General features: G+C 41.4%; 7 protein-coding genes, 8 long non-coding RNA genes, 9 other non-coding genes and 1 pseudogene across 38 annotated transcripts in view; 16 read left to right on the plus strand and 9 right to left on the minus strand.

Annotated features, from left to right (window-relative positions):
• Positions 1-1,460: 1,460 nt before the first annotated feature.
• Positions 1,461-39,202, minus strand: LOC131822049 (conserved oligomeric Golgi complex subunit 2-like). Of its 3 annotated transcripts, none has more exons than XR_009350064.1 (6): positions 38,978-39,114; positions 8,149-8,310; positions 6,914-6,976; positions 4,625-4,705; positions 2,910-3,013; positions 1,461-1,924 (listed from the first exon to the last, which is right to left on the minus strand). XR_009350064.1 is itself a non-coding variant. In XM_059158439.1 (3 exons), exons 1-3 carry the CDS (start codon positions 39,047-39,049, stop codon positions 6,791-6,793), a joined length of 420 nt encoding a protein of 139 aa, XP_059014422.1. In that variant the 5' UTR covers positions 39,050-39,202; the 3' UTR covers positions 6,636-6,790. The 3 variants fall into 3 exon arrangements, 1 of the variants encoding a protein (XP_059014422.1); XR_009350065.1 differs by lacking the exon at positions 1,461-1,924 and adding an exon at positions 1,971-1,995; XM_059158439.1 differs by lacking the exons at positions 1,461-1,924; positions 2,910-3,013; positions 4,625-4,705 and having other exon boundaries at positions 6,636-6,976; positions 38,978-39,202.
• A 37,723-nt stretch (positions 39,203-76,925) lies between these two features.
• LOC131822298 (U6 spliceosomal RNA) lies at positions 76,926-77,032 on the plus strand. The gene has a single exon (XR_009350177.1). It is a non-coding gene; the product is annotated as a U6 spliceosomal RNA (small nuclear RNA).
• An 88,116-nt stretch (positions 77,033-165,148) lies between these two features.
• LOC131822047 (conserved oligomeric Golgi complex subunit 2-like) lies at positions 165,149-667,680 on the plus strand. Of its 4 annotated transcripts, XM_059158437.1 has the most exons (6): positions 629,559-629,690; positions 655,399-655,560; positions 656,713-656,775; positions 663,966-664,280; positions 665,782-665,909; positions 667,251-667,680. In XM_059158437.1, the coding sequence occupies exons 1-4, from the start codon at positions 629,619-629,621 to the stop codon at positions 664,188-664,190; spliced, it is 522 nt and encodes a 173-aa protein (XP_059014420.1). In that variant the 5' UTR covers positions 629,559-629,618; the 3' UTR covers positions 664,191-664,280; positions 665,782-665,909; positions 667,251-667,680. The 4 variants fall into 4 exon arrangements, 3 of the variants coding, with proteins under 3 accessions (XP_059014421.1, XP_059014420.1, XP_059014419.1); XM_059158436.1 differs by lacking the exon at positions 667,251-667,680 and having other exon boundaries at positions 665,782-666,289; XM_059158438.1 differs by lacking the exons at positions 629,559-629,690; positions 665,782-665,909; positions 667,251-667,680 and adding an exon at positions 165,149-165,374 and having other exon boundaries at positions 663,966-664,852.
• Positions 201,287-206,898, plus strand: LOC131822045 (conserved oligomeric Golgi complex subunit 2-like). Of its 5 annotated transcripts, none has more exons than XR_009350062.1 (3): positions 201,287-201,393; positions 203,641-203,749; positions 204,580-205,877. XR_009350062.1 is itself a non-coding variant. In XM_059158433.1 (3 exons), exons 2-3 carry the CDS (start codon positions 202,442-202,444, stop codon positions 204,982-204,984), a joined length of 495 nt encoding a protein of 164 aa, XP_059014416.1. In that variant the 5' UTR covers positions 201,287-201,393; positions 202,378-202,441; the 3' UTR covers positions 204,985-205,877. The 5 variants fall into 5 exon arrangements, 4 of the variants coding, with proteins under 4 accessions (XP_059014416.1, XP_059014415.1, XP_059014417.1 ...); XM_059158433.1 differs by lacking the exon at positions 203,641-203,749 and adding an exon at positions 202,378-202,531; XM_059158432.1 differs by lacking the exon at positions 201,287-201,393 and adding an exon at positions 206,391-206,898 and having other exon boundaries at positions 203,335-203,749; positions 204,580-204,893.
• Positions 241,191-241,297, plus strand: LOC131822345 (U6 spliceosomal RNA). The gene has a single exon (XR_009350220.1). It is a non-coding gene; the product is annotated as a U6 spliceosomal RNA (small nuclear RNA).
• Positions 272,395-272,501, minus strand: LOC131822321 (U6 spliceosomal RNA). Its single transcript, XR_009350199.1, has one exon. It is a non-coding gene; the product is annotated as a U6 spliceosomal RNA (small nuclear RNA).
• LOC131822327 (U6 spliceosomal RNA) lies at positions 325,055-325,161 on the minus strand. The gene has a single exon (XR_009350204.1). It is a non-coding gene; the product is annotated as a U6 spliceosomal RNA (small nuclear RNA).
• Positions 387,146-408,481, minus strand: LOC131822059 (uncharacterized). 2 transcript variants are annotated; one of them, XR_009350080.1, is made up of 3 exons: positions 408,044-408,481; positions 407,249-407,442; positions 387,146-387,311 (listed from the first exon to the last, which is right to left on the minus strand). It is a non-coding gene; the product is annotated as an uncharacterized LOC131822059 (long non-coding RNA). The 2 variants fall into 2 exon arrangements; XR_009350079.1 differs by lacking the exon at positions 387,146-387,311 and adding an exon at positions 397,467-397,597.
• Positions 435,090-466,714, minus strand: LOC131822046 (conserved oligomeric Golgi complex subunit 2-like). The gene is made up of 5 exons (XM_059158435.1): positions 466,512-466,714; positions 446,600-446,761; positions 445,390-445,452; positions 438,065-438,244; positions 435,090-436,413 (listed from the first exon to the last, which is right to left on the minus strand). Exons 1-5 carry the CDS (start codon positions 466,581-466,583, stop codon positions 436,312-436,314), a joined length of 579 nt encoding a protein of 192 aa, XP_059014418.1. The 5' UTR covers positions 466,584-466,714; the 3' UTR covers positions 435,090-436,311.
• LOC131822058 (uncharacterized) lies at positions 438,962-443,572 on the minus strand. The gene is made up of 4 exons (XR_009350078.1): positions 443,096-443,572; positions 441,435-441,538; positions 440,295-440,519; positions 438,962-439,176 (listed from the first exon to the last, which is right to left on the minus strand). It is a non-coding gene; the product is annotated as an uncharacterized LOC131822058 (long non-coding RNA).
• Positions 464,028-464,466, minus strand: LOC131822055 (reactive oxygen species modulator 1-like; annotated as a pseudogene).
• On the plus strand, positions 471,000-472,138 carry LOC131822060 (uncharacterized). Its single transcript, XR_009350081.1, has 2 exons — positions 471,000-471,607; positions 471,711-472,138. It is a non-coding gene; the product is annotated as an uncharacterized LOC131822060 (long non-coding RNA).
• Positions 519,991-520,097, plus strand: LOC131822299 (U6 spliceosomal RNA). Its single transcript, XR_009350178.1, has one exon. It is a non-coding gene; the product is annotated as a U6 spliceosomal RNA (small nuclear RNA).
• On the plus strand, positions 574,219-574,325 carry LOC131822339 (U6 spliceosomal RNA). Its single transcript, XR_009350214.1, has one exon. It is a non-coding gene; the product is annotated as a U6 spliceosomal RNA (small nuclear RNA).
• LOC131822054 (reactive oxygen species modulator 1-like) lies at positions 631,773-632,159 on the plus strand. Its single transcript, XM_059158448.1, has one exon. The coding sequence runs from the start codon at positions 631,824-631,826 to the stop codon at positions 632,061-632,063; it is 240 nt and encodes a 79-aa protein (XP_059014431.1). The 5' UTR covers positions 631,773-631,823; the 3' UTR covers positions 632,064-632,159.
• A 36,978-nt stretch (positions 667,681-704,658) lies between the features above and the next one.
• On the plus strand, positions 704,659-721,491 carry LOC131821948 (uncharacterized). The gene is made up of 3 exons (XR_009350025.1): positions 704,659-704,805; positions 714,769-714,910; positions 720,819-721,491. It is a non-coding gene; the product is annotated as an uncharacterized LOC131821948 (long non-coding RNA).
• Positions 721,492-763,922: 42,431 nt separating this feature from the next.
• Positions 763,923-764,029, plus strand: LOC131822337 (U6 spliceosomal RNA). The gene has a single exon (XR_009350213.1). It is a non-coding gene; the product is annotated as a U6 spliceosomal RNA (small nuclear RNA).
• Positions 764,030-892,577: 128,548 nt separating this feature from the next.
• Positions 892,578-892,684, minus strand: LOC131822333 (U6 spliceosomal RNA). Its single transcript, XR_009350210.1, has one exon. It is a non-coding gene; the product is annotated as a U6 spliceosomal RNA (small nuclear RNA).
• Positions 892,685-936,746: 44,062 nt separating this feature from the next.
• LOC131821837 (uncharacterized) lies at positions 936,747-956,710 on the plus strand. The gene is made up of 2 exons (XR_009349994.1): positions 936,747-936,902; positions 956,351-956,710. It is a non-coding gene; the product is annotated as an uncharacterized LOC131821837 (long non-coding RNA).
• A 2,808-nt stretch (positions 956,711-959,518) lies between these two features.
• LOC131821108 (uncharacterized) lies at positions 959,519-963,800 on the plus strand. Its single transcript, XR_009349830.1, has 3 exons — positions 959,519-960,019; positions 961,630-961,733; positions 962,649-963,800. It is a non-coding gene; the product is annotated as an uncharacterized LOC131821108 (long non-coding RNA).
• Positions 963,801-963,822: 22 nt separating this feature from the next.
• Positions 963,823-966,442, plus strand: LOC131821107 (conserved oligomeric Golgi complex subunit 2-like). Its single transcript, XM_059156865.1, has 2 exons — positions 963,823-964,086; positions 964,918-966,442. Exons 1-2 carry the CDS (start codon positions 963,895-963,897, stop codon positions 965,140-965,142), a joined length of 417 nt encoding a protein of 138 aa, XP_059012848.1. The 5' UTR covers positions 963,823-963,894; the 3' UTR covers positions 965,143-966,442.
• A 281-nt stretch (positions 966,443-966,723) lies between these two features.
• On the plus strand, positions 966,724-980,744 carry LOC131821109 (uncharacterized). The gene is made up of 3 exons (XR_009349831.1): positions 966,724-966,874; positions 975,686-975,902; positions 980,385-980,744. It is a non-coding gene; the product is annotated as an uncharacterized LOC131821109 (long non-coding RNA).
• Positions 980,745-1,029,053: 48,309 nt separating this feature from the next.
• Positions 1,029,054-1,042,347, plus strand: LOC131821110 (uncharacterized). Its single transcript, XR_009349832.1, has 3 exons — positions 1,029,054-1,029,117; positions 1,041,364-1,041,419; positions 1,042,288-1,042,347. It is a non-coding gene; the product is annotated as an uncharacterized LOC131821110 (long non-coding RNA).
• A 57,750-nt stretch (positions 1,042,348-1,100,097) lies between these two features.
• On the minus strand, positions 1,100,098-1,100,204 carry LOC131822282 (U6 spliceosomal RNA). The gene has a single exon (XR_009350162.1). It is a non-coding gene; the product is annotated as a U6 spliceosomal RNA (small nuclear RNA).
• Positions 1,100,205-1,135,117: 34,913 nt separating this feature from the next.
• Positions 1,135,118-1,153,433, plus strand: part of LOC131821106 (conserved oligomeric Golgi complex subunit 2-like) — a 19,851-nt gene continuing 1,535 nt past the window's right edge. Inside the window, exons 1-4 of one of the 5 annotated variants that reach the window (XR_009349829.1) lie at positions 1,137,621-1,137,739; positions 1,138,238-1,138,346; positions 1,139,177-1,139,356; positions 1,141,016-1,141,345. Coding sequence is in view for 3 of the 5 variants with exons in the window: in XM_059156864.1 (XP_059012847.1) it covers positions 1,138,155-1,138,346; positions 1,139,177-1,139,356; positions 1,141,016-1,141,117 (474 nt within the window). In the remaining 2 variants the exon portion in view is untranslated. Of the gene's footprint in view, positions 1,135,986-1,137,620; positions 1,138,347-1,139,176; positions 1,139,357-1,141,015; positions 1,141,346-1,141,691; positions 1,141,982-1,153,433 lie in introns of those variants that run through there. The other 4 variants (XM_059156864.1, XR_009349828.1, XM_059156863.1 and 1 more) reach the window with 4 other exon arrangements.

A 1,153,433-nucleotide genomic window follows, 5' to 3' on the forward strand; every position in this document is an offset into this window, starting at 1 on the left:
GCACAGGCAGAAAGAGAAGCAGGCTTCCTGCCAAGCAAGGAGCCCAAGGTGGGACTCAATCCCAGGACCCTGAGATCATGACCTAAGCCAGAGGCAGTGGCTTAACGGACTGAGCCACTGAGGCGTCCCCTCCCTGTGATTTCTTTGAAAGTAAGTCGGCTTCATCAAAGTGAAGTTTAGACAATTACTGAACGACAAAAAGTTATTTGCCTCTTAAGCTACGGAGTAAATCTGACAAACGTGCATTTAAACCCAGTCAAAGGCTTTGGATAAATGAACTCTGACTACATCATATGATGTGTCAAGTTACATGAAGTTCAGAATTAATTTTACTTGCACAGTTTGGAGACTACGCTTGTGTCTTTACACAAAATCTATCTAGCGTGACATAATGGAAGCAGGGTCCCAAGCAAGAGACACTGAAAAAAAAATTCAAAGCTAGCTTCAAAATCCTATAGAGTAGCAATTATCAGGGGGCAATGCTAGGTCAAACCAAAATCATCCAGGAAATTCGCAAACAGCAAATTGAAAATCGAAACCAACACTTACTGGTCTTACTTTGTCCAGAAGAGGCAGGCCTTTGCTCTGAACAGCATGAAACTGTAACTGGTTAAATTCTGTGGCAATTCTCTCCAAAATCTCTCTAGTCCAGAGAGGGCTAGTAGAGACAATTAGAGAAGTGTAATTCCCAAAGTTAAAACCTGCCACCCCCACCGCCCCCCATGCCACCTGCACCTGCATGCCATCAATTTTCAGGACAAACTGTCTGTGCAGCAGGCCCCAGGTGCGAGGGGTGAGGAGCGGGGAGGTCGTAGAAGTCACTGACGCAGCCTGGCCCAGGCCACAGGGCCCAGGCAAGGGGATGGAGCTATTTTAGGTCAGTGTGGGTACAACTGCAAGTTTCCATCACGTTCCTCGGGCTCTCCCATTCGTGCCCTTCTTCTCCCTTCTTTTCCCATTCTCTAACCCCCTCCTCTCTCTTTCCCTGTCCTACCGTTCATACCCGCATCCCCCTCTTCTTCTCCGCCTGCCTCATTCTCCCTCCCAAGTACCTCCCCAGTACTAACTACTGCTGTCTCCTCAATCAGCTAAAACTGACCGCCTAGCAGCAACCTGGGAAATCGCTCAGAGCAGCGGACTCCAAGTTTACATTTACCCAACGGGAGAAAGAGCAAGCTCGGTGCTCTGGGAGCTGGTGAGAAATCACTCACAGTGCATCTGCCATCAAGTGGACTGGATACACTTCCCTCTTGCCCCCCACATTAGAAAGCGTCAACCCCATTCAAAAAGAAGCTGAACAGTGAAAGAAAAAAAAAAACAAAACAAAACACAACAAAGACCCAAAGCTCCTGCTGGGCTCTATGAGGCATCCCACATCTGAGGATGGGCAGTCAGGTAGTGAGGAAACACACTGTAAGGAAACCCAAAATGTCTGGAGACCTGCCACGTTGTGCCCCGTCCCAGAGCATCAGAACTGGTGTGGAGGGAAGGCAAGCGCTCGGCACGACCAATGCCGAAGCCTAATCCCAACCTCTACTGATTGATCCCATGCGCATTTCCTATTTATCCTTATCTCAGCATTTCTGGGCCTGGCAGAGCATGATGGATTTGCCGTGCGCTGACGCTGCTCTGGCTTTCCTGACTCTAGAGCTCAGAGCTGCTCTTCTGGAGAAAAAAGTCCTCCAAGGTAATTCTGAGCAAGAAAGCGCACAATGTCTGTTTATCAAGGACAGTGTTGCAAAGGGACAGGATTGTAGACACAGAGCTCACCGAGGTGTTTCTATCCGAGGAGCACAGCAGCAACAGCAAAGACGGGAAGAACACTGGAGGGCCAGCTCCCCAGGGGCCGAACGTGGACATGGCTGGAGGGGCTGCAGGCGCTGCCAAGGGCCGCAGCGAAGCAGAGCCGCTGGAGACACACGGGCTGCAGAAGGGCCGTGTACACACTGTCTGCTAAGTGTGGACGAACAGGGGCAGAAGCACGAGTGCTACGGGCTAGAGACACAAGCACAGTGGAGGCTGACCACTTAGTTGAACGCCTTGATGTGAAAGGGGGCAGACACCTAGGACCAGAGAATCGCTTCCTTTGGGATGTGTCCGTTCTTAATGTCCATCATGAGACATGTGGAGCATATGGTCTCTCAAGTTCCTTCCAAATCTAAAACCTTAATTCCTAAAATTTAGAAACCTAACTCCGCCTGCAGGGGGAGGGACTGTTAGCCTCACACAACAGAGCACGCAGGGCACCAGGCGAACTTGACGCAGGCAGCCCAGCTGGCATGTGCAGGACCAGCCCGGGCTACTCCCACTGCAGCACTGTGCGTCTCACGGTGCTGACAGGACCTAACTACTCATTTTCTGAGTCACTCATCTACCCTGGCTGACTGAAAATTCACACCAGGAAGGGAACAAGACAATCACAGTATAACAAAGAGAGCCATCATCTTTTTCCTATTTCATAAGCTTTTTTTTTCCTGTTTGTAAATTTCAACTGGATGTGTCCTATACTGTTTCATAATAATATAATGCTGGTGCAAAATACATCAATGGTAATACTCTGGGCATGTCTAGGAAAAAAAAAATGAGATGGAGAAAAACCAAGATGAATGGTAGGTATGCCTTAAAGATCAACAGGTCTTTGCTAGTCCTCAGGGAAGGTGATTCCAAATATACTTTTCCACTGCAAGCATAATGACGTGTTGGAACTGTGGTCTATAACCAAAGGGTTTATAGGAACGTGTTATAGATTTCACCATTTCATGCTCTCCACTCTCCTGGAGCTACATTCTAGCCACAAACCTGGATTTTCTTCTTGTTCATAAATGAATTCTAACTAAGCTGTCCCCACCTAATTAGACTGGATGTGAAGTATTAATTTATGTGCTACTTAGTTAAAAAAAAATGCTTACCTGCTTGCTTCTAGTGCAGAGGTTTCTTTAGAACTTTGTGAATTTAAGATTTTTTCAATCTTTTCAACTGATCAAATAACTTGTATAAGCCTCAACACACACATCTATAAAAATAAAAATTAAGCAAACAAAAAACGTCACCATCTTTACTCTTAATCATCTTTATTTCCCATGCTAAATGCAGGAAAATATAAGCCCAAAAGTTAACTTCAAATATATAGGGCATGCTATATTTTGAATATTTCTATGAAACACAGAATTCTCAAGAATTCAAATCTTAGTTCTAGAATAAGCATACTTCCATATTCTATTGCAAGTTTATAGAGAAAAAAAAAAAACCCGACTTTGCTTTCTCATATTCTATACTCTTATTTCTTCTTTTCCCCATCCTGAATCTTTCTATGGGCATTTCTTTCCTATTTTTTTAAAAAAGATTTGTTTATTTGAGAGAGAGAGAAACTGCATGTGCACATGCAGGGGAGGGGCAGAGGGAGAGAGAGAATCGCGAGCAGACATCCTGCTGAGCACAGAGCTCAATGCAGGGCTCAATCTCATGACCCTGAGATCATGACCTGAGCCAAAATCAAGAGTCGGACGTTTAACCAACTGAGCCACCAGGCACCCCTCCATTTGTTTTCTTATGGCCCTTTATTCATGTTTTAACTTTGGCTTCCGATCATACTGACCCTCTCAGTTTACATGTGCATATACCTATATACCCAAGCACCAAATCATTAAAGACCTTTTACACTACAAATATTATCAAAGAGGTTGAGGAACATTATGAAAACTCTCATCCTAAAAGAACAAAAAATACAAAGTCATCCATTCAATAAATAGTTACTGAACACCGCTGGGAGCTCGACATTCATTCCGACGGGGGGTGGGGGAGGAGGGGGGACACGAGAAAATAAAGCAAGAAATACACCCTGCTCTCATAAAGCTTACTGTTTTGTCTGGAAGCGCATGACAAGCATTCTTTGGATAAAAGCTGTGAGGAGATCCAGAGGCGAATTAAACAGAAGGTCCCTCAAACAGGCTTTCTCCCCACTGAGATTTTAACAAATATGCTAATAATACACATAGAAAACATTGTACAGAGCAGCAGGCGAGAGTCAGAAGCCCAGACTCCCAATGCCCGCTGTGCCCCTACATCGTTATGATCATGAATGACATCGGGGACACTTGAAACTGGAGATAGCACTAAGGGGCACACTCCCGGGGTGAGCCCTCAGATGTACAGAGCCGTTGCCTGTCTCACACACCTGAAACTAAGCCAACACTGCATGCTAACTACTGGGAATCGAAAAAATTAAAGTGAACACCAGAACATAAAGAACACAGGATCAGAAAATAACAACAAACCTATGGCAGAATCCTGAGTTTGCTTTGGAAAGCCCACTTCTCCCCTAGTCTCTAATATAGGCCTATTTTCTTTACAGGGCCACTGACAATTTATACAGTCGTTAACTGTCAAGCGCTGCACCGACAACAGTTATCACTGTTTCTTGTTCTGGAAAAAGTGGGTGATCTTGAGATCGTGTGGGTACCTCTAAAATTCTGTCTTATTATTTCAGGTAGATAAGGTGACATAATGCATAAAATGCACATGCGTGAGAGCTTTGAAAAAAAGCTGAATAGTGCTGACAAGTTCGCAGAGACAAGAGGAGAAGGCTTCAACTGGCATGCAGCATAAGAAAACTACTGGAGGGTACGTTTTTCTTCCTTATGTCCTCTTGTTTACACATTCGTTCATCTACTGCCCGAATTCCTTAACTGACAGATGACCTGAGACTCTTTAAAAGAATAATAAAGAAAACGTATTACAGACATTGTTTTGTCACATTATCAAGTTCCTACATCTCATTCAATTCCAGAGAACTTAATACCTGTGCACCAGTACTATGCAGGTATTGACAAAAAAAATATATATATACCAGACACAGTTACTGTTGAGGGGACTCATGATCTGGGGGCATAATGACACGAAGGCAGGGTCGCATGGCCAGAAGAAGAATGACACATATACAGTGAAAGTTATGGGGATGAGGGGGCTTAGAATGGAGAACAGATAATATGAAGCAAAGTACAGGAGAGTCTGGAAATGTGACGGGGCTCGAATCGGACTCTGAAAGCCATGTGTACACAGCTGCCGAGGTGGGGAGGGGATGGGGAGCAGATATAAGTGCAGACACACTCAGGGGCAGGGGCAGACAGGCACACAGCCATGTGCACTGCAGGCTTCCTTCTGGAGAGAAGCAGAAATAGGAATGGAGGGCCAACTTCACTGAGATGAGGTCTTTAGATTCTGCATATTTTGGAGAACGGGAGAATGTCAAAGCACTGATGCATGATGATGAAATGTGGGTATGGAAATACCAGGAATCAAGAATGAAGAACAGAAGACCAGAAAAAGGCAGAACGCAGAGGTGGAGAAACATGTCCAGAAGCTAATGAATAAAGAGATAATTAGGAATTAGGGCCAAAACAAAGGTTAACAGAAACAACTAGAATGAAGTAGGCATATCACAAAAATTCCACAGGAAGGTGAATTAATTCACTCCATCAACATTATGAAACACCTCCTGGATGTCAGTATTGTGGCACCTCACAGGGATACAATGAAGACAGATATAGTCGTATCCCTCAGTGGTCTGAGAATCTCACAGAACAGCTTCAGAGTTGGGACCACAAAGGCAGGTCAGGCCTGTGGCTGAGCAGGACCAAAGTGGCCATAAAGACAGGCCATGGAAAAGGGAGGGGATACGGTGATGGCAGGGGGTGAGGCAGGACGGGAACCTGTGTGAGTAGAGCAAATCTGCCTCCGGGGAGGGGTTCGAGAGAAGAGTGGGAGGCCAAAGGAAGGCTAGGCTTGGGAAACAACACCACTATGAGGCCCTGGGAGGAAGAGGCACACCAAGGAGGCAGTGGGAGAGCCCCACAGCGGCTGGTGTGGAATCCAACAGCGGACCAAGAAAATTCCTTCCATTGCAAGGAAAAGTACCTTTAACAAGATTTTGTAAAATTCAAATGAGACATAAACCATGGAAAGTATTGGCTACCTCAAGGCACAACTCAAGATTTTTACCTCTTTCACGAACTCTTTCCTGCCTGCCCCTCCCCTAGGCTTCTCAGCACTGATATTTCCGTTACTCTGCATTTTTCTTGGTTCTAACCATGTACTGTGTCCTCCCTTAAATTATGTTCTCCTTATATTCTCTCTAGGATGCAGGCACTGTCTTAGGGGAGGGATGCACGAGGCCACTCAAGCTAGAGGAGACACACAAGGAAGGATGGTGTCGTTTATGACAAGTTTACGACAGGGCATCAGAACGGACAGAGGCCGGAAGTCAGGGCACCAAACACAGACGGGGGGGGGGGGAGACAGGGCAGCACAGTTTTCTGTTAGAAGTGATGCCACAACTCCCCCTCCACTGTTCACCCAGGTGGAGTTCCTATTCCCAATGGTTTAGAGGTCGGGAGTCCCATTCCCACAACAGAGATTTTTCTGAGAGAACATGCAAATGTAACATTTATTAAGTATTACATTTTATTTATATTATCCTTCAGTTCCATTAGGGATTACACAGTTTTTGTAGATCAGCCCAGGAACCTAACCACATGTAGATTACGTGGGCAGGGGGGGATATTTACAAGATTACAAACTGTTAAAATACAAGTCATTCGTAAGTTAGAAACCACTTACATATGACCAAAGGGGCATTAATACGTTGAATTTGGAAATATGCTTCCTCTCCCCTGACATTTTAAGGTTGTCTAATCTGAGAATATGTCTTCTTCAAATCGAACATGTTTTTTTAGGTTTTTAGCATATGCAAAAACAAAATCATTTACAACTCTTCTGAAGGTGAATATTATAATCATGAACCGTTAAAATACAACCACCAGTACCACCAAACTAACAGATGAAAAGAATTCTTAGAGAAAAGCCGACGAGGACAACAGGCATCACAGCAGACTGTTTTCATTAATTTGGGACTTACCAGAACTTCTCGTAACTGTCCCAAAGGCACAGAAAGTTGATTGAGGGCTTTGTCCATGCCAACCTAAAGGCAAAACCAGGTTGGCACAAACACATCACGATAAGGAGTAATAGTGACGTATCTATTTAACAATCAAAGCAGTACCAGATTTAAATTATGTTTTTTGGCACAACCGTATTTTGCTAAATAACTAGCTAAACAACAGAAGTGTTATTTGGCCATTAATGTTGTTCATAGTATATGAAAAAAATCTGTTGAAATACATGAAACTATAAAAATAAGGGAAGTCATGAGAAATGAAAGTTTCCTTAAGAACAATTTGCCTTTAGATGACATTTTAAATGAATGTGAAAAATTTTCAGAGAAGGTGAACACTTCTCTGTCTGTAACTGATGATACTCAGCCAGCTGAGTATCGGGCTGAGAGACGGGCTACGTCTCTCTTAAACATTATTATAAGCCTTGAGAAAAATAGAAATTAAACAGAAGTAAAATTTTCTAGGTTTTTAATCCTATTGGGATATTTATCTTAGTGGTATATTTCCCAAAAGCAAATGTGCACCATTAATTTTAATGCTTCTTGAAATTCCCACGGAGCTGCAACTTTCTGTGCTTCTCTGCACAAACAGATTTAAAACAAAATGAAGCATCAACAAGGAGACTTTTCTGCCAAGTAACAAAATTCAACATTTCTAAAAGGCTTTTACAAACAATTGATAAGCTCACTGCAAATCATTCTTATATTGTTATAAAACCAAACTTTTAAAATATCAATATTGGCCAATGTTCACTCAACCTAGCTCTGGCTAACATATACCTGGGAGTAAATTAAACATTGTAAGAGTGGTGGACATTTGCTCCTAAAAATTAGTCTAAATCAAGGAAGACTTCAGGGTAATCACTTAGCAACTAATAAAACAACCCCTTGGGTATTATCATCCTTTACTTTTCACTGTTGACTAATGAATTTGAAACATAATCTAACTAGAGCAACCATAAATGAATAAAAACTAAAACAAACAAAAAAATGTATTCCCAAAAGTTTAGTTCTTTTATTAATGAAATTGGTAATTTCTTCAAGTTTCTGGTGGGGTTGGTGGGGTAATCAACTGAAAGGTTTCTAAAAACTCTGCCCTTTTAATAAATATGAAGGAGAGAGAAAGTGTGTGTGTGTGTGTGTGTGTGTGTGTGTGTGTGTGTGTGTGTGTTTGTAGGACTTGTGAATTTCAGGTTTACCAAGTTTGTGGAAAGGTTGACAAAATCTGCATAATCCTTATTGATGAGCTCGACCATGGCTATTTTAAGATGTTTATAGTAGAGTTCCAGATCTCCTCTTAGTTCCTCCAGCTGGACATGCTTCCTATAGTCAGACACAAAGTGATCGACGTCAAAATCTTCCTGAAAATCAAACCAGAAAGAAAAAAATGATTGCAATGATACCACATTTTACATAGAAAAATAAGATCAGAGAAAGAATAAGAGGCCGTATTACTGCATGGGAACACACACAGGGACATCAGGGGGTCTGCTCACTTCCTAAGATTATGGGAAAGGGGGCCCCTCACCAAGACCATTCTCTCCTGTTGCCTAACTCTACAGGTATTTTATTTCTTTTAATTATACATTTCAAAGAGGCTCTTCTTAAAATAGAAACAGCTTTTTCTTCTTAATTTTAAAAGTAACAAATGTTCACTGTCAAACTTTCAACCAACCAAGAAATACTTATGTAAGAGAGAAAAAAAAAATCACCCACTCTCTAATGCTCTGCAGTTAAGCACTGTTAATGTTTATTTTTCTTCACTATTTAACACAGCGATTCACATTCTTCCAGACTTTGTTTTGGTCTTTCTCTTTACTTTTTTTTTTTAAGATTTTATTTATTTGAGAGAGAGAGACTGAGAGAACAAGTGGGAGAAGGGGCAGAGGGAGAAGCCGGCTCTCTGCTGAGCTGGGAGCCTGATGCCAGGGTTCATTCCAAGACCCTGAAATCAAGACCTCAACCGAAGGCAGACGCTTAACTGACTGAGCCACCCAGGTGCCCTAGTCTTTCTCTTTAAAATATAAATTACTTTTGGGGTGCCTGGCTGGTTCAGTGGGTTAAGGCCTCTGTCTTTAGCTCAGGTCGTGATCCCAGGGTTATGGGTTCAAACCCCGCATTGGGCTTTCTGCTCAGCAGAGAGCCTGCTTCCCTGTCTCTCTCTCTGCCTGCCTCTCTGCCTACTTGTGATCTCTGTCAAATAAGTAAATAATTTTTAAAAAAATAAATATCAATTACTTTTTAAAGAAACTGACATATAATGGACACATGTTAGTTTCAGGCGTACAACATAAAAATTCCATATTTTTATCTGTTGTGAAATGATCACCCTAAGACTAGTTAACATCCATCACCAAACATACACATTTTTTTCTTGTGCTAAGAACTCTTAAGCTTTAGCAACTTTAAATATATAATAATATAGGGCACCTGGGTATCTCAGTGAGTTAATGCCTCTGCCTTCGGCTCAGTTCATGATTCCAGGGTCCTGGGATCGAGCCCCACATCAGGTTCTCTCCTCAGCAGGGAGCCTGTTTCCTCCTCTCTCTCTGCCTGCCTCTCTTCCTACTTGTGATCTCTGTCAAATAAATAAATAAAATCTTAAAATATATATATATATATATATATATATATATATATATATATAATATACTATGCAGCCATCAAAAGAAATGAAATCTTGCCATGTGCAGTGATGTGGATGGAACTAGAGAGTATGCTGAGTGAAATAATCAGAGAAAGACAATTATCATACCATCTCCCTGATATGAGGAATTTGAGAGGCAAAGTGGGGGGTGTGGGGGTAGGGAAGGAAAAAAAATGAAACAAGATTGGATTGGGAGGGGGGCACCTGGGTGTATCAGTGGGTTAAAGCCTCTGCCTTCGGCTCAGGTCATGATCCCAGGGCCCTGGGATCGAGCCCCACATCGGGCTCTCTGCTCAGCGGGGAGCCTGCTTCCTCCTCTCTCTCTGCCTGCCTCTCTGCCTACTTGTGATCTGTCTGTCCAATAAATAAATAAAATCTTTAAAAAAAAAAGATTGGATTGGGAGGGAGACAAACCATAAGAGACTCTTAATCTCACAAAACAAACTGAGGGTTGCTGGGGGGAGGGGTGTAGGGAGAGCGTGGTGGGGTTGTGGACATTGGGGAAGGTATGTACTATGATGAGTGCTGGGAAGTGTGTAAGCCTGACAATCCACAGACCTGTAACCCTGGGGCTAATAATACATATTTCTAATAAAAAATAATAAAATAAATATACAATAATACACAGTATTATTTACTACAGTCACTATGATGTACATTACATCCCCAGGGCTTATATTATTAACTGGAAGTTTATAACACTGGACCCCTCATCTATTTCCTCCACAACCTCACCTCTGGCAACCACCAATCTGTTCTCTATGACTTCATTTTGTTTTGTTTTTTAGATTCCACATGTGAGGGAGATCATACAGTATTTCTCTTTCTCTGTCTGACTTATTTCACTCAGCACAATATCCTCAAGGTCCATCCATGTTGCTGCAAATGGCAAGACTTCCTTCTTTTTATGGTTGAGTAATATTCCATCGTATACACACACATTTTCTTTATCCATTCACCCCGTTGGTGGACACTTTAGTTATTTCCAAGTCTTGGTTGTTGTAAATACTGTAATACTCACTACTGTGAGTATGAGTCTTGCTGGCCGCTAGAGCCAGGTGATCTAGAGGTATACCCTGGGTAGCAACTGCAAACCTCGGGGCATCATACGAGCATTCAAGCTCCTTTCCAGGAGATACCAGAAAGCAGAAGCGAGGCAGAGGGACAGCGCAAAGATGGTACCCATCAGCTCCATCTTTGGAGAATACCTTACTAGGCTCCTAGATCCATGTTAAATGAGATGCCTGCCCCTCAGGGCTTTAAGATAAGCAAATGGGCCTCTTTCACAGAAATCTGAACGCATTTCAGTCTGCTGCTTCTGTGCTGAGTTCCAGGGTGGGTCAGTCTACTCGCGCGACTGCTTTAAGAACTCTTTCTCAGTTTGCTATAGCCTTGTGGGTCTCATGGGTGCAAGCTCTGATGGCTTTCAAAGCTGGATGTTTTGGAGTCTTGTCTCTTAGATGTACATCTTGAAAGTTGGGGTGCCAGAAGTGGGGCTCAAAGCCTTTACTCCTCAGGGAGAAGCCTGGGGTTGTGAGTACCCTCTCAATCCCAGGTCGCTGTACCAGGGGTGGGGTTTATGGCAAGAGTGATTCTTACTTCAACATAGGTTTTTTTCCTTACTCACCTAATGTGTAGGAGTCACTCAGCTAGTTGTAGGGTTTTTTCCACAGGAAATTTTTCCATATGGAGCTATAGATTCAGTGTGTATTTCATAGAAGAGATGAGTTCAAGATCCTCCTATGCCACCATCTTGAATGGAAATCCCAGACCTTCTCTATGTATGTGTGTAAACATACACACACACACAAATATTCATGCTCTTCTAAACTATTTCCCATCTACGGGCACCTGGGTGGCTCAGTGGGTTAAGCCTCTGCCTTCGGCTCAGGTCATATCTCAGGGCCCTGAGATTAAGCCTCACATCAGGCTCTCTGCTCCGCCGGGAGCCTACTTTTCCCCTACTTTTCCCCCTCTCTCTGCCTGACCTCTCTCTCTCTCTGTCAAATAAATAAATAAAATCTTAAAAAAATTAAAAAATAAAAAACAAAAAACCATTCTATAAAAAAAAATTTCCCATCTAAAAATATAACTTGAATGTCTTTACGTAAAACACATACATTTCTATTAATATTTTATGTGCATGCTGAGTGTCCCATTGAACAGATGTTCCAAATCTTTCATAACCTATTTCCAAGTATTGGTCTCACAGGATTAGCTATCCTGTGTTTCCCCTTTACAATACTGTGATACCCCGGTAGGCTTATATGCTTAGAGGCAATAAATTACTATCTACTTCCCCTGTGACTCTGCTACTCCATGACCTGTTTAGTCAGCAAGAATCAAATGTGATGATTCCCAAACTAGTTAAGGACACCTACACTTACTTCGTAATTATATAGCTTCATTAAACACTATGTAAACCAACAAAATATGACTGCAAAAAAAATCACTGTTCTTTTGAAAACTAACACAGCTACTTTGGAAAGATTTGATACAAAGAAATCAATAAGAAAATTTTTGCTAAGTTAGGTATGGGTGAGATGACCACATGCCAGGCAGGGAGGGAGTGATCACAGGATTCTCACTCAATTCAGTTAAAGAAACTGAAACTGAATGCAAAAAAAGACAACATAGAAAGCTTTTTTAAAAAAGATTCTTTTTATTTATTTGAGACACAGACAGACAGTATGAGCAGGGAAAGGGGCAATGGGAGAAGGAGATTCCCTGCTGAACAGGGAGCCCAATGCGGGACTCTATCCCAGGACCCTGAGGTCATGACCTGAACCGAAGGTAGATGCCTAACCTATTGAGCGACCCAAGTGCTGTGATAACTCAGAAATCTAATCTGCAGGCCAGTTTCCAAAGAAAAGACCTGGCACTGTTTCAATGGAGAATAAATGTACATATATTTTTTCCAAATAAAATGCTAAAAACTGTATATTCCATTCCCTAAGAGTACTTGTTTAAACTGACTTTCTTAGTTAATCAACCAAAGACTGACCCTGCTAGTGTCGAAGAGAAGGACTTCATACCAAACCGTAATTTCACAGTCATCTACAGAAAGCCACCTGCTTCTTACACTGGTGACCAAATTAGCCTGGACCTTTCTCTCCTGAGACCATCTCAGACCTTACATCATAGTTATGTAGTACATCACGGGAGGGGGTCTCGGTTCATAATCCTGGCCATCCTACTCACCAACTGTATACCTTTAGGGCGATCACTTTCCCTGCCTCAGTTACACATTGTTGAAGTTCTTGAACTTCATGATGGCATTCTAAATTGTATAACTGGGGTGCCTATGTGGCTCAGTTGGTTAAGCATCTGCCTTTGGCTCAGGTCATGATCCCAGTCTCTTGGGTTTGAGTTCCACATCAGGCGCTCTGCTGAGCAAGGAGCCTGCTTCTCCCTCTGTCCCTTCCTCCTGCTCCCGCACTCTCTCACTCTCAAATAAAATCTTAAATAAATAAATAATTCATATAACTTAGCCTCAGTGAACAAATGCTATTAGGTAATATTAGTACTCAACTTACCATTTATGCATTTGTTCTCAGATAAACAAAAGTTGCATAACACATGACTAAATAACTCAGAACATCTGTGAATACTGGGTTAGGCAGCGTTTGCTGTGAAAAGCAAACCCAAACTCACAGTGCCATAATAGAGACCCATTTCACTTAACCAAGAATGGTTTTACTACTTTAGGAATGGTTTTACTTTATAGTGTAGATTTCCCAAGTATTCAAAAAGAAAGTATTTACAACCCATACATTTATGGTCAACTGATTTTTCACAAGGATGCCAAGACCATTTAATGGGGGGAAAAACAGTCTTTTTGAGTGCCTACTACTGGGACAAATGAATATCTACATGCAAAAGGATGAACTTGGAACAGCAACGTCACACATACACAAAAATATAACTCAAAATGGATCAAAGATTTAAATGTAAGAGTAAAAACTGTAACACTCAGAGAAAACAGGTGAAAATCTGTATGACTTGGGATCGGGCAAAGCTTTTTTAGACATGATACACAAAGCAATAAGAAATATTAGATAAGCTGAACTTGATCAAAATAAAAACTTTCGTGTGTCAAAGGACACTACGGAGAACGTGAAAAGACAACCCACAGAATGGGAGAGAGTATCTGCAAATCATTTGTCTGACAAGGACCTAATAACCAGAATATGCAAATATACTCTTAGAACTCAACAACAAAAAGACAAATAACCTAATTTAAAAACAAGCCAAAGACTTTTGAATAGACATTTCTCCAAAGATGATACACAGACGGTCAAGAGCACATGTCGGGATGTTCGACATCCTTAGTCATTGGGGAAATGCGAATCAAAAGCACATGCAGATGCCACGTCACACCCACTAGGACAACTATGGTAAAATAAGAAAAAGAAAAAGAAAAAAAAAGAAGAAGAAAAGTGCTGGCAAGAAGGCGGAGAAGCTGGAACCCTCCTGTATTGTCGGTGAGAATGTAAAATAGTGTGGCTAAGGCAGCAAACAGCTCGGTAGCTCCTCAAGAAGTTACACACGTACAATTACCCAGCAGTTCTACGTCTAGGGGTATGACACCGACAGAACTGACAACAGATGTTCCTGCCACAACCTGTACATGAATGTGCACAGCAGCGCTGCTCGTAACAGCCAAATGAGTATATACCCAACGTCCATCAACTGATGAATGGATACATAAAAGGTGAAAGAGCCTCTTACACAACCACAAAAAGGAATAAACTGTTACATGCTACAACACGAGTGAAGTCTGAAAACATTCTACTCTCAGGTTAAAGGAAGCCAGACACAAAAGGTCACGTGTTATACAATTCCACTGATAGGAGATGTTCCAGAAAAGGCAAATCCATAAAAACAGAAAGTAGATTCATGATTGCCAGGGAATAAGGGGAGGGGAGAATTGGAACCAAGAGGTTTATTTTTCGGGTGATGGAAGCATTCTGGAATTAGACAGAAGTGACGTATGTACCATATACACAGTAAATATACTAAAAACCAGAGAAGAGTACACTTTCAAATGGCAACTATTATGCTTTGTGAATTATATTTTGATGAAAAATGAAACAACTTAAATATCAACAAGTTAAATGCTAGAATACATTAAAAAAAATCCAAAGTAACACTAATCACAGGAACAATGGAGTAGCTACATGAATTTCAGACAAAGCAGATTTCAGAGAAGGAAAACTATCCGGCATAAAGAGCAGCATTACATAATGATAAAGAAATCGACTGACCAAGAAGACACAATTATCCTTAACGTATGTGTGCCTGATCAACACAGGTGAGACACAACCTAACAGAACTGTAGGGAGAAATAAACAATTCCATTTTCTCAGCTGGTGACTTCAACACTTCTCCATCAGTATTGGGCCGATCCAGCAGCAGGGCAACAAGGATCTGACAGATGTGGACATTCAGTCCAGACATGGCACACTCAACACCACCATCAATTACCATACAATAGACGTACACAGACAATTTCGCCCAGTAATAGTGCAACACACATTCTTAAGCTCATATGGAACACTCATCAAGACAGAATAATTCTGGGCCACAAAACACAACAAATTTTTAAAACTAAAAATTATACCAAGTATGTTCTCAGACCGCAATGGTATTAAAAATCAGTAACAGAAGATAGCTGAAAAAGTCCAAAATACATGGAGATTAAATGACACACTTCTAAATGACAGGAGACCAGTCTCAACAAAATACAATGTAGCAAAATGTGTGGAATGCTGCTTAAAGGGAAAATACAGTACTGAATGCAAATATTAGAAAAAAAAAGATTAAAGTTAATAATCTAAGCTTCCATTTTAGGCAACAATGACAAATATCAAATCTAAGGTAAGGAGGGGCTCCTGGGTGGTTCAGTTGGTTAATCATCTGCCTTTGGCTCAGGACATGGTCCTAGGGTCCTGGGACAGAGCCCTGCATCAGAGCTTCCTGCTCAGGGAGGCTGCTTCTCCCTCTCTGATTCCTCCTGTCTGTATTCCCTCTCTCACTGACTCTCTCTGTGTCAAATAAAATCATAAAAAATAAACCCTAAAGGAAGTAGAAAAAAATAAAAATTAGAGCAGAAATCAATGTAATTAAAACCAGGAATTTTTTTTTTAAATCAATAAACCCCAAGTCTGTTTCTTTTAAAACATCAATAAAACAGATACACCCTTAGCCAGGCAAACAAAGAAAAAAAGGTAGAAGACATAAATTACTAATATCAGATGAAAGAAGGGAGGGCCACTGCTAACAATCTCAATCACTGTAAATTCAACCAAACATTTATGGAATACTACACAATTCTCTAAAATCTCTTCCAGAAAGTAAAACTACACGGAATACTTTCTAAATCATTCTAGGAGATCATTATTACCCTGACACCAAAACCAATACTACAAGAAAAGAAACTACAAACTAGTATCTCTCATGAACACAGACACAAAAATCTTCAACAAAAATTAGCAAATAAAAGCAAACACTATATTAAAAAATTATACACCAGGATCATGTAGGATTTATTCCAGGTATGCAACGTTAGAAAATGTTCAACATTAGAAAATCAATGTGATCCATCATATCAACAGAAAAAAAATCACATGATCATATCAATGAAGGGAGGAAAAAAAGCATTTAACAAAATCCACACCTCTTCATTATTAACCCTCAGGGAACTAGGAATAGGAGGACTTCCTCAACTTGATAAGAATGTCTCCAAAAATCCACAGCTAACATGATATTAATACTGAGAAAATAGAAGACAGGGAATCAAGGCAAGGATGTCCCTCCTACTACTACTATTCAATACTATACTGGAAGGCCAAACTAATGAAATAAGGTAAGAAAAGGAAACAAAAGGTATACAACCTGGGAAAGAATAAAACTTTGTTCACAGATGACATGACTGTCTACAGAAATTACAAAGACTTCCCACCCCACACCCACACCCTCCTGAAACTAGTCAAGTGATTATAGCAAGATTGCATGATACACAGTTAAAATACAGAAGTCAATTGCTTTCCAATGATGTATCAGACAAAGGGCCAGTATTCAAAATTTATAAAGAATTTATTAAACTCAACATCCAAAAAACAAAAAAATCCAGTCAAGAAATGGACAGAAGATATGAACAGACCAAAGAAGACATCCAAATGGCCAACAGACACATGAAAAAGGGCTCCACATCACTCAGCATCAGGGAAATACAAATCAAAACCACAATGAGGGGCGCCTGGGTGGCTCAGTGGGTTACGCCGCTGCCTTCAGCTCGGGTTATGATCTCAGGGTCCTGGGATCGAGTCCCGCATCGGGCTCTCTGCTCGGCAGGGAGCCTGCTTCCCTCTCTCTCTCTCTCTGCCTGCCTCTCCATCTACCTGTGATTTCTTTCTGTCAAATAAATAAATAAATAAATAAATAAATAAAACCACAATGAGACACCACCTTACATCAGTGAAAATGGCTAAAATTAACAAGTCAGGAAACAACAGATGTTGGCAAGGATGTGAAGAAAGGGGAATCCTCCTACACTGTTGGTGGGAACGCAACTCTGGAAAACAGTATGGATGCTCCTCAAAAAGTTAAAAATGTAACAACCAAACGACTTAGCAATTGCCCTATTAGATGTTTATCCAAAGTACACAAAGTGATTTGAAGGGGCAAAAGCACCCCAATGTTTATAGTCAAACTATAAGAGCCCAGATGTCCATCAACAGATGAATGGATAAAAAAGATGTGGTGTACACACACACACACATTACTCAGCCATCAAAAAGAACAAAATCTTGCCATTTGGAAGGAAATGGATGGAACTAGAGGAAGACAAATACCATATAGTTTCAGTCACATGTGGAACTTAAGAAACAACAGATGAATATAGGAGAAGAGAAGGAAAAATAGAAACAGACAGGGAGGCAAATCACAAGAAAGTTAACTACAGGAAACAAACTGAGGGTTACTGGAGAGGGGAAAGTTGGGGTAACTGGGTGAGGGGTATTAAAGAGGGCACTTGTTGCGATGAGCTCTGGGTGTTGTATGCAACCAATGAATCACGAAATTCTAACCATGAAACTAAAATTACACTCTATGTTAACGAGATTGAATTTTAATTAAAAAATTTAAAAAGTCAATTGCTTTCGTATATACCAGCAATGTACAAGTGGAATTTGAAGTTAAAAACACAAGACCATTTACATTAGCATACCAAAAAAAATTAATACTTAGGTGCAAATCTAATGAAATATGCACAAGACCTATGTGAGAAAAAGTATAAAATTCTGATGAAAGACAACAAGCAAGGTAAGATGTGAAGTGGAAAGAAAGTCCATAATCTTGAGGAAGAACACTCAATACTGTTAAGAGGTCAGTTCTTCCCAAACTGATCGACAGACTCAATGCAATCCCAATCAAAATGCCAGGAAGTTATTCTGTGGATACCAACATGTTGACTCTAAAATTTGGATGGAAAACTGGAAAACCAAGAGTCCCAGAGTAGTCAACAAAATATTAAAGAGCGGGGAAAAAAAGGAAATTGAGGATTGCCACCACCCATCTCTAGACTTACTATTCAAGCTATAGTGATTAAGACAGAAGGTGCCTGGCAAAAGAGACAGGTGCTTGGAACAGAGTGGAGAGCCCAGAAAAACATCCACACACACAGGCAAAGGCAACTCAATGGCAAGGACAGTCTTCAACAAATGGAACCGAACAATGGCACATTGATAAGAAAAAACAAACAAATGAAAAGAATAAAAACAAACTTTTCACACCTTTCACAAAACCTAAACGTAAAATGCAAAACTTCTTAAAGATGACAGAAGAAAAAATGTAGGGATCCTTGGATTTGGCAATGATTTTTCAGATATAAAACCAAAAGCATGATCTACGAAAGAAAAAATTGATGAGAGGGACTTTGCTAAAATTAAACTTCTCTGTAAGACACTGTTAAGAGAATGAAAAGACGGGACACCTGGGTGGCTCAGTTGGTTAAGCAGCTGCCTTCGGCTCAGGTCATGATCCCAGAGTCCTGGGATCGAGTCCCACATCGGGATCCTTGCTCCGCAGGGAGCCTGCTTCTCCCTCTGACTCTGCCTTCCACTCTGACTGCCTGTGCTCGCTCTCGCTCGCTCGCTCTCTGACAAATAAATAAATAAAATCTTAAAAAAAAAATAGAGAGAGAGAATGAAAAGACCAGTCACAGAGTAAATATCTGCAAAACACATCCATGGTAAAGGACTTAAAATAAGAAATATAATATAAAGAAGAACTAATTCCTATTCTCCTGAAACTGTTCCAAAAAATAGAAATGGAAGGAAAACTTCCAAACTCATTTTATGAGGCCAGCATCACCTTGATCCCAAAACCAGACAAGGATCCCACCAAAAAAGAGAGCTATAGACCGATATCCTTGATGAACACAGATGCGAAAATACTCAACAAAATACTAGCCAATAGGATTCAACAGTACATTAAAAAGATCATTCACCACGACCAAGTGGGATTTATTCCAGGGCTGCAAGGTTGGTTCAACATCCACAAATCAGTCAATGTGATACAACACATCAATAAAAGAAAGAACCAGAACCATATGATAATCTCAATAGATGCTGAAAAAGCATTTGACAAAGTACAGCATCCCTTCCTGATCAAAACTCTTCAAAGTGTAGGGATAGAGGGCACATACCTCAATATCATCAAAGCCATCTATGAAAAACCCACCGCAAATATCATTCTCAATGGAGAAAAACTGAAAGCTTTTCCGCTAAGGTCAGGAACACGGCAGGGATGTCCATTATCACCACTGCTATTCAACATAGTACTAGAGGTCCTAGCCTCAGCAATCAGACAACAAAAGGAAATTAAAGGCATCCAAATCGGCAAAGAAGAAGTCAAATTATCACTCTTCGCAGATGATATGATACTCTATGTGGAAAACCCAAAAGACTCCACTCCAAAACTGCTAGAACTTATACAGGAATTCAGTAAAGTGTCAGGATATAAAATCAATGCACAGAAATCAGTTGCATTTCTTTACACCAACAGCAAGACAGAAGAAAGAGATATTAAGGAGTCAATCCCATTTACAATTGCATCCAAAACCATAAGATACCTAGGAATAAACCTAACCAAAGAGACACAGAATCTATACTCAGAAAACTATAAAGTACTCATGAAAGAAATTGAGGAAGACACAAAGAAATGGAAAAATGTTCCATGCTCCTGGATTGGAAGAATAAATATTGTGAAAATGTCTATGCTACCTAAAGCAATCTACACATTTAATGCAATTCCTATCAAAGTACCATCCATCTTTTTCAAAGAAATGGAACAAATAATGCTAAAATTTATATGGAACCAGAAAAGACCTCGAATAGCCAAAGGGATATTGAAAAAGAAAGCCAACGTTGGTGGCATCACAATTCCGGATTTCAAGCTCTATTACAAAGCTGTCATCATCAAGACAGCATGGTACTGGCACAAAAACAGACACATAGATCAATGGAACAGAATAGAGAGCCCAGAAATAGACCCTCAAATCTATGGTCAACTAATCTTCGACAAAGCAGGAAAGAATGTCCAATGGAAAAAAGACAGCCTCTTCAATAAATGGTGCTGGGAAAATTGGACAGCCACATGCAGAAAAATGAAATTGGACCATTTCCTTACACCACACACAAAAATAGACTCAAAATGGATGAAGGACCTCAATGTGCGAAAGGAATCCATCAAAATCCTTGAGGAGAACACGGGCAGCAACCTCTTCGACCTCTGCCGCAGCAACATCTTCCTAGGAACAACGCAAAAGGCAAGGGAAGCAAGGGCAAAAATGAACTATTGGGATTTCATCAAGATCAAAAGCTTTTGCACAGCAAAGGAAACAGTTAACAAAATCAAAAGACAACTGACAGAATGGGAGAAGATATTTGCAAACAACATATCAGATAAAGGACTAGTGTCCAGAATCTATAAAGAACTTAGCAAACTCAACACCCAAAGAATAAATAATCCAATCAAGAAATGGGCAGAGGACATGAACAGACATTTCTGCAAAGAAGACATCCAGATGGCCAACAGACACATGAAAAAGTGCTCCATATCACTCGGCATCAGGGAAATACAAATCAAAACCACAATGAGATATCACCTCACACCAGTCAGAATGGCTAAAATCAACAAATCAGGAAATGACAGATGCTGGCGAGGATGCGGAGAAAGGGGAACCCTCCTACACTGTTGGTGGGAATGCAAGCTGGTGCAGCCACTCTGGAAAACAGTATGGAGGTTCCTCAAAATGTTGAAAATAGAACTGCCGTATGACCCAGCAATTGCACTATTGGGTATTTACCCTAAAGATACAAACGTAGTGATCCAAAGGGGCACGTGCACCCGAATGTTTATAGCAGCAATGTCCACAATAGCCAAACTATGGAAAGAACCTAGATGGCCATCAACAGATGAATGGATCAAGAAGATGTGGTATATATACACAATGGAATACTATGCAGCCATCAAAAGAAATGAAATCTTGCCATTTGCGACAACATGGATGGAACTAGAGCGTATCATGCTTAGCGAAATAAGTCAAGCAGAGAAAGACAACTATCATATGATCTCCCTGATATGAGGAAGTGGTGATGCAACATGGGGGCTTAAGTGGGTAGGAGAAGAATCAATGAAACAAGATGGGATTGGGAGGGAGACAAACCATAAGTGACTCTTAATCTCACAAAACAAACTGAGGGTTGCTGGGGGTGGGGGTTAGGGAGAAGGGGGTGGGACTATGGACATTGGGGAGGGTATGTGCTTTGGTGAGTGCTGTGAAGTGTGTAAACCTGGTGATTCACAGACCTGTACCCCTGGGGATAAAAATATATGTTTATAAAAAATAAAAAATTTATAAAAAAAAAAAGAAATATAATATAAAGATGTCTTAGTAGCAACAAGAAATCAAACCTAATTTAAAAATGTGAAAAGAGCGGTGGCTTGGAAACCCAGTCAGTTAAGCATCTGCCTTTAGCTCAGGTCCTGGGACTGAACCCCACACTGGGCCCCCAGCTCAGCGAGGAGCCTGCTTTTTTCCCTCTCCCGCTGCCTGCTGCTACCTCTTCCTGTGCTTGTGCTGTTAATAAATAAATAGAATCTTTAAAAAAGAAAAAAAAGGATCTGAAAAGATGCTCAACTTTGTATGTCACTAAGAAATTGCAAATTTAAACAAGGTACTATTACATATCACGTAGAATATAAAAAATCCAAAGCACTAGTAATACCAAATGCTAGCAAGGATGTGGGACAACTGAACTCTCATTCACTGTTTGGTCAGAATGCAAAATGGGAGGCACTGTGTGAGACAGCTTGGCAGTTTCTCACAGAACTACACACATTTTCACTGTAAGATCAGTAATTGTGCTCCTTTGTATTTACCCAAAAGAGCTTAAAACTAGTGTCCACACAAAAACCTGCACACGGATGTTTACAGCAGCTTTATTCTCTGAAGTGCCAAAACTTGGAAGCAATCCAAATCTCCTTCAGTAGGTGAACAGGTACACTGTGCCACACCCACACAATGGATTATTCAACAATTAAAAGATGAATTATTAAGCTACAAGACTTCGAAGAACCTTAAATGCATATTGCTAAGTGAAAGACCAGTCTCAAAGGCTAAATACTATATGATTCCAACTCTATGGCATTCTGGAAAAGGTAAAAATTAACCAACATTTTAATTTTTATTTATTTTTTAGGTCATCTCTATACCCAATGTGGTGGCTAGAACTCACAACCCCGAGATCAAGAGTCAGATGCCCTAGCAACTAAGCCAGCCAGGTGCCAATGAAAGACCCGCGGATCCCCTTACCCAAGAATTCAACACTGCCACAGGATGCAAACAGCAAGAGGTTCTTTATTGTTACGCAGGCACCTGCGGGTGGTCAGCGCGCACCTGTGGGTGGTCAGCAGCTCCTGCTAGCTGAGCACACCTGGCTGGGGTGGTGCAGGATTTTTATAGACAGGTACAAACAAGTCCCGGATGGGACGGGGCCGATTGGCTGACAATTTGAACATTTGAAAAAAGGCATACTTGGTGTTAGCGGATTGGCCTTGGAAGAACCCCTCACGCGAAGAGAAAGGCGGGAAGGGGAAACAAAGAGGGGAAGTTTGACCTTATTGCTCAGCAGAAAGACATCCTGTCTACGTGACTATGCAGCCCCCCCCCCCGTCTACGTGACCTACGTGACCATGCAGCCCCCTTGCCTATGTGACCATGCCTCGGCTATTAGGAGAAGGTATCTTGTTCAAACAGGAGACAAGTGTCATGCCCCAAAAGCCAAGCAGCCACAGAAAGGCAAAAGAGCAGCCACACTGAATTCAACCCTGGGGGAAGGGTCCCTTCACTGCAAGGGGAGGAGGGGCACTCCCACACAACAAAAGAGCAGTTAATTAGTTAACGAGGGGGGGGGGTCTTTCATTCCCCCCTTTTTCTTCATCATGGATAGAATCTTATATCCATTTGTCCTTTTCTTGCACTAAGTGGGGTGCAAGGCGCCAGGTTTTGCTTTCTCCTCAGCCAGCCTCCTGCTCCTTCATTTCCCCCTGAACAATCTTGACCCTGAAATCTTTAAGGGGGTTGAAGGTGGAAGGTCTCATCTTCTGTAACTTCTTCGTGCTGAATAGGGGTGCAGAGCTGTCCCTACCTACTGGGGTCAATATTGATCAGGGTAGGAATGTATAAGGGAGTTAGGAAAGGTGGAGGCAGCTGAATCCAGCGCTGACAGTGAAGAGGCGTCCTCTCGCGCGACAAGGATCGTCTGTCGTGGTGTAGTCATTGTAGCAATGGAGTCTCGGCACCAAGTAGGGAAACAGTGAACAAAGCAACATATTAAAATTAATAAGGCAATAAGAATGAGAAGCCCGAAAGGGAGATTTGGCCATAGTCCTCCTTCAAATTAGGAACTTAACCATTTACTGAGAGAGAGAAGGATCTTGTAGGGCCTTAATCTGGGCATTTATATCCTTTATTAGTTCTGTGATACTTTTGTGATAGTCTGGGATATATACACAACATTCTGTCTTGATAATTGCACATGTGCCACCCTGGGCTGCTGTCAGGACATCCAAGGCCATCCTATTTTGTAGGACTGCCTTGCATATCTGTGACACTTCGGTATTAAGCTGGGAGATGCTATTTAGTGAATCATTGAGTGCCTTTGTAGTATATTTATTAAGGGCTTCTACATGCCACCTGACATCCTCTAGTCCCGCAGATGGAACAAAGATGGATGCTAAGTGATCATACCATTTAAAAACAGATTGCGTCCATCTTTGTTTCAAGTTGGGGAGATTAGCTGGAGTTGTAATGGTTTTAGTAATGCGCCCATGGATCCAGGCAAATCCTAAAGTACAGCGACCTATCCACCCTGGAGGAAGCCAGGGCCACAGGTTGGTTCCACATATCCAGTGGGTTCCGTTTGGAGCTGGCCATCTGATGCCAGGTCGCCTTGCCCAATCAGTAGCAAACCAGTCAGTAGCCTGGAGTACTATTACTTGGGAACACATTTCTAAAGACAGCCATCCTAGATGTCGTGTGTTATTTGCCCAAGTATCATACATATGATTTCTTTGTTCCCAGCATAAAACTGTCTTCTGACTGAGCCATCCAATCGTGTGTGTAAGCCACAGATATGTATCCCAGATTTGATATATGCCATCCTTAGTATAGCGATAAGGAGGGTTTTGTAACTTAGGCCCTAGCCGGTGAGTATCATCTTGTGAGCCTGTAAAGCCAGTTAGAATTTTAATAGTTTGAGAATATGAAAAACTTTGATTATGTCCTGGTGAATCCCATGTTTTACTGATCATGGGCCAGGAAGAAACATTTTGATTAGTAATAGATTTATCCCGGAATGTGCTGCCTCCATCTACCATCTCTGAGATATAATTTTGTAGAGAATGCCAATCAGTGCCCTGTAAAGGAAAAACCCACCAGGGTAATCCAGATGTACTTGAAATAGGCAAACTTCCGCAGATCCAGCAATCTGTCTGATTATGCCGATATGGACCTTTCCATCTTGGATGTAAGTTTTCAGTTATATCTGACTTCCAATTTTTTAAGTAAACCATATCTCCGGGATTTACATGGGGTGGGCTTTCAGTTATAGTTAAATCAGGTTTGGGAAGAATACGATTAGTATACTCATTAAGTGACTTATGAATTAATCCAGCTTCCAGCGAATAATTTAGTAATGCATTATAATCTCCATCTAATAGCAGATCTACAGAAAGAAATGGTCTTCCATATATTAACTCAAAAGGGCTGAGTCCTATAGGTTGTTTTGAAGCAGTTCTCATCCTAAGAAGTCCTATTGGTAGGAGAGTAACCCAATTTTCCTGGGTTTCTAGACTAAGTTTAGTAAGATGACGTTTTAAAGTATGATTAGCTTTCTCCACCTTCCCGGAGGACTGTGGATGCCAGGCTGAATGTAAGAAATATTTAATTTTTAAGGCTTGAGCTATCTGCTGAGTTATCTGAGCAGTAAAAGAAGGACCATTATCACTTTGAAGAGATTGAGGAAGGCCAAATCTAGGGATAATTTCTCGCAACAAAACCTTAGTTACTTCTACGGCCCTTTCAGTTTTACATGGAAAGGCTTCAACCCATCCGGTGAAGGTATCAACAAATACTAATAGATATTTATAGCCTTTGCAAGGTGGCATTTGTGTGAAATCAAGTTGCCAGTCCTCTCCTGGATAGGATCCACGCCTCTGGACTGGTTTTAAGAGAGGTGGGGGGCGAGCCGCACCCTCCGGATTTACTTGGGCACAGATGCTACAGGATCGACACACTTGTTTTATTGTGGTTGTTAAATTCACTCCATCAAATATATTTTTGATTAAATGTTTTAAGGCGTCTTTGCCCAAATGAGTAGCCTGGTGCAAGCCCTGTATTATTTTCCATTGACTAATCTTAGGCATAAAGAATTTTCCCTCATCGTTAACAAGCCAGTCTTGTGCATTTTTAGTATACCCTCGCTCCTGAGCAATATGAATTTCTTGCTCTGAATAGACTGGAGTCATGGACTCCATTGGAGTCAAGACTGGTATAAGGCTTAATATCTGCTTACCCTTTGCTGCCTCTTTGGCTGCATGGTCTGCTAGATTGTTTCCTTTAGATTCCAAGGTCATATCCTTCTGATGTCCTTTGATGTGAATCACCGCTACCTCCTTAGGCAAGTGTACAGCCTCAAGAAGGGCTATGATCTCAGGACCATATTTGATTGGGGAGTTATGGCTTGATAGCAATCCCCTTTCCTTCCAAATAGCTCCATGGGCATGTAGTACCAGGAAGGCATATTTGGAGTCAGTATAAATGTTAATTCTTAGGCTTTGGCAATTGCAAAGTGCTAGTGAGCACTATGGCATACCTAGCTTATCTTATTTTTTCTATGAAAACTACTGTTAACAGAAATCCAACTGTCATTCGTATTTTTAACAGGGGCATCTTAAATCTGGACCAATAGAGTAAGCAAGATCAATAACCTCTGAACATTTTTGCTCTATAGAGAAAGAAGTACAGTGGTCAGGTTCAGGCATACAGGTAACTAAGTTTAAAGTTTGACAAGTTTTAAGTATTAATTCTGGCATATCTATAAGTATAGTCCAATACTTAATTAGTTGGTTTCTATCATCCACTGATTGCCTTTGAATTCTAAGACAAATCTGGACCTGATGTGAAGTCATTACAGTCAGGGACTGTCCCATAGTGAGCTTTGAGGCTCCTTTTATGAGGGCTGTTCTATGCTTAGCTAAAGCATCTATTTGCAATTGCACCTCAACAGAGGTGGCCTCTAGGATAAATATGACTAAGGGATGAAACCAATAAGAAGACCTTTGAGTGGTCCAGCCTTAACAATATCCTGATTACAGAGGATCATTGGCAAGTGAGAAAACTTGTCAAGAGATAAGGGGAGTTCCCCATGCATCATTCAATCCACTCATAAAGAAAATGGGGTCATCCACGGTGCCTCCAAGTCCATAGTTAATCCTATGGAGTGTGACAGGTTGGCTTTTAGGCAATTTCATTATCCCCGCCACACACAAGGTGTTAGTTAAGTTATATAATTGTAGGGAATTAATCCCATTTTCCAGTTGTTTAATCATGTGCCGTGGGGTCTGCGAATATCCCCACAAAACAGTAAGATCGACGAAAGGAGCTATTGTACAACTTCTCTGAAGTTTACCTCAAATTGTTTAGCTTAGGTAAACAAACATTTAAAGACAATCAAATCTAGAATTTAACATCCATAAAGGTGTGTTACTAAAACATAATTTTTCTCTCTAAAATAACCCTCATTTACAGAGATAGCCAAATCAGGACTAATTCACTTGTGAAACAAGTCCAGTTTTAACAAACTTGGCCTAATTATTTAGATAAGCTCAGCAAGAACCATTGAGTGTGATCAATAGATCTTTTAGCATCTGCTTTGCTGGAACTTTTTATAAGGAATCTCTAGGTTAAACTTTTAGTAGCCTCTCCGGGCCAGAAGCCAAGCCCTGTACTTGCCATCAGGCATGCCTGCAATACCTGTCGATTTGGGTGAATTCCTCTTCTGAGACTGCACCTACCAAGGAGTGACATTCTTTACTCACCTGGTGAGGCTGCTGGGAACTCTGTAAGCAAGGTATCAGGCCAACAGTCCCAAGGGGCTTTATGGCTCCAGGTTTCATAAAGTCAACCTTAGTTCCTTTAAACTGTCTGGTCATATCTGAGTCTTTTCAAATATGACATCCCAGTCAAAGCCTTTGTAAAATAATCAGTTTCCAATGGTGTCCTGTTACAAGGAGAACAGATTCTTATTGAACTTATGCAAATGACTGATTGCCATGGAAGAATGCTTCCTGAGACCTTTTGGTTTCAGAGGGTTCATATAAAGAGAAAAGCTTGAATGCTTTGAGCACTTTTACAAATGAGCACTTATACAACTCTATAAGTTACAGATAACTAGGAGGAAGTATCCCTAGTCTGGAAGAGCGAACATTATAGAGAACCAGCAATGTTTAAAGTAAGACAAAACATTAAGAGACACAACATTATAATCTTTTAGTTCATTTAGTCCCATGTTACTAAATCTGGTGAATGCGGCTTTAGTCAGTTTTGGAAATTCTTACCCATTTCAGTTTTAGGATTTTCAAGTATATCAAATATCTGTATTTGTCCTGAAAGTCCTTTATAGGAATCTCCTTGAAGATAAAACTCATTTTACAAGAAAATTAAAACAATTATAAATGACAAAAACTCAGAATGGATATGGTTAGAGCTAAAGAGACACGGGAGTTTACAATTTAGCTGCAAGGAAATCAGGTTATTTCTGTGATACATAACATTTCCATAATTACAGTATCAAGCGATGATCTCTCAAAACATTAAAACTTTAAGAAGTGCATAGAATCTCTAGAATAGTTATAGCATTTTCCCAAATGTAATCCAAGGTTTATCATTGGTTCAGTAGTACTTCATGAGCAACTTCATATACCAAGGAAAAGCCTGAGTTAAAGAGATTTACAATTTAAATCCTGTCAACATTTCCTAAAATCTTAGAAAGTGTTGAAGCACATGCCTAAATATAACTAGGGATGTTAAACACCTGATAAACAAAACATAGAAACTGGTTTTTCTGGGCAGGCAAAGAGAAAACCATTTACATTTTCTTAACAGCAGATCAATTGATCTAAGTAAACATTGTCCTTTTGAACAGAGACAATTTCAGTCTTGTACCAATGTACCTTTAAAACCCATTCATTTCAATCTTAGTTCATTCTTGATCATAGCTAAAATTCCTTTTCTTCAGATTTCCCTTCACAAACCTTCTACAACTTTCCTTTGCATTCAGGTTTTGTCCCAAGCCATTTCCTTCCAAACAACCATCTCATTTAGGACAAAATTACCTTCCCTTACCTTCAACAAAATGTATTCCCATTCCTTAAATCTTTCTTACATATCTCCTACTTTCCTACATACAGTTTCCCTTTATTTCCATCAGTCTTAGTTACACTAAGCAGAACTTTGTATTCTTAGAAACACCTTTAGTTATTAGCCAATTGTGAACTGTTACAACAGAATTCTTCAGGTGGCAATTTATCAATCAGTTAAGTGGCAAACAAGTTTACCAACAGATTTAAATACTCTTAGTTTCCTTGTAATAAGAAGTCAAAAGCACAAACCTACATCCAGTAATTAACGACTTAGCTTTATATGCTGTTTGGTTAAGATATAGATGTCCACAATTTAATTCCATTGTCATCCAAGCAAAACTTTAAAACTTTCAGGTTACCAAAGACTTTTAAAGTTACTTCAGCAATTACCCATTAGAACTTTGAGACAGACAATTAACCATCAGTTTAGTCATTTCTTTGCTAACATATTTTAATAACACAAGCTTATCTGACCTACAGTAAACTTTGATAGAATAAAAGTTTCACATTTACTGCTGTAACTTCAAAGACACATCTTATCTTAATTAAACCAACAAACTCAACTTAGTTCCAACTCTGATTTATGTTCCACCTGGACCCACTCCACTTTGAATGTTTACGTTTACCTGAGACATGCGTGGGAAGATCTGGAGTGGGGAGGTGTTAGGTCCAGGAGGTGTTGTTCTTGCTCTTTGACAGTGAAGAGAGAAGGAGCTGTGGTGCATGATCTAGAGGCCCGTCATGCAGGCTGCACACACGTTGGTACAGAAACACGTAAGGGGGAAAGAGAAGACACAAAATGCCGCCAGGAGGCAGAGAAAAGATTCCTGGTTTTAGAGCTCATAAAGCCCAACAGAGGAGCAGACACCATGTTTTCCCCTCAGCCAGGGGGGAGGGGTTAGGCAGTCCAAGTCAGGCCAGAGAACACAGGGAAACTTCCCCGAAACAAAGAGAGTTTCGGCAGCTGCTTGGGAATATTCCTTATAGTCTCTGTCTTGAGTTAGACTAACCCCAGTTGGCTCCAGTTAACCTTAATCAAGGGAAACACAAAGGGCGACGAGAAAGACACATAAAACAATTAACAAGCCGGCAAAGGAAAACGCTGCGTGATTTCGGTGCAACACCGAAAGTACAGATTCAGAAGGCCGCGAGGAACTGCAAGTTTCCTCTGAGGCCTACAGACAGACGTATCCCTCGGATACTTGTGGGGCCCCAAAAAACCGGGCCCCTCTGATCCCTGGGGCGTCCCCCAGGGTGGCAGGGGAGAAGTCCGAGTTCGTCAACTCCTTCTCAAGCTGCCCAGAATACAGAGCTACTACGCGTAGTAGTACAGTCCTATACAGGCGTATAGGCAGGACAGAGGACAAACAAGAACACGAGACAGGAGACAAGAACACAGTTATTAAAATTTAAATGCTGGCCAGCTTACCTCCCAGTGGGAGTCGGTTGGATCCTTGGGCAGGAGTCCAATGATCTCCGTGGGACCTCCAAATGAAAGACCCGCGGATCCCCTTACCCAAGAATTCAACACTGCCACAGGATGCAAACAGCAAGAGGTTCTTTATTGTAGCGCAGGCGCCTGCGGGTGGTCAGCAGCTCCTGCTAGCTGAGCACACCTGGCTGGGGTGGTGCAGGATTTTTATAGACAGGTACAAACAAGTCCCGGATGGGACGGGGCCGATTGGCTGACAATTTGAACATTTGAAAAAAGGCATACTTGGTGTTAGCGGATTGGCCTTGGAAGACCCCCTCGCGCGAAGAGAAAGGCTGGAAGGGGAAACAAAGAGGGGAAGTTTGACCTTATTACTCAGCAGAAAGACATCCTGTCTACGTGACTATGCAGCCCCCCCCCCCCCCGTCTACGTGACCTACGTGACCATGCAGCCCCCTTGCCTATGTGACCATGCCTCGGCTATTAGGAGAAGGTATCTTGTTCAAACAGGAGACAAGTGTCATGCCCCCAAAGCCAAGCAGCCACAGAAAGGCAAAAGAGCAGCCACACTGAATTCAACCCTGGGGGAAGGGTCCCTTCACTGCAAGGGGAGGAGGGGCACTTCCACACAACAAAAGAGCAGTTAATTAGTTAACGACGGGGGGGGGGGGTGTCTTTCAACTCTGAAAAGGTAAAAGCCTAGACAGTAAAAAGATCCTGGGCTGAGGGGTGAGGGAGGAGGGTGCAGAGAGAGGAGAAGAAACAAAAAGATGAGGAACAGGGGTTTTCAAGGCAATGAAACTAGGCTGTAAGATACCAACAGTAGGTAAATAACATTATACATTTTTCAAAACCCACAGAACTATAGAAAGAGGAGTGAACCTTAATGTAAACCATGGATTTTAATTAATACTGTATCAATGCTGGTGGTTCATCAGTTGTAACACATGTACCACAACAATGTAATACATTAATAATAGGAGATAGTGAAGTTAGAAGAAAAATAACTTCTCTTTGTACTCAGGGGTATTTCCTATCTGAACCCAGTTAAAGTACAAATCCCCCAAAAGGCCAGAAGTTGGGAGATCACAAGAGGTGTTGGAACACAGGAAAATAAATGAGCAAACCAGACAAGCTGCAGGTAATTAAGAACCATTAACCATAAGAGAAGCAGTGACATCACTCAAAATTAAAACCAAGTAGAGTTTAAAAGTTTAGCTACTTTACTAACTAGCTGCAATCAGGGATGGCAAACAAAGACTAATTCAAAGTAACCTGGGAATTAATCATTTAAAACTTACCAATAATCTGAAATTAGTAGCTTTAATGCTATGAAAATTACATGGAATGTGGAAAGATTGAAGTTCTCTAAGCTGCCAAGAAGTAAAACACTCCTTCCCAGATACATGGACTTATAAAATCACTATATACTATCTCCACGAGAAGCAGAATCCCCCAGAACCATCACTCTGTAATGATGAGAAGTACTAAGAGGGCATATGAAATTTATGAGCTCTGCCCTGAAACATGTCCCATTTCATCGAGACAAAAAACCAAAATAGTAAAGCACTAATCTGCACACTACATAGGGGTTGAAAGACATAGAAAGTTTGTGTGAGCTCACGTATGTGTGTATTTCCAACCATTCTTGAAAACAATGGACAACAGAGATGAATAAATGTCCCTGTATATCCCATAAATATTCCTCAAATATTTATCATGCAACTCCAGCTCTGCTCTAAGACCTGGGGACACAGTCATGAAAAGAAAAGACAAGGTCTCTGCTTTTAAGGAGCAGATATTCTAATGCAGAAATGAGAAAATAAATATGTAAACAAACATTATATTAATGAACAGTGATCAAATAGTGATTAATGAATAGTGATCACAGCTAAAAAGAAATGAGGACACAGTAAAGGTCTGAGTGACAAATGGGATGTATTTAAACTTGGATGAACCCGGAAATATAGAACAATGAGTTGAGATCCAAATGACACAAAGGAGCTAGCCACAGGAAGTGTGGGAAGAGTGTTCCCGCCCAAGGTATCAGCATGTATACAAAAATGTCCTTGGAGCTCCTCCCTCCAGCCCCTGCTCTCAAATCTCTGCCCCAGCTAGGTGGGGACATAATCTAGGACTTGTGTCTCCCAAAACTCATTCTAAATGTTTGTTCAGTGACTAAATTATTCAAGCTTGAGAAATTAAAAACATATGCTAACAAGATCTTCCCACCATCTACAGAGAGATCATCTTAAAAGCATCATGAAATAGTAACACTAAAATTCTAAAAAACTTCTGTTCTAACATTTTAATCAATTTTATATCAAACTCCTTTGTTGAATTTATATACCCATTTGACATATTTATGAAGAGACAAAAAAAAAAAAAAACCCTACATTCCGTAAATGTATTTATCCATCTAACAAATATTTGAGTACCTAATTACACTCTGTTCCAGCTGATTTCTTCTCTTTATCTCTTTTTTCCCCTCAATTTAACACCAATCATAAATTATGTAGGCTTTTAGTTCGCTTTTCAAAATTAATTTCTTGAGCTATTTAAAGGAATTATCCAGTGCTAGAGTTCTCAACACTGGTCACACATTACAATCACTTAAGGAACTTTTTTTTTTTAAGATTTTATTTATTTATTTGACACAGAGAGAGAGATCACAAGTAGGCAGAGAGGGAGGGAATCATGCTCCATGCTGAGCAGAGTGTCCCATGCAGGGCTCGATCCCAGGACCCTGAGACCATGACCTGAGCTGAAGGCAGAAGCTTAACTCTCTGAGCCACTAAGGCACCCCCTCACCTGAGGAACTTAAAAACAAAAAGCCCAAAGGGCACCTGGCTCGTTCAGTCACTGGAGCGTGCAGGTCTTGATCTCAGGGTTGTGGGTTCAAGTCCCCTGTTGGGTGTAGAGATTACTTTAAAAAAAAAAAAAAGAAAAAGCCCAAGCCCAAGTTTGTGATTAATTTGTTTAAATGTTTCAAGAAATTTGATGCTAAATGTTGTAAAACTAGTTAAATAACAAAAAGATATATTTACATAATACTTCTTGCTCTCAAATTTTGAACAAAGAACTTACTAATAATCAATAACTTAGTAGGCCAACATTTTATTTAAATAAGTTTTATGGTACTACAAAGAATGAATTATAAAATCAAAAGCAAGGAGAAATGGGCATGGTGTGAATATGGGGAAGCAAGAGAAAGCAAGCAAGTATGCTTAGCTTTGAGAATGCTTAGCTCTGAGATCCTTCTCTGAGAGAAGGACAGATTAAAACCTAAAAAGAAAGAAAAGAAGGATCCCATGCACTCAAGGAAAGAGAAGTCCCCCAACACCCCTCCTGCTTTTTCCAATATAAACACACAGCTGGGCCGACTTACCACATCCTGGTTGGTACCGACTTTATCAACTTTTCTATTTAGGCCAAACTTGACCGGTCAATGATGGACGGGCTGTGTGCCAAGTGTACCAGTTGTACAACTGACTGTGTAATGGCTGAAACCGGGGTGAAAGTATCAAGAGGCTCTAAGGATTGCGAAAGAGCCAAGATTCAAACAATTACCACGTACACACAAGACAAACTATGCAGATGACTGCTCAGTACGGAAGCAATTCAGAGTGTTACACTGTGGCATCAGCTGACCCAGACCCAGAAGATTGCTGGAGTTCCCATCATGGACATCTCTAACCATATAGACGACACTGAGCGAATGTCAGATGATGACAGAGCCCCTCACTCCTATGTCTTAATAGAGTTCCTCAGCTCTCCTTTACCAACTTTTCCTGTTGCCAGTTCATACAAGCAATTCTCCTTACCCAGTTCCTCTGTTCTGAGCTATGGCTGAAGACACTCACTTTTTTATGTTTTGAAACTGATTATCTTGTACCATTTTACTTTTTGTTGCATCTTTTTATAAATCAGATGACCGCTCACAAGACAAAAAAATAATAATAATAATAATAATGGAAAGGAAAGATCAAAAGGGAGGACAACAACAACAGAAAAAACAGTTCTTTTTTGCCGGGAACCCTTCTTACAAGTGCCAATCAGATAAACTTTATCTGATGTTACATCGTCACAACTCCTCTATCATCAGGGAAAGTAGTTCACATAAGAAAATTTCTCTATAAAATGAGTTGCAGGCTTACATTCCATATTTGGCTAATTAGAATTTCATTAAGATATCTGTCTCAAACTGATGCGGAAGAGAATGGAATCTTGTCATCAAGCCGTGACATCGAACTAAGAACCCACAGGGTAAGGACTCAGCTCCTGTGATACGAAGACGGCTCCTGGGGATGGGCGAGCCTGGGCAACAGTGGCTGACCTGCGGGCCTGCGGCTATCTGCTGTCTGTCACTCTTCCCTCTTCCTCCTCTGTCAGCTGCTATCCCCAGCCACCTCAAAGTCCACCTCAAACAGCCATCACTTCCCTCTGGTCCCGTTTACCGTAGCTAAACTCCAGGCCAGGCATCCAGATCACCAGCCCTGTGGGAACTTCTTCTAAGGTAAGAGGTGGCCCTATTGGTGAAATGCAGGTGCCAAGGCATGCGGACATTGTGCCATCTTCTGCGCTATTCTTAATGTTCTGATTGTCCCACTTCCCTCAGTTCCCACCTGTGGCCTCTGGAAAGGAACATATTACAGTAGGATTTCCAAGGACTGATGTGTGGGGGTCAGGAGATCTGGCCTGTGATTGGCCCCAACTAGCTGTGTGGCTTTAAAGGAAGTCATCACACCTCAGGCCTCAGTTTCCTTATCTGCAAGCCAGGTTGGATGAGTCTTTTCAGAGGATCTGGCAAAGATCACATAGATAAGCACCACCTCATTATACTAACAAGCAAACAGAAGGCCGGAGGCGAGTGATTTGCCCCAAGTCAGACATAAGCAGGCAGAGAGCAGAGCCGAGGATGGGACCCACATCTGCAGGTCACAGCTAATCAGCCAGCACAGTAAAAACAGATCTGAGCAGCTGCTCATTCTTCCCCTTTTCCGTTTCGTCCATCAGAATGCATGCTCCCTGCAAACAAGGACACACATGACCTGCTTCCTGTCTCAAAATTCCCAGTTCACCCAATTAGAACGGGGAGGAGCCTCAAGGACTTATCCCCCCCACCCACATACACGGTTCTTTTACCTATGGAACATGAGGGTACATACATTCACCATCCAGAGGGCTCCTGCCTTTACTTCTCATGGAAAAGGTCATCATCTGCCTACCCGGGGTGCCAACGAAGCCACAGGTTCCAGAGAGGAACTGACACAGAGAAGTTCGAAGGAGGCAGACTGGCACAGCGCAGAAACAAACTGTCTACCAAGGAAAACTACCCCATGGGGGACTGATTCTCTTTGAAATACGTTCGAGTGCGTGGGAAAATGGTTTTTCAAGAGCCGGTGGACTGACCAGTCACCTGGTACATACAAGATCACATCCGCATTCTGACAAGAGTGGCTAGCCTGCAGTGTAGACCAGGGGTCAGAAAGACAAGGAAGGCGCATGGAGACTGGGTGAGAAGCTTCTACGGTGTGATGGCAAGGGCGCACTGCAAAGGTATGAGAAGAGATGGAAAGAAGTATATGGGTTCAAGAGGTTTAGGAAGCGAAATCCACAGGACTTGGTGTGACAGATTAGATTTTGGAAAGGTGACAGAGTAGGAGTTGACTTCTGGTTTCCCGACTCCAGGCTAAACGGATGAAGTGTTTACCGAGAGAGGCAATAGAATAAGAAAGGTGGCTTTTAGTGGAGGAGGTGCTCATGAATTCCGTCTTGAACCTGATGAGTCTGAGGGGCCACAGACACATCCGAGAAGAAAGGTAAGCAAGTCCGATACACAGAACTGGTGCTCAGGAGGCGTGTGGGCCAGAGACAGGAATCTACCTTACCTGCTGATAGGTGGTCATGAAGCTGCACAAAAGGTCATCTAGGGAAAGAAAGCAACACGGGGCTGAGCCCATAATGAGCATTCAGTGGCTACCAGGAGCATGACTTTGCACAGGAGACACATCAGAGAGGTAGAAGAAAGACAGGAAGCAATGCAGAGCATTTGGTCTACTGCGATGTCGAGTAAGGAGACAGAGAAAGGTCAGGTGCGCTGACTTAGAAACAGTTTTGGTAAGAACTCTTTAGTGGAACGACAGGGCCTGAAGGGTGGAAGGTGGGAAAGTCAAGTCAACCCCTGAGCACTGGCTGTGATGGTCGACACTGACAGGGCAATACCTAGAGCTGGGGCATTCAAATGGGAGAGGATCAAACAGGAGCACATGATGGGAAGGAGTGCAGGGGAGAGGATCCTTGCAGGCTCCTGGAAGGGCAGGAGGGCATGGACTCTTAGCCAGAGTGGAGACTGAACCCGAGGAGGAAGGAGAGCCCCTCCCCGTACCAGGCGAGGAGGAGAGGGGACAAATACAAGAATGGGATCATGATCAGCAGGATGGAGGAGGTCCCGTGGGATGGCTGCTAATTTTTCTGTACGACTGGAGATGAAGTCATATGTTGAGATGGAAGAGGAAGGCTACATGTGATGTCAATAGCACACCCATGTAAATGGTCTAATTTATCTGTTATGCCTCTTTCTCCCCCTACTACCAATACCTTATGTCCTGCTCATCTATTAGTTGGCTGTCAACCCAAAGGATTTTCGTATTTCTAAGCCGACAAAGTATGATGTTGCCAGTGCCTCTGCCCCAGGTGACCCTTCCCCATCTGCCATTCCTGCACTTTGATCACCTACCTCTTTTGCATACCTTTCCCATTCTATTTCTCATTAGATCTCATAAACATGACTTTTTTTTTAAAGATTTTATTTATTTATTTGACAGAGAGAAATCACAAGTAGATGGAGAGGCAGGCAGAGAGAGAGAGAGAGAGAGAGAGAGGGAAGCAGGCTCCCTGCTGAGCAGAGAGCCCGATGCGGGACTCGATCCCAGGACCCTGAGATCATGACCTGAGCCGAAGGCAGAGGCTTAACCCACTGAGCCACCCAGGCGCCCCTAAACATGACTTTTTAAGTAGTCTCCTGCCACCAGTCCACTCGAACTCAACAGATATGACCATGCAACTTCCTGCTGTAAACCTGACTGCAGCTCTACCGTGAAGACTGCATCAATGTGGACCCCTCAATGTATGCAGTGTCCAAGGTGCAACCCGCAGCCCCACCCCATCTCCCTTTCTACCATCCCAGTCTCATTCCAAAATGTGCCAAACAAGACACCTATGTAGAAATACAACCCCGACAGCAAGCTCTCCACTCATTTCTGCCTCGGAACTGTAACTTAACAAAACATCTCTCTGACGGAAACACAGATTGCAAATAACCTTTATCTCCAGCTCCCACATAGAAGATCAATACCACTTTACACAGAACAGCTGTTCCATGTATTTTTCTTCTATGTATGAAGGGGTCACGTTCATTAACACTACAAATTGTACATTATATTCAGAAATTTCAGAGCCTTGAAAGAATATGGAATTGCTGGCATTCTAGCCACTTTCCCAGTTTGCTCTCTCCCTACCTCTAAGTCCTACTTTAGAACTGCTATTTTGAGATTTCTATTTTCCGAAGCTGCTTTGACCAAAGGCATTCTGTCAGCTCAGAGTGAGAAAGACGGCGGGGCGAGGAAGTGTGAGAAAATGCTAGTGTTAGGCCCAAAGAAAGCCTGACGAAGTCCAAAGACAGACAAGCTAAAGAGACTTCCGTGCTTTGAGATTCTTTAAGTCTGTGTGTGTGCTTTTCTTCTTCCAATGACCTCTCTCCTCATCACGTGTCCTTCGTTAAAAAAAGGTTTCTGGATCAGAGAATTCACTCTGTGCTCTCCTTCAGACACTCCATTCAATTTACACCTTTTATTACAGTGGCTTAACATCACCATACAAGAACAAGAGTACAATATACCTTCATCTAGACATCCCTACATATTAAAAATGATATGGCCACACCGCAGAGGATCCAGACATAAGCACTTTTAAAACCAGAGTTTGGGAGATGTGATCTGAATGCAAGTATCAAAAAGGAACTAGCTGGTTAACCCAAAAAAGAAAAAAACATATTATGACTTGAAGCCATAAAAAAGTAAGAAATTCAAACTCTTTTCAGAATTTTAGGTACCGGCAGAGCCAAAACTTTTTAACACTGAACCCAGCTACTAAATCCCAATCCTTAGAAATTAAACATATACGTTTTGATAGTTTAAGTACAGACCCAGAGGGATACAGAAAACAGATAAAGCTCCTCCTGGCTCTGATTCAAACCTTGGCACATTTTCAAGGCTATGTCTGATGAACCTTTCCTGTCAGTAAAGTCTTTTCAGTTTAAATTTCTATTCTGTAAGTTTATGTCCTACAGTTATCTGCTGCCAGCTTCAGGCTGACCTCACCAAGAGAAGTAGGGCAACTTTAGAAAAGGAGCTTGGTATGCTTTGTAGTACTGGACCAGAACCAGTAAGGACAGTACAGTCTTTCAGATTTCTCATTCCGGGAGCTTAAGACGAAAGTCAGGCATAAACGTTAGGTTAAGTGCCTTTTTGACCCGATTTCTGGTAAGTACGTGCGTTCAGAGATGTGTTCAACGCACAGTCGCTGAGCTTCTAGGCACAAGGCACTGGGAGACTTCTGTCAGGCCGGGGGAGCGGCGGTCTGACTGTGCCGCACGGTACCAGAGGCGGATCCTACGGGTCCGGGGCTTTTACGTTTAGCTCAAAACCACTTGCCCTGAACGTTCAGGCCTTTTCATTCAATGTGTACGATTTCACAGGAGTGCTTTCTTCAGGCTGCACCTAGCCCACCCGAGGCCAAGAGACTCACTGCGAAGTGCAGTGAGGTCCCGGCCGAGGACCCCTCCGGGGCGGGGACGGCCCAGGAAGCCCGCAGGAGAAGCCCGAGGAGAGGCCCCGGAGGGCCAAGGAGGGCAGGCCACACACGGCCCGGCTCCGGGGAGCAGAGACCAGGCGCGCACCTTCATGAACTCGTCCTTGTCGAAGCAGAGCGTGTCCGGCCCCTTGGGCAGGTTCATCCTACTTCTCTCCATCCCGCCGGCCGCCGCCTCTCAGCACCAACACTCCAGCGAGAAGGAAAGGTAGGAGGCTGCGCTCCCCAACGCTATGGGTGAAGCCACGGCGTTTCCACCTCACAGAAGGCACCGCTTCCTCCAACATGGCAGCGCCCTCGCCGCGGCCAATGAAAGAGGACGCCGCAGGCGCGCCTCCGCCTGCCTCCACCAAGAGAGGAGCCCGGACCGATGCCGCCGAGCCAGCAGGTGATCCAGCCCCGTGTGGCGGAGGGCGACACTACAACCCCGAGTACGTTTCTTCGGAACAGTCCTGTCGCCTGTGCGGCCGGGTGAGCGGGAGAGGGGAGGGCGGGGAGGGTCATGGGCGCTCCCTCCCCACCTCGCCGTTTCCCTCGGAAAACCGGCCTGCGAGCCTCTTCCAGGACCTTCTCCCGAGATTGTCCCGCGGGAAGCATAGCTGTGGCGGGATGCTGGCCCTTTACTTCTGCGGCCGGTTGTCCAGAGTGGGGGGCGCATCCCGGTGTCAGGCCTCCGGTCCCCCGGCGCCGCCGCTGCAGCCGCCTGGGCGCGGAGGCCTCTGTGGGAACCCGGCTTCCGCCCTTAGCCCCGGCACCCACCCGCGAGCGTGGCTTCTCCCCCGCTGAGCTTGGCTCCAGCGATCTGTAGGGAGGAAGGTGGTCAGCTGGCAGCCTCAGGTCGTCTGGGCAGCTCCCAGCTCCACTTCGGCTCAGCTGCGGGGCGGCCACAAGTTTGGGTTCTCAGAGCTCTTAAAGAATCACCTCGCTACCGGCAGACAAAACGCAGCCGACAAGTAGATGTGCGAGCATGTTTATGTCCAGTCCACTCTAGAATGGGCGGAATCGTGTGTTTGTGACTAGCGTTGGTTCGATCGCCACACCTGTCCCCAATTTCCGAGACCCCCTCCTCCTCCTGCCATCCACCCCATATTTATTTTGAGATTTTTCTTTCCTCTTCCCTTGCTCTTTCTCCCACTGTCCTCCCCTTTAGTGGGAATGTCATGGTCAAATGATGATTCATTTCTCTTTTTTTTTCTCCGTGAGACTCTGACAGCTCAAACCACAGATCTCACGCGCGCCCTTCAGGCTGCAGCTTAGCTGTAATAGCCCAGGCCTGGGCTGCCCCTCCCAATGCTGTGATCTCACAGAGATAGCACAAGCAGTCCTTAGAAAGGGGTGGGACACAGCAAGACAAGGGCTTAGAGTGAGTCTTGCATTCGAGTCACTCCAAACGGAAAACTGGTCACTTTTTTTTTTTTTAGGACGTGAGTACAGGGACGCCTGGGTGGCTCACTTGGTTAAGCAGCTGCCTTCTGCTCAGGTCATGATACCAGCGTCCTCGGATCGAGTCCCACATCGGGCTCCTTGCTCAGCAGGGAGCCTGTTTCTTCCTCTGCCTCTGCCTGCCATTCTGTCTGCCTGTGCTCGCTCTCTCCCCCTCTCTCTCTCTGATAAATAAATTAAAAAGAATCTTTAAAACGTGAGTACAGAATCTGAAACAATACATTCCCTAGCAGTGGGCCTGGCAAGGCCTTGTTGAGGAAAACGTTGCCAGTCAATATCCAGAGACTATGACAGGTAGGACGAGAGTTGGAATCTTATTTGGAGAATCAGAATAAATTGCCAGGGGAGCAACTATGAAAGTGCATTCTATGCCCTGTTGTGGTCATTTGGATATAGGGAATGAAAGCCTCATTATTTGGTCTTTGTTTGTTTACTCTTATTATGAAAATTCTCAAGCATACACCAAAGTGTGTAGAGCAGAAGGATCGCAGCCCTTCCCAGTACTTATCACTCTGCTTCCCCAACTGTTTCTTAGGCCCTCCTCCTTCTACTGCCCCCGAAGTGCCTGTATTTTTGTTTTGGGGGGAGGGGGGAGGTCTGGAATATATTTTAAAGTAAATCCCAAACATCACATCATTCCCTGCTCCCCAAATACCTTGGTTTACACATCAAAGAAGGAGGAGGAAGAGGTGGAGGAGGGGAAGACTGAGAAGGAGGAGGGATGAAGAAGAGAGATTTCTGCACAGGCCCACTATGTCAGAATCAATAGTTCTAATAAGCTATTCCGATTGGCTCTGAGAGGCATGACTTTTAGCCCAGGGCCACAGTGCTAATAAGCAACAAGGGCAAATTCAAGCAGCACAAACAGCAAGGCCCACACTCATCACCAAGGCACCGAGAGGGGGGGCAAGGGTGCCAGACCGACGGAACAAAGTTGTCTGGGAACCCCACCTGCCCTAGAAGTCCAGATGAGCGAGTAGTTGAACTGTTTTTTACCTTCATTGTCATTCCTTTCTGAAATTATTGCCGGCCTTTGGTAAAGACATGAACCTGAGCTTGTGCAGCCTGGGGTACTGATCTTGGGGTTGCTGAAGAGAGTAGGTGCCAACAAAGAATGAAAATCCCTGCTGCCTGTTTTCCTTCCGAGAGTCAGGAGGGAACAGTCAAGACCCCATACAGTGCACTGCCACTTGGAGCCCTGGCTGTGGCAGTGGCGTGGCCCACCAAAGCCAGGAGCAACAGGCAAGACCCCAGACCCCAAATGCTAATGGAACACCCTGGGGAAGACGAAGGAAAGGCAGAGAGTCAGCGGAAACCTTCCCAAAGGACATTTCCCTCAGTTTCATCTGGGAGCTGACATTCAGCTGGTACACACACCCCTTCAGCCACACAAAGTTTGGTGACTAGCCTCTGGCCAGAACCTGCTGTATGTCTCCCTACCCTGAACCCTTCCCAAGATCCCTACCATGGCCTCGCGATCCAGGCACTGGGCGTGTAACACTTGACTCTGCAGGGGTCCCCGGGCCAGGTTTTGGTTAGTTAGTTGTCCGCGCTGTTAAAGATTTGACTACTGTTACATGTTTGACTCTCGTCTTTGGTGATGGTACCTATTTCATAGGAAATAGAAGCTGGAATCCAGGAAACAGGCTGCAAGATGAAATGAAAAAGTGGATACAAATCAGAGCCAGACACAATTGGCGATCAACTATATCCCAGTCTCTCCCCTCTTCTCTGATCTGTACTTTCCTTAATGAGGAATGAGACTTTAAGTTGACTTCTTTTTATCTTCAAGTCTCTCTCTCTCTCTCTCGATTCCCTAACTTGCCTCTCTTTCCTTCATTTCATCCTAGAGCTTGTGCCCATGACTTCTTTTCTAAGTAAATATTAAACCCTTTGACTCTGAATCTCTGGAAGTTTCTCAGTTCCCTATTTTCGCTGACACTGTGACAGGTCCTCATTTCTCCTTCCTACTCCTCTATATTTATAGTTTTCACATTTTTTTGGCAGGTTGGCTACAGAACACTCAAAAATTGCAAAGAGAAATATTGTGTTCTGGAAATTCGTCCGAGCATTTTTTCCCAATATCGTCCTTATGCTCTTCTGATCCTCTCTTGAACTGTTGGACTAAAGCAGCTGACGCTTCCACCAGAAACCAGAGTCATCCTGTCCACCACTGTGGGAACAGAGGGTTTCCATTTGGAACTGCAGACTGAGCCTAAAGTGTGGTGCCCCTGTGGTGCCAGGATAGCAGGTATGGGACGGGTGGGACATAGAGGACAAGCATCATGGTAGAGGTCTCCATTCAACCAGGAAAGCTCACAATGAGCCAACAGGTCCATTTCAACATCTTCTGTATTTTCCTTATAACCCGTTTCATTCCAGAGTGGATTTGAGATCATTTAGTTTGATTCTTAAATGTTTCCCATTCCAACCAGAAACAGACTCATCCTAGGGGCTCCCAAATTCTGCCTCATCTTCCTAATCAGTTAGTACCCCAAATTGGGTATGATAGTGCCAGAACATTCTTCCATGTGTATTTTATAACAGACTAGTATTTTATTAGTTTTTTTTCAAACTAATAAGAATGATAAGGGTAACTTTTTTTTCTTTTAAAGCATAGGCAAAATCACGAAAGACATTGAAATGAACCTAAAAGATTATAGTGTCTTCCAAGGGAAAACAGGTGTTGTCTCATGTACCCTTCTGGGCTGACCAATTCTATGGGATATTCTGTGCCTTTCTTGTCTTTGAGCTATTTTGTAACTCTATAGACTGTACATAATTGATGTGGATGCAGATGATCTTGTCTAGCTATATGTAAATGAATTTTGTCCACTGGAAGTACAGTTGACCCCCTTTCTTTTGGTAGAAGGCAGTTTTGCATCCATTTGCATTCTACTTGCATATCTATTTGCATCTATCAAAGCAAATTCGTTTTAGTATTACTGATTGTATATGTGTCTGCCTTGAGATTCTTGCTTGAAGTGGTGGTAACCTCTTAGTGGTTCTCGAGCTAATGAATGAATTAAACAAAATCCCTCAGGCGTTCATCTCATATTTGTAAAATGGTCCTTATTTAATCTTTTCGAGAAAATGATACACTAGCAAACCATGACAAGATTCTGGTAAATGAAAAGTGCAATGAAATCAAATCGGAATGAATTTTAAAATTACCATCAATGTGGCCCAGGCTATGCCAGAGGCAGAGAATGAATGAATCTCAAAGACATGGCTTCTGGCCCCCAGGAGTTACAATAATCTGTGTCAACATTGGCATGCCTGAGAAATGCATGTGACTTTCCCATCAGGGTTTCCCCAGGGGTTCAGTTAACCTTTCTCTTCCAAGCTACCCGCTCTTGTAGTGATATCAACTGTGCCCTTGGTTTCAGCTCCCATTCCCTAGCCAACATCTCTCCCACTGATACACGACCATCTGTTTCTTTCCTACCCACCAGGCCCGTGTAACTGACTACCTACTCATGCTATTTCATTGATGTCCCACCTGTGCCTCAAAACCCAGCATGTTCAAAACTTGATTCATCATCGTTTCTGAAAGAACGGCTTATCCTCTTTTGTTTTGTTTCTTTAGAAATGATTCTACCAATGCCAGCGGCATGCACCAGAAACCAGGAAGGAATCATACAGCTGAGCCAACCTGCTGTCCTTTAAAACACTTGACCACAATTCTCCAGTGGATACTCAACTCTGGCTTCAAACTCCCTTGTCTCTCCGGTGAGTTTGCTTTCCCTCTAATGGATGACCGTTTCACACCTTCAAGACTTGCCTCAACAATCCCTACCCCCACCTCTTCTGAACTATGTCACCTCACTCTCAGCTCCTGTCCTATGGATGAGGGAGCAGAAGGCAAACTGAGGACAAAGCAGAAACTGGCAACCTACACCCTCTCCCCATGCCATATGTGTAACATTCCTCATGCACTCCCGGCTGCCCTAAAGGAAAAACGATGCTTAACTGATAGAGATCCCAGTCCTGCAGGACAGGAGTCTCCCTCCATCTACAAATGTCCTAGCGACTTACAAGGAAGGAAGAAGCTTTCTCATCAATAGCCTGACTTCCAGAGACGCATACCTCAGTTTCCGGAAGCCCTAACATCACCCTCCCCTCCATAAAATTGAGGGAGGCTAAGGGGAAGGGAAGTGTAATAAAACTGAATTTCTTCTAAGCCCAAAGCCCACTGACAAGGATGTGTGATAGGAGGAATGTAACATATCTCCAGGAAACTCTCAACTGTCTTCATGCTTTCCCTCATTGGAGGCAAAAACAGCCTTGACTTGACAATAACCAGGTCTCACTCATCCTGAAATTCTTCTTTAGCATATGACAGTCCTTCTGGACACCCACTTTGTCCTCACCTTCCTCAGCTCCCAGTCAACCATGCCTCTGTCTGAGCAGCTCTTTCTGCCCCTGGGTCCTGTCCCTGTGTTTTAATAAAACCACCATTTGCACCTAAGACGTCTCAAGAATCCTTTCTTGGTCATCGGCTCTGGACCTCACCCCACCAAACCTCACCTGTGTTCCAAAACTTCATCACTAGTGTCACACTTCAAGAAAATAAAAGCCCCTTGTGCAGGAATTCCCTTATCTTACCACCACCCAATCAAATCTATACCTACATTTGTATCCATTTTTAATTTTTTTTAGACATTTACTCAACAAATATTTAGTCAGTACCTACTGTGTGCTACACACTGCCCTGAGTGTTTGTAAATCTGTGGTGAACGACACAAAAAAGTCCCTGGCATCATGGAATTTACATGGTAATTGTAGAAGTGTACAAGAAACACAGAAAGAGTTGAAGACAGAGCAGTTTTATTGAGAAGAGCAGACATCCCCAGCTGGGGTTTGTTCTTCCTTATGCCTGGGATTTGTTCCCTCCAGCCCTCTCCAGGACTTCACTCCAGGGTCAATATCAAGTTCTTGTTCCAATGGATCCTTCCAGTCAGAAGACAAATGACCTTTTTCTTAAAAACAAAAGGAAAAAACGCAAAACAAAGACTTCCTTTAACCTTCTATCTTCCTATAACAACCTCCATATTTCTCTCCCCACCTCATTCCCAGCATAGCTTGTAAAATATTTGTCTACACCTGTGGGTGTAGGGTACCATGTCCCCAAGGGTAGTTGAAAAATCTCTATAAAGAATCCTTATGTGCAGATCATTTTAAGGGAGTCCATTTCCAGATCCAAACTCCATGTATGCTCTGTAGGATAGGTGATATGCCCATTCTTGGGTCTGATATCAGGATACTCCTCTCCTTCCTGGAAGATCAAGACACTCCTCTCAGATCTTATTAGAGTGTAGGACTTGGGCTGATACCAAAGTTGAAATACCAGTTTTGTTTCAAATAATGCCCTTCTGTGGGCAGTCCTGGGGCTCTGCCTTTAGGGCTTCCTCTCCTTATTAGGGTAAAGGTTAACATCGGAAAGGGGATTTGGGCAGATGTTGGAAGTGCTCTGACATCAGAATAACAATCAGTTTTGGTTAATGACACTCATTCCTTCATATTTAAATTAAACAACATATTTTTAGGGACATAATAGGAAAAAGCACAAGTAAGGATTTTAATGGTTTCATTCCATTCCAGTGTGGTTTGGGAAATAAAATAACAGAAAATGAGACTGTTCTGCTTTAAAAAAATAAAATCAACTTGGAGCAGCAAATGTTATTCCAATGAAGTCGATCCTTTCCTATCTCATTTTCTTTTTCAAGATTTATTTATTTATTTGGTAGAGACACACACACACACAGAACACAAGTAGGGAGAGCAGGGGAGGGAGAAGGAGGCTTCCTGCTGATCAGGAATGTGGGCCTTTCCCCTGGGATCATGACCTGAGCCAAAGGCAGCTGCTTAGTGACTGAGCCACCCAGATTCCCTCTATCTCATTTTTTAAATGTTTAATATTTTCAACACCTAGTTAATAAAATATACATATATTGTGATGAAAATTTTATGATTAAAAAGTTTCAGATGTCCACTTAAAAATGTGCAAGGTGTGTGAATTCTCATAGGCGGTCCATGCACCATACACGCCTATTACTAGCAAACGTGGATGTACTCAGTGTCTCCAGGTTCCCGCTTCCTTAGTGCCCTCTTAATCACATGGTTTCTCTTCCTACCATCCTGGATCTGTATTCTCAATTTGCTTTTCTATTTCATCTCCGCCCCTTTGAAGAGCTTGATTCTGGGTCTTCTGTAGCTATGAGTTCACTCTCTCTCTCTCTCTCTCCCTCGATCAGGCTTTCTCAACCTAGCACTATTGATACCTGGTGGGTGATTCTCTGCTGTGGGGCTGTCCTGTGCCCTGCAGGACAGTTAGCAGCATCTCTGGTTTCTAGCTACTAGATGCCAGCAGCACCCCCCCGCCAAGTGGTGACCACCAAAAATGTCGCCAGATATTGTTCAATCGGCCCTGGGAGCAAAACTCCTGGCCTCCCAGCCCCAGTTTAAAAACCACTGCTTTAGCCGATTCCATTCAACATCATTGATTTAAGTTCTTTGTAGAAGCTGAAGGCTCTGAAGTTAACGTCTTTAATTCTAACCCGCCCTTGGAGCTGAGAATCACATGGCCAGCTGCCTGCAGCATATTTCTCCATGAATATGTAACAGGAGTCTTATTTTCACCATGATTTCTATCCTGCTCCCTCCTCAACCTGATCCTGTCCCAGTCTCCCCATCTTAGTAAACAGCATCCCCACCACCTACTGGCTAAAGCCTCAGCCCCTGGGATAAATTCCCCCTTTCCCTTTTCTCGTATCTAATCCATCAGCAAAACCAACTGATTTGACCTCCAAAACAGAAGTCAGACTTGCTCACTGCTCTTTATATCCACTGCTCCCATTTGAATCCAAACCCTGAAATTTTTTTTGCACTTCAGACACTGTTAACAGTCATTGGTCCCACGACTACACCTACACAGATATTTTACAAGATAGCTAATCACCACCAAGTTGCCAAACCCAATGGTTAACCCTCAGATCCAAATGACTCAACCTGTCAGTCCTATAGACATAGAAGTCCCTCCACTTCTCTGGAAATATTCTATCTTTTTCATCGTGATGTTGGCTCTCCCTTCCTCTTCCACACTGGTCAGTGATGATGGCTCCTTTCCTGGCTGGGTTTTTTTGAGCTTCCTGACCTTTAGACATCAGTCCTGTGCTCTGGGACTCGGACCTTCTGCTTGAGTTTTCTGTTGTGTTAAAAAAAATAAAAATTCAGCTGAGTACATTTTAAAGAACCTATTGCCTTTATTCAATGATTCACGAAATGGGCAGCATCCTGCTTGCAGACTGAAAGGAGCTCGGAGGAGCAGTACAAAATGAAATACTTTTATAGGCAGAAGAGAGGAGGAGCAAGGAATTCACATCAGGCAAACAAGGCAGGTTGGTTATGTCCAGGTGACTTGGCTTCTGGGGATGGCAGGTGTCCGAGGGAGTGGGGATCAGGTGGTGTCTGCTTGCCTGGGCTCAGATTCCATTTCTGGGACAGCTGAAATCATAATTAAGTCTGGTTTGGGGGACATGGGGCTTAGCATAAGCAACTCCATTTTGGGCCTCTTGTTTTGTTTTTAATAGTTACTTCATAACAAATAATAACAAGTTTAGTAACTTTAAACAGCTCAGTTTACTATCCTACCATCTCTAGCTGTCAGGAGGCCAGACACAGCTTAACCAGGGTCCTCGGCTCTGCGTCTCACTCAAAGGAGGAGAGAAGGCGCCCACCAAGCTGTGTTCTCACGTGCAGGTTCCACTAGGGAAAGCTCTGCTTCCAAAGTCACTCGGGTTGTTGGCAGAACTCATTTCCTTGTAGCTGTGTGATTTGGGGGGCAACCCATGCTGGGGCGGGCCAGGGAGATTCTCCAGGCTGTTAACTGGAAACCATCCTCAGCCCCCAGAGGCTGCTTGCGGTTTCCTGCCATATAACTCTCTCCACAGGTGATTCTGAACTTGGCTCTTTGCTTCTTCAAGTCCAGGACAGCCTCTCACTCCAATCAGTAAAACAGTCTGATTTAATATAATGAGATTATAATAGTGACATCTTCTTTCCTTGCCAAATTCTATTGGTTAAAAGCAAGTCCTAAGTCCCATACACACTCCAATCCATACTCACAGGACAAATACCAGGGGACAGATATCATGAAGCTGCCTTATCATGTTGCCAAACACACCTCTGTCCATACTCACTGCATAGGTAAGCCCACTTCTTCTCAGAGCTTGAACCCTATGTCCTAACGGTGCTCATATTTGTGCCTCAAGCCTAGACCTCACCCATGAATGCCACACTCGTGTGTTCAGCTGCTGGTTGGGCATCCCCATGTGGATTCAGCCACCATCTCCAGAACCAAACACCTGTTGCCTATCAAACTTGCTTCTCCCGTCGTCTTTCCCATCTTAGCAAGTGGTAACGTCACTGTTCCAGGGCCTCAGGCTCCCAAAATTGTAAAATCATCCCAACTCTTGTCTTTTCCGCACACTCCACACTTAATATATTTATAAATCCTGCGTGTTTTGTCTTCAATATACACCCAGAATCTCCCCCCTTCTCCCCACCCCTGCATCTACTACTCTGGTCTGGGCCAATACCCCCTCTCACCCAGATCAGTGGTCCTCAACCAGGAGAGTTTTGTGCACCTGCTCCCCCCCCCCAGGGGATTTTGACAGGGTCTGGACACACTTTTCGTTGTCACAACTTGGGAGTTGGGAAAGGGCGCTCCTGTGATCTAGTGGTCAGTGCACAGGACAGCTCCCCATAGCAAAAATTAATATGGCCCCAAATGCCAGCAGTATAGAAATCTCAGTCTACATTAATGCAAGTAGCATCCCCACTCCACAACCCCGCAAGTCCGTTCTGCACACAGCAGCCTGAGTGATTCTTTTCTTTTCTCTTTAAGATTTTATTTATTTATTTGACAGAGTGCGAGAGAGACCCATGTAGGCAGAGAGGCAGGCAGTGGGAAAGGGAGAATCAGGCTCCCTGATGATCAGAGAGCCTAATGCGGGGCTCGATGCCAGGACCCCGAGACAATGACCTGAGCTGAAGACAGAGGCTTAACCCACTGAGCCACCCAGGCGCCCTGATCCTTTTCTAATCTAAATCAAGTCAAGCCTCTGAAAGACCCTCGATCCGCACCCAAGAAGCAGACACCAAGCCTCCACTGGATGCAAGTTGCAAGAGGTTTATTGGTTACACAGGTGCCTGCGGACGCATCAGCCTTTGTGGGCTGAGCGCGCCGGGCTAAGTTGGGGAGCAGATTATATAGGGCAAGGTTGGGGTGGCGGGAAGCGTGCTTACAGAAGCAGATGCTTGGTTACAGGGATCTGATTGGTTAACTTAAATCAAGCATTGTCAGGCACTGGGTTTAAGGCAAGGACACAACGGTTTGCTCTGGTGGGCCTTGGCTCAGCACTCTGGAAAGTCCCAGGTATACTCTATTCCTCATCTGTCTTTTCTTTTGACAGACCAGGTGATCACAGACAATAGACATCCTGGTATGTGTTGCCATCCGGCTATGGGAACAATCAAGCCTTCAGCAAGGGGATAGGGGGGTGCTTTGGGGACATCAGGTTACTTAAACAAGCCTTTAGCAAGGGGAGAGGGGTCTTTCACCTCTTCAAAACCATCCAAGCTCTTCTCATCTGGCACAAAGTTAAAGGCAAATCTTTACAATGGCCTTCAAGACTTTATGTGATCTGACCCCACTACCTTCCTTACCTACCTCCTACCACTTGCCATCTTGCTCATTTTTTGCCCAGCATTATTGGTCGCCGTGTCATTCTTTTAACACACTAGATGTGCTCCCAATTTGGGCTTACTGTTTGCTTTGTGTGGGATGCTCTTCTCCAAACAGCACAACTGCTCGTTCCTTAATTTCCTCCAGGTCTTTCCTCAAATGAGGGAGACTTCCCTGACACAGTCCCATAGAAAATACCAACCTGCTCCCCTAAACCCCCACACCCCATGTCCACTCACTCAGCTTAGTTTCCTTCCTACCCCACATCAACCCCTGATATGTATGTATATTTATTTGCTTCATTTCTCACTCAACAACTAAAATGAAAACTCCAAGAGGACATCAAATTTATTTTGTCTCTTGTTAACCATTCTGTCTTTAGGGTTTAGAACAGTACCTGACACATAGTAGATGTTCCGGAAATATTGGAGAATGATTTGTTTCTATTTTTGACTTTTCTCTATCCATTCTTTACACAGCAGCCAAAAATGACATTTTAAAAATGCAAAAGGAATCCCATGACCACCCTCCACCCGCCAGTGTAAAACCCTTCAATGGCTTTTCGTTGTGCTCAAGCCGCAGCTGACATTCTACAGCCCAGGCCAGATTAAGATTTCAGAGTTCTTAATCACTGGAAAGACGATGGTGTTGTTACCACCAGAGATATTTAAATATTTTTGAAGATTAGATCCCAAAGTAAGTGTGCTAAAAGCCCAGCAATATCCGATTTCACAAACTCAGATTTCATAAAGTCTCATTAGTCTTCTCACCTTGTGTAAGTTTAATCTTTCCTCAGCCCCCTTTTCTCTTCTGTTTCAGGCACTCACCATACTTTGCCAGAATGACCATAACGGCCTTCCAACCTGTCATCTCATCTTCAGGAATATGCCCCTTTCCCTCCCCTCCTCACACCAATTCATCCTCTAAACTTATTCTAAGATGATCACTCTAAAATGTGCATCTCATTGTGTCCTTCCCCCTACAGGAACTTACTCAATAGCTCCTAAGGACGTGTGAATTTCCTTGGTGTGGTATTTTTACAAGACCCTTTGCTTGCAAGTGGCAGCAATCCAAAGAAAACTGGAGGAACCAAAAGGGAAAAGCAAGCAGACAAACAAAAAACAAAGGAATGTCCAGGTTCCTGTAGGGGTGGATACCACAGAAGTTCATACAAATCCAAAAGAAGACGGGGCACCTGGGTGGCTCAGTGGGTTAAGCCTCTGCCTTCGGCTCAGGTCATGATCCCAGGGTCCTGGGATCGAGCCCCACATCGGGCTTTCTGCTCTGCAGGTAGCCTGCTTCCTCCTCTCTCTCTGCCTGCCTCTCTGCCTACTTGTGATCTCTGTCAGATAAATAAAGAAAAAATCTTTTTAAAAAGTCAAAAGAAGAGCTGCAGAACTAAAATTTCAGAATCAAGAACTAGGGACTGGAAACCGGCAAAACACTTTTCTCTTTGTCCATGTCTCATGTTTACTTGTCTCCATATGGCTGCTTTCTTCTCTGGTCGGACTCTTCAAGTGTCCAGGAAGATGGCCATTGCCAGCTCCTGAATCCCATCCAGCAAGGCCAGTCACTCGCCTAAAGAGAGAACCTTGTCTTCCTGTCATTTACATATCAATCCCAGGGAGACTCAGATTGGTCCTATTGGTGTCAGGTGGACCAATCACTATATGGGTTTATATGTGTGCCCATCCTCCCTCAGACTGCATAAAGCACAGGTGAAATTTTTTTAAATTAACTTATAATGTATTATTTGCCCCCAAGGGTACAGGTCCGTGATTCATCTGTGTTACACATTTCACAGAACTCATCATATCATATACCCTGCCCAATGTTCATAACCTAGCCACCCTCTCCATACCCCCTCCATCCCCGCAAACCTCAGTTTGTTTTGTGAGATTAAGTCTGTTATGGTTTGGCTCTCTCCCCATCCCATCTTGTTTCATTTTTTCCTTCCCTACCTCCCATGATCCCCTACCCTGCATTTCAAATTCCTCATATAAGAGAGATCATATGATAATTGCCTTTCTCTGATTGACTTACTTCACTTAGCATAATACCCTCTAGTTCCATCCAAGTCATTGCAAATGGCAAGATTTCATTTTTGATGGCTGCATAGTATTCCTGTGTGTGTGTGTGTGTGTGTGTGTGTGTGTGTGTGTGTGTGTATTACATCTTCTTTATCCATTCCTCTGTTGATGAACATCTAGGTTCTTTCCATAGTTTGGCTATTGTGGACATTGCTGCTGTAAACATTCAGGTTCACATGCCCCTTTGGATCACTACATTTGTATCTTTAGGTAAATACCCAGTAGTGGGATTGCTGGGTCCTAGGGTAATTCTATTTACCTCTTTGAGGAACCTTCATACTGTGAAGCACAGGGGAAATTATCCAGAGTGAACGGCGTTGTGTACCCAGAAAGAGGAAGATGAGAAATTACAGCGGTCAGGCACAACACATAGCCCACAGTTTCCACCATTTACATGATCTCCTCGATTCCACTTTTCCCTGCTCCTTCCGCAGGTTCTGTGCTTGAACCACAGTGAGCCCCTGTGAATTCGTGGATGGCTTTGGCTCTCTCTTACCTGCATCTGGTCACACCTGCTGCTCTCTGTGCCTAAAACCCTGTTTTCTGGCTTGTTATACAAAGATAATACTTCCAGACATTCTTCACACATCGTACACCTCATACATCACCTCCTCCAGGAAGTCTTTGTTTGGACTTAGGGGTTTTATTGTCATTTAGGGATAGCAAGGCCAACAGACCAGGAGATCACTGCTGTTGAAAAGACAATTGGTTACTCACAGATCCCAGAAGGAGGGGGCTGGCGCAGCCACCAGGGAGGGGTGGGGGAGGACAAAGGGGAGCACCGGGTTCCGTCAGGATGGGACTGAGGATAAGAGCCTTTATTGTGGTTTCTGTAGGAAGGAATGGGGGAAGTAGGGATGGTAGGTTGGGACTGGCTGATTTGGACACTTTCAGCAGGAGCTGGGGTATAACGGCTGTCCCTGGTTGTCTGGTACTTGGCCCTGGGGTGATTCGGACCCTGAGTAACAGTTCCACAGAGAAGGTGGTCAGGAATTCAGACTCTAGATTCATTGCTTTGCATTTAAAAACCTCACTCCCAGCTGAGGGGTAACTCTCTCTAGGAGCTGACCAACCCTGGAGGGGCAGTCCTTCCAGCTTCAGCAAGCACTCATGATGGTCAAAGTATCAAAATATGGAAAATAAAGGACGGTTACTCATCTTCCCTGATTTTTTTTTCTTTTTAAACTTCTTTTATTTAAATTCAATGAGTTAACGTAGACTGTATCAATAGTTTCTAATGCAGAGTTCAATTATTCTTCCCTGATATTTTTTTCACCCTCTTCCCCTAAATCAGGTTTCTGTGACTCTTCCTTCTGATCCCATAATAACCAGTGCATATTTCTGTCCTTGCAAGGTGACAGCGCCAACAATGGCATCCCAAGTGACAGCATAGCAATGTTCAACCTTCAGATTCCTTTGAGGGAAGAGGGTGAGAACTTGAAGCCATTTTAATTTCGATGTAATGGATGTGTGACCTCATTTGATGTGGGTAGCCTGTAAGGACTGCACTTCTAGTCTTTACTCACGTGTCTTAAAAATATTTTTATTCATATTTTTTTATTAAAATGATGACAGCAAAACTCGAGGTGTGCTATATATCCTGAATTTCCACCATCACATTCACTTATAAAGCCATTGTTCATTCATCCTCATACTGATTATTGAATACGTTTTTTTCTCTGCATTATTGTGCCTATCTTCGACCTTCCAAATACGCAATTAACCAGGAAAATTTAAACTCTGACTGCTCTTTTAAGAAATTCAGGCTTGTAAATATCCGTGCATAGAAAATCAAAACAATATGCCTGATTACACAAGGACCCCTCCCACTGCTGAATGTATGGTGTCTTATTATCTTTGTATGGTGCTTGGGTGTGGATTAGGAAAAGAAGCACCTTCCTTTGCATGGTTGCAGCTGTGTGCTGTGGAGACTGCTTGGGGAGCAAAGCACAGGTTGGTTTTTAGCCCAAAGTGTCTCCTTCTGGTAACCCTTAAAACGTCAGGCGAAGATGCTGAATGTGCACTATTTTGCCCCAATGGGCGTAGCTCAATTCATGTTCCTCCCTGGAATTTCCTCCGGGACCGGATAGTGTTATACAATAGCAAGTGAGGGACTAACCCATCACTGTGTAAATTTCTGCTGCCATAATAAAATGTGCATGTTTCTGTTTAGGAATCTGAACACGTATTTGACCTTCTTAGTGAATCAACTTTGAAGCAAAGGCTTTTTTCATCTTTTCTTCAAGACTTTGGGTTAAATTAAGGGGTGCTCTGAGATTTTAAGGCAAATTGTCACGAGCCAGCCTTTATCTACAGTTACTTATCTCTGTAATCAGATTATTCTCAAGACACAAAATACACGTACACACAAAATAAAACACAGATACAGTTTAGATGCCAACTCAAATTGTCAGGCAGGGCTGTTGAATCCACATTTTTTAATCATCCCAGGTGATTGATTATATTAAGTGAATATTAGCAGTTACAAAATAAATCTACAGTAATACAATGTACTTTTATCATTTTTTTTACATTAATGGTTTTTGGTTAATTATTCCTGTTTCTTAAAAAATAATTTAAAAAATATAGCTCCTCTATAGTCCGAATGTTTGTGTCCCCTCTCAAAAGTCATATGTTGGAGGGACGCCTGGGTTGCTCAGTGGGCTAAGGTCATGATCCCAGGTCCTGGGATCGAGCACTGTATCAGGCTTTTTGCTCAGCAGGGAGCCTGCTTCCCTCCCTCTATCTGCTTGCCTCTCTCCCTACTTGTGATCTCTGTCTGTCAAATAAATAAATAAAATATTAAAAAAAAAAGTCATATGTGGGAACCCTAATCCAAGTGTAATGACATTTACAGATAAGGCCTTTAAGAGATTATTAGGTCATGGTGGTGGGGCCCTAACAATGGGATTAGTGCCCTTATGGGAAGAGACGGGAGAGAGCCAATGATATGATATACTACATATAATATATGAAATATTATCATAATGTTATATTATTATATCAATAAATGAAATGCAATAAATAAATAAAATTGCGATGCAATAAATAAATAAATTACAATGGAAGATTATTCAGCTTAACAAAGGAAGGAGTGTGGGTGATGTCCCTGGTGGGCCACGCTGTCTCTTGGCTGGGACCTAAGCCAGGCCTGGACTGAAAACCTGCATCGTCCAACCAACTTGGTGCTTCCTGATATCTGCCCCCCAAAGGACAAGTGTCCAGTGTCGGAGTGTGGGGACAGAAATAGCCTCAGTTAGTTCCTACTCTAAGAGTAGCTTTGGAAACTTCTGAAAACCCAACTCATCATCCATCTGGCTATGAAGGGACGTCTACAACATTAATCCCATGACCCATGTTTTACTTTGTAGAATTCCAAACATTCAACAAGCTTGTGAGTGGTCTATTTATTTGCAAGCTTAGGTTGCTGCTTCTTGCCTTTAAAAGCCAAGCACTGTAGTTGCTACCATAGATTGGTACAGTCTTTTACAGTTTTCAAAGCACTTATGAGTTCTTCCCCTATTCTTTACTTCTGAAAAGCAAAATGTGTATCAGTCAATGATGTAATTAGTTTGAACAGAAAAGAACTTTATTGAACATTATCAAGGGCCTTGAAGATGCCTGGAGTGCCAATGCCAGGTTCTGGGGCTGTACCACCGTAGGACTGCCCAGGGGAGATAGTGCAGTGATACCCCAACAGTTGACCCCTGGATGGAACCGTGGGCATGGCTGCTCAGAGAACTCCAGTCTTTTGCATACATCCTTAGAAACAGATCCTACCTACTTGGTGCTTGCTTCTTCTTCTCCCATCAGAGCCTCCTGTGGGTGCATCTGATGGGCAGACCTTGTATCATTTGCAAAGTAATTTCTGGCTTCTCTTGGGGTAGAAAGTCAACATGGGAAAATTCCTCAGAGGTAGGAAGAGTGTCCAAAGGATGCTGGCTGTTGCAAATTACAACAAACATGACAAACAATACCACTGACCATCAGAAGTGGGGTTTTCATGTCTTGAAACAGTTATTATTGGGTTTTAATGTTACTGGGAATCATTTACTGTAGGTTCATAAGATATCTCATAAGAGAGCACCTTTTAGATTTCTCTAACCAATAATGTCTGCATTCTGATCCTGCAGAAAAAAGGTCTCTGAAAGTGCTGGCCAGTTTTGATTGCAATACAATTTCTCAGCTGATTCTTTTCATATCCTATTTGAAGCAGAGCTCAAAGCTCTGTACTCAGTGGGTGGTTGTATAATTGTTTTAATTCATTTGTTAAACATAATTATCTTTCCTCACTTCTGTCCTATTCCTTTGATATATGCTCAGCAACTAGGTCCCTAATGGATGTGATTAGAGCTTCCCATGGTGTGCAGCATGTGAGGGAAGGGGTGTTATATCGTTAAGGTGGGGACACATCTTCATTTTATGTTTCAGGGACTTAAGCTGTTTCTTTTGACACCTGGGGGCTAAGTTAATGAGAGAGTTCTTTGATAGCTTTATGTGAGCTAATTCTGCTTGTCACATGCTATAGGGATCCTGGAGAAGAGGGAGGAAGTCAGAGAGCAGAGGATAGGTGGGGTGCCTTTGTTCAGTGACCATCCCCTCATGCCAACCACCAACCCAATCATTAACTGTGCGTTTAAACACAGACATCCTGAGACAGATCAAAGACAGGTTCCTGACAACAGGTCAGTCCTCCTTTTGCTGTTCTCATCAATAGGATTTTCAAGCTTTGTTTGTATGTCCCAGGAGTGCATTGAATTTTCCTGAATTTTTAACTTCTATCTGATGACGTGGAGGAATTTACTTCCTGATTCTCATACTTTGTCCATTCTCTTAGAATATGTTTCTATACACATTTCACTCTTTGTTTTTTATCCAGTTGTTGTACCTTCAGTGTTTCCCCCATCCCTTCTTATACTCGCTATGATGTCCCCTTCTCGGTTGGTAGAAATCTTGTTCAATTTTAGGTTTTCAGTACTACCGAATTTTGTTTCTGCCTTCGTGAGCTGATTCTGTCCCTCCTCGAAGCAGCACAGCGTTCTGTGTGGATGTGGGTATTGATGCAATCTAACCAAGTTCATCTTTTCATTAGAGTAGAAAAACCATTGACATTTCATGAAACGACTGAGCCCCTCAAATGATGCCCATGGTCTCGCATTTTCTTTGCTTCATCCCTTCGTACATCCCCATTTATTTATTTATTATTTTATTTCAATTATTTTTTTAAATAAATATAGATTATATTTTTATCTCCAGGGGTACAGGTCTGTGATTCACCAGGTTTACACAACTTAAAGCCCTCATAGATCTTTTTTTAAAAATCTGTTTTTTTCTTTAAATGTTTTTATATATGTTTTTTTTTCATTTTTCTCTTTTGTTTTTAATTTTTATTTCAGCATACCAGTATTCCTTGGTTTACACCAAATCCAGTGCTCCATGATGCAATCTGGGCCTTTTCTAATAACCACACCTGGTTCCCCCTACCTCCCACCCCTCGCCCCATCAAAGCCCTCATGTTGATTTTCAGAGTCCTTAGTCTCTCAGAGGTCTTAGTCTCACCTCCCCTTCCAATGCATTTAATTTATATTTTTAATTGTAAATTTTCATTTGTATTTTCAAGTTTCAATTGAATTAAATATATTTAATTTAACTTCATTTAAATTAAATTTAATTTTTTTAAAGGCTGATACATGCTGTCAGCTGCCAAATCTGTGGTCTCATAAAGTACACAGAAAATGGGGAAAGGGAATGTAGACTTACAAAGAAGAACCATTTCACTTTTCTAGGTCCTTCTTTTTAAAGAGTAGAAAATATACTTTCCCAGAAAAAAACAAACTCAGAAGGAAAGAGTAGGATGAAAGTTACCTTTATCAGCCTATAAACAGATACTCAAACCAAAAACACTGGAAACTGCAAAAAGATGCCAACTGTTTTTAAAGAAATGGCGGAAGACTTTAGGTAAGAATAACTTTCATGCAAATTGAAGTTGTAGACGTGGTCGAATTGTTCAGGAGGCACCAAAAGAATGAGAATAACATTCTACTGGAAGGAAGGAAGACTGAGGAAGGAAGACTGAGATTCTGAACAAAAATGTTTTATTAGGTAAAAGAATGGATAATATATATATATTATATATATTATAAATATTATATATACATATATACATATATACATATATACATATATACATATATATTATGTATATATTATGTATATATATACATATATACATATATGTAATATATATATTATATATATTACAAATATATATAATATATTATATATATTATAAATATTATATATACATATATACATATATATTATGTATATATTATGTATATATTATATATTATGTATATATTATATATATATTATGTATATATTATGTATATATATACATATATACATATATGTAAATATATATATTATATATATTATAAATATATATAAATATATATTATATATATTATATATTATAAATATTATATATACATATATATGTATATGTATATATGTATATATAATATTTATAATATTTATAATATATATATTATATATTATATTATACATTCTTTTACCTAATATTATTCTTATTCTAATATTACCTAATATACATTCTTTTACCTATATATATATAATGGTTTTTCTATGGCTGCTATTACAAGATACCAGAAGCCTGGAGGCTGAAACCACAGAAGTGGACAGTGTTACATTTCTAGAGGCTACAATGTTGGTAGGACATGCTACTTTTGTAAGTATTGTGTATGGATCTGTTCCAGGCCCCTTTTCCAGCTTGAAGTATTGCTCTGGCTTTGGACGTCTTCACCGGGCCTTCTCCCTCAGTGCATATCTGTGTATCCACACTCTCTCTTCTTAGTAGCACACAAGTCCTCCTGAATTAGGGGCCCAGTCTACTCAAATATGACCTCATCCTAGATAGTTACATCTTCAGGGACCCTATTTCCAAAAAAGGACATGTTCCCAGGTGCTGGAGTTTAGGACTGGGATAGTTCATATGCATAAACACACACACACACACACACACATACACACACACACACATACGTGTGTGTGTATATGTATTACTATATATATCTATGTGTATAGATAGAAAGGTAGGAAGGAATAGATAGGAAAAAGAAAATACGCCTAGCGAGTTAGTAGACTTCACCTTTAACTTTTCAACAATGACCTGCAGAATGAAGGACTGAAATTCTATTGAAAGAAAAGACCTGGATAGGTCAGTGAAAAATAAACTCTACATAGGCGGATGCAGAGTGTAGTATAGATTTTGTGGAAAGAGAAAAGATGAAAAGGGCTAGACCGTACCCAAAGGAATCCTCAAAGGCTGATTTTCTGAGGTCTTGAGAAGAGACAATGGAAAGACACCCGATCCGTGAACAGAGAAAGAAACCATGGCAGAACAACAACAAGGGATCCTTTTAGAAAGACATGGCTATCCTCAAGGTGTCTGCATGCGATGAGAAAACTCACTGAGATCCACCACATTCAAGCCCATCCAACAAGGCTCCAGACACTTTTTGGAAAGCTTGGCTTTCTTTCATGGAGCGAGAATGAGTGAGAGAGAGCATGAGAGAGGAGAAGGTCAGTGGGAGAAGCCGACTCCCCCAGGAGCTGGGAGCCCGAGGCGGGACAAGATCCTGCCAGTCCGGGGTCATGACCTGAGCCCAAGGCAGTCGCTGAACTAACCGAGCCACACAGGCGCCCATCTCCAGAAACGGGTCAACAACAGCTGAGGAGCACCTGGGCGGCACCCTCAGTGAAGTGCCCAACTCTGGGTTCTGGCTCATGTGGTGATCTCAGGCTATTGAGATTGATCCCTGAGGCTAGCTCTGGGCTCAGGGAAGAGTCCACAAGTCTCTCTTCAGGTCATGCCCTTTCCCCTTTCCCCATGAAGAGTGCTCTTGCCCTGAAACAAACTAGGAAAAGCCTTCACAGAAATAAACAATGGTTGAGAGGGGAGGGGTGGGGAGAAAAGCGACTGGCCTGGTCCCCTAAAAATTAATGGCACTAGAGATGATGAGCTTTGGGAACTATAGCTTAATGGATACAACGTGTAAAAAGCTTCAGTGAGTCATGGTGGGAACAAGCCATGAGGGCAGCAAATACAATCTTAGATGATGTTATTAGTAGCACTACAGGCTCTAGATTTCCTGTGGTGGTGTTCTTGGCACGACCGGCCCCACCAAAGTGCATATGGACAACCTGGAACAGAGGGTCTTGGAGATCCCAGCACGTGAGGTATGATGAGAGGGTAAAATGATAGGAGGTGTCCTTTGGAAGGACTGTCTCCTTGACTTTAAAAGGGAGAACCCAAATCTGTAGGTGAAATCTTTTTGGCTACAAAGAGGGCCGAGGGCTCCTAAGGTCAAGGTCTCCTCGTCACTTGCAAAGATATTGAAGAACATATTCAGACATTTCAAAGTTGTCCTCATGTCCATCCGTTCCCACTCTGGAATTCTATCAATGAGGTGAGAGTTCCTCTAGTTGGAAAAAAGATCTAAAATGACTTCCCTTTCTCATGTAATTTCTGTAACCTCCAGGACACACCCACCTACCCCTTCCAGTGCTGTAATGAAGCCACAGCTGGTGCCAATTTGCGGAACTCATTAAAGGCTATTTTCCCTTATATACCCCCGGACCAAGTTCCCATGCTCCCTCACCTGATTCCCTGCACTCACCTCCCACCTGGTGTGTTCACACCTGCACGTGCCTTTTACCAACCGCTTTGCCAAAAGGTAGCCAGAGTGACCTTTCAAAGACCTATCAGTTCCTGGCATTTGTCTCCATAGAAATCTGCACTGATCTTCTAACAAATTCTCAGTCCTCCAAAGGCATCCATAATCCTCCCATCCGTCTCTTCCTACCCCTCCAACTGACTGATGCCTGTTCTGCCCTGTCTCTCTGCCCTTCAACCACGCTGCCTCCCTCTTCCTGTGAAGACCCCTCATGGCACCTGCCTCCAAGCACAGGTGATTCCCATTGATGGGAAGACCCTCTTCCTCTCCCCTGTCTCCCCACTCCAGGTACTCCCACTTATTCGTGAGCTCACAAGCCCCATGGTACACACTCTCCATGCAGCCTGCTCTCTCTTTTCTACCACTGGCCTCCGTTTCTAGCTGTGGTTGTGACATGGATGTCCCTCCCCTGCCAGCCTTCAAGCTCTCCGTCCATTTAGCTCCAACACCTGAACACAGTGCCTGGCATGTAGTAAGCCCTGGCTAGCTTCTAAGAACCTCACTGAGGGACTGAAAGCGTTTTAATAATGTCACCACGTAGGCTTCAAACTGTAGGCAGAAAAAGCTTTGCCTGGATTGACATTTTAGAGACTTATTCGTCAAGTTAGATGTGTTCATTGACTTTACCTTGTAAAATTTTAAAAAAGGACCTCTGTATCGCTTTGCATGTAACGAAGGCACATGTATACTATTAGACCACGTTATGAGCTTAATGGAAGGAGACAAGAGTTTTTCGCTAAGAAAATGTATAAGACTGTTGAGGTCACGTGGGAGGAAATAGTCCGTTTGTTGGAGCATTGCTGTCTTACTCTATCACAGCCACTAATAAAAATCTGACACGGGGTGAGTCAGAATTGTCTGTCAGAGATGAGTTAGATCTGGCTCATGTTCGTACAGACATGAAAGCCAGGAACGAAGAAGGAGGCTTTGGAAGCCTGGGTGGAGGAGGCGGTGTGGTTCACTGCGATGAGCTAAGTGCCCAGAGCCACCGGCAGACATGCGGGCCTGTGTCCTTCCTTTGTTCTGGGGTCCCTCTTGCACCATGTGGTGAGGCTGGCAGCTGGGAGCAGCTCAGGACAGGACCCGGTGGCATCTTACCTCTCCCACCCTCCTGTGGGCTCCAGTGGGCTCCAGTGGGTCCCAGGGGACAGCCTGCCTTCCTTGCAAATCCCAGTAGCACTGGGAGCAGAAACTGGGACCAAGGAGTGAGCACCCTGTTTGACCAGCCACCTCTTCTTCAGATGCAGGGGGAGCCCTGGCATGCTGACCCTTCCCTTCTCCCTTTCCCCTTTCCTCTCTTCCTTCCTCTTCCCTTCCCCTCTCTCCTTCCCTGGTGGTGCCCTTTCCCAATGCCCACTTCCTCCCTTTTCCTTTCTTACATGCCTGTCTTCTAGATTTTCTTCTCTGTCCTCCCAATTACTTTCACTCGTCTGAATCTCCTCTTTGGTTCCACTGTCCCCGCTCTCTGCTCCTCCTCCCGTTCCCTGGCCCCTGTTCAGCTCCATCCCGACTGCAGGCAGAGCTGGACTAACACGCTCACTCGCTAGCTCAGCCACCCTCCAGAGAAGTCACTCTTCGGTGGCCACCTTCCTGACCCCCTGGTCCTTTCTCCACTTGTTCAGCTATTGCTCTGAAGTCTGAGGAGGACAGAGCGGGGCTGCCGCAGAATCAGGCCAGAGGAGAAACCAAACCATGTGTCCACACTGTCCCCCAGCACTGCTGCTCTGAGAGCTTTCGGAGTCCTCAACAGGGTTAGGATTTAGGGGCTTCTTCAGAACCGGGAGTGAAAACAGCCATAGGTCAAAAGAAAAGCTATGGCCCCCACACAAAAATAATAATCACAAATGAAAACTAAGTTAACTCTGAAGTCCCAAATTCGAAGAATTGCCTTGAATCGGTCACTAGAAAGCACCCGAGGCCTCACTCTCTGGGTTCTGGGTGCCCTGGGAATGGCAGGAGGCTCTGACCCCCTTCCCTCTTCATTCACTCCCAAAGAACGTCCTCTGAGGTGGTCTTCAAACTTCCTCTGAGAAACTGTCTCTGGGAACTGTAGGCCCTCGGCTTCTGGGACTAATGAGGGTGATGTCAGGACCTGATGGGCAGCTTTACAAGGAGATTGTGGCTTTTGGATGCAGTCCTCAGGTCCCATGGCCTGGGTGAGATCTGGGTCTTTGAGTGGAGGAGGACGGATGAGATTTCAGATTTTGAGTTGATTCTGGAATGATTAGTGCTTTGGGGGGCATTGGGTGAAGGCATTTTGCACATGGGAAGGACACGAATTTGGGGTGCCAGAGAGTGGACTGTTAAGAGCTGACCTGCATTTCCCCCAGAAACCTTGCTGCTGTCCTCATCTCTGGTACCACAGAACGTGACCTTATTTGGAACTGGAGTCCTTACAGATGCAATCACATTACAATGAGGTCGTTAGAGTGGGCCCTAATCTCCTGTAACTGACCTCCTTATGTAAAGGGAAAATCTGGACAGAGAGATGCCCCTACTGTCAGTGGTGGGCAGTGCGTGAACTTCTAGAACCCTGACAGTAGTGGAAAACAGACACAGGCTGGGCACTTTGTCAATAGCAAGCTAATAAACGGTGTGACTCCAATGGATTGAGATAATCTCCAGAGTTTCTGCTACATAATGCCCAGGACTCCATTGAAAGGACACCTAAGAATTTATTTTGCCCAAAAATTTGATCATTTTTTTCACTGTCCTACCTATTTTCCAAACCTAGTCCTTTTGCTTCAACTTTCAGTCTACGGACAACCCTGTATCAGATTGATTGTTAATTCTGGGAATGTTTTGCAGATTAATTTGCTTGCCAGAGGTGGTTCCTCTAATTGATGCCTAAGAACCCTAATTAGTTAAGAATACTTTTTTTAACATTTTCATTGCTATTTATTATTATTATTATTATTATTATTGCTAATATCTCTATTATAAATAATTCACAAGGGCATTTATCTGACAAAAGACAAAGAGCTGGCTACTAGTAGAAAAAGTACATTTGACTCTGTCAGTGAAAATGGTAAAGGGATTTGAGAAAATAAGGCAAAGCACTGGAATTATGTGTTAAAACTTGAAATATTATAGACACATTTACTTAATTTCTAATACTGTTGTTGCTTATAATTAAATAAGATGGTTTCCATGAACCACGCATTACAGCAAATATATTGTTTATACAGATTAAATTTTCATCAAAAGGGATGCCTGGGTGGCTCAGTTGGTTAAGCAGCTGCCTTTGGCTCAGGTCATGATCCCAGCGTCCTGGGACTGAGTACCGCATCGGGCTCCTTGCTCGGCCGGGAGCCTGCTTCTCCCTCTGCCTCTGCCTGCCATTCTGTCTGCCTCTGCTTGCGCTCTCGCCCACTCTCTCTGATAAATAAATTAAATCTTAAAATAAATAAATAAATTCTCATCAAAAAATTGTAAGTGTATTTTATTGTAGGATAATGATCAGCATTTTGCAGATGAGAAAAGTGAAATTTAGAAAAGTATGTCTCTTAAAATCCCTCATACAATATCTGGCCTAGATAGAAGGATATACTAGCACAATTGAGGACGATAATTGAGATTACTTAAAATGATAAACTTTACTGTTTAGGGTTTTTTTAAAAGTTTGCCACAGATTCAGATTCTTTTAAAATATGTATCTATTTTGTGTAAAGAGAATGCACTGAGAAGTAAAAAGAAAGTGATATATCAGTGTTACCAACTAATGGCTATACTATCATCACCTTATTTATGAACAATGAAACAGCGTGCAATATTTAAATCAATTTAAATAAATTCCTATTTATTTTATATATTTATGAATTTAAATAAATTCCTATTTATTTATTATTAAAGAAATTCCTCTAACAAACAGTATGTGTTGAATGTTGCTAGCAGAAATGTGTTGTACTACATGGAAGTAATCAGAAAATATGATCTAAAATTCTGCTTTCAAGGGCGCCTGGGTGGCTCAGTGGGTTAAAATTCTGCTTTCAAGAAGCTATAACAGTAAGTACTGAGCATTAGCTATTATATGCTATGGATGAATAACTGAAATATACATTTGAAACTAATGGTACACTATATGTTAACTAATTGAATTTTAAAAAGTTAGTAAAAAAAATACCACTATTTTATAAAACAATATTCCCAACAGGCTCTTTTGCTTTAAAATACTCACTTTGTAATGAGAGTCATTACCTTTGTCTAGCCAATTCTTACATCACTGTTTATCCCTACCCTGCTTTATCCCTTCCCAGTATCAATAAAGGCTCACTTGGGTTCCCTAGAAGCCATGAGAAAGCTTGTAATAGATCTGGCTGGCTTTCACCAGCAATTTGACCACCGTGTGCACAGGGAAGTCTATTGATAAAGGCTTTATTGCAATACATTGCAAATACATGGATGATTTTGAATTCTCTTTCTTGAGGTCTTGTTTCATGATAATAAATTTAGGGTGGCTTATTGGAATGGATGTTATTAACATGTTTTCATAGTTCTAAGTACATGGAATTGTAAAATAGATTAAGGAATGTGGCATTACTGACAACTGTCCTCATTTTGAAATCAAATTACAGTGTACTGAGCTGAGGAGGCAAAGCAGATTTGGGATTATGAGTTAACTAATTTAAAAAAGTCTTAGGGGTATGATCAGACTATTGGGTAATTCAGTAGAAAAATGTCAACTGATTGAGATTCTGTGTTCCCTGATTTCAGAGAGAAGTTAAGATAAATAAGTAACACGAGGAGACTAGGAAGCCAAACATAAGTGAAAATTTTGAGCCAGGGTGTGTATACATCTGTTTATCTTCTTGCTTTACCGCTGAGGTTGCTCCTAGAGGAGAGTTTAAATATGTGTTGGAGCTAATCTCTGTGGATTACACAAGAAGCAACATCCTACAGCTCTCCCTGAAACACCCCTTATGATTTCAATGTAATTTGGTTTTTGCATTTTTAGAAATAACAAAATACTTTGCAAACTCATCTACTTTATTATTTCTACAAGTTACCACCACAAGTGAGTCAGCTGGCTCCACATTTTAACACAGTGACAGTCACAGAAGGATGGAGGAATGAGTAGAGTTATCAATATATGTGCTTTTAAGAAGTATGACAGGGTAGCAGCTATTTCCAGGAACCAAAACATGGGTCAGCAGCTGTGAAGGAAAAGTGATGGAATAAATGACTCATTTCAGAGGAATTCTATAACATATTAGTTCTATAATGTATCTTCAGCACCCAATTACTCGCTTTGAACTAAAGATAAGGATATACAATTAAGGTCCCATTTATGATTTGACTGGTAGGGTCTGAATCATTTTTACTATTGTTTTGACTATTACTTGAAACCTATAGTAGTACTTGGGATATGTGTTGTGTATTCTGTGAACATGTGCTATTTTAGATTAGATAATTCCTGTCTCGAACCCCTGTTAATTTTTAAATTTTTGATTATTTGTTAGCGGTTTCAGTAAATGGATATATCTAAAAAATTGCAAAGTCACTATTAAGATAAGTTATTATTATATAGAGCATGGAATTGCACATTCCTCCTTTGAATCCGACAGAGTTTCACCATATGCTTAACAATTTGGGAAAAACATGCTATTATTTTTCTTTATAAAATTTCTCCTGTTAGGCTGTGATGGTTTTCATCAGCAATAACCCCTCTGAAGGCTTTGTCAAAAGAGTTGAAAAAATTGGAAAGGTGTGAATGGAGCTGTTTGCTGAATATAAAGAAAAGAGCATTGAAGTACAATTCACACTCTTACTTCTCCTTCTATGCTTTCAGATGTTTGAAATTTGAAAATTTTGCTTCTAGAAGAGATGCCCTATATAATTCTTTTTTAAAAATTTTTTTATAAACATATTTTTTTATCCCCAGGGGTACAGGTATGTGAATCTCCAGGTTTACACACTTCAAAGAAGCCTTAACTCCAGCAGGAGAAGAGAAATAATAAAGATCAGAGCAGAAATCAATGAAATAGAAACCAAAAAAACAATAGAGCAATCAACGAAGCTAGGAGCTGGTTCTTTGAAAGAATTAATAAAATTGATAAGCCCCTGTCCAGACTTATCAAAAAGAAAAGAGAAAGGACTCAAATAAAATCATGAATGAAAGAGGAGAGATCACAACTAACACCAAAGAAATACAAACTATTATAAGAACATACTATGAGCAACCCTACGCCAACAAATTTGACAATCTGGAAGAAATGGATGCATTCCTAGAAACATATAAACTACCACAACTGAACCGGGAAGAAATAGAAATCCTGAACTGATCCATAACCAGTAAGGAGATTGAAACAGTCGTTAAAAATCTGCAAACAAACCAAAGCCCAGGGCCAGACGGCTTCCCAGGGAATCCTACCAAACATTTAAAGAAGAACTAATTCCTATTCTGCTGAAACTGTTCCCAAAAAATAGAAATGGAAGGAAAACTTCCAAACTCATTTTATGAGGCCAGCATCACCTTGATCCCCAAACCAGACAAGGATCCCATCAAAAAAGAGAGCTATAGACCAATATCCTTGATGAACACAGATGCGAAAATTCTCACCAAAATACTAGCCAATCGGATTCAACAGTACATTTAAAGGATTCTTCACCACGACCAAGTGGGATTTATTCCAGGGCTGCAAGGTTGGTTCCACATCTGCAAATCAGTCAATGTGATAGAACACATCAATAAAAGAAAGAACCAGAACCATATGATACTCTCAATAGATGCTGAAAAAGCATTTGACAAAGTACAGCACCCCTTCCTGATCAAAACACTTCAGAGTATAGGGATAGAGGGCATATACCTCAATATCATCAAAGCCATCTAAGAAAAACACACCGCAAATATCATTCTCAATGTGGAGAAAAACTGAAAGCTTTTCCGTTAAGGTCAGGAACACGGCAGGAATGTCCATTATCACCACTGCTATTCAACATAGTACTAGAAGTCCTAGCCTCAGCAATCAGACAAAAGGAAATTAAAGCATCCAAATCGGCAAAGAAGAAGTTAAACTATCACTCTTCGCAGATGATATGATACTATATGTGGAAAACCCAAAAGACTCCAATCCAAAACTGCTAGAACTTGTACAGGAATTCAGTAAAGTGTCAGGATATAAAATCAATGCACAGAAATCAGTTGCATTTCTCTACACCAACAACAAGACAGAAGAAAGAGAAATTAAGAAGTCCATTCCATTTACAATTGCACCCCAAACCATAAGATACCTAGGAATAAACCTAACCAAAGAGGCTAAGAATCTATATTCAGAAAGCTATAAAGTACTCATGAAAGAAATCGAGGAAGACACAAAGAAATGGAAAAATGTTCCATGCTCCTGGATTGGAAGAATAAATATTGTGAAAATGTGTATGCTACTGAAAGCAAGTCCTATATAATTCTTACTTTAAGGAACAAGTTCCTTTTATAATTTTTTTATTATTCTACCATTCAAGTATTTCCATTTAAATTAAATTCAATATCATTTAAAAAATAATCAAAAGTGCAGCCAGTATTCAATTCCTGGGCTAAATAATTTTAGAAAGCTTTGTGTTATTGAACCTACAGGGTTTTTCTGTAGTTTTAACTCTTTCTTTCTGTGATTTTTCCCATTAGTCACGTAAGTGACTGCAATATAACAGACATTGAGGATAAAGAAGGACTGAATAGAACAATCCTTGGCCTCATGAAGTTGAGAATCTAGCAAGGGAGTCAAACAATTCAATCATTCAGAGACAATTTATTGAGTGCCTGGCCTAAGATGAGCACAACAAAACCCCAGCCCAGAGGAATCATTTTAATTTTTTATTTTTTTATAAACATATATTTTTATCCCCAGGGGTACAGGTCTGTGAATCACCAGGTTTACACACTTCACAGCACTCACCAAAGCACATACCCTCCCCAATGTCCATAATCCCACCCCCTTCTCCCAACCTCCCTCCCCCCAGCAACCCTCAGTTTGTTTTGTGAGATTAAGAGTCACTTATGGTTTGTCTCCCTCCCAATTCCATCTTGTTTCATTGATTCTTCTTCTACCCACTTAAACCCCCATGTTGCATCACCACTTCCTCATATCAGGGAGATCATATGATAGTTGTCTTTCTCTGATTGACTTATTTCGCTAAGCATGATATGCTCTAGTTCCATCCATGTTGTCCCAAATGGCAAGATTTCATTTCTTTTGATGGCTTCATAGTATTACATTGTGTATATATACCACATCTTCTTGATCAATGAATATGCTACCTAAAGCAATCTACAGAATGCAATTCCTATCAAAGTACCATCCATCTTTTTCAAAGAAATGGAGCAAATAATTCTAAAATTTATATGGAACCAGAAAAGACCTCGAATAGCCAAAGGGATATTGAAAAAGAAAGCCAAAGTTGGTGGCATCACAATTCCGGACTTCAAGCTCTATTACACAGCTGTCATCATCAAGACAGCATGGTACTGGCACAAAAACAGACACATAGATCAATGGAACAGAATAGAGAGCCCAGAAATAGACCCTCAACTCTATGGTCAACTCATCTTCGACAAAGCAAGAAAGAATGTCCAATGGAAAAAGACAGCCTCTTCAATAAATGGTGCTGGGAAAATTGGACAGCCACATGCAGAAAAATGAAATTGGACCATTTCCTTACACCACACACGAAAATAGACTCAAAATGGATGAAGGACCTCAATGTGCGAAAGGAATCCATCAAAATCCTTGAGGAGAACACAGGCAGCAACCTCTTCGACCTCAGCCGCAGCAACATCTTCCTAGGAACAACGCCAAAGGGAAGGGAAGCAAGGGCAAAATTGAACTCTTGGGATTTCATCAAGATCAAAAGCTTTTGCACAGCAAAGGAAACTGTTAACAAAATCAAAAGACAACTGACAGAATGGGAGAAGATATTTGCAAATGACATATCAGATAAAGGACTAGTGTCCAAAATCTATAAAGAACTTAGCAAACTCAACACCCAAAGAACAAATAATCCAATCAAGAAATGGACAGAGGACATGAACAGACATTTCTGCAAAGAAGACATCCAGATGGCCCACAGACACATGAAAAAGTGCTCCATATCACTGGGCATCAGGGAAATACAGATCAAAACCGCAATGAGGTATCACCTCACACCAGTCAGAATGGCTAAAATCAACAAGTCAGGAAATAACAGATGCTGGCGAGGATGCGGAGAAAGGGGAACCCTCCTACACTGTTGGTGGGAATGCAAGCTGGTGCAGCCACTCTGGAAAACAGCATGGAGGTTCCTCAAAATGGTGAAAATAGAACTGCCCTATGACCCAGCAATAGCACTACTGGGTATTTACCCTAAAGATACAGACGTAGTGATCCAAAGGGGCACGTGCACCCGAATGTTTATAGCAGCAATATCCACAATAGCCAAACTATGGAAAGAACCTAGATGCCCATCGACAGAGGAATCATTTTAATGGGAGAGATAGATAATAGGTAAGCCAACTTAAAAAAAATTGTACTGGTTTTTTCTTTAATAGTAATGCATATTTGAACAAAATAAGCACATTTTAAAAAGAGCAGTGATTGAGAAGAGGTTTTTTAACTGAGTGGTCCAAAAAGGACTCCCTTAAAAAGTCTGTTTAGAACAGATTTCTGAATAATATCAGCTATGAAGCTGCATAAAGATCTCAGGGGTGGGTGATTTTTCCAGTCAAAAAACTGTAAAGGCTCCAAAGTCACAATACAGCTGTAAGTTTCTCTAATAAAGTAACTTCTGACAAAGGATGAGAAGAAATAACTAACCCAGGTTTGAAAGAAAAGGGACAGACTTTCTATGGAATTCATATTTAATTAAAGCTCTAAAGGACAAAAATACACTAGAGCAAAATCCTGGTGATGCTGATATACCTAATGAAAGATCATAAACAAGGTGTGGGTAGCCAAGAGTGTGTGGGAATGTTAGTAAGAACAGTGGGGAAGAGTCATCCCTGAACATGTTCTTAAATGAAGCAATTCTTGTGTTGTTTTAAAAGGTAAATTGGAGTTTGTCTAAGTGATTAGAGAAGGATGCCTCAGCTTATGGAAGTTCATTGCCATAAAGATGTGATAAACTTCTGCAGATATTTTCATGTATATTTGTTGTTGCTTCTAGTAATGGTGATCTAAAAACTCCTACTTAAGACAACTAAAAATCCAGACAAAATAGCTTTTAAAGTTAAAAATATCAGAATGATTATAAAAATAAGTGAGGGATTACTGGGCCAAAATACGAAATACAATGAGTGTCTAGAGATATATGCCCTGAAGCCATTTTATCTATGAGAGCATTTGAAACTGCTAAAACACACTGAGCTGTGTTTTTAATAGACTCTTGATACTAGAAAAACAAAATTCAAAATCCAGCAGCAATCAAGTTTGAGGACTTTGGTACAACCCAAATTTAAGTTAAGATCCCCAAAGCACAAGGAGAAGCAGAAATAAGACTAGAGCCTACCTTGCCTTCTGTGTAAACTGAGAAAGTCAGCCACTGAATTTGGAGTATGATTGTCTTGTAGAGTCTCAGATATAAGAGAAAATCCTGCCAAGGAGGACCATACCATTATGATAGCTCTTAATTATCCCTACTCAATAAGAGTTTCAAATATAATGTCTTGAACATAGCAAAATGTAACAAAGCACGCAAAGAAAAACCATTAACAAGATTTGATAGACAAAATGGGATTAAGTATGATATTAAAATGATCAATAAAGATTGTAAAATGGCTTGATTACTCTGCTCAAAGAAATGAGAGGGGAAGCAAATTGAACAAAAAACTGACACTAAAAATGATATTGAGAAAGATTTTATAAATGAACCAAATGAATACTCTAGAACATTAAAGATATGACAGCTAATTTAAGATACCACAGTGGTGCCTAGGTGGTTCGCTTAATTAAACCTCCAATTCTTTTTCCTTTTTTTTTAACACCTTAATTTTATTTTATTCCTTTCATTTTGGCTCAGATCATGATGTCAGGGTTGTGAAATAGAGCCCAGAGTTGGGCTCTGTGCTGAGCCTGGAGCCTGCTTAAGATTCTTTTCTCTTCTTTTTCTATCCCTCCCTGCGCTCTCGCTCGTTCGCTCGCGCTCCCTTGCTTGCTAATCAATACATAAATATATAAATATATAGATAATAGACAAAGCAAAATAAAAGCAGATTATGGAAATAAATATAAAGATTTTGAAATGAAAACAAGTTCAAAATAAAATAGAGAAGACCTACACCGCTAAAAGTTCATTCAGAAAATCTGCTATTAAAGAAGTCAGTATGACACAATGTTAAGATATCAAAAGATTTGAGCATGTACTTTACAGAAAGTGTAATCCAAATGGCCGCTCATATATAAAAACTGCTTATCTTTATTATGAATCTGGAATTAAATTAAATTAAATTAAAATTAAATTAAAACCTAGAATGGCATACTATTACACACTTACCATATTGGGCAACAGTAAAACTGTCTTGCAAGAATGTGAAAGAATGACAGTGCCCATAATAAAAACATTTGAGGTAAGTTGGACAATATTTAGAAAACTTAACAATAAAAATAAAAAAAATTGGTCCATTCCTAGAAATACAACATGGAACTAAATGAATATTTTCACCAGGATATGCAAACAGATGATTATAGTTATTTCATTCATAACGGCAGATCAGTAGTGGTGTATTTGCACAATGTTACATTAAATAAGAGAATATTAACAAACTGGGAGTAGGAGCTAGGTTGTTGACATAAAGAGATCTTCTATGGTGCTGATTATGTTCTATTTCTCAAAATCTTAAATTAAAAAAGTTTTCAAATTTATATCTAGTTAGATAGATAGTTAGATTGATGATAGATAGATATCCCAGAAGCTGCAATGCTAGGCTAAGACCAGGCTTTAAAGGGCTTTTCTATACTCTACTAAATACTTTAAACCTTTCATTATATCATAGCTCAGTGTTCAAATCTCCATTGGTTTCCTCAGTTTCCTAATATTTCTCTTAAGGCGACCTGATCTAGACTTTTGATGACCTTTGTCTAAATATTTCTATTTTAACAAAGTCCTTTGTAACACTCAGAGACTAAAACTTAGAAAAATACTCTGTTATCTCACTAGAGTGGAAAATATATAGTTACCCATTAACTAATGATATCCATGTCTACATTAGATCCATGACATTTTTAATTCTTGGGAGCTTTTGGTTAAATGAATTTTTTAAGCTTCCTTTAAATGAAGCTTTAAGCCATCACCACACGAAAAAATTGAAGAACTAAATGAAAACAAGCCAAGTATTTACAGAGTAATAGAATGTGCAGTGGAAAGAGTACAATTCTGAAATCATAAAGCCTAAATTAGTGTGATGCATCTTTACTAGCCATGTAATCATAAACCAGTTATCTAAATTGTGTTAGCCTCAGTTTTTTCACCCATGAGATGGTGATAATAATACTTATTATGCAGAGTTGTTGTGTGGCTGTAATGAAGCATGGAGCATGAGAGTCTCATATTCCATGCTAAAATGATAGCTATTTTTATACTTATAATAATTCTAATAATAGTAATTAAATTGTTCAAAATGATAATATTCATTTATATTGAGGCATTGTATTGACTATTCATAGACACATTTACCAAAATAAATTTCATTTTACTTTACCCCCCCCCGAGGATATATATTCCCTAATTCAATATGAATCTCATTAGGAATAATAATTATCATGATAAATATGCTGATTTTTCTTCTATTTTTTTTTAGGGAAGTATCCTTTACTGTTGACCATAAAGAAACTTAAGCAAGTCTGTCTTATTCAAAATTTGCATGCTGCTTTCTTATGAAACTAGATTATAGAGTTGTATGAAATAAATTCATGCAGTTAAGACATTTATGTTTGGAAAACTGGGTGGTCAGTTTAGTATTTCAAAAGAAGATTTTAAATTTAAACCTTAAAAATGAGCTCTTTCAGCCTTATTTATAGACCATCCTTCATGCTTCATAAGTATTCCTTCATTGTAAACTAAGTAATAGATATTGTCACAGTGTATATAACTAAAATGGATTTTATATTCTATTATTTCAGAGTTAGTTGCAGTTTCTACTTCCTTACTTCCTTTTTTGAAAAATAGATTAATTCTACAAAAAGTTTTTTCCAGCTTTATTGAAAAATAATCGACATATTATAATTTGTAAATTTAAGAAATGATTTCTTATAACACTGCAAACTTAACATTGTGTAAATTTTGTACAATTTGATAAATTGGTATACATCTGTATTGCAATATAATCTACATAAAAATGTTAATACATCTACTATCTCATATAGTTGCCACTGTTTTTATGCATGTATCGTAAGGAATTTTAAGATCTACTCTCTTAGCAACTTTTATGTATATAGTACAGTAGAGATAAACTTCAGAGGTCTTGTGGGTTTTGTTCCATAGCACCTCAATAAAGCGATGATCTCAATAAACTAAGTCAAATTATTATTATTTTTTGGTTTCCCAGTGCGTATAAAAAATAAACACTATACTGTACTGTTCAAAAGCATTATGTCTTTAAATAAAATCAATGCATATACCTTAAGTAAACTAGTTCTGAGTTTTTAGTGGGTCATAATTACTGATCACAGATCACCATAACAAATACAATAATAATGAAAAAACTTGAAATATTGCAAGAATTACCAACATGTGACAGAGAGACACAAAATGAACAAATGTTATTAGAAAAATGGAGGCAGCAGACCTATTTTATACAAGATTGCTATAAACTTTCAACTTGTAAGAATGTGATATATACAAAGTTTAATAAAGGGAAGCACAATAAAAAAGTATGTATATATTATTATCTATGATCATCATGTTGTACATTAGATTCCCAGAACTTTTTCATATTATAGTTGCAAGTTTGTACACTTTGACCACCTTACTCCACCCCAGGTTCACCCCTTGTCAACTCAACTCTAAGTTTCCATTAGTTTGCCTTTTCTTCAGATTCTGTGTGTAAGGGATATCATAATACATAAATTAAAAATATATATATATATAATCTTTGAAATATTTCACTTAGTATAATACCTTCAAGATCCATCCATGCTGTTGTAAATGGCAGTATTTCTTAATTTTTCATGGTTAAGTAGTATTCCATAGTACATATTTACCATTCTTATTTTATTCATTCATCCATTAATGGATACTGAAGTTATTTCCATCTCTAGCTTAGAGTTAATAATTTTATAATGAACATAAGAGTGCAGATATGGGGGCGCCTGGGTGGCTCAGTGGGTTAAGCCGCTGCCTTCGGCTCAGGTCATGATCCCAGGGTCCTGGGATCGAGTCCCACATCGGGCTCTCTGCTCAGCAGGGAGCCTGCTTCCTCCTCTCTATCTGCCTGCCTCTCTGCCTACTTGTGATCTCTGTCTGTCAAATAAATAAATATAATCTTTAAAAAAAAAAGAGTGCAGATATGTCTTCAAATAGTGACTTCGTTTCCTTTAGATATATACCTAGAAGTGGGATTTCTGAATCATATGGTAATTTTACTTTTAATAATATGAATCATCTCCATACTGTTTTCCATACAAATTTATATCCCTATCACAGTGCATAACTTCCCCATTTTCCCCAATATTTACCAAAATTTGTTAGTTTTAATTTTTTGGTAATATATATTCTAATAGATAGTAATATCTTGCTGTGTTTTCCAGAGGTAAACAACAACAACATAATGACTTTGCCCTGAGTTTTTACGTTGAGCCCTTTTTAATGCTCCTGTTGGTCATTTATATAACTTTTTTGAAAAAAAGTCTATTGAGATCCTTTTGCTATTTTTAAAATTATATATTTTTTTATTTGTATCTGTTGGTTATTAACCTCTTTTCAGATATAAGATTTGTAAGTATTTTCTTCCATTCTGTGGATTGTGTTTTTATTCTCTGTCTCTCTCTCTCTTTTTTTTTTTTTTTTGGCAATGCAGAAACTTTAGTTTGATGTAATATCATTTATTTATTTTTGGTTTTTTTTGCTTGTGTTTTTGGTCTGGTATCCAAAAAACTATTGGCAAGACCAATGTCAAGGAGTATTTTTCCTATGTTTTCCTTTAGGAAATTTAGTTTCATGCATCACATTTAAGTCTTTAATCTATTTCAAGTTAAGATTTATGAGTGATATAAGGCTCCAGTTTCATACTCTTTTATGTGACTTCAGTTTTAAATATCATTTATTGAACAGACTATCTTTACCCATTACATATGTTGGCCCCTGTCAAATATTAGGTGACTGTATGAAAGGATTTATTTCTGGACTCTCAATTCTGTTCTGCTTCTTTATTGGTCTGTTTTTATGCCAGTATACTTTATTGTTTTGAGCATGGGGGCTTTGTAATATAATTTCAAATCAAGAAGTGCAATTTCTCTTCTTCATCCTTTCTCAGAACTGCTTTGATTATTTGTTGTCTTTTATGGTCCTTTATATATTTTAGGATTCTTTACTTACTACTGTAAAAAAATAATATTGGATTTTTAAAAAATATTTTTAATTTATTTATTTGACAGAGAGAGATGACAAGCAGGCAGAGAGGCAGGCAGAGAGAGAGAGGAGGAAGCAGGCTCCCTGCTGAGCAGAGAGCCTGATGCAAGGCTCGATCCCAGGACCCTGGGATCATGACCTGAGCCGAAGGCAGCGGCTTAACCCACTGAGCCAACCAGGCGCCCCTAACTTTGGATTTTTGGTAGGAATAGAATTTACAGATGGTTTCCGGTAGTATGGACATTTTAACAATGTTAATTCTTACCGTTCATAAATATGGGCTATCTTTCCATTTGTATCTCCTTCAATTTCTTTATCAATGTCATAGTTTATGGGGTACAGATCTTTCATCTTCTTAGTTAAATCTTTTCCTAAGTATTTTATTATTTTTGATACTATTGTGAATTAGATTGTTTTCTTTATTTTTTCAGATAGTTCATCATTAGAGTGTTAAAATGCCCCTGTCTTGTGCTTACTTTGGCAGCACATATACTAAAATTGGAATGATGCAGAGAAGATTAGCGTGATCACTGAACAAGGATGACATGAAAAACTGGGAAGCATTCCATATTAAAAACAAAACAAAACAAAAAAATTCTTGTCTTTTATATATTGATCTTGTATTTAGCAGCTTTACTAAATTTGTTTATTGAAATGTTTTTTGTGAAGTTTTTAGGATTTTTTTACATGTAAGTTCATGTTATCCAAAAGAAGAAAATTTTACTTCTTCCTTTTTTTTTGGAGTCTTTTATTTCTTTGTGCTCCTTGTTTCTCTGGCTAGGACATCCAGTACTATGTCAAATGAGAGTAGTGAAAGTGGACACACTTGTCTTGTTTCTGATCTTTAAGGGGAAAACTATCAAACTTTTTTGATTGAATATGAGATTAGCTCTGGGATTGCAATATGTGTTTTTTTTAATGGATTTTTAAAATTTTTTTATAAACATATAATGCGTTTTTATCCCTAGGGATACAGGTCTGTGAATCACCAGGTTTACACATTTCACAGCACTCACCATAGCACATACCCTCCCCAATGTCCATACCCCCACCATCCTCTCCCAACACATCTCCCCCCAACAAACCTCAGTCTCTTTTGTGAGATTCAGTCTTTTATGGTTTGTCTCCCTCCCAATCCCATCTTCTTTTATTTTTCTTTTCGTACCCCCCAAACCACCTATGTTGCATCTCCACTTCATCATATCAGGGAGATCATATGATAGTTGTCTTTCTCAGATTGATTTATTTCGCCAAGCATAATACCCTCTAGATTCATCCACGTCATCACAAATAGCAGGATTTCATTACTTTTGATGGCTGCATAGTATTCCATTGCACATATATACCACATCTTATTTATTGATTCATCTGTGGAAGGACATTTAGATTCTTTTCATAGTTTAACTATTGTGGACATTGCTGCTATAAACATTTGGGTTTATGTGCCCCTTCAGAATTCCACGTTTGTATATTTAGGGCATATACCCAGTAATACAATCACTGGGTCATAGGGTAGTTCTATTTTCAGCGTTTTGAGGAACTTCCACGCCGTTTTCCGGAGTGGTTGCACCAGCTTGCATAACCATGTACAGTGTAGGAGGGTTCCCCTTTCTCCACATCCTCGCCAGCATCTGTCATTGACTGACTTGTTCATTTTAGCCATTCTGAAAGGTGTGAGTTGGTATCTCATTCTGGTTTTGATTTGTATTTCCCTGATGCCGAGTGATGTGGAGCATTTTTTCATGTGTCTGTTGGCCATTTGGATGTATTCTTTGCAGAAATGTCTGTTCATGTCCACTGCCCATTTCTTCATTGGATTATTTGGTCTTAGGGTGTTGAGTTTGATAAGCTCTTTATAGATTTTGGATACTGGCCCTTTATCCGGTATGTCATTTGCAAATATCTTCTCCCATTCTGACAGTTAACTTTTGGCTTTGTTAACTGTTTCCTTTGCTGTGTAAAAGCTTTTTGATCTGATGAAATCCCAGTAGTTCATTTTTGCCCTTGCTTCCCTTGCCTTTGGCGATGTTCCTAGGAAGAAGTTGCTGCTGCTGAGGTCAAAGAGGTTGCTACCTGTTCTCTCCTCAAGGATTTTGATGGATTCCTTTCTCACATTATGCTTCTTCATCCATTTCCAGTCTATTTTCATGTATGGTGTAAGGAAATGGTCCAATTTCATTTTTCTGCATGTGGCTGTTCCATTTTCCCAACACCTTTTGTTGAAGAGGCTGTCTTTTTTCCATTGGACATTCCTTCCTGTTTTGTTGAAGATTAGTTGACCACAGAGTTGAGGGTGTATTTCTGGGCTCTCTATTCTGTTCCATTGATCTATGTCTGTTTTTGTGACAGTTCCCTACTATCTTGATGATGACAACTTTGTAATAGAGCTTGAAGTCTGGAATTGTGATGCCAACAACTTTGGCTTTCTTTTTCAATATTCCTCTGGCTACTCGAGGTATTTTCTGGTTCCATATAAATTTTAGGATTATTTGTCCCATTACTTTGAAAAAAATGAATGGAATTTTGATAGGGATTGCATTAAATGTGTAGATTGCTTTAGGTAGCATACACATTTTCACAATATTTGTTCTTCCAATTAGGAGCATGGAACATATTTCCATTTCTTTGTGTCTTCTTCAATTTCTTTCATGAGCACTTTAGAGTTTTCTGAGTATAAATTCTTTGTCTCTTTGGTTAGGTTTATTCCTAGGTATCTTAGGGTTTGGGGTGCAATTGTAAATGGGATTCACTCCTTATTTTCTATTTCTTCTGTCTTGTTGGTATAAAAAAAATGCAACCAATTTCTGTGCATTGATTTTATATCCTGACACTTTACAGAATTCCTATACAAGTTAGAGCAGATTTGGAGTGGAGTCCTTTAAGTTTTCCACATACAGTATCATATCATCTGCAAACAGTGATAGTTTGACTTCTCTTTTGTCAACTGGAAAAATTTGAATGACTTTAATTTCTTTTTGTTGTCTGATTGCTGAGGCTAGGACTTCTAGTACGATGTTCAACAGCAGTGTCATGATAACGGACATCCCTGCCATGTTCCTGACACCAGCGGAATAGGATTGAGTTTTTCTCCATTGAAAATGGTATTTGCAGTGGGTTTTTCATAGATGGCTTTGATAATATTGATAATATGTGCCCTCTATCCCTACACTTTGAAAGTTTTAATCAGGAAAGGATACTGCACTTTGTCAAATGCTTTTTCAGCATCTATGGAGAATATCATGTGGTTTTTGTTCTTTCTTTTCTTAATGTGTTATATCACATTGATTGATTTGCCTATGTTGAACCAACCTTGTAGCCTTGGAATAAATCCCACTTGGTCGTGGTGAATAATCCTTTTAATGTACTGTTGAATCCGATTGGCTAGTATTTTGGTGAGAATTTTCGCATCTGTGTTCATCAAGGATATTGGTCTGAAGTTCTCTTTATTGATGGGATCCTTGTCTGGTTTGGGGATCAAGGTGATGCTGGCCTCGGAAAAAAAGAGTTTGGAAGTTTTCCTTCCATTTCTATTTTTTGGGAACCGTTTCAGGAGAATAGGAATTAATTCTTCTTTAAAAGTTTGGTAGAATTCCCCTGGGAAGCCATCTGGCCCGGGGCTTTTGTTTGTTTGGAGATTTTTGATGACTGTTTCAATCTCCGTACTGGTTATGGCTCTGTTCAGGTTTTCTATTTCTTCCTGGTTCAGTTGTGGTAGTTTATATGTCTCTAGGAATGTACCCATTTCTTCCAGATTTTTGAATTTGTTGGCGTAGAGTTGCTCATAGTATGTTCTTATAATTGTTTGTATTTCTTTGGTGTTGGTTGTGATCTCTCCTCTTTCATCCATGATTTTATTTATTTGGATCCTTTCTCTTTTCTTCTGGATAAGTCTGGAAAGGGGTTTATCAATCTTATTAATTCTTTCAAAGAACCAGCTCCTAGTTTCATTAATTTGTTCTATTGTTTTTTTTTTTTTGTTGGTAGTGTTTTGTTTTGTTTTGTTGGTTTCTATTTCATTGATTTCTGCTCTGATCTTTATTATTCCTCTTCTCTTGCTGGGTTTAGGATTTCTTTGTTGTTCTTTCTCCAACGCCTTTAGGTGTAGGATTATGTTGTGCATTTGAGATCTTTCTTGTTTCTTGAGAAAGGCTTGTACAGCTTTATATTTTTCTCTCAGGATTGCCTTTGCTGTATCCCACAGATCTTGAACACTTTTGTTTTCATTATCATTTTTTTCCATGAATTCTTTCAATTCTTCTTTAATTTCCTGGTTGACCAATTCATTTTTTAGAAGGATGTGGTTTAGTCTCCATGTATTTGTGTTTTTTCCAAGTTTCCTCTTGTGATTGAGTTTTAGTTTCAGAGCACTGTGGTCTGAGAATATGCAGGGGATGATCCCAATCTTTTGATAATGGTTGAGATCTGATTCATGACCCAGGCTGTGGTCTATTCTGGAGAATGTTCCATGTGCACTAGAGAAGAATGTGTATCTGTTATTTTGGGATGGAATGTGTTGAATATACCTGTGATGTCCATCTTGTCCAGTGTGTCATTTAAGGCCTTTTTCCTTGTTGATCTGTTGCTTGGATGATCTGTCCATTTCAATGAGGGGAGTGTTAAATTCCCCTACTATTATTTTATTATTGTCAATGTGTTTCTTTTATTTTGTTATTAATTGGTTTATTTAGTTGGCTGCTCCCATGTTAAGGTCATAGATATTTAAAATTGTTAGGTGTTCTTGTTGGACAGACCCTTTGAGTATGATAATGTGTCCTTCCTCATCTCTTATTATAGTCTTTGGCTTAAAATCTAATTGATCTGATATAAGGATTGCCACCCAAACTTTCTTCTGATGTCCATTAGCATGGTACATTGTTTTCCACCCCCTCTCTTTAAATCTGGGGGTGTCTTCGGGTCTATGATGAGTTTCTTGGGCAGCATATTGATGGGTTTTGCTTTTTATCCATTCTGATACCCTGTGTCTTTTGATTGGTGCATTTAGGCCATTTACATTCAGGGTAACTATTGAGAGATATGAATTTAGTGGCAATTGTATTGCCTATAATGTGACTGTTACTGTATATTGTTTCTGTTCCTTTCTGATCTACTACTTTTAGGTTCTCTCTTTGCTTAGAGGACTCCTTTCAATATTTCCTGGAGAGTTGGTTTGGTGTTTGCAAATTCTTTCAGCTTTTGTTTGTCCTGGTAGCTTTTTAATCTCTCCTTCTATTTTCAATGATAGCCTAGCTGTATATAGTATTCTTGGCTGCATATTTTACTCACTTAACACTCTGAAGATATCATGCCAGGTCTTTATGGCCTGCCAGGTCTCTGTGGTTATGTCTGCTGCCAATCAAACGTTTTTACTGTTGTACAATACAGACTTCTTCTCCCAGGCTGCTTTCAGGATTTTCTCTTTGTCGTTAACAGTTGTAAATTTTACTATCAGGTTACGGGGTGTGGACCTATTTTTATTGATTTTGAGGGTCATTCTTTGCATCTCCTGGATTTTGATGTTTGTTCCCTTTGCCATATTAGGGAAATTCTCTACAAAAATTCTCTCCAATATACCTTCTGCTCCCCTCTCTCTTTCTTCTTCTTCTGGCATCCCAATTATTCTAATGTTTTGTCGTCTTATGGTCTCACTTATCTCTCAAATTCTCTCCTCATGGTCCAGTATTTGTTTGTCTCTCTTTTGCTCAGCTTTTTATTCTCCATCATTTGGTCTTCTGTATCACTAATTCTTTTGCCTCATTTATCCTAGCAGTAAGAACTTCCATTTTTATTGCACCTCATTAATAGCTCTTTTGATTTCAACTTGGTTAGATTTTAGTTTTTTTATTTCTCTAGAAAGGGTTTTTATCTCTCTGGAGAGGGTTTCTCTAATATCTTCCATGCCTTATTCGAGCCCAGCTAGAACCCTGAGAGTTGTCATTCTGAACTCTAGTTCTGTCATATTACCAATGTCTGTTTTGATTAGGTCCCTAGCCTTTGGTACTGCCTCTTGTACTTTTTCTTGTGATGAGTTTTTCCACCTTGTCATTTTGAGAAGATAAGAATATATAAAGGAGCAAATAAAATGCTAAAAGGGTGGCAAAGACCCCAGGAAAATGTGCTTTAACCAAATCAGAAGAGACCCCAAGTTGTGGGAGAACAAAAGGGGATAAAAAAGAAGTTCTAGGGGAAAAAAAGGTTTAAAAAAAAGAAAACAAGGAAAAAAATATTACAAAAGAAAAAATTATATATATACTAGACTTGTGATAGAACAGGGTCACTCACTTAGTTTTGGGAGAATTTTGGTCTCTTAGAAGCAACTACCTCCAAAGATTTTAAAGGTTGAAAAACATATAAGGGTAGGCACAATGACAGGATGGAAGAAGCCTATAAAAATGAGTTAAAAAATTTAATTTCTAAAAAATAAGTTGATAGAGCAAGTTGGTGGGGACAATAAAGAAAAATAAACTGGAGAGAATTTGCTCAGGCTGGACACTGGAACAATCTTGGAGCTAGATTTAGGGTATATTTTGGTCTATTAGGAGAAGTTATACCTCAAATTATTTAGAAGAAAAAACCGTATGTGTACAAAAATATATAGTTAGATACAATGGAGGATAAAATATGACTATAATAATGAAGGTTCAAAATAGATTATTATTTTTGTAAGATATTTTTAAAATAAATTCGTTAAAAAATCATTGAAAGACGAATGGGTAAAAGTTAAAAAAAATTAGCAGAAGAAAAAAGAAAAAATATATAACTGCAAGACTAAAGAATCATTGGGAGAAAGCCATGAATTCCTTGTTTTGCTTTCTCCTCCTCTGGAATTCCACTGTTCTCTTTAGTAAGTGAAGTTGATCTTGGCTGGGTTTCTTGTTGGTCTTCTGGGGAAGGGGACTTTTGTATTGATTCACAGGTGTCTTTGCCCGAGATGGATTTATCCTGCCCTTACCTAGGGTAGGGCTAAGTAATCCGGGAGCTTTTGATCCCTGAAGGCTTTCTGTAGAGGTCTGGATGATGAAATGATAATGGCGGTCTCACAATCCGGCCCAGAGGAGTGGAGAGCTCAGGGCCCTGCTCCTCAGTGCACCTTCAGAGAAAAGTGCTTAATCACTCCCATCTTCCCGGCCTCTGGCCATGCTTGGAGAGAAGCACTCTGTCATTCGCACTTGGAGAAATGTCATTGGTCATTCTCATCTCCCTGGCCTCTGGCCATGCTTGGAGAAAAGAGCTCAATTACTCCTTTCTCCCTGGCCCTTGGCCATGCTCCAAGCTCACCCTGCCTATGCCTGGTTCAAAGTAACCCTGGGTTGAGAGCTCACTCCTCAGCTTTGTCTCTGTAGCTGGCTTCCCCACTCTAATACCTGTGAATTCTGTGACACTCAGATACCCCTGGTCCTTCTGTGACCCTGAGGGACCTGTGGCTATGCTGAGCCCACTTGGGCTTCACTCTGGTTTAGCCTCTGGGGTGATATCCTTCAGTGGATCAAACTTAAAAAGTCCTGATTTTGTGCTCAGTTTCTCCACAGCTTGCCGGGAGCTGCCCCACCCCCCCCGCGGTCTACCTTCCGGTTCTTTGGGTTCACTTTTCCGCCGGTTCTACCTTTCAGAAAGTGATCAATTTTCTGTTTCTAGAATTGTAGCTCTCCTTCTCTTTGATCTCCCATTGGACTTGTAGGTGTTTGCAATGGTTCGATAAGCTATCTAGCTGATCTCCTGCAACCTGATGTCGTCTCAGCCTGCTACTTCTCCGCCATCTTGAATCCTTCCACGGAATATGTGGTTCTTATTGTGTTGATGTGTATCCTTTCTGTACCCAGTTTGGTGAGTATTTTTATTATGAAAGGGTGTTGAATTTTGTCAAATGCCTTTTCTGCATATATTGAATTGATCATATGAGTTTTTATTGATCATTCTATTAATATAATGCATCACATTTACTGATATGTGCTGGTGAATTCAGTTTTGTAGCATTTTGTAGAGAATTTTTACATTTTTTATTTATCAGGGATATGATCCAGTAGTTCTTTTTGTTGCTGATTTGAAAAGTGCCTCGGAGTATTTCAACCACTTCAACTTTGGGGAAGGGTTTTAAAAGTGTTTGTATTATTTCTTCTTAAAATGTTTGGTAGAATTCACTGTGGACATCATCTGATTCTGGACTTTTATTTGTTAGAAGGTTTTTATTACGGATTCAATCTCCTTACCCCTTATTGGTCTGTTCACATTTTTTATGTCCTTATGATTCAGTCTTAATAGGTTGTATGTGCCTAGGAATTTGTCCATTTCCTCTAGGCATTTGATTTGCTGGCCTTTAACTGTCTGTTATCTTTTATATTTCTGTGGTATCTGTTATAATGTCTCCTTTTACATTTCCAATTTTATTGAGTCTTCTCTTTTTTCTGAGTTAGTCTAGCTGTCTTTTTTTATTTATCATTACCAAGTCTAATTTTATTTACCATTTAAAAAAACTTTCTAGTTTTTTAATTCTATATTTCATTTATTTCTGCCCTAATTTTTATGTTTTTCCTTCCTTTTGCTACTTTTAAGTTTACTTTGTTCTTTCTGTACATTTTTTGAGCTGTTATATTAAGTTCTTTATTTGAAATCGTTTTTATATATATTTGTAGCTATAAAATTTCCTTTTATAACTGCTTTTCTGCTTCTCATAATTTTTTGGTATATATTTTTTTATTTTCCTCAAGATGTATTTTTATTCCCACTTTGTCTTCTTTTTTTGATTTTTTGTTTGTTTAAAAATGTGTATGTCTGTGTATTTTTAAATTTTCCAAATTTCCTTCTGTATTGATTTCTAGTTTCATATTATTTTGGCTGGAAATATACTCGAAATGCTTTCGATATTATTGATTTTGGGGGGACTCTTGTTTTGTGGTTTAAAATGTGATCTATCCTAGACAATTTTCCACGTGTGTTTGAGAATAATATAATAAATATAATAAATGATACTATTGAATGGAATATCCTGTAAATATGTTAGGTTCATTTGACATAGTTCTTGTTTGTTTGATTTGTTTTGTTTTGTTTGTTTGTTTGTTTGAGAGAGAGCAGGGCAGAGAGAATGAGCAAGGGGTAAGGGCAGAGACAGAGGGAGAAGATTCCCTCCTGAGCAGGGAGCCCAATGGGGAATTCTATCTCAGGACCCTGGGATCACGACCTGAGCCAAAGGCAAAGGCTTAACTGACTGAGCCACCCAGGTGTCCAGGCATAGTGTTTAAATTCACTATTTTCTTATTGATTTTCTGTCTGGATGATCTATCCATATGTAACAGTGGGGTATTATTGTCCCCAGATACTATTGTATTGCTATTTATTTCTCCTTTTTGTTTTGTTAGTATTTGTTTTATATATTTATGTGGCTCAATATTAGGTACATGATATTTACAGTTACTGTATGGATGAATTGATGACACTTTTCTTATTGTATAATGTCTGTGGTGATTTTTAGCTTATATAAACCCTATTTTGTCTGTTATAGTTATTGCTACCCTTGTTTTCTTTTGTTATCATTAGCTTGGAATATCTTTTTCCATCCCTTTACTCTCTGCCCATGTGTGTCCTTAAAGCTAAAGGTATTCTTTTATACACAACATATTGTTGGATCTTGTGTTTATTGTTTGTCTTTTTAATCTATTCTAGCCTTTCTATGATTTCCAACTGGATGATTCCATTCACTTACAGTTAAAGTAATTATTGATAGGTAAAGACTTAACTATTGCCTTTCATTCTTTTTATATTTCATGATTTATTTAAATTTTAGTTAATATATAGTGTAATATTAGTTTCAGGAGTAGAATTTAGTAATTTGCCATTCACATATACCATTCAATGCTCATCACAAGTGACCTCCTAATAATTATTACTGACTTAGCCCATTCCCCTGCCCATCTCCCCTCCAGAAACAATCAGTTTGTTACTTATAGTTAAGTGTATTATGGCTTGCCTTCCCCTCCTTTTTTTTTTAAATTTTTTTCTTTCCCCAGTGTTTATCTGTTTTGTTTTTCTGTTAATTGTTTGCTCTTTTTTAGACGCTCTGCTCTTTATTTCCTGTATTGTTGTCTTTGTAATCTGATGACTTTTTGTGGCAGTATGTTTTAACTTATTTAACAAAATCTTTTGTGTATCTACTACATATTTTTTTATACCTACCATTAAGGTTATATAAAATATGTTAGTTATAACATTCCATTTTATGTTGAAAACAACTGAACTTCAATAGTGTACAGAAAATTTATACTTCTATAACAAGAGGTTATTGATGTTTTTACATTTAGATCATTTTTATATTGTACATTTAATAACAAATGATTGCAGTTATAGTTATTTTTAATAAGCTTGTTTTTTAACTTTTAAACTAGACTAGTAAATGATTTCTATATCACCATTACAATATTGAAGAATCTGGTTTTGACTATACATTTACCTTTAGCAATAAATAAGGAGCTATCCATGCATCCATGTTGTCATCTTGATAACATCACCGTCCCCAAATCTTCAGTAAGTGTTACTTTATATTTATATATTTTTTTAAGATTTTGTTTATTTGACAGAGAGAGAGAGAGCTCAAGTTGGCAGAGTGGCAGGCAGAGGAAGATCTAGAGGCAGGCTTATTACCCAGCAGTGAGCCCGATGCAGGTCTTAATCCCAGGACCCTGGGATCACGACCTGAGCCAAATGCAGCTGCTTAACCGATTGAGTCACCCAGGGACCCCTAAATTTTACTTTAGTTAATATATGACCATTTTTTATTTCTACTAATAGATACATCAATTTTATTGCTTTTAATATTAAGGTCTTCTCCTTAACATCATTATCATCTATTCATCTATTTCTTTTTCATTTTAAAAGTGTTGTTTACATTTGTGGTGGTAAGTATGTAATTCATGTATGTGATGGTATGTAAGTAATTCAAATATGAATTTTAAACTCTAGATCATATGCTCCATTGTGGCAGATATTTGTCTTATTCATCCCACCCACAAAAAATTAGTACTAAATAGGTCTTTGTTGATTGACTGAATAAATTAAGTGTTCTGACACTAGCATAGCTGACCAAACCAGAGATCAAGGAGCAAATATAATGATTGTCAAATGGGTGAACCTGAGATAAAAAGACATTTTAGCTTCGTTACTTTGATATACACTCTGGATAACATTCCAACTCTGCATGGATTTTTGGAAAGCAAACAACTCCTCTCCTAAATAATAAATGTATTAATTGCCTTCCTTATGAGTCCTGACAGCAGTCAGCTTTGTGGGTTTCTGATTCCATTTCAAGAGGTTGAATGTCTGATTTATGTCATAGGCAACAGTGTCATGAGGAAAGACTTGTAGGATAAAATTTCTTAAAGAAGGGAACACAGATGGCTGCCTATGGACTGTGAGGTGGGTGTTAATGAAAATGCATTGAGCAGTAAGGGAAGGGCAGCTCACAACCATAGGAAAGGTGCCCTGTGATTTTGTTTTGTTTTGTTTTGTTTTGTTTTACAAACAGATACCATTTCCCCTCCCCATGGAAATTTTCAAATTTACTTTTCTCTAACAACCACAAATACTTGGGACATTATGAACACAATATGGGCCTTAAAGGATAAAAATAAACAAAAATTTAAGTAAATGTTAAGTGTTTATCATTATTTCAGCCATGTTTTTCTATGTTTAACTTCTCAAAGAAATTACACAGTCTGGTTTCTAAATATTATACTAGGCTGTTAAACCAATGCAAAGGGTTTTATGGAATTTTCTATAACACCATCTAGATTTTCTACATTGGCTGTCACTCCTGAAAATTCTCAGTTTATAAAGTGCATGCATTGAAACAGCATATATTTACATTATACTAAATATTCACTGGTTATTTACCTGGTTTATTACTGTATTTTGATCCTTTCTAATTGTTCACTTTCTTCCATGTTTCCCCCTTATTTCTACAAATGTTAATCCATCACATGTTATGTAAAGTGAAACAAAGGGGAACAGCTGTTACTAGAAAGGATTAATAGGTGATTTGATGTTACTCTGTGAGATATTAAGTAATAGGCAAGGTATTTCCATATCATCATTTTAATATATTTCAGTAATACAGCATAGTTGTTATGCTTTAATTAAACCTTCATTAAGTCTTCATATGTATATATATATATTTCCTGACTCAACAGTCCGCCCTTCATGTCCCATTCAAAACCCACTCATTTTATGGAATAACTGTTTTATATTCCCAGTACGATCTTCATTCAACTTATTGCTCTGATGTGCTCCTTTGGCAGCACATATATTAACTTATTGTTCTGGGTATACAAAAGGATAGGAATAGAATATTTTGTAATATGATATTTTGTCCTTTCTGCACTACAGAGTCTGTGTAAGCATTCTTAGATCAGAGACCTAGGAGGAGTTCCAAATTGAAGAAAAACAAACAGAATAAAAGAAAATGTTCTCAGCCCTTTCTTGTAGTTTCATTTGCAGGAACCACAAAAGCAAAGATATTAAAAATTTTTTTCTTATATTTTAAAATTAAGTTTACAATTTTTATTGGATTATGCTCCCTTAAACTCATCTGATACCATGAATAGAAAACCCAAGCAATCCACCAAACATTCATTCATGTTGTTGCCTTTGAACATATTGCCTTTAAAATTTTTACAGAGTAGTCTCATCTGTAGAGTAGATGAGCCTTGACTCAAAAGTGTCATCAAAGACTGTGGTGACACTTGTCTTGCCACCCGCCCGCTGTTCCTGCCATGGCAGGCTCTCCTGCTTCACGACCGTTACCCGACAGCAAGGCCAAGGGCTCCTTCTCTCCTCCCAGGGCGGTGTGCTGTGCCTTCCCCAGATATGCTACTGGGGAGTGCAGTCACAGACCTGTCCCTTTCCTTAAGGCTGTTTCCTCGGGCTTAACCACACTTCTCTCCCAGGCAGAGGGGATGCCCGGGCTAAGAGGATTTCGCTCCATACGGGTTTCTCCCACCATGCTTCGGAAACTATGTTAAGGCAAGCAGCATCAGCATCCCACAGAACCGACACTGATTTACCAGCGAATGCTGTGCTTTCCCAGAGGGGATGCAGGAACAAAGAGGCTTTTGCTCTATGCGGGTTTCTCCCACTGTGCTGTGAATACAAGGTTAAGGCAAGCAGCAACAGCAGCCAGCAGAACCGACTCTGATTTCGCAGAGCCTGCTATGCACGCGGCGAGGCTTTGGGCTTGGGCGAACCGCCAACTGCACTTCACCGCTCCTTTCTCAGGAAGGCTTTGGGCGTTCGCTCTGTCGCATCAGGGAAGAAGAGCTGCGGAAGAGCTGGTGCCTCTTGGGCCTTGCTTTCGCGGGCTCTATGTTTGCGCCCTGGGTTCAACCTGCCCAGCCGAACTAAGCAGACACAGCCACAAACCGCAGCAGCGTGCGTGGCCTAGGATGGCACTCTATGCACACTACCATCTCCCGGTATAGGCAACGCTTGGCCTTTTGCTCTGGTGCTCAGGCGGACTCGGGGACTAGGCCAGTGCCTTCGACACAGGAGAGGAGAGGGGACAGGATCCCTGCACACCGCCAGTGCACTGGGATGGGGAGCTGTGGGGGACTTACCTCACTCTTTCCCCGGACACCCCGTGCCTCCGCGAACGCTTCCACATCCTGGAGGAAGATGTCATCTGACGGCCCGTTCTTTCAGGGAGCTACTTCTGCGAGTTCAGGGTGGCAAGCACATGTCTGAACCAGGGACAGGTGGCCAAGGAGCGGCTTGCCCCTTGGGCCCAGAGGCTCAGGACAGGCATGCCTTCTGCCCAGACTCCTTCCTCAGAGTGGAGCACACGCCCCTGCCCTAGTCATCCCCTCCACTCTCCTTAGCAGCCAGGCTTCCGTCTCTCCGTACAAGGCGCGGGTGACACTTGTCTTGCCACCGCCCGCTGTTCCTGACAGGACCGACTCTCCTACTTGGAGACCGTTTCTGAAAACAAGGCCAACGGCTCCTTCTCCCGGGGCAGCGTGCTGTACCTCCCCAGTCATGCTCCTGTGGAGCGCAGTGACAGACGTGTCCCTTCCTTAAGGGTCTTTCCACAGGAGCAACCACGCTTCTCTCTCTAGCAGAGGAGATACCCAGGAAATGAAGATTTCGCTCCATGCGGGTTTATTACACGGTGCTCTGGAGACTAGCTCAGGCAAGCAGCAGCAGAATCCCACAGACCCGACTCTGATTTCCCAAAGAATGCTGTGCTGAGGCGGACTCCCGGACTAGGCCAGTGCTTTCTCCAAAGGAGAGGAGAGGCGACAGGATCTCAACACACCGCCCGTGCACTCGGTTGAGGAGCGGTGACGGACTGACCCCACTCCTTCCACGGACACCGCGTGTTCCGCGAACGCTTCCACTTCCTGGAGGAAGACGACATCTGACTGCCCGTTCTTTCAGGGAGCTACTTCTGCGAGTTCAGGGTACGCGCCTGGTGTCAAGCACATGTCTGCACCAGGGACAGGTGGCCAAGGAGCTGCTTTCCCCTTGGGCTCAGGGGCCCAGGACAGGCATGCCTTCTGCCCAGACTTCTGCCTCACAGTGGAGCACGCGCCCCTGCCCTAGTCATCCCCTCGTGTCTCCTTAACAGCCAGGCATACGTCTCTCTGCACAGGGAGCAGGTGACACTTGTAACCGCCCGCTGTTCCTGACAGGACAGGATCTCCTACTTGGAGACCGTTTCCGAAAACAAGGCCCACGGCTCCTACTCTTCTCCCGGGGCAGCGTGCTGCACCTCCCCAGTCATGCTGCTGGGGAGCGTAGTGACAGACGTGTCCCTTTCCTTAAGGGTCTTTCCACAGGAGCAAGGACGCTTCTCTCTCAGACAGAGGTTATCCCCAGGCAAAGAAGATTTTGCTCCATGCGGGTTTATTACACCGTGCTGTGGAGACTAACTCAGGCAAGCAACAGCAGCATCCCACAGACCCGACTCTGATTTCCCAAAGAATGCGGTGCTTTCCCAGAGGGGATGCCCGGGCAAAGAGGCTTTTGTTGTATGCTGGTTTCTCCCACCGTGCTGCGAATACTAGGCTAAGGCAAGTAGGCCACAGAACCGACTCTGATTTCCCAACGACTGCTATGCTTTCACAGTAGTATTCAGCTTGGCGCAAACCGCACTTCGCTGCTGCTTCCACAGCAAGGCTTTTGGCGTTCGCTCTGTCACGTCAGGGAAGAAGAGCTGCAGAAGAGCTGGTGCCTCTTGGGCCTTGCTTTCCCGGGCTCTATGTTCACGCCCTGGGTTCACCCTGCCAGGCTGAACTAAGCAGACACAGCCACAACCCTGCAGTAGCATGCGTGGCCTAGGATGGCACTCTATGCACACTACCCTGCTCTGGCGCTCAGGCGGACTCGGGGACTACGCCAGTACCTTCCCCACAGGAGAGGAGAAGCGACAGGATCTCTGCACACTGCCCGTGCACTGGGATGGAGAGCAGTGAGGGACTGTCCCCACACCTTCCCTGGACACCCTGTACATCCGCGAACGCTTTCACATCTTAGAGGAAGACGTTCTTTCAGGGAGTTCTTTCTGCAAGTTCAGCGTAAGCGCCTGTTGGCAAGCACATGTCTGCACCAAACACAGGTGGCAAGGTGCTGCTTTCCCCTTGGGCCCAGGGGTCCAGGACAGGCATGCCTTCTACCCAGACTCCTTCCTCACACTGGAGCAAGCGCCACTGACCTAGTCGTCCCCTCGTTTCTCTTTAGCAGCCAGGTTTCGGTCTCTCCGCACAGAGAGCAGGTGACACTTGTCTTGCCACCGGCTCGCTTTTCTTACCAGGAAGACTCTCCTGCTTCTCGACTGTTTCCCGAGAACAAGGCCAACGGCTCCTTCTCTTCTCCCGAGGCATCGTGCTGCACCTTCCCAAGACAAGCTCCTGGGGAGTGCAGTGACAGATGTGTCCCTTTCCTTAAGGCTGTTTCCTCAGTCGCAACCAAGCTTCTCTTTCAGGCAGAAGGGATGCCCGAGCAAAGAGGATTTCGCTCCATGAGGGTTTATTACAACGTGCTGTGGAGAATGCTGTGCTTTTCGCAGCACGGTGGGAGAAACCAGCATACAACAAAAGCCTCTTTGCCCGGGCATCCCCTCTGGGAAAGCACAGCATTCTTTGGGAAATCAGAGTCGGGGCTGTGGGATGCTGCTACTGCTTGCCTGAGCTGGTCTCGACAGCACGGTGTAATAAACCCGCGTGGAGCGAAATCCTCTTTGCCCCGGCATCCCCTATGCCTGAGAGAGAAGAGTGGTTGCGCCTTTCAAAAGAGCCTTCAGGAAAGGGACACGTCTGTCACTGCGCTCCCCAGGAGCATGTCTGGGGAAGGTGCAGAAGGCTGCCCCGGGACAAGAGAAGGAGCCGTTGGTGATATTGTCCGGAAACGGTCAAGAAGCAGGAGAGCCAGACCTGTCAGGAACAGCGTTTCGGTGGCAAGACAAGTTTCACTCGCTACCTCTGAGGAGAGATGTGAGCCTGGCTGCTAAGGAGACACGAGAGGACGACTAGGGCAGGAGCGCGTGTTCCACTCTGAAGAAGGATTCTCCGCAGAAGGCAGGCCTGTCCTGGGCCCCTGGGCCCAAGGGGACAGCAGCTCCTTGGCCACCTGTCCCTGGTGCAGACATGTGCTTGCCACCAGGCGCCTATGCTGAACTCACAGAGTTAGCTCCCTGAAAGAACGGACCATCAGAAGCCGTTCTCCTCCATGATGTGGAAGCGTTCGTGGAGGCACGTGTTGTCCGGACAGTGAGGACAGTCCACCACTGCTCCCCATCCCAGGGCACGGCGGTGTGTAGGGATCCTGTCGCCTCTCCTCTCCTGTGAGGAAGGCACTAGACTAGTCCCCCAGTCCGCCTGAGCACCAGAGCAAATTGCCAAGCCTCGCCTACGCCAGGAGATGGTAGTTGGCATAGAGTGCCATGCTAGGCCACGCACGCTGCTGCAGGGTTGTGCCTCTGTATGCTTAGATAGGCTTGGCAGTTTGAACCGACGACGCCAAAATGGAGCCCTGGAAAGCAAAGCCAAAGAGGATTTAGCTCTCCCGCAGCACTTCTTCCCTGATGCTACAGAGGGAAAACCCAAAGCCTTGCTGAGGAAGCGGCGGCGAAGTGCTGTTGGCTCCAAGCCTAAAGCCTCTGCGAAAGCACAGCATTTGCTGAGAAATCAGGGTCGGTTCTGCTGGCTGCTGTTGCTGCTTGCCTTAGCCTAGTATTCGCAGCTCGGTGGGAGAAACCCTTGTAGAGCGAAAGCCTCTTTGCCAGGGCATCCCCTCTGGGAAAGCACAGCATTCTTTGGGAAATCAGAGTCGGGGCTGTGGGATGCGGCTGCTGCTTTCCTGAGCTAGTCTCCACAGCACGATGTAATAAACCCGCATGGATCGAAATCCTCATTGCCCGGGCATTCTCTCTGCCTGAGAGAGATGCTTGGTTGCGCCTGTGGGAAGAGCCTTAAGGAAAGGGACACGTCTGTCACGGCGCTCCCCAGGAGCATGACTGAGGAAGGTACACCACGCTTCCCGGGAGAAGAGGAGCCGTTGTCCTTATTGTCGGGAAATGGTCACAAACCAGGAGAGGCGATCCTGTCAGGAACAGCGGGCCGTTGGCATGACACGTGTCACTTGCTCCCTGTGGGGAGAGATGGAAGCCTGACTGCGAAGGAGACACGAGGGAACGAGAAGGGCAGGGGCGCGTGCTCCACTCTCAAGGGGTCTGGGCAGAAGACATGCTTGTCCTGGGCCCCTGGGCCAAAGGGGACAGCAGCTCTTTGGCCACCTGACGATAGGGCAGACGTGGGCTTGCCACCAGGCGCCCAATCCTGAACTCGCAGAAACAGCTCCTGGAAGAACGGGCAGTCAGATGCCATCTTCCTCCAGGATGTAGCAGCATTGGCGGAGGCAGCGAGAGTCCCGGGGATTGAGGGACAGTTACCCATTACTCCCCATTCCAGGGCGCGGCGGTGTGCAGTGATCGTGTCGCCTCTCCTCTCGGCTGGAAAGGCACTGGTCTAGTCCCTGTCCTCCTGAACACCACAGCAAAAGGGCTGGCCTTGCCTACGCCGGGAGATGAAATTGTGAGCAGAGTGCCATCCTAGGCCACACACGCTGCTGCAGGGTCGAGGCTGTGTCTGCTTATTCCGGCTTGGCAGGGTGAACCCAGGACTAGAACATGGAGCCCAGAAAAGCAAGGCCCAAGAGGCACCAGCTCTGCCGCAGCTCTTCATCCCTGACGAGACAGAGCGAACGACCAAAGCCTTGCTGAGGAAGCCGCAGAGAAGTGCCATTCTCGCCAAGCTGAAAACCTCTGCGATAGCATAGCAGTCACTGGGAAATCAGAGTCGGTTCTGTGGGCTGCTCTTGCTGGGTGCCTTAGCCTAGTATTGGCAGCAAGGTGGGAGAAACCCGCATAGAGCGAAAGCCTCTTTGCCCCGGCATACCCTCTGGGAAAGCACAGCATTCTTGGGGAAATCAGAGTCGGGTCTGTGGGATGCGGCTGCTCCTTGCCTGACCTGGTCTCCACAGCACGGCGTAATAAACCCGTATGGAGCGAAATCCTTATTGCCCGGCATTCCCTCGGCCTGAGAGAGATGCTTGGTTGCGCCTGTGGGAAGAGCCTTAAGGAAAGGGACACGTCTGTCACTATGCTCCCTAGGAGCATGTCTGGGGAAGGTGCAGCACGATGCCCCGGGGAAGAGAAAGAGTCGCCTTGTTGTCGGAAACGGTCGCAAGCAGGAGAGCCAACCCTGTCAGCAACAGCGGGTCCGTGGTAAGACTAGTGTCACCCGCTCTCTGTGCCGAGAGACGGAAACCTGGTGAGGAGACACGAGGGGACGACTAGGTCAGGGGCGCTTGCTCCACCCTGAGGACGTAGTCTGGGCAGAAGGCATGCCTGTCCTGGGCCCCTGTGCCCAAGGGAAAAGCAGCTCCTTGGCCACCTGTCCCAGCTTCAGACACGTGCTTGCCAACAGGCTCCTTCCCTGAACTCGCAGAAGTAGCTCTCTGAAAGAACGGGCAGTCAGATGCCATTTTCCTCCAAGATGTGAAAGCGTCTGCGGATGCACGGGGTGTCCGGGGAAGGAGTGGGAAAAGTCCCTCACTGCTCCCCATCCCAGTGCACGGGCGGTGTGCAGAGATCCTGTCGCCTCTCCTCTCCTGTGGGGAAGGCACTGACCTAGTCCCCGAGTCGGCCTGAGCACCAGAGCAAAAGGCGTAGCGTTGCCTACACCGGAAATGGTAGTGTGCATAGAGTGCCATCCTAGGCCACGCATGCTACTGCAGGGTTGTGACTGTATCTGCTTATTTCGGTTGGGACGGTGAACCCAGGTCGTGAATATGGATCCCGGGAAGCAAGGCCCAAGAGGCACCAGTTCTCCCGCAGCTCTTAATCCCTGACGGGCCAAAGACTTGCTGAGGAAGCAGCAGCCAAGTGGGGTTCGCAGCAAGCTGAAAACCTCTGCGAAAGCATAGCCGTCACTGGCAAATCAGAGTCGTTTCTCTGGGCTGCTCTTGCTGGTTGCCTTAGCTTAGTGTTCGCAGCACATTGGGAGATAGTCGCATAGAGCAAAAGCCTCTTTGCCCGGGCATCCCCTCTGGGAAAGCACCGCATTCTTTGGGAAATCAGAGTCGGGTCCGAGGGATGCGGCTGCTCCTTGCCTGAGCGTGTCTCCACAGCTCAGTGTAACAAACCCGCATGGAGCGAAATCGTCTTAGCTCTGGCATCCCCTCGGCCTGAGAGAGATGCTTGGTTGCGCCTGTGGGAAGAGCCTTAAGGAAAGTGACTCGTCTGTCACTGCGCTCCCCAGCAGCATGCCTGGGGAAGGTGAAGCACGCTGCCCCGGGGAAGAGAAGGAGTCGTTGGCCTTGTTGTCCGAAACGGTCGTAAGCAGGAGGGTCGGACCTGTCTGGAACAGAGGGTCGGTGGTAAGACAAGTGTCACTCTCTCTGTGCGGAGAGACGGAAACATGGCTGAGAAGGAGACACGAGGGGACGACTAGGTCACGGGCACGTGCTCCACTGGGATGAAGGAGTCTGGGCAGAAGGCATGCCTGTCCTGGGCCCCTGAGCCCAAGGGGAAAGCAGCTCCTTGGGCATCTGTCCTGGTGCAGACATGTGCTTGACACAAGGCGCATACCCTGAACTCACAGAAGTAGCTCCCTGAAAGAACGGGCAGTCTCCTGTCGTCTTCCTCCAGGAAGTGGAAGCGTTGGCGGAACACGGGGTGTCCGTGGAAGGAGTGGGGACAGTCCGACACTGCTGCTCAACCGAGTGTACGGGTGGTGTGTCGAGATCCTGTCGGCTCTCCTCTCCTGTGGAGAAAGCACTGGCCTAGTCCGCGAGTCCGCCTCAGCACAGCATTCTTTGGGAAATCAGAGTCGGGTCTGTGGGATGCTGCTGCTGCTTGCCTGAGCTAGTCTCCACACCACCGTGTTATAAACCCGCATGGAGCGAAATCTTCTTTGCCCGGGTATCCCCTCTGCCTGAATGAGAAGCGTGGTTGCTCCTGTGGAAAGACCCTTAAGGAATGGGACACGTCTGACACTGCGCTCCCCAGGAGCATAACTGGGTAGGTGCAGCATGCTGCCCCGGGAGAAGAGAAGGAGCCGTTGGCCTTGTTTTCAGAAATGGTCTCCAAGCAGGAGAGCCGGTCCTGTCAGGAATAGCGGGCGGTGGCAAGACAAGTGTCACCCGGGCCTTGGGTGGAGAGACGGAAGCATGGCTTCTAAGGAGACAGGAGGGGATGACTAGGGCAGGGGCGCCTGCTCCACTCTGAAGATGGAGTCTGGACAAAAGACATGCCTGTCCTGAGCCTCTGGGCCCAAGGGGCAAGCCGCTCCTTGGCCACCTGTCCCTGGTTCAGACATGTGCTTGCCACCAGGCCCCTAACCTTAACACGCAGAAGTAGCTCCCTAAAGGAAACGGTCGTCAGATAAGATCTTCCTCCAGGATGTGGAAGCGTTCGCGGAGGCCGGGGTGTCCGGGGAAGGAGTGAAATAAGTCCCCCACAGATCCCCATGTCAGTGCACAGGCGGTGGGCAGGGATCCTGTCGCCTCTCTTCTCCTGTGGGGAAGGCAGAGGCCTAGTCCCCGAGTCCGCCTGAGCACCAAGCGTTGCCTATACCGGGAGATGGTAGTGTGCATAGAGTGCCATCCTAGGCCACGCACGCTGCTGCAGGTTGTGGCTGTGTCTGCTTAGTTTGGGCTGGCAGGTTGAACCCAGGGCGCGAACATAGAGCCCGCGAAAGCAAGGCCCAAGAGGCACCAGCTCTCCCGCAGCTCTTCTTCCCTGATGCGACAGAGCGAACGCCCAAAGCCTTCCTGAGGAAGCAGCGACGAAGTGCGGTTCGCGCCAAGCCCAAAGCCTCTGCGTGCACAAGGCAGGCTCTGTGAAATCAGAGACGGTTCTGCGGGCTGCTGTTGCTGCTTGCCTTAAACTAGTATTCCCAGCACAGTGAGAGAAACCCGCATAGAGCAAAAGCCTCTTTGTTCGTGCATCCCATCTGGGAAAGCACTGCATTCGCTGGTAAATCAGTGTCGGATCTGGGGGATGCTGATGCTGCTTGCCTTAACATAGTCTCTGGAGCATCCTGGGAGAAACCTGTATGGAGCAAAATCCTCTTAGCCCGGGTATCCCCTCAGCCTGGGAGAGAAGTGTGGTTCAGCCCGTGGAAACAGCCTTAAGGAAAGGGACACGTCTGTGACTGCACTCCCCAGTAGCATGTCTGAGGAAGGCACAGCACGCCGCCCCGGGAGAAGAGAAGGAGCCGTTCGCCTTGCTGTCGGGAAACACTTGTGAAGCAGGAGAGCCTGGCATGGCAGGAACAGCGGGCGGATGGCAAGGCAAGTGTCACCACAGTCTTTGATGACACTTTTGAGTCAAGGCTCATCTACTCTACAGATGAGACTACTCTGTCAAAGTTTTAAAGGCAACATGTTTAAAGGCAACATCATGAAAGAATGTTTGGTGGATTGCTTTGGTTTTCTATTCATGGTATCAGATGAGTTTAAGGGAGCATAATCCAATAAAAAATTTAAACTTAATTTTAAAAAATAAGAAAAAAACCACATTTTAATATCTTTGCTTTTGTGGTTCCTGCAAATGAAACTGCAAGAAATGGCTGAGAACATTTTCTTTTTTTCTGTTTGTTTTTCTTCAATTTGGACCTCCTCCTTAGGTCTCTGATCTAAGAATGGTTACACAGACTCTGTAGTGTAGAAAGGACAAAATATCATGTAAAATATTCTATTCTTATCCTTTTGTATACCCAGAGCAATAACTTAATATATGTGCTGCCAAAAGAGCACACCAGAGCAAGAAGTTAAATGAAGATTGTATGGGGAAGACAAAACAATTATTCCATAAATTGAGTGGGTTTTGAATGGGACATGAGGGCGGACTTGTGAGTTAGGAAAAAGTACATATATATAAAGACTTTATGAAGGTTTAATTAAAGCATAACAACTATGCTGTATTACTGAAATATATTAAAATGATGATATGGAAATACCTTGCCTATTACTTAATATCTCACAGAGTAACATCAAATCACCTATTAATCCTTTCTACTAACAGCTGTTCCTCTTTGTTTCACTTTACATAACATGTGATGGATTGACATTTGTAGAAATAAGGGGGAAACATGGAAGAAAGTGAACAATTAGAAAGGATCAAAATACAGTAATAAACGAGGTAAATAACCAGTGAATATTTACTATAATGTAAATATATGCTGTTTTAATGCATGCACATTTATAAACTGAGAATTTTCAGGAGTGACAGCCAATGTAGAAAATCTAGATGGTGTTATAGAAAATTCCATAAAACCCTTTGCATTAGTTTAACAGCCTGGTATAATATTTAGAAACCAGACTGTGTAATTTCTTTGAGAAGTTAAACATAGAAAAACATGGCTGAAATAATGATAAACACTTAACATTTACTTAAATTTTTGTTTATTTTTATCCTTTAAGGCCCATATTGTGTTCATAATGTCCCAAGTATTTGTGGTTGTTAGAGAAAAGTAAATTTGAAAATTTCCATGGGGAGGGGAAATGGTATCTGTTTGTAAAACAAAACAAAACAAAACAAAATCACAGGGCACCTTTCCTATGGTTGTGAGCTGCCCTTCCCTTACTGCTCAATGCATTTTCATTAACACCCACCTCACAGTCCATAGGCAGCCATATGTGTTCCCATCTTTAAGAAATTTTATCCTACAAGTCTTTCCTCATGACACTGTTGCCTATGACATAAATCAAACAGACATTCAGCCTCTTGGAATGGAATCAGAAACCCACAAAGCTGACTGCTGTCAGGACTCATAAGGAAGGCAATTAATACATTTATTATTTAAGAGAGGAGTTGTTTGTTTTCCAAAATTCCATGCAGAGTTGCAATGTTATCCGGAGTGTATATCAAACTCACGAAGCTAAAATGTCTTTTTATCTCAGGTTCACCCATTTGACAATCATTATATTTTCTCCTGGATCTCGGGTTTGGTCAGCTATGCTAGTGTCAGAACACTTCATTCATTCATTCAGTCAATCAACAAAGACCTATTTAGTACTAATTTTTTGTGGGTGGGATGAATAAGACAAATATCTGCGACAATGGAGCATATGATCTAGAGTTTATAATTCATATTTGAATTACTTACATACCACCACATACATGAATTACATGCTTACCACCACAAATGTAAAAACACTTTTAAAATGAAAAAGAGATGAATAGATGATAATGATGTTGAGGAGAAGACCTTAATATTAAGAGCAATAAAATTGATGTGTCTATTAGTAGAAATAAAAAATGGTCATATATTAACTAAAGTAAAATTTAGGGGTCCCTGGGTGACTCAATCGGTTAAGCAGCTGCATTTGGCTCAGGTCGTGATCTCAGGGTCCTGGGATTAAGACCTGCATCGGGCTCACTGCTGGGTAATAAGCCTGCCTCTAGATCTTCCTCTGCCTGCCACTCTGCCAACTTGAGCTCTCTCTCTCTCTCTGTCAAATAAACAAAATCTTTAAAAATATATAAATATAAAGTAACACTTACTGAAGATTTGGGGACGGTGATGTCATCAAGATGGCAACATGGATGCATGGATGGCTCCTTATTTATTGCTAAAGGTAAATGTATAGTCAAAACCAGATTCTCCAATATTGTAATGGTGATATAGAAATCATTTACTAGTCTAGTTTAAAAGTTAAAAAACAAGCTTATTAAAAATAACTATAACTGCAATCATTTGTTATTAAAAGTACAATATAAAAACGATCTAAATGTAAAAACATCAATAACCTCTTGTTATAGAAGTATAAATTTTCTGTACACTATTGAAGTTCAGTTGTTTTCAACATAAAATGGAATGTTATAACTAACATATTTTATATAACCTTAATGGTAGGTATAAAAAATTGTGTAGTAGATACACAAAAGATTTTGATAAAGAAGTTAAAACGTACTGCCACAAAAAGTCATCAGATTACAAAGAGAACAATACAGGAAATAAAGAGCAGAGCATCTACAAAAGAGCAAACAATTAACAGAGAAACAAAACAGATAAACACTGGGGAAAGAAAAAAATTTTTAAAAAAAGGGAGGGGAAGGCAAGCCATAATACACTTAACCATAAGTAACAAACTGATTGTTTCTGGAGGGGAGATGGGCAGGGGAATGGGCTAAGTCTGTAATAATTATTAGGAGGTCACTTGTAATGAGCATTGAATGTTATATGTAAAGGGCAAATTAATAAATTCTACTCCTGAAACTAATATTACACTATATATTTACTAAAATTTAAATAAATCAGGAAATATAAAAAGAATGAAAGGCAATACTTAGGTCTTTACCTATCAATAATTACTTTAACTGTAAGTGAATGGAATCATCCAGTTGGAAAACATAGAAAGGCTAGAATAGATTTAAAAAACAAACAAAAAACACAAGATCCAACAATATGTTGCATATAAAAGAATCACTATAGCTTTAAGGACAAACATGGGTAGAGAATAAAGGGATGGAAAAAGATATTCCAAGCTAATTATAACAAAAGAAAACAAGGGTAGCAATAACTATAACAGACAAAATAGGGCTTATATAAGCTAAAAATCACCACAGTCATTATACAATAAGAAAAGTGTCATCAATTCATCCATACAGTAACTGTAAATATCATGTACCTAATATTGAGCCCCATAAATATATAAAACAAATACTAACAAAACAAAAAGGAGAAATAAATAGCAATACAATAGTATCTGGGGACAATAATACCCCACTCTTACATATGGATAGATCATCCAGACAGAAAATCAATAAGAAAATAGTGAATTTAAACACTATGCCTGGACAACTGGGTGGCTCAGTCAGTTAAGCCTTTGCCTTTGGCTCAGGTCGTGATCCCAGGGTCCTGAGATAGAGTCCCACATTGGGCTCCCTGCTCAGGAGGGAATCTTCTCCCTCTGTCCCTCTGTCTCTGCCTCTACCCTTTGCTCATTCTCTCTGCCCTGCTCTCTATCAAACAAACAAACGAAAAAACCAAACCAAACAAACAAACAAACAAGAACTATGCCAAATGAACCTAACATATTTACAGGATATTCCATCCAATAGTATCATAATAAATATTCTTCTCAAACACACGTGGAAAATTGTCTAGGATAGATCACATTTTAAACCACAAAACAAGAGTCCCCCCAAAATCAATAATATCGAAAGCATATCGAGTATATTTCCAGCCAAAATAATATGAAGCCAGAAATCAATACAGAAGGAAATTTGGAAAATTTAAAAATACACAGACATACACATTTTTAAACAAACAAAAAATCAATAAAAGAAGACAAAGTGGGAATAAAAATACATCTTGAGGAAAATAAAAAATATATACCAAAAAATTATGAGAAGCAGCAAAGCAGTTATAAAAGGAAATTTTATAGCTATAAATGTATATAAAAAAGATTTCAAATAAAGAACAATATAACAGCTCAAAAAAAGTACAGAAAGAACAAAGTAAACTTAAAAGTAACAAAAGGAAGGAAAAACATAAAAATTAGGGCAGAAATAAATGAAATATATAATTAAAAAACTAGAAAGTTTTTTAAAATGGTAAATAAAATTAGACTTGGTAATGATAAATTAAAAAAGACAGCTAGACTAACTCAGAAAAAAGAGAGAAGACTCAATAAAATCAGAAATGTAAAAGGAGACATTATAACAGATACCACAGAAATATAAAAGATAACAGACAGTTAAATGCCAGCAAATCAAAAGCCTAGAGGAAATGGACAAATTCCTAGGCACATACAACCTATCAAGACTGAATCATAAGGACATAAAAAATGTGAACAGACCAATTAGGAATATGGAGATTGAATCCGTAATAAAAACCTTCTAACAAATAAAAGTCCAGAATCAGATGATGTCCCCAGTGATTTCTACCAAACATTTTAAGAAGAAATACAAACAGTTTTAAAACCCTTCCCAAAAAGTTGAAGTGGTTGAAATACTCAGAGGCACATTTCAAATCAGCAACAAAAATAACTACTGGATCATATCCCCGATAAATAAAAAATATAAAAATTATCTACAAAATGCTACAAAACTGAATTTACCAGCACATATCAGTAAATGTGATGCATTATATTAATAGAATGATCAATAAAATCTCATATGATCCACTCAATATATGCAGAAAAGGCATTTGGCAAAATTCAACACCCTTTCATAATAAAAATACTCACCAAACTGGGTACAGAAATAATACATATCAACACAATGAAAACCACATATTCCGTGGAAGGATTCAAGATGGCGGAGAAGTAGCAGGCTAGACGACATCAGGTTGCAGGAGATCAGCTAGATAGCTTATCTAACCATTGCAAACACCTACAAGTCCAATGGGAGATCAAAGAGAAGGAGAGCAACAATTCTAGAAACAGAAAATTGATCACTTTCTGAAAGATAGAACCGACGGAAAAGTGAACCCAAAGAAAGGGAAGGTAGACCGCAGGGGGAGGGGCAAGCTCCCGGCAAGCTGTGGAACAATGGAGCACAAAATCAGGACTTTTTAAATTTGATCCACTGAGGGATATCACCCCATAGACTAAATCAGAGTGAAGCCCAAGTGGGCTCAGCATAGCACCAGGTCCCTCAGGGTCACAGAAGGACCAGGGGTACCTGAGTGTCGCAGAAAACACAGGTATTAGAGTGGGGAAGCTGGCTACAGAGACAAAGCTGAGGAGTGAGCTCTCAACCCAGGGTTACTTTGAACCAGGCATAGGCAGGGTGAGCTTGGAGCACGGCCAAGGGCCAGGGAGAAAGGAGTAATTGAGCTCTTTTCTCCAAGCACGGCCAGAGGCCAGGGAGATGAGAATGACCAAGGACTTTTCTCCAAGTACGAATGACAGAGTGCTTTTCTACAAGCATGGCCAGAGGCCGGGAAGATGGGAGTGATTAAGCACTTTTCCTTAAGGGTGCACTGAGGAGCGGGGCCCTGAGCTCTCCAATCCTCTCGGCCGGATTGTGAGACCGCCATTATCATTCCATCATCCAGAACTCTAAGGAAAGCCTTCAGGGAACAAAAACTCGCGGATTACTTAGCCCTACCCTAGGTAAGGGCAGGATAAATCCATCTCAGGCAAAGACACTTGAGAATCAATACAAAAGGCTCCTTCCCCAGAAGACCAACAAGAAACCCAGCCAAGATCAACTTCACTTACTAAAGAGAACAGTGGAATTCCAGAGGAGGAGAAAGCAAAACAAGGAATTCATGGCTTTCTCCCAATGATTCTTTAGTCTTGCAGTTATATATTTTTTTTCTTCTGCTCATTTTTAAAATTTTTAACCATTCATCTTTTAATGATTTTTAACGAGATTATTTTTAAAATACCTTACAAAAAATAATAATCTATTTTGAACCTTCATTATTATAGTCATATTTTATCCTCCATTGTATCTAACTATATATTTATTTACACATAGCGTTTTTTCTTCTAAATAATTTGGGGTATAACTTCTCCTAACAGACCAAAATATACCCTAAATCTAGCTCCAAGATTGTTTAATTGTCCAGACTGAGCAAATTCTCTACAGTTTATTTTTCTTTGTTGTCCCAACTAACTTGCTCTATCAACTTATTTTTTAGAAATTAAATTTTTAACTCATTTTTATAGGTTTATTCCATCCCATCTTTGTGCCTACCCTTATATGTTTTTCATCCTTTAAAATCCTGGGAGTTAGTTTCTTCTAAGAGACCAAAACACTCCTAAAATTAAGTGAGTGACCCTAGTCTAGTCACAAGTCTAGTATATATATATATATTTTTTTTCTTTGGTAATATTCTTTCCTTGTTTTCTTTTTTTTTAACCTTTTTTTTCCCCAAGAACTTTTTTATCCCCTTTCGTTCTCCCACAACTTGGGGTCTCTTCTGATTTGGTTAAAGCACATTTTCCTGGGGTCTTTACCACCCTTTTAGCATTTTATTTGCTCCTTTATATATTCTAATCTGCTCAAAATGACAAAGTGGAAAAAGTCATCACAAGAAAAAGAACAAGAGGCAGTACCACAGGCTAGGGACCTAATCAAAACAGACATTGGTAATATGACAGAACTAGAGTTCAGAATGACAACTCTCAGGGTTCTAGCTGGGCTCGAATAAGGCATGGAAGATATTAGAGAAACCCTCTCCAGAGAGATAAAAGCCCTTTCTAGAGAAATAAAGGAACTAAAATCTAACCTAGTTGAAATCAAAAGAGCTATTAATGAGGTGCAATAAAAAATGGAAGTTCTTACTGCTAGGATAAATGAGGCAAAAGAATTAGTGATACAGAAGACCAAATGATGGAGAATAAAAAGCTGAGCAAAAGAGAGACAAACAAATACTGGACCATGAGGAGAGAATTTGAGAGATAAGTGAGACCATAAGACGACAAAACATTAGAATAATTGGGATGCCAGAAGAAGAAGAAAGAGAGAGGGGAGCAGAAGGTATATTGGAGAGAATTTTTGTAGAGAATTTCCCTAATATGGCAAAGGGAACAAACATCAAAATCCAGGAGATGCAAAGAATGACCCTCAAAATCAATAAAAATAGGTCCACAACCCGTAACCTGATAGTAAAATTTACAACTGTTAACGACAAAGAGAAAATCCTGAAAGCAGCCTGGGAGAAGAAGTCTGTATTGTACAACAGTAAAAACATTTGATTGGCAGCAGACATATCCACAGAGACCTGGCAGGCCATAAAGACCTGGCATGTATCTTCAGAGTGTTAAGTGAGTAAAACATGCAGCCAAGAATACTATATACAGCTAGGCTATCATTGAAAATAGAAGGAGAGATTAAAAAGCTACCAGGACAAACAAAACCTGAAAGAATTTGCAAACACCAAACCAACTCTCCAGAAAATATTGAAAGGAGTCCTCTAAGCAAAGAGAGAACATAAAAGTAGTAGATCAGAAAGGAACAGAAACAATATACAGTAACAGTCACATTATAGGCAATACAATGCCACTAAATTCATATCTCTCAATAGTTACCCTGAATGTAAATGGCCTAAAGGCACCAATCAAAAGACACAAGGTATCAGAATGGATAAAAAGCAAAACCTGTCAATATGCTGCCCAAGAAACTCATCATAGACCCAAAGACACCCCCAGATTAAAAGACAGGGGGTGGAAAACAATGTACCATGCTAATGGACATCAGAAGAAAGCTGGGGTGGCAATCCTATCAGATCAATTAGATTTTAAGCCAAAGACTATAATAAGAGATGAGGAAGGACACTATATAATACTCAAGGTGTCTGTCCAACAAGAAGACCTAACAATTTTAAATATCTATATCCTTAACATGGGAGCAGCCAACTAAATAAACCAATTAATAACAAAATCAAAGAAACACATCGACAATAATAAAATAATAGTAGGGGAATTTAACACTCCCCTCATTGAAATGGACAGATCATCCAAGCAACAGATCAACAAGTAAAAAGGCCTTAAATGACACACTGGACAAGATGGACATCACAGGTATATTCAACACATTCCATCCCAAAATAACAGATACACATTCTTCTCTAGTGCACATGGAACATTCTCCAGAATAGACCACAGCCTGGGTCATGAATCAGATCTCAACCATTATCAAAATATTGGGATCATCCCCTGCATATTCTCAGATGACAATGCTCTGAAAGTAGAACTCAATCACAAGAGGAAATTTGGAAAGAACATAAATACATGGATACCAATAGCATCCTTCTAAAAAATGAATTGGTCAACCAGGAAATTAAAGAAGAATTGAAAAAATTCATGGAAACAAATGATAATGAAAACAAAAGTGTTCAAAACCTGTGGGATACAGCAAAGGCAGTCCTGAGAGGAATATATAAAGCTGTTACAAGCCTTTCTCAAGAAACAAGAAAGATCTCAAATACACAACATAACCCTACTCCTAAAGGAGTTGCATAAAGAACAACAAAGAAAGCCTAAACCCAGCAGGAGAAGAGGAATAATAAAGATCTTGGCAGAAATCAATGAAATAGAAACAAACAAAAAAAAAACCACCACCAACAACAACAACAAAAAAAACAATAGAACAAATTAATGAAACTAGGAGCTGGTTCTTTGAAAGAATTAATAAGATTGATAAACCCCTTTCCAGACTTATCAAAAAGGAAAGAGAAATGACTCAATTAAATAAAATTATGATTGAAAGAAGATAGATCACAACCAACATCAAAGAAATATAAACAATTATAAGAACATACTATGAGCAACTCTATGCCAACAAATTCAACAATCTGGAAGAAATGGATACATTCCTAGAGACATATAAACTACCACAACTGAACCAGGAAGAAATAGAAAACCTGAACAGACCCACAACCAGTAAGGAGATTGAAACAGTCATCAAACATCTCCAAACAAACAAAAGCCCCGGGCCAGATGGCTTCCCAGGGGAATTCTACCAAACTTTTAAAGAAAAATTAATTCCTATTCTCCTGAAACGGTTCCCAAAAAATAGAAATGGAAGGAAAACTTCCAAACTCTTTTTTTCTGAGGCCAGCATCACCTTGATCCCAAAACCAGACACGGATCCCATCAAAAAAGAGAACTACAGGCCAATATCCTTGATGAAAACAGATGCAAAAATTCTCACCAAAATACTAGCCAATCGGATTCAATAGTACATTAAAAGGATTATTCACCACGATCAAATGTGATCCATCTAATACCTGTGAGTTCTGTGACACTCAGGTACCCCTGGTCCTTCTGTGACCCTGAGGGACCTGGTGCTATGCTGAGCCCACTTGGGCTTCACTCTGATTTAGCCTATGGGGTGATATACCTCAGTGGATCAAATTTAAAAAGTCCTGATTTTGTGCTCCATTGCTCCGCAGCTTGCCGGGAGCTGGCCCCTCCCCCTGCGGTCTACCTTCCCTTTCTTTGGGTTCACTTTTCCGTCGGTTCTTTCAGAAAGTGATCAATTTTCTGTTTCTAGAATTGTTGCTCTCCTCTTTGATCTCCCATTGGACTTGTAGGTGTTTGCAATGGTTAGATAAGCTATCTAGCTGATCTCCTGCAACCTGATGTCGTCTAGCCTGCTACTTCTCCGCCATCTTGAATCCTTCCACGGAATATGTGGTTTTCATTGTTTTGATGTGTACTCTTTCTCTACCCAGTTTGGTGAGTATTTTTATTATGAAAGGGTGTTGAATTTTGCCAAATGCCTTTTCTGCATATATTGAGTGGATCATATGAGATTTTATTGATCATTCTATTAATATAATGCATCACATTTACTGATATGTGCTGGTAAATTCAGTTTTGTAGCATTTTGTAGATAATTTTTATATTTTTTATTTATCGGGGATATGATCCAGTAGTTATTTTTGTTGCTGATTTGAAATGTGCCTCTGAGTATTTCAACCACTTCAACTTTTTGGGAAGGGTTTTAAAACTGTTTGTATTTCTTCTTAAAATGTTTGGTAGAAATCACTGGGGACATCATCTGATTCTGGACTTTTATTTGTTAGAAGGTTTTTATTACGGATTCAATCTCCATATTCCTAATTGGTCTGTTCACATTTTTTATGTCCTTATGATTCAGTCTTGATAGGTTGTATGTGCCTAGGAATTTGTCCATTTCCTCTAGGCTTTTGATTTGCTGGCATTTAACTGTCTGTTATCTTTTATATTTCTGTGGTATCTGTTATAATGTCTCCTTTTACATTTCTGATTTTATTGAGTCTTCTCTCTTTTTTCTGAGTTAGTCTAGCTGTCTTTTTTAATTTATCATTACCAAGTCTAATTTTATTTACCATTTTAAAAAACTTTCTAGTTTTTTAATTATATATTTCATTTATTTCTGCCCTAATTTTTATGTTTTTCCTTCCTTTTGTTACTTTTAAGTTTACTTTGTTCTTTCTGTACTTTTTTTGAGCTGTTATATTGTTCTTTATTTGAAATCTTTTTTATATACATTTATAGCTATAAAATTTCCTTTTATAACTGCTTTGCTGCTTCTCATAATTTTTTGGTATATATTTTTTATTTTCCTCAAGATGTATTTTTATTCCCACTTTGTCTTCTTTTATTGATTTTTTGTTTGTTTAAAAATGTGTATGTCTGTGTATTTTTAAATTTTCCAAATTTCCTTCTGTATTGATTTCTGGCTTCATATTATTTTGGCTGGAAATATACTCGATATGCTTTCGATATTATTGATTTTGGGGGGACTCTTGTTTTGTGGTTTAAAATGTGATCTATCCTAGACAATTTTCCACGTGTGTTTGAGAAGAATATTTATTATGATACTATTGGATGGAATATCCTGTAAATATGTTAGGTTCATTTGGCATAGTTCTTGTTTGTTTGTTTGTTTGGTTTGGTTTTTTCGTTTGTTTGTTTGATAGAGAGCAGGGCAGAGAGAATGAGCAAAGGGTAGAGGCAGAGACAGAGGGAGAAGATTCCCTCCTGAGCAGGGAGCCCAATGTGGGACTCTATCTCAGGACCCTGGGATCACGACCTGAGCCAAAGGCAAAGGCTTAACTGACTGAGCCACCCAGTTGTCCAGGCATAGTGTTTAAATTCACTATTTTCTTATTGATTTTCTGTCTGGATGATCTATCCATATGTAAGAGTGGGGTATTATTGTCCCCAGATACTATTGTATTGCTATTTATTTCTCCTTTTTGTTTTGTTAGTATTTGTTTTATATATTTATGGGGCTCAATATTAGGTACATGATATTTACAGTTACTGTATGGATGAATTGATGACACTTTTCTTATTGTATAATGACTGTGGTGATTTTTAGCTTATATAAGCCCTATTTTGTCTGTTATAGTTATTGCTACCCTTGTTTTCTTTTGTTATAATTAGCTTGGAATATCTTTTTCCATCCCTTTATTCTCTACCCATGTTTGTCCTTAAAGCTATAGTGATTCTTTTATATGCAACATATTGTTGGATCTTGTGTTTTTTGTTTGTTTTTTAAATCTATTCTAGCCTTTCTATGTTTTCCAACTGGATGATTCCATTCACTTACAGTTAAAGTAATTATTGATAGGTAAAGACCTAAGTATTGCCTTTCATTCTTTTTATATTTCCTGATTTATTTAAATTTTAGTAAATATATAGTGTAATATTAGTTTCAGGAGTAGAATTTATTAATTTGCCCTTTACATATAACATTCAATGCTCATTACAAGTGACCTCCTAATAATTATTACAGACTTAGCCCATTCCCCTGCCCATCTCCCCTCCAGAAACAATCAGTTTGTTACTTATGGTTAAGTGTATTATGGCTTGCCTTCCCCTCCCTTTTTTTAAAAATTTTTTTCTTTCCCCAGTGTTTATCTGTTTAGTTTCTCTGTTAATTGTTTGCTCTTTTGTAGATGCTCTGCTCTTTATTTCCTGTATTGTTCTCTTTGTAATCTGATGACTTTTTGTGGCAGTACGTTTTAACTTCTTTATCAAAATCTTTTGTGTATCTACTACACAATTTTTTATACCTACCATTAAGGTTATATAAAATATGTTAGTTACAACATTCCATTTTATGTTGAAAACAACTGAACTTCAATAGTGTACAGAAAATTTATACTTCTATAACAAGAGGTTATTGATGTTTTTACATTTAGATCGTTTTTATATTGTACTTTTAATAACAAATGATTGCAGTTATAGTTATTTTTAATAAGCTTGTTTTTTAACTTTTAAACTAGACTAGTAAATGATTTCTATATCACCATTACAATATTGGAGAATCTGGTTTTGACTATACATTTACCTTTAGCAATAAATAAGGAGCCATCCATGCATCCATGTTGCCATCTTGATGACATCACCGTCCCCAAATCTTCAGTAAGTGTTACTTTATCTTTATATATTTTTAAAGATTTTGTTTATTTGACAGAGAGAGAGAGAGAGCTCAAGTTGGCAGAGTGGCAGGCAGAGGAAGATCTAGAGGCAGGCTTATTACCCAGCAGTGAGCCCGATGCAGGTCTTAATCCCAGGACCCTGGGATCACGACCTGAGCCAAATGCAGCTGCTTAACCGATTGAGTCACCCAGGGACCCCTAAATTTTACTTTAGTTAATATATGACCATTTTTTATTTCTACTAATAGACACATCAATTTTATTGCTCTTAATATTAAGGTCTTCTCCTCAACATCATTATCATCTATTCATCTCTTTTTCATTTTAAAAGTGTTTTTACATTTGTGGTGGTAAGCATGTAATTCATGTATGTGGTGGTATGTAAGTAATTCAAATATGAATTATAAACTCTAGATCATATGCTCCATTGTCGCAGATATTTGTCTTATTCATCCCACCCACAAAAAATTAGTACTAAATAGGTCTTTGTTGATTGACTGAATGAATGAATGAAGTGTTCTGACACTAGCATAGCTGACCAAACCAGAGATCCAGGAGAAAATATAATGATTGTCAAATGGGTGAACCTGAGATAAAAAGACATTTTAGCTTCGTGAGTTTGATATACACTCCGGATAACATTGCAACTCTGCATGGAATTTTGGAAAACAAACAACTCCTCTCTTAAATAATAAATGTATTAATTGCCTTCCTTATGAGTCCTGACAGCAGTCAGCTTTGTGGGTTTCTGATTCCATTCCAAGAGGCTGAATGTCTGTTTGATTTATGTCATAGGCAACAGTGTCATGAGGAAAGACTTGTAGGATAAAATTTCTTAAAGATGGGAACACATATGGCTGCCTATGGACTGTGAGGTGGGTGTTAATGAAAATGCATTGAGCAGTAAGGGAAGGGCAGCTCACAACCATAGGAAAGGTGCCCTGTGATTTTGTTTTGTTTTGTTTTGTTTTACAAACAGATACCATTTCCCCTCCCCATGGAAATTTTCAAATTTACTTTTCTCTAACAACCACAAATACTTGGGACATTATGAACACAATATGGGCCTTAAAGGATAAAAATAAACAAAAATTTAAGTAAATGTTAAGTGTTTATCATTATTTCAGCCATGTTTTTCTATGTTTAACTTCTCAAAGAAATTACACAGTCTGGTTTCTAAATATTATACCAGGCTGTTAAACTAATGCAAAGGGTTTTATGGAATTTTCTATAACACCATCTAGATTTTCTACATTGGCTGTCACTCCTGAAAATTCTCAGTTTATAAATGTGCATGCATTAAAACAGCATATATTTACATTATAGTAAATATTCACTGGTTATTTACCTCATTTATTACTGTATTTTGATCCTTTCTAATTGTTCACTTTCTTCCATGTTTCCCCCTTATTTCTACAAATGTCAATCCATCACATGTTATGTAAAGTGAAACAAAGAGGAACAGCTGTTAGTAGAAAGGATTAATAGGTGATTTGATGTTACTCTGTGAGATATTAAGTAATAGGCAAGGTATTTCCATATCATCATTTTAATATATTTCAGTAATACAGCATAGTTGTTATGCTTTAATTAAACCTTCATAAAGTCTTTATATATATGTACTTTTTCCTAACTCACAAGTCCGCCCTCATGTCCCATTCAAAACCCACTCAATTTATGGAATAATTGTTTTGTCTTCCCCATACAATCTTCATTTAACTTCTTGCTCTGGTGTGCTCTTTTGGCAGCACATATATTAAGTTATTGCTCTGGGTATACAAAAGGGTAAGAATAGAATATTTTACATGATATTTTGTCCTTTCTACACTACAGAGTCTGTGTAAGCATTCTTAGATCAGAGACCTAAGGAGGAGGTCCAAATTGAAGAAAAACAAACAGAAAAAAAGAAAATGTTCTCAGCCATTTCTTGCAGTTTCATTTGCAGGAACCACAAAAGCAAAGATATTAAAATGTGGTTTTTTTCTTATTTTTTAAAATTAAGTTTAAATTTTTTATTGGATTATGCTCCCTTAAACTCATCTGATACCATGAATAGAAAACCAAAGCAATCCACCAAACATTCTTTCATGATGTTGCCTTTAAACATGTTGCCTTTAAAACTTTGACAGAGTAGTCTCATCTGTAGAGTAGATGAGCCTTGACTCAAAAGTGTCATCAAAGACTGTGGTGACACTTGCCTTGCCATCCGCCCGCTGTTCCTGCCATGCCAGGCTCTCCTGCTTCACAAGTGTTTCCCGACAGCAAGGCGAACGGCTCCTTCTCTTCTCCCGGGGCGGCGTGCTGTGCCTTCCTCAGACATGCTACTGGGGAGTGCAGTCACAGACGTGTCCCTTTCCTTAAGGCTGTTTCCACGGGCTGAACCACACTTCTCTCCCAGGCTGAGGGGATACCCGGGCTAAGAGGATTTTGCTCCATACAGGTTTCTCCCAGGATGCTCCAGAGACTATGTTAAGGCAAGCAGCATCAGCATCCCCCAGATCCGACACTGATTTACCAGCGAATGCAGTGCTTTCCCAGATGGGATGCACGAACAAAGAGGCTTTTGCTCTATGCGGGTTTCTCTCACTGTGCTGGGAATACTAGTTTAAGGCAAGCAGCAACAGCAGCCCGCAGAACCGTCTCTGATTTCACAGAGCCTGCCTTGTGCACGCAGAGGCTTTGGGCTTGGCGCGAACCGCACTTCGTCGCTGCTTCCTCAGGAAGGCTTTGGGCGTTCGCTCTGTCGCATCAGGGAAGAAGAGCTGCGGGAGAGCTGGTGCCTCTTGGGCCTTGCTTTCGCGGGCTCTATGTTCGCGCCCTGGGTTCAACCTGCCAGCCCAAACTAAGCAGACACAGCCACAACCTGCAGCAGCGTGCGTGGCCTAGGATGGCACTCTATGCACACTACCATCTCCCGGTATAGGCAACGCTTGGTGCTCAGGCGGACTCGGGGACTAGGCCTCTGCCTTCCCCACAGGAGAAGAGAGGCGACAGGATCCCTGCCCACCGCCTGTGCACTGACATGGGGATCTGTGGGGGACTTATTTCACTCCTTCCCCGGACACCCCGGCCTCCGCGAACGCTTCCACATCCTGGAGGAAGATCTTATCTGACGACCGTTTCCTTTAGGGAGCTACTTCTGCGTGTTAAGGTTAGGGGCCTGGTGGCAAGCACATGTCTGAACCAGGGACAGGTGGCCAAGGAGCGGCTTGCCCCTTGGGCCCAGAGGCTCAGGACAGGCATGTCTTTTGTCCAGACTCCATCTTCAGAGTGGAGCAGGCGCCCCTGCCCTAGTCATCCCCTCCTGTCTCCTTAGAAGCCATGCTTCCGTCTCTCCACCCAAGGCCCGGGTGACACTTGTCTTGCCACCGCCCGCTATTCCTGACAGGACCGGCTCTCCTGCTTGGAGACCATTTCTGAAAACAAGGCCAACGGCTCCTTCTCTTCTCCCGGGGCAGCATGCTGCACCTACCCAGTTATGCTCCTGGGGAGCGCAGTGTCAGACGTGTCCCATTCCTTAAGGGTCTTTCCACAGGAGCAACCACGCTTCTCATTCAGGCAGAGGGGATACCCGGGCAAAGAAGATTTCGCTCCATGCGGGTTTATAACACGGTGGTGTGGAGACTAGCTCAGGCAAGCAGCAGCAGCATCCCACAGACCCGACTCTGATTTCCCAAAGAATGCTGTGCTGAGGCGGACTCGCGGACTAGGCCAGTGCTTTCTCCACAGGAGAGGAGAGCCGACAGGATCTCGACACACCACCCGTACACTCGGTTGAGCAGCAGTGTCGGACTGTCCCCACTCCTTCCACGGACACCCCGTGTTCCGCCAACGCTTCCACTTCCTGGAGGAAGACGACAGGAGACTGCCCGTTCTTTCAGGGAGCTACTTCTGTGAGTTCAGGGTATGCGCCTTGTGTCAAGCACATGTCTGCACCAGGACAGATGCCCAAGGAGCTGCTTTCCCCTTGGGCTCAGGGGCCCAGGACAGGCATGCCTTCTGCCCAGACTCCTTCATCCCAGTGGAGCACGTGCCCGTGACCTAGTCGTCCCCTCGTGTCTCCTTCTCAGCCATGTTTCCGTCTCTCCGCACAGAGAGAGTGACACTTGTCTTACCACCGACCCTCTGTTCCAGACAGGTCCGACCCTCCTGCTTACGACCGTTTCGGACAACAAGGCCAACGACTCCTTCTCTTCCCCGGGGCAGCGTGCTTCACCTTCCCCAGGCATGCTGCTGGGGAGCGCAGTGACAGACGAGTCACTTTCCTTAAGGCTCTTCCCACAGGCGCAACCAAGCATCTCTCTCAGGCCGAGGGGATGCCAGAGCTAAGACGATTTCGCTCCATGCGGGTTTGTTACACTGAGCTGTGGAGACACGCTCAGGCAAGGAGCAGCCGCATCCCTCGGACCCGACTCTGATTTCCCAAAGAATGCGGTGCTTTCCCAGAGGGGATGCCCGGGCAAAGAGGCTTTTGCTCTATGCGACTATCTCCCAATGTGCTGCGAACACTAAGCTAAGGCAACCAGCAAGAGCAGCCCAGAGAAACGACTCTGATTTGCCAGTGACGGCTATGCTTTCGCAGAGGTTTTCAGCTTGCTGCGAACCCCACTTGGCTGCTGCTTCCTCAGCAAGTCTTTGGCCCGTCAGGGATTAAGAGCTGCGGGAGAACTGGTGCCTCTTGGGCCTTGCTTCCCGGGATCCATATTCACGACCTGGGTTCACCGTCCCAACCGAAATAAGCAGATACAGTCACAACCCTGCAGTAGCATGCGTGGCCTAGGATGGCACTCTATGCACACTACCATTTCCGGTGTAGGCAACGCTACGCCTTTTGCTCTGGTGCTCAGGCCGACTCGGGGACTAGGTCAGTGCCTTCCCCACAGGAGAGGAGAGGCGACAGGATCTCTGCACACCGCCCGTGCACTGGGATGGGGAGCAGTGAGGGACTTTTCCCACTCCTTCCCCGGACACCCCGTGCATCCGCAGACGCTTTCACATCTTGGAGGAAAATGGCATCTGACTGCCCGTTCTTTCAGAGAGCTACTTCTGCGAGTTCAGGGAAGGAGCCTGTTGGCAAGCACGTGTCTGAAGCTGGGACAGGTGGCCAAGGAGCTGCTTTTCCCTTGGGCACAGGGGCCCAGGACAGGCATGCCTTCTGCCCAGACTACGTCCTCAGGGTGGAGCAAGCGCCCCTGACCTAGTCGTCCCCTCGTGTCTCCTCACCAGGTTTCCGTCTCTCGGCACAGAGAGCGGGTGACACTAGTCTTACCACGGACCCGCTGTTGCTGACAGGGTTGGCTCTCCTGCTTGCGACCGTTTCCGACAACAAGGCGACTCTTTCTCTTCCCCGGGGCATCGTGCTGCACCTTCCCCAGACATGCTCCTAGGGAGCATAGTGACAGACGTGTCCCTTTCCTTAAGGCTCTTCCCACAGGCGCAACCAAGCATCTCTCTCAGGCCGAGGGAATGCCGGGCAATAAGGATTTCGCTCCATACGGGTTTATTACGCCGTGCTGTGGAGACCAGGTCAGGCAAGGAGCAGCCGCATCCCACAGACCCGACTCTGATTTCCCCAAGAATGCTGTGCTTTCCCAGAGGGTATGCCGGGGCAAAGAGGCTTTCGCTCTATGCGGGTTTCTCCCACCTTGCTGCCAATACTAGGCTAAGGCACCCAGCAAGAGCAGCCCACAGAACCGACTCTGATTTCCCAGTGACTGCTATGCTATCGCAGAGGTTTTCAGCTTGGCGAGAATGGCACTTCTCTGCGGCTTCCTCAGCAAGGCTTTGGTCGTTCGCTCTGTCTCGTCAGGGATGAAGAGCTGCGGCAGAGCTGGTGCCTCTTGGGCCTTGCTTTTCTGGGCTCCATGTTCTAGTCCTGGGTTCACCCTGCCAAGCCGGAATAAGCAGACACAGCCTCGACCCTGCAGCAGCGTGTGTGGCCTAGGATGGCACTCTGCTCACAATTTCATCTCCCGGCGTAGGCAAGGCCAGCCCTTTTGCTGTGGTGTTCAGGAGGACAGGGACTAGACCAGTGCCTTTCCAGCCGAGAGGAGAGGCGACACGATCACTGCACACCGCCGCGCCCTGGAATGGGGAGTAATGGGTAACTGTCCCTCAATCCCCGGGACTCTCGCTGCCTCCGCCAATGCTGCTACATCCTGGAGGAAGATGGCATCTGACTGCCCGTTCTTCCAGGAGCTGTTTCTGCGAGTTCAGGATTGGGCGCCTGGTGGCAAGCCCACGTCCGCCCTATCGTCAGGTGGCCAAAGAGCTGCTGTCCCCTTTGGCCCAGGGGCCCAGGACAAGCATGTCTTCTGCCCAGACCCCTTGAGAGTGGAGCACGCGCCCCTGCCCTTCTCGTTCCCTCGTGTCTCCTTCGCAGTCAGGCTTCCATCTCTCCCCACAGGGAGCAAGTGACACGTGTCATGCCAACGGCCCGCTGTTCCTGACAGGATCGCCTCTCCTGGTTTGTGACCATTTCCCGACAATAAGGACAACGGCTCCTCTTCTCCCGGAAAGCGTGGTGTACCTTCCTCAGTCATGCTCCTGGGGAGCGCCGTGACAGACGTGTCCCTTTCCTTAAGGCTCTTCCCACAGGCGCAACCAAGCATCTCTCTCAGGCAGAGAGAATGCCCGGGCAATGAGGATTTCGATCCATGCGGGTTTATTACATCGTGCTGTGGAGACTAGCTCAGGAAAGCAGCAGCCGCATCCCACAGCCCCGACTCTGATTTCCCAAAGAATGCTGTGCTTTCCCAGAGGGGATGCCCTGGCAAAGAGGCTTTCGCTCTACAAGGGTTTCTCCCACCGAGCTGCGAATACTAGGCTAAGGCAAGCAGCAACAGCAGCCAGCAGAACCGACCCTGATTTCTCAGCAAATGCTGTGCTTTCGCAGAGGCTTTAGGCTTGGAGCCAACAGCACTTCGCCGCCGCTTCCTCAGCAAGGCTTTGGGTTTTCCCTCTGTAGCATCAGGGAAGAAGTGCTGCGGGAGAGCTAAATCCTCTTTGGCTTTGCTTTCCAGGGCTCCATTTTGGCGTCGTCGGTTCAAACTGCCAAGCCTATCTAAGCAAACAGAGGCACAACCCTGCAGCAGCGTGCGTGGCCTAGCATGGCACTCTATGCCAACTACCATCTCCTGGCGTAGGCGAGGCTTGGCAATTTGCTCTGGTGCTCAGGCGGACTGGGGGACTAGTCTAGTGCCTTCCTCACAGGAGAGGAGAGGCGACAGGATCCCTACACACCGCCGTGCCCTGGGATGGGGAGCAGTGGTGGACTGTCCTCACTGTCCGGACAACACGTGCCTCCACGAACGCTTCCACATCATGGAGGAGAACGGCTTCTGATGGTCCGTTCTTTCAGGGAGCTAACTCTGCGAGTTCAGCATAGGCGCCTGGTGGCAAGCACATGTCTGCACCAGGGACAGGTGGCCAAGGAGCTGCTGTCCCCTTGGGCCCAGGGGCCCAGGACAGGCCTGCCTTCTGCGGAGAATCCTTCTTCAGAGTGGAACACGCGCTCCTGCCCTAGTCGTCCTCTCGTGTCTCCTTAGCAGCCAGGCTCACATCTCTCCTCAGAGGTAGCGAGTGAAACTTGTCTTGCCACCGAAACGCTGTTCCTGACAGGTCTGGCTCTCCTGCTTCTTGACCGTTTCCGGACAATATCACCAACGGCTCCTTCTCTTGTCCCGGGGCGGCCTTCTGCACCTTCCCCAGACATGCTCCTGGGGAGCGCAGTGACAGACGTGTCCCTTTCCTGAAGGCTCTTTCCAAAGGCGCAACCACTCTTCTCTCTCAGGCATAGGGGATGCCGGGGCAAAGAGGATTTCGCTCCACGCGGGTTTATTACACCGTGCTGTCGAGACCAGCTCAGGCAAGCAGTAGCAGCATCCCACAGCCCCGACTCTGATTTCCCAAAGAATGCTGTGCTTTCCCAGAGGGGATGCCCGGGCAAAGAGGCTTTTGTTGTATGCTGGTTTCTCCCACCGTGCTGCGAAAAGCACAGCATTCTCCACAGCACGTTGTAATAAACCCTCATGGAGCGAAATCCTCTTTGCTCGGGCATCCCTTCTGCCTGAAAGAGAAGCTTGGTTGCGACTGAGGAAACAGCCTTAAGGAAAGGGACACATCTGTCACTGCACTCCCCAGGAGCTTGTCTTGGGAAGGTGCAGCACGATGCCTCGGGAGAAGAGAAGGAGCCGTTGGCCTTGTTCTCGGGAAACAGTCGAGAAGCAGGAGAGTCTCCCTGGTAAGAAAAGCGAGCCGGTGGCAAGACAAGTGTCACCCGCTCTCTGTGCGGAGAGACCGAAACCTGGCTGCTAAAGAGAAACGAGGGGACGACTAGGTCAGTGGCGCTTGCTCCAGTGTGAGGAAGGAGTCTGGGTAGAAGGCATGCCTGTCCTGGACCCCTGGGCCCAAGGGGAAAGCAGCACCTTGCCACCTGTGTTTGGTGCAGACATGTGCTTGCCAACAGGCGCTTACGCTGAACTTGCAGAAAGAACTCCCTGAAAGAACGTCTTCCTCCAAGATGTGAAAGCGTTCGCGGATGTACAGGGTGTCCAGGGAAGGTGTGGGGACAGTCCCTCACTGCTCTCCATCCCAGTGCACGGGCAGTGTGCAGAGATCCTGTCGCTTCTCCTCTCCTGTGGGGAAGGTACTGGCGTAGTCCCCGAGTCCGCCTGAGCGCCAGAGCAGGGTAGTGTGCATAGAGTGCCATCCTAGGCCACGCATGCTACTGCAGGGTTGTGGCTGTGTCTGCTTAGTTCAGCCTGGCAGGGTGAACCCAGGGCGTGAACATAGAGCCCGGGAAAGCAAGGCCCAAGAGGCACCAGCTCTTCTGCAGCTCTTCTTCCCTGACGTGACAGAGCGAACGCCAAAAGCCTTGCTGTGGAAGCAGCAGCGAAGTGCGGTTTGCGCCAAGCTGAATACTACTGTGAAAGCATAGCAGTCGTTGGGAAATCAGAGTCGGTTCTGTGGCCTACTTGCCTTAGCCTAGTATTCGCAGCACGGTGGGAGAAACCAGCATACAACAAAAGCCTCTTTGCCCGGGCATCCCCTCTGGGAAAGCACCGCATTCTTTGGGAAATCAGAGTCGGGTCTGTGGGATGCTGCTGTTGCTTGCCTGAGTTAGTCTCCACAGCACGGTGTAATAAACCCGCATGGAGCAAAATCTTCTTTGCCTGGGGATAACCTCTGTCTGAGAGAGAAGCGTCCTTGCTCCTGTGGAAAGACCCTTAAGGAAAGGGACACGTCTGTCACTACGCTCCCCAGCAGCATGACTGGGGAGGTGCAGTACGCTGCCCCGGGAGAAGAGTAGGAGCCGTGGGCCTTGTTTTCGGAAACGGTCTCCAAGTAGGAGATCCTGTCCTGTCAGGAACAGCGGGCGGTTACAAGTGTCACCTGCTCCCTGTGCAGAGAGACGTATGCCTGGCTGTTAAGGAGACACGAGGGGATGACTAGGGCAGGGGCGCGTGCTCCACTGTGAGGCAGAAGTCTGGGCAGAAGGCATGCCTGTCCTGGGCCCCTGAGCCCAAGGGGAAAGCAGCTCCTTGGCCACCTGTCCCTGGTGCAGACATGTGCTTGACACCAGGCGCGTACCCTGAACTCGCAGAAGTAGCTCCCTGAAAGAACGGGCAGTCAGATGTCGTCTTCCTCCAGGAAGTGGAAGCGTTCGCGGAACACGCGGTGTCCGTGGAAGGAGTGGGGTCAGTCCGTCACCGCTCCTCAACCGAGTGCACGGGCGGTGTGTTGAGATCCTGTCGCCTCTCCTCTCCTTTGGAGAAAGCACTGGCCTAGTCCGGGAGTCCGCCTCAGCACAGCATTCTTTGGGAAATCAGAGTCGGGTCTGTGGGATTCTGCTGCTGCTTGCCTGAGCTAGTCTCCAGAGCACCGTGTAATAAACCCGCATGGAGCGAAATCTTCATTTCCCGGGTATCTCCTCTGCTAGAGAGAGAAGCGTGGTTGCTCCTGTGGAAAGACCCTTAAGGAAGGGACACGTCTGTCACTGCGCTCCACAGGAGCATGACTGGGGAGGTACAGCACGCTGCCCCGGGAGAAGGAGCCGTTGGCCTTGTTTTCAGAAACGGTCTCCAAGTAGGAGAGTCGGTCCTGTCAGGAACAGCGGGCGGTGGCAAGACAAGTGTCACCCGCGCCTTGTACGGAGAGACGGAAGCCTGGCTGCTAAGGAGAGTGGAGGGGATGACTAGGGCAGGGGCGTGTGCTCCACTCTGTGGAAGGAGTCTGGGCAGAAGGCATGCCTGTCCTGAGCCTCTGGGCCCAAGGGGCAAGCCGCTCCTTGGCCACCTGTCCCTGGTTCAGACATGTGCTTGCCACCCTGAACTCGCAGAAGTAGCTCCCTGAAAGAACGGGCCGTCAGATGACATCTTCCTCCAGGATGTGGAAGCGTTCGCGGAGGCACGGGGTGTCCGGGGAAAGAGTGAGGTAAGTCCCCCACAGCTCCCCATCCCAGTGCACTGGCGGTGTGCAGGGATCCTGTCCCCTCTCCTCTCCTGTGTCGAAGGCACTGGCCTAGTCCCCGAGTCCGCCTGAGCACCAGAGCAAAAGGCCAAGCGTTGCCTATACCGGGAGATGGTAGTGTGCATAGAGTGCCATCCTAGGCCACGCACGCTGCTGCGGTTTGTGGCTGTGTCTGCTTAGTTCGGCTGGGCAGGTTGAACCCAGGGCGCAAACATAGAGCCCGCGAAAGCAAGGCCCAAGAGGCACCAGCTCTTCCGCAGCTCTTCTTCCCTGATGCGACAGAGCGAACGCCCAAAGCCTTCCTGAGAAAGGAGCGGTGAAGTGCAGTTGGCGGTTCGCCCAAGCCCAAAGCCTCGCCGCGTGCATAGCAGGCTCTGCGAAATCAGAGTCGGTTCTGCTGGCTGCTGTTGCTGCTTGCCTTAACCTTGTATTCACAGCACAGTGGGAGAAACCCGCATAGAGCAAAAGCCTCTTTGTTCCTGCATCCCCTCTGGGAAAGCACAGCATTCGCTGGTAAATCAGTGTCGGTTCTGTGGGATGCTGATGCTGCTTGCCTTAACATAGTTTCCGAAGCATGGTGGGAGAAACCCGTATGGAGCGAAATCCTCTTAGCCCGGGCATCCCCTCTGCCTGGGAGAGAAGTGTGGTTAAGCCCGAGGAAACAGCCTTAAGGAAAGGGACAGGTCTGTGACTGCACTCCCCAGTAGCATATCTGGGGAAGGCACAGCACACCGCCCTGGGAGGAGAGAAGGAGCCCTTGGCCTTGCTGTCGGGTAACGGTCGTGAAGCAGGAGAGCCTGCCATGGCAGGAACAGCGGGCGGGTGGCAAGACAAGTGTCACCACAGTCTTTGATGACACTTTTGAGTCAAGGCTCATCTACTCTACAGATGAGACTACTCTGTAAAAATTTTAAAGGCAATATGTTCAAAGGCAACAACATGAATGAATGTTTGGTGGATTGCTTGGGTTTTCTATTCATGGTATCAGATGAGTTTAAGGGAGCATAATCCAATAAAAATTGTAAACTTAATTTTAAAATATAAGAAAAAAATTTTTAATATCTTTGCTTTTGTGGTTCCTGCAAATGAAACTACAAGAAAGGGCTGAGAACATTTTCTTTTATTCTGTTTGTTTTTCTTCAATTTGGAACTCCTCCTAGGTCTCTGATCTAAGAATGCTTACACAGACTCTGTAGTGCAGAAAGGACAAAATATCATATTACAAAATATTCTATTCCTATCCTTTTGTATACCCAGAACAATAAGTTAATATATGTGCTGCCAAAGGAGCACATCAGAGCAATAAGTTGAATGAAGATCGTACTGGGAATATAAAACAGTTATTCCATAAAATGAGTGGGTTTTGAATGGGACATGAAGGGCGGACTGTTGAGTCAGGAAATATATATATATACATATGAAGACTTAATGAAGGTTTAATTAAAGCATAACAACTATGCTGTATTACTGAAATATATTAAAATGATGATATGGAAATACCTTGCCTATTACTTAATATCTCACAGAGTAACATCAAATCACCTATTAATCCTTTCTAGTAACAGCTGTTCCCCTTTGTTTCACTTTACATAACATGTGATGGATTAACATTTGTAGAAATAAGGGGGAAACATGGAAGAAAGTGAACAATTAGAAAGGATCAAAATACAGTAATAAACCAGGTAAATAACCAGTGAATATTTAGTATAATGTAAATATATGCTGTTTCAATGCATGCACTTTATAAACTGAGAATTTTCAGGAGTGACAGCCAATGTAGAAAATCTAGATGGTGTTATAGAAAATTCCATAAAACCCTTTGCATTGGTTTAACAGCCTAGTATAATATTTAGAAACCAGACTGTGTAATTTCTTTGAGAAGTTAAACATAGAAAAACATGGCTGAAATAATGATAAACACTTAACATTTACTTAAATTTTTGTTTATTTTTATCCTTTAAGGCCCATATTGTGTTCATAATGTCCCAAGTATTTGTGGTTGTTAGAGAAAAGTAAATTTGAAAATTTCCATGGGGAGGGGAAATGGTATCTGTTTGTAAAACAAAACAAAACAAAACAAAACAAAATCACAGGGCACCTTTCCTATGGTTGTGAGCTGCCCTTCCCTTACTGCTCAATGCATTTTCATTAACACCCACCTCACAGTCCATAGGCAGCCATCTGTGTTCCCTTCTTTAAGAAATTTTATCCTACAAGTCTTTCCTCATGACACTGTTGCCTATGACATAAATCAGACATTCAACCTCTTGAAATGGAATCAGAAACCCACAAAGCTGACTGCTGTCAGGACTCATAAGGAAGGCAATTAATACATTTATTATTTAGGAGAGGAGTTGTTTGCTTTCCAAAAATCCATGCAGAGTTGGAATGTTATCCGGAGTGTATATCAAACTCACGAAGCTAAAATGTCTTTTTATCTCAGGTTCACCCATTTGACAATCATTATATTTGCTCCTTGATCTCTGGTTTGGTCAGCTATGCTAGTGTCAGAACACTTAATTTATTCAGTCAATCAACAAAGACCTATTTAGTACTAATTTTTTGTGGGTGGGATGAATAAGACAAATATCTGCCACAATGGAGCATATGATCTAGAGTTTAAAATTCATATTTGAATTACTTACATACCATCACATACATGAATTACATACTTACCACCACAAATGTAAACAACACTTTTAAAATGAAAAAGAAATAGATGAATAGATGATAATGATGTTAAGGAGAAGACCTTAATATTAAAAGCAATAAAATTGATGTATCTATTAGTAGAAATAAAAAATGGTCATATATTAACTAAAGTAAAATTTAGGGGTCCCTGGGTGACTCAATCGGTTAAGCAGCTGCATTTGGCTCAGGTCGTGATCCCAGGGTCCTGGGATTAAGACCTGCATCGGGCTCACTGCTGGGTAATAAGCCTGCCTCTAGATCTTCCTCTGCCTGCCACTCTGCCAACTTGAGCTCTCTCTCTCTCTGTCAAATAAACAAAATCTTAAAAAAATATATAAATATAAAGTAACACTTACTGAAGATTTGGGGACGGTGATGTTATCAAGATGACAACATGGATGCATGGATAGCTCCTTATTTATTGCTAAAGGTAAATGTATAGTCAAAACCAGATTCTTCAATATTGTAATGGTGATATAGAAATCATTTACTAGTCTAGTTTAAAAGTTAAAAAACAAGCTTATTAAAAATAACTATAACTGCAATCATTTGTTATTAAATGTACAATATAAAAATGATCTAAATGTAAAAACATCAATAACCTCTTGTTATAGAAGTATAAATTTTCTGTACACTATTGAAGTTCAGTTGTTTTCAACATAAAATGGAATGTTATAACTAACATATTTTATATAACCTTAATGGTAGGTATAAAAAAATATGTAGTAGATACACAAAAGATTTTGTTAAATAAGTTAAAACATACTGCCACAAAAAGTCATCAGATTACAAAGACAACAATACAGGAAATAAAGAGCAGAGCGTCTAAAAAAGAGCAAACAATTAACAGAAAAACAAAACAGATAAACACTGGGGAAAGAAAAAAATTTAAAAAAAAAAGGGAGGGGAAGGCAAGCCATAATACACTTAACTATAAGTAACAAACTGATTGTTTCTGGAGGGGAGATGGACAGGGGAATGGGCTAAGTCAGTAATAATTATTAGGAGGTCACTTGTGATGAGCATTGAATGGTATATGTGAATGGCAAATTACTAAATTCTACTCCTGAAACTAATATTACACTATATATTAACTAAAATTTAAATAAATCAGGAAATATAAAAAGAATGAAAGGCAATAGTTAAGTCTTTACCTATCAATAATTACTTTAACTGTAAGTGAATGGAATCATCCAGTTGGAAATCATAGAAAGGCTAGAATAGATTAAAAAGACAAACAATAAACACAAGATCCAACAATATGTTGTGTATAAAAGAATACCTTTAGCTTTAAGGACACACATGGGCAGAGAGTAAAGGGATGGAAAAAGATATTCCAAGCTAATGATAACAAAAGAAAACAAGGGTAGCAATAACTATAACAGACAAAATAGGGTTTATATAAGCTAAAAATCACCACAGACATTATACAATAAGAAAAGTGTCATCAATTCATCCATACAGTAACTGTAAATATCATGTACCTAATATTGAGCCCCATAAATATATAAAACAAATACTAACAAAACAAAAAGGAGAAATAAATAGCAATACAATAGTATCTGGGGACAATAATACCCCACTGTTACATATGGATAGATCATCCAGACAGAAAATCAATAAGAAAATAGTGAATTTAAACACTATGCCTGGACACCTGGGTGGCTCAGTCAGTTAAGCCTTTGCCTTTGGCTCAGGTCGTGATCCCAGGGTCCTGAGATAGAATTCCCCATTGGGCTCCCTGCTCAGGAGGGAATCTTCTCCCTCTGTCTCTGCCCTTACCCCTTGCTCATTCTCTCTGCCCTGCTCTCTCTCAAACAAACAAACAAACAAAACAAAACAAATCAAACAAACAAGAACTATGTCAAATGAACCTAACATATTTACAGGATATTCCATCCAATAGTATCATTTATTATATTTATTATATTATTCTCAAACACACGTGGAAAATTGTCTAGGATAGATCACATTTTAAACCACAAAACAAGAGTCCCCCCAAAATCAATAATATCGAAAGCATTTCGAGTATATTTCCAGCCAAAATAATATGAAACTAGAAATCAATACAGAAGGAAATTTGGAAAATTTAAAAATACACAGACATACACATTTTTAAACAAACAAAAAATCAAAAAAAGAAGACAAAGTGGGAATAAAAATACATCTTGAGGAAAATAAAAAAATATATACCAAAAAATTATGAGAAGCAGAAAAGCAGTTATAAAAGGAAATTTTATAGCTACAAATATATATAAAAACGATTTCAAATAAAGAACTTAATATAACAGCTCAAAAAATGTACAGAAAGAACAAAGTAAACTTAAAAGTAGCAAAAGGAAGGAAAAACATAAAAAATTAGGGCAGAAATAAATGAAATATAGAATTAAAAAACTAGAAAGTTTTTTTAAATGGTAAATAAAATTAGACTTGGTAATGATAAATAAAAAAAGACAGCTAGACTAACTCAGAAAAAAGAGAAGACTCAATAAAATTAGAAATGTAAAAGGAGACATTATAACAGATACCACAGAAATATAAAAGATAACAGACAGTTAAAGGCCAGCAAATCAAAAGTCTAGAGGAAATGGACAAATTCCTAGGCACATACAACCTATTAAGACTGAATCATAAGGACATAAAAAATGTGAACAGACCAATAAGGGGTAAGGAGATTGAATCCGTAATAAAAACCTTCTAACAAATAAAAGTCCAGAATCAGATGATGCCCACAGTGAATTCTACCAAACATTTTAAGAAGAAATTATACAAACACTTTTAAAATCCTTCCCCAAAGTTGAAGTGGTTGAAATGCTCCGAGGCACTTTTCAAATCAGCAACAAAAAGAACTACTGGATCATATCCCTGATAAATAAAAAATGTAAAAATTCTCTACAAAATGCTACAAAACTGAATTCACCAGCACATATCAGTAAATGTGATGCATTATATTAATAGAATTATCAATAAAATCTCATATGATCAATTCAATATATGCAGAAAAGGCATTTGACAAAATTCAACACCCTATCATAATAAAAATACTCACCAAACTGGGTACAGAAAGAATACACATCAACACAATAAAAACCACATATTCCGTGGAAGGATTCAAGATGGCAGAGAAGTAGCAGGCTGAGACGACTTCAGGTAGCAGGAGATCAGCTAGATAGCTTATCTAACAATTGCAAACACCTACAAGTCCAATGGGAGATCAAAGAGAAGGAGAGCAACAATTCTAGAAACAGAAAATTGATCACTTTCTGAAAGGTAGAACGGCGGAAAAGTGAACCCAAAGAAAGGGAAGGTAGACAACGGGGGGAGGGGCCAGCTCCCGGCAAGCTGTGGATCAAAGGAGCACAAAATCAGGACTTTTTATGTTTGATCCACTGAGGGATATCACCCCAGAGGATAAATCAGAGTGAAGCCCAAGTGGGGTCAGCATAGCCCCAGGTCCCTCAGGGTCACAGAAGGACCAGGGGTATCTGAGTGTCACAGAACTCACAGGTATTAGAGTGGGGAAGCCGGCTACAGAGACAAAGCTGAGGAGTGAGCTCTCAACCCAGGGTTACATTGAACCAGGCATAGGCAGGGTGAGCTTGGAGCATGGCCAAGGGCCAGGGAGACAGGAGTAATTGAGCTCTTTTCTCCAAGCACGGCCAGAGGCCAGGGAGATGAGAATGACCAAGGACTTTTCTCCAAGTGCGAATGACAGAGTGCTTTTCTCCAAGCACGGCTAGAGGCCGGGAAGATGGGAGTGATTAAGCACTTTTCTCTGAGGGTGCACTGAGGAGCAGGGCCCTGAGTTCTCCACTCCTCTGGGCCGGATTGTAAGACCGCCATTATCATTCCATCATCCAGAACTCTATGAAAAGCCTTCAGGGAACAAAAGCTCACGGATTACTTTGCCCTACTCTAGTTAAGGGCAGGATAAATCCATCTCGGGCAAAGACACTTGAGAATCAATACAAAAGGCTCCTTCCCCAGAAGACCAACAAGAAACCCAGCCAAGATCAACTTCACTTACTAAAGAGAACAGTGGAATTCCAGAGGAGGAGAAAGCAAAACAAGAAATTCATGGCTTTCTCCCAATGATTCTTTAGTCTTGCAGTTATATATTTTTTCTTTTTTCTTCTGCTCATTTTTTTAACTTTTAACCATTCATCTTTTAATGTTTTTTAATGAGATTATTTTTAAAATACCTTACAAAAAATAATAATCTATTTTGAACCTTCATTATTATAGTCATATTTTATCCTCCATTGTATCTAACTATATATTTATTTACACATAGGGTTTTTTCTTCTAAATAATTTGGGGTTTAACATTTCCTAATAGACCAAAATATACCCTAAATCTAGCTCCAAGAATGTTCCAGTGTCCAGCCTGAGCAAATTCTCTCCAGTTTATTTTTCTTTATTGTCCCAACCAACTTGCTCTATCAACTTATTTTTTAGAAATTAAATTTTTTAACTCATTTTTATAGGGTTATTCCATTCCGTCATTGTGCCTACCCTTATATGTTTTTCATCCTTTAAAATCCTGGGAGGTAGTTTCTTCTAAGAGACCAAAATACTCCCAAAATTAAGTGAGTGACCCTGTTCTAGTCACAAGTCTAGTATATATATAATGTTTTTTCTTTTGTAATAATTTTTCCTTGTTTTCTTTTTTAAAACCTTTTTTTTCCCCTAGAACTTTTTTTTATCCCCTTTCGTTCTCCCACAACTTGGGGTCTCTTCTGATTTAGTTAAAGCACATTTTCCTGGGGTCTTTACCACCCTTTTAGCATTTCATTTGCTCCTTTATATATTCTCATCTTCTCAAAATGTCAAGGTGGAAAAACTCATCACAAGAAAAAGGACAAGTGGCCAAAGGCTAGGGACCTAATCAAAACAGACATAGGTAATATGACAGAACTAGAGTTCAGAATGACAACTCTCAGGGTTCTAGCTGCGCTCGAAAAAGGCAGGGAAGATATTAGAGAAACCCTCTCCAGAGAGATTAAAGCCCTTCCTAGAGAAATAAAAGAACTAAAATCTAACCAAGTTGAAATCAAAAGAGCTATTAATGAGGTGCAATAAAAATGGAAGTTCTTACTGCTAGGATAAATGAGGCAAAAGAATTAGTAATACAGAAGACCAAATGATGGAGAATAAAAAGCTGAGCAAAAGAGAGACAAACAAATACTGGACCATGAGGAGAGAATTTGAGAGATAAGTGAGACCATAAGACGACAAAACATTAGAATAATTGGGATGCCAGAAGAAGAAGAAAGAGAGAGGGGAGCAGAAGGTATATTGGAGAGAAATTTCTAGAGAATTTCCCTAATATGGCAAAGGGAACAAACATCAAAATCCAGGAGATACAAAGAATGACCCTCAAAATCAATAAAAATAGGTCCACACCCCGTAACCTGATTGTAAAATTTACAACTGTTAATGACTAAGAGAAAATCCTGAAAGCAGCATGGGAGAAGAAGTCTGTATTGTACAACAGTAAAAACATTTGATTGGCAGCAGACTTATCCACAGAGACCTGGCAGGCCAGAAAGACCTGGCATGATATCTTCAGAGTGTTAAGTGAGTAAAACATGCTGCCAAGAATACTATATACAGCTAGGCTATCATTGAAAATAGAAGGAGAGATTAAAAAGCTACCAGGACAAACAAAACCTGAAAGAATTTGCAAACGCCAAACCAACTCTCCAGGAAATATTGAAAGGAGTCCTCTAAGCAAAGAGAGAACCTAAAAGTAGTAGATCAGAAAGGAACAGAAACAATATACAGTAACAGTCACATTATAGGCAATACAATTGCCACTAAATTCATATCTCTCAATAGTTACCCTGAATGTAAATGGCCTAAATGCACCAATCAAAAGATACAGGGTATCAGAATGGATAAAAAGCAAAACCCATCAATATGCTGCCCAAGAAACTCATCATAGACCCGAAGACACCCCCAGATTTAAAGAGAGGGGGTGGAAAACAATGTACCATGCTAATGGACATCAGAAGAAAGTTTGGGTGGCAATCCTTATATCAGATCAATTAGATTTTAAGCCAAAGACTATAATAAGAGATGAGGAAGGACACATTATCATACTCAAAGGGTCTGTCCAACAAGAACACCTAACAATTTTAAATATCTATGACCTTAACATGGGAGCAGCCAACTAAATAAACCAATTAATAACAAAATAAAAGAAACACATTGACAATAATAAAATAATAGTAGGGGAATTTAACACTCCCCTCATTGAAATGGACAGATCATCCAAGCAACAGATCAACAAGGAAAAAGGCCTTAAATGACACACTGGAGAAGATGGACATCACAGGTATATTCAACACATTCCATCCCAAAATAACAGATACACATTCTTCTCTAGTGCACATGGAACATTCTCCAGAATAGACCACAGCCTGGGTCATGAATCAGATCTCAACCATTATCAAAAGATTGGGATCATCCCCTGCATATTCTCAGACCACAGTGCTCTGAAACTAAAACTCAATCACAAGAGGAAACTTGGAAAAAACACAAATACATGGAGACTAAACCACATCCTTCTAAAAAATGAATTGGTCAACCAGGAAATTAAAGAAGAATTGAAAGAATTCATGGAAAAAAATGATAATGAAAACAAAAGTGTTCAAGATCTGTGGGATACAGCAAAGGCAGTCCTGAGAGAAAAATATAAAGCTGTACAAGCCTTTCTCAAGAAACAAGAAAGATCTCAAATGCACAACATAATCCTACACCTAAAGGCGTTGGAGAAAGAACAACAAAGAAATCCTAAACCCAGCAAGAGAAGAGGAATAATAAAGATCAGAGCAGAAATCAATGAAATAGAAACCAACAAAACAAAACAAAACACTACCAACAACAACAACAAAAAAACAATAGAACAAATTAATGAAACTAGGAGCTGGTTCTTTGAAAGAATTAATAAGATTGATAAACCCCTTTCCAGACTTATCAAGAAGAAAAGAGAAAGGATCCAAATAAATAAAATCATGGATGAAAGAGGAGAGATCACAACCAACACCAAAGAAATACAAACAATTATAAGAACATACTATGAGCAACTCTACGCCAACAAATTCAAAAATCTGGAAGAAATGGGTACATTCCTAGAGACATATAAACTACCACAACTGAACCAGGAAGAAATAGAAAACCTGAACAGAGCCATAACCAGTACGGAGATTGAAACAGTCATCAAAAATCTCCAAACAAACAAAAGCCCCGGGCCAGATGGCTTCCCAGGGGAATTCTACCAAACTTTTAAAGAAGAATTAATTCCTATTCTCCTGAAACGGTTCCCAAAAAATAGAAATGGAAGGAAAACTTCCAAACTCTTTTTTTCCGAGGCCAGCATCACCTTGATCCCCAAACCAGACAAGGATCCCATCAATAAAGAGAACTTCAGACCAATATCCTTGATGAACACAGATGCGAAAATTCTCACCAAAATACTAGCCAATCGGATTCAACAGTACATTAAAAGGATTATTCACCACGACCAAGTGGGATTTATTCCAAGGCTACAAGGTTGGTTCAGCATCTGCAAATCAATCAATGTGATACAACACATTAATAAAAGAAAGAACAAAAACCACATGATATTCTCCATAGATGCTGAAAAAGCATTTGACAAAGTGCAGTATCCTTTCCTGATTAAAACTTTCAAAGTGTAGGGATAGAGGGCACATATTATCAATATTATCAAAGCCATCTATGAAAAACCCACTGCAAATACCATTTTCAATGGAGAAAAACTCAATCCTATTCCGCTGGTGTCAGGAACATGGCAGGGATGTCCGTTATCATGACACTGCTATTGAACATCGTACTAGAAGTCCTAGCCTCAGCAATCAGACAACAAAAAGAAATTAAAGTCATTCAAATTTTTCCAGTTGACAAAAGAGAAGTCAAACTATCACTGTTTGCAGATGATATGATACTGTATGTGGAAAACTTAAAGGACTCCACTCCAAATCTGCTCTAACTTGTATAGGAATTCTGTAAAGTGTCAGGATATAAAATCAATGCACAGAAATTGGTTGCATTTTTTTTATACCAACAAGACAGAAGAAATAGAAAATAAGGAGTGAATCCCATTTACAATTGCACCCCAAACCCTAAGATACCTAGGAATAAACCTAACCAAAGAGACAAAGAATTTATACTCAGAAAACTCTAAAGTGCTCATGAAAGAAATTGAAGAAGACACAAAGAAATGGAAATATGTTCCATGCTCCTGTATTGGAAGAACAAATATTGTGAAAATGTGTATGCTACCTAAAGCAATCTACACATTTAATGCAATCCCTATCAAAATTCCATTCATTTTTTTCAAAGTAATGGGACAAATAATCCTAAAATTTATATGGAACCAAAAAATACCTCGAGTAGCCAGAGGAATATTGAAAAAGAAAGCCAAAGTTGTTGGCATCACAATTCCAGACTTCAAGCTCTATTACAAAGTTGTCATCATCAAGATAGTAGGGAACTGTCACAAAAACAGACATAGATCAATGGAACAGAATAGAGAGCCCAGAAATACACCCACACACTCTTTGCTACCCACACCTTGTTTATGATCTTTCATTAGGTATATCAGCATCACCAGGATTTTGCTCTAGTGTATTTTTGTCCTTTAGAGCTTTAATTAAATATGAATTCCATAGAAAGTCTGTCCCTTTTCTTTCAAACCTGGGTTAGTTATTTCTTCTCATCCTTTGTCAGAAGTTACTTTATTAGAGAAACTTACAGCTGTATTGTGACTTTGGAGCCTTTACAGTTTTTTGACTGGAAAAATCACCCACCCCTGAGATCTTTATGCAGCTTCATAGCTGATATTATTCAGAAATCTGTTCTAAACAGACTTTTTAAGGGAGTCCTTTTTGGACCACTCAGTTAAAAAACCTCTTCTCAATCACTGCTCTTTTTAAAATGTGCTTATTTTGTTCAAATATGCATTACTATTAAAGAAAAAACCAGTACAATTTTTTTTAAGTTGGCTTACCTATTATCTATCTCTCCCATTAAAATGATTCCTCTGTCGATGGGCATCTAGGTTCTTTCCATAGTTTGGCTATTGTGGATATTGCTGCTATAAACATTCGGGTGCACGTGCCCCTTTGGATCACTACGTCTGTATCTTTAGGGTAAATACCCAGTAGTGCTATTGCTGGGTCATAGGGCAGTTCTATTTTCACCATTTTGAGGAACCTCCATGCTGTTTTCCAGAGTGGCTGCACCAGCTTGCATTCCCACCAACAGTGTAGGAGGGTTCCCCTTTCTCCGCATCCTCGCCAGCATCTGTTATTTCCTGACTTGTTGATTTTAGCCATTCTGACTGGTGTGAGGTGATACCTCATTGCGGTTTTGATCTGTATTTCCCTGATGCCCAGTGATATGGAGCACTTTTTCATGTGTCTGTGGGCCATCTGGATGTCTTCTTTGCAGAAATGTCTGTTCATGTCCTCTGTCCATTTCTTTTTTTTTTTTTTTTAATTTTTTATAAACATATATTTTTATCCCCAGGGGTACAGGTCTGTGAATCACCAGGTTTACACACTTCACAGCACTCACCAAATCACATACCCTCCCCAATGTCCATAATCCCACCCCCTTCTCCCAAACCCCCTCCCCCCGGCAACCCTCAGTTTGTTTCGTGAGATTAAGAGTCACTTATGGTTTGTCTCCCTCCCAATCCCATCTTGTTTCATTTATTCTTCTTCTACCCACTTAAGCCTCCATGTTGTATCACCACTTCCTCATATCAGGGAGATCATATGATAGTTGTCTTTCTCTGCTTGACTTATTTCGCTAAGCATGATACGCTCTAGTTCCATCCATGTTGTTGCAAATGGCAAGATTTCATTTCTTTTGATGGCTGCATAGTATTCCATTGTGTATATATACCACATCTTCTTGATCCATTCATCTGTTGATGGACATCTAGGTTCTTTCCATAGTTTGGCTATTGTGGACATTGCTGCTATAAACATTCGGGTGCATGTGCCCCTTTGGATCACTACATTTGTATCTTTAGGGTAAATACCCAATAGTGCAATTGCTGGGTCATAGGGCAGTTCTATTTTCAACATTTTGAGGAACCTCCATGCTGTTTTCCAGAGTGGCTGCACCAGCTTGCATTCCCACCAACAGTGTAGGAGGGTTCCCCTTTCTCCGCATCCTCGCCAGCATCCGTCATTTCCTGATTTGTTGATTTTAGCCATTCTGACTGGTGTGAGGTGATATCTCATTGTGGTTTTGATTTGTATTTCCCTGATGCCGAGTGATATGGAGCACTTTTTCATGTGTCTGTTCGCCATCTGGATGTCTTCTTTGCAGAAATGTCTGTTCATGTCTTCTGCCCATTTCTTGATTGGATTATTTGTTCTTTGGGTGTTGAGTTTGCTAAGTTCTTTATAGATTTTGGACACTAGTCCTTTATCTGATATGTCATTTGCAAATATCTTCTCCCATTCTGTCAGTTGTCTTTTGATTTTGTTAACAGTTTCCTTTGCTGTGCAAAAGCTTTTGATCTTGATGAAATCCCAATAGTTCAATTTTGCCCTTGCTTCCCTTGCCTTTGGCGTTGTTCCTAGGAAGATGTTGCTGCGGCTGAGGTCGAAGAGGTTGCTGCCTGTGTTCTCCTCAAGGATTTTGATGGATTCCTTTCGCACATTGAGGTCCTTCATCCATTTTGAGTCTATTTTCGTGTGTGGTGTAAGGAAATGGTCCAATTTCATTTTTCTGCATGTGGCTGTCCAATTTTCCCAGCACCATTTATTGAAGAGGCTGTCTTTTTCCATTGGACATTCTTTCCTGCTTTGTCGAAGATGAGTTGACCATAGAGTTGAGGGTCTATTTCTGGGCTCTGTATTCTGTTCCATTGATCTATGTGTCTGTTTTTGTGCCAGTACCATGCTGTCTTGATGATGACAGCTGTGTAATAGAGCTTGAAGTCCGGAATTGTGATGCCACCAACTTTGGCTTTCTTTTTCAATATCCCTTTGGCTATTCGAGGTCTTTTCTGGTTCCATATAAATTTTAGAATTATTTGCTCCATTTCTTTGAAAAAGATGGATGGTACTTTGATAGGAATTGCATTCTGTAGATTGCTTTAGGTAGCATATTCATTGATCAAGAAGATGTGGTATATATACACAATGTAATACTATGAAGCCATCAAAAGAAATGAAATCTTGCCATTTGGGACAACATGGATGGAACTAGAGCATATCATGCTTAGCGAAATAAGTCAATCAGAGAAAGACAACTATCATATGATCTCCCTGATATGAGGAAGTGGTGATGCAACATGGGGGTTTAAGTGGGTAGAAGAAGAATCAATGAAACAAGATGGAATTGGGAGGGAGACAAACCATAAGTGACTCTTAATCTCACAAAACAAACTGAGGGTTGCTGGGGGGAGGGAGGTTGGGAGAAGGGGGTGGGATTATGGACATTGGGGAGGGTATGTGCTTTGGTGAGTGCTGTGAAGTGTGTAAACCTGGTGATTCACAGACCTGTACCCCTGGGGATAAAAATATATGTTTATAAAAAAATAAAAAATTAAAATGATTCCTCTGGGCTGGGGTTTTGTTGTGCTCATCTTAGGCCAGGCACTCAATAAATTGTCTCTGAATGATTGAATTGTTTGACTCCCTTGCTAGATTCTCAACTTCATGAGGCCAAGGATTGTTCTATTCAGTCCTTCTTTATCCTCAATGTCTGTTATATTGCAGTCACTTACGTGACTAATGGGAAAAATCACAGAAAGAAAGAGTTAAAACTACAGAAAAACCCTGTAGGTTCAATAACACAAAGCTTTCTAAAATTATTTAGCCCAGGAATTGAATACTGGCTGCACTTTTGATTATTTTTTAAATGATATTGAATTTAATTTAAATGGAAATACTTGAATGGTAGAATAATAAAAAAATTATAAAAGGAACTTGTTCCTTAAAGTAAGAATTATATAGGACTTGCTTTCAGTAGCATACACATTTTCACAATATTTATTCTTCCAATCCAGGAGCATGGAACATTTTTCCATTTCTTTGTGTCTTCCTCGATTTCTTTCATGAGTACTTTATAGCTTTCTGAATATAGATTCTTAGCCTCTTTGGTTAGGTTTATTCCTAGGTATCTTATGGTTTGGGGTGCAATTGTAAATGGAATGGACTCCTTAATTTCTCTTTCTTCTGTCTTGTTGTTGGTGTAGAGAAATGCAACTGATTTCTGTGCATTGATTTTATATCCTGACACTTTACTGAATTCCTGTACAAGTTCTAGCAGTTTTGGATTGGAGTCTTTTGGGTTTTCCACATATAGTATCATATCATCTGCGAAGAGTGATAGTTTAACTTCTTCTTTGCCGATTTGGATGCTTTAATTTCCTTTTGTCTGATTGCTGAGGCTAGGACTTCTAGTACTATGTTGAATAGCAGTGGTGATAATGGACATTCCTGCCGTGTTCCTGACCTTAACGGAAAAGCTTTCAGTTTTTCTCCACATTGAGAATGATATTTGCGGTGTGTTTTTCTTAGATGGCTTTGATGATATTGAGGTATATGCCCTCTATCCCTACAATCTGAAGTGTTTTGATCAGGAAGGGGTGCTGTACTTTGTCAAATGCTTTTTCAGCATCTATTGAGAGTATCATATGGTTCTGGTTCTTTCTTTTATTGATGTGTTGTATCACATTGACTGATTTGCAGATGTGGAACCAACCTTGCAGCCCTGGAATAAATCCCACTTGGTCGTGGTGAAGAATCCTTTAAATGTACTGTTGAATCCGATTGGCTAGTATTTTGGTGAGAATTTTCGCATCTGTGTTCATCAAGGATATTGGTCTATAGCTCTCTTTTTTGATGGGATCCTTGTCTGGTTTGGGGATCAAGGTGATGCTGGCCTCATAAAATGAGTTTGGAAGTTTTCCTTCCATTTCTATTTTTTGGGAACAGTTTCAGCAGAATAGGAATTAGTTCTTCTTTAAATGTTTGGTAGGATTCCCTGGGAAGCCGTCTGGCCCTGGGCTTTGGTTTGTTTGGAGATTTTTAACGACTGTTTCAATCTCCTTACTGGTTATGGATCAGTTCAGGATTTCTATTTCTTCCCGGTTCAGTTGTGGTAGTTTATATGTTTCTAGGAATGCATCCATTTCTTCCAGATTGTCAAATTTGTTGGCGTAGGGTTGCTCATAGTATGTTCTTATAATAGTTTGTATTTCTTTGGTGTTAGTTGTGATCTCTCCTCTTTCATTCATGATTTTATTTGAGTCCTTTCTCTTTTCTTTTTGATAAGTCTGGACAGGGGCTTATCAATTTTATTAATTCTTTCAAAGAACCAGCTCCTAGCTTCGTTGATTGCTCTATTGTTTTTTTGGTTTCTATTTCATTGATTTCTGCTCTGATCTTTATTATTTCTCTTCTCCTGCTGGAGTTAAGGCTTCTTTGAAGTGTGTAAACCTGGAGATTCACATACCTGTACCCCTGGGGATAAAAATTATGTTTATAAAAAAATTTTTAAAAAAGAATTATATAGGGCATCTCTTCTAGAAGCAAAATTTTCAAATTTCAAACATCTGAAAGCATAGAAGGAGAAGTAAGAGTGTGAATTGTACTTCAATGCTCTTTTCTTTATATTCAGCAAACAGCTCCATTCACACCTTTCCAATTTTTTCAACTCTTTTGACAAAGCCTTCAGAGGAGTTACTGCTGATGACAATCATCACAGCCTAACAGGAGAAATTTTATAAAGAAAAATAATAGCATGTTTTTCCCAAATTGTTAAGCATATGGTGAAACTCTGTCGGATTCAAAGGAGGAATGTACAATTCCATGCTCTATATAATAATAACTTATCTTAATAGTGACTTTGCAATTTTTTAGATATATCCATTTACTGAAACCGCTAACAAATAATCAAAAATTTAAAAATTAACAGGGGTTCGAGACAGGAATTATCTAATCTAAAATAGCACATGTTCACAGAATACACAACACATATCCCAAGTACTACTATAGGTTTCAAGTAATAGTCAAAACAATAGTAAAAATGATTCAGACCCTACCAGTCAAATCATAAATGGGACCTTAATTGTATATCCTTATCTTTAGTTCAAAGCGAGTAATTGGGTGCTGAGGATACATTATAGAACTAATATGTTATAGAATTCCTCTGAAATGAGTCATTTATTCCATCACTTTTCCTTCACAGCTGCTGACCCATGTTTTGGTTCCTGGAAATAGCTGCTACCCTGTCATACTTCTTAAAAGCACATATATTGATAACTCTACTCATTCCTCCATCCTTCTGTGACTGTCACTGTGTTAAAATGTGGAGCCAGCTGACTCACTTGTGGTGGTAACTTGTAGAAATAATAAAGTAGATGAGTTTGCAAAGTATTTTGTTATTTCTAAAAATGCAAAAACCAAATTACATTGAAATCATAAGGGGTGTTTCAGGGAGAGCTGTAGGATGTTGCTTCTTGTGTAATCCACAGAGATTAGCTCCAACACATATTTAAACTCTCCTCTAGGAGCAACCTCAGCGGTAAAGCAAGAAGATAAACAGATGTATACACACCCTGGCTCAAAATTTTCACTTATGTTTGGCTTCCTAGTCTCCTCGTGTTACTTATTTATCTTAACTTCTCTCTGAAATCAGGGAACACAGAATCTCAATCAGTTGACATTTTTCTACTGAATTACCCAATAGTCTGATCATACCCCTAAGACTTTTTTAAATTAGTTAACTCATAATCCCAAATCTGCTTTGCCTCCTCAGCTCAGTACACTGTAATTTGATTTCAAAATGAGGACAGTTGTGAGTAATGCCACATTCCTTAATCTATTTTACAATTCCATGTACTTAGAACTATGAAAATATGTTAATAACATCCATTCCAATAAGCCACCCTAAATTTATTATCATGAAACAAGACCTCAAGAAAGAGAATTCAAAATCATCCATGTATTTGCAATGTATTGCAATAAAGCCTTTATCAATAGACTTCCCTGTGCACACGGTGGTCAAATTGCTGGTGAAAGCCAGCCAGATCTATTACAAGCTTTCTCATGGCTTCTAGGGAACCCAAGTGAGCCTTTATTGATACTGGGAAGGGATAAAGCAGGGTAGGGATAAACAGTGATGTAAGAATTGGCTAGACAAGGGTAATGACTCTCATTACAAAGTGAGTATTTTAAAGCAAAAGAGCCTGTTGGGAATATTGTTTTATAAAATAGTGGTATTTTTTTACTAACTTTTTAAAATTCAATTAGTTAACATATAGTGTACCATTAGTTTCAAATGTACATTTCAGTTATTCATCCATAGCATATAATAGCTAATGCTCAGTACTTACTGTTATAGCTTCTTGAAAGCAGAATTTTAACCCACTGAGCCACCCAGGCGCCCTTGAAAGCAGAATTTTAGATCATATTTTCTGATTACTTCCATGTAGTACAACACATTTCTGCTAGCAACCTTCAACACATACTGTTTGTTAGAGGAATTTCTTTAATAATAAATAAATAGGAATTTATTTAAATTCATAAATATATAAAATAAATAGGAATTTATTTAAATTGATTTAAATATTGCACGCTGTTTCATTGTTCATAAATAAGGTGATGATAGTATAGCCATTAGTTGGTAACACTGATATATCACTTTCTTTTTACTTCTCAGTGCATTCTCTTTACACAAAATAGATACATATTTTAAAAGAATCTGAATCTGTGGCAAACTTTTAAAAAAACCCTAAACAGTAAAGTTTATCATTTTAAGTAATCTCAATTATCGTCCTCAATTGTGCTAGTATATCCTTCTATCTAGGCCAGATATTGTATGAGGGATTTTAAGAGACATTTCCAAATTTCATTTTTCTCATCTGCAAAATGCTGATCATGATCCTACAATAAAATACACTTACAATTTTTTGATGAGAATTTATTTATTTATTTATTTATTTTAAGATTTAATTTATTTATCAGAGAGAGTGGGCGAGAGCGCAAGCACAGGCAGACAGAATGGCAGGCAGAGGCAGAGGGAGAAGCAGGCTCCCGGCCGAGCAAGGAGCCCGATGCGGTACTCAGTCCCAGGACGCTGGGATCATGACCTGAGCCAAAGGCAGCTGCTTAACCAACTGAGCCACCCAGGCATCCCTTTTGATGAAAATTTAATCTGTATAAACAATATATTTGCTGTAATGCGTGGTTCATGGAAACCATCTTATTTAATTATAAGCAACAACAGTATTAGAAATTAAGTAAATGTGTCTATAATATTTCAAGTTTTAACACATAATTCCAGTGCTTTGCCTTATTTTCTCAAATCCCTTTACCATTTTCACTGACAGAGTCAAATGTACTTTTTCTACTAGTAGCCAGCTCTTTGTCTTTTGTCAGATAAATGCCCTTGTGAATTATTTATAATAGAGATATTAGCAATAATAATAATAATAATAATAATAAATAGCAATGAAAATGTTAAAAAAAGTATTCTTAACTAATTAGGGTTCTTAGGCATCAATTAGAGGAACCACCTCTGGCAAGCAAATTAATCTGCAAAACATTCCCAGAATTAACAATCAATCTGATACAGGGTTGTCCGTAGACTGAAAGTTGAAGCAAAAGGACTAGGTTTGGAAAATAGGTAGGACAGTGAAAAAAATGATCAAATTTTTGGGCAAAATAAATTCTTAGGTGTCCTTTCAATGGAGTCCTGGGCATTATGTAGCAGAAACTCTGGAGATTATCTCAATCCATTGGAGTCACACCGTTTATTAGCTTGCTATTGACAAAGTGCCCAGCCTGTGTCTGTTTTCCACTACTGTCAGGGTTCTAGAAGTTCACGCACTGCCCACCACTGACAGTAGGGGCATCTCTCTGTCCAGATTTTCCCTTTACATAAGGAGGTCAGTTACAGGAGATTAGGGCCCACTCTAACGACCTCATTGTAATGTGATTGCATCTGTAAGGACTCTAGTTCCAAATAAGGTCACGTTCTGTGGTACCAGAGATGAGGACAGCAGCAAGGTTTCTGGGGGAAATGCAGGTCAGCTCTTAACAGTCCACTCTCTGGCACCCCAAATTCGTGTCCTTCCCATGTGCAAAATGCCTTCACCCAATGCCCCCCAAAGCACTAATCATTCCAGAATCAACTCAAAATCTGAAATCTCATCCGTCCTCCTCCACTCAAAGACCCAGATCTCACCCAGGCCATGGGACCTGAGGACTGCATCCAAAAGCCACAATCTCCTTGTAAAGCTGCCCATCAGGTCCTGACATCACCCTCATTAGTCCCAGAAGCCGAGGGCCTAGAGTTCCCCGAGACAGTTTCTCAGAGGAAGTTTGAAGACCACCTCAGAGGACGTTCTTTGGGAGTGAATGAAGAGGGAAGGGGGTCAGAGCCTCCTGCCATTCCCAGGGCACCCAGAACCCAGAGAGTGAGGCCTCGGGTGCTTTCTAGTGACCGATTCAAGGCAATTCTTCGAATTTGGGACTTCAGAGTTAACTTAGTTTTCATTTGTGATTATTATTTTTGTGTGGGGGCCATAGTTTTTCTTTTGACCTATGGCTGTTTTCACTCCCGGTTCTGAAGAAGCCCCTAAATCCTAACCCTGTTGAGGACTCCGAAAGCTCTCAGAGCAGCAGTGCTGGGGGACAGTGTGGACACATGGTTTGGTTTCTCCTCTGGCCTGATTCTGCGGCAGCCCCGCTCTGTCCTCCTCAGACTTCAGAGCAATAGCTGAACAAGTGGAGAAAGGACCAGGGGGTCAGGAAGGTGGCCACCGAAGAGTGACTTCTCTGGAGTGTGGCTGAGCTAGCGAGTGAGCGTGTTATTCCAGCTCTGCCTGCAGTCGGGATGGAGCTGAACAGGGGCCAGGGAACGGGAGGAGGAGCAGAGAGCGGGGACAGTGGAACCAAAGAGGAGATTCAGACGAGTGAAAGTAATTGGGAGGACAGAGAAGAAAATCTAGAAGACAGGCATGTAAGAAAGGAAAAGGGAGGAAGTGGGCATTGGGAAAGGGCACCACCAGGGAAGGAGAGAGGGGAAGGGAAGAGGAAGGAAGAGAGGAAAGGGGAAAGGGAGAAGGGAAGGGTCAGCATGCCAGGGCTCCCCCTGCATCTGAAGAAGAGGTGGCTGGTCAAACAGGGTGCTCACTCCTTGGTCCCAGTTTCTGCTCCCAGTGCTACTGGGATTTGCAAGGAAGGCAGGCTGTCCCCTGGGACCCACTGGAGCCCACTGGAGCCCACAGGAGGGTGGGAGAGGTAAGATGCCACCGGGTCCTGTCCTGAGCTGCTCCCAGCTGCCAGCCTCACCACATGGTGCAAGAGGGACCCCAGAACAAAGGAAGGACACAGGCCCGCATGTCTGCCGGTGGCTCTGGGCACTTAGCTCATCGCAGTGAACCACACCGCCTCCTCCACCCAGGCTTCCAAAGCCTCCTTCTTCGTTCCTGGCTTTCATGTCTGTACGAACATGAGCCAGATCTAACTCATCTCTGACAGACAATTCTGACTCACCCCGTGTCAGATTTTTATTAGTGGCTGTGATAGAGTAAGACAGCAATGCTCCAACAAACGGACTATTTCCTCCCACGTGACCTCAACAGTCTTATACATTTTCTTAGCGAAAAACTCTTGTCTCCTTCCATTAAGCTCATAACGTGGTCTAATAGTATACATGTGCCTTCGTTACATGCAAAGCGATACAGAGGTCCTTTTTTAAAATTTTACAAGGTAAAGTCAATGAACACATCTAACTTGACGAATAAGTCTCTAAAATGTCAATCCAGGCAAAGCTTTTTCTGCCTACAGTTTGAAGCCTACGTGGTGACATTATTAAAACGCTTTCAGTCCCTCAGTGAGGTTCTTAGAAGCTAGCCAGGGCTTACTACATGCCAGGCACTGTGTTCAGGTGTTGGAGCTAAATGGACGGAGAGCTTGAAGGCTGGCAGGGGAGGGACATCCATGTCACAACCACAGCTAGAAACGGAGGCCAGTGGTAGAAAAGAGAGAGCAGGCTGCATGGAGAGTGTGTACCATGGGGCTTGTGAGCTCACGAATAAGTGGGAGTACCTGGAGTGGGGAGACAGGGGAGAGGAAGAGGGTCTTCCCATCAATGGGAATCACCTGTGCTTGGAGGCAGGTGCCATGAGGGGTCTTCACAGGAAGAGGGAGGCAGCGTGGTTGAAGGGCAGAGAGACAGGGCAGAACAGGCATCAGTCAGTTGGAGGGGTAGGAAGAGACGGATGGGAGGATTATGGATGCCTTTGGAGGACTGAGAATTTGTTAGAAGATCAGTGCAGATTTCTATGGAGACAAATGCCAGGAACTGATAGGTCTTTGAAAGGTCACTCTGGCTACCTTTTGGCAAAGCGGTTGGTAAAAGGCACGTGCAGGTGTGAACACACCAGGTGGGAGGTGAGTGCAGGGAATCAGGTGAGGGAGCATGGGAACTTGGTCCGGGGGTATATAAGGGAAAATAGCCTTTAATGAGTTCCGCAAATTGGCACCAGCTGTGGCTTCATTACAGCACTGGAAGGGGTAGGTGGGTGTGTCCTGGAGGTTACAGAAATTACATGAGAAAGGGAAGTCATTTTAGATCTTTTTTCCAACTAGAGGAACTCTCACCTCATTGATAGAATTCCAGAGTGGGAACGGATGGACATGAGGACAACTTTGAAATGTCTGAATATGTTCTTCAATATCTTTGCAAGTGACGAGGAGACCTTGACCTTAGGAGCCCTCGGCCCTCTTTGTAGCCAAAAAGATTTCACCTACAGATTTGGGTTCTCCCTTTTAAAGTCAAGGAGACAGTCCTTCCAAAGGACACCTCCTATCATTTTACCCTCTCATCATACCTCACGTGCTGGGATCTCCAAGACCCTCTGTTCCAGGTTGTCCATATGCACTTTGGTGGGGCCGGTCGTGCCAAGAACACCACCACAGGAAATCTAGAGCCTGTAGTGCTACTAATAACATCATCTAAGATTGTATTTGCTGCCCTCATGGCTTGTTCCCACCATGACTCACTGAAGCTTTTTACACGTTGTATCCATTAAGCTATAGTTCCCAAAGCTCATCATCTCTAGTGCCATTAATTTTTAGGGGACCAGGCCAGTCGCTTTTCTCCCCACCCCTCCCCTCTCAACCATTGTTTATTTCTGTGAAGGCTTTTCCTAGTTTGTTTCAGGGCAAGAGCACTCTTCATGGGGAAAGGGGAAAGGGCATGACCTGAAGAGAGACTTGTGGACTCTTCCCTGAGCCCAGAGCTAGCCTCAGGGATCAATCTCAATAGCCTGAGATCACCACATGAGCCAGAACCCAGAGTTGGGCACTTCACTGAGGGTGCCGCCCAGGTGCTCCTCAGCTGTTGTTGACCCGTTTCTGGAGATGGGCGCCTGTGTGGCTCGGTTAGTTCAGCGACTGCCTTGGGCTCAGGTCATGACCCCGGACTGGCAGGATCTTGTCCCGCCTCGGGCTCCCAGCTCCTGGGGGAGTCGGCTTCTCCCACTGACCTTCTCCTCTCTCATGCTCTCTCTCACTCATTCTCGCTCCATGAAAGAAAGACAAGCTTTCCAAAAAGTGTCTGGAGCCTTGTTGGATGGGCTTGAATGTGGTGGATCTCAGTGAGTTTTCTCATCGCATGCAGACACCTTGAGGATAGCCATGTCTTTCTAAAAGGATCCCTTGTTGTTCTGCCATGGTTTCTTTCTCTGTTCACGGATCGGGTGTCTTTCCATTGTCTCTTCTCAAGACCTCAGAAAATCAGCCTTTGAGGATTCCTTTGGGTACGGTCTAGCCCTTTTCATCTTTTCTCTTTCCACAAAATCTATACTACCCTCTGCATCCGCCTATGTAGAGTTTATTTTTCACTGACCTATCCAGGTCTTTTCTTTCAATAGAATTTCAGTCCTTCATTCTGCAGGTCATTGTTGAAAAGTTAAAGGTGAAGTCTACTAACTCGCTAGGCGTATTTTCTTTTTCCTATCTATTCCTTCCTACCTTTCTATCTATACACATAGATATATATAGTAATACATATACACACACACGTATGTGTGTGTGTGTGTATGTGTGTGTGTGTGTGTGTTTATGCATATAAACTATCCCAGTCCTAAACTCCAGCACCTGGGAACATGTCCTTTTTTGGAAATAGGGTCCCTGAAGATGTAACTATCTAGGATGAGGTCATATTTGAGTAGACTGGGCCCCTAATTCAGGAGGACTTGTGTGCTACTAAGAAGAGAGAGTGTGGATACACAGATATGCACTGAGGGAGAAGGCCCGGTGAAGACGTCCAAAGCCAGAGCAATACTTCAAGCTGGAAAAGGGGCCTGGAACAGATCCATACACAATACTTACAAAAGTAGCATGTCCTACCAACATTGTAGCCTCTAGAAATGTAACACTGTCCACTTCTGTGGTTTCAGCCTCCAGGCTTCTGGTATCTTGTAATAGCAGCCATAGAAAAACCATTATATATATATAGGTAAAAGAATGTATATTAGGTAATATTAGAATAAGAATAATATTAGGTAAAAGAATGTATAATATAATATATAATATATATATTATAAATATTATAAATATTATAAATATTATATATACATATATACATATACATATATATGTATATATAATATTTATAATATATATAATATATATAATATATATTTATATATATATTTATAATATATATAATATATATATTTACATATATGTATATATGTATATATATACATAATATATACATAATATATATATAATATATACATAATATATAATATATACATAATATATACATAATATATATGTATATATGTATATATAATATTTATAATATATATAATATATTATATATATTTGTAATATATATAATATATATATTACATATATGTATATATGTATATATATACATAATATATACATAATATATATGTATATATGTATATATGTATATATGTATATATAATATTTATAATATATATAATATATATATATTATCCATTCTTTTACCTAATAAAACATTTTTGTTCAGAATCTCAGTCTTCCTTCCTCAGTCTTCCTTCATTCCAGTAGAATGTTATTCTCATTCTTTTGGTGCCTCCTGAACAATTCGACCACGTCTACAACTTCAATTTGCATGAAAGTTATTCTTACCTAAAGTCTTCCGCCATTTCTTTAAAAACAGTTGGCATCTTTTTGCAGTTTCCAGTGTTTTTGGTTTGAGTATCTGTTTATAGGCTGATAAAGGTAACTTTCATCCTACTCTTTCCTTCTGAGTTTGTTTTTTTCTGGGAAAGTATATTTTCTACTCTTTAAAAAGAAGGACCTAGAAAAGTGAAATGGTTCTTCTTTGTAAGTCTACATTCCCTTTCCCCATTTTCTGTGTACTTTATGAGACCACAGATTTGGCAGCTGACAGCATGTATCAGCCTTTAAAAAAATTAAATTTAATTTAAATGAAGTTAAATTAAATATATTTAATTCAATTGAAACTTGAAAATACAAATGAAAATTTACAATTAAAAATATAAATTAAATGCATTGGAAGGGGAGGTGAGACTAAGACCTCTGAGAGACTAAGGACTCTGAAAATCAACATGAGGGCTTTTATGGGGCGAGGGGTGGGAGGTAGGGGGAACCAGGTGTGGTTATTAGAAAAGGCCCAGATTGCATCATGGAGCACTGGATTTGGTGTAAACCAAGGAATACTGGTATGCTGAAATAAAAATTAAAAACAAAAGAGAAAAATGAAAAAAAAACATATATAAAAACATTTAAAGAAAAAAACAGATTTTTAAAAAAAGATCTATGAGGGCTTTAAGTTGTGTAAACCTGGTGAATCACAGACCTGTACCCCTGGAGATAAAAATATAATCTATATTTATTTAAAAAAATAATTGAAATAAAATAATAAATAAATAAATGGGGATGTACGAAGGGATGAAGCAAAGAAAATGCGAGACCATGGGCATCATTTGAGGGGCTCAGTCGTTTCATGAAATGTCAATGGTTTTTCTACTCTAATGAAAAGATGAACTTGGTTAGATTGCATCAATACCCACATCCACACAGAACGCTGTGCTGCTTCGAGGAGGGACAGAATCAGCTCACGAAGGCAGAAACAAAATTCGGTAGTACTGAAAACCTAAAATTGAACAAGATTTCTACCAACCGAGAAGGGGACATCATAGCGAGTATAAGAAGGGATGGGGGAAACACTGAAGGTACAACAACTGGATAAAAAACAAAGAGTGAAATGTGTATAGAAACATATTCTAAGAGAATGGACAAAGTATGAGAATCAGGAAGTAAATTCCTCCACGTCATCAGATAGAAGTTAAAAATTCAGGAAAATTCAATGCACTCCTGGGACATACAAACAAAGCTTGAAAATCCTATTGATGAGAACAGCAAAAGGAGGACTGACCTGTTGTCAGGAACCTGTCTTTGATCTGTCTCAGGATGTCTGTGTTTAAACGCACAGTTAATGATTGGGTTGGTGGTTGGCATGAGGGGATGGTCACTGAACAAAGGCACCCCACCTATCCTCTGCTCTCTGACTTCCTCCCTCTTCTCCAGGATCCCTATAGCATGTGACAAGCAGAATTAGCTCACATAAAGCTATCAAAGAACTCTCTCATTAACTTAGCCCCCAGGTGTCAAAAGAAACAGCTTAAGTCCCTGAAACATAAAATGAAGATGTGTCCCCACCTTAACGATATAACACCCCTTCCCTCACATGCTGCACACCATGGGAAGCTCTAATCACATCCATTAGGGACCTAGTTGCTTAGCATATATCAAAGGAATAGGACAGAAGTGAGGAAAGATAATTATGTTTAACAAATGAATTAAAACAATTATACAACCACCCACTGAGTACAGAGCTTTGAGCTCTGCTTCAAATAGGATATGAAAAGAATCAGCTGAGAAATTGTATTGCAATCAAAACTGGCCAGCACTTTCAGAGACCTTTTTTCTGCAGGATCAGAATGCAGACATTATTGGTTAGAGAAATCTAAAAGGTGCTCTCTTATGAGATATCTTATGAACCTACAGTAAATGATTCCCAGTAACATTAAAACCCAATAATAACTGTTTCAAGACATGAAAACCCCACTTCTGATGGTCAGTGGTATTGTTTGTCATGTTTGTTGTAATTTGCAACAGCCAGAATCCTTTGGACACTCTTCCTACCTCTGAGGAATTTTCCCATGTTGACTTTCTACCCCAAGAGAAGCCAGAAATTACTTTGCAAATGATACAAGGTCTGCCCATCAGATGCACCCACAGGAGGCTCTGATGGGAGAAGAAGAAGCAAGCACCAAGTAGGTAGGATCTGTTTCTAAGGATGTATGCAAAAGACTGGAGTTCTCTGAGCAGCCATGCCCACGGTTCCATCCAGGGGTCAACTGTTGGGGTATCACTGCACTATCTCCCCTGGGCAGTCCTACGGTGGTACAGCCCCAGAACCTGGCATTGGCACTCCGGGCATCTTCAAGGCCCTTGATAATGTTCAATAAAGTTCTTTTCTGTTTAAACTAATTACATCATTGACTGATACACATTTTGCTTTTCAGAAGTAAAGAATAGGGGAAGAACTCATAAGTGCTTTGAAAACTGTAAAAGACTACCAATCTATGGTAGCAACTACAGTGCTTGGCTTTTAAAGGCAAGAAGCAGCAACCTAAGCTTGCAAATAAATAGGCCACTCACAAGCTTGTTGAATGTTTGGAATTCTACAAAGTAAAACATGGGTCATGGGATTAATGTTGTAGACGTCCCTTCATAGCCAGATGGATGATGAGTTGGGTTTTCAGAAGTTTCCAAAGCTACTCTTAGAGTAGGAACTAACTGAGGCTATTTCTGTCCCCACGCTCCGACACTGGACACTTGTCCTTTGGGGGGCAGATATCAGGAAGCACCAAGTTGGTTGGACGATGCAGGTTTTCAGTCCAGTCCTGGCTTAGGTCCCAGCCAAGAGACAGCGTGGCCCACCAGGGACATCACCCACACTCCTTCCTTTGTTAAGCTGAATAATCTTCCATTGTAATTTATTTATTTATTGCATCGCAATTTTATTTATTTATTGCATTTCATTTATTGATATAATAATATAACATTATGATAATATTTCATATATTATATGTAGTATATCATATCATTGGCTCTCTCCCGTCTCTTCCCATAAGGGCACTAATCCCATTGTTAGGGCCCCACCACCATGACCTAATAATCTCTTAAAGGCCTTATCTGTAAATGTCATTACACTTGGATTAGGGTTCCAACATATGACTTTTTTTTTTTAATATTTTATTTATTTATTTGACAGACAGAGATCACAAGTAGGGAGAGAGGCAAGCAGATAGAGGGAGGGAAGCAGGCTCCCTGCTGAGCAAAAAGCCTGATACAGTGCTCGATCCCAGGACCCTGGGATCATGACCTGAGCCAAAGGCAGAGGCTTAGCCCACTGAGCAACCCAGGCGTCCCTCCAACATATGACTTTTGAGAGGGGACACAAACATTCGGACTATAGAGGAGCTATATTTTTTAAATTATTTTTTAAGAAACAGGAATAATTAACCAAAAACCATTAATGTAAAAAAAATGATAAAAGTACATTGTATTACTGTAGATTTATTTTGTAACTGCTAATATTCACTTAATATAATCAATCACCTGGGATGATTAAAAAATGTGGATTCAACAGCCCTGCCTGACAATTTGAGTTGGCATCTAAACTGTATCTGTGTTTTATTTTGTGTGTACGTGTATTTTGTGTCTTGAGAATAATCTGATTACAGAGATAAGTAACTGTAGATAAAGGCTGGCTCGTGACAATTTGCCTTAAAATCTCAGAGCACCCCTTAATTTAACCCAAAGTCTTGAAGAAAAGATGAAAAAAGCCTTTGCTTCAAAGTTGAATCACTAAGAAGGTCAAATACGTGTTCAGATTCCTAAACAGAAACATGCACATTTTATTATGGCAGCAGAAATTTACACAGTGATGGGTTAGTCCCTCACTTGCTATTGTATAACACTATCCGGTCCCGGAGGAAATTCCAGGGAGGAACATGAATTGAGCTACGCCCATTGGGGCAAAATAGTGCACATTCAGCATCTTCGCCTGACGTTTTAAGGGTTACCAGAAGGAGACACTTTGGGCTAAAAACCAACCTGTGCTTTGCTCCCCAAGCAGTCTCCACAGCACACAGCTGCAACCATGCAAAGGAAGGTGCTTCTTTTCCTAATCCACACCCAAGCACCATACAAAGATAATAAGACACCATACATTCAGCAGTGGGAGGGGTCCTTGTGTAATCAGGCATATTGTTTTGATTTTCTATGCACGGATATTTACAAGCCTGAATTTCTTAAAAGAGCAGTCAGAGTTTAAATTTTCCTGGTTAATTGCGTATTTGGAAGGTCGAAGATAGGCACAATAATGCAGAGAAAAAAACGTATTCAATAATCAGTATGAGGATGAATGAACAATGGCTTTATAAGTGAATGTGATGGTGGAAATTCAGGATATATAGCACACCTCGAGTTTTGCTGTCATCATTTTAATAAAAAAATATGAATAAAAATATTTTTAAGACACGTGAGTAAAGACTAGAAGTGCAGTCCTTACAGGCTACCCACATCAAATGAGGTCACACATCCATTACATCGAAATTAAAATGGCTTCAAGTTCTCACCCTCTTCCCTCAAAGGAATCTGAAGGTTGAACATTGCTATGCTGTCACTTGGGATGCCATTGTTGGCGCTGTCACCTTGCAAGGACAGAAATATGCACTGGTTATTATGGGATCAGAAGGAAGAGTCACAGAAACCTGATTTAGGGGAAGAGGGTGAAAAAAATATCAGGGAAGAATAATTGAACTCTGCATTAGAAACTATTGATACAGTCTACGTTAACTCATTGAATTTAAATAAAAGAAGTTTAAAAAGAAAAAAAAATCAGGGAAGATGAGTAACCGTCCTTTATTTTCCATATTTTGATACTTTGACCATCATGAGTGCTTGCTGAAGCTGGAAGGACTGCCCCTCCAGGGTTGGTCAGCTCCTAGAGAGAGTTACCCCTCAGCTGGGAGTGAGGTTTTTAAATGCAAAGCAATGAATCTAGAGTCTGAATTCCTGACCACCTTCTCTGTGGAACTGTTACTCAGGGTCCGAATCACCCCAGGGCCAAGTACCAGACAACCAGGGACAGCCGTTATACCCCAGCTCCTGCTGAAAGTGTCCAAATCAGCCAGTCCCAACCTACCATCCCTACTTCCCCCATTCCTTCCTACAGAAACCACAATAAAGGCTCTTATCCTCAGTCCCATCCTGACGGAACCCGGTGCTCCCCTTTGTCCTCCCCCACCCCTCCCTGGTGGCTGCGCCAGCCCCCTCCTTCTGGGATCTGTGAGTAACCAATTGTCTTTTCAACAGCAGTGATCTCCTGGTCTGTTGGCCTTGCTATCCCTAAATGACAATAAAACCCCTAAGTCCAAACAAAGACTTCCTGGAGGAGGTGATGTATGAGGTGTACGATGTGTGAAGAATGTCTGGAAGTATTATCTTTGTATAACAAGCCAGAAAACAGGGTTTTAGGCACAGAGAGCAGCAGGTGTGACCAGATGCAGGTAAGAGAGAGCCAAAGCCATCCACGAATTCACAGGGGCTCACTGTGGTTCAAGCACAGAACCTGCGGAAGGAGCAGGGAAAAGTGGAATCGAGGAGATCATGTAAATGGTGGAAACTGTGGGCTATGTGTTGTGCCTGACCGCTGTAATTTCTCATCTTCCTCTTTCTGGGTACACAACGCCGTTCACTCTGGATAATTTCCCCTGTGCTTCACAGTATGAAGGTTCCTCAAAGAGGTAAATAGAATTACCCTAGGACCCAGCAATCCCACTACTGGGTATTTACCTAAAGATACAAATGTAGTGATCCAAAGGGGCATGTGAACCTGAATGTTTACAGCAGCAATGTCCACAATAGCCAAACTATGGAAAGAACCTAGATGTTCATCAACAGAGGAATGGATAAAGAAGATGTAATACACACACACACACACACACACACACACACACACACACACACACACAGGAATACTATGCAGCCATCAAAAATGAAATCTTGCCATTTTCAATGACTTGGATGGAACTAGAGGGTATTATGCTAAGTGAAGTAAGTCAATCAGAGAAAGGCAATTATCATATGATCTCTCTGATATGAGGAATTTGAAATGCAGGGTAGGGGATCATGGGAGGTAGGGAAGGAAAAAATGAAACAAGATGGGATGGGGAGAGAGCCAAACCATAACAGACTTAATCTCACAAAACAAACTGAGGTTTGCGGGGATGGAGGGGGTATGGAGAGGGTGGCTAGGTTATGAACATTGGGCAGGGTATATGATATGATGAGTTCTGTGAAATGTGTAACACAGATGAATCACGGACCTGTACCCTTGGGGGCAAATAATACATTATAAGTTAATTTAAAAAAATTTCACCTGTGCTTTATGCAGTCTGAGGGAGGATGGGCACACATATAAACCCATATAGTGATTGGTCCACCTGACACCAATAGGACCAATCTGAGTCTCCCTGGGATTGATATGTAAATGACAGGAAGACAATGTTCTCTCTTTAGGCGAGTGACTGGCCTTGCTGGTTGGGATTCAGGAGCTGGCAATGGCCATCTTCCTGGACACTTGAAGAGTCCGACCAGAGAAGAAAGCAGCCATATGGAGACAAGTAAACATGAGACATGGACAAAGAGAAAAGTGTTTTGCCGGTTTCCAGTCCCTAGTTCTTGATTCTGAAATTTTAGTTCTGCAGCTCTTCTTTTGACTTTTTAAAAAGATTTTTTCTTTATTTATCTGACAGAGATCACAAGTAGGCAGAGAGGCAGGCAGAGAGAGAGGAGGAAGCAGGCTACCTGCAGAGCAGAAAGCCCGATGTGGGGCTCGATCCCAGGACCCTGGGATCATGACCTGAGCCGAAGGCAGAGGCTTAACCCACTGAGCCACCCAGGTGCCCCGTCTTCTTTTGGATTTGTATGAACTTCTGTGGTATCCACCCCTACAGGAACCTGGACATTCCTTTGTTTTTTGTTTGTCTGCTTGCTTTTCCCTTTTGGTTCCTCCAGTTTTCTTTGGATTGCTGCCACTTGCAAGCAAAGGGTCTTGTAAAAATACCACACCAAGGAAATTCACACGTCCTTAGGAGCTATTGAGTAAGTTCCTGTAGGGGGAAGGACACAATGAGATGCACATTTTAGAGTGATCATCTTAGAATAAGTTTAGAGGATGAATTGGTGTGAGGAGGGGAGGGAAAGGGGCATATTCCTGAAGATGAGAAGACAGGTTGGAAGGCCGTTATGGTCATTCTGGCAAAGTATGGTGAGTGCCTGAAACAGAAGAGAAAAGGGGGCTGAGGAAAGATTAAACTTACACAAGGTGAGAAGACTAATGAGACTTTATGAAATCTGAGTTTGTGAAATCGGATATTGCTAGGCTTTTAGCACACTTACTTTGGGACCTAATCTTCAAAAATATTTAAATATCTCTGGTGGTAACAACACCATCGTCTTTCCAGTGATTAAGAACTCTGAAATCTTAATCTGGCCTGGGCTGTAGAATGTCAGCTGCGGCTTGAGCACAACGAAAAGCCATTGAAGGGTTTTACACTGGCGGGTGGAGGGTGGTCATGGGATTCCTTTTGCATTTTTAAAATGTCATTTTTGGCTGCTGTGTAAAGAATGGATATAGAAAAGGCAAAAATAGAAACAAATCATTCTCCAATGTTTACGGAACATCTACTATGTGTCAGGTACTGTTCTAAACCCTAAAGACAGAATGGTTAACAAGAGACAAAATAAATTTGATGTCCTCTTGGAGTTTTCATTTTAGTTGTTGAGTGAGAAATGAAGCAAATAAATATACATACATATCAGGGGTTGATGTGGGGTAGGAAGGAAACTAAGCTGAATGAGTGGACATGGGGTGTGGGGGTTTAGGGGAGCAGGTTGGTATTTTCTATGGGACTGTGTCAGGGAAGTCTCCCTCATTTGAGGAAAGACCTGGAGGAAATTAAGGAACGAGCAGCTGTGCTGTTTGGAGAAGAGCATCCCACACAAAGCAAACAGTAAGCCCAAAGTGGGAGCACATCTGGTGTGTTAAAAGAATGACACAGCGACCAATAATGCTGGGCAAAAAATGAGCAAGATGGCAAGTGGTAGGAGGTAGGTAAGTAAGGTAGTGGGGTCAGATCACATAAAGTCTTGAAGGCCATTGTAAAGATTTGCCTTTAACTTTGTGCCAGATGAGAAGAGCTTGGATGGTTTTGAAGAGGTGAAAGACCCCTCTCCCCTTGCTAAAGGCTTGTTTAAGTAACCTGATGTCCCCAAAGCACCCCCTATCCCCTTGCTGAAGGCTTGATTGTTCCCATAGCCGGATGGCAACACATACCAGGATGTCTATTGTCTGTGATCACCCGGTCTGTCAAAAGAAAAGACAGATGAGGAATAGAGTATACCTGGGACTTTCCAGAGTGCTGAGCCAAGGCCCACCAGAGCAAACCGTTGTGTCCTTGCCTTAAACCCAGTGCCTGACAATGCTTGATTTAAGTTAACCAATCAGATCCCTGTAACCAAGCATCTGCTTCTGTAAGCACGCTTCCCGCCACCCCAACCTTGCCCTTTATAATCTGCTCCCCAACTTAGCCCGGCGCGCTCAGCCCACAAAGGCTGATGCGTCCGCAGGCGCCTGTGTAACCAATAAACCTCTTGCAACTTGCATCCAGTGGAGGCTTGGTGTCTGCTTCTTGGGTGCGGATCGAGGGTCTTTCAGAGGCTTGACTTGATTTAGATTAGAAAAGGATCAGGGCGCCTGGGTGGCTCAGTGGGTTAAGCCTCTGCCTTCAGCTCAGGTCATTGTCTCGGGGTCCTGGCATCGAGCCCCGCATTAGGCTCTCTGATCATCAGGGAGCCTGATTCTCCCTTTCCCACTGCCTGCCTCTCTGCCTACATGGGTCTCTCTCGCACTCTGTCAAATAAATAAATAAAATCTTAAAGAGAAAAGAAAAGAATCACTCAGGCTGCTGTGTGCAGAACGGACTTGCGGGGTTGTGAAGTGGGGATGCTACTTGCATTAATGTAGACTGAGATTTCTATACTGCTGGCATTTGGGGCCATATTAATTTTTGCTATGGGGAGCTGTCCTGTGCACTGACCACTAGATCACAGGAGCGCCCTTTCCCAACTCCCAAGTTGTGACAACGAAAAGTGTGTCCAGACCCTGTCAAAATCCCCTGGGGGGGGGAGCAGGTGCACAAAACTCTCCTGGTTGAGGACCACTGATCTGGGTGAGAGGGGGTATTGGCCCAGACCAGAGCAGTAGATGCAGGGGTGGGGAGAAGGGGGGAGATTCTGGGTGTATATTGAAGACAAAACACGCAGGATTTATAAATATATTAAGTGTGGAGTGTGCGGAAAAGACAAGAGTTGGGATGATTTTACAATTTTGGGAGCCTGAGGCCCTGGAACAGTGACGTTCCCACTTGCTAAGATGGGAAAGACGACGGGAGAAACAAGTTTGATAGGCAACAGGTGTTTGGTTCTGGAGATGGTGGCTGAATCCACATGGGGATGCCCAACCAGCAGCTGAACACACGAGTGTGGCATTCATGGGTGAGGTCTAGGCTTGAGGCACAAATATGAGCACCGTTAGGACATAGGGTTCAAGCTCTGAGAAGAAGTGGGCTTACCTATGCAGTGAGTATGGACAGAGGTGTGTTTGGCAACATGATAAGGCAGCTTCATGATATCTGTCCCCTGGTATTTGTCCTGTGAGTATGGATTGGAGTGTGTATGGGACGTGGGACTTGCTTTTAACCAATAGAATTTGGCAAGGAAAGAAGATGTCACTATTATAATCTCATTATATTAAATCAGACTGTTTTACTGATTGGAGTGAGAGGCTGTCCTGGACTTGAAGAAGCAAAGAGCCAAGTTCAGAATCACCTGTGGAGAGAGTTATATGGCAGGAAACCGCAAGCAGCCTCTGGGGGCTGAGGATGGTTTCCAGTTAACAGCCTGGAGAATCTCCCTGGCCCGCCCCAGCATGGGTTGCCCCCCAAATCACACAGCTACAAGGAAATGAGTTCTGCCAACAACCCGAGTGAGTTTGGAAGCAGAGCCTTCCCTAGTGGAACCTGCACGTGAGAACACAGCTTGGTGGGCGCCTTCTCTCCTCCTTTGAGTGAGACGCAGAGCCGAGGACCCTGGTTAAGCTGTGTCTGGCCTCCTGACAGCTAGAGATGGTAGGATAGTAAACTGAGCTGTTTAAAGTTACTAAACTTGTTATTATTTGTTATGAAGTAACTATTAAAAACAAAACAAGAGGCCCAAAATGGAGTTGCTTATGCTAAGCCCCATGTCCCCCCAACCAGACTTAATTATGATTTCAGCTGTCCCAGAAATGGAATCTGAGCCCAGGCAAGCAGACACCACCTGATCCCTACTCCCTCGGACCCCTGCCATCCCCAGAAGCCAAGTCACCTGGCCATAACCAACCTGCCTTGTTTGCCTGATGTGAATTCCTTGCTCCTCCTCTCTTCTGCCTATAAAAGTATTTCATTTTGTACTGCTCCTCCGAGCTCCTTTCAGTCTGCAAGCAGGATGCTGCCCATTTCGTGAATCATTGAATAAAGGCAATAGGTTCTTTAAAATGTACTCAGCTGAATTTTTATTTTTTTTTAACACAACAGAAAACTCAAGCAGAAGGTCCGAGTCCCAGAGCACAGGACTGATGTCTAAAGGTCAGGAAGCTCAAAAAAACCCAGCCAGGAAAGGAGCCATCATCACTGACCAGTGTGGAAGAGGAAGGGAGAGCCAACATCACGATGAAAAAGATAGAATATTTCCAGAGAAGTGGAGGGACTTCTATGTCTATAGGACTGACAGGTTGAGTCATTTGGATCTGAGGGTTAACCATTGGGTTTGGCAACTTGGTGGTGATTAGCTATCTTGTAAAATATCTGTGTAGGTGTAGTCGTGGGACCAATGACTGTTAACAGTGTCTGAAGTGCAAAAAAAATTTCAGGGTTTGGATTCAAATGGGAGCAGTGGATATAAAGAGCAGTGAGCAAGTCTGACTTCTGTTTTGGAGGTCAAATCAGTTGGTTTTGCTGATGGATTAGATACGAGAAAAGGGAAAGGGGGAATTTATCCCAGGGGCTGAGGCTTTAGCCAGTAGGTGGTGGGGATGCTGTTTACTAAGATGGGGAGACTGGGACAGGAGCAGGTTGAGGAGGGAGCAGGATAGAAATCATGGTGAAAATAAGACTCCTGTTACATATTCATGGAGAAATATGCTGCAGGCAGCTGGCCATGTGATTCTCAGCTCCAAGGGCGGGTTAGAATTAAAGACGTTAACTTCAGAGCCTTCAGCTTCTACAAAGAACTTAAATCAATGATGTTGAATGGAATCGGCTAAAGCAGTGGTTTTTAAACTGGGGCTGGGAGGCAAGGAGTTTTGCTCCCAGGGCCGATTGAACAATATCTGGCGACATTTTTGGTGGTCACCACTTGGCGGGGGGGTGCTGCTGGCATCTAGTAGCTAGAGACCACAGATGCTGCTAACTGTCCTGCAGGGCACAGGACAGCCCCACAGCAGAGAATCACCCACCAGGTATCAATAGTGCTAGGTTGAGAAAGCCTGATCGAGGGAGAGAGAGAGAGAGAGAGAGAGTGAACTCATAGCTACAGAAGACCCAGAATCAAGCTCTTCAAAGGGGCGGAGATGAAATAGAAAAGCAAATTGAGAATACAGATCCAGGATGGTAGGAAGAGAAACCATGTGATTAAGAGGGCACTAAGGAAGCGGGAACCTGGAGACACTGAGTACATCCACGTTTGCTAGTAATAGGCGTGTATGGTGCATGGACCGCCTATGAGAATTCACACACCTTGCACATTTTTAAGTGGACATCTGAAACTTTTTAATCATAAAATTTTCATCACAATATATGTATATTTTATTAACTCGGTGTTGAAAATATTAAACATTTAAAAAATGAGATAGAGGGAACCTGGGTGGCTCAGTCACTAAGCAGCTGCCTTTGGCTCAGGTCATGATCCCAGGGGCAAAGGCCCACATTCCTGATCAGCAGGAAGCCTCCTTCTCCCTCCCCTGCTCTCCCTACTTGTGTTCTGTGTGTGTGTGTGTCTCTACCAAATAAATAAATAAATCTTGAAAAAGAAAATGAGATAGGAAAGGATCGACTTCATTGGAATAACATTTGCTGCTCCAAGTTGATTTTTTTTTTTTAAAGCAGAACAGTCTCATTTTCTGTTTTTTTATTTCCCAAACCACACTGGAATGGAATGAAACCATTAAAATCCTTACTTGTGCTTTTTCCTATTATGTCCCTAAAAATATGTTGTTTAATTTAAATATGAAGGAATGAGTGTCATTAACCAAAACTGATTGTTATTCTGATGTCAGAGCACTTCCAACATCTGCCCAAATCCCCTTTCCGATGTTAACCTTTACCCTAATAAGGAGAGGAAGCCCTAAAGGCAGAGCCCCAGGACTGCCCACAGAAGGGCATTATTTGAAACAAAACTGGTATTTCAACTTTGGTATCAGCCCAAGTCCTACACTCTAATAGGATCTGAGAGGAGTGTCTTGATCTTCCAGGAAGGAGAGGAGTATCCTGATATCAGACCCAAGAATGGGCATATCACCTATCCTACAGAGCATACATGGAGTTTGGATCTGGAAATGGACTCCCTTAAAATGATCTGCACATAAGGATTCTTTATAGAGATTTTTCAACTACCCTTGGGGACATGGTACCCTACACCCACAGGTGTAGACAAATATTTTACAAGCTATGCTGGGAATGAGGTGGGGAGAGAAATATGGAGGTTGTTATAGGAAGATAGAAGGTTAAAGGAAGTCTTTGATTTGGGTTTTTTCCTTTTGTTTTTAAGAAAAAGGTCATTTGTCTTCTGACTGGAAGGATCCATTGGAACAAGAACTTGATATTGACCCTGGAGTGAAGTCCTGGAGAGGGCTGGAGGGAACAAATCCCAGGCATAAGGAAGAACAAACCCCAGCTGGGGATGTCTGCTCTTCTCAATAAACCTGCGCTGTCTTCAACTCTTTCTGTGTTTCTTGTACACTTCTCCAATTACCATGTAAATTCCATGATGCCAGGGACTTTTCTGTGTCGTTCACCACAGATTTACAAACACTCAGGGCAGTGTGTAGCACACAGTAGGTACTGACTAAATATTTGTTGAGTAAATGTCTAAAAAAAATTAAAAATGGATACAAATGTAGGTATAGATTTGATTGGGTGGTGGTAAGATAAGGGAATTCCTGCACAAGGGGCTTTTATTTTCTTGAAGTGTGACACTAGTGATGAAGTTTTGGAACACAGGTGAGGTTTGGTGGGGTGAGGTCCAGAGCCGATGACCAAGAAAGGATTCTTGAGACGTCTTAGGTGCAAATGGTGGTTTTATTAAAACACAGGGACAGGACCCAGGGGCAGAAAGAGCTGCTCAGACAGAGGCATGGTTGACTGGGAGCTGAGGAAGGTGAGGACAAAGTGGGTGTCCAGAAGGACTGTCATATGCTAAAGAAGAATTTCAGGATGAGTGAGACCTGGTTATTGTCAAGTCAAGGCTGTTTTTGCCTCCAATGAGGGAAAGCATGAAGACAGTTGAGAGTTTCCTGGAGATATGTTACATTCCTCCTATCACACATCCTTGTCAGTGGGCTTTGGGCTTAGAAGAAATTCAGTTTTATTACACTTCCCTTCCCCTTAGCCTCCCTCAATTTTATGGAGGGGAGGGTGATGTTAGGGCTTCCGGAAACTGAGGTATGCGTCTCTGGAAGTCAGGCTATTGATGAGAAAGCTTCTTCCTTCCTTGTAAGTCGCTAGGACATTTGTAGATGGAGGGAGACTCCTGTCCTGCAGGACTGGGATCTCTATCAGTTAAGCATCGTTTTTCCTTTAGGGCAGCCGGGAGTGCATGAGGAATGTTACACATATGGCATGGGGAGAGGGTGTAGGCTGCCAGTTTCTGCTTTGTCCTCAGTTTGCCTTCTGCTCCCTCATCCATAGGACAGGAGCTGAGAGTGAGGTGACATAGTTCAGAAGAGGTGGGGGTAGGTATTGTTGAGGCAAGTCTTGAAGGTGTGAAACGGTCATCCATTAGAGGGAAAGCAAACTCACCGGAGAGACAAGGGAGTTTGAAGCCAGAGTTGAGTATCCACTGGAGAATTGTGGTCAAGTGTTTTAAAGGACAGCAGGTTGGCTCAGCTGTATGATTCCTTCCTGGTTTCTGGTGCATGCCGCTGGCATTGGTAGAATCATTTCTAAAGAAACAAAACAAAAGAGGATAAGCCGTTCTTTCAGAAACGATGATGAATCAAGTTTTGAACATGCTGGGTTTTGAGGCACAGGTGGGACATCAGTGAAATAGCATGAGTAGGTAGTCAGTTACACGGGCCTGGTGGGTAGGAAAGAAACAGATGGTCGTGTATCAGTGGGAGAGATGTTGGCTAGGGAATGGGAGCTGAAACCAAGGGCACAGTTGATATCACTACAAGAGCGGGTAGCTTGGAAGAGAAAGGTTAACTGAACCCCTGGGGAAACCCTGATGGGAAAGTCACATGCATTTCTCAGGCATGCCAATGTTGACACAGATTATTGTAACTCCTGGGGGCCAGAAGCCATGTCTTTGAGATTCATTCATTCTCTGCCTCTGGCATAGCCTGGGCCACATTGATGGTAATTTTAAAATTCATTCCGATTTGATTTCATTGCACTTTTCATTTACCAGAATCTTGTCATGGTTTGCTAGTGTATCATTTTCTCGAAAAGATTAAATAAGGACCATTTTACAAATATGAGATGAACGCCTGAGGGATTTTGTTTAATTCATTCATTAGCTCGAGAACCACTAAGAGGTTACCACCACTTCAAGCAAGAATCTCAAGGCAGACACATATACAATCAGTAATACTTAAACGAATTTGCTTTGATAGATGCAAATAGATATGCAAGTAGAATGCAAATGGATGCAAAACTGCCTTCTACCAAAAGAAAGGGGGTCAACTGTACTTCCAGTGGACAAAATTCATTTACATATAGCTAGACAAGATCATCTGCATCCACATCAATTATGTACAGTCTATAGAATTACAAAATAGCTCAAAGACAAGAAAGGCACAGAATATCCCATAGAATTGGTCAGCCCAGAAGGGTACATGAGACAACACCTGTTTTCCCTTGGAAGACACTATAATCTTTTAGGTTCATTTCAATGTCTTTCGTGATTTTGCCTATGCTTTAAAAGAAAAAAAAGTTACCCTTATCATTCTTATTAGTTTGAAAAAAACTAATAAAATACTAGTCTGTTATAAAATACACATGGAAGAATGTTCTGGCACTATCATACCCAATTTGGGGTACTAACTGATTAGGAAGATGAGGCAGAATTTGGGAGCCCCTAGGATGAGTCTGTTTCTGGTTGGAATGGGAAACATTTAAGAATCAAACTAAATGATCTCAAATCCACTCTGGAATGAAACGGATTATAAGGAAAATACAGAAGATGTTGAAATGGACCTGTTGGCTCATTGTGAGCTTTCCTGGTTGAATGGAGACCTCTACCATGATGCTTGTCCTCTATGTCCCACCCGTCCCATACCTGCTATCCTGGCACCACAGGGGCACCACACTTTAGGCTCAGTCTGCAGTTCCAAATGGAAACCCTCTGTTCCCACAGTGGTGAACAGGATGACTCTGGTTTCTGGTGGAAGCGTCAGCTGCTTTAGTCCAACAGTTCAAGAGAGGATCAGAAGAGCATAAGGACGATATTGGGAAAAAATGCTCGGACGAATTTCCAGAACACAATATTTCTCTTTGCAATTTTTGAGTGTTCTGTAGCCAACCTGCCAAAAAAATGTGAAAACTATAAATATAGAGGAGTAGGAAGGAGAAATGAGGACCTGTCACAGTGTCAGCGAAAATAGGGAACTGAGAAACTTCCAGAGATTCAGAGTCAAAGGGTTTAATATTTACTTAGAAAAGAAGTCATGGGCACAAGCTCTAGGATGAAATGAAGGAAAGAGAGGCAAGTTAGGGAATCGAGAGAGAGAGAGAGAGACTTGAAGATAAAAAGAAGTCAACTTAAAGTCTCATTCCTCATTAAGGAAAGTACAGATCAGAGAAGAGGGGAGAGACTGGGATATAGTTGATCGCCAATTGTGTCTGGCTCTGATTTGTATCCACTTTTTCATTTCATCTTGCAGCCTGTTTCCTGGATTCCAGCTTCTATTTCCTATGAAATAGGTACCATCACCAAAGACGAGAGTCAAACATGTAACAGTAGTCAAATCTTTAACAGCGCGGACAACTAACTAACCAAAACCTGGCCCGGGGACCCCTGCAGAGTCAAGTGTTACACGCCCAGTGCCTGGATCGCGAGGCCATGGTAGGGATCTTGGGAAGGGTTCAGGGTAGGGAGACATACAGCAGGTTCTGGCCAGAGGCTAGTCACCAAACTTTGTGTGGCTGAAGGGGTGTGTGTACCAGCTGAATGTCAGCTCCCAGATGAAACTGAGGGAAATGTCCTTTGGGAAGGTTTCCGCTGACTCTCTGCCTTTCCTTCGTCTTCCCCAGGGTGTTCCATTAGCATTTGGGGTCTGGGGTCTTGCCTGTTGCTCCTGGCTTTGGTGGGCCACGCCACTGCCACAGCCAGGGCTCCAAGTGGCAGTGCACTGTATGGGGTCTTGACTGTTCCCTCCTGACTCTCGGAAGGAGAGCAGGCAGCAGGGATTTTCATTCTTTGTTGGCACCTACTCTCTTCAGCAACCCCAAGATCAGTACCCCAGGCTGCACAAGCTCAGGTTCATGTCTTTACCAAAGGCCGGCAATAATTTCAGAAAGGAATGACAATGAAGGTAAAAAACAGTTCAACTACTCGCTCATCTGGACTTCTAGGGCAGGTGGGGTTCCCAGACAACTTTGTTCCGTCGGTCTGGCACCCTTGCCCCCCCTCTCGGTGCCTTGGTGATGAGTGTGGGCCTTGCTGTTTGTGCTGCTTGAATTTGCCCTTGTTGCTTATTAGCACTGTGGCCCTGGGCTAAAAGTCATGCCTCTCAGAGCCAATCGGAATAGCTTATTAGAACTATTGATTCTGACATAGTGGGCCTGTGCAGAAATCTCTCTTCTTCATCCCTCCTCCTTCTCAGTCTTCCCCTCCTCCACCTCTTCCTCCTCCTTCTTTGATGTGTAAACCAAGGTATTTGGGGAGCAGGGAATGATGTGATGTTTGGGATTTACTTTAAAATATATTCCAGACCTCCCCCCTCCCCCCAAAACAAAAATACAGGCACTTCGGGGGCAGTAGAAGGAGGAGGGCCTAAGAAACAGTTGGGGAAGCAGAGTGATAAGTACTGGGAAGGGCTGCGATCCTTCTGCTCTACACACTTTGGTGTATGCTTGAGAATTTTCATAATAAGAGTAAACAAACAAAGACCAAATAATGAGGCTTTCATTCCCTATATCCAAATGACCACAACAGGGCATAGAATGCACTTTCATAGTTGCTCCCCTGGCAATTTATTCTGATTCTCCAAATAAGATTCCAACTCTCGTCCTACCTGTCATAGTCTCTGGATATTGACTGGCAATGTTTTCCTCAACAAGGCCTTGCCAGGCCCACTGCTAGGGAATGTATTGTTTCAGATTCTGTACTCACGTTTTAAAGATTCTTTTTAATTTATTTATCAGAGAGAGAGAGGGGGAGAGAGCGAGCACAGGCAGACAGAATGGCAGGCAGAGGCAGAGGAAGAAACAGGCTCCCTGCTGAGCAAGGAGCCCGATGTGGGACTCGATCCGAGGACGCTGGTATCATGACCTGAGCAGAAGGCAGCTGCTTAACCAAGTGAGCCACCCAGGCGTCCCTGTACTCACGTCCTAAAAAAAAAAAAAGTGACCAGTTTTCCGTTTGGAGTGACTCGAATGCAAGACTCACTCTAAGCCCTTGTCTTGCTGTGTCCCACCCCTTTCTAAGGACTGCTTGTGCTATCTCTGTGAGATCACAGCATTGGGAGGGGCAGCCCAGGCCTGGGCTATTACAGCTAAGCTGCAGCCTGAAGGGCGCGCGTGAGATCTGTGGTTTGAGCTGTCAGAGTCTCACGGAGAAAAAAAAAGAGAAATGAATCATCATTTGACCATGACATTCCCACTAAAGGGGAGGACAGTGGGAGAAAGAGCAAGGGAAGAGGAAAGAAAAATCTCAAAATAAATATGGGGTGGATGGCAGGAGGAGGAGGGGGTCTCGGAAATTGGGGACAGGTGTGGCGATCGAACCAACGCTAGTCACAAACACACGATTCCGCCCATTCTAGAGTGGACTGGACATAAACATGCTCGCACATCTACTTGTCGGCTGCGTTTTGTCTGCCGGTAGCGAGGTGATTCTTTAAGAGCTCTGAGAACCCAAACTTGTGGCCGCCCCGCAGCTGAGCCGAAGTGGAGCTGGGAGCTGCCCAGACGACCTGAGGCTGCCAGCTGACCACCTTCCTCCCTACAGATCGCTGGAGCCAAGCTCAGCGGGGGAGAAGCCACGCTCGCGGGTGGGTGCCGGGGCTAAGGGCGGAAGCCGGGTTCCCACAGAGGCCTCCGCGCCCAGGCGGCTGCAGCGGCGGCGCCGGGGGACCGGAGGCCTGACACCGGGATGCGCCCCCCACTCTGGACAACCGGCCGCAGAAGTAAAGGGCCAGCATCCCGCCACAGCTATGCTTCCCGCGGGACAATCTCGGGAGAAGGTCCTGGAAGAGGCTCGCAGGCCGGTTTTCCGAGGGAAACGGCGAGGTGGGGAGGGAGCGCCCATGACCCTCCCCGCCCTCCCCTCTCCCGCTCACCCGGCCGCACAGGCGACAGGACTGTTCCGAAGAAACGTACTCGGGGTTGTAGTGTCGCCCTCCGCCACACGGGGCTGGATCACCTGCTGGCTCGGCGGCATCGGTCCGGGCTCCTCTCTTGGTGGAGGCAGGCGGAGGCGCGCCTGCGGCGTCCTCTTTCATTGGCCGCGGCGAGGGCGCTGCCATGTTGGAGGAAGCGGTGCCTTCTGTGAGGTGGAAACGCCGTGGCTTCACCCATAGCGTTGGGGAGCGCAGCCTCCTACCTTTCCTTCTCGCTGGAGTGTTGGTGCTGAGAGGCGGCGGCCGGCGGGATGGAGAGAAGTAGGATGAACCTGCCCAAGGGGCCGGACACGCTCTGCTTCGACAAGGACGAGTTCATGAAGGTGCGCGCCTGGTCTCTGCTCCCCGGAGCCGGGCCGTGTGTGGCCTGCCCTCCTTGGCCCTCCGGGGCCTCTCCTCGGGCTTCTCCTGCGGGCTTCCTGGGCCGTCCCCGCCCCGGAGGGGTCCTCGGCCGGGACCTCACTGCACTTCGCAGTGAGTCTCTTGGCCTCGGGTGGGCTAGGTGCAGCCTGAAGAAAGCACTCCTGTGAAATCGTACACATTGAATGAAAAGGCCTGAACGTTCAGGGCAAGTGGTTTTGAGCTAAACGTAAAAGCCCCGGACCCGTAGGATCCGCCTCTGGTACCGTGCGGCACAGTCAGACCGCCGCTCCCCCGGCCTGACAGAAGTCTCCCAGTGCCTTGTGCCTAGAAGCTCAGCGACTGTGCGTTGAACACATCTCTGAACGCACGTACTTACCAGAAATCGGGTCAAAAAGGCACTTAACCTAACGTTTATGCCTGACTTTCGTCTTAAGCTCCCGGAATGAGAAATCTGAAAGACTGTACTGTCCTTACTGGTTCTGGTCCAGTACTACAAAGCATACCAAGCTCCTTTTCTAAAGTTGCCCTACTTCTCTTGGTGAGGTCAGCCTGAAGCTGGCAGCAGATAACTGTAGGACATAAACTTACAGAATAGAAATTTAAACTGAAAAGACTTTACTGACAGGAAAGGTTCATCAGACATAGCCTTGAAAATGTGCCAAGGTTTGAATCAGAGCCAGGAGGAGCTTTATCTGTTTTCTGTATCCCTCTGGGTCTGTACTTAAACTATCAAAACGTATATGTTTAATTTCTAAGGATTGGGATTTAGTAGCTGGGTTCAGTGTTAAAAAGTTTTGGCTCTGCCGGTACCTAAAATTCTGAAAAGAGTTTGAATTTCTTACTTTTTTATGGCTTCAAGTCATAATATGTTTTTTTCTTTTTTGGGTTAACCAGCTAGTTCCTTTTTGATACTTGCATTCAGATCACATCTCCCAAACTCTGGTTTTAAAAGTGCTTATGTCTGGATCCTCTGCGGTGTGGCCATATCATTTTTAATATGTAGGGATGTCTAGATGAAGGTATATTGTACTCTTGTTCTTGTATGGTGATGTTAAGCCACTGTAATAAAAGGTGTAAATTGAATGGAGTGTCTGAAGGAGAGCACAGAGTGAATTCTCTGATCCAGAAACCTTTTTTTAACGAAGGACACGTGATGAGGAGAGAGGTCATTGGAAGAAGAAAAGCACACACACAGACTTAAAGAATCTCAAAGCACGGAAGTCTCTTTAGCTTGTCTGTCTTTGGACTTCGTCAGGCTTTCTTTGGGCCTAACACTAGCATTTTCTCACACTTCCTCGCCCCGCCATCTTTCTCACTCTGAGCTGACAGAATGCCTTTGGTCAAAGCAGCTTCGGAAAATAGAAATCTCAAAATAGCAGTTCTAAAGTAGGACTTAGAGGTAGGGAGAGAGCAAACTGGGAAAGTGGCTAGAATGCCAGCAATTCCATATTCTTTCAAGGCTCTGAAATTTCTGAATATAATGTACAATTTGTAGTGTTAATGAACGTGACCCCTTCATACATAGAAGAAAAATACATGGAACAGCTGTTCTGTGTAAAGTGGTATTGATCTTCTATGTGGGAGCTGGAGATAAAGGTTATTTGCAATCTGTGTTTCCGTCAGAGAGATGTTTTGTTAAGTTACAGTTGCGAGGCAGAAATGAGTGGAGAGCTTGCTGTCGGGGTTGTATTTCTACATAGGTGTCTTGTTTGGCACATTTTGGAATGAGACTGGGATGGTAGAAAGGGAGATGGGGTGGGGCTGCGGGTTGCACCTTGGACACTGCATACATTGAGGGGTCCACATTGATGCAGTCTTCACGGTAGAGCTGCAGTCAGGTTTACAGCAGGAAGTTGCATGGTCATATCTGTTGAGTTCGAGTGGACTGGTGGCAGGAGACTACTTAAAAAGTCATGTTTAGGGGCGCCTGGGTGGCTCAGTGGGTTAAGCCTCTGCCTTCGGCTCAGGTCATGATCTCAGGGTCCTGGGATCGAGTCCCGCATCGGGCTCTCTGCTCAGCAGGGAGCCTGCTTCCCTCTCTCTCTCTCTCTCTCTCTCTCTGCCTGCCTCTCCATCTACTTGTGATTTCTCTCTGTCAAATAAATAAATAAAATCTTTAAAAAAAAAGTCATGTTTATGAGATCTAATGAGAAATAGAATGGGAAAGGTATGCAAAAGAGGTAGGTGATCAAAGTGCAGGAATGGCAGATGGGGAAGGGTCACCTGGGGCAGAGGCACTGGCAACATCATACTTTGTCGGCTTAGAAATACGAAAATCCTTTGGGTTGACAGCCAACTAATAGATGAGCAGGACATAAGGTATTGGTAGTAGGGGGAGAAAGTGGCATAACAGATAAATTAGACCATTTACATGGGTGTGCTATTGACATCACATGTAGCCTTCCTCTTCCATCTCAACATATGACTTCATCTCCAGTCGTACAGAAAAATTAGCAGCCATCCCACGGGACCTCCTCCATCCTGCTGATCATGATCCCATTCTTGTATTTGTCCCCTCTCCTCCTCGCCTGGTACGGGGAGGGGCTCTCCTTCCTCCTCGGGTTCAGTCTCCACTCTGGCTAAGAGTCCATGCCCTCCTGCCCTTCCAGGAGCCTGCAAGGATCCTCTCCCCTGCACTCCTTCCCATCATGTGCTCCTGTTTGATCCTCTCCCATTTGAATGCCCCAGCTCTAGGTATTGCCCTGTCAGTGTCGACCATCACAGCCAGTGCTCAGGGGTTGACTTGACTTTCCCACCTTCCACCCTTCAGGCCCTGTCGTTCCACTAAAGAGTTCTTACCAAAACTGTTTCTAAGTCAGCGCACCTGACCTTTCTCTGTCTCCTTACTCGACATCGCAGTAGACCAAATGCTCTGCATTGCTTCCTGTCTTTCTTCTACCTCTCTGATGTGTCTCCTGTGCAAAGTCATGCTCCTGGTAGCCACTGAATGCTCATTATGGGCTCAGCCCCGTGTTGCTTTCTTTCCCTAGATGACCTTTTGTGCAGCTTCATGACCACCTATCAGCAGGTAAGGTAGATTCCTGTCTCTGGCCCACACGCCTCCTGAGCACCAGTTCTGTGTATCGGACTTGCTTACCTTTCTTCTCGGATGTGTCTGTGGCCCCTCAGACTCATCAGGTTCAAGACGGAATTCATGAGCACCTCCTCCACTAAAAGCCACCTTTCTTATTCTATTGCCTCTCTCGGTAAACACTTCATCCGTTTAGCCTGGAGTCGGGAAACCAGAAGTCAACTCCTACTCTGTCACCTTTCCAAAATCTAATCTGTCACACCAAGTCCTGTGGATTTCGCTTCCTAAACCTCTTGAACCCATATACTTCTTTCCATCTCTTCTCATACCTTTGCAGTGCGCCCTTGCCATCACACCGTAGAAGCTTCTCACCCAGTCTCCATGTGCCTTCCTTGTCTTTCTGACCCCTGGTCTACACTGCAGGCTAGCCACTCTTGTCAGAATGCGGATGTGATCTTGTATGTACCAGGTGACTGGTCAGTCCACCGGCTCTTGAAAAACCATTTTCCCACGCACTCGAACGTATTTCAAAGAGAATCAGTCCCCCATGGGGTAGTTTTCCTTGGTAGACAGTTTGTTTCTGCGCTGTGCCAGTCTGCCTCCTTCGAACTTCTCTGTGTCAGTTCCTCTCTGGAACCTGTGGCTTCGTTGGCACCCCGGGTAGGCAGATGATGACCTTTTCCATGAGAAGTAAAGGCAGGAGCCCTCTGGATGGTGAATGTATGTACCCTCATGTTCCATAGGTAAAAGAACCGTGTATGTGGGTGGGGGGGATAAGTCCTTGAGGCTCCTCCCCGTTCTAATTGGGTGAACTGGGAATTTTGAGACAGGAAGCAGGTCATGTGTGTCCTTGTTTGCAGGGAGCATGCATTCTGATGGACGAAACGGAAAAGGGGAAGAATGAGCAGCTGCTCAGATCTGTTTTTACTGTGCTGGCTGATTAGCTGTGACCTGCAGATGTGGGTCCCATCCTCGGCTCTGCTCTCTGCCTGCTTATGTCTGACTTGGGGCAAATCACTCGCCTCCGGCCTTCTGTTTGCTTGTTAGTATAATGAGGTGGTGCTTATCTATGTGATCTTTGCCAGATCCTCTGAAAAGACTCATCCAACCTGGCTTGCAGATAAGGAAACTGAGGCCTGAGGTGTGATGACTTCCTTTAAAGCCACACAGCTAGTTGGGGCCAATCACAGGCCAGATCTCCTGACCCCCACACATCAGTCCTTGGAAATCCTACTGTAATATGTTCCTTTCCAGAGGCCACAGGTGGGAACTGAGGGAAGTGGGACAATCAGAACATTAAGAATAGCGCAGAAGATGGCACAATGTCCGCATGCCTTGGCACCTGCATTTCACCAATAGGGCCACCTCTTACCTTAGAAGAAGTTCCCACAGGGCTGGTGATCTGGATGCCTGGCCTGGAGTTTAGCTACGGTAAACGGGACCAGAGGGAAGTGATGGCTGTTTGAGGTGGACTTTGAGGTGGCTGGGGATAGCAGCTGACAGAGGAGGAAGAGGGAAGAGTGACAGACAGCAGATAGCCGCAGGCCCGCAGGTCAGCCACTGTTGCCCAGGCTCGCCCATCCCCAGGAGCCGTCTTCGTATCACAGGAGCTGAGTCCTTACCCTGTGGGTTCTTAGTTCGATGTCACGGCTTGATGACAAGATTCCATTCTCTTCCGCATCAGTTTGAGACAGATATCTTAATGAAATTCTAATTAGCCAAATATGGAATGTAAGCCTGCAACTCATTTTATAGAGAAATTTTCTTATGTGAACTACTTTCCCTGATGATAGAGGAGTTGTGACGATGTAACATCAGATAAAGTTTATCTGATTGGCACTTGTAAGAAGGGTTCCCGGCAAAAAAGAACTGTTTTTTCTGTTGTTGTTGTCCTCCCTTTTGATCTTTCCTTTCCATTATTATTATTATTATTATTTTTTTGTCTTGTGAGCGGTCATCTGATTTATAAAAAGATGCAACAAAAAGTAAAATGGTACAAGATAATCAGTTTCAAAACATAAAAAAGTGAGTGTCTTCAGCCATAGCTCAGAACAGAGGAACTGGGTAAGGAGAATTGCTTGTATGAACTGGCAACAGGAAAAGTTGGTAAAGGAGAGCTGAGGAACTCTATTAAGACATAGGAGTGAGGGGCTCTGTCATCATCTGACATTCGCTCAGTGTCGTCTATATGGTTAGAGATGTCCATGATGGGAACTCCAGCAATCTTCTGGGTCTGGGTCAGCTGATGCCACAGTGTAACACTCTGAATTGCTTCCGTACTGAGCAGTCATCTGCATAGTTTGTCTTGTGTGTACGTGGTAATTGTTTGAATCTTGGCTCTTTCGCAATCCTTAGAGCCTCTTGATACTTTCACCCCGGTTTCAGCCATTACACAGTCAGTTGTACAACTGGTACACTTGGCACACAGCCCGTCCATCATTGACCGGTCAAGTTTGGCCTAAATAGAAAAGTTGATAAAGTCGGTACCAACCAGGATGTGGTAAGTCGGCCCAGCTGTGTGTTTATATTGGAAAAAGCAGGAGGGGTGTTGGGGGACTTCTCTTTCCTTGAGTGCATGGGATCCTTCTTTTCTTTCTTTTTAGGTTTTAATCTGTCCTTCTCTCAGAGAAGGATCTCAGAGCTAAGCATTCTCAAAGCTAAGCATACTTGCTTGCTTTCTCTTGCTTCCCCATGTTCACACCATGCCCATTTCTCCTTGCTTTTGATTTTATAATTCATTCTTTGTAGTACCATAAAACTTATTTAAATAAAATGTTGGCCTACTAAGTTATTGATTATTAGTAAGTTCTTTGTTCAAAATTTGAGAGCAAGAAGTATTATGTAAATATATCTTTTTGTTATTTAACTAGTTTTACAACATTTAGCATCAAATTTCTTGAAACATTTAAACAAATTAATCACAAACTTGGGCTTGGGCTTTTTCTTTTTTTTTTTTTTAAAGTAATCTCTACACCCAACAGGGGACTTGAACCCACAACCCTGAGATCAAGACCTGCACGCTCCAGTGACTGAACGAGCCAGGTGCCCTTTGGGCTTTTTGTTTTTAAGTTCCTCAGGTGAGGGGGTGCCTTAGTGGCTCAGAGAGTTAAGCTTCTGCCTTCAGCTCAGGTCATGGTCTCAGGGTCCTGGGATCGAGCCCTGCATGGGACACTCTGCTCAGCATGGAGCATGATTCCCTCCCTCTCTGCCTACTTGTGATCTCTCTCTCTGTGTCAAATAAATAAATAAAATCTTAAAAAAAAAAAAGTTCCTTAAGTGATTGTAATGTGTGACCAGTGTTGAGAACTCTAGCACTGGATAATTCCTTTAAATAGCTCAAGAAATTAATTTTGAAAAGCGAACTAAAAGCCTACATAATTTATGATTGGTGTTAAATTGAGGGGAAAAAAGAGATAAAGAGAAGAAATCAGCTGGAACAGAGTGTAATTAGGTACTCAAATATTTGTTAGATGGATAAATACATTTACGGAATGTAGGGTTTTTTTTTTTTGTCTCTTCATAAATATGTCAAATGGGTATATAAATTCAACAAAGGAGTTTGATATAAAATTGATTAAAATGTTAGAACAGAAGTTTTTTAGAATTTTAGTGTTACTATTTCATGATGCTTTTAAGATGATCTCTCTGTAGATGGTGGGAAGATCTTGTTAGCATATGTTTTTAATTTCTCAAGCTTGAATAATTTAGTCACTGAACAAACATTTAGAATGAGTTTTGGGAGACACAAGTCCTAGATTATGTCCCCACCTAGCTGGGGCAGAGATTTGAGAGCAGGGGCTGGAGGGAGGAGCTCCAAGGACATTTTTGTATACATGCTGATACCTTGGGCGGGAACACTCTTCCCACACTTCCTGTGGCTAGCTCCTTTGTGTCATTTGGATCTCAACTCATTGTTCTATATTTCCGGGTTCATCCAAGTTTAAATACATCCCATTTGTCACTCAGACCTTTACTGTGTCCTCATTTCTTTTTAGCTGTGATCACTATTCATTAATCACTATTTGATCACTGTTCATTAATATAATGTTTGTTTACATATTTATTTTCTCATTTCTGCATTAGAATATCTGCTCCTTAAAAGCAGAGACCTTGTCTTTTCTTTTCATGACTGTGTCCCCAGGTCTTAGAGCAGAGCTGGAGTTGCATGATAAATATTTGAGGAATATTTATGGGATATACAGGGACATTTATTCATCTCTGTTGTCCATTGTTTTCAAGAATGGTTGGAAATACACACATACGTGAGCTCACACAAACTTTCTATGTCTTTCAACCCCTATGTAGTGTGCAGATTAGTGCTTAACTATTTTGGTTTTTTGTCTCGATGAAATGGGACATGTTTCAGGGCAGAGCTCATAAATTTCATATGCCCTCTTAGTACTTCTCATCATTACAGAGTGATGGTTCTGGGGGATTCTGCTTCTCGTGGAGATAGTATATAGTGATTTTATAAGTCCATGTATCTGGGAAGGAGTGTTTTACTTCTTGGCAGCTTAGAGAACTTCAATCTTTCCACATCCATGTAATTTTCATAGCATTAAAGCTACTAATTTCAGATTATTGGTAAGTTTTAAATGATTAATTCCCAGGTTACTTTGAATTAGTCTTTGTTTGCCATCCCTGATTGCAGCTAGTTAGTAAAGTAGCTAAACTTTTAAACTCTACTTGGTTTTAATTTTGAGTGATGTCACTGCTTCTCTTATGGTTAATGGTTCTTAATTACCTGCAGCTTGTCTGGTTTGCTCATTTATTTTCCTGTGTTCCAACACCTCTTGTGATCTCCCAACTTCTGGCCTTTTGGGGGATTTGTACTTTAACTGGGTTCAGATAGGAAATACCCCTGAGTACAAAGAGAAGTTATTTTTCTTCTAACTTCACTATCTCCTATTATTAATGTATTACATTGTTGTGGTACATGTGTTACAACTGATGAACCACCAGCATTGATACAGTATTAATTAAAATCCATGGTTTACATTAAGGTTCACTCCTCTTTCTATAGTTCTGTGGGTTTTGAAAAATGTATAATGTTATTTACCTACTGTTGGTATCTTACAGCCTAGTTTCATTGCCTTGAAAACCCCTGTTCCTCATCTTTTTGTTTCTTCTCCTCTCTCTGCACCCTCCTCCCTCACCCCTCAGCCCAGGATCTTTTTACTGTCTAGGCTTTTACCTTTTCAGAGTTGAAAGACACCCCCCCCCCCCGTCGTTAACTAATTAACTGCTCTTTTGTTGTGTGGAAGTGCCCCTCCTCCCCTTGCAGTGAAGGGACCCTTCCCCCAGGGTTGAATTCAGTGTGGCTGCTCTTTTGCCTTTCTGTGGCTGCTTGGCTTTGGGGGCATGACACTTGTCTCCTGTTTGAACAAGATACCTTCTCCTAATAGCCGAGGCATGGTCACATAGGCAAGGGGGCTGCATGGTCACGTAGGTCACGTAGACGGGGGGGGGGGGGGGGCTGCATAGTCACGTAGACAGGATGTCTTTCTGCTGAGTAATAAGGTCAAACTTCCCCTCTTTGTTTCCCCTTCCCGCCTTTCTCTTCGCGCGAGGGGGTCTTCCAAGGCCAATCCGCTAACACCAAGTATGCCTTTTTTCAAATGTTCAAATTGTCAGCCAATCGGCCCCGTCCCATCCGGGACTTGTTTGTACCTGTCTATAAAAATCCTGCACCACCCCAGCCAGGTGTGCTCAGCTAGCAGGAGCTGCTGACCACCCGCAGGCGCCTGCGCTACAATAAAGAACCTCTTGCTGTTTGCATCCTGTGGCAGTGTTGAATTCTTGGGTAAGGGGATCCGCGGGTCTTTCATTTGGAGGTCCCACGGAGATCATTGGACTCCTGCCCAAGGATCCAACCGACTCCCACTGGGAGGTAAGCTGGCCAGCATTTAAATTTTAATAACTGTGTTCTTGTCTCCTGTCTCGTGTTCTTGTTTGTCCTCTGTCCTGCCTATACGCCTGTATAGGACTGTACTACTACGCGTAGTAGCTCTGTATTCTGGGCAGCTTGAGAAGGAGTTGACGAACTCGGACTTCTCCCCTGCCACCCTGGGGGACGCCCCAGGGATCAGAGGGGCCCGGTTTTTTGGGGCCCCACAAGTATCCGAGGGATACGTCTGTCTGTAGGCCTCAGAGGAAACTTGCAGTTCCTCGCGGCCTTCTGAATCTGTACTTTCGGTGTTGCACCGAAATCACGCAGCGTTTTCCTTTGCCGGCTTGTTAATTGTTTTATGTGTCTTTCTCGTCGCCCTTTGTGTTTCCCTTGATTAAGGTTAACTGGAGCCAACTGGGGTTAGTCTAACTCAAGACAGAGACTATAAGGAATATTCCCAAGCAGCTGCCGAAACTCTCTTTGTTTCGGGGAAGTTTCCCTGTGTTCTCTGGCCTGACTTGGACTGCCTAACCCCTCCCCCCTGGCTGAGGGGAAAACATGGTGTCTGCTCCTCTGTTGGGCTTTATGAGCTCTAAAACCAGGAATCTTTTCTCTGCCTCCTGGCGGCATTTTGTGTCTTCTCTTTCCCCCTTACGTGTTTCTGTACCAACGTGTGTGCAGCCTGCATGACGGGCCTCTAGATCATGCACCACAGCTCCTTCTCTCTTCACTGTCAAAGAGCAAGAACAACACCTCCTGGACCTAACACCTCCCCACTCCAGATCTTCCCACGCATGTCTCAGGTAAACGTAAACATTCAAAGTGGAGTGGGTCCAGGTGGAACATAAATCAGAGTTGGAACTAAGTTGAGTTTGTTGGTTTAATTAAGATAAGATGTGTCTTTGAAGTTACAGCAGTAAATGTGAAACTTTTATTCTATCAAAGTTTACTGAAGGTCAGATAAGCTTGTGTTATTAAAATATGTTAGCAAAGAAATGACTAAACTGATGGTTAATTGTCTGTCTCAAAGTTCTAATGGGTAATTGCTGAAGTAACTTTAAAAGTCTTTGGTAACCTGAAAGTTTTAAAGTTTTGCTTGGATGACAATGGAATTAAATTGTGGACATCTATATCTTAACCAAACAGCATATAAAGCTAAGTCGTTAATTACTGGATGTAGGTTTGTGCTTTTGACTTCTTATTGCAAGGAAACTAAGAGTATTTAAATCTGTTGGTAAACTTGTTTGCCACTTAACTGATTGATAAATTGCCACCTGAAGAATTCTGTTGTAACAGTTCACAATTGGCTAATAACTAAAGGTGTTTCTAAGAATACAAAGTTCTGCTTAGTGTAACTAAGACTGATGGAAATAAAGGGAAACTGTATGTAGGAAAGTAGGAGATATGTAAGAAAGATTTAAGGAATGGGAATACATTTTGTTGAAGGTAAGGGAAGGTAATTTTGTCCTAAATGAGATGGTTGTTTGGAAGGAAATGGCTTGGGACAAAACCTGAATGCAAAGGAAAGTTGTAGAAGGTTTGTGAAGGGAAATCTGAAGAAAAGGAATTTTAGCTATGATCAAGAATGAACTAAGATTGAAATGAATGGGTTTTAAAGGTACATTGGTACAAGACTGAAATTGTCTCTGTTCAAAAGGACAATGTTTACTTAGATCAATTGATCTGCTGTTAAGAAAATGTAAATGGTTTTCTCTTTGCCTGCCCAGAAAAACCAGTTTCTATGTTTTGTTTATCAGGTGTTTAACATCCCTAGTTATATTTAGGCATGTGCTTCAACACTTTCTAAGATTTTAGGAAATGTTGACAGGATTTAAATTGTAAATCTCTTTAACTCAGGCTTTTCCTTGGTATATGAAGTTGCTCATGAAGTACTACTGAACCAATGATAAACCTTGGATTACATTTGGGAAAATGCTATAACTATTCTAGAGATTCTATGCACTTCTTAAAGTTTTAATGTTTTGAGAGATCATCGCTTGATACTGTAATTATGGAAATGTTATGTATCACAGAAATAACCTGATTTCCTTGCAGCTAAATTGTAAACTCCCGTGTCTCTTTAGCTCTAACCATATCCATTCTGAGTTTTTGTCATTTATAATTGTTTTAATTTTCTTGTAAAATGAGTTTTATCTTCAAGGAGATTCCTATAAAGGACTTTCAGGACAAATACAGATATTTGATATACTTGAAAATCCTAAAACTGAAATGGGTAAGAATTTCCAAAACTGACTAAAGCCGCATTCACCAGATTTAGTAACATGGGACTAAATGAACTAAAAGATTATAATGTTGTGTCTCTTAATGTTTTGTCTTACTTTAAACATTGCTGGTTCTCTATAATGTTCGCTCTTCCAGACTAGGGATACTTCCTCCTAGTTATCTGTAACTTATAGAGTTGTATAAGTGCTCATTTGTAAAAGTGCTCAAAGCATTCAAGCTTTTCTCTCTATATGAACCCTCTGAAACCAAAAGGTCTCAGGAAGCATTCTTCCATGGCAATCAGTCATTTGCATAAGTTCAATAAGAATCTGTTCTCCTTGTAACAGGACACCATTGGAAACTGTTTATTTTACAAAGGCTTTGACTGGGATGTCATATTTGAAAAGACTCAGATATGACCAGACAGTTTAAAGGAACTAAGGTTGACTTTATGAAACCTGGAGCCATAAAGCCCCTTGGGACTGTTGGCCTGATACCTTGCTTACAGAGTTCCCAGCAGCCTCACCAGGTGAGTAAAGAATGTCACTCCTTGGTAGGTGCAGTCTCAGAAGAGGAATTCACCCAAATCGACAGGTATTGCAGGCATGCCTGATGGCAAGTACAGGGCTTGGCTTCTGGCCCGGAGAGGCTACTAAAAGTTTAACCTAGAGATTCCTTATAAAAAGTTCCAGCAAAGCAGATGCTAAAAGATCTATTGATCACACTCAATGGTTCTTGCTGAGCTTATCTAAATAATTAGGCCAAGTTTGTTAAAACTGGACTTGTTTCACAAGTGAATTAGTCCTGATTTGGCTATCTCTGTAAATGAGGGTTATTTTAGAGAGAAAAATTATGTTTTAGTAACACACCTTTATGGATGTTAAATTCTAGATTTGATTGTCTTTAAATGTTTGTTTACCTAAGCTAAACAATTTGAGGTAAACTTCAGAGAAGTTGTACAATAGCTCCTTTCGTCGATCTTACTGTTTTGTGGGGATATTCGCAGACCCCACGGCACATGATTAAACAACTGGAAAATGGGATTAATTCCCTACAATTATATAACTTAACTAACACCTTGTGTGTGGCGGGGATAATGAAATTGCCTAAAAGCCAACCTGTCACACTCCATAGGATTAACTATGGACTTGGAGGCACCGTGGATGACCCCATTTTCTTTATGAGTGGATTGAATGATGCATGGGGAACTCCCCTTATCTCTTGACAAGTTTTCTCACTTGCCAATGATCCTCTGTAATCAGGATATTGTTAAGGCTGGACCACTCAAAGGTCTTCTTATTGGTTTCATCCCTTAGTCATATTTATCCTAGAGGCCACCTCTGTTGAGGTGCAATTGCAAATAGATGCTTTAGCTAAGCATAGAACAGCCCTCATAAAAGGAGCCTCAAAGCTCACTATGGGACAGTCCCTGACTGTAATGACTTCACATCAGGTCCAGATTTGTCTTAGAATTCAAAGGCAATCAGTGGATGATAGAAACCAACTAATTAAGTATTGGACTATACTTATAGATATGCCAGAATTAATACTTAAAACTTGTCAAACTTTAAACTTAGTTACCTGTATGCCTGAACCTGACCACTGTACTTCTTTCTCTATAGAGCAAAAATGTTCAGAGGTTATTGATCTTGCTTACTCTATTGGTCCAGATTTAAGATGCCCCTGTTAAAAATACGAATGACAGTTGGATTTCTGTTAACAGTAGTTTTCATAGAAAAAATAAGATAAGCTAGGTATGCCATAGTGCTCACTAGCACTTTGCAATTGCCAAAGCCTAAGAATTAACATTTATACTGACTCCAAATATGCCTTCCTGGTACTACATGCCCATGGAGCTATTTGGAAGGAAAGGGGATTGCTATCAAGCCATAACTCCCCAATCAAATATGGTCCTGAGATCATAGCCCTTCTTGAGGCTGTACACTTGCCTAAGGAGGTAGCGGTGATTCACATCAAAGGACATCAGAAGGATATGACCTTGGAATCTAAAGGAAACAATCTAGCAGACCATGCAGCCAAAGAGGCAGCAAAGGGTAAGCAGATATTAAGCCTTATACCAGTCTTGACTCCAATGGAGTCCATGACTCCAGTCTATTCAGAGCAAGAAATTCATATTGCTCAGGAGCGAGGGTATACTAAAAATGCACAAGACTGGCTTGTTAACGATGAGGGAAAATTCTTTATGCCTAAGATTAGTCAATGGAAAATAATACAGGGCTTGCACCAGGCTACTCATTTGGGCAAAGACGCCTTAAAACATTTAATCAAAAATATATTTGATGGAGTGAATTTAACAACCACAATAAAACAAGTGTGTCGATCCTGTAGCATCTGTGCCCAAGTAAATCCGGAGGGTGCGGCTCGCCCCCCACCTCTCTTAAAACCAGTCCAGAGGCGTGGATCCTATCCAGGAGAGGACTGGCAACTTGATTTCACACAAATGCCACCTTGCAAAGGCTATAAATATCTATTAGTATTTGTTGATACCTTCACCGGATGGGTTGAAGCCTTTCCATGTAAAACTGAAAGGGCCGTAGAAGTAACTAAGGTTTTGTTGCGAGAAATTATCCCTAGATTTGGCCTTCCTCAATCTCTTCAAAGTGATAATGGTCCTTCTTTTACTGCTCAGATAACTCAGCAGATAGCTCAAGCCTTAAAAATTAAATATTTCTTACATTCAGCCTGGCATCCACAGTCCTCCGGGAAGATGGAGAAAGCTAATCATACTTTAAAACGTCATCTTACTAAACTTAGTCTAGAAACCCAGGAAAATTGGGTTACTCTCCTACCAATAGGACTTCTTAGGATGAGAACTGCTTCAAAACAACCTATAGGACTCAGCCCTTTTGAGTTAATATATGGAAGACCATTTCTTTCTGTAGATCTGCTATTAGATGGAGATTATAATGCATTACTAAATTATTCGCTGGAAGCTGGGTTAATTCATAAGTCACTTAATGAGTATACTAATCGTATTCTTCCCAAACCTGATTTAACTATAACTGAAAGCCCACCCCATGTAAATCCCGGAGATATGGTTTACTTAAAAAATTGGAAGTCAGATATAACTGAAAACTTACATCCAAGATGGAAAGGTCCATATCGGCATAATCAGACAGATTGCTGGATCTGCGGAAGTTTGCCTATTTCAAGTACATCTGGATTACCCTGGTGGGTTTTTCCTTTACAGGGCACTGATTGGCATTCTCTACAAAATTATATCTCAGAGATGGTAGATGGAGGCAGCACATTCCGGGATAAATCTATTACTAATCAAAATGTTTCTTCCTGGCCCATGATCAGTAAAACATGGGATTCACCAGGACATAATCAAAGTTTTTCATATTCTCAAACTATTAAAATTCTAACTGGCTTTACAGGCTCACAAGATGATACTCACCGGCTAGGGCCTAAGTTACAAAACCCTCCTTATCGCTATACTAAGGATGGCATATATCAAATCTGGGATACATATCTGTGGCTTACACACACGATTGGATGGCTCAGTCAGAAGACAGTTTTATGCTGGGAACAAAGAAATCATATGTATGATACTTGGGCAAATAACACACGACATCTAGGATGGCTGTCTTTAGAAATGTGTTCCCAAGTAATAGTACTCCAGGCTACTGACTGGTTTGCTACTGATTGGGCAAGGCGACCTGGCATCAGATGGCCAGCTCCAAACGGAACCCACTGGATATGTGGAACCAACCTGTGGCCCTGGCTTCCTCTAGGGTGGATAGGTCGCTGTACTTTAGGATTTGCCTGGATCCATGGGCGCATTATAAAACCATTACAACTCCAGCTAATCTCCCCAACTTGAAACAAAGATGGACGCAATCTGTTTTTAAATGGTATGATCACTTAGCATCCATCTTTGTTCCATCTGCGGGACTAGAGGATGTCAGGTGGCATGTAGAAGCCCTTAATAAATATACTACAAAGGCACTCAATGATTCACTAAATAGCATCTCCCAGCTTAATACCGAAGTGTCACAGATATGCAAGGCAGTCCTACAAAATAGGATGGCCTTGGATGTCCTGACAGCAGCCCAGGGTGGCACATGTGCAATTATCAAGACAGAATGTTGTGTATATATCCCAGACTATCACAAAAGTATCACAGAACTAATAAAGGATATAAATGCACAGATTAAGGCCCTACAAGATCCTTCTCTCTCTCAGTAAATGGTTAAGTTCCTAATTTGAAGGAGGACTATGGCCGAATCTCCCTTTCGGGCTTCTCATTCTTATTGCCTTATTAATTTTAATATGTTGCTTTGTTCACTGTTTCCCTACTTGGTGCCGAGACTCCATTGCTACAATGACTACACCACGACAGACGATCCTTATCGCGCGAGAGGACGCCTCTTCACTGTCAGCGCTGGATTCAGCTGCCTCCACCTTTCCTAACTCCCTTATACATTCCTACCCTGATCAATATTGACCCCAGTAGGTAGGGACAGCTCTGCACCCCTATTCAGCACGAAGAAGTTACAGAAGATGAGACCTTCCACCTTCAACCCCCTTAAAGATTTCAGGGTCAAGATTGTTCAGGGGGAAATGAAGGAGCAGGAGGCTGGCTGAGGAGAAAGCAAAACCTGGCGCCTTGCACCCCACTTAGTGCAAGAAAAGGATAAATGGATATAAGATTCTATCCATGATGAAGAAAAAGGGGGGAATGAAAGACCCACCCTCCGTCGTTAACTAATTAACTGCTCTTTTGTTGTGTGGAAGTGCCCCTCCTCCCCTTGCAGTGAAGGGACCCTTCCCCCAGAGTTGAATTCAGTGTGGCTGCTCTTTTGCCTTTCTGTGGCTGCTTGGCTTTTGGGGCATGACACTTGTCTCCTGTTTGAACAAGATACCTTCTCCTAATAGCCGAGGCATGGTCACATAGGCAAGGGGGCTGCATGGTCACGTAGGTCACGTAGACGGGGGGGGGGGCTGCATAGTCACGTAGACAGGATGTCTTTCTGCTGAGTAATAAGGTCAAACTTCCCCTCTTTGTTTCCCCTTCCCGCCTTTCTCTTCGCGCGAGGGGGTCTTCCAAGGCCAATCCGCTAACACCAAGTATGCCTTTTTTCAAATGTTCAAATTGTCAGCCAATCGGCCCCGTCCCATCCGGGACTTGTTTGTACCTGTCTATAAAAATCCTGCACCACCCCAGCCAGGTGTGCTCAGCTAGCAGGAGCTGCTGACCACCCGCAGGTGCGCGCTGACCACCCGCAGGTGCCTGCGTAACAATAAAGAACCTCTTGCTGTTTGCATCCTGTGGCAGTGTTGAATTCTTGGGTAAGGGGATCCGCGGGTCTTTCATTTGCACCTGGCTGGCTTAGTTGCTAGGGCATCTGACTCTTGATCTCGGGGTTGTGAGTTCTAGCCACCACATTGGGTATAGAGATGACCTAAAAAATAAATAAAAATTAAAATGTTGGTTAATTTTTACCTTTTCCAGAATGCCATAGAGTTGGAATCATATAGTATTTAGCCTTTGAGACTGGTCTTTCACTTAGCAATATGCATTTAAGGTTCTTCGAAGTCTTGTGGCTTAATAATTAATCTTTTAATTGTCGAATAATCCATTGTGTGGGTGTGGCACAGTGTACCTGTTCACCTACTGAAGGAGATTTGGATTGCTTCCAAGTTTTGGCACTTCAGAGAATAAAGCTGCTGTAAACATCCGTGTGCAGGTTTTTGTGTGGACACTAGTTTTAAGCTCTTTTGGGTAAATACAAAGGAGCACAATTACTGATCTTACAGTGAGAATGTGTGTAGTTCTGTGAGAAACTGCCAAGCTGTCTCACACAGTGCCTCCTATTTTGCATTCTGACCAAACAGTGAATGAGAGTTCAGTTGTCCCACATCCTTGCTAGCATTTGGTATTACTAGTGCTTTGGATTTTTTATATTCTACGTGATATGTAATAGTACCTTGTTTAAATTTGCAATTTCTTAGTGACATACAAAGTTGAGCATCTTTTCAGATCCTTTTTTTTCTTTTTTAAAGATTCTATTTATTTATTAACAGCACAAGCACAGGAAGAGGTAACAGCAGGCAGCGGGAGAGGGAAAAAAGCAGGCTCCTCGCTGAGCCGGGGGCCCAATGTGGGGTTCAGTCCCAGGATCTGAGCTAAAGGCAGATGCTTAACTGACTGGGTTTCCAAGCCACCGCTCTTTTCACATTTTTAAATTAGGTTTGATTTCTTGTTGCTACTAAGACATCTTTATATTATATTTCTTTTTTTTTTATAAATTTTTTATTTTTTATAAACATATATTTTTATCCCCAGGGGTACAGGTCTGTGAATCACCAGGTTTACACACTTCACAGCACTCACCAAAGCACATACCCTCCCCAATGTCCATAGTCCCACCCCCTTCTCCCTAACCCCCTCCCCCCAGCAACCCTCAGTTTGTTTTGTGAGATTAAGAGTCACTTATGGTTTGTCTCCCTCCCAATCCCATCTTGTTTCATTGATTCTTCTCCTACCCACTTAAGCCCCCATGTTGCATCACCACTTCCTCATATCAGGGAGATCATATGATAGTTGTCTTTCTCTGCTTGACTTATTTCGCTAAGCATGATACGCTCTAGTTCCATCCATGTTGTCGCAAATGGCAAGATTTCATTTCTTTTGATGGCTGCATAGTATTCCATTGTGTATATATACCACATCTTCTTGATCCATTCATCTGTTGATGGCCATCTAGGTTCTTTCCATAGTTTGGCTATTGTGGACATTGCTGCTATAAACATTCGGGTGCACGTGCCCCTTTGGATCACTACGTTTGTATCTTTAGGGTAAATACCCAATAGTGCAATTGCTGGGTCATACGGCAGTTCTATTTTCAACATTTTGAGGAACCTCCATACTGTTTTCCAGAGTGGCTGCACCAGCTTGCATTCCCACCAACAGTGTAGGAGGGTTCCCCTTTCTCCGCATCCTCGCCAGCATCTGTCATTTCCTGACTTGTTGATTTTAGCCATTCTGACTGGTGTGAGGTGATATCTCATTGTGGTTTTGATTTGTATTTCCCTGATGCCGAGTGATATGGAGCACTTTTTCATGTGTCTGTTGGCCATCTGGATGTCTTCTTTGCAGAAATGTCTGTTCATGTCCTCTGCCCATTTCTTGATTGGATTATTTATTCTTTGGGTGTTGAGTTTGCTAAGTTCTTTATAGATTCTGGACACTAGTCCTTTATCTGATATGTTGTTTGCAAATATCTTCTCCCATTCTGTCAGTTGTCTTTTGATTTTGTTAACTGTTTCCTTTGCTGTGCAAAAGCTTTTGATCTTGATGAAATCCCAATAGTTCATTTTTTCCTTTGCTTCCCTTGCCTTTTGCGTTGTTCCTAGGAAGATGTTGCTGCGGCAGAGGTCGAAGAGGTTGCTGCCCGTGTTCTCCTCAAGGATTTTGATGGATTCCTTTCGCACATTGAGGTCCTTCATCCATTTTGAGTCTATTTTTGTGTGTGGTGTAAGGAAATGGTCCAATTTCATTTTTCTGCATGTGGCTGTCCAATTTTCCCAGCACCATTTATTGAAGAGGCTGTCTTTTTTCCATTGGACATTCTTTCCTGCTTTGTCGAAGATTAGTTGACCATAGATTTGAGGGTCTATTTCTGGGCTCTCTATTCTGTTCCATTGATCTATGTGTCTGTTTTTGTGCCAGTACCATGCTGTCTTGATGATGACAGCTTTGTAATAGAGCTTGAAATCCGGAATTGTGATGCCACCAACGTTGGCTTTCTTTTTCAATATCCCTTTGGCTATTCGAGGTCTTTTCTGGTTCTATATAAATTTTAGCATTATTTGTTCCATTTCTTTGAAAAAGATGGATGGTACTTTGATAGGAATTGCATTAAATGTGTAGATTGCTTTAGGTAGCATAGACATTTTCACAATATTTATTCTTCCAATCCAGGAGCATGGAACATTTTTCCATTTCTTTGTGTCTTCCTCAATTTCTTTCATGAGTACTTTATAGTTTTCTGAGTATAGATTCTGTGTCTCTTTGGTTAGGTTTATTCCTAGGTATCTTATGGTTTTGGATGCAATTGTAAATGGGATTGACTCCTTAATATCTCTTTCTTCTGTCTTGCTGTTGGTGTAGAGAAATGCAGCTGATTTCTGTGCATTGATTTTATATCCTGACACTTTACTGAATTCCTGTATAAGTTCTAGCAGTTTTGGAGTGGAGTCTTTTGGGTTTTCCACATAGAGTATCATATCATCTGCGAAGAGTGATAATTTGACTTCTTCTTTGCCGATTTGGATGCCTTTAATTTCCTTTTGTTGTCTGATTGCTGAGGCTAGGACCTCTAGTACTATGTTGAATAGCAGTGGTGATAATGGACATCCCTGCCGTGTTCCTGACCTTAGCGGAAAAGCTTTCAGTTTTTCTCCATTGAGAATGATATTTGCGGTGGGTTTTTCATAGATGGCTTTGATGATATTGAGGTAAGTGCCCTCTATCCCTACACTTTGAAGAGTTTTGATCAGGAAGGGATGCTGTACTTTGTCAAATGCTTTTTCAGCATCTATTGAGAGTATCATATGGTTCTGGTTCTTTCTTTTATTGATGTGTTGTATCACATTGACTGATTTGCGGATGTTGAACCAACCTTGCAGCCCTGGAATAAATCCCACTTGGTCGTGGTGAATGATCTTTTTAATGTACTGTTGAATCCTATTGGCTAGTATTTTGTTGAGTATTTTCGCATCTGTGTTCATCAAGGATATCGGTCTATAGCTCTCTTTTTTGGTGGGATCCTTGTCTGGTTTTGGGATCAAGGTGATGCTGGCCTCATAAAATGAGTTTGGAAGTTTTCCTTCCATTTCTATTTTTTGGAACAGTTTCAGGAGAATAGGAATTAGTTCTTCTTTATATTATATTTCTTATTTTAAGTCCTTTACCATGGATGTGTTTTGCAGATATTTACTCTGTGACTGGTCTTTTCATTCTCTCTCTCTATTTTTTTTTAAGATTTTATTTATTTATTTGTCAGAGAGCGAGCGAGCGAGAGCGAGCACAGGCAGTCAGAGTGTAAGGCAGAGTCAGAGGGAGAAGCAGGCTCCCTGCGGAGCAAGGATCCCGATGTGGGACTCGATCCCAGGACGCTGGGATCATGACCTGAGCCGAAGGCAGCTGCTTAACCAACTGAGCCACCCAGGTGTCCCGTCTTTTCATTCTCTTAACAGTGTCTTACAGAGAAGTTTAATTTTAGCAAAGTCCCTCTCATCAATTTTTTCTTTCGTAGATCATGCTTTTGGTTTTATATCTGAAAAATCATTGCCAAATCCAAGGATCCCTACATTTTTCTTATGTCATCTTTAAGAAGTTTTGCATTTTACGTTTAGGTTTTGTGAAAGGTGTGAAAAGTTTGTTTTTATTCTTTTCATTTGTTTGTTTTTTCTTATCAATGTGCCATTGTTCGGTTCCATTTGTTGAAGACTGTCCTTGCCATTGAGTTGCCTTTGCCTGTGTGTGTGGATGTTTTTCTGGGCTCTCCACTCTGTTCCAAGCACCTGTCTCTTTTGCCAGGCACCTTCTGTCTTAATCACTATAGCTTGAATAATAAGTCTAGAGATGGGTGGTGGCAATCCTCAATTTCCTTTTTTTCCCCGCTCTTTAATATTTTGTTGACTACTCTGGGACTCTTGGTTTTCCAGTTTTCCATCCAAATTTTAGAGTCAACATGTTGGTATCCACAGAATAACTTCCTGGCATTTTGATTGGGATTGCATTGAGTCTGTCGATCAGTTTGGGAAGAACTGACCTCTTAACAGTATTGAATGTTCTTCCTCAAGATTATGGACTTTCTTTCCACTTCACATCTTACCTTGCTTGTTGTCTTTCATCAGAATTTTATACTTTTTCTCACATAGATCTTGTGCATATTTCATTAGATTTGCACCTAAGTATTAATTTTTTTTGGTATGCTAATGTAAATGGTCTTGTGTTTTTAACTTCAAATTCCACTTGTACATTGCTGGTATATACGAAAGCAATTGACTTTTTAAATTTTTTAATTAAAATTCAATCTCGTTAACATATAGTGTACTTTTAGTTTCATGGTTAGAATTTCGTGATTCATTGGTTGCATACAACACCCAGAACTCATCGCAACAAGTGCCCTCTTTAATACCCCTCACCCAGTTACCCCAACTTTCCCCTCTCCAGTAACCCTCAGTTTGTTTCCTGTAGTTAACTTTCTTGTGATTTGCCTCCCTGTCTGTTTCTATTTTTCCTTCTCTTCCCCTATATTCATCTGTTGTTTCTTAAGTTCCACATGTGACTGAAACTATATGGTATTTGTCTTCCTCTAGTTCCATCCATTTCCTTGCAAATGGCAAGATTTTGTTCTTTTTGATGGCTGAGTAATGTGTGTGTGTGTGTACACCACATCTTCTTTATCCATTCATCTGTTGATGGACATCTGGGCTCTTATAGTTTGACTATAAACATTGGGGTGCTTTTGCCCCTTCAAATCATTTTGTGTACTTTGGATAAACATCTAATAGGGCAATTGCTAAGTCGTTTGGATGTTACATTTTTAACTTTTTGAGGAGCATCCATACTGTTTTCCAGAGTTGCGTTCCCACCAACAGTGTAGGAGGATTCCCCTTTCTTCACATCCTTGCCAACATCTGTTGTTTCCTGACTTGTTAATTTTAGCCATTTTGACTGATGTAAGGTGGTGTCTCATTGTGGTTTTATTTATTTATTTATTTATTTGACAGAAAGAAATCACAGGTAGATGGAGAGGCAGGCAGAGAGAGAGAGAGAGAGGGAAGCAGGCTCCCTGCCGAGCAGAGAGCCCGATGCGGGACTCGATCCCAGGACCCTGAGATCATAACCCGAGCTGAAGGCAGCGGCCTAACCCACTGAGCCACCCAGGCACCCCTCATTGTGGTTTTGATTTGTATTTCCCTGATGCTGAGTGATGTGGAGCCCTTTTTCATGTGTCTGTTGGCCATTTGGATGTCTTCTTTGGTCTGTTCATATCTTCTGTCCATTTCTTGACTGGATTTTTTTGTTTTTTGGATGTTGAGTTTAATAAATTCTTTATAAATTTTGAATACTGGCCCTTTGTCTGATACATCATTGGAAAGCAATTGACTTCTGTATTTTAACTGTGTATCATGCAATCTTGCTATAATCACTTGACTAGTTTCAGGAGGGTATGGGTGTGGGGTGTGAAGTCTTTGTAATTTCTGTAGACAGTCATGTCATCTGTGAACAAAGTTTTATTCTTTCCCAGGTTGTATACCTTTTGTTTCCTTTTCTTACCTTATTTCATTAGTTTTGCCTTCCAGTATAGTATTGAATAGTAGTAGTAGGAGGGACATCCTTGCCTTGATTCCCTGTCTTCTATTTTCTCAGTATTAATATCATGTTAGCTGTGGATTTTTGGAGACATTCTTATCAAGTTGAGGAAGTCCTCCTATTCCTAGTTCCCTGAGGGTTAATAATGAAGAGGTGTGGATTTTGTTAAATGCTTTTTTTCCTCCCTTCATTGATATGATCATGTGATTTTTTTTCTGTTGATATGATGGATCACATTGATTTTCTAATGTTGAACATTTTCTAATGTTGCATACCTAGAATAAATCCTACATGATCCTGGTGTATAATTTTTTAATATAGTGTTTGCTTTTATTTGCTAATTTTTGTTGAAGATTTTTGTGTCTGTGTTCATGAGAGATACTAGTTTGTAGTTTCTTTTCTTGTAGTATTGGTTTTGGTGTCAGGGTAATAATGATCTCCTAGAATGATTTAGAAAGTATTCCTTGTAGTTTTACTTTCTGGAAGAGATTTTAGAGAATTGTGTAGTATTCCATAAATGTTTGGTTGAATTTACAGTGATTGGGATTGTTAGCAGTAGCCCTCCCTTCTTTCATCTGATATTAGTAATTTATGTCTTCTACCTTTTTTTCTTTGTTTGCCTGGCTAAGGGTGTATCTGTTTTATTGATGTTTTCAAAGAAACAGACTTGGGGTTTATTGATTAAAAAAAAAATTCCTGGTTTTAATTACATTGATTTCTGCTCTAATTTTTATTTTTTTCTACTTCCTTTAGGGTTTTTTTATGATTTTATTTGACACAGAGAGAGTCAGTGAGAGAGGGAATAAAGGCAGGAGGAATGGGAGAGGGAGAAGCAGCCTCCCTGAGCAGGAAGCTCTGATGCAGGGCTCTGTCCCAGGACCCTAGGACCATGTCCTGAGCCAAAGGCAGATGATTAACCAACTGAACCACCCAGGAGCCCCTCCTTACTTTAGATTTGATTTTGTTGTTGTTGCCTAAAATGGAAGCTTAGATTATTGTCTTTAATCTTTTTTTTTCTAATATTTGCATTCAGTACTATATTTTCCCTTTAAGCAGCATTCCACACATTTTGCTACATTGTATTTTGTTGAGACTGGTCTCCTGTCATTTAGAAGTGTGTCATTTAATCTCCATGTATTTTGGACTTCTTCAGCTATCTTCTGTTACTGATTTTTAATTCCATTGTGGTCTGAGAACATACTTGGCATAATTTTTATTTTTAAAAATTTGTTGTCTTTTGTGGCCCAGAATTATTCTGTCTTGATGAGTGTTCCATATGAGCTTAAGAAGAATGTGTGTTGCACTATTACTGGGCGAAATTGTCTGTGTACGTCTGTTGTACGGTAATTGATGGTGGTGTTGAGTGTGCCATGTCTGGACTGAATGTCCACATCTGTCAGATCCTTGTTGCCCTGCTGCTGGATCGGCCCATTACTGATGGAGAAGTGTTGAAGTCACCAGCTGTGATAATGCAATTGTTTATTTCTCCCTGCAGTTCTGTTAGGTTGTGTCTCACCTGTGTTGATCAGGCACACATACGTTAAGGATAATTGTGTCTTCTTGGTCAGTCGATTTCTTTATCATTATGTAATGCTGCTCTTTATGCCTGATAATTTTCCTTCTCTGAAATCTGCTTTGTCTGAAATTCATGTAGCTACTCCATTGTTCCTGTGATTAGTGTTACTTTGGATTTTTTTTAATGTATTCTAGCATTTAACTTGTTGATATTTAAGTTGTTTCATTTTTCATCAAAATATAATTCACAAAGCATAATAGTTGCCATTTGAAAGTGTACTCTTCTCTGGTTTTTAGTATATTTACTGTGTATATGGTACATACGTCACTTCTGTCTAATTCCAGAATGCTTCCATCACCCGAAAAATAAACCTCTTGGTTCCAATTCTCCCCTCCCCTTATTCCCTGGCAATCATGAATCTACTTTCTGTTTTTATGGATTTGCCTTTTCTGGAACATCTCCTATCAGTGGAATTGTATAACACGTGACCTTTTGTGTCTGGCTTCCTTTAACCTGAGAGTAGAATGTTTTCAGACTTCACTCGTGTTGTAGCATGTAACAGTTTATTCCTTTTTATGTTTGTGTAAGAGGCTCTTCCACATTTTATGTATCCATTCATCAGTTGATGGACGTTGGGTATATACTCATTTGGCTGTTACGAGCAGCGCTGCTGTGCCCATTCATGTACAGTTTGTGGCAGGAACATCTGTTGTCAGTTCTGTCGGTGTCATACCCCTAGACGTAGAACTGCTGGGTAATTGTACGTGTGTAACTTCTTGAGGAGCTACCGAGCTGTTTGCTGCCTTAGCCACACTATTTTACATTCTCACCAACAATACAGGAGGTTTCCAGCTTCTCCGCCTTCTTGCCAGCACTTTTCTTCTTCTTTTTTTTCTTTTTCTTTTTCTTATTTTACCATAGTTGTCCTAGTGGGTGTGACGTGGCATCTGCATGTGCTTTTGATTCGCATTTCCCCAATGACTAAGGATGTCGAACATCCCGACATGTGCTCTTGACCGTCTGTGTATCATCTTTGGAGAAATGTCTATTCAAAAGTCTTTGGCTTGTTTTTAAATTAGGTTATTTGTCTTTTTGTTGTTGAGTTCTAAGAGTATATTTGTATATTCTGGTTATTAGGTCCTTGTCAGACAAATGATTTGCAGATACTCTCTCCCATTCTGTGGGTTGTCTTTTCACGTTCTCCGTAGTGTCCTTTGACACACGAAAGTTTTTATTTTGATCAAGTTCAGCTTATCTAATATTTCTTATTGCTTTGTGTATCATGTCTAAAAAAGCTTTGCCCGATCCCAAGTCATACAGATTTTCACCTGTTTTCTCTGAGTGTTACAGTTTTTACTCTTACATTTAAATCTTGGATCCATTTTGAGTTATATTTTTGTGTATGTGTGACGTTGCTGTTCCAAGTTCATCCTTTTGCATGTAGATATTCATTTGTCCCAGTAGTAGGCACTCAAAAAGACTGTTTTTCCCCCCATTAAATGGTCTTGGCATCCTTGTGAAAAATCAGTTGACCATAAATGTATGGGTTGTAAATACTTTCTTTTTGAATACTTGGGAAATCTACACTATAAAGTAAAACCATTCCTAAAGTAGTAAAACCATTCTTGGTTAAGTGAAATGGGTCTCTATTATGGCACTGTGAGTTTGGGTTTGCTTTTCACAGCAAACGCTGCCTAACCCAGTATTCACAGATGTTCTGAGTTATTTAGTCATGTGTTATGCAACTTTTGTTTATCTGAGAACAAATGCATAAATGGTGAGTTGAGTACTAATATTACCTAATAGCATTTGTTCACTGAGGCTAAGTTATATGATTTATTTATTTATTTATTTATTTAAGATTTTATTTGAGAGTGAGAGAGTGCGGGAGCAGGAGGAAGGGACAGAGGGAGAAGCAGGCTCCTTGCTCAGCAGAGCGCCTGATGTGGAACTCAAACCCAAGAGACTGGGATCATGACCTGAGCCAAAGGCAGATGCTTAACCAACTGAGCCACATAGGCACCCCAGTTATACAATTTAGAATGCCATCATGAAGTTCAAGAACTTCAACAATGTGTAACTGAGGCAGGGAAAGTGATCGACCTAAAGGTATACAGTTGGTGAGTAGGATGGCCAGGATTATGAACCAAGACCCCCTTCCGTGATGTACTACCTAACTATGATGTAAGGTCTGAGATGGTCTCAGGAGAGAAAGGTCCAGGCTAATTTGGTCACCAGTGTAAGAAGCAGGTGGCTTTCTGTAGATGACTGTGAAATTACGGTTTGGTATGAAGTCCTTCTCTCTGACACTAGCAGGGTCAGTCTTTGGTTGATTAACTAAGAAAGTCAGTTTAAACAAGTACTCTTAGGGAATGGTATATACAGTTTTTAGCATTTTATTTGGAAAAAATATATGTACATTTATTCTCCATTGAAACAGTGCCAGATCTTTTCTTTGGAAACTGGCCTGCAGATTAGATTTCTGAGTTATCACAGCACTTGGGTCGCTTAATAGGTTAGGCATCTACCTTCGGTTCAGGTCATGACCTCAGGGTCCTGGGATAGAGTCCCGCATTGGGCTCCCTGTTCAGCAGGGAATCTCCTTCTCCCATTGCCCCTTTCCCTGCTCATACTGTCTGTCTGTGTCTCAAATAAATAAAAAGAATCTTTTTAAAAAAAGCTTTCTATGTTGTCTTTTTTTGCATTCAGTTTCAGTTTCTTTAACTGAATTGAGTGAGAATCCTGTGATCACTCCCTTCCTGCCTGGTACGTGGTCATCTCACCCATACCTAACTTAGCAAAAATTTTCTTATTGATTTCTTTGTATCAAATCTTTCCAAAATAGCTCTGTTAGTTTTCAAAAGAATAGTGATTTTTTTTTGCAGTCATATTTTGTTGGTTTACATAGTGTTTAATGAAGCTATATAATTACGAAGTAAGTGTAGGTGTCCTTAACTAGTTTGGGAATCATCACATTTGATTCTTGCTGACTAAACAGGTCATGGAGTAGCAGAGTCACAGGGGAAGTAGACAGTAATTTATTGCCTCTAAGCATATAAGCCTACCGGGGTATCACAGTATTGTAAAGGGGAAACACAGGATAGCTAATCCTGTGAGACCAATACTTGGAAATAGGTTATGAAAGATTTGGAACATCTGTTCAATGGGACACTCAGCATGCACATAAAATATTAATAGAAATGTATGTGTTTTACGTAAAGACATTCAAGTTATATTTTTAGATGGGAAATTTTTTTTAATAGAATGGTTTTTTATTTTTTATTTTTTAATTTTTTTTAAGATTTTATTTATTTATTTGACAGAGAGAGAGAGAGGTCAGGCAGAGAGAGGGGGAAAAGTAGGGGAAAAGTAGGCTCCCGGCGGAGCAGAGAGCCTGATGTGAGGCTTAATCTCAGGGCCCTGAGATATGACCTGAGCCGAAGGCAGAGGCTTAACCCACTGAGCCACCCAGGTGCCCGTAGATGGGAAATAGTTTAGAAGAGCATGAATATTTGTGTGTGTGTGTGTATGTTTACACACATACATAGAGAAGGTCTGGGGTTTCCATTCAAGATGGTGGCATAGGAGGATCTTGAACTCATCTCTTCTATGAAATACACACTGAATCTATAGCTCCATATGGAAAAATTTCCTGTGGAAAAAACCCTACAACTAGCTGAGTGACTCCTACACATTAGGTGAGTAAGGAAAAAAACCTATGTTGAAGTAAGAATCACTCTTGCCATAAACCCCACCCCTGGTACAGCGACCTGGAATTGAGAGGGTACTCACAACCCCAGGCTTCTCCCTGAGGAGTAAAGGCTTTGAGCCCCACTTCTGGCACCCCAACTTTCAAGATGTACATCTAAGAGACAAGACTCCAAAACATCCAGCTTTGAAAGCCATCAGAGCTTGCACCCATGAGACCCACAAGGCTATAGCAAACTGAGAAAGAGTTCTTAAAGCAGTCGCGCGAGTAGACTGACCCACCCTGGAACTCAGCACAGAAGCAGCAGACTGAAATGCGTTCAGATTTCTGTGAAAGAGGCCCATTTGCTTATCTTAAAGCCCTGAGGGGCAGGCATCTCATTTAACATGGATCTAGGAGCCTAGTAAGGTATTCTCCAAAGATGGAGCTGATGGGTACCATCTTTGCGCTGTCCCTCTGCCTCGCTTCTGCTTTCTGGTATCTCCTGGAAAGGAGCTTGAATGCTCGTATGATGCCCCGAGGTTTGCAGTTGCTACCCAGGGTATACCTCTAGATCACCTGGCTCTAGCGGCCAGCAAGACTCACACTCACAGTAGTGAGTATCACAGTATTTACAACAACCAAGACTTGGAAATAACTAAAGTGTCCACCAACGGGGTGAATGGATAAAGAAAATGTGTGTGTATACGATGGAATATTACTCAACCATAAAAAGAAGGAAGTCTTGCCATTTGCAACAACATGGATGGACCTTGAGGATATTGTGCTGAGTGAAATAAGTCAGACAGAGAAAGAGAAATACTGTATGATCTCCCTCACATGTGGAATCTAAAAAACAAAACAAAATGAAGTCATAGAGAACAGATTGGTGGTTGCCAGAGGCGAGGTTGTGGAGGAAATAGATGAAGGGTCCAGTGGTATAAACTTCCAGTTAATAATATAAGCCCTGGGGATGTAATGTACATCATAGTGACTGTAGTAAATAATACTGTGTATTATTGTATATTTATTTTATTATTTTTTATTAGAAATATGTATTATTAGCCCCAGGGTTACAGGTCTGTGGATTGTCAGGCTTACACACTTCCCAGCACTCACCATAGTACATACCTTCCCCAATGTCCACAACCCCACCACGCTCTCCCTACACCCCTCCCCCCAGCAACCCTCACTTTGTTTTGTGAGATTAAGAGTCTCTTATGGTTTGTCTCCCTCCCAATCCAATCTTTTTTTTTAAAGATTTTATTTATTTATTGGACAGACAGAGATCACAAGTAGGCATAGAGGCAGGCAGAGAGAGAGGAGGAAGCAGGCTCCCCGCTGAGCAGAGAGCCTGATGTGGGGCTCCATCCCAGGACCCTGGGATCATGACCTGAGCCAAAGGCAGAGGCTTTAACCCACTGAGCCACCCAGGTGCCCCCCTCCCAATCCAATCTTGTTTCATTTTTTTTCCTTCCCTACCCCCACACCTCCCACTGTGCCTCTCAAATTCCTCATATCAGGGAGATGGTATGATAATTATCTTTCTCTGATTATTTCACTCAGCATACTCTCTAGTTCCATCCACATCACTGCACATGGCAAGATTTCATTTCTTTTGATGGCTGCATAGTATATTATATATATATATATATATATATATATATATATATATATATGTATATTTTAAGATTTTATTTATTTATTTGACAGAGATCACAAGTAGGAAGAGAGGCAGGCAGAGAGAGAGGAGGAAACAGGCTCCCTGCTGAGGAGAGAACCTGATGTGGGGCTCGATCCCAGGACCCTGGAATCATGACCTGAGCCAAAGGCAGAGGCCTTAACTCACTGAGCTACCCAGGTGCCCTATATTATTATATATTTAAAGTTGCTAAAGCTTAAGAGTTCTTAGCACAAGAAAAAAATGTGTATGTTTGATGATGGATGTTAACTAGTCTTAGGGTGATCATTTCACAACAGATAAAAATATGGAATTTTTATGTTGTACGCCTGAAACTAACATGTGTCCATTATATGTCAGTTTCTTTAAAAAGTAATTGATATTTATTTTTTTTTAAATTATTTACTTATTTGTCAGAGATCACAAGTAGGCAGAGAGGCAGGCAGAGAGAGAGACAGGGAAGCAGGCTCCCTGCTGAGTAGAAAGCCCAATGCGGGGTTTGAACCCATAACCCTGGGATCATGACCTGAGCTAAAGACAGAGGCCTTAACCCACTGAACCAGCCAGGCACCCCAAAAGTAATTTATGTTTTAAAGAGAAAGACTAGGGCACCTGGGTGGCTCAGTCAGTTAAGCGTCTGCCTTCGGTTGAGGTCTTGATTTCAGGGTCTTGGAATGAACCCTGGCATCAGGCTCCCAGCTCAGCAGAGAGCCGGCTTCTCCCTCTGCCCCTTCTCCCACTTGTTCTCTCAGTCTCTCTCTCTCAAATAAATAAAATCTTAAAAAAAAAAGTAAAGGGAAAGACCAAAACAAAGTCTGGAAGAATGTGAATCGCTGTGCTAAATAGTGAAGAAAAATAAACATTAACAGTGCTTAACTGCAGAGCATTAGAGAGTGGGTGATTTTTTTTTTTTCTCTCTTACATAAGTATTTCTTGGTTGGTGAAAGTTTGACAGTGAACATTTGTTACTTTTAAAATTAAGAAGAAAAAGCTGTTTCTATTTTAAGAAGAGCCTCTTTGAAATGTATAATTAAAAGAAATAAAATACCTGTAGAGTTAGGCAACAGGAGAGAATGGTCTTGGTGAGGGGCCCCCTTTCCCATAATCTTAGGAAGTGAGCAGACCCCCTGATGTCCCTGTGTGTGTTCCCCTGCAGTAAACGTCCTCTTATTCTTTCTCTGATCTTATTTTTCTATGTAAAATGTGGTATCATTGCAATCATTTTTTTCTTTCTGGTTTGATTTTCAGGAAGATTTTGACGTCGATCACTTTGTGTCTGACTATAGGAAGCATGTCCAGCTGGAGGAACTAAGAGGAGATCTGGAACTCTACTATAAACTTCTTAAAATAGCCATGGTGGAGCTCATCAACAAGGATTATGCAGATTTTGTCAACCTTTCCACAAACTTGGTAAACCTGAAATTCACAAGTCCTACACACACACACACACACACTTTCTCTCTCCTTCATATTTATTAAAAGGGCAGAGTTTTTAGAAACCTTTCAGTTGATTACCCCACCAACCCCACCAGAAACTTGAAGAAATTACCAATTTCATTAATAAAAGAACTAAACTTTTTGGAATACATTTTTTTGTTTGTTTTAGTTTTTATTCATTTAAGGTTGCTCTAGTTAGATTATGTTTCAAATTCATTAGTCAACAGTGAAAAGTAAAGGATGATAATACCCAAGGGGTTGTTTTATTAGTTGCTAAGTGATTACCCTGAAGTCTTCCTTGATTTAGACTAATTTGTAGGAGCAAATGTCCACCACTCTTGCAATGTTTAATTTACTCCCAGGTATATGTTAGCCAGAGCTAGGTTGAGGGAACATTGGCCAATATTGATATTTTAAAAGTTTGGTTTTATAACAATATAAGAATGATTTGCAGTGAGCTTATCAATTGTTTGTAAAAGCCGTTTAGAAATGTTGGATTTTGTTACTTGGCAGAAAAGTCTCCTTGTTGATGCTTCATTTTGTTTTAAATCTGTTTGTCCAGAGAAGCACAGAAAGTTGCAGCTCCGTGGGAATTTCAAGAAGCATTAAAATTAATGATGCACATTTGCTTTTGGGAAATATACCACTAAGATAAATATCCCAATAGGATTAAAAACCTAGAAAATTTTACTTCTGTTTAATTTCTATTTTTCTCAAGGCTTATAATAATGTTTAAGAGAAACGTAGCCCGTCAGACTTTCACATCAGCTGGCTGAGTATCATCACCTTCTGTGAAAATTTTTCACATTCATTTAAAATGTCATCTAAAGGCAAATTGTTCTTAAGGAAACTTTCGTTTCTCATGACTTCCCTTATTTTTATAGTTTCATGTATTTCAACAGATTTTTTTCATATTCTATGAACAACATTAATGGCCAAATAACACTTCTGTTGTTTAGCTAGTTATGTAGCAAAATACGGTCGTGGCAAAAAAATAATTAAAATCTGGTACTGCTTTGCTTGTTAAATAGATATGTCACTATTACTCGTTATCGTGATGTGTTTGTGCCAACCTGGTTTTGCCTTTAGGTTGGCACGGACAAAGCCTTCAATCAACTTTCTGTGCCTTTGGGACAGTTATGAGAAGTTCTGGTAAGTCCCAAATTAATGAAAACAGTCTGCTATGACGCCTGTTGTCCTCGCCGGCTTTTCTCTAAGAATTCTTTTCATCTGTTAGTTTGGTGGTACTGGTGGTTGTATTTTAACGGTTCATGATTATAATATTCACCTTCAGAAGAGTTGTAAATGATTTTGTTTTTGCATATGCTAAAAACCTAAAAAAACATGTTCGATTTGAAGAAGACATATTCTCAGATTAGACAACCTTAAAATGTCAGGGGAGAGGAAGCATATTTCCAAATTCAACGTATTAATGCCACTTTGGTCATATGTAAGTGGTTTCTAACTTACGAATGACTTGTATTTTAACAGTTTGTAATCTTGTAAATATCCCCCCCCCCACGTAATCTACATGTGGTTAGGTTCCTGGGCTGATCTACAAAAACTGTGTAATCCCTAATGGAACTGAAGGATAATATAAATAAAATGTAATACTTAATAAATGTTACATTTGCATGTTCTCTCAGAAAAATCTCTGTTGTGGGAATGGGACTCCCCACCTCTAAGCCATTGGGAATAGGAACTCCACCTGGGTGAACAGTGGAGGGGGAGTTGTGGCATCACTTCTAACAGAAAACTGTGCTGCCCTGTCTCCCCCCCCCCCCCCGTCTGTGTCTGGTGCCCTGACTTCCGGCCTCTGTCCGTTCTGATGCCCTGTCGTAAACTTGTCATAAACGACACCATCCTTCCTTGTGTGTCTCCTCTAGCTTGAGTGGCCTCGTGCATCCCTCCCCTAAGACAGTGCCTGCATCCTAGAGAGAATATAAGGAGAACATAATTTAAGGGAAGACACAGTACATGGTTAGAACCAAGAAAAATGCAGAGTAACGGAAATATCAGTGCTGAGAAGCCTAGGGGAGGGGCAGGCAGGAAAGAGTTCGTGAAAGAGGTAAAAATCTTGAGTTGTGCCTTGAGGTAGCCAATACTTTCCATGGTTTATGTCTCATTTGAATTTTACAAAATCTTGTTAAAGGTACTTTTCCTTGGAATGGAAGGGATTTTCGTGGTCCGCTGTTGGATTCCACACCAGCCGCTGTGGGGCTCTCCCACTGCCTCCTTGGTGTGCCTCTTCCTCCCAGGGCCTCATAGTGGTGTTGTTTCCCAAGCCTAGCCTTCCTTTGGCCTCCCACTCTTCTCTAGAACCCCCTCCCCGGAGGCAGATTTGCTCTACTCACACAGGCTCCCGTCCCGCCTCACCCCCTGCCATCACCGTATCCCCTCCCTTTTCCATGGCCTGTCTTTATGGCCACTTTGGTCCTGCTCAGCCACAGGCCTGACCTGCCTTTGTGGTCCCAACTCTGAAGCTGTTCTGTGAGATTCTCAGACCACTGAGGGATACGACTATATCTGTCTTCATTGTATCCCTGTGAGGTGCCACAATACTGACGTCCAGGAGGTGTTTCATAATGTTGATGGAGTGAATTAATTCACCTTCCTGTGGAATTTTTGTGATATGCCTACTTCATTCTAGTTGTTTCTGTTAACCTTTGTTTTGGCCCTATTTCCTAATTATCTCTTTATTCAATAGCTTCTGGACATGTTTCTCCACCTCTGCGCTCTGCCTTTTTCTGGTCTTCTGTTCTTCATTCTTGATTCCTGGTATTTCCATACCCACATTTCATCATCATGCATCAGTGCTTTGACATTCTCCCGTTCTCCAAAATATGCAGAATCTAAAGACCTCATCTCAGTGAAGTTGGCCCTCCATTCCTATTTCTGCTTCTCTCCAGAAGGAAGCCTGCAGTGCACATGGCTGTGTGCCTGTCTGCCCCTGCCCCTGAGTGTGTCTGCACTTATATCTGCTCCCCATCCCCTCCCCACATGGCATCTGTGTACACATGGCTTTCAGAGTCCAATTCGAGCCCCGTCGCATTTCCAGACTCTCCTGTACTTTGCTTCATATTATCTGTTCTCCATTCTAAGCCCCCTCATCCCCATAACTTTCACTGTATATGTGTCATTCTTCTTCTGGCCATGCGACCCTGCCTTCGTGTCATTATGCCCCCAGATCATGAGTCCCCTCAACAGTAACTGTGTCTGGTATATCTTTTTTTTTTTTGTCAATATCTGCATAGTACTGGTGCACAGGTATTAAGTTCTGTGGAATTGAATGAGATGTAGGAACTTGATAATGTGACAAAACAATGTCTGTAATACGTTTTCTTTATTATTCTTTTAAAGAGTCTCAGGTCATCTCTCAGTTAAGGAATTCGGGCAGTAGATGAACGAATGTGTAAACAAGAGGACATAAGGAAGAAAAACGTACCCTCCAGTAGTTTTCTTATGCTGCATGCCAGTTGAAGCCTTCTCCTCTTGTCTCTGCGAACTTGTCAGCACTATTCAGCTTTTTTTCAAAGCTCTCACGCATGTGCATTTTATGCATTATGTCACGTTATCTACCTGAAATAATAAGACAGAATTTTAGAGGTACCCACACGATCTCAAGATCACCCACTTTTTCCAGAACAAGAAACAGTGATAACTGTTGTCGGTGCAGCGCTTGACAGTTAACGACTGTATAAATTGTCAGCGGCCCTGTAAAGAAAATAGGCCTATATTAGAGACTAGGGGAGAAGTGGGCTTTCCAAAGCAAACTCAGGATTCTGCCATAGGTTTGTTGTTATTTTCTGATCCTGTGTTCTTTATGTTCTGGTGTTCACTTTAATTTTTTCGATTCCCAGTAGTTAGCATGTGGTGTTGGCTTAGTTTCAGGTGTGTGAGACAGGCAACGGCTCTGTACATCTGAGGACTCACCCCGGGAGTGTGCCCCTTTGTGCTATCTCCAGTTTCAAGTGTCCCCGATGTCATTCATGATCATAACGATGTAGGGGCACAGCGGGCATTGGGAGTCTGGGCTTCTGACTCTCGCCTGCTGCTCTGTACAATGTTTTCTATGTGTATTATTAGCATATTTGTTAAAATCTCAGTGGGGAGAAAGCCTGTTTGAGGGACCTTCTATTTAATTCGCCTCTGGATCTCCTCACAGCTTTTATCCAAAGAATGCTTGTCATGCGCTTCCAGACAAAACAGTAAGCTTTATGAGAGCAGGGTGTATTTCTTGCTTTATTTTCTCGTGTCCCCCCTCCTCCCCCACCCCCCGTCGGAATGAATGTCGAGCTCCCAGCGGTGTTCAGTAACTATTTATTGAATGGATGACTTTGTATTTTTTGTTCTTTTAGGATGAGAGTTTTCATAATGTTCCTCAACCTCTTTGATAATATTTGTAGTGTAAAAGGTCTTTAATGATTTGGTGCTTGGGTATATAGGTATATGCACATGTAAACTGAGAGGGTCAGTATGATCGGAAGCCAAAGTTAAAACATGAATAAAGGGCCATAAGAAAACAAATGGAGGGGTGCCTGGTGGCTCAGTTGGTTAAACGTCCGACTCTTGATTTTGGCTCAGGTCATGATCTCAGGGTCATGAGATTGAGCCCTGCATTGAGCTCTGTGCTCAGCAGGATATCTGCTTGAGATTCTCTCTCTCCCTCTGCCCCTCCCCTGCATGTGCACATGCAGTTTCCCTCTCTCTCAAATAAACAAGTCTTTTTAAAAAAAAATAGGAAAGAAATGCCCATAGAAAGATTCAGGATGGGGAAAAGAAGAAATAAGAGTATAGAATATGAGAAAGCAAAGTCAGGTTTTTTTTTTTTCTCTATAAACTTGCAATAGAATATGGAAGTATGCTTATTCTAGAACTAAGATTTGAATTCTTGAGAATTCTGTGTTTCATAGAAATATTCAAAATATAGCATGCCCTATATATTTGAAGTTAACTTTTGGTCTTATATTTTCCTGCATTTAGCATGGGAAATAAAGATGATTAAGAGTAAAGATGGTGACGTTTTTTGTTTGCTTAATTTTTATTTTTATTGATGTGTGTGTTGAGGCTTATACAAGTTATTTGATCAGTTGAAAAGATTGAAAAAATCTTAAATTCACAAAGTTCTAAAGAAACCTCTGCACTAGAAGCAAGCAGGTAAGCATTTTTTTTAACTAAGTAGCACATAAATTAATACTTCACATCCAGTCTAATTAGGTGGGGACAGCTTAGTTAGAATTCATTTATGAACAAGAAGAAAATCCAGGTTTGTGGCTAGAATGTAGCTCCAGGAGAGTGGAGAGCATGAAATGGTGAAATCTATAACACGTTCCTATAAACCCTTTGGTTATAGACCACAGTTCCAACACGTCCTTATGCTTGCAGTGGAAAAGTATATTTGGAATCACCTTCCCTGAGGACTAGCAAAGTCCTGTTGATCTTTAAGGCATACCTACCATTCATCTTGGTTTTTCTCCATCTCATTTTTTTTTTCCTAGACATGCCCAGAGTATTACCATTGATGTATTTTGCACCAGCATTATATTATTATGAAACAGTATAGGACACATCCAGTTGAAATTTACAAACAGGAAAGAAAAAGCTAATGAAATAGGAAAAAGATGATGGCTCTCTTTGTTATACTGTGATTGTCTTGTTCCCTTCCTGGTGTGAATTTTCAGTCAGCCAGGGTAGATGAGTGACTCAGAAAATGAGTAGTTAGGTCCTGTCAGCACCGTGAGACGCACAGTGCTGCAGTGGGAGTAGCCCGGGCTGGTCCTGCACATGCCAGCTGGGCTGCCTGCGTCAAGTTCGCCTGGTGCCCTGCGTGCTCTGTTGTGTGAGGCTAACAGTCCCTCCCCCTGCAGGCGGAGTTAGGTTTCTAAATTTTAGGAATTAAGGTTTTAGATTTGGAAGGAACTTGAGAGACCATATGCTCCACATGTCTCATGATGGACATTAAGAACGGACACATCCCAAAGGAAGCGATTCTCTGGTCCTAGGTGTCTGCCCCCTTTCACATCAAGGCATTCAACTAAGTGGTCAGCCTCCACTGTGCTTGTGTCTCTGGCCCGTAGCACTCGTGCTTCTGCCCCCGTTCGTCCACACTTAGCAGACAGTCTGTACGCGGCCCTTCTGCAGCCCGTGTGTCTCCAGCGGCTCTGCTTCGCTGCGGCCCTTGGCAGCGCCTGCAGCCCCTCCAGCCATGTCCACGTTCGGCCCCTGGGGAGCTGGCCCTCCAGTGTTCTTCCCGTCTTTGCTGTTGCTGCTGTGCTCCTCGGATAGAAACACCTCGGTGAGCTCTGTGTCTACAATCCTGTCCCTTTGCAACACTGTCCTTGATAAACAGACATTGTGCGCTTTCTTGCTCAGAATTACCTTGGAGGACTTTTTTCTCCAGAAGAGCAGCTCTGAGCTCTAGAGTCAGGAAAGCCAGAGCAGCGTCAGCGCACGGCAAATCCATCATGCTCTGCCAGGCCCAGAAATGCTGAGATAAGGATAAATAGGAAATGCGCATGGGATCAATCAGTAGAGGTTGGGATTAGGCTTCAGCGTTGGTCCTGCCGAGCGCTTGCCTTCCCTCCACAACAGTTCTGATGCTCTGGGACGGGGCACACCGTGGCAGGTCTCCAGACATTTTGGGTTTCCTTACAGTGTGTTTCCTCACTACCTGACTGCCCATCCTCAGATGTGGGATGCCTCATAGAGCCCAGCAGGGGCTTTGGGGCCTTTGTTGTGTTTTGTTTTGTTTTTTTTCTTTCACTGTTCAGCTTCTTTTTGAATGGGGTTGACGCTTTCTAATGTGGGGGGCAAGAGGGAAGTGTATCCAGTCCACTTGATGGCAGATGCACTGCGAGTGATTTCTCACCAGCTCCCGGAGCACCGAGCTTGCTCTTTCTGCCGTTGGGTAAATGTAAACTTGGAGTCCACTGCTCTGAGCGATTTCCCAGGTTGCTGCTAGGCGGTCAGTTTTAGCTGATTGAGGAGACAGCAGTAGTTAGTACTGGGGAGGTACTTGGGAGGGAGAATGAGGCAGGCGGAGAAGAAGAGGGGGATGCGGGTATGAACGGTAGGACAGGGAAAGAGAGAGGAGGGGTTAGAGAATGGGAAAAGAAGGGAGAAGAAGGGCACGAATGGGAGAGCCCGAGGAACGTGGTGGAAACATGCAGTTGTACCCACACTGACCTAAAATAGCTCCATCCCCTTGCCTGGGCCCTGTGGCCTGGGCCAGGCTGAGTCAGTGGCTTCTACGACCTCCCCGCTCCTCACCCCTCGCACCTGGGGCCTGCTGCACAGACAGTTTGTCCTGAAAATTGATGGCATGCAGGTGCAGGTGGCATGGGGGGCGGTGGGGGTGGCAGGTTTTAACTTTGGGAATTACACTTCTCTAATTGTCTCTACTAGCCCTCTCTGGACTAGAGAGATTTTGGAGAGAATTGCCACAGAATTTAACCAGTTACAGTTTCATGCTGTTCAGAGCAAAGGCCTGCCTCTTCTGGACAAAGTAAGACCAGTAAGTGTTGGTTTCGATTTTCAATTTGCTGTTTGCGAATTTCCTGGATGATTTTGGTTTGACCTAGCATTGCCCCCTGATAATTGCTACTCTACAGGATTTTGAAGCTAGCTTTGAATTTTTTTTCAGTGTCTCTTGCTTGGGACCCTGCTTCCATTATGTCACGCTAGATAGATTTTGTGTAAAGACACAAGCGTAGTCTCCAAACTGTGCAAGTAAAATTAATTCTGAATTTCATGTAACTTGACACATCATATGATGTAGTCAGAGTTCATTTATCCAAAGCCTTTGACTGGGTTTAAATGCACGTTTGTCAGATTTACTCCGTAGCTTAAGAGGCAAATAACTTTTTGTCGTTCAGTAATTGTCTAAACTTCACTTTGATGAAGCCGACTTACTTTCAAAGAAATCATAGGGAGGGGACGCCTCAGTGGCTCAGTCCGTTAAGCCACTGCCTCTGGCTTAGGTCATGATCCCAGGGTCCTGGGATTGAGTCCCACCCTGGGCTCCTTGCTTGGCAGGAAGCCTGCTTCTCTTTCTGCCTGTGCCTCCTTGTGTGCTTGTGCTCTCTCTCGACAAATAAATAAATAAAAACCTTAAACAAAAAAAAGAAAGAGAGAAAGAAAGAAAGAAAGAAAGCGATCATGGGGAGAAGAGATTGATTCTTATTCTCTAGGAAATGTTGGGATTTTAATCTTACATATATTCTGGTAGAATTAGAGGCTCGCTTTATATGTATAACACATATGTATATGAATTATACACATATATTTGAGCTTTTAGAAACTGTTGTGCCTGGACCTTCTTTCCTGGTCTCTCTGTTCTTGCAGCGTATAGCCCACATTACGGCCATGCTGCAGCAGTCCCTGGGAGGCCTGCTGCTAGAAGGGCTTCAGACTTCCAATGTGGACATCATATGGCACTGCCTCCGGACTTACGCTACAATTGACAAGACACGGGATGCAGAGGCGTTAGTCGGTCAAGTACTGGTGAAACCGTACATGGATGAGGTTTGTGCCCCATGCACCTCATTCCGCAAACACAGAGCATCTAATCTGGCTTCGTTTCTTGACTGGGTGCGAGAGAGCTCAGGGCTCTTCCTTGAAGATGCTCCTAGTTCCTGCTCTTCTGGTTGTAAGAAAAGGTTGGTCCCGCTTGGTGCCCATCAGCATGCCAGGAATCAGGCATGCGCTCTGGTCTCTTCCAGTGATGCCATAGCTCAGGGATCATCTTAATTTAGTAGGGGTGAGGGACTTGCCTAGGAAGAAGGTACGGATCAGAACATTTTCAGGTCAATTTCCATTTCCCTAAGTTATACGTCAATGAAGTTGCCGAAAAGCGTGACCCCACCAAGGCGCCCATGCCCACTGGAGGAGGTGGAAGACAGCTCTGTGCTCAGGGAAAGTCCGTGAGGGGAGGCATCTTCGCAGAATTGATGTGGCCTAAGTCTTGAAGACCATGGGGGAGTTTGCCAGGCTAGGAAGGTGGGAGGGAGGGAATATTCAAAGATAAAGGGCTTTTAAGGGCGAGTTAGCAGGGTAGTACCTTAAGTCCAGAACTTGGTTACCCAGTGTTCTTGACCTATGAGGATACAGTTAAATACAGGGAGTCAGTGTATCTTGCCTCTGAGCGGCCGGAGTATGGGCTGCACCGTGTGAGGCCGCCAGCAATCAGCGTCGGTTTCATCTAGTTTAGGCTGACAGAAGTCATGAAGCCAGTCTCAGTGTTTGAGGGCTTTCTTCCAGTCACCTGCCAGTGCGAGTGTTCTTTCTGTCCGGTAAGTATAAAGCTACCCACCATGACTTCAGGATGAAAGGCTTCCAGTTTTAAAACGGGACAGTATCCCAGTGATAGAAGTGAAATTGAAGGATTAATTTCAGTAATCTTCTCAGCTTCATTAGGACTACTAAAAGAAAATGATCTGTCAGTTCTTTGTATGTATCCTATTATAGTTCATAGCTCTCTCTGTGGGGGTGAAAAAGATCACATTATTCTTTGTCACTAAATGAAAATATTTTAGGTATTTAATTTATGCCCTTTTCATTGAACTGAATCTAATATGCTAAATTAGGGAAGTACTTTATGCTTCCGTGTCGTTAAATGAACTGTGGCCACGTTTGTATTTTAAGTTTGTATGCTTGTCATTCACCTCCTGCAACTCAGCCTCACCAAAAAAATAAAATACTAAAGCAAAATAAGATGTGTTTTCTTCCATCACTTTCCATCTCAGCCCTTTCCCTGTTCTGGAGACGGTAGAGGATAAGGCCAGAGTGAAGATGGTACAGAGCTGTTGTCTGCAGATACAGTATTTCGCTTTTAAGCTCAGAAGGGAAGCAGATGAGTGTGTGTGATGTTTTAGCTTCAGGCCAGTCTCTGTCCCTCAGCCTCTGTGTCCCCCCGGGTTGGAGCAGTATTCCCAAATCCCTGGACCTAGATTTTTGTGCCATTGTTACTTACCTCCTGTTTAGAAAGCATACTGAGTGGGGAGGAGGAAGGACGAAGTGCATTTTTAAGGTTTACTCGATTCTTTTCTCTGTAGTGTATAGTTCATACTTCTCTTGTAGGTGCTTTAAAAACAAACAAAAACACAAAGAAACAAATAAATAAATAAATAAAAATAAAACGCTCTTCCTTCTGCTAGGTGATTGTAGAGCAGATCGTTGAGTCTCATCCGGACGGCCTGAAGATCATGTATGCTAATAAGCTCCTGGAGTTCGTTCCTCACCACTGCCGCCTTCTTTGAGAGGTCACAGAAGGAGCCATCTCAAGGTGACGTAAACTGCTGTGTATGCACCTGAGCTAAGTTTAGTGACCACCTGTCACCTCCTCATGTGCCGCTGATCCCTGGCTGTCCTGTCTGACCCGGGAACGTGTGCTCTTCCCTATTTGTTACCAGTGCTGTGAGGCAGGTGTCGCTTGCCTGGGTTTACAGGGAAAGGGAATGAAGAGTGGGGACGAATCTCAACGGTGACATTTGTGTGACTCCAGAGCCTCTGCTTTTCTCTTTTCTATACTTTCTCCTTAACCAGGTTCAAAATCAAAATTGGTTTCCTTCCATTATTGTGATGTCATCATCGGTCTAGAAATACCAATTCATTTTAATTCAACACGTTTTATACTGATGGCAATTAAAGTCATGTTCGGTTTTCCCTCCCTCTCTTATTTCATTTCCATGGAAAGCCATGTTCTGTTTCATGAATATCCCATTACCTTCCACCATCTCCGTCATCCCAGTCCAGACCTTTGTCGCCTTTTGTTCGAGGGTAGCGGGCTCTCCCCACCTGGTCTCCCAGCTCCACCTGTCCCTCTTCATTGCAGCCCTCAGCTGTCCCACCTGCCCAGAGCTCTGCAGCCTTTCTGAGTCGCTCATGGCTTCTCATCGCCCACAGAGGAGCATCCAGTCTTCCTGGCGCAACCTGTGACCCTTGGTGCTTGAGTCCTAGTGGTTCTCTGCTGTAGAACTTTCTACTGTGGAACTTTCCCCCATACCACTATGGTTCCTGGCCAGAGAGGAGCGCTTGACCTTCCCTAACACACCTGGTACAGAAGATCCCTGACTTCACCTTGGTTCAGTTTATGGTTTTTTGACTTTTTATAATAGTGCAGAAGTGATATGCATTTAGTTTGGATCTTTTCCCAGGCTGGCGATCTACAGTAGGGTCCTCTTTTGTAATGCTGGGCAGGGGCAGTGAGCACAGCCCCCAGGCAAACCACGTGATCACAAGGGTCAACCGTCCTATTCTGGCTTTCAGTGCAGTGTTCAGTAAGTTACATGAGATACCAGACACTTTATTGTGGAATAGGCTTTGTGTTAGAGGATTTTGCCCAACTGTGCAATACTGTAAGTGTTCTCAACACATTTAAGGTTGGCGGGGCTAAGCTCTGATGTTCAGTCGCTTAGGTGTTTTCCATGCATTTTCAACTAAAGAGATTTCCAGCTGAACAATGGGTTTATTAGAAGCCGAGGCCGTCATAAGCTGAGGAACATCTGTCTGTACTGTGCGCCTCTGTGTTTTCCTTCATTGCTTCCTGTCTCATATCCCTTTGTCTTTCTGTTGATCTGTCACTCCACATGAAGCTCCAGTCAAATACAACTTCTTTTTTTTTAGGTTATTAATTTATTTACTTATTAGAGAAAGCATAAGCAGAGGGGGAGGCAAAGAGTGAAGCAGGCTCCCCACTGAGCAGGAAGCCCGATGTGGGACTCGATCCCAGGACCCTGAGATCATGACCTGACCCACCCAAGCGCCCCCAGGCTATGATTATTTCAAGAAAAAGTCCTATTTGTGAATTCTTCATCTAGTGAAGATGAATTAAAATCAGAAAGTCAACTCTGCCGCCTTTAAAAACCCAGGAACAGAAAAAAATTCCACGAGCAGGTATAACCCTATCCACAATAAATCACTTTCAATCCAGTCCTGAAAACTAATACAGAGTAGGAAGAAAGCATTACAGAAAAATTTTGTTTTCATTAATCAAGCTGGAAAATAACGGGCCTTACACGAATGCCCTTTAGGAAGACAGTTCTTATAGTTTTATGTTGATGGAAACTAACATTACATTCGAAATGCATGTTAAAACCATGACTGTAGACTAACTACCACTTTCAGTCGTCAGAAGATGAAAAATGATCAAGAGTCACCCAAACTGAATCCTGGTTCCTCCTGGAAAATGTGTTCCTAAATATTTTCCCCCTGAACTACTGTGCTCTTTCTGTATCTTATACAGCAGACACTGCGATGCACAAACACATCCAGAAGGCCTTTGAGGGCTGACAGCCTGCTGGAACAATGAGGAATTCACCCGGGTTTCTGCCTTTCTGCCGGGCCCAGAAAGTTCTGGGTAACCCAGGTGACGTGTCATGAGAATACAGGTGTGCCTCACACCGTACGTATCATCTCCTCAGGGTAGACACCAAAATCCATGTTCGTATATGAAAATCTGAGATGCATATAGAAATCAAGAGTGATTCTCTCATCTTGAAAGAAAAACACACTGTTGCGCTGCCACATGCCTCGTTTCTCCTCGAGTGACTGCAGGAAGTAGCGATTGCAGTCAGAAATCTCAGAAAGAAAAATTAGAGTAAGGGCAACACCTGAAGTTTACTCCTGAAAATACTTGGAGAATGACTGTGGCTGATAAACCAGGGCTTAGTTCATGAGACTATGTCAATGAGCTTATACCATCCCATGTTCTGGTCAAACCCTCATGTCTGGGAGATGGAGGGACGTCTTCATCTTCCAGAGCTACTATTAGGGAAAAATGTGGAGACAATACTGATAGGAGTCCCTACTTCAGCAGGAGAGCCAAAAACACATTGCCCCTCCATAATCCCAAATGAAAATAAACATCTCGGGGCGCCTGGGTGGGTTAAGCTTCTGCCTTTGGCTCGGGTCATCTCAGGCTCTTCGGATCAAGCCCCACGTCGGGCTCTTTGCTCAGCGGGGAGCCCACTTCCCTCCTTCTCTCTCTGTCTGCCTCTCTGCCTACTTGTGATCTCTGTCTGTCAAATATATAAAATAAATTAAATCTTTAAAATAGAAAAGAAAAGAAACATCTCATTTTACTAGTGTGCAGCAGTGACTATGCAGGAGAAATTATTATATTATTATTAGATGATATTATTATTATTATTATTGTACTATATTGTTAACCTTTTGAATTTGGACACCTAAAATTTTTAATAAAATATGAAGACCTTTTTTTTTTTAAGATTTTATTTATTTGAAAGACAGAGATCACAAATAGGCAGAGAGGCAGGCAGAGAGAGGGGGAAGAAGGCTCCCCACTGAACAGATAACCCAATGCGGGGCTTGATCCCAGGACCTTGGGATCATGACCTGGGCTGAAGGCAAGAGGCTTTAGCCCACTGAGCCTCCCAGGCGCCCCATGAAGGCTTTATTTAAAGAACAAAAACTTCAGACTATATCTTTATCCTAGAAGTTCCCACTACAACTGGCTTCTGTCTTGGCCAACATTTAGCCATTCAGATAAAGTCCGTATTTAGTGCTTCGTGTGTATGCATGTGTAAAATAAGAGGACAGTCATAAATCTTTAAGATTGTGTATAATAACTGTGAAATAAGGATTCTTGATACACAAGGTCTCGTTCTGGGGAAAACAGCTGGTGAACAGTATGCAGTTTTCAAATGACGGAGGGGAAATACGCATTCGGTTATGAGAAAGGGAAGGAGAACAAGACCAAATATTAATAAAAGGGAAAAAAGCTTTTCTGCCATCTTTTCGTGCTGCAGTAACAGTGTGAACAAATGTCCCACAGATGCCCTCAAGAACATTAACACTGCTGAAAGGGGAGGCGAAGGCCAGGTTCTTAGGAGGCCCTGCACCAAAGTCATCGTCCCATTTCCTCACTGTGATGACGAAGCATGAGTACATTGGCAAATTTGAAATTATTGACCACAGAGCTGGGAAAACTGCTGTGAGCCTCACGGGCAAGTTAAACAAGTGTGGCATGATCAGCCCTAGACTTGTATAACTGAAAGATCTAGAAAAGTGCCAGAATATTTCCATCCCCTCAGTTTGGTTTCACTGCATGGAAAAATTTTTCTGGCATCATGCACCATGAAGAAGGAAGACCAGGCAGGAGGGAAAATCCTGGGATTCCTTTTTCGTAGAAATATAATATACATGGCACATGAAATGCCTGAATGGGGAAAAAAAAAAAGGAAAATAAATTACAGTCAACTAATGTTTGACAAGGGTGCCAAACAATTCAATGGGGGTAAGAACAGTATTTTACTCCCAAGCAGCCACATGCAAATAATGAAACGGGAGTCCTGCCTCACACCATACAGAGAAAATAACCCAAAATGCATCAAAGACATAAATGTAAGCATTAAAATGATAAAGTTCGGGATGCCTGGGTAGCTCAGTTGGTTGGACGGCTGCCTTCTGCTCAGGTCATGATCCCGGAGTTCCCGGATCGAGTCCTGCATCAGGCTCCCAGCTCCACCGGGAGTCTGCTTCTCCCTCTGACCTTCTCCTCGCTCATGCTCTCTCTCATTGTCTCTTTCTCAAATAAATAAATAAAATCTTTTAAAAAATAAAAATAAAATAAAATGATAATGTTTTCAGAAGAAAACACAAAGGTAAATGTTAGTGGTCTTGAATCTAACAATGGCTCCTCAGCCATAACACCAAAGTACAAGCAACTTAAAAAAAATAGTAAACAAATAAATGGGACTCAACCAAAATGTCCCAGTTTTGTGTTTCCAAGGACCCCATTGACAAAGTCAAAAGACAAGCCACTAAATGGGATTAAATATTTGCAGGTCATATATAAGGAACATGCATTCAGGCTGTGTGAAGAATTCTTACAACTCAAATAAAAAGACAACCCAGTTAAGAAATGAGCAAAGAGGGGTGTCTGGGTGGCTCAGCGGGTTAAGCTGCTGTCTTCGGCTCAGGTCATGAACTCGGAGTCCTGGGATCGAGTCCCGCATCGGGCTCTCTGCTCAGCAGGGAGCCTGCTTCCTCTCTCTCTGCCTGCTTGTGATCTCTCTCAATAAATCTCTCTCAAATAAATAAATAAAATCTTTAAAAAAATGAGCAAAGAACTTGAATACACATTTCTCCAATATTCAAATGTATACATTAATATATAAATGTATATATAAATATATTTTACATTATCATATATTTATATAAACATATTTATGTAAATATATTTACATTCTTAAATATGTATTTAAATATAAATAAAATATGAAATATATAATATATATTTAAAGATACATACAAGGTATATATAAAATATATGGGACAATAAGCACGTGAAAATATGCTCAACATCACTAATCATTCAGGAAATGCAAATCACAACCATGGTGAGATACCACCTCCCACCCACGTGGATGGCTACTATCAAAAAACCCAAAAGCAGGTGTTGGAAGGATGTGAAGAGCTGGAACCTGTAAATTGCTGGTGGGCTTGGAAAATGGTGCACCCACATTAGAAACGGTTTAGTAGCTCCTCAAAATGCTGAACACAGAGTTGCCATATGACACACCAATATCACTCCTGTGTATAGAGCCAAGAAAAAAACTATGCCCACACAAAAACTTGTGCATGAAGGTTTAGGGTTTATTTGTAATAGCAAAAAGGTGAGAACAACCCAGATGTTCATCAACTGATGAACAGATAAATAAAATATGATCCATCCAGCCAGTGGAATATTACCCAGCCTTGAAAAGGAATAGAATTTTGCTATTTGCCACAACTCAGAGGAGCCTTGAGAACATTCTGCTGATTGAGAGAAGTCAGTCACAGAAGACCACATATTGCATAATTTGATTTATATGGAATTTCCAGAATAGCTAAATCTACAGAGACCGAAAGTAGATTAGCAGTTGCCTAAGACTGGTGGTGATGGCTAAAGTTTTCTTTTGAGGATGATGAAAATGTGTAGGTAGTTCAGTATAGTATAGTTAACTATAGTGAAAGCCATTAAAATGTCCACATTAGATGGTGAGTGGTATGTCCTGTGAATTATATCTCAATTAAGCTGTCATCGAAAATTGCAAAGAACTTCTATATTTATCAAGTAGAAAAAGAATGAACTTGATTAAAAACATCAAAAATGGGGAAAATAAAAACAAAATAAGATGGGAGGAATAAGATCATGACTGTTTATCATTAATTTAAATGTATACAGACTGACTTTTTCTATTAAAGCGCCTATCAGGGAATTACAGATCCACGCTGTTCAAGAAACATACTTAAAATGCAAAAGGGATTGAGAATGTATCAGGTGAGGAGATACCATGCAAAAGAGAAAGCCGGAATGGCAAAATTTATCGCAGACAAGTTGGGTCTAAAGTTATAGGTACTAAGATGAAGAGGGACATTTTAAAGGCAGAGTTTGGAAAGAAGATGTAAAAGGTATAAGCAGGTATACATCTAACAACATAATACCTAAAGACTCTAAAAATGCAATAACAAGGTAAAGTTTTAGCTTTTCAAATGGGAGTATCTACTAGAAGGAGGGAAAAACAAGGACACACAGAAAATAGACATCCTGGGGCGCCTGGGTGGCTCAGTGGTTTAAAGCCTCTACCTTCGGCTCAGGTCACGATCCCAGGGTCCTAGGATCAAGCCCCACATAGGGCTCTCTGCTCCGCGGGGAGCCTGCTTCCTCCTCTCTCTCACTCTCTGCCTGCCTCTCTGCCTACTTGTGATCTCTGTCTGTCAAATAAATAAATAAAATCTTTAAAAAAAAAGATTTTATTTATTTATTTGACAGAGAGAAATCACAAGTAGATGGAGAGGCAGGCAGAGAGAGAGGGAAGCAGGCTCCCCGCTGAGCAGAGAGCCTGATGTGGCACTCAATCCCAGGACCCTGGTATCATGACCTGAGCCGAAGGCAGCGGCTTAACATACTGAGCCACCCAGGCGTCCAATAAGTAAAATCTTTAAAAAAAAAAAAAAAAAAGAAAATAGACATCCTTATTTCTCTCGGAAAACATTTCTTTCTTACACCTAAGAAAAGCCATATTTGTAAAGATTAATTGCATACTAGGCAACAAAGGAAACCTTTACAAGCCTTCCAAATTAAAGATTTAAAGAACAGTTCTTTGATCACAATCCAGTAGAATCAGAATTAGATAACCTGGTAACATATAATTGAAACTACATACAAGTTAAGAAATACAGTCTTCAGTCAAAGAAGAAATCATAAGACGACTGAAGAAAATCTTGAAAGCAATGGAAAGGAGACTATTTCATACCAAAACTTACAGAAGACACCAGAAGTTATACTCTAAGGAGACTTCAGTGTCAAATGTCTTCAATTTCAAACATTTTTTGAATAAAAGAAACTACTCATTTAAACCCATCAGAAAAGGGCAGCTCAATCAAAAGAAAGGAAGTAATTATAATAAAGATAAATTTTTAAAGTAATAAAAAATATGAGGGGCAAATAAACTCAAAGTTGTTTCTATGAAAGACTAATGAAATAATAATAAAAAAAACTTCACATGTCCTATTACGGATAAGAGAGGGGAAAGATGGGGTGTGGGAGGTGGTGGGGAGGGAGGGAAGGGGGATGGGGAAAGGGGGGTTTCAGGGAGGAGGGGACAGAGAGAGGGAGAGAGAGAGTTGCAAAACAGATAAGGATTGGGAACAGAGATATAAAAGCAAATGCATAATATAAAAGAAGCACTAAACTGCAAGGCACTTTATACTAATCAATTTGATAACCTAGAAGAAACGATGATTTCCTAGGAAAACCAAATCATCCAAATGATTCAAGAATGGAAAATTCAGAAGAGGAGTTCCAAGATCAGACAGGTTTGCAGCTGGATAACTGTCATTCTACTGTTAAATGGCAGCAGGCAATTAAGCAATAATAAGTCAATTCACTTGATGAAGCTGAGCACAATTTTAATACCCAAACCTGAGAGGGAGGAACGGGGAAGCTATTAACATATCTGGCTTAGGACAGATTAGTTAACAGAAACTGAACTAATGTTAGCAAATATCAGAAGTCAAGCATCTATCAAAAGACTATATCCTGAGACAAACTTGGATTCATTCCAGGAAAATAAAGGGAGCTCAAGACCAGAAAATCAATAAGATTTACCTCATCACTAAATTAACTGTGAAAAAACTCTTAAGACCATAGCAATAAATGCATTTGATAAAAAATAAAGGAACCTGATAAAAGGTGAGCAGCCATTCTTTATAAAAAATGAAGATAAAAACAAGGACGATATGCAGGAGGGATTATTAACCGGGAATCACTAGATCAAGAGGTAGATAAAATGAGCCCATATTTGTTAAACAGTGACAGAGCCCCATGCATGCGTGGATAGAGGCGAATGAGCTCATGGATGAGCACCAGGCTGTCAACAGGTATTATAGGGACAAAGGCAGCGGTGAGGCGAGGAGAGTCTTAACAACATGGAAGAAGGTAAAAGGAGGACTGCAGTTAAAAATTGTGCATGATACAAACACATGCAAATAAGACCGGATATTTTCCCGTGTATAGTTTTTTAAAACCCTGCACACATTCCTGGAACTACCAACTCTTGCTTTCAGCTCCGCAGCCCTCGCGTGTTTTCCCAGTACCAGGATGCAGGAGTAGATCCTCCGTTGGTACATCCTATGTCATTGTACTCCTAAAGGGACAGGTGAAACAGCACAGGAGCTGCAGGTCGGAACTCAGGCATCGCTGTGCCCACCCCAGCTCCCTGCTCGCCCAGCCCCCACTCTGAAGCGGCGGGCACTTGGAGCTGTTAAGAAGCAGGGATCTGAGCAGTTCTCTGGTTCCCCCTGGAGCCATCTGCATCCATCATGATTCCCACAGCTCTCCCCGAGTGTTGGTGCTGGCTCCCCCCGAGTGTTCCCTTAGCTCCTAGCACACCCTTCTTATGAGAGCACCTAGTACTCCCCGTCACAGTGCTCTGTCTGTCACATGCGTCCATTGATCCACTTTGTGCTGGTTGAGGGCTGGAGCCCCCTCCTGTTAACTTCTAAAGTCAATTTCTAATGCAGCAGCACCTGGCACTTAAGCACCCTGTCAGTACCTGCCAAATGAATGAAATGTACTCAAAACATAGTATGAAGTCTGCGTTTTGAAACTCCTTTTTGGAGCCCTTTGCTATCATTTTCCCAGGCAATTTAAAAAAATTTCCAGCGTTGCTGCCAATAACCTGAAGGGGTAAAGGAATGCCGGCGTGCCCCATGGGACATGTCACTCTGGATGGTCCTTTGGCAGCAGGGACTTTGATAGTGCTCTTTCAAACCCAGCAGGATGGTGGAAGGGGTATGTGGCTGAGTGCCTCCCTGGTCTGACCCTGTGTGACGCCACCCGGTGCCTGCAGCTGCCCTCTGGAAGGTGTTGCTGTAGCGGCAGAGCCGGAGGGCACCAAGCATGTGTCTGTCTCCAAAGTCCTGGGCACCACATCACAATGCCTTCCTGAGAAGCAGAATCAAGGACAGTTGCTGATCTTCATTCCTTCCCACCAAAGGTATCTCATACACCATCTTTGGAAGTTGGAGCCAGGGGGCGCCTGGGTGGCTCAGTCGGTTAAGTGTCTGCCTTCAGCTCAGGTTATGATCCCAGGGTCCCGGGATCGAGTCCCACACACTTGCCTCCCTGCTCAGCGGGGAGCCTGCTTCTCCTTCTCCCTCTGCCATTCCCCCCACTTGTGCTTTCTGGCTCTCTGTGTGTCAAATAAATGAATAAAATCTTTTTTAAAAGTTTGGGCCATATTCTTTCACAATTCTACTTTCCCTGGGGTAATTTGCCACCTCCCTGAATTTACCTGCATCTTTCCCAAAATCTACTTATCTTCCAGCCTTCTTGACCATAATGAGTCTATATATTTTCAATAGACAGTGTGAACTTACACTTGCTAATATTTGCATAACATGCACCTCTTTCGATCTCAAAGAAAAGCTTTGCACCGCAATGGTCTCTAATCTCCAATTAGGTTCTGTTCCAGGATCCCACTGGAATTCTACACGCCTGTCCCCTAAGATGCCATAAATTGTGGTCCAGTTTCCCAGCCAGCCCAGGAAAGCACATGGGAAATCTTGCTGAAGTATGAGTAAGAGCCAACGAAAGGGAACATATTTATCTGCCTCGAATGCTGGGACCTGAGGAAAGTTAGTTTCATTACAGACAAATCAGGAAGGAGGTGCAGATTGCTTTTTATGTCACTCTGGAGTGGAGGTCTGCCATTGATCATTAAGGCCATTTCCTGCAATGCACTCACCAAAGTGATACTCACTTCGGAGTGGACAAAACTTAGGAAATGGCCAAGGGGAGCTCTGCTTACACTTTACACTCTCAGCATTTATGTGTATTAATTTCTTTATAGGGCAGTATAGAGACATGAGGCCACATTGAAAAAGCAAAGATTGTCATCCTATGGCCTTGGGTCAAGAATCGAGATATTGCTGCTCATGTCAGTTTCAACCTCCAGTGGCCAAGGGTTTGATCTGATGCTCTTTCAAGTTTTCACCATAGCCTTTCTCAAGCTCAATGGCCAATAATCCCACAGGAGGAGATTTTAGGGCCCTCTCAAACTTCTGTTTTGCTATCTCTCCCCAGCCTGCTTCCTCTGCAAAAGTCACCACTTTGCCTGTGCATCTACCACCTCTTAGAGCCTTTGAAATCAGCCACGAATTGCAGTGCTGATTCCTTCCATGACCACATATTGTTTACAGGAAAACTCTTCTTCGTTATGCCTTGCCAGTCAGAGTGACGGTTTCATCTGCAACCTGGACCAGGTTTGGGAATGTTCTACACATAAATGTGAGCAAATGTCTTCTGTATTGAGAGACGTGTACATACTGTAAATGGACTCTATTGAAAAACCAATACATAGGGTACACTTATGTCCTGACCCAGCTGGAAGGAGGCACTTCATTTCCATCTTTCAGAAAATTGGTGTAACACATTGATTCTCCTAACAAAGAAAGCAATTTTGTGTCCTCTACCAAAAGACGGTCATAGTAAGCAATAAATTGCCTCTTTGGAGTGAACAAATTAATAAGATATTTTCTAAATTTCAAAATAACAAAGACAGAACGATTTCTGCAATGCTAAGTGCATCCCCTTAGTTGCAGGACATTGTGTCATAGACTACCTAAGCAATGACACATGGCGGCCGGTAGTCTGATTTGTACATCAATTCCCCTGGCAACCTGTTAAAAGAAAGTCTTGCACATGACAAGCTTTCAATAAGACACTGACAAGATGGCCAGGAAGCCCCCTTAGCTGGCTTTTTCAGGTGTCCAGACATCTAGTCAACCTACCTCACCAACTCATCACCATGCTTACTGGAGTAAACCCAATCTCTTCCTTCCCCCCTGGAGACGGGAGAAGAGCCACTCACACGTTTGTATGGAATTCTCATTCCCCCTTGCTCTGTCCCCACATGGCGCTGTCCGTGTAATAAATAAACAAATCTTTATGTCACCCGGAAGTTCCTGGGTCAAATTACACAACTCGGACAATTTTGGGTCACTACAGCCTTTAGTTTTTCTCTCCATCTTAAGCCTTCTGGGTGACCAACAGCTATCTAAAACTCATGTTGCTGCAATATGCTGTTTTTCTGCTTCATCTTCCTAGTAAAGTTCAGTATTTTCCCCTAAATTTTGGTTTATCAGTATCTCCAGCATCTATCTCCAGCTCGGGTCACGATCCCAGGTCCTGGTATCAAGTCCCACTCTGGACTTCCTGCTCTGCGGGAAACCTGGTTCTGCTCTGCCTCCCATCTCTTATGAATAAATAAAGAAAATCTTTAAAAATTAAAAAAAAAAACATTTCTATCTTCCCACTTTTAAAGATTAATTCTAGGAATTATTGCTTTAAATCCAAGTGTCCTATCTCTTTCTTAAAAAGTCTTCTCCAGGCAACCTGGGTGTCTCAGTGGATTAAATGTCTGAGTCAAGATTTTGCCTCAAGTTATGATCTCAGGGTCATGGGATTGAGCCCTACTGAGGCCTCTGCGCTCAATGGGGAGTCTGCCTCTCTCCTTTTCCCTTTGCCCCACCCCCCTACTCACATGTGCACACACGTGTTGTCTCTCTCCCTCTCTCAATAAATAAATAAACAAATTTAAAAAGTCTTCTCCAAAGGGAGTTTGAGAAATAGTCCAGTAAGGGGCTGGAAGAAAATATTATAAGTTTTATTCATATTTCCTGTCATCCATTTAACTGTTTAGCTTTTGCATGTCATTTATAATGTGCATAATAATTTAGTAGAGTAGTAGAGTCTATAATTTATCAAAAATTTGCTTAAATTGGTGGTATGTCTGCAAATATTTTTGTATGTATGTATGTATGTATGTATGTATGTATGTATTTATTTATGTGAAAGAGAGGTGCACAGTAATAAAAGGAGATCACTGCTCCAGGGACCCAGATATTTCCCCAAGTCCTGTTTCCTTCCATTCCCTCTGGGCTTCATTAGACCCCCTTAACACCAATCTTGTCCCTAAAACATGCCTTCTGCAGTACCAAGTTCGAATGCTTAACTCGGGCCATCACTGCAGGCTGTACTGGGATGACCTTAGGGAAAAGGGTGGTGGGTCTCACGGGTTTGCTGTGTCACCCCCATGAATAGTCCTTTGTTCTGAACAGCTAGTGCAGCCCACGTTTGCAATCACAGGCTCTGGCACCAGAGTGGGCGTAGATCCCAGCTGGCCCCTCAGTAGCAATATGGCTTTGGGAAAGTTGTGTCATTTCTGGCCTAGACTTCATGCTCATCCATAACGTGGAGGAGAAGACACTGTGACCCTCAGTGGGATGTTGAAAGGATCATGAGATGGTTCGACTCAGGTGCTCTGAGGTACAGTAGGCCCACAGTAGAACAAAAAGTTGTTTTATTGATCTTATAATTACTATTACTCATACTAACAAAACTGATCATTTGAGATGATTTTCAAGCGAATTGTCTTCGCCTGGATTTCTAAGATTAACCTGCTTCAAAATGAATTCTGCTCTACTGTGAGAAACGAGCTAACCAGCAGGTTTCTTCTGCGTCTTTTCTGAACATTTTAGGATCCTCTCTAAAGAAAGGTTCTAAAGGAAGGCAAAGTGCAGAAATACTCTTGCTTCAAAGGATGTGTAGGAAATGATTAATTTTGCCAAAAAACAGTGCCTTGAACATAAAAGATGTTTGATGAAGCTCACTGTAGACAGTGTATCCCTCCCGGATTCATAAGTTGAAAACTCAATGTCCAAAGGGACATAACTAGGAGATGGGGTCCTTGGGAGATGTTTAGGTCATGAGGGTGGAGTCCTCATGGGCGAGATTAGTGTCTCCATGAGAGAGACCCCACAGAGATCCCTCGCCCCCTCCACCTTGGAGGTTATAGGGAGAAGATGGTCATCTGTGACCCAGGAAGTGGGCACTTGAACAGACACGGAATCTTCCAGGGTCTTGACCGTAGACTTCCCAGCTTCCAGAACTGAGAGAAATAAGTATGTCTTTAAAGCACCTAGTTTATGGTGCTCTTGTTACATCAGCCCAAACTAAGATAAAGCTTGTCTCTTATGCTGAAAAATAACACAAATGTTAACAACAATTTTAAAAAGGAACATTGTGGCCAATGACATGTAATGAACATCATCTCTCCTCTACAGAGCCAAGAGCTTAATTAGTTTCGGGCAACTCAGTAGAGTATGATTAAACCAAAGAGCAGCAAGATGTCTAAATGCTCAAGTCCTCTGCCTCCTACTTTTCTGCCAAAACAAAAGAAAAGCCCTAGGCTGGTTTTGGTTGCCACCAAGCACAAAACAGCCAAATTCCAAATTAGAAAGCCTTGGGGTTTAATTGTGGATGTATGGTATTACATAGAAGCTCTCTTTGATCATTCCAAAGGATGTTTCCCTCAAAGGTTACAAATACATCTCAGCCTACCAACCATCTCAGGCCCAGAGCAGTTGACCTCCCCTCGTTAGTGCTATAGCCCCAAGGACTAGGACCCTGCCACCAGAACTCAGTCTTACATGTTATGCTAAGCAGACAAAACCAAAACAGGAGAGCTCCAACAGCGTTCACTGGCATGACTCACCCCCACTCCCTCGACGTCCAGGCAGTACCAGATGACAGGGAGGGGCCTTGGTCCAACATATGGGAGGGAAGGAAGTAGCCACGAGCAAGTACCTGCCTCTCTGTTCCTTTCTTTCATGAGCAGGTTGTAAGGAGGAGGAAGAGGAAAGGGAAGAGAGGTGAAATTCAAGGGGTTAAGGCGTCAGGTAGGCAGCTGGCTCCTGCCAGTAGGAAAGGGACAAATGAGAAGGCAGTGAGTCTTGCATGGAGGGTGGGGGGTAAGGGTTATGGCTTATGACGGAATCTGGACAGGAGTAATAGGGATACTAGTCATTTGAGTCGACCATTGGCAAGCGGGGCTGGGTGTCAGGGCAGATAGGCCTCCCTGGACAACGGCTCATGAGAGAAGGTGGAATTCTTCCCTGAGGATCAGGTGGAGCTTTGGGTGTTGGGAAAGCATAGACAGTATTGTTCCAGGGCCAAGGACAGGTCCGAGTACTCCTGGTTGGAGGTCAAGGCCACAGGATGATCCAGGTCTTCTACCAGCAGCTTGAAGGTACCACATGCCAGCCACCCCTCATTATTGTGTATAACTCTCTGGTGCAGTTATTGGCTTATCCATCAAATGACTCCTTCAGCAGCTTGAAAACCACCTCCACAGGTACTCCAGGATATGGGAGGCTTCCAGAGTGAATATTTCGCACAGGATCACACCAAAAGACCAGAAGTCACTCTGGTGGATGTAGATCTGGTCAAACATGGCCTTAGGGACCATCCACTTCACAGGCAGTCCACTTTTGGTTGTCTTTTTATAGTAATTGATGTAGTGATATCTCTGGCAAGGCTGAAGTCTGAGATCTTCATCATGTTGTCCTTTGTCACCAGCACTTCCCTGGTGGCCAGGTCTTGGTGTATGCACTTCTTGGAGGCAAGGTACTCCGTGCCTCAGGCTACCTGATAGGCACAGGATACCAGGTCCTTGGAGGAGAGTTGCTCTGCTGCATTGTGGCTGATATTGTAACAGTACTCCAGGTCAGGAGGCCTCTGGGCCTCCAGGTACTCCTGTATGTTGTCTTTGGAGGCATACTCCATGATAATGTACAAAGGACCATCCTGTGTGCAGGACTCAGCAGGTTGATGGTGTCCTTGTGCTTCCCAATCATCTTCATCATCTCCATTTCTGAGATTAGGTTTGACAGGTCTTTCTCTGTTGCATCTGACTTCAACATCTTCACAGACACTTTAGTCAAATGGTTGGATTTGTCTTTGTCCAGCCCAATGGCCTCCTCCAACACCACCTGCCCAAAGTAGGCCTGTCTTAGGGGTCTGCCTAAACTGCCTACAACCAGCCTGTCTAAAGGCAGTTATGAACTCTAGATTATCCTCAAAATCATTAAACCACAAGCTAAAAATTCTCTTCACTTGGTCTCTGTCACAGGTCTAATTTTCTTATCTTTCATCATTTATCTTTTTCCTAATTCTTATTTTCAGTATAGTTTATTTTGCTTCCAGGTGTTTCCCCTGTTTTCTGTATGCTGTTTCATAGGGAAGAATTATCCTGTCATAAAATTATTTCTTGAGAATTCATTACGTCTCTCAGTTATAATGGGTTCTTTTATGGTATTGATTCATTTGAGTTTTCTCAAAATGGGAAGAATTTTCAAAATGGTGTTTTCCTCAAGGTTCAGAGTATGTCTTAGACTCATCTTTACTCTTTTTGAAATTCACTTTTCAAATTCTTGTCCCTCTTTTTATCTTTTTAAATTAAAATGTTTTATTTTTACTATTTTTTTATTTGAGTATAGTTTATATTCAGTGTTACATTGGTTTCAGGTTTTCAATATCTCCATATATTATTCTATGATCACTACAAATATAGCCACCATCTGTCACCATATAACACTATTATAATATCATTGACTATACTTTCTACACTGTCCCATATCTCTTTTTAAATCTCTGATTTTTATGTTTTCTGTTATTCCAATTTTCGACCATCATTTTACTTGGTTCCTTTAATAAAATATGCCTGATTACACAGTCTTCGCTGAAAACGATAGCATTGGATTTATAGTAGTCTTTTCTTCTTCTTCTTCTTCTTCTTCTTCTTCTTCTTCTTCTTCTTCTTCTTCTTCTTTTTAAATTAACATATAATGTGTTATTAGCCCCAAGGGTACAGGTCTGTGAATCGCCAGGTTTACACACTTCACAGCACTCACCACAGCACATACCCTCCTCAATGTTCATAACCCCACCACCCTCTCCCTACCCTCCTCACCACCCCGGCAACTCTCAATTTGTTTTATGAGAATAAGAGTCTCTTATGGTTTGTCTCCCTCCCGATCCCATCTTGTTTCATTTACTCTTTTCCTGTCCCCCAAACCCCCCACATTGCACCTCCATTTCCTCATATCAGAGAGATCATATGATAGTGTCTTTCTCTGATTGACTTATGTTGCTAAGCATAATACCCTCTAGATTTCATTTCTTTTGATGGCTGCATAGTATTTCATTGTGTGTATATATATATATATATATATATATATATATATATATACCATTCATTTGTTGATGGACATCTATATTACAAAAATAATATATCAGAGTAAGTATATTGATAGCTTTGAAGGTATGCTCTGGTTGGGCACTGTTTACTACTTAAAGGGGAATCAAATATGTGATGCTTATGGTGTGACTATATTAAAATTCAACAAGTTCAGAAGCATACGACGAGTAGAATAAAGATAAAAGATGACCCTTACTTATCCTAAATATAGACAATGGTATATATGTGCTAGTTGGGGAGAGAATCCAGTCAGTAGATGGAGGATGTGGTAGTGGAAAAAAAAAAAGACACAACGTTTTGGTTGAAACTTTAGCACTATATTTAACAAAGTGAAATTGTGTGTTAATAGCCTTCAATAAAATCCCCAAAATATTTTCAATTCATTGAAGATTATTTAGGAAAATCTTGAAAAATACAACTTGATAAGGATTCCAATAAAAGATTCATAAGCAATACAAGTTTCAGAATTTTCGGTATATTTTCCCTAAAAAGCCATTCGATTTAAATTAAAAAGAATTCTATTTTCCTGCCACTTAAATAAGAGGAAATTATTGGGTTTTGTAATAAGTCAATAGAATAAATTAACATATCTTTAGAAAACAGACATGCACACTAATTTAAAAATAATAGTGCTTAATCTGTTCAGCAAACATTTGTAAAATTCCTTGCCGACAGCTAGCTCTGGAGTTCTGCTAGGTGAGTAAGGCCATGTATGTTACTGCTCAGAGTACTGACGCAAAGCAATTGTCCCCTTCACATCCATTTTTTGCTGTTGATATGTCATGCTATGTTGTTTAGAGATACATAGATGGCCCTACATGAAGGCCTTTTTTTGGTGTGTATATGGGTGACTGTGATTTAACTTTCAAATAAGATGGCTCCTGATTTACAATGATGCAACTTATGATATATTTTGCAATGATGTGAAAGTGAAAGTGATTCAGTAGAAACTGTACTTTGAATTTTGAATTTGGGTCTTTTTATGGGCCAGTGGCATGTGGTATGGTGCCGTCTTGTGATGCTGGGCAGGGGCAGTGAGCCACAGCTCCCAGTCAGCTAGAAGATTACAGGGGTGAACACCTGATATACTTACAACCATTCTATATATAAACATTCTTCTTTTCTTAAGTGTAATATTTAATAAATTGCATGTGATATTTGATACCTTGTTATAAAGTAGGCTTTGCTTAAGATGATTTTGCCCAAATGCAGGGAAATGTAAGTGTTCTGAGTATGTTTAAATAAGGTTAAGGTAAGCTATAATATTTCATAGTTTAGGGGTATTAAATGCATTTTCAATTTTTTACGTGTTTCTCTGTACATAGCCCCCTTGTAAGCTGAGGAACATCTCTATATGAATATGAAGCCTTGGTATGGCTTACATATTATTGGCATGAAGCATCTAGAACAGTACATGTGCCATATAATTGTCTACAACATCAAACAAGTTTCTTGAAAACTTGTGCCAATGGGGTTATATCTTTAAGGATTCTTATTTCAGAAGGGTTCTCTCTTTTCAGAAGTTAAGTGAAAATCTGACCAAACTAAACATTTTTCCATTTTCCTTAGTCAGCAAAGAGAGCTAAAATCTATCTGCCATTTTCAACACTGTACTCAACGATTGTAATTCTAATTTAAGAACAGATTATTTATATCAAAACCACATGTTGGCCTAATCTTATACAATATTCATAAATCTCACTCAGAGCCTTGGATACTTTTATTTGTTGAGTCTATATGGTACTACGGACATTCATCTTTTTTGACCTCATAGCTTCATGTATGTCTATACTTTTGAAAATATATGCATCATAGTTCCATTGTAAAATGTCTATGCTATCAAAATGTGCTATGCTATCAAAATGGTAATAAGAACATACAAATGACCTGATGTAATGAACTGGACCAGATTGCCAGATATCACATTTCATACCAGAAAGATGCAGTGGTAAGTTTTAAAATGGCCAGCTATACTTCGAATGAATTATAACTCATTTAACTTCTTTCTTTGTGTACAGTATTATACATTAGTCAGTGTTATAGTAAATAAGTACTTTGGACAGATGTAAATATGCTGTAATGAAAAATGTTTTTCTTCTTTCTTTTAGTCCTTTTAACTTGTAAAACTAGCCACAAATACCATGCCTCCCCCAAAATAATTTGCAATCCAAATTTATCTCTAAATGAATTTATTGCACAGAAAAAAATATATATATAGACATTGACAGTAGCCATGTTCAAAAATAGTTACACAACAGCGGGGCCCTAAATGTAAGCAGTATAGTTGTTTTGTTTTTTCCTTTAAAAAAAAAAAGAGGTTATGTGAAATATTGGAATTTTATTTCCAGGCCTAGTATTTCAAGAAAGTTAACTACACTTACGGTGTCAACAGCCTCTTGTTGGCAGTATGATTTTATTGGCTCCATGGAATAACAGCAAGAATTTACTATTGCTTCTTTCTTTTATGACACACACAGAAAAAAAAATTGACACATTTACTCAAGACCAACCAGAATCATTTTAACCTATCAAAATTGATGGGAGGCCTTCACTGCCAAAGTCACTGCTGGATTTTCACAACTCATTGCAGACAATCTGCTACTCCCATTATGATAAAGGAGAGAAGAGTCATAATCAGGGAAGAAAGCTAGATTAATACTTGTAATTATCATTGAATTATTTAGCCTGCTCTAGGATTATTATTATTAGAGTCATTTGATAATTTTCTCTCATTTTATTAAACACAACTGTGAGTAATTACCCTACCTAATATTTCTCTGTATTGGCTGACTAGCTAGCAAACATTCATGAAAATATACATTAGCCACACATATAAAATGCAGCATTATGATGCTGTTGAATCAGAACATACCACTACCTGAATCTGTAGCTCTTTGAGGATTTGCAAATCAACTAATTATATTTTTCTTGGATTCTTCCCATACAATTAGAAAATTTATAATAGAGTCCATGAACATTATTAGTTTTACCATTTTAAACCAGCAATCAGACTTTGATTTTTACAACAAAAGCAGAAATATAAACACACACATTTGGATCAGTTTTCTGTTAGTCTGTCCGGACTTCAAAATCCTATTCCTCAAGATAATGCACACCAAAGTTCTGGATTAAACAAGAAATTAGATGGCACCTGAACACTTGGTTTAATATTCTCAAAAGGACTATGCAACTTATTTCTTACATTATGACATTGTTTTACAAATATCCACACTTTTTAATGTTAATATTTTAATCATGATTAAAAAATCAAACATAAAAATTTCTACTTTTTGCTTTTGCCCCCTCCATTTGGAACTTATTTATAGCCTGATAATTCAAAGGTCCCTATGTTTATGAAAATCTGGACAGAAATAGCTCTAAGATCCCATTCAGAACTTGATATTAATCTAAGTCTTTTGGCTCCATTTATCCTGAGAGCAAAGTGTAGGACAAAGGATTTGAGTACTGTTAGTTTATCTGGGGGATTATCCAAGGTAGAAAAGAATGGGAAAGTGAGACAGTGAAGAAGCAACTTTGTCAAAAAGGTACATTGTTGATATAATTGTTGTGGATAGAAAATGAAGGCTTGCTTTTACTGAAAGTTCCTGAGAAACTTCTTTAAGTTGTCCTCATGAAGACCTGAAAACTGACAATTTTATCTATGGTTCTTATTTCCACTTCACTGAGAGCTGTCCTCAGAGGACATTAATTCTCCTACACTTTTGGGTTGTGTTGGAGACATTCTAAAATGAGAGAGAGAACATGAGATGCTATCAGTGTTACATAACTGTGATTTCCCATGGAACTATCCACCACAGGTGTGGCTATAATCAGGTGTTGGGCCTTGATATCAGAGGTATTTGAGGCAGTATCATTTTAGGTTAATCACTATATCTGAAATTTCCAAAAACTTCAACTGATGAAAATTTGATTATAAATCTACAAATATAACAATAAATCTACTGTATTCAAATTATTTTCATAGAAATTCACAGAAAAGCATCAATTGATTAATATTTAAATGTTACAAAATACTGAACTGAAAGAGTTTGGTCATATAACAACGTGTAAGAAGTAGAACTTAGGTTTAGGTTAGAACTCAGGATGCATTTGAGACTCAGTTAAGAAATTGAATGGAGGGACGCCTGGGTGCCTCAGTGGGTTAAGCCGCTGTCTTCCACTCAGGTCATGATCCCAGGGTCCTGGGATCGAGCCCCAAATCGGGCTCTCTGCTCAGCAGGGAGCCTGCTTCCTCCTCTCTCTCTGCCTGCCTCTTTGCCTGCTTGTCATCTCTCTGTGTCAAATAAATAAAAAAAATCTTTAAAAAAAAGAAATTGAATGGATGTCTGACTATCTCTTAGGTTTGCTAAAAATCAGTGACTTTGTGTTCACTTGTGGCTATGCAGGAATTTTTAACTTTCTCTAAGAAGCTATTAGATTTGATTATATAATGGCAGTAAAGGATGGGGAAAAGCAAAGCACAAACCCCATAAAGACAAAGACACAGAGTATGAGAAACGAGTAATAGATAAGAAGAATCAATGCATTTGAGGAAAATGGGAATTGAAATACACAATGATTATTGATTTTTTCAGATGGAGAAAACAAATCTAGCTTGCAAGAAGGAAATAACAGAAGACATGTTGTGATGTGATACAGAATCCTGGAAAAGGCAGTAACATTGAATAAAGGAGTAGGGAGAGCATATCAGGTAATTTGGATAGGAAGTAGTTAGGAGATAATTGCTTGATAAATTTTATATGGCCCACTTAAATGCACAGATTTCTCTTCTTTAATTTATATGGAGAACAGGGCATCCTTTCTCTTCCCTTTAAGAGCACCAGAGGTGTACTCTTTCAGACTGAAAACCTGAAAAGCTCAGGACTCAGTTGCTTAAGCACAGCTGAGAGAACATATTTCAATTAAGATTTACATTTTGCTGTATGTAGTAGACTGTCAAAAGTGGTTTAACCATAGTTTTTCATTTAACAAGAGGACTACAGAGAGTGTTTTCTGGTGTTGGTTCAGAGTCTTAAGAAAGTCCAGTGAACTGTCTTAAAGGTTTTCATGGCTTTTTATTCACGGTTGCAAAAATTGCTGTTGGAGTTCTCACTATTAAGCCCACATTTCTGGCAGAAAGATAGAGGTAAAAGAGAATGATATCTTGTAAGACTGATACTTTGTCATATGGTTACAATGTAACTAGAAAAGAGACAATAAAATATTTGATGTTGTTTTAAGTTTCCTGTTGTCAGTCCCTCAGTGCTTTCTGATATTAAAGGAAAAAGTAGATGGATATTGACCTGGCAACTATCAACACCTGTCAGTCTCTCTTGGATAACCAATATCTCTATAATCTCTTCTTCCCAGTAAAAAAATATATATATATTCATAACCCACACTGTGCCATCTCAAGCTACTGCACCAAGATAAAATTACAATGATTTTCAGTCATTCCAAATGGACAGAATACCCTTCCTTATGATATCATGTCTTATAAGATGGATATTGCTACCAATATACCCAGATGTGACTGTGGAAGATACAGGAAACAAATAATAATATTTTTACATTCCTTGGGTTGACCCTGTTTACACAGATGCATTACTATCAGAAAAGGTTGGTTTGGGACATTGGAATGAATTTACTTAATGGGTCTGTATGTAATTGGGTTGGAGGAAATTTTTAATTTCTACAAAAATTATTAGAATTCTACCTTATTCTCTTTTGTTAATTTTCACATGTTAACAAAGCTAACGTTTTTGTATAGCAGACAAGATCTTAAATCCTAACAAAACTCAAATTTTTCCTTTTTTTTTTTTAAGTTTGAGAGCCTCATGTTCTCTCATGCTGCTTTAAATACAACTCAAAAAAAGGGAGCTAAATGGGGCAGTAAGACCAGACTTTTTATTTTATTTTATTTATCTTATTTTTAATTAAAAAATTAAAGATTGTATTTATTTATTTGACAGAGAGAGAGCATGAGTGGGGCAGGGGGAGGTAGCTGCAGAGAGAGACTGAGAAGTATACTCCCTAATGAGCAGGAAGCCCGATATGGGGCTTGATCCCAGGATCCTGACTGAGATCATGACCAGAGACAAAGGCAGGTACATGTGCAAAATCCCTTTTTTCTGGGAAACAATACTTTACAAGAGATGTTTGAAAAAGTACTGGGGAATCAACTTTAATGGGAGATACAAAAATTTAATTGACTTTTGTAAAGCTACAGGGATCCAAATGATGGGAATCCCAGCCCGTTTAGGTTGTGGACCACAGAGTATTCTTCTCTGTAATATTTTATTTTCTTCCATGTCTACTAACTCCAGTCCAAGTTCACTGATCTCTTTTTAGATAGTGCAAAACCTGGCAAAGAATACCAAACAAGTGCCCAATATTCTACATTTATTATATAATTTCTAACATATAGAAGTGTGTTATCAAGGCTGGTTCTGTGAATGAACATAGTTATGCTAAAGTGTGTTTTTTTCTCCAAGAAATTAAATGCATGATTATCACACAATTATAAAATACTTGTGTCAAGAATTTTTATTCAAAAATTAATAAGAGAATCAGATATTAAAACTAGTTCACATGGTACTTTGGGATATAAGCAGAGTTGTGCAGCAAAAGTGCTCTGGGCCCATAATTTGGGTTATAGAATTTATGTTTTCTAATGAAAAATCATTAACTTGCATTATTGTTAACAAGAATCTTGTGCATTACCATCAGTTTTCTATATTAAAACCTGTTGCTCTACAGTTTGTAAATAACTTTGTCAATAGCAAGCTAATAAACGGTGTGACTCCAAAGGATTGAGATAATCTCCAGAGTTTCTGCTACATAATGCCCAGGACTCCATTGAAAGGACACCTAAGAATTAATTTTGCCCAAAAATTTGATCATTGTTTTCACTGTCCTAACCTATTTTCCAAACCTAGTCCTTTTGCTTCACCTTTCAGTCTGCGGACAACCCTGTATCTGATTGACTTGTTAATTCTGGGAATGTTTTGCAGATTAATTTGCTTGCCAGAGGTGGTTCCTCTAATTGATGTCTAAGAACCCTAATTAGTTAAGAATACTTTTTTTTAACATTTTCATTGCTATTTATTATTATTATTATTGCTAATATTTCTATTATAAATAATTCACAAGGGCATTTATCTGACAAAACACAAAGAGCTGGCTACTAGTAGAAAAAGTACATTTGACTCTGTCAGTGAAAATGGTAAAGGGATTTGAGAAAATAAGGCAAAGCACTGGAATCATGTGTTAAAACTTGAAATATTATAGACACATTTACTTAATTTCTAATACTGTTGTTGCTTATAATTAAATAAGATGTTTTCCATGAACCACGCATTACAGCAAATATGTTGTTTATACAGATTAAATTTTCATCAAAATGGATGCCTGGGTGGCTCAGTTAGTTAAGCAGCTGCCTTTGGCTCAGGTCATGATCCCAGCGTCCTGGGATTGAGTCCCGCATCGGGCTCCTTGCTCGGCCGGGAGCCTGCTTCTCCCTCTGCCTCTGCCTGCCATTCTGTCTGCCTGTGCTTGCGCTCTCGCCCACTCCCTCTGATAAATAATTTAAATCTTAAAATAAATAAATAAATAAATAAATAAATTCTCATAAAAAAATTGTAAGTGTATTTTATTGTAGGATCATGATCAGCATTTTGCAGATGAGAAAAATGAAATTTGGAAATGTCTCTTCAAATCCCTCATACAATATCTGGCCTAGATAGAAGGATATACTATCACAATTGAGGAAGATAATTGAGATTACTTAAAATGATAAACTTTATTGTTTAGGGTTTTTTAAAAGTTTGCCACAGATTCAGATTCTTTTAAAATATGTATCTATTTTGTGTAAAGAGAATGCACTGAGAAGTAAAAAAGAAAGTGATATATCAGTGCTACCAACTAATGGCTATACTATCATCACCTTATTTATGAACAATGAAACAGCATGCAATATTTAAATCAATTTAAATAAATTCCTATTTACTTTATATATTTATAAATTTCAATAAATTCCTATTTATATATAATTAAAGAAATTCCTCTAACAAACAGTATGTGTTGAAGGTTGCTAGCAGAAAAGTGTTGTACTACATGGAAGTAATCAGAAAATATGATCTAAAATTCTGCTTTCAAGGGCGCCTGGGTGGCTCAGTGGGTTAAAATTCTGCTTTCAAGAAGCTATAAGAGTAAGTACTGAGCATTAGCTATTATATGCTATGGATGAATAACTGAAATCTACATTTGAAACTAATGGTACACTATATGTTAACTAATTGAATTTTAAAAAGTTAGTAAAAAAAATACCACTATTTTATAAAACAATATTCCCAACAGGCTCTTTTGCTTTAAAATACTCACTTTGTAACGAGGGTCATTACTTTTGTCTAGCCAATTCTTACATCACTGTTTATCCCTTCTCTGCTTTATTCCTTCCCAGTATCAATAAAGGCTCACTTGGGGTACCTAGAAGCCATGAGAAAGCTTGTAATAGATCTGGCTGGCTTTCACCAGCAATTTGACCACCATGTGCACAGGGAAGTCTATTGATAAAGGCTTTAATGCAACACATTGCAAATACATGGATTATTTTGAATTCTCTTTCTTGAGGTCTTGTTTCATGATAATAAATTTAGGGTGGCTTATTGGAATGGATGTTATTAACATATTTTCATAGTTCTAAGTACATGGAATTGTAAAATAGATTAATGAATGTGGCATTACTCACAACTGTCCTCATTTTGAAATCAAATTACAGTGTACTGAGCTGAGGAGGCAAAGCAGATTTGGGATTATGAGTGAACTAATTTAAAAAAGTCTTAGGGGTGTGATCAGACTATTGGGTAATTCAGTAGAAAAATGTCAACTGATTGAGATTCTGTGTTCCCTGATTTCAGAGAGAAGTTAAGATAAATAAGTAACATGAGGAGACTAGGAAGCCAAACATAAGTGAAAATTTTGTGCCAGGGTGTGTATACATCTGTTTATCTTCTTGCTTTACCATTAAGGTTGTTCCTAGAGGAGAGTTTAAATATGTGTTGGAGCTAATCTCTGTGGATTACACAAGAAACCACATCCTACAGCTCTCCCTGAAACACCCCTTATGATTTCAATGTAACTTGGTTTTTGCATTTTTAGAAATAACAAAATACTTTGCAAACTCCTCTACTTTATTATTTCTACAAGTTACCACCACAAGTGAGTCAGCTGGCTCCACATTTTAACACAGTGACAGTCACAGAGGAATGGAGGAATGAGTCGAGTTATCAATATATGTGCTTTTAAGAAGTATGACAGGGTAGCAGCTATTTCCAGGAACCAAAACATGGGTCAGCAGCTGTGCAGGAAAAGTGGTGGAATAAATGACTCATTTCAGAGTTCTATAACATATTAGTTCTATAATGTATCTTCAGCACCCAATTACCCGCTTTGATCTAAAGATAAGGATTTACAGTTAAGGTCCCATTTATGATTTGACTGGTAGGGTCTGAAGAATTTTTACTATTGTTTTGACTATTACTTGAAACCTATAGTAGTACTTGGGATATGTGTTGTGTATTCTGTGAACATGTGCTAATTTTAGATTAGATAATTCCTGTCTCAAACCCCTGTTAATTTGTTTGTTTTTGATTACTTGTTAGTGGTTTCAGTAAATGGATATATCTGAAAAATAGCAAAGCCACTATTAAAATAAGTTATTATTATATAGAGCATGGAATTGCACATTCCTCCTTTGAATCCAACAGAGTTTCACCATATCCTTAACAATTTGGGAAAAACATGCTATTATTTTTCTTTATAAAATTTCTCCTGTTAGGCTGTGATGATTGTCATCAGCAGTAACTCCTCTGAAGGCTTTGTCAAAAGAGTTGAAAAAATTGGAAAGGTGTGAAGGTAGCTGTTTGCTGAATATAAAGAAAAGAGCATTGAAGTACAATTCACATTCTTACTTCTCCTTCTATGCTTTCAGATGTTTGACATTTGAAAATTTTGCTTCTAGAAGAGATGCCCTATATAATTCTTTTTTTAAAATTTTTTATTTTTTATAAACATATATTTTTATCCCAAGGGGTACAGGTCTAGGAATCGCCAGGTTTACACACTTCAAAGAAACCCTAAGCCCAGCAGGAGAAGAGAAATCGTAATGATCAGAGCAGAAATCAATGAAATAGAAACCAAAAAAACAATAGAGCAAATCAACGAAACTAGGAGCTGGTTCTTTGAAAGAATTAATAAAGTTGATAAGCCCCTGGCCAGACTTATCAAAAAGAAAAGAGAAAGGACTCGAATAAATAAAATCATGAATGAAAGAGGATAGATCACAACTAACACCAAAGAAATACAAACTATTATAAGAGCACACTATGAGCAACTCTATGCCAACAAATTTGACAAACTGGAAGAAATGGATGCATTCCTAGAAACATATAAACTACCACAACTGAACCAGGAAGAAATAGAAATCCTGAACTGACCCATAACCAGTACGGAGATTAAAACAGTCATTAAAAATCTCCAAACAAACAAAAGCCCAGGGCCAGACGGCTTCCCAAGGGAATTCTACCAATCATTTAAAGAAGAACTAATTCCTATTCTCCTGAAACTGTTCCAAAAAATAGAAATGGAAGGAAAACTTCCAAACTCATTTTATGAGGCCAGCATCACCTTGATCCCCAAACCAGACTAGGATCCCATCAAAAAAGAGAGCTATAGACCAATATCCTTGATGGACACAGATGCGAAAATTCTCACCAAAATACTAGCCAATCGGATTCAACAGTACATTTAAAGGATTCTTCACCACGACCAAGTGGGATTTATTCCAGGGCTGCAAGGTTGGTTCAACATCCGCAAATCAGTCAATGTGATACAACACATCAATAAAAGAAAGAACCAGAACCATATGATACTCTCAATAGATGCTGAAAAAGCATTTGACAAAGTACAGCACCCCTTCCTGATCAAAACTCTTCAAAGTGTAGGGATAGAGGGCACATACCTCAATATCATCAAAGCCATCTATGAAAAACCCACTGCAAATATCATTCTCAATGGAGAAAAAGTGAAAGCTTTTCCACTAAGGTCGGAACACACCAGGGATGTCCATTATCACCACTGCTATTCAACATAGTACTAGAGGTCCTAGCCTCAGCAATCAGACAACAAAAGGAAATTAAAGGCATTCAAATCAGCAAAGAAGAAGTCAAGTTATCATGCTTTGCAGATGATATGATACTATATGTGGAAAACCCAAAAGACTCCACTCCAAAACTGCTAGAACTTGACAGGAATTCAGTAAAGTGTCAGGATATAAAATCAATGCAAAGAAATCAGTTGCATTTCTCTACACCAACAACAAGACAGAAGAAAGAGAAATTAAGAAGTCCATCCCATTTACAATTGCACCCCAAACCATAAGATACCTAGGAATAAACCTAACCAAAGAGGCTAAGAATCTATACTCAGAAAACTATAACGTACTCATGAAAGACATTGAGGAAGACACAAAGAAATGGAAAAATGTTCCATGCTCCTGGATTGGAAGAATAAATATTGTGAAACTGTCTATGCTACCTAAAGCAAGCCCTATATAATTCTTACTTTAAGGAACAAGTTGCTTTTATAATTTTTAAATTATTCTACCATTCAAGTATTTCCATTTAAATTAAATTCAATATCATTTAAAAAATAATCAAAAGTGCAGCCAGTATTCAATTCCTGGGCTAAATAATTTTAGAAAGCTTTGTGTTATTGAACCTACAGGGTTTTTCTGTAGTTTTAACTCTTTCTTTCTGTGATTTTTCCCATTAGTCACGTAAGTGACTGCAATATAACAGACATTGAGGATAAAGAAGGACTGAATAGAACAATCCTTGGCCTCATGAAGTTGAGAATCTAGCAAGGTAGTCAAACAACTCAATCATTCAGAGACAATTTATTGAGTGCCTGGCCTAAGATGAGCACAACAAAACCCCAGCTCAGAGGAATCATTTTAATGTGAGAGATAGATAATAGGTAAGCCAACTTAAAAAAAAATTGTACTGGTTTTTCTTTAATAGTGATGCATATTTGAACTAAATAAGCACATTTTAAAAAGAGCAGTGATTGAGAAGAAGAGGTTTTTTAACTGAGTGGTCCGAAAAGGACTCCCTTAAAAAGTCTGTTTTGAACAGATTTCTGAATAATATCAGCTATGAAGCTGTGTAAAGATCTCAGGGGTGGGTGATTTTTTCCAGTCAAAAAACTGTAAAGGCTCCAAAGTCACAATACAGCTGTAAGTTTCTCTATTAAAGTAACTTCTGACAAAGGATGAGAAGAAATAACTAACCCAGGTTTAAAAGAAAAGGGACAGACTTTCTATGGAATTAATATTTAATTAAAGCTCTAAAGGACAAAAATACACTAGAGCAAAATCCTGGTGATGCTGATATACCTAATGAAAGATCATAAACAAGGTGTGGGTAGCAAAGTGTGTGTGGGAATGTTGGTAAGCACAGTGAGGAAGAGTCATCCCTGAACATGTTCTTAAATGAAGCAATTCTTGTGTTGTTTTAAAAGGTAAATTGGAGTTTGTCTAAGTGATTAGAGAAGGATGCCTCAGCTTATGGAACTTCGAAGCCATAAAGATGTGATAAACTACTGCAGATATTTTCATGTATATTTGTTGTTGCTTCTAGTAATGGTGATCTAAAAACTCCTACTTAAGACAACTAAAAATCCAGACAAAATAGCTTTTAAAGTTAAAAATATCAGAATGATTATAAAAATAAGTGAGGGATTACTGGGCCAAAATACGAAATACAATGAGAGCCTAGAGATATATTCCCTGAAGCCATTTTAGCTATGAGAGCATTTGAAACTGCTAAAACACACTGAGCTGTGTTTTTCATAGACTCTTGATACCAGAGAAACAAAATTCAAAATCCAGCAACAATCAAGTTTGAGGACTTTGGTACAACCCAAATTTAAGTTGAGATCCCCAAAGAACAAGGAGAAGCAGAAATAAGACTATAGCCTGCCTTGCCTTCTGTGTAAACTGAGAAAGTCAGTCACTGAATTTGGAGTATGATTGTCTTGTAGAGTCTCAGATATAAGAGAAAATCCTGCCAAGGAGGACCATACCATTATGATAGCTCTTAATTATCCCTACTCAATAAGAGTTTCAAATATAATGTCTTGAACATAGCAAAATGTAACAAAGCATGCAAAGAAAAATCATTAACAAGATTTGATAAACAAAATGGGATTACTTATGATATTAAAATGATCAATAAAGATTGTAAAATGGCTTGATTACTCTGCTCAAAGAAATGAGAGGGGAAGCAAATTGAACAAAAAACTGAAACTAAAAATGATATTGAGAAAGATTTTATAAATGAACCAAATGGATACTCTAGAACTTTAAAGATATGACAGCTAATTTAAGATACCACAGGGGTGCCTGGGTGGCTCACTTAATTAAACCTCCAATTCTTTTTCCTTTTATTTAACACCTTAATTTTATTTTATTTCTTTCATTTTGGCTCAGGTCATGATGTCAGGGTTGTGAAATAGAGCCCAGAGTTGGGCTCTGTGCTGAGCCTGGAGCCTGCTTAAGATTCTTTTCTCTTCTTTTTCTATCCCTCCCTGCACTCTTGCTCGCTCGCTCTCTCTTGCTTGCTAATAAATAAATAAATATATAAATATATAGAGAATAGACAAAGCAAAATAAAAGCAGATTATGGAAATAAATATAAAGATTTTGAAATGAAAACAAGTTCAAAATAAAATAGAGAAGACCTACACAGCTAAAAGTTCATTCAAAAATCTACTATTAAAGAAGTCAGTATGACACAATGTTAAGATATCAAAAGATTTGAGCATGTACTTTACAGAAAGGGTAATCCAAATGGCCACTCATATATAAAAACTGTTTATCTTTATTATGAATCTGGAATTAAATTAAATTAAATTAAATTAAAATTAAAATTAAATTAAAACCTAGAATGGCATACTATTACACACTTACCGTATTGGGCAACAGTAAAAATGTCTTGCAAGAATGTGAAAGTATGACAGTGCCCATAATAAAAACATTTGAGGTAAGTTGTACAATATTTAGAAAACTTAACAATAAAAATAAAAAAATATTGGTCCATTCCTAGAAACACAACATGGAACTAAATGAATATTTTTACCAGGATATGCAAACAGATGATTATAGTTATTTCATTCATAACAGCAGATCAGCAGTGGTATATTTGCACAATGTTACATTAAATAAGAGAGAATATTAACAACCTGGGAGGAGGGGCTAGGTTGTTATCATAAAGAGATCTTCTATGGTGCTGATTATGTTCTATTTCTCAAAATCTTTAAGTTAAAAAAGTTTTCCAGTTTATATCTAGATAGATAGAGAGATAGATAGATAGATAGATGATAGATAGACAGATATCCCAGAAGCTGCAATGCTAGGCTAGGACCAGGCTTTAAAGGGCTTTTCTATACTCTACTAAATACTTTAAACCTTTCATTATATCATAGCTCAGTGTTCAAATCTCCATTGGTTTCCTCAGTTTCCTAATATTTCTCTTAAGGTGACCTGATCTAGACTTTTGATCACCTTTGTCTAAATATTTCTATTTTAACAAAGTCCTTTGTAACACTCAGAGACTGAAACTTAGAAAAATACTCTGTTATCTCACTAGAGTGGAAAATATATAGTTACCCATTAACTAATGATATCCATGTCTACATTAGATCCATGACATTTTTAATTCTTGGGAGCTTTTGGTTAAATGAATTTTTTAAGCTTCCTTTAAATGAAGCTTTAAGCCATCACCACATGAATAAAATTGAAGAACTAAATGAAAACAAGCCAAGTATTTACAGAGTAATAGAATGTGCAGTGGAAAGAGTACAATTCTGAAATCATAAAGCCTAAATTAGTGTGATGCATCTTTACTAGCCATGTAATCATAAACCAGTTATCTAAATTGTGTTTCCTCGGTTTTTTCACCCATGAAATGGTGATGATAATACTTATTATGCAGAGTTGTTGTGTGGCTGTAATGAAGCATGGAGCATGAGAGTCTCATATTCCATGCTAAAATGATAGCTATTTTTATACTTATAATAATTCTAATAATAGTAATTAAATTGTTCAAAATGATAATATTCATTTATATTGAGGCATTGTATTGACTATTCATAGACACATTTACCAAAATAAATTTCATTTTACTTTACCCCCCCCGAGGATATATATTCCCTAATTCAATATGAATCTCATTATGAATAATAATTATCATGATAAATATGCTGATTTTTCTTCTATTTATTTTTAGGGAAGTATCCTAAACTGTTGAACATAAAGAAACTTAAGCAAGTCTGTCTTATTCAAAATTTGCATGCTGCTTTCTTATGAAACTAGATTATAGAGTTGTATGAAATAAATTCATGCAGTTAAGATATTTATGTTTGGAAAACTGGGTGGTCAGTTTAGTATCTCAAAAGAAGATTTTAAATTTAAACCTTAAAAATGAGCTCTTTCAGCCTTATTTATAGACCATCCTTCATGCTTCATAAGTATTCCTTCATTGTAAACTAAGTAATAGTTTTTGTCACAGTGTATATAACTAAAATGGATTTTATATTCTATTATTTCAGAGTTAGTTGCAGTTTCTACTTCCTTACTTCCTTTTTTGAAAAATAGATTAATTCTACAAAAAGTTTTTTCCAGCTTTATTGAAAAATAATCGACATATTATAATTTGTAAATTTAAGAAATGATTTCTTATAACGTTGCAAACTTTTAACATTGTGTAAATTTTGTACAATTTGATAAATTGGTATACATCTGTATTGCAATATAATCTACATAAAAATGTTAATACATCTACTATCTCATATAGTTGCCACTGTTTTTATGCACGTATCGTAAGGAATTTTAAGATCTACTCTCTTAGCAACTCTTATGTATATAGTACAGTAGAGATAAACTTCAGAGTTCTTGTGGGTTTTGTTCCAGACCACCTCAATAAAGAGATTATCTCAATAAACTAAGTCAAATTATTATTGTTTTTTTGGTTTCCCAGTGCATATAAAAAAATAAACACTATACTGTAGTGTATGTCTTTAAAGAAAAACAATGTATATACCTTAAGTAAACTAGTTCTGAGTTTTTAGTGGGTCGTAATTACTGATCACAGATCACCATAACAAATACAATAATAATGAAAAAACTTGAAATATTGCAAGAATTACCAACATGTGACAGAGAGACACAAAATGAACAAATGTTGTTAGAAAAATGGAGGCAGCAGACCTTTTTTATACAAGAATCCTATAAAATTTCAACTTGTAAGAATGTGATATATGCAAAGTTTAATAAAGGGAAGCACAATAAAAAAGTATGTATATATTATTAACTATGATCATCATGCTGTACATTAGATCCCCAGAACTTTTTCATATTATAGTTGCAAGTTTGTACCCTTTGACCACCTTACTCCACCCCAGGTTCACCCCTTGTCAACTCAACTCTAAGTTTCTATTAGTTTGCCTTTTCTTCAGATTCTGTATGTAAGGGATATCATAATACATAAATTTAAAAAATATATTAAATCTTTGAAATATTTCACTTAGTATAATACCTTCAAGATCCATCCATGCTGTTGTAAATGGCAGTATTTCTTAATTTTTCATGGTTAAGTAGTAGTATTCCATAGTATATATTTACCATACTTATTTTATTCATTCATCCATTAATGGATACTGAAGCTATTTCCATCTCTTGCTTAGAGTTAATAATTTTATAATGAACATAAGAGTGCAGATATGTCTTCGAATAGTGACTCCGTTTCCTTTAGATATATACCTAGAAGTGGGATTACTGAATCATATGGTAATTTTACTTTTAATAATATGAATCATCTCCATACTGTTTTCCATACAAATTTATATCCCTATCACAGTGCATAAGTTCCCCATTTTCCCCAATATTTAACAAAATTTTTAGTTTTAATTTTTTGGTAGTATATATTCTAATAGGTAGTAATATCTTGCTGTGTTTTCCAGAAGTAAACAACAACAACAACAACATAATGACTTTGCCCTGAGTTTTTACGTTGAGCACTTTTTAATGCTCCTGTTGGTCATTTATATAACTTTTTGAAAGAAAAAGTCTATTGAGATCCTTTTGCTATTTTTTAAATTATATATTTTTTTCTATTTGTATCTGTTGGTTATTAACCTCTTTTCAGATATAAGATTTGTAAGTATTTTCTTCCATTCTGTGGATTGTGTTTTTATTCTCTCTCTCTCTGTCTCTCTTTTTCGGCAATGCAGAAACTTTAGTTTGATGTAATACCATTTATTTATTTTTGGTTTTTTACTTGTGTTTTTGGTCTGGTATCCAAAAAACTATTGGCAAGACCAATGTCAAGGAGAATTTTTCCTATGTTTTCCTTTAGGAAATTTAGTTTCATGCATCACAGTTAAGTCTTTAATCTATTTCAAGTTAAGATTTATGAGTGATATAAGGCTCCAGTTTCATACTGTTTTATGTGACTATTCAGTTTTAAATATCATCTATTGAACAGACTATCCTTACCCATTACATATGTTGGCCCCTGTCAAATATTAGGTGACTGCATGAAAGGATTTATTTCTGGACTCTCAATTCTGTTCTACTTGTTTATTGGTCTGTTTTTATACCAGTATACTTTATTGTTTTGAGCTTGAGGGCTTTGTAGTATAATTTCAAATCAAGAAGTGTAATTTCTCTTCTTCATTCTTTCTCAGAACTGCTTTGATTATTTGTTGTCTTTTATGGTCTCATATAAATTTTAGGATTCTTTACTTACTTCTGTAAAAAAATAATATTGGATTTTTTTAAAAAGATTTTTTATTTATTTATTTGACAGAGAGAGATGACAAGCAGGCAGAGAGGCAGGCAGAGAGAGAGGAGGAAGCAGGCTCCCTGCTGAGCAGAGAGCCTGATGCAGGGCACGATCCCAGGACCCTGGGATCATGACCTGAGCCGAAGGCAGCGGCTTAACCCACTGAGCCACCCAGGCGCCCCTAACTTTGGATTTTTGATAGGAATAGAATTTACAGATGGTTTCCGGTAGTATGGACATTTTAACAATGTTAATTCTTACCGTTCATAAATATGGGCTATCTTTCCATTTGTATCTCCTTCAATTTCTTTATCAATGTCATAGTTTATGGGGTACAGATCTTTCATCTTCTTAGTTAAAACTTTTCCTAAGTATTTTATTATTTTTGATGCTACTGTGAATTAGATTGTTTTTCATCATTAGAGTGTAAAAATGCTCCTGTCTTGTGCTTACTTTGGCAGCACATATACTAAAATTGGAATGATGCCGAGAAGATTAGCGTGATCACTGAACAAGGATGACATGAAAAACTGGGAAGCATTCCACATTAAAAACAAAACAAAACAAAATTCTTGTCTTTTATATATTGATCTTGTATTTGGCAGCTTTACTAAATTTGTTTATCAAATTTTTTTGTGACGTTTTTAGGATTTTTTTACATGTAAGTTCATGTTATCCAAAAAAGGAAAATTTTATTTCTCCTTTTTTTTTTTTTTGGAGTCTTTTATTTCTTTGTGCTCCTTGTTTCTCTGGCTAGGACATCCAGTACTATGTCAAATGAGAGTAGTGAAAGTGGACACACTTTTCTTGTTTCTGATCTTTAAGGTGAAAACTTTCAAACTTTTTTGATTGAATATGAGATTAGCTCTGGGCTTGCAATATGTGTTTTTTAATTGATTTTTTAAAATTTTTATAAACATATAATGTGTTTTTATCCCTAGGAGTACAGGTCTGTGAATCACCAGGTTTACACATTTCACAGCACTCACCATAGCACATACCCTCCCCAATGTCCATACCCCCACCATCCTCTCCCAACACACCTCCCCCCAGCCACCCTCAGTCTGTTTTGTGAGATTCAGTGTTTTATGGTTTGTGTCCCTCCCAATCCCATCTTCTTTTATTTTTCTTTTCGTACCCCTCAAACTGCCTATGTTGCATCTCCACTTCATCGTATCAGGGAGATCATATGATAGTTGTCTTTCTCAGATTGGTTTATTTCGCCAAGCATAATACCCTCTAGTTCCATCCACGTCATCACAAATAGCAGGATTTCATTTCTTTTGATGGCTGCATAGTATTCCATTGTACATATATACCACATCTTATTTATTGATTCATCTGTGGAAGGACGCTTAGGTTATTTCCATAGTTTAACTATTGTGGACATTGCTGCTATAAACATTTGGGTGCATGTGCCCCTTCAGAATGCCACGTTTGTATCTTTAGGGTATATACCCAGTAATACAATCACTGGGTCATAGGGTAGTTCAATTTTCAGCTTTTTGAGGAACCTCCACGCTGTTTTCCAGAGTGGTTGCACCAGCTTGCATTCCCACGTACAGTGTAGGAGGGTTCCCCTTTCTCCACATCCTCGCCAGCATCTGCCATTGACTGACTTGTTCATTTTAGCCATTCTGAAAGATGTGAGGTGGTATCTCATTGTGGTTTTGATTTGTATTTCCCTGATGCCGAGTGATGTGGAGCATATTTTCATGTGTCTGTTGGCCATTTGGATGTATTCTTTGCAGAAATGTCTGTTCATGTCTTCTGTTCATTTCTTCATTGGATTATTTGTTCTGAGGGTGCTGAGTTTGATAAGCTCTTTATAGATTTGGGATACTGGCCCTTTATCTGGTATGTCATTTGTAAATATATTCTCCCATTCTGACAGTTATCTTTTCGCTTTGTTAACTGTTTCCTTTGCTGTGCAAAAGCTTTTTGATCTGATGAAATCCCAATAGTTCATTTTTGCCCTTGCTACTCTTGCCTTTGGCGATATTCCTAGGAAGAAGTTGCTGCTGCTGAGGTCAAAGAGGTTGCTACCTGTTCTCTCCTCAAGGATTTTGATGGATTCCTTTCTCACATTATGCTTCTTCATCCATTTCCAGTCTATTTTCATGTATGGTGTAAGGAAATGGTCCAATTTCTTTTTTCTGCATGTGGCTGTTCCATTTTCCCAACACCTTTTGTTGAAGAGGCTGTCTTTTTTCCATTGGACATTCCTTCCTGTTTTGTTGAAGATTAGTTGGCCATAGAGTTGAGGGTGTATTTCTGGGCTCTCTATTTTGTTCCATTGATCTATGTCTGTTTTTGTGACAGTTCCCTACTATCTTGATGATGACAACTTTGTAATAGAGCTTGAAGTCTGGAATTGTGATGCCAACAACTTTGGCTTTCTTTTTCAATATTCCTCTGGCTACTCGAGGTATTTTCTGGTTCCATATAAATTTTAGGATTATTTGCCCCAGTTCTTTAAAAAAAAAATGGATGGGATTTTGATAGGGATAGCATTAAATGTGTAGATTGCTTTAGGTAGCATAGACATTTTCACAATAATTGTTCTTCCAATACAGGAGCATGGAACATTTCTCCATTTCTTTGTGTCTTCTTCGATTTTTTTCATGAGTGCTTTAGAGTTTTCTGAGTATAGATTCTTTGTCTCTTTGGTTAGGTTTATACCTAGGTATCTTAGGGTTTTGGGTGCAACTGTAAATGGGATTCACTCCTTAATTTATATTTCTTCTGTCTTATTGGTATAAAAAAATGCAACCAATTTCTGTGCATTGATTTTATATCCTGACACTTTACAGAATTCCTATACAAGTTAGAGCAGATTTGGAGTGGAGTCCTTTAAGTTTTCCACATACAGTATCATATCATCTGCAAACAGTGATAGTTTGAATTCTCTTTTGCCAATTTGGCATAATTTCGATGCCTTTAATTTCTTTTTGTTGTCTGATTGCTGAGGCTAGGACTTCTAGTACGATGTTGAATAGCAGTGTCATGATAACGGACATCCCTGCTGTGTTCCTGACCTCAGCGGAAAAGTATTCAGTTTTTCTCCATTGAGAATGGTATTTACAGTGGGTTTTTCATAGATGGCTTTGATAATATTGATAATATGTGCCTTCTATCCCTACACTTTGAAGTGTTTTAATCAGGAAGGGATACTGCACTTTGTCAAATGCTTTTTCAGCATCTATGGAGAGTATCAGATGGCTCTTGTTCTTTCTTTTATTAATGTGTTGTATCACATTGATTGATTTGCAGAAGTTGAACCAACCTTGTAGCCCTGGAATAATTCCCACTTGGTCGTGGTGAATAATCCATTTAATGTACTATTGAATCCGATTGGCTAGTATTTTGGTGAGAATTTTTGCATCTGTGTTCATCAAGGATATTGGTCTGTAGTTCTCTTTTTGGATGGGATCCTTGTCTGGTTTTGGGTTCAAGGTGATGCTGGCCTCAGAAAAAAAGAGTTTGGAAATTTTCCTTCCATTTCTATTTTTTGGGAACCGTTTCAGAAGAATAGGAATTAATTCTTCTTTAAATGTTTGGTGGAATTCCCCTGGGAAGCCGTCTGGCCCTGGGCTTTTGTTTGTTTGGAGATTTTTGATGACTGTTTCAATCTCCGTACTGGTTATGGCTCTGTTCAGGTTTTCTATTTCTTCCTGGTTCAGTTGTGGTAGTTTATATGTCTCTAGGAATGTACCCATTTCTTCCAGATTGTTGAATTTGTTGGCGTAGAGTTGCTCATAGTATGTTCTTATAATTGTTTGTATTTCTTTGGTGTTGGTTGTGATCTATCTTCTTTCAATCATGATTTTATTTATTTGAGTCCTTTCTCTTTTCTTTTTGATAAGTCTGGAAAGGGGTTTATCAATCTTATTAATTCTTTCAAAGTACCACCTCCTAGTTTTGTTGATTTGTCCTATTGGTTTTTTTTGTTGGTGGTGGTTTTTTTTGTTTCTATTTCATTGATTTCTGCCATGATCTTTATTATTCCTCTTCTCCTGCTGGGTTTAGGCTTTCTTTGTTGTTCTTTATGCAACTCCTTTAGGAGTAGGGTTATGTTGTGTATTTGAGATCTTTCTTATTTCTTGAGAAAGGCTTGTACAGCTTTATATTTTCCTCTCAGGACTGCCTTTGCTGTATCCCACAGATTTTGAACACTTTTGTTTTCATTATTATTTGTTTCCATGAATTTTTTCAATTCTTCTTTAATTTCCTGGTTGATCAATTCATTTTTTAGAAGGATGCTATTAGTCTCCATGTATTTGTGTTCTTTCCAAATTTCCTCTTGTGATTGAGTTCTAGTTTCAGAGCATTGTGGTCTGAGAATATGCAGGGGATGATCCAATCTTTTGATAATGGTTGAGATCTGATTCATGACCCAGGATGTGGTCTATTCTGGAGAATGTTCCATGTGCACTAGAGAAGAATGTGTATCTGTTATTTTGGGATGAAATATGTTGAATATACCTGTGATGTCAATCTTGTCCAGTGTGTCATTTAAGGCCTTTTCCTTGTTGATCTGTTGCTTGGATGATCTGTCCATTTCAATGAGGGGAGTGTTAAATTCCCCTACTATTATTTTATTATTGTCGATGTGTTTCTTTGATTTTGTTATTAATTGGTTTATTTAGTTGGCTGCTCCCATGTTAAGGACATAGATATTTAAAATTTTTAGGTCTTCTTGTTGGACAGACCCTTTGAATATGATATACTGTCCTTCCTCATCTCTTATTATAGTCTTTGGCTTAAAATCTAATTGATCTGATAAAAGCTGCCACCCCAGATTTCTTCTGATGGCCATTAGCATGGTACATTGTTTTCTACCCCCTCTCTTTAAATCTGGGGGTGTCTTCGGGTCTATGATGAGTTTCTTGGGCAGCATATTGACGGGTTTTGCTTTTTATCCATTCTGATACCCTGTGTCTTTTGATTGGTGCCTTTAGGCCATTTACATTCAGGGTAACTATTGAGAGATATGAATTTAGTGGCATTGTATTGCCTATAATATGACTGTTACTGTATATTGTTTCTGTTCCTTTCTGATCTACTACTTTTAGGCTCTCTCTTTGCTTAGAGGACTCCTTTCAATATTTCCTTTAGAGTTGGTATGGTGTTTGCAAATTCTTTCAGCTTTTGTTTGTCCTGGTAGCTTTTTAATCTTTCCTTCTATTTTCAATGATAGCCTAGCTGTATATAGTATTCTTGGCTGCATGTTTTACTCACTTAACACTCTGAAGTTATCATGCAAGGTCTTTCTGGCCTGCCAGGTCTCTGTGGATAAGTCTGCTGCCAATCAAATGTTTTTACTGTTGTACAATACAGACTTCTTCTCCCAGGCTGCTTTCAGGATTTTCTCTTTGTCGTTGACAGTTGTAAATTTTACTATCAGGTTACGGGGTGTGGACCTATTTTTATTGATTTTGAGGGTCATTCTTTGCATCTCCTGGATTTTGATGTTTGTTCCCTTTGCCATATTAGGGAAATTCTCTACAAAAATTCTCTCCAATATACCTTCTGCTCCCCTCTCTCTTTCTTCTTCTTCTGGCATCCCAATTATTCTAATGTTTTGTCGTCTTATGGTCTCACTTATCTCTCAAATTCTCTCCTCATGGTCCAGTATTTGTTTGTCTCTCTTTTGCTCAGCTTTTTATTCTCCATCATTTGGTCTTCTGTATCACTAATTCTTTTGCCTCATTTATCCTAGCAGTAAGAACTTCCATTTTTTATTGCACCTCATTAATAGCTCTTTTGATTTCAACTTGGTTAGATTTTAGTTCTTTTATTTCTCCTGAAAGGGCTTTTATCTCTCTGGAGAGGGTTTCTCTAATATCTTCCATGCCTTTTTCGAGCCCAGCTAGAACCCTGAGAGTTGTCATTCTGAACTCTAGTTCTGTCATATTACCAATGTCTGTTTTGATTAGTTCCCTAGCCTTTGGTACTGCCTCTTGTTCTTTTTCTTGTGATGAGTTTTACCACCTTGTCATTTTGAGCAAATAAGAATATATAAAGGAGCAAATAAAATGCTAAAAGGGTGGCAAAGACCCCAGGAAATTGTGCTTTAACCAAATCGGAAGAGACCCCAAGTTGTGGGAGAACGAAAGGGGATAAAAAAGAAGTTCTAGGGGAAAAAAGGTTAAAAAAAAAAGAAAACAAGGAAAGAATATTACCAAAGAAAAAAAATATATATATATACTAGACTTGTGACTAGACTAGGGTCACTCACTTAATTTTAGGAGTATTTTGGTCTCTTAGAAGAAACTACCTCCCAGGATTTTAAAGGATGAAAAACATATAAGGGTAGGCACAATGATGGGATGGAATGAACCTATAAAAATGAGTTAAAAAAATTAATTTCTAAAAAATAAGTTGATAGAGCAAGTTGGTTGGGACTATAAAGAAAAATAAACTGGAGAAAATTTGCTCAGTCTGGACACTAGAACAATCTTGGAGCTAGATTTAGGGTATATTTTGGTCTATTAGGAGAAGTTATACCCCAAATTATTTAGAAGAAAAAAAACCCTATGTGTAAAAAAATATATAGTTAGATACAATGGAGGATAAAATATGACTATAGTAATGAAGGTTCAAAATAGATTATTTTTTTGTAAGCTATTTAAAAAATAATCTCGTTAAAAAATCATTGAAAGACGAATTGATAAAAGTTAAAAAAAAAAGTAGCAGAAGAAAAAAGAAAAAATATATAACTGCAAGACTAAAGAATCATTGGGAGAAAGCCATGAATTCTTTGTTTTGCTTTCTCCTCCTCTGGAATTCCACTGTTCTCTTTAGTAAGTGAAGTTGATCTTGGCTGGGTTTCTTGTTGGTCTTCTGGGGAAGGAGCCTTTTGTATTGATTCTCAAGTGTCTTTGCCCGAATGGATTTATCCTGCCCTTACCTAGGGTAGGGCTAAGTAATCCGTGAACTTTTGTTCCCTGAAGGCTTTCCGTAGAGTTCTCGATGATGGAATGATAATGGCGGTCTCACAATCCGGCCCAGAGGAGTGGAGAACTCAGGGCCCCGCTCCTCAATGCACCCTCAAAGAAAAGTGCTTAATCACTCCCATCTTCCCGGCCTCTGGCCATGCTTGGAGAAAAGCACTCTGTCATTCGCACTTGGAGAAATGTCCTTGGTCATTCTCATCTCCCTGGCCTCTGGCCGTGCTTAGAGAAAAGAGCTCAATTACTCCTGTCTCCCTGGCCCTTGGCCATGCTCCAAGCTCACCCTGCCTATTCCTGGTTCAAAGTAACCCTGGGTTGAGAGCTCACTCCTCAGCTTTGTCTCTGTAGCCAGCTTCCCCACTCTAATACCTGTGAATTCTGTGACATTCAGATACCCCTGGTCCTTCTGTGACCCTGAGGGACCTGGGGCTATGCTGACCCCACTTGGGCTTCACTCTGATTTAGCCTCTGGGGTGATATCCCTCAGTGGATCAAATTTAAAAAGTCCTGATTTTGTGCTCCATTGCTCCACAGCTTGCCGGGAGCTGGTCCCTCCCCCCGCAGTCTACCTTCCCTTTCTTTGGGTTCTCTTTTCCGCCGGTTCTACCTTTCAGAAAGTGATCAATTTTCTCTTTCTAGAATTGTTGCTCTCCTTCTCTTTGATCTCCCATTGGACTTGTAGGTTTTTGCAATGGTTAGATAAGCTATCTACTGATCTCCTGCTACCTGATGTCGTCTCAGCCTGCTACTTCTCGGCCAATTTGAATCCTTCCACGGAATATGTGGTTTTCATTGTGTTGATGTGTATTCTTTCTGTACCCAGTTTGTTGAGTATTTTTATTATGAAAGGGTGTTGAATTTTGCCAAATGCCTTTTCTGCATATATGGAATTGATCATATGAGATATCATTGATCATTCTATTAATATAATGCATCACATTTACTGATAGGTGCTGGTGAATTCAGTTTTGTAGCATTTTGTAGAGAATTTTTACATTTTTTATTTATCAGGGATATGATCCAGTAGTTCTTTTTGTTGCTGATTTGAAAAGTGCCTCGGAGTATTTCAACCACTTCAACTTTTGGGAAGGGTTTTACAAGTGTTTGTATTATTTCTTCTTAAAATGTTTGGTAGAATTCACTGTGGACATCATCTGATTCTGGACTTTTATTTGTTAGAAGGTTTATATTACGAATTCAATCTCCTTATTCCTAATTGGTCTGTTCACATTTTTTATGTCCTTATGATTCAGTCTTGATAGGTTGTATGTGCCTAGGAATTTGTCCATTTCCTCTAGGCTTTTGATTTGCTGGCATTTAACTGTCTGTTATCTTTTATATTTCTGTGGTATCTGTTATAATGTGTCCTTTTACATTTCTAATTTTATTGAGTCTTCTCTCTTTTTTCTGATTTAGTCTAGCTGTCTTTTTTATTTATCATTACCAAGTCTAATTTTATTTACCATTTTAAAAAACTTTCTAATTTCTTAATTCTATATTTCAATTATTTCTGCCCTAATTTTTATTTTTTTAATTGCTTTTGCTACTTTTAAGTTTACTTTTTTCTTTCTGTACTTTTTTGAGCTGTTATATGGTTCTTTATTTGAAATGTTTTTTTAATACATTTAAAGCTATAAAATTTCCTTTTATAACTGCTTTGCTGCTTCTCATAATTTTTTGGTATATATTTTTTTATTTTCCTCAAGATGTATTTTTATTCCCACTTTGTCTTCTTTTTTTTGATTTTTTGTTTGTTTAAAAATGTGTATGTCTGTGTATTTTTAAATTTTCCAAATTTCCTTCGGTATTGATTTCTAGCTTCATATTATTTTGGCTGGAAATATACTCGATATGCTTTCGATATTATTGATTTTGGGGGGACTCTTGTTTTGTGGTTTAAAATGTGATCTATCCTAGACAATTTTCCACGTGTGTTTGAGAAGAATATTTATTATGATACTATTGGATGGAATATCCTGTAAATATATTAGTTTCATTTGACATAGTTCTTATTTGTTTGTTTGTTTTGTTTTGTTTGTTTGTTTGGTTGGTTGAGAGAGAGCAGGGCGGAGAGAATGAGCAAGGGGTAAGGGCAGAGACAGAGGGAGAAGATACCCTCCTGAGCAGGGAGCCCAATGTGGGACTCTATCTCAGGACCCTGGGATCACAACCTGAGCCAAAGGCAAAGGCTTAACTGACTGAGCCACCCAGTTGTCCAGGCAGTGTTTAAATTCACTATTTTCTTATTGATTTTCTGTTTGGATGATCTATCCATATGTAAGAGTGGGGTATTATTATCCCCAGATACTATTGTATTGCTATTTATTTCTCCTTTTTGTTTTGTTAGTATTTGTTTTATATATTTATGGGGCTCAATATTAGGTACATGATATTTACAGTTACTGTATGGATGAATTGATGACACTTTTCTTATTGTATAATGACTGTGGTGATTTTTAGCTTATATAAACCCTATTTTGTCTGTTATAGTTATTGCTACCCTTGTTTTCTTTTGTTATCATTAGCTTGGAATATCTTTTTCCATCCCTTTACTCTCTGCCCATGTGTGTCCTTAAAGCTAAAGGCATTTTTTATACGCAACATATTGTTGGATCTTGTGTTTTTTGTTTGTTTTTTAAATCTATTCTAGCCTTTCTATGATTTCCAACTGGATGATTCCATTCACTTACAGTTAAAGTAATTATTGATAGGTAAAGACCTAACTATTGCCTTTGATTCTTTTTATATTTCCTGATTTATTTAAATTTTAGTTAATATATAGTGTAATATTAGTTTCAGGATTAGAATTTAGTAATTTGTCATTTACATATAACATTCAATGCTCATCACAAGTGACCTCTTAATAATTTTTACTGACTTAGCACATTCTCCTGCCCATCTCCCCTCCAGAAACAATCAGTTTGTTACTTATAGTTAAGTGTATTATGGTTTGTCTTCCCCTCCCTTTTTAAAAATTTTTTTCTTTCCCCAGTGCTTATCTGTTTTGTTTCTATGTTAATTGTTTGCTCTTTTGTAGATGCTCTGCTTTTTATTTCCTGTATTGTTCTCTTTGTAATCTGATGACTTTTTGTGGCAGTACGTTTTAACTTCTTTATCAAAATCTTTTGTGTATCTACTACATATTTTTTTATATTTACCATTAAGTTTATATAAAATATGTTAGTTATAACATTCCATTATATGTTGAAAGCAACTGAACTTCAATAGTGTACAGAAAATTTATACTTCTATAACAAGAGGTTATTGATGTTTTTACATTTTGATCATTTTTATATTGTACTTTTAATAACAAATGATTGCAGTTATAGTTATTTTTAATAAGCTTGTTTTTTAACTTTTAAACTAGATTAGTAAATGATTTCTATATCACCATTACAGTATTGGAGAATCTGGTTTTGACTATACATTTACCTTTAGCAATAAATAAGGAACCATCCATGCATCCATGTTGTCATCTTGATTACATCACCGTCCCCAAATCTTCAGTAAGTGTTACTTTATATTTATCTATTTTTAAAGATTTTGTTTATTTGACAGAGAGAGAGAGAGCTCAAGTTGGCAGAGTGGCAGGCAGAGGAAGATCTAGAGGCAGGCTTATTACCCAGCAGTGAGCCCGATGCAGGTCTTAATCCCAGGACCCTGGGATCACGACCTGAGCCAAAGGCAGCTGCTTAACCGATTGAGTCACCCAGGGACCCCTAAATTTTACTTTAGTTAATATATGACCATTTTTTATTTCTACTAATAGACACATCAATTTTATTGCTTTTAATATTAAGGTCTTCTCCTTAACATCATTATCATCTAATTCTTTTTCAATTTTAAAAGTGTTGTTTACATTTGTGGTGGTAAGTATGTAATTCATGTATGTGGTGGTATGTAAGTAATTCAAATATGAATTTTAAACTCCAGATCATATGCTCCATTGTGGCAGATATTTGTCTTATTCATCCCACCCACAAAAAATTAGTACTCAATAGGTCTTTGTTGATTGACTGAATGAATTAAGTGTTCTGACACTAGCATAGCTGACCAAACCAGAGATCAAGGAGAAAATATAATGATTGTCAAATGGGTGAACCTGAGATAAAAAGACATTTTAGCTTCGTTAGTTTGATATACACTCCAGATAACATTCCAACTCTGCATGGATTTTTGGAAAGCAAACAACTCCTCTCCTAAATAATAAATGTATTAATTGCCTTCCTTATGAGTCCTGACAGCAGTCAGCTTTGTGGGTTTCTGATTCCATTCCAAGAGGTTGAATGTCTGTTTGATTTATGTCATAGGCAACAGTGTCATGAGGAAAGACTTGTAGGATAAAATTTCTTAAAGATGGGAACACATATGGCTGCCTATGGACTGTGAGGTGGGTGTTAATGAAAATGCATTGAGCAGTAAGGGAAGGGCAGCTCACAACCATAGGAAAGGTGCCCTGTGTCTTTGTTTTGTTTTATTTTGTTTTACAAACAGATACCATTTCCCCTCCCCATGGAAATTTTCAAATTTACTTTTCTCTAACAACCACAAATACTTGGGACATTATGAACACAATATGGGCCTTAAAGGATAAAAATAAACAAAAATTTAAGTAAATGTTAAGTGTTTATCATTATTTCAGCCATGTTTTTCTATGTTTAACTTCTCAAAGAAATTACACAGTCTGGTTTCTAAATATTATACCAAGCTGTTAAACTAATGCAAAGGGTTTTATGGAATTTTTTATAACACCATCTAGATTTTCTACATTGGCTGTCACTCCTGAAAATTCTCAGTTTATAAATGTGCATGCATTGAGGCAGCATATATTTACATTATAGTAAATATTCACTTGTTATTTACCTGTTTTATTACTGTATTTTGATCCTTTCTAATTGTTCACTTTCTTCCATGTTTCCCCCTTATTTCTACAAATGTCAATCCATCACATGTTATGTAAAGTCAAACAGAAGAACAGCTGTTAGTAGAAAGGATTAATAGGTGATTTGATGTTACTCTGTGAGATATTAAGTAATAGTCAAGGTATTTCCATATCATCATTTTAATATATTTCAGTAATACAGCATAGTTGTTATGCTTTAATTAAACCTTCATTAAGTCTTTATATATATATATTTTTTCCTAACTCACAAATCAGCCCTCATGTCAGATTCAAAACCCACTCAATTTATGGAATAATTGTTTTGTCTTCCCCACACAATCTTCATTTAACTTATTGCTCTGGTGTGCTCCTTTGTCAGCACATATATTAAGTTATTGCTCTGGGTATGTCTGTGTAAGCATTCTTAGTTCAGAGACCTAAGGAGGAGGTCCAAATTGAAGAAAAACAAACAGAAAAAAAGAAAATGTTCTCAGCCATTTCTTGCAGTTTCATTTGCAGGAACCACAAAAGCAAAGATATTAAAATGTGTTTTTTTCTTATTTTTTAAAATTAAGTTTAAATTTTTTATTGGATTATGCTCCCTTAAACTCATCTGATACCATGAATAGAAAACCAAAGCAATCCACCAAACATTCTTTCATGATGTTGCCTTTAAACATGTTGCCTTTACAAAGTTTACAGAGTAGTCTCATCTGTAGAGTAGATGAGCCTTGACTCAAAAGTGTCATCAAGGACTGTGGTGACACTTGCCTTGCCATCCGCCCGCTGTTCCTGCCATGCCAGGCTCTCCTGCTTCACAACTGTTTCACGACTGCAAAGCCAATGGCTCCTTCTCTTCTCCCGGGGCGGCGTGCTGTGCCTTCCCCAGACATGCTAGTGGGGAGTGCAGTCACAGACGTGTCCCTTTCCTTAAGGCTCTTTCCACGGGCTTAACCACGCTTCACTCCCAGGCAGAGGGGATGCCCGGGCTAAGATGATTTCGCTCCATACAGGTTTCTCCCACGATGCTCCAGAGACTATGTTCAGGCAAGCAGCATCAGCATCCCCCAGAACCGACACTGATTTCCCAGTGAATGCTGTGCTTTCGCAGAGGGGATGCAGGAACAAAGAGGCATTTGCTCTATTCGGGTTTCTCCCACTGTGCTGTGAACACTAGGTTAAGGCAAGCAGCAACAGCAGCCCGCAGAACCGACTCTGATTTCAGAGAGACTGCCTTGCGCACGCAGAGGCTTTGGGCTTGGCGCGAACCGCACTTCGCCGCTGCTTCCTCAGGAAGGCTTTGGGTGTTCGCTCTTTCGCATCAGGGAAGAAAATCTGGGGGAGAGCTGGTGCCTCTTGGGCCTTGCTTTCATTGGCTCTATGTTGGCGCCCTGGGTTCAACCTGCCAGGCCGAACTAAGCAGACATAGCCACAACCTGCAGCAGCATGCGTGGCCTAGGATGGCACTCTATGCACACTACCATCTCCCGGTATAGGCAACACTTGGCCTTTTGCTCTGGTGCTCAGGCGGACTAGGGGACTAGGCCAGTGCCTTCCCCACAGGAGAGGAGAGGCGACAGGATCCCTGCACACTGCCTGTGCACTGGGATGGAGAGCTGTGGGGGACTTATCTCACTCCTTCCCCAGCCAGCCCGGCCACCGCGAATGCTTCCACATCCTGGAGGAAGATCTTATCTGACGACCCGTTCCTTTAGGGAGCTACTTCTGTGTGTTCAGGTTATGGTCCTGGTGGCAAGCACATGTCTGAACCAGGGACATGTGGCCAAGGAGCTGCTTTCCCCTTGGGCTCAGGGGCCCAGGACAGGCATGCCTTCTGCCCAGACTCCTTCCTCACAGTGGAGCACGCGCCCCTGCCCTAGTCGTCCCCTCGGGTCTCCTTCTCAGCCATGTTTCCGTCTCTCCACACAGAGAGAGGGTGACACTTGTCTTACCACCGACCAGCCAGGCTTCCGTCTCTCCGCGCAGGGCGCGGGAGACACTTGTCTTGCCACCGCCCGCTGTTCCTGACAGGACCGGCTCTCCTGCTTGGAGACTGTTTCTGAAAACAGGGCCAACGACTCCTTCTCTTCTCCGGGGCAGCGTGCTGCACCTTCCCCAGACATGCTGCTGGGGAGCGCAGTGACAGACGAGTCCCTTTCCTTAAGGCTCTTCCCACAGGCGCAACCAAGCATCTCCCTCAGGCAGAGGGGATGCCCGGGCAAAGCCGATTTCGCTCCATGCGGGTATATTACACTGAGCTGTGGAGACACGCTTAGGCAAGGAATAGCCGCATCCCACAGACCCGATTCTGATTTCCCAAAGAATCCTGTGCTTTCCCAGAGGGGATGCCCGGGCAAAGAGGCTTTCGCTGTATGCGGGTTTATCCCACCTTGCTGCCAAGACTAGGCTAAGGCACCCAGCAAGAGCAGACCACAGAACCGACTCTGATTTCCCAGTGACTGCTATGCTATCGCAGAGGTTTTCAGCTTGGCGAGAATGGTACTTCTCTGCGGCTTCCTCAGCAAGGCTTTGGTCGTTCGCTCTGTCGAGTCAGGGATAAAGAGCTGGGGCAGAGCTGATGCCTCTTGGGCCTTGCTTTTCTGGGCTCCATGTTCTAGTCCTGGGTTCACCCTGCCTAGCCGAAATAAGCAGACACAGCCTCGACCCTGCAGCAGCGTGTGTGGCCTAGGATGGCACTCTGCTCACAATTTCATCTCCCGCCGTAGGCAAGACCAGCCCTTTTGCTGTGGTGTTCAGGTGGACAGGGACTAGGCCAGTGCCTTTCCAGCCGAGAAGAGATGCGACACGATCACTGCACACCGCCGCGCCCTGGAATGGGGAGTAATGGGTAACTGTCCCTCCTTCCCCGGGACACTAGCTGCCTCCGCCAATGCTGCTACATCCTGGAGGAGGATGGCATCTGACTGCCCGTTCCTCCAGGAGCTGTTTCTGCGAGTTCAGGGCTGGGCGCCTGGTGGCAAGCCCACGTCTGCCCTATCGTCAGGTGGCCAAAGAGCTGCTGTCCCCTTTGGCCCAGGAGCCCAGGACAGGCATGTCTTCTGCCCAGACTCCTTCAGAGTGGAGCACGCGCCCCTGCCATTCTCGTTCCCTCGTGTCTCCTTCGCAGCCAAAGTGTCTCTCAGGCAAAGTGAATGACGGGGCAATGAGGATTTCGCTCCATGCGGGTTTATTACATCGTGCTGTGGAGACTAGCTCAGGCAAGCAGCAGCCGCATCCCATAGCCCCGACTCTGATTTCCCAAAGAATGCTGTGCTTTCCCAGAGGGGATGCCCGGGCAAAGAGGCTTTCGCTCTACGAGGATTTCTCCTACCGTGCTGCGAATACTAGGCTAAGGCAAGCAGCAACAGCAGCCATCAGAACCGACTCTGATTTCTCAGCAAATGCTGTGCTTTCGAGAGGCTTTAGGCTTGGAGCCAACAGCACTTCGCCGCCGCTTCCTCAGCTAGGCTTTGGGTTTTCCCTCTGTCGCGTCAGGGAAGAAGTGCTGCGGGAGAGCTAATTCCTCTTTGGCTTTGCTTTCCAGGGCTCCATTTTGGCGTCGTCGGTTCAAACTGCCAAGCCGAATTAAGCAAACAGAGGCACAACCATGCAGCAGCGTGCGTGTCCTAGCATGGCACTGTATGCCCACTACCATCTCCTGGCGTAGGTGAGGTTTGGCAATTTGCTCTGGTGCTCAGGCGGACTGGGGGACTAGTCCAGTGCCTTCCTCACAGGAGAGGAGAGGCGACAGGATCCCTACAGACCGCCGTGCCCTGGGATGGGGAGCAGTGGTGGACTGTCCTCACTCCTCCGGACAACACGTGCCATACGAAAGCTTCCACATCATGGAGGAGAACGGCTTCTGATGGTCCTTTCTTTCAGGGAGCTACAACTGCGAGTTCAGCATAGGCGCCTGGTGGCAAGCACATGTCTGCACCAGGGACAGGTGGCCAAGGAGCTGCTGTCCCCTTGGGCCCAGGGGCCCAGGGCAGGCCTCCCTTCTGCGGAGACTCCTTCTTCAGAGTGGAGCTCGCTCTTCTGCCCTAGTCGTCCTCTCATGTCACCTTAGCAGCCAGGCTCACATCTCTCCGCACAGGTAGCGGGTGAAACTTGTCTTTCCACCGACACGCTGTTCCTCACAGGTCCGGCTCTCCTGCTTCTCGACCGTTTCCGGACAATATCACCAACGGCTCCTTCTCTTGTCCCGGTATAGCCTTCTGCACCTTCCCCAGACATGCTCCTGTGGAGCGCAGTGACAGACGTGTCCCTTTCCTTAAGGCTCTCTCTAAAGACGCAACCACGCTTCTCTCTCAGGCAGAGGGGATGCCGGGGCAAAGAGGATTTCGCTCCATGCGGGTTTATTACACCGTGCTGTCGAGACCAGCTCAGGCAAGGAGTAGCAGCATACCACATACCCGACTCTGATTTCCCAAAGAATGCTGTGCTTTCCCAGAGGGGATGCCCGGGCAAAGAGGCTTTCGCTCTACGAGGATTTCTCCTACCGTGCTGCGAATACTAGGCTAAGGCAAGCAGCAACAGCAGCCATCAGAACCGACTCTGATTTTTCAGCAAATGCTGTGCTTTCGAGAGGCTTTAGGCTTGGAGCCAACAGCACTTCGCCGCCGCTTCCTCAGCTAGGCTTTGGGTTTTCCCTCTGTCGCGTCAGGGAAGAAGTGCTGCGGGAGAGCTAATTCCTCTTTGGCTTTGCTTTCCAGGGCTCCATTTTGGCGTCGTCGGTTCAAACTGCCAAGCCGAATTAAGCAAACAGAGGCACAACCATGCAGCAGCGTGCGTGTCCTAGCATGGCACGGTATGCCCACTACCATCTCCTGGCGTAGGCGAGGTTTGGCAATTTGCTCTGGTGCTCAGGCGGACTGGGGGACTAGTCCAGTGCCTTCCTCACAGGAGAGGAGAGGCGACAGGATCCCTACAGACCGCCGTGCCCTGGGATGGGGAGCAGTGGTGGACTGTCCTCACTCCTCCGGACAACACGTGCCATACGAAAGCTTCCACATCATGGAGAGAACGGCTTCTGATGGTCCTTTCTTTCAGGGAGCTACAACTGCGAGTTCAGCATAGGCGCCTGGTGGCAAGCACATGTCTGCACCAGGGACAGGTGGCCAAGGAGCTGCTGTCCCCTTGGGCCCAGGGGCCCAGGGCAGGCCTCCCTTCTGCGGAGACTCCTTCTTCAGAGTGGAGCACGCGCTCCTGTCCTAGTCGTCCTCTCATGTCACCTTAGCAGCCAGGCTCACATCTCTCCGCACAGGTAGCGAGTGAAACTTGTCTTTCCACCGACACGCTGTTCCTCACAGGTCCGGCTCTCCTGCTACTCGACCGTTTCCGGACAATATCACCAACGGCTCCTTCTCTTGTCCCGGTATAGCCTTCTGCACCTTCCCCAGACATGCTCCTGGGGAGCGCAGTGACAGACGTGTCCCTTTCCTTAAGGCTCTTTCTAAAGACGCAACCACGCTTCTCTCTCAGGCAGAGGGGATGCCGGGGCAAAGAGGATTTCGCTCCATGCGGGTTTATTACACCGTGCTGTCGAGACCAGCTCAGGCAAGGAGTAGCAGCATACCACATACCCGACTCTGATTTCCCAAAGAATGCTGTGCTTTCCCAGAGGGGATGCCCGGGCAAAGAGGCTTTCGCTCTACGAGGATTTCTCCTACCGTGCTGCGAATACTAGGCTAAGGCAAGCAGCAACAGCAGCCATCAGAACCGACTCTGATTTTTCAGCAAATGCTGTGCTTTCGAGAGGCTTTAGGCTTGGAGCCAACAGCACTTCGCCGCCGCTTCCTCAGCTAGGCTTTGGGTTTTCCCTCTGTCGCGTCAGGGAAGAAGTGCTGCGGGAGAGCTAATTCCTCTTTGGCTTTGCTTTCCAGGGCTCCATTTTGGCGTCGTCGGTTCAAACTGCCAAGCCGAATTAAGCAAACAGAGGCACAACCATGCAGCAGCGTGCGTGTCCTAGCATGGCACTGTATGCCCACTACCATCTCCTGGCGTAGGCGAGGTTTGGCAATTTGCTCTGGTGCTCAGGCGGACTGGGGGACTAGTCCAGTGCCTTCCTCACAGGAGAGGAGAGGCGACAGGATCCCTACAGACCGCCGTGCCCTGGGATGGGGAGCAGTGGTGGACTGTCCTCACTCCTCCGGACAACACGTGCCATACGAAAGCTTCCACATCATGGAGAGAACGGCTTCTGATGGTCCTTTCTTTCAGGGAGCTACAACTGCGAGTTCATCATAGGCGCCTGGTGGCAAGCACATGTCTGCACCAGGGACAGGTGGCCAAGGAGCTGCTGTCCCCTTGGGCCCAGGGGCCCAGGGCAGGCCTCCCTTCTGCGGAGACTCCTTCTTCAGAGTGGAGCACGCGCTCCTGCCCTAGTCGTCCTCTCATGTCACCTTAGCAGCCAGGCTCACATCTCTCCGCACAGGTAGCGGGTGAAACTTGTCTTTCCACCGACACGCTGTTCCTCACAGGTCCGGCTCTCCTGCTTCTCGACCGTTTCCGGACAATATCACCAACGGCTCCTTCTCTTGTCCCGGTATAGCCTTCTGCACCTTCCCCAGACATGCTCCTGGGGAGCGCAGTGACAGACGTGTCCCTTTCCTTAAGGCTCTTTCTAAAGACGCAACCACGCTTCTCTCTCAGGCAGAGGGGATGCCGGTGCAAAGAGGATTTCGCTTCACGCGGGTTTATTACACCGTGCTGTCGAGACCAGCTCAGGCAAGGAGTAGCAGCATCCCACATACCCGACTCTGATTTCCCAAAGAATGCGGTGCTTTCCCAGAGGGGATGACTGGGCAAAGATGCTTTCGCTCTATGCGGGTTTCTCCCACCGTGCTGCGAAAAGCACAGCATTCTCCACAGCACGTTGTAATAAACCCTCATGGATGTGAAAGCGTTCGCGGATGTACAGGGTGTCCGGGGAAGGTGTGGGGACAGTCCCTCACTGCTCTCCATCCCAGTGCACGGGCGGTGTGCAGAGATTCTGTCGCCTCTCTTCTCCTGTGGGGAAGGCACTGGCGTAGTCCCCGAGTCCGCCTGAGCGCCAGAGAAGGGTAGTGTGCATAGAGTGCCATCCTAGGCCACGCATGATACTGCAGGGTTGTGGCTGTGTCTGCTTAGTTCAGCCTGGCAGGGTGAACCCAGGGCGTGAACATAGAGCCCGGGAAAGCAAGGCCCAAGAGGCACCAGCTCTTCTGCAGCTCTTCTTCCCTGACGCGACAGAGAAAACGCCAAAAGCCTTGCTGTGGAAGCAGCAGCGAAGTGCGGTTTGCGCCAAGCTGAATAGTACTGTGAAAGCATAGCAGTCGCTGGGAAATCAGAGTCGGTTCTGTGGGCTGCTCTTGCTGCTTGCCTTAGCCTAGTATTCCCAGCACGGTGGGAGAAGCCCCCATACAGCGAAAGCCTCTTTGCCTAGTCATCCCCTCTGGGAAAGCACCGCATTCTTTGGGAAATCAGAGTCGGTTCTGTGGGATGCTTCTGCTGCTTACCTGAGCTAGTCTCCACAGCACGGTGTAATACACCCGCATGTAGCAAAATCTTCTTTGCCCGGGGATAACCTCTGCCTGAGACAGAAGCGTGGTTACGCCTGTGGAAAGAGCCTTAAGGAAAGGGACACGACTGTCACTACGCTTCCCAGGAGCATGACTGGGGAGGTGCAGCACGCTTCACCGGGAGAAGAGTAGGAGCCGTAGGCCTTGTTTTCAGAAACGGTCTCCAAGTAGGAGAGCCGGTCCTGTCAGGAAAAGTGGGCAGTTACAAGACAAGTGTCACCCGCTCCCTGTGCAGAGAGAGGTATGCCTGGCTGTTAAGGAGATACGAGGGGACGACTAGGGCAGGGGTTCGTGCTCCACTGTGAGGCAGAAGTCTGGGCAGAAGGCATGCCTGTCCTGGGCCCCTGAGCCCAAGGGGAAAACAGCTCCTTGGCCACCTGTCCCTGGTGCAGACATGTGCTTGACGCCAGCCGCGTACCTGAACTCGCAGAAGTAGCTCCCTGAAAGAACGGGCAGTCAGATGTCGTCTTCCTTAAGGAAGTGGAAGCGTTCGTGGAGGCACGGGGTGTCCGGGGAAAGAGTGAGGTAAGTCCCCCACAGCTCCCCATCCCAGTGCACTGGCGGTGTGCAGGGATCCTGTCCCCTCTCCTCTCCTGTGGGGAAGGCACTGGCCTAGTCCCCGAGTCCGCCTGAGCACCAGAGCAAAAGGCCAAGCGTTGCCTATACCGGGAGATGGTAGTGTGCATAGAGTGCCATCCTAGGCCACGCACGCTGCTGCAGGTTGTGGCTGTGTCTGCTTAGTTCGGCCTGGCAGGTTGAACCCAGGGCGCGAACATAGAGCCCACGAAAGCAAGGCCCAAGAGGCACCAGCTCTCCCGCAGCTCTTCTTCCCTGATGCGATAGAGCAAACGCCCAAAGTCTTCCTGAGAAAGGAGCGGCAAAGTGCAGTTCGCGCCAAGTCCAAAGCCTCTGCGCGTGCATAGCAGGCTCTGCGAAATCAGATTCGGTTCTGCGGGCTGCTGTTGCTGCTTGCCTTAACCTTGTATTCACAGCACAGTGGGAGAAACCCACATAGAGCAAAAGCCTCTTTGATCCTGCATCCCCTCTGGGAAAGCACAGCATTCGCTGGGAAATCAGTGTTGGTTCTGTGGGATGCTGATGCTGCTTGCCTGAACATAGTCTCCGAAGCATGGTGGGAGAAACCCGTATGGAGCGAAATCCTCTTAGCCCGGTCATTCCCTCTGCCTGGGAGAGAAGTGTGGTTAAGCCCGTGGAAAGAGCCTTAAGGAAAGGGACACGTCTGTGACTGCACTCCCCAGTAGCATATCTGGGGAAGGCACAGCACACCGCCCGGGGAGGAGAGAAGGAGCCCTTGGCCTTGCTTGTCGGGAAACGGTCGTGAAGTAGGAGAGCCTGCCATGGCAGGAACAGCGGGCGGGTGGCAAGACAAGTGTCACCACAGTCTTTGATGACACTTTTGAATCAAGGCTCATGTACTCTACAGATGAGACTACACTGTAAAAATTTTAAGGCAACATGTTTAAAGGCAACATCATAAAAGAATGTTTGGTGGATTGCTTGGGTTTTCTATTCATGGTATCAGATGAGTTTAAGGGAGCATAATCCAATAAAAATTTTAAACTTAATTTTAAAATAAAAGAAAAAAAATTTTTAATATCTTTGCTTTTGTGGTTCCTGCAAATGAAACTACAAGAAAGGGCTGAGAACATTTTCTTTTTTTTGTTTGTTTTTCTTCAATTTGGACCTCCTCCTAGGTCTCTGATCTAAGAATGCTTACACCGACTCTGTAGTGCAGACAGGACAAAATATCATATTACAAAATATTCTATTCCTATCCTTTTGTATACCCAGAACAATAAGTTAATATATGTGCTGCCAACGGAGCACACCAGAGCAATAAGTTAAATGAAGATTGTACTAGGAATATAAAACAGTTATTCCATAAAATGAGTGGGTTTTGAATGGGACATGAAGGGCGGACTTGTGAGTTTGGAAATATATATATATATAAAGACTTAATGAAGGTTTAATTAAAGCATAAAAACTATGTTGTATTACTGAAATATATTTAAATGGTGATATGGAAATACCTTGCCTATTACTTAATATCTCACAGGGATATTTTAATTAAGGATATTTTAATTAAAGCATAAAAACTATGTTGTATTACTGAAATATATTAAAATGATGATATGGAAATACCTTGACTATTACTTAATATCTCACAGAGTAACATCAAATCACCTATTAATCCTTTCTACTAACAGCTGTTCCTCCTTGTTTGACTTTACATAACATGTGATGGATTGACATTTGTAGAAATAAGGGGGAAACATGGAAGAAAGTGAACAATTAGAAAGGATCAAAATACAGTAATAAACCAGGTAAATAACAAGTGAATATTTACTATAATGTAAATATATGCTGCCTCAATGCATGCACATTTATAAACTGAGAATTTTCAGGAGTGACAGCCAATGTAGAAAATCTAGATGGTGTTATAGAAAATTCCATAAAACCCTTTGCATTGAGCAGTTAAACATAGAAAAACATGGCTGAAATAATGATAAACACTTAACATTTACTTAAATTTTTGTTTATTTTTATCCTTTAAGGCCCATATTGTGTTCATAATGTCCCAAGTATTTGTGGTTGTTAGAGAGAAGTAAATTTGAAAATTTCCATGGGGAGGGGAAATGGTATCTGTTTGTAAAACAAAACAAAACAAAACAAAAACACAGGCACCTTTCCTATGGTTGTGAGCTGCCCTTCCCTGACTGCTCAATGCATTTTCATTAACACCCACCTCACAGTCCATAGGCAGCCATCTGTGTTCCCATCTTTAAGAAATTTTATCCTACAAGTCTTTCCTCATGACACTGTTGCCTATGACATAAATCAAACAGACATTCAACCTCTTGGAATGGAATCAGAAACCCACAAAGCTGACTGCTGTCAGGACTCATAAGGAAGGCAATTAATACATTTATTATTTTTTTTAAAGATTTTATTTATTTATTTGACAGAGAGAAATCACAAGTAGATGGAGAGGCAAGCAGAGAGATAGGGGAAGCAGGCTCTCCGCTGAGCAGGGCTCGAACCCAGGACTCTGAGATCATGACCTCAGCCAAAGGCAGCGGCTTAACCCACTGAGGCACCCAGGAGCTCCAATACATTTATTATTTAGGAGAGGAGTTGTTTGCTTTCCAAAAATCCATGCAAAGTTGGAATATTATCCAGAGTGTATATCAAACTAACGAAGCTGAAATGTCTTTTTATCTCAGGTTCACCCATTTGACAATCATTATATTTTCTCCTTGATCTCTGGTTTGGTCAGCTATGCTAGTGTCAGAACACTTAATTCATTCATTCAATCAACAAAGACCTATTGAGTACTAATTTTTTGTGGGTGGGATGAATAAGACAAATATCTGCCACAATGGAGCATATGATCTAGAGTTTAAAATTCATATTTGAATTACTTACATACCACCACATACATGAATTACATACTTACCACCACAAATGTAAACAACACTTTTAAAATGAAAAAGGAAAGATGAATAGATGATAATGATGTTAAAGAGAAGATCTTAATATTAAAAGCAATAAAATTGATGTGTCTATTAGTAGAAATAAAAAATGGTCATATATTAACTAAAGTAAAATTTAGGGGTCCCTGGGTGACTCAATCGGTTAAGCCTTTGCCTTTGGCTCAGGTCGTGATCCCAGGGTCCTGAGATAGAATCCCACATTGGGCTCCCTGCTCAGGAGGGGGTCTTCTCCCTCTGTCTCTGCCCTTACCCCTTGCTCATTCTCTCTGCCCTGCTCTCTCTCAAACAAACAAACAAACAAAACAAAACAAACAAACAAACAAGAACTATGTCAAATAAACCTATCATATTTACAGGATATTCCATCCAATAGTATCATAATAAATATTCTTCTCAAACACACGTGGAAAATTGTCTAGAATAGATCACATTTTAAACCACAAAACAAGAGTCCCCCCAAAATCAATAATATCGAAAGCATATCGAGTATATTTACAACCAAAATAATATGAAACTAGAAATCAATACAGAAGGAAATTTGGAAAATTTAAAAATACACAGACAAACACATTTTTAAACAAACAAAAAATCAAAAAAAGAGACAAAGTGGGAATAAAAATACATCTTGAGGAAAATAAAAAAATATATACCAAAAAATTATGAGAAGCAGCAAAGCAGTTATAGAAGGAAATTTTATAGCTACAAATATGTATATAAAAAAAGATTTCAAATAAAGAACTTAATATAACAACTCAAAAAAAGTACAAAAAAAACAAAGTAAACTTAAAAGTAGCAAAAGGAAGGAAAAACATAAAAATTAGGGCAGAAATAAATTAAATATAGACTTAAAAAACTAGAAAGTTTTTTAAAATGGTAAATAAAATTAGACTTGGTAATGATAAATACAAAAAAAGACAGCTAGACTAAATCAGCAAAAAGAGAGAAGACTCAATAAAATTAGAAATGTAAAAGGACACATTATAACAGATACCACAGAAATATAAAAGATAACAGACAGTTAAATGCCAGCAAATCAAAAGCCTAGAGGAAATGGACAAATTCCTAGGCACATACAACCTATCAAGACTGAATCATAAGGACATAAAAAATGTGAACAGACCAATAAGGGGTAAGGAGATTGAATCCGTAATAAAAACCTTCTAACAAATAAAAGTCCAGAATCAGATGATGTCCACAGTGAATTCTACCAAACATTTTAAGAAGAAATAATACAAACACTTTTAAAACCCTTCCCAAAAGTTGAAGTGGTTGAAATGCTCCGAGGCACTTTTCAAATCAGCAACAAAAAGAACTACTGGATCATATCCCTGATAAATAAAAAATGTAAAAATTCTCTACAAAATGCTACAAAACTGAATTCACCAGCACATATCAGTAAATGTGATGCATTATATTAATAGAATGATCAATAAAAACTCATATGATCAATTCAATATATGCAGAAAAGGTATTTGACAAAATTCAACACACTTTCATAATAAAAATACTCACCAAACTGGGTACAGAAAGAATTCACATCAACACAATAAAAACCACATATTCCGTGGAAGGATTCAAGATGGCGGAGAAGTAGCAGGCTGAGATGACATCAGGTTGCAGGAGATCAGCTAGATAGCTTATCGAACCATTGCAAACACCTACAAGTCCAATGGGAGATCAAAGAGAAGGAGAGCAACAATTCTAGAAACAGAAAATTGATCACTTTCTGAAAGGTAGAACCGGCGGAAAAGTGAACCCAAAGAACGGGAAGGTAGACCGCGGGGGGGGGTAGCTCCCGGCAAGCTGTGGAGAAACTGAGCATGAAATCAGGACATTTTAAGTTTCATCCACTGAAGGATATCACCCCAGAAGCTAAACCAGAGTGAAGCCCAACTGGGGTCAGCATAGCCCCAGGTCCCTCAGGGTCACAGAAGGACCAGGGGTATCTGAGTGTCACAGAACTCACAGGTATTAGAGTGGGGAAGCCAGCTACAGAGACAAAACTGAGGAGTGAGCTCTCAACCCAGGGTTACTTTGAACCAGGCATAGGCAGGGTGAGCTTGGAGCATGGCAAAGGGCCAGGGAGACAGGAGTAATTGAGCTCTTTTCTCTAAGCACGGCCAGAGGCCAGGGAGATGAGAATGACCAAAGACATTTCTAAAAGTGCGAATGACAGAGTACTTTTCTCCAAGCATGGCCAGAGGCCGGGATTATGGGAGTGATTAAGCACTTTTCTCTGAAGGTGCACTGAGGAGCGGGGCCCTGAGCTCTCCACTCCTCTGGGCCGGATTGTGAGACCGCCATTATCATTTCATCAACCAGAACTCTACGGAAAGCCTTCAGGGATCAAAAGCTCGCAGATTACTTAGCCCTACCCTAGGTAAGGGCAGGATAAATCCATCTCGGGCAAAGACACCTGAGAATCAATACAAAAGGCCCCTTCTCCAGAAGACCAACAAGAAACCCAGCCAAGATCAACTTCACTTACTAAAGAGAACAGTGGAATTCCAGAGGAGGAGAAAGCAAAACAAGGAATTCATGGCTTTCTCCCAATGATTCTTTAGTCTTGCAGTTATATATTTTTTCTTTTCTCTTCTGCTACTTTTTTTTAACTTTTTCCAATTCGTCTTTCAATGATTTTTTAACGAGTTTATTTTAAAAATACCTTACAAAAATAATAATCTATTTTGAACCTTCATTATTATAGTCATATTTTATCCTCCATTGTATCTAACTATATATTTTTTTACACATCGGGTTTTTTCTTCTAAATAATTTGAGGTATAACTTCTCCTAATAGACCAAAATATACCCTAAATCTAGCTCCAAGATTGTTCCACTGTCCAGCCTGAGCAAATTCTCTCCAGTTTATTTTTCTTTATTGTCCCCACCAACTTGCTCTATCAACTTATTTTTTAGAAATTAAATTTTTACTCATTTTTATAGGTTTATTCCATCCCGTCATTGTGCCTACCCTTATATGTTTTTCATCCTTTAAAATCTTTGGAGGTAGTTGCTTCTAAGAGACCAAAATACTCCCAAAATTACGTGAGTGACCCTGTTCTAGTCACAAATCTAGTATATATATAATTTTTTTCTTTTGTAATATTTTTTTCCTTGTTTTTTTTTTTAACATTTTTTTCCCCTAAAACTTCTTTTTTATCCCCTTTCGTTCTCCCACAACTTGGGGTCTCTTCCGATTTGGTTAAAGCACAATTTCCTGGGGTCTTTGCCACCCTTTTAGCATTTTATTTGCTTCTTTATATATTCTTATCTGCTCAAAATGACAAGGTAGAAAAACTCACCACAAGAAAAAGAACAAGAGGCAGTACCAAAGGCTAGGGACCTAATCAAAACAGACATTGATAATATGACAGAACTAGAGTTCAGAATGACAACTCTCAGGGTTCTAGCTGGGCTCGAAAAGGGCATGGAAGATATTAGAGAAACCCTCTCCAGAGAGATAAAAGCCCCTTCTAGAGAAATAAAAGAACTAAAATCTAACCAAGTTGAAATCAAAAGAGCTATTAATGAGGTGCAATAAAAAATGGAAGTTCTTACTGCTAGGATAAATGAGGCAAAAGAATTAGTGATACAGAAGACCAAATGATGGAGAATAAAAAGCTGAGCAAAAGAGAGACAAACAAATACTGGACCATGAGGAGAGAATTTGAGAGATAAGTGAGACCATAAGACGACAAAACATTAGAATAATTGGGATGCCAGAAGAAGAAGAAAGAGAGAGGGGAGCAGAAGGTATATTGGAGAGAAATTTCTAGAGAATTTCCCTAATATGGCAAAGGGAACAAACATCAAAATCCAGGAGATACAAAGAATGACCCTCAAAATCAATAAAAATAGGTCCACACCCCGTAACCTGATTGTAAAATTTACAACTGTTAATGACTAAGAGAAAATCCTGAAAGCATCCTGGGAGAAGAAGTCTGTATCGTACAACAGTAAAAACATTTGATTGGCAGCAGACTTATCCACAGAGACCTGGCAGGCCAGAAAGACCTGGCATGATATCTTCAGAGTGTTAAGTGAGTAAAACATGCAGCCACGAATACTATATACAGCTAGGCTATCATTGAAAATAGAAGGAGAGATGAAAAAGCTACCAGGACAAACAAAACCTGAAAGAATTTGCAAACGCCAAACCAACTCTCCAGGAAATATTGAAAGGAGTCCTCTAAGCAAAGAGAGAGCCTAAAAGTAGTAGATCAGAAAGGAACAGAAACAATATACAGTAACAGTCACATTATAGGCAATACAATGCCACTAAATTCATATCTCTCAATAGTTACCCTGAATGTAAATGGCCTAAAGGCACCAATCAAAAGACACAGGGTATCAGAATGGATAAAAAGCAAAACCCCTCAATATGCTGCCCAAGAAACTCATCATAGACCCGAAGACACCCCCAGATTTAAAAAGAGGGGGTGGAAAACAATGTACCATGCTAATGGACATCAGAAGAAAGCTGGGGTGGCAATCCTTATATCAGATCAATTAGATTTTAAGCCAAAGACTATAATAAGAGATGAGGAAGGACACTATATCATACTCAAAGGGGCTGTCCAACAAGAAGACCTAACAATTTTAAATATCTATGTCCTTAACATGGGAGCAGCCAACTAAATAAACCAATTAATAACAAAATCAAAGAAACACATCGACAAAAATAAAATAATAGTAGGGGAATTTAACACTCTCCTCATTGAAATGGACAGATCATCCAAGCAACAGATCAACAAGGAAAAAGGCCTTAAATGACACACTGGACAAGATGGACATCACAGGTATATTCAACACATTCCATCCCAAAATAACAGATACACATTCTTCTCTAGTGCACATGGAACATTCTCCAGAATGGACCACATATGGGTCATGAATCAGATCTCAACCATTATCAAAAGATTGGGATCATCCCCTGCATATTCTCAGACCACAATGCTCTTAAACTAGACTCCATCACAAGAGGAAATTTGGAAAGAACACAAATACATGGAGACTAATAGCATCCTTCTAAAAAATGAATTGGTCAACCAGGAAATTAAAGAAGAATTGAAAAAATTCATGGAAACAAATGATAATGAAAACAAAAGTGTTCAAAATCTGTGGGATACAGCAAAGGCAGTCCTGAGAGGAAAATATAAAGCTGTACAAGCCTTTCTCAAGAAATAAGAAAGATCTCAAATACACAACATAACCCTACTCCTAAAGGGGTTGCATAAAGAACAACAAAGAAAGCCTAAATCCAGCAGGAGAAGAGGAATAATAAAGATCATGGCAGAAATCAATGAAATAGAAACAAAAAAAAAACCAAAACCAACAAAAATAAACAATAGAACAAATCAACGAAACTAGGAGGTGGTTCTTTGAAAGAATTAATAAGATTGATAAACCCCTTTCCAGACTTATCAAAAAGAAAAGAGAAAGGACTCAAATAAATAAAATCATGATTGAAAGAAGATAGATCACAACCAACATCAAAGAAATACAAACAATTATAAGAACATACTATGAGCAACTCTACGCCAACAAATTCAACAATCTGGAAGAAATGGATACATTCCTAGAGACATATAAACTACCACAACTGAACCAGGAAGAAATAGAAAACCTGAACAGACACATAACCAGTACGGAGATTGAAACAGTCATCAAAAATCTCCAAACAAACAAAAGCCCCGGGCCAGATGGCTTCCCAGGGGAATTCTACCAAACATTTAAAGAAGAATTAATTCCTATTCTCCTGAAACGGTTCCCAAAAAATAGAAATGGAAGGAAAACTTCCAAACTCTTTTTTTATGAGGCCAGCATCACCTTGAACCCAAAACCAGACAAGGATCCCATCAAAAAAGAGAGCTACAGACCAATATCCTTGATGAACACAGATGCGAAAATTCTCACCAAAATACTAGCCAATCGGATTCAATAGTACATTAAATGGCTTATTCACCACGACCAAGTGGGAATTATTCCAGGGCTACAAGGTTGGTTCAACTTCTGCAAATCAATCAATATGATACAACACATTAATAAAAGAAAGAAAAAGAGCCATCTGATACTCTCCATAGATGCTGAAAAAGCATTTGACAAAGTGCAGTATCCCTTCCTGATTAAAACTCTTCAAAGTGTAGGGATAGAAGGCACATATTATCAATATTATCAAAGCCATCTATGAAAAACCCACTGTAAATACCATTCTCAATGGAGAAAAACTGAATACTTTTCCGCTGAGGTCAGGAACACAGTAGGGATGTCCGTTATCATGACACTGCTATTCAACATCGTACTAGAAGTCCTAGCCTCAGCAATCAGGCAACAAGAAGAAATTAAAGGCATTGAAATTAAGCCAAATTGGCAAAAGAGAATTCAAACTATCACTGTTTGCAGATGATATGATACTGTATGTGGAAAACTTAAAGGACTCCACTCAAAATCTGCTCTAACTTGTATAGGAATTCTGTAAAGTGTCAGGATATAAAATCAATGCACAGAAATTGGTTGCATTTTTTATATAAATAAGACAGAAGAAATAGAAATTAAGGAGTAAATCCCATTTACAGTTGCACCCAAAACCCTAAGATACCTAGGTATAAACCTAACCAAAGAGACAAAGAATCTATACTCAGAAAACTCTAAAGCACTCATGAAAGAAATTGAAGAAGACACAAAAAATGGAAAAGTGTTCCATACTCCTGTATTGGAAGAATAAATATTGTGAAAATGTCTATGCTACCTAAAGCAATCTACACACTTAATGCAATCCCTATCAAAATCCCATCCATTTTTTTTCAAAGAAATGGAGCAAATAATCCTAAAATTTATATGGAACCAGAAAATACCTCGAGTAGCCAGAGGAATATTGAAAAAGAAAGCCAAAGTTGTTGGCATCACAATTCCAGACTTCAAGCTCTATTACAAAGTTGTCATCATCAAGATAGTAGGGAACTGTCACAAAAACAGACATAGATCAATGGAACAGAATAGAGAGCCCAGAAATACACCCTCAACTCTATGGTCAACTAATCATCAACAAAACAGGAAGGAATGTCCAATGGAAAAAAGACAGCCTCTTCAACAAAAGGTGTTGGGAAAATGGAACAGCCACATGCAGAAAAAAGAAATTGGACCATTTCCTTACACCATACATGAAAATAGACTGGAAACGGATGAAGAAGCATAATGTGAGAAAGGAATCCATCAAAATCCTTGAGGAGAGAACAGGTAGCAACCTCTTTGACCTCAGCAGCAGCAACTTCTTCCTAGGAACATCGCCAAAGGCAAGGGTAGCAAGGGCAAAAATGAACTATTGGGATTTCATCAGATCAAAAAGCTTTTGCACAGCAAAGGAAACAGTTAACAAAGCCAAAAGATAACTGTCAGAATGGGAGAAGATATTTACAAATGACATACCAGATAAAGGGCCAGTATCCCAAATCTATAAAGAGCTTATCAAACCCAGCACCCTCAGAACAAATAATCCAATGAAGAAATGGACAGAAGACATGAACAGACATTTCTGCAAAGAATAAATCCAAATGGCCAACAGACACATGAAAATATGCTCCACATAACTCGGCATCAGGGAAATACAAATCAAAACCACAATGAGATACCACCTCACATCTTTCAGAATGGCTAAAATGAACAAGTCAGTCAATGGCAGATGCTGGCGAGGATGTGGAGAAAGGGGAACCCTCCTACACTGTACGTGGGAATGCAAGCTGGTGCAACCACTCTGGAAAACAGCGTGGAGGTTCCTCAAAAAGCTGAAAATTGAACTACCCTATGACCCAGTGATTGTATTACTGGGTATATACCCTAAAGATACAAACGTGGCATTCTGAAGGGGCACATGCACCCAAATGTTTATAGCAGCAATGTCCACAATAGTTAAACTATGGAAAGAACCTAAACGTCCTTCCACAGATGAATCAATAAATAAGATGTGGTATATATGTACAATGGAATACTATGCAGCCATCAAAAGAAATGAAATCCTGCTATTTGTGATGACGTGGATGGATCTAGAGGGTATTATGCTTGGCGAAATAAACCAATCTGAGAAAGACAACTATCATATGATCTCCCTGATACGATGAAGTGGAGATGCAACATAGGCAGTTTGGGGGGTACGAAAAGAAAAATAAAAGAAGATGGGATTGGGAGGGACACAAACCATAAAACACTGAATCTCACAAAACAGACTGAGGGTTGCTGGGGGGAGGTGTGTTGGGAGAGGATGGTGGGGGTATGGACATTGGGGAGGGTATGTGCTATGGTGAGTGCTGTGAAATGTGTAAACCTGGTGATTCACAGACCTGTACTCCTAGGGATAAAAACACATTATATGTTTATAAAAATTTTAAAAAATCAATTAAAAAACACATATTGCAAGCCCAGAGCTAATCTCATATTCAATCAAAAAAGTTTGAAAGTTTTCACCTTAAAGATCAGAAACAAGACAAGTGTGTCCACTTTCACTACTCTCATTTGACATAGTACTGGATGTCCTAGCCAGAGAAACAAGGAGCACAAAGAAATAAAAGACTCCAAAAAAAAAAAAAAAGGAGAAATAAAATTTTCCTTTTTTGGATAACATGAGTTTACATGTAAAAAAATCCTAAAAACGTCACAAAAAAATTTGATAAACAAATTTAGTAAAGCTGCCAAATACAAGATCAATATATAAAAGACAAGAATTTTGTTTTGTTTTGTTTTTAATGTGGAATGCTTCCCAGTTTTTCATGTCATCCTTGTTCAGTGATCACGCTAATCTTCTCTGCATCATTCCAATTTTAGTATATGTGCTGCCAAAGTAAGCACAAGACAGGAGCATTTTTACACTCTAATGATGAAAAACAATCTAATTCACAATAGCATCAAAAATAATAAAATACTTAGGAAAAGTTTTAACTAAGAAGATGAAAGATCTGTACCCCATAAACTATGACATTGATAAGGAAAAGAAATTGAAGGAGACACAAATGGAAAGATAGCCCATATTTATGAATGGTAAGAATTAACATTGTTAAAATGTCCATACTACCGGAAACCATCTTTAAGTTCAATTCCTATCAAAAATCCAATGTTAGGGGCGCCTGGGTGGCTCAGTGGGTTAAGCCGCTGCCTTCGGCTCAGGTCATGATCCCAGGGTCCTGGGATCAAGCCCTGCATCAGGCTCTCTGCTCAGCAGGGAGCCTGCTTCCTCCTCTCTCTCTGCCTGCCTCTCTGCCTGCTTGTCATCTCTCTCTGTCAAATAAATAAATAAAAAATCTTTTTTAAAAAAATCCAATATTATTTTTTGACAGAAGTAAGTAAAGAATCCTAAAATTTATATGAGACCATAAAAGACAACAAATAATCAAAGCAGTTCTGAGAAAGAATGAAGAAGAGAAATTACACTTCTTGATTTGAAATTATACTACAAAGCCCTCAAGCTCAAAACAATAAAGTATACTGGCATAAAAACAGACCAATAAACAAGTAGAACAGAATTGAGAGTCCAGAAATAAATCCTTTCATGCAGTCACCTAATATTTGACAGGGGCCAACATATGTAATGGGTAAGGATAGTCTGTTCAATAGATGATATTTAAAACTGAATAGTCACATAAAACAGTATGAAACTGGAGCCTTATATCACTCATAAATCTTAACTTGAAATAGATTAAAGACTTAACTGTGATGCATGAAACTAAATTTCCTAAAGGAAAACATAGGAAAAATTCTCCTTGACATTGGTCTTGCCAATAGTTTTTTGGATACCAGACCAAAAACACAAGTAAAAAACCAAAAATAAATAAATGGTATTACATCAAACTAAAGTTTCTGCATTGCCGAAAAAGAGAGACAGAGAGAGAGAGAATAAAAACACAATCCACAGAATGGAAGAAAATACTTACAAATCTTATATCTGAAAAGAGGTTAATAACCAACAGATACAAATAGAAAAAAATATATAATTTAAAAAATAGCAAAAGGATCTCAATAGACTTTGTCTTTCAAAAAGTTGTATAAATGACCAACAGGAGCATTAAAAAGTGCTCAACGTAAAAACTCAGGGCAAAGTCATTATGTTGTTGTTGTTGTTGTTTACTTCTGGAAAACACAGCAAGATATTACTACCTATTAGAATATATACTACCAAAAAATTAAAACTAAAAATTTTGGTAAATATTGGGGAAAATGGGGAACTTATGCACTGTGATAGGGATATAAATTTGTATGGAAAACAGTATGGAGATGATTCATATTATTAAAAGTAAAATTACCATATGATTCAGTAATCCCACTTCTAGGTATATATCTAAAGGAAACGGAGTCACTATTCGAAGACATATCTGCACTCTTATGTTCATTATAAAATTATTAACTCTAAGCAAGAGATGGAAATAGCTTCAGTATCCATTAATGGATGAATGAATAAAATAAGTATGGTAAATATATACTATGGAATACTACTACTTAACCATGAAAAATTAAGAAATACTGCCATTTACAACAGCATGGATGGATCTTGAAGGTATTATACTAAGTGAAATATTTCAAAGATTTTATATATTTTTTAAATTTATGTATTATGATATCCCTTACATACAGAATCTGAAGAAAAGGCAAACTAATAGAAACTTAGAGTTGAGTTGACAAGGGGTGAACCTGGGGTGGAGTAAGGTGGTCAAAGGGTACAAACTTGCAACTATAATATGAAAAAGTTCTGGGGATCTAATGTACAGCATGATGATCATAGTTAATAATATATACATACTTTTTTATTGTGCTTCCCTTTATTAAACTTTGCATATATCACATTCTTACAAGTTGAAATTTTATAGGATTCTTGTATAAAAAAGGTCTGCTGCCTCCATTTTTCTAACAACATTTGTTCATTTTGTGTCTCTCTGTCACATGTTGGTAATTCTTGCAATATTTCAAGTTTTTTCATTATTATTGTATTTGTTATGGTGATCTGTGATCAGTAATTACGACCCACTAAAAACTCAGAACTAGTTTACTTAAGGTATATACATTGTTTTTCTTTAAAGACATAATGCTTTTGAACAGTACAGTATAGTGTTTATTTTTTTATATGCACTGGGAAACCAAAAAAACAATAATAATTTGACTTAGTTTATTGAGATAATCTCTTTATTGAGGTGGTCTGGAACAAAACCCACAAGAACTCTGAAGTTTATCTCTACTGTACTATATACATAAGAGTTGCTAAGAGAGTAGATCTTAAAATTCCTTACGATACATGCATAAAAACAGTGGCAACTATATGAGATAGTAGATGTATTAACATTTTTATGTAGATTATATTGCAATACAGATGTATACCAATTTATCAAATTGTACAAAATTTACACAATGTTAAAAGTTTGCAATGTTATAAGAAATCATTTCTTAAATTTACAAATTATAATATGTCGATTATTTTTCAATAAAGCTGGAAAAAACTTTTTGTAAAATTAATCTATTTTTCAAAAAAGGAAGTAAGGAAGTAGAAACTGCAACTAACTCTGAAATAATAGAATATAAAATCCATTTTAGTTATATACACTGTGACAAAAACTATTACTTAGTTTACAATGAAGGAATACTTATGAAGCATGAAGGATGGTCTATAAATAAGGCTGAAAGAGCTCATTTTAAGGTTTAAATTTAAAATCTTCTTTTGAGATACTAAACTGACCACCCAGTTTTCCAAACATAAATATCTTAACTGCATGAATTTATTTCATACAACTCTATAATCTAGTTTCATAAGAAAGCAGCATGCAAATTTTGAATAAGACAGACTTGCTTAAGTTTCTTTATGTTCAACAGTTTAGGATACTTCCCTAAAAATAAATAGAAGAAAAATCAGCATATTTATCATGATAATTATTATTCATAATGAGATTCATATTGAATTAGGAAATATATATCCTCAGGGGGGGTAAAGTAAAATGAAATTTATTTTGGTAAATGTGTCTATGAATAGTCAATACAATGCCTCAATATAAATGAATATTATCATTTTGAACAATTTAATTACTATTATTAGAATTATTATAAGTATAAAAATAGCTATCATTTTAGCATGGAATATGAGACTCTCATGCTCCATGCTTCATTACAGCCACACAACAACTCTGCATAATAAGTATTATCATCACCATTTCATGGGTGAAAAAACCGAGGAAACACAATTTAGATAACTGGTTTATGATTACATGGCTAATAAAGATGCATCACACTAATTTAGGCTATATGATTTCAGAATTGTACTCTTTCCACTGCACATTCTATGACTCTGTAAATACTTGGCTTGTTTTCATTTAGTTCTTCAATTTTATTCATGTGGTGGTGGCTTAAAGCTTCATTTAAAGGAAGCTTAAAAAATTCATTTAACCAAAAGCTCCCAAGAATTAAAAATGTCATGGATCTAATGTAGACATGGATATCATTAGTTAATGGGTAACTATATATTTTCCACTCTAGTGAGATAACAGAGTATTTTTCTAAGTTTTAGTCTCTGAGTGTTACAAAGGACTTTGTTAAAATAGAAATATTTAGACAAAGGTGATCAAAAGTCTAGATCAGGTCACCTTAAGAGAAATATTAGGAAACTGAGGAAACCAATGGAGATTTGAACACTGAGCTATGATATAATGAAAGGTTTAAAGTATTTAGTAGAGTGTAGAAAAGCCCTTTAAAGCCTGGTCCTAGCCTAGCATTGCAGCTTCTGGGATATCTGTCTATCTATCATCTATCTATCTATCTCTCTATCTATCTAGATATAAACTGGAAAACTTTTTTAACTTAAAGATTTTGAGAAATAGAACATAATCAGCACCATAGAAGATCTCTTTATGATAACAACCTAGCCCCTCCTCCCAGGTTGTTAATATTCTCTCTTATTTAATGTAACATTGTGCAAATATACCACTGCTGATCTGCTGTTATGAATGAAATAACTATAATCATCTGTTTGCATATCCTGGTGAAAATATTCATTTAGTTCCATGTTGTGTTTCTAGGAATGGACCAATTTTTTTTATTTTTATTGTTAAGTTTTCTAAATATTGTACAACTTACCTCAAATGTTTTTATTATGGGCACTGTCATTCTTTCACATTCTTGCAAGACATTTTTACTGTTGCCCAATATGGTAAGTGTGTAATAGTATGCCATTCTAGGTTTTAATTTAATTTTAATTTAATTTAATTTAATTCCAGATTCATAATAAAGATAAGCAGTTTTTATATATGAACGGCCATTTGGATTACACTTTCTGTAAAGTACATGCTCAAATCTTTTGATATCTTAACATTTTGTCATACTGACTTCTTTAATAGTAGATTTTCTGAATGAACTTTTAGCTGTGTAGGTCTTCTCTATTTTATTTTGAACTTGTTTTCATTTCAAAATCTTTATATGTATTTCCATAATCTGCTTTTATTTTGCTTTGTCTATTATCTATATATTTATATATTTATTTATTTATTAGCAAGCAAGAGAGAGCGAGCGAGCGAGAGCGCAGGGAGGGATAGAAAAAGAAGAGAAAAGAATCTTAAGCAGGCTCCAGGCTCAGCACAGAGCCCAACTCTGGGCTCTATTTCACAACCCTGACATCATGACCTGAGCCAAAATGAAAGAAATAAAATAAAATTAAGGTGTTAAAAAAAAAAGGAAAAAGAATTGGAGGTTTAATTAAGCGAACCACCCAGGCACCATTGTGGTATCTTAAATTAGCTGTCATATCTTTAAAGTTCTAGAGTATCCATTTGGTTCATTTATAAAATCTTTCTCAATATCATTTTTAGTTTCAGTTTTTTGTTCAATTTGCTTCCCCTCTCATTTCTTTGAGCAGAGTAATCAAGCCATTTTACAATCTTTATTGATCATTTTAATATCATACTTAATCCCATTTTGTCTATCAAATCTTGTTAATGGTTTTTCGTTGTGTGCTTTGTTACATTTTGCTATGTTCAAGACATTATATTTGAAACTCTTATTGAGTAGGGATAATTAAGAGCTATAATAATGGTATGGTCCTCCTTGGCAGGATTTTCTATTATATCTGAGACTCTACAAGACAATCATACTCCAAATTCAGTGACTGACTTTCTCAGTTTACACAGAAGGCAAGGCAGGCTATAGTCTTATTTCTGCTTCTCCTTGTGCTTTGGGGATCTCAACTTAAATTTGGGTTGTACCAAAGTCCTCAAACTTGATTGTTGCTGGGTTTTGAATTTTGTTTCTCTAGTATCAAGAGTCTATTAAAAACACAGCTCAGTGTGTTTTAGCAGTTTCAAATGCTCTCATAGCTAAAATGGCTTCAGGGCATATATCTCTAGGCTCTCATTGTATTTCGTATTTTGGCCCAGTAATTCCTCACTTATTTTTATAATCATTCTGATATTTTTAACTTTAAAAGCTATTTTGTCTGGATTTTTAGTTGTCTTAAGTAGGAGTTTTTAGATCACCATTACTAGAAGCAACAACAAATATACATGAAAATATCTGCAGTAGTTTATCACATCTTTATGGCTTCGAAGTTCCATAAGCTGAGGCATCCTTCTCTAATCACTTAGACAAACTCCAATTTACCTTTTAAAACAACACAAGAATTGCTTCATTTAAGAACATGTTCAGGGATGACTCTTCCCCACTGTGCTTACCAACATTCCCACACACTCTTTGCTACCCACACCTTGTTTATGATCTTTCATTAGGTATATCAGCATCACCAGGATTTTGCTCTAGTGTATTTTTGTCCTTTAGAGCTTTAATTAAATATGAATTCCATAGAAAGTCTGTCCCTTTTCTTTCAAACCTGGGTTAGTTATTTCTTCTCATCCTTTGTCAGAAGTTACTTTATTAGAGAAAATTACAGCTGTATTGTGACTTTGGAGCCTTTACAGTTTTTTGACTGGAAAAATCACCCACCCCTGAGATCTTTACACAGCTTCATAGCTGATATTATTCAGAGATCTGTTCAAAACAGACTTTTTAAGGGAGTCCTTTTCGGACCACTCAGTTAAAAAACCTCTTCTTCTCAATCACTGCTCTTTTTAAAATGTGCTTATTTAGTTCAAATATGCATCACTATTAAAGAAAAACCAGTACAATTTTTTTTTTTAAAGTTGGGTTACCTATTATCTATCTCTCCCATTAAAATGATTCCTCTGGGCTGGGGTTTTGTTGTGCTCATCTTAGGCCAGGCACTCAATAAATTGTCTATGAATGATTGAGTTGTTTGACTCCCTTGCTAGATTCTCAACTTCATGAGGCCAAGGATTGTTCTATTCAGTCCTTCTTTATCCTCAATGTCTGTTATATTGCAGTCACTTACGTGACTAATGGGAAAAATCACAGAAAGAAAGAGTTAAAACTACAGAAAAACCCTGTAGGTTCAATAACACAAAGCTTTCTAAAATTATTTAGCCCAGGAATTGAATACTGGCTGCACTTTTGATTATTTTTTAAATGATATTGAATTTAATTTAAATGGAAATACTTGAATGGTAGAATAATTTAAAAATTATAAAAGCAACTTGTTCCTTAAAGTAAGAATTATATAGGGCTTGCTTTAGGTAGCATAGACAGTTTCACAATATTTATTCTTCCAATCCAGGAGCATGGAACATTTTTCCATTTCTTTGTGTCTTCCTCAATGTCTTTCATGAGTACGTTATAGTTTTCTGAGTATAGATTCTTAGCCTCTTTGGTTAGGTTTATTCCTAGGTATCTTATGGTTTGGGGTGCAATTGTAAATGGGATGGACTTCTTAATTTCTCTTTCTTCTGTCTTGTTGTTGGTGTAGAGAAATGCAACTGATTTCTTTGCATTGATTTTATATCCTGACACTTTACTGAATTCCTGACAAGTTCTAGCAGTTTTGGAGTGGAGTCTTTTGGGTTTTCCACATATAGTATCATATCATCTGCAAAGCATGATAACTTGACTTCTTCTTTGCTGATTTGAATGCCTTTAATTTCCTTTTGTTGTCTGATTGCTGAGGCTAGGACTTCTAGTACTATGTTGAATAGCAGTGGTGATAATGGACATCCCTGGTGTGTTCCTGACCTTAGTGGAAAAGCTTTCACTTTTTCTCCATTGAGAATGATATTTGCAGTGGGTTTTTCATAGATGGCTTTGATGATATTGAGGTATGTGCCCTCTATCCCTACACTTTGAAGAGTTTTGATCAGGAAGGGGTGCTGTACTTTGTCAAATGCTTTTTCAGCATCTATTGAGAGTATCATATGGTTCTGGTTCTTTCTTTTATTGATGTGTTGTATCACATTGACTGATTTGCGGATGTTGAACCAACCTTGCAGCCCTGGAATAAATCCCACTTGGTCGTGGTGAAGAATCCTTTAAATGTACTGTTGAATCCGATTGGCTAGTATTTTGGTGAGAATTTTCGCATCTGTGTCCATCAAGGATATTGGTCTATAGCTCTCTTTTTTGATGGGATCCTTGTCTGGTTTGGGGATCAAGGTGATGCTGGCCTCATAAAATGAGTTTGGAAGTTTTCCTTCCATTTCTATTTTTTGGAACAGTTTCAGGAGAATAGGAATTAGTTCTTCTTTAAATGATTGGTAGAATTCCCCTGGGAAGCCGTCTGGCCCTGGGCTTTTGTTTGTTTGGAGATTTTTAATGACTGTTTTAATCTCCGTACTGGTTATGGGTCAGTTCAGGATTTCTATTTCTTCCTGGTTCAGTTGTGGTAGTTTATATGTTTCTAGGAATGCATCCATTTCTTCCAGTTTGTCAAATTTGTTGGCATAGAGTTGCTCATAGTGTGCTCTTATAATAGTTTGTATTTCTTTGGTGTTAGTTGTGATCTATCCTCTTTCATTCATGATTTTATTTATTCGAGTCCTTTCTCTTTTCTTTTTGATAAGTCTGGCCAGGGGCTTATCAACTTTATTAATTCTTTCAAAGAACCAGCTCCTAGTTTCGTTGATTTCTGCTCTGATCATTACGATTTCTCTTCTCCTGCTGGGCTTAGGGTTTCTTTGAAGTGTGTAAACCTGGCGATTCCTAGACCTGTACCCCTTGGGATAAAAATATATGTTTATAAAAAATAAAAAATTTTAAAAAAAGAATTATATAGGGCATCTCTTCTAGAAGCAAAATTTTCAAATGTCAAACATCTGAAAGCATAGAAGGAGAAGTAAGAATGTGAATTGTACTTCAATGCTCTATTCTTTATATTCAGCAAACAGCTACCTTCACACTTTTCCAATTTTTTCAACTCTTTTGACAAAGCCTTCAGAGGAGTTACTGCTGATGACAATCATCACAGCCTAACAGGAGAAATTTTATAAAGAAAAATAATAGCATGTTTTTCCCAAATTGTTAAGGATATGGTGAAACTCTGTTGGATTCAAAGGAGGAATGTGCAATTCCATGCTCTATATAATAATAACTTATTTTAATAGTGGCTTTGCTATTGTTCAGATATATCCATTTACTGAAACCACTAACAAGTAATCAAAAACAAACAAATTAACAGGGGTTTGAGACAGGAATTATCTAATCTAAAATTAGCACATGTTCACAGAATACACAACACATATCCCAAGTACTACTATAGGTTTCAAGTAATAGTCAAAACAATAGTAAAAATTCTTCAGACCCTACCAGTCAAATCATAAATGGGACCTTAACTGTAAATCCTTATCTTTAGATCAAAGCGGGTAATTGGGTGCTGAAGATACATTATAGAACTAATATGTTATAGAACTCTGAAATGAGTCATTTATTCCACCACTTTTCCTGCACAGCTGCTGACCCATGTTTTGGTTCCTGGAAATAGCTGCTACCCTGTCATACTTCTTAAAAGCACATATATTGATAACTCGACTCATTCCTCCATTCCTCTGTGACTGTCACTGTGTTAAAATGTGGAGCCAGCTGACTCACTTGTGGTGGTAACTTGTAGAAATAATAAAGTAGAGGAGTTTGCAAAGTATTTTGTTATTTCTAAAAATGCAAAAACCAAGTTACATTGAAATCATAAGGGGTGTTTCAGGGAGAGCTGTAGGATGTGGTTTCTTGTGTAATCCACAGAGATTAGCTCCAACACATATTTAAACTCTCCTCTAGGAACAACCTTAATGGTAAAGCAAGAAGATAAACAGATGTATACACACCCTGGCACAAAATTTTCACTTATGTTTGGCTTCCTAGTCTCCTCGTGTTACTTATTTATCTTAACTTCTCTCTGAAATCAGGGAACACAGAATCTCAATCAGTTGACATTTTTCTACTGAATTACCCAATAGTCTGATCACACCCCTAAGACTTTTTTAAATTAGTTCACTCATAATCCCAAATCTGCTTTGCCTCCTCAGCTCAGTACACTGTAATTTGATTTCAAAATGAGGACAGTTGTGAGTAATGCCACATTCATTAATCTATTTTACAATTCCTTGTACTTAGAACTATGAAAATATGTTAATAACATCCATTCCAATAAGCCACCCTAAATTTATTATCATGAAACAAGACCTCAAGAAAGAGAATTCAAAATCATCCATGTATTTGCAATGTGTTGCAATAAAGCCTTTATCAATAGACTTCCCTGTGCACATGGTGGTCAAATTGCTGGTGAAAGCCAGCCAGATCTATTACAAGCTTTCTCATGGCTTCTAGGTACCCCAAGTGAGCCTTTATTGATACTGGGAAGGAATAAAGCAGAGAAGGGATAAACAGTGATGTAAGAATTGGCTAGACAAAAGTAATGACCCTCGTTACAAAGTGAGTATTTTAAAGCAAAAGAGCCTGTTGGGAATATTGTTTTATAAAATAGTGGTATTTTTTTTACTAACTTTTTAAAATTCAATTAGTTAACATATAGTGTACCATTAGTTTCAAATGTAGATTTCAGTTATTCATCCATAGCATATAATAGCTAATGCTCAGTACTTACTGTTATAGCTTCTTGAAAGCAGAATTTTAACCCACTGAGCCACCCAGGCGCCCTTGAAAGCAGAATTTTAGATCATATTTTCTGATTACTTCCATGTAGTACAACACTTTTCTGCTAGCAACCTTCAACACATACTGTTTGTTCGAGGAATTTCTTTAATAATAAATAAATAGGAATTTATTTAAATTTATAAATATATAAAATAAATAGGAATTTATTTAAATTGATTTAAATATTGCATGCTGTTTCATTGTTCATAAATAAGGTGATGATATTATAGCCATTAGTTGGTAGCACTGATATATCACTTTCTCTTTACTTCTCAGTTCATTCTCTGTACACAAAATAGATACATATTTTAAAAGAATCTGAATCTGTGGCAAACTTTTAAAAAACCCTAAACAATAAAGTTTATCATTTTAAGTAATCTCAATTATCTTCCTCAATTGTGATAGTATATCCTTCTATCTAGGCCAGATATTGTATGAGGGATTTGAAGAGACATTTCCAAATTTCATTTTTCTCATCTGCAAAATGCTGATCATGATCCTACAATAAAATACACTTACAATTTTTTTATGAGAATTTATTTATTTATTTATTTATTTATTTTAAGATTTAAATTATTTATCAGAGGGAGTGGGCGAGAGCGCAAGCACAGGCAGACAGAATGGCAGGCAGAGGCAGAGGGAGAAGCAGGCTCCCGGCCGAGCAAGGAGCCCGATGCGGGACTCAATCCCAGGACGCTGGGATCATGACCTGAGCCAAAGGCAGCTGCTTAACCAACTGAGCCACCCAGGAATCCCTTTTGATGAAAATTTAATCTGTATAAACAACATATTTGCTGTAATGCGTGGTTCATGGAAAACATCTTATTTAATTATAAGCAACATCAGTATTAGAAATTAAGTAAATGTGTCTATAATATTTAAAGTTTTAACACATGATTCCAGTGCTTTGCCTTATTTTCTCAAATCCCTTTACCATTTTCACTGACAGAGTCAAATGTACTTTTTCTACTAGTAGCCAGCTCTTTGTGTTTTGTCAGATAAATGCCCTTGTGAATTATTTATAATAGAGATATGAGCAATAATAATAATAATAATAAATAGCAATGAAAATGTTAAAAAAAAAGTATTCTTAACTAATTAGGGTTCTTAGACATCATTTAGAGGAACCACCTCTGGCAAGCAAATTAATCTGCAAAACATTCCCAGAATTAACAAGTCAATCAGATACAGGGTTGTCCGCAGACTGAAAGGTGAAGCAAAAGGACTAGGTTTGGAAAATAGGTTAGGACAGTGAAAACAATGATCAAATTTTTGGGCAAAATTAATTCTTACGTGTCCTTTCAATGGAGTCCTGGGCATTATGTAGCAGAAACTCTGGAGATTATCTCAATCCTTTGGAGTCACACCGTTTATTAGCTTGCTATTGACAAAGTTATTTACAAACTGTAGAGCAACAGGTTTTAATATAGAAAACTGATGGTAATGCACAAGATTCTTGTTAACAATAATGCAAGTTAATGATTTTTCATTAGAAAACATAAATTCTATAACCCAAATTATGGGCCCAGAGCACTTTTGCTGCACAACTCTGCTTATATCCCAAAGTACCATGTGAACTAGTTTTAATATCTGATTCTCTTATTAATTTTTGAATAAAAATTCTTGACACAAGTATTTTATAATTGTGTGATAATCATGCATTTAATTTCTTGGAGAAAAAAACACACTTTAGCATAACTATGTTCATTCACAGAACCAGCCTTGATAACACACTTCTATATGTTAGAAATGATATAATAAATGTAGAATATTGGGCACTTGTTTGGTATTCTTTGCCAGGTTTTGCACTATCTAAAAAGAGATCAGTGAACTTGGACTGGAGTTAGTAGACATGGAAGAAAATAAAATATTACAGAGAAGAATACTCTGTGGTCCACAACCTAAACGGGCTGGGATTCCCATCATTTGGATCCCTGTAGCTTTACAAAAGTCAATTAAATTTTTGTATCTCCCATTAAAGTTGATTCCCCAGTACTTTTTCAAACATCTCTTGTAAAGTATTGTTTCCCAGAAAAAAGGGATTTTGCACATGTACCTGCCTTTGTCTCTGGTCATGATCTCAGTCAGGATCCTGGGATCAAGCCCCATATCGGGCTTCCTGCTCATTAGGGAGTATACTTCTCAGTCTCTCTCTGCAGCTACCTCTCCCTGCCCCACTCATGCTCTCTCTCTCTCAAATAAATAAATACAATCTTTAATTTTTTAATTAAAAATAAGATAAATAAAATAAAATAAAAAGTCTGGTCTTACTGCCCCATTTAGCTCCCTTTTTTTGAGTTGTATTTAAAGCAGCATGAGAGAACATGAGGCTCTCAAACTTAAAAAAAAAAGGAAAAATTTGAGTTTTGTTAGGATTTAAGATCTTGTCTGCTATACAAAAACGTTAGCTTTGTTAACATGTGAAAATTAACAAAAGAGAATAAGGTAGAATTCTAATAATTTTTGTAGAAATTAAAAATTTCCTCCAACCCAATTACATACAGACCCATTAAGTAAATTCATTCCAATGTCCCAAACCAACCTTTTCTGATAGTAATGCATCTGTGTAAACAGGGTCAACCCAAGGAATGTATAAATATTATTATTTGTTTCCTGTATCTTCCACAGTCACATCTGGGTATATTGGTAGCAATATCCATCTTATAAGACATGATATCATAAGGAAGGGTATTCTGTCCATTTGGAATGACTGAAAATCATTGTAATTTTATCTTGGTGCAGTAGCTTGAGATGGCACAGTGTGGGTTATGAATATATATATTTTTTTACTGGGAAGAAGAGATTATAGAGATATTGGTTATCCAAGAGAGACTGACAGGTGTTGATAGTTGCCAGGTCAATATCCATCTACTTTTTCCTTTAATATCAGAAAGCACTGAGGAACTGACAACAGGAAACTTAAAACAACATCAAATATTTTATTGTCTCTTTTCTAGTTACATTGTAACCATATGACAAAGTATCAGTCTTACAAGATATCATTCTCTTTTACCTCTATCTTTCTGCCAGAAATGTGGGCTTAATAGTGAGAACTCCAACAGCAATTTTTGCAACCGTGAATAAAAAGCCATGAAAACCTTTAAGACAGTTCACTGGACTTTCTTAAGACTCTGAACCAACACCAGAAAACACTCTCTGTAGTCCTCTTGTTAAATGAAAAACTATGGTTAAACCACTTTTGACAGTCTACTACATACAGCAAAATGTAAATCTTAATTGAAATATGTTCTCTCAGCTGTGCTTAAGCAACTGAGTCCTGAGCTTTTCAGGTTTTCAGTCTGAAAGAGTACACCTCTGGTGCTCTTAAAGGGAAGAGAAAGGACGCCCTGTTCTCCATATAAATTAAAGAAGAGAAATCTGTGCATTTAAGTGGGCCATATAAAATTTATCAAGCAATTATCTCCTAACTACTTCCTATCCAAATTACCTGATATGCTCTCCCTACTCCTTTATTCAATGTTACTGCCTTTTCCAGGATTCTGTATCACATCACAACATGTCTTCTGTTATTTCCTTCTTGCAAGCTAGATTTGTTTTCTCCATCTGAAAAAATCAATAATCATTGTGTATTTCAATTCCCATTTTCCTCAAATGCATTGATTCTTCTTATCTATTACTCGTTTCTCATACTCTGTGTCTTTGTCTTTATGGGGTTTGTGCTTTGCTTTTCCCCATCCTTTACTGCCATTATATAATCAAATCTAATAGCTTCTTAGAGAAAGTTAAAAATTCCTGCATAGCCACAAGTGAACACAAAGTCACTGATTTTTAGCAAACCTAAGAGATAGTCAGACATCCATTCAATTTCTTTTTTTTAAAGATTTTTTTTATTTATTTGACACAGAGAGATGACAAGCAGGCAAAGAGGCAGGCAGAGAGAGAGGAGGAAGCAGGCTCCCTGCTGAGCAGAGAGCCCGATTTGGGGCTCGATCCCAGGACCCTGGGATCATGACCTGAGTGGAAGACAGCGGCTTAACCCACTGAGGCACCCAGGCGTCCCTCCATTCAATTTCTTAACTGAGTCTCAAATGCATCCTGAGTTCTAACCTAAACCTAAGTTCTACTTCTTACACGTTGTTATATGACCAAACTCTTTCAGTTCAGTATTTTGTAACATTTAAATATTAATCAATTGATGCTTTTCTGTGAATTTCTATGAAAATAATTTGAATACAGTAGATTTATTGTTATATTTGTAGATTTATAATCAAATTTTCATCAGTTGAAGTTTTTGGAAATTTCAGATATAGTGATTAACCTAAAATGATACTGCCTCAAATACCTCTGATATCAAGGCCCAACACCTGATTATAGCCACACCTGTGGTGGATAGTTCCATGGGAAATCACAGTTATGTAACACTGATAGCATCTCATGTTCTCTCTCTCATTTTAGAATGTCTCCAACACAACCCAAAAGTGTAGGAGAATTAATGTCCTCTGAGGACAGCTCTCAGTGAAGTGGAAATAAGAACCATAGATAAAATTGTCAGTTTTCAGGTCTTCATGAGGACAACTTAAAGAAGTTTCTCAGGAACTTTCAGTAAAAGCAAGCCTTCATTTTCTATCCACAACAATTATATCAACAATGTACCTTTTTGACAAAGTTGCTTCTTCACTGTCTCACTTTCCCATTCTTTTCTACCTTGGATAATCCCCCAGATAAACTAACAGTACTCAAATCCTTTGTCCTACACTTTGCTCTCAGGATAAATGGAGCCAAAAGACTTAGATTAATATCAAGTTCTGAATGGGATCTTAGAGCTATTTCTGTCCAGATTTTCATAAACATAGGGACCTTTGAATTATCAGGCTATAAATAAGTTCCAAATGGAGGGGGCAAAAGCAAAAAGTAGAAATTTTTATGTTTGATTTTTTAATCATGATTAAAATATTAACATTAAAAAGTGTGGATATTTGTAAAACAATGTCATAATGTAAGAAATAAGTTGCATAGTCCTTTTGAGAATATTAAACCAAGTGTTCAGGTGCCATCTAATTTCTTGTTTAATCCAGAACTTTGGTGTGCATTATCTTGAGGAATAGGATTTTGAAGTCCGGACAGACTAACAGAAAACTGATCCAAATGTGTGTGTTTATATTTCTGCTTTTGTTGTAAAAATCAAAGTCTGATTGCTGGTTTAAAATGGTAAAACTAATAATGTTCATGGACTCTATTATAAATTTTCTAATTGTATGGGAAGAATCCAAGAAAAATATAATTAGTTGATTTGCAAATCCTCAAAGAGCTACAGATTCAGGTAGTGGTATGTTCTGATTCAACAGCATCATAATGCTGCATTTTATATGTGTGGCTAATGGATATTTTCATGAATGTTTGCTAGCTAGTCAGCCAATACAGAGAAATATTAGGTAGGGTAATTACTCACAGTTGTGTTTAATAAAATGAGAGAAAATTATCAAAGGACTCTAATAATAATAATCCTAGAGCAGGCTAAATAATTCAATGATAATTACAAGTATTAATCTAGCTTTCTTCCCTGATTATGACTCTTCTCTCCTTTATCATAATGGGAGTAGCAGATTGTCTGCAATGAGTTGTGAAAAGCCAGCAGTGACTTTGGCAGTGAAGGCCTCCCATCAATTTTGATAGGTTAAAATGATTCTGGTTGGTCTTGAGTAAATGTGTCAATTTTTTTTTCTGTGTGTATCATAAAAGAAAGAAGCAATAGTAAATTCTTGCTGTTATTCCATCGAGCCAATAAAATCATACTGCCAACAAGAGGCTGTTGACACCGTAAGTGTAGTTAACTTTCTTGAAATACTAGGCCTGGAAATAAAATTCCAATATTTCACATAACCTCTTTTTTTTTTTTAAAGAAAAAAAACAAAACAACTATACTGCTTACATTTAGGGCCCCGCTGTTGTGTAACTATTTTTGAACATGGCTACTGTCAATGTCTATATATATATTTTTTTCTGTGCAATAAATTCATTTAGAGATAAATTTGGATTGCAAATTATTTTGGGGGAGGCATGGTATTTGTGGCTAGTTTTACAAGTTAAAAGGACTAAAAGAAAGAAGAAAAACATTTTTCATTACAGCATATTTACATCTGTCCAAAGTACTTATTTACTATAACACTGACTAATGTATAATACTGTACACAAAGAAAGAATTTAAATGAGTTATAATTCATTCGAAGTATAGCTGGCCATTTTAAAACTTACCACTGCATCTTTCTGGTATGAAATGTGATATCTGGCAATCTGGTCCAGTTCATTACATCAGGTCATTTGTATGTTCTTATTACCATTTTGATAGCATAGCACATTTTGATAGCATAGACATTTTACAATGGAACTATGATGCATATATTTTCAAAAGTATAGACATACATGAAGCTATGAGGTCAAAAAAGATGAATGTCCGTAGTACCATATAGACTCAACAAATAAAAGTATCCAAGGCTCTGAGTGAGATTTATGAATATTGTATAAGATTAGGCCAACATGTGGTTTTGATATAAATAATCTGTTCTTAAATTAGAATTACAATCGTTGAGTACAGTGTTGAAAATGGCAGATAGATTTTAGCTCTCTTTGCTGACTAAGGAAAATGGAAAAATGTTTAGTTTGGTCAGATTTTCACTTAACTTCTGAAAAGAGAGAACCCTTCTGAAATAAGAATCCTTAAAGATATAACCCCATTGGCACAAGTTTTCAAGAAACTTGATGTTGTAGACAATTATATGGCACACGTACTGTTCTAGATGCTTCATGCCAATAATATGTAAGCCATACCAAGGCTACATATTCATATAGAGATGTTCCTCAGCTTACAAGGGAGCTATGTACAGAGAAACACATAAAAAATTGAAAATGCATTTAATACCCCTAAACTATCAAATATCATAGCTTACCTTAACCTTATTTAACATACTCAGAACACTTACATTTGCCTGCATTTGGGCAAAATCATCTTAAGCAAAGCCTATTTTATAACAAAGTATCAAATAGCACATGCAATTTATTAAATATTACACTTAAAAAAAAGAAGAATGGTTATATATAGAATGGTTGTAAGTATATCAGGTGTTCACCCCTGTAATCTTCTAGCTGACTGGGAGCTGTGGCTCACTGCCCCTGCCCAGCATCACAAGACAGCACCATACCACATGTCACTGGCCCATATAAAGACCCAAATTCAAAATTCAAAGTACAGTTTCTACTGAATCACTTTCACCTTCACATCATTGCAAAATATATCATAAGTTGAATCATTGTAAATCAGGAGCCATCTTATTTGAAAGTTAAATCACAGTCACCCATATACACACCAAAAAAAGGCCTTCATGTAGGGCCATCTATGGATCTCTAAACAACATAGCATGACATATCAATAGCAAAAAATGGATGTGAAGGGGACAATTGCTTTGCGTCAGTACTCTGAGCAGTAACATACATGGCCTTACTCACCTAGCAGAACTCCAGAGCTAGCTGTTGGCAAGGAATTTTACAAATGTTTGCTGAACAGATTAAGCACTATTATTTTTAAATTAGTGTGCATGTCTGTTTTCTAAAGATATGTTACTTTATTTTATTGACTTATTACAAAACCCAATAAGTTCCTCTTATTTAAGTGGCAGGTAAATAGAATTCTTTTTAATTTAAATCAAATGGCTTTTTAGGGAAAATATACTGAAAATTCTGAAACTTGTATTGCTTATGAATCTTTTATCGGAATCCTTATCAAGTTGTATTTTTCAAGTTTGTCCTAAATAATATTCAATGAATTGAAAATATTTTTTGGATTTTATTCAAGACTATTAACACACAATTTCACTTTGTTAAATATAGTGCTAAAGTTTCAACCAAAACGTTGTGTCTTTTTTTTTTCCACTACCACGTCCTCCATCTACTGACTGGATTCTCTCCCCAACTAGCACATATATACCATTGTCTATATTTAGGATAAGTAAGGGTCATCTTCTGTCTTTATTCTATTTGTTGTATGCTTCTGAACTTGTTGAATTTTAATATAGTCACACCATAAGCATCACATATTTTGTTCCCCTTTAAATAGTTATCAGTGCCCAACCAGAGCATACCTTCAATGCTATCAATATACTTACTCTGATATATTATTTTTGTATTTTTGTAAATTAAAATAATTAAACTACAGAACAAGAGTTTCAGGTGGTAGCTGTTGTAAGTTTTACCCAAACTGACTTTGTCAAACTCGCTTTTGTCATGATATATGTCAAGTAGTTTTCTCAGGTTTATTTTTAGAATATCCTTGTATAATGAATATTTACACTGATATCTAGTATAAAAATCTTGCAATTTATTTTAGAAACATTAAGATATTGAAAATCAATCTATTTCTTTAATTCATTGAAGACATTTTTGGCTTGTTTCCAGTACTTTCTTACTGGTTAAAAAATGAATTTGAAGTAGTCTGAATTTCATTATTATATGGCACTTTCCCTTTGATGAATACAAAGACAATATTCTATATTAGCTATCTGAGAAGAATTTATTTTTAAAATTTTATTTATTTGTAAGAGAGAGAGTGAGAGAGAGCACAAGCAAGGGGAGCAACAGGGTAAGGGAGAAGCAAACTCCCGGCTAAGCAGGGAATCTGTTGCAGAACTCAGTCCCAGGACCCTAAGATCATGACCTGACCTAAAGGCTCAGGCATTTAACTGACTGAGCCACCCAGGTGTCCCAATCTGAGAAGAGTTCTGTATGTTATTCCTATCAATATGCAGTTTAACGTCTAGGTAATTAACTTAATATTTTAGTGGCTATTATATAGATAGCACTATGTTCCAGGCAGAGAGTAAGATAGAAATATTAAATCAGGGCGCCTGGGTGGCTCAGTGGGTTAAGCCTCTGCCTTCGGCCCAGGTCATGATCCCAGGGTCCTGGGATCGAGCCCCGCATCGGGCTCTCTCCTTGGCGGGGAGCCTGCTTCTCCCTCTCTCTCTGCCTGCCTCTCTGCCTACTTGTGACCTCTCTGTCTCTCTCTGTCAAATAAACAAATAAAATCTTTAAAAAAAAAAGAAATATTAAATCAACCATATTCTATACATTCTAAATGAAAATAATTAATCAATCATAATAAATCCTTCTATTTATGGAATATCAACTTATAAGCTTTCCTCCATATGAACAATGCCAAACACCAGAATAAAGGGTCATCTAATACAAATAAAGGATAGAATTAAAGAATTCTGGTAAGCAATTTAATTTTGAAAAATGGTGTTATATTGTTGCTGAGTTGTGGTTTTCAGTTACATAATATCTAATAAGTGCAGAAGTAGCATGAGTGTTACGTGAGATGAGAAATGGTATATAATTAAGATATTTTTAATAGTACAGATAAATACAAATTTGTAAACATAGCATTATGGAGGAATAAAAATAAACGATAGCTATTCACTCTAAAGTGAATAAATCTTGGAAAGTTAATAGAGAAGTAAAACAAGGACAGTGCAAAAAGTATGGTACATTTTTATGAAGTTCAAACAAATTCTGTTAAACCATAGATGGACTTAAAGATACTATTATGTATCAAATATTGTAAAAATTAAGCAAGGAAATAGCAAACATAAAATAACCAAAGCATACAAACTTGGATAGATATAATAGGTGTGATCATGTTCTACTTTATAAAGAGATGAGTTAATAGATAAATAAAAGTAACTAGAATTTTTAGAAGTTAATAAAACTTCGCCTGTTATTTCTTACTAATATAAAATATATGGTTTTCTAACAAAAACGTTTATCTTAAAAATATTTAAAAATAAATTTCAGGCTACTCATAAGGTTATATTTACTTTTCCACTGAAGGAAAAGCTGGTTGTTGTAGTTGTAGTTGTTTGTTTGTTTTAGCCTCCTCCTTGTTTTTATTATTATAATGTGGAATGAGGAATGTTGGATTGAAAAGTGAATTATTTTATAGACAAAAATCATTACCTGATTCACCTCCTGGTACAGCAAATGGAACTCCTGAAAACATGCCCTTTTGCCTTACGGAAGAGTAACAGTTATGCTTACTTCTGAAACATACTTGGTGGTGGCCCTATGTAGTGACACCATAGTAAACATTTTGAATATTTGCAATTAATTTGTATAGTCATAGGGCTCCAAAGGGCACTTCTGGTATCTTAGCAGGTATTTCAATAAAGCTAAAAGTTGCCTGACTGTTTAAAAATAGTAAGGCACAAAACATGGCAGAAGTATTGTCCTCAGATATTATTTTTTTCTATATGCTCCTGATTCCAGACATGACAAGTTATTTTTTTAATTTTTTTTAATAAAAGATTTTATTTATTTATTTGATAGAGATCACAAGTAGGCAGAGTCAGGCAGAGAGAGAGGAGGAAGCAGGCTCCCTGCTGAGCTGAGAGCCCGATGTGGGACTTGATCCCAGGATCCTGGGATCATGATCTGAGCCAAAGGCAGAGGCTTTAACACACTGAGCCACCCAGGCGCCCCCATGACAAGTTATTTTTGATAGATATATATACAATGTATTTTCCAGTTATAAGAAAAATGGTTCTGCTATTTTTAACCTTTTTTTAAAATTACATAATATTTTTAAATTAAAATTTTATTTTTTAATGTTTTACTTTTCAATATACTTCTTAGAATATAAAACCTATTCCATGTTGTAAGAAGTTTACCACTTAAAAATGGTAATTTTCTCATTGTATCTTCCCCTCACATTGCTTTATTTTGAATAAAAAATTCACAATAAACATAACTGATGCTTTCCTTCTGATGGTCCCTCTGTTGGTCATATTGTATATGAGCCATGACAATTAGTTTTACAAAATTTATTGATGTTTGTTGATATGTTTTATCATAACTAATTTTCCCTCCCTTAGCTAGATTTCCCAGCTTTCAGACAGGTGGACACTTCAATAAACCATATCCAAGGGATGTATCAAGTACTTCTTAGACATTCTCTCAGATCCTTGAGGTCTCATTTTGCCTAGGGATTTGCAATAGGTTCTGCCAGAGGCACCACTGTGACGACTGATGTCCATGGTCTATCTCCTGCTAAGCTCAAGAGGTCACTGGTTTCCAAGTTTCTCTATACAATTAATGCATTCCAGCAAGTTCTTTTTTTTTTTAATATTAACAAACTTATTTTAAAGTTTATATGGAGAGGCAAAGACCCACAATAGTCAACATAGTGTTGAAGGAGAACAAAGTCTGAGGGCTGACTTCAAAGTTTACCATAATGATAGGGCACGTGGGTGGCTCAGTGGGTTAAGCCTCTGCCTTCGGCTCAGGTCATGATCCCAGGGGCCTGGGATCGACTCCAGCATTGGGCTCTCTGCTCAGCAGGGAGCCTGCTTCTCCTCATCTCTCTCTCTGTCTGTCTCTCTGCCTATTTGTGATCTCTCTCTCTGTCAAATAAATAAATAAAATCTTAAATAAAAAAGTTTACCATAACGATAATTGTAAGCAAGATATTGTAATACCACAGAAAGACTAGATGAAAGGAACAGAATATATATTATCAATTATATTTTATATTAAATATAAAAACAAAAGCAATACAAGAGAGCAAAATACAATCTTTTAAACAAATGGTTCTGGAGTAATGGTGAAGCTAAAGGTAAAAATATAAAATAAAATAAAATAAATCCAGGCAGATATCATACACTCTTCACAAAAATTAACTCAGATTGGTTTATAAACCTAAACATGAAACATGTAGAAGGTAATATAGAAGAAAATTTAAATGGCCTTGGTTTTGGCAATAACTTTAGCTACAAAAGCACAAGCACTGAATTTAAAAATGTCTACTCTGTGAAACACAATGCCAAGAGAATAAAAAGGCAAAGCACAGACGATGAGAAAAATTTGCAAAATACACATCTGGCAAAGGACTGTTAATCAAAAATACACAAAGACCCCTTAAAACTCAACAATGGGGGAAAAAACCTGATTAAAAATGAGCCAAAAACCTTACCAGATACCTCACAAAAGAAAATATTACAGATGGCAAATAGCATATAAAAAGATGCTTCACATCATATGTCATCAGGAAAATGCAAATTTAAACAAAAAAGAGACACCAATACATACCTAGAATCCAGAACACTGACAACAGAACACTAAATGTTGGTGAGGATGTGGAGCAACAGGAACGTTCTTCTATATTTATTGAGAGTAAAAAATAGAAAACAACTTGGCAGTTTCTTCCAAAACTAAAAATATTCTTGCCAGATGATTCAGCAGTAGCAGTTCTTGGTATTTATCCAAAGAAGATGAAAATTATACCCACAAAGATGTCTATAGTACTTTTATTCATAACTGACAAAAGCTTGGAAGCAACCAAGATATCCTTCCATAGGTGAAAGGTCAAATAAAGTGTAGTACATGCAAACAATAGACTATTATTTAATGCTAGAGAAATGAATTATCAAGCCATGAAAAAATATGGATATAAATATTTAATAAATATTTGATTTTAGGCTTCTACCAGTCTATCAATAGTATTAGTATATTTTAACAGTGAATGCTCAGCATTCATGAATTTACCTAATAAAATATTTTGGGTTCAATATTTTAAATACTTCAACCTCTATGATTATATTCCTAATAATTTTGAATTGGGGTAAATAAATCTTAATTTTTGTAACTTGTTTCTTATTGCAAAACAGCTCAATGAGATTTTAGAAAATAAAAATTTACAAAAAAAACGTTTAGTTTACAATTGCCAAATAATTTAAAACTTTATCTTATATTCAAATACATATATTTTTCTAAATTGATTTATATGCTACTAAAACCAACAACTTTTATTTATACTAGATTTCATATCATGCAGTCAATGCCAGAAAGCCAACTGGCAATGATTTGTCTTAAATAGAGTTAAGATGGGTGTTATTACAATGCAAGATGGAAACATAGATAGTATAACAATTGAGTGTTACATAACTTTTCTGTTTTGTATCAAGTTACTAATCTACAAAAGGCTTTTATCGGTGACAGACTTGGGAATTTAACAAAACTTTTAAACTAGCGTGTGTGACTCATTCCTAGAAAACAACACAATCAATAACACTTTATTTAGATTAAATCATGACTATTTCTCCATTTGAATAAAAAAGGTAGCAACCCCAATAAGTTTATTGAACATGAAAAGTTGAAATGCTATAATGCTCCTAAGGAATTAAATGATCCAGTCATGAATTACAAAAAAAGGATATAAATTACCAAAGTGTTTGTATAATTGTAATGTACAACTGCCCATTATCGTACAATAGTGTAGGCTTGTACAAGAACTCTATAAAAGAACTCCACTTCTAAACTGTGGAAAATATGTTCCCTTTCCCCCTATATACAACTATTAAGCCATTCATTTAGCTTTTAAAATATCCACTTAATACAGGCTTTTTACTCATTTGAACAGGCAGCAGGGCTCTATTCTTATTGCTTACATCTGAAGGATAGACTTCTAGCGTAAGAGGTAAAGCCCATAAAGGAGCCCAATAATAACAACAAAATACAGTTTAGTGAGCCCTTACAATCTGCCAGCTACCTTTCTGAGAATACTTCAATTAATAAAACATATAAAATACCTGACCACAAAGAGCTTACATTCTTTTGAAATATAATAGTGAAATAAACCAATAATAGAGGGGTACCTCGGTAGCTCAGTCCATTGAGTGACTGCCTTTGGCTTGGGTCATGATCTCAGGGTCCTGGTATGTAACTCCCCAGCAGGCTTTCGAGGCAGTGGGGTGTTTTCTTCTTCCTCTGCGCCCCCTCCCAATTCTCTCTCTCTCTGTCTCAAATAAGAAAATAAACCAGTAATAGAATAATGATTGATGGTTGATGGTGATAAGTGTTACAAAGAAATACAGGAAAGGTAAAAGCCATTGGAGAATGCTGGGATGAAAGTTAATTTTATTTTGTGTTGGGAGGTTATATCTCATTTATGAGATGTTCTTTGCACAAAGACTCAGGAAGTGAAGGAGGGTGTTATACAAATATTAAAGGAAAAGATTGCTCTAGGCAGAGAAAGTAAGTATATAGACTTTGTGTGAACAGCTTGTCTGTTACTTTTGAGGAAAAGCAAGGAGGCCAATGAGGAGTTCATAGTGGTGGAGAGAGGAAGAAAGTATTGATGTATGACCTTCTAGTACAGTGAAATGCCTTCATTTTTTATTTACTATGAAAGGGGAAGATACCAAAAGATTTTCAACAGCAGAATAAAATCATCTGACTTGATTTTTAGGTTAAGTTGCTGTACCAAAATAAATTTGCAGGGAGAAAGGAGTGCAGTATGTGTGGAAGTGGGGTTATCAATCAAGTCAATAATTCAGGAACATATGATGGTGATTTTAGCATCATTGCTCACCAATAGAAGTGGTGAGGTATGGTTTTTATTTTGTGTATATTTTGAGGGTGAATATTCGGGTGAACAGAATGGGGTATGTGCAGGACAGACAATATCAACATTTATTTTACCTGTACAAACAGAAGGGTGGAGTCTTCATTCTCTTATATGGAGAGAACTCTGAGTTCAAATGTTCTTTCTGATTAAATGGCATAGTGATGATGAGGATTTAGTCAGACAGTGAAAGAGAACAGTAAGCATAGTGTTAAGCGGTAACACTTAACATAGTGTTAAGCGGTACATTTGAACATCAAAAAACATTGTGTTGGATCATGTGTTTATGTGAGTAAATAAATAAATAAAGCTTCCTGGGGTTCTGATAGAGGTAAAGAAGACTACTATATGATCCAAAGGGGCACGTGTACCGAATGTTTATAGCAGCAATGTCCACAATAGCCAAACTATGGAAAGAACCTAAATGTCCATCAACAAATGAATGGTATATATATGTACAATGGAATACTAGGCAGCCATCAAAAGAAATGAAATCTTGCCATTTGCGATGACATGGATGGAACTAGAGGGTATTATGCTTAGCAAAATAAGTCAATCAGAGAAAGACACTATCATATGATCTCCCTGATATGAGGAAATGGAGGTGCAATGTGGGAGGTTTGGGGGAAAGGAAAAGAGTAAATGAAACAACATGGGATCGGGAGGGATACAAACCATAAGAGACTCTTAATCTCTCAAAACAAACTGGGAGTTGCCGGGGTGGTGAGGAGGGTAGGGAGAGGGTGGTCGGGTTATGAACATTGAGGAGGGTATGTGCTGTGGTGAGTGTTGTGAAGTGTGTAAACCTGGCGATTCACAGACCTGTACCCCTGGGGCTAATAATACATTATATGTTAATTTTTAAAAAAGTAGAAGAAGAAGACTACTATAAATCCAATGGTTTTCAGCGAAGAGTGTGTAATCAGGCATATTTTATTAAAGTAACCAAGTAAAATGATGGTCGAAAATTGGAATAACAGAAAACATAAAAATCAGAGATTTTAAAAAGAGATATGGGACAGTGTAGAAAATATAGTCAATGATATTATAATAGTGTTATATGATGACAGATTGTGGCTATGTAGTGATCATAGAATAATGTATGGAGATATTGAAAACCTGAAACCAATGTAACACTGAATATCAACTCTACTCAAATAAAAAAAATAATAAAAATAAAACATTTTAATTTAAAAAGATAAAAAGAGGGAAAAGAATTTGAAAAGTGAATTTCAAAAAGAGTAAAGATGAGGCTAAGACATACTCTGAACCTTGAGGAAAACACCATTTTGAAAATTCTTCCCATTTTGAGAAAACTCAAATGAATCAATACCATAAAAGAACCCATTTTAACTGAGAGATGTAATGAATTCTCAAGAAATAATTTTATTGCAGGATAATTCTTCCCTATGAAACAGCATACAGAAAACAGGGGAAACACCTGGAAGCAAAATAAACTATACTGAAAATAAGAATTAGGAAAAAGATAAATGATGAAAGATAAGAAAATTAGACCTGTGACAGAGACCTAGTGAAGAGAATTTTTAGCTTGTGGTTTAATATTTTTGAGGATAATATAGAGTTCATAACTGCCTTTAGACAGGCTGGTTGTAGGCAGTTTAGGCAGACCCCTAAGACAGGCCTACTTTGGGCAGGTGGTGTTGGATGAGGCCATTGGGTTGGACAAGGACAAATCCAACCATTTGACTAAAGTGTCTGTGAAGATGTTGAAGTCAGATGCAACCTGTCAAACCTAATCTCAGAAATGGAGATGATGAAGATGATTGGAAAGCACAAGGACACCATCAACCTGTTGGGTCCTGCACACAGGACGGTCCTTTGTACACTATCATGGAGTATGCCTCCAAAGACAACATACAGGAGTACCTGCAGGCCCAGAGGCCTCCTGACCTGGAGTACTGTTACAATATCAGCCACAATGCAGCAGAGCAACTCTCCTCCAAGGACCTGGTATCCTGTGCCTATCAGGTAGCCTAAGGCATGGAGTACCTTGCCTCCAAGAAGTGCATACACCAAGACCTGGCCACCAGGGAAGTGCTGGTGACAAAGGACATGATGACCTCAGACTTCAGCCTTGCCAGAGATATCACCACATCAATTACTATAAAAAAACAACCAACAATGGACTGCCTGTGAAGTGGATGGTCCCTAAGGCCATGTTTTATTTTTATATATATAGGATATATTTGTATTTTTAATATTCTAGTATTGCTGTCACGAAAAAATAAATCTTCAGAATGGTGGGGAGGACATAGATTGAAAAAATAAAGAAAACCAATTATGGTTAGAGAGCTTTAAAATGTATCAGGGCTATAGAGTCACAGAGAATTTCTAAAAGCTGAAGAACTTGGGGAAGACTTCATGAAGACAGTATCTTATAAGTTGTACTTACATGAAAGAAAGTATTTTAATTGACAAAGAAGTAGTTTGCCAAAACAATTCTTCTATTTTTTCCAGGAGTAACAGAAAATGTATGATACTTGGACTTCATGAAATCATATTTATAACTGAGAACATTTGTTCATATTATATATAAAATATACTATATTTTACTTTAAATATTTATATTAGATACGCATTTCATTTTATTGTATAAGTATCTATTACATGTCATTTATTCTAGTACATATTGTGTTGCATTTTTATTATTCAATTGGCATTATACTAGCATATTATGGTGAAAAATAAAGCTGCCACCTGATTTCCTGAATAAATAAAATAAGCCAAATAAAACATAACACTTTAATGCTATCCAAAAAACTTATCTTTGAATTCTTGCTATTCTATTTTTTTTCTATTCCTCTGTTCTTCTTGTCTGGGAGCTGGTAATTTAGGTGCTGCACTCAGAAGCTAGGGAGATTGGGAGAGAAACAGACATTTCTGTTATCACAATCACAACTCTGTGTGACAACAAAATTGATTTGACCATTATCCTTTCCTCCACACCCAAAAATCATTGCAATAAATGACAGCTCTCTATCAAGTAGCAGCTTAATTTAGTGTAGTTTCATTAATTTATCATTTTATTTTATTATTTTTATGAAGTTTTTTCTTTTACTTTTAGTATAGCTAATAGACAGTGTTCTATTAGTTTCAGGTGTACAATATAGTGATTCAACAATTCTGTATCTCATTAGTCAATCTCATCATGATAAATGTACTCAAACTCTTTCACTTGTTACACCCATCCTCCCACCGACCTTCCCTCCTATATGCTCTATTTTAAATGAGTAACTTCAGTTAAAGGTTTTTTGTTTTGTTTTGTTTTTCCCTCACAGGAACATTTTTTACTTGAAGCATGCTTCAGGGCACATGGTTCTCAAAAAGATATGTAAAACGTTCCATCTAAGAAAAATAGGATACACATTTTCTTCAAGCATGCGCAGAAGAATCCCCTAGCTAAATTACATAAAAAGAGATATAACTGGGACACCTGGGTGGCTCAGTTGGTTAAGCATCGGCCTTAGGCTCAGGTCATGATCCCAGGGTCCTGGAATTGAATCCCACTTTGGGCTCCTTGCTCAGTAGGAGACTAGCTCCCTCTTTCTGCTGTCTCTCTCTCTCTCTCTCTCTCTCTGACAAATTAAATAAAATCTTAAATAAAAAGAGGAACATAACACATACTACAAATGTAAGAAGATTGAAATCATACCAAGTATATTTTCTAGCTGCAATGGTACAAAACTACCGATCAACTAGTGACAGAATTTAAATATACACCAACGTAACTTGGTAACAGAAAAAAGCAATATATAAAAAGGAAATCAGGAGGATGGGGAGGTAAGTAACACAGGCAAAGGAGATGGTGAGAGAAATGCTACACTGACAAGAAACAAAGGACAATGCACATATTTTTATATTATTGGAACCTAAAGAGCAAGGCAGAGAGCCAGAAGCTGGGAAGCAAGAGCAGACCAAGATGGCATTTTTAATGGTTATAAAAACAGGAAGAGTTTATAGCTAGTAGTTATTGATGGAACAAATATGACTCATATATTACTGTATTATTAGATCCACATCAAATAGATTTCAGAAAGAGACTCAAATATCCTTAAATGATGAACCACTATTGTTTATGAAATTTCCCCAATGGCAGGCCATACAAAGTAAATTACATAGTAGATAAAGAAAACATACTGCTTAGAATATGCTCATAGTCTCTTAATTTTTAAAGTACTTAATATTTCATGTAATGTAAGAACAGAATAATGAGAGAGTGCTAATATTTGTAAAACAAAAAAGTCTTTCTTTTTTTTTCCAGTCAGTTTTACATCTCAATCATAGCGTTTTTAATTGAGACTTGACATTTTTCTGCTCTTGTTAGGACTGTTATTAAGATAACAAGGTAAATGGGCACCTGGGTGGCTCAGTGGGGTAAAGCCTCTGCTGTCGGCTCAAGTCCTGCATCGGGCTCTCTGCTCAGCATGGAGCCTGCTTCCTCCTCTCTCTCTGCCTGCCTCTCTGCCTACTTGTGATCTGTCAAATACATAACTAAGATCTTTAAAAAAATTAAAAAATACACTTAAGATAACAAGGTAAAAAATGCTTCAATAATTTTCTATATTTAAGGTATCTTCTCCTAAACCCCTATGGTTCATTTTGTTTTCAATTTTATATCCATAATTTAAAACCGATTTCTAAAATAAAAATTCTGTATGTTTGCACTTGGGCTTCAAGTTTGTTTGCCTTTTGTTGAGTGTCTAAAATATACGTATGGTTTCAGAATATAGGGTGCCAGCAAGCAGTTACTGTATCTACATATAGCTGTATATTTCCAGCTGTTTTATAAAGCTTATCTTTATTTTTCAATATGCACGCAAATGAATTCTTTATTCCAGTGAAATTCACATGCTTTCACAGAGCCACTACAATCTCTAAAATGAAAAGAGTTTCTTGCTGTGGAGTAGAGACATAAAAATATGTTAACTGGGAGTTATTGTAAAGCTATTTTTTTCTAAGCAATATATTCTTGGTATAATTACCTTTGCTACATCAACCAGACAAACTTGGAATTTCAATCTTTATGAGAAAAATAAAATAAAACATGAATCTGTGTAAACTGGAAATGATAATAAAGCCAATTTTACCCTTATAAAAATATACTACAATCTAATTTTCTCTAGTAGGAATACTTGACTAGTATGAAGACACTGAAGATGAATATTATTAAGCTGAAACCGGACATGGAAGTTTTGGAAAAAAAGTTATTGTATTTAATTATTTAGAAATATAATCAATATTAAAGATAATCTGCTGCCAAAGGTGAAAATGTTGAGTTAGAGCTGTTATTATTTTACTTCCAATAAAATATCTTTGAAGCTGAAAATCAGATGGTAAATAGAAAAGACAAACTAAGACTCTGACAAAAGAATGGATCCATAACTTTTATAATGTGAATATCAAAAGTGGTTTGAACAGGAAATTGGGACTTCCACTTTCAGCTGCATGATGTACTTGCAATCCAGAATCCATGTCACTTACAGATCATATGCTGGATATCAGCTCCTAGAATTCTCTGCACAATAGCCAAGAGGCTGTCTTCAGTGCCTTTTGTAAGTCTCTTTCCTGATCCCACTCTCATAAGGCAGAGTAGCCATTGGTATATGTGCTCCTAGGCTTGAGACATGGCCAAAGGCAGCAGGATGGCAGGTAGGGCCGGAGCATACGTGCTGCACTGTTTTGTTGTACCAATGGTGGTGTCAGAGTCCTTGTTTGCATGGAGCATAACTGTAAAGTTGGAAAAGAAAAGTGGACTCCAAAGCAGAGACTTACACTTGAGCTCTTATACCAGCCACACAAATGGAAGAGATAACCTGATCTCAGGATTTATTTCACTTCCCAAAATAAGTATCTCCCTGAGTAATTTATAATCCAAAACCTATATACACTGTTACAAATTTGTACTATGTGAGTGGTCTGAAAATGGCCAAATTGAATGATAACCTTTAAGTGGATTGGAAATGACTATAGAAAACAAAAGTTACCCCTGAAAAAATTCAACCACCTCCATTCAAAAGGTGAGCATCTCTTTCTTCTCCCAAATCAGAAAAATTTTATGTCAGTTTCTCAAAATGAAATTAAACTTAAAAAATATTGTTTTAATGTTCTATTCCATATATACCATACTCACTGTGACCCTCTAAATAAGAGTGAATTAGGGACCTCCATCCAGTTGCTTGTTGTATGGCCTGCCAGTTAAGAATTTTTTTTAATGTTTTTAAATGTTTTCAGATAATCAAAAGCAGAATAAAATTTTGTTACTTGAGGATTATAAAATATTCAAATTTTAGTTTCTATATTGTTTTATTATTACGGAATTCCTCTCATTTGATAATTCATTATCTGTGGCTGCTCTGTGCCCCACCTCAAGAGTTCTGAGAACCAATCTGTCTACCCCTCACCTAGCCTGGACACTAAGAATGCAAAAGATCCTTATTGTCTACAGTAATTAATATGTGTTGATATTCCACAATCTTTATTAGCATACTTTTGATTTTCTAGGGCCCTTACACCCAGGCAAATAGTTCTATTATTCATTACATGATCTGAAAGTCCCATCAACTCTTCAATGAAAAGCGTCAAACAACAGTTTGGACCCTAAGATTCTTTGAGTTATTCACTTCAGAACTCTACCTTCCTGTCTTTCCCAATCCTGGATTGTTATATCATCATTACCAATCTTAATCCAATCAAGGTCTCACATTGAAAAATTTACCACAAACAGAATTTCCAATTCTCAACAAATTTACCTCCCTCCAACTGAGATGTTGCTAAAGCTTCACAGAAGTGTTCCCTCTCCTAATGATAAGTAGTAAACTCAGCTTTGCCTTGTTAACACAATGTATTGGTAATATTTAGGGAGACAGTTTCAACAATTTACTAGATGCCATCTATATGATATCTATATGGACTTGGCATTAAGGACCATATAGTCCTCAAAGTCTAAAATATGTACTAGCATTCCTTTTACAGAAGAAAATTTGTCAACCTCTGTATTATATGAATCATATTTGTCCCATTAGAATAAAAATTCCCTACTGAATCTCTTTGCAAAGGTGCATTATTGTTTTATTTATGTCAGACTACAAGAGTTAATTTCCTTGTGGATTCCAAAACAATTTCTGGGAAGGTGCTGCAGGGTATGGGGCAGATCATGGATTATGTTCATCTATCCTCCAAATTTGATATTTTTAGGTACTGAGTAAGGCACCTGCTTCTATCTGGTGGATGTCCCCCTCATTTTTTTCTATATGAAGAACTTTTAATCAGTGGGAAAGATCATATTTCTTATAAAAAATATAAGTGTATGATACAGTTTCCTACAAAATTTGGTGCAATCTTAGCAAGATTTGAAGCAATACACATATCAAAAATAAGTGGAGAGGGTTACAGCACAAGGATGGAGTTTGCAAATTATCAAAGTCCTTGGTGTCTTACCTTCATCTCCTTCTGTGGGAATATGTGAAGAACACTCCCAATGAGAACAAGCAGGCTATTTCTTCAGACATTCAGAGATAGCTATAGCTAGGGAGTCGGTCACCATCACTTGCATTTGGTAGAGACTCAAAGACTGTCAGGGGAATGGAAAACCTTATGGTAAGCAAATGGTGAGGCTTCAGGTATGCTCTGCTTGGAGATTGAACTGTTTCCATTTCTTCAGTTCTCAACATCTCAAGAGTGATCACAGACTATACCTGAGAGCTTGTTACTGAGATATTCTTAGCTTTCCCACTTTTTCAAAAAAATGCATTTTTCCTTTTTTCTTCATATTTTATTTACATTTTTGGACTAGACTGATTTTTTTCCATTTTATTTTATCTTATTTTATTTTATTTTATTTCTCTTCAGTGTTCCAGAATTCACTATTAATGCACCACACCCACTACTCCATGCAATGCATGCGTTCCATAATATCCACCACCAGGCTCACCCAACCTCCCACCCCCGCCCTCCAAATCCCTCGGTTCGTTCCTCAGAGTCCACAGTCTCTCATTATTTGTCTCCCCCTCTGTTTTCCCCCAACTCACTTCTCCTCTTCTTCTCCCAATGTCCTCCCTATTATTCCTTATATGGCACAAGTATGTTTCACAAGTAAGTGAAACCATATGCTAAAATTGACTCTCTCTGCTTGACTTATTTCACTCAGCATAATCTCTTCCAGTCCTGTCCATGTTGATACAAAACTTGGATAATCATCCTTTCTGATGGAGGCATAATACTCCACTGTATATATGGACCATATCTTCTCTATCCATTTGTCTGTGGAAGGGCATCTTGGCTCTTTCAATAGTTTGGCAACTGTGGCCACCACTGCTATGAACATTGGGGTACAGTTGGTCCTTCTGTTCACTACGTCTATTTCTTTGGGGTAAATACCCAGCAGTGCCATTGCAGGGTCATAGAGTAGCTCTATTTTTAATTTCTTAAGGGATCTCCACACTATTTTCCAAAGTGGCTGCACCACCTTGCATTCCCACCAACAGTGTAACAGGGTTCCCCTTTCTCCACATCCTCTCCAGCACTTGTTGTTTACTGTCTTGTTAATTTTGGCCATTCTAACTGGTGCAAGGTGGTATCTCAATGTGGTATTGATTTGAATCTCCCTGATGCCTAATGATTTTTTCATGTGTCTGTTTAGTCATTTGTTTTAGACTGATTTTTTTTTATTGGAGCTTCTCCATGTAAGGATTAAGAGGTCAGAAACCAGTCTATACTTAGGTTTTTGATCTCTAAATGGTAAAATATGATGCTATACTATATTTTATTTGGTATTCTAGAGATGGTTCAGAAGTAAGTGTTTGTTCATGGCTCCCAAATCATTATGTCCTGTGAACCATCTAAGAGAAAACTTGAAAGGAAAAACAACAACAAGAAAACAGCAAAACCCTCTTCAACTGTGTGAAAGATGAGGGTTAAAACAGGAGACAAAATCCTTAATTGTCTCACTTAAATAAACTCAAATAAGGATGAAAATGGTAGTTTCTTGAGAGAGGAAAATAAATATCTGGGGACATATTTCTCAGATGCCTTGGAAGAGACCCCAGAAAGTTAAAAATCAAACCCTACACAGTTGCAGACCCTGATCCTTCCACTAGATCACATAGGGAAATTGTAACATTGAGAAACAAGCGAAGGAGAGAAAACCTGTCCACCAGAACATTGACACCACCAACATAACACAGTAAAATTGAGATTATCTTCCATTTATAAAAGGAACTTTGTACCAATGCTTGGTAAGACTTTAAGTTCCTTTCTTGAAAATGCAAGGAAATTATATATACGATTGTCTTAATGTGACAAACTATCCTTGATTTCCTCAGGATCTTTTAAAAAACATTGCAGAAATAATGGTCATTTGTTGTTATCTATTTTTATTAAGTAGGAAAATAGTCCTTCACAGGGAAAGTCCTGATATTAACCCCTTATTGGCTATCTACTGTACTGTACTGAAAACAAATTAGAGTAACTCTTTTCCCTCAGATTAATTTAGATGAAGAAGTAGCATTTTGGGGAATAATTAATTAATTAATTAATTAATGTCTTGCAAGAGGCATTAAAGAGATGTTAAATTTAAATATATGGATGGACCTAGAGGACATTACACTAAGTGAAATAAGTTAGACTGAGAAAGATAAATATCAAATAATCTATTTCATAAGTTAGATCTAAAAAAAGGTGAAGTAAATAAATAAATAAATAAATAACATCAGACCCATAAATACAGAGAACTCATAGATACAGAAACTGATGGTTGCTAGAGAGGAGTGGAGAGGGGGAATGAGGGGATGGGCAAAATGGATGAGGGGGAGAGGTAGAGATAGTGCCTCTAGTTACAGAATAAATGTATCAAGGACATAAAGGCACAGCATAAGCAATATAGTCAATGATATTGTAATAATGATGTAGTGGGATAGATGGTAGCTATACTGGTGAACAGAGCATAATGTTCGAACTTGTCAAATCACCAAGTTCTACACCTAATATAACACTGTATGCCAACTATATTCACATAAAACAAGAAAGAGGGTAAAAAAAAATTCATGGGTAAAAATAAATAAATAAGTTTAAATATAAGTAATGATAAAATGCTCTATTTTAACTTATAAAGGTACACTCACTTTGGAGTTTGTTGCAGAAAAGCCTGATGTTAAAAAATCAGAGTATTTAAAACATATTGTAGTATATTGGGTTAAAAATTATATCCAGAGATTTCAGGTTTTTAAGTAATGTCTGTTGGGAAAAAAATATATCATTCAAATAAACAAGATAAATATAACACAAGAAAAGTGATGAATTTTAGTTGAGTATTATCACTAGATGTGGGTTGTTGATATCTAGTTAAAAATTACAGGATGGCATTTAATGCCTGACTATAAAATTGGAATTTATGCAAATTTGACTATGTGAAACAATTATTTTAGCTTTTTTATCAGTATTTTAAGTTAGTTGGAAAAATGAGGGGTGCCCGGGTGGCTCAGTGAGTTGAACATCTAACTCTTGTTTTCAGCACAGGTCTTGATCTCAAGGTCATGAGTTCAAGACTTTCATTGAGCTCCACACTGGGTGTAGAACATTTAAGGAAAAAAAAAAGTTGGAAACATGAAATTTGGAGATAAGAAGTAACTATTGACCAGTTGATAAAGTTGACCTAGGGTCAATTTGAGAAGTCAAATAATAACAACTGAAAAAAATGGAGAGTTGTAAATACAACTCTCCATTGGAATCCAATGTTGGAATTTTTACATATGGCATAGTTTATAGTCTAAAAATGACTTTATTTAAAACAAAGTTAAAATATTATTATATTGGATTTAATATCTTCTAGCCTTATATTTTTCAGTTGTAAAAAAGGAATAAGAACATGACATATTTTATAAGATTATGAACCTGTAAAATTTATTAATGAAGTTTTTTGCCCACAATGAATTTACAAAAAATGTTAGCTACTACTGTATCATAAACTGTAGCAATCAAATTTTCTTTAATCTTGAACAACATAATTTATATTCTATATGTTATTTCCCATGATATTAAATCTGATATCAAAAGTAATTTAAACTCATCATAAAGCATATGAGTTCTCCAAAAATACTCCAAATATATTTTAAGTAACAAACATTTAAATAGTATTCAGAAAAGAATACTGTTACATTTTGGTGTTTATCTTCTACTTTTTACAAAGTATTTTTATGCAAAGACTTTTTTTTAACAATATGGAATATTTTCTTCCCAATATATCTTCAGTGTTCTCATCAAAAATACACCAAAATAGATTTTTAATAGCTATAGAGTATTCTGCTATTACCAATCTTTATTTGCCTGGTGGTCAATTATTAAACTTTAAGATTACTTGTTTTGTCAATATTATAAAAAATGATTCAGAGTATATTCTACATATAAATATGCACATACCAAAGACTGTTTACGTAGGATAAAGTGCTGTCCCAAGGGATATAACTAATTTATAAAGATTTGAATATATGTTGTCATATTGCATTTTGAAATTTTGAATCAATTTATACCTCAAACATGCTATAAAGACTTTTTTCCCTGCACTCATGTAAACACTGAAAATTATTCCTGAACATTTGATAGACAAAGGCCTTTTCAATTTAACATAATGAAACTCAAAGGTGCACTTTACGTAGTTTATTACAGCAGTTATCAAAAACTGAATAAAATAAACTCTGAAAAGTGATTGATTCATAATAATCATTCAACAAACATATGTTGAGTGAATTCCACACCTTCTAAGACATAAAACACAAGTTTTTACAACTTCTAATAATTTTTAATACTTTGAGAATGATTTGCTGAACAGATTAATATAACTAAACTCTACTGACAGAGGCCGTCTTCCTCCAGGATGTGAAAGCGTTCGCGGAGGCACGGGATGTCCATGGAAAGAGTGGGGACAGTCCGTCACTGCTCCTCAACCCAGTGCACGGGCGGTGTGCAGCGATCCTGTCGCCTCTCCTCTCCTGTGGGGAAGCCACTGGCCTAGTCCCCGAGTACGCATGAGCGCCAGAGCAAAAGCCCTAGCAGTGCCAACACCAGGAGATGGTAGTGTGCATAGAGTTCCACCCTAGGCCACGTACGCTACTGCAGTGTTGTGACTGTATCTGCTTAGTTCGTCTTGGCAGGGTGAACCCAGGACGCGAACATGGAACCCGGGAAGCAGGGCCCAAGAGGCACCAGCTGTCCAGCATCTTTTCTTCCCTGAAGCGACAGGGCGACCTCCCAAAGCCTTGCTGAGGAGGCAGCAGCGAAGTGCCGTTCTCGCCAAGCTGAAAACCTCTGCGAAAGCATACTAGTCCCTGGGAAATCAGAGTTGGTTCTGTGTGCTGCTGTTGCTGCTTGCCTTAGCCTAGTATTCGCAGCACTGTGGGAGAAACCCGCATAGAGCGAAAGCCTCTTTGCCCGGACATCCCCTCTGGGAAAGCACAGCATTCTTTGGGAAATCAGAATCGGGTCTGTGGGATGCGGCTGCTGCTTGCCTGAACTTGTCTCCACAGGTGGGTGAAATACACCCGCATGGAGCAAAATCCTCTTTGCCTAGGCATCCCCTCTGCATGAGAGAGAAGCGTTTTTGCACCTGTAAAAAGAGCCTTAACGAAAGGGCCACGTTTGTCACTGCACTCCCCAGGAGAATGTCTAGGGAAGGTGTAACACGCAGCCCCGGGACAAGAGAAGGAGCCGGTGGTGTTACTATCCGGAAACGGTCATGATGCAGGAGAGCCGTCCCTGTCAGGAACAGTGGGCCGGAGGCAAGACAAGTGTCACCCACTCCTTGTGCGGAGAGCCGGAAGCCTGGGTGCTAAGGGGACACGAGAGGACTAGGGCAGGAGCACGTGCTCCACTCTGAAGGAGTCTAAACAGAAGGCAGGCCTGTTCTGTGCCTCTGGGCCCAAGAGGACTGCAGCTCCTTGGCCACCTGTCCATAGGGCAGACGTGGGCTTGCCACCAGGAGCCCGGCCCTGAACTCGCAGAAACAGCTCCAAGAGGAACGGGCAGTTAGATGCTGTCCTGCTCCAGGATGTGGAAGCGTTCAAGGAGGCACGGGGTGTCCGGGGAAGGAGTGGGGACAGTCCCCCACAGCTCCCCATCCCAGTGCACGGGCGGTGTGCAGGGATCCTGTCGCCTCTCCCCTCCTGTGGAAAAGGCATTGGCCTAGTCCCCGAGTCCGCCTGAGCGCCAGAGCAAAAGGCCTTGCGTTGCCTACAACGGGAGAGGGTAGTGTGCATCGAGTGCCATCCTAGGCCACGTATGCTACTGCAGGGTTATGGCTGTGTCTGCTTAGTTCGGCCTGACAGGGTGAACCCAGGGCGTGAACATAGAGCCCGGGAAAGCAAGGCCCAAGAGGCACCAGCTCTTCTGCAGCTCTTCTTCCCTGATGCGACAGAGCGAACGCCAAAATCCTTGCTGTTGAAGCAGCAGCGAAGTGCGGTTTGCGCCAAGCTGAATACTACTGTGAAAGCATAGCAGTCGCTGGGAAATCAGAGTCGGTTCTGTGGGCTGCTCTTGCTGCTTGCCTTAGCCTAGTATTCGCAGCTCGGTGGGGAAAACCCGCATACAGCGAAAGCCTCTTTGCCCGGGCATCCCCTCTGGGAAAGCACCGCATTCTTTGGGAAATCAGAGTCGGGTCTGTGGGATGCTGCTGCTGCTTACCTGAGCTAGTCTCCACAGCACGGTGTAATAGACCCGCATGGAGCAAAATCTTCTTTGCCCGGGGATAACCTCTGCCTGAGAGAGAAGCGTGGTTACGCCTGTGGAAAGAGCCTTAAGGAAAGGGACACGTCTGTCACTACGCTCCCCAGGAGCATGACTGGGGAGGTGCAGCACGCTTCCCCGGGAGAAGAGTAGGAGCCAAGGGCCTTGTTTTCGGAAACGGTCTCCAAGTAGGAGAGCCGGTCCTGTCAGGAACAGCGGGCAGTTAGAAGACCTGTGCAGAGAGACGTATGCCTGGCTGTTAAGGAGACACGAGGGGACGACTAGGGCAGGGGCGCGTGCTCCACTGTGAGGCAGAAGTCTGGGCAGAAGGCATGCCTGTCCTGGGACCCTGAGCCCAAGGGGAAAGCAGCTCCTTGGCCACCTGTCCCTGGTGCAGACATGTGCTTGACACCAGGCGCGTACCCTGAACTCGCAGAAGTAGCTCCCTGAAAGAACGGGCAGTCAGATGTCATCTTCCTCCAGGAAGTGGAAGCGTTCGCGGAACACGCGGTGTCCGTGGAAGGAGTGGGGTCAGTCCGTCACTGCTCCTCAACCGAGTGCACGGGCGGTGTGTCGAGATCCTGTCAGCTCTCCTCTCCTGTGGAGAAAGCACTGGCCTAGTCCGCGAGTCCGCCTCAGCACAGCATTCTTTGGGAAATCAGAGTCGGGTCTGTGGGATGCTGCTGCTGCTTGCCTGAGCTAGTCTCCACAGCTCCGTGTAATAAACCCGCATGGAGCGAAATCTTCTTTGCCCGGGTATCCCCTCTGCCTGAGAGAGAAGCGTGGTTGCTCCTGTGGAAAGACCCTTAAGGAAACAGGGACACGTCTGTCACTGCGCTCCCCAGGAGCATGACTGGGGAGGTGCAGCACGCTGCCACGGGAGAAGAGAAGGAGCCGTTGGCCTTGTTTTCGGAAACGGTCTCCATACAGCAGAGCCGGTCTGTCAGGAACAGCGGGCAGTGGCAAGACAAGTGTCACCCGCGCCCTGTGCAGAGAGACGGAAGCCTGGCTGCTAAGGAGACTGGAGGGAATGACTAGGGCAGGGGCGCGTGCTCCACTCTGAGGAAGGAGTCTGGGCAGAAGGCATGCCTGTCCTGAGCCTCTGGCCCCAATGGGCAAGCCGCTCCTTGGCCACCTGTCCCTGGTTCAGACATGTGCTTGCCACCAGGCCCCTACCCTGAACTCGCAGAAGTAGATCCCTGAATGAACGGGCCGTCAGATGCCATCTTCCTCCAGGATGTGGAAGCGTTCGCGGAGCCACGGGGTGTCTGGGGAAAGAGTGAGGTAAGTCCCCCACAGCTCCCCATCCCAGTGCACTGGCGGTGTGCAGGGATCCTGTCACCTCTCCTCTCCTGTGGGGAAGGCACTGGCCTAGTCCCCGAGTCCGCCTGAGAACCAGAGCAAAAGGCCAAGCGTTGCCTATACCGGGAGATGGTAGTGTGCATAGAGTGCCATCCTAGGCCACGCACGCTGCTGCAGGTTGTGGCTGTGTCTGCTTAGTTCGGCCTGGCAGGTTGAACCCAGGGCGCGAACATAGAGCCCACGAAAGCAAGGCCCAAGAGGCACCAGCTCTCCCGCAGCTCTTCTTCCCTGAGGCGAAAGAGCAAACGCCCAAAGCCTTCCTGAGAAAGGAGCGGCAAAGTGCGGATCGCGCCAAGCCCAAAGCCTCTGCGCGTCCATAGCAGGCTCTGCGAAATAAGAGTCGGTTCTGCGGGCTGCTGTTGCTGCTTGCCTTAACCTTGTATTCACAGCACAGTGGGAGAAACCCGCATAGAGCAAAAGCCTCTTTGATCCTGCATCCCCTCTGGGAAAGCACAGCATTCGCTGGGAAATCAGTGTTGGTTCTGTGGGATGCTGATGCTGCTTGCCTGAACATAGTCTCCGAAGCATGGTGGGAGAAACCCGTATGGAGCGAAATCCTCTTAGCCCGGGCATCCCCTCTGCCTGGGAGAGAAGCGTGGTTAAGCCCGTGGAAAGGGACACGTCTGTGACTGCACTCCCCAGTAGCATATCTGGGGAAGGCACAGCACACCGCCCTGGGAGGAGAGAAGGAGCCTTGGCCTTGCTGTCGGGAAACGGTCGTGAAGCAGGAGAGCCTGCCATGGCAGGAACAGCGGGCGGGTGGCAAGGCAAGTGTCACCACAGTCTTTGATGACACTTTTGAGTCAAGGCTCATCTACTCTACAGATGAGACTACACTGTAAAAATTTTAAAGGCAACATGTTTAAAGGCAACATCATGAATGAATATTTGGTGGTTGCTTGGGTTTTCTATTCATGGTATCAGATGAGTTTAAGGGAGCATAATCCAATAAAAAATTTAAACTTAATTTTAAAAAATAAGAAAAAAACACATTTTAATATCTTTGCTTTTGTGGTTCCTGCAAATGAAACTACAAGAAAGGGCTGAGAACATTTTCTTTTTTTCTGTTTGTTTTTCTTCAATTTGGACCTCCTCCTAGGTCTCTGATCTAAGAATGCTTACACAGACTCTGTAGTGCAGAAAGGACAAAATATCATATTACAAAATATTCTATTCCTATCCTTTTGTATATGCAGAACAATAAGTTAATATATGTGCTGCCAAAGGAGCACACCAGAGCAATAAGTTGAATGAAGATTGTACTGGGAAGATAAAACAGTTATTCCATAACATGAGTGGGTTTTGAATGGGACATGAAGGGCGGACTTGTGAGTTAGGAAATATATATATATATATATATATATATATATATATATAAAGACTTAATAAAGGTTTAATTAAAGCATAACAACTATGCTGTATTACTGAAATATATTAAAATGATGATATGGAAATACCTTGACTATTACTTAATATCTCACAGAGTAACATCAAATCACCTATTAATCCTTTCAACTAACAGCTGTTCCTCTTTGTTTCACTTTACATAACATGTGATGGATTGACATTTGTAGAAATAAGGGGGAAACATGGAAGAAAGTGAACAATTAGAAAGGATCAAAATACAGTAATAAATGAGGTAAATAACCAGTGAATATTTACTATAATGTAAATATATGCTGTTTCAATGCATGCACATTTATAAACTGAGAATTTTCAGGAGTGACAGCCAATGTAGAATATCTAGATGGTGTTATAGAAAATTCCATAAAACCCTTTGCATTGGTTTAATACAGCCTGGTATAATATTTAGAAACCAGACTGTGTAATTTCTTTGAGCAGTTAAACATAGAAAAACATGGCTGAAATAATGATAAACACTTAAAATTACTTAAATTTTTGTTTATTTTTATCCTTTAAGGCCCATATTGTGTTCATAATGTCTCAAGTATTTCTGATTGTTAGAGAAAAGTAAATTTGAAAATTTCCATGGGGAGGGGAAATGGTATCTGTTTTTACAACAAAACAAAACAAAACAAAATCACAGGGCACCTTTCCTATGGTTGTGAACTGCCCTTCCCTTACTGCTCAGTGCATTTTCATTAACACCCACTTCACAGTCCATAGGCAGCCATCTGTGTTCCCATCTTTAAGAAATTTTATCCTACAAGTCTTTTCTCATGACACTGTTACCTATGACATAAATCAAACAGACATTCAACCTCTTGGAATGGAATCAGAAACCCACAAAGCTGACTGCTGTCAGGACTCATAAGGAAGGCAATTAATACATTTATTATTTAGGAGAGGAGTTGTTTGCTTTCCAAAAATCCATGCAGAGTTGGAATGTTATCCAGAGTGTATATCAAACTAACAAAGCTAAAATGTCTTTTTATCTCAGGTTCACCCATTTGACAATCATTATATTTTCTCCTTGATCTCTGGTTTGGTCAGCTATGCTAGTGTCAGAACACTTAATTCATTCAGTCAATCAACAAAGACCTATTGAGTACTAATTTTTTGTGGGTGGGATGAATAAAACAAATATCTGCCACAATGGAGCATATGATTTAGAGTTTAAAATTCATATTTGAATTACTTACATACCACCACATACATGAATTACATACTTACCACCAGAAATGTAAACAACACTTTTAAAATGAAAAAGAAATTGATGATAATGATGTTAAGGAAAAGACCTTAATATTAAAAGCAATAAAATTGATATGTCTATTAGTAGAAATAAAAAATGGTCATATATTAACTAAAGTAAAATTTAGGGGTTCCTGGGTGACTCAATCGATTAAGCAGCTGCCTTTGGCTCAGGTCATGATCCCACGGTCCTGGGATTAAGACATGCATCGGGTCACTGCTGGGTAATAAGCCTGCCTCTCGATCTTCCTCTGCCTGCCACTCTGCCAACTTGAGATCTCTCTCTCTCTGTCAAATAAACAAAATCTTAAAAAAAAGATAAATATAAAGTAACACTTACTGAAGATTTGGGGACGGTGATGCCATCAAGATGGCAACATGGATGCATGGATGGCTCCTTATTTATTGCTAAAGGTAAATGTATAGTCAAAACCAGATTCTCCAATATTGTAATGGTGATATATAAATCATTTACTAGTCTAGTTTAAAAGTTAAAAAAAAACAAGCTTATTAAAAATAACTATAACTGCAAACATTTGTTATTAAAAGTATAATATAAAAATGATCTAAAATGTAAAAACATCAATAACCTGTTGTTACAGGAGAAGTATAAATTTTCTGTACACTATTAAAGTTCAGTTGTTTTCAACATAAAATGGAATGTTATAACTAACGTATTTTATATAAACTTAATGGTAAATATAAAAAAATATGTAGTAGATACACAAAAGATTTTGATAAAGAAGTTAAAACATACTGCCACAAAAAGTCATCAGATTACAAAGAGAACAATACAGGAAATAAAGAGCAGAGCATCTACAAAAGAGCAAACAATTAACAGAAACAAAACAGATAAACACTGGCGAAAGAAAAAAATTTTTTAAAAAAGGGAGGGGAAGGCAAGCCATAATACAATTAACTATAAGTAACAAACTGATTGTTTCTGGAGGGGAGATGGGCAGGGGAATGGGCTAAGTCAGTAATAATTATTAGGAGGTCACTTGTGATGAGCATTGAATGTTATATGTAAATGGAGAATTACTAAATTGTACTCCTGAAACTAATATTACACTATATATTAACTAAAATTTAAATAAATCATGAAATATAAAGAGAATGAAAGGCAATAGTTAAGTCTTTACCTATCAATAATTATTTTAAATGTAAGTGAATGGAATCATCCAGTTGGAAAACATAGAAAGGCTAGAATAGATTAAAAAAACAAACAAAAAACACAAGATCCAACAATATGTTGCATATAAAAGAATCACTTTAGCTTTAAGGACACACATGGGCAGAGAGCAAAGGGATGGAAAAAGATATTCCAAGCTAATGATAACAAAAGAAAACAAGGGTAGCAATAACTATAACAGACAAAATAGGGTTTATATAAGCTAAAAATCACCACAGTCATTATACAATAAGAAAAGTGTCATCAATTCATCCATACAGTAATTGTAAATATGTACCTAATATTGAGCCCCATAAATATATAAAACAAATACTAACAAAACAAAAAGGAGAAATAAATAGCAATACAATAGTATCTGGGGACAATAATACCCCACTCTTACATATGGATAGATCATCCAGACAGAAAATCAATAAGAAAATAGTGAGCCAACTGGGTGGCTCAGTCAGTTAAGCCTTTGCCTTTGGCTCAGGTCGTGATCCCAGGGTCCTGAGATAGTCCCACATTGGGCTCCCTGCTCAGGAGGGAGTCTTCTCACTCTGTCTTTGCCCTTACCCCTTGCTCATTCTCTCCGCCCTGCTCTCTCTCAAACAAACAAACAAAACAAAACAAAACAAACAAACAAGAACTATGTCAAATGAACCTAACATATTTACAGGATATTCCGTCCAATAGTATCATAATAAATATTCTTCTCAAACACACGTGGAAAATTTTCTAGGATAGATCACATTTTAAACCACAAAACAAGAGTCCCCCCAAAATCAATAATATAGAAAGCATATAGAGTATATTTCCAGACAAAATAATATGAAACTAGAAATTAATACAGAAGGAAATTTGGAAAATTTACAAATACACAGACATACACATTTTTAAACAAACAAAAAATCAAAAAAAGAAGACAAAGTGGGAATAAAAATACATCTTGAGGAAAATAAAAAAATATATACCAAAAAATTATGAGAAGCAGCAAAGCAGTTATAAAAGGAAATTTTATAGCTATAAATTGTATATAAAAAAAGATTTCAAATAAAGAACTTAATATAATAGCTCAAAAAACTACAAAAAGAACAAAGTAAACTTAAAAGTAGCAAAAGGAAGGAAAAACATAAAAATTAGGGCAGAAATAAATGAAATATAGAATTAAAAAACTAGAAAATTTTTTAAAATGGTAAATAAAATTAGACTTGGTTATGATAAATAAAAAAAAGACAGCTAGACTACCTCAGAAAAAAGAGAGAAGACTCAATAAAATCAGAAATGAAAAAGGGGAGATTATAACTGATACCACAGAAATATAAAGGATAAAAGACAGTTAAATGCCAGCAAATCAAAAGCCTAGAGGAAATGGACAAATTCCTAGGCACATACAACCTATCAAGACTGAATCATAAGGACATGAAAAATGTGAACAGACCAATAAGGGGTAAGGAGATTGAATCCATAATAAAAACCTTCTAACAAATAAAAGTCCAGAATCAGATGATGTCCACAGTGAATTCTACCAAACATTTTAAGAAGAAATTATACAAACACTTTTAAAACCCTTCCCAAAAAGTTGAAGTGGTTGAAATACTCTGAGGCACATTTCAAATCAGCAACAAAAAGAACTACTGGATAATATCCCTGATAAATAAAAAATGTAAAAATTCTCTACAAAATGCTACAAAACTGAATTCACCAGCATATATCAGTAAATGTGATGCATTATATTGATAGAATGATCAATAAAAACTCATTAGATCAATTCAACATATGCAGAAAAGGCATTTGACAAAATTCAAAACCCTTTCATAATAAAAATACCCACCAAACTGGGTGGAGAAAGAATACACATCAACACAATAAAAACCACATATTCCATGGAAGGATTCAAGATGGCGGAGAAGTAGCAGGCTGAGACGACATCAGGTAGCAGGAGATCAGCTAGATAGCTTATCTAACCATTGCAAACACCTACAAGTCCAATGCGAGATCAAAGAGAAGGAGAGCAACAATTCTAGAAACAGAAAATTGATCACTTTCTGAAAGGTAGAACCGGCGGAAAAGTGAACCCAAAGAACGGGAAGGTAGACCGCGGGGGGAGGGGCCAGCTCCCAGCAAGAGGTGGAGCAACGGAGCAGAAAATCAGGACTTTTTAAAAGTCTGATCCAATGAGGGATATCAACTCAGAGGTTAAACCAGAGGGAAGCCCAAGTGGGGTCAGCATAGCCCCAGGTCCCTCAGGGTCACAGAAGGACCAGGGGTATCTGAGTGTCACAGAACTCACAGGTATTAGAGTGGGGAAGCCGGCTACAGAGACAAAGCTGAGGAGTGAGCTCTCAACCCAGGGTTACTTTGAACCAGGCATAGGCAGGGTGAGCTTGGAGTAGGGCCAAGGGCCAGGGAGACAGGAGTAATTGAGCTCTTTTCTCCAAGCACGGCCAGAGGCCAGGAAGATGAGAATGACCAAGGACATTTCTCCAAGTGCGAATGACAGAGTCCTTCTCTCCAAGCGTGGCCAGAGGCTGGGAAGATGGGAGTGATTAAACACTTTTCTCTGAGAGTGCACCTGGGAGCGAGGCCCTGAGTTCTCCACTCCTCTGGGCCGGATTGTGAGACCGCCATTATCATACCATCATCCAGAACTCTACAGAAAGCCTTCAGGGAACAAAAGCTCCCGGATTACTTAGCCCTACCCTAGGTAAGGGCAGGACAAATCCATCTTGGGCAAAGACACCTGAGAATCAATACAAAAGGCCCCTTCCCCAGAAGACCAACAAGAAACCCAGCCAAGAACAACTTCACTTACTAAGGAGAACAGTGGAATTCCAGAGGAGGAGAAAGCAAAACAAGGAATTCATGGCTTTCTCCCAATGATTCTTTAGTCTTGCAGTTATATATTTTTCTTTTTTCTTCTGCTAATTTTTTTTAACTTTTACCCTTTCCTCGTTTAATGATTTTTAAACTAGTTTATTTTTAAAATATCTTACAAAAAATAATCTATTTTGAACCTTCATTACTATATTCATATTTTATCCTCCATTGTATCTAACTATATATTTTTTTACACATAGGGTTTTTTCTTCTAAAAAATTTGGAGTATAACTTATCCTAATAGATCAAAATATACCCTAAATCTAGCTCCAAGATTGTTCTAGTGTCCAGCCTGAGAAAATTCTCTCCAGGTTATCTTTCTTTATTGTCCCAACCAACTTGCTCTATCAACTTATTTTTTAGAAATTAAATTATTTCCCTCATTTTTATAGGTTTATTCCATCCCTTCATTGTGCCTACCCTTATATGTTTTTCATCCTTTAAAATCTTGGGAGGTAGTTTCTTCCAAGAGACCAAAATACTCCCAAAATTAAGTGAGTGACCCTGTTCTAGTCACAAGTCTAGTATATATATAATTTTTTTTCTTTGGTAATATTTTTTCCTTGTTTTCTTTTTTTTTTAACCTTTTTTTCCCCCTAGAACTTCTTTTTTATCCCCTTTCGTTCTCCCACAACTTGGGGTCTCTTCCGATTTGGTTAAAGCACAATTTCCTGGGGTCTTTGCCACCCTTTTAGCATTTTATTTGCTTCTTTATATATTCTTATCTGCTCAAAATGACAAGGTAGAAAAACTCACCACAAGAAAAAGAACAAGAGGCAGTACCAAAGGCTAGGGACCTAATCAAAACAGACATTGATAATATGACAGAACTAGAGTTCAGAATGACAACTCTCAGGGTTCTAGCTGGGCTCGAAAAAGGCATGGAAGATATTAGAGAAACCCTCTCCAGAGAGATAAAAGCCCTTTCTGGAGAAATAAAGGAACTAAAATCTAACCAAGTTGAAATCAAAAGAGCTATTAATGAGGTGCAATAAAAAATGGAAGTTCTTACTGCTAGGATAAATGAGGCAAAAGAATTAGTGATACAGAAGACCAAATGATGGAGAATAAAGAAGCTGAGCAAAAGAGAGACAAACAAATACTGGACCACGAGGAGAGAATTTGAGAGTTAAGTGAAACCATAAGACAACATGACATTAGAATAATTGGGATCCCAGGAGAAGAAGAAAGAGAGAGGGGAGCAGAAGGTATATTGGAGAGAATTTTTGTAGAGAATTTCCCTAATATGGCAAAGGGAACAAACATCAAAATCCAGGAGATGCAAAGAATGACCCTCAAAATCAATAAAAATTGGTCCACACCCCGTAACCTGATAGTAAAATTTACAACTGTTAACGACAAAGAGAAAATCCTGAAAGCAGCCTGGGAGAAGAAGTCTGTATTGTACAACAGTAAAAACATTTGATTGGCAGCAGACTTATCCACAGAGACCTGGCAGGCCAGAAAGAACTGGCATGATATATTCAGAGTGTTAAGAGAGAAAAACATGCAGTCAAGAATACTATATACAGCTAGGCTATCATTGAAAATAGAAGGAGAGATTAAAAATGTACCTGGACAAACAAAAGCTGAAATAATTTGCAAACACCAAACCAACTCTCCAGGAAATACTGAAAGGGGTCCTCTAAGCAAAGAGAGAGCCTAAAAGTAGTAGATCAGAAAGGAACAGAAACAATATACAGTAACAGTCACATTATAGGCAATACAATGCCATTAAATTCATATCTCTCAATAGTTACCCTGAATGTAAATGGCCTAAATACACCAATTAAAAGACACAGGGTATCAGAATGGATAAAAAGCAAAACCCGTCAATATGCTGCCCAAGATACTCATCATAGAACCGCAGACACCCCCAGATTTAAAGAGAGGGGGTGGAAAACAATGTACCATGCTAATGGACATCAGAAGAAAGCTTGGGTGGCAATCCTTATATCAGATCAATTAGATTTTAAGCCAAAGACTATAATAAGAGATGAGGAAGGACACTATATCATACTCAAAGGGTCTGTCCAACAAGAAGACCTAACAATTTTAAATATCTATGTCCTTAACATGGGAGCAGCCAACTATATAAACCAATTAATAACAAAATCAAAGAAACATATCAACCATAATAAAATAATAGTAGGGGAATTTTACACTCTCCTCATTGAAATGGACAGATCATCCAAGCAACAGATCAACAAGGAAAAAGGCCTTAAATGACACACTGGACAAGATGGACATCACAGGTATGTTCAACACATTCCAACCCAAAATAACAGAATACACATTCTTCTCTAGTGCACATGGAACATTCCCCAGAATAGACCACGTCCTGGGTCATAAATCAGATCTCAACCATTATCAAAAGACTGGGATCATCCCCTGCATATTCTCAGACCACAATGCTCTGAAACTAGAACTCAATCACAAGAGGAATATTGGAAAAAACACAAATACATGGAGACTAAACTGCATCCTCTAAAAAATGAATTGGTCAACCAGGAAATTAAAGAAGAATTGAAAAAATTCATGGAAACAAATGATAATGAAAAAAAAGTGCTCAAGATCTGTGGGATAGAGAAAAGGCAGTCCTGAGAGAAAATATAAAGCTGTACAAGCCTTTCTCAAGAAACAAGAAAGATCTCAAATACACAACATAATCCTACACCTAAAGGAGTTGGAGAAAGAACAACAAAGAAAGCCTAAACCCAGCAAGAGAAGAGGAATAATAAAGATCAGAAAAGAAATCAATGAAATAGAAACCAACAAAACAAAACAAAACACTACCAACAAAAAAAACAATAGAACAAATTAATGAAAGTAGGAGCTGGTTCTTTGAATTAATAAGATTGATAAACCCCTTTCCAGACATATCTAAAAGAAAAGAGAAAGGACCCAAATAAATAAAATCATGAATGAAAGAGGAGAGATCACAACCAACACCAAAGAAATACAAACAATTATAAGAACATACTATGAGCAACTCTACGCCAACAAATTCAAAAATCTGGAAGAAATGGATACATTCCTAGAGACATATAAACTACCACAACTGAACCAGGAAGAAATAGAAAACCTGAACAGACCCATAACCAGTACGGAGATTGAAACACTCATCAAAAATCTCCAAACAAACAAAAGCCCCGGGCCAGATGGCTTCCCAGGGGAATTCTACCAAACTTTTAAAGAAGAATTAATTCCTATTCTCCTGAAACGGTTCCCAAAAAATAGAAATGGAAGGAAAACTTCCAAACTCTTTTTTTCTGAGGCCAGCATCACCTTGATCCCCAAACCAGACAAGGATCCCATCAATAAAGAGAACTTCAGACCAATATCCTTGATGAACACAGATGCGAAAATTCTCACCAAAATACTAGCCAAACGGATTCAACAGTACATTAAAAGGATTATTCACCACGACCAAGTGGGATTTATTCCAAGGCTACAAGGTTGGTTCAGCATCTGCAAATCAATCAATGTGATACAACACATTAATAAAAGAAAGAACAAAAACCACATGATATTCTCCATAGATGCTGAAAAGCATTTGACAAAGTGCAGTATCCTTTCCTGATTAAAACTTTCAAAGTGTAGGGATAGAGGGCACATATTATCAATATTATCAAAGCCATCTATGAAAAACCCACTGCAAATACCATTCTCAATGGAGAAAAACTCAATCCTTTTCTGCTGCTGTCAGGAACATGGCAGGGATGTCCGTTATCATGACACTGCTGTTGAACATCGTACTAGAAGTCCTAGCCTCAGCAATCAGACAACAAAAAGAAATTAAAGGCATCCAAATTTTTCCAGTTGGCAAAAGAGAAGTCAAAATATCACTGTTTGCAGATGATATGATACTGTATGTGGAAAACTTAAAGGACTCCACTCCAAATCTGCTCTAACTTGTATAGGAATTCTGTAAAGTGTCAGGATATAAAATCAATGCACAGAAATTGGTTGCATTTTTTTTATACCAACAACACAGAAGAAATAGAAATTCAGGAGTGAATCCCATTTACAATTGCACCCCAAACCCTAAGATACCTAGGAATAAACCTAACCAAAGAGACAAAGAATTTATACTCAGACGACTCTAAAGTGCTCATGAAAGAAATTGAAGAAGACACAAAGAAATGGAAAAAGGTTCCATGCTCCTGTATTGGAAGAACAAATATTGTGAAAATGTCTATGCTACCTAAAGCAATCTACACATTTAATGCAATCCCTATCAAAATCCCATCCATTTTTTTCAAAGAAATGGGACAAATAATCCTAAAGTTTATATGGAACCAGAAAATACCTCGAGTAGCCAGAGGAATATTGAAAAAGAAAGCCAAAGTTGTTGGCATCACAATTCCAGACTTCAAGCTCTATTACAAAGTTGTCATCATCAAGATAGTAGGGAACTGTCACAAAAACAGACATAGATCAATGGAACAGAATAGAGAGCCCAGAAATACACCCTCAACTCTATGGTCAACTAATCTTCAACAAAACAGGAAGGAATGTCCAATGGAAAAAAGACAGCCTCTTCAACAAAAGGTGTTGGGAAAATGGAACAGCCACATGCAGAATAATAAAATTGGACCATTTCCTTACACCATACATGAAAATAGATTGGAAATGGATGAAGAAGCATAATGTGAGAAAGGAATCCATCAAAATCCTTGAGGAGAGAACAGGTAGCAACCTCTTTGACCTCAGCAGCAGCAACTTCTTCATAGGAACATCGCCAAAGGCAAGGGAAGCAAGGGCAAAAATGAACTATTGGGATTTCATCAGATCAAAAAGCTTTTACACAGCAAAGGAAACAGTTAACAAAGCCAAAAGATAACTGTCAGAATGGGAGAAGATATTTGCAAATGACATACCAGATAAAGGGCCAGTATCCAAAATCTATAAAGAGCTTATCAAACTCAACACCCTAAGAACAAATAATCCAATGAAGAAATGGGCAGAGGACATGAACAAACATTTCTGCAAAGAATACATCCAAATGGCCAACAGACACATGAAAAAATGCTCCACATCACTCGGCATCAGGGAAATACAAATCAAAACCAGAATGAGATACCACCTCACACCAGTCAGAATGGCTAAAAGGAACAAGTCAGTCAATGACAGATGCTGGCGAGGATGTGGAGAAAGGGGAACCCTCCTACACTCTACGTGGGAATGCAAGCTGGTGCAACCACTCTGGAAAACAGCGTGGAGGTTCCTCAAAAAGCTGAAAATTGAACTACCCTATGACCCAGTGATTGTATTACTGGGATATACCCTAAATATACAAACGTGGCATTCTGAAAGGGGCACATGCACCCAAATGTTTATAGCAGCAATGTCCACAATAGTTAAACTATGAAAAGAATCTGAATGTCCTTCAACAGATGAATCAATAAATAAGATGTAGTATATATGTGCAATGGAATACTATGCAGCCATCAAAAGTAATGAAATCCTGCTATTTGTGATGACGTGGATGAATCTAGAGGGCATTATGCTTGGCGAAATGAATCAATCTGAGAAAGACAACTATCATATGATCTCCCTGATATGATGAAGTGGAGATGCAATATAGGCGGTTTGGGGGGTATGAAAAGAAAAATAAAAGAAGATGGGATTGGGAGGGACACAAACCATAAAAGACTGAATCTCACAAAAGAGACTGAGGGTTGTTGGGGGGAGGTGTGTTGGGAGAGGATGGTGGGGGTATGGACATTGGGGAGGGTATGTGCCATGGTGAGTGCTGTGAAATGTGTAAACCTGGTGATTCACAGACCTGTACCCCTAGGGATAAAAGCACATTATATGTTTATAAAAAAATTTTAAAAATCCATTAAAAAAACACATATTGCAAGCCCAGAGCTAATCTCATATTCAATCAAAAAAGTTTGATAGTTTTCCCCTTAAAGATCAGAAACAAGACAAGTGTGTCCACTTTCACTACTCTCATTTGACATAGTACTGGATGTCCTAGCCAGAGAAGCAAGGAGCACAAAGAAATAAAAGACTCCAAAGAAAAGGAAGAAGCAAAATTTTCTTTTTTTGGATAACATGAACTTACATGTAAAAAAATCCTAAAAACTTCACAAAAAAATTTGAATAAACAAATTTAGTTAAGCTGCCAAATAGAAGATCAATATATAAAAGACAAGAATTTTTTTGTTTTGTTTTGTTTTTAATATGGATTGCTTCCCAGTTTTTCATGTCATCCTTGTTCAGTGATCACGCTAATCTTCTCTGCATCATTCCAATTTTAGTATATGTGCTGCCAAAGTAAGCACAAGACAGGAGCATTTTAACACTCTAATGATGAACTATCTGAAAAAATAAAGAAAACAATCTAATTCACAATAGCATCAAAAATAATAAAATCTTAGGAAAAGATTTAACTAAGAAGATGAAAGATCTGTACCCCATAAACTATGACAGTGATAAAGAAATTGAAGGAGATACAAATGGAAAGATAGCCCATATTTATGAACGGTAAGAATTAACATTGTTAAAATGTCCATACTACCGGAATCCATCTGTAAATTCAATTCCTATCAAAAATCCAAATTTAGGGGCACCTGGGTGGCTCAGTGGGTTGAGCCGCTGCCTTCGGCTCAGGTCATGATCCCAGGGTCCTGGGATCGAGCCCTGCATCAGGCTCTCTGCTCAGCAGGGAGCCTGCTTCCTCTTCTCTCTCTGCCTGCCTCTCTGCCTGCTTGTCATCTCTCTCTGTCAAATAAATAAATAAAAAATATTTTTAAAAAATCCAATATTATTTTTTTACAGTAGTAAGTAAAGAATCCTAAATATATAAGAGACCATAAAAGACAACAAATAATCAAAGCAGTTTTGAGAAAGAATGAAGAAGAGAAATTACACTTCTTGATTTGAAATTATATTACAAAGCCCCCATGCTCAAAACAATAAAGTATACTGGCATAAAAACAGACCAATAAAGAAGCAGAACAGAATTGAGAGTCCAGAAATAAATCCTTTCATACAGTCACCTAATATTTGACAGGGGCCAACATATGTAATGGGTAAAGATAGTCTGTTCAATAAATGATATTTAAAACTGAAGAGTCACATAAAACAGTATGAAACTGGAGCCTTATATCACTCATAAATCTTAACTTGAAATAGATTAAAGACTTAAATGTGATGCATGAAACTAAATTTCCTAAAGGAAAACATAGGAAAAATTCTCCTTGACATTGGTCTTGCCAATAGTTTTTTGGATACCAGACCAAAAACACAAGCAAAAAACACAAAAATAAATAAATGATATTACATCAAACTAAAGTTTCTGCATTGCCAAAAAAAAAAAAAAGAGAGAGAGAGAGACAGAGAATAAAAACACAATCCACAGAATGGAAGAAAATACTTACAAATCTTATATCTGAAAACAGGTTAATAACCAACAGATACAAATAAAAATATATATAATTTAAAAAATAGCAAAAGGATCTCAATAGACTTTTTTTCAAAAAAGTTATAAAAATGACCAACAGGAGCATTAAAAAGTGCTCAACGTAAAAACTCAGGGCAAAGTCATTATGTTGTTGTTGTTTACCTCTGGAAAACACAGCAAGATATTACTACCTATTAGAATATATACTACCAAAAAATTAAAACTAACAAATTTTGGTAAATATTGGGGAAAATGGGGAACTTATGCACTGTGATAGGGATATAAATTTGTGTGGAAAACAGTATGGAGTTTATTCATGTTATTAAAAGTAAAATTACCATATGATTCAGTAATCCCACTTCTAGGTATATATCTAAAGGAAACGAAGTCACTATTCGAAGACGTATCTGCACTCTTTTTTTTTTTAAAGATTATATTTATTTATTTGACAGACAGAGATCACAAGTAGGCAGAGAGGCAGGCAGATAGAGAGGAGGAAGCAGGCTCCCTGCTGAGCAGAGAGCCTGATGTGGGACTCGATCCCAGGACCCTGGGATCATGACCTGAGCCGAAGGCAGCGGCTTAACCCACTGAGCCACCCAGGCGCCCCCATATCTGCACTAGTATGTTCATTATAAAATTATTAACTCTAAGAAAGAGATGGAAATAACTTCAGTATCCATTAATGGATGAATGAATAAAATAAGAATGGTAAATATATACTATGGAATACTACTTAACCATGAAAAATTAAGAAATACTGCCATTTACAACAGCATGGATGGATCTTGAAGGTATTATACTAAGTGAAATATTTCAAAGATTTTATATATATATATATATATATTTAATTTATGTATTATGATATCCCTTACATACAGAATCTGAAGAAAAGGCAAACTAATGGAAACTTAGAGTTGAGTTGACAAGGGGTGAACCTGGGGTGGAGTAAGGTGGTCAAAGTGTACAAACTTGCAACTATAATATGAAAAAGTTCTGGGAATCTAATGTACAACATGATGATCATAGATAATAATATATACATACTTTTTTATTGTGCTTCCCTTTATTAAACTTTGTATATATCACATTCTTACAAGTTGAAAGTTTATAGGATTCTTGTATAAAATAGGTCTGCTGCCTCCATTTTTCTAACAACATTTGTTCATTTTGTGTCTCTCTGTCACATGTTGGTAATTCTTGCAATATTTCAAGTTTTTTCATTATTATTGTATTTGTTATGGTGACCTGTGATCAGTAATTATGACCCACTAACTACTCAGAACTAGTTTACTTAAGGTATATACATTGTTTTTCTTTAAAGACATAATGCTTTTGAACAGTACAGTATAGTGTTTATTTTTTATACGCACTGGGAAACCAAAAAATAATAATAATTTGACTTAGTTTATGGAGATAATCGCTTTATTGAGGTGCTATGGAACAAAACCCACAAGACCTCTGAAGTTTATCTCTACTGTACTATATACATAAAAGTTGCTAAGAGAGTAGATCTTAAAATTCCTTACGATACATGCATAAAAACAGTGGCAACTATATGAGATAGTAGATGTATTAACATTTTTATGTAGATTATATTGCAATACAGATGTATACCAATTTATCAAATTGTACAAAATTTACACAATGTTAAGTTTGCAATGTTATAAGAAATCATTTCTTAAATTTACAAATTATAATATGTCGATTATTTTTCAATAAAGCTGGAAAAAACTTTTTGTAGAATTAATCTATTTTTCAAAAAAGGAAGTAAGGAAGTAGAAACTGCAACTAACTCTGAAATAATAGAATATAAAATCCATTTTAGTTATATACACTGTGACAAAAACTATTGCTTAGTTTACAATGAAGGAATACTTATGAAGCATGAAGGATGGTCTATAAAAAGGCTGAAAGAGCTCATTTTTAAGGTTTAAATTTAAAATCTTCTTTTGAAATACTAAACTGACCACCCAGTTTTCCAAACATAAATGTCTTAACTGCATGAATTTATTTCATACAACTCTATAATCTAGTTTCATAAGAAAGCAGCATGCAAATTTTGAATAAGACAGACTTGCTTAAGTTTCTTTACGTTCAACAGTAAAGGATACTTCCCTAAAAATAAATAGAAGAAAAATCAGCATATTTATCATGATAATTATTATTCATAATGAGATTCATATTGAATTAGGGAATATATATCCTCGGGGGGGGGGTAAAGTAAAATGAAATTTATTTTGGTAAATGTGTCTATGAATAGTCAATACAATGCCTCAATATAAATGAATATTATCATTTTGAACAATTTAATTACTATTATTAGAATTATTATAAGTATAAAAATAGCTATCATTTTAGCATGGAATATGAGACTCTCATGCTCCATGCTTCATTACAGCCACACAACAACTCTGCATAATAAGTATTATTATCATGATCTCATGGGTGAAAAAACTGAGTCTAACACATTTAGATAACTGGTTTATGATTACATGGCTAGTAAAGATGCATCACACTAATTGAGGCTTTATGATTTCAGAATTGTACTCTTTCCACTGCACATTCTATTACTCTGTAAATACTTGGCTTGTTTTCATTTAGTTCTTCAATTTTATTCATGTGGTGGTGGCTTAAAGCTTCATTTAAAGGAAGCTTAAAAAATTCATTTAACCAAAAGCTCCCAAGAATTAAAAATGTCATGGATCTAATGTAGACATGGATATCATTAGTTAATGGGTAACTATATATTTTCCACTCTAGTGAGATAACAGAGTATTTTTCTAAGTTTTAGTCTCTGAGTGTTACAAAGGACTTTGTTAAAATAGAAATATTTAGACAAAGGTGATCAAAAGTCTAGATCAGGTCGCCTTAAGAGAAATATTAGGAAACTGAGGAAACCAATGGAGATTTGAACACTGAGCTATGATATAATGAATGGTTTAAAGTATTTAGTAGAGTATAGAAAATCCATTTAAAGCCTGGTCTTAGCCTAGCATTGCAGCTTCTGGGATATCTATCTATCATCAATCTAACTATCTATCTAACTAGATATAAATTTGAAAACTTTTTTAATTTAAGATTTTGAGAAATAGAACATAATCAGCACCATGGAAGATCTCTTTATGATAACAACCTAGCCCCTACTCCCAGTTTGTTAATATTCTCTTATTTAATGTAACATTGTGCAAATATAACACTACTGATCTGCCGTTATGAATGAAATAACTATAATCATCTGTTTGCATATCCTGGTGAAAATATTCATTTAGTTCCATGTTGTATTTCTAGGAATGGACCAATTTTTTTTATTTTTATTGTTAAGTTTTCTAAATATTGTCCAACTTACCTCAAATGTTTTTATTATGGGCACTGTCATTCTTTCACATTCTTGCAAGACATTTTTACTGTTGCCCAATATGGTAAGTGTGTAATAGTATGCCATTCTAGGTTTTAATTTAATTTTAATTTAATTTAATTTAATTCCAGATTCATAATAAAGATAAGCAGTTTTTATATATGAACGGCCATTTGGATTACCCTTTCTGTAAAGTACATGCTCAAATCTTTTGATATCTTAACATTTTGTCATACTGACTTCTTTAATAGTAGATTTTCTGAATGAACTTTTAGCTGTGTAGGTCTTCTCTATTTTATTTTGAACTTGTTTTCATTTCAAAATCTTTATATGTATTTCCATAATCTGCTTTTATTTTGCTTTGTCTATTATCTATATATTTATATATTTATTTATTTATTAGCAAGCAAGAGAGAGCGAGCGAGCGAGAGCGCAGGGAGGGATAGAAAAAGAAGAGAAAAGAATCTTAAGCAGGCTCCAGACTCAGCACAGAGCCCAACTCTGGGCTCTATTTCACAACCCTGACATCATGACCTGAGCCAAAATGAAAGAAATAAAATAAAATTAAGGTGTTAAAAAAAAAGGAAAAAGAATTGGAGGTTTAATTAAGCGAACCACCCAGGCACCACTGTGGTATCTTAAATTAGCTGTCATATCTTTAAAGTTCTAGAGTATCCATTTGGTTCATTTATAAAATCTTTCTCAATATCATTTTTAGTGTCAGTTTTTTGTTCAATTTGCTTCCCCTCTCATTTCTTTGAGCAGAGTAATCAAGCCATTTTACAATCTTTATTGATCATTTTAATATCATACTTAATCACATTTTGTCTATCAAATCTTGTTAATGGTTTTTCTTTGTGTGCTTTGTTACATTTTGCTATGTTCAAGACATTATATTTGAAACTCTTATTGAGTAGGGATAATTAAGAGCTATAATAATGGTATGGTCCTCCTTGGCAGGATTTTCTATTATATCTGAGACTCTACAAGACAATCATACTCCAAATTCAGTGACTGACTTTCTCAGTTTACACAGAAGGCAAGGTAGGCTCTAGTCTTATTTCTGCTTCTCCTTGTGCTTTGGGGATCTCAACTTAAATTTGGGTTGTACCAAAGTCCTCAAACTTGATTGCTGCTGGATTTTGAATTTTGTTTTTCTAGTATCAAGAGTCTATTAAAAACACAGCTCAGTGTGTTTTAGCAGTTTCAAATGCTCTCATAGATAAAATGGCTTCAGGGCATATATCTCCAGGCTCTCATTGTATTTCGTATTTTGGCCCAGTAATCCCTCACTTATTTTTATAATCATTCTGATATTTTTAACTTTAAAAGCTATTTTGTCTGGATTTTTAGTTGTCTTAAGTAGGAGTTTTTAGATCACCATTACTAGAAGCAACAACAAATATACATGAAAATATCTGCAGAAGTTTATCACATCTTTATGGCTTTGAACTTCTATAAGCTGAGGCATCCTTCTCTAATCACTTAGGCAAACTCCAATTTTCCCTTTAAAACAACACAAGAATTGCTTCATTTAAGAACATGTTCAGGGATGACTCTTCCCCACTGTTCTTACCAACATTCCCACACACTCTTTGCTACCCACACCTTGTTTATGATCTTTTTTTAGGTATATCAGCGTCAACAGGATTTTGCTCTATTGTATTTTTGTCCTTTAGAGCTTTAATTAAATATTAATTCCATAGAAAGTCTGTCCCTTTTCTTTCAAACCTGGGTTAGTTATTTCTTCTCATCCTTTGTCAGAAGTTACTTTATTAGAGAAACTTATAGCTGTATTGTGACTTTGGAGCCTTTACAGTTTTTTGACTGGAAAAATCACCCACCCCTGAGATCTTTACACAGCTTCATAGCTGATATTATTCAGAAATCTGTTCTAAACAGATTTTTAAGGGAGTCCTTTTTGGACCACTCAGTTAAAAAACCTCTTCTCAATCACTGCTCTTTTTAAAATGTGCTTATTTAGTTCAAATATGCATCACTATTAAAGAAAAAACCAGTACAATTTTTTTGAAGTTGGCTTACCTATTATCTATCTCTCCCATTAAAATGATTCCTCTGTTGATGGGCATCTAGGTTCTTTCCATAGTTTTGCTATTGTGGATATTGCTGCTATAAACATTCGGGTGCACGTGCCCCTTTGGATCACTACATCTGTATCTTTAGGGTAAATACCCAGTAGTGCTATTGCTGGGTCATAGGGCAGTTCTATTTTCACCATTTTGAGGAACCTCCATGCTGTTTTCCAGAGTGGCTGCACCAGCTTGAATTCCCACCAACAGTGTAGGAGGGTTCCCCTTTCTCCGCATCCTCGCCAGCATCTGTTATTTCCTGACTTGTTGATTTTAGCCATTCTGACTGGTGTGAGGTGATACCTCATTGTGGTTTTGATCTGTATTTCCCTGATGCACAGTGATATGGAGCACTTTTTCATGTGTCTGTTGGACATCTGGATGTCTTCTTTGCAGAAATGTCTGTTCATGTCCTCTGCCCATTTCTTGATTGGATTATTTGTTCTTTGGGTGTTGAGTTTGCTAAGTTCTTTATAGATTTTGGACATTAGTCCTTTATCTGATATGTCATTTGCAAATATCTTCTCCCATTCTGTCAGTTGTCTTTTGATTTTGTTAACAGTTTCCTTTGCTGTGCAAAAGCTTTTGATCTTGATGAAATCCCAAGAGTTCATTTTTGCCCTTGCTTCCCTTGCCTTTGGCATTGTTCCTAGGAAGATGTTGCTGCAGCTGAGGTCGAAGAGGTTCCTGCCTGTGTTCTCCTCAAGGATTTTGATGGATTCCTTTCGCACATTGAGGTCCTTCATCCATTTTGAGTCTATTTTCGTGTGTGGTGTAAGGAAATGGTCCAATTTCATTTTTCTGCATGTGGCTGTCCAATTTTCCCAGCACCATTTATTGAAGAGGCTGTCTTTTTCCATTGGACATTCTTTCCTGCTTTGTCGAAGATGAGTTGACCATAGAGTTGAGGGTCTATTTCTGGGCTCTGTATTCTGTTCCATTGATCTATGTGTCTGTTTTTGTGCCAGTACCATGCTGTCTTGATGATGACAGCTGTGTAATAGAGCTTGAAGTCCGGAATTGTGATGCCACCAACTTTGGCTTTCTTTTTCAATATCCCTTTGGCTATTCGAGGTCTTTTCTGGTTCCATATAAATTGTAGAATTATTTGTTCCATTTCTTTGAAAAAGATGGATGGTACTTTGATAGGAATTGCATTGCGTAGATTGCTTTAGGTAGCATAGACATTGATCAAGAAGATGTGGTATATATACACAATGTAATACTATGAAGCCATCAAAAGAAATGAAATCTTGCCATTTGTGACAACATGGATGGAACTAGAGCATATCATGCTTAGCGAAATAAGTCAAGCAGAGAAAGACAACTATCATATGATCTCCCTGATATGAGGAAGTGGTGATGCAACATGGGGGCTTAAGTGGGTAGAAGAAGAATCAATGAAACAAGATGGAATTGGGAGGGAGACAAACCATAAGTGACTCTTAATCTCACAAAACAAACTGAGGGTGGCTGGGGGGAGGGAGGTTGGGAGAAGGGGGTGGGATTATGGACATTGGGGAGGGTATGTGCTTTGGTGAGTGCTGTGAAGTGTGTAAACCTGGTGATTCACAGACCTGTATCCCTGAAGATAAAAATATATGTTTATAAAAAAATAAAAAATTAAAATGATTCCTCTGGTCTGGGGTTTTGTTGTGCTCATCTTAGGCCAGGCACTCAATAAATTTTCTATGAATGTTGAATTGTTTGACTCCCTTGCTAGATTCTCAACTTCATGAGGCCAAGGATTGTTCTATTCAGTCCTTCTTTATCCTCAATGTCTGTTATATTGCAGTCACTTACGTGACTAATGGGAAAAATCACAGAAAGAAATAGTTAAAACTACAGAAAAACCCTGTAGGTTCAATAACACAAAGCTTTCTAAAATTATTTAGCTCAGGAATTGAATACTGACTGCACTTTTGATTATTTTTTAAATGATATTGAATTTAATTTAAATGGAAATACTTGAATGGTAGAATAATAAAAAAATTATAAAAGGAACTTGTTCCTTAAAGTAAGAATTATATAGGACTTGCTTTCAGTAACATAGACATTTTCACAATATTTATTCTTCCAATCCAGGAGCATGGAACATTTTTCCATTTCTTTGTGTCTTCCTCGATTTCTTTCATGAGTACTTTATAGTTTTCTGAGTATAGATTCTTAGCCTCTTTGGTTAGGTTTATTCCTAGGTATCTTATGGTTTGGGGTGCAATTGTAAATGGAATGGACTCCTTAATTTCTCTTTCTTCTGTCTTGTTGTTGGTGTAGAGAAATGCATTGATTTTATATCCTGACACTTTACTGAATTCCTGTACGAGTTCTAGCAGTTTTGGAGTGGAGTTTTTTGGGTTTTCCACATATAGTATCATATCATCTGCGAAGAGTGATAGTTTGACTTCTTCTTTGCCGATTTGGATGCCTTTAATTTCCTTTTGTCTGATTGCTGAGGCTAGGACTTCTAGTACTATGTTGAATAGCAGTGGTGATAATGGGCATTCCTGCCGTGTTCCTGACCTTAACGGAAAAGCTTTCAGTTTTTCTCCACATTGAGAATGATATTTGCGGTGTGTTTTTCTTAGATGGCTTTGATGATATTGAGGTATATGCCCTCTATCCCTACAATCTGAAGTGTTTTGATCAGGAAGGGGTGCTGTACTTTGTCAAATGCTTTTTCAGCATCTATTGAGAGTATCATATGGTTCTGGTTCTTTCTTTTATTGATGTGTTGTATCACATTGACTGATTTGCGGATGTTGAACCAACCTTGCAGCCCTGGAATAAATCCCACTTGGTCGTGGTGAAGAATCCTTTAAATGTACTGTTGAATCCGATTGGCTAGTATTTTGGTGAGAATTTTCGCATCTGTGTTCATCAAGGATATTGGTCTATAGCTCCCTTTTTTGATGGGATCCTTGTCTGGTTTTGGGATCAAGGTGATGCTGGCCTCATAAAATGAGTTTGGAAGTTTTCCTTCCATTTCTATTTTTTGGAACAGTTTCAGGAGAATAGGAATTAGTTCTTCTTTAAATGTTTGGTAGGATTCCCTGGGAAACCGTCTGGCCCTGGGCTTTGGTTTGTTTGCAGATTTTTAACGACTGTTTCAATCTCCTTACTGGTTATGGGTCAGTTCAGGATTTCTATTTCTTCCTGGTTCAGTTGTGGTAGTTTATATGTTTCTAGGAATGCATCCATTTCTTCCAGATTGTCAAATTTGTTGGCGTAGAGTTGCTCATAGTGTGTTCTTATAATAGTTTGTATTTCTTTAGTGTTAGTTGTGATCTCTCCATTTTAATTCATGATTTTATTTATTTGAGTCCTTTCTCTTTTCTTTTTGATAAGTCTGGCCAGGGGCTTATCAATTTTATTAATTCTTTCAAAGAACCAGCTCCTAGTTTCGTTGATTGCTCTATTGTTTTTTTTGGTTTCTATTTCATTGATTTCGGCTCTGATCTTTATGATTTCTCTTCTCCTGCTGGGCTTAGGGTTTCTTTGAAGTGTGTAAACCTGGAGATTCACAGACCTGTACCCCTGGGGATAAAAAAATATGTTTATAAAAAAATTTTAAAAAAGAATTATATAGGGCATCTCTTCTAGAAGCAAAATTTTCAAATGTCAAGAAGGAGAAGTAAGAGTGTGAAATGTACTTCAATGCTCTTTTCTTTATATTCAGCAAACAGTTACATTCACACCTTTCCAATTTTTTCAACTCTTTTGACAAAGCCCTCAGAGTGGTTATTGCTGATGACAACCATCACAGCCTAACAGGAGAAATTTTATAAAGAAAAATAATAGCATGTTTTTCCCAAATTGTTAAGCATATGGTGAAACTCTGTCGGATTCAAAGGAGGAATGTACAATTCCATGCTCTATATAATAATAACTTATCTTAATAGTGACTTTGCAATTTTTTAGATATATCCATTTACTGAAACCGCTAACAAATAATCAAAAATTTAAAAATTATAGGGGCTCGAGACAGGAATTATCTAATCTAAAATAGCACATGTTCACAGAATACACAACACATATCCCAAGTACTACTATAGGTTTCAAGTAATAGTCAAAACAATAGTAAAAATGATTCAGATCCTACCAGTCAAATCATAAATGGGACCTTAATTGTAAATCCTTATCTTTAGTTCAAAGCAGGTAATTGGGTGCTGAAGATACATTATAGACCTAATATGTTATAGAATTCCTCTGAATGAGTCATTTATTCCATCACTTTTCCTTCACAGATGCTGACCCATGTTTTGGTTCCTGGAAATAGCTGCTACCCTGTCATACTTCTTAAAAGCACATATATTGATAACTCTACTCATTTCTCCATCCCTCTGTGACTGTCACTGTGTTAAAATGTGGAGCCAGCTGACTCACTTGTGGTGGTAACTTGTAGAAATAATAAAGTAGAGAGTTTGCAAAGTATTTTGTTATTTCTAAAAATGCAAAAACCAAATTACATTGAAATCATAAGGGGTGTTTCAGGGAGAGCTGTAGGATGTTGCTTCTTGTGTAATCCACAGAGATTAGCTCCAACACATATTTAAACTCTCCTCTAGGAGCAACCTCAGCGGTAAAGCAAGAAGATAAACAGATGTATACACACCCTGGCACAAAATTTTCACTTATGTTTGGCTTCCTAGTCTCCTCGTGTTACTTATTTATCTTAACTTCTCTCTGAAATCAGGGAACACAGAATCTCAATCAGTTGACATTTTTCTACTGAATTACCCAATAGTCTGATCATACCCCTAAGACTTTTTTAAATTAGTTCACTCATAATCCCAAATCTGCTTTGCCTCCTCAGCTCAGTACACTGTAATTTGATTTCAAAATGAGGACAGTTGTGAGTAATGCCACATTCATTAATCTATTTTACAATTCCATGTACTTAGAACTATGAAAATATGTTAATAACATCCATTCCAATAAGCCACCCTAAATTTATTATCATGAAACAAGACCTCAAGAAAGAGAATTCAAAATCATCCATGTATTTGCAATTTATTGCAATAAAGCCTTTATCAATAGACTTCCCTGTGCACATGGTGGTCAAATTGCTGGTGAAAGCCAGCCAGATCTATTACAAGCTTTCTCATGGCTTCTAGGTACCCCAAGTGAGCCTTTATTGATACTGGGAAGGAATAAAGCAGAGAAGGGATAAACAGTGATGTAAGAATTGGCTAGACAAAAGTAATGACTCTCATTACAAAGTGAGTATTTTAAAGCAAAAGAGCCTGTTGGGAATATTGTTTTATAAAATAGTGGTATTTTTTTACTAACTTTTTAAAATTCAATTAGTTAACATATAGTGTACCATTAGTTTCAAATGTAGATTTCAGTTATTCATCCATAGCATATAATAGCTAATGCTAAGTACTTACTGTTATAGCTTCTTGAAAGCAGAATTTTAACCCACTGAGCCACCCAGGCGCCCTTGAAAGCAGAATTTTAGATCATATTTTCTGATTACTTCCATGTAGTACAACACTTTTCTGCTAGCAACCTTCAACACATACTGTTTGTTCGAGGAATTTCTTTAATAATAAATAAATAGGAATTTATTTAAATTTATAAATATATAAAATAAATAGGAATTTATTTAAATTGATTTAAATATTGCATGCTGTTTCATTGTTCATAAATAAGGTGATGATAGTATAGCCATTAGTTGGTAACACTGATATATCACTTTCTTTTTACTTCTCAGTGCATTCTCTTTACACAAAATAGATACATATTTTAAAAGAATCTGAATCTGTGGCAAACTTTTAAAAAAACCCTAAACAATAAAGTTTATCATTTTAAGTAATCTCAATTATCGTCCTCAATTGTGATAGTATATCCTTCTATCTAGGTCAGATATTGTATGAGTGATTTGAAGAGACATACTTTTCTAAATTTCACTTTTCTCATCTGCAAAATGCTGATCATTATCCTACAATAAAATACACTTACAATTTTTTGATGAGAATTTATTTATTTATTTTAAGATTTAATTTATTTATCAGAGAGAGTGGGCGAGAGCACAAGCACAGGCAGACAGAATGGCAGGCAGAGGCAGAGGGAGAAGCAGGCTCCCGGCCGAGCAAGGAGCCTGATGCGGGACTCAGTCCCAGGACGCTGGGATCATGACCTGAGCCAAAGGCAGCTGCTTAACCAACTGAGCCACCCAGGCGTCCCTTTTGATGAAAATTTAATCTGTATAAACAATATATTTGCTGTAATGCGTGGTTCATGGAAAACATCTTATTTAATTATAAGCAACAACAGTATTAGAAATTAAGTAAATGTGTCTATAATATTTAAAGTTTTAACACATAATTCCAGTGCTTTGCCTTATTTTCTCAAATCCCTTTACCATTTTCACTGACAGAGTCAAATGTACTTTTTCTACTAGTAGCCAGCTCTTTGTCTTTTGTCAGATAAATGCACTTGTGAATTATTTATAATAGAGATATTAGCAATAATAATAATAATAATAATAAATAGCAATGAAAATGTTAAAAAAAAGTATTCTTAACTAATTAGGGTTCTTAGGCATCAATTAGAGGAACCACCTCTGGCAAGCAAATTAATCTACAAAACATTCCCAGAATTAACAATCAATCAGATACAGGGTTGTCCGTAGACTGAAAGTTGAAGCAAAAGGACTAGGTTTGGAAAATAGGTAAGGACAGTGAAAAAAATGATCAAATTTTTGGGCAAAATAAATTCTTAGGTGTCCTTTCAATGGAGTCCTGGGCATTATGTAGCAGAAACTCTGGAGATTATCTCAATCCATTGGAGTCACACCGTTTATTAGCTTGCTATTGACAAAGTGCCCAGCCTGTGTCTGTTTTCCATTACTGTCAGGGTTCTAGAAGTTCACGCACTGCCCACCACTGACAGTAGGGGCATCTCTCTGTCCAGATTTTCCCTTTACATAAGGAGGTCAGTTACAGGAGATTAGGGCCCACTCTAACGACCTCATTGTAATGTGATTGCATCTGTAAGGACTCTAGTTCCAAATAAGGTCACGTTCTGTGGTACCAGAGATAAGGACAGCAGCAAGGTTTCTGGGGGAAATGCAGGTCAGCTCTTAACAGTCCACTCTCTGGCACCCCAAATTCGTGTCCTTCCCATGTGCAAAATGCCTTCACCCAATGCCCCCCAAAGCACTAATCATTCCAGAATCAACTCAAAATCTGAAATCTCATCTGTCCTCCTCCACTCAAAGACCCAGATCTCACCCAGGCCATGGGACCTGAGGACTGCATCCAAAAGCCACAATCTCCTTGTAAAGCTGCCCATCAGGTCCTGACATCACCCTCATTAGTCCCAGCAGCCGAGGGCCTACAGTTCCCAGAGACAGTTTCTCAGAGGAAGTTTGAAGACCACCTCAGAGGACGTTCTTTGGGAGTGAATGAAGAGGGAAGGGGGTCAGAGCCTCCTGCCATTCCCAGGGCACCCAGAACCCAGAGAGTGAGGCCTCGGGTGCTTTCTAGTGACCGATTCAAGGCAATTCTTCGAATTTGGGACTTCAGAGTTAACTTAGTTTTCATTTGTGATTATTATTTTTGTGTGGGGGCCATAGCTTTTCTTTTGACCTATGGCTGTTTTCACTCCCGGTTCTGAAGAAGCCCCTAAATCCTAACCCTGTTGAGGACTCCGAAAGCTCTCAGAGCAGCAGTGCTGGGGGACAGTGTGGACACATGGTTTGGTTTCTCCTCTGGCCTGATTCTGCGGCAGCCCCGCTCTGTCCTCCTCAGACTTCAGAGCAATAGCTGAACAAGTGGAGAAAGGACCAGGGGGTCAGGAAGGTGGCCACCGAAGAGTGACTTCTCTGGAGGGTGGCTGAGCTAGCAAGTGAGTGTGTTAGTCCAGCTCTGCCTGCAGTCGGGATGGAGCTGAACAGGGGCCAGGGAACGGGAGGAGGAGCAGAGAGCGGGGACAGAGGGACCAAAGAGGAGATTCAGACGAAGGGAAGTAATTGGGAGGACAGAGAAGAAAATCTAGAAGACAGGCATGTAAGAAAGGAAAAGGGAGGAAGTGGGCATTGGGAAAGGGCACCACCAGGGAAGGAGAGAGGGGAAGGGAAGAGGAAGGAAGAGAGGAAAGGGGAAAGGGAGAAGGGAAGGGTCAGCATGCCAGGGCTCCCCCTGCATCTGAAGAAGAGGTGGCTGGTCAAACAGGGTGCTCACTCCTTGGTCCCAGTTTCTGCTCCCAGTGCTACTGGGATTTGCAAGGAAGGCAGGCTGTCCCCTGGGACCCACTGGAGCCCACTGGAGCCCACAGGAGGGTGGGAGAGGTAAGATGCCACCGGGTCCTGTCCTGAGCTGCTCCCAGCTGCCAGCCTCACCACATGGGGCAAGAGGGACCCCAGAACAAAGGAAGGACACAGGCCCACATGTCTGCCGGTGGCCCTGGGCACTTAGCTCATCGCAGTGAACCACACCACCTCCTCCACCCAGGCTTCCAAAGCCTCCTTCTTCGTTCCTGGCTTTCATGTCTGTACGAACATGAGCCAGATCTAACTCATCTCCGACAGACAATTCTGACTCACCCTGTGTCAGATTTTTATTAGTGGCTGTGATAGAGTAAGACAGCAACGCTCCATCAAACGGACTATTTCCTCCCACGTGACCTCAACAGTCTTATACATTTTTCTTAGCGAAAAAATCTTGTCTCCTTCCATTAAGCTCATAACGTGGTCTAATAGTATACATGTGCCTTCGTTAGATGCGAAGCGATACAGAAGTCCTTTTTTTAAATTTTACAAGGTAAAGTCAGTGAACACATCTAACTTGACGAATAGGTCTCTAAAATGTCAATCCAGGCAAAGCTTTTTCTGCCTACAGTTTGAAGCCTACGTGGTGACATTATTAAAACGCTTTCAGTCCCTCAGTGAGGCTCTTAGAAGCTAGCCAGGGCTTACTACATGCCAGGCACTGTGTCAGGTGTTGGAGCTAAATGGATGGAGAGCTTGGAGGCTGGCAGGGGAGGGACATCCATGACACAACCACAGCTAGAATGGGAGGCCAGTGCTAGAAAAGAGAGAGCAGGCTGCATGGAGAGTGTGTACCATGGGGCTTGTGAGCTCACGAATAAGTGGGAGTACCTGGAGTGGGGAGACAGGGGAGAGGAAGAGGGTCTTCCCATCAATGGGAATCACCTGTGCTTGGAGTCAGGTGCCATGAGGGGTCTCCACAGGAAGAGGGAGGCAGCGTGGTTGAAGGGCAGACAGACGGGGCAGAACAGGCATCAGTCTTTTGGAGGAGTAGGAAGAGACGGATGGGAGGATTATGGATGCCTTTGGAGGACTGAGAATTTGTTAGAAGATCAGTGCAGATTTCTATGGAGACAAATGCCAGGAACTGATAGGTCTTTGAAAGGTCACTCTGGCTACCTTTTGGCAAAGCGGTGGGTAAAAGGCACGTGCAGGTGTGAACACACCAGGTGGGAGGTGAGTGCAGGGAATCAGGTGAGGGAGCATGGGAACTTGGTCCGGGGGTATATAAGGGAAAATAGCCTTTAACGAGTTCCACAAATTGGCACCAGCTGTGGCTTCATTACAGCGCTGGAAGGGGTAGGTGGGTGTGTCCTGGAGGTTACAGAAATTACATGAGAAAGGGAAGTCATTTTAGATCTTTTTTCCAACTAGAGGAACTCTCACCTCATTGATAGAATTCCAGAGTGGGAACGGATGGACATGAGGACATCTTTGAAATGTCTGAATATGTTCTTCGACATCTTTGCAAGTGACGAGGAGACCTTGACCTTAGGAGCCCTCGGCCCTCTTTGTAGCCAAAAAGATTTCACCTACAGATTTGGGTTCTCCCTTTTAAAGTCAAGGAGACAGTCCTTCCAAAGGACACCTCCTATCATTTTACCCTCTCATCATACCTCACGTGCTGGGATCTCTAAGACCCTCTGTTCCAGGTTGTGCGTATCCACTTTGGTGGGGCCGGTCGTGCCAAGAACACCACCACAGGAAATCTAGAGCCTGTAGTGCTACTAATAACATCTTCTAAGACTGTATTTTCTGCTCTCATGGCCTGTTCCCACCATGACTCACTGAAGCTTTTTACACGTTGTATCCAGTAAGCTATAGTTCCCAAAGCTCATCTTCTCTAGTGCCATTAATTTTTAGGGGACCAGGCCAGTCACTTTTCTCCCCACCCCTCCCCTCTCAACCATTGTTTATTTCTGTGAAGGCTTTTCCTAGTTTGTTTCAAGGCAAGAGCACTCTTCATGGGGAAGGGGGAAAGGTCAGGACCTGAAGAGAGACATTGTGGACTCTTCCCTGAGCCCAGAGTTAGCCTCAGGGCTCAATCTCAATAGCGTGAGGTCACCACATGAGCCAGAACCTAGAGTTGGGCACTTCACTGAGGGTGCCGCCCAGGTGCTCCTCAGCTGTTGTTGACCCATTTCTGGAGATGGGCACCTGCATGGCTCGGTTAGTTCAGTGAATGCCTTGGGCTCAGGTCATGACCCTGGACTGGCAGGATCTCGTCCCACCTCGGGATCCCAGCTCCTTGGGGAGTCGGCTTCTCCCACTGACCTTCTCCTCTCTCATGCTCTCTCTCACTCATTCTCGCTCCATGAAGGAAAGACAAGCTTTCCAAAAAGTGTCTGGAGCCTTGTTGGATGGGCTTGAATGTGGTGGATCTCAGTGAGTTTTCTCATCGCATGCAGACACCTTGAGGATAGCCATGTCTTTCTAAAAGGATCCCTTGTTGTTCTGCCATGGTTTCTTTCTCTGTTCACGGATCGGGTGTCTTTCCATTGTCTCTTCTCAAGACCTCAGAAAAGCAGCCTTTGAGGATTCCTTTGGGTACGGTCTAGCCCTTTTCATCTTTTCTCTTTCCACAAAATCTATACTACCCTCTGCATCCGCCTATGTAGAGTTTATTTTTCACTGACCTATCCAGGTCTTTTCTTTCAATAGAATTTCAGTCCTTCATTCTGCAGGTCATTGTTGAAAAGTTAAAGGTGAAGTCTCCTAACTCGCTAAGCGTATTTTCTTTTTCCTATCTATTCCTTCCTACCTTTCTATCTATACACATAGATATATATAGTAATACATATACACACACACGTGTGTGTGTGTGTGTGTGTGTATGTGTGTGTGTGTGTGTTTATGCATATAAACTATCCCAGTCCTAATCTCCAGCACCTGGGAACATGTCCTTTTTTGGAAACAGGGTCCCTGAAGATGTAACTATCTAGGATGAGGTCATATTTGAGTAGACTGGGGCCCTAATTCAGGAGAAATTGTGTGCTACTAAGAAGAGAGAGTGCGGATACACAGATATGCACTGAGGGAGAAGGCCCGGTGAAGACGTCCAAAGCCAGAGCAATACTTCAAGCTGGAAAAGGGGCCTGCAACAGATCCATCCACAATACCTACAAAAGTAGCATGTCCTACCAACATTGTACCCTCTAGAAATGTAACACTGTCCACTTCTGTGGTTTCAGCCTCCAGGCTTCTGGTATCTTGTAATAGCAGCCATATAAAAAACCATTATATATATATTATATATATATATAATATTTATAATATCTATAATATATATATATTATACATTCTTTTACCTAATAAAACATTTTTGTTCAGAATCTCAGTCTTCCTTCCTTCCAGTAAAATGTTATTCTCATTCTTTTGGTGCCTCCTGAACAATTCGACCACGTCTACAACTTCAATTTGCATGAGAGTTATTCTTACCTAAAGTCTTCAGCCATTTCTTTAAAAACAGTTGGCATCTTTTTGCAGTTTCCAGTGTTTTTGGTTTGAGTATCTGATTATAGGCTGATTAATGTAACTTTCATCCTACTCTTTCCTTCTGAGTTTGTTTCTTTCTGGGACAGTATATTTTCTACTCTTTAAAAAGAAGGACCTAGAAAAGCAAAATGCTTCTTCTTTGTAAGTCTACATTCCCTTTCCCCATTTTTTGTTACCTCTCTTTAATGTCTCCCCCTGATCTGAGGCACTGCAGGGTGTAAGCAGCCTCAGGCAGGCATATCTCTTTCAGAACGTCAGACTGACGCTGAGTACACATACGGAATAAGGCATTTTTTGAGTCTGAGTATAGAATTGTTCCTCTATGTCTGTGCAATGAATTACCCCCAAACTTAGCAGCCCAGACAATATATTTAAGTACTTAGGATCTCACACAGTTTCTGAAGGTCAGGCACCTGGAAGCAGTCGAGCTCTGTGTTTCTGCCTTGAGGTATCTCATGAGATTTCCATTACACAGCCGGCTGCAGCTGTTTGAAGGACATGTGATGATGGACAGACCTCAATTCTGTGCAGGTGGCAGGTGTGGAGGGCTTCAGTTCCTTGCCACCCGGGTATCTACAGGGAGACCTGTGTGTCCACAAGAGCTAATAATGAATGAGAAAGAGAGAGAAAGGGAGGGAGTGAGAGAGAAGGAGAGGGGGTATAGAGGAAGAATGGAGAGAGAGAGAGAGAGAAGAGAAAGAGAGGAAAAGAGAGAGAGAACAAAACAGAAGCCTCCGTGTCTTTCATAACCTAATTCTGTAACTGATTTACCACCAATTCTGCTACATCCTGTTAGTCACACCAGATGTGGGAGGGTACAACACACGTGCAGATACTGGGATGTGGAAATCTTTGTGGTCCTCCCCGAGCCTGGCTAGCACACTGACTTGTGCTTTTCCCCCCACACAATCTAACATCTTTGAAATTGGGATACATCTTACAATCAAAGGTATAGCATGGTTTGAAAGGCAAAATTCCCATTTAACAGCATTTAAATCGTCGTAAGCCTTATCACCATGATTTGAGGATATGCTATCCTTTGATATGTGGGCTTTCAGGAGGCTTCCTGGCTCCTGGCAGCTTGCCTTGACCCCAGTCTCTCACGGCCCCACCTTGACAGTCGACTTGCCACCTGCCAGATGTGCTCGGCTCCTGTCCTGTGCCCTTGCTCACCACACCACCCCTTCCAATGTGCCCTCTTCACGACTAAATGATCACACCAGGTACTGAAGCCTCCAGAAGATTTCCTGGACCATCCTGAAGCATCACAGTCTTCTCTTGCTATAGGATTGTCTATAGTCATAGCTACTGCTTCCATCCATTCATCAGTACTTATGCTTCTGGCCTTGTAGACTTGCTGCACTTTCTGTGTAATAAATGTTGCTGTATGCATTTAGCCTGTTTTTTAAAAGCAGAATTTCTAGACTCTTCATAAAACAACTACAACAGACTTCTGCTCCTCAGGTGAAACTGTAAAACTAATCCGGCACACATCAGTAATGGACAGCTATCCAAGAATGCACAAGCTCACTGTTATAAACTGAAGCTTCAAAGATCACTGTTTCCAACGTTCATCAAACTGATGAACATTCTGTTCCCTACAGCTTCTACATTCTAAGATTTGCTTAGACAAGGCTTTGAAGTGCACCATCACATAGGATGGGGAAGGGGTGCCTGCTCTTTTTTACTTGCAAAAATAAGGGTTCTGTCCAGTCACTGTGTTAAGAATAAAAGGTCAGTACTTCATGACACTCTTGTAAGTGGCTTAATTTGTTGCCCTTTTTTTTTTAGGTTTAATTCCAACAGGTGAATTGATGTTCTCTATAGAAAGCAGGTTGAAAAGGGGAAGTGGATAAAATGCATGAACTTCCATTGAAACCCAGTAGACAAGATTGTTAAATTTGAGGATTTTCTTTCAGTTATTTGCCTGCTCTGAAGGAAAGCTGTGCTGGACCATTGCCAGGAAACAGTGGGAAAGACCCAGGCTCATTCTTCTTGGGGACAGGCTGGAAAGCATTTCTATCATTGCATGTATGTATGGGAAACCAAATCATGACTCTTGCCTCACACTATATCCAAAAATTAACTGGAAATAGATTGTAGACTTAAATGTAAAGGCTAAGCCCATAAAACTTTCAAAAGAAAATGCAGGGGAAATCTTCATATTCTTGGGGTAAGCATGGCTGGATCGGGCCAGGTACACTATTCCCTGGGCACCATTTTTCAATTCAGGGCACAGGAAGATTCAAGACTATTTTGGTCTTGAATCTAAGCCGTGCTGACTCATCTAGCCCTCAATACCTATCACATTTGATTGAACTCGGTTCTTATCTGTTGTCAGTCTAGGTTAGAACCCAGAAGGATGATTCATTGACACCTTCCCTGATCTCTAAGAGCACAGAGTCTAATATTCTTCAGTTTTCCCAGACTTGGGAAGAAGTGCCTTGCGTGCACATTGCAAAAAGGTGGATGAGAGGTTGTCTACAAAACACCCAGGTCTTTAGGAGGAAGACACCTCAGATTCACAAGGGTCCACTAGCATAACTCTTTCCCCCAAGAATATGTTCTGACCTGTTGTCAAGAACCTGTCTTTGATCTGTCTCAGGATGTCTGTGTTTAAATGCACAGAGTTAATGATTGGGTTGGTGGTTGACATGAGGGAATGGTCACTGAACAAAGGCACCCCACCTATCCTCAGCTCTCTGACTTCCTCCCTCTTCTCCAGGTCCCCTATAACATGTGACAAGCAGAATTAGCTAACATAAAGTTATCAAAGAACTCTCTCATTAACTTAGCCCCCAGGTGTCAAAAGAAACAGCTTAAGTCCCTGAAACATGAAATGAAGATGTGTCCCCACCTTAACGATGTAACACCCCTTCCCTCACATGCTGCACACCGTGGGAAGCTCTAATCACAACGATTAGGGACCTAGTTGCTGAGCATATATCAAAGGAATAGGACAGAAGTGAGGAAAGATAATTATGTTTAACAAATGAATTAAAACAATTATATAACCACCCACTGAGAACAGAGCTTTGAGCTCTGCTTCAAATAGGATATGAAAAGAATCAGCTAAGAAATTGTATTGCAATCAAAACTGGCCAGCACTTTCAGAGACCTTTTTTCTGCAGGATCAGAATGCAGACATTATTGGTTAGAGAAATCTAAAAGGTGCTCTCTTATGAGATATCTTATGAACCTACAGTAAATGATTCCCAGTAACATTAAAACCCAATAATAACTGTTTCAAGACATGAAAACCCCACTTCTGATGGTCAGTGGTATTGTTTGTCATGTTTGTTGTAATTTGCAACAGCCAGCATCCTTTGGACACTCTTCCTACCTCTGAGGAATTTTCCCATGTTGACTTTCTACCCCAAGAGAAGCCAGAAATTACTTTGCAAATGATACAAGTTCTGCCCATCAGATGCACCCACATGAGGCTCTGATGGGAGAAGAAGGAAGCAAGCACCAAGTAGGTAGGATCTGTTTCTAAGGATGGATGCCAAAGACTGGAGTTCTCTGAGCAGCCATGCCCACGGTTCCATCCAGGGTCAACTGTTGGGGTATCACTGCACTATCTCCCCAGGGCAGTCCTGCGGTGGTACAGCCCCAGAACCTGGCATTGGCCCTCCGGGCATTCTTCAAGGCCCTTGATAATGTTCAATAAAGTTCTTTTCTGTTCAAACTAATTACATCATTGACTGATACACATTTTGCTTTTCAGAAGTAAAGAATAGGGGAAGAACTCATAAGGGCTTTGAAAACTGTAAAAGACTGTACCGATCTATGGTAGCAACTACAGTGCTTGGCTTTTAAAGGCAAGAAGCAGAAACCTAAGCTTGCAAATAAATAGACCACTCACAAGCTTGTTAAATGTTTGCAATTCTACAAAGTAAAGCATGGGTCATGGGATTAATGTTGTAGACGTCCCTTCATAGCCAGATGGATGATGAGTTGGGTTTTCAGAAGTTTCCAAAGCTACTCTTAGTGTAGGAACTAACTGAGGCTATTTCTGTCCCCATGCTCCGACACTGGACACTTGTCCTTTGGGGGGCAGATAGCAGGAAACCCCAAGTTGGTGGGACGATGCAGGTTTTCAGCCCCGGCCTGCCTTAGGTTCCATCCAAGAGCCAGCATGGCCCACCAGGGACATCACCCACACTCCTTCCTTTGTTAAGCTGAATAATCTTCCATTGTAATTTATTTATTTATTGCATTGCAACTTTATTTATTTATTTATTTATTTATTGCATTTCATTTATTGATATAATAATATAACATTATAATAATATTTCATATATTATATGTAATATATCATATCATTGGCTCTCTCCCGTCTCTTCCCATAAGGGCACTAATCCCATTGTTAGGGCCCCACCACCATGACCTAATAATCTCCTAAAGGCTTTATCTGTAAATGTCATTACACTTGGATTAGGGTTCCAAAATATGACTTTTTTTTAAAAGATTTTATTTAATTATTTATTTCACAGACAGAGATCACAAGTAGAGAGAGAGGCAGCCAGAGAGAGGGAGGGAAGCAGGCTCCCTGCTGAGCCAAAAGCCCGATGCAGGGCTCGATCCCAGGACCCTGGGATCATGACCTGAGCCAAAGGCAGAGGCTTAGCCCACTGAGCCACCCAGGCGTCCCTCCAACATATGACTTTTGAGAGGGGACACAAACATTCGGACTATAGAAGAGCTTTTCTTTAAAATTATTTTTTACGAAACAGGAAATATTGACCAAAAAGCATTAATGTAAAAAAAATGATAAAAGCACATTGTATGACTGTAGATTTATTTTGTAACTGCTAATATTCACTTAATATAATCAATCACCTGGGATGATTAAAAAATGTGGATTCAACAGCCCTGGCTGACAATTTGAGTTGGCATCTAAACTGTATCTGTGTTTTATTTTGTGTGTACGTGTATTTTGTGTCTTGAGAAAAATCTGATTACAGAGATAAGTAACTGTAGATAAAGGCTGACTCGTGACAATTTGCCTTAAAATCTCAGAGCACCCCTTAATTTAACCCAAAGTCTTGAAGAAAAGATGAAAAAAGTCTTTGCTTCAAAGTTGAATCACTAAGAAGGTCAAATACGTGTTCAGATTCCTAAACAGAAACATGCACATTTTATTATGGCAGCAGAAATTTACACAGTGATGGGTTACTCCCTCACTTGCTATTGTATAACACTATCAGGTCCCAGAGGAAATCCCAGGGAGGAAAATGAATCAAGCTACACCCATTGGGGCAAAATAGTGGACATTCAGCATCTTCGCCTGACGTTTTAAGGGTTACCAGAAGGAGACACTTTGGGCTAAAAACCAACCTGTGCTTTGCCCCCCAAGCAGTCTCCACAGCACACAGCCGCAACCGTGCAAAGGATGGTGCTTCTTTTCCTAATCCACATCCAGGCACCATACAAAGATAATAAAGCACCATACATTCAGCAGTGGGAGGGGTCCTTGTGTAATCAGGCATATTGTTTTGATTTTCTATGCACGGATATTTACAAGCCTGAATTTCTTAAAAGAGCAGTCAGAGTTTAAATTTTCCTGGTTAATTGTGTATTTGGAAGGTCGAAGATAGGCACAATAATGCAGAGAAAAAAACGTATTCAATAATCAGTATGAGGATGAATGAACAATGGCTCTATAAGTGAATGTGATGGTGGAAATTCAGGATATATAGCACACCTCGAGTTTTGCTGTCATCATTTTAATAAAAAATATGAATAAAAATATTTTTAAGACACGTGAGTAAAGACTAGAAGTGCAGTCTTACAGGCTACCCACATCAAATGAGGTCACACATCCATTACATCGAAATTAAAATGGCTTCAAGTTCTCACCCTCTTCCCTCAAAGGAATCTGAAGGTTGAACATTGCTATGCTGTCACTTGGGATGCCATTGTTGGCGCTGTCACCTTGCAAGGACAGAAATATGCACTGGTTATTATGGGATCAGAAGGAAGAGTCACAGAAACCTGATTTAGGGGAAGAGGGTGAAAAAAATATCAGGGAAGAATAATTGAACTCTGCATTAGAAACTATTGATACAGTCTACGTTAACTCATTGAATTTAAATAAAAGAAGTTTAAAAAGAAAAAAAAATCAGGGAAGATGAGTAACCGTCCTTTATTTTCCATATTTTGATACTTTGACCATCATGAGTGCTTGCTGAAGCTGGAAGGACTGCCCCTCCAGGGTTGGTCAGCTCCTAGAGAGAGTTACCCCTCAGCTGGGAGGTAACTAACCAAAGTTGGTGGCATCACAATTCCGGACTTCAAGCTCTATTACACAGCTGTCATCATCAAGACAGCATGGTACTGGCACAAAAACAGACACATAGATCAATGGAACAGAATAGAGAGCCCAGAAATAGACCCTCAACTCTATGGTCAACTAATCTTCGACAAAGCAGGAAAGAATGTCCAATGGAAAAAAGACAGCCTTTTCAATAAATGGTGCTGGGAAAATTGGACAGCCACATGCAGAAAAATGAAATTGGACCATTTCCTTACACCACACACAAAAATAGACTCAAAATGGATGAAGGACCTCAATGTACGAAAGGAATCCATCAAAATCCTTGAGGAGAACACGGGCAGCAACCTCTTCGACCTCTGCCGCAGCAACATCTTCCTAGGAACAACGCAAAAGGCAAGGGAAGCAAGGGAAAAAATGAACTACTGGGATTTCATCAAGATCAAAAGCTTTTGCACAGCAAAGGAAACAGTTAACAAAATCAAAAGACAACTGACAGAATGGGAGAAGATATTTGCAAACGACATATCAGATAAAGGACTAGTGTCCAGAATCTATAAAGAACTTAGCAAACTCAACACCCAAAGAACAAATAATCCAATCAAGAAATGGGCAGAAGACATGAACAGACATTTCTGCAAAGAAGACATCCAGATGGCCAACAGACACATGAAAAAGTGCTCCATATCACTTGGCATCAGGGAAATACAAATCAAAACCACAATGAGATATCACCTCACACCAGTCAGAATGGCTAAAATCAACAAGTCAGGAAATGACAGATGCTGGCGAGGATGCGGAGAAAGGGGAACCCTCCTACACTGTTGGTGGGAATGCAAGCTGGTGCAGCCACTCTGGAAAACAGCATGGAGGTTCCTCAAAATGTTGAAAATAGAACTGCCCTATGACCCAGCAATTGCACTATTGGGTATTTACCCTAAAGATACAAATGTAGTGATCCAAAGGGACACATGCACCCGAATGTTTATAGCAGCAATGTCCACAATAGCCAAACTATGGAAAGAACCTAGATGTCCATCAACAGATGAATGGATCAAGAAGATGTGGTATATATACACAATGGAATACTATGCAGCCATCAAAAGAAATGAAATCTTGCCATTTGCAACAACATGGATGGAACTAGAGCGTATCATGCTTAGCGAAATAAGTCAAGCAGAGAAAGACAACTATCATATGATCTCCCTGATATGAGGAAGTGGTGATGCAACATGGAGGCTTAAGTGGGTAGAAGAATAAATGAAACAAGATGGGATTGGGAGGGAGACAAACCATAAGTGACTCTTAATCTCACAAAACAAACTGAGGGTTGCCGGGGGGAGGGGGTTGGGGAGAAGGGGGTGGGATTATGGACATTGGGGAGGGTATGTGATTTGGTGAGTGCTCTGAAGTGTGTAAACCTGGTGATTCACAGACCTGGGGATAAAAATATATGTATATAAAAAATATATGTTTATAAAAAATAAAAAAAAAAAAAATCCAATATTATTTTTTTACAGTAGTAAGTAAAGAATCCTAAATATATAAGAGACCATAAAAGACAACAAATAATCAAAGCAGTTCTGAGAAAGAATGAAGAAGAGAAATTACACTTCTTGATTTGAAATTATATTACAAAGCCCCCATGCTCAAAACAATAAAGTATACTGGCATAAAAACAGACCAATAAAGAAGCAGAACAGAATTGAGAGTCCAGAAATAAATCCTTTCATACAGTCACCTAATATTTGACAGGGGCCAACATATGTAATGGGTAAAGATAGTCTGTTCAATAAATGATATTTAAAATTGAAGTCACATAAAACAGTATGAAACTGGAGCCTTATATCACTCATAAATCTTAACTTGAAATAGATTAAAGACTTAAATGTGATGCATGAAACTAAATTTCCTAAAGGAAAACATAGGAAAAATTCTCCTTGACATTGGTCTTGCCAATAGTTTCTTGGATACCAGACCAAAAACACAAGCAAAAAAAACAAAAATAAATAAATGATATTACATCAAACTAAAGTTTCTGCATTGCCAAAAAAAAAAGAGAGAGAGACAGAGAATAAAAACACAATCCACAGAATGGAAGAAAATACTTACAAATCTTATATCTGAAAAGAGGTTAATAACCAACAGATACAAACAAAAATATATATAATTTAAAAAATAGCAAAAGGATCTCAATAGACTTTTTTTCAAAAAAGTTATATAAATGACCAACAGGAGCATTAAAAAGTGCTCAACGTAAAACCTCAGGGCAAAGTCATTATGTTGTTGTTCACCTCTGGAAAACACAGCAAGATATTACTATCTATTAGAATATATTCTACCAAAAAATTAAAACTAACAAATTTTGGTAAATATTTGGGAAAATGGGGAACTTATGCACTGTGATAGGGATATAAATTTGTATGGAAAACAGTATGGAGATTATTCATATTATTAAAAGTAAAATTGCCATATGATTCAGTAATCCCACTTCTAGGTATATATCTAAAGGAAACGAAGTCACTATTCGAAGACATATCTGCACTCTTTTTTTTTAAAAGATTATATTTATTTATTTGACAGACAGAGATCACAAGTAGGCAGAGAGGCAGGCAGATAGAGAGGAGGAAGAAGGCTCCCTGCTGAGCAGAGAGCCCGATGTGGGACTCGATCCCAGGACCCTGGGATCATGACCTGAGCCGAAGGCAGCGGCTTAACCCACTGAGCCACCCAGGCGCCCCCATATCTGCACTCTTATGTTCATTATAAAATTATTAACTCTAAGCAAGAGATGGAAATAACTTCAGTATCCATTAATGGATGAATGAATAAAATAAGTATGGTAAATATATACTATGGAATACTACTTAACCATGAAAAATTAAGAAATACTGCCATTTACAACAGCATGGATGGATCTTGAAGGTATTATACTAAGTGAAATATTTCAAAGATTATATATATATTTTTTTAATTTATTTATTATGATATCCCTTACATACAGAATCTGAAGAAAAGGCAAACTAATGGAAACTTAGAGTTGAGTTGACAAGGGGTGAACCTGGGGTGGAGTAAGGTGGTCAAAGTGTACAAACTTGCAACTATAATATGAAAAAGTTCTGGGAATCTAATGTACAGCATGATGATCATAGATAATAATATATACATACTTTTTTATTGTGCTTCCCTTTATTAAACTTTGTATATATCACATTCTTACAAGTTGAAAGTTTTTAGCAATCTTGTATAAAATAGGTCTGCTGCCTCCATTTTTCTAACAACATTTGTTCATTTTGTGTCTCTCTGTCACATGTTGGTAATTCTTGCAATATTTCAAGTTTTTTCATTATTATTGTATTTGTTATGGTGATCTGTGATCAGTAATTATGACCCACTAAAAACTCAGAACTAGTTTACTTAAGGTATATACATTGTTTTTCTTTAAAGACATAATGCTTTTGAACAGTACAGTATAGTGTTTATTTTTTATACGCACTGGGAAACCAAAAAAAAAATAATTTGACTTAGTTTATTGAGATAATCGCTTTATTGAGGTGCTCTGGAACAAAACCCACAAGACCTCTGAAGTTTATCTCTACTGTACTATATACATAAAAGTTGCTAAGAGAGTAGATCTTAAAATTCCTTACGATACATGCATAAAAACAGTGGCAACTCTATGAGATAGTAGATGTATTAACATTTTTATGTAGATTATATTGCAATACAGATGTATAACAATTTATCAAATTGTACAAAATTTACACAATGTTAAGTTTGCAGTGTTATAAGAAATCATTTCTTAAATTTACAAATTATAATATGTCGATTATTTTTCAATAAAGCTGGAAAAAACTTTTTGTAGAATTAATCTATTTTTCAAAAAAGGAAGTAAGGAAGTAGAAACTGCAACTAACTCTGAAATAATAGAATATAAAATCCATTTTAGTTATATACACTGTGACAAATACTATTACTTAATTTACAATGAATGAATACTTATGATGCATGAAGGATGGTCTATAAATAAGGCTGAAAAAGCTCATTTTTAAGGTTTAAATTTAAAATCTTCTTTTGAAATACTAAACTGACCACCCAGTTTTCCAAACATAAATGTCTTAACTGCATGAATTTATTTCATACAACTCTATAATCTAGTTTCATAAGAAAGCAACATGCAAATTTTGAATAAGACAGACTTGCTTAAGTTTCTTTACGTTCAACAGTAAAGGATACTTCCCTAAAAATAAATAGAAGAAAAATCAGCATATTTATCATGATAATTATTATTCATAATGAGATTCATATTGAATTAGGGAATATATATCCTCGGGGTGGGGTAAAGTAAAATGAAATTTATTTTGGTAAATGTGTCTATGAATAGTCAATACAATGCCTCAATATAAATGAATATTATCATTTTGAACAATTTAATTACTATTATTAGAATTATTATAAGTATAAAAATAGCTATCATTTTAGCATGGAATATGAGACTCTCATGCTCCATGCTTCATTACAGCCACACAACAACTCTGCATAATAAGTATTATTATCACCATCTCATGGGTGAAAAAACTGAGGCTATCACCTTTAGATAACTGGTTTATGATTACATGGCTAGTAAAGATGCATCACACTAATTTAGGCTTTATGATTTCAGAATTGTACTCTTTCCACTGCACATTCTATTACTCTGTAAATACTTGGCTTGTTTTCATTTAGTTCTTCAATTTTATTCGTGTGGTGATGGCTTAAAGCTTCATTTAAAGGAAGCTTAAAAAATTCATTTAACCAAAAGCTCCCAAGAATTAAAAATGTCATGGATCTAATGTAGACATGGATATCATTAGTTAATGGGTAACTATATATTTTCCACTCTAGTGAGATAACAGAGTATTTTTCTATGTTTTAGTCTCTGAGTGTTAATAAGGACTTTGTTAAAATAGAAATATTTAGACAAAGGTGATTAAAAGTCTAGATCAGGTCACCTTAAGAGAAATATTAGGAAACTGAGGAAACAAATGGAGATTTGAGCACTGAGCTATGATATAATGAATGGTTTAAAGTATTTAGTGGATTATAGAAAAGCCCTTTAAAGCCTGGTCTTAGCCTAGCATTGCATCTTCTGGAATATCTATCTATCATCTATCTAACTCTCTATCTAACTAGATATAAATTTGAAAACTTTTTTAACTTAAAGATTTTGAGAAATAGAACATAATCAGCACCATAGAAGATCTCTTTATGATAACAACCTAGCCCCTCCTCCCAGTTTGTTAATATTCTCTTATTTAATGTAACATTGTGCAAATATACCACTACTGATCTGCCGTGATGAATGAAAAAAGTATAATCATCTGTTTGCATATCCTGGTGAAAATATTCATTTAGTTCCATGTTGTATTTCTAGGAATGGACCAATTTTTTTTATTTTTATTGTTAAGTTTTCTAAATATTGTCCAAATTACCTCAAATGTTTTTATTATGGGCACTGTCATTCTTTCACATTCTTGCAAGACAGTTTTACTGTTGCCCAATATGGTAAGTGTGTAATAGTATGCCATTCTAGGTTTTAATTTAATTTAATTTAATTCCAGATTCATAATAAAGATAAGCATTTTTTATATATGAGTGGCCATTTGGATTACACATTCTGTAAAGTACATGCTCAAATCTTTTGATATCTTAACATTGTGTCATACTGACTTCTTTAATAGCAGATTTTCTGAATGAACTTTTAGCTGTGTAGGTCTTCTCTATTTTATTTTGAACTTGTTTTCATTTCAAAATCTTTATATTTATTTCCATAATCTGCTTTTATTTTGCTTTGTCTATTATCTATATATTTATATATTTATTTATTGATTAGCAAGCAAGAGAGCGCGAGCGAGCGAGCGAGAGTGCAGGGAGGGATAGAAAAAGAAGAGAAAAGAATCTTAAGCAGGCTCCAGGCTCAGCACAGAGCCCAACTCTGGGCTCTATTTCACAACCCTGACATCATGACCTGAGCCAAAATGAAAGAAATAAAATAAAATTAAGGTGTTAAAAAAAAAAGGAAAAAGAATTGGAGGTTTAATTAAGCGAACCACCCAGGCACCACTGTGGTATCTTAAATTAGCTGTCATATCTTTAAAGTTCTAGAGTATCCATTTGGTTCATTTATAAAATCTTTCTCAATATCATATTTAGTTTCAGTTTTTTGTTCAATTTGCTTCACCTCTCATTTCTTTGAGCAGAGTAATCAAGCCATTTTACAATCTTTATTGATCATTTTAATATCATACTTAATCCCATTTTGTCTATCAAATCTTGTTAATGGTTTTTCTTTGCATGCTTTGTTACATTTTGATATGTTCAAGACATTATATTTGAAACTCTTATTGAGTAGGGATAATTAAGAGCTATAATAATGGTATGGTCCTCCTTGGCAGGATTTTCTCTTCTATCTGAAACTCTACAAGACAATCATACTCCAAATTCAGTGACTGACTTTCTCAGTTTACACAGAAGGCAAGGTAGGCTCTAGTCTTATTTCTGCTTCTCCTTGTGCTTTGGGGATCTCAACTTAAATTTGGGTTGTACCAAAGTCCTCAAACTTGATTGCTGCTGGATTTTGAATTTTGTTTTTCTAGTATCAAGAGTCTATTAAAAACACAGCTCAGTGTGTTTTAGCAGTTTCAAATGCTCCCATAGCTAAAATGGCTTCAGGGCATATATCTCCAGGCTCTCATTGTATTTTGTATTTTGGCCCAGTAATCCCTCACTTATTTTTATAATCATTCTGATATTTTTAACTTTAAAAGCTATTTTGTCTGGATTTTTAGTTGTCTTAAGTAGGAGTTTTTAGATCACCATTACTAGAAGCAACAACAAATATACATGAAAATATCTGCAGAAGTTTATCACATCTTTATGGCTTTGAACTTCTATAAGCTGAGGCATCCTTCTCTAATCACTTAGGCAAACTCCAATTTTCCCTTTAAAACAACACAAGAATTGCTTCATTTAAGAACATGTTCAGGGATGACTCTTGCCCACTCTTCTTACCAACATTCCCACACACTCTTTGCTACCCACACCTTGTTTATGATCTTTTTTTAGGTATATCAGCGTCAACAGGATTTTGCTCTATTGTATTTTTGTCCTTTAGAGCTTTAATTAAATATTAATTCCATAGAAAGTCTGTCCCTTTTCTTTCAAACCTGGGTTAGTTATTTCTTCTCATCCTTTGTCCGAAGTTACTTTATTAGAGAAACTTACAGCTGTATTGTGACTTTGGAGCCTTTACAGTTTTTTGACTGGAAAAATAACCCACCCCTGAGATCTTTACGCAGCTTCATAGCTGATATTATTCAGAAATCTGTTCAAAACAGACTTTTTAAGGGAGTCCTTTTCGGACCACTCAGTTAAAAAACCTCTTCTCAATCACTGCTCTTTTTAAAATGTGCTTATTTAGTTCAAATATGCATCACTATTAAAGAAAAAAACAGGGGCGCCTGGGTGGCTCAGTGGATTAAGCCGCTGCCTTCGGCTCAGGTCATGATCTCAGTGTCCTGGGATCGAGCCCCGCATCGGGCTCTTTGCTCAGCGGGAGCCTGCTTCCTCCTCTCTCTCTGCCTGACTCTCCGCCTACTTGTGATCTTTCTCTCTGTCAAATAAATTAATAAAATCTTTAAAAAAAAAAAAAAAAAAAAAAAGAAAAAAACAGTACAATTTTTTTTTTAAGTTGGCTTACCTATTTTCTATCTCTCCCATTAAAATGATTCCCCTGGGCTGGGGTTTTGTTGTGCTCATCTTAGGCCAGGCACTCAATAAATTGTCTCTGAATGATTGAGTTGTTTGACTCCCTTGCTAGATTCTCAACTTCATGAGGCCAAGGATTGTTCTATTCAGTCCTTCATTATCCTCAATGTCTGTTATATTGCAGTCACTTAGGTGACTAATGGGAAAAATCACAGAAAGAAAGAGTTAAAACTACAGAAAAACCCTGTAGGTTCAATAACACAAAGCTTTCTAAAATTATTTAGCCCAGGAATTGAATATTGGCTGCACTTTTGATTATTTTTTAAATGATATTGAATTTAATTTAAATGGAAATACTTGAATGGTAGAATAGTTTAAAAATTATAAAAGCAACTTGTTCCTTAAAGTAAGAATTATATAGGGCTTGCTTTAGGTAGCATAGACAGTTTCACAATATTTATTCTTCCAATCCAGGAGCATGGAACATTTTTCCATTTCTTTGTGTCCTCCTCAAGGTCTTTCATGAGTACTTTATAGTTTTCTGAGTATAGATTCTTAGCCTCTTTGGTTAGGTTTATTCCTAGGTATCTTATGGTTTGGGGTGCAATTGTAAATGGGATGGACTTCTTAATTTCTCTTTCTTCTGTCTTGTTGTTGGTGTAGAGAAATGCAACTGATTTCTGTGCATTGATTTTACATCCTGACACTTTACTGGATTCCTGACAAGTTCTAGCAGTTTTGGAGTGGAGTCTTTTGGGTTTTCCACATATAGTATCATATCATCTGCAAAGAGTGATAATTTGACTTCTTCTTTGCTGATTTGAATGCCTTTTTGGTAACTTTTTGGTAACTTTTGGAGGTAATTTGGTAGAATTCCCCCGGGAAGCCATCTGGCCCTGGGCTTTTGTTTGTTTGGAGATTTTTAATGACTGTTTCAATCTCCTTACTGGTTATGGGTCTGTTCAGGATTTCTATTTCTTCCTGGTTCAGTTGTGGTAGTTTATATATTTCTAGGTATTCATCCATTTATTCTAGATTGTCAAATTTGTTGGCATAGTGTTGCTCATTGTATGTTCTTATAATAATTTGTATTTCTTTGCTGTTAGTTGTGATCTCTCCTCTTTCATTCAGGATTTTATTTATTTGAGTCTTTTCTCATTTCTTTTTGATAAGTCTGGCCAGGGGCTTATCAATTTTATTAATTCTTTCAAAGAACCAACTCCTAGTTTCGTTGATTTGCTCTATTGTTTTTTTGGTTTCTATTTCATTGATTTCTGCTCTGATCTTTACGATTTCTCTTCTCCTGCTGGGCTTAGGGTTTCTTTGAAGTGTGTAAACCTGGCGATTCCTAGACCTGTACCCCTTGGGATAAAAATATATGTTTATAAAAAATTAAAAATTTAAAATAAAGAATTATATAGGGCATCTCTTCTAGAAGCAAAATTTTCTAATGTCAAACATCTGAAAGCATAGAAGGAGAAGTAAGAGTGTGAATTGTAATTCAATGCTCTTTTCTTTATATTCAGCAAACCGCTTCATTCACACCTTTCCAATTCTTTCAACTCTTTTGACAAAGCCTTCAGAGGAGTTGCTGCTGATGACAACCATCACAGCCTAACAGGAGAAATTTTATAAAGAAAAATAATAGCATGTTTTTCCCAAATTGTTAAGGATATGGTGAAACTCTGTTGGATTCAAAGGAGGAATGTGCAATTCCATGCTCTATATAGTAATAACTTATTTCAATAGTGGCTTTGCAATTTTTCAGATATATCCATTTACTGAAACCACTAACAAATAATCAAAAACAAACAAATTAACAGGGGTTCGATACAGGAATTATCTAATCTAAAAATAGCACATGTTCACAGAATACACAACACATATCCCAAGTAATACTATAGGTTTCAAGTAATATTCAAAACAATAGTAAAAATGATTCAGACCCTACCAGTCAAATCATAAATGGGACCTTAACTGTAAATCCTTATCTTTAGATCAAAGTGGGTTATTGGGTGCTGAAGATACATTATAGAACTAATATGTTATAGAACTTCTCTGAAATGAGTCATTTATTCCACCACTTTTCCTGCACAGCTGCTGACCCATGTTTTGGTTCCTGGAAATAGCTGCTACCCTGTCATACTTCTTAAAAGCACATATATTGATAACTCGACTCATTCCTCCATTCCTCTGTGACTGTCACTGTGTTAAAATGTGGAGCCAGCTGACTCACTTGTGGTGGTAACTTGTAGAAATAATAAAGTAGATGAGTTTGCAAAGTATTTTGTTATTTCTAAAAATGCAAAAACCAAATTACATTGAAATCATAAGGGGTGTTTCAGGGAGAGCTGTAGGATGTGTTTTCTTGTGTAATCTACAGAGATTAGCTCCAACACATATTTAAACTCTCCTCTAGGAGCAACCTCAGCGGTAAAGCAAGAAGATAAACAGATGTATACACACCCTGGCACAAAATTATCACTTATGTTTGGCTTCCTAGTCTCCTCGTGTTACTTATTTATCTTAACTTCTCTCTGAAATCAGGGAACACAGAATCTCAATCAGTTGACATTTTTCTACTGAATTACCCAATAGTCTGATCACACCCCTAAGACTTTTTTAAATTAGTTCACTCATAATCCCAAATCTGCTTTGCCTCCTCAGCTCAGTACACTGTAATTTGATTTCAAAATGAGGACAGTTGTGAGTAATGCCACATTCCTTAATCTATTTTACAATTCCATGTACTTAGAACTATGAAAATATGTTAATAACATCCATTCCAATAAGCCACCCTAAATTTATTATCATGAAACAAGACCTCAAGAAAGAGAATTCATAATCATCCATGTATTTGCAATTTATTGCAATAAAGCCTTTATCAATAGACTTCCCTGTGCACATGGTGGTCAAATTGCTGGTGAAAGCCAGCCAGATCTATTACAAGCTTTCTCATGGCTTCTAGGGAACCCAAGCGAGCCTTTATTGATACTGGGAAGGGATAAAGCAGGGCAGGGATAAACAGTGATGTAAGAATTGGCTAGACAAAAGTAATGACTCTCATTACAAAGTGAGTATTTTAAAGCAAAAGAGCCTGTTGGGAATACTGTTTTATAAAATAGTGGTATTTTTTTACTAACTTTTTAAAATTCAATTAGTTAACATATAGTGTACCATTACTTTCAAATGTAGATTTTAGTTATTCATCCATAGCATATAATAGCTAATGCTCAGTACTAACTGTTATAGCTTCTTGAAAGCAGAATTTTAACCCACTGAGCCACCCAGGCGCCCTTGAAAGCAGAATTTTAGATCATATTTTCTGATTACTTCCATGAAGTACAACACTTTTCTGCTAGCAACCTACAACACATACTGTTTGTTAGAGGAATTTCTTTAATAATAAATAAATAAGAATTTATTTAAATTTATAAATATATAAAATAAATAGGAATTTATTTAAATTGATTTAAATAATGCACGCTGTTTCATTGTTCATAAATAAGGTGATGATAGTACAGCCAATAGTTGGTAGCACTGATATATCACTTTCTTTTTACTTCTCAGTGCATTCTCTTTACACAAAATAGATACATATTTTAAAAGAATCTGAATCTGTGGCAAACTTTTAAAAAACCCTAAACAGTAAAGTTTATCATTTTAAGTAATCTCAATTATCTTCCTCAATTGTGATAGTATATCCTTCTATCTAGGCCAGATATTGTATGAGGGATTTGAAAAGACATTTCCAAATTTCATTTTTCTCATCTGCAAAATGCTGATCATGATCCTACAATAAAATACACTTACAATTTTTTGATGAGAATTCATTTATTTATTTATTTATTTATTTTAAGATTTAAATTATTTATCAGAGAGAGTGGGCGAGAGAGCAAGCACAGGCAGACAGAATGGCAGGCAGAGGCAGAGGGAGAAGCAGGCTCCTGGCCGAGCAAGGAGCCCGATGCGGGACTCAATCCCAGGACGCTGGGATCATGACCTGAGCCAAAGGCAGCTGCTTAACCAACTGAGCCACCCAGGAATCCCTTTTGATGAAAATTTAATCTGTATAAACAATATATTTGCTGTAATGCATGGTTCATGGAAAACATCTTATTTAATTATAAGCAACAACAGTATTAGAAATTAAGTAAATGTGTCTAATATTTCAAGTTTTAACACATGATTCCAGTGCTTTGCCTTATTTTCTCAAATCCCTTTACCATTTTCACTGACAGAGTCAAATGTACTTTTTCTACTAGTAGCCAGCTCTTTGTCTTTTGTCAGATAGATGCCCTTGTGAATTATTTATAATAGAGATATTAGCAATAATAATAATAACAAATAGCAATGAAAATGTTAAAAAAAAGTATTCTTAACTATTTAGGGTTCTTAGACATCAATTAGTGGAACCACCTCTAGCAAGCAAATTAATCTGCAAAACATTCCCAGAATTAACAAGTTAATCAGATACAGGGTTGTCTGCAGACTGAAAGGTGAAGCAAAAGGACTAGGTTGGAAAATAGGTAAGGACAGTGAAAAAAATGATCAAATTTTTGGGCTAAATTAATTCTTAGGTGTCCTTTCAATGGAGTCCTGGGCATTATGTAGCAGAAACTCTGGAGATTATCTCAATCCTTTGGAGTCACACCGTTTATTAGCTTGCTATTGACAAAGTTATTTACAAACTGTAGAGCAAGCGGTTATAATGTAGAAAACTGATGGTAATGCACAAGATTCTTGTTAACAATAATGCAAGTTAACGATTTTTCATTAGAAAACATAAATTCTATAACCCAAATTATGGGCCCAGAGCACTTCTGCTGCACAACTCTGCTTATATCCCAAATTACCATGTGAACTAGTTTTAATATCTGATTCTCTTATTAATTTTTGAATAAAAATTCTTGACACAAGTATTTTATAATTGTGTGATAATCATGCATTTAATTTCTTGGAGAAAAAAACACACTTTAGCATAACTATGTTCGTTCACAGAACCAGCCTTGATAACACATTTCTATATGTTAGAAATGATATAATAAATGTAGAATATTGGGCACTTGTTTGGTATTCTTTGCCATGTTTTGCACTATCTAAAAAGAGATCATTGAACTTGGACTGGAGTTAGTAGACATGGAAGAAAATAAAATATTACAGAGAAGAATACTCTGTGGTCCACAACCTAAACGGGCTGGGATTCCCATCATTTGGATCCCTGTAGCTTTACAAAAGTCAATTAAATTTTTGTATCTCCGATTAAACTTGATTCCCCAGTACTTTTTCAAACATCTCTTGTAAAGTATTGTTTCCCAGAAAAAAGGGATTTTGCACATGTACCTGCCTTTGTTTCTGGTCATGATCTCAGTCAGGATCCTGGGATCAAGCCCCATATCGGGCTTCCTGCTCATTAGGGAGTATACTTCTCAGTCTCTCTCTGCAGCTACCTCCCCCTGCCCCACTCATGCTCTCTCTCTCTCTCAAATAAATAAATACAATCTTTAATTTTTTAATTAAAAATAAGATAAATAAAATAAAATAAAAAGTCTGGTCTTACTGCCCCATTTAGCTCCCTTTTTTTGAGTTGTATTTAAAGCAGCATGAGAGAACATGAGGCTCTCAAACTTAAAAAAAAAAAGAAAAAATTTGAGTTTTGTTAGGATTTAAGATCTTGTCTGCTAGACAAAAACGTTGGCTTTGTTAACATGTGAAAATTAACAAAAGAGAATAAGGTAGAATTCTAATAATTTTTGTAGAAATTAAAAATTTCCTCCAACCCAATTACATACAGACCCATTAAGTAAATTCATTCCAATGTCCCAAACCAACCTTTTCTAATAGTAATGCATCTGTGTAAACAGGGTCAGCCCAAGGAATGTATAAATATTATTATTTTTTTCCTGTCTCTTCCACAGTCACATCTGGGTATATTGGTAGCAATATCCATCTTATAAGACATGATATCATAAGGAAGGGTATTCTGTCCATTTGGAATGACTGAAAATCATTGTAATTTTATCTTGGTGCAGTAGCTTGAGATGGCACAGTGTGGGTTATGAATATATATATTTTTTTACTGGGAAAAAGAGATTATAGAGATATTGGTTATCCAAGAGAGACTGACAGGTGTTGATAGTTGCCAGGTCAATATCCATCTACTTTTTCCTTTAATATCAGAAAGCACTGAGGGATTGACAACAAGGAAACTTAAAACAACATCAAAGCTTGGAAGCAACCAAGATATCCTTCCATAGGTGAAAGGTCAAATAAAGTGTAGTACATGCAAACAATGGAATATTATTTAATGCTAGAGAAATGAATTACCAAGCCATGAAAAGATATGGATATAAATATTTAATAAATATTTGATTTTAGGCTTCTACCAGTCTATCAATAGTATTAGTATATTTTAACAGGGAATGCTCAGCATTCATGAATTTACCTAATAAAATATTTTGGGTTCAATATTTTAAATACTTCAACCTCTATGATTATATTCCTAATAATTTTGAATTGGGGTAAATAAATCTTAATTTTTTGTAACTTGTTTCTTATTGCAAAAGAGCTCAATGAGATTTTAGAAAATAAAAATTTACAAAAAAAAGTTTAGTTTACAATTGCCAAATAATTTAAAACTTTATCTTATATTCAAATACATATATTTTTCTAAATTGATTTCTATGCTACTAAAACCAAAAACTTAGTTATACTAGATTTCATATCATGCAATCAATGCCAGAAAGCCAACTGGCAATGATTTGTCTTAAATAGAGTTAAGATGGGTGTTATTACAATGCAAGATGGAAACATAGATAGTATAACAATTGAGTGTTACATAACTTTTCTGTTTTGTATCAAGTTACTAATCTACAAAAGGCTTTTATCAGTGACAGACTTGGGAATTTAACAAAACTTTTAAACTAGCGTGTGTGACTCATTCCTAGAAACAACACAGTCAATAACACTTTATTTAGATTAAATCATGACTATTTCTCCATTTGAATAAAAAGGTAGCAACCCCAATAAGTTTATTGAACATGAAAAGTTGAAATGCTATAATGCTCCTAAGGAATTAAATGATCCAGTCATGAATTACAAAAAAAAGGATATAAATTACCAAAGTGTTTGTATAATTGTAATGTACAACTGCCCATTATCGTACAATAGTGTAGGCTTGTACAAGAATTCTATAAAAGAACTTCACTTCTAAACTGTGGGAAATATGTTCCCTTTCCCCCTATATACAACTATTAAGCCATTCATTTAGCTTTTAAAATATCCACTTAATACAGGCTTTTTACTCATTTGAACAGGCAGCAGGGCTCTATTCTTTTTGCTTACATCTGAAGGATAGACTTCTAGTGTAAGAGGTAAAGCCCATAAAGGAGCCCAATAATAACAACAAAATACAGTTTAGTGAGCCCTTACAATCTGCCAGCTACCTTTCTGAGAATACTTCAATTAATAAAACATATAAAATACCTGACCACAAAGAGCTTACATTCTTTTGAAATATAATAGTGAAATAAACCAATAATAGAGGGGTACCTCGGTAGCTCAGTCCATTGAGTGACTGCCTTTGGCTTGGGTCATGATCTCAGGGTCCTGGTATGTAACTCCCCAGGAGGCTTTCTAGGCAGTGGGGTGTTTTCTTCTTCCTCTGCGCCCCCTCCCAATTCTCTCTCTCTCTGTCTCAAATAAGAAAATAAACCAGTAATAGAATAATGATTGATGGTTGATGGTGATAAGTGTTACAAAGAAATACAGGAAAGTAAAAGCCATTGGAGAATGCTTGGATGAAAGTTAATTTTATTTTGTGTTGGGAGGTTATATCTCATTTATGAGATGTTCTTTGCACAAAGACCCAGGAAGTGAAGGAGGGTGTTATACAAATATTAAAGGAAAAGATTGATCTAGGCAGAGCAAGTAAGTATATAGACTTTGTGTGAACAGCTTGTCTGTTACTTTTGAGGAAAAGCAAGGAGGCCAATGAGGAGTTCATAGTGGTGGAGAGAGGAAGAAAGTATTGATGTATGACCTTCTAGTACAGTGAAATGCCTTCAGTTTTTATTTACTATGAAAGGGGAAGATACCAAAAGATTTTCAACAGCAGAATAAAATCATCTGACTTGATTATTAGGTTAAGTTGCTGTACCAAAATAAATTTGCAGGGAGAAAGGAGTGCAGTATGTGTGGAAGTGGGGTTATCAATCAAGTCAATAATTCAGGAACATATGATGGTGATTTTAGCATGCTGTGTGGTTATAGAAGTGGTGAGGTATGGTTTTTATTTTGTGTATATTTTGATGGTGAATATTCGGGTGAACAGGATGGGGTATGTGCAGGACAGACATTATCAACATTTATTTAACCTGCACAAACAGAAGGATGGAGTCTTCATTCTCTGATATGGAGAGAGCTCTGAGTTCAAATGTTCTTTCTGATTAAATGGCATAGTGATGATGAGGATTTAGTCAGACAGTGAAAGAGAACAGTAAGCATAGTGTTAAGCGGTAACACTTAACATAGTGTTAAGCAGTACATTTGAACATCAAAAAACATTGTGTTGGATCATGTGTTTATGTAAGTAAATAAATAAATAAAGCTTCCTGGGGTTCTGATAGAGGTAAAGAAGACTACTATATGATCCAAAGGGGCACGTGCACCGAATGTTTATAGCAGCAATGTCCACAATAGCCAAACTATGGAAAGAACCTAGATGTCCATCAACAAATGAATGGTATATATATGTACAATGGAATACTAGGCAGCCATCAAAAGAAATGAAATCTTGCCATTTGCGATGACATGGATGGAACTAGAGGGTATTATGCTTAGCAACATAAGTCAATCAGAGAAAGACACTATCATATGATCTCTTTGATATGAAGAAATGGAGGTGCAATGTGGGGGGTTTGGGGGACAGGAAAAGAGTAAATGAAACAAGATGGGATCAGGAGGAGACAAACCATGAGACTCTTAATCTCATAAAACAAATTGAGAGTAGCCGGGGTGGTGAGGAGGGTAGGGAGAGGGTGGTGGGGTTATGAACATTGAGGAGGGTATGTGCTGTGGTGAGTGCTGTGAAGTGTGTAAACCTGGCGATTCACAGACCTGTACCCTTGGGGCTAATAACACATTATATGTTAATTTAAAAAGAAGAAGAAGAAGAAGAAGAAGAAGAAGAAGAAGAAGAAGAAGAAGAAAAGACTACTATAAATCCAATGCTATCGTTTTCAGCGAAGAGTGTGTAATCAGGCATATTTTATTAAAGGAACCAAGTAAAATGATGGTCGAAAATTGGAATAACAGAAAACATAAAAATCAGAGATTTTAAAAAGAGATATGGGACAGTGTAGAAAATATAGTCAAAGATATTATAATAGTGTTATATGGTGACAGATGGTGGCTATATTTGTAGTGATCATAGAATAATGTATGGAGATATTGAAAACCTGAAACCAATGTAACACTGAATATCAACTATACTCAAATAAAAAAAAAATAGTAAAAATAAAACATTTTAATTTAAAAACATAAAAAGAGGGACAAGAATTTGAAAAGTGAATTTCAAAAAGATTAAAGATGAGGCTAAGACATACTCTGAACCTTGAGGAAAACACCATTTTGAAAATTCTTCCCATTTTGAGAAAACTCAAATGAATCAATACCATAAAAGAACCCATTTTAACTGAGAGATGTAATGAATTCTCAAGAAATAATTTTATGACAGGATAATTCTTCCCTATGAAACAGCATACAGAAAACAGGGGAAACACCTGGAAGCAAAATAAACTATACTGAAAATAAGAATTAGGAAAAAGATAAATGATGAAAGATAGGAAAATTAGACCTGTGACAGAGACCTAGTGAAGAGAATTTTTAGCTTGTGGTTTAATGATTTTGAGGATAATCTAGAGTTCATAACTGCCTTTAGACAGGCTGGTTGTAGGCAGTTTAGGCAGACCCCTAAGACAGGCCTACTTTGGGCAGGTGGTGTTGGAGGAGGCCATTGGGCTGGACAAGGACAAATCCAACCATTTGACTAAAGTGTCTGTGAAGATGTTGAAGTCAGATGCAACAGAGAAAGACCTGCCAAACCTAATCTCAGAAATGGAGATGATGAAATTGATTGGAAAGCACAAGGACACCATCAACCTGCTGGGTCCTGCACACAGGATGGTCCTTTGTACACTATCATGGAGTATGCCTCCAAAGACAACATACAGGAGTACCTGCAGACCCAGAGGCCTCCTGACCTGGAGTACTGTTACAATATCAGCCACAATGCAGCAGAGCAACTCTCCTCCAAGGACCTGGTATCCTGTGCCTATCAGGTAGCCTGAGGCATGGAGTACCTTGCCTCCAAGAAGTGCATACACCAAGACCTGGCCACCAGGGAAGTGCTGGTGACAAAGGACAACATGATGAAGATCTCAGACTTCAGCCTTGCCAGAGATATCACCACATCAATTACTATAAAAAGACAACCAAAAGTGGACTGCCTGTGAAGTGGATGGTCCCTAAGGCCATGTTTGACCAGATCTACATCCACCAGAGTGACTTCTGTTCTTTTGGGGTGATCCTGTGCGAAATCTTCACTCTGGAAGCCTCCCATATCCTGGAGTACCTGTGGAGGTGGTTTTCAAGCTGCTGAAGGAGTCATTTGATGGATAAGCCAATAACTGCACCAAAGAGTTATACACAATAATGAGGGGTGGCTGGCATGTGGTACCTTCAAGCTGCTGGTAGAAGACCTGGATCATCCTGTGGCCTTGACCTCCAACCAGGAGTACCCGGACCTGTCCTTGGCCCTGGAACAATACTGTCTATGCTTTCCCAACAACCAAAGCTCCACCAGATCCTCAGGGAAGAATTCCACCTTCTCTCATGAGCGGTTGTCCAGGGAGGCCTATCTGCCCTGACACCCAGCCCAGCTTGCCAATGGTCGACTCAAATGACTAGTATCCCTATTACTCCTGTCCAGATTCCATCATAAGCTGTAACCCTTACCCCACACCCTCCATGCAAGACTCATTGCCTTCTCCTTTGTCCCTTTCCTACTGGCAGGAGCCAGCTGCCTACCTGAGGCCTTAACCCCTTGAATTTCACCTCTCTTCCCTTTCCTCTTCCTCCTCCTTACAACCTGCTCATGAAAGAAAGGAACAGAGAGGCAGGTACTTGCTCGTGGCTACTTCCTTCCCTCCCATATGTTGGACCAAGGCCCCTCCCTGTCATCTGGTACTGCCTGGACGTTGAGGGAGTGGGGATGAGGCATGCCAGTGAAAGCTGTTGGAGCTCTCCTGTTTTCGTTTTGTCTGCTTAGCAAAACATGTAAGACTGAGTTCTGGTGGCAGGATCCTAGTCCTTGGGGCTATAGCACTAGCGAGGGGAGGTCAACTGCTCTGGGCCTTGGCTAAGAGCAACCCCTGCTCCAGAGATATGGTGCCAAGGGCTTATTAATTTCGATACTAATTTCCTTTGCTGACCAAGTACCTGGTATCAAAAGATGGGAAGGCAAAGACTGGAAGCAGTGTTGTGACCATGGGGTCCAGCCCCAAACTATGAAGAAAACACAAAGTGTATGAATCTGAGTAAGTATATATTTACACACCTTTTTAAATAGGTTGTTATCAAAGATTTAATCAATAGGTAATATGCTCCTCGTGGCTGGGAAGCATCCGTTGCCCTATATTAAAAACAAAGAAAAGAGGTGTCTGGGTGGCTTCCTCCATAAGTGTCCCTTCTTTTCAGGTCACGATCCCAGGGTCCTGGGATGGAGCCCCACATTAGGCTCTCTGCTCAGTGGGAAACCTGCTTCTCCCTTTCCCTCTGCCCTGCTTATAGTTCCTTTTCCTTTCTCTCTGTCTGTCAAATAAATAAAATATTTTTTAAAAAAAGAAAGAAAGAAAATGTTTTTAAAAGGTCTTTTTTTTTTTTTTAAATTTTCTAGGGGCGCCTGGATGACTCAGTTGTTTAAGCAGATGTTTGCCTTTGGCTGAGGTCATGATCCCAGTGTACAGGGATCCAGCCCTGCATGGGACTACTTGCACCCCAAGGAGCTTGCTTCTTCCTCTCCCTTTGCATGTGATTCCCCCTGCTTGTGAGCTTCCTCTCTCTCTCTCTCTCTCTCTTGCTGTCAAATAAACAAAATAAAATCTTTTACTAAATAAATAAATAAATAAAGTTCTAAACCTACTTTCAGTTTAGGTCCCTTAACAAAAATTGCTACTGCTTCATTTAAAAAAAAAAAGATAATTTAGAAAGTTGCTTCCAGAGTTAAAAAGCTGTTTTGTTTCTTTGTCAGGATTAAATATAGAAGTGCTTTAAAAAGTAAAAGAAAAAAATATGCTATATTAACACTAATCACACTGTAACTTTGGTGGTTATATCAAGATAATGAAAAGTGATTTTAAAGCAAATTTCATTGTCAGACATAAAGATCAAGTCAAAATTACAGAAGAGTAAAAGGATGAATTCATCGGGGTGTATAATAATTCTTGACTTTTAATACTTAATAACAGATTTGGGGATATATAGGGAAAAACTAAGAACAAAAATCATAACTCCTACCTTAGAAGAGAAATGGAAAAAACTTTCAACACCTTTATTTTAAGATTTTATAGACAAATGGTCATCAAATTGGTAAGATATGTAAGACTTGAACAAAATTATCAACTAACTAGATATGCTTGATATTACAGAACACTCCCAACAACCACAGACTACATATATCTTAAGCCATGATTTTCTTTGCAAAGGTCAACATTGATAATGTTCTAGTCATACCTCCATGTACCAGGAAAGAAGTAGCATATTTCTTGAAAGACACAGCTATCAAAGCTCCATTGAGAAACCGTAAAGATGGAGAAGGGATTTGCAAATTATATATCTGATAATGGACATCTACTCAGATTATTAAAAAATGAATAAAAATTTAAAAACCTTACTAATTAACCAAACAGAGTATCCAATTTTACATGTGAAGAAGATAATTGAAGAGACATGTCACCAAAAGTATATGGATGGCTTATAAGCACATGACAAATTTGTCAACATTTAGACATTAAAGAAATACAAATTAAAATCATAATGAGACATGCTTACATATCTATTAGAATGGCTAAAATTATAAAGGCTAATTGTACTTCGTCTGAGCTAGATTGAGAAGCAACAAAAAAATCTAAACTGTTGTTGTCATATATCATGATACAACCACTTTGGAAAATAGTTTGAAAAATTTTTTTAAATGCAAAATATGTTGCAGTTACACAAATAACCATTTTACTTCTAGTCATTTAACCAAGAGAAACAAACCCTATGTTCATACAAGGACTTGTATATGAATTTCATAGCAGCTTTATTTTTAAGAATTGAAAACAGTGGAAATGTTCATCAATGTCCATCAATAGAGCAAAGACAAATTATGATATATTCATTAAAGAGATTACTATTCAACATCAAAATGAACTATTTACAATTGGAGATTCTCAAAGTAATGATGCTGAGAAAAGAAAAGTCAGGCAATGAATAGTATATACTGTGTGATTCCATGACTATAAAAAATCTAGAAAATACAAATTTATATATAGTCACAGTCATCAAATATATTGGTGTGATTTTAGTGCCTTCATCTGTGCTCCCATAGCTTCCTACACTTGGATCTCCGAGCATTTGTTCCACCATGTGAAAATATGAGCTCTTTTACTTTATTCTGTCTTACTAGAATAAGAATCCTTGAAATTTTATGGACATTTGAACTCTCAGTTATTAGCAGAAAATCTATCACACAGTAAGTTTCCAAATATAAAAGCCAGAGTTTTACAATGACTTCTAAGCTTTTACATGATCTAGCCACTCATTTAACCTCTGTCCCTGCTACTCTTCAGTCACTCACTGTGGTCTCCTTGCTATTCCTCAGATATGCCAGGCATGATCCAACCTTATGGCCTTCAAGGTAGCCAATTCCTTTGTCTGGAGTGACCTTATTGCTGATAGTTCTGGGCAAATTCATCACCTTTCCATACCTTTGTTCAATTGTCAGCTTCATTGTAACTACCCTGATCTTCCTATTAAAATTTTTAACTCCCCATCCCCTGCCTAGCAACCTTGATTTTTCTCACCCTGATCTAATTTTTCTTTTTCCCCATTGTACTCATCATTTTTGAATGCACTATGCAATTTTTATTAAGGTTTATAGCTTTTAATTGTCTCACCCATTAAAATAAAAGTTCTACAAAGCCAAGTATTTCATTTACCAGTGTAGTCTGAAGTAATATCTGCCATATAATAGGTTCAATAGACAATTGGTAAATTTCAGAATAAATTAATGTTGAGAGTGTACTGAATTTCATAAGTCATTTCAATAATTTTTTCCAAAAAGTAAACTATGTAAAACATACCTTAAATTTACTTTCAAAATATTTTATAGCATATAATGGACAATATACATAAGCCTTAAAGAAACAATCATATAAATAACCATTTCATACCTACTTAAAAATTGCATAATGCCACACTCCTAGATCCTCTCTGAACACTCTAAAATAACCCTTCAAAGGAAATACATTTTTAAAAATAACAGATTTTTTGGAAAATAATTTAATAAAATAAAAGTTTCATTCATCTGTGTAGATCATAATAAATGTTTTTAATAAGCATGAAATTATAACTCTGAAGTGTGCTAAAATGAAACCACCTGTTAAGGGTGAGAGAACAAAAATAAACATCACTTTTCCAAATAAGAGGAATTTATTACCTTTGAATCAAAGCATGTGGATTTGTTCAAACTGGCAATAAAGGAATATGGAAACACAAACCATAGAAAGTCATATTTTAGATTTCTAAAAGACTTCGAAGTTAAGAGTATATATTTTTTAAATGCTACATAATGCTACATAATGACAAGATGACAGGTTGTGACAAATAGTATTTTAAAAGCTCTACTCATAATGGAACAGAAGGTGTCATTTCCCTATAATTTTATATATGTCATTAATTTACTATATCTGGATACAACATATTACCAAACAGATGTTCATCAAAGACTAAATCATTTTTAATGGAAATAATAATTTGAACCTACATCTATTAATCATTTTTTCGATCTAACATTTATAGTTTCTCTAAACATTTTATCAGTTGTCGACAAAATTAAAAAAAATAGGATAAAAAGTCGTGTTTGGAAAGGTAGATATTTTTCAAATTTGCACTTAAATGAAAATATTTGCTGATATTTTTAAAACTTTAAATGTAATTTTATATATATCTGACCTATCAGATGATATAAAATTTTTGGAGAAAATATGACATATTTTTTTTTATCTTTGTTGAAGGTATTAATAAAGAGCAACTGTTTGTATTATTTGTATTGTGATATCTTAGTTAATAAACATGAATAACGGGTATAAAATATGTTTTTTTAAAATTTTATTTATTTATTTGACAGAGATCACAGGTAGGCAGAAAGGCAGGCAGAGAGAGAGGAATGGAAGCAGGCTCCCTGCTGAGAAGAGAGCCCATTGTGGGACTCAATCCAAGGAACCTGGAATCATGATCTGAGCTGAAGGCAGAGATTTTAACCCACTGAGCCACCCAGGCGCCCTAAAATATGTTTTTTTTATATAGAATTATAGTTCTTGCCAAAATATGGAACTAGCTGGAACTGAATGCCTCCTTCAAAGTCAGCTCTGGAGAAATTATGCAAGTGTAATATAGAACTATTTCAGATATTAACCAAAAACAAAGAAATGATGATAAATTCCTTAAAAGACTCAAAGTTGCTCTTGACTGGTATGTTTCAAGCTCTATTCCTGGTTTGAGGACAGGTTTTAACAGGCCTGTCACTGTAGAAATCAGCTGGATGTTTAGAGGCTATCAGAACTATGCAAAAACCTTGAAGGGGTAAAGACTTGAAAATTCTTTAGAGTGATTGGCTCCCTAAGGCATTATTCCTCCACACATTTTCCTCCAAACAATTAAGGCTGATGGATGAGGGGCACCTGAGTGGCTCTCTCATCATGTGGGTAATGGGTTAAGCCTCTGCCTTCATCTCAAGTCATGGTCTCAGGGTCCTGGGATCCAGCCCCACATTGGGCTCTGCTCAAAAGGAAGCCTGCTTCCCTCCGCGCTTGCCTGCCTCTCTGCTTACTTATGATCTCTCTCTCTCTCTCTCTCTCTCTCTCTGTGTCCAATAAATAAATAAAATCTTTTAAAAAAGGCTGATCGATGATAAATTATGAAAACTGCTCCCTCCAAATGATGCTTCTTCATAAGGATTTAAGAATTTAAAATTGTAAGAATTTAAAATTGAAACTTGATCGTAGGATTTACCTTATAGAATAACATCAAGTGAAGGCAGTTATTATTAGTTCTGAAGTATTTGTGATTCTGAATTCTTGGCCTCATTAGTAAATTTATTTTTAAATTCTCCCATGGAGTGGTGATTGGCCTTCAGTCTTTCATTGATGCACATCATTGGGTCAAATGAGATGTGTGTGCCCAGAACTATATATAATCTTCTTTGTATTTCATTGGAGATGGCATTGCTGAGTTTTGTTCAATTGGATTTGGACAGATGTTTATTTTATTTTTTTTTAAATTTTTTTAATATAATTTTTTATTTTTTATAAACATATATTTTTATCCCCAGGGGTACAGGTCTGTGAATCACCAGGTCTACACACCTCACAGCACTCACCAAAACACATACCCTCCCCAATGGACAGATGTTTAAATAGTCACTTCTAGAGTTGGCCCTGGAGAATATCTTCCTTTTTTTCTCTTCCCGATTCTCTGAAAAACCTTGACTAATTCACATTATCACAGTGATATCACAATTCAAGTTTTTCCAAACACTATAGCTGCAAAATAGAAGGAAGCTATCTGAATGTAATGCTATTGTGAATGATTGAGAAAGAAAACATTATTATAATTAAGCTACCAGGTTTCAATGTATTTTATTGTTGCTTAGAAAATCCTAGCATACCCAAACTTTACAGAGATTTGATGATCCTAAGAGGAGCTGAACTCATAGACCAAAATAACTATGCATATAAAAAGTACAAACACTTACCTAAAAAAGATGATGTGGTTAACTTGATATGGCAATCCAAGTGTTATTGGAACAGGAATTAAAAAAAATAGCTTAGGGGCGCCTAGGTGGCTCAGTGGATTAAGCCACTGCCTTCAGCTCAGGTCATGATCTCAGGGTCCTGGGATCAAGTCCTGCATCAGGCTCTCTGCTCAGCAGGGAGTCTGCTTCTCTCTCTCTCTCTTTCTCTCTCTCTCTCTCTCTCTGCCTGCCTCTCCGTCTACTTGTGATCTCTCTCTGTCAAATAAATAAATAAATAAAATCTTAAAAAAAAGAATGACTGTACTTTTAAAAAATAGCTTAAAAGTATATGATATAATAATGATATACATATACAAAGAAAAGAAAGATACTATACTGTGAATATAAATTAAGTGAAAATTGTTGAAATAAAGAATACAATAAATGGAGACTAAGATGAATATAGCTGTAAAATGAATAAATGAGTTGGGAAAAACAAACAAACAAACAAACAAATTAATGACTTCTGCCCAAATGCAGCAGAAGAGAAAAAAAAATAAATATTTAAATAAGTACTGAGATAAATTTTGGAGAATTAAAGAAAGATGAAAGATACCAGACTTAAAAGAATGCCAACCATGAGAAATCAGATACAAAACAAAAACCACACACACAAAAAACCACTCATATATATTATGGTGGGTTTTAAGAATATCAAAAACAGAGAAGAGCATAAATGATGCCCAAGAGAAGAAAAGATCACCTAAATGTACAAGAATAATACTGACAGCAGAATTCTCAAGAGTAATAGCATATAAAGGAAACAGCTGGGTGTTTGTATAGATGGAAAAGATATTTGAAACTAGATATTATACATCAAGCCAAATTATTGATTAAATTTGAGAGCACAGTAAAAATACAATGAAGCATGTTAGGTCTTAGAACATTTATCACACAGAGACACACATTTTAGAAAACTTCCTTGGAGGACAGCTCAATTTAGATAGAGAAAACAGAATTATGTACTCAAAGGCATATTTTGAAGGAAGGATTGTATATAGTCTGCACTGCAAATATTCTTTAATCCTTATGTTCTGAATTTCCTAAATTTAAGAAGTATTTGTTCAAATATTTATCTTTAAATAAACCCTAGAAGACTTTTTCTTGGATTCTGGAAAATAAGTTCATTTGGATACAGATCTTTTTGTCACTGATGGAAATTTTGATAGCCCTTAACTGTGGAATGCCTAATGTATTGTTACAGCAATTCTGATTTGCCAATACATGGGTGATGTGTGTGTTGTGTGTGTTTATTTTTATTTTAGATGGTTTTACTCTTCTATGAGATTTTTAAGTAGACATAATTTTAATAAATTATGATTTGCTGAACTTTATCTGAGGTTATATATAATAAAATGAAATTTGTGTGAACTAAAGAAGTGAGTCTCCATTTTTTTTTTTAAGAGTAGACTGGTCTTTAAAAATTGTCCAAAGAAGTATATTATATTCATTATTAAATTTGATAATATACAATAAAGTATTTATGGTCATATGGAACCATATCAAATTCTACTATTCATTCATATTAATAATTACCAAAAGAGGAAAAAGGGATATTTTTCAAGATGAAAATTAGGGTATTTTTCAGAATATGATATAGTGTTATTCACTGAACAGAGGGAACAAATGTCAAAGTTTAACACAGTTTACAGAATGTTTTAACATAAATTGAAATTTAAATCTGACCAAATTTCACAGTTTTAAGTAAAATGATAGCACTTTTTATCCTTGAAAAGTGGTAAGTGACCCAAAACATTGCTTAGAAAACCAAATTTAACACTACACTAGTCTGAGATGGTTAAGTTATGGTACAACTTACCATTGTGTATCATCAAATGGTATATTTTTTTCTTTTGGTCTTGTCATTATATTTTATTTTAGCCATTCTTATAAGTGTGTAGTGATATCTCAATGTCATTTTAATTGCATTTCCTTGATGTGTAATTATGTCAAAATATATTATTTTGATGTTTAATGTTCTGAGCTTCTTCAGTTCAAGACCATGAAGCCACTTAGGAAAAATACAGTTGCAGATGCACTCATAGACCAACACTTATTTAGAAATAAGAAGAAACATTACAAAAAAAAAAAAAGAAGAAGAAGAAACATTACTACCCATTCCAACAAAAAATAGATTTGTTATGCAGTAGGGATTTTATAAATTACCTGACACAACTTATATAGTAAGATGAAATGGGACAGGTGGCTTCTTGCAGCTATATACAACATCATTTTAATTTCAATTTTCAGTATCATTTTTCCAAGGTATATAAAGAATATATATTTAATATAAATTGTGAACATTTTAAACTCTGTATATGGAAATTAATCAATTTTAAGTTCATAGCAATCAAAATTAACGGAAGTTTATTTTAAATTAGTTAGCTTTCTCTGCATTGCTGGACAGAATAATCAAGAATTGGTAAGAAAAAAATAATCTCTGTAAAATTACCGGGGGTGCATTATAAAGTGTTTGGTAACCGATCAAACTCACAATTTGGACTGAATGGCAAATGATTTTTAAAATCTGGAACTCATTGTCAATTTTTTTTCTTCATTGTGTCTTAATAAATTACTGTGTTCATTTGCATGGAAGTGAAGTAAAAGGCACGACATTTCATCTCAACACTAACACTTTTAACTGGCAACTCTGAATGTGCTTTACAGCAGTGTAACAAAGTAAAGATCAATGATGTTTCATGAAATATTTGTTATAACTCTCAAGGAGATAGGGAGTTTGTGCAAAAATGCAAATCACTTTGCGACTAAACACATTGTTTATTTCAGCTAATTTTAAGAAAATATGCTAAGACTCTCTCAAAAAAGGAAGCAATGATTTAGGTTTTCCTTCAAACTCCTTATCTAATCCTGAACCAACAGCACATAGTTCAAAGAGCAACTAATTTGAGCAGCTCCAATTTACATGTTTCCTAACAATGCTTAATTTAGTGAAATTTCTGTCCAATTATGTTAATTTGATGTAGTGAAAGACAAACATTCAAAAAGATCATCCTTAATTTATATAGATTGCCAAACTCTGCATTTTCTGAATAACGCCCAGGAAAGTATTTTCAAAAACAAACAAACAAACAATGCCAGAACCACTATTAGGTCATCTCTAGGCAGAAAGTGACTCAGAGCCTACATTACTCTCTCCATGAAAGTATACTGTAGGCACTGAAACTACTACCCTGAGTCTGTGCTATCAAATTCCTTAAGTTAGAAAGTTTTAAAACCAGTCTGTGTGGGAGTATTTCATTTACAGATAGAGACTTGGTTGTTTATACATTTTCATACTTGATTTTTAGGGTGTAATAACTATGTTTTAAAATTCATGGTGGTTTTGAATACTGTTGGATAATGTGCTAAAATGGTATATTCATTCCTCCTAGGAAACAGAAATTATAGAAAGGTAGTGCTTTTCAGATCTGACATCTTTGAGTCACTGCAGTTTCAGTATAAATGCAATAGGAAAAGTGACATTCATGTTTATGATATTTTCTATAAATAAATTAGAATGTACTGGAGGCCTGATATAAAGTGGGATGACTAAACTTCAGTAAGATCTTGTTTTCAATTCAAAATAAATTTTAAATTGGATTATGCACCTCTAAGTTCAGAGACAATAAACATTAACCAACCCAATTAATAAGTTCTATTTCTTGAAATTTCGGGAACATTGATAGTCTCACCAGTAGGTATGAACAACAGCTAAAATTTTTGGTCATGGATTCTTGCTAAAATATCACTTTCCCAAAGAAAATTAATGTTATGAATTTTCATTGATTGTTATTGATCATGAAGAATATAACAACCACGATAAAAAGAGTAGGAAAAACATGATATCTCATCTGTAAGGGCATGTGGAAAGTAGGAAATGCTAATAAAAATAACTACCATTATTTCCTAAGTTAACATAATATAACAGAACAAAAATATTTCATAACAATATTTTCTAGCCTCATCTGATAACTCTTTTCTACATTCAAGTTTAAAGGTTGAGGCATGTGATATATATTACACAAAAACCATCCCAAGGAATTCGTTTAAAAAAAAAAAACTCTTAATAAAGGACAAATCCAAAGGAATTTCTTTTCTAATTTAATTAACAAATTATGAATCGACTTACCTATTTCATCACAGTGTATCAGGCACCAATAATATTTTTTGATCATCATACCTGATGCAATAGTTACCATCTTTCAGACATACTGATCACGAACAAGCAAATAAACAAGAGCACTGTAGCTTAAGATCTACCTGCATAAATATAGGACTACTTCAGACAATCTCTTCACCACAACATAGCAATGAATAGAAATCATACATGCTCTGTAATGGACATACAGATGAGATAGAAGGGGATGGGTGTTAATATATGCAGAATCTTTATTAATTACATTGTAAAACATAATATGGAAAAACAGAATACAATTTTAGAAATACCCAGGTCACCATCATTGTTTTATTTTTATATGTGTAGATAAGGAGTTTAGTAAACAACCCATGACTATTCAACTTCTTATATTTTGAAAACTTTAGCAAAAGTAACAAACCTAGCAACTAAAAAATTGTATCTCTCTGCAAAATACAGCTTTTCCAGCATGGTAGAGGAAAAGCAAAACAAAATAAGTAAGAAAAATTTAACATTTCACAAGAGTTTTACTTTTATTTTTTTTATTTATTATTTTTATTTATTTACTTTTATTTTCTACTTTATTTTAATGAAAATGTCATGACCATAACGTAAGAGCAGAATTAAACCAACATGAGAAATTATCTTTTCATAAGTTATAATAAACTAGCTTGGTGATGAATTAAAAAATTATATTACAGGGGCGCCTGGGTGGCTCAGTGGGTTAAGCCGCTGCCTTCGGCTCAGGTCATGATCTCAGGGTCCTGGGATCGAGTCCCGCATCGGGCTCTCTGCTCAGCGAGGAGCCTGCTTCCTTCTCTCTCTCTCTGCCTGCCTCTCAATGTACTTGTGGTTTCTCTCTGTCAAATAAATAAATAAAATCTTTAAAAAAAAAAAAAAAAAAAAAAAAAATTATATTACAAACTTTAGTGTTCTTGCAGTAAGTATCACTTCATAAACAAATGAGTCAGGAGTCATAAACTAATGATGATTCTAAATGTTATTTAGAGAGACATTCTGTTCTTAATATATTTCAAATATTCTACACAAGGCAAAGTGGATCCAAGTAATCTGTAAGCAAAGTAAGATTTCAGAGAAGTATATATTTTCAACAGTATTTATAAAATATTATCTTTATGTAAGGCATCATCCTGGACTTTGTGGAAAACATACAAAGGAGTAAGAAGTGGCCCTTCAAGAAACATATACAATATCAAGGTTTAACATGAAGCAGCATGTCTTCTCTAAGTAAAAAAACATTGTACCAGCTGACTTTACTGAAACTTTATATTTATTGCTCTCATTTTAGGTCATATTGTCCTTCTGCATGCAGGCTGCTATAACAGACATGATATAGACTGAATAGCTTATAAAGAACAGGAATCTATTTCTCACAGTTCTAGAACTGAGAAGTTCAAGATTAAGGAATGGGCAGATCCAGGAAGAGCCCACTTCCTCACAGATGGCTATCTTCTCACTATAAACTTACACGATGAATGATCAATAGAACTCTCTGGGGTCTCCTTTAAAAGGACTGTAATCCCACTTATGACCTAATCACCTCCCAAAGGTCCCTATGTTTTAATACTATCACTTCCAGAGTTAGATTTCATAATATGATTTCGGGAGACACAAACATTCACATCATAGTATATATAAAGAAAAAAAAGACACAAAAACAACAAACAAAAAAATTATTTTAACTACCTATTATTTTCAACTATATAAAATTTTAATTTGTTTCTATATAATATTAAATAATTCATTTGAGTGATTCACTTATATCCAATGCATTTGAGTGCAATTAAATTTGCTTACCCAACATATCCAGCAGCATATTTCTTCAGACTATCCCATTCCCCACCTGACAGGATTTACCACAATTAGAAGATAGGGGATAGAGGATAGATAGATAGATGTATACATAAACACACTTGTACATACACATATGCATATTTTTTCCTGTTAATTATACTCTTGCAAATAAAATTTAAGCTCAAGGAAACCTGTCTTGTTTGTTACTTAATATCCAGTTTTTAGTCAACATCCAAAAACAAATAATCCAATAAAAACATGGATGGAAGACATGAACAAGTGTTTCCCCAAAGAACACATTCAAATGTTCAGTAGATACATGAAAAGATGTCCATCATCATGTATCATCAGGAAATTGCAAAGCAAAACTAGAAAGAGATACCACCTCACACCTGTCAGAATGGCTAAAATCAACACTACAAGAAACAAAAGGTGTTGGAGAGGATGTGAAAAAGTAACACTTGTGGGGGCTGCCTGGGTGGCTCAGTGGGTTAAGCCTCTGCCTTCAGCTCAGGTCATGATCTCAGGGTCCTGGGATCAAGTCCCACATTGGGCTCTCTGCCAGGCGGGGAGCCTGCTCCCTCCTCTCTCTCTCTCTCTACTTGTGATCTCTCTCTGTCAAATGAATAAAATCCTAAAAAAAAAAAAAAGAAAAAAAAAGAGAAAGTAAAAATTGTGAACTGTTGGTGTTAATGCAAACTGATACAGCCACACTGGAAAACAGTATGGAATTTCCATAAAATTTAAAAATAGAAGTCCTTTGTGATCCAACAATCCTATTGGTGTGTATTTACCCAATGAATATAAGAAAACTTATTCAAGGGGATACCAGCACCCCATGTTTATAGCACCATTATTTATAAAGCTGAGATATGGAAAGAGCCCAAGTATCCATCAATTGATGAATGAATAAAGAATAAGTGGTATGTATATACAATGGAATATTATTCGGCCATAAAAAAAGACTGAAATCTTGCCATTTGCAATAACATGGATGGAACTAGACAGTATAATGCTAAAAGTGAAATAAGTCAGTCAGAGAAAGACAAATACCTTTACTCATATATGGAATAAAAGAAACAAAACAAACAAGCAAAGGGGAAAATAATAAGACATAGAAAGAGAAACAAAGGGTGCCTGGGTGCCTCAGTGGGTTAAGCCGCTGCCTTCGGCTCAGGTCATGATCTCAGGGTCCTGGGATCGAGGCCCGCATCAGGCTCTCTGCTCAGCAGGGAGCCTGCTTCCCTCTCTCTCTGCCTGCCTCTCTGTCTACTTGTGATCTCTCTCCGTCAAATAAATAAATAAAATCTTTAAAAAAAAAGAAAGAGAAACAAAGCAAGAGACAGACATTTTATTATGGAGAACAAACTGATGGTTACTTGAGGGGATCTGAAAGGAGTGATGGATTAAATAAATGATGGGGGTTAATTAGGGCACTTGTCATGATGAGCACTGAGTGTTATATGTTATATTGTACATATGAAACTAATACAACTGTATATGTTAACTAACTGGATTTCAAATGAAAACTTTTTCAAAATACCTAGTTTTTAGCTCACATTCTGGCTTACAAAAGGGATTTAGTCAGGAATTTGGAGATTAGTTATTGAACAAATAAAGGGGTGAACAGGCAGTTGTTAGATAAAATTACTATCCTTTCTGGCATGATCTTATACCTTTTATCTAGAATTATTTTTAGCACTTTAGACTCTTCTTATTTTATTTTGAGTCATTAAACAAAATTTCCTCAAAGGATCTTAGACTCCATTCAATCTGAGCAACAGTGTGAGAGAGGAAATGGTGTCCAGGAGGAAAACAAAACAAAACATGAAACTACTTTTGTTTACTAGTGAATGCATAGTTCTTCCACAGAAGAAGCTCTAAATGGTCATGGCTCCAGCTTTATATGTGTTCAGTCATATGTTCAGAAGTAGGTAACACTATCAAAAAATATAAAGCATCTGAGATTATTTTCCCTTATTTGAAAGCTGGTGTATGAGTCTGCCATGGTTTCTTGGGTGTTGATAGAAGACACAGACTCATGGTTCAGAAATAATATAGTTTATTATTCACAGCAATAGAGGTAGCCAGAATATTAACAGTATTTGTGTGTGTGTTTGTGTGTCTGTGTAGGGGTGGGAGTTATATATCAGTTCTGAGCCTCAGTCCCACAAGAAGAATCAAAACAGAGGCAGATAATATGTGAAAACACAACAGATTAAGTTAACAAAAAAGATACTATTTCTGTCTTCCAAGTCTATTCAATACAACCATCTTCAAAGGATGGTCTAGAACAAATAATGAATGCAGAAATGTAAGCAAACAATTGAGAAGTGTCTCCCAACAAACACACTTTGAGAGTCTTCATTTGACAAAAATACTATAGGATATTACATGGATCAGGTGCATTGAATACTGGAAGGATAAAATTACAAGGGACCAAATATTTTTAAGCAGTTCTGGCATCCAGTAGAGTTCAAATAGGTTTTATAAGATTGAGGAAAGAAGCCATCAAAACCTGGGCCCAGAGGCGCCTGGGTGGCTCAGTGGGTTAAGCCTCTGCCTTCGGCTCAGGCCATGATCTCAGGGTCCTGGGATCGAGCTCCACATCAGGCTCTCTGTTCAGCAGGGAGCCTGCTTCCCCCTCTCTCTCTGCCTACTTGTGGTCTCTGTCTGTCAAATAAATAAATAAAATCTTAAAACAAAACAAAACAAAAAAAACCTGGGCCCAACTTTCTCAAAAGTATGATTCTGATTCTAGTCTCTATGATGTTATCCCTTGAAGACAATGTCTCTACTTGAGTTGAATTAGTTTACTAAAGAACATACCCCCATCTGTTGTAGGAGATGAACAATATGCAAGATTCAAAATGCCACATGGAAGCCACCTGGTCTTCAGTGGAATATAGAATCAGTTCCTTTGGGATGAATTTGTTCCACATTTGACTTCCCACTTAAGGGAAAATAAGAGTGCCTTCTAATAGATTTTAAATAGGAAATGACAACAGAAGCTTATACAAGATTATAAAATGGGAAATTTCATTTAGATAAGCAATAACTTCAAAGTCATCTTCTTAATATTCCAGACTCTTCACATAATCATAATTTTATTTTGGTATTATATGATAATTTCAAATATAGTAAATATAAAGAATTTACCTCTGTAATTATAGCGAGTCTGATGGTAGTTTAATGACAACAAAACTTCAATTTAGAAGTATGGTCTACCAATTATTAATACATTTGGAAATGGTGTGTCATCTTCACTCCACTTGTCTCACTAAAACAGTGAGCCAAAAAAGTAGGTCCAAGCTGTTTACTATGGTCAAAATGGGTTGCTTTTGCACTTGGTAAAGAAGCAGTCATATTTTGGAAGAAGAAACTGAGGCTATTAATATTTTCAACTTATTTTCAGAAAAGGAAAGAAAGGATAATCTAAGCTAAAGCCAAATTCTTACACAAGGCAGCAGTAGAATGATCTTTTCCCAGATCAAGGGTTTTTCAACTTATCCATGTTAAGAGGAAGAAGGGATGAGACATTGTGGACTTGACTAAGGTTTGTACACTGTTCAAAATGTTTTCAAAATAATGTGTATTATTTTTCTTCTTTTAGTTGAGACAAAACAAACAAACAAACAAAAAACCACTAATGAGCTTACTCTTAAAAGGAGGTAAACAAGAAACTAGCAAAGATTGAGTGTTAGGTATTGTCCCCCTCCTTTTTTTTTTTTAATTATGTTATGTTAGTTACCATACAATACATCATTAGTTTTTGAAGTAGTGTTCCATGATTCATTGTTTGTATAAAACACCCAGTGCCCCATGCAATATGTGCCCTCCTTAATACCCCTCACCAGGCTCACCCATCCCCACACCCTTCTCATCTTTAAAACCCTCAGTTTCTTTCTTGGAGTCCATAGTTTTTTGCGTTTCATTTCCGCCTCCAATTCCCCCACTTCATTTTTCCTTTCCTTCTCCTAATGTCCTCCATGCTATTCCTTAGGTTCCACAAATAAGTGAAACCATATGATGATTGACTTTCTCTGCTTGAATTATTTCACTTAGCATAATCTCCTCCAGTCCCATGTTGATGCAAAAGTTGGGTATTCATCCTTTCTGATGGCTGAGTGATATTCCATTGTATGCATAGATCACATCTTCTTTATCCGTTTGTTTGTTGAAGGGGATCTTGGCTCTTTCAACAGAATGGCTATTGTGGACATTGCTGCTATGAACACTGGGGTGCATATGGCCCTTCTTTTCAGTAAAATAGAGCTAGCCTATGACCCAGCAATTGCACTACTGAGTATTGAACACAAAGATACAGATGTAATGAAAAGAATTAGGTATTGTTAAAGTACAAATGCAGGGGATAGAAGTTATGGTACAGAAGAGGGAAGGGCAACCATATGGCAGAGTAGAATAAAGTAGCTCAGGAAGAAATTAGTCATATCCAGATATTGTAAGGCATGTGGGGTTGGCAGGGAGAGCATGAGAAATCATGAGAGCAGAGAGAGAAAATGGACCAGGCAGGAGAAGTTTACAACATTTTAACATCTAAGGTAAGCATATGCAAAGCAGAATAGGGAAAGAAATAAAAGTTTTTATAAGACTCAATACATAAGGAATAACGTGGAGGACACTGGGAGATGGAGAGAAGTGTGCTGGGGGAAATTGGAGGGAGAGACAAACCATGAGAGACTGTGGACTCTGAGAAACAAACTGAGTGTTTTGAAGAGGAGGGTGGCAGGTGGTTAGGTGAGCCCAGTGGTGGGTATTAAGGAGGGAATTTATTGCATGAAGCACTGGGTGTGGTGCATAAACAATGAATTTGGGATCACTGAAAATAAATTAAAAGAAAAAAAAAAAGACTGACTACAGACATGGACCTCAGTGTAACACAGATATGGAACTCACTGTAATACCAGCCACTTCCCACCAACACACACACACTATGATAATAATAAATAATAATGCAATTAAGAAAATTGCCTGCCAAATAATTTTTCCTCTTTTTTATTTTTATTATTATTATTTTTATTTTATTTTTAAAGTTTTTATTTAAATTCCAGTTAGTTAAAATAAGGTTAATATTAGTTTCAGGTGTACAATATAGTGATCAACACTGCCATACAATGGCTTAAATAAAAAAATGAAAAAAAATTTTTTAAAGATTTTATTTTTAAACAACCTCTACACCCAAGGTGGATTTCAAACGTACAACCCCAAGGTCAAGAGTTACATGTTTTACTGACTGATCCAGCCAGGCACCCCAACAAATAAAAATTTTATAAAATTGTTGAGTTTGTGGGAGTCTCATTTGCTCAGTCAGTTAAGAGTCTGCCTTTGGCTCAGATCATGATCTCAAGAGTCCTGGGATCGAGCCTCATATTGTTCATGCGCTCTCTCTCTCTCTCTGGCTTTTGCTCTCAAATAAATAAATAAAATATTTTAAAAAATTGTTGAGTTTGTTTAACTAGTTTTAAAGTAGTAGACAGAGGTGAAGATAAAGTATGATGCCATGGCAGGGAAAAATACGACTTACACGTTTGTTTTTTTTTTTTTTTTTTTTTTTTTTGTTTTTTTTTTTTTAAAACGACTTACACGTTTTAAAAATAAAATGTGCAATGCAAGTTACATCACTTCTTTTATCACCACACTGGGACTTTCCCTACTGAGTTGTTGTAAAGTAAGGACCTATTTTATATTTTTATATTTTAGCAAGAGGCTTTCATTGAGGTTAAACAAAAACGTTGTTTAACCCTTAAACTCTCCTTGCTCCCCTTCCCCCAGGGGATTCACTTAAAAACAAGTCCTGGAAATCAGCTCCAGGTAACAAAGCCCATATACAAGGGTGGGTCAGGCCAGGTGGAGACATCAATCAGCGGGGGCAGGGGGGGGTGCATACTGTCTCCCCAGATACTAAGGAGTATGCCCCACTCCTCCGCCCTTTGGGAAACTTTTTGGCACCAATCCTAATCAAGGTGTAATAGGCTGGGTCAAATGTCTATACTAGGGTAAATTGTACCTCAATTGGTCACCTAGCGTCACTGTGGAGTTTCCTGTGTGTGTTAAAATCTCATTGGTCACCTGTGCGTGGCCAGGCCTGACCACATGGCCTTTGCCCTTAAAAGCTAGACTGTGAAACAGAGAAGGGTTATTAGCATATATCACCACGATATAAAATAAAATCTTAAAAAAAAAGGAAATAATAGGACAGCAGCAATTAGGGTAAAAAGACTTAACAATTGTCTTGCTCATCATCACCAGCACCACACCAGTTACACGTCTGACCCCCAGGCCAGCATAGCAGGTGTGAGGACAGGTCCAGGCAGAGAAAGTGTCACTTGTCACATTTTTTGAAAAATGATAAACAGAAGGGATGCCTGGGTGACTAGGCTGGTTGAGCAGCCAACTCTTGATCTCAGCTCGGGTCTTGATCTCACGGTGATGAGTCAGTTCCACACTGGGCTCTGCACTGGGTGTGGAGCCTGCTTTAAACTAAACTAAACTAAACTAAACTAAACTAAACTAAATTAAAATAATACCTCTGTCAAAAGTACGTGAATTCACAACTTACATGTAAGTCAAGTTCTACTTGTTCTAAGACAGCATGAAAACCAAGATGTCATTATCAAGACAGGAAGCAAGATAAATTGTGTATTCCATGTGCCGTGAGATGACCCCAACTGCATCCAAGTCAGCCATGGCCCTCCACACATCTGCAAGAGAGGGTATATTATCCCCATTAGCACAGAGGAAACCAAGGCTCAGAGAGGTTAAAAAAAAAAAAAAGAGTCCAAGATCATAGCATCATTTAGCAGCATAGCCAGAATGTATAGGAATTACCTCAAAACAGGCCACACTAGTGGAAGAACACCTTAGTGTGGAGTTATGAAAACCCAGGTAGAACGCTGCCTCAGAAAGGCAGATAATCAATAAAGGAAAAATAAAGAGGCGCCTGGGTGGCTCAGTCGGTTAAGCATCTGCATTGGGCTCAGGTCATAATCCTGGGATCTTGCCCTATGTCAGACTTCCTGCTCAGCAGGGAGTCTGCTTCTCCCTCTGCCTCTGCTCCCCATTCATTCTCATAAACAAACAAATCAATAAAATCTTACGCAAAAAAAAGAAAAAATAAAGATTATAAGCTTACAATAAAGATATGAATGATGAGTCAAAGCTTTCAGTGACACACACACCCCTGCCTACAGTTCTCTGGCTAAAACATGGGTGGAATTGATGGGGTTTGAAGAACAGGAGGCACATAGGCCCGGACATCACAGCCCCAGCAGATGCAGAATCCTGGTGTAGGTTTAGCTAGCTTTCATTGTCCCTTAAAATGTCAAAGCTAAAGAAATCTGGTAGGGTTATTGAAGTCTGATCCTGGGGGATGCCTGGTTGGCTCAGTCTGTTAGGCAGCAGCCTAACATGACTCAGGTCACGATCACAGGGTCCTGGGATCAAGTCCGGCATCAGACTCCTTACCCAACCAGGAGCCTGCCTCTCCCTCTGCCTGTTGCTCCCCCTGCTTGTGCTCTCTCACTGACAAATAAATAATCTTTAAAAAGAAAGAAGAAAGAAAAAAAGAAAAGAAAAATAAAATCTGATCCACAGTATAGAACAACACAAAGGATGGTACTTTCTTGGGCTGATTTCTGTTTGTTTGATTTTAAGTAGGCTCCACAGCCAGCACGGACACTAGTGCACAGTTTGATCTCAGGACCCTAAGACCATGAACTGAGCAAAAGGCAGACAATCGATTAAACCACCCAGGAACCCCACTTTCTTGGGTTCTAATGGGACTTTTCCTAGGTTCTAATCCTAGCTGTACTGGCTGCCAGGGGGAATGAAGTCCAGCACCACAAGAAAAGCATCCCAAGGCAGCAGTCCTCTGCAGAAGATTTGCTAGTGGCTGCCATCATCAAAGAGTCAGTGGGTGAAGTTGTTGAAGCACAGTGGGAACAATGATAGCCACTGCCTTTTGGGTGTCACTGAATCATCCTACTCATCTTCAGGAAGCCTGGCCCTTCTCCAGTCAATGCAGCAAAAGCAAACTTGTTAGAAGAACAGGGGAGGGGGTCATCTCTCTCCCTCCCAGAAACTGAAGGAACCAGCCAAACAGTGCAGCACTGGAGTAAAAATAAAAATATGAAGGAATGTGGGGGCACCTGGGTAGCTCAGTCTGTTAAGCATCTGCCTTTGGGTCAGGTCCTGATTTCAGAGACCTGGATCTGAGACCCACATCAGGCTCCCTGCTCAGTGAGGAGTCTCCCTTTCATTCTCCCTCTGCCCCTGCTCCTAGCTCATTCTCTCTCTCTCTCTCAAATAAATAAAATCTTTAAAATAAGAAATTTAAAAATGAAGGAATGAATCAAAATGCAGAATTCAGAAACAGAACTACAGATATAAAAACTACATATAAAAACCTGAAATATGACCCGGTGAGTGAGGAAGGATTATTAAATCATGATACTGTATGAATTGATTGCCAATTTTTTCTTAGAACATAGAGCACACTGCACTACACGAAAAGAAAAACACAAAATTAGGATTGAATACAAAAACAAAATTATCAGTGTTATTCCATCAAGTTTTTCTCTAACATACTGATCAAAACCTCAGTTCATCCTCCAAAAGAATCTGGGTACCACCTCAGCACACACGAACACATTTTCAGGCCACAGTTCACACTGCTCCAGTCCTCACTCTAAGTCCTGAGCCATGGGCTCCTCCAGGCAAAGCCACCACCAACTATGTCAGGGCCCCTGCCCTAGAAATCCCCAAACCTAACCACTTCACAACAGGGAGACTCAGGAAGATTCAAATGGGCAGAAAAGTGGGACTTTGACTTTTTTTTTTTAATTAAAAGAAAAATACAGCAAGAAATATTTCTAGCACAAAGTGAAGAGCTAATCTCTCACAATGTCGAGAGTATTAGAATTATCACTACACCATCAATAGTTTGATAGGTCAAACAGGCCAAAAGCTGGAAACACAAGAGGAAATGCTCACAGCAAAGAGACCTGAAAGCCAGGGCCTGGACCGGCTGACATGGCTCTGCCGCTTACCACAGCGAGAAAGTGTAACTTTCCTGGGCCTCAACTTCCCTCCTGGCCAGCAGGAAAGTGGCAACACCACAAAACTCATGTCTGGTCAGGGATTACGTGAAAGGAGAATGCTCGGTGAGAGCCCTGCCACACCGCCCGTCCAGCCATAGTCTGTGCCCAGTGAATGGGAATTTCCTCTACTGCAGCCACACGAAGAGCTGAAGGATCTGCACAAGATGCCTGTTTATTTACCAGTCACAAAACCACGTTCTGCCATAAGCAGAGAGGGCAAGAGACCCCAAGAGATGGGAATATCCCTCACCCTGCCTGGACCAGGCTTTCAAGACAAGTTGGAAAGCCCACAGCAGCTCTGCCACTGACTCTGAATGAGCCTTTGGAAGACAACACCATCCCAAACAACAGTTTAATTTACTTCTCTTTAAAAAGCAGTGAGACAAGGTCTTGGCCACATCTTCATAAATTAACAGCTTAGGAGGCTAAACCCCAATGATTTAGTTATGTCCCCAGCAGGCACACCTCCACTCGTGGGCAGCTTCAGGGAGAAAGGGTGCCTCCCCATCCATGAGGACACCCTCTGACATTCATCTGCCTAAAGATGCTTCCTACCCATGGGCATTTACTCCCTGGAACCCTCCCCATCTAAGTTCCTCTCTGGATGCTGCACGAGGCAACTTCCTCACACCCCCATCACCACTGGCGACACCGCAGCTACCCCTGAGCCTTCAAGCACGGTGAACCTGTCTTTGCTGCCAAGCGTCCCATCAGCCCAGCTCCATCACTGATTTCTGTACCTATAATTAATTAACTTATGCATGTATGTATTTATTTATTTTACAGATTCATTTACTTTAGGGAGAGACAGAGAGACAGAGAGAGCACACACACACAGCAGATTCTACACTGAGAGTAGAGCACACCTCAGGGCTCAATCCCACCACCCTGAGATCATGACCTTAGCTGAAACCAAGAGTTGGATGCATCAACGACTGAGCCACCAGGCACCCCACTGTACCCTTAATCTTAAGAATAGACAGACACCGCTTCTTTCTGTCAGCCATCTGTCACACAGCCAAAGTTTCCAGAGGGTAGGACCAGGTCTGCAACACCAGTGATGCCAGAGTATCACCACAAAACTACAATCTAGTGAGTACCAGGCTCTGCTCTAAGCTCCTAATATGGCCTTCTATTTTGTACCCCTCACAGACTTACATGCTAGGTATTATCCCCAGTGCACAGAGGAGGACACTGAGGTCCATGGCTTACCCAAACGATCTACTTTTATGTGGCAGCAGCAGGGGCCTGAATCCAAGTCTGTGCCTCCAAGGCCCCTCCGTCAACTCTGCTACTCATGCAGCCCCAACACAGTCATCAAATACCTCCCTAAACCCTCATCCCTCCTGTGAAAAAGCATGGTCTTCTGCCATTTCCCAGATGGGAAGAAAGCCTGCTTGAGCCAGATATAGTGAGCTGCCCATGATTGTACAGGCCATGTCCCCCCTGTTCTCCCTCCAACACCCATGTCATTCTGCATGAGGCCCCATGGGGTCCTTCATGCTTCCAGTGGAAAACTCTGGTGAGACCACCATTCTCCTGGCAGGCCTTCATCTTGACCCTGGAGGACAGGACCAGTTAGGAGAAACCGGCTAGTTAAGCCTCTGAAATGGGGTCCTACCACCCAGGAAAACCCCCTTATCTCCAGGGCATCGCCCATGTGAATTAGCTGGCTTTGTAGAGGGCTCCACAAGCACCAGCCTTGCGGAGTCACTTTCTCTAAGGTGGTGGCTGAGACAAAAAGGACCCAGGAAAGAAAGGCATAGGCTGTTGTGGAACTCCAGTGCCTTGGCATCAACAATTAATGTGAGCAGCTGCCTCTGCTCACCAGATCTGCATTTTATGTGGGGCACACTGTTCAAAGTTTACACCCCCATCTCTGTAACCTTCACGACAACCCCCGGAGCTCCCTGCACCACCATTACCACCTCACAGACAAGGAGACAAGGCATGAGGGGTGTGTAGAATGAAGGAGCTCTGTGCTGGGGCAAACCTGGGGAGGACTCCCACAGGCTTGCTCTTCCCACTGCTGCAGAAGCAGCTGAAAACAACGAGTTTTTCAGTTTGCATTATGTAGAGTGGAAAAGGCAACCATAAAGGTCATTCAATTTTTAAATGGGTTATTCCTCACGATAAAAACAGTTCCAAAAGATAATTTCCGAGAAGTTCAACATATTCCTCCTTCCAGGTGCCTGGAATGTGATGGAATGTTGTTAAAATAAGTTCTGGCCCATCAGCATGCCAGACAGAAACTGGAAGTAAGCTGTTGCAGGTCCCCAAAGGCTCCGTCACAACCCTAAGGAGAAGACATACAACTTTCACTGTCCCAAAGTGGTTATGTTTTAAAAAAAAAAAAATAGGCACAGGTGGAACATTTTAAATTACAGACTTTCAATGCAGGGGCAGTGGGGGCAGGGGGGGTGTCCCCCTACTACCCCCAAATGTTTCAGCTATATATAGTGACTTACCAAAGTGACTCATCACAAGTAACTACAAGGCGACTGACAGGCAACTGACCGATGAGGAAGGTATTTGGACCGCTTAACAAAACCAACACAACTTAGAATCTTCATTATTGAGAAGAGAAAACCATTTATTAAACACTCGCCAGGCACCAAACCCGCTAGGCACTGTCACACGCTCTACTCATCACAAGACTGCCAAACTCAGGGCAGAAATTGAGGCTGAGTAAGTCACCTAAGGTCATGCAGCACCAGAAACTGAATTCCAACCAGGTCTGACATCAAAGCCCACCCCAGCTTGCTGCAATGCTTCAGAACCTAAGCTTTGTGATGATCAATAAACTACATGCTTAACAATGTTTACACATCTCTGTTAGAATTCAGGGAAAGGTTTTTAAAAATGACATACACAAGGGGAAAAAATAATGCAGGTTCTGGAGGCAGGCTGCCCATGGTTCAAATCTTGGCTCCTCCACTTGCAAGCTGTGTGACCTTGGACTCCTTTAGCTCCCCTGTGCCCATATTTCCATGCATTAAAATGGTAGCCATAACAGACCTTATCTCCTAAGGCAAATAAAGCATTTTGGTGTTGCTGTTGTTGTTGTTGTTGTTGTTGTTGTTGTTGTTTTAAGATTTTATTATTTATTTGACAGAGAGAGAGAGACAGGGTGAGAGGGAACACACACAGAGGGAGTGTGAAAGGGAGAAGCAGGCTTCCCACTGAACAGGAAGCCTAGTGAGGATTAGATCCCAGCACCCTGGGAGCATAACCTCAGCTGAACAACTGAGCCACCCAGGTGCCCACAAATAAAACACTGAGAATCATTCCTGGCATGAGTTAAACCTCAGAAGGTGTGGGCTGGTGTTACTTCTTGCTGGGCACTAGATAGGGTCAGCAGCCTCAGGCCCACTGTTTTAGCAACTCATTTGCATAAACAAAGCCCAGGCTCAGCCACTTTGTGCTTACCCTATGGTTTCTTCCTGTCACTAACATCTCTCCTCACTCCTGCTCTGTGGCACTAAGCTCTGGGCCTCAACTTCCCATCTGTCAAATGAGGTGAGGAGCCCAGCTGATCTATCTGAGGTCCTTCCAGCTGGGCAACCTAGGATTCTTGGTAACTCAGGGCCCAGAAATTTCAGAACCATCCTAACACAAACATTACCAGATGACACCCACTCATTTTCCTCAAATCTTCTCTTCCGTATTATGTATAAATGCTTATTTTCATGGCAAATCTTCTCCAAGATCCCAGAGCTCCACGAGCACCCAGAATAGGCTGGGCAGGCATCCCCAGTGCTGAGGCTGGGGACATGATGGTCATAAGCTCTGACCCCCAGGGGAGACGGATTCCAAATCAAGCTGCTCTGATAAGCAGGTCCTCCCTGTTAGAGAGGATTTCAACAGAGCACAGTTAAGAGGAAGTGCAGGCAAGAAACTCAGAACTTGGCCCACTGGACAGAGGGCAGTAGGACAGTGGGCCAAAGGGGTGACAGAGGGATGGAGAGGAACGGCACGATCAACAGAGGCCAGCCAAGGCAGCACTGATGCTCAATGTGAGAGGGTGGGCTGGGGACACACTGTGAAAATGGCTTCACAGGCAGGAAGGAAGCCCAGCTCAGCACAAAGCAAAGTCCTGAGCAGGAACCTTCTGGGACCAGGTTGGACACTAAGGTGAGCTGAAAATGGCTGTGGGACCCAGTGCAGTCTGAATCTCACCCATGCCTCTCACAGGCTGGGTGACCCCAGGCCAGTTATGCTACATCCTTTAATGTTTCTGAAAGGGTATATTCACTCCATAACCCTGAGCCATGTTCTCATTTCGGTGAGTGTGGGAGGTCGCAATAAGGCTTGAGACAAGAACCAAACCAGACCCTGACTTGTGCCTCCTTTAAAGTCCAAATAACCTAACAAAAGGTTTAGGACGGGAAAAGTTGAGTAGCACTGGGAAAGGGTCTGTGCTATGTGTTGTGCGCTCGCCTACGTGACTTCCCACATGCTTGCTAAACAAATGAGAACAATTCGGTTGGGTTAAAAAGTTCGTTGCTGGTCCTTGCTGCCTTAGTACAGCCCATAAATTACTTTCAGGTTTGCTGTATTTGTACTGGCATCAGCCATTTGGCGTCATGAGGAACCGTGGTTGCTTAACTAGACACAGATGTAATGTCACTATATATATGGCCTTAATGCTTTGAATAAACTTAGCACTGTTGGACATCCTCCTCAGTGCTCCTCCTGCCCCCATCTCTTTGCTTCTCGAGTTCTTTTCTTCATCCTCTTATCCTCATGTTCCTGGTTGATTTGTTGCGCTGGCCACGACAGGTGAGGATCTGATGGTGCCCACAATCTACAATATATACAACTAGGACAGCCTGGAGGGGGGTGGGCAACACAGGCTGGACAGGGAGTTAAGAAAGAGTCAGGAAGGGCGCCTGGATGCCTCAGTGGGTTAAGCCGCTGCCTTCGGCTCAGGTCATGATCTCAGGGTCCTGGGATCGAGTCCCACATAGGGCTCTCTGCTTAGCGGGAGCCTGCTTCCTCCTCTCTCTCCCTCTGCCTACTTGTGATCTCTCTCTGTCAAATAAATAAAATAAAATAAAAAATCTTAAAAAAAAAAAAAAAAAGGAGCCAGGAAGAAGTCATTCCCACACTTGAGGCATGGGTTGGTACTGACCAGAGACACTGGGCAAGAGACGGTGTCTTAAGACTGCTGTAAGACTAGCCGGGTCCAGGGGCGCCTGGGTGGCTCAGTGGGTTGAAGCCTCTGCCTTCAGCTCAGGTCATGATCCCGGGGTCCTAGGATCGAGTCCCACATCAGGGTCCTTGCTCAGCAGGGAGTCTGCTTCTGACCTCTCTCCTCTCATTCTCTCTCTCTCTCCCCCAAATAAATAAATAAAATCTTTAAAAAAAAAAAAAAAAGACTAGCCGGGTCCAGGCAAAGCACCTAAAAGTGTGTAGATGTAACTCATCTGTAAAAGGGGGGCGGGGGTGGTGGTTGCAGCTGGTTGAGCTTCTGACTCTTTGTTTTGGCACAGGTCCATTCACCTGGCCCATTCACCTGTGCCTGCATGTGTTCTGTGGTGTGCTATTTATCTCTCTCTCTCTCTCTCTCTTAAATAAATAAATCTAAAAAAAAAGGAAGTCAGGAAGGATCAGGAGGCCTGCTGTTAAGGTCCCAAAGACTCCACCCTCCTCAACTAGCCTCTGGAAATAAAGTAAGTGGATGCCCAGGAGCCTCCTGGACACAAAAATTTCCAAAGCAAAGCTTTCAATTTCATACTGGAGAAAAGGTTGCTGTGCAAATTCAAGACAAAAAAGCCAGCCAGGGTGGGGTGGGTTTGGATGGGGTTGGCCCTGTAGGGCTCTGGCCACTAAATGCCCACTGCCCAAGCCAGGATCCTGGAGTCTGTGTAGCCAGTGCTGCCTGAGGCTTCCACATCATGGCCTCGCCCTGAAGTTTCCTCCTGGAAGCTCCTTACCCAGGGAGGCCACCTGTGAGCACCCCCTCACACACACCCCAGCTTCTGCCCCTCCATCCAGCTGGAGTGAAGGATCCCCACGCCTGCTCTCTCTGGTCTCTCCTGCACAGAGAGTGGTATGTGCCCTGGAAAGGAGGGTCCCTGAGGATATCTGAGTCCCTGGCCCAAAGACAGCTGGCTTGAGAATGTGGGGTTTCTGCGCTCTAGGCACAGCAGTTCCTAGAGGAAACAGGGTAGGGAGCTCCAAGGTGGAGGGGAGTCCCGGGAGTCCAGGATCGCAGATGCCAGTGGCCCCCTAGTGGAAGGGTTTCAGTGATTCCAGAGGTGAGAGGGTCCACGAGTCAGGCCTGGAGGTGGACAAGGACTTGTGGGGTAGGGGGCCGGAGATGAAAGTGATCCCAGGGTGGTCGCAGCCCCAAAGTAGAGGTGTGGGGGTGGGGGTGGGGGGAAGGAGTCCATGGGCCAGAAAGGAATGGTATCCTGGGGCTCCTGGGTAAAAGGCACTTGAGGTGGAGGGGGCCCAGTGGGGCCCAGACTGCGCGGGCAGAGCCAGCTCCTCTCAGGCTGGGGAGCCCGGTGATTCTGAGGGCCAAAATTTTCCATCAAGTTCTGGAAAAGAAGCCTGTCAGCACAGGCGTCTCTCCGAGGGTCAGACGAGCCCAGTGGTGCTGGGCCCCTTGATGTCAGTAGGGCCCCATGGGTTCCCTGGATACCGAGAAGTGGAGCGAGGGCTGTGGGGCAAGGGCTGTGGGGCGTAGGAGCACCAGGCCGCCAGGAACCTGTCCGCCAGGCCCCCCTCCCGCTCCTGCGGACAAAGCAGCAGGTGGCAGCGGACAGGAGGGCCCCAGCCTCCCTCTCTCCCTAGCGCCCCACCACTCCCCAGCCCCTCAGTACCTGAGTCAGCGGGACTCCTATGCAATCCCCTGTGCCCTGCCGGGCCAGCCCAGAACCCCTGCCTCCCCGGGAGGCGCTACTTGCGCAGTGAGTTCGCTGGGCCCGCAGAAGGCGGTGGGTGGGGCAGGCAGGTGCGGGCGCGCTGCGGTGCTGGTGGGGGGCTGCAAACAGCGGTGCATGCCTCTGCAGGCCTGCGCGCCCTTGCCCAACCTCCTGTTCTGTCCTGTCCGGTGAGGGGGCTGGCTGCGCCCCCTGCCGGCTCCCGCTGCTCTTCTGCTGACGCCAGGACCCCAGTCCCCCGCCCAGTCCCCGCCTCCCTGCAGCTGCTTGAGCTCCAGGCTAGGTCCACTGCCGCTCTGGTGCGGTGTGGCCGGCCCTTTTCTCTCCCCAGGGCACAGTGGAGCCGCAAGGGAAGGTCTGAGGGAATCTTCCGTCTGCTCAGCGCCAGTGGACACTCTCCAGGGGCCTCTCTACCTGGTGGGCTCCACCCATGGCCATCTTGGAACCCCCGGAATCCCCTTCAGAGACCAGGTGAAGCCCTCCTTGGGGAATCCAGGCTCCTGGGGCCAAAGCGAGTTGATCTTGTGTACTGCTGTGTTTGTTCCCTGGCCTGGCATGGATTGACAGTTGCTGAATTGATCTATTCTGGGGTCATCAAGGGCAGAGGAAAGAGTTCAGGGCTGGGATCCCCAGGCCTGGGGTCCACACAAGGCTTGGAGCCCTCTTGGCTGTCCCTGACAGAATGACCAAAGAGGAACCCTCAGAAACATGGATCTGCCTTGAACTGGCAGAGCATTCAGGGACAGGAAGGGGAATTTCTCCTTCACAGAGTATCTGGAAGCCTGCAGTGGAATATGGATTTGTCTGAGCCATGGTCATCAGTGTTGGGCCAAGGAACCCCTGGCTTGCTTCTCCTACCTGTATCCTAGTTCTAAAAGGGTGTCTGGGTGGCTCCCTCAGTGCAGCATCTGTCCAGGGTCCTGGGATCCAGCCCTGCATCTGGCTCCCTGCTCAGTGCAGATCCTGCTTCTCTTTCATCCTCTCCCTCTACTTGTGCTGTCAAATAAAATTTAAAAAAAAAAAAGTTAAGAGGGGGGACAAAATGGCGCGGAAGTAGGAGGAGGCGTCTTTTCAACTTGTACCCCCAAATGAGCTGATTACCTACCAGTCACCCATGAAATCAGCCTGAGATCAGAATTATACACGTCTGGATCTCTACAGGGGGAGAAGATGCCAGTGGGCAGGTAAAGCGGAGTGGGAACTGCAAACTGATATCAGAAGATAAACAAAAGGGGGAGGGAGCTACCAGAGGCGACCAGTTGTAAAGTAATACCCCAATATGAGCGAGAGTGCCCTTCGTCTGGGGACCAGCATTAACTCGGAGACTGGTTGAAAGCACTCCAAAAGAGCAAAGGATCTCAGGGGAAATTGTGGGAATCGGGGCGGCTAGGGACAGGGGCTTAAGTCCTCGGTCCCAGGACAGCCTCCCGTGACGCTGAGGCAGAGAGAGTGTGGCTGAGAAACCAGCTCTTGGTCCCTAAGCTGCCAGCGTACTCGAGAATGCATGGGGTCCGTTTCCTGTGAGGGGATGGGAGCCACACCAGGCGGCAGAATGCGAGAGTCCTGCTATAGAGCCTGAGATACTCCCCTGAGAGAGGTATAGAGGCCCAGCTTGTGCCCTTTGATACAAGCCCTTGTTTCAGAGCCTGCACCAAACTCTCCCCCCAGAGAGGTGCGTGAAGGCCCAGCCGGTGCTCTCCCACCTGTGCCCTGTTCTCAGAGCCTGAGACCCCCGCGCGAACCTCTGCCTTCCCTGAAATTGGTGCGTGCAAGGTGGGCGCTCTTAGACCCAGAAAGACCAGGCACTCCCAGCCAGGGCCAGCGGGAAAATCTCAGTGTGCGATTGCTGCTTGGAACCTCTCTAGCGGTCTGGAGGTGCCCAAAGCTGCTGCTGCCGTGGTTTGGGGTACAAGCAAAAGATCCTCCATCCCCAGGGACAGCGACTTGGAACCTGCTCAGCCAGTGGCCAAAGGGGAACTTATTTGGGCTCTGCAGCCAGACTGAGGCTTCTCTCTGAGAGGGAGATCAGGGTGTGGTTTGTTTTCCTCTAAAACTACAAAAACCATCAAAAGCGGTCAAAGTGAGAAAAAAAAAGTGAACAAACAAAAAACCGCCAGAGAACAAAAGCCTGGAAAAAAAAAAAGTTTTATCAGAGCCCACCCCTTTGAGGGGGGGCGGGAGGACTTAAGTCAGGGAACATCATTGACTGAAAACCCACAAGGCAGGCCCAATCCACAGAAAACAAACCAAGAAAGAAAAAAAAAAAGAGAGATAGAGAAAAAAAGTACTACTACCACCACTACTTCATAGGAAAACTTTTATTTTTCATTCATTCCCACTATTCTGGTTCATTTTTTTTTATATATATAGGTAATTTTTTTAACCCCAGCAGGATGGTGGAAGGGGTACATGGCTGAGTGCCTCCCAGGTCTGACCCTTTGTGACGCCACCCGGTGCCTGCAGCTGCCCTCTGGGAGGTGTTGCTTTAGCGGCAGAGCCGGAGGGCACCAAGCGTGTGTCTGTCTCCAAAGTCCTGGGCACCACATCACAATGCCTTCCTGAGAAGCAGAATCAAGGACAGTTGCTGATCTTCATTTCTTCCCACCAAAGGTATCTCATACACCATCTTTGGAAGTTGGAGCCAGGGGGCGCCTGGGTGGCTCAGTCGGTTAAGTGTCTGCCTTCAGCTCAGGTCATGATCCCAGGGTCCTGGGATCGAGTCCCACACATTTGCCTCCCTGCTCAGGGGGGAGCCTGCTTCTCCTTCTCCCTCTGCCATTCCCCCCACTTGTGCTTTCTGGCTCTCTGTGTGTCAAATAAATGAATAAAATCTTTTTAAAAAGTTTGGGCCATTCTCTTTAGCCATTCTACTTTTCCCTGGGGTAATTTGCCACCTCCCTGAATTTACCTGCATCTTTCCCAAAATCTACTTATCTTCTAGCCTTCTTGACCATAATGAGTCTATAAATTTTCAATAGACAGTGTGAAATTACACTTGCTAATATTTGCATAACATGCACCTCTTTCGATCTCAAAGAAAAGCTTTGCACCACAATGGTCTCTAATCTCCAATTAGGTTCTGTTCCAGGATCCCACTGGAATTCTACACGCCTGTCCCCTAAGATGCCATAAATTGTGGTCCAGTTTCCCAGCCAGCCCAGGAAAGCACATGGGAAATCTTGCTGAAGTATGAGTAAGAGCCAACGAAAGGGAACATATTTATCTGCCTCGAATGCTGGGACCTGAGGAAAGCAAGTTTCATTACAGACAAATCAGGAAGGAGGTGCAGATTGCTTTTTATGTCACTCTGGAGTGGAGGTCTTCTCACTCACAGAAGCTCAAAATCTTCACAAAGGACAATGCCCCCCACCCCCAAAGTCAGCTGGGGATTCTCAGGAAAACTTTAATTGAAAGTATTACAGATTCTCCAAGTTCCCAAAATGCAGGAGGAACATCTACAAGCTAGACTGTCACCACTTTTAGACAACAATTACACTTATTTACATTTTTTCTTCCTACAAAATCATCCTCTCTCCCAATCCATGATCTTCTTTTTGTAACAGTTTCCTAAAGAAGTAAACAGGTGTCCTCCCATTCCAGTTCCATCCAAAATAATAAAATAAAAATCGTTAAAATTAAAAAAAATTGTGATTTGTTGAGACAGAGCACATAAGCAGAGGGACAAGCAGACTCTCCCACTGAACAGGAAGCCCGATTTGGGGCTCGATCTCAGGACCCTGAGACCATGACCTGAACTGAAGGCAGATGATTAACCAACTGAGGCACCCAGGAAGCCCCAAAATAATTCAATTTTTAATCACTTTGCCATAGACACTTTGGGGTGGCTTTGAAACACCAGAATCTCATTGACTTATCAGTGTCCTCTTCACCATCTCAGAAAAGGACTGGGTGCCTCTCAGAGGCCTCTCTCCCCTCCTGACCCAGGTCCCAGCCAAAGGTCCTTCACATTAGAGTATGAGGAACTGAGGGGCTGCCGGGAAGCGAGATGGGGTCTGGAAGCACCCTGGGGGTGGGGTGGGGGGCTCTGGGGCCCTCCCACTCCCAACTTCAAAGACAGCGCCTGCTTTCCCCTGCCTCATATAGGTACCCTGGGTTTGCCCTATTTAAGGTTCCTGGTTGCTGCAAAGGTCTGAGAATCTCCTAAGTAGCACAAAAGCCATCATGTGCATTTTGGCCACACGGGACAGAGGGAGTTTAAAGGACGAAAGATAAAGCTCCCCAGAATGAGCCAGCAGCTCTGGGCTTCCCCGCACATCTTTCCTGACCCTCAGAACCCTGGGAAGGAGCCCCTTGGTGCAAAGTCACAGGGTGAGCTCACGCACAGCCCAGGCCTCCTGCCCCAGGTCCTCTCCAGCCATAAACTGACCCCCTAGCCCATTCCAAACCGTCTACAGCCTCAAACCACCGACGTGCGGTTCAGCACCCATCTCCAGAGCGCCGGATGCAAGTGGCTTCCCGGCACCTTCCCTGGCCGCTCCCCAAATCACCGTGGGAATGTCGCAGCAAGGAGACAGGGAATCGATTTTTATCCTCTGGGTTGTCTTCCCTCGTAGCCCCTCAGGAGTCCCCACGCAGCAATGCCGCGTGGGCCCTACTGCTCTGAATCCACTTCCCCCGAGGAATCCGCTTTTCTTCAGCGTCTGTGTCTGCAAACCCGGCTCCTCTAACACCCCCCACCAAACGTACCATGAACCAACTGGGGAAGAAGTTCATTTCTGGTCTACAAGCCTTTAATCCCTGAGAGCTGTGGCTGATGCGGGAGCAGCTTTTCTCCAAATGGTGATTTCGATACGAGGTCCTTTTGCCTGCCGGCCCCCAACATCCCTGACGTGTGGCTCCGAGGGGCCTCCCCGCGGCCAGGCCTGAGAGTGGAGCCAACCATTGGGCTCATTTTCCACCACCCTGAATCCAGGCAGTGGCCCCGTCTCACTACAAAGTGTGCTGAGTAACGAGGTGCCGCCACCAGGAAGAGAGGCAGCAGGTCAGACAGATCTGGAGAATGACACTGGCCTTCAAGGGCCCCTCACAAGGGAAATACCATTAATTAGCAGATCTGACCAGATATACTGTGTTCCACATTCACGCCGTAAGGATGGGGTTTCCTTGAGCCCTAATCAAAGGAACTCTTTCACCTGAGATCACTTGACCAATCGGTGACTCAGTTTCCTTATACTAAAAATGAGGATAATAATACCTCACAAGATTGTTTTGAGGAGCACACACGTTACAAAGTGTTTAGATGCACCTGGGTGGCTCAGTGGGTAAGCATCTGACTTCAGCTCAGGTCATGATCTCAGGGTCCTGGGATAGGGCCGTGTCAGGCTCCTTGCTCAGCGAGGAGTCTGCATGTCCCTCTCCCTCCCTCTTCACTTCCTGCCCTCTCTCTCTCTCTCTCTCTAATATATAAATAAAATCTTAAAAAAAAAAAAACAAAGTTCTTAGAACACTATCTGCACATAGTACAGGACACAAGAGCACTTGTTAAACAGATAAAAGGGTACAAGAGGCTGGCTTCCCTTCAGATTTCTTTTTTTTTTTTTTTTTTTTTTTTTTTTTTTTTTTAAAGATTTTATTTATTTTATTTGACAGACAGAGATTACAAATAGGCAGAGAGGCAGGCAGAGAGAGAGAGGAGGAAGCAGGCTCCCTGCCGAGCAGAGAGCCCGATGCGGGACTCGATCCCAGGACCCTGAGATCATGACCTGAGCCGAAGGCAGCGGCTTAACCCACTGAGCCACCCAGGCGCCCTCCCTTCAGATTTCTAATAGGCTCCTGTCTGGGGGTCTCTAGCTCTTAGGAAGTAGACAGGCCGCAGAAGCCCAAGATTGTAGAGTTCCTCCGAGGCCAAGTTCAATTTTCTATGCAGGACAGAAAACCTGTAAAATGCATCCCAGACTTGCTTCGCTGCCTTCCTAGTAGGGAATCCGTTCCCTCAAGAGTGGTCCAACCTCTCTTCCACTATTTGGGATGTAGAAAACGTTTAGACATTTCTCCATTGGTGCTGATTCCATCCTCATTTTTAACAATCTAGCTGTGTGTTCATCTGGTCTTCTGTTAGTTCCTTTATTCAACAAACACAGAGGACTCACCGTGTCCTAACTGTGGCCAAGACATCCAGCATCTGATCCCACAAGGGAAACATATTAGCAAATGTGGCAGCAAAGAGGGATGGGGTAAGGCAGTGACATCTGAATCAAGACCAAACTAACAAGCAGAGCCTGCCATGAAGAACATTCCAGGTATGGGCCCCATAGGTATGAAGGCGGAAATGAATAGATTTATGTGCAGACGGCAGGACAGGGGACTTAGGGGACACTGGAAAGGAAGGCTGCAGAGCAGCTGTCAGCATTGGAGGCCTTGCGAAGGACTCTGGAATTCCCTTTGGTTTCAGCCGGAAGCTACATGAAGGTTTAAGCGGGGAATGATCAGATTAGCCTATCTTTGTAAAAGATCGCTCCTCTTCCACAGAAGAAATGGGGATGGGGTGGGGGTGTCCACGAGCCTAGAAGCTGGAAATGGAAGCAGATGAAGTTTCCAATATCCTGGCCAAGGAGTGAGTCTGTCGCAGTGAGAGTGTAAAGATTTGCAGTTCTAAACTTTTTAGTAAAGTGGCTTATTAAACACACAGCTAACTATGGCCCGGGGTTCCTACTTTTGTAATAAGTTTTTTCTGAAACTCGAAAAGGGGAGAGGGGCTCTCTGCACCACGTGCCTGTCGGGGCAGAACATCATCGTCACAGTACAGGGTGTTTTCGGAGCCTGTTATCCTTTTAGTACGACATCCCTCCCACCCCGAGACAATACCGTGCCTCTTTACACCAATATAAGTTGAGTTTTTCCCTTTCCCTCTTCCTTCTTTCGAGGGCAGAGCTCAGGGCTTCTCCAGAGATTTCATCCTAAATTCGTAGATCTCACCGAGCCGGCCACATTCCCCTCCCCGTGGGCGCCAGGAAACGCCGGAAACATCTGTATCTGCACCTGAACATGGGACCTTGGATCCCAGCTACAGTTACTTGTGCTGTGGTAACAATGACATCATGTCGCATTTCAGGACATTTTCGTAAATAAGGCCTCGGGTCGGGATGCTCAGGATAGGAAAAGGGTGGGTCCGCCCCTGGGCAGAGTGGCATACCTTCTCTCTCCTCCTGGCCTTTGCCCGAGTTGGAGATGCCCTGTTCCTTCCTCTTCACCTGAGTAATCATTATCTCTGCTTCCAGAAGCAGCTCAGGGGGCCACCTCCATCAGAGGGGCCTCCTCCTCCCCAACCCCGCTGGACCAGGTGACCCTCCCCAGAATTCCATATAAATCCCTGTTAATGTTGATCCCACTGCTTCCCAGAGGCTCTTTCTCCTTGACTTTACTTTGTCTCTCCTGTTGGACACCAGGAGATAGGTCTCACTAATCATTTTATCCCAGCAGGGTTCAGTATGTTGCTGAATTAATACATGGCATGTCCCGCACATCGCTGGCAGCTGGATGAACTGGAACACAGTGTGGCAGCATGTACTGAAGCAGGGGTTCTCAGAGCACCAGGGGGCTCAGTTGGTGAAGCATCTGCCTTCGGCTCAGGTCATGATCCTAATGTCCTGGGATCCAGCCCTGCGCCAGGCTCCCTACTCAACAGGGAGTTGGCTTCTCCCTCTCCCTCTGCCTCTCCCCTCCCTCTCAAATAAATAAATAAAATCTTTTCAAAAAATAAATTTAAAATAAATTTTTAAAAAATTAAGCAGTTGTTCTCAGCTGCAGGTGATTTGGCTCCCCAGGGGACATATGGCAATGCCTGGAGAAACGTTTGGTTGATGTAATTGGAGGAAAGGGCGCCACTGGGCATTTGGTGGGGAGAGGGCGAATGGAGGCGGCCAACATCTGGCCATGCACAAGACAGGCCTCAGCAAAACATCACCCCGTCCACGCGGTCGACATTGCAGAGGGGGAGACCCGCATCTAATCTAGGACCTGGCCAACCTTTTCCTAGGTTTACATGCTCAAGGGAAATGTATCTGTCCGTCAAAACCACAAGAATGTCTGAAGCAGCTTATCCTCAGAAGCTCCAAACTAGTCGCCATGTAAAAGACCATTAACAGGAGAACGGATAACCGACTACAGTACCTACGTGACGGAAGACAACACACGGTGACGAAATTTAAGATGCCACATACTCGACAACAAGAAGGAATCCACGGATGTCCTGAGGAACCGAACCACCAGAGCAAGGTAACAGGCAAACTTGATCGCTGGTGATGGAAGAGAAGCAGGGGGCAGGGAGTGACTGACTGGGAAGGAGCAGGAGGGAACATCTGGTGTGCTCAGAACGTTCCTGATCCTCATCTGGGTAGTAGTTACACACAGCGTGCCGTATGCTAGGACTCATGTGCTGTGTGTGTGTATTACACCTCAGGAAGCTTTACCAAAGGCAATGGTCCTCTAAGAGCCCCAGCAGGCAGGAATCACACACTGGAGCAGGTCCTCCAAGCATGACTTTCTAAGGATTTCAGTGCACAGCCGGCAGGAGCATTGTAGATATGTTTCTGGAGACCTATTTCACCACAGACACCAAAAACCTTACAGTGGGTCCTTGATTCAATTCTGCTTCGGTCATTTTCTGCTAAGGATTGTGCTACAGATGTGCACACAGACTTAGGTTTCAAGAATATTTATCACAGCAGAACAAATACAAGAGGGAGGCAGCAACAACACCGACCCAGAGGAAACTGTGATACCACGGACTCATTAAAATCGACATTTAAAAATGTAAATGGAAAACGACTACAATATATTAATTACAATTAAAGAGAAGGTCACCCAACAAGGTGACACCTAAGATATATGAAGAATATACTCAATATGATTAACTATGATTAGCTAAGGTCATGAGGGGTTATGGGATTTCTTAAAATTTTATCATTTTTTCCCTAAAATGTACATATATTACTTATTAATAAGAAAAAATACACAATCACACTTCTTAAAAATAAAGGTGATTTTTCAACTCTAAAACTGAGTACCAGGGGCGCCTGGGTGGTTCAGTCGGTTAAAGCCTCTGCCTTTGGGGGCGCCTGGGTGGCTCAGTGGGTTGAGCCGCTGCCTTCGGCTTGGGTCATGATCTCAGGGTCCTGGGATCGAGTCCCGCATCGGGCTCCCTGCTCAGCAGGGAGCCTGCTTCCTTCTCTCTCTCTCTGCCTGCCTCTCAGAGTACTTGTGGTTTCTCTCTGTCAGATAAATAAATAAAATCTTAAAAAAAAAAAAAAGCCTCTGCCTTTGGCTCAGGTCATGATCCCAGGGTCCTGGGATCGAGCCCCGCATCGGGCTCTCTGCTCAGCAGGGAGTCTGCTTCCTCGTCCCTCTTTCTGCCTGCCTCTCTGCCTACTTGTGATCTCTATCTGTCAAATAAAATAAATAAAATCTTTAAAAAAATAAAATAAATAAAATCAAGCTGAGTACCAGACCCCACACAACCCCCAGATTCCCCATGGATTCAGAGCCCTGCTGCCTGCAGAAGCGCTCTATCGATGCTCATCACAGTGGCTGAGACAGATTAAATAAAGAGATAACATTCCAGATTTCCTGTCTCTTATCCGACTGTGCAGATTGGTTACACAAATCCAAATCCATACATGCATTAGACCTCACGGAACTGCGTATGCCCTGTGAAAAAGTTACAGGCAATTCCCTGTAAAAATACGAAAGTATTTCTGACAGCAAAAGTTTTCAGATGCTGTAAAGAAAAAAAAAAAAAACTAAAAAGGCATGACCTTCCCTGAATAATCAAGTCTCTCTCAAGAGAAGGCTACCACTTCCCCAGGTAATCTCATTGCCTCAGACAAAACCATGTTTCTCTGTGAAGTTGAGGTGATTGCGGCTCTCTCGGAGTACTCGCAAAGGTTTGGCATGGTTATGAAACGGAACGCTATGACTGGGGCCCGCTGGTTGTGGTCACCGTCATGCCCACAGCCTGAACACCACCTCCCTCCAGGAAGCTCCCTTCTCTGAATTCTGTGTGGTAGGGGCACGTGGCTGACTATTAGGGAGCACTGCATAAGGCATACCCTGTTGCTCTCCTAGACACCGAGCTCCTCCCAGAGCCACCGAATGCCAGCTAAAGCTGGGAGCAAGGGCTCACTGTGGACACCAATGACGAGGGCCCAGGTACCTCAGCTCACAAACCCATTACGAGCGTATACATTTAACTCTAGCTTTAAGATGTTTCTCCTCTTACTTCTCAGTTAAAAAAGACTTTAAGCTGAGTAAACCAACAACAAACCCTAAGATAAAACATTTAACCGTGTTAATTTCTGGACCTTGTGGCACAAGGTCCAGATCCAAGCCCAGGCACCAGCCAGGGTTCCCTTTGGCCTGCCCTCCTATGGTTGAACAACAATCATGGAGAGCCACAGGGAGAGCGGCATTGGGTCCAGTATGGCCACTCCCTGGTCCTCCACAACACTGGTTGCACACTCTTCAACACAAGAAAATGGTGTGCAGAAACAAGGGCCTGCCACAGTAGGCTGTCGAGCAAGGAACAGAAAGCATCAGGGGACAGGTGGGACTGCTGGCTGGTCTCCACCTCTCCCAGAGGGCAGAGGCCGCAGAGCTTCTGCAGGCTAAGCAGAGACGTGTCAGAATTACCTTCCCAAAAAGAAGGCAGTAAAGGAGGACTTCAAGCAGCCACAACTGCCAGCAGGCCTGCGACCTCCAGATATCAGGGGCTTGACCATGACCGTGTCGGTAAGCAGAACACACAAGTGCCGTCTGGAGAGAGAGCAGACAGCTTAACGCTCCTAACTGGTCCTCTCACTCTTCTCTGCTCTGAGCAAGTGATCCTGAAAGGCATGAACAAAGTTGGTCAGATTCACTGGAGCAAACACAAGCCAATGAAGACGTCCCGGCTCGCACTGGGCCTCCCTCCAAAGGCTGGCTGCCCCACCCCTGGCACCTGGGTAACGCTGTTCTGGGGCCATCCACACAAAACGATTTACACACCCCCCACCCGCAACACACACACACACACACACACACACAGACAGACACACACACACACACACACACACACACACACACTGCATAGGGCTTTAGGAACCTAACTCAAACGCACCCCTAATGAGCAACCCCACAGGTGTGACTGGGTTGGACACTCCCAGCAAGGGAGGGAAGGCCCCCCTCTGGGTCCTTGCCAGCGGCAGGGTGCCGCCTGGGCCTCCGCCTCATCCTCTCCATCCGCAGGGAAGTCGGAGCGGCCCCCACCAACCACCACCACGCAACCAGATTGATTCTCGCGCTTCAAATCACCGCTGCCCAGGCCCCATCTGTGTGCTGATGCGAAAAGCCGCCCTCGAGCAGCCCGCCCGCGGAGCGTCTGGAGTTCTCCCGGCCCCGCGCTCACGCCTCCCCAGGCCGCCCCCGCCCCCGTGGGCCGCGCCTTACCGCCAGTGTCCTCGAAGCGCGGGGGCGGGCGGTCCCGCAGCGTGGCACTCCAACCCGCGCTGGCCCCGTCCTCGTCGGACTCCTGCGCTTCGGTGGCGACGGGAGGCGGCGGGGGGGCCAGGGCGCTCGTGTTCGTCGTCCGAGGAGGCGGCCGAGGAGGAGCGCGAGGCGGCGGACGTGCTTTAGAAGGGGTTCCCGCCGCTGTCGGGGCCGGACTCGCCGAACACGTCGACCCAGATGTGCAGGCTCTCGTAGGGCGCGCGGGCCGCCTCGAGCAGCGCTGGCGCCCTCCTCCGCGCGCTCCCGCCGACCTCGGCCATGGCCCCGGCCGCCGCCCGCGCGCCCGCCCCCCACAGCGCCTCCCAGCAGCACGCGCCGGGCCCCGGCCCGCACCGCGGCCCGCCGCCCCCCACCAGCGCAGCCCGCAGCACAGCGCCCGCCGCCCCGCGCCCGGCCGGCCCGCCGTCTTGGCCGCCTAGGGCCCAGCACCCGAGGAAGCGCCCTCGGAGCTCAGGCGGGGCAGGCTGCAGGCCGCGGCGGGAGGCAGGGACTAAGGCCGGGCACAGGCGCCGCCGCTACCGCCGCCGCTACCGCCGCCGCTGCGTCTCCTCGATGCCCGCTGCGTCCCCGCGCACCCTCCCGCGGCATCCCGCGCTCCCTGGCCGACCTTCCCGGGCGCGAGCCGCCAGAGACGGACCCCGCCTCCTCACACCTCGGGCCCGCCGGCCAAAGGGGAGCAGGCCGGGGCGGGGCCCGCGCGGGGCACGCCCCACACCCCTCGGCCGAGCGGGGCGAGGAGAGCAGCGGCGGCGGCGGCAAGGGGGAGGGCGGCCGGTGGCTTCCTCAACTGCGGGACGTGTGGCCCGGGACGGCCTCCCGCAGGCCAAGTGCGGCCCGGCAGGGGGGAGGGAGGAACCGAGTGGGTGTCGGGGGTTGGGGGTGACGCAGCCGGTCTTCCCGCCACCTGAGCCGGCTCACGGAGCGTGAAGCCCGCGCTCTCAGTCAGCTTCCACAGTTGGCGCCGGCGGCCGCGGGGAGCTGTCCGCCCCGGTGGTTCTGAACCAGGCGCTGCGGAAATTCCCGGTAGGCGCCGGGCCCGAGGGTCACGATTCCCGCGGCTGCTGTGGCTGCTGCTGCTTCCGTGCTCCACAGCCGGCTGTGCCTTGAGCTCTTGCAAGCGCAAGGGCTATCTGGCTTCCGGGAGCCTTGCTCTAACAAGGAGCCCGCCTTGCCGGTTCATTCCTGGGGTCAGGTGGTGACTCAGTTTCGCTTCAATACCCCTGTAATTTGAGGGGGTCAACATCCGATCTTAGTCATTCCTCCCGCCTTTGACCTTTGACATCTTTAAACTCAAAATATTCATTACCTTCCAAATATTAATTACTCTAATAGCACCATTGCAACATCTTCACCCATACATTTGACACACTTTTCTGTTAAAATACGGCACAATCACCCAGGCTTCAGTGTTCTGATAAATAACAGATCAGAAAGGTTTCATCCATCCCTCTGCCTTGGCCTGGAGTGTGTGGCACTCATTCCGTTGATGACGATACACATGATCAGGCGTTTCTTGCTTCTCTCGCTCTCCCACAATAATGCAATAAGTCACAATGATGGTAATTGGGCCATAAAGTCACTTGCACTCTGAAATAAAATAAATCCACAGAGGTGTGAAGGGCTTGCAAATCCTACTGGGTATTAACTAAATAAGGATTACACGAAAGGGAAAGGCATATTGCTATTTGATGCATAAAGGATGCAGATGCATAAAGGGTGAAGATGTTGGGACCACCAGCTATGGTCAGTTCTAACAGCAGGTGAGCAGCTTCTGCTCACGACCTCCCCTCGCAAGCCCCTGTTTCCTCCTCCCAAACCAGAGTCTCTGTACCAGCATGAATTCCTGATCATCACTGAAAGATGATATATAAAAAGGAAAGGATTCACATGACATTGCTTTGTATATGAATTGGCTGATATACGTGAAATTGTTTGCAAAGCATTTCAACTCCGTTGGAAGAATTGTGTCACAGAAAAGAACTGGTTTCCAGCACTTCTCTATACTGTGTTAACCAAGGAAAGATTCTGAAGAGAGTTCATACAGGTAATCAGACTTAAAAAGGTCAATGACACATAGATTGAAGACGAAAAGTAAGACTGCGTAGCTCAAGTTCAAATTCTGCAATTAGGAATTCTGTAATACTCCTGTAAAATTTAATGATATATATTTTAAAAAATAATTGAAAGGGATCAAAACACTGAAATACATAGGCAAGAACTCCTTCTCTTCTCCAGGCAGCCAATGAAAAAGTCAGCAGCTAAAGTGAGTGTGTATTTTAAAAACAGTGGCTTGCTTTGCTACCCAGAGGAAGCAGGAAGTAGAGCAGTAACAGTTACAAGGATGGACACAATCTTCCATTGTCCCAAATCTGCACTTGTATGGTGCTAATCCCAAAGAAACCTTAGAGTGTTTGTGCTTATGAGCTCTCAAGTGCTTGTAGCTCACAGAGCATGCAACACTGGGAGAGGATTATATGGTCACAAAAGAAACAGACTGGGAAATCAAATTGCTATCCAAACCCTGGCCCAACAAAAATGAGATGGCTATGTCCATTTAGAATCAAGGGTTTAGCAACCAAGTGCTACTTTGTTTAAACAAATGCTTCCGACCAAGAACAGTAAAAATACTTCAGCCTTTAAAAACAGGTGGCTGATTCTCCTTGTGAAAGGAGGGGAGGAAACGGAAGAAAACCACTGGAAAACAAAAAGCAAAAAACTTTCCCATCTGCTTGGCAACCTCCTCGATGCTATGATTATGGTTCTACATCATTAAGTTTTACAAGTAATGTTGTCTGGGAGGATAATTATAGAACCAGCATTATACTGAGATCTTTTAACTTTGAGTCATTTAAACACATCTTCCAAATAATACAACTTTGTAATATAATTAATTTTAAGATTAATATTGAGCTTTTGGTTCATAGTCTGCACAAAAGGCTCCAGGGTAGTAAGAACAATCCATTTCTGTAGTAGATTCCTTAGGCTTTGTTAAGCCAGAGAGGTTCATGCTCTTGTGAAACTGGGGATAATAGCCATATTTCATTGAGTCTTGGCCTCCTTTCCTGGTATAGTTTAATAAGAAACAAAAAACGCTACCATTCAAATTATGATACAATGTTTTCTTTTCATTAATATTTTAATTTAAATGTATTCAAAAAGCTCTTTAGTAAGTATTTAGACAGATTTTTATCACGTATGGCCTTAATGCATACATAAAAATAAAAGTTAAAATTTTTGGTTAACGTTTTTCCAAACTCACATTAAGAATCTCACTACTTTTATTTACTTTCTAACTGAGAGATTTCAGTGCCCAGATTTTTCTTACAATATGTTCCTCTGAGCCACCCAGAGCTTCTGTCATGCAGCACTTAAAAAATTATTATTAGACATATAGATGACATTCAATGTTAAATTAGTTTCAGGTGTATGACATAGTAATTTGACAATTCTATACATTACTCAGTGATCACCACAGTAAGTATATCATCACATCACCATATAAAATTATTATAATATCATTGGCTGTATTCCCAATGCTGTACTTTTCATCTCCAGATGAGAACAGGAAATTATTTTATTTATTTGATAACAGGAAATTTGTACCTCTTAATCCCCTTCACCTATTTCACCCATCCCCCATCCACCTTCCCTCCCATAACCACCAGTTTGTTCTTTGTATTTAAGAGTCTATTTCTGGTTTTTTTTTTTTTTTTTGGTCTGTTCACTTGTTTCTTTTTTTACATTCCATATAGAAGTGAAATTACAGGGGCCCCTGGATGGCTTAGTGGGTTAAAGCCTCTGCCTTTGGCTCAGATCATGATACCAGGTTCCTGGAATCGAGCCCCGAGTCGGGCTCTCTGCTCGGTGGGGACCCTGCTTCACCTGCCTCTCTGCCTGTCTCTCTGCCTACCTGTGATCTCTCTCTCTCTTTGAAATAAATAAATAAAATCTTAAAAAGAAAAAAAAGGAAGTTAAATCATATGGTATTTGCCTTTCTCGATCTGACTTCTTTCTCTTAACCTAATACCCTCTAGATCCAGCCATGTTGTCACAAATGGCAATATCTCATTCTTTTTTATAGCTGGATAATATTCCATTATATATCTATATACACCATATCATTACCCATTCATCTACTGATGAACACCTGGACTGCTTCCATATCCTGGCTATTATAAATAGTGCTGCAGAAAACCTAGGAGGGCATATATCTTTTTGAATCAAGTGTTTTTATTTCCTTTGTGTAAATATCAAGTACTAGAATTACTGAAGCATATGGTAAATCTATTTTTAATTTTTTGAGGAACCTCCATACTGTTTTCCACAGTTGTTGCACCAATTTACATTCCCACTAAAAATGCACAGAGGTTCCTTTTTCTCCACATCCTGGCCAACACTTGTTCTTTCTTGTCTTTTTAATACTAGCCATTCTGACAAGTATAAGGTGATAGATCTACCTGTGTTTTTGATTTTATTTTCCTGATGATGAGTGATATTGAGCATCTTTTCACATATCTATTGGATGTCTGTATGTATTTTTTGGAAAAATGTCTATTAAGTCCTCTGCCCATTTTTCAATTGGATTATATGTTGGGTTTTGGGGGGGTTTTGTGTGTGTGTGTGTGTGTTCTTTACATATTTTGGTTATTAATCCTTTATTTATCATTCACCACTATCTTCTCCCATTCTGTAGGTTCCCTTTTGGTTTTGTTGCAGGTTTCCCTTACTGTGCAAAAGCTTTTTATTTTGTTGTAGTCTTAATAATTTATTTTTGTTCTTGTTTCCCTTGTCTAAGCAGACATATCCACAAATAATGTTGCTAAAACCAATCTCCAAGTGATTACTGCTTATTGTCTTTTAGGAGTTTTATGGTTTCAGGTCTCTCATTTATTCATTTAATTTTTTTTAAGTAAGCTTTACACTGAATGTGGGACATAAACTCACAGCCTCAAGAATAAGAGTCACATGGGACGCCTGGGTGGCTCAGTTGGTTAAGCAGCTGCCTTCGGCTCAGGTCATGATCCCAGCGTCCAGGGATCGAGTCCCACATCGGGCTGCTTGCTCCGCAGGGAGCCTGCTTCTCCCTCTGACTCTTCCTTCCACTCTGTCTGCCTGTGCTCTCACTCGCTCTCTCTCTGACAAATAAAAAAAAAAAAAAAAAAAAAAGAATAAGAGTCACATGCTATACAGGCTGAGCCAGGCAGGCACACCTCAGATTTCACATTTAGATCTTTGATACATTTTGAGTTTCTTTCCATGTATGGTAAAAGAATGTGGTCTAGTTTCATTCTTTTGCATATGGCTCTACAGTTTTCCCAACACTGTTTTTGAGGAGACTTTCTTCTGTTACATATTCTTGCCTCCTTTGTCAAAGATTAATTGACCATATAATTGTGGATTTATTTCTGGGCTCTCTATCCTGTTTCCATTGATTTATGCGTATATTTTCTCCCAGTACCCTACTGTTTTGATTACTATAACTTTGTAGTATATCTTGAAATCCAAGAAACTGATACCTCCAGCTTTGTTCTCCTTTCTCAAGATTGTTTTGCATGCTGCACTTCTTATAAAAGTATTCTGAGGTCATCCAAATTGCCACCCCTCCGTTCTGCTTGGTTTGATGCTGGTGGGGTTTCTCTTTTTTTTTTCTTTTTTATTTCCTTATCTGAGATTTTCATATAATAAACAGTTAATTTTCTTTCTTTAAATTGTCCTCAAAAGGCCTGTGGCTTGGCATGCCAAGGGATGTAGATGAACAGTTGTGCCCTAGGAGCAGTAACCACATGGCACAGGGTCAAGCTGTGGTAACTTTATAGGGACTTCCACCTGCTCAGCTTTAACTATAAGACAATTCCTGACATTGGAGATGTGAAAGAAAATGGGAGGGGAGGGGCATCTTAAAATCCATAAAATATGGCATATTGTCTCCTGTTTGTACTTTTACAACTTCTGATTTTGCAAAAGGCCAAGCTGCCGCAGGGAAAAAAATGAGGTCCTAAGGTGGCAGAGACTGACCTGGCCAGCCCTGTACTGCACAGGCTATGTGTTACTGGATCAGTATGAATGGAGAAATCAGGGGTGAGTCAGGGCAGCTGCTGCCTCTCCCTACATTGCCTTTATCACCCACAAGGAGGGGGCCCAAAGCCAAGGAGGACCTCCTGGAATTGAGACAGGGGATGGAAAAAGAAAGCTGAACGATGCCACAGCTGCTGAACCATGACCAAAATATGTGGGAGAAGGCTGGAGGCAAATGTGCATGGTACACCGTGACATTTGAAGTCCTAGGTGACATAGAAGCTTAAGGATCCAACCTTGCTCAAACTGATTTTACATGATGATTTTATCTACTAATCAACCCAGAAATGCAGAGAATGAAATAGGGCAATACTATAGAAAATGCTTGAGAGAAATCTCTCTTATGATTGAGATAACCTGATATTTCCATTGATTGATTGATTGATTCATTCATTCAATAATGTACTGAGTATTATGTATCAAATCTTCTTCTGAACACAGAATAAATCAGGAAAAAAACCCACAAATACCATTTTTATAGCACATGCATTCAAATAGAAGAGAGAGAACAGATAGTAAATAAATAAATATATAATATGTCAGCTGTTGATAAGAAGTCAAAAGTAGAGAGGGACAGAAATTATGTTGATTGTGATGGTGCTGGGTGTGTGTGCTGTTAGGGGAGATTACTCTGATAAGAAGACATTGGCAGATCCTTGAGTGGATTCAGAGAACAAGACGGGTACATTTAAGAAGAGGAAACAAGTGCAACCCCCCAAGGGAGGCATGCACTTGCTGTACTCTGTTAAACACTAAGGAGGCTGGTGAGTGGAGGCAGACAGCTGAGTGAAGAGGTAGGAGATGAATTGAGAAGGAAGTTGAATGTTAAATTTTGTAAGACTGAATTTTGTATTGAGTGAAGTGGGGAGCCATTGGAGATCTTAGAGCAGAGAAATAACAAGGTCTGACTTTTGTCTTAAACGGATTGCTTTAACTGCTGAGTGGAAAATAAACTAGAACAGAGCAAAGATGGAATCCAGAAGACCAGATAGGAGACTATTACAATAACTCATAGAAGATGTTGTTTTGGACCACAGTGGGAGTAACTGAAGTGTGGAGAACTGGTCAGATTTAGAATATATTTTGAAGATAGAATCCACAGCTTCTACCAAATAATTAAACGTGGGCAGTGAAAGAAAGAGATGAATCAAGAATGACTCTACAGTTTCCTGTTTGAGCTATTGCAAGACCAGCAGAGCTCGAGAAGAATAAGAGCTTGGCTTTGAACATGTTGGGTTTAACTCATCTAGGTAGATCTGAAAAGCAGGCAGTGGAAGAAAGTTCAAAATCCAGGTCTGGACTTGAGGTGGAGATGTGGAGTCATCAGGAGATAGATGGTAGAAGAGGGACAGTCACCAAGGACTCAGTGTAGACAGAGGAGAAGTCTGAGGTTGGGTCCTTGAGCACATTCATACTCAGAGATCAGGGAAATGAGAAGAAACCCCAAGTGGAGGGGCTTGTCCTCACTCAGAAGGGATTGGAGTAAGGATTCCACCCAGGTAAACTTAGTGGGATTCTGTGGGTCTTCTTTCCTTACCGATTTGATTTTCTTTTCAAGATTTATTTGAGAGAGAGAGAGAGAGAGAGCAGGAGCACGCACATGCAGGGGGAAGAGACAGAAAGAGAGGGAGAGAATCTCAATCAGATTTCCCGCTGAGCATGGAGCCTGACGTGGGGCTCGATTCCATAACCCTGAGCTCATGACCTGAGCCAAGATTCACATGCTTAACCACTTAGCCACCTAGACACCCACCCAATTTGTTTTTCTTTCTTTTTTAAAAAAATATTTTATTCATTTATTTATTTGACACAGAGAGAAAGAGAGAGATCACAAGTAGGCAGAGAGGCAGGAAGAGGGAGAAGCTGAGCAGAGAGCCCGAGACCCTGAGACCATGACCTGAGCTGAAGCCACCCAGGTGCCCCCAATTTACTTTTCTCAGTGAAATCATCAGAATGGTCGGTCATCAGCTGTATCTGATGGAAGGTGTTCAGTTCTCACTCTGAACAAAATGGCTGTACATTAGAATCACTGGGAGAATTTTAAAAGCAGACTTTTATCCAGACCCTAATTGGATATTAATCTAATTGGTTCTACACCAATTAGATCAGATCCTCTGGAGGTGGGCACTCCTGTGTTTTAAAGTCTTCCAGGTGATTCAAAAGTGTGGCCAGTGTTGAGAAGCCCTGGCTTAAGGTTGGAGGAAAAAAGATGTGAAATAGTCAAAATATTTGATGAGAAGAGTGGAGATTCTGACGGTCAGAGAAACATACTTGGATTTGTGGCTGAGAATTTAATGTGAAAGGGGCGCCTGGGTGGCTCAGTGGGTTAAGCTGCTGCCTTCAGCTTAGGTCATGATCTCAGGGTCCCGAGATGGAGTCCCACATCGGGCTCTCTGCTCAGCAGGGGGCCTGCTTCCCTCCCTCTCTCTCTGTGATCTCTTCCCTTCCTCTCTCCTACTGTCAAATAAATAAATAAAATCTTTAAAAAAAAAAAAGAATTTAATGTGAAAGCTTCCAGCATCGTTGCTTTTCTAACCAACCACGTTCAGCTGCCAGGGGCAGACGTAGGGTGGACAGAGGGTTGGGTTTTTACCAAGGTGGGGTTTTATCAGGTATGTATGATGTATGATGGAGGTGAGTGTATGGGACAGGGATTATAGTTATGGGAGCGGACTCTGTGCCAGCTGCGGAGGCCTGTGAGAATTTGGGGGAAGGATCAAGAACCACAGAAAATGAAATAGGGGGACGCCTGGGTGGCTCAGTTGGTTAAGCAGCTGCCTTCGGCTCAGGTCATGATCCCAGCGTCCTGGGATCAAGTCCCACATCGGGCTCCTTGCTCGGCAGGGAGCCTGCTTCTCCCTCTGTCTCTGCCTGCCACTCTGTCTGCCTGTGCTCGCTCTCGCTCCCTCTCTCTCTCTGACAAATAAATAAAATCTTAAAAAAAAAAAAAGATTCTCTTCAAAAAAAAAAAAAGAAAGAAAATGAAATAGGTAAATGGCTTCTTCTGAGTGACTTAGATAATTAATACTTCTTGAAATAATTTAGTGCAGCCAGACCCCTGCAAAGCAGGACAAACAACTCCGATGAGTGCTTCAATCTACCATTTCTTCCCAGGGCTTCAATCAATTGCTTTCAACAAGTGAACATTGAGATATTTAGAGCAAAGGAAAAAATACATATTGGAAGTTCACTTTTTTTTAAAGATTTTATTTATTTATTTGACAGAGACACAATGAGATAGGGAATACAAGCAGGAGGAGTGGGAGAAGGAGAAGCACGTTTTTCCACTGAGAAGGGAGCCCGACGTGGGGCTGGATTCTCAGGCCCCTGGGATCATGACCTGAGCCGAAGGGCAGATGCTTAACAATTGAGCTACCCAGGCTCCCCTGGAAGTTAGCTTTTTACATTCATGGAAAATGGGATTTTGTACATTTATGTTCTTTTTCTGTCCCCTTGTGGATATTTTCCCTCTTGAAACACACCCAACCTCTGCTCCACAGCTGTCCAGTAAAAGAAAGGGATCTGAGTGCCATCCCCAAAGTTCACTTGCGTTTAAAGGAGAAACAATCCTGGGAAGCTGTTTTACACAAAAGAGTAGATTGCTCAGTTGTAGAATCTCAGGTATTATAAGAAAACGGGAGAGATATTCCTTACTAGAAGGGGGACCTGCTCAGCGTTTCTAAATTCACATTGGTAGATTGTTGAACTGTTGTAGGCTGAGTGTTAAAATCACATCTTTCCCTCCGTTTTCTTACAGAGACAATGATGGTGCTTCCAAGATTGTCTGTGAAAGGCTAGGCACCTGCAAAACCACACATTTGACCTGAGCCATCACCCAAGTAGAATCTAATCCTCTCTCAGATTATAGGAGAAAAAAGAGAGAGAGAGAGAATCCCAAGAAGAAACACTCACGTCAGGATTTTCATCAAATTTAGTGCACGTCTCACCACTTATCTTCATTTGCGGTAATTTTTAAAATAAACACTAATGTCGAATTGCCCTGAGTTACAACGAGCAACTCAATTATCAGAAAACCACGAGTCTCCAACGTTTGTTCTAATTACTAAAGCAGAAGAGCGGACAGAGTTTAGAAAATTTTCAACAAGGCTTAAACAAGAGAGATTTTCCACTTTTTTCTAATCAGGTCAACATAGATACCACTTTCCCTACAACCTTGTAGGCAGTTGGTATTTTTCAGAGATATCATTTGGTTCTTTATAGAAGGCTTAAATTTGGAGGTCCATAAAAACGATAATCAACTTTTATGTGTGCCTTCTATAGGCCAGGAACTGTGCTAAATGAACAGTATCTACTTTAATCCTCCTAACAAGCCCTGTGAATTCAATACTACTGACTATTCTCACTCCAAGGGGGGGCAAAGCAGATGCTTCGAGAGTTGAACTCAGTTTTCCAAGTTCATACAGCTCATATATGATGGAATCAGGACTTGAGCTCAGTCTAATGCCAGGTTGGACCCTCAGTGGCAGCTACTGTAGTTTTTTGGACCATCACCTGCTTCCCTCCCCCACTCCCGCCCCCAACTCATTCCCATTTAGGGATAATCAGCCATACCTAAATGACAGTGGCCAGGCAGGAAGGGTGGCTACTGGGTTTAATTATTTATATCCAGGAGGAAGAGCCACCTCGCCCCATACATTCTGCTTCAGCTCTTGCCCTGCCAGGGGAGTAGCCATCCTTCAAACCATCAGTGTTAAATGCTGGTGAGGGATGAATTAGGTGGCAGGGGTCACACACAGTTTACCAGTCATGCATATTTCTTTCAGAATACCTAAGTACCATTCCCTTGGAGATGAGAAGAAATGATGGGAGGGATGTTAAAAGGGAGTCCCAGGAATATTTCTGGACCAGTCATGATCACTAGCCTTTATGATACTCTTGGAGTCATTTTACTGGTTCTTGAAATAAGTGCACTTGCCCTAGGATGGCTTGGCCCCTCCCAGTAATCAGAAGCTCCCAGGATGGGTCAAAGATTACTTTATTTGCTGTAATTCTGCAAGTTGAATGTATCTCTCAGCCATTTCCTGAGAATGCTATTATGGGGCAGGCACAGGGGGATGACTATGGGACAGAAAAATATCGGGTGAGAGGGATCCTATGCTTTTGTATGAAGGAGAAGCCCATTCTCCTTGGTGATGGGAGTTACCCTTCTGCTCTGACTTCTGCCCAGCCGGGATCAGTGGGGAGCCTCCTCCTTTGGGCGACAGGTCTCTTTCTTTCTAAATCCTTTTTTTTTTTTTTTTTGGGGGGCCAAAAAGCAAGACTACACTTCTTTTCATCTTTCAGCTTTTTCATCATGGCCAATGACACTCAAACAACCTCACCCCCAATTTGGGCTGCTAGACTATGGCAAGAGGCCACATACTGGGTATATTACCTCAGGCCAAGTGTTTGGACTTCACTGAACCTTAATTGTAACATCTGAGAAGGGTTGGGGGGGGCGGATGTTGTGAGGATTCATTAAGACAATGTTAAATTTTTATCACGGAGTCAAGGAAGATCTCTTGTTAGGAATGTGTTCCATCTTACCAGGATAGAGGGCAAAATAGCATTTTACTTATTTTTTTTAATAAAGTATTTCTTTTTAAAAAATTATTTATTTGACAGAGAGACAGAGCAGGAATACAAGCAGGGGGAGTGGGAGAGGGAGAAGCAGGCTTCCTGCTGAGCAGGGAGCCCAATATGGGCCTCAATCCCAAGACCCTAAGATCATGACCTGAGTGGAAGGAAGACACTTAAGGACTGAGCCACCCAGGTTCCCCGCAAAACAGCATTTTTTTAAAAGATTTTATTTATTAATTTGACAGACAGAGATCACAAGTAGGCAGAGAAACAGGCAGAGAGATGGGGAGAAGCAGGCTCCCCGCTGAGAAGAGAGGCTGATGCGGGGCTGGATCCCAGGACCCTGGGATCATGACCTGAGCCGAAGGCAGAGGCTTTAACCCACCGAGCCACCCAGGCGCCCCGCAAAACAGCCTTTTAAACAATATTTTTATTTTTATTTTATACATATATATGTAAACATAGAATTAAATGTATACATATAAATATAATTTGTAAACACATTTGATATATATTTATGTTTATCCTAGGACGCAACACTGCCCTCCTGAGCAGCGCAAGAGGATGGATTTTTACACAGAATCACCAAACAGCTTGACCCAACTGAAGGGCCAGCCTTGCGCTGCTGCTTAAGAGAAAGCCTTGAGTTGGGAAAGGTTTGACAAATACTGAGAAAAACCAGTCAATTAATATGTTAAAAACACTACCCAACCACAGTATGAACCATTTAGACATATGGCTTTAATTTTGACTTTAGTCTCCAAGCCTAGGGGTCCCTGGGGAAAGGGAGCAGAGGGAGAGACAGGACCAGCTTCTCTGTGGGCCAGGTTTCTGGGGTTGCTCCCAGCCCTGCCCCCCGAGGGAACGCCCCCACCCAGGGCCTTGCTCCCAGAAGGGCCCCTCCCCCAGAAAGCCCCTAAACAAAGGGCCCTGCCCTTTGGGCCACACCCTCAGAGGTCCCATTATCCACCCGCAACCCCCCCACACGCCCCTACCCCCGCCAAGCACCGCCCTCAGAAGGGTTCTAAGGTGAAGTCAGTGTGCTTCTCTCTCACTGTCTAGGAATTACTCAGTTTTATTTTTGACTTTGTGTTTTTTGAGCGAAGTGGGTGGTGTAAGGACCTATTTTATATTTTAGCCAGAGGCTTCCATTGAGGTTACACAATAACCTTGTTGTTTAACCCTTAAGCTGTCCCTGCTCCCCTTCTCCCAGGGGACTTACTTAAAAACAAGTCCCGGAAATCAACCTCAGGTAACAAAGCCCAAATACAAGGGTGGGTCAGGCCAGGTAAAGACATCTGATCAGTGGAGAGTTGCATACTGTCTCCCTAGCTACCAAGGAGTATGGGTCCCGCCCTTTGTGAGTCTTTTGGGCGCCAATCCTAACCAAGGTGATAGGCTAGGTCAAATGTCTACTAAAAGGTAAGTTGTAATTCAATTGGTCACCTAGCATCACTGTGCAGCTCTCTCTGTGTGTTACAATTTCATTGGCCACCTGTGCATGGCCAGGCCCAACCGCATGGCCTTTGCCCTTAAAAGCTAGTCCGTAAAGGAGAGAGGGGTCGACTTCTTTGTAAGAGAAGCGGCCCTGGCTGGTCAGTTTGATTCTTGATGCTTGGTGCGAAATAAAGCTTTGTTTGACCTTTGCTTTGTATCAGTCTCGCTCTTTTAATCATGGAACCATTATTGGGGCATAACAGGTGGGACAGTGGAGCCCGTACATAGTGGAGGGGACAGCTCACTTTGGGTATCCACCATTCCTTGCCTCCTCATTTGCATGTACTGCTCGCCCTGCCCGGTGAGCACAGCATGGAAATGGACACCTCGTGAGTGGTGGTCAACGAGACTCGCTGACCACGTGACGACTATGACCGAGTCAACCGGAGCTCGCCTTCCCTACAGACCAGAGCTTGCTCTGAGCACCGGCAGGAGGCGGTGGCCTCTTGTGAGCAGCCCAGAACCCTGTCTTGTCCTTTCTCACTCATGTCACCTCCCTGTGTTAGCCAAGCCTTGGAAGTGGTGACTTAGGAGGGAAGGGAAAGAAAGGCAGCCCCCGGCTCCTGATCCTGACAAGTTCCTTACTCATCAGGAAGCCGAGGGCGGCAGGGTCGGTGGAACAAGTTTGAGTCCCCAGGTGAGGTAAAGACGGCAGAGCTGGTCTTGTGCAGGATTTCCACGGTTCTGATAAGAAGAGGGCACGTGGGTGTGCCCAAGCTGTGGAATCCCTGCGTGAATTATTTAACACTGACATTGCACCCTGCGAAGATGAATGGCAAAAATCATGCCCATAATCACATTTTAAAATTTTTATTTGCTTGGAATGACATTAAATGCAAATGGAAAACAGCAGCCATGCCCCTTCAGAAGACAGACTATGGAGGAAATGAGCTTTCTATTTTAGTACCTTTAACAAACACTTCCTCCCTGTTTTTGCCCAAAGGGCCCTATATCTTCATTTTGCATGGGGCTTGTAAATTATGTAGCCAGCCCTGGGGACAGCTGTGCAGTGTCTCAATGACCCAGTGTGAAGAATGGCAGGAGCCTCCCTCCTTGATACAGTAGTATTACACAAGCCCCTGAAGCTGAAACAGAACTTCAGGATAAAGTCTAGGGGGGAGGTCCTCAAATTTCTGAGTCATGGGCTGTCGTAAACAAAATATCAACAGCCGGGTGGCTTAGGCAACATACAATTTATTTTCTCATGGTTCTGGGCGCTGGAAGTCCAAGATCAAGGTGGCAATAGGGTTCGATTCTTCAAACGTCTCTCCTTGGCTTGCAGATAGCTGTGTTCTCCACTCTGTCTTCAAACGATTGTCCTTCAGTCTGTATTGTCTGTGTCCTAATCTCCTCTTCCTGTAAGCACACCAGTCCTGTTGGCTTGGTGCCCACCCCCAGTGAGCTCGTTTTCCCTTTATCACCTCTTTAAAAATCCCATCTCTGAATACTGCCACATTCTGAGATGCTGGGTGTTAGGACGTCAACGTAGGAATCTGGGGGCATCCAACTAAGCCCATAACAATAGTCAAAACTGGATCCGAAACTGAAATTTAGACACATTTTAAAATGCTAAAAGTGTATATATATAATTTTTGTGGTAGGCCTGAGATGGTTGGTAGGCTGAGATGTATTTGTAACCTTTCAGGGAAACATCCTTTGGAATGATCAAAGAGAGCTTCTATGTAATTCCAAACATCCACAAATAAACCCCAAGGCTTTCTAATTTGGAATTTGGCTGTTTTGTGCTTGGTGGCAACCAAAACCAGCCTAGGGCTTTTCTTTTGTTTTGGCAGAAAAGTAGGAGGCAGAGGACTTGAGCATTTAGACATCTTGCTGCTCTTTGGTTTAATCATACTCTACTGAGTTGCCCGAAACTAATTAAGCTCTTGGCTCTGTAGAGGAGAGATGATGTTCATTACATGTCATTGGCCACAATGTTCCTTTTTTAAATTGTTGTTAACATTTGTGTTATTTTTCAGCATAAGAGACAAGCTTTATCTTAGTTTGGGCTGATGTAACAAGAGCACCATAAACTAGGTGCTTTAAAGACATTTCTCTCAGTTCTGGAAGCTGGGAAGTCTACGGTCAAGACCCTGGAAGATTCCGTGTCTGTTCAAGTGCCCACTTCCTGGGTCATAGATGACTATAACCTCCAAGGTGGAGGAGGTGAGGGATCTCTGTGGGGTCTCTCTCATGGAGACACTAATCTCGCCCATGAGGATGACCTAAACATATCCCAAGGACCCCATCTCCTAGTTATGTCCCTTTGGACATTGAGTTTTCAACTTATGAATCCTGGAGGGATACACTGTGTACAGTGAACTTCGTCAAACATCTTTAATGTTCAAAGCACTGTTTTTTGGCAAAATTAATCATTTCCTACACATCCTTTGAAGCAAGAGTATTTTTGCACTTTGCCTTCCTTTAGAACCTTTCTCTAGAGAGGATCCTAAAAAGTTCAGAAAAGACGCAGAAGAAACCTGCTGGTTAGCTCGTTTTTCACTGTAGAGCAGAATTCATTTTGAAGCAGGTTAATCTTAGAAATCCAGGCAAAGACACTTCACTTGAAAATCATCTCAAATGATCAGTTTTGTTAGTATGAGTAATAGTAACTATAAGATCAATAGAACAACTTTTTGTTCTACTGTGGGCCTACTGTGTGCTGGGTACCTCGGAGCACCTGAGTCGAACCAACCATCTCGTGATCCTTTCAACAGCCCACTGAGGGTCACACTGTCTTCTCCTCCACGTTATGGATGAGCCTTAAGTCTGGGCCAGAAATGACACAACTTTCCCAAAGTCATATTGCTACTGAGGGGCCAGCTGGGATCTACGCCCACTCTGATGCCAGAGCCTGTGATTGCAAACGTGGGCTGCACTAGCTGTTCAGAACAAAGGACTGTTGATGGGGGTGACACAGCAAACCCGTGAGACCCACCACCCTTTTCCCTAAGGTCATCCCGGTACAGCCTGCAGTGATAGCCCGAGTTAAGCATTTGAACTTGGTGCTGCAGAGGGCATGTTTTAGGGACAAGATTGGTGTTAAGGGGGTCTAATGAATCCCAGAGGGAATGGAAGGAAACAGGACTTGGGGAAATATCTGGGTCCCTGGAGCAGTGATCTCCTTTTATTACTGTGCACCTCTCTTTCACAAAAATAAATAAATACATAAATACATACATACATACATACAAAAATATTTGCGGACATAGCACCAATTTAAGCAAATTTTTGATAAATTATAGACTCTACTACTCTACTAAATTATTATGCACATTATAAATGACATGCAAAAGCTAAACAGTTAAATGGATGACATGAAATATGAATAAAACTTATAATATTTTCTTCCAGCCCCTTACTGGACTATGTCTCAAACTCCCTTTGGAGAAGACTTTTTAAAGATTTGTTTATTTATTTATTGAGAGAGGGAGAGAGACAACACGTGTGTGCACATGTGAGTAGGGGGGTGGGGCAAAGGGAAAAGGAGAGAAGCAGACTCCCTATTGAGCGCAGAGGCCTCACTAGGGCTCAATCCCATGATCCTGAGATCATGACTTGAGCCAAAATCTTGAGTCAGACATTTAATCAACTGAGACACCCAGGTTCCCTGGAGAAGACTTTTTAAGAAAGAGATAGGACACTTGGATTTAAAGCAATAATTCCTAGAATTAATCTTTAAAAGTGGGAAGATAGAAATGTTTTTTTTTAATTTTTAAAGATTTTTTTAATTTATTCATAAGAGATGGGAGGCAGAGCAGAACCAGGTTTCCCACAGAGCAGGAAGTCCAGAGTGGGACTTGATACCAGGACCTGGGATCGTGACCCGAGCTGGAGATAGACGCTGGAGATACTGATAAACCAAACTTTAGGGGAAAATACTGAACTTTACTAGGAAGATGAAGCAGAAAAACAGCATATTGCAGCAACATGAGTTTTAGATAGCTGTTGGTCACCCAGAAGGCTTAAGATGGAGAGAAAAACAAAAGGCTGTAGTGACCCAAAATTGTCCAAGTTGTGTAATTTGACCCAGGAACTTCCGGGTGACATAAAGATTTGTTTATTTATTACAGGGACAGCGCCATGTGGGGACAGAGCAAGGGGGAATGAGAATTCCATACAAACGTGTGAGTGGCTCTTCTCCCATCTCCAGGGGGGAAGGAAGAGATTGGGTTTACTCCAGTAAGCATGGTGATGAGTTGGTGAGGTAGGTTGACTAGATGTCTGGACACCTGAAAAAGCCAGCTAAGGGGGCTTCCTGGCCATCTTGTCAGTGTCTTATTGAAAGCTTGTCATGTGCAAGACTTTCTTTTAACAGGTTGCCAGGTGAATTGATGTACAAATCAGACTACCGGCCGCCATGTGTCATTGCTCAGGTGGTCCATGACACAATGGCCTGCAACTAAGGGGATGCACTTAGCATTACAGACATCGTTCTGTCTTTGTTATTTTGAAATTTAGAAAATATCTTATTAATTTGTTCACTCCAAAGAGGCAACTTATTGCTTACGATGACAGTCTTTTGGTAGAGGACACAAAACTGCTTTGTTAGGAAAATCAATGTGTTACACCAATTTTCTGAAAGATGGAAATGAAGTGCCTCCTTCCAGCTGGGTCAGGACATAAGTGTACCCTATGTATTAGTTTTTCAATAGAGTCCATTTACAGAATGTACATGTCTCTCAATACAGAAGACATTTGCTCACATTTATGTGTAGAACTTTCCCGAACCTGGTCCAGGTTGCAGATGAAACCGTCACTCTGACTGGCAAGGCATAACGAAGAAGAGTTTTCCTGTAAACAATATGTGGTCATGGAAGGCATCAGCAGTGCAATTCGTGGCTGATTTCAAAGGCTCTAAGAGGTGGTAGATGCACAGGCAAAGTGGTGACTTTTGCAGAGGAAGCAGGCTGGGGAGAGATAGCAAAACAGAAGTTTGAGAGGGCCCTAAAATCTCCTCCTGTGGGATTATTGGCCATTGAGCTTGAGAAAGGCTATTGTGAAAACTTGAAAGAGCATCAGATCAAACCCTTGGCCACTGGAGGTTGAAACTGACATGAGCAGCAATATCTCTATTCTTGACCCAAGGCCATAGGATGACAAGCTTTGCTTTTTCAATGTGGCCTCATGTCTCTATACTGCCCTATAAAGAAATTAATACAAATAAATGCTGAGAGTGTAAAGTGTAAGCAGAGCTCCCCTTGGCCAATTCCTAAGTTTTGTCCACTCCGAAGTGAGTATCACTTTGGTGAGTGCATTGCAGGAATTGGTCTTAATGATCAATGGCAGACCTCCATTCCAGAGTGACATAAAAAGCAATCTGCACCTCCTTCCTGATTTGTCTGTAATGGAACTTGCTTTCCTCAGGTCCCAGCATTCGAGGCAGATAAATATGTTCCCTTTCGTTGGCTCTTACTCATACTTCAGCAAGATTTCCCATGTGCTTTCCTTGGCTGGCTGGGAAACTGGACCACAATTATGGCATCTTAGGGGACAGGTGTGTAGAATTCCAGTGGGATCCTGGAACAGAACCTAATTGGAGATTAGAGACCATTGCAGTGCGAAGCTTTTCTTTGAGATCGAAAGAGGTGCATGTTATGCAAATATTAGCAAGTGTAAGTTCACACTGTCTATTGAAAATTTATAGACTCATTATGGTCAAGAAGGCTGGAAGATAAGTAGATTTTGGGAAAGATGCAGGTAAATTCAGGGAGGTGGCAAATTACCCCAGGGAAAGTAGAATGGCGAAAGTGTATGTCCCAAAGTTTTTAAAAAGATTTTATTCATTTATTTGACACACAGAGAGCCAGAAAGCACAAGTGGGGGGAATGGCAGAGGGAGAAGGAGAAGCAGGCTCCCCGCTGAGCAGGGAGGCAAGTGTGTGGGACTCAATCCCAGGACCCTGGGATCATAACCTGAGCTGAAGGCAGACACTTAACCGACTGAGCCACCCAGGCGCCCCCTGGCTCCAACTTCCAAAGATGGTATATGAGATACCTTTGGTGGGAAGGAATGAAGATCAGCAACTGTCCTTGATTCTGCTTCTCAGGAAGGCATTGTGATGTGGTGCCCAGGACTTTGGAGACAGACACACGCTTGGTGCCCTCCGGCTTTGCCGCTAAAGCAACACCTTCCAGAGGGCAGCTGCAGGCACTGGGTGGCATCACACAGGGTAAGACCCGGGAGGCACTCAGCCACGTACCCCTTCCACCATCCTGCTGGGTTTGAAAGAGCGCTATCAAAGTCCCTGCTGCCAAAGGACCATCCAGAGTTACATGTCCCATGGGGCACGCCGGCATTCCTTTACCCCTTCAGGTTATTGGCAGCAAGGCTGGAAATTTTTTAAATTGCCTGGGAAAATGATAGCAAACGGCTCCAAAAAGGAGTTTCAAAACACAGACTTCATACTATGTTTTGATTACATTTCATTCATTTGGCAGGTACTGACAGGGTGCTTAAGTGCCAGGTGCTGCTGCATTAGAAACGGACTTGAGAAGTTAACAGGAGGGGGCTCCAGCCCTCAACCAGCACAAAGTGGATCAATGGACGCATGTGACAGACAGATCACTCTGACGGGGAGTACTAGGTGCTCTCATAAGAAGGATGTGCTAGGAGCTAAGGGAACACTCGGGGGAAGCCAGCACCAACACTCGGGGAGAGCTGTGGGAAACATGATGGATGCAGATGGCTCCAGGGGGAATCAGAGAACTGCTCAGATCCCTGCTTCTTAAAAGCTCCAAATGCCCGCCGCTTCAAAGTGGAGGCTGGGAGAGCAGGGAGCTGGGGTGGGCACAGCGATGCCTGAGTTCTGACCTGCAGCCCCTGTGCTGTTTCACCTGTCCCTTTAGGAGTACAATGACATAGGATGTCACCAACGTAGGATCTACCCCTGCATCCTGGTACTGGGAAAGCACGCGAGGGCTGCGGAACTGAAAGCAAGAGTTGGTAGTTCCAGTAATGTGTGCAGGGTTTTAAGAAACTATACACGGGGAAATATCCTGTCTTGTTTGCATGTGTTTGTATCATGCACAATTTTTAACTGCAATCCTCCTTTTACCTTCTTCCCTGTTGTTAAGACTCTCCTCTCCTCACCGCTGCCTTTGTCCCTATAATACCTGTTGACAGCCTGGTGCTCATCCATGAGCTCTTTCGCCTCTATCCATGCACGCATGGGGCTCTGTCACTGTTTAACAAATATGGGCTCATTTTATCTACCTCTTGATCTAGTGCTTCCTGGTTAATAATACCTCCTGAATAACGTCCTTCTGTTTTTATCTTCATTTTTATAAAGAATGGCTGCTCACCTTTTATCAGGTGCCTTTATTTTCTATCAAATGCATTTATGGTCTTAAGAGTTTATTCACAGTTAATTTAGTGATGAGGTAAATCTTATTGATTTTCTGGTCTTGAGCTCCCTTTATTTTCCTGGAATGAATCCATGTTGGTCTCAGGATATAGTCCTTTGATAGATGCCTGACTTCTGTTATTTGCTAACATTAGTTCAGTTTCTGTTAACTAATCTGTCCTAAGCCAGATGTGTTCATAGCTTCCCCGTTCCTCCCTCTCAGGTTTGGGTATTAAAATTGTGCTCAGCTTCATCAAGTGAATTGACTTATTATTGCTTAATTGCCTGCTGCCATTTAACAGTAGAATGACAGCTATCCAGCTGCAAACCTGTCTGATCTTGGAACTCATCTTCTGAATTTTCCATTCTTGAATCATTTGGATGATTTGGTTTTCCTAGGAAATCATCGTTTCTTCTAGGTTATCAAATTGATTAGTATAAAGTGCCTTGCAGTTTAGTGATTCTTTTATATTATGCATTTGATTTTATATCTCTGTTCCCAATCCTTATCTGTTTTGCAACTCTCTCTCTCCCTCTCTCTGTCCCCTCCTCCCTGAAACCCCCCTTTCCCCATCCCCCTTCCCTCTCTCCCCACCTCCTCCCACACCCCATCTTCCCCCTCTCTTATCCGTAATAGGACATGTGAAGTTTTTTTTTATTATTTCATTAGTCTTTCATAGAAACAACTTTGAGATTATTTGCCCCTCATATTTTTTATTAGTTTAAAAATTTATCTTTATTATAATTACTTCCTTTCTTTTGATTGAGCTGCCCTTTTCTGATGGGTTTAAATGAGTAGTTTCTTTAATTCAAAAAAATGTTTGAAATTGAAGACATTTGACACTGAAGTCTCCTTAGAGTATAACTTCTGGTGTCTTCTTTAAGTTTTGGTATGAAATAGTCTCCTTTCCATTGCTTTCAAGATTTTCTTCAGTCGTCTTATGATTTCTTCTTTGACTGAAGACTGTATTTCTTAATGTGTATGTAGTTTCAATTTTTTGTTACCAGGTTATCTAATTCTGATTCTACTGGATTGTGATCAAAGAACTGTTCTTTAAATCTTTAATTTGGAAGGCTTGTAAAGGTTTCCTTTGTTGCCTAGTATGCAATTAATCTTTACAAATATGGCTTTTCTTAGGTGTAAGAAAGAAATGTTTTCCGAGGGAAATAAGGATGTCTATTTTCTTTTTTTTTTTTAAGATTTTATTTATTTATTTGACAGACAGAGATCACAAGTAGGCAGAGAGGCAGGCAGAGAGTGAGGGAGAGGAGGAAGCAGGCTCCCCGCGGAGCAGAGAGCCCGATGTGGGGCTCGATCCTAGGACCCTGGGATCATGACCAGAGCCGAAGGCAGAGGCTTTAACCCACTGAGCCACCCAGGCGCCCCAGGATGTCTATTTTCTGTGTGTCCTTGTATTTCCCTCCTTCTAGTAGATACTCCCATTTTAAAAGCTAAAATTTTACGTTGTTATTGCATTTTTAGAGTCTTTAGGTATTATGTTCTTAGATGTATACCTGCTTATACCTTTTACATCTTCTTTCCAAACTCTGCCTTTAAAAATGTCCCTCTTCATCTTAGTACCTATAACTTTAGACCCAACTTGTCTGCGATGAATTTTGCCATTCCGGCTTTCTCTTTTGCATGGTATCTCCTCACCTGATACATTCTCAATCCCTTTTGCATTTTAAGTATGTTTCTTGAACAGCGTGGATCTGTAACCCCCTGATAGGCGCCTTAATAGAAAAAGTCAGTCTGTACACATTTAAATTAATGATAAACAGTCATGATCTTATTCCTCCCATCTTATTTTGTTTGTTTTTATTTTCCCCATTTTTGATGTTTTTAATCAAGTTCATTCTTTTTCTACTTGATAAATATAGAAGTTCTTTGCATTTTTCGATGACAGCTTAATTGAGATATAATTCACAGGCCATACCACTCACCATCTAATGTGGACAATTTAATGGCTTTCACTATAGTTAACTATACTATACTGAACTACTTACACATTTTCATTATCCTCAAAAGAAAACTTTAGCCATCACCACCAGTCTTAGGCAACCCCTAATCTACTTTCAGTCTCTGTAGATTTAGCTATTCTGGAAATTCCATATAAATCAAATCATGCAATATGTGGTCTTCTGTGACTAACTTCTCTCAATCAGCAGAATGTTCTCAAGGCTCCTCTGTGTTGTGGCACATATCAAAATTCTATTCCTTTTCAAGGCTGAGTAATATTCCACTGGCTGGATGGATCACATTTTATTTATCTGTTCATCAGTTGATGAACATCTGGGTTGTTCTCACCTTTTTGCTATTACGAATAAACCCTAAACCTTCATGCACAAGTTTTTGTGTGGGCATAGTTTTTTTCTTGGCTCTATACACAGGAGTGATATTGGTGTGTCATATGGCAACTCTGTGTTCAGCATTTTGAGGAGCTACTAAACCGTTTCTAATGTGGCTGCACCATTTTCCAAGCCCACCAGCAATTTATAGGTTCAAGCTCTTCACATCCTTCCAACACCTGCTTTTGGGTTTTTTGATAGTAGCCATCCAAGTGGGTGGGAGGTGGTATCTCACAATGGTTTTGATTTGCATTTCCTGAATGATTAGTGATGTTGAGCATATTTTCATGTGCTTATTGTCCCATATATTTTATATATACCTTATATGTATCTTAAATATATATTATATATTTCATATTTTATTTATATTTAAATACATATTTAAGAATGTAAATATATTTACATACATATGTTTATATAAATATACGATAATGTAAAATATATTTATATATACATTTATATATTAATGTATACATTTGAATATTGGAGAAATGTGTATTCAAGTTCTTGCTCATTTTTTAAAAGATTTTATTTATTTATTTGAGAGAGATTTATTGAGAGAGATCACAAGCAGGCAGAGAGGCAGGCAGAGAGAGAGGAAGAAGCAGGCTCCCTGCTGAGCAGAGTGCCCGATGCGGGACTCGATCCCAGGACTCCGAGTTCATGACCTGCGCCAAAGGCAGCAGTTTAACCCGCTGAGCCAGCCAGGCGCCCCTCTTTGCTCATTTCTTAACTGGGTTGTCTTTTTATTTGAGTTGTAAGAATTCTTCACACAGTCTGAATGCATGTTCCTTATATATGACCTGCAAATATTTTCTCCCATTTAGTGGCTTGTCTTTTGACTTTGTCAATGGGGTCCTTGGAAGCACAATACTGGGACATTTTGGTTGAGTCCCATTCATTTGTTTATTATTTTTTTTAAGTTGCTTGTACTTTGGTGTTATGGCTGAGGAGCCATTGTTAGATTCAAGACCACTAACATTTACCTTTGTGTTTTCTTCTGAAATCTTTATCATTTTATTTTATTTTTATTTTTTAAAAGATTTTATTTATTTATTTGAGAAAGAGACAATGAGAGAGAGCATGAGCGAGGAGAAGATCAGAGGGAGAAGCAGACTCCCTGTGGAGCTGGGAGCCTGATGCAGGACTCTATCCGGGAACTCTGGGATCATGACCTGAGCAGAAGGCAGCCGTCCAACCAACTGAGCTACCCAGGCATCCCGAACTTTATCATTTTAATGCTTACATTTATGTCTTTGATGCATTTTGGGTTATTTTCTCTGTATGGTGTGAGGCAGGACTCCCGTTTCATTATTTGCATGTGGCTGCTTGGGAGTAAAATACTGTTCTTACCCCCATTGAATTGTTTGGCACCCTTGTCAAACATTAGTTGACTGTAATTTATTTTCCTTTTTTTTTTCCCCATTGAGGCATTTCATGTGCCATGTATATTATATTTGTAGGAAAAAGGAATCCAGGATTTTCCCTCCTGCCTGGAGTCTTCCTTCTTCATGGTGCATGATGCCAGAAAAATTTTTCCATGCAGTGAAACCAAACTGAGGGGATGGAAATATTCTGCCACTTTTCTAGATCTTGCAGTTATACAATTCTAGGGCTGGTCATGCCACACTTGTTTAACTTGCCCGTGAGGCTCACAGCAGTTTTCCCAGCTCTGTGGTCATCAATAATTTCAAATTTGCCAATGTACTCATGCTTCGTCATCACAGTGAAGAAATGGGACGATGACTTTGGTGCAGGGCCTCCTAAGAACCTGGCCTTCGCCTCCCCTTTCAGCAGTGTTAATGTTCTTGAGGGCATCTGTGGGACATTTGTTCACACTGTTACTGCAGCACGAAAAGATGGCAGAAAAAGCTTTTTTCCCTTTTATTAATATTTGGTCTTGTTCTCCTTCCCTTTCTCATAACCGAATGCGTATTTCCCCTCCATCATTTGAAAACTGCATACTGTTCACCAGCTGTTTTCCCCAGAATGAGACCTTGTGTACCAAGAATCCTTATTTCACGGTTATTATACACAATCTTAAAGATTTATGACTGTCCTCTTATTTTACACATGCATACACACGAAGCACTAAATACGGACTTTATCTGAATGGCTAAATGTTGGCCAAGACAGAAGCCAGTTGTAGTGGGAACTTCTAGGATAAAGATATAGTCTGAAGTTTTTGTTCTTTAAAAAAAGCCTTCATGGGGCGCCTGGGTGGCTCAGTGGGCTAAAGCCTCTTGCCTTCAGCCCAGGTCATGATCCCAAGGTCCTGGGATCAAGCCCCGCATCGGGTTCTCTGTTCAGTGGGGAGCCTGCTTCCCCCTCTCTCTGCCTGCCTCTCTGCCTATTTGTGATCTCTGTCTTTCAAATAAATAAAATCTTAAAAAAAAAAGGTCTTCATATTTTATTAAAAATTTTATGTGTCCAAATTCAAAAGGTTAACAATATAGTACAATAATAATAATAATAATATCATCTAATAATAATATAATAATTTCTCCTGCATAGTCACTTCTGCACACTAGTAAAATGAGATGTTTCTTTTCTTTTCTTTTTTTTCTTTTTTAAAGATTTAATTTATTTTATTTATTTGACAGACAGAGATCACAAGTAGGCAGAGAGGCAGACAGAGAGAAAAGGAGGGAAGTGGGCTCCCCGCTGAGCAAAGAGCCCGACGTGGGGCTTGATCCGAAGAGCCTGAGATGACCCGAGCCAAAGGCAGAAGCTTAACCCACCCAGGCGCCCCGAGATGTTTATTTTCATTTGGGATTATGGAGGGGCAAGGTGTTTTTGGCTCTCCTGCTGAAGTAGGGACTCCTGTCAGTATTGTCTCCACATTTTTCCCTAATAGTAGCTCTGGAAGATGAAGACGTCCCTCCATCTCCCAGACATGAGGGTTTGACCAGAACATGGGATGGTATAAGCTCATTGACATAGTCTCATGAACTAAGCCCTGGTTTATTGGCCACAGTCGTTCTCCAAGTATTTTCAGGAGTAAACTTCAGGTGTTGCCCTTACTCTAATTTTTCTTTCTGAGATTTCTGACTGCAATCGCTACTTCCTGCAGTCACTCGAGGAGAAACGAGGCATGTGGCAGCGCAACAGTGTGTTTTTCTTTCAAGATGACAGAATCACTCTTGATTTCTATATGCTTCTCAGATTTTCATATACGAACATGGATTTTGGTGTCTACCCTGAGGAGATGATACGTACGGTGTGAGGCACACCTGTATTCTCATGACACGTCACCTGGGTTACCCAGAACTTTCTGGGCCCGGCAGAAAGGCAGAAACCCGGGTGAATTCCTCATTGTTCCAGCAGGCTGTCAGCCCTCAAAGGCCTTCTGGATGTGTTTGTGCATCGCAGTGTCTGCTGTGTAAGATACAGAAAGAGCACAGTAGTTCAGAGGGGAAATATTTAGGAACACATTTTCCAGGAGGAACCAGGATTCAGTTTGGGTGACTCTTGATCATTTTTCATCTTCTGATGACTGAAAGTGGTAGTTAGTCTACAGTCATGGTTTTAACATGCATTTCGAATGTAATGTTAGTTTCCATCAACATAAAACTATAAGAACTGTCTTCCTAAAGGGCATTCGTGTAAGGCCCGTTATTTTCCAGCTTGATTAATGAAAACAAAATTTTTCTGTAATGCTTTCTTCCTACTCTGTATTAGTTTTCAGGACTGGATTGAAAGTGATTTATTGTGGATAGGGTTATACCTGCTCGTGGAATTTTTTTCTGTTCCTGGGTTTTTAAAGGCGGCAGAGTTGACTTTCTGATTTTAATTCATCTTCACTAGATGAAGAATTCACAAATAGGACTTTTTCTTGAAATAATCATAGCCTGGGGGCGCTTGGGTGGCTCAGGTCATGATCTCAGGGTCCTGGGATCGAGTCCCACATCGGGCTTCCTGCTCAGTGGGGACCCTGCTTCACTCTTTGCCTCCCCCTCTGCTTATGCTTTCTCTAATAAGTAAATAAATTAAGAACCTAAAAAAAAAGAAGTTGTATTTGACTGGAGCTTCATGTGGAGTGACAGAACAACAGAAGGACAAAGGGATATGAGACAGGAAGCACTGAAGGAAAACACAGAGGCGCACAGTACAGACAGATGTTCCTCAGCTAATGACGGCCTCGGCTTCTAATAAACCCATTGTTCAGCTGGAAATCTCTTTAGTTGAAAATGCATGGAAAACACCTAAGCGACTGAACATCAGAGCTTAGCCCCGCCAACCTTAAATGTGTTGAGAACACTTACAGTATTGCACAGTTGGGCAAAATCCTCTAACACAAAGCCTATTCCACAATAAAGTGTCTGGTATCTCATGTAACTTACTGAACACTGCACTGAAAGCCAGAATAGGACGGTTGACCCTTGTGATCACGTGGTTTGCCTGGGGGCTGTGCTCACTGCCCCTGCCCAGCATTACAAAAGAGGACCCTACTGTAGATCACCAGCCTGGGAAAAGATCCAAACTAAATGCATATCACTTCTGCACTATTATAAAAAGTCAAAAAACCATAAACTGAACCAAGGTGAAGTCAGGGATCTTCTGTACCAGGTGTGTTAGGGAAGGTCAAGCGCTCCTCTCTGGCCAGGAACCATAGTGGTATGGGGGAAAGTTCCACAGTAGAAAGTTCTACAGCGGAGAACCACTAGGACTCAAGCACCAAGGGTCACAGGTTGCACCAGGAAGACTGGATGCTCCTCTGTGGGCGATGAGAAGCCATGAGCGACTCAGAAAGGCTGCAGAGCTCTGGGCAGGTGGGACAGCTGAGGGCTGCAATGAAGAGGGACAGGTGGAGCTGGGAGACCAGGTGGGGAGAGCCCGCTACCCTCGAACAAAAGGCAACAAAGGTCTGGACTGGGATGACGGAGATGGTGGAAGGTAATGGGATATTCATGAAACAGAACTGGAAAGCCATGGAAATGAAATAAGAGAGGGAGGGAAAACCGAACATGACTTTAATTGCCATCAGTATAAAACGTGTTGAATTAAAATGAATTGGTATTTCTAGACCGATGATGACTTCACAATAATGGAAGGAAACCAATTTTGATTTTGAACCTGGTTAAGGAGAAAGTATAGACAAGAGAAAAGCAGAGGCTCTGGAGTCACACAAATGTCACCGTTGAGATTCGTCCCCACTCTTCATTCCCTTTCCCTGTAAACCCAGGCAAGCGACACCTGCCTCACAACACTGGTAACAAATAGGGAAGAGCACACGTTCCCGGGTCAGACAGGACAGCCAGGGATCAGCGGCACATGAGGAGGTGACAGGTGGTCACTAAACTGAGCTCAGGTGCATACACAGCAGTTTACGTCACCTTGAGATGGCTCCTTCTGTGACCTCTCAAAGAAGGCGGCAGTGGTGAGGAACGAACTCCAGGAGCTTAAGAGCATACATGATCTTCAGGCCGTCCGGATGAGACTCAACGATCTGCTCTACAATCACCTAGCAGAAGGAAGAGCGTTTTATTTTTATTTATTTATTTATTTGTTTGTTTGTGTTTTTGTTTGTTTTTAAAGCACCTACAAGAGAAGTATGAACTATACACTACAGAGAAAAGAATCGAGTAAACCTTAAAAATGCACTTCGTCCTTCCCCCTCCCCACTCAGTATGCTTTCTAAACAGGAGGTAAGTAACAATGGCACAAAAATCTAGGTCCAGGGATTTGGGAATACTGCTCCAACCCTGGGGGACACAGAGGCTGAGGGACAGAGACTGGCCTGAAGCTAAAACATCACACACACTCATCTGCTTCCCTTCTGAGCTTAAAAGCGAAATACTGTATCTGTAGACAACAGCTCTGTACCATCTTCACCCTGGCCTTATCCTCTACCGTCTCCAGAACAGGGAAAGGGCTGAGATGGAAAGTGATGGAAGAAAACACATCTTATTTTGCTTTAGTATTTTATTTTTTTTGGTGAGGCTGAGTTTCAGGAGGTGAATGACAAGCATACAAACTTAAAATACAAACGTGGCCACAGTTCATTTAACGACACGGAAGCATAAAGTACTTCCCTAATTTAGCATATTAGATTCAGTTCAATGAAAAGGGCATAAATTAAATACCTAAAATATTTTCATTTAGTGACAAAGAATAATGTGATCTTTTTCACCCCCACAGAGAGAGCTATGAACTATAATAGGATACATACAAAGAACTGACAGATCATTTTCTTTTAGTAGTCCTAATGAAGCTGAGAAGATTACTCAAATTAATCCTTCAATTTCACTTCTATCACTGGGATACTGTCCCGTTTTAAAACTGGAAGCCTTTCATCCTGAAGTCATGGTGGGTAGCTTTATACTTACCGGACAGAAAGAACACTCGCACTGGCAGTTGACTGGAAGAAAGCCCTCAAACACTGAGACTGGCTTCATGACTTCTGTCAGCCTGAACTAGATGAAACCGACGCTCTCTAAATGGGAAGCTGCTGATTGCTGGCGGCCTCACACGGTGCAGCCCATACTCCGGCCGCTCAGAGGCAAGATACACTGACTCCCTGTATTTAACTGTAACGTCCTAGGTCAAGAACACTGGGTAACCAAGTTCTGGACTTAAGGTACTACCCTGCTAACTCGCCCTTAAAAGCCCTTTATCTTTGAATATTCCCTCCCTCCCACCTTCCTAGCCTGGCAAACTCCCCCATGGTCTTCAAGACTTAGGCCACATCAATTCTGCGAAGATGCCTCCCCTCACGGACTTTCCCTGAGCACAGAGCTGTCTTCCACCTCCTCCAGTGGGCATGGGCGCCTTGGTGGGGTCACGCTTTTCGGCAACTTCATTGACGTATAACTTAGGGAAATGGAAATTGACCTGAAAATGTTCTGATCCGTACCTTCTTCCTAGGCAAGTCCCTCACCCCTACTAAATTAAGATGATCCCTTAGCTATGGCATCACTGGAAGAGACCAGAGTGCATGCCTGATTCCTGGCATGCTGATGGGCACCAAGCGGGACCAACCTTTTCTTACAACCAGAAGAGCAGGAACTAGGAGCATCTTCAAGGAAGAGCCCTGAGCTCTCTCGCACCCAGTCAAGAAATGAAGCCAGATTAGATGCTCTGTGTTTGCGGAATGAGGTGCATGGGGCACAAACCTCATCCATGTACGGTTTCACCAGTACTTGACAGACTAACGCCTCTGCATCCCGTGTCTTGTCAATTGTAGGGTAAGTCCGGAGGCAGTGCCATATGATGTCCACATTGGAAGTCTGAAGCCCTTCTAGCAGCAGGCCTCCCAGGGACTGCTGCAGCATGGCCGTAATGTGGGCTATACGCTGCAAGAACAGAGAGACCAGGAAAGAAGGTCCAGGCACAACAGTTTCTAAAAGCTCAAATATATGTGTATAATTTATATACATATGTGTTATACATATAAAGCAAGCCTCTAATTCTACCAGAATATATGTAAGATTAAAATCCCAACATTTCCTAGAGAATAAGAATCAATCTCTTCTCCCCATGATCGCTTGCTTTCTTTCTTTCTCTTTCTTTTTTTTGTTTAAGGTTTTTATTTATTTATTTGTCGAGAGAGAGCACAAGCACACGAGGAGGCACAGGCAGAAAGAGAAGCAGGCTTCCTGCCAAGCAAGGAGCCCAAGGTGGGACTCAATCCCAGGACCCTGGGATCATGACCTAAGCCAGAGGCAGTGGCTTAACGGACTGAGCCACTGAGGCGTCCCCTCCCTATGATTTCTTTGAAAGTAAGTCGGCTTCATCAAAGTGAAGTTTAGACAATTACTGAACGACAAAAAGTTATTTGCCTCTTAAGGTACGGAGTAAATCTGACAAACGTGCATTTAAACCCAGTCAAAGGCTTTGGATAAATGAACTCTGACTACATCATATGATGTGTCAAGTTACATGAAATTCAGAATTAATTTTACTTGCACAGTTTGGAGACTACGCTTGTGTCTTTACACAAAATCTATCTAGCGTGACATAATGGAAGCAGGGTCCCAAGCAAGAGACACTGAAAAAAAATTCAAGCTAGCTTCAAAATCCTGTAGAGTAGCAATTATCAGGGGGCAATGCTAGGTCAAACCAAAATCATCCAGGAAATTCGCAAACAGCAAATTGAAAATCGAAACCAACACTTACTGGTCTTACTTTGTCCAGAAGAGGCAGGCCTTTGCTCTGAACAGCATGAAACTGTAACTGGTTAAATTCTGTGGCAATTCTCTCCAAAATCTCTCTAGTCCAGAGAGGGCTAGTAGAGACAATTAGAGAAGTGTAATTCCCAAAGTTAAAACCTGCCACCCCCACTGCCCCCCATGCCACCTGCACCTGCATGCCATCAATTTTCAGGACAAACTGTCTGTGCAGCAGGCCCCAGGTGCGAGGGGTGAGGAGTGGGGAGGTCGTAGAAGCCACCGACGCAGCCTGGCCCAGGCCACAGGGCCCAGGCAAGGGGATGGAGCTATTTTAGGTCAGTGTGGGTACAACTGCATGTTTCCACCACGTTCCTCGGGCTCTCCCATTCGTGCCCTTCTTCTCCCTTCTTTTCCCATTCTCTACCCCCCTCCTCTCTCTTTCCCTGTCCTACCGTTCATACCCGCATCCCCCTCTTCTTCTCCGCCTGCCTCATTCTCCCTCCCAAGTACCTCCCCAGTACTAACTACTGCTGTCTCCTCAATCAGCTAAAACTGACCGCCTAGCAGCAACCTGGGAAATCGCTCAGAGCAGCGGACTCCAAGTTTACATTTACCCAAGGGCAGAAAGAGCAAGCTCGGTGCTCCGGGAGCTGGTGAGAAATCACTCACAGTGCATCTGCCATCAAGTGGACTGGATACACTTCCCTCTTGCCCCCCACATTAGAAAGCGTCAACCCCATTCAAAAAGAAGCTGAACAGTGAAAGAAAAAACAAAACAAAACAAAACAAAACACAACAAAGGCCCCAAAGCCCCTGCTGGGCTCTATGAGGCATCCCACATCTGAGGATGGGCAGTCAGGTAGTGAGGAAACACACTGTAAGGAAACCCAAAATGTCTGGAGACCTGCCACGGTGTGCCCCGTCCCAGAGCATCAGAACTGGTGTGGAGGGAAGGCAAGCGCTCGGCACGACCAACACCGAAGCCTAATCCCAACCTCTACTGATTGATCCCATGCGCATTTCCTATTTATCCTTATCTCAGCATTTCTGGGCCTGGCAGAGCATGATGGATTTACCATGCGCTGACGCTGCTCTGGCTTTCCTGACTCTAGAGCTCAGAGCTGCTCTTCTGGAGAAAAAAGTCCTCCAAGGTAATTCTGAGCAAGAAAGCGCACAATGTCTGTTTATCAAGGACAGTGTTGCAAAGGGACAGGATTGTAGACACAGAGCTCACCGAGGTGTTTCTATCCGAGGAGCACAGCAGCAACAGCAAAGACGGGAAGAACACTGGAGGGCCAGCTCCCCAGGGGCCGAACGTGGACATGGCTGGAGGGGCTGCAGGCGCTGCCAAGGGCCGCAGCGAAGCAGAGCCGCGGGAGACACACAGGCTGCAGAAGGGCCGCGTACAGACTGTCTGCTAAGTGTGGACGAACGGGGGCAGAAGCACGAGTGCTACGGGCTAGAGACACAAGCACAGTGGAGGCTGACCACTTAGTTGAATGCCTTGATGTGAAAGGGGGCAGACACCTAGGACCAGAGAATCGCTTCCTTTGGGATGTGTCCGTTCTTAATGTCCATCATGAGACATGTGGAGCATATGGTCTCTCAAGTTCCTTCCAAATCTAAAACCTTAATTCCTAAAATTTAGAAACCTAACTCCGCCTGCAGGGGGAGGGACTGTTAGCCTCACACAACAGAGCACGCAGGGCACCAGGCGACCTTGACGCAGGCAGCCCAGCTGGCATGTGCAGGACCAGCCCGGGCTACTCCCACTGCAGCACTGTGCGTCTCACGGTGCTGACAGGACCTAACTACTCATTTTCTGAGTCACTCATCTCCCCTGGCTGACTGAAAATTCACACCAGGAAGGGAACAAGACAATCACAGTATAAAAAAGAGAGCCATCATCTTTTTCCTATTTCATAAGCTTTTTCTTTCCTGTTTGTAAATTTCAACTGGATGTGTCCTATACTGTTTCATAATAATATAATGCTGGTGCAAAATACATCAATGGTAATACTCTGGGCATGTCTAGGAAAAAATAAATGAGATGGAGAAAAACCAAGATGAATGGTAGGTATGCCTTAAAGATCAACAGGACTTTGCTAGTCCTCAGGGAAGGTGATTCCAAATATACTTTTCCACTGCAAGCATAAGGACGTGTTGGAACTGTGGTCTATAACCAAAGGGTTTATAGGAACGTGTTATAGATTTCACCATTTCATGCTCTCCACTCTCCTGGAGCTACATTCTAGCCACAAACCTGGATTTTCTTCTTGTTCATAAATGAATTCTAACTAAGCCGTCCCCGCCTAATTAGACTGGATGTGAAGTATTAATTTATGTGCTACTTAGTTAAAAAAAAAATGCTTACCTGCTTGCTTCTAGTGCAGAGGTTTCTTTAGAACTTTGTGAATTTAAGATTTTTTCAATCTTTTCAACTGATCAAATAACTTGTATAAGCCTCAACACACACATCTATAAAAATAAAAATTAAGCAAACAAAAAACGTCACCATCTTTACTCTTAATCATCTTTATTTCCCATGCTAAATGCAGGAAAATATAAGAACAAAAGTTAACTTCAAATATATAGGGCATGCTATATTTTGAATATTTCTATGAAACACAGAATTCTCAAGAATTCAAATCTTAGTTCTAGAATAAGCATACTTCCATATTCTATTGCAAGTTTATAGAGAAAAAAAAAAACCGACTTTGCTTTCTCATATTCTATACTCTTATTTCTTCTTTTCCCCATCCTGAATCTTTCTATGGGCATTTCTTTCCTATTTTTTTTAAAAAGATTTGTTTATTTGAGAGAGAGAGAAACTGCATGTGCACATGCAGGGGAGGGGCAGAGGGAGAGAGAGAATCTCGAGCAGATATCCTGCTGAGGACAGAGCTCAATGCAGGGCTCAATCTCACGAGAGTCGGACGTTTAACCAACTGAGCCACCAGGCACCCCTCCATTTGTTTTCTTATGGCCCTTTATTCATGTTTTAACTTTGGCTTCCGATCATACTGACCCTCTCAGTTTACATGTGCATATACCTATAAGACCTTTTACACTACAAATATTATCAAAGAGGTTGAGGAACATTATGAAAACTCTCATCCTAAAAGAACAAAAAATACAAAGTCATCCATTCAATAAATAGTTACTGAACACCGCTGGGAGCTCGACATTCATTCCGACGGGGGGTGGGGGAGGAGGGGGGACACGAGAAAATAAAGCAAGAAATACACCCTGCTCTCATAAAGCTTACTGTTTTGTCTGGAAGCGCATGACAAGCATTCTTTGGATAAAAGCTGTGAGGAGACCCAGAGGCGAATTAAACAGAAGGTCCCTCAAACAGGCTTTCTCCCCACTGAGATTTTAACAAATATGCTAATAATACACATAGAAAACATTGTACAGAGCAGCAGGCGAGAGTCAGAAGCCCAGACTCCCAATGCCCGCTGTGCCCCTACATCGTTATGATCATGAATGACATCGGGGACACTTGAAACTGGAGATAGCACTAAGGGGCACACTCCCGGGGTGAGCCCTCAGATGTACAGAGCTGTTGCCTGTCTCACACACCTGAAACTAAGCCAACACCGCATGCTAACTACTGGGAATCGAAAAAATTAAACTGAACACCAGAGCATAAAGAACACAGGATCAGAAAATAACAACAAACCTATGGCAGAATCCTGAGTTTGCTTTGGAAAGCCCACTTCTCCACTAGTCTCTAATATAGGCCTATTTTCTTTACAGGGCTGCTGACAATTTATACAGTCGTTAACTGTCAAGCGCTGCACCGACAACAGTTATCACTGTTTCTTGTTCTGGAAAAAGTGGGTGATCTTGAGATCGTGTGGGTACCTCTAAAATTCTGTCTTATTATTTCAGGTAGATAACGTGACATAATGCATAAAATGCACATGCGTGAGAGCTTTGAAAAAAAGCTGAATAGTGCTGACAAGTTCGTGGAGACAAGAGGAGAAGGCTTCAACTGGCATGCAGCATAAGAAATTTACTGGAGGGTACCTTTTTCTTCCTTATGTCCTCTTGTTTACACATTCGTTCATCTACTGCCCGAATTCCTTAACTGACAGATGACCTGAGACTCTTTAAAAGAATAATAAAGAAAACGTATTACAGACATTGTTTTGTCACATTATCAAGTTCCTACATCTCATTCAATTCCACAGAACTTAATACCTGTGCACCAGTACTATGCAGATATTGACAAAAAAAAAAAGATATACCAGACACAGTTACTGTTGAGGGGACTCATGATCTGGGGGCATAATGACACGAAGGCAGGGTCACATGGCCAGAAGAAGAATGACACATATACAGTGAAAGTTATGGGGATGAGGGGGCTTAGAATGGAGAACAGATAATATGAAGCAAAGTACAGGAGAGTCTGGAAATGCGACGGGGCTCGAATCAGACTCTGAAAGCCATGTGTACACAGCTGCCGAGGTGGGGAGGGGTTGGGGAGCAGATATAAGTGCAGACACACTCAGGGACAGGGGCAGACAGGCACACAGCCATGTGCACTGCAGGCTTCCTTCTGGAGAGAAGCAGAAATAGGAATGGAGGGCCAACTTCACTGAGATGAGGTCTTTAGATTCTGCATATTTTGGAGAACGGGAGAATGTCAAAGCACTGATGCATGATGATGAAATGTGGGTATGGAAATACCAGGAATCAAGAATGAAGAACAGAAGACCAGAAAAAGGCAGAGCGCAGAGGTGGAGAAACATGTCCAGAAGCTAATGAATAAAGAGATAATTAGGAATTAGGGCCAAAACAAAGGTTAACAGAAACAACTAGAATGAAGTAGGCATATCACAAAAATTCCACAGGAAGGTGAATTAATTCACTCCATCAACATTATGAAACACCTCCTGGACGTCAGTATTGTGGCAGCCCACAGGGATACAATGAAGACAGATATAGTCGTATCCCTCAGTGGTCTGAGAATCTCACAAAACAGCTTCAGAGTTGGGACCAGAAAGGCAGGTCAGGCCTGTGGCTGAGCAGGACCAAAGTGGCCATAAAGACAGGCCATGGAAAAGGGAGGGGATACGGAGATGGCAGGGGGTGAGGCGGGACGGAAGCCTGTGTGAGTAGAGCAAATCTGCCTCTGGGGAGGGGGTTCAAGAGAAGAGTGGGAGGCCAAAGGAAGGCTAGGCTTGGGAAACAACAGCACTATGAGGCCCTGGGAGGAAGAGGCACACCAACGAGGCAGTGGGAGAGCCCCACAGCGGCTGGTGTGGAATCCAACAGCGGACCACGAAAATCCCTTCCATTCCAAGGAAAAGTACCTTTAACAAGATTTTGTAAAATTCAAATGAGACATAAACCATGGAAAGTATTGGCTACCTCAAGGCACAACTCAAGATTTTTACCTCTTTCACGAACTCTTTCCTGCCTGCCCCTCCCCTAGGCTTCTCGGCACTGATATTTCCGTTACTCTGCATTTTTCTTGGTTCTAACCATGTACTGTGTCTTCCCTTAAATTATGTTCTCCTTATATTCTCTCTAGGATGCAGGCACTGTCTTAGGGGAGGGATGCACGAGGCCACTCAAGCTAGAGGAGACACACAAGGAAGGATGGTGTCGTTTATGACAAGTTTACGACAGGGCATCAGAACGGACAGAGGCCGGAAGTCAGGGCACCAGACACAGACGGGGGGGGGGGGGGGGGGAGACAGGGCAGCACAGTTTTCTGTTAGAAGTGATGCCACAACTCCCCCTCCACTGTTCACCCAGGTGGAGTTCCTATTCCCAATGGCTTAGAGGTGGGGAGTCCCATTCCCACAACAGAGATTTTTCTGAGAGAACATGCAAATGTAACATTTATTAAGTATTACATTTTATTTATATTATCCTTCAGTTCCATTAGGGATTACACAGTTTTTGTAGATCAGCCCAGGAACCTAACCACATGTAGATTACGTGGGGGGGGGGGATATTTATAAGATTACAAACTGTTAAAATACAAGTCATTCGTAAGTTAGAAACCACTTACATATGACCAAAGTGGCATTAATACGTTGAATTTGGAAATATGCTTCCTCTCCCCTGACATTTTAAGGTTGTCTACTCTGAGAATATGTCTTCTTCAAATCAAACATGTTTTTTTAGGTTTTTAGCATATGCAAAAACAAAATCATTTACAACTCTTCTGAAGGTGAATATTATAATCATGAACCGTTAAAATACAACCACCAGTACCACCAAAGTAACAGATGAAAAGAATTCTTAGAGAAAAGCCGACAAGGACAACAGGCGTCACAGCAGACTGTTTTCATTAATTTGGGACTTACCAGAACTTCTCGTAACTGTCCCAAAGGCACAGAAAGTTGATTGAGGGCTTTGTCCATGCCAACCTAAAGGCAAAACCAGGTTGGCACAAACACATCACGATAAGGAGTAATAGTGATGTATCTATTTAACAATCAAAGCAGTACCAGATTTAAATTATTTTTTTTGGCACAACCGTATTTTGCTACATAACTAGCTAAACAACAGAAGTGTTATTTGGCCATTAATGTTGTTCATAGAATATGAAAAAAATCTGTTGAAATACATGAAACTATAAAAATAAGGGAAGTCATGAGAAACGAAAGTTTCCTTAAGAACAATTTGCCTTTAGATGACATTTTAAATGAATGTGAAAAATTTTCAGAGTAGGTGAACAGTTCTCTGTCTGTAACTGATGATACTCAGCCAGCTGATGTGAAAGTCTGATGGGCTACGTCTCTCTTAAACATTATTATAAGCCTTGAGAAAAATAGAAATTAAACAGAAGTAAAATTTTCTAGGTTTTTAATAGTATTGGGATATTTATCTTAGTGGTATATTTCCCAAAAGCAAATGTGCATCATTAATTTTAATGCTTCTTGAAATTCCCACGGAGCTGCAACTTTCTGTGCTTCTCTGGACAAACAGATTTAAAACAAAATGAAGCATCAACAAGGAGACTTTTCTGCCAAGTAACAAAATTCAACATTTCTAAATGGCTTTTACAAACAATTGATAAGCTCACTGCAAATCATTCTTATATTGTTATAAAACCAAACTTTTAAAATATCAATATTGGCCAATGTTCCCTCAACCTAGCTCTGGCTAACATATACCTGGGAGTAAATTAAACATTGTAAGAGTGGTGGACATTTGCTCCTACAAATTAGTCTAAATCAAGGAAGACTTCAGGGTAATCACTTAGCAACTAATAAAACAACCCCTTGGGTATTATCATCCTTTACTTTTCACTGTTGACTAATGAATTTGAAACATAATCTAACTAGAGCAACCTTAAATGAATAAAAACTAAAACAAACAAAAAAATGTATTCCAAAAAGTTTAGTTCTTTTATTAATGAAATTGGTAATTTCTTCAAGTTTCTGGTGGGGTTGGTGGGGTAATCAACTAAAAGGTTTCTAAAAACTCTGCCCTTTTAATAAATATGAAGGAGAGAGAAAGTGTGTGTGTGTGTGTGTGTGTGTGTGTAGGACTTGTGAATTTCAGGTTTACCAAGTTTGTGGAAAGGTTGACAAAATGTGCATAATCCTTGTTGATGAGCTCGACCATGGCTATTTTAAGAAGTTTATAGTAGAGTTCCAGATCTCCTCTTAGTTCCTCCAGCTGGACATGCTTCCTACAGTCAGACACAAAGTGATCGACGTCAAAATCTTCCTGAAAATCAAACCAGAAAGAAAAAAATGATTGCAATGTTACCACATTTTACATAGAAAAATAAGATCAGAGAAAGAATAAGAGGCCGTTTACTGCAGGGGAACACACACAGGGACATCAGGGGGTCTGCTCACTTCCTAAGATTATGGGAAAGGGGGCCCCTCACCAAGACCATTCTCTCCTGTTGCCTAACTCTACAGGTATTTTATTTCTTTTAATTATACATTTCAAAGAGGCTCTTCTTAAAATAGAAACAGCTTTTTCTTCTTAATTTTAAAAGTAACAAATGTTCACTGTCAAACTTTCAACCAACCAAGAAATACTTATGTAAGAGAGAAAAAAAAAATCACCCACTCTCTAATGCTCTGCAGTTAAGCACTGTTAATGTTTATTTTTCTTCACTATTTAGCACAGCGATTCACATTCTTCCAGACTTTGTTTTGGTCTTTCTCTTTACTTTTTTTTTTTAAGATTTTATTTATTTGAGAGAGAGAGACAGAGAGAACAAGTGGGAGAAGGGTCAGAGGGAGAAGCCGGCTCTCTGCTGAGCTGGGAGCCTGATGCCAGGGTTCATTCCAAGACCCTGAAATCAAGACCTCAACCGAAGGCAGACGCTTAACTGACTGAGCCACCCAGGTGCCCTAGTCTTTCTCTTTAAAATATAAATTACTTTTGGGGTGCCTGGCTGGTTCAGTGGGTTAAGGCCTCTGTCTTTAGCTCAGGTCATGATCCCAGGGTTATGGGTTCAAACCCCGCATTGGGCTTTCTGCTCAGCAGGGAGCCTGCTTCCCTGTCTCTCTCTCTCTGCCTGCCTCTCTGCCTACTTGTGATCTCTGTCAAATAAGTAAATAATTTTTTAAAAAATAAATATCAATTACTTTTTAAAGAAACTGACATATAATGGACACATGTTAGTTTCAGGCGTACAACATAAAAATTCCATATTTTTATCTGTTGTGAAATGATCACCCTAAGACTAGTTAACATCCATCACCAAACATACACACATTTTTTTCTTGTGATAAGAACTCTTAAGCTTTAGCAACTTTAAATATATAATAATATAGGGCACCTGGGTAGCTCAGTGAGTTAATGCCTCTGCCTTCGGCTCAGGTCATGATTCCAGGGTCCTGGGATCGAGCCCCACATCAGGTTCTCTCCTCAGCAGGGAGCCTGTTTACTCCTCTCTCTCTGCCTGCCTCTCTTCCTACTTGTGATCTCTGTCAAATAAATAAATAAAATCGTAAAATATACATTTATATATATATATATAATATACTATGCAGCCATCAAAAGAAATGAAATCTTGCCATGTGCAATGATGTGGATGGAACTAGAGAGTATGCTGAGTGAAATGATCAGAGAAAGACAATTATCATACCATCTCCCTGATATGAGGAATTTGAGAGGCACAGTGGGGGGTGTGGGGGTAGGGAAGGAAAAAAATGAAACAAGATTGGATTGGGAGGGGGGCACCTGGGTGTCTCAGTGGGTTAAAGCCTCTGCCTTTGGCTCAGGTCATGATCCCAGGGTCCTGGGATCGAGCCCCACATGGGGCTCTCTGCTCAGTGGGGAGCCTGCTTCCTCCTCTCTCTCTGCCTGCCTCTCTGCCTACTTGTGATCTGTCTGTCCAATAAATAAATAAAATCTTTTAAAAAAAAGATTGGATTGGGAGGGAGACAAACCATAAGAGACTCTTAATCTCACAAAACAAAGTGAGGGTTGCTGGGGGGAGGGGTGTAGGGAGAGCGTGGTGGGGTTGTGGACATTGGGGAAGGTATGTACTATGGTGAGTGCTGGGAAGTGTGTAAGCCTGACAATCCACAGACCTGTAACCCTGGGGCTAATAATACATATTTCTAATAAAAAATAATAAAATAAATATACAATAATACACAGTATTATTTACTACAGTCACTATGCTGTGCATTACATCCCCAGGGCTTATATTATTAACTAGAAGTTTATACCACTGGACCCCTCATCTATTTCCTCCACAACCTCGCCTCTGGCAACCACCAATCTGTTCTCTATGACTTCATTTTGTTTTGTTTTTTAGATTCCACATGTGAGGGAGATCATACAGTATTTCTCTTTCTCTGTCTGACTTATTTCACTCAGCACAATATCCTCAAGGTCCATCCATGTTGTTGCAAATGGCAAGACTTCCTTCTTTTTGTGGTTGAGTAATATTCCATCGTATACACACACATTTTCTTTATCCATTCACCCCGTTGGTGGACACTTTAGTTATTTCCAAGTCTTGGTTGTTGTAAATACTGTGATACTCACTACTGTGAGTGTGAGTCTTGCTGGCCGCTAGAGCCAGGTGATCTAGAGGTATACCCTGGGTAGCAACTGCAAACCTCGGGGCATCATACGAGCATTCAAGCTCCTTTCCAGGAGATACCAGAAAGCAGAAGCGAGGCAGAGGGACAGCGCAAAGATGGTACCCATCAGCTCCATCTTTGGAGAATACCTTACTAGGCTCCTAGATCCATGTTAAATGAGATGCCTGCCCCTCAGGGCTTTAAGATAAGCAAATGAGCCTCTTTCACAGAAATCTGAACGCATTTCAGTCTGCTGCTTCTGTGCTGAGTTCCAGGGTGGGTCAGTCTACTCGCGCGACTGCTTTAAGAACTCTTTCTCAGTTTGCTATAGCCTTGTGGGTCTCATGGGTGCAAGCTCTGATGGCTTTCAAAGCTGGATGTTTTGGAGTCTTGTCTCTTAGATGTACATCTTGAAAGTTGGGGTGCCAGAAGTGGGGCTCAAAGCCTTTACTCCTCAGGGAGAAGCCTGGGGTTGTTAGTACCCTCTCAATCCCAGGTCGCTGTACCAGGGGTGGGTTTTATGGCAAGAGTGATTCTTACTTCAACATAGGTTTTTTTCCTTACTCACCTACTGTGTAGGAGTCACTCAGCTAGTTGTAGGGTTTTTTCCACAGGAAATTTTTCCATATGGAGCTATAGATACAGTGTGTATTTCATAGAAGAGATGAGTTCAAGATCCTCCTATGCCACCATCTTGAATGGAAATCCCAGACCTTCTCTATGTATGTGTGTAAACATACACACACACACAAATATTCATGCTCTTCTAAACTATTTCCCATCTACGGGCACCTGGGTGGCTCAGTGGGTTAAGCCTCTGCCTTCGGCTCAGGTCATATCTCAGGGCCCTGAGATTAAGCCTCACATCAGGCTCTCTGCTCCCCGGGAGCCTACTTTTCCCCTACTTTTCCCCTTCTCTCTGCCTGGCCTCTCTCTCTCTGTGTCAAATAAATAAATAAAATCTTAAAAAAAATTAAAAAATAAAAAATAAAAAAACATTCTATTAAAAAAAATTTCCCATCTAAAAATATAACTTGAATGTCTTTACGTAAAACACATACATTTCTAATAATATTTTATGTGCATGCTGAGTGTCCCATTGAACAGATGTTCCAAATCTTTCATAACCTATTTCCAAGTATTGGTCTCACAGGATTAGCTATCCTGTGTTTCCCCTTTACAATACTGTGATACCCCGGTAGGCTTATATGCTTAGAGGCAATAAATTACTATCTACTTCCCCTGTGACTCTGCTACTCCATGACCTGTTTAGTCAGCAAGAATCAAATGTGATGATTCCCAAACTAGTTAAGGACACCTACACTTACTTCGTAATCATATAGCTTCATTAAACACTATGTAAACCAACAAAATATGACTGCAAAAAAAATCACTGTTCTTTTGAAAACTAACACAGCTACTTTGGAAAGATTTGATACAAAGAAATCAATAAGAAAATTTTTGCTAAGTTAGGTATGGGTGAGATGACCATGTACCAGGCAGGAAGGGAGTGATCACAGGATTCTCACTCAATTCAGTTAAAGAAACTGAAACTGAATGCAAAAAAAGACAACATAGAAAGCTTTTTTAAAAAAGATTCTTTTTATTTATTTGAGACACAGACAGACAGTATGAGCAGGGAAAGGGGCAATGGGAGAAGGAGATTCCCTGCTGAACAGGGAGCCCAATGCGGGACTCTATCCCAGGACCCTGAGGTCATGACCTGAACCGAAGGTAGATGCCTAACCTATTGAGCGACCCAAGTGCTGTGATAACTCAGAAATCTAATCTGCAGGCCAGTTTCCAAAGAAAAGACCTGGCACTCTTTCAATGGAGAATAAATGTACATATATTTTTTCCAAATAAAATGCTAAAAACTGTATATACCATTCCCTAAGAGTACTTGTTTAAACTGACTTTCTTAGTTAATCAACCAAAGACTGACCCTGCTAGTGTAGGAGAGAAGGACTTCATACCAAACCGTAATTTCACAGTCATCTACAGAAAGCCACCTGCTTCTTACACTGGTGACCAAATTAGCCTGGACCTTTCTCTCCTGAGACCATCTCAGACCTTACATCATAGTTATGTAGTACATCACGGGAGGGGGTCTCAATTCATAATCCTGGCCATCCTACTCACCAACTGTATACCTTTAGGTTGATCACTTTCCCTGCCTCAGTTACACATTGTTGAAGTTCTTGAACTTCATGATGGCATTCTAAATTGTATAACTGGGGTGCCTATGTGGCTCAGTTGGTTAAGCATCTGCCTTTGGCTCAGGTCATGATCCCAGTCTCTTGGGTTTGAGTTCCACATCAGGCGCTCTGCTGAGCAAGGAGCCTGCTTCTCCCTCTGTCCCTTCCTCCTGCTCCCGCACTCTCTCACTCTCAAATAAAATCTTAAATAAATAAATAAATAAATAAATCATAAAACTTAGCCTCAGTGAACTAATGCTATTAGGTAATATTAGTACTCAACTTACCATTTATGCATTTGTTCTCAGATAAACAAAAGTTGCATAACACATGACTAAATAACTCAGAACATCTGTGAATACTGGGTTAGGCAGCGTTTGCTGTGAAAAGCAAACCCAAACTCACAGTGCCATAATAGAGACCCATTTCACTTAACCAAGAATGGTTTTACTACTTTAGGAATGGTTTTACTTTATAGTGTAGATTTCCCAAGTATTCAAAAAGAAAGTATTTACAACCCATACATTTATGGTCAACTGATTTTTCACAAGGATGCCAAGACCATTTAATGGGGGGAAAAACAGTCTTTTTGAGTGCCTACTACTGGGACAAATGAATATCTACATGCAAAAGGATGAACTTGGAACAGCAACGTCACACATACACAAAAATATAACTCAAAATGGATCCAAGATTTAAATGTAAGAGTAAAAACTGTAACACTCAGAGAAAACAGGTGAAAATCTGTATGACTTGGGATCGGGCAAATCTTTTTTAGACATGATACACAAAGCAATAAGAAATATTAGATAAGCTGAACTTGATCAAAATAAAAACTTTCGTGTCTCAAAGGACACTACGGAGAACGTGAAAAGACAACCCACAGAATGGGAGAGAGTATCTGCAAATCATTTGTCTGACAAGGACCTAATAACCAGAATATGCAAATATACTCTTAGAACTCAACAACAAAAAGACAAATAACCTAATTTAAAAACAAGCCAAAGACTTTTGAATAGACATTTCTCCAAAGATGATACACAGATGGTCAAGAGCACATGTCGGGATGTTCGACATCCTTAGTCATTGGGGAAATGCGAATCAAAAGCACATGCAGATGCCACGTCACACCCACTAGGACAACTATGGTAAAATAAGAAAAAGAAAAAGAAAAAAAAGAAGAAGAAAAGTGCTGGCAAGAAGGCGGAGAAGCTGGAACCCTCCTGTATTGTCGGTGAGAATGTAAAATAGTGTGGCTAAGGCAGCAAACAGCTCGGTAGCTCCTCAAGAAGTTACACACGTACAATTACCCAGCAGTTCTACGTCTAGGGGTATGACACCGACAGAACTGACAACAGATGTTCCTGCCACAACCTGTACATGAATGGGCACAGCAGCGCTGCTCATAACAGCCAAATGAGTATATACCCAACGTCCATCAACTGATGAATGGATACATAAAATGTGGAAGAGCCTCTTACACAACCATAAAAAGAAATAAACTGTTACATGCTACAACACTAGTGAAGTCTGAAAACATTCTACTCTCAGGTTAAAGGAAGCCAGACACAAAAGGTCACGTGTTATACAATTCCACTGATAGGAGATGTTCCAGAAAAGGCAAATCCATAAAAACAGAAAGTAGATTCATGATTGCCAGGGAATAAGGGGAGGGGAGAATTGGAACCAAGAGGTTTATTTTTCGGGTGATGGAAGCATTCTGGAATTAGACAGAAGTGACGTATGTACCATATACACAGTAAATATACTAAAAACCAGAGAAGAGTACACTTTCAAATGGCAACTATTATGCTTTGTGAATTATATTTTGATGAAAAATGAAACAACTTAAATATCAACAAGTTAAATGCTAGGATACATTAAAAAAAATCCAAAGTAACACTAATCACAGGAACAATGGAGTAGCTACATGAATTTCAGACAAAGCAGATTTCAGAGAAGGAAAATTATCAGGCATAAAGAGCAGCATTACATAATGATAAAGAAATCGACTGACCAAGAAGACACAATTATCCTTAACGTATGTGTGCCTGATCAACACAGGTGAGACACAACCTAACAGAACTGCAGGGAGAAATAAACAATTCCATTATCACAGCTGGTGACTTCAACACTTCTCCATCAGTAATGGGCCGATCCAGCAGCAGGGCAACAAGGATCTGACAGATGTGGACATTCAGTCCAGACATGGCACACTCAACACCACCATCAATTACCGTACAACAGACGTACACAGACAATTTCGCCCAGTAATAGTGCAACACACATTCTTCTTAAGCTCATATGGAACACTCATCAAGACAGAATAATTCTGGGCCACAAAACACAACAAATTTTTAAAAATAAAAATTATACCAAGTATGTTCTCAGACCGCAATGGAATTAAAAATCAGTAACAGAAGATAGCTGAAGAAGTCCAAAATACATGGAGATTAAATGACACACTTCTAAATGACAGGAGACCAGTCTCAACAAAATACAATGTAGCAAAATGTGTGGAATGCTGCTTAAAGGGAAAATATAGTACTGAATGCAAATATTAGAAAAAAAAAGATTAAAGACAATAATCTAAGCTTCCATTTTAGGCAACAACAACAAAATCAAATCTAAAGTAAGGAGGGGCTCCTGGGTGGTTCAGTTGGTTAATCATCTGCCTTTGGCTCAGGACATGGTCCTAGGGTCCTGGGACAGAGCCCTGCATCAGAGCTTCCTGCTCAGGGAGGCTGCTTCTCGCTCTCCCATTCCTCCTGCCTGTATTCCCTCTCTCACTGACTCTCTCTGTGTCAAATAAAATCATAAAAAAAAAACCCTAAAGGAAGTAGAAAAAAAAATTAGAGCAGAAATCAATGTAATTAAAACCAGGAATTTTTTTTTTAATCAATAAACCCCAAGTCTGTTTCTTTGAAAACATCAATAAAACAGATACACCCTTAGCCAGGCAAACAAAGAAAAAAAGGTAGAAGACATAAATTACTAATATCAGATGAAAGAAGGGAGGGCTACTGCTAACAATCCCAATCACTGTAAATTCAACCAAACATTTATGGAATACTACACAATTCTCTAAAATATCTTCCAGAAAGTAAAACTAGAAGGAATACTTCCTAAATCATTCTAGGAGATCATTATTACCCTGACACCAAAACCAATACTACAAGAAAAGAAACTACAAACTAGTATCACTCATGAACACAGACACAAATCTTCAACAAAAATTAGCAAATAAAAGCAAACACTATATTAAAAAATTATACACCAGGATCATGTAGGATTTATTCCAGGTATGCAACATTAGAAAATGTTCAACATTAGAAAATCAATGTGATCCATCATATCAACAGAAAAAAAAAATCACATGATCATATCAATGAAGGGAGGAAAGAAAACATTTAACAAAATCCACACCTCTTCATTATTAACCCTTAGGAAACTAGGAATAGGAGGACTTCCTCAACTTGATAAAGAATGTCTCCAAAAATCCACAGCTAACATGATATTAATACTGAGAAAATAGAAGACAGGGAATCAAGGCAAGGATGTCCCTCCTACTACTAGTATTCAATACTATACTGGAAGGCAAAACTAATGAAATGAGGTAAGAAAAGGAAACAAAAGGTATACAACCTGGGAAAGAATAAAACTTTGTTCACAGATGACATGACTGTCTACAGAAAATACAAAGACTTCACACCCCACACTCACACCCTCCTGAAACTAGTCAAGTGATTATAGCAAGACTGCACGATACACAGTTAAAATACAGAAGTCAATTGCTTTCCAATGATGTATCAGACAAAGGGCCAGTATTCAAAATTTATAAAGAATTTATCAAACTCAACATCCAAAAAACAAAAAAAATCCAGTCAAGAAATGGACAGAAGACATGAACATACCAAAGAAAACATCCAAATGGCCAACAGACACATGAAAAAGGGCTCCACATCACTCAGCATCAGGGAAATACAAATCAAAACCACAATGAGACACCACCCTACATCAGTCAAAATGGCTAAAATTAACAATTCAGGAAACAACAGATGTTGGCGAGGATGTGGAGAAATGGGAATCCTCCTACACTGTTGGTGGGAATGCAACTCTGGAAAACAGTATGGAGGCTCCTCAAAAAGTTAAAAATGTAACCACCCAACGACTTAGCAATTGCCCTATTAGATGTTTATCAAAAGTACACAAAGTGATTTGAAGGGCCAAAAGCACCCCAATGTTTATAGTCAAACTATTGAAAGAGCCCAGATGTCCATCAACAGATGAATGGATAAAGAAGATGTGGTGTACACACACACACACACACACACACACGCACACATTACTCAGCCATCAAAAAGAACAAAATCTTGCCATTTGCAAGGACATGGATGGAACTAGAGGAAGACAAATACCATATAGTTTCAGTCACATGTGGAACTAAAGAAACAACAGATGAATACAGGAGAAGGGAAGGAAAAATAGAAACAGACAGGGAGGCAAATCATAAGAGACTTAACTACAGGAAACAAACTGAGGGTTACTGGAGAGGGGAAAGTTGGGGTAACTGGGTGAGGGGTATTAAGGAGGGCACTTGTTGGGATGAGCTCTGGGTGTTGTATGCAACCAATGAATCACGAAATTCTAACCATGAAACTAAAAGTACACTATATGTTAATGAGATTGAATTTTAATTAAAAAATTTAAAAAGTCAATTGTTTTCGTATATACCAGCAATGTACAAGTGGAATTTGAAGTTAAAAACACAAGACCATTTACATTAGCATACCAAAAAAAATTAATACTTAGGTGCAAATCTAACGAAATATGCACAAGATCTATATGAGAAAAAGTATAAAATTCGGATGAAAGATAACAAGCAAGGTAAGATGTGAAGTGGAAAGAAAGTCCATAATCTTGGGTAAGAACACTCAATACTGTTAAGAGGTCTGTTCTTCCCAAAATGATTGACAGACTCAATGCAATACCAATCAAAATGCCAGGAAGTTATTCTGTGGATACCAACATGTTGACTCTAAAATTTGGATGGAAAACTGGAAAACCAAGAGTCCCAGAGTAGTCAACAAAATATTAAAGAGCGGGGAAAAAAAGGAAATTGAGGATTGCCACCACCCAATCTCAAGACTTACTATTAAAGCTATAGTGATTAAGACAGAAGGTGCCCGGCAAAAGAGACAGGTGCTTGGAACAGAGTGGAGCGCCCAGAAAAACATTCACACACACAGGCAAAGGCAACTCAATGGCAAGGACAGTCTTCAACAAATGGAACCGAACAATGGCACATTGATAAGAAAAAACAAACAAATGAAAAGAATAAAAACAAACTTTTCACACCTTTCACAAAACCTAAACGTAAAATGCAAAACTTCTTAAAGATGACATAAGAAAAAATGTAGGGATCCTTGGATTTGGCAATGACTTTTCAGATATAAAACCAAAAGCATGATCTACGAAAGAAAAAAATTGATGAGAGGGACTTTGTTAAAATTAAACTTCTCCGTAAAAGACACTGTTAAGAGAATGAAAAGACGGGACGCCTGGGTGGCTCAGTTGGTTAAGCAGCTGCCTTCGGCTCAGGTCATGATCCCAACATCCTGGGATCGAGTCCCACATCGGGATCCTTGCTCCGCAGGGAGCCTGATTCTCCCTCTGATTCTGCCTTCCACTCTGTCTCCCTGTGCTCGCTCTCACTCGCTCTCTCTCTGACAAATTAATAAAATCTTAAAAAAAAAATAGAGAGAGAGAATGAAAAGACCAGTCACAGAGTAGAGAAAATATCTGCAAAACACATCCATGGTAAAGGACTTAAAATAAGAAATATAATATAAAGATGTCTTAGTAGCAACAAGAAATCAAACCTAATTTAAAAATGTGAAAAGAGCGGTGGCTGGGAAACCCAGTTAGTTAAGCATCTGCCTTTAGCTCAGGTCGTGGGACTGAACCCCACACTGGGCCCCTGGCTCAGCGAGGAGCCTGCTTTTTTCCCTCTCCCGCTGCCTGCTGCTACCTCTCCGTGTGCTTGTGTTGTTAATAAATAAATAGAATCTTTAAAAAAGAAAAAAATAGGATCTGAAAAGATGCTCAACTTTGTATGTCATTAAGAAATTGCAAATTTAAACAAGGTACTATTACATATCACGTAGAATATAAAAAATCCAAAGCACTAGTAATACCAAATGCTAGCAAGGATGTGGGACAACCGAACTCTCATTCACTGTTTGGTCAGAATGCAAAATGGGAGGCACTGTGTGAGACAGCTTGGCAGTTTCTCACAGAACTACACACATTCTCACTATAAGATCAGTAATTGTGCTCCTTTGTATTTACCCCAAAGAGCTTAAAACTAGTGTCCACACAAAAACCTGCACACGGATGTTTACAGCAGCTTTATTCTCTGAAGTGCCAAAACTTGGAAGCAATCCAAATCTCCTTCAGTAGGTGAACAGGTACACTGTGCCACACCCACACAATGGATTATTCGACAATTAAAAGATGAATTTTTAAGCCACAAGACTTCGAAGAACCTTAAATGCATATTGCTAAGTGAAAGACCAGTCTCAAAGGCTAAATACTATATGATTCCAACTCTATGGCATTCTGGAAAAGGTAAAAATTAACCAACATTTTAATTTTTATTTATTTTTTAGGTCATCTCTATACCCAATGTGGTGGCTAGAACTCACAACCCCGAGATCAAGAGTCAGATGCCCTAGCAACTAAGCCAGCCAGGTGCCTCTGAAAAGGTAAAACTCTAGACAGTAAAAAGATCCCGGGCTGAGGGGTGAGGGAGGAGGGTGCAGAGAGAGGAGAAGAAACAAATAGATGAGGTACAGGGGTTTTCAAGGCAATGAAACTAGGCTGTAAGATACCAACAGTAGGTAAATAACATTATACATTTGTCAAAACCCACAGAACTATAGAAAGAGGAGTGAACCTTAATGTAAACCATGGATTTTAATTAATACTGTATCAATGCTGGTGGTTCATCAGTTGTAACACATGTACCACAACAATGTAATACATTAATAATAGGAGATAGTGAAGTTAGAAGAAAAATAACTTCTCTTTGTACTCAGGGGTATTTCCTATCTGAACCCAGTTAAAGTACAAATCCCCCAAAAGGCCAGAAGTTGAGAGATCACAAGAGGTGTTGGAACACAGGAAAATAAATGAGCAAACCAGACAAGCTGCAGGTAATTAAGAACCATTAACCATAAGAGAAGCAGTGACATCACTCAAAATTAAAACCAAGTAGAGTTTAAAAGTTTAGCTGCAATCAGGGATGGCAAACAAAGACTAATTCAAAGTAACCTGGGAATTAATCATTTAAAACTTACCAATAATCTGAAATTAGTAGCTTTAATGCTATGAAAATTACATGGAATGTGGAAAGATTGAAGTTCTCTAAGCTGCCAAGAAGTAAAACACTCCTTCCCAGATACATGGACTTATAAAATCACTATATACTATCTCCACGAGAAGCAGAATCCCCCAGAACCATCACTCTGTAATGATGAGAAGTACTAAGAGGGCATATGAAATTTATGAGCTCTGCCCTGAAACATGTCCCATTTCATCGAGACAAAAAACCAAAATAGTTAAGCACTAATCTGCACACTACATAGGGGTTGAAAGACATAGAAAGTTTGTGTGAGCTCACGTATGTGTGTGTTTCCAACCATTCTTGAAAACAATGGCAACAGAGATGAATAAATGTCCCTGTATATCCCATAAATATTCCTCAAATATTTATCATGCAACTCCAGCTCTGCTCTAAGACCTGGGGACACAGTCATGAAAAGAAAAGACAAGGTCTCTGCTTTTAAGGAGCAGATATTCTAATGCAGAAATGAGAAAATAAATATGTAAACAAACATTATATTAATGAGCAGTGATCAAATAATGATTAATGAATAGTGATCACAGCTAAAAAGAAAACAGGACACAGTAAAGGTCTGAGTGACAAATGGGATGTATTTTAACTTGGATGAACCAGGAAATATAGAACAATGAGTTGAGATCCAAATGACACAAAGGAGCTAGCCACAGGAAGTGTGAAAAGAGTGTTCCCGCCCAAGGTATCAGCATGTATACAAAAATGTCCTTGGAGATCTTCCCTCCAGCCCCTTCTCTCAAATCTCTGCCCCAGCTAGGTGGGGACATAATCTAGGACTTGTGTCTCCCAAAACTCATTCTAAATGTTTGTTCAGTGAACTAAATTATTCAAGCTTGAGAAATTAAAAACATATGCTAACAAGATCTTCCCACCATCTACAGAGAGATCATCTTAAAAGCATCATGAAATAGTAACAATGAAATTCTAAAAAACTTCTGTTCTAACATTTTAATCAATTTTATATCAAACTCCTTTGTTGAATTTATATACCCATTTGACATATTTATGAAGAGACAAAAAAAAAAAAACACAAACCCTACATTCCGTAAATGTATTTATCCATCTAACAAATATTTGAGTACCTAATTACACTCTGTTCCAGCTGATTTCTTATTTTTATATCTTTTTCCCCCCAATTTAACACCAATCATAATCTATGTAGGCTTTTAGTTCACTTTTCAAAATTAATTTCTTGAGCTATTTAAAGGAATTATCCAGTGCTAGAGTTCTCAACACTGGTCACACATTAGAATCACTTAAGGAACTTTTTTTTAAGATTTTATTTATTTATTTGACACAGAGAGAGAGAGATCACAAGTAGGCAGAGAGGGAGAGAATCATGCTCCATGCTGAGCAGAGTGTCCCATGCAGGGCTCGATCCCAGGACCCTGAGACCATGACCTGAGCTGAAGGCAGAAGCTTAACCCTCTGAACCACTAAGGCACCCCCTCACCTGAGGAACTTAAAAACAAAAAGCCCAAAGGGCACCTGGCTCGTTCAGTCACTGGAGCATTCAGGTCTTGATCTCAGGGTTGTGAGTTCAAGTCCCATGTTGGGTATAGAGATTACTTTAAAAAAAAAAAAGAAAAGAAAGAAAGAGCCCAAGCCCCAGTTTGTGATTAATTTGTTTAAATGTTTCAAGAAATTTGATGCTAAATGCTGTAAGACTAGTTAAATAACAAAAAGATATATTTACATAATACTTCTTGCTCTCAAATTTTGAACAAAGAACTTACTAATAATCAATAACTTAGTAGGCCAACATTTTATTTAAATAAGTTTTATGGTACTACAAAGAGTGAATTAGAAAATCAAAAGCAAGGAGAAATGGGCCTTGTGTGAACATGGGGAAGCAAGAGAAAGCAAGCAAGTATGTGACCGGGAAGCGAATGCTTAGCTCTGAGATCCTTCTCCGAGAGAAGGACAGATTAAAACCTAAAAAGAAAGAAAAGAAGGATCCCATGCACTCAAGGAAAGAGAAGTCCCCCAACACCCCTCCTGCTTTTTCCAATATAAACACACAACTGGGCCGACTTATCACATCCTGGTTGGTACCGACTTTATCAACTTTTCTATTTAGGCCAAACTTGACCGGTCAATGATGGACGGGCTGTGTGCCAAGTGTACCAGTTGTACAACTGACTGTGTAATGGCTGAAACTGAGAAACCGGGGTGAAAGTATCAAGAGGCTCTAAGGATTGCGAAAGAGCCAAGATTCAAACAATTACCACGTACACACAAGACAAACTATGCAGATGACTGCTCAGTATGGAAGTAATTCAGAGTGTTACACTGTGGCATCAGCTGACCCAGACCCAGAAGATTGCTGGAGTTCCCATCATGGACATCTCTAACCATATAGACGACACTGAGCGAATGCCAGATGATGACAGAGCCCCTCACTCCTATGTCTTAATAGAGTTCCTCAGCTCTCCTTTACCAACTTTTCCTGTTGCCAGTTCATACAAGCAATTCTCCTTACCCAGTTCCTCTGTTCTGAGCTATGGCTAAAGACACTCACTTTTTTATGTTTTGAAACTGATTATCTTGTACCATTTTACTTTTTGTTGTATCTTTTTATAAATCAGATGACCGCTCACGAGACAAAAAAAAAAAAAAAAAGAAAAGGAATGGAAAGGAAAGATCAAAAGGGAGGACAACAACAACAACAACAAAACAGTTCTTTTTTGCCCGGAACCCTTCTTACAAGTGCCAATCAGATAAACTTTATCTGATGTTACATCGTCACAACTCCTCTATCATCAGGGAAAGTAGTTCACATAAGAAAATTTCTCTATAAAATGAGTTCCAGGCTTACATTCCATATTTGGCTAATTAGAATTTCATTACGATGTCTGTCTCAAACTGATGCGGAAGAGAATGGAATCTTTTCATCAAGACGTGACATCGAACTAAGAACCCACAGGGTAAGCACTCAGCTCCTGTGATACGAAGACGGCTCCTGGGGATGGGCGACCCGGAGCAACAGTGGCTGACCTGCGGGCCTGCGGCTATCTGCTGTCTGTCACTCTTCCCTCTTCCTCCTCTGTCAGCTGCTATCTCCAACCGCCGTCAACAAAGTCCACCTCAGACCGCCATCACTTCCCTCTGGTCCCATTTACCGTAGCTAAGCTCCAGGCCAGGCATCCAGATCACCAGCCCTGTGGGAACTTCTAAGGTAAGTGATGGCCCTCTTGGTGAAATGCAGGTGCCAAGGCATGCGGACCTTGTGCCATCTTCTGCGCTATTCTTAATGTTCGGATTGTCCCACTTCCCTCAGTTCCCACCTGTGGCCTCTGGAAAGGAACATATTACAGTAGGATTTCCAAGGACTGATGTGTGGGGGTCAGGAGATCTGGCCTGTGATTGACCCCAACTAGCTGTGTGGCTTTAAAGGAAGTAATCACACCTCAGGCCTCAGTTTCCTTATCTGCAAGCCAGGATGGACTAGAGTCTTTTCAGAGGAGCCAGCAAAGATCACATAGATAAGCACCACCTCATTATACTAACAAGCAAACAGAAGGCCGGAGGTGAGTGATTTGCTCCAAGTCAGACATAAGCAGGCAGAGAGCAGAGCCGAGGATGGGACCCACATCTGCAGGTCACAGCTAATCAGCCAGCACAGTACAAACAGATCTGAGCAGCTGCTCATTCTTCCCCTTTTCCGTTTTGTCCATCAGGATGCATGCTCCCTGCAAACAAGGACACACAGGACCTGCTTCCTGTCTCAAAATTCCCAGTTCACCCAATTAGAACAGGGAGGAGCCTCAAGGACTTACCCCCCACCCCCACACACGGTTCTTTTACCTATGGAACATGAGGGTACATACATTCACCATCCAGAGGGCTCCTGCCTTCACTTCTCATGGAAAAGGTCTTCATGTGCCTACCCGGGGTGCCAACGAAGCAACAGGTTCTAGAGAGGAACTGACACAGAGAAGTTTGAAAGAGGCAGACTGGCTCAGCGCAGAAACAAACTGTCTACCAAGGAAAACTACCCCATGAGGGACTGATTCTCTTTGAAATACGTTCGAGTGCGTGGGAAAATGGTTTTTCAAGAGCCGGTGGACTGACCAGTCACCTGGTACATACAAGATCACATCCGTATTCTGACAAGAGTGGCTTGCCTGCAGTGTAGACCAGGGGCCAGAAAGACAAGGAAGGCGCATGGAGACTGGGTGAGAAGCTTCTACGGTGTGATGGCAAGGGCGCACTGCAAAGGTTCGAGAAGAGATGGAAAGAAGTATATGGGTTCAAGAGGTTTAGGAAGCGAAATCCACAGGACTTGGTGTGACAGACTAGATTTTGAAAAGGTGACAGAGTAGGAGTTGACTTCTGGTTTCCCGACACCAGACTAAACTGATGAAGTGTTTACCGAGAGAGGCAATAGAATAAGAAAGGTGGCTTTTAGTGGAGGAGGTGCTCATGAATTCCGTCTTGAACCTGATGAGTCTGAGGGGCCACAGACACATCCGAGAAGAAAGGTCAGCAAGTCCGATACACAGAACTGGTGCTCAGGAGGCGTGTGGGCCAGAGACAGGAATCTGCCTTACCTGCTGATAGGTGGTCATGAAGCTGCACAAAAGGTCATCTAGGGAAAGAAAGGAACACAGGGCTGAGCCCATAATCAGCATTCAGTGGCTACCAGGAGCATGACTTTGCACAGGAGACACATCAGAGAGGTAGAAGAAAGACAGGAAGCAATGCAGAGCATTTGGTCTACTGTGATGTCGAGTAAGGAGACAGAGAAAGGTCAGGTGTGCCGACTTAGAAACAGTTTTGGTAAGAACTCTTTAGTGGAACGACAGGGCCTGAAGGGTGGAAGGTGGGAAAGTCAAGTCAACCCCTGAGCACTGGCTGTGATGTGCGACACTGAAAGGGCAATACGTAGAGGTGGGGCATTCAAGTGGGAAAGGATCAAACAGGAGCGCGTGATGGGAAGGAGTGCAGGGGAGAGGATCCTCGCAGGCTCCTGGAAGGGCGGGAGGGCATGGACTCTGAGCCAGAGTGGAGACTGAACCTGAGGAGGAAGGAGAGCCCCTCCCCGTACCAGGCGAGGAGGAGAAGGGGACAAATACAAGAATGGGATCATGATCAGCAGGATGGAGGAGGTCCCGTGGGATGGCTGCTAATTTTTCTGTACGACTGGAGATGAAGTCATATGTTGAGATGGAAGAGGAAGGCTACATGTGATGTCAATAGCACAGCCATGTAAATGGTCTAATTTATCTGTTATGCCACTTTCTCCCCCTACTACCAATACCTTATGTCCTGCTCATCTATTAGTTGGCTGTCAACCCAAAGGATTTTCGTATTTCTTTTTTTTTCTTTCTTTTTTTTTTTTTTTTACTCAAAGACTTGTTTTATTATAGTACATGAGCTGGGACTGATGAGAAGGGGTAGCTGTACTGGGCAAACATTGCTCTGATTAGCATCGGATGCCCATCCCGATGGCCATGAATGTGCCAAATGTGCCGCCACTCTACATCATGGTTTTCCCGATTCTGCCCATCAGCTCCCAACCCCGCATTCCGCTCATGAGACAGGAAAAGGTGCCGAAGAGCGCCCCGACCGCCATGCCCTCTGCGCAGCCCATCACAAAGCCCATTTTCACGCGGTCGAAGCAGCTCGGCTGGGACTGCCCGTAGGGCCCCACGGCCACCGGCATCTCGTTCGTGGGTTCGGTCGCTCGGCTCTACTGGATTTTCGTATTTCTAAGCCAACAAAATATGATGCTGCCAGTGCCTCTGCCCCAGGTCACCCTTCCCCATCTGCCATTCCTGCACTTTGATCACCTACCTTTTTGCATACCTTTCCCCTTCTATTTCTCATTAGATCTCATAAACATGACTTTTTAAGTAGTCTCCTGCCACCAGTCAGCTCGAACTCAACAAATATGACCATGCAACTTCCTGCTGTAAACCTGACTGCAGCTGTACCGTGAAGACTGCATCAACGTGGACCCCTCAATGTATGCAGTGTCCAAGGTGCAACCCGCTGCCCCACCCCATCTCCCTTTCAACCATCCCAGTCTCATTCTAAAATGTGCCAAACAAGACACCTATGTAGAAATACAACCCCGACAGCAAGCTCTCCACTCATTTCTGCCTCGGAACTGTAACTTAACAAAACATCTCTCTGACGAAAACACAAATTGCAAATAACCTTTATCTCCAGCTCCCACATAGAAGATCAATACCACTTTACACAGAACAGCTCTTCCATGTATTTTCCTTCTATGTATGAAGGGGTCACGTTCATTAACACTACAAATTGTACATTATATTCAGAAATTTCAGAGCCTTGAAAGAATATGGAATTGCTGGCATTCTAGCCACTTTCCCAGTTTGCTCTCTGCCTACCTCTAAGTCCTACTTTAGAACTGCTATTGTGAGATTTCTATTTTCCGAAGCTGCTTTGACCAAAGGCATTCTGTCAGCTCAGAGTGAGAAAGATGGCGGGGCGAGGAAGTGTGAGAAAATGCTAGTGTTAGGCCCAAAGAAAGCCTGACGAAGTCCAAAGACAGACAAGCTAAAGAGACTTCCGTGCTTTGAGATTCTTTAAGTCTGTGTGTGTGCCTTTTCTTCTTCCAATGACCTCTCTCCTCATCACGTGTCCTTCGTTAACAAAAGGTTTCTGGATCAGAGAATTCACTCTGTGCTCTCCTTCAGACACTCCATTCAATTTACACCTTTTATTACAGTGGCTTAACATCACCACACAAGAACAAGAGTACAATATACCTTCGTCTAGACATCCCTACATATTAAAAATGATATGGCCACACCGCAGAGAATCCAGACATAAGCACTTTTAAAGCCAGAGTTTGGGAGATGTGATCTGAATGCAAGTATCAAAAAGGAACTAGCTGGTTAACCCAAAAAAGAAAAAAACATATTATGACTTGAAGCCATAAAAAAGTAAGAAATTCAAACTCTTTTCAGAATTTTAGGTACCTGCAGAGCCAAAACTTTTTAACACTGAAACCAGCTACTAAATCCCAATCCTTAGAAATTAAACATATACGTTTTGATAGTTTAAGTACAGACCCAGGGGGATACAGAAAACAAATAAAGCTCCTCCTGGCTCTAATTCAAACCTTGGGACATTTTCAAGGCTATGTCTGATGAACCTTTCCTGTCAGTAAAGTCTTTTCAGTTTAAATTTCTATTCTGTAAGTTTATGTCCTACAGTTATCTGCTGCCAGCTTCAGGCTGACCTCACCAAGAGAAGTAGGGCAACTTTAGAAAAGGAGCTTGATATGCTTTGTAGTACTGGACCAGAACCAGTAAGGACAGTACAGTCTTTCAGATTTCTCATTCCGGGAGCTTAAGACGAAAGTCAGGCATAAACGTTAGGTTAAGTGCCTTTTTGACCCGATTCCTGGTAAGTACGTGCGTTCAGAGATGTGTTCAACGCACAGTCACTCAGCTTCTGGGCACAAGGCACTGGGAGGCTTTTGTCAGGCTCGAGGAGCGGCGGTCTGACTGTGCCGCACGGTACCAGAGGCGGGTCCTACGGGTCCAGGGCTTTTACCTTTAGCTCAAAACCACTTGCCCTGAACTTTCAGGCCTTTTCATTCAATGTGCACGATTTCACAGGAGTGCTTTCTCCAGGCTGCACCTAGCCCACCCGAGGCCAAGAGACTCACTGCGAAGTGCAGTGAGGTCCCCGCCGAGGACCCGTCCGGGGCAGGGACGGCCCAGGAAGCCCGCAGGAGAAGCCTGAGGAGAGGCCCCGGAGGGCCAAGGAGGGCAGGCCACCCACAGCCCGGCTCCGGGGAGCAGAGCCCAGGCGCGCACCTTCATGAACTCGTCCTTGTCGAAGCAGAGCGTGTCCAGCCCCTTGGGCAGGTTCATCTTACTTCTCTCCATCCCGCCGGCCGCCGCCTCTCAGCACCGACACTCGAGCGAGGAGGAAAGGTAGGAGGCTGCGCTCCCCAATGCTACGGGTGAAGCCCCGCGTTTCCACCTCACAGAAGGCACCGCTTCCTCCAACATGGCAGCGCCCGCGCCCAGCCAAAGAAAGAGGCCGCAGCAGGCCCGCCTCCGCCTGCCTTCGCCAAGAGAGGCGCGGGGACCGCTGCCGCTGAGCCAGCAGGTGATCCTGCCCGGTGTGGCTGGAGGGCGACACTACAACCTCGCCTATGTTTCTGCGGGGTAGCCCCGCCACAGGTGATGCCTGGTGAGCGGGAGAGGGGAGGGCGGGGAGGGTCAGGGGCGCTCCCTCCCCACCTCGTCCTTTCCCTCGGATAATTGGCCTGCGAACCTCTTCCAGGACCTTCTCCCGAGATTGTCCCGCGGGAAGCATAGCCGTGGCGGGATGCTGGCCCTTTACTTCTGCGGCCGGTTGTCCAGAGTGGGGGGCGCGTCCGGGTGTCAGGCCTCCGGTCCCCGGGCGCCGCCGCTGCAGCCACCTGGGCACGGAGGCCTCTGTGGGAACCCGGCTTCCGCCCTTAGCCCCGGCACCCACCCGCGAGCGTGGCTTCTCCCCCGCCGAGCTTGGCTCCAGCGATCTGTAGGGAGGAAGGTGGTCAGCTGGCAGCCTCGGGTCGTCTGGGCAGCTCCCAGCTCCACTTCGGCTCAGCTGCAGGGCGGCCACAAGTTTGGGTTCTCAGAGCTCTTAAAGAATCACCTCGCTACCAGACGGCCGACAAAACGCAGCCGACAAGTAGATGTGCGAGCATGTTTATGTCCAGTCCGCTCTAGAAGGGGCGGAATCATGTGTTTGTGGTTCGATCACCACACCTGCCCCCAATTTCCGAGACCCCTCCTCCTCCTACCATCCACCCCACATTTATTTTGAGATTTTTCTTTCCTCTTCCCTTGCTCTTTCTCCCACTGTCCTCCCCTTTAGTGGGAATGTCATGGTCAAATGATGATTCATTTCTCTTTTTTTTCTCTGTGAGACTCTGACAGCTCAAACCACAGATCTCACGCGCGCCCTTCAGGCTGCAGCTTTGCTGTAATAGCCCAGGACTGGGCTGCCCCTCCCAATGCTGAGATCTCCCAGAGATAGCACCCAGAGATAGCACGAGCAGTCCTTAGAAAGGGATGGGACACAGCAAGACAATGGCTTACAGTGAGTCTTGCATTCGAGTCAATCCAAACGGGAAACTGGTCACTTTTTTTTTTTAAGACGTGAGTACAGGGACGCCTGGGTGGCTCACTTGGTTAAGCAGCTGCCTTCGGCTCAGGTCATGATACCAGCGTCCTCAGATGGAGTCCCACATCGGGCTCCTTGCTCAGCAGGGAGCCTCTTTCTCCCTCTGCCTCTGCCTGCCATTCTGTCTGCCTGTGCTCGCTCTCTAACCCCCCCTCTCTGATAAATAAATTTTAAAAAATCTTTAAAACGTGAGTACAGAATCTGAAACAATACATTCCCTAGCAGTGGGCCTGGCAAGGCCTTGTTGAGGAAAACGTTCCCAGTCAATATCCAGAGACTATGACAGGTAGGATGAGAGCTGGAATCTTATTTGGAGAATCAGAATAAATTGTCAGGGGAGCAACTATGAAAGTGCATTCTATGCTCATTTGGATATAGGGAATGAAAGCCTCATTATTTGGTCTTTGTTTGTTTACTCTTATTATGAAAATTCTCAAGCATACACCAAAGTGTGTAGAGCAGAAGGATCCCGGCCCTTCGGAGTACTTATCACTCTGCTTCCCCAACTGTTTCATAGGCCCTCCTCCTTCTACTGCCCCCAAAGTGCCTGTATTTTTGGTTTTTGTGGAGGGGGGAGGTCTGGAATATATTTTAAAGTAAATCCCAAACATCACATCATTCCCTGCTCCCCAAATACCTTGGTTTACACATCAAAGAAGGAGGAGGAAGAGGTGGAGGAGGGGAAGACTGAGAAGGAGGAGGGATGAAGAAGAGAGATTTCTGCACAGGCCCACTATGCCAGAATCAATAGGTCTAATAAGCTATTCCGATTGGCTCTGAGAGGCATGACTTTTAGCCCAGGGCCACAGTGCTAATAAGCAACAAGGGCAAATTCAGGCAGCACAAACAGCAAGGCCCACACTCATCACCAAGGCACCGAGAGGGGGGGCAAGGGTGCCAGACCGACAGAACAAAGTTGTCTGGGAACCCCACCTGCCCTAGAAATCCAGATGAGCGAGTAGTTGAACTGTTTTTTACCTTCATTGTCATTCCTTTCTGAAATTATTGCCGGCCTTTGGTAAAGACATGAACCTGAGCTTGTGCAGCCTGGGGTACTGATCTTGGGGTTGCTGAAGAGAGTAGGTGCCAACAAAGAATGAAAATCCCTGCTGCCTGTTTTCCTTCCGAGAGTCAGGAGTGAACAGTCAAGACCCCACACAGTGCACTGCCACTTGGAGCCCTGGCTGTGGCAGTGGCGTGGCCCACCAAAGCCAGGAGCAACAGGCAAGACCCCAGACCCCAAATGCTAATGGAACACGCTGGGGAGGATGAAGGAAAGGCAGAGAGTCAGTGGAAAACTTCCCAAAGGACATTTCCCTCAGTTTCATCTGGGAGCTGACATTCAGCTGGTACACACCCCTTTAGCCACACAAAGTTTGGTGACTAGCCTCTGGCCAGAAACTGCTGTATGTCTCCCTACCCTGAACCCTTCCCAAGAGCCCTACCATGGCCTCGCGATCCAGGCACTGGGCGTGTAACACTTGACTCTGCAGGGGTCCCCGGGCCAGCATTTGGTTATTTAGTTGTCCGTGCTGTTGAAGATTTGACTACTGTTACATGTTTGACTCTCGTCTTTGGTGATGGTAACTATTTCATAGGAAATAGAAGCTGGAATCCAGGAAACAGGCTGGAAGATGAAATGAAAAAGTGGATACGAAGCTTCTAATCAGAGCCAGACACAATCGGCGATCAACTATATCCCAGTCTCTCCCCTCTTCTCTGATCTGTACTTTCCTTAATGAGGAATGAGACTTTAAGTTGACTTTTTTTTATGTTCAAGTCTCTCTCTCTCTCTCTCTCTCTCTCTCTCTCGATTCCCTAACTTGCCTCTCTTGCCTTCATTTCATCCTAGAGCTTGTGCCCACGAATTCTTTTCTAAGTAAATATTAACCCCCTTTGACTCTGAATCTCTGGAAAATTCTCAGTTCCCTATTTTTGCTGGCACTGTGACAGGTCCTCATTTCTCCTTCCCACTCCTATTTATAGTTTTCACATTTTTTTTTGGCAGGTTGGCTACAGAACACTCAAAAATTGCAAAGAGAAATATTGTGTTCTGGAAATTCGTCCGAGCATTTTTTTCCAATATCGTCCTTGTGCTCTTCTGATCCTCTCTTGAACTGTTGGACTAAAGCAGCTGACGCTTCCACCAGCAACCAGAGTCATCCTTTCCACTACTGTGGGAACAGAGGGTTTCCATTTGGAACTGCAGACTGAGCCTAAAGTCTGGTGGCCCTGTGGTGCCAGGATAGCAGGTATGGGACGGGTGGGACATGGAGGACAAGCATCATGGTAGAGGTCTCCATTCGACCAGGAAAGCTCACAATGAGCCAACAGGTCCATTTCAACATCTTCTGTATTTTCCTTATATCCTGTTTCATTCCAGAGTGGATTTGAGATCATTTAGTTTGATTCTTAAATATTTCCCATTCCAACCGGAAACAGACTCATCCTAGGGGCTCCCAAATTCTGCCTCATCTTCCTAATCAGTTAGTACCCCAAATTGGGTATGATAGTGCCAGAACATTCTTCCATGTGTATTTTATAAAAGACTAGTATTTTATTAGTTTTTTTCAAACTAATAAGAATGATAAGGGTAACTTTTTTTTCTTTTAAAGCATAGGCAAAATCACGAAAGACATTGAAATGAACCTAAAAGATTATAGTGTCTTCCAAGGGAAAACAGGTGTTGTCTCATGTACCCTTCTGGGCTGACCAATTCTATGGGATATTCTGTGCCTTTCTTGTCTTTGAGCTATTTTGCAACTCTATAGATTGTACATAATTGATGTGGATGCAGATGATCTTGTCTAGCTATATGTAAATGAATTTTGTCCACTGGAAGTACAGTTGACCCCCTTTCCTTTGGTAGAAGGCAGTTTTGCATCCATTTGCATTCTATTTGCATATCTATTTGCATCTATCAAAGCAAATTCGTTTAAGTATTACTGATTGTATATGTGTCTGCCTTGAGATTCTTGCTTGAAGTGGTGGTAACCTCTTAGTGGTTCCCGAGCTAATGAATGAATTAAACAAAATCCCTTCAGGCATTCATCTCATATTTGTAAAATGGTCCTTATTTAATCTTTTCGAGAAAATGATACACTAGCAAACCATGACAAGATTCTGGTAAATGAAAAGTGCAATGAAATCAAATCGGAATGAATTTTAGAATTTCCTTCAATGTGGCCCACGCTATGCCAGAGGCAGAGAATGAATGAATCTCAAAGACATGGCTTCTGGCCCCCAGGAGTTACAATGATCTGTGTCAACATTGGCATGCCTGAGAAATGCATGTGACTTTCCCATCAGGGTTTCCCCGGGGGTTCAGTTAACCTTTCTCTTCCAAGCTACCCTCTCTTGTAGTGATATCAACTGTGCCCTTGGTTTCAGCTCCCATTCCCTAGCCAACATCTCTCCCACTGATACACGACCATCTGTTTCTTTCCTACCCACCAGGCCCGTGTAACTGATTACCTACTCATGCTATTTCACTGATGTCCCACCTGTGCCTCAAAACCCAGCATGTTCAAAACTTGATTCATCATCGTTTCTGAAAGAACGGCTTATCCTCTTTTGTTTTGTTTCTTTAGAAATGATTCTACCAATGCCAGCGGCATGCACCAGAAACCAGGAAGGAATCATACAGCTGAGCCAACCTGCTGTCCTTTAAAACACTTGACCACAATTCTCCAGTGGATACTCAACTCTGGCTTCAAACTCCCTTGTCTCTCCGGTGAGTTTGCTTTCCCTCTAATGGATGACCGTTTCACACCTTCAAGACTTGCCTCAACAATCCCTACCCCCACCTCTTCTGAACTATGTCACCTCACTCCCAGCTCCTGTCCTAGGGATGAGGGAGCAGAAGGCAAGCTTAGGACAAAGCAGAAACTGGCACCCTACACCCTCTCCCCATACCATATGTGTAACATTCCTCATGCACTCCCGGCTGCCCTAAAGGAAAAATGATGCTTAACTGATAGAGATCCCAGTCCTGCAGGACAGGAGTCTCCCTCCATCTACAAATGTCCTAGCGACTTACAAGGAAGGAAGAAGCTTTCTCATCAATAGCCTGACTTCCAGAGACCCATACCTCAGTTTCCGGAAGCCCTAACATCACCCTCCCCTCCATAAAATTGAGGGAGGCTAAGGGGAAGGGAAGTGTAATAAAACTGAATTTCTTCTAAGCCCAAAGCCCACTGACAAGGATGTGTGATAGGAGGAATGTAACATATCTCCAGGAAACTCCCGACTGTCTTCATGCTTTCCCTCATTAGAGGCAAAAACAGCCTTGACTTGACAATAACCAGGTCTCCCTTATCCTGAAATTCTTCTTTAGCATATGACAGTCCTTCTGGACACCCACTTTGTCCTCACCTTCCTCAGCTCCTAGTCAGCCATGCCTCTGTCTGAGCAGCTCTTTCTGCCCCTGGGTCCTGTCCCTGTGTTTTAATAAAACCACCATTTGCACCTAAGACGTCTCAAGAATCCTTTCTTGGTCATCGGCTCTGGACCTCACCCCACCAAACCTCACCTGTGTTCCAAAACTTCATCACTAGTGTCACACTTCAAGAAAATAAAAGCCCTTTGTGCAGGAATTCCCTTATCTTACCACCACCCAATCAAATCTATACCTACATTTGTATCCATTTTTAATTTGTTTTTAGACATTTACTCAACAAATATTTAGTCAGTACCTACTGTGTGCTACACTGCCCTGAGTGTTTGTAAATCTGTGGTGAACGACACAGAAAAGTCCCTGGCATCATGGAACTTACATGGTAATTGGAGAAATGTACAAGAAACACAGAAAGAGTTGAAGACAGAACAGGTTTATTGAGAAGAGCAGACATCCCCAGCTGGGGTTTGTTCTTCCTTGTGCCTGGGATTTGTTCCCTCCAGCCCTCTCCAGGACTCCACTCCCAGGGTCAATATCAAGTTCTCGTTCCAATGGATCCCTCCAGTCAGAAGACAAATGACCTTTTTCTTAAAAACAAAAGGAAAAAAACCCAAAACAAAGACTTTCTATGAAAGACACGCGGATCCCCTTACCCAAGAATTCAACACTGCCACAGGAGACAGGAGACAAGAACACAGTTATTAAAATTTAAATGCTGGCCAGCTTACCTCCCGGTGGGAGTCGGTTGGATCCTTGGGCAGGAGTCCGATGGTCTCGGTGGGACCTCCAAAGGAAAGACCCGCCCTTACCCAAGAATTCAACACTGCCACAGGATGCAAACAGCAAGAGGTTCTTTATTGTAGCGCAGGCGCCTGCGGGTGGTCAGCAGCTCCTGCTAGCTGAGCACACCAGGCTGGGGTGGTGCAGGATTTTTATAGACAGGTACATACAAGTCCCGGATGGGACGGGGCCGATTGGCTGACAATTTGAACATTTGAAAAAAGGCATACTTGGTGTTAGTGGATTGGCTTTGGAAGACCCCCGCGCGCGAAGAGAAAGGCGGGAAGGGGAAACAAAGAGGGGAAGTTTGACCTTATTACTCAGCAGAAAGACATCCTGTCTACGTGACTATGCAGCCCCCTGTCTACGTGGCCTACGTGACCATGCAGCCCCCTTGCCTGCGTGACCATGCCTCGGCTATTAGGAGAAGGTATCTTGTTCAAACAGGAGACAAGTGTCATGCCCTAAAAGCCAAGGGGTTACAGAAAGGCAAAAGAGCAGTTACATTGAATTCAACCCTGGGGGAAGGGTCTTTTCATTGCAAGGGGATGAGGGGTACTCTTACACAACAAAAGAGCAGTTAATTAGTTAACGACGGGGGGGGGGTCTTTCATTCCCCCCTTTTTCTTTATCATGGATAGAATCTTATATCCATTTGTCCTTTTCTTGCACTAAGTGGGGTGCAAGGCGCCAGCTTTTCTTTCTCCTCAGCCAGCCTCCTGCTCCTTCATTTCCCCCTGAACAATCTTGACCCTGAAATCTTTAAGGGGGTTGAAGGTGGAAGGTCTCATCTTCTGTAACTTCTTCGTGCTGAATAGGGGCGCAGAGCTGTCCCTACCTACTGGGGTCAATATTGATCAGGGTAGGAATGTATAAGGGAGTTATGAAAGGTGGAGGCAGCTGAATCCAGCGCTGACAGTGAAGAGGCGTCCTCGCGCGCGAAAAGGATCGTTTGTTGTGGTGAAGTCATTGTAACAATGGAGCCTCGGCACCATGTAGAGAAACAGTGAACAAAGCAACATATTAAGATTAATAAAGCAATAAGAATGAGAAGCCCGAAAAGGAGATTCGGCCATAGTCCTCCTTCAAATTAGGAACTTAACCATTTACTGAGAGAGAGAGAAGGATCTTGTAGGGCCTTAATCTGGGTGTTCATATCCTTTATTATTCCTGTGACATTTTTGTGATAGTCTGGGATGTATACGCAACATTCTGTCTTGATAATTGCGCATGTGCCACCCTGGGCTGCTGTCAGGACATCCAAGGCCATCCTATTTTGTAGGACTGCCTTGCATATCTGTGACTGCTGGGAGATGCTGTTTAGTGAATCATTGAGTGCCTTTGTAGTATATTTATTAAGGGCTTCTACATGCCACCTGACATCCTCTAGTCCCGCAGATGGAACAAAAATAGATGCTAAGTGATTATACCATTTAAAAACAGATCGCTTCCATCTTTGTTTTAAATTGGAGAGATTAGCTGGAGTTGTAATGGTTTTAGTAATGCGCCCATGGATCCAGGCAAATCCTAAAGTACAGCGACCTATCCACCCTGGAGGAAGCCAGGGCCACAGGTTGGTTCCACATATCCAGTGCGTTCCATTTGGAGCTGGCCGTCTAATGCCAGGTCGCCTTACCCAGTCAGTAGCAAACCAGTCAGTAGTCTGGAGTACTATTATCTGGGAACACATTTCTAGTGGTAGCCATCCCAGATCTCGTGCGTTATTTGCCCAAGTACCACTCGTATGATTTCTTTGTTCCCAGCATAAAATTGTCTTCTGACTGAGCCGTCCAATCGTGGGCGTAAACCACAGATGCGCATCCCAGGTTTGATATATATCATCCTTAGTATAGCGATAAGGAGGGTTTTGTAACTTAAGCCCTAGTCAGTGAGTATCATCTTGTGAGCCTGTAAAGCCAGTTAGAATTTTAATAGTTTGAGAATATGAAAAACTTTGATTATGTCCTGGTGAATCCCATGTTTTACTGATCATGGGCCAGGAAGAAACATTTTGATTAGTAATAGATTTATCCCGGAATGTGCTATCTCCATCTACCATCTCTGAGATATAATTTTGTAGAGAATGCCAATCAGTGCCCTGTAAAGGAAAAACCCACCAGGGTAATCCAGACGTACTTGAAATAGGCAAACTTCCGCAGATCCAGCAATCTGTCTGATTATGCCGATATGGACCTTTCCATCTTGGATGTAAGTTTTCAGTTATATCTGACTTCCAATATTTTTAAGTAAACTATATCTCCGGGATTTACATGGGGTGGGCTTTCAGTTATAGTTAAATCAGGTTTGGGAAGAATACGATTAGTATACTCATTAAGTGACTTATGAATTAAACCAGCTTCCAGTGAATAGTTTAGTAAGGCATTATAATCTTCATCTAATAACAGATCTACAGAAAGAAATGGTCTCCCATAAACTAACTCAAAAGGGCTAAGTCCTATAGGTTGTTTTGGGGCAGTTCTCATCCTGAGAAGTCCTCTTGGTAGGAGAGTAACCCAATTTTCCCTCATCGTTAACAAGCCAGTCTTGTGCATTTTTTTAGTATAGCCTCGCTCCTGAGCAATATGAATTTCTTGGTCTGAATAGACTGGAGTTATGGACTCCATTGGTGTCAAGACTGGTATAAGGCTTAATATCTGTTTACCCTTTGCTGCCTCTTTGGCTGCATGGTCTGCTAGGTTGTTTCCTTTAGATTCCAAGGTCATATCCTTCTGATGTCCTTTGATGTGAATCACCGCTACCTCCTTAGGCAAGTGTACAGCCTCAAGAAGGGCTATGATCTCAGGACCATATTTGATTGGGGAGTTATGGCTTGATAGCAATCCCCTTTCCTTCCAAATAGCGCCATGAGCATGTAGTACCAGGAAAGCATATTTGGAGTCAGTATAAATGTTAATTCTTAGGCTTTGGCAATTGCAAAGTGCTAGTGAGCACTATGGCATACCTAGCTTATCTTATTTCTTTCTATGAAAACTACTGTCATCAGAAAACCAACTGTCATTCGTATTTTTAACAGGGACATCTTAAATCTGGCCATATAGAATAAGCAAGATCAATAACCTTTGAACATTTTTGCTCTATAGAGAAAGAAGTACAGTGGTCAGGTTCGGGCATACAGGTAACTAGGTTTAAAGTTTGACAAGTCTTAAGTATTATTTCCGGCATATCTGTTAGTGTAGCCCAGTATTTAGTAAGTCGGCCTCCATCATCCATTGGTGGTCTTTGGCTTCTAAGACAAATCTGGACCTGATGTGACATCATTACAGTCAGGGACTGTCCCATAGTGAGCTTTGAGCCTCCTTTTATGAGGGCTGTTCTATGCTTAGCTAAAGCATCTATTTGCAATTGCACCTCAACAGAGGTGGCCTCTAGGATAAATATGACTAAGGGATGAAACCAATAAGAAGACCTTTGAGTGGTCCAGCCTTAACAATATCCTGATTACAGAGGATCATTGGCAAGTGAGAAAACTTGTCAAGAGATAAGGGGAGTTCCCCATGCATCATTCAATCCACTCATAAAGAAAGTGGGGTCATCCACGGTGCCTCCAAGTCCATAGTTAATCCTATGGAGTGTGACAGGTTGGCTTTTAGGCAATTTCATTATCCCAGCCACACACAAGGTGTTAGTTAAGTTATATAATTGTAGGGAATTAATCCCATTTTCCAGTTGTTTAATCATGTGCCGTGGGGTCTGCGAATATCCCCACAAAACAGTAAGATCGACTAAAGAAGCTATTGTACAACTTCTCTGAAGTTTACCTCAAATTGTTTAGCTTAGGTAAACATTTAAAGACAATCAAATCTAGAATTTAACATCCATAAAGGTGTGTTACTAAAACATAATTTTTCTCTTTAAAATAACCCTCATTTACAGAGATAGCCAAATCAGGACTAATTCACTTGTGAAACAAGTCCAGTTTTAACAAACTTGGCCCATTATTTACATAAGCTCAGCAAGAACAGTTGAGTGTGATCATATAGATCTTTTAGAATCTGCTTTGCTGGAACTTCTTATAAGGAATCTCTAGGTTGAACTTTTAGTAGCCTCTCTGGGCCAGAAGCCAAGCCCTGTACTTGCCATCAGGCATGCCTGCAATACCTGTTGATTTGGGCGAGTTCCTCTTCTGAGTCTCCGCACCTACCAAGGAGTGACATTCTTTACTCACCTGGTGAGGCTGCTGGAAACTCTGTAAGCAAGGTATCAGGCCAACAGTCCCAAGGGGCTTTATGGCTCCAGGTTTCATAAAGTCAACCTTAGTTCCTTAAAGCTGTCTGGTCATATCTGAGTCTATGCATGTCTTTCTCAAATATGACATTCCAGTCAAAGCCTTGGTAAAATAACCAGTTTCCAATGGTGTCCTGTTACAAGGAGAACAGATTCTTATTGAACTTATGCAAATGACTGATTGCCATGGAAGAATGCTTACTGAGACCTTTTGGTTTCAGAGGGTTCAGATAGAGAGAAAAGCTTGAATGCTTTGAGCACTTTCACATCTCTATAAGTTACAGATAACTAGGAGGAAGTATCCCTAGTCTGGAAGAGCAAACATTAGAGAGAACCAGCAATGTTTAAAGTAAGAGAAAACATTAAGAGACACAACACTATAATCTTTTAGTTCATTTAGTTCCATATTACTAAATCTGGTGAATGCAGCTTTAGTTAGTTCTGGAAATTCTTACCCATTTCAGTTTTAGGATTTTCAAGTATATCAAATATCTGTATTTGTCCTGAAAGTCCTTTATAGGAATTTCCTTTAAGATAAAACTCATTTTACAAGAAAATTAAAACAATTATAAATGACAAAAACTCAGAATGGATATGGTTAGAGCTAAAGAGACATGGGAGTTTACAATTTAGCTGCAAGAAAATCAGGTTACAATTTCTGTGACACATAACATTCCCATAATTACAATATCAAGCGATGATCTCTCAAAACATTAAAACTTTAGGAAGTGCATAGAATCTCTAGAATAGTTATAGCATTTTCCCAAATGTAACCCAAGGTTTATCACTGGTTCAGTAGTACTTCATGAGCAACGTCACATATCAAGAAAAAGCCTGAGTTAAAGAGATTTACAATTTAAATCTTGTCAACATTTGCTAAAACCTTAGAAAGTTTAAAAACACATGCCTAAATATAATTAGGGATGTTAAACACCTGATAAAACAAAACATAGGAACTGAATTTTCCAGGCAGGCAAAGAGAAAACCATTTACACTTTTTAACAGATCAATTAGCTAAGAAAACTTTGCCCCTTTTTTATTTTATTTCTAAGTGTGCAGTCTTAAGATAGGAGTTTTCTGGGTTTCCCTCCCATCATGAATGATGTCGCAGACAAAGGAGGGGGATCTTTCCCCTTCTGTCCTGTTCCCATCCCTCATGGGAATTTAGGAGCGTCTTAGCTAAGGCCTGTCCGTATAAACCCCGGACCAGGCTACTCCGTGGAGTAGATGACCGTTATGCCATATGACGCCCCGCGAGACTCAAGGTGCAGCCCACTCAGACTCCGTAGCCGAAGTGGTGGAGCCATACAGACACATTCACACAGTCAGGCACTCTTCAGATTCAAACAGGTTGGATATCCTCCCCTTCTGGGCATCTCTGGCTAATGGGAGGTAATCAGTCTCCTCTTTCACTCTTTACAGATTAGAGTGAGTTTCTATGGTTACAGGCAAGGGAGGATGGTAACAGGGTGTTTTCCCAGTCCCTCAAGGTTGGGCTGCTTCCTTAATCTCTCAAGGCCAAATGGCCCTTATACTTGGAAGTATAATCTGTGTGGAGGCAGGCCAGGAGAGTGCTAAATTACCTTGGAGGCTGTTTTTCTTTCTTTTTAGTCTGTCCTGACCATATCTAAAATTTCTTTTGTGAAGATTTCCGTTCACAAACCTTTTATAATTTTCCTTTGCATTCAGGTTTTATCCTGAGTCATTTCCTCCCAAACAACCATCTCCTTTAGGACAAAATTACCTTCCCTTACCCTCAACAAAATGTATTCCCATTCCTTAAATCTTTCTTACTTATCATCTACTTTCCTACAGAGTTTCCCTTATTTCCATCAGTCTTAGTTACACTAAGCAGAACTTTGTATTCTTAGAAACACTTTTAGTTATTAACCAATTGTGAACTGTTACAACAGAATTCTTCAGGTGGCAATTTATCAATCAGTTAAGTGGCAAACAAGCTTACCAACAGATTTAAATACTCTTAGTTTCTTTGCAGTAAGAAGTCAAAAGCACAAACCTATATCCAGTAATTAACGACTTAGCTTTTTATCCTGTTTGGTTAAGATATAGATGTCCACAATTCAATTCCATTTGTCATCCAAGCGAAACTTTAAAACTTTCAGGTTACCAAAGACTTTGAAAGCTATTTCAGCAATTACCCATTAGAAATTTGAGACAGACAACTAACCACCAGTTTAGTCATTTCTTTGCTAACAAATTTTAATAAGTAACACAAGCTTATCTGACCTTCTGTAAACTTTGATAGAATAAAAGCTTCACATTTACTGCTGTAACTTCAAAGACACGTCTTATCTTAATTAAACCAACAAACTTAACTTAGTTTCAACATTGATTTACTTTTCACCTGGACCCATTCCACTTTGAATGTTTACCTGAGACATGCGTGGGAAGATCTGGAGTGGGGGTGTTTGGTCCAGGGGGTGCCCTTCTTGCTCCTTGACAGTGAAGAGAGAAGGAGCCATGGTGCATGATCTAGAGGCTAGTCATGCAGGCTGCACGCACACTGGTGCAGAAACAGGAGAAGGGGGAAACAGAAGAAACAAAGTGCTGCCAGGAGGCAGAGAAAGGATTCCCGGTTTTGGAGCTCCTAAGCCCCAACAGAGGAGCAGACGCCATGCTTTCCCACCAGCAAGGGGGGAGGGGTTAAGCAGTCTAAGTCGGACAGAGAACACAGGGAAACTTCCCCGAAACAAAGAGAGTTTCGGCAGCTGCTTGGGAATAGTCCTTATGGTCCCTGTCTCGAGCCAGACCAACCCCAGTTGGCTTCAGTTATAGCCATTAACATGGGAAGTGAGTGAGGGAGACCCAAGGAGGAGGATTATCAACCAGGCTTTCCCAGACTACGATGTAAGGTACTTGGTCCGGATGGCCTTGGGGTCCCTGATCGAAGACTCGCTCTTAGACCTGCAAAATAACATTAATGTTAAAGGTTCCATCTTTGGGCCACCCGACATTGAGGGTGGCCATTCTGAAGTACAGAGAGCCTGCCATTTTCTTCTTTTGATTTCCACCGACAGGTTGTTGGTTCGAATTTGGACATCTCTCCAGTGACCTAAAGTGAGACTTAAGGGGGTGGTAAGTGTTTGCCCCATCTTAAAATCAAGGGAAACCCAAAGGGCAACGAGAAAAGCACAGAAGACACACAAGACAATTAACAAGCCGGCAAAGAGAAACGCGCGCGATTTCGGTGCAACACCAAAAGTACAGATTCAGACGGCCGCGAGGAACTGCAAGTTTCCTCTGAGGCCCACAGACAGACGTATCCCTCGGATACTTGTGGGGCCCCAAAAAACTGGGCCCCTCCGATCCCTGGGGCGTCCCCCAGGGTGGCAGGGGAGAAGTCCGAGTTCGTCAACTCCTTCTCAAGCTGCCCAGAATACAGAGCTACTACGCGTAGTAGTACAGTCCTATACAGGCGTATAGGCAGGACAGAGGACAAACAAGAACACGAGACAGGAGACAAGAACACAGTTATTAAAATTTAAATGCTGGCCAGCTTACCTGCCGGTGGGAGTCGGTTGGATCCTTGGGCAGGAGTTTGATGGTCTCGGTGGGACCTCCAAATGAAAGACCCCTGGATCCCCTTACCCAAGAATTCAACACTGCCACACGAGACAGGAGACAAGAACACAGTTATTAAAATTTAAATGCTGGCCAGCTTACCTCCCGGTGGGAGTCGGTTGGATCCTTGGGCAGGAGTCCGATGGTCTCGGTGGGACCTCCAAAGGAAAGACCCGCCCTTACCCAAGAATTCAACACTGCCACAGGATGCAAACAGCAAGAGGTTCTTTATTGTAGCGCAGGCGCCTGCGGGTGGTCAGCAGCTCCTGCTAGCTGAGCACACCAGGCTGGGGTGGTGCAGGATTTTTATAGACAGGTACATACAAGTCCCGGATGGGACGGGGCCGATTGGCTGACAATTTGAACATTTGAAAAAAGGCATACTTGGTGTTAGTGGATTGGCTTTGGAAGACCCCCGCGCGCGAAGAGAAAGGCGGGAAGGGGAAACAAAGAGGGGAAGTTTGACCTTATTACTCAGCAGAAAGACATCCTGTCTACGTGACTATGCAGCCCCCTGTCTACGTGGCCTACGTGACCATGCAGCCCCCTTGCCTGCGTGACCATGCCTCGGCTATTAGGAGAAGGTATCTTGTTCAAACAGGAGACAAGTGTCATGCCCTAAAAGCCAAGGGGTTACAGAAAGGCAAAAGAGCAGTTACATTGAATTCAACCCTGGGGGAAGGGTCTTTTCATTGCAAGGGGATGAGGGGTACTCTTACACAACAAAAGAGCAGTTAATTAGTTAACGACGGGGGGGGGGGGTGTCTTTCACCTTTAACCTTCTATCTTCCTATAACAACCTCCATATTTCTCTCCCCACCTCATTCCCAGCATAGCTTGTAAAATATTTGTCTACATCTGTGGGTGTAGGGTACCATGTCCCCAAGGGTAGTTGAAAAATCTCTATAAAGAATCCTTATGTGCAGATCATTTTAAGGGAGTCCATTTCCAGATCCAAACTCCATGTGTGCTCTGTAGGATAGATGATATGCCCATTCTTGGGTCTGATATCAGGATACTCCTCTCCTTCCTGGAAGATCAAGACACTCCTCTCAGATCTTATTAGAGTGTAGGACTTGGGCTGATACCAAAGTTGAAATACCAGTTTTGTTTCAAATAATGCACTTCTGTGGGCAGTCCTGGGGCTCTGCCTTTAGGGCTTCCTCTCCTTATTAGGGTAAAGGTTAACATCGGAAAGGGGATTTGGGCAGATGTTGGAAGTGCTCTGACATCAGAATAACAATCAGTTTTGGTTAGTGGCACTCATTCCTTCATATTTAAATTAAACGACATATTCTTAGGGACATAATAGGGAAAAGCACAAGTAAGGATTTTTATGGTTTCATTCCATTCCAGTGTGGTTTGGGAAATAAAATAACAAAAAATGAGACTGTTCTGCTTTAAAAAAAAAAATCAACTTGTAGCAGGCAAATGTTATTCCAATGAAGTCGATCCTTTCCTATCTCATTTTCTTTTTAAAGATTCATTTATTTATTTGGTAGACACACACACACACACACACACACACACACACAGAACAGAAGTAGGGAGAGCAGTGGAGGGAGAAGGAGGCTTCCTGCTGATCAGGAATGTGGGCCTTCATCCCAGGCCCCTGGGATCATGACCTGAGCCAAAGGCAGCTGCTTAGTGACTGTGCCACCCAGGTGCCCTCTATCTCATTTTTAAAATGTTGAACATTTTCAACATCTAGTTAATAAAATATACATATATTGTTATGAAAAGTTTATGATTAAGAAGTTTCAGATGCCCACTTAAAAATGTGCAAGGTGTGTGAATTCTCATAGGCGGTCCATGCACCATACACGCCTATCACTAGCAAACGTGGATGTACTCGGTGTCTCTAGGTTCCCGCTTCCTTAGTGCCCTCTTAATCACATGGTTTCTCTTCCTACCATCCTGGACCTGTATTCTCAATTTGCTTCTCTATTTCATCTCCGCCCCTTTGAAGAGCTTGATTCTGGGTCTTCTGTAGCTATGCGTTCGCTCTCGCTCTCTCTCTCTCTCTCTCTCCCTCTCTCCCTCGATCAGGCTTTTGCAACCTAGCACTATTGATACCTGGTGGGTGATTCTCTGCTGTGGGGCTGTCCTGTGCCCTGCAGGACAGTTAGCAGCATCTCTGGTCTCTAGCTACTAGATGCCAGCAGCACCCCCCCCCCCAAGTGGTGACCACCAAAAATGTCGCCAGATATTGTTCAATCGGCCCTGGGAGCAAAACTCCTTGCCTCCCAGCCCCAGTTTAAAAACCACTGCTTTAGCCGATTCCATTCAGCATCACTGATTTAAGTTCTTTGTAGAAGCTGAAGGCTCTGAAGTTAACGTCTTTAATCCTAATCCGCCCTTGGAGCTGAGAACTACATGGCCAGCTGCCTGCAGCATATTTCTCCATGAATATGTAACAGGAGTCTTATTTTCACCATGATTTCTATCCTGCTCCCTCTTCAACCTGCTCCTGTCCCAGTCTCCCCATCTTAATAAACAGCATCCCCACCTCCTACAGGCTAAAGCCTCAGCCCCTGGGATAAATTCCCCCTTTCCCTTTTCTCATATCTAATCCATCAGCAAAACCAACTGATTTGATCTCCAAAACAGAAGTCAGACTTGCTCACTGCTCTTTATATCCACTGCTCCCATTTGAATCCAAACCCTGAAATTTTTTTTGCACTTCAGACACTGTTAACAGTAATTGGTCCCATGACTACACCTACACAGATATTTTACAAGATCGCTAATCACCACCAAGTTGCCAAACCCAATGGTTAACCCTCAGATCCAAATGACTCAACCTGTCAGTCCTATAGACATAGAAGTCCCTCCACTTCTCTGGAAATATTCTATCTTTTTCATCGTGATGTTGGCTCTCCCTTCCTCTTCCACACTGGTCAGTGATGATGGCTCCTTTCCTGGCTGGGTTTTTTTGAGCTTCCTGACCTTTAGACATCAGTCCTGTGCTCTGGGACTCGGACCTTCTGCTTGAGTTTTCTGTTGTGTTAAAAAAAAAAAATCAGCTGAGTACATTTTAAAGAACCTATTGCCTTTATTCAATGATTCACGAAATGGGCAGCATCCTGCTTGCAGACTGAAAGGAGCTCGGAGGAGCAGTACAAAATGAAATACTTTTATAGGCAGAAGAGAGGAGGAGCAAGGAAGTCACGTCAGGCAAACAAGGCAGGTTGGTTATGTCCAGGTGACTTGGCTTCTGGGGATGGCAGGGGTCCGAGGGAGTGGGGATCAGGTGGTGTCTGCTTGCCTGGGCTCAGATTCCATTTCTGGGACAGCTGAAATCATAATTAAGTCTGGTTGGGAGGACATGGGGCTTAGCATAAGCAACTCCATTTTGGGCCTCTTGTATTGTTTTTAATAGTTACTTCATAACAAATAATAACAAGTTTAGTAACTTTAAACAGCTCAGTTTACTATCCTACCATCTCTAGCTGTCAGGAGGCCAGACACAGCTTAACCAGGGTCCTTGGCTCTGGGTCTCACTCAAAGGAGGAGAGAAGGCGCCCACCAAGCTGTGTTCTCACGTGCAGGTTCCACTAGGGAAGGCTCTGCTTCCAAACTCACTCGGGTTGTTGGCAGAACTCATTTCCTTGTAGCTGTGTGATTTGGGGGGCAACCCATGCTGGGGCAGGCCAGGGAGATTCTCCAGGCTGTTAACTGGAAACCATCCTCAGCCCCCAGAGGCTGCTTGGGGTTTCCTGCCATATAACTCTCTCCACAGGTGATTCCGAACTTGGCTCTTTGCTTCTTCAAGTCCAGGACAGCCTCTCACTCCAATCAGTAAAACAGTCTGATTTAATATAATGAGATCATAATAGTGACATCTTCTTACCTTGCCAAATTCTACTGGTTAAAAGCAAGTCCTAAGTCCCATACACACTCCCATCCATACTCACAGGACAAATACCAGGGGACAGATATCATGAAGCTGCCTTATCATGTTGCCAAACACACCTCTGTCCATTCTCACTGCGTAGGTAAGCCCACTTCTTCTCAGAGCTTGAACCCTATGTCCTAACGGTGCTCATATTTGTGCCTCCAGCCTGGACCTCACCCATGAATGCCAGACTCGTGTGTTCAGCTGCTGGTTGGGCATCCCCATGTGGATTCAGCCACCATCTCCAGAACCAAACACCTGTTGCCTATCAAACTTGCTTCTCCCGTCTTCTCTCCCATCTTAGCAAGTGGGAACGTCACTGTTCCAGGGCCTCGGGCCCCCCAAATTGTAAAATCATCCCAACTCTTGTCTTTTCCGCACACTCCACACTTAATATATTTACAAATCCTGCGTGTTTTGTCTTCAATATACACCCAGAATCTCCCCCCTTCTCCCCAACCCTGCATCTACTGCTCTGGTCTGGGCCAATACCCCCTCTCACCCAGATCAGTGGTCCTCAACCAGGAGAGTTTTGTGCACCTGCTCCCCCCCCAGGGGATTTTGACAGGGTCTGGACACACTTTTCATTGTCACAATTTGGGAGTGGGAAAGGGCGCTCCTGCGATCTAGTGGTCAGTGCACAGGACAGCTCCCCATAGCAAAAATTAATGTGGCCCCAAATGCCAGCAGTATAGAAATCTCAGTCTACATTAATGTAAGTAGCATCCCCACCCCACAACCCCACAAGTTTGTTCTGCACACAGCAGCCTGAGTGATTCTTTTCTTTTCTCTTTATGATTTTATTTATTTACTTGACAGAGTGAGAGAGAGATCCATGTAGGCAGAGAGGCAGGCAGTGGGAAAGGGAGAATCAGGTTCCCTGATGAGCAGAGAGCCCAATGCGGGGCTCGATGCCAGGACCCCGAGACCATGACCTGAGCTGAAGGCAGAGGCTTAACCCACTGAGGCACCCAGGCGCCCCAATCCTTTTCTAAGCTAAATCAAGTCAAGCCTCTTCAAAACCATCCAAGCTCTTCTCATCTGGCACAAAGTTAAAGGCAAATCCTTACAATGGCCTTCAAGACTTTATGTGATCTGACCCCACTGCCTTCCTTACCTACCTCCTACCACTTACCGTCTTGCTCATTTTTTGCCCAGCATTATTGGTCGCCGTGTCATTCTTTTAACACACCAGATGTGCTCCCACCTTGGGCTTACTGTTTGCTTTGTGTGGGATGCTCTTCTCCAAACAGCACAACTGCTCGTTCCTTAATTTCCTCCAGGTCTTTCCTCAAATGAGGGAGACTTCCCTGACACAGTCCCATAGAAAATACCAACCTGCTCTCCTAAACCCTCACACCCCATGTCCACTCACTCAGCTTAGTTTCCTTCCTACCCCACATCAACCCCTGATATGTGTGTATATTTATTTGCTTCATTTCTCACTCAACAGCTAAAATGAAAACTCCAAGAGGACATCAAATTCATTTTGTTTCTTGTTAACTATTCTGTCTTTAGGGTTTAGAACACTACCTGACGCATAGTAGATGTTCCATAAATATTGGAGAATGATTTGTTTCTATTTTTGCCTTTTCTCTATCCATTCTTTACACAGCAGCCAAAAATGACATTTTAAAAATGCAAAAGGAATCCCATGACCACCCTCCACCCACCAGTGTAAAACCCTTCAACGGCTTTTTGTTGTGCTCAAGCCGCAGCTGACATTCTACAGCCCAGGCCAGATTAAGATTTCAGAGTTCTTAATCACTGGAAAGACGATGGTGTTGTTACCACCAGAGATATTTAAATATTTTTGAAGATTAGATCCCAAAGTAAGTGTGCTAAAAGCCTAGCAATATCCGATTTCACAAACTCAGATTTCATAAAGTCTCATTAGTCTTCTCACCTTGTGTAAGTTTAATCTTTCCTCGGCCCCCTTTTCTCTTCTGTTTCAGGCACTCACCATACTTTGCCAGAATGACCATAACGGCCTTCCAACCTGTCATCTCATCTTCAGGAATATGCCCCTTTCCCTCCCCTCCTCACACCAATTCATCCTCTAAACTTATTCTAAGATGATCACTCTAAAATGTGCATCTCATTGTGTCCTTCCCCTACAGGAACTTACTCAATAGCTCCTAAGGACGTGTGAATTTCCTTGGTGTGGTATTTTTACAAGACCCTTTGCTTGCAAGTGGCAGCAATCCAAAGAAAACTGGAGGAACCAAAAGGGAAAAGCAAGCAAACAAACAAAAAACAAAGGAATGTCCAGGTTCCTGTAGGGGTGGATACCACAGAAGTTCATACAAATCCAAAAGAAGACGGGGCACCTGGGTGGCTCAGTGGGTTAAGCCTCTGCCTTCAGCTCAGGTCATGATCCCAGGGTCCTGGGATCGAGCCCCACATCGGGCTTTCTGCTCTGCAGGTAGCCTGCTTCCTCCTCTCTCTCTGCCTGCCTCTCTGCCTACTTGTGATCTCTGTCAGATAAATAAAGAAAAAATCTTTTTAAAAAGTCAAAAGAAGAGCTGCAGAACTAAAATTTCAGAATCAAGAACTAGGGACTGGAAACCGGCAAAACACTTTTCTCTTTGTCCATGTCTCATGTTTACTTGTCTACATATGGCTGCTTTCTTCTCTGGTCAGACTCTTCAAGTGTCCAGGAAGATGGCCATTGCCAGCTCCTGAATCCCATCCAGCAAGGCCAGTCACTCGCCTAAAGAGAGAACCTTGTCTTCCTGTCATTTACATATCAATCCCAGGGAGACTCAGATTGGTCCTATTGGTGTCAGGTGGACCAATCACTATATGGGTTTATATGTGTGCCCATCCTCCCTCAGACTGCATAAAGCACAGGTGAAATTTTTTTTAAATTAACATATAATGTATTATTTGCCCCCAAGGGTACAGGTCCGTGATTCATCTGTGTTACACATTTCACAGAACTCATCATATCATATACCCTGCCCAATGTTCATAACCTAGCCACCCTCTCCATACCCCCTCCATCCCCGCAAACCTCAGTTTGTTTTGTGAGATTAAGTCTGTTATGGTTTGTCTCTCTCCCCATCCCATCTTGTTTCATTTTTTCCTTCCCTACCTCCCATGATCCCCTACCCTGCCTTTCAAATTCCTCATATCAGAGAGATCATATGATAATTGCCTTTCTCTGATTGACTTACTTCACTTAGCATAATACCCTCTAGTTCCATCCAAGTCATTGCAAATGGCAAGATTTCATTTTTGATGGCTGCATAGTATTCCTGTGTGTGTGTGTGTGTGTGTGTGTGTGTGTGTGTGTATTACATCTTCTTTATCCATTCCTCTGTTGATGAACATCTAGGTTCTTTCCATAGTTTGGCTATTGTGGACATTGCTGCTGTAAACATTCAGGTTCACATGCCCCTTTGGATCACTACATTTGTATCTTTAGGTAAATACCCACTAGTGGGATTGCTGGGTCCTAGGGTAATTCTATTTACCTCTTTGAGGAACCTTCATACTGTGAAGCACAGGGGAAATTATCCAGAGTGAACGGCGTTGTGTACCCAGAAAGAGGAAGATGAGAAAGTACAGCGGTCAGGCACAACACATAGCCCACAGTTGCCACCATTTACATGATCTCCTCGATTCCACTTTTCCCTGCTCCTTCCGCAGGTTCTGTGCTTGAACCACAGTGAGCCCCTGTGAATTCGTGGATGGCTTTGGCTTTCTCTTACCTGCATCTGGCCACACCTGTTGCTCTCTGTGCCTAAAACCCTGTTTTCTGGCTTGTTATACAAAGATAATACTTCCAGACATTCTTCACGCATCATACACCTCATACATCACCTCCTCCAGGAAGTCTTTGTTTGGACTTAGGGTTTTTATTGTCATTTAGGGATAGCAAGGCCAACAGACCAGGAGATCACTGCTGTTGAAAAGACAATTGGTTACTCACAGATCCCAGAAGGAGGGGGCTGGCGCAGCCACCAGGGAGGGGTGGGGGAGGACAAAGGGGAGCACCGGGTTCCGTCACGATGGGACTGAGGATAAGAGCCTTTATTGTGGTTTCTGTAGGAAGGAATGGGGGAAGTAGGGATGGTAGGTTGGGACTGGCTGATTTGGACACTTTCAGCAGGAGCTGGGGTATAACGGCTGTCCCTGGTTGTCTGGTACTTGGCCCTGGGGTGATTCGGACCCTGAGTAACAGTTCCACAGAGAAGGTGGTCAGGAATTCAGACTCTAGATTCATTGCTTTGCATTTAAAAACCTCACTCCCAGCTGAGGGGTAACTCTCTCTAGGAGCTGACCAACCCTGGAGGGGCAGTCCTTCCAGCTTCAGCAAGCACTCATGATGGTCAAAGTATCAAAATATGGAAAATAAAGGACGGTTACTCATCTTCCCTGATTTTTTTTTCTTTTTAAACTTCTTTTATTTAAATTCAATGAGTTAACGTAGACTGTATCAATAGTTTCTAATGCAGAGTTCAATTATTCTTCCCTGATATTTTTTTCACCCTCTTCCCCTAAATCAGGTTTCTGTGACTCTTCCTTCTGATCCCATAATAACCAGTGCATATTTCTGTCCTTGCAAGGTGACAGCGCCAACAATGGCATCCCAAGTGACAGCATAGCAATGTTCAACCTTCAGATTCCTTTGAGGGAAGAGGGTGAGAACTTGAAGCCATTCTTATTTCGAAGTAAAGGATGTGTGACCTCATTTGATGTGGGTAGCCTGTAAGGACTGCACTTCTAGTCTTTACTCACGTGTCTTAAAAATATTTTTATTCATATTTTTTTATTAAAATGATGACAGCAAAACTCGAGGTGTGCTATATATCCTGAATTTCCACCATCACATTCACTTATAAAGCCATTGTTCATTCATCCTCATACTGATTATTGAATACGTTTTTTTCTCTGCATTATTGTGCCTATCTTCGACCTTCCAAATACACAATTAACCAGGAAAATTTAAACTCTGACTGCTCTTTTAAGAAATTCAGGCTTGTAAATATCCGTGCATAGAAAATCAAAACAATATGCCTGATTACACAAGGACCCGTCGCACTGCTGAATGTATGGTGCTTTATTATTTTTGTATGGTGCCTGGATGTGGATTAGGAAAAGAAGCACCATCCTTTGCATGGTTGCGGCTGTGTGCTGTGGAGACTGCTTGGGGAGCAAAGCACAGGTTGGTTTTTAGCCCAAAGTGTCTCCTTCTGGTAACCCTTAAAACGTCAGGCGAAGATGCTGAATGTCCACTATTTTGCCCCAATGGGTGTAGCTTGATTCATGTTCCTCCCTGGGATTTCCTCTGGGACCCGATAGTGTTATACAATAGCAAGTGAGGGAGTAACCCATCACTGTGTAAATTTCTGCTGCCATAATAAAATGTGCATGTTTCTGTTTAGGAATATGAACACGTGTTTGACCTTCTTAGTGATTCAACTTTGAAGCAAAGACTTTTTTCATCTTTTCTTCAAGACTTTGGGTTAAATTAAGGGGTGCTCTGAGATTTTAAGGCAAATTGTCACGAGTCAGCCTTTATCTACAGTTACTTATCTCTGTAATCAGATTTTTCTCAAGACACAAAATACACGTACACACAAAATAAAACACAGATACAGTTTAGATGCCGACTCAAATTGTCAGCCAGGGCTGTTGAGTCCACATTTTTTAATCATCCCAGGTGATTGATTATATTAAGTGAATAGTAGCAGTTACAAAATAAATCTACAGTAATACAATGTGCTTTTATCAATTTTTTTACATTAATGCTTTTTGGTCAATTAATATTTCCTGTTTCTTAAAAAATAATTTAAAAAATATAGCTCTTCTATAGTCCGAATGTTTGTGTCCCCTCTCAAACGTCATATGTTGGAGGGACGCCTGGGTGGCTCAGTGGGCTAAGCCTCTGCCTTTGGCTCAGGTCATGATCCCAGGGTCCTGGGATCGAGCCCTGCATCGGGCTTTTTGCTCAGCAGGGAGCCTGCTTCCCTCCCTCTCTCTGGCTGCCTCTCTCCCTACTTGTGATCTCTGTCTGTCAAATAAATAATTAAAATCTTTAAAAAAAAAGTCATATGTTGGAACCCTAATCCAAGTGTAATGACATTTACAGATAAGGCCTTTAGGAGATTATTAGGTCATGGTGGTGGGGCCCTAACAATGGGATAAGTGCCCTTATGGGAAGAGACGGGAGAGAGCCAATGATATGATATATTACATATAATATATGAAATATTATTATAATGTTATATTATTATATCAATAAATGAAATGCAATAAATAAATAAATAAATAAAGTTGCAATGCAATAAATAAATAAATTACAATGGAAGATTATTCAGCTTAACAAAGGAAGGAGAGTGGGTGATGTCCCTGGTGGGCCATGCTGGCTCTTGGCTGGGACCTAAGGCAGGCCGGGGCTGAAAATCTGCATCGTCCCACCAACTTGGGGTTTCCTGGTATCTGCCCCCCAAAGGACAAGTGTCCAGTGTCGGAGCGTGGGGACAGAAATAGCCTCAGTTAGCTCCTACACTAAGAGTAGCTTTGGAAACTTCTGAAAACCCAACTCATCATCCATCTGGCTATGAAGGGACGTCTACAACATTAATCCCATGACCCATGCTTTACTTTGTAGAATTGCAAACATTTAACAAGCTTGTGAGTGGTCTATTTATTTGCAAGCTTGGGTTTCTGCTTCTTGCCTTTAAAAGCCAAGCACTGTAGTTGCTACCATAGATCGGTACAGTCTTTTACAGTTTTCAAAGCCCTTATGAGTTCTTCCCCTATTCTTTACTTCTGAAAAGCAAAATGTGTATCAGTCAATGATGTAATTAGTTTGAACAGAAAAGAACTTTATTGAACATTATCAAGGGCCTTGAAGAATGCCCGGAGGGCCAATGCCAGGTTCTGGGGCTGTACCACCGCAAGACTGCCCTGGGGAGATAGTGCAGTGATACCCCAACAGTTGACCCTGGATGGAACCATGGGCATGGCTGCTCAGAGAACTCCAGTCTTTGGCATCCATCCTTAGAAACAGATCCTACCTACTTGGTGTTTGCTTCTTCTTCTCCCATCAGAGCCTCATGTGGGTGCATCTGATGGGCAGACCTTGTATCATTTGCGAAGTAATTTCTGGCTTCTCTTGGGGTAGAAAGTCAACATGGGAAAATTCCTCAGAGGTAGGAAGAGTGTCCAAAGGATGCTGGCTGTTGCAAATTACAACAAACATGACAAACAATACCACTGACCATCAGAAGTGGGGTTTTCATGTCTTGAAACAGTTATTATTGGGTTTTAATGTTACTGGGAATCATTTACTGTAGGTTCACAAGATATCTGATAAGAGAGCACCTTTTAGATTTCTCTAACCAATAATGTCTGCATTCTGATCCTGCAGAAAAAAGGTCTCTGAAAGTGCTGGCCAGTTTTGATTGCAATACGATTTCTCAGCTGATTCTTTTCATATCCTATTTGAAGCAGAGCTCAAAGCTCTGTACTCAGTGGGTGGTTGTATAATTGTTTTAATTCATTTGTTAAACATAATTATCTTTCCTCACTTCTGTCCTATTCCTTTGATATATGCTCAGCAACTAGGTCCCTAATGGTTGTGATTAGAGCTTCCCATGGTGTGCAGCATGTGAAGGAAGGGGTGTTACATCGTTAACGTGGGGACACATCTTCATTTCATGTTTCAGGGACTTAAGCTGTTTCTTTTGACACCTGGGGGCTAAGTTAATGAGAGAGTTCTTTGATAGCTTTATGTGAGCTAATTCTGCTTGTCACATGCTATAGGGGACCTGGAGAAGAGGGAGGAAGTCAGAGAGCAGAGGATAGGTGGGGTGCCTTTGTTCAGTGACCATCCCCTCATGTCAACCACCAACCCAATCATTAACTCTGTGCATTTAAGCACAGACATCCTGAGACAGATCAAAGACAGGTTCTTGGCAACAGGTCAGAACATATTCTTGGGGGAAAGAGTTATGCTAGTGGACCCTTGTGAATCTGAGGTGTCTTCCTCCTAAAGACCTGGGTGTTTTGTAGACAACCTCTCATCCACCTTTTTGCAATGTGCACGCAAGGCACTTCTTCCCAAGTCTGGGAAAACTGAAGAATATTAGACTCTGTGCTCTTAGAGATCAGGTAAGGTGTCAATGAATCATCCTTCTGGGTTCTAACCTAGACTGACAACAGATAAGAACCGAGTTCAATCAAATGTGATAGGTATTGAGGGCTAGATGAGTCAGCACGGCTTAGATTCAAGACCAAAATAGTCTTGAATCTTCCTGTGCCCTGAATTGAAAATTGGTGCCCAGGGAATAGTGTACCTGGCCCAATCCAGCCATGCTTACCCCAAGAATATGAAGATTTCCCCCTGCATTTTCTTTTGAAAGTTTTATGGTTTTAGCCTTTACATTTAAGTCTATAATCTATTTCCACTTAATTTTTGGATATAGTGTGAGGCAAGAGTCATGATTTGGTTTCCCATACATACATGCAATGATAGAAATGCTTTCCAGCCTGTCCCCAAGAAGAATGAGCCTGGGTCTTTCCCACTGTTTCCTGGCAATGGTCCAGCACAGCTTTCCTTCAGAGCAGGCAAATAACTGAAAGAAAATCCTCAAATTTAACAATCTTGTCTACTGGGTTTCAATGGAAGTTCATGCATTTTATCCACTCCCCCTTTTCAACCTGCTTTCTATAGAGAACATCAATTCACCTGTTGGAATTAAACCTGAAAAAAAAGGGCAACAAATTAAGCCACTTACAAGAGTGTCATGAAGTACTGACCTTTTATTCTTAACACAGTGACTGGACAGAACCCCTATTTTTGCAAGTAAAAAAGAGCAGGTACCCCTTCCCCATCCTATGTGATGGTGCACTTCAAAGCCTTGTCTAAGCAAATCTTAGAATGTAGAAGCTGTAGGGAACAGAATGTTCATCAGTTTGATGAACGTTGGAAACAGTGATCTTTGCAGCTTCAGTTTATAACAGTGAGCTTGTGCATTCTTGGATAGCTGTCCATTACTGATGTGTGCCGGATTAGTTTTACAGTTTCACCTGAGGAGCAGAAGTCTGTTGTAGTTGTTTTATGAAGAGTCTAGAAATTCTGCTTTTAAAAAACAGGCTAAATGCATACAGCAACATTTATTACACAGAAAGTGCAGCAAGTCTACAAGGCCAGAAGCACAAGTACTGATGAATGGATGGAAGCAGTAGCTATGACTATAGACAATCCTATAGCAAGAGAAGACTGTGATGCTTCCGGATGGTCCAGGAAATCTTCTGGAGGCTTCAGTACCTGGTGTGATCATTTAGTCGTGAAGAGGGCACATCGGAAGGGGTGGTGTGGTGAGCAAGGGCACAGGACAGGAGCCGAGCACATCTGGCAGGTGGCAAGTCGACTGTCAAGGTGGGGCCGTGAGAGACTGGGGTCAAGGCAAGCTGCCAGGAGCCAGGAAGCCTCCTGAAAGCCCACATATCAAAGGATAGCATATCCTCAAATCATGGTGATAAGGCTTACGACGATTTAAATGCTGTTAAATGGGAATTTTGCCTTTCAAACCATGCTATACCTTTGATTGTAAGATGTATCCCAATTTCAAAGATGTTAGATTGTGTGGGGGGAAAAGCACAAGTCAGTGTGCTAGCCAGCCTCGGGGAGGACCACAAAGATTTCCACATCCCAGTATCTGCACGTGTGTTGTACCCTCCCACATCTGGTGTGACTAACAGGATATAGCAGAATTGGGGGTAAATCAGTTACAGAATTAGGTTATGAAAGACACAGAGGCTTCTGTTTTGTTCTCTCTCTCTTTTCCTCTCTTTCTCTTCTCTCTCTCTCTCCTTTCTTCTTCTATTCCCCCTCTCCTTCCCTCTCACTCCCTCCTTTTCTCTCTCTTTCTCATTTATCATTAGCTCTTGTGGACACGCAGGTCTCCCTCTAGATACCGGAGTGGCAAGGAACTGAAGCCCTCCACACCTGACACCTGCACAGAATTGAGGTATGTCCATCATCACATGTCCTTCAAACAGCTGCAGCCGGCTGTTTGAGGGCAATCTCATGAGATACCTCAAGGCAGAAACACACAGCTCGACAGCTTCCAGGTGCCTGACCTTCAGAAACGGTGTGAGATCATAAGTACTTAAATATATAGTTTGGGCTGCTAAGTTTGGGGGTAATTCATTGCACAGCAATAGAGGAACGATTCTATACTCAGACTCAAAAAATGCCTTATTCCGTATGTGTACTCAGCGTCAGTCTGACGTTCAGAAAGAGCTATGCCTGCCTGAGGCTGCTTACACCCTGCAGTGCCTCAGAACAGGGGGAGACATTAAAGAGAGGTAACAAAAGATGGGGAAAGGGAATGTAAACTTACAAAGAAGAAGCATTTCGCTTTTCTAGGTCCTTCTTTTTAAAGAGTAGAAAATATACTTTCCCAGAAAGAAACAAACTCAGAAGGAAAGAGTAGGATGAAAGTTACATTAATCAGCCTATAATCAGATACTCAAACCAAAAACACTGGAAACTGCAAAAAGATGCCAACTGTTTTTAAAGAAATGGCTGAAGACTTTAGGTAAGAATAACTTTCGTGCAAATTGAAGTTGTAGACGTGGTCGAATTGTTCAGGAGGCACCAAAAGAATGAGAATAACATTCTACTGGAAGGAAGGAAGACTGAGATTCTGAACAAAAATATTTTATTAGGTAAAAGAATGTTTAATATATATATATATATTATAGATATTATAAATATTATATATATATATTTATATATATAATGGTTTTTTCTATGGCTGCTATTACAAGATACCAGAAGCCTGGAGGCTGAAACCACAGAAGTGGACAGTGTTACATTTCTAGAGGGTACAATGTTGGTAGGACATGCTCCTTTTGTAGGTATTGTGGATGGATCTGTTCCAGGCCCCTTTTCCAACTTGAAGTTTTGCTCTGGCTTTGGACGTTTTCACCGGGCCTTCTCCCTCAGTGCATATCTGTGTATCCGCACTCTCTCTTCTTAGTAGCACACAAGTCCTCCTGAATTAGGGCCCCAGTCTACTCAAAAATGACCTCATCCTAGATAGTTACATCTTCAGGGACCCTATTTCCAAAAGAGGACATTTTCCCAGGTGCTGGAGTTTAGGACTGGGATAGTTTTTTTTTTTTTTTTATAATTTTTTTATTTTTTATAAACATATATTTTTATCCCCAGGGGTACAGGTCTGTGAATCACCAGGTTTACACACTTCACAGCACTCACCAAATCACATGCCCTCCCCAATGTCCATAATCCCAACCCCTTCTCCCAAACCCCCTCCCCCCGGCAACCCTCAGTTTGTTTTGTGAGATTAAGAGTCACTTATGGTTTGTCTCCCTCCCAATCCCATCTTGTTTCATTTATTCTTCTTCTACCCACTTAAGCCTCCATGTTGCATCACCACTTCCTCATATCAGGGAGATCATATGATAGTTGTCTTTCTCTGCTTGACTTATTTCGCTAAGCATGATACGCTCTAGTTCCATCCATGTTGTCGCAAATGGCAAGATTTCATTTCTTTTGATGGCTGCATAGTATTCCATTGTGTATATATAGCACATCTTCTTGATCCATTCATCTGTTGATGGACATCTAGGTTCTTTCCATAGTTTGGCTATTGTGGACATTGCTGCTATAAACATTCGGGTGCATGTGCCCCTTTGGATCACTACATTTGTATCTTTAGGGTAAATACCCAATAGTGCAATTGCTGGGTCATAGGGCAGTTCTATTTTCAACATTTTGAGGAACCTCCATGCTGTTTTCCAGAGTGGCTGCACCAGCTTGCATTCCCACCAACAGTGTAGGAGGGTTCCCCTTTCTCCGCATCCTCGCCAGCATCTGTCATTTCCTGACTTGTTGATTTTAGCCATTCTGACTGGTGTGAGGTGATATCTCATTGTGGTTTTGATTTGTATTTCCCTGATGCCGAGTGATATGGAGCACTTTTTCATGTGTCTGTTCGCCATCTGGATGTCTTCTTTGCAGAAATGTCTGTTCATGTCCTCTGCCCATTTCTTGATTGGATTATTTGTTCTTTGGGTGTTGAGTTTGCTAAGTTCTTTATAGATTCTGGACACTAGTCCTTTATCTGATATGTCGTTTGCAAATATCTTCTCCCATTCTGTCAGTTGTCTTTTGATTTTGTTAACTGTTTCCTTTGCTGTGCAAAAGCTTTTGATCTTGATGAAATCCCAGTAGTTCATTTTTTCCCTTGCTTCCCTTGCCTTTTGCGTTGTTCCTAGGAAGATGTTGCTGCGGCAGAGGTCGAAGAGGTTGCTGCCCGTGTTCTCCTCAAGGATTTTGATGGATTCCTTTCGTACATTGAGGTCCTTCATCCATTTTGAGTCTATTTTTGTGTGTGGTGTAAGGAAATGGTCCAATTTCATTTTTCTGCATGTGGCTGTCCAGTTTTCCCAGCACCATTTATTGAAAAGGCTGTCTTTTTTCCATTGGACATTCTTTCCTGCTTTGTCGAAGATTAGTTGACCATAGATTTGAGGGTCTATTTCTGGGCTCTCTATTCTGTTCCATTGATCTATGTGTCTGTTTTTGTGCCAGTACCATGCTGTCTTGATGATGACAGCTTTGTAATAGAGCTTGAAGTCCGGAATTGTGATGCCACCAACGTTGGCTTTCTTTTTCAATATCCCTTTGGCTATTCGAGGTCTTTTCTGGTTCCATATAAATTTTAGCATTATTTGTTCCATTTCTTTGAAAAAGATGGATGGTACTTTGATAGGAATTGCATTAAATGTGTAGATTGCTTTAGGTAGCATAGACATTTTCACAATATTTATTCTTCCAATCCAGGAGCATGGAACATTTTTCCATTTCTTTGTGTCTTCCTCAATTTCTTTCATGAGTACTTTATAGTTTTCTGAGTATAGATTCTGTGTCTCTTTGGTTAGGTTTATTCCTAGGTATCTTATGGTTTTGGATGCAATTGTAAATGGGATTGACTCCTTAATATCTCTTTCTTCTGTCTTGCTGTTGGTGTAGAGAAATGCAACTGATTTCTGTGCATTGATTTTATATCCTGACACTTTACTGAATTCCTGTATAAGTTCTAGCAGTTTTAGAGTGGAGTCTTTTGGGTTTTCCACATATAGTATCATATCATCTGCGAAGAGTGATAATTTGACTTCTTCTTTGCCGATTTGGATGCCTTTAATTTCCTTTTGTTGTCTGATTGCTGAGGCTAGAACCTCTAGTACGATGTTGAATAGCAGTGGTGATAATGGACATCCCTGCCGTGTTCCTGACCTTAGCGGAAAAGCTTTCAGTTTTTCTCCATTGAGAATGATATTTGCGGTGGGTTTTTCATAGATGGCTTTGATGATATTGAGGTATGTGCCCTCTATCCCTACACTTTGAAGAGTTTTGATCAGGAAGGGATGTTGTACTTTGTCAAATGCTTTTTCAGCATCTATTGAGAGTATCATATGGTTCTTGTTCTTTCTTTTATTGATGTGTTGTATCACATTGACTGATTTGCGGATGTTGAACCAACCTTGCAGCCCTGGAATAAATCCCACTTGGTCGTGGTGAATAAACTTTTTAATGTACTGTTGAATCCTATTGGCTAGTATTTTGTTGAGTATTTTCGCATCTGTGTTCATCAAGGATATCGGTCTATAGCTCTCTTTTTTGGTGGGATCCTTGTCTGGTTTTGGGATCAAGGTGATGCTGGCCTCATAAAATGAGTTTGGAAGTTTTCCTTCCATTTCTATTTTTTGGAACAGTTTCAGGAGAATAGGAATTAGTTCTTCTTTAAATGTTTGGTAGAATTCCCCCGGGAAGCCGTCTGGCCCTGGGCTTTTGTTTGTTTGGAGATTTTTAATGACTGTTTCAATCTCCTTACTGGTTATGGGTCTGTTCAGGCTTTCTATTTCTTCCTGGTTCAGTTGTGGTAGTTTATATGTTTCTAGGAATGCATCCATTTCTTCCAGATTGTCAAATTTATTGCCATAGAGTTGCTCATAGTATGTTCTTATAATAGTTTGTATTTCTTTGGTGTTAGTTGTGATCTCTCCTCTTTCATTCATGATTTTATTTATTTGGGTCCTTTCTCTTTTCTTTTTGATAAGTCGGGCCAGGGGTTTATCAATTTTATTAATTCTTTCAAAGAACCAGCTCCTAGTTTCGTTGATTTGTTCTATTGTTTTTTTGGTTTCTATTTCATTGATTTCTGCTCTGATCTTTATGATTTCTCTTCTCCTGCTGGGCTTAGGGTTTCTTTCTTGTTCTTTCTCCAGCTCCTTTAGGTGTAGGGTTAGGTTGTGTACCTGAGACCTTTCTTGTTTCTTGAGAAAGGCTTGTACCGCTATATATTTTCCTCTCAGGACTGCCTTTGTTGTGTCCCACAGATGTTGAACCATTGTATTTTCATTATCATTTGTTTCCATGATTTTTTTCAATTCTTCTTTAATTTCCCGGTTGACCCATTCATTCTTTAGAAGGATACTGTTTAGTCTCCATGTATGTGGGTTCTTTCCAAACTTCCTTTTGTGGTTGAGTTCTAGCTTTAGAGCATTGTGGTCTGAAAATATGCAGGGAATGATCCCAATCTTTTGATACCGGTTGAGTCCTGATTTAGGACCGAGGATGTGATCTATTCTGGAGAATGTTCCATGTGCACTAGAGAAGAATGTGTATTCTGTTGCTTTGGGATGAAATGTTCTGAATATATCTGTGATGTCCATCTGGTCCAGTGTGTCATTTAAGGCCTTTATTTCCTTGCTGATCTTTTGCTTGGATGACCTGTCCCTTTCAGTGAGGGGAGTGTTAAAGTCCCCTACTATTATTGTATTATTGTTGATGTGTTTCTTTGATTTTGTTATTAATTGGTTTATATAATTGGCTGCTCCCAAATTGGGGGCATAGATATTTAAAATTGTTAAATCTTCTTGTTGGACAGACCCTTTGAGTATGATATAGTGTCCTTCCTCATCTCTTATTATAGTCTTTGGCTTAAAATCTAATTGATCTGATATAAGGATTGCCACTCCTGCTTTCTTCTGATGTCCATTAGCATGGTAAATTCTTTTCCACCCCCTCACTTTAAATCTGGAGGTGTCTTCGGGCTTAAAATGTGTTTCTTGGAGGCAACATATAGATGGGTTTTGTTTTTTTATCCATTCTGATACCCTGTGTCTTTTGACAGGGGCATTTAGCCCATTCACATTCAGGGTAAGTATTGAGAGATATGAATTTAGTGCCATTGTATTGCCTGTAAGGTGACTGTTACTGTATATGGTCTCTGTTCCTTTCTGATCTACCACTTGTAGGCTCTCTCTTTGCTTAGAGGACCCCTTTCAATATTTCCTGTAGAGCTGGTTTGGTATTTGCAAATTCTTTCAGTTGTTGTTTGTCCTGGAAGCTTTTAATCTCTCCTTCTATTTTCAATGATAGCCTAGCTGGATATAGTATTCTTGGCTGCATGTTTTTCTCGTTTAGTGCTCTGAAAATATCATGCCAGCTCTTTCTGGCCTGCCAGGTCTCTGTGGATAAGTCAGCTGCCAATCTAATATTTTTACCATTGTATGTTACAGACTTCTTTTCCCGGGCTGCTTTCAGGATTTTCTCTTTGTCACTGAGACTTGTAAATTTTACTATTAGGTGACGGGGTGTGGGCCTATTCTTATTGATTTTGAGGGGCGTTCTCTGAACCTCCTGAATTTTGATGCTCGTTCCCTTTGCCATATTGGGGAAATTCTCCCCAATAATTCTCTCCAGTATACCTTCTGCTCCCCTCTCTCTTTCTTCTTCTTCTGGAATCCCAATTATTCTAATGTTGTTTCGTCTTATGGTGTCACTTATCTCTCGAATTCTCCCCTCGTGGTCCAGTAGCTGTTTGTCCCTCTTTTGCTCAGCTTCTTTATTCTCTGTCATTTGGTCTTCTATATCACTAATTCTTTCTTCTGCCTCATTTATCCTAGCAGTTAGAGCCTCCATTTTTGATTGCACCTCATTAATAGCTTTTTTGATTTCACCTTGGTTAGATTTTAGTTCTTTTATTTCTCCAGAAAGGGCTTTTATATCTCTCGAGAGGGTTTCTCTAATATCTTCCATGCCTTTTTCGAGCCCGGCTAGAACCTTGAGAATTGTCATTCTGAACTCTAGATCTGACATATTACCGATGTCTGTATTGATTAGGTCCCTAGCCTTCAGTACTGCCTCTTGTTCTTTTTTTTGCGTTGAATTTTTATGTCTTGTCATTTTGTCCAGATAAGAGTAAATGAAGGGGCAAGTAAAATGCTAAAAGGGTGGCAACAACCCCAGGAAAATATGCTTTAACCAAATTAGAAGAGATCCAAAATCGTGAGTGGGGAGAAAGGGGATAAAAAGAGGTTCAAAAAGGAAGAAAGAAAAAAAAAACAAAAAGAAAAGAAAAGAAAAGAATTTTTTAAAAAAGAAAACACCTAAGAAAAATGTAAAAAAGAAAAAATATATATATTAGATAAACTAGTAAAAAATCGTTAAAAAAGAAAAAGGTAACAGTTAAAAAAAATTTTACCCGAAGGCGAGAGAAAAAAAAAAAAATGAAAAAGAAAAAATTAAATTAACTGCAAGACTAAAAAAAATCACAGGAAAAAAGCCATGAGTTCCGTGTTTGGCTTTCTCCTCCTCTGGAATTCTGCTGCTCTCCTTGGTATTGAAACCGCACTCCTTGGTAGGTGAACTTGGTCTCGGCTGGATTTCTTGTTGATCTTCTGGGAGAGGGGCCTGGTGTAGTGATTCTCAAGTGTCTTTGCCCCAGGCGGAATTACACCGCCCTTACCCAGGGCCGGGGTGAGTAATCGGCTCGGGTTTGCTTTCAGGAGCTTTTGTTCCCTGAGCGCTTTCCGTAGAGTTCCAGAGGACGGGAATACAAATGGCGGCCTCCTGGTCTCCGGCCCGGAGGAGCCGAGAGCCTAGGGCCGCACTCCTCAGTGCACCCTCAGAGAACAGCGCCCAGTTACTCCCGTCTGCCTGACCTCCGGCCGTGCTCCGAGCTCACCGAGCCTGCGACCGGTTCAAGGTAACACGGAGCTGCGAGCTTACTGTCGGCTCTGCCTCTGTAGCCGGCTTTCCTGTTCCAATACCCGCAAGCTCTGCGACACTCAGACACCCCCGATCCTTCTGTGACCCTGCGGGACCTGAGGCCACGCTGACCCCGCGTGGGCTTCGCCCCGGTTTAGCCTCTGGAGCGATGTCCCTCAGCGGAACAGACTTTTAAAAGTCCTGATTTTGTGCGCGGTTGCTCCGCCGCTTGCCGGGAGCCGGCCCCTCCCCCCGGGGTCTATCTTCCCGTCGCTTTGGATTCACTTCTCCGCCGGTCCTACCTTTCAGAAAGTGGTTGTTTTTCTGTTTCCAGAATTGCTGTTCTTCTTCTCTTCGATCTGCCGATGGATTTTCAGGTGTTTGCAATCTTTAGATAAGCTATCTAGCTGATCTCCGGCTAGCTGAAGCAGTCTCAGCTTGCTACTTCTCCGCCATCTTCAGGACTGGGATAGTTTATATGCATAAACACACACACACACACACACACACACACACACACGCGTGTGTGTGTATATGTATTACTATATATATCTATGTGTATAGATAGAAAGGTAGGAAGGAATAGATAGGAAAAAGAAAATACACTTAGTGAGTTAGTAGACTTCACCTTTAACTTTTCAACAATGACCTTCAGAATGAACGACTGAAATTCTATTGAAAGAAAAAACCTGGATAGGTCAGTGAAAAATAAACTCTACATAGGCGGATGCAGAGGGTAGTATAGATTTTGTGGAAAGAGAAAAGATGAAAAGGGCTAGACCGTACCCAAAGGAATCCTCAAAGGCTGCTTTTCTGAGGTCTTGAGAAGAGACAATGGAAAGACACCCGATCCATGAACAGAGAAAGAAACCATTGCAGAACAACAAGGGATCCTTTTAGAAAGACATGGCTATCCTCAAGGTGTCTGCATGCGATGAGAAAACTCACTGAAATCCACCACATTCAAGCCCATCGAACAAGGCTCCAGGCACTTTTTGGAAAGCTTGTCTTTCCTTCATGGAGAGAGAATGAGTGAGAGGGGCATTGAGAGAGGAGAAGGTCAGTGGGAGAAGCCGACTCCCCAAGGAGCTGGGATCCCGAGGTGGGACGAGATCCTGCCAGTCCAGGGTCATGACCTGAGCCCAAGGCATTCACTGAACTAACCAAGCCACGCAGGTGCCCGTCTCCAGAAATGGGTCAACAACAGCTAAGGAGCACCTGGGCGGCACCCTCAGTGAAGTGCCCAACTCTGGGTTCTGGCTCATGTGGTGACCTCAGGCTATTGAGATTGATCCCTGAGGCTAGCTCTGGGCTCAGGGAAGAGTCCACAATGTCTCTCTTCGGGTCCTGCCCTTTCCCCCTTCCCCATGAAGAGTGCACTTGCCCTGAAACAAACTAAGAAAAGCCTTCACAGAAATAAACAATGGTTGAGAGGGGAGGGGTGGGGAGAAAAGCAACTGGCCTGGTCCCCTAAAAATTAATGGCACTCGAGAAGATGAGCTTTGGGAACTATAGCTTACTGGATACAACGTGTAAAAAGCTTCAGTGAGTCATGGTGGGAACAGGCCATGAGAGCAGCAAATACAGTCTTAGATGATGTTATTAGTAGCACTACAGGCTCTAGATTTCCTGTGGTGGTGTTCTTGGCACGACCGGCCCCACCAAAGTGGATACGCACAACCTGGAACAGAGGGTCTTGGAGATCCCAGCACGTGAGGTATGATGAGAACGTAAAATGATAGGAGGTGTCCTTTGGAAGGACTGTCTCCTTGACTTTAAAAGGGAGAACCCAAATCTGTAGGCGAAATCTTTTTGGCTACAAAGAGGGCCGAGGGCTCCTAAGGTCAAGGTCTCCTCGTCACTTGCAAAGATGTCGAAGAACATATTCAGACATTTCAAAGATGTCCTCATGTCCATCCGTTCCCACTCTAGAATTCTATCAATGAGGTGAGAGTTCCTCTAGTTGGAAAAAAGATCTAAAATGACTTCCCTTTCTCATGTAATTTCTGTAACCTCCAGGACACACCCACCTACCCCTTCCAGCGCTGTAATGAAGCCACAGCTGGTGCCAATTTGTGGAACTCGTTAAAGGCTATTTTCCCTTATATACCCCCGGACCAAGTTCCCATGCTCCCTCACCTGATTCCCTGCACTCACCTCCCACCTGGTGTGTTCACACCTGCACGTGCCTTTTACCCACCGCTTGGCCAAAAGGTAGCCAGAGTGACCTTTCAAAGACCTATCAGTTCCTGGCATTTGTCTCCATAGAAATCTGCACTGATCTTCTAACAAATTCTCAGTCCTCCAAAGGCATCCATAATCCTCCCATCCGTCTCTTCCTACCCCTCCAACTGACTGATGCCTGTTCTGCCCCGTCTCTCTGCCCTTCAACCACGCTGCCTCCCTCTTCCTGTGGAGACCCCTCATGGCACCTGACTCCAAGCACAGGTGATTCCCATTGATGGGAAAACCCTCTTCCTCTCCCCTGTCTCCCCACTCCAGGTAATCCCACTTATTCGTGAGCTCACAAGCCCCATGGTACACACTCTCCATGAAGCCTGCTCTCTCTTTTCTAGCACTGGCCTCCATTTCTAGCTGTGGTTGTGTCATGGATGTCCCTCCCCTGCCAGCCTCCAAGCTCTCTGTCCATTTAGCTCCAACACCTGACACAGTGCCTGGCATGTAGTAAGCCCTGGCTAGCTTCTAAGAGCCTCACTGAGGGACTGAAAGCGTTTTAATAATGTCACCATGTAGGCTTCAAACTTTAGGCAGAAAAAGCTTTGCCTGGATTGACATTTTAGAGACCTATTCGTCAAGTTAGATGTGTTCACTGACTTTACCTTGTAAAATTTAAAAAAAGGACCTCTGTATCGCTTTGCATCTAACGAAGGCACATGTATACTATTAGACCACGTTATGAGCTTAATGGAAGGAGACAAGATTTTTTCGCTAAGAAAATGTATAAGACTGTTGAGGTCACGTGGGAGGAAATAGTCCATTTGTTGGAGCGTTGCTGTCTTACTCTATCACAGCCACTAATAAAAATCTGACACGGGGTGAGTCAGAATTGTCTGTCGGAGATGAGTTAGATCTGGCTCATGTTCGTACAGACATGAAAGCCAGGAACTAAGAAGGAGGCTTTGGAAGCCTGGGTGGAGGAGGTGGTGTGGTTCACTGCGATGAGCTAAGTGCCCAGGGACACCGGCAGACATGTGGGCCTGTGTCCTTCCTTTGTTCCGGGGTCCCTCTTGCACCATGTGGTGAGGCTGGCAGCTGGGAGCAGCTCAGGACAGGACCCGGTGGCATCTTACCTCTCCCACCCTCCTGTGGGCTCCAGTGGGCTCCAGTGGGCTCCAGTGGGTCCCAGGGGACAGCCTGCCTTCCTTGCAAATCCCAGTAGCACTGGGAGCAGAAACTGGGACCAAAGAGTGAGCACCCTGTTTGACCAGCCACCTCTTCTTCAGATGCAGGGGGAGCCCTGGCATGCTGACCCTTCCCTTCTCCATTTCCCCTTTCCTCTCTTCCTTCCTCTTCCCTTCCCCTCTCTCCTTCCCAATGGCCACGTCCTCCCTTTTCCTTTCTTACATGCCTGTCTTCTAGATTTTCTTCTCTGTCCTCCCAATTACTTTCCTTCGTCTGAATCTCCTCTTTGATCCCTCTGTCCCCGCTCTCTGCTCCTCCTCCCCTTCCCTGGCCCCTGATCAGCTCCATCCCGACTGCAGGCAGAGCTGGACTAACACACTCACTTGCTAGCTCAGCCACCCTCCAGAGAAGTCACTCTTCGGTGGCCACCTTCCTGACCCCCTGGTCCTTTCTCCACTTGTTCAGCTATTGCTCTGAAGTCTGAGGAGGACAGAGCGGGGCTGCCGCAGAATCAGGCCAGAGGAGAAACCAAACCATGTGTCCACACTGTCCCCCAGCACTGCTGCTCTGAGAGCTTTTGGAGTCCTCAACAGGGTTAGGATTTAGGGGCTTCTTCAGAACCGGGAGTGAAAACAGCCATAGGTCAAAAGAAAAGCTATGGCCCCCACACAAAAATAATAATCACAAATGAAAACTAAGTTAACTCTGAAGTCCCAAATTCGAAGAATTGCCTTGAATCGGTCACTAGAAAGCAACCGAGGCCTCACTCTCTGGGTTCTGGGTGCCCTGGGAATGGCAGGAGGCTCTGACCCCCTTCCCTCTTCATTCACTCCCAAAGAACGTCCTCTGAGGTGGTCTTCAAACTTCCTCTGAGAAACTGTCTCTGGGAACTGTAGGCCCTCGGCTGCTGGGACTAATGAGGGTGATGTCAGGACCTGATGGGCAGCTTTACAAGGAGATTGTGGCTTTTGGATGCAGTCCTCAGGTCCCATGGCCTGGGTGAGATCTGGGTCTTTGAGTGGAGGAGGACAGATGAGATTTCAGATTTTGAGTTGATTCTGGAATGATTAGTGCTTTGGGGGGCATTGGGTAAAGGCATTTTGCACATGGGAAGGACACGAATTTGGGGTGCCAGAGAGTGGACTGTTAAGAGCTGACCTGCATTTCCCCCAGAAACCTTGCTGCTGTCCTTATCTCTGGTACCACAGAACGTGACCTTATTTGGAACTAGAGTCCTTACAGATGCAATCACATTACAATGAGGTCGTTAGAGTGGGCCCTAATCTCCTGTAACTGACCTCCTTATGTAAAGGGAAAATCTGGACAGAGAGATGCCCCTACTGTCAGTGGTGGGCAGTGCGTGAACTTCTAGAACCCTGACAGTAGTGGAAAACAGACACAGGCTGGGCACTTGGTCAATAGCAAGCTAATAAACGGTGTGACTCCAATGGATTGAGATAATCTCCAGAGTTTCTGCTACATAATGCCCAGGACTCTATTGAAAGGACACCTAAGAATTAATTTTGCCCAAAAATTTGATCATTTCTTTCACTGTCCTTACCTATTTACCAAACCTAGTCCTTTTGCTTCAACTTTCAGTCTACGGACAACCCTGTATCTGATTGATTGTTAATTCTGGGAATGTTTTGTAGATTAATTTGCTTGCCAGAGGTGGTTCCTCTAATTGATGCCTAAGAACCCTAATTAGTTAAAAATACTTTTTTTAACATTTTCATTGCTATTTATTATTATTATTATTATTATTATTGCTAATATCTCTATTATAAATAATTCACAAGGGCATTTATCTGACAAAAGACAAAGAGCTGGGTACTAGTAGAAAAAGTACATTTGACTCTGTCAGTGAAAATGGTAAAGGGATTTGAGAAAATAAGGCAAAGCACTGGAATTATGTGTTAAAACTTTAAATATTATAGACATATTTACTTAATTTCTAATACTGTTGTTGCTTATAACTAAATAAGATGTTTTCCATGAACCACGCATTACAGCAAATATATTGTTTATACAGATTAAATTTTCATCAAAAGGGATTCCTGGGTGGCTCAGTTGGTTAAGCAGCTGCCTTTGGCTCAGGTCATGATCCCAGCGTCCTGGGACTGAGACCCGCATCGGGCTCCTTGCTCGGCCAGGAGCCTGCTTCTCCCTATGCCTCTGCCTGCCATTCTGTCTGCCTGTGCTTGCTCTCTCGCCCACTCTCTCTGATAAATAAATTAAATCTTAAAATAAATAAATAAATTCTCATCAAAAAATTGTAAGTGTATTTTATTGTAGGATAATGATCAGCATTTTGCAGATGAGAAAAATGAAATTTAGAAAAGTATGTCTCTTCAAATCCCTCATACAATATCTGGCCTAGATAGAAGGATATACTATCACAATTGAGGACGATAATTGAGATTACTTAAAATGATAAACTTTAGTGTTTAGGGTTTTTTTTTAAAAAGTTTGCCACAGATTCAGATTATTTTAAAATATGTATCTATTTTGTGTAAAGAGAATGCACTGAGAAGTAAAAAGAAAGTGATATATCAGTGTTACCAACTAATGGCTATACTATCATCACCTTATTTATGAACAATGAAACAGCGTGCAATATTTAAATCAATTTAAATAAATTCCTATTTATTTTATATATTTATAAATTTAAATAAATTCCTATTTATTTATTATTAAAGAAATTCCTCGAACAAACAGTATGTGTTGAAGGTTGCTAGCAGAAAAGTGTTGTACTACATGGAAGTAATCAGAAAATATGATCTAAAATTCTGCTTTCAAGGGCACCTGGGTGGTTCAGTGGGTTAAAATTCTGCTTTCAAGAAGCTATAACAGTAAGTACTGAGCATTAGCTATTATATACTATGGATGAATAACTGAAATCTACATTTGAAACTAATGGTACACTATATGTTAACTAATTGAATTTTTAAAAGTTAGTAAAAAAAAAAATACCACTATTTTATAAAACAATATTCCCAACAGGCTCTTTTGCTTTAAAATACTCACTTTGTAATGAGAGTCATTACTTTTGTCTAGCCAATTCTTACATCACTGTTTATCCCTTCCCTGCTTTATCCCTTCCCAGTATCAATAAAGGCTCACTTGGGTTACCTAGAAGCCATGAGAAAGCTTGTAATAGATCTGGCTGGTTTTCACCAGCAATTTGACCACCATGTGCACAGGGAAGTCTATTGATAAAGGCTTTATTGCAATAAATTGCAAATACATGGATGATTTTTAATTCTCTTTCTTGAGGTCTTGTTTCATGATAATAAATTTAGGGTGGCTTATTGGAATGGATGTTATTAACATATTTTCATAGTTCTAAGTACATGGAATTGTAAAATAGATTAATGAATGTGGCATTACTCACAACTGTCCTCATTTTGAAATCAAATTACAGTGTACTGAGCTGAGGAGGCAAAGCAGATTTGGGATTATGAGTGAACTAATTTAAAAAAGTCTTAAGGGTATGATCAGACTATTGGGTAATTCAGTAGAAAAATGTCAACTGATTGACATTCTGTGTTCCCTGATTTCAGAGAGAAGTTAAGATAAATAAGTAACACGAGGAGACTAGGAAGCCAAACATAAGTGAAAATTTTGTGCCAGGGTGTGTATACATCTGTTTATCTTCTTGCTTTACCACTGAGGTTGCTCCTAGAGGAGAGTTTAAATATGTGTTGGAGCTAATCTCTGTGGATTACACAAGAAGCAACATCCTACAGCTTTCTCTGAAACACCCCTTATGATTTCAATGTAATTTGGTTTTTGCATTTTTAGAAATAACAAAATACTTTGCAAACTCATCTACTTTATTATTTCTACAAGTTACCACCACAAGTGAGTCAGCTGGCTCCACATTTTAACACAGTGACAGTCACAGAGGGATGGAGGAATGAGTAGAGTTATCAATATATGTGCTTTTAAGAAGTATGACAGGGTAGCAGCTATTTCCAGGAACCAAAAATGGGTCAGCAGCTGTGAAGGAAAAGTGATGGAATAAATGACTCATTTCAGAGGAATTCTATAACATATTAGGTCTATAATGTATCTTCAGCACCCAATTACCCGCTTTGACTAAAGATAAGGATTTACAATTAAGGTCCCATTTATGATTTGACTGGTAGGGTCTGAATCATTTTTACTATTGTTTTGACTGTTACTTGAAACCTATAGTAGTACTTGGGATATGTGTTGTGTATTCTTTGAACATGTGCTATTTTAGATTAGATAATTCCTGTCTCGAACCCCTGTTAATTTTTTAATTTTTGATTATTTGTTAGTGGTTTCAGTAAATGGATATATCTAAAAAATTGCAAAGTCACTATTAAGATAAGTTATTATTATATAGAGCATGGAATTGTACATTCCTCCTTTGAATCCGATAGAGTTTCACCATATCCTTAACAATTTGGGAAAAACATGCTATTATTTTTCTTTATAAAATTTCTCCTGTTAGGCTGTGATGGTTGTCATCAGCAATAACCCCTCTGAAGGCTTTGTCAAAAGAGTTGAAAAAATTGGAAAGGTGTGAATGTAGCTTTTTGCTGAATATAAAGAAAAGAGCATTGAAGTACAATTCACTCTTACTTCTGCTTCTTTACATTTGAAAATTTTGCTTCTAGAAGAGATGCCCTATATAATTCTTTTTTAAAATTTTTTTTATAAATATATTTTTTTATCCCCAGGGGTACAGGTCTGTGAATCTCCAGGTTTACACACTTCAAAGAAACCCTAAGCCCAGCAGGAGAAGAGAAATCAAAAAGATCAGAGCAGAAATCAATGAAATAGAAACCAAAAAAACAATAGAGCAATCAACGAAACTAGGAGCTGGTTCTTTGAAAGAATTAATAAAATTGATAAGCCCCTGGCCAGACTTATCAAAAAGAAAAGAGAAAGGACTCAAATAAATAAAATCATGAATGAAAGAGGATAGATCACAACTAACACCAAAGAAATACAAACTATTATAAGAACATACTATGAGCAACTCTACGCCAACAAATTTGACAATCTGGAAGAAATGGATGCATTCCTAGAAACATATAAACTACCACAACTGAACCAGGAAGAAATAGAAATCCTGAACTGACCCATAACCAGTACGGAGATTGAAACAGTCGTTAAAAATCTCCAAACAAACCAAAGCCCAGGGCCAGACGGCTTCCCAGGGAATCCTACCAAACATTTAAAGAAGAACTAATTCCTATTCTCCTGAAACTGTTCCCAAAAAATAGAAATGGAAGGAAAGCTTCCAAACTCATTTTATGAGGCCAGCATCACCTTGATCCCCAAACCAGACAAGGATCCCATCAAAAAAGAGAGCTATAGACCAATATCCTTGATGAACACAGATGCGAAAATTCTCACCATAATACTAGCCAATCCGATTCAACAGTACATTTAAAGGATTCTTCACCACGACCAAGTGGGATTTATTCCAGGGCTGCAAGGTTGGTTCAACATCTGCAAATCAGTCAATGTGATACAACACATCAATAAAAGAAAGAACCAGAACCATATGATACTCTCAATAGATGCTGAAAAAGCATTTGACAAAGTACAGCACCCCTTCCTGATCAAAACACTTCAGAGTGTAGGGATAGAGGGCATATACCTCAATATCATCAAAGCCATCTAAGAAAAACACGCCACAAATATCATTCTCAATGTGGAGAAAAACTGAAAGCTTTTCCGTTAAGGTCAGGAACACAGCAGGAATGTCCATTATCACCACTGCTATTCAACATAGTACTAGAAGTCCTAGACTCAGCAATCACACAAAAGGAAATTAAAGGCATCCAAATCGGCAAAGAAGAAGTCAAACTATCACTCTTCGCAGATGATATGATACTATATGTGGAAAACCCAAAAGACTCCACTCCAAAACTGCTAGAACTTGTACAGGAATTCAGTAAAGTGTCAGGATATAAAATCAATGCACAGAAATCAGTTGCATTTCTCTACACCAACAACAAGACAGAAGAAAGAGAAATTAAGGAGTCCATTCCATTTACAATTGCACCCCAAAACATAAGATACCTAGGAATAAACCTAACCAAAGAGGCTAAGAATCTGTACTCAGAAAGCTATAAAGTACTCATGAAAGAAATCGAGGAAGACACAAAGAAATGGAAAAATGTTCCATGCTCCTGGATTGGAAGAATAAATATTGTGAAAATGTCTATGCTACTGAAAGCAAGTCCTATATAATTCTTACTTTAAGGAACAAGTTGCTTTTATAATTTTTTTATTATTCTACCATTCAAGTATTTCCATTTAAATTAAATTCAATATCATTTAAAAATAATCAAAAGTGCAGTCAGTATTCAATTCCTGGGCTAAATAATTTTAGAAAGCTTTGTGTTATTGAACCTACAGGGTTTTTCTGTAGTTTTAACTCTTTCTTTCTGTGATTTTTCCCATTAGTCACGTAAGTGACTGCAATATAACAGACATTGAGGATAAAGAAGGACTGAATAGAACAATCCTTGGCCTCATGAAGTTGAGAATCTAGCAAGGGAGTCAAACAATTCAATCATTCATAGAAAATTTATACAGTGCCTGGCCTAAGATGAGCACAACAAAACCCCAGCCCAGAGGAATCATTTTAATTTTTTATTTTTTATAAACATATATTTTTATCTTCAGGGGTACAGGTCTGTGAATCACCAGGTTTACACACTTCACAGCACTCACCAAAGCACATACCCTCCCCAATGTCCATAATCCCACCCCCTTCTCCCAACCTCCCTCCCCCCCAGCAACCCTCAGTTTGTTTTGTGAGATTAAGAGTCACTTATGGTTTGTCTCCCTCCCAATTCCATCTTGTTTCATTGATTCTTCTTCTACCCACTTAAGCCCCCATGGTGCATCACCACTTCCTCATATCAGGGAGATCATATGATAGTTGTCTTTCTCTGCTTGACTTATTTCGCTAAGCATGATATGCTCTAGTTCCATCCATGTTGTCGCAAATGGCAAGATTTCATTTCTTTTGATGGCTTCATAGTATTACATTGTGTATATATACCACATCTTCTTGATCAATGTCTATGCTACCTAAAGCAATCTACAGAATGCAATTCCTATCAAAGTACCATCCATCTTTTTCAAAGAAATGGAACAAATAATGCTAAAATTTATATGAAACCAGAAAAGACCTCGAATAGCCAAAGGGATATTGAAAAAGAAAGCCAACGTTGGTGCCATCAAATTCCGGACTTCAAGCTCTATTACACAGCTGTCATCATCAAGACAGCATGGTACTGGCACAAAAACAGACACATAGATCAATGGAACAGAATAGAGAGCCCAGAAATAGACCCTCAACTCTATGGTCAACTCATCTTCGACAAAGCAGGAAAGAATGTCCAATGGAAAAAGACAGCCTCTTCAATAAATGGTGCTGGGAAAATTGGACAGCCACATGCAGAAAAATGAAATTGGACCATTTCCTTACACCACACACGAAAATAGACTCAAAATGGATGAAGGACCTCAATGTGCGAAAGGAATCCATCCAAATCCTTGAGGAGAACACAGGCAGCAACCTCTTCGACCTCAGCCGCAGCAACATCTTCCTAGGAACAATGCCAAAGGCAAGGGAAGCAAGGGCAAAAATGAACTCTTGGCATTTCATCAAGATCAAAAGCTTTTGCACAGCAAAGGAAACTGTTAACAAAATCAAAAGACAACTGACAGAATGGGAGAAGATATTTGCAAATGACATATCAGATAAAGGACTAGTGTCCAAAATCTATAAAGAACTTAGCAAACTCAACACCCAAAGAACAAATAATCCAATCAAGAAATGGGCAGAGGACATGAACAGACATTTCTGCAAAGAAGACATCCAGATGGCCAACAGACACATGAAAAAGTGCTCCATATCACTGGGCATCAGGGAAATACAGATCAAAACCACAATGAGGTATCACCTCACACCAGTCAGAATGGCTAAAATCAACAAGTCAGGAAATAACAGATGCTGGCGAGGATGCGGAGAAAGGGGAACCCTCCTACACTGTTGGTGGGAATGCAAGCTGGTGCAGCCACTCTGGAAAACAGCATGGAGGTTCCTCAAAATGGTGAAAATAAAACTGCCCTATGACCCAGCAATAGCACTACTGGGTATTTACCCTAAAGATACAGACGTAGTGATCCAAAGGGGCACGTGCACCCGAATGTTTATAGCAGCAATATCCACAATAGCCAAACTATGGAAAGAACCTAGATGTCCATCAACAGAGGAATCATTTTAATGGGAGAGATAGATAATAGGTAAGCCAACTTAAAAAAAATTGTACTGGTTTTTTCTTTAATAGTGATGCATATTTGTACTAAATAAGCACATTTTAAAAAGAGCAGTGATTGAGAAGAGGTTTTTTAACTGAGTGGTCCAAAAAGGACTCCCTTAAAAATATGTTTAGAACAGATTTCTGAATAATATCAGCTATGAAGCTGTGTAAAGATCTCAGGGGTGGGTGATTTTTCCAGTCAAAAAACTGTAAAGGCTCCAAAGTCACAATACAGCTGTAAGTTTCTCTAATAAAGTAACTTCGGACAAAGGATGAGAAGAAATAACTAACCCAGGTTTGAAAGAAAAGGGACAGACTTTCTATGGAATTAATATTTAATTAAAGCTCTAAAGGACAAAAATACACTAGAGCAAAATCCTGGTGACGCTGATATACCTAATGAAAGATCATAAACAAGGTGTGGGTAGCAAAGAGTGTGTGGGAATGTTGGTAAGAAGAGTGGGGAAGAGTCATCCCTGAACATGTTCTTAAATGAAGCAATTCTTGTGTTGTTTTAAAGGGAAAATTGGAGTTTAGCTAAGTGATTAGAGAAGGATGCCTCAGCTTATGGAAGTTCAAAGCCATAAAGATGTGATAAACTTCTGCAGATATTTTCATGTATATTTGTTGTTGCTTCTAGTAATGGTGATCTAAAAACTCCTACTTAAGACAACTAAAAATCCAGACAAAATAGCTTTTAAAGTTAAAAATATCAGAATGGTTATAAAAATAAGTGAGGGATTACTGGGCCAAAATACGAAATACAATGAGAGCCTGGAGATATATGCCCTGAAGCCATTTTATCTATGAGAGCATTTGAAACTGCTAAAACACACTGAGCTGTGTTTTTAATAGACTCTTGATACTAGAAAAACAAAATTCAAAATCCAGCAGCAATCAAGTTTGAGGACTTTGGTACAACCCAAATTTGAGTTGAGATCCCCAAAGCACAAGGAGAAGCAGAAATAAGACTAGAGCCTACCTTGCCTTCTGTGTAAACTGAGAAAGTCAGCCACTGAATTTGGAGTATTATTGTCTTGTAGAGTCTCAGATATAAGAGAAAATCCTGCCAAGGAGGACCATACCATTATGATAGCTCTTAATTATCCCTACTCAATAAGAGTTTCAAATATAATGTCTTGAACATAGCAAAATGTAACAAAGCATGCAAAGAAAAACCATTAACAAGATTTGATAGACAAAATGGGATTAAGTATGATATTAAAATGATCAATAAAGACTGTAAAATGGCTTGATTACTCTGCTCAAAGAAATGAGAGGGGAAGCAAATTGAACAAAAAACTGACACTAAAAATGATATTGAGAAAGATTTTATAAATGAACCAAATGGATACTCTAGAACTTTAAAGATATGACAGCTAATTTCAGATACCACAGTGGTGCCTGGGTGGTTCGCTTAATTAAACCTCCAATTCTTTTTCCTTTTTTTTTAAAACCTTAATTTTATTTTATTTCTTTCATTTTGGCTCAGGTCATGATGTCAGGGTTGTGAAATAGAGCCCAGAGTTGGGCTCTGTGCTGAGCCTGGAGCCTGCTTAAGATTCTTTTCTCTTCTTTTTCTATCCCTCCCTGCGCTCTTGCTCGCTCTCTCTCTCTTGCTTCCTAATAAATAAATAAATATATAAATATATAGATAATAGACAAAGCAAAATAAAAGCAGATTATGGAAATAAATATAAAGATTTTGAAATGAAAACAAGTTCAAAATAATAGAGAAGACCTACACAGCTAAAAGTTCATTCAGAAAATCTACTATTAAAGAAGTCAGTATGACACAATGTTAAGATATCAAAAGATTTGAGCATGTACTTTACAGAAAGGGTAATCCAAATGGCCGCTCATATATAAAAACTGCTTATCTTTATTATGAATCTGTAATTAAATTAAATTAAATTAAAATTAAATTAAAACCTAGAATGGCATACTATTACACACTTACCATATTGGGCAACAGTAAAACTGTCTTGCAAGAATGTGAAAGAATGACAGTGCCCATAATAAAAACATTTGAGGTAAGTTGGACAATATTTAGAAAACTTCACGATAAAAATAAAAAAAAAATTGGTCCATTCCTAGAAATACAACATGGAACTAAATGAATATTTTCACCAGGATATGCAAACAGATGATTATAGTTATTTCATTCATAACGGCAGATCAGTAGTGGTGTATTTGCACAATGTTAATTAAATAAGAGAATATTAACAAACTGGGAGTAGGAGCTAGGTTGTTGACATAAAGAGATCTTCTATGGTGCTGATTATGTTCTATTTCTCAAAATCTTAATTTAAAAAAGTTTTCAAATTTATATCTAGTTAGATAGAGAGTTAGATTGATGATAGATAGATATCCCAGAAGATGCAATGCTAGGCTAAGACCAGGCTTTAAAGGGCTTTTCTATACTCTACTAAATATTTTAAACCATTCATTATATCATAGCTCAGTGCTCAAATCTCCATTTGTTTCCTCAGTTTCCTAATATTTCTCTTAAGGTGACCTGATCTAGACTTTTGATCACCTTTGTCTAAATATTTCTATTTTAACAAAGTCCTTTTTAACACTCAGAGACTGAAACTTAGAAAAATACTCTGTTATCTCACTAGAGTGGAAAATATATAGTTACCCATTAACTAATGATATCCATGTCTACATTAGATCCATGACATTTTTAATTCTTGGGAGCTTTTGGTTAAATGAATTTTTTAAGCTTCCTTTCAATGAAGCTTTAAGCCACCACCACACGAACAAAATTGAAGAACTAAATGAAAACAAGACAAGTATTTACAGAGTAATAGAATGTGCAGTGGAAAGAGTACAATTCTGAAATCATAAAGCCTAAATTAGTGTGATGCATCTTTACTAGCCATGTAATCATAAACCAGTTATCTAAAGGTGTTAGCCTCAGTTTTTTCACCCATGAGATGGTGATAATAATACTTATTATGCAGAGTTGTTGTGTGGCTGTAATGAAGCATGGAGCATGAGAGTCTCATATTCCATGCTAAAATGATAGCTATTTTTATACTTATAATAATTCTAATAATAGTAATTAAATTGTTCAAAATGATAATATTCATTTATATTGAGGCATTGTATTGACTATTCATAGACACATTTACCAAAATAAATTTCATTTTACTTTACCCTCTCTGAGGATATATATTCCCTAATTCAATATGAATCTCATTATGAATAATAATTATCATGATAAATATGCTGATTTTTCTTCTATTTATTTTTAGGGAAGTATTCTTTACTGTTGAACGTAAAGAAACTTAAGCAAGTCTGTCTTATTCAAAATTTGCATGCTGCTTTCTTATGAAACTAGATTATAGAGTTGTATGAAATAAATTCATGCAGTTAAGACATTTATGCTTGGAAAACTGGGTGGTCAGTTTAGTATTTCAAAAGAAGATTTTAAATTTAAACCTTAAAAATGAGCTCTTTCAACCTTATTTATAGACCATCCTTCATGCTTCATAAGTATTCCTTCATTGTAAGTTAAGTAATAGTTTTTGTCACAGTGTATATAACTAAAATGGATTTTATATTCTATTATTTCAGAGTTAGTTGCAGTTTCTACTCCCTTACTTCCTTTTTTGAAAAATAGATTAATTCTACAAAAAGTTTTTTCCAGCTTTATTGAAAAATAATCGACATATTATAATTTGTAAATTTAAGAAATGATTTCTTATAACACTGCAAACTTAACATTGTGTAAATTTTGTACAATTTGATAAATTGGTATACATCTGTATTGCAATATAATCTACATAAAAATGTTAATACATCTACTATCTCATATAGTTGCCACTGTTTTTATGCATGTATCGTAAGGAATTTTAAGATCTACTCTCTTAGCAACTTTTATGTATATAGTACAGTAGAGATAAACTTCAGAGGTCTTGTGGGTTTTGTTCCAGAGCACCTCAATAAAGCGATTATCTCAATAAACTAAGTCAAATTATTTTTTTTTTGGTTTCCCAGTGCGTATAAAAAATAAACACTATACTGTACTGTTCAAAAGCATTATGTCTTTAAAGAAAAACAATGTATATACCTTAAGTAAACTAGTTCTGAGTTTTTAGTGGGTCATAATTACTGATCACAGATCACCATAACAAATACAATAATAATGAAAAAACTTGAAATATTGCAAGAATTACCAACATGTGACAGAGAGACACAAAATGAACAAATGTTGTTAGAAAAATGGAGGCAGCAGACCTATTTTATACAAGATTGCTAAAAACTTTCAACTTGTAAGAATGTGATATATACAAAGTTTAATAAAGGGAAGCACAATAAAAAAGTATGTATATATTATTATCTATGATCATCATGCTGTACATTAGATTCCCAGAACTTTTTCCATATTATAGTTGCAAGTTTGTACACTTTGACCACCTTACTCCACCCCAGGTTCACCCCTTGTCAACTCAACTCTAAGTTTCCATTAGTTTGCCTTTTCTTCAGATTCTGTATGTAAGGGATATCATAATAAATAAATTAAAAAAATATATATATAATCTTTGAAATATTTCACTTAGTATAATACCTTCAAGATCCATCCATGCTGTTGTAAATGGCAGTATTTCTTAATTTTTCATGGTTAAGTAGTATTCCATAGTATATATTTACCATACTTATTTTATTCATTCATCCATTAATGGATACTGAAGTTATTTCCATCTCTTGCTTAGAGTTAATAATTTTATAATGAACATAAGAGTGCAGATATGGGGGCGCCTGGGTGGCTCAGTGGGTTAAGCCGCTGCCTTCGGCTCAGGTCATGATCCCAGGGTCCTGGGATCGAGTCCCACATCGGGCTCTCTGCTCAGCAGGGAGCCTTCTTCCTCCTCTCTATCTGCCTGCCTCTCTGCCTACTTGTGATCTCTGTCTGTCAAATAAATAAATATAATCTTTTAAAAAAAAAGAGTGCAGATATGTCTTCGAATAGTGACTTCGTTTCCTTTAGATATATACCTAGAAGTGGGATTACTGAATCATATGGCAATTTTACTTTTAATAATATGAATAATCTCCATACTGTTTTCCATACAAATTTATATCCCTATCACAGTGCATAAGTTCCCCATTTTCCCAAATATTTACCAAAATTTGTTAGTTTTAATTTTTTGGTAGAATATATTCTAATAGGTAGTAATATCTTGCTGTGTTTTCCAGAGGTGAACAACAACATAATGACTTTGCCCTGAGGTTTTACGTTGAGCACTTTTTAATGCTCCTGTTGGTCATTTATATAACTTTTTTGAAAAAAAGTCTATTGAGATCCTTTTGCTATTTTTTAAATTATATATATTTTTGTTTGTATCTGTTGGTTAATAACCTCTTTTCAGATATAAGATTTGTAAGTATTTTCTTCCATTCTGTGGATTGTGTTTTTATTCTCTGTCTCTCTCTCTTTTTTTTTTGGCAATGCAGAAACTTTAGTTTGATGTAATATCATTTATTTATTTTTGTTTTTTTTGCTTGTGTTTTTGGTCTGGTATCCAAGAAACTATTGGCAAGACCAATGTCAAGGAGAATTTTTCCTATGTTTTCCTTTAGGAAATTTAGTTTCATGCATCACATTTAAGTCTTTAATCTATTTCAAGTTAAGATTTATGAGTGATATAAGGCTCCAGTTTCATACTGTTTTATGTGACTTCAATTTTAAATATCATTTATTGAACAGACTATCTTTACCCATTACATATGTTGGCCCCTGTCAAATATTAGGTGACTGTATGAAAGGATTTATTTCTGGACTCTCAATTCTGTTCTGCTTCTTTATTGGTCTGTTTTTATGCCAGTATACTTTATTGTTTTGAGCATGGGGGCTTTGTAATATAATTTCAAATCAAGAAGTGTAATTTCTCTTCTTCATTCTTTCTCAGAACTGCTTTGATTATTTGTTGTCTTTTATGGTCTCTTATATATTTAGGATTCTTTACTTACTACTGTAAAAAAATAATATTGGATTTTTTAAAAATATTATTTATTTATTTATTTGACAGAGAGAGATGACAAGCAGGCAGAGAGGCAGGCAGAGAGAGAAGAGGAAGCAGGCTCCCTGCTGAGCAGAGAGCCTGATGCAGGGCTCGATCCCAGGACCCTGGGATCATGACCTGAGCCGAAGGAAGCGGCTCAACCCACTGAGCCACCCAGGTGCCCCTAACTTTGGATTTTTGATAGGAATTGAATTTACAGATGGTTTCCGGTAGTATGGACATTTTAAAAATGTTAATTCTTACCGTTCATAAATATGGGCTATCTTTCCATTTGTATCTCCTTCAATTTCTTTATCACTGTCATAATTTATGGGGTACAGATCTTAAATCTTCTTAGTTAAATCTTTTCCTAAGTATTTTATTATTTTTGATACTATTGTGAATTTGATTGTTTTCTTTATTTTTTCAGATAATTCATCATTAGAGTGTTAAAATGCTCCTGTCTTGTGCTTACTTTGGCAGCACATATACTAAAATTGGAATGATGCAGAGAAGATTAGCGTGATCACTGAACAAGGATGACATGAAAAACTGGGAAGCATTCCATATTAAAAACAAAACAAAACAAAAAAATTCTTGTCTTTTATATATTGATCTTGTATTTGGCAGCTTTAATAAATTTGTTTATTCAAATTTTTTTGTGAAGTTTTTAGGATTTTTTTACATGTAAGTCCATGTTATCCAAAAAAAGAAAATTTTACTTCTTCCTTTTTTTTTGGAGTCTTTTATTTCTTTGTGCTCCTTGTTTCTCTGGCTAGGACATCCAGTACTATGTCAAATGAGAGTAGTGAAAGTGGACACACTTGATTTGTTTCTGATATTTAAGGGGAAAAGTATCAAACTTTTTTGATTGAATATGAGATTAGCTCTGGGCTTGCAATATGTGTTTTTTTTTAATGGATTTTAAAAATTTTTTTATAAACATATAATGTGTTTTTATCCCTAGGAGTACAGGTCTGTGAATCACCAGGTTTACACATTTCACAGCACTCACCATAGCACATACCCTCGCCAATGTCCATACCCCCACCATCCTCTCCCAACACACCTCCCCCCAACAACCCTCAGTCTCTTTTGTGAGATTCAGTCTTTTATGGTTTGTCTCCCTCCCAATCCCATCTTCTTTTATTTTTCTTTTCGTACCCCCCAAACCGCCTATGTTGCATCTCCACTTCATCATATCAGGGAGATCATATGATAGTTGTCTTTCTCAGATTGATTTATTTCGCCAAGCATAATACCCTCTAGATTCATCCAGGTCATCCCAAATAGCAGGATTTCATTACTTTTGATGGCTGCATAGTATTCCATTGCACATATATACCACATCTTATTTATTGATTCATCTGTTGAAGGACATTCAGATTCTTTTCATAGTTTAACTATTGTGGACATTGCTGCTATAAACATTTGGGTTTATGGGCCCCTTCAGAATGCCACGTTTGTATCTTTAGGGTATACACCCAGTACTACAAGCACTGGGTCATAGGGTAGTTCTATTTTCAGCGTTTTGAGGAACTTCCACGCTGTTTTCCAGAGAGGTTGCACCAGCTTGCATTCCCATGTACAGTGTAGGAGGGTTCCCCTTTCTCCACATCCTCGCCAGCATCTGTCATTGACTGACTTGTTCATTTTAGCCATTCTGAAAGGTGTGAGGTGGTATCTCATTCTGGTTTTGATTTGTATTTCCCTGATGCCGAGTGATGTGGAGCATTTTTTCATGTGTCTGTTGGCCATTTGGATGTATTCTTTGCAGAAATGTTTGTTCATGTCCTCTGCCCATTTCTTCATTGGATTATTTGTTCTTAGGGTGTTGAGTTTGATAAGCTCTTTATAGATTTTGGATACTGGCTTTTTATCTGGTATGTCATTTGCAAATATCTTCTCCCATTCTGACAGTTAACTTTTGGTTTTGTTAACTGTTTCCTTTGCTGTGTAAAAGCTTTTTGATCTGATGAAATCCCAATAGTTCATTTTTGCCCTTGCTTCCCTTGCCTTTGGCGATGTTCCTAGGAAGAAGTTGCTGCTGCTGAGGTCAAAGAGGTTGCTACCTGTTCTCTCCTCAAGGATTTTGATGGATTCCTTTCTCACATTATGCTTCTTCATCCATTTCCAGTCTATTTTCATGAATGGTGTAAGGAAATGGTCCAATTTCATTTTTCTGCATGTGGCTGTTCCATTTTCCCAACACCTTTTGTTGAAGAGGCTGTCTTTTTTCCATTGGACATTCCTTCCTGTTTTGTTGAAGATTAGTTGACCATAGAGTTGAGGGTGTATTTCTGGGCTCTCTATTCTGTTCCATTGATCTATGTCTGTTTTTGTGACAGTTCCCTACTATCTTGATGATGACAACTTTGTAATAGAGCTTGAAGTCTGGAATTGTGATGCCAACAACTTTGGCTTTCTTTTTCAATATTCCTCTGGCTACTCGAGGTATTTTCTGCTTCCATATAAATTTTAGGATTATTTGTCCCATTTCTTTGAAAAAAATGGATGGGATTTTGATAGGGATTGCATTAAATGTGTATATTGCTTTAGGTAGCATAGACATTTTCACAATATTTGTTCTTCCAATACAGGAGCATGGAACATATTTCCATTTCTTTGTGTCTTCTTCAATTTCTTTCATGAGCACTTTAGAGTTTTCTGAGTATAAATTCTTTGTCTCTTTGGTTAGGTTTATTCCTAGGTATCTTAGGGTTTGGGGTGCAATTGTAAATGGGATTCACTCCTTAATTTCTATTTCTTCTGTCTTGTTGGTCTAAAAAAAATGCAACCAATTTCTGTGCATTGATTTTATATCCTGACACTGTATAGAATTCCTATACAAGTTAGAGCAGATTTGGAGTGGAGTCCTTTAAGTTTTCCACTTACAGTATCATATCATCTGCAAACAGTGATAGTTTGACTTCTCTTTTGCCAACTGGAAAAATTTGAATGCCTTTAATTTCTTTTTGTTGTCTGATTGCTGAGGCTAGGACTTCTAGTACGATGTTCAACAGCAGTGTCATGATAACGGACATCCCTGCCATCTTCCTGACACCAGCAGAAAAGGATTGAGTTTTTCTGCATTGAGAATGGTATTTGCAGTGGGTTTTTCATAGATGGCTTTGATAATATTGATAATATGTGCCCTCTATCCCTACACTTTGAAAGTTTTAATCAGGAAAGGATACTGCACTTTGTCAAATGCTTTTTCAGCATCTATGGAGAATATCATGTGGTTTTTGTTCTTTCTTTTATTAATGTGTTGTATCACATTGATTGATTTGCAGATGGTGAACCAACCTTGTAGCCTTGGAATAAATCCCACTTGGTCGTGGTGAATAATCCTTTTAATGTACTGTTGAATCCGATTGGCTAGTATTTTGGTGAGAATTTTCGCATCTGTGTTCATCCAGGATATTGGTCTGAAGTTCTCTTTATTGATGGGATCCTTGTCTGGTTTGGGGATCAAGGTGATGCCGGCCTCAGAAAAAAAGAGTTTGGAAGTTTTCCTTCCATTTCTATTTTTTGGGAACCGTTTCAGGAGAATAGGAATTAATTCTTCTTTAAAAGTTTGGTAGAATTCCCCTGGGAAGCCATCTGGCCCGGGGCTTTTGTTTGTTTGGAGATTTTTGATGACTGTTTCAATCTCCGTACTGGTTATGGGTCTGTTCAGGTTTTCTATTTCTTCCTGGTTCAGTTGTGGTAGTTTATATGTCTCTAGGAATGTACCCATTTCTTCCAGATTTTTGAATTTGTTGGCGTAGAGTTGCTCATAGTATGTTCTTATAATTGTTTGTATTTCTTTGGTGTTGGTTGTGATCTCTCCTCTTTCATTCATGATTTTATTTATTTGGGTCCTTTCTCTTTTCTTTTTGATAAGTCTGGAAAGGGGTTTATCAATCTTATGAATTCTTTCAAAGAACCAGCTCCTACTTTCATTAATTTGTTCTATTGTTTTTTTTGTTGGTAGTGTTTTGTTTTGTTGGTTTCTATTTCATTGATTTCTGTTCTGATCTTTATTATTCCTCTTCTCCTGCTGGGTTTAGGCTTTCTTTGTTGTTCTTTCTCCAACTCCTTTAGGTGTAGGATTATGTTGTGTATTTGAGATCTTTCTTGTTTCTTGAGAAAGGCTTGTACAGCTTTATATTTTTCTCTCAGGACTGCCTTTTCTCTATCCCACAGATCTTGAGCTCTTTTGCTTTCATTATCATTTGTTTCCATGAATTTTTTCAATTCTTCTTTAATTTCCTGGTTGACCAATTCATTTTTTAGAAGGATGCAGTTTAGTCTCCATGTATTTGTGTTTTTTCCAAGATTCCTCTTGTGATTGAGTTCTAGTTTCAGAGCATTGTGGTCTGAGAATATGCAGGGGATGATCCCAGTCTTTTGATAATGGTTGAGATCTGATTTATGACCCAGGATGTGGTCTATTCTGGAGAATGTTCCATGTGCACTAGAGAAGAATGTGTATTCTGTTATTTTGGGTTGGAATGTGTTGAACATACCTCTGATGTCCATCTTGTCCAGTGTGTCATTTAAGGCCTTTTTCCTTGTTGATCTGTTGCTTGGATAATCTGTCCATTTCAATGAGGAGAGTGTTAAATTCCCCTACTATTATTTTATTATGGTTGATATGTTTCTTTGATTTTGTTATTAATTGGTTTATATAGTTGGCTGCTCCCATGTTAAGGACATAGATATTTAAAATTGTTAGGTCTTCTTGTTGGACAGACCCTTTGAGTATGATATAGTGTCCTTCCTCATCTCTTATTATAGTCTTTGGCTTAAAATCTAATTGATCTGATATAAGGATTGCCACCCAAGCCTTCTTCTGATGTCCATTAGCATGGTACATTGTTTTCCACCCCCTCTCTTTAAATCTGGGGGTGTCTTCAGGTCTATGATGAGTATCTTGGGCAGCATATTGACGAGTTTGCTTTTTATCCATTCTGATACCCTGTGTCTTTTAATTGGTGTATTTAGGCCATTTACATTCAGTGTAACTATTGAGAGATATGAATTTAATGGCATTGTATTTCCTATAATGTGACTGTTACTGTATATTGTTTCTGTTCCTTTCTGATCTACTACTTTTAGGCTCTCTCTTTGCTTAGAGGACCCCTTTCAGTATTTCCTGGAGAGTTGGTTTGGTGTTTGCAAATTATTTCAGCTTTTGTTTGTCCAGGTAGCTTTTTAATCTCTCCTTCTATTTTCAATGATAGCCTATCTGTATATAGTATTCTTGACTGCATGTTTTTCTCACTTAACACTTTGAATATATCATGCCAGTTCTTTCTGGCCTGCCAGGTCTCTGTGGATAAGTCTGCTGCCAATCAAATGTTTTTACTGTTGTACAATACAGACTTCTTCTCCCAGGCTGCTTTCAGGATTTTCTCTTTGTCGTTAACAGTTGTAAATTTTACCTTCAGGTTACGGGGTGTGGACCAATTTTTATTGATTTTGAGGGTCATTCTTTGCATCTCCTGGATTTTGATGTTTGTTCCCGTTGCCATATTAGGGAAATTCTCTACAAAAATTCTCTCCAATATACCTTCTGCTCCCCTCTCTCTTTCTTCTTCTTCTGGGATCCCAATTATTCTAATGTCATGTTATCTTATGTTTTCACTTATCTCTCAAAAACTCTCCTCGTGGTCCAGTATTTGTTTGTCTCTCTTTTGCTCAGCTTCTTTATTCTCCATCATTTGGTCTTCTGTATCACTAATTCTTTTGCCTCATTTATCCTAGCAGTAAGAACTTCCATTTTTGTATTGCACCTCATTAATAGCTCTTTTGATTTCAACTTGGTTAGATTTTAGTTCTTTTATTTCTCCAGAAAGGGCTTTTATCTCTCTGGAGAGGGTTTCTCTAATATCTTCCATGCCTTTTTCGAGCCCAGCTACAACCTTGAGAGTTGTCATTCTGAACTCTAGTTCTGTCATATTACCAATGTCTGTTTTGATTAGGTCCCTAGCCTTTGGGACTGCCTCTTGTTCTTTGTCTTGTGGTGAGTTTTTCCACTTTGTCATTTTGAGAAGATAAGAATATATTAAGGAGCAAATAAAATACTAAAAGGGTGGTAAAGACCCCAGGAAAATGTGCTTTAACCAAATCAGAAGAGACCCCAAGTTGTGGGAGAAGGAAAGGGGAAAAAAAAGAAGTTCTAGGGGGAAAAATGTTAAAAAAAAGAAAACAAGGAAAAAATATTTTAAAAGAAAAAAATATATATATATACACTAGACTTGTGACTAGAACAGGGTCACTCACTTAATTTTGGGAGTATTTTGGTCTCTTAGAAGAAACAACCTCCCAAGATTTTAAAGGATGAAAAACATATAAGGGTAGGCACAATGAAGGGATGGAATAAACCTATAAAAATGAGGGAAAAAATTTAATTTCTAAAAAATAAGTTGATAGAGCAAGTTGGTTGGGACAATAAAGAAAGATAACCTGGAGAGAATTTGCTCAGGCTGGACACTAGAACAATCTTGGAGCTAGATTTAGGGTATATTTTGATGTATTAGGATAAGTTATACTCCCAATTTTTTAGAAGAAAAAACCCTATGTGTAAAAAAATATATAGTTAGATACAATGGAGGATAAAATATGACTATAGTAATGAAGGTTCAAAATAGATTATTTTTTTGTAAGATATTTTAAAAATAAACTAGTTTAAAAAATCATTAAACGAGGAAAGGGTAAAAGTTAAAATAAATTAGCAGAAGAAAAAAGAAAAAATATATAACTGCAAGACTAAAGAATCATTGGGAGAAAGCCATGAATTCCTTGTTTTGCTTTCTCCTCCTCTGGAATTCCACTGTTCTCCTTAGTAAGTGAAGTTGTTCTTGGCTGGGTTTCTTGTTGGTCTTCTGGGGAAGGGGCCTTTTGTATTGATTCTCAGGTGTCTTTGCCCAAGATGGATTTGTCCTGCCCTTACCTAGGGTAGGGCTAAGTAATCCGGGAGCTTTTGTTCCCTGAAGGCTTTCTGTAGAGTTCTGGATGATGGAATGATAATGGCGGTCTCACAATCCGGCCCAGAGGAGTGGAGAACTCAGGGCTCCGCTCCCAGGTGCACCCTCAGAGAAAAGTGTTTAATTACTCCCATCTTCCCGGCCTCTGGCCATGCTTGGCGAGAAGCACTCTGTCATTCGCACTTGGTGAAATGTCCTTGGTCTTTCTCATCTCCCTGGCCTCTGGCCGTGCTTCGAGAAAAGAGCTCAATTACTCCTTTCTCCCTGGCCCTTGGCCGTGCTCCAAGCTCACCCTGCCTATGCCTGGTTCAAAGTAACCCTGGGTTGAGAGCTCACTCCTCAGCTTTGTCTCTGTAGCCGGCTTCCCCACTCTAATACCTGTGAGTTCTGTGACACTCAGATACCCCTGGTCCTTCTGTGACCCTGAGGGACCTGGGGCTATGCTGACCCCACTTGGGCTTCACTCTGGTTTAGCCTCTGAGGTGATTTCCCTCATTGGATCAAACTTTTAAAAAGTCCTGATTTTCTGCTCCGTTGCTCCACCTCTTGCTGGGAGCTGGCCCCTCCCCCCGCGGTCTACCTACCCGTTCTTTGGGTTCACTTTTCCGCCGGTTCTACCTTTCAGAAAGTGATCAATTTTCTGTTTCTAGAATTGTTGCTCTCCTTCTCTTTGATCTCCCATTGGACTTGTAGGTGTTTGCAATGGTTAGATAAGCTATTTAGCTGATCTCCTGCTACCTGATGTTGTCTCAGCCTGCTACTTCTCCGCCATCTTGAATCCTTCCATGGAATATGTGGTTTTCATTGTGTTGATGTGTATTCTTTCTCTACCCAGTTTGGTGGGTATTTTTATTATGAAAGCGTTTTGAATTTTGTCAAATGCCTTTTCTGCATATGTTGAATTGATCATATGAGTTTTTATTGATCATTCTATTAATATAATGCATCACATCTACTGATATGTGCTGGTGAATTCCGTTTTGTAGCATTTTGTAGAGAATTTTTACATTTTTTATTTATCAGGGATATGATCCAGTAGTTCTTTTTGTTGCTGATTTGAAATGTGCCTCAGAGTATTTCAACCACTTCAACTTTTTGGGAAGGGTTTTAAAAGTGTTTGTATTATTTCTTCGTAAAATGTTTGGTAGAATTCACTGTGGACATCATCTGATTCTGGACTTTTATTTGTTAGAAGGTTTTTATTATGGATTCAATCTCCTTACCCCTTATTGGTCTGTTCACATTTTTCATGTCCTTATGATTCAGTGTTGATAGGTTGTATGTCCCTAGGAATTTGTCCATTTCCTCCAGGCTTTTGATTTGCTGGCATTTAACTGTCTTGTATCCTTTATATTTCTGTGGTATCAGTTATAATGTCCCCTTTTTCATTTCTGATTTTATTGAGTCTTCTCTCTTTTTTCTGAGGTAGTCTAGCTGTCTTTTTTTTTTATTTATCATTACCAAGTCTAATTTTATTTACCATTTTAAAAAACTTTCTAGTTTTTTAATTCTATATTTCATTTATTTCTTCCCTAATTTTTATTTTTTTCCTTCCTTTTGCTACTTTTAAGTTTACTTTGTTCTTTTTGTAGTTTTCTTGAGCTGTTATATTAAGTTCTTTATATGAAATCTTTTTTTATATACAATTTAAAGCTATAAAATTTCCTTTTATAACTGCTTTGCTGCTTCTCATAATTTTTTGGTATATATTTTTTTATTTTCCTCAAAATGTATTTTTATTCCCACTTTATCTTCTTTTTTTGATTTTTTGTTTGTTTGTTTAAAAATGTGTATGTCTGTGTATTTTTAAATTTTCCAAATTTCCTTCTGTATTAATTTCTAGTTTCATATTATTTTGTCTGGAAATATACTCGATATGCTTTCTATATTATTGATTTTGGGGGGACTCTTGTTTTGTGGTTTAAAATGTGATCTATCCTAGAAAATTTTCCACGTGTGTTTGAGAAGAATATTTATTATGATACTATTGGACGGAATATCCTGTAAATATGTTAGGTTCATTTGACATAGTTCTTTTTGTTTGTTTGTTTTGTTTTGTTTTGTTTGTTTGTTTGAGAGAGAGCAGGGCTGAGAGAATGAGCAAGGGGTAAGGGCAGAGACAGAGTGAGAAGACTCCCTCCTGAGCAGGGAGCCCAATGTGGGACTATCTCAGGACCCTGGGATCACGACCTGAGCCAAAGGCAAAGGCTTAACTGACTGAGCCACCCAGTTGTCCATGCATAGTGTTTAAATTCACTATTTTCTTATTGATTTTCTATCTGGATGATCTATCCATATGTAAGAGTGGGGTATTATTGTCCCCAGATACTATTGTATTGCTATTTATTTCTCCTTTTTGTTTTGTTAGTATTTGTTTTATATATTTATGTGGTTCAATATTAGGTACATGATATTTACAATTACTGTATGGATGAATTAATGACACTTTTCTTATTGTATAATGACTGTGGTGATTTTTAGCTTATATAAACCCTATTTTGTCTGTTATAGTTATTGCTACCCTTGTTTTCTTTTGTTATCATTAGCTTGGAGTATCTTTTTCTATCCCTTTACTCTCTGCCCATGTGTGTCCTTAAAGCTATATTGATTCTTTTATATGCAACATATTGTTGGATCTTGTGTTTTTGTTTGTTTTTAAATCTATTCTAGCCTTTCTATGTTTTCCAACTGGATGATTCCATTCACTTACAGTTAAAGTAATTATTTATAGGTAAAGACTTAACTATTGCCTTTCATTCTTTTTATATTTCCTGATTTATTTAAATTTTAGTTAATATATAGTGTAATATTAGTTTCAGGAGTAGAATTTAGTAATTTGCCATTTACATATAACATTCAATGCTCATCACAAGTGACCTCCTAATAATTATTACTGACTTAGCCCATTCCCCTGCCCATCTCCCCTCCAGAAACAACAGTTTGTTACTTATGGTTAAGTGTATTATGGCTTGCCTTCCCCTCCCATTTTTTTAAATTTTTTTCTTTCCCCAGTGTTTACCTGTTTTGTTTCTCTGTTAATTCTTTGCTCTTTTGTAGATGCTCTGCTCTTTATTTCCTGTATTTTTGTCTTTGTAATCTGATGACTTTTTGTGGCAGTATGTTTTAACTTCTTTATCAAAATCTTTTGTGTATCTACTACATATTTTTTTATATTTACCATTAAGGTTATATAAAATACGTTAGTTATAACATTCCATTTTATGTTGAAAACAACTGAACTTCAATAGTGTACAGAAAATTTATACTTCTATAACAAGAGGTTATTGATGTTTTTACATTTAGATCATTTTTATATTGTACTTTTAATAACAAATGATTGCAGTTATAGTTATTTTTAATAAGCTTGTTTTTTAACTTTTAAACTAGACTAGTAAATGATTTCTATATCACCATTACAATATTGGAGAATCGGATTTTGACTATACATTTACCTTTAGCAATAAATAAGGAGCCATCCATGCATCCATGTTGCCATCTTGATGACATCACCATCCCCAAATATTCAGTAAGTGTTACTTTATACTTATCTTTTTTTTAAGATTTTGTTTATTTGACAGAGAGAGAGCTCAAGTTGGCAGAGTGGCAGGCAGAGGGAGATCGAGAGGCAGGCTTATTACCCAGCAGTGACCCGATGCATGTCTTAATCCCAGGACCGTGGGATCATGACCTGAGCCAAAGGCAGCTGCTTAACCGATTGAGTCACCCAGGGACCCCTAAATTTTACTTTAGTTAATATATGACCATTTTTTTATTTCTACTAATAGACATATCAATTTTATTGCTTTTAATATTAAGGTCTTCTCCTTAACATCATTATCATCAATTTCTTTTTCATTTTAAAAATGTTGTTTACATTTGTGGTGGTAAGTATGTAATTCATGTATGTGGTGGTATGTAAGTAATTCAAATATGAATTTTAAACTCTAGATCATATGCTCCATTGTGGCAGATATTTGTTTTATTCATCCCACCCACAAAAAATTAGTACTCAATAGGTCTTTGTTGATTGACTGAATGAATTAAGTGTTCTGACACTAGCATAGCTGACCAAACCAGAGATCAAGGAGAAAATATAATGATTGTCAAATGGGTGAACCTGAGATAAAAAGACATTTTAGCTTCGTTAGTTTGATATACACTCCAGATAACATTCCAACTCTGCATGGATTTTTGGAAAGCAAACAACTCCTCTCCTAAATAATAAATGTATTAATTGCCTTCCTTATGAGTCCTGACAGCAGTCAGCTTTGTGGATTTCTGATTCCATTCCAAGAGGTTGAATGTCTGTTTGATTTATGTCATAGGCAACAGTGTCATGAGGAAAGACTTGTAGGATAAAATTTCTTAAAGATGGGAACACAGATGGCTGCCTATGGACTGTGAGGTGGGTGTTAATGAAAATGCATTGAGCAGTAAGGGAAGGGCAGCTCACAACCATAGGAAAGGTGCCCTGTGATTTTGTTTTGTTTTGTTTTGTTTTACAAACAGATACCATTTCCCCTCCCCATGGAAATTTTCAAATTTACTTTTCTCTAACAACCACAAATACTTGGGACATTATGAACACAATATGGGCCTTAAAGGATAAAAATAAACAAAAATTTAAGTAATTTTAAGTGTTTATCATTATTTCAGCCATGTTTTTCTATGTTTAACTGCTCAAAAAATTACACAGTCTGGTTTCTAAATATTATACCAGGCTGTATTAAACCAATGCAAAAGGTTTTATGGAATTTTCTATAACACCATCTAGATTTTCTACATTGGCTGTCACTCCTGATAATTCTCAGTTTATAAATGTGCATGCATTGAAACAGCATATATTTACATTATAGTAAATATTCACTGGTTTATTACTGTATTTTGATCCTTTCTAATTGTTCACTTTCTTCCATGTTCCCCCTTATTTCTACAAATGTCAATCCATCACATGTTATGTAAAGTGAAACAAAGAGGAACAGCTGTTAGTAGAAAGGATTAAGAGGTGATTTGATGTTACTCTGTGAGATATTAAGTAATAGGCAAGGTATTTCCATATCATCATTTTAATATATTTCAGTAATACAGCATAGTTGTTATGCTTTAATATATTTCCTAACTCACAAGTCCGCCCTTCATGTCCCATTCAAAACCCACTCATTTTATGGAATAACTGTTTTATCTTCCCAGTACAATCTTCATTTAACTTATTGCTCTGGTGTGCTCCTTTGGCAGCACATATATTAACTTATTGTTCTGGGTATACAAAAGGATAGGAGTAGAATATTTTGTAATATGATATTTTGTCCTTTCTGCACTACAGAGTCTGTGTAAGCATTCTTAGATCAGAGACCTAGGAGGAGGTCCAAATTGAAGAAAAACAAACAGAAAAAAAGAAAATGTTCTCAGCCCTTTCTTGTAGTTTCATTTGCAGGAACCACAAAAGCAAAGATATTAAAAAAATTTTTTTCTTATATTTTAAAATTAAGTTTAAATTTTTTATTGGATTATGCTCCCTTAAACTCATCTGATACCATGAATAGAAATCCCAAGCAATCCACCAAACATTCATTCATGATGTTGCCTTTAAACATGTTGCCTTTAAAATTTTTACAGTGTAGTCTCATTTGTAGAGTAGATGAGCCTTGACTCAAAAGTGTCATCAAAGACTGTGGTGACACTTGTCTTGCCACCCGCCCGCTGTTCCTGCCATGGCAGGCTCTCCTGCTTCACGACCGTTTCCCGACAGCAAGGCCAAGGGCTCCTTCTCTCCTCCCAGGGCGGTGTGCTGTGCCTTCCCCAGATATGCTACTGGGGAGTGCAGTCACAGACGTGTCCCTTTCCTTAAGGCTGTTTCCACGGGCTTAACCACGCTTCTCTCCCAGGCAGAGGGGATGCCCGGGCTAAGAGGATTTCGCTCCATACGGGTTTCTCCTACCATGCTTCGGAGACTATGTTCAGGCAAGCAGCATCAGCATCCCTCAGAACCGACACTGATTTCCCAGCGAATGCTGTGCTTTCCCAGAGGGGATGCAGGATCAAAGAGGCTTTTGCTCTATGCGGGTTTCTCCCACTGTGCTGTGAATACAAGGTTAAGGCAAGCAGCAACAGCAGCCCGCAGAACCGACTCTGATTTCGCAGAGCCTGCTATGCAAGCGCCGAGGCTTTGGCTTGGCGCGAACCACACTTCGCCGCTCCTCTCTCAGGAAGGCTTTGGGCGTTCGCTCTGTCGCATCAGGGAAGAAGAGCTGCGGGAGAGCTGGTGCCTCTTGGGCCTTGCTTTCGCGGGCTCTATGTTTGGCCCTGGGTTCAACCTGCCAGGCCGAACTAAGCAGACACAGCCACAACACGCAGCAGCGTACATGGCCTAGGATGGCACTCTATGCACACTACCATATCCCGGTATAGGCAAGGCTTGGCCTTTTGCTCTGGTGCTCAGGCGGACTCGGGGACTAGGCCAGTGCCTTCCCCACAGGAGAGGAGAGGTGACAGGATCCATGCACAACGCCAGTGCAATGGGATGGGGAGCTGTGGGGGACTTACCTCACTCTTTCCCCGGACACCCCGTGCCTCCGCAAACACTTCCACATCCTGGAGGAAGATGGCATCTGACCGGCCGTTCATTCAGGGAGCTACTTCTGCGAGTTTAGGGTAGGGGCCCGGTGGCAAGCACATGTCTGAACCAGGGATAAGTGGCCAAGGAGCGGCTTACCCCTTGGGCCCAGAGGCTCAGGACAGGCATGCCTTCTGCCCAGACTCTTTCCTCAGAGTGGAGCACGCGCCCCTGCCCAAGTCATTCCCTCCAGTCTCCTTAGCAGCCAGGCTTCCGTCTCTCCACACAAGGCGCGGGTGACACTTGCCACCGCCCGCTGTTCATGACAGGACCGGCTCTCCTGCTTGGAGACCATTTCAGAAAACAAGGCCAACCGCTCCTTCTCTTCTCCCGGGGCAGCGTGCTGCACCTCTCCAGTCATGCTCCTGGGGAGCGCAGTGACATATGTGTCCCTTTCCTTAAGGGTCTTTCCACAGGAGCAACCACGCGTCTCTCTCAGGCAGAGGAGATACCCGGGTAAAGAAGATTTCGCTGCATGCGGGTTTATTACAAGGTGCTGTGGAGACTAGCTCAGGCAAGCAGCAGCAGCATCCCACAGACCGACTCTGATTTCCCAAAGAATGCTGTGCTGAGGCGGACTCGCGGACTAGGCCAGTGCTTTCCCCACAGGAGAGGAGAGCTGACAGGATCTCGACACACCGCCCGTGCACTCGGTTGAGGAGCAGTGACGGACTGACCCCACTCCTTCCACGGACACCGCGTGTTCCACGAACGCTTCCACTTTCTAGAGGAAGACGACATCTGACTGCCCGTTCTTTCAGGGAGCTACTTCTGCGAGTTCAGGGTACGCGCCTGGTGTCAAGCACATGTCTGCACCAGGGACAGGTGGCCAAGGAGCTGCTTTCCCCTTGGGCTCAGGGACCCAGGACAGGCATGCCTTCTGCCCAGACTTCTGCCTCACAGTGGAGCACGCGCCCCTGCCCTAGACATCCCCTCGTGTCTCCTTAACAGCCAAGTATACGTCTCTCTACACAGGGAGCGGGTGACACTTGTCTTGTAACTGCCCACTTTTCCTGACAGGACCAGCTCTCCTACTTGGAGACCGTTTCCGAAAACAAGGCCCATGGCTCCTACTCTTCTCCCGGGGCAGCGTGCTGCACCTCCCCAGTCATGCTCCTGGGGAGCGTAGTGACAGATGTGTCCCTTTCCTTAAGGCTCTTTCCACAGGCGTAACCACGCTTCTCTCTCAGGCAGAGGTTATCCCCGGGCAAAGAAGATTTTGCTCCATGCGGGTTTATTACACCGTGCTGTGGAGACTAGCTCAGGTAAGCAGCAGCAGCATCCCACAGACCCGACTCTGATTTCCCAAAGAATGCGGTGATTTCCCAGAGGGGATGCCCGGGCAAAGAGGCTTTTGCTGTATGCGGGTTTCTCCCACCGTGCTGCTAATACTAGGCTAAGGCAAGCAGCAAGAGCAGCCCACAGAACCGACTCTGATTTCCCAGCGACTACTATGCTTTCAAAGTAGTATTGAGCTTGGCTCAAACCGCACTTCGCTGCTGCTTCCACAGCAAGGCTTTTGGCGTTCCCTCTGTAGCGTCAGGGAAGACGAGCTGCAGAAGAGCTGGTGCCTCTTGGGCCTTGCTTTCTGGGGCTCTATGTTCACGCGCTGGGTTCACCCTGCCAGGCCGAACTAAGCAGACACAGCCACAACCCTGCAGTAGCGTGCGTGGCCTAGGATGGCACTCTATGCACACTACCATCTCCCGGTGTTGGCACTGCTAGGGCTTTTGCTCTGGCGCTCATGCGTACTCGGGGACTAGGCCAGTGGCTTCCCCACAGGAGAGGAGAGGCGACAGGATCCCTGCACACCGCCCGTGCACTGGGTTGAGGAGCAGTGACGGACTGTCCCCACTCCTTCCACGGACATCCCGTGCCTCCGCGAACGCTTCCACAAACTGGAGGAGGACGGCCTCTGACTGCCCGTTCTTTCAGGGAGCTACTTCTGTGAATGCAGGGTAGGTGCCTGGTGGCAAGCCCATGTCTGCACGAGGGACAGGTGTCCAAGGAGCCGCTGTCCCTTGGGCCCAGGGGCCCAGGACAGACATGCCTTCTGCTCAGACTCCGTCTTCAGAGTGGAGCACGTGCCCCTGGCCTAGCATACCCCTCGTGTCTCCTTCGCAACCAGGCTTCTGTCTCTCTATACAGAGAGTGGGTGACATTTGTCTTACCACCGACCCGCTGTTCCAGACAGGTCCGGCTCTCCTGTTTCGCGACCGTTGTTGACCACAAAGCCAACGGCTCCTTCTGTTCCCCGGGGCAGCGTGCTGCACCTTCCCCACACATGCTCCTGTGGAGGGCACTGACAGACATGTCCCTTTCCTTAAGGCTCTTTCCATAGGAGACACCACCCTTCTCTCTAAGACAGAGCGGATGCCCGGGCAAAGCGGATTTCGCTCCATGCAGGTGTATTACACCTAGCTGTGGAGACAAGCTCAGGGAAGCAGCAGCCGCATCCTACAGACCCGACTCTGATTTCCCAAAGAATGCTGTGCTTTCCCAGAGGACATGCCCGGGCAAAAAGACATTCGCTGTATGCTGGTTTCTCCCACCTTGCTGCGAATAATAAGCTAAGGCAAGCAGGAACAGCAGCCAGCGGAACCGACTCTGATTTATCAGCAAATGCTGTGGTTTCGCAGAAGCTTTGGACTTGAAGCCAAAAGCACTTCGTCGCTTCTTCCTCAGCAAGCCTTCGGGCGATCGCTCTATCGCATCAGAAAAGAAGAGCTGCGTGAGAGCTGGTTTCTCTTTGGCTTTGCTTTCCCGAGCTCCATGTTCGCGTCCTGGGTTCAAACTGCCAAGGCGAAATAAACAGACACAGCCTCCACCCTGCAGCGTCGTGCGTGGCCTAGGATGTTACTCTATGCCCACTACCATCTCCTGGTGTAGGCGAAGCTTGGCATTTTGCTCTGGCGCTAAGGCGGACTCGGGGACTAGGCCAATGCCTTTTCCACAGGAGAGGAGAGGCGACAGGATCCCTGCACACCGCCCGTGCACTGGGATGGGGAGCTGTGGGGGCTGTCCCCACTCCTTCCCCGGACACCCCGTCCCTCCGCGAACGCTTCCACATCCTGTTGCAGGACGGTATCTAACTGCCCGTTCCTCTTGGAGCTGTTTCTGCGAGTTCAGGGCCGGGCTCCTGGTACCAAGCCCACGTCTGCCCTATGGACAGATGGCCAAGGAGCTGCTGTCACTGTGGGCCCAGAGGCACAGAAAAGGCCTGCATTCTGTTTAGACTCCTTCAGAATGGAGCACGCGCTCCTGCCCTAGTCCTCTCGTGTCCCCTTAGCCGCCAGGCTTCCGTCTCTCCGCACAAGGAGCGGGTGACACTTGTCTTGCCACCGGCCCACCTTTCCTGACAGGGCCGGCTCTCCTCATCGTGACCGTTTCTGGACAATAACACCAACGGCTCCTTCTCTTGTCCCGGGGCTTCGTGCTACACGTTCCCTAGACATTCTCCTGAGGAGAGCAGTGACAGACGTGTCCCTTTCCTTAAGGCGCTTTTTAAAGGTGGAAGAACGTTTCTCTCTCATGCAGAGAGGATGCCGAGGCAGAGGATTTCGCTTCATGCGGGTGTATTACACCGACCTGTGGAGACAAGCTCAGGCAAGCAGCAGCCACATCCCACAGACCCGATTCTGATTTCCCAAAGAATGCTGTGCTTTCCCAGAGGGGTTGCTCGGTCAAAGAGGCTTTCGCTGTATGTGGGTTTCTCCCACAGTGGTGCGAATACTAGGCTAAGGCAAACAGCAACAGCAGCACACAGAACCGACTCTGATTTCCCAGCGACTAGTATGCTTTCGCAGAGGTTTTCAGCTTGGCGAGAACGGCACTTCGCTGCTGCTTCCTCAGCAAGGCTTTGGGAGGTCGCGCTGTCGCATCAGGGAAGAAAAGATGCAGGACAGCTGGTGCCTCTTTGGCCCTGCTTCCCGGGTTCCATGTTCGCGTCCTGGGTTCAACCTGCCAAGACAAACTAAGCAGATACAGTCACAACACTGCTGTAGCGTACGTGGCCTAGGGTGGAACTCTATGCACACTACCATCTCCCGGTGTTGGCACTGCTAGGGCTTTTGCTCTGGCGCTCATGCGTACTCGGGGACTAGGCCAGTGGCTTCCCCACAGGAGAGGAGAGGCGACAGGATCCCTGCACACCGCCCGTGCACTGGGTTGAGGAGCAGTGACGGACTGTCCCCACTCCTTCCATGGACATCCCGAGCATCCGCGAAGGCTTCCACATCCTCGAGGAAGACGGCCTCTGTCAGTAGAGTTTAGTTATATTCATCTGTTCAGCAAATCATTTTCAAAGTATTAAAAATTATTAGAAGTTGTAAAAACTTATGTTTTATGTCTTTGAAGCTGTGGAATTCACTCAACATATATTTGTTGAATGATTATTATGAATCAATCACTTTTCAGAGTTTATTTTATTCAGTGTTTGATAACTGCTGTAATAAACTACGTAAAGTGCACCTTTGAGTTTCATTATGTTAAATTGAAAAGGCCTTTGTCTATCAAATGTTCAGGAATAATTTTCAGTGTTTACATGAATGCAGGGAAAAAAGTCTTTATAGCATGTTTGAGGTATAAATTGATTCAAAATTTCAAAATGCAATATGACAACATATATTCAAATCTTTATAAATTAGTTATATCCCTTGGGACAGCACTTCCTTTATTATAAATTTATCCTAAATAAACAGTCTTTGGTATGTGCATATTTATATGTAGAATATACTCTGAATCATTTTTTATACTATTGACAAAACAAGTAATCTTAAAGTTTAATAATTGACCACCAGGCAAATAAAGATTGGTAATAGCAGAATACTCTATAGCTATTAAAAATCTATTTTGGTGTATTTTTGATGAGAACACAGAAGATATATTGGGAAGAAAATATTCCATATTAAAAATAAGTTTTTGCATAGAAATACTTTGTATAAAGTAGAAGTTAAACACCAAAATATAACAGTATTCATTTCTGAATACTACTTAAATGTTTGTTTCTTAAAATATATTTGGAGTATTTTTGGAGAACTCATATGCTTTATGATGAGTTTAAATTACTTTTGATATCAGATTTAATATCATGGGAAATAACATATAGAATATAAATTATGTTGTTCAAGATTAAAGAAAATTTGGTTGCTACAGTTTATGATACAGTAGTAGCTAACATTTTTTGTAAATTCATTGTGGGCAAAAAACTCCATTAATAAATTTTACAGGTTCATAATCTTATAAAATATGTCATGTTCTTATTCCTTTTTTACAAGTGAAAAATATAAGGCTTGAAGATATTAAATCAAATATAATAATATTTTAACTTTGTTTTAAATAAAGTCATTTTTAGACTATAAACTATGCCATATGTAAAAATTCCAACATTGGATTCCAATGGAGAGTTGTATTTACAACTCTCCATTTTTTTCAGTTGTTATTATTTGACTTCTCAAATTGACCCTAGGTCAACTTTATCAACTGGTCAATAGTTACTTCTTATCTCCAAATTTCATGTTTCCAACTTTTTTTTTCCTGAAATGTTCTACACCCAGTGTGGAGCTCAATGAAAGTCTTGAACTCATGACCTTGAGATCAAGACCTGTGCTGAAAACAAGAGTTAGATGTTCAACTCACTGAGCCACCTGGGCACCCCTCATTTTTCCAACTAATTTAAAATACTGATAAAAAAGCTAAAATAATTGTTTCACATAGTCAAATTTGCATAAATTCCAATTTTATAGTCAGGCATTAAATGCCATCCTGTAATTTTTAACTAGATATCAACAAACCACATCTAGTGATAATACTCAACTAATATTCATCACTTTTCTTGTGTTATATTTATCTTGTTTATTTGAATGATATTTTTTTTCCCAACAGACATTACTTAAAAACCTGAAATCTCTGGATATAATTTTTAACCCAATATACTACAATATGTTTTAAATACTCTGATTTTTTAACATCAGGCTTTTCTGCAACAAACTCCAAAGTGAGTGTACCTTTATAAGTTAAAATAGAGCATTTTATCATTACTTATATTTAAACTTATTTATTTATTTTTACCCATGAATTATTTTTTACCCTCTTTCTCTCTTTCTTGTTTTATGTGAATATAGTTGGCATACAGTGTTATATTAGGTGTAGAACTTGGTGATTTGACAATTTCGAACATTATGCTCTGTTCACCAGTATAGCTACTATCTATCCCATTACATCATTATTACAATATCATTGACTATATTCCTTATGCTGTGCCTTTATGTCCTTGATACATTTATTCTGTAACTAGAGGCCCTTATCTCTTCCTCTCCCCCTCATCCATTTTGCCCATCCCCTCATTCCCCCTCTCCACTCCTCTCTAGCAACCATCAGTTTCTGTATCTATGAGTTCTCTGTATTTATGGGTCTGATGCTATTTATTTTTATTTTTTCTTTACTTCACCATTTTTTAGATCTAACTTATGAAATAGATTATTTGATATTTATCTTTCTCAGTCTAACTTATTTCACTTAGTGTAATGTCCTCTAGGTCCATCCATATATTTAAATTTAATATCTCTTTAATGCCTCTTGCAAGACATTAATTAATTAATTTTTCCCCAAATGCTACTTCTTAATCTAAATTAATCTGAGGGAAAGGAGTTACTCTAATTTGTTTTCAGTACAGTAGAGTAGATAGCCAATAAGGGGTTAATATCAGTAAATGGACTTTCCCTGTGAAGGACTATTTTCCTACTTAATAAAAATAGATAACAACAAATGACCATTATTTCTGCAATGTTTTTTAAAAGTCCCTGAGGAAATCAAGGATAGTTTGTCACATTAAGACAATCATATATATAATTTCCTTGCATTTTACAAGAAAGGAACTTAAAGTCTTACCAAGCATTGGTACAAAGTTCCTTTTATAAATGGAAGATAATCTCAATTTTACTGTGTTATGTTGGTGGTGTCAATGTTCTGGTGGTCAGTTTTTCTCTCCTTCGCTTGTTTCTCAATGTTACAATTTCCCTAAGTGATCTAGTGGAAGGATCAGGGTCTGCAACTGTGTAGGGTTTGATTTTTAACTTTCTGGGGTCTCTTCCAAGGCATCTGAGAAATATTTCCCCAGATATTTATTTTCCTCTCTCAAGAAACTACCATTTTCATCCTTATTTGAGTTTATTTAAGTGAGACAATTAAGGATTTGTCTCCTTTTAACCCTCATCTTTCACACAGTTGAAGAGGGTTTTGCTGTTTTGTTGTTGTTGTTTTTCCTTTCAAGTTTTCTCTTAGATGGTTCACAGGACATAATGATTTGGGAGCCATGAACAAACACTTGCTTCTGAACCATCTCTAGAATACCAAATAAAATATAGTATAACATCATATTTTACCATTTAGAGATCAAAAAACTAAGTATAGACTGGTTTCTGACCTCTTGATCCTTACATGGAGAAGCTCCAATAAAAAAAATCAGTCTAAAACAAATTATTAACAGACACATGAAAAAATCATTAGGCATCAGGGAGATTCAAATCAATAACACATTGAGATACCACCTTGCACCAGTTAGAATGGCCAAAATTAACAAGACAGTAAACAACAAGTGCTGGAGAGGATGTGGAGAAAGGGGAACCCTGTTACACTGTTGGTGGGAATGCAAGGTGGTGCAGCCACTTTGGAAAATAGTGTGGAGATCCCTTAAGAAATTAAAAATAGAGCTACTCAATGACCCTGCAATGGCACTGCTGGGTATTTACCCCAAAGAAATAGACGTAGTGAACAGAAGGACCAACTGTACCCCAATGTTCATAGCAGTGGTGGCCACAGTTGCCAAACTATGGAAAGAGTCAAGATGCCCTTCCACAGACAAATGGATAAAGAAGATATGGTCCATATATACAGTGGAGTATTATGCCTCCATCAGAAAGGATGATTATCCAAGTTTTGTATCAACATGGACAGGACTGGAAGAGATTATGCTGAGTGAAATAAGTCAAGCAGAGAGAGTCAATTTTAGCATATGGTTTCACTTACTTGTGAAACATACTTGTGCCATATAAGGAATAATATGGAGGACATTAGGAGAAGAAGAGGAGAAGTGAGTTGGGGGAAAACAGAGGGGGAGTCAAATCATGAGAGACTGTGGACTCTGAGGAACAAACTGAGGGATTTGGTGGCTGGGTGGAGGGAGGTTGGGTGAGCCTGGTGGTGGATATTATGGAACGCATGCATTGCATGGAGTAGTGGGTGTGGTGCATTAATAGTGAATTCTGGAACACTGAAGAGAAATAAAATAAAATAAAATAAGATAAAATAAAATGGAAAAAATCAGTCTAGTCCAAAAATGTAAATAAAATATGAAGAAAAAAGGAAAATGCATTTTTTTGAAAAAGTGGGAAAGCTAAGAATATCTCAGTAACAAGCTCTCAGGTATAGTCTGTGATCACTCTTGAGATGTTGAGAACTGAAGAAGTGGAAACAGTTCAATCTCCAAGCAGAGCATACCTGAAGTCTCACCATTTGCTTACCATAAGGTTTTCTATTCCCCTGACAGTCTTTGAGTCTCTACCAAATGCAAGTGATGGTGACCGACTCCCTAGCTATAGCTATCTCTGAATGTCTGAAGAAATAGCCTGCTTGTTCTCATTGGGAGTGTTCTTCACATATTCCCACAGAAGGAGATGAAGGTAAGACACCAAGGACTTTGATAATTTGCAAACTCCATCCTTGTGCTGTAACCCTCTCCACTTATTTTTGATATGTGTATTGCTTCAAATCTTGCTAAGATTGCACCAAATTTTGTAGGAAACACTTAGATTTTTTTAAGAAATATGATCTTTTCTACTGATTAAAAGTTCTTCATATACAAAAAAATGAGGGGGACATCCACCAGATAGAAGCAGGTGTCTTACTCAGTACCTAAAAATATCAGATTTGGAGGATAGATGAACATAATCCATGATCTGCCCCATACCCTGCAGCACCTTCCCAGAAATTGTTTTGGAATCCACAAGGAAATAAACTCTTGTAGTCTGACATAAATAAAACAATAATGCACCTTTGCAAAGAGATTCAGTAGGGAATTTTTATTCTAATGGGACAAATATGATTCATATAATACAGAGGTTGACAAATTTTCTTCTGTAAAAGGAATGCTAGTACATATTTTAGACTTTGAGGACTATATGGTCCTTAATGCCAAGTTCATATAGATATCATATAGATGGCATCTAGTAAATTGTTGAAACTGTCTCCCTAAATATTACCAATACATTGTGTTAACAAGGCAAAGCTGAGTTTATTACTTATCACTAGGAGAGGGAACACTTCTGTGAAGCTTTAGCAACATCTCAGTTGGAGGGAGGTAAATTTGTTGAGAATTGGAAATTCTGTTTGTGGTAAATTTTTCAATGTGAGACCTTGATTGGAATAAGATTGGTAATGATGATATAACAATCCAGGATTGGGAAAGATAGGAAGGTAGAGTTCTGAAGTGAATAACTCAAAGAATCTTAGGGTCCAACCTGTTGTTTGACGCTTTTCATTGAAGAGTTGATGGGACTTTCAGATCATGTAATGAATAATAGAACTATTTGCCTGGGTGTAAGGGCCCTAGAAAATCAAAAGTATGCTAATAAAGATTGTGGAATATCAACACATATTAATTACTGTAGACAATAATGAATCTTTTGCATTCTTAGTGTCCAGGCTAGGTGAGGGGTAGACAGATTGGTTCTCAGAACTCTTGAGGTGGGACACAGAGCAGCCACAGATAATGAATTATCAAATGAGAGGAATTCTGTAATAATAAAACAATATAGAAACTAAAATTTGAATATTTTATAATCCTCAAGTAACAAAATTTTATTCTGCTTTTGATTATCTGAAAACATTTAAAAACATTAAAAAAAATTCTTAACTGGCAGGCCATACAACAAGCAACTGGATGGAGGTCCCTAATTCACTCTTATTTAGAGGGTCACAGTGAGTATGGTATATATGGAATAGAACATTAAAACAATGTTTTTTAAGTTTAATTTCATTTTGAGAAACTGACATAAAATTTTTCTGATTTGGGAGAAGAAAGAGATGCTCACCTTTTGAATGGAGGTGGTTGAATTTTTTCAGGGGTAACTTTTGTTTTCTATAGTCATTTCCAATCCACTTAAAGGTTATCATTCAATTTGGCCATTTTCAGACCACTCACATAGTACAAATTTGTAACAGTGTATATAGGTTTCGGATTATAAATTACTCAGGGAGATACTTATTTTGGGAAGTGAAATAAATCCCGAGATCAGGTTATCTCTTCCATTTGTGTGGCTGGTATAAGAGCTCAAGTGTAAGTCTCTGCTTTGGAGTCCACTTTTCTTTTCCAATTTTACAGTTATGTTCCATGCAAACAAGGACTCTAACACCACCATTGGTACAACAAAACAGTGCAGCACGTATGTATTAAGATCAGTAAGCTCCGGCCCTACCTGCCATCCTGCTGCCTTTGGCCATGTCTCAAGCCTAGGAGCACATATACCAATGGCTACTCTGCCTTATGAGAGTGGGATCAGGAAAGAGACTTACAAAAGGCACTGAAGACAGCCTCTTGGCTATTGTGCAGAGAATTCTAGGAGCTGATATCCAGCATATGATCTGTAAGTGACATGGATTCTGGATTGCAAGTCCATCATGCAGCTGAAAGTGAGAAGTCCCAATTTCCTGTTCAAACCACTTTTGATATTCACATTATAAAAGTTATGGATCCATTCTTTTGTCAGAGTCTTAGTTTGTCTTTTCTATTTACCATCTGATTTTCAGCTTCAAAGATATTTTATTGGAAGTAAAATAATAACAGCTCTAACTCAACATTTTCACCTTTGGCAGCAGATTATCTTTAATATTGATTATATTTTAAATAATTAAATACAATAACTTTTTTTCCAAAACTTCCATGTCCGGTTTCAGTTTAATAATATTCATCTTCAGTGTCTTCATACTAGTCAGGTCTTCCTACTAGAGAAAATTAGATTGTAGTATATTTTTATAAGGGTAAAATTGGCTTTATTATCATTTCCAGTTTACACAGATTCATGTTTTATTTTATTTTTCTCATAAAGATTGAAATTCCAAGTTTGTCTGGTTGATGTAGCAAAGGTAATTATACCAAGAATATATTGCTTAGAAAAAAATAGCTTTACAATAACTCCCAGTTAACATATTTTTATGTCTCTACTCCACAGCAAGAAACTCTTTTCATTTTAGAGTTTGTAGTGGCTCTGTGAAAGCATGTGAATTTCACTGGAATAAAGAATTCATTTGCGTGCATATTGAAAAATAAAGATAAGCTTTATAAAACAGCTGGAAATATACAGCTATATGTAGATACAGTAACTGCTTGCTGGCACCCTATATTCTGAAACCATACGTATATTTTAAAAACTCAACAAAAGGCAAACAAACTTGAAGCCCAAGTGCAAACATACAGAATTTTTATTTTAGAAATCGGTTTTAAATTATGCATATAAAATTGAAAACAAAATGAACCAAAGGGGTTTAGGAGAAGATACCTTAAATATAGAAAATTATTGAAGCATTTTTTACCTTGTTATCTTAAGTGTATTTTTTAATTTTTTTAAAGATCTTAGTTATACAGATCACAAGTAGGCAGAGAGGCAGGCAGAGAGAGAGGAGGAAGCAGGCTCCATGCTGAGCAGAGAGCCCGATGCAGGACTTGAGCCGACAGCAGAGGCTTTACCCCACTGAGCCACCCAGGTGCCCATTTACCTTGTTATCTTAATAACAGTCCTAACAAGAGCAGAAAAATGTCAAGTCTCAATTAAAAACGCTATGATTGAGATGTAAAACTGACTGGAAAAAAAAAAGGAAGACTTTTTCGTTTTAAAATATTAGTACTCTCTCATTATTCTGTTATTACATTACCTGAAATATTAAGTACTTTAAAAATTAAGAGACTATGAGAATATTCTAAGCAGTATGTTTTCTTTATCTACTATGGAATTTACTTTGTATGGCCTGCCATTGGGGAAATTTTCATAAACAATAGTGGTTCATCATTTAAGGATATTTGAATCTCTTTCTGAAATCTATTTGATGTGGATCTAATAATACAATAATATATGAGTCATATTTGTTCCATCAATAACTACTAGCTATAAACTCTTCCTGTTTTTATAACCATTAAAAATGCCATTTTGGTCTGCTCTTGCTTCCCAGCTTCTGGCTCTCTGCCTTGCTCTTTAGGTTCCAATAATATAAAAATATGTGCATTGTCCTTTGTTTCTTGTCAGTGTAGCATTTCTCTCACCATCTCCCTTGCCTGTGTTACTTACCTCCCCATCCTCCTGATTTCCTTTTTATATATTGCTTTTTTCTGTTACCAAGTTACATTGGTGCATATTTCAATTCTGTCACTAGTTGATCTGTAGTTTTGTACCATTTCAGCTAGAAAATATACTTGGTATGATTTCAATCTTCTTACATTTGTAGTATGTGTTATGTTCCTCTTTTTATTTAAGATTTTATTTAATTTGTCAGAGAGAGAGAGAGGGAGAGAGAGAGACAGCAGAAAGAGGGAGCTAGTCCCCTACTGAGCAAGGAGCCCAAAGTGGGATTCAATTCCAGGACCCTGGGATCATGACCTGAGCCTAAGGCCGATGCTTAACCAACTGAGCCACCCAGGTGTCCCAGTTATATCTCTTTTTATGTAATTTAGCTAGGGGATTCTTCTGTGCATGCTTGAAGAAAATGTGTATCCGATTTTTCTTAGATGGAACGTTTTACATATCTTTTTGAGAACCATGTGCCCTGAAGCATGCTTCAAGTAAAAAATGTTCCTGTGAGGGAAAAACAAAACAAAACAAAAAACCTTTAACTGAAGTTACTCATTTAAAATAGAGCATATAGGAGGGAAGGTCGGTGGGAGGATGGGTGTAACAGGTGAAAGAGATTGAGTACATTTATCATGATGAGATTGACTAATGAGATACAGAATTGTTGAATCACTATATTGTACACCTGAAACTAATAGAACACTGTCTATTTGCTATACTAAAAGTAAAAGAAAAAACTTCATAAAAATAATAAAATAAAATGATAAATTAATGAAACTACACTAAATTAAGCTGCTACTTGATAGAGAGCTGTCATTTATTGCAATGATTTTTGGGTGTGGAGGAAGGGATAATGGTCAAATCAATTTTGTTGTCACCCAGAGTTGTGATTGTGATAACAGAAATGTCTGTTTCTCTCCCAATCTCCCTAGCTTCTGAGTGCAGCACCTAAATTACCAGCTCCCAGACAAGAAGAACAGAGGAATAGAAAAAAAAAATAGAATAGCAAGAATTCAAAGATAAGTTTTTTGGATAGCATTAAAGTGTTATGTTTTATTTGGCTTATTTTATTTATTCAGGAAATCAGGTGGCAGCTTTATTTTTTACCATAATATGCTAGTATAATGCCAATTGAATAATAAAAATGCAATACAATATGTACTAGAATAAATGACATGTAATAGATACTTATACAATAAAATGAAATGCGTATCTAATATAAATATTTAAAGTAAAATATAGTATATTTTATATATAGTATATTTTATATATAATATGAACAAATGTTCTCAGTTATAAATATAATTTCATGAAGTCCAAGTATCATACATTTTCTGTTACTCCTGGAAAAAATAGAAGAATTGTTTTGGCAAACTACTTCCTTGTCAATTAAAATACTTTCCTTCATGTAGGTACAACTTAGAAGATACTGTCTTCATGAAGTCTTCCCCAAGTTCTTCAGCTTTTGGAAATTCTCTGTGACTCTATAGCCCTGATACATTTTAAAGCTCTCTAACCATAATTGGTTTTCTTTCTTTTTTCAATCTATGTCCTCCCCACCATTCTGAAGATTTATTTTTTTGTGACAGCAATACTAGAATATTAAAAATACAAATATATCCTATATATAAAAAATAAAACATGGCCTTAGGGACCATCCACTTCACAGGCAGTCCACTGTTGGTTGTCTTTTTATAGTAATTGATGTGGTGATATCTCTGGCAAGGCTGAAGTCTGAGGTCATCATGTTGTCCTTTGTCACCAGCACTTCCCTGGTGGCCAGGTCTTGGTGTATGCACTTCTTGGAGGCAAGGTACTCCATGCCTTAGGCTACCTGATAGGCACAGGATACCAGGTCCTTGGAGGAGAGTTGCTCTGCTGCATTGTGGCTGATATTGTAACAGTACTCCAGGTCAGGAGGCCTCTGGGCCTGCAGGTACTCCTGTATGTTGTCTTTGGAGGCATACTCCATGATAGTGTACAAAGGATCGTCCTGTGTGCAGGACCCAGAAGGTTGATGGTGTCCTTGTGCTTTCCAATCATCTTCATCATCTCCATTTCTGAGATTAGGTTTGACAGGTCTTTCTCTGTTGCATCTGACTTCAACATCTTCACAGACACTTTAGTCAAATGGTTGGATTTGTCTTTGTCCAGCCCAATGGCCTCCTCCAACACCACCTGCCCAAAGTAGGCCTGTCTTAGGGGTCTGCCTAAACTGCCTACAACCAGCCTGTCTCAAGGCAGTTATGAACTCTAGATTATCCTCAAAAACATTAAACCACAAGCTAAAAATTCTCTTCACTAGGTCTCCATCACAGGTCTAATTTTCTTATCTTTCATCATTTATCTTTTTCCTAATTCTTATTTTCAGTATAGTTTATTTTGCTTCCAGGTGTTTCCCCTGTTTTCTGTATGCTGTTTCATAGGGAAGAATTATCCTGTCATAAAATTATTTCTTGAGAATTCATTACATCTCTCAGTTAAAATGGGTTCTTTTATGGTATTGATTCATTTGAGTTTTCTCAAAATGGGAAGAATTTTCAAAATGGTGTTTTCCTCAAGGTTCAGAGTATGTCTTAGCCTCATCTTTACTCTTTTTGAAATTCACTTTTCAAATTCTTGTCCCTCTTTTTATCTTTTTAAATTAAAATGTTTTATTTTTACTATTTTTTTTTATTTGAGTATAGTTGATATTCAGCGTTACATTGGTTTCAGGTTTTCAATATCTCCATACATTATTCTATGATCACTACAAATATAGCTACGATCTGTCACCATATAACACTATTATAATATCATTGACTATATTTTCTACACTGTCCCATATCTCTTTTTAAAATCTCTGATTTTTATGTTTTCTGTTATTCCAATTTTCGACCATCATTTTACTTGGTTACTTTAATAAAATATGCCTGATTACACACTCTTCGCTGAAAACCATTGGATTTATAGTAGTCTTCTTCTTCTACTTTTTTTTAAATTAACATATAATGTATTATTAGCCCCAGGGGTACAGGTCTGTGAATCGCCAGGTTTACACACTTCACAACACTCACCACAGCACATACCCTCCTCAATGTTCATAACCCCACCACCCTCTCCCTACCCTCCTCACCACCCCGGCAACTCTCAGTTTGTTTTGTGAGATTAAGAGTCTCTTATGGTTTGTCTCCCTCCCCATCCCATCTTGTTTCATTTACTCTTTTCCTTTCCCCCAAACCCCCCACATTGCACCTCCATTTCCTCATATCAGGGAGATCATATGATAGTGTCTTTCTCTGATTGACTTATGTTGCTAAGCATAATACCCTCTAGTTCCATCCATGTCATCGCAAATGGCAAGATTCCATTTCTTTTGATGGCTGCCTAGTATTCCATTGTACATTGTTGATGGACATCTAGGTTCTTTCCATAGTTTGGCTATTGTGGGCATTGCTGCTATAAACATTCGGTGCACGTGCCCCTTTGGATCATATAGTAGTCTTCTTTACCTCTATCAGAACCCCAGGAAGCTTTATTTATTTATTTACTCACATAAACACATGATCCAACACAATGTTTTTTGATGTTCAAATGTACCGCTTAACACTATGTTGAGTGTTACCGCTTAACACTATGCTTACTGTTCTCTTTCACTGTCTGACTAAATCCTCATCATCACTATGCCATTTAATCAGAAAGAACATCTGAACTCAGAGTTCTCTCCATATAAGAGAATGAAGACTCCACTCTTCTGTTTGTACAGTTAAAATAAATGTTGATATTGTCTGTCCTGCACATACCCCATCCTGTTCACCCGAATATTCACCATCAATATACACAAAATAAAAACCATACCTCACCACTTCTATTGGTGAGCAATGATGCTAAAATCACCATCATATGTTCCTGAATTATTGACTTGATTGATAACCCCACTTCCACACATACTGCACCCCTTTCTCCCTGCAAATTTATTTTGGTACAGCAACTTAACCTAAAAATCAAGTCAGATGATTTTATTCTGCTGTTGAAAATCTTTTGGTATCTTCCCCTTTCATAGTAAATAAAAACTGAAGGCATTTCACTGTACTAGAAGGTCATACATCAATACTTTCTTCCTCTCTCCACCACTATGAACACCTCATTGGCCTCCTTGCTTTTCCTCAAAAGTAACAGACAAGCTGTTCACACAAAGTCTATATACTTACTTGCTCTGCCTAGAGCAATCTTTTCCTTTAATATTTGTATAACACCCTCCTTCACTTCCTGGGTCTTTGTGCAAAGAACATCTCATAAATGAGATATAACCTCCCAACACAAAATAAAATTAACTTTCATCCCAGCATTCTCCAATGGCTTTTACCTTTCCTGTATTTCTGTGTTACACTTATCACCATCAACCATCAATCATTATTCTATTACTGGTTTATTTTCTTATTTGAGACAGAGAGAGAGAGAATTGGGAGGGGGCGCAGAGGAAGAAGAAAATACCCCACTGCCTAGAAAGCCTGCTGGGGAGTTACATACCAGGACCCTGAGATCATGACCCAAGCCAAAGGCAATCACTCAATGGACTGAGCTACCGAGGTACCCCTCTATTATTGGTTTATTTCACTATTATATTTCAAAAGAATGTAAGATCTTTGTGGTCAGGTATTTTATATGTTTTATTAATTGAAGTATTCTCAGAAAGGTAGCTGGCAGATTGTAAGGGCTCACTAAACTGTATTTTGTTGTTATTATTGGGCTCCTTTATGGGCTTTAACTCTTACGCTAGAAGTCTATCCTTCAGATGTAAGCAATAAGAATAGAGCCCTGCTGCCTGTTCAAATGAGTAAAAAGCCTGTATTAAGTGGATATTTTAAAAGCTAAATGAATGGCTTAATAGTTGTATATAGGGGGAAAGGGAACATATTTTCCACAGTTTAGAAGTGGAGTTCTTTTATAGAGTTCTTGTACAAGCCTACTCTATTGTACGATAATGGGCAGTTGTACATTACAATTATACAAACACTTTGGTAATTTATATCCTTTTTTTGTAATTCATGACTGGATCATTTAATTCCTTAGGAGCATTATAGCATTTCAACTTTTCATGTTCAATAAACTTATTGGGGTTGCTACCTTTTTATTCAAATGGAGAAATAGTCATGATTTAATCTAAATAAAGTGTTATTGACTGTGTTGTTTTCTAGGAATGAGTCACACACGCTAGTTTAAAAGTTTTGTTAAATTCCCAAGTCTGTCACTGATAAAAGCCTTTTGTAGATTAGTAACTTGATACAAAACAGAAAAGTTATGTAACACTCAATTGTTATACTATCTATGTTTCCATCTTGCATTGTAATAACACCCATCTTAGCTCTATTTAAGACAAATCATTGCCAGTTGGCTTTCTGGCATTGATTGCATGATATGAAATCTAGTATAAATAAAAGTTGTTGGTTTTAGTAGCATATAAATCAATTTAGAAAAATATATGTATTTGAATATAAGATAAAGTTTTAAATTATTTGGCAATTGTAAACTAAACTTTTTTTTTGTAAATTTTTATTTTCTAAAATCTCATTGAGCTCTTTTGTAATAAGAAACAAGTTACAAAAATTAAGATTTATTTACCCCAATTCAAAATTATTAGGAATATAATCATAGAGGTTGAAGTATTTAAAATATTGAACCCAAAATATTTTATTAGGTAAATTCATGAATGCTGAGCATTCACTGTTAAAATATACTGGTATATTGATAGACTGGTAGAAGCCTAAAATCAAATATTTATTAAATATTTATATCCATATTTTTTCATGGCTTGATAATTCATTTCTCTAGCATTAAATAATATTCCATTGTTTGCATGTACTACACTTTATTTGACCTTTCACCTATGGAAGGATATCTTGGTTGCTTCCAAGCTTTTGTCAGTTATGAATAAAACTACTATAGACATCTTTGTGGGTATAATTTTCATCTTCTTTGGATAAATACCAAGAACTGCTACTGCTGAATCATCTGGCAAGAATATTTTTAGTTTTGGAAGAAACTGCCAAGTTGTTTTCTATTCTTTACTCTCAATAGATGTAGAAGAACATTCCTGTTGCTCCACATCCTCACCAACATTTAGTATTCTGTTGTCAGTGTTCTGGATTCTAGGTATGTATTGGTGTCTCTTTTTTGTTTTAATTTGCATTTTCCTGATGACATATGATGTGAAGCATCTTTTTATATGCTTATTTGCCATCTGTAATATTTTCTTTTGTGAGGTATCTGCTAAGGTTTTTGGCTCATTTTTAATCAGGTTTTTTCCCCCATTGTTGAGTTTTAAGGGGTCTTTGTTTATTTTTGATTAACAGTCCTTTGCCAGATGTGTATTTTGCAAATTTTTCTCATAGTCTGTGCTTTGCCTTTTCATTCTCTTGGCACTGTGTTTCACAGAGTAGACATTTTTAAATTCAGTGCTTGTGCTTTTGTAGCTAAAGTTATTGCCAAAACCAAGGTCATTTAAATTTTCTTCTATATTACCTTCTACATGTTTCATGTTTAGGTTTATAAACCAATCTGAGTTAATTTTTGTGAAGAGTGTATGATATCTGCCTGGATTTATTTTATTTTATTTTATATTTTTACCTTTAGCTTCACCATTACTCCTGAACCATTTGTTTAAAAGATTGTATTTTGCTCTCTTTTATTGCTTTTGTTTTTATATTTAATATAAAATATAATTGATAATATATATTCTGTTCATCTAGTCTTTCTGTGGAATTACAATATCTTGCTTACAACTATCGTTATAGTAAACTTTTTTTAAGATTTTATTTATTTGACAGAGAGAGATCACAAATAGGCAGAGAGACAGACAGAGAGAGAGATGAGGAGAAGCAGGCTCCCTGCTGAGCAGAGAGCCCAATGCTGGAGTCAATCCCAGGCCCCTGGGATCATGACCTGAGCCGAAGGCAGAGGCTTAACCCACTGAGCCACCCACGCGCCCTATCATTATGGTAAACTTTGAAGTCAGCCCTCAGACTTTGTTCTCCTTCAACACTATGTTGACTATTGTGGGTCTTTGCCACTCCATATAAACTTTAAAATAAGTTTGTTAATATTAAAAAAAAAGAACTTGCTGGAATGCATTAATTGTATAGATAAACTTGGAAACCAGTGACCTCTTGAGCTTAGCAGGAGATAGACCATGGACATCAGTCGTCACAGTGGTGCCTCTGGCAGAACCTATTGCAAATCCCTAGGCAAAATGAGACCTCAAGGATCTGAGAGAATGTCTAAGAAGTACTTGATACATCCCTTGGATATGGTTTATTGAAGTGTCCACCTGTCTGAAAGCTGGGGAATCTAGCTAAGGGAGGGAAAATTAGTTATGATAAAACATATCAACAAACATCAATAAATTTTGTAAAACTAATTGTCATGGCTCATATACAATATGACCAACAGAGGGACCATCAGAAGGAAAGCATCAGTTATGTTTATTGTGAATTTTTTATTCAAAATAAAGCAATGTGAGGGGAAGATACAATGAGAAAATTACCATTTTTAAGTGGTAAACTTCTTACAACATGGAATAGGTTTTATATTCTAAGAAGTATATTGAAAAGTAAAACATTAAAAAATAAAATTTTAATTTAAAAAAATTATGTAATTTTAAAAAAAGGTTAAAAATAGCAGAACCATTTTTCTTATAACTGGAAAATACATTGTATATAAATCTATCAAAAATAACTTGTCATGGGGGCGCCTGGGTGGCTCAGTGTGTTAAAGCCTCTGCCTATGGCTCAGATCATGATCCCAGGATCCTGGGATCAAGTCCCACATCGGGCTCTCAGCTCAGCATGGAGACTGCTTCCTCCTCTCTCTCTGCCTGACTCTGCCTACTTGTGATCTCTATCAAATAAATAAATAAAATCTTTTATTAAAAAAATAAAAAAATAACTTGTCATGTCTGTAATCAGGAGCATATGGAAAAAATAATATCTGAGGACAATACTTCTGCCATGTTTTGTGCCTTGTTATTATTTTTAAACAGTTAGGCAACTTTTAGCTTTATTGAAATACCTGCTAAGATACCAGCAGTGCCTTTTGGAGCCCTATGACTATACAAATTAATTGCAAATATTCAAAATGTTTACTATGGTGTCACTACATAGGGCCACCACCAAGTATATTTCAGAAGTAAGCATAACTGTTACTCTTCCGTAAGACAAAAGGGCATGTTTTCAGGAGTTCCATCTGCTGTACCAGGAGGTGAATCAGGTAATGATTTTTGTTTATAAAATAATTCACTTTTCAATCTAACATTCCTCATTCCACATTATAATAATAAAAACTAGGAGGAGACTAAAACAAACAAACAACTACAACTACAACAACCAGCTTTTCCTTCAGTGGAAAAGTAAATATAACCTTATGAGTAGCCTGAAATTTATTTTTAAATATTTTTAAGATAAACGTTTTTGTTAGAAAACCATATATTTTATATTACTAAGAAATAACAGGCAAAGTTTTATTAACTTCTAAAAACTCTAGTTACTTTTATTTATCTATTAACTCATCTCTTATGAAGTAGAACATGATCACACCTATTGTATCTATCCAAGTTTGTATGCTTTGGTTATTTTATGTTTGCTATTTCCTTGCTTAATTTTTACAATATTTGATACATAATAGTATCTTTAAGTCCATCTATGGTTTAACAGTATTTGTTTGAACTTCATAAAAATGTACCATACTTTTTGCACTGTTCTTGTTTTACTTCTCTATTAACTTTCCAAGATTTATTCACTTTAGAGTGTATCGCTATCGTTTATTTTTATTCCTCCATAATGCTATGTTTACAAATTTGTATTTATCTGTACTTTTAAAAATATCTTAATTATATACCATTTCTCATCTCACGTAACACTCATGCTACTTCTGCACTTATTAGATATTATGTAACTGAAAACCACAACTCAGCAACAATATAACACCATTTTTCAAAATTAAATGGCTTACCAGAATTCTTTAATTCTATCCTTTATTTGTATTAGATGACCCTTTATTCTGGTGTTTGGCATTGTTCATATGGAGGAAAGCTTATAAGTTGATATTCCATAAATAGAAGGATTTATTATGATTGATTAATTATTTTCATTTAGAATGCATAGAATATGGTTGATTTAATATTTCTATCTTACTCTCTGCCTGGAACATAGTGCTATCTATGTAATAGCCACTAAAATATTAAGTTAATTACCTAGACTTTAAACTACATATTGATAGGAATAACATACAGAACTCTTCTCAGATTGGGACACCTGGGTGGCTCAGTCAGTTAAACGCCTGAGCCTTTAGGTCAGGTCATGATCTTAGGGTCCTGGGACTGAGTTCTGCAACAGATTCCCTGCTTAGCCGGGAGTTTGCTTCTCCCTTACCCTGTTGCTCCCCTTGCTTGTGCTCTCTCTCTCTTACAAATAAATAAAATTTAAAAAATAAATTCTTCTCAGATAGCTAATATAGAATATTGTCTTTGTATTCATCAAAGGGAAAGTGCCATATAATAATGAAATTCAGACTACTTCAAATTCATTTTTTAACCAGTAAGAAAGTACTGGAAACAAGCCAAAAATGTCTTCAATGAATTAAAGAAATAGATTGATTTTCAATATCTTAATGTTTCTAAAATAAATTGCAAGATTTTTATACTAGATATCAGTGTAAATATTCATTATACAAGGATATTCTAAAAATAAACCTGAGAAAACTACTTGACATATATCATGACAAAAGCGAGTTTGACAAAGTCAGTTTGGGTAAAACTTACAACAGCTACCACCTGAAACTCTTGTTCTGTAGTTTAATTATTTTAATTTACAAAAATACAAAAATAATATATCAGAGTAAGTATATTGATAGCTTTGAAGGTATGCTCTGGTTGGGCACTGTTTACTATTTAAAGGGGAACGAAATATGTGATGCTTATGGTGTGACTATATTAAAATTCAACAAGTTCAGAAGCATACAACGAATAGAATAAAGACAAAAGATGACCCTTACTTATCCTAAAGATAGACAATGGTATATATGTGCTAGTTGGGGAGAGAATCCAGTCAGTAGATGGAGGACGTGGTAGTGGAAAAAAAAAAGACACAACGTTTTGGTTGAAACTTTAGCACTATATTTAACAAAGTGAAATTGTGTGTTAATAGCCTTGAATAAAATCCAAAAAAATATTTTCAATTCATTGAAGATTATTTAGGACAAACTTGAAAAATACAACTTGATAAGGATTCTGATAAAAGATTCATAAGCAATACAAGTTTCAGAATTTTCAGTATATTTTCCCTAAAAAGCCATTTGATTTAAATTAAAAAGAATTCTATTTACCTGCCACTTAAATAAGAGGAAATTATTGGGTTTTGTAATAAGTCAATAAAATAAAGTAACATATCTTTAGAAAACAGACATGCACACTAATTTAAAAATAATACTGCTTAATCTGTTCAGCAAACATTTGTAAAATTCCTTGCCGACAGCTAGCTCTGGAGTTCTGCTAGGTGAGTAAGGCCATGTATGTTACTGCTCAGAGTACTGACGCAAAGCAATTGTCCCCTTCACATCCATTTTTTGCTGTTGATATGTCATGCTATGTTGTTTAGAGATCCATAGATGGCCCTACATGAAGGCCTTTTTTTGGTGTGTATATGGGTGACTGTGATTTAACTTTCAAATAAGATGGCTCCTGATTTACAATGATTCAACTTATGATATATTTTGCAATGATGTGAAAGTGAAAGTGATTCAGTAGAAACTGTACTTTGAATTTTGAATTTGGGTCTTTATATGGGCCAGTGACATGTGGTATGGTGCTGTCTTGTGATGCTGGGCAGGGGCAGTGAGCCACAGCTCCCAGTCAGCTAGAAGATTACAGGGGTGAACACCTGATATACTTACAACCATTCTATATATAACCATTCTTCTTTTTTTAAAGTGTAATATTTAATAAATTGCATGTGCTATTTGATACCTTGTTATAAAATAGGCTTTGCTTAAGATGATTTTGCCCAAATGCAGGCAAATGTAAGTGTTCTGAGTATGTTAAATAAGGTTAAGGTAAGCTATGATATTTCATAGTTTAGGGGTATTAAATGCATTTTCAATTTTTTATGCGTTTCTCTGTACATAGCCCCCTTGTAAGCTGAGGAACATCTCTATATGAATATGTAGCCTTGGTATGGCTTACATATTATTGGCATGAAGCATCTAGAACAGTACGTATGCCATATAATTGTCTACAGCATCAAACAAGTTTCTTGAAAACTTGTGCCAATGGGGTTATATCTTTAAGGATTCTTATTTCAGAAGGGTTCTCTCTTTTCAGAAGTTAAGTGAAAATCTGACCAAACTTAACATTTTTCCATTTTCCTTAGTCAGCAAAGAGAGGTAAAATCTATCTGCCATTTTCAACACTGTACTCAACGATTGTAATTCTAATTCAAGAACAGATTATTTATATCAAAACCACATGTTGGCCTAATCTTATACAATATTCATAAATCTCACTCAGAGCCTTGGATACTTTTATTTGTTGAGTCTATATGGTACTACGGACATTCATCTTTTTTGACCTCATAGCTTCATGTATGTCTATACTTTTGAAAATATATGCATCATAGTTCCATTGTAAAATGTCTATGCTATCAAAATGTGCTATGCTATCAAAATGGTAATAATAACATACAAATGACCTGATGTAATGAACTGGACCAGATTGCCAGATATCACATTTCATACCAGAAAGATGCAGTGGTAAGTTTTAAAATGGCCATCTATACTTTGACTGAATTATAACTCATTTAAATTCTTTCTTTGTGTACAGTATTATACATTAGTCAGTGTTATAGTTAATAAGTACTTTTGACAGATGTAAATATGCTGTAATAAGAAATGTTTTTCTTCTTTCTTTTAGTCTTTTTAACTTGTAAAACTAGCCACAAATACCATGCCTCCCCCAAAATAATTTGCAATCCAAATTTATCTCTAAATGAATTTATTGCACAGAAAAAAATATATATATATACACATTTACAGTAGACATGTTCAAAAATAGTTACACAACAGCAGGGCCCTAAATGTAAGCAGTATAGTTGTTTTGTTTTTTTCTTTAAAAAAAAAAAAAGAGGTTATGTGAAATATTGGAATTTTATTTCCAGGCCTAGTATTTCAAGAAAGTTAACTACACTTACGGTGTCAACAGCCTCTTGTTGGCAGTATGATTTTATTGGCTCCATGGAATAACAGCAAGAATTTACTATTGCTTCTTTCTTTTATGACACACACAGAAAAAAAAATTGACACATTTACTCAAGACCAACCAGAATCATTTTAACCTATCAAAATTGATGGGAGGCCTTCACTGCCAAAGTCACTGCTGGCTTTTCACAATTCATTGCAGACAATCTGCTACTCCCACTATGATAAAGGAGAGAAGAGTCATAATCAGGGAAGAAAGCTAGATTAATACTTGTAATTATCATTGAATTATTTAGCCTGCTCTAGGATTATTATTATTAGTGTAATTTGATAATTTTCTCTCATTTTATTAAAGACAACTGTGAGTAATTACCCTACTTAATATTTCTCTGTATTGGCTGACTAGCTAGCAAACATTCATGAAAATATCCATTAGCCACACATATAAAATGCTGCATTACGGTGCTGTTGAATCAGAACATAACACTACCTTATCCTGTAGCTCTTTGAGGATTTGCAAATTAACTAATTATATGTTTCTTGGATTCTTCCCATACAATTAGAAAATTTATAATAGAGTCCATGAATGTTATTAGTTTTACCATTTTAAAGCAGCAATCACACTTTGATTTTTACAACAAAAGCAGAAATATAAACACACACATTTGGATCAGTTTTCTGTTAGTCTGTCCAGACTTCAAAATCCTATTCCTCAAGATAAAGCACACCAAAGTTCTGGATTAAACAAGAAATTAGATGGCACCTGAACACTTGGTTTAATATTCTCAAAAGGACTATGCAACTTATTTCTTACATTATGACATTGTTTTACAAATATCCACACTTTTATAATGTTAATATTTTTAATAATCAATAAAGTCAATTAATCATGATTAAAAATCAAACATAAAAATTTCTACATTTTGCTTTTGCCCCCTCCATTTGGAACTTATTTATAACCTGATAATTCAAAGGTCCCTATGTTTATGAAAATCTGGACAGAAATAGCTCTAAGATCCCATTCAGAACTTGATATTAATCTGTCTTTTGGCTCCATTTATCCTGAGAGCAAAGAGTAGGACAAAGGATTTGAGCACTGTTAGTTTATCTGGGAGATTATCTAAGGTAGAAAAGAATGGGAAAGTGAGACAGTGAAGAAGCAACTTTGTCAAAAAGATACATTGTTGATATAATTGTTGTGGATAGAAAATGAAGGCTTGCTTTTACTGAAAGTTCCTGAGAAACTTCTTTAAGTTGTCCTCATGAAGACCTGAAAACTGACAATTTTATCTATGGTTCTTATTTCCACTTCACTGAGAGCTGTCCTCAGAGGACATTAACTCTCCTACACTTTTGGGCTGTGTTGGAGACATTCTAAAATGAGAGAGAGAACATGAGATGCTATCAGTGTTACATAACTGTGATTTCCCATGGAACTATCCACCACAGGTGTGGCTATAATCAGGTGTTGGGCCTTGATATCAGAGGTATTTGAGGCAGTATCATTTTAGGTTAATCACTATATCTGAAATTTCCAAAAACTACAACTGATGAAACTTTGATTATAAATCTATAAATATAGGGACGCCTGGGTGGCTCAGTTGGTTGGACGACTGCCTTCGGCTCAGGTCATGATCCTGGAGTCCCAGGATCGAGTCCCGCATCAGGCTCCCAGCTCCATGGGGAGTCTGCTTCTCTCTCTGACCTTCTCCTCGTTCATGCTCTCTCTCACTGTCTCTCTCTCAAGTAAATAAAAAAAAATCTATAAATATAACAATAAATCTACTGTATTCAAATTATTTTCATAGAAATTTACAGACAAAGCATCAATTGATTAATATTTAAATGTTACAAAATACTGAACTGAAAGAATTTGGTCATATAACAACGTGTAAGAAGTAGAACTTAGGTTTAGGTTAGAACTCAGGATGCATTTGATACTCAGTTAAGAAATTGAATGGAGGGACGCCTGGGTGGCTCAGTGGGTTAAGCTGTGGTCTTCCACTCAGGTCATGATCCCAGGGTCCTGGGATCGAGCCCCAAATCGGGCTCTCTGCTCAGCAGGGAGCCTGCTTCCTCCTCTCTCTCTGCCTGCCTCTCTGCCTGCTTGCCATCTCTCTCTCTGTCAAATAAATAAATAAATAAAATCTTAAAAAATAAGAAATTGAATGGATGTCTGACAATCTTATAGGTTTGCTAAAAATCAGTGACTTTGTGTTCACTTGTGGCTATGCAGGAATTTTTAACTTTCTCTAAGAAGTTATTAGATTTGATTATATAATGGCAGTAAAGGATGGGGAAAAGCAAAGTACAAACCCCATAAAGACAAAGACACAGAGTATGAGAAACGAGTAATAGATAAGAAGAATCAATGCATTTGAGGAAAATGGGAATTGAAATACACAATATTGTTGATTTTTTCAGATGGAGAAAACAAATCTAGCTTGCAAGAAGGAAATAACAGAAGACATGTTGTGATGTGATACAGAATCCTGGAAAAGGCAGTAACGTGGAATAAAGAAGTAGGGAGAGCATATCAGGTAATTTGGATAGGAAGGAGTTAGGAGATAATGGCTTGATAAATTTTATATGGCCCACTTAAATGCACAGATTTCTCTTCTATAATTTATATGGAGAACAGGGCGTCCTTTCTCTTCCCTTTCAGAGCACCAGAGGTGTACTCTTTCAGACTGAAAACCTGAAAAGCTCAGGACTCAGTTGCTTAAGCACAGGTGAGAGAACATATTTCAATTAAGATTTACATTTTGCTGTATGTAGTAGACTGTCAAAAGTGGTTTAACCATAGTTTTTCATTTAACAAGAAGACTACAGAGAGTGTTTTCTGGTGTTGGTTCAGAGTCTTAAGAAAGTCCAGTGAACTATCTTAGAGGTTTTCATGGCTTTTTACTCACGGTTGCAAAAATTGCTGTTGGAGTTCTCACTATTAAGCCCACATTTCTGGCAGAAAGATAGAGGTAAAAGAGAATGATATCTTGTAAGACTGATACTTTGTCATATGGTTACAATGTAACTAGAAAAGAGACAATAAAATATTTGATGTTGTTTTAAGTTTCCTTGTTGTCAATCCCTCAGTGCTTTCTGATATTAAAGGAAAAAGTAGATGGATATTGACCTGGCAACTATCAACACCTGTCAGTCTCTCTTGGATAACCAATATCTCTATAATCTCTTCTTCCCAGTAAAAAAAAATATATATATTCATAACCCACACTGTGCCATCTCAAGTTACTGCACCAAGATAAAATTACAATGATTTTCAGTCATTCCAAATGGACAGAATACCCTTCCTTATGATACCATGTCTTATAAGATGGATATTGCTACCAATATACCCAGATGTGACTGTGGAAGGGACAGGAAAAAGTAATAATATTTATACATTCCTTGGGTTGACCCTGTTTACACAGATGCATTACTATTAGAAAAGGTTGGTTTGGGACAATGGAATGAATTTACTTAATGGGTCTGTATGTAATTGGGTTGGAGAAAATTTTTAATTTCTACAAAAATTATTAGAATTCTACCTTATTCTCTTTTGTTAATTTTCACATGTTAACAAAGCCAACGTTTTTGTCTAGCAGACAAGATCTTAAATCCTAACAAAACTCAATTTTTTCCTTTTTTTTTTTTTTTTAGTTTGAGAGCCTCATGTTCTCTCATGCTGCTTTAAATACAACTCAAAAAAAGGGAGCTAAATGGGGCAGTAAGACCAGACTTTTTCTTTTATTTATCTTATTTTTAATTAAAAAATTAAAGATTGTATTTATTTATTTGAGAGAGAGAGAGCATGAGTGGGGCAGGGGGAGGTAGCTGCAGAGAGAGACTGAGAAGTATACTCCCTAATGAGCAGGAAGCCCGATATGGGGCTTGATCCCAGGATCCTGACTGAGATCATGACCAGAGACAAAGGCAGGTACATGTGCAAAATCCCTTTTTTCTGGGAAACAATACTTTACAAGAGATGTTTGAAAAAGTACTGGGGAATCAACTTTAATTGGAGATACAAAAATTTAATTGACTTTTGTAAAGCTACAGGGATCCAAATGATGGGAATCCCAGCCCGTTTAGCTTGTGGACCACAGAGTATTCTTCTCTGTAATATTTTATTTTCTTCCATGTCTACTAACTCCAGTCCAAGTTCACTGATCTCTTTTTAGATAGTGCAAAACCTGGCAAAGAATACCAAACAAGTGCCCAATATTCTACATTTATTATATCATTTCTAACATATAGAAGTGTGTTATCAAGGCTGGTTTTGTGAATGAACATAGTTATGCTAAAGTGTGTTTTGTTCTCCAAGAAATTAAATGCATGATTATCACACAATTATAAAATACTTGTGTCAAGAATTTTTATTCAAAAATTAAAAAGAGAATCAGATATTAAAACTAGTTCACATGGTACTTTGGGATATAAGCAGAGTTGTGCAGCAGAAGTGCTCTGGGCCCATAATTTGGGTTATAGAATTTATGTTTTTTAATGAAAAATCATTAACTTGCATTATTGTTAACAAGAATCTTGTGCATTACCATCAGTTTTCTACATTATAACCTCTTGCTCTACAGTTTGTAAATAACTTTGTCAATAGCAAGCTAATAAACGGTGTGACTCCAAAGGATTGAGATAATCTCCAGAGTATCTGCTACATAATGCCCAGGACTCCATTGAAAGGACACCTAAGAATTAATTTAGCCCAAAAATTTGATCATTGTTTTCACTGTCCTTACCTATTTTCCTAACCTAGTCCTTTTGCTTCACCTTTCAGTCTGCGGACAACCCTGTATCTGATTGACTTGTTAATTCTGGGAATGTTTTGCAGATTAATTTGTTTGCCAGAGGTGGTTCTTCTAATTGATGTCTAAGAACCCTAATTAGTTAAGAATACTTTTTTTTTAACATTTTCATTGCTATTTATTATTATTATTATTATTATTGCTAATATTTCTATTATAAATAATTCACAAGGGCATCTATCTGACAAAAGACAAAGAGCTGGCTACTAGTAGGAAAAATACATTTGACTCTGTCAGTGAAAATGGTAAAGGGATTTGAGAAAATAAGGCAAAGCACTGGAATTATGTGTTAAAACTTTAAATATTATAGACACATTTACTTAATTTCTAATACTGTTGTTGCTTATAATTAAATAAGATGTTTTCCATGAACCATGCATTACAGCAAATATATTGTTTATACAGATTAAATTTTCATCAAAAGGGATGCCTGGGTGGCTCAGTTGGTTCATCAGCTGCCTTTGGCTCAGGTCATGATCCCAGCGTCCTGGGACTGAGTCCCGCATCGGGCTCCTTGCTTGGCCGGGAGCCTGCTTCTCCCTCTGCCTCTGCCTGCCATTCTGTCTGCCTGTGCTTGCTCTCTCACCCACTCTCTCTGATAAATAAATAAAATCTTAAAATAAATAAATATATAAATTCTCATCAAAAAATTGTAAGTGTATTTTATTGTAGGATCATGATCAGCATTTTGCAGATGAGAAAAATGAAATTTAGAAATGTCTCTTCAAATCCCTCTACAATATCTGGCCTAGATAGAAGGATATAATATCACAATTGAGGAAGATAATTGAGATTCCTTAAAATGATAAACTTTACTGTTTAGGGTTTTTTAAAAGTATGCCACAGATTCAGATTCTTTTAAAACTGAGGGTTGCTGGGGAGAGGGGTTTTGGGAGAAGGGGTGGGATTATGTATATTGGGGAGGGTATGTGCTTTGGTGAGTGCTGTGAAGTGTGTAAACCTGTCGATTCACAGACCTGTACCCCTGGGGATAAAAATATATGTTTATAAAATATGTATCTATTTTGTGTAAAGAGAATGCACTGAGAAGTAAAAAGAAAGTGATATATCAGTGCTACCAACTAATGGCTATACTATCATCACCTTATTTATGAACAATGAAACAGCGTGCAATATTTAAATCAATTTAAATAAATTCCTATTTACTTTATATATTTATAAATTTGAATAAATTCCTATTTATATATAATTAAAGAAATTCCTCTAACAAACAGTATGTGTTGAAGGTTGCTAGCAGAAAAGTGTTGTACTACATGGAAGTAATCAGAAAATATGATCTAAAATTCTGCTTTCAAGGGTGCCTGGGTAGCTCAGTGGCTTAAAATTCTGCTTCCAAGAAGCTATAACAGTAAGTACTGAGCATTAGCTATTATATGCTATGGATGAATAACTGAAATCTACATTTGAATCTAATGGTACACTATATGTTAACTAATTGAATTTTAAAAAGTTAGTAAAAAAATACCACTATTTTATAAAACAATATTCCCAACAGGCTCTTTTGCTTTAAAATACTCACTTTGTAATGAGAGTCATTACCTTTGTCTAGCCAATTCTTACATCACTGTTTATCCCTACCCTGCTTTATCCCTTCCCAGTATCAATAAAGGCTTACTTGGATTACCTAGAAGCCATGAGAAAGCTTGTAATAGATCTGGCAGGCTTTCTCCAGCAATTTGACCACCATGTGCTCAGGGAAGTCTATTGATAAAGGCTTTATTGCAATAAATTGCAAATACATGGATGATTTTGAATTCTCTTTCTTGAGGTCTTGTTTCATGATAATAAATTTAGGGTGGCTTATTGGAATGGATGTTATTAACATATTTTCATAGTTCTAAGTACATGGAATTGTAAAATAGATTAATGAATGTGGCATTACTGACAACTGTCCTCATTTTGAAATCAAATTACAGTGTACTGAGCTGAGGAGGCAAAGCAGATTTGGGATTATGAGTGAACTAATTTAAAAAAGTCTTAGGGGTATGATCAGACTATTGGGTAATTCAGTAGAAAAATGTCAACTGATTGAGATTCTGTGTTCCCTGATTTCAGAGAGAAGTTAAGATAAATAAGTAACACGAGGAGACTAGGAAGCCAAACATAAGTGAAAATTTTGTGCCAGGGTGTGTATACATCTGTTTATCTTCTTGCTTTACCACTGAGGTTGCCCCTAGAGGAGAGTTTAAATATGTGTTGGAGCTAATCTCTGTGGATTACACAAAAATCCACATCCTAAAGCTCTCCCTGAAACACCCCTTATGATTTCAATGTAATTTGGTTTTTGCATTTTTAGAAATAACAAAATACTTCGCAAACTCATCTACTTTATTATTTCTACAAGTTACCACCACAAGTGAGTCAGCTGGCTCCACATTTTAACACAGTGACAGTCACAGAGGAATGTAGGAATGAGTAGATTTATCAATATATGTGCTTTTAAGAAGTATGACAGGGTAGCAGCTATTTCCAGGAACCAAAACATGGGTCGGCAGCTGTGCAGGAAAAGTGGTGGAATAAATGACTCATTTCAGAGTTCTATAACATATTAGTTCTATAATGTATCTTCAGCACCCAATTACCCGCTTTGATCTAAAGATAAGGATTTACAGTTAAGGTCCCATTTATGATTTGACTGGAAGGGTCTGAATCATTTTTACTATTGTTTTGACTATTACTTGAAACCTATATTAGTACTTGGGATATGTGTTGTGTATTCTGTGAACATGTGCTATTTTTAGATTAGATAATTCCTGTCTCAAACCCCTGTTAATTTGTTTGTTTTTGATTATTTGTTAGTGGTTTCAGTAAATGGATATATCTGAAAAATTGCAAAGACAGTATTAAAATAAGTTATTATTATATAGAGCATGAAATTGCACATTCCTCCTTTGAATCCAACAGAGTTTCACCATATCCTTAACAATTTGGGAAAAACATGCTATTATTTTTCTTTATAAAATTTCTCCTGTTAGGCTGTGATGATTGTCATCAGCAGTAACTCCTCTGAAGGCTTTGTCAAAAGAGTTGAAAAAATTGGAAAGGTGTGAATGTAGCTTTTTGCTGAATATGAAGAAAAGAGCATTGATGTACAATTCACATTCTTACTTCTCCTTCTATGCTTTCAGATGTTTGACATTTGAAAATTTTGCTTCTAGAAGAGATGCCCTATATAATTCTTTTTTAAAAATTTTTTATTTTTTATAAACATATATTTTTATCCCACGGGGTACATGTCTAGGAATCGCCAGGTTTACACACTTCAAAGAAACCCTAAGCCCAGCAGGAGAAGAGAAATCATAAAGATCAGAGCAGAAATCAATGAGATAGAAACCAAAAAAACAATAGAGCAATCAAGGAAACTAGGAGCTGGTTATTTGAAAGAATTAATAAAATTGATAAGCCCCTCGCCAGACTTATCAAAAAGAAAAGAGAAAGGACTCAAATAAATAAAATCATGAATGAAAGAGGATAGATCACAACTAACACCAAAGAAATACAAACTATTATAAGAACACACTATGAGCAACTCTATGCCAACAAATTTGACAAACTGGAAGAAATGGATGCATTCCTAGAAACATATAAACTACCAGAACTGAACCAGGAAGTAATAGAAATCCTGAACTGACCCATAACCAGTACGGAGATTAAAACAGTCATTAAAAATATCCAAACAAACAAAAGCCCAAGGCCAGACGGCTTCCCAGGGAATCCTACCAAACATTTAAAGAAGAACTAATTCCTATTCTCCTGAAACAGTTCCAAAAAATAGAATAGGAAGGAAAACTTCCAAACTCATTTTATGAGGCCAGCATCACCTTGATCCCCAAACCAGACAAGGATCCCATCAAAAAAGAGAGCTATAGACCAATATCCTTGATGGACACAGATGCGAAAATTCTCACCAAAATACTAGCCAATCGGATTCAACAGTACATTAAAAGAATTATTCACCACGACCAAGTGGGATTTATTCCAGGGCTGCAAGGTTGGTTCAACATCTGCAAATCAGTCAATGTGATACAACACATCAATAAAAGAAAGAACCAGAACCATATGATACTCTCAATAGATGCTGGAAAAGCATGTGACAAAGTACAGCACCCCTTCCTGATCAAAACTCTTCAAAGTGAAGGGATAGAGGGCACATACCTCAATATCATCAAAGCCATCTATGAAAAACCCACTGCAAATATCATTCTCAATGGAGAAAAAGTGAAAGCTTTTCCACTAAGGTCAGGAACACACCAGGGATGTCCATTATCACCACTGCTATTCAACATAGTACTAGAAGTCCTAGCCTCAGCAATCAAGACAACAAAAGGAAATTAAAGGCATTCAAATCAGCAAAGAAGAAGTCAAATTATCATTCTTTGCAGATGATATGATACTATATGTGGAAAACCCAAAAGACTCCACTCCAAAACTGCTAGAACATGACAGGAATTCAGTAAAGTGTCAGGATATAAAATCAATGCACAGAAATCAGTTGCATTTCTCTACACCAACAACAAGACAGAAGAAAGAGAAATTAAGAAGTCCATCCCATTTACAATTGCACCCCAAACCATAAGATACCTAGGAATAAACCTAACCAAAGAGGCTAAGAATCTATACTCAGAAAACTATAACGTACTCATGAAAGACATTGAGGAAGACACAAAGAAATGGAAAAATGTTCCATGCTCCTGGATTGGAAGAATAAATATTGTGAAACTGTCTATGCTACCTAAAGCAAGCCCTATATAATTCTTACTTTAAGGAACAAGTTGCTTTTATAATTTTTAAATTATTCTACCATTCAAGTATTTCCATTTAAATTAAATTCAATATCATTTAAAAAATAATCAAAAGTGCAGCCAGTATTCAATTCCTGGGCTAAATAATTTTAGAAAGCTTTGTGTTATTGAACCTACAGGGTTTTTCTGTAGTTTTAACTCTTTCTTTCTGTGATTTTTCCCATTAGTCACGTAAGTGACTGCAATATAACAGACATTGAGGATAAAGAAGGACTGAATAGAACAATCCTTGGCCTCATGAAGTTGAGAATCTAGCAAGGGAGTCAAACAACTCAATCATTCATAGACAATTTATTGAGTGCCTGGCCTAAGATGAGCACAACAAAACCCCAGCCCAGAGGAATCATTTTAATGGGAGAGATAGATAATAGGTAACCCAACTTTAAAAAAAAAAATTGTACTGGTTTTTCTTTAATAGTGATGCATATTTGAACTAAATAAGCACATTTTAAAAAGAGCAGTGATTGAGAAGAAGAGGTTTTTTAACTGAGTGGTCCGAAAAGGACTCCCTTAAAAAGTCTGTTTTGAACAGATCTCTGAATAATATCAGCTATGAAGCTGTGTAAAGATCTCAGGGGTGGGTGATTTTTCCAGTCAAAAAACTGTAAAGGCTCCAAAGTCACAATACAGCTGTAAGTTTCTCTAATAAAGTAACTTCTGACAAAGGATGAGAAGAAATAACTAACCCAGGTTTGAAAGAAAAGGGACAGACTTTCTATGGAATTAATATTTAATTAAAGCTCTAAAGGACAAAAATACACTAGAGCAAAATCCTGGTGATGCTGATATACCTAATGAAAGATCATAAACAAGGTGTGGGTAGCAAAGAGTGTGTGGGAATGTTGGTAAGCACAGTGGGGAAGAGTCATCCCTGAACATGTTCTTAAATGAAGCAATTCTTGTGTTGTTTTAAAAGGTAAATTGGAGTTTGTCTAAGTGATTAGAGAAGGATGCCTCAGCTTATGGAACTTCGAAGCCATAAAGATGTGATAAACTACTGCAGATATTTTCATGTATATTTGTTGTTGCTTCTAGTAATGGTGATCTAAAAACTCCTACTTAAGACAACTAAAAATCCAGACAAAATAGCTTTTAAAGTTAAAAATATCAGAATGATTATAAAAATAAGTGAGGGATTACTGGGCCGAAATACGAAATACAATGAGAGCCTAGAGATATATGCCCTGAAGCCATTTTAGCTATGAGAGCATTTGAAACTGCTAAAACACACTGAGCTGTGTTTTTAATAGACTCTTGATACTAGAGAAACAAAATTCAAAATCCAGCAGCAATCAAGTTTGAGGACTTTGGTACAACCCAAATTTAAGTTGAGATCCCCAAAGCACAAGGAGAAGCAGAAATAAGACTAGAGCCTACCTTGCCTTCTGTGTAAACTGAGAAAGTCAGTCACTGAATTTGGAGTATGATTGTCTTGTAGAGTCTCAGATATAAGAGAAAATCCTGCCAAGGAGGACCATACCATTATTATAGCTCTTAATTATCCCTACTCAATAAGAGTTTCAAATATAATGTCTTGAACATAGCAAAATGTAACAAAGCACGCAAAGAAAAACCATTAACAAGATTTGATAGACAAAATGGGATTAAGTATGATATTAAAATGATCAATAAAGATTGTAAAATGGCTTGATTACTCTGCTCAAAGAAATGAGAGGGGAAGCAAATTGAACAAAAAACTGACACTAAAAATGATATTGAGAAAGATTTTATAAATGAACCAAATGGATACTCTAGAACTTTAAAGATATGACAGCTAATTTAAGATACCACAGGGGTGCCTGGGTGGCTCTCTTAATTAAAGCTCCAATTCTTTTTCCTTTTTTTTAACACCTTAATTTTATTTTATTTCTTTCATTTTGGCTCAAGTCATGATGTCAGGGTTGTGAAATAGAGCCCAGTGTTGGGCTCTGTGCTGAGCCTGGAGCCTGCTTAAGATTCTTTTCTCTTCTTTTTCTATCCCTCCCTGCACTCTCGCTCGCTCGCTCTCTCTTGCTTGCTAATAAATAAATAAATATATAAATATATAGATAATAGACAAAGCAAAATAAAAGAAGATTATGGAAATAAATATAAAGATTTTTAAATGAAAACAAATTCAAAATAAAATAGAGAAGACCTACACAGCTAAAAGTTCATTCAAAAATCTACTATTAAAGAATTCAGTATGACACAATGTTAAGATATCAAAAGATTTGAGCATGTACTTTACAGAAAGGGTAATCCAAATGGCCACTCATATATAAAAACTTTTTATCTTTATTATGAATCTGGTATTAAATTAAATTAAATTAAATTAAAATTAAAATTAAATTAAAACCTAGAATGGCATACTATTACACACTTACCATATTGGGCAACAGTAAAAATGTCTTGCAAGAATGTGAAAGAATGACAGTGCCCATAATAAAAACATTTGAGGTAAGTTGGACAATATTTAGAAAACTTAACAATAAAAATAAAAAAAATTGGTCCATTCATAGAAATACAACATGGAACTAAATGAATATTTTCACCAGAATATGAAAACAGATGATTATAGTTATTTCATTCATAACAGCAGATCAGTAGTGGTATATTTGCATAATGTTACATTAAATAAGAGAGAATATTAACAAACTGGGAGGAGGGGCGAGGTTGTTATCATAAAGAGATCTTCTATGGTGCTGACTATGTTCTATTTCTCAAAATCTTTTTTTTTTTTAAAGATTTTATTTATTAATTTGACAGAGAGAAATCACAAGTAGATGGAGAGGCAGGCAGAGAGAGAGAGAGAGGGAGGGAAGCAGGCTCCCTGCTGAGCAGAGAGCCCGATGCGGGACTCGATCCCAGGACCCTGAGATCATGACCTGAGCCGAAGGCAGCGGCTTAACCCACTGAGCCACCCAGGTGCCCCATATTTCTCAAAATCTTTAAGTTAAAAAAGTTTTCCAGTTTATATCTAGATAGAGAGATAGATAGATAGATGATAGATAGACAGATATCCCAGAAGCTGCAATGCTAGGCTAAGACCAGGCTTTAAAGGGCTTTTCTATACTCTACTAAATACTTTAAACCATTCATTATATCATAGCTCAGTGTTCAAATCTCCATTGGTTTCCTCAGTTTCCTAATATTTCTCTTAAGGTGACCTGATCTAGACTTTTGATCACCTTTGTCTAAATATTTCTATTTTAACAAAGTCCTTTTTAACACTCAGAGACTGAAACTTAGAAAAATACTCTGTTATCTCACTAGAGTGGAAAATATATAGTTACCCATTAACTAATGATATCCATGTCTACATTAGATCCATGACATTTTTAATTCTTGGGAGCTTTTGGTTAAATGAATTTTTTAAGCTTCCTTTAAATGAAGCTTTAAGCCATCACCACATGAATAAAATTGAAGAACTAAATGAAAACAAGCCAAGTATTTACAGAGTAATAGAATGTGCAGTGGAAAGAGTACAATTCTGAAATCATAAAGCCTAAATTAGTGTGATGCATCTTTACTAGCCATGTAATCATAAACCAGTTATCTAAATTGTGTTAGCCTCGGTTTTTTCACCCATGAAATGGTGATGATAATACTTATTATGCAGAGTTGTTGTGTGGCTGTAATGAAGCATGGAGCATGAGAGTCTCATATTCCATGCTAAAATGATAGCTATTTTTATACTTATAATAATTCAAATAATAGTAATTAAATTGTTCAAAATGATAATATTCATTTATATTGAGGCATTGTATTGACTATTCATAGACACATTTACCAAAATAAATTTCATTTTACTTTACCCCCCCTGAGGATATATATTTCCTAATTCAATATGAATCTCATTATGAATAATAATTATCATGATAAATATGCTGATTTTTCTTCTATTTATTTTTAGGGAAGTATCCCAAACTGTTGAACATAAAGAAACTTTAGCAAGGCTGTCTTATTCAAAATTTGCATGCTGCTTTCTTATGAGACTAGATTATAGAGTTGTATGAAATAAATTCATGCAGTTAAGATATTTATGTTTGGAAAACTGGGTGGTCAGTTCAGTATCTCAAAAGAAGATTTTAAATATAAACCTTAAAAATGAGCTCTTTCAGCCTTATTTATAGACCATACTTCATGCTTCATAAGTATTCCTTCATTGTAAACTAAGTAATAGATTTTGTCACAGTGTATATAACTAAAATGGATTTTATATTCTATTATTTCAGAGTTAGTTGAAGTTTCTACTTCCTTACTTCCTTTTTTGAAAAATAGATTAATTCTACAAAAAGTTTTTTCCAGCTTTATTGAAAAATATTCGACATATTATAATTTGTAAATTTAAGAAATGATTTCTTATAACATTGCAATCTTTTAACATTGTGTAAATTTTGTACAATTTGATAAATTGGTATACATCTGTATTGCAATATAATCTACATAAAAATGTTAATACATCTACTATCTCATATAGTTGCCACTGTTTTTATGCATGTATCGTAAGGAATTTTAAGATCTACTCTCTTAGCAACTTTTATGTATATAGTACAGTAGAGATAAACTTCAGAGGTCTTGTGGGTTTTGTTCCAGACCACGTCAATAAAGAGATTATCTCAATAAACTAAGTCAAATTATTATTTTTTTTTGGTTTCCCAGTGCATATAAAAAATAAACACTATACTGTACTGTTCAAAAGCATTATGTCTTTAAAGAAAAACAATGTATATACCTTAAGTAAACTAGTTCTGAGTTTTCAGTGGGTCATAATTACTGATCACAGATCACCATAACAAATACAATAATAATGAGAAAACTTGAAATATTGCAAGAATTACCAACATGTGACAGAGAGACACAAAATGAACAAATGTTGTTAGAAAATTGGTGGCAGCAGACCTATTTTATACAAGATTGCTATAAACTATCAACTTGTAAGAATGTGATATATGCAGTTTAATAAAGGGAAGCACAATAAAAAAGTATGTATATATTATTTACTATGATCATCATGCTGTACATTAGATCCCCAGAACTTTTTCATATTATAGTTGCAGGTTTGTACCCTTTGACCACCTTACTCCACCCCAGGTTCACCCCTTGTCAACTCAACTCTAAGTTTCTATTAGTTTGCCTTTTCTTCAGATTCTGTATGTAAGGGATATCATAATACATAAATTTAAAAAATATATAAAATCTTTGAAATATTTCACTTAGTATAATACCTTCAAGATCCATCCATGCTGTTGTAAATGGCAGTATTTCTTAATTTTTCATGGTTAAATAGTAGTATTCCATAGTATATATTTACCATACTTATTTTATTCATTCATCCATTAATGGATACTGAAGCTATTTCCATCTCTTGCTTAGAGTTAATAATTTTATAATGAACATAAGAGTGCAGATATGTCTTCGAATAGTGACTCCGTTTCCTTTAGATATATACCTAGAAGTGGGATTACTGAATCGTATGGTAATTTTACTTTTAATAATATGAATCATCTCCATACTGTTTTCCATACAAATTTATATCCCTATCACAGTGCATAAGTTCCCCATTTTCCCCAATATTTACCAAAATTTTTAGTTTTAATTTTTTGGTAGTATATATTCTAATAGGTAGTAATAACTTGCTGTGTTTTCCAGAAGTAAACAACAACAACAACAACATAATGACTTTGCCCTGAGTTTTTACGTTGAGCACTTTTTAATGCTCCTGTGGTCATTTATATAACTTTTTTGAAAAAAAAGTCTATTGAGATCCTTTTGCTATTTTTTAAATTATATATTTTTTTCTATTTGTACCTGTTGGTTATTAACCTGTTTTCAGATATAAGATTTGTAAGTATTTTCTTCCATTCTGTGGATTTTGTTTTTATTCTCTCTCTCTATCTCTTTTTTTTTTTTTTTTTTTTTTTTGGCAATGCAGAAACTTTAGTTTGATGTAATACCATTTATTTATTTTTGGTTTTTTACTTGTGTTTTTGGTCTGGTATCCAAAAAACTATTGGCAAGATCAATGTTTTTCCTATGTTTTCCTTTAGGAAATTTAGTTTCATGCATCACATTTAAGTCTTTAATCTATTTCAAGTTAAGATTTATGAGTGATATAAGGCTCCAGTTTCATACTGTTTTATGTGACTATTCAGTTTTAAATATCATCTCTTGAACTGACTATCTTTACCAATTACATATGTTGGCCCCTGTCAAATATTAGGTGATTGTATGAAAGGATTATTTTCTGGACTCTCAATTCTGTTCTACTTGTTTATTGGTCTGTTTTTATGCCAGTATACTTTATTGTTTTGAGCTTGAGGGCTTTGTAGTATAATTTCAAATCAAGAAGTGTAATTTCTCTTCTTCATTCTTTCTCAGAAATGCTTTGATTATTTGTTGTCTTTTATGGTCTCATATAAATTTTAGGATTCTTTACTTACTTCTGTCAAAAAATAATATTGGATTTTTTTAAAAAGATTTTTTATTTATTTATTTGACAGAGAGAGATGACAAGCAGGCAGAGAGGCAGGGAGAGAGAGAGGAGGAAGCAGGCTCCCTGCTGAGCAGAGAGCCTGATGCAGGGCTCGATCCCAGGACCCTGGGATCATGACCTGAGCTGAAGGCAGCGGCTTAACCCACTGAGCCACCCAGGCACCCCTAACATTGGATTTTTGATAGGAATTGAATTTACAGCTGGTTTCCGGTAGTATGGACATTTTAACAATGTTAATTCTTACCATTCATAAATATGGGCTATCTTTACATTTGTGTCTCCTTCAATTTCTTTTCTTTATCAATGTCATAGTTTATGGGGTACAGATCTTTCATCTTCTTAGTTAAAACTTTTCCTAAGTATTTTATTATTTTTGATGCTATTGTGAATTAGATTGTTTTTCATCATTAGAGTGTAAAAATGGCCCTGTCTTGTGCTTACTTTGGCAGCACATATACTAAAATTGGAATGATGCAGAGAAGATTAGCGTGATCACTGAACAAGGTTGACATGAAAAACTGGGAAGCATTCCACATTAAAAACAAAACAAAACAAAATTCTTGTCTTTTATATATTGATCTTGTATTTGGCAGCTTTACTAAATTTGTTTATTCAAATATTTTTGTGACGTTTTTAGGATTTTTTTACATGTAAGTTCATGTTATCCAAAAAAGGAAAATTTTATTTCTCCTTTTTTTTTTTTTTTTGGAGTCTTTTATTTCTTTGTGCTCCTTGTTTCTCTGGCTAGGACATCCAGTACTATGTCAAATGAGAGTAGTGAAAGTGGACACACTTTTCTTGTTTCTGATCTTTAAGGGGAAAACTATCAAACTTTTTTGATTGAATATGAGATTAGCTCTGGGCTTGCAATACGTGTTTTTTTATTTATTTTTTAAAATTTTTTATAAACATATAATGTGTTTTTATCCCTAGTAGTACAGGTCTGTGAATCACCAGGTTTACACATTTCACAGCACTTACCATAGCACATACCCTCCCCAATGTCCATACCCCCACCCTCCTCTCCCAATACACCTCCCCCCAGCAACCCTCAGTCTGTTTTGTGAGATTCAGTGTTTTATGGTTTGTGTCCCTCCCAATCCCATCTTCTTTTATTTTTCTTTTCATACCCCCCAAACTGCCTATGTTGCATCTCCACTTCATCATATCAGGGAGATCATATGATAGTTGTCTTTCTCAGATTGATTTATTTTGCCAAGCTTAATACCCTCTAGTTCCATCCATGTCATCACAAAGAGCAGGATTTCATTTCTTTTGATGGCTGCATAGTATTCCATTGTACACATATACCACATCTTATTTATTGATTCATCTGTTGAAGGACGTTTAGGTTCTTTCCATAGTTTAACTATTGTGGACATTGCTGCTATAAACATTTGGGTGCATGTGCCCTGTCAGAATGCCACGTTTGTATCTTTAGGGTATATACCCAGTAATACAATCACTGGGTCATAGGGTAGTTCTATTTTCAGCTTTTTGAGGAACCTCCATGCCGTTTTCCAGAGTGGTTGCACCAGCTGGCATTCCCACGTACAGTGTAGGAGGGTTCCCCTTTCTCCACATCCTTGCCAGCATCTGCCATTGACTGACTTGTTCATTTTAGCCATTCTGAAAGGTGTGAGGTGGTATCTCATTCTGGTTTTGAGTTGTATTTCCCTGATGCCGAGTGATGTGGAGCATTTTTTCATGTGTCTGTTGGCCATTTGGATGTATTCTTTGCAGAAATGTCTGTTCATGTCTTCTGTCCATTTCTTCATTGGATTATTTGTTCTGAGGGTGCTGAGTTTGATAAGCTCTTTATAGATTTGGGATACTGGCCCTTTATCTGGTATGACATTTGCAAATATCTTCTCCCATTCTGACAGTTAACTTTTGGTTTTGTTAACTGTTTCCTTTGCTATGCAAAAGCTTTTTGATCTGATAAAATCCCAATAGTTCATTTTTGCCCTTGCTTCCCTTGCCTTTGGCGATGTTCCTAGGAAGAAGTTGCTGCTGCTGAGGTCAAAGAGGTTGCTACCTGTTCTCTCCTCAAGGATTTTGATGGATTCCTTTCTCACATTATGCTTCTTCATCCATTTCCAGTCTATTTTCATGTATGGTGTAAGGAAATGGTCCAATTTCATTTTTCTGCATGTGGCTGTTCCATTTTCCCAACACCTTTTGTTGAAGAGGCTGTCTTTTTTCCATTGGACATTCCTTCCTGTTTTGTTGAAGATTAGTTGACCCTAGAGTTGAGGGTGTATTTTTGGGCTCTCTATTCTGTTCCATTGATCTATGTCTGTTTTTGTGACAGTTCCCTACTATCTTGATGATGACAACTTTGTAATAGAGCTTGAAGTCTGGAATTGTGATGCCAACAACTTTGGCTTTCTTTTTCAATATTCCTCTGGCTACTCGAGGTATTTTCTGGTTCCATATAAATTTTAGGATTATTTGCCCCATTTCTTTGAAAAAAAATGGATGGGATTTTGATAGGGATTGCATTAAGTGTGTAGATTGCTTTAGGTAGCACAGACATTTTCACAATATTTGTTCTTCCAATACAGGAGCATGGAACATTTTTCCATTTGTTATGTCTTCTTCAATTTCTTTCATGAGTGCTTTAGAGTTTTCTGAGTATAAATTCTTTGTCTCTTTGGTTAGGTTTATACCTAGGTATCTTAGGGTTTTGGGTACAACTGTAAATGGGATTCACTCCTTAATTTCTATTTCTTCTGTCTTATTGGTATAAAAAAATGCAACCAATTTCTGTGCATTGATTTTATATCCTGACACTTTACAGAATTCCTATACAAGTTAGAGCAGATTTGGAGTGGAGTCCTTTAAGTTTTCCACATACAGTATCATATCATCTGCAAACAGTGATAGTTTGAATTCTCTTTTGCCAATTTGGCAAAATTTCCATGCCTTTAATTTCTTTTTGTTGTCTGATTGCTGAGGCTAGGACTTCTAGTACGATGTTGAATAGCAGTGTCATGATAACGGACATCCCTGCTGTGTTCCTGACCTCAGCGGAAAAGTATTCAGTTTTTCTCCATTGAGAATGGTATTTACAGGGCGCCTGGGTGGCTCAGTGGGTTAAGCCGCTGCCTTCAGCTCAGGTCATGATCTCGGGGTCCTGGGATCGAGTCCCACATCGGGCTCTCTGCTCAGCAGGAAGCCTGCTTCCTCCTCTCTCTCTCTCTCTCTGCCTGCCTCTCTGCCTACTTGTGATCTCTGTCAAATAAATAAATAAATAAAATCTTTAAAAAAAAAAGAGAATGGTATTTACAGTGGCTTTTTCATAGATGGCTTTGATAATATTGATAATATGTGCCTTCTATCCCTACACGTTGAAGAGTCTTAATCAGGAAGAAATACTGCACTTTGTCAAATGCTTTTTCAGCATCTATGGAGAGTATCAGATGGCTCTTGTTCTTTCTTTCATTAATGTGTTGTATCACATTGATTGATTTGCAGAAGTTGAACCAACCTTGTAGCCCTGGAATAATTCCCACTTGGTCGTGGTGAATAATCCTTTTAATGTACTATTGAATCCGATTGGCTAGTATTTTGGTGAGAACTTTTGCATCTGTGTTCATCAAGGATATTGGTCTGTAGTTCTCTTTTTTGATGGGATCCTTGTCTGGTTTTGGGATCAAGGTGATGCTGGCCTCAGAAAAAAAGAGTTTGGAAATTTTCCTTCCATTTCTATTTTTTGGGAACCGTTTCAGGAGAATAGGAATTAATTCTTCTTTAAATGTTTGGTAGAATTCCCCTGGGAAGCCATCTGGCCCGGGGCTTTTGTTTGTTTGGAGATTTTTGATGACTGTTTCAATCTCCGTACTGGTTATGTGTCTGTTCAGGTTTTCTATTTCTTCCTGGTTCAGTTGTGGTAGTTTATATGTCTCTAGGAATGTATCCATTTCTTCCAGATTGTTGAATTTGTTGGCGTAGAGTTGCTCATAGTATGCTCTTATAATTGTTTGTATTTCTTTGGTGTTGGTTGTGATCTCTCCACTTTCATTCATGATTTTATTTATTTGGGTCCTTTCTCTTTTCTTTTTGATAAGTCTGGAAAGGGGTCTATCAATCTTATTAATTCTTTCAAAGAACCACCTCCTAGTTTCGTTGATTTATCCTATTGTTTTTTTTTTTGTTGTTGTTGGTGGTGGTGGTTTTTGTTTGTTTGTTTGTTTCTATTTCATTGATTTATGCCATGATCTTTATTATTCCTCTTCTCCTGCTGGGTTTAGGCTTTCTTTGTTGTTCTTTATGCAACTCCTTTAGGAGTAGGGTTATGTTGTGTATTTGAGATCTTTCTTGTTTCTTGAGAAAGGCTTGTACAGCTTTATATTTTCCTCTCAGGACTGCCTTTGCTGTATCCCACAGATTTTGAACACTTTTGTTTTCATTATCATTTGTTTCCATGAATTTTTTCAATTCTTCTTTAATTTCCTGGTTGACCAATTCATTTTTTAGAAGGATGCTATTAGTCTCCATGTATTTGTGTTCTTTCCAAATTTCCTCTTGTGATGGAGTCTAGTTTCAGAGCATTGTGGTCTGAGAATATGCAGGGGATGATCCCAATCTTTTGATAATGGTTGAGATCTGATTCATGACCCAGGATGTGGTCTATTCTGGAGAATGTTCCATGTGCACTAGAGAAGAATGTGTATCTGTTATTTTGGGATGGAATGTGTTGAATATACCTGTGATGTCCATGTTGTCCAGTGTGTCATTTAAGGCCTTTTTCCTTGTTGATCTGTTGCTTGGATGATCTGTCCATTTCAATGAGGGGAGTGTTAAATTCCCCTACTGTTATTTTATTATTGTTGTTGTGTTTCTTTGATTTTGTTATTAATTGGTTTATTTAGTTGGCTGCTCCCATGTTAAGGACATAGATATTTAAAATTGTTAGGTCTTCTTGTTGGACAGACCCTTTGAATATGATATAGTGTCCTTCCTCATCTCTTATTATAGTCTTTGGCTTAAAATCTAATTGATCTGATATAAGGATTGCCACCCCAGCTTTCCTCTGATGGCCATTAGCATGGTACATTGTTTTCCACCCCCTCTCTTTAAATCTGGGGGTGTCTTCGGTTCTATGATGAGTTTCTTGGGCAGCATATTGACGGGTTTTGCTTTTTATCCATTCTGATACCCTGTGTCTTTTGATTGGTGCATTTAGGCCATTTACATTCAGGGTAGCTATTGAGAGATATGAATTTTGTGGCATTGTATTGCCTATAATATGACTGTTACTGTATATTGTTTCTGTTCCTTTCTGATCTACTACTTTTAGGCTCTCTCTTTGCTTAGAGGACTCCTTTCAATATTTCCTTTAGAGTTGGTTTGGTGTTTGCAAATTCTTTCAGCTTTTGTTTGTCCTGGTAGCTTTTTAATCTCTCCTTCTATTTTCAATGATAGCCTAGCTGTATATAGTATTCTTGGCTGCATGTTTTACTCACTTAACACTCTGAAGATATCATGCCAGGTCTTTCTGGCCTGCCAGGTCTCTGTGGATAAGTCTGCTGCCAATCAAATGTTTTTACTGTTGTACAATACAGACTTCTTCTCCCAGGCTGCTTTCAGGATTTTCTCTTTGTCGTTAACAGTTGTAAATTTTACTATCAGGTTACGGGGTGTGGACCAATTTTTATTGATTTTGAGGGTCATTCTTTGTATCTCCTGGATTTTGATGTTTGTTCCCTTTGCCATATTAGGGAAATTCTCTAGAAAAATTCTCTCCAATATACCTTCTGCTCCCCTCTCTCTTTCTTCTTCTTCTGGCATCCCAATTATTCTAATGTTTTGTCGTCTTATGGTCTCACTTATCTCTCAAATTCTCTCCTCATGGTCCAGTATTTGTTTGTCTCTCTTTTGCTCAGCTTTTTATTCTCCATCATTTGGTCTTCTGTATCACTAATTCTTTTGCCTCATTTATCCTAGCAGTAAGAACTTCCATTTTTTATTGCATCTCATTAATAGCTCTTTTGATTTCAACTTGGTTAGATTTTAGTTCTTTTATTTCTCTAGAAAGGGCTTTTATCTCTCTGGAGAGGGTTTCTCTAATATCTTCCATGCCTTTTTCGAGCCCAGCTAGAACCCTGAGAGTTGTCATTCTGAACTCTAGTTCTGTCATATTACCAATGTCTGTTTTGATTAGGTCCCTAGCTTTTGGTACTACCTCTTGTTCTTTTTCTTGTGATGAGTTTTACCACCTTGTCATTTTGAGAAGATAAGAATACATAAAGGAGCAAATAAAATGGTAAAAGGGTGGTAAAGACCCCAGGAAATTGTGCTTTAACCAAATCGGAAGAGACCCCAAGTTGTGGCAGAACAAAAGGGGATAAAAAAGAAGTTCTAGGGGAAAAAAGGTTTAAAAAAAAGAAAACAAGGAAAAAATATTACCAAAGAAAAAAAATTATATATATACTAGATTTGTGACTAGAACAGGGTCACTCACTTAATTTTGGGAGTATTTTGGTCTCTTAGAAGAAACTACCTCCCAGGATTTTAAAGGATGAAAAACATATAAGGGTAGGCACAATGATGGGATGGAATGAACCTATAAAAATGAGTTAAAAAATTAATTTCTAAAAAATAAGTTGATAGAGCAAGTTGGTTGGGACAATAAAGAAAAATAAACTGGAGAGAATTTGCTCAGTCTGGACACTAGAACAATCTTGGAGCTAGATTTAGGGTATATTTTGGTCTATTAGGAGAAGTTATACCCCAAATTATTTAGAAGAAAAATCCCTATGTGTAAATAAATATATAGTTAGATACAATGGAGGATAAAATAACACTATAATAATGAAGGTTCAAAATAGATCATTAATTTTTTGTAAGGTATTTTAAAAATAATCTGTTTAAAAATCATTAAAAGATAAATGGTTAAAAATTTAAAAAATAAGCAGAAGGAAAAAGAAAAAATATATAACTGCAAGACTAAAGAATCATTGGGAGAAAGCCATGAATTCCTTGTTTTGCTTTCTCCTCCTCTGGAATTCCACTGTTCTCTTTAGTAAGTGAAGTTGATCTTGGCTGGGTTTCTTGTAGGTCTTCTTGGGAAGGGGCCTTTTGTATTGATTCTCAAGTGTCTTTGCCCGAGATGGATTTATCCTGCCCTTACCTAGGGTAGGGCTAAGTAATCTGTGAACTTTTGTTCCCTGAAGGCTTTCCGTAGAGTTCTGGATGATGGAATGATAATGGCGGTCTCACAATCCGGCCCAGAGGAGTGGAGAACTCAGGGCCCCGGTCCTCAATGCACCCTCAAAGAAAAGTGCTTAATCACTCCCATCTTCCCGGCCTCTGGCCATGCTTGGAGAGAAGCACTCTGTCATTCGCACTTGGAGAAATGTCCTTGGTCATTCTCATCTCCCTGGCCTCTGGCCGTGCTTGGAGAACAGAGCTCAATTACTCCTGTCTCCCTGGCCCTTGGCCGTGCTCCAAGCTCACCCTGCCTATGCCTGGTTCAAAGTAACCCTGGGTTGAGAGCTCACTCCTCAGCTTTGTCTCTGTAGCCGGCTTCCCCACTCTAATACCTGTGAATTCTGTGACATTCAGATACCCCTGGTCCTTCTGTGACCCTGAGGGACCTGGGGCTATGCTGAGCCCATTTGGGCTTCACTCTGATTTAGCCTCTGGGGTGATATCCCTCAGTGGATCAAACTTAAAAAGTCCTGATTTTGTGCTCCATTGCTCCACAGCTTGCCGGGAGCTGGCCCCTCCCCCCGCGTTCTACCTTCCCTTTCTTTGGTTTCACTTTTCCGCCGGTTCTACCTTTCAGAAAGTGATCAATTTTCTGTTTCTAGAATTGTTGCTCTCCTTCTCTTTGATCTCCCATTGGACTTGTAGGTGTTTGCAATGGTTAGATAAGCTATCTAGCTGATCTCCTGCTACCTGATGTCGTCTCAGCCTGCTACTTCTCCGCCATCTTGAATCCTTCCATGGAATATGTAGTTTTCATTGTTTTGATGTGTATTCTTTCTCTACCCAGTTTGGTGAGTATTTTTATTATGAAAGGGTGTTGAATTTTGCCAAATGCCTTTTCTGCATATATTGAATTGATCATATGAGATTTCATTGATCATTCTATTAATATAATGCATCACATTTACTGATATGTGCTGGTGAATTCAGTTTTGTAGCATTTTGTAGAGAATTTTTACATTTTTTATTTATCAGGGATATGATCCAGTAGTTCTTTTTGTTGCTGATTTGAAAAGTGCCTCGGAGTATTTCAACCACTTCAACTTTTGGGAAGGGTTTTAAAAGTGTTTGTATTATTTCTTCTTAAAATGTTTGGTAGAATTCACTGTGGACATCATCTGATTCTGGACTTTTATTTGTTAGAAGGTTTTTATTATGGATTCAATCTCCTTATTCCTAATTGGTCTGTTCACATTTTTTATGTCCTTATGATTCAGTCTTGATAGGTTGTATGTGCATAGGAATTTGTCCATTTCCTCTAGGCTTTTGATTTGCTGGCATTTAACTGTCTGTTATCTTTTATATTTCTGTGGTATCTGTTATAATGTCTCCTTTTACATTTCTGATTTTATTGAGTCTTCTCTCTTTTTTCTGAGTTAGTCTAGCTGTCTTTTTTTATTTATCATTACCAAGTCTAATTTTATTTACCATTTTAAAAAAACTTTCTAATTTTTTAATTCTATATTTCATTTATTTCTGCCCTAATTTTTATTTTTTTCCTTCCTTTTGCTACTTTTAAGTTTACTTTGTTCTTTCTGTACTTTTTGAGCTGTTATATTAAGTTCTTTATTTGAAATCTTTTTTTATATACATTTATAGCTATAAAATTTCCTTTTATAACTGCTTTGCTGCTTCTCATAATTTTTTGGTATATATTTTTTTATTTTCCTCAAGATGTATTTTTATTCCCACTTTGTCTTCTTTTTTTTGACTTTTCGTTTGTTTAAAAATGTGTATGTCTGTGTATTTGTAAATTTTCCAAATTTCCTTCTGTATTGATTTCTAGCTTCATATTATTTTGGCTGGAAATATACTCGATATGCTTTCTATATTATTGATTTTGAGGGGACTCTTGTTTTGTGGTTTAAAATGTGATCTATCCTAGACAATTTTCCACGTGTGTTTGAGAAGAATATTTATTATGATACTATTGGATGGAATATCCTGTAAATATATTAGGTTCATGTGACATAGTTCTTGTTTGTTTGTTTTGTTTTGTTTGTTTGTTTGGTTAAGAGAGAGCAGGGCAGAGAGAATGAGCAAGGGGTAAGGGCAAAGACAGAGGGAGAAGATTCCCTCCTGAGCTGGGAGCCCAATGTGGGACTCTGTCTCAGGACCCTGGGATCACGACCTGAGCCAAAGGCAAAGGCTTAACTGACTGAGCCACCCAGTTGTCCATGCATAGTGTTTAAATTCACTATTTTCTTATTGATTTTCTGTCTGGATGATCTATCCATATGTAAGAGTGGGGTATTATTGTCCCCAGATACTATTGTATTGCTATTTATTTCTCCTTTTTGTTTTGTTAGTATTTGTTTTATATATTTACGGGGTTCAATATTATGTACATGATATTTACAATTACTGTATGGATGAATTGATGACACTTTTCTTATTGTATAATGACTGTGGTGATTTTTAGCTTATATAAACCCTATTTTGTCTGTTATAGTTATTGCTACCCTTGTTTTCTTTTGTTATCATTAGCTTGGAATATCTTTTTCCATCCCTTTACTCTCTGCCCATGTGTGTCCTTACAGCTATATTGGTTCTTTTATATGCAACATATTGTTGGATCGTGTGTTTTTGTTTGTTTTTTAAATCTATTCTAGCCATTCTATGTTTTCCAACTGGATGATTCCATTCACTTACAGTTAAAGTAATTATACGTAAAGACTTAACTATTGCCTTTCATTCTTTTTATATTTCCTGATTTATTTAAATTTTAGTTAATATATAGTGTAATATTAGTTTCAGGAGTAGAATTTAGTAATTTGCCATTTACATATAACATTCAATGCTCATCACAAGTGACCTCCTAATAATTATTACTGACTTAGCCCATTCCCCTGCCCATCTCCCCTCCAGAAACAACAGTTTGTTACTTATGGTTAAGTGTATTATGGCTTGCCTTCCCCTCCCATTTTTTTTAATTTCTTTCTTTCCCCAGTGTTTATCTGTTTTGTTTCTCTGTTAATTGTTTGCTCTTTTGTAGATGCTCTGCTCTTTATTTCCTGTATTTTTTTCTTTGTAATCTGATGACTTTTTGTGGCAGTATGTTTTAACTTCTTTATCAAAATCTTTTGTGTATCTACTACATATTTTTTTATATTTACCATTAAGGTTATATAAAATATGTTAGTTATAACATTCCATTTTATGTTGAAAACAACTGAACTTCAATAGTGTACAGAAAATTTATACTTCTCCTGTAACAAGAGGTTATTGATGTTTTTACATTTAGATCATTTTTATATTGTACTTTTAATAACAAAAGATTGCATTTATAGTTATTTTAATAAGCTTGTTTTTTAACTTTTAAACTAGATTAGTAAATGATTTCTATATCACCATTACAATATGGGAGAATCTGGTTTTGACTATACATTTACCTTTAGCAATAAATAAGGAGCCATCCATGCATCCATGTTGCCATCTTGATGACATCACCGTCCCCAAATCTTCAGTAATTGTTACTTTATATTTATCTATTTTTAAAGATTTTGTTTATTTGACAGAGAGAGAGAGAGCTCAAGTTGGCAGAGTGGCAAGCAGAGGAATATCTAGAGGCAGGCTTATTACCCAGCAGTGAGCCCGATGCATGTCTTAATCCCAGGACCCTGGGATCACGACCTGAGCCAAAGGCAGCTGCTTAATCGATTGAGTCACCCAGGGACCCCTAAATTTTTCTTTAGTTAATATATGACCAGTTTTTATTTCTACTAATAGACACATCAATTTTATTGCTTTTAATATTAAGGTCTTCTCCTTAACATCATTATCATCTAATTCTTTTTCAATTTTAAAAGTGTGGTTTACATTTGTGGTGGTAAGTATGTAATTCATGTATGTGGTGGTATGTAAGTAATTCAAATATGAATTTTAAACTCTAGATCATATGCTCCATTGTGGCAGATATTTGTCTTATTCATCCCACCCACAAAAAATTAGTACTCAATAGGTCTTTGTTGATTGAATGAATGAATTAAGTGTTCTGACACTAGCATAGCTGACCAAACGAGAGATCAAGGAGAAAATATAATGATTGTCAAATGGGTGAAACTGAGATAAAAAGACATTTTAGCTTCGTTAGTTTGATATACACTCCAGATCACATTCCAACTCTGCATGGATTTTTGGAAAGCAAACAACTCCTCTCCTAAATAATAAATGTATTAATTGCCTTCCTTATGAGTCCTGACAGCAGTCAGATTTTTAGGTTTCTGATTCCATTCCAAGAGGCTGAATGTCTGTTTGATTTATTTCATAGGCAACAGTGTCATGAGGAAAGACTTGTCGGATAAAATTTCTTAAAGATGGGAACACAGATGGCTGCCTATGGACTGTGAGGTGGGTGTTAATGAAAATGCATTGAGCAGTAAGGGAAGGGCAGCTCACAACCATAGGAAAGGTGCCCTGTGATTTTGTTTTGTTTTGTTTTGTTTTACAAACAGATACCATTTCCCCTCCCCATGGAAATTTTCAAATTTACTTTTCTCTAACAACCACAAATACTTGGGACATTATGAACACAATATGGGCATTAAAGGATAAAAATAAACAAAAATTTAAGTAAATGTTAAGTGTTTATCGTTATTTCAGCCATATTTTTCTATGTTTAACTACTCAAAGAAATTACACAGTCTGGTTTCTAAATATTATACCAGGCTGTATTAAACCAATGCAAAGGGTTTTCTGGAATTTTCTATAACACCATCTAGATTTTCTACATTGGCTGTCACTCCTGAAAATTCTCAGTTTATAAATGTGCATGCATTGAAACAGCATATATTTACATTATAGTAAATATTCACTGGCTATTTTCCTGGTTTATTACTGTATTTTGATCCTTTCTAATTGTTCACTTTTTCCCTGTTTCCCCCTTTTTTTTACAAATGTCAATTCATCACATGTTATGTAAAGTGAAACAAAGAGGAACAGCTGTTAGTAGAAAGGATTAATAGGTGATTTGATGTTACTCTGTGAGATATTAAGTAATAGGCATTGTATTTCCATATCATCATTTTAATATATTTCAGTAATACAACATAGTTGTTATGCTTTAATTAAACCTTCATTAAGTCTTTATATATATATATATTTCCTAACCCACAAGTCCGCCCTTCATGTCCCATTCAAAACCCACTCATTTTATGGAATAATTGTTTTATCTTCCCAGTACAATCTTCATTCAACTTATTGCTCTGGTGTGCTCCTCTGGCAGCACATATATTAACTTATTGTTCTGGGTATACAAAAGGATAGGAATAGAATATTTTGTAATATGATATTTTGTCCTTTCTGCACTACAGAGTCTGTGTAAGCATTCTTAGATCAGAGACCTAGGAGGAGGTCCAAATTGAAGAAAAACAAACAGAATAAAAGAAAATGTTCTCAGCCCTTTCTTGTAGTTTCATTTGCAGGAACCACAAAAGCAAATATATTAAAAATTTTTTTTTCTTATATTTTAAAATTAAGTTTAAATATTTTATTAGATTATGCTCCCTTAAACTCATCTGATACCATGAACAGAAAACCTAAGCAATCCACCATTCATTCATGATGTTGCCTTTAAACATGTTGCCTTTAAAATTTTTACAGTTTAGTCTCATCTGTAGAGTAGATGAGCCTTGACTCAAAAGTCTCATCAAAGACTGTGGTGACACTTGTCTTGCCACCCGCCCGCTGTTCCTGCCATGGCAGGCTCTCCTGCTTCACTTACCCGACCAGCAAGGCCAAGGGCTCCTTCTCTCCTCCCAGGGCGGTGTGCTGTGCCTTCCCCAGATATGCTACTGGGGAGTGCAGTCACAGACGTGTCCCTTTCCTTAAGGCTGTTTCCACGGGCTTAACCACGCTTCTCTCCCAGGCAGAGGGGATGCCCGGGCTAAGAGGATTTCGCTCCATACGGGTTTCTCCCACCATGCTTCGGAGACTATGTTCAGGCAAGCAGCATCAGCATCCCCCAGAACCGACAATGATTTCCCAGCGAATGCTGTGCTTTCCCAGAGGGGATGCAGGATCAAAGAGGCTTTTGCTCTATGCGAGTTTCTCCCACTGTGCTGTGAATACAAGGTTAAGACAAGCAGCAACAGCAGCCCGCAGAACCGACTCTGATTTCGCAGAGCCTGCTACGCACGCGCCGAGGCTTTGGGCTTGGCGCGAACCACACTTTGCAGCTGCTTCCTCAGCAAGTCTTTGTGTGTTCGCTCTGTCGCGTCATGGAAGAAGAGCTGCGGGAGAGCTGGTGCCTCTTGGGCCTTGATTTCCCGGGCTCTATGTTCACGCCCTGGGTTCACCCTGCCAGGCCGAACTAAGCAGACACAGCAACAACCCTGCAGTAGCATGCGTGGCCTAGGATGGCACTCTATGCACACTACCCTCTCCCGGTGTAGGCAACGCTAGGCCTTTTGCTCTGGCGCTCAGGCGGACTTGGGACTACGCCAATGCCTTCCCCACAGGAGAGGAGAGGCGACAGGATCTCTGCACACCGCCCGTGCACTTGGATGGAGAGCAGTGAGGGACTGTCCCCACACCTTCCCCGGACACCCTGTACATCCGCGAACGCTTTCACATCTTGGAGGAAGACGTTCTTTCAGGGGTTCTTTCTGCAAGTTCAGCGTAGGCGCCTGTTAGCAAGCACATGTCTGCACCAAACACAGGTGGCAAGGCGCTGCTTTCCCCTTGACCCAGGGGCCCAGGACAGGCATGCCTTCTACCCAGACTCCTTCCTCCCAGTGGAGCAAGCGCCCCTGACCTAGTTGTCCCCTCGTTTCTCTTTAGCACCCAGGTTTCGGTCTCTCCGCACAGAGAGCGGGTGACACTTGTCTTGCCACCGGCTCACGTTTCTTACCAGGGCACACTCTCCTGCTTCGCGACTGTTTCCCGACAACAAGGCCAATGGCACCTTCTCTTCTCCCGGGGCGGCTTGCTGCGCCTTCCCCAGAATTGTTCCTGGGGAGCTCAGTGACAGACGTGTCCCTTTCCTTAAGGTCCTTTGCAGATGTGCAACCACTCTTCTCTCTCAGGCACATGGAGGATGCTAGGGAAAGGATAATTTCACTCCATGTGGGTTTCATCCAACGTGCTGCGGAGCCTCAGCAGCATCCCACAAACACGACTCTGATTTCCCAACGAATGTTGTTCTTTCCCTGAGGAGATGCCCAGGCAAAGAGGATTTGGCTGTATGCAGGTTTCTCCCACCGTGAGACTGGGCTCAGGCAAGTAGCAGCAGCAGCCCGCAGAACCGACTCTGATTTCTCAGCAAATGCTGTGCTTTCGCAGAGGCTTTTGGCTTGGAGCGAAACGCACTTCGCCGCTGCTTCCTCAGCAAGAATTCAGTCGCGTCAGGGAAGAAGAGCTGCAGGAGAGCTGGTGCCTCTTAAGCCTTGCTTTCCCGGGCTCCATGTTCACGTCCTGGGTTCACCCTGCCAAGCCGAAAGAAGCAGACACAGCCTCGACCCTGCAGCAGCGTGTGTGGCCTAGGATGGCACTCTGCTCACAATTTCATCTCCCGGCGTAGGCAAGGCCAGCCCTTTTTCTGTGGTGTTCAGGAGGACAGGGACTAGGCCAGTGCCTTTCCAGCCGAGAGGAGATGCGACACGATCACTGCACACCGCCGCACCCTGGAATGGGGAGTTATGGGGAACTATCCCTCCTTCCCCGGGACACTCGCTGCCTCCGCCAATGCTGCTACATACTGGAGGAAGATGGCATCTGACTGCCCGTTCCTCCAGGAGCTGCTTCTGCGAGATCAGGGCTGGGTGCATGGGGGCAAGCCCACGTCTGCCCTATCGTCAGGTGGCCAAAGAGCTGTTGTCACCTTTGGCCCAGGGGCCCAGGACAGGCATGTCATCTGCCCAGACTCCTTCAGAGTGGAGCACGCGCCCCTGCCCTTCTCGTTCCCTCATGTCTCCTTCGCAGCCAAAGTGTCTCTCAGGCAAAGAGAATGCCCGGGCAACGAGGATTTCGCTCCATGCGGGTTTATTACATCGTGCTGTGGAGACTAGCTCAGGCAAGCAGCAGGCGCATCCTACAGCCCCGACTCTGATTTCCCAAAGAATGCTGTGCTTTCACAGAGGGGATGCCCGGGCAAAGAGGCTTTCGCTCTACGAGGGTTTCTCACACCGTGCTGCGAATACTAGGCTAAGGTAAGCAGCAACAGCAGCCAGCAGAAGCGACTCTGATTTCTCAGCAAATGCTGTGCTTTCGAGAGGCTTTAGGCTTGGAGCCAACAGCACTTCGCCGCCGCTTCCTCAGCTAGGCTTTGGGTTTTCCCTCTGTCGCGTCAGGGAAGAAGTGCTGCGGGAGAGCTAAATCCTCTTTGGCTTTGCTTTCCAGGGCTCCATTTTGGCGTCGTTGGTTCAAACTGCCAAGCCGAACTAAGCAAACAGAGGCACAACCCTGTAGCAGCGTGCGTGGCCTAGCATGGCACTCTATGCCCACTACTATCTCCTGGCGTAGGCGAGGTTTGGCAATTTGCTCTGGTGCTCAGGCGGACTGGGGACTAGTCCAGTGCCTTCCTCACAGGAGAGGAGAGGCGACAGCATCCCTACACACCGCCGTGCCCTGGGATGGGGAGCAGTGGAGGACTGTCCTCACTCCTCCGGACAACACGTGCCATCACGAACGCTTCCACATCATGGAAGAGAAGGGCTTCTGATGGTCCGTTCTTTCAGGGAGCTACCTCTGCGAGTTCAGCATAGGCGCCTGGTGGCAAGCACATGTCTGCACCAGGGACAGGTGGCCAAGGAGCTGTTGTCCCCTTGGGCCCAGGGGCCCAGGACAGGCCTGCCTTCTGCGGAGACTCCTTCTTCAGAGTGGAGCACGCGCTCCTGCCCTAGTCGTCCTCTCGTGTCTCCTTAGCAGCCAGGCTCACATCTCTCCGCACAGGTAGCGGGTGAAACTTGTCTTTCCACCGACATGCTGTTCCTCACAGGTCCGGCTCTCCTGCTTCTCGACCGTTTCCGGACAATATCACCAAAGGCTCCTTCTCTTGTCCCGGTGCGGCCTTCTGCACCTTCCCCAGACATGCTCCTGGGGAGCGCAGTGACAGACGTGTCCCTTTCCTTAAGGCTCTTTCCAAAGGCGCAACCACGCTTCTCTCTCAGGCAGAGGGGATGCCGGGGCAAAGAGGATTTCGCTCCATGCGTGTTTAATGCACCGTGCTGTCGAGACCAGCTCAGACAACCAGTAGCAACATCCCACATACCTGACTCTGATTTCCCAAAGAATGCTTTGCTTTCCCAGAGGGGATGCCCGGACAAAGATGCTTTCGCTCTATGTGGGTTTCTCCCACCGTGCTGCGAAAAGCACAGCATTCTCCACAGCAATAAACCCTCATGGAGCGAAATCCTCGTTGCTCGGGTATCCCTTCTGCCTGAAAGAGAAGCCTGGTTGCGCCTGAGGAAACAGCCTTAAGGAAAGGGACACATCTGTCACTGCACTCCCCAGGAGCTTGTCTTGGGAAGGTGCAGCACGACGCCTCGGGAGAAGAGAAGGAGCCGTTGTCCTTATTGTCGGGAAAAGGTCGCGAAGCAGGAGAGAGTCGGCACTGTTAGGATCAGCAGGCGGGTGGCAAGACAGGTATCACCCGCTCCCTGTATGGAGAGAAGGAAGCCTGGCTGCTAAGAAGACATGAGTGAAAGACTAGAGCAGACGTGTGTGCTCCACTCTGAGGAAGGAGTCTGGCAGAATGCAGGCCTGTCCTGTGCCTCTGGGCCAAGTCGGCCACCTGTCCATAAGGCAGAAGTGGGCTTGCAACCAGGCGCCGGGTCCTGAACTCGCAGAAACAGCTCCTGGAGGAACGGAGAGTGAGAAGCCGTCTTCCTTCAGGATGTGGCAGCGTTGGCGGAGGCAGCGGGTGTCCCGGGGAAGGAGGGACAGTTATCCATTACTCACCATCCCAGGACGCGGGCGGTGTACATCGATCCTGTCGCATATCTTCTCGGCTCGGGAAGGCACTGGCCTAGTCCCCTGTCCACCTGAACGCCAGAGCAAAAGGGCATACCTTGCCTACTCCAGCAGATGGCATTGTGAGCAGTGTGCCATCCTAGGCCACACACTCTGCTGCAGGGTCGAGGCTGTGTCTGCTTCTTTCGGCTTGGCAGGGTGAACCCAGGACGTGAACATGGAGCCCGGGAAAGCAAGGCTTAAGAGGCACCAGCTCTCCTGCAGCTCTTCTTCCCTGACGCGACTGAATTCTTGCTGAGGAAGCAGCGGCGAAGTGCGTTTCGCTCCAAGCCAAAAGCCTCTGCGAAAGCACAGCATTTGCTGAGAAATCAGAGTCGGTTCTGCGGGCTGCTGCTGCTACTTGCCTGAGCCCAGTCTCACGGTGGGAGAAACCTGCATACAGCCAAATCCTCTTTGCCTGGGCATCTCCTCAGGGAAAGAACAACATTCGTTGGGAAATCAGAGTCGTGTTTGTGGGATGCTGCTGAGGCTTGCCTGAGCTAGTCTCCGCAGCACGTTGGATGAAACCCACATGGAGAGAAATTCTCCTTTCCCTAGCATCCCCCATGTGCCTGAGAGAGAAGAGTGGTTGCACATCTGCAAAGGACCTTAAGGAAAGGGACACGTCTGTCACTGAGCTCCCCGGAACAATTCTGGGGAAGGCGCAGCACGCCGCCCCGGGAGAAGAGAAGGTGCCGTTGGCCTTGTTGTCGGGAAACAGTCGCGAAGCAGGAGAGTGTGCCCTGGTAAGAAAAGCGAGCCGGTGGCAAGACAAGTGTCACCCGCTCTCTGTGCGGAGAGACCGAAACCTGGGTGCTAAAGAGAAACGAGGGGACAACTAGGTCAGGGGCGCTTGCTCCACTGGGAGGAAGGAGTCTGGGTAGAAGGCATGCCTGTCCTGGGCCCCTGGGCCAAGGGGAAAGCAGCGCCTTGCCACCTGTGTTTGGTGCAGACATGTGCTTGCCAACAGGCGCCTAAGCTGAACTTGCAGAAAGAATCCCTGAAAGAACGTCTTCCTCCAAGATGTGAAAGCGTTCGCGGATGTACAGGGTGTCCGGGGAAGGTGTGGGGACAGTCCCTCACTGCTCTCCATCCCAGTGCACGGGCGGTGTGCAGAGATCCTGTCGCCTCTCCTCTCCTGTGGGGAAGGCATTGGCGTAGTCCCAAGTCCGCCTGAGCGCCAGAGCAAAAGGCCTAGCGTTGCCTACACCGGGAGAGGGTAGTGTGCATAGAGTGCCATCCTAGGCCACGCATGCTACTGCAGGGTTGTTGCTGTGTCTGCTTAGTTCGGCCTGGCAGGGTGAACCCAGGGCGTGAACATAGAGCCCGGGAAAGCAAGGCCCAAGAGGCACCAGCTCTCCCGCAGCTCTTAGTCCCTGACGCGACAGAGCGAACACACAAAGACTTGCTGAGGAAGCAGCAGCCAAGTGCGGTTCGCAGCAAGCTGAAAACCTCTGCAAAAGCATATCCGTCGCTGGAAAATCAGAGTCGTTTCTCTGGGCTGCTCTTGCTGGTTGCCTTAGCTTAGTGTTCGCAGCACGTTGGAAGATAGTCGCATACAGCAAAAGCCTCTTTGCCCGGGCATCCCCTCTGGGAAAGCACAGGATGCTTTGGGAAATCAGAGACGGTTCTGTGGGATGCGGCTGCTCCTTGCCTGAGTGTGTCTCCACAGCTCAGTGTAACAAACCCGCATGGAGCGAAATCGGCTTTGCACGGGCATCCCCTCTGCCTGGGAGAGATGCTTGGTTGCGCTTGTGGGAAGAGCCTTAAGGAAAGGGACTCGTCTGTCACTGTGCTCCCCAGCAGCATGTCTGGGGAAGGTGCAGCACGCTGCCCCTGAGAAGAGAAGGTGTCGTTGGCCCTTTTTTCAGAAACGGTCTCCAAGCAGGAGGGCCGGTCCTGTCAGGAACAGCGGGCGGTGGCAAGACAAGTGTCACCCTCTCTCTGTGCGGAGACGGAAACATGGCTGAGAAGGAGACACGAGGGGACGACTAGGGCAGGGGCGCCTTCTCCACTGTGAGGAAGGAGTCTGGGCAGAAGGCATGCCTGTCTTGGGCCCCTGAGCCCAAGGGGAAAGCAGCTCCTTGGCCACCTGTCCCTGGTTCAGACATGTGCTTGCCACCAGGATCCTAACCTGAACACGCAGAAGTAGCTCCCTAAAGGAACGGGTCGTCAGATAAGATCTTCCTCCAGGATGTGGAAGCGTTCGCGGAGGCCGGGTTGTCCGGGGAAGGAGTGAGCTAAGTCCCCCACAGCTCCCCCTCCCAGTGCACAGGCGGTGTGCAGGGATCCAGTCGCCTCTCCTCTCCTGTGGGGAAGGCACTGGACTAGTCCCCGAGTCTGCCTGAGAACCAGAGCAAAAGGCCAAGCGTTGCCTATACTGGGAGATGGTAGTGTGCATAGAGTGCCATCCTAGGCCACGCACGCTGCTGCGGGTTGTGGCTGTGTCTGCTTAGTTCGGCCTGGCAGGTTGAACCCAGGGCGCGAACATAGAGCCCACGAAAGCAAGGCCCAAGAGGCACCAGCTCTCCCCCAGCTTTTCTTCCCTGATGCGAAAGAGCGAACGCCCAATGCCTTCCAAAGGAAGCAGCGGCGAAGTGCGGTTCGCGCCAAGCCTAAAGCCTCTGCGTGCGCAAGGCAGGCTCTGTGAAATCAGAGTCTGTTCTGTGGGCTGCTGTTGCTGCTTGCCTTATCCTAGTGTTCACAGCACAGTGGGAGAAACCCGCATAGAGCAAATGCCTCTGTTCATGCATCCCCTCTGTGAAAGCACAGCATTCGCTGGGAAATCAGTGTCGGTTCTGGGGAATGCTGATGCTGCTTGCCTTAACATAGTCTCTGGAGCATCGTGGGAGAAACCTGTATGGAGCGAAATCCTCTTATCCCGGTCATCCCCTCTGCCTGGGAGATAAGCGTGGTTAAGCCCGTGGAAACAGCCTTAAGGAAAGGAACACGTCTGTGACTGCACTCCCCAGTAGCATGTCTGGGGAAGGCACAGCACGCCGCCCCGGGAGAAGAGAAGGAGCCATTGGCCTTGCTGTCGGGAAACAGTTGTGAAGCAGGAGAGCCTGGCATGGCAGGAACAGCGGGCGGATGGCAAGGCAAGTGTCACCACAGTCTTTGATGACACTTTTGAGTCAAGGCTCATCTACTCTACAGATGAGACTACTCTGTCAAAGTTTTAAAGGCAACATGTTTAAAGGCAACATCATGAAAGAATGTTTGGTGGATTGCTTTGGTTTTCTATTCATGGTATCAGATGAGTTTAAGGGAGCATAATCCAATAAAAAATTTAAACTTAATTTTAAAAAATAAGAAAAAAACACATTTTAATATCTTTGCTTTTGTGATTCCTGCAAATGAAACTGCAAGAAATGGCTGAGAACATTTTCTTTTTTTCTGTTTGTTTTTCTTCAATTTGGACCTCCTCCTTAGGTCTCTGATATAAGAATGCTTACACAGACTCTGTAGTGTAGAAAGGACAAAATATCATATAAAATATTCTATTCTTATCCTTTTGTATACCCAGAGCAATAACTTAATATATGTGCTGCCAAAGGAGCACACTAGAGCAATAAGTTAAATGAAGATTGTATGGGGAAGACAAAACAATTATTCCATAAATTGAGTGGGTTTTGAATGGGACATGAGGGCGGACATGTGAGTTAGGAAAAAATATTATATAAAAAGACTTAATGAAGGTTTAATTAAAGCATAATAACTATGCTGTATTACTGAAATATATTAAAATGATGCTATGGAAATACATTGTCTATTACTTAATATCTCACAGAGTAACATCAAATCACCTATTAATGTTAAAATAGAAATATTTAGACAAAGGTGATCAAAAGTCTAGATCAGGTCACCTTAAGAGAAATATTAGGAAACTGAGGAAACAAATGGAGATTTGAGCACTGAGCTATGATATAATGAATGGTTTAAAATATTTAGTAGAGTATAGAAAAGCCCTTTAAAGCCTGGTCTTAGCCTAGCATTGCATCTTCTGGGATATCTATCTATCATCAATCTAACTCTCTATCTAACTAGATATAAATTTGAAAACTTTTTTAAATTAAGATTTTGAGAAATAGAACATAATCAGCACCATAGAAGATCTCTTTATGTCAACAACCTAGCTCCTACTCCCAGTTTGTTAATATTCTCTTATTTAATTAACATTGTGCAAATACACCACTACTGATCTGCCGTTATGAATGAAATAACTATAATCATCTGTTTGCATATCCTGGTGAAAATATTCATTTAGTTCCATGTTGTATTTCTAGGAATGGACCAATTTTTTTTTTTATTTTTATCGTGAAGTTTTCTAAATATTGTCCAACTTACCTCAAATGTTTTTATTATGGGCACTGTCATTCTTTCACATTCTTGCAAGACAGTTTTACTGTTGCCCAATATGGTAAGTGTGTAATAGTATGCCATTCTAGGTTTTAATTTAATTTTAATTTAATTTAATTTAATTACAGATTCATAATAAAGATAAGCAGTTTTTATATATGAGCGGCCATTTGGATTACCCTTTCTGTAAAGTACATGCTCAAATCTTTTGATATCTTAACATTGTGTCATACTGACTTCTTTAATAGTAGATTTTCTGAATGAACTTTTAGCTGTGTAGGTCTTCTCTATTTTATTTTGAACTTGTTTTCATTTCAAAATCTTTATATTTATTTCCATAATCTGCTTTTATTTTGCTTTGTCTATTATCTATATATTTATTTATTTATTAGGAAGCAAGAGAGAGAGAGCGAGCAAGAGCGCAGGGAGGGATAGAAAAAGAAGAGAAAAGAATCTTAAGCAGGCTCCAGGCTCAGCACAGAGCCCAACTCTGGGCTCTATTTCACAACCCTGACATCATGACCTGAGCCAAAATGAAAGAAATAAAATTAAGGTTTTAAAAAAAAAGGAAAAAGAATTGGAGGTTTAATTAAGCGAACCACCCAGGCACCCAGGCACCACTGTGGTATCTGAAATTAGCTGTCATATCTTTAAAGTTCTAGAGTATCCATTTGGTTCATTTATAAAATCTTTCTCAATATCATTTTTAGTGTCAGTTTTTTGTTCAATTTGCTTCCCCTCTCATTTCTTTGAGCAGAGTAATCAAGCCATTTTACAGTCTTTATTGATCATTTTAATATCATACTTAATCCCATTTTGTCTATCAAATCTTGTTAATGGTTCTTCTTTGCATGCTTTGTTACATTTTGCTATGTTCAAGACATTATATTTGAAACTCTTATTGAGTAGGGATAATTAAGAGCTATCATAATGGTATGGTCCTCCTTGGCAGGATTTTCTCTTATATCTGAGACTCTACAAGACAATAATACTCCAAATTCAGTGGCTGACTTTCTCAGTTTACACAGAAGGCAAGGTAGGCTCTAGTCTTATTTCTGCTTCTCCTTGTGCTTTGGGGATCTCAACTTAAATTTGGGTTGTACCAAAGTCCTCAAACTTGATTGCTGCTGGATTTTGAATTTTGTTTTTCTAGTATCAAGAGTCTATTAAAAACACAGCTCAGTGTGTTTTAGCAGTTTCAAATGCTCTCATAGATAAAATGGCTTCAGGGCATATATCTCCAGGCTCTCATTGTATTTCGTATTTTGGCCCAGTAATCCCTCACTTATTTTTATAACCATTCTGATATTTTTAACTTTAAAAGCTATTTTGTCTGGATTTTTAGTTGTCTTAAGTAGGAGTTTTTAGATCACCATTACTAGAAGCAACAACAAATATACATGAAAATATCTGCAGAAGTTTATCACATCTTTATGGCTTTGAACTTCCATAAGCTGAGGCATCCTTCTCTAATCACTTAGCTAAACTCCAATTTTCCCTTTAAAACAACACAAGAATTGCTTCATTTAAGAACATGTTCAGGGATGACTCTTCCCCACTCTTCTTACCAACATTCCCACACACTCTTTGCTACCCACACCTTGTTTATGATCTTTCATTAGGTATATCAGCGTCACCAGGATTTTGCTCTAGTGTATTTTTGTCCTTTAGAGCTTTAATTAAATATTAATTCCATAGAAAGTCTGTCCCTTTTCTTTCAAACCTGGGTTAGTTATTTCTTCTCATCCTTTGTCCGAAGTTACTTTATTAGAGAAACTTACAGCTGTATTGTGACTTTGGAGCCTTTACAGTTTTTTGACTGGAAAAATCACCCACCCCTGAGATCTTTACACAGCTTCATAGCTGATATTATTCAGAAATCTGTTCTAAACATATTTTTAAGGGAGTCCTTTTTGGACCACTCAGTTAAAAAACCTCTTCTCAATCACTGCTCTTTTTAAAATGTGCTTATTTAGTACAAATATGCATCACTATTAAAGAAAAAACCAGTACAATTTTTTTTAAGTTGGCTTACCTATTATCTATCTCTCCCATTAAAATGATTCCTCTGTTGATGGACATCTAGGTTCTTTCCATAGTTTGGCTATTGTGGATATTGCTGCTATAAACATTCGGGTGCACGTGCCCCTTTGGATCACTACGTCTGTATCTTTAGGGTAAATACCCAGTAGTGCTATTGCTGGGTCATAGGGCAGTTTTATTTTCACCATTTTGAGGAACCTCTATGCTGTTTTCCAGAGTGGCTGCACCAGCTTGCATTCCCACCAACAGTGTAGGAGGGTTCCCCTTTCTCCGCATCCTCGCCAGCATCTGTTATTTCCTGACTTGTTGATTTTAGCCATTCTGACTGGTGTGAGGTGATACCTCATTGTGGTTTTGATCTGTATTTCCCTGATGCCCAGTGATATGGAGCACTTTTTCATGTGTCTGTTGGCCATCTGGATGTCTTCTTTGCAGAAATGTCTGTTCATGTCCTCTGCCCATTTCTTGATTGGATTATTTGTTCTTTGGGTGTTGAGTTTGCTAAGTTCTTTATAGATTTTGGACACTAGTCCTTTATCTGATATGTCATTTGCAAATATCTTCTCCCATTCTGTCAGTTGTCTTTTGATTTTGTTAACAGTTTCCTTTGCTGTGCAAAAGCTTTTGATCTTGATGAAATGCCAAGAGTTCATTTTTGCCCTTGCTTCCCTTGCCTTTGGCATTGTTCCTAGGAAGATGTTGCTGCGGCTGAGGTCGAAGAGGTTGCTGCCTGTGTTCTCCTCAAGGATTTGGATGGATTCCTTTCGCACATTGAGGTCCTTCATCCATTTTGAGTCTATTTTCGTGTGTGGTGTAAGGAAATGGTCCAATTTCATTTTTCTGCATGTGGCTGTCCAATTTTCCCAGCACCATTTATTGAAGAGGCTGTCTTTTTCCATTGGACATTCTTTCCTGCTTTGTCGAAGATGAGTTGACCATAGAGTTGAGGGTCTATTTCTGGGCTCTCTATTCTGTTCCATTGATCTATGTGTCTGTTTTTGTGCCAGTACCATGCTGTCTTGATGATGACAGCTGTGTAATAGAGCTTGAAGTCCGGAATTGTGATGCCACCAACGTTGGCTTTCTTTTTCAATATCCCTTTGGCTATTCGAGGTCTTTTCTGGTTCCATATAAATTTTAGAATTATTTGCTCCATTTCTTTGAAAAAGATGGATGGTACTTTGATAGGAATTGCATTCTGTAGATTGCTTTAGGTAGCATAGACATTGATCAAGAAGATGTGGTATATATACACAATGTAATACTATGAAGCCATCAAAAGAAATGAAATCTTGCCATTTGCGACAACATGGATGGAACTAGAGCATATCATGCTTAGCGAAATAAGTCAAGCAGAGAAAGACAACTATCATATGATCTCCCTGATATGAGGAAGTGGTGATGCAACATGGGGGCTAAGTGGGTAGAAGAAGAATCAATGAAACAAGATGGAATTGGGAGGGAGACAAACCATAAGTGACTCTTAATCTCACAAAACAAACTGAGGGTTGCTGGGGGGGAGGGAGGTTGGGAGAAGGGGGTGGGATTATGGACATTGGGGAGGGTATGTGCTTTGGTGAGTGCTGTGAAGTGTGTAAACCTGGTGATTCACAGACCTGTACCCCTGAAGATAAAAATATATGTTTATAAAAAATAAAAAATTAAAATGATTCCTCTGGGCTGGGGTTTTGTTGTGCTCATCTTAGGCCAGGCACTGTATAAATTTTCTATGAATGATTGAATTGTTTGACTCCCTTGCTAGATTCTCAACTTCATGAGGCCAAGGATTGTTCTATTCAGTCCTTCTTTATCCTCAATGTCTGTTATATTGCAGTCACTTACGTGACTAATGGGAAAAATCACAGAAAGAAAGAGTTAAAACTACAGAAAAACCCTGTAGGTTCAATAACACAAAGCTTTCTAAAATTATTTAGCCCAGGAATTGAATACTGACTGCACTTTTGATTATTTTTAAATGATATTGAATTTAATTTAAATGGAAATACTTGAATGGTAGAATAATAAAAAAATTATAAAAGCAACTTGTTCCTTAAAGTAAGAATTATATAGGACTTGCTTTCAGTAGCATAGACATTTTCACAATATTTATTCTTCCAATCCAGGAGCATGGAACATTTTTCCATTTCTTTGTGTCTTCCTCGATTTCTTTCATGAGTACTTTATAGCTTTCTGAGTACAGATTCTTAGCCTCTTTGGTTAGGTTTATTCCTAGGTATCTTATGTTTTGGGGTGCAATTGTAAATGGAATGGACTCCTTAATTTCTCTTTCTTCTGTCTTGTTGTTGGTGTAGAGAAATGCAACTGATTTCTGTGCATTGATTTTATATCCTGACACTTTACTGAATTCCTGTACAAGTTCTAGCAGTTTTGGAGTGGAGTCTTTTGGGTTTTCCACATATAGTATCATATCATCTGCGAAGAGTGATAGTTTGACTTCTTCTTTGCCGATTTGGATGCCTTTAATTTCCTTTTGTGTGATTGCTGAGTCTAGGACTTCTAGTACTATGTTGAATAGCAGTGGTGATAATGGACATTCCTGCTGTGTTCCTGACCTTAACGGAAAAGCTTTCAGTTTTTCTCCACATTGAGAATGATATTTGTGGCGTGTTTTTCTTAGATGGCTTTGATGATATTGAGGTATATGCCCTCTATCCCTACACTCTGAAGTGTTTTGATCAGGAAGGGGTGCTGTACTTTGTCAAATGCTTTTTCAGCATCTATTGAGAGTATCATATGGTTCTGGTTCTTTCTTTTATTGATGTGTTGTATCACATTGACTGATTTGCAGATGTTGAACCAACCTTGCAGCCCTGGAATAAATCCCACTTGGTCGTGGTGAAGAATCCTTTAAATGTACTGTTGAATCGGATTGGCTAGTATTATGGTGAGAATTTTCGCATCTGTGTTCATCAAGGATATTGGTCTATAGCTCTCTTTTTTGATGGGATCCTTGTCTGGTTTGGGGATCAAGGTGATGCTGGCCTCATAAAATGAGTTTGGAAGCTTTCCTTCCATTTCTATTTTTTGGGAACAGTTTCAGGAGAATAGGAATTAGTTCTTCTTTAAATGTTTGGTAGGATTCCCTGGGAAGCCGTCTGGCCCTGGGCTTTGGTTTGTTTGGAGATTTTTAACGACTGTTTCAATCTCCTTACTGGTTATGGGTCAGTTCAGGATTTCTATTTCTTCCTGGTTCAGTTGTGGTAGTTTATATGTTTCTAGGAATGCATCCATTTCTTCCAGATTGTCAAATTTGTTGGCGTAGAGTTGCTCATAGTATGTTCTTATAATAGTTTGTATTTCTTTGGTGTTAGTTGTGATCTATCCTCTTTCATTCATGATTTTATTTATTTGAGTCCTTTCTCTTTTCTTTTTGATAAGTCTGGCCAGGGGCTTATCAATTTTATTAATTCTTTCAAAGAACCAGCTCCTAGTTTCGTTGATTGCTCTATTGTTTTTTTGGTTTCTATTTCATTGATTTCTGCTCTGATCTTTTTGATTTCTCTTCTCCTGCTGGGCTTAGGGTTTCTTTGAAGTGTGTAAACCTGGAGATTCACAGACCTGTACCCCTGGGGATAAAAAAATATATTTATAAAAAAAATTTTAAAAAAGAATTATATAGGGCATCTCTTCTAGAAGCAAAATTTTCAAATGTAAAGAAGCAGAAGTAAGAGTGAATTGTACTTCAATGCTCTTTTCTTTATATTCAGCAAAAAGCTACATTCACACCTTTCCAATTTTTTCAACTCTTTTGACAAAGCCTTCAGAGGGGTTATTGCTGATGACAACCATCACAGCCTAACAGGAGAAATTTTATAAAGAAAAATAATAGCATGTTTTTCCCAAATTGTTAAGGATATGGTGAAACTCTATCGGATTCAAAGGAGGAATGTACAATTCCATGCTCTATATAATAATAACTTATCTTAATAGTGACTTTGCAATTTTTTAGATATATCCATTTACTGAAACCACTAACAAATAATCAAAAATTAAAAAATTAACAGGGGTTCGAGACAGGAATTATCTAATCTAAAATAGCACATGTTCAAAGAATACACAACACATATCCCAAGTACTACTATAGGTTTCAAGTAACAGTCAAAACAATAGTAAAAATGATTCAGACCCTACCAGTCAAATCATAAATGGGACCTTAATTGTAAATCCTTATCTTTAGTTCAAAGCGGGTAATTGGGTGCTGAAGATACATTATAGACCTAATATGTTATAGAATTCCTCTGAAATGAGTCATTTATTCCATCACTTTTCCTTCACAGCTGCTGACCCATTTTTGGTTCCTGGAAATAGCTGCTACCCTGTCATACTTCTTAAAAGCACATATATTGATAACTCTACTCATTCCTCCATCCCTCTGTGACTGTCACTGTGTTAAAATGTGGAGCCAGCTGACTCACTTGTGGTGGTAACTTGTAGAAATAATAAAGTAGATGAGTTTGCAAAGTATTTTGTTATTTCTAAAAATGCAAAAACCAAATTACATTGAAATCATAAGGGGTGTTTCAGAGAAAGCTGTAGGATGTTGCTTCTTGTGTAATCCACAGAGATTAGCTCCAACACATATTTAAACTCTCCTCTAGGAGCAACCTCAGTGGTAAAGCAAGAAGATAAACAGATGTATACACACCCTGGCACAAAATTTTCACTTATGTTTGGCTTCCTAGTCTCCTCGTGTTACTTATTTATCTTAACTTCTCTCTGAAATCAGGGAACACAGAATGTCAATCAGTTGACATTTTTCTACTGAATTACCCAATAGTCTGATCATACCCTTAAGACTTTTTTAAATTAGTTCACTCATAATCCCAAATCTGCTTTGCCTCCTCAGCTCAGTACACTGTAATTTGATTTCAAAATGAGGACAGTTGTGAGTAATGCCACATTCATTAATCTATTTTACAATTCCATGTTATTAGAACTATGAAAATATGTTAATAACATCCATTCCAATAAGCCACCCTAAATTTATTATCATGAAACAAGACCTCAAGAAAGAGAATTAAAAATCATCCATGTATTTGCAATTTATTGCAATAAAGCCTTTATCAATAGACTTCCCTGTGCACATGGTGGTCAAATTGCTGGTGAAAACCAGCCAGATCTATTACAAGCTTTCTCATGGCTTCTAGGTAACCCAAGTGAGCCTTTATTGATACTGGGAAGGGATAAAGCAGGGAAGGGATAAACAGTGATGTAAGAATTGGCTAGACAAAAGTAATGACTCTCATTACAAAGTGAGTATTTTAAAGCAAAAGAGCCTGTTGGGAATATTGTTTTATAAAATAGTGGTATTTTTTTTTTTTACTAACTTTTAAAAATTCAATTAGTTAACATATAGTGTACCATTAGTTTCAAATGTAGATTTCAGTTATTCATCCATAGCATATAATAGCTAATGCTCAGTACTTACTGTTATAGCTTCTTGAAAGCAGAATTTTAACCCACTGAACCACCCAGGTGCCCTTGAAAGCAGAATTTTAGATCATATTTTCTGATTACTTCCATGTAGTACAACACTTTTCTGCTAGCAACCTTCAACACATACTGTTTGTTCGAGGAATTTCTTTAATAATAAATAAATAGGAATTTATTTAAATTTATAAATATATAAAATGAATAGGAATTTATTTAAATTGATTTAAATATTGCACGCTGTTTCATTGTTCATAAATAAGGTGATGATAGTATAGCCATTAGTTGGTAGCACTGATATATCACTTTCTTTTTACTTCTCAGTGCATTCTCTTTACACAAAATAGATACATATTTTAAAATAATCTGAATCTGTGGCAAACTTTTTAAAAAAAAACCCTAAACACTAAAGTTTATCATTTTAAGTAATCTCAATTATCGTCCTCAATTGTGATAGTATATCCTTCTATCTAGGCCAGATATTGTATGAGGGATTTGAAGAGACATACTTTTCTAAATTTCATTTTTCTCATCTGCAAAATGCTGATCATTATCCTACAATAAAATACACTTACAATTTTTTGATGAGAATTTATTTATTTATTTTAAGATTTAATTTATTTATCAGAGAGAGTGGGCGAGAGAGCAAGCACAGGCAGACAGAATGGCAGGCAGAGGCAGAGGGAGAAGCAGGCTCCTGGCCGAGCAAGGAGCCCGATGCGGGACTCAGTCCCAGGACGCTGGGATCATGACCTGAGCCAAAGGCAGCTGCTTAACCAACTGAGCCACCCAGGAATCCCTTTTGATGAAAATTTAATCTGTATAAACAATATATTTGCTGTAATGCGTGGTTCATGGAAAACATCTTATTTAGTTATAAGCAACAACAGTATTAGAAATTAAGTAAATATGTCTATAATATTTAAAGTTTTAACACATAATTCCAGTGCTTTGCCTTATTTTCTCAAATCCCTTTACCATTTTCACTGACAGAGTCAAATGTACTTTTTCTACTAGTACCCAGCTCTTTGTCTTTTGTCAGATAAATGCCCTTGTGAATTATTTATAATAGAGATATTAGCAATAATAATAATAATAATAATAATAAATAGCAATGAAAATGTTAAAAAAAGTATTTTTAACTAATTAGGGTTCTTAGGCATCAATTAGAGGAACCACCTCTGGCAAGCAAATTAATCTACAAAACATTCCCAGAATTAACAATCAATCAGATACAGGGTTGTCCGTAGACTGAAAGTTGAAGCAAAAGGACTAGGTTTGGTAAATAGGTAAGGACAGTGAAAGAAATGATCAAATTTTTGGGCAAAATTAATTCTTAGGTGTCCTTTCAATAGAGTCCTGGGCATTATGTAGCAGAAACTCTGGAGATTATCTCAATCCATTGGAGTCACACCGTTTATTAGCTTGCTATTGACCAAGTGCCCAGCCTGTGTCTGTTTTCCACTACTGTCAGGGTTCTAGAAGTTCACGCACTGCCCACCACTGACAGTAGGGGCATCTCTCTGTCCAGATTTTCCCTTTACATAAGGAGGTCAGTTACAGGAGATTAGGGCCCACTCTAACGACCTCATTGTAATGTGATTGCATCTGTAAGGACTCTAGTTCCAAATAAGGTCACGTTCTGTGGTACCAGAGATAAGGACAGCAGCAAGGTTTCTGGGGGAAATGCAGGTCAGCTCTTAACAGTCCACTCTCTGGCACCCCAAATTCGTGTCCTTCCCATGTGCAAAATGCCTTTACCCAATGCCCCCCAAAGCACTAATCATTCCAGAATCAACTCAAAATCTGAAATCTCATCTGTCCTCCTCCACTCAAAGACCCAGATCTCACCCAGGCCATGGGACCTGAGGACTGCATCCAAAAGCCACAATCTCCTTGTAAAGCTGCCCATCAGGTCCTGACATCACCCTCATTAGTCCCAGCAGCCGAGGGCCTACAGTTCCCAGAGACAGTTTCTCAGAGGAAGTTTGAAGACCACCTCAGAGGACGTTCTTTGGGAGTGAATGAAGAGGGAAGGGGGTCAGAGCCTCCTGCCATTCCCAGGGCACCCAGAACCCAGAGAGTGAGGCCTCGGTTGCTTTCTAGTGACCGATTCAAGGCAATTCTTCGAATTTGGGACTTCAGAGTTAACTTAGTTTTCATTTGTGATTATTATTTTTGTGTGGGGGCCATAGCTTTTCTTTTGACCTATGGCTGTTTTCACTCCCGGTTCTGAAGAAGCCCCTAAATCCTAACCCTGTTGAGGACTCCAAAAGCTCTCAGAGCAGCAGTGCTGGGGGACAGTGTGGACACATGGTTTGGTTTCTCCTCTGGCCTGATTCTGCGGCAGCCCCGCTCTGTCCTCCTCAGACTTCAGAGCAATAGCTGAACAAGTGGAGAAAGGACCAGGGGGTCAGGAAGGTGGCCACCGAAGAGTGACTTCTCTGGAGGGTGGCTGAGCTAGCAAGTGAGTGTGTTAGTCCAGCTCTGCCTGCAGTCGGGATGGAGCTGATCAGGGGCCAGGGAAGGGGAGGAGGAGCAGAGAGCGGGGACAGAGGGATCAAAGAGGAGATTCAGACGAAGGAAAGTAATTGGGAGGACAGAGAAGAAAATCTAGAAGACAGGCATGTAAGAAAGGAAAAGGGAGGACGTGGCCATTGGGAAGGAGAGAGGGGAAGGGAAGAGGAAGGAAGAGAGGAAAGGGGAAATGGAGAAGGGAAGGGTCAGCATGCCAGGGCTCCCCCTGCATCTGAAGAAGAGGTGGCTGGTCAAACAGGGTGCTCACTCTTTGGTCCCAGTTTCTGCTCCCAGTGCTACTGGGATTTGCAAGGAAGGCAGGCTGTCCCCTGGGACCCACTGGAGCCCACTGGAGCCCACTGGAGCCCACAGGAGGGTGGGAGAGGTAAGATGCCACCGGGTCCTGTCCTGAGCTGCTCCCAGCTGCCAGCCTCACCACATGGTGCAAGAGGGACCCCGGAACAAAGGAAGGACACAGGCCCACATGTCTGCCGGTGTCCCTGGGCACTTAGCTCATCGCAGTGAACCACACCACCTCCTCCACCCAGGCTTCCAAAGCCTCCTTCTTAGTTCCTGGCTTTCATGTCTGTACGAACATGAGCCAGATCTAACTCATCTCCAACAGACAATTCTGACTCACCCCGTGTCAGATTTTTATTAGTGGCTGTGATAGAGTAAGACAGCAACGCTCCAACAAATGGACTATTTCCTCCCACGTGACCTCAACAGTCTTATACATTTTCTTAGCGAAAAAATCTTGTCTCCTTCCATTAAGCTCATAACGTGGTCTAATAGTATACATGTGCCTTCGTTAGATGCAAAGCGATACAGAGGTCCTTTTTTTAAATTTTACAAGGTAAAGTCAGTGAACACATCTAACTTGACGAATAGGTCTCTAAAATGTCAATCCAGGCAAAGCTTTTTCTGCCTAAAGTTTGAAGCCTACATGGTGACATTATTAAAACGCTTTCAGTCCCTCAGTGAGGCTCTTAGAAGCTAGCCAGGGCTTACTACATGCCAGGCACTGTGTCAGGTGTTGGAGCTAAATGGACAGAGAGCTTGGAGGCTGGCAGGGGAGGGACATCCATGACACAACCACAGCTAGAAATGGAGGCCAGTGCTAGAAAAGAGAGAGCAGGCTTCATGGAGAGTGTGTACCATGGGGCTTGTGAGCTCACGAATAAGTGGGATTACCTGGAGTGGGGAGACAGGGGAGAGGAAGAGGGTTTTCCCATCAATGGGAATCACCTGTGCTTGGAGTCAGGTGCCATGAGGGGTCTCCACAGGAAGAGGGAGGCAGCGTGGTTGAAGGGCAGAGAGACGGGGCAGAACAGGCATCAGTCAGTTGGAGGGGTAGGAAGAGACGGATGGGAGGATTATGGATGCCTTTGGAGGACTGAGAATTTGTTAGAAGATCAGTGCAGATTTCTATGGAGACAAATGCCAGGAACTGATAGGTCTTTGAAAGGTCACTCTGGCTACCTTTTGGCCAAGCGGTGGGTAAAAGGCACGTGCAGGTGTGAACACACCAGGTGGGAGGTGAGTGCAGGGAATCAGGTGAGGGAGCATGGGAACTTGGTCCGGGGGTATATAAGGGAAAATAGCCTTTAACGAGTTCCACAAATTGGCACCAGCTGTGGCTTCATTACAGCGCTGGAAGGGGTAGGTGGGTGTGTCCTGGAGGTTACAGAAATTACATGAGAAAGGGAAGTCATTTTAGATCTTTTTTCCAACTAGAGGAACTCTCACCTCATTGATAGAATTCTAGAGTGGGAACGGATGGACATGAGGACATCTTTGAAATGTCTGAATATGTTCTTCGACATCTTTGCAAGTGACGAGGAGACCTTGACCTTAGGAGCCCTCGGCCCTCTTTGTAGCCAAAAAGATTTCGCCTACAGATTTGGGTTCTCCCTTTTAAAGTCAAGGAGACAGTCCTTCCAAAGGACACCTCCTATCATTTTACGTTCTCATCATACCTCACGTGCTGGGATCTCCAAGACCCTCTGTTCCAGGTTGTGCGTATCCACTTTGGTGGGGCCGGTCGTGCCAAGAACACCACCACAGGAAATCTAGAGCCTGTAGTGCTACTAATAACATCATCTAAGACTGTATTTGCTGCTCTCATGGCCTGTTCCCACCATGACTCACTGAAGCTTTTTACACGTTGTATCCAGTAAGCTATAGTTCCCAAAGCTCATCTTCTCGAGTGCCATTAATTTTTAGGGGACCAGGCCAGTTGCTTTTCTCCCCACCCCTCCCCTCTCAACCATTGTTTATTTCTGTGAAGGCTTTTCTTAGTTTGTTTCAGGGCAAGTGCACTCTTCATGGGGAAGGGGGAAAGGGCAGGACCCGAAGAGAGACATTGTGGACTCTTCCCTGAGCCCAGAGCTAGCCTCAGGGATCAATCTCAATAGCCTGAGGTCACCACATGAGCCAGAACCCAGAGTTGGGCACTTCACTGAGGGTGCCGCCCAGGTGCTCCTTAGCTGTTGTTGACCCATTTCTGGAGACGGGCACCTGCGTGGCTTGGTTAGTTCAGTGAATGCCTTGGGCTCAGGTCATGACCCTGGACTGGCAGGATCTCGTCCCACCTCGGGATCCCAGCTCCTTGGGGAGTCGGCTTCTCCCACTGACCTTCTCCTCTCTCAATGCCCCTCTCACTCATTCTCTCTCCATGAAGGAAAGACAAGCTTTCCAAAAAGTGTCTGGAGCCTTGTTCGATGGGCTTGAATGTGGTGGATTTCAGTGAGTTTTCTCATCGCATGCAGACACCTTGAGGATAGCCATGTCTTTCTAAAAGGATCCCTTGTTGTTCTGCAATGGTTTCTTTCTCTGTTCATGGATCGGGTGTCTTTCCATTGTCTCTTCTCAAGACCTCAGAAAAGCAGCCTTTGAGGATTCCTTTGGGTACGGTCTAGCCCTTTTCATCTTTTCTCTTTCCACAAAATCTATACTACCCTCTGCATCCGCCTATGTAGAGTTTATTTTTCACTGACCTATCCAGGTCTTTTCTTTCAATAGAATTTCAGTCGTTCATTCTGAAGGTCATTGTTGAAAAGTTAAAGGTGAAGTCTACTAACTCACTAAGCGTATTTTCTTTTTCCTATCTATTCCTTCCTACCTTTCTATCTATACACATAGATATATATAGTAATACATATACACACACACACGTGTGTGTGTGTGTATGTGTGTGTGTGTGTGTGTGTGTGTGTGTGTTTATGCATATAAACTATCCCAGTCCTAAACTCCAGCACCTGGGAAAATGTCCTTTTTTGGAAATAGGGTCCCTGAAGATGTAACTATCTAGGATGAGGTCATATTTGAGTAGACTGGGGCCCTAATTCAGGAGGACTTGTGTGCTCCTAAGAAGAGAGAGTGCGGATACACAGATATGCACTGAGGGAGAAGGCCCGGTGAAAACGTCCAAAGCCAGAGCAATACTTCAAGTTGGAAAAGGGGCCTGGAACAGATCCATCCACAATACCTACAAAAGTAGCATGTCCTACCAACATTGTACCCTCTAGAAATGTAACACTGTCCACTTCTGTGGTTTCAGCCTCCAGGCTTCTGGTATCTTGTAATAGCAGCCATAGAAAAAACCATTATATATATAAATATATATATATATATATAATATTTATAATATCTATAATATATATATATTAAACATTCTTTTACCTAATAAAATATTTTTGTTCAGAATCTCAGTCTTCCTTCCTTCCAGTAGAATGTTATTCTCATTCTTTTGGTGCCTCCTGAACAATTCGACCACGTCTACAACTTCAATTTGCACGAAAGTTATTCTTACCTAAAGTCTTCTGCCATTTCTTTAAAAACAGTTGGCATCTTTTTGCAGTTTCCAGTGTTTTTGGTTTGAGTATCTGATTATAGGCTGATTAATGTAACTTTCATCCTACTCTTTCCTTCTGAGTTTGTTTCTTTCTGGGAAAGTATATTTTCTACTCTTTAAAAAGAAGGACCTAGAAAAGCGAAATGCTTCTTCTTTGTAAGTCTACATTCCCTTTCCCCATTTTTTGTTACCTCTCTTTAATGTCTCCCCCTGTTCTGAGGCACTGCAGGGTGTAAGCAGCCTCAGGCAGGCATAGCTCTTTCTGAACGTCAGACTGACGCTGAGTACACATACGGAATAAGGCATTTTTTGAGTCTGAGTATAGAATCGTTCCTCTATTGCTGTGCAATGAATTACCCCCAAACTTAGCAGCCCAAACTATATATTTAAGTACTTATGATCTCACACCGTTTCTAAAGGTCAGGCACCTGGAAGCTGTCGAGCTGTGTGTTTCTGCCTTGAGGTATCTCATGAGATTGCCCTCAAACAGCCGGCTGCAGCTGTTTGAAGGACATGTGATGATGGACATACCTCAATTCTGTGCAGGTGTCAGGTGTGGAGGGCTTCAGTTCCTTGCCACTCCGGTATCTAGAGGGAGACCTGCGTGTCCACAAGAGCTAATGATAAATGAGAAAGAGAGAGAAAAGGAGGGAGTGAGAGGGAAGGAGAGGGGGAATAGAAGAAGAAAGGAGAGAGAGAGAGAAGAGAAAGAGAGGAAAAGAGAGAGAGAACAAAACAGAAGCCTTTGTGTCTTTCATAACCTAATTCTGTAACTGATTTACCCCCAATTCTGCTATATCCTGTTAGTCACACCAGATGTGGGAGGGTACAACACACGTGCAGATACTGGGATGTGGAAATCTTTGTGGTCCTCCCCGAGGCTGGCTAGCACACTGACTTGTGCTTTTCCCCCCACACAATCTAACATCTTTGAAATTGGGATACATCTTACAATCAAAGGTATAGCATGGTTTGAAAGGCAAAATTCCCATTTAACAGCATTTAAATCGTCGTAAGCCTTATCACCATGATTTGAGGATATGCTATCCTTTGATATGTGGGCTTTCAGGAGGCTTCCTGGCTCCTGGCAGCTTGCCTTGACCCCAGTCTCTCACGGCCCCACCTTGACAGTCGACTTGCCACCTGCCAGATGTGCTCGGCTCCTGTCCTGTGCCCTTGCTCACCACACCACCCCTTCCAATGTGCCCTCTTCACGACTAAATGATCACACCAGGTACTGAAGCCTCCAGAAGATTTCCTGGACCATCCGGAAGCATCACAGTCTTCTCTTGCTATAGGATTGTCTATAGTCATAGCTACTGCTTCCATCCATTCATCAGTACTTGTGCTTCTGGCCTTGTAGACTTGCTGCACTTTCTGTGTAATAAATGTTGCTGTATGCATTTAGCCTGTTTTTTAAAAGCAGAATTTCTAGACTCTTCATAAAACAACTACAACAGACTTCTGCTCCTCAGGTGAAACTGTAAAACTAATCCGGCACACATCAGTAATGGACAGCTATCCAAGAATGCACAAGCTCACTGTTATAAACTGAAGCTGCAAAGATCACTGTTTCCAACGTTCATCAAACTGATGAACATTCTGTTCCCTACAGCTTCTACATTCTAAGATTTGCTTAGACAAGGCTTTGAAGTGCACCATCACATAGGATGGGGAAGGGGTACCTGCTCTTTTTTACTTGCAAAAATAGGGGTTCTGTCCAGTCACTGTGTTAAGAATAAAAGGTCAGTACTTCATGACACTCTTGTAAGTGGCTTAATTTGTTGCCCTTTTTTTCAGGTTTAATTCCAACAGGTGAATTGATGTTCTCTATAGAAAGCAGGTTGAAAAGGGGGAGTGGATAAAATGCATGAACTTCCATTGAAACCCAGTAGACAAGATTGTTAAATTTGAGGATTTTCTTTCAGTTATTTGCCTGCTCTGAAGGAAAGCTGTGCTGGACCATTGCCAGGAAACAGTGGGAAAGACCCAGGCTCATTCTTCTTGGGGACAGGCTGGAAAGCATTTCTATCATTGCATGTATGTATGGGAAACCAAATCATGACTCTTGCCTCACACTATATCCAAAAATTAAGTGGAAATAGATTATAGACTTAAATGTAAAGGCTAAAACCATAAAACTTTCAAAAGAAAATGCAGGGGGAAATCTTCATATTCTTGGGGTAAGCATGGCTGGATTGGGCCAGGTACACTATTCCCTGGGCACCAATTTTCAATTCAGGGCACAGGAAGATTCAAGACTATTTTGGTCTTGAATCTAAGCCGTGCTGACTCATCTAGCCCTCAATACCTATCACATTTGATTGAACTCAGTTCTTATCTGTTGTCAGTCTAGGTTAGAACCCAGAAGGATGATTCATTGACACCTTACCTGATCTCTAAGAGCACAGAGTCTAATATTCTTCAGTTTTCCCAGACTTGGGAAGAAGTGCCTTGCGTGCACATTGCAAAAAGGTGGATGAGAGGTTGTCTACAAAACACCCAGGTCTTTAGGAGGAAGACACCTCAGATTCACAAGGGTCCACTAGCATAACTCTTTCCCCCAAGAATATGTTCTGACCTGTTGCCAAGAACCTGTCTTTGATCTGTCTCAGGATGTCTGTGCTTAAATGCACAGAGTTAATGATTGGGTTGGTGGTTGACATGAGGGAATGGTCACTGAACAAAGGCACCCCACCTATCCTCTGCTCTCTGACTTCCTCCCTCTTCTCCAGGTCCCCTATAGCATGTGACAAGCAGAATTAGCTCACATAAAGCTATCAAAGAACTCTCTCATTAACTTAGCCCCCAGGTGTCAAAAGAAACAGCTTAAGTCCCTGAAACATGAAATGAAGATGTGTCCCCACGTTAACGATGTAACACCCCTTCCCTCACATGCTGCACACCATGGGAAGCTCTAATCACAACCATTAGGGACCTAGTTGCTGAGCATATATCAAAGGAATAGGACAGAAGTGAGGAAAGATAATTATGTTTAACAAATGAATTAAAACAATTATACAACCACCCACTGAGTACAGAGCTTTGAGCTCTGCTTCAAATAGGATATGAAAAGAATCAGCTGAGAAATCGTATTGCAATCAAAACTGGCCAGCACTTTCAGAGACCTTTTTTCTGCAGGATCAGAATGCAGACATTATTGGTTAGAGAAATCTAAAAGGTGCTCTCTTATCAGATATCTTGTGAACCTACAGTAAATGATTCCCAGTAACATTAAAACCCAATAATAACTGTTTCAAGACATGAAAACCCCACTTCTGATGGTCAGTGGTATTGTTTGTCATGTTTGTTGTAATTTGCAACAGCCAGCATCCTTTGGACACTCTTCCTACCTCTGAGGAATTTTCCCATGTTGACTTTCTACCCCAAGAGAAGCCAGAAATTACTTCGCAAATGATACAAGGTCTGCCCATCAGATGCACCCACATGAGGCTCTGATGGGAGAAGAAGAAGCAAACACCAAGTAGGTAGGATCTGTTTCTAAGGATGGATGCCAAAGACTGGAGTTCTCTGAGCAGCCATGCCCATGGTTCCATCCAGGGTCAACTGTTGGGGTATCACTGCACTATCTCCCCAGGGCAGTCCTGTGGTGGTACAGCCCCAGAACCTGGCATTGGCCCTCCGGGCATTCTTCAAGGCCCTTGATAATGTTCAATAAAGTTCTTTTCTGTTCAAACTAATTACATCATTGACTGATACACATTTTGCTTTTCAGAAGTAAAGAATAGGGGAAGAACTCATAAGGGCTTTGAAAACTGTAAAAGACTGTACCGATCTATGGTAGCAACTACAGTGCTTGGCTTTTAAAGGCAAGAAGCAGAAACCCAAGCTTGCAAATAAATAGACCACTCACAAGCTTGTTAAATGTTTGCAATTCTACAAAGTAAAGCATGGGTCATGGGATTAATGTTGTAGACGTCCCTTCATAGCCAGATGGATGATGAGTTGGGTTTTCAGAAGTTTCCAAAGCTACTCTTAGTGTAGGAGCTAACTGAGGCTATTTCTGTCCCCACGCTCCGACACTGGACACTTGTCCTTTGGGGGGCAGATACCAGGAAACCCCAAGTTGGTGGGACGATGCAGATTTTCAGCCCCGGCCTGCCTTAGGTCCCAGCCAAGAGCCAGCATGGCCCACCAGGGACATCACCCACACTCCTTCCTTTGTTAAGCTGAATAATCTTCCATTGTAATTTATTTATTTATTGCATTGCAACTTTATTTATTTATTTATTTATTTATTTATTGCATTTCATTTATTGATATAATAATATAACATTATAATAATATTTCATATATTATATGTAATATATCATATCATTGGCTCTCTCCCGTCTCTTCCCATAAGGCACTTATCCCATTGTTAGGGCCCCACCACCATGACCTAATAATCTCCTAAAGGCCTTATCTGTAAATGTCATTACACTTGGATTAGGGTTCCAACATATGACTTTTTTTTTAAAGATTTTAATTATTTATTTGACAGACAGAGATCACAAGTAGGGAGAGAGGCAGCCAGAGAGAGGGAGGGAAGCAGGCTCCCTGCTGAGCAAAAAGCCCGATGCAGGGCTCGATCCCAGGACCCTGGGATCATGACCTGAGCCAAAGGCAGAGGCTTAGCCCACTGAGCCACCCAGGCGTCCCTCCAACATATGACTTTTGAGAGGGGACACAAACATTCGGACTATAGAAGAGCTATATTTTTTAAATTATTTTTTAAGAAACAGGAAATATTAACTGACCAAAAAGCATTAATGTAAAAAAATTGATAAAAGCACATTGTATTACTGTAGATTTATTTTGTAACTGCTACTATTCACTTAATATAATCAATCACCTGGGATGATTAAAAAATGTGGACTCAACAGCCCTGGCTGACAATTTGAGTCGGCATCTAAACGGTATCTGTGTTTTATTTTGTGTGTACGTGTATTTTGTGTCTTGAGAAAAATCTGATTACAGAGATAAGTAACTGTAGATAAAGGCTGACTCGAGACAATTTGCCTTAAAATCTCAGAGCACCCCTTAATTTAACCCAAAGTCTTGAAGAAAAGATGAAAAAAGTCTTTGCTTCAAAGTTGAATCACTAAGAAGGTCAAATACGTGTTCAGATTCCTAAACAGAAAATGCACATTTTATTATGGCAGCAGAAATTTACACAGTGATGGGTTACTCCCTCACTTGCTATTGTATAACACTATCAGGTCCCGGAGGAAATCCCAGGGAGGAACATGAATCAAGCTACACCCATTGGGGCAAAATAGTGGACATTCAGCATCTTCGCCTGACGTTTTAAGGGTTACCAGAAGGAGACACTTTGGGCTAAAAACCAACCTGTGCTTTGCCCCCCAAGCAGTCTCCACAGCACACAGCCGCAACCGTGCAAAGGATGGTGCTTCTTTTCCTAATCCACATCCAGGCACCATACAAAGATAATAAAGCACCATACATTCAGCAGTGGGAGGGGTCCTTGTGTAATCAGGCATATTGTTTTGATTTTCTATGCATGGATATTTACAAGCCTGAATTTCTTAAAAGAGCAGTCAGAGTTTAAATTTTCCTGGTTAATTGTGTATTTGGAAGGTCGAAGATAGGCACAATAATGCAGAGAAAAAAACGTATTCAATAATCAGTATGAGGATGAATGAACAATGGCTTTATAAGTGAATGTGATGGTGGAAATTCAGGATATATAGCACACCTCGAGTTTTGCTGTCATCATTTTAATAAAAAATATGAATAAAAATATTTTTAAGACACGTGAGTAAAGACTAGAAGTGCAGTCCTTACAGGCTACCCACATCAAATGAGGTCACACATCCATTACATCGAAATTAAAATGGCTTCAAGTTCTCACCCTCTTCCCTCAAAGGAATCTGAAGGTTGAACATTGCTATGCCGTCACTTGGGATGTTGGCGCTGTCACCTTGCAAGGACAGAAATATGCACTGATTATTATGGGATCAGAAGGAAGAGTCACAGAAACCTGATTTAGGGGAAGAGGGTGAAAAAAATATCAGGGAAGGATAATTGAACTCTGCATTAGAAACTATTGATACAGTCTACGTTAACTAATTGAATTTAAATAAAAGAAGTTTAAAAAGAAAAAAAAATCAGGGAAGATGAGTAACCGTCCTTTATTTTCCATATTTTGATAATTTGACCATCATGAGTGCTTGCTGAAGCTGGAAGGACTGCCCCTCCAGGGTTGGTCAGCTCCTAGAGAGAGTTACCCCTCAGCTGGGAGTGAGGTTTTTAAATGCAAAGCAATGAATCTAGAGTCTGAATTCCTGACCACCTTCTCTGTGGAACTGTTACTCAGGGTCCGAATCACCCCAGGGCCAAGTACCAGACAACCAGGGACAGCCGTTATACCCCAGCTCCTGCTGAAAGTGTCCAAATCAGCCAGTCCCAACCTACCATCCCTACTTCCCCCATTCCTTCCTACAGAAACCACAATAAAGGCTCTTATCCTCAGTCCCATCCTGACGGAACCCGGTGCTCCCCTTTGTCCTCCCCCACCCCTCCCTGGTGGCTGCGCCAGCCCCCTCCTTCTGGGATCTGTGAGTAACCAATTGTCTTTTCAACAGCAGTGATCTCCTGGTCTGTTGGCCTTGCTATCCCTAAATGACAATAAAACCCCTAAGTCCAAACAAAGACTTCCTGGAGGAGGTGATGTATGAGGTGTACGATGTGTGAAGAATGTCTGGAAGTATTATCTTTGTATAACAAGCCAGAAAACAGGGTTTTAGGCACAGAGAGCAGCAGGTGTGGCCAGATGCAGGTAAGAGAGAGCCAAAATCATCCACGAATTCACAGGGGCTCACTGTGGTTCAAGCACAGAACCTGCGGAAGGAGCAGGGAAAAGTGGAATCGAGGAGATCATGTAATGGTGGAAACTGTGGGCTATGTGTTGTGCCTTACCGCTGTACTTTCTCATCTTCCTCTTTCTGGGTACACAACGCCGTTCACTCTGGATAATTTCCCCTGTGCTTCACAGTATGAAGGCTCCTCAAAGAGGTAAATAGAATTACCCTAGGACCCAGCAATCCCACTAGTGGGTATTTACCTAAAGATACAAATGTAGTGATCCAAAGGGGCATGTGAACCTGAATGTTTACAGCAGCAATGTCCACAATAGCCAAACTATGGAAAGAACCTAGATGTTCATCAACAGAGGAATGGATAAAGAAGATGTAATACACACACACACACACACACACACACACACACACACACACAGGAATACTATGCAGCCATCAAAAATGAAATCTTGCCATTTGCAATGACTTGGATGAAACTAGAGGGTATTATGCTAAGTGAAGTAAGTCAATCAGAGAAAGGCAATTATCATATGATCTCTCTGATATGAGGAGTTTGAAAGGCAGGGTAGGGGATCATGGGAGGTAGGGAAGGAAAAAATGAAACAAGATGGGATGGGGAGAGAGACAAACCATAACAGACTTAATCTCACAAAACAAACTGAGGTTTGCGGGGATGGAGGGGGTATGGAGAGGGTGGCTAGGTTATGAACATTGGGCAGGGTATATGATATGATGAGTTCTGTGAAATGTGTAACACAGATGAATCACGGACCTGTACCCTTAGGGGCAAATAATACATTATATGTTAATTTAAAAAAATTTCACCTGTGCTTTATGCAGTCTGAGGGAGGATGGGCACACATATAAACCCATATAGTGATTGGTCCACCTGACACCAATAGGACCAATCAGAGTCTCCCTGGGATTGATATGTAAATGACAGGAAGACAAGGTTCTCTCTTTAGGCGAGTGACTGGCCTTGCTGGATGGGATTCAGGAGCTGGCAATGGCCATCTTCCTGGACACTTGAAGAGTCCGACCAGAGAAGAAAGCAGCCATATGGAGACAAGTAAACATGAGACATGGACAAAGAGAAAAGTGTTTTGCCGTTTTCCAGTCCCTAGTTCTTGATTCTGAAATTTTAGTTCTGCAGTTCTTCTTTTGACTTTTTAAAAAGATTTTTTCTTTATTTATCTGACAGAGATCACAAGTAGGCAGAGAGGCAGGCAGAGAGAGAGGAGGAAGCAGGCTACCTGCAGAGCAGAAAGCCCGATGTGGGGCTCGATCCAAGGACCCTGGGATCATGACCTGAGCGGAAGGCAGAGGCTTAACCCACTGAGCCACCCAGGTGCCCTGTCTTCTTTTGGATTTGTATGAACTTCTGTGGTATCCACCCCTACAGGAACCTGGACATTCCTTTGTTTTTTGTTTGTTTGCTTGCTTTTCCCTTTTGGTTCCTCCAGTTTTCTTTGGATTGCTGCCACTTGCAAGCAAAGGGTCTTGTAAAAATACCACACCAAGGAAATTCACACGTCCTTAGGAGCTATTGAGTAAGTTCCTGTAGGGGAAGGACACAATGAGATGCACATTTTAGAGTGATCATCTTAGAATAAGTTTAGAGGATGAATTGGTGTGAAGAGGGGAGGGAAAGGGGCACATTCCTGAAGATGAGATGACAGGTTGGAAGGCCATTATGGTCATTCTGGCAAAGTATGGTGAGTGCCTGAAACAGAAGAGAAAAGGGGGCTGAGGAAAGATTAAACTTACACAAGGTGAGAAGACTAATGAGACTTTATGAAATCTGAGTTTGTGAAATCGGATATTGCTAGGCTTTTAGCACACTTACTTTGGGATCTAATCTTCAAAAATATTTAAATATCTCTGGTGGTAACAACACCATCGTCTTTCCAGTGATTAAGAACTCTGAAATCTTAATCTGGCCTGGGCTGTAGAATGTCAGCTGCGGCTTGAGCACAACGAAAAGCCATTGAAGGGTTTTACACTGGCGGGTGGAGGGAGGTCATGGGATTCCTTTTGCATTTTTAAAATGTCATTTTTGGCTGCTGTGTAAAGAATGGATAGAGAAAAGGCAAAAATAGAAACAAATCATTCTCCAATATTTACGGAACATCTACTATGTGTCAGATACTGTTCTAAACCCTAAAGACAGAATGGTTAACAAGAGACAAAATAAATTTGATGTCCTCTTGGAGTTTTCATTTTAGTTGTTGAGTGAGAAATGAAGCAAATAAATATACACACATATCAGGGGTTGATGTGGGGTAGGAAGGAAACTAAGCTGAGTGAGTGGACATGGGGTGTGAGGGTTTAGGAGAGCAGGTTGGTATTTTCTATGGGACTGTGTCAGTGAAGTCTCCCTCATTTGAGGAAAGACCTGGAGGAAATTAAGGAACGAGCAGTTGTGCTGTTTGGAGAAGAGCATCCCACACAAAGCAAACAGTAAGCCCAAGGTGGGAGCACATCTGGTGTGTTAAAAGAATGACACGGCGACCAATAATGCTGGGCAAAAAATGAGCAAGACGGCAAGTGGTAGGAGGTAGGTAAGGAAGGCAGTGGGGTCAGATCACATAAAGTCTTGAAGGCCATTGTAAAGATTTGCCTTTAACTTTGTGCCAGATGAGAAGAGCTTGGATGGTTTTGAAGAGGCTTGACTTGATTTAGATTAGAAAAGGATCAGGGCGCTTGGGTGGCTCAGTGGGTTAAGCCTCTGCCTTCAGCTCAGGTCATGGTCTCGGGGTCCTGGCATCGAGCCCCGCATTGGGCTCTCTGCTCATCAGGGAGCCTGATTCTCCCTTTCCCACTGCCTGCCTCTCTGCCTACATGGATCTCTCTCTCGCTCTGTCAAGTAAATAAATAAAATCATAAAGAGAAAAGAAAAGAATCACTCAGGCTGCTGTGTGCAGAACAAACTTGTGGGGTTGTGGGGTGGGGATGCTACTTACATTAATGTAGACTGAGATTTCTATACTGCTGACATTTGGGGCCACATTAATTTTTGCTATGGGGAGCTGTCCTGTGCACTGACCACTAGATCGCAGGAGCGCCCTTTCCCACTCCCAAGTTGTGACAACGAAAAGTGTGTCCAGACCCTGTCGAAATCCCCTGGGGGGGGGGGGAGGAGGTGCACAAAACTCTCCTGGTTGAGGACCACTGATCTGGGTGAGAGGGGGTATTGGCCCAGACCAGAGCAGCAGATGCAGGGGTGGGGAGAAGGGGGGAGATTCTGGGTGTATATCGAAGACAAAACACGCAGGATTTGTAAATATATTAAGTGTGGAGTGTGCGGAAAAGACAAGAGTTGGGATGATTTTACAATTTGGGGGGCCCGAGGCCCTGGAACAGTGACGTTCCCACTTGCTAAGATGGGAAAGAAGACGGGAGAAGCAAGTTTGATAGGCAACAGGTGTTTGGTTCTGGAGATGGTGGCTGAATCCACATGGGGATGCCCAACCAGCAGCTGAACACACGAGTCTGGCATTCATGGGTGAGGTCCAGGCTGGAGGCACAAATATGAGCACCGTTAGGACATAGGGTTCAAGCTCTGAGAAGAAGTGGGCTTACCTACGCAGTGAGTATGGACAGAGGTGTGTTTGGCAATATGATAAGGCAGCTTCATGATATCTGTCCCCTGGTATTTGTCCTGTGAGTATGGATTGGAGTGTGTATGGGACTTAGGACTTGCTTTTAACCAGTAGAATTTGGCAAGGTAAGAAGATGTCACTATTATGATCTCATTATATTAAATCAGACTGTTTTACTGATTGGAGTGAGAGGCTGTCCTGGACTTGAAGAAGCAAAGAGCCAAGTTCGGAATCACCTGTGGAGAGAGATATATGGCAGGAAACCGCAAGCAGCCTCTGGGGGCTGAGGATGGTTTCCAGTTAACAGCCTGGAGAATATCCCTGGCCCGCCCCAGCATGGGTTGCCCCCCAAATCACACAGCTACAAGGAAATGAGTTCTGCCAACAACCCGAGTGAGTTTGGAAGCAGAGCCTTCCCTAGTGGAACCTGCACGTGAGAACACAGCTTGGTGGACGCCTTCTCTCCTCCTTTGAGTGAGACCCAGAGCCAAGGACCCTGGTTAAGCTGTGTCTGGCCTCCTGACAGCTAGAGATGGCAGGATAGTAAACTGAGCTGTTTAAAGTTAATAAACTTGTTATTATTTGTTATGAAGTAACTATTAAAAACAATACAAGAGGCCCAAAATGGAGTTGCTTATGCTAAGCCCCATGTCCCCCAAACCAGAATTAATTATGATTTCAGCTGTCCCAGAAATGGAATCTGAGCCCAGGCAAGCAGATTCCACCTGATCCCCACTCCCTCGGACCCCTGCCATCCCCAGAAGCCAAGTCACCTGGACATAACCAACCTGCCTTGTTTGCCTGACGTGACTTCCTTGCTCCTCCTCTCTTCTGCCTATAAAAGTATTTCATTTTGTACTGCTCCTCCAAGCTCCTTTCAGTCTGCAAGCAGGATGCTGCCCATTTCGTGAATCATTAAATAAAGGCAATAGGTTCTTTAAAATGTACTCAGCTGATTTTTTTTTTTTTTAACACAACAGAAAACTCAAGCAGAAGGTCCGAGTCCCAGAGCACAGGACTGATGTCTAAAGGTCAGGAAGCTCAAAAAAAAAACAGCCAGGAAAGGAGCCATCATCACTGACCAGTGTGGAAGAGGAAGGGAGAGCCAACATCACGATGAAAAAGATAGAATATTTCCAGAGAAGTGGAGGGACATCTATGTCTATAGGACTGACAGGTTGTGTCATTTGGATCTGAGGGTTAATCATTGGATTTGGCAATTGGCGGTGATTAGCGATCTTGTAAAATATCTGTGTAGGTGTAGTCGTGGGACCAATTACTGTTAACAGTGTCTGAAGTGCAAAAAAAATTTCAGGGTTTGGATTCAAATGGGAGCAGTGGATATAAAGAGCAGTGAGCAAGTCTGACTTCTGTTTTGGAGATCAAATCAGTTGGTTTTGCTGATGGATTAGATATGAGAAAAGGGAAAGGGGGAATTTATCCTAGGGGCTGAGGCTTTAGCCAGTAGGAGGTGGGGATGCTGTTTACTAAGATGGGGAGACTGGGACAGGAGCAGGTTGAAGAGGGAGCAGGATAGAAATCATGGTGAAAATAAGACTCCTGTTACATATTCATGGAGAAATATGCTGCAGGCAGCTGGCCATGTAATTCTCAGCTCCAAGGGCGGATTAGGATTAAAGACGTTAACTTCAGAGCCTTCAGCTTCTACAAAGAACTTAAATCAGTGATGCTGAATGGAATCGGCTAAAGCAGTGGTTTTTAAACTGGGGCTGGGAGGCAAGGAGTTTTGCTCCCAGGGCCGATTGAACAATATCTGGCGACATTTTTGGTGGTCACCACTTGGGGGGGGGTGCTGCTGGCATCTAGTGGCTAGAGACCAGGGATGCTGTTAACTGTCCTGCAGGGCACAGGACAGCCCCACAGAGAGAATCACCCACCAGGTATCAATAGTGCTAGGTTGCGAAAGCCTGATCGAGGGAGAGAGGGAGAGAGAGAGAGAGAGAGAGAGAGAGCGAACACATAGCTACAGAAGACCCAGAATCAAGCTCTTCAAAGGGGCGGAAATGAAATAGAGAAGCAAATTGAGAATACAGATCCAGGATGGTAGGAAGAGAAACCATGTGATTAAGAGGGCACTAAGGAAGCGGGAACCTAGAGACACCGAGTACATCCACGTTTGCTAGTGATAGGCGTGTATGGTGCATCGACCGCCTATGAGAATTCACACACCTTGCACATTTTTATGTGGGCATCTGAAACTTTTTAATCATAAACTTTTCATCACAATATATGTATATTTTATTAACTAGATGTTGAAAATGGTCAACATTTTAAAAATGAGATAGAGGGCACCTGGGTGGCTCAGTCACTAAGCAGCTGCCTTTGGCTCAGGTCATGATCCCAGGGGCCTGGGATGAAGGCCCACATTCCTGATCAGCAGGAAGCCTCCTTCTCTCTCCCCTGCTCTCCCTACTTCTGTTCTGTGTGTGTGTGTGTGTGTGTGTGTGTGTCTCTACCAAATAAATAAATGAATCTTTAAAAAGAAAATGAGATAGGAAAGGATCGACTTCATTGGAATAACATTTGCCTGCTACAAGTTGATTTTTTTTTTTAAAGCAGAACAGTCTCATTTTTTGTTATTTAATTTCCCAAACCACACGGGAATGGAATGAAACCATTAAAATCCTTACTTGTGCTTTTCCCTATTATGTCCCTAAGAATTTGTAGTTTAATTTAAATATGAAGGAATGAGTGCCACTAACCAAAACTGATTGTTATTCTGATGTCAGAGCACTTCCAACATCTGCCCAAATCCCCTTTCCGATGTTAACCTTTACCCTAATAAGGAGAGGAAGCCCTAAAGGCAGAGCCCCAGGACTGCCCACAGAAGGGCATTATTTGAAACAAAACTGGTATTTCAACTTTGGTATCAGCCCAAGTCCTACACTCTAATAAGATCTGAGAGGAGTGTCTTGATCTTCCAGGAAGGAGAGGAGTATCCTGATATCAGACCCAAGAATGGGCATATCATCTATCCTACAGAGCACACATGGAGTTTGGATCTGGAAATGGACTCCCTTAAAATGATCTGCATATAAGGATTCTTTATAGAGATTTTTCAACTACCCTTGGGGACATGGTACCCTACACCCACAGATGTAGACAAATATTTTACAAGCTATGCTGGGAATGAGGTGGGGAGAGAAATATGGAGGTTATTATAGGAAGATAGAAGGTAAAAGGTGAAAGACCCCCCCCCCCCCGTCGTTAACTAATTAACTGTTCTTTAGTTGTGTAAGAGTACCCCTCCTCCCCTTGCAATCAAAAGACCCTTCCCCCAGGGTTGAATTCACTGTAACTGCTCTTTTGCCTTTCTGTAACCCCTTGGCTTTTAGGGCATGACACTTGTCTCCTGTTTGAACAAGATACCTTCTCCTAATAGACGAGGCATGGTCACGCAGGCAAGGGGGCTGCATGGTCACGTAGGCCACGTAGACAGGGGGCTGCATAGTCACGTAGACAGGATGTCTTTCTGCTGAGTAATAAGGTCAAACTTCCCCTCTTTGTTTCCCCTTCCCGCCTTTCTCTTCCCGCGCGGGGGTCTTCCAAAGCCAATCCACTAACACCAAGTATGCCTTTTTTCAAATGTTCAAATTGTCAGCCAATCAGCCCCGTCCCATCCGGGACTTGTATGTACCTGTCTATAAAAATCCTGCACCACCCCAGCCTGGTGTGCTCAGCTAGCAGGAGCTGCTGACCACCCGCAGGCGCCTGCACAACAATAAAGAACCTCTTGCTGTTTGCATCCTGTGGCAGTGTTGAATTCTTGAGTAAGGGGATCCGCGGGTCTTTCATAGAAAGTCTTTGTTTTGGGTTTTTTCCTTTTGTTTTTAAGAAAAATGTCATTTGTCTTCTGACTGGAGGGATCCATTGGAACGAGAACTTGATATTGACCCTGGGAGTGGAGTCCTGGAGAGGGCTGGAGGAAACAAATCCCAGGCACAAGGAAGAACAAACCCCAGCTGGGGATGTCTGCTCTTCTCAATAAACCTGCTCTGTCTTCAACTCTTTCTGTGTTTCTTGTACATTTCTCCAATTACCATGTAAGTTCCATGATGCCAGGGACTTTTCTGTGTCGTTCGCCACAGATTTACAAACACTCAGGGCAGTGTAGCACACAGTAGGTACTGACTAAATATTTGTTGAGTAAATGTCTAAAAACAAATTAAAAATGGATACAAATGTAGGTATAGATTTGATTGGGTGGTGGTAAGATAAGGGAATTCCTGCACAAAGGGCTTTTATTTTCTTGAAGTGTGACACTAGTGATGAAGTTTTGGAACACAGGTGAGGTTTGGTGGGGTGAGGTCCAGAGCCGATGACCAAGAAAGGATTCTTGAGACGTCTTAGGTGCAAATGGTGGTTTTATTAAAACACAGGGACAGGACCCAGGGGCAGAAAGAGCTGCTCAGACAGAGGCATGGCTGACTGGGAGCTGAGGAAGGTGAGGAAAAAGGGGGTGTCCAGGACTGTCATATGCTAAAGAAGAATTTCAGGATAAGGGAGACCTGGTTATTGTCAAGTCAAGGCTGTTTTTGCCTCTAATGAGGGAAAGCATGAAGACAGTCGGGAGTTTCCTGGAGATATGTTACATTCCTCCTATCACACATCCTTGTCAGTGGGCTTTGGGCTCAGAAGAAATTCAGTTTTATTGCACTTCCCTTCCCCTTAGCCTCCCTCAATTTTATGGAGGGGAGGGTGATGTTAGGGCTTCCGGAAACTGAGGTATGGGTCTCTGGAAGTCAGGCTATTGATGAGAAAGCTTCTTCCTTCCTTGTAAGTCGCTAGGACATTTGTAGATGGAGGGAGACTCCTGTCCTGCAGGACTGGGATCTCTATCAGTTAAGCATCGTTTTTCCTTTAGGGCAGCCGGGAGTGCATGAGGAATGTTACACATATGGTATGGGGAGAGAGTGTAGGGTGCCAGTTTCTGCTTTGTCCTAAGCTTGCCTTCTGCTCCCTCATCCCTAGGACAGGAGCTGGGAGTGAGGTGACATAGTTCAGAAGAGGTGGGGGTAGGGATTGTTGAGGCAAGTCTTGAAGGTGTGAAACGGTCATCCATTAGAGGGAAAGCAAACTCACCGGAGAGACAAGGGAGTTTGAAGCCAGGGTTGAGTATCCACTGGAGAATTGTGGTCAAGTGTTTTAAAGTACAGCAGGTTGGCTCAGCTGTATGATTCCTTCCTGGTTTCTGGTGCATGCCACTGGCATTGGTAGAATCATTTCTAAAGAAACAAAACAAAAGAGGATAAGCCATTCTTTCACAAACGATGATGAATCAAGTTTTGAACATGCTGGGTTTTGAGGCACAGGTGGGACATCAGTGAAATAGCATGAGTAGGTAATCAGTTACACGGGCCTGGTGGGTAGGAAAGAAACAGATGGTCGTGTATCAGTGGGAGAGATGTTGGCTAGGGAATGGGAGCTGAAACCAAGGGCACAGTTGATATCACTACAAGAGAGGGTAGCTTGGAAGAGAAAGGTTAACTGAACCCCCGGGGAAACCCTGATGGTAAAGTCACATGCATTTCTCAGGCATGCCAATGTTGACACAGATCATTGTAACTCCTGGGGGCCAGAAGCCATGTCTTTGAGATTCATTCATTCTCTGCCTCTGGCATAGCGTGGGCCACATTGAAGGAAATTCTAAAATTCATTCCGATTTGATTTCATTGCACTTTTCATTTACCAGAATCTTGTCATGGTTTGCTAGTGTATCATTTTCTCGAAAAGATTAAATAAGGACCATTTTACAAATATGAGATGAACGCCTGAAGGGATTTTGTTTAATTCATTCATTAGCTCGGGAACCACTAAGAGGTTACCACCACTTCAAGCAAGAATCTCAAGGCAGACACATATACAATCAGTAATACTTAAACGAATTTGCTTTGATAGGTGCAAATAGATATGCAAATAGAATGCAAATGGATGCAAAACTGCCTTCTACCAAAGGAAAGGGGGTCAACTGTACTTCCAGTGGACAAAATTCATTTACATATAGCTAGACAAGATCATCTGCATCCACATCAATTATGTACAATCTATAGAGTTGCAAAATAGCTCAAAGACAAGAAAGGCACAGAATATCCCATAGAATTGGTCAGCCCAGAAGGGTACATGAGACAACACCTGTTTTCCCTTGGAAGACACTATAATCTTTTAGGTTCATTTCAATGTCTTTCGTGATTTTGCCTATGCTTTAAAAGAAAAAAAAGTTACCCTTATCATTCTTATTAGTTTGAAAAAAACTAATAAAATACTAGTCTTTTATAAAATACACATGGAAGAATGTTCTGGCACTATCATACCCAATTTGGGGTACTAACTGATTAGGAAGATGAGGCAGAATTTGGGAGCCCCTAGGATGAGTCTGTTTCCAGTTGGAATGGGAAATATTTAAGAATCAAACTAAATGATCTCAAATCCACTCTGGAATGAAACAGGTTATAAGGAAAATACAGAAGATGTTGATATGGACCTGTTGGCTCATTGTGAGCTTTCCTGGTCGAATGGAGACCTCTACCATGATGCTTGTCCTCCATGTCCCACCCGTCCCATACCTGCTATCCTGGCACCAAAGGGCCACCAGACTTTAGGCTCAGTCTGCAGTTCCAAATGGAAACCCTCTGTTCCCACAGTAGTGGACAGGATGACTCTGGTTGCTGGTGGAAGCGTCAGCTGCTTTAGTCCAACAGTTCAAGAGAGGATCAGAAGAGCAAAAAAATGTGAAAACTATTAATATAGAGGAGTAGGAAGGAGAAATGAGGACCTGTCACAGTGCCAGCGAAAATAGGGAACTGAGAATCTTCCAGAGATTCAGAGTCAAAGGGGGTTAATATTTACTTAGAAAAGAAGTCATGGGCACAAGCTCTAGGATGAAATGAAGGCAAGAGAGGCAAGTTAGGGAATCGAGAGAGAGAGAGACTTGAAGATAAAAAAAAGTCAACTTAAAGTCTCATTCCTCATTAAGGAAAGTACAGATCAGAGAAGAGGGGAGAGACTGGGATATAGTTGATCGCCAATTATGTCTGGCTCTGATTAGAAGCTTTGTATCCACTTTTTCATTTCATCTTCCAGCCTGTTTCCTGGATTCCAGCTTCTATTTCCTATGAAATAGTTACCATCACCAAAGACGAGAGTCAAACATGTAACAGTAGTCAAATCTTCAACAGCACGGACAACTAACTAACCAAATGCGTGTTACACACCCAGTGCTTGGATCGCGAGGCCATGGTAGGGATCTTGGGAAGGGTTCAGGGTAGGGAGACACACAGCAGGTTCTGGCCAGAGGCTAGTCACCAAACTTTGTGTGGCTAAAGGGGTGTGTACCAGCTGAATGTCAGCTCCCAGATGAAACTGAGGGAAATGTCCTTTGGGAAGGTTTCCGCTGACTCTCTGCCTTTCCTTTGTCTTCCCCAGGGTGTTCCATTAGCATTTGGGGTCTGGGTTCTTGCCTGTTGCTCCTGGCTTTGGTGGGCCACTCCACTGCCACAGCCAGGGCTCCAAGTGGCAATGCACTGTATGGGGTCTTGACTGTTCCCTCCTGACTCTCGGAAGGAGAGCAGGCAGCAGGGATTTTCATTCTTTGTTGGCACCTACTCTCTTCAGCAACCCCAAGATCAGTACCCCAGGCAGCACAAGCTCAGTTTCATGTCTTTACCAAAGGCCGGCAATAATTTCAGAAAGGAATGACAATGAAGGTAAAAAACAGTTCAACTACTCGCTCCTCTGGACTTCCAGAGCAGGTGGGGTTTCCAGACAACTTTGTTCCGTCGGTCTGGCACCCTTTCCCCCCCTCTCGGTGCCCTGGTGATGAGTGTGGTCCTTGCTGTTTGTGCTGCCTGAATTTGCCCTTGTCGCTTATTAGCACTGTGGCCCTGGTCTAAAAGTCATGCCTCTCAGAGCCAATCTGAATAGCTTATTAGACCTATTGATTCTGGCATAGTGGGCCTGTGTGGAAATCTCTCTTCTTCATCCCTCCTCCTTCTCAGTCTTCCCCTCCTCCACCTCTTCATCCTCCTTCTTTGATGTGTAAACAAAGGTATTTGGGGAGCAGGGAATGATGTGATGTTTGGGATTTACTTTAAAATATATTCCAGACCTCCCCCCTCCACAAAAACCAAAAATACAGGCACTTTGGGGGCAGTAGAAGGAGGAGGGCCTATGAAACAGTTGGGGAAGCAGAGTGATAAGTACTCGGAAGGGCCGGGATCCTTCTGCTCTACACACTTTGGTGTATGCTTGAGAATTTTCATAATAAGAGTAAACAAACAAAGACCAAATAATGAGGCTTTCATTCCCTATATCCAAATGAGCATAGAATGCACTTTCATAGTTGCTCCCCTGACAATTTATTCTGATTCTCCAAATAAGATTCTAGTTCTCATCCTACCTGTCATAGTCTCTGGATATTGACTGGGAACGTTTTCCTCAACAAGGCCTTGCCAGGCCCACTGCTAGGGAATGTATTGTTTCAGATTCTGTACTCACGTTTTAAAGATTTTTTAAATTTTATTTATCAGAGAGAGGGGGCGGTTAGAGAGCGAGCACAGGCAGACAGAATGGCAGGCAGAGGCAGAGGGAGAAAGAGGCTCCCTGCTGAGCAAGGAGCCCGATGTGGGACTCGATCAGAGGACGCTGGTATCATGACCTGAGCCGAAGGCAGCTGCTTAACCAAGTGAGCCACCCAGGCGTCCCTGTACTCATGTCTTAAAAAAAAAATGTGACCAGTTTCCCGTTTGGATTGACTTGAATGCAAGACTCATTGTAAGCCATTGTCTTGCTGTGTCCCATCCCTTTCTAAGGACTGCTCGTGCTATCTCTGGGTGCTGTCTCTAGGAGATCTCAGCATTGGGAGGGGCAGCTCAGTCCTGGGCTATTACAGCAAAGCTGCAGCCTGAAAGGCGCGCGTGAGATCTGTGGTTTGAGCTGTCAGAGTCTCACGGAGAAAAAAAAGAGAAATGAAACATCATTTGACCATAACATTCCCACTAAAGGGGAGGACAGTGGGAGAAAGAGCTAGGGAAGAGGAAAGAAAAATCTCAAAATAAATGTGGGGTGGATGGCAGGAGGAGGAGGGGGTCTCGGAAATTGGGGGCAGGTGTGGTGATCGAACCACAAACACACGATTCCGCCCCTTCTAGAGCGGACTGGACATAAACATGCTCGCACATCTACTTGTCGGCTGCGTTTTGTCGGCCGGCCGGTAGCGAGGTGATTCTTTAAGAGCTCTGAGAACCCAAACTTGTGGCCGCCCTGCAGCTGAGCCGAAGTGGACCTGGGAGCTGCCCAGAGGACCTGAGGCTGCCAGCTGACCACCTTCCTCCCTACAGATCGCTGGAGCCAAGCTCAGCGGGGGAGAAGCCACGCTAGCGGGTGGGTGCCGGGGCTAAAAGCGGAAGCCGGGTTCCCACAGAGGCCTCTGCGCCCAGGCAGCTGCAGCGGCGGCGCCCGGGGACCGGAGGCCTGACACCCGGACGCGCCCCCCACTCTGGACAACCGGCCGCAGAAGTAAAGGGCCAGCATCCCGCCACGGCTATGCTTCCCGCGGGACAATCTCGGGAGAAGGTCCTGGAAGAGGTTCGCAGGCCGATTATCCGAGGGAAAGGGCGAGGTGGGGAGGGAGCGCCCCTGACCCTCCCCGCCCTCCCCTCTCCCGCTTACCCGGCATCACCTGCGGCGGGGCTGCCCCGCAGAAACATAGGCGAGGTCGTAGTGTCGCCCTCTGCCACACTGGGCAGGATCACCTGCTGGCTCAGTGGCAGCGGTCCCCGCACCTCTCTTGGCGGAGGCAGGCGGAGGCGGGCCTGCGGCGTCCTCTTTCTTTGACCGGGCCCAGGCGCTGCCATGTTGGAGGAAGCGGTGCCTTCTGTGAGGTGGAAACGCGGTGGCTTCACCCATAGCATTGGGGAGCGCAGCCTCCTACCTTTCCTCCTCGCACGAGTGTCAGTGCTGAGAGGCGGCGGCCGCCGGGATGGAGAGAAGTAAGATGAACCTGCCCAAGGGGCCGGACACGCTCTGCTTCGACAAGGACGAGTTCATGAAGGTGCGCGCCTGGGCTCTGCTCCCCGGAGCCGAGCCGTGGGTGGCCTGCCCTCCTTGGCCCTCCGGGGCCTCTCCTCGGGCTTCTCCTGCGGGCTTCCTGGGCCATCCCCACCCCGGACGGGTCCTCGGCAGGGACCTCACTGCACTTCGCAGTGAGTCTCTTGGCCTCGGGTGGGCTAGGTGCAGCCTGGAGAAAGCACTCCTGTGAAATCGTGCACATTGGATGAAAAGGCCTGAAAGTTCAGGGCAAGTGGTTTTGAGCTAAAGGTAAAAGCCCTGGACCCGTAGGACCCGCCTCTGGTACTGTGGGGCACAGTCAGACCGCCGCTCCTCGGGCCTGACAGAAGCCTCCCAGTGCCTTGTGCCTAGAAGCTCAGCGACTGTGCGTTGAACACATCTCTGAACGCACGTACTTACCAGGAATCGGGTCAAAAAGGCACTTAACCTAACGTTTATGCCTGACTTTCGTCTTAAGCTCCTGGAATGAGAAATCTGAAAGACTGTACTGTCCTTACTGGTTCTGGTCCAGTACTACAAAGCATATCAAGCTCCTTTTCTAAAGTTGCCCTACTTCTCTTGGTGAGGTCAGCCTGAAGCTGGCAGCAGATAATTGTAGGACATAAACTTACAGAATAGAAATTTAAACTGAAAAGACTTTACTGACAGGAAAGGTTCATCAGACATAGCCTTGAAAATGTGCCAAGGTTTGAATCAGAGCCAGGAGGAGCTTTATCTGTTTTCTGTATCCCCCTGGGTCTGTACTTAAACTATCAAAACGTATATGTTATTTTCTAAGGAGTGGGATTTAGTAGCTGGTTTCAGTGTTAAAAAGTTTTGGCTCTGCAGGTACCTAAAATTCTGAAAAGAGTTTGAATTTCTTACTTTTTTATGGCTTCAAGTCATAATATGTTTTTTTCTTTTTTGGGTTAACCAGCTAGTTCCTTTTTGATACTTGCATTCAGATCACATCTCCCAAACTCTGGCTTTAAAAGTGCTTATGTCTGGATTCTCTGCGGTGTGGCCATATCATTTTTAATATGTAGGGATGTCTAGACGAAGGTATATTGTACTCTTGTTCTTGTATGGTGATGTTAAGCCACTGTAATAAAAGGTGTAAATTGAATGGAGTGTCTGATGGAGAGCACAGAGTGAATTCTCTGATCCAGAAACCTTTTGTTAATGAAGGACACGTGATGAGGAGAGAGGTCATTGGAAGAAGAAAAGGCACACACACAGACTTAAAGAATCTCAAAGCACGGAAGTCTCTTTAGCTTGTCTGTCTTTGGACTTCGTCAGGCTTTCTTTGGGCCTAACACTAGCATTTTCTCACACTTCCTCGCCCCGCCATCTTTCTCACTCTGAGCTGACAGAATGCCTTTGGTCAAAGCAGCTTCGGAAAATAGAAATCTCACAATAGCAGTTCTAAAGTAGGACTTAGAGGTAGGCAGAGAGCAAACTGGGAAAGTGGCTAGAATGCCAGCAATTCCATATTCTTTCAAGGCTCTGAAATTTCTCAATATAATGTACAATTTGTAGTGTTAATGAACGTGACCCCTTCATACATAGAAGGAAAATACATGGAACAGCTGTTCTGTGTAAAGTGGTATTGATCTTCTATGTGGGAGCTGGAGATAAAGGTTATTTGCAATTTGTGTTTTCGTCAGAGAGATGTTTTGTTAAGTTACAGTTCCGAGGCAGAAATGAGTGGAGAGCTTGCTGTCGGGGTTGTATTTCTACATAGGTGTCTTGTTTGGCACATTTTGGAATGAGACTGGGATGGTAGAAAGGGAGATGGGGTGGGGCTGCGGGTTGCACCTTGGACACTGCATACATTGAGGGGTCCACGTTGATGCAGTCTTCACGGTAGAGCTGCAGTCAGGTTTACAGCAGGAAGTTGCATGGTCATATCTGTTGAGTTCGAGCTGACTGGTGGCAGGAGACTACTTAAAAAGTCATGTTTATGAGATCTAATGAGAAATAGAAGGGGAAAGGTATGCAAAAAGGTAGGTGATCAAAGTGCAGGAATGGCAGATGGGGAAGGGTGACCTGGGGCAGAGGCACTGGCAGCATCATACTTTGTTGGCTTAGAAATACGAAAATCCAGTAGAGCCGAGCGACCGAACCCACGAACGAGATGCCGGTGGCCGTGGGGCCCTACGGGCAGTCCCAGTCGAGCTGCTTCGACCGCGTGAAAATGGGCTTTGTGATGGGCTGCGCAGTGGGCATGGCGGCCGGGGCGCTCTTCGGCACCTTTTCCTGTCTCATGAGCGGAATGTGGGGTCGGGAGCTGATGGGCGGAATCGGGAAAACCATGATGCAGAGTGGCGGCACATTTGGCACATTCATGGCCATCGGGATGGGCATCCGATGCTAATCAGAGCAATGGTTGCCCAGTACAGCTACCCCTTCTCATCAGTCCCAGCTCATGTACTATGATAAAACAAGTCTTTGAGTAAAAAAAAAAAAGAAATACGAAAATCCTTTGGGTTGACAGCCAACTAATAGATGAGCAGGACATAAGGTATTGGTAGTAGGGGGAGAAAGTGGCATAACAGATAAATTAGACCATTTACATGGGTGTGCTATTGACATCACATGTAGCCTTCCTCTTCCATCTCAACATATGACTTCATCTCCAGTCGTACAGAAAAATTAGCAGCCATCCCACGGGACCTCCTCCATCCTCCTGATCATGATCCCATTCTTGTATTTGTCCCCTTCTCCTCCTCGCCTGGTACGGGGAGGGGCTCTCCTTCCTCCTCGGGTTCAGTCTCCACTCTGGCTCAGAGTCCATGCCCTCCCGCCCTTCCAGGAGCCTGCGAGGATCCTCTCCCCTGCACTCCTTCCCATCTCGCGCTCCTGTTTGATCCTTTCCCACTTGAATGCCCCACCTCTAGGTATTGACCTGTCAGTGTCGCACATCACAGCCAGTGCTCAGGGGTTGACTTGACTTTCCCATCTTCCACCCTTCAGGCCCTGTCGTTCCACTAAAGAGTTCTTACCAAAACTGTTTCTAAGTCAGCGCACCTGACCTTTCTCTGTCTCCTACTCGACATCGCAGTAGACCAAATGCTCTGCATTGCTTCCTGTCTTTCTTCTACCTCTCTGATGTGTCTCCTGTGCAAAGTCATGCTCCTGGTAGCCACTGAATGCTGATTATGGGCTCAGCCCCGTGTTCCTTTCTTTCCCTAGATGACCTTTTGTGCAGCTTCATGACCACCTATCAGCAGGTAAGGCAGATTCCTGTCTCTGGCCCACACGCCTCCTGAGCACCAGTTCTGTGTATCGGACTTGCTGACCTTTCTTCTCGGATGTGTCTGTGGCCCCTCAGACTCATCAGGTTCAAGACGGAATTCATGAGCACCTCCTCCACTGAAAACCACCTTTCTTATTCTATTACCTCTCTCGGTAAACACTTCATCAGTTTAGCCTGGAGTCGGGAAACCAGAAGTCAACTCCTACTCTGGTCACCTTTCCAAAATCTAGTCTGTCACACCAAGTTTTGTGGATTTCGCTTCCTAAACCTCTTGAGTCCATATACTTCTTTCCATCTCTTCTCGAACCTTTGCAGTGCGCCCTTGCCATCACACCGTAGAAGCTTCTCACCCAGTCTCCATGCGCCTTCCTTGTCTTTCTGGCCCCTGGTCTACACTGCAGGCAAGCCACTCTTGTCAGAATACAGATGTGATCTTGTATGTACCAGGTGACTGGTCAGTCCACCGGCTCTTGAAAAACCATTTTCCCACGCACTCGAACGTATTTCAAAGAGAATCAGTCCCCCATGGGGTAGTTTTCCTTGGTAGACAGTTTGTTTCTGCGCTGAGCCAGTCTGCCTCCTTCGAACTTCTCTGTGTCAGTTCCTCTCTGGAACTTGTGGCTTCGTTGGCACCCCGGGTAGGCACATGATGAAGTTTTCCATAAGAAGTGAAGGCAGGAGCCCTCTGGATGGTGAATGTATGTACCCTCATGTTCCATAGGTAAAAGAACCGTGTGTGGGGGTGGGGGGGTAAGTCCTTGAGGCTCCTCCCTGTTCTAATTGGGTGAACTGGGAATTTTGAGACAGGAAGCAGGTCCTGTGTGTCCTTGTTTGCAGGGAGCATGCATTCTGATGTACAAAACAGAAAAGGGGAAGAATGAGCAGCTGCTCAGATCTGTTTGTATTGTGCTGGCTGATTAGCTGTGACCTGCAGATGTGGGTCCCATCCTCGGCTCTGCTCTCTGCCTGCTTATGTCTGACTTGGGGCAAATCACTCGCCTCCGGCCTTCTGTTTGCTTGTTAGTATAATGAGGTGGTGCTTATCTATGTGATCTTTGCTGGCTCCTCTGAAAAGACTCTAGTCCATCCTGGCTTGCAGATAAGGAAACTGAGGCCCGAGGTGTGATGACTTCCTTTAAAGCCACACAGCTAGTTGGGGCCAATCACAGGCCAGATCTCCTGACCCCCACACATCAGTCCTTGGAAATCCTACTGTAATATATTCCTTTCCAGAGGCCACAGGTGGGAACGGAGGGAAGTGGGACAATCAGAACATTAAGAATAGCGCAGAAGATGGCACAATGTCCGCATGCCTTGGCACCTGCATTTCACCAAGAGGGCCACCTCTTACCTTAGAAGTTCCCACAGGGCTGGTGATCTGGATGCCTGGCCTGGAGCTTAGCTATGGTAAATGGGACCAGAGGGAAGTGATGGCGGTCTGAGGTGGACTTTGTTGACGGCGGTTGGAGATAGCAGCTGACAGAGGAGGTGAGGGAAGAGTGACAGACAGCAGATAGCCGCAGGCCCGCAGGTCAGCCACTGTTGCTCCGGGTCGCCCATCCCCAGGAGCCGTCTTTGTATCACAGGAGCTGAGTGCTTACCCTGTGGGTTCTTAGTTCGATGTCACGTCTTGATGAAAAGATTCCATTCTCTTCCGCATCAGTTTGAGACAGACATCGTAATGAAATTCTAATTAGCCAAATATGGAATGTAAGCCTGGAACTCATTGTATAGAGAAATTTTCTTATGTGAACTACTTTCCCTGATGATAGAGGAGTTGTGACGATGTAACATCAGATAAAGTTTATCTGATTGGCACTTGTAAGAAGGGTTCCCGGCAAAAAAGAACTGTTTTGTTGTTGTTGTTGTTGTCCTCCCTTTTGATCTTTCCTTTCCATTCCTTTTCTTTCTTTTTTTTTTTTTTTTGTCTCGTGAGCGGTCATCTGATTTATAAAAAGATACAACAAAAAGTAAAATGGTACAAGATAATCAGTTTCAAAACATAAAAAAGTGAGTGTCTTTAGCCATAGCTCAGAACAGACGAACTGGGTAAGGAGAATTGCTTGTATGAACTGGCAACAGGAAAAGTTGGTAAAGGAGAGCTGAGGAACTCTATTAAGACATAGGAGTGAGGGGCTCTGTCATCATCTGGCATTCGCTCAGTGTCGTCTATATGGTTAGAGATGTCCATGATCGGAACTCCAGCAATCTTCTGGGTCTGGGTCAGCTGATGCCACAGTGTAACACTCTGAATTACTTCCATACTAAGCAGTCATCTGCATAGTTTGTCTTGTGTGTACGTGGTAATTGTTTGAATCTTGGCTCTTTCGCAATCCTTAGAGCCTCTTGATACTTTCACCCCAGTTTCTCAGTTTCAGCCATTACACAGTCAGTTGTACAACTGGTACACTTGGCACACAGCCCGTCCATCATTGACCGGTCAAGTTTGGCCTAAATAAAAAAGTTGATAAAGTCGGTACCAACCAGGATGTGGTAAGTCGGCCCAGCTGTGTGTTTATATTGGAAAAAGCAGGAGGGGTGTTGGGGGATTTCTCTTTCCTTGAGTGCATGGGATCCTTCTTTTCTTTCTTTTTAGGTTTTAATCTGTCCTTCTCTCGGAGAAGGATCTCAGAGCTAAGCATTCGCTTCCCGGTCACATACTTGCTTGCTTTCTCTTGCTTCCCCATGTTCACACCATGCCCATTTCTCCTTGCTTTTGATTTTATAATTCATTCTGTGTAGTACCATAAAACTTATTTAAATAAAATGTTGGCCTACTAAGTTATTGATTATTAGTAAGTTCTTTGTTCAAAATTTGAGAGCAAGAAGTATTATGTAAATATATCTTTTTGTTATTTAACTAGTCTTACAACATTTAGCATCAAATTTCTTGAAACATTTAAACAAATTAATCACAAACTGGGGCTTGGGCTCTTTCTTTCTTTTTTTTTTTTTTAAAGTAATCTCTATACCCAACATCGGACTTGAACTCACAACCATGAGATCAAGACCTGCATGCTCCAGTGACTGAACGAGCCAGGTGCCCTTTGGGCTTTTTGTTTTTAAGTTCCTCAGGTGAGGGGGTGCCTTAGTGGTTCAGAGGGTTAAGCTTCTGCCTTCAGCTCAGGTCATGGTCTCAGGGTCCTGGGATCGAGCCCTGCATGGGACACTCTGCTCAGCATGGAGCATGATTCTCTCCCTCTCTGCCTACTTGTGATCTCTCTCTCTGTGTCAAATAAATAAATAAAATCTTTAAAAAAAAAGTTTCTTAAGTGATTCTAATGTGTGACCAGTGTTGAGAACTCTAGCACTGGATAATTCCTTTAAATAGCTCAAGAAATTAATTTTGAAAAGCGAACTAAAAGCCTACATAGATTATGATTGGTGTTAAATTGGGGGGAAAAAGAGATAAAAAGAAGAAATTAGCTGGAACAGAGTGTAATTAGGTACTCAAATATTTGTTAGATGGATAAATACATTTACGGAATGTAGGGTTTTTTTTTTTTGTCTCTTCATAAATATGTCAAATGGGTATATAAATTCAACAAAGGAGTTTGATATAAAATTGATTAAAATGTTAGAAGTTTTTTAGAATTTCAGTGTTACTATTTCATGATGCTTTTAAGATGATCTCTCTGTAGATGGTGGGAAGATCTTGTTAGCATATGTTTTTAATTTCTCAAGCTTGAATAATTTAGTCACTGAACAAACATTTAGAATGAGTTTTAGGAGACACAAGTCCTAGATTATGTCCCCACCTAGCTGGGGCAGAGATTTGAGAGCAGGGGCTGGAGGGAGGAGCTCCAAGGACATTTTTGTATACATGCTGATACCTTGGGCGGGAACACTCTTTTCACACTTCCTGTGGCTAGCTCCTTTGTGTCAATTGGATCTCAACTCATTGTTCTATATTTCCGGGTTCATCCAAGTTTAAATACATCCCATTTGTCACTCAGACCTTTACTGTGTCCTCATTTCTTTTTAGCTGTGATCACTATTCATTAATCACTATTTGATCACTGTTCATTAATATAATGTTTGTTTACATATTTATTTTCTCATTTCTGCATTAGAATATCTGCTCCTTAAAAGCAGAGACCTTGTCTTTTCTTTTCATGACTGTGTCCCCAGGTCTTAGAGCAGAGCTGGAGTTGCATGATAAATATTTGAGGAATATTTATGGGATATACAGGGACATTTATTCATCTCAGTTGCCATTGTTTTCAAGAATGGTTGGAAATACACACATACGTGAGCTCACACAAACTTTCTATGTCTTTCAACCCCTATGTAGTGTGCAGATTAGTGCTTAACTATTTTGGTTTTTTGTCTCGATGAAATGGGACATGTTTCAGGGCAGAGCTCATAAATTTCATATGCCCTCTTAGTACTTCTCATCATTACAGAGTGATGGTTCTGGGGGATTCTGCTTCTCGTGGAGACAGTATATAGTGATTTTATAAGTCCATGTATTTGGGAAGGAGTGTTTTACTTCTTGGCAGCTTAGAGAACTTCAATCTTTCCAAATTCCATGTAATTTTCATAGCATTAAAGCTACTAATTTCAGATTATTGGTAAGTTTTAAATGATTAATTCCCAGGTTACTTTGAATTAGTCTTTGTTTGCCATCCCTGATTCCAGCTAGTTAGTAAAGTAGCTAAACTTTTAAACTCTACTTGGTTTTAATTTTGAGTGATGTCACTGCTTCTCTTATGGTTAATGGTTCTTAATTACCTGCAGCTTGTCTGGTTTGCTCATTTATTTTCCTGTGTTCCAACACCTCTTGTGATCTCCCAACTTCTGGCCTTTTGGGGGATTTGTACTTTAACTGGGTTCAGATAGGAAATAACCCTGAGTACAAAGAGAAGTTATTTTTCTTCTAACTTCACTATCTCCTATTATTAATGTATTACATTGTTGTGGTACATGTGTTACAACTGATGAACCACCAGCATTGATACAGTATTAATTAAAATCCATGGTTTACATTAAGGTTCACTCCTCTTTCTATAGTTCTGTGGGTTTTGACAAATGTATAATGTTATTTACCTACTGTTGGTATCTTACAGCCTAGTTTCATTGCCTTGAAAACCCCTGTACCTCATCTATTTGTTTCTTCTCCTCTCTCTGCACCCTCCTCCCTCACCCCTCAGCCTGGGATCTTTTTACTGTCTAGAGTTTTACCTTTTCAGAGGCACCTGGTTGGCTTAGTTGCTAGGGCATCTGACTCTTGATCTCGGGGTTGTGAGTTCTAGCCACCACATAGGGTATAGAGATGACCTAAAAAATAAATAAAAATTAAAATGTTGGTTAATTTTTACCTTTTCCAGAATGCCATAGAGTTGGAATCATATAGTATTTAGCCTTTGAGACTGGTCTTTCACTTAGCAATATGCATTTAAGGTTCTTCGAAGTTTTGTGGCTTAAAAATTCATCTTTTAATTGTCGAATAATCCATTGTGTGGGTGTGGCACAGTGTACCTGTTCACCTACTGAAGGAGATTTGGATTGCTTCCAAGTTTTGGCACTTCAGAGAATAAAGCTGCTGTAAACATCCGTGTGCAGGTTTTTGTGTGGACACTAGTTTTAAGCTCTTTGGGGGTAAATACAAAGGAGCACAATTACTGATCTTATAGTGAGAATGTGTGTAGTTCTGTGAGAAACTGCCAAGCTGTCTCACACTGTGCCTCCCATTTTGCATTCTTACCAAACAGTGAATGAGAGTTCGGTTGTCCCACATCCTTGCTAGCATTTGGTATTACTAGTGCTTTGGATTTTTTATATTCTACGTGATACGTAATAGTACCTTGTTTAAATTTGCAATTTCTTAATGACATACAAAGTTGAGCATCTTTTCAGATCCTATTTTTTTCTTTTTTAAAGATTCTATTTATTTATTAACAGCACAAGCACATGGAGAGGTAGCAGCAGGCAGCGGGAGAGGGAAAAAAGCAGGCTCCACGCTGAGCCGGGGGCCCAGTGTGGGGTTCAGTCCCACGACCTGAGCTAAAGGCAGATGCTTAACTAACTGGGTTTCCCAGCCACCGCTCTTTTCACATTTTTAAATTAGGTTTGATTTCTTGTTGCTACTAAGACATCTTTATATTATATTTCTTATTTTAAGTCCTTTACCATGGATGTGTTTTGCAGATATTTTCTCTACTCTGTGACTGGTCTTTTCATTCTCTCCCTCTCTCTTTTTTTTTTTTTTTTAAGATTTTATTTATTTGTCAGAGAGAGAGCGAGTGAGAGCGAGCACAGGCAGACAGAGTGGAAGGCAGAATTAGAGGGAGAAGCAGGCTCCCTGCGGAGCAAGGATCCCGATGTGGGACTCGATCCCAGGATGTTGGGATCATGACCTGAGCCGAAGGCAGCTGCTTAACCAACTGAGCCACCCAGGCATCCCGTCTTTTCATTCTCTTAACAGTGTCTTTTACGGAGAAGTTTAATTTTAACAAAGTCCCTCTCATCAATTTTTTTCTTTCGTAGATCATGCTTTTGGTTTTATATCTGAAAAGTCATTGCCAAATCCAAGGATCCCTACATTTTTTCTTATGTCATCTTTAAGAAGTTTTGCATTTTACGTTTAGGTTTTGTGAAAGGTGTGAAAAGTTTGTTTTTATTCTTTTCATTTGTTTGTTTTTTCTTATCAATGTGCCATTGTTCGGTTCCATTTGTTGAAGACTGTCCTTGCCATTGAGTTGCCTTTGCCTGTGTGTGTGGATGTTTTTCTGGGCTCTCCACTCTGTTACAAGCACCTGTCTCTTTTGCCAGGCACCTTCTGTCTTAATCACTATAGCTTTAATAGTAAGTCTTGAGATTGGGTGGTGGCAATCCTCAATTTCCTTTTTTTCCCCGCTCTTTAATATTTTGTTGACTACTCTGGGACTCTTGGTTTTCCAGTTTTCCATCCAAATTTTAGAGTCAACATGTTGGTATCCACAGAATAACTTCCTGGTATTTTGATTGGGATTGCATTGAGTCTGTCGATCATTTTGGGAAGAACAGACCTCTTAACAGTATTGAGTGTTCTTACCCAAGATTATGGACTTTCTTTCCACTTCACATCTTACCTTGCTTGTTATCTTTCATCCGAATTTTATACTTTTTCTCATATAGATCTTGTGCATATTTCGTTAGATTTGCACCTAAGTATTAATTTTTTTTGGTATGCTAATGTAAATGGTCTTGTGTTTTTAACTTCAAATTCCACTTGTACATTGCTGGTATATACGAAAACAATTGACTTTTTAAATTTTTTAATTAAAATTCAATCTCATTAACATATAGTGTACTTTTAGTTTCATGGTTAGAATTTCGTGATTCATTGGTTGCATACAACACCCAGAGCTCATCCCAACAAGTGCCCTCCTTAATACCCCTCACCCAGTTACCCCAACTTTCCCCTCTCCAGTAACCCTCAGTTTGTTTCCTGTAGTTAAGTCTCTTATGATTTGCCTCCCTGTCTGTTTCTATTTTTCCTTCCCTTCTCCTGTATTCATCTGTTGTTTCTTTAGTTCCACATGTGACTGAAACTATATGGTATTTGTCTTCCTCTAGTTCCATCCATGTCCTTGCAAATGGCAAGATTTTGTTCTTTTTGATGGCTGAGTAATGTGTGCGTGTGTGTGTGTGTGTGTGTGTGTGTACACCACATCTTCTTTATCCATTCATCTGTTGATGGACATCTGGGCTCTTTCAATAGTTTGACTATAAACATTGGGGTGCTTTTGGCCCTTCAAATCACTTTGTGTACTTTTGATAAACATCTAATAGGGCAATTGCTAAGTCGTTGGGTGGTTACATTTTTAACTTTTTGAGGAGCCTCCATACTGTTTTCCAGAGTTGCATTCCCACCAACAGTGTAGGAGGATTCCCATTTCTCCACATCCTCGCCAACATCTGTTGTTTCCTGAATTGTTAATTTTAGCCATTTTGACTGATGTAGGGTGGTGTCTCATTGTGGTTTTGATTTGTATTTCCCTGATGCTGAGTGATGTGGAGCCCTTTTTCATGTGTCTGTTGGCCATTTGGATGTTTTCTTTGGTATGTTCATGTCTTCTGTCCATTTCTTGACTGGATTTTTTTTGTTTTTTGGATGTTGAGTTTGATAAATTCTTTATAAATTTTGAATACTGGCCCTTTGTCTGATACATCATTGGAAAGCAATTGACTTCTGTATTTTAACTGTGTATCGTGCAGTCTTGCTATAATCACTTGACTAGTTTCAGGAGGGTGTGAGTGTGGGGTGTGAAGTCTTTGTATTTTCTGTAGACAGTCATGTCATCTGTGAACAAAGTTTTATTCTTTCCCAGTTTGTATACCTTTTGTTTCCTTTTCTTACCTTATTTCATTAGTTTTGCCTTCCAGTATAGTATTGAATACTAGTAGTAGGAGGGACATCCTTGCCTTGATTCCCTGTCTTCTATTTTCTCAGTATTAATATCATGTTAGCTGTGGATTTTTGGAGACATTCTTTATCAAGTTGAGGAAGTCCTCCTATTCCTAGTTTCCTGAGGGTTAATAATGAAGAGGTGTGGATTTTGTTAAATGTTTTCTTTCCTCCCTTCATTGATATGATCATGTGATTTTTTTTTCTGTTGATATGATGGATCACATTGATTTTCTAATGTTGAACATTTTCTAATGTTGCATACCTGGAATAAATCCTACATGATCCTGGTGTATAATTTTTTAATATAGTGTTTGCTTTTATTTGCTAATTTTTGTTGAAGATTTGTGTCTGTGTTCATGAGTGATACTAGTTTGTAGTTTCTTTTCTTGTAGTATTGGTTTTGGTGTCAGGGTAATAATGATCTCCTAGAATGATTTAGGAAGTATTCCTTGTAGTTTTACTTTCTGGAAGATATTTTAGAGAATTGTGTAGTATTCCATAAATGTTTGGTTGAATTTACAGTGATTGGGATTGTTAGCAGTAGCCCTCCCTTCTTTCATCTGATATTAGTAATTTATGTCTTCTACCTTTTTTTCTTTGTTTGCCTGGCTAAGGGTGTATCTGTTTTATTGATGTTTTCAAAGAAACAGACTTGGGGTTTATTGATTAAAAAAAAAATTCCTGGTTTTAATTACATTGATTTCTGCTCTAATTTTTTTTTCTACTTCCTTTAGGGTTTTTTTTTTTATGATTTTATTTGACACAGAGAGAGTCAGTGAGAGAGGGAATACAGGCAGGAGGAATGGGAGAGCGAGAAGCAGCCTCCCTGAGCAGGAAGCTCTGATGCAGGGCTCTGTCCCAGGACCCTAGGACCATGTCCTGAGCCAAAGGCAGATGATTAACCAACTGAACCACCCAGGAGCCCCTCCTTACTTTAGATTTGATTTTGTTGTTGTTGCCTAAAATGGAAGCTTAGATTATTGTCTTTAATCTTTTTTTTTCTAATATTTGCATTCAGTACTATATTTTCCCTTTAAGCAGCATTCCACACATTTTGCTACATTGTATTTTGTTGAGACTGGTCTCCTGTCATTTAGAAGTGTGTCATTTAATCTCCATGTATTTTGGACTTCTTCAGCTATCTTCTGTTACTGATTTTTAATTCCATTGCGGTCTGAGAACATACTTGGTATAATTTTTATTTTTAAAAATTTGTTGTGTTTTGTGGCCCAGAATTATTCTGTCTTGATGAGTGTTCCATATGAGCTTAAGAAGAATGTGTGTTGCACTATTACTGGGCGAAATTGTCTGTGTACGTCTGTTGTACGGTAATTGATGGTGGTGTTGAGTGTGCCATGTCTGGACTGAATGTCCACATCTGTCAGATCCTTGTTGCCCTGCTGCTGGATCGGCCCATTACTGATGGAGAAGTGTTGAAGTCACCAGCTGTGATAATGGAATTGTTTATTTCTCCCTGCAGTTCTGTTAGGTTGTGTCTCACCTGTGTTGATCAGGCACACATACGTTAAGGATAATTGTGTCTTCTTGGTCAGTCGATTTCTTTATCATTATGTAATGCTGCTCTTTATGCCTGATAATTTTCCTTCTCTGAAATCTGCTTTGTCTGAAATTCATGTAGCTACTCCATTGTTCCTGTGATTAGTGTTACTTTGGATTTTTTTTAATGTATCCTAGCATTTAACTTGTTGATATTTAAGTTGTTTCATTTTTCATCAAAATATAATTCACAAAGCATAATAGTTGCCATTTGAAAGTGTACTCTTCTCTGGTTTTTAGTATATTTACTGTGTATATGGTACATACGTCACTTCTGTCTAATTCCAGAATGCTTCCATCACCCGAAAAATAAACCTCTTGGTTCCAATTCTCCCCTCCCCTTATTCCCTGGCAATCATGAATCTACTTTCTGTTTTTATGGATTTGCCTTTTCTGGAACATCTCCTATCAGTGGAATTGTATAACACGTGACCTTTTGTGTCTGGCTTCCTTTAACCTGAGAGTAGAATGTTTTCAGACTTCACTTGTGTTGTAGCATGTAACAGTTTATTTCTTTTTATGGTTGTGTAAGAGGCTCTTCCACATTTTATGTATCCATTCATCAGTTGATGGACGTTGGGTATATACTCATTTGGCTGTTATGAGCAGCGCTGCTGTGCCCATTCATGTACAGGTTGTGGCAGGAACATCTGTTGTCAGTTCTGTCGGTGTCATACCCCTAGACGTAGAACTGCTGGGTAATTGTACGTGTGTAACTTCTTGAGGAGCTACCGAGCTGTTTGCTGCCTTAGCCACACTATTTTACATTCTCACCGACAATACAGGAGGGTTCCAGCTTCTCCGCCTTCTTGCCAGCACTTTTCTTCTTCTTTTTTTTCTTTTTCTTTTTCTTATTTTACCATAGTTGTCCTAGTGGGTGTGACGTGGCATCTGCATGTGCTTTTGATTCGCATTTCCCCAATGACTAAGGATGTCGAACATCCCGACATGTGCTCTTGACCGTCTGTGTATCATCTTTGGCAAATGTCTATTCAAATGTCTTTGGCTTGTTTTTATTTTTTATTTTTATTTTTATTTTTTTTAAATTCTAATAAGATTTTTTTTTAATTTTTTTATTTTTTATAAACATATATTTTTATCCCCAGGGGTACAGGTCTGTGAATCACCAGGTTTACACACTTCACAGCACTCACCAAATCACATGCCCTCCCCAATGTCCATAATCCCAAACCCTTCTCCCAAACCCCCTCCCCCCGGCAACCCTCAGTTTGTTTTGTGAGATTAAGAGTCACTTATAGTTTGTCTCCCTCCCAATCCCATCTTGTTTCATTTATTCTTCTTCTACCCACTTAAGCCTCCATGTTGCATCACCACTTCCTCATATCAGGGAGATCATATGATAGTTGTCTTTCTCTGCTTGACTTATTTCGCTAAGCATGATACGCTCTAGTTCCATCCATGTTGTCGCAAATGGCAAGATTTCATTTCTTTTGATGGCTGCATAGTATTCCATTGTGTATATATAGCACATCTTCTTGATCCATTCATCTGTTGATGGACATCTAGGTTCTTTCCATAGTTTGGCTATTGTGGACATTGCTGCTATAAACATTCGGGTGCATGTGCCCCTTTGGATCACTACATTTGTATCTTTAGGGTAAATACCCAATAGTGCAATTGCTGGGTCATAGGGCAGTTCTATTTTCAACATTTTGAGGAACCTCCATGCTGTTTTCCAGAGTGGCTGCACCAGCTTGCATTCCCACCAACAGTGTAGGAGGGTTCCCCTTTCTCCGCATCCTCGCCAGCATCTGTCATTTCCTGACTTGTTGATTTTAGCCATTCTGATTGGTGTGAGGTGATATCTCATTGTGGTTTTGATTTGTATTTCCCTGATGCTGAGTGATATGGAGCACTTTTTCATGTGTCTGTTGGCCATCTGGATGTCTTCTTTGCAGAAATGTCTGTTCATGTCCTCTGCCCATTTCTTGATTGGATTATTTGTTCTTTGGGTGTTGAGTTTGCTAAGTTCTTTATAGATTCTGGACACTAGTCCTTTATCTGATATGTCGTTTGCAAATATCTTCTCCCATTCTGTCAGTTGTCTTTTGATTTTGTGAACTGTTTCCTTTGCTGTGCAAAAGCTTTTGATCTTGATGAAATCCCAGTAGTTCATTTTTTCCCTTGCTTCCCTTGCCTTTTGCGTTGTTCCTAGGAAGATGTTGCTGCGGCAGAGGTCGAAGAGGTTGCTGCCCGTGTTCTCCTCAAGGATTTTGATGGATTCCTTTCGTACATTGAGATCCTTCATCCATTTTGAGTCTATTTTTGTGTGTGGTGTAAGGAAATGGTCCAATTTCATTTTTCTGCATGTGGCTGTCCAATTTTCCCAGCACCATTTATTGAAAAGGCTGTCTTTTTTCCATTGGACATTCTTTCCTGCTTTGTCGAAGATTAGTTGACCATAGATTTGAGGGTCTATTTCTGGGCTCTCTATTCTGTTCCATTGATCTATGTGTCTGTTTTTGTGCCAGTACCATGCTGTCTTGATGATGACAGCTTTGTAATAGAGCTTGAAGTCCGGAATTGTGATGCCACCAACGTTGGCTTTCTTTTTCAATATCCCTTTGGCTATTCGAGGTCTTTTCTGGTTCCATATAAATTTTAGCATTATTTGTTCCATTTCTTTGAAAAAGATGGATGGTACTTTGATAGGAATTGCATTAAATGTGTAGATTGCTTTAGGTAGCATAGACATTTTCACAATATTTATTCTTCCAATCCAGGAGCATGGAACATTTTTCCATTTCTTTGTGTCTTCCTCAATTTCTTTCATGAGTACTTTATAGTTTTCTGAGTATAGATTCTGTGTCTCTTTGGTTGGGTTTATTCCTAGGTATCTTATGGTTTTGGATGCAATTGTAAATGGGATTGACTCCTTAATATCTCTTTCTTCTGTCTTGCTGTTGGTGTAGAGAAATGCAACTGATTTCTGTGCATTGATTTTATATCCTGACACTTTACTGAATTCCTGTATAAGTTCTAGCAGTTTTGGAGTGGAGTCTTTTGGGTTTTCCACATATAGTATCATATCATCTGCGAAGAGTGATAATTTGACTTCTTCTTTGCCGATTTGGATGCCTTTAATTTCCTTTTGTTGTCTGATTGCTGAGGCTAGGACCTCTAGTACGATGTTGAATAGCAGTGGTGATAATGGACATCCCTGCCGTGTTCCTGACCTTAGCGGAAAAGCTTTCAGTTTTTCTCCATTGAGAATGATATTTGCGGTGGGTTTTTCATAGGTGGCTTTGATGATATTGAGGTATGTGCCCTCTATCCCTACACTTTGAAGAGTTTTGATCAGGAAGGGATGTTGTACTTTGTCAAATGCTTTTTCAGCATCTATTGAGAGTATCATATGGTTCTGGTTCTTTCTTTTATTGATGTGTTGTATCACATTGACTGATTTGCGGATGTTGAACCAACCTTGCAGCCCTGGAATAAATCCCACTTGGTCGTGGTGAATAATCTTTTTAATGTACTGTTGAATCCGATTGGCTAGTATTTTGTTGAGTATTTTCGCATCTGTGTTCATCAAGGATATCGGTCTATAGCTCTCTTTTTTGGTGGGATCCTTGTCTGGTTTTGGGATCAAGGTGATGCTGGCTTCATAAAATGAGTTTGGAAGTTTTCCTTCCATTTCTATTTTTTGGAACAGTTTCAGGAGAATAGGAATTAGTTCTTCTTTAAATGTTTGGTAGAATTCCCCCGGGAAGCCGTCTGGCCCTGGGCTTTTGTTTGTTTGGAGATTTTTAATGACTGTTTCAATCTCCTTACTGGTTATGGGTCTGTTCAGGCTTTCTATTTCTTCCTGGTTCAGTTGTGGTAGTTTATATGTTTCTAGGAATGCATCCATTTCTTCCAGATTGTCAAATTTATTGCCATAGAGTTGCTCATAGTATGTTCTTATAATAGTTTGTATTTCTTTGGTGTTAGTTGTGATCTCTCCTCTTTCATTCATGATTTTATTTATTTGGGTCCTTTCTCTTTTCTTTTTGATAAGTCGGGCCAGGGGTTTATCAATTTTATTAATTCTTTCAAAGAACCAGCTCCTAGTTTCGTTGATTTGTTCTATTGTTTTTTTGGTTTCTATTTCATTGATTTCTGCTCTGATCTTTATGATTTCTCTTCTCCTGTTGGGCTTAGGGTTTCTTTCTTGTTCTTTCTCCAGCTCCTTTAGGTGTAGGGTTAGGTTGTGTACCTGAGACCTTTCTTGTTTCTTGAGAAAGGCTTGTACCGCTATATATTTTCCTCTCAGGACTGCCTTTGTTGTGTCCCACAGATGTTGAACCGTTGTATTTTCATTATCATTTGTTTCCATAATTTTTTTCAATTCTTCTTTAATTTCCCGGTTGACCCATTCATTCTTTAGAAGGATACTGTTTAGTCTCCATGTATTTGGGTTCTTTCCAAACTTCCTTTTGTGGTTGAGTTCTAGCTTTAGAGCATTGTGGTCTGAAAATATGCAGTGTATGATCCCAATCTTTTGATACCGGTTGAGTCCTGATTTAGGACCGAGGATGTGATCTATTCTGGAGAATGTTCCATGTGCACTAGAGAAGAATGTGTATTCTGTTGCTTTGGGATGAAATATTCTGAATATATCTGTGATGTCCATCTGGTCCAGTGTGTCGTTTAAGGCCTTTATTTCCTTGCTGATCTTTTGCTTGGATGACCTGTCTATTTCAGTGAGGGGAGTGTTAAAGTCCCCTACTATTATTGTATTATTGTTGATGTGTTTCTTTGATTTTGTTATTAATTGATTTATATAGTTGGCTGCTCCCACAATAGGGGCATAGATATTTAAAATTGTTAAATCTTCTTGTTGGACAGACCCTTCGAGTATGATATAGTGTCCTTCCTCATCTCTTATTATAGTCTTTGGCTTAAAATCTAATTGATCTGATATAAGGATTGCCACTCCTGCTTTCTTCTGATGTCCATTAGCATGGTAAATTCTTTTCCACCCCCTCACTTTAAATCTGGAGGTGTCTTCGGGCTTAAAATGTGTTTCTTGGAGGCAACATATAGATGGGTTTTGTTTTTTTATCCATTCTGATACCCTGTGTCTTTTGACAGGGGCATGTAGCCCATTCACATTCAGGGTAAGTATTGAGAGATATGAATTTAGTGCCATTGTATTGCCTGTAAGGTGACTGTTACTGTATATGGTCTCTGTTCCTTTCTGATCTACCACTTGTAGGCTCTCTCTTTGCTTAGAGGACCCCTTTCAATATTTCCTGTAGAGTTGGTTTGGTATTTGCAAATTCTTTCAGTTGTTGTTTGTCCTGGAAGCTTTTAATCTCTCCTTCTATTTTCAATGATAGCCTAGCTGGATATAGTATTCGTGGCTGCATGTTTTTCTCGTTTAGTGCTCTGAAAATATCATGCCAGCTCTTTCTGGCCTGCCAGGTCTCTGTGGATAAGTCAGCTGCCAATCTAATATTTTTACCATTGTATGTTACAGACTTCTTTTCCCGGGCTGCTTTCAGGATTTTCTCTTTGTCATTGAGACTTGTAAATTTTACTATTAGGTGACGGGGTGTGGGCCTATTCTTATTGATTTTGAGGGGCGTTCTCTGAACCTCCTGAATTTTGATGCTCGTTCCCTTTGCCATATTGGGGAAATTCTCCCCAATAATTCTCTCCAGTATCCCTTCTGCTCCCCTCTCATTTTCTTCTTCTTCTGGAATCCCAATTATTCTAATGTTGTTTCGTCTTATGGTGTCACTTATCTCTCGAATTCTCCCCTCGTGGTCCAGTAGCTGTTTGTCCCTCTTTTGCTCAGCTTCTTTATTCTCTGTCATTTGGTCTTCTATATCACTAATTCTTTCTTCTGCCTCATTTATCCTAGCAGTTAGAGCCTCCATTTTTGATTGCACCTCATTAATAGCTTTTTTGATTTCACCTTGGTTAGATTTTAGTTCTTTTATTTCTCCAGAAAGGGATTTTATATCTCTCGAGAGGGTTTCTCTAATATCTTCCATGCCTTTTTCGAGCCCGGCTAGAACCTTGAGAATTGTCATTCTGAACTCTAGATCTGACATATTACCGATGTCTGTATTGATTAGGTCCCTAGCCTTCGGTACTGCCTCTTGTTCTTTTTTTTGTGTTGAATTTTTATGTCTTGTCATTTTGTCCAGATAAGTGTAAATGAAGGGGCAAGTAAAATACTAAAAGGGTGGCAACAACCCCAGGAAAATATGCTTTAACCAAATTAGAAGAGATCCAAAATCGTGAGAGGGGAGAAAGGGGATAAAAAGAGGTTCAAAAAGGAAGAAAGAAAAAAAAAACAAAAAGAAAAGAAAAGAATTTTTAAAAAAAGAAAACACCTAAGAAAAATGTAAAAAAGAAAAAATATATATATTAGATAAACTAGTAAAAAATCGTTAAAAAAGATAAAGGTAACAGTTAAAAAAAAATTTTATCCGAAGGCGAGAAAAAAGAAAAAAAAAAATGAAAAAGAAAAAATTAAATTAACTGCAAGACTAAAAAAAATCACAGGAAAAAAGCCATGAGTTCCGTGTTTGGCTTTCTCCTCCTCTGGAATTCTGCTGCTCTCCTTGGTATTGAAACCGCACTCCTTGGTAGGTGAACTTGGTCTCGGCTGGATTTCTTGTTGATCTTCTGGGGGAGGGGCCTGGTGTAGTGATTCTCAAGTGTCTTTGCCCCAGGCGGAATTACACCGCCCTTACCCGGGGCCGGGGTGAGTAATCCGCTCGGGTTTGCTTTCAGGAGCTTTTGTTACCTGAGCGCTTTCCGTAGAGTTCCTTTCAGAAAGTGGTTGTTTTTCTGTTTCCAGAATTGCTGTTCTTCTTCTCTTCGATCTGCCGATGGATTTTCAGGTGTTTGCAATTTTTAGATAAGCTATCTAGCTGATCTCCGGCTAGCTGAAGCAGTCTCAGCTTGCTACTTCTCCGCCATCTTGACTCCTCTGGCTTGTTTTTAAATTAGGTTATTTGTCTTTTTGTTGTTGAGTTCTAAGAGTATATTTGCATATTCTGGTTATTAGGTCCTTTTCAGACAAAAGATTTGCAGATACTCTCTCCCATTCTGTGGGTTGTCTTTTCACGTTCTCCGTAGTGTCCTTTGACACACGAAAGTTTTTATTTTGATCAAGTTCAGCTTATCTAATATTTCTTATTGCTTTGTGTATCATGTCTAAAAAAGATTTGCCCGATCCCAAGTCATACAGATTTTCACCTGTTTTCTCTGAGTGTTACAGTTTTTACTCTTACATTTAAATCTTGGATCCATTTTGAGTTATACTTTTGTGTATGTGTGACGTTGCTGTTCCAAGTTCATCCTTTTGCATGTAGATATTCATTTGTCCCAGTAGTAGGCACTCAAAAAGACTGTTTTTCCCCCCATTAAATGGTCTTGGCATCCTTGTGAAAAATCAGTTGACCATAAATGTATGGGTTGTAAATACTTTCTTTTTGAATACTTGGGAAATCTACACTATAAAGTAAAACCATTCCTAAAGTAGTAAAACCATTCTTGGTTAAGTGAAATGGGTCTCTATTATGGCACTGTGAGTTTGGGTTTGCTTTTCACAGCAAACGCTGCCTAACCCAGTATTCACAGATGTTCTGAGTTATTTAGTCATGTGTTATGCAACTTTTGTTTATCTGAGAACAAATGCATAAATGGTAAGTTGAGTACTAATATTACCTAATAGCATTTGTTCACTGAGGCTAAGTTTTATGATTTATTTATTTATTTATTTAAGATTTTATTTGAGAGTGAGAGAGTGCGGGAGCAGGAGGAAGGGACAGAGGGAGAAGCAGGCTCCTTGCTCAGCAGAGCGCCTGATGTGGAACTCAAACCCAAGAGACTGGGATCATGACCTGAGCCAAAGGCAGATGCTTAACCAACTGAGCCACATAGGCACCCCAGTTATACAATTTCGAATGCCATCATGAAGTTCAAGAACTTCAACAATGTGTAACTGAGGCAGGGAAAGTGATCGACCTAAAGGTATACAGTTGGTGAGTAGGATGGCCAGGATTATGAACCGAGACCCCCTCCCGTGATGTACTACATAACTATGATGTAAGGTCTGAGATGGTCTCAGGAGAGAAAGGTCCAGGCTAATTTGGTCACCAGTGTAAGAAGCAGGTGGCTTTCTGTAGATGATTGTGAAATTACAGTTTGGTATGAAGTCCTTCTCTCTGACACTAGCAGGGTCAGTCTTTGGTTGATTAACTAATAAAGTCAGTTTAAATAAGTACTCTTAGGGAATAGTATATACATTTTTTAGCATTTTATTTGGAAAAAATATATGTACATTTATTCTCCATTGAAAGAGTGCCAGGTCTTTTCTTTGGAAACTGGCCTGCAGATTAGATTTCTGAGTTATCACAGCACTTGGGTCGCTCAATAGGTTAGGCATCTACCTTCGGTTCAGGTCATGACCTCAGGGTCCTGGGATAGAGTCCCGCATTGGGCTCCCTGTTCAGCAGGGAATCTCCTTCTCCCATTGCCCCTTTCCCTGCTCATACTGTCTGTCTGTGTCTCAAATAAATAAAAAGAATCTTTTTTAAAAAAGCTTTCTATGTTGTCTTTTTTTGCATTCAGTTTCAGTTTCTTTAACTGAATTGAGTGAGAATCCTGTGATCACTCCCTTCCTGCCTGGTACGTGGTTATCTCACCCATACCTAACTTAGCAAAAATTTTCTTATTGATTTCTTTGTATCAAATCTTTCCAAAGTAGCTGTGTTAGTTTTCAAAAGAACAGTGATTTTTTTTGCAGTCATTTTTTGTTGGTTTACATAGTGTTTAATGAAGCTATATAATTACGAAGTAAGTGTAGGTGTCCTTAACTAGTTTGGGAATCATCACATTTGATTCTTGCTGACTAAACAGGTCATGGAGTAGCAGAGTCACAGGGGAAGTAGATAGTAATTTATTGCCTCTAAGCATATAAGCCTACCGGGGTATCACAGTATTGTAAAGGGGAAACACAGGATAGCTAATCCTGTGAGACCAATACTTGGAAATAGGTTATGAAAGATTTGGAACATCTGTTCAATGGGACACTCAGCATGCACATAAAATATTAATAGAAATGTATGTGTTTTACGTAAAGACATTCAAGTTATATTTTTAGATGGGAATTTTTTTTTTAATAGAATGGTTTTTTGTTTTTTATTTTTTAATTTTTTTAAGATTTTATTTATTTATTTGACAGAGAGAGAGAGAGGTCAGGCAGAGAGAGGGGGAAAAGTAGGGGAAAAGTAGGCTCCCGGCGGAGCAGAGAGCCTGATGTGAGGCTTAATCTCAGGGCCCTGAGATATGACCTGAGCCGAAGGCAGAGGCTTAACCCACTGAGCCACCCAGGTGCCCGTAGATGGGAAATAGTTTAGAAGAGCATGAATATTTGTGTGTGTGTGTATGTTTACACACATACATAGAGAAGGTCTGGGGTTTCCATTCAAGATGGTGGCATAGGAGGATCTTGAACTCATCTCTTCTATGAAATACACACTGAATCTATAGCTCCATATGGAAAAATTTCCTGCGGAAAAAACCCTACAACTAGCTGAGTAACTCCTACACATTAGGTGAGTAAGGAAAAAAACCTATGTTGAAGTAAGAATCACTCTTGCCATAAATCCCACTCCTGGTACAGCGACCTGGGATTGAGAGGGTTCTCACAACCCCAGGCTTCTCCCTGAGGAGTAAAGGCTTTGAGCCCCACTTCTGGCACCCCAACTTTCAAGATGTACATCTAAGAGACAAGACTCCAAAACATCCAGCTTTGAAAGCCATCAGAGCTTGCACCCATGAGACCCACAAGGCTATAGCAAACTGAGAAAGAGTTCTTAAAGCAGTCGCGCGAGTAGACTGACCCACCCTGGAACTCAGCACAGAAGCAGCAGACTGAAATGCGTTCAGATTTCTGTGAAAGAGGCTCATTTGCTTATCTTAAAGCCCTGAGGGGCAGGCATCTCATTTAACATGGATCTAGGAGCCTAGTAAGGTATTCTCCAAAGATGGAGCTGATGGGTACCATCTTTGCGCTGTCCCTCTGCCTCGCTTCTGCTTTCTGGTATCTCCTGGAAAGGAGCTTGAATGCTCGTATGATGCCCTGAGGTTTGCAGTTGCTACCCAGGGTATACCTCTAGATCACCTGGCTCTAGCGGCCAGCAAGACTCACACTCACAGTAGTGAGTATCACAGTATTTACAACAACCAAGACTTGGAAATAACTAAAGTGTCCACCAACGGGGTGAATGGATAAAGAAAATGTGTGTGTATACGATGGAATATTACTCAACCATAAAAAGAAGGAAGTCTTGCCATTTGCAACAACATGAGTGGACCTTGAGGATATTGTGCTGAGTGAAATAAGTCAGACAGAGAAAGAGAAATACTGTATGATCTCCCTCACATGTGGAATCTAAAAAACAAAACAAAATGAAGTCATAGAGAACAGATTGGTGGTTGCCAGAGGCGAGGTTGTGGAGGAAATAGATGAGGGGTCCAGTGGTATAAACTTCTAGTTAATAATGTAAGCCCTGGGGATGTAATGTACATCATAGTGACTGTAGTAAATAATACTGTGTATTATTGTATATTTATTTTATTATTTTTTATTAGAAATATGTATTATTAGCCCCAGGGTTACAGGTCTGTGGATTGTCAGGCTTACACACTTCCCAGCACTCACCATAGTACATACCTTCCCCAATGTCCACAACCCCACCATGCTCTCCCTACACCCCTCCCCCAGCAACCCTCACTTTGTTTTGTGAGATTAAGAGTCTCTTATGGTTTGTCTCCCTCCCAATCCAATCTTTTTTTTTAAAGATTTTATTTATTTATTGGACAGACAGATCACAAGTAGGCAGAGAGGCAGGCAGAAAGAGAGGAGGAAGCAGGCTCCCCACTGAGCAGAGAGCCCCATGTGGGGCTCGATCCCAGGACCCTGGGATCATGACCTGAGCCAAAGGCAGAGGCTTTAACCCACTGAGACACCCAGGTGCCCCCCTTCCAATCCAATCTTGTTTCATTTTTTTTCCTTCCCTACCCCCACACCCCCCACTTTGCCTCTCAAATTCCTCATATCACGGAGATGGTATGATAATTGTCTTTCTCTGATTATTTCACTCAGCATACTCTCTAGTTCCATCCACATCATTGCACATGGCAAGATTTCATTTCTTTTGATGTCTGCATAGTATATTATATATATATATATATATATATATATATATATATATATGTATATTTTAAGATTTTATTTATTTATTTGACAGAGATCACAAGTAGGAAGAGAGGCAGGCAGAGAGAGAGGAGGAAACAGGCTCCCTGCTGAGGAGAGAACCTGATGTGGGGCTCGATCCCAGGACCCTGGAATCATGACCTGAGCCGAAGGCAGAGGCATTAACTCACTGAGCTACCCAGGTGCCCTATATAATTATATTTCTAAAGTTGCTAAAGCTTAAGAGTTCTTAGCACAAGAAAAAAATGTGTATGTTTGGTGATGGATGTTAACTAGTCTTAGGGTGATCATTTCACAACAGATAAAAATATGGAATTTTTATGTTGTACGCCTGAAACTAACATGTGTCCATTATATGTCAGTTTCTTTAAAAAGTAATTGATATTTATTTTTTAAAAAATTATTTACTTATTTGACAGAGATCACAAGTAGGCAGAGAGGCAGGCAGAGAGAGAGACAGGGAAGCAGGCTCCCTGCTGAGCAGAAAGCCCAATGCGGGGTTTGAACCCATAACCCTGGGATCATGACCTGAGCTAAAGACAGAGGCCTTAACCCACTGAACCAGCCAGGCACACCAAAAGTAATTTATATTTTAAAAAGAAAGACTAGGGCACCTGGGTGGCTCAGTCAGTTAAGCGTCTGCCTTCGGTTGAGGTCTTGATTTCAGGGTCTTGGAATGAACCCTGGCATCAGGCTCCCAGCTCAGCAGAGAGCCGGCTTCTCCCTCTGCCCCTTCTCCCACTTGTTCTCTCAGTCTCTCTCTCTCAAATAAATAAAATCTTAAAAAAAAAAAGTAAAGAGAAAGACCAAAACAAAGTCTGGAAGAATGTGAATCGCTGTGTTATATATTGAAGAAAAATAAACATTAACAGTGCTTAACTGCAGAGCATTAGAGAGTGGGTGATTTTTTTTTTCTCTCTCTTACATAAGTATTTCTTGGTTGGTTGAAAGTTTGACAGTGAACATTTGTTACTTTTAAAATTAAGAAGAAAAAGCTGTTTCTATTTTAAGAAGAGCCTCTTTGAAATGTATAATTAAAAGAAATAAAATACCTGTAGAGTTAGGCAACAGGAGAGAATGGTCTTGGTGAGGGGCCCCCTTTCCCATAATCTTAGGAAGTGAGCAGACCCCCTGATGTCCCTGTGTGTGTTCCCATGCAGTAATACGGCCTCTTATTCTTTCTCTGATCTTATTTTTCTATGTAAAATGTGGTATCATTGCAATCATTTTTTTCTTTCTGGTTTGATTTTCAGGAAGATTTTGACGTCGATCACTTTGTGTCTGACTGTAGGAAGCATGTCCAGCTGGAGGAACTAAGAGGAGATCTGGAACTCTACTATAAACATCTTAAAATAGCCATGGTCGAGCTCATCAACAAGGATTATGCACATTTTGTCAACCTTTCCACAAACTTGGTAAACCTGAAATTCACAAGTCCTACACACACACACACACACACACACACACACACTTTCTCTCTCCTTCATATTTATTAAAAGGGCAGAGTTTTTAGAAACCTTTCAGTTGATTACCCCACCAACCCCACCAGAAACTTGAAGAAATTACCAATTTCATTAATAAAAGAACTAAACTTTTTGGAATACATTTTTTTGTTTGTTTTAGTTTTTATTCATTTAAGGTTGCTCTAGTTAGATTATGTTTCAAATTCATTAGTTCAACAGTGAAAAGTAAAGGATGATAATACCCAAGGGGTTGTTTTATTAGTTGCTAAGTGATTACCCTGAAGTCTTCCTTGATTTAGACTAATTTGTAGGAGCAAATGTCCACCACTCTTACAATGTTTAATTTACTCCCAGGTATATGTTAGCCAGAGCTAGGTTGAGGGAACATTGGCCAATATTGATATTTTAAAAGTTTGGTTTTATAACAATATAAGAATGATTTGCAGTGAGCTTATCAATTGTTTGTAAAAGCCGTTTAGAAATGTTGAATTTTGTTACTTGGCAGAAAAGTCTCCTTGTTGATGCTTCATTTTGTTTTAAATCTGTTTGTCCAGAGAAGCACAGAAAGTTGCAGCTCCGTGGGAATTTCAAGAAGCATTAAAATTAATGATGCACATTTGCTTTTGGGAAATATACCACTAAGATAAATATCCCAATAGGATTAAAAACCTAGAAAATTTTACTTCTGTTTAATTTCTATTTTTCTCAAGGCTTATAATAATGTTTAAGAGAGACGTAGCCCGTCAGACTTTCACATCAGCTGGCTGAGTATCATCAGTTACAGACAGAGAACTGTTCACCTTCTCTGAAAATTTTTCACATTCATTTAAAATGTCATCTAAAGGCAAATTGTTCTTAAGGAAACTTTTGTTTCTCATGACTTCCCTTATTTTTATAGTTTCATGTATTTCAACAGATTTTTTTCATATTCTGTGAACAACATTAATGGCCAAATAACACTTCTGTTGTTTAACTAGTTATGTAGCAAAATACGGTTGTGCCAAAAAAAATAATTTAAATCTGGTACTGCTTTGATTGTTAAATAGATACGTCATTATTACTCCTTATCGTGATGTGTTTGTGCCAACCTGGTTTTGCCTTTAGGTTGGCATGGACAAAGCCCTCAATCAACTTTCTGTGCCTTTGGGACAGTTACGAGAAGTTCTGGTAAGTCCCAAATTAATGAAAACAGTCTGCTGTGATGCCTGTTGTCCTCGTCGGCTTTTCTCTAAGAATTCTTTTCATCTGTTAGTTTGGTGGTACTGGTGGTTGTATTTTAACGGTTCATGATTATAATATTCACCTTCAGAAGAGTTGTAAATGATTTTGTTTTTGCATATGCTAAAAACCTAAAAAAACATGTTCGATTTGAAGAAGACATATTCTCAGAGTAGACAACCTTAAAATGTCAGGGGAGAGGAAGCATATTTCCAAATTCAACGTATTAATGCCACTTCGGTCATATGTAAGTGGTTTCTAACTTACGAATGACTTGTATTTTAACAGTTTGTAATCTTGTAAATATCCCCCCCCCCCCACGTAATCTACATGTGGTTAGGTTCCTGGGCTGATCTACAAAAACTGTGTAATCCCTAATGGAACTGAAGGATAATATAAATAAAATGTAATACTTAATAAATGTTACATTTGCATGTTCTCTCAGAAAAATCTCTGTTGTGGGAATGGGACTCCCCACCTCTAAGCCATTGGGAATAGGAACTCCACCTGGGTGAACAGTGGAGGGGGAGTTGTGGCATCACTTCTAACAGAAAACTGTGCTGCCCTGTCTCCCCCCCCGCCCCCGTCTGTGTCTGGTGCCCTGACTTCCGGACTCTGTCCGTTCTGATGCCCTGTCATAAACTTGTCATAAACGACACCATCCTTCCTTGTGTGTCTCCTCTAGCTTGAGTGGCCTCGTGCATCCCTCCCCTAAGACAGTGCCTGCATCCTAGAGAGAATATAAGGAGAACATAATATAAGGGAAGACACAGTACATGGTTAGAACCAAGAAAAATGCAGAGTAACGGAAATATCAGTGCTGAGAAACCTAGGGGAGGGGCAGGCAGGAAAGAGTTCGTGAAAGAGGTAAAAATCTTGAGTTGTGCCTTGAGGTAGCCAATACTTTCCATGGTTTATGTCTCATTTGAATTTTACAAAATCTTGTTAAAGGTACTTTTCCTTGGAATGGAAGGGATTTTCGTGGTCCGCTGTTGGATTCCACACCAGCCTCTGTGGGGCTCTCCCACTGACTCCTTGGTGTGCCTCTTCCTCCCAGGGCCTTATAGTGGTGTTGTTTCCCAAGCCTAGCCTTCCTTTGGCCTCCCACTCTTCTCTCGAACCCCCTCCCCAGAGGCAGATTTGCTCTACTCACACAGGCTCCCGTCCCGCCTCATCCCCTGCCATCATCGTATCCCCTCCCTTTTCCATGGCCTGTCTTTATGGCCACTTTGGTCCTGCTCAGCCACAGGCCTGACCTGCCTTTGTGGTCCCAACTCTGAAGCTGTTCTGTGAGATTCTCAGACCACTGAGGGATACGACTATATCTGTCTTCATTGTATCCCTGTGGGCTGCCACAATACTGACGTCCAGGAGTTGTTTCATAATGTTGATGGAGTGAATTAATTCACCTTCCGGGAATTTTTGTGATATGCCTACTTCATTCTAGTTATTTCTGTTAACCTTTGTTTTGGCCCTAATTCCTAATTATCTCTTTATTCATTAGCTTCTGGACATGTTTCTCCACCTCTGCGCTCTGCCTTTTTCTGTTCTTCTGTTCTTCATTCTTGATTCCTGGTATTTCCATACCCACATTTCATCATCATGCATCAGTGCTTTGACATTCTCCCGTTCTCCAAAATATGCAGAATCTAAAGACCTCATCTCAGTGAAGTTGGCCCTCCATTCCTATTTCTGCTTCTCTCCAGAAGGAAGCCTGCAGTGCACATGGCTGTGTGCCTGTCTGCCCCTGCCCCTGAGTGTGTCTGCACTTATATCTGCTCCCCATCCCCTCCCCACCTCGGCAGCTGTGTACACATGGCTTTCAGAGTCTGATTCGAGCCCCCGTCGCATTTCCAGACTCTCCTGTACTTTGCTTCATATTATCTGTTCTCCATTCTAAGCCCCCTATCCCCATAACTTTCACTGTATATGTGTCATTCTTCTTCTGGCCATGTGACCCTGCCTTCGTGTCATTATGCCCCCAGATCATGAGTCCCCTCAACAGTAACTGTGTCTGGTATATCATTTTTTTTTTGTCAATATCTGCATAGTACTGGTGCACAGGTATTAAGTTCTGTGGAATTGAATGAGATGTAGGAACTTGATAATGTGACAAAACAATGTCTGTAATACGTTTTCTTTATTATTCTTTTAAAGAGTCTCAGGTCATCTGTCAGTTAAGGAATTCGGGCAGTAGATGAACGAATGTGTAAACAAGAGGACATAAGGAAGAAAAACGTACTCTCCAGTAGTTTTCTTATGCTGTATGCCAGTTGAAGCCTTCTCCTCTTGTCTCTGCAAACTTGTCAGCACTATTCAGCTTTTTTTCAAAGCTCTCACGCATGTGCATTTTCTGCATTATGTCACGTTATCTACCTGAAATAATAAGACAGAATTTTAGAGGTACCCACACGATCTCAAGATCACCCACTTTTTCCAGAACAAGAAACAGTGATAACTGTTGTCGGTGCAGCGCTTGACAGTTAACGACTGTATTAATTGTCAGCGGCCCTGTAAAGAAAATAGGCCTATATTAGAGACTAGGGGAGAAGTGGGCTTTCCAAAGCAAACTCAGGATTCTGCCATAGGTTTGTTGTTATTTTCTGATCCTGTGTTCTTTATGTTCTGGTGTTCACTTTAATTTTTTCGATTCCCAGTAGTTAGCATGCGGTGTTGGCTTAGTTTCAGGTGTGTGAGACAGGCAACGGCTCTGTACATCTGAGGGCTCACCCCGGGAGTGTGCCCCTTAGTGCTATCTCCAGTTTCAAGTGTCCCCGATGTCATTCATGATCATAACGATGTAGGGGCACAGCGGGCATTGGGAGTCTGGGCTTCTGACTCTCGCCTGCTGCTCTGTACAATGTTTTCTATGTGTATTATTAGCATATTTGTTAAAATCTCAGTGGGGAGAAAGCCTGTTTGAGGGACCTTCTGTTTAATTCGCCTCTGGATCTCCTCACAGCTTTTATCCAAAGAATGCTTGTCATGCGCTTCCAGACAAAACAGTAAGCTTTATGAGAGCAGGGTGTATTTCTTGCTTTATTTTCTCGTGTCCCCCCTCCTCCCCCACCCCCCGTCGGAATGAATGTCGAGCTCCCAGCGGTGTTCAGTAACTATTTATTGAATGGATGACTTTGTATTTTTTGTTCTTTTAGGATGAGAGTTTTCATAATGTTCCTCAACCTCTTTGATAATATTTGTAGTGTAAAAGGTCTTTAATGATTTGGTGCTTGGGTATATAGGTATATGCACATGTAAACTGAGAGGGTCAGTATGATCGGAAGCCAAAGTTAAAACATGAATAAAGGGCCATAAGAAAACAAATGGAGGGGTGCCTGGTGGCTCAGTTGGTTAAACGTCCGACTCTTGATTTTGGCTCAGGTCATGATCTCAGGGTCATGAGATTGAGCCCTGCATTGAGCTCTGTGCTCAGCAGGATATCTGCTCGAGATTCTCTCTCTCCCTCTGCCCCTCCCCTGCATGCGCACATGCAGTTTCTCTCTCTCTCAAATAAACAAATCTTTTTTAAAAAATAGGAAAGAAATGCCCATAGAAAGATTCAGGATGGGGAAAAGAAGAAATAAGAGTATAGAATATGAGAAAGCAAAGTCGGTTTTTTTTTTCTCTATAAACTTGCAATAGAATATGGAAGTATGCTTATTCTAGAACTAAGATTTGAATTCTTGAGAATTCTGTGTTTCATAGAAATATTCAAAATATAGCATGCCCTATATATTTGAAGTTAACTTTTGGTCTTATATTTTCCTGCATTTAGCATGGGAAATAAAGATGATTAAGAGTAAAGATGGTGATGTTTTTTGTTTGCTTAATTTTTATTTTTATAGATGTGTGTGTTGAGGCTTATACAAGTTATTTGATCAGTTGAAAAGATTGAAAAAATCTTAAATTCACAAAGTTCTAAAGAAACCTCTGCACTAGAAGCAAGCAGGTAAGCATTTTTTTTTAACTAAGTAGCACATAAATTAATACTTCACATCCAGTCTAATTAGGCGGGGACGGCTTAGTTAGAATTCATTTATGAACAAGAAGAAAATCCAGGTTTGTGGCTAGAATGTAGCTCCAGGAGAGTGGAGAGCATGAAATGGTGAAATCTATAACACGTTCCTATAAACCCTTTGGTTATAGACCACAGTTCCAACATGTCATTATGCTTGCAGTGGAAAAGTATATTTGGAATCACCTTCCCTGAGGACTAGCAAAGTCCTGTTGATCTTTAAGGCATAACTATCATTCATCTTGGTTTTTCTCCATCTCATTTTTTTTCCCTAGACATGCCCAGAGTATTACCATTGATGTATTTTGCACCAGCATTATATTATTATGAAACAGTATAGGACACATCCAGTTGAAATTTACAAACATGAAAAAAAAAGCTTATGAAATAGGAAAAAGATGATGGCTCTCTTTGTTATACTGTGATTGTCTTGTTCCCTTCCTGGTGTGAATTTTCAGTCAGCCAGGGTAGATGAGTGACTCAAAAAATGAGTATTTAGGTCCTGTCAGCACCGTGAGACGCACAGTGCTGCAGTGGGAGTAGCCCGGGCTGGTCCTGCACATGCCAGCTGGGCTGCCTGCGTCAAGGTCGCCTGGTGCCCTGCGTGCTCTGTTGTGTGAGGCTAACAGTCCCTCCCCCTGCAGGCGGAGTTAGGTTTCTAAATTTTAGGAATTAAGGTTTTAGATTTGGAAGGAACTTGAGAGACCATATGTTCTACATGTCTCATGATGGAGATTAAGAACGGACACATCCCAAAGGAAGCGATTCTCTGGTCCTAGGTGTCTGCCCCCTTTCACATCAAGGCATTCAACTAAGTGGTCAGCCTCCACTGTGCTTGTGTCTCTAGCCCGTAGCACTCGTGCTTCTGCCCCCGTTCGTCCACACTTAGCAGACAGTCTGTACGCGGCCCTTCTGCAGCCTGTGTGTCTCCCGCGGCTCTGCTTCGCTGCGGGCCTTGGCAGCGCCTGCAGCCCCTCCAGCCATGTCCACGTTCGGCCCCTGGGGAGCTGGCCCTCCAGTGTTCTTCCCGTCTTTGCTGTTGCTGCTGTGCTCCTCGGATAGAAACACCTCGGTGAGCTCTGTGTCTACAATCCTGTCCCTTTGCAACACTGTCCTTGATAAACAGACATTGTGCGCTTTCTTGCTCAGAATTACCTTGGAGGACTTTTTTCTCCGGAAGAGCAGCTCTGAGCTCTAGAGTCAGGAAAGCCAGAGCAGCGTCAGCGCATGGTAAATCCATCATGCTCTGCCAGGCCCAGAAATGCTGAGATAAGGATAAATAGGAAATGCGCATGGGATCAATCAGTAGAGGTTGGGATTTGGCTTCGGTGTTGGTCGTGCCGAGCGCTTGCCTTCCCTCCACACCAGTTCTGATGCTCTGGGACGGGGCACACCGTGGCAGGTCTCCAGACATTTTGGGTTTCCTTACAGTGTGTTTCCTCACTACCTGACTGCCCATCCTCAGATGTGGGATGCCTCATAGAGCCCAGCAGAGGCTTTGGGGCCTTTGTTGTGTTTTGTTTTGTTTTTTTTTCTTTCACTGTTCAGCTTCTTTTTGAATGGGGTTGACGCTTTCTAATGTGGGGGGCAAGAGGGAAGTGTATCCAGTCCACTTGATGGCAGATGCACTGTGAGTGATTTCTCACCAGCTCCCGGAGCACCGAGCTTGCTCTTTCTGCCGTTGGGTAAATGTAAACTTGGAGTCCGCTGCTCTGAGCGATTTCCCAGGTTGCTGCTAGGCGGTCAGTTTTAGCTGATTGAGGAGACAGCAGTAGTTAGTACTGGGGAGGTACTTGGGAGGGAGAATGAGGCAGGCGGAGAAGAAGAGGGGGATGCGGGTATGAACGGTAGGACAGGGAAAGAGAGAGGAGGGGGGTAGAGAATGGGAAAAGAAGGGAGAAGAAGGGCACGAATGGGAGAGCCCGAGGAACGTGGTGGAAACATGCAGTTGTACCCACACTGACCTAAAATAGCTCCATCCCCTTGCCTGGGCCCTGTGGCCTGGGCCAGGCTGCGTCGGTGGCTTCTACGACCTCCCCGCTCCTCACCCCTCGCACCTGGGGCCTGCTGCACAGACAGTTTGTCCTGAAAATTGATGGCATGCAGGTGCAGGTGGCATGGGGGGCGGTGGGGGTGGCAGGTTTTAACTTTGGGAATTACACTTCTCTAATTGTCTCTACTAGCCCTCTCTGGACTAGAGAGATTTTGGAGAGAATTGCCACAGAATTTAACCAGTTACAGTTTCATGCTGTTCAGAGCAAAGGCCTGCCTCTTCTGGACAAAGTAAGACCAGTAAGTGTTGGTTTCGATTTTCAATTTGCTGTTTGCGAATTTCCTGGATGATTTTGGTTTGACCTAGCATTGCCCCCTGATAATTGCTACTCTACAGGATTTTGAAGCTAGCTTTGAATTTTTTCAGTGTCTCTTGCTTGGGACCCTGCTTCCATTATGTCACGCTAGATAGATTTTGTGTAAAGACACAAGCGTAGTCTCCAAACTGTGCAAGTAAAATTAATTCTGAATTTCATGTAACTTGACACATCATATGATGTAGTCAGAGTTCATTTATCCAAAGCCTTTGACTGGGTTTAAATGCACGTTTGTCAGATTTACTCCGTAGCTTAAGAGGCAAATAACTTTTTGTCGTTCAGTAATTGTCTAAACTTCACTTTGATGAAGCCGACTTACTTTCAAAGAAATCATAGGGAGGGGACGCCTCAGTGGCTCAGTCAGTTAAGCCACTGCCTCTGGCTTAGGTCATGATCCCAGGGTCCTGGGATTGAGTCCCACCTTGGGCTCCTTGCTTGGCAGGAAGCCTGCTTCTCTTTCTGCCTGTGCCTCCTTGTGTGCTTGTGCTCTCTCTCGACAAATAAATAAATAAAAACCTGAAACAAAAAAAAGAAAGAAAGAAAGAAAGAAAGAAAGAAAGAAAGGGATCATGGGGAGAAGAGATTGATTCTTATTCTCTAGGAAATGTTGGGATTTTAATCTTACATATATTCTGGTAGAATTAGAGGCTCGCTTTATATGTATAACACATATGTATATAAATTATACACATATATTTGAGCTTTTAGAAACTGTTGTGCCTGGACCTTCTTTCCTGGTCTCTCTGTTCTTGCAGCGTATAGCCCACATTACGGCCATGCTGCAGCAGTCCCTGGGAGGCCTGCTGCTAGAAGGGCTTCAGACTTCCAATGTGGACATCAAATGGCACTGCCTCCGGACTTACGCTACAATTGACAAGACACAGGATGCAGAGGCGTTAGTCGGTCAAGTACTGGTGAAACCGTACATGGATGAGGTTTGTGCCCCCATGCACCTCATTCCGCAAACACAGAGCATCTAATCTGGCTTCGTTTCTTGACTGGGTGCGAGAGAGCTCAGGGCTCTTCCTTGAAGATGCTCCTAGTTCCTGCTCTTCTGGTTGTAAGAAAAGGTTGGTCCCGCTTGGTGCCCATCAGCATGCCAGGAATCAGGCATGCGCTCTGGTCTCTTCCAGTGTTGCCATAGCTCAGGGATCATCTTAATTTAGTAGGGGTGAGGGACTTGCCTAGGAAGAAGGTACGGATCAGAACATTTTCAGGTCAATTTCCATTTCCCTAAGTTATACGTCAATGAAGTTGCCGAAAAGCGTGACCCCACCAAGGCGCCCATGCCCACTGGAGGAGGTGGAAGACAGCTCTGTGCTCAGGGAAAGTCCGTGAGGGGAGGCATCTTCGCAGAATTGATGTGGCCTAAGTCTTGAAGACCATGGGGGAGTTTGCCAGGCTAGGAAGGTGGGAGGGAGGGAATATTCAAAGATAAAGGGCTTTTAAGGGCGAGTTAGCAGGGTAGTACCTTAAGTCCAGAACTTGGTTACCCAGTGTTCTTGACCTATGAGGATACAGTTAAATACAGGGAGTCAGTGTATCTTGCCTCTGAGCGGCCGGAGTATGGGCTGCACCATGTGAGGCCGCCAGCAATCAGCAGCTTCCCATTTAGAGAACGTCGGTTTCATCTAGTTCAGGCTGACAGTCTCAGCGTTTGAGGGCTTTCTTCCAGTCACCTGCCAGTGCGAGTGTTCTTTCTGTCCGGTAAGTATAAAGCTACCCACCATGACTTCAGGATGAAAGGCTTCCAGTTTTAAAACGGGACAGTATCCCAGTGATAGAAGTGAAATTGAAGGATTAATTTCAGTAATCTTCTCAGCTTCATTAGGACTACTAAAAGTAAATGATCTGTCAGTTCTTTGTATGTATCCTATTATAGTTCATAGCTCTCTCTGTGGGGGTGAAAAAGATCACATTATTCATTGTCACTAAATGAAAATATTTTAGGTATTTAATTTATGCCCTTTTCATTGAACTGAATCTAATATGCTAAATTAGGGAAGTACTTTATGCTTCCGTGTCGTTAAATGAACTGTGGCCTAGTTTGTATTTTAAGTTTGTATGCTTGTCATTCACCTCCTGCAACTCAGCCTCACCAAAAAAATAAAATACTAAAGCAAAATAAGATGTGTTTTCTTCCATCACTTTCAATCTCAGCCCTTTCCCTGTTCTGGAGACGGTAGAGGATAAGGCCAGGGTGAAGATGGTACAGAGCTGTTGTCTTCAGATACAGTATTTCGCTTTTAAGCTCAGAAGGGAAGCAGATGAGTGTGTGTGATGTTTTAGCTTCAGGCCAGTCTCTGTCCCTCAGCCTCTGTGTCCCCCAGGGTTGGAGCAGTATTCCCAAATCCCTGGACCTAGATTTTTGTGTCGTTGTTACTTGCCTCCTGTTTAGAAACCATACTGAGTGGGGAGGAGGAAGGACGAAGTGCATTTATAAGGTTTACTCGATTCTTTTCTCTGTAGTGTATAGTTCATACTTCTCTTGTAGGTACTTTAAAAACAAACAAAAACACAAACAAATAAATAAATAAATAAATAAAAATAAAACGCTCTTCCTTCTGCTAGGTGATTGTAGAGCAGATCGTTGAGTCTCATCCGGATGGCCTGAAGATCATGTATGCTAATAAGCTCCTGGAGATCGTTCCTCACCATTGCCGCCTTCTTTGAGAGGTCACAGGAGGAGCCATCTCAAGGTGACGTAAACTGCTGTGTATGCACCTGAGCTCAGTTTAGTGACCACCTGTCACCTCCTCATGTGCCACTGATCCCTGGCTGTCCTGTCTGACCCGGGAACGTGTGCTCTTCCCTATTTGTTACCAGTGCTGTGAGGCAGGTGTCGCTTGCCTGGGTTTACAGGGAAAGGGAATGAAGAGTGGGGACGAATCTCAATGGTGACATTTGTGTGACTCCAGAGCCTCTGCTTTTCTCTTGTCTATACTTTCTCCTTAACCAGGTTCAAAATCAAAATTGGTTTCCTTCCATTATTGTGATGTCATCATCGGTCTAGAAATACCAATTCATTTTAATTCAACACATTTTATACTGATGGCAATTAAAGTCATGTTCGGTTTTCCCTCCCTCTCTTATTTCATTTCCATGGCTTTCCAGTTCTGTTTCATGAATATCCCATTACCTTCCACCATCTCCGTCATCCCAGTCCAGACCTTTGTCGCCTTTTGTTCGAGGGTAGTGGGCTCTCCCCACCTGGTCTCCCAGCTCCACCTGTCCCTCTTCATTGCAGCCCTCAGCTGTCCCACCTGCCCAGAGCTCTGCAGCCTTTCTGAGTCGCTCGTGGCTTCTCATCGCCCACAGAGGAGCATCCAGTCTTCCTGGCGCAACCTGTGACCCTTGGTGCTTGAGTCCTAGTGGTTCTCTGCTGTAGAACTTTCTACTGTGGAACTTTCCCCCATACCACTATGGTTCCTGGCCAGACAAGAGCGCTTGACCTTCCCTAACACACCTGGTACAGAAGATCCCTGACTTCACCTTGGTTCAGTTTATGGTTTTTTGATTTTTTATAATAGTGCAGAAGTGATATGCATTTAGTTTGGATCCTTTCCCAGGCTGGCAATCTACAGTAGGGTCCTCTTTTATAATGCTGGGCAGGGGCAGTGAGCACAGCCCCCAGGCAAACCACGTGATCACGAGGGTCAACCGTCCTGTTCTGGCTTTCAGTGCAGTGTTCAGTAAGTTACATGAGATACCAGACACTTTATTGTGAAATAGGCTCTGTGTTAGAGGATTTTGCCCAACTGTGCAATACTGTAAGTGTTCTCAACACATTTAAGGTTGGCGGGGCTAAGCTCTGATGTTCAGTCGCTTAGGTGTTTTCCATGCATTTTCAACTAAAGAGATTTCCAGCTGAACAATGGGTTTATTAGAAGCCGAGGCCGTCATAAGCTGAGGAACATCTGTCTGTACTGTGCGCCTCTGTGTTTTCCTTCATTGCTTCCTGTCTCATATCCCTTTGTCTTTCTGTTGATCTGTCACTCCACATGAAGCTCCAGTCAAATACAACTTCTTTTTTTTTTTAGGTTATTTACTTATTTACTTATTAGAGAAAGCATAAGCAGAGGGGGAGGCAAAGAGTGAAGCAGGCTCCCCACTGAGCAGGAAGCCCGATGTGGGACTCGATCCCAGGACCCTGAGATCATGACCTGAGCCACCCAAGCGCCCCCAGGCTATGATTATTTCAAGAAAAAGTCCTATTTGTGAATTCTTCATCTAGTGAAGATGAATTAAAATCAGAAAGTCAACTATGCCACCTTTAAAAACCCAGGAACAGAAAAAAATTCCACGAGCAGGTATAACCCTATCCACAATAAATCACTTTCAATCCAGTCCTGAAAACTAATACAGAGTAGGAAGAAAGCATTACAGAAAAATTTTGTTTTCATTAATCAAGCTGGAAAATAACGGGCCTTACACGAATGCCCTTTAGGAAGACAGTTCTTATAGTTTTATGTTGATAGAAACTAACATTACATTCGAAATGCCTGTTAAAACCATGACTGTAGACTAACTACCACTTTCAGTCGTCAGAAGATGAAAAATGATCAAGAGTCACCCAAACTGAATCCTGGTTCCTCCTGGAAAATGTGTTCCTAAATATTTCCCCTCTGAACTACTGTGCTCTTTCTGTATCTTACACAGCAGACACTGCGATGCACAAACACATCCAGAAGGCCTTTGAGGGCTGACAGCCTGCTGGAACAATGAGGAATTCACCCGGGTTTCTGCCTTTCTGCCGGGCCCAGAAAGTTCTGGGTAACCCAGGTGACGTGTCGTGAGAATACAGGTGTGCCTCACACCGTACGTATCATCTCCTCAGGGTAGACACCAAAATCCATGTTCGTATATGAAAATCCGAGATGCATATAGAAATCAAGAGTGATTCTGTCATCTTGAAAGAAAAACACACTGTTGCGCTGCCACATGCCTCGTTTCTCCTCGAGTGACTGCAGGAAGTAGCGATTGCAGTCAGAAATCTCAGAAAGAAAAATTAGAGTAAGGGCAACACCTGAAGTTTACTCCTGAAAATACTTGGAGAACGACTGTGGCCAATAAACCAGGGCTTAGTTCATGAGACTATGTCAATGAGCTTATACCATCCCATGTTCTGGTCAAACCCTCATGTCTGGGAGATGGAGGGACGTCTTCATCTTCCAGAGCTACTATTAGGGAAAAAGGTGGAGACAATACTGACAGGAGTCCCTACTTCAGCAGGAGAGCCAAAAACACCTTGCCCCTCCATAATCCCAAATGAAAATAAACATCTCGGGGCGCCTGGGTGGGTTAAGCTTCTGCCTTTGGCTCGGGTCATCTCAGGCTCTTCGGATCAAGCCCCACGTCGGGCTCTTTGCTCAGCGGGGAGCCCACTTCCCTCCTTTTCTCTCTGTCTGCCTCTCTGCCTACTTGTGATCTCTGTCTGTCAAATAAATAAAATAAATTAAATCTTTAAAAAAGAAAAAAAAGAAAAGAAAAGAAACATCTCATTTTACTAGTGTGCAGAAGTGACTATGCAGGAGAAATTATTATATTATTATTAGATGATATTATTATTATTATTATTGTACTATATTGTTAACCTTTTGAATTTGGACACATAAAATTTTTAATAAAATATGAAGACCTTTTTTTTTTAAGATTTTATTTATTTGAAAGACAGAGATCACAAATAGGCAGAGAGGCAGGCAGAGAGAGGGGGAAGCAGGCTCCCCACTGAACAGAGAACCCGATGCGGGGCTTGATCCCAGGACCTTGGGATCATGACCTGGGCTGAAGGCAAGAGGCTTTAGCCCACTGAGCCACCCAGGCGCCCCATGAAGGCTTTTTTTAAAGAACAAAAACTTCAGACTATATCTTTATCCTAGAAGTTCCCACTACAACTGGCTTCTGTCTTGGCCAACATTTAGCCATTCAGATAAAGTCCGTATTTAGTGCTTCGTGTGTATGCATGTGTAAAATAAGAGGACAGTCATAAATCTTTAAGATTGTGTATAATAACCGTGAAATAAGGATTCTTGATACACAAGGTCTCGTTCTGGGGAAAACAGCTGGTGAATAGTATGCAGTTTTCAAATGATGGAGGGGAAATACGCATTCGGTTATGAGAAAGGGAAGGAGAACAAGACCAAATATTAATAAACGGAAAAAAGCTTTTTCTGCCATCTTTTCGTGCTGCAGTAACAGTGTGAACAAATGTCCCACAGATGCCCTCAAGAACATTAACACTGCTGAAAGGGGAGGCGAAGGCCAGGTTCTTAGGAGGCCCTGCACCAAAGTCATCGTCCCATTTCCTCACTGTGATGACGAAGCATGAGTACATTGGCAAGTTTGAAATTATTGATGACCACAGAGCTGGGAAAACTGCTGTGGGCCCTACGGGCAAGTTAAACAAGTGTGGCATGACCAGCCCTAGACTTGTATAACTGAAAGATCAAGAAAAGTGGCAGAATATTTCCATCCCCTCAGTTTGGTTTCACTGCATGGAAAAATTTTTCTGGCATCATGCACCATGAAGAAGGAAGACTCCAGGCAGGAGGGAAAATCCTGGATTACTTTTTCCTAGAAATATAATATACATGGCACATGAAATGCCTCAATGGGGAAAAAAAAGGAAAATAAATTACAGTCAACTAATGTTTGACAAGGGTGTCAAACAATTCAATGGGGGTAAGAACAGTATTTTACTCCCAAGCAGCCACATGCAAATAATGAAACGGGAGTCCTGCCTCACACCATACAGAGAAAATAACCCAAAATGCATCAAAGACATAAATGTAAGCATTAAAATGATAAAGTTCGGGATGCCTGGGTAGCTCAGTTGGTTGGACGGCTGCCTTCTGCTCAGGTCATGATCCCAGAGTTCCCGGATCGAGTCCTGCATCAGGCTCCCAGCTCCACAGGGAGTCTGCTTCTCCCTCTGACCTTCTCCTCGCTCATGCTCTCTCTCATTGTCTCTTTCTCAAATAAATAAATAAAATCTTTTAAAAAATGAAAATAAAATAAAATGATAAAGTTTTCAGAAGAAAACACAAAGGTAAATGTTAGTGGTCTTGAATCTAACAACGGCTCCTCAGCCATAACACCAAAGTACAAGCAACTTAAAAAAAATAATAAACAAATAAATGGGACTCAACCAAAATGTCCCAGTTTTGTGCTTCCAAGGACCCCATTGACAAAGTCAAAAGACAAGCCACTAAATGGGAGAAAATATTTGCAGGTCATATATAAGGAACATGCATTCAGACTGTCTGAAGAATTCTTACAACTCAAATAAAAAGACAACCCAGTTAAGAAATGAGCAAAGAGGGGCGCCTGGCTGGCTCAGCGGGTTAAACTGCTGCCTTTAGCGCAGGTCATGAACTCGGAGTCCTGGGATCGAGTCCCGCATCGGGCACTCTGCTCAGCAGGGAGCCTGCTTCTTCCTCTCTCTCTGCCTGCCTCTCTGCCTGCTTGTGATCTCTCTCAATAAATCTCTCTCAAATAAATAAATAAAATCTTTTAAAAAAATGAGCAAGAACTTGAATACACATTTCTCCAATATTCAAATGTATACATTAATATATAAATGTATATATAAATATATTTTACATTATCGTATATTTATATAAACATATTGATGTAAATATATTTACATTCTTAAATATGTATTTAAATATAAATAAAATATGAAATATATAATATATATTTAAGATACATATAAGGTATATATAAAATATATGGGACAATAAGCACGTGAAAATATGCTCAACATCACTAATCATTCAGGAAATGCAAATCAAAACCATTGTGAGATACCACCTCCCACCCACTTGGATGGCTACTATCAAAAAACCCAAAAGCAGGTGTTGGAAGGATGTGAAGAGCTTGAACCTGTAAATTGCTGGTGGGCTTGGAAAATGGTGCAGCCACATTAGAAACGGTTTAGTAGCTCCTCAAAATGCTGAACACAGAGTTGCCATATGACACACCAATATCACTCCTGTGTATAGAGCCAAGAAAAAAACTATGCCCACACAAAAACTTGTGCATGAAGGTTTAGGGTTTAATTGTAATAGCAAAAAGGTGAGAACAACCCAGATGTTCATCAACTGATGAACAGATAAATAAAATGTGATCCATCCAGCCAGTGGAATATTACTCAGCCTTGAAAAGGAATAGAATTTTGATATGTGCCACAACACAGAGGAGCCTTGAGAACATTCTGCTGATTGAGAGAAGTCAGTCACAGAAGACCACATATTGCATGATTTGATTTATATGGAATTTCCAGAATAGCTAAATCTACAGAGACCGAAAGTAGATTAGGGGTTGCCTAAGACTGGTGGTGATGGCTAAAGTTTTCTTTTGAGGATGATGAAAATGTGTAAGTAGTTCAGTATAGTATAGTTAACTATAGTGAAAGCCATTAAATTGTCCACATTAGATGGTGAGTGGTATGGCCTGTGAATTATATCTCAATTATGCTGTCATCGAAAAATGCAAAGAACTTCTATATTTATCAAGTAGAAAAAGAATGAACTTGATTAAAAACATCAAAAATGGGGAAAATAATAACAAACAAAATAAGATGGGAGGAATAAGATCATGACTGTTTATCATTAATTTAAATGTGTACAGACTGACTTTTTCTATTAAAGCGCCTATCAGGCAGTTACAGATCCATGCTTTTCAAGAAACATACTTAAAATGCAAAAGGGATTGAGAATGTATCAGGTGAGGAGATACCATGCAAAAGAGAAAGCCGGAATGGCAAAATTCATCGCAGACAAGTTGGGTCTAAAGTTATAGGTACTAAGATGAAGAGGGACATTTTTAAAGGCAGAATTTGGAAAGAAGATGTAAAAGGTATAAGCAGGTATACATCTAAGAACATAATACCTAAAGACTCTAAAAATGCAATAACAACGTAAAATTTTAGCTTTTCAAATGGGAGTATCTACTAGAAGGAGGGAAAAACAAGGACACACAGAAAATAGACATCCTGGGGCTCCTGGGTGGCTCAGTGGGTTAAAGCCTCGGCCTTCGGCTCAGGTCATGATCCCAGGGTCCTAGGATCGGGCCCCACGTCGGGCTCTCTGCTCCGCGGGGAGCCTGCTTCCTCCTCTCGCTCACTCTCTGCCTGCCTCTCTGCCTACTTGTGATCTCTGTCTGTCAAATAAATAAATAAAATCTTAAAAAAAAAGAAAATAGACATCCTTATTTCCCTCGGAAAACATTTCTTTCTTACACCTAAGAAAAGCCATATTTGTAAAGATTAATTGCATACTAGACAACAAAGGAAACCATTACAAGCCTTCCAAATTAAAGATTTAAAGAACAGTTCTTTGATCACAATCCAGTAGAATCAGAATTAGATAACCTGGTAACAAAAAATTGAAACTACATACACGTTAAGAAATACAGTCTTCAGTCAAAGAAGAAATCATAAGACGACTGAAGAAAATCTTGAAAGCAATGGAAAGGAGACTATTTCATACCAAAACTTACAGAAGACACCAGAAGTTATACTCTAAGGAGACTTCAGTGTCAAATGTCTTCAATTTCAAACATTTTTTTGAATTAAAGAAACTACTCATTTAAACCCATCAGAAAAGGGCAGCTCAATCAAAAGAAAGGAAGTAATTATAATAAAGATAAATTTTTAAACTAATAAAAAATATGAGGGGCAAATAAACTCAAAGTTGTTTCTATGAAAGACTAATGAAATAATAAAAAAAAAAAACTTCACATGTCCTATTAAGGATAAGAGAGGGGGAAGATGGGGTGTGGGAGGAGGTGGGGAGAGAGGGAAGGGGTATGGGGAAAGGGGGGTTTCAGGGAGGAGGGGACAGAGACAGGGAGAGAGAGAGTTGCAAAACAGATAAGGATTGGGAACAGAGAAATAAAAGCAAATGCATTATATAAAAGAATCACTAAACTGCAAGGCACTTTATACTAATCAATTTGATAACCTAGAAGAAACGATGATTTCCTAGGAAAACCAAATCATCCAAATGATTCAAGAATGGAAAATTCAGAAGATGAGTTCCAAGATCAGACAGGTTTGCAGCTGGATAGCTGTCATTCTACTGTTAAATGGCAACAGGCAATTAAACAATAATAAGTCAATTCACTTGATGAAGCTGAGCACAATTTTAATACCCAAACCTGAGAGGGAGGAAAGGGGAAGCTATTAACACATCTGGCTTAGGACAGATTAGTTAACAGAAACTGAACTAATGTTAGCAAATAACAGAAGTCAGGCATCTATCAAAGGACTATATCCTGAGACCAACTTGGATTGATTCTAGGAAAATAAAGGGAGTTCAAGACCAGAAAATCAATAAGATTTACCTCATCACTAAATTAACTGTGAATAAACTCTTAAGACCATAAATGCATTTGATAGAAAATAAAGGCACCTGATAAAAGGTGAGCAGCCATTCTTTATAAAAATGAAGATAAAAACAGAAGGACGTTATTCAGGAGGGATTATTAACCAGGAAGCACTAGATCAAGAGGTAGATAAAATGAGCCCATATTTGTTAAACAGTGACAGAGCCCCATGCGTGCATGGATAGAGGCAAATGAGCTCATGGATGAGCACCAGGCTGTCAACAGGTATTATAGGGACTTAGGCAGCGGTGAGGAGAGGAGAGTCTTAACAACATGGAAGAAGGTAAAAGGAGGATTGCAGTTAAAAATTGTGCATGATACAAACACATGCAAATAAGACCGGATATTTTCCCGTGTATAGTTTCTTAAAACCCTGCACACATTACTGGAACTACCAACTCTTGCTTTCAGCTCCGCAGCCCTCGCGTGCTTTCCCAGTACCAGGATGCAGGGGTAGATCCTACGTTGGTGACATCCTATGTCATTGTACTCCTAAAGGGACAGGTGAAACAGCACAGGGGCTGCAGGTCAGAACTCAGGCATCGCTGTGCCCACCCCAGCTCCCTGCTCGCCCAGCCTCCACTCTGAAGCGGCGGGCACTTGGAGCTGTTAAGAAGCTGGGATCTGAGTAGTTCTCTGGTTCCCCCTGGAGCCATCTGCATCCATCATGTTTCCCACAGCTCTCCCCGAGTGTTGGTGCTGGCTCCCCCCGAGTGTTCCCTTAGCTCCTAGCACACCCTTCTTATGAGAGCACCTAGTACTCCCCGTCACAGTGTTCTGTCTGTCACTTGCGTCCATTGATCCACTTTGTGCTGGTTGAGGGCTGGAGCCCCCTCCTGTTAACTTCTCAAGTCCGTTTCTAATGCAGCAGCACCTGGCACTTAAGCACCCTGTCAGTACCTGCCAAATGAATGAAATGTAATCAAAACATAGGATGAAGTCTGTGTTTTGAAACTCCTTTTTGGAGCCGTTTGCTATCATTTTCCTAGGCAATTTAAAAAATTTCCAGCCTTGGGTCGCCTGGGTGGCTCAGTGGGTTAAGCCGCTGCCTTCGGCTCAGGTCATGATCTCAGGGTCCTGGGATCGAGTCCCGCATCGGGCTCTCTGCTCAGCAGGGAGCCTGCTTCCCTCTCTCTCTCTCTGCCTGCCTCTCTACCTGCTGTGATCTCTCTCTGTCAAATAAATAAATAAAATCTTTAAAAAAAAAATTTCCAGCCTTGCTGCCAATAACCTGAAGGGGTAAAGGAATGCCGGCGTGCCCCATGGGACATGTTACTCTGGATGGTCCTTTGGCAGCAGGGACTTTGATAGCGCTCTTTCAAACCCAGCAGGATGGTGGAAGGGCTACATGGCTGAGTGCCTCCCGGGTCTGACCCTGTGTGATGCCACCCAGTGCCTGCAGCTGCCCTCTGGAAGGTGTTGCTTTAGCGGCAGAGCCGGAGGGCACCAAGCGTGTGTCTGTCTCCAAAGTCCTGGGCACCACATCACAATGCCTTCCTGAGAAGCAGAATCAAGGACAGTTGCTGATCTTCATTCTTTCCCACCAAAGGTATCTCATACACCATCTTTGGAAATTGGAGCCAGGGGGCGCTTGTGTGGCTCAGTCGCTTAAGTGTCTGCCTTCAGCTCAGGTCATGATCCCAGGGTCCTGGGATAAAGTCCCACACACTTGCCTCCCTGCTCATCGGGGAGCCTGCTTCTCCTTCTCCCTCTGCCATTCCCCCCACTTGTGCTTTCTGGCTCTCTGTGTGTCAAATAAATGAATAAACTCTTTTTAAAAAGTTTGGGCCATATTCTTTCACCATTCTACTTCACCTGGGGTAATTTGCCACCTCCCTGAATTTACCTGCATCTTTCTCAAAATCTACTTATCTTCCAGCCTTCTTGACCATAATGAGTCTATAAATTTTGAATAGACAGTGTGAACTTACACTTGCTAATATTTGCATAACATGCACCTCTTTCGATCTCAAAGAAAAGCTTTGCACCGCAATGGTCTCTAATCTCCAATTAGGTTCTGTTCCAGGATCCCACTGGAATTCTACACGCCTGTCCCCTAAGATGCCTTAAATTGTGGTCCAGTTTCCCAGCCAGCCCAGGAAAGCACATGGGAAATCTTGCTGAAGTATGAGTAAGAGCCAACGAAAGGGAACATATTTATCTGCCTCGAATGCTGGGACCTGAGGAAAGCAAGTTTCATTACAGACAAATCAGGAAGGAGATGCAGATTGCTTTTTATGTCACTCTGGAGTGGAGGTCTGCCATTGATGATTAAGGCCATTTCCTGCAATGCACTCACCAAAGTGATACTCACTTCGGAGTGGACAAAACTTAGGAATTGGCCAAGGGGAGCTCTGCTTACACTTTACACTCTCAGCATTTATGTGTATTAATTTCTTTATAGGGCAGGATAGAGACATGAGGCCACATTGAAAAAGCAAAGCTTGTCATCCTATGACCTTGGGTCAAGAATAGAGATAGTGCTGCTCATGTCAGTTTCAACCTCCAGTGGCCAAGGGTTTGATCTGATGCTCTTTCAAGTTTTCACCATAGCCTTTCTCAAGCTCAATGGCCAATAATCCCACAGGAGGAGATTTTAGGGCCCTCTCAAACTTCTGTTTTGCTATCTCTCCCCAGCCTGCTTCCTCTGCAAAAGTCACCACTTTGCCTGTGCATCTACCACCTCTTAGAGACTTTGGAATCAGCCACGAATTGCAGTGCTGATTCCTTCCATGACCACATATTGTTTACAGGAAAACTCTTCTTCGTTATGCCTTGCCAGTCAGAGTGACGGTTTCATCCGCAACCTGGACCAAGTTCGGGAATATTCTACACATAAATGTGAGCAAATGTCTTCTGTATTGAGAGACATGTACATTCTGTAAATGGACTCTATTGAAAAACCAATACATAGGGTACACTTATGTCCTGACCCAGCTGGAAGGAGGCACTTCATTTCCATCTTTCAGAAAATTGGTGTAACACATTGATTTTCATAACAAAGAAAGCAGTTTTGTGTCCTCTACCAAAAGACGGTCATAGTAAGCAATAAATTGCCTCTTTGGAGTGAACAAATTAATAAGATATTTTCTAAATTTCAAAATAACAAAGACAGAACGATGTCTGTAATGCTAAGTGCATCTCCTTAGTTGCAGGACATTGTGTCATGGACCACCTGAGCAATGACACATGGCGGCCGGTAGTCTGATTTGTACATCAATTCCCCTGGCAACCTGTTAAAAGAAAGTCTTGCACATGACAAGCTTTCAATAAGACACTGACAAGATGGCCAGGAAGCCCCCTTAGCTGGCTTTTTCAGGTGTCCAGACATCTAGTCAACCTACCTCACCAACTCATCACCATGCTTACTGGAGTAAACCCAATCTCTTCCTTCCCCCTGGAGATGGGAGAAGAGCCACTCACATGTTTGTATGGAATTCTCATTCCCCCTCGCTCTGTCCCCACATGGCGCTGTCTGTGTAATAAATAAACAAATCTTTATGTCACCCGGTAGTTCCTGGGTCAAATTACACAACTCAGACAATTTTGGGTCACTACAGCCTTTTGTTTTTCTCTCCATCTTAAGCCTTCTGGGTGACCAACAGCTATCTAAAACTCATGTTGCTGCCATATGCTGTTGTTCTGCTTCATCTTTCCAGTAAAGTTCAGTATTTTCCCCTAAAGTTTGGTTTATCAGTATCTCCAGCGTCTATCTCTAGCTCGGGTCACCATCCCAGGTCCTGGGATCAAGTCCCTCTCTGGACTTCCTGCTCTGCGGGAAGCCTGCTTTCTGCCTCTGCCTCCCATCTCTTATGAATAAATAAAGAAAATCTTTAAAAATTAAAAAAAAATTTCTATCTTCCCACTTTTAAAGATTAATTCTAGGAATTATTGCTATAAATCCAAGTGTCCTAACTCTTTCTTAAAAAGTCTTCTCCAGGGAACCTGGGTGTCTCAGTGGATTAAATGTTTGGCTCAAGTCATGATCTCAGGGTCATGGGATTGAGCCCTAGTGAGGCCTCTGCGCTCAATGGGGAGTCTGCTTCTCTCCTTTTCCCTTTGCCCCACCCCCCTACTCACATTTACACACATGTGTTGTCTCTCTCTCTCTCAATAAATAAATAAACAAATCTTTAAAAAGTCTTCTCCAAAGGGAGTTTGAGAAATAGTCCAGTAAGGGGCTGGAAGAAAATATTATAAGTTTTATTCATATTTCATGTCATTCATTTAACTGTTTATCTTTTGCATGTCATTTATAATGTGCATAATAATTTAATAGAGTAGTAGAGTCTATAATTTATCAAAAATTTGCTTAAATTGGTGATATGTCTGCAAATATTTTTGTATGTATGTATGTATGTATGTATGTATTTATGTATTTATTTATTTTTGTGAAAGAGAAGTGCACAGTAATAAAAGGAGATCACTGCTCCAGGGACCCAGATATTTCCCCAAGTCCTGTTTCCTTCCATTCCCTCTGGGCTTCATTAGACCCCCTTAACACCAATCTTGTCCCTAAAACACGCCCTCTGCAGCACCAAGTTCGAATGCTTAACTCGGGCCATCACTGCAGGTTGTACCGGGATGACCTTAGGGAAAAGGGTGGTGGGTCTCACGGGTTTGCTGTGTCACCCCCATGAACAGTCCTTTGTTCTGAACAGCTAGTGCAGCCCACGTTTGCAATCACAGGCTCTGGCACCAGAGTGGGCGTAGATCCCATCTGGCTCCTCAGTAGCAATATGGCTTTGGGAAAGTTGTGTCATTTCTGGCCCAGACTTAAGGCTCATCCATAACGTGGAGGAGAAGACAGTGTGACCCTCAGTGGGCTGTTGAAAGGATCACGAGATGGTTCGACTCAGGTGCTCCGAGGTACCCAGCACACAGTAGGCCCACAGTAGAACAAAAAGTTGTTCTATTTATCTTATAGTTACTATTACTCATACTAACAAAACTGATCATTTGAGATGATTTTCAAGTGAAGTGTCTTTGCCTGGATTTCTAAGATTAACCTTCTTCAAAATGAATTCTGCTCTACAGTGAAAAACGAGCTAACCAGCAGGTTTCTACTGAGTCTTTTCTGAACTTTTTAGGATCCTCTCTAGAGAAAGGTTCTAAAGGAAGGCAAAGTGCAGAAATACTCTTGCTTCATAGGATGTGTAGGAAATGATTAATTTTGCCAAAAAACAGTGCTTTGAACATTAAAGATGTTTGACGAAGCTCACTGTACACAGTGTATCCCTCCAGGATTCATAAGTTGAAAACTCAATGTCCAAAGGGACATAACTAGGAAATGGGGTCCTTGGGAGATGTTTAGGTCATCCTCATGGGCGAGATTAGTGTCTCCATGAGAGAGACCCCACAGAGATCCCTCGCCTCCTCCACCTTGGAGGTTATAGGGAGAAGATAGTCTTCTATGACCCAGGAAGTGGGCACTTGAACAGACACGGAATCTTCCAGGGTCTTGATCGTCGACTTCCCAGCTTCCAGAACTGAGAGAAATAAGTATGTCTTTAAAGCACCTAGTTTATGGTGCTCTTGTTACATCAGCCCAAACTAAGATAAAGCTTGTCTCTTATACTGAAAAATAACACAAATGTTAACAACAATTTTAAAAAGGAACATTGTGGCCAATGACATGTAATGAACATCATCTCTCCTCTGCAGAGCCAAGAGCTTAATTAGTTTCGGGCAACTCAGTAGAGTATGATTAAACCAAAGAGCAGCAAGATGTCTAAATGCTCAAGTCCTCTGCTTCCTACTTTTCTGCCAAAACAAAAAAGCCCTAGGCTGGTTTTGGTTGCCACCAAGCACAAAACAGCCAAATTCCAAATTAGAAAGCCTTGGGGTTTAATTGTGGATGTATGGAATTACATAGAAGCTCTCCTTGATCATTCCAAAGGATGTTTCCCTCAAAGGTTACAAATACATCTCAGCCTATCAACCATCTCAGGCCTACCACAAAAATTATATATATACACTTTTAGCATTTTAAAATGTGTCTAAATTTCAGTTTCGGATCCAGTTTTGACTATTGTTATGGGCTTAGTTGGATGCCCCCAGATTCCTACGTTGACGTCCTAACACCCAGCATCTCAGAATGTGGCAGTATTCAGAGATGGGATTTTTAAAGAGGTGATAAAGGGAAAACGAGCTCACTGGGGGTGGGCACCAAGCCAACAGGACTGGTGTGCTTACAGGAAGAGGAGATTAGGACACAGACAATACAGACTGAAGGACAATCGTTTGAAGACAGAGTGGAGAACTTTGCTATCTGCAATCCAATGAGAGACGTTTGAAGAATCGAACCCTACTGCCACCTTGATCTTGGACTTCCAGCGCCCAGAACCATGAGAAAATAAATTGTATGTTGCCTAAGCCACCCGGCTGTTGATATTTTGTTTACGACAGCCTATGACTCAGAAATTTGAGGACCTCCCCCCTAGACTTTATCCTGAAGTTCTGTTTCAGCTTCAGGGGCTTGTGTAATACTACTGTATCAAGGAGGGAGGCTCCTGCCATTCCCCACACTGGGTCATTGAGACACTGCACAGCTGTCCCCAGGGCTGGCTACATAATTTACAAGCCCCATGCAAAATGAAGATATAGGGCCCTTTGGGCAAAAACAGGGAGGAAGTGTTTGTTAAAGGTACTAAAATAGAAAGCTCATTTCCTCCATGGTCTGTCTTCTGAAGGGGCATGGCTGCTGTTTTCTATTTGCATTTAATGTCATTCCAAGCAAATAAAAATTTTAAAATGTGATTATGGGCATGATTTTTGCCATTCATCTTCGCAGGGTGCAATGTCAGTGTTAAATAATTCACGCAGGGATTCCACAGCTGGGGCACACCCACGTGCCCTCTTCTTATCAGAACCGTGGAAAACCTGCACAAGACCAGCTCTACCGTCTTTACCTCACCTGGGGACTCAAACCTGTTCCACCGACCCTGCCGCCCTCGGCTTCCTGATGAGTAAGGAACTTGTCAGGATCAGGAGCCAGGTCTGCCTTTCTTTCCCTTCCCTCCTAAGTCACCACTTCGAAGGCTTGGCTAACACAGGGAGGTGACATGAGTGAGAAAGGACAAGACAGGGTTCTGGGCTGCTCACAAGAGGCCACCGCCTCCTGCCGGTGCTCAGAGCAAGCTCTGGTCTGTAGGGAAGGCGAGCTCCGGTTGACTGGGTCATAGACGTCACGTGGTCAGCGAGTCTCGTTGACCACCACTCACGAGGTGTCCATTTCCATGCTGTGCTCACCGGGCAGGGCGAGCAGTACATGCAAATGAGGAGGCAAGGAATGGTGGATACCCACAGTGGGCTGCCCCCTCTGCTATGTACGTGCTCCACTGTCCCACCTGTTATGCCCCAATAATGGGTCCATGATTAAAAGAGCGAGACTGATACAAAGCGAAGGTCAAACAAAGCTTTATTTCACACCAAGCATCAAGAATCAAACTGACCAGCCAGGGCCGCTTCTCTTACAGAGAAGTCGACCCCTCTCTCCTTTACGGACTAGCTTTTAAGGGCAAAGGCCATGCGGTTGGGCCTGGCCATGCACAGGTGGCCAATGAAATTGTAACACACAGAGAGAGCTGCACAGTGATGCTAGGTGACCAATTGAATTACAACTTAACTTTTAGTAGACATTTGACCTAGCCTATCACCTTGGTTAGGATTGGCGCCCAAAAGACTCACAAAGGGCGGGACCCATACTCCTTGGTAGCTAGGGAGACAGTATGCAACTCTCCACTGATCAGATGTCTTTACCTGGCCTGACCCACCCTTGTATTTGGGCTTTGTTACCTGAGGTTGATTTCTGGGACTTGTTTTTAAGTAAGTCCCCTGGGAGAAGGGGAGCAGGGACAGCTTAAGGGTTAAACAACAAGGTTATTGTGTAACCACAATGGAAGCCTCTGGCTAAAATATAAAAATATAAAATAGGTCCTTACACCACCCACTTCGCTCAAAAAACACAAAGTCAAAAATAAAACTGAGTAATTCCTAGACAGTGAGAAAGAAGCACACTGACTTCACCTTAGAACCCTTCTGAGGGCGGTGCTTGGCAGGGGTGGGGGCGTGTGGGGGGCTTGGGGGTGGATAATGGGACCTCTGAGGGTGTGGCCCAAAGGGCAGGGCCCTTTGTTTAGGGGCTTTCTGGGGGAGGGGCCCTTCTGGGAGTAAAGCCCTGGGTGGGGGCGTTCCCTCTGGGGGCAGGGCTGGGAGCAACCCCAGAAACCTGGCCCACAGAGAAGCTGGTCCTGTCTCTCCCTCTGCTCCCTTTCCCCAGGGACCCCTAGGCTTGGAGACTAAAGTCAAAATTAAAGCCATATGTCTAAATGGTTCATACTGTGGTTGGGTAGTGTTTTTAACATATTAATTGACTGGTTTTTCTCAGTATTTGTCAAACCTTTCCCAACTCAAGGCTTTCTCTTAAGCAGCAGCACAAGGCTGGCCCTTCAGTTGGGTCAAGCTGTTTGGTGATTCTGTGTAAAAATCCACACTCTTGCGCTGCTCAGGAGGGCAGTGTTGCCTCCTAGGATAAACATAAATATATGTCAAAAGTTTTTACAAATTATATTTATATGTATACATTCAATTCTATGTTTACATATATATGTATAAAATAAAAATAAAAATATTGTTCAAAAGGCTGTTTTGCGGGGCGCCTGGGTGGCTCGGTTGGTTAAAGCCTCTGTCTTCGGCTCAGGTCATGATCCCAGGGTCCTGGGATCCAGCCCCGCATTGGGCTCTCTCTCAGCGGGGAGCCTGCTTCTCCCCATCTCTCTGCCTGCTTCTCTGCCTACTTGTGATCTCTGTCTGTCAAATTAATAAATAAAATCTTTAAAAAAAAATCCTGTTTTGCGGGGAACCTGGGTGGCTCAGTCCTTAAGTGTCTTCCTTCCACTCAGGTCATGATTTAGGGTCTTGGGATTGAGGCCCACATTGGGCTCCCTGCTCAGCAGGAAGCCTGCTTCTCCCTCTCGCACTCCCCCTGCCTGTATTCCTGTTCTGTCTCTCTGTCAAATAAATAATTTTTTAAAAAGAAATACTTTATTAAAAAAAATAAGTAAAATGCTATTTTGCCCTCTATCCTGGTAAGATGGAACACATTCCTAACAAGAGATCTTCCTTGACTCCGTGATAAAAATTTAACATTGTCTTAATGAATCCTCACAACATCCGCCCCCCCCAACCCTTCTCAGATGTTATAATTAAGGTTCAGTGAAGTCCAAACACTTGGCCTGAGGTAATATACCCAGTATGTGGCCTCTTGCCATAGTCTAGCAGCCCAAATTGGGGGCGAGGTTGTTTGAGTGTCGTTGGCCATGATGAAAAAGCTGAAAGATGAAAAGAAGGGTAGTCTTGGTTTTTGGCCCAAAAAAAGAGGATTTAGAAAGAAAGAGACCTGTCACCCAAAGGAGGAGGTTCCCCACTGATCCCGGCTGGGCAGAAGTCAGAGCAGAAGGGAAACTCCCATCACCAAGGAGAATGGGCTTCTCCTTCATACAAAAGCATAGGATCCCTCTCACCCGATATGTTTCTGTCCCATAGTCATCACCCTGTGCCTGCCCCATAATAGCATTCTCAGGAAATGGCTGAGAGATACATTCAACTTGCAGAATTACAGCAAATAAAGTAATCTTTGACCCATCCTGGGAGCTTCTGATTACTGGGAGGGGCCAAGCCATCCTAGGGCAAGTGCACTCATTTCAAGAACCAGTAAAATGACTCCAAGAGTATCATAAAGGCTAGTGATCATGACTGGTCCAGAAATATTTCTGGGAGTCCCTTTTAACATCCCTCCCATCATTTCTTCTCAACTCCAAGGGAATTGTACTTAGGTATTCTAAAAGAAATATGCATGACTAGTAAACTGTGTGTGACCCCTGCCGCCTAATTCATCCCTCACCAGCATTTAACACTGATGGTTTGAAGGATGGCTACTACCCTGGCAGGGCAAGAGCTGAAGCAGAATGTATGGGGCGAGGTGGCTCTTCCTCCTGGATATAAATAATTAAACCCAGTAGCCACCCTTCCTGCCTGGCCACTGTCATTTAGGTATGGCTGATTATCCCTAAATGGGAATGAATTGGGGGCGGGGGTGGGGGAGGGAAGCAGGTGATGGTCCAAAAAAACTACAGTAGCTGCCACTGAGGGTCCAACCTGGCATTAGACTGAGCTCAAGTCCTGATTCCATCATATATGAGCTGTATGAACTTGGAAAACTGAGTTCAACTCTCGAAGCATCTGCTTTGCCCCCCCTTGGAGTGAGAATAGTCAGTAGTATTGACTTTACAGGGCTTGTTAGGAGGATTAAAGTAGATACTGTTCATTTAGCACAGTTCCTGGCCTATAGAAGGCACACATAAAAGTTGATTATCATTTTTATGGACCTCCAAATTTAAGCCTTCTATAAAGAACCAAATGATATCTCTAAAAAATACCAACTGCCTACAAGGTTGTAGGGAAAGTGGTATCTATGTTGACCTGATTAGAAAAAAGTGGAAAATCTCTCTTGTTTAAGCCTTGTTGAAAATTTTCTAAACTCTGTCCGCTCTTCTGCTTTAGTAATTAGAACAAACGTTGGAGACTCGTGGTTTTCTGATAATTGAGTTGCTCGTTGTAACGCAGGGCAATTCGACATTAGTGTTTATTTTAAAAATTACCGCAAATGAAGATAAGTGGTGAGACGTGCACTAAATTTGATGAAAATCCTGACGTGCGTGTTTCTTCTTGGGATTCTCTCTCTCTCTCTTTTTTCTCCTATGGTCTGAGAGCGGATTACATTCTACTTGGGTGATGGCTCAGGTCAAATGTGTGGTTTTGCAGGTGCCTAGCCTTTCACAGACAATCTTGGAAGCACCATCATTGTCTCTGTAAGAAAACGGAGGGAAAGATGTGATTTTAACACTCAGCCTACAACAGTTCAACAATCTACCAATGTGAATTTAGAAACGCTGAGCAGGTCCCCCTTCTAGTAAGGAATATCTCTCCCGTTTTCTTATAATACCTGAGTTTCTACAACTGAGCAATCTACTCTTTTGTGTAAAACAGCTTCCCAGGATTGTTTCTCCTTTAAACGCAAGTGAACTTTAGGGATGGCACTCAGATCCCTTTCTTTTACTGGACAGCTGTGGAGCAGAGGTTGGGTGTGTTTCAAGAGGGAAAATATCCACAAGGGGACAGAAAAAGAACATAAATGTACAAAATCCCATTTTCCATGAATGTAAAAAGCTAACTTCCAGGGGAGCCTGGGTAGCTCAATTGTTAAGCATCTGCCCTTCGGCTCAGGTCATGATCCCAGGGGCCTGAGAATCCAGCCCCGCGTCAGGCTCCCTTCTCAGTGGAAAAACGTGCTTCTCCCTCTCCCACTCCTCCTGCTTGTATTCCCTATCTCATTGTGTCTCTGTCAAATAAATAAATAAAATCTTAAAAAAAATGCGAACTTCCAATATGTATTTTTTTCCTTTGCTTTAAATATCTCAATGTTCACTTGTTGAAAGCAATTGATTGAAGCCCTGGGAAGAAATGTTAGATTGAAGCACTCATCAGAGTTGTCTGTGCTGCTTTGCAGGGGTCTGGCGGCACTAAATTATTTCAAGAAGTATTAATTATCTAAGTCACTCAGAAGAAGCCATTTACCTATTTCATTTTCTTTTTTTTTTTTTTGAAGAGTATCTTTTTTTTTTTAAAAGATTTTATTTATTTGTCAGAGAGAGAGAGGGAGCGAGAGTGAGCACAGGCAGACAGAGTGGTAGGCAGAGACAGAGGGAGAAGCAGGCTCCCTGCCGAGCAAGGAGCCTGATGTGGAACTTGATCCCAGGACGCTGGGATCAGGACCTGATCCGAAGGCAGCTGCTTAACCAAATGAGCCACCCAGGCGTCCCCCTATTTCATTTTCTGTGGTTCTTGATCCTTCCCCCAAATTCTCACAGGCCTCCGCAGCTGGCACAGAGTCCGCTCCCATAACTATAATCCCTGTCCCATACACTCACCTCCATCATACATCATACATACCTGATAAAACCCCACCTTGGTAAAAACCCAACCCTCTGTCCACCCTACGTCTGCCCCTGGCAGCTGAACGTGGTTGGTGAGAAAAGCAACGATGCTGGAAGCTTTCACATTAAATTCTTTTTTTTAAAAAAGATTTTATTTATTTATTTGACAGTAGGAGAGAGGAAGGGAAGAGATCACAGAGAGAGAGGGAGGGAAGCAGGCCCCCTGCTGAGCAGAGAGCCCGATGTGGGACTCGATCTCAGGACCCTGAGATCATGACCTGAGCCGAAGGCAGCAGCTTAACCCACTGAGCCACCCAGGCGCCCCTTTCACATTAAATTCTCAGCCACAAATCCAAGTATGCTTCTCTGACCGTCAGAATCTCCACTCTTCTCATGAAATATTTTGACTATTTCACATCTTTTTTCCTCCAACCTTAAGCCAGGGCTTCTCAACACTGGCCACACTTTTGAATCACCTGGAAGACTTTAAAACACAGGAGTGCCCACCTCCAGAGGATCTGATCTAATTGGTGTAGAACCAATTAGATTAATATCCAATTAGGGTCTGGATAAAAGTGTGCTTTTAAAATTCTCCCAGTGATTCTAATGTACAGCCATTTTGTTCAGAGTGAGAACTGAACACCTTCCATCAGAGACAGCTGATGACCGACCATTCTGATGATTTCACTGAGAAAAGTAAATTGGGGGCACCTGGGTGGCTTCAGCTCAGGTCATGGTCTCAGGGTCTCGGGCTCTCGCATTGGGCTCTCTGCTCAGCTTCTCCCTCTCCCTCTTCCTGCCTCTCTGCCTACTTGTGATCTCTCTCTTTCTCTCTGTGTCAAATAAATAAATGAATAAAATATTTTTTAAAAAAGAAAGAAAAACAAATTGGGTGGGTGTCTAGGTGGCTAAGTGGTTAAACGTGTGAATCTTGGCTCAGGTCATGAGCTCAGGGTTATGGAATCGAGCCCCACGTCAGGCTCCATGCTCAGCGGGGAATCTGATTGAGATTCTCTCCCTCTCTTTCTGTCTCTTCCCCCTGCATGTGCGTGCTCCTACTCTCTCTCTCTCTCTCAAATAAATCTTGAAAAGAAAATCAAATCGGTAAGGAAAGAAGACCCACAGAATCCCACTAAGTTTACCTGGGTGGAACCCTTACTCCAATCCCTTCTGAGTTAGGACAAGCCCCTCCACTTGGGGTTTCTTCTCATTTCCCTGATCTCTGAGTATGAATGTGCTCCAGGACCCAACCTCAGACTTCTCCTCTGTCTACACTGAGTCCTTGGTGACTGTCCCTCTTCTACCATCTATCTCCTGATGACTCCACATCTCCACCTCCAGTCCAGACCTGGATTTTGAACTTTCTTCCACTGCCTGCTTTCCAGATCTACCTAGATGAGTTAAACCCAACATGTTCAAAGCCAAGCTCTTATTCTTCTCGAGCTCTGCTGGTCTTGCAATAGCTCAAACAGGAAACTGTAGAGTCATTCTTGATTCATCTCTTTCTTTCATTGCCCACGTTTAATTCTTTGGTAGAAGCTGTGGATTCTATCTTCAAAATATATTCTAAATCTGACCAGTTCTCCACACTTCAGTTACTCCCACTGTGGTCCAAAACACCATCTTCTATGAGTTATTGTAATAGTCTCCTATCTGGTCTTCTGGATTCCATCTTTGCTCTGTTCTAGTTTATTTTCCACTCAGCAGTTAAAGCAATCCGTTTGAGACAAAAGTCAGACCTTGTTATTTCTCTGCTCTAAGATCTCCAATGGCTCCCCACTTCACTCAATACAAAATTCAGTCTTACAAAATTTAACACTCAACTTCCTTCTCAATTCATCTCCTACCTCTTCACTCAGCTGTCTCTGCCTCCGCTCACCAGCCTCCTTAGTGTTTAACAGAGTACAGCAAGTGCGTGCCTCCCTTGGGGGGTTGCACTTGTTTCCTCTTCTTAAATGTACCCGTCTTGTTCTCTGAATCCACTCAAGGATCTGCCAATGTCTTCTTATCAGAGTAATCTCCCCTAACTGCACACACACCCAGCACCAGCACCATCACAATCAACATAATATCTGTCCCTCTCTACTTTTGACTTCTTATCAACAGCTGACATATTATATATTTATTTATTTACTATCTGTTCTCTCTCTTCTATTTGAATGCATGTGCTATAAAAATGGTATTTGTGGGTTTTTTTCCTGATTTATTCTGTGTTCAGAAGAGGATTTGATACATAATACTCAGTACATAATTGAATGAATGAATGAATCAATCAATCAATGGAAATATCAGGTTATCTCAATCATAAGAGAGATTTCTCTCAAGCATTTTCTATAGTATTGCCCTATTTCATTCTCTGCATCTCTGGGTTGATTAGTAGATAAAATCATCATGTAAAATCAGTTTGAGCAAGGTTGGATCCTTAAGCTTCTATGTCACCTAGGACTCCAAATGTCACGGTGTACCATGCACATTTGCCTCCAGCCTTCTCCCCCATATTTTGGTCATGGTTCAGCAGCTGTGGCATCGTTCAGCTTTCTTTTCCCATCCCCTGTCTCAATTCCAGGAGGTCCTCCTTGGCTTTGGGCCCCCTCCTTGTGGGTGATAAAGGCAATGTAGGGAGAGGCAGCAGCTGCCCTGACTCACCCCTGATTTCTCCATTCATACTGATCCAGTAACACATAGCCTGTGCAGTACAGGGCTGGCCAGGTCAGTCTCTGCCACCTTAGGACCTCATTTTTGTTCCCTGCGGCAGCTTGGCCTTTTGCAAAATCAGAAGTTGTAAAAGTACAAACAGGAGACAATATGCCATATTTTATGGATTTTAAGATGCCCCTCCCCTCCCATTTTCTTTCACATCTCCAATGTCAGGAATTGTCTTATAGTTGAAGCTGAGCAGGTGGAAGTCCCTATAAAGTTACCACAGCTTGACCCTGTGCCATGTGGTTACTGCTCCTAGGGCACAACTGATCATCTACATCCCTTGGCATGCCAAGCCACAGGCCTTTTGAGGACCATTTAAAGAAAGAAAATAAACTGGTTATTATATGAAAATCTCAGATAAGGAAATAAAAAAGAAAAAAAAAGAGAAACCCCACCAGCATCAAACCAAGCAGAATGGAGGGGTGGCAATTTGGATGACCTCAGAATACTTTTATAAGAAGTGCAGCATGCAAAACAATCTTGAAAAAGGAGAACAAAGCTGGAGGTATCAATTTCTTGGATATCAAGATATACTACAAAGTTATAGTAATCAAAAAAGTAGGGTACTGGAAGAAAATATACGCATAAATCAATGGAAACAGGATAGAGAGCCCAGAAATAAATCCACAATTATATGGTCAATTAATCTTTGACAAAGGAGTCAAGAATATGTAACAGAAGAAAATCTCCTCAAAAACCGTGTTGGGAAAACTGGAGAGCCATATGCAAAAGAATGAAACTAGACCACATTCTTTTACCATACATGTAAAGAAACTCAAAACGGATCAAAGATCTAAATGTGAAATCTGAGGTGTGCCTGCCTGGCTCAGCCTGTACAGCATGCGACTCTTATTCTTGAGGCTGTGAGTTTAGGTCCCACATTCAGTGTAAAGCTTACTTAAAAAAAATTAAATGAATAAATGAGAGACCTGAAACCATAAAACTCCTAAAAGACAATAAGCAGTAATCACTTGGAGATTGGTTTTAGCAACATTATTTGTGGATATGTCTGCTTAGACAAGGGAAACAAGAACAAAAATAAATTATTAAGACTACAACAAAATATTAGTATATGTGCTGCCGAAGCGAGCACAAGACTACAACAAAATAAAAAGCCTTTGCACAGTAAGGGAAACCTGCAACAAAACCAAAAGGGAACCTACAGAATGGGAGAAGATAGTGGTGAGTGATAAATAAAGGATTAATAACAAAAATATGTAAATAACACACACACACACACACACACACAAAACCCCCCCAAAACCCAACATATAATCCAATTGAAAAATGGGCAGAGGACTTAATAGACATTTTTCCAAAAAATACATACAGACATGCAATAGATATGTGAAAAGATGCTCAATATCACTCATCATCAGGAAAATGATGGGAAATCTATCACCTTATACTTGTCAGAATGGCTAGTATTAAAAAGACAAGAAAGAACAAGTGTTGGCCAGGATGTGGAGAAAAAGGAACCTGTGTACATTTTTAGTGGGAATGTAAATTGGTGCAACAACTGTGGAAAACAGTATGGAGGTTCCTCAAAAAATTAAAAATAGATTTACCATATGCTTCAGTAATTCTAGTACTTGATATTTACCCAAAGGAAATAAAAACACTTGATTCAAAAAGATATATGCCCTCCTAGGTTTTCTGCAGCACTATTTATAATAGCCAGGATATGGAAGCAGTCCAGGTGTTCATCAGTAGATGAATGGGTAATGATATGGTGTATATAGATATATAATGGAATATTATCCAGCTATAAAAAAGAATGAGATATTGCCATTTGTGACAACATGGCTGGATCTAGAGGGTATTAGGTTAAGAGAAAGAAGTCAGATCGAGAAAGGCAAATACCATATTATTTAACTTCCTTTTTTTTCTTTTTAAGATTTTATTTATTTATTTGAAAGAGAGAGAGAGATCACAGGTAGGCAGAGAGACAGGCAGAGAGGCAGGTGAAGCAGGGTCCCCACCGAGCAGAGAGCCCGACTCGGGGCTTGATTCCAGGAACCTGGTATCATGACCTGAGCCAAAGGCAGAGGCTTTAACCCACTAAGCCACCCAGAGGCCCCTGTAGTTTCACTTCTATATGGAATGTAAAAAAAGAAACAAGTGAACAGACCAAAAAAAAAACAAAAACAAAAACAAAACAAAACAGAAATAGACTCTTAAATACAAAGAACAAACTGGTGGTTATGGGAGGGAAGGTGGATGGGGGATGGGTGAAATAGGTGAAGGGGATTAAGAGGTACAAATTTCCTGTTATCAAATAAATAAAATAATTTCCTGTTCTCATCTGGAGATGAAAAGTACAGCATTGGGAATACAGCCAATGATATTATAATAAGCTTATATGGTGACTTACTGTGGTGATCACTGAGTAATGTATAGAATTGTCAAATTACTATGTCGTACACCTGAAACTAATTTAACATTGAATGTCAGCTATATGTCTAATAATAATTTTTTAAGTGCAGCATGACAGAAGCTCTGGGTGGCTCAGAGGAACATATTGTGAGAAAAATCTGGGCACTGAAATCTCTCAGTTTGAAAGTAAATAAAAGTAGTGAGATTCTTAATGTGAGGTTTGGAAAAACGTTAACCAAAAATTTTAACTTTTATTTTTATGTATGCATTAAGGCCATACGTGATAAAAATCTGTCTAAATACTTACCGAAGAGCTTTTTGAATACATTTAAATTAAAATATTAATGAAAAGAAAACATTGTATCATAGTTTGAATGGTAGCGTTTTTTGTTTCTTATTAAACTATACCAGGAAAGGAGGCCAAGACTCAATGAAATATGGCTATTATCCCCAGTTTCACAAGAGCATGAACCTCTCTGGCTTAACAAAGCCTAAGGAATCTACTACAGAAATGGATTGTTCTTACTACCCTGGAGCCTTTTGTGCAGACTATGAACCAAAAGCTCAATATTAATCTTAAAATTAATTATATTACAAAGTTGTATTATTTGGAAGATGTGTTTAAATGACTCAAAGTTAAAAGATCTCAGTATAATGCTGGTTCTATAATTATCCTCCCAGACAACATTACTTGTAAAACTTAATGATGTAGAACCATAATCATAGCATCGAGGAGGTTGCCAAGCAGATGGGAAAGTTTTTTGGTTTTTGTTTTCCAGTTGTTTTCTTCCCTTTCCTCCCCTCCTTTCACAAGGAGAATCAGCCACCTGTTTTTAAAGGCTGAAGTATTTTTACTGTTCTTGGTCGGAAGCATTTGTTTAAACAAAGTAGCACTTGGTTGCTAAACCCTTGATTCTAAATGGACATAGCCATCTCATTTTTGTTGGGCCAGGGTTTGGATAGCAATTTGATTTCCCAGTCTGTTTCTTTTGTGACCATATAATCCTCTCCCAGTGTTGCAAGCACTTGAGAGCTCATAAGCACAAAGACTCTAAGGTTTCTTTGGGATTAGCACCATACAAATGCAGATTTGGGACAATGGAAGACTGTGTCTATCCTTGTAACTGTTACTGCTCTACTTCCTGCTTCCTCTGGGTAGCAAAGCAAGCCACTGTTTTTAAAATACACACTCACTTTAGCTGCTGACTTTTTCATTGGCTGCCTGGAGAAGAGAAGGAGTTCTTGCCTATGTATTTCAGTGTTTTGATCCCTTTCAATTATTTTTTAAAATAAATATCATTAAATTTTACAGGAGTATTACAGAATTCCTAATTGCAGAATTTGAACTTGAGCTACGCAGTCTTACTTTTTGTCTTCAATCTATGTGTCATTGACCTTTTTAAGTCTGATTACCTGTATGAACTCTCTTCAGAATCTTTCCTTGGTTAACACAGTATAGAGAAGTGCTGGAAACCAGTTCTTTTCTGTGACACAATTCTTCCAACGGAGTTGAAATGCTTTGCAAACAATTTCACGTATATCAGCCAATTCATATACAAAGCAATGTCATGTGAATCCTTTCCTTTTTATATATCATCTTTCAGTGATGATCAGGAATTCATGCTGGTACAGAGACTCTGGTTTGGGAGGAGGAAACAGGGGCTTGCGAGGGGAGGTCGAGAGCAGAAGCTGCTCACCTGCTGTTAGAACTGACCATAGCTGGTGGTCCCAACATCTTCACCCTTTATGCATCTGCATCCTTTATGCATGAAATAGCAATATGCCTTTCCCTTTCGTGTAATCCTTATTTAGTTAATACCCAGTAGGATTTGCAAGCCCTTCACACCTCTGTGGATTTATTTTATTTCAGAGTGCAAGTGACTTTATGGCCCAATTACCATCATTGTGACTTATTGCATTATTGTGGGAGAGCGAGAGGAGCAAGAAACGCCTGATCATGTGTATCGTCATCAACGGAATGAGTGCCACACACTCCTGGCCAAGGCAGAGGGATGGATGAAACCTTTCTGATCTGTTGTTTATCAGAACACTGAAGCCTGGGTGATTGTGCCGTATTTTAACAGACAAGTGTGTCAAATGTATGGGTGAAGATGTTGCAATGGTGCTGTTAGAGTAATTAATATTTGGAAGGTAATGAATATTTTGAGTTTAAAGATGTCAAAGGTCAAATACGGGAGAAATGACTAAGATCGGATGTTGACCCCCTCAAATTACAGGGGTATTGAAGCGAGACTGAGTCACCACCTGACCCCAGGAATGAACCGGCGAGGCAGGCTCCTTATTAGAGCCAGGGGATTCGTGACCCTCCGGCCGGGCGCCTACCTGGAATTTCCGCAGCGCCTGGTTCAGAACCACCGGGGCGGACAGCTCCCCGGCGCCGCCGCCACCGACTGCGGAAGGGGACCGAGAGCGCGGGCTTCACGCTCAGTGAGCTGGCTCTGGCGGCGGGAAGACCGGCTGCGTCCCCTCCCAACCCCCGACACCCACTCGGTTCCTCCCTTCCCCCTGCGGGGCCGCGCGGGGCCTGCGGGTGGCCATCCCGGGCCACACGTCCCGCAGGCGAGGAAGCCACCGGCCGCCCTCCCTATTGCCGCCCCACCGTCGCTGCTCTCCTTGCCTGGCTCGGCCCAGGGGTGTGCTGCGTGCCCCGCGCGGGCCCCGCCCCGGCATGCTCCCCATTGGCCGGCGGGCCAGACGTGCGAGGAGGCGGGGTCCGTCTCTGGCTGATCGCGCCCGGGAAGGTCGGCCAGGGAGCGCGGGATGCCGAGGGAGGGTGCGCGGGGACGCAGCGGTCGCCGAGGAGACGCAGCGGCGGCGGTAGCGGCGGCGCCTGGGCCCAGCCATAGTCCCTGCCTCCCGCCAGCGCGCCCTGCGTCCCGCCGCGGCCTGCAGCCTGCGGCGCCCGAGCTCCGAGGGCGCTTCCTCGGGTGCTGGGCCCGAGGCGGCCAAGACGGCGGGCCGGCCGGGCGCGGGACGGCGGGCGCTGTGCTGCGGGCTGCGCTGGTGGGGGGCGGCGGGCCGCGGTGCGGGCCGGGGCCCGGCGCGTGCTGCTGGGAGGCGCTGTGGGGGGCGGGCGCGCGGGCGGCGGCCGGGGCCATGGCCGAGGTCGGCGGGAGCGCGCGGAGGAGGGCGCCGGCGCTGCTCGAGGCGGCCCGCGCGCGCTACGAGAGCCAGCACATCTGGGTCGACGTGTTCGGCGAGTCCGGCCCGGACAGCGGCGGGAACCCCTTCTACAGCACGTCCGACGCCTCGCGCTCCTCCTCGGCCGCCTCCTCCAACGACGAACACGAGCGCCCCGGCCCCCCCGCCGCCTCCCGGCGCCGCCGAAGCGCAGGAGTCCGACGAGGACGAGGCCAGCGCGAGTTGGAGTGCCATGCTGCGGGACCGCCCGCCCCCGCGCTTCGAGGACACTGGAGGTAAGGCGCGGCCCACGCGGGCGGGGGCGGCCTGGGGAGGCGTGAGCGCGGGGCCGGGAGAACTCCAGACGCTCCGCGGGCGGGCTGCTCGAGGGCGGCTTTTCGCATCAGCACACAGATGGGGCCTGGGCAGCGGTGATTTGAAGCGCGAGAATCAATCTGGTTATGTGGTGGTGGTTGGTGGGGGCCGCTCCGACTTCCCTGCGGATGGAGAGGATGAGGCGGAGGCCCAGGCGGCACCCTGCCGCTGGCAAGGACCCAGAGGGGGGCCTTCCCTCCTTGCTGGGAGTGTCCAACCCAGTCACACCGGTGGGGTTGCTCATTAGGGGTGTGTTTGAGTTAGGTTCCTAAAGCTCTATGCAGTGTGTGTGTGTGTGTGTGTGTGTGTGTGTGTGTCTGTGTGTGTGTGTGTGTGTGTGTGTGTGTGTGTGTGTTGCGGGTGGGTGGTGTGTAAATCGTTTTGTGTGGATGGCCCCAGAGCAGCGTTACCCAGGTGCCAGGGGTGGGGCAGCCAGCCTTTGGAGGGAGGCCCAGTGCGAGCCGGGATGTCTTCACTGGCTTGTGTTTTCTCCAGTGAATCTGACCAACTTTGTTCATGCCTTTCAGGATCACTTGCTCAGAGCAGAGAAGAGTGAGAGGACCAGTTAGGAGCGTTAAGCTGTCTGCTCTCTCCAGACGGCACTTGTGTGTTCTGCTTACCGACACGGTCATGGTCAAGCCCCTGATATCTGGAGGTCGCAGGCCTGCTGGCAGTTGTGGCTGCTTGAAGTCCTCCTTTACTGCCTTCTTTTTGGGAAGGTAATTCTGACACGTCTCTGCTTAGCCTGCAGAAGCTCTGCGGCCTCTGCCCTCTGGGAGAGGTGGAGACCAGCCAGCAGTCCCACCTGTCCCCTGATGCTTTCTGTTCCTTGCTCGACAGCCTACTGTGGCAGGCCCTTGTTTCTGCACACCATTTTCTTGTGTTGAAGAGTGTGCAACCAGTGTTGTGGAGGACCAGGGAGTGGCCATACTGGACCCAATGCCGCTCTCCCTGTGGCTCTCCATGATTGTTGTTCAACCATAGGAGGGCAGGCCAAAGGGAACCCTGGCTGGTGCCTGGGCTTGGATCTGGACCTTGTGCCACAGCCTGCTGGTAGGCTGATTGGGTTGGCTGGACTCTCTCAGCAGGGAGTGGTCTGCAGACCTCCCACGGACAGGCTGCAGTATGGACACCCTGAGCTACAGCTGGGCTCTAGGGTCCGAGTCAACTGTGCTGTGTTTTGGAATGGGTGAATTTAACATATTCTCATTTAGGCTTCATTTCAGAGTTTGGGAATCTTGAAAGTCACATAACCCTGCATAAAAAACCCCATACATTTCCCAGAATGTCATAAGGGTTTCCAGCCCCAGATGGCTGTTTTCCATTCAATTAGCTCTTTAAGAATTGTACGTACCCAGAGCTCTGGTTTGGCAGACTTGATGCTGTGAGTGCTGTGATCCAGTTTTTGATCTTGGAACATGAGAGACATGTCCTCTTGTTTCCCTCCCTCTCTGGGGAAAACAGGGGAATCGTGTTAGCTTAAGCCTGGTTATGATTAAGAGCCATGAGTGTTGGTCTGAGAAGGATGAGCGCACCTAAATACATTTTCAAGCAATATTATGTTTCTCAGTAACCTCTACTTGGGAGAAATTCTGCATCAGAGCAATTTAATCTAGCCACTGCGGCACTTAAATGGTCATGAAGTTCAGGATCATTTGTCATTTAGCATCAGGTTCAAATTCTGCTTCCTTTGGATGTGCACTGAGCTCACATCTGGACCCGAGAATCACAGGCAGGCAGGTGCTTTAACCAAAGACATTTAGTGGTTATTGGATGGTATTTATACCCAATTTTGTTTTCTGGTTATTTGTGGAAGCTTGCTTTTAAAATCCAGCCCTAATGAAGAATTTCCTTTTCTTCTTGAAACAGTCTTTCCCTGTGGGAAATTCGGGGTGGTGGTGGAAGTGTGAGGTGGATGGTTTATTAAGCATGAGTTCAGATGGCCTGGAACAATGGGATATGATTTATGGGGCCTGGAAATAGATGCTGGGCAGAGAAAACCCTTGTGCCCCGTGGTTGGGGGAGAGAGATGGACGGGTTTGTTAAGAGTGAGAGCTGCACCCTGGCCAGTCTGAGAGCAGAGAGGCTCAGGCTCTGAGGTTTATTAAAGTGTCAAATATAACCCCACTTTCAAGGAAGGCAGCTTGGGCCTGTCTTCCATCTTTGTTCCCTGGTTCACTGACAGACGTCAGTGGGCCGGTGGGGTAGGAAAGGGTGGCAAACAGGACGGTGGCATTTGGATCTGTGATCAACCCTCGAATAGGGTTGCAACTTTTTCTCAGGGCGTACGCAGTTCAGTGTATGGATTTGGATTTGTGTAACCAATCTGCACAGTCGGATAAGAGACAGGAAATCTGGAATGTTATCTCTTTATTTAATCTGTCTCAGCCACTGTGATGAGCGTCAATAGAGCGCTTCTGTAGGCAGCAGGGCTCTGAATCCATGGCGAATCTGGGGATTGTGTGGGGTCTGGTACTCAGTTTTATTTTATTTATTTATTTTTTTAAAGATTTTATTTATTTTATTTGACAGATAGAGAACACAAGTAGGCAGAGAGGCAGGCAGAAAGAGGGACGAGGAAGCAGACTCCCTGCTGAGCAGAGAGCCCGATGTGGGGCTCGATTCCAGGACCCTGGGATCATGACCTGAGCGGAAGGCAGAGGCTTTAACCCACTGAACCACCCAGGCGCCCTTGGTACTCAGTTTTAGAGTTGAAAAATCACCTTTATTTTTAAGAAGTGTGATTGTGTATTTTTTCTTATTAATAAGTAATATATGTACATTTTAAGGAAAAAATGATAAAATTTTAAGAAATCCCATAACCCCTCATGACCTTAGCTAATCATAGTTAATCATATTGAGTATATTCTTCATATATCTTAGGTGTCACCTTGTTGGGTGACCTGCTCTTTAATTGTAATTAATATATTGTAGTCGTTTTCCATTTACATTTTTAAATGTCGATTTTAATGAGTCCGCGGTATCACACAGTTTCCTCTGGGTCGGTGTTGTTGCTGCCTCCCTCTTGTATTTGTTCTGCTGTGATAAATATTCTTGAAACCTAAGTCTGTGTGCACATCTGTAGCACAATCCTTAGCATAAAATGACTGAAGCAGAATTGAATCAAGGACCCACTGTAAGGTTTTTGGTGTCTGTGGTGAAATAGGTCTCCAGAAACATATCTACAATGCTCCTGCTGGCTGTGCACCGAAATCCTTAGAAAGTCATGCTCGGAGGACCTGCTCCAGTGTGTGATTCCTGCCCGCTGGGGCTCTTAGAGGACCGTTGCCTTTGGTAAAGCTTGCTGAGGTGTAATACACACACACAGCACGTGAGTCCTAGCATGCGGCACACTGTGTGTAACTACTACCCAGATGAGGATCAGGAATGTTCTGAGCACACCAGAGGTTCCCTCCTGCTCCTTCCCAGTCAGTCACTCCCTGCCCCCTGCTTCTCTTCCATCACCAGCGATCAAGTTTGCCTGTTACCTTGCTCTGGTGGTTCGGTTCCTCAGGACATCTGTGGATTCCTTCTTGTTGTCGCGTATGTGGCATCTTAAATTTCGTCACCGTGTGTTGTCTTCCGTCACGTAGGTACTGTAGTCGGTTATCCATTCTCCCGTTAATGGTCTTTTACATGGCGTCCAGTTTGGGGCTTCTGAGGATAAGCTGCTTCAGACATTCTTGTGGTTTTGGCGGACAGATACATTTCCTTGAGCATGTAAACCTAGGAAAAGGTTTGCCAGGTCCTAGATTAGATGCGGGTCTCCCCCTCTGCACTGTCGACCTCGTGGACTGGGTGATGTTTTGCTGAGGCCTGTCTTGTGCATGGCCAGATGTTGGCCGCCTCCATTCGGCCTCTCCCCACCAAATGCCCAGTGGCGCCCTTTCCTCCAATTACATCAACCAAACGTTTCTCCAGGCATTGCCATATGTCCCCTGGGGAGCCAAATCACCTGCAGCTGAGAACAACTGCTTAATTTTTTAAAATTTATTTTAAATTTATTTTTGAAAAGATTTTATTTATTTATTTGAGAGGGAGGGGAGTGGGAGAGGGAGAAGCCAACTCCCTGTTGAGTAGGGAGCCCGGCGCAGGGCTGGATCCCAGGACCTTAGGATCATGACCTGAGCAGAAGGCAGATGCTTCACCGACTGAGCCCCCTGGTGCTCTGAGAACCCCTGCTTCAGTACATGCTGCCACACTGTGTTCCAGTTCATCCAGCTGCCAGCGATGTGCGGGACATGCCATGTGGTAATTCAGCAACATATTGAACTCTGCTGGGATAAAATGATGAGTGAGACCTATCTCCTGGGGTCCAACAGGAGAGACAAAGTAAAGACAAGGAGAAAGAGCCTCTGGGAAGCAGTGGGATCAACGTTAACGGGGATTTATATGGAATTCTGGGGAGGGTCACCTGGTCCAGCGGGGTTGGGGAGGAGGTGGCCCCTCTGATGGAGGTGGCCCCCTGAGCTGCTTCTGGAAGCAGAGATAATGATTACTCAGGTGAAGAGGAAGGAACAGGGCATCTCCAACTCGGGCAAAGGCCAGGAGGAGAGAGAAGGTATGCCACTCTGCCCAGGGGCGGACCCACCCTTTTTCTATCCTGAGCATCCCGACCCGAGGCCTTATTTACGAAAATGTCCTGAAACGCGACATGATGTCATTGTTACCACAGCACAAGTAACTGTAGCTGGGATCCAAGGTCCCATGTTCAGGTGCAGATACAGATGTATCCGGCGTTTCCTGGCGCCCACGGGGAGGTGAATGTGGTCGGCTTGGAGAGATCTACGAACTTAGGATGGAATCTCTGGAGAAGCCCTGAGCTCTGCCCTCGAAAGAAGGAAGAGGGAAAGGGAAAAACTCAACTTATGTTGGCGGAAAGAGGCACGGTGTTGTCTCGGGGTGGGAGGGATGTCGTACTAAAAGGATAACAGGCTCCGAAAACACCCTGTACTGTGACGATGATGTTCCGCCCCGACAGGCACGTGGTGCAGAGAGCCCCTCTCCCCTTTTCGAGTTTCAGAAAAAACTTATTACAAAAGTAGGAACCCCGGGCCATAGTTAGCTGTGTGTTTAATAAGCCACTTTACTAAAAAGTTTAGAACTGCAAATCTTTACACTCTCACTGCGACAGACTCACTCCTTGGCCAGGATATTGGAAACTTCATCTGCTTCCATTTCCAGCTTCTAGGCTCGTGGACACCCCCACCCCATCCCCATTTCTTCTGTGGAAGAGGAGCGATCTTTTACAAATATAGGCTAATCTGATGATTCCCCGCTTAAACCTTCATGTAGCTTCCGGCTGAAACCAAAGGGAATTCCAGAGTCCTTCGCAAGGCCTCCAATGCTGACAGCTGCTCCACATCCTTCCTTTCCAGTGTCCCCTTAGTCCCCTGTCCTACCATCTGCACATAATCTATTCATTTCCGCCTTCATACCTATGGGGCCCATACCTGGAATGTTCTTCATGGCAGGCTCTGCTTGTTAGTTTGGTCTTGATTCAGATGTCACTGCCTTACCCCACCCCTCTTTGCTGCCACATTTGCTAATATGTTTCCCTTGTGGGATGAGATGCTGGATGTCTTGGTCACAGTTAGGACACGGTAAGTCCTCTGTGTTTGTTGAATAAAGGAAACTAACAGAAGACCAGATGAACACACAGCTAGATTGTTAAAAATGAGGATGGAATCAGCACCAATGGAGAAATGTCTAAACGTTTTCTACATCCCAAATAGTGGAAGAGAGGTTGGACCACTCTTGAGGGAACGGATTCCCTAATACAAGGCAGCGAAGCAAGTCTGGGATGTATTTTACAGGTTTTATGTCCTGCATAGAAAATTGAACTTGGCCTCGGAGGAACTCTACAACCTTGGGCTTCTGCGGCCTGTCCACTTCCTAAGAGCTAGAGACCCCCAGACAGGAGCTTATTAGAAATCTGAAGGGAAGCCAGCCTCTTGTACCCTTTTATCTGTTTAACAAGTGCTTTTGTGTCCTGTACTATGTGCAGATAGTGTTCTAAGAACTTCGTGTTTTTTTTAAGATTTTATTTATATATTAGAGAGAGAGAGAGAGGGCAGGAAGTGAAGAGTGAGGGAGAGGGACATGCAGACTCCTCGCTGAGCAAGGAGCCTGACACGGCCCTATCCCAGGACCCTGAGATCATGACCTGAGCTGAAGTCAGATGCTTACCCACTGAGCCACCCAGGTGCCTCTAAACACTTTGTAACGTGTGTGCTCCTCAAAACAGTCTTGTGAGGTATTATTATCCTCATTTTTAGTATAAGGAAACTGAGTCACCGATTGGTCAAGTGATCTTGGGTGAAAGAGTTCCTTTGATTAGGGCTCGAGGAAACCCCATCCTTACGGCGTGAATGTGGAACACAGTATATCTGGTCAGATCTGCTAATTAATGGTATTTCCCTTGTGAGGGGCTCTTGAAGGCCAGTGTCATTCTCCAGATCTGTCTGACATGATGCCTCTCTTCCTGGTGGCTGCACCTCGTTACTCAGCACCCTTTGTAGTGAGACGGGGCCACTGCCTGGATTCAGGGTGGTGGAAAATGAGCCCAAGGGTTGGCTCCACTCTCAGGCCTGGCCGCGGGGAGGCCCCTCGGAGCCACACGTCAGGGATGTTGGGGGCCGGCAGGCAAAAGGACCTCGTATCGAAATCACCATTTGGAGAAAAGCTGCTCCCGCATCAGCCACAGCTCTCAGGGATTAAAGGCTTGTAGACCAGAAATGAACTTCTTCCCCAGTTGGTTCATGGTACGTTTGGTGGGGGGTGTTAGAGGAGCCGGGTTTGCAGACACAGACGCTGAAGAAAAGCGGATTCCTTGGGGGAAGTGGATTCAGAGCCGTAGGGCCCACGCGGCATTGCTGCGTGGGGACTCCTGAGGGGCTACGAGGGAAGACAACCCAGAGGATAAAAATTGATTCCCTGTGTCCTTCCTGCGACATTCCCACGGTGATTTGGGGAGCGGCCAGGGAAGGTGCCGGGAAGCCACGTGCATCTGGCGCTCTGGAGATGGGTGCTGAACTGCACATCGGTGGTTTGAGGCTGTAGATGGTTTGGAAGGGGCTAGGGGGTCAGTTTATGGCTGGAGAGGACCTGAGGCAGGAGGCCTGGGCTGTGCGTGGGCTCACCCTGTGACTTTGCACCAAGGGGCTCCTTCCCAGGGTTCTGAGGGTCAGGAAAGATGTGCGGGGAAGCCCAGAGCTGCTGGCTCATTCTGGAGGCTTTATCTTTCGTCCTTTAAACTCCCTCTGTCCCGTGTGGCCAAAATGCACATGATGGCTTTTGTGCTACTTAGGAGATTCTCAGACGTTTGCAGCAACCAGGAACCTTAAATAGGGCAAACCCAGGGTACCTATATGTGGCAGGGGAAAGCAGGCACTGTCTTTGAAGTTGGGAGTGGGGGGGCCCCAGAGCCCCCCACCCCACCCCAGGGTGCTTTCACACCCCATCCCACTTCCCGGCAGCCCCTCAGTTCCTCATACTCTAATGTGAAGGACCTTTGGCTGGGACCTGGGTCAGGAGGGGAGAGAGGCCTCTGAGAGGCACCCAGTCCTTTTCTGAGATGGTGAAGAGGACACTGATAAGTCAATGAGATTCTGGTGTTTCAAAGCCACCCAAAAGTGTCTATGGCAAAGTGATTAAAAATTGAATTATTTTGAGGCTTCCTGGGTGCCTCAGTTGGTTAATCATCTGCCTTCAGTTCAGGTCATGGTCTCAGGGTCCTGAGATTGAGCCCCAAATTGGGCTTCCTGTTCAGTGGGAGAGTCTGCTTGTCCCTCTGCTTATGTGTTCTGTCTCAACAAATCACAATTTTTTTAATTTTAAAGATTTTTATTTTATTATTTTGGATGGAACTGGAATGGGAGGACACCTGTTTCCTTCTTTAGGAAACTGTTACAAAAAGAAGATCATGGATTGGGAGAGAGGATGATTTTGTAGGAAGAAAAAATGTAAATAAGTGTAATTGTTGTCTAAAAGTGGTGACAGTCTTGCTTGTAGATGTTCCTCCTGCATTTTGGGAAGTTGAAGAATCCGTAATACTTTCAATTAAAGTTTTCCTGAGAATCCCCAGCTGACTTTGGGGGTGGGGGGCATTGTCCTTTGTGACGATTTTGAGCTTCTGTGAGTGAGCAGACCTCCACTCCAGAGTGACATAAAAAGCAATCTGCACCTCCTTCCTGATTTGTCTGTAATGAAACTTGCTTTCCTCAGGTCCCAGCATTCGAGGCAGATAAATATGTTCCCTTTCGTTGGCTCTTACTCATACTTCAGCAAGATTTCCCATGTGCTTTCCTGGGCTGGCTGGGAAACTGGACCACAATTTATGGCATCTTAGGGGACAGGCATGTAGAATTCCAGTGGGATCCCGGAACAGAACCTAATTGGAGATTAGAGACCATTGCGGTGCAAAGCTTTTCTTTGAGATCGAAAGAGGTGCATGTTATGCAAATATTAGCAAGTGTAAGTTCACACTGTCTATTGAAAATTTATAGACTCATTATGGTCAAGAAGGCTGGAAGATAAGTAGATTTTGGGAAAGATGCAGGTAAATTCAGGGAGGTGGCAAATTACCCCAGGGAAAGTAGAATTGTGAAAGAATATGGCCCAAACTATTTAAAAAGAGTTTATTCATTTATTTGACACACAGAGAGCCAGAAAGCACAAGTGGGGGGAATGGCAGAGGGAGAAGGAGAAGCAGGCTCCCAGCTGAGCAGGGAGGCAAATGTGTGGGACTCGATCCCAGGACCCTGGGATCATGACCTGAGCTGAAGGCAGACACTTAAGCAACTGAGCCACCCAGGCGCCCCCTGGCTCCAACTTCCAAAGATGGTGTATGAGATACCTTTGGTGGGAAGGAATGAAGATCAGCAACTGTCCTTGATTCTGCTTCTCAGGAAGGCATTGTGATGTGGTGCCCAGGACTTTGGAGACAGACACACGCTTGGTGCCCTCCGGCTCTGCCGCTAAAGCAACACCTTCCAGAGGGCAGCTGCAGGCACCGGGTGGCGTCACAAAGGGTCAGACCTGGGAGGCACTCAGCCATGTACCCCTTCCATCATCCTGCTGGGGTTAAAAAAAATTACCTATATATAAAAAAAAAAAAAATGAACCAGAATAGTGGAATGAATGAAAAATAAAAGTTTTCCTATGAAGTAGTGGTGGTAGTAGTACTTTTTTTCTCTCTCTCTCTTTTTTTTTTTTTTTTTCATTCTTGGTTTGTTTTCTGTGGAAGGGGCCTGCCTTGTGGGTTTTCAGTCAATGATGTTCCCTGACTTAAGTCCTCCCGCCCCCCCTCAAAGGGGTGGGCTCTGAGAAAACTTTTTTTTTCCCCAGGCTTTTGTTCTCTGGCGGTTTTTTGTTTGTTCACTTTTTTTTTTCTCACTTTGACCGCTTTTGATGGTTTTTGTAGTTTTAGAGGAAAACAAACCACACCCTGATCTCCCTCTCAGAGAGAAGCCTCAGTCTGGCTGCAGAGCCCAAATAAGTTCCCCTTTGGCCACTGGCTGAGCAGGTTCCAAGTCGCTGTCCCTGGGGATGGAGGATCTTTTGCTTGTACCCCAAACCACGGCAGCAGCAGCTTTGGGCACCTCCAGACCGCTAGAGAGGTTCCAAGCAGCAATCGCACACTGAGATTTTTCCACTGGCCCTGGCTGGGAGTGCCTGGTCTTTCTGGGTCTAAGAGCGCCCAGCTTGCACGCACCAATTTCAGGGAAGGCAGAGGTTCGCGCTGGGGGTCTCAGGCTCTGAGAACAGGGCACAGGTGGGAGAGCACCGGCTGGGCCTTCACGCACCTCTCTGGGGGGAGAGTTTGGTGCAGGCTCTGAAACAAGGGCTTGTATCAAAGGGCACTGGCTGGGCCTCTATACCTCTCTCAGGGGAGTATCTCAGGCTCTATAGCAGGACTCTCGCATTCTGCCGCCTGGTGTGGCTCCCATCCTCTCACAGGAAAGGGACCCCATGCATTCTCGGGTACGCTGCCAGCTTAGGGACCAAGAGCTGGTTTCTCAGCCACACTCTCTCTGCCTCAGCGTCACGGGAGGCTGTCCTGGGATCGAGGACTTAAGCCCCTGTCCCTAGCCGCCCCGATTCCCACAATTTCCCCTGAGATCCTTTGCTCTTTTGGAGTGCTTTCAACCAGTCTCCGAGTTAATGCTGGTCCCCAGACGCAGGGCACTCTCACTCATATTGGGGTATTACTTTCCAACTGGTTGCCTCTGGTAGCTCCCTCCCCTTTTGTTTATCTTCTGATATCAGTTCCAAGTTCCCACTCCGCTTTACCCGCCCACTGGCATCTTCTCCCCCTGTAGAGATCCAGACGTGTATAATTCTGATCTCAGGCTGATTTCATGGGTGACTGGTAGGTAATCAGCTCATTTTGGGGTACAAGTTGAAAAGATGACTCCTCCTACTTCCGCGCCATTTTGTCCCCCCTCTTAACTTTTTTTTTTTTAATTTTTGACAGCACAAGTAGAGGGAGAGGATGAAAGAGAAGCAGGATCTGCACTGAGCAGGGAGCCAGATGCAGGGCTGGATCCCAGGACCCTGGACTGATGCTGCACTGAGGGAGCCACCCAGACACCCTTTTAGACCTAGGATACAGGTAGGAGAAGCAAGCCAGGGGTTCCTTGGCCCAACACTAATGACCATGGCTCAGACAAATCCATCTTCCCCTGCAGCCTTCCAGATACTCTGCGAAGGAGAAATTCCCCTTCCTGTCCCTGAATGCTCTGCCAGTTCAAGGCAGATCCATGTTTCTGAGGGTTCCTCTTTGGTCATTCTGTCAGGGACAGCTAAGAGGGCTCCAAGCCTTGTGTGGACCCGAGGTTGGGGATCCAGCCTGAACTCTTTCCTCTGCCCTTGATGACCCCAGAATAGATCAATTCAGCAACTGTCAATCCATGCCAGGCCAGGGAACAAACACAGCAGTACACAAGATCAACTCGCTTTGGCCTCAGGAGCCTGGATACCCCAAGGAGGGCTTCACCTGAACTCTGAAGGGGATTCCGGAGGTTCCAAGGATGGCGATGGGTGGAGCCCACCAGGTAGAGAGGCCCCTGGAGAGTGTCCACTGGCGCTGAGCAGACAGAAGATCCCCTCAGGCCTTCCCTCGCGGCTCCACTGTGCCCTGGGGGAGAGAAAAGGGCCGGCCATACCGCACCGGGGCCACAGCTCGGTTGCCCAGCAGCGGCAGGGGGCCTAGCCTGGAGCTCAAGCAGCAGCAGGTAGGCCAGGACGGGGGGGGGGGGGGGGGGGGGGGGGAGGGACTGGGGGTCCTGGCGTCAGCAGAAGAGCAGCGGGAGCCGGCAGGGGGCGCAGCCAGCCCCTCACCAGACAGGACAGAACAGGAGCCTGAGCAAAGGGCGCGCAGGCCTGCAGAGGCATGCACCGCTGTTTGCCGCCCCCCACCCGCCGCAGCGCACCCGCACCTGCCTGCCCCACCCACTGCCTTCTGCGGGCCCAGCAAACTCACTGCGCAAGTAGCGCCTCCCGGGGAGGCAGGGGTTCTGGACTGGTTGGGCAGGGGGCCAGGGATTGCATCAGAGTCCCGCTGACTCAGGTACTGAGGGGCTGGGGAGTGGTGGGGCGCTAGGGAGAGAGGGAGGCTGGGGCCCTCCTGTCCGCTGCTACCTGCTGCTTTGTCAGCAGGAGCGGGAGGGGGGCCTGGCGGACAGGTTCCTGGCGGCCTGGTGCTCCTACGCCCCACAGCCCTTGCCCCACAGCCCTCACTCCACTTCTCGGTATCCAGGGAACCCATGGGGCCCTACTGACATCAAGGGTCCCAGCACCACTGGGCTCGTCTGACCCCTGGAGAGATGCCTGTGCTGACTGGCTTCTTTTCCAGAACTTGATGGAAAATTTTGGCCCTCAGAATCGCCGGGCTCCCCAGCCTGAGAGGAGCTGGCTCTGCCCGCGCAGCCTGGGCCCCCACTGGGCCCCCTCCACCTCAAGTGCCTTTTACCCCGGAGCCCCAGGATACCATTCCTTTCTGGCCCATGGACCCCTTCCCCCACCCCCACCCCCACACCTCTACTTTGGGGCTGTGACCACCCTGGGATCACTTTCATCTCCGGCCCCCTACCCCACAAGTCCTTGTCCACCTCCAGGCCTGACCCGTGTACCCTCTCACCTCTGGAATCACTGAAACCCTTCCACTAGGGGGCCACTGGCGTCTGCGATCCCGGACTCCCGGGACTCCCCTCCACCTTGGAGCTGCCTACCCTGTTTCCTCTAGGAACTGCTGTGCCTAGAGCTCAGAAACCCCACATTCTCAAGCCAGCTGTCTTCGGGCCAGGGACCCAGATATCCTCAGGGACCCTCCTTTCTAGGGCACATACTCCTCTCTGTGCAGGAGAGACCAGAGAGAGCAAGCTTCGGGATCCTTCACTCCAGCTGGATGGAGGGGCAGAAGCTGGGGTGTGTGTTAGGGGGTGCTCACAGGTGGCCTCCCTGGGTAAGGAGCTTCCAGGAGGAAACTTCAGGGCGAGGCCATGATGTGGAAGCCTCAGGAAGCACTGGCTGCACAGACTCCAGGCTCCTGGCTTGGGCAGTGGGCATTTAGTGGCCAGAGCCCTACAGGGTCGACCCCATCCAAACCCACCCCACCCTGGCTGGCTTTTTTTTTGTCTTGAATTTGCACAGCAACCTTTTCTCCAGTATGAAATTGAAAGCTTTGCTTTGGAAAGTTTTGTGTCCAGGAGGCTCCTGGGCATCCACTTACTTTATTTCCGGAGGCTAGTTGAGGAGGGTGGAGTCTTTGGGACCTTAACAGCAGGACTCCTGATCCTTCCTGACTTCCTTTTTTTTTTTTTTTTAAGATTTATTTATTTAAGAGAGAGAGAGAGAGATAAAGAGCACACCACAGAACACATGCAGGCACAGGTGAATGGGCCAGGTGAATGGACCTGTGCCAAAACAAAGAGTCAGATGCTCAACCAGCTGCAACCACCCCCCCCACCCCCCTTTTACAGACGAGTTACATCTACACACTTTTAGGTGCTTTGCCTGGACCCAGCTAGTCTTACAGCAGTCTTAGGACACCGTCTCTTGCCCAGTGTCTCTGATCAGTACCAACCCATGCCTCAAGTGTGGGAATGACTTCTTCCTGGCTCCTTTTTTTTTTAAGATTTTTTATTTTATTTTATTATTTGACAGAGAGAGATCACAAGTAGGCAGAGAGGCAGGCAGAGAGAGAGAGAGAGGAGGAAGCAGGCTCTCGCTGAGCAAAGAGCCCTATGCGGGACTCGATCCCAGGACCCTGAGATCATGACCTGAGCCAAAGGCAGTGGCTTAACCCACTGAGGCATCCAGGCGCCCTTCCTGACAGTTTCTTAACTCCCTGTCCAGCCTGCCTTGCCCACCCCCCTCCAGGCTGTCCTAGATGTATATATTGGATCCCTGTAGATTGTGGGCACCATCAGATCCTCACCTGTCATGGCCAGCGCAACAAATCAACCAGGAACATGAGGATAAGTGGATGAAAAAAAGAACTCGAGAGGCAAAGAGATGGGAGGAGCACTGAGGAGGATGTCCAACAGTGCTAAGTTTATTCAAAGCTTTAAGGCCATATATATAGTGACATTACATCTGTGTCTAGTTAAGCAACCACGGTTCCTCATGACGCCAAATGGCTGATGCCAGTACAAATACAGCAAACCTGAAAGTAATTTATGGGCTGTACTAAGGCAGCAAGGAACAGCAACGAACTTTTTAGCCCAACCGAATTGTTCTCATTTGTTTAGCAAGCATGTGGGAAGTCACGTAGGCAAGTGCAAAACACATAGCACCGACCCTTTCCCAGTGCTACTCAACTTTTCCCGTCCTAAACCTTTTGTTAGGTTATTTGGACTTTAAAGGAGGCACAAGTTAGGGTCTGGTTTGGTTCTTGTCTCAAGCCTTATTGCGACCTCCCACACTCACCGAAATGAGAACATGGCTCAGGGTTATGGAGTGAATATACCCTTTAGGAAACATTAAAGGATGTAGCATAACTGGTCTGGGGTCACCCAGCCTGTGAGAGACATGGGTGAGATTCAGACTGCACTGGGTCCCACAGCCATTTTCAGCTCACCTTAGTGTCCAACCTGGTCCCAGAAGGTTCCTGCTCAGGACTTTGCTTTGTGCTGAGTTGGGCTTGCTTCCTGCCTGTGAAGCCATTTTCACAGTGTGACCCAGCCCACCCTCTCATATTGAGCATCATTGCTGCCTTAGCTGGCCTCTGTTGATCGTGCCGTTCCTCTCCATCCCTCTGTCACCCCTTTGGCCCACTGTCCTACTGCCCTCTGTCCAGTGGGCCAAGTTCTGAGTTTCTTGCCTGCACTTCCTCTTAACTGTGCTCTGTTGAAATCCTCTCTAACAGGGAGGACCTGCTTATCAGAGCAGCTTGATTTGGAATCCGTCTCCCCTGGGGGTCAGAGCTTATGACCATCATGTCCCCAGCCTCAGCACTGGGGATGCCTGCCCAGCCTATTCTGGGTGCTCGTGGAGCTCTGGGATCTTGGAGAAGATTTGCCATGAAAATAAGCATTTATACATAATACGGAAGAGAAGATTTGAGGAAAATGAGTGGGTGTCATCTGGTAATGTTTGTGTTAGGATGGTTCTGAAATTTCTGGGCCCTGAGTTACCAAGAATCCTAGGTTGCCCAGCTGGAAGGACCTCAGATAGATCAGCTGGGCTCCTCACCTCATTTGACAGATGGGAAGTTGAGGCCCAGAGCTTAGTGCCACAGAGCAGGAGTGAGGAGAGATGTTAGTGACAGGAAGAAACCATAGGGTAAGCACAAAGTGGCTGAGCCTGGGCTTTGTTTATGCAAATGAGTTGCTAAAACAGTGGGCCTGAGGCTGCTGACCCTATCTAGTGCCCAGCAAGAAGTAACACCAGCCCACACCTTCTGAGGTTTAACTCATGCCTGGAATGATTCTCAGTGTTTTATTTGTGGGCTCCTGGGTGGCTCAGTTGTTCAGCTGAGGTTACGCTCCCAGAGTGCTGGGATCTAATCCTCACCAGGCTTCCTGTTCAGTAGGAAGCCTGCTTCTCCCTTTCACACTCCCTCTGTGTGTGTTCCCTCTCACCCTGTGTCTCTCTCTCTCTGTCAAATAAATAATAAAATCTTAAAACAACAACAACAACAACAACACCAAAATGCTTTATTTGCCTTAGGAGATAAGGTCTGTTATGGCTACCATTTTAATGCATGGAAATGTGGGCACAGGGGGAGCTAAAGGAGTCCAAGGTCAAACAGCTTGCAAGTGGAAGAGCCAAAATTTGAACCCTGGGCAGCCTGCCTCCAGAACCTGCATTATTTTTTCCCCTTGTGTATGTCATTTTTAAAAACCTTTCCCTGAATTCTAACAGAGATGTGTAAACATTGTTAAGCATGTAGTTTATTGATAATCACAAAGCTTAGGTTCTGAAGCATTGCAGCAAGCTGGGGTGGGCTTTGATGTCAGACCTGGTTGGAATCCAGTTTCTGGTGCTGCATGACCTTAGGTGACTTACTCAGCCTCAATTTCTGCCCTGAGCTTGGCAGTCTTGTGATGAGTAGAGTGTGTGACAGTGCCTAGCGTGTTTGGTGCCTGGTGAGTGTTTAATAAATGGTTTTCTCTTCTCAATAATGAAGATTCTAAGTTGTGTTGGTTTTGTTAAGCGGTCCAAATACCTTCCTCATCGGTCAGTTGCCTGTCAGTCGCCTTGTAGGTACTTGTGATGAGTCACTTTGGTAAGTCACTATATATAGCTGAAACATTTGGGGGTAGTGGGGGGACACCCCACCTGCCCCCACTGCCCCTGCATTGAAAGTCTGTAATTTAAAATGTTCCACCTGTGCCTATATTTTTTTAAACATAACCACTTTGGGACAGTGAAAGTTATATGCCTTCTCCTTAGGGTTGTGACGGAGCCTTTGGGGACCTGCAACAGCTTACTTCCAGTTTCTGTCTGGCATGTTGATGGGCCAGAACTTATTTTAACAACATTCCATCACATTCCAGGCACCTGGAAGGAGGAATATGTTGAACTTCTCGGAAATTATCTTTTGGAACTGTTTTTATCGTGAGGAATAACCCATTTAAAAATTGAATGACCTTTATGGTTGCCTTTTCCACTCTACATAATGCAAACTGAAAAACTCGTTGTTTTCAGCTGCTTCTGCAGCAGTGGGAAGAGCAAGCCTGTGGGAGTCCTCCCCAGGTTGGCCCCAGCACAGAGCTGCATCATTCTACACACCCCTCATGCCTTGTCTCCTTGTCTGTGAGGTGGTAATGGTGGTGCAGGGAGCTCCGGGGGTTGTCGTGAAGGTTACAGAGATGGGGGGTGTAAACTTTGAACAGTGTGCCCCACATAAAATGCAGATCTGGTGAGCAGAGGCAGCTGCTCACATTAATTGTTGATGCCAAGGCAGTGGAGTTCCACAACAGCCTATGCCTTTCTTTCCTGGGTCCTTTTTGTCTCAGCCACCACCTTAGAGAAAGTGACTCAGCAAGGCTGGTGCTTGTGGAGCCCTCTACAAAGCCAGCTAATTCACATGGGCGATGCCCTGGAGATAAGGGGGTTTTCCTGGGTGGTAGGACCCCATTTCAGAGGCTTAACTAGCCGGTTTCTCCTAACTGGTCCTGTCCTCCGGGGTCAAGATGAAGGCCTGCCAGGAGAATGGTGGTCTCACCAGAGTTTTCCACTGGAAACATGAAGGACCCCATGGGGCCTCGTGCAGAATGACATGGGTGTTGGAGGGAGAACAGGGGGGACATCGCCTGTACAATCATGGGCAGGTCACTATATCTGGCTCAAGCCGGCTTTCTTCCCATCTGGGAAATGGCAGAAGACCATGCTTTTTCACAAGAGGGATGAGGGTTTAGGGAGGTATTTGATGACTGTGTTGGGGCTGCATGAGTAGCAGAGTTGACGGAGGGGCCTTGGAGTCATAGACTTCGGTTCAGGCCCCTGCTGCTGCCACATAAAAGTAGATCATTTGGGTAAGCCATGGACCTCAGTGTCCTCCTCTGTGCACTGGGGATAATACCTAGCATGTAGGTCTGTGAGGGGTACAAAATAGAAGGCCATATTAGGAGCTTAGAGCAGAGCCTGGTACTCACTAGATTGTAGTTTTGTGGTGATACTCTGGCATCACTGGTGTTGCAGACCTGGTCCTACCCTCTGGAAACTTTGGCTGTGTGACAGATGGCTGACAGAAAGAAGCGGTGTTTGTCTTTTCTTAAGATTAAGGGTACAGTGGGGTGCCTGGTGGCTCAGTCGTTGATGCATCCAACTCTTGGTTTCAGCTAAGGTCATGATCTCAGGGTGGTGGGATTGAGCCCTGAGGTGTGCTCTACTCTCAGTGTAGAATCTGCTGTGTGTGTGTGCTCTCTCTGTATCTCTGTCTCTCCCTAAAGTAAATGAATCTGTAAAAATAAATAAATACATACATGCATAAGTTAATTAATTATGGGTACAGAAATCAGTGATGGAGCTGGGCTGATGGGACGCTTGGCAGCAAAGACAGGTGCACCCTGCTTGAAGGCTCAGGGCTAGCTGCGGTGTCGCCAGTGGTGATGGGGGTGTGAGGAAGTTGCCTCGTGCAGCATCCAGAGAGGAACTTAGATGGGGAGGGTTCCAGGGAGTAAATGCCCATGGATAGGAAGCATCTTCAGGCAGATGAATGTCAGAGGGTGTCCTCATGGATAGGGAGGCACCCTTTCTCCCTGAAGCTGCCCACGAGTGGAGGTGTGCCTGCTGGGGACATAACTAAATCATTGGGGTTTAGCCTCCTAAGCTGTTAATTTATGAAGATGTGGCCAAGACCTTGTCTCACTGCTTTTTAAAGAGAAGTAAATTAAACTGTTGTTTGGGATGGTGTTGTCTTCCAAAGGCTCATTCAGAGTCAGTGGCAGAGCTGCTGTGGGCTTTCCAACTTGTCTTGAAAGCCTGGTCCAGGCAGGGTGAGGGATATTCCCATCTCTTGGGGTCTCTTGCCCTCTCTGCTTATGGCAGAACGTGGTTTTGTGACTGGTAAATAAACAGGCATCTTGTGCAAATCCTTCAGCTCTTCGTGTGGCTGCAGTAGAGGAAATTCCCATACACTAGGCACAGACTGTGGCTGGACGTGCGGTGTGGCGGGGCTCTCACCGAGCATTCTCCTTTCACGTAATCCCCGACCAGACATGAGTTTTGTGGTGTTGCTACTTTCCTGCTGGCCAGGAGGGAAGTTGAGGCCCAGGAAAGTTACACTTTCTCGCTGTGGTAAGCGGCAGAGCCATGTCAGCCGGTCCAGGCCCTGGCTTTCAGGTCTCTTTGCTGTGAGCATTTCCTCTTGTGTTTCCAGCTTTTGGCCTGTTTGACCTATCAAACTATTGATGGTGTAGTGATAATTCTAATACTCTCGACATTGTGAGAGATTAGCTCTTCACTTTGTGCTAGAAATATTTCTTGTTGTATTTTTCTTTTAATTAAAAAAAACGTCAAAGTCCCACTTTTCTGCCCATTTGAATCTCCCTGAGTCTCCCTGTTGTGAAGTGGTTGGGTTTGGGGATTTCTAGGGCAGGGGCCCTGACATAGTTGGTGGTGGCTTTGCCTGGAGGAGCCCATGGCTCAGGACTTAGAGTGGGGACTGGAGCAGTGTGAACTGTGGCCTGAAAATGTGTTCGTGTGTGCTGAGGTGGTACCCAGATTCTTTTGGAGGATGAACTGAGGTTTTGATCAGTAGGTTAGAGAAACACTTGATGGAATAACACTGATAATTTTGTTTTTGTATTCAATCCTAATTTTTTTTTCTTTTTGTGTAGTGCAGTATGCTCTATGTTCTAAGAAAAAATTGGCAATCAATTCATACAGTATCATGATTTAATAATCCGTCCTCACTCACCGGGTCATATTTCAGGTTTTTATATGTAGTTTTTATATCTGTAGTTCTGTTTCTGAATTCTGCATTTTGATTCATTCCTTAATTTTTAAATTTCTTATTTTAAAGATTTTATTTATTTGAGAGAGAGAGAGAGAGAGAATGAGCTAGGAGCAGGGGCAGAGGGAGAAGGAAAGGGAGACTCCTCACTGAGCAGGGAGCCTGATGTGGGTCTCAGATCCCAGGTCTCTGAGATCAGGACCTGACCCAAAGGCAGATGCTTAACAGACTGAGCTACCCAGGTGCCCCCTCATTCCTTCATATTTTATTTTTACTCCAGTGCTGCACTGTTTGGCTGGTTCCTTCAGTTTCTGGGAGGGAGAGAGATGACCCCCTCGCCTGTTCTTCTAACAAGTTTGCTTTTGCTGCGTTGACTGGAGAAGGGCCAGGCTTCCTGAAGATGAGTAGGATGATTCAGTGACACCCAAAAGGCAGTGGCTATCATTGTTCCCACTGTGCTTCAACAACTTCACCCACTGACTCTTTGATGATGGCAGCCACCAGCAAATCTTCTGCAGAGGACTGCTGCCTTGGGATGCTTTTCTTGTGGTGCTGGACTTCATTCCCCCTGGCAGCCAGTACAGCTAGGATTAGAACCTAGGAAAAGTCCCATTAGAACCCAAGAAAGTGGGGTTCCTGGGTGGTTTAATCGATTGTCTGCCTTTTGCTCAGTTCATGGTCTTAGGGTCCTGAGATCAAACCGTGCACTAGTGTCTGTGCTGGCTGTGGAGCCTACTTAAAATCAAACAAACAGAAATCAGCCCAAGAAAGTACCATCCTTTGTGTTGTTCTATACTGTGGATCAGATTTTCTTTTTCTTTTCTTTTTTTCTTTCTTCTTTCTTTTTAAAGATTATTTATTTGTCAGTGAAAGAGCACAACCAGGGGAAGCAACAGGCAGAGAGAGAGGCAGACTCCTGGTTGGGTAAGGAGTCTGATGCCGGACTTGATCCCAGGACCCTGTGATCATGTTAAGCTGCTGCCTAACAGATTGAGCCAACCAGGCATCCCCCAGGATCAGACTTCAAGAACCCTACCAGATTTCTTTAGCTTTGACATTTTAAAGGACAATGAAAGCTAGCTAAACCTACACCAGGTTTCTGCATCTGCTGGGGCTGTGCTGTCCGGGCCTATGTGCCTCCTGTTCTTCAAACCCCATCAATTCCACCCATGTTTTAGCCAGAGAACTGTAGGCAGGTGTGTGTGTGTCACTGAAAGCTTTGACTCATCATTCATATCTTTCTTGTAAGCTTATAATCTTTTTCTTTTTTTTGGGTAAGATTTTATTGATTTGTTTGTTTATGAGAATGAATGGGGAGCAGAGGCAGAGGGAGAAGCAGACTCCCTGCTGAGCAGGAAGTCTGACATAGGGCAAGATCCCAGGATTATGACCTGAGCCCAATGCAGATGCTTAACTGACTGAGCCACCCAGGCGCCTCTTTATTTTTCCTTTATTGATTATCTGCCTTTCCGAGGCAGCGTTCTACCTGGGTTTTCATAACTCCACACTAAGGTATTCTTCCACTAGTGTGGCCTGTTTTGAGGTAATTCCTATACATTCTGGCTATGCTGCTAAATGATGCTATGATCTTGGACTCTTTTTTTTTTTTTTTAACCTCTCTGAGCCTTGGTTTCCTCTGTGCTAATGGGGATAATATACCCTCTCTTGCAGATGTGTGGAGGGCCATGGCTGACTTGGATGCAGTTGGGGTCATCTCACGGCACATGGAATACACAATTTATCTTGCTTCCTGTCTTGATAACGACATCTTGGTTTTCATGCTGTCTTAGAACAAGTAGAACTTGACTTACATGTAAGTTGTGAATTCACGTACTTTTGACAGAGGTGTTATTTTAATTTAGTTTAGTTTAGTTTAGTTTAGTTTAAAGCAGGCTCCACACCCAGTGCAGAGCCCAGTGTGGAACTGACTCATCACCGTGAGATCAAGACCCGAGCTGAGATCAAGAGTTGGCCGCTCAACCAGCCTAGTCACCCAGGCATCCCTTCTGTTTATCATTTTTCAAAAAATGTGACAAGTAACACTTTCTCTGCCTGGACCTGTCCTCACACCTGCTATGCTGGCCTGGGGGTCAGACGTGTAACTGGTGTGGTGCTGGTGATGATGAGCAAGACAATTGTTAAGTCTTTTTACCCTAATTGCTGTTGTCCTATTATTTCCTTTTTTTTAAGATTTTATTTTATATCGTGGTGATATATGCTAACAACCCTTCTCTGTTTCACAGTCTAGCTTTTAAGGGCAAAGGCCATGCGGTCAGGCCTGGCCACGCACAGGTGACCAATGAGATTTTAACACACACAGGAAACTCCACAGTGACGCTAGGTGACCAATTGAGGTACAATTTACCCTAGTATAGACATTTGACCCAGCCTATTACACCTTGATTAGGATTGGTGCCAAAAAGGTTCCCAAAGGGCGGAGGAGTGGGGCATACTCCTTAGTATCTAGGGAGACAATATGCACACACACACACCCCCCCCCCCCGCTGATTGATGTCTCCACCTGGCCTGACCCACCCTTGTATATGGGCTTTGTTACCTGGAGCTGATTTCCAGGACTTGTTTTTAAGTGAATCCCCTGGGGGAAGGGGAGCAAGGAGAGTTTAAGGGTTAAACAACGTTTTTGTTTAACCTCAATGAAAGCCTCTTGCTAAAATATAAAAATATAAAATAGGTCCTTACATTACAACAACTCAGTAGGGAAAGTCCCAGTGTGGTGATAAAAGAAGTGATGTAACTTGCATTGCACATTTTATTTTTAAAACGTGTAAGTCGTATTTTTCCCTGCCATGACATCATACTTTATCTTCACCTCTGTCTACTACTTTAAAACTAGTTAAACAAACTCAACAATTTTTTAAATATTTTATTTATTTATTTGAGAGCAAAAGCCAGAGAGAGAGAGAGAGCGCATGAACAATATGAGGCTCGATCCCAGGACTCTTGAGATCATGATCTGAGCCAAAGGCAGACTCTTAACTGACTGAGCAAATGAGACTCCCACAAACTCAACAATTTTATAAAATTTTTATTTGTTGGGGTGCCTGGCTGGATCAGTCAGTAAAACATGTAACTCTTGACCTTGGGGTTGTACGTTTGAAATCCACCTTGGGTGTAGAGGTTGTTTAAAAATAAAATCTTTAAAAAATTTTTTTTCATTTTTTTATTTAAGCCATTGTATGGCAGTGTTGATCACTATATTGTACACCTGAAACTAATATTAACCTTATTTTAACTAACTGGAATTTAAATAAAAACTTTAAAAATAAAATAAAAATAATAATAATAAAAATAAAAAAGAGGAAAAATTATTTGGCAGGCAATTTTCTTAATTGCATTATTATTTATTATTATCATAGTGTGTGTGTGTTGGTGGGAAGTGGCTGGTATTACAGTGAGTTCCATATCTGTGTTACACTGAGGTCCATGTCTGTAGTCAGTCTTTTTTTTTTCTTTTAATTTATTTTCAGTGATCCCAAATTCATTGTTTATGCACCACACCCAGTGCTTCATGCAATAAATTCCCTCCTTAATACCCACCACTGGGCTCACCTAACCACCTGCCACCCTCCTCTTCAAAACACTCAGTTTGTTTCTCAGAGTCCACAGTCTCTCATGGTTTGTCTCTCCCTCCAATTTCCCCCAGCACACTTCTCTCCATCTCCCAGTGTCCTCCACGTTATTCCTTGTGTATTGAGTCTTATAAAACCTTTTATTTCTTTCCCTATTCTGCTTTCCATATGCTTACCTTAGATGTTAAAATGTTGTAAACTTCTCCTGCCTGGTCCATTTTCTCTCTCTGCTCTCATGATTTCTCATGCTCTCCCTGCCAACCCCACATGCCTCACAATATCTGGATATGACTAATTTCTTCCTGAGCTACTTTATTCTACTCTGCCATATGGTTGCCCTTCCCTCTTCTGTACCATAACTTCTATCCCCTGCATTTGTACTTTAACAATACCTAATTATTTTCACTACATCTGTATCTTTGTGTTCAATACTCAGTAGTGCAATTGCTGGGTCATAGGCTAGCTCTATTTTACTGAAAAGAAGGGCCATATGCACCCCAGTGTTCATAGCAGCAATGTCCACAATAGCCATTCTGTTGAAAGAGCCAAGATCCCCTTCAACAAACAAACGGATAAAGAAGATGTGATCTATGTATACAATGGAATATCACTCAGCCATAAGAAAGGATGAATACCCAACTTTTGCATCAACATGGGACTGGAGGAGATTATGCTAAGTGAAATAAGTCAAGCAGAGAAAGTCAATCATCATATGGTTTCACTTATTTGTGGAACCTAAGGAATAGCATGGAGGACATTAGGAGAAGGAAAGGAAAAATGAAGTGGGGGAATTGGAGGCGGAAATGAAACACAAAAAACTATGGACTCCAAGAAAGAAACTGAGGGTTTTAAAGATGAGAAGGGTGTGGGGATGGGTGAGCCTGGTGATGGGTATTAAGGAGGGCACATATTGCATGGGGCACTGGGTGTTTTACACAAACAATGAATCATGGAACACTACTTCAAAAACTAATGATGTATTGTATGGTAACTAACATAACATAATTAAAAAAAAAAGGAGGGGGACAATACCTAACACTCAATCTTTGCTAGTTTCTTGTTTACCTCCTTTTAAGAGTAAGCTCATTAGTGGTTTTTTGTTTGTTTGTTTGTTTTGATTCAACTAAAAGAAGAAAAATAATACACATTATTTTGAAAACATTTTGAACAATGTACAAACCTTAGTCAAGTCCACAATGTCTCATCTCTTCTTGCTCTTAACATGGATAAGTTGAAAAACCCTTGATCTGGGAAAAGATCATTCTACTGCTGCCTTGTGTAAGATTTTGGCTTTAGCTTAGATTATCCTTTCTTTCCTTTTCTGAAAATAAGTTGAAAATACTAATAGCCTCAGTTTCTTCTTTTAAAATATGACTGCTTCTTTACCAAGTGCAAAAGCAACCCATTTTGACCATAGTAAACAGCTTGGACCTACTTTTTTGGCTCACTGTTTTAGTGAGACAAGTGGAGTGAAGATGACACACCATTTCCAAATGTATTAATAATTGGTAGACCATACTTCTAAATTGAAGTTTTGTTGTCATTAAACTACCACCAGACTCGCTATAATTACAGAGGTAAATTCTTTATATTTACTATATTTGAAATTATCATATAATACCAAAATAAAATTATGATTATGTGAAGAGTCTGGAATATTAAGAAGATGACTTTGAAGTTATTGCTTATCTAAATGAAATTTCCCATTTTATAATCTTGTATAAGCTTCTGTTGTCATTTCCTATTTAAAATCTATTAGAAGGCACTCTTATTTTCCCTTAAGTGGGAAGTCAAATGTGGAACAAATTCATCCCAAAGGAACTGATTCTATATTCCACTGAAGACCAGGTGGCTTCCATGTGGCATTTTGCCTCTTGCATATTGTTCATCTCCTTCAACAAATGGGGGTATGCTCTTTAGTTAACTAATTCAACTCAATTAGAGACATTGTCTTCAAGGGATAACATCATAGAGACTAGAATCAGAATCACACTTTTGGGAAAGTTGGGCCCAGGTTTTTTTGTTTTGTTTTGTTTTAAGATTTTATTTATTTATTTGACAGACAGAGACCACAAGTAGGCAGAGAGGCAGAGAGAGAGGGGGAAGCAGGCTCCCTGCTGAACAGAGAGCCTGATGTGGAGCTCGATCCCAGGACCCTGAGATCATGGCCTGAGCCGAAGGCAGAGGCTTAACCCACTGAGCCACCCAGGCGCCTCTGGGCCCAGGTTTTGATGGCTTCTTTCCTCAATCTTATAAAACCTATTTGAACTCTACTGGATGCCAGAACTGCTTAAAAATATTTGGTCCCTTGTAATTTTATCCTTCCAGTATTCAATGCACCTGATCCATGTAATATCCTATAGTATTTTTGTCAAATGAAGACTCTCAAAGTGTGTTTGTTGGGAGACACTTCTCAATTGTTGGCTTACATTTCTGCATTCATTATTTGTTCTAGACCATCCTTTGAAGATGGTTGTATTGAATAGACTTGGAAGACAGAAATAGTATCTTTTTTGTTAACTTAATCTGTTGTGTTTGCACATATTATCTGCCTCTGTTTTTATTCTTCTTGTGGGAACTGAGGCTCAGAACTGATATATAACTCCCACCCCTACACACACACACACACACACACACACACACACACACACAAATACTGTTAATATTCTGGCTACCTCTATTGCTGTGAATAATAAACTATATTATTTCTGAACCATGAGTCTGTGTCTTCTATCAACACCCAAGAAACCATGGCAGACTCATACACCAGCTTTCAAATAAGGGAAAATAATCTCAGATGCTTTATATTTTTTGATAGTGTTACCTACTTCTGAACATATGACTGAACACATATAAAGCTGGAGCCATGACCATTTAGAGCTTCTTCTGTGGAAGAACTATGCATTCACTAGTAAACAAAAGTAGTTTCATGTTTTGTTTTGTTTTGTTTTTTCCTCCTGGACACCATTTCCTCTCTCACACTGTTGCTCAGATTGGATGGAGTCTAAGGTCCTTTGAGGAAATTTTGTTTAATGACTCAAAATAAAATAAGAAGAGTCTAAAGTGCTAAAAATAATTCTAGATAAAAGGTATAATATCATGCCAGAAAGGATAGTAATTTTATCTAACAACTGCCTGTTCACCCCTTTATTTGTTCAATAACTAATCTCCAAATTCCTGACTAAATCCCTTTTGTAAGCCAGAATGTGAGCTAAAAACTGGGTATTTTGAAAAAGTTTTCATTTGAAATCCAGTTAGTTAACATATACAGTTGTATTAGTTTCATATGTACAATATAACATATAACACTCAGTGCTCATCATGACAAGTGCCCTAATTAACCCCCATCATTTATTTAATCCATCACTCCTTTCAGATCCCCTCAAGTAACCATCAGTTTGTTCTCCATAATGAAATGTCTGTCTCTTGCTTTGTTTCTCTTTCTTTTTTTTTAAAGATTTTTTTTATTTATTTGACGGAGAGAGATCACAAGTAGACAGAGAGGCAGGCAGAGAGAGAGGGAAGCAGGCTCCCTGCTGAGCAGAGAGCCTGATGCGGGCCTCAATCCCAGGACCCTGAGATCATGACCTGAGCCGAAGGCAGCGGCTTAACCCACTGAGGCACCCAGGCACCCTTTGTTTCTCTTTCTATGTCTTATTATTTTCCCCTTTGCTTGTTTGTTTTGTTTCTTTTATTCCATATATGAGTAAAGGTATTTGTCTTTCTCTGACTGACTTATTTCACTTTTAGCATTATACTGTCTAGTTCCATCCATGTTATTGCAAATGGCAAGATTTCAGTCTTTTTTTATGGCCGAATAATATTCCATTGTATATACATACCACTTATTCTTTATTCATTCATCAATTGATGGATACTTGGGCTCTTTCCATATCTCAGCTTTATAAATAATGGTGCTATAAACATGGGGTGCTGGTATCCCCTTGAATAAGTTTTCTTATATTCATTGGGTAAATACACACCAATAGGATTGTTGGATCACAAAGGACTTCTATTTTTAAATTTTATGGAAATTCCATACTGTTTTCCAGTGTGGCTGTATCAGTTTGCATTAACACCAACAGTTCACAATTTTTACTTTCTCTTTTTTTTTCTTTTTTTTTTTTTTAGGATTTTATTCATTTGACAGAGAGAGATCACAAGTAGAGAGAGAGAGAGAGGAGGGAGCAGGCTCCCCGCCTGGCAGAGAGCCCAATGTGGGACTTGATCCCAGGACCCTGAGATCATGACCTGAGCTGAAGGCAGAGGCTTAACCCACTGAGCCACCCAGGCAGCCCCCACAAGTGTTACTTTTTCACATCCTCTCCAACACCTTTTGTTTCTTGTAGTGTTGATTTTAGCCATTCTGACAGGAGTGAGGTGGTATCTCTTTCTAGTTTTGCTTTGTAATTTCCTGATGATACATGATGATGGACATCTTTTCATGTATCTACTGAACATTTGAATGTGTTCTTTGGGGAAACACTTGTTCATGTCTTCCATCCATGTTTTTATTGGATTATTTGTTTTTGGATGTAGACTAAAAACTGGATATTAAGTAACAAACAAGACAGGTTTCCTTGAGCTTAAATTTTATTTGCAAGAGTATCATTAACAGGAAAAAATATGCATATGTGTATGTACAAGTGTGTTTATGTATACATCTATCTATCTATCCTCTATCCCCTATCTTCTAATTGTGGTAAATCCTGTCAGGTGGGGAATGGGATAGTCTGAAGAAATATGCTGCTGGATATGTTGGGTAAGCAAATTTAATTGCACTCAAATGCATTGGATATAAGTGAATCACTCAAATAAATTATTTAATATTATATAGAAACAAATTAAAATTTTATATAGTTGAAAATAATAGGTAGTTAAAATAATTTTTTTGTTTGTTGTTTTTGTGTCTTTTTTTTGTTTATATATACTATGATGTGAATGTTTGTGTCTCCCGAAATCATATTATGAAATCTAACTCTGGAAGTGATAGTATTAAAACATAGGGACCTTTGGGAGGTGATTAGGTCATAAGTGGGATTACAGTCCTTTTAAAGGAGACCCCAGAGAGTTCTATTGATCATTCATCGTGTAAGTTTATAGTGAGAAGATAGCCATCTGTGAGGAAGTGGGCTCTTCCTGGATCTGCCCATTCCTTAATCTTGAACTTCTCAGTTCTAGAACTGTGAGAAATAAATTCCTGTTCTTTATAAGCTATTCAGTCTATACCATGTCTGTTATAGCAGCCTGCATGCAGAAGGACAATATGACCTAAAATGAGAGCAATAAATATAAAGTTTCAGTAAAGTCAGCTGGTACAATGTTTTTTTACTTAGAGAAGACATGCTGCTTCATGTTAAACCTTGATATTGTATATGTTTCTTGAAGGGCCACTTATTACTCCTTTGTATGTTTTCCACAAAGTCCAGGATGATGCCTTACATAAAGATAATATTTTATAAATACTGTTGAAAATATATACTTCTCTGAAATCTTACTTTGTCTACAGATTACTTGGATCCACTTTGCCTTGTGTAGAATATTTGAAATATATTAAGAACAGAATGTCTCTCTAAATAACATTTAGAATCATCATTAGTTTATGACTCCTGACTCATTTGTTTATGAAATGATACTTACTGCAAGAACACTAAAGTTTGTAATATAATTTTTTAATTCATCACCAAGCTAGTTTATTATAACTTATGAAAAGATAATTTCTCATGTTGGTTTAATTCTGCTCTTACGTTATGGTCATGACATTTTCATTAAAATAAAGTAGAAAATAAAAGTAAATAAATAAAAATAATAAATAAAAAAATAAAAGTAAAACTCTTGTGAAATGTTAAACTTTTCTTACTTATTTTGTTTTGCTTTTCCTCTACCATGCTGGAAAAGCTGTATTTTGCAGATAGATACAATTTTTTAGTTGCTAGGTTTGTTACTTTTGCTAAAATTTTCAAAATATAAGAAGTTGAATAGTCATGGGTTGTTTACTAAACTCCTTATCTACACATATAAATATAAAACAATGATGGTGACCTGGGTATTTCTAAAATTGTATTCTGTTTTTCCATATTATGTTTTACAATGTAATTAATAAAGATTCTGCATATATTAACACCCATCCCCTTCTATCTCATCTGTATGTCCATTACAGAGCATGTATGATTTCTATTCATTGCTATGTTGTGGTGAAGAGATTGTCTGAAGTAGTCCTATATTTATGCAGGTAGATCTTAAGCTACAGTGCTCTTGTTTATTTGCTTGTTCGTGATCAGTATGTCTGAAAGATGGTAACTATTGCATCAGGTATGACGATTAAAAAATATTATTGGTGCCTGATACACTGTGATGAAATAGGTAAGTCGATTCATAATTTGTTAATTAAATTAGAAAAGAAATTCCTTTGGATTTGTCCTTTATTAAGAGGTTTTTTTTTAAAACGAATTCCTTGGGATGGTTTTTGTGTAATATATATCACATGCCTCAACCTTTAAACTTGAATGTAGAAAAGAGTTATCAGATGAGGCTAGAAAATATTGTTATGAAATATTTTGTTCTGTTATATTATGTTAACTTAGGAAATAATGGTAGTTATTTTTATTAGCATTTCCTACTTTCCACATGCCCTTACAGATGAGATATCATGTTTTTCCTACTCTTTTTATCGTGGTTGTTATATTCTTCATGATCAATAACAATCAATGAAAATTCATAACATTAATTTTCTTTGGGAAAGTGATATTTTAGCAAGAATCCATGACCAAAAATTTTAGCTGTTGTTCATACCTACTGGTGAGACTATCAATGTTCCCGAAATTTCAAGAAATAGAACTTATTAATTGTGTTGGTTAATGTTTATTGTCTCTGAACTTAGAGGTGCATAATCCAATTTAAAATTTATTTTGAATTGAAAAGAAGATCTTACTGAAGTTTAGTCATCCCACTTTATATCAGGCCTCCAGTACATTCTAATTTATTTATAGAAAATATCATAAACATGAATGTCACTTTTCCTATTGCATTTATACTGAAACTGCAGTGACTCAAAGATGTCAGATCTGAAAAGCACTACCTTTCTATAATTTCTGTTTCCTAGGAGGAATGGATATACCATTTTAGCACATTATCCAACAGTATTCAAAACCACCATGAATTTTAAAACATAGTTATTACAACCTAAAAATCAAGTATGAAAATGTATAAACAACCAAGTCTCTATCTGTAAATGAAATACTCCCACACAGACTGGTTTTAAAACTTTCTAACTTAAGGAATTTGATAGCACAGACTCAGGGTAGTAGTTTCAGTGCCTACAGTATACTTTCATGGAGAGAGTAATGTAGGCTCTGAGTCACTTTCTGCCTAGAGATGACCTAATAGTGGTTCTGGCATTGTTTGTTTGTTTGTTTTTGAAAATACTTTCCTGGGCATTATTCAGAAAATGCAGAGTTTGGCAATCTATATAAATTAAGGATGATCTTTTTGAATGTTTGTCTTTCACTACATCAAATTAACATAATTGGACAGAAATTTCACTAAATTAAGCATTGTTAGGAAACGTGTAAATTGGAGCTGCTCAAATTAGTTGCTCTTTGAACTATGTGCTGTTGATTCAGGATTAGATAAGGAGTTTGAAGGAAAACCTAAATCATTGCTTCCTTTTTTGAGAGAGTCTTAGCATATTTTCTTAAAATTAGCTGAAATAAACAATGTGTTTAGTCGCAAAGTGATTTGCATTTTTGCACAAACTCCCTATCTCCTTGAGAGTTATAACAAATATTTCATGAAACATCATTGATCTTTACTTTGTTACACTGCTGTAAAGCACATTCAGAGTTGCCAGTTAAGAGTGTTAGTGTTGAGATGAAATGTCGTGCCTTTTACTTCACTTCCATGCAAATGAACACAGTAATTTATTAAGACACAATGAAGAAAAAAATTGACAATGAGTTCCAGATTTTAAAAATCATTTGCCATTCAGTCCAAATTGTGAGTTTGATCGGTTACCGAACACTTTATAATGCACCCCTGGTAATTTTACAGAGATTATTTTTTTCTTGCCAATTCTTGATTATTCTGTCCAGCAGTGCAGAGAAAGCTAACTAATTTAAAATAAACTTTCGTTAATTTTGATTGCTATAAACTTAAAATTGATTAATTTCCATATACAGAGTTTAAAATGTTCACAATTTATATTAAATATATATTCTTTATATACCTTGGAAAAATTATACTGAAAATTGAAATTAAAATGATGTTGTATATAGCTGCAAGAAGCCACCTGTCCCATTTCATCTTACTATATAAGTTGTGTCAGGTAATTTATAAAATCCCTACTGCATAACAAATCTATTTTTTGTTGGAATGGGTAGTAATGTTTCTTCTTCTTTTTTTTTTGTAATGTTTCTTCTTATTTCTAAATAAGTGTTGGTCTATGAGTGCATCTGCAACTGTATTTTTCCTAAGTGGCTTCATGGTCTTGAACTGAAGAAGCTCAAAACATTAAACATCAAAATAATATATTTTGACATAATTAGACATCAAGGAAATGCAATTAAAATGACACTGAGATATCACTACACACTTATAAGAATGGCTAAAATAAAATATAATGAGAAGACCAAAAGAAAAAATATATACCATTTGATGATACACAATGGCAAGTTGTACCATAACTTAACCATCTCAGACTAGTGTAGTATTAAATTTGGTTTTCTAAGCAATGTTTTGGGTCACTTACCACTTTTCAAGGATAAAAAGTGCTATCATTTTACTTAAAACTGTGAAATTTGGTCAGATTTAAATTTCAATTTATGTTAAAACATTCTGTAAACTGTGTTAAACTTTGACATTTGTTCCCTCTGTTCAGTGAATAACACTATATCATATTCTGAAAAATACCCTAATTTTCATTTTGAAAAATATCCCTTTTTCCTCTTTAGGTAATTATTAATATGAATGAATAGTAGAATTTGATATGGTTCCATATGACCATAAATACTTTATTGTATATTATCAAATTTAATAATGAATATAATATACTACTTTGGACAATTTTTAAAGACCAGTCTACTCTTAAAAAAAAAAAAAATGGAGATGCACTTCTTTAGTTCACACAAATTTCATTTTATTATATATAACCTCAGATAAATTTCAACAAATCATAATTTATTAAAATTATGTCTACTTAAAAATCTCATAGAAGAGTAAAACCATCTAAAATAAAAATAAACACACACAACACACACATCACCCATGTATTGGCAAATCACAATTGCTGTAACAATACATTAGGCATTCCAGTTAAGGGCTATCAAAATTTCCATCAGTGACAAAAAGATCTGTATCCAAATGGACTTATTTTCCAGAATCCAAGAAAAAGTCTTCTAGGGTTTATTTAAAGATAAATATTTGAACAAATACTTCTTAAATTTAGGAAATTCAGAACATAAGGATTAAAGAATATTTGCAGTGCAGACTATATACAATCCTTCCTTCAAAATATGCCTTTGAGTATATAATTCTGTTTTCTCTATCTAAATTGAGCTGTCCTCCAAGGAAGTTTTCTAAAATGTGTGTCTCTGTGTGATAAATGTTCTAAGACCTAACATGCTTCATTGTATTTTTACTGTGCTCTCAAATTTAATCAATAATTTGGCTTGATGTATAATATCTAGTTTCAAATATCTTTTCAATCTATACAAACACCCAGCTGTCTCCTTTATATGCTATTACTCTTGAGAATTCTGCTGTCAGTATTATTCTTGTACATTTTAGGTGATTTTTCTTCTCTTGGGCATCATTTATGCTCTTCTCTGTTTTTGATATTCTTAAAACCCACCATAATATATATGAGTGGTTTTTTGTGTGTGTGGTTTTTGTTTTGTTTTGTATCTGATTTCTCATGGTTGGCATTCTTTTAAGTCTGGTATCTTTCATCTTTCTTTTTTTTTTATTTTTTTATTTTTTTAAATTTTTTATTTTTTATAAACATATATTTTTATCCCCAGGGGTACAGGTCTGTGAATCACCAGGTTTACACACTTCACAGCACTCACCAAAGCACATACCCTACCCAATGTCCATATTCCCACCCCCTTCTCCCAAACACCCTCCCCACAGCAACCCTCAGTTTGTTTTGTGAGATTAAGAGTTATTTATGGTTTGTCTCCCTCCCAATCCCATCTTGTTTCATTGATTCTTCTCCTACCCACTTAAGCCCCCATGTTGCATCACCACTTCCTCATAGCAGGGAGATCATATGATAGTTGTCTTTTTCTCTGCTTGACTTATTTCACTAAGCATGATACGCTCTAGTTCCATCCATGTTGTTGCAAATGGCAAGATTTCATTTCTTTTGATGGCTGCATAGTATTCCATTGTGTATATATACCACATCTTCTTGATCCATTCATCTGTTGATGGACATCTAGGTTCTTTCCATAGTTTGGCTATTGTGGACATTGCTGCTATAAACATTCGGGTGCATGTGCCCCTTTGGATCACTACGTTTGTATCTTTAGGGTAAATACCCAATAGTGCAATTGTATTTAAAACAGTTATGTAAAATAATATCTTGGTCAACTCCCTGTTTAACTGATCTTTTTTTTTTTAATTTTTTATTTTTTATAAACATATATTTTTATCCCCAGGGGTACAGGTCTGTGAATCACCAGGTTTACACACTTGACAGCACTCACCAAATCACATACCCTCCCCAATGTCCATAATCCCATCCCCTTCTCCCAAACCCCCTCCCCCCGGCAACCCTCAGTTTGTTTCGTGAGATTAAGAGTCACTTATGGTTTGTCTCCCTCCCAATCCCATCTTGTTTCATTTATTCTTCTTCTACCCACTTAAGCCTCCATGTTGCATCACCACTTCCTCATATCAGGGAGATCATATGATAGTTGTCTTTCTCTGCTTGACTTATTTCGCTAAGCATGATACGCTCTAGTTCCATCCATGTTGTTGCAAATGGCAAGATTTCATTTCTTTTGATGGCTGCATAGTATTCCATTGTGTATATATACCACATCTTCTTGATCCATTCATCTGTTGATGGACATCTAGGTTCTTTCCATAGTTTGGCTATTGTGGACATTGCTGCTATAAACATTCGGGTGCATGTGTCCCTTTGGATCACTACATTTGTATCTTTAGGGTAAATACCCAATAGTGCAATTGCTGGGTCATAGGGCAGTTCTATTTTCAACATTTTGAGGAACCTCCATGCTGTTTTCCAGAGTGGCTGCACCAGCTTGCATTCCCACCAACAGTGTAGGAGGGTTCCCCTTTCTCCGCATCCTCGCCAGCATCTGTCATTTCCTGATTTGTTGATTTTAGCCATTCTGACTGGTGTGAGGTGATATCTCATTGTGGTTTTGATTTGTATTTCCCTGATGCCGAGTGATATGGAGCACTTTTTCATGTGTCTGTTGGCCATCTGGATGTCTTCTTTGCAGAAATGTCTGTTCATGTCCTCTGCCCATTTCTTGATTGGATTATTTGTTCATTGGGTGTTGAGTTTGCTAAGACTCCACTCCAAAACTGCTAGAACTTATACAGGAATTCAGTAAAGTGTCAGGATATAAAATCAATGCACAGAAATCAGTTGCATTTCTATACACCAACAGCAAGACAGAAGAAAGAGATATTAAGGAGTCAATCCCTTTTACAATTGCATCCAAAACCATAAGATACCTAGGAATAAACCTAACCAAAGAGACACAGAATCTATACTCAGAAAACTATAAAGTACTCATGAAAGAAATTGAGGAAGACACAAAGAAATGGAAAAATGTTCCATGCTCCTGGATTGGAAGAATAAATATTGTGAAAATGTCTATGCTACCTAAAGCAATCTACACATTTAATGCAATTCCTATCAAAGTACCATCCATCTTTTTCAAAGAAATGGAACAAATAATTCTAAAATTTATATGGAACCAGAAAAGACCTCGAATAGCCAAAGGGATATTGAAAAAGAAAGCCAACGTTGGTGGCATCACAATTCCGGACTTCAAGCTCTATTACAAAGCTGTCATCATCAAGACAGCATGGTACTGGCACAAAAACAGACACATAGATCAATGGAACAGAATAGAGAGCCCAGAAATAGACCCTCAAATCTATGGTCAACTAATCTTCGACAAAGCAGGAAAGAATGTCCAATGGAAAAAAGACAGCCTTTTCAATAAATGGTGCTGGGAAAATTGGACAGCCACATGCAGAAAAATGAAATTGGACCATTTCCTTACACCACACACAAAAATAGACTCAAAATGGATGAAGGATCTCAATGTACGAAAGGAATCCATCAAAATCCTTGAGGAGAACACGGGCAGCAACCTCTTCGACCTCTGCCGCAGCAACATCTTCCTAGGAACAACGCAAAAGGCAAGGGAAGCAAGGGAAAAAATGAACTACTGGGATTTCATCAAGATCAAAAGCTTTTGCACAGCAAAGGAAACAGTTAACAAAATCAAAAGACAACTGACAGAATGGGAGAAGATATTTGCAAACGACATATCAGATAAAGGACTAGTGTCATCTTTCTTTAATTCTCCAAAATTTATCTCAGTACTTATTTAAATATTTATTTTTTTCTCTTCTGCTGCATTTGGGCAGAAGTCATTAATTTGTTTGTTTGTTTGTTTGTTTTTCCCAACTCATTTATTCATTTTACAGCTATATTCATCTTAGTCTCCATTTATTGTATTCTTTATTTCAACAATTTTCACTTAATTTATATTCACAGTATAGTATCTTTCTTTTCTTTGTATATGTATATCATTATTATATCATATACTTTTAAGCTATTTTTTAAAAGTACAGTCATTCTTTTTTTTAAGATTTTATTTATTTATTTATTTGACAGAGAGAGATCACAAGTAGACGGAGAGGCAGGCAGAGAGAGAGAGAGAGAGAGAAAGAGAGAGAGAGAGAAGCAGACTCCCTGCTGAGCAGAGAGCCTGATGCAGGACTTGATCCCAGGACTCTGAGATCATGACCTGAGCTGAAGGCAGTGGCTTAATCCACTGAGCCACCTAGGCGTCCCTAAGCTATTTTTTTTAATTCCTGTTCCAATAACACTTGGATTGCCATATCAAGTTAACCACATCATCTTTTTTAGGTAAGTGTTTGTACTTTTTATGTGCATAGTTATTTTGGTCTATGAGTTCAGCTCCTCTTAGGATCATCAAATCTCTGTAAAGTCTGGGTATGCTAGGATTTTCTAAGCAACAATAAAATACATTGAAACCTGGTAACTTAATTATAATAATGTTTTCTTTCTCAATCATTCACAATAGCATTACATTCTGAGTAGCTTCTTTCTATTTTGCAGCTATAGTGTTTGGAAAAACTTGAATTGTGATATCACTGTGATAATGTGAATTACTCAAGGTTTTTCAGAGAATAGGGAAGAGAAAAAAAGGAAGATATTCTCCAGGGCCAACTCTAGAAGTGACTATTAAAACATCTGTCCAAATCCAATTGAACAAAACTCAGCAATGCCATCTCCAATGAAATACAAAGAAGATTATATATAGTTCTGGGCACACACATCTCATTTGACCCAATGATGTGCATCAATGAAAGACTGAAGGCCAATCACCACTCCATGGGAGAATTTAAAAATAAATTTACTAATGAGGCCAAGAATTCAGAATCACAAATACTTCAGAACTAATAATAACTGCCTTCACTTGATGTTATTCTATAAGGTAAATCCTATGATCAAGTTTCAATTTTAAATTCTTACAATTTTAAATTCTTAAATCCTTATGAAGAAGCATCATTTGGAGGGAGCAGTTTTCATAATTTATCATCCATCAGCCTTTTTTTAAAGATTTTATTTATTTATTGGACACACACAGAGAGAGAGAGAGAGAGAGAGAGATCACAAGTAAGCAGAGAGGCAGGCAAGCGCGGAGGGAAGCAGGCTTCCTTTTGAGCAGAGCCCAATGTGGGGCTGGATCCCAGGACCCTGAGACCATGACTTGAGATGAAGGCAGAGGCTTAACCCATTACCCACATGATGAGAGAGCCACTCAGGTGCCCCTCATCCATCAGCCTTAATTGTTTGGAGGAAAATGTGTGGAGGAATAATGCCTTAGGGAGCCAATCTCTCTAAAGAATTTTCAAGTCTTTACCCCTTCAAGGTTTTTGCATAGTTCTGATAGCCTCTAAACATCCAGCTGATTTCTACAGTGACAGGCCTGTTAAAACCTGTCCTCAAACCAGGAATAGAGCTTGAAACATACCAGTCAAGAGCAACTTTGAGTCTTTTAAGGAATTTATCATCATTTCTTTGTTTTTGGTTAATATCTGAAATAGTTCTATATTACACTTGCATAATTTCTCCAGAGCTGACTTTGAAGGAGGCATTCAGTTCCAGCTAGTTCCATATTTTGGCAAGAACTATAATTCTATATAAAAAAAAACATATTTTAGGGCGCCTGGGTGGCTCAGTGGGTTAAAATCTCTATCTTCAGCTCAGGTCATGATTCCAGGTTCCTGGGATTGAGTCCCACAATGGACTCTCTTCTCAGCAGGGAGCCTGCTTCCATTCCTCTCTCTCTGCCTGCCTTTCTGCCTACCTGTGATCTCTGTCAAATAAATAAAATTTAAAAAAAACATATTTTATACCCGTTATTCATGTTTATTAACTAAGATATCACAATACAAATAATACAAACAGTTGCTCTTTATTAATACCTTCAACAAAGATAAAAAAAATATGTCGTATTTTCTCCAAAAATTTTATATCATCTGATAGGTCAGATATATATAAAATTACATTTAAAGTTTTAAAAATATCAGCAAATATTTTCATTTAAGTGAAAATTTGGAAAATATCTACCTTTCCAAACACGACTTTTTATCCTTTTTTTTAAATTTTGTCGACAACTGATAAAATGTTTAGAGAGACTATAAATGTTAGATCGAAAAAATGATTAATAGATGTAGGTTCAAATTATTATTTCCATTAAAAATGATTTAGTCTTTGATGAACATCTGTTTGGTAATATGTTGTATCCAGATATAGTAAATTAATGACATATATAAAATTATAGGGAAATGACACCTTCTGTTCCATTATGAGTAGAGCTTTTAAAATACTATTTGTCACAACCTGTCATCTTGTCATTATGTAGCATTATGTAGCATTTAAAAATATATACTCTTCACTTCGAAGTCTTTTAGAAATCTAAAATATGACTTTCTATGGTTTGTGTTTCCATATTCCTTTATTGCCAGTTTGAACAAATCCACATGCTTTGATTCAAAGGTAATAAATTCCTCTTATTTGGAAAAGTGATGTTTATTTTTGTTCTCTCACCCTTAGCAGGTGGTTTCATTTTAGCACACTTCAGAGTTATAATTTCATGCTTATTAAAAACATTTATTATGATCTACATAGATGAATGAAACTTTTATTTTATTAAATTATTTGCCAAAAAATCTGTTATTTTTAAAAATGTATTTCCTTTGAAGGGTTATTTTAGAGCATTCAGAGAGGATCTAGGAGTGTGGCATTATGCAATTTTTAAGTAGGTATGAAATGGTTATTTATATGATTGTTTCTTTAAGGCTTATGTATATTGTCCATTATATGCTATAAAATATTTTGAAAGTAAATTTAAGGTATGTTTTACATAGTTTATTTTTTGGAAAAAATTATTGAAATGACTTATGAAATTCAGTACACTCTCAACATTAATTTATTCTGAAATTTACCAATTGTCTATTGAACCTATTATATGGCAGATATTACTTCAGACTACACTGGTAAATGAAATACTTGGCTTTGTAGAACTTTTATTTTAATGGGTGAGACAATTAAAAGCTATAAACCTTAATAAAATTGCATAGTGCATTCAAAAATGATGAGTACAATGGGGAAAAAGAAAAATTAGATCAGGGTGAGAAAAATCAAGGTTGCTAGGCAGGGGATGGGGAGTTAAAAATTTTAATAGGAAGATCAGGGTAGTTACAATGAAGCTGACAATTGAACAAAGGTATGTAAAGGTGATGAATTTGCCCAGAACTATCAGCAATAAGGTCACTCCAGACAAAGGAATTGGCTACCTTGAAGGCCATAAGGTTGGATCATGCCTGGCATATCTGAGGAATAGCAAGGAGACCACAGTGAGTGACTGAAGAGTAGCAGGGACAGAGGTTAAATGAGTGGCTAGATCATGTAAAAGCTTAGAAGTCATTGTAAAACTCTGGCTTTTATATTTGGAAACTTACTGTGTTATCGAATTTCTGCTAATAACTGAGAGTTCAAATGTCCATAAAATTTCAAGGATTCTTATTCTAGTAAGACAGAATAAAGAAAAAGAGCTCATATTTTCACATGGTGTAACAAATGCTCGGAGATCCAAGTGTAGGAAGCTATGGGAGCACAGAAGAAGGCACTAAAATCACACCAATATATTTGATGACTGTGACTATATATAAATTTGTATTTTCTAGATTTTTTATAGTCATGGAATCACACAGTATATACTATTCATTGCCTGACTTTTCTTTTCTCAGCATCATTACTTTGAGAATCTCCAATTGTAAATAGTTCATTTTGATGTTGAATAGTAATCTTTTTAATGAATATATCATAATTTTTCTTTGCTCTATTGATGGACATTGATGAACATTTCCACTGTTTTCAATTCTTAAAAATAAAGCTGCTATGAAATTCATATACAAGTCCTTGTATGAACATAGGGTTTGTTTCTCTTGGTTAAATGCCTAGAAGTAAAATGGTTATTTGTGTAACTGCAACATATTTTGCATTTAAAAAAATTTTTCAAACTATTTTCCAAAGTGGTTGTATCATGATATATGACAACAACAGTTTAGATTTTTTTGTTGCTTCTCAATCTAGCTCAGACGAAGTACAATTAGCCTTTATAATTTTAGCCATTCTAATAGATATGTAAGCATGTCTCATTATGATTTTAATTTGTATTTCTTTAATGTCTAAATGTTGACAAATTTGTCATGTGCTTATAAGCCATCCATATACTTTTGGTGACATGTCTCTTCAATTATCTTCTTCACATGTAAAATTGGATACTCTGGTTAATTAGTAAGGTTTTAAAATTTTTATTCATTTTTTAATAATCTGAGTAGATGTCCATTATCAGATATATAATTTGCAAATCCCTTCTCCATCTTTACGGTTTCTCAATGGAGCTTTGATAGCTGTGTCTTTCAAGAAATATGCTACTTCTTTCCTGGTACATGGAGGTATGACTAGAACATTATCAATGTTGACCTTTGCAAAGAAAATCATGGCTTAAGATATATGTAGTCTGTGGTTGTTGGGAGTGTTTTGTAATATCAAGCATATCTAGTTAGTTGATAATTTTGTTCAAGTCTTACATATCTTACCAATTTGATGACCATTTGTCTATAAAATCTTAAAATAAAGGTGTTGAAAGTTTTTTCCATTTCTCTTCTAAGGTAGGAGTTATGATTTTTGTTCTTAGTTTTTCCCTATATATCCCCAAATCTGTTATTAAGTATTAAAAGTCAAGAATTATTATACACCCCGATGAATTCATCCTTTTACTCTTCTGTAATTTTGACTTGATCTTTATGTCTGACAATGAAATTTGCTTTAAAATCACTTTTCATTATCTTGATATAACCACCAAAGTTACAGTGTGATTAGTGTTAATATAGCATATTTTTTTCTTTTACTTTTTAAAGCACTTCTATATTTAATCCTGACAAAGAAACAAAACAGCTTTTTAACTCTGGAAGCAACTTTCTAAATTATCTTTTTTTTTTTTTTAAATGAAGCAATAGCAATTTTTGTTAAGGGACCTAAACTGAAAGTAGGTTTAGAACTTAATTTATTTATTTATTTAGTAAAAGATTTTATTTTGTTTATTTGACAGCAGGAGAGAGAGAGAGAGAGAGAGAGGAAGCGCACAAGCAGGGGGAATCACGTGCAAAGGGAGAGGAAGAAGCAAGCTCCTTGGGGTGCAAGTAGTCCCATGTAGGGCTGGATCCCTGTACACTGGGATCATGACCTCAGCCAAAGGCAAACATCTGCTTAAACAACTGACTCATCCAGGCACCCCTAGAAAATTAAAAAAAAAAAAAGACCTTTTAAAAACATTTTCTTTCTTTCTTTTTTTAAAAAATATTTTATTTATTTGACAGAGAGACAGGAAGAGGAACTATAAGCAGGGCAGAGGGAAAGGGAGAAGCAGGTTTCCCACTGAGCAGAGAGCCTAATGTGGGGCTCCATCCCAGGACCCTGGGATCGTGACCTGAAAAGAAGGGACACTTATGGAGGAAGCCACCCAGACACCTCTTTTCTTTGTTTTTAATATATGGCAACGGATGCTTCCCAGCCACGAGGAGCATATTACCCATTGATTAAATCTTTGATAACAACCTATTTAAAAAGGTGTGTAAATATATACTTACTCAGATTCATACACTTTGTGTTTTCTTCATAGTTTGGGGCTGGACCCCATGGTCACAACACTGCTTCCAGTCTTTGCCTTCCCATCTTTTGATACCAGGTACTTGGTCAGCAAAGGAAATTAGTATCGAAATTAATAAGCCCTTGGCACCATATCTCTGGAGCAGGGGTTGCTCTTAGCCAAGGCCCAGAGCAGTTGACCTCCCCTCGCTAGTGCTATAGCCCCAAGGACTAGGACCCTGCCACCAGAACTCAGTCTTACATGTTATGCTAAGCAGACAAAATGAAAACAGGAGAGCTCTGACAGCTTTCACTGGCATGCCTCATCCCCACTCCCTCGACGTCCAGGCAGTACCAGATGACAGGGAGGGGCCTTGGTCCAACATATGGGAGGGAAGGAAGTAGCCATGAGCAAGTACCTGCCTCTCTGTTCCTTTCTTTCATGAGCAGGTTGTAAGGAGGAGGAAGAGGAAAGGGAAGAGAGGTGAAATTCAAGGGGTTAAGGCCTCAGGTAGGCAGCTGGCTCCTGCCAGTAGGAAAGGGACAAAGGAGAAGGCAGTGAGTCTTGCATGGAGGGTGGGGGGTAAGGGTTACAGCTTATGACGGAATCTGGACAGGAGTAATAGGGATACTAGTCATTTGAGTCGACCATTGGCAAACTGGGCTGGGTGTCAGGGCAGATAGGCCTCCCTGGACAACGGCTCATGAGAGAAGGTGGAATTCTTCCCTGAGGATCAGGTGGAGCTTTGGGTGTTGGGAAAGCATAGACAGTATTGTTCCAGGGCCAAGGACAGGTCCGGGTACTCCTGGTTGTAGGTCAAGGCCACAGGATGATCCAGGTCTTCTACCAGCAGCTTGAAGGTACACATGCCAGCCACCCCTCATTATTGTGTATAACTCTTTGGTGCAGTTATTGGCTTATCCATCAAATGACTCCTTCAGCAGCTTGAAAACCACCTCCACAGGTACTCCAGGATATGGGAGGCTTCCAGAGTGAAGATTTCGCACAGGATCACCCCAAAAGACCAGAAGTCACTCTGGTGGATGTAGATCTGGTCAAACATGGCCTTAGGGACCATCCACTTCACAGGCAGTCCACTTTTGGTTGTCTTTTTATAGTAATTGATGTGGTGATATCTCTGGCAAGGCTGAAGTCTGAGATCTTCATCATGTTGTCCTTTGTCACCAGCACTTCCCTGGTGGCCAGGTCTTGGTGTATGCACTTCTTGGAGGCAAGGTACTCCATGCCTCAGGCTACCTGATAGGCACAGGATACCAGGTCCTTGGAGGAGAGTTGCTCTGCTGCATTGTGGCTGATATTGTAACAGTACTCCAGGTTAGGAGGCCTCTGGGCCTGCAGGTACTCCTGTATGTTGTCTTTGGAGGCATACTCCATGATAGTGTACAAAGGACCATCCTGTGTGCAGGACCCAGCAGGTTGATGTTGTCCTTGTGCTTTCCAATCATCTTCATTATCTCCATTTCTGAGATTAGGTTTGGCAGGTCTTTCTCTGTTGCATCTGACTTCAACATCTTCACAGACACTTTAGTCAAATGGTTGGATTTGTCCTTGTCCAGCCCAATGGCCTCCTCCAACACCACCTGCCCAAAGTAGGCCTGTCTTAGGGGTCTGCCTAAACTGCCTACAACCAGCCTGTCTCAAGGCAGTTATGAACTCTAGATTATCCTCAAAAACATTAAACCACAAGCTAAAAATTCTCTTCACTAGGTCTCTGTCACAGGTCTAATTTTCCTATCTTTCATCATTTATCTTTTTCCTAATTCTTATTTTCAGTATAGTTTATTTTGCTTCCAGGTGTTTCCCCTGTTTTCTGTATGCTGTTTCATAGGGAAGAATTATCCTGTCATAAAATTATTTCTTGAGAATTCATTACATCTCTCAGTTAGAATGGGTTCTTTTATGGTATTGATTCATTTGAGTTTTCTCAAAATGGGAAGAATTTTCAAAATGGTGTTTTCCTCAAGGTTCAGAGTATGTCTTAGCCTCATCTTTACTCTTTTTGAAATTCACTTTTCAAATTCTTGTCCCTCTTTTTATCTTTTTAAATTAAAATGTTTTATTTTTACTATTTTTTTATTTGAGTATAGTTGATATTCAGTGTTACATTGGTTTCAGGTTTTCAATATCTCCATATATTATTCTATGATCACTACAAATATAGCCACCATCTGTCACCATATAACACTATTATAATATCTTTGACTATATTTTCTACACGGTCCCATATCTCTTTTTAAAATCTCTGATTTTTATGTTTTCTGTTATTCCAATTTTCGACCATCATTTTACTTGGTTCCTTTAATAAAATATGCCTGATTACACACTCTTCGCTGAAAACGATAGCATTGGATTTATAGTAGTCTTTTCTTCTTCTTCTTCTTCTTCTTCTTCTTCTTCTTCTTCTTCTTCTTCTTCTTCTTTTTAAATTAACATATAATGTGTTATTATCCCCAAGGGTACAGGTCTGTGAATCGCCAGGTTTACACACTTCACAGCACTCACCACAGCACATACCCACCTCAATGTTCATAACGCCACCACCCTCTCCCTACCCTCCTCACCACCCCGGCAACTCTCAATTTGTTTTATGAGATTAAGAGTCTCTTATGGTTTGTCTCTCTCCCGATCCCATCTTGTTTCATTTACTCTTTTCCTTTCCCCCAAACCCCCCACATTGCACCTCCATTTCCTCATATCAGAGAGATCATATGATAGTGTCTTTCTCTGATTGACTTATGTTGCTAAGCATAATACCCTCTAGTTCCATCCATGTCATCGCAAATGGCAAGATTTCATTTCTTTTGATGGCTGCCTAGTATTCCATTGTAGATATATATACCATTCATTTGTTGATGGACATCTAGGTTGTTTCCATAGTTTGGCTATTGTGGACATTGCTGCTATAAACATTCGGTGCACGTGCCCCTTTGGATCATATAGTAGTCTTCTTTACCTCTATCAGAACCCCAGGAAGCTTTATTTATTTATTTACTCACATAAACAGATGATCCAACACAATGTTTTTTGATGTTCAAATGTACCGCTTAACACTATGTTAAGTGTTACCGCTTAACACTATGCTTACTGTTCTCTTTCTGACTAAATCCTCATCATCACTATGCCATTTAATCAGAAAGAACATTTGAACTCAGAGCTCTCTCCATATCAGAGAATGAAGACTCCATCCTTCTGTTTGTGCAGGTTAAATAAATGTTGATGTCTGTCCTGCACATACCCCATCCTGTTCACCAGAATATTCACCATCAAAATATACACAAAATAAAAACCATACCTCACCACTTCTATAACCACACAGCATGCTAAAATCACCATCATATGTTCCTGAATTATTGACTTGATTGATAACCCCACTTCCACACATACTGCACTCCTTTCTCCCTGCAAATTTATTTTGGTACAGCAACTTAACCTAAAAATCAAGTCAGATGATTTTATTCTGTTGTTGAAAATCTTTTGGTATCTTTCCCTTTCATAGTAAATAAAAACTGAAGGCATTTCACTGTACTAGAAGGTCATACATCAATACTTTCTTCCTCTCTCCACTACTATGAACTCCTCATTGGCCTCCTTGCTTTTCCTCAAAAGTAACAGACAAGCTGTTCACACAAAGTCTATATACTTACTTGCTCTGCCTAGAGCAATCTTTTCCTTTAATATTTGTATAACACCCTCCTTCACTTCCTGGGTCTTTGTGCAAAGAACATCTCATAAATGAGATATAACCTCCCAACACAAAATAAAATTAACTTTCATCCCAGCATTCTCCAATGGCTTTTACCTTTCCTGTATTTCTTTGTAACACTTATCACCATCAACCATCAATCATTATTCTATTACTGGTTTATTTTCTTATTTGAGACAGAGAGAGAGAGAATTGGGAGGGGGCACAGAGGAAGAAGAAAACACCCCACTGCCTAGAAAGCCTGCTGGGTAGTTACATACCAGGACCCTGAGATCATGACCCAAGCCAAAGGCAGTCACTCAATGGACTGAGCTACCGAGGTACCCCTCTATTATTGGTTTATTTCACTATTATATTTCAAAAGAATGTAAGATCTTTGTGGTCAGGTATTTTATATGTTTTATTAATTGAAGTATTCTCAGAAAGGTAGCTGGCAGAATGTAAGGGCTCACTAAACTGTATTTTGTTGTTATTATTGGGCTCCTTTATGGGCTTTACCTCTTACGCTAGAAGTCTATCCTTCAGATGTAAGCAAAAAGAATAGAGCCCTGCTGCCTGTTCAAATGAGTAAAAAGCCTGTATTAAGTGGATATTTTAAAAGCTAAATGAATGGCTTAATAGTTGTATATAGGGGGAAAGGGAACATATTTTCCACAGTTTAGAAGTGGAGTTCTTTTTTTTTTTTTTTAAAGATTTTATTTATTTATTTGTCAGAGAGAAAGCGAGCGATATCGAGCACAGGCAGACAGAGAGGAAGGCAGAGTCAGAGGGAGAAGCAGGCTCCCTGCGGAGCCAGGAGCCCGATGTGGGACTCGATCCCAGGACGCTGGGATCATGACCTGAGCCGAAGGCAGCTGCTTAAGCAACTGAGCCACCCAGGCGTCCCTAGAAGTGGAGTTCTTTTATAGAATTCTTGTACAAGCCTACACTATTGTACGATAATGGGCAGTTGTACATTACAATTATACAAACACTTTGGTAATTTATATCTTTTTTTGTAATTCATGACTGGATCATTTAATTCCTTAGGAGCATTATAGCATTTCAACTTTTCATGTTCAATAAACTTATTGGGGTTGCTACCTTTTTTATTCAAATGGAGGAATAGTCATGATTTAATCTAAATAAAGTGTTATTGACTGTGTTGTTTTCTAGGAATGAGTCACACACGCTAGTTTAAAAGTTTTGTTAAATTCCCAAGTCTGTCACTGATAAAAGCCTTTTGTAGATTAGTAACTTGATACAAAACAGAAAAGTTATGTAACACTCAATTGTTATACTATCTATGTTTCCATCTTGCATTGTAATAACACCCATCTTAACTCTATTTAAGACAAATCATTGCCAGTTGGCTTTCTGGCATTGATTGCATGATATGAAATCTAGTATAACTAAAAGTTTTTGGTTTTAGTAGCATAGAAATCAATTTATTTATTTATTTATTTATTTATTTATTTTTTAAAGATTTTATTTATTTATTTGACAGAGAGAAATTACAAGTACACTGAGAGGCAGGCAGAGAGAGAGAGAAGGAAGCAGGCTCCCCGCTGAGCAGAGAGCCCGATGCGGGACTCGATCCCAGGACCCTGAGATCATGACCTGAGCCGAAGGCAGCGGCTTTACCCACTGAGCCACCCAGGCGCCCCGCATAGAAATCAATTTAGAAAAATATTTGTATTTGAATATAAGATAAAGTTTTAAATTATTTGGCAATTGTAAACTAAACTTTTTTTTTTGTAAATTTTTATTTTCTAAAATCTCATTGAGCTCTTTTGCAATAAGAAACAAGTTACAAAAAATTAAGATTTATTTACCCCAATTCAAAATTATTAGGAATATAATCATAGAGGTTGAAGTATTTAAAATATTGAACCCAAAATATTTTATTAGGTAAATTCATAAATGCTGAGCATTCACTGTTAAAATACACTAATACTATTGATAGACTGGTAGAAGCCTAAAATCAAATATTTATTAAATATTTATATCCATATCTTTTCATGGCTTGGTAATTCATTTCTCTAGCATTAAATAATATTCCATTGTTTGGATGTACTACACTTTATTTGACCTTTCACCTATGGAAGGATATCTTGGTTGCTTCCAAGCTTTTGTCAGTTATGAATAAAACTACTATAGACATCTTTGTGGGTATAATTTTCATCTTCTTTGGATAAATACCAAGAACTGCTACTGCTGAATCATCTGGCAAGAATATGTTTAGTTTTGTAAGAAACTGCCAAGTTGTTTTCCATTCTTTATTCTCAATAGACATGGAAGAACATTCCTGTTACTCCACATCCTCACCAACATTTAGTGTTCTGTTGTCAGTGTTCTGGATTCTGGGTATGTATTGGTGTCTCTTTTTTGTTTTAATTTTCATTTTCCTGATGACATATGATGTGAAGCATCTTTTAATATGCTTATTTGCCATCTGTAATATTTTCTTTTGTGAGGTATCTGCTAAGGTCTTTGGCTCATTTTTAATCAGGTTTTTTCCCCCATTGTTGAGTTTTAAGGGGTCTTTGTTTATTTTTGATTAACAGTCCTTTGCCAGATGTGTATTTTGCAAATTTTTTCTCATAGTCTGTGCTTTGCCTTTTCATTCTCTTGGCATTATGTTTCACAGAGTAGACATTTTTAAATTCAGTGCTTGTGCTTTTGTAGCTAAAGTTATTGCCAAAACCAAGGTCATTTAAATTTTCTTCTATATTACCTTCTACATGTTTCATGTTTAGGTTTATAATCCAATCTGAGTTAATTTTTGTGAAGAGTGTATGATATCTGCCTGGATTTATGTTATTTTATTTTATTTTTATTTTATTTTATATTTTTACCTTTAACTTCACCATTACTCCAGAACCATTTTTTTTAAAAGATTGTATTTTGCTCTCTTGTATTGCTTTTTCCCTCATATTAAATATAAAATATAATTGATAATATATATTCTGTTCCTTTAATCTAGTCTTTCTGTGGTATTACAATATCTTGCTTACAATTATCGTTATGGTAAACTTTTTTTTTAAGATTTTATTTATTTATTTGACAGAGAGAGATCACAAATAGGCAGAGAGACAGACAGAGAGAGAGATGAGGAGAAGCAGGCTCCCTGCTGAGCAGAGAGCCCAATGCTGGAGTCGATCCCAGGCCCCTGGGATCATGACCTGAGCCAAAGGCAGAGGCTTAAACCACTGAGCCACTCACGCGCCCTATCATTATGGTAAACTTTGAAGTCAGCCCTCAGATTTGTTCTCCTTCAACACTATTTTGACTATTATGAGTCTTTGCCGCTCCATATAAACTTTAAAATAAGTTTGTTAATATTAAAAAAAGAGAACTTGCTGGAATGCATTAATTGTATAGATAAACTTGGAAACCAGTGACCTCTTGAGCTTAGCAGGAGATAGACCATGGACATCAGTCGTCACAGTGGTGCCTCTGGCAGAACCTATTGCAAATCCCTAGGCAAAATGAGACCTCAAGGATCTGAGAGAATGTCTAAGAAGTACTTGATACATCCCTTGGGTATGGTTTATTGAAGTGTCCACCTGTCTGAAAGCTGGGGAATCTAGCTAAGGGAGGGAAAATTAGTTATGATAAAACATATCAACAAACATCAATAAATTTTGTAAAACTAATTGTCATGGCTCATATACAATATGACCAACAGAGGGACCATCAGAAGGAAAGCATCAGTTATGTTTATTGTGAATTTTTTATTCAAAATAAAGCAATGTGAGGGGAAGATACAATGAGAAAATTACCATTTTTAAGTAGTAAACTTCTTACAACATGGAATAGGTTTTATATTCTAAGAAGTATATTGAAAAGTAAAACATTAAAAAATAAAATTTTAATTTAAAAAAATTATGTAATTTTAAAACAAGGTTAAAAATAGCAGAACCATTTTTCTTATAACTGGAAAATACATTGTATATAAATCTATCAAAAATAACGTGATGGGGGCGCCTGGGTGGCTCAGTGTGTTAAAGCCTCTGCCTTTGGCTCAGGTCATGATCCCAGGATCCTGGGATCAAGTCCCACATCGGGCTCTCAGCTCAGCAGGGAGCCTGTCTCCACCTCTCTCTCTGCCTCACTCTGCCTTCTTGTGATCTCTGTCAAATAAATAAATAAATTCTTTTATGAAAAAAATAAAAAAAAATTAAAAAATAACTTGTCATGTCTGGAATCAGGAGCATATGGAAAAAAATAATATCTGAGGACAATACTCTGCCATGTTTTGTGCCTTGTTAATATTTTTAAACATTCAGGCAACTTTTAGCTTTATTGAAATACCTGATAAGATACCAGCAGTGTCTTTTGGAGACCTATGACTATAAAAATTAATTGCAAATATTCAAAATGTTTACTATGGTGTCACTATTTAGGGCCACCACCAAGTATGTTTCAGAAGTAAGCATAACTGTTACTCTTCCGTAAGGCAAAAGGTCATGTTTTCAGGATTTCCATTTGCTGTACCAGGAGGTGAATCCGGTAATGATTTTTGTCTATAAAATAATTCACTTTTCAATCCAACATTCCTCATTCCACATTATAATAATAAAAATTAGGAGGAGACTAACACAAACAACTACAACTACAACAACCAGCTTTTCCTTCAGTGGAAAAGTAAACATAACCTTATGAGTAGCCTGAAATTTATTTATTTATTTATTTATTTATTTTAAAGATTTTATTTATTTATTTGTCAGAGAGAGAGTGAGTGAGAGCGAGCACGGGTAGACAGAGTGGAAGGAAGAGTCAGAGGGAGAAGCAGGCTCCCTGCAGAGCAAGGAGCCCGATGTGGGACTCGATCCCAGGACGCTGGGATCATGACCTGAGCCGAAGGCAGCTGCCCAACCAACTGAGCCACCCAGGCGTCCCCTGAAATTTATTTTTAAATATTTTTAAGATAAATGTTTTTGTTAGAAAACCATATATTTTATATTACTAAGAAATAACAGGCGAAGTTTTATTAACTTCTAAAAAGTCTAGTTAATTTTATTTATCTATTAACTCATCTCTTTATGAAGTAGAACATGATCACACCTATTGTATCTATCCAAGTTTGTATGCTTTGGTTATTTTATGTTTGCTGTATCCTTGCTTAATTTTTACAATATTTGATACATAATAGTATATTTAAGTCCATCTATGGTTTAACAGAATTTGTTTGAACTTCATAAAAATGTACCATACTTTTTGCACTGTCCTTGTTTTACTTCTCTATTAACTTTCCAAGATTTATTCACTTTAGAGTGTGTAGCTATCATTTATTTTTATTCCTCCATAATGCTATGGTTACAAATTTGTATTTATCTGTACTTTTTTTTTAAGATTTTTATTTATTTATTTGACAGAGAGAGATCACAAGTAGGCAGAGAGGCAGGTAGAGAGAGAGAGATGAGGAAGCAGACTCCCTGCTGAGCAGAGAGCCCGACGCGGGACTCGATCCCAGGACCCTGAGATCATGACCTGAGCCAAAGGGAGCAGCATTAACCCACTGAGCCACCCAGGCACCCTGTATTTATCTGTACTTTTAAGAATATCTTAATTATACACCATTTCTCATCTCACATAACACTCATGTTACTTCTGCAATTATCAGATATTATGTAACTGAAAACCACAACTCAGCAACAATATAACACCATTTTTCAAAATTAAATGGCTTACCAGAATTCTTTAATTCTATCCTTTATTTGTATTAGATGACCCTTTATCCTGGTATTTGGCATTGTTCATATGGAGGAAAGCCTATAAGTTGATATTCCATAAAGAGAAGGATTTACTATGATTGATTAATTATTTTCATTTAGAATGCATAGAATATGGTTGATTTAATATTTCTATCTTACTCTCTGCCTGGAACATAGTGCTATCTATGTAATAGCCACTAAAATATTAAGTTAATTACCTAGACTTTAAACTGCATATTGATAGGAATAACATACAGAACTCTTCTCAGATTGGGACACCTGGGTGGCTCAGTCAGTTAAACGCCTGAGCCTTTAGCTCAGGTCATGATCTTAGGGTCCTGGGACTGAGTTCTGCAACAGATTCCCTGCTTAGCCGGGAGTTTGCTTCTCCCTCTCCCTGCTGCTCCCCCTGCTTGTGCTCTCTCTCACTCTCTCTCTTACAAATAAATAAAATTTAAAAAATAAATTCTTCTCAGATAGCTAATATAGAATATCGACTTTGTATTCATCAAAGGGAAAGTGCCATATAATAATGAAATTCAGACTACTTCAAATTCAATTTTGAACCAGTAAGAAAGTACTGGAAACAAGCCAAAAATGTCTTCAATGAATTAAAGAAATAGATTGATTTTCAATATCTTAATGTTTCTAAAATAAATTGCAAGATTTTTATACTAGATATCAGTGTAAATATTCATTATACAAGGATATTCTAAAAATAAACCTGAGAAAACTACTTGACATATATCATGACAAAAGCGAGTTTGACAAAGTCAGTTTGGGTAAAACTTACAACAGCTACCACCTGAAACTCTTGTTCTGTAGTTTAATTATTTTAATTTACAAATATACAAAAATAATATATCAGAGTAAGTATATTGATAGCTTTGAAGGTATGCTCTGGTTGAGCACTGTTTACTATTTAAAGGGGAACGAAATATGTGATGCTTATGGTGTGACTATATTAAAATTCAACAAGTTCAGAAGCATACAACGAATAGAATAAAGACAAAAGATGACCCTTACTTATCCTAAAGATAGACAATGGTATATATGTGCTAGTTGGGGAGAGAATCCAGTCAGTAGATGGAGGACGTGGTAGTGGAAAAAAAAAAAGACACAACGTTTTGGTTGAAACTTTAGCACTATATTTAACAAAGTGAAATTGTGTGTTAATAGCCTTGAATAAAATCCAAAAAAATATTTTCAATTCATTGAATATTATTTAGGACAAACTTGAAAAATACAACTTGATAAGGATTCCGATAAAAGATTCATAAGCAATACAAGTTTCAGAATTTTCAGTATATTTTCCCTAAAAAGCCATTTGATTTAAATTAAAAAGAATTCTATTTTCCTGCCACTTAAATAAGAGGAAATTATTGGGTTTTGTAATAAGTCAATAAAATAAAGTAACATATCTTTAGAAAACAGACATGCACACTAATTTAAAAATAATAGTGCTTAATCTGTTCAGCAAACATTTGTAAAATTCCTTGCCGACAGCTAGCTCTGGAGTTCTGCTAGGTGAGTAAGGCCATGTATGTTACTGCTCAGAGTACTGATGCAAAGCAATTGTCCCCTTCACATCCATTTTTTGCTGTTGATATGTCATGCTATGTTGTTTAGAGATCCATAGATGGCCCTACATGAAGGCCTTTTTTTGGTGTGTATATGGGTGACTGTGATTTAACTTTCAAATAAGATGGCTCCTGATTTACAATGATTCAACTTATGATATATTTTGCAATGATGTGAAAGTGAAAGTGATTCAGTAGAAACTGTACTTTGAATTTTGAATTTGGGTCTTTTTATGGGCCAGTGGCATGTGGTATGGTGCTGTCTTGTGATGCTGGGCAGGGGCAGTGAGCCACAGCTCCCAGTCAGCTAGAAGATTACAGGGGTGAACACCTGATATACTTACAACCATTCTATATATAACCATTCTTCTTTTTTTAAGTGTAATATTTAATAAATTGCATGTGATATTTCATACCTTGTTATAAAATAGGCTTTGCTTAAGATGATTTTGCCCAAATGCAGGCAAATGTAAGTGTTCTGAGTATGTTTAAATAAGGTTAAGGTAAGCTATGATATTTCATAGTTTAGGGGTATTAAATGCATTTTCAATTTTTTACGTGTTTCTCTGTACATAGCCCCCTTGTAAGCTGAGGAACATCTCTATATGAATATGTAGCCTTGGTATGGCTTACATATTATTGGCATGAAGCATCTAGAACAGTACGTGTGCCATATAATTGTCTACAACATCAAACAAGTTTCTTGAAAACTTGTGCCAAGGGGGTTATATCTTTAAGGATTCTTATTTCAGAAGGGTTCTCTCTTTTCAGAAGTTAAGTGAAAATCTGACCAAATTAAACATTTTTCCATTTTCCTTAGTGAGCAAAGAGAGCTAAAATCTATCTGCCATTTTCAACACTGTACTCAACGATTGTAATTCTAATTCAAGAACAGATTATTTATATCAAAACCACATGTTGGCCTAATCTTATACAATATTCATAAATCTCACTCAGAGCCTTGGATACTTTTATTTGTTGAGTCTATATGGTACTACGGACATTCATCTTTTTTGACCTCATAGCTTCATGTATGTCTATACTTTTGAAAATATATGCATCATAGTTCCATTGTAAAATGTCTATGCTATCAAAATGTGCTATGCTATCAAAATGGTAATAAGAACATACAAATGACCTGATGTGATGAACTGGACCAGATTGCCAGATATCACATTTCATACCAGAAAGATTCAGTGGTAAGTTTTAAAATGGCGAGCTATACTTCAAATGAATTATAACTCATTTAACTTCTTTCTTTGTGTACAGTATTATACATTAATCAGTGTTATAGTAAATAAGTACTTTGGACAGTTGTAAATATGCTGTAATGAAAAATGTTTTTCTTCTTTCTTTTAGTCCTTTTAACTTGTAAAACTAGCCACAAATACCATGCCTCCCCAAATATAATTTGCAATACAAATTTATCTCTAAATGAATTTATTGCACAGAAAAAAAAAATATATATATATATACACATTTACAGTAGACATGTTAAAAAATAGTTACACAACAGCAGGGCCCTAAATGTAAGCAGTATAGTTGTTTTGTTTTTTTCTTTAAAAAAAAAAAGAGGTTATGTGAAATATTGGAATTTTATTTCCAGGCCTAGTATTTCAAGAAAGTTAACTACACTTACGGTGTCAACAGCCTCTTGTTGGCAATATGATTTTATTGGCTCCATGGAATAACAGCAAGAATTTACTATTGCTTCTTTCTTTTATGACACACACAGAAAAAAAAATTGACATATTTACTCAAGACCAACCAGAATCATTTAAACCTATCAAAATTGATGGGAGGCCTTCACTGCCAAAGTCACTGCTGGCTTTTCACAACTCATTGCAGACAATCTGCTACTCCCATTATAATAAAGGAGAGAAGAGTCATAATCAGGGAAGAAAGCTAGATTAATACTTGTAATTATCATTGAATTATTTCGCCTGCTCTAGGATTATTATTATTAGTGTCATTTGATAATTTTCTCTCATTTTATTAAACACAACTGTGAGTAATTACCCTACCTAATATTTCTCTGTATTGGCTGACTAGCTAGCAAACATTCATGAAAATATCCATTAGCCACACATATAAAATGCAGCATTATGATGCTGTTGAATCAGAACATACCACTACCTGAATCTGTAGCTCTTTGAGGATTTGCAAATCACCTAATTATATGTTTCTTGGATTCTTCCCATACAATTAGAAAATTTATAATAGAGTCCATGAACATTATTAGTTTTACCATTTTAAAGCAGCAATCACACTTTGATTTTTACAACAAATGCAGAAATATAAACACACACATTTGGATCAGTTTTCTGTTAGTCTGTCCGGACTTCAAAATCCTATTCCTCAAGATAATGGACACCAAAGTTCTGGATTAAACAAGAAATTAGATGGCACCTGAACACTTGGTTTAATATTCTCTAAAGGACTATGCAACTTATTTCTTACATTATGACATTGTTTTACAAATATACACACTTTTATAATGTTAATATTTTAATCATGATTAAAAAATCAAACATAAAAATTTCTACTTTTTGCATTTGCCCCCTCCTTTTGGAACTTATTTATAGCCTGATAATTCAAAGGTCCCTATGTTTATGAAAATCTGGACAGAAATAGCTCTAAGATCCCATTCAGAACTTGATATTAATCTAAGTCTTTTGGCTCCATTTATCCTGAGAGCAAAGAGTAGGACAAAGGATTTGAGTACTGTTAGTTTATCTGGGGGATTATCCAAGGTAGAAAAGAATGGGAAAGTGAGACAGTGAAGAAGCAACTTTGTCAAAAAGGTACATTGTTGATATAATTGTTGTGGATAGAAAATGAAGGCTTGCTTTTACTGAAAGTTCCTGAGAAACTTCTTTAAGTTGTCCTCATGAAGACCTGAAAACTGACAATTTTATCTATGGTTCTTATTTCCACTTCACTGAGAGGTGTCCTCAGAGGACATTAACTCTCCTACACTTTTGGGTTGTGTTGGAGACATTCTAAAATGAGAGATAGAACATGAGATGCTATCAGTGTTAAGTAACTGTGATTTCCCATGGAACTATCCACCACAGGTGTGGCTATAATCAGGTGTTGGGCCTTGATATCAGAGGTATTTGAGGCAGTATCATTTTAGGTTAATCACTATATCTGAAATTTCCAAAAACTTCAACTGATGAAAATTTGATTATAAATCTATAAATATAACAATAAATCTACTGTATTCAAATTATTTTCATAGAAATTCACAGAAAAGCATCAATTGATTAATATTTAAATGTTACAAAATACTGAACTGAAAGAATTTGGTCATATAACAACGTGTAAGAAGTAGAACTTAGGTTTAGGTTAGAACTCAGGATGCATTTGAGACTCAGTTAAGAAATTGAATGGAGGTGCACCTGGGGGGCTCAGTGGGTTAAGCCGCTGTCTTCCGCTCAGGTCATGATCCCAGGGTCCTGGGATCGAGCCCCAAATCGGGCTCTTTGCTCAGCAGGGAGCCTGCTTCCTCCTCTCTCTCTGCCTGCCTCTCTGCCTGCTTGTCATCTCTCTCTGTCAAATAAATAAAACAAACTTAAAAAAAAAGAAATTGAATGGATGTCTATCTTATAGGTTTGCTAAAAATCAGTGACTTTGTGTTCACTTGTGGCTATGCAGGAATTTTTAACTTTCTCTAAGAAGTTATTAGATTTGATTATATAATGGCAGTAAAGGATGGGGAAAAGCAAAGTACAAACCCCATAAAGACAAAGACACAGAGTATGAGAAACGAGTAATAGATAAGAAGAATCAATGCATTTGAGGAAAATGGGAATTGAAATACACAATGATTGTTGATTTTTTCAGATGGAGAAAACAAATCTAGCTTGCAAGAAGGAAATAACAGAAGACATGTTGTGATGTGATACAGAATCCTGGAAAAGGCAGTAACGTGGAATAAAGGAGTAGGGAGAGCATATCAGGTAATTTGGATAGGAAGGAGTTAGGAGATAATTGCTTGATAAATTTTATATGGCCCACTTAAATGCACAGATTTCTCTTCTTTAATTTATATGGAGAGCAGGGTGTCCTTTCTCTTCCCTTTCAGAGCACCAGAGGTGTACTCTTTCAGATTGAAAACCTGAAAAGCTCAGGACTCAGTTGCTTAAGCACAGCTGAGAGAACATATTTCAATTAAGATTTACATTTTGCTGTATGTAGTAGACTGTCAAAAGTGGTTTAACCATAGTTTTTCATTTAACAAGAAGACTACAGAGAGTGTTTTCTGGTGTTGGTTCAGAGTCTTAAGAAAGTCCAGTGAACTATCTTAGAGGTTTTCATGGCTTTTTATTCACGATTGCAAAAATTGCTGTTGGAGTTCTCACTATTAAGCCCACATTTCTGGCAGAAAGATAGAGGTAAAAGAGAATGATATCTCGTACGACTGATACTTTGTCATATGGTTACAATGTAACTAGAAAAGAGACAATAAAATATTTGATGTTGTTTTAAGTTTCCTTGTTGTCAGTCCCTCAGTGCTTTCTGATATTAAAGGAAAAAGTAGATGGATATTGACCTGGCAACTATCAACATGTGTCAGTCTCTCTTGGACCAATATCTCTTTTTCCCAGTAAATATATATATATATATATATTCATAACCCACACTGTGCCATCTCAAGTTACTGCACCAAGATAAAATTACAATGATTTTCAGTCATTCCAAATGGACAGAATACCCTTCCTTATGATATCATGTCTTATAAGATGGATATTGCTACCAATATACCCAGATGTGACTGTGGAAGAGACAGGAAAAAAATAATAATATTTATACATTCCTTGGGTTGACCCTGTTTACACAGATGCATTACTATTAGAAAAGGTTGGTTTGGGACATTGGAATGAATTTACTTAATGGGTCTGTATGTAATTGGGTTGGAGGAAATTTTTAATTTCTACAAAAATTATTAGAATTCTACCTTAATCTCTTTTGTTAATTTTCACATGTTAACAAAGCCAACGATTTTGTCTAGCAGACAAGATCTTAAATCCTAACAAAACTCAAATTTTTCCTTTTTTTTTTTAAGTTTGAGAGCCTCATGTTCTCTCATGCTGCTTTAAATACAACTCAAAAAAAGGGAACTAATGGGGCAGTAAGACCAGACTTTTTATTTTATTTTGTTTATCTTATTTTTAATTAAAAAATTAAAGATTGTATTTATTTATTTGAGAGAGAGAGAGCATGAGTGGGGCAGGGGGAGGTAGCTGCAGAGGAGAGACTGAGAAGTATACTCCCTAATGAGCAGGAAGCCCGATATGGGGCTTGATCCCAGGATCCTGACTGAGATCATGACCAGAGACAAAGGCAGGTACATGTGCAAAATCCCTTTTTTCTGGGAAACAATACTTTACAAGAGATGTTTGAAAAAGTACTGGGGAATCAACTTTAATCGGAGATACAAAAATTTAATTGACTTTTGTAAAGCTACAGGGATCCAAATGATGGGAATCCCAGCCTGTTTAGGTTATGGACCACAGAGTATTCTTCTCTGTAATATTTTATTTTCTTCCATGTCTACTAACTCCAGTCCAAGTTCAATAATCTCTTTTTAGATAGTGCAAAACATGGCAAAGAATACCAAACAAGTGCCCAATATTCTACATTTATTATATCATTTCTAACATATAGAAGTGTGTTATCAAGGCTGGTTCTGTGAATGAACATAGTTATGCTAAAGTGTGTTTTGTTCTCCAAGAAATTAAATGCATGATTATCACACAATTATAAAATACTTGTGTCAAGAATTTTTATTCAAAAATTAATAAGAGAATCAGATATTAAAACTAGTTCACATGGTAATTTGGGATATAAGCAGAGTTGTGCAGCAGAAGTGCTCTGGGCCCATAATTTGGGTTATAGAATTTATGTTTTCTAATGAAAAATCATTAACTTGCATTATTGTTAACAAGAATCTTGTGCATTACCATCAGTTTTCTACATTATAACCTCTTGCTCTACAGTTTGTAAATAACTTTGTCAATAGCAAGCTAATAAACGGTGTGACTCCAAAGGATTGAGATAATCTCCAGAGTTTCTGCAACATAATGCCCAGGACTCCATGGAAAGGACACCTAAAAATTAATTTACCCCAAAAATTTGATCATTGTTTTCACTGTCCTTACCTATTTTCCAAACCTAGTCCTTTTGCTTCACCTTTCAGTCTGCAGACAACCCTGTATCTGATTGACTTGTTAATTCTGGGAATGTTTTGCAGATTAATTTGCTTGCTAGAGGTGGTTCCTCTAATTGATGTCTAAGAACCCTAAATAGTTAAGAATACTTTTTTTTAACATTTTCATTGCTATTTGTTATTATTATTATTGCTAATATCTCTATTATAAATAATTCACAAGGGCATCTATCTGACAAAAGACAAAGAGCTGGCTACTAGTAGAAGAAGTTACATTTGACTCTGTCAGTGAAAATGGTAAAGGGATTTGAGAAAATAAGGCAAAGCACTGGAATCATGTGTTAAAACTTGAAATATTAGACACATCAACTTAATTTCTAATACTGTTGTTGCTAATAATTAAATAAGATGTTTTCCATGAACCACGCATTACAGCAAATATATTGTTTATACAGATTAAATTTTCATCAAAAGGGATTCCTGGGTGGCTCAGTTGGTTAAGCAGCTGCCTTTGACTCAGGTCATGATCCCAGCGTCCTGGGATTGAGTCCCACATCGGGCTCCTTGCTCGGCCGTGAGCCTGCTTCTCCCTCTGCCTCTGCCTGCCATTCTGTCTGCCTGTGCTTGCTCTCTCGCCCACTCTCTCTGATAAATAATTTAAATCTTAAAATAAATAAATAAATAAATAAATTCTCATAAAAAAATTGTAAGTGTATTTTATTGTAGGATCATGATCAGCATTTTGCAGATGAGAAAAATGAAAGTTGGAAATGTCTCTTCAAATCCCTCATACAATATCTGGCCTAGATAGAAGGATATACTATCACAATTGAGGAAGATAATTGAGATTACTTAAAATGATAAACTTTACTGTTTAGGGTTTTTTAAAAGTCTGCCTCAGATTCAGATTCTTTTAAAATATGTATCTATTTTGTGTAAAGAGAATGCACTGAGAAGTAAAAAGAAAGTGATATATCAGTGCTACCAACTAATGGCTGTACTATCAGCACCTTATTTATGAACAGTGAAACAGCGTGCAATATTTAAATCAATTTAAATAAATTCCTATTTGTTTTATATATTTATAAATTTAAATAAATTCTTATTTATTTATTATTAAAGAAATTCCTCTAACAGTATGTGTTGAAGATTGCTAGCAGAAAAGTGTTGTACTTCATGGAAGTAATCAGAAAATATGATCTAAAATTCTGATTTCAAGGGCGCCTGGGTGGCTCAGTGGGTTAAAATTCTGCTTTCAAGAAGCTATAACAGTTAGTACTGAGCATTAGCTATTATATGCTATGGATGAATAACTAAAATCTACATTTGAAACTAATGGTACACTATATGTTAACTAATTGAATTTTTAAAAGTTAGTAAAAAAAATACCACTATTTTATAAAACAATATTCCCAACAGGCTCTTTTGCTTTAAAATACTCACTTTGTAAGGAGAGTCATTACTTTTGTCTAGCCAATTCTTACATCACTGTTTATCCCTACCCTGCTTTATCCCTTCCCAGTATCAATAAAGGCTCACTTGGGTTACCTAGAAGCCATGAGAAAGCTTGTAATAGATCTGGCTGGCTTTCACCAGCAATTTGACCACCATGTGCACAGGGAAGTCTATTGATAAAGGCTTTATTGCAATAAATTGCAAATACATGGATGATTTTTAATTCTCTTTCTTGAGGTCTTGTTTCATGATAATAAATTTAGGGTGGCTTATTGGAATGGATGTCATTAACATATTTTCATAGTTCTAAGTACATGGAATTGTAAAATAGATCAATGAATGTGGCATTACTGACAACTGTCCTCATTTTGAAATCAAATTACAGTGTACTGAGCTGAGGAGGCACAGCAGATTTGGGATTATGAGTGAACTAATTTAAAAAAGTCTTAGGGGTGTGATCAGACTATTGGGTAATTCAGTAGAAAAATGTCAACTGATTGAGATTCTGTGTTCCCTGATTTCAGAGAGAAGTTAAGATAAATAAGTAACACGAGGAGACTAGGAAGCCAAACATAAGTGATAATTTTGTGCCAAGGTGTGTATACATCTGTTTATCTTCTTGCTTTACCGCTGAGGTTGCTCCTAGAGGAGAGTTTAAATATATGTTGGAGCTAATCTCTGTAGATTACACAAGAAACCACATCCTACAGCTCTCCCTGAAACACCACTTATGATTTCAATGTAATTTGGTTTTTTCATTTTTAGAAATAACAAAATACTTTGCAAACTCCTCTACTTTATTATTTCTACAAGTTACCACCACAAGTGAGTCAGCTGGCTCCACATTTTAACACAGTGACAGTCACAGAGGAATGGAGGAATGAGTCGAGTTATCAATATATGTGCTTTTAAGAAGTATGACAGGGTAGCAGCTATTTCCAGGAACCAAAACATGGGTCAGCAGCTGTGCAGGAAAAGTGATGGAATAAATGACTCATTTCAGAGGAGTTCTATAACTCCTTCTATAATGTATCTTCAGCACCCAATAACCCGCTTTGATCTAATGATAAGGATTTACAGTTAAGGTCCCATTTATGATTTGACTGGTAGGGTCTGAAGAATTTTTACTATTGTTTTGACTATTACTTGAAACCTATAGTAGTAATTGGGATATGTGTTGTGTATTCTGTGAACATGTGCTATTTTTAGATTAGATAATTCCTATCTCAAAACCCTGTTAATTTGTTTGTTTTTGTTTATTTGTTAGTGGTTTCAGTAAATGGATATATCTGAAAAATTGCAAAGCCACTATTGAAATAAGTTATTATTATATAGAGCATGGAATTGCACATTCCTCCTTTGAATCCAACAGAGTTTCACCATATCCTTAATAATTTGGGGAAAACATGCTATTATTTTTCTTTATAAAATTTCTCCTGTTAGGCTGTGATGGTTGTCATCAGCAGTAACTCCTCTGAAGGCTTTGTCAAAAGAGTTGAAAAAATTGGAAAGGTGTGAATGAAGCTGTTTGCTGAATATAAAGAAAAGAGCATTGAAGTACAATTCACACTCTTACTTCTCCTTCTATGCTTTCAGATGTTTGACATTTGAAAATTTTGCTTCTAGAAGAGATGCCCTATATAATTCTTTTTTAAATTTTTTTATTTTTTATAAACATATATTTTTATCCCAAGGGGTACAGGTCTAGGAATCGCCAGGTTTACACACTTGAAAGAAACCCTAAGCCCAGCAGGAGAATAGAAATCGTAAAGATCAGAGCAGAAATCAATGAAATAGAAACCAAAAAAAGAATAGAGCAAATCAACGAAACTAGGAGCTGGTTCTTTGAAAGAATTAATAAAATTGATAAGCCCCTGGCCAGACTTATCAAAAAGAAAAGAGAAAGGACTCAAATAAATAAAATCATGAATGAAAGAGGAGAGATCACAACTAACACCAAAGAAATACAAACTATTATAAGAAAATACTATGAGCAACACTATGCCAACAAATTTGACAATCTAGAATAAATGGATGAATTCCTAGAAATATATAAACTACCACAACTGATCCAGCAAGAAATAGAAATCCTGAACAGACCCATAACCAGTAAGGAGATTGAAACAGTCATTAAAAATCTACAAACAAACAAAAGCCCAGTGCCAGACGGCTTCCCGGGGGAATTCTACCAATCATTTAAAGAAGAATTAATTCCTATTGTCCTGAAACTGTTCCAAAAAATCGAAATGGAAGGAAAACTTCCAAACTCATTTTATGAGGCCAGCATCACCTTGATCCCCAAACCAGACATGGATCCCATCAAAAAAGGGAGCTATAGACCAATATCCTTGATGGACACAGATGCGAAAATTCTCACCAAAATACTAGCCAATCGGATTCAACAGTACATTAAAAGGATTATTCACCACGACCAAGTGGGATTTATTCCAGGGCTGCAAGGTTGGTTCAACATCCGCAAATCAGTCAATGTGATACAACACATCAATAAAAGAAAGAACCAGAACCATATGATACTCTCAATAGATGCTGGAAAAGCATTTGACAAAGTACAGCACCCCTTCCTGATCAAAACTCTTCAAAGTGTAGGGATAGAGGGCACATACCTCAATATCATCAAAGCCATCTATGAAAAACCCACTGCAAATATCATTCTCAATGGAGAAAAGGTGAAAGCTTTTCCACTAAGGTCAGGAACACACCAGGGATGTCCATTATCACCACTGCTATTCAACATAGTACTAGAAGTTCTAGCCTCAGCAATCAGACAACAAAGGGAAATTAAAGGCATTCAAATCAGCAAAGAAGAAGTCAAATTATCACTCTTCGCAGATGATATGATGCTATATGTGGAAAACCCAAAAGACTCCACTCCAAATCTGCTAGAACTTGACAGGAATCCAGTAAAGTGTCAGGATATAAAATCAATGCACATAAATCAGTTGCATTTCTCTACACCAACAACAAGACAGAAGAAAGAGAAATTAAGAAGTCCATCCCATTTACAATTGCACCCCAAACCATAAGGCACCTAGGAATAAACCTAACCAAAGAGGCTAATAATCTATACTCAGAAAACTATAAAGTACTCATGAAAGACATTGAGGAAGACACAAAGAAATGGAAAAATGTTCCATGCTCCTGGATTGGAAGAATAAATATTGTGAAACTGTCTATGCTACCTAAAGCAAGCCCTATATAATTCTTACTTTAAGGAACAAGTTGCTTTTATAATTTTTAAATTATTCTACCATTCAAGTATTTCCATTTAAATTAAATTCAGTATCATTTAAAAAATAATCAAAAGTGCAGCCAGTATTCAATTCCTGGGCTAAATAATTTTAGAAAGCTTTGTGTTATTGAACCTACAGGGTTTTTCTGTAGTTTTAACTCTTTCTGTCTGTGATTTTTCCCATTAGTCAAGTAAGTGACTGCAATATAACAGACATTGAGGATAAAGAAGGACTGAATAGAACAATCCTTGGCCTCATGAAGTTGAGAATCTAGCAAGGGAGTCAAACAATTCAATCATTCAGAGACAATTTATTGAGTGCCTGGCCTAAGATGAGCACAACAAAACCCCAGCCCAGGGGAATCATTTTAATGGGAGAGATAGAAAATAGGTAAGCCAACTTAAAAAAAATTGTACTGGTTTTTCTTTAATAGTGATGCATATTTGAACTAAATAAGCACATTTTAAAAAGAGCAGTGATTGAGAAGAGGTTTTTTAACTGAGTGGTTCGAAAAGGACTCCCTTAAAAAGTCTGTTTTGAACAGATTTCTGAATAATATCAGCTATGAAGCTGCGTAAAGATCTCAGGGGTGGGTGATTTTTCCAGTCAAAAAACTGTAAAGGCTCCAAAGTCACAATACAGCTGTAAGTTTCTCTAATAAAGTAACTTCTGACAAAGGATGAGAAGAAATAACTAACCCAGGTTTGAAAGAAAAGGGACAGACTTTCTATGGAATTCATATTTAATTAAAGCTCTAAAGGACAAAAATACACTAGAGCAAAATCCTGGTGACGCTGATATACCTAATGAAAGATCATAAACAAGGTGTGGGTAGCAAAGAGTGTGTGGGAATGTTGGTAAGAAGAGTGGGGAAGAGTCATCCCTGAACATGTTCTTAAATGAAGCAATTCTTGTGTTGTTTTAAAAGGTAAATTGGAGTTTGCCTACGTGATTAGAAAAGGATGCCTCAGCTTATGGAAGTTCGAAGCCATAAAGATGTGATAAACTACTGCAGATATTTTCATGTATATTTGTTATTGCTTCTAGTAATGGTGATCTAAAAACTCCTACTTAAGACAACTAAAAATCCAGACAAAATAGCTTTTAAAGTTAAAAATATCAGAATGATTATAAAAATAAGTGAGGGATTACTGCGCCGAAATACAAAATACAATGAGAGCCTAGAGATATATGCCCTGAAGCCATTTTAGCTATGAGAGCATTTGAAACTGCTAAAACACACTGAGCTGTGTTTTTAATAGACTCTTGATACTAGAGAAACAAAATTCAAAATCCAGCAGCAATCAAGTTTGAGGACTTTGGTACAACCCAAATTTAAGTTGAGATCCCCAAAGCACAAGGAGAAGCAGAAATAAGACTAGAGCCTACCTTGCCTTCTGTGTAAACTGAGAAAGTCAGTCACTGAATTTGGAGTATGATTGTCTTGTAGAGTCTCAGATATAAGAGAAAATCCTGCCAAGGAGGACCATACCATTATTATAGCTCTTAATTATCCCTACTCAATAAGAGTTTCAAATATAATGTCTTGAACATAGCAAAATGTAACAAAGCACGCAAAGAAAAACCATTAACAAGATTTGATAGACAAAATGGGATTAAGTATGATATTAAAATGATCAATAAAGATTGTAAAATGGCTTGATTACTCTGCTCAAAGAAATGAGAGGGGAAGCAAATTGAACAAAAAACTGAAACTAAATATGATATTGAGAAAGATTTTATAAATGAACCAAATGGATACTCTAGAACTTTAAAGATATGACAGCTAATTTAAGATACCACAGGGGTGCCTGGGTGGTTCGCTTCATTAAACCTCCAATTCTTTTTCCTTTTTTTTTTTAAGACCTTAATTTTATTTTATTTCTTTCATTTTGGCTCAGGTCATGATGTCAGGGTTGTGAAATAGAGCCCAGAGTTGGGCTCTGTGCTGAGCCTGGAGCCTGCTTAAGATTCTTTTCTCTTCTTTTTCTATCCCTCCCTGCGCTCTCACTCGCTCGCTCTCTCTTGCTTGCTAATAAATAAATAAATATATAAATATATAGATAATAGACAAAGCAAAATAAAAGCAGATTATAGAAATAAATATAAAGATTTTGAAATGAAAACAAGTTCAAAATAAAATAGAGAAGACCTACACAGCTAAAAGTTCATTCAGAAAATCTGCTATTAAAGAAGTCAGTATGACACAATGTTAAGATATCAAAAGATTTGAGCATGTACTTTACAGAAAGGGTAATCCAAATGGCTGCTCATATATAAAAACTGCTTATCTTTATTATGAATCTGGAATTAAATTAAATTAAATTAAAACCTAGAATGGCATACTATTACACACTTACCATATTGGGCAACAGTAAAAATGTCTTGCAAGAATGTGAAAGAATGACAGTGCCCATAATAAAAACATTTGAGGTAAGTTGGACAATATTTAGAAAACTTAACAATAAAAATAAAAAAAAATTGGTCCATTCCTAGAAATACAACATGGAACTAAATGAATATTTTCACCAGGATATGCAAACAGATGATTATAGTTATTTCATTCATAACGGCAGATCAGTAGTGGTATATTTGCACAATGTTACATTAAATAAGAGAATATTAACAAACTGGGAGGAGGGGCTAGGTTGTTATCATAAAGAGATCTTCTATGGTGCTGATTATGTTCTATTTCTCAAAATCTTTAAGGTAAAAAAGTTTTCAAATTTATATCTAGTTAGATAGAGAGTTAGATAGATGATAGATAGATATTCCAGAAGCTGCAATGCTAGGCTAAGACCAGGCTTTAAAGGGCTTTTCTATACTCTACTAAATACTTAAAACCATTCATTATATCATAGCTCAGTGTTCAAATCTCCATTTGTTTCCTCAGTTTCCTAATATTTCTCTTAAGGTGACCTGATCTAGACTTTTGATCACCTTTGTCTAAATATTTCTATTTTAACAAAGTCCTTTTTAACACTCAGAGACTAAAACTTAGAAAAATACTCTATTATCTCACTAGAGTGGAAAATATATAGCTACCCATTAACTAATGATATCCATGTCTACATTAGATCCATGACATTTTTAATTCTTGGGAGCTTTTGGTTAAATGAATTTTTTAAGCTTCCTTTAAATGAAGCTTTAAGCCATCACCACACGAATAAAATTGAAGAACTAAATGAAAACAAGCCAAGTATTTACAGAGTAATAGAATGTGCAGTGGAAAGAGTACAATTCTGAAATCATAAAGCCTAAATTAGTGTGATGCATCTTTACTAGCCATGTAATCATAAACCAGTTATCTAAATGTGTTAGACTCAGTTTTTTCACCCATGAGATGGTGATAATAATACTTATATGCAGAGTTGTTGTGTGGATGTAATGAAGCATGGAGCATGAGAGTCTCATATTCCATGCTAAAATGATAGCTATTTTTATACTTATAATAATTCTAATAATAGTAATTAAATTGTTCAAAATGATAATATTCATTTATATTGAGGCATTGTATTGACTATTCATAGACACATTTACCAAAATAAATTTCATTTTACTTTACCCTCTCTGAGGATATATATTCCCTAATTCAATATGAATCTCATTATGAATAATAATTATCATGATAAATATGCTGATTTTTCTTCTATTTATTTTTAGGGATGTATCCTTTACTGTTGAACGTAAAGAAACTTAAGCAAGTCTGTCTTATTCAAAATTTGCATGCTGCTTTCTTATGAAACTAGATTATAGAGTTGTATGAAATAAATTCATGCAGTTAAGACATTTATGTTTGGAAAACTGGGTGGTCAGTTTAGTATTTCAAAAGAAGATTTTAAATTTAAACCTTAAAAATGAGCTCTTTCAGCCTTATTTATAGACCATCCTTCATGCTTCATAAGTATTCCTTCATTGTAAACTAAGCAATAGTTTTTGTCACAGTGTATATAACTAAAATGGATTTTATGTTCTATTATTTCAGAGTTAGTTGCAGTTTCTACTTCCTTACTTCCTTTTTTGAAAAATAGATTAATTCTACAAAAAGTTTTTTCCAGCTTTATTGAAAAATAATCGACATATTATAATTTGTAAATTTAAGAAATGATTTCTTATAACACTGCAAACTTAACATTGTGTAAATTTTGTACAATTTGATAAATTGGTATACATCTGTATTGCAATATAATCTACATAAAAATGTTAATACATCTACTATCTCATATAGTTGCCACTGTTTTTATGCATGTATCGTAAGGAATTTTAAGATCTACTCTCTTAGCAACTTTTATGTATATAGTACAGTAGAGATAAACTTCAGAGGTCTTGTGGGTTTTTTCCAGAGCACCTCAATAAAGCGATTATCTCAATAAACTAAGTCAAATTATTATTTTTTTTGTTTTCCAGTCCGTATAAAAAATAAACACTACACTGTACTGTTCAAAAGCATTATGTCTTTAAATAAAATCAATGCATATACCTTAAGTAAACTAGATCTGAGTTTTTAGTGGGTCATAATTACTGATCACAGATCACCATAACAAATACAATAATAATGAAAAAACTTGAAATATTGCAAGAATTACCAACATGTGACAGAGAGACACAAAATGAACAAATGTTATTAGAAAAATGGAGGCAGCAGACCTATTTTATACAAGATTGCTATAAACTTTCAACTTGTAAGAATGTGATATATACAAAGTTTAATAAAGGGAAGCACAATAAAAAAGTATGTATATATTATTATCTATGATCATCATGTTGTACATTAGATTCCCAGAACTTTTTCATATTATAGTTGCAAGTTTGTACACTTTGACTACCTTACTCCATCCCAGGTTCACCCCTTGTCAACTCAACTCTAAGTTTCCATTAGTTTGCCTTTTCTTCAGATTCTGTATGTAAGGGATATCATAATACATAAATTAAAAAATATATATATATATAATCTTTGAAATATTTCACTTAGTATAATACCTTCAAGATCCATCCATGCTGTTGTAAATGGCAGTATTTCTTAATTTTTCATGGTTAAGTAGTATTCCATAGTATATATTTACCATACTTATTTTATTCATTCATCCATTAATGGATACTGAAGTTATTTCCATCTCTTGCTTAGAGTTAATAATTTTATAATGAACATACGAGTGCAGATATGGGGGCGCCTGGGTGGCTCAGTGGGTTAAGCCGCTGCCTTTGGCTCAGGTCATGATCCCAGGGTCCTGGGATCGAGTCCCACATCGGGCTCTCTGCTCAGCAGGGAGCCTGCTTCCTCCTCTCTATCTGCCTGCCTCTTTGCCTACTTGTGATCTCTGTCTGTCAAATAAATAAATATAATCTTTAAAAAAAAAAGAGTGCAGATATGTCTTCGAATAGTGACTTCGTTTCCTTTAGATATATACCTAGAAGTGGGATTACTGAATCATATGGCAATTTTACTTTTAATAATATGAATCATCTCCATACTGTTTTCCATACAAATTTATATACCTATCACAGTGCATAAGTTCCCCATTTTCCCCAATGTTTACCAAAATTTGTTAGTTTTAATTTTTTGGTAGTATATATTCTAATAGGTAGTAATATCTTTCTCTGTTTTCCAGAGGTAAACAACAACAACATAATGACTTTGCCCTGAGTTTTTACGTTGAGCACTTTTTAATGCTCCTGTTGGTCATTTATATAACTTTTTTGAAAAAAAAGTCTATTGAGATCCTTTTGCTATTTTTAAAATTATATATTTTTTTATTTGTATCTGTTGGTTATTAACCTCTTTTCAGATATAAGATTTGTAAGTATTTTCTTCCATTCTGTGGATTGTGTTTTTATTCTCTGTCTCTCTCTCTCTCTTTTTTTTTTTTTTGGCAATGCAGAAACTTTAGTTTGATGTAATATCATTTATTTATTTTTGGTTTTTTTGCTTGTGTTTTTGGTCTGGTATCCAAGAAACTATTGGCAAGACCAATGTCAAGGAGAATTTTTCCTATGTTTTCCTTTAGGAAATTTAGTTTCATGCATCACATTTAAGTCTTTAATCTATTTCAAGTTAAGATTTATGAGTGATATAAGGCTCCAGTTTCATACTGTTTTATGTGACTTCAATTTTAAATATCATTTATTGAACAGACTATCTTTACCCATTACATATGTTGGCCCCTGTCAAATATTAGGTGACTGTATGAAAGGATTTATTTCTGGACTCTCAATTCTGTTCTGCTTCTTTATTGGTCTGTTTTTATGCCAGTATACTTTATTGTGTTGAGCATGGGGGCTTTGTAATATAATTTCAAATCAAGAAGTGTAATTTCTCTTCTTCATTCTTTCTCAGAACTGCTTTGATTATTTGTTGTCTTTTATGGTCTCTTATATATTTAGGATTCTTTACTTACTTCTGTAAAAAAATAGTATTGGATTTTTTAAAAATATTTTTTATTTATTTATTTGACAGAGAGTGATGACAAGCAGGCAGAGAGGCAGGAAGAGAGAGAAGAGGAAGCAGGCTCCCTGCTGAGCAGAGAGCCTGATGCAGGGCTCGATCCCAGGACCCTGGGATCATGACCTGAGCCGAAGGCAGCGGCTCAACCCACTGAGCCACCCAGGTGCCCCTAACTTTGGATTTTTGATAGGAATTGAATTTACAGATGGTTTCCGGTAGTATGGACATTTTAAAAATGTTAATTCTTACCGTTCATAAATATGGGCTATCTTTCCATTTGTATCTCCTTCAATTTCTTTATCAATGTCATAGTTTATGGGGTACAGATCTTTCATCTTCTTAGTTAAATCTTTTCCTAAGTATTTTATTATTTTTGATGCTATTGTGAATTAGATTGTTTTCTTTATTTTTCAGATAGTTCATCATTAGAGTGTTAAAATGCTCCTGTCTTGTGCTTACTTTGGCAGCACATATACTAAAATTGGAATGATGCAGAGAAGATTAGTGTGATCACTGAACAAGGATGACATGAAAAACTGGGAAGCATTCCATATTAAAAACAAAACAAAACAAAAAAAATTCTTGTCTTTTATATATTGATCTTGTATTTGGCAGCTTTACTAAATTTGTTTATTCAAATGTTTTTTGTGAAGTATTTAGGATTTTTTTACATGTAAGTTCATGTTATCCAAAAAAAGAAAGTTTTACTTCTTCCTTTTTTTTGGAGTCTTTTATTTCTTTGTGCTCCTTGTTTCTCTGCCTAGGACATCCAGTACTATGTCAAATGAGAGTAGTGAAAGTGGACACACTTGTCTTGTTTCTGATCTTTAAGGGGAAAACTATCAAACTTTTTTGATTGAATATGAGATTAGCTCTGGGCTTGCAATATGTGTTTTTTTAATGGATTTTTAAAATTTTTTAATAAACATATAATGTGTTTTTATTCCTAGGAGTACAGGTCTGTGAATCACCAGGTTTACACATTTCACAGCACTCACCATGGCTCATACCCTCCCCAATGTCCATACCCCCACCATCCTCTCCCAATACCCCCCCCCAACAACCCTCAGTCTCTTTTGTGAGATTCAGTCTTTTATGGTTTGTCTCCCTCCCAATCCCATCTTCTTTTATTTTTCTTTTCATACCCCCCAAACTGCCTATGTTGCATCTCCACTTCATCATATCAGGGAGATCATATGATAGTTGTCTTTCTCAGATTGATTTATTTCGCCAAGCATAATACCCTCTAGATTCATCCACGTCATCACAAATAGCAGGATTTCATTACTTTTGATGGCTGCATAGTATTCCATTGCACATATATATCACATCTTATTTATTGATTCATCTGTTGAAGGACATTCAGATTCTTTTCATAGTTTAACTATTGTGGACATTGCTGCTATAAACATTTGGGTTTATGTGCCCCTTCAGAATGCCACGTTTGTATATTTAGGGTATATACCCAGTAATACAATCACTGGGTCATAGGGTAGTTCTATTTTCAGCGTTTTGAGGAACTTCCACGCTGTTTTCCAGACTGGTTGCACCAGCTTGCATTCCCCTGTACAGTGTATGAGGGTCCCCCTTTCTCCACATCCTCGCCAGCATCTGTCATTGAATGACTTGTTCATTTTAGCCATTCTGAAAGGTGTGAGTTGGTATCTCACTCTGGTTTTGATTTGTATTTCCCTGATGCCGAGTGATGTGGAGCATTTTTTCATGTGTCTGTTGGCCATTTGGATATATTCTTTGCAGAAATGTCTGTTCATGTCCTCTGCCCATTTCTTCATTGGATTATTTGTTCTGAGGGTGTTGAGTTTGATAAGCTCTTTATAGATTTGGGATACTGGCCCTTTATCTGGTATGTCATTTGCAAATATCTTCTCCCATTCTGACAGTTAACTTTTGGCTTTGTTAACTGTTTCCTTTGCTGTGTAAAAGCTTTTTGATCTGATGAAATCCCAGTAGTTCATTTTTGCCCTTGCTTCCCTTGGCTTTGGCATTGTTCCTAGGAAGATGTTGCTGCGGCTGAGGTCAAAGAGGTTGCTACCTGTTCTCTCCTCAAGGATTTTGATGGATTCCTTTCTCACATTATGCTTCTTCATCCATTTCCAGTCTATTTTCATGTATGGTGTAAGGAAATGGTCCAATTTCATTTTTCTGCATGTGGCTGTTCCATTTTCCCAACACCTTTTGTTGAAGAGGCTGTCTTTTTTCCATTGGACATTCCTTCCTGTTTTGTTGAAGATTAGTTGACCATGGAGTTGAGGGTGTATTTTGGGGCTCTCTATTCTGTTCCATTGATCTATGTCTGTTTTTGTGACAGTTCCCTACTATCTTGATGATGACAACTTTGTCATAGAGCTTGAAGTCTGGAATTGTGATGCCAACAACTTTGGCTTTCTTTTTCAATATTCCTCTGGCGACTCGAGGTATTTTCTGGTTCCATATAAATTTTAGGATTATTTGTCCCATTTCTTTGAAAAAAATGGATGGAATTTTGATAGGGATTGCATTAAATGTGTAGATTGCTTTAGATAGCATACACATTTTCACAATATTTGTTCTTCCAATACAGGAGCATGGAACATATTTCCATTTCTTTGTGTCTTCTTCAATTTCTTTCATGAGCACTTTAGAGTTTTCTGAGTATAAATTCTTTGTCTCTTTGGTTAGGTTTATTCCTAGGTATCTTAGGGTTTGGGGTGGAATTGTAAATGGGATTCACTCCTTAATTTCTATTTCTTCTGTCTTGTTGGTATAAAAAAAATGCAACCAATTTCTGTGCATTGATTTTATATCCTGACACTTTACAGAATTCCTATACAAGTTAGAGCAGATTTGGAGTGGAGTCCTTTAAGTTTTCCACATACAGTATCATATCATCTGCAAACAGTGATAGTTTGACTTCTCTTTTGCCAACTGGAAAAATTTGAATGACTTTAATTTCTTTTTGTTGTCTGATTGCTGAGGCTAGTACTTCTAGTACGATGTTCAACAGCAGTGTTATGATAACGGACATCCCTGCCATGTTCCTGACACCAGCGGAATAGGATTGAGTTTTTCTCCATTGAGAATGGTATTTGCAGTGGGTTTTTCATAGATGGCTTTGATAATATTGATAATATGTGCCCTCTATCCCTACACTTTGAAAGTTTTAATCAGGAAAGGATACTGCACTTTGTCAAATGCTTTTTCAGCATCTATGGAGAATATCATGTGGTTTTTGTTCTTTCTTTTATTAATGTGTTGTATCACATTGATTGATTTGCAGATGTTGAACCAACCTTGTAGCCTTGGAATAAATCCCACTTGGTCGTGGTGAATAATCCTTTAAATGTACTGTTGAATCTGATTGGCTAGTATTTTGGTGAGAATTTTCGCATCTGTGTTCATCAAGGATATTGGTCTGAAGTTCTCTTTATTGATGGGATCCATGTCTGGTTTGGGGATCAAGGTGATGCTGGCCTCAGAAAAAACGAGTTTGGAAGTTTTCCTTCCATTTCTATTTTTTGGGAACTGTTTCAGGAGAATAGGAATTAATTCTTCTTTAAAAGTTTGGTAGAATTCCCCTGGGAAGCCATCTGGCCCGGGGCTTTTGTTTGTTTGGAGATTTTTGATGACAGTTTCAATCTCCGTACTGGTTATGGGTCTGTTCAGGTTTTCTATTTCTTCCTGGTTCAGTTGTGGTAGTTTATATGTCTCTAGGAATGTACCCATTTCTTCCAGATTTTTGAATTTGTTGCCGTAGAGTTGCTCATAGTATGTTCTTATAATTGTTTGTATTTCTTTGGTGTTGGTTGTGATCTCTCCTCGTTCATTCATGATTTTATTTATTTGGGTCCTTTCTCTTTTCTTCTTGATAAGTCTGGAAAGGGGTTTATCAATCTTATTAATTCTTTCAAAGAACCAGCTCCTAGTTTCATTAATTTGTTCTATTGTTTTTTTTTGTTGTTGGTAGTGTTTTGTTTTGTTTTGTTTTGTTGCTTTCTATTTCATTGATTTCTGCTCTGATCTTTATTATTCCTCTTCTCTTGCTGGGTTTAGGCTTGCTTTGTTGTTCTTTCTACAACTCCTTTACGTGTAGGATTATGTTGTGTATTTGAGATCTTTCTTGTTTCTTGAGAAAGGCTTGTACAGCTTTATATTTTCCTCTCAGGACTGCCTTTTCTGTATCCCACAGATCTTGATCAATTTTGTTTTCATTATCATTTGTTTCCATGAATTTTTTCAATTCTTCTTTAATTTCCTGGTTGACCAATTCATTTTTTAGAAGGATGTGGTTTAGTCTCCATGTATTTGTGTTTTTTCCAAGTTTCCTCTTGTGATTGAGTTCTAGTTTCAGAGCATTGTGGTCTGAGAATATGTAGGGGATGATCCCAATCTTTTGATAATGGTTGAGATCTGATTTATGACCCAGGATGTGGTCAATTCTGGAGAATGTTCCATGTGCACTAGAGAAGAATGTGTATTCTGTTATTTTGGGTTGGAATGTGTTGAACATACCTGTGATGTCCATCTTGTCCAGTGTGTCATTTAAGGCCTTTTTCCTTGTTGATCTGTTGCTTGGATGATCTGTCCATTTCAATGAGGAGAGTGTTAAATTCCCCTACTATTATTTTATTATTGTTGATATGTTTCTTTGATTTTGTTATTAATTGGTTTATATAGTTGGCTGCTCCCATGTTAAGGACATAGATATTTAAAATTGTTAGGTCTTCTTGTTGGACAGACCCTTTGAGTATGATATAGTGTCCTTCTTCATCTCTTATTATAGTCTTTGGCTTAAAATCTAATTGATCTGATAGAAGGATTGCCACCCCAGCTTTCTTCTGATGTCAATTAGCATGGTACATTGTTTTCCACCCCCTGTCTTTAAATCTGGGGGTGTCTTCGGGTCTATGATGAGTCTTGGGCAGCATATTGACGGGTTTTGCTTTTTATCCATTCTGATACCCTGTGTCTTTTAATTGGTGCATTTAGGCCATTTACATTCAGGGTAACTATTGAGAGATATGAATTTAGTGGCATTGTATTGCCTATAATGTGACTGTTACTGTATATTGTTTCTGTTCCTTTCTGATCTACTACTTTTAGGCTCTCTCTTTGCTTAGAGGACCCCTTTCAGTATTTCCTGGAGAGTTGGTTTGGTGTTTGCAAATTATTTCAGCTTTTGTTTGTCCAGGTAGATTTTTAATCTCTCCTTCTCTTTTCAATGATAGCCTAGCTGTATATAGTATTCTTGCCTTCATGTTTTTCTCACAGAACACTCTGAATATATCATGCCAGTTCTTTCTGGCCTGCCAGGTCTCTGTGGGTAAGTCTGCTGCCAATCAAATGTTTTTACTGTTGTACAATACAGACTTCTTCTCCCAGGCTGCTTTCAGGATTTTCTCTTTGTCGTTAACAGTTGTAAATTTTACTATCAGGTTACGGGGTGTGGACCAATTTTTATTGATTTTGAGGGTCATTCTTTGTATCTCCTTGATTTTGATGTTTGTTCCCGTTGCCATATTAGGGAAATTCTCTACAAAAATTCTCTCCAATATACCTTCTGCTCCCCTCTCTCTTTCTTCTTCTTCTGGGATCCCAATTATTCTAATGTCATGTCGTCTTATGGTTTCACTTAGCTCTCAAATTCTCTCCTCGTGGTCCAGTATTTCTTTGTCTCTCTTTTGCTCAGCTTCTTTATTCTCCATCATTTGGTCTTCTGTATCACTAATTCTTTTGCCTCATTTATCCTAGCAGTAAGAACTTCCATTTTTTTATTGCACCTCATTAATAGCTCTTTTGATTTCAACTTGGTTAGATTTTAGTTCTTTTATTTCTCCAGAAAGGGCTTTTATCTCTCTGGAGAGGGTTTCTCTAATATCTTCCATGCCTTTTTCGAGCCCAGCTACAACCTTGAGAGTTGTCATTCTGAACTCTAGTTCTGTCATATTACCAATGTCTGTTTTGATTAGGTCCCTAGCCTTTGGTACTGCTTCTTGTTCTTTTTCTTGTGGTGAGTTTTTCCACCTTGTCATTTTGAGAAGATAAGAATATATAAAGGAGCAAATAAAATGCTAAAAGTGTGGTAAAGACCCCAGGAAAATGTGCTTTAACCAAATCAGGAGAGACCCCAAGTTGTGGGAGAAGGAAAGGGGATAAAAAAGAAGTTCTAGGGGGGAAAAAAGGTTAAAAAAAACAAGGAAAAAATATTTAAAAAGAAAAAAAATATATATATACATATACACTAGACTTGTGACTAGAACAGGGTCACTCACTTAATTTGGGGAGTATTTAGGTCTCTTAGAAGAAACTACCTCCCAAGATTTTAAAGGATGCAAAACATATAAGGGTAGGCACAATGACGGGATGGAATAAACCTATAAAAATGAGGGAAAAAATTTAATTTCTAAAAAATAAGTTGATAGAGCAAGTTGGTTGGGACCAGAAAGATAACCTGGAGAGAACTTGCTCAGGCTGGACACTAGAACAATCTTGGAGCTAGATTTAGGGTATATTTTGATGTATTAGGATAAGTTATACTCCAAATTTTTTAGAAGAAAAAACCCTATGTGTAAAAAAATATATAGTTAGATACAATGGAGGATAAAATATGACTATAGTAATGAAGGTTCAAAATAGATTATTTTTTTGTAAGATATTTTAAAAATAAACTAGTTTAAAAAATCATTAAACGAGGAAAGGGTAAAAGTTTAAAAAAATTAGCAGAAGAAAAAAGAAAAAACATATAACTGCAAGACTAAAGAATCATTGGGAGAAAGCCATGAATTCCTTGTTTTGCTTTCTCCTCCTCTGGAATTCCACTGTTCTCCTTAGTAAGTGAAGTTGTTCTTGGCTGGGTTTCTTGTTGGTCTTCTGGGGAAGGAGCCTTTTGTATTGATTCTCAGGTGTCTTTGCCCAAGATGGATTTGTCCTGCCCTTACCTAGGGTAGGGCTAAGTAATCCGGGAGCTTTTGTACCCTGAAGGCTTTCTGTAGAGTTCTGGATGATGGTATGATAATGGCGGTCTCACAATCCGGCCCAGAGGAGTGGAGAGCTCAGGGCCTCGCTCCCCAGTGCACCCTCAGAGGAAAGTGTTTAATCACTCCCATCTTCCCAGCCTCTGGCCATGCTTGGAGAGAAGCGCTCTGTCATTCACACTTGGAGAAAAGTCCTTGGTCATTCTCATCTCCCTGGCCTCTGGCCGTGCTTGGAGAAAAGAGCTCAATTACTCCTGTCTCCCTGGCCCTTGGCCATGCTCCAAGCTCACCCTGCCTATGCCTGGTTCAAAGTAACCCTGGGTTGAGAGCTCACTCCTCAGCTTTGTCTCTGTAGCCGGCTTCCCCACACTAATACCTGTGAGTTCTGTGACACTCAGATACCACTGGTCCTTCTGTGACCCTGAGGGACCTGGGGCTATGCTGAGCCCACTTGGGCTTCACTCTGGTTTAGCCTCTGGGGTGATATCCCTCAGTGGATCAAACTTAAAAAGTACTGATTTTGTGCTCTGTTGCTCCACAGCTTGCCTGGAGCTGGCCCCTCCCCCCGCGGTCTACCTACCCGTTCTTTGGGTTCACTTTTCCGCCGGTTCTACCTTTCAGAAAGTGATCAATTTTCTGTTTCTAGAATTGTTGCTCTCCTTCTCTTTGATCTTCCATTGGACTTGTAGGTGTTTGCAATGGTTAGATAAGCTATTTAGCTGATCTCCTGCTACCTGATGTCGTCTCAGCCTGCTACTTCTCCGCCATCTTGAATCCTTCCATGGAATATGTGGTTTTTATTGTGTTGATGTGTATGTATGTGTATGGTTTTTATTGTGTTGATGTGTGGTGGGTATTTTTATTATGAAAGGGTTTTGAATTTTGTCAAATGCCTTTTCTGCATATGTTGAATTGATCATATGAGTTTTTTTTTATCATTCTATTAATATAATGCATCACATTTACTGATATGTGCTGGTGAATTCAGTTTTGTAGCATTTTGAATAGAATTTTTACATTTTTTATTTATCAGGGATATGATCCAGTAGTTCTTTTTGTTGCTGATTTGAAATGTGCCTCAGAGTATTTCAACCACTTCAACTTTTTGGGAAGGGTTTTAAAAGTGTTTGTATTATTTCTTCTTAAAATGTTTGGTAGAATTCACTGTGGACATCATCTGATTCTGGACTTTTATTTGTTAGAAGGTTTTTATTATGGATTCAATCTCCTTACCCCTTATTGGTCTGTTCACATTTTTCATGTCCTTATGATTCAGTGTTGATAGGTTGTATGTCCATAGGAATTTGTCCATTTCCTCTAGGCTTTTGATTTGCTGGCATTTAACTGTCTTTTATCCTTTATATTTCTGTGGTATCTGTTATAATGTCCCCTTTTTCATTTCTATTTTATTGAGTCTTCTCTCATTTTTCTGAGTTAGTCTAGCTGTCTTTTTTTTATCATTACCAAGTCTAATTTTATTTACCATTTTAAAAAACTTTCTAGTTTTTTCATTCTATATTTCATTTATTTCTGCCCTAATTTTTATTTTTTTCCTTCCTTTTGCTACTTTTAAGTTTACTTTGTTCTTTTTGATGTTTTTTTGAGCTGTTATATTAAGTTCTTTATTTGAAATCTTTTTAAATACACATTTATAGCTATAAAATTTCCTTTAATAACTGCTTTGCTGCTTCTCATAATTTTTTGGTATGTATTTTTTTATGTTCCTCAAGATGTATTTTTATTCCCACTTTGTCTTCTTTTTTTGATTTTTTGTTTGTTTAAAAATGTGTATGTCAGTGTATTTGTAAATTTTCCAAATTTCCTTCTGTATTAATTTCTAGTTTCATATTATTTTGTCTGGAAATATACTCGATATGCTTTCTATATTATTGATTTTGGGGGGACTCTTGTTTTGTGGTTTAAAATGTGATCTATCCTAGACAATTTTCCACGTGTGTTTGAGAAGAATATTTATTATGATACTATTGGATGGAATATCCTGTAAATATGTTAGGTTCATTTCACATAGTTCTTGTTTTTTTGTTTTGTTTTGTTTTGTTTGTTTGTTTGTTTGAGAGAGAGAGAGCAGGGCAGAGAGAATGAGCAAGGGGTAAGGGCAGAGACAGAGGGAAAAGATCCCCTCCTGAGCAGGGAGCCCAATGTGAGACTCTATCTCAGGACCCTGGGATCACGACCTGAGCCAAAGGCAAAGGCTTAACTGACTGAGCCACCCAGTTGTCCATGCATAGTGTTTAAATTCACTATTTTCTTATTGATTTTCTGTCTGGATGATCTATCCATATGTAAGAGTGGGGTATTATTGTCCCCAGATACTATTGTATTGCTATTTATTTCTCCTTTTTGTTTTGTATTTGTTTTATATATTTATGGGGCTCAATATTAGGTACATGATATTTACAGTTACTGTATGGATGAATTGATGACACTTTTCTTATTGTATAATGACTGTGGTGATTTTTAGCTTATATAAACCCTATTTTGTCTGTTATAGTTATTGCTACCCTTGTTTTCTTTTGTTATAATTAGCTTGGAATATCTTTTTCCATCCCTTCTCTCTGCCCATGTGTGTCCTTAAAGCTAAAGTGATTCTTTTATATGCAACATATTGTTGGATCTTGTGTTTTTTGTTTGTCTTTTTAATCTATTCTAGCCTTTCTATGTTTTCCAACTGGATGATTCCATTCACTTACATTTAAAGTAATTATTGATAGCTAAAGACTTAACTATTGCCTTTCATTCATTTTATATTTCATGATGTATTTAAATTTTAGTTAATATATAGTGTAATATTAGTTTCAGGAGTAGAATTTAGTAATTTGCCATTTACATATAACATTCAATGCTCATCACAAGTGACCTCCTAATAATTATTACTGACTTAGCCCATTCCCCTGCCCATCTCCCCTCCAGAAACAATCAGTTTGTTACTTATAGTTAATTGTATGATGGCTTGCCTTCCCCTCCCTTTTTTTAAAAATTTTTTTCTTTCCCCAGTGTTTATTTGTTTTGTTTCTGTTAATTGTTTGCTCTTTTGTACATGCTCTGCTCTTTATTTCCTGTATTGTTCTCTTTGTAATCTAATGACTTTTTGTGGCAGTATGTTTTAACTTCTTTATCAAAATCTTTTGTGTATCTACTACATATTTTTTTATATTTACCATTAAGGTTATATAAAATATGTTAGTTATAACCTTCCATTTTATGTTAAAACAACTGAACTTCAATAGTGTACAGAAAATTTATACTTCTGCTGTAACAACAGGTTATTGATGTTTTTACATTTTAGATCATTTTTATATTGTACTTTTAATAACAAATGATTGCAATTATAGTTATTTTTAATAAGCTTTTTTTTAAACTTTTAAACTAGACTAGTAAATGATTTATATATCACCATTACAATATTGGAGAATCTGGTTTTGACTATACATTTACCTTTAGCAATAAATAAGGAGCCATCCATGCATCCATGTTGCCATCTTGATGACATCACCGTCCCCAAATCTTCAGTAAGTGTTACTTTATATTTATCTTTTTTTTAAGATTTTGTTTATTTGACAGAGAGAGAGAGAGCTCAAGTTGGCAGAGGGGCAGGCAGAGGAAGATCGAGAGGCAGGCTTATTACCCAGCAGTGACCCGATGCATGTCTTAATCCCAGGACCGTGGGATCATGACCTGAGACAAAGGCAGTTGCTTAACCGATTGAGTCACCCAGGGACCTCTAAATTTTACTTTAGTTAATATATGACCATTTTTTATTTCTACTAATAGACATATCAATTTTATTGCTTTTAATATTAAGGTCTTCTTAACATCATTATCATCTATTTCTTTTTCAATTTTATAAGTGTTGTTTACATTTGTGGTGGTAAGTATGTAATTCATGTATGTGGTGGTATGTTAGTAATTCAAATATGAATTTTAAACTCTAGATCATATGCTCCATTGTGGCAGATATTTGTTTTATTCATCCCACCCACAAAAAATTAGTACTAAATAGGTCTTTGTTGATTGACTGAATGAATTAAGTGTTCTGACACTAGCATAGCTGACAAAACCAGAGATCAAGGAGAAAATATAATGATTGTCAAATGGGTGAACCTGAGATAAAAAGACATTTTAGCTTCGTTAGTTTGATATACACTCCGGATAACATTCCAACTTTGCATGGATTTTTGGAAAGCAAACAACTCCTCTCCTAAATAATAAATGTATTAATTGCCTTCCTTATGAGTCCTGACAGCAGTCAGCTTTGTGGGTTTCTGATTCCATTCCAAGAGGTTGAATGTCTGTTTGATTTATGTCATAGGCAACAGTGTCATGAGGAAAGACTTGTAGGATAAAATTTCTTAAAGATGGGAACACAGATGGCTGCCTATGGACTGTGAGGTGGGTGTTAATGAAAATGCATTGAGCAGTAAGGGAAGCGCAGCTCACAACCATAGGAAAGGTGCCCTGTGTTTTTGTTTTGTTTTGTTTTGTTTTGTTTTGTTTTACAAACAGATACCATTTCCCCTCCCCATGGAAATTTTCAAATATACTTTTCTCTAACAACCACAAATACTTGGGACATTATGAACACAATATGGGCATTAAAGGATAAAAATAAACAAAAATTTAAGTAAATGTTAAGTGTTTATCATTATTTCAGCCATGTTTTTCTATGTTTAACTGCTCAAAGAAATTACACAGTCTGGTTTCTAAATATTATACCAGGCTGTATTAAACCAATGCAAAGGATTTTATGGAATGTTCTATAACACCGTCTAGATTTTCTACATTGGCTGTCACTCCTGAAAATTCTCAGTTTATAAATGTGCATGCATTGAAACAGCATATATTTACATTATAGTAAATATTCACTGGTTATTTACCTGGTTTATTACTGTATTTTGATCCTTTCTAATTGTTCACTTTCTTCCATGTTTCCCCCTTATTTCTACAAATGTCAATCCATCACATGTTATGTAAAGTGAAACAAAGAGGAACAGCTGTTAGTAGAAAGGATTAATAGGTGATTTGATGTTACTCTGTGAGATATTAAGTAATAGGCAAGGTATTTCTATATCACCATTTTAATATATTTCAGTAATACAGCATAGTTGTTATGCTTTAATTAAACCTTCATTAAGTCTTTATATATATATATTTTTCCTAACTCATAAGTCCGCCCTTCATGTGCCATTCAAAGCCCACTCATTTTATGGAATAATTGTTTTATCTTCCCAGTACAATCTTCATTTAACTTCTTGCTCTGGTGTGCTCCTTTGGCAGCACATATATTAACTTATTGTTCTGGGTATACAAAAGGATAGGAATAGAATATTTTGTAATATGATATTTTGTCCTTTCTACACTACAGTCTGTGTAAGCATTCTTAGATCAGAGACCTAAGGAGAAGGACCAAATTGAAGAAAAACAAACAGGAAAAAAAGAAAATGTTCTCAGCCCTTTCTTGTAGTTTCATTTGTAGAAACGACAAAAGCAAAGGTATTAAAATGGTTTTTTCTTATTTTTTAAAATTAATATTAAATTTTTTATTGGATTATGCTTCCTTAAACTCATCTGATACCATGAATAGAAAACCCAAGCAATCCACCAAACATTCATTCATGTTGTTGCCTTTGAACATATTGCCTTTAAAATTTTTACAGAGTAGTCTCATCTGTAGAGTAGATGAGCCTTGACTCAAAAGTGTCATCAAAGACTGCGGTGACACTTGTCTTGCCACCCGCCCGCTGTTCCTGCCATGGCAGGCTCTCCTGCTTCACGACCCTTTCCCGACAGCAAGGCCAAGTATTCATTCTCTTCTCCCGGGGTGGCATGCTGTGCCTTCCCCAGACATGCTACTTGGGAGTGCAGTCACAGACGTGTCTCTTTCCTTAAGGCTCTTTCCACAGGGGTAACCATGCTTCTCTCCCAGGCAGAGGGAATGCCCGGGCTAAGAGGATTTCGCTCCATACGGGTTTCTCCCACCATGCCTCAGAGACTATGTTCAGGCAAGCAGCTTCAGCATCCCACAAAACCGACACTGATTTCCCAGCGAATGCTGTGCTTTCCCATTTGGGATGCACGAACAAAGAGGCTTTTGCTCTATGCGGGTTTTTCTCACTGTGCTGTGAATACTAGGTTAAGGCAAGCAGCAACAGCAGCCCACAGAACCGACTCTGATTTCCCAGAACCTGCTATGCACAGGCAGAAGATTTGGGCTTCCCGCGAACCACACTTCGCCACTGCTTCCTCAGGAAGGCTTTGGGCGTTCTCTCTGTCGCGTAACGGAAGAAGAGCTGCGGAAGTGCTGGTGCCTTAGGCCTTGCTTTCCTGGGCTCTATGTTCACGCTCTGGATTCACCCTGCCTGGCTGAACTAGGCAGACACAGCCACAACCCGCAGCAGCGTGCGTGGCCTAGGATGGCACTCTATGCCCACTACCATCTCCCGGTGTAGGCAACGCGTGGCCCTTTGCTCTGGCGCTCAGGGGGACTCGGGGACTAGGCCAGTGCCTTCCCCCAAGGGGAGAGGAGAGGTGACAGGATCCCTGCACACCGCCCGGGCACAGGATGTGGAGCTGTGGGGGACTAACCTCACTCCTTCCCCGGACACCCCGTGCCTCCGTGAATGCTTCCACATCATCGAGGTAGATGGCATCTGATGGCCCGTACCTTCAGGGAGCTACTTCTGAGAGTTCAGGGTAGGCGCCTGGTTGCAAGCACATGTCTGCATCAGGGACAGGTGGCCAAGGAGCTGCTGTCTCCTTGGGCCCAGGGGCCCAGGACAGGCATGCCTTCTGCACAGACTCCTTCCACAGAGTGGAGAATGTGCCCCTGCCCTAGTCGTCACCTGGTGTCTCCTTAGTAGCCAGGCTTCCGTCTCTCTACACAGAGAGCGGGTGACACTTGTCTTGCCACCAGCCCGCTGTTCCTGACAGGACCAGCTCTCCTGCTTCGAGACCGTATCCGCTGCGAATACTAGACTAAGGCAAGCAGCAACAGCAGCACATAGAACCGACTCTGATTTCCCAGAAGCTATTATGCTTTTGCAGATGTTTTCAGCTTGGAGAGAACGGCACTTCGCTGCTGCTTCCTCAGCTAGGCTTTGGGGGGTCGCTCTGTCGCGTCAGGGAAGAAAAGATGCAGCAGAGCTGGTGCCTCTTGGGCCCTGCTTCCCGGGTTCCATGTTCACGTCCTGGGTTCACCCTGCCAAGACGAACTAAGCAGATACAGTCACAGCACTGCAGTAGCGTATGTGGCCTAGAGTGAAACACTATGCACACTACCATCTCCCGGTGTTGGCACTGCTAGGGCTTTTGCTCTGGCGCTCATGCGTACTCGGGGACTAGACCAGTGGCTTCCCCACAGGAGAGGAGAGGCGACAGGATCCCTGCACACCGCCCGTGCACTGGGTTGAGGAGCAGTGACGGACTGTCCCCACTCCTTCCACGGACATCCCGTGCTTTTGAGAACGCTTCCACATCCTGTTGCAGGACGGTATCTAACTGCCTGTTCCTCTTGGAGCTGTTTCTGCGAGTTCAGGGCCGGGCTCCTGGTATCAAGCCCACGTCTGCCCTATGGACAGATGGCCAAAGGGCAGCTGTCACTTTGGGCCCAGAGGCACAGAAAAGGCCTTCGTTCTCTTTAGACTCCTTCAGAGTGGAGCACGCGCTCCTGCCCTAGTCCTCTCGTGTCCCCTTAGCCGCCAGTCTTCCGTCTCTCCGCACAAGGAGCGGGTGACCCTTGTCTTGCCACCGGCCCACCTTTCCTGTCAGGGCCGGCTCTCCTCATCGTGACCATTTCCGGACAATAACACCAACGGCTCCTTCTCTTGTCCCGGGGCTGCGTGCTACACTTCTCTACACATTCTCCTGAGGAGTGTGGAGACAGACGTGTCCCTTTCCTTAAGGCTCTTTTTACAGGTGGAAGAACGTTTCTCTCTCATGCAGAGAGGATGCCGAGACAGAGGATTTCGCTCCTCGCCGGTGTATTACACCGACCTGTGGAGACAAGCTCAGGCAAGCAGCAGCCGCATCCCACAGACCCGATTCTGATTTCCCAAAGAATGCTGTGCTTTCCCAGAGGGGATGCCCGGGCAAAGAGGCTTTCGCTGTATGCGGGTAACTACCACAGTGCTGCGAATACAAGACTAAGGCAAGCAGCAAGAGCAGCACACAGAACCGACTCTGATTTCCCAGCAGCTATTATGCTTTTGCAGATGTTTTCAGCTTTGAGAGAACGGCACTTCGCTGCTGCTTCCTCAGCTAGGCTTTGGGGGGTGGCACTGAGGCGTCAGGGAAGAAAAGATGCAACAGAGATGGTGCCTCTTGGGCCCTGCTTCCCGGGTTCCATGTTCGCGTCCTGGGTTCACCCCGCCAAGAAGAACTAAGCAGATACAGTCAAAACACTGCAGTAGCGTACGTGGCCTAGAGTGAAACACTATGCACACTACCATCTCCCGGTGTTGGCACTGTTAGGGCTTTTGCTCTGGCGCTCATGCGTACTCGGGGACTCGGCCAGTGGCTTCCCCACAGGAGAGGAGAGGCGACAGGATCGCTGCACACCGCCCGTGCACTGGGTTGAGGAGCAGTGACGGACTGTCCCCACTCCTTCCACGGACATCCCGTGCTTTTGAGAACGCTTCCACATCCTGGAGGAAGACGGCCTCTGACTGCCCGTTCTTTCAGGGAGCTACTTCTGCGAATGCAGGGCCTGGCGGCAAGCACATGTCTGCTCCAGGAACAGGTGACCAAGCAGCCAATGTCCCTTAGGCCCAGAGGCCCAGGACAGACATGCCTTCTGCTCAGACTTCTTCCTCAGAGTGGAGCACGTGACCCTGGCCTAGCCGTCGCCTCGTGTCTCCTTCGCAACCAGGCTTCCGTCTCTCCATACAGAGAGTGGGTGACATTTGTCTTTCCACTGACCCGCTGTTCCAGAAAGTTCCGGATCTCCTGCTTCACGACCATTCCTGACAAAAAAGCCAACGGCTCCATCTCTTCCCCGGGGCAGCGTGCTGCACCTTCCGTACACATGCTCCGGGGGAGGGAAGTGACAGACGTGTCCCTTTCCTTAAGGTCCTTTCCACAGGCGCAACTACCCTTCTCTCAAAGGCAGAGGAGATGCCCGGGCAAAGAGGATTTCGCTCCATGCGGGTGTATTACACTGAGCTGTGGAGACAAGATCAGGCAAGCAGCAGCCGCATTCTACCGACCCGATTCTGATTTCCCTAAAAATGCTGTGCTTTCCCAGAGGAGATGCCCGGGCAAAGAGGCTTTCGCTCTATGCGGGTTTCTCCCACCTTGCTGCGAATACTACGCTAATGCAAGCAGGAACAGAAGCCTGCGGAACAGACTCGAATTTCTCAACAAATGCTGTGCTTTCACAGAGGCTTTGGACTTGAAGCCAACAGCACTTCGTCGCTGCTTCCTCAGCAAGGCTATGGGCGATCGCTCTGTCGCATCAGAAAAGAAGAGTTGCGGGAGTGCTGGTTTCTCTTTGGTTTTGCTTTCCCGGGCTCCATGTTCGCTTCTTGGGTTCAAACAGCCAAGGCGAAATAAACAGACACAGACTTCACATTGCAGCGTCGTGCGTGGCCTAGGATGTCACTCTATACCCATTACCATTTCCTGGTGAAGGCGAGGCTTGGCATTTTGCTCTGGCGGTAAGGCTGACTCGGAAACTAGGCCAAAGCATTTTCCAAAGGAGAGGAGAGGCGACAGGATCCCTGCACACCGCCCGTGCACTGGGATGGGGAGCTGTGGCGAACTGTCCCCACTCCTTCCCCGGACACCCCGTGCCTCCGCGAACGCTTCCACATCTTGTTGCAGGACGATATCTAACTGCCCGTTCCTCTAGGAGCTGTTTCTGCGAGTTCAGGGCCGGGTTCCTGGTAGCAAGCCCACGTCTGCCCTATGGACAGATGGCCAAGGAGCTGCTGTCACTGTGGGCACAGAGGCACAGAAAAGGCCTGCATCCTGTTTAGACTCCTTCAGAATGGAGCACGCGCTACTTCCCTAGTCCTCTGGTGTCCCCTTAGCCGCCAGGCTTCCGTCTCTCCGCACAAGGAGCGGGTGACACTTGTCTTGCCACCGGCCCACCTTTCCTGACAGGGCCGGCTCTCCTCATCGTGTCCGTTTCCGGACAATAACACCAACGGCTCCTTCTCTTGTCCCGGGGCTGCGTGCTACTCATTCCCTAGACATTCTCCTGGGGAGAGCAGTGACAGACGTGTCCCTTTCCTTACGGCTCTTTTTAAAGGAGGAAGAACGTTTCTGTCTCAGGCAGAGAGGATGCCGAGGCAGAGGATTTCGCTCCATGCGCGTGTATTACACTGACCTGTGGAGACAAGCAGCAAGAAGAAAAGAGGCAAGCAGCAGCCGCATCCTACAGACCCGATTCTGATTTCCGAAAGAATGCTGTGCTTTCCCAGAGGGGATGCCCGGGCAAGAGGCTTTCGCTGTATGCGGGTCACTACCACAGTGCTGCGAATACTAGACTAAAGCAAGCAGCAACAGCAGCATACAGAACCGACTCTGATTTCCCAGCAGCTATTATGCTTTCGCAGATGTTTTCAGCTTGGAGAGAACGGCACTTCGCTGCTGCTTCCTCAGCAAGGCTTTGGGTAGTCGCTCTGTCGCGTCAGGGAAGAAAAGATGCAGCAGAGATGGTGCGTCTTGGGCCCTGCTTCCCGGGTTCCATGTTCGAGACCTGGGTTCACCCTGCCAAGACGAACTAAGCAGATACAGTCACAACACTGCAGTAGCGTACGTGGCCTAGGGTGGAACACTATGCACACTACCATCTCCCGCTGTTGGCACTGCTAGGGCTTTTGCTCTGGCGCTTATGCGTACTCGGGGACTAGGCCAGTGGCTTCCCCACAGGAGAGGAGAGGTGACAGGATCCATGCACACCGCCCGTGCACTGGGTTGAGGAGCAGTGACGGACTGTCCCCACTCCTTCCACGGACATCCCGTGCTTTTTAGAACGCTTCCACATCCTGGAGGAAGACGGCCTCTGACTGCCCGTTCTTTCAGGGAGCTACTTCTGCGAATGCAGGGTAGGTGCCTGGTGGCAAGCACATGTCTGCACCAGGGACAGGTGACCAAGCAGCCGCTATCCTTGGGCCCAGGGGCCAAGGGCAGACATGCCTTCTGCTCAGACTTCTTCCTCAGAGGGAGCACGTGACCCTGGCCTAGCCTTCCCCTCGTGTCTCCTTCTCAACTAGGCTTCCGTTTTTCGATAAAAAGAGTGGATGACATTTGTCTTACCACCGAACTGCTGTTCCAGACAGGTCCGGCTCTCCTGCTTCGCGACCATTCCTGACAAAAAAGCCAACGGCTCCTTTTCTTGCCCGGGGCAGCGTGCTGCACCTTCCCCACACATGCTCCTGGGGAGGGCAGTGACAGACGTGTCTCTTTCCTTAAGGCTCTTTCCACAGGCGCAACCACCCTTCTCTCTAAGGCAGAGCCGATGCCCGGGCAAAGAGGATTTCGCTCCATGCGGGTGTATTACACCGAGCTGTGGCGACAAGCTCAGGCAAGCAGCAGCCGCATCCTACAGACCCGAGTCTGATTTCCCAAAGAATGCTGTGCTTTCCCAGATGAGATGCCCGGGCCAAGAGGCTTTCGTTCTATGCGGGTTTCTCCCACCTTGCTGCGAATACTAGGCTAATGCAAGCAGGAACAGTAGCCAGTGGAACAGACTCGGATTTCTCAGCAAATCTCTGCTTTCACAGAGGCTTTGGACTTGAAGACAGCAGTACTTCGTCGCTTCATCCCTAGCAAGGCTTTGGCCGATCGCTCTGTCGCATCAGAAAAGAAGAGTTGCGGGAGAGCTGGTTTCTCTTTGGCTTTGCTTTCCCGAGCTCCATGTTCGCGTCCTGGGTTCAAACAGCCAAGGCGAAATAAACAGACACAGCCTCCACACTGCAGAGTCGTGCGTGGCCTAGGATGTCACTCTCTGCCCATTACCATCTCCTGGTGTAAGCGAGGCTTGGCATTTTGCTCTGGCGCTAAGGCTGACTCTGGGACTAGGCCAAAGCTTTTTCCACAAGAGAGAAGAGGCGACAGGATCCCTGCACACCACCGGTGCACTGGGTTGAGGAGCAGTGACGGACTGTCCCCACTCCTTCCACGGACATCCCGTGCTTTTTAGAACGCTTCCACATCCTGGAGGAAGACGGCCTCTGACTGCCCGTTCTTTCAGGGAGCTACTTCTGCGAATGCAGGGTAGGTGCCTGGTGGCAAGCACATGTCTGCACCAGGGACAGGTGACCAAGCAGCCGCTATCCTTGGGCCCAGGGGCCAAGGGCAGACATGCCTTCTGCTCAGACTTCTTCCTCAGAGGGAGCACGTGACCCTGGCCTAGCCTTCCCCTCGTGTCTACTTGGCAACCAGGCTTCCGTCTCTCCATACAGAGAGTGGGTGACATTTGTCTTACCACCGACCCGCTGTTCCAGACAGGTCCGGCTCCCCTGCGTCGCGACCGTTGTTGACAACAAAGACAACGGCTCCTTCTCTTCCCCGGGGCAGCGTGCTGCACCTTCCGTACACATGCTCCTGGGGAGGGCAGTGACAGACGTGTCCCTTTCCTTAAGGCTCTTTTTACAGGTGCAAGAACGTTTTTCTCTCATGCAGAGAGGACGCCGAGGCAGAGGATTTCGCTCCATGCGGGTGTAATACACCGACCTGTGGAGACAAGCTCAGGCAAGCAGCACCCTCATCTCACAGATCTGATTCTGATTTCCCAAAGAATAGTGTGCTTTCCCAGAGGGGATGCCCGGGCAAAGAGGCTTTCGCTGTATGCTGGTCACTACCACAGTGCTGCGAATACTAGACTAAAGCAAGCAGCAAAAGCAGCATACAGAACCGATTCTGATTTCCCAGCAGCTATTATGCTTTCGCAGATGTTTTCAGTTTGGAGAGAACGGCACTTCGATGCTGCTTCCTCAGCCAGGTTTTGGGGGGGTCGCTCTGTCGCATCTGGGAAGAAAAGATGCAGCAGAGATGGTGCCTCTTGGGCCCTACTTCCCGGGTTCCATGTTCGCGTCCTGGGTTCACCCTGCCAAGACGAACTAAGCAGATACAGTCACAACACTGCAGTAGCGTACGTGGCCTAGGGTGGAACACGATGCACACTGCCATCTCCCGGTGTTGGCACTGCTAGGGCTTTTGCTCTGGCGCTCATGCGTACTCGGCGACTAGGCCAGTGGCTTCCCCACAGGAGAGGAGAGGCGACAGCATCTCTGCACACCGCCTGTGCACTGGGTTGAGGAGCAGTAAAGGACTGTCCCCACTCCTTCCACGGACAATCCGTGATTTTGGAACGCTTCCACATCCTGGAGGAAGACGGCCTCTGACTGCGCGTTCTTTCAGGGAGCTACTGCTGAGAAGGCAGGGTAGGTGCTTGGTGGCAAGCATATATCTGCACCAGGGACAGGTGACCAAGCAGCCGCTGTCCCTTGTGCCCAGGGGCCCAGGAGAGACATGCCTTCTGCTCAGACTTCTTCCTCAGAGTGGAGCACGTGCCCCTGGCCGAGCCGTCCCCTCGTGTCTCCTTCGCAACCAGGCTTCCGTCTCTCCATACAGAGAGTGGGTGACATTTGTCTTTCCACTGACCCGCTGTTCCAGACAGGTCCGGCTCTCCTGCTTCGCGACCATTCCTGACATAAAAGCCAACGGCTCCTTCTCTTCCCCGGAGCAGCGTGCTGCACCTTCCCCACACATGCTCCTGGGCAGGGCAGTGACAGACGTGTCCCTTTCCTTAAGGTTCTTCCCAAAGGCGCAACCACCCTTCTCTCTAAGGCAGAGCGGATGCCCGGGCAAAAGGATTTCGCTCCATGCGGGTGTATTACACCGAGCTGAGGAGACAAGCTCAGGCAAGCAGCAGCCGCATCCTACAGACCCGAATCTGATTTCCCAAAGAATGCTGTGCTTTCACAGAGGAGATGCCCGGGCAAAGAGGCTTTCGCTCTATGCGGCTTTCTCCCACCTTGCTGCGATACTTGGCTAATGCAAGCAGGAACAGCAGCCAGCGGAACAGACTCGGATTTCTCAGCAAATGCTGTGCTTTCACAGAGGCTTTGGACTTGAAGCCAACAGCACTTCGTCGCTGCTTCCTCAGCAAGGCTTTGGGCGATCGCTCTGACGCATCAGAAAAGAAGAGTTGCCGGAGAGCTGGTTTCTCTTTGGCTTTGCTTTCCCGGGCTCCATGTTCGCGTCCTGGGTTCAAACTGCCAAGGCGAAATAAACAGACACAGCCTCCACCCCACAGCATCCTGCGTGGCCTAGGATGTCACTCTATGCCAACTACCATCCTCTGGTGTAGGCGAGGCTTGGCATTTAGCTCTGGCGCTAAGGTGGACTCGGGGACTAGGACAGTGCCTTTTCCACAGGAGTCGAGAGGCGACAGGATCCCTGCACTCCGCCCGTGCACTGGGATGGGGAGCTGTGGCGGACTGTACCCACTCCTTCCCCGGACACCCCGTGCCTCCGCGAACGCTTCCACATCCTGTTCCAGGACGGTATCCAACTGCCCGTTCCTCTTGGAGCTGTTTCTGCGAGTTCAGGTCCGGGCTCCTGGTAGCAAGCCCAGGTCTGCCCCATGGACAGATGGCCAAGGAGCTGCTGTCACTTTGGGCCCAGAGGCACAGAAAAGGCCTGCTTTCTGTTTAGAGTCCTCCAGAGTGGAGCACGCGCTCCTGCCCTAGACCTCTCGTGTCCCCTTAGCCGCCAGGCTTCCGTCTCTCTGCACAAGGAGCGGTTGACACTTGTCTTGCCACCGGCCCACCATTCCTGACAGGGACGGCCCTCCTCATCGTGACCGTTTCCGGACAATAACACCAACGGCTCCTTCTCTTGTCGCGGGGCTGCGTGCTACACGTTCCCTACACATTCTCCTGGGGAGAGCAGAGAGAGACGTGTCCCTTTCCTTAAGGCTCTTTTTACAGGTGCAAGAACGTTTCTCTCTCATGCAGAGAGGATGCTGAAGCAGAGGATTTCGCTCCATGCGGGTGTAATACACCGACCTGTGGAGACAAGCTCAGGCAAGCAGCAGCCTCATCCCACAGACCCGATTCTGATTTCCCAAAGAATGCTATGCTTTCCCGGAGGGGATGCCCGGGCAAAGAGGCTTTCGCTGTATGCGGGTCACTACCACAGTGCTGCGAATACTAGACTAAAGCAAGCAGCAACAGCAGCATACAGAACCGACTCTGATTTCCCAGCAGCTATTATGCTTTCGCAGATGTTTTCAGCTTGGAGAGAACGGCACTTCGATGCTGCTTCCTCAGCAAGGCCTTGGGGGGTCGCTCTGTCGCGACAGGGAAGAAAAGATGCAGCAGAGATGGTGCCTCTTGGGCCCTTCCTGCCGGGTTCCATGTTCGAGACCTGGGTTCACCCTGCCAAGACGAACCAAGCAGATACAGTCACAACACTGCAGTAGCGTACGTGGCCTAGGGTGGAACACTATGCACACTGCCATCTCCCGATGTTGGCACTGCTAAGGCTTTTGCTCTGGCGCTCATGCGTACTCGGGGAGTAGGCCAGTGGCTTCCCCACAGGAGAGGAGAGGCGACAGGATCGCTGCACACCGCCCGTGCACTGGGTTGAGGAGCAGTGACGGACTGTCCCCACTCCTTCCACGGACATCCCGTGCTTTTGAGAACGCTTCCACATCCTGGAGGAAGATGGCCTCTGGCTGCCCGTTCTTTCAGGGAGCTACTTCTGTGAATGCAGGGTAGGTGCCTGGTGGCAAGCACATGTCTGCACCAGGGACAGGTGACCAAGCAGCCCAGAGGCCCAGGACAGACATGCCTTCTGCTCAGACTTCTTCCTCAGAGTGGAGCACGTGCCCCCGGCCTAGCCTTCCCCTCGTGTCTCCTTCGCAACCAGGCTTCCGTTTCTCCATACAAGGAGTGGATGACAATTGTCTTACAACCGAACTGCTGTTCCAGACAGGTCCGGCTCTCCTGCTTCGCGACCATTCCTGACAAAAAAGCCAACGGCTCCTTTTCTTGCCCGGGGCAGCGTGCTGCACCTTCCTCACACATGCTCCTGGGGAGGGCAGTGACAGACGTGTCCCTTAAGGCTCTTTCCACAGGCGCAACCACCCTTCTCTCTAAGGCAGAGCCGATGCCTGGGTAAAGAGGATTTCGCTCCATGCGGGTGTATTACACCGAGCTGTGGAGACAAGCTCAGGCAAGCAGCAGCCTCATCCTACAGACCCGACTCTGATTTCCCAAAGAATGCTGTGCTTTCCCAGAGGAGATGCCCGGGCAAAGAGGCTTCCGCTCTATGCGGGTTTCTCCCACCTTGCTGCGAATACTAGGCTAATGCAAGCAGGAACAGTAGCCAGTGGAACAGACTCGGATTTCTCAGCAAATGCTTTGCTTTCACAGAGGCTTTGGACTTGAAGCCAACAGCACTTCGTCGCTTCTTCCCTAGCAAGGCTTTGGGCGATCGCTCTGTCGCATCAGAAAAGAAGAGTTGCGGGAGAGCTGGTTTCTCTTTGGCTTTGCTTTCCCGGGTTCCATGTTCGCGTCCAGTGTTCAAACAGCCAAGGCAAAATAAACAGACACAGCCTCCACACTGCAGCTTCGTGCGTGGCCTAGGATGTCACTCTCTGCCCATTACCATCTCCTGGTGTAGGCGAGGCTTGGCATTTTGGTCTGGCGCTAAGGCTGACTCGGGGACTAGGCCAAAGCCTTTTCCACAGGAGAGGAGAGGCGACAGGATCCCTGAAAAGCGCCCGTGCACTGGGTTGAGGAGTAGTGACGGACTGTCTTCACTCGTTCCACGGACATCCCGTGCTTTTGAGAACGCTTCCACCTCCTGGAGGAAGACGGCCTCTGACTGCCCGTTCTTTCAGGGAGGTACTTCTGCGAATGCAGGGTAGGTGCCTGGTGGCAAGCACATGTCTGCACCAGGGACAGGTGTCCAAGCAGGCGCTGTCCCTTGGGCCCAGGGGCCCAGGGCAGACATGCCTTCTGCTCAGACTTCTTCCTCAGAGTGGAGCACGTGCCCCTGGCCTAGCCGTCCCCTCGTGTCTCCTTCGCAACCAGGCTTCCATCTCTCCATACAGAGAGTGGGTGACATTTGTCTTTCCACTGACCCGCTGTTCCAGTCAGGTCCGGCTCCTGCTTCACGACCATTCCTGACAAAAAAGCCAACGGCTCCTTCTCTTCCCCGGAGCAGCGTGCTGCACCTTCCCCACACATGCTCCTGGGCAGGGCAGTGACAGACGTGTCCCTTTCCTTAAGGCTCTTTTTACAGGTGCAAGAACGTTTCTCTCTCATGCAGAGAGGATGCTGAAGCAGAGGATTTCGCTCCATGCGGGTGTAATACACCGACCTGTGGAGACAAGCTCAGGCAAGCAGCAGCCTCATCTCACAGACCCGATTCTGATTTCCCAAAGATTGCTGTGCTTTCCCAGAGGGGATGCCCGGGCAAAGAGGCTTTCGCTGTATGCGGGTCACTACCACAGTGCTGCGAATACTAGACTAAAGCAAGCAGCAACAGCAGCATACTGAACCGACTCTGATTTCCCAGCAGCTATTATGCTTTCGCAGATGTTTTCAGCTTGGAGAGAGCGGCACGTCACTGCTGCTTCCTCAGCAAGGCTTTGGGGGGGTCGCTCTGTCGCGACAGGGAAGAAAAGATGCAGCAGAGATGGTGCCTCTTGGGCCCTGCTTCCCGGGTTCCATGTTCGCGTCCTGGGTTCACCCTGCCAAGACGAACTAAGCAGATACAGTCACAACACTGCAGTAGCGTACGTGGCCTAGGGTGGAACACGATGCACACTGCCATCTCCCGGTGTTGGCACTGCTAGGGCTTTTGCTCTGGCGCTCATGCGTACTCGGGGACTAGGCCAGTGGCTTCCCCACAGGAGAGGAGAGGTGACAGGATCGCTGCACACCGCCCGTGCACTGGGTTGAGGAGCAGTGACGGACTGTCCCCACTCCTTCCACGGACATCCCGTGCTTTTGAGAACGCTTCCACATCCTGGAGGAAGATGGCCTCTGACTGCCCGTTCTTTCAGAGAGCTACTTCTGTGAATGCAGGGTAGGTGCCTGGTGGCAAGCACATGTCTGCACCAGGGACAGGTGACCGAGCAGCCGCTGTCCTTGGGCCCAGGGGCCCAGGACAGACAGGCCTTCTGCTCAGACTTCTTCCTCAGAGTGGAGCACGTGCCCCTGGACTAGCCTTCCTCTCTTGTCTCCTTCGCAACCAGGCTTCCGTTTCTCCATACAAAGAGTGGATGACATTTGTCTTACCACCGAACTGCTGTTCCAGACAGGTCCGGCTCTCCTGATTCGCGACCATTCCTGACAAAAAAGCCATCGGCTCTTTTTCTTGCCCGCGGCAGCGTGCTGCACCTTCCCCACACATGCTCCTGGGGAGGGCAGTGACAGACGTGTCCCTTTCCTTAAGGCTCTTCCCAAAGGCGCAACCACCCTTCTCTCTAAGGCAGAGCGGATGCCCGGGCAAAAGGATTTCGCTCCATGCGGGTGTATTACACCGAGCTGAGGAGACAAGCTCAGGCAAGCAGCAGCCGCATCCTACAGACCCGAATCTGATTTCCCAAAGAATGCTGTGCTTTCACAGAGGAGATGCCCGGGCAAAGAGGCTTTCGCTCTATGCGGCTTTCTCCCACCTTGCTGCGATACTTGGCTAATGCAAGCAGGAACAGCAGCCAGCGGAACAGACTCGGATTTCTCAGCAAATGCTGTGCTTTCACAGAGGCTTTGGACTTGAAGCCAACAGCACTTCGTCGCTGCTTCCTTAGCAAGGCTTTGGGCGATCGCTCTGACGCATCAGAAAAGAAGAGTTGCCGGAGAGCTGGTTTCTCTTTGGCTTTGCTTTCCCGGGCTCCATGTTCGCGTCCTGGGTTCAAACTGCCAAGGCGAAATAAACAGACACAGCCTCCACCCCACAGCATCCTGCGTGGCCTAGGATGTCACTCTATGCCAACTACCATCCTCTGGTGTAGGCGAGGCTTGGCATTTAGCTCTGGCGCTAAGGTGGACTCGGGGACTAGGACAGTGCCTTTTCCACAGGAGTCGAGAGGCGACAGGATCCCTGCACTCCGGCCGTGCACTGGGATGGGGAGCTGTGGCGGACTGTACCCACTCCTTCCCCGGACACCCCGTGCCTCCGCGAACGCTTCCACATCCTGTTCCAGGACGGTATCCAACTGCCCGTTCCTCTTGGAGCTGTTTCTGCGAGTTCAGGTCCGGGCTCCTGGTAGCAAGCCCAGGTCTGCCCCATGGACAGATGGCCAAGGAGCTGCTGTCACTTTGGGCCCAGAGGCACAGAAAAGGCCTGCTTTCTGTTTAGAGTCCTTCAGAGTGGAGCACGCGCTCCTGCCCTAGACCTCTCGTGTCCCCTTAGCCGCCAGGCTTCCGTCTCTCCGCACAAGGAGCGGTTGACACTTGTCTTGCCACCGGCCCACCATTCCTGACAGGGACGGCCCTCCTCATCGTGACCGTTTCCGGACAATAACACCAACGGCTCCTTCTCTTGTCGCGGGGCTGCGTGCTACACGTTCCCTACACATTCTCCTGGGGAGAGCAGAGAGAGACGTGTCCCTTTCCTTAAGGCTCTTTTTACAGGTGCAAGAACGTTTCTCTCTCATGCAGAGAGGATGCTGAAGCAGAGGATTTCGCTCCATGCGGGTGTAATACACCGACCTGTGGAGACAAGCTCAGGCAAGCAGCAGCCTCATCCCACAGACCCGATTCTGATTTCCCAAAGAATGCTATGCTTTCCCGGAGGGGATGCCCGGGCAAAGAGGCTTTCGCTGTATGCGGGTCACTACCACAGTGCTGCGAATACTAGACTAAAGCAAGCAGCAACAGCAGCATACAGAACCGACTCTGATTTCCCAGCAGCTATTATGCTTTCGCAGATGTTTTCAGCTTGGAGAGAACGGCACTTCGATGCTGCTTCCTCAGCAAGGCCTTGGGGGGTCGCTCTGTCGCGACAGGGAAGAAAAGATGCAGCAGAGATGGTGCCTCTTGGGCCCTGCTTCCCGGGTTCCACGTTCGAGACCTGGGTTCACCCTGCCAAGACGAACCAAGCAGATACAGTCACAACACTGCAGTAGCGTACGTGGCCTAGGGTGGAACACTATGCACACTGCCATCTCCCGATGTTGGCACTGCTAAGGCTTTTGCTCTGGCGCTCATGCGTACTCGGGGAGTAGGCCAGTGGCTTCCCCACAGGAGAGGAGAGGCGACAGGATCGCTGCACACCGCCCGTGCACTGGGTTGAGGAGCAGTGACGGACTGTCCCCACTCCTTCCACGGACATCCCGTGCTTTTGAGAACGCTTCCACATCCTGGAGGAAGATGGCCTCTGGCTGCCCGTTCTTTCAGGGAGCTACTTCTGTGAATGCAGGGTAGGTGCCTGGTGGCAAGCACATGTCTGCACCAGGGACAGGTGACCAAGCAGCCCAGAGGCCCAGGACAGACATGCCTTCTGCTCAGACTTCTTCCTCAGAGTGGAGCACGTGCCCCCGGCCTAGCCTTCCCCTCGTGTCTCCTTCGCAACCAGGCTTCCGTTTCTCCATACAAGGAGTGGATGACAATTGTCTTACAACCGAACTGCTGTTCCAGACAGGTCCGGCTCTCCTGCTTCGTGACCATTCCTGACAAAAAAGCCAACGGCTCCTTTTCTTGCCCGGGGCAGCGTGCTGCACCTTCCTCACACATGCTCCTGGGGAGGGCAGTGACAGACGTGTCCCTTAAGGCTCTTTCCACAGGCACAACCACCCTTCTCTCTAAGGCAGAGCCGATGCCTGGGTAAAGAGGATTTCGCTCCATGCGGGTGTATTACACCGAGCTGTGGAGACAAGCTCAGGCAAGCAGCAGCCTCATCCTACAGACCCGACTCTGATTTCCCAAAGAATGCTGTGCTTTCCCAGAGGAAATGCCCGGGCAAAGAGGCTTCCGCTCTATGCGGGTTTCTCCCACCTTGCTGCGAATACTAGGCTAATGCAAGCAGGAACAGTAGCCAGTGGAACAGACTCGGATTTCTCAGCAAATGCTGTGCTTTCACAGAGGCTTTGGACTTGAAGCCAACAGCTCTTCGTCGCTTCTTCCCTAGCAAGGCTTTGGGCGATCGCTCTGTCGCATCAGAAAAGAAGAGTAGCGGGAGAGCTGGTTTCTCTTTGGCTTTGCTTTCCCGGGTTCCATGTTCGCGTCCAGTGTTCAAACAGCCAAGGCAAAATAAACAGACACAGCCTCCACACTGCAGCTTCGTGCGTGGCCTAGGATGTCACTCTCTGCCCATTACCATCTCCTGGTGTAGGCGAGGCTTGGCATTTTGGTCTGGCGCTAAGGCTGACTCGGGGACTAGGCCAAAGCCTTTTCCACAGGAGAGGAGAGGCGACAGGATCCCTGAAAAGCGCCCGTGCACTGGGTTGAGGAGTAGTGACGGACTGTCTTCACTCGTTCCACGGACATCCCGTGCTTTTGAGAACGCTTCCACCTCCTGGAGGAAGACGGCCTCTGACTGCCCGTTCTTTCAGGGAGGTACTTCTGCGAATGCAGGGTAGGTGCCTGGTGGCAAGCACATGTCTGCACCAGGGACAGGTGTCCAAGCAGGCGCTGTCCCTTGGGCCCAGGGGCCCAGGGCAGACATGCCTTCTGCTCAGACTTCTTCCTCAGAGTGGAGCACGTGCCCCTGGCCTAGCCGTCCCCTCGTGTCTCCTTCGCAACCAGGCTTCCATCTCTCCATACAGAGAGTGGGTGACATTTGTCTTTCCACTGACCCGCTGTTCCAGTCAGGTCCGGCTCCTGCTTCACGACCATTCCTGACAAAAAAGCCAACGGCTCCTTCTCTTCCCCGGAGCAGCGTGCTGCACCTTCCCCACACATGCTCCTGGGCAGGGCAGTGACAGACGTGTCCCTTTCCTTAAGGCTCTTTTTACAGGTGCAAGAACGTTTCTCTCTCATGCAGAGAGGATGCTGAAGCAGAGGATTTCGCTCCATGCGGGTGTAATACACCGACCTGTGGAGACAAGCTCAGGCAAGCAGCAGCCTCATCTCACAGACCCAATTCTGATTTCCCAAAGAATGCTGTGCTTTCCCAGAGGGGATGCCCGGGCAAAGAGGCTTTCGCTGTATGCGGGTCACTACCACAGTGCTGCGAATACTAGACTAAAGCAAGCAGCAACAGCAGCATACTGAACCGACTCTGATTTCCCAGCAGCTATTATGCTTTCGCAGATGTTTTCAGCTTGGAGAGAGCGGCACTTCACTGCTGCTTCCTCAGCAAGGCTTTGGGGGGGTCGCTCTGTCGCGACAGGGAAGAAAAGATGCAGCAGAGATGGTGCCTCTTGGGCCCTGCTTCCCGGGTTCCATGTTCGCGTCCTGGGTTCACCCTGCCAAGACGAACTAAGCAGATACAGTCACAACACTGCAGTAGCGTACGTGGCCTAGGGTGGAACACGATGCACACTGCCATCTCCCGGTGTTGGCACTGCTAGGGCTTTTGCTCTGGCGCTCATGCGTACTCGGGGACTAGGCCAGTGGCTTCCCCACAGGAGAGGAGAGGCGACAGGATCGCTGCACACCGCCCGTGCACTGGGTTGAGGAGCAGTGACGGACTGTCCCCACTCCTTCCACGGACATCCCGTGCTTTTGAGAACGCTTCCACATCCTGGAGGAAGATGGCCTCTGACTGCCCGTTCTTTCAGAGAGCTACTTCTGTGAATGCAGGGTAGGTGCCTGGTGGCAAGCACATGTCTGCACCAGGGACAGGTGACCGAGCAGCCGCTGTCCTTGGGCCCAGGGGCCCAGGACAGACAGGCCTTCTGCTCAGACTTCTTCCTCAGAGTGGAGCACGTGCCCCTGGACTAGCCTTCCTCTCTTGTCTCCTTCGCAACCAGGCTTCCGTTTCTCCATACAAAGAGTGGATGACATTTGTCTTACCACCGAACTGCTGTTCCAGACAGGTCCGGCTCTCCTGATTCGCGACCATTCCTGACAAAAAAGCCATCGGCTCTTTTTCTTGCCCGCGGCAGCGTGCTGCACCTTCCCCACACATGCTCCTGGGGAGGGCAGTGACAGACGTGTCCCTTTCCTTAAGGCTCTTCCCAAAGGCGCAACCACCCTTCTCTCTAAGGCAGAGCGGATGCCCGGGCAAAAGGATTTCGCTCCATGCGGGTGTATTACACCGAGCTGAGGAGACAAGCTCAGGCAAGCAGCAGCCGCATCCTACAGACCCGAATCTGATTTCCCAAAGAATGCTGTGCTTTCACAGAGGAGATGCCCGGGCAAAGAGGCTTTCGCTCTATGCGGCTTTCTCCCACCTTGCTGCGATACTTGGCTAATGCAAGCAGGAACAGCAGCCAGCGGAACAGACTCGGATTTCTCAGCAAATGCTGTGCTTTCACAGAGGCTTTGGACTTGAAGCCAACAGCACTTCGTCGCTGCTTCCTCAGCAAGGCTTTGGGCGATCGCTCTGACGCATCAGAAAAGAAGAGTTGCCGGAGAGCTGGTTTCTCTTTGGCTTTGCTTTCCCGGGCTCCATGTTCGCGTCCTGGGTTCAAACTGCCAAGGCGAAATAAACAGACACAGCCTCCACCCCACAGCATCCTGCGTGGCCTAGGATGTCACTCTATGCCAACTACCATCCTCTGGTGTAGGCGAGGCTTGGCATTTAGCTCTGGCGCTAAGGTGGACTCGGGGACTAGGACAGTGCCTTTTCCACAGGAGTCGAGAGGCGACAGGATCCCTGCACTCCGCCCGTGCACTGGGATGGGGAGCTGTGGCGGACTGTACCCACTCCTTCCCCGGACACCCCGTGCCTCCGCGAACGCTTCCACATCCTGTTCCAGGACGGTATCCAACTGCCCGTTCCTCTTGGAGCTGTTTCTGCGAGTTCAGGTCCGGGCTCCTGGTAGCAAGCCCAGGTCTGCCCCATGGACAGATGGCCAAGGAGCTGCTGTCACTTTGGGCCCAGAGGCACAGAAAAGGCCTGCTTTCTGTTTAGAGTCCTTCAGAGTGGAGCACGCGCTCCTGCCCTAGACCTCTCGTGTCCCCTTAGCCGCCAGGCTTCCGTCTCTCCGCACAAGGAGCGGTTGACACTTGTCTTGCCACCGGCCCACCATTCCTGACAGGGACGGCCCTCCTCATCGTGACCGTTTCCGGACAATAACACCAACGGCTCCTTCTCTTGTCGCGGGGCTGCGTGCTACACGTTCCCTACACATTCTCCTGGGGAGAGCAGAGAGAGACGTGTCCCTTTCCTTAAGGCTCTTTTTACAGGTGCAAGAACGTTTCTCTCTCATGCAGAGAGGATGCTGAAGCAGAGGATTTCGCTCCATGCGGGTGTAATACACCGACCTGTGGAGACAAGCTCAGGCAAGCAGCAGCCTCATCCCACAGACCCGATTCTGATTTCCCAAAGAATGCTATGCTTTCCCGGAGGGGATGCCCGGGCAAAGAGGCTTTCGCTGTATGCGGGTCACTACCACAGTGCTGCGAATACTAGACTAAAGCAAGCAGCAACAGCAGCATACAGAACCGACTCTGATTTCCCAGCAGCTATTATGCTTTCGCAGATGTTTTCAGCTTGGAGAGAACGGCACTTCGATGCTGCTTCCTCAGCAAGGCCTTGGGGGGTCGCTCTGTCGCGACAGGGAAGAAAAGATGCAGCAGAGATGGTGCCTCTTGGGCCCTGCTTCCCGGGTTCCACCTTCGAGACCTGGGTTCACCCTGCCAAGACGAACCAAGCAGATACAGTCACAACACTGCAGTAGCGTACGTGGCCTAGGGTGGAACACTATGCACACTGCCATCTCCCGATGTTGGCACTGCTAAGGCTTTTGCTCTGGCGCTCATGCGTACTCGGGGACTAGGCCAGTGGCTTCCCCACAGGAGAGGAGAGGCGACAGGATCGCTGCACACCGCCCGTGCACTGGGTTGAGGAGCAGTGACGGACTGTCCCCACTCCTTCCACGGACATCCCGTGCTTTTGAGAACGCTTCCACATCCTAGAGGAAGATGGCCTCTGGCTGCCCGTTCTTTCAGGGAGCTACTTCTGTGAATGCAGGGTAGGTGCCTGGTGGCAAGCACATGTCTGCACCAGGGACAGGTGACCAAGCAGCCCAGAGGCCCAGGACAGACATGCCTTCTGCTCAGACTTCTTCCTCAGAGTGGAGCACGTGCCCCCGGCCTCGCCTTGCCCTCGTGTCTCCTTCGCAACCAGGCTTCCGTTTCTCCATACAAAGAGTGGATGACAATTGTCTTACAACCGAACTGCTGTTCCAGACAGGTCCGGCTCTCCTGCTTCGCGACCATTCCTGACAAAAAAGCCAACGGCTCCTTTTCTTGCCCGGGGCAGCGTGCTGCACCTTCCTCACACATGCTCCTGGGGAGGGCAGTGACAGACGTGTCCCTTAAGGCTCTTTCCACAGGCGCAACCACCCTTCTCTCTAAGGCAGAGCCGATGCCTGGGTAAAGAGGATTTCGCTCCATGCGGGTGTATTACACCGAGCTGTGGAGACAAGCTCAGGCAAGCAGCAGCCTCATCCTACAGACCCGACTCTGATTTCCCAAAGAATGCTGTGCTTTCCCAGAGGAGATGCCCGGGCAAAGAGGCTTCCGCTCTATGCGGGTTTCTCCCACCTTGCTGCGAATACTAGGCTAATGCAAGCAGGAACAGTAGCCAGTGGAACAGACTCGGATTTCTCAGCAAATGCTGTGCTTTCACAGAGGCTTTGGACTTGAAGACAGCAGCACTTCGTCGCTTCTTCCCTAGCAAGGCTTTGGGCGATCGCTCTGTCGCATCAGAAAAGAAGAGTAGCGGGAGAGCTGGTTTCTCTTTGGCTTTGCTTTCCCGGGTTCCATGTTCGCGTCCAGGGTTCAAACAGCCAAGGCGAAATAAACAGACACAGCCTCCACACTGCAGCTTCGTGCGTGGCCTAGGATGTCACTCTCTGCCCATTACCATCTCCTGGTGTAGGCGAGGCTTGGCATTTTGGTCTGGCGCTAAGGCTGACTCGGGGACTAGGCCAAAGCCTTTTCCACAGGAGAGGAGAGGCGACAGGATCCCTGAAAAGCGCCCGTGCACTGGGTTGAGGAGTAGTGACGGACTGTCTTCACTCGTTCCACGCACATCCCGTGCTTTTGAGAACGCTTCCACCTCCTGGAGGAAGACGGCCTCTGACTGCCCGTTCTTTCAGGGAGGTACTTCTGCGAATGCAGGGTAGGTGCCTGGTGGCAAGCACATGTCTGCACCAGGGACAGGTGTCCAAGCAGGCGCTGTCCCTTGGGCCCAGGGGCCCAGGGCAGACATGCCTTCTGCTCAGACTTCTTCCTCAGAGTGGAGCACGTGCCCCTGGCCTAGCCGTCCCCTCGTGTCTCCTTCGCAACCAGGCTTCCATCTCTCCATACAGAGAGTGGGTGACATTTGTCTTTCCACTGACCCGCTGTTCCAGTCAGGTCCGGCTCCTGCTTCACGACCATTCCTGACAAAAAAGCCAACGGCTCCTTCTCTTCCCCGGAGCAGCGTGCTGCACCTTCCCCACACATGCTCCTGGGCAGGGCAGTGACAGACGTGTCCCTTTCCTTAAGGCTCTTTTTACAGGTGCAAGAACGTTTCTCTCTCATGCAGAGAGGATGCTGAAGCAGAGGATTTCGCTCCATGCGGGTGTAATACACCGACCTGTGGAGACAAGCTCAGGCAAGCAGCAGCCTCATCTCACAGACCCAATTCTGATTTCCCAAAGAATGCTGTGCTTTCCCAGAGGGGATGCCCGGGCAAAGAGGCTTTCGCTGTATGCGGGTCACTACCACAGTGCTGCGAATACTAGACTAAAGCAAGCAGCAACAGCAGCATACTGAACCGACTCTGATTTCCCAGCAGCTATTATGCTTTCGCAGATGTTTTCAGCTTGGAGAGAGCGGCACTTCACTGCTGCTTCCTCAGCAAGGCTTTGGGGGGGTCGCTCTGTCGCGACAGGGAAGAAAAGATGCAGCAGAGATGGTGCCTCTTGGGCCCTGCTTCCCGGGTTCCATGTTCGCGTCCTGGGTTCACCCTGCCAAGACGAACTAAGCAGATACAGTCACAACACTGCAGTAGCGTACGTGGCCTAGGGTGGAACACGATGCACACTGCCATCTCCCGGTGTTGGCACTGCTAGGGCTTTTGCTCTGGCGCTCATGCGTACTCGGGGACTAGGCCAGTGGCTTCCCCACAGGAGAGGAGAGGCGACAGGATCGCTGCACACCGCCCGTGCACTGGGTTGAGGAGCAGTGACGGACTGTCCCCACTCCTTCCACGGACATCCCGTGCTTTTGAGAACGCTTCCACATCCTGGAGGAAGATGGCCTCTGACTGCCCGTTCTTTCAGAGAGCTACTTCTGTGAATGCAGGGTAGGTGCCTGGTGGCAAGCACATGTCTGCACCAGGGACAGGTGACCGAGCAGCCACTGTCCTTGGGCCCAGGGGCCCAGGACAGACAGGCCTTCTGCTCAGACTTCTTCCTCAGAGTGGAGCACGTGCCCCTGGACTAGCCTTCCTCTCTTGTCTCCTTCGCAACCAGGCTTCCGTTTCTCCATACAAAGAGTGGATGACATTTGTCTTACCACCGAACTGCTGTTCCAGACAGGTCCGGCTCTCCTGATTCGCGACCATTCCTGACAAAAAAGCCATCGGCTCTTTTTCTTGCCCGCGGCAGCGTGCTGCACCTTCCCCACACATGCTCCTGGGGAGGGCAGTGACAGACGTGTCCCTTTCCTTAAGGCTCTTCCCAAAGGCGCAACCACCCTTCTCTCTAAGGCAGAGCGGATGCCCGGGCAAAAGGATTTCGCTCCATGCGGGTGTATTACACCGAGCTGAGGAGACAAGCTCAGGCAAGCAGCAGCCGCATCCTACAGACCCGAATCTGATTTCCCAAAGAATGCTGTGCTTTCACAGAGGAGATGCCCGGGCAAAGAGTCTTTCGCTCTATGCGGCTTTCTCCCACCTTGCTGCGATACTTGGCTAATGCAAGCAGGAACAGCAGCCAGCGGAACAGACTCGGATTTCTCAGCAAATGCTGTGCTTTCACAGAGGCTTTGGACTTGAAGCCAACAGCACTTCGTCGCTGCTTCCTCAGCAAGGCTTTGGGCGATCGCTCTGACGCATCAGAAAAGAAGAGTTGCCGGAGAGCTGGTTTCTCTTTGGCTTTGCTTTCCCGGGCTCCATGTTCGCGTCCTGGGTTCAAACTGCCAAGGCGAAATAAACAGACACAGCCTCCACCCCACAGCATCCTGCGTGGCCTAGGATGTCACTCTATGCCAACTACCATCCTCTGGTGTAGGCGAGGCTTGGCATTTAGCTCTGGCGCTAAGGTGGACTCGGGGACTAGGACAGTGCCTTTTCCACAGGAGTCGAGAGGCGACAGGATCCCTGCACTCCGCCCGTGCACTGGGATGGGGAGCTGTGGCGGACTGTACCCACTCCTTCCCCGGACACCCCGTGCCTCCGCGAACGCTTCCACATCCTGTTCCAGGACGGTATCCAACTGCCCGTTCCTCTTGGAGCTGTTTCTGCGAGTTCAGGTCCGGGCTCCTGGTAGCAAGCCCAGGTCTGCCCCATGGACAGATGGCCAAGGAGCTGCTGTCACTTTGGGCCCAGAGGCACAGAAAAGGCCTGCTTTCTGTTTAGAGTCCTTCAGAGTGGAGCACGCGCTCCTGCCCTAGACCTCTCGTGTCCCCTTAGCCGCCAGGCTTCCGTCTCTCCGCACAAGGAGCGGTTGACACTTGTCTTGCCACCGGCCCACCATTCCTGACAGGGACGGCCCTCCTCATCGTGACCGTTTCCGGACAATAACACCAACGGCTCCTTCTCTTGTCGCGGGGCTGCGTGCTACACGTTCCCTACACATTCTCCTGGGGAGAGCAGAGAGAGACGTGTCCCTTTCCTTAAGGCTCTTTTTACAGGTGCAAGAACGTTTCTCTCTCATGCAGAGAGGATGCTGAAGCAGAGGATTTCGCTCCATGCGGGTGTAATACACCGACCTGTGGAGACAAGCTCAGGCAAGCAGCAGCCTCATCCCACAGACCCGATTCTGATTTCCCAAAGAATGCTATGCTTTCCCGGAGGGGATGCCCGGGCAAAGAGGCTTTCGCTGTATGCGGGTCACTACCACAGTGCTGCGAATACTAGACTAAAGCAAGCAGCAACAGCAGCATACAGAACCGACTCTGATTTCCCAGCAGCTATTATGCTTTCGCAGATGTTTTCAGCTTGGAGAGAACGGCACTTCGATGCTGCTTCCTCAGCAAGGCCTTGGGGGGTCGCTCTGTCGCGACAGGGAAGAAAAGATGCAGCAGAGATGGTGCCTCTTGGGCCCTGCTTCCCGGGTTCCACGTTCGAGACCTGGGTTCACCCTGCCAAGACGAACCAAGCAGATACAGTCACAACACTGCAGTAGCGTACGTGGCCTAGGGTGGAACACTATGCACACTGCCATCTCCCGATGTTGGCACTGCTAAGGCTTTTGCTCTGGCGCTCATGCGTACTCGGGGACTAGGCCAGTGGCTTCCCCACAGGAGAGGAGAGGCGACAGGATCGCTGCACACCGCCCGTGCACTGGGTTGAGGAGCAGTGACGGACTGTCCCCACTCCTTCCACGGACATCCCGTGCTTTTGAGAACGCTTCCACATCCTGGAGGAAGATGGCCTCTGGCTGCCCGTTCTTTCAGGGAGCTACTTCTGTGAATGCAGGGTAGGTGCCTGGTGGCAAGCACATGTCTGCACCAGGGACAGGTGACCAAGCAGCCCAGAGGCCCAGGACAGACATGCCTTCTGCTCAGACTTCTTCCTCAGAGTGGAGCACGTGCCCCCGGCCTAGCCTTCCCCTCGTGTCTCCTTCGCAACCAGGCTTCCGTTTCTCCATACAAGGAGTGGATGACAATTGTCTTACAACCGAACTGCTGTTCCAGACAGGTCCGGCTCTCCTGCTTCGCGACCATTCCTGACAAAAAAGCCAACGGCTCCTTTTCTTGCCCGGGGCAGCGTGCTGCACCTTCCTCACACATGCTCCTGGGGAGGGCAGTGACAGACGTGTCCCTTAAGGCTCTTTCCACAGGCGCAACCACCCTTCTCTCTAAGGCAGAGCCGATGCCTGGGTAAAGAGGATTTCGCTCCATGCGGGTGTATTACACCGAGCTGTGGAGACAAGCTCAGGCAAGCAGCAGCCTCATCCTACAGACCCGACTCTGATTTCCCAAAGAATGCTGTGCTTTCCCAGAGGAGATGCCCGGGCAAAGAGGCTTCCGCTCTATGCGGGTTTCTCCCACCTTGCTGCGAATACTAGGCTAATGCAAGCAGGAACAGTAGCCAGTGGAACAGACTCGGATTTCTCAGCAAATGCTGTGCTTTCACAGAGGCTTTGGACTTGAAGACAGCAGCACTTCGTCGCTTCTTCCCTAGCAAGGCTTTGGGCGATCGCTCTGTCGCATCAGAAAAGAAGAGTAGCGGGAGAGCTGGTTTCTCTTTGGCTTTGCTTTCCCGGGTTCCATGTTCGCGTCCAGGGTTCAAACAGCCAAGGCGAAATAAACAGACACAGCCTCCACACTGCAGCTTCGTGCGTGGCCTAGGATGTCACTCTCTGCCCATTACCATCTCCTGGTGTAGGCGAGGCTTGGCATTTTGGTCTGGCGCTAAGGCTGACTCGGGGACTAGGCCAAAGCCTTTTCCACAGGAGAGGAGAGGCGACAGGATCCCTGAAAAGCGCCCGTGCACTGGGTTGAGGAGTAGTGACGGACTGTCTTCACTCGTTCCACGCACATCCCGTGCTTTTGAGAACGCTTCCACCTCCTGGAGGAAGACGGCCTCTGACTGCCCGTTCTTTCAGGGAGGTACTTCTGCGAATGCAGGGTAGGTGCCTGGTGGCAAGCACATGTCTGCACCAGGGACAGGTGTCCAAGCAGGCGCTGTCCCTTGGGCCCAGGGGCCCAGGGCAGACATGCCTTCTGCTCAGACTTCTTCCTCAGAGTGGAGCACGTGCCCCTGGCCTAGCCGTCCCCTCGTGTCTCCTTCGCAACCAGGCTTCCATCTCTCCATACAGAGAGTGGGTGACATTTGTCTTTCCACTGACCCGCTGTTCCAGTCAGGTCCGGCTCCTGCTTCACGACCATTCCTGACAAAAAAGCCAACGGCTCCTTCTCTTCCCCGGAGCAGCGTGCTGCACCTTCCCCACACATGCTCCTGGGCAGGGCAGTGACAGACGTGTCCCTTTCCTTAAGGCTCTTTTTACAGGTGCAAGAACGTTTCTCTCTCATGCAGAGAGGATGCTGAAGCAGAGGATTTCGCTCCATGCGGGTGTAATACACCGACCTGTGGAGACAAGCTCAGGCAAGCAGCAGCCTCATCTCACAGACCCAATTCTGATTTCCCAAAGAATGCTGTGCTTTCCCAGAGGGGATGCCCGGGCAAAGAGGCTTTCGCTGTATGCGGGTCACTACCACAGTGCTGCGAATACTAGACTAAAGCAAGCAGCAACAGCAGCATACTGAACCGACTCTGATTTCCCAGCAGCTATTATGCTTTCGCAGATGTTTTCAGCTTGGAGAGAGCGGCACGTCACTGCTGCTTCCTCAGCAAGGCTTTGGGGGGGTCGCTCTGTCGCGACAGGGAAGAAAAGATGCAGCAGAGATGGTGCCTCTTGGGCCCTGCTTCCCGGGTTCCACGTTCGAGACCTGGGTTCACCCTGCCAAGACGAACCAAGCAGATACAGTCACAACACTGCAGTAGCGTACGTGGCCTAGGGTGGAACACTATGCACACTGCCATCTCCCGATGTTGGCACTGCTAAGGCTTTTGCTCTGGCGCTCATGCGTACTCAGGGACTAGGCCAGTGGCTTCCCCACAGGAGAGGAGAGGCGACAGGATCGCTGCACACCGCCCGTGCACTGGGTTGAGGAGCAGTGACGGACTGTCCCCACTCCTTCCACGGACATCCCGTGCTTTTGAGAACGCTTCCACATCCTGGAGGAAGATGGCCTCTGGCTGCCCGTTCTTTCAGGGAGCTACTTCTGTGAATGCAGGGTAGGTGCCTGGTGGCAAGCACATGTCTGCACCAGGGACAGGTGACCAAGCAGCCCAGAGGCCCAGGACAGACATGCCTTCTGCTCAGACTTCTTCCTCAGAGTGGAGCACGTGCCCCCGGCCTAGCCTTCCCCTCGTGTCTCCTTCGCAACCAGGCTTCCGTTTCTCCATACAAGGAGTGGATGACAATTGTCTTACAACCGAACTGCTGTTCCAGACAGGTCCGGCTCTCCTGCTTCGCGACCATTCCTGACAAAAAAGCCAACGGCTCCTTTTCTTGCCCGGGGCAGCGTGCTGCACCTTCCTCACACATGCTCCTGGGGAGGGCAGTGACAGACGTGTCCCTTAAGGCTCTTTCCACAGGCGCAACCACCCTTCTCTCTAAGGCAGAGCCGATGCCTGGGTAAAGAGGATTTCGCTCCATGCGGGTGTATTACACCGAGCTGTGGAGACAAGCTCAGGCAAGCAGCAGCCTCATCCTACAGACCCGACTCTGATTTCCCAAAGAATGCTGTGCTTTCCCAGAGGAGATGCCCGGGCAAAGAGGCTTCCGCTCTATGCGGGTTTCTCCCACCTTGCTGCGAATACTAGGCTAATGCAAGCAGGAACAGTAGCCAGTGGAACAGACTCGGATTTCTCAGCAAATGCTGTGCTTTCACAGAGGCTTTGGACTTGAAGCCAACAGCTCTTCGTCGCTTCTTCCCTAGCAAGGCTTTGGGCGATCGCTCTGTCGCATCAGAAAAGAAGAGTAGCGGGAGAGCTGGTTTCTCTTTGGCTTTGCTTTCCCGGGTTCCATGTTCGCGTCCAGGGTTCAAACAGCCAAGGCGAAATAAACAGACACAGCCTCCACACTGCAGCTTCGTGCGTGGCCTAGGATGTCACTCTCTGCCCATTACCATCTCCTGGTGTAGGCGAGGCTTGGCATTTTGGTCTGGCGCTAAGGCTGACTCGGGGACTAGGCCAAAGCCTTTTCCACAGGAGAGGAGAGGCGACAGGATCCCTGAAAAGCGCCCGTGCACTGGGTTGAGGAGTAGTGACGGACTGTCTTCACTCGTTCCACGCACATCCCGTGCTTTTGAGAACGCTTCCACCTCCTGGAGGAAGACGGCCTCTGACTGCCCGTTCTTTCAGGGAGGTACTTCTGCGAATGCAGGGTAGGTGCCTGGTGGCAAGCACATGTCTGCACCAGGGACAGGTGTCCAAGCAGGCGCTGTCCCTTGGGCCCAGGGGCCCAGGGCAGACATGCCTTCTGCTCAGACTTCTTCCTCAGAGTGGAGCACGTGCCCCTGGCCTAGCCGTCCCCTCGTGTCTCCTTCGCAACCAGGCTTCCATCTCTCCATACAGAGAGTGGGTGACATTTGTCTTTCCACTGACCCGCTGTTCCAGTCAGGTCCGGCTCCTGCTTCACGACCATTCCTGACAAAAAAGCCAACGGCTCCTTCTCTTCCCCGGAGCAGCGTGCTGCACCTTCCCCACACATGCTCCTGGGCAGGGCAGTGACAGACGTGTCCCTTTCCTTAAGGCTCTTTTTACAGGTGCAAGAACGTTTCTCTCTCATGCAGAGAGGATGCTGAAGCAGAGGATTTCGCTCCATGCGGGTGTAATACACCGACCTGTGGAGACAAGCTCAGGCAAGCAGCAGCCTCATCTCACAGACCCAATTCTGATTTCCCAAAGAATGCTGTGCTTTCCCAGAGGGGATGCCCGGGCAAAGAGGCTTTCGCTGTATGCGGGTCACTACCACAGTGCTGCGAATACTAGACTAAAGCAAGCAGCAACAGCAGCATACTGAACCGACTCTGATTTCCCAGCAGCTATTATGCTTTCGCAGATGTTTTCAGCTTGGAGAGAGCGGCACGTCACTGCTGCTTCCTCAGCAAGGCTTTGGGGGGGTCGCTCTGTCGCGACAGGGAAGAAAAGATGCAGCAGAGATGGTGCCTCTTGGGCCCTGCTTCCCGGGTTCCATGTTCGAGACCTGGGTTCACCCTGCCAAGACGAACTAAGCAGATACAGTCACAACACTGCAGTAGCGTACGTGGCCTAGGGTGGAACACTATGCACACTGCCATCTCCCGGTGTTGGCACTGCTAGGGCTTTTGCTCTGGCGCTCATGCGTACTCGGGGACTAGGCCAGTGGCTTCCCCACAGGAGAGGAGAGGCGACAGGATCGCTGCACACCGCCCGTGCACTGGGTTGAGGAGCAGTGACGGACTGTCCCCACTCCTTCCACGGACATCCCGTGCTTTTGAGAACGCTTCCACATCCTGGAGGAAGATGGCCTCTGACTGCCCGTTCTTTCAGAGAGCTACTTCTGTGAATGCAGGGTAGATGCCTGGTGGCAAGCACATGTCTGCACCAGGGACAGGTGACCGAGCAGCCGCTGTCCTTGGGCCCAGGGGCCCAGGACAGACAGGCCTTCTGCTCAGACTTCTTCCTCAGAGTGGAGCACGTGCCCCTGGACTAGCCTTCCTCTCTTGTCTCCTTTGCAACCTGGCTTCCGTTTCTCCATACAAATAGTGGATGACATTTGTCTTACCACCGAACTGCTGTTCCAGACAGGTCCGGCTCTCCTGATTCGCGACCATTCCTGACAAAAAAGCCATCGGCTCTTTTTCTTGCCCGCGGCAGCGTGCTGCACCTTCCCCACACATGCTCCTGGGGAGGGCAGTGACAGACGTGTCCCTTTCCTTAAGGCTCTTCCCAAAGGCGCAACCACCCTTCTCTCTAAGGCAGAGCGGATGCCCGGGCAAAAGGATTTCGCTCCATGCGGGTGTATTACACCGAGCTGAGGAGACAAGCTCAGGCAAGCAGCAGCCGCATCCTACAGACCCGAATCTGATTTCCCAAAGAATGCTGTGCTTTCACAGAGGAGATGCCCGGGCAAAGAGGCTTTCGCTCTATGCGGCTTTCTCCCACCTTGCTGCGATACTTGGCTAATGCAAGCAGGAACAGCAGCCAGCGGAACAGACTCGGATTTCTCAGCAAATGCTGTGCTTTCACAGAGGCTTTGGACTTGAAGCCAACAGCACTTCGTCGCTGCTTCCTCAGCAAGGCTTTGGGCGATCGCTCTGACGCATCAGAAAAGAAGAGTTGCCGGAGAGCTGGTTTCTCTTTGGCTTTGCTTTCCCGGGCTCCATGTTCGCGTCCTGGGTTCAAACTGCCAAGGCGAAATAAACAGACACAGCCTCCACCCCACAGCATCCTGCGTGGCCTAGGATGTCACTCTATGCCAACTACCATCCTCTGGTGTAGGCGAGGCTTGGCATTTAGCTCTGGCGCTAAGGTGGACTCGGGGACTAGGACAGTGCCTTTTCCACAGGAGACGAGAGGCGACAGGATCCCTGCACTCCGCCCGTGCACTGGGATGGGGAGCTGTGGCGGACTGTCCCTACTCCTTCCCCGGACACCCCGTGCCTCCGCGAACGCTTCCACATCCTGTTCCAGGACGGTATCCAACTGCCCGTTCCTCTTGGAGCTGTTTCTGCGAGTTCAGGTCCGGGCTCCTGGTAGCAAGCCCAGGTCTGCCCCATGGACAGATGGCCAAGGAGCTGCTGTCACTTTGGGCCCAGAGGCACAGAAAAGGCCTGCTTTCTGTTTAGAGTCCTTCAGAGTGGAGCACGCGCTCCTGCCCTAGACCTCTCGTGTCCCCTTAGCCGCCAGGCTTCCGTCTCTCCGCACAAGGAGCGGTTGACACTTGTCTTGCCACCGGCCCACCATTCCTGACAGGGACGGCCCTCCTCATCGTGACCGTTTCCGGACAATAACACCAACGGCTCCTTCTCTTGTCGCGGGGCTGCGTGCTACACGTTCCCTACACATTCTCCTGGGGAGAGCAGAGAGAGACGTGTCCCTTTCCTTAAGGCTCTTTTTACAGGTGCAAGAACGTTTCTCTCTCATGCAGAGAGGATGCTGAAGCAGAGGATTTCGCTCCATGCGGGTGTAATACACCGACCTGTGGAGACAAGCTCAGGCAAGCAGCAGCCTCATCCCACAGACCCGATTCTGATTTCCCAAAGAATGCTATGCTTTCCCGGAGGGGATGCCCGGGCAAAGAGGCTTTCGCTGTATGCGGGTCACTACCACAGTGCTGCGAATACTAGACTAAAGCAAGCAGCAACAGCAGCATACAGAACCGACTCTGATTTCCCAGCAGCTATTATGCTTTCGCAGATGTTTTCAGCTTGGAGAGAACGGCACTTCGATGCTGCTTCCTCAGCAAGGCCTTGGGGGGTCGCTCTGTCGCGACAGGGAAGAAAAGATGCAGCAGAGATGGTGCCTCTTGGGCCCTGCTTCCCGGGTTCCACGTTCGAGACCTGGGTTCACCCTGCCAAGACGAACCAAGCAGATACAGTCACAACACTGCAGTAGCGTACGTGGCCTAGGGTGGAACACTATGCACACTGCCATCTCCCGATGTTGGCACTGCTAAGGCTTTTGCTCTGGCGCTCATGCGTACTCAGGGACTAGGCCAGTGGCTTCCCCACAGGAGAGGAGAGGCGACAGGATCGCTGCACACCGCCCGTGCACTGGGTTGAGGAGCAGTGACGGACTGTCCCCACTCCTTCCACGGACATCCCGTGCTTTTGAGAACGCTTCCACATCCTGGAGGAAGATGGCCTCTGGCTGCCCGTTCTTTCAGGGAGCTACTTCTGTGAATGCAGGGTAGGTGCCTGGTGGCAAGCACATGTCTGCACCAGGGACAGGTGACCAAGCAGCCCAGAGGCCCAGGACAGACATGCCTTCTGCTCAGACTTCTTCCTCAGAGTGGAGCACGTGCCCCCGGCCTAGCCTTCCCCTCGTGTCTCCTTCGCAACCAGGCTTCCGTTTCTCCATACAAGGAGTGGATGACAATTGTCTTACAACCGAACTGCTGTTCCAGACAGGTCCGGCTCTCCTGCTTCGCGACCATTCCTGACAAAAAAGCCAACGGCTCCTTTTCTTGCCCGGGGCAGCGTGCTGCACCTTCCTCACACATGCTCCTGGGGAGGGCAGTGACAGACGTGTCCCTTAAGGCTCTTTCCACAGGCGCAACCACCCTTCTCTCTAAGGCAGAGCCGATGCCTGGGTAAAGAGGATTTCGCTCCATGCGGGTGTATTACACCGAGCTGTGGAGACAAGCTCAGGCAAGCAGCAGCCTCATCCTACAGACCCGACTCTGATTTCCCAAAGAATGCTGTGCTTTCCCAGAGGAGATGCCCGGGCAAAGAGGCTTCCGCTCTATGCGGGTTTCTCCCACCTTGCTGCGAATACTAGGCTAATGCAAGCAGGAACAGTAGCCAGTGGAACAGACTCGGATTTCTCAGCAAATGCTGTGCTTTCACAGAGGCTTTGGACTTGAAGACAGCAGCACTTCGTCGCTTCTTCCCTAGCAAGGCTTTGGGCGATCGCTCTGTCGCATCAGAAAAGAAGAGTAGCGGGAGAGCTGGTTTCTCTTTGGCTTTGCTTTCCCGGGTTCCATGTTCGCGTCCAGGGTTCAAACAGCCAAGGCGAAATAAACAGACACAGCCTCCACACTGCAGCTTCGTGCGTGGCCTAGGATGTCACTCTCTGCCCATTACCATCTCCTGGTGTAGGCGAGGCTTGGCATTTTGGTCTGGCGCTAAGGCTGACTCGGGGACTAGGCCAAAGCCTTTTCCACAGGAGAGGAGAGGCGACAGGATCCCTGAAAAGCGCCCGTGCACTGGGTTGAGGAGTAGTGACGGACTGTCTTCACTCGTTCCACGCACATCCCGTGCTTTTGAGAACGCTTCCACCTCCTGGAGGAAGACGGCCTCTGACTGCCCGTTCTTTCAGGGAGGTACTTCTGCGAATGCAGGGTAGGTGCCTGGTGGCAAGCACATGTCTGCACCAGGGACAGGTGTCCAAGCAGGCGCTGTCCCTTGGGCCCAGGGGCCCAGGGCAGACATGCCTTCTGCTCAGACTTCTTCCTCAGAGTGGAGCACGTGCCCCTGGCCTAGCCGTCCCCTCGTGTCTCCTTCGCAACCAGGCTTCCATCTCTCCATACAGAGAGTGGGTGACATTTGTCTTTCCACTGACCCGCTGTTCCAGTCAGGTCCGGCTCCTGCTTCACGACCATTCCTGACAAAAAAGCCAACGGCTCCTTCTCTTCCCCGGAGCAGCGTGCTGCACCTTCCCCACACATGCTCCTGGGCAGGGCAGTGACAGACGTGTCCCTTTCCTTAAGGCTCTTTTTACAGGTGCAAGAACGTTTCTCTCTCATGCAGAGAGGATGCTGAAGCAGAGGATTTCGCTCCATGCGGGTGTAATACACCGACCTGTGGAGACAAGCTCAGGCAAGCAGCAGCCTCATCTCACAGACCCAATTCTGATTTCCCAAAGAATGCTGTGCTTTCCCAGAGGGGATGCCCGGGCAAAGAGGCTTTCGCTGTATGCGGGTCACTACCACAGTGCTGCGAATACTAGACTAAAGCAAGCAGCAACAGCAGCATACTGAACCGACTCTGATTTCCCAGCAGCTATTATGCTTTCGCAGATGTTTTCAGCTTGGAGAGAGCGGCACGTCACTGCTGCTTCCTCAGCAAGGCTTTGGGGGGGTCGCTCTGTCGCGACAGGGAAGAAAAGATGCAGCAGAGATGGTGCCTCTTGGGCCCTGCTTCCCGGGTTCCATGTTCGAGACCTGGGTTCACCCTGCCAAGACGAACTAAGCAGATACAGTCACAACACTGCAGTAGCGTACGTGGCCTAGGGTGGAACACTATGCACACTGCCATCTCCCGGTGTTGGCACTGCTAGGGCTTTTGCTCTGGCGCTCATGCGTACTCGGGGACTAGGCCAGTGGCTTCCCCACAGGAGAGGAGAGGCGACAGGATCGCTGCACACCGCCCGTGCACTGGGTTGAGGAGCAGTGACGGACTGTCCCCACTCCTTCCACGGACATCCCGTGCTTTTGAGAACGCTTCCACATCCTGGAGGAAGATGGCCTCTGACTGCCCGTTCTTTCAGAGAGCTACTTCTGTGAATGCAGGGTAGATGCCTGGTGGCAAGCACATGTCTGCACCAGGGACAGGTGACCGAGCAGCCGCTGTCCTTGGGCCCAGGGGCCCAGGACAGACAGGCCTTCTGCTCAGACTTCTTCCTCAGAGTGGAGCACGTGCCCCTGGACTAGCCTTCCTCTCTTGTCTCCTTTGCAACCTGGCTTCCGTTTCTCCATACAAATAGTGGATGACATTTGTCTTACCACCGAACTGCTGTTCCAGACAGGTCCGGCTCTCCTGATTCGCGACCATTCCTGACAAAAAAGCCATCGGCTCTTTTTCTTGCCCGCGGCAGCGTGCTGCACCTTCCCCACACATGCTCCTGGGGAGGGCAGTGACAGACGTGTCCCTTTCCTTAAGGCTCTTCCCAAAGGCGCAACCACCCTTCTCTCTAAGGCAGAGCGGATGCCCGGGCAAAAGGATTTCGCTCCATGCGGGTGTATTACACCGAGCTGAGGAGACAAGCTCAGGCAAGCAGCAGCCGCATCCTACAGACCCGAATCTGATTTCCCAAAGAATGCTGTGCTTTCACAGAGGAGATGCCCGGGCAAAGAGGCTTTCGCTCTATGCGGCTTTCTCCCACCTTGCTGCGATACTTGGCTAATGCAAGCAGGAACAGCAGCCAGCGGAACAGACTCGGATTTCTCAGCAAATGCTGTGCTTTCACAGAGGCTTTGGACTTGAAGCCAACAGCACTTCGTCGCTGCTTCCTCAGCAAGGCTTTGGGCGATCGCTCTGACGCATCAGAAAAGAAGAGTTGCCGGAGAGCTGGTTTCTCTTTGGCTTTGCTTTCCCGGGCTCCATGTTCGCGTCCTGGGTTCAAACTGCCAAGGCGAAATAAACAGACACAGCCTCCACCCCACAGCATCCTGCGTGGCCTAGGATGTCACTCTATGCCAACTACCATCCTCTGGTGTAGGCGAGGCTTGGCATTTAGCTCTGGCGCTAAGGTGGACTCGGGGACTAGGACAGTGCCTTTTCCACAGGAGACGAGAGGCGACAGGATCCCTGCACTCCGCCCGTGCACTGGGATGGGGAGCTGTGGCGGACTGTCCCTACTCCTTCCCCGGACACCCCGTGCCTCCGCGAACGCTTCCACATCCTGTTCCAGGACGGTATCCAACTGCCCGTTCCTCTTGGAGCTGTTTCTGCGAGTTCAGGTCCGGGCTCCTGGTAGCAAGCCCAGGTCTGCCCCATGGACAGATGGCCAAGGAGCTGCTGTCACTTTGGGCCCAGAGGCACAGAAAAGGCCTGCTTTCTGTTTAGAGTCCTTCAGAGTGGAGCACGCGCTCCTGCCCTAGACCTCTCGTGTCCCCTTAGCCGCCAGGCTTCCGTCTCTCCGCACAAGGAGCGGTTGACACTTGTCTTGCCACCGGCCCACCATTCCTGACAGGGACGGCCCTCCTCATCGTGACCGTTTCCGGACAATAACACCAACGGCTCCTTCTCTTGTCGCGGGGCTGCGTGCTACACGTTCCCTACACATTCTCCTGGGGAGAGCAGAGAGAGACGTGTCCCTTTCCTTAAGGCTCTTTTTACAGGTGCAAGAACGTTTCTCTCTCATGCAGAGAGGATGCTGAAGCAGAGGATTTCGCTCCATGCGGGTGTAATACACCGACCTGTGGAGACAAGCTCAGGCAAGCAGCAGCCTCATCCCACAGACCCGATTCTGATTTCCCAAAGAATGCTATGCTTTCCCGGAGGGGATGCCCGGGCAAAGAGGCTTTCGCTGTATGCGGGTCACTACCACAGTGCTGCGAATACTAGACTAAAGCAAGCAGCAACAGCAGCATACAGAACCGACTCTGATTTCCCAGCAGCTATTATGCTTTCGCAGATGTTTTCAGCTTGGAGAGAACGGCACTTCGATGCTGCTTCCTCAGCAAGGCCTTGGGGGGTCGCTCTGTCGCGACAGGGAAGAAAAGATGCAGCAGAGATGGTGCCTCTTGGGCCCTGCTTCCCGGGTTCCACGTTCGAGACCTGGGTTCACCCTGCCAAGACGAACCAAGCAGATACAGTCACAACACTGCAGTAGCGTACGTGGCCTAGGGTGGAACACTATGCACACTGCCATCTCCCGATGTTGGCACTGCTAAGGCTTTTGCTCTGGCGCTCATGCGTACTCAGGGACTAGGCCAGTGGCTTCCCCACAGGAGAGGAGAGGCGACAGGATCGCTGCACACCGCCCGTGCACTGGGTTGAGGAGCAGTGACGGACTGTCCCCACTCCTTCCACGGACATCCCGTGCTTTTGAGAACGCTTCCACATCCTGGAGGAAGATGGCCTCTGGCTGCCCGTTCTTTCAGGGAGCTACTTCTGTGAATGCAGGGTAGGTGCCTGGTGGCAAGCACATGTCTGCACCAGGGACAGGTGACCAAGCAGCCCAGAGGCCCAGGACAGACATGCCTTCTGCTCAGACTTCTTCCTCAGAGTGGAGCACGTGCCCCCGGCCTAGCCTTCCCCTCGTGTCTCCTTCGCAACCAGGCTTCCGTTTCTCCATACAAGGAGTGGATGACAATTGTCTTACAACCGAACTGCTGTTCCAGACAGGTCCGGCTCTCCTGCTTCGCGACCATTCCTGACAAAAAAGCCAACGGCTCCTTTTCTTGCCCGGGGCAGCGTGCTGCACCTTCCTCACACATGCTCCTGGGGAGGGCAGTGACAGACGTGTCCCTTAAGGCTCTTTCCACAGGCGCAACCACCCTTCTCTCTAAGGCAGAGCCGATGCCTGGGTAAAGAGGATTTCGCTCCATGCGGGTGTATTACACCGAGCTGTGGAGACAAGCTCAGGCAAGCAGCAGCCTCATCCTACAGACCCGACTCTGATTTCCCAAAGAATGCTGTGCTTTCCCAGAGGAGATGCCCGGGCAAAGAGGCTTCCGCTCTATGCGGGTTTCTCCCACCTTGCTGCGAATACTAGGCTAATGCAAGCAGGAACAGTAGCCAGTGGAACAGACTCGGATTTCTCAGCAAATGCTGTGCTTTCACAGAGGCTTTGGACTTGAAGCCAACAGCTCTTCGTCGCTTCTTCCCTAGCAAGGCTTTGGGCGATCGCTCTGTCGCATCAGAAAAGAAGAGTAGCGGGAGAGCTGGTTTCTCTTTGGCTTTGCTTTCCCGGGTTCCATGTTCGCGTCCAGGGTTCAAACAGCCAAGGCGAAATAAACAGACACAGCCTCCACACTGCAGCTTCGTGCGTGGCCTAGGATGTCACTCTCTGCCCATTACCATCTCCTGGTGTAGGCGAGGCTTGGCATTTTGGTCTGGCGCTAAGGCTGACTCGGGGACTAGGCCAAAGCCTTTTCCACAGGAGAGGAGAGGCGACAGGATCCCTGAAAAGCGCCCGTGCACTGGGTTGAGGAGTAGTGACGGACTGTCTTCACTCGTTCCACGCACATCCCGTGCTTTTGAGAACGCTTCCACCTCCTGGAGGAAGACGGCCTCTGACTGCCCGTTCTTTCAGGGAGGTACTTCTGCGAATGCAGGGTAGGTGCCTGGTGGCAAGCACATGTCTGCACCAGGGACAGGTGTCCAAGCAGGCGCTGTCCCTTGGGCCCAGGGGCCCAGGGCAGACATGCCTTCTGCTCAGACTTCTTCCTCAGAGTGGAGCACGTGCCCCTGGCCTAGCCGTCCCCTCGTGTCTCCTTCGCAACCAGGCTTCCATCTCTCCATACAGAGAGTGGGTGACATTTGTCTTTCCACTGACCCGCTGTTCCAGTCAGGTCCGGCTCCTGCTTCACGACCATTCCTGACAAAAAAGCCAACGGCTCCTTCTCTTCCCCGGAGCAGCGTGCTGCACCTTCCCCACACATGCTCCTGGGCAGGGCAGTGACAGACGTGTCCCTTTCCTTAAGGCTCTTTTTACAGGTGCAAGAACGTTTCTCTCTCATGCAGAGAGGATGCTGAAGCAGAGGATTTCGCTCCATGCGGGTGTAATACACCGACCTGTGGAGACAAGCTCAGGCAAGCAGCAGCCTCATCTCACAGACCCAATTCTGATTTCCCAAAGAATGCTGTGCTTTCCCAGAGGGGATGCCCGGGCAAAGAGGCTTTCGCTGTATGCGGGTCACTACCACAGTGCTGCGAATACTAGACTAAAGCAAGCAGCAACAGCAGCATACTGAACCGACTCTGATTTCCCAGCAGCTATTATGCTTTCGCAGATGTTTTCAGCTTGGAGAGAGCGGCACTTCACTGCTGCTTCCTCAGCAAGGCTTTGGGGGGGTCGCTCTGTCGCGACAGGGAAGAAAAGATGCAGCAGAGATGGTGCCTCTTGGGCCCTGCTTCCCGGGTTCCATGTTCGCGTCCTGGGTTCACCCTGCCAAGACGAACTAAGCAGATACAGTCACAACACTGCAGTAGCGTACGTGGCCTAGGGTGGAACACGATGCACACTGCCATCTCCCGGTGTTGGCACTGCTAGGGCTTTTGCTCTGGCGCTCATGCGTACTCGGGGACTAGGCCAGTGGCTTCCCCACAGGAGAGGAGAGGCGACAGGATCGCTGCACACCGCCCGTGCACTGGGTTGAGGAGCAGTGACGGACTGTCCCCACTCCTTCCACGGACATCCCGTGCTTTTGAGAACGCTTCCACATCCTGGAGGAAGATGGCCTCTGACTGCCCGTTCTTTCAGAGAGCTACTTCTGTGAATGCAGGGTAGATGCCTGGTGGCAAGCACATGTCTGCACCAGGGACAGGTGACCGAGCAGCCGCTGTCCTTGGGCCCAGGGGCCCAGGACAGACAGGCCTTCTGCTCAGACTTCTTCCTCAGAGTGGAGCACGTGCCCCTGGACTAGCCTTCCTCTCTTGTCTCCTTTGCAACCTGGCTTCCGTTTCTCCATACAAATAGTGGATGACATTTGTCTTACCACCGAACTGCTGTTCCAGACAGGTCCGGCTCTCCTGATTCGCGACCATTCCTGACAAAAAAGCCATCGGCTCTTTTTCTTGCCCGCGGCAGCGTGCTGCACCTTCCCCACACATGCTCCTGGGGAGGGCAGTGACAGACGTGTCCCTTTCCTTAAGGCTCTTCCCAAAGGCGCAACCACCCTTCTCTCTAAGGCAGAGCGGATGCCCGGGCAAAAGGATTTCGCTCCATGCGGGTGTATTACACCGAGCTGAGGAGACAAGCTCAGGCAAGCAGCAGCCGCATCCTACAGACCCGAATCTGATTTCCCAAAGAATGCTGTGCTTTCACAGAGGAGATGCCCGGGCAAAGAGGCTTTCGCTCTATGCGGCTTTCTCCCACCTTGCTGCGATACTTGGCTAATGCAAGCAGGAACAGCAGCCAGCGGAACAGACTCGGATTTCTCAGCAAATGCTGTGCTTTCACAGAGGCTTTGGACTTGAAGCCAACAGCACTTCGTCGCTGCTTCCTCAGCAAGGCTTTGGGCGATCGCTCTGACGCATCAGAAAAGAAGAGTTGCCGGAGAGCTGGTTTCTCTTTGGCTTTGCTTTCCCGGGCTCCATGTTCGCGTCCTGGGTTCAAACTGCCAAGGCGAAATAAACAGACACAGCCTCCACCCCACAGCATCCTGCGTGGCCTAGGATGTCACTCTATGCCAACTACCATCCTCTGGTGTAGGCGAGGCTTGGCATTTAGCTCTGGCGCTAAGGTGGACTCGGGGACTAGGACAGTGCCTTTTCCACAGGAGACGAGAGGCGACAGGATCCCTGCACTCCGCCCGTGCACTGGGATGGGGAGCTGTGGCGGACTGTCCCTACTCCTTCCCCGGACACCCCGTGCCTCCGCGAACGCTTCCACATCCTGTTCCAGGACGGTATCCAACTGCCCGTTCCTCTTGGAGCTGTTTCTGCGAGTTCAGGTCCGGGCTCCTGGTAGCAAGCCCAGGTCTGCCCCATGGACAGATGGCCAAGGAGCTGCTGTCACTTTGGGCCCAGAGGCACAGAAAAGGCCTGCTTTCTGTTTAGAGTCCTTCAGAGTGGAGCACGCGCTCCTGCCCTAGACCTCTCGTGTCCCCTTAGCCGCCAGGCTTCCGTCTCTCCGCACAAGGAGCGGTTGACACTTGTCTTGCCACCGGCCCACCATTCCTGACAGGGACGGCCCTCCTCATCGTGACCGTTTCCGGACAATAACACCAACGGCTCCTTCTCTTGTCGCGGGGCTGCGTGCTACACGTTCCCTACACATTCTCCTGGGGAGAGCAGAGAGAGACGTGTCCCTTTCCTTAAGGCTCTTTTTACAGGTGCAAGAACGTTTCTCTCTCATGCAGAGAGGATGCTGAAGCAGAGGATTTCGCTCCATGCGGGTGTAATACACCGACCTGTGGAGACAAGCTCAGGCAAGCAGCAGCCTCATCCCACAGACCCGATTCTGATTTCCCAAAGAATGCTATGCTTTCCCGGAGGGGATGCCCGGGCAAAGAGGCTTTCGCTGTATGCGGGTCACTACCACAGTGCTGCGAATACTAGACTAAAGCAAGCAGCAACAGCAGCATACAGAACCGACTCTGATTTCCCAGCAGCTATTATGCTTTCGCAGATGTTTTCAGCTTGGAGAGAACGGCACTTCGATGCTGCTTCCTCAGCAAGGCCTTGGGGGGTCGCTCTGTCGCGACAGGGAAGAAAAGATGCAGCAGAGATGGTGCCTCTTGGGCCCTGCTTCCCGGGTTCCACGTTCGAGACCTGGGTTCACCCTGCCAAGACGAACCAAGCAGATACAGTCACAACACTGCAGTAGCGTACGTGGCCTAGGGTGGAACACTATGCACACTGCCATCTCCCGATGTTGGCACTGCTAAGGCTTTTGCTCTGGCGCTCATGCGTACTCAGGGACTAGGCCAGTGGCTTCCCCACAGGAGAGGAGAGGCGACAGGATCGCTGCACACCGCCCGTGCACTGGGTTGAGGAGCAGTGACGGACTGTCCCCACTCCTTCCACGGACATCCCGTGCTTTTGAGAACGCTTCCACATCCTGGAGGAAGATGGCCTCTGGCTGCCCGTTCTTTCAGGGAGCTACTTCTGTGAATGCAGGGTAGGTGCCTGGTGGCAAGCACATGTCTGCACCAGGGACAGGTGACCAAGCAGCCCAGAGGCCCAGGACAGACATGCCTTCTGCTCAGACTTCTTCCTCAGAGTGGAGCACGTGCCCCCGGCCTAGCCTTCCCCTCGTGTCTCCTTCGCAACCAGGCTTCCGTTTCTCCATACAAGGAGTGGATGACAATTGTCTTACAACCGAACTGCTGTTCCAGACAGGTCCGGCTCTCCTGCTTCGCGACCATTCCTGACAAAAAAGCCAACGGCTCCTTTTCTTGCCCGGGGCAGCGTGCTGCACCTTCCTCACACATGCTCCTGGGGAGGGCAGTGACAGACGTGTCCCTTAAGGCTCTTTCCACAGGCGCAACCACCCTTCTCTCTAAGGCAGAGCCGATGCCTGGGTAAAGAGGATTTCGCTCCATGCGGGTGTATTACACCGAGCTGTGGAGACAAGCTCAGGCAAGCAGCAGCCTCATCCTACAGACCCGACTCTGATTTCCCAAAGAATGCTGTGCTTTCCCAGAGGAGATGCCCGGGCAAAGAGGCTTCCGCTCTATGCGGGTTTCTCCCACCTTGCTGCGAATACTAGGCTAATGCAAGCAGGAACAGTAGCCAGTGGAACAGACTCGGATTTCTCAGCAAATGCTGTGCTTTCACAGAGGCTTTGGACTTGAAGCCAACAGCTCTTCGTCGCTTCTTCCCTAGCAAGGCTTTGGGCGATCGCTCTGTCGCATCAGAAAAGAAGAGTAGCGGGAGAGCTGGTTTCTCTTTGGCTTTGCTTTCCCGGGTTCCATGTTCGCGTCCAGGGTTCAAACAGCCAAGGCGAAATAAACAGACACAGCCTCCACACTGCAGCTTCGTGCGTGGCCTAGGATGTCACTCTCTGCCCATTACCATCTCCTGGTGTAGGCGAGGCTTGGCATTTTGGTCTGGCGCTAAGGCTGACTCGGGGACTAGGCCAAAGCCTTTTCCACAGGAGAGGAGAGGCGACAGGATCCCTGAAAAGCGCCCGTGCACTGGGTTGAGGAGTAGTGACGGACTGTCTTCACTCGTTCCACGCACATCCCGTGCTTTTGAGAACGCTTCCACCTCCTGGAGGAAGACGGCCTCTGACTGCCCGTTCTTTCAGGGAGGTACTTCTGCGAATGCAGGGTAGGTGCCTGGTGGCAAGCACATGTCTGCACCAGGGACAGGTGTCCAAGCAGGCGCTGTCCCTTGGGCCCAGGGGCCCAGGGCAGACATGCCTTCTGCTCAGACTTCTTCCTCAGAGTGGAGCACGTGCCCCTGGCCTAGCCGTCCCCTCGTGTCTCCTTCGCAACCAGGCTTCCATCTCTCCATACAGAGAGTGGGTGACATTTGTCTTTCCACTGACCCGCTGTTCCAGTCAGGTCCGGCTCCTGCTTCACGACCATTCCTGACAAAAAAGCCAACGGCTCCTTCTCTTCCCCGGAGCAGCGTGCTGCACCTTCCCCACACATGCTCCTGGGCAGGGCAGTGACAGACGTGTCCCTTTCCTTAAGGCTCTTTTTACAGGTGCAAGAACGTTTCTCTCTCATGCAGAGAGGATGCTGAAGCAGAGGATTTCGCTCCATGCGGGTGTAATACACCGACCTGTGGAGACAAGCTCAGGCAAGCAGCAGCCTCATCTCACAGACCCAATTCTGATTTCCCAAAGAATGCTGTGCTTTCCCAGAGGGGATGCCCGGGCAAAGAGGCTTTCGCTGTATGCGGGTCACTACCACAGTGCTGCGAATACTAGACTAAAGCAAGCAGCAACAGCAGCATACTGAACCGACTCTGATTTCCCAGCAGCTATTATGCTTTCGCAGATGTTTTCAGCTTGGAGAGAGCGGCACGTCACTGCTGCTTCCTCAGCAAGGCTTTGGGGGGGTCGCTCTGTCGCGACAGGGAAGAAAAGATGCAGCAGAGATGGTGCCTCTTGGGCCCTGCTTCCCGGGTTCCATGTTCGAGACCTGGGTTCACCCTGCCAAGACGAACTAAGCAGATACAGTCACAACACTGCAGTAGCGTACGTGGCCTAGGGTGGAACACTATGCACACTGCCATCTCCCGGTGTTGGCACTGCTAGGGCTTTTGCTCTGGCGCTCATGCGTACTCGGGGACTAGGCCAGTGGCTTCCCCACAGGAGAGGAGAGGCGACAGGATCGCTGCACACCGCCCGTGCACTGGGTTGAGGAGCAGTGACGGACTGTCCCCACTCCTTCCACGGACATCCCGTGCTTTTGAGAACGCTTCCACATCCTGGAGGAAGATGGCCTCTGACTGCCCGTTCTTTCAGAGAGCTACTTCTGTGAATGCAGGGTAGATGCCTGGTGGCAAGCACATGTCTGCACCAGGGACAGGTGACCGAGCAGCCGCTGTCCTTGGGCCCAGGGGCCCAGGACAGACAGGCCTTCTGCTCAGACTTCTTCCTCAGAGTGGAGCACGTGCCCCTGGACTAGCCTTCCTCTCTTGTCTCCTTTGCAACCTGGCTTCCGTTTCTCCATACAAATAGTGGATGACATTTGTCTTACCACCGAACTGCTGTTCCAGACAGGTCCGGCTCTCCTGATTCGCGACCATTCCTGACAAAAAAGCCATCGGCTCTTTTTCTTGCCCGCGGCAGCGTGCTGCACCTTCCCCACACATGCTCCTGGGGAGGGCAGTGACAGACGTGTCCCTTTCCTTAAGGCTCTTCCCAAAGGCGCAACCACCCTTCTCTCTAAGGCAGAGCGGATGCCCGGGCAAAAGGATTTCGCTCCATGCGGGTGTATTACACCGAGCTGAGGAGACAAGCTCAGGCAAGCAGCAGCCGCATCCTACAGACCCGAATCTGATTTCCCAAAGAATGCTGTGCTTTCACAGAGGAGATGCCCGGGCAAAGAGGCTTTCGCTCTATGCGGCTTTCTCCCACCTTGCTGCGATACTTGGCTAATGCAAGCAGGAACAGCAGCCAGCGGAACAGACTCGGATTTCTCAGCAAATGCTGTGCTTTCACAGAGGCTTTGGACTTGAAGCCAACAGCACTTCGTCGCTGCTTCCTCAGCAAGGCTTTGGGCGATCGCTCTGACGCATCAGAAAAGAAGAGTTGCCGGAGAGCTGGTTTCTCTTTGGCTTTGCTTTCCCGGGCTCCATGTTCGCGTCCTGGGTTCAAACTGCCAAGGCGAAATAAACAGACACAGCCTCCACCCCACAGCATCCTGCGTGGCCTAGGATGTCACTCTATGCCAACTACCATCCTCTGGTGTAGGCGAGGCTTGGCATTTAGCTCTGGCGCTAAGGTGGACTCGGGGACTAGGACAGTGCCTTTTCCACAGGAGACGAGAGGCGACAGGATCCCTGCACTCCGCCCGTGCACTGGGATGGGGAGCTGTGGCGGACTGTCCCTACTCCTTCCCCGGACACCCCGTGCCTCCGCGAACGCTTCCACATCCTGTTCCAGGACGGTATCCAACTGCCCGTTCCTCTTGGAGCTGTTTCTGCGAGTTCAGGTCCGGGCTCCTGGTAGCAAGCCCAGGTCTGCCCCATGGACAGATGGCCAAGGAGCTGCTGTCACTTTGGGCCCAGAGGCACAGAAAAGGCCTGCTTTCTGTTTAGAGTCCTTCAGAGTGGAGCACGCGCTCCTGCCCTAGACCTCTCGTGTCCCCTTAGCCGCCAGGCTTCCGTCTCTCCGCACAAGGAGCGGTTGACACTTGTCTTGCCACCGGCCCACCATTCCTGACAGGGACGGCCCTCCTCATCGTGACCGTTTCCGGACAATAACACCAACGGCTCCTTCTCTTGTCGCGGGGCTGCGTGCTACACGTTCCCTACACATTCTCCTGGGGAGAGCAGAGAGAGACGTGTCCCTTTCCTTAAGGCTCTTTTTACAGGTGCAAGAACGTTTCTCTCTCATGCAGAGAGGATGCTGAAGCAGAGGATTTCGCTCCATGCGGGTGTAATACACCGACCTGTGGAGACAAGCTCAGGCAAGCAGCAGCCTCATCCCACAGACCCGATTCTGATTTCCCAAAGAATGCTATGCTTTCCCGGAGGGGATGCCCGGGCAAAGAGGCTTTCGCTGTATGCGGGTCACTACCACAGTGCTGCGAATACTAGACTAAAGCAAGCAGCAACAGCAGCATACAGAACCGACTCTGATTTCCCAGCAGCTATTATGCTTTCGCAGATGTTTTCAGCTTGGAGAGAACGGCACTTCGATGCTGCTTCCTCAGCAAGGCCTTGGGGGGTCGCTCTGTCGCGACAGGGAAGAAAAGATGCAGCAGAGATGGTGCCTCTTGGGCCCTGCTTCCCGGGTTCCACGTTCGAGACCTGGGTTCACCCTGCCAAGACGAACCAAGCAGATACAGTCACAACACTGCAGTAGCGTACGTGGCCTAGGGTGGAACACTATGCACACTGCCATCTCCCGATGTTGGCACTGCTAAGGCTTTTGCTCTGGCGCTCATGCGTACTCAGGGACTAGGCCAGTGGCTTCCCCACAGGAGAGGAGAGGCGACAGGATCGCTGCACACCGCCCGTGCACTGGGTTGAGGAGCAGTGACGGACTGTCCCCACTCCTTCCACGGACATCCCGTGCTTTTGAGAACGCTTCCACATCCTGGAGGAAGATGGCCTCTGGCTGCCCGTTCTTTCAGGGAGCTACTTCTGTGAATGCAGGGTAGGTGCCTGGTGGCAAGCACATGTCTGCACCAGGGACAGGTGACCAAGCAGCCCAGAGGCCCAGGACAGACATGCCTTCTGCTCAGACTTCTTCCTCAGAGTGGAGCACGTGCCCCCGGCCTAGCCTTCCCCTCGTGTCTCCTTCGCAACCAGGCTTCCGTTTCTCCATACAAGGAGTGGATGACAATTGTCTTACAACCGAACTGCTGTTCCAGACAGGTCCGGCTCTCCTGCTTCGCGACCATTCCTGACAAAAAAGCCAACGGCTCCTTTTCTTGCCCGGGGCAGCGTGCTGCACCTTCCTCACACATGCTCCTGGGGAGGGCAGTGACAGACGTGTCCCTTAAGGCTCTTTCCACAGGCGCAACCACCCTTCTCTCTAAGGCAGAGCCGATGCCTGGGTAAAGAGGATTTCGCTCCATGCGGGTGTATTACACCGAGCTGTGGAGACAAGCTCAGGCAAGCAGCAGCCTCATCCTACAGACCCGACTCTGATTTCCCAAAGAATGCTGTGCTTTCCCAGAGGAGATGCCCGGGCAAAGAGGCTTCCGCTCTATGCGGGTTTCTCCCACCTTGCTGCGAATACTAGGCTAATGCAAGCAGGAACAGTAGCCAGTGGAACAGACTCGGATTTCTCAGCAAATGCTGTGCTTTCACAGAGGCTTTGGACTTGAAGACAGCAGCACTTCGTCGCTTCTTCCCTAGCAAGGCTTTGGGCGATCGCTCTGTCGCATCAGAAAAGAAGAGTAGCGGGAGAGCTGGTTTCTCTTTGGCTTTGCTTTCCCGGGTTCCATGTTCGCGTCCAGGGTTCAAACAGCCAAGGCGAAATAAACAGACACAGCCTCCACACTGCAGCTTCGTGCGTGGCCTAGGATGTCACTCTCTGCCCATTACCATCTCCTGGTGTAGGCGAGGCTTGGCATTTTGGTCTGGCGCTAAGGCTGACTCGGGGACTAGGCCAAAGCCTTTTCCACAGGAGAGGAGAGGCGACAGGATCCCTGAAAAGCGCCCGTGCACTGGGTTGAGGAGTAGTGACGGACTGTCTTCACTCGTTCCACGCACATCCCGTGCTTTTGAGAACGCTTCCACCTCCTGGAGGAAGACGGCCTCTGACTGCCCGTTCTTTCAGGGAGGTACTTCTGCGAATGCAGGGTAGGTGCCTGGTGGCAAGCACATGTCTGCACCAGGGACAGGTGTCCAAGCAGGCGCTGTCCCTTGGGCCCAGGGGCCCAGGGCAGACATGCCTTCTGCTCAGACTTCTTCCTCAGAGTGGAGCACGTGCCCCTGGCCTAGCCGTCCCCTCGTGTCTCCTTCGCAACCAGGCTTCCATCTCTCCATACAGAGAGTGGGTGACATTTGTCTTTCCACTGACCCGCTGTTCCAGTCAGGTCCGGCTCCTGCTTCACGACCATTCCTGACAAAAAAGCCAACGGCTCCTTCTCTTCCCCGGAGCAGCGTGCTGCACCTTCCCCACACATGCTCCTGGGCAGGGCAGTGACAGACGTGTCCCTTTCCTTAAGGCTCTTTTTACAGGTGCAAGAACGTTTCTCTCTCATGCAGAGAGGATGCTGAAGCAGAGGATTTCGCTCCATGCGGGTGTAATACACCGACCTGTGGAGACAAGCTCAGGCAAGCAGCAGCCTCATCTCACAGACCCAATTCTGATTTCCCAAAGAATGCTGTGCTTTCCCAGAGGGGATGCCCGGGCAAAGAGGCTTTCGCTGTATGCGGGTCACTACCACAGTGCTGCGAATACTAGACTAAAGCAAGCAGCAACAGCAGCATACTGAACCGACTCTGATTTCCCAGCAGCTATTATGCTTTCGCAGATGTTTTCAGCTTGGAGAGAGCGGCACGTCACTGCTGCTTCCTCAGCAAGGCTTTGGGGGGGTCGCTCTGTCGCGACAGGGAAGAAAAGATGCAGCAGAGATGGTGCCTCTTGGGCCCTGCTTCCCGGGTTCCATGTTCGAGACCTGGGTTCACCCTGCCAAGACGAACTAAGCAGATACAGTCACAACACTGCAGTAGCGTACGTGGCCTAGGGTGGAACACTATGCACACTGCCATCTCCCGGTGTTGGCACTGCTAGGGCTTTTGCTCTGGCGCTCATGCGTACTCGGGGACTAGGCCAGTGGCTTCCCCACAGGAGAGGAGAGGCGACAGGATCGCTGCACACCGCCCGTGCACTGGGTTGAGGAGCAGTGACGGACTGTCCCCACTCCTTCCACGGACATCCCGTGCTTTTGAGAACGCTTCCACATCCTGGAGGAAGATGGCCTCTGACTGCCCGTTCTTTCAGAGAGCTACTTCTGTGAATGCAGGGTAGATGCCTGGTGGCAAGCACATGTCTGCACCAGGGACAGGTGACCGAGCAGCCGCTGTCCTTGGGCCCAGGGGCCCAGGACAGACAGGCCTTCTGCTCAGACTTCTTCCTCAGAGTGGAGCACGTGCCCCTGGACTAGCCTTCCTCTCTTGTCTCCTTTGCAACCTGGCTTCCGTTTCTCCATACAAATAGTGGATGACATTTGTCTTACCACCGAACTGCTGTTCCAGACAGGTCCGGCTCTCCTGATTCGCGACCATTCCTGACAAAAAAGCCATCGGCTCTTTTTCTTGCCCGCGGCAGCGTGCTGCACCTTCCCCACACATGCTCCTGGGGAGGGCAGTGACAGACGTGTCCCTTTCCTTAAGGCTCTTCCCAAAGGCGCAACCACCCTTCTCTCTAAGGCAGAGCGGATGCCCGGGCAAAAGGATTTCGCTCCATGCGGGTGTATTACACCGAGCTGAGGAGACAAGCTCAGGCAAGCAGCAGCCGCATCCTACAGACCCGAATCTGATTTCCCAAAGAATGCTGTGCTTTCACAGAGGAGATGCCCGGGCAAAGAGGCTTTCGCTCTATGCGGCTTTCTCCCACCTTGCTGCGATACTTGGCTAATGCAAGCAGGAACAGCAGCCAGCGGAACAGACTCGGATTTCTCAGCAAATGCTGTGCTTTCACAGAGGCTTTGGACTTGAAGCCAACAGCACTTCGTCGCTGCTTCCTCAGCAAGGCTTTGGGCGATCGCTCTGACGCATCAGAAAAGAAGAGTTGCCGGAGAGCTGGTTTCTCTTTGGCTTTGCTTTCCCGGGCTCCATGTTCGCGTCCTGGGTTCAAACTGCCAAGGCGAAATAAACAGACACAGCCTCCACCCCACAGCATCCTGCGTGGCCTAGGATGTCACTCTATGCCAACTACCATCCTCTGGTGTAGGCGAGGCTTGGCATTTAGCTCTGGCGCTAAGGTGGACTCGGGGACTAGGACAGTGCCTTTTCCACAGGAGACGAGAGGCGACAGGATCCCTGCACTCCGCCCGTGCACTGGGATGGGGAGCTGTGGCGGACTGTCCCTACTCCTTCCCCGGACACCCCGTGCCTCCGCGAACGCTTCCACATCCTGTTCCAGGACGGTATCCAACTGCCCGTTCCTCTTGGAGCTGTTTCTGCGAGTTCAGGTCCGGGCTCCTGGTAGCAAGCCCAGGTCTGCCCCATGGACAGATGGCCAAGGAGCTGCTGTCACTTTGGGCCCAGAGGCACAGAAAAGGCCTGCTTTCTGTTTAGAGTCCTTCAGAGTGGAGCACGCGCTCCTGCCCTAGACCTCTCGTGTCCCCTTAGCCGCCAGGCTTCCGTCTCTCCGCACAAGGAGCGGTTGACACTTGTCTTGCCACCGGCCCACCATTCCTGACAGGGACGGCCCTCCTCATCGTGACCGTTTCCGGACAATAACACCAACGGCTCCTTCTCTTGTCGCGGGGCTGCGTGCTACACGTTCCCTACACATTCTCCTGGGGAGAGCAGAGAGAGACGTGTCCCTTTCCTTAAGGCTCTTTTTACAGGTGCAAGAACGTTTCTCTCTCATGCAGAGAGGATGCTGAAGCAGAGGATTTCGCTCCATGCGGGTGTAATACACCGACCTGTGGAGACAAGCTCAGGCAAGCAGCAGCCTCATCCCACAGACCCGATTCTGATTTCCCAAAGAATGCTATGCTTTCCCGGAGGGGATGCCCGGGCAAAGAGGCTTTCGCTGTATGCGGGTCACTACCACAGTGCTGCGAATACTAGACTAAAGCAAGCAGCAACAGCAGCATACAGAACCGACTCTGATTTCCCAGCAGCTATTATGCTTTCGCAGATGTTTTCAGCTTGGAGAGAACGGCACTTCGATGCTGCTTCCTCAGCAAGGCCTTGGGGGGTCGCTCTGTCGCGACAGGGAAGAAAAGATGCAGCAGAGATGGTGCCTCTTGGGCCCTGCTTCCCGGGTTCCACGTTCGAGACCTGGGTTCACCCTGCCAAGACGAACCAAGCAGATACAGTCACAACACTGCAGTAGCGTACGTGGCCTAGGGTGGAACACTATGCACACTGCCATCTCCCGATGTTGGCACTGCTAAGGCTTTTGCTCTGGCGCTCATGCGTACTCAGGGACTAGGCCAGTGGCTTCCCCACAGGAGAGGAGAGGCGACAGGATCGCTGCACACCGCCCGTGCACTGGGTTGAGGAGCAGTGACGGACTGTCCCCACTCCTTCCACGGACATCCCGTGCTTTTGAGAACGCTTCCACATCCTGGAGGAAGATGGCCTCTGGCTGCCCGTTCTTTCAGGGAGCTACTTCTGTGAATGCAGGGTAGGTGCCTGGTGGCAAGCACATGTCTGCACCAGGGACAGGTGACCAAGCAGCCCAGAGGCCCAGGACAGACATGCCTTCTGCTCAGACTTCTTCCTCAGAGTGGAGCACGTGCCCCCGGCCTAGCCTTCCCCTCGTGTCTCCTTCGCAACCAGGCTTCCGTTTCTCCATACAAGGAGTGGATGACAATTGTCTTACAACCGAACTGCTGTTCCAGACAGGTCCGGCTCTCCTGCTTCGCGACCATTCCTGACAAAAAAGCCAACGGCTCCTTTTCTTGCCCGGGGCAGCGTGCTGCACCTTCCTCACACATGCTCCTGGGGAGGGCAGTGACAGACGTGTCCCTTAAGGCTCTTTCCACAGGCGCAACCACCCTTCTCTCTAAGGCAGAGCCGATGCCTGGGTAAAGAGGATTTCGCTCCATGCGGGTGTATTACACCGAGCTGTGGAGACAAGCTCAGGCAAGCAGCAGCCTCATCCTACAGACCCGACTCTGATTTCCCAAAGAATGCTGTGCTTTCCCAGAGGAGATGCCCGGGCAAAGAGGCTTCCGCTCTATGCGGGTTTCTCCCACCTTGCTGCGAATACTAGGCTAATGCAAGCAGGAACAGTAGCCAGTGGAACAGACTCGGATTTCTCAGCAAATGCTGTGCTTTCACAGAGGCTTTGGACTTGAAGCCAACAGCTCTTCGTCGCTTCTTCCCTAGCAAGGCTTTGGGCGATCGCTCTGTCGCATCAGAAAAGAAGAGTAGCGGGAGAGCTGGTTTCTCTTTGGCTTTGCTTTCCCGGGTTCCATGTTCGCGTCCAGGGTTCAAACAGCCAAGGCGAAATAAACAGACACAGCCTCCACACTGCAGCTTCGTGCGTGGCCTAGGATGTCACTCTCTGCCCATTACCATCTCCTGGTGTAGGCGAGGCTTGGCATTTTGGTCTGGCGCTAAGGCTGACTCGGGGACTAGGCCAAAGCCTTTTCCACAGGAGAGGAGAGGCGACAGGATCCCTGAAAAGCGCCCGTGCACTGGGTTGAGGAGTAGTGACGGACTGTCTTCACTCGTTCCACGCACATCCCGTGCTTTTGAGAACGCTTCCACCTCCTGGAGGAAGACGGCCTCTGACTGCCCGTTCTTTCAGGGAGGTACTTCTGCGAATGCAGGGTAGGTGCCTGGTGGCAAGCACATGTCTGCACCAGGGACAGGTGTCCAAGCAGGCGCTGTCCCTTGGGCCCAGGGGCCCAGGGCAGACATGCCTTCTGCTCAGACTTCTTCCTCAGAGTGGAGCACGTGCCCCTGGCCTAGCCGTCCCCTCGTGTCTCCTTCGCAACCAGGCTTCCATCTCTCCATACAGAGAGTGGGTGACATTTGTCTTTCCACTGACCCGCTGTTCCAGTCAGGTCCGGCTCCTGCTTCACGACCATTCCTGACAAAAAAGCCAACGGCTCCTTCTCTTCCCCGGAGCAGCGTGCTGCACCTTCCCCACACATGCTCCTGGGCAGGGCAGTGACAGACGTGTCCCTTTCCTTAAGGCTCTTTTTACAGGTGCAAGAACGTTTCTCTCTCATGCAGAGAGGATGCTGAAGCAGAGGATTTCGCTCCATGCGGGTGTAATACACCGACCTGTGGAGACAAGCTCAGGCAAGCAGCAGCCTCATCTCACAGACCCAATTCTGATTTCCCAAAGAATGCTGTGCTTTCCCAGAGGGGATGCCCGGGCAAAGAGGCTTTCGCTGTATGCGGGTCACTACCACAGTGCTGCGAATACTAGACTAAAGCAAGCAGCAACAGCAGCATACTGAACCGACTCTGATTTCCCAGCAGCTATTATGCTTTCGCAGATGTTTTCAGCTTGGAGAGAGCGGCACTTCACTGCTGCTTCCTCAGCAAGGCTTTGGGGGGGTCGCTCTGTCGCGACAGGGAAGAAAAGATGCAGCAGAGATGGTGCCTCTTGGGCCCTGCTTCCCGGGTTCCATGTTCGCGTCCTGGGTTCACCCTGCCAAGACGAACTAAGCAGATACAGTCACAACACTGCAGTAGCGTACGTGGCCTAGGGTGGAACACGATGCACACTGCCATCTCCCGGTGTTGGCACTGCTAGGGCTTTTGCTCTGGCGCTCATGCGTACTCGGGGACTAGGCCAGTGGCTTCCCCACAGGAGAGGAGAGGCGACAGGATCGCTGCACACCGCCCGTGCACTGGGTTGAGGAGCAGTGACGGACTGTCCCCACTCCTTCCACGGACATCCCGTGCTTTTGAGAACGCTTCCACATCCTGGAGGAAGATGGCCTCTGACTGCCCGTTCTTTCAGAGAGCTACTTCTGTGAATGCAGGGTAGATGCCTGGTGGCAAGCACATGTCTGCACCAGGGACAGGTGACCGAGCAGCCGCTGTCCTTGGGCCCAGGGGCCCAGGACAGACAGGCCTTCTGCTCAGACTTCTTCCTCAGAGTGGAGCACGTGCCCCTGGACTAGCCTTCCTCTCTTGTCTCCTTTGCAACCTGGCTTCCGTTTCTCCATACAAATAGTGGATGACATTTGTCTTACCACCGAACTGCTGTTCCAGACAGGTCCGGCTCTCCTGATTCGCGACCATTCCTGACAAAAAAGCCATCGGCTCTTTTTCTTGCCCGCGGCAGCGTGCTGCACCTTCCCCACACATGCTCCTGGGGAGGGCAGTGACAGACGTGTCCCTTTCCTTAAGGCTCTTCCCAAAGGCGCAACCACCCTTCTCTCTAAGGCAGAGCGGATGCCCGGGCAAAAGGATTTCGCTCCATGCGGGTGTATTACACCGAGCTGAGGAGACAAGCTCAGGCAAGCAGCAGCCGCATCCTACAGACCCGAATCTGATTTCCCAAAGAATGCTGTGCTTTCACAGAGGAGATGCCCGGGCAAAGAGGCTTTCGCTCTATGCGGCTTTCTCCCACCTTGCTGCGATACTTGGCTAATGCAAGCAGGAACAGCAGCCAGCGGAACAGACTCGGATTTCTCAGCAAATGCTGTGCTTTCACAGAGGCTTTGGACTTGAAGCCAACAGCACTTCGTCGCTGCTTCCTCAGCAAGGCTTTGGGCGATCGCTCTGACGCATCAGAAAAGAAGAGTTGCCGGAGAGCTGGTTTCTCTTTGGCTTTGCTTTCCCGGGCTCCATGTTCGCGTCCTGGGTTCAAACTGCCAAGGCGAAATAAACAGACACAGCCTCCACCCCACAGCATCCTGCGTGGCCTAGGATGTCACTCTATGCCAACTACCATCCTCTGGTGTAGGCGAGGCTTGGCATTTAGCTCTGGCGCTAAGGTGGACTCGGGGACTAGGACAGTGCCTTTTCCACAGGAGACGAGAGGCGACAGGATCCCTGCACTCCGCCCGTGCACTGGGATGGGGAGCTGTGGCGGACTGTCCCTACTCCTTCCCCGGACACCCCGTGCCTCCGCGAACGCTTCCACATCCTGTTCCAGGACGGTATCCAACTGCCCGTTCCTCTTGGAGCTGTTTCTGCGAGTTCAGGTCCGGGCTCCTGGTAGCAAGCCCAGGTCTGCCCCATGGACAGATGGCCAAGGAGCTGCTGTCACTTTGGGCCCAGAGGCACAGAAAAGGCCTGCTTTCTGTTTAGAGTCCTTCAGAGTGGAGCACGCGCTCCTGCCCTAGACCTCTCGTGTCCCCTTAGCCGCCAGGCTTCCGTCTCTCCGCACAAGGAGCGGTTGACACTTGTCTTGCCACCGGCCCACCATTCCTGACAGGGACGGCCCTCCTCATCGTGACCGTTTCCGGACAATAACACCAACGGCTCCTTCTCTTGTCGCGGGGCTGCGTGCTACACGTTCCCTACACATTCTCCTGGGGAGAGCAGAGAGAGACGTGTCCCTTTCCTTAAGGCTCTTTTTACAGGTGCAAGAACGTTTCTCTCTCATGCAGAGAGGATGCTGAAGCAGAGGATTTCGCTCCATGCGGGTGTAATACACCGACCTGTGGAGACAAGCTCAGGCAAGCAGCAGCCTCATCCCACAGACCCGATTCTGATTTCCCAAAGAATGCTATGCTTTCCCGGAGGGGATGCCCGGGCAAAGAGGCTTTCGCTGTATGCGGGTCACTACCACAGTGCTGCGAATACTAGACTAAAGCAAGCAGCAACAGCAGCATACAGAACCGACTCTGATTTCCCAGCAGCTATTATGCTTTCGCAGATGTTTTCAGCTTGGAGAGAACGGCACTTCGATGCTGCTTCCTCAGCAAGGCCTTGGGGGGTCGCTCTGTCGCGACAGGGAAGAAAAGATGCAGCAGAGATGGTGCCTCTTGGGCCCTGCTTCCCGGGTTCCACGTTCGAGACCTGGGTTCACCCTGCCAAGACGAACCAAGCAGATACAGTCACAACACTGCAGTAGCGTACGTGGCCTAGGGTGGAACACTATGCACACTGCCATCTCCCGATGTTGGCACTGCTAAGGCTTTTGCTCTGGCGCTCATGCGTACTCAGGGACTAGGCCAGTGGCTTCCCCACAGGAGAGGAGAGGCGACAGGATCGCTGCACACCGCCCGTGCACTGGGTTGAGGAGCAGTGACGGACTGTCCCCACTCCTTCCACGGACATCCCGTGCTTTTGAGAACGCTTCCACATCCTGGAGGAAGATGGCCTCTGGCTGCCCGTTCTTTCAGGGAGCTACTTCTGTGAATGCAGGGTAGGTGCCTGGTGGCAAGCACATGTCTGCACCAGGGACAGGTGACCAAGCAGCCCAGAGGCCCAGGACAGACATGCCTTCTGCTCAGACTTCTTCCTCAGAGTGGAGCACGTGCCCCCGGCCTAGCCTTCCCCTCGTGTCTCCTTCGCAACCAGGCTTCCGTTTCTCCATACAAGGAGTGGATGACAATTGTCTTACAACCGAACTGCTGTTCCAGACAGGTCCGGCTCTCCTGCTTCGCGACCATTCCTGACAAAAAAGCCAACGGCTCCTTTTCTTGCCCGGGGCAGCGTGCTGCACCTTCCTCACACATGCTCCTGGGGAGGGCAGTGACAGACGTGTCCCTTAAGGCTCTTTCCACAGGCGCAACCACCCTTCTCTCTAAGGCAGAGCCGATGCCTGGGTAAAGAGGATTTCGCTCCATGCGGGTGTATTACACCGAGCTGTGGAGACAAGCTCAGGCAAGCAGCAGCCTCATCCTACAGACCCGACTCTGATTTCCCAAAGAATGCTGTGCTTTCCCAGAGGAGATGCCCGGGCAAAGAGGCTTCCGCTCTATGCGGGTTTCTCCCACCTTGCTGCGAATACTAGGCTAATGCAAGCAGGAACAGTAGCCAGTGGAACAGACTCGGATTTCTCAGCAAATGCTGTGCTTTCACAGAGGCTTTGGACTTGAAGCCAACAGCTCTTCGTCGCTTCTTCCCTAGCAAGGCTTTGGGCGATCGCTCTGTCGCATCAGAAAAGAAGAGTAGCGGGAGAGCTGGTTTCTCTTTGGCTTTGCTTTCCCGGGTTCCATGTTCGCGTCCAGGGTTCAAACAGCCAAGGCGAAATAAACAGACACAGCCTCCACACTGCAGCTTCGTGCGTGGCCTAGGATGTCACTCTCTGCCCATTACCATCTCCTGGTGTAGGCGAGGCTTGGCATTTTGGTCTGGCGCTAAGGCTGACTCGGGGACTAGGCCAAAGCCTTTTCCACAGGAGAGGAGAGGCGACAGGATCCCTGAAAAGCGCCCGTGCACTGGGTTGAGGAGTAGTGACGGACTGTCTTCACTCGTTCCACGCACATCCCGTGCTTTTGAGAACGCTTCCACCTCCTGGAGGAAGACGGCCTCTGACTGCCCGTTCTTTCAGGGAGGTACTTCTGCGAATGCAGGGTAGGTGCCTGGTGGCAAGCACATGTCTGCACCAGGGACAGGTGTCCAAGCAGGCGCTGTCCCTTGGGCCCAGGGGCCCAGGGCAGACATGCCTTCTGCTCAGACTTCTTCCTCAGAGTGGAGCACGTGCCCCTGGCCTAGCCGTCCCCTCGTGTCTCCTTCGCAACCAGGCTTCCATCTCTCCATACAGAGAGTGGGTGACATTTGTCTTTCCACTGACCCGCTGTTCCAGTCAGGTCCGGCTCCTGCTTCACGACCATTCCTGACAAAAAAGCCAACGGCTCCTTCTCTTCCCCGGAGCAGCGTGCTGCACCTTCCCCACACATGCTCCTGGGCAGGGCAGTGACAGACGTGTCCCTTTCCTTAAGGCTCTTTTTACAGGTGCAAGAACGTTTCTCTCTCATGCAGAGAGGATGCTGAAGCAGAGGATTTCGCTCCATGCGGGTGTAATACACCGACCTGTGGAGACAAGCTCAGGCAAGCAGCAGCCTCATCTCACAGACCCAATTCTGATTTCCCAAAGAATGCTGTGCTTTCCCAGAGGGGATGCCCGGGCAAAGAGGCTTTCGCTGTATGCGGGTCACTACCACAGTGCTGCGAATACTAGACTAAAGCAAGCAGCAACAGCAGCATACTGAACCGACTCTGATTTCCCAGCAGCTATTATGCTTTCGCAGATGTTTTCAGCTTGGAGAGAGCGGCACTTCACTGCTGCTTCCTCAGCAAGGCTTTGGGGGGGTCGCTCTGTCGCGACAGGGAAGAAAAGATGCAGCAGAGATGGTGCCTCTTGGGCCCTGCTTCCCGGGTTCCATGTTCGCGTCCTGGGTTCACCCTGCCAAGACGAACTAAGCAGATACAGTCACAACACTGCAGTAGCGTACGTGGCCTAGGGTGGAACACGATGCACACTGCCATCTCCCGGTGTTGGCACTGCTAGGGCTTTTGCTCTGGCGCTCATGCGTACTCGGGGACTAGGCCAGTGGCTTCCCCACAGGAGAGGAGAGGCGACAGGATCGCTGCACACCGCCCGTGCACTGGGTTGAGGAGCAGTGACGGACTGTCCCCACTCCTTCCACGGACATCCCGTGCTTTTGAGAACGCTTCCACATCCTGGAGGAAGATGGCCTCTGACTGCCCGTTCTTTCAGAGAGCTACTTCTGTGAATGCAGGGTAGGTGCCTGGTGGCAAGCACATGTCTGCACCAGGGACAGGTGACCGAGCAGCCGCTGTCCTTGGGCCCAGGGGCCCAGGACAGACAGGCCTTCTGCTCAGACTTCTTCCTCAGAGTGGAGCACGTGCCCCTGGACTAGCCTTCCTCTCTTGTCTCCTTCGCAACCAGGCTTCCGTTTCTCCATACAAAGAGTGGATGACATTTGTCTTACCACCGAACTGCTGTTCCAGACAGGTCCGGCTCTCCTGATTCGCGACCATTCCTGACAAAAAAGCCATCGGCTCTTTTTCTTGCCCGCGGCAGCGTGCTGCACCTTCCCCACACATGCTCCTGGGGAGGGCAGTGACAGACGTGTCCCTTTCCTTAAGGCTCTTCCCAAAGGCGCAACCACCCTTCTCTCTAAGGCAGAGCGGATGCCCGGGCAAAAGGATTTCGCTCCATGCGGGTGTATTACACCGAGCTGAGGAGACAAGCTCAGGCAAGCAGCAGCCGCATCCTACAGACCCGAATCTGATTTCCCAAAGAATGCTGTGCTTTCACAGAGGAGATGCCCGGGCAAAGAGGCTTTCGCTCTATGCGGCTTTCTCCCACCTTGCTGCGATACTTGGCTAATGCAAGCAGGAACAGCAGCCAGCGGAACAGACTCGGATTTCTCAGCAAATGCTGTGCTTTCACAGAGGCTTTGGACTTGAAGCCAACAGCACTTCGTCGCTGCTTCCTCAGCAAGGCTTTGGGCGATCGCTCTGACGCATCAGAAAAGAAGAGTTGCCGGAGAGCTGGTTTCTCTTTGGCTTTGCTTTCCCGGGCTCCATGTTCGCGTCCTGGGTTCAAACTGCCAAGGCGAAATAAACAGACACAGCCTCCACCCCACAGCATCCTGCGTGGCCTAGGATGTCACTCTATGCCAACTACCATCCTCTGGTGTAGGCGAGGCTTGGCATTTAGCTCTGGCGCTAAGGTGGACTCGGGGACTAGGACAGTGCCTTTTCCACAGGAGTCGAGAGGCGACAGGATCCCTGCACTCCGCCCGTGCACTGGGATGGGGAGCTGTGGCGGACTGTACCCACTCCTTCCCCGGACACCCCGTGCCTCCGCGAACGCTTCCACATCCTGTTCCAGGACGGTATCCAACTGCCCGTTCCTCTTGGAGCTGTTTCTGCGAGTTCAGGTCCGGGCTCCTGGTAGCAAGCCCAGGTCTGCCCCATGGACAGATGGCCAAGGAGCTGCTGTCACTTTGGGCCCAGAGGCACAGAAAAGGCCTGCTTTCTGTTTAGAGTCCTTCAGAGTGGAGCACGCGCTCCTGCCCTAGACCTCTCGTGTCCCCTTAGCCGCCAGGCTTCCGTCTCTCCGCACAAGGAGCGGTTGACACTTGTCTTGCCACCGGCCCACCATTCCTGACAGGGACGGCCCTCCTCATCGTGACCGTTTCCGGACAATAACACCAACGGCTCCTTCTCTTGTCGCGGGGCTGCGTGCTACACGTTCCCTACACATTCTCCTGGGGAGAGCAGAGAGAGACGTGTCCCTTTCCTTAAGGCTCTTTTTACAGGTGCAAGAACGTTTCTCTCTCATGCAGAGAGGATGCTGAAGCAGAGGATTTCGCTCCATGCGGGTGTAATACACCGACCTGTGGAGACAAGCTCAGGCAAGCAGCAGCCTCATCCCACAGACCCGATTCTGATTTCCCAAAGAATGCTATGCTTTCCCGGAGGGGATGCCCGGGCAAAGAGGCTTTCGCTGTATGCGGGTCACTACCACAGTGCTGCGAATACTAGACTAAAGCAAGCAGCAACAGCAGCATACAGAACCGACTCTGATTTCCCAGCAGCTATTATGCTTTCGCAGATGTTTTCAGCTTGGAGAGAACGGCACTTCGATGCTGCTTCCTCAGCAAGGCCTTGGGGGGTCGCTCTGTCGCGACAGGGAAGAAAAGATGCAGCAGAGATGGTGCCTCTTGGGCCCTGCTTCCCGGGTTCCACGTTCGAGACCTGGGTTCACCCTGCCAAGACGAACCAAGCAGATACAGTCACAACACTGCAGTAGCGTACGTGGCCTAGGGTGGAACACTATGCACACTGCCATCTCCCGATGTTGGCACTGCTAAGGCTTTTGCTCTGGCGCTCATGCGTACTCGGGGACTAGGCCAGTGGCTTCCCCACAGGAGAGGAGAGGCGACAGGATCGCTGCACACCGCCCGTGCACTGGGTTGAGGAGCAGTGACGGACTGTCCCCACTCCTTCCACGGACATCCCGTGCTTTTGAGAACGCTTCCACATCCTAGAGGAAGATGGCCTCTGGCTGCCCGTTCTTTCAGGGAGCTACTTCTGTGAATGCAGGGTAGGTGCCTGGTGGCAAGCACATGTCTGCACCAGGGACAGGTGACCAAGCAGCCCAGAGGCCCAGGACAGACATGCCTTCTGCTCAGACTTCTTCCTCAGAGTGGAGCACGTGCCCCCGGCCTCGCCTTGCCCTCGTGTCTCCTTCGCAACCAGGCTTCCGTTTCTCCATACAAAGAGTGGATGACAATTGTCTTACAACCGAACTGCTGTTCCAGACAGGTCCGGCTCTCCTGCTTCGCGACCATTCCTGACAAAAAAGCCAACGGCTCCTTTTCTTGCCCGGGGCAGCGTGCTGCACCTTCCTCACACATGCTCCTGGGGAGGGCAGTGACAGACGTGTCCCTTAAGGCTCTTTCCACAGGCGCAACCACCCTTCTCTCTAAGGCAGAGCCGATGCCTGGGTAAAGAGGATTTCGCTCCATGCGGGTGTATTACACCGAGCTGTGGAGACAAGCTCAGGCAAGCAGCAGCCTCATCCTACAGACCCGACTCTGATTTCCCAAAGAATGCTGTGCTTTCCCAGAGGAGATGCCCGGGCAAAGAGGCTTCCGCTCTATGCGGGTTTCTCCCACCTTGCTGCGAATACTAGGCTAATGCAAGCAGGAACAGTAGCCAGTGGAACAGACTCGGATTTCTCAGCAAATGCTGTGCTTTCACAGAGGCTTTGGACTTGAAGACAGCAGCACTTCGTCGCTTCTTCCCTAGCAAGGCTTTGGGCGATCGCTCTGTCGCATCAGAAAAGAAGAGTAGCGGGAGAGCTGGTTTCTCTTTGGCTTTGCTTTCCCGGGTTCCATGTTCGCGTCCAGGGTTCAAACAGCCAAGGCGAAATAAACAGACACAGCCTCCACACTGCAGCTTCGTGCGTGGCCTAGGATGTCACTCTCTGCCCATTACCATCTCCTGGTGTAGGCGAGGCTTGGCATTTTGGTCTGGCGCTAAGGCTGACTCGGGGACTAGGCCAAAGCCTTTTCCACAGGAGAGGAGAGGCGACAGGATCCCTGAAAAGCGCCCGTGCACTGGGTTGAGGAGTAGTGACGGACTGTCTTCACTCGTTCCACGCACATCCCGTGCTTTTGAGAACGCTTCCACCTCCTGGAGGAAGACGGCCTCTGACTGCCCGTTCTTTCAGGGAGGTACTTCTGCGAATGCAGGGTAGGTGCCTGGTGGCAAGCACATGTCTGCACCAGGGACAGGTGTCCAAGCAGGCGCTGTCCCTTGGGCCCAGGGGCCCAGGGCAGACATGCCTTCTGCTCAGACTTCTTCCTCAGAGTGGAGCACGTGCCCCTGGCCTAGCCGTCCCCTCGTGTCTCCTTCGCAACCAGGCTTCCATCTCTCCATACAGAGAGTGGGTGACATTTGTCTTTCCACTGACCCGCTGTTCCAGTCAGGTCCGGCTCCTGCTTCACGACCATTCCTGACAAAAAAGCCAACGGCTCCTTCTCTTCCCCGGAGCAGCGTGCTGCACCTTCCCCACACATGCTCCTGGGCAGGGCAGTGACAGACGTGTCCCTTTCCTTAAGGCTCTTTTTACAGGTGCAAGAACGTTTCTCTCTCATGCAGAGAGGATGCTGAAGCAGAGGATTTCGCTCCATGCGGGTGTAATACACCGACCTGTGGAGACAAGCTCAGGCAAGCAGCAGCCTCATCTCACAGACCCAATTCTGATTTCCCAAAGAATGCTGTGCTTTCCCAGAGGGGATGCCCGGGCAAAGAGGCTTTCGCTGTATGCGGGTCACTACCACAGTGCTGCGAATACTAGACTAAAGCAAGCAGCAACAGCAGCATACTGAACCGACTCTGATTTCCCAGCAGCTATTATGCTTTCGCAGATGTTTTCAGCTTGGAGAGAGCGGCACTTCACTGCTGCTTCCTCAGCAAGGCTTTGGGGGGGTCGCTCTGTCGCGACAGGGAAGAAAAGATGCAGCAGAGATGGTGCCTCTTGGGCCCTGCTTCCCGGGTTCCATGTTCGAGACCTGGGTTCACCCTGCCAAGACGAACTAAGCAGATACAGTCACAACACTGCAGTAGCGTACGTGGCCTACGGTGGAACTCTATGCACACTGCCATCTCCCGGTGTGGGCTCTGCTAGGGCTTTTGCTCTGGTGCTCATGCGTACTCGGGGACTAGGCCAGTGGCTTCCCCACAGGAGAGGAGAGGCGACAGGATCCCTGCACACCGCCCCTGCACTGGGTTGGGAAGCAGTGACGGACTGTCCCCACTCCTTCCACGGACATCCCGTGCTTTTGAGAACGCTTCCACATCCTGGAGGAAGATGGCCTCTGACTGCCCGTTCTTTCAGAGAGCTACTTCTGTGAATGCAGGGTAGGTGCCTGGTGGCAAGCACATGTCTGCACCAGGGACAGGTGACCGAGCAGCCGCTGTCCTTGGGCCCAGGGGCCCAGGACAGACAGGCCTTCTGCTCAGACTTCTTCCTCAGAGTGGAGCACGTGCCCCTGGACTAGCCTTCCTCTCTTGTCTCCTTCGCAACCAGGCTTCCGTTTCTCCATACAAAGAGTGGATGACATTTGTCTTACCACCGAACTGCTGTTCCAGACAGGTCCGGCTCTCCTGATTCGCGACCATTCCTGACAAAAAAGCCATCGGCTCTTTTTCTTGCCCGCGGCAGCGTGCTGCACCTTCCCCACACATGCTCCTGGGGAGGGCAGTGACAGACGTGTCCCTTTCCTTAAGGCTCTTCCCAAAGGCGCAACCACCCTTCTCTCTAAGGCAGAGCGGATGCCCGGGCAAAAGGATTTCGCTCCATGCGGGTGTATTACACCGAGCTGAGGAGACAAGCTCAGGCAAGCAGCAGCCGCATCCTACAGACCCGAATCTGATTTCCCAAAGAATGCTGTGCTTTCACAGAGGAGATGCCCGGGCAAAGAGGCTTTCGCTCTATGCGGCTTTCTCCCACCTTGCTGCGATACTTGGCTAATGCAAGCAGGAACAGCAGCCAGCGGAACAGACTCGGATTTCTCAGCAAATGCTGTGCTTTCACAGAGGCTTTGGACTTGAAGCCAACAGCACTTCGTCGCTGCTTCCTCAGCAAGGCTTTGGGCGATCGCTCTGACGCATCAGAAAAGAAGAGTTGCCGGAGAGCTGGTTTCTCTTTGGCTTTGCTTTCCCGGGCTCCATGTTCGCGTCCTGGGTTCAAACTGCCAAGGCGAAATAAACAGACACAGCCTCCACCCCACAGCATCCTGCGTGGCCTAGGATGTCACTCTATGCCAACTACCATCCTCTGGTGTAGGCGAGGCTTGGCATTTAGCTCTGGCGCTAAGGTGGACTCGGGGACTAGGACAGTGCCTTTTCCACAGGAGTCGAGAGGCGACAGGATCCCTGCACTCCGCCCGTGCACTGGGATGGGGAGCTGTGGCGGACTGTACCCACTCCTTCCCCGGACACCCCGTGCCTCCGCGAACGCTTCCACATCCTGTTCCAGGACGGTATCCAACTGCCCGTTCCTCTTGGAGCTGTTTCTGCGAGTTCAGGTCCGGGCTCCTGGTAGCAAGCCCAGGTCTGCCCCATGGACAGATGGCCAAGGAGCTGCTGTCACTTTGGGCCCAGAGGCACAGAAAAGGCCTGCTTTCTGTTTAGAGTCCTTCAGAGTGGAGCACGCGCTCCTGCCCTAGACCTCTCGTGTCCCCTTAGCCGCCAGGCTTCCGTCTCTCCGCACAAGGAGCGGTTGACACTTGTCTTGCCACCGGCCCACCATTCCTGACAGGGACGGCCCTCCTCATCGTGACCGTTTCCGGACAATAACACCAACGGCTCCTTCTCTTGTCGCGGGGCTGCGTGCTACACGTTCCCTACACATTCTCCTGGGGAGAGCAGAGAGAGACGTGTCCCTTTCCTTAAGGCTCTTTTTACAGGTGCAAGAACGTTTCTCTCTCATGCAGAGAGGATGCTGAAGCAGAGGATTTCGCTCCATGCGGGTGTAATACACCGACCTGTGGAGACAAGCTCAGGCAAGCAGCAGCCTCATCCCACAGACCCGATTCTGATTTCCCAAAGAATGCTATGCTTTCCCGGAGGGGATGCCCGGGCAAAGAGGCTTTCGCTGTATGCGGGTCACTACCACAGTGCTGCGAATACTAGACTAAAGCAAGCAGCAACAGCAGCATACAGAACCGACTCTGATTTCCCAGCAGCTATTATGCTTTCGCAGATGTTTTCAGCTTGGAGAGAACGGCACTTCGATGCTGCTTCCTCAGCAAGGCCTTGGGGGGTCGCTCTGTCGCGACAGGGAAGAAAAGATGCAGCAGAGATGGTGCCTCTTGGGCCCTGCTTCCCGGGTTCCACGTTCGAGACCTGGGTTCACCCTGCCAAGACGAACCAAGCAGATACAGTCACAACACTGCAGTAGCGTACGTGGCCTAGGGTGGAACACTATGCACACTGCCATCTCCCGATGTTGGCACTGCTAAGGCTTTTGCTCTGGCGCTCATGCGTACTCGGGGACTAGGCCAGTGGCTTCCCCACAGGAGAGGAGAGGCGACAGGATCGCTGCACACCGCCCGTGCACTGGGTTGAGGAGCAGTGACGGACTGTCCCCACTCCTTCCACGGACATCCCGTGCTTTTGAGAACGCTTCCACATCCTAGAGGAAGATGGCCTCTGGCTGCCCGTTCTTTCAGGGAGCTACTTCTGTGAATGCAGGGTAGGTGCCTGGTGGCAAGCACATGTCTGCACCAGGGACAGGTGACCAAGCAGCCCAGAGGCCCAGGACAGACATGCCTTCTGCTCAGACTTCTTCCTCAGAGTGGAGCACGTGCCCCCGGCCTCGCCTTGCCCTCGTGTCTCCTTCGCAACCAGGCTTCCGTTTCTCCATACAAAGAGTGGATGACAATTGTCTTACAACCGAACTGCTGTTCCAGACAGGTCCGGCTCTCCTGCTTCGCGACCATTCCTGACAAAAAAGCCAACGGCTCCTTTTCTTGCCCGGGGCAGCGTGCTGCACCTTCCTCACACATGCTCCTGGGGAGGGCAGTGACAGACGTGTCCCTTAAGGCTCTTTCCACAGGCGCAACCACCCTTCTCTCTAAGGCAGAGCCGATGCCTGGGTAAAGAGGATTTCGCTCCATGCGGGTGTATTACACCGAGCTGTGGAGACAAGCTCAGGCAAGCAGCAGCCTCATCCTACAGACCCGACTCTGATTTCCCAAAGAATGCTGTGCTTTCCCAGAGGAGATGCCCGGGCAAAGAGGCTTCCGCTCTATGCGGGTTTCTCCCACCTTGCTGCGAATACTAGGCTAATGCAAGCAGGAACAGTAGCCAGTGGAACAGACTCGGATTTCTCAGCAAATGCTGTGCTTTCACAGAGGCTTTGGACTTGAAGACAGCAGCACTTCGTCGCTTCTTCCCTAGCAAGGCTTTGGGCGATCGCTCTGTCGCATCAGAAAAGAAGAGTAGCGGGAGAGCTGGTTTCTCTTTGGCTTTGCTTTCCCGGGTTCCATGTTCGCGTCCAGGGTTCAAACAGCCAAGGCGAAATAAACAGACACAGCCTCCACACTGCAGCTTCGTGCGTGGCCTAGGATGTCACTCTCTGCCCATTACCATCTCCTGGTGTAGGCGAGGCTTGGCATTTTGGTCTGGCGCTAAGGCTGACTCGGGGACTAGGCCAAAGCCTTTTCCACAGGAGAGGAGAGGCGACAGGATCCCTGAAAAGCGCCCGTGCACTGGGTTGAGGAGTAGTGACGGACTGTCTTCACTCGTTCCACGCACATCCCGTGCTTTTGAGAACGCTTCCACCTCCTGGAGGAAGACGGCCTCTGACTGCCCGTTCTTTCAGGGAGGTACTTCTGCGAATGCAGGGTAGGTGCCTGGTGGCAAGCACATGTCTGCACCAGGGACAGGTGTCCAAGCAGGCGCTGTCCCTTGGGCCCAGGGGCCCAGGGCAGACATGCCTTCTGCTCAGACTTCTTCCTCAGAGTGGAGCACGTGCCCCTGGCCTAGCCGTCCCCTCGTGTCTCCTTCGCAACCAGGCTTCCATCTCTCCATACAGAGAGTGGGTGACATTTGTCTTTCCACTGACCCGCTGTTCCAGTCAGGTCCGGCTCCTGCTTCACGACCATTCCTGACAAAAAAGCCAACGGCTCCTTCTCTTCCCCGGAGCAGCGTGCTGCACCTTCCCCACACATGCTCCTGGGCAGGGCAGTGACAGACGTGTCCCTTTCCTTAAGGCTCTTTTTACAGGTGCAAGAACGTTTCTCTCTCATGCAGAGAGGATGCTGAAGCAGAGGATTTCGCTCCATGCGGGTGTAATACACCGACCTGTGGAGACAAGCTCAGGCAAGCAGCAGCCTCATCTCACAGACCCAATTCTGATTTCCCAAAGAATGCTGTGCTTTCCCAGAGGGGATGCCCGGGCAAAGAGGCTTTCGCTGTATGCGGGTCACTACCACAGTGCTGCGAATACTAGACTAAAGCAAGCAGCAACAGCAGCATACTGAACCGACTCTGATTTCCCAGCAGCTATTATGCTTTCGCAGATGTTTTCAGCTTGGAGAGAGCGGCACTTCACTGCTGCTTCCTCAGCAAGGCTTTGGGGGGGTCGCTCTGTCGCGACAGGGAAGAAAAGATGCAGCAGAGATGGTGCCTCTTGGGCCCTGCTTCCCGGGTTCCATGTTCGCGTCCTGGGTTCACCCTGCCAAGACGAACTAAGCAGATACAGTCACAACACTGCAGTAGCGTACGTGGCCTAGGGTGGAACACGATGCACACTGCCATCTCCCGGTGTTGGCACTGCTAGGGCTTTTGCTCTGGCGCTCATGCGTACTCGGGGACTAGGCCAGTGGCTTCCCCACAGGAGAGGAGAGGCGACAGGATCGCTGCACACCGCCCGTGCACTGGGTTGAGGAGCAGTGACGGACTGTCCCCACTCCTTCCACGGACATCCCGTGCTTTTGAGAACGCTTCCACATCCTGGAGGAAGATGGCCTCTGACTGCCCGTTCTTTCAGGGAGCTACTTCTGTGAATGCAGGGTAGGTGCCTGGTGGCAAGCACATGTCTGCACCAGGGACAGGTGACCGAGCAGCCGCTGTCCTTGGGCCCAGGGGCCCAGGACAGACAGGCCTTCTGCTCAGACTTCTTCCTCAGAGTGGAGCACGTGCCCCTGGACTAGCCTTCCTCTCTTGTCTCCTTCGCAACCAGGCTTCCGTTTCTCCATACAAAGAGTGGATGACATTTGTCTTACCACCGAACTGCTGTTCCAGACAGGTCCGGCTCTCCTGATTCGCGACCATTCCTGACAAAAAAGCCATCGGCTCTTTTTCTTGCCCGCGGCAGCGTGCTGCACCTTCCCCACACATGCTCCTGGGGAGGGCAGTGACAGACGTGTCCCTTTCCTTAAGGCTCTTCCCAAAGGCGCAACCACCCTTCTCTCTAAGGCAGAGCGGATGCCCGGGCAAAAGGATTTCGCTCCATGCGGGTGTATTACACCGAGCTGAGGAGACAAGCTCAGGCAAGCAGCAGCCGCATCCTACAGACCCGAATCTGATTTCCCAAAGAATGCTGTGCTTTCACAGAGGAGATGCCCGGGCAAAGAGGCTTTCGCTCTATGCGGCTTTCTCCCACCTTGCTGCGATACTTGGCTAATGCAAGCAGGAACAGCAGCCAGCGGAACAGACTCGGATTTCTCAGCAAATGCTGTGCTTTCACAGAGGCTTTGGACTTGAAGCCAACAGCACTTCGTCGCTGCTTCCTCAGCAAGGCTTTGGGCGATCGCTCTGACGCATCAGAAAAGAAGAGTTGCCGGAGAGCTGGTTTCTCTTTGGCTTTGCTTTCCCGGGCTCCATGTTCGCGTCCTGGGTTCAAACTGCCAAGGCGAAATAAACAGACACAGCCTCCACCCCACAGCATCCTGCGTGGCCTAGGATGTCACTCTATGCCAACTACCATCCTCTGGTGTAGGCGAGGCTTGGCATTTAGCTCTGGCGCTAAGGTGGACTCGGGGACTAGGACAGTGCCTTTTCCACAGGAGTCGAGAGGCGACAGGATCCCTGCACTCCGCCCGTGCACTGGGATGGGGAGCTGTGGCGGACTGTACCCACTCCTTCCCCGGACACCCCGTGCCTCCGCGAACGCTTCCACATCCTGTTCCAGGACGGTATCCAACTGCCCGTTCCTCTTGGAGCTGTTTCTGCGAGTTCAGGTCCGGGCTCCTGGTAGCAAGCCCAGGTCTGCCCCATGGACAGATGGCCAAGGAGCTGCTGTCACTTTGGGCCCAGAGGCACAGAAAAGGCCTGCTTTCTGTTTAGAGTCCTTCAGAGTGGAGCACGCGCTCCTGCCCTAGACCTCTCGTGTCCCCTTAGCCGCCAGGCTTCCGTCTCTCCGCACAAGGAGCGGTTGACACTTGTCTTGCCACCGGCCCACCATTCCTGACAGGGACGGCCCTCCTCATCGTGACCGTTTCCGGACAATAACACCAACGGCTCCTTCTCTTGTCGCGGGGCTGCGTGCTACACGTTCCCTACACATTCTCCTGGGGAGAGCAGAGAGAGACGTGTCCCTTTCCTTAAGGCTCTTTTTACAGGTGCAAGAACGTTTCTCTCTCATGCAGAGAGGATGCTGAAGCAGAGGATTTCGCTCCATGCGGGTGTAATACACCGACCTGTGGAGACAAGCTCAGGCAAGCAGCAGCCTCATCCCACAGACCCGATTCTGATTTCCCAAAGAATGCTATGCTTTCCCGGAGGGGATGCCCGGGCAAAGAGGCTTTCGCTGTATGCGGGTCACTACCACAGTGCTGCGAATACTAGACTAAAGCAAGCAGCAACAGCAGCATACAGAACCGACTCTGATTTCCCAGCAGCTATTATGCTTTCGCAGATGTTTTCAGCTTGGAGAGAACGGCACTTCGATGCTGCTTCCTCAGCAAGGCCTTGGGGGGTCGCTCTGTCGCGACAGGGAAGAAAAGATGCAGCAGAGATGGTGCCTCTTGGGCCCTGCTTCCCGGGTTCCACGTTCGAGACCTGGGTTCACCCTGCCAAGACGAACCAAGCAGATACAGTCACAACACTGCAGTAGCGTACGTGGCCTAGGGTGGAACACTATGCACACTGCCATCTCCCGATGTTGGCACTGCTAAGGCTTTTGCTCTGGCGCTCATGCGTACTCGGGGACTAGGCCAGTGGCTTCCCCACAGGAGAGGAGAGGCGACAGGATCGCTGCACACCGCCCGTGCACTGGGTTGAGGAGCAGTGACGGACTGTCCCCACTCCTTCCACGGACATCCCGTGCTTTTGAGAACGCTTCCACATCCTAGAGGAAGATGGCCTCTGGCTGCCCGTTCTTTCAGGGAGCTACTTCTGTGAATGCAGGGTAGGTGCCTGGTGGCAAGCACATGTCTGCACCAGGGACAGGTGACCAAGCAGCCCAGAGGCCCAGGACAGACATGCCTTCTGCTCAGACTTCTTCCTCAGAGTGGAGCACGTGCCCCCGGCCTCGCCTTGCCCTCGTGTCTCCTTCGCAACCAGGCTTCCGTTTCTCCATACAAAGAGTGGATGACAATTGTCTTACAACCGAACTGCTGTTCCAGACAGGTCCGGCTCTCCTGCTTCGCGACCATTCCTGACAAAAAAGCCAACGGCTCCTTTTCTTGCCCGGGGCAGCGTGCTGCACCTTCCTCACACATGCTCCTGGGGAGGGCAGTGACAGACGTGTCCCTTAAGGCTCTTTCCACAGGCGCAACCACCCTTCTCTCTAAGGCAGAGCCGATGCCTGGGTAAAGAGGATTTCGCTCCATGCGGGTGTATTACACCGAGCTGTGGAGACAAGCTCAGGCAAGCAGCAGCCTCATCCTACAGACCCGACTCTGATTTCCCAAAGAATGCTGTGCTTTCCCAGAGGAGATGCCCGGGCAAAGAGGCTTCCGCTCTATGCGGGTTTCTCCCACCTTGCTGCGAATACTAGGCTAATGCAAGCAGGAACAGTAGCCAGTGGAACAGACTCGGATTTCTCAGCAAATGCTGTGCTTTCACAGAGGCTTTGGACTTGAAGACAGCAGCACTTCGTCGCTTCTTCCCTAGCAAGGCTTTGGGCGATCGCTCTGTCGCATCAGAAAAGAAGAGTAGCGGGAGAGCTGGTTTCTCTTTGGCTTTGCTTTCCCGGGTTCCATGTTCGCGTCCAGGGTTCAAACAGCCAAGGCGAAATAAACAGACACAGCCTCCACACTGCAGCTTCGTGCGTGGCCTAGGATGTCACTCTCTGCCCATTACCATCTCCTGGTGTAGGCGAGGCTTGGCATTTTGGTCTGGCGCTAAGGCTGACTCGGGGACTAGGCCAAAGCCTTTTCCACAGGAGAGGAGAGGCGACAGGATCCCTGAAAAGCGCCCGTGCACTGGGTTGAGGAGTAGTGACGGACTGTCTTCACTCGTTCCACGCACATCCCGTGCTTTTGAGAACGCTTCCACCTCCTGGAGGAAGACGGCCTCTGACTGCCCGTTCTTTCAGGGAGGTACTTCTGCGAATGCAGGGTAGGTGCCTGGTGGCAAGCACATGTCTGCACCAGGGACAGGTGTCCAAGCAGGCGCTGTCCCTTGGGCCCAGGGGCCCAGGGCAGACATGCCTTCTGCTCAGACTTCTTCCTCAGAGTGGAGCACGTGCCCCTGGCCTAGCCGTCCCCTCGTGTCTCCTTCGCAACCAGGCTTCCATCTCTCCATACAGAGAGTGGGTGACATTTGTCTTTCCACTGACCCGCTGTTCCAGTCAGGTCCGGCTCCTGCTTCACGACCATTCCTGACAAAAAAGCCAACGGCTCCTTCTCTTCCCCGGAGCAGCGTGCTGCACCTTCCCCACACATGCTCCTGGGCAGGGCAGTGACAGACGTGTCCCTTTCCTTAAGGCTCTTTTTACAGGTGCAAGAACGTTTCTCTCTCATGCAGAGAGGATGCTGAAGCAGAGGATTTCGCTCCATGCGGGTGTAATACACCGACCTGTGGAGACAAGCTCAGGCAAGCAGCAGCCTCATCTCACAGACCCAATTCTGATTTCCCAAAGAATGCTGTGCTTTCCCAGAGGGGATGCCCGGGCAAAGAGGCTTTCGCTGTATGCGGGTCACTACCACAGTGCTGCGAATACTAGACTAAAGCAAGCAGCAACAGCAGCATACTGAACCGACTCTGATTTCCCAGCAGCTATTATGCTTTCGCAGATGTTTTCAGCTTGGAGAGAGCGGCACTTCACTGCTGCTTCCTCAGCAAGGCTTTGGGGGGGTCGCTCTGTCGCGACAGGGAAGAAAAGATGCAGCAGAGATGGTGCCTCTTGGGCCCTGCTTCCCGGGTTCCATGTTCGAGACCTGGGTTCACCCTGCCAAGACGAACTAAGCAGATACAGTCACAACACTGCAGTAGCGTACGTGGCCTAGGGTGGAACTCTATGCACACTGCCATCTCCCGGTGTGGGCTCTGCTAGGGCTTTTGCTCTGGTGCTCATGCGTACTCGGGGACTAGGCCAGTGGCTTCCCCACAGGAGAGGAGAGGCGACAGGATCCCTGCACACCGCCCCTGCACTGGGTTGGGAAGCAGTGACGGACTGTCCCCACTCCTTCCATGGACATCCCATGCCTCCGCGAACGCTTTCGCATCCTGGAGGAAGACGGCCTCTGTCAATATTAATCTGTTCAGCAAATCATTTTCAAAGTATTAAAAATCATTAGAAGTTGTAAAAATTTGTGTTTTATGTCTTTGAAGCTGTGGAATTCACTCAACATATATTTGTTGAATGATTATTATGAATCAATCACTTTTCAGAGTTTATTTTATTCATTTTTTGAGAACTGCTGTAATAAACTATGTAAAGTGCCCCTTTGAGTTTCATTATGTTAAATTGTAAAGGCCTTTATCTATCAAATGTACAGGAATAATTTTCAGTGTTTACATGAGTGCAGGGAAAAAAGTCTTTATAGCATGTTTGAGGTATAAATTGATTCAAAATTTCAAAATGCAATATGACAACATATATTCAAATCTTTATAAATTAGTTATATCCCGTGGGACAGCACTTCCTTTATTATAAATTTATCCTAAGTAAACAGTCTTTGGTATGTGCATATTTATATGTAGAATATACTCAATCATTTTTTATAATATTGACAAAACAAGTAATCTTAAAGTTTAATAATTGACCACCAGGCATATAAAGATTGGTAATAGCAGAATACTCTATAGCTATTAAAAATCTATTTTGGTGTATTTTTGATGAGAACACTGAAGATATATTGGGAAGAAAATATTCCATATTTTTAAAAAAAAGTCTTTGCATAGAAATACTTTGTAAAAAGTAGAAGATAAACACCAAAATGTAACAGTATTCTTTTCTGAATACTATTTAAATGTTTGTTTCTTAAAATATATTTGGAGTTTTTTTGGAGAACTCATATGCTCTATGATGAGTTTAAATTACTTTTGATATCAGATTTAATATCATGGGAAATAACATATAGAATATAAATTATGTTGTTCAAGATTAAAGAAAATTTGGTTGCTACAGTTTATGATACAGTAGTAGCTAACATTTTTTTGTAAATTCATTGTGGGCAAAAAACTTCATTAATAAATTTTACAGGTTCATAATATTATAAAATATGTCATGTTCTTATTCCTTTTTTACAAGTGAAAAATATAAGGCTTGAAGATATTAAATCAAATATAATAATATTTTAACTTTGTTTTAAATAAAGTCATTTTTAGACTATAAACTATGCCATATGTAAAAATTCCAACATTGGATTCCAATGGAGAGTTGTATTTACAACTCTCCATTTTTTTCAGTTGTTATTATTTGACTTCTCAAATTGACCCTAGGTCAACTTTATCAACTGGTCAATAGTTACTTCTTATCTCCAAATTTCATGTTTCCAACTTTTTTTTTCCTGAAATGTTCTACACCCAGTGTGGAGCTCAATGAAAGTCTTGAACTCATGACCTTGAGATCAAGACCTGTGCTGAAAACAAGAGTTAGATGTTCAACTCACTGAGCCACCTGGGCACCCCTCATTTTTCCAACTAATTTAAAATACTGATAAAAAAGCTAAAATAATTGTTTCACATAGTCAAATTTGCATAAATTCCAATTTTATATTCAGGCATTAAATGCCATCCTGTAATTTTTAACTAGATATCAACAAACCACATCTAGTGATAATACTCAACTAATATTCATCACTTTTCTTGTGTTATATTTATCTTGTTTATTTGAATGATATTTTTTTTCCCAACAGACATTACTTAAAAACCTGAAATCTCTGGATATAATTTTTAACCCAATATACTACAATATGTTTTAAATACTCTGATTTTTTAACATCAGGCTTTTCTGCAACAAACTCAAAAGTGAGTGTACCTTTATAAGTTAAAATAGAGCATTTTATCATTACTTATATTTAAACTTATTTATTTATTTTTACCCATGAATTATTTTTTACCCTCTTTCTCTCTTTCTTGTTTTATGTGAATATAGTTGGCATACAGTGTTATATTAGGTGTAGAACTTGGTGATTTGACAATTTCGAACCTTATGCTCTGTTCACCAGTATAGCTACTATCTATCCCATTACATCATTATTACAATATCATTGACTATATTCCTTATGCTGTGCCTTTATGTCCTTGATACATTTATTCTGTAACTAGAGGCCCTTATCTCTTCCTCTCCCCCTCATCCATTTTGCCCATCCCCTCATTCCCCCTCTCCACTCCTCTCTAGCAACCATCAGTTTCTGTATCTATGAGTTCTCTGTATTTATGGGTCTGATGCTATTTATTTTTATTTTTTTTTTAACTTCACCATTTTTTAGATCTAACTTATGAAATAGATTATTTGATATTTATCTTTCTCAGTCTAACTTATTTCACTTAGTGTAATGTCCTCTAGGTCCATCCATATATTTAAATTTAATATCTCTTTAATGCCTCTTGCAAGACATTAATTAATTAATTAATTAATTTTTCCCCAAATGCTACTTCTTAATCTAAATTAATCTGAGGGAAAGGAGTTACTCTAATTTGTTTTCAGTACAGTAGAGTAGATAGCCAATAAGGGGTTAATATCAGTAAATGGACTTTCCCTGTGAAGGACTATTTTCCTACTTAATAAAAATAGATAACAACAAATGACCATTATTTCTGCAATGTTTTTTAAAAGTCCCTGAGGAAATCAAGGATAGTTTGTCACATTAAGACAATCATATATATAATTTCCTTGCATTTTACAAGAAAGGAACTTAAAGTCTTACCAAGCATTGGTACAAAGTTCCTTTTATAAATGGAAGATAATCTCAATTTTACTGTGTTATGTTGGTGGTGTCAATGTTCTGGTGGTCAGTTTTTCTCTCCTTCGCTTGTTTCTCAATGTTACAATTTCTCTAAGTGATCTAGTGGAAGGATTAGGGTCTGCAACTGTGTAGGGTTTGATTTTTAACTTTCTGGGGTCTCTTCCAAGGCATCTGAGAAATATTTCCCCAGATATTTATTTTCCTCTCTCAAGAAACTACCATTTTCATCCTTATTTGAGTTTATTTAAGTGAGACAATTAAGGATTTGTCTCCTTTTAACCCTCATCTTTCACACAGTTGAAGAGGGTTTTGCTGTTTTGTTGTTGTTGTTGTTTTTCCTTTCAAGTTTTCTCTTAGATGGTTCACAGGACATAATGATTTGGGAGCCATGAACAAACACTTGCTTCTGAACCATCTCTAGAATACCAAATAAAATATAGTATAACATCATATTTTACCATTTAGAGATCAAAAAACTAAGTATAGACTGGTTTCTGACCTCTTGATCCTTACATGGAGAAGCTCCAATAAAAAAAATCAGTCTAAAAGAAATTATTAACAGACACATGAAAAAATCATTAGGCATCAGGGAGATTCAAATCAATAACACATTGAGATACCACCTTGCACCAGTTAGAATGGCCAAAATTAACAAGACAGTAAACAACAAGTGCTGGAGAGGATGTGGAGAAAGGGGAATCCTGTTACACTGTTGGTGGGAATGCAAGGTGGTGCAGCCACTTTGGAAAATAGTGTGGAGATCCCTTAAGAAATTAAAAATAGAGCTACTCAATGACCCTGCAATGGCACTGCTGGGTATTTACCCCAAAGAAATAGACGTAGTGAACAGAAGGACCAACTGTACCCCAATGTTCATAGCAGTGGTGGCCACAGTTGCCAAACTATGGAAAGAGCCAAGATGCCCTTCCACAGACAAATGGATAGAGAAGATATGGTCCATATATACAGTGGAGTATTATGCCTCCATCAGAAAGGATGATTATCCAAGTTTTGTATCAACATGGACAGGACTGGAAGAGATTATGCTGAGTGAAATAAGTCAAGCAGAGAGAGTCAATTTTAGCATATGGTTTCACTTACTTGTGAAACATACTTGTGCCATATAAGGAATAATATGGAGGACATTAGGAGAAGAAGAGGAGAAGTGAGTTGGGGGAAAACAGAGGGGGAGTCAAATCATGAGAGACTGTGGACTCTGAGGAACAAACTGAGGGATTTGGTGGCTGGGTGGAGGGAGGTTGGGTGAGCCTGGTGGTGGATATTATGGAACGCATGCATTGCATGGAGTAGTGGGTGTGGTGCATTAATAGTGAATTCTGGAACACTGAAGAGAAATAAAATAAGATAAAATAAAATGGAAAAAATCAGTCTAGTCCAAAAATGTAAATAAAATATGAAGAAAAAAGGAAAATGCATTTTTTTGAAAAAGTGGGAAAGCTAAGAATATCTCAGTAACAAGCTCTCAGGTATAGTCTGTGATCACTCTTGAGATGTTGAGAACTGAAGAAGTGGAAACAGTTCAATCTCCAAGCAGAGCATACCTGAAGTCTCACCATTTGCTTACCATAAGGTTTTCTATTCCCCTGACAGTCTTTGAGTCTCTACCAAATGCAAGTGATGGTGACCGACTCCCTAGCTATAGCTATCTCTGAATGTCTGAAGAAATAGCCTGCTTGTTCTCATTGGGAGTGTTCTTCACATATTCCCACAGAAGGAGATGAAGGTAAGACACCAAGGACTTTGATAATTTGCAAACTCCATCCTTGTGCTGTAACCCTCTCCACTTATTTTTGATATGTGTATTGCTTCAAATCTTGCTAAGATTGCACCAAATTTTGTAGGAAACACTTAGATTTTTTTAAGAAATATGATCTTTTCTACTGATTAAAAGTTCTTCATATACAAAAAAATGAGGGGGACATCCACCAGATAGAAGCAGGTGTCTTACTCAGTACCTAAAAATATCAGATTTGGAGGATAGATGAACATAATCCATGATCTGCCCCATACCCTGCAGCACCTTCCCAGAAATTGTTTTGGAATCCACAAGGAAATAAACTCTTGTAGTCTGACATAAATAAAACAATAATGCACCTTTGCAAAGAGATTCAGTAGGGAATTTTTATTCTAATGGGACAAATATGATTCATATAATACAGAGGTTGACAAATTTTCTTCTGTAAAAGGAATGCTAGTACATATTTTAGACTTTGAGGACTATATGGTCCTTAATGCCAAGTTCATATAGATATCATATAGATGGCATCTAGTAAATTGTTGAAACTGTCTCCCTAAATATTACCAATACATTGTGTTAACAAGGCAAAGCTGAGTTTACTACTTATCACTAGGAGAGGGAACACTTCTGTAAAGCTTTAGCAACATCTCAGTTGGAGGGAGGTAAATTTGATGAGAATTGGAAATTCTGTTTGTGGTAAATTTTTCAATGTGAGACCTTGATTGGAATAAGATTGGTAATGATGATATAACAATCCAGGATTGGGAAAGATAGGAAGGTAGAGTTCTGAAGTGAATAACTCAAAGAATCTTAGGGTCCAACCTGTTGTTTGATGCTTTTCATTGAAGAGTTGATGGGACTTTCAGATCATGTAATGAATAATAGAACTATTTGCCTGGGTGTAAGGGCCCTAGAAAATCAAATGTATGCTAATAAAGATTGTGGAATATCAACACATATTAATTACTGTAGACAATAATGAATCTTTTGCATTCTTAGTGTCCAGGCTAGGTGAGGGGTAGACAGATTGGTTCTCAGAACTCTTGAGGTGGGGCACAGAGCAGCCACAGATAATGAATTATCAAATGAGAGGAATTCTGTAATAATAAAACAATATAGAAACTAAAATTTGAATATTTTATAATCCTCAAGTAACAAAATTTTATTCTGCTTTTGATTATCTGAAAACATTTAAAAACATTAAAAAAAATTCTTAACTGGCAGGCCATACAACAAGCAACTGGATGGAGGTCCCTAATTCACTCTTATTTAGAGGGTCACAGTGAGTATGGTATATATGGAATAGAACATTAAAACAATGTTTTTTAAGTTTAATTTCATTTTGAGAAACTGACATAAAATTTTTCTGATTTGGGAGAAGAAAGAGATGCTCACCTTTTGAATGGAGGTGGTTGAATTTTTTCAGGGGTAACTTTTGTTTTCTATAGTCATTTCCAATCCACTTAAAGGTTATCATTCAATTTGGCCATTTTCAGACCACTCACATAGTACAAATTTGTAACAGTGTATATAGGTTTCGGATTATAAATTACTCAGGGAGATACTTATTTTGGGAAGTGAAATAAATCCCGAGATCAGGTTATCTCTTCCATTTGTGTGGCTGGTATAAGAGCTCAAGTGTAAGTCTCTGCTTTGGAGTCCACTTTTCTTTTCCAATTTTACAGTTATGTTCCATGCAAACAAGGACTCTAACACCACCATTGGTACAACAAAACAGTGCAGCACGTATGTATTAAGATCAGTAAGCTCCGGCCCTACCTGCCATCCTGCTGCCTTTGGCCATGTCTCAAGCCTAGGAGCACATATACCAATGGCTACTCTGCCTTATGAGAGTGGGATCAGGAAAGAGACTTACAAAAGGCACTGAAGACAGCCTCTTGGCTATTGTGCAGAGAATTCTAGGAGCTGATATCCAGCATATGATCTGTAAGTGACATGGATTCTGGATTGCAAGTCCATCATGCAGCTGAAAGTGGAAGTCCCAATTTCCTGTTCAAACCACTTTTGATATTCACATTATAAAAGTTATGGATCCATTCTTTTGTCAGAGTCTTAGTTTGTCTTTTCTATTTACCATCTGATTTTCAGCTTCAAAGATATTTTATTGGAAGTAAAATAATAACAGCTCTAACTCAACATTTTCACCTTTGGCAGCAGATTATCTTTAATATTGATTATATTTTAAATAATTAAATACAATAACTTTTTTTCCAAAACTTCCATGTCCGGTTTCAGTTTAATAATATTCATCTTCAGTGTCTTCATACTAGTCAGGTCTTCCTACTAGAGAAAATTAGATTGTAGTATATTTTTATAAGGGTAAAATTGGCTTTATTATCATTTCCAGTTTACACAGATTCATGTTTTATTTTATTTTTCTCATAAAGATTGAAATTCCAAGTTTGTCTGGTTGATGTAGCAAAGGTAATTATACCAAGAATATATTGCTTAGAAAAAAATAGCTTTACAATAACTCCCAGTTAACATATTTTTATGTCTCTACTCCACAGCAAGAAACTCTTTTCATTTTAGAGTTTGTAGTGGCTCTGTGAAAGCATGTGAATTTCACTGGAATAAAGAATTCATTTGCGTGCATATTGAAAAATAAAGATAAGCTTTATAAAACAGCTGGAAATATACAGCTATATGTAGATACAGTAACTGCTTGCTGGCACCCTATATTCTGAAACCATACGTATATTTTAAAAACTCAACAAAAGGCAAACAAACTTGAAGCCCAAGTGCAAACATACAGAATTTTTATTTTAGAAATCGGTTTTAAATTATGCATATAAAATTGAAAACAAAATGAACCAAAGGGGTTTAGGAGAAGATACCTTAAATATAGAAAATTATTGAAGCATTTTTTACCTTGTTATCTTAAGTGTATTTTTTAATTTTTTTAAAGATCTTAGTTATACAGATCACAAGTAGGCAGAGAGGCAGGCAGAGAGAGAGGAGGAAGCAGGCTCCATGCTGAGCAGAGAGCCCGATGCAGGACTTGAGCCGACAGCAGAGGCTTTACCCCACTGAGCCACCCAGGTGCCCATTTACCTTGTTATCTTAATAACAGTCCTAACAAGAGCAGAAAAATGTCAAGTCTCAATTAAAAACGCTATGATTGAGATGTAAAACTGACTGGAAAAAAAAAAGGAAGACTTTTTTGTTTTACAAATATTAGCACTCTCTCATTATTCTGTTATTACATTACCTGAAATATTAAGTACTTTAAAAATTAAGAGACTATGAGAATATTCTAAGCAGTATGTTTTCTTTATCTACTATGGAATTTACTTTGTATGGCCTGCCATTGGGGAAATTTTCATAAACAATAGTGGTTCATCATTTAAGGATATTTGAATCTCTTTCTGAAATCTATTTGATGTGGATCTAATAATACAGTAATATATGAGTCATATTTGTTCCATCAATAACTACTAGCTATAAACTCTTCCTGTTTTTATAACCATTAAAAATGCCATTTTGGTCTGCTCTTGCTTCCCAGCTTCTGGCTCTCTGCCTTGCTCTTTAGGTTCCAATAATATAAAAATATGTGCATTGTCCTTTGTTTCTTGTCAGTGTAGCATTTCTCTCACCATCTCCCTTGCCTGTGTTACTTACCTCCCCATCCTCCTGATTTCCTTTTTATATATTGCTTTTTTCTGTTACCAAGTTACATTGGTGCATATTTCAATTCTGTCACTAGTTGATCTGTAGTTTTGTACCATTTCAGCTAGAAAATATACTTGGTATGATTTCAATCTTCTTACATTTGTAGTATGTGTTATGTTCCTCTTTTTATTTAAGATTTTATTTAATTTGTCAGAGAGAGAGAGAGGGAGAGAGAGAGACAGCAGAAAGAGGGAGCTAGTCCCCTACTGAGCAAGGAGCCCAAAGTGGGATTCAATTCCAGGACCCTGGGATCATGACCTGAGCCTAAGGCCGATGCTTAACCAACTGAGCCACCCAGGTGTCCCAGTTATATCTCTTTTTATGTAATTTAGCTAGGGGATTCTTCTGTGCATGCTTGAAGAAAATGTGTATCCGATTTTTCTTAGATGGAACGTTTTACATATCTTTTTGAGAACCATGTGCCCTGAAGCATGCTTCAAGTAAAAAATGTTCCTGTGAGGGAAAAACAAAACAAAACAAAAAACCTTTAACTGAAGTTACTCATTTAAAATAGAGCATATAGGAGGGAAGGTCGGTGGGAGGATGGGTGTAACAGGTGAAAGAGATTGAGTACATTTATCATGATGAGATTGACTAATGAGATACAGAATTGTTGAATCACTATATTGTACACCTGAAACTAATAGAACACTGTCTATTTGCTATACTAAAAGTAAAAGAAAAAACTTCATAAAAATAATAAAATAAAATGATAAATTAATGAAACTACACTAAATTAAGCTGCTACTTGATAGAGAGCTGTCATTTATTGCAATGATTTTTGGGTGTGGAGGAAGGGATAATGGTCAAATCAATTTTGTTGTCACCCAGAGTTGTGATTGTGATAACAGAAATGTCTGTTTCTCTCCCAATCTCCCTAGCTTCTGAGTGCAGCACCTAAATTACCAGCTCCCAGACAAGAAGAACAGAGGAATAGAAAAAAAAAATAGAATAGCAAGAATTCAAAGATAAGTTTTTTGGATAGCATTAAAGTGTTATGTTTTATTTGGCTTATTTTATTTATTCAGGAAATCAGGTGGCAGCTTTATTTTTTACCATAATATGCTAGTATAATGCCAATTGAATAATAAAAATGCAATACAATATGTACTAGAATAAATGACATGTAATAGATACTTATACAATAAAATGAAATGCGTATCTAATATAAATATTTAAAGTAAAATATAGTATATTTTATATATAGTATATTTTATATATAATATGAACAAATGTTCTCAGTTATAAATATAATTTCATGAAGTCCAAGTATCATACATTTTCTGTTACTCCTGGAAAAAATAGAAGAATTGTTTTGGCAAACTACTTCCTTGTCAATTAAAATACTTTCCTTCATGTAGGTACAACTTAGAAGATACTGTCTTCATGAAGTCTTCCCCAAGTTCTTCAGCTTTTGGAAATTCTCTGTGACTCTATAGCCCTGATACATTTTAAAGCTCTCTAACCATAATTGGTTTTCTTTCTTTTTTCAATCTATGTCCTCCCCACCATTCTGAAGATTTATTTTTTTGTGACAGCAATACTAGAATATTAAAAATACAAATATATCCTATATATAAAAAATAAAACATGGCCTTAGGGACCATCCACTTCACAGGCAGTCCACTGTTGGTTGTCTTTTTATAGTAATTGATGTGGTGATATCTCTGGCAAGGCTGAAGTCTGAGGTCATCATGTTGTCCTTTGTCACCAGCACTTCCCTGGTGGCCAGGTCTTGGTGTATGCACTTCTTGGAGGCAAGGTACTCCATGCCTCAGGCTACCTGATAGGCACAGGATACCAGGTCCTTGGAGGAGAGTTGCTCTGCTGCATTGTGGCTGATATTGTAACAGTACTCCAGGTCAGGAGGCCTCTGGGCCTGCAGGTACTCCTGTATGTTGTCTTTGGAGGCATACTCCATGATAGTGTACAAAGGATCGTCCTGTGTGCAGGACCCAGAAGGTTGATGGTGTCCTTGTGCTTTCCAATCATCTTCATCATCTCCATTTCTGAGATTAGGTTTGACAGGTCTTTCTCTGTTGCATCTGACTTCAACATCTTCACAGACACTTTAGTCAAATGGTTGGATTTGTCTTTGTCCAGCCCAATGGCCTCCTCCAACACCACCTGCCCAAAGTAGGCCTGTCTTAGGGGTCTGCCTAAACTGCCTACAACCAGCCTGTCTCAAGGCAGTTATGAACTCTAGATTATCCTCAAAAACATTAAACCACAAGCTAAAAATTCTCTTCACTAGGTCTCCGTCACAGGTCTAATTTTCTTATCTTTCATCATTTATCTTTTTCCTAATTCTTATTTTCAGTATAGTTTATTTTGCTTCCAGGTGTTTCCCCTGTTTTCTGTATGCTGTTTCATAGGGAAGAATTATCGTGTCATAAAATTATTTCTTGAGAATTCATTACATCTCTCAGTTAAAATGGGTTCTTTTATGGTATTGATTCATTTGAGTTTTCTCAAAATGGGAAGAATTTTCAAAATGGTGTTTTCCTCAAGGTTCAGAGTATGTCTTAGCCTCATCTTTACTCTTTTTGAAATTCACTTTTCAAATTCTTGTCCCTCTTTTTATCTTTTTAAATTAAAATGTTTTATTTTTACTATTTTTTTTATTTGAGTATAGTTGATATTCAGCGTTACATTGGTTTCAGGTTTTCAATATCTCCATACATTATTCTATGATCACTACAAATATAGCTACGATCTGTCACCATATAACACTATTATAATATCATTGACTATATTTTCTACACTGTCCCATATCTCTTTTTAAAATCTCTGATTTTTATGTTTTCTGTTATTCCAATTTTCGACCATCATTTTACTTGGTTACTTTAATAAAATATGCCTGATTACACACTCTTCGCTGAAAACCATTGGATTTATAGTAGTCTTCTTCTTCTACTTTTTTTTAAATTAACATATAATGTATTATTAGCCCCAGGGGTACAGGTCTGTGAATCGCCAGGTTTACACACTTCACAACACTCACCACAGCACATACCCTCCTCAATGTTCATAACCCCACCACCCTCTCCCTACCCTCCTCACCACCCCGGCAACTCTCAGTTTGTTTTGTGAGATTAAGAGTCTCTTATGGTTTGTCTCCCTCCCCATCCCATCTTGTTTCATTTACTCTTTTCCTTTCCCCCAAACCCCCCACATTGCACCTCCATTTCCTCATATCAGGGAGATCATATGATAGTGTCTTTCTCTGATTGACTTATGTTGCTAAGCATAATACCCTCTAGTTCCATCCATGTCATCGCAAATGGCAAGATTTCATTTCTTTTGATGGCTGCCTAGTATTCCATTGTACATTGTTGATGGACATCTAGGTTCTTTCCATAGTTTGGCTATTGTGGGCATTGCTGCTATAAACATTCGGTGCACGTGCCCCTTTGGATCATATAGTAGTCTTCTTTACCTCTATCAGAACCCCAGGAAGCTTTATTTATTTATTTACTCACATAAACAGATGATCCAACACAATGTTTTTTGATGTTCAAATGTACCGCTTAACACTATGTTAAGTGTTACCGCTTAACACTATGCTTACTGTTCTCTTTCACTGTCTGACTAAATCCTCATCATCACTATGCCATTTAATCAGAAAGAACATTTGAACTCAGAGTTCTCTCCATATAAGAGAATGAAGACTCCACTCTTCTGTTTGTACAGTTAAAATAAATGTTGATATTGTCTGTCCTGCACATACCCCATCCTGTTCACCCGAATATTCACCATCAATATACACAAAATAAAAACCATACCTCACCACTTCTATTGGTGAGCAATGATGCTAAAATCACCATCATATGTTCCTGAATTATTGACTTGATTGATAACCCCACTTCCACACATACTGCACCCCTTTCTCCCTGCAAATTTATTTTGGTACAGCAACTTAACCTAAAAATCAAGTCAGATGATTTTATTCTGCTGTTGAAAATCTTTTGGTATCTTCCCCTTTCATAGTAAATAAAAACTGAAGGCATTTCACTGTACTAGAAGGTCATACATCAATACTTTCTTCCTCTCTCCACCACTATGAACACCTCATTGGCCTCCTTGCTTTTCCTCAAAAGTAACAGACAAGCTGTTCACACAAAGTCTATATACTTACTTGCTCTGCCTAGAGCAATCTTTTCCTTTAATATTTGTATAACACCCTCCTTCACTTCCTGGGTCTTTGTGCAAAGAACATCTCATAAATGAGATATAACCTCCCAACACAAAATAAAATTAACTTTCATCCCAGCATTCTCCAATGGCTTTTACCTTTCCTGTATTTCTGTGTTACACTTATCACCATCAACCATCAATCATTATTCTATTACTGGTTTATTTTCTTATTTGAGACAGAGAGAGAGAGAATTGGGAGGGGGCGCAGAGGAAGAAGAAAATACCCCACTGCCTAGAAAGCCTGCTGGGGAGTTACATACCAGGACCCTGAGATCATGACCCAAGCCAAAGGCAATCACTCAATGGACTGAGCTACCGAGGTACCCCTCTATTATTGGTTTATTTCACTATTATATTTCAAAAGAATGTAAGATCTTTGTGGTCAGGTATTTTATATGTTTTATTAATTGAAGTATTCTCAGAAAGGTAGCTGGCAGATTGTAAGGGCTCACTAAACTGTATTTTGTTGTTATTATTGGGCTCCTTTATGGGCTTTAACTCTTACGCTAGAAGTCTATCCTTCAGATGTAAGCAATAAGAATAGAGCCCTGCTGCCTGTTCAAATGAGTAAAAAGCCTGTATTAAGTGGATATTTCAAAAGCTAAATGAATGCCTTAATAGTTGTATATAGGGGGAAAGGGAACATATTTTCCACAGTTTAGAAGTGGAGTTCTTTTATAGAGTTCTTGTACAAGCCTACTCTATTGTACGATAATGGGCAGTTGTACATTACAATTATACAAACACTTTGGTAATTTATATCCTTTTTTTGTAATTCATGACTGGGTCATTTAATTCCTTAGGAGCATTATAGCATTTCAACTTTTCATGTTCAATAAACTTATTGGGGTTGCTACCTTTTTATTCAAATGGAGAAATAGTCATGATTTAATCTAAATAACGTGTTATTGACTGTGTTGTTTTCTAGGAATGAGTCACACACGCTAGTTTAAAAGTTTTGTTAAATTCCCAAGTCTGTCACTGATAAAAGCCTTTTGTAGATTAGTAACTTGATACAAAACAGAAAAGTTATGTAACACTCAATTGTTATACTATCTATGTTTCCATCTTGCATTGTAATAACACCCATCTTAACTCTATTTAAGACAAATCATTGCCAGTTGGCTTTCTGGCATTGATTGCATGATATGAAATCTAGTATAACTAAAAGTTGTTGGTTTTAGTAGCATATAAATCAATTTAGAAAAATATATGTATTTGAATATAAGATAAAGTTTTAAATTATTTGGCAATTGTAAACTAAACTTTTTTTTTGTAAATTTTTATTTTCTAAAATCTCATTGAGCTCTTTTGTAATAAGAAACAAGTTACAAAAATTAAGATTTATTTACCCCAATTCAAAATTATTAGGAATATAATCATAGAGGTTGAAGTATTTAAAATATTGAACCCAAAATATTTTATTAGGTAAATTCATGAATGCTGAGCATTCACTGTTAAAATATACTAATACTATTGATAGACAGGTAGAAGCCTAAAATCAAATATTTATTAAATATTTATATCCATATTTTTTCATGGCTTGATAATTCATTTCTCTAGCATTAAATAATATTCCATTGTTTGCATGTACTACACTTTATTTGACCTTTCACCTATGGAAGGATATCTTGGTTGCTTCCAAGCTTTTGTCAGTTATGAATAAAACTACTATAGACATCTTTGTGGGTATAATTTTCATCTTCTTTGGATAAATACCAAGAACTGCTACTGCTGAATCATCTGGCAAGAATATTTTTAGTTTTGGAAGAAACTGCCAAGTTGTTTTCTATTCTTTACTCTCAATAGATGTAGAAGAACATTCCTGTTGCTCCACATCCTCACCAACATTTAGTGTTCTGTTGTCAGTGTTCTGGATTCTAGGTATGTATTGGTGTCTCTTTTTTGTTTTAATTTGCATTTTCCTGATGACATATGATGTGAAGCATCTTTTTATATGCTTATTTGCCATCTGTAATATTTTCTTTTGTGAGGTATCTGCTAAGGTTTTTGGCTCATTTTTAATCAGGTTTTTTCCCCCATTGTTGAGTTTTAAGGGGTCTTTGTGTATTTTTGATTAACAGTCCTTTGCCAGATGTGTATTTTGCAAATTTTTCTCATAGTCTGTGCTTTGCCTTTTCATTCTCTTGGCACTGTGTTTCACAGAGTAGACATTTTTAAATTCAGTGCTTGTGCTTTTGTAGCTAAAGTTATTGCCAAAACCAAGGTCATTTAAATTTTCTTCTATATTACCTTCTACATGTTTCATGTTTAGGTTTATAAACCAATCTGAGTTAATTTTTGTGAAGAGTGTATGATATCTGCCTGGATTTATTTTATTTTATTTTATATTTTTACCTTTAGCTTCACCATTACTCCAGAACCATTTGTTTAAAAGATTGTATTTTGCTCTCTTGTATTGCTTTTGTTTTATATTTAATATAAAATATAATTGATAATATATATTCTGTTCCTTTCATCTAGTCTTTCTGTGGTATTACAATATCTTGCTTACAACTATCGTTATAGTAAACTTTTTTTAAGATTTTATTTATTTGACAGAGAGAGATCACAAATAGGCAGAGAGACAGACAGAGAGAGAGATGAGGAGAAGCAGGCTCCCTGCTGAGCAGAGAGCCCAATGCTGGAGTCAATCCCAGGCCCCTGGGATCATGACCTGAGCCGAAGGCAGAGGCTTAACCCACTGAGCCACCCACGCGCCCTATCATTATGGTAAACTTTGAAGTCAGCCCTCAGACTTTGTTCTCCTTCAACACTATGTTGACTATTGTGGGTCTTTGCCACTCCATATAAACTTTAAAATAAGTTTGTTAATATTAAAAAAAAAGAACTTGCTGGAATGCATTAATTGTATAGAGAAACTTGGAAACCAGTGACCTCTTGAGCTTAGCAGGAGATAGACCATGGACATCAGTCGTCACAGTGGTGCCTCTGGCAGAACCTATTGCAAATCCCTAGGCAAAATGAGACCTCAAGGATCTGAGAGAATGTCTAAGAAGTACTTGATACATCCCTTGGATATGGTTTATTGAAGTGTCCACCTGTCTGAAAGCTGGGGAATCTAGCTAAGGGAGGGAAAATTAGTTATGATAAAACATATCAACAAACATCAATAAATTTTGTAAAACTAATTGTCATGGCTCATATACAATATGACCAACAGAGGGACCATCAGAAGGAAAGCATCAGTTATGTTTATTGTGAATTTTTTATTCAAAATAAAGCAATGTGAGGGGAAGATACAATGAGAAAATTACCATTTTTAAGTGGTAAACTTCTTACAACATGGAATAGGTTTTATATTCTAAGAAGTATATTGAAAAGTAAAACATTAAAAATAAAATTTTAATTTAAAAAAATTATGTAATTTTAAAAAAAGGTTAAAAATAGCAGAACCATTTTTCTTATAACTGGAAAATACATTGTATATAAATCTATCAAAAATAACTTGTCATGGGGGCGCCTGGGTGGCTCAGTGTGTTAAAGCCTCTGCCTATGGCTCAGATCATGATCCCAGGATCCTGGGATCAAGTCCCACATTGGGCTCTCAGCTCAGCATGGAGACTGCTTCCTCCTCTCTCTCTGCCTGACTCTGCCTACTTGTGATCTCTATCAAATAAATAAATAAAATATTTTATTAAAAAAATAAAAAAATAACTTGTCATGTCTGGAATCAGGAGCATATGGAAAAAATAATATCTGAGGACAATACTTCTGCCATGTTTTGTGCCTTGTTATTATTTTTAAACAGTTAGGCAACTTTTAGCTTTATTGAAATACCTGCTAAGATACCAGCAGTGCCTTTTGGAGCCCTATGACTATACAAATTAATTGCAAATATTCAAAATGTTTACTATGGTGTCACTACATAGGGCCACCACCAAGTATATTTCAGAAGTAAGCATAACTGTTACTCTTCCGTAAGACAAAAGGGCATGTTTTCAGGAGTTCCATCTGCTGTACCAGGAGGTGAATCAGGTAATGATTTTTGTTTATAAAATAATTCACTTTTCAATCTAACATTCCTCATTCCACATTATAATAATAAAAACTAGGAGGAGACTAAAACAAACAAACAACTACAACTACAACAACCAGCTTTTCCTTCAGTGGAAAAGTAAATATAACCTTATGAGTAGCCTGAAATTTATTTTTAAATATTTTTAAGATAAACGTTTTTGTTAGAAAACCATATATTTTATATTACTAAGAAATAACAGGCAAAGTTTTATTAACTTCTAAAAACTCTAGTTACTTTTATTTATCTATTAACTCATCTCTTATGAAGTAGAACATGATCACACCTATTGTATCTATCCAAGTTTGTATGCTTTGGTTATTTTATGTTTGCTATTTCCTTGCTTAATTTTTACAATATTTGATACATAATAGTATCTTTAAGTCCATCTATGGTTTAACAGTATTTGTTTGAACTTCATAAAAATGTACCATACTTTTTGCACTGTTCTTGTTTTACTTCTCTATTAACTTTCCAAGATTTATTCACTTTAGAGTGTATAGCTATCGTTTATTTTTATTCCTCCATAATGCTATGTTTACAAATTTGTATTTATCTGTACTTTTAAAAATATCTTAATTATATACCATTTCTCATCTCACGTAACACTCATGCTACTTCTGCACTTATTAGATATTATGTAACTGAAAACCACAACACAGCAACAATATAACACCATTTTTCAAAATTAAATGGCTTACCAGAATTCTTTAATTCTATCCTTTATTTGTATTAGATGACCCTTTATTCTGGTGTTTGGCATTGTTCATATGGAGGAAAGCTTATAAGTTGATATTCCATAAATAGAAGGATTTATTATGATTGATTAATTATTTTCATTTAGAATGCATAGAATATGGTTGATTTAATATTTCTATCTTACTCTCTGCCTGGAACATAGTGCTATCTATGTAATAGCCACTAAAATATTAAGTTAATTACCTAGACTTTAAACTGCATATTGATAGGAATAACATACAGAACTCTTCTCAGATTGGGACACCTGGGTGGCTCAGTCAGTTAAACGCCTGAGCCTTTAGCTCAGGTCATGATCTTAGGGTCCTGGGACTGAGTTCTGCCACAGATTCCCTGCTTAGCCGGGAGTTTGCTTCTCCCTTATCCTGTTGCTCCCCTTGCTTGTGCTCTCTCTCACTCTCTCTCTTACAAATAAATAAAATTTAAAAAATAAATTCTTCTCAGATAGCTAATATAGAATATTGTCTTTGTATTCATCAAAGGGAAAGTGCCAAATAATAATGAAATTCAGACTACTTCAAATTCATTTTTTAACCAGTAAGAAAGTACTGGAAACAAGCCAAAAATGTCTTCAATGAATTAAAGAAATAGATTGATTTTCAATCTCTTAATGTTTCTAAAATAAATTGCAAGATTTTTATACTAGATATCAGTGTAAATATTCATTATACAAGGATATTCTAAAAATAAACCTGAGAAAACTACTTGACATATATGATGACAAAAGCGAGTTTGACAAAGTCAGTTTGGGTAAAACTTACAACAGCTACCACCTGAAAATCTTGTTCTGTAGTTTAATTATTTTAATTTACAAATATACAAAAATAATATATCAGAGTAAGTATATTGATAGCTTTGAAGGTATGCTCTGGTTGGGCACTGTTTACTATTTAAAGGGGAACGAAATATGTGATGCTTATGGTGTGACTATATTAAAATTCAACAAGTTCAGAAGCATACAACAAATAGAATAAAGACAAAAGATGACCCTTACTTATCCTAAAGATAGACAATGGTATATATGTGCTAGTTGGGGAGAGAATCCAGTCAGTAGATGGAGGACGTGGTAGTGGGAAAAAAAAGACACAACGTTTTGGTTGAAACTTTAGCACTATATTTAACAAAGTGAAATTGTGTGTTAATAGCCTTGAATAAAATCCAAAAAATATTTTCAATTCATTGAAGATTATTTAGGACAAACTTGAAAAATACAACTTGATAAGGATTCTGATAAAAGATTCATAAGCAATACAAGTTTCAGAATTTTCAGTATATTTTCCCTAAAAAGCCATTTGATTTAAATTAAAAAGAATTCTATTTACCTGCCACTTAAATAAGAGGAAATTATTGGGTTTTGTAATAAGTCAATAAAATAAAGTAACATATCTTTAGAAAACAGACATGCACACTAATTTAAAAATAATACTGCTTAATCTGTTCAGCAAACATTTGTAAAATTCCTTGCCGACAGCTAGCTCTGGAGTTCTGCTAGGTGAGTAAGGCCATGTATGTTACTGCTCAGAGTACTGACGCAAAGCAATTGTCCCCTTCACATCCATTTTTTGCTGTTGATATGTCATGCTATGTTGTTTAGAGATACATAGATGGCCCTACATGAAGGCCTTTTTTTGGTGTGTATATGGGTGACTGTGATTTAACTTTCAAATAAGATGGCTCCTGATTTACAATGATTCAACTTATGATATATTTTGCAATGATGTGAAAGTGAAAGTGATTCAGTAGAAACTGTACTTTGAATTTTGAATTTGGGTCTTTATATGGGCCAGTGACATGTGGTATGGTGCTGTCTTGTGATGCTGGGCAGGGGCAGTGAGCCACAGCTCCCAGTCAGCTAGAAGATTACAGGGGTGAACACCTGATATACTTACAACCATTCTACATATAACCATTCTTCTTTTTTTAAGTGTAATATTTAATAAATTGCATGTGATATTTGATACCTTGTTATAAAATAGGCTTTGCTTAAGATGATTTTGCCCAAATGCAGGCAAATGTAAGTGTTCTGAGTATGTTAAATAAGGTTAAGGTAAGCTATGATATTTCATAGTTTAGGGGTATTAAATGCATTTTCAATTTTTTATGTGTTTCTCTGTACATAGCCCCCTTGTAAGCTGAGGAACATCTCTATATGAATATGTAGCCTTGGTATGGCTTACATATTATTGGCATGAAGCATCTAGAACAGTACGTGTGCCATATAATTGTCTACAACATCAAACAAGTTTCTTGAAAACTTGTGCCAAAGGGGTTATATCTTTAAGGCTTCTTATTTCAGAAGGGTTCTCTCTTTTCAGAAGTTAAGTGAAAATATGACCAAACTTAACATTTTTCCATTTTCCTTAGTCAGCAAAGAGAGCTAAAATCTATCTGCCATTTTCAACACTGTACTCAATGATTGTAATTCTAATTCAAGAACAGATTATTTATATCAAAACCACATGTTGACCTAATCTTATACAATATTCATAAATCTCACTCAGAGCCTTGGATACTTTTATTTGTTGAGTCTATATGGTACTACGGACATTCATCTTTTTTGACCTCATAGCTTCATGTATGTCTATACTTTTGAAAATATATGCATCATAGTTCCATTGTAAAATGTCTATGCTATCAAAATGTGCTTTGCTATCAAAATGGTAATAAGAACATACAAATGACCTGATGTAATGAACTGGACCAGATTGCCAGATATCTCATTTCATACCAGAAAGATTCAGTGGTAAGTTTTAAAATGGCCATCTATGCTTTGACTGAATTATAACTCATTTAAATTCTTTCTTTGTGTACAGTACTATACATTAGTCAGTGTTATAGTAAATATGTACTTTGGACAGATGTAAATATGCTGTAATAAAAAATGTTTTTCTTCTTTCTTTTAGTCTTTTTAACTTGTAAAACTAGCCACAAATACCATGCCTCCCCCAAAATAATTTGCAATCCAAATTTATCTCTAAATGAATTTATTGCACAGAAAAAAATATATATATACACATTTACAGTAGACATGTTCAAAAATAGTTACACAACAGCAGGGCCCTAAATGTAAGCAGTATAGTTGTTTTGTTTTTTTCTTTAAAAAAAAAAAGAGGTTATGTGAAATATTGGAATTTTATTTCCAGGCCTAGTATTTCAAGAAAGTTAACTACACTTACGGTGTCAACAGCCTCTTGTTGGCAGTATGATTTTATTGGCTCCATGGAATAACAGCAAGAATTTACTATTGCTTCTTTCTTTTATGACACACACAGAAAAAAAATTGACACATTTACTCAAGACCAACCAGAATCATTTTAACCTATCAAAATTGATGGGAGGCCCTCACTGCCAAAGTCACTGCTGGCTTTTCACAATTCATTGCAGACAATCTGCTACTCCCATTATGATAAAGGAGAGAAGAGTCATAATCAGGGAAGAAAGCTAGATTAATACTTGTAATTATCATTGATTTATTTAGCCTGCTCTAGGATTATTATTATTAGTGTCATTTGATAATTTTCTCTCATTTTATTAAACACAACTGTGAGTAATTACCCTACCTAATATTTCTCTGTATTGGCTGACTAGCTAGCAAACATTCATGAAAATATCCATTAGCCACACATATAAAATGCTGCATTATGGTGCTGTTGAATCAGAACATACCACTACCTGAATCTGTAGCTCTTTGATGATTTGCAAATCAATTAATTATATGTTTCTTGGATTCTTCCCATACAATTAGAAAATTTATAATAGAGTCCATGAACATTATTAGTTTTACCATTTTAAACCAGCAAGCACACTTTGATTTTTACAACAAAAGCAGAAATATAAACACACACATTTGGATCAGTTTTCTGTTAGTCTGTCTGGACGTCAAAATCCTATTCCTCAAGATAAAGCACACCAAAGTTCTGGATTAAACAAGAAATTAGATGGCACCTGAAAACTTGGTTTAATATTCTCTAAAGGACTATGCAACTTATTTCTTACATTATGACATTGTTTTACAAAGATCCACACTTTTATAATGTTAATATTTTTAATAATCAATAAAGTCAATTAATCATGATTAAAAATCAAACATAAAAATTTCTACTTTTTGCTTTTGCCCCCTCCATTTGGAACTTATTTATAACCTGATAATTCAAAGGTCCCTATGTTTATGAAAATCTGGACAGAAATAGCTCTAAGATCCCATTCAGAACTTGATATTAACCTGTCTTTTGGCTCCATTTATCCTGAGAGCAAAGAGTAGGACAAAGGATTTGAGTACTGTTAGTTTATCTGGGAGATTATCCAAGGTAGAAAAGAATGGAAAAGTGAGACAATGAAGAAGCAACTTTGTCCAAAAGATACATTGTTGATATAATTGTTGTGGATAGAAAATGAAGGCTTGCTTTTACTGAAAGTTCCTGGAGAAACTTCTTTAAGTTGTCCTCATGAAGACCTGAAAACTGACAATTTAATCTATGGTTCTTATTTCCACTTCACTGAGAGCTGTCCTCAGAGGACATTAACTCTCCTGCACTTTTGGGTTGTGTTGGAGACATTCTAAAATGAGAGATAGAACATGAGATGCTATCAGTGTTAAGTAACTGTGATTTCCCATGGAACTATCCACCACAGGTGTGGCTATAGTTAGGTGTTGGGCCTTGATATCAGAGGTATTTGAGGCAGTATCATTTTAGGTTAATCACTATATCTGAAATTTCCAAAAACTTCAACTGATGAAACTTTGATTATAAATCTATAAATATAGGGATGCCTGGGTGGCTCAGTGGGTTGGACGACTGCCTTCGGCTCAGGTCATGATCCTGGAGTCCCAGGATCGAGTCCCGCATCAGGCTCCCAGCTCCATGGGGAGTCTGCTTCTCTCTCTGACCTTCTCCTCGTTCATGCTCTCTCTCACTGTCTCTCTCTCAAGTAAATAAAAAAAATCTATAAATATAACAATAAATCTACTGTATTCAAATTATTTTCATAGAAATTTACAGACAAAGCATCAATTGATTAATATTTAAATGTTACAAAATACTGAACTGAAAGAATTTGGTCATATAACAACGTGTAAGTAATAGAACTTAGGTTTAGGTTAGAACTCAGGATGCATTTGAGACTCAGTTAAGAAATTGAATGAAACAAGATGGGATTGGGAGGGAGACAAACCATAAGTGACTCTTAATCTCACAAAACAAACTGAGGGTTGCCGGGGGGAGGGGGTTGGGGAGAAGGGGGTGGGATTATGGACATTGGGGAGGGTATGTGATTTGGTGAGTGCTGTGAAGTGTGTAAACCTGGTGATTCACAGACCTGGGGATAAAAATATATGTATATAAAAAATATATGTTTATAAAAAAAAAAAAATAAAAAAAAATAAAAAAAAAAAAAAAAAAAAAAAGAAAGAAAGAAATAACCCAAACAGAAAAAAAAAAAAAAAAAAAAAAAAAAAGAAATTGAATGGAGGGACGCCTGGGTGGCTCAGTGGGTTAAGCTGTGGTCTTCCACTCAGGTCATGATCCCAGGGTCCTGGGATCGAGCCCCAAATCGGGCTCTCTGCTCAGCAGGGAGCCTGCTTCCTCCTCTCTCTCTGACTGCATCTCTGCCTGCTTGTCATCTCTCTCTGTCAAATAAATAAAAAAAAAATTTAAAAAAAGAAATTGAATGGATGTCTGACTATCTTATAGGTTTGCTAAAAATCAGTGACTTTGTGTTCACTTGTGGCTATGCAGGAATTTTTAACTTTCTCTAAGAAGTTATTAGATTTGATTTTATAATGGCAGTAAAGGATGGGGAAAAGCAAAGTACAAACACCATAAAGACAAAGATACAGAGTATGAGAAATGAGTAATAGATAAGAAGAATCAATGCATTTGAGGAAAATGGGAATTGAAATACACAATGATTGTTGATTTTTTCAGATGGAGAAAACAAATCTAGCTTGCAAGAAGGAAATAACAGAAGACATGTTGTGATGTGATACAGAATCCTGGAAAAGGCAGTAACATGGAATAAAGGAGTAGGGAGAGCATATCAGGTAATTTGGATAGGAGGAGTTAGGAGATAATTGCTTGATAAATTTTATATGGCCCACTTAAATGCACAGATTTCTCTTCTTTAATTTATATGGAGAACAGGGCGTCCTTTCTCTTCCCTTTCAGAGCACCAGAGGTGTACTTTTTCAGACTGAAAACCTGAAAAGCTCAGGACTCAGTTGCTTAAGCACAGCTGAGAGAACATATTTCAATTAAGATTTACATTTTGCTGTATGTAGTAGACTGTCAAAAGTGGTTTAAACATATTTTTTCATTTAACAAGAAGACTACAGGGAGTGTTTTCTGGTGTTGGTTCAGAGACTTAAGAAAGTCCAGTGAACTATCTTAGAGGTTTTCATGGCTTTTTACTCACGGTTGCAAAAATTGCTGTTGGTTGGGGCGCCTGGGTGGCTCAGTGGTTAAGCCGCTGCCTTCGGCTCAGGTCATGATCACAGGGTCCTGGGATCGAGTTCCGCATCGGGCTCTCTGCTCGGCAGGGAGCCTGCTTCCTCCTCTCTATCTCTCTCTGCCTGCCTCTCTGCCTACTTGTGATTTCTCTCTGTCAAATAAATAAATAAAATCTTAAAAAAAAATTGCTGTTGGAGTTCTCACTATTAAGCCCACATTTCTGGCAGAAAGATAGAGGTAAAAGAGAATGATATCTTGTAAGACTGATACTTTGTCATATGGTTACAATGTAACTAGAAAAGAGACAATAAAATATTTGATGTTGTTTTAAGTTTCCTTGTTGTCAATCCCTCAGTGCTTTCTGATATTAAAGGAAAAAGTAGATGGATATTGACCTGGCAACTATCAACACCTGTCAGTCTCTCTTGGATAACCAATATCTCTATAATCTCTTCTTCCCAGTAAAAAAAAAATATATATTCATAACCCACACTGTTCCATCTCAAGTTACTGCACCAAGATAAAATTACAATGATTTTCAGTCATTCCAAATGGACAGAATACCCTTCCTTATGATATCATGTCTTATAAGATGGATATTGCTACCAATATACCCAGATGTGACTGTGGAAGAGACAGGAAAAAAATAATAATATTTATACATTCCTTGGGTTGACCCTGTTTACACAGATGCATTACTATTAGAAAAGGTTGGTTTGGGACATTGGAATGAATTTACTTAATGGGTCTGTATGTAATTGGGTTGGAGGAAATTTTTAATTTCTACAAAAATTATTAGAATTCTACCTTATTCTCTTTTGTTAATTTTCACATGTTAACAAAGCCAACGTTTTTGTCTAGCAGACACGATCTTAAATCCTAACAAAACTCAAATTTTTCCTTTTTTTTTAAGTTTGAGAGCCTCATTAACTTTTTAAGTTTGAGAGCCTCATTTTTAAGTTTGAGAGCATCATTAACTTGCATTATTGTTAACAAGAATCTTGTGCATTACCATCAGTTTTCTACATTATAACCTCTTGCTCTATAGTTTGTAAATAACTTTGTCAATAGCAAGCTATTGTTGGCCTTGTTTTCAGAAATGGTCTCCAAGCAGGAGAGCCGGTCCTGTCAGGAACAGCGGGCTGTGGCAAGACAAGTGTCACCCACGCCCTGCGCGGAGAGACAGAAGCCTGGCTGCTAAGGAGACAGGAGGGAATGACTAGGGCAGGGGCGCGTGCTCCACTCTGAAGATGGAGTCTGGGCAAAAGACATGCCTGTCCTGAGCCTCTGGGCCCGAGGGGCAAGCCGCTCCTTGGCAACCTGTCCCTGGTTCAGACATGTGCTTGCCAACAGGCCCCTAACCTGAACACGCAGAAGTAGCTCCCTAAAGGAAAGATAAGATCTTCCTCCAGGATGTGGAAGCGTTTGCGGAGGCCGGGGTGTCCGGAGAAGGAGTAAGATAAGTCCCCCACAGTTCCCCATGCCAGTGCACAGGCGGTGGGCAGGGATCCTGTCGCCTCTCCTCTCCTGTTGGGAAGGCACAGGCCTAGTCCCTGAGTCCGCCTGAGCACCAGAGCAAAAGGCCAAGCGTTGCCTATACCGGCAGATGGTAGTGTGCATAGAGTGCCATCCTAGGCCATGCACGCTGCTGCGGGTTGTGGCTGTGTCTGCTTAGTTTGGCCTGGCAGTTTGAACCCAGCACGCGAAAATGGAGCCCGGGAAAGCAAAGCCAAAGAGACACCAGCTTTCTCGCAACTCTTCTGATGCGACAGAGCGAATGCCCAAGGCTTTGCTGAGGTAGCAGCGACGAAGTGCTGTTGGCTCCAAACCTAAAGCCTCTGCGAAAGCACAGCATTTGCTGAGAAATCAGAGTCGGTTCTGCTGGCTGCTGTTGCTGCTTGCCTTAGCCTAGTATTCGCAGCACGGTGGGAGAAACCCTTGTAGAGTGAAAGCCTCTTTGCCCGGGCATCCCATCTGGGAAAGCACAGCATTCTTTGGGAAATCAGAGTCGGGTCTGTGGGATGCTGCTGCTGCTTGCCTGAGCTAGTCTCCAGAGCACCGTGTTATAAACCCGCATGGAGCGAAATCTTCTTTGCCCGGGTAGCCCCTCTGCCTGAATGAGAAGCGTGGTTGCTCCTGTGAAAGACCCTTAAGGAAAGGGACACGTCTGTCACTGCACTCCCCAGGAGGATAACTGGGAAGGTACAGCACGCTGCCCTGGGAGAAGAGAAGGAGTCGTTGGCCTTGTTTTCAGAAATGGTCTCCAAGCAGGAGAGCCGGTCCTGTCAGGAACAGCGGGCGGTGGCAAGACAAGTGTCACCCACGCCCTGCGCGGAGAGACAGAAGCCTGGCTGCTAAGGAGACAGGAGGGAATGACTAGGGCAGGGGCGCGTGCTCCACTCTGAAGATGGAGTCTGGGCAAAAGACATGCCTGTCCTGAGCCTCTGGGCCCGAGGGGCAAGCCGCTCCTTGGCCACCTGTCCCTGGTTCAGACATGTGCTTGCCACCAGGCCCGTAACCTGAACACGCAGAAGTAGCTCCCTAAAGGAAACGGTCGTCAGATAAGATCTTCCTCCAGGATGTGGAAGCGTTCGCGGAGGCCGGGGTGTCCGGGGAAGGAGTGAGATAAATCCCCCACAGTTCCCCATGCCAGTGCACAGGCGGTGGGCAGGGATCCTGTCTCCTCTCCTCTCATGTTGGGAAGGCACAGGCCTAGTCCCCGAGTCCGCCTGAGCACCAAGCGTTGCCTATACCGAGAGATGGTAGTGTGCATAGAGTGCCATCCTAGGCCACGCATGCTGCTGCGGGTTGTGGCTGTGTCTGCTTTGTTCAGCCTGGCAGGTTGAACCCAGGGCGCGAACATAGAGGCCGCGAAAGCAAGGCCCAAGAGGCACCAGCTCTCCCGCAGCTCTTCTTCCCTGATGCGACAGAGCGAACGCCCAAAGCCTTCCTGAGAAAGGATCGGCGAAGTGCGGATTGCGCCAAGCCCAAAGCCTCGTCGCGTGCATAGCAGGCTCTGCGAAATCAGAGTCGGTTCTGCGGGCTGCTGTTGCTGCTTGCCTTAACCTTGTATTCACAGCACAGTGGAAGAAAACCGCATAGAGCAAAAGCCTCTTTGTTCCTGCATCCCCTCTGGGAAAGCACAGCATTCGCTGGGAAATCAGGGTCAGTTCTGTGGGATGCTGATGCTGCTTGCCTTAACATAGTCACCGAAGCATGGTGGGAGAAACCCGTATGGAGCGAAATCCTCTTAGCCCAGGCATCCCCTCTGCCTGGGAGAGAAGCGTGGTTAAGCCCGAGGAAACAGCCTTAAGGAAAGGGACACGTCTGTGACTGCACTCCCCAGTAGCATATCTGGGGAAGGCACAGCACACCGCCCTGGGAGGAGAGAAGGAGCCCTTGGCCTTGCTGTCGTGAAACGGTCGTGAAGCAGGAGAGCCTGCCATGGCAGGAACAGCGGGCGGGTGGCAAGACAAGTGTCACCACAGTCTTTGATGACACTTTTGAGTCAAGGCTCATCTACTCTACAGATGAGACTACTCTGTAAAAATTTTAAAGGCAACATGTTTAAAGGCAACAACATGAATGAATGTTTGGTGGATTGCTTGGGTTTTCTATTCATGGTATCAGATGAGTTTAAGGGAGCATAATCCAATAAAAAATTTAAACTTAATTTTAAAATATAAGAAAAAATTTTTTAATATCTTTGCTTTTGGGGTTCCTGCAAATGAAACTACAAGAAAGGGCTGAGAACATTTTCTTTTATTCTGTTTGTTTTTCTTCAATTTGGACCTCCTCCTAGGTCTCTGATCTAAGAATGCTTACACAGACTCTGTAGTGCAGAAAGGACAAAATATCATATTACAAAATATTCTATTCCTATCCTTTTGTATACCCAGAACAATAAGTTAATATATGTGCTGCCAAAGGAGCACACCAGAGCAATAAGTTGAATGAAGATTGTACTAGGAATATAAAACAGTTATTCCATAAAATGAGTGGGTTTTGAATGGGACATGAAGGGAGGACCTGTGAGTTAGGAAATATATATATATATATATATATATATATATATATATATATATAAAGACTTAATGAAGGTTTAATTAAAGCATAACAACTATGCTGTATTACTGAAATATATTAAAATGATGATATGGAAATACCTTGCCTATTACTTACTATCTCACAGAGTAACATCAAATCACCTATTAATCCTTTCTAGTAACAGCTGTTCCTCTTTGTTTCACTTTACATAACATGTGATGGATTGACATTTGTAGAAATAAGGGGGAAACATGGAAGAAAGTGAACAATTAGAAAGGATCAAAATACAGTAATAAACCAGGTAAATAACCAGTGAATATTTACTATAATGTAAATATATGCTGTTTCAATGCATGCACATTTATAAACTGAGAATTTTCAGGAGTGACAGCCAATGTAGAAAATCTAGATGGTGTTATAGAAAATTCCATAAAACCCTTTGCATTAGTTTAACAGCCTGGTATAATATTTAGAAACCAGACTGTGTAATTTCTTTGAGAAGTTAAACATAGAAAAACATGGCTGAAATAATGATAAACACTTAACATTTACTTAAATTTTTGTTTATTTTTATCCTTTAATGCCCATATTGTGTTCATAATGTCCCAAGTATTTGTGGTTGTTAGAGAAAAGTAAATTTGAAAATTTCCATGGGGAGGGGAAATGGTATCTGTTTGTAAAACAAAACAAAACAAAACAAAAACACAGGGCACCTTTCCTATGGTTGTGAGCTGCCCTTCCCTTACTGCTCAATGCATTTTCATTAACACCCACCTCACAGTCCATAGGCAGCCATATGTGTTCCCATCTTTAAGAAATTTTATCCTACAAGTCTTTCCTCATGACACTGTTGCCTATGACATAAATCAAACAGACATTCAACCTCTTGGAATGGAATCAGAAACCCACAAAGCTGACTGCTGTCAGGACTCATAAGGAAGGCAATTAATACATTTATTATTTAGGAGAGGAGTTGTTTGCTTTCCAAAAATCCATGCAGAGTTGGAATGTTATCCGGAGTGTATATCAAACTAACGAAGCTGAAATGTCTTTTTATCTCAGGTTCACCCATTTGACAATCATTATATTTTCTCCTTGATCTCTGGTTTGGTCAGCTATGCTAGTGTCAGAACACTTAATTCATTCATTCAATCAACAAAGACCTATTTAGTACTAATTTTTTGTGGGTGGGATGAATAAGACAAATATCTGCCACAATGGAGCATATGATCTAGAGTTTAAAATTCATATTTGAATTACTTACATACCACCACATACATGAATTACATACTTACCACCACAAATGTAAACAACACTTTTAAAATGAAAAAGAAATAGATGAATAGATGATAATGATGTTAAGGAGAAGACCTTAATATTAAAAGCAATAAAATTGATGTGTCTATTAGTAGAAATAAAAAATGGTCATATATTAACTAAAGTAAAATTTAGGGGTCCCTGGGTGACTCAATCGGTTAAGCAGCTGCATTTGGCTCAGGTCGTGATCCCAGGGTCCTGGGATTAAGACCTGCATCGGGCTCACTGCTGGGTAATAAGCCTGCCTCTAGATCTTCCTCTGCCTGCCACTCTGCTCTCTCTCTCTCTGTCAAATAAACAAAATCTTTAAAAAATAGATAAATAAAAGGAACACTTACTGAAGATTTGGGGACGGTGATGTTATCAAGATGACAACATGGATGCATGGATAGCTCCTTATTTATTGCTAAAGGTAAATGTATAGTCAAAACCAGATTCTTCAATATTGTAATGGTGATATAGAAATCATTTACTAGTCTAGTTTAAAAGTTAAAAAACAAGCTTATTAAAAATAACTATAACTGCAATCATTTGTTATTAAATGTACAATATAAAATGATCTAAATGTAAAAGCATCAATAACCTCTTGTTATAGAAGTATAAATATTCTGTACACTATTGAAGTTCAGTTGTTTTCAACATAAAATGGAATGTTATAACTAACATATTTTATATAACCTTACTGGTAAGTATAAAAAAATATGTATTAGATACACAAAAGATTTTGATAAAGAAGTTAAAACATACTGCCACAAAAAGTCATCAGATTACAAAGAGAACAATACAGGAAATAAAAAGCAGAGCATCTACAAAAGAGCAAACAATTAACAGAGAAACAAAACAGATAAACACTGGGGAAAGAAAAAAATTTAAAAAAAAAGGGAAGGGAAGGCAAGCCATAATACACTTAACTATAAGTAACAAACTGTTTGTTTCTGGAGGGGAGATGGGCAGGGGAATGGGCTAAGTCAGTAATAATTATTAGGAGGTCACTTGTGATGAGCATTGAATGTTATATGTAAATGGCAAATTACTAAATTCTACTCCTGAAACTAATATTACACTATATATTAACTAAAATTTAAATAAATCAGGAAATATAAAAGGAATGAAAGGCAATAGTTAAGTCCTTACCTATCAATAATTACTTTAACTGTAAGTGAATGGAATCATCCAGTTGGAAATCATAGAAAGGCTAGAATAGATTAAAAAGACAAACAAAAAACACAAGATCCAACAAAATGTTGCATATAAAAGAATCACCTTAGCTTTAAGGACACACATGGGCAGAGAGAAAAGGGATGGAAAAAGATATTCCAAGCTAATGATAACAAAAGAAAATAAGGGTAGCAATAACTATAACAGACAAAATAGGGTTTATATAAGCTAAAAATCACCACAGTCATTATACAATAAGAAAAGTGTCATCAATTCATCCATACAGTAACTGTAAATAACATGTACCTAATATTGAGCCACATAAATATATAAAACAAATACTAACAAAACAAAAAGGAGAAATAAATAACAATAAAATAGTATCTGGGGACAATAATACCCCACTCCTACATATGGATAGATCATCCAGACAGAAAATCAATAAGAAAATAGTGAATTTAAACACTATGCCTGGACAACTGGGTGGCTCAGTCAGTTAAGCCTTTGCCTTTGGCTCAGGTCGTGATCCCAGGGTCCTGAGATAGAATCCCACATTGGGCTCCCTGCTCAGGAGGGGATCTTCTCCCTCTGTCTCTGCCCTTACCCCTTGCTCATTCTCTCTGCCCTGCTCTCTCTCAAACAAACAAACAAACAAAACAAAACAAAACAAACAAACAAGAACTATGTCAAATGAACCTAACATATTTACAGGATATTCCATCCAATAGTATCATAATAAATATTCTTCTCAAACACACGTGGAAAATTGTCTAGGATAGATCACATTTTAAACCACAAAACAAGAGTCCCCCCAAAATCAATAATATCAAAAGCATATCGAGTATATTTCCAGCCAAAATAATATGAAACTAGAAATCAATACAGAAGGAAATTTGGAAAATTTACAAATACACAGACATACACATTTTTAAACAAACAAAAAATCAAAAAAAGAAGACAAAGTGGGAATAAAAATACATCTTGAGGAAAATAAAAAAATATATACCAAAAAATTATGAGAAGCAGCAAAGCAGTTATAAAAGGAAATTTTATAGGTACAAATATATATAAAAAAAGATTTCAAATAAAGAACTTAATATAACAGCTCAAAAAAAATACAGAAAGAACAAAGTAAACTTAAAAGTAGCAAAAGGAAGGAAAAACATAAAAATTAGGGCAGAAATAAATGAAATATAGAATTAAAAAACTAGAAAGTTTTTTTATTTTTATTTTTTATTTTTTTTATTTTTTTTAAAAAGATTTTATTTATTTATTTGACAGAGAGAAATCACAAGTAGGCAGAGAGAGAGAGAGAGGAGGAAGCAGGCTCCCTGCTGAGCAGAGAGCCCGATGCGGGACTCGATCCCAGGACCCTGAGATCATGACCTGAGCCGAAGGCAGCGGCTTAACCCACTGAGCCACCCAGGCGCCCTAGAAAGTTTTTTTAAATGGTAAATAAAATTAGACTTGGTAATGATAAATAAAAAAAGACAGCTAGACTAACTCAGAAAAAAGAGAGAAGACTCAATAAAATTAGAAATGTAAAAGGAGACATTATAACAGATACCACAGAAATATAAAAGATAACAGACAGTTAAATGCCAGCAAATCAAAAGCCTAGAGGAAATGGACAAATTCCTAGGCACATACAACCTATCAAGACTGAATCATAAGGACATAAAAAATGTGAACAGACCAATAAGGGGTAAGGAGATTGAATCCGTAATAAAAACCTTCTAACAAATAAAAGTCCAGAATCAGATGATGTCCACAGTGAATTCTACCAAACATTTTAAGAAGAAATAATACAAACACTTTTAAAACCGTTCCCCAAAGTTGAAGTGGTTGAAATGCTCCGAGGCACTTTTCAAATCAGCAACAAAAAGAACTACTGGATCATATCCCTGATAAATAAAAAATGTAAAAATTCTCTACAAAATGCTACAAAACTGAATTCACCAGCACATATCAATAAATGTGATGCATTATATTAACAGAATGATCAATAAAAACTCATATGATCAATTCAATATATGCAGAAAAGGCATTTGACAAAATTCAACACACTTTCATAATAAAAATACTCACCAAACTGGGTACAGAAAGAATACACATCAACACAATAAAAACCACATATTCCGTGGAAGGATTCAAGATGGCGGAGAAGTAGCAGGCTGAGACGACATCAGGTTGCAGGAGATCAGCTAGATAGCTTATCGAACCATTGCAAACACCTACAAGTCCAATGGGAGATCAAAGAGAAGGAGAGCAACAATTCTAGAAACAGAAAATTGATCACTTTCTGAAAGGTAGAACCGGCGGAAAAGTGAACCCAAAGAACCGGAAGGTAGACCGCGGGGGGTGGGGGGCAGCTCCCGGCAAGCTGTGGAGCAACTGAGCACAAAATCAGGACTTTTTAAGTTTGATCCACTGAAGGATATCACCCCAGAGGCTAAACCAGAGTGAAGCCCAAGTGGGGTCAGCATAGCCCCAGGTCCCTCAGGGTCACAGAAGGACCAGGGGTATCTGAGTGTCACAGAACTCACAGGTATTAGAGTGGGGAAGCCGGCTACAGAGACAAAGCTGAGGAGTGAGCTCTCAACCCAGGGTTACTTTGAAACAGGCATAGGCAGGGTGAGCTAGGAGCATGGCCAAGGGCCTGGGAGACAGTAGTAATTGAGCTCTTTTCTCCAAGCACGGCCAGAGGCCAGGGAGATGAGAATGACCAAAGACATTTCTCCAAGTGCGAATGACAGAGTGCTTTTCTCCAAGCATGGCCAGAGGCCAGGAAGATGGGAGTGATTAAGCACTTTTCTCTGAAGGTGCACTGAGGAGCGGGGCCCTGAGCTCTCCACTCCTCTGGGCCGGATTGGGAGACCGCCATTATCATTTCATCATCCAGACCTCTACAGAAAGCCTTCAGGGAACAAAAGCTCCCGGATTACTTAGCCCTACCCTAGGTAAGGGCAGGATAAATCCATCTCGGGCAAAGACACCTGAGAATCAATACAAAAGGCCCCTTCCCCAGAAGACCAACAAGAAACCCAGCCAAGATCAACTTCATTTACTAAAGAGAACAGTGGAATTCCAGAGGAAGAGAAAGCAAAACAAGGAATTCATGGCTTTCTCCCAATGATTCTTTAGTCTTGCAGTTATATATTTTTTCTTTTTTCTTCTGCTACTTTTTTTTAAACTTTTACCCAATCGTCTTTCAATGATTTTTTAACGAGTTTATTTTAAAAATACCTTACAAAAATAATAATCTATTTTGAACCTTCATTATTATAGTCATATTTTATCCTCCATTGTATCTAACTATATTTTTTTTACACATACGGTTTTTTCTTCTAAATAATTTGAGGTATAACTTATCCTAATAGACCAAAATATACCCTAAATCTAGCTCCAAGATTGTTCTATTGTCCAGACTGAGCAAATTCTCTCCAGTTTATTTTTCTTTATTGTCCCAACCAACTTGCTCTATCAACTTATTTTTTAGAAATTAAATTTTTTAACTCATTTGTATAGGTTTATTTCATCCCGTCATTGTGCCTACCCTTATATGTTTTTCATCCTTTAAAATCTTTGGAGGTAGTTGCTTCTAAGAGACCAAAATACTCCCAAAATTAAGTGAGTGACCCTGTTCTAGTCACAAGTCTAGTATATATATAATTTTTTCTTTTGTAATATTTTTTTCCTTGTTTTCTTTTTTTTAAACCTTTTTTTCCCCTAGAACTTCTTTTTTATCCTCTTTCGTTCTCCCACAACTTGGGTCTCTTCTGATTTGGTTAAAGCACATTTTCCTGGGGACTTTGCCACCCTTTTAGCATTTTATTTGCTCCTTTATATATTCTTATCTTCTCAAAATGACAAGGTGGAAAAACTCATCACAAGAAAAAGAACAAGAGGCAGTACCAAAGGCTAGGGACCTAATCAAAACAGACATTGGTAATATGACAGAACTAGAGTTCAGAATGACAACTCTCAGGGTTCTAGCTGGGCTCGAAAAAGGCATGGAAGATATTAGAGAAACCCTCTCCAGAGAGATAAAAGCCCTTTCTAGAGAAATAAAAGATCTAAAATCTAACCAAATTGAAATCAAAAGAGCTATTAATGAGGCGCAATAAAAAATGGAAGTTCTGAGGAGGAGTCAAGATGGCGGAGAAGTAGCAAGCTGAGACTGCTTCAGCTAGCCGGAGATCAGCTAGATAGCTTATCTAAAGATTGCAAACACCTGAAAATCCATCGGCAGATCGAAGAGAAGAAGAACAGCAATTCTGGAAACAGAAAAACAACCACTTTCTGAAAGGTAGGACCGGCGGAGAAGTGAATCCAAAGCGACGGGAAGATAGACCCCGGGGGGAGGGGCCGGCTCCCGGCAAGCGGCGGAGCAACCGCGCACAAAATCAGGACTTTTAAAAGTCTGTTCCGCTGAGGGACATCGCTCCAGAGGCTAAACCGGAGCGAAGCCCACGCGGGGTCAGCGTGGCCTCAGGTCCCGCAGGGTCACAGAAGGATCGGGGGTGTCTGAGTGTCGCAGAGCTTGCGGGTATTGGAACGGGAAAGCCGGCTACAGAGACAGAGCCGACAGTAAGCTCGCAGCTCCGTGTTACCTTGAACCGGTCGCAGGCTCGGTGAGCTCGGAGCGCAGCCGGAGGTCAGGCAGACGGGAGTAACTGGGCGCTGTTCTCTGAGGGCGCACTGAGGAGTGGGGCCCTGGGCTCTCGGCTCCTCCGGGCCGGAGACCAGGAGGCCGCCATTTGTATTCCCGTCCTCTGGAACTCTACGGAAAGCGCTCAGGGAACAAAAGCTCCTGAAAGCAAACCCGAGCGGATTACTCACCCCGGCCCCGGGTAAGGGCGGTGTAATTCCGCCTGGGGCAAAGACACTTGAAAATCACTACAACAGGCCCCTCCCCCAGAAGATCAACAAGAAATCCAGCCGAGACCAAGCTCACCTACCAAGGAGTGCGGTTTCAATACCAAGGAGAGCAGCAGAATTCCAGAGGAGGAGAAAGCCAAGCACGGAACTCATGGCTTTTTTCCTGTGATTTTTTTTAGTCTTGCAGTTAATTTAATTTTTTCTTTTTCATTTTTTTTTTTTTTCTTTTTCTCGCCTTCGGGTAAAATTTTTTTTTTTTTTAACTGTTACCTTTTTCTTTTTTAACGATTTTTTACTAGTTTATCTAATATATATATATATTTTTTTACATTTTTCTTAGGTGTTTTCTTTTTTAAAAAAAAAATTCTTTTCTTTTTTTTTTTTTTTTTTTTTTTTTTTTCTTTTTTCTTTCTTCCTTTTTGAACCTCTTTTTATCCCCTTTCTCCCCACTCACGATTTTGGATCTCTTCTAATTTGGCTAAAGCATATTTTCCTGGGGTTGTTGCCACCCTTTTAGTATTTTACTTGCCCCTTCATTTACTCTTATCTGGACAAAATGACAAGACGTAAAAATTCACCACAAAAAAAAGAACAAGAGGCAGTACCGAAAGCTAGGGACCTAATCAATACAGACATCGGTAATATGTCAGATCTAGAGTTCAGAATGACAATTCTCAAGGTTCTAGCCGGGCTCGAAAAAGGCATGGAAGATATTAGAGAAACCCTCTCGAGAGATATAAAAGCCCTTTCTGGAGAAATAAAAGAACTAAAATCTAACCAAGTTGAAATCAAAAAAGCTATTAATGAGGTGCAATCAAAAATGGAGGCTCTCACTGCTAGGATAAATGAGGCAGAAGAAAGAATTAGTGATATAGAAGACCAAATGACAGAGAATAAAGAAGCTGATCAAAAGAGGGACAAACAGCTACTGGACCACGAGGGGAGAATTCGAGAAATAAGTGACACCATAAGACGAAACAACATTAGAATAATTGGGATTCCAGAAGAAGAAGAAAGTGAGAGGGGAGCAGAAGGTATACTGGAGAGAATTATTGGGGAGAATTTCCCCAATATGGCAAAGGGAACAAGCATCAAAATTCAGGAGGTTCAGAGAATGCCCCTCAAAATAAATAAGAATAGGCCCACACCCCGTCACATAATAGTAAAATTTACAAGTCTCAATGACAAAGAGAAAATCCTGAAAGCAGCCCGGGAAAAGAAGTCTGTAACATACAATGGTAAAAATATTAGATTGGCAGCTGACTTATCCACAGAGACCTGGCAGGCCAGAAAGAGCTGGCATGATATTTTCAGAGCACTAAACGAGAAAAACATGCAGCCAAGAATACTATATCCAGCTAGGCTATCATTGAAAATAGAAGGAGAGATTAAAAGCTTCCAGGACAAACAACAACTGAAAGAATTTGCAAATACCAAACCAGCTCTACAGGAAATATTGAAAGGGGTCCTCTAAGCAAAGAGAGAGCCTACAAGTGGTAGATCAGAAAGGAACAGAGACCATATACAGTAACAGTCACCTTACAGGCAATACAATGGCACTAAATTCATATCTCTCAATAGTTACCCTGAATGTGAATGGGCTAAATGCCCCTGTCAAAAGACACAGGGTATCAGAATGGATAAAAAAACAAAACCCATCTATATGTTGCCTCCAAGAAACACATTTTAAGCCCGAAGACACCTCCAGATTTAAAGTGAGGGGGTGGAAAAGAATTTACCATGCTAATGGACATCAGAAGAAAGCAGGAGTGGCAATCCTTATATCAGATCAATTAGATTTTAAGCCAAAGACTGTAATAAGAGATGAGGAAGGACACTATATCATACTCAAAGGGTCTGTCCAACAAGAAGATTTAACAATTTTAAATATCTATGCCCCCAACGTGGGAGCAGCCAACTATATAAACCAATTAATAACAAAATCAAAGAAACACATAAACAACAATACAATAATAGTAGGGGACTTTAATATTCCCCTCACTGAAATGGACAGGTCATCCAAGCAAAAGATCAGCAAGGAAATAAAGGCCTTAAATGACACACTGGACCAGATGGACATCACAGATATATTCAGAATATTTCATCCCAAAGCAACAGAATACACATTCTTCTCTAGTGCACATGGTACATTCTCCAGAATAGATCACATCCTCGGTCCTAAATCAGGACTCAACCGGTATCAAAAGATTGGGATCATTCCCTGCATATTTTCAGACCACAATGCTCTAAAGCTAGAACTCAACCACAAAAGGAAGTTTGGAAAGAACCCAAATACATGGAGACTAAACAGTATCCTTCTAAAGAATGAATGGGTCAACCGGGAAATTAAAGAAGAATTGAAAAAAATCATGGAAACAAATGATAATGAAAATACAACGGTTCAAAATCTGTGGGACACAACAAAGGCAGTCCTGAGAGGAAAATATATAGCGGTACAAGCCTTTCTCAAGAAACAAGAAAGGTCTCAGGTACACAACCTAACCCTACACCTAAAGGAGCTGGAGAAGGAACAAGAAAGAAACCCTAAGCCCAGCAGGAGAAGAGAAATCATAAAGATCAGAGCAGAAATCAATGAAATAGAAACCAAAAAAACAATAGAACAAATCAACGAAACTAGGAGCTGGTTCTTTGAAAGAATTAATAAAATTGATAAACCCCTGGCCCGACTTATCAAAAAGAAAAGAGAAAGGACCCAAATAAATAAAATCATGAATGAAAGAGGAGAGATCACAACTAACACCAAGGAAATACAAACTATTATAAGAACATACTATGAGCAACTCTACGGCAATAAATTTGACAATCTGGAAGAAATGGATGCATTCCTAGAAACATATAAACTACCACAACTGAACCATGAAGAAATAGAAAGCCTGAACAGACCCATAACCAGTAAGGAGATTGAAACAGTCATTAAAAATCTCCAAACAAACAAAAGCCCAGGGCCAGACGGCTTCCCGGGGGAATTCTACCAAACATTTAAAGAAGAACTAATTCCTATTCTCCTGAAACTGTTCCAAAAAATAGAAATGGAAGGAAAACTTCCAAACTCATTTTATGAGGCCAGCATCACCTTGATCCCAAAACCAGACAAGGATCCCACCAAAAAAGAGAGCTATAGACCGATATCCTTGATGAACACAGATGCGAAAATACTCAACAAAATACTAGCCAATAGGATTCAACAGTACATTAAAAAGATTATTCACCACGACCAAGTGGGATTTATTCCAGGGCTGCAAGGTTGGTTCAACATCCGCAAATCAGTCAATGTGATACAACACATCAATAAAAGTAAGAACAAGAACCATATGATACTCTCAATAGATGCTGAAAAAGCATTTGACAAAGTACAACATCCCTTCCTGATCAAAACTCTTCAAAGTGTAGGGATAGAGGGCACATACCTCAATATCATCAAAGCCATCTATGAAAAACCCACCGCAAATATCATTCTCAATGGAGAAAAACTGAAAGCTTTTCCGCTAAGGTCAGGAACACGGCAGGGATGTCCATTATCACCACTGCTATTCAACATCGTACTAGAGGTCCTAGCCTCAGCAATCAGACAACAAAAGGAAATTAAAGGCATCCAAATCGGCAAAGAAGAAGTCAAATTATCACTCTTCGCAGATGATATGATACTATATGTGGAAAACCCAAAAGACTCCACTCCAAAACTGCTAGAACTTATACAGGAATTCAGTAAAGTGTCAGGATATAAAATCAATGCACAGAAATCAGTTGCATTTCTCTACACCAACAGCAAGACAGAAGAAAGAGATATTAAGGAGTCAATCCCATTTACAATTGCATCCAAAACCATAAGATACCTAGGAATAAACCTAACCAAAGAGACACAGAATCTATACTCAGAAAACTATAAAGTACTCATGAAAGAAATTGAGGAAGACACAAAGAAATGGAAAAATGTTCCATGCTCCTGGATTGGAAGAATAAATATTGTGAAAATGTCTATGCTACCTAAAGCAATCTACACATTTAATGCAATTCCTATCAAAGTACCATCCATCTTTTTCAAAGAAATGGAACAAATAATTCTAAAATTTATATGGAACCAGAAAAGACCTCGAATAGCCAAAGGGATATTGAAAAAGAAAGCCAACGTTGGTGGCATCACAATTCCGGACTTCAAGCTCTATTACAAAGCTGTCATCATCAAGACAGCATGGTACTGGCACAAAAACAGACACATAGATCAATGGAACAGAATAGAGAGCCCAGAAATAGACCCTCAACTCTATGGTCAACTAATCTTCGACAAAGCAGGAAAGAATGTCCAATGGAAAAAAGACAGCCTTTTCAATAAATGGTGCTGGGAAAATTGGACAGCCACATGCAGAAAAATGAAATTGGACCATTTCCTTACACCACACACAAAAATAGACTCAAAATGGATGAAGGACCTCAATGTACGAAAGGAATCCATCAAAATCCTTGAGGAGAACACGGGCAGCAACCTCTTCGACCTCTGCCGCAGCAACATCTTCCTAGGAACAACGCAAAAGGCAAGGGAAGCAAGGGAAAAAATGAACTACTGGGATTTCATCAAGATCAAAAGCTTTTGCACAGCAAAGGAAACAGTCAACAAAATCAAAAGACAACTGACAGAATGGGAGAAGATATTTGCAAACGACATATCAGATAAAGGACTAGTGTCCAGAATCTATAAAGAACTTAGCAAACTCAACACCCAAAGAACAAATAATCCAATCAAGAAATGGGCAGAAGACATGAACAGACATTTCTGCAAAGAAGACATCCAGATGGCCAACAGACACATGAAAAAGTGCTCCATATCACTTGGCATCAGGGAAATACAAATCAAAACCACAATGAGATATCACCTCACACCAGTCAGAATGGCTAAAATCAACAAGTCAGGAAATGACAGATGCTGGCGAGGATGCGGAGAAAGGGGAACCCTCCTACACTGTTGGTGGGAATGCAAGCTGGTGCAGCCACTCTGGAAAACAGCATGGAGGTTCCTCAAAATGTTGAAAATAGAACTGCCCTATGACCCAGCAATTGCACTATTGGGTATTTACCCTAAAGATACAAATGTAGTGATCCAAAGGGACACATGCACCCGAATGTTTATAGCAGCAATGTCCACAATAGCCAAACTATGGAAAGAACCTAGATGTCCATCAACAGATGAATGGATCAAGAAGATGTGGTATATATACACAATGGAATACTATGCAGCCATCAAAAGAAATGAAATCTTGCCATTTGCAACAACATGGATGGAACTAGAGCGTATCATGCTTAGCGAAATAAGTCAAGCAGAGAAAGACAACTATCATATGATCTCCCTGATATGAGGAAGTGGTGATGCAACATGGAGGCTTAAGTGGGTAGAAGAATAAATGAAACAAGATGGGATTGGGAGGGAGACAAACCATAAGTGACTCTTAATCTCACAAAACAAACTGAGGGTTGCCGGGGGGAGGGGGTTGGGGAGAAGGGGGTGGGATTATGGACATTGGGGAGGGTATGTGATTTGGTGAGTGCTGTGAAGTGTGTAAACCTGGTGATTCACAGACCTGGGGATAAAAATATATGTATATAAAAAATATATGTTTATAAAAAATAAAAAATAAAAAAAAAAAAAAAAAAAAAAAATGGAAGTTCTTACTGCTAGGATAAATGAGGCAAAAGAATTAGTGATACACAAGACCAAATGATGGAGAATAAAGAAGCTGAGCAAAAGAGAGACAAACAAATACTGGACCATGAGGAGAGAATTTGAGAGATAAGTGAGACCATAAGACGACAAAACATTAGAATAATTGGGATGCCAGAAGAAGAAGAAAGAGAGAGGGGAGCAGAAGGTATATTGGAGAGAATTTTTGTAGGGAATTTCACTAATATGGCAAAGGGAACAAACATCAAAATCCAGGAGATGCAAAGAATGACCCTTCAAATCAATAAAAATAGGTCCACACCCCGTAACCTGATAGTAAAATTTACAACTGTTAACGACAAAGAGAAAATCCTGAAAGCAGCCTAGGAGAAGAAGTCTGTATTGTACAACAGTAAAAACATTTGATTGGCAGCATACTTATCCACAGACACCTGGCAGGCCAGAAAGACCTGGCATGATATCTTCAGAGTGTTAAGTGAGTAAAACATGCAGCCAAGAATACTATATACAGCTAGGCTATCATTGAAAATAGAAGGAGAGATTAAAAAGCTACCAGGACAAACAAAAGCTGAAAGAATTTGCAAACGACAAACCAACTCTCCAGGAAATATTGAAAAGAGTCCTCTAAGCAAAGAGAGAGCCTAAAAGTAGTAGATCAGAAAGGAACAGAAACAATATACAGTAACAGTCACATTATAGGCAATACAATGCCACTAAATTCATATCTCTCAATAGTTACCCTGAATGTAAATGGCCTAAATGCACCAATCAAAAGACACAGGGTATCAGAATGGATAAAAAGCAAAACCCGTCAATATGCTGCCCAAGAAACTCATCATAGACCCGAAGATACCCCCAGATTTAAAGAGAGGGGGTGGAAAACAATGTACCATGCTAATGGACATCAGAAGAAAGTTTGGGTGGCAGTCCTTATATCAGATCAATTAGATTTTAGGCCAAAGACTATAATAAGAGATGAGGAAGGACACTATATCATACTCAAAGGGTCTGTCCAACAAGAAGACCTAACAATTTTAAATATCTATGTCCTTAACATGGGAGCAGCCAACTAAATAAACCAATTAATAACAAAATCAAAGAAACACATCGACAATAATAAAATAATAGTAGGGGAATTTAACACTCCCCTCATTGAAATGGACAGATCATCCAAGCAACAGATCAACAAGGAAAAAGGCCTTAAATGACACACTGGACAAGATGGGCATCACAGGTATGTATATTCAACACATTCCATCCCAAAATAACAGATACACATTCTTCTCTAGTGCACATGGAACATTCTCCAAAATAGACCACATCCTGGGTCATGAATCAGATCTCAACCATTATCAAAAGACTGGGATCATCCCCTGCATATTCTCAGACCACAGTGCTCTGAAACTAGAACTCAATCACAAGAGGAATCTTGGAAAAAACACAAATACATGGAGACTAAACCGAATCCTTCTAAAAAATGAATTGGTCAACCAGGAAATTAAAGAAGATTGAAAAAAATTCATGGAAACAAATGATAATGAAAACAAAAGTGTTCAAGATCTGTGGGATACAGCAAAGGCAGTCCTGAGAGGAAAATATAAAGCTATACAAGCCTTTCTCAAGAAACAAGAAAGAGCTCAAATACACAAAATAATCCTACACCTAAAGGAGTTGGAGAAAGAACAACAAAGAAAGCCTAAACCCAGCAAGAGAAGAGGAATAATAAAGATCAGAGCAGAAATCAATGAAATAGAAACCAACAAAACAAAACAAAACACTACCAACAAAAAAAAAAAAAACAATAGAACAAATTAATGAAACTAGGAGCTGGTTCTTTGAAAGAATTAATAAGATTGATAAACCCCTTTCCAGACTTATCAAAAAGAAAAGAGAAAGGACCCAAATAAATAAAATCATGGATGAAAGAGGAGAGATCACAACCAACACCAAAGAAATACAAACAATTATAAGAACATACTATGAACAACTCTACGTCAACAAATTCAAAAATCTGGAAGAAATGGGTACATTCCTAGAGACATATAAACTACCACAACTGAACCAGGAAGAAATAGAAAACCTGAACAGACCCATAACCAGTACGGACATTGAAACAGTCATCAAAAATCTCCAAACAAACAAAAGCCCCGGGCCAGATGGCTTCCCAGGGGAATTCTACCAAACTTTTAAAGAAGAATTAATTCCTATTCTCCTGAAACGGTTCCCAAAAAATAGAAATGGAAGGAAAACTTCCAAACTCGTTTTTTCTGAGGCCAGCATCACCTTGATCCCCAAACCAGACAAGGATCCCATCAATAAAGAGAACTTCAGACCAATATCCTTGATGAACACAGATGCGAAAATTCTCACCAAAATACTAGCCAATAGGATTCAACAGTACATTAAAAGGATTATTCACCACGACCAAGTGGGATTTATTCCAAGGCTACAAGGTTGGTTCAACATCTGCAAATCAATCAATGTGATACAACACATTAATAAAAGAAAGAACAAAAACCACATGATATTCTCCATAGATGCTGAAAAAGCATTTGACAAAGTGCAGTTTCCTTTCCTGATTAAAACTTTCAAAGTGTAGGGATAGAGGGCACATATTATCAATATTATCAAAGCCATCTATGAAAAACCCACTGCAAATACCATTCTCAATGGAGAAAAACTCAATCCTATTCCGCTGGTGTCAGGAACATGGCAGGGATGTCCGTTATCATGACACTGCTGTTGAACATCGTACTAGAAGTCCTAGCCTCAGCAATCAGACAACAAAAAGAAATTAAAGTCATTCAAATTTTTCCAGTTGGCAAAAGAGAAATCAAACTATCACTGTTTGCAGATGATATGATACTGTATGTGGAAAACTTAAAGGACTCCACTCAAAATCTGCTCTAACTTGTATAGGAATTCTGTAAAGTGTCAGGATATAAAATCAATGCACAGAAATTGGTTGCATTTTTTTTATACCAACAAGACAGAAGAAATAGAAATTAAGGAGTGAATCCCATTTACAATTGCACCCCAAACCCTAAGATACCTAGGAATAAACCTAACCAAAGAGACAAAGAATTTATACTCAGAAAACTCTAAAGTGCTCATGAAAGAAATTGAAGAAGACACAAAGAAATGGAAATATGTTCCATGCTCCTGTATTGGAAGAACAAATATTGTAAAAATGTCTATGCTACCTAAAGCAATCTACACATTTAATGCAATCCCTATCAAAATTCCATCCATTTTTTTCAAAGAAATGGGACAAATAATCCTAAAATATATATAGAACCAGAAAAGACCTCGAGTAGCCAGAGGAATATTGAAAAAGAAAGCCAAAGTTGTTGGCATCACAATTCCAGACTTCAAGCTCTATTACAAAGTTGTCATCATCAAGATAGTAGGGAACTGTCACAAAAACAGACATAGATCAATGGAACAGAATAGAGAGCCCAGAAATAAACCCTCAACTCTATGGTCAACTAATCTTCAACAAAACAGGAAGGAATGTCCAATGGAAAAAAGACAGCCTCTTCAACAAAAGGTGTTGGGAAAATGGAACAGCCACATGCAGAAAAATGAAATTGGACCATTTCCTTACACCATACATGAAAATAGACTGGAAATGGATGAAGAAGCATAATGTGAGAAAGGAATCCATCAAAATCCTTGAGGAGAGAACAGGTAGCAACCTCTTTGACCTCAGCAGCAGCAACTTCTTCCTAGGAACATCGCCAAAGGCAAGGGAAGCAAGGGCAAAAATGAACTACTGGGATTTCATCAGATCAAAAAGCTTTTACACAGCAAAGGAAACAGTTAACAAAGCCAAAAGTTAACTGTCAGAATGAGAGAAGATATTTGCAAATGACATACCAGATAAAGGGCCAGTACCCCAAATCTATAAAGAGCTTATCAAACTCAACACCCTAAGACCAAATAATCCAATGAAGAAATGGGCAGAGGACATGAATATACATTTCTGCAAAGAATACTTCCAAATGGCCAACAGACACATGAAAAAATGCTCCACATCACTCGGCATCAGGGAAATACAAGTCAAAACCAGAATGAGATACCAACTCACACCTTTCAGAATGGCTAAAATGAACAAGTCAGTCAATGACAGATGCTGGCGAGGATGTGGAGAAAGGGGAACCCTCCTACACTGTACATGGGAATGCAAGCTGGTGCAACCACTCCGGAAAACAGCGTGGAAGTTCCTCAAAACGCTGAAAATAGAACTACCCTATGACCCAGTGATCGTATTACTGGGTATATACCCTAAATATACAAACGTGGCATTCTGAATGGGCACATAAACCCAAATGTTTATAGCAGCAATGTCCACAATAGTTAAACTATGAAAAGAATCTAAATGTCCTTCCACAGATGAATCAATAAATAAGATGTGGTATATATGTGCAATGGAATACTATGCAGCCATCAAAAGTAATGAAATCCTGCTATTTGTGATGACGTGGATGAATCTAGAGGGTATTATGCTTGGCGAAATAAATCAATCTGAGAAAGACAACTATCATATGATCTCCCTGATATGATGAAGTGGAGATGCAACATAGGCGGTTTGGGGGGTACGAAAAGAAAAATAAAAGAAGATGGGATTGAGAGGGACACAAACCATAAAACACTGAATCTCACAAAAGAGACTGAGGGTTGTTGGGGGGAGTTGTTTTGGGAGAGGAGGGTGGGCGTATGGATTGGGGAGGGTATGTGCTATGGTGAGTGCTGTGAAATGTGTAAACCTGGTGATTCACAGACCTGTACCCCTAGGGATAAAAACGCATTATATGTTTATAAAAAAATTTTAAAAATCCATTAAAAAAAACACATATTGCAATCCCAGAGCTAATCTCATATTCAATCAAAAAAGTTTGATAGTTTTCCCCTTAAAGATCAGAAACAAGACAAGTGTGTCCACTTTCACTACTCTCATTTGACATAGTACTGGATGTCCTAGCCAGAGAAACAAGGAGCACAAAGAAATAAAAGACTCCAAAAAAAAAGGAAGAAGTAAAATTTTCTTTTTTTGGATAACATGAACTTACATGTAAAAAAATCCTAAAAACTTCACAAAAAACATTTGAATAAACAAATTTAGTAAAGCTGCCAAATACAAGATCAATATATAAAAGACAAGAATTTTTTTGTTTTGTTTTGTTTTTAATATGGAATGCTTCCCAGTTTTTCATGTCATCCTTGTTCAGTGATCACGCTAATCTTCTCTGCATCATTCTAATTTTAGTATATGTGCTGCCAAAGTAAGCACAAGACAGGGGCATTTTAACACTCTAATGATGTACTATCTGAAAAAATAAAGAAAACAATCTAATTCACAATAGTATCAAAAATAATAAAATACTTAGGAAAAGATTTATCTAAGAAGATGAAAGATCTGTACCCCATAAACTATGACATTGATAAAGAAATTGAAGGAGATACAAATGGAAAGATAGCCCATATTTATGAACGGTAAGAATTAACATTGTTAAAATGTCCATACTACCAGAAACCATCTGTAAATTCTATTCCTATCAAAAATCCAAAGTTAGGGGCTCCTGGGTGGCTCAGTGGGTTAAGCCGCTGCCTTTGGCTCAGGTCATGATCCCAGGGTCCTGGGATCGAGCCCTGCATCAGGCTCTCTGCTCAGCAGGGAGCCTACTTCATCCTCTCTCTCTGCCTGCCTCTCTGCCTGCTTGTCATCTCTCTCTGTCAAATAAATAAATAAATAATATTTTTAAAAAATCCAATATTATTTTTTTACAGTAGTAAGTAAAGAATCCTAAAATATATAAAGGACCATAAAAGACAACAAATAATCAAAGCAGTTCTGAGAAAGAATGAAGAAGAGAAATTACACTTCTTGATTTGAAATTATATTACAAAGCCCCCAATGCTCAAAACAATAAAGTATACTGGCATAAAAACAGACCAATAAAGAAGCAGAACAGAATTGAGAGTCCAGAAATAAATCCTTTCATACAGTCACCTAATATTTGACAGGGGCCAACATATGTAATGGGTAAAGATAGTCTGTTCAATAAATGATATTTAAAACTGAAGTCACATAAAACAGTATGAAACTGGAGCCTTATATCACTCATAAATCTTAACTTGAAATAGATTAAAGACTTAAATGTGATGCATGAAACTAAATTTCCTAAAGGAAAACATAGGAAAAATACTTCTTGACATTGGTCTTGCCAATAGTTTTTTGGATACCAGACCAAAAACACAAGCAAAAAAACCCAAAAATAAATAAATGATATTACATCAAACTAAAGTTTCTGCATTGCCAAAAAAAAAAAAAAAGAGAGAGAGAGACAGAGAATAAAAACACAATCCACAGAATGGAAGAAAATACTTACAAATCTTATATCTGAAAAGAGGTTAATAAAGAACAGATACAAATAAAAAAATATATAATTTTAAAAATAGCAAAAGGATCTCAATAGACTTTTTTTTCAAAAAAGTTATATAAATGACCAACAGGAGCATTAAAAAGTGCTCAACGTAAAAACTCAGGGCAAAGTCATTATGTTGTTGTTGTTTACCTCTGGAAAACACAGCAAGATATTACTATCTATTAGAATATATACTACCAAAAAATTAAAACTAACAAATTTTGGTAAATATTGGGGAAAATGGGGAAGTTATGCACTGTGATAGGGATATAAATTTGAATGGAAAACTGTATGGAGATGATTCATATTATTAAAAGTAAAATTACCATATGATTCAGAAATCCCACTTCTAGGTATATATCTAAAGGAAACGAAGTCACTACTCGAAAACATCTGCACTCTTTTTTTTTTAAAGATTATATTTATTTATTTGACAGACAGAGATCACAAGTAGGCAGAGAGGCAGGCAGATAGAGAGGAGGAAGCAGGCTCCCTGCTGAGCAGAGAGCCCGATGTGGGACTCGATCCCAGGACCCTGGGATCATGACCTGAGCCGAAGGCAGTGGCTTAACCCACTGAGCCACCCAGGCGCCCCCATATCTGCACTCTTATGTTCATTATAAAATTATTAACTCTAAGCTAGAGATGGAAATAACTTCAGTATCCATTAATGGATGAATGAATAAAATAAGAATGGTAAATATATACTATGGAATACTACTTAACCATGAAAAATTAAGAAATACTGCCATTTACAACAGCATGGATGGATCTTGAAGGTATTATACTAAGTGAAATATTTCAAAGATTATATATATATTTTTTTAATTTATGTATTATGATATCCCTTACATACAGAATCTGAAGAAAAGGCAAACTAATGGAAACTTAGAGTTGAGTTGACAAGGGGTGAACCTGGGGTGGAGTAAGGTGGTCAAAGTGTACAAACTTGCAACTATAATATGAAAAAGTTCTGGGAATCTAATGTACAACATGATGATCATAGATAATAATATATACATACTTTTTTATTGTGCTTCCCTTTATTAAACTTTGTATATATCACATTCTTACAAGTTGAAAGTTTATAGCAATCTTGTATAAAATAGGTCTGCTGCATCCATTTTTCTAATAACATTTGTTCATTTTGTGTCTCTCTGTCACATGTTGGTAATTCTTGCAATATTTCAAGTTTTTTCATTATTATTGTATTTGTTATGGTGATCTGTGATCAGTAATTATGACCCACTAAAAACTCAGAACTAGTTTACTTAAGGTATATACATTGATTTTATTTAAAGACATAATGCTTTTGGGCGCCTGGGTGGCTCAGTGGGTTAAGCTGCTGCCTTTGGCTCAGGTCATGATCTCAGGGTCCTGGGATCAAGTCCCGCATTGGGCTCTCTGCTCAGCAGGGAGCCTGCTTCGCCCTCTCTCTCTCTCTGCCTGCCTCTCCATCTACTTGTGATTTCTCTCTGTCAAACAAATAAATAAAATCTTTAAAAAAAAATAAATAAAAAAATAAAGACATAATGCTTTTGAACAGTACAGTATAGTGTTTATTTTTTATACGCACTGGGAAACAAAAAAAAAATAATAATTTGACTTAGTTTATTGAGATAATCGCTTTATTGAGGTGCTCTGGAACAAAACCCACAAGACCTCTGAAGTTTATCTCTAATGTACTATATACATAAAAGTTGCTAAGAGAGTAGATCTTAAAATTCCTTACGATACATGCATAAAAACAGTGGCAACTATATGAGATAGTAGATGTATTAACATTTTTATGTAGATTATATTGCAATACAGATGTATACCAATTTATCAAATTGTACAAAATTTACACAATGTTAAGTTTGCAGTGTTATAAGAAATCATTTCTTAAATTTACAAATTATAATATGTCGATTATTTTTCAATAAAGCTGGAAAAAACTTTTTGTAGAATTAATCTATTTTTCAAAAAAGGAAGTAAGGAAGTAGAAACTTCAACTAACTCTGAAATAATAGAATATAAAATCCATTTTAGTTATATACACTGTGACAAAATCTATTACTTAGTTTACAATGAAGGAATACTTATGAAGCATGAAGGATGGTCTATAAATAAGGCTGAAAGAGCTCATTTTTAAGGTTTAAATTTAAAATCTTCTTTTGAGATACTAAACTGACCACCCAGTTTTCCAAACATAAATGTCTTAACTGCATGAATTTATTTCATACAACTCTATAATCTAGTTTCATAAGAAAGCAGCATGCAAATTTTGAATAAGACAGACTTGCTTAAGTTTCTTTACGTTCAACAGTAAAGGATACTTCCCTAAAAATAAATAGAAGAAAAATCAGCATATTTATCATGATAATTATTATTCATAATGAGATTCATATTGGATTAGGGAATATATATCCTCAGAGAGGGTAAAGTAAAATGAAATTTATTTTGGTAAATGTGTCTATGAATAGTCAATACAATGCCTCAATATAAATGAATATTATCATTTTGAACAATTTAATTACTATTATTAGAATTATTAAAAGTATAAAAATAGCTATCATTTTAGCATGGAATATGAGACTCTCATGCTCCATGCTTCATTACATCCACACAAAAACTCTGCATAATAAGTATTATTATCACCATCTCATGGGTGAAAAAACTGAGGCTAACACCTTTAGATAACTGGTTTATGATTACATGGCTAGTAAAGATGCATCACACTAATTTAGGCTTTATGATTTCAGAATTGTACTCTTTCCACTGCACATTCTATTACTCTGTAAATACTTGGCTTGTTTTCATTTAGTTCTTCAATTTTATTCGTGTGGTGTTCGCTTAAAGCTTCATTGAAAGGAAGCTTAAAAAATTCATTTAACCAAAAGCTCCCAAGAATTAAAAATGTCATGGATCTAATGTAGACATGGATATCATTAGTTAATGGGTAACTATATATTTTCCACTCTAGTGAGATAACAGAGTATTTTTCTAAGTTTTAGTCTCTGAGTGTTACAAAGGACTTTGTTAAAATAGAAATATTTAGACAAAGGTGATCAAAAGTCTAGATCAGGTCACCTTAAGAGAAATATTAGGAAACTGAGGAAACCAATGGAGATTTGAACACTGAGCTATGATATAATGAATGGTTTAAAGTATTTAGTAGAGTATAGAAAAGCCCTTTAAAGCCTGGTCTTAGCCTAGCATTGCAGCTTCTGGGATATCTATCTATCATCTATCTAACTCTCTATCTAACTAGATATAAATTTGAAAACTTTTTTAACTTAAAGATTTTGAGAAATAGAACATAATCAGCACCATAGAAGATCTCTTTATGATAACAACCTAGCCCCTACTCCCAGTTTGTTAATATTCTCTTATTTAATGTAACATTGTGCAAATATACCACTACTGATCTGCCGTTATGAATGAAATAACTATAATCATCTGTTTGCATATTCTGGTGAAAATATTCATTTAGTTCCATGTTGTATTTCTAGGAATGGACCAATTTTTTTTTATTTTTATTGTTAAGTGTTCTAAATATTGTCCAAATTACCTCAAATGTTTTTATTATGGGCACTGTCATTCTTTCACATTCTTGCAAGACAGTTTTACTGTTGCCCAATATGGTAACTGTGTAATAGTATGCCATTCTAGGTTTTAATTTAATTTAATTTAATTCCAGATTCATAATAAAGATAAGCAGTTTTTATATATGAGCGGCCATTTGGATTACACTTTCTGTAAAGTACATGCTCAAATATTTTGATATCTTAACATTGTGTCATACTGACTTCTTTAATAGTAGATTTTCTGAATGAACTTAGCTGTGTAGGTCTTCTCTATTTTATTTTGAACTTGTTTTCATTTCAAAATCTTTATATTTATTTCCATAATCTGCTTTTATTTTGCTTTGTCTATTATCTATATATTTATTTATTGATTAGCAAGCAAGAGAGAGCGAGCGAGCGAGCGAGAGCGCAGGGAGGGATAGAAAAAGAAGAGAAAAGAATCTTAAGCAGGCTCCAGGCTCAGCACAGAGCCCAACTCTGGGCTCTATTTCACATCCCTGACATCATGACCTGAGCCAAAATGAAAGAAATAAAATAAAATTAAGGTGTTAAAAAAAAAGGAAAAAGAATTGGAGGTTTAATTAAGTGAGCCACCCAGGCACCCCTGTGGTATCTTAAATTAGCTGTCATATCTTTAAAGTTCTAGAGTATCCATTTGGTTCATTTATAAAATCTTTCTCAATATCACTTTTAGTTTCAGTTTTTTGTTCAATTTGCTTCCCCTCTCATTTCTTTGAGCAGAGTAATCAAGCCATTTTACAATCTTTATTGATCATTTTAATATCATACTTAATCCCATTTTGTCTATCAAATCTTGTTAATGGTTTTTTTTGCATGCTTTGTTACATTTTGCTATGTTCAAGACATTATATTTGAAACTCTTATTGAGTAGGGATAATTAAGAGCTATAATAATGGTATGGTCCTCCTTGGCAGGATTTTCACTTATATCTGAGACTCTACAAGACAATCATACTCCAAATTCAGTGGCTGACTTTCTCAGTTTACACAGAAGGCAAGGTAGGCTCTAGTCTTATTTCTGCTTCTCCTTGTGCTTTGGGGATCTCAACTTAAATTTGGGTTGTACCAAAGTCCTCAAACTTGATTGCTGCTGGATTTTGAATTTTGTTTTTCTAGTATCAAGAGTCTATTAAAAACACAGCTCAGTGTGTTTTAGCAGTTTCAAATGCTCTCATAGCTAAAATGGCTTCAGGGCATATATCTCTAGGCTCTCATTGTATTTCGTATTTTGGCCCAGTAATCCCTCACTTATTTTTATAATCATTCTGATATTTTTAACTTTAAAAGCTATTTTGTCTGGATTTTTAGTTGTCTTAAGTAGGAGTTTTTAGATCACCATTACTAGAAGCAATAACAAATATACATGAAAATATCTGCAGAAGTTTATCACATCTTTATGGCTTTGAACTTCCATAAGCTGAGGCATCCTTCTCTAATCACTTAGGCAAACTCCAATTTTCCCTTTAAAACAACACAAGAATTGCTTCATTTAAGAACATGTTCAGGGATGACTCTTCCCCACTCTTCTTACCAACATTCCCACACACTCTTTGCTACCCACACCTTGTTTATGATCTTTCATTAGGTATATCAGCGTCACCAGGATTTTGCTCTAGTGTATTTTTGTCCTTTAGAGCTTTAATTAAATATTAATTCCATAGAAAGTCTGTCCCTTTTCTTTCAAACCTGGGTTAGTTATTTCTTCTCATCCTTTGTCAGAAGTTACTTTATTAGAGAAACTTACAGCTGTATTGTGACTTTGGAGCCTTTACAGTTTTTTGACTGGAAAAATCACCCACCCCTGAGATCTTTATGCAGCTTCATAGCTGATATTATTCAGAAATCTGTTCAAAACATACTTTTTAAGGGAGTCCTTTTCGGACCACTCAGTTAAAAAACCTCTTCTCAATCACTGCTCTTTTTAAAATGTGCTTATTTAGTTCAAATATGCATCACTATTAAAGAAAAAACCAGTACAATTTTTTTTTAAGTTGGCTTACCTATTATCTATCTCTCCCATTAAAATGATTCCTCTGTTGATGGACATCTAGGTTCTTTCCATAGTTTGGCTATTGTGGATATTGCTGCTATAAACATTCGGGTGCACGTGCCCCTTTGGATCACTACGTCTGTATCTTTAGGGTAAATACCCAGTAGTGCTATTGCTGGGTCATAGGGCAGTTCTATTTTCAACATTTTGAGGAACCTCCATGCTGTTTTCCAGAGTGGCTGCACCAGCTTGCATTCCCACCAACAGTGTAGGAGGGTTCCCCTTTCTCCGCATCCTCGCCAGCATCTGTTATTTCCTGACTTGTTGATTTTAGCCATTCTGACTGGTGTGAGGTGATACCTCATTGCGGTTTTGATCTGTATTTCCCTGATGCCCAGTGATATGGAGCACTTTTTCATGTGTCTGTGGGCCATCTGGATGTCTTCTTTGCAGAAATGTCTGTTCATGTCCTCTGCCCATTTCTTGATTGGATTATTTGTTCTTTGGGTGTTGAGTTTGCTAAGTTCTTTATAGATTTTGGACACTAGTCCTTTATCTGATATGTCATTTGCAAAAATCTTCTCCCATTCTGTCAGTTGTCTTTTGATTTTGTTAACAGTTTCCTTTGCTGTGCAAAAGCTTTTGATCTTGATGAAATCCCAAGAGTTCAATTTTGCCCTTGCTTCCCTTCCCTTTGGCGTTGTTCCTAGGAAGATGTTGCTGCGGCTGAGGTCGAAGAGGTTGCTGCCTGTGTTCTCCTCAAGGATTTTGATGGATTCCTTTCGCACATTGAGGTCCTTCATCCATTTTGAGTCTATTTTCGTGTGTGGTGTAAGGAAATGGTCCAATTTCATTTTTCTGCATGTGGCTGTCCAATTTTCCCAGCACCATTTATTGAAGAGGCTGTCTTTTTCCATTGGACATTCTTTCCTGCTTTGTCGAAGATGAGTTGACCATAGAGTTGAGGGTCTATTTCTGGGCTCTCTATTCTGTTCCATTGATCTATGTGTCTGTTTTTGTGCCAGTACCATGCTGTCTTGATGACGACAGCTGTGTAATAGAGCTTGAAGTCCGGAATTGTGATGCCACCAACGTTGGCTTTCTTTTTCAATATCCCTTTGGCTATTCGAGGTCTTTTCTGGTTCCATATAAATTTTAGAATTATTTGCTCCATTTCTTTGAAAAAGATGGATGGTACTTTGATAGGAATTGCATTGTGTAGATTGCTTTAGGTAGCATAGACATTGATCAAGAAGATATGGTATATATACACAATGTAATACTATGAAGCCATCAAAAGAAATGAAATCTTGCCATTTGCGACAACATGGATGGAACTAGAGCATATCATGCTTAGCGAAATAAGTCAAGCAGAGAAAGACAACTATCATATGATCTCCCTGATATGAGGAAGTGGTGATGCAACATGGGGGTTTAAGTGGGTAGAAGAAGAATCAATGAAACAAGATGGAATTGGGAGGGAGACAAACCATAAGTGACTCTTAATCTCACAAAACAAACTGAGGGTTGGTTGGGGGAGGGAGGTTGGGAGAAGGGGATGGGATTATGGACATTGGGGAGGGTATGTGCTTTGGTGAGTGCTGTGAAGTGTGTAAACCTGGTGATTCACAGACCTGTACCCCTGGGGATAAAAATATATGTTTATAAAAAAAATAAAAAATTAAAATGATTCCTCTGGGCTGGGGTTTTGTTGTGTTCATCTTAGGCCAGGCACTCAATAAATTTTCTCTGAATGATTGAATTGTTTGACTCCCTTGCTAGATTCTCAACTTTTGAGGCCAAGGATTGTTCTATTCAGTCCTTCTTTATCCTCAATGTCTGTTATATTGCAGTCACTTACGTGACTAATGGGAAATATCACAGAAAGAAAGAGTTAAAACTACAGGAAAACCCTGTAGGTACAATAACACAAAGCTTTCTAAAATTATTTAGCCCAGGAATTGAATACTGACTGCACTTTTGATTATTTTTTAAATGATATTGAATTTAATTTAAATGGAAATACTTGAATGGTAGAATAATAAAAAAATTATAAAAGCAACTTGTTCCTTAAAGTAAGAATTATATAGGACTTGCTTTAGGTAGCATAGACATTTTCACAATATTTATTCTTCCAATCCAGGAGCATGGAACATTTTTCCATTTCTTTGTGTCTTCCTCGATTTCTTTCATGAGTACTTTATAGCTTTCTGAATATAGATTCTTAGCCTCTTTGGTTAGGTTTATTCCTAGGTATCTTATGGTTTGGGGTGCAATTGTAAATGGGATGGACTCCTTAATTTCTCTTTCTTCTGTCTTGTTGTTGGTGTAGAGAAATGCAACTGATTTCTGTGCATTGATTTTATATCCTGACACTTTACTGAATTCCTGTACAAGTTCTAGCAGTTTTGGAGTGGAGTCTTTTGGGTTTTCCACATATAGTATCATATCATCTGCGAAGAGTGATAGTTTAACTTCTTCTTTGCCGATTTGGATGCTTTAATTTCCTTTTGTGTGATTGCTGAGTCTAGGACTTCTAGTACTATTTTGAATAGCAGTGGTGATAATGGACATTCCTGCCGTGTTCCTGACCTTAACGGAAAAGCTTTCAGTTTTTCTCCACATTGAGAATGATATTTGCGGTGTGTTTTTCTTAGATGGCTTTGATGATATTGAGGTATATGCCCTCTATCCCTACACTCTGAAGTATTTTGATCAGGAAGGGGTGCTGTACTTTGTCAAATGCTTTTTCAGCATCTATTGAGAGTATCATATGGTTCTGGTTCTTTCTTTTATTGATGTGTTGTATCACATTGACTGATTTGCAGATGTTGAACCAACCTTGCAGCCCTGGAATAAATCCCACTTGGTCGTGGTGAAGAATCCCTTAAATGTACTGTTGAATCCGATTGGCTAGTATTTTGGTGAGAATTTTCGCATCTGTGTTCATCAAGGATATTGGTCTGTAGCTCTCTTTTTTGATGGGATCCTTGTCTGGTTTGGGGATCAAGGTGATGCTGGCCTCATAAAATGAGTTTGGAAGTTTTCCTTGCATTTCTATTTTTTGGGAACAGTTTCAGGAGAATAGGAATTAGTTCTTCTTTAAATGTTTGGTAGGATTCCCTGGGAAGCCGTCTGGCCCTGGGCTTTGGTTTGTTTGGAGATTTTTAACGACTGTTTCAATCTCCTTACTGGTTATGGGTCAGTTCAGGATTTCTATTTCTTCCTGGTTCAGTTGTGGTAGTTTATATGTTTCTAGGAATGCATCCATTTCTTCCAGATTGTCATATTTGTTGGCGTAGATTTGCTCATAGTATGTTCTTATAATAGTTTGTATTTCTTTGGTGTTAGTTGTGATCTCTCCTCTTTCATTCATGATTTTTTTGAGTCCTTTCTCTTTTCTTTTTGATAAGTCTGGCCAGGGGCTTATCAATTTTATTAATTCTTTCAAAGAACCAGCTCCTAGCTTCGTTGATTGCTCTATTGTTTTTTTGGTTTCTATTTCATTGATTTCTGCTCTGATCTTTACAATTTCTCTTCTCCTGCTGGAGTTAGGGTTTCTTTGAAGTGTGTAAACCTGGAGATTCACATACCTGTACCCCTGGGGATAAAAAAAAATATGTTTATAAAAAAATTTTTAAAAAAGAATTATATAGGGCATCTCTTCTAGAAGCAAAATTTTCAAATTTCAAACATCTGAAAGCATAGAAGGAGAAGTAAGAGTGTGAAATGTACTTCAATGCTCTTTTCTTTATATTCAGCAAACAGCTCCATTCACACCTTTCCAATTTTTTCAACTCTTTTGACAAAGCCTTCAGAGGGGTTATTGCTGATGAAAACCATCACAGCCTAACAGGAGAAATTTTATAAAGAAAAATAATAGCATGTTTTTCCCAAATTGTTAAGGATATGGTGAAATTCTGTCGGATTCAAAGGAGGAATGTGCAATTCCGTGCTCTATATAATAATAACTTATCTTAATAGTGACTTTGCAATTTTTTAAATATATCCATTTACTGAAACCGCAAACAAATAATCAAAAATTAAAAAATTAACAGGGGTTCGAGACAGGAATTATCTAATCTAAAATAGCACATGTTCACAGAATACACAACACATATCCCAAGTACTACTATAGGTTTCAAGTAATAGTCAAAACAATAGTAAAAATGATTCAGACCCTACCAGTCAAATCATAAATGGGACCTTAATTATAAATCCTTATCTTTAGTTCAAAGCAGGTAATTGGGTGCTGAAGATACATTATAGACCTAATATGTTATAGAATTCCTCTGAAATGAGTCATTTATTCCATCACTTTTCCTTCACAGCTGCTGACCCATGTTTTGGTTCCTGGAAATAGCTGCTACCCTGTCATACTTCTTAAAAGCACATATATTGATAACTCTACTCATTCCTCCATCCTTCTGTGACTGTCACTGTGTTAAAATGTGGAGCCAGCTGACTCACTTGTGGTGGTAACTTGTAGAAATAATAAAGTAGATGAGTTTGCAAAGTATTTTGTTATTTCTAAAAATGCAAAAATCAAATTACATTGAAATCATAAGGGGTGTTTCAGGGAGAGCTGTAGGATGTTGCTTCTTGTGTAATCCACAGAGATTAGCTCCAACACATATTTAAACTCTCCTCTAGTTGCAACCTCAGTGGTAAAGCAAGAAGATAAACAGATGTATACACACCCTGGCACAAAATTTTCACTTATGTTTGGCTTCCTAGTCTCCTCGTGTTACTTATTTATCTTAACTTCTCTCTGAAATCAAGGAACACAGAATGTCAATCAGTTGACATTTTTCTACTGAATTACCCAATAGTCTGATCATACCCCTAAGACTTTTTTAAAATTAGTTCACTCATAATCCCAAATCTGCTTTGCCTCCTCAGCTCAGTACACTGTAATTTGATTTCAAAATGAGGACAGTTGTCAGTAATGCCACATTCATTAATCTATTTTACAATTCCATGTACTTAGAACTATGAAAATATGTTAATAACATCCATTCCAATAAGCCACCCTAAATTTATTATCATGAAACAAGACCTCAAGAAAGAGAATTCAAAATCATCCATGTATTTGCAATTTATTGCAATAAAGCCTTAATCAATAGACTTCCCTGTGCACATGGTGGTCAAATTGCTGGTGAAAGCCAGCCAGATCTATTACAAGCTTTCTCATGGCTTCTAGGTAACCCAAGTGAGCCTTTATTGATACTGGGAAGGGATAAAGCAGGGTAGGGATAAACAGTGATGTAAGAATTGGCTAGACAAAAGTAATGACTCTCCTTACAAAGTGAGTATTTTAAAGCAAAAGAGCCTGTTGGGAATATTGTTTTATAAAATAGTGGTATTTTTTTACTAACTTTTAAAAATTCAATTAGTTAACATATAGTGTACCATTAGTTTCAAATGTAGATTTTAGTTATTCATCCATAGCATATAATAGCTAATGCTCAGTACTTACTGTTATAGCTTCTTGAAAGCAGAATTTTAACCCACTGAGCCACCCAGGCGCCCTTGAAAGCAGAATTTTAGATCATATTTTCTGATTACTTCCATGTAGTACAACACATTTCTGCTAGCAACATTAAACACATACTGTTTGTTAGAGAATTTCTTTAATAATAAATAAATAGGAATTTATTTAAATTTATAAATATATAAAATAAATAGGAATTTATTTAAATTGATTTAAATATTGCACGCTGTTTCATTGTTCATAAATAAGGTGATGATAGTATAGCCATTAGTTGGTAACACTGATATATCACTTTCTTTTTACTTCTCAGTGCATTTTCTTTACACAAAATAGATACATATTTTAAAAGAATCTGAATCTGTGGCAAACTTTAAAAAAAACCCTAAACAGTAAAGTTTATCATTTTAAGTAATCTCAATTATCGTCCTCAATTTTGATAGTATATCCTTCTATCTAGGCCAGATATTGTATGAGGGATTTGAAGAGACATACTTTTCTAAATTTCACTTTTCTCATCTGCAAAATGCTGATCATTATCCTACAATAAAATACACTTACAATTTTTTGATGAGAATTTATTTATTTATTTTAAGATTTAATTTATTTATCAGAGAGAGTGGGCGAGAGCGCAAGCACAGGCAGACAGAATGGCAGGCAGAGGCAGAGGGAGAAGCAGGCTCCCGGCCGAGCAAGGAGCCCAATGTGGGACTCTGTCCCAGGACGCTGGGATCATGACCTGAGCCAAAGGCAGCTGCTTAACCAACTGAGCCACCCAGGCGTCCCTTTTGATGAAAATTTAATCTGTATAAGCAATATATTTGCTGTAATGCGTGGTTCATGGAAAACATCTTATTTAATTATAAGCAACAACAGTATTAGAAATTAAGTAAATGTGTCTATAATATTTAAAGTTTTAACACATAATTCCAGTGCTTTGCCTTATTTTCTCAAATCCCTTTACCATTTTCACTGATAGAGTCAAATGTACTTTTTCTACTAGTAGCCAGCTCTTTGTCTTTTGTCAGATAAATGCCCTTGTGAATTATTTATAATAGAGATATTAGCAATAATAATAATAATAATAATAAATAGCAATGAAAATGTTAAAAAAGTATTCTTAACTAATTAGGGTTCTTAGGCATCAATTAGAGGAACCACCTCTGGCAAGCAAATTAATCTACAAAACATTCCCAGAATTAACAATCAATCAGATACAGGGTTGTCCGTAGACTGAAAGTTGAAGCAAAAGGACTAGGTTTGGAAAATAGGTAAGGACAGTGAAAAAAATGATCAAATTTTTGGGCAAAATAAATTCTTAGGTGTCCTTTCAATGGAGTCCTGGGCATTATGTAGCAGAAACTCTGGAGATTATCTCAATCCATTGGAGTCACACCGTTTATTAGCTTGCTATTGACAAAGTGCCCAGCCTGTGTCTGTTTTCCACTACTGTCAGGGTTCTAGAAGTTCACGCACTGCCCACCACTGACAGTAGGGGCATCTCTCTGTCCAGATTTTCCCTTTACATAAGGAGGTCAGTTACAGGAGATTAGGGCCCACTCTAACGACCTCATTGTAATGTGATTGCATCTGTAAGGACTCTAGTTCCAAATAAGGTCACGTTCTGTGGTACCAGAGATAAGGACAGCAGCAAGGTTTCTGGGGGAAATGCAGGTCAGCTCTTAACAGTCCACTCTCTGGCCCCCCAAATTCGTGTCCTTCCCATGTGCAAAATGCCTTCACCCAATGCCCCCCAAAGCACTAATCATTCCAGAATCAACTCAAAATCTGAAATCTCATCTGTCCTCCTCCACTCAAAGACCCAGATCTCACCCAGGCCATGGGACCTGAGGACTGCATCCAAAAGCCACAATCTCCTTGTAAAGCTGCCCATCAGGTCCTGACATCACCCTCATTAGTCCCAGCAGCCGAGGGCCTTCAGTTCCCAGAGACAGTTTCTCAGAGGAAGTTTGAAGACCACCTCAGAGGACGTTCTTTGGGAGTGAATGAAGAGGGAAGGGGGTCAGAGCCTCCTGCCATTCCCAGGGCACCCAGACCCCAGAGAGTGAGGCCTCGGGTGCTTTCTAGTGACCGATTCAAGGCAATTCTTCGAATTTGGGACTTCAGAGTTAACTTAGTTTTCATTTGTGATTATTATTTTTGTGTGGGGGCCATAGCTTTTCTTTTGACCTATGGCTGTTTTCACTCCCGGTTCTGAAGAAGCCCCTAAATCCTAACCCTGTTGAGGACTCCGAAAGCTCTCAGAGCAGCAGTGCTGGGGGACAGTGTGGACACATGGTTTGGTTTCTCCTCTGGCCTGATTCTGCGGCAGCCCCGCTCTGTCCTCCTCAGACTTCAGAGCAATAGCTGAACAAGTGGAGAAAGGACCAGGGGGTCAGGAAGGTGGCCACCGAAGAGTGACTTCTTTGGAGGGTGGCTGAGCTAGCGAGTGAGCGTGTTAGTCCAGCTCTGCCTGCAGTCGGGATGGAGCTGAACAGGGGCCAGGGAACGGGAGGAGGAGCAGAGAGCGGGGACAGAGGAACCAAAGAGGAGATTCAGACGAGTGAAAGTAATTGGGAGGACAGAGAAGAAAATCTAGAAGACAGGCATGTAAGAAAGGAAAAGGGAGGAAGTGGGCATTGGGAAAGGGCACCACCAGGGAAGGAGAGAGGGGAAGGGAAGAGGAAGGAAGAGAGGAAAGGGGAAATGGAGAAGGGAAGGTTCAGCATGCCAGGGCTCCCCCTGCATCTGAAGAAGAGGTGGCTGGTCAAACAGGGTGCTCACTCCTTGGTCCCAGTTTCTGCTCCCAGTGCTACTGGGATTTGCAAGGAAGGCAGGCTGTCCCCTGGGACCCACTGGAGCCCACTGGAGCCCACAGGAGGGTGGGAGAGGTAAGATGCCACCGGGTCCTGTCCTGAGCTGCTCCCAGCTGCCAGCCTCACCACATGGTGCAAGAGGGACCCCAGAACAAAGGAAGGACACAGGCCCGCATGTCTGCCGGTGGCCCTGGGCACTTAGCTCATCGCAGTGAACCACACCACCTCCTCCACCCAGGCTTCCAAAGCCTCCTTCTTCGTTCCTGGCTTTCATGTCTGTATGAACATGAGCCAGATCTAACTCATCTCCGACAGACAATTCTGACTCACCCCGTGTCAGATTTTTATTAGTGGCTGTGATAGAGTAAGACAGCAACACTCCAACAAACGGACTATTTCCTCCCACGTGACCTCAACAGTCTTATACATTTTCTTAGCGAAAAAATCTTGTCTCCTTCCATTAAGCTCATAACGTGGTCTAATAGTATACATGTGCCTTCGTTAGATGCGAAGCGATACAGAGGTCCTTTTTTTTAAATTTTACAAGGTAAAGTCAGTGAACACATCTAACTTGACGAATAGGTCTCTAAAATGTCAATCCAGGCAAAGCTTTTTCTGCCTACAGTTTGAAGCCTACGTGGTGACATTATTAAAACGCTTTCAGTCCCTCAGTGAGGCTCTTAGAAGCTAGCCAGGGCTTACTACATGCCAGGCACTGTGTCAGGTGTTGGAGCTAAATGGACGGAGAGCTTGGAGGCTGGCAGGGGAGGGACATCCATGACACAACCACAGCTAGAAATGGAGGCCAGTGCTAGAAAAGAGAGAGCATGCTGCATGGAGAGTGTGTACCATGGGGCTTGTGAGCTCACGAATAAGTGGGAGTACCTGGAGTGGGGAGACGGGGGAGAGGAAGAGGGTCTTCCCATCAATGGGAATCACCTGTGCTTAGAGGCAGGTGCCATGAGGGGTCTCCACAGGAAGAGGGAGGCAGCGTGGTTGAAGGGCAGAGAGACGGGGCAGAACAGGCATCAGTCAGTTGGAGGGGTAGGAAGAGACGGATGGGAGGATTATGGATGCCTTTGGAGGACTGAGAATTTGTTAGAAGATCAGTGCAGATTTCTATGGAGACAAATGCCAGGAACTGATAGGTCTTTGAATGGTCACTCTGGCTACCTTTTGGCAAAGCGGTGGGTAAAAGGCACGTGCAGGTGTGAACACACCAGGTGGGAGGTGAGTGCAGGGAATCAGGTGAGGGAGCATGGGAACTTGGTCCGGGAGTATATAAGGGAAAATAGCCTTTAACGAGTTCCACAAATTGGCACCAGCTGTGGCTTCATTACAGCGCTGGAAGGGGTAGGTGGGTGTGTCCTGGAGGTTACAGAAATTACATGAGAAAGGGAAGTCATTTTAGATCTTTTTTCCAACTATAGGAACTCTCACCTCATTGATAGAATTCCAGAGTGGGAACGGATGGACATGAGGACATCTTTGAAATGTCTGAATATGTTCTTCGACATCTTTGCAAGTGACGAGGAGACCTTGATCTTAGGAGCCCTCGGTATTCTTTGTAGCCAAAAAGATTTCACCTACAGATTTGGGTTCTCCCTTTTAAAGTCAAGGAGACGGTCCTTCCAAAGGACACCTCCTATCATTTTACCCTCTCATCATACCTCACGTGCTGGGATCTCCAAGACCCTCTGTTCCAGGTTGTGCATATCCACTTTGGTGGGGCCGGTCTTGCCAAGAACACCACCACAGGAAATCTAGAGCCTGTAGTGCTACTAATAACATCATCTAAGACTGTATTTGCTGCCCTCATGGCCTGTTCCCACCATGACTCACTGAAGCTTTTTACACGTTGTATCCATTAAGCTATAGTTCCCAAAGCTCATCTTCTCGAGTGCCATTAATTTTTAGGGGACCAGGCCAGTCGCTTTTCTCAACATCCCTCCCCTCTCAACCATTGTTTATTTCTGTGAAGGCGTTTCCTAGTTTGTTTCAGGGCAAGAGCACTCTTCATGGGGAAGGGGGAAAGGGCAGGACCCGAAGAGAGACATTGTGGACTCTTCCCTGAGCCCAGAGCTAGCCTCAGGGCTCAATCTCAATAGCCTGAGGTCACCACATGAGCCAGAACCCAGAGTTGGGCACTTCACTGAGGGTGCCGCCCAGGTGCTCCTCAGCTGTTGTTGACCCATTTCTGGAGACGGGCGCCTGCGTGGCTCGGTTAGTTCAGCGACTGCCTTGGGCTCAGGTCATGACCCCGGACTGGCAGGATCTAGTCCCACCTCGGGATCCCAGCTCCTTGGGGAGTCGGCTTCTCCCACTGACCTTCTCCTCTCTCATGCTCCCTCTCACTCATTCTCTCTCCATGAAGGAAAGACAAGCTTTCCAAAAAGTGTCTGGAGCCTTGTTGGATGGGCTTGAATGTGGTGGATCTCAGTGAGTTTTCTCATTGCATGCAGACACCTTGAGGATAGCCATGTCTTTCTAAAAGGATCCCTTGTTGTTCTGCAATGGTTTCTTTCTCTGTTCACGGATCGGGTGTCTTTCCATTGTCTCTTCTCAAGACCTCAGAAAAGCAGCCTTTGAGAATTCCTTTGGGTACGGTCTAGCACTTTTCATCTTTTCTCTTTCCACAAAATCTATACTACCCTCTGCATCCGCCTATGTAGAGTTTATTTTTCACTGACCTATCCAGGTCTTTTCTTCCAATAGAATTTCAGTCCTTCATTCTGCAGGTCATTGTTGAAAAGTTAAAGGTGAAGTCTACTAACTCGCTAGGCGTATTTTCTTTTTCCTATCTATTCCTTCCTACCTTTCTATCTATACACATAGATATATATAGGAATACATATACACACACACGTGTGTGTGTGTGTGTATGTGTGTGTGTGTGTGTGTGTGTGTTTATGCATATAAACTATCTCAGTCTTAAACTCCAGCACCTGGGAACATGTCCTTTTTTGGAAATAGGGTCCCTGAAGATGTAACTATCTAGGATGAGCTCATATTTGAGTAGACTGGGCCCCTAATTCAGGAGGACTTGTGTGCTACTAAGAAGAGAGAGTGTGGATACACAGATATGCACTGAGGGAGAAGGCCCGGTGAAGAAGTCCAAAGCCAGAGCAATACTTCAAGCTGGAAAAGGGGCCTGGAACAGATCCATCCACAATACCTACAAAAGTAGCATGTCCTACCAACATTGTAGCCTCTAGAAATGTAATACTGTCCACTTCTGTGGTTTCAGCCTCCAGGCTTCTGGTATCTTGTAATAGCAGCCATAGAAAAAACCATTATATATATTATATATATACTATATATTATATATATATATAACATATAGTATATATATAATATATAATATATATATATATTATACATTCTTTTACCTAATAAAACATTTTTGTTCAGAATATCAGTCTTCCTTCCTTCCAGTAGAATGTTATTCTCATTGTTTTGGTGCCTCCTGAACAATTCGACCACGTCTACAACTTCAACCTAAAGTCTTCTGCCATTTCTTTAAAAACAGTTGGCATCTTTTTGCAGTTTCCAGTGTTTTTGTTTTGAGTATCTGTTTATAGGCTGATAAAGGTAACTTTCATCCTACTCTTTCCTTCTGAGTTTGTTTCTTTCTGGGAATGTATATTTTCTACTCTTTAAAAAGAAAGACCTAGAAAAGTGAAATGGTTCTTCTTTGTAAGTCTACATTCCCTTTCCCCATTTTCTGTGTACTTTATGAGACCACAGATTTGGCAGCTGACAGCATGTATCAGCCTTTAAAAAAAATTAAATTTAATTTAAATGAAGTTAAATTAAATATATTTAATTCAATTGAAACTTGAAAATACAAATGAAAATTCACAATTAAAAATATAAATTAAATGCATTGGAAGGGGAGGTGAGACTGAGACTTCTGAGAGACTAAGGACTCTGAAAATCAACATGAGGGCTTTGATGGGGTGAGGGGTGGGAGGTAGGGGGAACCAGGTGTGGTTATTAGAAAGGGCCCAGATTGCATGGAGCACTGGATTTGGTGTAAAACAAGGAATAGTGGTATGCTGAAATAAAAATTAAAAACAAAAGAGAAAAATGAAAAAAACATATATAAAAACATTTAAAGAAAAAAACAGATTTTTAAAAAGGGATCTATGAGGGCTTTGAGTTGTGTAAACCTGGTGAATCACAGACCTGTACCCCGGGAGATAAAAATATAATCTATGTTTATTTAAAAAAATAATTGAAATAAAATAATAAATAAATAAATGGGGATGTACGAAAGGATGAAGCAAAGAAAATGCGAGACCATGGGCATCATTTGAGGGGCTCAGTCGTTTCATGAAATGTCAATGGTTTTTCTACTCTAATGAAAAGATGAACTTGGTTAGATTGCGTCAATACCCACATCCACACAGAACACTGTGCTGCTTCGAGGAGGGACAGAATCAGCTCACGAAGGCAGAAACAAAATTTGGTACTATTGAACACCTAAAATTGAACAAGATTTCTACCAACCGAGAAGGGGACATCATAGCGAGTATAAGAAGGGTGGGGGAAACACTGAAGGTACAACAACTGGATAAAAAACAAAGAGTGACATGTGTATAGAAAGATATTCTAAGAGAATGGACAAAGTATGAGAATCAGGAAGTAAATTCCTCCAAGTCATCAGATAGAAGTTAAAAATTCAGGAAAATTCAATGCACTCCTGGGACATACGAACAAAGCTTGAAAATCCTATTGATGAGAACAGCAAAAGGAGGACTTCGTCTCTCCAAAGATTTTATACCGTCTCTACCCAGCAAGGCTCCACCCAGAATGCCATCCAAGATGACTGAGGGGAATTTAGGATCTCAATCCATGGGATGGCCAATAGGTGCATAGGTTACCTAGGTGAATAGAACACGTACAGAGATTGGATGAATGGTCGTGTACAGTTTCAATGGACCCCAACTGGATGGAGGGATTCAATGCAATCCAGTTACTGATCTAGCAAGTGCCTGTGTCCGTGGATAAGCCAGTTCTCCTATTGCCCTGGACACGAAAAGGGCTCATCATTCCCCGGCAAATCTGAAGAAAGAAGCGAGAGCAAGACTGAGGGAGAAAGAGAGTGAGAGGAGAACCTGATGGGATAGGATTTCTTACAAAAGGTCTCTTGAAATGACCCGGGGAAATAGACCAACACAAATGGGCAGACTTTGACCAAGCGGTGCTAAACGATGTGAATATCCACGTGGAACAGAAGAGGTCCGAACGCTATTCCAGACTGATGCAGCCTCCATACGAAAGAAGACATCAGACGTTGTCTGGAAGATACAATAGGAAACCCTTTTGAGGATCTGGGGGAGGTGGCAGAGATGAGTGCAGCACACCACCAAAAACGGGAAGCCCAAGAAGGGTTGGGAAGTTGGACTCTACGAATCCAAGGTTCCAAACACAAAATCTTGCCCAGCAAAGGACAAGACAAAAAGTATGAAAGGTTGTATGGAGATACCACCTAAGGAACTGTATACAACTCGAGAGAGGATAACTAGGAATCAAAAAGGATAGGTAGGTACCTTCAAAACAATGAAAATCCTTGCATAGAAATATGCCAAGGAGAAAATCATTAGCCAAGAAACCTATGAAAAAATTCCTAAAATGCTCAGTGATCACAAAAGTGCCAAGGAAAACACAACCTCTGGGTTAGTGTTATCCCAGTGGAGGAGGACGTCAAAGCGTGTTGCCTAATGCAATGGACTGAATCGTGAGAAACGGATTTAATCCTGGAGTGGGGCACCTGGGTGGCTGCTTTCTGCTGGGGTCCTGATGCCAGGGTCTTGGGAGCAAGCCCTGCCTGGGGCTCTCTGCTCAGCAGGAAGCCTGCTTCTTTTTCTCCCACTTGCACTGCTTGTACTCCCTCTCCAATGGGGCTCCCTCTCTCACTGTCTCTGTCTTTCTGTCAAATGCGTCTATCAAACAAACAATTCCTTCCATTCAAGAAGTAAAAATCAAATGTTGACGCATGGGGTCCTCATGAACGACAAGAATCAGGAGGGTTGTTTGATGATTTCTTGGAAGTTTTTCTTCCTTCCTTGGACAGACAGAGAGGAAAAGGAGGGAGAGAGACAGGCCGAAGGAGAGGTCCATACAGGCTCCCTGCTCAGGAAAGAGCCAGATGCAGGGCAGGGTCCTCAGGCTGGTGCGTTGCCAAGTGCAGCGTGAAGCTCTGCAGCAGCTCCAACAATCAAGGGGATCTCCCTGCAGGTCTTGCCTGCCCCTCCCGCGCTGGGGACTCCTGGGTGCTGCACTCGCCTCCTCCCTGGAAGGATCTTTGGCCCTGCCGCCACAAGGGAGCGCGCTCAGAGGGCGCTGGAGGCTCTCCTGGAGGCTTGCGCCAAGGCTACCTGGGCTCAGCTGTTCCCTGCGGTGGGGGCTCCAGCGGGGGCGACGGGGGCGGCGGGGGCGGCGGGGATGGCGGAGGCGGCGGGAGTCCCAACAGCCGTGGCTGCTACAGCGTCGCGAGGTGGTGGAGGTGGCGGTGAGGAAGCCTGGCCCTGGCAGGGTGGGCAGCATCTCGGGCAACTCCCGCTCGCCCAGAGGCAGTCACTTCTCTCCCCACCCCTCCCCCTCTCAACCATTGTTTATTTCTGTGAAGGCTTTTCCTAGTTTGTTTCAGGGTAAGAGCACTCTTCATGGGGAAGGGCAGAAGGGCAGGACCCAAAGAGAGATCTAGTGGACTCTGCCCTGAGCCCAGAGCTAGCCTCAGGGCTCAATCTCAATAGCCTGAGATCACCACGTGAACCAGAACCCAGAGTTGGGCACTTCACTGAGGGTGCCGCCCAGGTGCTCCTCAGCTGTTCTTGACCCATTTCTGGAGATGGGCGCCTTCGTGGCTCGGTTAGTTCAGCGACTGCCTTGGGCTCAGGTCATGACCCCAGACTGGCAGGATCTAGTCCCCCCTAGGGATCCCAGTTCCTTGGGGAGTCGGCTTCTCCCACTGACCTTCTCCTCTCTCATGCTCCCTCTCACTCATTCTCTCTCCATGAAGGAAAGACAAGCTTTCCAAAAAGTGTCTGGAGCCTTGTTGGATGGGCTTGAATGCGGTGGATCTCAGTGAGTTTTCTCATCACATGCAGACACCTTGAGGATAGCCATGTCTTTCTAAAAGGATCCCTTGTTGTTCTGCAATGGTTTCCTTCTCTGTTCACGGATCGGGTGTCTTTCCATTGTCTCTTCTCAAGACCTCAGAAAAGCAGCCTTTGAGGATTCCTTGGGGTACGGTCTAGCCCTTTTCATCCTTTCTCTTTGCACAAAATCTATACTAGCCTCTGCATCCTTCTATGTAGAGTTTATTTTTCACTGACCTATCCAGGTCTTTTCTTTCAATAGAATTTCAGTCCTTCATTCTGCAGGTCATTGTTGAAAAGTTTAAGGTGAAGTCTACTAACTCGCTAGGCGTATTTTCTTTTTCCCGTCTATTCCTTCCTCTCTTTCTATCTATACACATAGATGTATATAGGAATACATATACACACACACACGAGTGTGTGTGTGTGTGTGTGTTTATGTGTGTGTGTGTGTTTATGCATATAAACTATCCCAGTCCTAAACCCCAGCATCTGGGAGCATGATCTTATTTGGAAATAGGGTCCCTAGAGATGTAACTAGCTAGGATGAGGTCATATTTGAGTAGACTGGGCCCCTAATTCAGGAGGACTTGTGTGCTACTAAGAAGGGAGAGTGCGGATACACAGATATGCACTGAGGGAGAAGGCCCGGTGAAGAAGTCCAAAGCCAGAGCAATACTTCTAGCTGGAAAAGGGGCCTGGAACAGATCCATCCACAATACCTACAAAAGGAGCATGTCCTACCAACATTGTAGCCTCTAGAAATGTGACACTGTCCACTTCTGTAGTTTTAGCCTCCAGGCTTCAGGTATCTTGTAATAGCAACCATAGAAAACCAAATATATAATATATATATATATATATATATATATAATATATATATTATATATTTATATATATATAATATATATAACCATTATATATATACATGATTATATGTATTGTACCCTCTCTCTCTCTCTCTATATATATATATATATATATATTATACATTCTTTTACCTAATAAAAATTTTTGTTCAGAATCTCAGTCTTCCTTCCTTTCAATAGAATTTTATTCTCATTCTTTTGGTGCCTCCTGAACAATTCGACCACGTCTACCTCTTCAATTTGCATGAAAGTTATTCCTACCTAAGTCGTCCGCCATTTCTTTAAAAACAGTTGGCATCTTTTTGCAGTTTCCAGTGTTTTTGGTTTGAGTATCTGTGTATAGGCTGATAAAGGTAACTTTCATCCTACTCTTTCCTTCTGATTTTGTTTCTTTCTGGGAAAGTGTATTTTCTACTCTTTAAAAAGAAGGACCTAGAAAAGCGAAATGCTTCTTCTTTGTTTGTCTACATTCCCCTTCCCCATTTTTTGTTACCTCTCTTTTATGTCTCCCCCTGTTCTGAGGCACTGCATGGTGTAAGCAGCCTCAGGCAGGTATTTCTCTTTCAGAACGTCAGACTGACGCTGAGTACACATAAGGAATAAGGCATTTTTTGAGTCTGAGTATAGAATTCTTCCTCTATGGCTGTGCAATGAATTACCCCCAAACTTAGCAGCCCAAACAATATATTTAAGTACTTATGATCTCACACTGTTTCTGAAGGTCAGGCACCTGGAAGCAGTCAAGCTGTGTGTTTCTGCCTTGAGGTATCTCATGAGATTTCCATTACACAGCCGGCTGCAGCTGTTTGAAGGATATGTGATGATGGACAGACCTCAATTCTGTGCAGGTGGCAGCTGTGGAGGGCTTCAGTTCCTTGCCACCCGGGTATCTACAGGGAGACCTGTGTGTCCACAAGAGCTAATGATGAATGAGAAAGAGAGAGAAAGGGAGGGAGTGAGAGAGAAGGAGAGGGGGAATAGAGGAAGAAAGGAGAGAGAGAGAGAGAAGAGAAAGAGAGGAAAAGAGAGAGAGAACAAAACAGAAGCCTCCGTGTCTTTCATAACCTAATTCTGTAACTGATTTACCACCAATTCTGCTACATCCTGTTAGTCACACCAGATGTGGGAGGGTACAACACACGTGCAGATACCGGGATGTGGAAATCTTTGTGGTCCTCCCCGAGGCTGGCTAGCACACTTACTTATGCTTTTCCCCCCACACAGTCTAACATCTTTGAAATTGTGATACATCTTACAATCAAAGGTATAGCATGGTTTGAAAGGCAAAATTCCCATTTGACAGCATTTAAATCGTCGTAAGCCTTATCACCATGATTTGAGAATATGCTATCCTGGGATATTCGGGCTTTCAGGAGGCTTCCTGGCTCCTGTCAGCTTGCCTTGACCCCAGTTTCTCACGGCCTACCTTGACAGTACACTTGCCACCTGCCAGATGTGCTCGGCTCCTGTCCTGTGCCCTTGCTCACCACACCACCCCTTCCGATGAGCCGTCTTTGCGGATAAATGATCACACCAGGTATTGAAGCCTCCAGAAGATTTCCTGGACCAGCCGGAAGCATCACCGTCTTCTCTTGCTATAGGATTGTCTATAGTCCTAGCTACTGCTTCCATCCATTCATCAATACTTATGCTTCTGGCCTTGTAGACTTGCTGCACTTTCTGTGTAATAAATGTTGCTGTATGCATTTAGCCTGTTTTTTAAAAGCAGAATTTCTGGACTCTTCATAAAACAACTACAACAGACTTCTGCTCCTCAGGTGAAACTGTAAAACTAATCCGGCACACATCAGTAGTGGACAGCTATCCAAGAATGCACAAGCTCACTGTTATAAACTGAAGCTGCAAAGATCACTGTTTCCAACGTTCATCAAACTGATGAACATTCTGTTCCCTACAGCTTCTACATTCTAAGATTTGCTTAGATAAGGCTTTGAAGTGCACCATCACATAGGATGGGGAAGGGGTGCCTGCTCTTTTTTACTCGGAAAAATAGGGGTTCTGTCCAGTCACTGTGTTAAGAATAAAAGGTCAGTACTTCATGACACTCTTGTAAGTGGCTTAATTTGTTGCCCTTTTTTTCAGGTTTAATTGCAACAGGTGAATTGATGTTCTCTATAGAAAGCAGGTTGAAAAGGGGGAGTGGATAAAATGCATGAACTTCCATTGAAACCCAGTAGACAAGATTGTTAAATTTGAGGATTTTCTTTCAGTTATTTGCCTGCTCTGAAGGCAAGCTGTGCTGGACCATTGCCAGGAAACAGTTGCAAAGACCCAGGCTCATTCTTCTTGGGGACAGGTTGGAAAGCATTTCTATCATTGCATGTATGTATGGGAAACCAAATCATCACTCTTGCCTCACACTATATCCAAAAATTAACTGAAAATAGATTGTAGACTTAAATGTAAAGGCTAAAACCATAAAACTTTCAAAAGAAAATGCAGGGGGAAATCTTCATATTCTTGGGGTAAGCATGGCTGGATCGGGCCAAGTACACTATTCCCTGGGCACCATTTTTCAATTCAGGGCACAGGAAGATTCAAGACTATTTTGGTCTTGAGTCTAAGCCGTGCTGACTCATCTAGCCCTCAATACCTATCACATTTGATTGAACTCGGTTCTTATCTGTTGTCAGTCTAGGTTAGAACCCAGAAGGATGATTCATTGACACCTTCCCTCATCTCTAAGAGCACAGAGTCTAATATTCTTCAGTTTTCCCAGATTTGGGAAGAAGTGCCTTGCGGGGACATTGCAAAAAGGTAGATGAGAGGTTGTCTACAAAACACCCAGGTCTCTAGGAGGACGACACCTCAGATTCACAAGGGTCCACTAGCATAACTCTTTTTCCCAAGAATATGTTCTGACCTGTTGTCAAGAACCTGTCTTTGATCTGTCTCAGGATGTCTGTGTTTAAACGCACAGTTAATGATTGGGTTTGTGGTTGGCATGAGGGGATGGTCACTGAACAAAGGCACCCCACCTATCCTCTGCTCTCTGACTTCCTCCCTCTTCTCCAGGTCCCCTATAGCATGTGACAAGCAGAATTAGCTCACATAAAGCTATCAAAGAGTTCTCTCATTAACTTAGCCCCCAGGTGTCAAAAGAAACAGCTTAAGTCCCTGAAACATAAAATGAAGATGTGTCCCCACCTTAACGATGTAACACCCCTTCCCTCACATGCTGCACACCATGGGAAGCTCTAATCACATCCATTAGGGACCTAGTTGCTGATCATATATCAAAGGAATAGGACAGAAGTGAGGAAAGATAATTATGTTTAACAAATGAATTAAAACAATTATACAACCACCCATTGAGTACAGAGCTTTGAGCTCTGCTTCAAATAGGATATGAAAAGAATCAGCTGAGAAATCGTATTGCAATCAAAAGTGGCCAGCACTTTCAGAGAACTTTTTTCTGCAGGATCAGAATGCAGACATTATTGGTTAGAGAAATCTAAAAGGTGCTCTCTTATCAGATATCTTGTGAACCTACAGTAAATGATTCCCAGTAACATTAAAACCCAATAATAACTGTTTCAAGACATCAAAACCCCACTTCTGATGGTCAGTGGTATTGTTTGTCATGTTTGTTGTAATTTGCAACAGCCAGCATCCTTTGGACACTCTTCCTACCTCTGAGGAATTTTCCCATGTTGACTTTCTACCCCAAGAGAAGCCAGAAATTACTTTGCAAATGATACAAGGTCTGCCCATCAGATGCACCCACATGAGGCTCTGATGGGAGAAGAAGAAGCAAGCACCAAGTAGGTAGGATCTGTTTCTAAGGATGTATGCTAAAGACTGGAGTTCTCTGAGCAGCCATGCCCATGGTTCCATCCAGGGGTCAACTGTTGGGGTATCACTGCACTATCTCCCCTGGGCAGTCCTACTGTGGTACAGCCCCAGAACCTGGCATTGGCACTCCGGGCATTCTTCAAGGCCCTTGATAATGTTCAATAAAGTTCTTTTCTGTTCAAACTAATTACATCATTGACTGATACACATTTTGCTTTTCAGAAGTAAAGAATAGAGGAAGAACTCATAAGTGCTTTGAAAACTGTAAAAGACTGTACCGATCTATGGTAGCAACTACAGTGCTTAGCTTTTAAAGGCAAGAAGCAGCAACCTAAGCTTGCAAATAAATAGACCACTCACAAGCTTGTTGAATGTTTGGAATTCTACAAAGTAAAACATGGGTCATGGGATTAATGTTGTAGACGTCCCTTCATAGCCAGATGGATGATGAGTTGGGTTTTCAGAAGTTTCCAAAGCTACTCTTAGTGTAGGAACTAACTGAGGCTATTTCTGTCCCCACGCTCCGACACTGGACACTTGTCCTTTTGGGGGCAGATAGCAGGAAGCACCAAGTTGGTGGGACGATGCAGGTTTTCAGTCCAGGCCTGGCTTAGGTCCCAGCCAAGAGACAGCATGGCCCACCAGGGACATCACCCACACTCCTTCCTTTGTTAAGCTGAATAATCTTCCATTGTAATTTATTTATTTATTGCATCGCAATTTTATTTATTTATTTATTGCATTTCATTTATTGATATAATAATATAACATTATGATAATATTTCATATATTATATGTAGTATATCATATCATTGGCTCTCTCCCGTCTCTTCCCATAAGGGCACTAATCCCATTGTTAGGGCCCCACCACCATGACCTAATAATCTCCTAAAGGCCTTATCTGTAAATGTCATTACACTTAGATTAGGGTTCCAACATATGACTTTTTTTTTTTAAAGATTTTATTTATTTATTTGACAGACAGAGATCACAAGTAGGGAGAGAGGCAAGCAGATAGAGGGAGGGAAGCAGGCTCCCTGCTGAGCAAAAAGCCTGATACAGTGCTCGATCCCAGGACCCTGGGATCATGACCTGAGCCAAAGGTAGAGGCTTAGCCCCCTGAGCAACCCAGGCGTCCCTCCAACATATGACTTTTGAGAGGGGACACAAACATTCGGACTATAGAGGAGCTATATTTTTTAAATTATTTTTTAAGAAACAGGAATAATTAACCAAAAACCATTAATGTAAAAAATGATAAAAGTACATTGTATTACTGTAGATTTATTTTGTAACTGCTAATATTCACTTAATATAATCAATCCCCTGGGATGATTAAAAAATGTGGACTCAACAGCCCTGCCTGACAATTTGAGTTGGCATCTAAACTGTATCTGTGTTTTATTTTGTGTGTACGTGTATTTTGTGTCTTGAGAAAAATCTGATTACTGCGATAAGTAACTGTAGATAAAGGCTGACTCGTGACAATTTGCCTTAAAATCTCAGAGCACCCCTTAATTTAACCCAAGGTCTTGAAGAAAAGATGAAAAATGTCTTTGCTTCAAAGTTGAATCACTAAGAAGGTCAAATACTTGTTCAGATTCCTAAACAGAAACATGCACATTTTATTATGGCAGCAGAAATTTACACAGTGATGGGTTAGTCCCTCACTTGCTATTGTATAACACTATCCGGTCCCGGAGGAAATTCCAGGGAGGAACATGAATTGAGCTACACCCATTGGGGCAAAATAGTGCACATTCAGCATCTTTGCCTGACGTTTTAAGGGTTACCAGAAGGAGACACTTTGGGCTAAAAACCAACCTGTGCTTTGCTCCCCAAGCAGTCTCCACAGCACACAGCTGCAACCATGCAAAGGAAGGTGCTTCTTTTCCTAATCCACACCCAGGCACCATACAAAGATAATAAGACACCATACATTCAGCAGTGGGAGGGGTCCTTGTGTAATCAGGCATATTGTTTTGATTTTCTATGCACGGATATTTACAAGCCTGAATTTCTTAACAGAGCAGTCAGAGTTTAAATTTTCCTGGTTAATTGTGTATTTGGAAGGTCGAAGATAGGCACAATAATGCAGAGAAAAAAACGTATTCAATAATCAGTATGAGGATGAATGAACAATGGCTCTATAAGTGAATTTGATGGTGGAAATTCAGGATATATAGCACACCTCGAGTTTTGTTGTCATCATTTTAATAAAAAAAATATGAATAAAAATATTTTTAAGACACGTGAGTAAAGACTAGAAGTGCAGTCTTACAGGCTACCCACATCAAATGAGGTCACACATCCATTACATCGAAATTAAAATGGCTTCAAGTTCTCACCCTCTTCCCTCAAAGGAATCTGAAGGTTGAACATTGCTATGCTGTCACTTGGGATGCTATTGTTGGCGCTGTCACCTTGCAAGGACAGAAATATGCACTGGTTATTATGGGATCAGAAGGAAGAGTCACAGAAACCTGATTTAGGGGAAGAGGGTGAAAAAAATATCAGGGAAGGATAATTGAACTCTGCATTAGAAACTATTGATACACTTTACGTTAACTAACTGAATTTAAATAAAAGAAATTTAAAAAGAAAAAAAAATTAGGGAGAATGAGTAACCGTCCTTTATTTTCCATATTTTGATACTTTGACCATCATGAGTGCTTGCTGAAGCTGGAAGGACTGCCCCTCCAGGGTTGGTCAGCTCCTAGAGAGAGTTACCCCTCAGCTGGGATTGAGGTTTTTAAATGCAAAGCAATGAATCTAGAGTCTGAATTCCTGACCACCTTCTCTGTGGAACTGTTACTCAGGGTCCGAATCACCCCAGGGCCAAGTACCAGACAACCAGGGACAGCCGTTATACCCCAGCTCCTGCTGAAAGTGTCCAAATCAGCCAGTCCCAACCTACCATCCCTACTTCCCCCATTACTTCCTACAGAAACCACAATAAAGGCTCTTATCCTCAGTCCCATCCTGACAGATCCCGGTGCTCCTCTTTGTCCTCCCCCACCCCTCCCTGGTGGCTGCGCCAGCCCCCTCCTTCTGGGATCTGTGAGTAACCAATTGTCCTTTCAATGGCATTGATCTCCTGGTCTGTTGGCCTTACTATCCCTAAATGACAATAAAACCCCTAAGTCCAAACAAAGACTTCCTGGAGGAGGTGACGTATGAGGTGTACGATGTGTGAAGAATGTCTGGAAGTATTATCTTTGTATAACAAGCCAGAAAATAGGGTTTTAGGCACAGAGAGCAGCAGGTGTGACCAGATGCAGGTAAGAGAAAGCCAAAGCCATCCACGAATTCACAGGGGCTCACTGTGGTTCAAGCACAGAACCTGCGGAAGGAGCAGGGAAAAGTGGAATCGAGGAGATCATGTAAATGGTGGAAACTGTGGGCTATGTGTTGTGCCTGACCACTGTACTTTCTCATCTTCCTCTTTCTGGATACACAATGCCGTTCACTCTGGATAATTTCCCCTGTGCTTCACAGTATGAAGGTTCCTCAAAGAGGAAAATAGAGTTACCCTAGGACCCAGCAATCCCACTACTGGGTATTTACCTAAAGATACAAATGTAGTGATCCAAAGCGGCATGTGAACCTGAATGTTTACAGCAGCAATGTCCACAATAGCCAAACTATGGAAAGAACCTAGATGTTCATCAACAGAGGAATGGATAAAGAAGATGTAATACACACACACACACACACACACACACACACACACACACACTGGAATACTATGCAGCCATCAAAAAAGAAATCTTGCCATTTGCAATGTCTTGGATGGAACTAGAGGGTATTATGCTAAGTGAAGTAAGTCAATCAGAGAAAGGCAATTATCATATTATCTCTCTGATATGAGGAATTTGAAAGGTAGGGTAGGGGGTCATGGGAGGTAGGGAGGGAAAAAATGAAACAAGATGGGATGGGGAGAAAGACAAACCATAACAGACTTAATCTCACAAAACAAACTGAGGTTTGCGGGGATGGAGGGGAAATGGAGAGGGTGGCTGGGTTATGAACATTGGGGAGGGTATGTGATATGGTGAATTCTGTGAAATGTGTAACACAGATGAATCACAGACCTGCACCCTTGGGGCAAATAATACATTATATGTTAATTTAAAAAAATTTCACCTGTGCTTTATGCAGTCTGGGGGAGGATGGGCACACATATAAACCCATATAGTGATTGGTCCACCTGACACCAATAGGACCAATCTGAGTCTCCCTGGGATTGATATGTAAATGACAGGAAGACAAGGTTCTCTCTTTAGGCAAGTGACTGGCCTTGCTGGATGGGATTCAGCAGCTGGCAATGGCCATCTTCCTGGACACTTGAAGAGTCTGACCAGAGAAGAAAGCAGCCATATGTAGACAAGTAAACATGAGACATGGACAAAGAGAAAAGTGTTTTGCCTGTTTCCAGTCCCTAGTTCTTGATTCTGAAATTTTAGTTCTGCAGCTCTTCTTTTGATTTTTTAAAAAGATTTTTTCTTTATCTGACAGAGATCACAAGTAGGCAGAGAGGCAGGCAGAGAGAGAGGAGGAAACAGGCTACCTGCAGAGCAGAAAGCCCAATGTGGGGTTCGATCCCAGGACCCTGGGATCATGACCTGAGCCGAAGGCAGAGGCTTAACCCACTGAGCCACCCAGGTGCCCCGTCTTCTTTTGGATTTGTATGAACTTCTGTGGTATCCACCCCTACAGGAACCTGGACATTCCTTTGTTTTTTGTTTGTTTGCTTGATTTTCCCTTTTGGTTCCTCCAGTTTTCTTTGGATTGCTGCCACTTGCAAGCAAAGGGTCTTGTAAAAATACCACACCAAGGAAATTCACACGTCCTTAGGAGCTATTGAGTAAGTTCCTGTAGGGGAAGGACACAATGAGATGCACATTTTAGAGTGATCATCTTAGAATAAGTTTAGAGGATGAATTGGTGTGAGGAGGGGAGGGAAAGGGGCATATTCCTGAAGATGAGATGACAGGTTGGAAGGCCTTTATGGTCATTCTGGCAAAGTATGGTGAGTGCCTGAAACAGAAGAGAAAAGGGGGCCGAGGAAAGATTAAACTTACACAAGGTGAGAAGACTAATGAGACTTTATGAAATCTGAGTTTGTGAAATCAGATATTGCTAGGCTTTTAGCACACTTACTTTGGGATCTAATCTTCAAAAATATTTAAATATCTCTGGTGGTAACAACACCATCGTCTTTCCAGTGATTATGAACTCTGAAATCTTAATCTGGCCTGGGCTGTAGAATGTCAGCTGCGGCTTGAGCACAATGAAAAGCCGTAGAAGGGTTTTACACTGGCGGGTGGAGGGTGGTCATGGGATTCCTTTTGCATTTTTAAAATGTCATTTTTGGCTGCTGTGTAAAGAATGGATAGAGAAAAGGCAAAAATAGAAACAAATCATTCTCCAATATTTATGGAACATCTACTATGTGTCAGGTACTGTTCTAAACCCTAAAGACAGAATGGTTAACAAGAGACAAAATAAATTTGATGTCCTCTTGGAGTTTTCATTTTAGTTGTTGAGTGAGAAATGAAGCAAATAAATATACATACATATCAGGGGTTGATGTGGGGTAGGAAGGAAACTAAGCTGAGTGAGTGGACATGGGGTGTGGGGGTTTAGGGGAGCAGGTTGGTATTTTCTATGGGACTGTGTCAGGGAAGTCTCCCTCATTTGAGGAAAGACCTGGAGGAAATTAAGGAACGAGCAGTTGTGCTGTTTGGAGAAGAGCATCCCACACAAAGCAAACAGTAAGCCCAAAGTGGGAGCACATCTGGTGTGTTAAAAGAATGACACGGCGACCAATAATGCTGGGCAAAAAATGAGCAAGATGGCAAGTGGTAGGAGGTAGGTAAGGAAGGCAGTGGGGTCAGATTACATAAAGTCTTGAAGGCCATTGTAAAGATTTGCCTTTAACTTTGTGCCAGATGAGAAGAGCTTGGATGGTTTTGAAGAGGTGAAAGACCCCTCTCCCCTTGCTAAAGGCTTGTTTAAGTAACCTGATGTCCCCAAAGCACCCCCTATCCCCTTGCTGAAGGCTTGATTGTTCCCATAGCCGGATGGCAACACATACCAGGATGTCTATTGTCTGTGATCACCCGGTCTGTCAAAAGAAAAGACAGATGAGGAATAGAGTGTACCTGGGACTTTCCAGAGTGCTGAGCCAAGGCCCACCAGAACAAACTGTTGTGTCCTTGCCTTAAACCCAGTGTCTAACAATGCTTGATTTAAGTTAACCAATCAGATCCCTGTAACCAAGCATCTGCTTCTGTAAGCTCGCTTCCCGCCACCCCAACCTTGCCCTATATAATCTGCTCCCCAACGTAGCCCGGCGCGCTCAGCCCACAAAGGCTGATGCGTCCGCAGGCGCCTGTGTAACCAATAAACCTCTTGCAACTTGCATCCAGTGGAGGCTTGGTGTCTGCTTCTTGGGTGCGGATCGAGGGTCTTTCAGAGGCTTGACTTGATTTAGATTAGAAAAGGATCAGGGCGCCTGGGTGGCTCAGTGGGTTAAGCCTCTGCCTTCAGCTCAGGTCATGGTCTCGGGGTCCTGGCATCGAGCCCTGCATTGGGCTCTCTGATCATCAGGGAGCCTGATTCTCCCTTTCCCACTGCCTGCCTCTCTGCCTACATGGGTCTCTCTCACGCTCTGTCAAATAAATAAATAAAATCTTAAAGAGAAAAGAAAAGAATCACTCAGGCTGCTGTGTGCAGAACGGACTTGCAGGGTTGTGGAGTGGGGATGCTACTTGCATTAATGTAGACTGAGATCTATACTGCTGGCATTTGGGGCCATATTAATTTTTGGTATGGGGAGCTGTCCTGTGCACTGACCACTAGATCGCAGGAGCGCCCTTTCCCACTCCCAAGTTGTGACAACGAAAAGTGTGTTCAGACCCTGTCAAAATCCCCTGGGGGGGGGAGCAGGTGCACAAAACTCTCCTGGTTGAGGACCACTGATCTGGGTGAGAGGGGTTATTGGCCCAGACCAGAGTAGTAGATGCAGGGGTGGGGAGAAGGGGGGAGATTCTGGGTGTATATTGAAGACAAAACACGCAGGATTTGTAAATATATTAAGTGTGGAGTGTGCGGAAAAGACAAGAGTTGGGATGATTTTACAATTTGGGGGGCCCGAGGCCCTGGAACAGTGACGTTCCCACTTGCTAAGATGGGAAAGAAGACGGGAGAAGCAAGTTTGATAGGCAACAGGTATTTGGTTCTGGAGATGTTGGCTGAATCCACATGGGGATGCCCAACCAGCAGCTGAACACACGAGTCTGGCATTCATGGGTGAGGTCCAGGCTGGAGGCACAAATATGAGCACCGTTAGGACATAGGGTTCAAGCTCTGAGAAGAAGTGGGCTTACCTACGCAGTGAGTATGGACAGAGGTGTGTTTGGCAACATGATAAGGCAGCTTCATGATATCTGTCCCCTGGTATTTGTCCTGTGAGTATGGATGGGAGTGTGTATGGGACTTAGGACTTGCCTTTTTTTTTTTTTTTTTAAATTTTTTTTTCTAAGATTTTATTTATTTATTTGAGAGAGAGACGGTGAGAGAGAACATGAGCAAGGAGAAGGTCAGAGAGAGAAGCAGACTCCGCATGGAGCTGGGAGCCTGATGCGGGACTCGATCCCGGGACTCCGGGATCATGACCTGAGCCGAAGGCAGTCGTCCAACCAACTGAGCCACCCAGGCGTCCCAAGGACTTGCTTTTAACTAGTAGAATTTGGCAAGGTAAGAAGATGTCACTATTATAATCTCATTATATTAAATCAGACTGTTTTACTGATTGGAGTGAGAGGCTGTCCTGGACTTGAAGAAGCAAAGAGCCAAGTTTGGAATCACCTGTGGAGAGAGTTATATGGCAGGAAACCGCAAGCAGCCTCTGGGGGCTGAGGACGGTTTCCAGTTAACAGCCTGGAGAATCTCCCTGGCCCGCCCCAGCATGGGTTGCCCCCCAAATCACACAGCTACAAGGAAATGAGTTCTGCCAACAACCCGAGTGACTTTGGAAGCAGAGCTTTCCCTAGTGGAACCTGCACGTGAGAACACAGCTTGGTGGGCGCCTTCTCTCCTCCTTTGAGTGAGACGCAGAGCCGAGGACCCTGGTTAAGCTGTGTCTGGCCTCCTGACAGCTAGAGATGGTAGGATAGTAAACTGAGCTGTTTAAAGTTACTAAACTTGTTATTATTTGTTATGAAGTAACTATTAAAAACAAAACAAGAGGCCCAAAATGGAGTTGCTTATGCTAAGCCCCATGTCCCCCCAACCAGACTTAATTATGATTTCAGCTGTCCCAGAAATGGAATCTGAGCCCAGGCAAGCAGACACCACCTGATCCCCACTCCCTCGGACCCCTGCCATCCCCAGAAGCCAAGTCACCTGGACATAACCAACCTGCCTTGTTTGCCTGACGTGACTTCCTTGCTCCTCCTCTCTTCTGCCTATAAAAGTATTTCATTTTGTACTGCTCCTCCGAGCTCCTTTCAGTCTGCAAGCAGGATGCTGCCCATTTCATGAATCATTGAATAAAGGCAATAGGTTGCTTAAAATGTACTCAGCTGAATTTTTTTTTTTTTAACACAACAGAAAACTCAAGCAGAAGGTCCGAGTCCCAGAGCACAGGACTGATGTCTAAAGGTCAAGCAGCTCAAAAAAACCTAGCCAGGAAAGGAGCCATCATCACTGACCAGTGTGGAAGAGGAAGGGAGAGCCAACATCACGATGAAAAAGATAGAATATTTCCAGAGAAGTGGAGGGACTTCTATGTCTATAGGACTGACAGGTTGAGTCATTTGGATCTGAGGGTTAACCATTGGGTTTGGCAACTTGGTGGTGATTAGCGATCTTGTAAAATATCTGTGTAGGTGTAGTCGTGGGACCAATGACTGTTAACAGTGTCTGAAGTGCAAAAAAAATTTCAGGGTTTGGATTCAAATGGGAGCAGTGGATATAAAGAGCAGTGAGCAAGTCTGACTTCTGTTTTGGAGGTCAAATCAGTTGGTTTTGCTGATGGATTAGATACGAGAAAAGGGAAAGGGGGAATTTATCCCAGGGGCTGAGGCTTTAGCCAGTAGGTGGTGGGGATGCTGTTTACTAAGATGGGGAGACTGGGACAGGAGCAGGTTGAGGAGGGAGCAGGATAGAAATCATGGTGAAAATAAGACTCCTGTTACATATTCATGGAGAAATATGCTGCAGGTAGCTGGCCATGTGATTCTCAGCTCCAAGAGCGGGTTAGAATTAAAGACGTTAACTTCAGAGCCTTCAGCTTCTACAAAGAACTTAAATCAATGATGCTGAATGGAATCGGCTAAAGCAGTGGTTTTTAAACTGGGGCTGGGAGGCCAGGAGTTTTGCTCCCAGGGCTGATTGAACAATATCTGGCGACATTTTTGGTGGTCACCACTTGGGGGGGGTGCTGCTGGCATCTAGTAGCTAGAGACCAGAGATGCTGCTAACTCTCCTGCAGGGCACAGGACAGCCCCACAGCAGAGAATCACCCACCAGGTATCAATAGTGCTAGGTTGCGAAAGCCTGATCGAGGGAGAGAGAGAGAGAGAGAGAGAGAGAGAGAGAGAGAGAGAGAGTGAACGCATAGCTACAGAAGACCCAGAATCAAGCTTTTCAAAGGGGCGGAGATGAAATAGAGAAGCAAATTGAGAATACAGATCCAGGATGGTAGGAAGAGAAACCATGTGATTAAGAGGGCACTAAGGAAGCGGGAACCTAGAGACACCGAGTACATCCACGTTTGCTAGTAATAGGCATGTATGGTGCATGGACTGCCTATGAGAATTCACACACCTTGCACATTTTTAAGTGGACATCTGAAACTTTTTAATCATAAACTTTTCATCACAATATATGTATATTTTATTACCTAGGTGTTGAAAATATTAAACATTTAAAAAATGAGATAGAGGGCACCTGGGTGGCTCAGTCACTAAGCAGCTGCCTTTGGCTCAGGTCATGATCCCAGGGGCAAAGGCCCACATTCCTGATCAGCAGGAAGCCTCCTTCTCCCTCCCCTGCTCTCCCTACTTGTTTTCTGTGTGTGTGTGTGTGTGTGTCTACCAAATAAATAAATAAATCTTGAAAAAGAAAATGAAATAGGAAAGGATCGACTTCATTGGAATAACATTTGCCTGCTACAAGTTGATTTTTTTTAAAGCAGAACAGTCATTTTCTGTTATTTTATTTCCCAAACCACACTGGAATGGAATGAAACCATTAAAATCCTTACTTGTGCTTTTTCCTATTATGTCCCTAAAAATATGTTGTTTAATTTAAATATGAAGGAATGAGTGTCATTAACCAAAACTGATTGTTATTCTGATGTCAGAGCACTTCCAACATCTGCCCAAATCCCCTTTCTGATGTTAACCTTTACCCTAATAAGGAGAGGAAGCCCTAAAGGCAGAGCCCCAGGACTGCCCACAGAAGGGCATTATTTGAAACAAAACTGGTATTTCAACTTTGGTATCAGCCCAAGTCCTACACTCTAATAAGATCTGAGAGGAGTGTCTTGATCTTCCAGGAAGGAGAGGAGTATCCTGATATCAGACCCAAGAATGGGCATATCACCTATCCTACAGAGCATACATGGAGTTTGGATCTGGAAATGGACTCCCTTAAAATGATCTGCACATAAGGATTCTTTATAGAGATTTTTCAACTACCCTTGGGGACATGGTACCCTACACCCACAGGTGTAGACAAATATTTTAGAAGCTATGCTGGGAATGAGGTGGGGAGAGAAATATGGAGGTTGTTATAGGAAGATAGAAGGTTAAAGGCAGTCTTTGTTTTGGGTTTTTTCCTTTTGTTTTTAAGAAAAAGGTCATTTGTCTTCTGACTGGAGGGATCCATTGGAACGAGAACTTGATATTGACCCTGGGAGTGGAGTCCTGGAGAGGGCTGGAGGGAACAAATCCCAGGCACAAGGAAGAACAAACCCCAGCTGGCGATGTCTGCTATTCTCAATAAACCTGCTCTGTCTTCAACTCTTTCTGTGTTTCTTGTACATTTCTCTAATTACCATGTAAATTCCATGATGCCAGGGACTTTTCTGTGTCGTTCACCACAGATTTACAAACACTCAGGGCAGTGTGTAGCACACAGTAGGTACTGACTAAATATTTGTTGAGTAAATGTCTAAAAACAAATTAAAAATGGATATAAATGTAGGTATAGATTTGATTGGGTGGTGGTAAGATAAGGGAATTCCTGCACAAGGGGCTTTTATTTTCTTGAAGTGTGACACTAGTGATGAAGTTTTGGAACACAGGTGAGGTTTGGTGGGGTGAGGTTCAGAGCCAATGACCAAGAAAGGATTCTTGAGACGTCTTAGGTGCAAATGGTGGTTTTATTAAAACACAGGGACAGGACCCAGGGGCAGAAAGAGCTGCTCAGACAGAGGCATGGTTGACTGGGAGCTGAGGAAGGTGAGGACAAAGTGGGTGTCCAGAAGGACTGTCATATGCTAAAGAAGAATTTCAGGATGAGGGAGACCTGGTTATTGTCAAGTCAAGGTTGTTTTTGCCTCCAATGAGAAAGCATGAAGACAGTTGGGAGTTTCCTGGAGATATGTTACATTCCTCCTATCACACATCCTTGTCAGTGGGCTTTGGGCTTAGAAGAAATTCAGTTTTATTACACTTCCCTTCCCCTTAGCCTCCCTCAATTTTATGGAGGGGAGGGTGATGTTAGGGCTTCCAGAAACTGAGGTATGGGTCTCTGGAAGTCAGGCTATTGATGAGAAAGCTTCTTCCTTCCTTGTAAGTCGCTAGGACATTTGTAGATGGAGGGAGACTCCTGTCCTGCAGGACTGGGATCTCTATCAGTTAAGCATCGTTTTTCCTTTAGGGCAGCCGGGAGAGCATGAGGAATGTTACACATATGGCATGGGGAGAGGGTGTAGGGTGCCAGTTTCTGCTTTGTCCTCAGTTTGCCTTCTGCTCCCTCATCCATAGGACAGGAGCTGAGAGTGAGGTGACATAGTTCAGAAGAGGTGGGGGTAGGGATTGTTGAGGCAAGTCTTGAAGGTGTGAAACGGTCATCCATTAGAGGGAAAGCAAACTCACCGGAGAGACAAGGGAGTTTGAAGCCAGGGTTGAGTATCCACTGGAGAATTGTGGTCAAGTGTTTTAAAGTACAGTAGGTTGGCTCAGCTGTATGATTCCTTCCTGGTTTCTGGTGCATGCCGCTGGCATTGGTAGAATCATTTCTAAAGAAACAAAACAAAAGAGGATAAGCTGTTCTTTCAGAAACGATGATGCATCAAGTTTTGAACATGCGGGGTTTTGAGGCACAGGTGGGACATCAATGAAATAGCATGAGTAGGTAGTCAGTTGCACGGGCCTGGTGGGTAGGAAAGAAACAGATGGTCGTGTATCAGTGGGAGAGATGTTGGCTAGGGAATGGGAGCTGAAACCAAGGGCACAGTTGATATCACTACAAGAGCGGGTAGCTTGGAAGAGAAAGGTTAACTGACCCCAGGGGAAACCCTGATGGGAAAGTCACATGCATTTCTCAGGCATTCCAATGTTGACACAGATTATTGTAACTCCTGGGGGCCAGAAGCCATGTCTTTGAGATTCATTCATTCTCTGCCTCTGGCATAGCCTGGGCCACATTGAAGGTAATTTTAAAATTCATTCCGATTTGAATTCATTGCACTTTTCATTTACCAGAATCTTGTCATGGTTTGCTAGTGTATCATTTTCTCGAAAAGATTAAATAAGGACCATTTTACAAATATGAGATGAACGCCTGAAGGGATTTTGTTTAATTCATTCATTAGCTTGAGAACCACTAAGAGGTTACCACCACTTCAAGCAAGAATCTCAAGGCAGACACATATACAATCAGTAATACTTAAAGGAATTTGCTTTGATAGATGCAAATAGATATGCAAATAGAATGCAAATGGATGCAAAACTGCCTTCTACCAAAGGAAAGGGGGTCAACTGTACTTCCAGTGGACAAAATTCATTTACATATAGCTAGACAAGATCATCTGCATCCACATCAATTATGTACAATCTATAGAGTTACAAAATAGCTCAAAGATAAGAAAGGCACAGAATATCCCATAGAATTGGTCAGCCCAGAAGGGTACATGAGACAACACCTGTTTTCCCTTGGAAGAAACTATAATCTTTTAGGTTCATTTCAATGTCTTTCGTGATTTTGCCTATGCTTTAAAAGAAAAAAAAGTTACCCTTATCATTCTTATTAGTTTGAAAAAAAAAACTAATAAAATACTAGTCTGTTATAAAATACACATGGAAGAATGTTCTGGCACTATCATACCCAATTTGGGGTACTAACTGATTAGGAAGATGAGGCAGAATTTGGGAGCCCCTAGGATGAGTCTGTTTCTGGTTGGAATGGGAAACATTTAAGAATCAAACTAAATGATCTCAAATCCACTCTGGAATGAAACAGGTTATAAGGAAAATACAGAAGATGTTGAAATGGACCTGTTGGCTCATTGTGAGCTTTCCTGGTCGAATGGAGACCTCTACCATGATGCTTGTCCTCCATGTCCCACCCGTCCCATACCTGCTATCCTGGCACCACAGGGCCACCAGACTTTACGCTCAGTCTGCAGTTCCAAATGGAAACCCTCTGTTCCCACAGTGGTGGACAGGATGACTCTGGTTGCTGGTGGAAGCGTCAGCTGCTTTAGTCCAACAGTTCAAGAGAGGATCAGAAGAGCATAAGGACGATATTGGAAAAAAATGCTCGGACGAATTTCCAGAACACAATATTTCTCTTTGCAATTTTTGAGTGTTCTGTAGCCAACCTGCCAAAAAAATGTGAAAACTATAAATATAGAGGAGTAGGAAGGAGAAATGAGGACCTGTCACAGTGCCAGCGAAAATAGGGAACTGAGAATCTTCCAGAGATTCAGAGTCAAAGGGGGTTAATATTTACTTAGAAAAGAAGTCATGGGCACAAGCTCTAGGATGAAATGAAGGCAAGAGAGGCAAGTTAGGGAATCGAGAGAGAGAGAGACTTGAAGATAAAAAAAAGTCAACTTAAAGTCTCATTCCTCATTAAGGAAAGTACAGATCAGAGAAGAGGGGAGAGACTGGGATATAGTTGATCGCCGATTGTGTCTGGCTCTGATTAGAAGCTTTGTATCCACTTTTTCATTTCATCTTGCAGCCTGTTTCCTGGATTCCAGCTTCTATTTCCTATGAAATAGGTACCATCACCAAAGACGAGAGTCAAACATGTAACAGTAGTCAAATCTTTAACAGCGCGGACAACTAACTAACCAAAACCTGGCCCGGGGACCCCTGCAGAGTCAAGTGTTACACGCCCAGTGCCTGGATCGCGAGGCCATGGTAGGGATCTTGGGAAGGGCTCAGGGTAGGGAGACATACAGCAGGTTCTGGCCAGAGGCTAGTCACCAAACTTTATGTGGCTGAAGGGGTGTGTACCAGCTGAATGTCAGCTCCCAGATGAAACTGAGGGAAATGTCCTTTGGGAAGGTTTCCGCTGACTCTCTGCCTTTCCTTCGTCTTCCCCAGGGTGTTCCATTAGCATTTGGGGTCTGGGGTCTTGCCTGTTGCTCCTGGCTTTGGTGGGCCACGCCACTGCCACAGCCAGGGCTCCAAGTGGCAGTGCACTGTATGGGGTCTTGACTGTTCCCTCCTGACTCTCGGAAGGAAAACAGGCAGCAGGGATTTTCATTCTTTGTTGGCACCTACTCTCTTCAGCAACCCCAAGATCAGTACCCCAGGCTGCACAAGCTCAGGTTCATGTCTTTACCAAAGGCCGGCAATAATTTCAGAAAGGAATGACAATGACGGTAAAAAACAGTTCAACTACTCGCTCATCTGGACTTCTAGGGCAGGTGGGGTTCCCAGACAACTTTGTTCCGTCGGTCTGGCACCCTTGCCCCCCCTCTCATGCCTTGGTGATGAGTGTGGGCTTTGCTGTTTGTGCTGCCTGAATTTGCCCTTGTTGCTTATTAGCACTGTGGCCCTGGGCTAAAAGTCATGCCTCTCAGAGCCAATCAGAATAGCTTATTAGAACTATTGATTCTGGGCGCCTGGGTGGCTCAGTGGGTTAAGCCGCTGCCTTCGGCTCAGGTCATGATCTCAGGATCCTGGGATCGAGTCCCGCATCGGGATCTCTGCTCAGCAGGGAGCCTGCTTCCCTCTCTCTCTCTCTGCCTGCCTATCTGTCTACTGTGAACTCTCTCTGTCAAATAAATAAATAAAATTAAAAATAAAAAAAAATAAAAAAAAGAATTATTGATTCTGACATAGTGGGCCTGTGCAGAAATCTCTCTTCTTCATCCCTCCTCCTTCTCAGTCTTCCCCTCCGCCACCTCTTCCTCCTCCTTCTTTGATGTGTAAACCAAGGTATTTGGGGAGCAGGGAATGATGTGATGTTTGGGATTTACTTTAAAATATATTCCAGACCTCCCCCCTCCCCCAAAAACAAAAATACAGGCACTTCGGGGGCAGTAGAAGGAGGAGGGCCTATGAAACAGTTGGGGAAGCAGAGTGATAAGTACTGGGAAGGGCCGCGATCCTTCTGCTCTACACACTTTGGTGTATGCTTGAGAATTTTTATAATAAGAGTAAACAAACAAAGACCAAATAATGAGGCTTTCATTCCCTATATCCAAATGACCACAACAGGGCATAGAATGCACTTTCATAGTTGCTCCCCTGGCAATTTATTCTGATTCTCCAAATAAGATTCCAGCTCTCATCCTACCTGTCATAGTCTCTGGATATTGACTGGGAACGTTTTCCTCAACAAGGCCTTGCCAGGCCCACTGCTAGGGAATGTATTGTTTCAGATTCTGTACTCACGTTTTAAAGATTCTTTTTAATTTACTTATCAGAGAGAGAGAGAGCACAGGCAGACAGAATGGCAGGCAGAGGGAGAGGAAGAAACAGGTTCCCTGCTGAGCAAGGAGCCCGATGTGGGACTCGATCCGAGGACGCTGGTATCATGACCTGAGCCGAAGGCAGCTGCTTAACCAAGTGAGCCACCCAGGCGTCCCTGTACTCACGTCCTAAAAAAAAAGTGACCAGTTTCCCGTTTGGAGTGACTCAAATGCAAGACTCACTGTAAGCCCTTGTCTTGCTGTGTCCCACCCCTTTCTAAGGACTGCTTGTGCTATCTCTGTGAGATCACAGCATTGGGAGGGGCAGCGCAGGCCTGGGCTATTACAGCTAAGCTGCAGCCTGAAGGGCGCGCGTGAGATCTGTGGTTTGAGGTGTTAGAGTCTCACGGAGAAAAAAAAAGAGAAATGAATCATCATTTGACCATGACATTCCCACTAAAGGGGAGGACAGTGGGAGAAAGAGCAAGGGAAGAGGAAAGAAAAATCTCAAAATAAATATGGGGTGGATGGCAGGAGGAGGAGGGGGTCTCGGAAATTGGGGACAGGTGTGGCGATCGAACCAACGCTAGCCACAAACACACGATTCCGCCCATTCTAGAGTGGACTGGACATAAACATGCTCTCACATCTACTTGTCGGCTGCGTTTTGTCGGCCGGTAGCGAGGTGATTCTTTAAGAGCTCTGAGAACCCAAACTTGTGGCCACCCCGCAGCTGAGCCGAAGTGGAGCTGGGAGCTGCCCAGACGACCGGAGGCTGCCAGCTGACAACCTTCCTCCCTACAGATCGCTGGAGCCAAGCTAGGCGGGGGAGAAGCCACGCTCGCGGGTGGGTGCCGGGGCTAAGGGCGGAAGCCGGGTTCCCACAGAGGCCTCCGCGCCCAGGCGGCTGCAGCGGCGGCGCCCGGACCGGAGGCCTGACACCTGGACGCGCCCCCCACTCTGGACAACCGGCCGCAGAAGTAAAGGGCCAGCATCCCGCCACAGCTATGCTTCCCGCGGGGCAATCTCGGGAGAAGGTCCTGGAAGAGGCTCGCAGGCCGATTTTCCGAGGGAAAGGGCGAGGTGGGGAGGGAGCGCCCCTGACCCTCCCCGCCCTCCCCTCTCCCGCTCACCCGGCATCACCTGCGGCGGGGCTACCCCACAGAAACATAGGCGAGGTTGTAGTGTCGCCCTCCGCCACACCGGGCAGGATCACCTGCTGGCTCGGCGGCAGCGGTCCGGGCGCCTCTCTTGGCGGAGGCAGGCGGAGGCGGGCCTGCGGCGTCCTCTTTCTTTGGCTGGGCGCGGGCGCTGCCATGTTGGAGGAAGCGGTGCCTTCTGTGAGGTGGAAACGCGGGGCTTCACCCGTAGCATTGGGGAGCGCAGCCTCCTACCCTTCCTCCTCGCTCGAGTGTCGGTGCTGAGAGGCGGCGGCCGGCGGGATGGAGAGAAGTAAGATGAACCTGCCCAAGGGGCTGGACACGCTCTGCTTCGACAAGGACGAGTTCATGAAGGTGCGCGCCTGGGCTCTGCTCCCCGGAGCCGGGCTGTGGGTGGCCTGCCCTCCTTGGCCCTCCGGGGCCTCTCCTCAGGCTTCTCCTGCGGGCTTCCTGGGCCGTCCCCGCCCCGGACGGGTCCTCGGCGGGGACCTCACTGCACTTCGCAGTGAGTCTCTTGGCCTCGGGTGGGCTAGGTGCAGCCTGGAGAAAGCACTCCTGTGAAATCGTGCACATTGAATGAAAAGGCCTGAAAGTTCAGGGCAAGTGGTTTTGAGCTAAACGTAAAGGCCCCGGACCCGTAGGACCCGCCTCTGGTACCGTGCGGCACAGTCAGACCGCTGCTCCCCCGGCCTGACAGAAGTCTCCCAGTGCCTTGTGCCTAGAAGCTCAGCGACTGTGCATTGAACACATCTCTGAACGCACGTACTTACCAGGAATCGGGTCAAAAAGGCACTTAACCTAACGTTTATGCCTGCCTTTCGTCTTAATCTCCCGGAATGAGAAATCTGAAAGACTGTTCTGTCCTTACTGGTTCTGGTCCAGTACTACAAAGCATACCAAGCTCCTTTTCTAAAGTTGCCCTACTTCTCTTGGTGAGGTCAGCCTGAAGCTGGCAGCAGATAACTGTAGGACATAAACTTACAGAATAGAAATTTAAACTGAAAAGACTTTACTGACAGGAAAGGTTCATCAGACATAGCCTTGAAAATGTGCCAAGGTTTGAATCAGAGCCAGGAGGAGCTTTATCTGTTTTCTGTATCCCTCTGGGTCTGTACTTAAACTATCAAAACGTATATGTTTAATTTCTAAGGATTGGGATTTAGTAGCTGGTTTCAGTGTTAAAAAGTTTTGGCTCTGCAGGTACCTAAAATTCTGAAAAGAGTTTGAATTTCTTACTTTTTTATGGCTTTAAGTCATAATATGTTTTTTTCTTTTTTGGGTTAACCAGCTAGTTCCTTTTTGATACTTGCATTCAGATCACATCTCCCAAACTCTGGTTTTAAAAGTGCTTATGTCTGGATCCTCTGCGGTGTGGCCATATCATTTTTAATATGTAGGGATGTCTAGATGAAGGTATATTGTACTCTTGTTCTTGTATGGTGATGTTAAGCCACTGTAATAAAAGGTGTAAATTGAATGGAGTGTCTGAAGGAGAGCACAGAGTGAATTCTCTGATCCAGAAACTTTTTTTAACGAAGGACACGTGATGAGGAGAAAGGTCATTGGAAGAAGAAAAGCACACACACAGACTTAAAGAATCTCAAAGCACGGAAGTCTCTTTAGCTTGTCTGTCTTTGGACTTCGTCAGGCTTTCTTTGGGCCTAACACTAGCATTTTCTCACACTTCCTTTCTGTCTGAGCTGACAGAATGCCTTTGGTCAGAGCAGCTTCGGAAAATAGAAATCTCAAAATAGCAGTTCTAAAGTAGGACTTAGAGGTAGGGAGAGAGCAAACTGGGAAAGTGGCTAGAATGCCAGCAATTCCATATTCTTTCAAGGCTCTGAAATTTCTGAATATAATGTACAATTTGTAGTGTTAATGAACGTGACCCCTTCATACATAGAAGAAAAATACATGGAACAGCTGTTCTGTGTAAAGTGGTATTGATCTTCTGTGTGGGAGCTGGAGATAAAGGTTATTTGCAATTTGTGTTTCCGTCAGAGAAATGTTTTGTTAAGTTACAGTTCCGAGGCAGAAATGAGTGGAGAGCTTGCTGTCGGGGTTGTATTTCTACATAGGTGTCTTGTTTAGCACATTTTGGAATGAGACTGGGATGGTAGAAAGGGAGATGGGGTGGGGTTGCGGGTTGCACCTTGGACACTGCATACATTGAGGGGTCCACGTTGATGCAGTCTTCACGGTAGAGCTGCAGTCAGGTTTACAGCAGGAAGTTGCATGGTCATATCCGTTGAGTTCGAGCTGACTGGTGGCAGGAGACTACTTAAAAAGTCATGTTTAGGGGCGCCTGGGTGGCTCAGTGGGTTAAGCCGCTGCCTTCGGCTCAGGTCATGATCTCAGGGTCCTGGGATCGAGTCCCGCATCGGGCTCTCTGCTCAGCAGGGAGCCTGCTTCCCTCTCTCTCTCTCTCTCTCTCTCTCTCTCTGCCTGCCTCTCCATCTACTTGTGATTTCTCTCTGTCAAATAAATAAATAAAATCTTTAAAAAAAAAGTCATGTTTATGAGATCTAATGAGAAATAGAAGGGGAAAGGTATGCAAAAGAGGTAGGTGATCAAAGTGCAGGAATGGCAGATGGGGAAGGGTCACCTGGGGCAGAGGCACTGGCAACATCATACTTTGTCGGCTTAGAAATACGAAAATTCTTTGGGTTGACAGCCAACTAATAGATGAGCAGGACATAAGGTATTGGTAGTAGGGGGAGAAAGTGGCATAACAGATAAATTAGACCATTTACATGGGTGTGCTATTGACATCACATGTAGCCTTCCTCTTCCATCTCAACATATGACTTCATCTCCAGTCGTACAGAAAAATTAGCAGCCATCCCACGGGACCTCCTCCATCCTGCTGATCATGATCCCATTCTTGTATTTGTCCCCTTCTCCTCCTCGCCTGGTACGGGGAGGGGCTCTCCTTCCTCCTCAGGTTCAGTCTCCACTCTGGCTCGGAGTCCATGCCCTCCCGCCCTTCCAGGAGCCTGCGAGGATCCTCTCCCCTGCACTCCTTCCCATCACGCGCTCCTGTTTGATCCTTTCCCACTTGAATGCCCCACCTCTAGGTATTGCCCTGTCAGTGTCACACATCACAGCCAGTGCTCAGGGGTTGACTTGACTTTCCCACCTTCCACGCTTCAGGCCCTGTCGTTCCACTAAAGAGTTCTTACCAAAACTGTTTCTAAGTCAGCGCACCTGACCTTTCTCTGTCTCCTTACTCGACATCGCAGTAGACCAAATGCTCTGCATTGCTTCCTGTCTTTCTTCTACCTCTCTGATGTGTCTCCTGTGCAAAGTCATGCTCCTGGTAGACACTGAATGCTAATTATGGGCTCAGCCCCGTGTTCCTTTCTTTCCCTAGATGACCTTTTGTGCAGCTTCATGACCACCTATCAGCAGGTAAGGCAGATTCCTGTCTCTGGCCCACACGCCTCCTGAGCACCAGTTCTGTGTATCGGACTTGCTGACCTTTCTTCTCGGATGTGTCTGTGGCCCCTCAGACTCATCAGGTTCAAGACGGAATTCATGAGCACCTCCTCCACTAAAAGCCACCTTTCTTATTCTATTGCCTCTCTCGGTAAACACTTCATCCGTTTAGCCTGGAGTCGGGAAACCAGAAGTCAACTCCTACTCTGTCACCTTTCCAAAATCTAGTCTGTCACACCAAGTCCTGTGGATTTCGCTTCCTAAACCTCTTGAACCCATATACTTCTTTCCATCTCTTCTCATACCTTTGCAGTGCGCCCTTGCCATCACACCGTAGAAGCTTCTCACCCAGTCTCCATGCGCCTTCCTTGTCTTTCTGGCCCCTGGTCTACACTGCAGGCAAGCCACTCTTGTCAGAATGCGGATGTGATCTTGTATGTACCAGGTGACTGGTCAGTCCACCGGCTCTTGAAAAACCATTTTCCCACGCACTCGAACGTATTTCAAAGAGAATCAGTCCCTCATGGGGTAGTTTTCCTTGGTAGACAGTTTGTTTCTGCACTGAGCCAGTCTGCCTCCTTCGAACTTCTCTGTGTCAGTTTCTCTCTGGAACCTGTGGCTTCGTTGGCACCCCGGGTAGGCACATGATGACCTTTTCCATGAGAAGTAAAGGCAGGAGCCCTCTGGATGGTGAATGTATGTACCCTCATGTTCCATAGGTAAAAGAACCATGTGTGTGGGTGGGGGGGATAAGTCCTTGAGGCTCCTCCCTGTTCTAATTGGGTGAACTGGGAATTTTGAGACAGGAAGCAGGTCCTGTGTGTCCTTGTTTGCAGGGAGCATGCATTCTGATGGACAAAACGGAAAAGGGGAAGAATGAGCAGCTGCTCAGATCTGTTTGTACTGTGCTGGCTGATTAGCTGTGACCTGCAGATGTGGGTCCCATCCTCGGCTCTGCTCTCTGCCTGCTTATGTCTGACTTGGAGCAAATCACTCACCTCCGGCCTTCTGTTTGCTTGTTAGTATAATGAGGTGGTGCTTATCTATGTGATCTTTGCCGGCTCCTCTGAAAAGACTCTAGTCCATCCTGGCTTGCAGATAAGGAAACTGAGGCCTGAGGTGTGATGACTTCCTTTAAAGCCACACAGCTAGTTGGGGCCAATCACAGGCCAGATCTCCTGACCCCCACACATCAGTCCTTGGAAATCCTACTGTTATATGTTCCTTTCCAGAGGCCACAGGTGGGAACTGAGGGAAGTGGGACAATCAGAACATTAAGAATAGCACAGAAGATGGCACAATGTCCACATGCTTTGGCACCTGCATTTCACCAATAGGGCCACCTCTTACCTTAGAAGAAGTTCCCACAGGGCTGGTGATCTGGATGCCTGGCCTGGAGCTTAGCTACGGTAAACGGGACCAGAGGGATGTGATGGCTGTTTGAGGTGGACTTTGTTGATGGTGGCTGGGGATAGCAGCTGACAGAGGAGGAAGAGGGAAGAGTGACAGACAGCAGATAGCCGCAGGCCCGCAGGTCAGCCACTGTTGCCCAGGGTCGCCCATCCCCAGGAGCCGTCTTCGTATCACAGGAGCTGAGTCCTTACCCTGTGGGTTCTTAGTTCGATGTCACGTCTTGATGACAAGATTCCATTCTCTTCCGCATCAGTTTGAGACAGATATCGTAATGAAATTCTAATTAGCCAAATATGGAATGTAAGCCTGGAACTCATTTTATAGAGAAATTTTCTTATGTGAACTACTTTCCCTGATGATAGAGGAGTTGTGACGATGTAACATCAGATAAAGTTTATCTGATTGGCACTTGTAAGAAGGGTTCCCGGCAAAAAAGAACTGTTTTTTCTGTTGTTGTTGTCCTCCCTTTTGATCTTTCCTTTCCATTATTATTATTATTATTTTTTTTGGTCTTGTGAGTGGTCATCTGATTTATAAAAAGATGCAACAAAAAGTAAAATGGTACAAGATAATCAGTTTCAAAACATAAAAAAGTGAGTGTCTTTAGCCATAGCTCAGAACAGAGGAACTGGGTAAGGAGAATTGCTTGTATGAACTGGCAACAGGAAAAGTTGGTAAAGGAGAGCTGAGGAACTCTATTAAGACATAGGAGTGAGGGGCTCTGTCATCATCTGGCATTCACTCAGTGTCGTCTATATGGTTAGAGATGTCCATGATGGGAACTCCAGCAATCTTCTGGGTCTGGGTCAGCTGATGCCACAGTGTAACATTCTGAATTACTTCCGTACTGAGCAGTCATCTGCATAGTTTGTCTTGTGTGTACGTGGTAATTGTTTGAATCTTGGCTCTTTCGCAATCCTTAGAGCCTCTTGATACTTTCACCCCGGTTTCTCAGTTTCAGCCATTACACAGTCAGTTGTACAACTGGTACACTTGGCACACAGCCCGCCCATCATTGACCGGTCAAGTTTGGCCTAAATAGAAAAGTTGATAAAGTCGGTACCAACCAGGATGTGGTAAGTCGGCCCAGCTGTGTGTTTATATTGGAAAAAGCAGGAGGGGTGTTGGGGGACTTCTCTTTCCTTGAGTGCATGGGATCCTTCTTTTCTTTCTTTTTAGGTTTTAATCTGTCCTTCTCTCGGAGAAGGATCTCAGAGCTAAGCATTCGCTTCCCGGTCACATACTTGCTTGCTTTCTCTTGCTTCCCCATGTTCACACCATGCCCATTTCTCCTTGCTTTTGATTTTATAATTCATTATTTGTAGTACCATAAAACTTATTTAAATAAAATGTTGGCCTACTAAGTTATTGATTATTAGTAAGTTCTTTGTTCAAAATTTGAGAGCAAGAAGTATTATGTAAATATATCTTTTTGTTATTTAACTAGTCTTACAACATTTAGCATCAAATTTCTTGAAACATTTAAACAAATTAATCACAAACTGGGGCTTGGGCTTTTTCTTTTTTTTTTTTTTTTAAGTAATCTCTACACCCACAATGGGACTTGAACTCACAACCCTGAGATCAAGACCTGCACGCTCCAGTGACTGAACGAGCCAGGTGCCCTTTGGGCTTTTTGTTTTTAAGTTCCTCAGGTATGGGGGTGCCTTAGTGGCTCAGAGAGTTAAGCTTCTGCCTTCAGCTCAGGTCATGGTCTCAGGGTCCTGGGATCGAGCCCTGCATGGGACACTCTGCTCAGCATGGAGCATTATTCCCTCCCTCTCTGCCTACTTGTGATCTCTCTCTCTGTGTCAAATAAATAAATAAAATCTTTAAAAAATAAAAAGTTCCTTAAGTGATTCTAATGTGTGACCAGTGTTGAGAACTCTAGCACTGGATAATTCCTTTAAATCGCTCAAGAAATTAATTTTGAAAAGCGAACTAAAAGCCTACATAATTTATGATAGGTGTTAAATTGAGGGGAAAAAAGAGATAAAGAGAAGAAATCAGCTGGAACAGAGTATAATTAGGTACTCAAATATTTGTTAGATGGATAAATACATTTACGGAATGTAGGGTATGTTTTTTTTGTCTCTTCATAAATATGTCAAATGGGTATATAAATTCAACAAAGGAGTTTGATATAAAATTGATTAAAATGTTAGAGCAGAAGTTTTTTAGAATTTCAGTGTTAGTATTTCATGATGCTTTTAAGATGATCTCTCTGTAGATGGTGGGAAGATCTTGTTAGCATATGTTTTTAATTTCTCAAGCTTGAATAATTTAGTCACTGAACAAACATTTAGAATGAGTTTTGGGAGACACAAGTCCTAGATTATGTCCCCACCTAGCTGGGGCAGAGATTTGAGAGCAGGGGCTGGAGGGAAGAGCTCCAAGGACATTTTTGTATACATGCTGATTCCTTGTGCGGGAACACTCTTCCCACACTTCCTGTGGCTAGCTCCTTTGTGTCATTTGGATCTCAACTCATTGTTCTATATTTCCTGGTTCATCCAAGTTAAAATACATCCCATTTGTCACTCAGACTTTTACTGTGTCCTGTTTGATCACTGTTCATTAATATAATGTTTGTTTACATATTTATTTTCTCATTTCTGCATTAGAATATCTGCTCCTTAAAAGCAGAGACCTTGTCTTTTCTTTTCATGACTGTGTCCCCAGGTCTTAGAGCAGAGCTGGAGTTGCATGATAAATATTTGAGGAATATTTATGGGATATACAGGGACATTTATTCATCTCTGTTGCCATTGTTTTCAAGAATGGTTGGAAACACACACATACGTGAGCTCACACAAACTTTCTATGTCTTTCAACCCCTATGTAGTGTGCAGATTAGTGCTTAACTATTTTGGTTTTTTGTCTCGATGAAATGGGACATGTTTCAGGGCAGAGCTCATAAATTTCATATGCCCTCTTAGTACTTCTCATCATTACAGAGTGATGGTTCTGGGGGATTCTGCTTCTCGTGGAGATAGTATATAGTGATTTTATAAGTCCATGTATCTGGGAAGGAGTGTTTTATTTCTTGGCAGCTTAGAGAACTTCAATCTTTCCAAATTCCATGTAATTTTAATAGCATTAAAGCTACTAATTTCAGATTATTGGTAAGTTTTAAATGATTAATTCCCAGGTTACTTTGAATTAGTCTTTGTTTGCCATCCCTGATTGCAGCTAGTTGGTAAAGTAGCTAAACTTTTAAACTCTACTTGGTTTTAATTTTGAGTGATGTCACTGCTTCTCTTATGGTTAATGGTTCTTAAATACCTGCAGCTTGTCTGGTTTGCTCATTTATTTTCCTGTGTTCCAACACCTCTTGTGATCTCCCAACTTCTGGCCTTTTGGGGGATTTGTACTTTAACTGGGTTCAGATAGGAAATACCCCTGAGTACAAAGAGAAGATATTTTGCTTCTAACTTCACTATCTCCTATTATTAATGTATTACATTGTTGTGGTACATGTGTTACAACTGATGAACCACCAGCATTGATACAGTATTAATTAAAATCCATGGTTTACATTAAGGTTCACTCCTCTTTCTATAGTTCTGTGGGTTTTGACAAATGTATAATGTTATTTACCTACTGTTGGTATCTTACAGCCTAGTTTCATTGCCTTGAAAACCCCTGTACCTCATATTTGTTTCTTTTCCTCTCTCTGCACCCTCCTCCCTCACCCCTCAGCCCGGGATCTTTTTACTGTCTAGAGTTTTACCTTTTCAGAGGCACCTGGCTGGCTTAGTTGCTAGGGCATCTGACTCTTGATCTCGGGGTTGTGAGTTCTAGCCACCACATTGGGTATAGAGATGACCTAAAAAATAAATAAAAATTAAAATGTTGGTTAATTTTTACCTTTTCCAGAATGCCATAGAGTTGGAATCATATAGTATTTAGCCTTTGAGACTGGTCTTTCACTTAGCAATATGCATTTAAGGTTCTTCGAAGTCTTGTGGCTTAATAATTCATCTTTTAATTGTCGAATAATCCATTGTGTGGGTGTGGCACAGTGTACCTGTTCACCTACTGAAGGAGATTTGGATTGCTTCCAAGTTTTGGCACTTCAGAGAATAAAGCTGCTGTAAACATCCGTGTGCAGGTTTTTGTGTGGACACTAGTTTTAAGCTCTTTGGGGTAAATACAAAGGAGCACAATTTCTGATCTTACAGTGAGAACGTGTGTAGTTCTGTGAGAAACTGCCAAGCTGTCTCACACAGTGCCTCCCATTTTGCATTCTGACCAAACAGTGAATGAGAGTTCGGTTGTCCCACATCCTTGCTAGCATTTGGTATTACTAGTGCTTTGGATTTTTTATATTCTACGTGATACGTAATAGTACCTTGTTTAAATTTGCAATTTCTTAATGACATACAAAGTTGAGCATCTTTTCAGATCCTATTTTTTTCTTTTTTAAAGATTCTATTTATTTATTAACAGCACAAGCACACGGAGAGGTAGCAGCAGGCAGCGGGAGAGGGAAAAAAGCAGGCTCCTCGCTGAGCCGGGGGCCCAGTGTGGGGTTCAGTCCCACGACCTGAGCTAAAGGCAGATGCTTAACTAACTGGGTTTCCCAGCCACCGCTCTTTTCACATTTTTAAATTAGGTTTGATTTCTTGTTGCAACTAAGACATCTTTATATTATATTTCTTATTTTAAGTCCTTTACCATGGATGTGTTTTGCAGATATTTACTCTGTGACTGGTCTTTTCATTCTCTCTCTCTATTTTTTTTTTAAGATTTTATTTATTTATTTGTCAGAGAGCGAGCGAGCGAGAGCGAGCACAGGCAGTCAGAGTGGAAGGCAGAGTCAGAGGGAGAAACAGGCTCCTTGCGGAGCAAGGATCCTGATGTGGGTCTTGATCCCAGGACGCTGGGATCATGACCTGAGCCGAAGGCAGCTGCTTAACCAACTGAGCCACCCAGGTGTCCCGTCTTTTTATTCTCTTAACAGTGTCTTACAGAGAAGTTTAATTTTAGCAAAGTCCCTCTCATCAATTTTTTCTTTCATAGATCATGCTTTTGGTTTTATATCTGAAAAGTCATTGCCAAATCCAAGGATCCCTACATTTTTTCTTATGTCATCTTTAAGAAGTTTTGCATTTTACGTTTAGGTTTTGTGAAAGGTGTGAAAAGTTTGTTTTTATTCTTTTCATTTGTTTGTTTTTTCTTATCAATGTCCCATTGTTCGGTTCCATTTGTTGAAGACTGTCCTTGCCATTGAGTTGCCTTTGCCTGTGTGTGTGGATGTTTTTCTGGGCTCTCCACTCTGTTCCAAGCACCTGTCTCTTTTGCCAGGCACCTTCCGTCTTAATCACTATAGCTTTAATAGTAAGTCTTGAGATTGGGTGGTGGCAATCCTCAATTTCCTTTTTTTCCCCGCTCTTTAATATTTTGTTGACTACTCTGGGACTCTTGGTTTTCCAGTTTTCCATCCAAATTTTAGAGTCAACATGTTGGTATCCACAGAATAACTTCCTGGCATTTTGATTGGGATTGCATTGAGTCTGTCGATCAGTTTGGGAAGAACTGACCTCTTAACAGTATTGAGTGTTCTTCCCCAAGATTATGGACTTTCTTTCCACTTCACATCTTACCTTGCTTGTTGTCTTTCATCAGAATTTTATACTTTTTCTCACATAGATCTTGTGCATATTTCGTTAGATTTGCACCTAAGTATTAATTTTTTTGGTATGCTAATGTAAATGGTCTTGTGTTTTTAACTTCAAATTCCACTTGTACATTGCTGGTATATACGAAAGCAATTGACTTTTTAAATTTTTTAATTAAAATTCAATCTCGTTAACATATAGTGTAATTTTAGTTTCATGGTTAGAATTTTGTGATTCATTGGTTGCATACAACACCCAGAGCTCATCCCAACAAGTGCCCTCTTTAATACCCCTCACCCAGTTACCCCAACTTTCCCCTCTCCAGTAACCCTCAGTTTGTTTCCTGTAGTTAAGTCTCTTGTGATTTGCCTCCCTGTCTGTTTCTATTTTTCCTTCCCTTCTCCTATATTCATCTGTTGTTTCTTAAGTTCCACATGTGACTGAAACTATATGGTATTTGTCTTCCTCTAGTTCCATCCATTTCCTTGCAAATGGCAAGATTTTGTTCTTTTTGATGGCTGAGTAATGTGTGTGTGTGTGTGTACACCACATCTTCTTTATCCATTCATCTGTTGATGGACATCTGGGCTCTTATAGTTTGACTATAAACATTGGGGTGCTTTTGCCCCTTCAAATCACTTTGTGTACATTGGATAAACATATAATAGGGCAATTGCTAAGTCGTTTGATTGTTACATTTTTAACTTTTTGAGGAGCCTCCATACTGTTTTCCAGAGTTGCATTCCCACCAACAGTGTAGGAGGATTCCCCTTTCTTCACATCCTTGCCAACATCTGTTGTTTCCTGACTTGTTAATTTTAGCCATTTTGACTGATGTAAGGTGGTGTCTCATTGTGGTTTTGATTTGTATTTCCCTGATGCTGAGTGATGTGGAGCCCTTTTTCATGTGTCTGTTGGCCATTTGGATGTCTTCTTTGGTCTGTTCATATTTTCTGTCCATTTCTTGACTGGATTTTTTTGTTTTTTGGATGTTGAGTTTAATGAATTCTTTATAAATTTTGAATACTGGCCCTTTGTCTGATACATCATTGGAAAGCAATTGACTTCTGTATTTTAACTGTGTATCATGCAATCTTGCTATAATCACTTGACTAGTTTCAGGAGGGTGTGGGTGTGGGGTGTGAAGTCTTTGTATTTTCTGTAGACAGTCATGTCATCTGTGAACAAAGTTTTATTCTTTCCCAGGTTGTATACCTTTTGTTTCCTTTTCTTACCTTATTTCATTAGTTTGGCCTTCCAGTATAGTATTGAATAGTAGGAGGGACATCCTTGCCTTGATTCCCTGTCTTCTATTTTCTCAGTATTAATATCATGTTAGCTGTGGATTTTTGGAGACATTCTTATCAAGTTGAGGAAGTCCTCCTATTCCTAGTCCCCTGAGGGTTAATAATGAAGAGGTGTGGATTTTGTTAAATGCTTTTTTTCCTCCCTTCATTGATATGATCATGTGATTTTTTTTCTGTTGATATGATGGATCACATTGATTTTCTAATGTTGCATACCTGGAATAAATCCTACATGATCCTGGTGTATAATTTTTTAATATAGTGTTTGCTTTTATTTGCTAATTTTTGTTGAAGATTTTTGTGTCTGTGTTCATGAGAGATACTAGTTTGTAGTTTCTTTTCTTGTAGTATTGGTTTTGGTGTCAGGATAATAATGATCTCCTAGAATGATTTAGAAAGTATTCCTTGTAGTTTTACTTTCTGGAAGAGATTTTAGAGAATTGTGTAGTATTCCATAAATGTTTGGTTGAATTTACAGTGATTGGGATTGTTAGCAGTAGCCCTCCCTTCTTTCATCTGATATTAGTAATTTATGTCTTCTACCTTTTTTTTCTTTGTTTGCCTGGCTCAGGGTGTATCTGTTTTATTGATGTTTTCAAAGAAACAGACTTGGGGTTTATTGATTTAAAAAAAAAAATCCCTGGTTTTAATTACATTGATTTCTGCTCTAATTTTTATTTTTTTCTACTTCCTTTAGGGTTTTTTTTTTTATGATTTTTTTTTGACACAGAGAGAGTCCGTGAGAGAGGGAATACAGACAGGAGGAATGGGAGGGGAGAAGCAGCCTCCCTGAGCAGGAAGCTCTGATGCAGGGCTCTGTCCCAGGTCCCTAGGACCATGTCCTGAGCCAAAGGCAGATGATTAACCAACTGAACCACCCAGGAGCCCCTCCTTACTTTTGATTTGATATTTGTCATTGTTGCCTAAAATGGAAGCTTAGATTATTGACTTTAATCTTTTTTTTTCTAATATTTGCATTCAGTACTGTATTTTCCCTTTAAGCAGCATTCCACACATTTTGCTACATTGTATTTTGTTGAGACTGGTCTCCTGTCATTTAGAAGTGTGTCATTTAATCTCCATGTATTTTGGACTTCTTCAGCTATCTTCTGTTACTGATTTTTAATTCCATTGCGGTCTGAGAACATACTTGGTATAATTTTTATTTTTAAAAATTTGTTGTCTTTTGTGGCCCAGAATTATTCTGTCTTGATGAGTGTTCCATATGAGCTTAAGAATGTGTGTTGCACTATTACTGGGCGAAATTGTCTGTGTACGTCTATTGTATGGTAATTGATGGTGGTGTTGAGTGTGCCATGTCTGGACTGAATGTCCACATCTGTCAGATCCTTGTTGCCCTGCTGCTGGATCGGCCCAATACTGATGGAGAAGTGTTGAAGTCACCAGCTGTGATAATGCAATTGTTTATTTCTCCCTGCAGTTCTGTTAGGTTGTGTCTCACCTGTGTTGATCAGGCACACATACGTTAAGGATAATTGTGTCTTCTTGGTCAGTCGATTTCTTTATCATTATGTAATGCTGATCTTTATGCCTGATAATTTTCCTTCTCTGAAATCTGCTTTGTCTGAAATTCATGTAGCTACTCCATTGTTCCTGTGATTAGTGTTACTTTGGATTTTTTTTAATGTATCCTAGCATTTAACTTGTTGATATTTAAGTTGTTTCATTTTTCATCAAAATATAATTCACAAAGCATAATAGTTGCCATTTGAAAGTGTACTCTTCTCTGGTTTTTAGTATATTTACTGTGTATATCGTACATACGTCACTTCTGTCTAATTCCAGAATGCTTCCATCACCCGAAAAATAAACCTCTTGGTTCCAATTCTCCCCTCCCCTTATTCCCTGGCAATCATGAATCTACTTTCTGTTTTTATGGATTTGCCTTTTCTGGAACATCTCCTATCAGTGGAATTGTATAACACGTGACCTTTTGTGTCTGGCTTCCTTTAACCTGAGAGTAGAATGTTTTCAGACTTCACTCGTGTTGTAGGATGTAACAGTTTATTCCTTTTTATGGTTGTGTAAGAGGCTCTTCCACATTTTATGTATCCATTCATCAGTTGATGGACGTTGGGTATATACTCATTTGGCTATTACAAGCAGCGCTGCTGTGCCCATTCATGTACAGGTTGTGGCAGGAACATCTGTTGTCAGTTCTGTCGGTGTCATACCCCTAGACGTAGAACTGCTGGGTAATTGTACGTGTGTAACTTCTTGAGGAGCTACCAAGCTGTTTGCTGCCTTAGCCACACTATTTTACATTCTCACCGACAATACAGGAGGGTTCCAGCTTCTCCGCCTTCTTGCCAGCACTTTTCTTCTTCTTTTATTTTCTTTTTCTTTTTCTTATTTTACCATAGTTGTCCTAGTGGGTGTGACGTGGCATCTGCATGTGCTTTTGATTCGCATTTCCCCAATGACTAAGGATGTCGAACATCCCGACATGTGCTCTTGACCGTCTGTGTATCATCTTTGGAGAAATGTCTATTCAAAAGTCTTTGGCTTGTTTTTAAATTAGGTTATTTGTCTTTTTGTTGTTGAGTTCTAAGAGTATATTTGCATATTCTGGTTATTAGGTCCTTGTCAGACAAATGATTTGCAGATACTCTCTCCCATTCTGTGGTTTGTCTTTTCACGTTCTCCATAGTGTCCTTTGACACACGAAAGTTTTTATTTTGATCAAGTTCAGCTTATCTAATATTTCTTATTGCTTTGTGTATCATGTCTAAAAAAGCTTTGCCCGATCCCAAATCATACAGATTTTCACCTGTTTTCTCTGAGTGTTACAGTTTTTACTCTTACATTTAAATCTTGGATCCATTTTGAGTTATATTTTTGTGTATGTGTGACGTTGCTGTTCCAAGTTCATCCTTTTGCATGTAGATATTCATTTGTCCCAGTAGTAGGCACTCAAAAAGACTGTTTTTCCCCCCATTAAATGGTCTTGGCATCCTTGTGAAAAATCAGTTGACCATAAATGTATGGGTTGTAAATACTTTCTTTTTGAATACTTGGGAAATCTACACTATAAAGTAAAACCATTCCTAAAGTAGTAAAACCATTCTTGGTTAAGTGAAATGGGTCTCTATTATGGCACTGTGAGTTTGGGTTTGCTTTTCACAGCAAACGCTGCCTAACCCAGTATTCACAGATGTTCTGAGTTATTTAGTCATGTGTTATGCAACTTTTGTTTATCTGAGAACAAATGCATAAATGGTAAGTTCAGTACTAATATTACCTAATAGCATTTGTTCACTGAGGCTAAGTTTTATGATTTATTTATTTATTTATTTATTTAAGATTTTATTTGAGAGTGAGAGAGTGCGGGAGCAGGAGGAAGGGACAGAGGGAGAAGCAGGCTCCTTGCTCAGCAGAGCGCCTGATGTGGAACTCAAACCCAAGAGACTGGGATCATGACCTGAGCCAAAGGCAGATGCTTAACCAACTGAGCCACATAGGCACCCCAGTTATACAATTTCGAATGCCATCATGAAGTTCAAGAACTTCAACAATGTGTAACTGAGGCAGGGAAAGTGATCGACCTAAAGTTATACAGTTGGTGAGTAGGATGGCCACGATTATGAACCGAGACCCCCTCCCGTGATGTACTACATAACTATGATGTAAGGTCTGAGATGGTCTCTGGAGAGAAAGGTCCAGGCTAATTTGGTCACCAGTGTAAGAAGCAGGTGGCTTTCTGTAGATGACTGTGAAATTACGGTTTGATATGAAGTCCTTCTTTCCGACACTAGCAGGGTCAGTCTTTGGTTGATTAACTAAGAAAGTCAGTTTAAACAAGTACTCTTAGGGAATGGTACATACAGTTTTTAGCATTTTATTTGGAAAAAATATATGTACATTTATTCTCCATTGAAACAGTGCCAGGTCTTTTCTTTGGAAACTGGCCTGCAGATTAGATTTCTGAGTTATCACAGCACTTGGGTCGCTCAATAGGTTAGGCATCTACCTTCGGTTCAGGTCATGACCTCGGGGTCCTGGAATGGAGTCCCGCATTGGGCTCCCTGTTCAGCAGGGAATCTTCTTTTCCCATTGCCCTTTCCCTGCTCATACTGTCTGTCTGTGTCTCAAATAAATAAAAAGAATCTTTTTGAAAAAGCTTTCTATGTTGTCTTTTTTTGCATTCAGTTTCAGAATCCTGTGATCACTCCCTCCCTACCTGGTACGTGGTCATCTCACCCATACCTAACTTAGCAAAAATTTTCTTATTGATTTCTTTGTATCAAATCTTTCCAAAGTAGCTGTGTTAGTTTTCAAAAGAAAAGTGATTTTTTTTGGCAGTCATATTTTGTTGGTTTACATAGTGTTTAATGAAGCTATATAATTACGAAGTAAGTGTAGGTGTCCTTAACTAGTTTGGGAATCATCACATTTGATTCTTGCTGACTAAACAGGTCATGGAGTAGCAGAGTCACAGGGGAAGTAGATAGTAAATTATTGCCTCTAAGCATATAAGCCTACCGGGGTATCACAGTATTGTAAAGGGGAAACACAGGATAGCTAATCCTGTGAGACCAATACTTGGAAATAGGTTATGAAAGATTTGGAACATCTGTTCAATGGACACTCAGCATGCACATAAAATATTAATAGAAATGTATGTGTTTTACGTAAAGACATTCAAGTTATATTTTTAGATGGGAATTTTTTTTTAATAGAATGGTTTTTTATTTTTTATTTTTTAATTTTTTTCAGATTTTATTTATTTATTTGACAGAGAGAGAGAGAGGTCAGGCAGAGAGAGGGGGAAAAGTAGGGGAAAAGTAGGCTCTGGCGGAGCAGAGAGCCTGATGTGAGGCTTAATCTCAGGGCCCTGAGATATGACCTGAGCCGAAGGCAGAGGCTTAACCCACTGAGCCACCCAGGTGCCCGCAGATGGGAAGTAGTTTAGAAGAGCATGAATATTTGTGTGTGTGTGTATGTTTACACACATACATAGAGAAGGTCTGGGGTTTCCATTCAAGATGGTGGCATAGGAGGATCTTGAACTCATCTCTTCTATGAAATACACACTAAATCTATAGCTCCATATGGAAAAATTTCCTGTGGAAAAAACCCTACAACTAGCTGAGTAACTCCTACATATTAGGTGAGTAAGGAAAAAAAAACCTATGTTGATGTAAGAATCAGTCTTGCCATAAACCCCACCCCTGGTACAGTGACCTGGGATTGGGAGGGTACTCACAACCCCAGGCTTCTCCCTGAGGAGCAAAGGGTTTGAGCCCCACTTCTGGCACCCCAACTTTCAAGACCTACATCTAAGAGACAAGACCCCAAAACATCCAGCTTTGAAAGCCATCAGAGCTTGCACCCATGAGACCCACAAGGCTATAGCAAACTGAGAAAGAGTTCTTAAAGCAGTCGTGCGAGTAGACTGACCCACCCTTGAACTCAGCTGACTGAAATGCATTCAGATTTCTGTGAAAGAGGCTCATTTGCTTATCTTAAAGCCCTGAGGGGCAGGCATCTAATTTAACATGGATCTAGGAGCCTAGTAAGGTATTCTCCAAAGATGGAGCTGATGGGTACCATCTTTGCGCTGTCCCTCTGCCTCGCTTCTGCTTTCTGGTATCTCCTGGAAAGGAGCTTGAATGCTCGTATGATGCCCCGAGGTTTGCAGTTGCTACCCAGGGTACACCTCTAGATCACTTGGCTCTAGCGGCCAGCAAGACTCACACTCACGGTAGTGAGTATCGCAGTATTTACAACAACCAAGACTTGGAAATAACTAAAGTGTCCACCAACGGGGTGAATGGATAAAGAAAATGTGTGTGTATACGATGGAATATTACTCAACCATAAAAAGAAGGAAGTCTTGCCATTTGCAACAACATGGATGGACCTTGAGGATATTGTGCTGAGTGAAATAAGTCAGACAGAGAAAGAGAAATACTGTATGATCTCCCTCACATGTGGAATCTAAAAAACAAAACAAAATGAAGTCATAGAGAACAGATTGGTGGTTGCCAGAGACGAGGTTGTGGAGGAAATAGATGAAGGGGTCCAGTAGTATAAACTTCTAGTTAATAAGACAAGCCCTGGGGATGTAATGTACATCATAGTGACTGTAGTAAATAATACTGTGTATTATTGTATATTTATTTTTTTATTTTTTATTAGAAATATGTATTATTAGCCCCAGGTCTGTGAATTGTCAGGCTTACACACTTCCCAGCACTCACCATAGTACATACCTTCCCCAATGTCCACAACCCCACCACCCTCTCCCTACAACCCTCCCCCCAGCAACCCTCAGTTTGTTTTGTGAGATTAAGAGTCTCTTATGTTTTGTCTCCCTCCCAATCCAATCTTTTTTTTTTTTTAAGATTTTATTTATTTATTGGACAGACAGAGATCACAAGTAGGCAGAGAGGCAGGCAGAGAGAGAGGAGGAAGCAGGCTCCCCGCTGAGCAGAGAGCCCGATATGGGGCTCCATCCCAGGACCCTGGAATCATGACCTGAGCTGAAGGCAGAGGCTTTAACCCACTGAGCCACCCAGGTGCCCCCCTCCGAATCCAATCTTGTTTCATTTTTTTTCCTTCCCTACCCCCACTCCCCCCACTTTGTCTCTCAAATTCCTCATATCAGGGAGATTGTATGATAATTGTCTTTCTCTGATTATTTCACTCAGAATACCCTCTAGTTACATCCACGTCATTGCACATGGCAAGATTTCATTTCTTTTGATGGCTGCATAGTATATTATATATATATAATATATATATATATTTTAAGATTTTATTTATTTATTTGACAGAGATTACAAGTAGGAAGAGAGGCAGGCAGAGAGAGAGGAGGAAACAGGCTCCCCGCTGAGGAGAGAGCCTGATGTGGGGCTCGATCCCAGGACCCTGGAATCATGACCTGAGCCGAAGGCAGAGGCATTAACTCACTGAGCTACCCAGGTGCCCTATATTATTATATATTTAAAGTTGCTAAAGCTTAAGAGTTCTTAGCACAAGAAAAAAATGTGTATGTTTGGTGATGGATGTTAAGTAGTCTTAGGGTGATCATTTCACAACAGATAAAAATATGGAATTTTTATGTTGTACGCCTGAAACTAACATGTGTCCATTATATGTCAGTTTCTTTAAAAAGTAATTGATTTTTTATTTTTTAAAAAATTATTTATTTATTTGACCGACAGAGATCACAAGTAGGCAGAGAGGCAGGCAGAGAGAGAGAAGGAAGCAGGCTCCCTGCTGAGCAGAAAGCCCAATGCTAGGCTTGAACCCATAACCCTGGGATCATGACCTGAGCTAAAGACAGAGGCCTTAACCCACTGAACCAGCCAGGCACCCCAAAAGTAATTTATATTTTAAAGAGAAAGACTAGGGCACCTGGGTGGCTCAGTCAGTTAAGCGTCGGCCTTGGGTTGAGGTCTTGATTTCAGGGTCTTGGAATGAACCCTGGCATCAGGCTCCCAGCTCAGCAGAGAGCTGGCTTCTCCCTCTGCCCCTCTTCCCACTTGTTCTCTCCGTCTCTCTCTCTCAAATAAATAAAATCTTAAAAAAAAAAGTAAAGAGAAAAACCAAAACAAAGTCTGGAAGGATGTGAATCGCTGTGTTAAATAGTGAAGAAAAATAAACATTAACAGTGCTTAACTGCAGAGCATTAGAGAGTGGGTGATTTTTTTTTTCTCTCTCTTACATAAGTATTTCTTGGTTGGTTGAAAGTTTGACAGTGAACATTTGTTACTTTTAAAATTAAGAACAAAATGCTGTTTCTATTTTGAGAAGAGCCTCTTTGAAATGTATAATTAAAAGAAATAAAATGCCTGTAGAATTAGGCAACAGGAGAGAATGGTCTTGGTGAAGGGCCCCCTTTCCCATAATCTTAGGAAGTGAGCAGACCCCCTGATGTCCCTGTGTGTGTTCCCCTGCAGTAATACGGCCTCTTATATTTTCTCTAATCTTATTTTTCTATGTAAAATGTGGTATCAGTGCAATCATTATTTCTTTCTGGTTTGATTTTCAGGAAGATTTTGACGTCGATCACTTTGTGTCTGACTGTAGGAAGCTTGTCCAGCTGGAGAAACTAAGAGGAGATCTGGAACTCTACTATAAACTTCTTAAAATAGCCATGGTCGAGCTCATCAACAAGGATTATGCAGATTTTGTCAACCTTTCCACAAACTTGGTAAACCTGAAATTCACAAGTCCTACACACACACACACACACACACACACACACACACACACACTTTCTCTCTCCTTCATATTTATTAAAAGGGCAGAGTTTTTAGAAACCTTTCAGTTGATTACCCCACCAACCCCACCAGAAACTTGAAGAAATTACCAATTTCATTAATAAAAGAACTAAACTTTTTGGAATACATTTTTTTCTTTGTTTTAGTTTTTATTCATTTAAGGTTGCTCTAGTTTGATTATGTTTCAAATTCATTAGTCAACAGTGAAAAGTAAAGGATAATAATACCCAAGGGGTTGTTTTATTAGTTGCTAACTGATTACCCTGAAGTCTTCCTTGATTTAGACTAATTTTTAGGAGCAAATGTCCACCACTCCTACAATGTTTAATTTACTTCCAGGTATATCTGTTAGCCAGAGCTAGGTTGAGGGAACATTGGCCAATATTGATATTTTAAAAGTTTGGTTTTATAACAATATAAGAATGATTTGCAGTGAGCTTATCAATTGTTTGTAAAAGCCGTTTAGAAATGTTGGATTTTGTTACTTGGCAGAAAAGTCTCCTTGTTGATGCTTCATTTTGTTTTAAATCTGTTTGTCCAGAGAAGCACAGAAAGTTGCAGCTCCGTGGGAATTTCAAGAAGCATTAAAATTAATGATGCACATTTGCTTTTGGGAAATATACCACTAAGATAAATATCCCAATAGGATTAAAAACCTAGAAAATTTTACTTCTGTTTAATTTCTATTTTTCTCAAGGCTTATAATAATGTTTAAGAGAGACGTAGCCCGTCAGACTTTCACATCAGCTGGCTGAGTATCATCAGTTAAAGACAGAGAACTGTTCACCTTCTGTGAAAATTTTTCACATTCATTTAAAATGTCATCTAAAGGCAAATTGTTCTTAAGGAAACTTTCGTTTCTCATGACTTCCCTTATTTTTATAGTTTCATGTATTTCAACAGATTTTTTTCATATTCTATGAACAACATTAATGGCCAAATAACACTTCTGTTGTTTAGCTAGTTATGTAGCAAAATACGGTTGTGGCAAAAAAATAATTAAAATCTGGTACTGCTTTGCTTGTTAAATAGATATGTCACTATTACTCGTTATCGTGATGTGTTTGTGCCAACCTGGTTTTGCCTTTAGGTTGGCACGGACAAAGCCCTCAATCAACTTTCTGTGCCTTTGGGACAGTTATGAGAAGTTCTGGTAAGTCCCAAATTAATGAAAACAGTCTGCTGTGACGCCTGTTGTCCTCGTCGGCTTTTCTCTAAGAATTCTTTTCATCTGTTAGTTTGGTGGTACTGGTGGTTGTATTTTAAGGGTTCATGATTATAATATTCACCTTCAGAAGAGTTGTAAATGATTTTGTTTTTGCATATGCTAAAAACCTAAAAAAACATGTTCGATTTGAAGAAGACATATTCTCAGAGTAGACAACCTTAAAATGTCAGGGGAGAGGAAGCATATTTCCAAATTCAACGTATTAATGCCACTTTGGTCATATGTAAGTGGTTTCTAACTTACGAATGACTTGTATTTTAACAGTTTGTAATCTTGTAAATATCCCCCCCCCCACGTAATCTACATGTGGTTAGGTTCCTGGGTTGATCTACAAAAACTGTGTAATGCCTAATGGAACTGAAGGATAATATAAATAAAATGTAATACTTAATAAATGTTACATTTGCATGTTCTCTCAGAAAAATCTCTGTTGTGGGAATGGGACTCCCCACCTCTAAGCCATTGGGAATAGGAACTCCACCTGGGTGAACAGTGGAGGGGGAGTTGTGGCATCACTTCTAACAGAAAACTGTGCTGCCCTTTCTCCACCCACCCCGTCTGTGTCTGGTGCCCTGACTTCCGGCCTCTGTCCGTTCTGATGCCCTGTCGTAAACTTGTCATAAACGACACCATCCTTCCTTGTGTGTCTCCTCTAGCTTGAGTGGCCTCGTCGTTCCCTCCCCTAAGACAGTGCCTGCATCCTAGAGAGAATATAAGGAGAACATAATTTAAGGGAAGACACAGTACATGGTTAGAACCAAGAAAAATGCAGAGTAACGGAAATATCAGTGCTGAGAAGCCTAGGGGAGGGGCAGGCAGGAAAGAGTTCGTGAAAGAGGTAAAAATCTTGAGTTGTGCCTTGAGGTAGCCAATACTTTCCATGGTTTATGTCTCATTTGAATTTTACAAAATCTTGTTAAAGGTACTTTTCCTTGGAATGGAAGGGATTTTCGTGGTCTGCTGTTGGATTCCACACCAGCCGCTGTGGGGCTCTCCCACTGCCTCCTTGGTGTGCCTCTTCCTCCCAGGGCCTCATAGTGGTGTTGTTTCCCAAGCCTAGCCTTCCTTTGGCCTCCCACTCTTCTCTCTAACCCCCTCCCCGGAGGCAGATTTGCTCTACTCACACAGGCTCCCGTCCCGCCTCACCCCCTGCCATCACCGTATCCCCTCCCTTTTCCATAGCCTGTCTTTATGGCCACTTTGGTCCTGCTCAGCCACAGGCCTGACCTGCCTTTGTGGTCCCAACTCTGAAGCTGTTCTGTGAGATTCTCAGACCACTGAGGGATACGACTATATCTGTCTTCATTGTATCCCTGTGGGCTGCCACAATACTGACGTCCAGGAGGTGTTTCATAATGTTGATGGAGTGAATTAATTCACCTTCCTGTGGAATTTTTGTGATATGCCTACTTCATTCTAGTTGTTTCTGTTAACCTTTGTTTTGGCCCTAATTCCTAATTATCTCTTATTCATTAGCTTCTGGACATGTTTCTCCACCTCTGCGCTCTGCCTTTTTCTGGTCTTCTGTTCTTCATTCTTGATTCCTGGTATTTCCATACCCACATTTCATCGTCATGCATCAGTGCTTTGACATTCTCCCGTTCTCCAAAATATGCAGAATCCAAAGACCTCATCTCAGTGAAGTTGGCCCTCCATTCCTATTTCTGCTTCTCTCCAGAAGGAAGCCTGCAGTGCACATGGCTGTGTGCCTGTCTGCCCCTGCCCATGAGTGTGTCTGCACTTATATCTGCTCCCCATCCCCTCCCCACCTCGGCAGCTGTGTACACATGGCTTTCAGAGTCCGATTCGAGCCCCGTCGCATTTCCAGACTCTCCTGTACTTTGCTTCATATTATCTGTTCTCCATTCTAAGCCCCCTCATCCCCATAACTTTCACTGTATATGTGTCATTCTTCTTCTGGCCATGCGACCCTGCCTTCGTGTCATTATGCCCCCAGATCATGAGTCCCCTCAACAGTAACTGTGTCTGGTATATCATTTTATTTTGTCAGTATCTGCATAGTACTGGTGCACAGGTATTAAGTTCTGTGGAATTGAATGAGATGTAGGAACTTGATAATGTGACAAAACAATGTCTGTAATACGTTTTCTTTATTATTCTTTTAAAGAGTCTCAGGTCATCTGTCAGTTAAGGAATTCGGGCAGTAGATGAACGAATGTGTAAACAAGAGGACATAAGGAAGAAAAAGGTACCCTCCAGTAGATTTCTTATGCTACATGCCAGTTGAAGCCTTCTCCTCTTGTCTCCGCGAACTTGTCAGCACTATTCAGCTTTTTTTCAAAGCTCTCACGCATGTGCATTTTATGCATTATGTCACGTTATCTACCTGAAATAATAAGACAGAATTTTAGAGGTACCCACACGATCTCAAGATCACCCACTTTTTCCAGAACAAGAAACAGTGATAACTGTTGTCGGTGCAGCGCTTGACAGGTAACGACTGTATAAATTGTCAGCGGCCCTGTAAAGAAAATAGGCCTATATTAGAGACTAGGGGAGAAGTGGGCTTTCCAAAGCAAACTCAGGATTCTGCCATAGGTTTGTTGTTATTTTCTGATCCTGTGTTCTTTATGTTCTGGTGTTCACTTTAATTTTTTCGATTCCCAGTAGTTAGCATGCGGTGTTGGCTTAGTTTCAGGTGTGTGAGACAGGCAACGGCTCTGTACATCTGAGGGATCACCCCGGGAGTGTGCCCCTTAGTGCTATCTCCAGTTTCAAGTGTCCCCGATGTCATTCATGATCATAACGATGTAGGGGTACAGCGGGCATTGGGAGTCTGGGCTTCTGACTCTCGCCTGCTGCTCTGTACAATGTTTTCTATGTGTATTATTAGCATATTTGTTAAAATCTCAGTGGGAAGAAAGCCTGTTTGAGGGACCTTCTATTTAATTCGCCTCTGGATCTCCTCACAGCTTTTATCCAAAGAATGCTTGTCATGCGCTTCCAGACAAAACAGTAAGCTTTATGAGAGCAGGGTGTATTTCTTGCTTTATTTTCTCGTGTCCCCCCTCCTCCCCCACCCCCCGTCGGAATGAATGTCGAGCTCCCAGCGGTGTTCAGTAACTATTTATTGAATGGATGACTTTGTATTTTTTGTTCTTTTAGGATGAGAGTTTTCATAATGTTCCTCAACCTCTTTGATAATATTTGTAGTGTAAAAGGTCTTTAATGATTTGGTGCTTGGGTATATAGGTATATGCACATGTAAACTGAGAGGGTCAGTATGATCGGAAGCCAAAGTTAAAACATGAATAAAGGGCCATAAGAAAACAAATGGAGGGGTGCCTGGTGGCTCAGTTGGTTAAACGTCCGACTCTTGATTTTGGCTCAGGTCATGATCTCAGGGTCATGAGATTGAGCCCCGCATTGAGCTCTGTGCTCAGCAGGATATCTGCTCGCGATTCTCTCTCTCCCTCTGCCCCTCCCCTGCATGTGCACATGCAGTTTCTCTCTCTCTCAAATAAACAAACTTTTTAAAAAAATAGGAAAGAAATGCCCATAGAAAGATTCAGGATGGGGAAAAGAAGAAATAAGAGTATAGAATATGAGAAAGCAAAGTCGGGTTTATTTTTTTTTTTCTATAGACTTGCAATAGAATATGGAAGTATGCTTATTCTAGAACTAAGATTTATATTGTTGAGAATTCTGTGTTTCATAGAAATATTCAAAATATAGCATGCCCTATATATTTGAAGTTAACTTTTGGTCTTATATTTTCCTGCATTTAGCATGGGAAATAAAGATGATTAAGAGTAAAGATGGTGACGTTTTTTGTTTGCTTAATTTTTATTTTTATAGATGTGTGTGTTGAGGCTTATACAAGTTATTTGATCAGTTGAAAAGACTGAAAAAATCTTAAATTCACAAAGTTCTAAAGAAACCTCTGCACTAGAAGCAAGCAGGTAAGCATTTTTTTTTAAACTAAGTAGCACATAAATTAATACTTCACATCCAGTCTAATTAGGCGGGGATGGCTTAGTTAGAATTCATTTATGAACAAGAAGAAAATCCAGGTTTGTGGCTAGAATGTAGCTCCAGGAGAGTGGAGAGCATGAAATGGTGAAATCTATAACACGTTCCTATAAACCCTTTGGTTATAGACCACAGTTCCAACACGTCCTTATGCTTGCAGTGGAAAAGTATATTTGGAATCACCTTCCCTGAGGACTAGCAAAGTCCTGTTGATCTTTAAGGCATACCTACCATTCATCTTGGTTTTTCTCCATCTCATTTATTTTTTCCTAGACATGCCCAGAGTATTACCATTGATGTATTTTGCACCAGCATTATATTATTATGAAACAGTATAGGACACATCCAGTTGAAATTTACAAACAGGAAAGAAAAAGCTTATGAAATAGGAAAAAGATGATGGCTCTCTTTGTTATACTGTGATTGTCTTGTTCCCTTCCTGGTGTGAATTTTCAGTCAGCCAGGGTAGATGAGTGACTCAGAAAATGAGTAGTTAGGTCCTGTCAGCACCGTGAGACGCACAGTGCTGCAGTGGGAGTAGCCCGGGCTGGTCCTGCACATGCCAGCTGGGCTGCCTGCGTCAAGGTCGCCTGGTGCCCTGCGTGCTCTGTTGTGTGAGGCTAACAGTCCCTCCCCCTGCAGGCGGAGTTAGGTTTCTAAATTTTAGGAATTAAGGTTTTAGATTTGGAAGGAACTTGAGAGACCATATGCTCCACATGTCTCATGATGGACATTAAGAACGGACACATCCCAAAGGAAGCGATTCTCTGGTCCTAGGTGTCTGCCCCCTTTCACATCAAGGCATTCAACTAAGTGGTCAGCCTCCACTGTGCTTGTGTCTCTAGCCCGTAGCACTCGTGCTTCTGCCCCCGTTCGTCCACACTTAGCAGACAGTCTGTACGCGGCCCTTCTGCAGCCTGTGTGTCTCCCGCGGCTCTGCTTCGCTGCGGCCCTTGGCAGCGCCTGCAGCCCCTCCAGCCATGTCCACGTTCGGCCCCTGGGGAGCTGGCCCTCCAGTGTTCTTCCCGTCTTTGCTGTTGCTGCTGTGCTCCTCGGATAGAAACACCTCGGTGAGCTCTGTGTCTACAATCCTGTCCCTTTGCAACACTGTCCTTGATAAACAGACATTGTGCGCTTTCTTGCTCAGAATTACCTTGGAGGACTTTTTTCTCCAGAAGAGCAGCTCTGAGCTCTAGAGTCAGGAAAGCCAGAGCAGCGTCAGCGCACGGTAAATCCATCATGCTCTGCCAGGCCCAGAAATGCTGAGATAAGGATAAATAGGAAATGCGCATGGGATCAATCAGTAGAGGTTGGGATTAGGCTTCGGCGTTGGTCGTGCCGAGCGCTTGCCTTCCCTCCACACCAGTTCTGATGCTCTGGGACGGGGCACACCGTGGCAGGTCTCCAGACATTTTGGGTTTCCTTACAGTGTGTTTCCTCACTACCTGACTGCCCATCCTCAGATGTGGGATGCCTCATAGAGCCCAGCAGGGGCTTTGGAGCCTTTGTTGTGTTTTGTTTTGTTTTGTTTTTTTTCTTTCACTGTTCAGCTTCTTTTTGAATGGGGTTGACGCTTTCTAATGTGGGGGGCAAGAGGGAAGTGTATCCAGTCCACTTGATGGCAGATGCACTGTGAGTGATTTCTCACCAGCTCCCGGAGCACCGAGCTTGCTCTTTCTGCCCTTGGGTAAATGTAAACTTGGAGTCCGCTGCTCTGAGCGATTTCCCAGGTTGCTGCTAGGTGGTCAGTTTTAGCTGATTGAGGAGACAGCAGTAGTTAGTACTGGGGAGGTACTTGGGAGGGAGAATGAGGCAGGCAGAGAAGAAGAGGGGGATGCGGGTATGAACGGTAGGACAGGGAAAGAGAGAGGAGGGGGTTAGAGAATGGGAAAAGAAGGGAGAAGAAGGGCACGAATGGGAGAGCCCGAGGAACGTGGTGGAAACATGCAGTTGTACCCACACTGACCTAAAATAGCTCCATCCCCTTGCCTGGGCCCTGTGGCCGTGTCGGTGGCTTCTACGACCTCCCCACTCCTCACCCCTCGCACCTGGGGCCTGCTGCACAGACAGTTTGTCCTGAAAATTGATGGCATGCAGGTGCAGGTGGCATGGGGGGCGGTGGGGGTGGCAGGTTTTAACTTTGGGAATTACACTTCTCTAATTGTCTCTACTAGCCCTCTCTGGACTAGAGAGATTTTGGAGAGAATTGCCACAGAATTTAACCAGTTACAGTTTCATGCTGTTCAGAGCAAAGGCCTGCCTCTTCTGGACAAAGTAAGACCAGTAAGTGTTGGTTTCGATTTTCAATTTGCTGTTTGCGAATTTCCTGGATGATTTTGGTTTGACCTAGCATTGCCCCCTGATAATTGCTACTCTACAGGATTTTGAAGCTAGCTTTGAATTTTTTTTTCAGTGTCTCTTGCTTGGGACCCTGCTTCCATTATGTCACGCTAGATAGATTTTGTGTAAAGACACAAGCGTAGTCTCCAAACTGTGCAAGTAAAATTAATTCTGAATTTCATGTAACTTGACACATCATATGATGTAGTCAGAGTTCATTTATCCAAAGCCTTTGACTGGGTTTAAATGCACGTTTGTCAGATTTACTCCGTAGCTTAAGAGGCAAATAACATTTTGTCGTTCAGTAATTGTCTAAACTTCACTTTGATGAAGCCGACTTACTTTCAAAGAAATCATAGGGAGGGGACGCCTCAGTGGCTCAGTCAGTTAAGCCACTGCCTCTGGCTTAGGTCATGATCCCAGGGTCCTGGGATTGAGTCCCACCTTGGGCTCCTTGCTTGGCAGGAAGCCTGCTTCTCTTTCTGCCTGTGCCTCCTTGTGTGCTTGTGCTCTCTCTCGACAAATAAATAAATAAAAACCTTAAACAAAAAAAAGCAAGCAAGCAAGCAAGCAAGCAAACAAGCGATCATGGGGAGAAGAGATTGATTCTTATTCTCTAGGAAATGTTGGGATTTTAATCTTACATATATTCTGGTAGAATTAGAGGCTCGCTTTATATGTATAACACATATGTATATAAATTATTCACATATATTTGAGCTTTTAGAAACTGTTCTGCCTGGACCTTCTTTCCTGGTCTCTCTGTTCTTGCAGCGTATAGCCCACATTATGGCCATGCTGCAGCAGTCCCTGGGAGGCCTGCTGCTAGAAGGGCTTCAGACTTCCAATGTGGACATCATATGGCACTGCCTCCGGACTTACGCTACAATTGACAAGACACGGGATGCAGAGGCGTTAGTCGGTCAAGTACTGGTGAAACCGTACATGGATGAGGTTTGTGCCCCCATACACCTCATTCCGCAAACACAGAGCATCTAATCTGGCTTCGTTTCTTGACTGGGTGCGAGAGAGCTCAGGGCTCTTCCTTGAAGATGCTCCTAGTTCCTGCTCTTCTGGTTGTAAGAAAAGGTTGGTCCTGCTTGGTGCCCATCAGCATGCCAGGAATCAGGCATGCGCTCTGGTCTCTTCCAGTGATGCCATAGCTCAGGGATCATCTTAATTTAGTAGGGGTGAGGGACTTGCCTAGGAAGAAGGTACGGATCAGAACATTTTCAGGTCAATTTCCATTTCCCTAAGTTATACGTCAATGAAGTTGCCGAAAAGCGTGACCCCACCGAGGCGCCCATGCCCACTGGAGGAGGTGGAAGACAGCTCTGTGCTCAGGGAAAGTCCGTGAGGGGAGGCATCTTCGCAGAATTGATGTGGCCTAAGTCTTGAAGACCATGGGGGAGTTTGCCAGGCTAGGAAGGTGGGAGGGAGGGAATATTCAAAGATAAAGGGCTTTTAAGGGCGAGTTAGCAGGGTAGTACCTTAAGTCCAGAACTTGGTTACCCAGTGTTCTTGACCTAGGAGGATACAGTTAAATACAGGGAGTCAGTGTATCTTGCCTCTGAGCGGCCGGAGTATGGGCTGCACCGTGTGAGTCCGCCAGCACTCAGCAGCTTCCCATTTAGAGAGCGTCGGTTTCATCTAGTTCAGGCTGACAGAAGTCATGAAACCAGTCTCAGCGTTTGAGGGCTTTCTTCCAGTCACCTGCCAGTGCGAGTGTTCTTTCTGTCCGGTAAGCATAAAGCTACCCACCATGACTTCAGGATGAAAGGCTTCCAGTTTTAAAACGGGACAGTATCCCAGTGATAGAAGTGAAATTGAAGGATTAATTTCAGTAATCTTCTCAGCTTCATTAGGACTACTAAAAGTAAATGATCTGTCAGTTCTTTGTATGTATCCTATTATAGTTCATAGCTCTCTCTGTGGGGGTGAAAAAGATCACATTATTCTTTGTCACTAAATGAAAATATTTTAGGTATTTAATTTATGCCCTTTTCATTGACCTGAATCTAATACGCTAAATTAGGGAAGTACTTTATGCTTCCGTGTCGTTAAATGAACTATGGCCACGTTTGTATTTTAAGTTTGTATGCTTGTCATTCACCTCCTGCAACTCAGCCTCACCAAAAAAATAAAATACTAAAGCAAAATAAGATGTGTTTTCTTCCATCACTTTCCATCTCAGCCCTTTCCCTGTTCTGGAGACGGTAGAGGATAGGCCAGGGTGAAGATGGTACAGAGCTGTTGTCTGCAGATACAGTATTTCGCTTTTAAGCTCAGAAGGGAAGCAGATGAGTGTGTGTGATGTTTAGCTTCAGGCCAGTCTCTGTCGCTCAGCCTCTGTGTCCCCCAGGGTTGGAGCAGTATTCCCAAATCCCTGGACCTAGATTTTTGTGTCGTTGTTACTTACCTCCTGTTTAGAAAGCATACTGAGTAGAGAGGAGGAAGGACGAAGTGCATTTTTAAGGTTTACTCGATTCTTTTCTCTGTAGTGTATAGTTCATACTTCTCTTGTAGGTGCTTTAAAAACAAACAAAACCACAAACAATCAAATAAATAAATAAATAAAAATAAAACGCTCTTCCTTCTGCTAGGTAATTGTAGAGCAGATCGTTGAGTCTCATCCGGACGGCCTGAAGATCATGTATGCTAATAAGCTCCTGGAGTTCGTTCCTCACCACTGCCGCCTTCTTTGAGAGGTCACAGGAGGAGCCATCTCAAGGTGACGTAAACTGCTGTGTATGCACCTGAGCTCAGTTTAGTGACCACCTGTCACCTCCTCATGTGCCGCTGATCCCTGGCTGTCCTGTCTGACCCGGGAACGTGTGCTCTTCCCTATTTGTTACCAGTGCTGTGAGGCAGGTGTCGCTTGCCTGGGTTTACAGGGAAAGGGAATGAAGAGTGGGGACGAATCTCAACGGTGACATTTGTGTGACTCCAGAGCCTCTGCTTTTCTCTTGTCTATACTTTCTCCTTAACAAGGTTCAAAATCAAAATTGGTTTCCTTCCATTATTGTGATTTCATCATCGGTCTAGAAATACTAATTCATTTTAATTCAACACATTTTATACTGATGGCAATTAAAGTCATGTTCGGTTTTCCCTCCCTCTCTTATTTCATTTCCATGGCTTTCCAGTTCTGTTTGATGAATATCCCATTACCTTCCACCATCTCCGTCATCCCAGTCCAGACCTTTGTCGCCTTTTGTTCGCGCGTAGTGGGCTCTCCCCACCTGGTCTCCCAGCTCCACCTGTCCCTCTTCATTGCAGCCCTCGGCTGTCCCACCTGCCCAGAGCTCTGCAGCCTTTCTGAGTCGCTCGTGGCTTCTCATCGCCCACAGAGGATCATCCAGTCTTCCTGGCGCAACCTGTGACCCTTGGTGCTTGAGTCCTAGTGGTTCTCCGCTGTAGAACTTTCTACTGTGGAACTTTCCCCCATACCACTATGGTTCCTGGCCAGACAAGAGCGCTTGACCTTCCCTAACACACCTGGTACAGAAGATCCCTGACTTCACCTTGGTTCAGTTTATGGTTTTTTGACTTTTTATAATAGTGCAGAAATGATATGCTTTTAGTTTGGATCTTTTCCCAGGCTGGCGATCTACAGTAGGGTCCTCTTTTGTAATGCTGGGCAGGGGCAGTGAGCACAGCCCCCAGGCAAACCACGTGATCACGAGGGTCAACCGTCCTGTTCTGGCTTTCAGTGCAGTGTTCAGTAAGTTACATGAGATACCAGACACTTTATTGTGAAATAGGCTTTGTGTTAGAGGATTTTGCCCAACTGTGCAATACTGTAAGTGTTCTCAACACATTTAAGGTTGGCGGGGCTAAGCTCTGATGTTCAGTCGCTTAGGTGTTTTCCATGCATTTTCAACTAAAGAGATTTCCAGCTGAACAATGGGTTTATTAGAATCCGAGGCCGTCATATGCTGAGGAACATCTGTCTGTACTGTGCGCCTCTGTGTTTTCCTTCATTGCTTCCTGTCTCATATCCCTTTGTCTTTCTGTTGATCTGTCACTCCACATGAAGCTCCAGTCAAATACAACTTCTTTTTTTTTTAGGTTATTAATTTATTTACTTATTAGAGAAAGCATAAGCAGAGGGGGAGGCAAAGAGTGAAGCAGGCTCCCCACTGAGCAGGAAGCCCGATGTGGGACTCGATCCCAGGACCCTGAGATCATGACCTGAGCCACCCAAGCGCCCCCAGGCTATGATTATTTCAAGAAAAAGTCCTATTTGTGAATTCTTCATCTAGTGAAGATGAATTAAAATCAGAAAGTCAACTCTGCCACCTTTAAAAACCCAGGAACAGAAAAAAATTCCACGAGCAGGTATAACCCTATCCACAATAAATCACTTTCAATCCAGTCCTGAAAACTAATACAGAGTAGGAAGAAAGCATTACAGAAAAATTTTGTTTTCATTAATCAAGCTGGAAAATAACGGGCCTTACACGAATGCCCTTTAGGAAGACAGTTCTTATAGTTTTATGTTGATGGAAACTAACATTACATTCGAAATGCATGTTAAAACCATGACTGTAGACTAACTAGCACTTTCAGTCATCAGAAGATGAAAAATGATCAAGAGTCACCCAAACTGAATCCTGGTTCCTCCTGGAAAATGTGTTCCTAAATATTTTCCCCCTGAACTACTGTGCTCTTTCTGTATCTTACACAGCAGACACTGCGATGCACAAACACATCCAGAAGGCCTTTGAGGGCTGACAGCCTGCTGGAACAATGAGGAATTCACCCGGGTTTCTGCCTTTCTGCCGGGCCCAGAAAGTTCTGGGTAACCCAGGTGACGTGTCATGAGAATACAGGTGTGCCTCACACTGTACGTATCATCTCCTCAGGGTAGACACCAAAATCCATGTTCGTATATGAAAATCCGAGATGCATATAGAAATCAAGAGTGATTCTGTCATCTTGAAAGAAAAACACACTGTTGCGCTGCCACATGCCTCGTTTCTCCTCGAGTGACTGCAGGAAGTAGCGATTGCAGTCAGAAATCTCAGAAAGAAAAATTAGAGTAAGGGCAACACCTGAAGTTTACTCCTGAAAATACTTGGAGAACGACTGTGGCCAATAAACCAGGGCTTAGTTCATGAGACTATGTCAATGAGCTTATACCATCCCATGTTCTGGTCAAACCCTCATGTCTGGGAGATGGAGGGACGTCTTCATCTTCCAGAGCTACTATTAGGGAAAAAGGTGGAGACAATACTGACAGGAGTCCCTACTTCAGCAGGAGAGCCAAAAACACCTTGCCCCTCCATAATCCCAAATGAAAATAAACATCTCGGGGCGCCTGGGTGGATTAAGCTTCTGCCTTTGGCTCGGGTCATCTCAGGCTCTTGGGATCAAGCCCCACGTCGGGCTCTTTGTTCAGCGGAGAGCCCACTTCCCTCCTTCTCTCTCTGCCTGCCTCTCTGCCTACTTGTGATCTCTGTCTGTCAAATAAATAAAATAAATTAAATCTTTAAAAAAGAAAAAAAAGAAAAGAAAAGAAACATCTCATTTTACTAGTGTGCAGCAGTGACTATGCAGGAGAAATTATTATATTATTATTAGATGATATTATTATTATTATTATTATTGTACTATATTGTTAACCTTTTGAATTTGGACACCTAAAATTTTTAATAAAATATGAAGACTTTTTTTTTTTTAAGATTTTATTTATTTGAAAGACAGAGATCACAAATGGGCAGAGAGGCAAGCAGAGAGAGGGGGAAGCAGGCTCCCCACTGAACAGAGAACCCGATGCGGGGCTTGATCCCAGGACCTTGGGATCATGACCTGGGCTGAAGGCAAGAGGCGTTAGCCCACTGAGCCACCCAGGCGCCCCATGAAGGCTTTTTTTAAAGAACAAAAACTTCAGACTATATCTTTATCCTAGAAGTTCCCACTACAACTGGCTTCTGTCTTGGCCAACATTTAGCCATTTAGATAAAGTCCGTATTTAGTGCTTCGTATGTATGCATGTGTAAAATAAGAGGACAGTCATAAATCTTTAAGATTGTGTATAATAACCGTGAAATAAGGATTCTTGATACACAAGGTCTCGTTCTGGGGAAAACAGCTGGTGAACAGTATGCAGTTTTCAAATGACGGAGGGGAAATACGCATTCGGTTATGAGAAAGGGAAGGAGAACAAGACCAAATATTAATAAAAGGGAAAAAAGCTTTTTCTGCCATCTTTTCGTGCTGCAGTAACAGTGTGAACAAATGTCCCACAGATGCCCTCAAGAACATTAACACTGCTGAAAGGGGAGGCGAAGGCCAGGTTCTTAGGAGGCCCTGCAACAAAGCCATCGTCCCATTTCCTCACTGTGATGACGAAGCATGAGTACATTGGCAAATTTGAAATTATTGATGACCACAGAGCTGGGAAAACTGCTGTGAGCCTCACGGGCAAGTTAAACAAGTGTGGCATGACCAGCCCTAGACTTGTTTAACTGAAAGATCTAGAAAAGTGGCAGAATATTTCCATCCCCTCAGTTTGGTTTCACTGCATGGAAAACTTTTTCTGGCATCATGCACCATGAAGAAGGAAGACTCCAGGCAGGAGGGAAAATCCTGGATTCCTTTTTCCTAGAAATATAATATACATGGCACATGAAATGCCTCAATGGGGAAAAAAAAAAAGGAAAATAAATTACAGTCAACTAATGTTTGACAAGCGTGCCAAACAATTCAATGGGGGTAAGAACAGTATTTTACTCCCAAGCAGCCACATGCAAATAATGAAACGGGAGTCCTGCCTCACACCATACAGAGAAAATAACCCAAAATGCATCAAAGACATAAATGTAAGCATTAAAATGATAAAGTTCGGGATGCCTGGGTAGCTCAGTTGGTTGGACGGCTGCCTTCTGCTCAGGTCATGATCCCGGAGTTCCCGGATCGAGTCCTGCATCAGGCTCCCAGCTCCACAGAGAGTCTGCTTCTCCCTCTGACCTTCTCCTCGCTCATGCTCTCTCTCATCGTCTCTTTCTCAAATAAATAAATAAAATCTTTTAAAAAATAAAAATAAAATAAAATGATAAAGTTTTCAGAAGAAAACACAAAGGTAAATGTTAGTGGTCTTGAATCTAACAATGGCTCCTCAGCCATAACACCAAAGTACAAGCAACTTAAAAAAAATAGTAAACAAATAAATGGGACTCAACCAAAATGTCCCAGTTTTGTGCTTCCAAGGACCCCATTGACAAAGTCAAAAGACAAGCCACTAAATGGGATTAAATATTTGCAGGTCATATATAAGGAACATGCATTCAGGCTGTGTGAAGAATTCTTACAACTCAAATAAAAAGACAACCCAGTTAAGAAATGAGCAAAGAGGGGTGTCTGGGTGGCTCAGCGGGTTAAGCTGCTGTCTTCGGCTCAGGTCATGAACTCGGAGTCCTGGGATCGAGCCCCGCATCGGGCTCTATGATCAACAGGGAGCCTGCTTCTTCCTCTCTCTCTGCCTGCCTCTCAGCCTGCTTGTGATCACTCTCAATAAATCTCTCTCAAATAAATAAATAAAATCTTTTAAAAAAATGAGCAAAGAACTTGAATACACATTTCTCCAATATTCAAATGTATACATTAATATATAAATGTATATATAAATATATTTTACATTATCATATATTTATATAAACATATTTATGTAAATATATTTACATTCTTAAATATGTATTTAAATATAAATAAAATATATAATATATATTTAAAGATACATATAAGGTATATATAAAATATATGGGACAATAAGCACGTGAAAATATGCTCAACATCCCTAATCATTCTGGAAATGCAAATCAAAACCATGGGGAGATACCACCTCCCACCCACGTGGATGGCTACTATCAAAAAACCCAAAAGCAGGTGTTGGAAGGATGTGAAGAGCTGGAACCTGTAATTTGCTGGTGGGCTTGGAAAATGGCACAGCCACATTAGAAACAGTTTAGTAGCTCCTCAAAATGCTGAACCCAGAGTTGCCATATGACACACCAATATCACTCCTGTGTATAGAGCCAAGAAAAAAACTATCCCCAGACAAAAACTTGTGCATGAAGGTTTAGGGGTTATTCGTAATAGCAAAAAGGTGAGAACAACCCAGATGTTCATCAACTGATGAACAGATAAATAAAATGTGATCCATCCAGCCAGTGGAATATTATTCAGCCTTGAAAAGGAGTAGAATTTTGATACGTGCAACAACACAGAGGAGCCTTGAAAACATTCTGCTGATTGAGAGAAGTCAGTCACAGAAGACCACATATTGCATAATTTGATTTATATGGAATTTCCAGAATAGCTAAATCTACGGAGACCGAAAGTAGTTTAGGGGTTGCCTTATACTGGTGGTGATGGCTAAAGTTTTCTTTTGAGGATAATGAAAATGTGTAGGTAGTTCAGTATAGTATAGTTTACTATAGTGAAAGCCATTAAATTGTCCACATTAGATGGTGAGTGGTATGGCCTGTGAATTATATCTCAATTAAGCTGTCATCGAAAAATGCAAAGAACTTCTATATTTATCAAGTAGAAAAAGAATGAACTTGATTAAAAACATCAAAAATGGGGAAAATAAAAACAAACAAAATAAGATGGGAGGAATAAAATCATGACTGTTTATCATTAATTTAAATGTGTACAGACTGACTTTTTCTATTAAAGCGCCTATCAGGGGGTTACAGATCCATGTTGTTCAAGAAACATACTTAAAATGCAAAAGGGATTGAGAATGTATCAGGTGAGGAGATACCATGCAAAAGAGAAAGCCGGAATGGCAAAATTCATCACAGACAAGTTGGGTCTAAAGTTATAGGTACTAAGATGAAGAGGGACATTTTTAAAGGCAGAGTTTGGAAAGAAGATGTAAAAGGTATAAGGAGGTATACATCTAACAACATAATACCTAAGGACTCTAAAAATGCAATAACAAGGTAAAATTTTAGCTTTTCAAATGGGAGTATCTACTAGAAGGAGGGAAAAACAAGGACACACAGAAAATAGACATCCTGGGGTGCCTGGGTGGCTCAGTGGGTTAAAGCCTCTGCCTTCAGCTCAGGTCATGATCCCAGGGTCCTAGGGTCGAGCCCCACATCGGGCTCTCTGCTCCGCGGGGAGCCTGCTTCCTCCTCTCCCTCACTCTCTGCCTGTCTCTCTGCCTACTTGTGATCTCTGTCTGTCAAATAAATAAATAAAATCTTAAAAAAAAATAGACATCCTTATTTCCCTCGGAAAACATTTCTTTCTTACACCTAAGAAAAGCCATCTTTGTAAAGATTAATTGCATACTAGGCAACAAAGGAAACCTTTACAAGCCTTCCAAATTAAAGATTTAAAGAACAGTTCTTTGATCACAATCCAGTAGAATCAGAATTAGATAACCTGGTAACCAAAAAATTGAAACTACATACACGTTAAGAAATACAGTCTTCAGTTAAAGAAGAAGTCATAAGACGACTGAAGAAAATCTTGAAAGCAATGGAAAGGAGACTATTTCATACCAAAACTTACAGAAGACACCAGAAGTTATACTCTAAGGAGACGTTAGTGTCAAATGTCTTCAATTTCAAACATTTTTTGAATAAAAGAAACTACTCTTTTAAACCCAGCAGAAAAGGGCAGCTCAATCAAAAGAAAGAAAGTAATTATAATAAAGATAAATTTTTAAACCAATAAAAAATATGAGGGGCAAATAAACTCAAAGTTGTTTCTATGAAAGACTAATGAAATAATAGAAAAAAACACTTCACATGTCCTATTACGGATAAGAGAGGGGGAAGATGGGGTATGGGAGGAGGTGGGGAGAGAGGGAAGGGGGATGGGGAAAGGGGGGTTTCAGGGAGGAGGGGTCAGAGAGAGGGTGAGAGAGAGTTGCAAAACAGATAAGGATTGGGAACAGAGATATAAAAGCAAATGCTTAATATAAAAGAATCACTAAACTGCAAGGCACTTTATACTAATCAATTTGATAACCTAGAAGAAACGATGATTTCCTAGGAAAACCAAATCATCCAAATGATTCAAGAATGGAAAGTTAAGAAGATGAGTTCCAAGATCAGACAGGTTTGCAGCTGGATAGCTGTCATTCTACTGTTAAATGGCAGCAGGCAATTAAGCAATAATAAGTCAATTCACTTGATGAAGCTGAGCACAATTTTAATACCCAAACCTGAGAGGGAGGAACGGGGAAGCTATTAACACATCTGGCATAGGACAGATTAGTTAACAGAAACTGAACTATGGTTAGCAAATAACAGAAGTCAAGCATCTATCAAAAGACTATATCCTGAGACCAACTTGGATTCATTCCAGGAAAATAAAGGGAGCTCAAGACCAGAAAATCAATAAGATTTACCTCATCACTAAATTAACTGTGAAAAAACTCTTAAGACCATAGCAATAAATGCATTTGATAGAAAATAAAGGCACCTGATAAAAGGTGAGCAGCCATTCTTTATAAAAAATGAAGATAAAAACAAGGACGTTATGCAGGAGGGATTATTAACCAGGAAGCACTAGATCAAGAGGTAGAAAAAATGAGCCCATATTTGTTAAACAGTGACAGAGCCCCATGCGTGCGTGGATAGAGGCGAATGAGCTCATGGATGAGCACCAGGCTGTCAACAGGTATTTTAGGGACAAAGGCAGCGGTGAGGAGAGGAAAGTCTTAACAACAGGGAAGAAGGTAAAAGGAGGATTGCAGTTAAAAATTGTGCATGATGCAAACACATGCAAACAAGACCAGATATTTCCTCGTGTATAGTTTTTAAAACCCTGCACACATTACTGGAACTACCAACTCTTGCTTTCAGCTCCGCAGCCCTCGCGTGCTTTCCCAGTACCCGGATGCAGGGGTAGATCCTCCGTTGGTGACATCCTATGTCATTGTACTCCTAAAGAGACAGGTGAAACAGCGCAGGGGCTGCAGGTTGGAACTCAGGCATCGCTGTGCCCACCCCAGCTCCCTGCTTGCCCAGCCCCCACTCTGAAGCAGCAGGCACTTGGAGCTGTTAAGCAGGGATCTGAGCAGTTCTCTGGTTTCCCGTGGAGCCATCTGCATCCATCATGTTTCCCACAGCTCTCCCCGAGTGTTGGTGCTGGCTCCCCCCGAGTGTTCCCTTAGCTCCTAGCACACCCTTCTTAAGAGAGCACCTAGTACTCCCCGTCACAGTGCTCTGTCTGTCACATGCGTCCATTGATCCACTTTGTGCTGGTTGAGGGCTGGAGCCCCCTCCTGTTAACTTCTCAAGTCCGTTTCTAATGCAGCAGCACCTGGTACTTAAGCACCCTGTCAGTACCTGCCAAATGAATGAATTGTACTCTAAACATAGTATGAAGTCTGCGTTTTGAAACTCCTTTTTGGAGCTGTTTGCTATCATTTTCCCAGGCAATTTAAAAATCTCCAGCCTTGCTGCCAATAACCTGAAGGGGTAAAGGAATGCCGGCATGCCCCATGGGACATGTCATTCTGGATGGTACTTTGGCAGCAGGGACTTTGATAGCGCTCTTTCAAACCCAGCAGGATGGTGGAGGGGTACGTGGCTGAGTACCTCCCTGGTCTGACCCTGTGTGACGCCACCCGGTGCTTGCAGCTGCCCTCTGGAAGGTGTTGCGTTAGCGGCAGAGCCGGAGGGCACCAAGCATGTGTCTGTCTCCAAAGTCCTGGGCACCACATCACAATGCCTTCCTGAGAAGCAGAATCAAGGACAGTTGCTGATCTTCATTCTTTCCCACCAAAGGTATCTCATACACCATCTTTGGAAATTGGAGCCAGGGGGCGCTTGGGTGGCTCAGTCGCTTAAGTGTCTGCCTTCAGCTCAGGTCATGATCCCAGGGTCCTGGGATCGAGTCCCACACATTTGCCTCCCTGCTCAGCGGGGAGCCTGCTTCTCCTTCTCCCTCTGCCATTCCCCCCACTTGTGCTTTCTGGCTCTCTGTGTGTCAAATAAATGAATAAACTCTTTTTAAAAAGTTTGGGCCATATTCTTTCACAATTCTACTTTCCCTGGGGTAATTTGCCACCTCCCTGAATTTACCTGCATATTTCCCAAAATCTACTTATCTTCCAGCCTTCTTGACCATAATGAGTCTATAAATTTTCAATAGACAGTGTGAACTTACACTTGCTAATATTTGCATAACATGCACCTCTTTCGATCTCAAAGAAAAGCTTTGCACCGCAATGGTCTCTAATCTCCAATTAGGTTCTGTTCCGGGATCCCACTGGAATTCTACACGCCTGTCCCCTAAGATGCCATAAATTGTGGTCCAGTTTCCCAGCCAGCCAAGGAAAGCACATGGGAAATCTTGCTGAAGTATGAGTAAGAGCCAACGAAAGGGAACATATTTATCTGCCTCGAATGCTGGGACCTGAGGAAAGCAAGTTTCATTACAGACAAATCAGGAAGGAGGTGCAGATTGCTTTTTATGTCACTTTTTATGTCACTCTGGATTGGAGGTCTGCCATTGATCATTAAGGCCATTTCCTGCAATGCACTCACCAGTGATACTCACTTCGGAGTGGACAAAACTTAGGAAATGGCCAAGGGGAGCTCTGCTTACACTTTACACTCTCAGCATTTATGTGTATTAATTTCTTTATAGGGCAGTATAGAGACATGAGGCCACATTGAAAAAGCAAAGCTTGTCATCCTATGGCCTTGGGTCAAGAATAGAGATAGTGCTGCTCATGTCAGTTTCAACCTCCAGTGGCCAAGGGTTTGATCTGATGCTCTTTCAAGTTTTCACCATAGCCTTTCTCAAGCTCAATGGCCAATAATCCCACAGGAGGAGATTTTAGGGCCCTCTCAAACCTGTTTTGCTGCCTGCTTCCTCTGCAAAAGTCACCACTTTGCCTGTGTATCTACCACCCCTTAGAGCCTTTGGAATCAACCACGAATTGCAGTGCTGATTCCTTCCATGACCACATATTGTTTACAGGAAAACTCTTCTTTGTTATGCCTTGCCAGTCAGAGTGACAGTTTCATCCGCAACCTGGACCAGGTTCGGGAATATTCTACACATAAATGTGAGCAAATGTTTTCTGTATTGAGAGACATGTACATTCTGTAAATGGACTCTATTTTAAAAACCAATACATAGGGTACACATATGTCCTGACCCAGCTGGAAGGAGGTACTTCATTTCCATCTTTCAGAAAATTGGTGTAACACATTGATTTTCATAACAAAGAAAGCAGTTTTGTGTCCTCTACCAAAAGACGGTCATAGTAAGCAATAAATTGCCTCTTTGGAGTGAACAAATTAATAAGATATTTTCTAAATTTCAAAATAACAAAGACAGAACGATGTCTTTAATGCTATGTGCATCTCCTTAGTTGCAGGACATTGTGTCATGGACCACCTGAGCAATGACACATGGCGGCCGGTAGTCTGATTTGTACATCAATTCCCCTGGCAACCTGTTAAAAGAAAGTCTTGCACATGACAAGCTTTCAATAAGACACTGACAAGATGGCCAGGAAGCCCCCTTAGCTGGCTTTTTCAGGTGTCCAGACATCTAGTCAACCTACCTCACCAACTCATCACCATGCTTACTGGAGTAAACCCAATCTCTTCCTTCCCCCTGGAGATGGGAGAAGAGCCACTCACATGTTTGTATGGAATTCTCATTCCCCCTCGCTCTGTCCCCACATGGCGCTATCCGTGTACTAAATAAACAAATCTTTATGTCACCCGGTAGTTCCTGGGTCAAATTACACAACTCGGAAAATTTTGGGTCACTACAGCCTTTTGTTTTTCTCTCCATCTTAAGCCTTCTGGGTGACCAACAGCTATCTAAAACTCATGTTGCTGCCATATGCTGTTGTTCTGCTTCATCTTTCCAGTAAAGTTCAGTATTTTCCCCTAAAGTTTGGTTTATCAGTATCTCCAGCGTCTATCTCCAGCTCGGGTCACGATCCCAGGTCCTGGGATCAAGTCCCACTCTGGACTTCCTGCTCTGCGGGAAGCCTGCTTCTGCCTCTGCCTCCCATCTCTTATGAATAAATTAAAAAAATCTTTAAAAATTAAAAAAAAATTTCTATCTTCCCACTTTTAAAGATTAATTCTAGGAATTATTGCTATAAATCCAAGTGTCCTATCTCTTTCTTAAAAAGTCTTCTCCAGGGAACCTGGGTGTCTCAGTTGATTAAATGTTTGGCTCAAGTCATGATCTCAGGGTCATGGGATTGAGCCCTAGTGAGGCCTCTGCGCTCAATGGGGAGTCTGCTTCTCTCCTTTTCCCTTTGCCCCACCCCCCTACTCACATTTAAACACATGTGTTGTCTCTCTCTCTCTCTCTCTCTCAATAAATAAATAAACAAATCTTTAAAAAGTCTTCTCCAAAGGGAGTTTGAGAAATAGTCCAGTAAGGGGCTGGAAGAAAATATTATAAGTTTTATTCATATTTCATGTCATTCATTTAACTGTTTATCTTTTGCATGTCATTTATAATGTGCATAATAATTTAGTAGAGTAATAGAGTCTATAATTTATCAAAAATTTGCTTAAATTGGTGGTATGTCTGCAAATATTTTTGTATGTATGTATGTATGTATGTATGTATGTATTTTTGTGAAAGAGAAGTGCACAGTAATAAAAGGAGATCACTGCTCCAGGGACCCAGATATTTCCCCAAGTCCTGTTTCCTTCCATTCCCTCTGGGCTTCATTAGACCCCCTTAACACCAATCTTGTCCCTAAAACACGCCCTCTGCAGCACCAAGTTCGAAGGCTTAACTCGGGCCATCACTGCAGGTTGTACCGGGATGACCTTAGGGAAAAGGGTGGTGGGTCTCACAGGTTTGCTGTGTCACCCCCATGAACAGTCCTTTGTTCTGAACAGCTAGTGCAGCCCACGTTTGCAATCACAGGCTCTGGCACCAGAGTGGGCGTAGATCCCAGCTGGCCCCTCAGTAGCAATATGGCTTTGGGAAAGTTGTGTCATTTCTGGCCCAGACTTACGGCTCATCCATAACGTGGAGGAGAAGACAGTGTGACCCTCAGTGGGCTGTTGAAAGGATCACGAGATGGTTCGACTCAGGTGCTCTGAGGTACCCAACACACAGTAGGCCCACAGTAGAACAAAAAGTTGTTCTATTGATCTTATAGTTACTATTACTCATACTAACAAAACTGATCATTTGAGATGATTTTCAAGCGAATTGTCTTCGCCTGGATTTCTAAGATTAACCTGCTTCAAAATGACTTCTGCTCTACTGTGAAAAACGAGCTAACCAACAGGTTTCTTCTGCGTCTTTTCTGAACTTTTTAGGATCCTCTCTAGAGAAAGGTTCTAAAGGAAGGCAAAGTGCAGAAATACTCTTGCTTCAAAGGATGTGTAGGAAATGATTAATTTTGCCAAAAAACAGTGCCTTGAACATAAAAGATGTTTGATGAAGCTCACTGTAGACAGTGTAACCCTCCAGGATTCATAAGTTGAAAACTCAATGTCCAAAGGGACATAACTAGGAGATGGGGTCCTTGGGAGATGTTTTAGATGTTTAGGTCATGAGGGTGGGCGGTTTAGGTCATGGGCGAGATTAGTGTCTCCATGAGAGAGACCCCACAGAGATCCCTCGCCTCCTCCACCTTGGAGGTTATAGGGAGAAGATGGTCATCTGTGACCCAGGAATTGGGCACTTGAACAGACACGGAATCTTCCACGGTCTTGATCGTAGACTTCCCAGCTTCCAGAACTGAGAGAAATAAGTATGTCTTTAAAGCACCTAGTTTATGGTGCTCTTGTTACATCAGCCCAAACTAAGATAAAGCTTCTCTCTTATACTGAAAAATAACACAAATGTTAACAACAATTTAAGAAAGGAACATTGTGGCCAATGACATGTAATGAACATCATCTCTCCTCTACAGAGCCAAGAGCTTAATTAGTTTCGGGCAACTCAGTAGAGTATGATTAAACCAAAGAGCAGCAAGATGTCTAAATGCTCAAGTCCTCTGCCTCCTACTTTTCTGCCAAAACAAAAGAAAAGCCCTAGGCTGGTTTTGGTTGCCACCAAGGACAAAACATCCAAATTCCAAATTAGAAAGCCTTGGGGTTTAATTGTGGATGTATGGAATTACATAGAAGCTCTCTTTGATCATTCCAAAGGATGTTTCCCTGAAAGGTTACAAATACATCTCAGCCTACCAACCATCTCAGGCCTACCACAAAAATTATATATATACACTTTTAGCATTTTAAAATGTGTCTAAATTTCAGTTTCAGATCCAGTTTTGACTATTGTTATGGGCTTAGTTGGATGCCCCCAGATTCCTACGTTGATGTCCTAACACCCAGCATCTCAGAATGTGGCAGTATTCAGAGATGGGATTTTTAAAGAGGTGATAAAGGGAAAACGAGCTCACTGGGGGTGGGCACCAAGCCAACAGGACTGGTGTGCTTACAGGAAGAGGAGATTAGGACACAGACAATACAGACTGAAGGACAATCGTTTGAAGACAGAGTGGAGAACACAGCTATTTGCAAGCCAAGGAGAGACGTTTGAAGAATCGAACCCTATTGCCACCTTGATCTTGGACTTCCAGCGCCCAGAACCATGAGAAAATAAATTGTATGTTGCCTAAGCTACCCGGCTGTTGATATTTTGTTTACGATAGCCCATGACTCAGAAATTTGAGGACCTCCCCCCTAGACTTTATCCTGAAGTTCTGTTTCAGCTTCAGGGGCTTGTGTAATACTACTGTATCAAGGAGGGAGGCTCCTGCCATTCCCCACACTGGGTCATTGAGACACTGCACAGCTGTCCCCAGGGCTGGCTACATAATTTACAAGCCCCATGCAAAATGAAGATATAGGGCCCTTTGGGCAAAAACAGGGAGGAAGTGTTTGTTTAAGGTACTAAAATAGAAAGCTCATTTCCTCCATGGTCTGTCTAATGAAGGGGCATGGCTGCTGTTTTCTATTTGCATTTAATGTCATTCCAAGCAAATAAAAATTTAAAAATGTGATTATGGGCATGATTTTTGCCATTCATCTTCGCAGGGTGCAATGTCAGTGTTAAATAATTCACGCAGGGATTCCACAGCTTGGGCACACCCACGTGCCCTCTTCTTATCAGAACCGTGGAAATCCTGCACAAGACCAGCTCTGCCATCTTTACCTCACCTGGGGACTCACACCTGTTCCACCGACCCTGCCGCCCTCGGCTTCCTGATGAGTAAGGAACTTGACAGGATCAGGAGCCGGGGGCTACCTTTCTTTCCCTTCCCTCCTAAGTCACCACTTCCAAGGCTTGGCTAACACAGGGAGGTGACATGAGTGAGAAAGGACAAGACAGGATTCTGGGCTGCTCACAAGAGGCCACCGCCTCCTGCCGGTGCTCAGAGCAAGCTCTGGTCTGTAGGGAAGGCGAGCTCTGGTTGACTCGGTCATAGACGTCACGTGGTCAGCGAGTCTCGTTGACCACCACTCACGAGGTGTCCATTTCCATGCTGTGCTCACCGGGCTGGGCGAGCAGTACATGCAAATGAGGAGGCAAGGAATGGTGGATACCCACAGTGGGCTGTCCCCTCCACTATGTACGGGCTCCACTGTCCCACCTGTTATGCCCCAATAATGGGTCCATGATTAAAAGAGCAAGACTGATACAAAGCAAAGGTCAAACAAAGCTTTATTTCGCACCAAGCATCAAGAATCAAACTGACCAGCCAGGGCCGCTTCTCTTACAGAGAAATCGACCCCTCTCTCCTTTACGGACTAGCTTTTAAGGGCAAAGGCCATGCGGTTGGGCCTGGCCATGCACAGGTGGCCAATGAAATTGTAACACACAGAGAGAGCTGCACAGTGATGCTAGGTGACCAATTGAATTACAACTTACCTTTTAGTAGACATTTGACCTAGCCTATCACCTTGGTTAGGATTGGCGCCCAAAAGACTCACAAAGGGTGGGACCCATACTCCTTGGTAGCTAGGGAGACAGTATGCAACCCTCCACTGATCAGATGTCTTTCTCTGGCCTGACCCACCCTTGTATTTGGGCTTTGTTACCTGAGGTTGTTTTCCGGGACTTGTTTTTAAGTAAGTCCCCTGGGAGAAGGGGAGCAGGGACAGCTTAAGGGTTAAACAACAAGGTTATTGTGTAACCTCAATGGAAGCCTCTGGCTAAAATATAAAAATATAAAATAGGTCCTTACACCACCCACTTCGCTCAAAAAACACAAAGTCAAAAATAAAACTGAGTAATTCCTAGACAGTGAGAGAGAAGCACACTGACTTCACCTTAGAACCCTTCTGAGGGCGGTGCTTGGCAGGGGTGGGGGCGTGTGGGGGGCTTGGGGGTGGATAATGGGACCTCTGAGGGTGTGGCCCAAAGGGCAGGGCCCTTTGGGAAGAGGCTTTCTGGGGGAAGGGCCCTTCTGGGAGTAAAGCCCTGGGTGGGGGCGTTCCCTCGGGGGGCAGGGCTGGGAGCAACCCCAGAAACCTGGCCCACAGAGAAGCTAGTCCTGTCTTTCCCTCTGCCCCCTTTCCCCAGGGACCCCTAGGCTTTGGAGACTAAAGTCAAAATTAAAGCCATATGTCTAAATGGTTCATACTGTGGTTGGGTAATGTTTTTAACATATTAATTGACTGGTGTTTCTCAGTATTTGTCAAACCTTTCCCAACTCAAGGCTTTCTCTTAAGCAGCAGCGGAAGGCTGGCCCTTCAGTTGCGTCAAGCTGTTTGGTGATTCTGTGTAAAAACCCACCCTCTTGCGCTGCTCAGGGGGGCAGTGTTGCATCCTAGGATAAACATAAATATATGTAAATATATATCAAATGTGTTTAAAAATTATATTTATATGTATACATTCAATTCTATGTTTACATATATATGTATAAAATAAAAATAAAAATACTGTTTAAAATGCTGTTTTGCGGGGCGCCTGGGTGGCTCGGTGGGTTAAAGCCTCTGCCTTCGGCTCAAGTCATTGATGAGGGAGCAGGAGGCTGGCTGAGAACGGAGCAGGGGCTGGCACCTTGCACCCCCTCTCCACACACTCCCCTTGGTAATATGTGTGACATTTCACAGGCACCCCTGACTGCCCTAAAAGAAGAGCAAATGGTTATCTTGCAGAGATCACAGTCCTGCAAGGCAGGAGTCTCTCTTGGTTTACAAATGTCCTTGAGATTTACAACAAAGAAGTTACCTTATCAATAGCCCAATTTCCAAAGATACATAACTCAGTTCCTCAAGCCCTAACGTCACCCTCCCCTCCATAAAAAAACCGAAGGAGATGGAGGTAGAAGGAAAAGTAAATAAAGTTAAATTTCTTTTAAAGACCTAAATCTCACTAACAAGGACGTTTGATAGCAGGAATGTAACATTCCACCAGGAGACTCCCAATTGTCTTTATGTTAGTGCCTCATTAGAGGGAAAGTGGCCTTGGCTTGATAGTAACCAGGCCTTCCATATCCTGACAGTCTTCTTTATCCCAATAGCCCTTCTGAACAACCCTTTGTCCTCACCTACCCAACTCCTGTGTATATAACCAGCCACTCCTCACAACCCGGAGCAGCAGCTCTTCCTGCCCACGGGTCCTGTCCCCGTGCTTTAATAAACCACCATTTTGCACCAAAGATGTCTTAAGAATTCTTTCTTTAGTCGTCAGCTCCGAACCTCACCCCACTGAACCTGACTTAGGTTCTGGGACTTCATCATCATGATCCCAGGGTCCTGGGATCGAGCCCCGCATCGGGCTCTCTGCTCAGCGGGGAGCCTGCTTCTCCCTCTCTCTCTGCCTGCTTCTCTGCCTACTTGTGATCTCTGTCTGTCAAATTAATAAATAAAATCTTTAAAAAAATGCTGTTTTGCAGGGAACCTGGGTGGCTCAGTCCTTAAGCGTCTTCCTTCCACTCAGGTCATGATCTTAGGGTCTTGGGATTGAGGCCCACATTGGGCTCCCTGCTCAGCAGGAAGCCTGCTTCTCCCTCTCCCACTCCCCCTGCTTGTATTCCTGCTCTGTCTCTCTGTCAAATAAATAATTTTTTAAAAAGAAATACTTTATTAAAAAAAATAAGTAAAATGCTATTTTGCCCTCTATCCTGGTAAGATGGAACACATTCCTAACAAGAGATTTCCTTGACTCTGTGATAAAAATTTAACATTGTCTTAATGAATCCTCACAACATCCGCCCCCCCAACCCTTCTCAGATGTTACAATTAAGGTTCAGTGAAGTCTAAACACTGGGCCTGAGGTAATATACCCAGTATGTGGCCTCTTGCCATAGTCTAGCGGCCCAAATTGGGGGCGAGGGTGTTTGAGTGTCGTTGGCCAAGATGAAAAAGCTGAAAGATGAAAAGAAGGGTAGTCTTGGTTTTTGGCCCAAAAAAAGAGGATTTAGAAAGAAAGAGACCTGTCACCCAAAGGAGGAGGCTCCCCACTGATCCCGGCTGGGCAGGAGTCAGAACAGAAGGGAAACTCCCATCACCAAGGAGAATGGGCTTCTCCTTCATACAAAAGCATAGGATCCCTCTCACCTGATATGTTTCTGTCCCATTGTCGTCCCCCTGTGCCTGCCCCATAATAGCATTCTCAGGAAATGGCTGAGAGTGAAAGACCCCTCTCCCCTTGCTAAAGGCTTGTTTAAGTAACCTGATGTCCCCACAGCACCCCCTCTCCCCTTGCTGAAGGCTTGATTGTCCCCATAGCCAGATGGCAACACATACCAGGATGTCTATTGTCTGTGATCATCCGGTCTGTCAAAAGAAAAGACAAATGAGGAACAGAGTGTACCTGGGACTTTCCAGAGTGCTGAGCCAAGGCCCACCAGAACAAACTGTTGTGTCCTTGCCTTAAAACCAGTGCCTGACAATGCTTGATTTAAATTTACCAATCAGATTCCTGTAACCAAGCATCTGCTTCTGTAAGCTTGCTTCCCGCCACCCCAACCCTGCCCTATATAATCTGCTCCCCAATTTAGCCCGGCGCGCTCAGCCCACAAAGGCTGATGCGTCCGCAGGTGCCTGTGTAACCAATAAACCTCTTGCAATTTGCATCCAGTGGAGGCGTGCTGTTTGATTCTTGGGTGCGGCTCCAGGGTCTTTCAATAGATACATTCAACTTGCAGAATTATAGCAAATAAAGTAATCTTTGACCCATCCTGGGAGCTTCTGATTACTGGGAGGGGCCAAGCCGTCCTAGGGCAAGTGCACTCATTTCAAGAACCAGTAAAATGACTCCAAGAGTATCATAAGGGCTAGTGATCATTACTGGTCCAGAAATATTTCTGGGAGTCCCTTTTAACATCCCTCCCATCATTTCTTCTCATCTCCAAGGGAATGGTACTTAGGTATTCTGAAAGAAATATGCATGACTAGTAAACTGTGTGTGACCCCGCCGCCTAATTCATCCCTCTCCAGCAATTAATACTGATGGTTTGAAGGATGGCTACTCCCCTGGCAGGGCAAGAGCTGAAGCAGAATGTATGGGGCGAGGCGGCTCTTCCCGCTGGATATAAATAATTAAACCCAGTAGCCACCCTTCCTGCCTGGCCACTGTCATTTAGGTATGGCTGATTATCCCTAAATGGGAATGAGATGGGGGCGGGGGTGGGGGAGGGAAGCAGGTGATGGTCAAAAAAACTACAGTAGCTGCCACTGAGGGTCCAACCTGGCATTAGACTGAGCTCAAGTCCTGATTCCATCATATACGAGCTGTATGAACTTGGAAAACTGAGTTCAACTCTCGAAGCATCTGCTTTGCCCCCCTTGGAGTGAGAATAGTCAATAGTATTGACTTCACAGGGCTTGTTAGGAGGATTAAATTAGATACTGTTCATTTAGCACAGTTCCTGGCCTATAGAAGGCACACATAAAAGTTGATTATTGTTTTTATGGACCTCCAACTTTAAGCCTTCTATAAAGAACCAAATGATATCTCTGAAAAATACCACTGCCTACAAGGTTGTAGGGAAAGTGGTATCTATGTTGACCTGATTAGAAAAAAGTGGAAAATCTCTCTTGTTTAAGCCTTGTTGAAAATTTTCTAAACTCTGTCCGCTCTTCTGCTTTAGTAATTAGAACAAACGTTGGAGACTCGTGGTTTTCTGATAATTGAGTTGCTCGTTGTAACGCAGGGCAATTCGACATTAGTGTTTATTTAAAAAATTACCGCAAATGAAGATAAATGGTGAGACTTGCACTAAATTTGATGAAAATCCTGACGTGAGTGTTTCTTCTTGGGATTCTCTCTCTCTCTCTTTTTTCTCCTATGGTCTGAGAGCGGATTACATTCTACTTGGGTGATGGCTCAGGTCAAATGTGTGGTTTTGCAGCTGCCTAGCCTTTCACAGACAATCTTGGAAGAACCATCATTGTCTCTGTAAGAAAATGGAGGGAAAGATGTGATTTTAACACTCAGCCTACAACAGTTCAACAATCTACCAATGTGAATTTAGAAACACTGAGCAGGTCCCCCTTCTAGTAAGGAATATCTCTCCCGTTTTCTTATAATACCTGAGTTTCTACAACTGAGAAATCTACTCTTTTCTGTAAAACAGCTTCCCAGGATTGTTTCTCCTTTAATCGCAAGTGAACTTTGGGGATGGCACTCAGATCCCTTTCTTTTACTGGATAACTGTGGAGCAGGGGTTGGGTGTGTTTCAAGAGGGAAAATATCCACAAGGGGACAGAAAAAGAACATAAATGTACAAAATCCCATTTTCCAAGAATGTAAAAAGCTAACTTCCAGGGAAGCCTGGGTAGCTCAATTGTTAAGCATCTGCCCTTCGGCTCAGGTCATGATCCCAGGGGCCTGAGAATCCAGCCCCGCGTCGGGCTCCCTTCTCAGCGGAAAAACCTGCTTCTCCCTCTCCCACTCCTCGTGCTTCTATTCCCTATCTCATTGTGTCTCTGTCAAATAAATAAATAAAATCTTAAAAAAAAAAGCGAACTTCCAATATGTATTTTTTTCCTTTGCTTTAAATATCTCAATGTTCACTTGTTGAAAGCAATTGATTGAAGCCCTGGGAAGAAATGGTAGATTGAAGCACTCATCAGAGTTGTTTGTGCTGCTTTGCAGGGGTCTGGCTGCACTAAATTATTTCAAGAAGTATTAATTATCTAAGTCACTCAGAAGAAGCCATTTACCAATTTCATTTTCTTTTTTTTTTTTTTTGAAGAGAATCTTTTTTTTTTTTTAAAAGATTTTATTTATTTGTCAGAGAGAGAGAGGGAGCGAGAGCGAGCACAGGCAGACAGAGCGGCAGGCAGAGACAGAGGGAGAAGGAGGCTCCCTGCCAAGCAAGGAGCCCGATGTGAGACTTGATCCCAGGACGCTGGGATCATGACCTGAGCCGAAGGCAACTGCTTAACCAACTGAGCCACCCAGGCGTCCTCCTATTTCATTTTCTGTGGTTCTTGATCCTTCCCCCAAATTCTCACAGGCCTCCGCAGCTGGCACAGAGTCCACTCCCATAACTATAATCCCTGTCCCATACACTCACCTCCATCATACATCATACATAACTGATAAAACCCCACCTTGGTAAAAACCCAACCCTCTGTCCACCCTACGTCTGCCCCTGGCAGCTGAACGTGGTTGGTGAGAAAAGCAACGATGCTGGAAGCTTTCACATTAAATTCTTTTTTTTTTTTAAAGAGTTTATTTATTTATTTGACAGAGAGAGATCACAGTAGGAGAGAGGAAGGGAAGAGATCACAGAGAGAGAGGAAGGGAAGAAGGCCCCCTGCTGAGCAGAGAGCCTGATGTGGGACTCGATCCCAGCACCCTGAGATCATGACCTGAGCCGAAGGCAGCGGCTTAACCCACTGAGCCACCCAGGCGCCCCTTTCACATTAAATTCTCAGCCACAAATCCAAGTATTCTTCTCTGACCGACAGAATCTCCACTCTTCTCATGAAATATTTTGACTATTTCACATCTTCTTTCCTCCAACCTTAAGCCAGGGCTTCTCAACACTGGCTACACTTTTGAATAATCTGGAAGACTGTAAAACACAAGAGTGCCCACCTCCAGAGGATCTGATCTAATTGGTGTAGAACCAATTAGATTAATATCCAATTAGGGTCTTGATATAAGTGTGCTTTTAAAATTCTCTCAGTGATTCTAATGTACAGCCATTTTGTTCAGAGTGAGAACTGAACACCTTCCATCAGAGACAGCTGATGACCGACCATTCTGATGACTTCACTGAGAAAAGTAAATTGGGGGCACCTGGGTGGCTTCAGCTGAGGTCATGGTCTCAGGGTCTCGGGCTCTCGCATCGGGCTCTCTGCTCAGCAGGGAACCTGCTTCTCCCTCTCCCTCTGCCTGCCTCTCTGCCTACTTGTGATCTCTCTCTCTCTTTCTCTCTGTGTCAAATAAATAAATGAATAAAATATTAAAAAAAAAAGAAAGAAAAACAAACAGGTGGGTGTCTAGGTGGCTAAGTGGTTAAGCGTGTGAATCTTGGCTCAGGTCATGAGCTCAGGGTTATGGAATCGAGCCCCACGTCAGGCTCCATGCTCAGCGGGGAATCTGATTGAGATTCTCTCCCTCTCCTTCTGTCTCTTCCCCCTGCATGTGTGTGCTCCTGCTCTCTCTCAAATAAATCTTGAAAAGAAAATCAAATCGGTAAGGAAAGAAGACCCACAGAATCCCACTAAGTTTACCTGGGTGGAACCCTTCCTCCAATCCCTTCTGAGTGAGGAAAAGCCCCTCCACTTGGGGTTTCTTCTCATTTCCCTGATCTCTGAGTATGAATGTGCTCCAGGACCCAACCTCAGACTTCTCCTCTGTCTACACTGAGTCCTTGGTGCTGTCCCTCTTCTACCATCTATCTCCTGATGACTCCACATCTCCACCTCCAGTCCAGACCTGGATTTTGAACTTTCTTCCACTGCCTGCTTTCCAAATCTACCTAGATGAGTTAAACCCAACATGTTCAAAACCAAGCTCTTATTCTTCTCGAGCTCTGCTGGTCTTGCAATAGCTCAAACAGGAAACTGTAGAGTCATTCTTGATGCATCTCTTTCTTTCACTGCCCACATTTAATTCTTTGGTAGAAGCTATGGATTCTATCTTCAAAATATATTCTAAATCTGACCAGTTCTCCACACTTCAGTTACTCCCACTGTGGTCCAAAACAACATCTTCTATGAGTTATTGTAATAGTCTCCTATCTGGTCTTCTGGATTCCATCTTTGCTCTGTTCTAGTTTATTTTCCACTCAGCAGTTAAAGCAATCCATTTAAGACAAAAGTCAGACCTTGTTATTTCTCTGCTCTAAGATCTCCAATGGCTCTCCACTTCACTCAATACAAAATTCAGTCTTACAAAATTTAACACTCAACTTCCTTCTCAATTCATCTCCTACCTCTTCACTCAGCTGTCTCTGCCTCCACTCACCAGCCTCCTTAGTGTTTAACAGAGTACAGCAAGTGCGTGCCTCCCTTGGGGGGTTGCACTTGTTTCCTCTTCTTAAATGTACCCGTCTTGTTCTCTGAATCCACTCAAGGATCTGCCAATGTCTTCTTATCAGAGTAATCTCCCCTAACTGCACACACAGCCAGCACCAGCACCATCACAATCAACATAATTTCTGTCCCTCTCTACTTTTGACTTCTTAACAACAGCTGACATATTATATATTTATTTATTTACTGTCTGTTTTCTCTCTTCTATTTGAATGCATGTGCTATAAAAATGGTATTTGTGGGGGTTTTTTCCTGATTTATTCTGTGTTCAGAAGAGGATTTGATACATAATACTCAGTACATAATTGAATGAATGAATGAATCAATCAATCAATGGAAATATCAGGTTATCTCAATCATAAGGGAGATTTCTCTCAAGCTTTTTCTATAGTATTGCCCTATTTCATACTCTGCATCTCTGGGTTGATTAGTAGATAAAATCATCATGTAAAATCAGTTTGAGCAAGGTTGGATCCTTAAGCTTCTATATCACCTAGGACTCCAAATGTCATGGTGTACCATGCACATTTGCCTCCAGCCTTCTCCCCCATATTTTGGTCATGGTTCAGCAGCTGTGGCATCGTTCAGCTTTCTTTTCCCCTCCCCTGTCCCAGTTCCAGGAGGTCCTCCTTGGCTTTGGGTCCCTTCCCTCCCCTCCCATTTTCTTTCACATCTCCAATGTCAGGAATTGTCTTATAGTTGGAGCTGAGCCGGTGGAAGTCCCTATAAAGTTACCACAGCTTGACCCTGTGCCATGTGGTTACTGCTCCTAGGGCACAACTGATCATCTACATCCCTTGGCATGCCAAGCCACAGGCCTTTTGAGGACCATTTAAAGAAAGAAAATAAACTGGTTATTATATGAAAATCTCAGATAAAGAAAAAAAAAAAGAGAAACCCCACCAGCATCAAACCAAGCATAATGGAGGGGTGGCAATTTGGATGACCTCAGAATACTTTTATAAGAAGTGCAGCATGCAAAACAATCTTGAAAAAGGAGAACAAAGCTGGAGGTATCAGTTTCTTGGATTTCAAGATATACTACAAAGTTATAGTAATCAAAACAGTAGGGTACTGGGAGAAAATATACGCATAAATCAATGGAAACAGGATAGAGAGCCCAGAAATAAATCCACAATTATATGGTCAATTAATCTTTGACAAAGGAGGCAAGAATATGTAACAGAAGAAAGTCTCCTCAAAAACAGTGTTGGGAAAACTGGAGAGCCATATGCAAAAGAATGGAACTAGACCACATTCTTTTACCATACACGTAAAGAAACTCAAAACGGATCAGAGATCTAAATGTGAAATCTGAGGTGTGCCTGCCTGGCTCAGCCTGTACAGCATGCGACTCTTATTCTTGAGGCTGTGAGTTTAGGTCCCCCATCAGTGTAAAGCTTACTTAAAAAAAATTAAATGAATAAATGAGAGACCTGAAACCATAAAACTCCTAAAAGACAATAAGCAGTAATCACTTGGAGATTGGTTTTAGCAACATTATTTGTGGATATGTCTGCTTAGACAAGGGAAACAAGAACAAAAATAAATTATTAAGACTACAACAAAATAAAAAGCTTTTGCACAGTAAGGGAAACCTGCAACAAAACCAAAAGGGAACCTACAGAATGGGAGAAGATAGTGGTGAATGATAAATAAAGGATTAATAAACAAAATATGTAAAGAACACACACACACACACACAAAACCCCCCCAAAACCCAACATATAATCCAATTGAAAAATGGGCAGAGGACTTAATAGACATTTTTCCAAAAAATACATACAGACATCCAATAGATATGTGAAAAGATGCTCAATATCACTCATCATCAGGAAAATAAAATCAAAAACACAGGGAGATCTATCACCTTATACTTGTCAGAATGGCTAGTATTAAAAAGACAAGAAAGAACAAGTGTTGGCCAGGATGTGGAGAAAAAGGAACCTCTGTGCATTTTTAGTGGGAATGTAAATTGGTGCAACAACTGTGGAAAACAGTATGGAGGTTCCTCAAAAAATTAAAAATAGATTTACCATATGCTTCAGTAATTCTAGTACTTGATATTTACACAAAGGAAATAAAAACACTTGATTCAAAAAGATATATGCCCTCCTAGGTTTTCTGCAGCACTATTTATAATAGCCAGGATATGGAAGCAGTCCAGGTGTTCATCAGTAGATGAATGGGTAATGATATGGTGTATATAGATATATAATGGAATATTATCCAGCTATAAAAAAGAATGAGATATTGCCATTTGTGACAATATGGCTGGATCTAGAGGGTATTAGGTTAAGAGAAAGAAGTCAGATCGAGAAAAGCAAATACCATATGATTTAACTTCCTTTTTTTTCTTTTTAATATTTTATTTATTTATTTGAAAGAGAGAGAGAGATCACAGGTAGGCAGAGAGACAGGCAGAGAGGCAGGTGAAGCAGGGTCCCCACCGAGCAGAGAGCCCGACTCGGGGCTTGATTCCAGGAACCTGGTATCATGACCTGAGCCAAAGGCTGAGGCTTTAACCCACTAAGCCATCCAGGGGCCCCTGTAATTTCACTTCTATATGGAATGTAAAAAAAGAAACAAGTGAACAGACCAAAAAAAAAAAAAAAAAAAAAAACAGAAATAGACTCTTAAATACAAAGAACCAACTGGTGGTTATGGGAGGGAAGGTGGATGGGGGATGGGTGAAATAGGTGAAGGGGATTAAGAGGTACAAATTTCCTGTTATAAAATAAATAAAATAATTTCCTGTTCTCATCTGGAGATGAAAAGTACAGCATTGGGAATACAGCCAATGATATTATAATAAGTTTATATGGTGACGTGATGATATACTTACTGTGGTGATCACTGAGTAATGTATAGAATTGTCAAATTACTATGTCGTACACCTGAAACTAATTTAACATTGAATGTCAGCTATATGTCTAATAATAATTTTTTAAGTGCAGCATGACAGAAGCTCTGGGTGGCTCAGAGGAACATATTGTGAGAAAAATATGGGCACTGAAATCTCTCAGTTAGAAAGTAAATAAAAGTAGTGAGATTCTTAATGTGAGGTTTGGAAAAACGTTAACCAAAAATTTTAACTTTTATTTTTATGTATGCATTAAGGCCATACGTGATAAAAATCTGTCTAAATACTTACCAAAGAGCTTTTTGAATACTTTTAAATTAAAATATTAATGAAAAGAAAACATTGTATCATAGTTTGAATGGTAGCGTTTTTTGTTTCTTATTAAACTATACCAGGAAAGGAGGTCAAGACTCAATGAAATATGGCTATTATCCCCAGTTTCACAAGAGCATGAACCTCTCTGGCTTAACAAAGCCTAAGGAATCTACTACAGAAATGGATTGTTCTTACTACCCTGGAGCCTTTTGTGCAGACTATGAACCAAAAGCTCAATATTAATCTTAAAATTAATTATATTACAAAGTTGTATTATTTGGAAGATGTGTTTAAATGACTCAAAGTTAAAAGATCTCAGTATAATGCTGGTTCTATAATTATCCTCCCAGACAACATTACTTGTAAAACTTAATGATGTAGAACCATAATCATAGCATCGAGGAGGTTGCCAAGCAGATGGGAAAGTTTTTTGGTTTTTGTTTTCCAGTTGTTTTCTTCCCTTTCCTCCCCTCCTTTCACAAGGAGAATCAGCCACCTGTTTTTAAAGGCTGAAGTATTTTTACTGTTCTTGGTCGGAAGCATTTGTTTAAACAAAGTAGCACTTGGTTGCTAAACCCTTGATTCTAAATGGACATAGCCATCTCATTTTTGTTGGGCCAGGGTTTGGATAGCAATTTGATTTCCCAGTCTGTTTCTTTTGTGACCATATAATCCTCTCCCAGTGTTGCATGCTCTGTGAGCTACAAGCACTTGAGAGCTCATAAGCACAAAGACTCTAAGGTTTCTTTGGGATTAGCACCATACAAATGCAGATTTGGGACAATGGAAGACTGTGTCCATCCTTGTAACTGTTACTGCTCTACTTCCTGCTTCCTCTGGGTAGCAAAGCAAGCCACTGTTTTTAAAATACACACTCACTTTAGCTGCTGACTTTTTCATTGGCTGCCTGGAGAAGAGAAGGAGTTCTTGCCCATGTATTTCAGTGTTTTGATCCCTTTCAATTATTTTTTAAAATATATATCATTAAATTTTACAGGAGTATTACAGAATTCCTAATTGCAGAATTTGAACTTGAGCTATGCAGTCTTACTTTTCGTCTTCAATCTATGTGTCATTGACCTTTTTAAGTCTGATTACCTGTATGAACTCTCTTCAGAATCTTTCCTTGGTTAACACAGTATAGAGAAGTGCTGGAAGCCAGTTCATTTCTGTGACACAATTCTTCCAACAGAGTTGAAATGCTTTGCAAACAATTTCACGTATATCAGCCAATTCATATACAACGCAATGTCATGTGAATCCTTTCCTTTTTATATATCATCTTTCAATGATGATCAGGAATTCATGCTGGTACAGAGACTCTGGTTTGGGAGGAGGAAACAGGGGCTTGCGAGGGGAGGGCGAGAGCAGAAGCTGCTCACCTGCTGTTAGAACTGACCATAGCTGGTGGTCCCAACATCTTCACCCTTTATGCATCTGCATCCTTTATGCATGAAATAGCAATATGCCTTTCCCTTTCATGTAATCCTTATTTAGTTAATACCCAGTAGGATTTGCAAGCCCTTCACATCTCTGTGGATTTATTTTATTTCAGAGTGCAAGTGACTTTATGGCCCAATTACCATCATTGTGACTTATTGCATTATTGTGGGAGAGCGAGAGGAGCAAGAAACGCCTGATCATGTGTATCGTCATCAACGCAATGAGTGCCACACACTCCTGGCCAAGGCAGAGGGATGGATGAAACCTTTCTGATCTGTTGTTTATCAGAACACTGAAGCCTGGGTGATTGTGCCGTATTTTAACAGACAAGTGTGTCAAATGTATGGGTGAAGATGTTGCAATGGTGCTGTTAGAGTAATTAATATTGGGAAGATAATGAATATTTTGAGTTTAAAGATGTCAAAGGTCAAAGACGGGAGAAATGACTAAGATGGGATGTTGACCCCCTCAAATTACAGGGGTATTGAATCGAGACTGAGTCACCACCTGACCCCAGGAATGAACCGGCGAGGCGGGCTCCTTATTAGAGCAAGGCTCCCAGAAGCCAGATAGCCCTTGTGCTTGCAAGAGCTCAAGGCACAGCCGGCTGTGGAGCACGAAAGCAGCAGCAGCCACAGCAGCCGCGCGAATAGTGACCCTCGGGCCCGGCGCCTACCTGGAATTTCCGCAGCACCAGGTTCAGAACCACCGGGGCGGACAGCTCCCCGCCGCCTCAGCCGCCACCAACTGCGGAAGGGGACCGAGAGCGCGGGCTTCACGCTCCGTGAGCCGGCTCGGGTGGCGGGAAGACCGGCTACGTCCCCCCCCAACCCCCGACACCCACTCGGTTCCTCCCTTCCCACTGCGGGGCCACGCGGGGCCTGCGGGTGGCCATCCCGGGCCACACGTCCCGCAGGCGTGGAAGCCACCGGCCGCCCTCCCCATTTTCGCCCCACCGCTGCTGCTCTCCTCGCCCGGCTGGGCCATGGGGTGTGGGGCGTGCCCCGCGCGGGCCCCGCCCCGGCCTGCTCCCCATTGGCCGGCGGGTTGGACGTGCGAGGAGGCGGGGTCCGTCTCTGGCGGCTCGCGCCAGGGAAGGTTGGCCAGGGAGCGCGGGGTGCCGCGGGAGGGTGCGCGGGGACGCATCGGGCATCGAGGAGACGCAGCGGCGGCGGTAGCGGCGGCGCCTGGGCCCGGCCGTTGCCCCTGCCTCTCGCCGGCGGGCCCTGCGTCCCGCGGCCTGCAGCCTGCGGTGCCCGAGCTCCGAGGGCGCTTCCTCGGGTGCTGGGCCCGAGGCGGCCAAGACGGCGGGCCGGCCGGGCGCGGGGCGGCGGGCGCTGTGCTGCGGGCTGCGCTGGTGGGGGGCGGCGGGCCGCGGCGCGGGCCGGGGCCCGGCGCGTGCTGCTGGGAGGAGCTGTGGGGGGCTGGCGCGCGGGCGGCGGCCGGGGCCATGGCCGAGGTCGGCGGGAGCGCGCGGAGGAGGGCGCCGGCGCTGCTCGAGGCGGCCCGCGCGCCCTACGAGAGCCTGCACATCTGGGTCGACGTGTTCGGCGAGTCCGGCCCGGACAGCGGCGGGAACCCCTTCTACAGCACGTCCGCCGCCTCGCGCTCCTCCTCGGCCGCCTCCTCGGAGGACGAACACGAGCGTCCCGGCCCCCCGCCGCCTCCCGGCGCCACCGAAGCGCAGGAGTCCGACGAGGACAAGGCCAGCGCGGGTTGGAGTGCCACGCTGCGGGACCGCCCGCCCCCGCGCTTCGAGGACACTGGCGGTAAGGCGCGGCCCGCGGGGGCGGGGGCGGCCTGGGGAGGCGTGAGCGCGGGGCCGGGAGAATTCCAGAGGCTCCGCGGGCGGGCTGCTCGAGGGCGGCTTTTCGCGTCAGCACACAGATGGGGCCCGGGCAGCGGGGATTTGAAGCGCGAGAATCAATCTGGTTGCGTGGTGGTGGTTGGTGGGGGCCGCTCCGACTTCCCTGCGGATGGAGAGGATGAGGCGGAGGCCCAGGCGGCACCCTGCCGCTGGCAAGGACCCAGAGGGGGGCCTTCCCTCCCTTGCTGGAAGTGTCCAACCCAGTCACACCTGTGGGGTTGCTCATTAGGGGTGTGTTTGAGTTAGGTTCCTAAAGCCCTATGCAGTGTGTGTGTGTGTGTGTGTGTATTTTGCGGGTGGGGGTGTGTAAATCGTTTTGTGTGGGTGGCCCCAGAGCAGCGTTACCCAGGTGCCAGGGGTGGGGCAGCCAGCCTTTGGAGGGAGGCCCGGTGCGAGCCGGGACGTCTTCACTGGCTCGTGTTTTCTCCAGTGAATCTGACCAACTTTGTTCATGCCTTTCAGGATCACTTGCTCAGAGCAGAGAAGAGTGAGAGGACCAGTTAGAAGCGTTAAGCTGTCTGCTCTCTCTCCAGACGGCACTTGTGTGTTCTGCTTACCGACACGGTCATGGTCAAGCCCCTGATATCTGGAGGTCGCAGGCCTGCTGGCAGTTGTGGCTGCTTGAAGTCCTCCTTTACTGCCTTCTTTTTGGGAAGGTAATTCTGACACGTCTCTGCTTAGTCTGCAGAAGCTCTGCGGCCTCTGCCCTCTGGGAGAGGTGGAGACCAGCCAGCAGTCCCACCTGTCCCCTGATGCTTTCTGTTCCTTGCTCGACAGCCTACTGTGGCAGGCCCTTGTTTCTGCACACCATTTTCTTGTGTTGAAGAGTGTGCAACCAGTGTTGTGGAGGACCAGGGAGTGGCCATACTGGACCCAATGCCGCTCTCCCTGTGGCTCTCCATGATTGTTGTTCAACCATAGGAGGGCAGGCCAAAGGGAACCCTGGCTGGTGCCTGGGCTTGGATCTGGACCTTGTGCCACAGCCTACTGGTAGGCTGATTGGGTTGGCTGGACTCTCTCAGCAGGGAGTGGTCTGCAGACCTTCCACAGACAGGCTACAGTGTGGACACCCTGAGCTACAGCTGGGCTCTAGGGTCCGAGTCAACTGTGCTGTGTTTTGGAATGGGTGAATTTAACATATTCTCATTTAGGCTTCAGTTTAGAGTTTGGGAATCTTGAAAGTCACATCACCCTGCATAAAAAACCCCATACATTTCCCAGAATGTCATAAGGGTTTCCAGCCCAAGATGGCTGTTTTCCATTCAATTAGCTCTTTAAGAATTGTATGTACCCAGAGCTCTGGTTTGGCAGACTTGATGCTGTGAGTGCTGTGATCCAGTTTTTGATCTTGGAACATGAGAGACATGTCCTCTTGTTTCCCTCCCTCTCTGGGGAAAACAAGGGAATCGTGTTAGCTTAAGCCTGGTTATGACTAAGAGCCATGAGTGTTGGTCTGAGAAGGATGAGCGCACCTAAATACATTTTCAAGCAATATTATGTTTCTCAGTAACCTCTACTTGGGAGAAATTCTGCATCAGAGCAATTTAATCTAGCCACTGCAGCACTTAAATGGTCATGAAGTTCAGGATCATTAGTTATTTAGCATCAGGTTCAAATTCTGCTTCCTTTGGATGTGCACTGAGCTCACATCTGGACCCGAGAATCACAGGCAGGCAGGTGCTTTAACCAAAGACATTTAGTGGTTATTGGATGGTATACCCAATTTTGGTATACCCAAATTTGTTTTCCGGTTTTTTGTGGAAGCTTGCTGTTTAAATCCAGCCCTAATGAAGAATTTCCTTTTCTTCTTTAAACAGTCTTTCCCTGTGGGAAACTCGGGGTGGTGGCGGAAGGGTGAGGTGGATGGTTTATTAAGCATGAGTTCAGATGGCCTGGAACAATGGGATATGATTTATGGGGCCTGGAAATAGATGCTGGGCAGAGAAAACCCTTGTGCCCCGTGGTGGGGGGAGAGAGATGGACGGGTTTGTTAAGAGTGAGAGCTGCACCCTGGCCAGTCTGATAGCAGAGAGGCTCAGGCTATGAGGTTTATTAAAGTGTCAAATATAACCCCACATTCAAGGAAGGCAGCTTGGGCCTATCTTCCATCTTTGTTCCCTGGTTCACTGACAGACGTCAGCAGGCCGGTGGGGTAGGAAAGGGTGGCAAACAGGACGGTGGCATTTGGATCTGTGATCAACCCTCGAATAGGAAAATCCATAGCAGAAATGGCTGTTGCTGCTAGAAGTAGATGAGGAAAGCAAAGGACTTAGGGAACAGGTTTCCTGCCTGCCTTCTGCTGCAAAAGCGTGTGTGTGTGTGTGTGTGTGTGTGTGTGTAGATAAGTGAATGTGTATGTGTGCATATGTGTCTTACACATAAATATGTATTGCTTGTGCTGGCTTGGGCTGGTTGGGGATTTTGGTTATGATTTTAAATTAGAGATCACAGGTGCTGTCTGGGAGTCCCGCTGATGCCCTAAAGTCCCTGCGCCGGAGAGAGGCATCGGCACTGGGCACCCCTGAGCTTGGATCTGCATCTGGAGTGCAGTAGGGAGGCAGCTGGTGCCCAGCTGAGGGGAGGAGGGCAGGGAGGCAGAGGTGTTTCTGTGGTTCAGGTTGAGACTAGTCCGCGAACAGCTCTTCTAGTCTTCCAGTCTTCCCAGATTCTTCCTTCTGTTCTGTCCACGCATTTAGCTTCCTGGATCAGGCGCTCCAGAAGTGCAGCCAGCATATAGGAGTGGAGGTACCCTCTCCCTCTCACTCTTCCCTCTCCTCCCTGGGTTCTGGTTGTGCCTGGAGATATGGGCCCCCTTGAGGCGATTTAAATACAAAGACCATGCTTGCCTGGCTGCCTCTTAAACCCTGTCTGAAGGGAGGGTCAGCCTGGAAGCTGGAGATGCGTGCTGGGACCCCAGGGTCCAGAACCTTCTCCTGATCAGACTTACAGCTCTCCCTCTAAAATAACCCCCTCAAGCTGTCAGCCTCACCTGCCCACTGTGTAAATAACTGACACAACAGGTGGGCTCACTCCTTGGAAGCAGCACGAAATTCAGGACCCGCTGCTTTCTGGGCTTCTGCCCTTTTCATTTCCCATTCTGAGCAGTCTTGTGACTCGTTCCCTCTGAGGAGGCAAAAAAACAGGCAGATTCCCAGATGCTCAGGGGCTTCTCTGTGTTTGGCTTTGTCGGTGGTTCCTTTGCCGTGGCTGGCTGGATTCTGAGCTGTTTGCTTTTTCTCTTAGAGGCTGGACATCCTAAGAGTGTTTTCTCTGTGTACCGTGTCAGCAACCCTCGGTAATCATTCAGCAGGGAGGTGTGACCTTGAGAAGCTGAAGACGACCGTAGGGCTTTGGAAATTAACACGGTTAAATGTTTTATCTTAGGGTTTGTTGTTGGTTTACTCGGCTTAAAGTCTTTTTTGACTGAGAAGTAAGAGGAGAAACATCTTAAAGCTAGAGTTTAATGTATACGCTCGTAATGGGTTTGTGAGCTGAGGTACCTGGGACCTCGTCATTGGTGTCCACGGTGAACCCCTGCTCCCAGCTTTAGCTCTGTATGGCATTCGGTGGCTCCGGGAGGAGCTGGGCGTCTGGGCGAGCGACAGGGTATGCCTTAGGCAGTGCTCCCTAATAGTCAGCCACGTGCCCCTACCACACAGAATTCAGAGAAGGGAGCTTCCTGGAGGGAGGTGGTGTTCAGGCTGTGGGCATGACGGTGACCACAACCAGCGGGCCCCAGTCATAGCGTTCCGTTTCATAACCATGCCAAACCTTTGTGAGTACTCCGAGAGAGCCGCGATCACCTCCACTTCACAGAGAAACATGGTTTCGTCTGAGGCGATGAGATTACCTGGGGAAGTGGTAGCCTTCTCTCGAGGGAGATTAATTAATCAGGGAAGGTCGTGCCTTTTTAGTTTTTTTTTTCTTTACAGCATCTGAAAACTTTTGCTGTCAGAAATACTTTCGTATTTTTACAGGGAATTGCTTGCAACTTTTTCTCAGGGGGTACGCAGTTCAGTGTATGGATTTGGATTTGTGTCACCAATCTGCACAGTCGGATAAGAGACAGGATATCTGGAATGTTATCTCTTTATTTAATCTGTCTCAGCCACTGTGATGAGCATCAATAGAGCGCTTCTGTAGGCAGCAGGGCTCTGAATCCATGGCGAATCTGGGGCTTGTATGGGGTCTGGTACTCAGTTTTATTTTATTTATTTTATTTTTTTTAAAAGATTTTATTTATTTTATTTGACAGATAGAGATCACAAGTAGGCAGAGAGGCAGGCAGAGAGAAGGACGAGGAAGCAGACTCCCTGCTGAGCAGAGAGGCTGATGCGGGGCTCGATCCCAGGACCCTGGGATCATGACCTGAGCCGAAGGCAGAGGCTTTAACCCACTGAACCACCCAGGCGCCCTTGGTACTCAGTTTTAGAGTTGAAAAATCATCTTTATTTTTAAGAAGTGTGATTGTGTACTTTTTCTTATTAATAAGTAATATATGTACATTTTAGGGAAAAAATGATAAAATTTTAAGAAATCCCATAACCCCTCATGACCTTAGCTAATCATAGTTAATCATATTGAGTATATTCTTCATATATCTTAGGTGTCACCTTGTTGGGTGACCTGCTCTTTAATTGTAATTAATATATTGTAGTCGTTTTCCATTTACATTTTTAAATGTCGATTTTAATGAGTCCGCGGTATCACACAGTTTCCTCTGGGTCGGTGTTGTTGCTGCCTCCCTCTTGTATTTGTTCTGCTGTGATAAATATTCTTGAATATGTCTGTGTGCACATCTGTAGCACAATCCTTAGCAGAAAATGACCGAAGCAGAATTGAATCAAGGACCCACTGTAAGGTTTTTGGTGTCTGTGGTGAAATAGGTCTCCAGAAACATATCTACAATGCTCCTGCTGGCTGTGCACCGAAATCCTTAGAAAGCCATGCTCGGAGGACCTGCTCCAGTGTGTGATTCCTGCCCGCTGGGGCTCTTAGAGGACCGTTGCCTTTGGTAAAGCTTGCTGAGGTGTAATACACACACACAGCACGTGAGTCCTAGCATGCGGCACACTGTGTGTAACTACTACCCAGATGAGGATCAGGAATGTTCTGAGCACACCAGAGGTTCCCTCCTGCTCCTTCCCAGTCAGTCACTCCCTGCCCCCTGCTTCTCTTCCACCACCAGCGATCTAGTTTGCCTATTACCTTGCTCTGGTGGTTCGGTTCCTCAGGACATCTGTGGATTCCTTCTTGTTGTCGAGTATGTGGCATCTTAAATTTCGTCACCGTGTGTTGTCTTCCATCACGTAGGTACTGTATTCGGTTATCCGTTCTCCTGTTAATGGTCTTTTACATGGCGACCAGTTTGGGGCTTCTGAGGATAAGCTGCTTCAGACATTCTTGTGGTTTTGGCGGACAGATACATTTCCCTTGAGCATGTAAACCTAGGAAAAGGTTTGCCAGGTCCTAGATTAGATGCAGGTCTCCCCCTCTGCACTGTCGACCTCGTGGACTGGGTGATGTTTTGCTGAGGCCTGTCTTGTGCATGGCCAGATGTTGGCCACCTCCATTCAGCCTCTCCCCACCAAATGCCCAGTGGCGCCCTTTCCTCCAATTACATCAACCAAACGTTTCTCCAGGCATTGCCATATGTCCCCTGGGGAGCCAAATCACCTGCAGCTGAGAACAACTGCTTAATTTTTTAAAATTTATTTAAAATTTATTTTTTGAAAAGATTTTATTTATTTATTTGAGAGGGAGGGGAGAGGCAGAGGGAGAGGGAGAAGCCAACTCCCTGTTGAGTAGGGAGCCCAGCGCAGGGCTGGATCCCAGGACCTTAGGATCATGACCTGAGCCGAAGGCAGATGCTTCACCGACTGAGCCCCCTGGTGCTCTGAGAACCCCTGCTTCAGTACATGCTGCCACACTGTGTTCCAGTTCATCCAGCTGCCAGCAATGTGCAGGACATGCCATGTGTTAATTCAACAACATATTGAACCCTGCTGGGATAAAATGATGAGTGAGACCTATCTCCTGGGGTCCAACAGGAGAGACAAAGTAAAGACAAGGAGAAAGAGCCTCTGGGAAGCAGTGGGATCAACGTTAACGGGGATTTGTATGGAATTCTGGGGAGGGTCACCTGGTCCAGCGGGGTTGGGGAGGAGGTGGCCCCTATGATGGAGGTGGCCCCCTGAGCTGCTTCTGGAAGCAGAGATAATGATTACTCAGGTGAAGAGGAAGGAACAAGGCATCTCCAACTCGGGCAAAGGCCAGGAGGAGAGAGAAGGTATGCCACTCTGCCCAGGGGCGGACCCATCCTTTTCCTATCCTGAGCATCCCGACCCGAGGCCTTATTTACGAAAATGTCCTGAAACGCGACATGATGTCATTGTTACCACAGCACAAATAACTGTAGCTGGGAACCAAGGTCCCATGTTCAGGTGCAGATACAGATGTTTCTGGCGTTTCCTGGCGCCCACGGAGAGGGGAATGTGGTCGGCTCGGTGAGATCTACGAACTTAGGATGGAATCTCTGGAGAAGCCCTGAGCTCTGCCCTCGAAAGAAGGAAGAGGGAAAGGGAAAAACTCAACTTATGTTGGCGGAAAGAGGCACGGTATTGTCTCGGGGTGGGAGGGATGTCGTACTAAAAGGATAACAGGCTCCGAAAACACCCTGTACTGTGACGATGATGTTCCGCCCCGACAGGCACGTGGTGCAGAGAGCCCCTCTCCCCTTTTCGAGTTTCAGAAAAAACTTATTACAAAAGTAGGAACCCCGGGCCATAGTTAGCTGTGTGTTTAATAAGCCACTTTACTAAAAAGTTTAGAACTGCAAATCTTTACACTCTCACTGCGACAGACTCACTCCTTGGCCAGGATATTGGAAACTTCATCTGCTTCCATTTCCAGCTTCTAGGCTCGTGGACACCCCCACCCCATCCCCATTTCTTCTGTGGAAGAGGAGCGATCTTTTACAAAGATAGGCTAATCTGATGATTCCCCGCTTAAACCTTCATGTAGCTTCCGGCTGAAACCAAAGGGAATTCCAGAGTCCTTCGCAAGGCCTCCAATGCTGACAGCTGCTCCGCAGCCTTCCTTTCCAGTGTCCCCTTAGTCCCCTGTCCTGCCGTCTGCACATAATCTATTCATTTCCACCTTCATACCTATGGGGCCCATACCTGGAATGTTCTTCATGGCAGGCTCTGCTTGTTAGTTTGGTCTTGATTCAGATGTCACTGCCTTACCCCATCCCTCTTTGCTGCCACATTTGCTAATATGTTTCCCTTGTGGGATGAGATGCTGGATGTCTTGGTCACAGTTAGGACACGGTGAGTCCTCTGTGTTTGTTGAATAAAGGAACTAACAGAAGACCAGATGAACACACAGCTAGATTGTTAAAAATGAGGATGGAATCAGCACCAATGGAGAAATGTCTAAATGTTTTCTACATCCCAAATAGTGGAAGAGAGGTTGGACCACTCTTGAGGGAACGGATTCCCTACTAGGAAGGCAGCGAAGCAAGTCTGGGATGTATTTTACAGGTTTTCTGTCCTGCATAGAAAACTGAACTTGGCCTCGGAGGAACTCTACAACCTTGGGCTTCTGCGGCCTGTCCACTTCCTAAGAGCTAGAGATCCCCAGACAGGAGCCTATTAGAAATCTGAAGGGAAGCCAGCCTCTTGTACCCTTTTATCTGTTTAACAAGTGCTTTTGTGTCCTGTACTATGTGCAGATAGTGTTCTAAGAACTTTGTTTTTTTTTTAAGATTTTATTTATATATTAGAGAGAGAGAGAGAGGGCAGGAAAGTGAAGAGGGAGGGAGAGGGACATGCAGACTCCTCGCTGAGCAAGGAGCCTGACACGGCCCTATCCCAGGACCCTGAGATCGTGACCTGAGCTGAAGTCAGATGCTTACTCACTGAGCCACCCAGGTGCCTCTAAACACTTTGTAACGTGTGTGCTCCTCAAAACAATCTTGTGAGGTATTATTATCCTCATTTTTAGTATAAGGAAACTGAGTCACCGATTGGTCAAGTGATCTCGGGTGAAAGAGTTCCTTTGATTAGGGCTCGAGGAAACCCCATCCTTACGGCGTGAATGTGGAACACAGTATATCTGGTCAGATCTGCTAATTAATGGTATTTCCCTTGTGAGGGGCCCTTGAAGGCCAGTGTCATTCTCCAGATCTGTCTGACCTGCTGCCTCTCTTCCTGGTGGTGGCACCTCATTACTCAGCACCCTTTGTAGTGAGACGGGGCCACTGCCTGGATTCAGGGTGGTGGAAAATGAGCCCAAGGCTTGGCTCCACTCTCAGTCCTGGCCGCAGGGAGGCCCCTCGGAGCCACACGTCAGGGATGTTCGGGGCCGGCAGGCAAAAGGACATCGTATCGAAATCACCATTTGGAGAAAAGCTGCTCCCGCATCAGCCACAGCTCTCAGGGATTAAAGGCTTGTAGACCAGAAATGAACTTCTTCCCCAGTTGGTTCATGGTACGTTTGGTGGGGGGTGTTAGAGGAGCCGGGTCTGCAGACACAGACGCTGAAGAAAAGCGGATTCCTCAGGGGAAGTGGATTCAGAGCAGTAGGGCCCACGCGGCATTGCTGCGTGGGGACTCCTGAGGGGCTACGAGGGAAGACAACCCAGAAGATAAAAATCGATTCCCTGTCTCCTTGCTGTGACATTCCCATGGTGATTTGGGGAGCGGCCAGGGAAGGGTGCCGGGAAGCCACGTGCATCCGGCGCTCTGGAGATGGGTGATGAACTGCACGTCGGTGGTTTGAGGCTGTAGACGGTTTGGAAGGGGCTAGGGGGTCAGTTTATGGCTGGAGAGGACCTGGGGCAGGAGGCCTGGGTTGTGCGTGGGCTCACCCGGTGACTTTGCACCAAGGGGCTCCTTCCCAGGGTTCTGAGGGTCAGGAAAGATGTGCGGGGAAGCCCAGAGCTGCTGGCTCATTCTGGGGAGCTTTATCTTTCTTCCTTTAAACTCCCTCTGTCCCGTGTGGCCAAAATGCACATGATGGCTTTTGTGCTACTTAGGAGATTCTCAGACCTTTGCAGCAACCAGGAACCTTAAAGAGGGCAAACCCAGGGTACCTATATGAGACAGGGGAAAGCAGGCGCTATCTTTGAAGTTGGGAGTGGGAGGGCCCCAGAGCCCCCCACCCCACCCCCAGGGTGCTTCCACACCCCATCCCGCTTCCCGGCAGCCCCTCAGTTCCTCATACTCTAATGTGAAGGACCTTTGGCTGGGACCTGGGTCAGGAGGGGAGAGAGGCCTCTGAGAGGCACCCAGTCCTTTTCTAAGATGGTGAAGAGGACACTGATAAGTCAATGAGATTCTGGTGTTTCAAAGCCACCCAAAAGTGTCTATGGCAAAGTGATTAAAATTGAATTATTTTGGGGCTTCCTGGGTGCCTCAGTTGGTTAAGCATCTGCCTTCAGTTCAGGTCATGGTGTCAGGGTCCTGGGATCGAGCCCCAAATCGGGCTTCCTGTTCAGTGGGAGAGTCTGCTTGTCCCTCTGCTTATGTGCTCTGTCTCAACAAATCACAATTTTTTTTAATTTTAAAGATTTTTATTTTATTATTTTGGATGGAACTGGAATGGGAGGACACCTGTTTACTTCTTTAGGAAACTGTTACAAAAAGAAGATCATGGATTGGGAGAGAGGATGATTTTGTAGGAAGAAAAAATGTAAATAAGTGTAATTGTCTAAAAGTGGTGACAGTCTTGCTTGTAGATGTTCCTCCTGCATTTTGGGAAGTTGGAGAATCAGGAATACTTTCAATTAAAGTTTTCCTGAGAATCCCCAGCTGACTTTGGGGGTGGGGGGCATTGTCCTTTGTGAAGATTTTGAGCTTCTGTGAGTGAGCAGACCTCCACTCCAGAGTGACATAAAAAGCAATCTGCACCTCCTTCTTGATTTGTCTGTAATGAAACTTGCTTTCCTCAGGTCCCAGCATTCGAGGCAGATAAATATGTTCCCTTTCGTTGGCTCTTACTCATACTTCAGCAAGATTTCCCATGTGCTTTCCTTGGCTGGCTGGGAAACTGGACCACAATTTATGGCATCTTAGGGGACAGGCGTGTAGAATTCCAGTGGGATCCTGGAACAGAACCTAATTGGAGATTAGAGACCATTGCGGTGCAAAGCTTTTCTTTGAGATCGAAAGAGGTGCATGTTATGCAAATATTAGCAAGTGTAAGTTCACACTGTCTATTGAAAATTTATAGACTCATTATGGTCAAGAAGGCTGGAAGATAAGTAGATTTTGGGAAAGATGCAGGTAAATTCAGGGAGGTGGCAAATTACCCCAGGGAAAAGTAGAATGGCTAAAGAGTATGGCCCAAACTTTTTAAAAAGAGTTTATTCATTTATTTGACACACAGAGAGCCAGAAAGCACAAGTGGGGGGAATGGCAGAGGGAGAAGGAGAAGCAGGCTCCCCGCTGAGCAGGGAGGCAAATGTGTGGGACTCGATCCCAGGACCCTGGGATCATGACCTGAGCTGAAGGCAGACACTTAACCTACTGTGCCACCCAGGTGCCCCCTGGCTCCAACTTCCAAAGATGGTGTATGAGATACCTTTGGTGGGAAGGAATGAAGATCAGCAACTGTCCTTGATTCTGCTTCTCAGGAAGGCATTGTAATGTGGTGCCTAGGACTTTGGAGACAGATACACGCTTGGTCCCCTTCGGCTCTGCTGCTAAAGCAACATCTTCCAGAGGGCAGCTGCAGGCACCAGGTGGCGTCACACAGCGTCAGACCCGGGAGGCACTCAGCCATGTACCTTTTCCACCATCCTGCTGGGGTTAAAAAAAATTACCTATATATATATATATAAAATGAACCAGAATAGTGGGAATGAATGAAAAATAAAAGTTTTCCTATGAAGTAGTGGTGGTTCTCTTGTAGTACTTTTTTTCTCTCTCTCTTTTTTTTTCTTTCTTGGTTTGTTTTCTGTGGAAGGGGCCTGCCTTGTGGGTTTTCAGTCAATGATGTTCCCTGACTTAAGTCCTCCCGCCCCCCTCAAGGGGGTGGGCTCTGAGGAAACTTTTTTTTTTTCAGGCTTTTGTTCTCTGGCTGTTTTTTGTTTGTTCACTTTTTTTTTTTCTCACTTTGACCGCTTTTGATGGTTTTTGTAGTTTTAGAGGAAAACAAACCACACCCTGATCTCCCTCTCAGAGAGAAGCCTCTGTCTGGTTGCAGAGCCCAAATAAGTTCCCCCTTGGCCGCTGGCTGAGCAGGTTCCAAGTCGCTGTCCCTGGGGATGGAGGTACTTTTGCTTGTACCCCAAACCACGGCAGCAGCAGCTTTGGGCACCTCCAGACCGCTAGAGAGGTTCCAAGCAGCAATCGCACACTGAGATTTTCCCGCTGGCCCTGGCTGGGAGTGCCTGGTCTTTCTGGGTCTAAGAGCGCCCAGCTGGCACGCACCAATTTCAGGGAAGGCAGAGGTTCGTGCGGGGGTCACAGGCTCTGAGAACAGGGCACAGGTGGGAGAGCACCGGCTGGGCCTTCACGCACCTCTCTGGGGGGAGAGTTTGGTGCAGGCTCTGAAACAAGGGCTTGTATCAAAGGGCACCAGCTGGGCCTCTATACCTCTCTCAGGGGAGTATCTCAGGCTCTATAGCAGGACTCTCGCATTCTGCCGCCTGGTGTGGCTCCCATCCCCTCACAGGAAATGGACCCCATGCATTCTCAGGTGCGCTGGCAGCTTAGGGACCAAGAGCTGGTTTCTCAGCCGCACTCTCTCTGCCTCAGTGTCACGGGAGGCTGTCCTGGGACCGAGGACTTAAGCCCCTGTCCCTAGCCGCCCCGATTCCCACAATTTCCCGAGATCCTTTGCTCTTTTGGAGTGCTTTCAACCAGTCTCCGAGTTAATGCTGGTCCCCAGACGCAGGGCACTCTCACTCATATTGGGGTATTACTTTCCAACTGGTTGCCTCTGGTAGCTCCCTCCCCCTTTTGTTTATCTTCTGATATCAGTTCGCAGTTCCCACTCCGCTTTACCTGCCCACTGGCATCTTCTCCCCCTGTAGAGATCCAGACGTGTATAATTCTGATCTCAGGCTGATTTCATGGGTGACTGGTAGGTAATCAGCTCATTTTGGGGTACAAGTTGAAAAGACGCCTCCTCCTACTTCCGCGCCATTTTGTCCCCCATCTTAACTTTTTTTTTTTAATTTTATTTGGCAGCACAAGTAGAGGGAGAGGATGAAAGAGAAGCAGGATCTGCACTGAGCAGGGAGCCAGATGCAGGGCTGGATCCCAGGACCCTGGACAGATGCTGCACTGAGGGAGCCACCCAGACACCCTTTTAGACCTAGGATACAGGTAGGAGAAGCAAGCCAGGGGTTCCTTGGCCCAACACTGATGACCATGGCTCAGACAAATCCATCTTCCACTGCAGGCTTCCAGATACTCTGCGAAGGAGAAATTCCGCTTCCTGTCCCTGAATGCTCTGCCAGTTCAAGGCAGATCCATGTTTCTGAGGGTTCCTCTTTGGTCATTCTGTCAGGGACAGCCAAGAGGGCTCCAAGCCTTGTGTGGACCCCAGGCCTGGGGATCCCAGCCCTGAACTCTTTCCTCTGCCCTTGATGACCCCAGAATAGATCAATTTAGCAACTGTCAATCCATGCCAGGCCAGGGAACAAACACAGCAGTACACAAGATCAACTCGCTTTGGCCCCAGGAGCCTGGATTCCCCAAGGAGGGCTTCACCTGGTCTCTGAAGGGGATTCCGGGGGTTCCAAGATGGCCATGGGTGGAGCCCACCAGGTAGAGAGGCCCCTGGAGAGTGTCCACTGGCGCTGAGCAGACGGAAGATTCCCTCAGACCTTCCCTTGCGGCTCCACTGTGCCCTGGGGAGAGAAAAGGGCCGGCCACACCGCACTGGAGCAGCAGCGGACCTAGCCTGGAGCTCAAGCAGCTGCAGGGAGGCGGGGACTGGGCGGGGGACTGGGGTCCTGGCACCAGCAGAAGAGCAGCGGGAGCCGGCAGGGGGCGCAGCCAGCCCCCTCACTGGACAGGACAGAACAGGAGGTTGGGCGAGGGCGTGCAGGCCTGCAGAGGCATGCACCGCTGTTTGCCGCCCCCCACCCGCACTGCAGCGCGCCCGCACCTGCCTGCCCCACCCACCGCCTTCTGCGGGCCCAGCGAACTCACTGGGCAAGTAGCGCCTCCCGGGGAGGCAGGGGTTCTGGGCTGGCCGGGCAGGGCACAGGGGATTGCATAGGAGTCCCGCTGACTCAGGTACTAAGGGGCTGGGGAGGGGTAGGGGCACTAGGGAGAGAGGGAGGCTGGGGCTCTCCTGCCCGCTGCCACCTGCTGCTTCGTCCCCGGGAGCGGGAGGGGGGCCTGGCGGACAGGTTCCTGGCGGCCTGGTGCTCCTACGCCCCACAGCCCTTGCCCCACAGCCCTCATTCCACTTCTCGGTATCCAGGGAACCTGTGGAGCCCTACTGACATCAAGGGGCCCAGCACCACTGGGCTCGTCTGACCCCCGGAGAGACGCCTGTGCTGACAGGCTTCTTTTCCAGAACTTGATGGAAAATTTTGGCCCTCAGAATCACCGGGCTCCCCAGCCCAAGAGGAGCTGGCTCTGCCCGCGCAGCCTGGGCCCCACTGGGCCCCCTCCACCTCAAGTGCCTTTTACCCAGGAGCCCCAGGATACCATTCCTTTCTGGCCCATGGACCCCTTTCCCCCACCCTCACACCTCTCCTTTGGAGCTGCGACCACCCTGGGATCACTTCCATCTCCGGCCCCCTACCCCACAGGTCCTTGTCCACCTCCAGGCCTGACCCCTGGCCCCTCTGACCTCTGGAGTCACTGAAACCCTTCCAATAGGGGGCCACTGGCATCTGCGATCCCAGACTCCCGATCCCTTGGAGCTCCCTACCCTGTTTCCTCTAGGAACTGCTGTGCCTAGAGCGCAGAAACCCCACATTCTCAAGCCAGCTGTCTTCGGGCCAGGGACTCAGATATCCTCAGGGACCCTCCTTTCCAGGGCACATACTCCTCTCTGTGCAGGAGAGACCAAAGAGAGCAGGCTTGGGGATCCTTCACTCCAGCTGGATGGAGGGGCAGAAGCTGGGGTGTGTGTTAGGGGGTGCTCACAGGTGGCCTCCCTGGGTAAGGAGCTTCCAGGAAGAAACTTCAGGGCGAGGCCATGATGTGGAAGCCTGAGGAAGCACTGGCTGCACAGACTCCAGGCTCCTGACTTGGGCAGTGGGCATTTAGTGGCCAGAGCCCTACAGCGCTGACCCCATCCAAACCCACCCCACCCTGGCTGGGTTTTTTGTCTTGAATTTGCACAGCTACCTTTTCTCCAGTATGAAATTCAAAGCTTTGCTTTGGAAAGGTTTTGTGTCCAGGAGGCTCCTGCGCATCCACTTACTTTATTTCCGGAGGCTAGTTGAGGAGGGTGGAGTCTTTGGGACCTTAACAGCAGGTCTCCTGATCCTTCCTGACTTCCTTTTGTTTTTTAGATTTATTTATTTGAGAGAGAGAGAGAGAGAGAGAGAGAGATAAAGAGCACAACACAGAACACATGCAGGCACAGGTGAATGGGCCAGGTGAATGGACCTGTGCCAAAACAAAGAGTCAGATGCTCATTCAGCTGCAACCACCACCCCCCGCCCCCCTTTTACAAATGGGTTACATCTACACACTGTTAGGTGCTTTGCCTGGACCCGGCTAGTCTTACAGCAGTCTTAAGACACCGTCTCTTGCCCAGTGTCTCTGGTCAGTACCAATCCATGCCTCAAATGTGGGAATGACTTCTTCCTGACTCCTTTTTTTTTTTTTTTAAGATTTTTTATTTTATTTATTTGACAGAGAGAGATCACAAGTAGTCAGAGAGGCAGGGAGAGAGAGAGGAAGAAGCAGGCTCCCTGCTGAGCAGAGAGCCCGATTCGGGACTCGATCCCAGGACCCTGAGATCATGACCTGAGCTGAAGGCAGCAGCTTAACCCACTGAGCCACCCAGGTGCCCTTCCTGACCCCTTCTTAACTCCCTGTCCAGCCTGCATTGCCCACCCCCCTCCAGGCTGTCCTAGTTGTATATATTGGATCCCTGTAGATTGTGGGCACCATCAGATCCTCACCTGTCGTGGCCGGTGCAACAAATCAACCAGGAACATGAGGGTAAGAGGATGAAGAAAAGAACTCGAGAAACAAAGAGATGGGGGGCAGGAGGATCACTGAGGAGGATGTCCAACAGTGATAAGTTTATTCAAAGCATTAAGGCCATATATATAGTGACATTACATCTGTATCTAGTTAAGCAACCATGGTTCCTCATGACGCCAAATGGCTGATGCCAGTACAAATACAGCAAACCTGAAAGTAATTTATGGGCTGTACTAAGGCAGCAAGGAACAGCAACGAACTTTTTAGCCCAACCGAATTGTTCTCATTTGTTTAGCAAGCATGTGGGAAGTCATGTAGGCGAGCGCACAACACATAGCACAGACCCTTTCCCAGTGCTACTCAACTTTTCCTGTCCTAAACCTTTTGTTAGGTTATTTGGACTTTAAAGGAGGCACAAGTCAGGGTTTGGTTTGGTTCTTGTCTCAAGCCTTATTGCTGCCTCCCACACTCACCGAAATAAGAACATGGCTCAGGGTTATGGAGTGAATATACCCTTTAGGAAACATTAAAGGATGTAGCATAACTGGTCCAGGGTCACCCAGCCTGTGAGAGGCATGAGTGAGATTAAGACTGCACTGGGTCCCACAGCCATTTTCAGCTCACCTTAGTGTCCAACCTGGTCCCAGAAGGTTCCTGCTCAGGACTTTGCTTTGTGCTGAGCTGGGCTTGCTTCCTGCCTGTGAAGCCATTTTCACAGTGTGTCCCCAGCCCACCCTCTCCCATTGAGCATCAGTGCTGCCTTGGCTGGCCTCTGTTGATCGTGCCGTTCCTCTCCATCCCTCTGTCACCCCTCTGGCCCACTGTCCTACTGCCCTCTGTCCAGTGGGCCAAGTTCTGAGTTTCTTGCCTGCACTTCCTCTTAACTGTGCTCTGTTGAAATCCTCTCTAACAGGGAGGACCTGCTTATCAGAGCAGCTTGATTTGGAATCCGTCCCCCCTGGGGGTCAGAGCTTCTGACCATCATGTCCCGAGCCTCAGCACTGGGGATGCCTGCCCAGCCTATTCTGGGTGCTTGTGGAGCTCTGGGATCTTGGAGAAGATTTGAGGAAAATGAGTGGGTGTCATCTGGGAATGTTTGTGTTAGGATGGTTTTGAAATTTCTGGGCCCTGAGTTACCAAGAATCCTAGGTTGCCCAGCTGGAAGGACCTCAGATAGATCAGCTGGGCTCCTCACCTCATTTGACAGATGGGATGTTGAGGCCCAGAGCTTAGTGCCACAGAGCAGGAGTGAGGAGAGATGTTAGTGACAGGAAGAAACCATAGGGTAAGCACAAAGTGGCTGAGCCTGGGCTTTGTTTATGCAAATGAGTTGCTAAAACAGTGGGCCTGAGGCTGCTGACCCTATCTAGTGCCCAGCAAGAAGTAACACCAGCCCACACCTTCTGAGGTTTAACTCATGCCTGGAATGATTCTCAATGTCTTATTTGTGGGCACCTGGGTGGCTCAGTTGTTCAGCTGAAGTTATGCTCCCAGGGTGCTAGGATCTAATCCTCACCAGGCTTCCTGTTCAGTGGGAAGCCTGCTTCTCCCTTTCACACTCCCCCTGTGTGTGTTCCCTCTCACCCTGTCTGTCTCTCTCTGTCAAATAAATAATAAAATCTTAAAACAACAACACCACCAAAATGCTTTATTTGCCTTAGGAGATAGGGTCTGTTATGGCTACCATTTTAATGCATGGAAATATGGGCACAGGGGAGCTAAAGGAGTCCAAGGTCACACAGCTTGCAAGTGGAGGAGCCAAGATTTGAACCCTGGGCAGCCTGCCTCCAGAACCTGCATTATTTTTCCCCTTGTGTATGTCATTTTTAAAAACCTTTCCCTGCTTTGTCGAAGATTAGTTGACCATAGAGTTGAGAGTCTATTTCTGGGCTCTCTATTCTGTTCCATTGATCTATGGGTCTGTTTTTGTGCCAGTACCATGCTGTCTTGATGACAGCTTTGTAATAGAGCTTGAAGTCCGGGATTGTGATGCCACCAACGTTGGCTTTCTTTTTCAATATCCCTTTAGCTATTCGAGGTCTTTTCTGGTTCCATATAAATTTTAGAATTATTTGTTCCATTTCTTTGAAAAAGATGGATGGTACTTTGATAGGAATTGCATTAAATGTGTAGATTGCTTTAGATAGCATAGACATTTTCACAATATTTATTCTTCCAATCCAGGAGCATGGAACATTTTTCCATTTCTTTGTGTCTTCCTCAATTTCTTTCATGAGTACTTTATAGTTTTCTGAGTATAGATTCTGTGTCTCTTTGGTTAGGTTTATTCCTAGGTATCTTATGGTTTTGGGTGCAATTGTAAATGGGATTGACTCCTTAATTTCCCTTTCTTCTGTCTTGCTGTTGGTGTAGAGAAATGCAACTGATTTCTGTGCATTGATTTTATATCCTGACACTTTACTGAATTCCTGTATAAGTTCTAGCAGTTTTGGAGTGGAGTCTTTTGGTTTTTCCACATATAGTATCATATCATCTGCGAAGAGTGATAATTTGACTTCTTCTTTGCCGATTTGGATGCCTTTAATTTACTTTTGTTGTCTGATTGCTGAGGCTAGGACCTCTAGTACTATGTTGAATAGCAGTGGTGATAATGGACATCCCTGCCGTGTTCCTGACCTTAGCGGAAAAGCTTTCAGTTTTTCTCCATTGAGAATGATATTTGCAGTGGGATTTTCATAGATGGCTTTGATGATATTGAGGTATGTGCCCTCTATCCCTACACTTTGAAGAGTTTTGATCAGGAAGGGATGCTGTACTTTGTCAAATGCTTTTTCAGCATCTATTGAGAGTATCATATGGTTCTTGTTCTTACTTTTATTGATGTGTTGTATCACATTGACTGATTTGCGGATGTTGAACCAACCTTGCAGCCCTGGAATAAATCCCACTTGGTCGTGGTGAATAATCTTTTTAATGTACTGTTGAATCCTATTGGCTAGTATTTTGTTGAGTATTTTCGCATCTGTGTTCATCAAGGATATTGGTCTATAGCTCTCTTTTTTGGTGGGATACTTGTCTGGTTTTGGGATCAAGGTGATGCTGGCCTCATAAAATGAGTTTGGAAGTTTTCCTTCCATTTCTATTTTTTGGAACAGTTTTAGGAGAATAGGAATTAGTTCTTCTTTAAATGTTTGGTAGAATTCCCCCGGGAAGCCGTCTGGCCCTGGGCTTTTGTTTGTTTGGAGATTGTTAATGACTGTTTCAATCTCCTTACTGGTTATGGGTCTGTTCAGGCTTTCTATTTCTTCCTGGTTCAGTTGTGGTAGTTTATATGTTTCTAGGAATGCATCCATTTCTTCCAGATTGTCAAATTTATTGCCGTAGAGTTGCTCATAGTATGTTCTTATAATAGTTTGTATTTCTTTGGTGTTAGTTGTGATCTCTCCTCTTTCATTCATGATTTTATTTATTTGGGTCCTTTCTCTTTTCTTTTTGATAAGTCTGGCCAGGGGTTTATCAATTTTCGACAAAGCAGGAAAGAATGTCCAATGGAAAAAAGACAGCCTCTTCAATAAATGGTGCTGGGAAAATTGGACAGCCACATGCAAAAAAATGAAATTGGACCATTTCCTTACACCACACACAAAAATAGACTCAAAATGGATGAAGGACCTCAATGTGCGAAAGGAATCCATCAAAATCCTTGAGGAGAACACAGGCAGCAACCTCTTTGACCTCAGCCGCAGCAACATATTCCTAGGAACAACGCCAAAGGCAAGGGAAGCAAGGGCAAAAATGAACTATTGGGATTTCATCAAGATCAAAAGCTTTTGCACAGCAAAGGAAACAGTTCACAAAATCAAAAGACAACTGACAGAATGGGAGAAGATATTTGCAAACGACATATCAGATAAAGGACTAGTGTCCAGAATCTATAAAGAACTTAGCAAACTCAACACCCAAAGAACAAATAATCCAATCAAGAAATGGGCAGAGGACATGAGCAGACATTTCTGCAAAGAAGACATCCAGATGGCCAACAGACACATGAAAAAGTGCTCCATATCACTCGGCATCAGGGAAATACAAATCAAAACCACAATGCGATATCACCTCATACCAGTCAGAATGGCTAAAATCAACAAGTCAGGAAATGACAGATGCTGGCGAGGATGCGGAGAAAGGGGAACCCTCCTACACTGTTGGTGGGAATGCAAGCTGGTGCAACCTCTCTGGAAAACAGCATGGAGGTTCCTCAAAATGTTGAAAATAGAACTGCCCTATGACCCAGCAATTGCACTATTGGGCATTTACCCTAAAGATACAAACGTAGTGATCCAAAGGGGCACGTGTACTCGAATGTTTATAGCAGCAATGTCCACAATAGCCAAACTATGGAAAGAACCTAGATGTCCATCAACAGATGAATGGATCAAGAAGATGTGGTATATATACACAATGGAATACTATGCAGCCATCAAAAGAAATGAAATCTTGCCATTTGCGACAACATGGATGGAACTAGAGCGTATCATGCTTAGCGAAATAAGTCAAGCGGAGAAAGACAACTATCATATGATCTCCCTGATATGAGGAAGTGGTGATGCAACATGGGGGCTTAAGTGGGTACGAGAAGAATAAATGAAAGAAGATGGGATTGGGAGGGAGACAAACCATAAGTGACTCTTAATCTCACAAAACAAACTGAGGGTTGTTGGGGGGAGGGGGTTTGGGAGAAGGGGGTGGTATTATGGACATTGGGGAGGGTATGTGTTTTGGTGAGTGCTGTGAAGTGTGTAAACCTGGTGATTCACAGACCTGTACCCCTGGGGATAAAAATATATGTTTATAAAAAATAAAAAATTATATTAAAAAGAAAAAAGAGAGAAAAAAAAAAAAGAAAGGATGAATACCCAACTTTTGTCGCAACATGGACAGTCAAGCAGAGAGAGTCAATTATCATATGGTTTCACTTATTTGTGGAGCATAACAAATAGCATGGAGGACATGGAGAGTTAGAGAGGATCAGGGAGTTGGGGGAAATTGGAAGGGGAGGTGAATCATGAGAGACTATGGACTCTAAAAAACAATCTGAGGGGTTTGAAGTGGCGGGTGGGTGGGAGGTTGGGGTACCAGGTGGTGGGTATTATAGAGGGCACGGATTGCATGGAGCACTGGGTGTGGTGAAAAAATAATGAATACTGTTATGCTGAAAATAAATAAAAAATAAATTTAAAAAAATGTATATTTACAAAACAAAACAAAACAAAACAAAAAAAACCTTTCCCTGAATTCTAACAGAGATGTGTAAATATTGTTAAGCATGTAGTTTATTGATCATCACAAAGCTTAGGTTCTGAAGCATTGCAGTAAGCTGGGGTGGGCTTTGATGTCAGACCTGGTTGGAATCCAGTTTCTGGTGCTGCATGACCTTAGGTGACTTACTCAGCCTCAGTTTCTACACTGAGTTTGGCAGTCTTGTGATGAGTAGAGCGTGTGACAGTGCCTAGCGGGTTTGGTGCCTGGTGAGTGTTTAATAAATGGTTTTCTCTTCTTAATAATGAAGATTCTAAGTTGCGTTGGTTTTGTTAAGCGGTCCGAATACCTTCCTCATCGGTCAGTTGCCTGTCAGTCGCCTTGTAGGTACTTGTGATGAGTCACTTTGGTAAGTCACTATATATAGCTGAAACATTTGGGGGTAGTAGGGGGACAACCCCCTGCCCCCACTGCCCCTGCATTGAAAGTCTGTAATTTAAAATGTTCCACCTGTGCCTATTTTTTTTTTTTAAAACATAACCACTTTGGGACAGTGAAAGTTGTATGTCTTCTCCTTAGGGTTGTGACGGAGCCTTTGGGGACCTGCAACAGCTTACTTCCAGTTTCTGTCTGGAATGCTGATAGGCCAGAACTTATTTTAACAACATTCCATAACATTCCAGGCACCTGGAAGGAGGAATATGTTGAACTTCTCGGAAATTATCTTTTGGAACTGTTTTTATCCTGAGGAATAACCCATTTAAAAATTGAATGACCTTTATGGTTGACTTTTCCACTCTACATAATGCAAACTGAAAAACTCGTTGTTTTCATCTGCTTCTGCAGCAGTGGGAAGAGCAAGCCTGTGGGAGTCCTCCCCAGGTTGGCCCCAGCACAGAGCTCCATAATTCTACACACCCCTCATGCCCTTTCTCCTTGTCTGTGAGGTGGTAATGATGGTGCAGGGAGCTCCAGGGGTTGTCGTGAAGGTTACAGAGATGGGGGGGTGTAAACTTTTAACAGTGTGCCCCACATAAAATGCAGATCTGGTGAGCAGAGGCAGCTGCTCACATTAATTGTTGATGCCAAGACACAGGAGTTCCACAACAGCCTATGCCTTTCTTTCCTGGGTCCTTTTTGTCTCAGCCACCACCTTAGAGAAAGTGACTCAGCAAGGCTGGTGCTTGTGGAGCCCTCTACAAAGCCAGCTAATTCACACGGGCGATGCCCTGGAGATAAGGGGGTTTTCCTGGGTGGTAGAACCCCATTTCAGAGGCTAAACTAGCCGGTTTCTCCTAACTGGTCCTGTCCTCCAGGGTCAAGATTAAGGCCTGCCAGGAGACTGGTGGTCTCACCAGAGTTTTCCACTGGAAGCATGAAGGACCCCATGGGGCCTCGTGCAGAATGACATGGGTGTTGGAGGGAGAACAGGGGGGACATTGCCTGTACCATCATGGGCAGGTCACTATATCTGGCTCAAGCCAGCTTTCTTCCCATCTGGGAAATGGCAGAAGACCATGCTTTTTCACAGGAGGGATGAGGGTTTAGGGAGGTATTTGATGACTGTGTTGGGGCTGCATGAGTAGCAGAGTTGACAGAGGGGACTTGGAGTCACAGACTTGGGTTCAGGCCCCTGCTGCTGCCACATAAAAGTAGATTGCTTGGGTAAGCCATGGACCTCAGTGTCCTCCTCTGTGCACTGGGGATAATACCTAGCATGTAGGTCTGTGAGGGGTACAAAATAGAAGGCCATATTAGGAGCTTAGAGCAGAGCCTGGTACTCACTAGATTGTAGTTTTATGGTGATACTCTGGCATCACTGGTGTTGCAGACCTGGTCCCACCCTCTGGAAGCTTTGGCTGTGTGACAGATGGCTTATGAGGCCGTGGCTGACAGAAAGAAGTGGTGTCTGTCTTTTCTTAAGATTAAGGGTACAGAGGGGTGCCTGGTGGCTCAGTCGTTGAAGCATCCAACTCTTGGTTTCAGCTAAGGTCATGATCTCAGGGTGGTGGGATTGAGCCCTGAGGTGTGCTCTGCTCTCAGTGTAGAATCTGCTGGAGGTTCTATCTCCCTGTATTTGTGTGTGTGTGCTCTCTCTGTATCTCTGTCTCTGTCTCTCTCTCCCTAAAATAAATGAATCTGTAAAAATAAATAAATACATACATGCATAAGTTAATTAATTATTGGTACAGAAATCAGTGATGGAGCTGGGCTGATGGGACGCTTGGCAGCAAAGACAGGTGCACTCTGCTTGAAGGCTCAGGGGTAGCTGTGGTGTCGCCAGTGGTGATGGGGGTGTGAGTAAGTTGCCTCGTGTAGCATCCAGAGAGGAACTTAGATGGGGAGGGTTCCAGGGTGTAAATGCCCATGGTAGGAAGCATCTTCAGGCAGATGAATGTCAGAGGGTGTCCTCATGGATGGGGAGGCACCCTTTCTCCCTGAAGCTGCCCACGAGTGGAGGTGTGCCTGCTGGGGACATAACTAAATCATTGGGGTTTAGCCTCCTAAGCTGTTAATTTATGAAGATGTGGCCAAGACCTTGTCTCACTGCTTTTTAAAGAGAAGTAAATTAAACTGTTGTTTGGGATGGTGTTGTCTTCCAAAGGCTCCTTCAGAGTCAGTGGCAGAGCTGCTCTGGGCTTTCCAACTTGTCTTGAAAGCCTGGTCCAGGCAGGGTGAGGGATATTCCCATCTCTTGGGGTCTCTTGCCCTCTCTGCTTATGGCAGAACGTGGTTTTGTGACTGGTAAATAAACAGGCATCTTGTGCAGATCCTTCAGCTCTTCGTGTGGCTGCAGTAGAGGAAATTCCCATGCACTAGGCACAGACTGTGGCTGTTTGGGTGGTGTGGCAGGGCTCTCACCGAGCATTCTCCTTTCATGTAATCCCCGACCAGACATGAGTTTTGTGGTGTTGCCACTTTCCTGCTGGCCAGGAGGGAAGTTGAGGCCCAGGAAAGTTACACTTTCTCGCTGTGGTAAGTGGCAGAGCCATGTCAGCCGGTCCAGGCCCTGGCTTTCAGGTCTGTTTGCTGTGAGCATTTCCTCTTGTGTTTCCAGCTTTTGGCCTGTTTGACCTATCAAACTATTGGTGGTGTATTGATAATTCTAATACTCTCAACATTGTGAGAGATTAGCTCTTCACTTTGTGCTAGAAATGTTTCTTGCTGTATTTTTCTTTTAATTAAAAAAAAAAGTCAAAGTCCCACGTTTCTGCCCATTTGAATCTCCCTGAGTCTCCCTGTTGTGAAGTGGTTGGGTTTGGGGATTTCTAGGGCGGGGGCCCTGACATAGTTGGTGGTGGCTTTGCCTGGAGGAGCCCATGGCTCAGGACTTAGAGTGGGGACTGGAGCAGTGTGAACTGTGGCCTGAAAATGTGTTTGTGTGTGCTGAGATGGTGCCCAGATTCTTTTAGAGGATGAACTGAGGTTTTGATCAGTAGGTTAGAGAAACACTTGATGGAATAACACTGATAATTTTGTTTTTGTATTCAATCCTAATTTTGTGTTTTTGTTTTCGTGTAGTACAGTGTGCTCTATGTTCTAAGAAAAAATTGGCAATCAATTCATACAGTATCATGATTTAATAATCCTTCCTCACTCACCGGGTCATATTCCAGGTTTTTATATGTAGTTTTTATATCTGTAGTTCTGTTTCTGAATTCTGCATTTTGATTCATTCCTTCATTTTTAAATTTCTTATTTTAAAGATTTTATTTATTTGAGAGAGAGAGAGAGAGAGAATGAGGTAGGAGCAGGGGCAGAGGGAGAAGGAAAGGGAGACTCCTCACTGAGCAGGGAGCCTGATGTGGGTCTCAGATCCCAGGTCTCTGAGATCAGGACCTGACCCAAAGGCAGATGCTTAACAGACTGAGCTACCCAGGTGCCCCCACATTCCTTCATATTTTTATTTTTACTCCAGTGCTGCACTGTTTGGCTGGTTGCTTCAGTTTCTGGGAGGGAGGGAGATGACCCCCTTCCCTGTTCTTCTAACAAGTTTGCTTTTGCTGCGTTCACTGGAGAAGGGCCAGGCTTCCTGAATAGGGTAGGATGATTCAGTGACACCCAAAATGCAGTGGATATCATTGTTCCCACTGTGCTTCAACAACTTCACCCACTGACTCTTTGATGATGGCAGCCACCAGCAAATCTTCTGCAGAGGACTGCTGCCTTGGGATGCTTTTCTTGTGGTGCTGACTTCATTCCCCCTGGCAGCCAGTACAGCTAGGATTAGAACCTAGGAAAAGTCCCATTCAAACCCAAGAAAGTGGGGTGCCTGGGTGGCTTAATCAATGGTCTTCCTTTGGCTCAGTTCATGGTCTTAGGGTCCTGAGATCAAACCCTGCACTAGTGTCCGTGCTGGCTGTGAAGCCTACTTAAAATCAAACAAACAGAAATCAGCCCAAGAAAGTACCATCCTTTGTGTTGTTCTATACTGTGGATCAGATTTTATTTTTCTTTTCTTTTTTTCTTTCTTCTTTCTTTTTAAAGATTATTTATTTGTCAGTGAGAGAGCACAAGCAGGGGGAGCAACAGGCAGAGGGAGAGGCAGACTCCTGGTTGGGTAAGGAGTCTGATGCCGGACTTGATCCCAGGACCCTGTGATCGTGACCTGAGTCATGTTAGGCTGCTGCCTAACAGACTGAACCAACCAGGCATCCCCCAGGATCAGACTTCAAGAACCCTACCAGATTTCTTTAGCTTTGATATTTTAAAGTACAATGAAAGCTAGCTAAACCTACACCAGGATTCTGCATCTGCTGGGGCTGTGCTGTCCAGGCCTATGCGCCTCCTGTTCTTCAAACCCCATCAATTCCACCCATGTTTTAGCCAGAGAACTGTAGGCAGGTGTGTGTGTGTCACTGAAAGCTTTGACTCATCATTCATATCTTTATTGTAAGCTTATAATCTTTATTTTTTTCTTTTTTGGGGGTAAGATTTTATTGATTTGCTTGTTTATGAGAATGAATGGGGAGCAGAGGCAGAGGGAGAAGCAGACTCCCTGCTGAGCAGGAAGTCTGACATAGGTCAAGATCCCAGGATTATGACCTGAGCCCAATGCTGATGCTTAACTGACTGAGCCACCCAGGTGCCTCTTTATTTTTCCTTTATTGATTATCTGCCTTTCTGAGGCAGCGTTCTACCTGGGTTTTCATAACTCCACACTAAGGTATTCTTCCACTAGTGTGGCCTGTTTTGAGGTAATTCCTATACATTCTGGCTATGCTGCTAAATGATGTTATGATCTTGGACTCTTTTTTTTTTTTTTTTAACCTCTCTGAGCCTTGGTTTCCTCTGTGCTAATGGGGATAATATACCCTCTCTTGCAGATGTGTGGAGGGCCATGGCTGACTTGGATGCAGTTGGGGTCATCTCACGGCACATGGAATACACAATTTATCTTGCTTCCTGTCTTGATAACAACATCTTGGTTTTCATGCTGTCTTAGAACAAGTAGAACTTGACTTACATGTAAGTTGTGAATTCACGTACTTTTGACAGAGGTGTTATTTTAATTTAGTTTAGTTTAGTTTAGTTTAGTTTAGTTTAGTTTAGTTTAAAGCAGGCTCCACACCCAGTGCAGAGCCCAGTGTGGAACTCAAACTCACCACTGTGAGATTAAGACCCGAGCTGAGATCAAGAGTTGGCCGCTCAACCAGCCTAGTCACCCAGGCATCCCTTCTGTTTATCATTTTTCAAAAAATGTGACAAGTAACACTTTCTCTGCCTGGACCTGTCCTCACACCTGCTATGCTGGCCTGGGGGTCAGACGTGTAACTGGTGTGGTGCTGGTGATGATGAGCAAGACAATTGTTAAGTCTTTTTACCCTAATTGCTGTTGTCCTATTATTTCCCTTTTTTTTAAAGATTTTATTTTATATCGTGGTGATATATGCTAAAACTGTTGCTTCTGGTCCTGCATTAAAACTTGAATATGTAGGGCATTTTTCAAGGATTCATCCCTGGAGATACAGTATTTGTTTTTCTCTGTCTGACTTATTTTGCTTAGCACAATGCCCTCTAGGTACATCCATACTGTTATAAATATCAGGATCTCATCCTTTTTGATGGCTGAGTAATATACCATTTTGTGTATGTACCACTTTGTCTTCTGTTGCCGGACACTTGGGCTGCTTCCATATCTCGGCTATGGAAAAAAAAATGCTGCAGTAGGCTTAGGGGTGCCTCTGTGCTTTCAGAATGTTGAGTCTGATGTGTCAACTGCCACAACAGTCGTGGCAACTCAGGAAGGGAGCCAGGTCCAGGAGGTAAGAGGAGGAGTGCAGCTTTAGGCAATCTGAGTTGAGGTGTCTATGGGACCCGCATGTGTAGGTTCTGGTTGGACAGTCAAAATGTAGGGATGGGTGCTTGGTGGAAGAGAGATGCAACCATGCTGTTGCCAAGGGATATATTCCTTGTAGAGAGAGTGACAGTTAAGGATCTAGGGTAATTCCTTCTTTTCTTGGGCAGATAAAGGGGAAGAATAAAGGAGTAGTGGATGGAAGGGGAGGGACATGGCTTTGATGCCAGGAAGGCATTTTTGCACAGATGTGTAGAGAAGAGAGATTTCAAGGAATGAAATATCAGCAATGTTTGATGATGTGAAATGTTGCAAATCAGCTTGATTAGGGGGTGGGGGGAGATCGAGGAGGTTGTCACTGAGTACTGAAAGAAAATGGGAGGTGAGTAGTGGAGTCCTAAGCCAGACAGAGAGATAGAGTGACTGGGTGTGAGACCATGGAGGTCACACACAAGAATAGCCTTTTAGAAAGTTTGATGGTAAAGACACAGACGATCATAACTCCAGACATAGCTTGGACAAGGGTGGGTTTTACAGGCTGTGTTTACCTATTTGCAGGTTGACTGAAGGGAGATGACAGATGGTGCATGGTGCTGGGTGTTGTGGGTTGAGATGGGATCAGGTATACAGAAAAGCACACAGAGAGGAGTGTATGGATGCCCTGACTGCTTCTGTAGAACACGAGGCCAACATTAGGCATGGAGGACATGGAACGTGGCTCAAGGAGATGTGCAGTCTCAGATACAGACCACATGGCTCAGAGTCTTACAGGGCTCTCCTTGCCTCTGCGTGGCCCTTCTAACAGGGTTTAAGTTTTGAACAGTCCTTTTGTTGCTCTGGGTTTGGGGTGTGACTGTAGAGACAGAGCAGAGAGCAAGGGCTGAGGAAAGACCAAGAGGGCAGGAACTCACAGAGGGGAGTCTATTACCCTCTCTACCTTCCCTGGTATGGGCTCTCTCCTGATCTGGATGGACGGATGACCTGCCATTACTTCTTTTAAAAATGCATTTGGCTTTACCCTGCCAGAAAGCAACACATGTTTATTGAAGAATAGTAGGAAACCCCAAAGAAACTGAAGGAAGAAAATAAGCACTCAGCTGAAGACAACCATTCAAAAGTTCTGGCACCTTTTCCTCCCAACTTTCACTGAAGTTGAACAGATAAATGTATATATATGAAGTGATTTCTGGGAAAGACCAAAAAAAAAAAAAAAAAAAAGATACCAACAACAAGAAAACAAAAAAGAGAACAAAGCAGAAGAAAACGGTGTTCATTTTCTTCCTGAGGCTGCCCTTCCTCCGTACTGCTACTTGGTTTTACTACCTGCTTTTCTCCCTGGGCTTTCTTGACAAAACATGATTCCACTACTTTTACCTTCTTCAAAGTGTTTGACAGAGTCGTTTGCTTTCAACATGGAGTTTGAGCAAAATGGACTATTGTTTTAAAATATTCTATCATGTGTGCTGTAATATCTCATCCTGGACATGATACAAATGCTATGATAAAAAGAGGAGATGCTTTTAAAGTGATCACCAGAGTTGTGAAATTCATTGGCATGATCCTTCTTTTTTTTTTAAGATTTTATTTATTTATTTGACAGACAGAGATCACAAGTAGGCAGAGAGAGGAGGAAGCAGGCTCCCTGCAGAGCAGAAAGCCTGATGCAGGGCTTGATCCCAGGACCCTGGGATCATGACCTAAGCTGAAGGCAGAGGCTTAACCCACTGAGCCACCCAGGTGCCCCGACATGATCCTTATTTTGAGGGTCATAATTCATTTAATTTTTTTCTGCTCCAGCTTAACCTTCGCAGTCTTCAGTTGTTATGTGCATTAGACACAGTATTAGCAGTAGTGGCAGTAAAAATACTCCTGTCACCCTTTACAGGTACCATTTTACTAGCATCCTTACCACTGTAGCAGCTTTAAACCCTGTTTCTACCCTGTTCATTCCTTTAAATGCCTTTTCTCTCTGGCTTTCCTTAAAACCTTTTTCTTAGTTTTTGGTGTTCTATAGCTTTACCACAAAATGTCTAATTGAAGAGTTCTCATCTTGCTTGGTATCTGTGCATTTCCTGTATTTCTGGATTTATCATTTCCGTAATATCCTCAGCTGTTTTCTTCTGAAATGTTGACTCTGTCCTTCTGCTGTACTTGCCAGGATTCTTATTTAAACTTCCCGTCTGTTGTTCGTGTCTCTCAAGCTGGCGTTCATCCTCTTCTCCTGCCTCCTTGTGTTGCATTCTGGGGAATGTCTTCACTTCTTGGTGCAGTGTTGTGAAGTCCTTCATTCGGGGCTCATCTACTGCCCCACCATTCTGGTGTGTTTTCTATTGTGTTTTACATCTCAGTGATTTTTGGTCCCTGTTTAACTTCCTTCAGTTCCATGTTCACACTTGGCCTGTTGCTTTTGATAGGCTCTTGATCCTTCTTCATTTTTAAACCTCTTTTGTGTTCTTAAACAATTAACATGTAATATTTTCTATTCTGTATCTGATCATTCCAGTGTCTAAAGTCTTCTTTTCCCTCAGTCTTCTGTCTCTCACAGTGGCCTCATTTCTTGGATGCTCTGTGAAGGGATTTTTAGACCAGATTTATTGGAACATAGATGTAATCTCTTTTAATTCTGTTTTTTTGTGTGTTTGTTTGTTTGTTTGTTTGTTTTTTCCTGGAGGGTTTGTCTTTCCTTTGCCAGGAGGCTGGGAGTGTTCTTGGTTGGGATCACTTTGGTTCCATTTGAGGGTCCTGGTTTATTAAGGAAATCTCAGGTTCAGTTCCCCCAACTTACCATGTGGTGGGAACAGGGTCTGGAGGGCACAGGCCTGTAGAGATCCTGCAGTGAAAATGGCATTTGTTCTCTGGCACCCTGATTTGTTTCTCTTGAGCTTGTTGATTACAGATCAGGTTTTGGCTCACTTGTTTCTGCCACCTCCCTTCTTCCTGCTTCCTTTCCTACCGTTTTCTAAGTCCTTTGTTAGTTTTCCGATGTCCTCTAAAGCCCAGAAATGTTTTGTGAATTCCATTTGCCATCACTAATTGCAAGTCTCATCCTGCAGCAGGAAGGCCAGAGCCAGACTCTGTAATGCTCTACCTCCTACAGAGGAGAGTTTAATACCCTCTCCTCGTGTTCAGAAATTCTAGATTGGAGATGGAGTTATGGATACATTACTATCTACAGAGGATTAGTTGCCTATATAATAGAACAAGTATGCATTATTCTAATCTTCCTAAAATTTCCATTTTCCATAATAAATATGAATGAATAAGGAACCCGCATTACTTTAGTTTATGCAGATGTTCTCTTTCTGTCTCTGGCTTTAGATGGTAGGTTGTAATTTGTATGGTTCATTCTGAAAATTGGGTAACTTCATTCTTATTTTCTACATGTTGGTGCCATATAAAGTGATGATTTATGGAGATTCAGAGGTAAATATTTATCAACATATAAATAATTGGGGAAGGCTTCCTTTACAAAAGGTAGAAATATTAAGACCTTTTTAATCACAGAAGGGATATCCTGTAAAGCTAGCCCATAAATAAAAAGTGAATCAGAAGAAAGCATAGAGAGGAGAGAATTTGGAAGGAGCACGGACACCTACTGCCTATCCCTGTAAGTCAGGGGCAATCCAGAAGGGAAACCTTGTTAAAGGAGGCAGTAGTGTTTAGATGTAATGAGCTACTGGAAACCTCACAGTGTTCTGGTGAAGCAAGTGGTGTGCAATCAAGTCCGCCAGCCCAGTTGAAGTTGTGGCTTCAGGCAGCAAGCGAGCAGGCCTTTCTGTCTGCCTTTATCTCCAGTGGGAGCGACTTGTGCTCCTTGAAGTCAGCCTCCAAACATCTTTTCCTGTCGCTACACATCTGTGCATCACTGAGAATTTCTGTGGTTGCTGCTTCATGGAGATGTTTGTCAGTTTGGGGTTTTGTTTGTTTTGTTTTGTTTTGTTTTTTACCGAGGTTCACTTGCTAACTTTTCTCTTCTCTTAAAAATATATTTAATCTAGGCGTGCCTGGGTGGCTCAGTGGGTTAAAGCCTCTGCCTTCAGCTCGGGTCGAAGGCATGATCCCAGGGTCCTGGGATTGAGCCCCACATCAGGCTCTCTGCTCAGCAGGGAGCCTGCTTCCCTTCCTCTCTCTCTGCCTGCCTCTCTGCCTATTTGTGATCTCTGTCTGCCAAATAAATAAATAAAATCTTTAAAAAGTATATGTGTTTAATCTAGGGGCACCTGGGTGGCTAAGTGGGTGGGTTAAGCCTGTCTCTTCAGCTCAGGTTATGATTTCAGGGTCCTGGGATTGAGTCCTGCATTGGCAGGGAGCCCTCTTCCTCCTCCTCTCTCTCTCTCTCTCTCTCTCTCTCTCTGCCTCTCTGCCTACTTGTGATCTCTCTCTGTCAAATAAATAAGTAAGTAAATAAATCTTTTAAAAATATATATATAATCTCTTCCAGGAAGAGATTATGCTGAGTGAAATAAGTCAAGCAGAGAGAGTCAATTATCATATGGTTTCACTTATTTGTGGAGCATTACAAATAGCCTGGCGGACAAGGGGAGATGGAGAGAAGGGAGTTGAGGGAAACTGGAAGGGGAGGTGAACCATGACAGGCTATGGACTCTGAAAAATAATCTGAGGGTTTTGAAGGGGTAGGGGGTGGGAGGTTGGGGGAACCAGGTGGTGGGTATTAGAGAGGGCACGGATTGCATGGAGCACTGGGTGTGGTGCAAAAACAACGAATACTGTTACACTGAAAAAAAATATATGTATATATATACATATATACATATATATATATATATTTCATCTATCATTACCATGTGTGGTAGTGGGGGATGATGGTGTGGGACCCCATGAAGTGAATTTACACTGCCATCTTGACCACAATATAAGTGTTGTACACAGCCGTCCTGTGTCCCCTTTCCTTCTGAAATGGATTCTCTCTTCCCAGCTGTTATCAATAGAAGACAGGGGTCTTTGTTCTTTTTTTTTTTTTTAAAGATTTTATTTATTTATTTGACAGAGAGAGATGACAAGTAGGCAGAGAGGCAGGCAGAGAGAGAGAGGAGGAAGCAGGCTCCCCGCTGAGCAGAGAGCCCGATGCGGGACTCCATCCCAGGACCCTGAGATCATGACCTGAGCTGAAGGCAGCGGCTTAACCCACTGAGCCACCCAGGCACCCGGGGGTGTCTTTGTTCTTGTAGGTGACTTGTCCAAGATCGCACAGCTTTCAAGGTTTTACCTTTGGTCTGATTGTAGGACCCATTTTCTTTAACTCAGTGCCATGCAACCTACCATGTAGGAGTCTCAATACTCTCCTGCTTTTGAAGCTGTACTCCACAGGCCACTTCTACCAGTGCATATCTATTCTTGTCTAGTTCACTCATTTATTGCACACATTTACTGGATGCCAGCTATGTGTTTCAGGAACCTTTCTAGGTGCTGGAGATATGGCAGTGGGCAAGTCAGACACAACCCCCTACCCTCATTGAGCATGTTCCATTTCCTACTACTGGAAGCATCCACCAGGAACAATGGACTTATGCCAGAAGTCCAGCAATGATATGAGTTCCAGAAATTTCTGAATGGTTCTTTGTGGAAGTGATGATTTGGCGGCAGCCCTCGAGGTAGCTATCTGCACAGGCAAAAAAAAAAGGAGGGCTGGTGTAGAAATGCCTGGTGAATGGGCTTCAAGGTCAAATAACTGAGCCAGGTCTTTAAGGTCTTATTTAGCTCTGAGATTTTTCAAGAACTTTTCATGATACATATGCATTTCTATAATAATAGAAAAAACCCTATTCAAAGCACACTGTAAATTTGGAGGACGATTGTCTTTGCATTATTTTTGTGATTAAATGACAGTTGATGATACAGGCACTGTTATAAGTCACTTATCCCTGTGCCAGCACTTTGTGGTAAATTCTTTTATCATCCTTATTTTTCAGAGGTAGAGACTGATGCAAAGGGAGAAGTTTGGTGGTTCTCCACTGGCCACAGCTAAGCTAGCAAAAAGCAAAAAGCAGAGCCTGCATTGGAACCAGGCACTGTGGCTCCAGACCCCAACTCTTCACCCTTGGGCTTCTTGCAGCACGCCTGCTTCCTTGTCACTAAGAACTTGGGTGCAGGAGTTTAACAGTACCTTTAACTTCTAGTTTTTCTTTCTCAGAACTGAATCTGCATTGCAGTGCATCTCTGCATAAACATGTGTTTAATTTTGTCACCTTTAATTTTGTTTTTAGGTAAGATCTGAAGGAGTCAATCTCTTTCTTCTGTGGCTTCAAGCACTTCAGACAAACTTTGCAGAAGAGCAGGTGCTGATTTTTGCTTGCCTCGTGCCTGGTTTCCCAGCGATATGTCATCCAGAGGGACCTGCATGGTGGAGACACTCATCAGTCCTAGCCCTGGTGTGGCAGATGGTGAGGAACATTTTAGCCAGCCTTACAGGTTGAAATGACTCTGGAAGTTCTCTTGAGGGATTCCTCAGCTTGTCATGATCCTGAATAGAACCCTTTATTTCGTAGATGGGTTTGGAGGAGGAATTATCCCCTGCTCTTGTTCACAGTAATGTCTTACAGACATTAGAATAGAAAGAATCAGAGCCTTTTTTATATGCAATGAGGACAGGAGACATTTACTGAAGTGGTAGAAACAAGAATGGAAACAGATGTTGGAAACAGCAGGAAGTGGAGACACATCATGTATCTGGAGTGTTTTCTTGGCTGTGAATGAAATTTAAATCTGCCATCCAAAACTACTGTTTATTGTCCTCAGCATGATTGTTTCACGAGTGGACATTCATCTGCTCACCCAGCTGTGTATTTTCATGCTGCATTCATGGAAAGACAGTAGCTACTTCCTGGGAAAGTCATGGCAACCATTTGTGTCCCATGAGTTTTTAAGGAACTTGCCAGTTAGGGCCAATGATTGATTAATGCACATCACTTTATTGCCCAAAGACAGGTATTTGATCCTTAGGCTGACCAAAGCAGAATTTGGCAGAGAGAAGAATAGTTTAGAGGGAGAGGTGGCTTCATGGGACTTTGTACCATATTTCCAACCCCTTGATGCTTGCTGGCCTGGAGTGTAGTGTGAGCAGGTTCCAAAGGAGGGGCAGATGTATTTTAATGAAGGCCATTTTTTAAAAACCCTTTGAACATTGGTGAAAGAACTCCTTTTTTTCCCCACTCTGGAGCAAAGATATATCCACAAGAATCACTCCACTCTTGCCGGCCATATCAGGGGAAAGGATCGCTGAGGACCAAACATGCTTTTTCCTTCCAGTACTATTGAACTGTATGGTTATTCAGGTAAAAGAAAATCTTGGATAATTCAGGAATGGTCTTCCTTTTGATAGGAAAGAGGAAACATTGCTTATTTTCTCCCAGCTCATCCATATTTTGTATGTTTGCTTGTTTGTTTGTTTGTTTGTTTTTTGAGTTGACTCTTTATGATATTTCACTAGAACTTGAATATGTGCTATATCACATCAGCAAAGACCTGGCATACATAATATTTTGTGTGAGAGTGTATGTCAAGGAAACATTTCAGTTCTCCCATCTGCTTTCATATTACCACATTCACACAGAACACTTCACTTCTAACACTGTGGCTGAGGCTGTGGATTTTTCCCTCACCAGGCAACTCTGCAACACCAGCTGGGTGTCCTGTAGTTTCACTCAGCTTTGACACTGTTTGCCTTGATATGGCATCTGATCCCACAGGTTAAGGTCTCAGTCCCGTGAGACTGTTCCATCACATTCAGGTGCCAGTTACAAGTAGGAGGGGCCCAGGTTACCCACAACTTCTCTACAACTTGGCTACAAATCAGAGGTTCCTTCAACCCCTCCTCTGGTTCAACTGAGTGGCTCACAGAACTCTGGGAAACATTTGTTTTCATTTACAATTTATGAAAGGTATGATAAAGGTTACAGATGAACAGTCAGATGCAGAGACACAAAGGGCACAGTCTGGGAAGGTCCCAAGCACAGGAATGTCTATTCCTGTGGAGCTGGGTTTCATCTCCCTCCTGGTACCTGGATATGTTTACTTACCTGGAAGTTTCATGAAACCCCTGCTATGCGGATTTTTTTAAAAGATTTTATTTATTTATGAGAGAGAGGGGAGGGGGAGATAGCGAGCACAGGCAGACAGAATGGCAGGCAGAGGCAGAGGGAGAAGCAGGCTCCCTGATGAGCAAGGAGCCCGATGTGGGACTCAATCCCAGGACTCTAGGATCATGACCTGAGCCGAAGGCAGCTGCTTAACCAACTGAGCCACCTAGGCGTCCCTGCTATGAGGATTTTTATGGAGGCTTCCTTACATAGATGTGCTCTGCTTTTAGCCCCCTCCCCTCTCTGGGGGAATGTAGGGGTTGGGGTGGGGGTGCCGAAGATTCTAAATTCTAATCATGGTGTTGTCTTCCTGGTGATGTGTCCCCACTGAGGAGCCATCTGGGAGTCCACCCAGAGTTGTGTTCTTAGAACAAAATATTAAACTCAAAATGGATGAAAGACCTCAATGTAAGATAGGAATTCTTGCCAGTTTTCTTAAGGTGATTCTTTCTCTCTGCTATCCCTCAAGATTCTGTCCTTGCCTCCCTTCCTGACTGCACTGTCCTATTGGGCAATCTTGCCTATTGGGCAGGTGGAATGGACCAGTAGGGTCAAAATGCACAGCTTCTAGAAGACAAAGGGATACTCCAGTCTGCTCTCAGGACTTTGGAGTCTTTGTGTTTTTGGTGCTGGCGAAAGGAAATGAGAGAGGAGAGCAGACAAGAAAGAATGCTAAGTCATTAGAGAAAACTGGTGGGATAAAATACAGGCATGATGAGTAGAATGAGTTTAAAAACATGATACCATTAGGTGATTTTTTTTAATACTCAGTAAGAATATTTTTAACAAAGTGAACCATTTAGTTTTGAAATATTCATTCTTAGCATCATTTGAGTTTTAAGATAGGATTACATTACATGATTGTCAACATTATTTGTCACCATGACTTTTTAAATTTCGGATAGGAATTTTAATAAGATAGCATTTTATTTCAGTAGACATTTAAGTTAAAATTTAAATGTACATATGTTCTTTCCCACATATTATCCAAAGGCTACAAATTAGAGTGGAAGAATAAGGAGAATCAAGATACTTGTTTTAAAGTTCTTTTTACACTGTTTTGAAAATATTGTCTTCCTCATTTATTTCCATCATTTACCATGTTAGCAAAATCTACAAACTTATACTTGGTAAGTATTAATTGGGCTGGGTATAGAGGATGTCCACAGGGAAGCTGCCATTCTCTTTCAAAGTGACCCTTGTTTATTTTTAAGCAAAATAGTCTCTTTATTCTTATATTTAATGGTAACTTTATTGTAAGAGGTTTAAAGTTTCCTAATAAATGATTTTACCTATTTGTACAAACTATTTATTTGTACCTCAGGAAGACTGTGGCTCCTAAAATAATTCAACATGTGTCATGATTCTTCTTGGTATAATTATATTTAAAATTATGTTTTAAAATTTTAATTTTTAATTGAAACTGTTTATTGAAGGCAATGTTTATTTTCTCATGCAAAGATGTTGAAATAAACATTCTTGTTGAAATCTTCTCTTAAAGGTGTTGAGGTATGGTGACCCCAGACCCCCGATCTTGCCCAGTGGTGAGGCAGACCATCCCAGGCCATGCAACTGCCCAGAGTAGCCCTTCCTTATATCTGGATCTTTCATCCACTAGGTGCTACTTACAGCTTCTTATGGAGGGGCCAATATTTGGGCAAGTGTGCAACCTAAGGGCAGTAAGCTCCAGAAAGGAAGGAAACATGAGGGAATTTCTAGTTTCACTGCTCAGGGTTTTTTGGGTTTTTGTTTGTTTGTTTGTTTGTTTTCCCCTATGAAAAATGAAGGCTCACAGGACAGAAGTATCCCTTTGATTGGTGCTGGGGTGGGGAAGCAAATTTTCTTCTCCCTATTATTGGAAAGCAGGCAAAATTAGTTAAAGTGAATAATCAGAAACAATTTGGGAGGGAAAGAGATCACAACAGGCATTAATCTATGTGGTGAATGTGGACTACTAATTCAGTTGTCTTTGGGTGTTTACTTACATACACACAAATGTGCATGCTTGGATCAGGGGAAAACAGCAGAAACTTGATGCCTTTTGAAATATGTGGAAGTACTAACCTTTAGAGGTACCGGGCTGTGTATTTGTTAGCTATCTGCATATGGGTATTTTTTTCAGAACTTGTTTCTGATTTGATAAATAGTCTATATTCACTGTGGAAAACATAGTATACTTTAATATATTGAAATTAAAGTTCTTTATTGAGAACTTGTCTGCCTCATGCAAGTGCCTCCAGGTATATAAAAGGTGGGAGGTCGGGGTACCAAGTGCTGGGTATTATAGAGGGCACGAATTGCATGGAGCACTGGGTGTGGTACAAAAACAATGAATACTGTTATGATGAAAATAAAAAAAAAGAAAGTCAGTAAGAGAGCTGGACATACAGCAAGTAGTAGTAGCTCAAGTCCAATACCATGTAACTTTTTGTATTGATTATGAAATTTAAAGAAGGAGAAAGGGACTTTTTTTTTATTATTGTATTTCTTTTCAGTGTTCCAGAATTCATTGTTTATGCACCACACCCAGTGCTTCATGCAATACGTGCCCTCCATAATACCCATCACCAGGCTCACCCAGCCCCCTACCTGCCTCCCTTCTAAAGCCTTCAGTTTGCTTCTCACAGTCCACAGTCTCTCATGGTTTGTCTCCCCCACCAATTTCCCTCAACTCCCTTCTCCCCTCCATCTCCCAATGTCCTCTGTGTTACTCCTTATGCTCCAGAAGTAAGAAACCATATGATAATTGACTCTGGTGACTTATTTCACTCAGCATAATCTCTTCCAGTCCAGTTCATGTTGATACAAAAGTTGGGTATTCATTCTTTCTAATGGAGGCATAATAATCCATATTGTATATGGACCACATCTTTATCCATTCATCCATTGAAGGGCATCTTGGTTCTTACCACACTTTAGTGACTTTGGCCATTGTTGCTATGAACATTGGTGTACGGATGGCCCTTCTTTTCACTACATCTGTATCTTCTTGGTATATACCGAGTGCAGTTGCAGGGTCATAGGGCAGCTCCATTTTAATTTTTTTGAGGAATTTCCACAGTTTCCCAATGTGGCTGCACCAAGAAAGGGACTTGTTATTAATTCTGTGGAGCTGGTCAAGTCTGATACTCAAAGATGAATTCTTTCAGACATAAAGTAGTTTATACTGATTCTATTCTTCAGATTCATCTACAAGGAAAAGGCTATAAAACTAAAGTCCCATGGATTTGATTAGGGTAGTATTGGATGTTAAAGTACCTGAAATGATGAAGAATGTCTATACATTCTTCTAGATTTGTTTCAGTCCTAAAATATTAAATTAGTTATAATGTATGTGAAAATATCCTTACTATTAGAATTGCTTATCCTTTCTCAAATTTTCTAGTGGCTTAGTACTTAGTACTTCCACCGCTGTATGCCATAGCTATAATAAGCAAGCAGTAACAGGAGCCACCATCCCACCTTTGTCAGGTCACAAGGCAGAATCAGAAACAAGTCTACCAAAAAATGTCATCCCTAATAATTTCTGGTACTTTAATTTTAAAGTTTTAGTTGATATTCATCCAATCAAATATATAGCTGAAGTATATGTTTGTGAAAAATTGAACTGTTTAGGGTGGTGGGTTACACTCACTCCCCTAATCATGTATTCTGTTTCCTTCCAGACATCCCCCATTTGAGATGAGTGCCAGTGTATGTACATTACTACAACTCAAGACAATGAAAACATTTATAGTATAAAAATTCCATACATGGCAATTCACATTGTTTTTATTAAATGGATTATAAATTTCTTTTTGGAAAAAAGGTATCTAGCTATAATCCAAAACACTCAAAATCGAGTTGCTGTATTGCCCCAAATCATACAGGTATGTCATTCCTCTTTTTCTTATATTTTACATAGGTAAAAATACACTAACACATACCAAAGTAATTGACTCATAGGGGTTTTGGTTCCTAAAGAATGCGGGTTCTAGGGATTATGTTTATGGGTGGGCTCTCTCTCTGTTGCTGAGGTGTCAGAGGGACTTCTGAGGTAGCACTTGCCATGCTCTGCTGATATTGCCATGACAAGGTGATCTTGGGGGCCAGGGAGATGTTCTGAGAACATGGTGTTATGTGCAGTCTCCTGGACCCTCATTTTCCTTCCTTTGCTCAAGAACCAGTGACATCAGAGCATAAGACCAAGGGCCTGTGTTGCCTTCACCCATCCCAAGCAGCAGGCAGGCCCTCAAGAATCATGTAGGTGGGCTGTGGGAAGGACCTATTTGACTGCCAAGTGCCTTTTGGCATCTCAGGGGGAGGAGTGGAAGAGCATCTCAGGATTTTGAGGTGCCATGATGGAATGCCTGGAAGAAAAGGCAGACTCTCTTTCGAAGGCTTTCAGTGAAGACCTCTTTCTGTGTGGGGCCCATGGTATACCTTCCCTCTCTTGTGGTCCTTGGTCATAGAGAAATGGGCTTTCCCAGCAGGTTGAGTTGCTTAGAGACTTTGTGCTGTGTAGAGGACAACTTGGGGAGGTTTGAGAGGAGCTGCTTCATGGCAGGGGCCTGCTTTTATGCACAAAGCATGGTTCCCTTAGAGCAGGTTCGCTGATGCCCCAGAGTTCCCAAAAGTGTGACTAGGCCTGAGCTGCAAGAGTTCACACACCTGAGTGGCAGGTAGCATCTTGGTGGAGGAGCACCAAACTGAGGTCCAGAGCACGTGTCCTCATTGATTAAGAACTGACTACAGAGCTAGAGAAACTTATTGTCAAGAAGTCTGAGGGGGATACAGTTACAGTAAAGAGCAGCAAAATACTTACTGAAGATTTTGAAAGGGAGCTTTGGGGTGCGTGGATGGCTCAGTTGGTTAAATGTCTGCCAGAGATCAAACCCTGTGGTGGGGGGTGGGGAGTCCCTGATAAGTGGGGAGTCTGCTTCTCCCTCTCCCTTTCCCTCTGCCACTCACCCTGTCTGTGCTCACTTTCTCTCTGTCTCTCTGTGTCAAATAAATTTTATAAATCTTTTAAAACATAAAAATACAAGAAAGATTTGAAACTTAAATTCACTAGTTGTAACATGTAATAGGAACCCTGTAAACAGTAATGATCACTGCTGAGAACAAAATTGATTTTTTTAAAGATTTTATTTATTTGGCAGAGAGAGATCCCAAGTAGGCAGAAAGGCAAGCAGAGAGAGAGGAGGAAGCAGGCTCCCCACCGAGCAGTGAGCCCAATGCAGGACTCGATCCCAGGACCCTGAGATCATGACCTGAGCTGAAGGCAGTGGCTTAACCCACTGAGCCACCCAGGTGACCCACAAAATTGATTTTCCAAAGGAATATCCCAGAACACTGAGGAAAATTTCAAAGAGATGGAAATGAGAAACGAATAAGTAAGATCTGTGGTCAGGTCCAAATCTACCTTGCAAGTATCCTGAGGACAAAAGGAGAAAATAACAGAAGTTATAACTGAACTAATGCAGTATTTACTTGAGCTGAAAAACAGTCATGCCTTCAGTTCAGAAAGCCTTCAAGTCCCAGGGAGAATTAGCTGAACAGACTCAAACCAAAACAGACATAAACCTATGTGACTTTCAGGGACTAAGAAAAAATTGTCAGAGTTCCAAACAGAAACCACCAGTTCCTTCTAGAAAATGAGACAGAGTATCATCGAATATTGACTTTAAGCTCTATCCCTCAGAGCTGAAAGAACTCTCTTTCTTATAACTCTTGCTTCCTATCACATATGTAAGCAGATGTCAGATTGATTAACATTGTAAATTGGTTTAAGTTCTAACTCTACAAACAAAATGGTAAAGAATTTGGAGACAATCTAGGGGCATGTAAAAATTTGGGAAGTGGTAGACTACCTTAGGTAGAGATAAGACCCACAGACCATAGAAGAAATGACATGCCACTTTATTTTAAAAATTTGAAAAAGATTTGTATATCAAAAAAGAGTAAAGCTGCATGTGGGCAACAGGCTGTGAAAAGCATCTGTAACATCAGCTGTTCAAGGAGTTCATGTCTCTGACGTGCCTACAAATTGAGAAGAAGACAAACAGTCCGATTGAAAAACAGACCAAATGAGAGGAAGGAGAAGTTCATGGAAAAGGAAACAGAAATGACCCTGGATTTCATAGTGATCCAGGGAACACCATTAGTTCTGGACCATGTTGAGACACCTTTATTCACTCACCCTGTAGACAAAAACTAAAAATCATCAGGTAGACAAAAATTTGCATGAAATCATATATAAGAAACTGAGCCCCACTCTTTGATAAATTTTACAGTCTATCTTGTGTGATTGTTAAGTCAATTCAAAACCATCTGTTTAGAGACTCTGACACTGTTCCCTACTTGGTTACAAATTTTCAGGGAACCATCACTGTATTTATTGAGAATAAATTCCTCATTCTTGAGAAATACATTTGAGTGATGAAAAATAGCAAGAATAGCGGAATAACCACAAGTTCAAGGTTCTAGTTTTCCTCCTGCCCTTAGTTGGAAAGGAAACTTTTCACACATGTGAGTCATCTACTTTTATTATCTGGCTTTCTTAGTTTCCATAAAGTCTGACCTCCTGAATCAGTTTGGATGGTTGTTTCATCCTAACTCAAACTGTCTTAAAGATTAAAAAAAAAAAACCCTTCAATCTCATGAAGAAGCAGCTCATGACAGGGCTTGCAGAGAATGTGTTTTATTCACACTGTCTCCATGATTTTCTCCATTTTTCCCTACTTTGCCCTTTCCCTCTGGCCAGTTTGTCTTCCACCCCCTGCTGACTGTGTGATGGCTGCCCGCAGTGGGGGCACTGCTTTCCTTGTTCACATTCAGAGACAACCCAGATATTTCTGTAAAGCCCTTCCCGTTTGTATGTGTGGGACAACCTAGGTTACTGTCTCTCGTAGAACAGTAACAAGGCACTGACTGTCGTGCAGCTGGCTGTGTGAATGGCCCAGGAGGAACATGACTGGCTTCCATGACAGAACCCTTCCCTGTCGTGTGGATGGGGCCAGCTTCCTGTGAGTCACCTGGGCTGCAGTGGAGGAGGCACACAGTGCTCTGGGGTTCAGGGAGGAGGAGGGAGGAAGGATGCTGGCAGTCTACTCTCCAGACCCAGTACTACCACACCCTGAAGATAGTCCTACCTAGAAATGGTCCCTGCCATTGTACAGACTCAATACATCTCAGTGAGTTCTTCTAGTAGTTTTTTAGTGCCACTGTAGCAAATGACAAATTCTCAGTGGCTTGAAACAACACAAATTGATTATCTTGCAGTTCTGGAGGTCAGAAGTTCAAAAATCAGTCTCAGTGTGGTAAAATCAGGGTGTTAACAGCCTGTGTTCCTTCTGGAGGCTCTAGAGGAGAATCCACTTTCTTGCCTTGTCCTGCTTCTAAAGCTGCCTGCATTCCCTGACTTGTGGCCCTTCATTGCACCACCTTTTATCCCTCTGTTTCCAACTGCACATTGCCTTCTGATTCTGATCCTCCTGTCTCCTTATGGATCCTCATGATTACATTGGGACCACCGAGGTAATCCAGGATAATCTCTCCCCCCCACACACACCTTAATTTAATCATGCTTGCTAAATCCCATTTGCCAGGTAAGGTAAAGTACTCAGAGCTTCTTGGGCTCAGGGTATGGTCATCTTTGGGGCAGTCGCTATTCAGCTGATCAGTTGCCTCCTGTACTCCCTTTTATGCCTCACACCTCATCTCACATGTGTCTGCTGTGTTCCTCTCTTCATCGGCATTGCAAATGAGAAATGCAGCAATTTAAACCATTGAATATTAGATTTTGGAGATAGTTGCGGGAATAAAAGGACATATAATTTTATTTATGTCCTAAAAGTTTTTGTTTGGAATTTTAAATTTTATCTAATTGTCCCTAGGTAAATTAAATATGATTCAATCAGTTGATCTGAAAAATCTTTTCAAGAGTATACCGCTGTTGTAAAGGCCCTTCAACACAGTATTTTGAGTGCTGTTTCCAAATGAAGTTTACACTTTCACCCTTATCACTGTATTAAAGGTCATGTTTGAGGGTTTTGTGTGTGTGTGCTTTTTTCCAAAGTGAACTTGCTTCTCTATCTAAAACTAATACCTCTAACAGTATTTTTCACCAGGGAGGAGAGGAATTAGTGTATCTTCTAGACTAAGTTTTCTTTCCACGTGAAGAATCTGTTAGGACTAATATTCATGGGAGAAGGAAAAGACAGTAGCTCTTACACCCCATATACTATGTTGACAACAACAGTATAAGCCTGACCAAAGCTGTACATCTTGGTGCATCATTTCAGCTGAAATGTGTTCAGTGAAGTATGATTTATTCCTTAGTAATTCATTTTTGTGTGAGATAAAAGTACATCAACAGAAATTAGGGAAAGCAGAGTGGTAATTTTAAAATTTCATCAGTGACTGTTTTTTACCAGTTCTATAAGCACATTAATTGATATTAAAACACATAAAAGCTCATTTGGGAATGAAAAAGAAAGTTTGAGGTGGTATTGATTTTTTTAATGATATTTGTATTTATGTGTATGATTACGCTTAGTTACACTTTGATTGAGTCCGAATGTGCCCTTCAACAATAATCCATGGGCTCTGGGTTTCCTGAAGTTGTATGTCATGGGGTGAACAGTTAGAAAAAGTGAATCCCACAAATTGACAACCCTATGGGGGTTTATATATTACACAAACACATTTGTTTGTTGACTGCCACTCCAGTACTTTCTGTGTCCTAGAGCTCTACCCATGTGGTGCAGGCTGCCCCCATCTGTGCTGGAGAATCATGACGGGGCCTTAGGCATCCCCACAGAGCTGCAGTTGCATCCTCTCATTTCCCACCTAGTTTGTGGGCATCCCCCTTTAGCTTGACCCTGACAGTGGACAGGTCTCAGTATGAGCTGTCTGTGGGAAGAAACAAGATGTTGCAGGGGCAGCGGTAGTTGTTGATGGGAAGTTTTAAGTGTCAGGTTGTATCTTGCAGTTTCCTGAACCCTGGAAGTGCAGGCCTGGGCCAACCTGGTATGTCTGTTTCACCGACCAAATCTTCCTCATGTGCCCAAGAAGTGAAACCATATTTGCATTTGCCACCAGAATCAACTAATACTAAATAATAGTTGAGAATTCCAGCTTGATTATAGTGAGTGGAAAATGGACCTCTCTCTGGTTAATTCTTACATATGATTTTACTGATCATCTTCATAAAAGGGATAAGAAATGAGAAAACGTGGATTATCAGTTTGTTTTCACTCTCATGACTCACTGCAGTTATAATTTTCAAAATACCAAGATGTTTTTCGAAAGTAGTTTTTTTTTGTTTTTGTTTTTGTTTTTTTGTGGAGGGAGTAGGGACTACGGATAAGGAAAGCATTGTTCTATCAAGAGAAGTCGTTTTCAATTTATGGTATGATGGGAAATCCATCTCGTATGTCCTATTTGGATAACAGAGCTCACTTTTAATTTTTTTAAACTTCCTTTGATTTTTTAATTGAAATATAGCTGACCCACAATGTTGCATTAGTTTCAGATATAAAACACAAGATTTGACAAGTCTGTATGTTATGCTGTGTTCGCCGTACTGTACCACCAACCATATTCCCTATGCTGTGCCTTTCATCCTGCAACTTATTAATTTTGTAACTGGAAGCCTGTTATCTCCCACTGTATTTCACACATTTTGCCTGTCTACCCGCTGCCTCCTCTTTGGAAACGATCAATTTGTTCTCTGTAGTTATGGGTCTCTTTCTGTTTTTCTGTGTGTTCAGAGAACTTTTTAAGATAACTTGGTGCCTTTAAACATATTCCTTGGTTTACATTATTTTGGATACGTATTTGCCATGTTACCCAATTAGTTATGTAATGACTTCAAAATTTGGGGGCTTAAAACAACCCTTTTGTCATATTACATATGTTTTGGGGGTCAGAAATTAGGGCAGGATCTCATGGGGCAATTTTTATGCTTAATACGGCATTAACTGAGGTCAGTGGGTGGTGGCCTTCAGCAGGCGGCTGCTTGGTCTAGAGGATTCAGGATGACTTTATGCACATGCCTGTGACTTTGATGGGTACAGTTGGGAGATGAGGCTCAGCTGGCCCTCCACTTCCGTGCAGTCTTTGTAACAAGGTTGTTGGACTTCTTTCCTGTCCACTCAGAGCTCCAATAGCAAATGTTCCAAGAGAGGGGTTCCTTTTGGACTTGGGCCTGAAACTGACACGTTTCTTCCACTCTCTTCCACTGTTTAATACAGTCACATAGCCCATGTGAATCAAAGGGAATGGGGAGTCAGAGGATTTGTGATCATTTTTTAACGTGCTACATATGTTCATATGTGCATTTTTTCCCGTTTCTCTGACCTGTGGGAAAATGGAAGTTATTGATCAAAGAGTCACAGGTTATCAAGCTGTACGAGAGACTTCAGACTTAATCCAACCTCCATACTTTATAGATTAAAGAATATATATGTAGGTGCACATGTACATCTCCATATCAGTTATTATATATACACTTGTATATCACTAAAAATGGTATCTGTGGATCAGCCAATTCTTCTATTTTCATAGGAATGAAAAGGACTCGTCATTCCCCGGCAAATCTGAAGAAAGAAGCGAGAGCAAGAGTAAGGGAGAAAGAGAGTGCCCCCCGCACCTCCTCCCTGGACCGACCTGTGGCCCCACCCCCCCAACAGGCACACTCAGAGGGCGCTAGAGCCGCTCAAGGAGGCTTGCCCCAAGACTCCCTGGGCTCAGCTGCTCCCTGCTGCTCCCTGCCACGGCAGCACCGAGGGTGGCGGGGGCGAAGGCGGCATCTGCTGAGGGACCCCGGCCCTGGCAGGGCGGGCAGCACCTCGGGCACCTCCCGCTCGCCCTGGGGCTTGTCACTTCTCTCCCCACCCCTCCCACTCTCAACCATTGTTCCCTTCTGTGAAGGGTTTTTATACTTGGTTTTAGGGAAAGAGCACAATTGAGTGTGAGGGGGGAAGGGCAGGACAAAAAGAGAGACCCAGTGGACTCTGCCCTGAGCCCAGAGCTTGCCTCAGGGCTCAATCTCAAGAGCCTGAGATCACCACCTGAGCCAGAACCAAAGAGTTGGGCGCTTCACTGAGGTTGCCACCCAGGTGCCCCTCAGCTGTTGTGGACCAATTTCTGGAGAGGGGTGCCTGCGTGGCTCTTAGTTCAGCAAGTTACTTGGGCTCAGGTCATGACCCCGGTCTTGCAGGATCTCCTCCCGCCTCGGGCTCCCAGCTCCTTGGGGAGTCGGCTTCTCCCACTGACCTTCTCCTCTCTCATGCTCTCTCTCACCCATTCTCTCACAAAGAAAGAAAGAAAAGCTTTCCAAAAAATGTCTTTAGCCTTCTTTTATGGGCTTTAATATGGTTGATCTCAATGAGTTTTCTCATCGGATGCAGACAACTTGAGGATAGCCATGTGTTTCTAAAAAGGTCCTTTTGTGTTCTGAAATGTCTTCTTTCTCTGTTCATTTATCAGGTGTCTTTCCATTGTCTCTTCTCAAGACCTAGGAAAAGCAGCCTTTGAGGATTCCTTTGGGTAAGGTCTAGTCCTTTTCATCCTTTTTCTTTCCACAAAATCTATAGTAGCCTCTGCATCCTTCTAAGTAGAGTTTATTTTTCATTGCCCTATTGAGGTCGTTTCTTTCAATAGAATTTGAGTCATTCACTCTGAAGGTCATTGTTGAAATGTTGAATTTGAAGTCTATTACCTCGCTAGGCGTATTTTTTTTTAATTTTTTTTAATTTATTCATTTGACAGAAATCACAAGTAGATGAAGAGGCAGGCAGAGAGAGAGAGGGAAGCAGGCTCCCTGCTGAGCAGAGAGCCCAATGTGGGACTCGATCCCAGGACCCTGAGATCATGACCTGAGCCGAAGGCAGCGGCTTAACCCACTGAGCCACCCAGGCGCCCCTAGGCGTATTTTCTTTTTCCTGTCTATTCCTTCTTCTCTTTCCCTTTAGAACTGCCTTCCTTTCGATGACCTGAGTCCTTTGGAGGCTAATCTCTGCCTTCTTTGATTGGCTGTCACAGGGGCAGTCAGAGATTAGTAGGTATTTCTGACCCTTTTTACAGTTGTTCTCCTTTTCTTTTTTTCTTTTTTTTTTTTTTAAAGATTTATTTATTTATTTATTTGACAGACAGAGATCACCAGTAGGCAGAGAGGCAGGGAGAGAGAGAGAGGAGGAAGCAGGCTCCCTGCTGAGCAGAGAGCCCGATGCGGGACTCGATCCCAGGACCCCGAGATCATGACCTGAGCCAAAGGCAGCGGCTTAACCCACTGAGCCACCCAGGCACCCCAGTTGTTCTCCTTTTCTTTAGGGAAGCTCTAGAGTCAGCTTTCTCGGAGGGATCATTTCATCCCGCTCCTAACTCATGCTCCTTACCGGGTATCTACTGAATATTGTGACTTAGCCAGAAGAACACTTCCCTCTGGCTGGTAGGAACTCCAATGACCTCTAGCCTTGTAGGAGTTTTGGCAACCATCTGGTTCCATTGCCTTGACTCTTTGTCAGAACCCTGGAGCATTTTCTAAGACACACACTGCTTCCTGTGGACCAAGGACTCAAGAGGACTCCAGTGTGTATTTTCAAGAGCTTGTTTTCTACTTGAATTCTGTCTCTCTGGAACCCATGGTGTTTTCATCACTCCAGCCTTCCTGAATTCCCAATCTCTCTTTCCTCACACAAGGGAAACTCCCATCTTTTCCTTGGAATCTCCTCCCTACCCTCACCATCCAGAATTCCTCCAGGTGAAAAGCCGAGTGAATCCTGGGGCTCAGTTTATTTTTTTTTTATTTTTTTGCTTGTTTTTCTTTTCACAGGGTTCACAAATGTGCATTCATTTTCAATGTTTTAAAGAGTTAGATATATAGATATATATAAAGAGAGATAGATATAGACATATATATATCTATATAGATAGATACTTTTTTTCTTTTCAATTCCCCATGGGCTTCTGGTTGGTTAATTTTCCTCTCACAGGGTTTGTATTAGTTTTCTAGGGGTGCTGTTACAAGATACCACAAGCCTAGAGGCTGAAACAACAAAGTGGACAGAATTTGAGTTGTTCACTCTGAAGGTCATTGCTGAAATATTAAATTTGGAGTCTACTACCTCGCTAGGCATATTTTCTTTTTCCTGTCTATTCCTTCTTCCCTTTCCCTTTTGAACTGCCTTCCTTTTTATAACATGAGTCCTTTGGAGGCTACTGTCTGCCTTCTTTTATTGGCTGTCACATGGGCAGTGAGAGATTAGTAGGTAGTTCTGACCCTTTTTACAACTAACTAACTCAGGCTCCTTACCCAGTCTCTACAGAATATTCTGACTTAGCCAGAGGAACTCTTCCCTCTGGCTGGTTGTTACTCCAATGACCTCTAGCCTTGTAGGAGTTTTGGCAACCATCTGGTTCCATTGCCTTGACTCTTTGTTAGTACCTGAAGTATTTTCTTAGACACACACTGCTTCCTATGGAGCAAGGACTGAAGAGGACACCAGTGTGTATTTTTCCAAGAGTTTGATTTCTACTTGACTTATTTTTCTCTTGAACCCATGGCCTTTTCATCACTCCAGCCTTCCTGAATCCCAATCTCTCTTTCCTCACAGCAGGGAGACTTCCATCTTTTCCTTGGAATCTCCTCCCTACGCGCACCATCCAGAACTATTCCAGGTGAAAATTCGAGTGAATCCTGGGGCTCAGTTTTTGTTTCTTTGTTTGCTTGCTTTCCTTTTCACACGGTTTTCAAATGTCCATTCGTTTTCAATATTTTAAAGAGTAATTTATGTAGATATAGATATAGACATATCTATATATATAGGTAGATTTTTTTTCTCTTTTCCAATTCCTAATGGGCTTCTGATTGGTTACTTTTCCTCTAACAGGGTTGTATTAGTTTTCTAGGGGTGCTATTACAAGATACCACAAGCCTAGAGGTTGAAACAACAGAAGTGGACAGTATCACAGTTCTAGAGGCTACAGTGCTCGTAGACCATGCTCCTTTTGGAGGTATTATGGGAGGATCTGTTCCAGGCCCCTTTCCCAGCTTGATGTATTTGGACTTTGGACTTCTTCACATGGCCCTCTCCCTCAGTGCATATCTGTGTATCCACAGTCTCCCTTAGAAGGACACAAGTCCTCCTGAATTAGGGGCCCAGGCTATTCAAATATGATCTCATTCATGCTAGTTACATCTCCAGGGACCCTATTTCCAAATAAGGTCACAAACCCAGGTGCTGGGGTTTAGGACTGGGATAGTATATATGCATACACACACAAACACACACACACGTGTGTGTGTATGTCTCTCTCTATATATATTTATATTTACATTTATATTTATATGTACATATACTTTTTTATTTTTTTTTGCCTAATAAAACATTTTTGTTCAGAATCTCAGTCTTCCTTCCTTTCAATAGAATATGATTCGTGGGGCACCTGGGTGGCTCAGTGGGTTAAAGCCTCTGCCTTCGGCTCAGGTCATGATCCCAGGGTCCTGAGATCGAGCCCCGCATCGGGCTCTCTGCTCAGTGGGGAGCCTGCTTCCTCCTCTCTCTCTCTGCCTGCCTCTCTGCCTACTTGTGATCTCTGCCTGTCAAATAAATAAATAAAATCTTTAAAAAAAAAAGAATATGATTCATATGCTTTTGGTGCCTCCTGAACAATTTGAACACCTCTACCTCCTCAATTTCCATGAAAGTTTTTCTTACCTAAAGTCATCTGCCATTTATTTTTAAAAACAGTTGGCATCTTTTTGCAATTTACAGTGTTTTTGGTTTGAGTATATGTTTATAGGCTGATGAAGGTGACTTTCGTCCTACTCTTTCGTTCTGAATTTGTTCCTTTTTGGGAAAGTAAATGTTCTACTCTTTAAAAACAAGGACCTAGAAAAGCGAAATGGTTCTTTTTTGTGAGTCTGCATTCCATTTTCTCATTTTGCATGTGCTTTATGTGACCACAGTTTTGGGGGCTGACAGCATTTATCAGCATTTAAAAGAAAAAAATGAAATTAAATTTAAATTAATTTAAATTAAATATATTTAAATTTAAAATTAAAAAAACAAATTAAAATTTAAAATTAAAAATGTAAATTAAATTCATTGGAAGGGAACGTGAAACATGAGAGACTAAAGACTCTGAAAATCAATCTGAGGGATTTGTAGGGGTGAGGGGTGGGAGGTTGGGGGAACCAGGTGGTGGGTATTAGAGAGGGCACATATTGAATGGAGCACTGGGTGAGGTGTAAAAACAAGGAATACTGTTATGCTGAAAATAAAAATTTAAAAAACAAAAACAGAAAAATTGAAAAAAAACTTAAATAAATACTTTTAAAGAAAAAATGTATTTTAAAAAAGGGATCTATGACTTTCTTTTTTTTTTCTTGTTACTGTCAATGACATGAAGACAAAGTCAGCCTAACCTAGCCCTGTCAGCTATTAGCATGATCACTTATTTCAATGTGGAGTTAATTTAAAATGAACACTCTGGGAGAAATAAACTATATAAATCAAATAAATAAGCATTATTCTAAAGTTTTGGACTTTGCTTTAAGAGAGTTGGCATATCTTTAGTTTCCCTGTGAGAGCAATAATCAGTCACTGGGGTATCTAGTAGGATATGTAAACTGGAAGCAAACTGAAATGAATGCTAATATATACATCCATATACATGTATGCATTGTTTATACGGTATAAACATATATTAAATCCCATGGCTTTGGAAGAAAGTTCTGAACAGCTCTAATATAACATGATAGAGAATATTGCAAAATAGAATATGTAGACTTTCAAATTGGAATTCAAAGTTTTGTGACAATTGTCAATATTTGCCAAACTTTTCAGTAGGTTCTTTGATGCCTGATTCTTTATTTGGGTATCAGAAAATCTTTTCCCATATGGAAGCTTTACACATATTCCTAAGCCATATGGAATAGACATTTTGACTTATATGCAAAAGATTTGTGGTCTTTGCAGAGTCATTACAATTTCTCTTGTGGTACAGATGAAGCCATAAATAAATATATTTATATTTATTTATAAATAAGTATATTTATATATATACTTTATACTTTATTTATACTTATAAATAAGTATATTTATAAATATACACATATTACATAAATTGTCTCATATGTTATTGAGTATCTTACTTGCTCTTACTCATCAGAGGTAAATCACTGCATAGGCCCATACTTAAAGGAAGTGTGCACAGTAGGTTTCATCAAATATAATATTTTTCTTCTCTTTGTACCCTCATCCAATTCCAGTAAGTACTTTACTTACACTAAATCCCGTCAACTTAACCTGTACTGGTTATTCTTGTAAAAAAGAAATGTTAAAGAGTCTCGAAAACATGGTATTTTTTCCTTCTAAAATTTTGTCTCTTTTTTAATGTAAGCTAAAAAGAAAAGATAATCATTCTGTTAGAAACTTAGCCAACTGCATCTTCAGGTGTTCCTCTGTTTTATATTTTTAGTATGTCCTTCATACTAAATCTCTAATAGTATTCATTTCACAGGCTTTTGTGCTCAGAAAGGAAAAAAAGGAGACCTTGAGATTATAATAGCATTGACTAGTATTAAATGTGAGAATTTGATATCCAAAAAGGATAGCATTTGTTCAAGTTTACTTTGGTTTTAAAAATTAATATTTATTTATTTGAGTAATAAATTCATAAACCTAATTCATTCTTATATTTTTAAGTTCAACAGGCAAAATTTATTACTCCATTTATAACTCAAAAAATATTAACAATCACTTCTCAGGAGACTGAGATTACTTTATAAACACATTAAAAAGTTAGCTTAGTGCACCTGAGCGGCTCAGTCAGTTAAGCATCTGACTCTGGTTTTGGCTCAGGTGGTGATCTCAGGGCTGTGAGAAAGCCCCAAGGTGGGCACTTCACCCAGCATGTCTGCCTGTACCTCTCCCTTTGCCTCTGCCCCTCTCCCTTGCTCTCAGGAACATGCACGCACACACACCATCTCTTTCCCTCTCAAATAAATATATAAAATCTTTTTAAAAATTTTTAAATGTTAGTTTAGATTTCTTTAAATATTTTTAATTGCATCTATATCTATTTGGATAATTGTCCAATTTACAGACATATTTAAAATCTTTCATATATTTAACTCTTCTATACATAATAAACTTATAGACATGGACATCAAGTTCTCTTAAATATTCCAATATTATGCATAATCTTTTGATTTAAAACCACAAGACTAAAATGATTATGCAGGCTACACATTTTGAATTAGAATCCTTATCTAATGTTATTTTTAATGAGTGATGGTTGACATGAAGACTAATAACCAATAACCTTCCAGATTCATGGTAAGAATGTGCTTTGAAGATAGGTCGGGCCATGTGATTTGTTCTGGCCAATAAAATAAGAGCAGAAGCAACATGTGTTGCTTTGATGCCAGAAAACTTCAAGAGGCAGTGCTATATTGTCTTCCCCAAGAAACATTGATCAGCATTGCTCCAGATCGTGGTGACTCTGTCAGTGTCAGTCCCTGGTATTTTCCTGTCCTTCCTTTTGTAACAACACGGGTGGAAACTGAGGGCATAATGCCAAGTGAAATTAGTCAGAAAAGAAAAATATCATGTGTTCTCTCTTATATTTGGAATCTGAAAAAGGCTTTCTACTTAGAGAGTAGAATGGTGGTTGCAAAGAGTTAGGTGCTGAGGAATATGGAGAGATGTTGGTCAAAGGGTACAAACTTTCAGGTAAAAGATGAATAGGTTCTGAGGATATAGCCACCCAGGCACCCCTAGAATGATTACTGTTTTAAAGACTGATAATACCAAGTGAAAATGTGGATCTACAGGAAATCTCAAACATTACTGATGGGAATATAAAATAATGTCATTGCTTTTGAAAAAAAATTTATACTTTAAGTTACATGTAACACCTACACATGACCAAGTATTTCCAAAAAATAAATAAATAAATAAAACTATATTTCCACCCAACATCTTCTTTTGAATTTTTAAAGAACTTTATTCAGAATAGCCCAAACTAAAAACAACCCAAGTGTTCATTAAATAGTTAATGGATTAACACATTGTGGCATATTCACACAACAAAATACTACTCAATAGTAAAAGAATATGAACATAAGGGAATAATCTCTTATATATACAACATTGAAAATTAATTTTAAAGCATTATGCTAAGTAAAAGAAGCCAGGTACAAACACCAGATGTTATATGATTCCATAAACTACAGTGTAATGTGTAAAGAAAAGCAATTATCTAAGGTCACTGAAGACTGAGCAAAGCAGACATATGTCACAGGTAAGTCAACACTTGCTAGAAGAGAAAAATCCTAGGTAAGCTTCCTAGTTTCACCACTCAGAGCCTGAGGACAGACAGCACCAACATTAGTGCAATGTTGTGCAACCACAATACGGATGTGATAAAACCTTTTTAATAGACTGATGAACCAAGAAGAGCAGAGTCTGGGACAACTACACAGCTGAAAAATTAAGAGGGTTCAGAGTAGAGTGAGGGCAGGATTTCTAAAAAGAGAGATAAGGTAGAAACATCACATTATGCCTAAATATTTGGCGAACTTGCCATGCACCACATTGGGAAAAAATGTAGTTTGAGTTCTGTCAAACTGCACAGTCAAAAACAACATTCTTTGAAAGTATATAACCTAATCCAGAATCTCTACAATGTATAATTCATACCCAGAACACAAATCCAAATGACACAAATTCCAATGAAATGGAAAAATGCCACACTCAAAGAAAAAAAAAAAACAATCAGCAAAGACAAAAGTAGAGATGGATCAAGATGTTGGCATCAGAATAGATTTTAAACAAGCTACTATAATTATCTTCATGGATATGGAAATACACTGATGATGAATAAAAAGACAAATCTCAGCAAAGTAATAGAAGCTATAAGAATAAAAAAGAAATTAAAAAGTGGAAAATACAATCTGAAATAAAAATTTCACCTGACAGGATTAATAACATATCGAGGATAAAGTAAACGAACTTTAAGACAGATAAATAATAAATTAGATAAGAGAGAATTAAATGCAAAAAATGAACAGACTCAGAAAAAGTGCAACAATTGAAGATGGCCTAACATATATGCAGTGATTCTACCAGGAGAGGAAACAAAAATAAAGGGACAGAATAAATGGATGAAGAAATGTGGCTTGTTTCTCAAATTTGGTGAAAAACATAAATGTACAAATTCAAGCTCATTAGAACATAAGCATAGTAAATGCAAGGAAAATAACCTCTATACACATACAGTCAAATGTATGCTTCATTTGAAAGTTTTGAAAGCAGCCAGAGAAAAACAACATATTAAACAACATACAGAAGAACAAAATTTACTTGAGATCAGTCAAGGTAACTCTTCAATCTCCACGATGTAATGCAGAGATGCCAGAAATAGTAGAAATCTTGTAGATATTTACTGAAGAGATAAGATATTTATTGAGATGTCCAAATGAGGCTATTAATTACTTCAGTTGGTGTAGGTAGTGGGAAAATCACAGTATTTGGGGGTAGAAGAGCTCAGTTAAGGTTCACATTGACCATCAAGTAGCTGAGATTCTGAACAAGTTCCTTAGACTCTCTAACTCTCTAAGTCTAATCTGCTTATCTTTAAAATTGAAATAATTGCTCCACAAGGTCCTTGTGAAGATGACCTAAGACAATCCACACGAAGAGGTGCCTGGGTGGCTCACTCTGTTAAAGTGGCTGCATTCAGCTCAGGTGGGATTTCAGGGTCCTGGGACCAAGTCCAGAATTTGGATCCCTGCCAGTGGGGAGTTGACTTGTCCTTCTCCCTCTGCTCCTACCCCTGCTCCATCCCACTTGTGTGCCCACACTCTCTCCCTCTCTTTCCCTCTCAAATAAACAAATGAAATCTTGAAAAAAAAGATGATCCATGTGAAAATGTCTGTTTTTAACATATACAAATTATAATATTTAGTTGAATCCAAATGATGTTTCATGTTTGAGTATTTCTTACAAAGATACACTGTTTAATTTCTGCAGAAAGGCCATAATTTTGGTATACCATTTTTCTGTATCAGTGGTTTATGGACTAAAAATAATTGTCCAATATAAAGGCAAATTACCTGTTGACATCTGCAAAATGACTTAAATCTTTAAAATCTTGTCCATATGTCCTCTCACTTCCCAGCATGGTGACAGAATTTTTAATTAATGCTTCTAGTTATTGATTTTCTACAACTGACCATCCTCCAAAATTTTCTTACATGGACTTTTAAAAATAATTCTTATATTAAGATTTCTAGGGGTGCCTGGGTGGCTCAGTGGGTTAAAGCCTCTGCCTTCGGCTCAGGTCATGGTCCCAGAGTCCTGGGATCGAGCCCCGCATCAGGCTCTCTGCTCGGCAAGGAGCCTGCTTCCTCCTCTCTCTCTCTCTGCCTGCCTCTCTGCCTACTTGTAATCTCTGCCTGTCAAATAAATAAATAAAATCTTTAAAAAAAAAGATTTCTAATAAATTGAAATTAGTTTTTTTTTTTAAGATTTTATTCGTTTATTTGACAGAGAGAGACAGAGAGGTCACAAGTAGGCAGAGAGGCAGGCAGAGAGAGAGAGAGAGAGGGAGAAGCAGGCTCCCCGCCAAGGAGAGAGCCCGATGTGGGGCTCGATCCCAGGACCCTGGGATCATGACCTGGGCCGAAGGCAGAGGCTTAACCCACTGAGCCACCCAGGCGCCCCTGAAATTAGTTTTCCTTAAAATTATTTGAGAATTTTATTTTGCATTTGCCATTTATTCCATCTCATTAAACATCACTATCTAATATCTACCTCCAAATAGCTACTAGCATTTTTAACATTTATACCACAATAAACTTTGATGGTTTAATAGTTGTCAAAGTATACTGCAATGTTTAGCTATACTGCTATTGCATATAAAATCAGGACTTGGTAAAGCATACCAAATATACACAAATGTACATTTTTTATCCAGTAAGATTCAATTTATCTGAGGTAGACTGTTTTATAAAGAAGTATCTCGAACAAATAGGAATATGTTTTCTTCTTTTATAGATTAATACTTCCAAAATGAGATAGCTTATTTGACAAAGTTTCTGAAACAAACTATAACCTCCTACAAAACTGAAGTGGTTGAAAAGACAAAATATTACTAAATCACCAACAATACTATGTTTTTATTCGCTGGAATCTGGAGATTAAGGAAAAAATACACTCTACTCTAAGCCATGTTAGGTTGGAATTATTATCCTAATACTGTGAAGAAAATTTTCATTAAGTCATGGATTTTTATGTGTGAAGTGCAAGCAGAGAATTATCTTTAGGAAATGGGAGAAAATTGCAACTACTTTTCAAATGTAACCTTGACATTTTGAAAAATGCAGTCATGGATCTGTCCCCATGGGGACAAATATTTTACCCTTCATTTCTGCACCAAAATTCAGCATATCATAGCCAGATATGATCTAATCTCCATGGTCTGTCTTAGGGAGGTTATATACTTATAAAGATATGTCCCAATGAACAGCAAAGATTCACTGAATGTTTCTGTTCCCCACCATTTCAATTGATACTGACAGTCATCCTTTTTTTTAGCATCAGGTTTTTCAAGATAAAAATCAGTTTTTATGCTGTAAAATAGATGATTCAGTCAAAAGAAAAAGTTTGTGAGAACTTCAAAGCAACCACAATCCTTGGGACTAAGAATTAGACCCTATGGCTCCATTCTCCCAGTAGGACACACTTACAGAAATCAACATTGCTTACAAACATCCAGAGTTTGCCTTCATTTAACCCCTTATTAATGATAAATGGAAGGAAGGTTTAGAGTCACTAAAATCTACTGCCACGTAGGTCATTATTTTCTTTTTTTCTCCTCTTTGCATTGAGATAATCTATACAAAAGTGCTTTACCTGGTACCTGAAATAAATTAGTTATCCAATAATGTGTTCATTGTGGTCTTTTAATTGTTTTGTTTCATTCATTTTTTCCTTTACACCTTGAAAAGATACTAATTAAGAAATTTTAATCAATACAGTCAAACAGCAGACATCCTGTTTATTATCTGCAGACCTTTCTAAATCTCTAGAACAAAAACAAAACTTTTTAATGAATCTCATCATTGGCAAGTTCTTACTGGTAATTTCATACGTGTGAGTCATTAAAATTTTGCCTCTGTGTATGCTGAGGAATAGGAGAACTTCGATTTTTGTCACTTTGCCAATGTGCTCGACTTAAGCATGATCTCTTCTTATATTTCAATGTTGCTGTCTATCATGGGGTCTGAGGACCTGGCCTTTGAAAGCACTATAGAACTTGCTTCCAATGCAAACACAGTAATTTCACTTCAATCACCATATCACAATATATCTAAACAGCAAAATCACATAGTTAACCCAATATAACTCAATAACTTATTCATTTCAGGGTTTTATTTTTTCTTAATTGCTTTATATTTGTACTGTCCACATGGAATTTTGCTTTTATGTACCTCCATTTCCATAGTAGGCATATCAAACATTATGAACACAGTTCACTTACAAAGGCAAAAACTTTATGATAATTCATTTCATGCATTACTGTTTTTAACCTAATTGATTGTCCTTATGGAAAATTTTAACACATAAAATTACGTAGTGCCTTTATTTGTTTACTTACTTGCCATCTCTCTTCTACACTAGAATATCAAGTTTAGGAGGGCGGGAACTGTATTTCTTTGCTGCTATATCCTCATTGAATACAGTACCTAGCACACATCAGATGTACAATAAAGATTTGTTAGATGAATGAGCAAATAAACAAAAGCACAGTAAGTGTCTGTCTGTACTTGTTCAATCTTATGGAGGATCAAAAACTTACACTATTAGGTGGGACAATATGGCTCCAATGGAATGGAATTGAGTATTTTGCTCCTCTTAGGTCACTTAGGCTCTGTTAAAGGACCAGAAGGCTAGGGTGTGGTTAAATCCCCTAAATAAGAAATATATTAAGAGCTGACATTATTATTTGTAATCTCAAGGACTCCAAATTCTGTTTTTTTTCTTCCATTTGTATCTTCCTTTCCCCAAATTATTTTATAGAGATCTGTCTGACCTATTGATCAGAGATCAACACTCTAGGTCAGAAATAGCCTAATAGAATCTGTATTCTTAATATTTCTAATAATGTTCTAAAAATAAAACCAAAATCAATGTACTCATAAACATCATTTGAGAATCATAAATTTATGACATTTCTCTGTTTACATAATATGTGCACATACATGTATACTATATACTCATATTCTTACAAAAACAAGAATATAAAACGCATACACAAATTGAGAAATAAACCAGGAAAATAGTTTATAAAGAAGGAATGGTTCATATCAATTAAAATTGTACAAGTTTTCATAAATTTCTAGTTGGCCTATTAGCAAATTGGAGGTTTTTTTTGAATGGCCAATTATCTCCTTAGGAAGTATATATCTTCTAGCCTCCAAAGGTGACAGACAGGGCCAAAACAGGAAATATTATTAGTTGAATGGTATTAACAAGTTCTGAGTTCCAAGGTTGGAAAGTAAACTAGAGAGCTCCAAATGTGGAATTCCTGAAAAGTCAGAGAAATAAGTTCAACAAAAGAGCAACTGGCAAGGGATGGGATGTCTTAAAATTTGCTCATTGCATATATGATGTCTTTAAATATGCAGGTTTTTTTGTGCTAAAAAAAGTTCCCTTTTATGCTTAGTGTTTTAAAGTTTTGTAATCATTGAAAATACTGAACTTTATAAAATGTTGTTAGGGGGCCTATGGGTGCCTTGGTAGGTTAAGTATCTATCTGCCTTTGGCTCAGGTCATGATTTGGGAGTCTTGGGATGGAGCCCCATGTAGGGCTGCCTGCTCAAGGTGTCTGCTTCTCCTTCTTCTCTTCCCCTCTCCTAACTTGTGCTTTCTTTCTCTTTCTCAAATAAAATCTTTTTTAAAATGTTATGACATCTACCAAGATACATATTTTTTTAGCACAGTGACACATTGCCTGATACTCAAATGATAAATCATCCTTGAATATTTGGATTAGATTCTTTCTTTAATGTAATGTAATGTAATGTAATGTAATGTAATGTAATGTGTTACCATATTTTACATAGTAAACATACTATTGAATTTATATTATTTTACTGACCTTTTCCTTTATTCCAAGTTTTTGGATTACCTTTACACTGTTGGACTGATTTCATTGTATAGGTTATCTCAAATCATTTTTCGGATCAGGTGGGGTAAAAATAATCACACATTTATGGCACAAGAAGGATAAACAGAAGAACAACTTTGACTCTCATGCTTCCATCAATGAGAAAATAGTTATATTTCTATATATACATAAATATACATATTTATGTCATTATGTACATATTTGTACCCATATGAGATGTTACAATCAGTATATTGAGCAGTGATTCTTTTTTTATTAAAGGTTTTATTTATTTATTTGACAGAGATCACAAGTAGGCAGAGAGGCAGGCAGAGAGAGAGGGGGAAGCAGGCTCCCCGCTGAGCAGAGAGCCCGATGCAGGGCTCGATCCCAGGACCCTGAGATCATGACCTGAGCTTAAGGCAAAGGCTTAACCCACTGTGCCACCCAGGAACCCTGAGTTTAGTATAATTTCTAGTTCAAATTTAATTTCTAACTCTATCTTTATTAAAATATCGAACAATCAGGGTAACACAAGAAGTAAAAATAGTACAGGTTCCTGGCTATATTTTAACCTCTCTATACATATATATTTCTGCTATTAAAGGCTCTAGACTCTATTCCTTCAGTATATAGACAGAGAGAGAGAGAGACCCAGCCCTAGAAATAGTAGTTGTAACATCAGAATTATACAGTAGCAAAGCTTTTCAGTAAAAGGGTAGAGAAATAATCCTAAATGAGAATATCTTCTACCCTTCTATTGGCAGAAGGTCTCAACTACTACCCTAGAATATTATGCAGTAAAACACCTGGTACACAAATAACATTACTGATTATATATATATATATATATATATATATATATATATATATGACTGCCAATCAGGAAAATACTTCTCAGTCTATCTGTACATTTTAACACATATTCAATCCCCAATTTGGGGATGAGATAAATGACTGACCCATCTGACTCAAAAGTAGTATCCATTTCTATCACAGTAATTATAAACTATGTGAGTATAGGGGAGGCTATCCATTTAAATTACTTCATATTCTTTGTTCTAAGTGAATTCTGTCCCCTATACTCTACAAAAAATATGTTAGAATCATAATCTCCAGCACCTCAGAAAGTGATTCTGTTTTGGAAATGGTATCTTTATAGAGTTAAGTTAAACCGAGGCCATTTGGGTGGCCCCTAATCCAAAAGAACTGTTATCCTGATAAAAATGGGACATTTAGACAGAGAGACAGAGACACGTAGAGGGAAGATGATATGAAGAGACATAGGGAGAAGACAGCAACTGACAAGCCAAGAAGAGAGGCCTAGAACAGCTAACTGAACATTAAAAAGAAAGAAAGAATGAAAGAACAAAAGAAAGAAAAGAACCTTCTCTCATAAAGCCACACCTGCTGACACCTTAATCACAGACCTCCAGCCATTAGAACTGCAAGGAAATAAATTTATTTTGCTTAAGTCATCAAGTGTATGGTATTTTGTTATGGCATCCCTAGAAAACTAACATGCCTAGTTTCCCATAATGGTAGCATCGTGCAACAGTAGAGTAAAATATCACAACTGGGATACTGACATTGATAGAGTCAAGATACAGAACAGATCCATTACTACAAGGATTTTTCCTGTTGCTTTTTTAACACTACATCCATCTTCTTCCCACCTCCCTCTTCTGGTCCCTAAATGCCAGTGACAGCTAATTTGTAAGAATGTCATATAAATGAATCATAGGGTATATAAACTTTTGGGATTGGCTCCCCCCCCTCAGAAAATTACATAGACATTTATCCAAGTAGTTGTGTACATCAGGAGTCTGTTACTGAGTAATATTCCTTGATATGGATGAACCCAGGATATTTAACCAATCACCCCTTAAAGAATGTGTTTAGTATCTCTAGTTCTTGGCAATTATGAATGGATCTTCTTGGAATAATTGTGTACAGGTTTCTGGGTGAACATAAATGTTCATTTCCTGGAGATAAATGACCAAATATGCAATTGGGTCATTTGATAGTTACATAATTTGTTTTATAAGAAATTAACAACCTGGGGGTGCCTGGGTGGCTCAGTCATTGGGCATCTGCCTTCGGCTCAGGTCATGGTCTCAGGGTCCTGGGATCAAACCCTGCAACAGGCTCCCTACTCAGTGGGAAGCCTGCTTCTCCCTCTCCCACTCCCCCTGCTTATATTCCTTCTCTCATTGTGTTTCTCTCTGTCAAATAAATAAATAAATAAATAAATCTTAAAAAAATAAATAAAATACATGGAATATCATAAAAAAAAAGAAATTGACACCCTGTTTTTCAGAATCACTGTACCGTTGTATAATCCTATCAACAACCTATGAATGATCTAGTTTTCCTATATCCTCATGCATATTTGATGTTGAGACTATTATTTTTAATTTCAGTCTTTGTGATAAGTACAAAGTGAAAATTCATTGTGATTTTAATTTACATTTCCATGATTGATGATTATGTTGAATATTTTTATTTGCTTAATTTATATTTATATGTATTCTTTGGTGAAACATCTATTCATATTTTTTGTTCATTTTCTAAATGAATTGTTTCCATATTGTTGAGTTTTGATTTTTTTTGTATTTTAGACAAAAGTTCTTTGTCAGATATGTGATTTGCAAATATTTTATCCCATTCTGTACCTTCACTCCCCCACTCCCCACCATTAACAGGGTCTTTTGTTGAACAAATGTTTTTAAGTGTGATGAAGTACAGTTGCTCAGTTCTTTCATTTATGGATCATGCTTTTAATATCAAGTCAAAGAAATCTTGCCTAGATCTTGGACCCTAAGATACTTTTCTTTTATTATTTGTTATTTAGTTTTGTCTAAGACTTTTACAGTTTTATGTTTTACATTTAAATTTGGGATATATTTTGCATTAATTTTTTGTACAATGTGAGGCTTAGGCTGATGTTCTTTTAAAAACTTCCTTATGGGGAGAAACTGGGTAGCTCAGTTGATTCTGTCTGACTCTTGATTTTGGCTTAGGTCATGATGTCAGGGTTGTAAGATCGAGTCCCACATTGGGCTCCAAGCTGGGCATGAAGCCTGCTTAAGATTCTCTCTCTCTATCTGCCCTTCCCCCTCCTTTTCTAAATAAATAAAAATAAAATAGAGATAAAATAAAAATAAAAAATTTTGCTTATGGGTACCCAGCTGCTTCAGTACCATTTGCTAAGAAGGCTCTCCTCAACTGAATTGTGTTTTGCTTGTTTGTTTCTTTTTCTTTGCCTTTTTGATAACAAATCATTTAGGTACATTTCTATGGTCCTGCTTTTGGCTTATCTTGTTTTGTTTCATTGATCTATGTGTTTTCCATTTTTCCAACATCATACCGCCTTAATATGTATCTGTAGGTGCTTATCAGGCTTTATATTAGGTACAGTGATTCCTCCCACCATATTTTCCTTTGTCAAGTTTGTTTTTGCTATTGCAGGATGTGTGCCTTTTTGCTTAAATTTTATTATGAGTTTATCTTTGCAAAAACGCTTTCTTGGATATTGTGTTTTTAGTTTTAGTTTTCATATTCATTGTTAGTATACAGAAATGTGGTGACTTTTTGTGTGTTGGTCTTGTATCCTATGACCTTGATGAACTACTAATTAGTTCTAGGGTTTTATTATTGTTGTTGTTAGCTTCCTATGGATTTTTAATAGACAGTCATACCATCAGCAGATAGGACCAGTTTTATTTACTTATTTCCAGTCTATATATTTCTTTCTTATCTCATTGTAGTGGTTAGAACCTTCATATTTTGTTTAAATAAGAATGAGGAAGTGGATCTTTGTCCTCTTGCCAATCTTAGATGGAAAGTTATCAGTCTTTCATTACTAAATATAATGTGGGTTATAGGAAGTTTTTGTAGATGCTGTTTATTAAGCTGAAGAAGTTCCCATATGTATCTTGTTTGGTAAAAGTTTTCATGTGAAGGGGTTTTGGATTTTGTAAAATACTACTTTATCAATTGATATCAAAATATGATTTCCTTAGTCTGTTCATATAGATGGTATATTATAAAGATTGGTATTTGAATGTTAAAACACTTTAGCATAACCGGAATAAATCCTGCTTGACTATGGTATATATATTCTTTGTAGACATTGCTGGATTGGATTTGCTATACTTTGTTGAGAACTTCTGTATCTAAGTTTATGAGAGACAGTATCTGTAGAGTATTTTTTTTCTTTTTATATTGTCTTAGTCTGGTTTTGGTAACAAAATAATACTAGCCTCATGAAAATTACTTGAGAAGTGTTTCCTCCTATTCTGTTTTCTGGAGGTAATTTTATAAAATAGGTATTAATTTTTCTTTAAATTTTTGGTAAAATTCTCTAGAGAAGCAATCTAGGCCCAAAGATTTCTTTTTCAGTAACCTTATTTTAATTGGAAGTACTCTGAGAAATGCATACTCCTGCTTGGAAGGGTGGGAAAAGGGTAAGAAGAGATGTGGTGGAAGAAAAATCATCAACTTCTTGCTCAGTGCCAATGAAACCATGGAGGAAAGCATCCTGGTTTTTCTGTTAGTATTTAGCTGGAGTAGAAAATAGATTACCAGACAACATCTAATGTTGGGTTGTCCAGTTTGGGGCCATTTGGTTATAGTAGCAGGCTTTATTGGAGATTTTTTGGTTTGTTTGTATTGGTGATTCAGGATTGGATGCTTCTGTAGGACATTAAGAAATCCAGGGAACCCCCTGACATGCTATTCTTCAAGTCCTCCATTCTCCAAGCACCATGTTTTCTTATTCCCATCTTTCAGAGAGTTCCCATGCTTTATGTGCAGGGCTTTTTTGTTATGTGTGAGAAGACCCATGAGGAATGGGACTATTCCACACTGACAGAATTGGAAATCCATCTACGTTGCCCTATTTCTTTAGAATAAAATAAAAATTGAGATAATGTTTGTGAGAATTACATGATGTGATGATTAACTCAAAGCCTGGAATATTAAAAGTATATACTTTGAGCTATTAAGGGTCTTCTAATGACTTTGATGAGAAATAAGTTCAGAAGCAGGAAGGGTGGGGAAGAAATGAGAAAAATGGAAAGTAAAGAAGGCCAGAGTATGAAGTACAGGTTAAAGCTCTGAAAGACTGAGGTGACAGATACTCAGTGCAAGCACACATCTGGTTACCTAAAAGTGCTGGGCGGTACTGGGCCATCCTCTCTCCTGTCTTTCAGTGCCAATCCACTTGCCTGATATCAGGTATTTCTCAATGTCAGAGAAATACTGATATGGCTAATGGAGAGAAAGTGAAGATAAATTTTATTTTCATCTGAGGGTAGATAAAAATGAATTATTTTAATCATCTGTACTTTTTTTCTTGGCTTTACTACAAACTCACATTTAGAATATCTACTATAATCTAGTCATGAAAAACACAAATTTAAAGCTATGTCAACAATCATGCAATAATTCATAGAGGTAGGGGAAAAATACCTGAGACTTGAAAATAAAATATTAATATTTGGTGATTTAGAAATACTCCTAATAAGTAAAATAAAGCAAAGTCAGGAAATATAAACATAATCACTGTATCAATATTTAATCATAATATTTTATCAATCCATAAATCTTCTCATTTCTCTAGATTTCTGAGTGAAGTTCATTTGAATCATAAAATAATCATCCATCTTTTATAAACTTCACTAATGTAAATAAAGTTAAATATTGACAGTAAAATTAATTTTATAAGTCCATCAGATAAATATCTTTTTTTTTCCCCTAACAAGATAGTGGACATTTTTTTTCAACAGTTAATCTAACATGTTATGAGTTTACTGGTAACAGGAGGCTGAGAAAACTTCCACCAACCTTTAAGAATCATTGAATTCGGACGCCTGGGTGGCTCAGTTGGTTGAGCAACTGCCTTCAGCTCAGGTCATGATCCCAGCGTCCTGGGATCGAGTCCCACATGGGGCTTCTTGCTCAGCGGGGAGCCTGCTTCTCCCTCTGCCTGCCATTCTGTTTGCCTGTGCTCGCTCTTTCCCCCTCTCCCTCTCTGATAAATAAAATCTTAAAAAATTTAAAAAAAAAGAATCTTTGAATTCAACATCACTTCTTTCTAGAAAGGACCATATTCACATTTTGCTAGATAAATTAAGCTTTTCTTTCTTTCTTTTTCTTTCACTTTATGGCAAGCATTTTTATCTTTAAACAACTTTAAACTAACATAAAAATGACAAGAAAAGTACCAAGAATTTCTTTTTGCCCTTCACCTGGATTCTGCAATTGCTGACATTTTGTCATATTCAATTTTATTACTGTCTTTCTGATTCATTAGAGAGTAGGCAGCAATCACAGGACTCCTTTCCTATTAAGTATGTCAATTCAGATCCCCAAATTATCCAAAAATAGGAAACTTAATATTAATAAAATAATATTGGCTAAGTAAAGATTTCAAGTTGTTTTTTTTAATTAACAATTTATTATTTGCCCCAGGAATACAGGTCTGTGAATTATCATGCTTACACATGTCCCAGCACTCACCATAACACATACCTTCCCCATTGTCCATACCCAGCGATCGTATCCCTACCCCTCCACCCTCCAGCAGCCCTCAGTTTGTCTCATGAGATTCAGAGTCTCTTATGGTTTGTCTCCTTCTGATCCCATTAGATTTCAAGCTTTGTAGATTGTCTCAATAATGTTTGTTACGACAAAAATTATATTTCTGCTCTATGATACAATCTTGAATCACATTTCACATTTAGATTTGGCATCTTTTTATTAATAAAAACTAATATTTAATGAGTATTTACTAAGCGTCAGGCATTTGTGTAATGTTTTTGCATTGGTATTTTATTTATTTATTTACATTTTTTTAATGTTAAAAAACCTCATCAGTTTTTGAGGTAGTGTTCCATGATCCATTGTTTGTGTACAACACCCAGTCCTCTATGCAATATGTGCCCTCCATAATACCCATTACTGGGCTTACCATCCCCTCTATACCCCCCAACCCTCATTTGATTCCCAGAGTCCACAGTCTTTCATGGTTCATCCAACCCTCTGAATCCCTCTCCCCCTTCATTTTTCCCTTCCTTCTCCTAATATTCTCCATGCTATTCCTTATGTTCCAGAAATAAGTGAAACTGTATGATAATTGCCTTTCTCTGTTTGACTTATTTCACTTAGCATAATTTCCTCTGCTTACATCTGGGTTGATGCAAATATTAGGCATCCATCCTTCCTGATGGCTGAGTAATATTCCATTGTATATGTGGACCTCATCTTCTTTATCCATTCATCTGTTCAAGGGGATCTCAGCTCCTTCCACAGATTGGCTACTGTGGACATTGATGCTATGAACATCAAGATGCATATGGCCCATCTTTTCACTATATCTGTATCTTTGGGTTAAATATCCAGTAGTTCAATTGCTGGTTCATAGGATAGCTCTATTTTTAACTTTTTGAGGAACCTCCACACTGTTTTCCAAAGTGTTTTACCACCTTGTATTCCCACCAGCAGCATAACAGGTTACACTGGGGAAAGGATCCCCTTTCTCCACAACCTCTGCAACATTTGTTTTTTCTTGTCTTGTTAATTTTTGCCAAGCTGATTGGTGTAAGATAGTATCTCAGTGTGGTTCTGATTTGAATTTCCCTGATGGTTAATGATAATGATCATTTTTTCATGTGTCTGTTAGCCATTTGTATGTCTTCTTTGGAGAAGTGTCTGTTCATGTCTTCCGCCCATTTTTTGACGTGATTATCTGTTTTGTGTGTGTTGAGTTTGAGGCGTTCTTTATAGATCTTGGATATCAATCCTTTGTCTGTAGTGCCATTTGTGAATATCTTCTCCCATTTCGTGGTTGTTGCTTTGTTTTGTTGACTTTTTTCTTTGCTGTGCAGACTTTTGATCTTGATGAAGTCCCAAAAGTTCATTTTTGCTTTTGTTTCCCTTGCCTTTGGAGACATGTCTTGATAGAAGTTGCTGTGGCTGATGTCAAAGAGGTTACTTTCTATGTTCTCTAGGATTTTGATAGATTCCTGCCTCATGTTGAGGTCTTTCATCCATTTTGAGTTTATCTTGTTTATGGTGTAAGAGAATGGTCAAGTTTCATTCTTCTGGATGTCGCTGTCCAATTTTCCCAGCACCATTAATTGAAGAGACTGTCTTTTTCCATTGGATATATTTTTTTGCTTTGTCCATAGAGTTGAGAGTCCATATCTGGGCTCTCTATTCTGTTCCATTGATCTTTGTATCTGTTTTTGTGCTAGTACATACTGTCTTGATTATCACAGCTTTGTAATGTATCTTGAAATCAGAAAACATAATGCCCAGCTTTGTTTTTCTTTTTCAACATTTCCTTGGCAACTCACGTTTTTTTCTGGTCTCATACAAATTTTAGGATTATTTATTCTAGCACTTTGAAAAATGCCATTGGTATCTTGATTGGGATGGCGTTGAAAGTATAGATTGCTCTGGGCAGTATAGACTTTTTAACAAAGTTTATTCTTCTGACCCATGAACATGGAATGTTTTTCCATCTTTTTTGTGTCTTCTATAATTTCCTTCATAAGTCTTCTGTAGTTTATCTAGAGTATAGATCCTTCACCTCTTTGTTTAAGTTTATTCCAAGTTATCTTGTGGTTTTTGGTGCTGTTGTAAATGGAATCAATTCTCTAATTTCTCTTTCTACAGTTACATTGTTAGTGTATAGAAAAGCAACTGATTGCTGTGTATTAATTCTGTATCTTGCCACATTACTGAATTGTTGTATGAGTTCTATTTATTTAGGGGTGGAGTCTTTTGGGTTTTCCACAGAAAAGTATCATGTCATCTGCAAAGAGAGAGAGTTTGACTTCTTCTTTGCCCATTTGAATATCTTTTATTTCTTTTTGTTGTCTGTTTGCTGTTGCTAGGATTTCTAGTACTAAGTTGAACAATAGTGGTGAGAGTGAGTATCCTTGTCATGCTCCTGATCTTAAGGGAAGAGAATGATATTTGTTGTGGGCTTTCATAGACGGTTTTTATGAAATTGAAGAATTTTCCCTCTATCTCTACAGTTTGATGAGTTTAAATCAGGAAAGGATGCTTATTTTGTCAAATGTTTTTTCTGCACCAGTTGAGAGGACTATATGGTTCTTCTCTCTCCTCTTATTAATGTGTCCTACCACATTGATTGATTTGCAAATGTTGAACCACACTTGTATCTCTGGGATAAATCCCACCTGCTCATGATGGATAATCCTTTTAGTGTATTGTTGGATCCTATTAGCTAGGATCTTGTTGAAAATTTTGGCATCCATATTCATCAGGGATATTGGTCTGAAACTCTTCTTGATGGGGTCTTTGCCTGGTTTTGGGATCAAGGTAATGCTGGCCTCATAGAACGAGTCTGAAAGATTTCCTTCTGCTTTTATTTTTTGAAAAAGCTTCAGGAGAATAGGTATTATTTCTTTAAATGTTTGGTTGAATCCCCAAGGGAATCCATCAGGCCCTGGACTCTTGTTCTTTGGGAGGTTTTTAATCACTGCTTCAATCTTGTTTATGGTTATTGTTTGTGGAAGCTGAGGCTGTCAGTTTCTCCTGTTTCAGTCTTGGTAGTTCATAGGTTTTCAGGAAGACATCCATTTCTTCCAGGTTGCTTAATTTATTGGCATATAGTGGTTGATAATAATTTATAATAATTGTTTCTATTTCTTTGGTGTTAGTTGTGATCTCTCCCCTTTCATTCATAATTTTATTAATTTGGGTTCCTTCTCTTTTCTTTTGAATAAATCTGGCTAGTGGTTTATCGATCTTATTAATTCTTTCAAAGAACCAACTTCTAGTTTTGTTGATTCCCTATACTATATTTCTGGCTTCTAATTCATTGATCTCTGATCTAATCTTAATAACTTCTCTTCCAATTCACGATTTAAGCTTTATTTGTTGTTTTTTCTCCAGTTCTTTAAGGTGTATAGTTAATTTGTGTATTCAGGATTTAGGATATATATATAATTATTTTTATTTTTTATTTTTTTGATTAAGGCTTGGATGGCTATGTATTTCCCTCTTAGGACTGCCTTTGCAGGATCCCATACGTTTTCTCCAATGTGTTTTTATTCTCATTGGTTTCCATGAATTGTTTAAGTTCTTTCTTGATTCCCTGGTTGACCCAAACATTCCTTATCAGGATGGTCTTTAGATTCCAAGTGTTTGAATTTCTTCCAAATTTTTCTTGTGATTGAGTTCCAGTTTCAAAGCATTATGGTCTTAGAATATACAGGAAATAATCTCAGTCTTTTGGTATCAGCTGAGTCTTGATTTGTGACCCAGTATGCGATCTATTCTGGAGAAATATCCAAGTGCATTCAAGAAAAATTAATATTCTGTTATTTTAGGGTGGATTCTGTATATATCTATAAGGTCCATCTGGTGTCGTATGTCATTCAGAGCTCTTGTTCTTTATTGGTTTTCTGCATCAATGACCTGTCTATTGCTGAGTTGAGGGCTGAGGTCTCCTCCTGTAAGCATGTTATTATCAGTATGTCTCTTTATTTTGGTTAATAGTTGGTTATGTAATTGGCTGCTACCATATTGGTAGCATACCATATTTACAATTGTTAGATACTCTTGTTGGATAAACCCTTTAATATTTATATTGTGTCCTTAAAATCCAATTTGTCTGATATAAGAATTGCTACCCCAGCTTACTTTGAGGTCAACTGGCATGAAAGATGGCCCTCTATCCCTTCACTTTCAGTCTGGATGCATCTTGAGGTTGAAAATGAGTATCATGTAGAGAGCATATGGATGGGTCCTATCTTTTTATAATCTGCAACCTTGTGCTGTTTCATGGGAGCATTTAGGCCATTCATGTTGAGAGTGATTATTGAAAGATATGATTTTATTTTCATCATGTTGCCTGTGAAGTCCTTGTTTCTATAGATTGTAAATTTCTGTTCTATATCACTCTTGGGGTCTTTCTCCTTTTATAGACCCCCTTTAATATTTCTTGTAGGGTTAGCTTGATGGTAACAAATTCTTTCCATTTATGCTGGTCTTGGGAGCTCCTTGTCTCTCCATCCATTCTGTTATCTTGCTGGATAAAGTATCCTTGGCTGCATGTTTTTTCTCATTACCCTGAATATGTCTTATAGCCCTTTCTGGCTTGCCAAGTATCTGGGGACAGGTCTGACATTATTCTAATTTTCCTCCCTTTATAAATAAGAAACTCTTCCCTCCTCCTGCTTTCAAGATTGTTTCCTTGGATCTAAATTTGCAAATTGTGCTATTATATGCTGTGGCATTGGTCTGTTTTTGTTGATCTTGTGAAGGGTCCTCTCTGACTCTTGGACATGAATGCTTATATTTTTCCCCCAGATTAGGGAAGTTCTCAGCTACAATTTACTCAAATATATCGTCTAGAACCCCCCCTCTCTCTACCCCTTCAAGGATCTCAATAATTCTTAAATTGAACATTTCATTCTGTCACTAATCTCTTCCAGTTTGATTTCTTGGTTTTTAATTTGTTTTTCCCATGCCGCCTCAATTTCCATCTCATCTATCTCACTAATTCGTTCTTCTGCCTCGTTTACTCTGACAGTCAATGTATCCTGCTTAGACTGAATTTCATTCACCACATTTTTAAGTTCAGCCTGATTAGATCCCATCTCTATCTTTAGAGATTCTACATTGTTGTTAATATTTTTCTCAGGCCTAGATATTGCCTTGATAACTGTTACTCTAAAATCAATTTTTGACATCTTGATTGTATCCATATCCAGTAGTTCTATGGCAGAGACCACTTTTTTGGTTCTTTCTTTTAGGGTTCCTTCTCCTAGTCATTCTGTTGAGGGGTGGTTGAAGGGATGTACAGAGTTCAAATTATTGACCACAACCCAAGCAAGATGCACCTGTTTTATAGGGACCTTAGGGATGTTGGCCTCTTGTTCTTCCAGTCTATTTTCTGGTGGATGGTGGATAGGCCTGTGGTTCTATTACTCAGGAAACCTTGTTTGGGCGAAATTACCCTGCCCCCTGTGGGGAGGGGATGTATTCATTGAAACCTTTTTAGTTTTGATTTTTGTTTTTGTTGTTGTCTGGCTTCTTTCTCTGGCAGCTTTGTGCATCTCTTCTGAGAGTCAGAGCAGAAGTGAGTGTATCCAAACCTTTGTCTCAGAATAGAGAGAATGCAGTCTGATCTTCATGGAACTCTCCAGGCCACACTGTCTCTGCTTTTGTATGTGCTGCTAAAAACCACAGTGTTCTGGGTTGTGCACCCCACAGCAGCACTCTCAGCCCTTGCTTCTAGGTCCAGGCATGTCTCTACCCTTTGTGCTTCTACAACTGCAAGGCACCCTTGGGTTGCTTGTGTGCTCCTAAAGCTCTAGGTATAAGTCTGGTGGACTGTCCTAAAGTCCTTCCTTACTGCTATGGATCTTCAAGTCTGTGCTTGGTCCATAGTGTGGGCAGCTTTTGAGTGCTCTTGTGTTATTTCACCTTCCAGGTTGAAGAGAGAAGCAGGTCTCTTCTCCTTCTGTTTATCTTACAATATTTGTTCACAGAATCATGGATCCCTGCTTCATACCTCAATACCAACCACCAGAGATATTCTGTTTGTGGAGATCCAGATATATCTTCTTATATCTCAGACTGATTTTGTGGTGTTCCAACTGGTCTGGTAGATATCCTGCTCAAGTCAGGGGACCAGTTGAAATAGGGTCCCCTACTTCTCTACCATCTTTTTCCTCTTTCTCTGCCATCTTTTTTATTGCTATGTAATTCACATATCATGACATTAGAGTGTTGTTGGTTTTTTTTTTTTTTTTTTTGCACTTATTTGGTTTTTAGTATATTCACAAGGTTGTATAAAAATCACCCCTATTTAATACTTGGAATATTTTTATTACTTCAAAAGAAAAACTGCATATATACTAGCAGTTATACTTCATTCTCCCCTCCCCCAGCCCTGGCTGCCACTAGTCTGATTTCAGTCTCTTAGATATGCTTTTTCTGGACAATTCATTTTTATGAAATTATACCATATGCAGCCTTTTGTGTCAATCTTCTTTCACTTAGCATAAGGTTTAAAAATTAATCTGTATTGTAGCACATACAATATTTTATTTCTTTTAATAGTCAAATAGTATTCCATTGTATGGATATATCACAATTTGTTTACCCATTTTTAGTTGTTGGACATCTGTGTTGTTTCCATTTGGAGCTGTTAAGAATAATGTTGTTATGAACATTCATATACATGGTTTTCTTTATGTAAACATATGTTTTCAGTTCTGTTAGAAATATATACCTAGTAGTAGAATTCTTGGTTTATATAACTCTAAATTTGACTTTTTGAGGAACTGTAAAATTGTTTTACAGAAGAAATCCATCATTTTATGTTTCTTTTTCTTTTAATTACTCCATTTGTATAGAATATTTAGTTTTTCAGATACTTGATTATATCTTTAGCATAAATTCCTAGGTGTGGAATTATTTAAATCTTAAATGCATTTGATTTTTTATTTATTCTTTGTTTTCTTTTCTTTCTTTTTTTTTTTAAGTTAACATATAATGTATTATTTGTTTCAGGGGTACAGATCTGTGATCCATCAGTCTTATACAATTCACAGTCTTCATTATAGCACATACCCTCCTCAATGTCCATCACCCCCATTTTATGTTTCAACAAGGAATAGATAAGGATTCTAATTTCTCAACATATATGGCAACACTTTTTATTTTCTGACTTTACTGATTATTGCCATCTTGATTGGTATGAAGTAACATTTCATTGTGGCTTTAATAAGTATTTACCTAATGGCTTGTGATGTTGTTCCTGTTCACATGCCCTTATTGGCTATTTGTATTCTTGGAGAAATGTCTATTCAAGTTATTTCCTTATTTTCTAATTGGGTGGTTGTCTCTTTGTCATGTTGTAAGAGTTCTTGATATACTCTGGATGTGAAAGTCACAAGATATATGAATTGCAAATATCTTCACCCATTCTGTGGATAGTCTTTCATTTTCTTGATCATGTCCTTGGAGATGGAGAAAAAAATAATTTTGGTGAAATCTTATTTATCTGTTTTTTCTTTGTATGTTGGACTTTATGAATTATTTCTAAGAAACTATTACCTAATTCAAGATCAAAAATATTTACACATATGTTTTATTCTAAGAGTTTTATAGTTTTAGCTCTTATAGTTCATTTATTTATTTAGATAGTTATTTTTAAAAATTAGATAGTTAATTTTTATATATGGTATAAGGTAGGAGTCCAACTTCATTCCTTTGCATAAGATTACTAGCTGTCCTTCAGCACTAATTGTTGAAAAGACTATTCTTTCACCTACTGAGTTGTCTTGGGACCCTCATCAAAAGTCAGTTTCTCAAAGATATATGGTGTTATTTTGGAACATTAATTTTTATTCCATTAATTCATTCATCTACTCTTAATCCAATAACACACATAATTAAATTTTTAACTTTGTGATGAGTTGTGAATTCAGGAGGTATGAGTCTTCTAATTTTGTTCTTTTAATTTTTTTTTTTTTTTGCTATTTGGAGCCCTGCTGGTTTTCATAGAAATTGTATTATATCTATAGATCAATTTGAATATGATTGCCATTTTAATAGTATTAAATGTTCCAGCTCATGAACATGGTATACCATTTTATGCATTTAGTATTTTATAAAATTTCTTTCAGTGATTTTTGTATTTTTTACTGTACAAGTTTTGTAGTTCTTTTAAGTTTGTTTCCACTTAATTATTATTTTTTTCTATTGAAAATTAAATTGCTTTCTTAATTTCATTTCCAGATTGTTCATTTCTAGTGTATAAAATCACCACTAAATTTGTATATTGATATTGTATCCTGAAACCTTGCTGAATTTATTTGCTCTAAATTTCCTTGTATATTTTCATATGTTTCTCTAGAAACATTTCATATGATTCTATATACACAAGATCATGTCATGAAAATACAGATAGTTTTATTCCTTCCTTTCTAATCTTAATATCTTTTTATCTGTTCTTGCATTATTGCTTTGGCTACAATCTTTTAAAATATTAGATAGAAATAATGAAAGTGGCCATCCTAGTGTTGTTTTGAATTTATGGAGAAATTTTTGGTCTTTCATCATTAAGTGTGATGTTAGCTGTGGGTTTTATCAAGTAGTTTATCCTCTTGGATTGATACAATTACATTTTCTCCCCTACTCTCTTAATAATACATATTGCATAAATACATAATCTTTTCTTGAAATACATCTTATTCTTGGGATAAAGACATTTGATCTTAGATTGTTTTTTTCAAAATATACTGTTGTGTTTGATTTAGCAAACTTTATTTAATATGAAGGTGAATTATAATGTAATCAGTAGAAACATATATTTTTCCTAGACTACCTGGTGCTATCAAAAGTAGCTGAAACATGAGCAAAAGCATTTACTCTCTTTGTCACCCAAATCACATCTTTATAAAAACTAAAATATCATTTAACTCACATGTATATTTAAGGATTAAATAAACTAATACGGATGAAATTTTATGTTTTTTTTTCTATTTTTATAATTATTACTACTGCATTTTTTTCTGTAAGAGAGTTGGTCTAACTTTTATATTTTTTATCTCTTTTTACTTTGTTTGATTTAAATCTTATTCTATCCTTATAAAGTTTGTTAGCCATTTCTTCTTATTTATTGAACAAAGATTCATGCTGTGTTTTTCTTAAAAAAAAAAAAAAAAAGTACTGTAAGGGCCTATTTAGCCAGAGCAATTCCACCCGGTTAAACAATGACCTTGTTTAGCAAGTCCTGGAAACTAGTCCCAGGTAACAAAGCCCAAATACAAGTGTGGGTCAGGCCAGGTGGAGGTATTCAATCAGTATGGGCTCATACTGTCTCTCTAGCTACCAAGGAGTATGGGCCCCGCCTTTGGGTGCCTTTTGGACACTAATTATGACCAAGGTGAAAGGCTAGTTCAAATATCTACTATAAGGTAAATTGTAATTCAATTGGTCACTTATGTGTGACCTAGCAGGACTATACAGCTTTCTCTGTGTTACCATCTCACTGGCCACCTGTGCATGGCCAGGCCCAACCACATGGCCTTCACCCTTAAAAGCTAATCTGTAAGGCAGAGAGAGGTCACCTCTTTGCATGAGATGGTCCTGGCTGGTCAGTTTGATTCTCGATGCTTGGCACAAAATAAAGCTTTGCTTGACCTTCTCTTTGGATCAGTCTTGCCCCCTCTTCCATGGACCCAATAGTACAATAAGGGAATTGCTACTTTATTGAAGGTTCCCTGGCATTAGCTTATAAAACATTTTTGAACTAACAAATAATATTTTTGGTAACTTTTACTTGCTGATTTAATCTCTTTTATGTCTTTGGATATATTTAGATTTTATTTGTGTGTGTGTGTGTAGAAAATTTATAAAGATATATTGATAGAAATGTCATTTTTACCTTTTTTCTTATATATCATTTGAAGTTGTTTATAATTTCTTCTGATTTTTATTTTTATTTTTTAAAGATTTTATCTATTTGACACAGAGAAAGAGAGATCACAAGTAGGCAGAGAGTCAGGCAGAGAGAGAGGGGGAAGCAGACCCCTCACTGAGTAGAGAGCCCAATGTGGGGCTGGATCCCAGAACCCTGAGATCGTGGCCTGAGCTGAAGGCAGAGGCTAACCCACTGAGCCATCCAGGCACTCCAATTCTGATTTTCAAATTTCATTTATATATCCAGAATTATTTTCAATTTTTCAAACCCAATATTGTTTGGGGATTTATTTATTTATCTTTAGTCAGTTGCGATAGAAGTTTGCCTTTTGAGGTTAATGTTCAGCATGAAATCAGCCATAATACTGGGCTTGCTAAAATGTAACACTAAGGCTGCTGGGGGGAAGAAGTTTTCAGAGAAGGGATAGGCCTTTGGAATGCCTAGGCCTGATTGACCTCTCTGCCTTTGGAATGCTGCAGAGACTTGCTTTCCCCAAGGCTCTCTTAACCCAAACAGCCACCCTGTGATTTAAGAGATATATGCATTGTCCCTTAAGCTATGTCTAGGAGGACAGGCAGATTAGCATATCTTATCTTTCCTGTAAACAGATCCTCCTAGTTTCAGAAAGACCCCTTGTCAACATCACAGGCCTCAGAAACAGTGATAAGGATTTGTGATTATTGTGAAGGATCAATAAAAGGAGGAGCAAAGAAGAGCAAAGGGTCTTTGCTCTGGGCATTGACCCCCTTGCCTTCTACTCTCTTTCACAGCCAAGTCTGGAGTGACCTTTAATTTGTTGGTATAGGGATTGCTGGCCATTCCCAGCATTTGCCTGTGTCTAGGTCTTCAATCTTCTTCCAGGTTTCATACGTATATCTGTGTACAAATGACAGTCTGTGTTTGTGTTGTTTGTAATTAAATTGAACTCACACACACATGTGTGTGTAAAACTTTTATGTAGTTCAATAGGAGATCTGTTCCTTATTAACTCTAAATCCATATTACCTGGTGCAATGACAAAGTATCTTTAAAATATTATGCACAGTGAAACAATATTTTTATAACATATATGCTTATATAATTGTAAAATGCACTACATGCATGGAACAAATCTAGATTTAAGTACACTAAAACATTAGTACTCCTTACCTCACTGTAGGTGAGTTGGAGATGATTTTATTTACCTAATCTGCAGTTTAGCATTTCTCAGGAGCAACCATTACTGATTTTCATTTTAAGTGGAAAATTTTCTTTTATATTGTACTGACATTTTCAAAAATGATTCCTTTTAATTACATCAATCATTTTCTCAAAATGCTTCAGTGATTTGTTGTTCCCAAAGGGTAGAGTTTAAATCCTTTATTCTAATATTCAAAGTCCTCTGTCACTTGGCAGCAAACTGTATTTCTTCTCTTATCCTAATTCTCGCACTCAATACAACAATTCCAACCAAATGCTTTTACCAGCTGTTCTCACAAATTTCTCTCTCCAATCTTCATACTTTTTGTGCACTCTGTTTCATCTACCCAACTGAAAATATCTCTATCTTTTTTTTCTGCCTATGTGAATCCTACCTATTCTTCAAAATGCAATTACTCTTTCTTCATCTTTTATAAAGTCTCCCTGGGGGGAAGGGAAACAAAACAAAACAAAACAAAAGGGAGTTCTTTGAATATCTTAATGCCAATATTACTTTACTAATTTTCTACTTAATATTTTACTACTCTGGCATCCATTTTAGTGGCATTAACTCAGGATTGCATAAACTCGTTGCATTTTGGGACATGTTTGAAGCTGCCCAGCTAACAGGGTGAGTGGGGAAAGCTATCCAGTGCATGCATGCTGGCTACTCAAGCTGTGTGTCTTAGTATAAAGCTGCATCTGCCCAGAGCAAAGAAAGACTATTTTTTTTAAAGATTTATTTATTTATTTGACAGACAGAGATCACAAGCAGGCAGAGAGGCAGACAGAGAGAGAGGAGGAAGCAGGCTCTCCGAGGAGCAGAGACCCCGATGCGGGGCTCAATCCCAGGACCCTGGGATCATGACCTGAGCCAAAAGCAGAGGCTTTAACCCACTGAGCCACCCAGGCGCCCCAAGAAAGACTATTTTTATAGAAAGATTCCATCCATAGAGGAAGTCATGTTGCAATTATAGTCTGTCCAGAGACTGCATCCTTATATAAGCCACAGGATGTTCAGATAAATAAGTAATTTCATGGCTCCTCATAATTAACATTTTAAAGGGATTATATCTGTTCCATCAAATTAGGATATGGAGTATTTCTGTAATTTTTTGTACACATTAGATCACCTAGCACAATGCCATATGAATGGTTTATGAACAGATATGCACAATTCCGATATATCTGACATGAAACAAAATCTCAGGGATATCAAGACAGATTCCTACATTTCAAGCAAATTGTAGCTGCAGCAACTTTGCCACCTACTTTTACAAACGCCAGTGAGGCAATGAGAAGAGTTTGGAAGATAATAATCACCATAACCTTTACTCATTATCAGTTATTACTTAACAATAGTAACTAGCATTTAAAGACTATTTTACAGGTTTAAGGTACATCATCATTAGATAATAACCATGTCCTTTCCATTTCTTTTTTGATGCCTAGGTTGGTACCTGGAATAGTAGCCTCCTGGCAAATATTTCTTAAAGGAATAAAATAAACTCAATATTAATTATCACTACATACATAAGTGAAACACCATGGACTTTTTCATACTGTTGAGCATCCTGTGATGGGAGTGGGAAAAATCAGAGTCACAAGGCCAGCAAGTGGAATGTTCTCTCTGTTGTGGCTTTCTTATTAAAAGAAGGAGTGGAGAAAGCACATTTCCTGCAGAGTACAGGTAATAAAGAGTATACTAAACTATAAAAGTCACTTAAGCATTCTCTTACATGTTCATAATGGTATTTAAAATCAAATAGTGGGACGCCTGGGTGGCTCAGTTGGTTAAGCAGCTGCCTTCGGCTCAGGTCATGATCCCAGCGTCCTGGGATTGAGTCCCATATCGGGCTCCTTGCTCGGCAGGGAGCCTGCTTCTCCCTCTGCATCTGCCTGCCATTCTGTCTGCCTGTGCTCGCTCTCTCTCCCTCTCTCTCTCTCTGATAAATAAATAAAATCTTTAAAAAAATAAAATAAATAAAATAAAATAGTTTATTTTCCTCCAAATTAGAAATGTTTTTCTGGTAGAGGCCATGCTGCCTGTGTTTATTTGAGAAACAAACCCAAGTTAATATGCTTGTCCTTAGGGGTTTCAACAAGTGACCTTGGAAAGTTGTCACAACTAAATATAGAGCTGAATATTGTGATGAATGCTATTAGAAATAGCCACTTTGAAAGTTTGTCTCTAGCATATTAATTGTGGAGATGTCATCAAATCTGCCACATATGTTTACAATGGCTAGCTACAAAAGAATACAGGTTGAAGAGCTGTTCACACAGACGTGATGCAGTGTCATGCACCACTCTTCTGCTGAAGCCAGAACAATGTGTGCTGCCTTTTGCAGGGAACATGCACTTGGTTTATTCCATACACTCTCACTAAAAATGCATTCTGCTTCAAAGCACCAGAAAGTGGTGCTTTTTGATAACACAAAACTTGTAACCTCCAGTTGTTCTATCGGCATTAGCTTCTGGGAAATTCTGATCTGAGCTAATAGCACAACTTTAAGAATTGTTCAAGTCCTTGCTGCATGCATATGTTTCTACGTGCTCACTTTCACTGTGGTTGAATACTTCATTTTCATTTTTCTTTGAGTTTAAAAATTAGTTATATCTTAATTATTCATGTTTTTGGTAATTTGCCTGAAAGTCCTTAGAAGGAACTGGGGTAAACATGTAGACAATTTGTTCTCCAGTACAAGCTACCAAGTTAAAAGTAGAAACAGAAAAATGTGGGAACCCATTTTACAGATAAAGAACCTGAGGCACTGATGTGTAACATGACCTAAGGACAAACACAGATTTTTAAACCATAGCTGTGTGAATCTTCATGGTCCCATTTGTTTTCCTCTTCTCACAGGGACATGTGATGAGCACACACAAACTTGCATAGTTTCATCCCTCACTGGTTTCCACTCTGTCCTCAGCTGTGCCCTCTGCCCCATTTGCAACAGAACCTAAAAAGGTAAAGAAAAAGACTATTGACTTAGATTAGACTGTGCCCCCAGACACCCAGTGTATTCCCACTTAGAAAATGGGTTGACGGGCACCTGGGTTACTCAGTGGGTTACAGCCTCTGCCTTCAGCTTGGGTCATGATCTCGGGGTGCTGGGATCGAGCCCACATTGGGCTCTTTGCTCGGCAGGGAGCCTGCTTACCCCCTCTCTCTGCCTGCTGCTCTGCTTACTTGCTATCTCTCCCTCTCTCTATCAGGTAAATAGATAAAATCTTTAAAAAAAGGAAAAAAAGAAAGAAAGAAAGAGAGAAAGAAAATGGGTTGACTTGAGTTCAACTTTTCTTTTTTTTTAATATTTTATTTATTTATTTGACAGAGAGAAAGATCACAAGTAGGCATTGAAGCAGGAAGAGAGAGGGTGAAACATGCTTCCACTGAGCAGAGAGCCCAATGAGGGGCTCAATTCCAGGACCCTGAGACCAGTGACTCACCCAGGAGCCCCTCAACATTTCTTTTGCAAAATTTCAACTAGGAATCTTAACACATGCCAAATATTAAACCTTGAATTTGAAATCTTTTCTGTGGATTTCTTATTGATAAGTAATGCTTGGGATGGGATTTGTTAAATGGCAAATATTGTAACATAGCATTAAAGTTAAAGTTCCCTAGTTTGACCAACTTTGAGACAGAAACAAAAAATTGCATCTGCATCAGGACTATGTCAGAAACTGTGCCAAGAAAGGTCTGAAATGAATGAAGATATTACAAAGTGTCACAAAGCTAATTAGTGTGCTGAATCTTCCTGTAGAAGGAAATTTGCTGGCATCACCCCTGGGTCCTAATTTGAGAATGACCTCAAGTCATACTCCCCAAGGTACTATTAAAGAAATACCATACTTTTTTTTTTTTTTAAAGATTTTATTTATTTATTTGACAGAGAAATCACAAGTAGATGGAGAGGCAGACAGAGAGAGAGAGAGAGAGGGAAGCAGGCTCCCTGCTGAGCAGAGAGCCCGATGCGGGACTCGATCCCAGGACTCTGAGATCATGACCCGAGCCGAAGGCAGCGGCTTAACCCACTGAGCCACCCAGGCGCCCCAAGAAATACCATACTTTTGATAGATGAATAAAATAAATATTTATTCTCTCCATACATAAATAAGTTTATTTCTTTAACTGTTAAAGCTAAATCATTTATTTTTATTACAGGTTTCTTTATTGCAGAGAGCCTTAATATGTTAATAAACACTGTCAGTCTCAAAGAAAGAAAGGCAATGATCAGTTTCTCTTTAGTTTCTGTGGCCAAGGGTAAAAAGCTTCCTGAAGATTGTGCCCTACAAATCACAGTTTGTGAAATATTAAGACACGTAAGAAATGATACATCACTTTACTTACTGTTATTCTAAAAAATAAAAATGTAAGTGTATAGATAGTCTTAAATGCACATTTGATTTTATGGGTGTGGAATCCTGTTGCTTGGGTTTGTACGTGGCTCTACCACTTACTAGTCATGTGAACTGGAACAAATAATTTAGCTTTCTGTTCTTTGATTTACTCATAGGCTAAATAAGGATAATGAAAGAAGACAAATTGCAATGATAAATGTATTTAGAGCCTATAGCTGCACATTTTCATTTTCTAATTCACGTTTTTTTCTTCTCACATGAACATATGTGTGGTGTGTGCATTAACTTGGCACAGCCTCCTTCCCCTCTTCACTGCTTTCCACTGATTCTTCAAGTGTGCCCTTCTCTTTTTGAGACAGAATTGGGTTGTTTTGATGATTCCTATAGAAGAGCCTAGAAAAAAACTCAGTGAATATTAGCTAATGTACATGTGATTTATTTTTTATTAAATATATTATTATATATTATATATATGCATAAGAAATATACATGTTATGCTATAATTATAAATAACATACTATTTATATATATGTTTATATACATTCATTTATATGTCAGTATATTATGTCTTATATAAGTTATGTATTATGAAACATATATTATTAAATAATATTTATATATTATTATATTATAATTATATAATTATATATATAAGGCATATATATTTATAAGGCATAAATATTCCTACAATAATGAATAAAATAATTTAAAGATAATTATATTTAAAAACATCTCCAAGTTGTTAGCTTATATTTCACTGTTGTAACACATATACATTAAGTATCATGCATTTTCAGTCTTATAAAATCTCTCTAGCATGCCTCCAAGGCAAGTTCCCTCAAGAACTGGAGAAGTCTTTTGGCCAGAACCTTTGCACATTTAATCTCTATAGTGTTCTGAGACTAAGTATAAGCACATTTCTCCATAGGAAGCATTTAGCAAAGCATTTGCTACTATCAGCTGAGTCCCTATAATGTGCACAATTCTTGACACCTGCTATGTCAAATCCTCATGCTAGTCTTATAAGGTCAATAATGTCACTGTCAGATAAAGAAACTGGGGCTAGAGGAAGTTTCACAGCTAGTAACACATGGAACTTGGATTATAAACCAGGACTTACTGATGTGAAAGTTCACTTCTTTGAGCTCCCTGCTGCAGCCATAGGAGCCACAGGAGCTCGGAAATCCAATCCAGTCATGACTCTCACATGGAGAGGCTAGGTGGCAAGGCAACTGACGCACACCAACCAGATTAAGGGCAGCAAAACACGGAATCAGGAATTATCCCAATGAATCTGAATACTCCATGCCGTCTTCTATGTTTAATGTAAAATGTGAGAAAAATGAAGGGATTATTTTCCCAATTTTTTATTTTTCTATTCATTAGATTTTTGAAAATGTCTGTTTAAGTTCTCCCCATAAATCAATATCAATGGTATGTCTTAGCTTAACCATGAGGCTTGCTTACTCAGTTGTATTGTTATGTGAGGTTGCACAGACATACACTTAGCACGTTTTCTTAAGAGGAAATAAAATATTTATATTTTACTTCATTAATCTCCTCAGTAGTCCTACAATTTCTAAGGAAGTATTCACTTATACATACAAATCAGGCACACTGGATTCAGGAAGAGCGGCGTCAGTAGAAGCTTTAATTTGTCAAGTTGACAAGGGTATTTCCTTGTTCATGATGCCATATCTAAAACTCAGGCTTTCTTTAGTGGTCACAAATCACTAAATGTGATTATAATGAATAAAGTTTGGACATGGAAGAGATTATCATGTTTTCAAACTATGTATTACCTAGGTGCTCATTTTACAATATTTACCAAATACCTACTACATGCAGGCATTGTTTGAAGGGTTTTAGATACAGCAAAGGACAAAATAGGAAAGAATCCCTGCATGTGTAAGACTTACATTCAAATGGGAAAAAAGATAATAAACTGGTGAATTACACAGACACACCCTTTACATACACCACACCACCTTACATATAAAGATGATAAATGCTATGGAGAAAATGAAAGTAGGAAAGAAGAGGAAGTACAGTTCAAACAAAGGGAGGTGTGATTTTAAATAGTGTGTTCAGGAAAAATCACTGTGAGAAGTCATTTCCTTTTTAGATTTTTTCCTTTTCTTTCCTTTTTCTTTCTTTTTTTTTCCTTTTTATTGCTCTTGTTTTGTGATTTTTTTTGTTTTTAAAATTTGAAGGTGATCAAGCACAACCCATGCTGGTGTGGGCCAGGATATTCCTGGCAGGAGAAATGATTGTAAAGATGGGCTTGTACCTCGTGTGCCAGAGGAATAACAGAGAAATCAGTGGGGCAGAATGAGTTTGTGGTGAGGAGCCCAGGAACAAATGAGATCAGACAGTTAATAGAAGCCCAGCTCTTACTGGTCTGGAAGAAAGTTCTAAAAATTTTGGTTTTGGCTGAGAGAAGATAAGCTATCTAGTAGTAGGTTATCTAGCAAAGACTTTGAGAAGAATTATGTGATAAGATTTTTATTTTAAAAGATCACTCTGGACCTTTTTATCTAATTTATAAAAAGCTGCAGAAGACTGGCCCACAGATCTTATAATGACAAGAAGATATTTCATCAGAAGGCAGAAAACACAAAGAATCATAAATGAGCTAAATTCTGAATGGAGAGGCTGTTCTTAGGAGTCTAGAGACCCATGGATGCTTTATCACTGGTTTAGAGCTAGAAGGAACAATCATAAAAGAGGGAATTGAAGAAAAAGCCCACCTTCAAATGACACCATGAGGCCTGGTATGAGGAATGAGAGTTCCCAGATATCCTACCACGGAGTGAATCGACAACAATCAGCACTCCCCGCCCCCCTCACCCCGCCATGGGCCTTCCACTGCAGGCAGCAGTACAGAAAAGACTCAGGAATAAGTGATAAAGTCCATAGAATTTCTCCCAAAACATCCAAGACCATTGCTTGGTGCTGAGCAGCAGCCTAATGAAGGGTTTTAAAATAACCATAGTAAATATATAATAAAACCAAGTGGAAAAGAAAAGTGATATATAGGATCAGATAAGGAGTCTCAGCAACTCAAGGGAAACTACAAAAAGTAAGTAATGGCAATTTTAGAATTTAAAAAATACATTAGAAATTAATAGTCATTTGGTAGATTTGACCATAATCCAGACACAACAAAGGAAAAGATCAGAAACTAACATATAAAGACCCAAATAGATTTTAAAGAACCAAACAGACCATCTGAGACTTGTAGGAGAGTATTAAATGGTCTAACATACTTGCAATTGAAGTCCTAGTAGGAGATGTGAGAGGGATAGAGATATAATGTTTTTGTTTTGTTTTGTTTTGTTTTGTTTTAAATAATGAAGAAAATAAACCCACAGATTTAAGAACAGCAATAAACTCCAAACAGGAGAAATACTACTTAGATACATCAGAGACAAACTGTTGAAGACCTAAGATAAAATGAAAATCTATAAATCAACCAAGCAATTGGACACATGACATTCAGGAAAACAAAAATAAAGATGTCTAGGGGCACCTGGGTGGCTTAGTTAAGTGTCTGCCTTCAGCTCAGGTCATGATCCCAGGGTCCTGGGATCAAGCCCCACATTGGGCTCCCTGCTCAGCAGGAAGCTTGCTTCTCCCTCTCCCATTCCCCCTGCTTGTGTTCCTTCTCTTACTGGGACTCTCTGTCAAATAAACAAATAAATATAAAATCTTAAAAAAAAAAAAAAAGATGTCTGTCTTCTACTCAGAAATAGTAGAAGCCCAAAGGCAGTGGCAGGGAATTTCACCTAAGGCAAGAAACATTCAATGTATAGCCAGTGGACATGTTTTCAAAAATAAGGTGATATAAAATTATTTTATGGCAGACAAAGACAAAATAAATTAATTTTCAGGCTAAAGAAGGGAAATCATATGTACATGTGAATTAATGTGGATGAAACATATGACAAAATTCAAAATATATTATAATGAACAACTCTCCACAAATTAGGAATAGAGAGAAATCATCTTCATTTTCTGAAGAGTGTTTACAAAATTCTAATGATAGCCTACTCCTTAATGACAAAAGACTGAATGCTTTCTTTCTAAGACTAGGAACACAGTAATGATGCTTGCTCTCATCATTTTTATTTGACACAGTACTGACATTTCTAGTCATTGCATTAAGGTAATAAAAATTAAAAGCCTACATATTAGAAAGGAAGAGGCAAAGAACTACTTCTATTTATAGATGACTTCAATGTCTGTATGAAAAATCCAAAAGAATCTCTAAAAAACAAATCCTAGAATGAATACATGAGGTTGGTTAGGTCACAGCATCCAAGACCAATACACAAACATTAGATGCAAGTTCAAATTAACTCTTCCAGATTCATCTCTTGTAGTTACTAACAAGCTTCATTGCATGGTTTTCTCTGTGAAATGTAGTACTTATCTCTCCAACTGATATATCACTTCTAGAATAGGCATTAGAATTCATATAAAATATATATGAGAAGGCACTACAGTAACTAAAAAAAATCTTGTAAAAGGAGAGTAAAGTGAGAAAAATCACTCTACCTTTATGGAAGAGCTAATATATATATCTAGATTTATTACATAGTGTAGTCTTGGTAGAGGGAGAAGGGCTGCGGTCAGTGCAACAGAAGAGAGAACCCAGCAATAGACCCACCTAAATCTGTCCAGCTGTGTTTTGACAAAGGTACAAAGGCAATTCAGTAGAATACAGATACCCTTTTTCAGGAAGTGGTGCTGGAGCAACTAAAGGTCCATAGGGAAGAAAGAGCTTTTGTGGAGAGGTTAGGCCAAAAGCCTGAATGTGGTGGATGCAAGAGAGAACAAGGGAAAGATGTTTGCAAAACCCCAAGAACAAAATATTGTTTGGAACATAAGTATCATAAGGACCAGAAAGAATTATGAGAGTGGCAGGAAAAAGCAGGCCGGGTCAAGAAAGTAACATTAACACAACCTTTGTTCTCACTTAGAAAGGGATTATAGATACCAGTCCTTTGTATTCATTAAAAGTCATGCCTATAATCCATTTAATTAATAGAAGCTATTTGCTTCTACAAATTTCTATTATTGCACATTGTAATTATAATTGGATTTTTACTACTTTTAGCTGATCTTATCCTCTGATATACTAAAATATTATTTAATAACCTGTACTGTGGTTTTCCTCGTCACAGTTCCAATGTCTAGTAACTGCCAAGCATATAGCTGGAACTGGAGAAATATTCATTAAATACAATTAAACTAAATGAAGCCAAGTTACTAAATGGCTTGATTTCAGTTTTAAAGCCATTGCTCTCATGCTCTTTACCCCTGAAACTTTGCTTAAGCAATTTCCCCCCAGACTCTCTCCAAATGAGTCTAACTTCAGCCACAGGTCCCACTCCTTCTATGCTATTTGGATGCAAGTTCAAATTAACTCTTCCAGATTCATCTCTTGTAGTTACTAACAAGCTTCATTGCATGGTTTTCTCTGTGAAATGTAGTACTTATCTCTCCAACTGATATATTACTTCTGGAACGTCCCTAGAGTTCCCATAACCTTTAGATTTTGTTCATTGATAGATTATATGATCCCAGAGAGGGAACATGAATCTCCTATTTCTTCTGTTCCTTTGTGTTCATCCTTATTTCTAGCATTTCTTCAAATGTGAAGTCAATGCTGTGGTTATTCCATTCACGTACTAGATTGTATTTGACTCTATAATATTCCAAACCCTGAAACTAATGAAATAGATTTGCTTCTTGGATAATTTAACATAGCAATGATATTTTCAGTTTAGATTTCTACAGCTTATCTTCACTAGATTATCCACTTAGTACATGACATTTCTAATAGTTACTTATAATCTGGTTAAGATATGTAGTATTAATACATATTAATATTTTTTTCTTCTTTTTGTTCTTTTCTTCTTTTTGTTCCTAACCACATGTCTCTGGTTGAGTAGAATTAGCTGTGGGCTGTTTAAGCCAATGGGTCAACAATGGCATGGAGTCCTTTCTAGGGAGAGCGTATCTCAATGAATGTTTGGATTGTTTATGGATAAACTTTTGCTTATCATCAATAGGCAAGAGAAATAAAGTAAGAGCTAATTAGGTCTACATAGTAACTAATAGCATTTATGATCTATATGTTTGTATTTTGAGATGGTTGATGAGAATCCAGATAGCGAATGCAGAGAGTACTTCAGGAGAGAGCAAGATCCATATGAGGAAAAAGTAATAATTTAGACCTCAAAAAAATTAAAAATTCTTGCTCTGTGACTGATCCCATTAAACAGACAAAATCAAGCTTAAAGAGTAGGAGAAAATATTTGCAAACTACATATCCAGCAAAAATAGCTTAGTAATTAAAATGTATAAAAAACTCCAAAAACTCAAAAGTATTAAGAAAAAAAAAAGAAAAAATAATCCACAAAATTCCAATTAGGAAATGTTGATGATGACAACTTTGTAATAGAGCTTGAAGTCTGGAATTGTGATGCCAACAACTTTGGCTTTCTTTTTCAATATTCCTCTGGCTATTCGAGGTCTTTTCTGGTTCCATATAAATTTTAGGATTATTTGTCCCATTTCTTTGAAAAAAATGGATGGGATTTTGATAGGGATTGTATTAAATGTGTAGATTGCTTTAGGTAGCATACACATTTTCACAATATTTGTTCTTCCAATACAGGAGCATGGAACATTTTTCCATTTCTTTGTGTCTTCTTCAATTTCTTTCATGAGTACTATAGAGTTTTCTGAGTATAGATTCTTTGTCTCTTTGGTTAAGTTTATTCCTAGGTATCTTAGGGTTTTGGGTGCAGTTGTAAATGGGATTCACTCCTTAATTTCTATTTCTTCTGTCTTGTTGGTATAAAAAAAATGCAACCAATTTCTGTGCATTGATTTTATATCCTGACACTTTACAGAATTCCTATACAAGTTAGAGCAGATTTGGAGTGGAGTCCTTTAAGTTTTCCACATACAGTATCATATCATCTGCAAACAGTGATAGTTTGACTTCTCTTTTGCCAATTTGGCAAAATTTGGATGCCTTTAATTTCTTTTTGTTGTCTGATTGCTGAGGCTAGGACTTCTAGTATGATGTTGATTAGCAGTGTCGTGATAACGGACATCCCTGCCGTGTTCCTGACCTCAGCGGAAAAGTATTCAGTTTTTCTCCATTGAGAATGATATTTTCAGTGGGTTTTTCATAGATGGCTTTGATAATATGTGCCCTCTATCCCTACACTTTGAAGAGTTTTAATCAGGAAGGGATACTGCACTTTGTCAAATGCTTTTTCGGCATCTATGGAGAGTATCATATGGTTCTTGTTCTTTCTTTTATTAATGTGTTGTATCACATTGATTGATTTGCAGGTGTTGAACCAACCTTGTAGCCCTGGAATAAATCCCACTTGGTCTTGGTGAATAATCCTTTTAATTTACTGTTGAATCCTATTGGCTAGTATTTTGGTGAGAATTTTTGCATCTGTGTTCATCAAGGATATTGGTCTGTAGTTCTCTTTTTTGATGGGATCCCTGTCTGGTTTGGGGATCAAGGTGATGCTGGCCTCAGAAAAAAAGAGTTTGGAAGTTTTCCTTCCATTTCTATTTTTGGAACAGTTTCAGGAGAATAGGAATTAATTCTTCTTTAAATGTTTGGTAGAATTCCCCTGGGAAGCCATCTGGCCAGGGGCTTTTGTTTGTTTGGAGATTTTTGATGACTGTTTCAATGTCCGTACTGGTTATGGGTCTGTTCAGATTTTCTATTTCTTCCTGGTTCAGTTGTGGTAGTTTATATGTCTCTAGGAATGTATCCATTTCTTCCAGATTGTTGAATTTGTTGGCGTAGAGTTGCTCATAGTATGTTCTTATAATTGTTTGTATTTCTTTGGTGTTGGTTGTGATCTCTCCTCTTTCATTCATGATTTTATTTATTTGGATCCTTTCTCTTTTCTTTTTGATAAGTCTGGAAAGGGGTTTATCAATCTTATTAATTCTTTCAAAGAACCAGCTCCTAGTTTCGTTGATTTGTTCTATTGTTTTTTTGTTGTTGGTGGTGGTTTTTTGTTGTTGTTTTGGTTTGTTTTTGGTTTCTATTTCATTGATCTCTGCTCTAATCTTTATTATTCCTCTTCTCCTGCTGGGTTTAGGCTTTCTTTGTTGTTCTTTCTCCAACTCCTTTAGGTGTAGTGTTATTTTGTGTATTTGAGATCTTTCTTGTTTCTTGAGAAAGGCTTGTACAGCTTAATAGTTTCCTCTCAGGACTGCCTTTGCTGTATCCCACAGATATTGAACACTTTGTTTTCATTATCATTTGTTTCCATGAATTTTTTCAATTCTTCTTTAATTTCCTGGTTGACCAATTCATTTTTTAGAAGGATGCAGTTTAGTCTCCATGTATTTGTGTTCTTTCCAAATTTCCTTTTGTGATTGAGTTCTAGTTTCAGAGCATTGTGGTCTGAGAATATGCAGGGGATGATCCCAATCTTTTGATAATGGTTGAGATCTGATTTATGACCCAGGATGTGGTCTATTCTGGAGAATGTTCCATAGTCACTAGAGAAGAATGTGTATTCTGTTATTTTGGGTTGGAATGTGTTGAACATACCTGTGATGTCCATGTTGTCCAGTGTGTCATTTAAGGCCTTTTTCCTCATTGATCTGTGCTTGGATGTTCTGTCCATTTCAATGAGGGGAGTGTTAAATTCCCCTACTATTATTTTTTTATTGTTGATGTGTTTCTTTGATTTTGTTATTAATTGGTTTATATAGTTGGCTGCTCCCATGTTAAGGACATAGATATTTAAAATTGTTAGGTCTTCTTGTTGGACAGACCCTTTGAGTATGATATAGTGTCCTTCCTCATCTCTTATTATAGTCTTTGGCTTAAAATCTAATTGATCTGATATAAGGATTGCCACCCCAGCTTTCTTCTGATGTCCATTAGCATGGTAAATTGTTTTCTACCCCCTCTCTTTAAATCGGGGGTGTTTTCGGGTCTATGTTGTGTTTCTTGGGCAGCAAATTGACGGGTTTTGCTTTTTATCCATTCCGATACCTTGTGTCTTTTGATTGGTGCATTTAGGCCATTTACATTCAGGGTAACTATTGAGAGATATGAATTTAGTGGCATTGTATTGCCTATAATGTGACTGTTACTATATATTGTTTCTGTTCCTTTCTGATCTACTACTTTTAGGCTCTCTCTTTGCTTAGAGGACCCCTTTCAATATTTCCTGGAGAGTTGGTTTGTCGTTTGCAAATTCTTTCAGCTTTTGTTTGTCCTGGTAGCTTTTTAATCTCTCCGTCTATTTTCAATGATAGCCTAGCTGCATATAGTATTCTTGGCTGCATGTTTTTCTCACTTAACACTCTGAATATATCATGCTAGTTCTTTCTGCCCTGCCAGGTGTCTGTGGATAAGTCTGCTGCCAGTCAAATGTTTTTACTGTTGTACAATACAGACTTCTTTTCCCAGGCTGCTTTCAGGATTTTCTCTTTGTTGTTAACAGTTGTAAATTTTACTATCAGGTTGCAGGGTGTGGACATATTTTTATTGATTTGGAGGGTCATTCTTTGCATCTCCTGGATTTTTATATTTGTTCCCTTTACAATATTCGGGAAATTCTCTACAAAAATTCTCTCCAATATACCTTCTGCTCCCCTCTCTTTTTCTTCTTCTTCTGGGATCCCATTATTCTAATGCTGTGTCATCTTATGGTTTCACTTATCTCTCAAATTCTCTCCTCGTGATCCAGTATTTGTTTGTCTCTCTTTTGCTCAGCTTCTTTATTCTCCATCATTTGGTCTTCTATATCACTAATTCTTTTGCCTCATTTATCCTAGCAGTAAGAACTTCCATTTTTTATTGTACCTCATTAATAGCTCTTTTGATTTCAACTTGGTTAGATTTTAGTTCTTTATTTCTCTAGAAAGGGCTTTTATCTCTCTGGAGAGGGTTTCTCTAATATCTTCCATGCCTTTTTCGAGCCCAGCTAGAACCTTGAGAGTTGTCATTCTGAACTCTAGTTCTGTCATATTACCAATGTCTGTTTTGATTAGGTCCCTAGCCTTTGGTACTGCCTCTTGTTCTTTTTCTTGTGGTGAGTTTTTCCACCATCTCATTTTAGAAGATAAGAATATATAAAGGAGCAAATAAAATGCTAAAAGGGTGATAAAGACCCCAGGAAAGTGTGCTATAACCAAATCAGAAGAGACCGCAAGGTGTTGGAGAATGAAAGGGGATAAAAAAGAAGTTCAACGGGGAAAAAAAGTTTAAAAAAAAAAGAAAACAAGGAAAAAATATTAAAAAAGAATAAATATATACATACTAGACTTGTGACTAGAACAGGGTCACTCACTTAATTTTGGGAGTATTTTGGTCTCTTAGAAGAAACTACCTCCCAAGATTTTAAAGGATGAAAAACATATAAGGGTAGGCACAATGAAGGGATGGAATAAACCTATAAAAATGACGGAAAAAATTTAATTTCTAAAAAATAAGGTGATAGAGCAAGTTAGTTGGGACAATAAAGAAAAATAAACTGGAGAGAATTTGCTCAGGCTGGATACTAGAACAATCTTGGAGCTAGATTTAGGATATATTTTGATCTATTAGAAGTTATATCCCAAATTTTTTAGAAGAAAAAACCCTATATGTAAAAAAATATATAGTTAGATACAATGGAGGATAAAATATGACTATAGTAATGAAGGTTCAAAATAGATTATTATTTTTTTAAGAGCCTTAAGGAAAGGGACACGTCTGTCACTGCGCTCCCCAGGAGCATGTCTGGGGAAGGCGCAGCACGCCGCCTGGGAGAAGAGAAGGAGCCGTTGGCCTTGCTGTCGGGAAATGGTCCTGAAGCAGGAGAGCCTGCCATGGCAGGAACAGCAGGCGGGTGGCAAGACAAGTGTCACCACAGTCTATGATGACACTTTTGAGTCAAGGCTCATCTACTCTACAGGTGACACTACTGTGTAAAATTTTTAAAGGCAACATGTTTAAAGGCAACATCATGAAAGAATATTTGTTGGATTTCTTTGGTTTTCTATTCATGGTGTCAGATGAGTTTAAGGGAGCATAATCCAATAAAAAATTTAAAAATAATTTTAAAAAATAAGAAAAAAAATTTTAATGTCTTTGCTTTTGTGGTCCCTTCAAATGAAACTACAAGAAAGGGCTGGGAACATTTTCTTTTTTTCTGTTTGTTTTTCTTCAATTTGGACCTCCTCCTTAGGTGTCTGATCAAAGAATGCTTACACAGACTCTGTAGTGCAGAAAGGACAAAATATCATATTCAAAATATTCCATTCCTATCCTTTTGTATACCCAGAACAATAAGTTAATATATGTGCTGCCAAAGGAGCACACCAGAGCAATAAGTTAAATGAAGATTGTACTGGGAAGATAAAACAATTATTCCATAAAATGATTGGGTTTTGAATGTGACATGAAGGGCAGACTTTTGAGTTAGGAAAAATATATATATATAAATACTTAATGAAGGTTTAATTAAAGCATAACAACTATGCTGTATTACTGAAATATATTAAAATGATGATATGGAAATACCTTGCCTATTACTTACTATCTCACAGAGTAACATCAAATCACCTATTAATCCTTTCTAGTAACAGCTGTTCCTCTTTGTTTCACTTTACATAACATGTGATGGATTGACATTTGTAGAAATAAGGGGGAAACATGGAAGAAAGTGAACAATTAGAAAGGATCAAAATACAGTAATAAACCAGGTAAATAACCAGTGAATATTTACTATAATGTAAATATATGCTGTTTCAATGCATGCACATTTATAAACTGAGAATTTTCAGGAGTGACAGCCAATGTAGAAAATCTAGATGGTGTTATAGAAAATTCCATAAAACCCTTTGCATTAGTTTAACAGCCTGGTATAATATTTAGAAACCAGACTGTGTAATTTCTTTGAGAAGTTAAACATAGAAAAACATGGCTGAAATAATGATAAACACTTAACATTTACTTAAATTTTTGTTTATTTTTATCCTTTAATGCCCATATTGTGTTCATAATGTCCCAAGTATTTGTGGTTGTTAGAGCAAAGTAAATTTGAAAATTTCCATGGGGAGGGGAAATGGTATCTGTTTGTAAAACAAAACAAAACAAAAACACAGGGCACCTTTCCTATGGTTGTGAGCTGCCCTTCCCTTACTGCTCAATGCATTTTCATTAACACCCACCTCACAGTCCATAGGCAGCCATCTGTGTTCCCATCTTTAAGAAATTTTATCCTACAAGCCTTTCCTCATGACACTGTTGCCTATTATATAAATCAAACAGACATTCAACCTCTCGGAATGGAATCAGAAACCCACAAAGCTGAATGCTGTCAGGACTCATAAGGAAGGCAATTAATACATTTATTATTTAGGAGAGGAGTTGTTTGCTTTCTAAAAATCCATGCAAAATTGGAATGTTATCCAGAGTGTATATCAAACTAATGAAGCTAAAAGTGTCTTTTTATATCAGGTTCACCCATTTGACAATCATTATATTTTCTCCTTGATCTCTGGTTTGGTCAGCTATGTCAGAACACTTAATTCATTCATTCAATCAACAAAGACCTATTTAGTACTAATTTTTTGTGGGTGGGATGAATAAGACAAATATCTGCCACAATGGAGCATATGATCTAGAGTTTAAAATTCATATTTGAATTACTTACATACTACCACATACATGAATTACATACTTACCACCACAAATGTAAACAACACTTATAAAATTGAAAAAGAAATAGATGATAATGATGTTAAGGAGAAGACCTTAATATTAAAAGCAATAAAATTGATATGTCTATTAGTAGAAATAAAAAATGGTCATATATTAACTAAAGTAAAATTTAGGGGTCCCTGGGTGACTCAATCAGTTAAGCAGCTGCCTTTGGCTCAGGTCATGATCACAGGATCCTGGGATTAATACCTGCATTGGGTTCACTTCTGGGTAATAAGCCTGCCTCTCAATCTTCCTCTGCCTGCCACTCTGCCAACTTGAGCTCTCTCTCTCCCTCTGTCAAATAAACAAAATCTTAAAAAAAAAAAAAGGTAAATATAAAGTAACACTGAAGATTTGGGGACGGTGATGTCATCAATATGGCAACATGGATGCATGGATGGCTCCTTATTTATTGCTAAAGGTAAATGTATAGTCAAAACCAGATTCTCCAATATTGTAATGGTGATATATAAATCATTTATTGTCTAGTTTAAAAGTTAAAAAAAAACAAGTTTATTAAAAATAACTATAACTGCAATCATTTGTTATTAAAAGTACAATATAAAAATAATCTAAAATGTAAAAACATCAATAACCTGTTGTTATACAAATATAAATTTTCTGTACACTATTGAAGTTCAGTTGTTTTCAACATAAAATGGAATGTTATAACTAACGTATTTTATATAAGCTTAATGCTAAATATAAAAAATATGTAGTAGATACACAAAAGATTTTGATAAAGAAGTTAAAACGCACTGCCACAAAAAGTTATTAGATTACAAACAAAGAGAACAATACAGGAAATAAAGAGCAGAGCATCTACAAAAGTGCAAACAATTAACAGAGAAACAAAACAGATAAACACTGGGGAAAGAAAAAAATTTAAAACAAAAAGGGAGGGGAAGGCATGCCATAATACACCTAACTATAAGTAACAAACTGATTGTTTCTGGAGGGGAGATGGGCAGGGGAATGGGCTAAGTCAGTAATAATTATTAGGAGGTCACTTGTGATGAGCATTGAATGTTATATGTAAATGGCAAATTACTAAATTCTACTCCTGAAACTAATATTACACTATATATTAACTAAAATTTAAATAAATCAGGAAATATAAAAAGAATGAAAGGCAATAGTTAAGTCCTTACCTATCAATAATTACTTTAACTGTAAGTGAATGGAATCATCCAGTTGGAAGACATACAAAGGCTAGAATAGATTTAAAAAACAAACAAAAACCACAAGATCCAACAATATGTTGCGTATAAAAGAATACCTTTAGCTTTAAGGACACACATGGGCAGAGAGTAAAGGGATGGAAAAAGATATTCCAAGCTAATGATAACAAAAGAAAATAAGGGTAGCAATAACTATAACAGACAAAATAGGGTTTATATAAGCTAAAAATCACCACAGTCATTATACAATAAGAAAAGTGTCATCAATTCATCCATACAGTAATTGTAAATATCATGTACCTAATATTGAGCCCCTTAAATATATAAAACAAATACTAACAAAACAAAAAGGAGAAATAAATAGCAATACAATAGTATCTGGGGACAATAATACCCCACTCTTACATATGGATAGATCATCCAGACAGAAAATCAATAAGAAAATAGTGAATTTAAACACTATGCCTGGACAACTGGGTGGCTCAGTCAGTTAAGCCTTTGCCTTTGGCTCAGGTCGTGATCCCAGGGTCCTGAGATAGAGTCCCACATTGGGCTCCCTGCTCAGGAGGGAGTCTTCTCACTCTGTCTCTGCCCTTACCCCTTGCTCATTCTCTCCACCCTGCTCTCTCTCAAACAAACAAACAAACAAAACAAAACAAACAAACAAACAAGAATTATGTCAAACGAACCTAACATATTTACAGGATATTCCATCCAATAGTATCATAATAAATATTCTTCTCAAACACACGTGGAAAATTGTCTAGGATAGATCACATTTTAAACCACAAAACAAGAGTCCCCCCAAAATCAGTAATATCGAAAGCATATCGAGTATATTTCCAGCCAAAATAATATGAAACTAGAAATCAATACAGAAGGAAATTTGGAAAATTTAAAAATACACAGACATACACATTTTTAAACAAACAAAAAATCAAAAAAAAGAAGACAAAGTGGGAATAAAAATACATCTTGAGGAAAATAAAAAAATATATACCAAAAAATTATGAGAAGCAGCAAAGCAGTTATAAAAGGAAATTTTATAGCTATAAATGTATATAAAAAAGATTTCAAATAAAGAACTTAATATAACAGCTCAAAAAAAGTACAGAAAGAAAAAAGTAAACTTAAAAGTAGCAAAAGGAAGGAAAAAAAATTAGGGCAAAAATAAATTAAATATAGAATTAAAAAACTAGAAAGTTTTTTTTAAATGGTAAATAAAATTAGACTTGGTAATGATAAATAAAAAAAAAGACAGCTAGACTAACTCAGAAAAAAGAGAGAAGACTCAATAAAATTAGAAATGTAAAAGGAGACATTATAACAGATACCACAGAAATATAAAGGATAAAAGACAGTTAAATGCCAGTGAATCAAAAGCCTAGAGGAAATGGACACATTCCTACACACATACAACCTATCAAGACTGAATCATAAGGACATAAAAAATGTGAACAGACCAATAAGGGGTAAGGAGATTGAATCCGTAATAAAAACCTTCTAACAAATAAAAGTCCAGAATCAGATGATTTCCACCAAACATTTTAAGAAGAAATAATGCAAATACTTTTAAAACCCTTCCCAAAAAGTTGAAGAGGTTGAAATACTCCGAGGCACATTTTACAAAGGCAGCATTATCTTGATATCAAAACCAGACAGGAGCACTACAAAAAAAAAAAAAATCAGCAACAAAAGGAACTACTGGATAATATCCCTGATGAATAAAAATTTAAACGTTCTCTACAAAATGCTACAAAACTGAATTCACCAGCACATATCAGTAAATGTGATGCATTATATTAATAGAATGATCAATAAAAACTCATATGATCAACTCAATATATGCAGAAAAGGCATTTGACAAAATTCAACACCCTTGCATAATAAAAATACTCACCAAACTGGATACAGAAAGAATACACACCAACATAATAAAAACCACATATTCCGTGGAAGGATTCTAGATGACGGAGAAGTAGCAGGCTGAGACGACATCAGGTAGCAGGAGATCAGCTAGATAGCTTATTTAACCATTGCAAACACCTACAAATCCAATGGGAGATCAAAGAGAAGAAGAGCAACAATTCTAGAAACAGAAAATTGATCACTTTCTGAAAGGTAGAACCGGCGGAAAAGTGAACCCAAAGAACGGGAAGGTAGACCGCGGGGGGAGGGGCCAGCTCCCAGCAAGAGGTGGAGCAACGGAGCAGAAAATCAGGACTTTTTAAAAGTTTGATCCAATGAGGGATATCACCTCAGAGGCTAAACCAGAGTGAAGCCCAAGTGGGGTCAGCATAGCCCCAGGTCCCTCAGGGTCACAGAAGGACCAGGGGTATCTGAGTGTCACAGAACTCACACGTATTAGAGTGAGGAAGCTGGCTACAGAGACAAAGCTGAGGCGTGAGCTCTCAACCCAGGGTTACTTTGAAACAGGCATAGGCAGGGTGAGCTTGGAGCACGGCCAAGGGCCAGGGAGACGGGAGTAATTGAGCTCTTGTCTCCAAGCATGGCCAGAGGCCAGGGAGATGAGAATGACCAAGGACTTTTCTCCAAGTGTGAGTGACAGAGCGCTTTTCTCCAAGCATGGCCAGAGGCCGAAAAGATGGGAGTGATTAAGCACTTTTCTCTGAGGGTGCACTGAGGAGCAGGGCCCTGAGCTCTCCACTCCTCTGGGCTGGATTGTGAAACCGCCATTATCATTCCATCATCCAGAACTCTACGGAAAGCCTTCGGGGAACAAAAGCTCCCGGATTACTTAGCCCTACCATAGGTAAGGGCAGGACAAATCCATCTCGGGCAAAGACACTTGAGAATCAATACAAAAGGCCCCCTCCCCAGAAGACCAACAAGAATCCCAGCCAAGATCAACTTCACTTACTAAAGAGAACAATGGAATTCCAGAGGAGGAGAAAGCAAAACAAGAAATTGATGGCTTACTCCCAATGATTCTTTAGTCTTGCAGTTATATATTTTTTCTTTTTTCTTCTGCTAACTTTTTTAACTTTTACCCATTCCTCACTTAATGATTTTTTTAATGAGTTTATTTTTAAAATACGTTACAAAAAATAATAATCTATTTTGAACCTTCATTATTATACTCATATTTTAACCTTCATTGTATCTAACTATATATTTTTTTACAAACAGGGTTTTTTCTTCTAAAAAATTTGGGGTATAACTTCTCCTAATAGATCAAAATATACCCTAAATCTAGCTCCAAGATTGTTCTAGTGTCCAGCCTGAGCAAATTCTCTCCAGTTTATTTTTCTATATTGTCCCAACTAACTTGCTCTATCAACTTATTTTTTAGAAATTAAATTTTTTTCCTCATTTTTATAGGTTTATTCCATCCCTTCATTGTGCCTACCCTTATAAGTTTTTCAACCTTTGAAATCTTGAGAGGTAATTTCTTCTAAGAGACCAAAATACTCCCAAAATTAAGTGAGTGACCCTGTTCTAGTCACAAGTCTAGTATGTATATATTTATTCTTTTTTAATATTTTTTCCTTGTTTTCTTTTTTTTTTAAACTTTTTTTCCCCCTTGAACTTCTTTTTTATCCCCCTTCATTCTCCAACACCTTGCGGTCTCTTCTGATTTGGTTATAGCACACTTTCCTGGGGTCTTTACCACCCTTTTAGCATTTTATTTGCTCCTTTATATATTCTTATCTTCTAAAATGAGATGGTGGAAAAACTCACCACAAGAAAAAGAACAAGAGGCAGTACCAAAGGCTAGGGACCTAATCAAAACAGACATTGGTAATATGACAGAACTAGAGTTCAGAATGACAACTCTCAAGGTTCTAGCTGGGCTCGAAAAAGGCATGGAAGATATTAGAGAAACCCTGCCAAAGAGATATAAGCCCTTTCTGGAGAAATAAAGAACTAAAATCTAACCAAGTTGAAATCAAAAGAGCTATTAATGAGGTACAATAAAAAATGGAAGTTCTTACTGCTAGGATAAATGAGGCAAAAGAATTAGTGATATAGAAGACCAAATGATGGAGAATAAAGAAGCTGAGCAAAAGAGAGACAAACAAATACTGGATCACGAGGAGAGAATTTGAGAGATAAGTGAAACCATAAGATGACACAGCATTAGAATAATGGGATCCCAGAAGAAGAAGAAAAAGAGAGGGGAGCAGAAGGTATATTGGAGAGAATTTTTGTAGAGAATTTCCCGAATATAGCAAAAGGAACAAACATCAAAATCCAGGAGATGCAAAGAATGACCCCCCAAATCAATTAAAATAGGTCCACACCCCGCAACCTCATAGTAAAATGTACAACTGTTAACAACAAAGAGAAAATCCTGAAAGCAGCCTGGGAAAAGAAGTCTGTATTGTACAACAGTAAAAACATTTGACTGGCAGCAGACTTATCCACAGAGACCTGGCAGGCCAGAAAGAACTGGCATGATATATTCAGAGTGTTAAGTGAGAAAAACATGCAGCCAAGAATACTATATGCAGCTAGGCTATCATTGAAAATAGACAGAGAGATTAAAAAGCTACCAGGACAAACAAAAGCTGAAAGAATTTGTAAACACCAAACCAACTCTCCAGGAAATATTGAAAGGTGTCCTCTAAGCAAAGAGAGAGCCTAAAAATAGTAGATCAGAAAGGAACACAAACAATATACTGTAACAGTCACATTATAGGCAATACAATGCCACTAAATTCATATCTCTCAATAGTTACCCTGAATGTAAATGGCCTAAATGTACCAATCAAAAGACACAAGGTATCGGAATGGATAAAAAGCAAAACCTGTCAATATGCTGCCCAAGATACTCATCATAGCCCCGAAGACAGCCCCAGATTTAAAGAGAGGAGGTGGAAAATAATTCACCATGCTAATGGACATCAGAAGAAAGCTGGGGTGGCAATCCTTATATTAGATCAATTAGATTTTAAGCCAAAGACTATAATAAGAGATGAGGAAGGACACTATATCATACTCAAAGGGTCTGTCCAACAAGAAGACCTAACAATTTTAAATATCTATGTCCTTAACATGGGAGCAGCCAACTATATAAACCAATTAATAACAAAATCAAAGAAACACATCAACAATAATAAAATAATAGTAGGGGAATTTAACATTCCCCTCATTGAAATGGACAGATCATCCAAGCAACAGATCCACAAGGAAAAAGGCCTTAAATGACACACTGGACAACATGGACATCACAGGCATGTTCAGCACATTCCATCCCAAAATAACAGATACACATTCTTCTCTAGTGCACATGGAACATTCTCCAGAATAGACCACATCCTGGGTCATAAATCAGATCTCAACCATTATCAAAAGATTGGGATCATCCCCTGCATATTCTCAGACCACAATGCTCTGAAACTAGAACTCAATCACAAGAGGAAATTTGGAAAGAACACAAATACGTGGAGACTAAACAGCATCCTTCTAAAAAATGAATTGGTCAACCAGGAAATTAAAGAAGAATTGAAAAAAATTCATGGAAACAAATGATAATGAAAACAAAAATGTTCAAAATCTGTGGGATACAGCAAAGGCAGTCCTGAGAGGAAACTATTAAGCTGTACAAGCCTTTCTCAAGAAACAAGAAAGATCTCAAATACACAGCATAACCCTACACCTAAAGGAGTTGGAGAAAGAACAACAAAGAAAGCCTAAACTCAGCAGGAGGAGAGGAATAATAAAGATCATGGCAGAAATCAATGAAATAGAAACAAACAAAAAAAACCCCACCAACAACAAAAAAACCAATAGAACAAATCAAGAAAGTAGGAGGTGGTTCTCTGAAAGAATTAATAAGATTGATAAACCCCTTTCCAGACTTATCAAAAAGAAAAGAGAAAGGACCCAAATAAATAAAATCATGAATTAAAGAGGAGAGATCACAACCAACACCAAAGAAATACAAACAATTATAAGAACATAGTATGAGCAACTCTATGCCAGCAAATTTGACAATCTGGAAGAAATGGATACATTCCTAGAGACATATAAACTACCACAACTGAACCAGGAAGAAATAGAAAACCTGAACAGACCCATAACCAGTACAGAGATTGAAACAGTCATCAAAAATCTCCAAACAAACAAAAGCCCCTGGCCAGATGGCTTCCCAGGGAAATTCTACCAAACATTTAAAGAAGAACTAATTCCTATTCTCCGTAAACTGTTCCCAAAAAATAGAAATGGAAGGAAAACTTCCAAACTCTTTTTTTCTGATGCCAGCATCACCTTGATCCTAAAACCAGGCAAGGATCCCATCAAAAAAGAGAACTACAGACCAATATCCTTGATGAACACAGATGCGAAAATTGTCACCAAAATACTAGCCAATAGGATTCAACAGTAAATTAAAAGGATTATTCACCAAGACCAAGTGGGATTTATTCCAGGGCTACAAGGTTGGTTCAACACCTGCAAATCAATCAATGTGATACAACACATTAATAAAAGAAAGAACAAGAACCATATGATACTCTCCATAGATGCTGAAAAAGCATTTGACAAAGTGCAGTATCCCTTCCTGATTAAAACTCTTCAAAGTGTAGGGATAGAGGGCACATATTATCAATATTATCAAAGCCATCTATGAAAAACCCACTGAAAATATCATTCTCAATGGAGAAAAACTGAATACTTTTCCGCTGAGGTCAGGAAGATTGCAGGGATGTCTGTTATTATGACACTGCTATTCAACATTGTACTAGAAGTCCTAGCCTCAGCAATCAGACAACAAAAAGAAATTAAAGGCATGGAAATTTTGCCAAATTGGCAAAAGAGAAGTCAAACTATCACTGTTTGCAGATGATATGATACTGTATGTGGAAAACTTAAAGGACTCCACTCCAAATCAGCTCTAACTTGTATAAGAAATTCTGTAAAGTGTAAGGATATAAAATTAATGCACAGAAATTGGTTGCATTTTTTTTTATACCAACAAGACAGAAGAAATAGAAATTAAGGAGTGAATCCCATTTAAAATTGCACCCAAAACCCTAAGATACCTAGGTATAAACCTACCCAAAGAGACAAAGAAACTATACTCAGAAAACTCTAAAGTACTCATGAACGAAATTGAAGAAGACACAAAGAAATGGAAAAATGTTCCATGCTCCTGTATTGGAAGAACAAATATTGTGAAAATGTCTATGCTACCTAAAGCAATCTACATATTTAATGCAATCCCTATCAAAATCCCATCCATTTTTTTTTTTCAAAGAAAAGGGACAAATAATCCTAAAATTTATATGGAACCAGAAAATACCTCGAATAGCCAGAGTAATATTGAAAAAGAAAGCCAAAGTTGTTGGCATCACAATTCCAGACTTCAAGCTCTATTACAAAGTTGTCATCATCAAGATAGTAGGGAACTGTCACAAAAACAGACATAGATCAATGGAACAGAATAGAGAGCCCAGAAATACACCCTCAACTCTATGGTCAACTAATCTTCAACAAAACAGGAAGGAATGTCCAATGGAAAAAAGAGTCTCTTCAACAAAAGGTGTTGGGAAAATTGAACAGCCACATGCAGAAAAATGAAATTGGACCATTTCCTTACACCATTCATGAAAATAGACTGGAAATGGATGAAGAAGCATAATGTGAAAAAGGAATCCATCAAAATCCTTGAGGAGAGAACAGGTAGCAACCTCTTTGACCTCAGCAGCAGCAACTTCTTCCTAGGAACATTGCCAAAAGCAAGGGAAGCAAAGGCAAAAATGAACTATTGGGATTTCATCAGATCAAAAAGCTTTTGCGCAGCATAGGAAACATTTAACAAAGTCAAAAGATAACTGTCAGAATGGGAGAAGATATTTGCAAATGACATACCAGATAAAGGGCCAGTATCCAAAATCTATAAAGAGCTTATCAAACTCAACACCCTCAGAACAAATAATCCAATGAAGAAATGGGCAGAGGACATGAACAGACATTTCTGCAAAGAATACATCCAAATGGCCAACAGACACATGAAAAAATGCTCCACATCACTCGGCATCAGGGAAATACAAATCAAAACCAGAATGAGATACCACCTCACACCTTTCAGAATGGCTAAAATGAACAAGTCAGTCAATGACAGATGATGGCGAGGATGTGGAGAAAGGGGAACCCTCCTACACCGTTGGTGGGAATGCAAGCTGGTGCAACCACTCTGGAAAACAGCGTGGAGGTTCCTCAAAAAGCTGAAAATAGAACTACCCTATGACCCAGTGATTGTATTACTGGGTATATACCCTAAAGATACAAATGTGGCATTCTGAAGGGGCACAAGCACCCAAATGTTTATAGCAGCAATGTCCACAATAGTTAAACTATGGAAAGAACCTAAATGTCCTTCAACAGATGAATCAATAAATAAGATGTGGTATATATGTACAATGGAATACTATGCAGCCATCAAAATAAATGAAATCCTGCTATTTGTGATGACGTGGATGGAACTAGAGGGTATTATGCTTGGCGAAATAAATCAATCTGAGAAAGACATCTATCATATAATCTCCCTGATATGATGTAGTGGAGATGCAACATAGGCGGTTTGGGGAGTACGAAAAGAAAAATAAAAGAAGATGGGATTGGGAGGGACACAAACCATAAAACACTGAATCTCACAAAACAGACTGAGGGTTGTTGGGAGGAGGTGTGTTGGGAGAGGATGGTGGGGGTATGGACATTGGGAAGGGTATGTGCTATGGTGAGTGCTGTGAAATGTTTAAACCTGGTGATTCACAGACCTGTACACCTAGGGATAAAAACACATTATATGTTTATAAAAAATTTTTTTAAATCCATCAAAAGAAACACATATTGCAAGCCCAGAGCTAATCTCATATTCAATCAAAAAAGTTTGAAAGTTTTCCCCTTAAAGATCAGAAACAAGACAAGTGTGTCCACTTTCATTACTCTCATTTGACATAGTACTGGATGTCCTAGCCAGAGAAACAAGGAGCACAAAGAAATAAAAGACTCCAAAAAAAATGGAAGAATTAAAATTTTCTTTTTTTGGATAACATGAACTTACATGTAAAAAAATCCTAAAAACTTCACAAAAAAATTTGAATAAACAAATTTAGTAAAGCTGCCAAATACAAGATCAATATATAAAAGACAAGAATTTTGTTTTGTTTTGTTTTGTTTTTAATATGGAATGCTTCCCAGTTTTTCATGTCATCCTTGTTCAGTGATCATGCTAATCTTCTCTGCATCATTCCAATTTTAGTATATGTGCTGCCAAAGTAAGCACAAGACAGGAGCATTTTAACACTCTAATGATGAACTATCTGAAAAAATAAAGAAAACAATCTAATTCACAATAGCATCAAAAATAATAAAATACTTAGGAAAAGATTTAACTAAGAACATGAAAGATCTGTACCCCATAAACTATGACATTGATAAAGAAATTGAAGGAGATACAAATGGAAAGATAGCTCATATTTATGAACGGTAAGAATTAACATTGTTAAAATGTCCATACTACCGGAAACCATCTGTAAATTCAATTCCTATCAAAACTCCAATGTTAGGGGTGCCTGGGTGGCTCAGTGGGTTGAGCTGCTGCCTTCGGCTCAGGTCATGATCCCAGGGTCCTGGGATCGAGCCCTGCATCAGGCTCTCTGCTCAGCCCGGAGCCTGCTTCCTCCTCTCTCTCAGCCTGCCTCTCTGCCTGCTTGTCATCTCTCTCTGTCAAATAAATAAATAAATAAATAATCTTTAAAAAAAATCCAATATTATTTTTTTACAGAAGTAAGTAAAGAATCCTAAAATTTATATGAGACCATAAAAGACAACAAATAATCAAAGCAGTTCTGAGAAAGAATGAAGAAGAGAAATTACACTTCTTGATTTGAAATTATACTACAAAGCCCTCATGCTCAAAACAATAAAGTATACTGGCATAAAAACTGACCAATAAGCAAGTAGAACAGAATTGAAAGTCCAGAAATAAATCCTTTCCTGCAGTCACCTAATATTTGACAGGGGCCAACATATGTAATGGGTAAAGATAATCTGTTCAATAAATGATATTTAAAACTGAATAGTCACATTCAGGGGTGGAGTAAGGTGGTCAAAGGGTACAAACTTGCAACTATAATATGAAAAAGTTCTGGGGATCTAATATACAGCATGAAGTTCATAGTTAATAATATATACATACTTTTTTATTGTGCTTCCCTTATTAAACTCTGCATATATCACCTTCTTACAAGTTGAAAGTTTATAGCAATCTTGTATAAAATAGGTCTGCTGCCACCATTTTTCTAACAACATTTGTTCATTTTGTGTCTCTCTGTCACATGTTGGTAATTCTTGCAATATTTCAAGTTTTCTCATTATTATTGTATTTGTTATGGTGATCTGTGATTGGTAATTATGACCCACTGAAAACTCAGGACTAGTTTAATTAAGGTATATACATTGTTTTTCTTTAAAGACATAATGCTTTTGAACAGTACAGTATAGTGTTTATTTTTTATATGCACTGGGAAACATAATTTTTTATATGCACTGGGAAACGAAAAAAAAAAAACAATTTGACTTAGTTCATTGAGGTAATCGCTTTATTGAGGTGGTCTGGAACAAAACCCACAAGACCTCTTAAGTTTATCTCTACTGTGCTATAAACATAAAAGTTGCTAAGAGAGTAGATCTTAAAATTCCTTACGATACATGCATAAAAACAGTGGCAACTATATGAGATAGTAGATGTATTAACATTTTTATGTAGATTATATTGCAATACAGATGTATACCAATTTATCAAATTGTACAAAATGTACACAATGTTAAAAGTTTGCAATGTTATAAGAAATCATTTCTTAAATTTACAAATTATAATGTGTCCATTATTTTTCAATAAAGTTGGAAAAAACTTTTTGTAGAATTAATCTATTTTTCAAAAAAGGAAGTAAGGAAGTAGAAACTGCAACTAACTCTGAAATAATAGAATATAAAATCCATTTTAGTTATATACACTGTGACAAAATCTATTACTTAGTTTACAATGAAGGAATACTTATGAAGCATGAAGGATGGTCTATAAATAAGGCTGAAAGAGCTCATTTTTAAGGTTTAAATTTAAAATCTTCTTTTGAGATACTAAACTGACCACCCAGTTTTCCAAACATAAATGTCTTAACTGCATGAATTTATTTCATACAACTCTATAATCTAGTTTCATAAGAAAGCAGCATGCAAATTTTGAATAAGACAGATTTACTTAAGTTTCTTTACATTCAACAGTAAAGGATACTTCCCTAAAAATAAATAGAAGAAAAATCAGCATATTTATCATGATAATTATTATTCATAATGAGATTCATATTGAATTATCCTCAGAGAGGGTAAAGTAAATTAAAATTTATTTTGGTAAATGTGTCTATGAATAGTCAATACAATGCCTCAATATAAATGAATATTATCATTTTGAACGATTTAATTACTATTATTAGAATTATTATAAGTATAAAAATAGCTATCATTTTAGCATGGAATATGAGACTCTCATGCTCCATGCTTCATTACAGCCACACAACAACTCTGCATAATAAGTATTATCATCACCATTTCATGGGTGAAAAAACTGAGGCTAACACAATTTAGATAACTGGTTTATGATTACATGGCTAGTAAAGATGCATCACACTAATTTAGGCTTTATGATTTCAGAATTGTACTCTTTCCACTGCACATTCTATTACTCTGTAAATACTTGGCTTGTTTTCATTTAGTTCTTCAATTTTATTCATGTGGTGATGGCTTAAAGCTTCATTTAAAGGAAGCTTAAAAAATTCATTTAACCAAAAGCTCCCAAGAATTAAAAATGTCATGGATCTAATGTAGACATGGATATCATTAGTTAATGGGTAACTATATATTTTCCACTCTAGTGAGATAACAGAGTATTTTTCTAAGTTTTAGTCTCTGAGTGTTAAAAAGGACTTTGTTAAAGTAGAAATATTTAGACAAAGGTGATCAAAAGTCTAGATCAGGTCACCTTAAGAGAAATATTAGGAAACTGAGGAAACAAATGGAGATTTGAACACTGACCTATGATATAATGAATGGTTTAAAGTATTTAGTAGAGTATAGAAAAGCCCTTTAAAGCCTGGTCTTAGCCTAGCATTGCAGCTTCTGGGATATCTGTCTATCATCTATCTATCTATCTATCTATCTATCTAGATATAAATTGGAAAACTTTTTTAACTTAAAGATTTTGAGAAATAGAACATAATCAGCACCATAGAAGATCTCTTTATGATAACAACCTAGCCCCTCCTCCCAGTTTGTTAATATTCTCTCTTATTTAATGTAACATTGTGCAAATATACCACTACTGATCTGCCGTTATGAATGAAATAACTATAATCATCTGTTTGCATATCCTGGTGAAAATATTCATTTAGTTCCATGTTGTATTTCTAGCAATGGACCAAATTTTTTTTTTTATTTTTAAGTTTTCTAAATATTGTCCAACTTACCTCAAATGTTTTTATTATGGGCACTGTCATTCTTTCACATTCTTGCAAGACATTTTTACTGTTGCCCAATATGGTAAGTGTGTAATAGTATGCCATTCTAGGCTTTAATTTAATTTAATTTAATTTAATTCCAGATTCATAATAAAGATAAACAGTGTTTATATGTGAGTGGCCATTTGGATTACCCTTTCTGTAAAGTACATGCTCAAATCTTTTGATATCTTAACATTGTGTCATACTGACTTCTTTAATAGTAGATTTTCTGAATGAACTTTTAGCTGTGTAGGTCTTCTCTATTTTATTTTGAACTTGTTTTCATTTCAAAAGCTTTATATTTATTTCCATAATATGCTTTTATTTTGCTTTGTCTATTATCTATCTATCTATCTATCTATTTATTTATTTATTTATTAGGAAGCAAGAGAGAGAGAGCGAGGGAGAGCGCAGGGAGGGATAGAAAAAGAAGAGAAAAGAATCTTAAGCAGGCTCCAGGCTCAGCACAGAGCCCAACTCTGGGCTCTATTTCACATCCCTGACATCATGACCTGAGCCAAAATGAAAGAAATAAAATAAAATTAAGGTGTTAAAAAAAAAGGAAAAAGAATTGGAGGTTTAATTAAGTGAGCCACCCAGGCATCCCTGTTGTATCTTAAATTAGCTGTCATATCTTTAAAGTTCTAGAGTATCCATTTGGATCATTTATAAAATCTTTCTCAATATCATTTTTAGTTTCAGTTTTTTGTTCAATTTGCTTCCCCTCTCATTTCTTTGAGCAGAGTAATCAAGCCATTTTACAATCTTTATTGATCATTTTAATATCATACTTAATCCCATTTTGTCTATCAAATCTTGTTAATGGTTTTTCTTTGCGTGCTTTGTTACATTTTGCTATGTTCAAGACATTATATTTGAAACTCTTATTGAGTAGGGATAATTAAGAGCTATAATAATGGTATGGTCCTCCTTGGCAGGATTTTCTCTTATATCTGAGACTCTACAAGACAATCATACTCCAAATTCAGTGACTGACTTTCTCAGTTTACACAGAAGGCAAGGTAGGCTCTAGTCTTATTTCTGCTTCTCCTTGTGCTTTGGTGATCTCAACTTAAATTTGGGTTGTACCAAAGTCTTCAAACTTGATTGCTGCTGGATTTTGAATTTTGTTTCTCTAGTATCAAGAGTCGATTAAAAACACAGCTCAGTGTGTTTTAGCAGTTTCAAATGCTCTCATAGCTAAAATGGCTTCAGGGCATATATCTCTAGGCCCTCATTGTATTTCGTATTTTGGCCCAGTAATCCCTCACTTATTTTTATAATCATTCTGATATTTTTAACTTTAAAAGCTATTTTGTCTGGATTTTTAGTTGTCTTAAGTAGGAGTTTTTAGATCACCATTACTAGAAGCAACAACAAATATACATGAAAATATCTGCAGTAGTTTATCACATCTTTATGGCTTTGAACTTCCATAAGCTGAGGCATCCTTCTCTAATCACTTAGGCAAACTCCAATTTACCTTTTAAAACAACACAAGAATTGCTTCATTTAAGAACATGTTCAGGGATGACTCTTTCCCACTGTTCTTACCAACATTCCCACACACTCTTTGCTAACCACACTTTGTTTATGATCTTTCATTAGGTATATCAGCGTCACCAGAATTTTGCTCTAGTGTATTTTTGTACTTTAAAGCTTTAATTAAATATTAATTCCATAGAATTAATATTTTCTTTCAAACCTGGGTTAGTTATTTCTTCTCATCCTTTGTCAGAAGTTACTTTATTAGAGAAACTTACAGCTGTATTGTGACTTTGGAGCCTTTACAGTTTTTTGACTGGAAAAATCACCCACCCCTGAGATCTTTATGCAGCTTCATAGCTGATATTATTCAGAAATCTGTTCAAAACAGACTTTTTAAGGGAGTCCTTTTCGGACCACTCAGTTAAAAAACCTCTTCTCAATCACTGCTCCTTTAAAAATGTGCTTATTTAGTTCAAATATGCATCACTATTAAAGAAAAACCAGTACAATTTTTCTTAAGTTGGCTTACCTATTATCTATCTCTCCGATTAAAATGATTCCTCTGGGCTGGGGTTTTGCTGTGCTCATCTTAGGCCAGGCACTCAATAAATTGTCTCTGAATGATTAAATTGTTTGACTCCCTTGCTAGATTCTCAAATGCATGAGGCCAAAGATTGTTCTATTCAGTTCTTCTTTATCCTCAATGTCTGTTATATTGCAGTCACTTACGTGACTAATGGGAAAAATCACAGAAAGAAAGAGTTAAAACTACAGAAAAACCCTGTAGGTTCAATAACACAAAGCTTTCTAATATTATTTAGCCCAGGAATTGAATACTGGCTGCACTTTTGATTATTTTTTAAATGATATTGAATTTAATTTAAATGGAAATACTTGAATGGTAGAATAATAAAAAATTATAAAAGCAACGTGTTCCTTAAAGTAAGAATTATATAGGGCTTGCTTTAGGTAGCATAGACATTTTCACAATATTTATTCTTCCAATCCAGGAGCATGGAACATTTTTCCATTTCTTTGTGTCTTCCTCAATTTCTTTCATGAGTACTTTATAGTTTTCTGAGTATAGATTCTTAGCCTCTTTGGTTAGGTTTATTCCTAGGTATCTTATGGTTTGGGGTGCAATTGTAAATGGGATGGACTCCTTAATTTCTCTTTCTTCTGTCTTGTTATTGGTGTAGAGAAATGCAACTGATTTCTGTGCATTGATTTTATATCCTGACACTTTACTGAATTCCTGTTCAAGTTCTAGCAGTTTTGGAGTGGATTCTTTTGGGTTTTCCACATATAGTATCATATCATCTGGGAGGAGTGATGGTTTGACTTCTTCTTTTCCGATTTGGATGCCTTTAATTTCCTTTTGTTGTCGATTGCTGAGGCTAGGACTTCCTATGTTGAATAGCAGTGGTGATAATGGACATCCTTGGCGTGTTCCTGACCTTAGCGGAAAAGCTTTCAATTTTTCTCCATTGAGGATGATATTTGCAGTGGGTTTTTCATAGATGGCTTTGATGATATTGAGGTATGTGCCCTCTATCCCTACACTTTGAAGAGTTTTGATCAGGAAGGTGTGCTGTACTTTGTCAAATGCTTTTCCAGTATCTATTGAGAGTATCATATGGTTCTGGTTCTTTCTTTTATTGATGTGTTGTATCACATTGACTGATTTGCAGATGTTGATCCAACCTTGCAGCCCTGGAATAAATCCCACTTGGTCGTGGTGAAGAATCCTTTTAATGTTCTGTAGAATCTGATTGGCTAGTATTTTGGTGAGAATTTTCGCATCTGTGTTCATCAAGGATATTGGTCTATAGCTCTCTTTTTTGATGGGATCCTTGTCTGGTTTTGGGATCAAGGTGATGCTGGCCTCATAAAATGAGTTTGGAAGTTTTCCTTCCATTTCTATTTATGGAACAGTTTCAGGAGAATAGGAATTAGTTCTTCTTTAAATGTTTGGTAGAATTCCCTCGGGACGCCGTCTGGCCCTGGGCCTTTGTTTGGAGATTTTTAACGACTGTTTAAATCTCCTAACTGGTTATGGGTCTGTTCAGGATTTTTATTTCTTCCTGGTTCAGTTGTGGTAGTTTATATGTTTCTAGGAATGCATCCATTTCTTCCAGATTGTCAAATTTGTTGGCATAGAGTTGCTCATAGTATGTTCTTATAATTGTTTGTATTTCTTTGGTGTTAGTTGTGATCTCTCCTCTTTCATTCATGATTTTATTTATTTGAGTCCTTTCTCTTTTCTTTTTGATAAGTCTGGCCAGGGGCTTATCAATTTTATTAATTCTTTCAAAGAACCAGCTCCTAGTTTTGTTGATTTGCTCTATTGAATTTTTGGTTTCTATTTCATTAATTTGTGCTCTGATCTTTATGATTTCTCTTCTCCTGCTGGGCTTAGGGTTTCCTTGAAGTGTGTAAACCTGGCGATTCACAGACCTGTACCCCTGGGGATAAAAATACATGTTTATAAAAAATAAAAATTAAAAAAAAAGAATTATATAGGGCATCTCTTCTAGAAGCAAAATTTTCAAATGTCAAACATCTGAAAGCATAGAAGGAGAAGTAAGAGTGTGAATTGTACTTCAATGCTCTTTTCTTTATATTCAGCAAACAGCTTCATTCACACCTTTCCAGTTTTTTCAACTCTTTTGACAAAGCCTTCAGAGGAGTTACTGCTGATGACAACCATCACAGCCTAACAGGAGAAATTTTATAAAGAAAAATTATAGCATGTTTTTCCCCAATTGTTAAGGATATGGTAAAACACTGTCGGATTCAAAGGAGGAATGTGCAATTCCATGCTACATATAATAATAACTTATTTTAATAGTGGCTTTGCAATTTTTTAGATATATCCATTTACTGAAACCGCTAACAAATAATCAAAAACAAACAAATTAACAGGGGTTCGAGACAGGAATTATCTAATCTAAAAATAGCACATGTTCACAGAATACACAACACATATCCCAAGTACTACTATAGGTTTCAAGTAATAGTCAAAACAATAGTAAAAATGATTCAGACCCTACCAGTCATATCATAAATGGGACCTTAACTGTAAATCCTTATCTTTAGATCAAATCGGGTAATTGGGTGCTGAAGATACATTATAGAACTAATATGTTATAGAACTCCTCTGAAATGAGTCATTTATTCCATCACTTTTCCTGCACAGCTGCTGACCCATGTTTTGGTTCCTGGAAATAGCTGCTACCCTGTCATACTTCTTAAAAGCACATATATTGATAACTCTACTCATTCCTCCATTCCTCTGTGACTGTCACTGTGTTAAAATGTGGAGCCAGCTGACTCACTTGTGGTGGTAACTTGTAGAAATAATAAAGTAGATGAGTTTGCAAAGTATTTTGTTATTTCTTAAAATGCAAAAACCAAATTACATTGAAATCATAAGGGGTGTTTCAGGGAGAGCTGTAGGATGTGGTTTCTTGTGTAATCCACAGAGATTAGCTCCAACACATATTTAACTCTCCTCTAGGAGCAACCTTAGTGGTAAAGCAAGAAGATAAACAGATGTATACACACCCTGGCACAAAATTATCACTTATGTTTGGCTTCCTAGTCTCCTTGTTACTTATTTATCTTCTCTCTGAAATCAGGTGTCGGACTCCGGTAGGTTTTGCGGGCCGACAGGCACGAGGAGAGCATCCGGGCCAGCTGGTAGCTCCCCTTGGGGCTGAGCGGGATGGCGAGTGTCGGGAGTCCAGGCGCATTAACGAACCACACCAGACTCGGGGATCTGTCGAAGCAGGATCTCACTTTATTGAGCGGGGTTGCAGCTTCTATTGGGTAGGGGATGGGAAATGAGGTCAGCGGGGAGAGAGCCTATGGGGTTTGGTTACGTAGTCAGTAACTGGGTAGGGTGTGTTGGGCGAGAGGAGGAAATATCAGAGATATGCGGAACCGAAACCGCCACGTTGGCGCCAATACTGCCACGGTGGCGCCTTTTCTAGCCAGAAGAGAAGGCAGGGCAGCGCCATCTTTGCTGTGCCCAACAATCAGGGAACACAGAATCTCAATCAGTTGACATTTTTCTACTGAATTACCCAATCATCTGACCATACCCCTAACAATTTTTAAAATTAGTTCACTCATAATCCCAAATCTGCTGTGCCTCCTCAACTCAGTACACTGTAATTTGATTTCAAAATGAGGACAGTTGTCAGTAATGCCACATTCATTAATCTATTTTACAATTCCATGTACTTAGAACTATGGAAATATGTTAATAACATCCATTCCAATAAGCCACCCTAAATTTATTATCATGAAACAAGACCTCAAGAAAGAGAATTAAAAATCATCCATGTATTTGCAATTTATTGCAATAAAGCCTTTATCAATAGACTTCCCTGTGCACATGGTGGTCAAATTGCTGGTGAAAGCCAGCCAGATCTATTACAAGCTTTCTCATGGCTTCTAGGTAACCCAAGTGAGCCTTTATTGATACTGGGAAGGGATAAAGCAGAGAAGGGATAAACAGTGATGTAAGAATTGGCTAGACAAAAGTAATGACTCTCATTACAAAGTGAATATTTTAAAGCAAAAGAGCCTGTTGGGAATATTGTTTTATAAAATAGTGGTATTTTTTTTTACTAACTTTTTAGAATTCAATTAGTTAACATATAGTGTACCATTAATTTCAAATGTAGATTTCAGTTATTCATTCATAGCATATAATAGCTAATGCTCAGTACTTACTGTTATAGCTTCTTGAAAGCAGAATTTTAACCCACTGAGCCACCCAGGCGCCCTTGAAAGCAGAATTTTAGATCATATTTTCTGATTACTTCCATGTAGTACAACACTGTTCTGCTAGCAACCTTCAACACATACTGTTTGTTAGAGGAATTTCTTTAATAATAAATAAAGAGGAATTTATTTAAATTTATAAATATATAAAATAAATAGGAATTTATTTAAATTGATTTAAATATTGCACGCTGTTTCATTGTTCATAAATAAGGTGATGATATTATAGCCATTAGTTGGTAGCACTGATATATCACTTTCTTTTTACTTCTCAGTGCATTCTCTTTTCACAAAATAGATATATATTTTAAAAGAATCTGAATCTGTGGCAAACTTTTAATAAACCCTAAACAGTAAAGTTTATCATTTTAAGAAATCTCAATTATCTTCCTCAATTGTGATAGTATATCCTTCTATCTAGGCCAGATATTGTATGAGTGATTTGAAGAGACATACTTTTCTAAATTTCACTTTTCTCATCTGCAAAATGCTGATCATGATCCTACAATAAAGTACACTTACAATTTTTTGATGTGAATTTATTTATTTATTTATTTTAAGATTTTATTTATTTATCAGAGAGTGGGCGAGATAGCAAGCACAGGCAGACAGAATGGCAGGCAGAGGCAGAGGGAGAAGCAGGCTCCCGGCCGAGCAAGCAGCACGATGCAGGACTCGACCCCAGGACGCTGGGATCATGAACTGAGTCAAAGGCAGCTGCTTAACAAACTGAGCCACCCAGGCGTCCCTTTTGATGAAAATTTGATCTGTATAAACAATATATTTGCTGTAATGCATGGTTCATGGAAAACATCTTATTTAATTATAAGCAACAACAGTATTAGAAATTAGGTAAATGTGTCTATAATATTTAAAGTTTTAACTCATAATTCCAGTGCTTTGCCTTATTTTCTCAAATCCCTTTACCATTTTCACTGACAGAGTCAAATGTACTTTTCTTTTGTCAGATAGATGCCCTTGTGAATTATTTATAATAGAGATATTAGCAATAATAATAATAATAATAATAATAAATAGCAATGAAAATGTTAAAAAAAAGTATTCTTAACTAATTAGGGTTCTTAGACATCAATTAGAGGAACCACCTCTGGCAAGCAAATTAATCTGCAAAACATTCCCAGAATTAACAAGTCAATCAGATACAGGGTTGTCCGCAGACTGAAAGGTGAAGCAAAAGGACTAGGTTTGGAAAATAGGTAAGGACAGTGAAAAAAATGATCAAATTTTTGGGCAAAATAAATTCTTAGGTGTCCTTTCAATGGAGTCCTGGGCATTATGTAGCAGAAACTCTGGAGATTATCTCAATCCTTTGGAGTCACACCGTTTATTAGCTTGCTATTGACAAAGTTATTTACAAACTGTAGAGCAAGAGGTTATAATGTAGAAAACTGATGGTAATGCATAAGATTCTTGTTAACAATAATGCAAGTTAATGATTTTTCATTAGAAAACATAAATTCTATAACCCAAATTATGGGCCCAGAGCACTTTTGCTGCACAACTCTGCTTATATCCCAAAGTACCATGTGAACTAGTTTTAATATCTGATTCTCTTATTAATTTTTGAATAAAAATTCTTGACACAAGTATTTTATAATTGTGTGATAATCATGCATTTAATTTCTTGGAGAAAAAAACACACTTTAGCATAACTATGTTCATTCACAGAACCAGCCTTGATAACACACTTCTATATGTTAGAAATGATATAATAAATGTAGAATATTGGGCACTTGTTTGGTATTCTTTGCCAGGTTTTGCACTATCTAAAAAGAGATCAGTGAACTTGGACTGGAGTTAGTAGACATGGAAGAAAATAAAATATTGCAGAGAATACTCTGTGGTCCACAACCTAAACGGGCTGGGATTCCCATCATTTGGATCCCTGTAGCTTTACAAAAGTCAATTAAGTTTTTGTATGTCCGATTAAAGTTGATTCCCCAGTACTTTTTCAAACATCTCTTGTAAAGTATTGTTTCCCAGAAAAAAGGGATTTTGCACATGTACCTGCCGTTGTCTCTGGTCATGATCTCAGTCAGGATCCTGGGATCGAGCCCCATATCGGGCTTCCTGCTCATTAGGGAGTATACTTCTCAGTCTCTCTCTGCAGCTACCTCTCCCTGCCTCATTGATGCTCTCTCTCTCTCAAATACATAAATACAATCTTTAATTTTTAAATTAAAAATAAGATAAATAAAATAAAATAAAAAGTCTGGTCTTACTGCCCCATTTAGCTCCTTTTTTTTTTTTTTGAGTTGTATTTAAAGCAGCATGAGAGAACATGAGGCTCTCAAACTTAAAAAAAAAGGAAAAAATTGAGTTTTGTTAGGATTTAAAATCTTGTATGCTAGACAAAAACTTTGGCTTTGTTAACATGTGAAAATTAGCAAAAGAGAATAAGATAGAATTCTAATAATTTTTGTAGAAATTAAAAATTACCTCCAACCCAATTACATACAGACCCATTAAGTAAATTCATTCCAATGTCCCAAACCAACCTTTTCTGATAGTAATGCATCTGTGTAAACAGGGTCAACCCAAGGAATGTATAAATATTATTATTTTTTTCCTGTCTCTTCCACAGTCACATCTGGGTATATTGGTAGCAAGACCATTATCTATCTTATAAGACATGATATCAAAAGGAAGGGTATTCTGTCCATTTGGAATGACTGAAAATCATTGTAATTTTATCTTGGTGCAGTAACTTGAGATTGCACAGTGTGGGTTATGAATATATATATATTTTTTTTACTGGGAAGAAGAGATTATAGAGATATTGGTTATCCAGGAGAGACTGACACGTGTTGATAGTTGCCAGGTCAATATCCATCTACTTTTTCCTTTAATATCAGAAAGCACTGAGGGATTGACAACAAGGAAACTTAAAACAACATCAAATATTTTATTGTCTCTTTTCTAGTTACATTGTAACCATATGACAAAGTATCAGTCTTACAAGATATCATTCTCTTTTACCTCTATCTTTCTGCCAGAAATGTGGGCTTAATAGTGAGAACTCCAACAGCAATTTTTGCAACCGTGAATAAAAAACCATGAAAACCTCTAAGATAGTTCACTGGACTTTCTTAAGACTCTGAACCAACACCAGAAAACACTCTCTGTAGTCTTCTTGTTAAATGAAAAAATATGGTTAAACCACTTTTGACAGTCTACTACATACAGCAAAATGTAAATCTTAATTGAAATATGTTCTCTCAGCTGTGCTTAAGCAACTGAGTCCTGAGATTTTCAGGTTTTCAGTCTGAAAGAGTACACCTCTGGTGCTCTGAAAGGGAAGAGAAAGGACACCCTGTTCTCCATATAAATTAAAGAAGAGAAATCTGTGCATTTAAGTGGGCCATATAAAATCTATCAAGCAATTATCTCCTAACTCCTTCCTATCCAAATTACCTGATATGCTCTCCCTACTGCTTTATTCCACGTTACTGCCTTTTCCAGGATTCTGTATCACATCACAACATGTCTTCTGTTATTTCCTTCTTGCAAGGTAGTTTTGTTTTCTCCATCTGAAAAAATCAACAATCATTGTGTATTTCAATTCCCATTTTCCTCAAATGCATTGATTCTTCTTATCTATTACTCGTTTCTCATACTCTGTGTCTTTGTCTTTATGGGGTTTGTACTTTGCTTTTCCCCATCCTTTACTGCCATTATATAATCAAATCTAATAGCTTCTTAGAGAAAGTTAAAAATTCCTGCATAGCCACAAGTGAACACAAAGTCACTGATTTTTAGCAAACCTATAAGATAGTCAGACATCCATTCAATTTCTTTTTTTTAAAGATTTTTTTTATTTATTTGACAGAGAGAGATGACAAGCAGGCAGAGAGGCAGGCAGAGAGAGAGGAAGAAGCAGGCTCCCTGCTGAGCAGAGAGCCCAATTTGGGGCTCAATCCCAGGACCCTGTGATCATGACCTGAGCGGAAGACAGCGGCTTAACCCACTGAGCCACCCAGGTGCACCTCCATTCAATTTCTTAACTGAGTCTCAAATGCATCCTGAGTTCTAACCTAAACCTAAGTTCTACTTCTTACACGTTGTTATATGACCAAATTCTTTCAGTTCAGTATTTTGTAACATTTAAATATTAATCAATTGATGCTTTGTCTGTGAATTTCTATGAAAATAATTTGAATACAGTAGATTTATTGTTATATTTATAGATTTATAATCAAAGTTTCATCAGTTGAAGTTTTTGGAAATTTCAGATATAGTGATTAACCTAAAATGATACTGCCTCAAATACCTCTGATATCAAGGTCCAACACCTGATTATAGCCACAGCTGTGGTGTATAGTTCCATGGGAAATCACAGTTACTGATAGCATCTCATGTTCTATCTCTCATTTTAGAATGTCTCCAACACAACCCAAAAGTGTAGGAGAGTTAATGTCCTCTGAGGACACCTCTCAGTGAAGTGGAAATAAGAACCATAGATAAAATTGCCAGTTTTCAGGTCTTCATGAGGACAACTTAAAGAAATTTCTCAGGAACTTTCAGTAAAATCAAGCCTTCATTTTCTATCCACAACAATTATATCAACAATGTACCTTTTTGACAAAGTTGATTCTTCACTGTCTCACTTTCCCATTCTTTTCTACCTTGGATAATCTCCCAGATAAACTAACAGTACTCAAATCCTTTCTCCTACTCTTTGCTCTCAGGATAAATGGAGCCAAAAGACTTAGATTAATATCAAGTTCTGAATGGGATCTTAGAGCTATTTCTGTCCAGATTTTCATAAACATAGGGGCCTTTGAATTATCAGGCTATAAATAAGTTCCAAATGGAGGGGGCAAAAGCAAAAAGTAGAAATTTTTATGTTTTATTTTTAATCATGATTAATTGACTTTATTGATTATTAAAAATATTAACATTACAAAAGTGTGGATCTTTGTAAAACAATGTCATAATATAAGAAATAAGTTGCATAGTCCTTTTGAGAATATTAAACCAAGGGTTCAGGTGCCATCTAATTTCTTGTTTAATCCAGAACTTTGGTGTGCATTATCTTGAGGAATAGGATTTTGAAGTCCGGACAGACTAACAGAAAACTGATCCAAATGTGTGTGTTTATATTTCTGCTTTTGTTGTAAAAATCAAAGTGTGCTTGCTGGTTTAAAATGGTAAAACTAATAATGTTCATGGACTCTATTATAAATTTTCTAATTGTATGGGAAGAATCCAAGAAACATATAATTAGTTGATTTGCAAATCATCAAAGAGCTACAGGATCAGGTAGTGGTATGTTCTGATTCAACAGCACCATAATGCAGCATTTTATATGTGTGGCTAATGGATATTTTCATGAATGTTTGCTAGCTAGTCAGCCAATACAGAGAAATATTAGGTAGGGTAATTACTCACAGTTGTGTTTAATAAAATGAGATAACATTATCAAATGACACTAATAATAATAATCCTAGAGCAGGCTAAATAATTCAATGATAATTACAAGTATTAATCTAGCTTTCTTCTCTGATTATGACTCTTCTCTCCTTTATCATAATGGGAGTAGCAGATTGTCTGCAATGAATTGTGAAAACCCAGCAGTGACTTTGGCAGTGAAGGCCTCCCATCAATTTTGATAGGTTAAAATGATTCTGGTTGGTCTTGAGTAAATGTGTCAATTTTTTTTTTCTGTGTGTGTCATAAAAGAAAGAAGCAATAGTAAATTCTTGCTGTTATTCCATGGAGCCAATAAAATCATACTGCCAACAAGAGGCTGTTGACACCGTAAGTGTAGTTAACTGTCTTGAAATACTAGGCCTGGAAATAAAATTCCAATATTTCACATAACCTCTTTTTTTTTTTAAAGAAAAAAACAAAACAAAACAAAACAACTATACTGCTTACATTTAGGGCCCTGCTGTTGTGTAACTATTTTTGAACATGTGTACTGTAAATGTGTATATATATATATATTTTTTTTTCTGTGCAAAAAATTCATTTAGAGATAAATTTGGATAGCCAATTATTTTGGGGGAGGCATGGTATTTGTGGCTAGTTTTACAAGTTAAAAGGACTAAAAGAAAGAAGAAAAACATTTTTTATTACAGCATATTTACATCTGTCCAAAGTACTTATTTACTATAACACTGACTAATGTATAATACTGTACACAAAGAAAGAATTTAAATGAGTTTAATTCAGTCAAAGTATAGCTGGCCATTTTAAAACTTACCACTGAATCTTTCTGGTATGAAATGTGATATCTGGCAATCTGATCCAGTTCATTACATCAGGTCATTTGTATGTTCTTATTACCATTTTGATAGCATAGCACAATTTATAACCCAGACATTTTACAATGGAATTATGATGTATATATTTTCAAAAGTATAAACATACATGAAGCTATGAGGTCAAAAAAGATGAATGTCCGTAGTACCATATAGACTCAACAAATAAAAGTATCCAAGGCTCTGAGTGAGATTTATGAATATTGTATAAGATTAGGCCAACATGTGGTTTTGATATAAATAATCTGTTCTTAAATTAGAATTACAATCGTTGAGTACAGTGTTGAAAATGGCAGATAGATTTTAGCTCTCTTTGCTCACTAAGGAAAATGGAAAAATGTTTAGTTTGGTCAGATTTTCACTTAACTTCTGAAAAGAGAGAACTCTTCTGAAATAAGAATCCTTAAAGATATAACCCCCTTGGCACAAGTTTTCAAGAAACTTGTTTGATGTTGTAGACAATTATATGGCACACGTACTGTTCTAGATGTTTCATGCCAATAATATGTAAGCCATACCAAGGCTGCATATTCATATAGAGATGTTCCTCAGCTTACAAGGGGGCTATGTACAGAGAAACACATAAAAAATTGAAAATGCATTTAATTCCCCTAAACTATCAAATATCATAGCTTACCTTAACCTTATTTAAACATATTCAGAACACTTACATTTACCTGCATTTGGGCAAAATCATCTTAAGCAAAGCCTATTTTATAACAAAGTATCAAATATCACATGCAATTTATTAAATATTACACTAAAAAAAAAAGAAGAATGGTTATATATAGAATGGTTGTAAGTATATCAGGTGTTCACCCCTGTAATCTTCTAGCTGACTGGGAGCTGTGGCTCACTGCCCCTGCCCAGCATCACAAGACGGCACCATACCACATGCCACTGGCCCATATAAAGACCCAAATTCAAAATTCAAAGTACAGTTTCTACTGAATCACTTTCACTTTCACATCATTGCAAAATATATCACAAGTTGCATCATTGTAAATCAGGAGCCATCTTATTTGAAAGTTAAATCACAGTCACCCATATACACACAAAAAAAGGCCTTCATGTAGGGCCATCTATGGATCTCTAAACAACATAGCATGACATATCAACAGCAAAAAATGGATGTGAAAGGGACAATTGCTTTGCGTCAGTGCTCTGAGCAGTAACATACATGGCCTTACTCACCTAGCAGAACTCCAGAGCTAGCTGTCGGCAAGGAATTTTACAAATGTTTGCTGAACAGATTAAGCACTATTATTTTTAAATTAGTGTGCATGTCTGTTTTCTAAAGATATGTTAATTTATTCTATTGACTTATTATAAAACCCAATAATTTCCTCTTATTTAAGTGGCAGGTAAATAGAATTCTTTTTAATTTAAATCAAATGGATTTTTAGGGAAAATATACTGAAAATTCTGAAACTTGTATTGCTTATGAATCTTTTATTGGAATCCTTATGAATTTGTATTTTTCAAGTTTTTCCTAAATAATCTTCAATGAATTGAAAATATTTTTTGGATTTTATTGAAGGCTATTAACACAATTTCACTTTGTTAAATATAGTGCTAAAGTTTCAACCAAAACGTTGTGTTTTTTTTTTTTCCACTACCACGTCCTCCATCTACTGACTGGATTCTCTCCCCAACTAGCACATATATACCATTGTCTGTCTTTAGGATAAGTAAGGGTCATCTTTTGTCTTTATTCTATTCATTGTATGCTTCTGAACTTGTTGAATTTTAATATAGTCACACCATAAGCATCACATATTTCGTTCCCCTTTAAATAGTAAACAGTGCACAACCAGAACATACCTTCAAAGCTATCAATATACTTACTCTGATACATTATTTTTGTATTTTTGTAAATTAAAATAATTAAATTATAGAACAAGAGTTTCAGGTGGTAGCTATTATAAGTTTTACCCAAACTGACTTTGTCAAACTCGTTTTTGTCATCATATATGTCGAGTAGTTTTCTCATGTTTATTTTAAGAATATCCTTGTATAATGAATATTTACACTGATATCTAGTGTAAAAATCTTGCAATTTATTTTAGAAACATTAAGATATTGAAAATAAATCTATTTCTTTAATTCATTGAAGACATTTTTGGCTTGTTTCCAGTACTTTCTTACTGGTTAAAAAATGAATTTGAAGTAGTCTGAATTTCATTATTATATGGCACTTTCCCTTTGATGAATACAAAGACGATATTCTATATTAGCTACCTGAGAAGAATTTATTTTTTTAAATTTTATTTATTTGTAAGAGAGAGAGTGAGAGAGAGCACAAGCAGGGGGAGCAGCAGGGTGAGGGAGAAGCAAACTCCCGGCTATGCAGGGAATCTTTTGCAGAACTCAGTCCCAGGACCCTAAGATCATGACCTGACCTAAAGGCTCAGGCGTTTAACTGACTGAGCCACCCAGGTGTCCCAATCTGAGAAGAGTTCTGTATGTTATTCCAATTAATATGCAGTTTAAAGTCTAGGTAATTAACTTAATATTTTAGTGGCTATTACATAGATAGCACTATGTTCCAGGCAGAGAGTAAGATAGAAATATTAAATCAACCATATTCTATGCATTCTAAATGAAAATAATTAATCAATCATAATAAATCCTTCTATTTATGGTATATCAACTTATAAGCTTTCCTCCATATGAACAATGCCAAACACCAGAATAAAGGGTCATCTAATACAAATAAAGGATAGAATTAAAGAATTCTGGTAAGCCATTTAATTTTGAAAAATGGTGTTATATTGTTGCTGAGTTGTGGTTTTCAGTTACATAATATCTGATAAGTGCAGAAGTAACACGAGTGTTACGTGAGATGAGAAATGGTATATAATTAAGATATTCTTAAAAGTACAGATAAATACAAATTTGTAAACATAGCATTATGGAGGAATAAAAATAAATGATAGCTACACACTCTAAAGTGAATAAATCTTGAAAAGTTAATAGAGAAGTAAAACAAGGACAGTGCAAAAAGTATGGTACATTTTTATGAAGTTCAAACAAATTCTGTTAAACCATAGATGGACTTAAAGATACTATTATATATCAAATATTTTACAAGGAAATAGCAAACATAAAATAACCAAAGCATACAAACTTGGGTAGATACAATAGGTGTGATCATGTTCTACTTCATAAAGAGATGAGTTAATAGATAAATAAAAGTAACCAGACTTTTTAGAAGTTAATAAAACTTCACCTGTTATTTCTTAGTAATATAAAATATATGGATTTCTAACAAAAACGTTTATCTTAAAAATATTTAAAAATAAATTTCAGGCTACTCATAAGGTTATATTTACTTTTCCACTGAAGGAAAAGCTGGTTGTTGTAGTTGTAGTTGCTTGTTTGTGTTAGTCTCCTCCTAGTTTTTATTATTATATAATGTGGAATGAGGAATGTTGGATTGAAAAGTGAATAACTTTATAGACAAAAATCATTACCTGATTCACCTCCTGGTACAGCAGATGGAACTCCTGAAAACATGCCCTTTTGCCTTATGGAAGAGTAACAGTTATGCTGAATTCTGAAACTTACTTGTTGGTGGCCCTAAATAGTGACGCCATAGTAAACATTTTGGATATATGCAATTAATTTTTATAGTCATAGGGCTCCAAAAGGCACTGCTGGTATCTAAGCAGGTATTTCAATAAAGCTAAAAGTTGCCTGACTGATTAAAATATTAACAAGGCACAAAACATGGGAGAGGTATTGTCCTCAGATATTATTTTTTTCCATATGCTCCTGATTCCCGACATGACAAGTTATTATATATTTTTTTAATAAAGGTTTTATTTATTTATTGGACAGAGATCACAAGTAGGCAGAGTCAGGCAGAGAGAGAGGAGGAAGCAGGCTTACTGCTGAGCTGAGAGCCCAATGTGGGACTCAAGCCCTGCCTGGGGATCTCTGCTCACCAGGAAGCCCGCTTCTCTCTCTCCCAATTGCACTTGTACTCCCTCTCCAATGGAGCTCCCTCTCTCACTGTCTCTGTCTTTCTGTCACATGCGTCTATCAAACAAGCAATTCCTTCCATTCAAGAAGTAAAAATCAAATCTTGACTCATGGGGTCCTCATGAACGACAAGAATCAGGAGGGTTGTTTGATGATTTCTTGGAAGTTTTTCTTCCTACCTTGGACAGACAGAGAGGAGAAGGAGGGAGAGAGACAGGCCGAGAGAGAGGGCCAAACAGGCTCCCTGCTCAGGAAAGAGCCAGATGCAGGGCAGGGTACTCAGGCTGGTGCATTGCCAAGTTCAGCATGAAGCCCTGCAGCAGCTCCAACAATCCCAAGGGTATCTATCTCCCTGCAGGTTTTGCCTGCCCCTCCCCCACCGGGGACGCCTGGGCGCCGCCCTGGCCTCCTCGCTGACGGATCTTTGGCCCCGCTGCCCCAAGAGAGCACGCTCAGAGGGCGCTGGAGGCGCTCCTGGAGGCTTGTGCCAAGGCTCCCTGGGCTCAGCTGTTCTCTGCGGCGGGGGCGGCGGGGGCGCCAGGGGCGGCGGGGACGGCGGGGGGGTACGGGGGCGACGGGAGTTGCTGCCGCGGTGGCTGCTTGGCTGCTCGGCGTCACAAGGCGGTGGCGGTGGCAGCTGAGGGAGCCAGGCCCTTGGAAGGGCGGGCAGCATCTCGGGCACCTCCCGCTCGCCCTGGCCCAGTAGCTTCTCTCCCGACCCCTCCCCCTCTCAACCATTGTTTATTTCCGTGAAGGCTTTTCCTAGTTTGTTTCAGGGCAAGAGCACTCTTCATGGGGAAGGGGGGAAGGGGGGAAGGGCAGGACCCGAAGAGAGACCTAGTGGACTCTGCCCTGAGCCCAGAGCTAGCCTCAGGGCTCAATCTCAAGAGCCTGAGATCACCCCCTGAGACAGAACCCAGAGTTGGGCACTTCACTGAGGGTGCCGCCCAGGTGCTCCTCAGCTGTTGTTGACCCATTTCTGGAGACGGGCGCCTGTGTGGCTCAGTTAGTTCCGCGACTGCCTTGGGCTCAGGTCATGACCCCGGACTGGCAGGATCTTGTCCCGCCTCGGGCTCCCAGCTCCTGGGGGAGTCGGCTTCTCCCACTGACCTTCTCCTCTCTCATGCTCTCTCTCACTCATTCTCGCTCCATGAAAGAAAGACAAGCTTTCCAAAAAGTGTCTGGAGCCTTGTTCGATGGGCTTGAATGTGGTGGATCTCAGTGAGTTTTCTCATCGCATGCAGACACCTTGAGGATAGCCATGTCTTTCTAAAAGGATCCCTTGTTGTTCTGCAATGGTTTCCTTCTCTGTTCACGGATCGGGTGTCTTTCCATTGTCTCTTCTCAAGACCTCGGAAAAGCAGCCTTTGAGGATTCCTTGGGGTACGGTCTAGCCCTTTTCATCCTTTCTCTTTCCACAAAATCTATAATAGCCTCTGCATCCTCCTATGTAGAGTTTATTTTTCACTGACCTCTCCAGGTCTTTTCTTTCAATAGAATTTCAGTCGTTCATTCTGAAGGTCATTGTTGAAAAGTTCAAGGTGAAGTCTACTAACACGCTAGGCCTATTTTCTTTTTCCCGTCTATTGCTTCCTCCCTTTCTATCTATACACATAGATGTATATAGGAATACATATACACACACACACGAGTGTGTGTGTGTGTGTGTGTGTGTGTGTGTATGCATATAAACTATCCCAGTCCTAAACCCCAGCACCTGGGAGCATGACCTTATTTGGAAATAGGGTCCCTGGAGATGTCACTAGCTAGGATGACGTCATATTTGAGTAGACTGGGCCCCTAATTCAGGAGGACTTGTGTGCTTCTAAGAAGGGAGAGTGCGGATACACAGATATGCACTGAGGGAGAAGGCCCGGTGAAGAAGTCCAAAGCCAGAGCAATACTTCAAACTGGAAAAGGGGCCTGGAACATATCCATCCACAATACCTACTGAAGGACCCCAGGTCAGAACTATAGTATAGCCTATAAGTTTTAACATTCTTCTTATAACCAGCTTATGCTAACTAAGAAACTGTGGCCAGCTGACCATAGATAAGGGAGTCAGCAAGCAGCATAACAGGATAACGAATAGTGAACATCTGTGTTTAACCCGGCTTTTTCTGGCTTCTGTATAATAATGCTTCTAATGCTTTGCTAAGAAATGAAAAATTGCTTAAACCCTCGCTCCCTGTGTATTCAAATAAAGTTATACCCTTCTCCTGTTAAGACTACTAAGTAAGATTGATAAGGGTTGTCTCTCGTACCAAGACCGGAGACGTACGGTTCTGCACGTACGCTAACTGGAGACGTGCATTTCAGCACGTTCGCTAGCTGGAGACGTGCGGTTCAGCACGTATACAGATAAAGGTTAGAAACGTGCTATTCAACACGTACCCTCTACTGTACACTACTGAACGGTGACTGGCCAGAATGTATGGTTGGTTTTAAAGGATTGGCTACCTATATGTAGGCCTTACTGTAATGCTTTGAAATTACTGGCTAGAAAAGAGAGGGCTCTGATGTAATGGACTGTAAAATTCTATATTAAGGGACTCCCAAAACAGATCGGGGCTCTCAGGCACTGACCCATCCCCTGCGGATTTCATGGTCAAGTGTCCCTGAGAGTCCGAGCATGCCCGAATAAAATCCTCTTGCTTATTGCATCCAGTGGTCTGTGAGTGTGTCCTTGGGTACGGGTCCTCTAGGGTCTTTCACTACAAAAGGAGCATGTCCTACCAACATTGTAGCCTCTAGAAATGTGACACTATCCACTTCTGTGGTTTCAGCCTCCAGGCTTCTGGTATCTTGTAATAGCAACCCTAGAAAACTTATATATATACATGTATATATATATATGTGTGTGTGTGTGTGTGTGTGTATGTATATATATATATATATATATATATATATATCTGTGTATATATATATTTTTTATTCATTCTTTTATCTAATAAAACATTTTTTTCAGAATCTCAATCTTCCTTCCTTTCAATAGAATGTGAATCTCATTCTTTCGATGCCTCCTGAACAATTCGACCACATCTACCTCTTCAATTTGCATGAAAGTTATTCGTGTGCCATTTCTTTAAAAACAGTTGGCATCTTTTTGCAGTTTCCAGTGTTTTTGGTTTGAGTATCTGTTTATAGGCTGATAAAGGTAACTTTCATCCTACTCTTTCCTTCTGTGTTTGTTTCTTTCTGGGAAAATATATTTTCTACTCTTTAAAAAGAATGACCTAAAAAAGCAAAATGGTTCTCCTTTGTATGTCTACATTCCCTTTCCCCATTTTTTGTTACCTGTCTTTAATGTCTCCCCCTGTTCTGAGGCACTGCAGGTTCTAAGCAGCCTCAGGCAGGCATATCTCTTTCTGAACGTCAGACTGACGGTGAGTACACATACGGAATAAGGCATTTTTTGAGTCTGAGTATAGAATCGTTCCTCTATTGCTGTGCAATGAATTACCCCCAAACTTAGCAGCCCAAACTATATATTTAAGTACTTATGATCTCACACCGTTTCTGAAGGTCAGGCACCTGGAAGCTGTTGAGCTGTGTGTTTCTGCCTTGAGCTATCTCATGAGATTGCCCTCAAACAGCCGGCTGCAGCTGTTTGAAGGACATGTGATGATGGACATACCTCAATTCTGTGCAGGTGTCAGGTGTGGAGGGCTTCAGTTCCTTGCCACTCTGGTATCTAGAGGGAGACCTGCGTGTCCACAAGAGCTAATGATAAATGAGAAAGAGAGAGAAAAGGAGGGAGTGAGAGGGAAGGAGAGGGGGGATAGAAGAAGAAAGGAGAGAGAGAGAGAAGAGAAAGAGAGGAAAAGAGAGAGAGAACAAAACAGAAGCCTCTGTGTCTTTCATAACCTAACTCTGTAACTGATTTACCCCCAATTCTGCTATATCCTGTTAGTCACACCAGATGTGGGAGGGTACAACACACGTGCAGATACTGGGATGTGGAAATCTTTGTGGTCCTCCCCGAGGCTGGCTAGCACACTGACTTGTGCTTTTCCCCCCACACAATCTAACATCTTTGAAATTGGGATACATCTTACAATCAAAGGTATAGCATGGTTTGAAAGGCAAAATTCCCATTTAACAGCATTTAAATCGTCGTAAGCCTTATCACCATGATTTGAGGATATGCTATCCTTTGATATGTGGGCTTTCAGGAGGCTTCCTGGCTCCTGGCAGCTTGCCTTGACCCCAGTCTCTCACGGCCCCACCTTGACAGTCGACTTGCCACCTGCCAGATGTGCTCGGCTCCTGTCCTGTGCCCTTGCTCACCACACCACCCCTTCCGATGTGCCCTCTTCACGACTAAATGATCACACCAGGTACTGAAGCCTCCAGAAGATTTCCTGGACCATCCAGAAGCATCACAGTCTTCTCTTGCTATAGGATTGTCTATAGTCGTAGCTACTGTTTCCATCCATTCATCAGTACTTATGCTTCTGGCCTTGTAGACTTGCTGCACTTTCTGTGTAATAAATGTTGCTGTATGCATTTAGCCTGTTTTTTAAAAGCAGAATTTCTAGACTCTTCATAAAACAACTACAACAGACTTCTGCTCCTCAGGTGAAACTGTAAAACTAATCCGGCACACATCAGTAATGGACAGCTATCCAAGAATGCACAAGCTCACTGTTATAAACGGAAGCTGCAAAGATCACTGTTTCCAACGTTCATCAAACTGATGAACATTCTGTTCCCTACAGCTTCTACATTCTAAGATTTGCTTAGACAAGGCTTTGAAGTGCACCATCACATAGGATGGGGAAGGGGTGCCTGCTCTTTTTTACTTGCAAAAATAGGGGTTCTGTCCAGTCACTGTGTTAAGAATAAAAGGTCAGTACTTCATGACACTCTTGTAAGTGGCTTAATTTGTTGCCCTTTTTTTTCAGGTTTAATTCCAACAGGTGAATTGATGTTCTCTATAGAAAGCAGGTTGAAAAGGGGGAGTGGATAAAATGCATGAACTTCCATTGAAACCCAGTAGACAAGATTGTTAAATTTGAGGATTTTCTTTCAGTTATTTGCCTGCTCTGAAGGAAAGCTGTGCTGGACCATTGCCAGGAAACAGTGGGAAAGACCCAGGCTCATTCTTCTTGGGGACAGGCTGGAAAGCATTTCTATCATTGCATGTATGTATGGGAAACCAAATCATGACTCTTGCCTCACACTATATCCAAAAATTACCTGGAAATAGATTGTAGACTTAAATGTAAAGGCTAAAACCATAAAATTTTCAAAAGAAAATGCAGGGGGAAATCTTCATATTCTTGGGGTAAGCATGGCTGGATCGGGCCAGGTACACTATTCCCTGGGCACCATTTTTCAATTCATGGCACAGGAAGATTCAAGACTATTTTGGTCTTGAATCTAAGCCGTGCTGACTCATCTAGCCCTCAATAGCTATCACATTTGATTGAACTCGGTTCTTATCTGTTGTCAGTCTAGGTTAGAACCCAGAAGGATGATTCATTGACACCTTCCCTGATCTCTAAGAGCACAGAGTCTAATATTCTTCATTTTTCCCAGACTTGAGAAGAAGTGCCTTGCGTGCACATTGCAAAAAGGTGGATGAGATGTTGTCTACAAAACACCTAGGTCTTTAGGAGGAAGACACCTCAGATTCACAAGGGTCCACTAGCATAACTCTTTCCCCCAAGAATATGTTCTGACCTGTTGCCAAGAACCTGTCTTTGATCTGTCTCAGGATGTCTGTGCTTAAATGCACAGAGTTAATGATTGCGTTGGTGGTTGACATGAGGGGATGGTCACTGAACAAAGGCACCCCACCTATCCTCTGCTCTCTGACTTCCTCCCTCTTCTCCAGGTCCCCTATAGCATGTGACAAGCAGAATTAGCTAACATAAAGCTATCAAAGAACTCTCTCATTAACTTAGCCCCCAGGTGTCAAAAGAAACAGCTTAAGTCCCTGAAACATGAAATGAAGATGTGTCCCCACCTTAACGATGTAACACCCCTTCCCTCACATGCTGCACACCGTGGGAAGCTCTAATCACAACCATTAGGGACCTAGTTGCTGAGCATATATCAAAGGAATAGGACAGAAGTGAGGAAAGATAATTATGTTTAACAAATGAATTAAAACAATTATACAACCACCCACTGAGTACAGAGCTTTGAGCTCTGCTTCAAATAGGATATGAAAAGAATCAGCTAAGAAATCGTATTGCAATCAAAACTGGCCAGCACTTTCAGAGAACTTTTTTCTGCAGGATCAGAATGCAGACATTATTGGTTAGAGAAATCTAAAAGGTGCTCTCTTATCAGATATCTTGTGAACCTACAGTAAATGATTCCCAGTAACATTAAAACCCAATAATAACTGTTTCAAGACATGAAAACCCCACTTCTGATGGTCAGTGGTATTGTTTGTCATGTTTGTTGTAATTTGCAACATCCAGCATCCTTTGGACACTCTTCCTACCTCTGAGGAATTTTCCCATGTTGACTTTCTACCCCAAGAGAAGCCAGAAATTACTTTGCAAATGATACAAGTTCTGCCCATCAGATGCACCCACATGAGGCTCTGATGGGAGAAGAAGGAAGCAAGCACCAAGTAGGTAGGATCTGTTTCTAAGGATGGATGCCAAAGACTGGAGTTCTCTGAGCAGCCATGCCCACGGTTCCATCCAGGGTCAACTGTTGGGGTATCACTGCACTATCTCCCCAGGGCAGTCCTGCAGTGGTACAGCCCCTGAACCTGGCATTGGCCCTCCGGGCATTCTTCAAGGCCCTTGATAATGTTCAATAAAGTTCTTTTCTGTTCAAACTAATTACATCATTGACTGATACACATTTTGCTTTTCAGAAGTAAAGAATAGGGGAAGAACTCATAAGGGCTTTGAAAACTGTAAAAGACTGTACCGATCTATGGTAGCAACTACAGTGCTTGGCTTTTAAAGGCAAGAAGCAGAAACCCAAGCTTGCAAATAAATAGACCACTCACAAGCTTGTTAAATGTTTGCAATTCTACAAAGTAAAGCATGGGTCATGGGATTAATGTTGTAGACGTCCCTTCATAGCCAGATGGATGATGAGTTGGGTTTTCAGAAGTTTCCAAAGCTACTCTTAGTGTAGGAGGTAACTGAGGCTATTTCTGTCCCCATGCTCCGACACTGGACACTTGTCCTTTGGGGGGCAGATACTAGGAAACCCCAAGTTGGTGGGACGATGCAGATTTTCAGCCCCGGCCTGCCTTAGGTCCCAGCCAAGAGCCAGCATGGCCCACCAGGGACATCACCCACACTCCTTCCTTTGTTAAGCTGAATAATCTTCCATTGTAATTTATTTATTTATTGCATTGCAACTTTATTTATTTATTTATTTATTTATTGCATTTCATTTATTGATATAATAATATAACATTATAATAATATTTCATATATTATATGTAATATATCATATCATTGGCTCTCTCCCGTCTCTTCCCATAAGGCACTTATCCCATTGTTAGGGCCCCACCACCATGACCTAATAATCTCCTAAAGGCCTTATCTGTAAATGTCATTACACTTGGATTAGGGTTCCAACATATGACTTTTTTTTTAAAGATTTTAATTATTTATTTGACAGACAGAGATCACAAGTAGGGAGAGAGGCAGCCAGAGAGAGGGAGGGAAGCAGGCTCCCTGCTGAGCAAAAAGCCCGATTCAGGGCTCGATCCCAGGACCCTGGGATCATGACCTGAGCCAAAGGCAGAGGCTTAGCCCACTGAGCCACCCAGGCGTCCCTCCAACATATGACTTTTGAGAGGGGACACAAACATTCGGACTATAGAAGAGCTATATTTTTTTAAATTATTTTTTAAGAAACAGGAAAAATTGACCAAAAAGCATTAATGTAAAAAAAATGATAAAAGCACATTGTATTACTGTAGATTTATTTTGTAACTGCTAATATTCAATCACCTGGGATGATTAAAAAATGTGGACTCAACAGCCCTGGCTGACAATTTAAGTCGGCATCTAAACTGTATCTGTGTTTTATTTTGTGTGTACGTGTATTTTGTGTCTTGAGAAAAATCTGATTACAGAGATAAGTAACTGTAGATAAAGGCTGACTCGTGACAATTTGCCTTAAAATCTCAGAGCACCCCTTAATTTAACCCAAAGTCTTGAAGAAAAGATGAAAAAAGTCTTTGCTTCAAAGTTGAATCACTAAGAAGGTCAAATACGTGTTCAGATTCCTAAACAGAAACATGCACATTTTATTATGGCAGCAGAAATTTACACAGTGATGGGTTACTCCCTCACTTGCTATTGTATAATACTATCGTGTCCCGGAGGAAATCCCAGGGAGGAACATGAATCAAGCTACACCCATTGGGGCAAAATAGTGGACATTCAGCATCTTCGCCTGACGTTTTAAGGGTTACCAGAAGGAGACACTTTGGGCTAAAAACCAACCTGTGCTTTGCCCCCCAAGCAGTCTCCATAGCACACAGCCGCAACTGTGCAAAGGATGGTGCTTCTTTTCCTAATCCACATCCAGGCACCATACAAAGATAATAAAGCACCATACATTCAGCAGTGGGACGGGTCCTTGTGTAATCAGGCATATTGTTTTGATTTTCTATGCACGGATATTTACAAGCCTGAACTTCTTAAAAGAGCAGTCAGAGTTTAAATTTTCCTGGTTAATTGTGTATTTGGAAGGTCGAAGATAGGCACAATAATGCAGAGAAAAAAACGTATTCAATAATCAGTATGAGGATGAATGAACAATGGCTTTATAAGTGAATGTGATGGTGGAAATTCAGGATATATAGCACACCTCGAGTTTTGCTGTCATCATTTTAATAAAAAAATATGAATAAAAATATTTTTAAGACACGTGAGTAAAGACTAGAAGTGCAGTCTTAGAGGCTACCCACATCAAATGAGGTCACACATCCATTACATCGAAATTAAAATGGCTTCAAGTTCTCACCCTCTTCCCTCAAAGGAATCTGAAGGTTGAACATTGCTATGCTGTCACTTGGGATGCCATTGTTGGCGCTGTCACCTTGCAAGGACAGAAATATGCACTGGTTATTATGGGATCAGAAGGAAGAGTCACAGAAACCTGATTTAGGGGAAGAGGGTGAAAAAAATATCAGGGAAGAATAATTGAACTCTGCATTAGAAACTATTGATACAGTCTACGTTAACTCATTGAATTTAAGTAAAAGAAGTTTAAAAAGAAAAAAAAATCAGGGAAGATGAGTAACCGTCCTTTATTTTCCATATTTTGATACTTTGACCATCATGAGTTCTTGCTGAAGCTGGAAGGACTGCCCCTCCAGGGTTGGTCAGCTCCTAGAGAGAGTTACCCCTCAGCTGGGAGTGAGGTTTTTAAATGCAAAGCAATGAATCTAGAGTCTGAATTCCTGACCACCTTCTCTGTGGAACTGTTACTCAGGGTCCGAATCACCCCAGGGCCAAGTACCAGACAACCAGGGACAGCCGTTATACCCCAGCTCCTGCTGAAAGTGTCCAAATCAGCCAGTCCCAACCTACCATCCCTACTTCCCCCATTCCTTCCTACAGAAACCACAATAAAGGCTCTTATCCTCAGTCCTATCCTGACGGAACCCAGTGCTCCCCTTTGTCCTCCCCCACCCCTCCCTGGTGGCTGCGCCAGCCCCCTCCTTCTGGGATCTGTGAGTAACCAATTGTCCTTTCAATGGCATTGATCTCCTGGTCTGTTGGCCTTACTATCCCTAAATGACAATAAAACCCCTAAGTCCAAACAAAGACTTCCTGGAGGAGGTGATGTATGAGGTGTATGATGTGTGAAGAATGTCTGGAAGTATTATCTTTGTATAACAAGCCAGAAAACAGGGTTTTAGGCACAGAGAGCAGCAGGTGTGGCCAGATGCAGGTAAGAGAAAGCCAAAGCCATCCACGAATTCACAGGGGCTCACTGTGGTTCAAGCACAGAACCTGCGGAAGGAGCAGGGAAAAGTGGAATCGAGGAGATCATGTAAATGGTGGAAACTGTGGGCTATGTGTTGCGCCTGACCGCTGTACTTTCTCATCTTCCTCTTTCTGGGTACACAACGCCATTCACTCTGGATAATTTCCCCTGTGATTCACAGTATGAAGGTTCCTCAAAGAGGTAAATAGTATTACCCTAGGACCCATCTACTGGGTATTTACCTAAAGATACAAATGTAGTGATCCAAAGGGGCATGTGAACCTGAATGTTTACAGCAGCAATGTCCACAATAGCCAAACTATGGAAAGAACCTAGATGTTCATCAACAGAGGAATGGATAAAGAAGATGTAATACACACACACACACACACACACACACACACACACACACACACACACACAGGAATACTATGCAGCCATCAAAAATGAAATCTTGCCATTTGCAATGACTTGGATGGAACTAGAGGGTATTATGCTAAGTGAAGTAAGTCAATCAGAGAAAGGCAATTATCATATGATCTCTCTGATATGAGGAATTTGAAAGGCAGGGTAGGGGATCATGGGAGGTAGGGAAGGAAAAAATGAAACAAGATGGGATGGGGAGAGAGACAAACCATAACAGACTTAATCTCACAAAACAAACTGAAGTTTGCAGGGATGGAGGGGGTATGGAGAGGGTGGCTAGGTTATGAACATTGGGCAGGGTATATGATATGATGAGTTCTGTGAAATGTGTAACACAGATGAATCAGGGACCTGTACCCTTGGGGGCAAATAATACATTATATGTTAATTAAAAAAAAATTTCACCTGTGCTTTATGCAGTCTGAGGGAGGATGGGCACACATATAAACCCATATAGTGATTGGTCCACCTGACACCAATAGGACCAATCAGAGTCTCCCTGGGATTGATATGTAAATGACAGGAAGACAAGGTTCTCTCTTTAGGCAAGTGACTGGCCTTGCTGGATGGGATTCAGGAGCTGGCAATGGCCATCTTCCTGGACACTTGAAGAGTCTGACCAGAGAAGAAAGCAGCCATATGTAGACAAGCAAACATGAGACATGGACAAAGAGAAAAGTGTTTTGCCGGTTTCCAGTCCCTAGTTCTTGATTCTGAAATTTTAGTTCTGCAGCTCTTCTTTTGACTTTTTAAAAAGATTTTTTCTTTATTTATCTGACAGAGATCACAAGTAGGCAGAGAGGCAGGCAGAGAGAGAGGAGGAAGCAGGCTACCTGCAGAGCAGAAAGCCCGATGTGGGGCTCGATCCCAGGACCCTGGGATCATGACCTGAGCCGAAGGCAGAGGCTTAACCCACTGAGCCACCCAGGTGCCCCGTCTTCTTTTGGATTTGTATGAACTTCTGTGGTATCCACCCCTACAGGAACCTGGACATTCCTTTGTTTTTTGTTTGTTTGCTTGATTTTCCCTTTTGGTTCCTCCAGTTTTCTTTGGATTGCTGCCACTTGCAAGCAAAGGGTCTTGTAAAAATACCACACCAAGGAAATTCACACGTCCTTAGGAGCTATTGAGTAAGTTCCTGTAGGGGAAGGACACAATGAGATGCACATTTTAGAGTGATCATCTTAGAATAAGTTTAGAGGATGAATTGGTGTGAGGAGGGGAGGGAAAGGGGCATATTCCTGAAGATGAGATGACAGGTTGGAAGGCCGTTATGGTCATTCTGGCAAAGTATGGTGAGTGCCTGAAACAGAAGAGAAAAGGGGGCCGAGGAAAGATTAAACTTACACAAGGTGAGAAGACTAATGAGACTTTATGAAATCTGAGTTTGTGAAATCGGATATTGCTAGGCTTTTAGCACACTTACTTTGGGATCTAATCTTCAAAAATATTTAAATATCTCTGGTGGTAACAACACCATCATCTTTCCAGTGATTAAAAACTCTGAAATCTTAATCTGGCCTGGGCTGTAGAATGTCAGCTGCGGCTTGAGCACAACGAAAAGCCGTTGAAGGGTTTTACACTGGTGGGTGGAGGGTGGTCATGGGATTCCTTTTGCATTTTTAAAATGTCATTTTTGGCTGCTGTGTAAAGAATGGATAGAGAAAAGGCAAAAATAGAAACAAATCATTCTCCAATATTTACGGAACATCTACTATGCGTCAGGTAGTGTTCTAAACCCTAAAGACAGAATAGTTAACAAGAAACAAAATGAATTTGATGTCCTCTTGGAGTTTTCATTTTAGCTGTTGAGAGTAGACAACCTTAAAATGTCAGGGTAGAGGAAGCATATTTCCAAATTCAACGTTTTAATGCCACTTTGGTCATATGTAAGTGGTTTCTAACTTATGAATGACTTGTATTTTAACAGTTTGTAATCTTGTAAATATCCCCCCCCCCACGTAATCTACATGTGGTTAGGTTCCTGGGCTGATCTACAAAAACTGTGTAATCCCTAATGGAACTGAAGGATAATATAAATAAAATGTAATACTTAATAAATGTTACATTTGCATGTTCTCTCAGAAAAATCTCTGTTGTGGGAATGGGACTCCCCACCTCTAAGCCATTGGGAATAGGAACTCCACCTGGGTAAACAGTGGAGGGGGAGTTGTGGCATCACTTCTAACAGAAAACCGTTCTGCCCTGTCTCCGCCCCCGCCCCCGTCTGTGTCTGGTGCCCTGACTTCCGGCCTCTGTCCGTTCTGATGCCCTGTCATAAACTTGTCATAAACGACACCATCCTTCCTTGTGTGTCTCCTCTAGCTTGAGTGGCCTCGTCGTTCCCTCCCCTAAGACAGTGCCTGCATCCTAGAGAGAATATAAGGAGAACATAATTTAAGGGAAGACACAGTACATGGTTAGAACCAAGAAAAATGCAGAGTAACGGAAATATCAGTGCTGAGAAGCCTAGGGGAGGGGCAGGCAGGAAAGAGTTCGTGAAAGAGGTAAAAATCTTGAGTTGTGCCTTGAGGTAGCCAATACTTTCCATGGTTTATGTCTCATTTGAATTTTAAAAAATCTTGTTAAAGGTACTTTTCCTTGGAATGGAAGGGATTTTCGTGGTCCGCTGTTGGATTCCACACCAGCCGCTGTGGGGCTCTCCCACTGCCTCCTTGGTGTGCCTCTTCCTCCCAGGGCCTCATAGTGGTGTTGTTTCCCAAGCCTAGCCTTCCTTTGGCCTCCCACTCTTCTCTCGAACCCCCTCCCTGGAGGCAGATTTGCTCTACTCACACAGGCTCCCGTCCCGCCTCACCCCCTGCCATCACCGTATCCCCTCCCTTTTCCATGGCCTGTCTTTATGGCCACTTTGGTCCTGCTCAGCCACAGGCCTGACCTGCCTTTGTGGTCACAACTCTGAAGCTGTTCTGTGAGATTCTCAGACCACTGAGGGATACGACTATATCTGTCTTCATTGTATCCCTGTGGGCTGCCACAATACTGACGTCCAGGAGGTGTTTCATAATGTTGATGGAGTGAATTAATTCACCTTCCTGTGGAATTTTTGTGATATGCCTATTTCATTCTAGTTGTTTCTGTTAACCTTTGTTTTGGCCCTAATTCCTAATTATCTCTTTATTCATTAGCTTCTGGACATGTTTCTCCACCTCTGCGCTCTGCCTTTTTCTGGTCTTCTGTTCTTCATTCTCGATTCCTGGTATTTCCATACCCACATTTCATCATCATGCATCAGTGCTTTGACATTCTCTCGTTCTCCAAAATATGCAGAATCTAAAGACCTCATCTCAGTGAAGTTGGCCCTCCATTCCTATTTCTGCTTCTCTCCAGAAGGAAGCCTGCAGTGCACATGGCTGTGTGCCTGTCTGCCCCTGCCCCTGAGTGTGTCTGCACTTATATCTGCTCCCCATCCCCCTCCCCACCTCGGCAGCTGTGTACACATGGCTTTCAGAGTCCGATTCGAGCCCCGTCGCATTTCCAGACTCTCCTGTACTTTGCTTCATATTATCTGTTCTCCATTCTAAGCCCCCTCATCCCCATAACTTTCACTGTATATGTGTCATTCTTCTGGCCATGCGACCCTGCCTTCGTGTCATTATGCCCCCAGATCATGAGTCCCCTCAACAGTAACTGTGTCTGGTATATCATTTTTTTTTTTTGTCAATATCTGCATAGTACTGGTGCACAGGTATTAAGTTCTGTGGAATTGAATGAGATGTAGGAACTTGATAATGTGACAAAACAATGTCTGTAATACGTTTTCTTTATTATTCTTTTAAAGAGTCTCAGGTCATCTGTCAGTTAAGGAATTCGGGCAGTAGATGAACGAATGTGTAAACAAGAGGACATAAGGAAGAAAAAGGTACCCTCCAGTAGATTTCTTATGCTGCATGCCAGTTGAAGCCTTCTCCTCTTGTCTCCGCGAACTTGTCAGCACTATTCAGCTTTTTTTCAAAGCTCTCACGCATGTGCATTTTATGCATTATGTCACGTTATCTACCTGAAATAATAAGACAGAATTTTAGAGGTACCCACACGATCTCAAGATCACCCACTTTTTCCAGAACAAGAAACAGTGATAACTGTTGTCGGTGCAGCGCTTGACAGTTAACGACTGTATAAATTGTCAGCGGCCCTGTAAAGAAAATAGGCCTATATTAGAGACTAGGGGAGAAGTGGGCTTCCCAAAGCAAACTCAGGATTCTGCCATAGGTTTGTTGTTATTTTCTGATCCTGTGTTCTTTATGTTCTGGTGTTCACTTTAATTTTTTCGATTCCCAGTAGTTAGCATGCGGTGTTGGCTTAGTTTCAGGTGTGTGAGACAGGCAACGGCTCTGTACATCTGAGGGCTCACCCCGGGAGTGTGCCCCTTAGTGCTATCCACAGTTTCAAGTGTCCCCGATGTCATTCATGATCATAATGATGTAGGGGCACAGCGGGCATTGGGAGTCTGGGCTTCTGACTCTCGCCTGCTGCTCTGTACAATGTTTTCTATGTGTATTATTAGCATATTTGTTAAAATCTCAGTGGGGAGAAAGCCTGTTTGAGGGACCTTCTGTTTAATTCGCCTCTGGATCTCCTCACAGCTTTTATCCAAAGAATGCTTGTCATGCGCTTCCAGACAAAACAGTAAGCTTTATGAGAGCAGGGTGTATTTCTTGCTTTATTTTCTCGTGTCCCCCCTCCTCCCCCAACCCCCATCGGAATGAATGTCGAGCTCCCAGCGGTGTTCAGTAACTATTTATTGAATGGATGACTTTGTATTTTTTGTTCTTTTAGGATGAGAGTTTTCATAATGTTCCTCAACCTCTTTGATAATATTTGTAGTGTAAAAGGTCTTTAATGATTTGGTGCTTGGGTATATAGGTATATGCACATGTAAACTGAGAGGGTCAGTATGATCGGAAGCCAAAGTTAAAACATGAATAAAGGGCCATAAGAAAACAAATGGAGGGGTGCCTGGTGGCTCAGTTGGTTAAACGTCCGACTCTTGATTTTGGCTCAGGTCATGATCTCAGGGTCATGAGATTGAGCCCCGCATTGAGCTCTGTGCTCAGCAGGATGTCTGCTCGTGATTCTCTCTCTCCCTCTGCCCCTCCCCTGCATGTGCACATGCAGTTTCTCTCTCTCTCAAATAAACAAACTTTTTAAAAAAATAGGAAAGAAATGCCCATAGAAAGATTCAGGATGGGGAAAAGAAGAAATAAGAGTATAGAATATGAGAAAGCAAAGTCGGGTTTTTTTTTTTTTTCTCTATAAACTTGCAATAGAATATGGAAGTATGCTTATTCTAGAACTAAGATTTGAATTCTTGAGAATTCTGTGTTTCATAGAAATATTCAAAATATAGCATGCCCTATATATTTGAAGTTAACTTTTGGTCTTATATTTTCCTGCATTTAGCATGGGAAATAAAGATGATTAAGAGTAAAGATGGTGACGTTTTTTGTTTGCTTAATTTTTATTTTTATAGATGTGTGTGTTGAGGCTTATACAAGTTATTTGATCAGTTGAAAAGATTGAAAAAATCTTAAATTCACAAAGTTCTAAAGAAACCTCTGCACTAGAAGCAAGCAGGTAAGCATTTTTTTTTTAACTAAGTAGCACATAAATTAATACTTCACATCCAGTCTAATTAGGCGGGGACGGCTTAGTTAGAATTCATTTATGAACAAGAAGAAAATCCAGGTTTGTGGCTAGAATGTAGCTCCAGGAGAGTGGAGAGCATGAAATGGTGAAATCTATAACACGTTCCTATAAACCCTTTGGTTATAGACCACAGTTCCAACACGTCCTTATGCTTGCAGTGGAAAAGTATATTTGGAATCACCTTCCCTGAGGACTAGCAAAGTCCTGTTGATCTTTAAGGCATACCTACCATTCATCTTGGTTTTTCTCCATCTCATTTATTTTTTCCTAGACATGCCCAGAGTATTACCATTGATGTATTTTGCACCAGCATTATATTATTATGAAACAGTATAGGACACATCCAGTTGAAATTTACAAACAGGAAAGAAAAAGCTTATGAAATAGGAAAAAGATGATGGCTCTCTTTTTTATACTGTGATTGTCTTGTTCCCTTCCTGGTGTGAATTTTCAGTCAGCCAGGGTAGATGAGTGACTCAGAAAATGAGTAGTTAGGTCCTGTCAGCACCGTGAGACGCACAGTGCTGCAGTGGGAGTAGCCCGGGCTGGTCCTGCACATGCCAGCTGGGCTGCCTGCGTCAAGGTCGCCTGGTGCCCTGCGTGCTCTGTTGTGTGAGGCTAACAGTCCCTCCCCCTGCAGGCGGAGTTAAGTTTCTAAATTTTAGGAATTAAGGTTTTAGATTTGGAAGGAACTTGAGAGACCATATGCTCCACATGTCTCATGATGGACATTAAGAACGGACACATCCCAAAGGAAGCGATTCTCTGGTCCTAGGTGTCTGCCCCCTTTCACATCAAGGCATTCAACTAAGTGGTCAGCCTCCACTGTGCTTATGTCTCTAGCCCGTAGCACTCGTGCTTCTGCCCCCATTCGTCCACACTTAGCAGACAGTCTGTACGCGGCCCTTCTGCAGCCCGTGTGTCTCCCGCGGCTCTGCTTCGCTGCTGCCCTTGGCAGCGCCTGCAGCCCCTCCAGCCATGTCCACGTTCGGCCCCTGGGGAGCTGGCCCTCCAGTGTTCTTCCCGTCTTTGCTGTTGCTGCTGTGCTCCTCGGATAGAAACACCTCGGTGAGCTCTGTGTCTACAATCCTGTCCCTTTGCAACACTGTCCTTGATAAACAGACATTGTGCGCTTTCTTGCTCAGAATTACCTTGGAGGACTTTTTTCTCCAGAAGAGCAGCTCTGGGCTCTAGAGTCAGGAAAGCCAGAGCAGCCTCAGCGCACGGTAAATCCATCATGCTCTGCCAGGCCCAGAAATGCTGAGATAAGGATAAATAGGAAATGCGCATGGGATCAATCAGTAGAAGTTGGGATTAGGCTTCAGCGTTGGTCATGCCGAGCACTTGCCTTCCCTCCACACCAGTTCTGATGCTCTGGGACGGGGCACACCGTGGCAGGTCTCCAGACATTTTGGGTTTCCTTACAGTGTGTTTCCTCACTACCTGACTGCCCATCCTCAGATGTGGGATGCCTCATAGAGCCCAGCAGGGGCTTTGGGGCCTTTGTTGTGTTTTGTTTTGTTTTTTTTTTCTTTCACTGTTCAGCTTCTTTTTGAATGGGGTTGACGCATTCTAATGTGGGGGGCAAGAGGGAAGTGTATCCAGTCCACTTGATGGCAGATGCACTGTGAGTGATTTCTCACCAGCTCCCGGAGCACCGAGCTTGCTCTTTCTGCCGTTGGGTAAATGTAAACTTGGAGTCCGCTGCTCTGAGCGATTTCCCAGGTTGCTGCTAGGCGGTCAGTTTTAGCTGATTGAGGAGACAGCAGTAGTTAGTACTGGGGAGGTACTTGGGAAGGAGAATGAGGCAGGCGGAGAAGAAGAGGGGGATGCGGGTATGAAAGGTAGGACAGGGCAAGAGAGAGGAGGGGTGTAGAGAATGGGAAAAGAAGGGAGAAGAAGGGCACGAATGGGAGAGCCCGCGGAAATTGGTGGAAACATGCAGTTGTACCCACACTGACCTAAAATAGCTCCAACCCCTTGCCTGGGCCCTGTGGCCTGGGCCAGGCTGCGTCAGTGGCTTCTAAGACCTCCCCGCTCCTCACCCCTCGCACCTGGGGCCTGCTTCACAGACAGTTTGTCCTGAAAATTGAAGGCATGCAGATGCAGGTGGCATGGGGGGCGGTGGGGGTGGCAGGTTTTAACTTTGGGAATTACACTTCTCTAATTGTCTCTACTAGCCCTCTCTGGACTAGAGAGATTTTGGAGAGAATTGCCACAGAATTTAACCAGTTACAGTTTCATGCTCTTCAGAGCAAAGGCCTGCCTCTTCAGGACAAAGTAAGACCAGTAAGTGTTGGTATCGATTTTCAATTTGCTGTTTGCGAATTTCCTGGATGATTTTGGTTTGACCTAGCATTGCCCCCTGATAATTGCTACTCTACAGGATTTTGAAGCTATCTTTGAATTTTTTTTCAGTGTCTCTTGCTTGGGACCCTGCTTCCATTATGTCACGCTAGATAGATTTTGTGTAAAGACACAAGCGTAGTCTCCAAACTGTGCAAGTAAAATTAATTCTGAATTTCATGTAACTTGACACATCATATGATGTAGTCAGAGTTCATTTATCCAAAGCCTTTGACTGGGTTTAAATGCACGTTTGTCAGATTTACTCCGTAGCTTAAGAGGCAAATAACATTTTGTCGTTCAGTAATTGTCTAAACTTCACTTTGATGAAGCCGACTTACTTTCAAAGAAATCATAGGGAGGGGACGCCTCAGTGGCTCAGTCAGTTAAGCCACTGCCTCTGGCTTAGGTCATGATCCCAGGGTCCTGGGATTGAGTCCCACCTTGGGCTCCTTGCTTGGCAGGAAGCCTGCTTCTCTTTCTGCCTGTGCCTCCTTGTGTGCTTGTGCTCTCTCTCGACAAATAAATAAATAAAAACCTTAAACAAAAAAAAGAAAGAAAGAAAGAAAGAAAGAAAGAAAGCGATCTTGGGGAGAAGAGATTGATTCTTATTCTCTAGGAAATGTTGAGATTTTAATCTTACATATATTCTGGTAGAATTAGAGGCTCGCTTTATATGTATAACACATATGTATATAAATTATACACATATATTTAAGCTTTTAGAAACTGTTGTGCCTGGACCTTCTTTCCTGGTCTCTCTGTTCTTGCAGCGTATAGCCCACATTACGGCCATGCTACAGCAGTCCCTGGGAGGCCTGCTGCTAGAAGGGCTTCAGACTTCCAATGTGGACATCATATGGCACTGCCTCCGGACTTACGCTACAATTGACAAGACACGGGATGCAGAGGCGTTAGTCGGTCAAGTACTGGTGAAACCATACATGGATGAGGTTTGTGCCCCCATGCACCTCATTCCGCAAACACAGAGCATCTAATCTGGCTTCGTTTCTTGACTGGGTGCGAGAGAGCTCAGGGCTCTTCCTTGAAGATGCTCCTAGTTCCTGCTCTTCTGGTTGTAAGAAAAGGTTGGTCCCGCTTGGTGCCCATCAGCATGCCAGGAATCAGGCATGCGCTCTGGTCTCTTCCAGTGATGCCATAGCTCAGGGATCATCTTAATTTAGTAGGGGTGAGGGACTTGCCTAGGAAGAAGGTACAGATCAGAACATTTTCAGGTCAATTTCCATTTCCCTAAGTTATACGTCAATGAAGTTGCCGAAAAGCGTGACCCCACCAAGGCGCCCATGCCCACTGGAGGAGGTGGAAGACAGCTCTGTGCTCAGGGAAAGTCCGTGAGGGGAGGCATCTTCGCAGAATTGATGTGGCCTAAGTCTTGAAGACCATGGGGGAGTTTGCCAGGCTAGGAAGGTGGGAGGGAGGGAATATTCAAAGATAAAGGGCTTTTAAGGGCGAGTTAGCAGGGTAGTACCTTAAGTCCAGAACTTGGTTACCCAGTGTTCTTGACCTAGGAGGATACAGTTAAATACAGGGAGTCAGTGTATCTTGCCTCTGAGCGGCCGGAGTATGGGCTGCACCGTGTGAGGCCGCCAGCAATCAGCAGCTTCCCATTTAGAGAGCATCGGTTTCATCTAGTTCAGGCTGACAGAAGTCATGAAGCCAGTCTCAGCGTTTGAGGGCTTTCTTCCAGTTACCTGCCAGTGCCCAGTGCGAGTGTTCTTTCTGTCCGGTAAGTATAAAGCTACCCACCATGACTTCAGGATGAAAGGCTTCCAGTTTTAAAACGGGACAGTATCCCAGTGATAGAAGTGAAATTGAAGGATTAATTTCAGTAATCTTCTCAGCTTCATTAGGACTACTAAAAGTAAATGATCTGTCAGTTCTTTGTATGTATCCTATTATAGTTCATAGCTCTCTCTGTGGGGGTGAAAAAGATCACATTATTCTTTGTCACTAAATGAAAATATTTTAGGTATTTAATTTATGCCCTTTTCATTGAACTGAATCTAATATGCTAAATTAGGGAAGTACTTTATGCTTCCGTGTCGTTAAATGAACTGTGGCCACGTTTGTATTTTAAGTTTGTATGCTTGTCATTCACCTCCTGAAACTCAGCCTCACCAAAAAAAATAAAATACTAAAGCAAAATAAGATGTGTTTTCTTCCATCACTTTCCATCTCAGCCCTTTCCCTGTTCTGGAGACGGTAGAGGATAAGGCCAGGGTGAAGATGGTACAGAGCTGTTGTCTGCAGATACAGTATTTCGCTTTTAAGCTCAGAAGGGAAGCAGATGAGTGTGTGTGATGTTTTAGCTTCAGGCCAGTCTCTGTCCCTCAGCCTCTGTGTCCCCCAGGGTTGGAGCAGTATTCCCAAATCCCTGGACCTAGATTTTTGTGCCGTTGTTACTTACCTCCTGTTTAGAAAGCATACTGAGTGGGGAGGAGGAAGGACGAAGTGCATTTTTAAGGTTTACTCGATTCTTTTCTCTGTAGTGTATAGTTCATACTTCTCTTGTAGGTGCTTTAAAAACAAACAAAACCACAAACAAACAAATAAATAAATAAATAAAAATAAAACGCTCTTCCTTCTGCTAGGTAATTGTAGAGCAGATCGTTGAGTCTCATCCGGACGGCCTGAAGATCATGTATGCTAATAAGCTCCTGGAGTTCGTTCCTCACCACTGCCGCCTTCTTTGAGAGGTCACAGGAGGAGCCATCTCAAGGTGACGTAAACTGCTGTGTATGCACCTGAGCTCAGTTTAGTGACCACCTGTCACCTCCTCATGTGCCGCTGATCCCTGGCTGTCCTGTCTGACCCGGGAACGTGTGCTCTTCCCTATTTGTTACCAGTGCTGTGAGGCAGGTGTCGCTTGCCTGGGTTTACAGGGAAAGGGAATGAAGAGTGGGGACGAATCTCAACGGTGACATTTGTGTGACTCCAGAGCCTCTGCTTTTCTCTTGTCTATACTTTCTCCTTAACAAGGTTCAAAATCAAAATTGGTTTCCTTCCATTATTGTGATGTCGTCATCGGTCTAGAAATACCAATTCATTTTAATTCAACACATTTTATACTGATGGCAATTAAAGTCATGTTCGGTTTTCCCTTCCTCTCTTATTTCATTTCCATGGCTTTCCAGTTCTGTTTGATGAATATCCCATTACCTTCCACCATCTCCGTCATCCCAGTCCAGACCTTTGTCGCCTTTTGTTCGAGGGTAGCGGGCTCTCCCCACCTGGTCTCCCAGCTCCACCTGTCCCTCTTCATTGCAGCCCTCGGCTGTCCCACCTGCCCAGAGCTCTGCAGCCTTTCTGAGTCGCTCATGGCTTCTCATCGCCCACAGAGGAGCATCCAGTCTTCCTGGCGCAACCTGTGATCCTTGGTGCTTGAGTCCTAGTGGTTCTCCGCTGTAGAACTTTCTACTGTGGAACTTTCCCCCATACCACTATGGTTCCTGGCCAGACAAGAGCGCTTGACCTTCCCTAACACACCTGGTACAGAAGATCCCTGACTTCACCTTGGTTCAGTTTATGGTTTTTTGACTTTTTATAATAGTGCAGAAATGATATGCTTTTAGTTTGGATCTTTTCCCAGGCTGGCGATCTACAATAGGGTCCTCTTTTGTAATGCTGGGCAGGGGCAGTGAGCACAGCCCCCAGGCAAACCACGTGATCACGAGGGTCAACCGTCCTGTTCTGGCTTTCAGTGCAGTGTTCAGTAAGTTACATGAGATACCAGACACTTTATTGTGAAATAGGCTTTGTGTTAGAGGATTTTGCCCAACTGTGCAATACTGTAAGTGTTCTCAACACATTTAAGGTTGGCGGGGCTAAGCTCTGATGTTCAGTCGCTTAGGTGTTTTCCATGCATTTTCAACTAAAGAGATTTCCAGCTGAACAATGGGTTTATTAGAATCCGAGGCCGTCATATGCTGAGGAACATCTGTCTGTACTGTGCGCCTCTGTGTTTTCCTTCATTGCTTCCTGTCTCATATCCCTTTGTCTTTCTGTTGATCTGTCACTCCACATGAAGCTCCAGTCAAATACAACTTCTTTTTTTTTTAGGTTATTAATTTATTTACTTATTAGAGAAAGCATAAGCAGAGGGGGAGGCAAAGAGTGAAGCAGGCTCCCCACTGAGCAGGAAGCCCGATGTGGGACTCGATCCCAGGACCCTGAGATCATGACCTGAGCCACCCAAGCGCCCCCAGGCTATGATTATTTCAAGAAAAAGTCCTATTTGTGAATTCTTCATCTAGTGAAGATGAATTAAAATCAGAAAGTCAACTCTGCCACCTTTAAAAACCCAGGAACAGAAAAAAATTCCATGAGCAGGTATAACCCTATCCACAATAAATCACTTTCAATCCAGTCCTGAAAACTAATACAGAGTAGGAAGAAAGCATTACAGAAAAATTTTGTTTTCATTAATCAAGCTGTAAAATAACGGGCCTTACACGAATGCCCTTTAGGAAGACAGTTCTTATAGTTTTATGTTGATGGAAACTAACATTACATTCGAAATGCATGTTAAAACCATGACTGTAGACTAACTACCACTTTCAGTCGTCAGAAGATGAAAAATGATCAAGAGTCACCCAAACTGAATCCTGGCTCCTCCTGGAAAATGTGTTCCTAAATATTTTCCCCCTGAACTACTGTGCTCTTTCTGTATCTTACACAGCAGACACTGCGATGCACAAACACATCCAGAAGGCCTTTGAGGGCTGACAGCCTGCTGGAACAATGAGGAATTCACCCGGGTTTCTGCCTTTCTGCCGGGCCCAGAAAGTTCTGGGTAACCCAGGTGACGTGTCATGAGAATACAGGTGTGCCTCACACCGTACGTATCATCTCCTCAGGGTAGACACCAAAATCCATGTTCGTATATGAAAATCTGAGATGCATATAGAAATCAAGAGTGATTCTGTCATCTTGAAAGAAAAACACACTGTTGCGCTGCCACATGCCTCGTTTCTCCTCGAGTGACTGAGGGAGTAGCGATTGCAGTCAGAAATCTCAGAAAAATTAGAGTAAGGGCAACACCTGAAGTTTACTCCTGAAAATACTTGGAGAACGACTGTGGCCAATAAACCAGGGCTTAGTTCATGAGACTATGTCAATGAGCTTATACCATCCCATGTTCTGGTCAAACCCTCATGTCTGGGAGATGGAGGGACGTCTTCATCTTCCAGAGCTACTATTAGGGAAAAAGGTGGAGACAATACTGACAGGAGTCCCTACTTCAGCAGGAGAGCCAAAAACACCTTGCCCCTCCATAATCCCAAATGAAAATAAACATCTCGGGGCGCCTGGGTGGGTTAAGCTTCTGCCTTTGGCTCGGGTCATCTCAGGCTCTTGGGATCGAGCCCCACGTCGGGCTCTTTGCTCAGCGGGAAGCCCACTTCCCTCCTTTTCTCTCTGCCTGCCTCTCTGCCTACTTGTGATCTCTGTCTGTCAAATAAATAAAATAAATTAAATCTTTAAAAAAGAAAAAAAAGAAAAGAAAAGAAACATCTCATTTTACTAGTAGTGTGCAGCAGTGACTATGCAGGAGAAATTATTATATTATTATTAGATGATATTATTATTATTATTATTGTACTATATTGTTAACCTTTTGAATTTGGACACCTAAAATTTTTAATAAAATATGAAGACCTTTTTTTTTTTTTTAAGATTTTATTTATTTGAAAGACAGAGATCACAGGCTCCCCACTGAACAGAGAACCCGATGCGGGGCTTGATCCCAGGACCTTGGGATCATGACCTGGGCTGAAGGCAAGAGGCTTTAGCCCACTGAGCCACCCAGGCGCCCCATGAAGGCTTTTTTTAAAGAACAAAAACTTCAGACTATATCTTTATCCTAGAAGTTCCCACTACAACTGGCTTCTGTCTTGGCCAACATTTAGCCATTCAGATAAAGTCCGTATTTAGTGCTTCGTGTGTATGCATGTGTAAAATAAGAGGACAGTCATAAATCTTTAAGATTGTGTATAATAACCGTGAAATAAGTTTTCTTGATACACAAGGTCTCGTTCTGGGGAAAACAGCTGGTGAACAGTATGCAGTTTTCAAATGACGGAGGGGAACTACGCATTCGGTTATGAGAAAGGGAAGGAGAACAAGACCAAATATTAATAAAAGGGAAAAAAGCTTTTTCTGCCATCTTTTCGTGCTGCAGTAACAGTGTGAACAAATGTCCCACAGATGCCCTCAAGAACATTAACACTGCTGAAAGGGGAGGCGAAGGCCAGGTTCTTAGGAGGCCCTGCACCAAAGTCATCGTCCCATTTCCTCACTGTGATGACGAAGCATGAGTACATTGGCAAGTTTGAAATTATTGATGACCACAGAGCTGGGAAAACTGCTGTGAGCCTCACGGGCAAGTTAAACAAGTGTGGCATGACCAGCCCTAGAATTGTATAACTGAAAGATCTAGAAAAGTGGCAGAATATTTCCATCCCCTCAGTTTGGTTTCACTGCATGGAAAACTTTTTCTGGCATCATGCACCATGAAGAAGGAAGACTCCAGGCAGGAGGGAAAATCCTGGATTCCTTTTTCCTACAAATATAATATACATGGCACATGAAATGCCTCAATGGGGAAAAAAAAAGGAAAATAAATTACAGTCAACTAATGTTTGACAAGGGTGCCAAACAATTCAATGGGGGTAAGAACAGTATTTTACTCCCAAGCAGCCACATGCAAATAATGAAACGGGAGTCCTGCCTCACACCATACAGAGAAAATAACCCAAAATGCATCAAAGACATAAATGTAAGCATTAAAATGATAAAGTTCGGGATGCCTGGGTAGCTCAGTTGGTTGGACGGCTGCCTTCTGCTCAGGTCATGATCCCAGAGTTCCCGGATCGAGTCCTGCATCAGGCTCCCAGCTCCACAGGGATTCTGCTTCTCCCTCTGATCTTCTCCTCACTCATGCTCTCTCTCATTGTCTCTTTCTCAAATAAATAAATAAAATCTTTTAAAAAATAAAAATAAAATAAAATGATAAAGTTTTCAGAAGAAAACACAAAGGTAAATGTTAGTGTTCTTGAATCTAACAACGGCTCCTCAGCCATAACACCAAAGTACAAGCAACTTAAAAAAAATAATAAACAAATAAATGGGACTCAACCAAAATGTCCCAGTTTTGTGCTTCCAAGGACCCCATTGACAAAGTCAAAAGACAAGCCACTAAATGGGAGAAAATATTTGCAGGTCATATATAAGGAACATGCATTCAGACTGTGTGAAGAATTCTTACAACTCAAATAAAAAGACAACCCAGTTAAGAAATGAGCAAAGAGGGGCGCCTGGATGGCTCAGCGGGTTAAACTGCTGCCTTTGGCACAGGTCATGAACTCGGAGTCCTGGGATCGAGTCCCGCATCGGGCTCTCTGCTCAGCAGGGAGCCTGCTTCTTCCTCTCTCTCTGCCTGCCTCTCTGCCTGCTTGTGATCTCGCTCAATAAATCTCTCTCAAATAAATAAATAAAATCTTTTAAAAAAATGAGCAAAGAACTTGAATACACATTTCTCCAATATTCAAATGTATACATTAATATATAAATGTATATATAAATATATTTTACATTATCGTATATTTATATAAACATATGTATGTAAATATATTTACATTCTTAAATATGTATTTAAATATAAATAAAATATGAAATATATAATATATATTTAAGATACATATAAGGTATATATAAAATATATGGACAATAAGCACGTGAAAATATGCTCAACATCACTAATCATTCAGGAAATGCAAATCAAAACCATTGTGAGATACCACCTCCCACCCACTTGGATGGCTACTATCAAAAAACCCAAAAGCAGGTGTTGGAAGGATGTGAAGAGCTTGAACCTGTAAATTGTTGGTGGGCTTGGAAAATGGCGCAGCCACATTAGAAACGGTTTAGTAGCTCCTCAAAATGCTGAACACAGAGTTGCCATATGACACACCAATATCACTCCTGTGTATAGAGCCAAGAAAAAAACTATGCCCACACAAAAACTTGTGCATGAAGGTTTAGGGTTTATTCGTAATAGCAAAAAGGTGAGAACAACCCAGATGTTCATCAACTGATGAACAGATAAATAAAATGTGATCCATCCAGCCAGTGGAATATTACTCGGCCTTGAAAAGGAATAGAATTTTGATATGTGCCACAACACAGAGGAGCCTTGAGAACATTCTGCTGATTGAGAGAAGTCAGTCACAGAAGACCACATATTGCATGATTTGATTTATATGGAATTTCCAGAATAGCTAAATCTACAGAGACCGAAAGTAGATTAGGGGTTGCCTAAGACTGGTGGTGATGGCTAAAGTTTTCTTTTGAGGATGATGAAAATGTGTAAGTAGTTCAGTATAGTATAGTTAACTATAGTGAAAGCCATTAAATTGTCCACATTAGATGGTGAGTGGTATGGCCTGTGAATTATATCTCAATTAAGCTGTCATCAAAAAATGCAAAGAACTTCTATATTTATCAAGTAGAAAAAGAATGAACTTGATTAAAAACATCAAAAATGGGGAAAATAAAAACAAACAAAATAAGATGGGAGGAATAAGATCATGACTGTTTATCATTAATTTAAATGTGTACAGACTGACTTTTTCTATTAAAGCACCTATCAGGGGGTTACAGATCCACACTGTTCAAGAAACATACTTAAAATGCAAAAGGGATTGAGAATGTATCAGGTGAGGAGATACCATGCAAAAGAGAAAGCTGGAATGGCAAAATTCATTGCAGACAAGTTGGGTCTAAAGTTATAGGTACTAAGATGAAGAGGGACATTTTTAAAGGCAGAGTTTGGAAAGAAGATGTAAAAGGTATAAGCACGTATACATCTAAGAACATAATACCTAAAGACTCTAAAAATGCAATAACAATGTAAAATTTTAGCTTTTCAAATGGGAGTATCTACTAGAAGGAGGGAAAAACAAGGACACACAGAAAATAGACATCCTGGGGCGCCTGGGTGGCTCAGTGGGTTAAAGCCTCTGCCTTCGGCTCAGGTCATGATCCCAGGGTCCTAGGATTGAGCCCCACATCGGGCTCTCTGCTCTGTGGGGAGCCTGCTTCCTCCTCTCTCTCACTCTCTGCCTGCCTCTCTGCCTACTTGTGATCTCTGTCTGTCAAATAAATAAATAAAATCTTAAAAAAAAAAAGAAAATAGACATCCTTATTTCCCTCGGAAAACATTTCTTTCTTACACCTAAGAAACGCCATATTTGTAAAGATTAATTGCATACTAGACAACAAAGGAAACCTTTACAAGCCTTCCAAATTAAAGATTTAAAGAACAGTTCTTTGATCACAATCCAGTAGAATCAGAATTAGATAACCTGGTAACAAAAAATTGAAACTACATACACGTTAAGAAATACAGTCTTCAGTCAAAGAAGAAATCATAAGACGACTGAAGAAAATCTTGAAAGCAATGGAAAGGAGACTATTTCATACCAAAACTTACAGAAGACACCAGAAGTTATACTCTAAGGAGACTTCAGTGTCAAATGTCTTCAATTTCAAACATTTTTTTGAATTAAAGAAACTACTCATTTAAACCCATCAGAAAAGGGCAGCTCAATCAAAAGGAAGGAAGTAATTATAATAAAGATAAATTTTTAAACTAATAAAAAATATGAGGGGCAAATAAACTCAAAGTTGTTTCTATGAAAGACTAATGAAATAATAAAAAAAAACACTTCACATGTCCTATTACGGATAAGAGAGGGGGAAGATGGGGTGTGGGAGGAGGTGGGGAGAGGGAAGGGGTTTCAGGGAGGAGGGGACAGAAACAGGGAGAGAGAGAGTTGCAAAACAGACAAGGATTGGGAACAGAGATATAAAAGCAAATGCATAATATAAAAGAATCACTAAACTGCAAGGCACTTTATACTAATCAATTTGATAACCTAGAAGAAATGATGATTTCCTAGGAAAACCAAATCATCCAAATGATTCAAGAATGGAAAATTCAGAAGATGAGTTCCAAGATCAGACAGGTTTGCAGCTGGATAGCTGTCATTCTACTGTTAAATGGCAACAGTCAATTAAACAATAATAAGTCAATTCACTTGATGAAGCTGAGCACAATTTTAATACCCAAACCTGAGAGGGAGGAATGGGGAAGCTATTAACACATCTGGCTTAGGACAGATTAGTTAACAGAAACTGAACTAATGTTAGCAAATAACAGATGTCAGGCATCTATCAAAGGACTGAGACCAACTTGGATTCATTCCAGGAAAATAAAGGGAGCTCAAGACCAGAAAATCAATAAGATTTACCTCATCACTAAATTAACTGTGAAAAAACTCTTAAGACCATAGAAATAAATGCCTTTGATAGAAAATAAAGGAACCTGATAAAAGGTGAGCAGCCATTCTTTATAAAAATGAAGATAAAAACAGAAGGACGTTATTCAGGAGGGATTATTAACTAGGAAGCACTAGATCAAGAGGTAGATAAAATGAGCCCATATTCGTTAAACAGAGCCCCATGCGTGCATGGATAGAGGCGAATAAGCTCATGGATGAGCACCGGGCTGTCAACAGGTATTATAGGGACAAAGGCAGCGGTGAGGAGAGGAGAGTCTTAACAACATGGAAGAAGGTAAAAGGAGGATTGCAGTTAAAAATTGTGCATGATACAAACACATGCAAATAAGACCGGATATTTTCCCATGTATAGTTTCTTAAAACCCTGCACACATTACTGGAACTACCAACTCTTGCTTTCAGCTCCGCAGCCCTCGCGTGATTTCCCAGTACCAGGATGCAGGGGTAGATCCTCCGTTGGTGACATCCTATGTCATTGTACTCCTAAAGGGACAGGTGAAACAGCACAGGGGCTGCAGGTCAGAACTCAGGCATCGCTGTGCCCACCCCAGCTCCCTGCACGCCCAGCCTCCACTCTGAAGCGGTGGGCACTTGGAGCTGTTAAGAAGCAGGGATTTGAGCAGTTCTCTGGTTCCCCCTGGAGCCATCTGCATCCATCATGTTTCCCACAGCTCTCCCCGAGTGTTGGTGCTGGCTCCCCCGAGTGTTCCCTTAGCTCCTAGCACACCCTTCTTACCCTTCTTATGAGAGCACCTAGTACTCCCCGTCACAGTGCTCTGTCTGTCACTTGCGTCCATTGATCCACTTTGTGCTGGTTGAGGGCTGGAGCCCCATCCTGTTAACTTCTCAAGTCCGTTTCTAATGCAGCGGCACCTGGCACTTAAGCACCCTGTCAGTACCTGCCAAATGAATGAAATGTAATCAAAACATAGTATGAAGTCTGTGTTTTGAAACTCCTTTTTGGAGCCGTTTGCTATCATTTTCCCAGGCAATTTAAAAAATTTCCAGCCTTGCTGCCAATAACCTGAAGGGGTAAAGGAATGCCGGCGTGCCCCATGGGACATGTCACTCTGGATGGTCCTTTGGCAGCAGGGACTTTGATAGCGCTCTTTCAAACCCAGCAGGATGGTGGAAGGGGTATGAGGCTGAGTGCCTCCCAGGTCTGACCCTTTGTGACGCCACCCGGTGCCTGCAGCTGCCCTCTGGAAGGTGTTGCTTTAGCGGCAGAGCCGGAGGGCACCAAGCGTGTGTCTGTCTCCAAAGTCCTGGGCACCACATCACAATGCCTTCCTGAGAAGCAGAATCAAGGACAGTTGCTGATCTTCATTCCTTCCCACCAAAGGTATCTCATACACCATCTTTGGAAGTTGGAGCCAGGGGGCGCCTGGGTGGCTCAGTCGCTTAAATGTCTGCCTTCAGCTCAGGTCATGATCCCAGGGTCCTGGGATCGAGTCCCACACATTTGCCTCCCTGCTCAGCGGGGAGCCTGCTTCTCCTTCTCCCTCTGCCATTCCCCCCACTTGTGCTTTCTGGCTCTCTGTGTGTCAAATAAATGAATAAAATCTTTTTAAAAAGTTTGGGACATACTCTTTCGCCATTCTACTTTCCCTGGGGTAATTTGCCACCTCCCTGAATTTACCTGCATCTTTCCCAAAATCTACTTATCTTCCAGCCTTCTTGACCATAATGAGTCTATAAATTTTCAATAGACAGTGTGAACTTACACTTGCTAATATTTGCATAACATGCACCTCTTTCGATCTCAAAGAAAAGCCTCGCACTGCAATGGTCTCTAATCTCCAATTAGGTTCTGTTCCAGGATCCCACTGGAATTCTACACACCTGTCCCCTAAGATGCCATAAATTGTGGTCCAGTTTCCCAGCCAGCCCAGGAAAGCACATGGGAAATCTTGCTGAAGTATGAGTAAGAGCCAACGAAAGGGAACATATTTATCTGCCTCGAATGCTGGGACCTGAGGAAAGCAAGTTCCATTACAGACAAATCAGGAAGAAGGTGCAGATTGCTTTTTATGTCACTCTGGAGTGGAGGTCTGCCATTGATTATTAAGACAATTTCCTGCAATGCACTCACCAAAGTGATACTCACTTCGGAGTGGACAAAACTTAGGAAATGGCCAAGGGGAGCTCTGCTTACACTTTAAACTCTCAGCATTTATGTGTATTAATTTCTTTATAGGGCAGTATAGAGACATGAGGCCACATTGAAAAAGCAAAGCTTGTCATCCTATGGCCTTGGGTCAAGAATAGAGATATTGCTGCTCATGTCAGTTTCAACCTCCAGTGGCCAAGGGTTTGATCTGATGCTCTTTCAAGTTTTCACCATAGCCTTTCTCAAGCTCAATGGCCAATAATCCCACAGGAGGAGATTTTAGGGCCCTCTCAAACTTCTGTTTTGCTATCTCTCCCCAGCCTGCTTCCTCTGCAAAAGTCACCACTTTGCCTGTGCATCTACCACCTCTTAGAGCCTTTGGAATCAACCACGAATTGCAGTGCTGATTCCTTCCATGACCACATATTGTTTACAGGAAAACTCTTCTTCGTTATGCCTTGCCAGTCAGAGTGACGGTTTCATCTGCAACCTGGACCAGGTTCGGGAAAGTTCTACACATAAATGTGAGCAAATGTCTTCTGTATTGAGAGACATGTACATTCTGTAAATGGACTCTATTGAAAAACCAATACATAGGGTACACTTATGTCCTGACCCAGCTGGAAGGAGGCACTTCATTTCCATCTTTCAGAAAATTGGTGTAACACATTGATTTTCATAACAAAGAAAGCAGTTTTGTGTCCTCTACCAAAAGACGGTCATCGTAAGCAATAAATTACCTCTTTGGAGTGAACAAATTAATAAGATATTTTCTAAATTTCAAAATAACAAAGACAGAACGATGTCTGTAATGCTAAGTGCATCCCCTTAGTTGCAGGACATTGTGTCATGGACCACCTGAGCAATGACACATGGCGGCCGGTAGTCTGATTTGTACATCAATTCCCCTGGCAACCTGTTAAAAGAAAGTCTTGCACATGACAAGCTTTCAATAAGACACTGACAAGATGGCCAGGAAGCCCCCTTAGCTGGCTTTTTCAGGTGTCCAGACATCTAGTCAACCTACCTCACCAACTCATCACCATGCTTACTGGAGTAAACCCAATCTCTTCCTTCCCCCCAGGAGATGGGAGAAGAGCCACTCACACGTTTATATGGAATTCTCATTCCCCCTCGCTCTGTCCCCACATGGCGCTGTCCATGTAATAAATAAACAAATCTTTATGTCACCCGGAAGTTCCTGGGTCAAATTACACAACTCGGACAATTTTGGGTCACTACAGCCTTTTGTTTTTCTCTCCACCTTAAGCCTTCTGGGTGACCAACAGGTATCTAAAACTCATGTTGCTGCCATATGCTGTTGTTCTGCTTAATCTTCCCAGTAAAGTTCAGTATTTTCCCCTAAAGTTTGGTTTATCAGTATCTCCAGCGTCTATCTCCAGCTCGGGTCACGATCCCAGGTCCTGGGATCAAGTCCCACTCTGGACTTCCCGCTCTGCAGGAAACCTGCTTCTGCTCTGCCTCCCATCTCTTATGAATAGATAAAGAAAATCTTTAAAAATTAAAAAAAAACATTTCTATATTCCCACTTTTAAAGATTAATTCTAGGAATTATTGCTATAAATCCAAGTGTCCTATCTCTTTCTTAAAAAGTCTTCTCCAGGGAACCTGGGTGTCTCAGTTGATTAAATGTCTGACTCAAGATTTTGGCTCAAGTCATGATCTCAGGATCATGGGATTGAGCCCTAGTGAGGCCTCTGCGCTCAATGGGGAGTCTGCTTCTCTCATTTTCCCTTTGCCCCACCCCCCTACTCACATGTGCACACACGTGTTGTCTCTCTCCCTCTCTCAATAAATAAATAAACAAATCTTTAAAAAGTCTTCTCCAAAGGGAGTTTGAGAAATAGTCCAGTAAGGGGCTGGAAGAAAATATTATAAGTTTTATTCATATTTCATGTCATCCATTTAACTGTTTAGCTTTTGCATGTCATTTATAATGTGCATAATAATTTAGTAGAGTAGTAGAGTCTATAATTTATCAAAAATTTGCTTAAATTGGTGCTATGTCCGCAAATATTTTTGTATGTATGTATGTATGTATTTATGTATTTATTTATTTTTGTGAAAGAGAGGTGCACAGTAATAAAAGGAGATCACTGCTCCAGGGACCCAGATATTTGCCCAAGTCTTGTTTCCTTCCATTCCCTCTGGGATTCATTAGACCCCCTTAACACCAATCTTGTCCCTAAAACATGCCCTCTGCAGCACCAAGTTCAAATGCTTAACTCGGGCCATCACTGCAGGCTGTACCGGGATGACCTTAGGGAAAAGGGTGGTGGGTCTCACGGGTTTGCTGTGTCACCCCCATGAACAGTCCTTTGTTCTGAACAGCTAGTGCAGCCCACGTTTGCAATCACAGGCTCTGGCACCAGAGTGGGTGTAGATCCCAGCTGGCCCCTCAGTAGCAATATGACTTTGGGAAAGTTGTGTCATTTCTGGCCCAGACTTAAGGCTCATCCATAACGTGGAGGAGAAGACAGTGTGACCCTCAGTGGGCTGTTGAAAGGATCACAAGAT

This window comes from Mustela lutreola, chromosome X, assembly GCF_030435805.1.
Source record: "Mustela lutreola isolate mMusLut2 chromosome X, mMusLut2.pri, whole genome shotgun sequence".
NCBI classification, from domain to species: Eukaryota; Metazoa; Chordata; class Mammalia; order Carnivora; family Mustelidae; genus Mustela; species Mustela lutreola.

Bases quoted from the DNA above. Each gene is read 5' to 3' on its own strand.
- LOC131822049 (XM_059158439.1), bottom strand. From the start codon at position 39,049: ATGGAGAGAAGTAGGATGAACCTGCCCAAGGGGCCGGACACGCTCTGC. The intron at 8,311-38,977 runs GTGCGCGCCTGG...TTTGATTTTCAG, and splicing joins ACAAGGACGAGTTCATGAAG to GAAGATTTTGACGTCGATCA. The intron at 6,977-8,148 runs GTAAACCTGAAA...TTTTGCCTTTAG, and splicing joins TCAACCTTTCCACAAACTTG to GTTGGCATGGACAAAGCCCT.
- LOC131822047 (XM_059158438.1), top strand. From the start codon at position 165,303: ATGGAGAGAAGTAGGATGAACCTGCCCAAGGGGCCGGACACGCTCTGC. The intron at 165,375-655,398 runs GTGCGCGCCTGG...TTTGATTTTCAG, and splicing joins ACAAGGACGAGTTCATGAAG to GAAGATTTTGACGTCGATCA. The intron at 656,776-663,965 runs GTAAGTCCCAAA...CTGTTCTTGCAG, and splicing joins GACAGTTACGAGAAGTTCTG to CGTATAGCCCACATTACGGC.
- LOC131822045 (XM_059158431.1), top strand. From the start codon at position 203,558: ATGCAGGTGCAGGTGGCATGGGGGGCGGTGGGGGTGGCAGGTTTTAAC. The intron at 203,750-204,579 runs GTAAGTGTTGGT...CTGTTCTTGCAG, and splicing joins TTCTGGACAAAGTAAGACCA to CGTATAGCCCACATTACGGC.
- LOC131822046 (XM_059158435.1), bottom strand. From the start codon at position 466,583: ATGGAGAGAAGTAAGATGAACCTGCCCAAGGGGCTGGACACGCTCTGC. The intron at 438,245-445,389 runs GTAAGTCCCAAA...CTGTTCTTGCAG, and splicing joins GACAGTTACGAGAAGTTCTG to CGTATAGCCCACATTACGGC. The intron at 436,414-438,064 runs GTTTGTGCCCCA...TCCTTCTGCTAG, and splicing joins TGAAACCGTACATGGATGAG to GTGATTGTAGAGCAGATCGT.
- LOC131822054 (XM_059158448.1), top strand. From the start codon at position 631,824: ATGCCGGTGGCCGTGGGGCCCTACGGGCAGTCCCAGTCGAGCTGCTTC.
- LOC131821107 (XM_059156865.1), top strand. From the start codon at position 963,895: ATGCAGGTGCAGGTGGCATGGGGGGCGGTGGGGGTGGCAGGTTTTAAC. The intron at 964,087-964,917 runs GTAAGTGTTGGT...CTGTTCTTGCAG, and splicing joins TTCTGGACAAAGTAAGACCA to CGTATAGCCCACATTATGGC.